Source organism: Equus asinus, chromosome 11 (genome assembly GCF_041296235.1).
Source record: "Equus asinus isolate D_3611 breed Donkey chromosome 11, EquAss-T2T_v2, whole genome shotgun sequence".
Taxonomy (NCBI): domain Eukaryota; kingdom Metazoa; phylum Chordata; class Mammalia; order Perissodactyla; family Equidae; genus Equus; species Equus asinus.
This window is the reverse complement of record NC_091800.1, coordinates 13,354,857-14,472,899: the sequence shown is the minus strand read 5'-3', so window position 1 is coordinate 14,472,899 and position 1,118,043 is coordinate 13,354,857. Positions and strand designations below refer to the sequence as shown.

At 38.4% G+C, this 1,118,043-nt stretch overlaps 7 protein-coding genes, 1 non-coding gene and 1 pseudogene across 48 annotated transcripts; 5 read left to right on the top strand and 4 right to left on the bottom strand.

The window, feature by feature from the left end:
• Positions 1-159,878: 159,878 nt before the first annotated feature.
• Positions 159,879-159,977, top strand: LOC123289092 (U6 spliceosomal RNA; annotated as a pseudogene).
• Positions 159,978-193,376: 33,399 nt separating this feature from the next.
• Positions 193,377-387,496, bottom strand: PDS5B (PDS5 cohesin associated factor B). Of its 18 annotated transcripts, XM_070520490.1 has the most exons (37): positions 387,326-387,363; positions 334,673-334,749; positions 320,122-320,196; positions 319,210-319,336; positions 316,033-316,236; positions 313,322-313,408; positions 313,123-313,220; positions 312,360-312,486; positions 306,376-306,456; positions 301,642-301,782; positions 299,382-299,497; positions 293,448-293,542; positions 287,805-287,950; positions 285,458-285,609; positions 284,121-284,234; positions 280,524-280,605; positions 277,004-277,052; positions 274,615-274,754; positions 273,171-273,286; positions 264,937-265,042; positions 260,873-261,033; positions 241,337-241,460; positions 238,595-238,753; positions 226,634-226,702; positions 224,784-224,920; positions 221,892-222,015; positions 215,531-215,735; positions 213,118-213,232; positions 211,188-211,320; positions 210,752-210,871; positions 209,956-210,018; positions 209,223-209,368; positions 206,240-206,345; positions 200,921-201,360; positions 200,704-200,814; positions 197,863-198,001; positions 193,382-196,372 (listed from the first exon to the last, which is right to left on the bottom strand). In XM_070520490.1, exons 4-37 carry the CDS (start codon positions 319,315-319,317, stop codon positions 196,337-196,339), a joined length of 4,350 nt encoding a protein of 1,449 aa, XP_070376591.1. In that variant the 5' UTR covers positions 319,318-319,336; positions 320,122-320,196; positions 334,673-334,749; positions 387,326-387,363; the 3' UTR covers positions 193,382-196,336. The 18 variants fall into 18 exon arrangements, with proteins under 18 accessions (XP_070376598.1, XP_070376597.1, XP_070376593.1 ...); XM_070520497.1 differs by lacking the exon at positions 334,673-334,749 and having other exon boundaries at positions 193,377-196,372; positions 200,704-200,811; positions 206,246-206,345; positions 387,326-387,439; XM_070520488.1 differs by lacking the exon at positions 334,673-334,749 and having other exon boundaries at positions 387,326-387,439.
• A 33,153-nt stretch (positions 387,497-420,649) lies between these two features.
• LOC106835612 (NEDD4 binding protein 2 like 2) lies at positions 420,650-490,805 on the top strand. 5 transcript variants are annotated; one of them, XM_044777309.2, is made up of 10 exons: positions 420,650-420,908; positions 422,269-423,530; positions 430,607-430,731; positions 434,976-435,064; positions 435,458-435,534; positions 438,344-438,490; positions 480,407-482,163; positions 484,629-484,714; positions 485,943-485,987; positions 488,047-490,805. In XM_044777309.2, exons 2-9 carry the CDS (start codon positions 422,269-422,271, stop codon positions 485,964-485,966), a joined length of 3,567 nt encoding a protein of 1,188 aa, XP_044633244.2. In that variant the 5' UTR covers positions 420,650-420,908; the 3' UTR covers positions 485,967-485,987; positions 488,047-490,805. The 5 variants fall into 5 exon arrangements, 4 of the variants coding, with proteins under 4 accessions (XP_044633244.2, XP_044633242.2, XP_070376581.1 ...); XM_070520480.1 differs by having other exon boundaries at positions 420,763-420,908; positions 430,607-430,681; XM_044777307.2 differs by lacking the exon at positions 485,943-485,987 and having other exon boundaries at positions 488,047-489,200.
• Positions 490,806-492,505: 1,700 nt separating this feature from the next.
• N4BP2L1 (NEDD4 binding protein 2 like 1) lies at positions 492,506-518,307 on the top strand. 3 transcript variants are annotated; one of them, XM_044777321.2, is made up of 5 exons: positions 492,506-493,121; positions 513,255-513,382; positions 513,683-513,771; positions 515,644-515,720; positions 516,832-518,307. In XM_044777321.2, exons 1-5 carry the CDS (start codon positions 492,946-492,948, stop codon positions 517,088-517,090), a joined length of 729 nt encoding a protein of 242 aa, XP_044633256.2. In that variant the 5' UTR covers positions 492,506-492,945; the 3' UTR covers positions 517,091-518,307. The 3 variants fall into 3 exon arrangements, with proteins under 3 accessions (XP_044633256.2, XP_044633259.2, XP_044633258.2); XM_044777323.2 differs by lacking the exon at positions 515,644-515,720 and adding an exon at positions 515,770-515,838 and having other exon boundaries at positions 492,844-493,121; XM_044777324.2 differs by lacking the exons at positions 513,683-513,771; positions 515,644-515,720 and adding an exon at positions 515,770-515,838 and having other exon boundaries at positions 492,819-493,121.
• LOC123289098 (small nucleolar RNA SNORA16B/SNORA16A family) lies at positions 501,005-501,135 on the top strand. The gene has a single exon (XR_006532865.1). It is a non-coding gene; the product is annotated as a small nucleolar RNA SNORA16B/SNORA16A family (small nucleolar RNA).
• A 102-nt stretch (positions 518,308-518,409) lies between the features above and the next one.
• On the bottom strand, positions 518,410-583,848 carry BRCA2 (BRCA2 DNA repair associated). Of its 6 annotated transcripts, XM_044777299.2 has the most exons (28): positions 583,079-583,277; positions 582,646-582,740; positions 582,257-582,362; positions 579,926-580,171; positions 574,243-574,351; positions 573,575-573,624; positions 573,443-573,483; positions 573,156-573,267; positions 572,342-572,391; positions 571,977-572,088; positions 570,054-571,172; positions 562,842-567,812; positions 560,798-560,893; positions 555,682-555,751; positions 550,578-551,011; positions 549,943-550,124; positions 548,642-548,829; positions 545,537-545,707; positions 544,677-545,031; positions 540,779-540,934; positions 540,534-540,678; positions 538,723-538,844; positions 536,385-536,583; positions 535,966-536,129; positions 535,740-535,878; positions 524,884-525,128; positions 523,109-523,255; positions 518,410-521,701 (listed from the first exon to the last, which is right to left on the bottom strand). In XM_044777299.2, exons 3-28 carry the CDS (start codon positions 582,321-582,323, stop codon positions 521,063-521,065), a joined length of 10,329 nt encoding a protein of 3,442 aa, XP_044633234.2. In that variant the 5' UTR covers positions 582,324-582,362; positions 582,646-582,740; positions 583,079-583,277; the 3' UTR covers positions 518,410-521,062. The 6 variants fall into 6 exon arrangements, 5 of the variants coding, with proteins under 5 accessions (XP_044633234.2, XP_044633237.2, XP_070376572.1 ...); XM_044777302.2 differs by lacking the exon at positions 582,646-582,740 and having other exon boundaries at positions 583,079-583,848; XM_070520471.1 differs by lacking the exon at positions 582,646-582,740 and having other exon boundaries at positions 583,236-583,298.
• On the top strand, positions 583,825-661,340 carry ZAR1L (zygote arrest 1 like). 5 transcript variants are annotated; one of them, XM_070520482.1, is made up of 4 exons: positions 583,825-585,778; positions 586,289-586,381; positions 588,619-588,693; positions 661,212-661,340. In XM_070520482.1, the coding sequence occupies exons 1-4, from the start codon at positions 585,089-585,091 to the stop codon at positions 661,221-661,223; spliced, it is 870 nt and encodes a 289-aa protein (XP_070376583.1). In that variant the 5' UTR covers positions 583,825-585,088; the 3' UTR covers positions 661,224-661,340. The 5 variants fall into 5 exon arrangements, with proteins under 5 accessions (XP_070376583.1, XP_044633246.2, XP_014703570.2 ...); XM_044777311.2 differs by lacking the exon at positions 661,212-661,340 and adding an exon at positions 611,446-612,547; XM_014848084.3 differs by lacking the exon at positions 661,212-661,340 and adding an exon at positions 592,255-592,561.
• Positions 598,729-1,005,864, bottom strand: FRY (FRY microtubule binding protein). 8 transcript variants are annotated; one of them, XM_070520479.1, is made up of 64 exons: positions 1,005,724-1,005,864; positions 914,368-914,540; positions 904,445-904,600; positions 798,179-798,378; positions 776,508-776,561; positions 757,895-758,034; positions 753,466-753,556; positions 753,157-753,236; positions 752,961-753,041; positions 747,381-747,549; positions 744,668-744,760; positions 744,475-744,573; positions 742,707-742,808; positions 732,409-732,512; positions 731,853-731,961; positions 730,105-730,191; positions 725,729-725,900; positions 724,243-724,375; positions 720,650-720,757; positions 711,194-711,452; positions 709,701-709,883; positions 707,722-707,808; positions 705,247-705,506; positions 704,622-704,811; positions 703,876-704,000; positions 701,626-701,683; positions 700,434-700,525; positions 699,983-700,155; positions 698,726-698,886; positions 697,363-697,473; positions 693,182-693,336; positions 685,367-685,466; positions 684,208-684,379; positions 678,035-678,291; positions 677,409-677,555; positions 676,088-676,256; positions 675,036-675,126; positions 669,529-669,611; positions 663,628-663,778; positions 662,976-663,079; positions 662,031-662,216; positions 659,420-659,618; positions 657,863-657,984; positions 654,654-654,841; positions 653,516-653,610; positions 650,835-651,442; positions 649,607-649,704; positions 649,067-649,237; positions 641,733-641,873; positions 639,560-639,739; positions 637,126-637,287; positions 634,750-634,824; positions 632,307-632,477; positions 626,026-626,226; positions 625,063-625,224; positions 622,024-622,190; positions 620,567-620,756; positions 616,053-616,202; positions 614,807-614,905; positions 612,884-612,967; positions 606,634-606,651; positions 604,706-604,816; positions 601,251-601,453; positions 598,729-600,612 (listed from the first exon to the last, which is right to left on the bottom strand). In XM_070520479.1, the coding sequence occupies exons 4-64, from the start codon at positions 798,296-798,298 to the stop codon at positions 600,354-600,356; spliced, it is 8,910 nt and encodes a 2,969-aa protein (XP_070376580.1). In that variant the 5' UTR covers positions 798,299-798,378; positions 904,445-904,600; positions 914,368-914,540; positions 1,005,724-1,005,864; the 3' UTR covers positions 598,729-600,353. The 8 variants fall into 8 exon arrangements, with proteins under 8 accessions (XP_070376580.1, XP_070376579.1, XP_070376575.1 ...); XM_070520478.1 differs by lacking the exon at positions 904,445-904,600; XM_070520474.1 differs by lacking the exon at positions 1,005,724-1,005,864 and having other exon boundaries at positions 914,368-914,676.
• A 47,838-nt stretch (positions 1,005,865-1,053,702) lies between these two features.
• Positions 1,053,703-1,113,969, bottom strand: RXFP2 (relaxin family peptide receptor 2). 2 transcript variants are annotated; one of them, XM_070520469.1, is made up of 18 exons: positions 1,113,780-1,113,969; positions 1,097,597-1,097,743; positions 1,095,067-1,095,144; positions 1,092,041-1,092,146; positions 1,091,141-1,091,212; positions 1,082,736-1,082,807; positions 1,082,053-1,082,124; positions 1,080,357-1,080,428; positions 1,079,065-1,079,136; positions 1,076,141-1,076,212; positions 1,074,655-1,074,726; positions 1,071,220-1,071,291; positions 1,071,041-1,071,112; positions 1,068,811-1,068,882; positions 1,065,946-1,066,175; positions 1,064,678-1,065,088; positions 1,061,497-1,061,715; positions 1,053,703-1,057,076 (listed from the first exon to the last, which is right to left on the bottom strand). In XM_070520469.1, the coding sequence occupies exons 1-18, from the start codon at positions 1,113,826-1,113,828 to the stop codon at positions 1,056,817-1,056,819; spliced, it is 2,220 nt and encodes a 739-aa protein (XP_070376570.1). In that variant the 5' UTR covers positions 1,113,829-1,113,969; the 3' UTR covers positions 1,053,703-1,056,816. The 2 variants fall into 2 exon arrangements, with proteins under 2 accessions (XP_070376570.1, XP_070376571.1); XM_070520470.1 differs by lacking the exon at positions 1,095,067-1,095,144.
• Between the last annotated feature and the right edge of the window lie 4,074 nt (positions 1,113,970-1,118,043).

The window sequence follows — 1,118,043 nt, the reverse complement described above, 5'->3', positions numbered from 1 at the left end:
TCAGGGCAGATTGCATCTATTGCTACTTTTATTTAACCAACTGTGAGAAAAAGAGAATTTTTTTTTTTTTTTTTTTAGAGCAGTGATTAAAAAGAAGGGCCAGGTTGACTAATGGCTTCACATTTGAAGTTCATTTCTCTGAGGGCCCCGTAAAGCACATGTACCTCCTAAGTTGGACATCAAAGCTTTCAACATTTGCAGAGATGTTCCCCAGTGATAGTTAATTTAACCCAATGATAAAGACTACATGATAATTAAACTTTATTTCCAGAACTTGCTGTTTATCGAGGTTCTGTTCTTGGTTATTAAGTTCTGGATTCCTGAAGTGTGAATAACCCACTACTGCTTTTCATTTGTTCGGTTTCTTTGGGTGCTTATCTTTCACAGCCACCTCCAACAGCTAAAATGTGGGTTTCATTCAAAGCTTTTTTCTGCCACAAATAAGAGATTATTAGTTGCTGTGCTTTGAATATGAAGATGAAGTTATTGATGCACCAAAGGAATAGAAATTTTTTAAATTAATTTTTTTATTGAGGTAACATTGGTTTATAACATTACATAAATTTCAGGTGTACATCTTTATATGTCAATTTCTGTGTAGATTACATCGTGTTCACCACCCATAGCCTAATTGCCATCCATGACCATATGCATGTGCCCTTTTACTCATTTCATTCTCCCCTCTTCCCCTTCCCCTCTGATAACCACCAATCTAATCTCTATATCTATGTGTTGGCTTGTTGTTGTTGTTTTTATCTTCCACATATGAGTGAAATCATGCAGTATTTGGCTAGGAAAGGAAATTTTTTAATTTACTTACTGCCTTTTGTGGTGCGGTGATGTTCAACAACCTAAAGGTGGTCATCAAGCTGACCACCCCCACATTCCTTCCTCCAGTCCCTTCTCACCCTTTCTTCTCCTGTGTGCTCCTGGGACCACCAGAGCCCTCTGCTGCAGAGGGGGCACCAGAAGGAGGCTCACTGACTCACACAGGCCCAAAAAAAGCACCAACGTCACGCACGCTCAGCTCACCAGTCACAGACCTTCAGCCTCCGTGGAGAAGTATTCATATCATCAACAACAATTTCTCTGAGCAACAACCATGGGCAAGGCAACTGGGAGGTGCTCAACCGCAAAACATAAACAGCTCCTGCCCTCAAGACAGTCCTGGATTGGAGACACAGGATGAAGAAAGTTGTTAATAAGTTGTTTAGTTTATTATGTTGAGTGTTAAAATAACACACATGATACCTGTCAGAGAAATTCAGAGGAAGGAGAAATTACCCTATTTTGAGTTGGTTGGAAAAGTTTCACAGAGAAGATGTGGCAATAAGTGGTGTTTAAAGAGTAAAACATGCAAGGAGACCTGGAGATGAGGAAAATAGGGAAGTAAAACATGGAAGAAAAATGTGTTCACAGTGTATTTATGGTAAAAAGAGAAAAAAATGTCTATTTGTGCAGGGAAGTGGTGGACTGAAAAGGTTGGTAGGGGTCAGACCAGAAAGAATCTTCAATGAGTTTTATCATCACATCACATCAGAGCCTCTACCTTCATTTACTCATTCCACAAATATTTGCTCTGTGCTGAGCGCTAGTCTAGGCACTGGGAATGCAGTGGTTAACAAAATAGACCAACAACTTCTGCCCTCCTCTTAGACCACTCTCCACACTGTCTACTCTGATCCAGCCACACTCGCCTCTGGTTGTCCTTGGAACAACCCAAACTGGCTCAGAACCTCAGGGCCTCTGACTGGCTGTTCACTGTCTCTGAGATACTCTTCACAGGACTACCTGCTTCTCCTTGGTCAGGTCTCAGAGCAAAAGCCACATCCTGAGTGCAGCCTTCTTTGACCTCTCCATCCAAATTAGTTACCCCAGTCACTCTCAAGGACATTGTCCTGTGTTATTTTCCTCACAGAGATTATGACCATCTCAAATTGTTTGTCTACTTGTTTATTTCCTTTATCCCCTGCTAGAATGTAAGCTCCCTGAGAAAAGACATCTGGTTTTTTCTTTGTAGTATCTATAGCACCTAGAATAATGCCTGCACATTGTAGGTGCTACACACATATTTGTGGAATGAATGAATGAGAACAAACCCTTTGCTAAGAGATGGCTGAAGCACATTGTCAAGAATTGGGAAGCCACATCCCGGCTTGCAAAAAGAGGCTGTGATTGATCAGTAATGTCTGCCCTGAACACAGGAAGAAGAAGTGGTCACAACAGCACCATATTTGACATCCCGCATTTGTACTATGGCCCAAGCCTGTTCTACTAAAATCTCAGGTAGGTCTGATGATACAACAAGAAATAGAACAGAAAACCATGTCACTGTGGAATAGTTTAAGTGCCAACACATCCCACTTCTCCTGGTACACCTCTGACAAGCCCAAAAGAGATTGAAAAGGCAGTGACACTAGGGTTCTCAGTTTCCCTGACCTAGCAAATTCCTCATTCCCCTGAGGTTTTCAGAGCCACTAAATATCAGGTGTGCCTTCATGAAGAACTAGGAAGGCAACAAGGAGGCATTCTCACCCACTGGTACCCTTGTTGTGCTCATTTGTCAGCGAAACAAAAGTGAATCTGATTTATAATCCGAGAGCTGAACTTCAAATCTGTAAGGGCCTTTGTGGTCCAGCCCAACTCAGGAGCCACTGGAAATTTTTAAGTAGTAGAGTTACAAGGGCAAACAGCAAGATGCCTCCACTTATTTTAAGAGAGGGGCCATCTTAATCAACCAATCGATTGGTCTGGCAGTAACACAAGCTAAGGGGAAGATACTGGAACCTGGAAGATCACTTTGAAAGCAACTACAGTAACCTGGATGATGAGTTAAGGAAGGCTTATGCTTAGCATGGTGAAATGCAAAGAAAAAGAAGGGAAAGATGTGAAGCAATGCAGGAGAAGACTGATGGTATATGGGAGGTAAGTGAGAGGGAACACCGATGATTTAAACGTTTGAGCTTAAAGTAAAAATATACCCCTATGGATATTCCTAAGTACGTCAGGAAGTCTAATTAGTTTTTGATGAAAGATGAATTTAGTACTAAGTATGTTGAATTTGAAGTGGGAGTCAAAGATGCAGTGAGAATTTTAAGCAAATAATTGGAGATATCGTTTGGAACTTGAGAAGGCAGTTACAGACTGGAGATTTCCAGAAATTTTGATGCCAAGATAGTGGACAAGATGAGGGTATTCAAAAAGAAACAACTAAAAGACAAGGGCTGAGCCGTATCTCCATCTAAGGGGGTGGGGAGGATGAAGTAAGGAGAGAGGAAAAAAAAAAGGACCCACAGGGAGTGCCAGAAATCCCAGGATAACATGTTTTTCAAGCTAAGAAGATGAGCATTTCAAAAAGGGCAGATGATCAAACTTGTTGAGGAAAGACAACTGATCTAGAAATTAGATCATTTGGTGGCTGTGGAGACAGATTTTTTTTTAAGTTGTAATAGGGGCTTAAGCCAGATTACAATGTAAGGCGTGAATGACAGTATGTGGGAGGTGAGAAAATAGAAGCCACAGGTAGATACTCTTCTGAGAAGTTAGCCAGTGGGAAGAATGAGAAAGGATGGTTACTTGAGGGGTTAACACAGTTCAGAGAAAATGTTTCAAGATGAGGAACGCTGCCTGTATTCGTACACAGAGTAGGAAGGGTTAAGGAAAAGGGAAATTGGGAGTTTTGGAGAAAAGCTGAAGCAAACATACAGCACCAGCTGTGATCTAAAGTAGCTGATTGTAGACCTTAAGGGCGAAATCTATTAACCACAGAGACAGTACGAAGACCAGAAAAACAAGAGTATGTGTCTGTAATGATGGAGAAGGGAGCATAAGCAAGTGCATCAGCAAGATGGACAAAAAGTTACTAAAAAGATGACAAAAGGGAGCTCCATAAAGTCTTCAAGACAATGGCAAATGGGTTCCCAGGAAGCTGCAGTGCTGCAGAGTTCACTGGACCTTAGGTAGACCGTGGAGACACTAGATTGGGCTCTGGAGGCTTCTGCAGCCTATGGAAAGTGACCAGCCCTGGATGGTTTCATCCCTTCTGAGTGGAGCAGGGAGTCCAAGGGCTTGGATCCTGCACCCACCCCTCCCCCGCCATGTCCTCCTAAGTAACACTGCTGCCTCCATAGCCTGGAACTGATTTGCACACCAACTAAACATGTCCTGACACAAGGCTCAGGTCCAGAAGCAGGGAGCATGACGTCAGGGGCTTAGGACATTGAGTTGCTAGAGTCAAGATGCCTCTATTCTCTTTTTCTCTCAAAACTACCTCAATTCAACAAGGAGAATAAGAGACATATCTATTTTCAAGGAAATTGAGCAAGATTAGTATATGGAAAGGAAATGAAGATGAACAACTGGTGAGTTAGCTGAGACAGAGATGCGTGAGAAGGAAGATGACTTACCTGGCATCACTCCCAGAAGGCTCAAAATCTAAGAGATGAGGATGGAGAGAGTCAGCTGGAGGCCTGAAAACAGAAGCAGTTAGATCTCAATTTCCCACCATAAGTACAATCTAGCACTACCCATTCCCTAGCTCCACAGGGAATGTATTCTTTCTGGAGAAATGGATTCAAAGAGGCTACAGCCTTGGGGAGAGCATATATGGAGAAGAGCATGGGTGACGCATGGACTTGAAACTAGAAGAGTGAATCAAATTCTTCATAGTAAGCAGTGGGACCCTCAAGTCTTCTCCAGGCTAGCTCCAGGATTCCACTGGAGCACCTGGCAGTACATCTCCATCTGTCACAGCCCTGCCTGTGCACATAAAGCTTCCAGACAGCTTTTTAGTGACTCATTTTTAAATATAAAGGAACAGCCAAGAAGCACCAGATATGTGAAGGAAACCTCCTCATGAAAGAGTACAAAAATTGTAATTAATATTTTCAAGAGAAGGTATTGCATCTATGATACAAGAACAGGATAAGAATAGAAATAGGAACAATAGCCAAAAAAGAAATTAAGAATATGATAAGAAATAAAAATAAAATTTTAATATTGCAAAATAAGAAAATTTCTCAGAAACTAGTACAAAAAATAAAGCACTAGAAAATAGGAGAGAATAGTTAAGGACATTTCAGGATCTCAAACATCCAACTTATACAAGTTCAAAGGAGAGAACAAAGAAAACATAAAATGTCTCAAATTGAAGGACATAAGTTTTCAGTTAAGTGGGTCCAAGCAGCACAATCAAGAAACAAGACCTAAAGTAAGGCACACCATTGTGGAATTTCAGAATCCCAAAGATAAAGATAAGATTCTAAAGATTCCAGAAGGGAAAAAAACAAGAACCAAAGTTGCAGTGGGTTTCTCAAAAGTAACATTGAAAGTTAGAGAACAACGGAGCCATGCCTTCAATGTTCTAAGGGAAAATTATTAGAATTATTAGAATTCTGTACCCTCCAAACTAGTAATCAAGTGCAATAGTAGAACAGACATTAAAGATCTTTAAAAAGTTGCTTTCCATACACATTTTTTCCGAAACTATAAAAATATGTGCTCCACTAAAATAAGGAAGTAAATCAAAAAAAGAGAAAACATGGGTTGCATGAAACAGAGGGTGGAGGCAGGAGAAATACAAAGGAAAGTCATAGGATTGTAGCAAAAGAAACCTCAGGATGCAACCAATTTAGAGCATAAGCATTCCAGATGGGAGCCGAATTGAGGGCTTCAAGAGGTATTACTCCAGGAAACAAACAAACAGAAGAGGTATATAGCTGATAAACTTTGTTAAGAGAGATTTACAAGTTTTGGGAGTGAATAAGAAAACTTAGCCAGAGATTTGAAGTAAAAAATTTCATGTTTCTGGTCTGACGTACAGAGCTTGGAAGTCCTCACTTCCCTCCTCACAACAAGAAAGCAAATTGAACAGACTAAAAATCAACAACTCTTCTTAGGTCCATCCAAGAAGTGAGGTAATAGGGCAGACTGCAGCCCCCAAAACTGGAAAGACAGAGCAATACAGAGAATCACAGCCTACCAGGAGCAGAAGCCCATGTGGAGCCAATACCAGCAAGAAAACTTTAAACTGTAATTGACAGATTGCTGGAGATTCAGTGTGGACAAGCCTGAACGTTAAAAAATCTGAGGCGGCCCAGCCTTAGGGAGCCCCTACACTTTTGTGAATTTTACGTCCATGAGCCCTACCAGACTCTTATTATGAAGACGGAAGAAAAATCCCCTCATGTTCTCTGCAGTAGAAGGCAAAATGTAACCATTCTGAAATATGCCTATAGCTCTCCGTTCTTCTTAATAAGGCCTGCCCTCAAGGGAACCTGTTTTATCAGAGTCTAACAAACTGGGGTTTTACCAAAGCCTACCCAACCTGGGGGGCAGGAAATACCCAACTCCAGCTCCCACTAGACTTTGACGTGGACAAAGAGAAATGCATCATCAGGTTCACTGGTAGACTGAGACCCAATCACAGCACTACAGAATGATCCCCCTTCACCCAGGCCCTACCACCACATCAATAGGTCTCCTGTATAATAATGGGGAATTACAGCTAAAAGAACTGCAAGCCGGAGACCCTATTTAAGAAGAGGTCTCCAGGGAAACCCAAAGACAATAGGAGAGACAAAAAACAAGGACATTAGAGGAAATTTTAGCCTCTGATACCACAGCCTGCCTCCTAACCCAGAGAGGCAGAAAACTTCACAATAAAGGCCTATTTACCTCAGTTTTTTTTACCCAATACATCATGTCCAGCTTTCAACAAAAATTACAAGGCGTACTAAAAGGAAAAAAAAACACCGTTGAAAGAGACAAAGCAAGCATCAGAATTAAACTCAACGAAAGAAAAAAATGAGGAATTTGTTTCTCCAGGGGAAAAAATGTTGTATGATAAAAGAAATGTTATCATAGTACACTACTTGGCTCAGCTGTGAATGAACTTTATATATTTGCACTTAATATGAATGTAATAGAGAATCGTGATTATAACTATATTGGGTGATTATATGAATGACTCAAGAGAAAGTGGTACATGCATATTATTTTAAAAAGTGGAGGTGAAATACCAAGAAGAAACAGCTAAAAAAAATTGAAAGGGGCAAAACCAGGGGATTGATGATATTTGAAGAAAACCTTTCAACATTATTTGACTTTTTAACTTGTGTGCAAATTAATGTCAATAAATTTTGGTCCAAAGTGAAGAAGAATTATATCTTCTTGAGAGGAGAAAGAAGAGAGGCAGGTAAAGCTATAGAGAGATTCTGAGGCAGAGATAAAGGTGTAGACAACTATATTTTGAGGTGAGAGGCTGATAGGGGAGACAGTCAGGGGAATGACAAGAAACTTAAAACTAGTGGTTTGTATTTTCTAGTAGAATAGAAGGTTAGGTCAACTGCTGTGAGTGAGCAAGCTGGGTGAGTATGAAAAAGAGTAAAAGAGACATTATCGTGAATTTCCTGAGTAGTCAACAAAAGATGATTGAAATATCACTGAACAGCAGGATTGAAGTTACACAGCATGCATTTTAAAAGTAACTATCTATATACCACACTTATCTCAAATCCTTGATGAAGTATTTCAGGTTGTCTATCTGCCTATCTTTAAAATATACAATTTTGTGACCTATTTCTCACTGAGATAACAAGACAGCTATGCTTCTCATATAATACAAAACCAAGCATGCTGTTTCTTTGAATATGGCCTGTCTCTTTGGTTGATTAGGACCAAGGTCAACAGTTCAGAGTTTGGATGGCCCAATTCTGGTCTGTCCAACTCACTCTCACAGATTGCCACCTTCCTCCTCAGCACAGGCTTGAAATTGGTGTCCTGAGTCATCAGGGGCGTTGGTTGAAGTAGAAAGTGAATTCATTAGTTTCACCAGCATAGAAGAATGACACAAAATGCATCACTCTGTCAGTGGGACTAATAAAACTTGGGTAGAGGGTCTGAGCCCTTGACCAAGTGACAGCAGATTGCCTGCAAATCCTCATCCCAAGGGTATTGATGTTGTACCCACACTGTCTTGGCCATCTCTTTCTAAACAGGAATCCTGAAAGTCTTATCTTTTCAACAGGGCCTCCTGTTGGCCCTGGTGTTTTGATCTTTCTAGCTTGCTTTCTACAGCATAAATACCATGATTCTAACTTGGCTCTTCTTCCTCTTGTTTACTATCCCCATCTCCTAGTCCTTGGCCCTCTGTTCATCTCTCTCCTGACACCCTTCTTCTGAGAGATCAACTACTCCCTCGTTTTAATTGTGAGAGCGATTCACAAATTTAAATCTTGCTGCCTGACCTCATACCTGTCCTTCCACTTCACACCTTCCATGCCTGCCCAGCATGTCAACCAGGAAATTTCAAGCCTCCATCTCAAATTCAATGTGTTTCAATTGGCAAAGCACACAAACAAGGAATTAACATGAGAGCAAATCAGATACAATACAGGCATGAAAAATATTCAACATCATTTGTGATAGAAATGTAAATTGTGCAAAATAGTCAAGAAAATTGTGAAAGGAAGAATAAGGGAAGAATTTACACGAATACAATCAAAGCAATATATTATTGAAATAGGAACAGTGAAAAAATAGTAAAACATACTAGAATGTATAAAACAGCTCTGGAGAGAGAGAGAGAAATTTAACGTAAGCTAAAATGTGGGGAAAGAATGATTTTTTTTTTAAGACTGGGGAAAATGTCCATTCATTTGGAAAAAAAAGTTAGATTCCAAATTTACACCGTACTAACAAAATAGTCCTAATGGATTAAATAGCAAAGGGAAAAACTTATCAAAAGTATTAGAAAAATATAGACTATTTTTATCATCTTGTGGTGACGAAAGCCTTTCCCAGCATGAAGCAAAACCCAGATAACAAAGAAAAAAACTGACAACATTAACTGTGTGATTAAAGACACTATTAATAGAGACAAGTGACAGATCTAGGAGAAAATATTTGCAAAGAGTTAACAGCTGCAATCTATAAAGAGTTCCTGTAAATAAACAAATAAAGACAACCCACTCATTGTAAAAATCATCGAAGGATATGAGCAGACAAGTCACGCAGGAAAAAAATCAAAATGTCCGATAAACGTAAGCAAACAAGAACTACCGAACAGACAAAGAAAATTTTTAAAAGAGGCACCATTTTTCACCTAAAAATGGGAAAAAATTAACATTGAGTGTTAGAGTACAAGAAAGTGTGCATTTATATTCTGATGAAAATGTAAATCTGACAACTTTGGAGGTGGAAAATTGGTAATTATCTATAAAAAACACATGTTCCAGAAATTCCACTTCAAGGACTCTACCCCACAGCAATTGTAGCAACAAATGCATAAAAATATATATGCCCAAATGCCCAGGGTGACGCTGTTATAGCAGACAACAGGGAAATCCCCAATGCCCATCAATGGGGGAAATTACATAAATTATTTTACAAATTTAGATGTTTTAAAAACATTTCCTATTTGAAGATATGTCAAATGCTTACCTCTGAGGCATGGAATTGGAAGAGGGAACTTTTTCCGTTTTTTTTTTACTTTATAATTACTTTGTTCCCATCCCTTACCTCTGAGGAGAAAAAAAGAAAACAAAGAGATTTAAAAAAAGGAAAAACAGAGGCTAAAGAATCACATTAGGCTTAACTCTGTTTTGCAGTACCAGCAGGCGCAGTGGTCAACGAAGACTGATGCTGTACGAACGAAAGCAATCACTGTTCTCCCTCACTCTTCTCCCTCTTTTCTTTCCAGTTCTATTTATCTCACAAAGAAAAGATACAGGATAATATGAGAACTCATGTTCTTATGAAGACAACATCAAAAAAGAAAGAACAGAGGGTTGAGAAGTGGATGCAAATGACAGAGAAGGAGCAGCCAAGGAAGGAAGGAAGGAAGGAAGGGAGAAAGAAGCCAGGTCTCAGTGATCATTTCCGGTGGGCATCTGGTCCCTCTTGGTGAGGCCAACACCCAGCAGTTGGTGGCCACCAGAGTGGGAGTGGTTTCCTGTTCCTGGATGCTCAGCCTCTATTAAGTTTTGAAAAGCATCCCAACTGTTGTATGAGTGACAATATCCTTTAATAAACAAATCGCTTTTCAGCTTGAGCCAGCCAGAAGGGGGGTCCGTCATTTGTTGCTGACAGTGACCAATGTACTAATCATGGCTTAAGGCAGCCTGGGGTTCCCCCCAATCAAAAACGGAATCTTAGACTTGGGAGAAACCTCAGGGGTCATAGGATCTAAACTCTCACCCATGTAGGAGTCTTCTCTAACCCTCTCAGTCCTCTGCCTAAACATCTCCTGTGATAGGGAAATCGCTACCTGGTAAAGACATTTACAACAAGCCAAGTATTATTCCTTCCACAGAATCTGCCTTGTTGTACTTTTTACCAAAGGGTATTAGTTCTGTCCCCAGGAGCCAGGAGCATTCCTTGTGGTTTGGAGGAAGTGCGTGTAACTCTCTCACTCTGATCTGTGCTCATGTGACATTTTATCCACAGTGAGATTCTCAAGGGTAAGCATGGTGCCCTCATGCCTTGCAGAATGCTTGGTAAACATTGGTGGAATGAATGAACAAATGAATGGCAGTTTACAACTCCACTTAGGTGCCGTAGTGACTACAATATGATTGAGCTTATGATCAATCGTTCTTATAAAATCCATTCCTCCAATTCCCCGCCTCCAACTTATGGTCACTGAATACCAACACTCAGCCCTGCTCCCCACAGTGGGAGGAAGGGAGAGGCCTGCCCAGCACCCTTTCTGGAAGCATGGCCTGGGGATGGTCTTAGAGGAAATTAACGGTAAGTGCTGAGAGGGCAAAATTGTGGCACAGACTGGAAGATATTTTGAGAACTGAAAGGGCTGAAAAGCAGATATAAGGAGTGAAGTGGGAGCTGTTACCAGCTCACCCTACACAATAAGCCGACTGAAGCTCCATGGAGCGAGAGCTGACAAGGAGCGGCTTGGGGGAGCTGACCTGGGGCTGTGTCACCAGTTGATGGTAGGAACGGGGGTTGGGACATGACTTGGACAATCAAGATCCTCTGAGAACAATTAACCGCTAGAACGCCAGTTGTGAAGACGGTCTGGCCTGAGCTAGAATTAAATGTACAGCAACCAGACCAAAACCTGAAATTTATTTAGTATTTCAATGGCTTTATTCCTCATGTAACAAATATTTACTGATCACCTACTGTGATAGGCAGTTATGTGGCACCTACAAAGATGTCCACATTCTAATCCCTGAAACCTATTGACAATGGTGAAAGGGACTTTGCAGATGTGATTAAGGATCTTGAGAGAGTGGTTATTTTGGATTATCCAGTGCTATGAACTGAATTGTGTCCCCACAAAATTTATACATTAAAGCCCTAATTCCTAACATGATAATATTTGGAGGTGAGGCCTTTGAGAGATAATTAGGTTAGGATGAGGTCATGAGGGTGGAGCTCTTATAATGGAATTGGTCCTTTTATAAGAGACACAAGAGAGCTTCCCCATTCCCCATTCTCTCTCTCTCCAACTCCCTCTCCCTCTCACTCTCTCACTCTCTGTCTCTCCCAGTGAAGACAGAGCTAGAAGCCAACTGAACCCAACCATGCTGACACCCTAATCTTAGACTTTCAGCCTTGACAACTATGAGAAAATTCCTTTCTGTCATTTCTGTTGTTTAAGCCACCAGGTCTGTGGTGTTTGGTTATGGCAGCCCAAACTAACGTACCAGGTGGGCCCAATGTAATCACAAGGGTCCTTACGAGAAAAATAGGGAGGCGAGAGAGCCAGAGTCAGAGAAGCAGACGTGATGATGGAAGCAGAGCTCATGGTGACACGGGACCATGAGCCAAGGAATGTGAGCAGCCTTTAGAAGAGGAGAAAGCACATAAACAGATTTTTCCCTAGAGCCTCCAGAGGGAACACAACCCTTCCAACACTTTGATTTTAGAACTGTAAGATAATAATTTTGTGTTGTTTTAAGCCACTAAGTTGGGGTAATTTGTTACAGCAGTGACAGGAAACATCTACACCTACCAAGGGCCAGGTATTGTACTGTGCATTTGGCATAGAGCAGTGAGCAAAGTAAACGTTTTTATCATTTACATTCTAGTGAAAAGAAGACAAAAAATGACAGCAGGGGCTTGAACTACTCATTACTGATGCCTTGACCCTCACTGGTGCTTGGCCCATAGTGGCACCTAAATATGTGTGGAATGAATGATGTGGGAAAGCAGAATGAATCTCTGTGTCAGCACAATCAAAGACCCCTGGTCCATATCTCCAAAAGTCTCACCATATTTCTGCAAGTAGACAGTCACTTCTTGTGAGATACTGATTTTTAAGAAAGTACACACAACACGAAGATAATTGTCATTGAGTGTATGAAATTATTAGATAAAAGAAAGTCCTGCTGGAATTAAGAGGATAGCACATAATAGGCTAAAAATGCAGTACTAGAAACTGCTGATAGAACAGTGGCCTTTCCTTCCGTACCCAGCTTGCATCTCTCTAGAACTTCAGGGCTTTCTCCTAAGAAGTCAAGGCAGTGATTGGAGAGGAGTTTGAAGACACTGCATGGAACACTGAGCATCCACCTAGCTCAGGCCAGTGGTGTCAGCAGTGTTCATGCTGGGGACCAGGGTTGGTGTGTAGACAGTTAGGCAGCTGGGGACCCCTCAATAGCCTCCAGAACTTTAGAGCAAGTTCAGGACCCACCACGTCTGCCTGAGGTAGTCTACTCCAGGCCAAAGTCAACCCGAAGCCCTGAGAGGATCCTGGAGGGTAGGGTATTCTAAATTCTTTCTTTCCCGAAAGTTCTGTTCAAAGAGAATAAAACAGGAAAAAAGAGATCCAATGGCTTCTTGAATTTATTTTCCAGAACATCCTAAAAATGAGGAATTATTCAAAAAACTTAATGTAGTATTCTCCTTCTGAATGGAATTTGGTGCTGGGGGGAATTAAGGGTAAAGCATTGCATTGCACAGACTCTCCCTGCTCCTTTAGCTACAGCAATCACTAGGTCATATTGTTTTTGTCCTATTGTCAGTGACAGCCTTTCCTCATATTGTCCAAGATAAGGGAGTGGAACCTCTTTCATCAGCTGACCACTCACTTTAGCTACAAAAGTTCCTCTCAGAAAGCTTGGCCAATGAGCCATAATGGGCTGCTTCTTTCTCGCCATTTGCCTACTGCTGGGAGGGCCAAGTTGGGGGTAACTTCCCATCTCCGTGTAGCATATAAGGGGGTCCCTTACAGCACTCCAGTGTGTCCTCTGAGGACTAGAAAAGAAGTTCAAAAATGAGAAAAAGCACAGATAGTTTATCATATGCTTGAGGAAGCAAGATATGCCCTAACAGGACGTGTAGGAAACATAAGCAAGTGTGTACCAATAAACATGTGCTGTGAGAGAGGAGGCATGAAGAATGAGGGGGCAATGAAAGAATGGGGTGGGTTTGTCCAGGACACTTTCCTGGTTAGAACCAGTCCTTTGTGACGGCAGCCCTAGCAGACTAACGCAGGTGCAAGTCAGGAGCTTCCTCCAAAACCAGTTTATCCTGTTACCCTGTTTCCATCACTGTGACCTCTATTCACACAGGCACCCAAGTTCAAAACATCTTCACAATATGATAGAACTCTACTGATGATATAAATTGAATAGATAATTAAATCATAAAATTGAACCTAAAGATAAAAGAAAAAGTAGTGTTTTAAAATGGGTCTAAGAATAAGGCTAGTATACATATAAAAGACCATATAATAAGGCTAGAAATAGATACCAGCTGGATTTACACACTAGAAAGACTCAGAATCATTCACTCATTTTCCTGAGAGAGTGCGATCAATACGTAATGGATTGTGTGTGCATGAAAACTCCTATTTCTCCCTTTCCCACAGCACCTGTCATTGTTTATTTATTTGTTTCATCCTCAATCATTGATCACATATTATTTAAAGCACTATGGGGTACAAAGAAGTATGTGACATGTTCAATTCAATTTGATTTCCACAAAATTTTTTGAGTGCTTAAAATGAGCTTTTCCTGGAACCACCCCATGGCCGAGTGGTGAAGTTCATGCACTCCACTGGGGCAGCCCAGGGCTTCACAGGTTCGGATCCTGGGCATGGACATGACACCGCTCATCAGGCCATGCTGAGGCAGCATCCCATGTAGCACAACCAGAGGCACTCACAACTACAATATACCACAGTGTACTAGGGTGGATTTGGGGAGAAGAAGAAGAAGAAGATTGGCAACAGTTGTTAGCTCAGGTGCCAATCTTTTAAAGAAAAAAAAATTTGAGATGCTGAGTCCCATACCAGACCAAGTAAAACAAAATTTCTGTGGGTAGAGAACTTCTAACTTGGAACTAAATCCAGTTTTCAGATTGACTTCATCACACCCTAGGGCCATCTTGTTCTGGTCCCACAGTCTACCCTACCACAGCTTTCAGTGGACTTTGTGTCTTAATTTAAAAAAAAGAGCTTTTCCTGTGAAGAAGCCCTTACCTTTGGTCATAGCCCAGGCCACGCCCTTATCCTCAGTTGGCTGGGAGGGGAGGTGGTGGCGGTCAGGGATTGGGGAGGAGACAGACAAACAACTACCAAATATGTAGTGTGCGCCAGCTTAGTGGTACAAATGAGGAGTTTGGGTGACAGGATTCCAAAGGTTCTTTCCAGCAAGGATTATCTCATGACTGACTATTATCTGCACCATTTATTGACATGAACTTTCCTGTGAAATATTTCATGCAACTGTTAAATATTATTTAATTCCTGTGTTATTTAATTTTCCATCAGTTCAAATCTTGGATCCCAAACTAGGTTTGAAATTTCTTAAGACAAACTCTGCCCTTCCCTTTTTTGCTTCCCTTACAGTGGTACCTGTGGAGTCAGAACTCAGTAACGATAGATGCATTGATTATGAATGCCAATTACTATTTTACCTTCCCTATATAGTAAATAGTGGTGATGCAGAGTATTTATGTCTGAATAAGGTTGCTGGCAGGGCTGGTCTCCTTTTTCCTGGTATTTGCTTTATAAGCTTAAGCCTTTTTAAAAAAATATTTAGTGGCGTGGGAAAATTACACTATTAAGTGAAAAAGAGCAGCAGCATACAGAATAGTGTACACAGAATATATCCCAATTTTAATAGAGAAATGAGAGAGAAGAAGAAATATGTAATTGGAATGTCTCAGATGTCGCCAGCCTACAAATGCAAATGCTGTCACTCTAGTATCTATATGCCAAAGTTTCTGTTCTTGCTCCCACATGCACAGGCAGAACCTGGGACTCCCCTTGAAAAGTCCCTCCAAAAGCAACCCTGCCATGTGCTCGTATCTGACTCTCAGGTGCAGTCACTACCTGGCATCTAGCATGTTCTCCCGCTCCTGCTCCCCGGATGCTGTCCACTGCTAGTGAAGCCACAAGAAGGCCTAATAATGCCCAGCAGGAAAATATTAACACTAGTTCCCTCTGTGTGAGATTATAAGTAATTTTATTTTTTTCACTGTCCTTTTTATGTTTTCCAAATTTTCTAGATTATTAGTTTTATAATCAGAAAAAAAAAAAAATGTTGCTTATAAGCATGTGCATCAAGTTTGCCAGTCAGCTAGGGAGCTGCTTTTGTGAACAGCCCCAGCAGAAGTCAGAGAGCAGAAGAAAACCATGGGGTGAATGTGGTGGTGTTACAGTTGTAGGGTTGATCGGCGTAAAATCCTGCCAGACGTCTCGATCTGTTCTGGAAGGTGCCAGAATCTGCTGGGATCCCACCACTATTTTAGTTTATTAAGAGTGAAGAGCATGCAGCAAAACCGACTCCTGGTTGGCGTATTTGCCTGTTGAGACTCAAGATTCACAAAGGCAAGGAAGTTCATTTTAGGGAAAAAAATTGTAAGCCACTCATGTGTCCCTATAGCTTTGGAATTAACCAATGTATCATAGGGAAAGCCATAGGAGTTGTCACAGGCAGCCTAAGGAAGACATCTGCCGAATAGAGAAAGTGGCCAGAAACTTAATAAGACATCAGACCACATTACAAAGGGAGTCTAGAGTATTGCTACAGAAAAATTAACAGGGCTGTGTGCACTAATGAGCAGGGACTGACTGAAGCATCAAATGTATAAGTAAGCAATTAGTTTTTAATGTAATAATAGAGTTCATGAAAAAAGTGGCAAAATGAACTTTAAGGTTACTTTTAAATTAAAGATGATCTGTATATGTGTTCAAATAAGGAGAGTATGGATCACATTTGCTTTGTGTCTCCCTAGATGATAAGCACCAAGAAATCAAGATTGTGATGCATATATTAAATAATAATTCAGCAAGGATATGGTGAGTTTGCTTTAAAAGTTATAGAATGACAGGGGCCAGCCCGGTGGGCTAACCAGCAGTTAGGTTCGCACGTCTGCTTTGGCGGTCTGGGGGTCCCCGGTTTAGATCCCAAGTATGGACCTACGCACCACTTATCAAGCCATGCTGCGGCAGGCGTCCCACATATAAAATAGAGAAAGATGGGCAGGGATGTTAGCTCAGGGCCAATCTTCCTCAGCAAAAAGAGGAGGATTGATGGCAGATGTTAGCTCTGGGCTAATCTTCCTCAAAAGAAGAAAAGTTATAGAATGGCAGTTTGTAAAGATGCATGTACATACAATTATGTGCAATGAAGAAAGAATTTTCCTGTAATATGAGAAAGAACACAATAGCACCTAGTGAGACAAGAAGGATATTTCTTTAAACCTGATAAGAAATGAATTATTTTTTACAGTCTACAATTTGCTAAACTCACTATTTGGGTTATTCTTATAACCACTTACAGAAATAAAAATATAAAGAAATTTAAAACATTTTAATAAGAGTAGTTTTCTGCAAATATACAAGGAAGAATAAAAATCCTAATGATTATTACTCTGTATACCCAAAATTTTCAGCAACTTAGATCCCAAGTACGTTTCCTTAAATCTATCATATTGCAAAGCAAAAAGGAATTAAGTAAGGCAGGACAGACACGTTCAAAAGAAAGAATAACCTGGGGGGAGATTGGAAGAGTGTATTGACCCGTGTTTTAAAGTAGCCATCTAAAGAAAACATTCTTTAATTTCCCTTTCTGCTCATCCATCCCAAAATAAATACCGTCTTCTGTACGCGGTAATCTCACGTCTGTAGAATACGCTTCTGGCAACACTGAGAGGAAATCAAGAATTAGATGTGAGTGAGAATCTAACTTGGAACTTGCATTAATCTGTTCTAGAGTATCTAATGGCTGGTAACAAAACGGTATTTTCGGGAACACTTTAAATCTAAAGTGCTTTCCATGTAGGAAACACTTGAATTAGTCACCTAATGCAAAGCTCACTCCTAATCAGGCTCATCTTGCCCCAGAAGAACGGAGACGTTGCTGTCCTCAGCTCAGCTCTGCCACCACCTCCAGCCTCGGCCCAGCCTCCTCAATTTTCCCCGACGCGACGTTGGGCAATGGCTTCTCAACTTGATTTTAGCTGCAGAGAATTCCTTTCTGTAAAAGGAGTCTTATATGTCAATCACTTCCCAAACAACTGTGAACACACCTGAGAGGTGTGGGAGGACACAGAGCCCTGTCCCCAGCCCCTCTCACTGCCAGAGGTGGATCCACAAAAGAACTGCCATGCCAGCCAGCCACCTGAGGCTGCTGCCCTCCGCAGCACCCCGGGATGACCCCATGGGCTGCAGGCCCAGAACTCGTTGGTCATCTGGTCAATCCCAAGTGTGAGGAGGGGGTTGAGCTTTGGAGGGTACCCCAAAGGGGAGAACCAGGAACCAGGGCTCACGGGGTCCTGATAGGGATCAAGGACACCGCCCAGACAGCAGAGGGGCCTTAGAAAATTTCAAGGAAGCTGCTCCCAACTCATTGGGATGTTGCAGGGGCCCGTGTGGTGGGTCTCAGGGTGATATGGCCCTTGCCATTCTCCTTTATTTAAAGGAGAGGCTGGGGACAGGGCTCTGTGTCCTCCCACACCTCTCGGGTGTGTTCACAGTTGTTTGGGAAGTGATTGACATATAAGACTCCTTTTACAGAAAGGAATTCTCTGCAGCTAAAATCAAGTTGAGAAGCCATTGCCCAACGTCCCGTCGGGGAAAATTGAGGAGGCTGGGCCGAGGCTGGAGGTGGTGGCAGAGCTGAGCTGAGGACAGCAACGTCTCCGTTCTTCTGGGGCAAGATGAGCCTGATTAGGAGTGAGCTTTGCATTAGGTGACTAATTCAAGTGTTTCCTACATGGAAAGCACTTTAGATTTAAAGTGTTTTCATTCTTTTTTTATCCCTAAGATTGGCCCTGAGCTAACATCTGTTGCCAATCTCTTTTTCCCCTTCTTCTTCTCCCCAAAGCCCCCCAGTACATAGTTGTATATTCTAGTTGTAGGTCCTAGTTCTGCTGTGTGGGACACTACTTCAGCGTGGCCTGAGGAGCGGTGCTAGGTCAATGCCCAGGATCCAAACCCACGAAACCCTGGGCCCCCAAAGCGGAGCGCACCAACTCAGCCACTTGGCCACAGGGCTGGCCCCTCACCATTCCCCTGACCCATTTCTGAAGCTTCCTCTTAGCAGATGATCTAGCCCAGCACATCCAACAGAAATGTCATGTGAGCCGCAAATGTAACTTTAAGTTTCCTAGTCATAGTATAAAAAAGTAAAAAAACAGGTGAAATTAATTTTAGTATCTTTTATTTAACCCCATGTATCCAAGATACAGTGGATCCTCATTATCCACTGATTCTAAATTTGCAAATTCACCTATTCGCTAAAATTTATTCGTAACCCAAAAATCAATATTGGAGCACTTTGTGGCCATTTTTGGACGTGCACAGAGGGACGAAAAATTTGAGTCTGCTGATGCGCCCAGCTGAGGTCGAGCAAAGCCACGTTCTGCCTTCCTGTTTCAGCTCTCATACTATAAACAAGTGTCCCTTTCATGGTCTATTTAGTTCCACATTTTTTTTATATTTGTGCTGTTTTGTTGGTGATTTTATGTTTAAAATAGCTCCCAACCACAGCGCTGAAGTGCTGTCTAGTGTTCCTAAGAGCGAGAAGGCAGTGATGGGCCTTATGGAGAAAAGATGCTGTTAGACAAGCTTTGTTCAGGTGTGGGTTACAGCGCTGTTGGCCAAGAGTTTAATGTTAACAGGACAATATATATTATATGAGGTGCGTTTCAACAGAAACACACATAACACAAGGTTACGTGTTGATCCATGGTGAAAATGTGACCAGAGGCTCTCAGGTCCCTAACCCTGTATTTTCCTAGGAGCAATGGCCCCTGATTCACTAACTCAGAGTTCACAGCGACATTGTACAACATAACTGTGAATAACAAGACTTGACTATATTATCATTTCAACAGGGAATTAATATAGAAATTATTAATGAGATATAGTCCATTATTTTCTACACTAAGTCTTCAAAATTTGACGTGTATTTGCACTTATAGCACATATTCTTCAGACTGGCCCCATGCAAAGGCCTCAGTGGTCACGTGTGGCCAGTGGCTACTGTACCGGATTGGGCAGACCCAGCCTACGATTCACAAAGAAATCGAAACCATCAGACAGAGAGCCACCCGCCCTCACCAGCACATCCTCTGTTCCTCCACAGAGCTGGGGACCTCGGTCCCTCCTCTCTCAGGGAAGTTGCCCTTTATCAGTGCCTTTCCTTCTTGCATCTTTCTTCTCTCTTCACTGGCTGTTAACCTTCAGCATATAAATGTGCTTTGTCTTTCCATTTTAAAAAACACATAATAAAATGAGAGATGTGTGTGTCCCTCTAGCTTTTGTGTATACTTCAGAGTTGGCCTTGTTCCTCTGATGTGTCCTTTGTTCCATCATCTGCCTTCTGCACTGGACCAGCCTCCTTCCTAGTACTTATGGCAGCTTGTAATTATGCATTTATCTGAGGGTTTATCTGAATAACATCTGACTCACTCATTAGTCTGTAAGGATCCTTTGGGGCAGGGACACGTCTGTTTTTCCTCCTCACAGTGTCCTCAGGGCCTATCACAGCGCTTAGGGCCTATGCCAGGTGCAGAGAAGATCCTTGATCTAGTAAATAGTTATTGATTGAATAAAATGGGAGTAGAAAATGGCCACTGCCCTAAGGCTAGTGCAGTGACTGAAGATGGAGAAAAGTGAATGGATCTGAGAAATATTTAAAACATAAAGTCAACAGAACTTGGTGCTGTGACGGGATAAGACAAGCGACAGAGAGAGTTCAAGGATATCACTTTGTGTCTCTGGCTCATCCCAATTAGGTGGACGGGGGAGCCATTCTCTGAGAGAAAAAAACTAAAAGAAAAACAACAGTTCTTCGGGATGAGTTACAAGGTTTTGAACATATTGGGTTTGAAGTAGCTTTCAGACAGTCAAATAGGAATATAAAGAAGACTATGCTATGGGTTTGGCATTCAGAGAGGTCTGGGGTAGAGAAGTCAATGTGAAAATTACAGCGTAAAATGGTAATTGAGCCCCAGTGTCTGGCACATGGTAGGAGTTTAATGAACATTCGTTGAATTAATAAATGATTGGAGTTACTAAGGACTAGTTTTATTAGGGCTTGTTGAGATTGTGGTAACCTGGGACTTAGAAATATCTAAGTATACCTCTAAGACTTGAGTTTTCATAAAAGATGAAAAATACAAATAATCTAAGTAACATTTAATCTTCTCCAAATATATCACATTATTTTATGTTATAGCTTATTTTTAATTATAATTCTTGGCTTTTAATAGTTTCATGGCATCGCTTGAGATAAAAGCTACTTTGAAGATAGAATCTCATTTATTATATGCCAGTTTATTGCCCCATATAAGAAAGATAAAATACCTTAGAAGATACTTTTTCTCCAGTAATAAATTTTTATTTTTCTCTCTGTTCTTGTGGCACATGCAATTCTCTAACTAAAGTTAATAAAGAGACTCATCATCTCATGTTTATAAATCATATTTAGTCTCAGATACCATCAGAAATAGCAAATACAAATAAAGTGTCTGGAAAAAAGTAGAGCCTTAATAAATGTTTATTAAACTGAATTGTTGAGAGAGCACAAGTATTTTTCCCCTCTCCTGCTCCAGTTTCTTGTTAATCCCCTTTCATCCTTGTACCCAACCCATTTCCCCTCCTCCCATAGAACATTCTAGTGTGTTTTACAAATATCTGGAAATGTGTATTTATTGTTTTGTGCATATATATATTTTTTCTCAAGAAATATTTTTGAAATAATTAATTAATTTTAAAATTTGCTTAATATTAACCACTTTATTACATGTTGCTTTGACTGTTTCACATAAGACATAAGTACAATCTCCCTTCTCCTTTTTTAAAAAAGTATTGCATTCTTGCTCTAAAACTGTCAGAACCACATTTTTTTGTTTTTTTAAATTTATTCTTTATTTTTTTAATTGTGTTGAAATATGCATAACATAAAATTTACCATTTTAACCACTTTTAAGCATACAGTTCAGTTGCGTTAAGTTCTTTCACATTGTTGTGCAGCTATGACCACTATCCATCTCCAGAACTTTTTCTTCATCTCAAACTCGAATTCTGTACCCACTAAACAATGACTCCCCAGCCCCTCTCCCTCCAAACCCTGGGAGCCACCATTCTATTTTCTATCTTTATGAATTTGACTACTATAGGTACCTCATGTTAGTGGAATCATACAATGCTGGTTCTTATGTGACTAACATTTCACTTCGCATAATATCTCTGAGGTTTGTCCACGTTGTAGCATATGTCAGAATTCCTCCCTTTTTAAGGCTGAATAATATTCCATTGTATGTATATACCATATTTTGTTTATCCATTCATCTGCTGATGGGCACTTAGTTGTTTCCACCGATTGGCTGTTGTGAATAGTGCTGCTATGAACATGGATGTACAAATACCTGCTCAGCTTCCTGATTTCACTTCTTTGGTGTATATACTTAGAAGTTGAATTGCCAGATCATATGGTAATTCTATGTTTAATTTTTTGAGGATCCACTATATTGTTTTCCACAGTGGTTCCACCATTTTACATTCCCACCAGCAATACCCAGGGCTCCAGTTCTCCATATCTTCACCAAAACTTGTTGTTTTCTGGTTTGTTTTTGTTTTTCTTTTAATAACAGCCATTCTAATGGGGGTGAACTGGGATTGTATGCATTTCACTAATTAGTGATGTTGAATACTTTTTCATATGCTTATTCGGCATTTGCATGACTTCTTTGGAGAAATCTATTCAACTTGAATCTATCTATTCAAGTCCTTTGCCCATTTTTTAATCAGGTTGTTTGTTGTTGTTGAGTTGGCAGAGTTTTTCCTATATTCTGTGTATTAATCCCTTATGGGATATATGATTTGCAAATATTTTCTCCCATCCCATGGGTTGCCTTTGATACACAAAAGTTTTAAATTTTGATGAAGTCCAATTTATCTATGTTTTTATTTCATTGCCTGTGTTTTTGATGTCATATTGAAGAAATTATTGCCAAATGTAATGTCATGAAGAGTTTTCCTCTAAGAATTTATAGTTTTACTATATCTTTAATTTATATAAATACAATTATTTATATAAATCTCATTCCGTTTCTTACTTTTTTCACTCAGTGCTATCATTTTAAGATCTACTCGTACTCCTGTATGAAAATTGAATGTGTTGCTTCTTCTGTGGCTTAGTCCTCTGTGGGTGTTCACCCTCGCCCTTTACCCGTCCATCCCAGTGAAGGATATCAGATTGCCTCCACAACCTGTCACCAGAAAACCTGCCATCAACACCCTTGGATGTGTCCCTTATGGGCCTGTAGTGGGAATTTCCAGGGGACACCCAAGGAGGGAATGGCTGGCCCTTAGTGTAGGCATACACTTCGTTGGGCTGAGTGGTGTCACCGCCTGCTGGATGGCTGCCCCTGTTTGCTCTTCCACCAGCAGGGCACCAAACCTCACACCCTCATGTCAACCAGCTTTCTGATTGCTGCCTAGTTAATGGGCACAAGGTAATATTTCATTATTTTATTTGCATTTCTTTCATTAATAATATTCGAGACTTTCTCCGTACTTTCATTAGCTCAAAGAGTTTTCCCTTCTGTAAACTGCTTCTTCCATATTTTGCCTGTTTTTCTATTGGAATATTTTGTTGTTGATATGCAGAAGTTCCTTATATATTCTATATATCTTTCCCTTGTCAGATGTAGATATTACAAATATCTCACCCTTTTGTGTCATCTGTGATCCATGGGATCAGAAATGTTTTATTTTGACCTTATGGTATTTATTAATTCTAGATTTTAAAAATGAACTACTTTACCAACAATAAAAGTTATATTTTCTGTGATACTCGTTCTCTTTAATTAAGTTTGTTAACATAAGCAATGGACTTGAAACAGTCTGGCATATGTGAAGCGTTCAATGCATGTTGTTATCATCGCGGTATTTAATTCGAATATATGTTTCTCATACAAAATTGTCTTATGTGACCTAACTAGCATAATTACTTTAGGACACATTCAAATGATTGAAAATTGAGGTCACTGTGATTTCTTTATCAGCAAAGAGTTAGTTATTTGGTAATCTTATCAGAAGACAAGAAAACATGAGAGACACAATCCTCTATTTTGACTCAAGTCTGACCTCTAGGACTTTGAGGATTATATATGTCACAGAAATTATAGCAGCTTTAAACTTTTGAGAAAGAATGTGTACCCTGTGCCATAATTTCAGCCTGTCTGCTTCGTTGCTCTCCTCTCCCTGATTTTCCACTCCTGTGACCCCTTATTTCCTTTTTCTAGACATTGAGAGTCACTTTCATGTTAAAAAATTAAAAAGCTGGTATGATCCTTTCCTCCTCAGGTAAATTGAATTGTCCTAATTCAATTCCTGGAAACACAGCCTTCCATAAAGGATGGAAGTGTCTACAAGAAAGGTCCCCTTGGTGGCAGCCCCGTGGTGCAGCGGTTAAGTTCACACACTCTGTTTCAGAAGCCTGGAGTTCGCCAGTTTGGATCCAGGGCACAGACACACACACCGCTCGTCAAGCCATGCTGAGGCGGCATCCCACATAAAAGAACTAGAATGACCTACAACCAGGATGTACAACTATGTGATGGGGCTTTGAGGAGAAAAAAAAAAAGAGGAAGATTGACAACAGATGTTAGCCCAATCTTCCTCACCAAAAAAAACAGCATACAAAAAAAAGAAAGGTCGCCTCTTTCATCTCCTTCCAGGGTGCAAGCTCCACCCTTGCCTCCCAGTCACAGCTCCCAACTTTGCTCAGTGTGCTTGCTCTTCCCCCTCTCTATCATGATCAAAACCCTTGCAGTCATGGCAGCGAGGGAGACAGTGCACAAACAGAATTACAGGTGTATGTGTGTGCTTCTGTGTAACACGGTGGGACAATCTCACCCAGAGCTCTGATCATCCTATTGCAGACTCAGATGCGTCTGTGCACAGAATAAAGTTTTATGAAATATTTTTTCAAAAACTTACCTCAATCACCTCAATATAAATAAGCAAATGAATTGATTGTGATGTCAGGAAGATATTTTCTCCTGTGATGTCTTATTTCTACAATTCATGAGATATTCTAATTAACCATGAGAGTGATATATACACAGATAGACAGATAGATAGATAGATTGATTGATAGATAGATAGATAGACGGATAGATAGATAGATAGATAGATAGATAGATAGATAGATGGATAGATAGATGGGTAGATAGATAGATAGATAGATAGATAGATAGATAGATAGATATAGTCAGCAGACCTTCAAGTGTACATGTTTCCTTTACATTTGGAGAATGAGGTCATATTGAAGTCAAGAGATTTTCTGGCATAAGTAGTTAAATAGCTTTCATGTAAACAATAATTATTTTCTAATTTGTTTCCAGATTTTTTCATTAATACCTCATTGCCTAGCAAATTTTTAGCCACAAAATATTATGAGGAAGATAATTTAATTTTCATCACAGTGGATGCAGTGGGATTCCATTCACATCAGCAATTTTCTCCTCAAGGTTGCTGCATTTAACCACTCGCTTAGAATCATCTTACTTAGTGCCTTTTAATCCAAAAAAAGAAACTGCTCCGAACAGCTAAATGGGGTGTTGGTGCTTTTCAAATGACGTTCAGTATTTTCTTTCTCCAGATTAGAGCAGTGTTGCTTTATGAATCAAAACATGAAAGGAATGGTTCAATGTTAACAGTGAACTTTGTTTTAATACATTGAGTATGTTTTCTTAGTGGTTTTGTAAACTTTAGCCATCTGGTGCTGAGCTGTGAGGACCACATATTTCCTTTGTAAGTGAAGTAAAATGCAATACATTTAACCACCATATGTGTAAGACCAGCTATCTAAAAGACTAGAATAATGGGTCAAAGTCAAACTGATGTCAAAAAGCTAACCTTTCAGCGACACTCCTAGCAGTTTTTTTGTAAACACCTTCACAGTATGTTATTTGTGCTATGTTGTTATGGACAGAATGTTTGTGTCCCCCCTGAAATTCGTATGTTGACGTCCTAACCCCCCATGTGACAGTATTTGGAGATGGGGCTGCTGGGAACTGATCAGGGTTAGAGGAGGTCACGAGGCTGGAGCTTCCACGATGGGATTAGGGTCTTTATAAGAAGAGAAAGAAAGACCAGCACTCTCTCTCTCTCTGCCATGTGAGGACCTCTGCAAGCCAGGCAGCAGGCTCTCTCTCCCCAGGAGCCAAGTCTGCAGCCACCTTGACCTTGGGCTTTGCAGCCTCCAGAACTGTGAGAAATAAATGCCTGTTGTTTTAACCACCTAATATGTGGGATTTTGTTACAGCAGCCCACGCTCACGAACACATGTGGTTGGTGATAACCATGGAGACTGAGCAGATACATTCAGTATTTGTTTAACGTCAATTTCCATTCAAGACTTCTTTGGCTACTTTCTCTCTGCTCTGCATGTGGAGTCCTACACCGAGAAACACAGAAGGCCGAAAGATTCTCGCCAGGTGATTGGAGCCTCTGGAATCTTGTGGTGACCTTAGAAAAACTATTGTGAAGAATATGAAATCTATCTTCATCATTTCCAACCTCTTTGTTATGGGAAATGATCTCAACAATTAATTCATAAGACAGAGTTGGTTGGCAACCTCACTGTATCACCCACCCTCCTGCAACTTAAACAGGAGTATCTGCTTTTTAAAATAAGGTGCTTTTCCCCAAAGGAATGAATGGATGGTAGAATTGAGGCTACGGGGCGTCTTTCTGAGTAATCAGTGCTTCCTTACTTGGCGCTCTCTGGGGCTCGCTGACTGCGTGCCCTGTTTGCAGTTAAGAGCACGGAGCCTCAGCTCAGGCTTCACTCTTGCACTCCTCTAGATCCTCTAGCACGCTCTGCCAACAGGCTCCAGGTCTATTGCATCCAGTCTTGTCACCCACGGCTATTCCAGAAAGTTCTTTTCATTGTTTGTAATTTTTCCTCTTACATCCAGTGAGTGAAATCATATTGAGGCCTCTACAAAGGGGCAACTTTCCAGTTTTTAAAAAGAATAAGTGAGTGCACAGTGCTGGACGGTGCTTTCCTCAGGAGAGAAAATGGACGGCCCAGCAGGGCTGGACTAGGGTGAGGCAGGGGAGGCACCTATGGGCAAAACGTAAGGAGGCGCTCACACTCGGTGTCTACGCTCACACTCGGTGCCTACTTCACTTGTACGACCCTCAGGACACCTCCTTATGTTCCGTGCCCTCTGCACCTCGCTCACCTCACCCGGCTGGCCCCAGCTCTCATGGGCTCAGGTGACAAAGTTTCTTCTCCTTGACCCTTTTATCTGCTCTGTTCTCTTAAAATTAGGTTTCTGGGCAATCCAGTTGCAGACCCAGTGGGTAATTCTGACATAGATCGTTTTAAAACCTATATGGCTGAACTGGGAGATTCTTTTGCCAAATGAAGTGAGGTTTATTATTTGCACTTGGAGATTTGGAGTTTTACATGTATGCATTCTTCCCAAAAACTTTAGAAAAAGTTGATTGGTTCTTGTCAATTTTTGTGTCCATCAAAATCATTTCAGACAGGCTTTTATTCCCATGAGGTTATATATGTCACCAACTTGAAGTAAAAGAACAAATAAAAAGACTCCAAGTGGACAAGTCATCTGTGATGGTCACAAGAGGGACCACTCAGTTCTCAGCCCTCCCGGGAGCTGGCTGAAGCCTGGCCAGGATCTGCAGAGGAGAATGGAGGAGTGCCCAGAGCAACCCTCAGGGATGGAAGGTAGGCTGAAACCAACCTGAGCACGGGCGGTGCACATCTGTCTGCTCTGCTTGGTTGGTGAGGGTTGGAGGTAGTGATGGAGTGAATGGAAGTCAGGTCCAACCCAAGTGGGTGGGGCAGAGAGTATTCTAGGCTCTGTGTCCACAAAGTCATCAAAGCTGGGAGGTCCACTGGAGGTGAAGGGTGACAGGAGGCACTGGTAGGAGATCAGCAGGGAGGATGAGAAAGATCAGGGTATTTCTTCCATGGATCCTTGCTTCAGTCATAGTCTGACTATGGCTATCTCCCCTCTATCAGCCCCTGCTAGGTGGCACCTCCAGGACTCCAGTTCTCGTGGGCTTTAGGAACATGGTTTCTTCTCCTTGCCCCTTCAGGCTGTTGGCTGGTGACCACTTCTTGCTAATGTTAGTTCCTTGAAGGCCTCACTATGTCTAGTTAGTTCCCTTAACTCTGTCTACACTTCTGTAAATAGTCACTTTTTGGTTAAATTCTTTTGAGTGGAATTCTATTTCTTGCTGGAACCCTGGCTGATATATTCCTATCTATTTATTCCTATATATTCCTACGTCTACTTTTTATAGTTATATAGAATAAATTATCTTAGTTTCCCATGAAAAGAAAAAAAAACATAATATATTAATCTGAGTTCACCTTACAAAATGTAGAGATTTAGGTGCAGAAAGAAAATGCAGATATAGGAAAGGAACTGTATCAGTCAGGGTTCTCTGTAGGAACAGAACCAATAGGAGAGAGAGAGAGAAGGAATCGGCTTGCATGATTATGGAGGCTGGCAGGTCCAAACTCTGCAGTGTGGGCCAGCAGACCGGAGGCCCAAGAGAGCTGATGGTGCAGATGAAGTCCTCCACACACAAGGTGATCAGTCTTTTTGTTCTACTCAGACCTTCCACTGATTGGATAAGGCCCACCCACAACATGGAGGACAATCTGTTGCACCCAGCAGTCACCAGTTTAAATGTTAATCTCACCCAAAACATCCCCCAATGTGGACACATAAAATGAACCATCACAGGACCCAGACCACTGAATAACTATACAGAAATCCTCAATGATCAGGAAGAGATTGGACCAATTAAAAACTACTTTTAGTGCTATTACTATGTACAGCATCCTAAATTTAGCTGGCAGTTTCCTCTGCTTTTGAACACAAGTGGGATACATTTTTTCTTGATCATTTCATTTACTCCAATGTGTGGAAAGAAGTGTTTTCTTATTCTTCAGAGTACGATGAAACACAAATATAAACACTTACCAGGAAACCACATTATATGCTTTTTATTTGTGCCATTTGAATAGCTCAAGCCTGGTGCCTCTTGACATTCACGGGCCCTGGTTCTGAAGCGAAGAACCAAGCAAGAAGAACAAGCAAGGCTCCGTTCTGTGAGGTCTGAGGCAAGTGGAGTGTGCCCCTCAAGCTTGCTAAACATCTGGAAAAACATAGACTTTTTTCTCTAAGTTCACTGTTGAGATGAGGCCCAATGCTTTTATTTAAATTCTATAATTAGAGTGGGCAAGAATGTGTTTTTAATCTTCTGAATCAAATTTTCTTTTGTTTTATAGGCACAAAAAGACAATTCCCAGAAAATCTGCATTACTCATGTGGAAAAACTCTTTTATGAGACTCTTGCGGGGAGTAGGGGGTATGTGTGTATGAGGGGAGTGTGATGAGAATTTTCATTTAAAAGAGATAAAATAGTTCAATTTTAAAAGAAGGACCTAAACATGAATAAAAATCTCTTCCCTAATGCCTTTTCCACAGTGTTAGGTCCCATTCAAGCAAATGAAATGGTGGCATTGTTTTTTGGCAATGCAAAAACTGGTGCAGAATGCAGCTTTATTCCTCATGTCATTTTCCATACCCAAAGCACTGTTCCAATGGGTAGCCAAGCATTTCTTCCATTAATATGGAATTTAATGTTGTCATATCATTGTTTATCAAGAAAATATCTTACCTTTGTGGCCTTCCAGCATTTCATACCCGAGCCCACTAGAGGGTAGGCAGGAAAATTGAACAGTTACTTCCTGAAGTTCTACAGGCAGAGAGAGTGTTTAATGGTGTGGTACAGGAAGTGTCGTGGTTGGTCCTCCTCTTTCTATCCAGAGAGAAACGGTTTGTGAAAACACAGGTGAATAACACAGACGGTAAAGGGTCTGAGAAATAGGCCCCTTCAGATCAATAAGGCCCCGGAGCCCCTTTGCCACCAGTCCATCTCTTTCTCCCCTGCGCTGCACACCAACAGAGGAAACACTACTGAGTTCAACCAAAAAGTCCAGTGACAGCTTCTCCCAGGGCAGAAGGGCTGCTTGCCCTACATTTTCATATCAAAAAAAGATAGCTTCACAAAAGATGTGCTCCAGATATAAAACAATACAGCCACTGTGGAAAGCAGTATGGAGGATTCTCAAAAAATTAACAATAGAACGACCACATGATCTTGCAATTCCACTTCTGTATGTACCCAAAAGAATTGAAAGCAGGGCCTTGAAGAGATAGTTGTACAACAATGTTCCTAGCAGCATTATTCACAATAGCAGAAAGGTAGAAACAACTCAAGTGTCCATCCACGGATGGATGGGTAAACAAATCGTGGTACATACGTACAACGGAATGTTATTCAGCCTTGAAAAGGAAAGAAATTCTGACACACGCTACAACATAGATGAACCTTGAAACATTATGCGAAGTGAAATAACCTAGACACAAAAGGACAAATATTGTGTGATTCCATTTGTATGAGGTACCTGGTGTATTGAAATTCACAGGGACAAAAAGTAGAATGGTGGCTGCCAAGGGCTGGAAGGAGGGGGGAATGGGGAGTTATTGTTTAATGGGGAGAGTTTAGTTTGGCTTGATGAAAAAGTTCTGGAAATAGATGGTAGTGATGGTTGCACAACACTGTGAATGTACTTAATGCCACTAAACTGTACACTTAAAAACAACTAAAATGGTAACTTTCATGTTGTGTATATTTCACCATAGCAAAAGCAGATATATGCTCGAAGGTGACCCGTGTTCCTGCCCATACAGAGAAACTGCAGCAGATTTACCTCAAAATAAATTTTTTTAATTATAAATTGGTGTCTGTAAGGCCCCCATTGAGAGATGCCATTTCCTGTGACCATGCTTGAGTTATTTGTAAAGTGAACCATGTAGAGTTTACATTCTAATCTGTAGTGTGATTTTAATTATTCTCAACTAGTTCTATTGTTGTCCACATGAAATCGCAGGCGAAGGCCCTCCTAGTTTGATAAGGGGAAGAGACTGGGACCAGGTCAGCCCTCCTGACTCTCTCAGTCAAGACTCTGGACCCAGGCGTGACAGGCCAGAGTTGCACCTGTTAGAGAAGGGTGCCCTAGACCCATTTACTTCTATCTGTGAGTACTGCACATTTCAACAGTAATTAGCCAAAAGGAAAACTACTAGACATTGACACCGGACAAAAAAGTGTTAAAACAAGATAATAGCAAGAAACCTCATGTAGTCTTATTTTGTAAGTTCAATTTTGAAAGTAGTTCCATCACAGATATTAGCAAGATTTAGAAAAATTATTCTTGTGTCTGGGTTCACTGGCACCAAAGACAATAGCCATATGCATACATGCACAGTTAAATAGATGCAAGGAAAAGATGTGATTGTCTCATTTCTCTATGGTCTGTTTATACAGCTATGCAAGCACCAGGATCCAAGAAATAATTGTCCCTCTGCTCCAAATACTATCTTAATGAGCCATGGCAAATTTGAGAACCAAATCTTTCAGTTGTGTCCAATTCAGCTGCCTGTTTACAGACACACTTTGTCAGTTTCCTAAAACAAACTTTCCTGCTATATGAAGTCATTATCCTTAACACAGGAAGAAACTACTGGTTATTTATGGTTTGGAACCCTCTATTCATAACATAATTGCATGAAAATGCTTTCTAGTAGGTGGGGAAGAAAATCCATCAATTAGAACAAAATGCTTGTCAGCTCTTATCAACAGTTTATCAACGTAATCCAGTAATTCATTGACAGATGCAATTCTGAAATTTTATTTTCCGTTTGTATCTTTTCTTTTCTTTTTTACTTTTCCATATCCTGATTTCTTTTAGGCCTAATTAAATTTCTTTCTTGTCCTTAGACTATGACGATGTCTTAGGTAAACCACTGAATCAACTTCTTTGCCTTTCATGCATATTTTGATCTAATTAAAACTGATTGTCACTAACTAAGCAGACTAGACAGTGATTCAAGTCAGTCTGGAAACTAGCCCTGCCACGGTCACCTGTTTGGGTTCCATAGGTCCAGGGACTACTCAAACAGCTTAGTATGGTCATTTGATTTGCTGATGCTAAAACTAGAAAACTATTCTCGGTAGCTGAAGTCAGGGTTTGTTCTGTTCTGTTTTATTTCGTTTTTCTCATGTCTCCCTTATAAATGATTCCTCCCCAGTCCGAAGACTGAATCCACTTAGACAGTAAATGTCTAGACCATCAATACAGCCAGCCTTGGGCCCCTGTCATGAATTTTCCTGAAGTGTGGGTGTCACCCTGTCAAATCTGAGTTCCTCAAACAATTATTACCTACAAACAGAATGTGTTACAGGAACTGATATCAATGGTTTAAAATCCCGTCAGTGGAACCATCCCTTGACACCACGTTCTGGTTTGCTGTCTATGTTCTCTTAAGCTTTTCAGTTTGTCACTTGGTCAAGAATCTTGTGGAGAGTATTTGGGCTATAAAGTGCAGCAGCGCTTCAAAATGACTTCACACACCTGATTATTTTACATCAATAGATGTGCATTGAGCACTTTGGGGCACCAGGCACTGTACCAGGTTCTGGGGATTTATGGTGACCAAAACTAGATGTGGTCATGTCCTTGTGGTGCTTACAGACCCATAGGAGAGACATTGCCTTCATGGGGGGCAAAAGACTTGTTTAGGGATTGACTCTTTGGGAGGCAATACACAAAACCTTTTCTTTGTTAACAATTTTCTTAAAGTGTAGAAGATATATAGTTTCTTTGATCTATGATCCTGTATAATTAAAATATCTAAATGAGTGCTGAAGAAATGACAGCTGAACTCTTCAGGTTGTATTTTCCCCTCAAGACTCAACAACCCCTCAGTCCTTTCACTTCAGATACTCCAGTCACTCATCCTTGGGTCGATGTTTCTCATCAGAGGAATTGGCATTTTTGGTCCATAACTCAGAATATCAAAACCTCCCCTGAATAAGACTTATGGGTAGATGTATATAGCAATATGTATGTATGTATCTAGATACTTTAAGCTATAATAGGGACACCACACCCCTCATCCTCAGGTTGGCCCAACATGTAGGGGCTGAGCCTGGCCCCCGGCCCTAACTCCTACAGACCAATGACTCGGTGCTCCTATGGGTCCTCCTGGGCAGCCTACCCCTGATAGCTGCTTTTATATCACCTTGAATAAACTGGATGGAGTAAAATATTGCTAGGATGTTGTGGCAGCAGTGTCTATAAAATGAATCCGAGAGAAACTTGGAAAGAAGGAGAGATGAAGGGAAGGAGGGGAGAAGGAAAGAAGGAAAGAAGGACAGAAGAGAGTCACACAGTGGCTGAAGCCAAAGAGAGAACCTAGGCAAAAATAAGTAGAGCAGAAGGTCAAAAAGTGTGACTGCAAGAGGGCTGCAGAATCCCTGCTGCCGGAAGATAGTAAAAGCTTTATCCTTCTCCACATCTCATCCTGCTGAAGTCCACTACCACAGAGTCATTGTCAGTGTTTTCCCAACAGTTTCCCACTGGATGTTAAGTCAATCATTCCTCATACGTCTATTAAACACCTTCTAGGTCTCAAGTGTGGTGCTAAACACTTTACCTGCATTCACCCACTTGATCCTCACAACAGCCCCATGGGGTAGACAGGGACCATGTAGCCCCACGCTTGACACAAAGGAATACTCAACAAGTATTTGCTGAACCAGCAGTTTCAATAAAATATTAAACAGACTGTGATGGAGCACACAGAGGGCTCATGGAAGCCGATTCCAGGGGAGATCAGAGCACTCTTTGAGGGCACCAACTCTCTCTCCACCCTCTTCCCGCTGTCTAACATAGATGGCAGCTGCCAGTGCCTGTTGAGTGAATGAACAAATGTATAAATAAATTAAAACTAAAAAAAAGCTTCCTGTAGACAAATCAGATTGTTCCAAGCTTTATTTAGGATTTTATAATTACAAAATTCTTTCCTACAGCAGCCTTCATGGCTGAACCTCAATAAAACATTACAAGCTCTTTCTTTTTAAAAACAAATTTGTATTTAATCTGTTAAACAGAATCAGCTTTCAGTAGATTTTTCTCATCTGCTCCCCTGCTGCTATATATCCTGTATCCACAAACAACGAATGAAAAGGGAAAAAATTCAGTTTCAAGTATATTCTTTGCATAAAAGAAAAAAGTAAAGAAGAAGTCTTGGTGTTTTTTGCCCAACTCATTTTTGGGAGAGTTGATTTTTTTTTTTTTTTTGCATTTGTATAAACACAGCCTTATGTTTCTCTATAGTTTTTATCCGCCTCCAATCAGAAGTATCACAGAGTTCTTTACCAATTACACAGCAAAGAAATTGTATCATTATATAATGCCACAGATTGTGACAATTCAAAGTTAAATAGCAGCTTAACATACCGAAAAGTATAACAGGAAGGAAAAAGCATTAACGTGTTAGCTCATCTCACTTATTATAGACACCAGGGCTTCGATGTTCCCATCTATAGCAACAGCAGGAGCGCTCATCAGCCAAGACGAGGGGCACACTGAGCACACTGGAGCCTGAAAAGTTGCACTGCTTGCGGGCAAACTGAAGTCTCATTTTCTTTGTAGCTGACTCGGTTCAGCATGGACTTGACCTTCTCCCCAAATGTCCTCAGAGGTCATCAGAGCCTGTTAATTTTCTTCTAGTATTACATTAATGAATCAGAGGCCGGCAAGTAGTCAAGTTTCCAAAACTCATTATGAAACTATTTGCTGCCAATGGTAATGGTGCAGGCCCCGCTCGCTGCTCACTTGGTTCCTGGCATTGGAAAGCAGGGAAATGTGCTCATCGGAGTGGAATTTTTGATTTCCATACATGGCTGATTTGTGGGGAGGGAGCGAGAATCCTTTCTATTACAGGCTTATATTCTTCAAAATACGTCTAATGCGTTTTACAGACTCTTTTCACCCTTTACAGTTTGAAGCTCCTTAATTTGTTAGCTGATTTCTGTCAACTTCTAGCACATTCTAGAGATTTTCGTCTCTTCTCTGGCACTGGATGCACCTTGTTGGATGAAATAGTTGGATAGGCAACACCTGGAGAGAAGGGGACCAACATTTCTGAACACCTCCAATAGGCCAGATTTGCGGCCACATGCTCTCCATACACTAACCATGAAGCAGGTACCACTGCCCCACTGTAGGGGGGAAACACCTGAGACTTCAAGAGAGTAAGTCAACATCTCACAGACTATGGTCCATGTGGTTCATGGATCAGAATCACCTGGAAACATGTAAAATGCAGATCCCCGGGCCCCACCATAAAACTACTTTTATATCTGGGGAGGGGCCTTGGAATCTGGATTTTGACAAGTCCAAGTGTTCTCACATACTGGGGTTTTAATGGATGAGTAATTTGCCTGAGATGATCCTGTGAGAAGGGATCAGGACAGGATTCCCACTGAGGTCTGTGGACCCAAGGTCTATATCTTTGCTGTTTCTGAGCTCCCTTTTAGCTCTAACATTCTAATATTTTATCAATATAGCCAACTTAAGATATAGTAATAATAATGATAGCTTTTTTATTGAGTGCTTACTATCTGCCAGGCTTAAGTTAAATACTTAACACACATTATCTCAGTAATCTTCACAATACTTTGTTGGGGTCAGTATTACAATAATTGCTATTATTATTACCACTTTAGGCATGTGGGAACTGAGGCTTGGAGAAATTATTTTAACCCATATCTGTCTGTAACAAGGGAGGTACCGAGAATTGGCTTCAGCTAGCTACTTGATCTAGTCAAAACAAGGTGGTTTCTATGCAAATGAAGCTTTAGCACAAATCCCTTGTCCTCTCTCTCAGACAGCCAGCCACTCCTAAACCCATCTAGTATGGAAATTCTGGAGCCTTCACTGCTCTTACTGGAAAGCCTATGCCCTTAACCATTATGTTGTACTGCTGTCGACAGACCTTGGACAATCATGTCTTTTCAGCATAATTCAGTTCAATTTATTTCATTGCAGTGCAATTCTACCGAATGCTTATGGAGCACCCGAGATGTAATAGGCAGGGGCTGAGCCCTGTAGAAGATGAGAAGGTAAATCAGACAGAACTTAGTGCTCCTGAACCTCACTGCCTAGCGAGATAAGGAGATACAGATAACAAGTGTTGTAAACAAGATTACAAAGCACAATAAAAGAACAAAGAGGGAATGGCTAATTTTACTGCTCAAGGCCCTGCAGCTGTCTTCCCCCACTATCATTCTCCCCTGCTATCTGGAAGGATGGACCAAAGACCAGCTGCAATAAAAGGCAAGTGATGGTGCTAAATGTGGTGGAAAGAGGATCAGACACTGAGAATGGCATTGAGAAGGGTCTAGGGGAGAAGCTGCTCCATGGAGCTCTTCTCACCTCTGGGGGGTAAATTCTCTGATCCCTTTTCCAGAGGATCATGACTCTCTTTTGAGAAAAAGTGCTCCATGTGGTGCCATTTCTCTATTTTCATCAAGAATCATAATTATTACATATATTTGAAGCTTAAATTATTGCCCATGCAACAAAAAAATGCCTAAAAGTCTACACTATCCATATTTGCAAAATATAAACAAATAACATATATTTAAATTTTAAAAATATAGTGCCTCATTATGAGCACCAGTAGATATTACCTAAAGTTTACTACATCAGAGAAATAATTTCTAAATGTTGCTGTGTAACCCATTCTGCTACCATAAAGAAAAAAATGCCTCTCTCCTTAGTCCTAGCTCATTGTGAATAGCCCATCTGGTAAACCACTAATTGTTGTTGTCAGCATTTCTTAAGACCATTTCTTTCTGTTGTGCCTTCCTCCAAGGGCTTCTGGTAGGAAATACAACCCAGAGAGATAGCCAGAACATCTATAAATGCCTCCTAGAACATACTGATTTATATGTGGCCCACTATCTCAAAATTGTTACCCTAAATACTACTTTGTTGTTACTCGTGCTGGTTGAAGACTGAGCATTATTAATTAATATTCTCTGAGAGTTAAACGTACTAATGAGAGTTATGGACTTCCAATTTCCAGTTGAGCATGTAAGGAGCTTGCAAATCATCATTCCATGCTAACAAGTAAAAAGCTGAACAAACTAAAAATCAACAACTCTTCTTAGATTGGTCAGAAAATTGAGGTCAGAAGACAAAATATTGCCCCCCAAAATTGGGGAGAGACAGGTGGACACAGAGAATGGCAACTAACAGGAGCAGAAACCCACTAGTAGAAATCTCTGTGGGAACCTGTACCAGGGTAGGAGACCTGAACCGTAACTGACAAATTACAGGAGGCTCAGAGTAGACAACTCTGAGAGATAACAACTCCAAGGAGGGCTCAGATTTAGGGAGACGTGTCCACGCTCTTGGGGGTTTTACCTCTAGGAGCTCTACCAGGTTTTCTCACAGTGGATATTGGAGAAAAATCCCCTAAAGTTTCCCAGGGGAAAGGGAAAAAGAAACCGTTTTGAAATATGCCAGAACATTCTCTTCTTAACAAAGCCTGCCCTCAACAGAAACTACTTTATCAGAGCCTAACCTATTGGGGTTTTATCAGAGCCTAACTGACTTGAAGGATGGGAAATGTTCAACTTCAACACCCTCTAGCCATTCCGTCCCACCTAAGGTAAGGCGCAGGGGACTGAGAAGCACTCCTGAAGTTCATAGTCCGGATGCACAGGCTCACTAAAATACTGAGAACTAATCATAGGACTATAGAACACTTCCCCTCCCCACGCCTCACCACCACGTTACTAAAGGCATATTCACAGAACTTCCTTTTGCCCAGTACAGCACCTCTGGCTTTCAACAAAAAATTGCGAGCCATACTGAAAAACAGGCAAGTTTAAAGGGATAGGGCAAGCATCAGAACCAGACTCAGATATGGCAGAAATCTTGGAATCATCAGACCAGGAATTTAAAACAAGTACTATTAATATGCTAAAGACTTTAATGGAAAAGGTAGACAACATCCAAGAACAGATGGGTAATGTAAGCATAGAGACAGAAATTCTAGGAAAAAAATGCTAGAGATGAAACACTGTAATAGAAATGAAGGACACCTGTGATGGGCTCATTAGTAGACTGGACACAGCTGAAGAAAGAATCTCTGAGCTTGAAGATATGTCAATAGAAACTTCCAAAACTGAAAAGAAGAAAGACTGAACATAAAGGAACAGAATATTCAAGAACTGTGAGATAATTACAAAAGGTATAGCATATACGGAATTGCACTTCCAGAAGGAAATGAAAGAGAGAGAGGAACAGAAGGAATATTTGAAGCAATGACAATTGAGAATTTTGCCAAATTAATGTCAGACACCAAACCACAGATCCAGGAAGTTGAGAGAGCACCACCAAACGGGAGTAATGCCCAAAAACTACACTTAGACGTGCCATTTTCAGACCGAGAAAAAGAAAAAAGATAAAGAAAAAGTCTTTAAAGATGCCAGAGGTAAAAAACATCTTACCTATACAGCAGCTAAGATAAGAATTACATCTGACTTCTCCTCAGAAATCATGCAAAAAAGAAGAGAATGCAGTGAAATATTCAAAGTGTTGAGAGAAAAAAAAATCCCACTAACCTAGAATTCTGTATCCTGTGAAATTACCCTTCAAAAATGAAGAGGAAATAAAGACTTTCTCCGACAAACAAAAAATTGAGGAAATTTGTTACCAACAGACCTGCCTTACAAGAAATCTTCAAAGAAGTTCTTCAGAAAGAAGGAAAATTATATAGGTCGTAAACTCAAATCTACACAAAGAAAGGAAGACCATTAGAGAAGAAATAAGTGAAAGTGAAATAAAAACTTTTATTTTTCTTATGAATCAATTTAACAAATAACAGTTTGTTCAAAATAATAATAGTTCACGATATATTCAACGATTATAACCTCTATGCAAGTGAAGTGAATGGCAGCAATGACCCAGGGATGGGAGGGAGGAGTAGGAATGCTTTGTTATTCTAAGGTACTTGCATTACCCTTGAAGCAGTGTAGTGTTATTTGAAAGTGGACTTGGATTAGTTGTAAATGTTTATTGAAAACTCTAGGGAAACCATTAAAAAAATACAAAAAGAAGTATAATTAATACACTAAGAAAAAAGCAAATGAAATCATATAAAATGCTCAACCAAAACCACAAAAGGCATAAAAAGAGTGGAAAACAAAAATAGATAAAAAGAACAAGGGCAACAAATAGAAAATAGTAACGAATGTTGTAGATGTTATTCCAACTATATCAACAATCACTTTAAACATCAGTGGTCTAAGTACACTAATTAAAACACAGAGGGTGTCAAAGCAGATTGAAAAACAAGACCAAGCTATATGTTGTCTAAAGGAAATTCTCTTAAATATAAAAGCACATATAAATTAAAAGTAAATGATGAAGAGAAAGATAGCATGAAAACACTACCCAAAAGAAAGCTAGAGTACCTATATTAATTTCAGACAGAGCAGACTTCAGAGCAAGGAAAGTTATCAAGGTTAAAAGAGGGACATTGCATAATGATAAAGGGGTCAATACTCCAAGAAGACGTCAATCCTTAATGCGCGTGTGCCTAACAACACAGTGTCAAACTACATGAGGCAAAAACTGGTAGAACTGCAAGGAAAAACAGGTGAATCCACTATTATGGTTGAAGACTTCACCTCACTCTCAGAAATGCACAGCTCCAGCAGGCAGAAAATCAGTAAGGACATAGTTGGACTCAACAACACCATCAATCATCCGGATATAATTGACATTCATAGACTACTTCGCCCAACAACAGCAGAATACACATTCTTCTCAAGTTCACATGGAGTGTCCACAAAGATAGACACATTCTGGACCATAAAACACACCTTAACAAATTTAGAAGGATAGAAATCATACAATCTCTGCTCTCAGACCACAATGAAATTAAACCATAAATCAAAAACACAAAGATGGCTGGAAAATCTCAGAACACTTGAAGAAGACAAGCTATGGACTGGGAGAAAATATTTGTAAAAGATGTATCTGATAAAGGACTGTTATCCAAAATATACAAAGAACACTTAAAATTCAACAATAAGAAAACAAACAACTCAATTTAAAAATGGACGAAAGATCTACACAGTCACCTCATCAAACAAGATGTACAGATGGAAAACAAGCATACTAAAGGACGCTCCTTATTTATGCCATTAGGGAGCTGCAAATTAAAACAACAATAAAATACCACTATACACCTATTAGAATGGCAAAAATCCAAAACACTGACACCACTAAATGCTGGTGAGGATGTGGAGCAACAGGAACTCTCATTCAAAATAACAAGTGCTGGAAAGGACATGGAGAAAAAGGAACCCTCATATACTGCTGGTGGGAATGCAAACTGCTGCAGCCACCATGGAAAACAGTAAGGAAAATTCTCAAAAAATTAAAAATAGAAATGCTATATGATCCAGCTAATCCACTTCTGGGCATTTATCCAAAGAACATGAGAACACTAATTTGAAAAGATATATGCACTCCTATATTTATTGCAGCATTATTCACAATAACCAAGTCTAGGAAGGAACCTAAGTGCCCATCAGTGGATAAAGAACACGTGGAATATATACACGATGGAATACTACTCAGCCATAAGATGAGATCATGCCATTTGCGAAAACATGGATGGACCCTGAGGGTATTATGCTAAGCAAAATCAGTCAGATGGAGAAAGACAATTACCATAGGATTTCACTCATATGTGGAAGGTAAACAAACAAACACATAGATGTGGAGAACAGATTGGTGGTTACCAGAGGGGAGGGGTGTGGTGGGAGGGCAAAAAGGGTAAAGGGGCACATGTGTATGGTGACAGATGGCAAATAGATTTTTGGTGGTGAACACGGTGCAGTCTATACAGAAGTCAAAATATAATGATAAACACCTGAAATTTATGTAATGTTATAAATGAATGTGACTTTAATAAAAATTAAAAAGGAACTCTCATTCATTGCTGGAGGAAATGCAAAATGGTACTTTGCTGGTAGGAATGCAAAATGCCACTTTGGAAGACAGTGTGACAGTTTCCTGCTAAACCATACTCTTACTGTATGATGCAGAAATAGCACTTCTTGATATTCACCCAAATGACTTGAAAACATATGTCCACACAAAAACCTGCACATGGAATACCATATGATCCAGCAATTCTACTTCTGGGTCTATTCCAAAAGAATTGAAAGCAGGGTCTCAAAGAGATATATGTACACCCATGTTCATAGCAGCAGTATTCACAATAGCTAAAATGTGGAAGCAAATCAAGTGTCCATGGATAGATGAATAGAGGAACAAAGTGTGGTAGACATATACAATGGAATACTATTCAGCATTAAACGCTAAAGAAATTCTGACACATGCTACAACATGGATGAACCCTGAGGACATTATGCTAAGGGAAATAAGCCAGACACAAAATGACAAATACTGTATGAGTCCACTTATAAGAGATACTTGAGTAGTCAAAATTTTAGAGACAGAACGTAGATGGTGGTTGTCAGGGACTGGGAAAAGAGGAATGGGAATTTACTATTTAATGCGTATAGAGTTCCAGTTTTGCAAGATGAAAAGAGTTTTGAAGATGGATGGTGGTGATGTTTGCACAATATAAATGTACTTAATACCACTGAACTATACAATTAACAACGGTTAGGAAGGTAAATTTTTTGGTATGTGTATTTTGCCACAATATAAATAAATAAGTAGAACTTGTACACCTACAATTATAGCAGCTTTATTCATAATTGCCAAAACTTGGAAGCAACAGAGGTGTCCTTCAGTGGGTGAATATGGATAAATAAACTGTGATATATCCAGACAATAGACTATTACTCAGTGCTAAAAAGAAACGAGCCATCAGGCCATGAAAAGACACGGAGGAATCTTAAATGCGTATTACTAAGTGAAAAAGCCAATTTGAAAAGTTGTATGCTCTGTGATTCCAACTATGTGACATTCCAGAAAGGCAAAACTGAGACAGTAAAAAGATGGCAGTTGCTAAGGGTAAGGGGAGAAGGAAGGAGAAATAGGTGGAGCACAGAGGGTTTTTAGGGCAATATAACTGTTCTGTATGATACTATGTGTATATATGTCATTACACATTTGTCAAAACTCATGGCCTGTACAACACCAAGAGTGAACCCTCATTACACTGTGAACATTGGGTGACAATGTGTGTCAAAAGAGCTTCATCAATCGTAACAAATGTAACACTCTGGGGAACCCTGATAGTCGGGGAGGCTATGCATGTGTTGGGGCAGGGGGTATGTGGGAATTCTCTGTACTTTGTCTCTATTTTGCTGTGAACCTAAAACTAGTCAAAAAAATCAAGTCTCTTAAAAAAAAAAGTAATGAAGAAATATTGCAAATGCTGTATTTGTAACTGAAAAGTTATGAAATGTTTTTGTCCTGATTCTCTTGGACCTCTTTGTAGCAATTCACAACATCTCCCACCCATTCCTCCTTGAAACTCTCTCTACCTTGGCTTTCTGTAACATACCATCCTGATTCTCTGCCTCCTCACTGTTAGTGACCCTTCTTGGCCTTGATTCACTGATGCTCCTGCTTTCTTTTGTAGTCTTGCTGTAGGCATAGTCTCAAATGTTCTCATTAGCCATCTTCCTCTCCAAACCCCCTCCCTCAGGGAGTGCCTTCACTCTCGATTTCCAATTACAATCACCATCAGCTTCCAACGATCACCAGAATCCACCAGCAAATGCCTGCCAGGCGTTCCTCTAGGAATACCTCCTGTCACCTTGAACTTGCCACATCTTAAGCTCATTATTTTCAAAACCAGCATCTATTCCTGCCAAAGAGAACATTGTTCTGCAGGCATCTCCCTGCCTCAAGTCTCTCCTCCCTTCATTCTTGATTTAATCTGCAACCAAATCTGTCTTCTTCAAAATATCTTTCTGTACAGGTTCCCTCTGTACCTGGAAGCCTCTGTGTTTGGATCCCTGCATCGAGCTGCATTGCCTACAATGACATCTTCCCACCACTGAAGTCCTTAGAAGCCATCACTTAGATCTCTCATCTGGCGTCTACCACATACTGCTTTATATTTCTGGTTTTCATCTTACCCATGTCTGCACTCCCTTAACTAGAGTTTGATGGCAGAACAGGTGTTTGTGGGTTATCTGAAAATGCCTGCAAATACAGTAAGTCACACCTCCAGCATCCCCAGGGGCCCTGACAGCTTTCTTTTGCTTCCCAGTGACTGTAAATAACTGTCTAACTGTTCAGAGAGTGCTATAAATAGCGTTAGTGAGGATGGACCAAATGGAAAGTCACAGAAGACTAATCAGGCCGGAGGAGGACATTGGCCATATCGATTATTATCTGTTGTCCCTTCCTACTTATTCATTTCTTCATTTCCCACAATGGCCCTATACATATTTCTTGACCCATTTTTCTCTCCACACACTGTTTATTCAGTTCTAGCATTTCTAAGAAGTGCCTTACAGCCTTGGTTATTTTTTCATTCAGTCACTGTCTCTTACCTCCAGGTGCTGTGCCATTCACTACCACCAGCCTCTGTTTATTGTAGATCTGTTCCATTGGTTTCAATCTTCCCAACCCCAAACACGTTAGACAATGCATCTGTGCTATTGATCGTGAACTTTTAGTACCTTTAAAAGTATACATATGTACATCCACATACAGAAAATTGTCCACCCATCATTCTAAAGACAGGTCTTTTTTTTTTTTTTGGACAGGTACCTTGAGAATATACAGTAATTCTATAGTTCAAGTCTACATTCCAGTTCAAAGACCCTGTCCTCCGAGCAGTTGTCCTTCTAATGGAGGTGCTGGTCTCCCACATGGCTTTCACTTTACAGACCTGTTCATTTGTATGCATTTCCTCATCATCTCAAGTGATAAATCCTTATTCTTTGAGCATGGATCAAGGGGAGAAATCTCATCTTCATCCCACTGCTCACGCCAATTATCAAGTTCCAGTCCTCCCCAGATTGTGAGGCTGTACATGATGCAGACATCAGGTTCCATCAAAGTGCAGCCCATGAAAGCTCTGTTCCTCCTCCTCTTGGGTTTGGATGGGATGTGAGCCATCCCTACTACTAAGAGGAGTCACCCGTCTCTACTGGGCAATGAAGTCCCTAATAGAATCGCAAAACACTTTGCTGAGCTTCAGTAAATTTGCTAGCAATATACAATTTCACACATTTCAATTTTAGGCATTTGGAAACTGGGAAGTCTGTAGTCTTTCTCTTGGAAAAGGAAGAGAAATACGTGCACACGTGGTGCTGATGCTCAGAGTTCCAGCAGCAGCACCAATGAGGCAGGGGGCACATGGCTTGGAGTCCAGGATGTGATCAGCAATCTCAATCAAACCTTCTTGGCTGGGCATGATGCTCTGACTCACTTAGCATCCTTCCAGCCCTGGGCACTCACAGTGCAATTATTTGTTAAAAGCATTTCTGTCACTTTCCCCCCATAGCTGGGTGGCATCCACCCCGTCCTGCAGGACTCTGTTAGTTGTGCTCCTTTCTGAGTCCCTATAAATTCATCCCTAAGTGTGTATCTCTTATATTCAGACACACGGACAGCATACCTAATCACTTCCAAAAGGCAGCTGCTCCTAGATGCATACCTGTAGCTCACAGTCCCATGGATTTGCCATGTCATCTTTAAGTATCACAGTCATTCCTGTCTTGTACCTATGAACTCATGTGCCTCCTTCAGAGCTGCCTCGGGTCACCCGGCTCCCTCCCACCAGCATGGTGTCTTTCTAATTGGTTATACCCTTACTGTGATGGGGCAGAGGGAGGAAGTGGGCAGTGAACAAGCTGCTACCACCACCCCAACTCCTAACCTGGTTTAGGTTCTCAGTTAGCCCCTGACCTGATCTCCTCAGCACCCCTTTGGCTGTGAGGGCTTTGAAAGTGCCACCTCCCAAGTCATAGTCATTATCCTCCTACCTGCTTAATGTCCACACACACACACAAACACAGACTCCAGAATGTTATTCCGTGGGAGATATATAAAACCATGGGGTTAGAAGGACCTCAAGAAGTTATCTGGATCATTCCCTAGCCTTTGTTCATTCACTCATTTATTCATCCGTCCATTCATTCATTCATTCAAACAAACAGTATTTGTTCTACATGGTATGAGGCCCTAAGGGTTGAAAAACAGTGAAACCAAAATCCTTAGTGTGGTAGAAAACTGCTGTTTGGTTTTGTGGTTTATTTGTTCAGTTTGAGGCACAGTATGCAGCCCCTCTTTTGCTGACAACAGCTCCTAGATTTCCTTTTGGAGAACCACTGTCCCCCATCCACAGTCCACAGAGTTTCAATGGAGGCTGACCCTTGGCTGGGGGCAGGCACGTGACCCAGTAGCTCTGACCAATCAGAGACACAGTGAGTGGTCTAGGGCAGTGCTTCTCAAACATTTCGGTCTCAAGACTCCTTTACACTCTTAAAAATTATGGAGGACCTTAAGAGCTTTTGATTATGTGAGTTATATTTATAAATATTTACCATATTCAACATTTAAAATGAAGAAATTTTTAAATGTGTATGTATTTTTTGTGCTGACCCAATGGGTCAGGGATGGAGGCCACACGTGGACCCTACAGCACAGCCTCTCTCTCACCAAGGCTGATCTGGCTACTGCCACTCCTGAATGACACTCTGCCAGCAAGACAAACCAACACTGGGCCCCGAGATGGCCCCCTCCCTCAAGGAGACCAACTAGACCAGTCCTCTGGTGGGAAAATGACTATATGGGACCCCTTCCATCTTGGAAGGGGTGCAACTGCTCTTGACAGAATTGACAATATTCTGATATGGGTTTGCCTTTCTTGCTCACAGCATCTCAGCCAACACTACTCTTTGAAGGTTCCAGAGTGTTTGACCCACATGCTCACAGCCCAGATAACATCCAGAGCCCCACTCTACAGCAAAGGAGATGTGGCAGCAGGCATATGACCATGGGACTCACCGGTCTCTCACATAGCATGTCACCCAGAAGCTGCTGGCCTAACAGAGGGACAGAATTATCTGCTGAAGGTACAGCTGAGGAACTCATCAGGATGTAACACCTTGCGTGGATGGGGTGCATCCTGCAGGACACAGTAGACATGCTAAACCAGTGACCGGTGACTTTGTCCCCAGTAGAAAAAAATACACGAGTCCAGGAAACAAGGGGTGGAAGCAGGAATGGCCCCACTTATTATCATGTAGGCAAGTTTGGCTTCTCATCCCTGCCTCTCTGAGCTCTGTAGGTTAACAGGTCCATCCCCATCAAATGGGGATGGATACCCCTACTATTGGACACAGGAAGAGACCATTGAACTTTCAGCTACATATGCTACCAGGGCACTTTGGGCACCTTATGCCAAGGGACCAGCAGGCAAGAAGAGGATCACCATCGCATTCTCAGTGCGGTAGGGACTGCAGATTAGAATTTGGAGGACTTCAGAATGTAGAGGGTGGTTGAAGCCATGGCCTTGGATGAGAAAACCCAAGAAAACTGTAAAAGAGGTGATAGTCCGTTTCTCTTCAGAGTCCATTGGATGAGGAGACGGCAACATTTTCCTCCTGGCAGCAGTTTCCTTCTTTAGAGCCTAAATCTCTCACGATGTAGTCTAATTATTTCTTCTCTGGTTCTAACATATAAAACACTCTGCATTCTTGATGATACTAACTCCCCCTCAATCTTTTAGGACAAAATAATCTCTGATCCCTTCATTTTTTTCCTCAGCAAGATCAAAATTTTGTTTTAAGAAACATACCTAGATAAGTTAACAATTAATTCCAGGAGACTACTGCAGAATTCCAGGAATCAGTGAACCTCAACAGGCCATGTGGGTGACCTTTTTTTTTTTTTCCAGTCAATGTTCTAGTCAACAACCAGAACAGATGGTGAGCTTTTCCCAGGGCCATGCTTTGCAGAATGCTCACACGATTTTATGATTTCAAACTTGGAAAAGAGCAAGAATTATATGTCCCCTTAAAAAAGAAAACTGAGCATCTTAAGTAGAAAGCCAGCCTTTCCCTCTCTATAGGGACCACGTACTATGTATGGATCTGAATGTGTTTGAAGCAATGCGAGGGTGGCGGTCAACATGTCGCCACAGAGTGGACTAAATGCTGAACCAGAGGCCTGGATTCAAATCCCAGCATGCTCTCTAAGCGTGCAACCTGGGTTAGTCAGCCTTCTCTGTGTTAGGTGCTCATTGCAAAATGAACGGATTCAGCTAAATGACAGCAGTGGTCTCTTGAAGTCGATGAAGTCTGTGCTATGGTGAGTTTCCTTATGATCTCATGTTTCCACATAGGCTTCTCCACCCAACAGTAAATCCTCAGGGCAGACACATGGAATTGGTTTCCCTTTTTTCCGCCCACAGAGCACAGCACACATTTGTCTCTGAGAGTGGTCCTCAAACTCTGCAGGGCTTAAGAATCACCTGCACTGACTCGTGATGGCTCAGAGTTGTTGACTCCTCAGCCTTTTGTCTAGATATTTCAATTTGGTCTGGAATGAGCCCCAAGAATTTGCGTTTGTGATAAGTTCCCCAGATGATTCTAATGCAGGTGGCCCAGCAACCAGATTTGAGATCTGCTATTTTACACAGTAGGTGCAAAATACACATTGTTGAACGAATGACTAATGATTCTGATATCTGTCATTTCCTCCATTCTAGGCCACAGCTTATTTCCTGGATGTGCTTCTTCAATGCTGCTGCCTTTTAAAGCTTTAGAAGCATTTCCTTATGATGAATATGTGACGATGCTTATTATTTGAATTGGGAGATGATTCTGATTTGTTCTAATTTACTGTTCCAGATTTTCTTATATTATCAAGTACTAGAAAAATAAAACGAATTTTCAACAGCTAAGTAATATCGGGGCCGGCCCGGTGGTGTAGTGGTGAAGTTCGTGTGCTCCACTTCAGTGGCCCGGGGTTCACCAGTTTGGATCCCGGGTGCGGACCTATGCACTGCTTGCCAAGCCATGCTATGGTAGGCATCCCAGATATAAAATAGAGGAAGATGGGCATAGATGTTAGCTCAGGGCCAGTCTTCCTCAAACAAACAAACAAACAAATCAATAAAATTAAAATAGCTGAATAATATAATTTTCTCCAACTTTTATTCTCTAAAACACTGACAAGTCAGAGAAGCATATTTTAAAGGACAGCTATTCATTACCTTTATTTCAAGTGATATTTTGGCAAAAAATGCAATAACATAAAATGATTTTACTTATCTGGTGCTTTCATAGTTAAGTTACAAAAATGATTCCTTTTTGCCTTTAGATAACTAGGGGATTTTTTTGGTTTTTTGGTTTCTTTTAAACTCAAACTTGGAGGTACTGCTCCAACGTAAAATTTTCTAGTGCCTCATTTGATATTTAAAAAGGTATAGCTGGTAAAGGAGTGTTTCAATTTTCATAGCATTAGAATGTTCTGCATGAGAATGCAATAAAGTCATAAGGAGACAGCAGGAGGGTTGAAACCCTGCCTGGGGTAGGCGGTCCGTGTCATGGTGTGCGGCAAAAGCCAAACCTGGGCTGTCACGGGAGCTTCAGTGAGGCCTCTTGCTATCTGTCTCGTCCCTTCTGGTCATTCTCCACCCAGTAGCCAGTGACGTCTTTTAAAGCATAAATCTGCTGACCCTTCTATTACAGGCTGAATCGTGGCCCCCTACCCCAAACTCCTGTGTTAAAGTCCTAACCCCCAGGACCTCAGAATGTGACTGTATTTGGAGAGAGAATCTTTAAAGAAGTAATTAGAGTGGGCCCTAATCCAAGTGACTGGTGTCCTTATAAGAGGAGGACACAAGGACACGGACATACACAGAGGAAAGACCATGTGAGGACAGAGGAGAAGACAGCCACCTGCACGCCAAGGAGAGAGGCCCTATTAACAACTTGATCTCAGACTTACAGCCTCCAGAAGTGTGAGAAAATACATTTCCATTGTTTAAGCCACCCAGGCAGTGGTATTTTGTTATGGCGGCCCAGTGGACTAATACAAACCCCCCCTTCTCTTTTTTCACACACACACCCCCCACCCCCACAGCTACCCTTCCTTGAAAACCTCCAAGGTCTCCCATTTCCCTTAGGTTGGAGGCCCAAACCCTGAACTCAGCCTATGAGCCCCGCATGGGGGGCCCCACCAGGCCTCCATTCTGGCCCCTACCTGCCTTCCGTCTCTGTTCTTCAGCCACACTGGTCTTCCTGTGGCATATCCCTTACTCCTGAGTACTTTCTAACAGGTTCTTCTTCCGCCCAGAGCACTCTTTCCCCTACTCCTCTCCCCTAGTCAGTTTCCAGTAGCCCTTTTTTTTTAGAGGCTGTAATCAGCACTCATTTCAGTAGCCCACAGTTCAGTAGGTCAGAAGGCTGGCACAGCATGTATGGGTCCTCTGTTCAGGAAGAGCTCAAGGCCAAAATCAAGGTGTCAGCTGGACTGAGTTCTTGTCTAGATACTCTGGGAAAAAATTGACTTCTAAGCTCATGCTTGTTGTTGGCAGAATTCAGTTCTTTGCAGTTGCAGGACTAAGATATCCATCTCATGGCTGGTTGTCAGCTGGGACGTGTTCTCGGCAACCAGATCCTACTCGCATTCCTTGCCATGTGGTCCCCTCCATCCTCAGGCCAGCAATGGTGAGTTGAATCCTTCTCATGCTCCAAATCTCTGATTTCCTCTTCTGCTACCAACCAGAGGAAACTCCCAGCTTCTAAAAGTTTCATGCCACTCGGTTATGTACATCTTGATAATCTTCCTTTCTTAAAGTCACCTGGTGGGCTCTGGGGGCATCTTGGTGAGAGGAGGATCCTCTCCTGAGACTGAGACATTGGTGGGGGCCGTTGTTCTTCAGTAGCCCTTTGATACCAACTCAAACGTCACTTCTTTAGGAATGTCACCACAGACACTTCCACTGTAGCAGACCCTTCTGTGAACTCTCATGGATCCTAGACATTTCCTTCATGGCATGGACAGACTTTTTAAAAAATTTTATATGGATTTATTTGATTATTTTATTCATATGCATCTCTCCCATTTCACCATGAGCTCTAAGAGGGCAGGGATCATGTCTCCTTTGCTCCTTGTTGTATTCCCAGGGCCTCACAGAGGGCCTGGTGCACAGCGGGTGCTCAACCAACAACTGTTGAATCATTGAATGACAATATACACCCATTGCTGGTCTTGGGGAAATGGATGGGCTGGAGGGTACAGTGGAGGGGAACTAATTAAGAACTCTAGGTACAGGAGGAAGCCCAGTCAATGGCATGAAAGCCGACCAAGAAACAACTCACCACTAATTGCAAGATCATCTTTAATTACCAGAACTGGCAATTGCTGATTCTACTTCCTCTCCCAATACAGACACTCAACACCCCAACCAGCCCTCAGCTGGGCAAGGGGAGGACCTGATAGACCAAGGCACAGTCTCTGACCTTGACTTTGACACCATTTCTTATGATCTCTCCCCAACTAAAAATCAAGGTTCCCAGTATTCCCCAATCTTTGGCATCCTTTGGCCACCTCCTTGCCCTCTGGCCATTTGTTCTCACAGCCCTGTCTCTTCCTGCTGTCCCCTTAGGAAGCAGCTTTTCTCTTGAACTTGTCATTATTCTCAAGCCTGGAAGAACATCACAATCACCTGGAGCCATTTTAATAACAACATTCCTGGGCCCCAGCCCCAAAGATTCTTAAGTTCACCTGGAAAGAAGGCATAGTCTATTGCCATCTGTTCTTAAGTGAAAAGCCACACTATCTTGGACTATCTTAGTGTTACAGTAAATTTATTTGAGTGGTTAAACTAACTTAATTGTTTTCCAAAAAGTAGCCTGGGGATGATATCAAATTTGATAAACACAGTGTAAGGCTCTAACTGTATAACTGACATTTGAGCTGTGCCTCTGTCGACAGATGCCTTCTCAGCCCTCCTCTCATTTGATTCTCCCAGTCCTGCGAAGGCAAGAGAAAAGGCAGAGCCACGATCCCTCATTACGGGCCAGGAAACCGTGGTAAGTTCCTTTCCTGGGTTACATGTTATAAATGGCAATTGCATCACAGCTCAAACCTCCAAAGGCTTGGAGCGCAAGTGCATCATTACCTGGCATCCACAGCCCTTTTCCCTGCCATTAAAATCACTATCTAATGCTTTCTGAATTCCAAATTGAGGTTGATGTGAACAACTTCAAACCAAACGCATTTAATAATTATTTCTTAAATGTCTCTTGTGTGGCGGGCACTCTTCTAAAAGCCGGGTGACGCAGCAGTGAGCAAAGAGGATGAAGCCTCACTCACACAGTGTGCTTTCTGATAGGCAGAGCCCGTGGCAGCCGCCCCCTTCGGAGAAGGCTGACTGGTTGCCCAAATTCATGGCAGTAATGAAATGGATGCTATGAGCATCTTTTTTGGGAAGATATTCTATTAAATAGGCTATCCTTACGCTAATACACAAAGTACACATTTCCACTAAAACCAAATAACCAGAAACGTTTTTAAAGCATGCTTTTACTACTGCCTTATAACTCTAGAGGAAAAGAGATACAAGCCAGACTTAAGGGTAATTTTTGTTTTTTAATTTGCAGACCACTTGTCACGTGTGTGCCTTGTGCAGGCCACTTCACCTCTTTCTGCCTCAGTCTCCTTCCCTGCAAAATGAGAATTACAACAGCACCTACCCCATCATGTTTTTGGAAAGAACAAAGGAGCGGACACCTCCAAAGCACACAGGACAGTGTCTGGCACACAATAAGCCAGTCTCTGAAACTCTTATTATTTCCATGTAAGACCTGTTTCAAAGGCATTTCTCTTCGCCCGTTAATGCTGAGCTTTATTTTATCTTCTACTTCTCACATCCACTTAGGCTGCCTTCCTGCCTTCCCGGAGATCCACAATCACTTCTAATTTAATATCCACCATGAATTTAATTAAAGTTCTGTTAGTGTCTTCTTCTTCTAGACCATTAATGAGGCTGTTAGATAAAATGTAATAAAGATCCCTGGAGCAAGCCAGCAGACATTGCTATTAATCATTATTTATTTCTCCACAGCCTGTGTTCATACTTTATGGCCATTTCCAAACCCATTTGAATAAACTCATCTAATATACCTTTATTTTTTTAATGATGTCAAGCACCTTTCAAAAGCCGTGGCGTACATTGTGCAGCTGAGCGGGGGCTCTGCCCTCTCCCCTAACCTGGGCTGGCACCACTGGGATGGATTTGAGCACCTGTGGGCAGCGATGTTCCCTCCTCAATACTCTGCCTCCATCACTAACTCCCCACCTCCACCCCACGCACACAAACGAAAATCTCTCAGATTCCTCTGTGAGAAATTCTGTCCTTGAAGTTGAACAAGTTCTTTTCAAATATCTTCCCAGCAACCCTGGAAAGGGTAATACAGTAAGTGCATACTGTTATCAATGTCTTTAAATTACTTCTGGAACAAAGAAACTAACAAATAAAATATAGCTCCTTTGGAATGAATTCCAGTCCTGTTCCTCTGAGCCTACCAGCCAGGCCACAGTGGCAAGGCTGAGAGCAGCATGCGTGTCCACAGCTGTACAGGGAGGGGAAGGGAAGGGAAGGCAAAAAAAAAGGGAGGCACCAGGCGGAAAGGGTCCCTGTGAACACATTCTCACCTCTTCTTTTTTTTTTTTTTTTAAAGATTTTCTTTTTTTTCCTTTTTCTCCCCAAAGCCCCCCCGGTACATAGTTGTGTATTCTTCGTTGTGGGTTCTTCTAGTTGTGGCATGTGGGACGCTGCCTCAGCGTGGTTTGATGAGCAGTGCCATGTCTGTACCCAGGATTTGAACCAACGAAACACTGGGTCACCTGCAGCGGAGCTCGCGAACTTAACCACTCGGCCACGGGGCCAGCCCCCTCTCACCTCTTCTTTTTCCCTAGAGTTGACTGATCAAACACTGCTTCTCCCTGCAGTCCCCCAGCCCCACCCCCAAAGACCTGTCACAACCCCAGCAGATTGCTCAGATCTGAGTTTATAGACACCTGCTACCTCTCACTTTCTCTAGGGTCTGTGCTGTCTATACGGGGTTTACAGGTACAATCTTGGACTTGAAGACAAACGATCTGGGTTCTAGCCCTGACTTCAGCACTTACTATCAATTTCCTCACCTTGAACATCAAAGTAATAACACCTGCCTCCAAGACCTGCAGCAAAGATTCAACAACAAGAGTCTGCACCACGGTGTCAAGCGTCTCTTCAAACCCCGCTGCTGCTGGGGGAAAAGAAAGAGGTGATGTTGACAGGGACTTTTTCAGAGAACAAAGAGAGTGAAATTAGTGAGTCTGTCAATGTTTTCATCTTTGATGGTTCGAGTTTAAACTACACTCTGACCTCAAATAATGGCTAGGAAGGACCTGAGGGGTCCTCTGGTCCAATTTCTTACTCCAATCAGGAAGACACAAAAGCCTCCTTACTCAATGTTACACAATGTGTGACATTGTGGTCACATTGTGATGCACGTTTGTGCATCAATATCACCTGGAGCTTGTTAGAAATACAGAACCTTGGGCCCCACCTTCCATCTACCCACTCAACTCAAGAATCTGAATTCTGACCAGATGATTATATGCACATTAAAGCTTAAGAGTCATTCCCCTACTTAATACCCTTCGTAGGTAGTCTGAGAATCAGCAGCTCAACCTAACCATAATGTGCGTGTGTGTGTCTGTGTGTGTGGGTGTGTAGGGCATGGTGTCCAGGTAGTAGAGCATCCAAATGTCATAAAAATCCTTTCCAAAAGCAATGAACTTTTAAGGGGGCTATTCTAAAACTGAAGAGATATCTCATACATTTATAAATTCTCACCTTACTCACTTTGACCTTGAACCAAGCCCCTTGATTCTTTTTCTCTTCCTTTTTCTGTTTTCTGACTCATTTGATTTCCCCTATTTGTTTTCTAGCTCCTTCTTGGGGGACTTGGCACTGCAATGTCAGGAAGGATTAATATTTATCTCATTTTTCAACCCAGTTTCTGGACTGGTGGCTGTCCGTTCAGCAGCCAGGACTGTACGTAGAGGTGGGTATGGCTTTAGACCCACGCACACCAGGACTGGTGAACCTGTGAGTCTGAAGTTCAATCAAAACCAGGGGGCAGAGTACAATCTAGGTTCACCTTTGCTTCCAGTTTTCGCACTGCCGTCTGAAAGTTAACAACCGGCCCGCAGAACCAAAGATGCCGCTGCTCTTTAGTGGTGTCACTGAGGAAGGGTCAGGAGAGCATGGAACCCCCTCCTCAATCCTTTAAGCCTTTTTCCAGGCTCATGCCCTGCAAGATGCCCAACCACATACTTCCACTTTCCTGAATCCCTCTAAATTACATATCGTCTTGGATTTTAAAAAGAAATAAACAATATTTCAGAATCATTACAGGACTCTCAACTAGATGAGAATTTTGCCAATGAGCAGAGACCACGTCTTGGACAACTTTGGGGAGGCACCAAGGGGACCCTCAGAACCACCAAGCAACTACATGTCTTGGAGACTTGGGCTTCCTGAGCCTGTTTCCTCAACTGTGAAACAGAAATAATAATAATAGGGTTATCGTGAGAGCTAAAAAGCAAAAAAGGCTTAACACAGAGAAAGAGCACAGTGAAGACTGTTGATTGTTTAACCACAGAAATCCGACAAACCCTGCATCACCACATCCTCTTCTCTCCTTTCAGTGAGGGAGTAAGAAGGTGGCAGAATGGCTGCTGGCATAATAAATTATGGGTCCCGGTTTCTTTAGCATCCATTGGCGAATTTCTCTTTGTACATCTAACAATTTGTATGTCGGTATGAAGCCTAGAAAATGACTGCAGAAAGCTGGCTTAATGAAAAGTGGGAAATGCCTAATGTAACAGAAGTGACAAATTCTCATTTTCCTGTTCTCTGAAATATACAAAAATGTCCTGCAATGCTTAGTTCCCTCCTATGTGAGAAGAGCATTTGAACATGGGGGGCGGGGGAAACTGAGATAGGATACCTGATGCAGACACTGAAGTGAATGAGATTGAAGATAATTAGATGCTTCTGAAATGCCTACATGTTTCCAAAAACCAGGAGAAAACCTGGATGGGCTGCAGCTGACAGATTGCATCTTGTTGCCTAGCACTGGCCTGAAGTGTCTGGGAGCTGCTAGGCAACCCATCCTCCTGGGCTCGGTGATCCAGCAAACGCTAGACAGATGCTGCTCCTCTGCTCCCCTGCCACCCCTCACAATTTTCTCATCTGTAGGATTCGCACCTGATTAACGTTTCCTCTGGACCTTTTTCCGTTTGGATAGGGCACTGCGACGTGCAGGATTGCCCGTGCTCAAGTGAGCCTGGCTGCCAACCCGAAGAATGCCCCCTGGCAAAAAACAAATGACCTTCTCAAAATTAAACTGTGTGGAGACTGAAGCCTGAACTCTGGAGTGTAGGGTGAGAATCGGAGCCATTTCTTGCAGAAGTTATCAAATTACCATCTGCATCAAAGGCAGACAGGTCTGCTGCTGATCGGAATGCCCTGAGCCAAACTGCAAAGTCGCCCAAGTTTATCTCATCACCCCAAATTATTTCAGGAAGGGGAGGTGCTTTTCCTTCCTCTAACTGCTCCCAGGGTTTACACTTTCCAGCAGATCTGCTCAGATCCCACGAAAGAGCCAAAAATAAATATAAATGATTGATAACAACTTACTCTTATCCTCTCCTATTCTTCCCAGGAGGGTTTACATTATCAGGATACTGGTAGAGTTACAGGAAGGAGGTAGAGCGAGCAATCTTTTGTCTTCCTTTCTTCCCTCCCTTCCTTTCTGTTTAACAAGAATCATAACACAAAAGTGGCGACCTATTTAGCTGGGCTCCACACTAGTTCTTGCTCTCCAGGAACTTCTGATGATAAAAGGTCGTATTAACATATCCACGCTAATATCGTAGATCATACACTATTAAAGAGAGTTACTCGCTCTAGTTTTGCCAGGTCTCAGGTTTCTTGGAGCTTTCTGGATTAATGAGATGGTGGTTTTCATTCCAAGCAGGGCTTTGCTGTTTCTCTCTTTCCATTTATTCAGTGTTTATAACTTTTCAATGTGTCTTCACATCTATCATCCCACTCTTCTATAAAGCCCTATGCTCTGATTCATATAAGTTAATTACAATGCTTTTTATTTAGGAGACAAAGAGATTGAAGAAAACTGTGGAGCATAGTGGGAATAAATTTCAGTCCACAAACTCAGATGGAAAGGAAATATCACTCTATTTAGGTCAACTTAATTCTGAATTGAAACCCATCTCGATGGAATGGAAGAAATTCAGTATCAGTCATTATTGCCCTAGAATCCAGGAGGCTTAGGAAGTGCCTGGAAAATGAAGTGAAGGCCCTTTACCTCCAACGTATGGTAGATGCTGTGGTATTCTCGGATCCAAGTTCGTGCCCTCCTGGAAGCTCTTGCCTTCCATCCCACAGGTGAGGCACAGAATCTTTGCAGAGTCCTGGAGCCTGGAGGCCTCAAGCCTCCGCCAGGCATTTCCTCTGATGTCCACGCCACTCCTCTATCCTCTGGGCTCCGCGTCCCTTGCAGCCCTGAGGTAATTGTCTCTCCTTTGCTACCCCCAAGACTGCTCTTCTTTCCTGACTGCCCCCCCCCCCGAGCCCCACCTCCTCCAGACTTGAGTTATGTCTTCGATAGCTCAGATTTCCAAAAAATGCAGAAGCAATTATTTTCAACTGCTTCTTCTGTTAGTCCTGCAAAAATCCCTGAGACAAGGAGGAATAACAAATGGTACAACTGTCTGTTTGAAACTGTAGGGGGGAAAAAACAGGACATAAAACATGTAGTAAAAGTCTAAGAAATACATTCAGCTTTAAAAGGAAGGAAATTCTGACACATGCTACAACGTGGATGAACCTTGAGGACATTACGCCAAGTGAAATAAGCCAGACACAAAAAGACAGACACTATGTGATTCCACTTCTGTGAGTATCTAAAATAGTCAAATTCATAGAAACAGAAAGTAGAATGGTGGTTGTCAGGCACTGAGGGGAGGGTGTGGTGGGGAGTTGTGGTTTAACAGGCAGAGAGTTTCAGTTTTGCAAGTTAAAAAATCTTAGGGTGGGGAGAGGAGTTGTCTTCATAGAACTGGGACAGAGGACTTTCTTTTCATCCTCCTGCAGTTATGCTCTTGTCTCTACCATGAAAACAGCTCTTTGGGGCCTCTGAAGACCTACATCTTACCAGAGCCATTGGTCAATTGGCTGTGCGTTTTCACTTGTTCTCTCAGCAGCATTCGACGAGGCTGACCACTCTTTCCTTGAACACCATCCTCTCTAGGCTCCCATGACACACCCTCACCTGGTTCTCCTCCACCTCGCAGCACACCCCTTCTCCATCACCTTTGCTGTCTCCTATACCTCACATGCCTCCTACAGCAAACCTCTAAACGTCCGAGCAACCCCAGGTCTCTGGGCTTGGTCTTCTTCTCTATCTTCATTATTCCCAGACGTGGTCTCATCCAGTCCCACAGATGCAAAGACTGTGCATACTCTGTTGACTCTCAAATGTGTGTTTCCAGCCCAGAACTCTTCCATCAGATCCAGGCTTGTATATCCAACGGCCTAGTTGGACTTGGATGTCCAACAGGCACCTCAAAATTAACATGACCAAAACAAAACTATTAATTTTCTCCCCGAAATCTGCTATATCACCCCCTTGAGCCTTTTCCATCTTGAGAAATGTTATTGCTTTCTTTCTATCAGTCCATCAGTCCAAAACCCTGGGAGTTGTCCTTGATTCCTCTCTTTTGCTCATACTCAATATCAAATCCATTAATAAGTTTTTCAGTTCTATCTGTAAAATAGATCCCAAATCTGCCCACTTCTCCCCATCTCCATTGGCATAACCCTAACCCAATCCCCGTTTTCCCCCCGTAGATTTCTGCAACAGCGCCTGACTTCATGTGCCCCTAGTCTATTCTTCACACAGCAGCCACATGATCTTTATAAATAAGCTCATGTCACTCCTCTGCTTAAAGCCTTCTAGGGATTTCCCGTTATGGTTATCATGAAATTCAAATTCTTTCACCATGATTTAGACCTAGAGGGCCTGCAAGATCCGCCTGATGCCGCCATCTGCAATTCCATCCCCCTTCACTCTGCCACCCACCCAGCATGCTGTAGCACCTGGGCTGCTCAGTCCTGAACTTCCAGGCTTGGGCTCCCCCAGGGCCTCAGCAGTTGATATTACCTCTGCCTGCAACCATCTCCCTCCTTCTACACATGGCTGCCTCTTTTCATCATTCGGGTCTCTGCTTGCTCAGAGCATCTTCCTGGATTCCAGCTAAAGCATCCTCCCCAGTGGCTCTATTTCACATGACCCTCTTTTATCCAGAGCGCTTTTCAGCATCTGAAATTATCTCATTTATCTACTCATAGACTAGATCAGCATTTCCTGACTAGAATGTGAGTTTCACGAGAGCAGGATTTTTTTGTTAGACTTGTTCCCTCTTCTGTCTCCTGGAGCAGTGCCTAGTCGGGCTGACTTCCACCTGAGGCCACTGGTCCCTGGTCTGCTCATCAGAATTACCAGAGGTGCTGCTTAAAATACAGCTCCCATGTGAATTATACATCAATGAAGTTGTTCCAAAATATACGGCCCCAGGGTCCCACCTCAGACTCACTGAATCAAGATCAAAGGTGATGGAGCCTGGAAGCCTCCGGTTTTGAAGAGCCCCCATCCAGTCAGCCAGACGCCACAGGGGTGTGACAGCTGTCACGTTGGGCCACAACCTGATGAAGAGGGGCTTTGAGTTCTTGGAAGGGCCTTCAGAAGATAAAGGGAATCTACATGAGGTGGGAAGTTGCATCGTATCCAGGGAGGAGGCAAGAAGGGAGCTCTAGGTTAAGAATAAGAGAACTAGATGACAACAACGCAAACACCGTTGTTCAACCAAAGGCAATGATTTTAAAACAATGACAACAACAAATTTATTTTATTTAGGCTAAACTGAGAGGATTTTCTCCTTCAGAGGGAAAGGTAGGTGTTCTTTCAGGATTTGACTCATTCACCTGGGTCAGGTACTGGGATTCTGAGGCAGATCTCAGATCTCGCTCAAGAAGTATTGCAGCTCGGAAGTCATGGATCCTGGGTGGCTCTCATGAGTGCCGCACATACCGGCATTCCACAGGGCGTCAAAGCAGTGGATTAATCTTCCTGGTGAAGAGGCCTCAGTGAGTGACAGACACCCACGTGAAGCTCATGTCCTGATGCAGTGCCTTGACCAAAATTACCCACACATTCCTCACCCGGGCAGCCGCATGGTGAGACGAGCTCGCGCTCTAGCTAACCCAGACAGGCCGTGGAAGGGTGGTCTCAGCCTCCTTCTACAGCAGAATTTCGAACCAAAACAGGCATTCGAGAACTCTGGTCCCTCCCCCAGACTGTGATTCTTGGGAAGTCCAGGAGCCCCAGGTACTCTAGAACCACAGGCTTAGAGCACAAGTAGGGTCCTTAGCAACCTCCTACATGTATCTCTCCAGAGATGCGGGAGACATTGAGGGCAGAGATGGAGGTGGGCCATTCTCTAGGCATCTCAAGCCCCTTTGGATCCTGAGCTCTTGAGAATGCCTTCATCCTTTTTCTCCATTCAGTAGGGTAGAAACCACCTCATCCCTGCTAATCTAGACTAGCAACTCACTGACCACTTTCTGTTGTTTTATTGTGGTAAAACGTATACAACATAATTCACTATTTTAACCATTTTTAAGTGTACAGTTCGGTGGTAATAAGTACATTCACATTTTTGTGCAACCATCACCACTATCCATTTCCAGAACTTTTTCATCATCCCTAACAGAAACTCTGTACCCATAAAACAATAACTCCCCATTCTCTCTCCTCCAACCCCTGGTAGCCTCTATTCTACTTTCTGTCTCTACAAATTTGCCTATTCTAGATATTTCATGTAAGTGAGATCATACAATATTTGTCCTTTTCTGTCTGGCTTATTTCCCTTAGCATGATGCTTTCGAGGTTCATCCATGTTGTAGCATGTGTCAGAATTTCCCTTCTTTTTAAGGCTGTATAATATTCCATTGTGTGTATACAGCAAATTTTGTTTATCCATTCCTCTGTTGATGGATATTTGGATTGTTTCTACCTTTTGTCTATTATGAACAAGGCTGCTATGAACATTTGTGTACCAATATCTTTCAAGTTTCTGCTTTCAATTCTTTTGAGTATATCCCAAAGTGAAATTGCTGGATCATATGGTAATTTAATTTTAATTTCTTGAGCTATCTCTATACTGTTTTCCTTAGTGGTGGCACCATTCTACAATCCCACCAGCAGTGCACAAGGGTTCCAATTTTTCCACATCTTTGCCAACACTTGTTACTTTCTAGTGAGTTTTTTTTTTTTTTTTGGCTAGTATCCATCCTAATGGATATGAGATGATATCCCATTGTAGCTTTGATTTGAATTTCCCTAGTGAGTGGTGATATTGAACAACTTTTCATGTGCTTTTTGACCATTTGTATATCTTCTTTGGACAGATGTCTATTCAAGTCCTTTGCCCATTTCTAAATTGGATTGTTTTTATTTTTGTTGAGTTGTAGGAGTTTCCTATATATTCTGGATATTAATCCCTTATCAGACATATGATTTTCAAATGTTTTCTCCTATTTTGTGGGTTGTCTTTTCATTTTCTTGATAGCATCCTTTGATGCACAAAGTTTTTAATTTGGGTTTTTTTTTCTTTTTTTGGTGAGGAAGACTGTCACTTCCTCCATTTTATGTGAGACACTGCCATAGCATGGCTTGACAAGTGGGGTTAGGTCCGCACCTAGGATCTGAACCTGGGAACCCTGGACCACTGAAGCAGAGACCATGATCCTAACCACTATACTACTGGGCCGGTCCCACAAAGTTTTTAATTTTGATGAACTGCAATTCAACTATTTTTTCTCTTTTCATCCTTGCCTTTGGGGTTACAGCCGATAAATTATCACCAAATCCAATGTTATAAAGCATCTTCCCTGTGTTTTCTCCAATGAGATTTATAGTTTTAGCTCTTACATTTAGGTCTTTGATCCATTTTGAGTTAAATTTTGTATATGGTATAAGGCAAGCATCCAATTTCATTCTTTTGCATGTGGATATGCATTTTCTCAGCACCATTTGTTGAATAGACTGTCCTTTCCCCTACTGGATGGTCTTGGCACCCCTGTTGAAAATCAATTGACCATATGTGTCACTGCCCATTTTTAACCCTGACAGTAATAGCACATCAGTCCTACCATGTGTGGAGCACTGCTGCATGCCTAGCAGTCTGCCAGGTAACGATGAGTAAAACACGATTGCAAGGGGTTCAGGGAGCACACAGAAGAGGCCAGACAGGAACCCAAATAACTACAACAGGGAGCATGTGATAGAGGCAACGTTCTCAAATAGAGGCACAAACAAAACCCTGAGTGGCCCAGAGAAAAGCACCGTTAGTTCCAGCAAGAGAGATGGGGGACATTTTCATAATGTGAGTGCGTGGGAGCTCTACCTTGGCATATGCATAGGATTTCCTCAGGTGGCAGCTGGGCAGAGGAGGAGTTTCAGAAGAGGAGTACCTGGTGGGAAGATGCCCAGAGGTGGGAATTTGCGGAGGGCTGGCTTTGGCTGGAGCACGGGCTACATGTGGAGGAAGACTGCACAGGAGGAATCAAAGGTACCATTGTTTCTCCCGCTGGCACCTCCGACATCTGCCCAGATTTGCAGATCCGCTGGAGACAGGGATTGCAAGTAGAGCGCAGGATATGGAGGGCAGGAAAGAGAGGGGAGCTGGGTTTCTCCATCCCCTCTCTAGAGTGGCGTTGCAGAGCTGGCGTTCCTCCCAACAGTCCCAAGAGTGATGTCTCAGACTCCGGACTTCAGTCCTGTGCCCCTTCGTCAGCACTCCCAGAAGCAGGAGAAGCAAGATCTGGTCCAAAGCTCCAGGCCACTAACTGGTTAAAGCCCCTTGAGCCCTAATTGCTGACTCTGGTCCATTTCTCACTGGGGCAGAGCACTGACAGCTGAACCCAGGGCCAAACAGCCCCTGGCTCGGATCTGTGCGGTCTGGCCTGGAGCCAGGCAGCAAGCAAGAGGTTGGTCTGCTCGTGGGGCTCAGAGAAGCCTCTGCACCAAGTACAGGAAGCAGCTGAATGAAGAGACCGCAAAGTGCTGTTTCCTTGAAGAGTCAGGAAATTTTGAAAAAGGAACAGTTCTGGGCTGAGTCTCTGAGCGTGGGGCTTGGGGCTGGAGAGAGGCAGAACAGGAAGGGAATGTAACGGAATGCGGCTGGTGGGAAGGTCTCCCCGAGCCAGCTTTGCTCCCTGTGGGAGTGTTGCGCATAGTTCCCCAGAGGGACAACTGGCCCTTTGGCCAGACTGGTGTCTTTCCAACATTTATGACCACAACCCAGTTAGAAAGGCATTTTACATCATGACCCAGCACATATATACACATACATAACTGAAATAAACATTTTGTAAAACAATATCTCCCAGAACATACACAATAAATGCACAGAGGAAGGGCAGCTCGCGGGTTGCTTAATTCACCACTTGAACAGTGTCAGCTCCAGGCCTGGGTTTTGCTCCATCCTTCTGTTCTGCCAACCCCAGCACGTTGGCTACTTCCTTGGTGATGGCAAGATGCCTACAGCAGCTCCAGGCAACACACTTCACACAGCTGATTTCAGAGACATTAAAGGGCCTGTTCTCTCATGTCTGTTTTTAAAAGTAAGGCAACTTAACCCCTAGCTTACTACTCAGAGTGTGGTCCTCAGACTGGCAGCATATGGCTCTTCCTCCCCTGGGGGCTTGTTACAAATACAGACCCTCAGGCCCCACCCCAGACCTACAGAATCAGCCTTGTAGCAAATTCCCAGGTGACTCATGTGCACAATCAAGCTTGAGAAGTGCCACCCAGCTCATGTCCCTCCATTGGCCAGAGTTGCATCACTGGGCTCAAGCTGAAACCAATTACTGGCAGGCAGACTAGAATTGTCATTATTGGTTTAGGCTAATCCAAATTCACCCCCAGGGTTCTGAGGAGGAGGCAAGGTCCTCCTTGAAGCTTGATACCTGGCAACATGAGGATTCCCTTAGCACTAAGGAAGAGGTGGGGAAAGGTTTTTGATAGGCAACTAAGAATGTGTGCCCCAGGGAGGCGGACAGGTAAGCAGGCAAATTACAAAATAGTGTGATAAGTACTATGATTGAGATATTAAACGTGCTGTTAGGACTCAGAGAAAGAATTGACTTACTCTCTTGGGACGTTGAAGAAAACTTTACAGAAGAGGTGACATTTGAAAAGGGGTTTAAAGGATGAATAGGAGCTTTCCCACAGATACTGCAGTGAAGGATATTCCAAGAAAAAGCAACAGCATGTGCAAAGACAAAATGTGTTTGGAGCGTGTTTCTCTTTTGCAGCTCTGTGAATTCCTCTTAGAGTCAAGGTGCCATCGCTAACAGCTCAATGTGCTGGAGCATAGGATGAGCAAGGATAGGGGAGAGAGGATGCATGAGAGATGTGGCTGGAGAAGCAGATACAGTTGGGAGTTAAGCTGCAACATTCTTCAGAGAAACAAGGCTTTCTTTAGTCCCATAGGATCCATTTACCCCTCTTACTTGGAAGTATTTCCCAAGAATGTTAACTTTCTCACACAGATCAAGCCTCTTAAAGCCTCTGTCCTGGATGTTTTCCTCAAGGGAGACAACATAAGGTGGAGAATTGAAAAACACCTCTATCCACTGGCCCAGCCTGAGACTGACTCTTAGATGCTGCTGAACCAGGACAGAAAGCAGAAAACACTGTCCGTCAAATACAACCCTCCTGAGTCTCAGCTTCTCCTCTTTAGTCCTGGTAGGAAATAGGCAGTAGGAGGATTCATAGGATGGGGAGCCTCGATATGGAATTAATTACTCCTCTCTTCAAAAATGATATTGAATTTGGTGAGAAAGAAAGAGGAATAGAGACTTTTATCTCCTTTAATAATATCCTGAGTGCTTAAACTGAGTCTTCAGTTGTTATTCCAGAAACTGACTATTCCCCAAAATAGCCCACCTCTCTCAAGGCTGGGTCTATATTTAGAAAGATACCAATTTAAGACTTGTTTAAAATGATTTAGAACTGGTTTGCACTGAAACTGTTTGATCTAACAGACAAGAGATTCTCAGACTCTGCTGCCAACGAACATGGATGCCGTATCATGTCCCTAAATCAAACGACCAGCTCTTCCTGATTCAGAGATTCTGGAGAGAATATTTAGTTTTTTCCCAAAAGTTATTTTCTTAAACACTTCTCACGGGTTATTATTTATCTGTAATGATTCTGCAGCAAAATATATATTCAGTATTTTTTTAATTTGACATTTCAAATGTTCATGGTATCTTGCAAACAGCCTCCTGATTTCCAGAAGCTGCATCACCAGAACACATCTGGGACTCATGCATAAACATCAGCCAGCTAAAGTATCCTCCCCAAGAGCATCATCTAAACACGACCTATTTGCAGTAGGTGGATGCGTAACAATAAGGATGAAGCTATAAACATAGTTATTTTTCACACCAGCAGAATTTTTATTGTTTGGTGGGCTATATTCCAGATCCTTACATTTTTCTTCCAACAAATGTAGCAACTAAATTCCAAGTCAGCTTAAAGAGCATGCTATAGGCGGGTATGGGGAATTAATATGGAATAAGATGTCAATGATTATTCTAGCCACATTATACACATTATCCCATTCAGTCATCAAAACAATATATGAAGTAGATATTATTTTTCTAATTTTTCTTGTAAGGAAATTTTCAGGGAGGGTATTGTGCTCAAGATTATGCGACCCAGTGAGTGGTGAGCCAGAGTTTGAACCAAACTCTTTGATTTCATACTGCCTATTAATAGGGAGTGTTCTGCACATACCATCTCACCATTATAAAGTCTATTCAAAAAGCTATCGGTGTGGGGCCGGCCCGGTGGCGCAGCGGTTAAGTTCGCACGTTCCGCTTCTCGGCGGCCCGGGGTTCGCTGGTTCGGATCCCGGGTGCGGACATGGCACTGCTTGGCAAGCCATGCTGTGGTAGGCGTCCCACGTATAAACTAGAAGAAGATGGGCACGGATGTTAGCTCAGAGCCAGGCTTCCTCAGCAAAAAGAGGAGGACTGGCAGTAGTTAGCTGAGAGCTAATCTTCCTCAAAAAAACAAACAAAAAAAAGCTATCGGTGCAACTTTAGTCCATCAAGCTAAAATTTCAATTTGAAAGACACTATGTTAGATGATGGGATGCAAAGACAATTAAAACACAGGCTTCTCAGGCCTGGAGGAGCTCACAATCTGAGGCAGGAAGGCAGAAAGCCATAAGGCAGAATTTGATAAATGCTATTTAGAAGCACAAGATGTTCATCCTGCCAGCGATGCTCTCCCACGTTCACACCCTGGTGAGCTCCCTGCTCTTCCAAAACCCAGGGCCACCTACTCTTAAGAAGCCAACCAGAAACCCCTCTGTGCTGCTCTCTCCTTTGCTTCTAGAGCACCTTGCACAATGCCCTTATCATACTGTGTTAACTACATGCCTTACATGTCTGTCTTCTCTGCTAGTCTTTGTTTTGTTTTGAGAAATGAGGGTTATCTGGTTGTAACATTGGTCACTCTCTTGGAGAACACAGTGGGTCAGCTAATCTGGATCATGTGATCCTACCCAAATATCAGGTTCCTTGAGAAAAGATATTCCTCCCACAGGAAGAAAAAGGATTCCCAGGTCAAGGGCACATTCAAAGCTTATCTGCCTACTAGAATCTCTAAACAAGGTCTCAAGGTTCATTTATAGAAGCATGTAAAGTGAGCACCTCAATGAGATTGTCTCTTTTTTTAATCTCTAAATATCTTGTATACCTAGCACACTGCTTGGCACATAGCAGGTGCTTGATAGGTGTTTATTGAGTGAATAACAAATAAATGAATGAATGAATGATTGAATGAATGAAAAAAGCAACATAATCTTCAATTTTGAATATGTACTTAAGAGATGGGTTATATGGGATCCTGAAGGCTTTTCTCACTTAAACATTATGTTAGTTTGTTTTTCAAAGGTATTGTTTAGCTGAAATTATAATGAAAAATGGAAACCAATTCACCTGTATTGAAACTGGGATCCTGGATCTGAAATTAAGCTGCTGGGGCAATTCCCTCCTTGTTTTGAAGCCTTGTTTCTGGACTTGCTAATGCTTTCTTTGTTTCTGGCCTTCTACGAGGGCACAGACAGGATGGCTGAGGATTCCCAGCAAGGAATCCAGGATCCACTAAGTCCTTCAGTCCAACTCAGGACTCAGTTCTCAGCATCGTCCAGGAGGGCTGCCCATCCAGCCTCATCTACTGTTACACCACGGTTCTTACTTGAACTACACTTGTTTATCTTCTGCAGTATTTAAAGGTCCATGAGGCTCATCTTCTTAGCTATCTAGAAAGCTCCTTAAAAACAAAACCTGCCTTCTGCTTGTTTTGCATTCACTACAGCAAATGTACGCTAACACCAGCCAAGCCAATTGTTGAATGACTAATAATATCTCACATTTTTATGGCAAATTCCTACTTATCAAAGAACATTTATGTACTTGACATCATTTGAGCTTTACATTAATGAAGTACACAAGGTCAATACACCATTTATAGATGAAAAATTAGAAACACAGAAAAGAGAAATGATTTATCTAGAAAAGAAGAAAAACAGGTGACCAAATAAATTTGAATTTCAGATAAACAATAAATAATTTTTACCATAAATTTGGGACTATGCTTCATCACCAAAATGCATTGGACTTAATGATATTTTTAAATTATTCATTATATTTACTATAAATTCAAACTTAAATGGGTGTCCTCTGTTTTCTCTGGCAACCCTAGCCCAATATGGTTTGCTGGTGGGAAGGCAAGGGGCATTATTTCATCACGATTAAAAAGTTGAAATGCCCATATTAGTCTATATTTAAACCAAAAACAAAATGGTGGCAATCAGGAGATGCCTGAGTTGAAGTGGCAACAATATGGGCAATGAAATTTGTCACAATTTCCAAGCTCCTTAGAAATAAAGCAATTTAGCCCAAAGGAACTACAATAAGGCATTTTATGAGACATTTTAACTTTAGTGAGAGTTCTAGCTTGTACCTGAGATGAAATTTAGGGAACTCCGGCAAACTTGTGGGGCCAGTCCCAAAAGAATTTTATTTGCTGAAAGACTTAAGAGTCCAGGCAGAGAGATAACACGTTTATTGTGTGCCTACCCTGTGGTGATACAGAGATGAACAAGATGGGTATGGCCTTTGCCTTCCCAGAGCAGGGGACCTCGCACTGTAGAAAATTTCCCTTAAGGGACCTAGAGGCCAGAAACATCCCACTTGGCCAGTAACCAGGCGTCAGAATCAGACGAAAAGAGCCACATAGAGTACAGCAGCATTTGTCCCACAGACCATCCAGTGTCCATCCTCATGGATCGTGTCCCAAGAGGAGAGAGAACTGTAAGAAACATTCAAGAGCTGTTTCCCTACAGTGTCTACAAACCATCGAGAGGTCAAGAAGCCCTGCATTCCACCAAGACTCGCAAAGTAAAACAGGCTGAACGGGGCATTCCCCCCTCCTCCCCACTCATTGACATCAGGCTTTGACGTAGAAGAGAAGGGAGATGTAGCACAGTTAGGAGAAGGCTCCTTCAGGAATGGGGATGTGTATGAAACCCTCAGGAACACCCGAACATACCTTAGGAAGACTTTGCAAGGATGCGAGATCGTCTGTCGGCCGGTGAGGGCAAGAGCCATGAACTGTAAGCCATTGATGCTGACATGAGCCCCATTTGTGCCACTGGCTGATGAGTCTGGGGAGTCCTGGGTATAGGAAGGAGCTCATTTAGATGTCAACAATTACATTTTGAAATGTCACCATGCCCAAGTTCAACCATGACAATACCATGTGGCAGCGTACCTGGACTTCTTTATTAATTTTATCTTCCTGAATGTATCTCCAAATGATTTAAATGATTTAAGTGGTTAAAACATTTCCATCATCCTAATATACATATATTTTTACTCAATGCTTTAAATATCTTAGAAAGCATATTAAAGAACAAGATGAAATATTAAAATTTCCCAAATAAGACAAGCTCCCAGTTCATAAAAACTGTATTGCAACAAGCCCTTTAAGAGAAATGTAATGAGAGGGTCTGGGGAATTAAATGTAACGAATCCTATCCGAGGGTTTATCTAATGAGCAGCTCAGGACTTCACGTTTTCCTTTGCCACTGGCACATCTGCCAGGTGATTAAAGGAGATTTTTTCAATAGCGGAACAGGTGCAATAGTTAAGACTTTCCTCAGGAACAGATAAACAAAAAAAAACCCAAGGTGGAGCAGAATTCACTTGCTAGTATGCTCTACAGGAAAAAATTTTTATAAGGCAAGAATTTATGAATTCACTGTAAATTTACACACTATGCAAAAACATCAAGAGTCATTTTTCTCATTTGTAAAGTGAGGCTAATAACTAGATTTCTTCATCATGGCAACATTCTAGTTCCAAGCATTTTTTGTTGTTGTTTATTTATTATGTTTCATTTTATTTCTTTCTATAAATGTCACCAAGCATTTGCACTGCTAGGTTTCCTCTAGCTCAGCTAACCCTCAGGTGTAAAGTAGTCCAAGTCCCAGTAAAATATACTTTTCCATATTAACATCATTTTTTGTTAATTTGATCTGTTAACAAAATTGTGCCTCAACTGAGTTTCCAAATATCACCCACCCTACTAGTCTCCATTTTCCCTGTGTTTCAGAAGCCATAGCTCATGCAGGGTTGAACCTCCGATCCATCCTACCTTCCGAAACAACGTTCCTCTCTTCCATTCTCCAACAGCCACAACCTCTCTGAAGCTCCTCTGCCTCTGAGAATCCACGTGTATGATGTCACACCCTATGCCCCTCCCCCTCAGCCTAATTCCCCCTAAGGCTTTCTCTTGGCAAATGCCTCAGTAAATTCACATTTAAAAGAGGTCAACCATTCTATTATACAATACGTATATCAAAAAAATTAATAGCATTTCACCAAATCAAAACCAAAAAAAGTATTAAAACACAAATGTATCTGAATCAATATACTGATGCAAGGTTCCCATAGTAACTTTATGCAAATTGTAATAAATAAAAGATGAATGTTGTAATCCCTAGAGCAAGGACTAAATCCAAAGAAATATACCTAAAAAGCCAAAAGATGAATTAAAATGGTATTTAAAACATTTCATTTACAAATAAAGAAGACATGAAACATTTGAACAGAGGAACAAAAAGAGATGATGTAAGTTGAAAACCAATAACAAAATGGTAGACCTAAATCCAATTGCATCATTAATTACATTGAATGTAAGAGACTAAACACTCTGACCAAAAGGTAGGGATATTCAGACTACACAAAAAAGTAACACTCGGTAATATGCTGTCTATCATAGAAGCACTTAAAATACAAAGACATAGATAGGTTGAAAGTAAAATAACGGAAAAGACATAGCATGCAAAGAGTAAGCACAAGAAAGACAGATAGACTCTATTAATATCAGACGAGATAGACTTTAAGACAAGGAAACTTTCCAGAGACAGGAAAAAGTTGAGATATGACAAACATAAATGAACGACACCGAATAAAAGAGTTCCATAATACATAAAGAAAAAGCTGTCTAAACTGAAGTAGACAACTTAACAATTAGAGCCAAGATTTTTACACTCCTCTCTCAGTAATTGATGGGACAAGTATACAGAAAGTCAGTAAGAATATAGAAAACTTGAATAAAACTACTAACCAACTTGATCAAATTGATCAATGTTTGTTGATGTTCCATCTAACAACAGCAGAATTTTCAAGCACATATGGAACATTCACCAAGATAGACCATATGCCAGGCCAAAAAATAAAGTATAAGCGAAAAGGATTGAACTCATACAGCATGTGTTTTCTGACCCACAACAGAATAAAATTAGAACTCAATAACACAAAAATATCTGAAACATACTCATATATTTGGAAATTAAGCAATATATTTCTAAATAACCTACGGATCAGACAAATAAATCACAAAACAAATGAGAAGATAGTCTGAACTAACTGAAACTGAAAACACAAGATATCAAAACTTATGGGATTTGGCTAAAGAAATGCCTATAGGAAAATTTATAGTTTCAAATACTTATAATAGAAATGAAGAAAAGCCTAAAAGCAATTATCCAAAATTCCCCTTTTAGAAGCTAGAAAAAGAATTAGTTAAGCCCAAAATAAATAGAAGAAAGGAAATAATATCAGAAATAAATAAAATAAAAATTAAACAATAGAGAAAATGAAAATGAAACTAAAAAAGCAGTTCTTTGAAAAGATCAATAAAATGGATACACATCTATGTATATTGATCAAGAACAAAAAGAGAAGACACAAATTACCAATACTGGGAATGAAAGAGAGAAATTACCACAAATCTTACAGAAACTAAAAGGATGATAGGAAACATTATGAATAACTTTACCCCAATAAACCCAACTATATAGATGAAGTGGACAAAGTCTTTGAAAGACACAAATAACCAAAACTAACTCAGGATAAAATACAGAAACTAAACAGCTCTATATTAATTTTTTTCATTTGAAATTATAATTTAAATCCTTTGCATAAAAAAATGTATGGCCAGAGAGCTTCACAGGTGAATTCTAACAAGTATTTAAGAAGAAATAATAGCAATCCTACACAAAATCTTTCAGAAATATGGAAGTTTCCTGAGACTGCTGTAACAAAATGCAATAAACTTGCTGGCTTAAAACAACAGAAATTTATTCCCTCACAGTTCTGGAGGCCAGAAGTCCAAAATTAGCATCACTGGGCCAAAATCGAGGTGTGAGCAGGGCTGTGCTCACTCCAAAGGCTCTAGGGTAGAATCTCTCTCTTGACTCTTCCATATTCTGGTGGCTGCCAACATTCCTTGCATGTGGGCCCATTACTCCTGTCTCTGCCTCCACCATCACACTGCCTCCTCCTCTTCTGTGTACCTTCTCATTTTCCATCTGGGTGAAATCTCCCTCTGCCTCTTACTTATAAGGACACTTATGATTGCATTTACAATCTTGATAATCCAAGATAATCTCCCCATTTCAAGAAACTTAACATAATCATATTGGCAAAACTCTGTTTCGACATAAGGTGACATTCAGAAAATCTTGGGATTAGGACATGGACAAATTTTTGAGGGCCATTATTCAGCTTACCTCACTTCCCAGCTTATTTTTGATCCCAATATTACCAATACCAAAAACACTCAAAGATATCGAAAGAAAACAACATCACTCATGAACATAGATACAAAAATCTTTTAAAAATATAGATTATTAGCAAATCTAATCTTGCAATATACACAAAGGACAATACATTAAAATCAAGTAAGTTTTATTTCAGGAATGCAAGGTTGGTTTGACATCTAAAAACCAATTAATATAATTCTCTACACTAATACAATAAAGTGGGAAAACACTTTGATTATCTAAATAGATGCAGAAAATATATTTTGTCAAAATATATTTAACAAAATTAAACACACATTCATGATAAAAACTGTGAGCAAACTAGAAATAAACGAAATTTCCTCAACCTGGAAAAGAGAATTTATAAATCTCAACTTACATCATTCTTAATGATGAAAGACTGAATTCTTTCCACTTAAGATTAGTAACATGGCAAGGATGTCTGCTCCCCCTACTTCTATTCAACAATTTACTAGAAGTTCTAGTCAATGCAATAGGCAAGAAAAGGAAATAAAAATACTCAATTTGAAAAGAAATTAAATCTTCTATATTTTCAGATAACCAAATAATGTATACGTAAAATCCTAAAGAGTCTACAAAAATGCTGCTAGAACTAATAAGTGAATTTAATAAGGTCACAGGAAACAAGGTCAACATACAAAAATCAATTGCATTTCTATACACCAGCAACAAACAATTAGAAAATGAAATTTATGGGGAAATTCCATTTATAATAACATCAAAAATAAAACAAAATACTTAAGAGCAAATGTGATTAAACATATGCAATATCTTTATATTGACAACTACAAAATATTACTGAGAGAAATTAAAGACCTAAATAAATGAGTAAGTATACTGTGTTTGTACATTGGAAGAGTCACTCTCATTAAGATTACTTTTTTCTTTTTTTGAGGAAGATTAGCCTTGAGCTAACTTCTGCCAATCCCCCTCTTTTTGCTGAGGAAGCCTGGCCCTGAGCTAACATCTGTGCCCATCTTCCTCTACTTTATACTTGGGACGCCTACCACAGCATGGCTTGCCAAGCAGTGCCATGTCTGCACCCGGGATCCAAACCAGTGAACCCCGGGCTCCCGAGAAGCAGAACATGCAAACTTAACCGCTGCACCACCAGGCCAGCTCCTAAGATTGCATTTTGCCTCAACTCAACCCATCAACTCAATGTAATCCCAATCAAAATCCCACCAGACTTTTTGTAGAAAATCACAAGCTGATTCTAAAATTTATTTGGGAATGCAAAATATTTTGAAAAAAAAAAACAGTTAAAGACTAATATTGTCTGATCTCAAATTTACTATAAAGCTACATTAATCAAGATGGTACAGTGTTTGTATAAGGATAGGCATATGGATCAATGGAAGAGAAAAGACAGTCTAGAAATAGACTCACATTTATATAGTCAGTTGATTTTTCTTTACAAATATCAACTTTTTTTGTAGGTAATTCAATAGGGAAAGAATAGTTTTCTAAATAAATGGTGGTGGAACAATTGGCTATCCATATGGGAGAAAAAACCCCTTGAGCCTTGCCTCACACCATACAGAAAAATTAATTTGAACTGGATCATCAACATAAATGTAAAAATGACAGTGGAGGAAAATCTTTGTTACCCTAAGATAGGCAAAAACTACTTAGACAGAACACACACACAAAAATACAAACCGTAAAAGAAAAATTTGATGCACTGGACTTTGTCAAAATAAAAAAACTTAGGTTTTTAAAATGATACCACTAAGAAAATGAACATGGAAGTCACAAAATCGGAGAGAATTTCTGTAAAAGATATATCTGACAAAAGACTTGAATCTAGAATATTTCAAGAACTCTACAGCATGACAATAAGAAGACAAACAATTCAACTTAAAAATGAACAAAAGAAGATAGACTAATGGCCAATGAGTGCATGAAAAGGTGCTCAGCATCACTAGTTATTAGAGAAATGAAAAATTAAAACCACAATGAGATATCTCCACCCGTACATTAGAACAGCTGAAATTAAAAGAAACGACAATACGGAGTACTGGTGAGCAGTTAGAGCAACTATGAATCCCGTGCCCTGTTGGTGGAAATGCAAAATGGTACAGCCACTGTGGAAGACAGCTGGTGGTTTCTTATCAAATTAAACATACCTAGCAATTCCATTCCTAGGTACTTATCCAAGAGAAATTAAGACATATGTGCACACATTGTATATAAAAGTTCATTAGCATCATTATTAATTATAGCCCCAAACTGGAAATATCCCAAATGTCTATCAACTGGTAAATGGAATTGTATTCAGCAATAAAAATAAACAAATTACTAATATACTGATATTACTAATGTACTCGCAATATGGATAATCTTAAAACATTGAAGGAGAAATAAGCCAGACACAGAAGACTACAGTGTACGATTCCATTTTAATATAATTCTTAAAAAGGCAAAAACTGTAATGACAGAAAGCAAATCGGTGATTGCCTGAGGGCAGGGATGGGGGTCAGGGATTGACCGCAAAGACAGTTTCGGGGGTGATGATAGCAATGTTCTATGTCTTCGTTGTGGTGGTGATTATGTGGACACACATCTGCCAAAACTCCTCAAACCATACACTTAAAATGAATGAATTTTATCGTATATAAATTAAACCTCAATAAACCTGCTAAAAATACATATATACATATATACATATACACAAAGATGAACCCAATTTACTAATAATACTAGTTGTCGTTTATTGAATGTATGTTCTGTGATAGGTACTTTACTTGCATTATCTATAACCTTACAACTTTGCAAGGTAGATATTAAACCTACTGTCTTAGCTAGCTCAGGCCGCTACATCAAAATACCATAGACTGGATGGCTTAAACAACAAACATTTATTTCTCACAGTTCTAGAAGCTGGGAGGTCCAGGATCAAGGTGCCAGCAGAGTTGGTATCTGGCAAGGATCCACTTCCAGGTTCATAGAAAGCCATTTTCTCGCGGGGTCCTCACATGATGGAAAGCACAAGGGAGCTCTCTGCAATCACTTTTATAAAGGGCATTAACCTTATTCCTGAGGGTTCTACTCTCATGATGTCCCAAAGGCCCCACCTCCAAATATTACCACATTGGGGATTAGGATTCAAGATATGAATTGCGGGGGACACAAACATTCAATCATAGCACCTACTTTCCAGGTGAAAAAATAAATAAACTGAGCTGCAGAGATATTCAGTGACTTCCACAAGGTCACAGAGCTAGTGAGCGGCTGAGCCAGTGTCCAAAGGGAGATTGGTCTGTCTCACTCTAAAGCCCTGTTCCACCAGCCAGACCACCATCCACCCTGATTTGGGGAAGCCAGAGGTGACAACGGGGTAGGCATTGGGTAGCAGCAGGCCTGTAACATAAGGGCCTACCCTGAATGCAGTCAGAACAGGAAAGGTCTCTGCCAGACCAGCTCATCAAGACCCGCGATCGTGGTGATTGAGACCCCAGAGTCTGTGTGCTTAATCCTCCATTAACTTACTGTCCAAATTGTGCAGCCCGTGTATCATCTGTCCCAGAGAAGCTGACAAGAAGAGAATGATAATGCCAGCATGGTGAAATGTCCCTGAACTGTTGCAGGGAGATAGGTAGACAGCAGCTTTGACACAGGAACCAGGACTAGAGCTTCAGCGTTGAACACACAAAGAATGTCTTCCCTGAGAGCCAGAGGCATGCAGCTGTGATTCTCTCCCCGGTGTAGTCTTCCATCCGTGGCAGGAGGGATTCACATTCTAGGATTGAAGACGGGGAATGTAAAACTCCCGTAACCATAGCAACCACTTACTGAGCGTTTGCTGTGTGGTCACACTTCACCCCTGTTATTTTATTTATTCATCACAACCAATCTACGAATTTTACGATGAACTGAGGCTCACAAAGGGTAAGTTTCATCAGGTAGCCACACTCCTCCACAAGGCCAAGTGGAGGAAATGGGCCCTAGTCCCAGCCTTAAGGAGCATCATTATGATGGGTTTAAGCCAATCCGGGTAGCTGCTTTCCTCCTCCTATGTATGGTTTGGGCAGGGGCAGTTCTGGGCAATGTGACATGAGAGGAAGTTGGCTAAAGGGCTTCTGGAAAGGGGTTTACTTGTTGATGCAATCAAAACATGAGAAGAAACACTTCTTCCACTGGACGTTGTTGTGTCTCCATTCCATGTCTGAATCCATGGCAGCCATCTTGGGACCAGGAGAGGAGACCAGCTGGCAAACTGAAGATGGTAGAGCAGCGCAGAAGGGTGGAAAGAAAATACTGGGATCCTGAAGATGCTGTTGGGCTTCTGAACATCTGACCCTGAAACTATCCATATTATTCAAGAGCACTGAACCTGGACTTTCTGTTACTTGCAGCCAAAAGCATCCTATCTTGTTTTGTCCTTTATCTCTGCACTTTGAGAAGCACCTAATAAAATTATTGCTTTGAACAGTCTGGCCTGGCTTTGTTCCTTTATTGAGCCCAGCAGAGTTGCACAGGGGTTTTGGACTAATGGTTTGTGGTATAATTGGCACAGTTTGCACTGCTCCTGGGGTTTTGCCAAGCTGCTTAGGGAAGGGACTCAAACCCCGGGTACCTGAGCCAGCCCTGTGCTATGATTTCCATCCTTTTCTCACTTTAAGCCCCAGGGAGCTCTCTCTCCACACCCATCCCTGTATTCTCCACACCCCACAATCCGTTGTCCCACCGCTTTCAGCAGTTATCAACTATTCCCTGTGTGGATATTAACTGATCAGTAATATGTTTAAGGTATGAAGTTTCCCATAGACTTTTTACTTTAAAAATAATGTTCAAAATTAGCAGGGGGAAATGGCTCAACCCAAAAAAATCAAGCCACTCTACTTGGGGACCTCCGCTAGCTCCCTAAGGTGCCGCCCTCTGTGTCAGTGACCAAGGAAAACTTCCACACAGACCAAACTCCCAGTGCCTGCTCTCATCTTCCATCTTAAAGCCCTCTGGATAAACTCATTTTGTTCCTCCAACTTTAGCTATTTTGGTTTCTTCTTAACCAGCAGCTTTCTTGGTGCTGACAGCCCTTCCCAGTGAGAGTAGCATCTTTTTAAATCTTGCGTCACTGAACCCTTGACTTCTATTTTCATCCAGCCTCACCACCGTGCTTCACTTCCACCAGCACCCACTATCTCCCACCTCCCACAGTCCGGATAAAAAATTATAGACCTTTGGAGGTAGCTCGGTAGCCGCTTGAGTCACTTCACAATAGCAGCAGCCGAGATCTCCTGAGATCTTCTTCTCTGGAAGTATCTCACTTGAATGACACCATGCCACGGGGACTGTAGCTACAGCCTGCATCCAGACAATCTGGCTCTATTAGGCTCAAGAGAACAGAATCTCAGCCAGTGCAATGTGCCTCACCTTGATTTTGTCCCTGTGCCTTAGTCGCAAAGGCACCAGTGTCTCCAGTTTAGCTGAATTCAGCTGATGGAATTTCTCAGTGCTGGCTTTGCCCATCACTGAAGAGACTGAGCTGGTTGGAGACAGAATCCCCAGATGTGGCCTTGCCTCTGTCACTCTCTGCCATCACAACCTGTAGTTTCCTTTATCCTGCAGGTCACTGTTGCAGAGGCTTCTCCCATCCTTCCTTAGCAACAGAAATCTGATTTGTTTGACAAGTCAAGATTTCCAGCTAAAAGACTGCATTGTTCAGCCTCCCCAGCAACGGGATACGGCCATGTCACCAAGTTCTGCCATCTTAAACTGGGTTCTCAAGAAAGTAGAGTCTGAGACAAAACTGTATGTGCCACTGATTTATTAAGGAATGCAATCCCAGGGGAGCAGGGGTAGGGGAAAGGGGAAATAAGGTAGGGAAGGAGAGAGAGCCAATATATGAGTGTGTTATCAAGCTGGACATCCCTGGGCATTGGGCACAACTGACTGCTCAATTTCACGGGGCCCTATCCCCAAAGGCAAATGAACTGTGCAACTCAGGATGTCCATCCTGGGGGTGGAGGCAGAAAGGGAGAAGAATTCATCTGACAGCTCTCTTTTCCCTTTAGCCAAAGCCGCACCCGCAGAGGCATAACTCCACCACACTTCAGGATCATGCATGCATGGGTGTCAGGCGGTCTCCGTGGCTCCCGGGGCCTGGGTGGCCAGGGGGAAGCATTGAGACCAGAGCTGCAGCGTGCAGGAAGGAGGCCAAGAACTGTCAGGCTCCGGCAGAGTCTACACAGAGTTGATCCAGTGGTTGAGGACCATGGAGCCGGGTGAGGCCAAGAGTCTTCTGGAATATGGTCAGTTGTTGGGTGTGACTTCTGGGAAGGTTTCTTAAAAGATACTCAGACCCTCTTCCTCCTACTTCCTCCCTGAAATGTAGACACAGTGGCTGCTGAAGCTCCTTCCATCTTGCACCATGAGGCAAGTTTGAGGATGAAAGCCACTTAGCAAAGATGGAAGAGCAAGAAGTCACAAGAAGCCTGGGTCCTTGATGATGCAGAGCATCTGTGCACATGCCAGTGTCCATCCTTCTCTTATGACAGTGAAAATAACCTGATTTGCTAAAGTCACTACACTCAGGTCTCTGTGACTGGCAGCCAAATGAAGTTTCTAAATGATACAGTAACGGTCTGAAAGCGTCTTATTTGTTTTCCTGTGGACAAATAGAATAATACAAGCCCTTCTCTTAAAAAGAGAAATACGGAATCAGAAACATGAGCCTCTACTTAAGGAGAGAGTCAGCTTTAATTAAAGGGAAACCATGAAGCAAATCACTTGGGCTTAAAGCACTTTTGTTTATTCTGGATGCTGTGCTATAAAATGCCTTGCTCTGTGCTGATAAGGAAGCTGAATTTATGGCCTAGTGAACTAAACAATTAGAAAAAAAGACTATTTGCTAACTAATCAGACTGGGACAAAGGTCTCAAGGAATATAAATTTGACTCTTCTCTGTTTTCCTTCCCATGTCACAAATTTCTTTCTTGCTATCCAATGAAAAGAGATAAGGGCCCTCTTACAAAATTACTTTGCTACAAAGTATATCTTTACCCAATTAAAATGTATACTTTCTGTGTTTATGAAGGTTAAGCTTTGTGAAACATGTTTAAGTTAACAGTAGGAAATCATGACACACGGCTAATGTAGGTTTAGGGATAATATATGAACGCAACTTAATGTTAATTGTTTCCTATATAACTAGCTTAAAATGAACTCATCAATTTTCTTTCTCATTTCCTGCCTTAAGCTGAGTTCCTTGTTTTACAGTCACTACACAAATTCTAGTTGATCTTCTGACGTTTTGAGCTGGCTATTGCTACATACTGAATGCCTGCCACAGTTGTTTTAACAAGCTTGAATCAAAGAAAATGCACCCAACAGATCTGAAACCTAGGTCATTGTGGCATTTGATTCTTCCACGCTCCTTTAGCCTCCCCCACAAGGAGAACCCTCAACCCCGCCACTCCCCACGCCCTTAGCAATGTCTCCAATCAACTACTGTGTGTTTTCCTTTTACTGCTTCGCAATTCTCAATACAGTGCTCAGGTGGTCTCCGCCAATCCTTTGGCATTTCCACAAAGTGACACCTATTTGCCGTTCCTGAGTTACATATGCGTGTGCATGTGCATGCATGTGTGTGTGTATTTTCAAGTCGTTAAGCTATAAAGGAGAGAGGTGAGAACACATCTCTGTCTCATCTCACCAAAAATGGTTACCTGACCTGTCAAAAGCCAGCCCAGCGAACCCATTAGGACCTGGGACCAGGCTCTGTAGAAACATATTCAATATATTCAATCACCAGGGACTTCCATGGAGCTCTGCAGCTCAGTTCTTGTTCATAGACTGTAAGACAGAGCCCAAAACTACCACGATTGTACGCAATTCCTAACATACTTGTTCACAAGGCTATTCAAAGTAGAATGTGCTCATGCAGGTAATAGCTATGTGCAAGTATCTTACTTGCCATGTAAAATAGTAACCTGAAAAGCTCAGACTTGAAGTTTATCAATAAGGAAATCATTATATAATTACAGATAGGAGCATCCAAGAAGCTAAGAGCCCCCTAATTTTGTCAGAGCAAAGAGTTGTCCTTTAAAATATGGAGACAGATTACGTTTGGGGACCAGTCTTCTGGGATGGTGCCTGTAGAACATAAAAGGTAAATAAATTGGCAGTGTTGCAGGGCCACCAATCACAGAGATCCCTAAACACTCTGAAGATAGGACGTCTTCCCGCAGTGCTTCATTGAGCTTCACTCTGTCGCCGCTGTATCTTTAAGTATATGATGTTGTCAGGGGAGGGGCGGTCTACTCAACAACGTGCTCTGGGGTCTAGTCGTAAAGATGGAATCTACAAATGCACAGGCATCTAGCCCTGGACTGGATACAAGGGGGTTGGGGAGTCTCTTGGAGTTAATTAGGATCTGACTGTCCCCAGCCCCAACCCACTTCATATGTCGGTAAACACATGCCAAGAAGTACTCACCATACCAGCCCCGAGGACCGAGCTCAGCCCCTCCCAATTCAATACACTGCAAGTGTTTTTCCAAGATACGTTTCAAGTTTTAAAATGAAGCATAAATTGAATAAAAATCTCAAGTGGCCTATTCCAGTTTTAATTTCATGTGTGCTGCTCGAACCTAGAAAGAATTGCTTTTCTCCTCTTTGACAGTCTTTGAAAGCAGATACTAAGGGAGTGATTCCCATGTTGGCCAGGAAAAGTATGGTTAGAGAAGGGGTTTCTCGAGATATCTTATTATCTTGAGAATATGAGAATGCACACATACATGTTACGTATATGTAATGTATATATCACACATACATATGCATATTACATATATTACGTGTGTCTATATATAAAAATACCAACACACATATATACACATATTGTCAACAGTTATACACTGTATATGCATATTTTATATACATGGCTATATATGAACATTTGAGCCTTTTAGAAATGTAAATACCCGAATACAGCTTTTTGGTCTTCTTTTTAGCATTGGAAGGAGGCATGTGGCCCAACCTAAGGCTGGCCCTCCCCAGGAAAGAATGAACACCTCCCCTGCACACGGCCCAGGCCCCAAACCCGCGGCTGGTGACCACCCAGTCTTCTCATGCTGGGACGGTTCCTCCCTCCCAGCAACGGTCCACCCTGCCCCGCCACCAGCAGAGACCCCACCCCACAGGGCCCTCGGGGCACTTGTAAGGGCAAAGAGAACCTGTGAACACCCAACAGGGTGATGGAGAGGAGTCCACCATCTGCATCCCAAGGTCGACAGGGACAAGAGTGTCACACTCCATCCTGCCATTTTTCCCTCTCATGACAGGAAAGATAAAAGGCTTAATTAAAACCCATAGTACTAGGTAGCATGCAGCACATTATTATGAAAGCACAGGCAAAAAGTCAACATATCGTGCTCACTCTTAGGCCTGAAGCCAATCATGTTCTGAAAAAGGAACCTTACTCCCCAGACTGCGTGTCGTTTTTTAGTCCTTGTATTGACATCAGACCTGACTGCTGGGAAGCTCCGTGTTTATATGCCAATAAATGTTGCTGGCATATGTTTAATTGGCACTGGGCATTGCCTCACTCCTCTGGCCGTGGAAGGAATCAGCTAATTATTTCTGATCTGTGAGGTTCCCGTTCTAGGGAAGGCCAGGGGTCCAAGAGCACTTACTGCTCACCCTGGCTTGACTGGAGGAGAAAGTGAAGGACTTCCTACACCCTCAGGGTATTGCTAAGATGCTGAGAAATGATGCTGGAGTTCACACACCTTCTCCGGGCAGGGGAAATAAGGGGGTAAACATCCACAGTGACCTTTGATTCACTCAGCACCCCTCGGAAGGAAACATTGCTGCAATATTTATAAATTCTCATCACTTTACAGGAACTGCCTTCAGGTACTAATAATTTATGCATCCTCCTCTTTGCAGACACCTACTTATATACACCAAAAGTGGGAATTAGAGCAAGAGAGACAGCCCCACCCCACCCCACTCCCCCATCATCCGGAATTCGGCTTCTTATTTGTTATTCTTCATAAGAAATTACTCATGAGGAAGAATGAATATCAAGATTCTCCCACTGGGGTGGTTTAGTACTTTTTTAATTTGACAAATAAAGTAGTTAGCAATCCGGGGGAAAGCTTAGCAGTTTCCATTCCCTCACCCACTTTACTGATTCATAACAATGCTTAGCATTTACACAGTTCATGGTCCTCTGAAATCTTTTATAAGCTCTCAGTTGTTATCATCCCTCAAAGGTCGCCTTGCTTTATAAACCAGCAAATGCCAATGCAGACAGAAAGTGAGTAATTTTAAGGGCTAGATTGAGTCAGAATTGAAAACTGGATTTAAAATGCTTGGGTCACTCCCTGTGCAGACTTGGAAGACGGAGGGTCAAAGTGGTAACTGGATGAGGAGATGATGTACATGTGGCTCTTCAATATCCCTGTCAGCAGGATAATGAGTCCCCAGCAAAATTGTGGGGTTGGCCTTTCATATTCCGCTGGGAACCATTCATGCACTTATTCAGCCAACATGAGCTAGGCACCTAGTCTGCCCCAAGTACTATGTTATATGGTAAGAAGGCAAAAATGCACAGTCTGATGGAAGAGACAGACAGGAGGTACGTGATGACAAAGCCACAGTGACTCTCAGGTAAGCTCTGTGCCTACAGTCTGCTGCAGTTACGGGAGTACAGACAGGGAAAGACCCAGTTCTTCTTGGGGGTGGGAGGGAGCGGCCAGTGAAGATTCTCCAAAGAAGGGACACTTGAGCTGACCATGAAAGGTGGGTTGGTTGGGTAGAAAGATGAGGGAAAGACGTGCCAAGCAAAGGAAAAGACTGGAGCAAAAGCAGAGAGCGGGTGGGAGCTTGGGGCCCCGGGGCGTGTTGTGCAGAGCGGGCTACTCCACCTGAGGGGCTGGGCTGGGCTCTAGGGACGCAGCACAGTCTCCTGGCATGTGGGTGACAGAAAGAGGAGTGAGAGCAAATGGAGACGGGCAATGAGAAGCCAGGGGAAGAAAGTCATAATACAGAGACCTGGGAAAAGTCGAGAAAGGAGAAAAGGACAGCAAATATGGACTCCTGTCTCCGGTTTGGCTGGGAAAGAGGTAGAGAGATTTTCCTGACTCTCTTACACATGTAGCTGGCCCCCATGCTGATTCTTTAACAAAGTAAAAATGGAAGAACATCAACTTCCTTTATCAAGTCTTATTACTGAGGAATTTAATTTTAAAAAAATACAATCCATGGGATAAAATACCAGTTTCCATTTTATAAGAAAACCTGTTTTAGAAGACAACCTTGACTCTTACTTACCTATTCAATAAGAGTGAATTTTACACTGCTTTGAAATCTCTAGGAGTCAAGCCAAGTATGTCCCTGCTCACAGCTGTCAAAGGAGGCTGGACCAATGATGAGTCTAAGAGAGGAAAGAACTAAGTGTGCATGCCATACTCTCATCAGAGTGCACTTCACAGACTCAAGTGTCTTGGGCAGAAAAAAAATTAAGTAAAATAAGTGATGGTGCCAGTGGCTAAGTTTTGGCCTAACCTAGAGGAGCTCTCCAGACCACAGGACTGACTCAGTCTCTGGCACATACCAGTAGTTTTTCCCAGCAGGAGAGACAGAGTAACCAGCTCCAGACCAGCATGCTTTCGTGACAGTGGCCATCCAATAGCCAATCGTGTGGGGCCTCTCATATATTCAGACCAGGGGCAAACAAGCAGAAAGCATTCCACTCAGATCTGGAGCTTTCCTTCTGGATCTCTGGTTCACGTCTGGTTCAGTCTGCAACCCACACTCTCAATTTTTTTCATCTATTTATTTAAATATGTATAGAATCATCCTATTTATTTATTTTACTTTTTAAATTACTTGGAAAATATTAGCAAACTGCAAAGAGAAAAAAAAAAAACTCCCATAATCCTAGCACTTAAAAAACAACTGAGAAATGAGACGTGAAAATCTCCCCAGACATCTGAAATGATTTATTGTTTATTCATCTTAGTTTTTCCTTACTAGATATATATCATTTCTGACACACAAAAAAAGGAATCAGTATAAATTGGACTCCAACTTACTTTCTTCATTTAATATATCTGGACATCTTTCCAGAAAATGCTATAGCTCTCCCTCTTTTGGATAACTGCATGATATTCTAAAGTGTGGGAGTAATAGCGTATTCAACCATTAAGCTAATGATGCCTGTTTACCCTCATTTGCTTTGATGTTTCGCTGTTACCTGCAATGCTGCAATGACATTCTTGCAAGTAAGTCTCTATCACACCAATAATAATAAAGTGAAATGGGAAGAACATCAGCATCTAAATCCAGAGTCAGTACTCCATCCGCATCCCCTTGACCGTCACCAGCATTAGATATGGATGGACGTCTGTCTTAAAACACTTTCTTCTCTCGGCTTCTGTGACACCACACTCCTTGTTTTCCTCCTACCCCCAGTCACTACTTCTCAGTTTCTTTTCAATCAATCACTCATTCATTCACAAATATTTGTCCCATGTCTCCCACAGAGCCAAACACTCTTCTCGACGTCAGGAATGCAGTAGCAAATAAACATAGAGACCCCACTCTCGTGGAGTTTGCCATTACAGAGAAGAGATGGCCAATGACCATGTAATACAATCTAGATAGTAATAAGGGCCATGAAGAAAGCAAAAGCAGGTTATGGAGAAAGGGAGCATTGGGGGTGTTCTTTTGGATGGAGAGGTGAGGAAAGACCCCTACAAGGAGGTGGCTTTTGAGTAAGGGGTTGAACAAAGCACTGGTGGAACCCTAGTATCTTGGGAAGAGTGTTGCAGGCAAAGGGAACAGCTAGTGCAAAGGTCTTGAGAGGAGCATGCCCGCAGGTTTAGAACAAGAAGGCTGGTGTGGCAGGAGCTTAGGGAGGAGAGTGGGGTGACCAGAGCTGTCTGTGGGAGGAGACTCTAGACCGTAGGAGTGAGCCCCGTTGATGGCTTGCTCTAGGACAGTGGAAAGAAGTGGTGGGAATCCACAGGTCCTGCTGAGGTTGGGATGTAGGGTGGGAGAGAAAAGGAGGAGTCACTTGGGTCCTTTGCCAACCCTCCCTCTTCCATCGACCTTCAGGATATGGAAAGGGTCATAGGCCTCTCCTCTTCTCCACTTATCCATTTTCTAGAGGTGATTTCATCTTATCTCAGGCGTCACACACTGCCTATATGCTGATGATGACAAATTGATATGCAAATGCATTCTTGATGGCTCCACTGGGATACCTAGCAGTCTACTTCAGACATAACGTGCTCAAATGGAACTGCCCTGAAAGCCCCTTCTCCAGTCCTCGCGTCTTAGTTAGAGAGGCTACAGGAGTGATGAAGAGCACAGGACTCTGGAGCCAGCCTGCCTGGGTCCCGGCTCGGCCACTTGCTGGTTATCTGATATTAGACAAGTTGCTTAACATCTCTGTAACTCAACTGTAGTATGGAGGGGAAATAATGGAACCTACATGATGGGGTTGTAGTGAGGATTCAATGATTTGATACTTACAAAGCACTTAGAACAGTGTTTGGCACATAGTAAAGCCCAGTGTAAGTGTTTTCCATTATATTTATGTCACTGCTCCCAGTTGCTCATGCTCTGAAATCATCCTGACACACCACTCACTCAAAAAAGAACAGGAGCTGGTTTAGGGTGTAGGAGGTAGTCCTGTCTCAAGCGAGCAGCCCCAGTTATTTCATTGTTATTTAGTTAGGTGAGACGGGGTGATGGAAAGAACACCTTATTTGGGATCAGATAAGAATTGATTCCAAATCTTACTTCTACCACTTACGAGCTGAGTATTCTTGGAAAATTATTTAACACTTGTAAGCCTTGATATCCTCATATTTAAAAGAGGAACGATATTATGTATCCCTCAGGGTCCTTATAAACTTTAAATAGAATAATGCATATAATGTGTCAGCTCAGTGTCAGATAATAGCTATTATTATTAAGATAAGGGATTTGGCTTTCTGAGCCTCAGAGTAGTCACGTGGCATCAAAGGAAAGAACAAGTGACAATAAGTTTCTCTCTAACAGATCCAGCAGTTATCAGGGAAAACAAAAATGCAACAGGCTTTTTTTTGGAAGTCCCATGCTGCCTGGGTGAGGGTGCACCCAGGATCATGCCGTGGACAGGGGTGTCCTCTGATCACAGGTGCCATCTCTCAAGGGTCACCTTTGTAATTAGCCCGGACCCCGCGGACCAAGCATGCTGTGGGCCCATTTCCAACTGTCTGCCTCCAGTTCTCAAGAGCAGAACAAAATCATTAATGTTTAATATTTTTTAAAAACCTTCCATATTAATCACTTTAAGCCCCAGTGATGATTATTAAAACATAATGGGTGGGTCTTATTGTTAAAGCTTAATTTTTAACGACTGAGATAGAAACCAGAACTAAAAAACATTGAGATCCCCCCGTTTTCCTGAGATTGTTCTTTCTGTGGGCCAGAGCCCCAGAGAGACTTCCTAGCTCCTCTGAAAAGCTGGGACTGCCTCTCTCCTCTCAGGAGCTTTCTCTTTGTATACCCTGGGCTGAAGAGTTTTCCCAGAGAGGGGCCTGCACGCTTCCCCCAGAACATACCAGACTGACCTCCCAGGCTCCGGCCGCAGGGCCACGGCCAGGATGAGAGGCCAGCACTGCTACCAGGCCCCAGCCCAGCTCCTGAGCCCTCAGCCACAGCCTGTGGAATTTAACCCCAGGTACAGGGTACAGAGGACTTAGAAATTAGTTCATAATTCCAGTGCTGGTCGCTTCAAGGCAGTTTTGCAAGGTTGGTTGATTTTCTTTTATTTACTAAGACAGTTGAGCCCACCCCACACACTGGGGCCAAGAGGGAGGAGACTGAAGGGGAAGGTGGAGAAGGGAGAGGGCCGGACCCAGCCTCTACTCCGCCGCTCCCAGCAGGTGTCAACGCACGAGGGGAGCTGGAGCTTCCACATGGTAGCACAACTGGGAGCGAGGTGGATTAGCCCACTTCAGTGGAACAAGCTAGACAGCTGTAACCTGAGGGGATAGCCCTTTAATAAAGGCAATCAAAAAGATATAAAATTTCTAGGAATAAAGTTTAAAATTCTACCAAGGGACACAGGATATTTGAATAAAGTGGAAAAATAAATTCCATTTTTGAACATGTCCTCCATATTGTAAAAATAACAATTCTCCTGAAATCGAACTGTGAATTCAATGCTATTCCCAGTCAAAAAATTTTAGGGTTTCTTCCTCTGATACAGAAAAAAAAAATTGATTTCAAAGTTCTTCTGAAAGAATAAGCATGAATGAATAACCAGGTAAAATAACCAGGGAGTATTGTCCTACTAGACATTAAAAGCTACTCTCAAGTATAAAAAGTAAAGCCTTACACAGGAATTAACAGAAAGCTCAATAGTACAGAACCCAGAAACAGATTATACATGAATGAGAATTTGATACGTGATAAAGGTGGACCATTCAACAGAATGAGTTGGGAAAATTGACTTAATCACTTGGAGAAATAGAAACGATGCATTTCTACCACAAAAATTAATTTCAGAGGGAGCAAATATCTAAATGCAAAAATATACATTTTAGTTAAAATACTGAAAGGAAATATAGGTAATTGATTTATAATCTTGGTATGCAAATTTTTAGGTGGTCATCTAACACTATATATCCACATTTTAAAGTCTGACCCAGTAATTCTATCCATGGGAATTTATTCCAACAACATAATGGGTCAAATTCACGGAGAAATACATATAAAGATATTCATTAAGCACTGTTTATAATAGTGAAAAATTGGAAACAACTTAAATGTTGATTAAATAAATTATAGCATATCCGTACAATGAAACCCTAAACAGCCAATTAAAGTAATGATACATAGCCACCTGATGCTATACTGCCTGAGTGCCCTGAAGAAATGTTCTTGCTCACAGCCCCCACAGCAGTTTAAGTGTGTGCCTGCTGCTCCTCCCTCACCAACACCAGGGGGTGTCATCTACATGCCTGCTCTCTAGAGCTGTGTTCTTTCTGCCCACCAGCAGACAGTTCTGCCATATAGGCACATGCTGTCAGTCTCAACAATGCCTGGTTTGCCCTGCAATGTCTTCCAAATGACCAGCTGAGACAACTGATAATCTGGAGCGAGGACCTGCCCACCTACCTGATCTACAGACCAGAGACACTTCAGGAGGTCCCTGTGTCCCCTGGAATTGCAGGCAAAGTTTAGGTGTTTATGCAAATAATTGACCAATGACAGGATGTTGCATCCATTGCAGAAATTTGCGGCATTTCCGTCTTCACCTCCACAGTGGGCTGTGGAAATTAATTGAGTTCAGGCAGTGCAAAACCTAAGCTGTTACATGAAATGCTAAAATCATTAAGCTTCAGAGACTGTAACATTCTGCTTGAGGCCTTGGGACCGGAAGACCAGATGTTGCACCTGGTAATGACTTCACTTTCATCCAACTTCAGTAACTCAGGACTGAGCAGATTTTTCATTTTGATCTTGAATAATTGAGATTCGGCTGAGGCTAACTGCTCCCAACACTCCCTCCAGAGGACTGGGAAATAAGAAGCGTCTCCAACACCTGCACATGGAGTGCTGGGGACAAAATCCCTACCAACGCCCAACCCCCACAGGGTAACTGGAGATGGATATGCCCTGTTGCCTTTGGTCGACAGGTGAAGAGGGCAGTTGTTCATGTAATTTGAAGGGACTGTCGGGGAAGAGGATTAGGGAGGCTCCTTTAGAACCAATGCTAGAATATTCTTCAAAGAGATGGCTCAGGCTGAGACATAATTAAGCAGATCCTCTCTAAGGGAGCGATTTTTATCTTCTTGTTTATTTTTTTGTTTCTCTGAGTGGCCCTGGCTCAAGAAATCAAGATGGCGTTAATATAATGAACGTGGTTTAAGTCACTGTACCAATCTCTGTAGATGACAAACTGCTAAAAATTATTTTAAGTCTACCAGGAAAGTTTCTATGGCAGCCTGAAGCTATGCCCGTTTATAAGGAAGTGGGTATTGGTTACAAGAGAAGGAGAGAGTCAGCTGCCTATGTTTCACTCAGACCATGCTAGTTCCAGTTACAGAAGTTAATTAAGAGAGAGATGAGGAAGTTCTGCAACATAAAAACTCAGGGGTGAACTGGCGGTGAATAGAGACACATTATGATCTCTGTGTCATCTTACCTCTACACTTTATTTTATATTTTCCCCCTCTAAATGTAGACAAAGAAAAGGGAGACATAGTATGCTGGAAAGATAAACTAAAGCCATCTCTTTAATTAAGTCCAACAACCTCTTCAGTGTCCCTGAGGCTACAACAGAAAGATGATCATAGCCACTAAAAGCGGAGCTGCCTGGAAAAGCTATTGATTTTACATTCAGAGGAAATGAATAAATGGAAAGATAAAAGCTGATGAAAAAGTTACAAAACTAGGCCAGCCCTGGTTGCCTAGTAGTTAAGTTCAGCCAGCTCTGCTTCGGCAGCCTGGGTTCGGTTCCCGAGCATGGACCTACACCACTCGTCTGTCAGTGGCCATGCTGTGGCAGTGGCTCACATATAAAAAGAGAAGGATTAGCAGCAAATGTTAGCTCACAGCAGACTTTCCTTGGCAAAACAATAAAAGGCACAAAATTGTGCTATGAGAATTATTTCTAAAATTCAGCTTAAAAAAATGAAAATGGCTTTTTGGGTTCAATTCCTTTAATAAAGACTTACATGTTTCCTAGTTAAATATAAGAAGTCAATAATTAAGACTCTCAGAGATTTGGATAAAAGGACTCATGTGGCTCTCACTTAAAGTGCCCATCACTTCGTGACAGCCTACCTTAATTGCAGGGCTACAGAAAGGAAAACCATCTTTAAAAGCTTCAATCATAAAATTAAAGTTATCTTACATCAGAAAGCTTTTCATATGTTTATTCAAATATGTACATGTAATCTGGGATGTGTATATAATTTCCTAACATCTGTTTCCCCTCATCTCTTTGATATTCTAATTTATTCCGCTTTTCCGTTTTATATATTATCCTGTCAATGCCAAACTTTAATAAAATTATATGCATCCACCATTTTTCCTTCACTAATACATAGTCTTGGGTCTACATCCCCAGAAACAAATAACTCAGGACAACCTTACCATTTGCTGACACACAGAATTCCATAACTAAAGACAAGAACAAAGATTCCAAGGGAAATCTTCATCTTTATTCTTAAAATCTCCTCCTTCTACTTCCCAGCCCTACCTTGCATCCCCATTCCTCTGACCCCACTTCTGCTGTGATAGATTGTTACAATAACGGTTCCCAATGAATCAAGTTTCCCTGGGTCTAGGTCCCTTCGGTCCTCCCACCAAAGGGTGGAGTCTACCTCTCCATCCCTTGAATGTGAAATGTCCTTGGGACCTGGGATCAATAGAATGTGGCAGGAGTAGCATTGTACAAGTTCCAGAGCCTAGGCCCTAAGACCCTGAGAGACCATCCTGCTGTGAAAAAGCCCATTTTAGTCTACTAGAGGATAAGAGATCTTGCAAAAGAGAATAAAGATGCCTCACCAACAGCCAGCATCAACTGCTGACAGGGCGTGAGGCCATCTTAGATTCTCCAGCCCCAAACTCTTACAACTCTTGTTGCAAGAGAAGCAACAGAACTGCCTAGATTTCAAACCCTAGGAATCATGAGAGTTAATACATCATTGATTGGTGTTTCAAGCCACTAAGTCTTGGGGTGGTTTGTTACGCAGCAATTAATAACTGATGCATCCTGCAAGAAACCTTATACATTCATTCTTTGGTGGGGCCTTTGCTCTGGCTTGTCTCTTGAGTTATCAAAGGATCCCTCTTACATACATTCTTCCGCCTGTTAATAAAGGTTTGAGGGAGAGAGAAGGGAAGATGGCTTAACTTGAGCTTCCAGAAGCCAGGGGAAATGTACTCAAACACCATTTTGTAAATTCCCAAGATAAAGCCCTGAGTGGTAGGCACTGAATAAACATTTACTTAAAGATGACAATAAGGGAGGAACAGAGAAGGTCACCATGAAAGACATTGGATCCCAATCTTATTTAGGACAAGCAAAGCATTATGTACTTTATATTACGGACCAAAATCCCTAAAAGACGGGACCTCCAGAGGCAGAAACACAATTGGGTTGTAATACTTTAAGGCTACAGTAAGCAGGACATAAAATAGATTCTGCTACATTTTCAATAAATTCCCTTCACAAATATGTAGTACATTAGTAATCTGTCATGTGGGGGAAAACAAATCATAACAGCATCCTGAGGATAGATGTGGGAGGAAAGTACACTTAGGGGAAAGTGCTGGATGTCTCTTTCAGTGAGGAATGACGTGCAGGACTCCAATAATTCTCAGAGTTTGAAAGTTGTGCTGCAGAAGCACCACGCGGAACTGAAGATCTCCCGAGTTTCTTTAATGAGACCACGAAACAAAATGAACTCAACTACTGGGAGGATTTTTCTGAGAAAAACTAGGTATCAGCACAAGAGTCAAAGATGCACAACTCCTACCCGAACTAACCAAACTTTGCAGCAGTACAAAAATTAAAAAGTAACAGGTGAGTAATTCTTGTTAAAATTATGGTCTTAGCTCCTTATCAGTCTGCTGAAGTTTGAATGTTAAACCAAACATAGAGGCCACACAAGCATCTAGAAGCAATATTCAGATCTAGATTGGACCACTGTGGAAATCGGCTTAGTCCACTTGAAACCCACTCCTGGATAGAAATGACCCGCGCTGGGAAGTTATTACGGGCAAGACCCTGTCCGATGAGTGAGATTTGCTGTTAGTATTTTACTGCTGGTGTTATTGGTTTGTTGTTTTGGTTGGGTTGTTTTTCATTTAGTTGTTCTTAATGTTCAGAAGGTTTTATGTGTTGCTACCAGAGGTTACACATTATGTGCTTCATGCCCCCTGCAGTCTATATTCTGAAAAATAATAAGACGAAGACTATCAGAGCTATAAAATAAATAAAAGCCACAAAGCCACGTTTATTGACTCGCCAGGCGAGGAAACACGCACAAGTGAAGAAATTCACTGAATAGTCAGCCGAGGAGGGAGAGTCGGGGATGTTTAATCTTGGAGAGGGGCTCACAATGATTAAGGCTCGAAAACCAGCACTCCAGAAATTAATCTAAAGGTCTGTACCTGGTTGGTTCAAACAAATCCATCGTTCATTGTTGAGGAAAGAGTCTTTAGTTGAGTCCAGTGGGGGTTTGGCGTTTGGGTCCACTTCAGCTGCTTAGAATCAGTTATGATGAAACACAATATTTAATTGTGATATCTCCTAGGGCATGTGTTGCTATAAGTGGAAATTTTTCCTGTTTCAATTCCCGCCTGCTCCTCCTCAATGGAAGCTCCGTATATGACACGTATGAGCATAAGGTAATTTGTCTCCCCTTATGGTTCTTAGCTAAGTGATTTAGAATTTCAGTCATCCTCAAGACAGGTTTGTAAAATGTGTATATGAATAAATGCAGTTCCCCCACTCAGGTGGTCTCCACTGCTTTGCCCCGTTTGAACAGAAAATAGTAGCTGGTGAAATACTCCTGTAGGATTACGTCAGACAGCCATGACTCCCAGAGTTTGTGTTAGGTTTTAGAAACATCCATACTCAAAAATCCAAGAAGCCTTTCAGAACATAGAAGTAGATGAAGAAAGGAGGAGAAAGTGATAGGGATAAGAGAAAATGGGAGGAAATGGAAGGAAAGGAAAAAGCTTAAAGGATATCACTGTGGTGAAGAGCAAGGAGAAATTAAAGAAAGACGGTTTGAGAGAAAAATAAAAGAACTGAAGAAATCTGACTGAGCCAGGGGCATGTGGGACCAGAAGGCCAAAGAGAAACAGTGGCAGCTGGAGGAGCCTGCAGAGCTGGGCAAGTCCGTTTTGCAGAGTCTGGGCAGGAAAATGCTGTAGGCTAAAGCAGAAAATAAGGAGATTTTTTCCCCCGCTGATGGTTCCCTGGGATCCTGCCAAAGCTCTATTCTGCAGAACCAGAAACTGAATAAATAGACTAATTTATTCAGAAGATATGTCCCCTTAATTCTCTCCCCAGAATGGTGTCAAACCTGCCCAGGATACCAGAAATTTCTGTGAATTTGGATGATGAGGATTAACCAGAGTGTTTCTCTTCACCCCACAACACCTGCTCCTGAAAAGGAAGCATTTGTTCCTTGCATGCAAATCATTTTGTATTAAAGAGGCATCTAATGAGCATCGGATGAAAGTCCCCTGGAGCAGGTAAGACTTATATTAGACAAGAACTGAGAAATGAAAAAGAAACTCATTATTTACCAGCCCAGAGCTAAGCATTTACTATAGAACAGCTATTCGCAATCTTTTCCTTGGGCATAATTAATAGCTCTCCAAAATCTTCTGTGAATATTTGCCCAGCTGGGGCACCCAGAGACTCGACTGTATGTTTAGAGTCAATGTTCCAACCATGAAAACCTTAGAGATCATCTACTTAAATGCCTTCTTCTCTCGGGAGAGGTAATTGTGGCCCTGAGAGGGGAGTGAATTACTTGAGGTTACACAGCTAATTAGGAAAAAGTCTTCAGTTCTCAGTACAATGTTCTTTTCACAGCACTGTGACACACATTTCCCTCATTTATCGTCCACACTCCTCCACCTTCACTATATTCCTTGGCACTCAGGAATGCATTAGGCTGCCATAACAGAAAATCTGACTTACAGTGATTTGAACCATAAAGACAATTGTTGTTTTCCTTGATGAGAGGCTGGAGATAGGTGAGCCTAGGGTTTGTTCTGAAGCTCAGCAATGCCATCAAAAACCCAGGCTTTTCTCATCCTTCTATTTGGGCATCCACAGTGTGTGGGCCTCTCATCCTTGAAGTTGTGACCTCATAGTGACAAGATGGCTTCAACAGTTCCACACATCATATAGTCATACCACTACCAAAGCTGGAAAGAAAGGGATGGGCAGAAAAGGGCTTTGTTTTTATCATGGAGGAAATTCTTTCCCAGAAATAAGATTCCCCTTTCTGTCTTGTTGGCCAGAACTAGCTCATATAGTCACCACTAGCTGCAAGGAAGTCTGGGAAAGAAAGTTTCTAGCAAACATATACTTTCTGTGACGTGATCAGCCTAAATCAATAATGGTGCAGTGCCACCAATCACGAAATCAGGATCTATAACAAGGAAGAAAGGGGTTGTGTCTGTTAGGTAGATGAACCAGTTAACTATTAACTAATGTATAACAAACCTCCAGTAAAACTCAGTGGCTTAAAACAGCAGTCTGCTACTAATTCTCACGTGTCTGGAGGTCAGCTGATCCAGCTGGGCTCAGTTGGGTGGTTCTGATGATGTCAGCTGAATTCGTTCACGTGACTGTGGATCACTGGGATCACTAGGCTCTGTGCCACACGTCTCCCCTTCTCCTAGGACCAGCAGGCCACTGAGGAATGTTCCTCTCATGGCAGTGGCTGAGGTACAAGAATGCTAGCAGAGTCATGCAAGGACTCCTAAGGTCTAGGCTCAGGACGGGAACACTGTCACTTCTGTCTCATTCTGTTGTTCAAATCTCATCATATGGCCAAACCCAAAGTCAGGGATGATGAAATATACTAGTGGGAGGAGCTGCAAAGTCACATGACACAGAGTGTGAGGACAAGGAAAAGTGAAGAATTGGGACCAATTATGAAGCTATGGAAAGCTTAATAAGCAACCCCCACTGTGTGCCATACACCTTTCCATTCATTCCCAAGTGGCCCTCCCCAATACCTACTCACTGTGCTTCCCTTTCACTGCCTTCTCCATGCCCCTGCTATGGACTGAGTGTTTGTGCCCCACCCCCCCAAGTGCACATGTTGAAGCCTAACGCCCAATGTGATGGTATGTGGAGGTGGGGGCTTTGGGAGGTGACTAGGTCATGAGGGTGCAGCCCTCAGGAATGAGATTAGTGCCCTCGTAAACGAGACGCCAGAGAGCTTCCTCCCCACTTCTGCCACGTGAGGACACAGCAAGACGAGGGCTATCTATGAACCAGGAAGGCGGCCCTCTCGAGGCACTGAACCTGCCAGCACCTTATTCCTGGACTTCTCAGCTTCCAGAATTGTGTGAAATAAGCGTTTGTTGTTTATAAACCACCCAGTCTATGGTATTCTGTTAAAACACATCCTCCCACCACCTCTTCGGCCCTTTTCTCTCACATCTGTGTTCAGAATAGGACGACCATAGAAATCCTTAGTTGGAAAGCAGATGGGGGTGGGGTACCATCAGCAGTAAGTGGGGTGTTAGAGTCATGTCAGAGGCCCCAGCAGCCAGGAGCATTACCATTGCCCAGCAGGGGCTCTGCCCCTCAGACAGGCAGGGAGGCGTGCGGAGGACAAGGGAACCCCAAGGCCCAGGGCTTCGGGCTGGGGACTGCTCCAGCTCTTCCGGTGTCCCCACAGTAGACCCCAGCAGAGGCCTCGAGAACTTTATGTGACGTACCTGAGTGCAAACGGCCACAGAAGGCTTTTCAAAACTCAGTCCTTGTTTCTCTCGAGGCACTTTGGCTGTGTTGCCGTCTGTCCCAAGGCTGAGAGGCCTCACCCAAGCTTCAGATTCAATGCACACTTCATTCCTTTCTCACTGTGCCTTTCGGGTGAGAAGAACGCTCCTGAGGAAGATGTCTTTTGCTTGATTTGCAGGTTTTTCTCTCCTAAAAACAAACTGATAGCGAATGCAACCTGCCTTCCTTTTGTTTAATTGTAAATTTTAAAAAGTTTATTCTCTGATGAATATTCTTTTAGTTGGGAGTGTTCAACAGGAACGGTGAAAATTTACTGAGGCAGACCTTGAGTGAGGGCCTCATGCTTCATTAGGCATCTCAGGTGAAACAGCCTGAGTCCCTAGTGAGCCCTACCAGGCAGCTGAGTGGATGAGCCTGTTTCAGTTCACTCTTTTCCTCTGTACTATGTTCAGTTTTTCTTGCCATAACCTCATGTTTACAGCTACTAAAGGGAACAGGGTCCTCTGAGCCCTGAACACAAGCCTGTAACTCAGGCCTACCTCCACCCAGCAACTCAGCAATGAGCAGACACATTCACTGGGGAACACATCTGGGACTTTCTTCTGTCCCACTTCCCTTTGGTGGCAAGGGATGGCCTCTGATACCAACTGCCTGGGACTCCGTCTGAGCGGAGGCTGGCTGGTGGAGGGCCAGTCAACTAAAAGGAGAGGGGACAGCAAGTCTGTCCTGAGGAAGCTCTCCATCAGGATCAGAAGACCTGGATTCTAACCCCAGCTCTTTCTATTACTGGTTGTGAGACCTTGAGTATGTCACTTAACCTCTCTGAGCCTTTATCTCTTTACCATCATGTGGACTTGCAACCAGGGAAAGATCCTCAACACTCATTTTTCACATGGTTGACCAGGTAAGCAGTGCCTTGGGGTGTCAACCAGGCAAATGTGTTCACTTTATAAAGTTTAATAAGACAGCTCTGAAAAACAATGCTGGTGAGTGCTTCTAGCCTCAGCAGCTCTCAACACCTAACTGTACCTGTTATAATTCCTTTTACTCTGTTGTGGAGAAGGCAGACAAAGTCTACAAGTAGTCAAGAGGTTCTGAGACGTCTTTTTGGCAAACATGTCAGTAAAATCCATCATAGTTTCTTCTGAGGGCTGGTGCTCTCCTGGGACAGCTCATGGAAGCTCAAAGACGGAGAGCGTTGGAAAAGACTGACAAGGTCCTCTCTGGTGAAGTTGACTTTCATCAGATATGACACATGCCATGAACGCCAAATAAGTAGATGCTAATTCCGGCTAGCAACATTCCTCGTTACCGTGTCACATTCCGTGTTCTACGAGAACTAGAACGATGCTATGGACTGAATTGTGTCGTCCCCCCACCCCTAACTTCATATGTTGAAGCCCTAACCCCCAGTGTGACGGTGTTTGGAGGCAGGGCCTTTGGGAGGTGATTACAGTTAGCTGAAGGCCCTCATGATGGGATCCAGTGCCCTTATAAGAAGAGACTCCAGAGACTTGCTTCCTCTCTTTCAGTCTCCGCCACGTGAAGACACAGTGAGAAGGTGGCCACATACAAGCCAGGAAGAGAGGCCTTACTGAGGAACCAAATGGCCAGCATCTTGCTCTTAGACTCCTAGGCTCCAGAACTGTAAGAAAATAAGTTTCTGCTGTTGAAGCCACTCAGCCTAGTGTAATTTGTCATGGCCACCTGAGCTGACGGGTACAAACAGGACTGTGTGATGGGGATACACAGGAGAAGGAGGAGCTTCACTGAGGAAGGAATTTTGAGCTGATCCCTGAAAGACAAGAAGGCGCTGGCCAGGCAAAGATCTTGGCAAGACATTCCAGGAAGGGAAACAAAAAGTGCTAAGGCCCTGGGGCTTCAGGAATGATCCAGACGTTTTGGAAAAACAAAAAGCAGACAGTGTGTCTGGAGCACAGAGAGTGAGGGAAGAGTGTTAGGAAGAGTAAACAAGAGCCAGATCGTGTAGGCCGTAGGCAGAGAGCGTTTCTGGAAGCATACACAGAAACTGTTAATAGTGGTTACTTCTGCAGGGTAGGACTGGGGCGGGGTTGGGGCACACACAAAAAAACCTTTATTTTTTTTACCGCCTACCCTCCTAACCATTTGAATTTTTATTTTGAGCATATATGAATTTTATGATAAATATTTATCAAATATACCCAAATATAAGGTAACCCCAATATCAGAGGATCCTGTTTTCCAATAAAAATATTGAAAAAATAAATGTTTTGGCCAACTCAAATGCATAACCCTTAAGGATATAGCAGAAATAGTCAAATGTCTGTTTAAAATATTTAGTTCATTACTTACACACATCCTTTTAAGATATTGCTTTTTCTAATCTCTAATTTATGAAACAACTTTATTGAAACTTTTCCATTTCTTAATCATCAGGGTTAGCATCTAACAAATTACTTCTGAGTCATCTAAGACAATTTTTCAAGCAGATAATCTTGACTGATAATGTGTGTTGCTTGTCATACGCGTGATGTTGTCACAGGAAATTTATCCTGAGCCTCAACCAGCCATTCACACCACGTTAGGGGAGGGTTGGCGGGGGAGGGGGAGGGTGTCCCCCGGTCCATAACGTAGGCAAATAATACCCCCCAACACCAAATGTCCACATCCTAATCCCCAGGACCTGTGAATAAACTGGGTTACATGGCAAGGAGGAATTAAGGTTGCAGATGGGGTTAAGGTTGCTAATCAACTGACCTTAAAATAAGATTACCCTGCACTATCTAGGTGCACCCAGTGTAGTCACAAGGGTCCTACTGCAGAAAGAGGAGGCAGAAGGGTTGATCAGAGCAATGCAGCAAGAGAATGACCCAATCGGCTCAGAAGATGGAAGAGGGGGCCGTGAGCCCGGAAATGTAGACAGCCTCTCCAAGCTGGAAAAGGCAAGAAAGCAGATTCTTCCAGAAGGAACACAGCCCTGCCGACACCTCAATTTTAGCCCAGTGAGATGCTTCTCAAACTTCTAACCTCCAGAGCTATGAGATAATAAATTTGTGTTGTTTTAGGCCACTCAGTTTTTCATAATTTGTTACAGCAACCATGGAAAATTAATACAGTGCATACTTTCGATATTCTTGATTTTCCCAGTGTAACACACCCCACATCACTCTATAAGTGCTCTTTAAAGGGTTACCTAAAACAGTATCGAAGGCCTGCCCTTGTGAAGTCATTCCTGTCAGGATTAATTGGTAAAATTTAGTTTAAAGTCTTCTCTCTCTCTCTCTTTCTTTTTCATTCTGTCACATGACTCATGTGGATCTAAAACTTGAGGTCATTTCAGGCTAAAGCTCTTTCTCAAAAGAAAAGGTTGTTGTTCAAAATAAAATAATTGAATGCATGTCCTATGGGTGGGAAACTATGTGGTTCTTTTCTGAGATAACTTGAAAGCAAATCTTACTTTATAGTGATTTTTATTTATGTAGTAATTACAACATAATTGAGATAAAAATGGTTTGGGCCCACCAGGCACGGTCCCTGCTCCTACCCTCTTGCCTCTGCGCCAGAGCTGGTCCACCCATCCCGCCTCTCTCGCAATATGAACCCCTGGTGCGCCCGTTGTTTCGCCAATACGTCTCTGACTGATGTATCACTTCTTTCCCTCCCAGGAAACACTGGGCTCCTTAGGCTACTGGTCATACCAAGGGGTGAGGTGGCTTTAGCTCAGGCACTCAGAAAGCAAAGGCTTGTGTCACACCCTTCTCCCGGGATGAAGGGCCCTCACCCTACACCAACACTTCCCTGATTCTTCTTGGGAGATCTGTTTCAATGTATTGATCTGTTCATACACACACCAAAAGCAGCTGGAAACCTCTCAAGTAAGAGAAGAACCCAAATTAATTTCTGGAGGGCCACCCTCTGGTCAGCCCACTGGCCACAGCTATCTTAGAGCTTAATGGTCTGCATTATGTAAGAATTATTTATGAATGACCCTATTCCCTCCCCTTGACTGTAGTTACTGGATGTTGGGTACAATGTATTCCTCCTTTCCTATCAATAGTGTTTATTGATGCTCCAGGCACTTTCGAATACATTATTGCACTTTATCCTCACAGCCGCCTTGGAATATAAGCATTACTATCCCCGTGTTTTAGATAAGGGAACTGAAGTTTAACTGAAGTGCAAAGAAGAGAAATAACTTGCACATAAAAGCACATTATCAGTAAGTGGCAGAGCCTAGATTTATATCAAAGTCTGTCATACTCCAAAACGGATCTTCATTGCATGACACCCACTGTGTGAAGGTGCTATGCATGATGCCTAGGAAAAAAAAGAAAATGAATTACATGGTCCTGGACATCGTGTACTGATTACATACAGCACTTCGTCCAGTATACTTGGCATATGTTATTTTGAACCACATGAAATTGATGTTTTGTAGGTCAAAAATTGTCATTCATTGGAAATTTTTTATGGTAACTCAATGGAATGTATGTTGAATTGGATCGAATGGTGCTCATTAGGCTACAAATGGTGCTTAAGAACACAGGCTTTAGAGTTCCACCATCCAGGTTCAAATCCTACCTCTGCCACTTGCTAGCTGTGTGATCTCAGGCAAGTTACTTAACCTCTCTGGGTCTTGATTTCTTCATCCAAAAAATGGGGACAATAATATTACCTAGCTCTTAGTGTTGTGAGGGTTAAAGGAGTTACTAGATGTAAAACATTAAAAGGACCGCATGGCACACGATAAGTACTTCTTGATAAATGTGAGCTATTGTTATTATAGTAGGAGGGACCCAATTCTATATTTGGGCAATTGTGGCAGCTGGAGGTAGTGTAGGGATGGTGGAGAACAAGAGAGGAAAGGTGAGCCGTGAGAATGACAGAGCTTGTAGGAGAAGGTCGTTTATGATGACATTCTTGACCATTCCACTGACCGCCTACATGGACCCCAGAGAGCAGGGCTGGAAGAGAGAATTCCCATTTGACCCTTCCCACCTGGCCCACCTCTAGAGACTCAAGAAAGAGATTTCTTTATCGTCTCTCCTTAGCTCTGCCCTGACCTGAAATGCCCTGAAACAACAAAAGCAACTTAGCCATCCTGGGCAAGCATAGCCAGCAGGAAACAGATGTCTCTACTGAAGACACGAGGGAAGCCGGCTGCAAAACAGTCGCTTCACTCACTCAGTCTGCAAAAGAAACGAGGCTGCAGCACCGCCCCGCTGAGCAAGAGAAGCTCCTTCATCATTCACTGGCGTAAAACCAAAGAAGAGGGACACTGAGTTCACTTCCTAGGGCCGCCTTAACAAATCACCACAAACTGGGCAGCTCAAAACAACAGAAGCTTTTTTCTCACAGTTCTAGAAGATAGAAGTCAAAAAGCAAGGTGAGGGCAAGGCCTTGCTCTCCCTGACAGCTCCAGGGGCGGATCCTTCCTTGCCTCTTCCCAGCTTCTGGTGTCTGCACAGCATCTACCGCATTCTTTGGCTTGTGGATGCAGCACTGCCATGCCCACCTCTGCAGTCACATGGCGCTCTGCCTGTGCATGTCTGTGTCTCTATTTTCCTTCCTCCAAGGACATAAGTTAAAGGATTAGGGCCCACCCTAATTCAGACCTCATCTTAAATTAACGAATTACATCTTCGAAGACCCTATTTCCAAATAAGGTCACATTCTGAGGTTCTAGGTGGGCACGAGTTTTGGGGTGACACTATTCAACCCAGTACAAACAACACCAAAAAAAAAAAAAAACGCTGTATAGATTTTCCAACTGGCACACGCTCCTTAGAATAAACTCCACAGTGCAAATCAGGCCTCAACTGAGAGGAGGCAAGACAGCATGGGAGTGGAGAAGGCCTGGAAAGCAAAGGCTGCAATGATGAGGGTCACAACACTGCCATTTGTCAGGAGCCACGTGCTAAGGAGCAGAGGAAAAATGGAACAACAGTCAATGAAATATACATCCAAACCAGGCAAGCGTACCCTGGAGCTGAGGGACGATGATAAGACTCCTGAGTAAGACCGGACGTGAGAAGCTGACAAGAGTGGTACTTAATATTAAGTTGGCCCTTCATTCATTTATTCTTTCATTCATCTTCTCATTTGTTCATTTTGCATCAAGCGTCTAACACTGTGGAGACAAAAATCAATAAGATGAGTTCCTGCCTAACAACATTGTGTCTGTTTGTCTTAAAGTACTTGCTCTCTAGATGGAGGCAGGGAGGAGACCCAGAAGCATAACAAATAATCCCACCAAAGCTTGATAATCGTGAATGTAAAAGTACATATTGGGTACAGAAGCTCCCAGGCCTCAAGCCCGTGTTCTGTCAGTATGAGTATGAGAACTCAGACCGCTCGTGGTGTTTACAGGAGAAGCCCTCTCTGCTTGGTCCGTTAAAAGCCCACCCCTCCCTTAAGACCTATTGCATATGTCTGCGTCCATAACTCCTTTCCTGCTAGAGTGTGAACCCTCCAGCGCAGCGGCATGACTTTCTCTCTCTTTCTCTGACACATCCTAGCACAGCATGGGGCCCAGAATGAGCCATCATCTTATACCTCTGAAGACTGTCTTTCATAAAAGAAAATGGTTGGCATCAAATGACACTTGCTTTGGAGAGTGAAACATAAGCAGAAGTGACACATCATTTTCTGGCAGAAGCTTTAAGAGTCACTACACGATTTGCCACTTTCTCCTCTTTCCCCTCTGCCACAATGACCACCCATTTCCAATGGTGGATGTCCCATGAGCCTGGGTCCCAGAGCGAGGAGACCGAGAGCAGAGACCCCAGATGACCTGCAACGGACAATTCATGTGCACAGGAAATCAACCTTTGTGTAACAAGCCCCTAAAATTTGGGGGTGGTTGTCACAGCAAAACCTAGTCTATGACTCATTCACCAACATATTCTCAAGATGTTTTTCTGAATAGCAGTAAAGGATTTTACAAAACCATTCATGACTCTCCCTCGAGCATTCATCAGTCACTCCCTGTAAGCAGAGTACTATACTACGAGCTAGGGTCACAGATATGACTAAGATATGGTCTGTCCTCAGAGAATTTGCAGTCTGGGGAGGAAGGCAGCAATGTCTCTGTATGGCCATACAGGATGCTAAAACACAGAAATACTTTCATACAGTCGGAAAATTGCACTGTCCTGAGACCTCCAAATGTTCCCTCCTTTCCTCCTCAGCTGCCCCAGCCCCTCCCTGTGGACACCCCCTGCCTCCATACACACACACACTCACTCATGCACACCTCCCTGTGATCTAAAGGATCTAAAGGATTTACCTTACGGCCCAGAAAGAGACCTCTGGAATCACACTCAATCATTCATTTTGATTGATCTGTGTTGATGTGTTGTTAAATATTTTTAAAATCACCCTTGGAGACACAAAAATGCTTTGATACCCGGAGTGTAGAATTGAAAGGGGAAATATGAAGAATTAGTGACTCACCGGCAAGTTGGCACAAGGCCAGCTCCCCCAGCTAGTGTTCTGGCAACTCATATTTGAAGCACTGCCCCAGTAGGATGAGGCCCCCTTCTCAGAATGGATTCAGGTTCTCTCCACACAGCTCCACCACTGCTCAAGGCTTCTGGGCACACATGCATATAACACGCACATACACACCCTTTCTTCTAGAAAGCCATGACTTAGGCCTGACAGCCCTTCATTTCCCATGATTATACAACATGGTGAGTACTCCAGTGGGGCATTGTCCTGCCTGATCCTCCCCATCATGCAGAACTGATTTTCGCCCCCACCATGCGCTGTTCAAACTTGTACCACGGTGCGCTAACCTTTACTCTTCTGTTGCTCCGTCTGGACTCGAGTGTGCACAGGGATTGAGTCTCATTCGTCTCTGCATTTCCAGCACTAGCACAGCTCCTGGCACAAAGTTGGATGGAAAAGACAGCTCTGGATTTGGGGGAAGAGGGAAGAGGAGGCAGGGACAGAGGTAAAAGAAGGAGGGGCTCCAGAACACCAAACGTTACAGACTGGAAAGAAGAGGAGGAGCCAGTGAAGGGCACCAAGAAGAAGCAGGGGGAGAAACAGGGGGAGAATTAGGAGCTGAGGTTGACAGACAGACAGACCGAGAGAGAGGAACCAAGGGGCCAAGAGAAGAAATGAGCTTCAAGAAGCAGATAGTGTCCCGTGTCGTACATAGCAGGCACAACCTTCAAGTTGAAGGCTGAAAATAGGACAGGGGATCTGGCATTTAGGAACATTTAGGTCATGATTGACCTTAAGAAGAGCACTTTAGTGTTTAATTGGGAAGGAGGGCAGGAATCGAGATTGCAATGGGACGAAGTAGACAGAACTGACATTGAGACAGTGTAGACCGTGAGAGCAGCACCGGTCTCTCTAAAAGTCTGGTCATAAAAGAATTGGAAATCGGTCAGTCAAGAGAAGAGAAGGAAAGGATGGAGGGGACATTTCTTCTGAATAGAGAGACCCAAATGTGTCTTGTGCTGCTTATACACACTGACCTGGACTGTGGCCTCTGTAAGATGGTCATCGCTAGAGTACGATCTGCCCATGGGAACTACACAGACCCAGCCTATGTTAGGGGTTCAGATTCACAACCATCATTCTGCTGGTCCCTGGCTCAACTGAACATGTTTCTGAGCTCCTGGCCACCTGTTCCAGGACCTTCGTGTAGGAGTCAGAAGAAGACGACATCAGAGAGGGACATCTGCAGCCATACTGATCCACCTCCAATCAGGTGTCCCCCTTGGTCAGGATAATTACGGTGTTTCCATATTTCAGCCCTGCTTGTGTTTCTACCCCCAGAACCAGAGCAACCCTGCCTTACTTCTGTATCATGCTCAGCTCAATAAATGCAAGTTTTCAAGTCACTAGAGCAAAATAGCCCTTTTAAAAAATCTCTCCTTCTGGATCTTTTGGCTCTTTGAAACTTTAGGAAGTTCCTAGTAAGTTCTTGTTCCATCTGGAGACGCTAAGGCAGTGATAAATCTGTGAAGGGGAGCTGCCTGCCGTGAGCTAGGCGTGTGTCACGTGTTCTGCCTTTATGCTCCTTGGCTGATGAACCTCCTGCCTTTGAGGAAAAACTTCACCCAGCTTTCTCCAAACAGCCTAGAATTAGTCATCTCTTACCGTTTAAGATGATATACGATTAAAGCAATCTCCTACGTGATTACAGAAATTATTCAGATAGCACCACCGGGATAACATATTATCGGCATGTTACTTAGCAACTGAAGAATATAGGCACTCTCAAAAATTAAGACGGAAAAAAGTGAAGATACATATTTCACCCAAAACTAGTTTTACAATGATCCGTAAAAGCAACCAGAAAATCACTATAATGAATAACGTAATGGCAACAAGATTAACTTTAATTATGTATTTAGACATCACGCCCACACTCTTAAGCAGGCACCAGCAGGGAGATGAACATCAGCTTGGGCTTTCTCTGCAGATGTGTCCATGGCTGGGGCCAGAGCCACAGTTCTTTGATGTGTGACCCAGGGTGAAGTCTCCAGTCACCCCTCCTTGGCCTTCTTCCCCGCATCTTCATCTCAGGCTCTTCTATTTCTCAGTCCTACTCTTTCCACTGTCACCACCACTGTCACCACCTTGTACTACCACTGATGTGGCTGCCTCGCTGGGACTCACACATTCCAGGTGCTGTGGAGTAGATCGATTGCCACCTTCACATAGGAAGGTGACCAGATAGCTCCTTTGCTTGGGGGTCGAGATTGTGAGTTTTATCCCCAATGGCTTTATCAGTGGTGCCCTGGGTCAAAAGGAAAATAAGAACACAGAGTGAGGCATACATATTACGTCTGATGGAAAAATAACTCTAAGCCCATGTCTCACTGGTAGGAGACTAGGAATGACATAAAGGCAGGAGTGTATGTGTGTCCATGTTTGTGTGAATATAACTGATTATAAACCTACTCTGTGCTAGATATTGTACTAGATGCATTTTTCTCTAATCCTTTCAAAGCCTAGCAAAGCAAGCTTTTTTTTTTTTTTTTTTTTTTTGGTGAGAAAGACTCGCCCTGAGCTAACATTCATGTGAATCTTCCTCTACTTTGTACGTGGGATGTCTCCACAGCATGGCCAACAAGTGGAGTAGGTCCACACCTGGGATCCAAACCCGCAAACCAGGGCTGCCAAAGCAGAGCATGCAGAACTTTAACCACTCGGCCATGGGGCTGGCCCAAAAGCAAGCATTTTTACAGCTGTTTTTAAAAATATTTATTTTTAAATAATTATAGATTCACAGGAGTTTACTTAGAAATGTACAGGGAAGTTCTAAATACTCTTTCCCGCCACCCACCCAACATTAACATCTCATCCAACTTTAGCACAATATCGAAGTCAAGAAATGGTGTTAGTACAATCCATAGACCTCATTCAAATTTCAGCAGTGACACATGCACTGATCACCCAAAATTCCACTGTGGCCACCACTCAGAGTAGAACCTTCTGGAGGTCACTGTTACAAGGAGTTGCAGCCTGAGTCCACCTAGCAGTAGGGCCAACAGGACTGTGGACCCGTTTGGTAGCCACATCCCTAGATCTAGATGTATCGCACAGTGGAGATAGTACACAGAGTGATGAGCAAAAGCTCTCCGTTAGTTTCCTAATCTGTGAGGTGAAGGCCATTTTGGTAGAAAGAGCCAAGTGGAAACCCCAGGGACTCTCCTCCCCTCCCCAAAACTCACTCTCAGTCAAGAGCGTAAAGCAGAAGCAAACTACGTCTCTAGAGGGGTGGCAGAGACTAGTGCTATCATCAAAGACTTGAGCAACGACAGGATGGTGATTCCTACCACATCCCTAATTACTCACACTTTCTGCTAGAGCAAAGGTCAGATGGGTCATGAAGAATGACTATCCATTATTGCAAACATAATCAGATGACATGATGACAATCACAGCTATAGCTCCATTTGCAGTATCTTTGCTAGCAGGGCCAATACTGACTTTAGCCTACTGACTATATCTACTCATATATACAAATATGATTTGAAGGGATCGTGATCATCTTGATATCTCACAGAACATCATGCTGACCCATTATATTGATGACGGTATGCTAATTGCTCTTGTGAGTAGGTCGTATCAAGCACTCTAGATACCTAAGTAAGACATCTGCACACCAGAGGTCAGGAGATAATCCCTGTGAAAGTTTAAGTGGGCTGCAATATTGAAGTTTCCATGAGTTCAGTGGAGTGGAGTGGAGTGTGTGGGGGTTTCCCTCTGCACCTTGTCCTACCTACCCCAAAGAAAGAAACTTGATGTTTAGTGGTCCTTTTTTGGTTTTGGTAGCAACATATAACATGTTTAGGTATGTGCCGTTATAGTTCATTTACCAAGGAACCCATAGGCTGCTCGTTTTGATTAGGGCAGAATCAAAAATTAGCTTTGCAGTGTGGTCAGGCTGTGGCACAAGCTGCCCTGCCTCTTCAACTTAATTACCAACCAACCCAAAGCTATGGAAAGTGTCAGCAGAGCCCCGTTACAGAGACTGGCAAGTCCCAGTGCCCTCCTCTGCTGACGACTATTCTCCATTCTAAAAGCAGCCCATGGCTGGCTACTGGTCCCTGGTAGAGGATTTACACCTCACCGAGGGATACCAAGTTGACTATGCAACCCAGCTGCCCATCACGTATTAAGCATCCATCATGATACTTAAGCACAGACCTTGTCTACATGAGTCAGCATGATATGCTGGCAGCAGCCAGAAGTGGATGTCTCCACCACCACATCACACTCAGGCACGGCCCTGATGGCATTGATGAAGGAAAGTAGCCTGGTAGGCAGAACTTCAAGTGGTACATCTGGTCATCCGCTTCATGCAGAAGGAGAAAAGGCCTGGGATACAAATATATAATAATTAATAAGCAATGGCCAATGGCTTGACTGCTTGCTCAGAGACTTAGAAAATTGGTGACAGGAAGTGTAGGGTAGAGGTATGTGGGTGGATCTTTCAGAATGATTACAGAGCATGAAGATGTTATGGCCCACACACATGTCAGCCAGAGACATCTGTGGCAGAGGAGTTTCTCAATAATCAGGTGGAAAAGATAGCCCATTCTTTGTCAGTCAGCCACCCCAGTGCTTGCTCCTTAGAGGCTGTGCACCATCATCTTCCCTTCAACAAGTCTAACCTGGCTACCAGCCCTCCTGAGTACCCAACGTGACAAAAACAGAGGTCAGCGCCGAGACCCCAGGATGGGGCTTTATCTTGAAATGGATAAACGTTTTAGACCAAGTATCTTTTAAAGAATTGTCTTTTGCCTCTAATTTTTAACAAATATTTCTACAAGACAAAAACTCGTTAAATACATCATCTCTATTTATAATGATTTTCAAGGTTTCACCAAAGATACTGCAAAATCAAAGATCTTCTAAATTCATTTCATTCTAATACAGAATATAAATTTTTAATTAAAGTAAAAGTTCCATCAAGAAATTCTTCCCACAATTCAATATATTCCAAGGAGCAATTATAATAATTGAAAATTGTTTTAAATATAGTTCGAGTTCTCTTTGTTTAATTTGTTCTGTTTTTCCCTTGCTTTTTATAGGGATAATTTTTAATGCCTTCTTATTCACAAGCTTTTTTCTCAATGATTAAAATTTACGAAAAGCTGACTTTTGGGGGTTTCACCCTTTAAATACGTTAACTTAAAACTTCCAACTGATTTTGAACAAAATACAACCAAAATTTATCAGAGTCACTTACAGAAAGTTCATTGCCATTGCAGAACGCATAGGTTGATTTACAAAGCCATTCTTCAAAGGCTCGTGCAAATCTAAACTCATAGTTGGCAGCAAAGAAAGAAAGCAAGTTCTACCATCTGAAATATTTCTTTGCATTCATCAAACTCATCATTTTTGATGAATACAAAAAATACTTCACCACAAGAATTTTGTCACTCAATTTACAATAACCGTGATAATGTACAAATATTTGTAAATCTTGACAACTACAGCTTTTGTTTTGATTAATAAAATGCTGCAGTTTGTTTGGGTGAAATTATAAATTATGAGGGCATCACAATCAATGACAAGTATATTTATGCTCCATTATGTTTCTTAATTCAGTAAAACCATTGTTTCTACAATACTCAGCCCCATCAAAATTTGTATTTGTCGTTTCACCATAAAAATAAATAATTTTATCTTTGTTAAGCTTACATTTGAATTTATAATAGCACTTACAATAATATTTCCTTCCAAAGAATGAACTTCTAGAAGCTTCATTTTGATTCCTCGAGCAGATGAAAAAACACAAACATGGTTGGAATTATATGGCTTCTCTTTGAAGGCTCTGAAGACTTTGATGTGAATCTATCTTCATTTAACTGTTTACAAAGTTCTTCTGATAATGGCATGAAAATATTAATAGCTATCATTTCACTTTTCATAAATAAATAAGAAAATTTGGGATTGAAAATGAGCAAAATTAACTTGGAATAATAGTTATTTGATCTAAACGAAAAGTCATGACAGACAGAGTGAGGACCTTCAGCAACTGCAGGTCTTAAATCCTCGTCCTCGGGCGCGGTCTTCTTAAAATAACTATTAATTTTGAAGTAGATGCTGATGCTTCTTCATGAGATTTGTATCTTCTGGTTTTCGTGTAGTCGGTAATATTGCTATGAACCCCATAGTAAGTGGTAAATATTGACAAACTTTTTGGGGCAACTTAAGCATTCATAATCAACTTTCTTAAGAAGTAGAACTTTATTACATAATTTCCCATTAAACATCAACTGCCATTTTTGTAGATTTTTGCTAGCAAGAGAGTTTTTCAAAAACAAATAAATAGTTGTAACCATTTAACCATACAATAAATGATAACACAAGAGCATTCGGACTACTCCCTACATCTCCCATGGAGGGACAGCTCAGCCTCTACTTCTCACACACATTTATGTATACCTATCCCACAATTCCCTTTATTTCCCAATAACCACATTGACAGCCCAGTGGTTTGATACATCTTGCAGGCCACTGTACAACTGTCCAGGACACCAAGTGCCTCACGAGGGCAGCAACATTGAATAAATCTCCCACCGCTGTCTGAAACTGGATGGAGTTAGCTGTCCCTGGCCAGTCGTATCTGAGTAAACTTTGTTTTATCAACAAATACCCTGCAGGCTGTCCTTGAAAGAACAGCTAGTTAGATTGCATCAGGAAATGGATTACGACTTGTCACTTTTCAGATTAACCACATTAAACTGAGAATTCTGTCCACTGCATGTGTGCATCACAACCTTCTAGGGAAGAGTATGGTAGAACCTGGAAGTACAAAGTGGAAGCATACCAAACCCATCTTGGCTTATTTCAATGCAATTATTAATAACAATAGTTTGCTTGAGAATGAAAAATCAAGAACAAATGACAAACTGGTCAGGACACCAGCAGAACAGTCATAAACTGGGTCTGATCCAGGAAAGCTGCTATCATCACCCTGTCACCCTGTCACCATCTGAACCCTTTCATCAACATTGGGAACACTGAAAGTGGGACAGGCAAACAGTACGTGCCCACCTCATAAGGCAATCTGAGTACACCATCCCACCTATGAAGTACTGGTGCTAAAAATAATAAATTAACTGAATCTAATCAAGCTAACTGGCAGTTCCAGGAAGTTGGATGAATGAGATAAATGACACCACAAGAAAACAGACAAATCTAGAATATGGGCATTATACAGGTCAGTTAGCCTGGTTTCTTCAACAAGTAACTGGCCTAAAAAAAGAAAAAAATGAAGGGGCAGGGAGAGCTGCTCTTGAGCAAAAGAGACTTAGGAGACAGAATAGCCAAATATGATTTTAGGACCTTGTTTAGATCCTGATTTGAAGGTAACCAATGATAAACTACCATTTTTGAGACAATCAAGATGTTGAAAATTTCCAAGGAATTATTGTTACCTTTGGTGTGATAATGTCATTGAGTAGGAAAGAATGTTCCGTTTTTAGAAGTTTCCCTGAATTACATAGTGATGGAATAACGTCCTACAGGGATGGAAGAGCTTTCTGAGACTTGCTGTGAAATACCTCAGCAGAGAAAACGTGGTGGACAGATGAAGCCAACGTGTCACAATCACAAGTCTAGAATCTGAGTGTTGGGCGTATGGAGGCTTATTATATTGTTCTTTCCTCTTTTATGTATATTTTACATTTTGAGTTTAAAATTTAAAATTAATGTTGAAGAAGACAGGGCCAAGACCAGAGGCAGGAAGGATCTGTTTTAAGCTCTCCCTTTATTTTTCAGTCTGTCCGTCAATGCTGCCGGAGATGGTTAATCCCAGGGCTAGGACTCCACCTAACTGATGGCGAGGGCTCTGTTTTATCACGTACTGAAAGCTCTGGAGACTATATATCCTTCATTTTCTTCTTATTACGGTTACAGTTAAAATATATATTTTTTACTCTGTTTTCACTCAGTTCATCCCGGGCTTTAGCTTTGGGATATTCAGATTGGTTATAGCACTCACCTCGTCCTTTATACAACCCAGCCAAGATCACTCCATATAAACTGCTCTGCCCCATGGTTTCCTAACCCATCTCCCAAACTCTCCTTCATGGATTATTGGGTCTGATCGCCCAAGTCTGTTGGAGGCTCCCCTCCATCCTCAACTCGTTCCTGTGGCATCTCTGGCCATGGATCCCATCGTGTTTTCTGTGACTGTTTCAAGTGTGTAAGAGAGGCTTTCCTAACAGCTAACTACCAAAACCAACAGCACCAGCTTTCTTCTCTTCCCGACATGGTCACAACTCTTGATATTCTGATAAACATCACTTGCCTCCTACCAGATCTGTTTCTCTGGAACCTACCATTCTATTTTTCAGTCCCAGCCCACTCCATCTAGGTCATATAGATAATTGTCTAGTTGTTCCCAAACCTACAAGATTTTATTTCCTTTTATACTCTATGCATTTGTACAAAGTCATCTGAGGCCAGAAGTGTTGTTTCCTAATCATTCGGCTCTTTTTTCCTCTATCTGGGAGCACAGGCATCTCCTCTGTCTTCAGGCTTCTTTCTTCTACAGCATGCAGCAGCCTCCTGGTAGAGAGTAATACTGCGTGAATATTTCTATAACAAACGAATGAGTGGAAGTATCATATTTGCCTTCCATTCTGAAGCATCCCGGATTAGAAATATTTTCCATACATTTCTCCTCAGTAAATGTCCATTTAAAGCTGTTAGAATCCAGCTGGCAGATCTCTCTCCAGATACAATCTTCCCAATCTACTGAGATGCATTTTGTCCTTTAGCAGAATTCTGCCCACCCCCACTCCACACCCAGTATTAAAAGCCGAAGTTCAGAAAACTGCTACTAGCTGTGTGATCTTGGTCAAATTACTTAACTTCTCTGTGCCTCTGCTGAGGAGCTGTAAGATAATAACAATACCTCACAGAAATCATATGAGTCAATTATATATAAAGGATTTAAAACAGTGCCTACCAAACTCTGCCTTCAATAGATGTTAGCACATATTAGTATTATTCAAGTCATTAAGCTGTTACTGTTCTGATACCTAGTTGTTTTTGTCTTTCACTGACATTGATTTTTTTATAATAATAAAGAGGTGTTGAGATAATGGAGGACAAAAGACCCAAGTCCAGAATCTGAAGGCAACATTAGCAAATTCCAGGACAGGTGCCAACAGAGCAGCAGACCAGCGGGCAGCAGCATTTTATCCCTATTAAAAGACCAGCTAACCTCCTAAGTGATTGCAGAGCAGCCCTGGAAGCAGCTCTAGTTGGTCTTCTGCGTTTAAAGGTTATCTGACCAGCAGGACACCCTGCCCACTCAATACTTAGGGAAAGGAGTGACGAGAAAATGACTTATAAGACCAGAATAAAGCAATTTTTATTTTTTGTCCAAAGTGAAAACGTAAATCATCCCTTTTTTTGAATGTTATTTTCCAAGATAGGAAGGCTTGTCTGAAGATATTGTTATGCCAAAAACTCATCGCCAAGGATGAAAACTTTTGATACACACAAAAGAAAAATGTGTAGAAAGGTTAGCCTTCCAGACATGAGGCTAATGGTCCTCAGAATCATGGACTGTTAGAACTGAGACAGAGCTTGAAGTTCATTTCATCCATTACAGATGAGGAAACCGAGTCCCAGAGAGGTTAGTAGTCAGCCAGCTCTGCAACCCAGCGGTCCCGTTTCCCCCTGAAGCAGCCAATGATGCTGCAGTTAGACCAAAGGGACATATTCAAATCACCAGGGCAGCTTCACAGGAGGAGAGGCAGACATCCTATTAAACCCTAATGGACAAACAACAGCCTTCAGAGCTTTCAGGGGCTAGAATATAAAAGTACGAATCGACATTTGGAACATAATGAAGAAAACATGGGAAGGCTCACCTGAACATTACGCAATATGAATGCCACAAAACAAAATAACTCCTAGAATTTTTCATATGCATTGCAAATCATACGATTTCCAGCCAGTCCCTATCTTGATTTCTCCAGGAAAAACTCAGTGGACTCCAAATTATTGTCATCATTTCCACTGTTCATTATTGCTTTCAAAATCCTAGACAGGGAGGTTTTATTCACTGTGACATCCTCTGCCAAGTCTGATAGCCAAGAAGGGGTGAAGTAGATGAATGGATTTCTTAAAGACATAGCCATTTATTTCAAAGGGGACTTGAACTTTTGATGGAGGACTGAGTGGGTGGGTGGGTGTGTCCGTGTGCTTAAAGCTCTTTGAGAGGCACTGTAGTGTCCTGCTTAAGAGCACAGTCTCTGGAGCTAGAATGTCTGAGCTCAAATCCCAGCTCCATAACTTGTCAGCTGTGTGATCTCGGACAAGCATCTACTATGCGCCTTGGTTTCCCCATCTGTAAGATAGGTGTAATAAGAGAACTTAGCTCAAACTGTCATTGTGAGGATTAAACGAGTTAATGCACATACAGCCTGTAGAACATTCTGTGGCACATGGCAAACATGTAATTAAATGTTAACTGTTACTATCCAAAGGTCACTCATCTGGCAATGACACTTAGCTGGAAAAAAATGCTCAAGTAAGCTTTCTACAAAAGCTGGCCACTCCAGCCTGGCCACTTAAGCCACAGACAAGTCTCAGTGGATTTTACGCTAAATTCTAAGAAGTGCATCTGCTCCCCCTAGACGTCAAGTTGCAAGTCATAGGTCAACGTCTTCCTCCAGGTGCCAGCCCGGGAAGCAGCCTCACAGTCAGTCATGGAAGCTACTTCTGTGGGGCAGCTACTGTCTCCATTGCATGGTGGGAAGGCCCAGTACTTACCTACACCCGGAGGACACAATCTGGTTGGGAAAATAAGCCATACAAACACTTGGGTGACGACACAAGAGTTAAAGAAGAGAGTGAGAGGAGCACAGGCTGGGTGTGATCTGATTTGACCCGGCAACATAGAGGAGCAAGTGCCGCCTCTGGGTGTGGGGAGATCCCGGGGGCCACCCCAGACAGGAAGCTAAAGCTGCCCACATACAGACAGGAGGGACCTCACCCCCACTGAGATTAATTACCACTAAGCTGCCGAAAATAAAAACAATGATTTTGAAAGGAAGACGTAAATATACAAATCTCCGCGTAAAACCCAAATAATTCCATAAACTCAAAGATCATAAAAGCCAATCTCACAAACAAGGCTGCATTAAACCACCACTGGGTTCCTTTAAGGCTGGTTCCTTCAGGGGACACGCGGGGCCTCCGTGAGCACTGGGACTCCTCCAGCTTTCGGAGCTGTGAGGCCCTGGCTCTGTGTCTCACCACGGCACGCTGCCCTGCCCCAGCTCTTCCCAAGGACTGCCAACGCCTGCTGTGAAGGCACATTTTCTCAACTGTCGACTCGTTCCTTTAATAACTCTTAATGTCAATTTATCCAGCACAGTCTGTGCAGCAATTTATGAGTGAGTAGGAGGCAGAGCAAAGTTGAGCTAAGCAGGATGAGTCAGCCTTCCCAAGACTCTTAGCTGAGTCTGGGTTGGGAGCGGGACTCCGGCAAGGCTTGAAAACTCACATTGAACAGGAGGACTTTCACCTAATTGTCATATGGTCCAGCCACCTTCTAGTGATCAGCAGGCCTGTCAAAAAGAGAGTCAGTGATGGTCACTTTCCTGTCGGGGTGGTTGGTGAGAGCTTCCCAGAGCCGGCCTCCCCCGGGCCCCTCGTGGAAGCGGCCCTGCCATCCTCAGAATCCACATCTCCTTCCTGAGAGGCATCAGGCAACAGTCCTGCACCTGCAGCCAGAAAGACCATTTGTCATTAGGCTGGGCCCAGAGGCTAACGTGAGACTGAGCTTAAAAGCTGACTACAAGCTGGCATGAATGTGATGAAGAGGGGCCCAGACTTGTGGCTCCAGCTTGGTCAGCACTCGTGTTCATGTATGTCCAGGAAGGCTACAGGACTTTCCACTGCAGCCGCTACCACTACAGGGCAGACATTCCGTTCTTAAGCCACCTGTCCAAGAGATGTTCTCTTACAGATTCCGCTGGTCCCTTGAAACCTGTTCCTAAGATCTCTGAAAAGAAGATAGGAAGGAAAGTCTGTGTGGGGTGGAGAGGGTGCTGGAATTAGGGGAGCGGGGTGCAGGGCAGTTTGCAGATTAAATCGGGTGGTCCTGGTAGACCTCATTACGAAAATGAGTTTTCAAAAAAGACTGAGGGTTAAGTGAGGGAACGAGCCTTGATGATATCTAAGGGAAGAACATTCCAGGCCGAGGGAGCAGCCCAAGCAGAGGCGCTAGGGTAAGAGCACGCCACGGTGTTTGAAGAGCAACAAGGATGCCAGTGTGGCCAGAGCAGAGAGGGTGACGAGGAGAGTGGTAGGAGAGAGGCTCAGAGGGGTCACCAGAGGGCACGGAGAGGAGGGGCCTGGTTGTCTCCAGCAACAGGCCTGAGGTGAGAGAGTCAACTAAGAGTATCCATCCCATTCAACCAGATTGTATTTGTCAATAAAGTTGGGGAAGAGTTTATCATTCCACTTATACCGATTTCATATGCTCAGTGCTTTGACAATTTTGTTTTTTTTTAAAGATTGGCACCTGAGCTAACAAGTGTTGCCAATCTTTTTTTTCTTCTTCTTCTCCCCAAAGCCCCCCAGTACATAGTTACACATTCTATTTGTAGGTCCTTCTAGTTGTGCTATATGGGAAGCCACCTCAGCATGGCCTGACGAGAGTTGCCATGTCCACACCCAGGATCCGAACCGGCAAAACCCTGGGCCGCCGAAGCTGAGTGCGCGAACTTAACCACTTGGCCACAGGGCCGGCCCCTGACAGTTTTTTAATATGTTCTCCATTTGGATAAACATAATCTCAAGCCCTCCTTTAATATATTACCTTAAATTCAAAAGAAATAAAGTATCATGACTAAAAGCAAATCAAAGCAATGAAGCAAAACACACCTTTGTTTCCAAACCACACACACCCCCTGGATATTCTGATCCCGCATCTCTCCCACCCCATCCCTTCTCTGTCCCCAGAGCAATATTTCCTCCAGTGAGTCCCTTTATGGGCCACTTGATGAGTCTTAAACTGACCCAAACATGAAAATCCTATCTTCCGGACTTGTAGGGTTCCCTCAGACTGTCGCTCAACCACAAATTAGGGCTAGTCAGTAGTAATCTACTAAATGAGCTATGAAGAGAAACCAAAATTAGAATTCATAAACCAAAACTGACATGTGACTGGAATTTACTGAAGCCACTCGGTCAGTACTCTCCAAGGAAGTCTGGCAGCCACACAATGTTTGGCAACAAAAGTACATGGGTAGAGATTTGTAATTTCCACAATTTTCTGGAAGAACACTCTGCTATTAGTGCACAGTAAGTGCTGTCTTCAGTTGGTTAGTTTCCAGTTGCTGCCATTCTTGATTTATAAATATAAATTACAGTTAGTCTGGCTTCATCTCTATCAGTTTAGTTCGTCATGAATTGTTTGGTGTATTTGTATGAAAAAAACTAGGCTTAAAAGTATGTATACATTGCATTTTAAATAGGAATTATCCATACCCGCTCTGCTAAAGCCAATGTAAATGTAACCCATCCAAAATATGGCTACAGTCACAATGTTGGACAGAACTAGCAGAAGAGACATCTCTGCTTTGTTCAGAATCTTAGGGGAAAAGCATCCGGTCTTTCTCCATTAAGTATAATATTAGCCGTATGTTTTGTATGGATGAACTTTATCAGATTGAAGAAAGTACCTTCTACTCCTAGTGTTCTGAGAGTATTTATCATGAATGGGGGTTGAATTTTGGTCAAATGCCTTTTCTGCATTTATTGAGATGGTAATATGGTGTATTCTTTCATCCAGTAGTATTTGATTGATGTTCAAATGTTAAAATAATTTTACCTTCTTTTAATTGATTCCACTTGGTCATGATCTGTGATTCTTTTATTAGATTGATTTGTTAATATTTTGGTAAGGATTTTTGCATCTGTGTTCATGAGGGATTTGGTTTGTAATTTTCTCGCAATTCCTTGGTTAGGTTTTGGTAATCTCATTTTGCTGGCCTCATAAAACAAGTCGATGTGCACTCCCTGCTCGTCTATTTTCTGGAGGAATTTGAGTAAGATTGATTCCATTTCTTAAATGTTTGGTATCATTCACCAGTAAACCATCTAGAATTGGAGTTTTCTTTATAGGAAAGTCATAATTTCTTTAATAGATACAGGGCTATTTAGATTTTCTACATGGTTGTAACAGTTTTGATAAATTGTGTGTCTTATGGAATTTGTCCAGTAATTTTAAGTTGTCATATTTATTGGCATAAAGAGTTTCATAATATTCTGTTCATATGCTTTAATGTTTGTAGGATCTGAGATGATATTTCCCCTTTGATTCCTGATTTTTCTGAATTTGGTAATTTTTATTCTCTCTTATTAGGGGTGTATCAATTTTATTAATCTTCTCAAATAACCAGACTTTGGCTGTGTTAATTATCTCTATTTCTTTTCTGTTTCATTTATTTCCACTCTTATCTTTATTATGTCCCTATATCTACTTTCTTTGTATTGAATTTCTCTTGTCTTAATAGCTACTTAAGATGGAAACTTAAAGTGACTTAAGATCCTTGGTGAAGATTCCATATGCGTATGACAGAATATATATTCTTCAGCTGTTCAGCATAATGTTCTATAAATGTTAATTAGTAGACTATAAATGTCTATATCCCTATTAATTCTTCTGCCTAGTCGTTCTACTGATTATTAAGAGATGTTAAAAACTTCTACTACCATTGTGGTTTTGTCTTCTTTATCCCTTAGTTTTTGCAGTTTTTGCCTCATGCATTTTGAAGTTCTCTTAATAGCTGCATAAACCGTTATGATTGGTTTGTCTTTCCAACAAATCAACCTTTTTATCATTATGAAAAGTCTCTTTTCATCTCTGATAATACTCCTTACCTTTAAATCCACTCTGTCGGATTTTAATATGGCCATACCTCCTTTTTATGCCCACCATTTTCATGGTATATCTTTTTCTACCGCTTTACATTCAATCTATCTATGTTTTTGTATTTAAAGCACATCTTTTGCACACAGCATATAGTTTAAGCATATCCTCCTTTCTACCTTAGGTTAATTGCATATTTTTAGTATTTCATTTTCGTTCCTCTACTGGCTTTTTAGATATACCATTTTAGTGATTGTTCTAGGAATTACAATATTTATCCTTAACTTAGTTCAGTTTAGAGTTCAAATTTTACCACTTCATGTAAATGTAAAAACCTTACAACTGGGGGGAGGGTCCCTTTATAGTTCTGTCCTTCGTGCTATTGTTGTCACATGATTTTACTTCTACATATCTTATAAACCCCATAATACAACGCCATATTTTGTTTTAAACTCTGAGGGTTTCTTTTCCTCCCCAAATCCCCCCGGTACATTGTTGTATATTTTAGTTGTGGGTCCCTCTAGTCATGGCATGTGGGACCCGCCTCAACATGGCCTAATGAGTGGTGCCATGTCTGCGCCCAGGATCCAAACCGACGAAACCCTGGGCCCCAGAAGCGGAGCGCGCGAACTTAACCACTCAGCCACGGGGCCGGCCCCCCGAGTTGTCTCTTAAAGAACTGAAATAAGAAAAAAATAGTCTTTTATATTTACCTACGTAATTTCCGTTTCAGGTTTTCTTCATCCATTCCTCTAGACCCCAGGTCCTATTTGGTGCCACTTTGCTTCAGGCTGAAACACCGCCTTTAACATTGCTCATGCTGGTCTTCTGGGGCTGACTCTCCTCAGCTTTTGTTTCTCTGAAAATTTTTATTTTATTTTTATTTTATTGTTTTTATTTCACATATATTCAAGAATATTTTATTGAATATACAATTCTGTGTTGGTAGTTTTGTTTTCTTTCATTACTTTAAAGACGCTGTTCCACCGTCTCTGACCTCCACTGTTTCTGATGAGAAGATAATCACATTTTTTGGTTTTTTTTTTTTTTTGCTTTTTCTCCCCAAATCCCCCTGGTACATAGTTGTATATTTTAGTTGTAGGTCCTTCTAGTTGTGGCATGGGGGATGCCGCCTCAGTGTGGCCTGACGAGCAGTGCCGTGTCCGTGCCCAGGACCCAAAGCTGCGAAACCCTGGGCCGCCAAAGCGGAGAGCGCGACTTAACCACTCGGCCACGGGCCGGCCCCTCACTCTTGTTACTGTGGTTCCTCTGTAGAAAATGTGCTGTTTTTCTCTAGATGACTTTAAGATTTTCTCTTTATCTTTGGTTTCAGCTGCTTTACTCTAATGTACTTAAGCATGACTTTCTTTGTATTTATCCCAATTGTACTTTACTGAGCTTCTTGGATCTACAGGTTGAGCTTTTTCACTAAATTTGAGACCTTTTCAGTCAATGTTTTTCAAATATTTTTTCTTCCCCATTCTCTCTCTATTTTCCTTCTGGGGCCCCAATGACACTCAATATCATCCCATGGGTCACTGAGACTCTGTGTCTTTTTCTAAATCCCTTTTCTCTATGTTCTTAAGGTTAAATAATTTCAACTGAAGTGTCTTTCAGTACACCGACTAATATCCGGGCTACACTCCCAGAGATTCTGGGGCAGGGCCCATGTTTAAGGACTTTTTGAAAACTCCTTATATTAGTCTAACGTGCAGCCAGGGTTGAAAACCATTGGCATCGACTACATGTACTATAGAAGGGACAATGAATTCAGTCCTGAGATGGTTGAGCTTTGGGATGCCAGCAGGAGTCTTATCACAGGGGAGTAGTGGTCCTTTTGCTACAGAGGTCATAACTTAAGCCCTTCCATCCCTTCTCAAGGACCCTCAACTTCTGGGTCCACTGGACTTATTGTTGTCACTTCACTATGGCTAAGAGTCCGGCTACCTTAACTTTATCAACTCTTCTAGAATTCTCTCTCAGTTCCCTTAGCACATTCCCAGTCACCCTCTGACCTACCAGTGCTCTCTTTCTCTGTTTCCTTTTAGGGTTCCCACCTTAACTGGATTGCTCATCATCTCTCAACTCTGGATTCTTTGGACTCCCAACATCATCCTGACTTTAACGGTTCATCCATCAGCCAGAAATGTTTTGGAGGTCCCCTCCATGAGGCTCTCTGCTACTTCCATCTGACCCACAGAAACCCATTTCTGTTCTGAAATAACTTATTTATTTCTGATCCTTCACATGAAACTGTTCCTCTTAAAAAATACTAATTGCGTAAATGAAAATTCATGAGGAACTGAGCATGAAAAATAAAGATGGGTCTTCACATTTTCTAAAGGAAACTACAAACACCACTTCTTAGCCAAAGTCCTTTTAGAAATCTGATGTATGGGCAAAAGCATGATTTTGGCCGCCAGAAAGATCTGGGCTCAAATCACGACTCCACCACTTGTTAGTTATGTGATCTCTGGAAAATTATATTATATATGATTTATGAGAATCAATTTCCTCATCTTTAAAGCAAGTATGATAATATCTATTTCAGATGTTTGCAAATATTTAAAATATTAAATACACACAATACTGGAGGTTTTCATTTCTAGCCACAATAGAGTAATTGGTACTGGACTTACCCTCCCACCATAAATAACTATAAAACTAGATCAAATATACAAGGCAATTACCTTCAGGCATTGGACAGAAATGAAGCAGGACTGTGATCCTTGAAAGAAAGGAAATACATTAGGTGAGCCCTACACTCACCCTGGCTCTCTGACTGAAAGCCATAAAAAAAAGCCAAATAAAAATTATAATATTAAAAGGAAAATATCTGAAACAAAAAATTAGGTGGGTGAGATCAACAGCTGACTGGAGACTGATTACATGCAAAGTTCTATGTTAGGCACTTTCTCATAGATTATCTCATTTAATCTTGAGCTCATCCATGGAAGTTGGTGTTATTATTTCTACATTTTTTAGATTCACTTGGGTTAAGCAGCTTACTGTTCTGTCTACAGATAATATTACAGAAGAGTCAGAAGGGTTGACAGTCTCAGTAAACCAGGGCCTTGGATTTCAACAACATGTTCAGAAAGGAGATAAAGTCTCAGGACTGAGTGACAACAGAGCAGGAATTGAAACAACCCTCCCCCCTCCTCTCCCTGATAAAAAATCAGGACCCCCAAAGAACTACAGACTCAGTGCAAAGGCAGACTCGAGAAAACACACTCACCACACAGGGGGATGATAAGGGAGTTTGTCTTCCTGGGCTCTGATTAGGAGAAAAAAACCTGCCTCTCAGAATGCATAACCATGGACACGTGCCTCTCAGGGTTTAGCTTTCACACTGACACACTGACACCACAGTTCTCAAGCCAAGAAATTAACATAAAAATTGGCCCAGGCTGCTGTAACCACTATCATTCCTGGTGATACAAAAGTGATATCACTCAACCCAGGCTACACAAGATTCCCAGAAATAAATTCTTACTGACGATGAGCTCACTATCTAAACACTTGAGGAACAATTAACCATGAGTTAGCTATTAGATTCAAAAAGAGCAAGATTTGACCCAAAGAACTTCAGATAATAGTGTAATCTGATGAGGACCAAAAAAAACATTGACATGAAAGATTCAAAAATATAAGAAGAGGGTATTGTGAAAAAAATTAATGGAATTAAGAATGAACCATATGAAAATTCTAGAACTAAAAATTATAATCATTGATATTAAAAACTCAGTACATAGTTTAAATAGCAGATTAAATACAGTTGAGGAGAGAATTTGAGAACTGGAAAAGTTTTCCGAGGAAATTCTCAGACCACAGCACAAAGAGATGAAGAGCTTCTAAATATATGTGAAAATTTAAAACATATGAAAGATAGAATGAGAAAGCTAAACATATATCCAATAATTTTTATGAATGAAGAGTATAGACGGAGAGAGGAAGTGGTAACTTTAGAAAAGATCATGACTGAGAATTTTAAAGAATTGATGAAAGACATACATCCTCAGATCAGAATCATAATAAACAAATCTCAAGCAGGTAGAATAAAACTGAATCCATACCCAGATAGGTTATAGTAAAACTGTAGGACACTAAAGACAAAGGAAAAGTTTTAAAATAAAATAGCCACTGAGAATGGACTACCATAAAACAACAAAAATTAGGTTTGATAACATTATAGAAGCTGGAAGGATACCAAGAGAATATAACTAATAGCATTGAATTCTATACAAACTGTCATTCAAGAGAAAGGATCAATGTAGCCATTTTCAGACAAACAAAACTAACAGAGTTTACAAGCAGACACTTCCTAGAAAGGACAACTAAATTTAATCCAGTGAAATAAGCAAGCAGTGCTAAGCAAAGAAATTTGTAAATATGTGAGGTTATTCTAAATCAGCATTGATTGAATAGAATAATAATAACAGCCACTAACAGAGGGAGAAGAAGTTTGTAGGACACTTCTGGCAAATAGGGGATAATGGTGCCACCTCCACCATCCTTTCATTCCTGAACTGACATCACTAATCCATCACAGAACTTTTTCCCACCGAGCCTGGGTGAAACCATTTGTAGATAGCACTCTAGATAGCCATTCTCAAGCCACTTTAAATAAAACCTCTTTTCCACGCCTGGCTGAGGATCTTAGGGCTACAGTTCAGTGCACCAACTTCCTTTCTGACCTCCTCATGCCATTCTACCTTATTTCCCTACACCATTATTTCTTTCTTCCTTATTTTTGAAGCTCATTATCTTATATATACTGTCCTTCTGAGAGAAATCTCAGATATTTTTGAAATGTGGCTGGGTGTAAATGTATCATTGAAAGAGAGAGAGGAGTAGAAGCCTGGAGGGAAGAAAGAAAAACTACTTACAGTTCCACACTGTAAAGATGGGACTTGAACTGGCTACAAAGGTGTGCTACGCTGATCACTACTAGTACACGGATTGAAATTCCAAACCCCGATGCAAAATGATCAGGAAAGAACCCCCTTGCCTGAATAATACTTATTCTTACATTGGAAATATGGCTGTTGTGTTGAGGATGACCACGTTGGACAGGAAATCAGTTAAATTACTCCCAAATAGAACAATGATGTGTCTTCGAGTGCTGTGTTACATTCTACACCAAGCAGAACCTAGAGGCCTGTCAAAGGCTATTAAAATATTCCGCTCACCAATTTGGGAACTATAAAGAAAAATAAGGCCTGGTTTCTGCCTTTATGATTCAAAGTGGGAAGCAGATCTGCAGATAAGTAACTGAAAGACGTAAGTGCCAAATACCCAATGCAGCAATTTCTGCTATTATTCCAGATATGTGCTCCAGGGTTCTGCAAACCCCAGGATTCTGCAAAAGCACAAACTAAAAATAACGAGACTTATGGGGGACAATGGTTAGGCAAAGACCACTCAAAAGCTAAGTAACTCTGCATCCAAAGCACTTACAAAAAGAGTAAAAATCCTAATGCAATGAGGAATGCAGTTAAAACCCCACCAGCATTTGCACGCAGCCTTGCAGTCAGTCAGTCCTTTGCAGCTTTCAACCTGGGATACCGCTCCCTCCTTCAAGATGTAGAATCTGGATGCCATTTGCTTCTAGTAGAAATCGTTTCATCGAACTAAACATCTGATTTGGGGTTGGCCTTCTTTATCAATCTCTTGTTTTAACAGAGGGGTAAATGTCTTAGCAGCTTCTTCATCACCACACACAGCTTCACCAAACAGCTAAACAGTGGAAAGCAGAGTGGTGCTTGAGGCCACCAAACCAGCACCAAGGAAAGGCACTTCTGGAGATTTGAGCTGTTTCCTTAAAGTCTTCATATATTGCCAAGGTTTGCTCTCTAATTATGAGACAGCATGACTCTGACTTCTAGAAAACATTATCATGCTGAGAAAAATCAGAGGGGATCATCACAATTTCTGCGTTATACTGAAATTATTTCCTGTTTCCAGTTACACTCGAGAAAGGTCTTAACAAAGATACCACTTTTGAGAATGAAGTGTATCAGCAAAAATCTACGAAAATCCTAAAAAGGAGGCAATGGTTTCAGTGAGGAAACCAAAAAGTCTCCCCCAAAAGGGAAGCGATAACGTCTTGCTTAAACCTGGAAGAATAAGCAGCAATTCAACAGCTGAACTTAAGTGGAAGGCCATCCAAAAGAACAAGAGAAAAGAGAGGGACGCCAGCAGTGAGCCTGGAACCCAGAGTGAGGCCAGAGAGAGGAAAGACCCGAATACTATGTGGAGGTCTGGACTTTATCCTGTGGGAAATGAAGAGTTTTCAGTAATTTGGGGACAGAGGATGACACGATTAGAACAGCAACAGCAGCATATAGAATTGACCAGAGAAGAAACAGTTTAGAAAAATGGAAAATTCTCAGGAAGGCATTACAAATTGATTTGATAGAGGCCTGCATAATCAAGGCAAAAAAATACCAAGACTTACACCTCTTTTCCTCACATCCAATTTCCAGTGGAATTCAAACTAGCTGCATATGAGCTTGAACTTGACACAAAGATGCTTGTGAGAATTAAAAGGAACCACTGGCAACCTGACATTCATTCTTCTCTCTTACACCCCAGAAATACCGGATTGGAATCTGGGGTGGAAAATCCATTTCCTCAGTGACAGTCCATAAAGTATAAATGCTATCCAACACTTTGAATTTCCTGCATGACCAGTCCTGAGCCTGCGGCACAGAGCATGTTCTAGAATCCAGAAGTGCCTTGAAAGCAGTGGGGCATTTTCACTTCACATTTTGGCACCCCTTACATCTAAACTTAGTGTAAAATTTCACCTATTCTATAAGCCAATCTCACACAAATGTTATCCAATGACCTTGGACCAAAGGAGATTTACTCAGCAAGTATTACACACCTAACTTTCAGACTCTACCCTGAATGTAATGGATAAAAGCATCTGATCATCCCTCTCCTCAAGGTGCTCACTGCCTAGTGGGGATAAAAGTCACAAACAAATAATTACCACCCAGTATCACACATGTTCTGATGCCGGTGTATAAGAAGGGGTATGTGCTCATGAGAAGAGACTGTCTAACGCTGTGAAAGACAGGGAAGAGTGCAGAGGATGGGGCTGAAGTTGTCCTAAGTGAGGAAAGTAGGAGTTTGTTGGGTGAACATGGGCATACTCAGTAGGGAGACTTTCTGGAGCAAAGTCCCAGAGGCAAAGGATATAGTATCCCTGCTCCTGCAAACAGGAAGTTTTCTTTTATACTTGGAAAAAATAGAGGTGATGAATGGACAAGTGGAGGAAGGTCATGAAGCCAGATGTTTAGTTTCCTAGGACTCCCATAACAAAGGACCACAGACCAAGTGGCTTAAAACAAGAGAATTTTACTGTCTTAGTTCTGGAGGCTAGAAGTCCAAAATCAAGTTATCAACAGGGCCATCCTCTCCCTAACAGCTCTTGGGGAGAATCCTTCCTTGTCTCTTCCGAGCTTCTGATGTTGCCAGCGATTCTCAGCATTCCTTGGCTCGTAGACATATCAGTCCAATCCCTGTCTACATCTTCACATTGTATTCTCCCCAGTGTGTCTGTCTTAGTGTACAAATTTCCCTCTGCTTATAAGGGTACCAGTCATTGGATTACAGCCCTCCTAATTCAACACGACCTCATCTTAAATAATTACATCTGCAAAGACCTTATTTCCAAATAATCTCACATTCACAGGTACTGGGGATTAAGACCTGAACATATCTTTTGGGGGACACAATTCAACCCACAGTGCCACTTTAAGAAGTTTAGACTTAATCTTACAAGCATGGAGAGATAGGAAAGATTTTATATATAAGATTAATATGCATATTTAGCTTTGCACATTAGAAAGATCACAATGATGATAGTGTGCTAAGTGGATAGGAAGTGGATGGGGGACAGACTTGAGGCAAAAAGACCATCTAGAAGATTAGGAGGTCATCTAGGTGAAAGGGTTTTAGGAGATTCTTCCAATAGTTCAGGGGAAAGGGAAAAGTCCCTGTACTAGAACAGTGATGATGGCATCAGAGAGAAAGGGGCAGATGTGAGGGATATGTAAAAACTAGAATCAACTGACTTGGTGATTGATTTGGAAGTGGGGATGAAAGAGAGGAGCCAAAGTTGACACCAGGTTTCTAACTATGGAGACCGGGTGGATGCCATTAACCAAGGGAGGAAATGTAGGAAAGAAAACAGGGGGAAGTTAATGAGTTTGGTTTTGAACGTGTGGAGTTTGAGGTATCCGTGGGATCACCATGTGGCTATGTCCAGTTGCCAGTGGGATTTTCAGGTCAGGAGCCCACAAGTAGTGTGAAAGCTGGAGTTGTACATCTGGGAATCATCATGTAGAAGATCATTCACACAGAAGAGAAATATGTAGAGCGAAAAGGAAAGGGGTGTACAGGTAGATTCCCTGGCAAACACTGAACTTAAGGGATAAGCTGAGGAAGAGTAAACAAAGAAGGCAATGAAGGAAAAGGAAAAATCAAACTGGTAGAAGGAGATTTAAGGAAGAAAATGGAGTCACAGGACTAAAGTGATACTGGTTATTATTTACTGGCCCTTGGCATCTCACTCCCCCCCGTTCTTCTTCCACATTATACAGGCTAAAATCTATACTGCAGGGGCAAAAAGACTAATATCTACATTTTCAGACTCTCTTGCAGCTAGATTCAATATGTAATTTAGGTTCCACCAGTAAGATATACCCACACAAAATATGGAAGGTGGACAGGAGACAAGGCCATCTTTCAACCACGGTGCTGGCTGACAAGCAAGCTTTGATAGATATCAATGCTTGCAGAGGCCAGATTCTACTGTCTTACCTATGGCTTCATGGGTGTGGGATATCTGTGAAGGTGGTAACGATGACAGCAGTAGTTTTCCTAGTGTGGGTTGTACCTAAAGTAATGACCTTTAAGACTATACTGTGGTGTTGGCCTCCCAATCTCTGCTCCTCCAGCTCATCCAATGACTTTGAAAGCAATAATTCCCTGTACTTCCAAGAAGAATAGCTAGATGTTTTCTTAAGAAAAATAACTAGAGTGGTTTCTCGTCCTGCACTGAAACCTGGCTGATACACCAAGGTAGAATATTTCAAGGAGGGAGAGAATCACTACTATTACATGCTACAGAGTTAAGTATGATAAAAACTGGAAAAATCCCAGAAGCCCCCACTGAATTTGGAAATTAGGTGGTTGGCGGTCTTCCTAAGAGTAATTTCAGTAGATTGGTGAGGGTAGGATCTCAACTGCTGTGGGTTAAGTAGGAAAGTAGAGAGTGAAGTAGCAGATACAACTGAAGCATTTAAGATGCTTAGCTCTAATGATCACTACTCAGAGGAATATACAGGGCTGAGGGAGAATATTGTTTTTTAAGATAGTTGAAACATGAGCATGATTATACGCTAAGGGGCAGAAGTTGGTGGTAAAGGAGCACATCAGTTCATTGCAAACAATGAAATCCACTAGAAAATGAATTGGAGAAATAGACTCAAGGCTGCTTCAAGGAACAATACTCAAAACCACTCTGCAGAATTAGCCCACTGAGGAAACCACCATCAATTTCACCATTAAGTACCAGGTGCCAGAAACTGGGCTTTCCTATAAGTCCACTGTCACCAGCACCAAGTTATTCAAAAGGTTATACAGCCATGAAAGGGGTGGAGGGGCTGAAGATACAGGAGAGGAGGATCAAGTTCTCAGAGACTATGGATGAGGCAGAGAGAGATCTGGACCACAGGTAGAGTAATTAGACTTGTACAGAAAGGATCATGAGAGACTACTATGAATAATTATATGCCAATAAACTAGGTAACCTAGAAGAAATGGATAATGTCTAGAAGCAAACAACCTGCCAACACTGAATCACAAAGAAATAGAAAATCTGAATGGACTGATAATGAGTAAGAGATTGAATCACTAATCAAAAACCTCCTAACATAGAAAAGCCCAGGACCAGAGGGTTTCACTGGTAAATTCCACCAAACATTTAAAGAAGAATTAATGCCAACCCTTCTCAAACTCTTCCAAAAGATTGAAGAGGAAGGAAAACTCCCAAACTCGTTTTACAAGGCCAGCATTACCCTGATACCAAGGCCGGATAAGGACACTACAAGAAAAGACAATTACCAACCAATACCCCTGATGAATATACAGGCAAAAATCCTCAACAAAATATTAGCAAACTGAATTTAACAGCACATTAAAAGGATCATACACTTGGATCAAGAGGGATTTTTTCATGGGATGAAAGGATGATTCAATATACACAAATCAATAAATGTGAAACATCACATTGACAGAATGAAAGAAAAAATCATATGATCATCTCAATAGATGCAGAAAAAGAATTTGACAAAATACAACATCCTTTCATGATAAAAATATTCAATGAATTGAGTATAGAAGGAACATGCCTCAACACAATAAAGGCCATATACGACAAGCCCACAGCTAACATCATCCTCAATGGTGAGACATTGAAAGCTTTTCCTCTAAGATCAGGAACAAGACAAGGGTGTCCACTCACCACTCCTATTCAACATAGTACTGGAAATCCTAGCCAGAGCAATCAGGCAAGAAAAAGAAATAAAAGGCATCCAAATAAGAAAAGAAGTAAAATTATCTTTATTTGCAGCTGATGTGATCTTATATGTAGAAAATCCTAAAGATTCCACCAAAAATCTGCTAGAACTAATCAACAAATTCAGTAAAATTGCAGGATACAAAATAAACATACAGAAAACATTTGTGTATGTTTTTTATACACTAACATCAAAATATCTGAGATACAAATAAAGAAAAACATCCCATTCACAATAACATCAAAGCAATAAAATACTTAGGAATAAATTTAAGAAAGGAGATGAAAGATCTGTACATTGAAACCTACAAACTTTGATGAAAGAAACTGAAGAGAACACAAACGAACGGAAAGATATCCCGTGTTCATGGATCAAAAGAATTAATATTGTTAAAATGCTCATATTGCCCAAAGCTGTTTATAGATTCAATGCAATCCCTACCAAAATCCCAATGGCATTTTTCAAAGAAATAGAAAAAAATCCTAAAATTTGTATGGAACCAGAAAAGACCTCCAATAGCCAAAGCAATTCTGAGAGGGAAGAACAAAGCTGGAGGCATCACACTTCCTGATTTCAAACTACCATGCTACAAAGCTATAGTAACCAAAACAATACGGTACCAGCACCAAAATAGACACAAAGACCAATGGAACAGAATATAAACCCAGAATATAAAGCCAAGAAATAAACCCCTTGCACTTATGATCAAGAAATATTTGACAAGGGAGCCAAGAACACTCAATGGGGAAAGAATAGTCTCTTGAATAAATAGTGTTGAAAAAACTGTGTAACCACATGCAGAAGAATGAAATGAGACCCCTAGCTTTCACCACTCACAAAAGTTAACTTGAAGTGAATCAAAGACTTAAAAATAAGACCTGAAACCCTAGGAAAAATCCTCCTTGACATTGGTCTCAGCAGTGATTTCCTGGATATGACACCAAAAGCACAAGCGATAAAAGCAAAAATAAATAAGTGAGACCACATCAAACTAAAAAGCTTCTGCACAGCAGAAGAAATAATCAAAAAAATGCAAAGGCAACTTACAGAATGGGAGAAAATATATGCAAATCATATATCTGGTAAGGGGTTAATATTCAAAATACATAAAGAACTCATACAACTCAATAGCAAAAAAAAAAGATCTGATTGAAAAATGGGCAAAGGAACTGAAAAGACATTTTTCCAAAGAAGACATACAGACGGCCAACAGGTACATGAAAAGGTGCCCAACACCACTAACCATCAGGGAAATGTAAGTGAAAACCACAATGAATATCACCTCACTCCTGTTAGAATAGCTATCATCAAAAAGACAAGAAACAAGTGTTGGCGAGGATGTGGAGAAAAGGGAACCCTTGAGCACTGTTGGTGGAAATGTAAATTGGTGCAGCCACCATGGAAAACAGCATGGAGGTTCCTCAAGAAATTAAAAATAGAACTGCCATATGACTCAGCAATATATCCAAAGAAACGAAAACAAGATCTCCAAGAGATAGCTGCACCCTCATGTTCATTGCAGCATTATTCACAATACAAGACATGGAAATAACTGTCAATAGGTGAATAAAGAATACACACACACGGGCACACACACACACACACAAAATGGAACATTATTTAGCCATGAGAAAGAAGGAAATCCTGCCGTTTGTGACAATTCAGATTAACCTTGAGGACATTAAGTGAAATAAGTCAGACAGAGAAAGACAAATGCTGTATGGGATCACTTACAGTGGAATCTAGAAAAGCCAAACTCACAGGGTAGGGTGGTGGTTGCCAGGGCTGAGGGGTGGGGGAAATGGGGAGATGTTGATCAAAGGGTACAAACTTCCAGTTATAAGATTAACAAGTTCTGAGGATCTAATGTACAGCATGGTGTTTACAGCTTATAATACTGTATTATGTACTTGAAAGTGCTAAGAGAGTACATCTTAAATGTCCCTACCGCACACACACACAAATGGTAATTGTGTGATGTGATGGAGGTATTGCTAATGCCGTGGTGGTAATCATTTTGCAGTATATAAATGTATCAAACCAACACATCGTACACCTTAAAATTACACAATATGTCAATTATATTTCAATAAAGCTGGAAAATACAACAAAATAGAGCAGAGGCAACAAAGGCTTTTCTGCTCCACTGCCTGAAGTGCTCCGAGAGGCTACCAGGCTCCAGGGAGAGCAGCCTGGCACAGGCCCAGGGGCAGCTGGGTCGGCCCGAGCCCCTCCTTTAAAGAGCCCCCAGCGGACTGGATAGCAAACACTCAGGCGCCTGGTGCCTGGACCCCTGTACCTGGATTCCGGTGTGAGCGATATGAGAAACCAGCCTCCCACATGCTCGATTCCATGTGAAAATGGTGTCCTGCCATCCCAAGGAACAGGAGAAAGGCAAAAATCATGGGTGTGGTCCCTTTTATTGAAAAAAGCAAACAAAACCTCAATGGGCCCCATGTCCTCTGTAAATAATTTCTTACCAGATCCTACTTCCCTCCAAACTAGCTCCTGCAGAGCCCTCAGCCCCCCGCATCTCCAGCAGGCCCGTCTCCCGGCCCGGCCGCACCATGCGGGCCTCCTGCTCTGCGGGTGGGGGCCACTAAAGAAATCAAATGGAGCCCAGTCTCAGGCCGAGCCATCTGAATTTTTTTTTATTTTTGAAGTTATTTATAGGTTGATTAATTAATAATAAAAATCCCACCATTTTGTAATTCAGCAATGGCCCCTACCTAATTTCCATCACAAACAGTTTTTCTCCAGCCTTGGAAAAAGAACCTCGTGAAGAATTTATGTGAACACTAGAAATTGTTCCTTATCGCTGCTCCTAAAGGAATGCAGAGAAAAAGGTGCATTAAAATGACACAGGGTGGGGAGACACTTGACTCTGACCACTGATGGTGATCCAGGTGTCTTCACAGGCAGGCGCTGTGAAGAGAAGGATGCCTCCCCGGAAGCGGCCTGACCTCGGGGCAGGAAAACGAGAGAGAATCTCATTTAGAATTACCAAGGTCACTGACATCAACAAATAACTCTCAGCTGCCTCCCACGCTTTTCAAAAACTAATCTAGTTTCTCTCAGACTTTGATGAAAAATTTGTCTTCCTAGGGGCCCTGCAAGACTGATGGGCAGGCCTCACCCTTTATACCTGCGGTGGAATAAAACTGGCTCTCTCTCCTCAGACAGAAGAGGGCCTGGCAGTTGGGACAGGCTCCCGTCTTGTGTCACCTCCCCCTCCTCCTGGAGGAACTGTGGCTGGTTGACCCACCTGAGAGCTACTCCATAGGCTGGCACAGAGCCTTGCATCTGGAGAGTGCTCAGAGCAGTTGCTAAAATGAACTCAATTAAGTTCCCCCATCTTCCTCTAAAATCACCAAAGATCATCCAATTCAAAGGCCAGCCTCAGGGCTCCAGGACTCCAAGGCAGTCCAAAGCCTTGCTACTCAAAGTGTGGTCCTTGGACCTGCCACTTCTCTTGGGAGCTTGTTAGATGTGCAGAATGTCAGGCCCCGTCCCAGAGCCTGAGAGTCAGAATCTGCATTCCAACTAGAGCCCAGGTGATCTGCGCGTGCTCCAAGTGTGAGCAGCACTACTTTGGCGACCTTGCCCTTGACGGCCAAGTCACGGGTCACTAGTCCTCATTCCTTTGCTTTCCCAGAAGACATCTATGCAGCACGTGTTAGTTTGCTGGAGCTGCCATAACAAAATACCCCAGACTGGGGGCTTAAACAACAGGAATTTAATTCCTCACAGTTCTGGAGGCTAGAAGTCCAAGATCAAGGTGTCAGCAGGTTTGGCTTCTCCTTGGCTTACAGATGGTCGTCTTCTTGCTGTGCTTTCACACGGTCTTTCCTGTGTGTGTGAGACCCTGCTGTCTCTCTCTGTGTCCTAATTTCCTCTTCTCCTCAGGACACCAGTCAGAATGGATTAGGGCCCCCCAACGACCTCATTTTAAGCTAACCACCTCTTTAAAGGCCCTGTTTCCAAATACACTCACATCCTGAGGTACTGAGGGTTAAGGCTTCAACATCTGAATTTGGGGGGCGGATACGATTCTGCCCATAACAAACGTTACCACATCCAGGCAGTGTGCTAAGCTTGGGGTTACAACCAAGAAGGGGACAAACTTGGTCCCTGTCCTCAAGCAGCTCATAGCTCCTCACTGGTCACATCTCCCCTCTTGTTTGGCTACCCTGACCATGGGGTCCCACTGGCCTCTTACTCACTGTTGGATCCCCCAGGTCTGATGGGCCTTCACTGTATGCACTGAACACTCACCCCCCGACCAGAAGGAGTGGCTGGTTACCTCACCCCTAAGCTGGGGAGAGTGGGTACAACCTGTGTAGACACCGGCCAAGAGGAAGACCCGTCCCCTAAAAACAAAAATTATCTGATGCTAAAATTTGTGGGTAAAAGTAAGTGGAGAAACAGGATATTTGCATAGTCTAAATCTATCTCCCCATAAGATAATAAATTAAAAGGGGAAAACAGTAACCCCATAGTGGAGAAACTCGGCAGACACCACTTTAGACAAGTGACCAAGTGAACATCACCAGTAAAAGGACATGTCAGCAACACACACTGTCTCATGCGATGCACTGAGAAGGTCATAATATCATCTCTGTAGTATTCTTGTTAAAAATTCATAATCTCAATCTGATCATAAGACAATGTCTGAAAAACCCAAACTGAGGGGCGTTCTGTAAAATAATTGACCAGTACCCTTTGAAAGTATCAAGGCCATGAAAGACAAAGACAAGCTGAGAAACTGTCGGACAGTAAGAGACTAAGGGGACATACAGCTAAATGCAATCTAGGATTCTGGATTGAATCCTGGAGCAGAAAAAGGATGTTAGTGGGAAAATTGGAGAATTGCTTATAAGGTCTGCAGATTAATTAATAGCATGGTATCAGTGTTAATTTCCTAGTTTCCATAATTGTACTATGAATTTGTAAGATTGTTAATATTAGGGGAAGCTGAGTGAAGGGTATGTGGAAACTCGGTGGTATTATTTAATTTCTCTGTAACTCTAAAATTATCTTAAAATAAAAGTCTTTTTAAAAACATTTGGTAGAACGTGGGTTTATTTAGTTAGGGTGGAATGCCAAACTGTAGTAACAGACAGCCCAAAGAATACAGTAGCTTAAAGAATAAAGGGGTTCTCTCACATGTGACAGTTCTGAGGTGGTGGGCCAGACTGGCAGAATGGCTCTCCTCTGCAGTCTCACAGGTCTCTCGGTCCCCTCCATGTGCACACGACCACCTGCCGGGGCTTCCTTCTCTTCAGAACGGTCAAAGCTGAGTTGCCACCGGTTCTTCAATGCTGGGTGCAGAGTTCTGTATATGTATGTTATACCAACCTTGCTAATTACATTCTAAACCTTTGCATAACTTTTTAATTTGGGTCTCCTTGATCAGTTACTCAGAGAAGTTTATTATAACGCATTTCACCACGATTGTGGATTTCTCCTTGTAAATCTGCAAATTTTTGCTTTCTGTATTTTAAGACCATGTTACTAAATGTTGGTATAAATGGTATCTTTTGATATCAGTTTTTTATACCAACTTCAGAATTTTTGTATCTTCTCACTGAATTGTTTCTTTAGTATTATATTGTGTCATGTTTGTCTTAACCATGAGGTTTTTGCCTTTAACTTTGTTTCATCTGATATTAATATGGCTACATACTTTTTGCAACTTGTTTGCTAAACATAGAGTTCCCATCTCTTTATTTTTGATCTATCTGTGTTATTATGTTTTAAATGTGTGTCATGTAAATAGGCAATAGCTGGATTTTCCCCACTCACTCCTCTATCTAATAATCTATGCTTTTTAATTCATGAACAATAATTGAGATTACTTATATATTTGATTTATTTTCATTGCCTTATTTTGTATTTTCTATATACCCTGCTCTTTCTTGGCTAATTTTTTTCTTCTTTCCTGGCTTCTATTTGATTAATTATATTTTCTTTATGTTGTTTTTTTCTCTCTACTATTTTGAAACTTAAACATTCTATTTTTTCAGCAGTAACTCTTAAAATTTTAATGCATGTACTTTGCCTAACAAACTTTAAAATAATCAGGTTCTCTTTCTTTCTCCCCAAAATATGAAAACCTTAGAAACCTTTAACTCCAATTACTCCATTCCCACCTTCCATGCTAATATTATTGGTTATTTTAACCACCTGAATTAGTCACTATTATTAGTCAATACTTGTTTAAATGTACCCACGTTTGCCAGTTTTTCTGCTCTCCATTACTTCATGATTTTCTTTCTTTCTTCTAGGTTGCATTTCCTTCTTCTTGAAGTACAACCGCAGTATTTCATTCTCGGAAAGTAGTAAGTCCTCTAAGTTTTGGACTAAAAATGTCTCTGTTTCATCCTCAGTCTTAAACGAAAATTTAGTTAAAAATAGAACTGTAGGTTGATACTCTCAGACTGAAGGTATTTGTCCATTATCTCGTGGCTTATACTGTTGCTGTTGCAAAGTCTGTGAACATTTTAATTTTTATTCTTCTTTTTTAATCTGTCTTTTTTTCTCTGGTTTCTTTGAATATTTTTTCTTGTTTTTGAAATTCTGAATCTTCAATAAGATTTGTCTGGAAGTGGAATTATTTTTCTTTTTCTTCAGGAATCATTGTTCTCCTTGAGACAGAGGATTCATATCTTTCATCAATTCTAGGAACTTCGAGGTTATTGACTCTTCGGATACTGCTTGTCCTTGACTTTCCTTCTCCTCTGAGAACTCTTGGTGGACATGGTTTGTATGTTCTCATTCCATCTTCCATATTTCTTAATGTCACTTTCACGCTTTTCTCTCTCTATATCTCTAGCTGTGCTGCATTCTTGGAAATCTCTTCAGATCTATTTTCCAGTTGACTATTTCTCCAGTCAGTGGTGTCTACTCTGCTGTTTAAATCATTCATTAAATTTTTTCCAAGATATTTTTCCTAAAAGTTCTACACGATTCTTTCAAATCTGTCAATTACTTTCTCACGTTGTCCTGTTCTTATGACTTGAAATCCTTCTTTTATGTATTTAATCACTTATATTTATTTTATATTATCTTTCATATATTGTCATTCAATTATCTGAAGTTCTTAGGGTATAACCTGATTTTTGTTGTCTCTGCTTTACAAATCTTTTATGTCCTCTGTGGGAGTATATCTCTCTTTAAAACGTTTTTGCATTCATTCCTGCAAAGAGTCCTAGCTGTATCCCCAGTCTGGGAACAATTTTTTTGAAAAATTTTTGGTTTGGCTGCCGCTAGACTGTATGGGTAATACAAATTCACCACCCAAAACTCAGATGAACTACAGCCCTGTGGTCATGAATTTGGGAGGCGAGGGAAGGGGATCTCTTTTCCACCCAAAGAGAGGCAAGGTTCCTGCTGTCCTTCCGTACCAGTGCACAGATTTTCCTAGTTCACCCCTTCACTGAGGGGATAGCCATTTGAGCCTGTGGGTCGAAGGAGAGGTTGGGTTCAGTTCCAGCTCTGTCTTCTTTCTCAGCTCATGGCCTCATGTCCTGTAGCCACGTGGGCATTAAAATCCGAGTTCCTGGGCTACAGAGATTGATGACCTGCTTTGTGTCCTCCTCCGACCCAGGAATAAACAAGAGCTGATGATTTTGGCTTTCAGTTCCCTCTGTTTCTAGAACCAGGGGATTTCCTCTCTTTCTCTTAAAGCTAACTTGTCATTCAAAAGAATGTTTGCTAGATTTCATCCTGAATTTCTGGATATTTGCGGAAGGATTTGAGATTATCCAGTTCTTCATATTTCTAGAACCAGCAAGGTTACTGACACAGGCTTGTTCACTCCCTGCCTGCACTTCCTCTGGTTCTATTCAGTTCTCAACTAGAACGTTCTGGCTTTTGCTCCCCTCTCTGGAGCAGTCCATTCTAATAATACCAAACTGCACACACCAAAATTATCCCTCCACCTGAAATTCCCCTCACTCTCTCTTGACCTGTTTACTCCACTTTTAGCTATTCATTAACCAGGAGGGCATATTTTCCTCTTCTCTGAGAAGGCTTTCCTTTTTTTTTTTTTTTTTTTTTTTTGTTTAAAGATTGGCACCTGAGCTAACAACTACTGCCAATCTTCTTTTTTTTTTTTTCTGCTTTTTCTCCCCAAATCTCCCCAGTACTAGTTGTATATTTTAGTTGTGGGTCCTTCTAGTTGTGGCATGTGGGATGCTGCCTCAACTTGATGAGCAGTGCCATGTCTGCACCCAGGATCGGAACCGGCGAAACCCTGGGCCACCGAAGGGGAGTGCGTGAACTTAACCACTCGGCCACGGGGCCGGACCCCAGCCTTTCCTTTGAAACTTTATAATCCCACAGATCCTGGTGCTTATTTCTCTCTCTTACTGCATTATAATGAATGCATATTTTAGTGTCTTCCTCCCCATCGTAAGATCCTTAAGGTCTGGGACCATGATCTACTCACTGCATCCCCAGAGCCTAGCACAGTGTCTGACACATAGTATGTGTTTAACATATTAGTTAACTGAATAAACAAACACAGACCACATCTGTAATTGTCACCTTCAAAGGGTTTAGCAATCCCCTCCAGACCCTAGAAAACTTTCAGTTTCCGGGAAAACATTTATGCAAGACCATCATTTGAGGAGGAAGAAGGAAGTATGCAGAGTTCAGAACACTATATCCCAGGGATAGATGGCACACCGTGCTCCCTCCCCTCAGAGGGGGGCAGCCTGTGATAAGAAAGATGAGAAATTCAATTAAACTGAATGTTCACATCCCTCCAAAGACTCGCCAGAAAATCAAGTACAAAACCTCAGCCTGTTATTCAAGGTCATCCAAGATTAACACCTAGTCTGCCTTTCCAGTATTATTTTCTGCTCTACAAACCTCTGCTCATTTCCCCTAAATTATTATGCATCTTGTATTATCATCTTATCACCCCTTGACCCAACCCCCTAGTCATGCAATGTACAAAGTCTCAAAAAAAGATGATTTTGTTGCAAACACAGTTTATTTTTCTTACTACTGGCTTACTTTATGCCTTTTAGGCATATATCAAAGGAAATAGAAGTATTTAACTATGTTACTCTTGGCTGTAATAAAATCCTCTGCTCCTTTTGCCCACGCAGCCATAAACTTTATATTAGAGTTGGCTCTCAGTCTGTGAGCAACCCTCCCACAGCCCCCTCCCACAGCTCAGCTCCAAAGGAGAGAGGAGCGAGGAGGGGAAAGAGGCTGACGCTTCAGGTCTACTGTGGCTCCCAACGGCAGAGTCATCTCTGCCCCCAAAGACATGGGCATTGGTAAGCTCCCTGACTTCTGGTACCCTGGAGGAACTCTGTTCTTGAGATGTCACTTTTCCCAGTAAAATCTGCTATCTTTTTGAAAAGGATTTAGATGAACCGATTGCTTCAGAATAAGTATGTAATTATTTTTGTGGTCAACTGAGACCACATCACATGGGAAATAAGAACAGATGTTGCCCAAAAAAGAATTCAGTTTGGCAGATGCAGAAACATGGTGGGGAGAGAATATCCTCTGACTGCCTGGCTAAGTAATCGCAAACAGCTGCTGGTCTGCATAAAGCTCAGACGAAGAAAACGTCCCAGCAGAAAGGCCCCATGTCCTCCTGGTAGAGATGAGGAAACTGAAGTCAGAGAGAAAGTAGGGTCAGAAACCTCATCTGATTCTTTCATTCTAGGATTTCTTTTTCTGGAAAACAGAAAGCACTGATAGCCCGAAGAATTGTTTTCTTCGGATTTTCCTATACTAACGGTATAAGTCATAATGAAGTACTGTCAAATATTTGTAAGCATTGAGAAGCCAGTGAACTCCAATGAGTAATTGACATTCCAGAGTGGCTTCTGTCCTCAGGGTGACCCCTGCTCACCACACAGCTGTGTGAATGCGGAGCACTGAACACTGAGCACCAAGCTCTGAGCTCCAAGCACTGAGCACCAAGCACTGTGCACTGAGCACTGAGCACTGAGCACTATGCACTGAGCACTGAGCACTGAGCAAGCCCCTCCAGGTCCTCGAGCTCATTAGCCTCCCTGTGAAAGGAAAGCGATCATTCAATGAACACTGCCAGCTGCTCCAGCTCTAATGGAACATGTCTCAAAGCTGGGAAAGTTCATGGATTTCCTCTACATTCAGAAAATATTCTGACTATCTTTTCTCCTCTCTGTTTATTTATAGTTCACGGCAGTCTCCAAATGCTAACCGTATCCTGAATTTATTTCAGGGCCCCGGCACATTCCAAAAAGAGTTCAGTCCCTCTCAGTCCCTCAACCTTGCCCTCTCCGAAGAGAGAGCAGGCATGGTGAGAGCAGCCTTCCGCAAGATCTCGCCTTCCCTCTCCTGCTCCTCTTCCTCCTCCTGCTGCTTCACCCCCTCCAGGAAGCCTTCCCTTCTGGGCCCGGACCTTTACTCTCTCCTTCCTCTGACTCCCCAGAGCACTTTATGAAACCTCTATTATAACGCAGCATTCCGTGTGTTCAAAGAGTTGGTGTCCTCGCTCCACTCCTGAGCCAGACACTGAGATCCAGGAGGGAGGGACTGAGTCACTGTACCGTTACACCCCGTGGAGCCCAGCACGTCACCCGGTACATTCAAGATGCTCAACAATAAAAGCTCTGACGATGAAGGCGTAGATGAACACATGAGTCACTGTCTTGCTCCTCGCCCTCCTCTTTCTCCTGAGTCCCAGGCTGCCTCCCCAGCCCTGCACCTTCCTTCCTAGACTCTGAAAGCAGGAGTTTAATGAGCACAACACCCCCATGGGGTAGTCTAAGCCTGCCTTTCAGGTATTCATTCCTTTTTCGAGCTTGACCATGACCGTGACCCACCAGGGATTTTAGAAATTATTTGCACAGATAGTTAACAACACTGTATTGTATACTTGAAATTTGCTAACAGAGTAGATCTTGTTCTCAGCAAAAAAAAAAAAAAAAAAAGGTAACTAGGTGGGGCGATGGTTGTGTTAATCAGCTTGATTGGGGTAAACATGTCACAATGCATATGTATATAAAAACTTCACACTGGACACCTTATATATATACAATTTTTATTCGTCAATTTTACCTCAATAAAGCTGGGAAAAAGAGAAATTATTTGAACAGATGATGAAAAAAATAATCACCCTCATGCTCTATTCTGTCCTGAATGTTTCTAGACTTACAGCTATAGTTCTGGATTCTTCAGAAAGCTCTTTGGCATTCAAATCAAGGGCTTCTGGAAAGTTCTTAGAAAGCAAACTCTGGGGTGAGCAGGCTCTCACAGCAGAGGCGAGCAACTGTATTCCATAAGGGCCAATTCAGAGAAAGTAAAAATATATAAGGGCTGCATTATTCTCTTTTGATGGCAAGTGCATATTCATACAATTTAGATTTATCTGCTTTTTTAATTAGAAGAATGTCCAGGAAGAAATCGCCACTGTTTTTCTGCCACACTCACTTACGAACATTAACATCTGGGCTGATCTGAGAAGTGATGCCATGGACGTCGCACTCCAACTTTCCCATCCTTTCTTCCTGAACCATGAGCGCGGGCGGGCATCAGCCCTGCCTGTGCGCTGCTCAGCCTGGGCGGACACGCTTCTCAATCCCAGCCAGCTGCTCCTTGCATCTGAAAACTGATCTTCCCTGTGCTCTCTACTCCAGCTGCTACTTACTCGTGAGATACTAGTAGTTAGAGACTCAGGAATCCACGGAAAGAAAAATCCTGCAGGCATTTTGGCAGGTTTTAAAGAGCACAATGAGTTAGAAACCAGTTGTTAGACGAGATGTTCAAAGATGAGATGAGAAGCTGGCGCACTCATTTCACTTGACGTTCTAATCCTTCCTCAGCAAATTATCTCAGAGCTCCAGGCCCTGGGGTTCAGATCCTGCCCGGGGTTCACTTCCTCTATAAATATCCTCCACTGTTGTTAGAAACTGCCGAGAGAGAAATATTATGAACTCTTACTCTTATTTTGATTTGCACAGAAAGAGGCCACTTTTGTGGTGCTCAAGTTGACTGTTAGTTTTGGCGATCATCAAGGCATAAATATTCAAAAAGACCCACTCAGTGTTCCTCTCTCCCTCACGCACACGCACGCAGACACAAAACTAGTCTCTTAACTAGAAGATAGTTATGACAAGAGAACTTTCAAAAGGTCTCTGCTCTTATTTGTATTGCCAGAAGCTTTTTTTAAAAAAGTAGGTATAAGAGGCACTATTGAGAAGTCAATCATTTGTCAGGTGAGCCCTTTAAGCTGGGCAATGATTACACAAGGCACACGTCACACAAGTACACACCCCATGCTGCTGTCCAAGACCCAGAGAGCGCTGGAGCTGGGAAAGGCTTGGTGGCGAAGAGAAGAGGAAGAAGAAAAGAAGGAAGGCGGTGGTACCCCTTCTAGGAGGACAGGCTTTACCTAAAGTCTCATCCCGCTATTGAGCTGGGCTTGTGGGACCCTGAGTGCTTCTTGCTTGGTGCCCAAGTTCCTCTCTTAGTACTACTGGGCCATGTTAAGTACTGGGCTTGTCCTTTCTTCTGCCTTTACCTAACGGTCACATTCTTATTTACGTGATAAAATGGACACTAAATACAGCCGTAAACTCTGATGTTCTCCTCTCTCCCTGCCATTTCCATCATGTTGGGATCGTCTAGAAATCTTTTGCTTCAGCTCCTGCCCCCGGCTCTGCCCCCAGAGACCCCCTTTCGGCTCTAGTCTGCCCCTGAGCAGCCAGAAGCCCAGAAGACAGCAGAGCTGAGCCAGCCCCTGCCCTGGGATCAGAAGCTAACTAGCGTCTCCTGCTCCCCAGAGACCTGCCTGTCAGGCCCGGGAGGTAGGTTTAAAGACCCAAGGATCCCTTTTCCCTTCATTGTGATTTTTGCCCTCACAGTCCCGCATCTGTGGTAAGTGCTCAATAAATATTTCAGCTCAAGCTGCTGATGCAGAAGCAGACCCTTCGCTCCATACACGGTCAGGTCCCAAAGATGCCTGAGAGGGAAAATAAGTCAGGTTTTTCCTGTAGCTCCCCTTGACTAGGCGCGAACATGACTAATTAGTTCACGAGGCAGACCCAGGCAAAGGTGAACGCACTTTGAATTTGTGAGAACAGAAATGTTCTCACAGACAAGAGGAGTTGGACATTTTCTGCCCAGTCTGAGGCCACAGCACCTTTTCCCCTGAGCCATGAATTAAATTCACTGAATCGAAATCACAGGCCATTTGAGTTACGCTCAGCAAAAGGCAGCCAGGAACCTGTGAATCAACAGTTCAGCAAAGGAATTAGAAAAGAGCCAGGTTGTCAGTAAAATCATATCCTGAGATTCAAGGGGATAAAGGAAAATGGGAGGAGTCTGCAGACGTGTTTGTCGACAAGCTCAGTTCCATGAGAGGGAATTATCCCGCTGCACCGGCAGATCTAAGGAGTCATGGGGACCACAGTGGAGGACCCACCTTCACCCGGTGGGGTAGCTCCTCTCATGAAGGCAGGAACTGTGTCCCCCCGCAGCTGGCTGCGCGCCCACAGGCAGTGGTCCTCCATCCATGTCACTGAGTTAAGATCCACACTGGGTGGCTCCATGGACGTGAACCCTCAGACCTCAGCCCAAGCAGATGATGCCTTTTTACTTAGATCCACTGCGCCCTCTCATGATAGTTGGTATCAGGATTCAGTTCTTCACGGGCTGTGGGATTGAAAGCCCAGTTCTTTGCTGGCTGTTGGCCAGAGGCCATTCTCAGTCCCTTGCCATGTGGGCCTCTCCAACATGGCACCCTCATCAAAGAGCGCAAGAAGGCAATAGGGAGAGTCTGCTAGTGAAGTGGAAGTCACACTCTTTTGTAGCCTGATCCCAGAAGTAACATCCCCCAACACTGCTGTATTATATTTCTTAGAAACAAGTTACTTAAGGGGAGTACAAGGTCGTGAGTGTGGGTACCAGGAGGCAGGATCACCGGGGTCTGCCTCAGAGGCTGCTTGCCACAGAGTGTTTGGAAATGTGGAATTGAAGTTTTGGAGCAAGGGAGGAGTCATCTAAATATAGATGAGGGTTAAGATTACCAAAGGAAAGAGTATTTCACATGGCAGGGCATGGAGGATTACTCACATTTAAAATAAGAACAGGAAGGTAGAGAAACCTACAAAATGGAGTAAAGGAAAATGGAGAGGGATAATTTGACCAAATCCAAGATCATCACTTTCTTCAAAACCTAGGAGGAAAGTTATCTAGACTCCTGTGTATCAGGCTGGTCTATTTGTTTACTCTGGTTAATGTGCATCTCTAGGGCTGGACATTTTGTGTGGCTCTGGTTTGTCTCCCCAGCTGGGTTGTATGGCTGAGTGGAAACAGACCGTGTTTTCTAGACCTTTCCTGTTCTCCTTTGGGGCCCAGATGGTGTCCTGCACTGGTCAGTTCTCCTGAACTGCTTGCTGAAGGAAAATTTCCTCTCAAGTGGTCAAACCAGCAGAAAAACACAGGACACAGCAGACTGCCTGAGCATAAGTGCAGCGTTTGAACTACGTTTCCAGTATTTTCAAGTCATTTAGTTCTTAGCAGACAAAGGCCTTTACAAAAGGAAGCATTTCTTCCTCTTCGCAGGCCAAGTGATGCTTTTGGCGAATCATTTGGATTGAATTTCACAAAATCACCTCAGGGCACATGTCTCCAAATGAAACCAGTAATCAGACCAGATAAAACCTTGACAGCTTTTACAACCATCCTGGAGGTCAGCCCCATCACAAGCCCAGGCTCAGCCTCCATTTGTAAATCTCCTCCAACGGAAGCTCTTGGGGGCACGCGCTGCCCACCTGTTCTTCCTGCCTTTCTCTGGCTGGACCCCTTGGGCGCAGCTTTGACGAGAACAGCTCCTGGAAAGAAACATAAGAAGGGTTCAAACTGGACAAAAGGAAAATAGACATAAAGGGTCAAATTTCTTCTGAGCAAAGGCCTCCTGCTGACCCAGGGCAGAGACCCCACAGTGGAGTCAGGAGGGAGGGAGCGGTTTGCCGGCAGCCCCAGGGGAGGTTGGGCTGATGGCAGTGGCATGACTGGCCCCAGCAAAGGCAGCCTCTGAGCTGATACTACAATGATCTGCTCCCCGTGTGTGGCCTGGAGGGATGCTAATAAGAATTAGCAAGTTGCCAGCATCTCATTTATTGGCTCATTGATCATTTGTCTGGGTTCCTAGTGCACCTATTTGACTCCAAACAGATCACAAAAATCACCACAGAGATTCCTTTACCCTTTCCAGCATTTCATGAAGCAGGAGCAGAATTCACCTTGGACAATCTGGGGACTGACCCTGGAGACTAGGGGTTAGTTTCCTCTTTTCTCCTAGGACTCAGGGGCCTGGTTCACTCAAACCTGCCTCTCAGAGGTGAGCTGCTGCACTGGCTGGCCCTGCCCTGCCTGCTTACGGTGTGGCTAGGCCTCAGGTCTCCAGGTGTGGTCCTTGGACCAGCAGCCTCAGTGTGACCCAAACGTTATGAAAAATGCAGTCATTCAGTCCCCACCCCAGACCTGTAGAATCAGACCCTGCATTTAACAGGACCCCCCCCCCCAGATAATTCATATGCACCTTAAGAAGCACTGCTCTAAACCAGCAGTTTCATTCATAAGAATTTATGCCGAGGAAAGGAGGAGACGCACACACAGCTTACAGGTACCCATGTTCACTGCAGCATTGCTGATACAGACAAAAACCGGAAACAGACAAATGTATCAAAGCACTATTTACTGAGTGCCTACTGTGTGACACTGAGGGAACAGGAGTGACAAAACGAAGTCCTAAAAATATGGTTCATTTTTTCAGATGGAACATTACACAGCCATTTTTAAAATACCCTTTAAAAAAAATAGCCTAATGTGAGAGCCCAATTTCCTGCCTTCCAGGTTGACTCAATTATTGTGATTCTCTCCAGTGTGTGAAGGCTTGGATACTTCCCTCTCTAAACAAATAAGCAAACACAGAAGGGGCTCAGCTACCTGGGCACGTTGGAATTGCATGTGACACGAATCCAGATCCACGTCCAGAGCTTGTGCTGGACATGACTGTTTGCTTTCACTTCCCCGCCCCCCTCTTTTCCCATCCCCTAGGGCATAATCCACGAAGCTCAGCTGCACACCACCCCATCGGTCTAATCTCCACAGAGCTCAGCGAGTTTATGTCACCCATATCCATTTTTTTTTCCTAAAAGGAAGACAGCTCAGATAAGCACGTTCGGTTCAAGCAAACGTAACTTTATTCAACTACAGCCACAAGAAGGGTAATAAAGTCTGAGGAGGGGACCTTCCAGAGAATATAGCAATATTATCTTGCCAGCCCAGTGCTGGGGTTTATGACTTAATAGTCACCCATAAATCATTGCTTTGCTTAGTACTATCCAAACACAGGAAAGTCACTCAAGCAACACTGCTTATAATAAGGTAAATTGCCAGCGGCTGCCTTTAAAAAAAACACCTGGCGATACAATCCTCAGCCGGAGGAATGGCCGGCCCCTCGTCTGCATTCACAGCCTCAGCCTAGCTGGTTCTCAACTACACCGCAGGCACCCGGAGGGGCCCGGAACTGAGGCCCCGCCCCTGCCCTCAGGGAACGATGGACGTTCCCTGAGCAAATATGGCTCCCTCTGAATTTCATCTTTTTGGTTTCTTATCTAATTCCCTTCCTCGACCAGTGAAAACTGTTCAGCCTGCTCTAGCACTCCCAGTCTCTAATTTCTCTTCATTCTCTCCCATCCTTATTCATCTCTCACGTGATTTATTCAATAACCAAGCTCCACACTGTGTTGGGTGTCGATGTCCTCAGACGAGCCAAGGAGCTCAACTCCCACGTGGGGAAAAAGAGACTGATCAAAGCCAGACAGCCTAGGCGTCCATGACATCACCAGTATGAGGAGTCACATTTATTTTGTAATATTTAAATAAAAATGGCCTTTCCGAGCTTGGCCCCTGCCCTCCTCCAAGCTTCTGTTTTGCCTATTACTCATCTTTGGTGCTCAGCTTCAGCACCTACTGAATTCTCTCCCTCTATGGTCCCGCCTGGTCCTGTCTCCTCTATGAGCTGGCCCTAGTCTGCATCCTGTACCCCATCTGGATGCTGCCATGCTGTGTCACTCCCCAGAGTACGTCTGCCTGGCTTCCCCTCTGTCTCTGGCAGAAAAACTTGATTCTCTCCCTCTTTATATGACGAGTCTTTTCCCTTCCCGTGTCTCTCTCCGGATCTTCCCTTATAAATCTGAAAGCTCATTTAGTTGACTGCTAACCAAGAGCTGTTCAGTAGAGGACTCCAGGTTTTGGCAGCACACATTACAGTCTTTTAACAGGATCAAATTCTCAGGCAGCTGCCACCTCCTAATAGCCTCTCTAAGCAGAAGGATGCAAGAGAGATTTGTCTTATCCACACTTTGACTCATGACCCATATGCCTGCACACTCTCACACTCAGTCAATCACACACACACAGATTGCACACTCACATGCACACATACATACACAGCACAGACGAGTACAATGTAAACATGAGTACAATGTAAACAGCGATACTGTCAGAGGCAGATTTTTCATAAAGCTAATGAAGCTTAAGCATCAGGGCCCCTACTCACACCAGCCTCAGAGTTCTCAGAACGATCTAGGTGGGGAGCAGGGGTCAGGTTATGGGCAGGAAACGTTTCTGGAAATGTGTCTAAAAATGTTTCTGAGTCTCTAAAACTCCAATAATTTGTTGTGATTTCTTTTTTTATGCTAGATAAATATATGAATTCCTAGCTAATTTTTAATTTGTGATTTTAGATTTTTTTCTTAAAGAGGGTCTCCAAAATTGTATTAGCTTCAGATGCTACAAAACCTGGATTTGTGCCTGTTTGTATTAAAACAGAGCTTCTTCCTCTTGGCACTCTTGCCATTTGGGTCTGGATACCTCCTGTTGTGGGGGCTATCCAGGGCACTGCAGGATGTTGAGCAGCGTGCCTGGCCTCTACCTACTAGATGCCAGTAGCACTCCCCCTCCCCAGATGTGACAATCAAGATCTCCAGACATGTCAACTGTCCCCAGTTGATAACCACTGTATTAAAAGGTTACACAAATAGGTACAAAAGCCCAAGAGAGAGAATCAGGATAGAAAGGCGTTATTAAAGGATGGACAGTTCTGTGCAACAAAAGAAACAATCAAAAAAGTGAAAAGGCAACCTACCAAATGGAAGAAAATGTTTGCAAACTATATACCTTATAAGGGGGTTAATATCCAAAATTGATAAGGAACTCATACAACTCAATAGCAAAAAACCAAAATCCAATTAAAAAGTGGGCAGAGGATCTGAATAGACATTTTTCCAAAAGAGACACGCAAATATCAACAGGTACATGAAAAGGTGCTCAACATCACTAATCAGGAAACTGCACATGAAAACCACAATGAGATATCACCTCACACCTGTTAGATGGGCTATTACCAAAATGACAAACAATAACAAGGGTTGTTGAGGATGTGGAGAAAAGGGAACCCCCGTGCGTTGTTGGTGAGACTATAAATTGGTGCAGCCACTATGGAAAACAGTATGGAGGTTCCTAAAAAATTAAAAATAGAACTATAATATGATCCAGCAATCCCACTTCTGGGTAAATATCCATAGGAAATGAAATCACTATTTCAGGATATATCTGCACCATGTTCATTGCAGCATTACTCACAATAGCCAAGACATGGAAACAACATAAGTGTCTATCGATGGATGAATGGATATTCACACATATACACAGTGGAATGTTATCCAGTCACAAAAAGGAAGGAAATCCTGCCATTTGGAACAACATGGATGAAAGTTGAGGGCATCGCCATTAAGTGAAATAAGTCAAATAGAGAAAGACAAATACTGTATGATCTCTCTTATATGTGGAATTTTTAAAAGCCAAACTCATAGAAACAGAGAGTAGATTGGCGGTTACCAGGCACTGGGGGGTGGAGGAAATGGGGAGATGTTGGTCAAAGGGTACAGACTTTCAGTCATAAGACGAATAAGTTCTGGGGATCTAATGCACAGCACAGTGATTATAGTTAATAGCACTGTACTGCATAGTTGAAAGTTGTTAAAAGAGCAGATCTTAAATGTTCTTACCACACACACACAAAAAAGGTAACTATGTGACGTGATGGAAGTATTAACTAACCTTATTGTGGTAATCATTTTGTAATATATATGTAGATTAATATTTATGTAATATACCTTAAACTTACACAATATTGTATGGCAATTATATTTCAATAAAGCTTGAAAAAATATAAAATTAATGAGAAATCACAGGTTAAAAAAAGAACGAACGGGAGTTTTGGAAGAAGAGAGATGTTGCAGAAGACATAGCAATCACCGGGTACAGGGGATGACGAGGAAGAGAAGCAATGAATGAATGAGTATAGATATTTAGTCTGGGCAAAGGGGCGAACAGAAGATAGCATTCACAGAAATAAAATAATTAGGAAAGGTAATGATTGTAGTTTAACATTTTGAGTTTCAGGTGCCATATGGGGAGGGATATGTAAAGGGAGATGTATAATGAGTCAAGTGACATAAGGGTCAAAAGAGAAATCAGGACTGCAGATTAACACAAAAATGTGGTCCTTGTCAACTACGTGGAAACCAAAGATTAAATTCTGGAGAACATGAACCCTAGGTGGGCAGGGGAGAACAAACAGTGAAAGATAATGATAAAGAGTTAACAGATTCAGGTGACCCTAGACAGTAATTAGAATCCATAAGAAAAAACAAAAAGCAACAGTAAAGGTAATTATGCAATTACAAAAGAAAATATAAATCCATATTTTTTCTCCTTTCTTCTCTTAACTGATTTTAAAAGCAACTGTATAAAGTAATATGTATATAATGTGTTGTTTGGCCCATAACATATAGAAATGAAGCATGTAATATATTTAGCAAAAATAGAAGAGCAGAGAGGAAGTAGATGGAAGCAAACTTGTATTGGGCTAATGAAATGATCACAGATGGTAAAGTAATAATTATAGCAATGTGTTGCTGAGTTTGCAACAATAGATGTAATATGTATAACAATAAACCACAAAAAAGAGAGAAAGAGAACGGAGCTATCCTGAAGTAATATTTCTATATCTCACTGGAATTAAGCTAGTATAAATCTGAAGCTAATTCTGATAAATTAGGCCTTAGAGCAGCCACCAAAAAAAAAAAAACGGAGAAAAAATCATTAAAAAACTTAAATACTTCATCAGAAAATATTTATGTAATGCAAAAGAAAGCAGTAAAAGAGGAATAGAAGAATAAAAAAGAACTGAGACACCAAAACCCAAGAAGTTTAATGGCAGATGTAAATGCAACTATGTCAATAATAAGGTAAAATGCAAATGGATTAAACAATACAATCAAAAGGCAGAAATTGTCAGACTGGATTTAAAAAACCAACTATATGCTGTCTAAAAGAGACATATTTTAGATTAAAAGATACAAGTAGGTTGCAAATAAAAGGATGGAAAAAGATATATCATACCAACAGCAAGCACAAGAAAGCTAGATTGGCTGTACTAATATCAGACAAAATAGACTTAAAAAATGTTACTATAGATAGAGGGATGTTTTGTAATGTTAGAAGTTTCAATCCAGCAGATATATATAACAATTATAAAAATATATGTACCTAATAACAGAGCACCAAATACACGAAGCAAAAACTGAGAGAAATGAAAGGAGAAGTAGACAATTCAATGATAATAATGGAGACTTCAATGTCCTACTTTCCATAATAGAACAACTAAGCAGAGAATCGATAAGGAGATAGAAACTTGAACAACAGTATAAACCAAATAGATCTAACAGACATTGATAGAACACTCTAACCAACAATAGAATAGGAATTCTTCTCAAGTGCACATGGAACGTTCTCCAGTATAGACCATATGCTAGGCCATAAAACAAATCTCAGTAAATGTAAAAGAATAGCAATAGTACAAAGTATGTTCTTTGACCATGATGAAATGAAATTAGAAATCAACAACAGAAAAAAATATAGGAAATTCACAAATATGTGGGAATAACATAACACACCCCAAATAGCCAATACATCAAAGAAGAAATCAAAAGAGAAAACAGAAAATACTTTGAAATAAATGAAAGTGAAGATATAGCATACCAAAACTTATCGGATGCAGTGAAAGCAGTGCTTAGAGGGAAATTTACAATTGTAAATATCTATACTAAAAAAGAAGAAAAATCAAATCAATAACCTAACCTTCCACCTTAAAACACTGGAAAAAAAGGACCAAACTAAACCAAAAGCAAGCAAAAGGAAGCAAATAAAGATCAGAATAGAACTTAATGAACTAGAGAATAGAAAAATAATAAACAAAATCAGTGAAGCCAAAACCTGGTTCTTTGGAAAGATCAACAAAATTAACAAATCTTTATCCAGATTGGCCAAAAAATTACTAGAATCAGAAGTTAAAAAGGGGACATTATTACCAACCTTACAGAAATAAAAAGGATTATAAAAGAATACAATGAACAACTGTATGCCAATAAATTAGATAACTTAGATGAAATGGACAAATTCCTAAAAAGACGCAAACTACCAAAACTGACTCAAATAGAAATAGAAAATCCAACTAGACCTATAACAAGTGAAGAAATTGAGTTAGTAATCAATAACTATCCACAACAGACCTAAATGGCATCACCACTGAATTCTACAAAACATTTAGAGAAGAATTAATACCAATTCTTCACAACTCTTCCAAAAAAAGAAGAGAAGAAAACATTTCCCAATTCACTTATATAGACAATGTTCCCCTGATACCAAAACCACAGACATCACAAGAAAAGAAAGCTATAGACTAATACCTCTTATGAATATGGACACAAAAATCCTCCACAAAATACCACCACACCAAATCCAGCAACACATAAATTGACACAATTACACAGAATTATCATATTAAAATTATACACAATTAACCAGGTGGGATTGCCCCAAGAATTAAGATAGATTCAATATCTAAAAATCAATTAATGTAGTACATAACCGCAATAGAGTAACAAAAATTATAAGATCACCTCAATAAATGCAGTAATGGCATTTGACCAATCCAACACACTTTCATGATAAAAATACTCAACAAATTAGAAATAGAAGGGAACTTGCTCAACCTGATAAAGAGTAACTAACTACAAAAATCCCACAGCTAACATCATACTTAAGGTGAAAGACTGGATGATTTCCACCCAAGATCAAGAAAACAACAAAGATACCCATTTTTGTCTCTCATCATTTCTGTTCAACATTGTATGGGTGGTTCTAGCCATGGTAACTAGGAAAGAAAGAGAAAGAGGATCCAGATTAGAAAGGAAGAATAAAACCGTTTAATTAGTGATTTCTTAGGGCTAGGAGGTGGGGGTAGGAAGGTGAGAACTACAGGTTTCTTTTTGAAGTAAACATTGCTCATATCTGTGAATATACTAAAAACCATTGAAGTATACACTTTAATGGGTGGATTGTATGGTAGGTGAATTATATTTCAATAAAGCTACCTTAAAAAAAATAGTGGCCAGAGAAATAGAACTACAAGAGACGATAAAAGTGGAGAATTCAAACAGAGGCTAATCAGCATTAGCTCACTAAAGTTAAAATCAAGAAGAAAAAAATGTCATTGGACTCAATGATTATCAAGACAATTGATGGCTGGGTCTCAGAGAAAAACTGCCTTTGATTTGACCAAAGCCAGCTGCTCACCTTATGCTGTCAATCACTTTTCTTTTTCCTTTCCCTTGATCTTATTCCAGAAATATCCTCTCTACTTCTTATATCTTCAATCACATCATTCATACTTTTCATTCTTTCATCAACAAATACTATTAGCACCTACCATATGCCAGGCAGTCCTCTGGGCACCAACAGACCTCTGCCTATACTTTTTTGACAAGGCCTATGTCATGTGGCCATTGCTAGCTGCAAGGGAGGCTGGGAAATCATGCATTTTTATTTTACAGCTTCAACAGTAGAAGAAAAACAAAGGAGAAAACAGCTCAAATTAGTGCTGAATGGATCAACCTATATTTTCTTGCAACTATTTACAAATAAAATTTTGAATCAAATTTGAACACAGATCTGACAGCAAGAATTGTTTTCATGTCTATTGGAGAGCGCAGATACTCTCCACTGGTTCTCCACCATTTTCTTAATTGCTCAAGCCAAAAACTTTGGAGTCACATTTGATTTCTGTCTTTTAGTCACACCCTGCATCCAATTCATGAGTGGTCCTGTGAAGCAAGATCTTCAAAATACATCTCATCTCCACTGCTACCACCCCAGTCCAAGCATCCATCAACTCTCATCTGCCCTGTTACAACAACCTCTTAACTGGGCTCCCTGCTTTCTCTCCTGCCTCCCACTGAATATTCTTCACAACACAGCCAGAGTGATCCTTTCAAAATATATATATGATCATGCCACTCCCTTGTTGGCCATGCTCAAACTGCTTCTCATTCCTTTCAAAATTAAATCTAGTAAAGAAAGGATGATCTTTCTAATAAATGATGCTGGGTCAAATGGCTATCCATACCTATAAAATTGAAGCTTGATCCCTACCTTACACCATACAAGAAAATGAAGTCTAGATGGATTTTAGATGTAAATGTGAAAGATTAAATAATAAAATTGCATAACAAAAAAGTAAGAGAATATCATCATTAACTTTGAATAGGAAAAGATTTCTTAAACAGAACACAAAAAGCAATAACAATAAAAGAGCTATATTAAAATGAAGAACATTTTCCCCCAAAAAGATACTATTAAGAGGATGAAAAGGCAAACCATAGAGTGAAAGAAGGTATTTGCAACATAAATATCCAATCAAGGATTTGTATCCAGAATATATAAAGAATTCCTACAAACGTTTTTTAATATAGTCAATTAACAGAAAAAAATTGGCAAAATATTCGAACAGGTACCTCACAAAAGAAGATACCCTAATAACCCACAAACATATGAAAAGTTGCTTAATTTCATTGGTTACCAGGGAAATGCAAATTAGAATTACAATGGCATATCACTACATACACCACAGAATAGCTAAAACAAAAAAGGCAAACTAGTCCAAGTGTTGACAACAATATGAAGCAACAGAACTCTCATAAAATACTGATGGGAATGAAACATGATACAAGCACTTTGGACAATATTTACTAAAGTCAAACATGTGTATTAGCTCCTTGAGCGAGCAATTCCACTCCTAGATTTATACCCAACAGAAACACACATGTATATACACTAAAAGACACATATGTGAATGCTCACAGCAGTTGTGTTTATAATAGCCAAATGCTGGAAACGACCCAAATGGATAGATAAATAAATGTGGAATATTCATACAATAGAATATTATACAGCAACAAGAATGAACCAACAATTATAACACACAACAACATGGAAGAATCTCATAAGCATAATTTTGAATGAATGAAACCAGACGTGAAAGAGTGCATACTGTATGATTTCACTTCTACAAAGTTCAAAATCAGTCTCTGGTTCTGGAAGTCAGACAGTGGTTGTCCGGGGAGGGGAGAGTGACTGGGAGGGGTCCTAGGGTGGGGTGCTGACTCAACCTGAGTGCTGGTCACACGGTCCATTTGGTCTGTACACTTGGGAGTTTTGTGCATTTCTGTGTTCATTATGCTTCAGTAAAAAGTTCTTCTTTCTTAAAATCCCATATGCTAAAAAAATCCAGATGCAAAAATTAAAATGAAACAGCATAAAATCCAAGTCTGTGAATGGCCAGCAAGCCTTGCCCCATCTGGCCTGGCCCTCTCACCTTCCCCTCCTGCAGCTCCCCCCTTGCTCTCTATGCTCTGCCACCAGGCCTTCTTGTTGTTGCTCGGATGCTCCAGACTAGCTCCCACCTCAGGGCCTCTGCACTGGCTCCTCTCTATCAGGTGTTCCTCCCCCAGGTAACCACATGCTCACTCTCTAGTTTATTCAGAATTCTATTCAAATGCCATCTCTTCAGGGAGATTTTTCTGGTTACCTGCTTTATCTTTCTTCCTCAGATGTATCACCATTATATTATATTATTATAATTATTTCTTTCCTGCCCCTACTGTAATATGAACTCCATGAGGGTGGGAACTGTTTTTTTCTTTCTTTCTTTCTTTCTTTGCTGAGGAATATTCACCCTGAGCTAACATCTGCACCAATCTTCCTCTATTTTATAAATGGGTTACTGCCGCAGCAAGGCCACCAACGAGCAGTGTAGGTCCATGCCCAGGAACCAAACCTGGGTCACTGAAGTGGAGCACACTGAACTTAACCAGCACGCCATGGGGCCGGCCCCAGGAAATTTTTCTATCTTATTCTTTGTGGTTTCACCAGTGTCCAGAACAGGGATTTGTTGAGTAAATAAATGAATGAAACTCAAGGACAAAGATGGTTCCTTTTCATTTTCACAGCCCTGTGGCTAGCTTAGAGTCTGGTCCATAACAGATGCTCCATGAATGTGTAATTGCTTTGGAGTTGAATTAAGAAATTACACTGCCAACAAACCCTTCCGTGGAAGACCACAAGGCCTTTGCGAACAGGTGTGTGCTACCATTTCCACGCTGTGTTCTGAAAAGCAAGGCCAGGTTCTTAAGATTTGTGGTTGGGCCATAGATCCCATTCTCACCTAAAAGACACAAAGCCAAGCATAAGAAGACAGATCAATGCAATGACTCGGTACTGCTAAAACCTAAGGGGGTAAGAAAATGATCCTTTCATCTGGTTGAAGCTTTCCTGCAGAGACAAAGCTTGAGTGACGGGGAGTGAGAACACACTGGAATGCCTATTTGCCAGATAACAAAGGTTCCCTCGCCTTCAGTGCCATATGAACTGTCAGAGTCCTTGAGAGAAATGACAGAAAGCCAGCCCCGCACCCACGGCCCAGTGACTCACGCACATTTCTTTGTGTGCTGTATCGCTGGGTGTGAAGACTTTGTGAAACTTACAACAGTGACTAGGCCAAACCCAGCATTCCTAAGCTGTGTGGCTGCAAAGGCCGTGTTGTGAACAGAGTTTTCAAATCCAAGGAGAGGTTGGCAGCGGTCGACGCACGTAGGGCCCTCCTGATAGCCGCGCTGGAGTTGGGGCTCAGCCTCTCATGCTCCTCCAAGTCACCCAGCAGACACAGCCCTTGCCCACAGGAAACCAGAGCTGGCCTGTGCCTCTGCCTCTCCCTCCGGGGCAGCCTCAGGACCACGGTGAAGGAGCCCTCTGCCCCACTACCATTTCCCACCCACCCCCAGCAGTCCCCTCTCCTCCTCAGGTGCTCAGACCTCCCCCACTCCCACCCTTCTAAAACCTGCTCTATGGAAACCATTCCAGACTCATTTTACACTGAGGCGGACATACTGATAACAGCTTGAAGAGTTTCTTCAACTAAGGGTATGACGGTGCAGATTTCTTTGGGGATCTAATTGAACTCATCTTTCACTCTCTTAAAATCAGCTCTCTATCTTATTATCTACTTTAATTGTGCTATCCTTCTCCTTCAGACTCAAACCTTTGTCACTTCTCAGTCCTTTAACCTAGGGCACAGAAAATGCCTTAGTCATTTTTGTACGCATTATGGAAAGCCCAGTGCCAGGTGTCCGTTTTCCACCAGCCCTTGGTGTCCCTTCTCTGCCCGGTATACAGCAGCAGCTCTGTAACCGTGAGCTGGGTGGATGCAGAGGGCCCTCGGTGCCACGTCCTTCTTCCCACTTTAAGCAGCCGCAGTGTCCAGGTCCTCCACAAGCTGTGACAGGAAGAATTTTTTACCACTTCCTTCATTTCAGAACTTTCTGAGATGGCTTCTCATAGCTAACTAGAGTTAAATCCGCACTTTTACCCTGGCATTCAAGACACTCCCCCACTCTCATAACTTGGAGTCAATGCCTATCCAACTTTTCCCCCATCAATCCCAAAAGTAAAGGCCTAGAGGTGGGGAAGAGGGGATGAAAAATTCAGGAAAATAACATTTTTAAACATTTCTATTTTTCTATTCTCCTTGAATTGCTTTAAATTGAAAATATACATATATGGAATTTTTAGAATAAATAATAAAATGTTTAAAGTATTTTTAATTACTCATATCTTCATATCCCCTGATCCTTAGCGAGATTTCACGTGATAGCAGATATTGCACCTGAATTAGAGTTTTGCCAAACATTCCTCACCAAATTACCAAGAAAAAAGAACTCTTTGAAGAATTAAATGTCTTTGCTTACGAATACTAAGAAAAATAAGAATAAGAATTTATTAAGAAAGAGAAATAATTTGGTTATCAGTTTTTAAAAGTGCTCTAAGAACCATGAGGAAGGGGGAACCGATATCTGTATGGATTTGAGGAAGGAAGAGATGATTTCTGGATGCGAATAATCTGGGGAGACTCCAGGTGGGCCTGAATCCTTGAGACTGATTCCCACAGGCAGAGACGGAGAAAGCGTCAGCGGCCGAGGAAAGCCAGGGGCAAAGACGGCCTGGCGGGAAAGGGCAGCGTGTGTTTGGGGGCCACAAGTCATTCACAGCACCGTGTGGTGGCACAGAAATGGCAGCAGCTGACAAGGCTGGAAAGGGAGACAGTTTTGCAAAGCCCATAGACTTGCTATGACCGATATTTTATCAAACCTAAAACACCACAGATTGCAAAGCACACCATTACTTTATGTCCCAACGCTACTAAGTAAATCAAGACAAACCATTGACTATAAGACACATCCCGATTTCAAAGATGCTAAAGTACGTTCCCCCCAAAACTGTGTCATAGAACAGATAAAATATGGTAAATGAGGAGACCGAAGCAGTACAGTAGGGAGAAGGAAGCACAAAGGATAATTTCAATGACACAAGCCTGAGTGGCCTTAGGACAAGGAGCATCTGCTATGATGTTACAAGCAAGAGCGAGGCAAACATTTGGGGGCAATGGGCCCTCCAGTGCCCTCGGATTCCAGCATCCTGCCCTTGGGCATTCGGAACCAAGGTAGAAGGGCACGGCTGGCCTGCTTGGGCTATGCAGCCCGACCCCGCCTCAGCCACCCTGCCCAGTGGTAGCAAGCTTCTCACAAACACCCTGCAGAGGAGGGAGAGGAGGAGGCTCAGAGGCATCACTTCCTGTCCTCTCCCCGAGCAGACAGCCCCGGCCCCACTGATACATGGAGAGAAACAGCATCAGCGTGTTCAGCTCCCTTGTTCCACCATCCACAGCCTACGGAAATTGAGGCAGCATCGGGATGTTTCTTAGTGATGAGTTTCCTAAGGGAACCAAGGGGGCTTTTTGTCCATTTGCGTCCTTCTAGTGAAAAGGAACCTGAGTCCTGGCTTTAAAGCCTGGAGAAACCTACAGATTGAATCTTTGAAAGTCATCAGTAGACAGAAAGGGGGAGCTGTGAACCTTAATTTCAGATCAGAAAATATCCCTTCTGAGCCACTACCGTCACTTCAACACACTCACAACACACACACACACACACACAGACACACACACACACAGTGAGATGGGGAGACGTTTGCAGAAGAAAAGTAGATATTATTTCTGATTCTCAGATGTCGGCTGTCATGAGATTTTCAGACATAATCTAGAAATGGTTGGCTTTCAATTTACTTTATGCAAGATACTGCTGGCTACACATTTGTCTATAATGACATTAGAAGCAGCAAACCAACGGCTTACATGCATATTTCATTAGCAGATAATTATGTTCCTTATAATTGGTTTCTGAATCAGACCATTTCACACAATTATGGTGTTTTCTTTGCCTTTTCAGTCAATGGAAAAGATAGTAAAAAAGTTCTATGTTATCAAAAGGGCATATTCTTAACCTCTATTATGGAGTGAAGGAGATAAACTAAAATAAAAATACACCTATTTTGCATACATACAATGCTCCCTGTTAAAATGCATGATAGATTCAAAAGGAAGAAGAAAAAGACGACAAAGACAGACGCATCTAAATATATCAAGAGTAACAAAATACCAAAAGGGGAATTTGATGGTGGGGGCAGATTAAAAAAAATCAATAATGAAGTCATGCTGCTTAAATGCCACAATCATTTTTCACCCAAATGAAAAGAGAAAATTGGGTCAGAATGAAGGCCACAAAATAACTACTAACAAAGGCGCTACATGAGCCCTGCGCTCAGCGACACCCAGGTTTATTTCTTTGTGGAGTCAACAGACATTGCCTGACCACCAAGCTGGGTGCCAAGGACAATCATGAGCAAGACAAGGTCTCAGCACTGCTGGCGTTTCACACTGACCCCAGGACACACACATGCACACACGCACACACACACACACGACAGGGAAGCACCGTGTGGCGGGGTCTCAGCAGGACTGTGCACGGCAGCCGTTCAAAGCACAGACTCTGCAAATCCCACCTCTACGAGCTAATCTTTTGCAACTAACACTCTGTGCCTCAGTTTTCCCATCTGTAAAATGGAGATAATACAAGTACACCTACCTCATCAGGATGTTGTAAGGATTCCATGAACTAACATATATAAAGCACTTAAAACAGTGCTGGAATAAATAAATAGGACAGAGGGAAACTTCTGCAGGTGATAGATATGTTTATGGCATTAATTATGGTGATAGCTTCATGGGTATATACTTATCTCCAAACTTATCAAGTTGTATACATCAATTATGAAGAGCTTTTTGTAAGTCAACAATATCTCAATAAAGTGGTTTAAAAAAAGACAGTGTTGGGCATAGTGTAGGCATTACTATAAGGGTTAACTATTAACACCCTTCCCAACCTCCCTACAGCTTTCCTCCAGGGTAAAAATGCTGTCATCGAGCTTCCTAGGGACCTCTGGGCCATTTTTTAACCCCCTCCAGTCCTCTGGGCCCACCTGCAAGGACACCTGAATTCAACCGTAGCGTCCCCAGCACTGATTCACGGCAGGTGTTCAATGCGTGTTATTCCCGCCCCTGTCCACTGCCTCCTTCAAATCCGCCTCGTGCCAGTGGCACACGGAGGGGCTCTGCTGTCAGAATTTCATAAGCCCCATCTTCATTTGGAGGAGGGGGAACTATGTTCAGGGAAGGAATTTGCTTAGTTTGAAATCCTCCCAATACCTTTTTCCTATATTGCTGGTGTCTTTCTACCTCTAGTCATACATAGAGATTAGCATGAGATAGCATCTGCTTTAACCCAAAATTTGATATTTAGATCTCATAAAGTAAATAAATAAAATGTCCTCGTTTTTCCAAACAGGTGTGAGAACCACTGCTTCGAGGTGTGGTGATGGACATTGGCGGCGTAATTCCCACGGGCACTTTCTGATGCAAAAGGGAAGGAAAAGAGGAGGAAGAGTTAGGATTGACTCTGAGACCATGAAATGTGGTACCTTCAGGAGCTATTTGAAGAAGTGAGTGAAATTTTAGCAATCAATGGAGCGAGGTGACCTCCTGGAGCAGGGTTATTTTGACAGAGAACATCAATGCCTTGACCTGGCCAACCCAACAGGGGAGGCCAAGAGCCAACCATCTGGGACCAGGGATGCAGAGGCTGAGGGGACAGGTGGGACAAGGGAGGGACCACGATGCTGGGTAGGGAGAGGTGAAGCTGGAAGGTCTAATACTGACTTCCGAAATGCCTTTTCCATCCAGGGCAGCAGCCAGTGCTCAGAAAATGTCCCAAACACTGAGCAGCCTTCATCCGTCTAGTGGCTAAGGGAGTAAGGCAGGGAGGCTGCTGCCTGAGAATGAGAGGAAATGGCCTGTCTCTGTTCAGAACACTCTCAGGGGGCCCAGCGGATTCCGTCTCAGGTTCTCAGTGGCCTGCATCCATCATCCATGAGGACCCACCGAGAAGACAGCAGGAGCCCCTACTGAAAGAACGAACAAGTAAAGAAAGAAGATGGCAACTTCATGGCATTTTTCTCCCAGCATCCAATTTAGACAATATTTTAGCTTGTTCAAAGAGAAAATCTGAAGTACAGAAAGAATAAAGGAGCCCATAGGAAATACACACCAGCCATGCCTTGCAGGCTCTCTTCAGAGGGTCCCCTCTGTCAAGACACCTCACAGACTTTGACAAGATCCTGAATTGGCTCCTTGCATTCATTTTGTCCTCCACTTTGGCAAATGGCACTCCCGGCCAGGCCCTGCCACCAACCATCCATTGCCCCTTTAGATGCCACACAGTTCCTTGCCATCCCTAATCCCACAATTTGCCACATTGATGCTGCCTTCACTTGACCCAGAGAAACCCGTCTTACTAACCTCTTCCCTACTCCCACCTCATCCTGAGCCATCCATACACCCACCTTCATTTGTTTCTCAGCTCTGTTCCAGACAAGAACGATAGACAGACTCTTATTTTTTTAAAAAAAACTACAGCAAGCTTTGTACATCCAGATGGGTCCCATCCATCACAGCCTGTCCAAGATTATACGCTTATTCCAATGAGGCTGCGTTGGCCTAAAGCAATGTCAGCTCTCCTCTGTGGATTCACCTCCAAACATTTATCATCCACGAAAGAACACTTGTCTCCCTGTGCCGTATTAGAGACACACTCACCCTAATTTGATGAAAAGCCCTGGGCTTGGAATCAAATGACCAGCTTTTGTCTTGGATTCACTCACTACCTACCAACTTTGTAAGTTCAGACTTAAACACACAAGGCTCCCGTGTCTTCACTTCTAAATGGGAATAGTAATACCTGCTCCAGTTTGTAGGATGTTGTGAGGATCAAATGAAGAACTATATAAGAAAGCACAGTTAATGCCACAGAGAGTAATATAAGATTTTAAAGATATTTTTCTCTCCTCATCTCCCAGACTACTCACTGGGTATCTTACCAACTGTCCTCTCCCCTCTACTGTCCAAAGAAAACATCTATGTATTTATTCAGGAAAGACTGATTGCATCCCTACTATACACTAGGAACACAAAGATGAATAATATTAACTCTCTATCTTCAAGGAGCCCACAGAAGAGAGAAGTAAGCAGATACGGTTGTGAATGGATGAGTGAATGACAGTAAAAAGAGGATATATGATAGCTGAACTGAAGTTATTGATTCTTTCAGTAAATGTTGTTTGAGCACTGACTAGGTGTCAGGACTGTCCAAGGCATTGGAGACATAGGAGAAAACAAGGCAGCCAGATCCTTGGTCTCACTGACTATACAATAAACAAGTAAACAAAAACCTCAGAGAACTTCTGACTGTGACAAGAGCTAAGATGGAAATAAAAGGAAGACGTGATAGACAGTGACTGGGACTGGCAGTGTCGGGCCACTTTAAATAGGGTGGTAAAGAATCACCTCTGAAAAGGTTACATTTGAGCTGATATTTGACGGATGAGAAAGAGCCAGGGAATAGAGTTCCAAGGAAAGAGAAAGGCAAGAGCAAAGGCCCTGAGGGAGAACAAGCTTGGTTGTTCTAGAAACAGAAAGAAACCTGACTGGAGCAAGGGGGCTAGGGGAGAGAAGTATAAAATGAGACCCAAGAGGTAAGCAAGGGCCAGGTTGTGCAGAGGCTTTAAACCATGGCAAGGAGTTTGGATTTTATTCTAAGTGTAGTGGGAAGTCAATGAGGAATTAGGGTGGGAGTAGGGGTGACATAATCAGATTTGCACTTCAAAAATATGTTTTTATGGGGAGAATTTATTGTTAGAGTGGCAAAACATGTTAAAAGGCTATGGTTGTGCTTGCTCTGGGAGCAAATATACTAAAACTGGAACAATGCAAGATTAGCATGGCCCCCATGCAAAATTGATATACAAATTCAGGAATCATTTCATGCTTCTAAAGAAAAGGTCCAGGTCAAAATGGGGAGGATCAAGGAAATTTCAGAAAGCAAGTCACCAAATTTTTTAAACTACACAAAAATCACCAAAAAGGGAACTCTGAGTCAGAAAAACTTTGTTGAACCCCATCTCATTCTAAGATTTCAGGAAAACTAAGTCCATATAAAGGCTGACAACAGAAAAATCTCAAGGTCAAATCCTATACAGATTCATCATAAGAAAAAAGAGAACAAGCAGCAGAATAATATCCCTCCAGACATCAAAGGTCAGTAGAAAGACATGCCCATAAAGCAGATCCAAACTCTTACTTACTATTTCAAAAGGATAGAAGAGATCAAGAAAAGCAAATAAGTCATGAAAGAAAACATAAATCAGAATTAGAAAAACTCAGAAATGAGGTTTTAGAACTCAAGAAAGAATCAGTAAAAGATCATTCAGAATTAAAGACTAAACTAGAGAAAACACAAGAATGAATAAACACACAAATAATGCCTTAAGAGATATGAAAGATAGAGAGGAAAATTGAAAAAAATCAAAAAGAAATGAAGATATAAAAAGAATTTGAGAGAAAGTAACCAATATTGAAGATTGAAAATGCAAATAATACAGGTCCCTGAAAAAGAAAACCAAAGCAACAGAATGGAATGGATGCTAAACTATAATTCAGGAAAACTTTCCCGAAATAAAAAAAGAGTTGAAACCACATATTGAAGGAGCACATTTTGTCCCTGAGAATATCAACCTAGAAGGACCAAGAGACAGATAGTCTAGTAAAATTACTAAGGGGAAAGAAAGAATGAGAGAGACACGGAGGGAGGGATGTTTTGGCATCTAGAAAAAAGAACATGCAACTCACAAGGAAAGAAAGTTAGATTATCATCAAACTTTTCAAAAAGAATATTTACACCAAAAGAAAATGGAATAACATATTTAGGATCCTTCAGGAAAGAGAGTGTAAGCCATTGGTCTTATATCAAGCAAAACTGACCTTCAAGTGTAAAAGACACAGACACACCATTACCAATATGCAAGAACTCAAGGAGTGTTGTTTCTGCGAGCCCTTCCTGAGAAATCTGCTAGAGAACGAGCCTCAGATAACTGAGATGACTAGAGGGACGTAAGATGGATGGTGAGCAATAAACATATAGTAACCTGCAGAGCAAGACCAAATGAGGGTTCGGAAGGAGAGAGCAGGGGATGTAATGTGCAACATGACAACTAGGGTTAGTAATCCTATACTGCATATTTGAAAGTTGCTAAGATCTTAAAAGCTCTCATTACAAAAAAATGTACAACTACGCAAGGTGATGGGTGCTAACTAAACATTGTGGCGATTATTTCACAATGTATACAAAAATTAAATACAACATTATGTTGTACACCTGAAACTAACATAACATACATGTCAATTATACCTCAATTTAAAAGATGATAATTACAGGGCCAGCCCCATGGCCGAGTGGTTAAGTTTGCATGCTCCACTTCAGTGGCCCAGGGTTTCACCAATTCGGATCCTGGGCACGGACATCGCACCACCCATCAGGCCATGTTGAGGTGGCATCCCACATGGCACAACCAGAGGCACTTACAACCAAGGATATACAACTATGTATTGGAGGGCTTTGGGGAGAAGAAGAAGAAAAAGAAAAAGATTGGCAACAGATGTTACCTCAGGTGCCAATCTTAAAAAATAATAATAATTAAAAGAAAAAGATTATAGTATGCAATGGCTATATGCTCTGACAATATAGACTTAACATAACTATTTTTTTAATGGGAGAAGAATAGAGGGAGCATATGCAAAATCATATTGGTTTTGTTATTCTAAGACTGTGGTGTGTGATTATGGAATTTAAAAAATAAGTAATTATGGTTTATTCTATGATTCCTTGTGTCCTTGAGAACCAGCATTCTTGGTATAGAAGAAAGGAGATACTGACAAAATAGAGAACAGGCTAAGTAAAAGCTTTATGGTCTCAAATTTTCATTAGAATTATCAATATGAAATCATGAGGTATTTTATCTTTTATATATATATATATATACACTTTTTTTCTTTAGTTCTGTTAACTTAAAAGGACTAGAAATAAAATGGCCATCCCTAATGTGACCCCGAAATTATCCTTTCTCTCTAAAAGAAGCCAGGGCTTCTTGAGGAAATGGCTGATTCCAGGTCTGGTAGCCAGAAAGCTATCAAAGACTATTAGAGTCACATCAAACAAGGTCTATGCACACGTACATGAAGCAGAGAGAAGGGATATTAGCCAAATGGAGAACTGAATCAGAGTGTAGAATATTTGTAAGATTCGATCCAAAAGACCTTCGATCATGTGTTTCTTGGGAAGGAGAGAAATGGCAGTATTGAAGCATCTGTGCGGCTGTCTCGGTCCCTCCCAGTTTCCCAGTGGACATGCATCTCTGGTCTGACAAGTTGGCCAGATGAAGAGCTATGATACGTGGCCCTCGAACCACACTGGACTGCTGCAAATCAAGTACCCAAGTGAGTCACGAGGACCCTTAACCAAGACTACACACAGCAGATATCCAAATGCTCAAGCCCATGCTGTATGGAGAACCCAGGGCGGGAGGGTTGTGCATTTCTTTCTTTCTTTCATGTGTTCATCACCTTATTCATACATTCATGATAGAGTTAATCAAAGCCCCTAGCTGTGGTGTCTACGCTGTGAGGAACAGGGAGGACTAAAGGTGTGGTGCCTGCTCACAGAGGTCTACAAGGTATGGGCAGGCAAAACACAAAAACCAGATTCACGCAAAGAGCTATCCCCAAAGGGATGTGGCGCGAACTGCATGGGAGCACTATTACCTGGAAATCTCAGCGAAGCTGAGTCTTAACCCAGTCTCAAAGGAGGAGGTAGATGGATGAGCAGGACGCGGGTGAGAGACCCCTGGAGAGTGAGGGAAGGACTGAGGCCGGTGGGAACAGGATGGGTCCTAAGACAGGGCTGGAGAGAACGTAGGGGAAGAGACAGAAGCAGGAATCAGGCACAGTAACTGCCCAGTACGCGCCGGGGGCTGTGAAAACCACTGTATCCATCTCAGCTCCCCAGCAGTCTCCTGGAATAAACTGTATAATCTCTAATTCACAGACGAGAAAACTAAAATGCATGGAGGTTAAGAACAGTCGACGACCCTTCTTCTCTACGGCTCCGTGTGTAAGAATTCACCTGCTCGCTAACGCCTATTTATATCCCAAGGTCAAAACTTGCAACACTTGCATGGTCCTTTGTGGACACATGCAGAGCAGTGAATATTTGAGTCACCTGACATGTATGTTCCAGCTGAGGTGGAACAAGGCAACGCTCTGTCTTTTTGTTTTAGATTTCATGACGTTGTGTCCTTTTCCCAGTCTATTTATTACCATGTTTTTTGCATTTTTGTGCTTTTTGTTGATAATTTCACTGTTTGAAATTGCCCTCAACTGCAGTGCTGAGGTGCTGTCTACCGTTCCCACGTGGAGGAGGGGTACAATGTGCTCTACAGTAATATGTGTTAGCTGTGCTTCCTTCAGGCACCAGGTACAGTGCTGTTGGCTGTAAGTTCAATGTTAATTAACCAACTATATCTATTAAGTAAGGTGTCTTTAAGCAGAAACACACATAAAACAAGGGTATGTCCTGATCAGTTGGCAAAAATCTTGTGACCAGCAGCTCTCAGGAGACTAACCCTGTATTTTCCCCAGGAGCAATGGTTCTGTAGTCGCTAATTCAGTGTTCACAGCAACTGTACAGAGCAAAACTACTGTGAAAAACAAGAATCAACTGGAATTTGCACAAGATCACAGAGCTGAGATTACAAATCTGTGCTTTCTGATTCAACACCTTTCCCACCTGTTTTGGAAGCTAGGGCCCCTTGCAGGTCGTTCCAAAGTAAATATGTTACTGTCCACTTATACATATGCTGGAGAACCATTTTCCAGAGAGGGCCATTTTCAAACATCTGGCCAAAAAATCATTACTCCTATTTAAAATCAAAAGAATAAAAAAACTGCTCCATAGGCAGGAGCTGGTTCTTTTTTCCTCTGTCTTTCCACATCATCCGCACAATGTGCTCAGAATCCACAGGTCTCAGAGGGGCTTTCCAGGGAGTTCAGAGAAGTTTCCTCCACTTCAGAGAGCAATCGTGCTTGGCATTTGCAGCACCGGAGAGTCCTTTGCAAACAAATCGACATTGCAGTTGGGTTTAAGTGGAGTGACATGGTTGTCTGTGTGATATTGGGCCATCTAGCCTGACCCTGATCCTCTGGACGTAAGAATGTGGGTTTCACACAGAACCAGAAAACTGAGACAGGCAAGGGCCACAGGGTCACGGAGGTTGTCAGTCCACAAGAAATAGCTGAGCTCCCTTTGGAGGCAGAACAGAGAGCCAGGAATCCAGAGGAAAGGCAATCTTTAAAGTATCCTTCACTCCTGGACCAGCCCAAACTATTCTGGGCATTTCTTTTCTTTCTTTTTTTTTTCTTTTTAGCAAACAGCACAGCTTTGCAATGCAACCCTCAGTGGTGCAAAAGCATAACTGTGTGTTGTTGAGCCTGAGTGACATATATGGAAAAACCTCCGGTACGAAGAGGATATTAATCCATGCACACCCTCAGATGCAATTTCATGCTTTTATAAATTTAATGTTTTTACAATTAGGTCCAACTTTTGCTGTAATTCTTTTCTCAGAAGGGGCATTATAATGTGCTATGTAGGAGGCCATTTTCTCCCTTCAGTCATTATAAGCTAATTTAACTACATTAAGATCCTGCTGGGAATGTATCTGGAAGTATAAAAGAAAAGCAAGACAAGTAGCAGAAAATGTTGTCATCTCCAGATACTGAAGTTACCATTAGATACATTGCCACCTCCCTCAGGGCGTGCGCACACACATGCACGCACATTGCAAAGAACTTGTACTTTTATTTAATAAATAAATTGAATAATAAATTCAATGTTTCCAATAAATTGAAAGATGAGTTATAATGAAGGTGGCAATGGGTTCCCAAAAGGGTTGTGAGTACTGTTTTCATTACGATTAATATTTTATTTAAATCTACATCAGAAAAAATGTTTAATTTAATCTCTCTCACCCTCAATTTAACAGGTTATACCTACTCATACACTGGAATGAAGAGCTCTTCATATGGCATTTTGTCCCAAATGAAGCCAAAATTCAAAAGAAAAAAAGAAGAAAAAATTCCACGGAGAGATCTTGTCCCATGAGATATAAATTATAAGCTAATATAGGACAGTCAAGACAATTTAAAAATAATTTTTTGGATTATAATGACGTGTATTGATTGGCCTTGTCTACAAAACAATGATAACAAAAATTAAATAATATGGAAAGCATTTTTATTAAGTTCCTTATTTTTTGTGACGAAATTACCTATTTTATAAATTAAAAAAATAATAATCAAAGAAATTGATATATCTTATTCCCCTCTGGAGGGAATTACTACTTATGACTGTGTCTTTTTCTTACCAGAATATAATTGAATATTGTCTATGCCAAAAATTCCATTTAATTAGATGTGATAAGCCCACGGAAGGAACAAAGACTAAGTTTTACATGAGGGAATGACACCTGCGAAGTCTTCCTAGGAAAACCCATCTGCTCTATGACTTACGACGTGCCAGCCTCTCAGATAAGAAAGAATTTCATTTCCTGGCAGGCCAGAAATATTAACAAATATGAGACTCTTAAAGAAAATAATGCTGATAACAATGGTAAAAATCCTCTAACTCAGAAAAGTAATTTACAACTCTAGAGGCTTTACAAAGCCTCCAGACAGAAGTTCATTCTAAAGCTTTAATATCACGTGGCTCTAACTTTGCTACCTACAGAAAGAAGGTATTTACGTATTCTTCACCACCTCTTGTTGTGCCTATATAAATAAACTGGTCAAATAAAACGATATCCATTAACTAAAAATCACAATAGTTTTATTCCTCTTACCAAGTAATCGGTGAAGTCATGGGTATTGATAGATTCTAGTCAATGACATACTAGCAAAAATCTGGCAGGTAGGAGGGAGGCAGTACAGAAAAGATATCTTTGCTAACGAAGATACAGAAAAATCCCCTTTCTTCTGCTGACACCATCACAGCTACACGTGATGACTAGCACCACCGCCGCTATTGTGCAACCATGAGGACAAGCCAAGATGCTGAGCAGTGTGAACCTGGGTCCTTCACCCCTACGTGGGTTCCTGAGCCAGACTTCTTGTTATATGTAATACATGTTCTTTGTTAACTCAATTGAATTAAAGATTTTCTCTTTCTTGCAGCCCAAATCAGACTTGCTATTAAAGACCCCAATTAATTCTCCTATTATCATCAAGATTCTGGTGCTCAGAGTAATCAAGCCAGGTAAACACTACCAACAATGTAAAGCGTCCTGGACATTATACTTGCTCTTGGAGATTTTACGTTAGGAGATGTGCATACAAACAGAAAGAGAGAGTGTTTCAGGGCAAACATATGACATTAAAGTAGTGGAGGCCAAAAGGTAGCCAGACAGAAAAGATCCCAACATCCCCAAGAAACAGAATAGAGGTGAGGGGAGCTAACACATGACCCTGAGGGTTATGGTTGGATGCAAAGGTCTTCTGATGAGAAAAGTCATGATGCAGAGAATCATGCTTTAACCTGTGCCAAGGTCCTGAGTGACAAGAAACAGCACCTCTGGAACTCACCACCACAGCGTGGGAAAGTCCAAAGCCTGAGCTTCCTGCAGAGTATGGAAATAATTGTGCTGCTCAAGATGGCTGACTGCATGTTGGGTGCCCGATGGCGAGAATGTGAATTCTGGAGGTGTACAGCAATTCCTGGAGCTATCCACACATATCATTTCTCATCCATTGAGTTGAAGAGCAGTGAATGATGCAGAGGGACAAAAGTCTCGTCCACTGCTGTCCGAGGGCTCACGTGTCAACACACATATGATCTTGTTTTATATGATGTGGTCATTTCAGCTTCCATCAGGAATCCTAGCAATTCTGTACGTGTAAGTAATGAATACTTTCTCAGTTTTGTTTCAGAGGAATAATGTTTTCTACTCGAAAAATATATTAAGGATTATTGGGTATAATCAACCATTTCACACATAAGGAATTTCTAAGGCTGAGAAAGGTCTTGTGACTTTTCAGGATCTCTAGCCAGCACTAAGAGGTAGATATTTTCACTTACCTGACATACTCTTGTTTCCAATAAACATAATTTTACTTATTATGCCAATAATTCATCCTGTCAATATTATTTTGAATTTGAATTTTATATTCTAAGATGCTAACAACTCTACCTCCAACCCACTAGGAACTGACTTGGTTTCCAGATTCTTTTTTTTCTTTTCTTTTCGTTCAGTGGTGGAGCAGAGAATAAAAACCTTGAAAAATAATCACAAAGAAGCTAAACCTAACAAAAGGTAAAACTATAATGAGATGTGTATTCTCTTTGCTGACCTCTCACAATGCCAGAATCTTCAACACAGATTTTAAAAGATTCAAAATTTCAATATTGGATATGTTCACAGCAATTATTCTTACTAACATTAGAGTTGTTCTTACCACACATGTATTATTTATGATTAGAGCATTAATTCTTTAGATCCACAGAGATTAGACAGCAATCAATGTTTATATAATGTTGACATAAACCTAATCATATTCTGATAAGTAGCCCAACAGAGTTCAAGTAATTAATGAAGCTGTTGCTTTCTGCTAACATCTAAGGACGTCTACAGACTTCACACTCTAAAAACTATTACAAAATGCAAGTTCTATACAGCCTGCTATAAGTGCTGGTCGTCTCATTTCAAGTTGAACTAAGAAAAATAAACTGCAAAGTTATGTTGCCTGTTGGAGACAGTCGTGAATCCTTACATTACAGGACAACTCAACTGCAACAATCTTTAAGAAATGTTCTAAAAGCTTCATATTTAGACTACTGCTTGACCTGAGTGACTATTGTTTGGGCTTGACAACTGCTAGCTATGCAGAGATTTGCATTGTTGAATCAGATTGGATCAGTATAATTTGAATGGAATGATACACTTAAGCTTTTGCCATAAGAATCAATTAATATGTGCTCAGTATCTCTTGAGTTCCAGCATCGCATTATATTCTCTTTATGTGTAAATATATTTAGGAGCAAATAAAATGACACTTCTCAGTTTTTAATTAAATTTCTCAGAGCAGTTTGTCAACCTTGGCATTTACACATAAAACATTGATAATTATGTGAAAATTCTTAAGAGATTTGTTTAGAGTGTTTCGAGTTAAGAACAATGCCAGAGAAAGAGCAAAATTAAAACACGAACGAGTCTTACTCACATCAGGGCACTGGAAACAAAAGCACTACAGCAGAGCATCCCCCCACAGACGTGAATCATGCTTGCTCAGACCAAGGGAGAGTGAGGGAGCCACCGGGGAGAGACGTCACGTTGAAACCAAGGACATCCATATTTGCGTCTTTCCTGGGAAACTGTACTGTTTATTTCTGGAAAAATATTTAGGAACTCCTCTAAGGACAAATAGTATCAACTAGAGACCTGTTCTCAGAGCTAACACCATATTCCTATTAGGATGGATGGAGATGGGAAGGAAAGGAAGCAGAGACAGGGAGAGCGAAAGAAGGCCACAGGGAGAGAAGCAAGCAGAGAGACAGAGAGAAGAGGACAGAGAGGTAAGACTAATGCTGACACTATGTTCCAATAAACAAAAATATCGCATTTATAATTCCCATTCACTTAAACAGAAATACCATCCGGGTTGTGGCTACAGATGAGATCAGAGAAAAATAACTGCCACCAAGTATCACAAGGCATTTCCAAGGGTCTCTAACTTGCTCTTGTGGACACACAGGTCCCCTCTCATGAAGCTTCCCTGGGCAGCAGGTTCTGCTGGCACCTCAAGCATCCAAAGGGCACTGCCTCATGGAAGAGGCACAAGGGCCACCTCCTAGGACCTGAGCTGTTCTGTTTGCCATTGCCTCCTCCTGGGAGCCCTCACAGTGCACTCCAAGCTCTGCAAAGAAGGGGAAATGGCTCCCTTCCCTTCCTAAGCAACTTACAGACCTCTCTCTCTTTAGCAGGCAGACTTGGGCCAAGAGCTCATTAAGTGAGAGAAACTACCAGCTCTACTCAGAATGCCTCTTTCCTTCTGGAAACCAAGGCTGTAGTGGAGGGACTGGCTCCTTCTTCCTTAGGTTGAAGGGCCTCGGGCCCTAAAGCCCTGGGTTCTTATATGCTGACCCTCCCCACACACACACACAAAACCACTAGATATATACAGATACACAGAGTCCAAAATTAGGACAAGCATTTTTCATGTGTTTCTCCTCTATATCTTATTTCAGTTGAAGCTAATACATAAACAAGAATATATGTAATGTGTCACATAACATCATAATAAATGAAATGCCCATTATTAAATCACGACTTAAGAAGTAGAACAGAAACACTCCCCTTGGATCTATGTGTTCCTTTCCTATCCCAACCTTGCGCCCCCAGCAGGTGTAACCTCTGTCTTGAATGTCAGGTTTATTGTTTCCTTGCTTTCTTACATATACATATATAGTTTTATCACATATATATGTATCACTAACAGCACAGGGCTTAGTTTTTCTTGTTGAGTTTTATAAAAATGTCTCATCACATGTGTGGTCTTCTGAGACTAGCTTTTCTCACACAACCTTCTGGTACTAAGATTCATTTGTGCTCACTCATTTTCACTGTTTTGTGAACAGAGCTGCATTGAACATTCTATTACCTTATGATGCTCATGTATAAGAGTTTCTCTAGAGTATATTTTAGGAGTGGAATTGGGCTGTTGTGGGATATGCAAAACTTTACATTTACACTCTTACTGACAATGTGTGAGCAAACTCCTTTGATCTACATCCTTTCCAAAACTCAGCATAAGCAAACTTCTTAAGGTTTCCAATCTAGTGGGTGTGAAATAATTTCTAGTTGAGGTCTTAATTTGCCTTGCCTTGATGACTCCTGGGTCACGCACGTTCATTCACCATTTGTGTCTCCTCTTGTGTGAAATACCTGTTCAAGGTTTTTGCCCATTCTTCTATTGGGTCATCTCTTTCTTACTGATGAACAGGAGTTCTTCCTATATCCCAGCTGTTAGTCTTTTGCCAGTTATATGTGTTGTGGTTACCACATCCCGGATGGTGGCTTGACTCTTCACTTTCTTTATGATGTCCTTTAATTACCAGAAGTTCTTAACATTAATGCAGTCAAACTTAATCTTTTCCTTTATGGTTAGAGCATACTCTGTCTTGATTAAGAAACCTTTCCCCATCCCAAGGTCATAAAGATATTGTCCTACATTTTCTGTTAGAAGTTTTTAAGCCCTTAACATCAGGGATTTCTATTATCGTAGCTTCACAGGTCTTGATATCTAGAGCAAATTTTCCCATCTTATTCCTATTCTCCTTCAAGAGTGTTTTTGTTGTTCTATCTCTGTTCTTCTACTTAAATCTTAGAATTGATGTGTCAGCTTCCCTGAAAAAATAAATAAGATCAGAGTTGTTTTGAATTTGGGGACAACTGACTTTTTATTATATTGATTCTTCCTACCCATTAATATGGCATATTTGTTATATATCTTTTAAATGTCTCTATGGATTTGTCTATTCTGGACACCTTATATAAATGGAATCATATGATATGTGGCTCCTTTGTGACTGGCTTTTTTCATTTAGCATAATGTTTTCAAGGTTCATCCAGGTTGTAGCATGTTTCAGTACTTTATTTCTTTTTATTTGCCAATTAATATTCCATTGTATGGCTGCACCACATTTTATTTATCCATTCATCACTTGATGGACATTTAGTCTGTTTCTACTTTTTTGGATATTATGAATAATGCTGCTATGATCATTCATGTAACAGTTTTTGTGTGGACATATGTTTTCATTTCTTTTGGGTATATACCTAGGAGAGGAATTGCTGAATCATATGGTAACTCTATGTTTAACCATTTGAGAAGCTGCCAGTCTGTTTTTCAAAGAAGCTGCACCATTTTATAATACCCCCAGCAATGTGTAAAGGTTCCAATTTTTCCACATCCTCACCAACACTTACTACTGTCTATCTTTATGATCACAGCCATCCTAGTGGGTGTGAACTGGTATCTCATTGTGGTTTTGATTTGCATTTCTCTGATGTCTAATGACGTTGAGCATCTTTTCATGTGCTTATTGGCCATTTTTGTATCTTCTTTGGAGATCTATCCATTCAGATCTTTTGCCCATGTTTAATCATATTTATTGAATTGTAATAATTATTCTTCTAGACACAAGTTTTTTATCAGATAAATGATTTGCAAAAATTTTCTTCCATTCTGTGTGTTGTCTTTTCACTTTCTTGAGGATGGATGCATTTTTTGTTATGACTTTATTTTCTAACCATTTGCTGCGGATGTATAAACAAGCTATTGATTTTTTTACATTGATCTTTAATCAGTCATCTAACTAGATTCTTTGGAGTTTTCTATGTAAACAATCATCATCTACAAATAATGATGTTTTGTGCCTTCCATTTCAAATCTTATACTTTTACTTTCATTTTATTGTCTTACTTTGCTAGCTTGGAGGTCCAGAACAATGTTGAATAAAGCAGTAATAGTAACCATCCTTGTCTTATTCTGACTTTAAAGGGACTACTCCTAACAATTCTCTATGGAAAATCGTATTTGCTATTGATAGATACTCTTTATCAGATTAAGGTAGTTCTCTTCTATTTCTGTTTCACTAAGAGTTTTTATTTAGAATTGGTGTTGAACTTTACCAAATGCTTTTTCTGCGTCTATTGAGATGATCACATGGTTTTTTTCTTTTAATCTAGTAAAGTGGTAACATTCATCTGACTTGCATTCCTGGAATAAACCCAATTTCTAAAACTCATTAGTTTTTTTTTCCTTTTTCTTCTTTTTAAAAATAAACAGCTAGATTTGGTAGTTAATATTTGTTTAGAATTTTTTATCTATGTTAATGAATGTAATTGGAGTGAAATTCTTTCCACACTATCTTTGTCTTGTTTTGATATCCAACTTATGACAGTGTCACAGCTTATGTCGTGATTTCGGGAGTATCCTTTTTTTTCTGTTCTCTAGAGAGACTCTTATAACACTTATCAAACTTGCCTGTAAAATAACTGGTGTAACTGAAGGCCCTCTAGGGCCAGTTCAAACCGACCCCATCTTATCAACCACAGGTTTTTCAGGGGCAAGCCAAAAATTTACAAGTCAGGTAGCTAGAGCACGTGCAGAGGAGAAAACCTTGACCTGAAATGACACTAGAACCAAAGATTCTCCCCCAACGGAACCAAAGGACTAGGACACGACCAGAACTTGAAAGCTGGACTCTCACCAGAAGCGAACGGTCTGTTGTCTAGGATGACTGTGTGTTACAGCCCCTTCCACACCTCACCATAAATGGTTGGCGCCCTCCAAAGGAAACCTGCCCCACCAGCGCCTCCGAGCACCAGTGTGTTCTCACTAACCTTCTAAATTCCTCCTCAAACCCTAAATCAGGGAGACAGATTCATGAGCTTTGCCTCCTGTCTCCTTGCAGGTGACCTCACAATAAAGTTTTTTCCTTTCCTCAAAAGCTGATGCCATAATTATTGGCTCTTTAAGTGCACTGGGCAGAGAACCCCATCTTTGTGCAGTAACTCTGGGGCCTGGTTGTTTCTTTTTAGGAATATCTTTAACTACTGATTCTGAGAAAGATAATTCAAGCTTTACTTTCTTCTTCCCTCAGTTTTGATAAGGTTTTTTTTTAAAGAAATTTGTCAATTTCCTCTAAATTTTCAAATTAGTTGGCATAAAGTTGTTCATAGTATTCTCTTATTATCTTTTTAATCTTTTCTGTATCCATACATATGTTCCCCTTTTCATTCCTAACCTTATCTGTGCCTTCTCCTTAGATGTATCTAATAAAATCAATAGATTCTTTTTAAAGAATCAATTGTTGGCTTTGTTGTCTATTATATCTTTGTTTTCCATTTCTTTGATTTCTACTCTAACCTCCTTCCCTCTACCTTTTTTTTTGTTTGTTTGCTGAGGAAGATTCGCCCTAAGCTAACATCTGTGCCAATCTTCCTCTATTTTTTTGTATGTGGGACACCTCCACAGCATGGCTAGTGAGTAGAGTAGGTCCATGCCCAAGACCCAAACCTGTGAACCTGGGCCCCCAAAGCAGAGCATGCAGAAATTTAACCAGTCAGCCACAGGCCCAGGCCACCTTTTACTTTTTAAAGAATTCTTTTTTTATTGTCTAATAAGTTAGGTGCTGAAGTTATTAATTTTCAGCCTTCTTTTCGAATATAAGCATTTAATGGTATAATTCTCTCTCCAAGTATCACCTTTTCTCGATCTCATGATCATTGATATGTATTACTATCATGGTTCAATTCTAACATTTTAAAATTTCCCCTATGATATATTCTCTCAGTCTTCAGATGTATGGAAAATTTTAACTTATCTTTATGGGATAGCAGTCAGAAAAGAAAACATGGTCCACATAATATCATTTCTTTGAAATTTACTAAGAATTGCTTTATAGGCTAATACATGGTCAATTTTTGTAAAGAATCCATGTGTGCTTCAGAAAAATGTGTATTATCTAAGTTTATTGCCCATCACATTAATTGCCCACCACATTAATGTTTTTTTCAAGAATTCTGTATCTTTACTAATTTTTTGTTTAACTTAATAATTGAGAGAGACAATGAATTCACCCATTATGATAATGGATTTGTCCATTAGTCTTTCCTTTTATTTTCATATACTTTGTGGCTATTTTATTAGTGCACAAATTTAGAATGATTATATATTCCCCGTAAAATGATCCTTTTATCACTACACAGTGACAATGCGTTTATCTTAGGTATCTGCTCTTCACATACCATTCTTGGCTTTCATTTTGTTACTATTTGCCAGGTGTATTTTCCCACCCTTTAAGTTTCAACCTATCCAGGATGCAGTCTTTTTTTTGTTTGTTTGTTTAAGATTGATACCTGAGCTAACAACTGTTGCCAATCTTCTTTTTCCTGCTTTTGCTCCCCAAATCCTTCCAGTACATAATTGTATATTTTAGTTATGGGTCCTTCTAGTTGTGGCATGTGGGACCTCAGCGTGGCCTGATGAGCGGTGGTGTCCATGCCCAGCATCCAAACCGGTGAAACCCTGGGCCGCGGAAGCAGAGCTAGCAAACTCAACCACTCGGCCACGGGGAAGCAGTCTTTTTTAAAGCATGGGTTTCACTCCAATATCAGGAAAGAAATGAACTGTTTTAGTGTTTAAACCAACAATAAAATTTTAAGTTTGATTTTTTTTTAAAGAAAACTATTCAAATTGTTCTTCTCCTTATCTAACATAAACAAGTACATTATGGTTTTATATGTCAAATGAGGTCAAAGTAACAGAAATTGATCCAGGACACCAGGTCTATAGCCCATCTAGCATAACACTCAGTCTGAAGACGCCTGACGTCATCTCCCACGTCAGATATTCCCACTTTGACCTTTGCTTTAACCATTTTCCATAGACCTGCCGTGTACCAATTTTATCACTTAAAAACATTTATGGCTTCTTTTCTGCTTAACAGACTATTTTTAAAACCATTAGTAATAGTACCTACCACCCAGAGTTAACCACTGTTAAGATTTTGATGAGTTTCCTCTTCACCTTTATTCCATGCAAATGCATTATATGCACACACACAATATGTCTCTCTCTGTAGAAAGAGAGACAGACCCGATTAAGGACCCAGAGAGACCTAAATTTAGATGCAGCCTTGCCATTTCTGTGTGGCCCTCGCAAGATTAAGGGGTTGTTAAATGCGTCTCTTCTAGCCGTCCTGAGGTTTTGTCTACGGCTCTGCAGCAGAACAAAACCTCCGTGCTAGCCATCCGGAGCGGAAGGCAACCAGCACCCAGCACCCGCTCAGGCCGCCCGCGCTCCTGCACCCCCGCTCTGCGGACAGACGAGTCGAGTCGGGAGAGGGACGGGGAGGGGAGGCCAGAGGACCACGGTGTAACTCGGCCTGCAAGGCACCCAGGGACTGGCGCTCTGAAGACTAGAAGGAGCCTGCCTGTAGTCACTCTCAAAGGGATCCCTCTCAAAGGGCCTTTGGGGGCGAGGAGTGCAGGCTGGCACCGAGGGTGTCCAGCGGCCTTTGTCCACGGCCCGGCGCCCCCATGTTCCAGGGCGCCAACCCCAGGGGAAATCCAAACCAGGCCATAACATTTCTTATGCAGAAGCCACTGAGAGTCAGTTTCCTCATCTGTAAAATGGAGATAATAATAGCAGCTGTCCCATAAGGTTTCTGAGAGGATTCAGAGAGAGAATAACGAAGTACTTAGCACACAGAAGGCACTCAGTAAGTATTTCTATTTAGTTTCTTCCCCCCAAAATTGGGATCAACGTGTATAAACAGTTTATATACTGAGGACTTTTTCCCATTTATTAAGCTAAACCATATGAAATTGCTGATATTCGACCATTTTGTTGTAGAGAAACAGGAATTTTATGTTTCAATGTAAGATATCAGGTGTGTTTCTTCATATTATCAAATATTCTTTGAAAATAATTTTAATGACTGTATATTGTTCTATCATATGAATAAACTCTGATTTACTCAGTTCTACTCCCTAACATATTTAGACTGTTTCTAATTTTCCATTATTTTCTATTGGTTTCTAACTAGAATATATGCCATTTAAAATCTATCAATGAGATTAAGATAAATTTGTGTGTTGTGATAATAGTTTATGCATCATAAACTTTTCTACGGATGCTAATAGACTCTTCCTCTGTAACCCACAAGCCTGGATTGCCCACCTCGCAGAAGTGCTCCTCCCCTCGTCCGCCCAGCCCACCACCACACAGATCATTGGACTGGCCCTTCTCTCTGCTTCTTTCCAGTCTCATTGTCTTTACTAAGAACCATAGTGAGGAGAAAAGCCCAGTACTCTGGGTGTAAGGGAGGAATAATCTTCCCAAAGCACTTGTTACCAGTGCCTCGATCTGGCCTGATTAGTGAAGTGCACTCAAAATGCAACTTTATATTATTATTTTGTCTCCCGCTCTACCATATAACTTAGGACAATGGACAGAGTACTGTCCTTGCCTCTGAGTGGAAATTAGGGCAAGCTCACGGCCTCCGTGATCACTGTTAAGTAGACAAAACTCTATGGTTACTTTAAGTTATACATCTCAAATTTAAACTTGGAAAGCTTAGTCCAATACATTAACGCTTCAAGTACCTCCCTTCCCTCTCCTCTCCCCCGCCAAGCTAAGGCTGGTCACAGGTGGGTACCCTGCTTTGGAAGGGGATGAGCCCAGCTTCCTCTCCTTTCCAGCCCAGCATCTCCACCACCTGCTGACGGCAGTTTCTGAGGCTCCGTGGTGAATCCGGAGGGCAGGGTAAGGATGGGGGAGAGAATAGGGAGAGAAAGCTCTTACTTGTGACATGAAGGTAGGCAAGCTCTCAGGGCTTGGCAGATGCTTCTAGGGGATTCTTTCCTTCATGGAAACTTCTGTGGGTTCTTCAGTCTCTCCTCCTGAGCCGTCCCCCACTTCAGGATGCCTCCCCTTCATCCAGCCACTCCCGACTCCCCTTCTCAACTTCAGCCCTCGGGATCTCCCACAACTCTTACGCTGAGCCGTCCTTAGGCTGGCAGGCCACTTTCTTGAACAAGATTTCTTCTAAATGACCTCACGCCGTTCCCTTACCCAGGTTCCACATTTGGCATCCAGGATTCCCTGCTGAGGGGAGGGTATCACTTCTGAGGCACTGCGCAGGCAAAGCCTCCCTCTGGCTGCCCGGGGCCTCTTCAGCTCTCTCTAGCCCAGGCCAGGCGCCAGCGCCAGGACCCCAGGAGAACACCAAGCAAGCCCCTCACGATTTGTGTGCTGTGGGGAGAGAGAGGAGGAGGGAGGGATGGACGCCTCACAGCTTTTTTTCCAAGAAATCTTCTCTTCCTCTCCACACGTTCAGCTATCTTATATTTTCCCTTATATGTAAGATCCCTTATATCTTTTCTAACTAATTCTCAAACTACACTTTCCCATTCACAATAATACCGTATTCGGGTGGTCTGTCTTTCATTTTGTCTTCTACTGGTTCTGGCTCCACATCCTTGAGCTCTAAACAGCTCTGGCGCTTAGTCACTGATCTCTAAACACATCAATCTAGGAAGGAAGCTCCAAATATGAAAGGACTCTTCTGCCAAGAAAATAAACCTCTTCAAATGCAAACCATTTTCTTTTAAATTTGTTGCTCTACGCGTTTGAATTCTGCAGTCTTAGGGTTTTTTGCAGCAGGAAAAACTGTATACTGGAGTAGGGGAAAGAGGGAATAGAAAACTTTACAGGCAAAGATGGATTCATTACTTCTGTTTCACTTGTCTTTTAGATTAGATTACTGTAATTGCAAGCGCTATTTCTCCTTCATACAATCTGCAATCATATTAATCAAAGTGTCAATGCCACGTGAACCCAGGGTAGCAGTGAAGTACAAAAAAGAAAGGCAAAGGGAAGAAAGCTGACACTGGCATGGGATAGGAGCCAAGGGTCAGGGGTCAGACAGGTCAACATTTCCAAAGGCTGTAGAGGAGCTCACAGGAAAAATGCAGTTAGGGATCAGGGGCCAGGTAAGGAGGGAGGAACCAGATACTAAGAGGCAAGCACACCTGTCGCTAAGTCACTCACTCCAGCAGACTGAATTTTCCAGAGCCATACCAGTATACATCCCTCTCCCAGTGCTCGTCTTATAATGCCGCTGACGCTCCTCCATCGAGAGGTGGGGTCTGTGTTCTGGCCAAATGACAATCAAGTGTGAAGGTAGAATAAATATATTTTTAGACATTCAAGTACTCACAAAGTTCACTTCCCATAACCCTTTCTTAAGAATTTACTTGAAGATGAATTCCAGCAAAGTAAGGAAATAATCTAAGAGGAAAACATGAGATCTAGGACACAGATTCTACCCAAGAGAAGGAAAGTCTCAGATTGAGGGCTGCACAGAAAGTTCTGAGAGAGAGGGTTAGGGGAAAGCATGTGGGTGGGGGTGCAATTCAAGAGCTGTATTATCCTGAGAGTCTGGGCATTTTATTGCAGGCCTTCCCATAATATTTGATTTTTCCAACCATGTCTGTGTTTTACTTTATAAAAATTAAAAATTATCAATATAAAATAGTATTGGTATAATTAATGGTCCAGATTCAGCCACTGAGTCGACTGAGAGTTTGTGTCTGGGGGCCATGCTAATGGTACTTGCTACAGGTTAGGCTTAGACGAATTTGATTGACATTGCAATGACCTACATCGGCTATTCAAATACAAATAACTCTGGTGATGCCTGTGCTGCAGTGAGGCCACCCTTTGACTAGAAAGGTCATAGATGGCAGGCAAGTAGAAAGGTGTGAACAAGGCATCAGAGTGTGAGGTACAGTGTGTTGGGGTGACAGGTACTACTCAGTTTGGCTGGAGTAAAGTTACCATTAGGAAAGGGCAGGGAGAATTTTGGGAAGGTAGGATGAGGCCCCGTCCTGGCAGGCTATGAAGGGTTCACTGACTGGATGCTTTATTGTGTAGGACTCCATCAGTTACTTGGTGAAGACAGTGCTTGCGGATTCTCACTCTGGTATTTATCTGTTCAACACATCAGAGCAGGGAGGGGCTGTGGAGGCCCAAGGAAGATTGCTCCAGTCAGGGTCCTTTCATCCGGAAGAAACTGAAATCCCTTCAAAGAACTTTGAGTTCCAGGAAATGGAGAGGGGGTTACTGGAAGTCCACAGAGTTCAAACAGGGCTGATTCTGTGTGGAGACCAGCCTCTGAGGGCTTTGCTTCCTCTTGCACTGGGCCCAGAGTGGCCCATGCGTTTGGTATTTATCATCCACAGCGCACTGGAAACTATTGTCTTTTAATTCAGATTCCTAGAGGTGAATTCAAGGGCTTGGCTCATCTGAGACAGGTCACATGGTGCACCGCACAGGTTGCTTGGTGCACAGGTCGCTGTGACTAGGCTACCCCCTCCCACTCAGGTAGAGTCAGAGGGAAGACAGGATCATGTGACTCAGTAGGGGCTGTAGGCCAGGGCAGAGTCCTTAAAAAGGCGGGGGGGCAGGTACCCCAAAATACATATATCTAATGAAGGAAAAAGGCTCGTTTAATTTATCCTTAAAAAAAAAAGAGGCCTCTCCTCCCTCTCCTCTTCCTCATCCAAACTCTCCAAATCAGTCTCCACTGTCACCATTTCCCCTCTTCCCACCCGCTCAACCCAGCCTGGTTTCGGCCTCCCTTTCCCCGGCTCAACGGTGCCCTGGCACTGCTCTATGAAACGGCACTCGTGATGTTCCAAGTTACCAAATCCGAAAACAGTAACCCCAGTGTCTCTAATTCTGCCTTGTGTCAGTTAATACAGGGAACTCAGTTCCTTCACCAGTGTGCCCAGACAAATCCACTCTCACCAAGTAACTAAATTTTAAGGAGGCAGTAATAAGATGACACAGTAAACATCATTTCCTCTGATAAATTTCTCCTTCACACAGTTCCCCTTTCTCAATTTGTTCCTCTCCACACTCACTGACTCCACCTTCAGAGCTTGGGGCCAGCTGACTCCCAGAGTCTGGAGAGTCTCAGCGTTCTCCAAACTTGAATGGCTGTCTCACCAGAGGGACTTCTCATCCCACACCCTTACCACAGGAGAAGATGTCACACCTTGGTTTCTTCCAACATCTTCTGCCAGGTACCTGTCACTGTCCTCTGTCCAATCACTGCAGGCTTCTGAGGGAAAGCGGCTCTAGTTCTGTAAGCAAGGTGAATGTGGGTCCCCGTGTCAGCTCAGGCTCCCCCCACTGGGATCTGGGGGCAGGCTCATGCCCATAAAGGTCAGCTGTGAATTCAGCACAGCTCATAATCCTTGGAGAATTCAGAGTCCAATCTCATATTCAGAAAATATTTATTCTCATTATTGTTTAGCCTTGTTCTTCAGTAATAAACATCTCTCATTTAATGGCAACTCCAACTCTCCAGTGTTTGGGCCAGGTTCATTTTCAATACATCAGCAAATTCTGTTGGCTCTACTTTCAATATTTATGGAGATTTCACCACATCCATTACTATCTAGTAATCCACCAGTACTACCCAGTAATCCCAGTCCATCATAGCCATTCCAGTCATATATCACCCAGATTAATGCAACTAGTCTTAACTAGTCTCCCTGCCTTAACTAGTCTTCCTGTCTTGGCTCTCCTCCCTCAATCTGTTCTCAGGATGTTAGCCAGAGGATCCTTTTAAAATAGAAGTCAGAGTATATGACTCCTCTGTTCAAAATCTCAAATGGCTTCCCATCTCACTCAAGAGTAAAAGGCATAGCACTTGAACAGCTTACAAGGCCCTGCATCTCTGCTCCCTAAGATTCTGACTTCACTCAGCACATAGCTCTCCTTCCCTTATTCTAGCCACACTGGCCATCCTAGAAAACAATAACAATAGCTAATATTTTTTGAGCACTTACTAAGTGTCAGGTACTTCTTTACATTCATTTAATCCATTGAAACTGAAAGCTTGAAAGGTCATACAACTTGCTGAAGGTTATACACCCGATATGCAGCAAAACTGGAAACAAAACCCAAGCAGGGTCTGGCTGTAGAGCCCACATTCTCAACCATATAGTAGAGATATTGCCTTTGATACATGGTATATTTTCATTATAGCTATTTTCTAGATATTCCTTTTTTTCCCTTGACCTGAGAATATTAAAAGAAAAACTCTCCAGGTAATTAAATATTTCTTTGGTTTAACTTTTAATTTTGGAATTTGAGATTCTTTGTGGCATAATGGCCAATTTCTGACTCAAGGTTACTTGAAAAGGTATATTCTATTTCAAGGACACAGGATTTAACATGTATCTATTAGGTCTATCTTATTTGATCCCTGATATACTTTGATCTATAACTATTTGCAGACTAGTTTTCATCTCCTCAATCTCAACACTTCTTTGAGCTCTGAGTTCAAGTTCTCTCATTTCTTTTAGAGTTTAGGGAATGTCTGGTATCTTCTTTCCTAGCATATTCTCTTGATATACATTCTTTACCACTTTTCCCTTATTCTGTTCCTTTGGGGTAGGGGCACAATGACGGCAGAAAGGGTACAGTTGGGTTGTGGTGACTATTCAGTTGCTCTGCCGGTTCCTTTCTGCCCATTACTCATCTTCTCAAGATGGCAATTTTATCCAGGCCCTCTATTTACAATATCCAGAACATTATAAGGGAAACTGGCTATCTGAAGCAGCCGGCAGTTTCAATTTGGGTTTCAGAATACACTCTCACCAACAGGCGGCGGGGAGGGAACATACCCACACTCAGTTTTTGCATCACCTCCTACAGAGCAAGAGGTCAGTATGGCTCACAGTGAAGTCTTGGTCACAGATTCTCTGGAGATCCATCTGGCGTTTCTCTTAGCTGAATTCAGTGACCAATCGCAGGTGTGTTGTGCAGCTGTGTTTCCCCTTTGCTACTTCTCACTTCCAGATCATTTCTCTCTCCATCTGGAGGCTGGAATGGAGAAACTGGAGTGATTCCATGAAATTTCTCATCAATCCCATGTCTTTTGTTATTTAGGATGTGAACTGTGTTCCTGCAGGGATGTCCAAAACTTGTCACGGGCCCAGCCAGGTCCCTTGATTGTCTCATCACTCCCACCCAGGTCTAGGGAGGTGACACTCTCTTTTAGAGAATTCTTTCTTGAGGCCTTCTTTTACGATGCTCTTGGAATTCACCTTGCTTTAGTGCAAAAATATTTGGCAGCTATTCTTCATAATTTGTGGTATAGACTTATGGCTGTTTCTCTGTTCAACTGAATATGAAGTTTTCTATTTATTTCAATCTGTTTGTTTACAGTGCATGAAGGAAAAAGTTTTCTGATTTTAAAAGGTGGGATAAATAAGATTCCATGAAGGTTTATATCCTAGGTATTCAGAAGGACAATGGAATCTTTACAGTATTATCAAGTTAGACCATTTAGAAAGATAAAGCTAAAATTTAAGCCAAAATTATAGCTGAAGGTAAGGCAAGAGGGCACAGGATTTAGTCTCAGATTCAGGTTTGAGTAGGATTACAGACTGAGACATAATACAGAGGAATCTAAGCAGGATCAGGTATGGAGAAATCGAACCCCTTGAGCACTGCTGGTGGGAATGTAAAATGGCACAGCCACTGTGGAACATATGGAGTTTCCTCAATATTTCAAAAACAGAATTAAAAAAACAGAATAGAATTACCAGCAATTCTACTTCTAGGTATGTACCCCAAAGAATTGAAAACAGGGTCATGAAGAGACATTTGCAACACACACGTCCACAGGAGCATTATTCACAATAACTAAGATGTGGAAGCAACCCAAGTGTCCATCGAGAGATGAATGGATAAGCAAAATGTGGTATATATATATATACAATTGAATGTTATTCAGCCTTGAAAAAGAAGGAAATTCTGACATATGCTACAACCTGTATGAATCTTGACATTAGGCTAAGGGAAAAAAGCTAGTCACAAAAAGACAAATACTGTATGAGTGCACTTACATGAGGTACTTAGTCAAATCGTAGAGATAAAGTAGAATGGTGGTTGCCAGGGCTGGGAGGAGGGGGAAATGGGGAATTATTGTCTAATGGGTATAGAGTTTCAGTTTTGCAAGAAAAGAGTATGGAGATGGATGGTGGTAATGGTTGCACACATTATGAATATATTTAATACCACTGAACCGTGCACTTAAAAATGGTTAAGATGATAAATTTTGTGTGTATTTTACCACAACAGAAAAAAAAAAAGAAAGGAAAAAACCCCGACAGGATCAGTGGGCAAGATGCACAATAATTTGGGCAATGGGCAGTGCTCAGGGATTTGAGAAACCACCAAAGGTGGGTGCTAGAAGAGAGTGGCAACGTAGTTTGGATATTCCCTATCTCTGCCCCAAAGCAGTAAATATAATATATACACCCTAACACGTACACACATCTACACACACATAACTCTCAGTTCCTCATGTCTGTATCTTGATTTTTCAGTTAAACATATTTTCTTTAAGGACAAACTATTACCCTCTTGTGCAAAAGTGAGTAGTGATCCCAGTAACTGAATTCTTGACAACTAAGGGTTTTATCACCTACAGATTCTTTTTTAACACACACTATATTTTATTTGATTGACCATACCTGGAGTTTTTTTAAAAGCTATTTACTCCCATTTTACAGATGAGGAAACTTCGGCACAGACATATAAATGAATTGCCTAAGATCACACAACTATTACATCTGTACAGTCAGTAAAATGAAGGTTCTTTTAACTATTTGTCTACACTTTCCTTTACACCTGGAGTTAACACAAGGAGCGAGCAGGTCTACCTCGACATAAAGTTTCAATAAATGTCTTTTCCATAGATGTAGTAATATCATTCAAATGTATGCAGAGGGAGAGGAATAAAAACTTATGGAGCATGGCAAATCTAAAGTTGCCACAAATTCAGGTATAGTCAAAAGTATCCTTGAAAATCCCTTATGTCTCCCATGGTTTTATAAACATAAGTCAAAGCAGTGATTTCTAAAATTTGAGAATCAATGGCCTAAATCTATGAAAGGCACAAAAGGATGTTTATTTAGATGTTCGGGTATTTAAACAATTCTGCCTTTAAGATACTATGAAAACACTGGTGAATGGAGAATTAGGTAGATAGATATTGCTTCTTGCAATATTTACTTCATTTTGCTTAAATATTTGCCTTTTATATACTTATTAAGTCTTATACTACATGCTGTTGTGGGGATTAAAGAAGACAGCAGAGTAGAATCTTTCAAAGGCAATAGGTTTTAAAATCAGTGTATAAGTTAAATATATTTATGATGTGGCTCTCCTTAAGTATGACTACATCTATATGTATAAATATATATTTTCTCAATCAATAGATACAAGTACAATTTCTACTGTGCAGAAGCTGGTAAAATTGTTTTGTGCCTTTAGAAGGAGGACAAAAAGTTGGCTAACTCTTATAAGTTACAATGCCCAATTAAGGAGTGAGTGAAAGAAAAACCACCAGTGAAAATAACAAACGTTCAGAAGGGTCGGAAGGAAACCCTATTCAAACAGTTATCACAAGGGCCAGTCAAAAAAGAAAGTGATATATAGAAGTCATGGAGATAAAGGACTGAAAAGAAAGGAGTGGATTTGGTCATTGGTGATCTCCAGTAACAATTACATAAAATGAGTTGCTCTGAACTGGGTTGGATAGAAGCTCTGAGGAACTGAAGTAACTCCAACTTTTAGGGATGAGCAGTAGTAGCGTAATTAGACATGATAAAGATAATTAGGTTTTCGTTTTTTTTTTTTTTTTTAAGTAGTTCAGGAAGGCTCAAAGATGATGGATTAAGTACAAGCTCATGAAACTTTCATTCCCCAAACAAACAAAAAGAAAAATGGGTAAGAATACAATGTTAGTCCTGGAATCAAGAAGGGCCCCCAATGGATCAAGACAGAAGATTGAGTACTGGCAATTCCCTTCCTCATAAAATGAAAGCAGATAATATAAGAACACTCACACACAAACTCCAGATAAATCCATAACAGGACGAGAAAAAGAAATGTAGAAAGTTTAACAAATTCTGGAAAGAAAAATAAATCTTCAGAAAGAAACATAGCCCAAAACACATGCTGGAGAAAAGTGTTACAAGGGTAAAGTTGTGATGTGGAAGACAACTCAAAAAGCTCTAAAAATCTAAAAAGAATTCCAGAAACAGAACAGAGAAAACAGAGGAAAAGAAATAATAAAGATAGCTAAATGCTATTTTAAAATCAGATGTAAAATAAAATGACACAGGAAAGTTGGAAAAAAGGGGTATCAAATACTAACAAAAAGTGTAGCAAGATCAAATAGAATTCAAGCAAAAGCACTAAAGAAGGAAAACAGATACTCCATACTGTTGAAATGGCACAATCTGTCAAGAATATATATCAGTATTAGTCATAGAACTTCTAACATCACAACTTTGAAATTTATAGTGTAAAAACTGATATAAGGAGAAACAGACATAGTCACAATCTTTATGGGGGACATCAACAGAACTATCTCCTAAACCAATAGGTCTGATAGGCAATAAAAACAAGATATAAAAATTTAACCCAATAAACAAGCTCAATCTAAATCACACATACATACACACAATTTGGTCCTAAAACACTGTGAATAAACCTTCTTTTCAGACACATAGAGCAGCACACACACAAAAAACCTGTCAATACAGACCAACAAGCAAAATCACACAAGTGACATTCTTGGCCCACATTTAAACTAGAAATTAATCACAAATAGATAACCAAGTAAAAACACTTCCCCCATCCCTTCAAACTTAGATATTCAGATTTTTTTTTAAGTCCTCTGGGAGAAAAAACCCTGCTAAGTTTAAGAATCAAAACCATTATATTATAAGCTATTCAGAAATGAGTAATAAGGGGAACACTACAAAACAAACACCTGTGGAATGTAATCAAGCAGTGCTTAGAAGAGAAAGGCATCTATGAGAAAACAAGACCAAAGGTAAATGAACTACGAATACAATCCAAGAGACTAAAGGAAGAACTAATAAATTCAAATAAAGTTGAAAGAAGGAATGAAGATCATGGCAGAAATTACAGCAATAACAAGAAACAACAAAAAATGCTCAATCAATAAAACCAAAAACTGGTTCTCAGATAATTTCAATAAAATCAGTGATAGAAGATAAAAAAGGCAACAAAAATATTTTGAATCAAGAAAAACCAAATATATAGAGATGCTCCAGAGGAGATTTATAAAACAAAACAGCCTATGTAAAACTTTTACCAACAAATATTAAAATCTAGACATGCACAATTTCCAAGGAAAACATGAGTGACCAAAATTTCACTTCAAGAAGAAGTAAAAAACTTGGATTAACTAACCATATAAGCTAAAAAGGTAATAAAAGCTTCAGCTCCTAAAAAAAAAGCTTTTAGGCCCCAAAGGAGTAAGAGTAGACACAGCTAGTGTTCCTATCCACCAGCAACAATAAGAAAAAGTAATTTTAAAGATACAATTTGCAGGACTATTACGAAGGAAAGTGTAAAACTTTACTGATGTATATAGAAGACAGACACCAACTGACTGACCATATTTAAGGATGGGAAGAGTCAATATCATAAAGATAAGCATTCTCTCCAAAAAATTTTTCTTAATGCAATGCAATTCCAATAAAAATCCTAAAGATTTTTCCCAGAATTTGGCAACCTGATTTTAAAATTCCTGCGGAGGTGTAAAAAGACAAGAAGAGACAAGACAATTTTGAAGATGAGCAAGGGAGAAGCCTTACTATAAACTATAGTAATAAAAATACAGTCATGCGCTGCATAACAATTTTTTGGTCAATGACAGACTGCATATTCAATGGTGGTCCCCTAAGATTAGCACCATATAGCCTAGGTGTGTAGTAGGCTATATATCTAGGTTTGTGTAAGTATACTCTATGATGTTCACACAATGACGAAATCACCTAACAACGCATTTCTCAGAACTTATCCCTGTTGTTACGCGATGCACGACTATATACTGGTTGCAAGAGTACATATATAAACTAATGGAGCACAAAAGAGAGCCTAGAAACATTGTAAATATTATAAAAATAAATATTGGTATATGACAGATATGGCATTTAAATCAAAGTAGAAAGAATAAGCTACTTAGTAATAATGCTGAGGTGAATGGTTATACATTTGAAAAAGATACATGAAGTTAATTTCAAATGGATACAAGTCTAAAAATAAAAAGCAAACAAAAGCTCTTATACATTGCAGGTGGGAGTATAAAGTAATACAACTACTTTGGAATGCAACTGACAATACCTAGAAAGCAGAACACCTATATTCACTAAATTCAACATTTCCCTTCAGAATAATTGTTTATGAGACAGGAAGGATGTTCACTTTGGCACTGGTTTGTAACAGGGAATGTGCCAACAATCTGATTAGCCATCAATAAGTAAGATGATTAACTGTTATAAAAACTGTTAAAAGAATGGATTAAGTGTGGTATAGTCAAACAATAGAATGCTTTACAAAAGCAATTAAGAGAAATTAACTACAGGATTTAATCAAATCTAAGATGACATCAATTATAAGATGCATCATTACTTTTTCATTAAGAAAGAAAAATGTCAATTTTAAGCCGTCAGTGATTTAAGAAGCATCTCAATCTCAGAGATGTTATATAATGGAGAGATTGACATGTATCAATATGGCTACATCTAAAAGACACAGTATTGGGTGAAAAACAGTAGGTTTCAAAATTAGATACGATGGATCTTTCTTCCATAAAATTTAAAAACACACGAAATAGTCCTATACATTTTTTTAAAATACACATATGTTAAATGAGGATGAAAACATGCATGGGAATGACACACATTAATAACAGATAATTATCTCTCAGTAAAAAGGGGAAAGGAATGGGAAGAGGTGATAAGGTTTAGCAAAACCTTTTAATATTTTCTTATTAAAAACAAAAAAGCGATACAGCTTTTGCATAGCATATATATACTAAAAGTGAGCTCAGCCTCCCCATGAACGGACAGACGCATATTCAATCACTCCACAGTATTTGTGATACAACTGTGGAATGTTTATTCTTAAAACACAATAAAGAAACACTGCTTATTAAACATTCCTGAGAGATTCTACTGCTCACTCAATAGAGAGAGGTGAGAGAGGAGAGAGAGAAGTGTGTGTGTGTGTGGGGGGGCAGTTAGAACTGACACAAATACGGTGAAGTGTTAACATCTTTTAAGGTTGGAGAGTGAGATCATGATGATCTACTCTATTATTTCCTGGATGTCTGAAATACTTTTTACTTTATAATTTTTAAAAATAAAATTTAAAAAGGCACCATGTACAATTTAAAATGTGAGCTCTATCAAGATTTCACCAAGTAAATATAAACTGTTTCATAGAAAAATACAGACAGCTTTCCAACTCATTCCAGAAGGCTAGCAAAACCCCTTATACCAATAACAATAACACAACAAATTATAAACCAATCTCACTACTCAACATGAATATAAGGACACTGAGTAAAATGTCAGCACACTGAATCTAACAGCATGACCAAGCTGGGTTAATCCTGCACCAAAGCAAGGATGATTCTACATACAAAACCTTTTAATATAATTCATTACATTAGCAATTATATATATTTTAAAAACATAAACTGCCATGCAAATATGGAATTCAACACAAATTCCAGATTTTATTTTTTAATAATCCTTATTAGACAGAAATAGAAACCTTCTTAAACTGGAAAAAGACAGGATGCTTTCTATTTAACAATGCTCTGGAGGTACCAACCAACACATAGACCAGAAAAAAACATGATATATAAGTATCAGAACAATTTGAAATAGTATGGACAAAACTATTTGCAGAGAATGTTATCTAACAAATCCAAGAAAATTAACTAAAAACTATTACAACTAATAAAACTTTAGCAAAGTGGCCAAAAATACAACATGGCGGCCATTACCAATTAGAAAATAATGGAATGGTAACAGTAACAATGTTAGTAGTAATAATAAAATCCATAAAATATTTTTTAAAAGATGCAAAGCCTATTCTTATGAAGAAAATAATAAAACTATATTAAAGGGAAGGCCTTTAAAAAAATCTCTCTCAGTTAGACTCAACATTGTAAAGGCGTTGATATTTTGAGTAAGAGAAAATAAGAATAGCCAAGAATAACTAGATATTGTTAAAATTAAAACTTAGGGAAACTTCTCCGACCAGTATTAAAAAAATAGGTATAGTAATTTATTATATTAGATGTTGGTACAGGCATAGACAAAGCGATCAACGAAATATGAGTCCAAAGTCAGATGCAAGGAGATAAAGATACTCAGTTTATGATACCTGTGGCATTTCAAACCAGTGGAGGTAAGAGAAGCTACACAATAAACTGTGTTAAGAAAAGTAACTATCTACTTAGGAGAAAATTAAGTTAGACCACAATCATACACAATATACAAAAATAACCCCCAGATGGATTAAAGGATTTAATGTAAAAAACAAAAAAAAGTATAAGCACTAGAAGAAAACAGGAAAATATTTTCAAAATCTTGTAGCAAGCACAAAACCCAGAAGCCACAATGAAAAATACTGACAAATTTGAGCTTGTAGAGGAAAAACTTCTGTTTTATATGACAGAAGATATCATTTAAAAAAGCTTAGAGATAAGTGACTTATACTAGAAGATATCTTTCACGTACATAACAAGCAACAGAATGTGGGAAGAGCTTGTAGAAAGATGGTAAACCCACTTTTAGTATACACACTAACCCAAAACTGCAGGACATACTTGTTAAGAAATAAAATGCAACACGGTGTGGCTAAAGTCCGTAACGCATCCCTCTCTCCCTTTTTACCCAGACATAACAACGATAAAAAGACAAACAACTAAACAGAAAAACGGGCAAAGAATATGAACAAGTAATGCAGAGACTAGAAATAGCCAATCAAAATGAAAACATACGTAACAATGCTGTTTCATTTGTAATTGGAGAAATGCAAATGAAAACAAAGTAATTCTGTAACCACTGGATTGACAAAAATTGCAAAGTTTTAATTGGTAGACTTTCTGGAAAGCAATTTGACAGAGTTTATAATTTAAAGGAACTCCACAACTCTCCGCATAGGAATCTATCTCTTACAGGAAATCTGGCACTTCATTTTTTTATTATTATTATTTTTATTTTTTTGGAGGAAGATTAGCCCTGAGCTAACTACTGCCAATCCTCCTCTTTTTGCTGAGGAAGACTGGTCCTGAGCTAACATCCATGCCCATCTTCCTCTACTTTATACAGGGGATGCCTACCGTAGGTGCCATGTCCGCACACGGGATCCAAACCAGCGAACCCTGGGCTGCCGAGAAGCAGAACATGCGCACTTAACCGCTGCGCCACTGGGCCAGCCCCAAAACCTCAGCACACACATATACAGGGATGATCATTTACTGTATTGTCTGTAATAAGGTAAAAAGTAAGTAAGCCAAATGCCTATCAACAGTGATTAAATTAACTACAGCATACCCATACAATGGGTACTACGCAGTTGTTAAAAGCCTTAGATAAACTCCTATGTGCCAACAGCTTTACAAGATTAAGGAAAAAGTTGTAGAAAGGTGTACTATGATCCCACTTACATAAAAACAAAAGATACTTAGGTATATATGAGTGACAAAGTGAGACAGACTGAAATACTGATCTAGTGAACTGATGGGTGGTTTTCATATTTTGCTCTGAATGTCTGTGTTGTTTCTACCTCCTTTCTATGGGAAAGTATTTAGGAAGTACCTGTGTAAACTTTCAGATAAAAAAAAGATGTTTAACTGGCTGTTACTTAATGTGAACATTGTCTGCTTATCTGAATAATGGAACTACAGAACTCAGTTCTAACAATTTCCAGTTATGAACAGTTTGAGGCTTGAAAGACACTCCAGAAATAGTCTTCTTGAAATCTCTTCCCTCCGTGTGTAATACTTTTTTCCCAGGGATTCATATGGCTTGATCCCTTACTTAATGGAAGTCCATGCTCAGATGTGACCTTCTCAAAGAGCCTTCTTTGATGCCTTCCTGCTGAAGAGGCTGGGCTAGAAAGGCTGAACAAAATCTCCCGCAGTCTTGCCATGCTAAAGGGAAAGGCCTGTCACATAATACAAGTCTTACCCTCCAGACTCTGGAAACAAGTGGACTGAGTCTAACTAAAGCTGCCACCCAAGCCCAACTCCATGGACTGAGGTGACCAATTCCTATCACACCTAACAGAAAATAAGGCAAATCCTCTCTTGGGGGAAAATCCCATCAACTTCAATCATTCAGTTCTCTTATACACACTATCCTGGAGAAAAGAAAAAAAAATTATGAGCCCTACAAAGAGGAAGAAAGACATATGACCAGGAGAAATGTGACTGATAATCAAGGAAAAGAAGAATTAGGCAACAGAATCACATCCGCAGATGATTCAGATGTTTAAGTTACCTAATACTAATTTTTGCCAGCTATGTTTTAAAAAAAAAGAGGAAAAGAATAAAAAGAGACTTTCAACAAAGAAATGAAATCTATAAAATATAATTAACTGGATATTCTAAAACTGAAAAATACAATATTTGAAATGAACTAACTGGATAGGTTAAATGGAAGATCGGACATGGCAGAAGACAGGATTGGTAAATTTAAAGATGGGTCAATATAAAGGATTCCAGCTCAAGCACAGACCGAAAAAACAGTGGAAAGAACAGAGAAGAAAATAAAAGCACAAGGGACACAAACAGTATAAAATATTTATAATTGAAGTGTCAGAAAGAGAGAAGCAATAATAGAGAGGTAATATGTGAAGGGATAATGGCCAAAAATTTTTCAAAACTGATGAAATACATCAACTCATAGATTCAAGAGCTCAGTAAACCCCAAGCAGAATAAATAAAATGAAAACTATAAGTAGTCTCATCATAATCAAACTGCTGAAAAAAAAGATAAAGAGAAAATCCTAAAATCAGCCAGAAAAAAAGACACATTCCCTACAAAGAGCAAAAAGCTTTCATCTGACTTCTCAACAGAAAATATGAAAACCAGAAGACAATGAATGCCAACTTTTAAACTGTCAAATACATGAAACTGCCAATCTAGAATTCCATATCCAATGAAAAATATCCTTCAAAGATGAAAATGTGATAAAGACTTTTGAAACAAACGAAAGCTGACTGAGTTAACTGCCACAAGATCTGCACTATAAGCAATACTAAAAGTTGTTCTTCAGGTTGAAGGAAAATGAAGTAAGATGGAAGCACAAAATTATCAAAAAACCCCACAAAAACAAAAAGCAAACAAAAAAGATGTATGAGTAAACAAAAAAAGAACACTATTTAAGCAACAATATTGTGACATTTATAACCACAATAAAAACAATAGCACAAAGAATAGAGAGGCAGTGAAAGGAGCTGAACTGTTTTAAACTCCTTGCATTGTTCAGAAGGTGGTAAAAGCATTAATATAAACACAGACTATAATAAGCCAAACACAGATTTTGTGATCTGTAGGGTAACTACTAAAAGAATAATACAATCAGGTATAACTAAAAAGCTAACAGAAGAGATAGAATAGTAAGAAGTACTTTACTGAATCAAAAGAAGGTAGGAAAAGGAGAAAATAAAGGGCTAAAGGGGGCTGGCCCACTGGCATGGTAGTTAAGTTGGTGCACTCCACTTCACGTGCCTGGGGTTCACAGGTTCAGATCCCGGGTGTGGACCTAGCACCACTCATCAAGTCACACTGTGATGGCATCCCACATAAAATAGAGGAAGACTGGCACAGATGTTGGCTCAGAGCCAATGTTCCTCCTCCCCAGCCCCCGCTAAAAAAAGAAAGAAAGAAAGAAAAAAGGAATAAAGAAAAGGTTGGCAGAAAAGAAAATAAACAGCAAGATGGTAGACTTAAAACCTACCATATTGGTAATTACAGCAAAAGTAAATAGTCTAAACACTCTAATTAAAGAACAAAGATTCTAAGACTGGATTAAAGAACAAACCCAAATTATAAACTGTTTACACAACAAATACTTTAAACATAAGGACATAAATAGGTTGAGAATAAAAGGACAGAAAAAGTTTTGTCACGCAAACAATAGCTAAAACAAAATTGGTATGGCTATATTAATAGCAAACAAAGCAGGCATGAAGTATTCATACAGATATCAAGTGACATTTTATAATTATAAAAGTGTCACTTCATCATAAAGATGTAACAATTTTATGTACCAAATAACACAGCTTCGAAGTATATAAAATAGCTTCTCCTCCAATCATTTCTACTCTCTATCCTCCTTTTCCTTTTCTGTTCACCGCACTTTTCACAATCTGACATCATAGTATATATGTAATTATCATTTCCTCACTCCTCCACCCACTGTGGAGAATGTAAGCTCCATGAGGGCAGAGACTATCTTGACCATACTTTATCTTCTGTAACTAGCCAAGCACACAGTAGGCACTCAACAAATATCTGTTGAACAAATTAATAAAACTGCCACTAGCAACTTATTTTCTTAGTGATTACTTTTAAAGTTTATATTAAATAGTAATTAGTAAATCTGTCAGCAAAGATTTTGCATAAAAAGCTTAAACAAAAAGTTTGAAAAATGTTACTGGGAAATGTATTTTCCTCTTCATGAAGCAAAGACTCCAAAATTAAAAATCATCAAAATGTGTCTTCCTACATTTAGTAAACATATTTAAATACATACATTGATTCACATAAATAAAATAATACAATCATATATTAGCTTTCATGTTTATTCAACTTCACAGAAAATCCGAAAATGTGTCTGAAAATTGGTTATCTATCTAAATACCAATTGTTCATTATGGTGACATAATACTATGTGGTAGGGGAGAAATGCCTAAGTTAAACAAATTCTTAAATTCCTGACATTCGTCGTGGGCAAAAGGAAATCTTAAAAATCAAACTTACAAGTTGTAAGAAGATACAGAAAGCAATTTAACCTTTAATACCTAGAACAAGTTGTACAGCCACATTTGTAATTTACATATACAGTGGAGATCACTGAAAAAGCTTCCTGTTGCACTGCAGCAAGAAATTTTATTATAATGTAGATTAAATGGATTTGCTACAGAGTGCAGCAAGATAACCTCACTGAAGAATCATAAGATTTTCATAATGGAATTTGTTACAGTGAGTTACACATTTTCTTAATTTTATACAGTACATATTTTCAAAATGAACATTATCACTGAAAAGTTTGCTAACCATTGTTAGCAATTAATGTTTTATACATACTTAATTTTACTTTAATTATAGCATGTGGCTCTCCAAATGTTAGTACGTGAAATGTTAAGTTTAAACATAATAATAAAATAATTCCCTAAGATGAAGACTCAAGACATCGAAACTTTGATAATTATTGCACCTATTTTTCTACAGAAGAATGGAAAATTTACAACATAATCCTCCCGAAAAGTGACCAGACAAGTTGTAAAATCACAGACTCATTGGCATTGAACAAAATCTACAATGAACATTTTTTATGAACTGATGTACAGAATTAATGTGCAATGAAATTTGGTTAACTATGATCATGCAAATAAAAATCCTCCACAACTATTTTTTTGTTATGTTTTATAAAATGGTCTTAAAGATATACTTCCATAAACATTTCTGGTGCAATTTAGTCAACAACAAAAATACAAAGCTATCCCTTATTCTTTATTTTATAGATTTAAAAACATGCCTTTGTACTCCTGAAATAGAAATAGTGTGTTTGGGAGAAGTGAGCTAATGAAATGTTTAAAAAACAGTGTATCTTGGTCCAACATTAGCTGCCTTGATATACAGCAGCCTCCCATACTCACTGGTGTCACTACTGTTGCAAATGAAGGGCAGTTAAATATTGAGAGAGTAAGACACAATTCAAAACCTTTTTAAAAAAATAAAAGGCCGTTTGATAAACATGAAGAAATCTTTAAAGGAAAAATAATCACATCAATTTTGCTATACATTGGAAAAGAGTAAAACATCATTTTCCAAAATAGTTTCTTTATTATATCCCCCATCTATTATAACCAATCTTGGAAATATACCTTAAACATAATGGTGTATCATATGAAAATGCTCCACTATTCAATGTGATAAATTTAATAAGTTAGAATATGATTTTATTTTCTGATGTTAACCATGAAGAAAAAGAAATAACAGCACCTGAAATACTAAAAAGAATTTAAGTAAGCATTAAGTAGTAACCTCTATGTTTTGGTTCAAAATACAGTTTAAAAAACTGTGTAAAGGATACTGCCTTAAGTAATTTGTTTCTATATTTTTGCAGATTACAACAAAGAAAAAAAAAAGATCTGCTCTAAATCCAAATAAATTTCCACTTTTCCCAATCTTGACAAAGTGGAATTTCATTTAAAGTTGATAAGATTGTGATACCTACAGTAGCTCATATAGTTGGATATATCACTCCCACCCTGCCCCTCCCTCCCAAAACAATTTTTTGGCTCCAAAATAAAGTACAATAATAAACTCTTGATGAAAAACTATGTTATGGGGCAATCTATCTTATACTATGGCTAAATATGAATTTACAGAAAAGAGCACATCCCATTTTCAGCACTTTTTTTTTCATAAACATGCAACTCACTATAAAATACAAAACACTTGCTTTCAAGAACAGCTTTATAAAGACACACTGCATCAATAAAATTTTTTTCGTTCTGATTAACTTTACACTGTTATGGAGAACTGGAACTTTTCTAATGTGTATATATCAGATTTTATATTATAGTGTAATAATTTGTATTTTATGAACATAATGTTCAAGAGGAAATATCTATACACAATAACATTCTAGACTATTAAAAACTAATTCAAATTACAGAATTTTATTGATACAGTAGATTAATAAAAACTGAAAAGGGATGATAAAATGGGATAAACAATTCAGTACATTATTTTATAACACACTCTTTAAAATTAAAATATTTTAAATCTCTCTCTTCTTAAAATTTTCATTGCCATGAAAGGCCAGAAAATTCTGGGACCAATACTGAGGTGTAAAATAATCAAACAACTTCGGGACTGTTTCACAATTGCGTGGTGCCCTCCCGTCAGAGGCATCGTTCAGGTGTGATGGCAGACAATTCAGCACCTCTGAAGATTAAGGGTGCCCAGGAGTAAACACTAGGTCAGATACACAAGGGAAAGAGATCATTTAACTCTCCAACAAACAATGACATCAAGAAAATGACACCATTTGTTGGAAAATTTCTTTTCACAGTAAAATTGCAGAGAATACAAATACAAACACTGACAGATTACTGCTTAAGATCTATCCTAACAAACTCTTTCCAAATCAATAGATCCAATAAACAGTTGGGTACTGTCAGTTTAAAGCCGCAGATAAAAGCTATACAAGCACTTTAGAAGTCAGAAACATTAAAAAAAAAAAGAAAGAAAAAACATATTTACAAGTTTCTTCTTTAGCTTGTGTCTACATAGCCAACGCACATTACACTTCCACAAGACTCCATAGTCAATGTTATCACCATGCGTATGGCTAAAGCATTCGACCACAAATACACGAGGTCATCAAAGTAAGGTCCAACTGTCCATTCTTCAGCAGTCCCATTTTGTGCATCAAAGGCTTTATTCAGCCTCAAGCTTGACAAAAAATCATTTTTTTCAAAGTTTTCACAGAGAAAGTTACTAATTATATTTGTTCATCGTCTTTCTCTTTTAGAACTTCGCCGCCGTACCTTAAAGAAACATCACCAGATGCTTAATTAAAATGGGCACACATTTATTAGAAAAGCAGTAACTATTATTTATTATTTTTTAACCAATTAACATTACCCCTACTTGTTACTGATTTTCTTTGCTTTTCTTTCCTTGAAACCTTTCTCCTATTTTAACTTTCTGTCTTGGCATCACATATTTAGACCTGTATAATACGTGAATGCCCATAAATAGTTTTCCCAGAATAGCAAAAGAAAAAACTATTTTACTTTTCTGTTTAATAATCTTAAAGAGAAATGAACAGAAGTCAATGTCAACAGTAAGAAAAACTATTGCAAATATTTTTTTTTCCTATATTTCTGTGGTAAAAGAAAACATTTGATACTTATGAACTTAGGCTTACAGCTGTCTTTCTGGGAAACTAGTTATTGTTTTTGGATCCTAATGACTATCAAATACATAAAAATAACCTGACATTCACACGTACTGCCGTTTATTGGTAAGCATTAATGAAAGCATAAAACTTTAGTTCAAAAAAGATCAGTATTAAGAAGAGGAATATAAACAGAATGGGATTTTAATTTAATTAATTTATGGTGTACTTTTTCTTTGACAAAGATGTCAACCACTATGGACTCTTCAGCCTTATTTTTATGTCCCAAAAATATCCTTTAAGAAACAAGCCTAACTAGTTTGAGACCACTATTCAGCCTATCTTTATGTGGTATTAATCCATTCACATAAATGAATCCTGGAGCAGGGAGAAGCGTGGACTACATTAAATAGAACAGATGGGCAGTTGTCAACTCTGGGATCTGATCACAGGACACAGGTTTCTCAAAAAAGATGGCTGGCTGAGCTGATCCAAAGAGTCAGCATTAATATTATCAACAGAATAGTTCTTACTTAAATGTGTCAATTATATTTCTTCCAAAAAGAAATAGCTGAGAGATGTTAACTGGCAAAGCCATTCATTACTTTAAAACAAAAAAGAAAAAGGAAAAAATGTCATGCTCAGGAAGCATCACATTTCTATTTTTATAAAAGAAGAATCCATTGCCAATTTTATGAATTCCAAAGGCTGATTCTACTTAAAGACATGATTTTATTCTATGATTGACTAACTTCTAGTTTCTACTGTGAAACTCAAACAAAAAGTTCTAAGACATAAACAGGATATTTAACAGATATCAGAGCTCTAAAATCAAGGCACAACTTAAATATGCTTGAAGTGTCAATATCAGACTGCTACTTGTTCTTCCCTATATTGTTTTAACTCCACATTTACACTTTCACTAGGCTATATCTATTATTCTCATTAAGTTTCAGGTTTCCATAAAGGATTTGTTCTCCATTATCCAAACCAATAGATGAAACAATACTACAAACTAATGAAGAAAAATATATAAATACTTAGAATTACAAGTGCTAAATAGATCTGACCAAATATTTACCAACTCTATTTCCATATTCCATAGTATCACATTACGGCATTTTAATAAACACATACATTTACTGTAGAAACTTCCTCTTCCTCTGTTTCTTCCTGTGGAATATCATCATTGACAGGAGAGCTACCCTGAAACACATCTACTTCTTCGCTTGAATCATTTTCTTTAGTCGCTGCTTGTTTGGAGCGTCCTACACGGCTAGAGTAAAACACAGGTAAAATAAAATGAATGATCTTTAAGCAGTAGATTACCTCATTAGAAGAAATGCTTTAAATATTTCATGAACTCGCATTATCTCTCTCTCTCTCTCTCTCTTTTTTGGTGAGGAAGCCTGTCCCTGAGTTAACTGTTGCCAATCTTCCTCTATTTTGTATGTGGGATGCTGCCACAGCATGGCCTGATAAGTGGTGTGTAGGTCCACACTTGGGATCCAAACCTGCGAACTCCAGGCTGCCAAAGTGGAATGCCCAAACTTAACCACTACACCACCTGGCCAGGCCCTCATTATCATTTTTATCCTCAATTGCCTTTTAAGAAATAGTTTCCTTATATTCTGAACCCTAAACCAGTGTTTAATCTAGAATCCTACATACAAAGATCTAGCAAAATAAGTGGACTGAACAAAAGTAAGTTTGAGACCAATACCATAAAAGATTCTAAAACATAAAAGGAACCCAACTCAGTAAAGGTATTTATATCTACTAAGCTCCTCAAAGCAAAAAATTTGGAGTCTTTCTTAACAGTGTACCACTCTTTATCTGGCCCTACAGTTTCGATTTACAAAGAAATCTCGAATCCATTCACTTCTCTCCACCTCCACTGTTAGTACATATTTCCAAACCTTTACAAAGTAATCTTTCAAAAATGTAAAAACAGTGATGTCATTCTCCCTAGACAGCTTCCTACTGCACTGAGAGTAATGTTATAAACCTCCTTAACATAGCATATAAGGCCCTGAAAACTCCCTGCCTAACTGTCCATTCTCATCTTTCCACTCAACTTCCCGCAACTACAATCCAGCAAACCCTTGCCTTCCTTCAGCTCTGTGAATTTGCCAAGATTTTTCCCACTTCAGAACCTTCAAATACAGTGTTCCCTTCACTGGAAATGTTCCTTTCCCTACTCTCTCTCAGTCTAGTTTCTTCTATTCTCAAAGAATCAACTTGTCACTTTCCAAAGAGAAAACTTCCCCATTTCCCCAGTCTTCTCATTACGTTCTTTGACAGCACCCTAAAATTTTCCTTCAGGACACTCGTTACAATTTATAATCCCACATTTATGTGATTATGTAATGGCTACACGCCCATTTAGATGACAGGTCCCATGAGGACAGAATCATGTCTGTTGTGTGCCACTGTATTCCCTAGCACCTCGTACTCACTGAAACGTAAGAGACAATCAAAAATATGTGATACCACCATTTAATCAAATGTATCCCTCATGATAAATATTTTTTAAAATTAAGGATATAGCTTACCACTTCTATAAGCAATCTAAAACATGTATTGTTTAAACCCATGCTCAAACCAAGTAATTTTTTATTTGATTCAGTGTTTCATAATTAACAGAAGACAATCAAGTCCACTGAGGTCAGAACAAGAAAACCAGGCAAATCATAACACACGTTATTATACTAGCTCTAAAAAAGAGCCTCTCATTGAAGATAGACTGTTATGATAGACTATGGAATCTCTACAGCGGTTTTTTAAAAGAAACACTTGTTTGGTTTAGAACATTCATGAAAGGATTTATGTAATTTTAGGAGAAAACAGGATAATCAATTAAGCCCTTAATTTTATTGTGCCCAAATATAAACAAATTCAAGTTATGAGCCTGAAAGATATTTACCCATTATTTCCTTGTTATAAAATTAATCATGGGAATTTAATATTCCTTAAGAATTCTTTTTTAAAAAACAGTGATTTTCCATGGTTGAACCCCAACACGTTTATGAAGCTGCCACAAAAATGTACTTACCTTTTATTTTTACCTGAGGGAAAAATTAAATGGAAGAAGGCATGAAATACTGGCTAGACACTCGGGCAACTTTTCCTCTTCCTGTGGAATACACAGGAACAGGAAAAATTTCTAAGATAACTAAGCATTTAGTATTTAAGGTGTGCTGGCAACTCTGAAAAGTCAAGCCACTGATGGCACTATGTAATGGGATTACTCTCAGAAAAACCGTAGAATGTCTGACTAATAGAAGACATGTTATTCTGTTTCTACTTAAATAACTGAGGAGAAAAAAGTGCCAAATTTATAAATTACAGCATTGGTGCTCCTGTCACTTTAATAATTTTGGATACAGATTTGTTATTGTAACTCTCTTACAAACACGTGTTTGTGTGAACAACCAAAACTATCTATACATAGATACAGATGTATTAGTTTGATTAGAAAACAAACAAAATCAAGACATCAAAATTTGAGATTAGCATGTGATAATTTCTATGGGTGTAATTTAAGAAAAGTGATGCCTGTTACTTTCCTACACACTCCAGAGAATAAAAGCAAAAGCGTAAAAGCTATTTTTCTAAAGTTGCTGAGGAGAGACATGAACAAAAATTGTGGTGTGGAATGAGAAGTTAATCTGGTCAATATTCTGTGATCATTTAAAAATACCTTATCATCTCTTCAGGTACCATAAAGTTTATAATAGAAATAATAAACTATCTGGTATTCATTCAGAAAGATTGCCCTAAAACCTATAAAAATGTTACCAGAGTGTTAACTGGGATATCAATCACCTAGGTAAGTTTATAAAAATTTTTTCTTACCTAGTGTAATGGGGATAAATATATGGCATTTAAATACAGCCCTATGTATATTTAAAAATTTATGAACTTTTGCAAAATAATTTGAAATTGGTTTGAAATTTAATATTATTTACAACTTACACATTTTTTTTTGGTTGTGATGGTGATGGCGTTTTTGATGGTCTTCCTCGTCCTTTCTGTGGTGTGGATTGTGTGGATTCAACTGCACTAGTTTCAGGAGATTCTGCTCTGCTTTGGGGAAGACCCAAATGTGGATAGCATCAAATTATGATTTATAAAATAGCAACTAAATATATGCAGTTTAGAGTTACACATAGAATTACACAGTTCCTCTTACCTCTGTTGTGCTCTCCTTGACGTTCGGTGCTGTTTGCTTTTCGACTTCTGTTCAGTATTTCCACTTTGTTTTTCTTCTTCTTCCTCTTCTTCTGCTGCTGAAGGTCCAGATTTTTTTTTGCTTCCTTTTTTAGAAGTTTTGATTGTTGGTTCTTCTTTTGGTGTACCTCCACCAAGAGGTTTTGGTGGTCGGCCTCTTTTACCTTTTTTTGGTGGACTATTCTGTTCATCCTCATTTTCTAATATATCTTCTTTGAGCCTCTTTTCCTCAGACCACTGCTGTTCATCAGATTCAGAAGCCGTATGGCCTCTCTTCCGTCCACGCTGACTGCCCTTAGGTTTCTGTTCCTGTACCAACTTAGTCAGGTCATCCATACCTAATTTCTCTTCTGAATCTGTGACAGGTGTTTTTTTCCGGCTTCTAGGTTTGTCCAATTCAGACTAGGAATAAAAAGTATAATTTCAAATTAAAAATTGATAGCATGCATATTTTGATGGCCTTGAATGAAAGAAATCTGTTACCCACTTCTGCCATAAGAATGTACCTAAATAAAGTATAGAGTTCTTAAATACATCAGAACCATAACTACTTACTTGCCTTTATTAACAGTTTTTTAACTTAAAAAAACTATTTGAGGTAAGAGGATAAATTTCTGTTCCTACTTAAGCTAGAGAGCCTAAGATAGAAACCTCTCAAAATCAGTACTTTTTTAAATTATAAATTTTAGTGAAGAATTATTTCACAAAAAAGAACATCCTAAACTCACTGTTTGAAAAATGGACAACTATACTAAAGTATAATGGACGTTTTTATAGTCAGTTTGAGTATTTCTCATTTTACCACACAGTGTATAATAAGACATAAAATATAAACTACGTTATGTAACATGCTTACATATCATAAAAGAACCATTTTTATTTTATAAATGGAGGTTATAAGACAAAAGTTAAACAACTCATCATTTCTTAAAAATTCTGAAAACACTTCTGAATCAAAAATACTGTGCTTCTCCCCAGGCACAACTAATTAACAACAAAAATAATTTAAAAGTCAGTGACTTTCAAATTTAAAATAAAACTCTATAGTCTACATACAGAGAATTTATGCATTGATCAGCAGATAGAGACTGAGGAAACTCTCCAAATAAACCAGTAACAGTGTGTATGAACACTTATAATGCTCTCCACATAGACACAAGCATACATAAAACACATGAATACCTCCATTTGTAGTACTAAGTTAATTTACAAAAAGTTTGTACCAGTTTACATTCTTAAAAATCAATGAAAAGAAAACAACAAAAATTATCGATTATCTGTCATTTTTTAATATGTTTAATTAGTCATTTGCATTTCCTGTCTGTGACCTGCCTAATTATGTTCTTGGTATTATGCCCTTTGTCCATACCTTTACTGGAGTCTTAGCGTTTTAATCTACATTTTTCTACACTTTCGTGTATGTTTAAATTTTATTTTCTGTTTGCTAGAGACTGAACTGTGTCCCCACAAAATTCCTATTTGAAACCACAATCCCTAATGGGATAGTATTTGGAGATGGGGCCTTGGGGAGGTAGTTCGGCTGGGAGGAGGTCACGAGGGTGGGGCCCTCAGGATGGGATTAGTGCCCTTATGAGAAGAGACACCAGAGAGATCTCTCTCCCTCAACCATGTGAGGACACAGGGAGAAGGTGGCCATCTGCAAACCAGAAAGAGAGCTCTCACCAGGAACTGAATGGCCAGCACTTGCATCTTGAACTTCCCAACCTCCAGAACCGTGAGAAAATTAATTTTGGTTTTTTAAGCCATCCAGCCTATGATATTTTGTTATAGCAACCCAAGCCAACTAAGACATTATTGTATCTTGTTTTAGAATAGGAAGTGAGATGAGGTTCTATTGTTTTTCCTACTCCAACCCCCAAAGAACATCCAATCATTTCAAAAGCACTGATATGTAATGCTTCCTTTATTCTGTATTGTGTTTTAAAAAATATTTCTGGGCTATTGTAACAGCAGCACAATATTTTACTCATTATAACTAAGTATGTTTGTGTCTGGTTGGTCTGATCTTATCATTATTACTCTTCTTTTTTGTATCTATTTATTCTTCCGCATGGACTTAAAATCACACTGGAATTTTGTGTGTGTGTGAGGAAGATTGCCCTGAGCTAACATCCATTGCCAATCCTCCTTTTTGTTTTGCTTGAGGAAGATTAGCCCTGAGCTAACCACCATGCCAATCTTCTTCCACTTTGTATGTGGGATGCCTCCACAGATGGCTGATGAGTGGAGTAGGTCCACACCTGGGATCTGAACCTGCAAACCCAGGCTGCCAAAGTGAGCTTGCAGAACTTGAACCACTCGGCTACGGGGCCAGCTGCCACACTGGAATTTTACAATTATATATTCACCTAGAAAGAACTGTCACCTTTCTTTATTCATCTTTCCCTTGAAGGAAAATAGCATGTCTTCTCTCTCTTCAAGTCTTCTGTGTTTCTCAGTTTTGATATTTTCTCCACATGGGTTCTCCCCACTTAATGTAAGGTTCTGTTTAGAACGATTGATCTAATTTTGTTGTAGTGGTTAGTGAGGTGAAGTACACCCCCTTTCCCCAAAGTGTATACCTGATACAAACTAAAACTACCAGAGTAAAGTTAGCCACATATACATACATATATATATACGACTACCATACTAAATTAAATTCTTAAGTTTTTCAATTGGCTATTTTCCTAAAGTACAAAAATAAAAGTAAATTTGTCTCTTCTTTTTTATTGTCCTACTTCTGATCCTATCTGAATTGGTTAAACATCCTACAACAATTTTAAATAATAGTGGTAACAGTAGGATGCTTGTTCTGTCCCTAATTTTTATAAGAATGCTTCAAATATTTTGCCTTTAAGAAAAATAACTTTGACTAAATCAGTGTCTACTGATTTAAACATATAAAACTTACAGCATATTAAGGAAGTATTCTTCTGGTATTAGTTTATTAAGAGTTCATATTTGTCAAGAAGGGATTTTAAATTTTATTCATGTCTTGGCATGGTCTGAGATTATCCTGTATTTTCTTATTTGGTACATTGATTTGTTATATTATATTAAAAGATTTTTTAGCATTAACTTATCCTTACATTTCAGGGGAAAAAAGACCTATAAACGATTGGTTTTAATTTGTTAGTATTTACTTAGAGCTTTGTACATAAATTAAAAATTAACTATCAATACTCAGAGATGGGAAGAAAAAAGAAATATTAAATTTAAACTAAATAAAGCGTCATCTCTAATTTTAAATGCTACCATTCACTTTGATGTCCAAAGATCTGAAAAGGTATTTCTTTATGCTCTGGAAAAGGTTGGTGATAAACAGGAAATTCAATGTCTGCTTTCTTGAGAATACCACAATATAATCTAGTTTCCTAAAGCACTAGGATTGTCTAATTTCTTTTTCATTTTGCACTGCATTGTTTTAAGAACACAGGGAGTATGAAACTGAAGTAAGAGCAGGAAATGGGGGAAATATGTTGTTTGTAAAACTAAATATTTGAATATAAACGTATATGAAGAAGAAATCCTTTGCATTGAAATTTCAATGTGAAGCTGGTAGTATGCAAAGGACACAGGACTCTTTCACTGTAAGCTATTGGGCTTTAAACTGAGGTTCTGCCTCATAAGGCTCACCTCTTGGAGAATATTTCAGTTGAAACTAGCTTATTAATAAGGTTCTTTTAGTACTTCTGAAAATGGATGCAATACTACACAAAAGATAGCCATAGGCCTCCACTATAATGACACAAATAAATCTCAAAAGCTCAGAAATTCAAAACTGTTCCATGAAAAATAGGGACTCTGCTCTACACTGCCCCCAAAAGTAAAACTAGATATAGAATTTATAGGATCACAAAATATTAAAAATTCATCAAAACCATGTTTCTCAAATTTTAGGGGGAAGTAGGGAGGGAGTGGGGGAAAGTATGTGGGTATGGGTGACTTAGTCGATGTTTCCAACAAACGAGAGAAATTACAAACTCTCCCCTAAGGCATTTTCAAGCACGTGGTGACCAACTCTCATAAATGATAAAGGAATTTCTCCACTGAGAAGTAGGACTAGAAGACAAATACCTTTTCCAATTCAAGAATTCTCTTCTATAAATCCAGTAACAGGATTTCTTTCTGGCTAAGCGATCAATTTTTAATTCTGCTTAGGTAAAATTTTTAAACAGCTAATAAAAATCAGAATTTACAGCATCCATAGTAAGGATTTTGTAAGAATTTTACAATTCTAAATTTTTAAGTGGAAAGAGAAACAATCTGGAAAAATAAATTACTCAGGAAATTTAAAAACAATTGAAAATAAATTAAACTTCTTGGGATATATAATGTTGGGCCAGTGAAAGACAAGAAGGGCAGTAATATTTCAGAGAAAGCAGAAGTATTTTATTAATAACTTTCTACTTTTATTAACTGAGTAGATACAAATATACTAACTTTTATGATTATGGTCATTAATCAAAATATAGCAGCAGCAACAATCCACTTGGGCCAATTCATTTGTTCTGATAAACCCTACTAGCTAAGTATCCACATTTTACAGAGAGAGGAACTGATTTGGAAAGCCTAATCAGTTATTCAAGACATGTTTAAAGGTAACCTAGAAAGTCAAAATGTGCCCAATTATCAAGGCCATCAGGTTGTGTTGGAACACATAACTCGTATTCTATTATCTGCACTAAAACTACCAAATTTGTCTTCAAATAACATTTACAAATTGCGTCTATCATACAAGTTATCACTGCTATTAATAACATTTACAAATTGCGTCTATCATACAAGTTATCACTGCTATTAAGACTTAAAAACTAAACACAGACTTTACGAAAACTGTAGTATTTCCTACCTTTACTAGAAGTTTATTTAGTGATTAAAGGCTCAAGAAGTCAACTAAAACGGAGGAGCCTTTAAGGACTCTCATTCTATTCCACTTCTCTTAGGCTAAGTCTAAACTCACTGTGTTATAAAAAAAAAAAAAAAAAAAATACAAAACCAAAAAGAAATCAAGCAGTTCTGAGTATGGAACTTGCATGTTTAATTCACAATGTAAAGAACAAAGATTACTTATTAGAATGACAAAAAACACAAGAGATTTAGTATACTTAAATTACATTGTAGAGGATAATTATAAACTCAAATTCGTGATTAAAACCATTAAAACAAAAGTTAAATGTCAAATCTGAGGGTAGTGTTAACTAGTTTCAGTGTAAAAATTATTATTTATACAGTAAAAGTAATTAAAATTAGTATAAAATCAAACCAAATATCTCACCCTTACAAGATCAGAGTCGTCTCTCTTGTCACTTTTTTTCCCCGGCAAAGGTGAAGACATTGTGTAATCTTCATTTTCACTGTGATCCATTTCAGAGCTATCAAGCCTTTAATATAGACATTTGTAATTGTTATTACAATCAAATAACCTTACAAAAGCTTTTTCTGTTCCCTAGAGTAGCTTTATAGCTTTATGAGGCAAAGTTTCATTCTTTTCAAAAAAGTATCAGTTTTATTCTACCATATTTAGCACCACCACAAGCAATGAAGCGCATTTAACATAATAGAGAAATAAAAATCGCAAATTTAGGTTTTTTCGTAAGTCTTTTTAAAACCTAAATTCCATTTTTGGGTGGGAACATAAAGCAAATTAAAACTTTTCTTGTTAGTAAGTTGGACTGGCCTACATTACAATCTGCCCTGTCCCCTGCCTCTTCCTTATCCTCATTCTACTTCTGTCTGTACTCTGAACACCCTCTAACACATTAAAGTTATTATGTTTATTACCTATTGAATACCTTCGCCTGTTAGAATGTAAGCATGGATCTTCTGTCAATTTTACTTAACAAAGTATAAAACGCACTTGGATCAGTGCGTGGCATACAGTAGGCACTCAATAAACACTTGTTAAATGAATTAACAGCACGTGCTCTTATACAGTGGTAGAAAGGCTCAGTCGTCTGTCCTGGGTAATCTCATTTTTATTTGATTTTAAAAACCATTTAAACACTGTTGAACCTTAAATTTCATTCTGTGGCCCAGAAGCTACCGCTACCCTGAGGTCTAGACTCACATATCCAATTGCCCAGTGACTTGAATTTCTAATAGGCATCTCCACTTTAACACAGCCAAAACAGATATGTGGACACTCCTCTTTTCCCTACACCTCCCCCCCAAAGCACATACAACACACACACAGCCTGTTCCTCCTCAAGGCTTCTACATTTCAATAAAAGGCACCACCATCTATAGAGGTATTCAGACAAAAATCCCGGATACATCCTTAAATCCTCCCTATCCCTAACTGTTCACACCTAATCCACTAGGAAGACCATTCAGATCTACCATCAAAAAACCCCCCTAAATTTGACTATTTACCATCTTCCTCCTTCTTCATCCCTTCCCTAGATTACTATTAAGCTAACTCCTAACCAGTTTTTCTACCTCAATCCTAGCTCCTCTATTCTCCACAAATAATCAGGGCAAACTTTTAAAAGCACAATTTAGATCACTAGACTTTACGACAATATCTTCCAGTTGTACTTAAGGTCAAATTCAAATTCTTTACATTATCTACCAAGTCCAAATATAATCTGGCTACCTCTCAATTTCATCTCCTACCATTATTCTCTCATTCCAACTCTCCAACCAAACTGATCTCTCCAACACACCTAGTTCATTCCCTTAGAAAGAGTCCTAGTGAACAGAAGGGATTTCAATAAAAAAGTGACAAAATAGATTAGTCAAAGGCTGAAAGAAAGTTTAACTAAAAGTGTATTTAAAAAGTATAGTAGGGAAACTAGGAGTTATTTGTTTGGAATAACGACAGGAGATGAGGACAGGGTAAAACTATAATTGTCTTGAAAGCAAACACAGGGAGCAAATTAAGATTTCTGAGCAAAAGAATAACCTGAAAACAGCAGCATTTAAAAAAGGATTATCTAGCAGTGACATGATAAACATAGCCAGAGGAATAAGAGAGGGAAACAGCCAAGTATTACAATAATTAAAGAAAGAGAAGGAATAAAATGATGGTAGCAAAAAGAGAAGGATAAAACATTGTAGAGAAAAATAATTGGCAAAACTTAGTATGGGGGAAGAATCAAAGGCAATTTTGAGGTCTTCAGCCTAAATGATTGGGTGAATTAGACCAACTTTGATTATAACCAGGAATTCAAGAAGAAAAATCAATAATTTAGGAAATGAGTTGCTGGAAATGTTTTTGGTCATGTTAGGTATGAGGCCATCCACTACGTCCAAATAAAATAGGTGAATGGTCCCTTAGGTATCGTATCAGCCACTAATATGCATCAATAGAAGAAGAGAGAACAAACAAGAGCTATGGATATAATTTTTGTTCTATTTCTATTGTACTATGTATCATTTAACAATTTATGCATTACAAGGAAACTGATAAGACATTTTTTAATGTCTCCTCCCTTCTTTACTGATTGGTTATGAATAATGCAAAAGATAACACACTCTTTCATAATAACTTAGAAAAATCAATAAATAATGGCAGTTTACCCCTGTACAAGGTTCTACTGCTAACAAATGAAGTACTAAGCACCATGCACTATGTGAGAAAGTGTGAATTATTTTTCCTTTTCTTCTTTCTTAAAAAGAAAAAGAAAATCTCCTGCAAAGCATGATTTGAAAATACACTGTTCAAACTATTTAACAAACAAGTTTATACATACATATGGTAAAAAAAAATTCAAACCATACCAAAGAGTATAAAATGATCTCCCTCCTACACTAAATTACTATAAACGCTATTAAGATGTATACTCTTCCAAAAACTTTCTATGCATAGTCAAGCAAATGTGAACACAAATCCTTTTTAAAAACTCAAAAATATTACAACAGTGTTCTATTCTTTGCCCTTTTCACTCAATAATGTATTGTGGAAACTCTTTATATTAGCTCAGGCCTCATCATTTTCAATGACTATGTATTCTATTATATGGATGTACCATAATTTAACAGTTTCACAACTGCTAGACATTTAGATTGAAAACTAGCTTATGTCTAACACACAGATAACCCCAACAAGCTAAAATGTGAAAGGCTAAGATGGAGTACCTATCTAAAATGAGCAAGCAAATATGAACTTGTAAATGGTTACCAAAGTTAAATGGGAATGTTCAGGTATACACTGATTTCTATTCACTGTTATTAAATGTTTTGGGTTACATTACTTTAGATCTCATAGCCTTGTTGGAATCCTTAAATGTAAAGTATGATATTTCTTAGGTACTTACCTCCCTTTTATTCTTCCAGGGGAGCTGGGATTTGAGCTGCTGCTTGCATTGCTTACAGTTTCCATTCGTGATGATTTTGTCTGCGATTGTTTGCCTGCTGATGAAAGCGGCTTATTAACAGCTCCTAGAACATTGGTTGTTTTAGGCTGAAACAAAAAAATGCATATCTCTTTCTATTTGATTAAAGCCAAAAGAAGTTCACATGTAAAGAACCATAAATCACATCTCTGTCAAAGTATTTACATGTATGTCATGAAAAGTGTGCCTATTCTTAAACAAAATAAGGATTATAAATTAAGTATCACCTGAACAAATAAAATACTACATAGACAGCATAACAGTTAAGTTTCTTAGTTACCTGGAGGAAAACACTTACATAGAAAGTGAAAACAAATGAAATATACAGTCAACAATGAAAACACATAATTAAGACTCTTGCCATGAAAGGAAATAAGATGCTCTTTTCAAGATTTTTGTCTTCATATTATAGGATAAGATAAAGAATAAAGGTTTCCAAGGCTTTATTAAAAGCTAAAAAATAAGTTCATTTATCTCAGCTTCCATATACAGTAAATGTAACTATTTCTTACTAGTAAACGGAAGATATCTAATAATTATATTTTCTATCTTAAGACAAACCAATTTTTAAAGAAAGACAAAATAACATAATTATACCAATAATCACACTAAAATAAAATACCACATAAAAACTAGAACAATTCTCAGAACTTACTTTTCCAGGAGTGAAAAACGATTTCATTTCTGGGGGCAGATAATTTTTGGTGTTACTGAAGTTCTACAAGCAAGGGAAAAAGATGGAGTCAGTGAATATTGAAACACTGTATCTATGAGGTAGTTCAAAAGCCAACAAAGCATCAAGCAACTTTTGTTTTAAAGTACATACTAAAATACATATTTATTAAACTAATCAGTTGAAATAAATAATTTCAGTCCCTGATTTTAAATAGGGTAATAAGCTTGAACTAAGCTCGTACCAACTCCAATATTAACAAAATATATTTGAGCTCTAACATAACAGAGCTCTAAGAGCACATCAGGAAATACACGCCACTGTAATAGTGGTTTGGGAACGTTCTCATAGTGTTCCCAGGGTCTTGGGCTGTTTCAGCATCTGTCCTCTGCCCGTTTCCTCTTATCAGTTATAAATCTCAATAAGGGCTTATAACTTCAAACTATATCTCTATCAGCATTCTCCTGCCTACGTCGGATCAATGGCCATTAACTCACAGATCCAAATGCTTTGATCACATTTGTGCCTGTGCTCTTGGACTGGCACAAAACTCTGAACACAAACTCTAGATCATTCTAACTCATCTCTGAATCCTATTTGTGTCCTCCATTTTGGCCCATATTCTGGTCTTGAACCATATTATTAAGACTCACAGTGACCTTTCCATGACATTAGTAGTGAGTCAGCTGTTAATACCAATCCTTCCTGATCTTCCCACAACCTAGTGCTAAGAAAATGTTTTATTTTAACTTACACAAACAAATTCTAAAATAACTACCTTGTCAGGCTGGGTGAAAAAACGAGCTGGTAGTACTGGGTCTTTAGGAGATTCCAAACTATAAGTGGTACTCTTTGACATGATGATATTCATGGCAACATCACACACAGTGTACAATTTCTGCAATGGTATTAAAAAAAAAATAGTTATTTAAGTTGGCATCCAAGACACTGAATTAAGACTAACTCTAGAAGATGCATGTACTATGTAGTTTTTAGTACAACAGTGTAAGTTAAAACACACTATTGTCTTCATTAGTTTACTAGTAACATGATTATTACTAATCCTATATTAGTAAGTCTAATTACTACTAATTATTTACTACTAATAGAAAAGACTGTTTGATGTAGTCTACAAATACTACAGAAGTTTCATATCCTACGCTCAAATGCTTAAATTGACATAGAATCATAATTATTTACAAAGAATTACATACTTCATTCATTTTTGCATCATCTGGTCCTTGGGCATCTTTTGTTTGTTTAATATTTTCTACCATCTTTCTGATAAATGCATGACTGTTATTTTCATTTTTAGCCATTAATATTTCCAGAACAAACCAAAGACATCTAAAAAAACAAGAAAAAAAAGAATAAAGAAGAAAAAATTGGTTGTTAAATACAGATACAATAATTGTAAATATAAATACGATGTCCAGGAGTGGAAAACATTAAGAAGAAAGAAACAGCTATAAATCAACACAGGAAAAAAAAGACATGTGACACATTCATATCACAACATATCAGCAATGGAGATATGAGTTCATAAGACTCCTCCTCAAAGACTCACTAATTTTCCCAGGGAGGCAGGTTAAAAAAGAACATAAATGGTGGAAAGAATGAAGTGACCTTAAACTCCTAGCTATGACAGGGCGGGCAGACTGCCTAAAGGAATAACTGGCCCACGGAGAAAGGGAAGCCTCAAATACTCAAGACTGACTGTAGTCCTGACTGCAAGTGTTCAAGATAATATAACTACCTCACTCAATAGTTAAGAATCTTCATTAATAAATTAGAAAGGAAAAACTCATGGGTGACAACTACATCTTCATCTTTGCTTAAAGAGAGAAAAATTAAGAAAGTTTCAGTAGCTTCGTTTTAAAGTTAATTACATAAAATTCTATTCAAGAAAAAACAAAAAATGCCTTGTCTTTGTATTATACAGACAGAATGGGACAGTTATAGCACAGAGGAGAAAAGTAATGGGAGAAGAAGAGAGAAATGTGAAGTAGGTATCATTCTAGAAGGGAACAAAATAACCTTCAGGATGTCAAGTATAAGATAAATTCTTCCGGAGTGGCTTTCCTGATGGAATGGAGATTACTCATGGCTGTACTGGGGCAATTTAGAAATACAGCAAAAAATGTCTAGTATTCCAAAGAATATTTTATCTATTTCAAATACAAATGTTCTTTGAGAAAGAGGGATGGCTACAAGTTTTCAATAGTTATAATCACTCTAACACAGAATTCATTTTGGGAGAACTAATTGCTTAATTTTAAAAAACAGAAACTGTGGCAAAAAGAGGGTAACAGATATTTCCCTTGCCAGGAGAAAGTTATCAGTAATTTTATTCTCTTGAGGCATCTCAAATATTTAACCATAAAATATTTCTATGAATTAAGAAACCAAGAGTTGTTTTCCTTTAATAGGAAGCTAAAGGCATAATAAATTAATTTATTCAAAACCACAAAGGTCATCTTTTGTTATAACAGAAAGAGGAGCAGGGTCTCAAGCTTATTTAAAGAACTACGCTGGTCTTATAAAGACTTCTCTAAATACCATTACATGCCCCCATTCTACATGCAGGCATATATAGTCTTTCAACTTCTCAACAATAATCTTTGAAAAATTACGACTGTCATAAACTTTGACTAGAGAATGACCAATGAAGTATAGTAAGTGGGAACAGTTCCCCTGGTTATCAGCTTGGCCCATTATCAAATTAGATCATTCTCTCTTCCTTATGGAGAAATATAGTTACTGCAAAGAAAATGTGCTTATTATTTGCATAAAGGAGAGTATTAATTTACCCTGCATGAGAATCTATATAGAGTTTCAGAAGAAAGTTGGAAAAGATAAGAACTCGAATGGAAACTTTTAATGGATTATTTCAATAGAAAAGAAATGTCAGGCTTAGTAGAGAAATAGAAAAAAACAGTAATCATGCTAAGTCAAGTGTTGGGAAATTATAAGAAATGAAATAGAAAGAGATGGTATGAAAAAAGAAAAATAAGAGAATAAGGGAAAGAATCTTAAACTTCCAAGAAATAAAATAAATCTAATTAATTATAATTGAGATTCCATTATTGGCAGGAAAGGGAAAAAACTTTCAGAAATATGAAAATGGGATGGAAAAAGTCTTACTCTTTAACATCTTTAAGTTGTTCAATATCCTGTACTTTGACATAATCTGGGTCATGTGCCAAAAGATGAATTGTATATGGAACAACATACTCTGGTAGAAGAGACAATAATTTTTCTGAAAAAGAAAAAAAAAAAAGAGAAGAAAACAAAAAACATCCAGGTTAGAAAACCAAATCTTTGTCTCTCTCTCTCTCCTCTCTCTCTGACTCTAAATTTCCTGCATACCAATAGTCTACCACAATATGGCTAGAAGAAAAATATACTGAAATATCCAGTGTTGAGGTAAATCACATTAAACAGTTCATTCATTCATCCATCATGTCCAATACTGAAATGCCTTCTAAATGCACCACGTGCTAAGGCTACGAAGACAAATATTTCACTTTTCAAATGCACACAAAGGTGACCCAAATAAACTATATCCAAGACTTAAGAAACATAAGATCTATTTTTCTTGTTATTATGAGCAAGTCTATGTTCAACACTCCCTTGTAAGCTGCTGTGCAAGATGAAAAACTAGTAATCTTTCAGAGTTAGTATGGTACAAAAATAGGAAGTAAAGGTTGATACTATCTGAAACAGAAGAAGAGATATAAGGGAAAGGACTTAAAAGCTTCTAGGACATTTTAAATAACAAAGAAACATCTTTTTAGTTTAAATTCAAATATTTTTATATTTTTACTGAGATCAGCATATTCCATTAGGTCGGAATGGTAATCCTAATCAGCTTTAATAGAGGTTATTCAAGAAGACCAGGATTCCTATGCTGAATAATTACTTTAAAATAAAATTTTAAATCAGATGTTCAACTTAGAGTATAATAAAATACCAAGTTTCCTTTATTTCTACTGCTGAACTCAAAGAGAACAGTTTGTGTGTAGTATCATTCATTTTAAGGCAGATATAGAAGGAAAAAAGTAACAAGGTTCAAAATTCAGTAAAATTCAAATTAAAGTCTATCAAATATTTATTGAATACTTACTATTTTCCAGGCTTATATTTTTATTTGGGCTTACCTTTTTAAATATAAAGGTGAGTAAGACTAGATAAAGACCTCACCTAAAGCATAAACAGAGACAGCAGCTACACTTCAATGTGGAAGATGTCCTAAAATAAGAATAGCTAACAACTACTGAGTACCTCTTTGGACCATGCATTATGCCAAGGGCTTTATATACATAACTTTTTAATCCTCCTAACAACCATAAGAAATGGGTATAATGATACCAGTTTTACAAATAAGGAAACTAAGGCTCAGATTGCTCTAGTAACCTGCCCAAACACGATCAGTAAATGGCAGAGGTCAAATTCAACTCCAGAGTCCTCATTTTTCCCAAGGTAAGGAAGGAAGAGAAAGAAAGAGGGTCCCAGAGATGTGGTTAACACCAAAACTATATTTTAAAGGATTCAAAAAGTGCAAAGCATGCTCCCTGGTTTTTTTTGTTTGTTTGTCTAGAAGGAGGAGACAATTTCCAGGTAGAGCTGACAATAGAGGAAAAAGATGGCTGCACAAATTTCAAATAATCCAGAGTAAAAGGAGCACAGAATTGACAGTAGGCAGTGGCTAGAGAGAAAGCTTGAAACTCAGGCTGAGAGTAAACTATAAAAGGCCATGCTAATGAGTTTCAACTTGATCCTATGAGCAATGAAGAATCAACATGGATTTCAAGCAAGGAAGTGATATGATCCAATCTGCTTTAAAAAGATAATTTTGATAGTAGTGTGGCACAGCTGGAGATGGGTGGGAGGCCAGGGGACTTTTATAACAAGGAAGTAGTTAGAAGTGTACAGAATAAGCAAAATGAAATATAACAGGGTAGGAGAGGTGTTCAAGATAGCCAGAGGAAGAATTAAGAGACTTTGGCGACCAATGAGAGGAAAAAAGAAGGTATGAAGAATGCCTCTCGTGTATGACTTGGATAACAGGATGGATTTTAACACTGTTAAACAAGTCACAGAAGTCAAAGAGGCACAAAAACTGATAATGCAGATAGAATAAAGTGAGTAGATTAAAAATAGGCACACAAGCACCTGATACTGATATTAGCCGGGTAAGAACAATCAACCAAGATCAAGGACCTCTGCTCTTTAAAAAATAAATGACAGTACTTAGACAATCTGTATAAATGTACACATTTTACAGTTCTACTAATAGTACATCCAATCCCACTGCTTATTTCCCTTGGCCAATTAGTCAGTTACATAAAGAGATATGGATTGATATTTAAATATCCATGCATTTATATTTTAAAAATGACCTTTTTAAGGGAAAAGTTGTTATTGAAAAGTAGTAACAACTTATTTAATGAGTGTCAATTAGAATATAATAAATAACAGTAACATCATTTTGTGTTCTATAAAACTGAAACTGGCAGGCTGAAAAAGCATACTTTTCATTTTTATATATGCTTACCACTAACAGCTGCATGCTGCTTCAGATACTCGCGTCTCACATTTATATTTTTTACCAGACACTGCCTGGCATGAGCTCTTCTCTCTTTTACAGGATCTTTTGCACAAAGTGCACAGATTGCCATATACTCAAGTGGAAGCCGTAATCGGGAAAGGCCTTTATGAAGTTTCTGAGCAAACACTTGTCTTACTTGATAGCATTCATCCTGTGAAGACATAATTATTGCACATATTATCCACACGGCAGCAAAGAGTAAGTAACAACTTCCAATAGGAAACTTGCTACATCATGTAACCAGAGGGTAAACAGCACCAAGTTTATCCACAACCATTGCTTCTACTCACAAAGACTGAGATTTTGTGACAAGTTAATTTCAAGGCTGCAGTGTTCATCTGGACCCTAATAACTACCAGTTACATGTGGTAGAAAATACTGAATGTACTTCCAAACAGATAAAACTAGTAAATACAAATCCATCCTAACTTAAATAAGATATAAAAAAATAAAGTTTATTAGCTTTTTCACTTACTGAGCAAGATAAAACTCTGTCCAATTTATATATTTTAGTTCTATTATTTAAAAAACTAATGAGACTAAAATGTACAACTCTAAAAGCAAGAGTTACTAATCAATTTCAGAAATGCCAAATTACTTTTAGTTCTACAAATGAACCAATCTGTTCATTACTGCTGTGCCTGCTTTCCTCACCCTACTCCCTCTCCTAAACCACCCACCTCAACTGTAGCTAACTACTCCTCATCTTTTTTTTGGTGAGGAAGATTGGCCCTCAGCTAACATCTATTGCCAATCCTCCTCTTTTTGCTTGAGGAAGAGAGTCACTGAGCTAACATCTGTGCCAGTCTTCCTCTATTCTGTATATGGGACACCGCCACAGCATGGCTTGATGAGTGGTGTGCAGGTCTGCACCTGGAATGCGAACCCACAAACCTTGGGTCGAAGAGGTGGAGCACACAAACTTAACCACTACGTCACTGGACCAGCCCCCCTCCTCACCTTTAATGACAGCTCCTACATCTTCCAGAAATCACTGTGCAATCTTTATCCTGCAGTCACCTCCGTGCCCTGTTAGCACTGCGTGCGTAACTCTATTATAGCATTTAGTGTCATTACTAAAATGATTGGTTTATACATCTGTCTTACCCATTGCTGCTTATTCCTGGAAGATAAGACTATGTCTCTATTCATCTTTGTGCCTCCAAATCTAGCACAATATCTGGTACACAGATTACCAGAATTTTTTCTAAACTATAGGGAAAAAAAGCTCATACGACTTTTGAGTCATATATGAGACATACAAAGACCTTCATAATTACATCTTACCCTCAACAATTAACACAAGGTGTGGTGTGTTTCACATTACTACAACTTTACATATACTATTTCTTCCACCTAGAATGTTCATTTTGTTTTTCTTCAAAACCTAGGTCATAACATCTTGCCCTTCTTTAAATTCTTATTTTGCTTATCTTCTTTCATTTAATTTAAACTTCAGATTATAACACCAAATACCTACTTTTAAAAAAGTAGTCTAGCTTTCACAGAAATATTGCCTATTATCTACCCTCATATGCAACAAAAAGTTAAAAGTTAACTAACTCCTTCCTCAGTATTACTCCTATGGGAAAGAGGAATCTTCATCACTCAATTATTTATTAAGAAAATACCCAATTACAAACTGTATAAGCAAAAGTCAGCATACCACAAACATATTCACAAATGAATAGATCTTTCAGTAAAAAATTAATCTCCAAACATCTCTCCCCTCTACTTAGATACACTCCCAACCAAGACCATTGTTTCTGTCACTCTCTCATTGATCATTCAAGGATCCAACAATACAATGCAAATTAATTAAAAAGTCAATTTGAGAATCATGGCAAAACCAGTAGGATTCCAAAAGTCATTAAAGTGATGTTAGGGACGAATTGTCAAATCACATGCAAGGCAACTAACACAGCTGACAACAAAAGATGAGAAAATTGACAAGAATGATGACACAATAAGTACATCAAAAGAGAATCATCTGAATAAAGATTTAGAAGATGTGTTCCCAGGAACTGAGGAAGTCTTCAAATGTTTGCTTTGTTTTTGTTTTTTGCAAAGATGATTATCCTTTCAATTATGTTATAAAAGTTAATGTGATGTAAAGGATCGAGTAATATAATTTTTATTAAAAAAATACACTCAAAAAAGCAAACACTTGCCACTTTCATGGTTATGGTTATAGCCAATAACTCATTCACAGTAAGAAAAAAGAAAACACTAATGATACTACAAAATATTTTCCCCAAGATAAACTACCAATCAAAGCTTTTATTGACTAGTGACTATAAAATTAATTTTAGTCAGCATCTTAAGTAAATTCACTTTTAGTGGTCTTTTCTAGCACAAACTATCCTCAGAAGCACTTCCATTATTTCGTAAATAGTTGAGTTACTTTATGTATTGCATTGTATTATCAAGACTTATTTATATTTTCTGTTCTCCTAAGAGGTTATTTTCTTGAGGGCTGTAGCCATGACTTACTCATCATCGCATTTACAAAACCTAGAACCATGTACAGCACGTAGGAGCACACAGTAAATTTTTCATGAATTGCATGCAAATTCTAAATATCTAAGTGATTATTAAATAATGTTAAGACTCATATTATGGTCATGTGTCACTTATCAACTAGGATGCATTCTAGAAATGCACCGTCAGCGATCCATCATCATGTGAACATCATAGAGTATGTTTACACAAACCTAGATGGTATAGCCTATTACATACACACCTAGGCTATATGGTACTAATCTTAGGGGACCACCATCATAGATGTAGTCCATTGTTGACAGAAACATCATTATGTAGCGCATGACTGTCTTGTCTTGACTTTCTGTTCCTCCAGATTTACTTCCTATTCAAATACATGACAAGAGCCTCTGAGATGCAATACTGCCTTTAGAGAACTCAACTCAAGTAAGAGAAATAAACCACCGGTACATAAATAACCAAAGCACAAGGCATGAATGTTTCAGAGGACTGCAGATAAAATCCACAGGGAATCAAAAGGAGACCAGCTATAAGAAATCAGAGCTGGTTCTGTGGAAAAGGTTGTATGTGAGCCTTGATTTACAGAAGGGTTGGATCTGGATGTGTAGAAATGGGGGGGTGAGAAGAAAATTAGAGGCAGCAAACTACAGGCACATAAAAGAAAAAAGTTGTTTGACTTCATTGAAATGAGGTTGGGTAAAGGGTAGTGTGATAAATAAGATGTTTAAATGTATACTTGGGTCCAAATATTAGAAGGGATGAATGGTAAATTGTAAAATATACACAATTTTTTCTTTTTCATGAGTGTAAGCCCCTAAATATTTTTGACCAGGGGAATAACATGAGCAAAACTATGACAAGGAAATTAACCAACCATAGAGAAACTCTCACAATAGTCTAGGTGAGAGCTAATGATGGTTACAGCAATAAGAATAGCATGAATTAAAAAAATATAATAGATATCATAGGACAGAATTATCTGCACTTTTACAACGAGGTGCAAGGACAAGCAAATAGTCAAATATAAATCATGCTTTTAGGTCTAAAAAATGTCATTCAGTTTTATTTAACACTTATTGAGGCTCTACATGTCAGGAAAGAATAGACTGAGAAAGACTATGAATTCAGTCTTACATTCACAGAACACAAAAGTTTGAAATTTTTGTTTAGAACTGGAAGTGGGACTAGAGACTTCAAAAAAAAGTTAACGTTGCTAGTACAGGAGTCACCTACATAGAAAATGAGATGGCCAAAAGAAAATGTCTAAGTGGAAAAGTTGGTCATAAACAGATCCTCATAGACCACACACAACTAAAGGAAAAGAGAAGAGCCAGAAGATGTAGTCAGAGAAGTACGACAAAAATCAGGAGACAGAAACCAAAGAGGAATTTAAAGAATAAAGGTACAATGAGCCATGTCAAATGATGCAGAAAGGACATGGACAGTAAAGGCTAAGACCGTTGAATTATGGGAATTTTAACAGAGCATTTTTGGAAGGCAAATGCCAAAGAATGAGTGGTGAGGAGTGAGAGGATAAAAAGGTAAGAGAGACAAAAATTAGATTACTCTTTCTCGAGGGTTAGAGGTTTAAAAGGAAGAGATAGGGGCTGGCCCCGTGGCCGAGTGGTTAAGTTCGCGCGCTCCACTGCAGGCGGCCCAGTGTTTCGTTAGTTCGAATCCTGGGCGCGGACATGGCACTGCTCATCAAACCACGCTGAGGCAGCGTCCCACATGCCACAACTAGAAGAACCCACAACGAAGAATACACAACTATGTACCGGGGGGCTTTGGGGAGAAAAAGGAAAAAATAAAATCTTTAAAAAAAAAAAAAAGGAAGAGATAGGAATGTGGTTTCCATGAATAGCAGAATTAGGAAAAAGTTTTGTTTAGAAGAGGATAACCTTGGATGTTTGTAAGTTGTGAGAATATGCTAATAATTAACTTTTATCCATTAACATATGTTCCAGTCAACAGAATTCCAAAGCAATCTTAAAACTCAGGAGATCTGAACTTCTCACCTTAGAAATTTGGTGATTGAGATAGTAATACATAACAAATATTGTGGTACAAAAGAAAGTCTCTAGAAGTTAACGTGTGGATGCTTTCAAACACAGTGGACATTTAACTAATGGTTTGCACGTACTTTTTACACAGAGTAAATTTCAAATAAAGCCCATCTCTTTTTACATATTTCCATACTTACTTTTTTTTTAATTTCCACTTCAATACTGTTAGCACCAACACCCTAAGAAATATCAGACCAAGAACCTGATAAATCAACACACTGCAAGTATTACCAGTTTAATACGGTTGTTCTCCTCTAAGAAATTTAATAAATAGTTTTTAAGCAATTTTCACTTTCTTGCAAAATAAGATTATCTCCAAAATTAAATGAGGAAAACCAAAAAGGAAATTACAGACTCCCCAAAATCTCATTTCTCAAATGGTTTAGTCTAATATCTGAATAACACCACCAAAACTAAAACAAACATAAACAGGATTTCTAATAAAGACTGAAGTACAAGAAATTGACAAAATGATTACAATTAAAAAACAGAGAATTATTTATGTCTAGGAGTTATACACAAGCAGCAACTTTTAAATAAGCAGTAGAAGGAATGGAGAATGAAGAGGAAAATTACAATAATCTCTGAAATAAACGCGAAATTCTTATACACAAGACTGCTTGGAAAAAACAGGAAAACTAAGCATAAAATAGCCAAATTATGAATGAAAAACTCATATCAGAATGTCGTATTTACCATTATGGAAATCTTTTCTTAAAAATTTTCTCAATGATGCTAAAAACTTCTAAAGAGATATAGTTTAAATATTATGTTACTCTAATATGAAATTTGTAAGACTGGAATATGAATCCATTAGTATCACTGTAAATAATTTGAAAATTTAATTCACTGAGTAATAAGGAATGCTTCTGACCTGAAATTAATCTATACCATCAATTTCTGGGTTTTCTTCTTTCAAGAATTAAATATATTGAATACTCATTATTTACACATTACGAATTTGTGAATTTACCTACCCACTAAAATTTATTCGTAACCCCAAAATCAATACTTGCAGTGCTTTGACAGTCATTTGCAAGTAAATGCACAGAGCAGCAAAACATTTGAGTCTTCTGACACATGTCCTAGCTGAGGTTGAACAAGGAAACACTCTGCGTTCTTGTTTCAGGTCTAATATTATAAACAGGGTCCTTCTGGCAGTCTATTTAGTGCCACCTTTTCCGCTTTTTGTGCTTTTTGTTGGTGATTTTGTTGTTTCACATAGCTCACTAGTGCTGAAGTGCTGTTTTGGTGTTCCTAAGAGCAAGGAGGCTGTGATGTGCCTTATCAAGAAAGTATGTGTGCTACATAAGCTCATCCGAGCATGAGTTAACAGAGCTCAATGTTAATGAAACAACTATAGATTAACTGAGATGTGCTAAAACAGAAACACACATAAAACAGAGCTATTATTAATCGACTGACAAAAGTGTGAGCAGAGGCTTGCAGGACCACCATCCTGTAATTCCCCTATGAGTAATGGTCCAGTATTTGCTATGTCAGTGCTTAGGGTGACTTTGTAGAACAGAACGACTGCAAATAACAAGAATCAATTGTACTATGTTAGCAACCAAAAATTCAAATGAGTTTTACAACTCTAAAATGTTTCTCATGCATAAATTTTTCAAAAGGTGACAGAAACATTCAAGATTTTTATCTCTATATCATGGCGGACATTCTTCTTCCTAAAAGTCAAAGAGACCATTAAGAGTCACGTCCAATCTAGTCATTTTCCTTACATTGATAGCTAATGCGCATAGCTGATATTGTTCTAATGTGATGATTTCATGGTAACAGGGTTCTTGGGCCAGCTTCACAATAGCACTCCCAGCAGCAAGTCTCAGACGTGACATATCTGGTTTACTGAAAAATAAGCAAGAAAGAACGTAAATTAGATTTCTAAATATCTGCACAAAAACATTTCTACTTTGTATATCTAATTTTGTAAAAATTCCTCTGGTCAAAAAAAAAAGTGGAAAATAATTTAGTGATACTGAACACCAGATTATGTTTACTTAACTTTGGAAGATAGTGTCTAACACTACAGAATTCTTCTCCTGAATGTTAAGTCTATGGTAAAGTCACTTAATTATTCTCTCATCCTACACAAAATAGCTTTCACCCAAGCCTAGAACAAATCTATTTGTATGTTTAGTTGTTAGGACATAAGTCTTCCACCACAAATTTTTTTGTTGGGGGGGGGCGCAGGAAGGAATGTGTTTACTTATAGATTAGGCATAAAAATGTCCTAACTTTCTAATCGATCAACTAAAACTACTGTGCTAGGTGCAAAAGTATAATGAAAGCAGATGTAGTGGATAAAACATTACTGTTTTTAACCAGAATTCAACTTTTCAAATACTACCAAGAGGCTCTTTTTTTTGTTTTGTTTTGGTGAGAAGGGTTGGCCCTGAGCTAACATCTATGGCCAATCTTCCTCTATTTTGTGTATGGGACACCAGCACAGCACAGCCCAATGAGTGGGGTGCAGGTCTGCACCCAGGATCCAAACCCTCAAACCCTGGGACGCTGAAGCAGAGAACACAGACTCAACCACTACACCACAGGGCTGGACCCAAGACACACCTTTTAAATTTAAGGAAAGAAAACTTCTGCTAAGTGGGACACACTCGAAAGATTAGTAAATTCTTGACTAGTAAATACATCTAAATAAGCCTTTCTAATACAGTCACATGAAGCAGCATGTCTTAACAAGAAATGTGCCGTCAGGTGATTTAGTCCTTGTGCGAACATCAGAGTATACTTACACAAACCTAGATGGTATAGCCTACTACACACTTAGGCTATATGGTACTAATCTTACGGGACCACCATCACATATGCTGTCCATCACTGACCAAAATGTCATTATGTAGCATGTGACTCTATAGTGACATATTAGATGAATTACAGGGATCTTAGACTAATGAAAGGAGGGAAAGTTGTAACTTCTTAATTAGACTCTCCTATGTAGTTCCAGAGTAAAAGATTATTATTCAATATTCATACAACAAATATGTGTCTATCATAGTTATACAGCACCTAGAGTTTAAAAGACACAGCCTTACTTTTCCAAAATCTAATCATCTAGTTGGCTTAAGGTCCCTGCTTTAAATTTTTAAGAATTATGTAAAAATACTGACTGAATGCATGCCAACATTAATAAGGTTCTGAAGTTACATGTCCCAGAGGTGCTTTTCAGTTATCAATAGCAATACTCCAAGTAGCTATCATGAGGTAAATCACTCAAGCACTGCTAAAAGAAAGTCTATTTTTCTCATTGGAGTTGATTTAGTATTAATAAAAATAAATAAATGCTTTACAACTAAGTTTTTGAAGTCCAGGTTTCTATATAAAGCCTGGTTCAAAAATGCAGAACCAACGTAATTCGCACGCATGTGCAGAATTCAAGTATACATTTGATTTTGTTAAAGAATACCATGAATAAAAACAGATGAGATGAGATCTTTAAAACGTGCACAAAAATAATGCAATTAATAAATTTTAGAGACAAAATGTATTAATACTAAGGAAAATTTTCTTCTCCAATTATGATGTAAATCCTAAACAGTGGCATATATAAATTATGAGAGTAGAGAGGTGATGAAACTAATTAGACTGAAAGAAGGTAGGCAGATGAGTTCTACACGTGGAATGGTTTACCAGGTTTTATTTTTATTTAATTTGTTTGAGAAGGATGTGCCACTGTTAACATTTGATGCAAAAAGTGTGGCATGAGCAAAACATCTAAGAACAGAAATGAAGATGGAAAGGTAGAAGGCTCCTGGTAGTCACCTTTTTCTATTTTGTTATAAAAGTCTTTAAGATAGATAAATTAAAGAAAGAAAGATACTCTCATATTTTTTATTACCAATAAGAGGCAATAAACGGCACTTGTGTTTTCATAGTGGACAAAATTTCAGCTAACCTTGACATAATAACCACTACACCATCAATACTTGTAATTACTATGTGCTAGGTTGTGTTTTAAATGCCTTAAATATACTAACTTAATTAATTATCATAATAGCTAAATGATATAGGTATAATCACTATCTCTCTTTCATAGATGAGGTATAATCATCATCTTTATTTTGTACAGAAAGGTTAAAGTAACTTGCTGTAGGTCACCTAGTTAGTAAGTGGTGGTGCCAGGATTTGAATCTGGGCTCCAGAGTCCATGTTTTCAATCACTATACTATCCTACATCTTTCAAATAAAACAAAGAAGTGGTTTAAATAATTTACATCAAGTACATTTTTAAATTTCCATATATTTATACTTCTGAAAACAGAGTCAGTAAATTGCCTTCTACCTAGTGTGTTCTTTTTCCTTAGACATTAACAAGAATGTAAAACATCAGTTATTGATTGGTACATTAACATTTTCACAACAGATATTCAAAAAAGTAAGTCTCTTTTGTTTAAAATACATACGATATATAGCAGTACCCTGCACCACACGTGAATGCCATTTTGAAATAACCACTGTACAAAACATATTACAATAAAAATACATGCATACCTACAAAGCAATACCAATTATTTTTTAAAAAGAAACACCACTCAACAATTACATCAGATGTTGAAATATTGTGCAATTCAAAGGATTTTGAAATAGTAATTACATACCTAATTTTCCCCTGTTCTGTCAAGTCTCCATCACTATGCAATATTGTTGTTAGCAATCTTAAGGTAGAAGTTCCTGATTTACTGTGATTATTTTTCATTCCAAGTAGCCATCGAACCATCATTTTAATAGCCTGAATCTATGTAAAAGACAAATTGACAAATAAAACACTGCTACATTTTAAAGAAAAATATTTTAAAGAAATTCTATAACATCCTTAAAAAAAATGAAGAAATATTTTTAATGGATCCTTTTTAAGGAAACAAAAAAAGAATTATTCTTTTCTGCAAAAATGATGATAATTTTGAATGTTTTAAAGATGTCTCCCCCCATAGGCAAGTGACGAATGATTTAAGTAAAGACAGGTTCCTTTTGCTTTTATTTTTTTCAATGTTTCCTCAACATACATTCTACCCTTTAGAACCCACAGTAACATCATGCTAAATTCTCTAATCAGAAAAGTTAAGTTTCTAACTGCTAATTATTCACTCTTGTGCCTACGAGAGACTATCTCACATCTGTACTACAGTTTATAACTATGAAGTACTTAAATACTTTAAAAGCTGTTACTGCCTTTAATGTGTGCAACAACTCTTTCCAAAGGGGTGTATATTATCTCTTTTTCACATATTATCTTAGCTCTTTACAGATCTAAGGCTCAAGACCTTACTGGGTCTTGAACAGTGGCATGTGGCAGACACTATTAAGAGTCCTTTCCTGGGCCATTTGGTAAGCATGAACTTAAGTGCAGGTGGCCTGCCTTCTAGTCCAGTGCCACTCAACTATATAAAACTGCTGTTTGAGACCAATGCTGAGAAAACAGGTTTATATTGGAACTCAAAAGTATCAAGCATCATTCAATGATGCTAAAAAGGAAGGGCTGCTCTACAGGTCTGCAGAAATAGAATCTGAAGCTGAAATAATGTGAAAAAGTAGTTCATAATATGAAATATAAACAAAAACACACACACATACACTGAAAGAACTCAGAAGAAATTACAACTAGAAAAACAATATTTAATATATTTGTTCCTAGCTGTCACACCTTGGGCAGTGACTAAGATGAGGACTAGGTTACAGATTAAATAGATGGTTTTAGGAAATCAATATTCTCTTCACTAGTGATGAGCAATCTTCCTTTTTTTCTTTTTTCCTTTTTTTTTTTTGGTGAGGAAGACTGGCCCTGAGCTAACGTCTATTGCCAATCTTCCTCTTTTTGCTTGAGGAAGATTGTTACTGAGCTAACATCTGTGCCAATCTTCCTCTATTCCATATGGGATGCCACCACAGCATGGCTTGACAAGCACTGCTAGGTCCATGCCCAGGATCTGAACCTGTGAACCCTGGGTTGCTGAACTGGAGCATGCCAACTTAGCCCCTATGCCACTGGGCCAACCCTGTGATGAGCAATCTTTTATGTGTAATTCCTAATTCAAGGAATTACAGGGTGAATTTTTTTTTAAAAATCAAAATAAAAAGTTTCATCAAATCCCAGGGAAAACATGAGTGTCTTAAAACCTGGATGACCATCTGTACTAAATAGCAGAATGTACATAGGAAAATCATCATTGTCTTTTGCCAGTAAAAGGTCAATATCTAAGAAGCAGCAACTTGGAGGCAGTTGTCAAATTCTTTTTTTCTCAAATTAGATTATGTGCAGCTACTGACAAGGCCTCGAGTTTCTCATTATTGCCTATACTCTCTCAGCACATGGGATAATGTTATACAATAAATATAAAAGCTTGAATGATTTTAATAGTCATAGCTTTATAACAGAAATAGGAATTTTAACACCTATAATAATAAATATATTAAATATATTAAAATCAACAGATCTATGCATATTACTCACTTTGACCATTGTCTCAGGAGAAACTTCTTCATCTGGAACCCAAAGCTTAGTTGTCTTTTTTCCTGGAAGCTAAACAAAAATTAAGGACTTTAAAACATGAATGTGAATTCTCATGTTTAATTAATACTTAGTGAACAAATGAAATTTTTATCTGCTGCAGTGACACTCACTATATATAAGTAAAATACCTCATCTAAGCCTATTATTCAAAAAGGTTGAAAGGCCTATCTTCACTAGCACCCACATACAGCACTTATACATCCATCACCAGTTGGTTCTTTCTAGGTGTGAGGTAGGACTGACTTTAACCTCTTACATATACTCCCTTCCTTAGCCCCTTTGGAGACTAATAATTATTTAAGGCAGCTGGCAAGCACTAGGATAAATATCAATGGAGCCAAAAAGTGTAGTTCTTAAGCAAGGGAAAGGTATATACAAAAAATCTTGAGAAGGGGAGAGGCCTGCCTGGTGGCACAGCGGTTAACCTCACATGTTCCACTTTGGAGGCCTGGGGTTCGCCGGTTTGGGTCCCAGGTGCAGACCTATGCACTGCTTATCAAGCCATGCTGTGGCAGGCGTCCCACATATAAAGTAGAGGAAGATAGGCAAGGATGTTAGCTCAGGGCCAGTCTTGCTCAGCAAATAGAGGAGAATTGGTGGCAGATGTTAGCTCAGGGCTAATCTTTCTCCAAAAAAAAAAAAAAAAATCTTGAGAAGAGGAAAAATTAGGAAGGTTTGCACTTGAAGATGTTACAGAAAACATGCATTAATAGCTTTCTTCCTAAATCCCACCAAAATGGCAACACACACACATATACACATCCCAGTTAGCAAGGGTGGAAAATAAAAGGGGCCTAAAAGAAACAAGAACCATTGGAAAATTTTGAAAAACACAAAATACACAATGAAAAATTAATAGAGCTAGAGAGCTTACATCTCCATAAAAGCACAGAAGGAAACACCCTCCTAAAAACTTAGTTTTTTTCAACACAATCACAGAATAATCGCGAGATGATAAACTGCAGGTATCGAGAGATGTGAATTTGCGGTGGCAGCCAGAAAATTAAAGTAAGGTAACAAAAGAGCTGAACGCAATCCTGGAACACTGGAGATTCTATTTGTATCCCTAGCTGACATGACTGATTTCCAGGAGGACTAGGAAACAGAAATCAAACAGCCCCTCAAGTACACCTCTGGCAACGGACAGGTGCCCTCAATATCCAGAAGGCCAACTCCCCACACACATATAGCTGAAGATTTACACACAACTTACAAGGCAATTTTTCAGTTGAGAAGCGCCTTCAAAATATGAAGTGAAAATAATGAAAAAGGAATCACATTAGAAACATTCAAATGAAATTTCTGAACTAAGAATATCAAAAAGATTCCGAAAGCTTCCATGGGGAATCTACCAACAAAGGAGCAAGAATCAGAACAACTTCAGATTTCTCAGCTGCAGGAGTAGAAGCCAAAAGACAATGTTTGACTCTTCTGTAGCCAAGTGACTTGAAGCACAGAATTCCAGTATTCAAGAATGAGGGGAAAAATATTTTCAGAAATCCAAGACAGAGGAGAGTTTCAAAATTACAAGCCATTTTGAAAGAATTATTCAAACATAATACTCCACTAAAAACTTTAATTCACAAGAAAAAAATCAGCATAAATTACAAATTAAAAAAAACAAAAAAGTTATCACAAATAAGACCAACAGACTGTCAGATGGGTTCAAAAACAGTAAAATAAAACCACACAGGGCCAGCCCAGTGGTGCAGTGGTTAAGTTCACACACTCCGCTTCGGCAGCCCAGGGTTCGCCAGTTCAGATCCCAGGTGCGGACATGGCACCGCTTGGCAAAAAAGCCATGCTGTGGTAGGCGTCCCACATATAAAGTAGAGAAAGATGGGCACGGATGTCAGCTCAGAGTCAGTCTTCCTCAGCAAAAAGAAGAGGACTGGCAGCAGATGTTAGCTCAGGGCTAATCTTCCTCAAAAAAAAAAAAAAGAAAGAAAGAAAAACCCCACACAGATACAGCAAAACCAATGATAGAGAAACTAAAATTAACAGGATGATAAAATATACCAGTCAAGATGAAAAGCATTACATGGGATATGGATTTAAATGGGATACTCATGTAAACAGAATAGCAATGTACTTTTTTTTTATATCTTCCACTACAACAAGATAAAAAATTCATGAACATTTGTACAACTAGCAGGCTAGTATCAAAATATACCAAAACAAAAATGATTTTAAAAAAAGGAAAGATCGAAAACTTTATCATCACAGCAAAAGACTCGAAAAACTTTCAAAAACTGATAGACGAAGTTGCGATGAAAAAAGGTAAAGAATAAGAAATACACATAGAAATATGAGGAAATATATAGACAAAATATTCAAGGATTAGAAAATAATCAAAACTGGCATTCTTCATAAATATGATTAAAAATAAAAAGAGTTTAGCAAGAAAGATGGACATAAGATGAAAACTACAAAATAATTCCCCAAATCAACCACAAACAAAAAATATAACTTTAAAAACCAAAGTACCTAACAAAGTTGTGCAAGAGAAGATGAGAAAGGAAAGATTATTCAATAAATTGTACTGGGAACTTGGTTATCCTAATAAATTGTACTGGGAATAAAAAGAAATGGAATCCTTAAGTTATAGCATACAAAAAAGCAAACAAATAAATCAATTCCAGATAGATTAAACATTTTGTGTGAAAAGAAAACCTTAAAACTTTTAGAAGAACATATGGGAGACTATTTTTATGACACGGGAGTAGGGAAAGATTTCTTAAATAAGATGTAAAAAGCATTAACTACAAAAAGAAAGAAATGATAAATTTAGCTACATTAAAATTAATAACTTTTCTTCAAAGGACACCATAAAGGGCGTAAAAATGCACACCATAAATGAGATTTTATGCATTTTATGAAGATATTAAAACATGTACCTGAAAAGTATTAATGTGTGTAAAGAATGTCTATGAGAAAAAGATAACCCAGAAAATAAACGCAAAAGTCATCAAAAGGAATTTCAGAAAGGAGGCAACATGAATGGTGACTAGACATATAAACTTAAAGTAATCAGAGAAATGCCAGTTAAGAGTATAATAAGATACTATATCTATTAGATGGACAAAAATTAAGAAAACTGACAATAATGGGTGTTATACACTGCTGAAAGAAAAATAAGTTTTAACAACCATTTTGAAGAATAATTCAGCAATAAAACTAAAAGTTAAATATGCATATACACTGATTCATCAATTTCACTCATATGAATATAACCTGCAGAAATTCTTGCTCTGTGCATTAGGAGGTCTCTGTAAGAACATTCACAGGAACACTGTGCAAAAGAGGAAAGAAATGGAAATATTCCAAAAGTCCACTAGGAGAATAAATTATAAGGTATTTTACACAATGATATAATACAGAGTAATGAATGAATGAACAGCTAGATTTAATAACAAGGATTATTCCAAGAAACAAATGTGTATGATAAAAGCAAATCATCCAGAAATATATATGGTATAATATAACTCTTACAAACTTCAAGAAGAAGCAAAACTAAACAAGTGTGTTGCTTATAGAGAGATATACAGTAAAGTGCTGTTTTGTCTTAGTCAGGAATAAATAAACCCAAAATTCTTCACAGTGGTTACCTGAGGCAAGAAAGAAACAAGAAAAAGTTTGGAGAGTAATAACACCAGGAGCTAACAATTCACAGGTGTTCACTGTATTATAATAAAACAAGTTACACAAATGCCATATACATATATACATTCCTTTGTATATATCAAATATAACATAGAATAAGACAAATTAATGGACTAGAAGAGGTAAAAGGGGGCTCTGTTTCTTACAAGAGCTGACTAGGTTGTCTTGAACCTATCTTCCCACTGGAACAAATGGAGAGGGTAGATAAAATATTTTTTTTAAATCCGCTTGAAGGAAACAGAGAGCTACCAAAGCAGTGAGAATTTGCAGGGCAATGTTTCAAAAGAAAGAGTAATCCAGAGATTTGAGTCTGGCACTAGGATTGCTTCTCTCATACAAAGGACAGCTGCTTCTGAAAGGGAGGCTGAGAGGTTGAGCAATGCTTTCATCAATGTCAGAGAGCTGAAAGGAAAAAAATTGGAATTCTGGACCCAATGAAAAGTAGAGTCCTTGTTAAACACCCCAGACTTTTGGGTGGATCCCAAACAACCACACCCAAGACACAAAGATGAGCAGAAAAAGAATCTGTCAAAAACTGAAGCCCAGCTTCCAATCACTGCATGTGCGATTGGATGAAGGTGATCTGACAACAGTTCAACTGTCTGTCAGATGCAAAAATAAATCCTCTCTGAAAAAATTATAAAATCATCCAGAATCTCAAATTATCTCCACAATTTTTCATACACAAAGTATACCACTCAATTAAAACTAACACATGCAAGACAAGACTTGACCAATAATCAAGAGAAAAAACAGATGAGAGAGGGAAAAAAGCCACAGGAGATCCAGATATTGAGGCTCAAAGATATAAAATTTAACATAATTATAGATGTTCAATCATTAAATGACAAGATGAGAATTCTCGCAGGGAACTAAAAGCTACACTAAAAACTAAGGAAATTATAGAATTGAATAAGTGCGATTAAGAATTCAATGCATGGGCTTAACATTAGATTAGATAGATCTGAAGAGGAAATTAGTGAACTCAAAGACAGGTCAGAAGAAAACAAAAACTAAAACATGAGAGGCAGAAAAGAACAGAAAAAGTATGTCAGATAGCTGGGTCACAGCAAAAACAAAAATTGTATGTTTAGAGTGTTTAAATAGAACTACAGCAAAAGAGTAAAAAGAATATTAAACAGAGACAGTATTTGAGGAGATAATGCCCTAAAGTCATTCAAAATTTCTGAAAGATAGCAAAGCTATACATTCAAGAAGAGCTACAAACCCCAAGTAGGATAAATATAAAGAAAAGCACACCCAGATACATCTCAGTAAAACTGGAATCCAATGCAAAATAGTACAGATTAAAAGTATTCACAGCAAAAAGACAAAATCTTCAAAGGAACAAGATTGTCAGCCGACTTCAAGAGAAAAGATAAGAAAATGGAAAATCATGGAATAATATCTTCAAATTATTGAGGTGAGGAAATGCACCAATCCAGAAATCTAAATCTGAAGAAAATATCCTTTAAAAATTGAAGGAAAAACAAAGACATTTTCAGACAAACAAAAACTGCGAGAATTCATTAGCAGGTATCCACACTAAAAGAAATAGTACTTTAACTCTTTGGGTAAAAAGAAAATCATCACATAGACAAAAAGAAACGAAAAGCAAGAGAAAGGGGAAAATACGTTGGTAAATCTAAATAAGTGTTAACTGTATAAAATAACAACAGTAATGGTCCTGTGTGAACAAGCACAAAAAGCATCAGAGAATAAAGGGAATTAAAGTATTCTAACATTCCCTTAGAGTACTGAAACTGCTGTCCTGAAAGTTGAAAACAGACTAATTGATATTAGCCCTCAATAAGTCAAGGAAGGGTGCATGTTGTAATCTCCAGGACAACTACTAAAAGAAAAGGAAAATGTAAAACAAACAAGCCAGTAAAGGGGTAAATGAAATAAAAATATTTAATCAAAAATAGGGCAAGAAAGAAAAGAAAAAGAATACAGAAATGATAGAACAGATAAAAATTAGATGGCAAATTAACCAAAATCACTATTTACATTACATGTGAACAAACTATTCTAATTAAAAGATGAAGTTGACAGAAAATATGTAAGAACTGGGTTCGATATTCTACGTAAGCCATTTAGAGAAGTTTTCCAGTCCTCTATCAGTAATTATTAGCCTATCTTTCCCCCCTGAGATTGGGAATGAGATAAAAATATCCGCTATGATGATTTCTATTGTTTTGAAGGTCCTGACCAATGCACAAGGAAGGAAAAAGAAATAAAAAGCATTAAGAAAGGAATAGAAAAAAACCAAAGCTGTCATTATTAACAATTGACATGACTGTGAAAGGAGAAAACCCAAAAGAATGCAAAAACTAATAGTTTTAAACATTGTCTTTAACAGAATCCCAGGATACAAAGTCAACATAAAAAGAAGTAATATTATATCTATATGCCAACAATAAGCAATCAGACAATAAATATTAAAATTGTATTACTTACAATAGCATCAAAAAGCATAAAATGTCTATAAAATAGAGGAAGATGGGCATGGATATTAGCTCAGGGCCAGTCTTCCTCAGCAAAAAGAGGAGGATTGGCAGCAGATGTTAGCTCAGGACTAATCTTCCTCAAAAAAAAAAAAAAAAAAACGCATAAAATGTCTACAAACACACCTGAAGATAAGCAAGATCTCTACACCAAAATTTAAGAAACAACACCCAGAGAAAACATTACCCTTAGAAAACTACCTAAGACACATATCATCTTCACAAAATGGAAAGCTCAGGATTATAATACCATGTTCATGGAATGGAAGGTGGTATTATAATGATAAAAATTACCTTCAAATTTATACTTCAATACACTTCCTATCAAAATTCCAGCCAGGTATGGTATATGTTGGGGAGGAGTGGTACAGGAAGAACTGACACGCTGATTCTAAAGTTTAGATAGAAATACAAAAGGCTAAGAATAGCAAAAACAATCCTGAAGATGATGATGATGAAGTAGCAACAGCAGCAGAACTTGTCATTAATGACATTTGGAGGATTTAAGCTACTAGCTATCAAAACTGGTTATAATAATTAAGACAGTGTGAAACATAATAGAGCAGAATATGTACATGTGATTTAGAATAAAAGTAACAGTAAAAAGCAGTGGGGTGGGGGCTAGCCCCGTGGCCAAGTGGTTAAAGTCACGTGTGCCCTGCTTTGGCACCCTGGCTTCGCGGCTTTGGATCCCAGCGCAGACCTACTCCACACATCAGCCATGCTGTGGGGCCAGCCCACGTAAACAGAAGAAGATCGGCACAGATGTTAGCTCAGGGCTAATATTTTCAAGCAAAAAAAAAAAAAATGAGGAAGATTGGCAACAGATGTTAGCTCAGGGCGAACCTTCCTTACCAAAAAAAAAAAAAAGGCAGTGGGGAAGATTCAGAACCTCGGATTTGGCAATGGATTCTTAGATGTGAAATCAGAAATGCAAGCAACAAAAAATAAGTAAGTTGAACTTTATCAAAATTTAAAACTTTTGTGCATCAAAGGACAGTATCAAGAAAATAAAAACACCAAAATATGAAAAGGCAACCTACTGAATAGGAGAAAATATTTGTAAATCATCTATCTGATAAGGGGTTAATATCCAAAATATATAAAGAACACATACAACTCAACAGCAAAAAAGTGCAATTAAAAAATGGACAGAGGATCTGAATAACATTTTTCCAAAGACATATAGGTGGCAAACAGGTACAAGAAAACGTGCTCAACATCACTAATCATCAGGGAAATTCAAATCAAAACCACAATGAGACGTCACCTCACTCCTGTCAGAACGGCTATTATCAAAAAGACAAGAAATACCAAATGTTGGTAAGGATGTGAAGAAAAGGGAATCCTTCTATACTGTTGGTGGGAATGTAAATTAGTGCAGCCACTACAAAAAACAGTATGGAGAATCCTCAAAAAATCAAAAATACAATTACATATTATCCAGCAATTCCACTTCTGAGCATTACCCAAAGGAAACGTAAACACTAACTTAAAAAGGTATTTGCATCCCCACGTTCACTGCAGCATTATTTACAATAGCCAAGATATGGAAACAACCTAAGTGTCCATTGATGGATGAATGAATAAAGAAAACATGGCATATATACAAGATGGAATATTATTCAGCCATAAAAAAGAAGGAAATCCTGCCATTTGCAACAACATGGACGGACCTTAAGGGCATTATGTTAGGTGAAATAAGTCAGACAGATAAAGACAAATACCATATGATCTCTCTTATATGCGGCATCTGAAAAAAAAAACCCAAAACAGAGCCAGCCCTGATGGCCCAGTGGTTAAAAGTTTGGCACAGTCCACTTCGGCAGCCCACATTCAGTTCCTGGGCGCAGAACTATACCACTCATCTGTCAGTAGCCATGCTGTGGCAGTGGCTCAGAGAGAAGAACTAGAAGGACCTACAACTATAATATACACCTATGTACTGAGGCTTTGGGGAGAAATGAAAAAAAAGAGAGGGGAAGATAGGCAACAAATGTTAGCTCAGAGTCAAATAATCAATAAAAATAAAAAACACAACTCATAGATATAGAAAATAGACTGGTAGCTGCCAGAGGCAGGCAGTGGCAGATGGGTGAAATGGTTGAAGGACGTCAAAAGGTACAAACTTACAATTATAAAATAAATAAGTCATGGAATGTAATGTACAGTATGACTATAGTTAACTGTATTGTATAAGTGGCTGTACTGTATATTTGAAAGTTGCTAAGAAAACATCTTAAAACTTCTTATCACAGGAAAAAAATTGTTAACTGTGTGGTAAGCTATTAATTAGATTTACTAGGGTGATCATTTCACAATGTATATATACAAATACATTTTGTTGTATTATGTTGTAAAGCTGAAATTAATATAACATTATACGTCAATTATATCTCAATAAAAAGAATTAAAGGACAACTTTTTTTTAAGTGAAAAGACAACCTAAAGAATGGGAGAAGATATTTGCAAATTATAACATCTGATAAGAGACTTGTATCTAGAATATATAAAGAACTATTACAACTCAAGAAAAAGACAAACAAACCAACAAAAACATGGACAAAGGACTTGAATAGTGATTCCTCCAAGAAAGATAAACAAATAGCTAATGAGCACATTAAAAGATGTTCCACATCATTAGTTATTAGAGAATTGCAAATCAAAACCGCAATGAGATAGCACTTCACACTCACTAGGATGGCTATAATCAAATTAATGGAAAATAACAAGTTGGCAAGGATGTGAAGAAACTGGAACCTTCACATATTGCTGGGTAAGAAGGCCAAATGGTGCAGCCACTGTGGAAAACAGTTTGGCAGTTCCTCAAAAAGTCACACATAGAACTACCATATAATCCAGCAAATTTACTCCTAGGTATATAACCCCAAAGAACTAAAAACAGGTACTCAAACAATTACCCAGACACAACACATAGAAGCACCATTCACAATAGTCAAAAGGTGGAAACAACCTAAATGTCCATCAATGAGTGGATAGATAAACAAATTGTGATACACACATACACAGAATATTAAGCTATAAAATGGAATGAAGTAGTGATACATGCTACTATGTGGATGAACCTCAAAAACATTATGCTAAGTGAAAGAAGTCAGACACCAAACGTCACATATTTTATGATCCCATTTACAGGAAATATTCAGAATAGGTAAATCCATTGAAACAAAAAGGAGACTGGAGGTTGCCAGGGGTTGGGAGAAATGGGGAGTAACTGCTTCATGAAAATGATCTGGAACTAAATAGAGCTGGTGGTTGCACAACACTGTTAATGTACTAAATGCTACTGAATTGTACGCTTTAAAATGGTTAATTTTATGTTACGTGAATTTCACCTCAATTTTTTTCAAAATGCAACAGGAAGACAGTCTTTCTAATAAATGGTGCTGAGTCAGACAGAAATAAAAATCAATCTTGACAATGACCTCATACCATATACAAAAATCAATTCCAAGTAGATTATAGGATTAAACGTGAAAAGTTAAACAGTAAAGCTTCTGGAGCAACAATAGCCAACAGAACTTTCTAAGACAGTGGAAATGTTCTGTGCTGTTCATTACTAGACATACGTGGCCATTAAGTACTTGAAAGGTGTGAACAGATTTATAATTATATTTTAGTTTAAACTTAAATTTAAATAGTTACATGTGGCCAGTGCCTAGTATACTAGCACAGTTCTAGAAAATAACACAGGGAATACATTCACAACCTTAGGGTAGGCAAAAAAAAGACAAACAAGATAAGTGCTAATCAAAAAGAAAATAATCGATAAAATGGGTTTTATTAAAATTAAGAACTTCTGTTCATCAAAAAATACCATTAAGAGAGTAAAAGGGCAAGTTACAAAGCAGGAAAAGAAATTTGCAAAACATCTTGCCAACAGAATATACAAAGAAATCTTACAAGTGAATAAGAGAGGGATTGACAACTTAATAGAAAAATGTGGAAGAGGTTTGAGCAAGCACTTCACAAAAGAGGACAGCCAAAATGTCAATACACATAGGAAGAAGTACCCAAGAACATATCATTCATTACACATTCATATAATGGCTAAAACGTTAAAGATTTGCATATCTAGTTCAGATAAGGAAATGGAACAGCTAGAACTTTCATGCAGCACATATAGGAATGTTAATTGGCTTAATCACTTTGAAAAACCATTTGGCAAAATCTAAAACTGAACTTATACATACCCCCACAATGCAGCAATTACAACAGAAATACATACATAAGTGCACAAAATATGTAAAAGAATATCCGTAACAGCAGTATTCACTTAACACTGAAAATAGCTAAATGTCTAGCAACAGAGCAGATACATTATGGTATGAAAAAACAATGAAATCCTATACAGCAATGAACAGACTACTGCTATACACAACAAGATGGATTAATCTCACAAACATAATATTGAGGGAAGGAAGCCAGACATAAAAGATTTACTGTGTGTGATTCCAATTATAAAACTTCAAAAACAAGTAAAGCTAATTTACATGTTTAGAAGCTGGAGTAACAGTTACCTTCAGGGAACAGGGACGAGCTAATAACAGGAAAAAGAGACAGCATGCTTTTGGGATGCTGGTAATATTGTGTTTCTTTACCTGGATAGTTGGTTAGTTGAAAATGCCAATTGTGATAACTTAATGAACCGTAATCTTATAAAGTGTGTGTTTTTCTGGTATGTTTTATCTTAATAAAATTTTTTCATTAAAGAAAATAAAACATTAAGGATACAGAAAACCTAAACACATGATTGGCAAACACGACCTAAAGAACATATATGAAATACTGAACTTAGGGGAAGAAAAAGTGAGAGAGACAGCTGAAGGACACAGCCAGAGGAACTGGTAGACAATGGTAATTAATACAGGCCTTTGGTCTCCAAATCACAAGGCTCTAGTCAACGAAGTTAAACAGCTACAAATCATTAGATATCTAATATATACAATTATTTTGACTAGTATCTCCACAAACTATTTTTCCATTACCAATTAGTTTAAAAGTATTAATAGTATTAAAATGTATTAATAGGATGTTAAGAATAATGATGGATATGAAACATGATAATATAGCTATACATTTCAAGAGTTGTAACTATATATATTTCTTTTCATTCTCCAAAGAACCTAGTACAGCCCTGAGAACACAGAGACACACACATATACACACAGTATATATACACACACACACACACACACACACACACACACGCATAAAACTCCATGTGAGGGATCAAATTCTCCCACAACCAAACACATCCTGCCCCAAATACTCAGAAACTGGAGACAGACAAAACCATTACTTCTTTCCAATGTTTTCTCCCAGGACTCTTAATTCTCTACTGTATGTAGGTTAAGGAACAACTACTGTCATGACAGCCATACTGTCAACTAGCTAGTCAGTTTTCCCATTTTTTTAAAAATAGATGTCATTACAAAAATTAAACCCCTGCAAAGTTGAAACAGACAGAATCAGGTGATATTTTGTATTTATCAAGGAATGTATATCAGGTCACATGCCTATGGTCAACTGAAGAGATGTTTCAATCTTATTTTACTTATAATGGAGTTACAGCATGTTAAAAAACAAGAAAACGTAAAATAAGGCAGCCACGTGAAGTGTTGTTTATGTCTTTTCACTTCTCTCTTTGTTGTATAAAATTTTAGAAGGTAACATAAGGAAGAACACAAGTCTAAAAAGTAAAAATTACCCGATCATTCATAAGAAGATCTTTCACAATGAAAGTAGCTACCAAAGACTTCAAAGGAGCAGCAAATTGATCAGGGGCAAGAAGAGCAATATGACCAATAGTAACCAATGGTGTTATGAGATGTTCCAGGTTGCTTGGGTCTAGGCTCTTATGCAGAGGCTGAAAATGAGGAAAGGAAAACATATTCAATTCCATAGATATGCAAATGTCATCTTCAAATTTAAAACACTACAAAACTTTCAATATACATACAGTGTATAAGTAGTAGCTCAAGCTTACATCTAAACTTCTACAGGTTATTTATATCTAGAAGGCATCTCATTTAAATATTTTTGGTTTTGCCCAAGTCATATTTTAGAGGTAGGTAAAGAAACATTTCAGCATAGAGAATCATACTATGTATCATATATTTTATGATCACATACATGAATATGTTAGAGACTGCCAGAGCTCACCAACATGCACTTCCTGGGCATAAGGATGACTGTATAAGCAGCCTCCTCTGCAGTTAGGCGAGGATATGTGAGTAAGTTATGGTTAACAGAATGGCAGTGAAAGTGAGGAACGCCATGCCTGCACTGTGGCAGGTATGAGCAGTGTGTCTTCTCCACATTCTCTCTCTTTACTCACTGGCTGGCTTAATACCAAGGATCCAGTGGAACTTAAAGTCACTAGTCAAAAATAGTCTGTGTGCCTAAGTCACCGATTAGAATGCAATCCGAACACCCAACTGGACTTTTTTCAGGAGCAAGAAATAAGCTTTTATTATGTACAGTCACATGCATTTCTGTGGATTTTCAGAGCATCAAATATTAAGTAGTATAACAAATAAAACTATCTTTGTTATTCTGATGGGAAACCCAACCATTTACATGTATTTTCCCATAACAAAAGAATGAGGCTCCTCATATACTCATATAGAATGATATTTTAAATGTATTGTTAAATGTTTAAAATAGGAAAATCAGAAGAGTGACTCTAGTATGCTAGCACTGGCATAAGGGGAGGGAGAAAGGGACAAAATATGTGTGTATTTATATTACTTGTATATGAATAAAATCTCTCCAGCAAAGTATATTAGAAACTGATAATACTGACTGCCACTGGGAAAAGGAACTAGATGGCTGGGGATACAGGGCTGGGGTGACAGCGGAGAGAACTTTTTACTATTTACTCTTTGGATAGTTGTTTTGCTATCTTTTGATTTTGAAGCAAGTACATATATTATCTATCAGAAATTCTGATGACACATTTTAATGAAGAGTTGATGTTCTATCCTCCCATACTGAACACCAAGAATTTTAGGCTTGAAAAACAATATAAAACTGTTCTTTCCCAACATATTAGGGCAATATGAGGCTTCACTTAGTCCAAAGTATATTTAAATGAGTTTCCTTCTTGCTATCCTTGATGACTTCCCTCAATAGTCCCACTGCATGCCTAAGTGCTAGCTTGTTGTTTATATTATAAACAAAAATCTGATAGTGTAAATAGTTCTTTTAATTATTATAATGACTGTGATAATTTTTCACAATCAGATGATAAAATCACTTCTGAAACAGCAAAATTAATGGCCAGACCCTGGATTACTAGTAACCTCATAAAGGCCTCTATAAAGCCTTTTCTCAGAAAAACAGCCATCCTTGCATGCTGAAGGATTACAGGTTAGGTTCTTATAAAGATGAAATAAAATAACAGATATAATATCAAAATGAAAATAAAAGCATCCTACAAATTCAAGTTATTATCAGCATTATCCTCATCACCATAATTTAAAGGAACAAAAGATTAATCAAGAAAAACAAAGGTTTTTGATAACTCAAAATGAAGTCATTGAAGTCACTCTCATATACAAAACCAGACTACAGAAAATACCTCCACCCCAAAATGCACAAAATTTAAACTTAATTATTTGCTATCTACAGCAAAGATGCTGTCAGAAAGACAAAGAAAGCTACTTTTCTTCCTCCTGCAGGTCTTTAACATAACACTACATGAAAATATAACAAAATTAGCACAAATGTTTCTAGAACAGAGATAATAAGTCAAAGTATTTATGCTAGGTAGCTTCAGCTTAATTTCCAGATTGTTCTGACTTCACTCAAGCTACTGAACTAAAATTATAAGACAGCATTTTACAGATTTTTTGCTTATCTTCTATTTGCAATAAGAATGCTCAAGATAGCCCTTGATAATAATAGATTGCAATAAAATGACAATGCTTATATAGAAAGGGTAATTTAAAGTGTAGAAAAAATATGAAATATATATTGAAAATACACTTTAATCTGACATAAAATTAAGTCAGTCATTAAAGTATAAACTTATTTACTTTACATTACCAATTAGTATTGATTTACAAACCCCACACTTCAGTAGTATCTCATAAACAGAGATTAATTTTCAAACCTGTAAACTGACAAAATAATCATCTATTACCTATTATCAATAAGTATGACTTTATATATAATTACTTATTAATGAAAAATAGTTTCCTAATACTAAAAGCATAAAGTAATGTCAAATATTATACAATTGTTTGATTTCTGAATTTGAGTTAGCATTAAACATCTAAATAATCAGATATTTCCATGTTAACCACTGATCAATATTCAGTATAATGATTCAAATTCTGAAAATACACTAAAAAACGATGTATCTCCAAATGTGAACATTCTGTAACATCATTAACATTTACTTTTTAACAATAACATTTGAAACAAAAACTTTTTTTCTCTTTACCTCAAATATCTGTGCAAACTGGGTCTCTTTACTAGAAAATATCGCATGGATACAATGAATGGCATATTTAGCTTGACGGGGGGGTCCTTTTTTAGATTTGTGATGCAAAACAGGAAGCAAAGCTCTAGAAAAAGAAAAAGAAAGAAAGAAAAACAATAAGCCAGAAAAATCAATATGACTTCCACTAGATACTCAAATGTTTGTATTTTTTAAGTAATGTTTGTAAGAACAAAACAAGTCACAACGTCTACTCAGAAACATTTTCAATCTATAATTTTCCTTTACAAATATCTATACTAAACATATAATCCATTTTCCTCCTTTTTACTTAACAATTATAAATACAAACAAGGATGGTGACCCATTTCTTCTTTTTAATGTCATTCCCATTAGCCTTTTCACTGGCATCACTCCAGCTACCTTACACATAAGACCACTGGAAAAGCACCTAAACTGTTCTTTTTTTCTCAAGTCTCTTCCTCTTCCAATTCATCTCTCACCCTGTACCAGAACAATCTAAATACAAGGAAATCTGATTATTTAACCAATACAAAGTGAGTGCTTACTATGTGCCAGGCACTATTAAAATAGTCCCAAATCCTTGCCTTCATGCTAGCAGCATATTAGGGACAAGACAAATGATAAATTAGCAAAATATGTGTTATGTCAAATTGCGATAACTGCTATAGAGGAAAAAAACAGAAAAAGAGCACAGGGATAGGGAGTGGGGAGGGGTGTGTGAGAGTGTTACAATTTTAAATAGAGTGGTTACAGAATACCTCTCTGATAAAGTAACATTTGAGCAGAGTTCTGAGGGAAGTAGCAAGTGAGTTATGTAGCTATCTGGAAGAACATTCATGTTCCATATCATTCCACCATATAAAAACTTAAAATGAATACTGAATAAAGCAGGATCTATTAGCTCAACTATTATTCAAACATCGCACAGTGAAAACAACTTCTGAATCCTCCTTGTGCAATACCAACCCAGTGCTCCAGTAATAAGAATTTAGAGATACAATAATTCATTACAATAACAGAGTCTCCCAAAAGACATCAACAGCAAAAAAAAATCAGGGGAAATTTTGCATTTCATATTATACAGAAAGGGTTAATACTCCTAGCATGTAAAGACCTTCTACAAATAGAGAATGAAAAGATCAACAACATCATGGAAAAATGGGTTGGACATAAAAGAATAGAAAGTTCTTCAAAGGAAGATATACAAATTACCCTGTGATGTGTGAAAAGATATTTACCTTCACTCATTTAAAAAATAATACAAATTAAAAGTATACTGAGAGGACTTCTGCTTCAGAATATGACAGTATATCTGAGACTGGATTTACTCGCCTACCTTAAACAAGTAGAAAACAAGATAAATATGTTAAAGATTTGAGACACTGGACTATAGGCAGCACAGTACTATAAGTCCTAAACTATGGGAAACAAACTAGAAGAACCTTACATCTGCCCCTGCTTACTGCAAGGAGGTCGTTTCTAGACTGTGGTGCAAGAAGTCATCCAAACAGAGGCTGGTGGTCACAGAGAGCTGAGGGAGACAGAGATGGGACTTTAGGAGGGCCAAGGCAGCTACAATTGCTAGAGCAGAGTAACACAGAGCAGGAAGCTACAAAGAGAGAAAGAGAGCTTGACTTCTGGAAATCCAAAGAGGAGTATCCTTGAGTCTTTAATTGATTAAAGATCAGTGCTATGCATAAGAAAAAACTACCCAAGACCAGGAAAAGAACAGTGGAAAGCAGGGAGCCAAAAAGTTCCCTAACACACACAGGGCTGGTAATAATTCATGTTTCTACCAGCCACAGTAGAAAGACCTTGTAATATATAACCAGGAGAAAATTAATCAATACAAACAGGCCCAGAAATGGCACACGTGACAGAAATTAGCAAAGATATTAAAAGAGCAGTTCTAAATATGCTCCATATGCTCAAGAAGGTAAGAAGAAAACAAGAACATGATGAGAACAGATAAGAAATATACTAAAGAGGCTGGCCCAGTGGTGTACTGGTTAAGTTCGCATATTCCACTTCGGTGGCCGGGGTTCGTGGGTTTGGATTCTAGGCGCAGACCTATACACAGCTCATCAAGCCATGCTATGGTGGGGTCCCACATACAAAACAGAGGAAGACTGGCACAGATGTTAGCTCAGTGACAATCTTCCTCAACCAAAAAAAGGAAGATTGCCAACAGATGTTAGCTCAGGGCCAATCTCCCTCATCAAAAAAAAAACAAGAAGAATTACATTAAAAAACAACCCACATGGAACTACTAAATATGAAACATATAATACCTGAAATGCAAAATATACTGATAGGATTAAAAGTAGATTATATATTACAAAAGAAGAGCTCAGTGAACTTGAAGAAACAGCAATAGAAACTATGAAAAATAAAACAAGAGCAAAAAAAGGGTAGGAAAAAAAAAAAGAACAGAGTATCAGTGACTATAAAACAATACCAAGTAGTCAAAAATGCAATTGGAGTCCCAAAAACAAGTAGGTGGGAAAAGAGAAGAGAAAAAGTATTTGAAGAAATAGTAGCCTGAATTTTTCCAAAGCTGATGGAAATAAAACCACAGTCCCAAGAATCTCAATAAAACTCAAGCAGAAGAAACAGAAAGCAAACCATTCCAAGGCACATCATCATCAACTTGGTAAAAGCAGCAATAAAGAGAAAAACCTTAAAAAGTGAGAAAAGAAAGATATACTATATACAGAGGAACAAAGAATGAAAGAACTCTTTTCATCAGAAACTATGCAATCCAGAAAATATGGAATTACCATCATGTAGGTACTAAGTGAAAAGAACTGTCAACCTAGAATTCTATTCTGAGCAAAAATATCTTTCAAGAATGAAGGCAAAATAAAGACTTTTAGACAAAGAAAAGCTGAGATAATTAATTGTAAGCAGAACAATACTACAAGAAATATTCAAGTTATTCAAGAACAAAAATGATACAGATGAAAATATGGACATATTCAAAAGAGGAAGACGGAAATGGTAAATACACATGCACAACTAAATCTATTGTTAATCTGAGATATGGCAAACTGGTTAGAGCAAAACTATCAACATATATAAATATATATGTTATAGTTTATAATATATATAGAAATAAAATATATGACAACAAAAGCCCGGAGGGGGAGGGCATGAAAGTATATAGCTGCAAGGTTTTTAATATACATTAAGTAGTATAATTTTATTTGAACATAGATCAGCCAATAGTGAAGACGATAAAATCATTAAAAATATTCAATTAATCCCAAGGAGGGTAGAAATAGAGGAAAGGAGAAGACACAAAAGATGAAATAAAGGGGGCTGGCCCCGTGGCCGAGTGGTTAAGTTCGCGCGCTCCACTGCAGGCGGCCCAGTGTTTCGTTGGTTCGAATCCTGGGCGCGGACATGGCACTGCTCATCAGACCACGCTGAGGCAGCGTCCCACATGCCACAACTAGAAGGACCCACAACAAAATACACAACTATGTACCGGGGGGGCTTTGGGGAGAAAAAGGAAAAAAATTTTTTAAAAAATCTAAAAAAAAAAAAAAAGATGAAATGAAAACAAGTATCAAGACGGCAGCTTTGAACACAACTACATTGATAATTACATTAAATGTAAATTGGTCTAAGAATTTTAACTGAAAGACAGGGTTTGTCTTTCAGGATTAAAACAACAAAAAACAAAACAAAACAACAAAAACAAAACAAAACAAAGACTATAGGATATTTATAAGAAATTCATTTTAAATATTAAGTCCAAGGAAGATTTAAAGAAGAAAAAAGAAAAAGGGAAAAGGAAAAAAGATATGCCTCACAAACACTAACACAAACAAAAGCAGAAGTGGTTACACTACTCTCGGACAAAGACTGCAGAACAAGGAAGATGACCAGGGACAAAAAGATATGCTTCATAACAACACAGTCTGTTGACAAGGCTGTGGGAAATCAAGTACATTCATCCACTAATAGTGGGAATACAAAATGGTAAAACCAATATGAAGGGGAATATAGCAATACCTAGCAAAATTATACATGCATTTACTCTATGACACATCCACAAAATAAATATTTAAATATGGAACGACTGCCAGTTTAAGTAAAGAGAAAAAAGCAAGGTGGAGAAAAGTGTGTATAGTGTACTTTATCATTTATCTAACAAAGGGGACATATGAATATACATGTATATATACACACTTAAACACTCCAGACAGACATGTGTGGAAGAAGTTTTTTTTTTAAAGTTTTTCTATAGACAAGAAGGAATAGGGTAGAAAGTTGAGGAACAGAAGCTAGACCTCTTAGTATATCCAAATGGTCCCTGACTTACAATGGCTGGACTTACAATTTTTCAACTTTATGATGGTACAAAAGCGATACACATTCAGTAGGAACCATACTTTGAACTTTGATCTTTTCCGGGGCTAGTGATATGCAGTACAATAATCTCTTGTGATCCTGAGCAGGGGCAGTGGCAGCAAGCCGCAGCTCCCAGTCAGCCACACAATCATGAGAGTAAACAATCAACACACTAACAACCATTCTGTACCCATACAGCCATTCTGGTTTTTACTTTCAGTATTGAATAAATTACATGAGATATTCAGTATTTTATTATAAAATAGGCTTTTGTTAGAAGATTTTGCCCAAATGTAGGCTAATGTAAGTGTTCTGAGCATGTTTAAGGAAGGCTAGGCTAAGCTATGATGTTTGGTAGGTTAGCTGTATTAAATGCATTTTCGATTTATGATATTTTTAACTTACGATGGGTTTATCGGGACGCAACCCCACTGTAAGTTGAGGAAGATCTGTATCTTGCTTCTTACGCTTGTCTTTAAAACCAGTGAATATTTCATGTAATTAAGAAATTAAATTAAATTTTAAAAGAGCAACCTCTTAAAAAATAAAACAAAGTGTTTACCCATTTGTTGACGTAACTACACAAAGAAGAATCATTCCAAGTAACTTTAAAACAGAGAATTTGACTGTAAATTCCTAATGTGATATACCCTAAATACAAACGAGAACAATCTAAACAAACAAATGACTGCTTTCAAGAATCACAATGGTGGTCTACTGCTATTCTGAGACTGTTACGTATTTAGTATGGGATAATTCAAATAAGTTATTATGTAATATCATAGTTTTATCATCCTGTTATCACAGCATGGGGAAAAAGAGATACAAATTAAAACTGAAGAGGTTCAATAAAAATCCTGTAGTCCGGGGGTGAGCCCCATGGTCGAGTGGTTAAGTTGCCACAGTCCGCTTCGGATTCGGGTTTGGGTTTGGATCCTGGGCAAGGACATGGCACCGCTCATTAGGCCATGTTGAGGCGGCATCCCACAAGCCACAACTAGAACGACCCACAGCTAAAATATACAACTATGTACTGGGGGGTTTGGGGAGAAAAAAGCAGGGGGATAAAAAAAGAAGATTGGCAACAGTTGTTAGCTCAGGTGCCAATCTTTAAAAAGAAAAAAAAAACTTGTAGTCCCAAATCTGAACTGGAATGATCAATATAAATGCACAATGCATTTTATCTTCCAAAAAACTCTTTTTTTAGCTGTGTCCACTGAATCATCTCAGAAAAATGACCCACATATTAGCAACTAGTACCCACATGACTCACATTCTGACTTCTTAATACCAGTCCCATTAAAAGGAACCAGGGCTCCTTACGGAAATGGCTGATTTCAAGTCCAGGGCAGGACATATACAAGATGGGCCTGGAACATCTTGTCATGCAGATTGCAAAGAAATTACAAAGATTAGTGGAGCTGTTCAAAAGGACTCAGGGGTCAACCTGAATAGACTCTTGGGTACAGATGGGAGAACCAGGGCGTCAATGAGAGTGATCACTGCAATTAGCTAAAACAGAAATAGATGTAAATAGGTGTGTCTACAATGATATTTTTAAAAAACAACAACAGTTCAACTGGTCACATTTGGAGGATACTAGTAAACTCACTTTGTGTGTGTGTGTGTGTGTGTGAGAGAGGAAGACTGGCCCTGAGGTAACATCTGTTACCAATCCTCCTCGTTTTGCTTGAGGAAGACTGTCCCTGAGCTAACATCTGTGCCAGTCTTCCTCTATTCTGTAAGTGGGGTGACACCACAGCATGGTTTGATGAGTAGTGTGTAGGTCCGCACCCAGGATCCAAACCCACGAACCCTGGGCTACCAAAGCAGAGCACTTGAACTTAACCACGATGCAAGCAGGCCAGCCCCCTCACTCTTTATTTTGAATACTGTTCAATAACATAAAAGAATGGAGCACTTATCCTGCCTTTTCTCAATAAATGTAACACTAGTGAACCACAGAATAGATGAGAAGTCCCTCTTTATAAAAGTACTCAGCTAACAAGTGATGAGTATCATCAGCTGCTAACATCACAAAAAGAGAAATATCCAGATATGTGCCTCCTGATAGAAGAGCATACTACCATCTATAAAGTGGTCCTGTAACAACAAAAAAGTTGAATTGGAATCCAATCAGGCCTCTGGATTCAACTATCACTTGACAGAAAATATAAGGAACCAGTTAATCTATGCCAAAGGCATACCATTGGCAAAAATTAGTCTATGTAAAACTCTGCAAGAGAAACAACCTGGTTTCTTTATCAAACACAAAGAAAGAAAGAGAATTGGAGGGGGAGTCTACAGGAGAGAAGAGATTTAAAAAACATATCAACCAATAACAATGTGAAAATCTTACTTGGATCCTGATTTTTCTAAAAGCTGCTTAAAAAAGTATATTTTTGAGAAAATTAATTGGATGTTATTAACACTGATAACTGTGATAAAGGTATTGTGATTATTTTTTAAGAGTTGTTTTCTTTCAGAGATACTTAGATGTACAGATGAAATGATATATAGTCTGGGACCTGCTTTCAAATATAAGGGGAATAGAGGGAGTGGGTAGAACTATAAACTAAACAAGAGAGGCTGTAAGATATTCATATATAAGCTGGGTGGTAGACACGTGGGAGTTTGCTATAATATTCTCTACTTCTATACATGTTTGAAAATTTCAATAATAAAATGTGTAAAAAGCAGTTAGTCTCACCAAAATGCTATCCTTTTAGTCTATGATCTGTGGATTCTTTGCGAAACGAAAAATTATTTTCTGGTGACTTCGGTAACTAAACTTCCCAGATAAGACCTATCTTCTCATAAATCAGACTTTACAATACAAACATCCATAACCCCTTTTCTTAGTGGTCAAGAGAAAAATTACAGGTCACACAAGTAAGAAGGAACTTTGGTTGAGATTTTTTTTTAAGACAGTATGAGAAATTTTAAGCTCATCCAATGTTTGGCGTATTCATTTAAACAGAAAACAGAAAGGGATGAAAACAAAGAAAAAAACAATTTCAAAAATTCTGAAGTACTAGGCAGAGTCTTAGAAGTCAGTGAAATGTAAATAAAGCACCTACCTTCTGGCTGCTTTCTATTAAAAAGAATCCTTAAAAAGTTTTAAAAAAAAAGAATCCTTTATTCCCCCATTAAACTGATTTTCTTCTTTCAAATTCAAGGGCTTTTTCCCCTAGTGATAATCATATGCATGCAGAAAACATAAAAAAACTGAAAAATACATTAAAGACACTAAAGGAAAAACTCAAAATTCCACTACTTTGATATAATTACTGTCAACATTTTTGTGAACATTTAAAATTTCTCTATACATTTGTAAATATATTAAATAAATGAGGATACAAAATACATAAGATCTGGAAACATTTTTTTCACCCAACAACACTGTAGAGAACCCTTCTATGTCAGTATTGGTAAACACTATTCTGTTTAATGGTCACATAGCTTTTTAGTGGATGACTATACCACAACTAATCTAACCAATCTCCTACTGATGAGCACTTCAATGGTCTCTCTCTCTTTTTCTTTTTTGAAACCTTAACAACAAAACCATGAAGATCCCTGTGCAAGTTATATCCTACTGAGATTTAAGCCTAGCCTACAACCTGCTCTGAGATCTTGGAGCTGTAAATCTACAAATTACATTTCCCAGACTCCCTCAAGAGCTGGCTTCCTGTTAGGTTCTTCCAGTAAGAGACACCAAAGCTCTCAGGGATTCTGTGCAGTGGCTTCACCGCCCCCCAGCACCAGCCAAGCTACCCTTATGATAGTTGGGTGATGTTGACAGGGCCCTCCCACACACTGGGCAGGCCTTAACACTGCTTCTTCCCAGTTGTCCCACCAGTTCTAAGGGCGGTAGCTGCTTCCAGGAATTCATAATCTCTGGGTTACCAAAGCAACTTTTTGCTCTTTCATCCTTCAAACATCTGTATTAATTAATTTATGTTTAAAATACCTAGTATGGTTTCTGTTTCTCTGATTGGACCCTGGACCATGTAAGCATTATGTAGATACCTTTTCTAATTATCTCTGGGATAAGTTCCTAAAAGTGAAACTACAGTGTTAAAGACTATACTCATTTGAAGTTGGTATGTATTACCACATTTACCAATCCAGAAAAGCTGCATCAAGTTATACCGCAACCAAGAGAGTATCAGTGGACTACTAGCTGACACTGGTTATAGCACAGGAGTGTTTCTATTTATATTTTCCTCAATTACTATTAGTAGGCATAAATGTCTTTTCTTGATTTGGGGGCTGGAAGGGTTTCCTGTGTGTGAATTTTCTGTTCATTCCATTTCCTAGTATTCTACTTTGAGACTTGATTGCTATTCCTTTGCTAAGAGTATTTATACATTACAGATACTAACCTTTTCTAAGTCATACATACGTTGAAAATAGTTTCCCAGCCTACCATTTGTGTTTCTAACTTTATTTCATGACTTTTGCTTTTGTCTAAATAGTAGTCTCCCTCACTAAAATATCAGGACAGAGACTTAACCTGTCATGTTCATTTCAATACTCTCAGTACCTTATACATAGTGGAAGTTCTATAAATATTTTTTCAGCAAATAGATTTTTAAAAATCTAATCCATCAATATTTCATTTACGACCTGGCATTAGTGTCCTTTTCCCCACAAAAAATGGAGTTACAGAAATGTACTGGTTACAAATATTTTATTAATTCATTTTATATATTTAAAATCTTAGATAAATAATGTATCTTTGACTCATCTGGAGTATATGTAAAATCAAGATAAGGAGACTACATTAATTTTTCTTTCCAAAACAGGCAATTTAATTTTTCCTCTTTTCTTCGTTAAATATTATACTCCTCCACCCACTATTATAGGGTTGCACATTTCTTGTATACTTTACTTTTAGGTCTTGCTACTCCTACGATATTTTCTAAATGGTTGTTGGTGGTATATGAGGAAAGCTTTGGATTTTTACATACTTATTTTGGCTATCTTGTTTTCAGTCGTTTTTCAATTGATTCTCTTGGATTTTTCCAAGAAATATGATAACTTTGTTTCCTCCTTTCCAACAGTTGTACCTCTTATTTTATTTTCTTATGTAATTATATCATGAATGCTTCTAAAACAATGTTTAAATCATGGCAGAGAGCATATTTTCTAATCTTTTTTTCTAATTTCACTGGGCATGCTTCTAGTGTTTTACTATATGATGGTGCCTATTGGTTTAAGAGATATTTATTATGTTATGAAGGCATTTAATCCTATTATTGGGCTTAATTATGAACAGACTGTTTTTTGGTTTTTTTTTTTTTTTCAAATCAGAGGCCCTTTTAGCATCTATCAAAACGATCTATTGGGGCTGGCCCCAAGGCCGAGTGGTTGGGTTTGTGCGCTCTGCTTCAGCGGCCCAGGGTTTTGCAGGTTCGGATCCTAGGTATGGACGTGGCACCACTCTTCAGGTTATATTGAGGTGGCGTCCCACACAGCACAACCACATGCACTCACAACTAGAATATACAACTATATACCGGGGGCCTTTGGGGAGAAGAAGGAAAAAAAAAGAAGATTGGCAACAGATGTTAGAGCAGGTGCCAATCCTTAAAAAAATCTATTGTGTGCCCTTTACTCACTTATATAATGAATCATAACATGACTAATAGGCTTACTAATACCAACCCTCTTTGTATTCCTGAAATTAACCACATTTGGCCATAGTATATTTTTATTATACCATAGTAAACTCTCTTTTTGCCATTACTTTACTTACAATCTTTGCATCATTAGTAAGATCTGTCTGAGTTTTCTTTAGGGGGATATCTTTTATCAGGTTTCAGCATTCCTGTTAGTTATCTTGTCTTTATAAGAAGTAATCTGAAAGCTTTCTCTTTTTTTCCTATGCTCTGAACATTTAAAAAGAATTAGAATTCCTGATTTCTTATAGCATTGAAATACCTCCTGTAACACACGTTTAGTGGCACTTTTTATTAGAGGGTAGTTTTCTCAATTTCTTCTATAATCATAGCCTACAGGTTTTTTTCTTCCCTCTTCTACAGCCAATTTTTTTATTCATATCATCCTTTAAAAAAAAGAGACAGGTTTTCAGATATCTAAAACATAAATATAGCCACAACTAAAACTAAATACTGAGAAGAAAATGGTGAGAAAAAAACCAATCAGACACAAGCAAACATCGGAGACAAGCAAACAAGAAGAAAACAAAAGTAGGACTTAGGAGCATAAGCAAAACTGAATGCCAAATGGATAAGCATACAACTTGCTAGATCAAGTTACTTTGCAATAAAAAGGGAATATCCTAAAGAATATCCTTCATTTGCCCTTACACACAATTTGGCTAGTTAGGAAATTCTTGGTTACATTCTTTTTGTCCACCAAACTCTCTAGATGTTGAATCATTAACTTCGGAAATCTTATGTGGTTGAAAAGAAGTCAGTCAGCTTCATTACTTTTCCATCGTACATGACCTACTGGGTTATTTTTTTTTTTTCCGCTTGATGTTTCTGAAATCACTTCTGTAATCCCTGAAAATTCAGTAAATTCCATCAGGATATTCTCCTAAAACACGAACCCTCTTGATCTCCAGATTCATGTTCTCATTCATTCTAAACAGTTTACTATTTTTTCTTAATATTGTCCATTTCCCATTATTCTGCTGTCTTCTCCACAGAAACCAATTATGGCTTTTCACTATCTACAATTCATTCTCTTTAACTGCCTTCATTTCCTTCCCCACTCTCTCTACATTTTATGCAATTTCCTCAAGCTCAACATATAGCTTACTGATTACATTTTCTATATTGTTTAACTCTGCTCCTGGTTGCTTGTAATAAATTGTATTCTATAATGCAAATATGTTTCTGCTCTTTTTTATCCTTAGCTCTGCCACTTTCCTTTATATATTATCTTATTTTTGCTCTTTGTTTTCCCAGACGTCACTTTCTGTTTGACCTTCTTGGCAGTTTAGAACAACTGTCTAAAATTTTCTTTTTTCCTAGAAAAATTCACTTCTTCCAAATAGTGCGTATCAGCTATCTTTTGAATGCTAAAATATCTGCATGGGTTTCATGTTTGTTAAATTATTTGTGTTCTGTTAATTCATCTCTGAATAAGAGAAATTATCTCTGCTTCTGCCATTTAAACAACAATGGAGATAGTGTCTCCCTGAAGGGTGAACATTGAACACTTCTCTTAAAAAATCAACATCAAAGGTCTTAATTCAGGCCACATTTGCTTAATCAGCTGGCTAAGCAGCATGGAGGGAGCTGGGACTAAAGTTACTAAGTCCTTCATCTCTGTATAATTTCTCTCCACGTCTGCTGAAACCCTTCCATGATGAGAGCCAGTCCCACTTGGACTATGGCTATATCCTATACTCTACAGAGACTCTTGGTTTTGGCACATCTGTCTTCTTTGGGGTGAGCCAGACTCCTGAGAGACAGACTGAGTTAGAACTGAAGCCATAACTCACTCTCATTTTTTGTTTAGTGGGTCAGTGCCTAATTTTTCCTGTTCCTATAAAGTTTGTAATAAGACATTTGCCTCATGATTCTACTCTAAGCCTTAACTCTTCTAAGCTTTGCTCCTCCTTTGAAGGAAAACAGGTCAGCCTCTCCCCCAAAAATAGTATGATCACAAAGTCTCTCCTTTAGTTCTATTACAGCTGAAATTAGGTTTTCCTTATTTCTCTCAAAGCCTGAGAGAAACTAGCAAATGACAGAACACTATATATTCTCTTATACAACTGATTCAGGGAAATGTGTATCAACTGTCAAAGTTCTCACATTCAGTTCAGTTTAAATGGTATATCTAGCACCAATTCTGTCTAGTTTGTGGACAGAAACTAGACAGTAGCTCTACTTAGATACATTTTTCTTTTGGTTTTTTTGATATTTTGGTGAGATCAAGGCAAGATAATTTAATAAACATTCACATATTTCTATCATTTTTCCTCAAAATCAATTAACCCAATTTAATAATTTAAACATAAAAATCTGTGTATATATTTTATCTCCTGGAAGACATATACTATGAGCTACTTCATCAAGAACAGTGTGTGCGCACAGCAGATATTCAGTATCAGTTAATTCTCCTCATGAGAGACATTTGAAATATATTCAGCATATAACTCAAAATTTTAAACACTTCAGTTCCATATTAAAGTAGCACATGTTTTTAAATGTCTTCTGTGTTCTAAAATGTCCATCTTTCCACCTTGCTCTCATAGTTCTCCTAAAACTATACCAATGTTTCTCTAAAATATAAAGGGTACTAGGAAAGATAGTTTAGAATGGAAATAAAAACCCCTAGCAAATAACTCAAAGTAAAACTTGTTCAAAGCTCTAATTAAGAAAGGAATTGTGCCATAATGGATATGGTACCATAGCCATTGAAGACAAACAGATCTAAATTGAAATCTTCACTCTTGCTAGCTATATGGCGTAGGACCAAATGAACATTACATTCCTCATTTAGAAGATGAGGATAATTCCTACACTTTACTGAACTGTTGCAAGGTTTAAATGAGATAGTATAGTAAGTGACCATTCAGTAGAGGGTATAGAGTTATATAGTGTGTGTGTATGTAAACATCTCTCTCCAAACTGTGCTCTCCGATCTGGATAGGAGAGTCACAGCACCATTTCAAAGTGAAGTTCATGCTTTGAGCTCCTCTAAAACTTAAGATGTCAGTTCTAAACAATAAAGTTTCTTACTCCTGACACAGAGAATACTGTTATAAAATTCTGGTATGTTTCAATTATTATTTAAATAATGCCTTTATCCTATAAATCAATAGTTCCTAAGACTAAGTTCACACAAACAGAAAAGAACAACAAAATGTGTACCCGAACCTCTAAAAGCTAGCTTTGTTCACTCTCTTTCTGAGGAAGAAGGCCATCAGCAAGTTTTCAACATGAAGGAGACTGTTATCCCAATCACAACTAACGAGACCAGTAGCTAAACCAGAATTAATAAAGTAGAGGTAAAACAAACCATCAATAATTATGGCAATATTAGGACCAACTGTCATATACGCTCTCCAGGAACAGGGAGGAGAGATGCATATAGAGAGGTAAGCAGGGATCCATAAAGAATGAAGACTCATTCTCTTGTGCTATTATAAATCTTGAACAATAATCAACCACTATTAGAGATCCCTAGGGTAAGAGGAGAATTCCCCATTCTTGGAAATACTGGAATGCATAAAAAATTCCACTGCTGGTAAGATGATTATTCCAGGCTTTCCAGCTTCCCTCTATGTCAAATAAAGCACTGATGCTGAAAATTTTCCATCCAATACCCTTAATCATAGAGGAAAGTGAAGAGTGGTACAGATAAACCTGGTGAAATTCCTCTGGAATTTCCCATTGGACCTTAAATCAATGTAAATTGTTTTTCCTATGCCATAATATGCCGAGGAACTGTTTTACTATAAAATTGTTATCATTACAATCTTTAAGCAAAATTGACACATCAGAAAGAAAGGCCATGTTCACGCCACATTTTCATGAATCTCCTAAAATACCAATCAATGCTTTCTCCGAGAAATGTGAATCTAAACTGAACAGTATAGACTTAAGATAACCTAGACATTATTTCCTCAAAACTTAAAAGATCCTGGAGTGACGTCAACAACATCGCCGAGGGAGCTCTTCCCTAGTCTCTCCCAACTAAGACACAACAAAAAGGACATTCATAAACCAACAGAGAACATTCACACAACACAGTAGACGTCTGAGAGATCCACACAGCCATACGTCTGAATGTGGAGGTGCTGGATCCTTCAGGAGGCAGTGGAAGGAGATAAGGGGATCTCCTCTCACTCCCCAAACAGCAGCAACCTAGGGCACCAGACCACATGCAGCAGCTGGCATGTGACTCAGAGGAGAGGGGGGAAAAGGCAGCCCTTCATAAGAACGGCTTCATTCTTGGAGTTGCATCCCAGCCCACGAGAACACTCCACATGGAGGAGACTAGGCAATTGCAGAGGCCCAGGGGGGCAGACAGTGAGTGCAGAGCAGGAGTGCAATAACAAACTCACAACACAAAATGGAATAAGTTGTGACAACAGCACCTTAGATGAGGAAGAGGAAAAGGATGGAACCTACTTAGACTAAGGAAATAGGATGCTATCAGAAAATGGACTACCTCATCTATGAGATCTTTTATACAAACCTCTCACAGTAACCACTAAACAAAAAATCAGACAAGAGACACAAATGATAAATAAAGAGAAAACCATCATAAAGAACCACCAGACTGAATTAGCAGTCAGAAACACACAGGACAAGAAACATGGGAAATACAGAACAAGTGGAAAACAAACGATAAAATGGCAGCATTAAGCCTCATACATGAATAATCACTCTAAATGCAAATGGACTGAATTCTCCAATCAAAAGACAAACAGTGGCAGGATGGATTAAAAAACAAGACCCAACAATATGCTGCCTCCAGGAAACACATCTCAGCTCTAAAGATAAACACAGCCTCAGAGTGAGGGGATGAAGATGATAGTCCAAGCAAACGGCAAACAAAGGAAAGCAGGTATTGCCATACTTATATCAGACAAAGTAGACTTCAAGATAAAAAAGAAAATGCGAGACAAAGGTGCGGTATGTAATGATAAAAGGGACATTCCACAAAGAGGTCATAACATTTATAAATACATGTGTGCCTAACACAGGAGCACCAAAGTACATAAAGCAACTACTAACAGACCTAAAAGGAGACATTAACAGCAACACAATAATAGTAGGGGACCTCAACACCCCACTTACATCAATGGATAGATCATCCAGACAGAAAGTAAACAAGGAAATAGTGGAATTAATGAAAAACTAGACCAGATGGACTTAATAGATACATATAGGACACTCCAGCCAAAGACAGCAGAATACACATTTTTTTCCTAAGTGCACATGGAACATTCTCAAAGAGAGACCATATGCTGGGAAACAAGGCAAACCCTAATAAATTTAAGAAGATTAAAATAATATCAAGCATCTTTTCTGACCATGAAACTATGAAACTAAAAATCAACTACAAGAAAAAAGCTGGGAAAATGACAAACATGTGGACTAAACAACACGCTACTGAACAACCAATGGATCGCTGAAGAAATAAAGGAGAACTCAAAAAATATCTGGAGAGAAATGAAAATGAAAATACACCATACCAACTCATATGCAATGCAGCAAAAGCAGTCCTAAGAAGGAAATTCAAAGCAATATGGGCCCACCTCAACAAACAAGAAAGATCTCAAATAAGCAATCTTAAACTACACCTAACAGAACTAGAAAAAAAAGAACAAATAAAACCCAAAGTCAGCAGAAGGAAGGAAATAACAAAAATTAGAACAGAAATAAATGAAATTGAAACAAACAAACAAAAAAAATGTTAGAAAGAATCAATGAAACTAAGAGCTGGTTCTTTTGAGAAGAAAAACAAAATTGACAAACTCTTAGCTAGACTTACTAAGAAAACAAGGGAGAGGGGCTGGCCCCGTGGTTGAGTGGTTAAGTTCCAACACTCTGCTTTGGCGGCCCAGGGTTTCGCTGGTTCGGATCCTGGGTGCAGACATGGCACCACTCATCAAGCCATGCTCAGGCGGCATCCCACACACCACAACCAGAAGGACCCACAACTAAAAATACACAACTATGTACCAGGGGGCTTTGGGGAGAAAAAGGAAAAATACAATCTTTAAAAAAAGAAAAAAAAGAAAGAAAACAAGGGAGAAGGCTCAAATAAATAAAATTAGAAACGAAAGAGGAGAAGTTATAAAGGATACCACAGAAATACAAAGGATTGTAAGAGAATACTATGAAAAACTATGTGCCCACAAATTGGACAATCTTGAAGAAATGGACAAATTCTTAGATTCACACAACCTCCTAAAACTGAATCAAGAAGAAACAGAGAATCTGAATAGACCAATCAGAAGTAAAGAGATTGAAACAGTAATCAAAAACCATCCAAAAAGTAAAAGTCCAGGACCAGATGGCTTCCCTGGAGAATTCTATCAAACATTCAAAGAAGACTTACTACCTTATCTTTCTCAAAATATTCCAAAAAATTGAAGACGACGGAATACTTCCTAACACATTCTACGAGGCTAACATCACCCTGATCTTAAAGCCGGACAAGGACCATACAAAGATATTGGCTGATGAACATAGATGCAAATATCCTCAACAAAATATTGGCAAACCAAATACAGTAATACATTAAAGGGATCATACACCATGAACAAGTGGGATTTATACCAGAGACATAGGGAAAGTTCAACATCTACAAATCAATCAATGTGATACACCACATTAACAAAATGAGGAATAAAAACCACATGATCATCTCAATAGATGCAGAGAAAGCATTTGACAAGATCCAACATCCACGTATGATAAAAACTCTCAATAAAATGAGTATGGGGGGCCAGAATAGTGGTGTAGATGCTTAGCTTGCACATTCCACTTTGGCAGCCCAGGATTCGCCAGTTCAGACCCTGGGTGCAGACCCACACACAGGTCATCAAGCCATGCTGTGGCAGCATCTCCCACAGAAGAACTAAGAGGACATACAACTAGGATATACAACCATGCACTGGGGGCTCTGGAGGGAGGAAAAAGAAATGGATACAGAAGGAAACTATCTCAACATAATAAAGGCCATATATGACAAACCCACAACCAACATCATACTCAATGGGGAAAAACTGAAAGCCATCCATCTGATAATAGGAACAAGACAAGGGTGCCAACTCTTGCCACTTTTATTCAACAAAGTACCAGAGGTTTTGGCCAAAACAGTTAGGAAAGAAAAAGAAACAAAAGGTATCACAGTCAGCAAGGAAGAAGCAAAACTCTCACTATTCGCAGACGACATGATTTTATATATAGAAAACCCTACAGAATCCATCAGAAAACTATCAGAAATAATGAACAACTACAGCAAAGTTGCAGGGTACAAAATCAACTTACAAAAATCAGTTGGATTTCTATACTCTAGTAATGAACTAACCGAAAGAGAACTCAAGAATACAATCCCAGGGGCCAAACCTGTGGCCAAGTGGTTAAGTTTGCACACTCCACTTCGGCGGCCCAGGGTTTCGCTAGTTCGGATCCTGGGCACAGACATGGCACCATTCATCAGGCCATGCCGAGGTGTCATCCCACATAGCATAACCAGAAGGACTTACAACTAGAATTTATAACTATGTACTGGGGGCTTTGGGGAGAAGAAGAAAAGAAAAGAAGATTGGCAGCAGATGTCAGCTCAGGTGCCAATCTTTAAAAAACAACAAAAAAAAGAATACAATCCCATTTGCAATTACAATAAAAAGAATAAAATATCTAGGAATAAATTTAACCAAGGAGGTGAGAGACCTATACAAGTAAAACTGTAAAATATTACTAAAAAGAAATAGATGATGACATAAAGAAATGGAATAATATTCATGCACATAGATTGGAAGAATAAACATAGCTAAAATGTCCATACTACCTAAAGCAATCTACAGATTCAATGCAATCTCAATCAGAATCCCAATGACATTCTTCATGGAAACAAAACAAAGAATCCTAAAATTCACATGTGACAACAAGAGACTCCAAATAGCTAAAGAAATCCCGAGAAAAAGAACAAAGCTGGAGGCATCACAATCCCTGATTTCAAAATATACTACAAAGCTATAGTAATCAAAATAGCATGGTACTGGTACAAAAAAAGAGAGACACAGTTCAATGTAACAGAACTGAAAGCCCAGAAATAAAACCACACATCTACAGGCAACTAGTCTTCAACAAAGGAGCCAAGAACACACAATGGAGAAAGGAAAGTCTCTTCAGTAAATGGTGCTGGGAAACTGGACAGCCACATGCAAAAGAATGAAAGTAGACGATTATCTTTCACCATACACAAAAACTAACTCAAAATGGATTAAAGACTTGAATATAAGACCTTATAGGCAGTACAGTCTTTGACATCGGTCTTAGAAGGATCTTTTCGAATATCATGTCTACTTGGGCAAGGGAAACAAAAGAAAAAATAGGTAAATGGGACTACATCAGACTAAAGAGCTTCTGTAAGGCAAAGGAAACCAGGGACAAAACGAAAAGACAAACCACCAACTGGGAGAAAATACTTGCAAATCATATATCTCACAAGGGGTTAATCTCTAAAATATATAAAGAACTCATACAACTCAACAACAAAAAAAACAAACAACGCAATCAAAAAACAGGCAGAGGATATGAACATTTTTCCAAAGAAGATATACAGTCAGCCAACAGGCACATGAAAAGATGTTCAACATCACTAACCATCAGGGAAATACAAATCAAAGCTACAATGAGATATCTCTTTACACCTGTTAGAATGGCTGTAATTACCAAGACAAATAACAAATGTTGGAGAGGATGTAGAGAAAAGGGAACCCTCATACACTGCTGATGGGAATGCAAACTGGTACAGCCACTGCAGAAAACAGTACGGAGATTTCTCAAAAAATTAAAAATAGAAATACCATACAACCCAGCTATACCACCACTGGGTATTTATCCAAAGAACTTGAAATCAGCAATTCAAAGACACTTATGTACCTCCATGTTCACTGCAGCATATTCACAATAGCCAAGATATGGGAGCAACCCAAGTGCCCAACAACTGATAAATGGATAAAGATTTGGTATACATACACAATAGACACAGCCACAAAAAATACAAAATCATCCCATTTGCAACAACATGCATGGAACTTGAGGGTATCATATTAAGCAAAACAAGCCAGAGAAAGACAAACACCATATGATTTCACTCATATGAGGAAGATAAATGCATGGACAAAGAGAATAGATTAGTGCTTATCAGAGGGGAAGGAGATTGGGGAGTGGGCATAAGGGGTAAAGGAGCACATATATATGGTGACTGAGAAATAACAATGTACAACTGAAATTTCACAATGTTATAAACTAGTATGACTTCAAGAAAATAAAAGAAAAAAAAGAAAACCATGATACATTCAGTTGAATAAATACTAACATTCCAAATAATAAATAAATAAGCTTAAAAGATTCCAACTATTACATAAATCAAGAAACAGTAAATCATCTTCCAGAATATTCATCAGAATAAATAACTTACGATCTGATGTGTGGAAAATCCTCTTCAATTTTGCTTCCTGTGTTTTTGAAAATTTGGAGTGCAGCTTCTGCTACTTTTTCATCATCCATTTTCAGACAAGCCAGGAGAGATTCAAATGTTTCCGCAGAATGAAATGAGATTGGATGTGTAAATGAGAGTACCTAAAAAGTAAGTCATGAAAAATGATCTGCAAATACTTTTCATAGTTTAATATAAATCCAAAATATTACATATTAGAAATACTACAAATCAAAGTAAATACAAAAATAATTACACTACCAAGTAAATGAGGACAGTATAAATAAAATTTTTAAATGTAATCAAATATATAACAGAAATATTCTTTTGTAGGTAGACTGTATGATCTGAAGAAATCATTTCTTTCCAAATTGAAATTACATATTAATATAATTCTACTCAAGATAATTTGGATTTTGGTTAATGTTTGATTTTTTTTTTTTGGAGGGAGATGAGGGTAGGAGAAAAGGAGACGAGAGAATTATACAAAATATCTCTATGCTTCTAAATAAAGGTCATTAGAAGAGACTAGCTAATAACATTTTTCGAAAAAAGTAATCTAGGAAGGGGGTAAAATACCAGATAGTAAAAGATATTATAAGGTTACAATAATCAAATCAACATAGTACTAACACCAGAAGAAACATAAAACAGAAATAGCAAGGCAATAAACAAACCCTAGCATACATAAGAACTTAAGAGTATACAGAGTGTAAAAGACTATAAAGAAGGCAACAGAAAGTAAGAGTGGATGGGATTTTTAATTAATAGTCATGGTAAAACTGGGTAGTTCTTTGGAGAATATCAAATTAGATCCTCCCCCATGACACACACTTTGAAAAATTTCAGATGGGTTATGTTTCAAATTTAAAAAACAAAAAAATAAAATCCCCCGAACATAAGATTTTTTAAGCTTAAAATAAACAACTGGAATCAAATGTGGAATGTAAAAACAAGCAAGTAGTAGAAAAATATATTATGCATAACACCATACATGTAAGACTAAGAAACAAGAAGAAAAATAAGCAATGCTAGAGATATATACATAGACACGGATGGTAAAAACTATAAATAATGGTAAGAAAATAACAAATCCAAAATTAAAAACAGTTACATCTGTGGGATGCGAGTGAGGGGAAAAAACTCACTCAGGGAACTTCAACAGTATTGTTCATACTCTTTTTACAGTCGTGTGCTGCTAAACAGTGTGGATATTTCTGAGAAATGTGCTGTCAGGCAATTTCATCTACTGTGTGAACATTGCAGAGTGTACTTACACAAACCTAGATGGTATAGGCTACTACACATCTAGACTATATGGTACTAATCTTAAGGGACCACTGTCATACATGCAGTCTGTCATTGACTAAAACATTCTCATGCGGCACGTGATTGTAATCTGAGTTAGTATTCTAGTTACTTTTCACTAGTATAAATTTTATTATGATACTGTATAACTTACATATCACAGAGCACATTTTACTTTTTTATATATCAAATATGTTCTAAAGAAAACGCAAGGGAAATAAAAAGCTCACTTAAATCAGTTAAAAAAACAAAAGACTGAGATGTCAGTAGAAAATGAACACAAGATAAAAATAATGAATTCACCATAGGAAAAACACTAATGATTAACATATGGAAGGTATACCCCACTAGTAATAATTACGCCAATTAAAACTATTTTTGCTTATTGGATTAGCAAATCTATTAAAAGTTTACAATACTCCATGTCCGTCGAGATAGAAAATAGGTACTTAATACACTATTGACAAAATTATATATAGGTACAATTTCTCTGTAAAGAACTTGAAAAGGGCCATTCTCTTTGACCCAGTAATGCCCTTCTAGTATTAAGAAAAAGATATTAGAGGAAGAGATCTTAGATATATTTATCTTGGAAGTGATTATAAGAATGAAATTAGAAAAATCTAAATATCCAACAACAAGAAAAGAGTTGGGAACACTATGACACACCAAACATGGACTAATCACCATATCAAAACATAATACTCATTATTGTTTTTACTATGAGCCAGACACTGTACTAAGAAATTTTTGTACAAGACTTAATTCAGTCCTCTGTGAAATAAGTACTATTATCATCTTCATTACAGATGATGAAGCAGAGGTAATTAACTTGCCCAAAAGCATACATCTAGTAAACAACGGGCAAAAATCAGATCTGTTTTTGGACACATTTAAAAACATTGTCTTAAAAAACACTGAGAGAGGCCGGCCCCGTGGCCGAGTGGTTAAGTTCGCGTGCTCCGCTTCAGCGGCCCAGGGTTTCACCAGTTTGGATCCTGGGTGCGGACATGGCACCACTCATCAGGCCATGCAGAGGCGGCGTCCCACCTGCCACAACTAGAGCGGCCCACAACTAGAATATACAACTATATATCTGGGGGGGATTTGGGGAGGAAAAAAAGGAGATTGGCAACAGCTGTTAGCTCAGGTGTCAATCTTTAAAAAAAAAAAACTGAGAGAAATCCTTATAATTTAATAAAGAAAAATAGTCAAGATACTAAATTTTATCTTCAGTCTCATCTCAACTATATATGTGTGCATTTTTTTAAGGATTAAAAGTAGTATTCCATTGTATATATATACTACATCTTCTTTATCCATTCATCCATTGATGGGCACTTAGGTTGTTTCCAAATCTTGACTATTGTGAAAAATGGTGCAATGAACATAGGGGTGCATATATTTTTTCAAATTAGTGTTTTTGTGTTCTTTGGATAAATACTCAGAAGTGGAACAGCTGGATCATATGGTAGTTGTATTCTTAATATTTTGAGGAATCTCCATACTGTTTTCCATAGTGGTTACACCAGTTTAAAATTCCCACAAGCAGTGTACGAGTGTTCCCTTTTCTCCACATCCTCTCCAACACTTGTTATTTCTTGTCTTTTTAATGGCAGCCATTCTGACGGGCATGAGGTGACACCTCATTGTAGCTTTCATTTGCATTTCCCTAATAATTAGTGATGTTGAACATCTTTTCACGTGTCTATTGGTTATCTGTATATCTTCTTTGGAAAAATGTCCCTAAGTGTCCATCAATGAATGAATGGATACAGATGATGTGGTGTGTGTATTTATACATATACACATATGTGGGGGGGGGGGCCACTACTCAGCCATAAAAAAAAAAGATGAAATTTTGCCATTTGTGACAACATGGATGGACTTCGAGGGCATTATGCTAAGTGAAATAAGTCAGACGGAGAAAGACAAATACCATATGATTTCACTCATATGCGGAAGAGAAAACAACAACAACAACAAACAAACGCATAGACAAAGAGAACAGACTGGTGGTTACCAGACGGAAAGATGGGAGCGGGGGAGGGTGAAAGGGGTAAAAAGGCACACGCATACAGTGACAGATGGCAATTAGACTTTGGGTGGTGAACACAATGTAGTCCACACAGAAACAGAAATGTAATGATGTAAAACTGAAATCCACCTTATATTTATATAATACTATAAACAAAGATTACTTCAATAAAAAAAGATTAAAAGAAAAAAGGAAACTAATGTTTACACATTACATATATATAATGTATATATATAACTAATGTATATACATTAATGTATATACAATATAACTAATGTGTATACATATAGGCTTATGAATGTTTTATTCTTTACATTTTCTAAGTTGTCAACAATTAACTGATATTTTTAGAATCAGTAAAAAGCAGTAGCATATTTTAGCTAACAAAAGATAAAATGGAGTTTCAGGAAGATTACGGCTCCTTTTGTGGTACGGTTAGCACTTTCTTTGCTCACTAATGAAACCTTCAAATTATAATCCACTACTTTAATATAGTTAATACTAGACTATCTTATACAATTTAAATCTGAAAATATTTAGCTTACTTGTTAGAATATACAATTTTTAAACTACCTACAACAATTGAGAAAATTTTACTCTAGGCTCTATAAACTTAAGAAGCAAATATCAAGAAAATATAAACTATATATGTTTAACAGTTATCTAATTAGGTACTTAATTTCATCTTAAGCATATTTACCTTAAGCAGCTCAAGGCCTGCCCTGATAGCTTGATCAGTAGGAACACCCTCATCTTCATCATCTGCTGTTCCATCTATTGATTTGTTCACCTGCTTAATAAGAGCACTAAAGTATGACAAAAAAAAAAATTGTCATTTTTTAACTGTCCTTTATTAGCAATATGTAATAAAAACAATCTTGAATATTTTCTATAGAGACCACATCAAAACCATAACAAATTTCCTATTAGCTGTTTCCCAAACATTACTGCAAAACAAAAAACTCTAACACACGCATACCTTGTTTTATTGTGCTTCACTTTATTGAGTTTCGCAGATACCGCTTTTTTTACACACTGAAGGTCTGTGGTAACCCTGAGTCAAGCAAGTCTGTCTGTGCCGTTTTTCCAACAGCATTTTCTCACTTCATGTCTCTATCATATTTTGGTAATTCTCACAGTATTTAAAACTTTGCCATTATTATTATATTTGTTATGGTGATCTGTGATTGCCATCCCTGGTGGTCTGGTGGTTAAGATTCGGTGCTTTCACTGCCACAGTCCAGGTTCGCTTCCAGGTCAGGGAACCACACAACCTGTATTTTGCTTGCCATGCTGTGGTGGCTGTGTTTACTATGATACTAAAAGCTACACCACCAGAATTTCAAATACCAGCAGGATCGCCCATGTGGATAGGTTTCAGCAGAGCTTCCAGACTAATACAGACTAGGAAAAAGGACCTGGCCACCCACGTCTGAAAAAATTGGCCACAAAAACCCTACGAATAGTAGCAGAACATTGTCTGATATTGCACCAGAAGGTGAGAGGATGGGGCAAAAAAGACCAGGCAGGGTTCCAACAACACTAACGACGATATGCCATCAGTGATCTTTGATGTTTCTATTTTAATTTTTTTGGGGTGCCACGAACTGCATCCATATAAGACAGCAAAGTTAATCGATAAATGTCGAGTGTGCTGACTGCTCCACTGACCAGCTGTTCCCTGTTTCTCTTTCTCTCTGTGGGCCTCCCTATTCCCTGGGACACAACAATATTGGAATTAGGCCAATTAATAACCCTATGGTGGCCCCTAAGTATTAAAGTGAAAGGAAGAGTTGCACACTGCTCACTTCAAATCAAAAGCTAGAAATGATTAAGCTTAGTGAGGAAGGCATGTCAAAGCTGAGAAAGGCCAAAAGCTAGGCCTCTTGTGCTAAACAGTTAGCCAAGCTGTGAATGCAAAGGAAAAGTTCTTGAAGGAAATTAAAAGTGCTACTTCAGTGAATACATGAATGATAAGAACGCAAAACGGCCTTACTGCTAACAGGAAAAAGGTTTAGTGGTCTGGATAGACGATCAGACCAGACACAACATTCCCTTAAGCCAAAGCCTAATCCAACGCAAGGCCTTAACTCTCTTCAATTCTATGAAGGCTGAGAGGTGAAGAAGCTACAAAACAAAACATGGAAGCTAGCAGGGGTTGGCTCATGAGATTTAAGGAAATGAGCCATCTCTATAACATAAAAGTACAAGGTGAAGCAGCCAGTGCTGATGTAGAAGCTGCAGTGAGTTATCCAGAAGATCTAGCCAAAATAATTCCTGAAGGTGGCTATACTAAACAGATTTTCAATGTACACAAAACAGCCTCATGTTGGAAGAAGATGCCATCTAGGACTTTCATAGGAGAGGAAAAGTTGATGCCTGGCTTCAAAGCTTCAAAGGACATGCTGACTCTCTTATTAGGGACTACGGCAGCTGATGACTTTAAGTTGAAGCCAATGCTCATTTACCATGCCAAAAACCCTAGGGCCCTTAAAAATTATGCTAAATCTACCCTGTGCTCTATAAATGGAACAACAATGTCTAGATGATAGCACATCTGTTTACAGTGCGGTTTACTGAATATTTTAAGCCCACTTTGAGAAAAAAAAGATTCTGCTCAGAAAAAGATTCCTTTCAAAATATTTGCTCCCTGACAATGCACTTGGTCACCTAGGAGCTCTGATACAGATGTACGAGATTAATGTTTTCATGCCTGCTAACACAATAACCATTCCACAGCCCATGGATCAAGTGGTAACTTCGACTTTCAAGTCTTATTATTTAAGAAATACATTTCATAAGGCTATAGATGCCATAGAAGGTGATTCCTCTGATGGATCTAGGCAAAGTAAATGCAAAACCTTCTGGAAAGAATTCACCATTCTAGATGTCATAAAGAACATTCAAGATTCACGGGAAGAGGTCAAATAGCAACATTAACAGGAATTTAGAAGTTGATTCCAACCCTCATGGATGACTTTGAGGGATTCAAGACTTCAGTGGAGGAAGTAACTGCAGATGTGATGGAAATAAAAAGAGAACTAGAATTAGAAGTGGAGCCTGAAGATGCGACTGAATTGCTGCAATCTCATAATAAAACTTTAATGAATGAGGAGTTGCTTCCTATGGATGAACAAAGAAAGTGGTTTCTTGAGATGGAATCTACTCCTGGTGAAGATGCTGTGAATGCTGCTGAAATGACAACAGAGGATTTAGAATACTACATAAACTTAGTCAATAAAGCAGTGACAGGGCTTGAGAGGACTGACTCCAATTTTGAAAGAAGTTCTACTGTGGGTAAAATGCTATCAAACAACATTGCATGCTACAGAGAAACCATTCGTGAAAGGAAGTGTCAATCAATGCAGGAAACTTCATTATTGTCTTATTTTAAGAAATTGCCGCAGCCACCACCCTGATCATTCAGCAGCCACCAACAGTGAGGCAAGACCCTCCATTAGCAAGAAGACCATGACTCGCTGAACGCTCAGATGATGATTAGCATTTTTTAGCAATAAAATATATTTTAATTAAGGTATGTACATTGTTTTTTTAGACACAATGCTATTGCACATTTAACAGACTACAATATAGTGTAAACATAACTTTTTATGCACTGGGAAACCAAAATATTTGTGTGACTCGTTTATGGCAATATTTGCTTTATTGCAGTGGTCTAGAAGTGAACTGGCAATATCTCCAAGGTATGCCTACAAATATTTTGAGACAGTTCTCTCTAAAAAGAGTATTTTCCCTTGTCCATGAAAATAAAGTCAAAATGTTATTTGATTTGCTATCTATTAATTTTACTTTTGCTTTATTAGCACTATCTATATTGTTATTGTTGTATTTTCCACAGAAGGCCTATACCCAAACACATGAATGATAGATGTTTTCTAATTATCAAAATACTTGACTGCTCCAGAAAGTAGAACACTGTATACTGGAATAAAGGATAAATGACAACACTAAGCACTTTCAAACTTTACCAAATATTACTGTGTGTCAAACACTATTGTAAGAGCCAGAAACACAGAGGCCTGCTCCTGAAATGTGTAAAAATACCTAGATAACAGACATACAATAAAACTGCACTAGAACATTAGAATGGATCAAAAAGGAAACACACTATTTTCAAATTTTCTTCTAAAAACAAGGTTACATTATTTTAAAAGAAACATTTGTAATGCAATGTCAATTATCTAAAATAGTCGCTCACACTGATAGGGTTTTTTTTACCAAAAAAAAAAAACCCAAAAATACCAGGTTAAAGACATAGTATGTATCAAAATACAAGAAAATTGAATTATTCAATGTTCCTAAAAGTGTTTAGTAGATCTATGTTTCTACAAAAATATTATGTATCCAAACTTAAGGTAAACCTAGGAGTCAAATGCATCCATCTCCCTTGCAGGGTCTTCTTAAATTATCATCCCCTTAACAGTTGGTATCTTTGAGGATGTTTCCTCTCCTTTTCTGCCCATTTTCCCTGATTAATCGATTCTCATAACTCCAATTATCTCCCAAAACATCTTCAGCCTGAATCCTCTTCCCATATTTTCAGCAGCCCTAAGGTTTTTTACCTACATGTAACATAGGAATGAAAAATACAACATATCCAAAATTAAACTCATTATTTTCTTCCATGACTACAAGCGTGAAACACTCGGTCTAGTGAGAGAGGGCCAAAATTAAGTAAACAAATACATGAAAAAGATAAATCAGGAACAATAAGGACTAGAAAGAAGGCCAAGACAAAAAGTGAAGTTCTCTAGCCAGGATAGTCAGAAAAAAGCATTTCTGAAGAAGTACGATTGAGCTAATAACCAAAGAACAAGGGCCAGTCAAAAGATCTGTGAGAAGAAGCATCAACCTGGAAAATCAAAGAGAATCAATTGAGAAACTATTAAAAAATACTAAGAGTTCAGTGAGGTGACACTAACAAAAAACTAAAGAATCAATACTACTTTCCTATTAGCCAAAGCCGCAGAAAAAATACAGAGAGGGGAAAATCTATTCACAATAGTAAGTCAAAATATATAAAATAACTAGGAATAAAAAGTTTTAAGTGCACAGAATCTATATGTAAATTCTAAAATTATATGAAGGGAGCATAGAGATTTGAATAATCAACAAATATTTTGGTAAGATGGAAACACAGTATCACACAAATGGCATTTTTCACTAAATCTATAAATGTCTCAGGGGAACACAACTTAATGCGGAACAAAATTCAACAGATACATTCTATGGCCCATCTGGAAAAATTAATTAACATTTTGGAACAGCCAATAAATTTTAGGGGAGGAGGAATGAAAGAACTTTCTCAATGAAATAAAAGTGTATCGAAAAAACCTCAAAGACAAAGGAATCAAAGCAAAAGTCCATTAAGAGTCCAAATCATACAGGAATTTATGCTATAATAAGCGAACACTTCAAATCAAATTAGAAGGAATCAATTTTTCAATAAATGGAGTTGATACAACAAGCTATCATATGCTTTTAAACAAGTATGGATCTCTTCCTCCATCTTACGCTAAAATCAATTCCAGACCAATTAAAGATTTAGATGTAAAAAAACATAACCACCTAATGATAACAAAGACAGAAAGAAACCATAAAGGAAACAATTGATAGATTATAATTAAATCGATCTATAACTTAACGTTTACTAATGTCAAGCACAAATTTAAAAGGCAACTGAACTAGATTCAAAGCCTTATTTTATAAAGCACTCTTATCAGTAAGAAAAAGAGGGGCTGGCCCGGTGGTGCAGCAGTTAAGTGCGCACGTTCCGCTTCTCAGCAGCCCGGGGTTCGCCGGTGAGGATATGGCACTGCTTGGCACACCATGCTGTGGTAGGTGTCCCATGTATAAAGTAGAGGAAGATGGGCACGGATGTTAGCTCAGGGCCAGACTTCCTCAGCAAAAAGAGGAGGATTTGGCAGTAGTTAGCTCAGGGCTAATCTTTCTCAAAAAAAAAGACAATTCCTCCAAGTCCCTCATAGAAAAAAAAGAAATGCAATTAGCAAAGAAATATTGGGAAGAAAATGTTCAATTTTATTAGTAATACCATTTTTTTAACAAAAGAGTACCATCGCTCACCTACAAAATGGCAAAGACTGAAAAGGTCAATAGCCACTATAGTGGAGAGTTAGGTGAACTGGACATTCATTGACTACTGGTGGGGACTAAGAATGCCATCTTTCTGGAGGCCTAATACATACATACGTGGTGGGTAACCAAGAGGACTGTGGAGGCAGACTTTCTGGATTTAAATGCCAAACACCACTTCCCAGCAGTGGGAAAGGCACTCAGCATCTCTGTAACTCACTGTTCCTTATTTGTAAAATGAGAATAATAATTATTTCTTGTCTCACAGAGTTAAGAAGTAACTTGAGTTAAAACATAAAGCGTAAAATGTTTAGAATCATCCCAGGCACATTATAAGCACTAATTGCTACCATCTGTTATTGTTACGTTTTGACATATCTTCTATATCACTATGACTTACTGATTGCTAAAGCCAAAGACCTCCTTCGGTCCTCACTTTCTTTGACTGTCCATAATATGCGTTCTTTCTGAAAACTTTCTCCACCTTAACTTTCAAAACACTACAATAAGCTGGTCTTTTACATTTCTGTAACTTTTCTACTGTAAAAAAAAAAAAAAGGAAATTCCAATGTTCTGCCCATGATCTTTTGATCTTTTTACTTCTTTCTATACAATCTCTTGCTCAGGGAACTAATTCATTCTCACAGTTTCACATTAAACTCAATTTGCCTTGATTTTTTCCCCTTTTTTGAGGAAGACTAGCCCTGAGCTAACATCCACAGCCAATTCTCCTCTTTTTGCTGAGCAAGATGGGCCCTGAGCTAACATCTGTGCCCACCCTCCTCTATTTTATATGTGGGACACATGCCACAGCACGGCTTGATAAGCAGTGTGCAGGTCCATGCCCAGGATCCAAACCAGAGTACGTGAACTCAACCGCTATACCATCGGGCCAGACCCTGCCTTGATTATTTTTAAAAAATTGTTTGTCATACCCAAATAAGCACATCCTTTCTCACCTACTTCAAAATCAGCTCCCTTCACTCTCTCAACGCGTTACTATTCTCTTCACATTTGGACTTGAACTTTTATGTCTGACTCCTGTTCACCTTTATTCCTCATTTCCAGTATGATAACCTGGGTTGTTCTTTTAAAACCTTCCTCAAATTTGTTCTTTACATCCCACTACCACCACCCATAGACAATTATAATAACGTCTTAGCAATCTCTCTCTTCTACTTCCCTCCTCCTATCCGTCAGCAATCATCTGTGATTCTCAACGGACCAAAGAATAAAGTAATAGCTCTAAAGTGAGATCTTAAAGGCTTTCCACAATCTGATCCCAACTACTTTTTTAGGATCATCTCACAACACTTTATACCTCTCCATACTGTAGCTTAAATAGATGGCAGTCATTTTCAAAATATTCTTGTTCTTCCCTATGTAGTTAGCTTGGCTTACATTAATCTCAATGCCTGGAATACTCCTCCCATCTCTGTAGAAACAAAATCTCACTAATTCTTCTTCTTAGGTCAAATACTACCCCCTTGGAGAAATCTTCTTTCAGTTATCTGAACACCATCTGCACTAATTTTATGGAACTATAATATAATCTACTGATTACAACTCTTTATTCCGGAGCCGGCCCTGTGGCCGCGTGGTTGGGTCCGCCCGCTGTGCTTCAGCAGCCCAGGGTTTCACCTGTTCGGATCCTGGGCACAGACACAGCACCACTCATCAAGCCATGCTGAGGCGGCATCCCACATGCCACAACTAGAAGGACCTACAGCTAGTATATACAACTATGTACTGGGGGACTTTGGGGAGAAAAAAAAAAATTCTTTATTGCATTACTAGACAGAAGGTTGATGAAAAGCAGAAAGTATGCTTTGCCAACACCTAACTAGCACTGCCTTGAATAGAGAAGGCATGGGGATTATTTATTTAATTAATGAATTTCAATCTGACTCAGATTCTTCCTTGTACTAACGTACAGGGTTCTAGCTTTTTGTTTTGTTTTGTTTTTCAAACCACAGAAACCCCTTCTTCAAATGAAAATTGATGGAAGAGGAGTCCAAAGTGACTAATGGCTATCCAAAGGAGGGTCTCTCTACTCTACAGAGGGGTGGGTGGTGTCAGGGCCCAAAAGATACACCCTATGCCCTCCTCAACAAAAACTCTCCACAGCATATAGGAATATAGAATATACCATTAGTACTATTTATTTTAGATTCTAATACATCTCTGAAAGATACTAGTGATGACTAGTAAATCAGTATGCTGTACGTATTTTATAAGTACTTTATTTTTTTTCAACCAGTTGAAACATTTTAAAAAAATGTTTGGAAAAAAACAACTCTTCTCACATTTTATAAAAGAGAGTACAGACATAAAAACAAAGTACTTTCCAAGATGTCCCAGTCAGGTGATATCAAAGCTGAAACTTTAAATGAGGGTTGTTTTAAAAACAAGATTTTCAGTTCTTAAATGTCTGTGAAAATACATCATATGTTACTTTACAATATATTCACCTCGTTTACCTTTCCTGAGAGTACAACTACAATTCATTTGTTATTACCTAACTTATGCAAGCTAACTAAAAAGAGGAATTCCTGGTACACTGGTAATAGACAGGTGTAGACTGATGATTTCTCCCCCAAATTGAAGCAATACTTTAAACAGGAGAAACTAATACAGATATATACACACATAAATGCATATATATGAATAGATATATATACAGGTAGTATATAGCCATCATGTATATACATAAATCTATACAGATAAGTGCCTTGTATACGGCAGGTACTCAATAGTGATTGACTGACTGACTGAATGAATGAACAGTAATGAAAATTTAATATTTTTATATACAAATACCTGATAGATTCAGTATCTATGTGCACAGGTGCTATCCTCTCCAAGAGAAACTTGATCATTTCCAGGAAAGGATTTGTAGGCTGTTTGGGGTTGCCCAACTTCTTAGTTATTTCACGCTGTAATGTAGATTTTTTAAATATTACAAAAGTATGTTTAAATGATTACATTACAGTACAATGTTAAGAACCTACAATAACTAAACCATGTAGTACTGGTGCTGGAATAAATAAACCAACAGGAATTGAACAAGTCTGGAAAAGAGACTAGATTAAGAATTCAGCATATGAGAAAAGGTAACACTTCGAGTAAGTAGGAAAAAGATTATTGACTATACTGTATTGAAATAACTGGACAGACATTTAGAATAAAAACAGAGTTAGATCCCTATCTCATACCTTATGCCAAAAATATTCCAAAACAAACAGAAAAGAATAAAACCAAGGGTCAATGGATACACAAACTTCAGTGAGCAAAATTATCAGGGGAGCTTGTTAAAACTACAGATTCCTCAACCTCATTGTGAAAATTCTCATTTAGTCAATCTGGAATGCAGCCAAGAATCATCTCTTTTTAAAAAAGTCTCTCACATGGCAAACAGATTAAGGAATACTGACATTAGTAAATATTTTCACTGACTTGCAATAGAATGGGATTTTGTAAGCAGGACACCAAAGGCAAAAACCTCGAGGAGACTGCTGACATACTCAGGTAGATAAAAATAAAACTACGGTATTAAAGGACATCATAAATAAAATGAAAAGGCAAACTACAACTGATAGAAAATTACTTTTACTTTAATTAACATACAGTGCCATGACAAACTAAACAAATCAGTAATATCATTCCAGGCAAAGATAAAAAACACACAATTTACAAAAGAAATATGAATGGCTAATACATCCAAGGAGAAAAACTGGCCAGACAACTAGCAACCAAAAAATACAAATCCTAACAAAATAATAGTTTTTGTTTGTTTGAGTTTTGCTTATTTTCAACAACGATACTGGCCAATATTGAATATATCCTAAAGAAATAATCAAAACAGTGTAAAATTATTTAGCTATAAAGATATTAAAGTGTTCTTTACATTTATCAAAAACTTGGAGAAAAATCTAAATGTGTAACACAAGTGGACTGTCCAATAAATTATGGTACGTATATTCAATGGGACACTATGTTGCTATTAAATCTAATACTGTAAAAGACTACTTAATGAAAATAAGTGTACAAAGCTATATGTATAATATGATCTTATTTTGGAAGGACAGACACCATAATATTAACAGCAACTGTCTCTATAGAAGGATTATAGTTTATCTATATTGGCATTTTTACGATATTTTCTAAATTTTACATAACGAATATAAATTATTTTATAAAAGAGGACAAAAAAAAGATCTGAGGGTTTCTTCAAACATTAGCTCTTTTAAATTTCTCTCCTTACCACACAACCTTCAGCCTGTTTGCAGGAGCATGTTGGACTAACAAGTACTTCTAATTGTTTTCTTATTTTCTCATCATCTTCTAACACCTGTGTGAATTTCTTCATGAAATCCTGAGCCTTACCAGGATCTGGCAAATTTCCTTAAATTAAATTAAAATACAATTTTAGAAATTTCTCAAAATAATTAAAGATTAACATTTTTCTTTTTTTTATTACTTTGATTAATAATTCTAAGATAAATTCAGTTTAGTTTAATGAGACAAATTATGGCTCACCTTCAACAGTCAATTTTCACAAATAAAAATCTACTTTCTAGAAACACAAAACGAGATCATTGTGAAGGAACATCTATGCAGGGAAATACTGAACTGGCTATTTCTAAAAGACTCCTTATAGTTTTAAGGGCATTAAATCTCAAGCTAAATAAGACCAATTTTATTACTGTCCCCTTGAGCTTGTTGCATACATTGCTTTCTTGTAATTCACAGCAAAAGATCGATCAGTAAGTTTTACCCTTAAGAAACTATTTTCCTGTGTTGTGTTATCTGTTGTTAAACCAGAGATAACTCTCATACACACGTACACTATCTGGCACTGACACATGCTGAGCAACATGTTCCAGGTGTTACCGGTGGATAAGCCACTACTGCATGAGAAAGGATGAGTCCTTGTAGAGTCAATTATGAGTTTTATACTACTCTCCTAATACATACTGTATCAAGATACTTATGAAAGCCAATAAAATGTTGATCCCAATATCTTTTTTTCTGGCTACTCACAACTGTTATAGAGAACCAGATTAAGATATTTCTAATAAAAGAAATTATAATATAGAAATATGGACTATAATAAAAGTAGTAGAAATCCAACTGAATCTTAAAATAGGAATACAGTAAATGCAATCTTCAAGTTCATATACAACTTTGAAATTCCATTTTATGTCTTGGCTAGATCTTTGAATGTAGTAAATTTTCCCCCTAAATATCTAACTGTATGACCTCTCCATGTTTCTATAATACAAAGAAAAAAATCTACTGTACTGTTTTCAAACAGTTTTGGAAAATGGTACTTCATAACCCCTGATAAAGTATAGGCATCATATTAAAGGCTACAATAAGGCTTACCACTTAAGAGACAAAACAAAAAGAGAGAGACATGGGGGGAGGGGGGTGACGGGGGTGCAGAGAAAAGGAGGGAGGGAGAGAAAGATGGAGGGAGGAAAGAGGTAGGGAACCAAAAAACCCTTTAATTCAGCATTCTACAAATGCACTTGACCATGAAACCCTTATTTCTAATAACACTGTTAACACCTGCAGGATACCAGCATTTCTCCAACAGAAGTGGGGAAATGTTGTACTTCTTGAAAGCAAATATTGTACTTGATGGTTGTAAAAAATAGAAAGAATATAGGAGATGATCTCCTTTAGGCGATGGTGTCCATGGCCAAATTACTGAGGAGATAGTTATAAAAAAGCAATAGCACAAAATCACTTGCTTTAAGTTACTCAAAGGGACTGAAAACTAATTTATGTTTAATGGCCCAAGACGAAAAGATATTTTGGTCTTAAAGCTCTACTCATGCTAAAAGTCCTATCATTTAGTCTAAAACCCAGCAAACTAGGTTCCTGTTCTCTTCAGTGTCTTACTATTACTTCCGTACCATCTTGCAACGTCTGTTAACATCTCAGAAATCCACCTAAGATCTCTTCATTACTACCAAGTGGAGGCTGAGGAGATGCATTCCTCCAGATGCTCCTGAATCTCCCTCTGTCCATTTGCTACACACAGCGATCTCTAGGTGGGAGGAAAAGCAAATGCCCTCAAAAACACCTCCTTTGCCCTATTCCTGCACTGAACAAAGATAAGATGTGCTACATAATCCTTTTGTATTTACTGTTAAATGCAATTAAATAACATTTTATTTGAAATCAGTGAAAGCAAAAAGAAAAATTACTATGTTTTTTTCAAAGAAGTTCTTTTGTAGTTATTAGGTATATCTTTCACTCTAAATTTTGGCTGAGAATGAAATTACCTTCAGATAGATTCACTTTAGAGTAAGCAACACCAAAGCACAGATTCAACTTTAACAGTAAGATTATGTAATAATTTGAATAAACTCTCAAAAATAAATTTATGCAATAAATCTTTTCCAGCTCTTGCTCACATCAACACACACACACACAAAACAAAAATTCTGTGTAGTACAAAGTAAATGAAAATCAGAAAAAAAGGAAAGCTGAGGCTGAGCTGTCTGTTGAAAAGTCAACCAAAAACACTTTAAGCTTTTCCTATATATTTAGTCTAAAATGAAGTCCATGAAACACTTTAAATTATCAGAAAGAATGTTTCAATTAAACTTTAAATTTCACATATACTTGAGACAACTTACTTGTAATAACCATCACTTTTGAAAATATGGCCTTGACACTGGCATCTGTCTGTAAATCACACAAAAAATGCAAAATTAAAATTTCCTAACAATAATTTTCATTAGACTCTTCAGAAAGTTAGATAAGCATAACCTACTAATGCTCTAGGCTCACACCCTTACCACCACTGGATGCTCCTGCTCTAGCTATGTTTGAACTCCAGATGAACTGAGCGAGGGTGGGAATGAACTCATATTCCACTGTCTCACCTCTTCCCTCACTCTGTTTTGTCTGTCTCCAAACAAAAACCAGACGGCTACACCAACCTTTTGGGACAGGAAGATATTTTGTTTTTCTTTAGTACTGAAAGAATAGGACAACTAAGTTTAGAAAAGGAACAAAACAACCTGGAAATGTTGGTTTTCATGCTTTTGGCCTTATCTCAAGCAAAAAAGTTAAGAATTAAGTATACACTTCTGAGTGACGTGCGGTGCTCCTAAAATTTCTAAGCCTAAGGATTACAAGGCATAGTGCTGAAGCTCATATGGAAGACAACGATAAAGACAATTAAAAAGATGCCACTGACATGTACAAAAGGTTTTTCCAAGAGTGTTAGTTATTGCTGCATCAAAGTAGCACTATTTCACTGAATGAATGTGTTCACCACATTGGGCTGCACATAAATACACTCTGCAAAGTCACCTGCATAAAAGGTGTTTCTAAGAATGCTAGTTATTTGACTGTTGCACCAGGTTAATGCCGTTTCCAAAAAAAAAAAAAAAGATGTCACTGAGTAACTCTAAAATATTGAGCTAGAAAAACACTGGGGTGAAGGCAATAAATCAACAAATAAACAAAAAAAACATGGCTATTGAGAAGGAGTTTGTTCAGAGGAAGTGCGAGACAAAGCATGATAGATCACGAGAGTTAATTCTCAAATATTTGGAATTTAAAGTATTGGAATAGATCTGTCTAGAAACATATAAGATTTTTGTTGTTGTTGTTGTTTAATTTGGAAGGAAAGAAGTGGTACTGGACTTTCAAGAAGTTGATCCAGGGAATGGCCCAGTGGTGCAGTGATTAAGTTTGCGTGCTCCGCTTCAGTGGCCCGGGGTTTGCTGGTTCAGATCCCGGGCACAGACACAGCACCGCCAGTCAAGCCATGCTGTGGCGGCACCCCACATAAAATAGAGGAAGACTGGCAACAGATGCTAGCTCAGGGCCAATTTTCCTCACCAAAAAAAAAAAAAAAAAAAAGCAGAAGTTGATCCACATTAAAAAGAAACATCAACAAAAGTACAATACTGGAAATTACAAAGTCACTTTGAGTGACACTGAGCAAATCAACTTAGCTAAATGAAGAAGGGATATGCTGCTGAGCTAAGTAAGAATAAAAACAATCTTAATCAGACTGAATAATGAAGAAGGCAAAAACTATACTCATTATTAATTATCTAAGAGTCTTCCCAGTAAAACAGGAAGAAATATGAAAACCCAAAAGTTAAACATAGATTTGTATTTTTTCAAACTTTAACTCTATAATGTCTACTATAATTCTTTGTATAAAGTGAATATTAAGTAGTAAGAGACTATTAATTCTTCTCTCACTAGAATTCCACTTGGGGGTAGTATCCTCCTCTATTCTGATTCTTCTTCAACCCCACCACATGAGTAAGAATTCTCTCTTTAATTTGGATAACTCGGTAATTATTTTAAGATAATTTAAAGGAAAGTTCCACAAAGCAGTAGGGAACTAAACATTCTAATTGAATTGAGGCTGTGTTTTGTTATTTCATGCAAGACTAAACAGGAAATTCACGAGACCGAAGTTTTTATCAACTGGAAAGGGGAAGAAGCTCCCACTAAATAAATTTCAAAGGTATAGTGAGAGTCAAAAATAAAGTTATTTTTTATTACAATCTGATACATCTCTTCAACATATGATCTACACACTTAACATACTACTCAGCTGCTATTATGACATCAATAATGCCTAAAATCAGGAATTATTTTATACGCATGCATATAAGAACATCTCATATTTTTAATTAACACAGAACTTTGGCCAAAGGCAAGTAAATTAATATGGCTATAGGTCGCAAAGGGGGGCACTTAATCCAGAGATTACTAACTGAAACACACTAACTTACTGCATCCTAACACTGACTGAAACACATATTTATTGGCTGAAACACACTAACTGGGGTTTTCCAATTTCCTCCCTTGGCAGAGAAAGTATTAAAATAGCAGAAGCACGAAAATTAGTTTTAAGTCATTTATTATAAGGGAAAACTTATTCTAGCTAGTTCAATATACTTAATCAAAAAGGTTAAATTACGTTTAATAAACCATAAACGAAGTTATTGTTAGCCTATAAAACAAAAATACTACTGAGTTGCAAGCTTCAATCAGGCAAACAAGTGGCACAAAATGCCCTATTACTTGTGATTTGGAGGTTAGTGATGGGGCTGGTCCCATGGCATGGTGGTTAAGTTCAGCACGCTCTGCTGCAGCAACCCAGATTCGTGGGTTCAGATCCCAGGCACAGACCTACACCACTCGTCAGCCATGCTGTCGTGGCAACCCACATACAAAATGGAGGAAGACTGGAATAGACGGTAGCTCAGGGAAAACCTTCCTCAGCCAAAAAAAATAGCAAGAGGGTCACCATAAACCACTCAAACAACCACTGTTAGCACACAGATTTTTAGGGCAAATCGCCAAATTTACACCTAGGAAAACTGGAAATTTTCTCCCCCTAGATGAAACAACTCCACTCTATTGTCCTATGTCCTATGAAGACGAGGTGTACATTGGGGAGGTAAGGGGGTAGAAGGCATCGTTCCCACTATGGACTGAAAATAAAAAGAAATAAAAAATAACACTATATTGCTTTCCCAAGATGCAATTTAAAATAACCAGGCACATTGCTTTATAGGTGAATTATACCTCTTATAGGCCTACATACAACATTCTAGGGAAAAAAAAACCTGGAATTATTCTAAATGTCCAAAAAATAAGATACATAACTGGATAAATATCATCATTAAATTATAATCATGAAGACCAAGTAGTACATTAAAATCACCAAAACATTAATTATAACTAAACATATCAAGATACTTAACTATAATTACACGATATTAAACTTTCTAAAACCACAAGATGAAGGGAGTTATTTTAGGGTGGCAAGACAAGCGTATTTTTACTCTATTTTCTATGCTTTCAATGATGCTGAGTTATTGCTTGGGTATTTTTTATTTGAAAGCTGGAAAAAACTTTAATTCTGAGTACATAGAAACAGTCTCTTTCCTGTTGGGTATCACCTTTTGCAGATACAGTAAATTTAAATTTTTCTATGCAATAACTTTCTTAAAAATTTCAGTGTTCCAAGTTAGAGATCATAGATTCTAGAACCAGAACTGTTCCACACAGAAATAGTTGTTTAAACACATGGCAGCAATGGTAAAGAGTAACTAAAATACATGTGTTTTATAAAATTTAGTATCAAAGGAAAACTTTTCATTAAATTTAACTTACTTTAGGTTGCTTAATTAAGTCAAGCAAATCCTTTACTTGATGTCGGAGCAGATTTTGACATTTCCACATTTCATTCAATGCTCTGAAAAACACAAACACATAAATTTAAATAACAAAACCAGATAAAAATCCTTCCAGAATATTCCAACTATATTAATTTTTTTTTAAGTTCAAATTACCAAACTACCAAAATAGATGACAGAGATGAGGTACAATTCATAGAACTAAGCAAGTGATGTATGGAGGGAAAGAAAGAAGTCGAACATAAGAGATAACACACTTGAGGACATCACTGTATCAAAAGACAGGGATTAGTGGTAGTTGTTTTATGTTCTGTGTAAGAACAGGAAAGATCTACCAACTGGAACATGTCTGTAGACTAGGGTGTAGGAATTAACTGTGGAGATTATAAACTGGAGAAATAAAGGAATATTTGATAGATCAAGTCTCTGTAGTAGGCAGATGAAAAGAAATCAAAGACAGAAAAGAGCTAGCTCTGAAGAATGGAGATACTTTTTCCTAGAAGAGAAATATTACATTTATAATATATTATTTTATATGTTACATTATACACTTAGATAACATATTATATGTAATATTATATATGTGAATATTCTTTTCAAATGGGAAAAATCTTGATGTTCTCTTAATACTTTTATTGTTCTTAGAAATGTAAATGTAAAAAATTAAACAAGTACTCGAGAAAATACAGGTAAATCATAGTGAGTAGTTAATGTTATTGAAATATTAAGTTATAGAATATAAGAACCACATATTTTAAATTTTTTAAACGGAATTTTCCAAAACCACATAATGCTTTTCATTATTTTGTTTTCAATTACCTACACTTCTATTAATCTCCGTTATCTCACATAAGAAGCATCACCATACAACAGTAATACAGAAGCATATAAAATCACTTTCTCTTTTGACAGACAAGACAATTGTTTAATATTTTCACTCTCCTCCTTTAACAGTATGTTCTATACATACTTTTGGATTTTTTTAAGGTGATAAATTACTTGAAATTTGGACACAAATTCCTTTATAGCAGTCCCTTCAAAATGGTACTGGCAAAGGAACAGTATTGGGGCATTTTCATCTTAGAAGTCAAATTTGCAATAGCTATACTTCACTGTTTTCAAGTTACTAAAGTTCCATAAAACGTTTAATTGGCACAACTTAAGAATTTAAACATTAGGGGCTGGCCCAGTGACACAGCGGTTAAGTGCACACGTTCCGCTTTGGCGGCCCGGGGTTCGCTGGTTCAGATCTCGGGTGTGGACATGGCACCGCTTGGCACGCCATGCTGGGGCAGGCGTCCCACATATAAAGTAGAGGAAGATGGCCACGGATGTTAGCTCAGGGCCAGGCTTCCTCGGCAAAAAGAGGAGGATTGGCAGTAGTTAGCTCAGGGCTAATCTTCCTCAAAAAAAAAGAATTTAAACATTAAAAGAAAAATGACCATTACCCAGAGGAGTGTAAAAATCTAACAGCTAAGTAAGAGTTATGTAATTAAAATAATTTTCAAAGAAACAGAGTACTCATCTGTGAAATTACTTCTGAACTCAAGTCAATGAATTCTTTCTCTTTTCATATACACTTCATCAATACTTACAAGTTCTGAAAGGCCTGGATTTTGAAACTTGCCTTCACTTAAAGCAGAAATGATTTTACCTATTTAATTATTTATTATTTTAAAGAAGAAATCCCAAGCAATTCTAAAGCTCATTACAAACTATTATGGCTACAGCTTAAATCAAAAAGTGACCATCACTAAGAATCTGTATTATGACATATTTAGGGCAACCACCCTTTCAAGTATGTTAATAAAATTATATGAAGCAGAAAAGACAATTTGTCTTTGTGTTTTGCCTTTCTAAATAGTCCTTCTTAAAAAATAAAACAAAATTACTAGAACAAGAAAACACATATCTATTTATTTAATACTACCCTAGATTCCAGTTCGGTCACTAAATAAAGGTGAAAAATCTTGTTAGAGCCTGGAGACTCTTAAATTTGTTACCTGCTATTTTCAGTAGACTACTAGTTCCCTCACTAGCACTCCTCCTTGTTTAGTACCAACATACCACAAGTTTGCGCCAACTCAAAGAAAAAGACAGCTACCGTTGGGGTGCAATCAGAAACCTGTCCAAATGTTGAAGAGAACCTCTCCTCCAACCGTCTACTCCTAGTAGGCAAATTACTCATCAGACTTGGCAGTACAAAACTGTCTAGATGAGAGCCTGCCAAATGAAAGAGAAGATCACAACCAGGACACCTAATACCACCGCTTACTGGTCACTAAGAGTTCTTCTGGGAAACTTGGGAGAGATGGAAATAGACACCATGATCAGACAGCACTGAAGTCTGCCCCTATTCTCTTTTTCAATAATCAAGATATTTAGTTAACTTAGGGCCTTATCCAAAGCTGATACACATAAAAAGTCTAAAATAAAGAAGTATTTTGTCTTCCCCAAAAGAATACAGTCATAGAATAAAATATATGGCTCTAACTTGCAAGTTAATTGACCTCTGACCTCTGCAGGATTTAGTTCATCATGTATAAAACAGGAAAAATATCATTTATACTAGGGGTCAGCCAGCTTTTTCTATAAAAGACCAGATAGTAAATATTTTAAGCTTTGTGGGCCAGGCAATACAGTCTCTGTTAAAACCACTCAACTCTGCTGTTGTAGCGCAAAAGTAGCCACAGATAATACATATTACTGTGCCTGAAATATAGCAGGTATCAGGAAATGTACATTTCTCCCCTTACAATCTTTTCCTCAGCGTTTCTATGAAAGACATATAGAGCACATATAATAATTTCCATGGGGGAAGTAAAGTCAAAAGTCTCATTAAGCAGCAATAGGAATGAAAATTATATACAGCTCCTTAGACTTCCAATTTCCGAACATTTAATCCCCAACAGTTGTAACTACACTTGCTGGAATACTAAGGATCTACATTTTCTAAAACCTAGAGCAAATCAATCTCTAGGCCTCAATTTCCTAACCCTCAGTAACTCAAATAGCAGTGTCTCATCCATGTCCAAACTGCCAATTCCCTATAAAGGCACCCAGAAGTATTTTTTGAATGAAACATGGTCATAAATATATATTCGTGCTTAGCCTTATGTCAAACTATACACTATGTTGAGGCTACACCGCACAAAAACGTGTGCCCTACTGCCCTATTCCATAATTCAAATCAATATCAGGTGAAAACAAGATAGTATTTTCATAATATGGACCTTTCTTAATGCCTTAAGGGAAAAAAATAAATAAATAAAAACAAAAGGTATTATCAATATTTCTTGAGATATCAATATAAAAATCAGGACAGAGAAAAATCAAATCCTATACTCCATGTCAATCAATCCTATTTTTTAATTGCTTGCAAAAATCCTTACTCATCTTATGTTGATAGTTGTACTTTCTGAAAAAATAACCAAGTATTTTACTGTGTCTGACCATTTAAACCATGTTCACATTACACAAATTATTAATATTTAAAAGTACAGGTTTGTTTTTTCCATAAAATCCAACATACTGCAAAAAGTGGAAAGAACAGAGTTTGACATTTGAAACATACTTCACAGCATTTAAATCCAGTGTGGCATACAAGTAATATAAGCACTTCATCCGTTCTGTAGTTTCCAAATTGTGGGGAACCATGTATTGAGCAAAGATTCGTTCAACAAGCAGTCTACAAAAGAACACAGGTAAGATACCGTAACTGATTTTTTTTAAATGTATGTACTAAATTTATATATAAAATTCCAAAACATATAAAGAACACATATAAAAGAAATTCCTGCTTTCTGAGAGGAGATGAGATTTTCAAATCAAAGATTTCTTTCTATAAGAAGGGCCAAAAAAGGATTTAGCTAAATGTACCAAAAATAGCCCTATATCCAGTTAAGACAGATACCTCTGCATGACCTTGGGCAAGATATATGTCAGGGACTCAATTTCCTTATCTAAATAATACAGGGTTAAAAAACTATACCAGGTCTTTCTAAGCGACAAATTCTAAACATCTAAAAGTTAAAGCTATAAAGGAATTTTTAAGATTCTTCTGAGTTTTTGTAGTAATTATTATGAAAAAAGACCTGATTAAAAGTACAAAAAAACAGTGCTATCAAATTATAATGCAAACCTCCGTGCACTGATGCTGCACACTCAAAAAGTCTATAAACTTTAATTTTATAAAAATAATAACTAGGAAGTTTCTTAGATACTCAGTTTCTAGTTTCTATAAGCTCTTAAAATTGTAAGATGACCTATTAGATCTTAATTTTCTCTTCTGACCTGTGATAGGCAAGATCATCTGGATCCCACTAACAATCTATCAGATTAACTCAGACTGCAAGCAGGATTTACAGGTCTATTAACTACTACATGGTTAGGATCCTTACAAGATCTAACATTATGCTGGAATAGAAAAATACAAAGATTATATTCAGATAATGTTTTTATATAAATTTATAAACTGGTTTTTAGCCTTGAGTAAGAATTGTGGTTTTTTGAATTTAAAAGGTCTATAATTCTGAGTTTACTCATTTGAATTTCATTTGAAAAAATTTTATTTAAAAAACTGAATGCAGATCCTTGTAATGCAATTATCTATAAAACAAAATTTAAGTTATAACTACACACATTCTTACTTTTAAATATCACTCTATTCAAAAACAATGCAAGAACATGAACATAAAAGTTATATCCACCTCTAAAGTTATATGTACATTACTGCTTCATTTATGGCTTTGGTGAGAAGAAAACTAGTCACTTACTCCCTTTAACTTGCAGTAAAAACTGAGAAGGTAATTTAAAGTTATAAAGAAAACAGTTTGCCTAAAACAACAGACCAAGGACAGTTATACAACAGCAAAAGCACCAAATATTTTACATACAGTATCCTTAACTTACCGATCATCAATGCTATTTTGATAATATATATGTAGTAATTTGTCTTTAATCCATGAAATCTGTTTTGCAGCATCTTTTCCAGCTGCTGATTGTAAAGCATATTTCTTATAAATTTGGGCAAGTCCCATCATGGCTTCTTTCCGCACTCTCCACTTAAAATTAGAACAAAAATGTTTTCCTTTAATTTAAGAAGGCTTCCATTATACTAATTCAGGAAAGTCTAGTTTTCTAGTTTTTAATTTACTTTACACTATATATTTTCATCAAGCTTCAGTTACTGGATATCAATTTATAATGACTATATGAAAAGAACTATCTTGTTAATATATCTACTATGTAAGTATCATCTTAATATATCTGCTACGTAAAGTACAGCTATATCATGCATAAAGAATTCTAACACTTTAATATCTTAAACCTATCACCTACCCCAAAAACAAAAGTCAATCACAATCTAGATACAGTCACTTAGAATTGGTAAGGGAAAGCACACTACCAAATTTTAAAAGGCAAAGACAGAGTTTACTGAATAAACTGTGACCCATCCCTTATAAATTTTTTCCAAATACCGTCTATATTAAGCATACTTGTATTAAAAGTATATACGATATTGGCTTTATCAAATGCTGAAGGTACAGACACATCAGTGGTGCATTTTGTATATCTGGGAATCAAGTTCAAGTATAACAGGAATGTATTCAACTATTTTTTTAAATAAATATTTACTATAGTATAGCTAACGTTGCTTAATTATCTTGGAATGAAGTTATTCTTTAATTCTACATAAACAACGCACTATAATCAGCAGGACATTAGTAATGTTTAGAACTTCATGAATTTGCACAGATTATTCATTTTACCTTTGCAGTCTGCCATTCATAGTAATATTCTTCCCTTAGTTTTTCTTCCAATTAATTACAACAGATTAAGAAAAGTCCTTATCTCATCCATCCACCGCATACATATTGAAATAAAAGACTTCAACAGCCTTACTCATAAAATAAGAATTCAATTTGTTTGTAAAACCTTTCTGTCTAATTCCCTGTCTTATCTCTAACTCTAATTCCCTAAACTGCTGCTTTAAGGAGAATTTAAAGATAGAGCATATTCTAAGATGGCCAAGAACACAAATACATTTGCTTATTTTTCAGTACTCAATTAATGTTTCTATGAATGAACCAAGAAGCCCTACAATGAACACAACATGCTGATCAAAAATATACGTGAATTATGATCCCAACAATACACAAACCCTTACTTCAAATTCCAAGTCTAAGAAAAAGATTGCTTGAACACTTAGAAGGCCATTATCCTACCATGATGCAAATCTCCTTTTCTCTCTTTGTGCCTTTTGGCCTTTTCATTGTTTAATAACCCAGTGGAACAGTCAATAAAGACAAGTCTAAATTTACCAGTTAAAATAAATTGTTCTGAATATTTATAGATTTAGAGGGGAAAGCATACAATTCCTGCCCATCTATTCTCTACCCACAACCAGCATTATCAAAGAGAGAATTAAATGATAGAGATTGCATAATCAATCTTAAAAGCACTATTAAAATGTTGTAAAGTATTTTGCCAGTCAAAGCTATTCACAGCTACCAACAGTCTTCCCTTTTTTTGCTAATTAACTCCTAAATATATCAAAGATTTTCATCTTTCACCAAAATTACTCAAGTCTAAGTCAGTAAAACCTCTGCCATGAAGGAAAGGCAATGGGGAAGAGGGAAGAATGAACATTCACTGAAAGATTTACTGAGCGTCTAATATATTCTAGGCTATCTGTAATACATAACAAGACATAATCTTCTCTTCAGAAGCCACTGATTAATGAGTGGAGCTAGTGGGTTTCACTCAAGAAGGAAGGTTTGGGGTCACAGAAGATAGGCTAGAAGCATGCTGCTCTGGTTGGGTTTAGCTTTGCGAAATTAAAAACATCTTTTATTTTCTATTCCATGGAAATTACAATACAATCAGCTAGAAGACTGCCAAGTGATACTCACATGAAAGGAAAAAGAGAGAAAAGAGAGCCAACAACGTAAGAGAAGTTGTGTCAGAGGTCTTCACGAAAGTCACTTACTAAAATTAGCGAGCAGGCTAAATATCTGATTACCATTTAGAGCCATCTCATTTTTAGGATGAGAATAAATAATCTTAATGAAGAAAAACTAACAAAATTTAATGTAACAAAAAGTAAAACCTTCTCATAAATGTTGTTTCAACTATTAAAATGCCTCCCCCCCCAAAAAAAGGGCTAATTCCATTTAAATGTCATTATTTTCAAATGAGATACTATTAAGCTTCAAGTATTCAAAATGAAAACCTATGAATTATTATTTCTACTTACCCGTTTGTCTAATGTTCTCTCTCTCACAAAATTAAGTAAGTGATCATTGACCAGAAGAATATCCTTTTTAGCAGCTGTAACTATAGACACAATAACATCATGTCTAATAGCTTCCTCGGGGTCATGTGACCTCACTTTAAGATACTCTGAAAGATAAAATTTTATTTGATCAAAATGGAACTTTAACAATTAAAATGTTTTAAAAGATTGATAAGACATTTGAAAGTAAACCACAACAAAAACAAAACCTAAATAGTAGGTTCAATGTTTCAAAAAAATTAGGAGCAGGGGAGAGAGGAAGGAAGGGATGGAAGAAGGAAAGAACATCAGTCCTTCAGTCAAAACACAGTAGTTTACATGCAACTGAGAAGTAAATCCTCTCTCCATTTGGGGGGAGGATAGCTGATTAAGGAGTTCCTAACCTGATTAATTAAACAAACCATGGAAATGAACTAAGAAGTATATCAATGTTAAATATTTCACTTTTTTTTTTGCTTAAATGGTTAAAATACTCAAGTCAAGTTGTTCTATTAGGAAAAAGCTGGAGTCTTCAAGTTTCTATCCCTTAAATAGAGAAACCCTGAGTGTGGTTACTGAAAGAATAAAATTGAGATACTGGCTGCCAAGAAACAGAATTACATTAAAGACCATGAGTCAATTCCATTTAATTGAACTAAAAAAGGCTAAAGGGAAGACAGAAGAAATGAAACATTTAACAATTATGAGTGGATGGAGGAGGATTTTAAAGTCAAAAACACAGGAGTTCAGATCTGGCACTGAGAAAGCTGAACAAAAAAATTCACAATCTTCAGTAATGATATATTAGGCTTAAGGAAGAGGCACCGCAACTGAACATAAACTTAACAAATAAATATTATTCAGCTCATTATAAGACCAGTAAGATAAAATCCTGTTGTTTGGATTTAGAGTAAATAAATGTAGCCATGCCTAGGCACAACAAACAATGCTTATGAATGTGAATGGATTTACTTCTCTATAAATTAACAGTTTAACAAATAATTATAATGCAGACAGTTCTAGGCACTTCCACCATAAGCAACTTTGCCACAAGATTTTCGCTGCAAACATTTTCACTGCCTAACTAATTGGCTGTAAGGCAATTGTGCCATAAAAGATAAAATAACTGGTTGGTAGTTTGCTTTCAACTGGTTGACAGTTTGGCAATTTTGTCAGAAAAGCTAAAACAACTGGTAGACAGTTTGGCTTCAACTGGCTGACACTGTGGTTTCATTTCTTCATTGATACAGTGCTTCCATTTTCAAATTATATAAATCTTAGCACCACATTTCCATTGCTTAGCACATCTATCAATGGAATTGTGACAACAGGCCAAGAACAAACAGTGCAGAAGGCTTTCACAACGTAATACAAAGCTTAGTTACAAAAACGCATCCTAGTATTTGGAAACTGATAACTCTCTTAATGAAGGAAGAAATTTTAGCCCAAAAGAAAAAGTGCAATGGATGCCAAACGAGGAGACGAGTCAACCAGCAGAAAAACAAAAATGTATGATACTGTGAACGAAAGACTTTGAAGACAAGTGCTTAGGTACAACACACAAAATAAAATCAATTATTTGCGCAGTTAATTTTGTTTTTCATTTTTCATAATGTTTCTTTTTTACTTTTTGTTATTGTATCTTTAACAGCAAAATTGCCTTATGGCCATTAGTTATGCAGTGAAAATGTTTGCAGCAAAGATGCTTGCAATTAAAATACTGGACAATGCAAACACCCATAAAACCAATGTCCCAGGTCCTAAGCCCCTCCACCTTGAGCAATCTCTACTAATAGGAACTATCTCAAAAAATGAGAAAGACCATACTAAAAAACCTTCTGAAGAAACAAAATGTTATTTTACCTAACTCAGTAAAGAAAGTTATTTTTAGTACTGATTTCAAATGGAGCATGTTAAATATATCTCAAGTTCATTTCCCCACCGAGATAAATACAGGAGTTTATCTTTCACTGGACTTGTTTCAGATGCAATACATACTATCTTAGGTGCTAGTAAGAGAAAAAAACAATGACACACCATCAATTTTGCATCCCAATTTCCCTAAAACAAATCATTTATATTAAACAAATACACAAGAACTATTAACTTAGAGATATTAACTGTGCAGAGGAAGAAAAACAGAGGAGAAGGAAGAAATTCTTGATGGTTAGCACAGCAAAAGCGTCTAATAATTCTCTTCACAATATGGCTATGTCCCTCAAAACTTGGCTGAAGGCGTAAGGATGAATCTCACAAACATACTGTCAAGAAAGGAAGTAAGATAAATGGGTGTGTATAACACATAGGTATCTCAGCTCATTCCTGAAACCCTAAGAAAATATCTTATGAAAGAATCAAGTAACAACAGAAGAGATCATAGCAAAAGAGACTTTTCAACAAAATTTTGGCAGACAGACGACTGGTAAATGCTAGAAGGCAAAGAAAAATGATGAAATCCAAAAGGGGAAGAAAACAATAAACAAGCTCATTTCCAATGTAGAAGAACCCTGAAAACATTTAAAAATTCAAGGCACCAAGTGATGAGAAAGGCAGATGAAGACAAAAAAATGCATAAAGAGTAGTTAGACTCCTAGATTTTTCAGAGCTTTCAGTCAACTACAAAAATTAAAATGTGCCCATAGGCTAAAGACTAGGAAATCATACAACATAACAACATAAATGTTTCATAAATAATGAAACTATATATTATCTTTTGGTAAAGCAAAACATTCAAAAGAATGGTAAGTACTAAAAAGGTTATTGGTGAAATTATGCACATCTAAAGTATATGTTAGATAGGTATAAAAGAATCAAAACACCTATCTCTTATTTCGCCAATAGTAAACTTTGCATTAAAGTTCTGGCTATGGAAAACATACTTTAATTATTTTATACTTTAAGAAAGATCCAGAATATGTACAGAACTACTATAAATCAACATGAAAAAAGACCAAAAAAGCCAATTTTTAAAAGATGGGTTTAAAATTTAAACAGACTCTTCATAAAAGAAAATATATAGAAATACACATACAAAAAGATGTTCAATCCTGTTAGTCATCAGGAGAGTGTAAATCAAAACAACAAAACAATAAGACCTATGAGACTTGCTAAAATCAGAAAGAATGAAAACATGGGGCCAGCCCGGTGGCGCAGCAGTTTAAGTTGGCACGTTCTGCTTCAGCGGCCCAGGGTTCACTGGTTTGGATCCCAGGTGCAGAACTATGCAGCGCTTGTCAAGCCATGCTGTGGCACGTGTCCCACATATAAAGCAGAGGAAGATGCACATGGATCTTAGCTGAGGGCCAGTCTTCCTCAGCAAAAAGAGGAGGATTGGCAGCAGATGTTAGCTCAGGGCTAATCTTCCTCAAAAAAAAAAAAAAAAAGATTGACAACACAAAATGTTGGCAAGGATAGTGAACAACTAGAACTCTCAAACATTTCTCGTGCAAGCGAAAAACAGTACAACTAATATAGAGAACTTAGTCATTTCTTATAAAGTTACACATGTATCTACCCTATGACCAGCAATTTCACTCCTAAGTAGTTCTAAAGAGAAACGAAAACATAAATCCACAGAAACACTTGTACAAGAATTCTCATAGTAATCTTAATCATAATAGCCCAAACCAAAAATAATCCAGATATCCATCAAAAGAAAAAATTGGATAAACAAATTATGGTGTATTCAAACAATGAAATACTACTCAATAATAAAAAAAGAATAAAGCAGTAATATAGGAGTCCCAAAGACACTAGCAACTAGACTTCTAAACTCCTGATAGGATCTCTGGGGAATCTGACTAGTCCAAGAGTAAGGATCTAAACTAAAGGTTTTCCAGCAACAGCACAGCCTGATCACTCTAAAATCCCATCTATACAGTCAGGGCTTTCTAAACAGCAGTTAATTTAGTTCCCCAGTTAATTATGAGCAGACATCTACGGATTGCCAAGCATTTGAGGAAAGCCTCTAAAATGGAAAAAAAGAGACAAAATCAAATAAAAGGTAGGAAAAACAAGTTAGCCGAAACAGACATTTGAAGGAAAAAGAAAACCTCCCCAAATACCACCATTAATTTTCTCAGAGAATACTGCATCAATAACACAAGAAAAGGATGCTACAGTAAAAGGACATCCAGGGGAAAAGAGGAGGAAGAGGAAAAAAGGGAAAAACAGAAGAGGTGCACACATGCACACATGCAGAAGGTAAGGAGGGGGAAAAACAAGGAGGGAAGGCAAAAGAGGGACGAAGAATGGATCATCTTAAGATCAATGCTATAAAGCAGAAGCTCACAGAGCAAGCAGTCCAAGTTCAGATGTGAGAGGTAGACAGAGGGTTCCAACCAGGGTATCTCCCCCTAAAAAGGATGAAACTTATAAATGCCTGCTGTTTAAATCTGACTGACAGGAATTCAATAAAACCTGAAAGCATTACTATGACAAATTATTGTCAAAAATATTACAAAAGGATATACTTTATGATTTTATCAGAAGAAACTCAGAAGGAATAAAACATAGTTAAAATATACTACAAGTTGGTCAAGTTTTAAAAAGAGTAAATAACTAAATAATAAACAATAATGTGAAAGATGGGAAGACAGTGCTCAGAGTTAAAGTTTTTAAAGGCCTTTGATTCTCAGAAAGAAGCTAGAGTTGATTCACTTTAGATGTCCATTAATCAATTATGGAATGAAAGCATGAAAGAGAATGTTAACTCCCAAGCCCACGGGGGAAACAAAGGAAAAATGAGCACAAAGAAAACTGATCAATTGAGCAGAAGAGAGGAAAATAGAAAAAAGAAAGCGAAGAAGCAGCATGGAAAATAGAAAATCCAAAATGAGATAATAGGAATGAGCTCAACTACATCAAATTCAAGTGACATTTCAATAAGTTTTAAAACACATGAAAGACAAAACTATATAGGATTTATGGACAGACATACATGTGGCATAGAGAGGAAAACATCAACAGGATACAGACCAAGTTTAGTAGAGTGGTTACCCTCTGTAGAAGCAGGAAAAAGAATAGTGTGTGGAGAGCATTTCAACTATCTCTACAATTTATTTTCTTTTTTTTAATCTCTTAAGCAAATATAGCAAAATGCTAACATTTCTGAGGAAGACATAGGACCTGTTACATTCCTCTGTATTTTCTGAACTATTTCATAATTAAAAAAATTAATAGAACAGCAATCGTCAAATGCATGATATTCTCATTACTACAAAAATGAGGTTCTGAACTGCCTTATAATGATACAGATTTCAGAAAAGTTACCTCCATTTAGCATGGTTAAATTAGGCTCCAAATTAATGATTCTCATCTAAGTTCTCAAAATAGCAAAGAATGTTAAAGTCTTATAATCTATTCAAAGTCAAGACCTATTTTTAGAATTGTCAAACAAAAAAGCTAATATTGTCTCTAATAAAACCGATTTTTTATAAGTGTTTTTAGCCTAAGTAGGCACTAGGAAGTAAAAATTCTAGCTTCAGACAGTAACTTTCATGATGATGAACTGAAATAATGAGACTTCATCTATCACAATACAAAAAAGGCTTTTTTCCTATATATAAAAAGGATTTTTCCACCAAACAGCATCTAGGAATGTTTGCTGTTATGGGTATATAGTACCTGTTAAGTCCTTTGCTAAATCAGGATGGTTCATGAGACAATGGCTAGCAAATTTCACACATTCCAGGCGGATTGGTACATGGATGTCATTAAACCTGATAAAATACAAAGGCACACAGCGATCTTTAAAATAAAAAACAAAAGATACGTGTTTAATCTGTACTCAATTTATATTTATTTCTCTAATTAAAAGAAAAAACAATTTATGTAGGATAATTCAAAGTTAAGCCAGACTACTTAACACAAAGTTTTCGATACAGCATAGATGTACGAATGCTTTGGAACCTCTACATCAAACTAGGACAATCTCCTGTGAGAAACTATGCACTTTTAACAGCATGTTTAAACAGTACACATTTGACTCAAATACAAGAATTAGAATGACAAAATTTTTCCATAAATATTATACTTTCAAATATATGTTTATGCAAGTATATGTGTGTACATAGTTCATAGATACATTATATAAATCTCATACTGTGTTTAAAAAGAAAACGAATTTTCTTAAGTATTCTTTCTTAAACCTAGGGCATTCACAAATTTGAGGTAGATCTTGTATTAAATCCTGTATTATTTTACATGACTCTAAAATTGCGCTCAAATTACTTCCACCCAGTTAACCATCAGAATTATTACATTTTCACTAATATCAAAGCCAATTTTTACATGGAAATGTAAATATCTTAGTATGTATCTCTAAAAATTTAAAACTCTGGTTGATATGTCATTTAAGTGTCTTTTAATCTTTTATTTCCCCTCCATCTTTTTTTTCCCTTATAGCTTATTTGGTGAAGCAACTGTTTTGTGTTTGTCTCTGTAGTGTTTTTCCACAGTTTAGATGTTGCTAATTGTATCATTCTGATGTAATTTACAGGCTCTCCTCTCTCCTAAATCTTCCAAATTGATAGTCAGATCTAGAGACTTGATCATATTAACATTCATTTTTTTAGAAGACTACTTCATAGATGGCATTGTGCTCCTCCATCAGAAAGCATATGATGTCTAGTTGTCTCTAAACCATTGATGCTCAATTAAGGTATAATATACATTATATCATTATGGACTACAAAACAGTGAATTTTTTTTTTAAATCTTTTTAACAAGAACATGAAAGCCAAGTGAGAATTTTCATTCAATATTTTCATGTCCTAATTCTGTAAGATGAAAAGGTTTCCAAATCTTGTCTAACCCCGTACCTTAAGAAACAAAATTCAGTATTATAAAGGAGAAAAAAGGAAGTCTCAAAAATGAGCACCAAATTACTCGTAAAAGCTTATTATTTGGGGGAAAAAACTGCTCTATAAAGTGCATCCACCCCCAAAAAGTTATAGAATATAGCCTATGGACTCATACAAAGTTTCCCAAGTGTTTTGAATCCAAGAGCTCAATCCCTGTATACTTTACCATTTCTCAACTAAACATGTACCATGTAACTATTACAAATATAAGACATCTTTAAAAAATACTCTACCTTCTCAAAATTGGTAATAATGTGTGAGTTTTGTCCTTAAGATTAAAAGGAAAAATTACAATGTAATAGAAAGGTGACACAAATTTAAATTAGGATTTTTCCTCCTTAAAACTTATAAAATAAAGTCGGGTAATCCAAGTCCTGATTTAAAGATATATTAAATGTCCATATGTAAGAACTGTATTTTTGTTTTAACAATTAAATAAAATGGACTTTAAATTGAGTTGCATAATTTAAACATAAAATATTTTGACCTATTGCCCAAGAACTTTCCATTGTATTTAAGAGAAAAAAGTCTAGAAAACCATCTCAAAATGACAATGGGCTAATATTTATTAGTTTAACACACCTTGCTAAATATTATTATTGAGCTAGATAAGAGAGAAGAAATCAGATTAAGAATTTAGTGCTTAATAAGCACTTACAAAAGCTTATATCCTCATTTAACAAATTAGGAAAATAAGACCAAAAGAGATTAAATTTACCATAATCATTGACAATTCTGGTATTGAAATGGAAAGAAAAGTGGTGATGATGACGCAAATATTTCAATACAAAGAAAATAGAATAAGAGTCTTTAAATCTTATTTATTTATGACCATTGCATTATTTGTTATGAGGATAATTTGAAGGGAAAAGAAATCCTCCTTTATCCTCAGGGTCAAAGTAGGTTTCAGCCAAGGTACTTAGAATGGTTTCAATATATTCAAGGTCAGGGATATCACCAGAAATGTAATGAAATGAACCCCTCTCACAGAAAAGAGAAATATACAAACACACTCAAAATTCTGTAGGCAATTTCAGGAGGTTTGTGGATCATTAAAAGTATACAAGAAACCCAGGTTATTATTTCCTTTAAATGACAAACGTAGAAAGGAGGTTAGGAGGAGGACCATAGATAATCCTTAATTTACTACTTCTGTGAATACCTTTATCCGTACAATCTCTTCAAATAATCTAAATAAATATAATTTTTGGTGGAAGGGCTATATCTCACAATGATGTATTTTCAGTTGGAATTAACAACTGCTTTGTAATAAGATTTTAATTTCATGATTATAATACTTTGTAAGACAGCTTTTTTTTAATTTTTTTTATTAATGTTATGATAGATTACAACCTTGTGAGATTTCAGTTGTACATTATTGTTAGTCATGTTGTGGGTACACCACTTTCCCCTTTGTACTCTCCCCCCACCCCCCCTTTTCCCTGGTAACCACCGATCAGATCTCCTTGTCAATATATTAACTTCCACCTATGAGTAGAGTCATATAGAGTTCGTCTTTCTCTGACTGGCTTATTTCGCTTAACATAATACCCTCAAGGTCCAACCACGTTGCTGCGAATGGGCCAATTTTGCCCCTTTTTATGGCTGAGTAGTATTCCATTGTGTATATATACCATATCTTCTTTATCCAATCATCAGTTTCTGCGCATGTAGGTTGGTTCCACATCTTGGCTATTGTAAATAATGCTGCGATGAACATAGGGGTGCAAGGGACTCTTGGGATTTCTGATTTCAGGTTCTTAGGATAGATACCCAGTAATGGGATGGCTGGGTCATAGGGTATTTCTATTTTTAACTTTTTGAGAAATCTCCATACTGTTTTCCATAGTGGCTTTACCAGTTTGCATTCCCACCAACAGTGTATGAGGGTTCCTTTTTCTCCACAACCTCCCCAACATTTGTCGATCTTGGTTTTGGATGTTTTTGCCAATCTAACGGGTGTAAGGTGATATCTTAGTGTAGTTTTGATTTGCATTTCCCTGATGATTAGGGATGGTGAACATCTTTTCATGTGTCTATTGGCCATATTTATATCTTCTTTTGAGAAATGTCTGTTCATGTCCTCTGCCCATTTTCTGATCGGGTTGTTTGTTTTTTTGTTGTTAAGCCGTGTGAGTTCTTTGTATATTATGGAGATTAACCCTTTGTCGGATAAATAACTTGTAAATATTTTTTCCCAATTAGTGAGCTGTTTTTTTGTTTCAATCCTGTTTTCCCTTGCCTTGAAGAAGCTCTTTAGTCTGATGAAGTCCCATTTGTTTATTCTTTCCATTGTTTCCCTCAACTGAGGAGTTATAGTGTCCGAAAAGATTCTTTTGAAACTGATGTCAAAGAGTGTACTGCCTATATTCTCTTCTAGAAGACTTATTGTTTCAGGCCTAATCTTTAGGTCTTTGATCCATTTTGAGTTTATTTTGGTGTGTGGTGAAAAAGAATGGTCAATTTTCAATCTTTTGCATGTGGTTGTCCAGTTTGCCCAGCACCATGATGTTGAAGAGACTTTCTTTTCTCCATTGTAGGCCCTCTGCTCCTTTGTTGAAGATTAGCTGTCCATAGATGTGTGGTTTTTATCTCTGGGCTTTCAATTCTGTTCCATTGATCTGTGGACCTGTTTTTGTGCCAGTACCATGCTGTTTTCATCACTGTAGCTTTGTAGTATGTTTTGAAATCGGGGATTGTGATTCCACCGGCTTTGTTTTTCTTGCTCAGGATTGCTTTAGCAATTCACGGTCTTTTGTTGCCCCATATGAATTTTAGGATTGTTTGTTCAATTTCTGTGAAGAATGTTCTTGGGATTCTGATTGGGATAGCATTGAATCTGTATATTGCTTTAGGTAGTATGGACATTTTAACTATGTTTATTCTTCCAATCCATGTGCATGGAATGTCTTTCCATCTCTTTATGTCGTCGTCAATTTCTTTCAAGAAAGTCTTGTAGTTTTCATTGTATAGATCCTTCACTTCCTTGGTTAAGTTTATCCCAAGGTATTTTATTCTTTTCGTTGCGATTGTGAATGGGATTGAGTTCTTGAGTTCTTTTTCTGTTAGTTTATTGGTAGTGTATAGAAATGCTACTGATTTATGTATGTTGATTTTATACCCTGCTACTTTGCTGTAGTTGTTGATTATTTCTAATAGTTTTTCTATGGATTCTTTGGGGTTTTCTATATATAAGATCATGTCGTCTGCAAACAGCGAGAGTTTTACTTCTTCAATACCTATTTGGATTCCTTTTATTTCTTTTTCCTGCCGAATTGCTCTGGCCAACACCTCCAGTACTATGTTGAATAGGAGTGGTGAAAGTGGGCACCCTTGTCTTGTTCCTGTCCTCAGAGGGACAGCTTTCAGTTTTTGTCCATTGAGTATGATGTTGGCTGTGGGTCTGTCATATATGGCCTTTATTATGTTGAGGTACTTTCCTTCTATACCCATTTTATTGAGGGTTTTTATCATAAATGGGTGTTGAATCTTGTCGAATGCTTTCTCTGCATCTATTGAGATGATCATGTGGTTTTTGTTTTTCATTTTGTTGATGTAGTGTATCACGTTGATTGACTTGCAAATGTTGAACCATCCCTGTGTCCCTGGTATAAATCCCACTTGATCATGGTGTATAATCTTTTTGATGTATTGCTGTATTCCGTTTGCCAGAATTTTGTTGAGGATTTTTGCATCTATGTTCATCAGTGATATCGGCCTGTAGTTCTCCTTCTTTGTGTTGTCCTTGTCAGGTTTGGGGATCAGAGTGATGTTGGCTTCATAGAATGTGTTAGGGAGTACTCCATCTTCCTCAATTTTCTGGAATAGTTTGAGAAGAATAGGTATTAAGTCTTCTTTGAATGTTTGGTAGAATTCTCCAGAGAAGCCGTCTGGTCCTGGACTCTTATTTTTGGGGAGGTTTTTGATTACCGTTTCTATTTCCTTACTTGTGATTGGCCTATTCAGATTCTCCATTTCTTCCTGATTCAGTTTGGGGAGGTTGTAGGAGTCTAGAAGTTGTCCATTTCTTCCAGGTTGTTCAATTTGTTGGCATATAGTTTTTCATAGTATTCTCTTATGATCCCTTGTATTTCATTGGTATCTGTTGTGATTTCTCCTCTCTCATTCCTAATTTTATTTATTTGAGATTTCTCTCTTCTTTTCTTGGTGAGTCTGGCTAAAGGTTTGTCGATTTTGTTAATTTTTTCGAAGAACCAACTCTTTGTTTCATTGATCTTTTCTACTGTCTTTTTTGTTTCAATATCGTTTATTTCTGCTCTTATTTTTATTATTTCCCTCCTTCTACTGACTCTGGGCTTTGTTTATTCTTCTTTTTCTAGTTCTGTTAGGTGTCGTTTGAGGTTGCTTATGTGAGCTTTTTCTTGTTTAGTGAGGTGAGCCTGTATTGCGATGAATTTCCCTCTTAGGACTGCTTTTGCTGCATCGCAAATGATTTGGTATGTGTAAGAGAGCTTTTTTTAAAGTATTACCTTTTCAAAATTACAAAGGACAAAATAAGACAAAAAGAAAAAGGGAAAATGTAAATATGGCAAATCACTATCGGCATTCGAAAATTTCGAAGTATAAAATCCTTCATTTTTATGATTTCAGAGAACAATCTTAAATATGGATGGTGTTTTAAAATAAGTAGATATAAACAAATAATACTTTTAAACAGTACACCAAAATCATATACCTGCCCAGGTAACACTGCCAAAGTGGTTTGTTTTGAGAAGCCAATTCTGAATCCTTTGCCCCAAACATTTTTGCCAGTAGTTTAACAACCTGCAGGCGTTCCTCATTATCATTGCTCTAAAACAAAACACAATCACAGCTTTAAAACCATGAGGTGGATATATTCAGAATAATTTTTCCCATTATTTCCCTTATCCTTCAATTCCACAGAAAACCTTTCATGAACTCCAGACTAAAAATTACACATAAAAATGCTCAATATACTTTTACAAAATTAAATATTACCTTAAATGCTCTAATCATCTCAAATTACATTAAAGCAGTACTCCCTACATGAAAATGCACCCCAAAGTTTGCTTTTTAAACATCAGAGGCCTCTCCTACAGTTGAGGCTTATTTAATTCAGAGTCAAATTCAAAAACTAACTTGCACCAAATCTACTTAGGATCCTTGAAAAACTATTTGTAGCTTTTAAAAATAGATACTGATAGAGGCCAGGCCTACAGTAAACAGAGAATTCTGTATGATTGTACTGATTAAGCTATTTGTAGAAATAAATATGTGCTGAGGTCTCCCAATAGGAGAGTCCGTTCGTCTACATATACCAGATTCATAACGGAATTCAACAATATGATGAAGCCTTACACACACAAAAACTAAAATTTTTTCTTTAAGTACTACATTGTTGGTACCCTTGGAATGAAAACTCAATTTTATTATTGATTTTGGTATTGCCTACAAATGACACAATGGTTAAATGAACAAGTCAGCTACAATACTAGACTGGAACATTAAATATGGCAATTAGGCATATCAAAAATCACTGACATTCAAGGTGCTACCAATTTTTTTTTTTAATTTTAAACCTCAGCCTAGCATTAAGAGCCCCCATAATATGACCTAACTCATCTCTATTATTTCTCTCATTATTCCTCTCAATAAGTACTTTTCAATTCAGGCTGCACATTAGAACGACCTCTAAAGCTTTAAAAAACAAACAAACAAACAAAAACTGATACCTGGGCTCAACTGTCAGAAACTGATCACCTGGTCTGGTTTCATGCCTGGACATCTACCTTGTTTACTAAAGCTCCACAGGTGAAGATTCTAGTGTGCAGCCAGAGATGATTTAAACTAACTTTATGTTACTGTCCAACTATAACTCTTGTGCTCCACAAATTCACCCAGCACCTTCCCACCTCTATGTACTTCTACATACTACTTCCTTTGCTTCAATTGTATGCTGTTTGTATCTTTTATGACACTTAGAACATCTGGCCTCTTTTAGATCTGGATTTTTTTTTTCCTTTTCCTCCCATACTAGATGTTAAATTTGCTGAAAGCAGGGATGATAATTCTCTATTTTTATATTTCTTTTAGTATTCAATATTTTAATAAGAGAAAATCAGACCAACAAATAATTAAAGGTATGACTGCCTCCTGCCTCACCAAAATCGGTAACTACATAAAAAAGGGGGGCTGAGAAGCCAGTGAATCAAAAGGCTCACTTGCGAAATATATCAAAAATACACGCCAGAATAAAATGAGAATAATTATTTGCTGGTTTGGGGGGGTAGTCACAGTAGCAACAAAGACTGTTTATTTTGTTGTTTTGAAAGAGACAAATCAAAATTTTTAGAAACAAGAAATACAACAAAGAAATCACTTAAGAACTTTCCTGGTTGGCACACTGGGGTTCAAAGATTATTAATTATAAGCAGCTTTATTTAACCTTTCTGCAATAATTTGAAAGAGAAATGAATATTCCCCAAATCTGCAAATGAAACTCAATTTTACGGCATATTTTAATGTCAAGGCAATAGAGACATGCTATCCAAAAATTCCAGAGAACTATGTAAAAAGCAACGGAGGTTTCAACCTAGGCAAGTATAAGATAATATGCACAAAGGGAAAATATTTCATACTACGCAGATAACAGGTCCTAAACTATTTTTATGGCACAATCAAGAAAACTTAAGCTTGATGTACAGCTATGACCTCAAAAGTTAGCCACAATCTAGAATTTATCTGAGAAATATCTGGAGAAAAATATGATCCCACTAATCATTAATTAAGCAGCTACTATCTACCAGGCACTGGAGATACACAAATAGGCGAGGCACAAACATGTAAATAAATAAGAGTAATATATCATCACGTCTGTAACATTTAGTTCAAACCACTTTAAGAATTAAAAAGCCACAAAATAATGCTCTTTGCTAACGTGGTTGACAGAACCATATTATTTTTAGACTAGTTACCTTTAATTTAAATTCAAGCTGGGGTAAAACTGAGAGCAGCAAATGACTATCAATATTATAGAGCTCCAAAATTAAGTCAAAGACGTGCTCTGACAAATCGCTGATAGATGTTTTCCCAAGCATCAGAACCTGATTAAAAAACTTTTGAGAAGAAAATTTATCATTAATAGAAATACCATAGAAAAAACGAATTTTCTAAAATCTTTATTATTATTCAATGAAACTCATTCTTATTTTATACAAAGTCAAACTAAGAAAATCAAAACATTTTCTAACAGTAGGTGGGAAACCACTACAGGTTATCTGAAAGGATAAAACATAGGTAATTTGTATTGACTCATCAATAAGCACCCTACCTACCAAATACACTTTATTCCTCATTACGGTACTTACCATATTTTATCCTGTATTACAGTTATTTGTGTACATGTCTTAATTTCTCTACTAGATAAACTTTCCAAGGGCAAAGGATCACATCTTGTTCACCTTGGCAAGTATAGAAGCCAACAGCATCTAAGATAAAGCCTTACACCCTCATAGTAGGAGCCAATTTCATTTTCAAAATATGTAATTTTATATTTATAATGAAAAACAACCTCTGTCTAATCCTTTTTGTCTTCTTTCATATTCTGATAAACAATGTGTACATAAGTACAAAGTTTACAGCACTAATTTAAAGCACACAGAAACACAGGAAAATCCAAATTTCAACAATTTTCTTCTATAAGCAGCCAGCTCTAACTATTTTCCACACTCAGATCATTCACTATATTACCACCAAAACTGGTAAAAATACATGGCATAATGGTCAAGTTCCTTTCTATTTAAAGTCTTCCAAATACATCAAAAAAAAATTAACCCAGAGCATATACCAGGTATTCAGAACAGTATCTTCTGTCTCTGTAAAAAAGGAATTTTACTCTTTACACCACATAAGTTGCCCTGATCTCTTCTCTCTGACAGTTAACAACAAAACATGGCTTAATTAGGTTTTCTATACGGAAAGTACAAAGTCAAGGACTTTACATTTCTTTGTCTTTTCTGATTACTTTTAGTTTTTGAATTTCTCTTAAATGAAGTTTTTTAGGTCTGTGAACCTGTCCAAACTACCTAGGCATGAAGGGGAGGAAAGAATAAATTAAATTTTACTATTCTTTCTTTATTGGTTTTAAAAATAACTTATTTGTCCTCCTTGTTTATCAATTTTTGAGAAAAGAATTTCATGATATCAAAGGTTAAATTCTCATTCAGGTTGAAAATAGAGTGGCTTTGTCATTGCCATTCACAAATTTTCTCCTGTTTAAAAATAGTAAATCAACCTTTCCTTAACAAAAAACAATAATCCTTTCCAACCTGGCCACCTTGGTGATCAAACCATCCTCTTCTCGCATCTGAGGGGGGTTGAGGGAGTGGGGAATCATTCCCTGGTTTAACTTCTTATACATTCCACCAAAACATCTATTTAACACTAATAATCTCCATAAAGGCAAGAACTAAGTCAGTCTTCTCCACTGTAAAACAAGAGCCTAGTACAGTGCCTGACACAGAGTAGGTACCCAATATATATTGAGCTTATGAATGAATAATATGTAACAGGTACTATGATACAAATATAAGTAAAACAATCCAAGCCCTCCATGAGGGCTTACAATTTAGGAGGAGGCAGATACAGATTTGATTAAAGTATTTCCTTCAAAAAACATTAGTCTTTCACTGACGAATGTGTAACTAATTTTCACACTACAAATTAAATTATAACAACTGCCTCCTAATGAAAGAAGTATGAGCAAGTTAAAGGTCAGGAATAAATTCTACCTTAGATTTAAACAGTCAATTTTAACCACAAAAGTGTTTTCACATTAAACAACACATTCTCTACCATCATCCCAAGTATTATTAACCTCAATTTATAGATGCAAAAATTAAGGTTAAGCAAGATTAAGCAATTTAACCAAATTTCACTTATATCAAGATGGACTTGATACATTTCTTTCAGTCCAAAAAAATTACTTTGTGCTGTCTACCTAAAACTTGTGATTAAAAAGAGCTAGTAAAAAAATAATAACATTACCAAGAAGTAATCCGTGTAGAAAATCTTTTGAATTGCCACCATGTACTTTTTGGTTTTGATAGTTTTACCTTTATTCCTGAGTTCTCAAGTTACAACAAATTCTATTTTAAAAAATAATCTACAGGGGCTGGCCCCGTGGCCGAGTGGTTAAGTTCGCGCGCTCCGCTGCAGGCGGCCCAGTGTTTCGTTGGTTCGAATCCTGGGAGCGGACATGGCACTGCTCATCGGACCACGCTGGGGCAGCGTCCCACATGCCACAACTAGAAGAACCCACAACGAAGAATACACAACTATGTACCGGGGGGCTTTGGGGAGAAAAAGGAAAAAATAAAAAATCTTTAAAAAAAAAAAAATAATCTACAAACCACAGTGCCTTCTTCAGTCCTATATAAGTGAGAATCACTATCTACAAAGAACGAACTTGAATGTGTCTATATGCATGACAACAACAAGACACAAGAAAAAAGAGAGAGAAGTGGGGTTATTACTACCTCAGTATCCTACCACTATTTTCGCTTCTAATTCTCTACAAAGAAGATAAATGAATAATGGCTACTATATGTACAAGTCCAAAAAGGTAGAGAATAATTTTAACATTGTATTCATTTTATCCTACTACAAGACAATTAAGTTCTAGAAGGTAATTTTACATGTAATTGTATAGGTTTGAGGTAGAAAAATAAGATGACTTATAAGGGAATAAAACAGAAAAAGAAGCAATTCTTAATGACTTCTTGGCTAACCCTCAAATAAGGAAAGGGACAAGAAACAGGGAGAGATAAGAAAATAATGGACAAAGTACTGGAAATACACAATTGAAAGTGTGTTCAGACCATTCTCCTAATCCTGATAAAGATATAAGAGGCAAGTATGAGTGGGGGGGTTCTATTTCTGGACGTAAGAACTAAGAACAAGAAATTAACATAAGGTATAAGTGATAAAGAAATGTTTTTACCTTGATTTATCTGGGATTGCTAAAAGTTCCCTGGTCCTCTTACCTTTTACTTTTATTATACATGTTTTCAGACATAGACAAAAGTTGAGAGAATAGTATACTGAACCTAATAACCTAGCTCCAATATATAATCTTGAACTGTTTTTCTATTACCCAATAAAATATTTATTTCTCCAATCCTATAAAAGATATCAACATGGAATAGCATTGTTTTCTTATTTTTATGCCAGAAAAAGGCATCAGAAAAAGGGAAGTGTTTCCCTAAAAAACATCTGGCGTGGCAATGTCAATTTAAATAAATGACCACCAGGAGGAGCTCATCTAGTGTATCTAATGGGTCATGGAGACCGTTATTCAGAGGCACTCCAAGCATAAGAACAGGGAAGGCTGGTAATTAATCACAGAATGCTTAAGTCAGGGTCTACACATTTCAAGTGCCATTAAGTCAATAATGAAAAAAACTCAATCCACTCAATCTAACCAATTTACTCCAGCCAATACCCAAGACTAGCAAAACTTGCAGAAACCAATGTTTAGAATTTTCTGCCAATCTTGGAGCTATTAATTAAGGTAGATTACACAATTTGATTCTCCAGCTTCTCAAAGTTTACCCTCCAAAACAATTTCTTTACAAATCAAACATATTTCTAAATCATCACATGCTTAGAATTACTTAAGGCCACAAGCCAGAAACAAAAACTGGCATTTGCCAAGGTACTGTTTTATAAAGCATATTACTTTTCAAAGTACATCTTTTCATGATGTATTTTATATACTGACTTAACTTTTTGTATAGTACAAGAAAAGTTCTTCCTCAACACTTCAGGAAAATCAAATACATAAGTAATTATAAAAGGCTTGCTTTCTCACTTTTTTCCAGAAAATTTACATCCTTTATATGTTTGGAGGTGGGTGAGAGTAAAAAGTAGGTGGAGAGAGAACTGCTACACTATTCCAGAGGCCAACACTAACAGTGTTCTAGATTTGTTCCAGGAGGCATCATTCACATGGAACACAATGTGAGCGGTGCCATCTAAAGCTGGGCAACTCAAGAGAACTGTAGAGAGAAAATGCAACCTACAATAAGCTTCTATGTGAACCTATCAGCTAAAATACATTTTTCCTGAAAATAAATACAAGATAATCATAAATAAGCAGATTTGGGATACTGAAAGGGCTCATTTCATTCCAACTCTTCCCCTTTCTCAGAAAAGGCTGATTCACATGGAATCTACCCCAGGGATAGTAAGATAGGCTACTTTGACAAAATTCCTGCCATTCATACTTGCCTTTAATTTTTAGGTCTTGATATTAGCTCATATCTTCTTCTTGTACAAACCAATTTAATCTCCAAAAAGCTGTAAGCAACTTATCTGAATAATGGAAAGTTCCATATGTTTTATCTAATTACATTTAACTCTATTTCTTACATTAGAAAGAAAATATATATCTTGATAACCAAAATAAAAGCTGTTTTAGTTCCTAGGCAACTGGAAAGAAGCAAATGAATGAACAAACAAGGTGAGAGCTAAACTTCCAGAAAATTAACCAAGAATAATTTTAAATAAGAAGGAGAAACAAAATACATTACTTAATGACTAAAACAACATAAAATTTAAAAGTGTGTACTAATTGCAGAAATTTTGCTTCTAGAAGTCTTTAAAATTTTGTCTACTCCTTCTGACAACCAATTACAAGGAAGACTTACATTGGTGATATATGGTTCAATAGCTTGAGCTGTCCTCTTCAGTAAAGCCTTTGCCAAATCATATGCTTGCTTGTTCAAATTCTGAAAAACATAAACAATATCCATATTATATATCTCTATGAAAAACAAAATATTACCTGCGTTCAAAAAGCTACTCTTGAGTAAATGAATGGAAAAACTGTCTGAGACTCAATTAGAATAAGAGAGAGAAGGCAAAGTGTCACTTTTCTTCTCTTAAGAGTAACTGGTCTACTGGATCATAAGATCCCTTTCAAGCAAGGATAATTATATTCTCTTCATATCTCATTCATAGCATAAGGTAAACCACATAGAAAAGATCAATAAATGTTTATTCAATAGAAGAGGATATATTTAGTCACTCTAAATCTAGTCTCAAAATCAAATCAATTCAGCTGAGAACAAATATAGGCTGTTTCACTCCAGGTCCAGAACAACCAAAACATAAGAGGATGAACCGGGTTCTAGCATGGGCAGGAATGGAGGCCCACAGGTGAGGAAAGACAAGAGTCTGGGGCAGCTGTGGGACAGCAGATTTACTCAAGCACATCTCAGAGCACAGGTTAAGTCCAGGGATGCAACAAGAAACATACCCAATAGTAAAGTATGAAAAGAAAAGGGTACAAGAAAAATATTTTAAGAAAATGTGTTTCTAAGAGATTGTGATGAAGACAGAAGGAATCACAACCAAAGATCTAAAATGGAATCACTACTCCAGTTTAAACATATTACAGAGAACAGGAATACTGTACAGATCCTGAAACTCACATTCAGCGTATTTTTAGATGTACCTGCACTGATGCTTGTACTGTATTATTTCAGTCATTTCTAACTGCTGTTTTAGTATTTTACTATAAATATGCTAAAGCTTATTTACTCATTCTCCTATTCATAGATATTAAATATGTCTTGTATACGCCTTCTCGTGCATATAAAAATAACTTTCTGTAAATTCTTTGTCATTTTTCAAATGGGCTGTTTTGTCTTGTTCTTATTTATTTGTAGAGTTTCTCTACAAATTCTATACACTACACCTTTGTCAATTATATGCATAACATCTCAATCTATACTTGTCTTTTCACAATGTTTATGGTGTCTTAGAGCATACAGAAGTTTTTAATTTTAAGGTAATCAAACACATCAATCTTTTCCCATTTGGCTTCTGCTCTCTGTATCTTTCTTAAGAAATTCTTTTCCACATTAAGGTTAAGATGTTGTTTTATGTTAGCAAATAAAATTTTAAAGGTTCGCTTTTCAGATTTATATCTTTATTCTACCTCTAGTTTATTTTTATGTATGGTGAAGAATAAGAATGCAATGTTATTTTCCATTCGGATATTCAATTGTCCTAAAACCATTCATTAAATAGTCCATTATTCCCTCCAACGCCCTGTAATATGCACATTTTCAAATTTCTATATAACCATGCATCCATTGGTAAATTCTCAATACTTTCATATGTCCCTTTGTCTATTACTACATAATTATAGTCAAAGGGACTTATGGAAACAATGTCTTTCACCAGGTAAGGTATGTCTCCACTTTCTTATTCTTCTTCAAAATTGTTTGGCCATTATCAGCCATTTGCACTTCAATGTGAATTTTAGAATCAGTATGCCTTAGACACACACACACACACATATTCATAGTTACCATTTTGACTGGATTATCTATTAGCATGCAGAGAACTGACCCCATTATGATACTGAGTTTCCCATCCCATAAACACAACAAATCATGCAACATATTTAAGTCTTTTTCACTTTTCAGTCAACTATAATGATTTTCAACACAAAGGTCATGCACATTTTGCTGAAATTTCTAAGTAGCTCAAGGGTATGTTAAAGCTACAAATGACAATCTTTTGAAATTATACAGATTTTTATATATTGATCTTATATTTAGCAATCTTGTTGAATTTTCTTACTTGTTGTGGAAAGTCAGCTGTACACTGTTTTGTGTTTTCTGCACAGGCAGTCATAACATGTGCAAATAATTTCAGTTTTGTTTCTTCTTTCTAATTCTTTTATCTTTGTTTGTCTTGTTTTATTCCACTAACTTAAGACCTCAGTTAAAGCTGACTAGAAATAGCATACTTGCCTTTTTCCTAAGTAGAAGTGACATCTTTACAACATTCCTAACTTCAAAAAGAATGCTTCAGCATTTCACCATTAAGTAAAGAATGCTACGTATCCTTATCAGTTTAAGGAAGTTTCCCTCTGTTTCGAACCTGCTGAGAGTTCTTATCATAAATTATACTGAATTTTATGAAATGGTCTTTTTTCTACATCTACTGATATTTTTCTCTTTGATCTTTTAATTTACACAAATGTCTTAGTCTATTATTAACATTTTCTAATGTTAATCCATTTTTATATTCCAAAAATAAAGCCAATTTGCTCATTATCAATATTACTTTATACCATCCTGGATACTGCCTACTTATTTTTATGTCGGTTTTATGTGACTGTATTTTAAATTAAATTAGCCTATAATTCTCCTTTCTTCCTGCTTTTGTCTAGTTTCCCTATGAGGATTACATTCCACTCATAACGTGAGTTGTGGAGCATTCCTCCCTTTTCTATAACCTGGAAAAGTCTGCTGAATATTAGGATTATATACCACTTAAATGATTAACAGAAATTTCCTGATGATGAGCTTAAGTTCTTTTGTGGTGGATTTGAGTTCTGCTGTTGTTGCTGTTATTATTGTTGCTACTGTTGTTTGGTAGGAAAGGTTTTGGTTTGTTTTATGAATATAGTTGTTAAAACCAATTAAATTTCTTTTATTGGTTAAAGTTATTCAAGATTTTTTCTCGAGACAAATTCGGCAAGTTATATTTTCTAGGAATTTGTTTTGTCTAATTCCAAATAAAACACTGTTCATGGAACTGTCCTGTAATCTTTTTAATGTCTGCTGTTCCCCATTTCATTCTAGAACTGTATATTGATACCATATCTCCCTTTTTCTGATTCAATTTGCCAAGGGCTTGCCTATTTAATACACTTTTCAAATTACCAACTTTGGGTTCTATGACACGCCACTGTGTGTTCCTTTTCTCTGATTTCTGTTCTTCACTCTGTTTTCTTCCTTGTATACTTTGTATATTCTGATGATGCTTTTATAACTTCTTGAATTGGACACTTAGCTATAAAGTTAGATTAAACACTTTAAGTTGCATCCCATAAGTATTAATACATATCATTTTAATTATCATTCATAAATATTTTTTAATTGCCACTATAATTTATTCTTTTGACAGATTAATTGATTATTCTTACAAACTGTTGGGCTATCTGATTTATAATCACTGGGAAATATGTTAAAAAGGCCCACCAAATTGTGAGTTTCTTTCTCCTTATAATTCTTTCCATTTATACTTTATATATTTTGAGGTTATGCACATACAAGTTTAGATATCTTCCTGAGAACTAAACTTTTTATCATTGTATAAATCCCTTTTTTATCCAGTAAAGACTATTACATCTAATATTAACACAAGCTACTTCAGTTTTCTTTCGGTTAGTATGTGCCTGGCATGTCTTTTTCCATCCTTTCACTTTCAACCTTTTTGTGGCAGTATTTTTGATGTTATATCTTATTAACAATGACCAGTTGCATTGCTTTCAATCCAATATGACAATCTGTCTTAACTAGTAAATTTGGGCCATTTACATTTATTATAATTCTTCCTTTTATTGTAATCCTTAAAACTTTAACATGAATGCTTCATTTAAACTTCAAAAGTAATCAACAGCTCTATACTCCTGATCACCAGCAGAATCATATCACTTGTTAACTCTATTAAGCCATTCACTCTTATGTGCTATTTGTATGCAGTTAGGACCATTTTGTTAACACCTGCTTAATCACTGTAATTTTGTTACTGTTTTTGTTTTATATCTCAGTTCTTATGTAGAGCATTTCTTTGTTCACCCCTATTTCTTGTATCTCAGTTCTTTTAAATTCAATTTCTATCATTCTAAAATACATAGTAGTTCTTTCAGGAAGGAAGTACTGACAAGTAAATATTTAACATCTTAATTTCATTCAAACTGGATATGCAACTCTCTCTCTAGATATAAATATATGCAGTTATTTTACCTTAGCACTTTGGAAATACAGTTCCATTATCTTTTGGCATCTATCCTTGCTACTGAGAAGTCAGCAATCTGTTTAACCTTTATTTCTTGGTAAGAGCTATACTTTTTCCCTCTAGGTGCTTTATAGATTATTTCTGTTTTGGTATTCTACAATTTCTCCAGAATGTGCCTGGACTAGGATTTATTTTTATTTATTCTGCTCCTGACACTTTTGCTACCTAGTCCATAAATTCATGCTTTTTGTCAATTCTGGAATGTTTTAAGCCAAGTTTTAGTTAAATATGATCTCTTCTCCACTTTCTACTTGGTGTTCTGAAATCACTATTAAACATCTTGGAGTTTTTCATTCTATCTTTCATGTTTTAGTACCTTTTATGTGTTTTTTTTTTTTTTTTTTTTAAAGATTTTATTTTTTCCTTTTTCTCCCCAAAGCCCCCCCGGTACATAGTTGTGTATTCTTCGTTGTGGGTTCTTCTAGTTGTGGCATGTGGGACGCTGCCTCAGCGTGGTCTGATGAGCAGTGCCATGTCCGCGCCCAGGATTCGAACTAACGAAACACTGGGCCGCCTGCAGCGGAGCGCGCAAACTTAACCACTCGGCCACGGGGCCAGCCCCCCTTTTATGTGTTTTTAATCTCACTGTGTCTGTTTACTTACCTCAGATCTATCTCACAGTTCTCTAAATACTCTTTATAACCCAGTAAAAATTTTAATTTCAAAGACCATTTTTCATTTCTACTTTTTTCCTAACCTTCTCTGCCTTTCACACATCTAGTTATCATGTTTTTAACTCCTCATATATTGTCTTTAATCCTTAAAAGTATTTACTTTATTATTTTTATCTAATAAATACATTACCTGAATTTTTAGGTCTAATCTAGCTATGTGTAGTGTCTAACTTTCAGCACTGATGGACCATTTTCTTTAAGAATTTGGAAATTTTGGGGGCTGGCCCCGTGGCCGAGTGGTTAAGTTCGCGCGCTCCACTGCAGGCGGCCCAGTGTTTCGTTGGTTCGAATCCTGGGCGCGGACATGGCACTGCTCGTCAGACCACGCTGAGGCAGCGTCCCACATGCCACAACTAGAAGAACCCACAACAAAGAATACACAACTATGTACCGGGGGGCTTTGGGGAGAAAAAGGAAAAAATAAAATCTTTAAAAAAAAAAAAAAAAAGAATTTGGAAATTTTGGATTATGAGGTCATTTGATTGGAGCATTATTTTTGTGAATGCAGTGTAGCTGTAAACTTAGATTATATCTTGCCAGAAAGGTCTTAAGCTTGCACAGATCTTTATACTGGTGATTCTTGTGCCCCTCTCTTTAACCTAGACTCCTTGTGAATCACAGAACCATATTTCCAGCTGCTTCCAGGAGAGTTAGTCATTTTCAAAGAAAACACACAAACATAAATAAACACACCTTGATTAACATCACCCAGGCAAGAAACACTGTCATCAACATATTGTCTCCAAATTAGCAGAGACCTCCCTTTTAATTTCACCCCCACACACACCACTAACACTGTCCTCTACTTAAGACCCTAATTGGTTGCAGCACCTCCCAGTATATAAAGTTATGTAATAGCATCTAAGTAGCTATTAACTCACTCTTCTAAAAATACCCTATACAAAACTGAGTTATTACAAATGAACTAAATCTATTATTTCTTTTTATTTAATTAGTGACTAATAAGCATGTTTTATTAAACACTAGACACAATTAATATCTATTAATATTAATTAATGAAAAAGACTCTCCAAAACTAAAGTTAAAGCAGGATACTGTATTTAGAACATAAGCACAAATTCTGGACCTTAACATTAACAGGCTTTAGGCATATTTCAATGTATACTGCTACTTACTTTATGGGCAGGTACTAGATTTACCAAAACTGTATCCAAAAGCTCCTGAGATACTGTATCACCTTCACAAATAATAGAACTCATGAGATCTACCATGTGCATATGAACTTTTTGATTGTGGCCATTGCTGAAATTCAAAACAGATATTTTATTTAAAGTATAGCTGAAATGTACAGGATTTAATCATAACATGGTACTGAAAAACATTATACCTTATAAGCAATGATACTAAAATATTAATTAAATCAAATCCTATATGTTCATTAAAAGCTTCTTTCTCTCTCAAATCTTAAGTAGTATCCAAAATGTGAATTACATTTCCTGGGTTACTTTTCCCTAATGTGAACCAGTTTCACAATTAAAAGTAATTAAATCAAATGCAACTTTAGTTTCTGTTAAATTGAGAAAATCAAATTGCTTTACTGAAGCTAATTCTAATAGATAATGTTAAAGAATACATAAAAAATTCAACTATTCACGTGAATTAAGGAGTAATAGGCAATTTAAATAAAAGGTAAAAATAATATAATCCTAAAAATATTTTTACATTGGCTATAGATTGCCTTATACCATTCTTGTATTATTCCTTAAAATACAAAATTGATTAAGTTCTATTCATTTTTAAAACATCTATAAAAATAACGTTAAGGAGTTAAGTTACAACTCTCAGCCTTCCAAACAAACACGGCTTATGTGGATTTATCTGTAAGTTAAAAATTCCTTATATTTAAAAAAAGCTATATTCCTAGTAAAATAAACTTACTTTATGACTGAAAATAATGTTCTGTATAATTGGGTAAAAATTTCATTGCTATCTTCCAACTCGAAGCATATGTTGTATGACTTGACCCAAGCAATGTTCTGAAAATAAGAGGTAAAAAAGGTGAAAGGTACACACTTTAATTAGTAAAAACATACAAGCACAAAAACCAGTTTAAAATGTCATCTCAAGATATGCTTACCTCAAGTAAATAAAAATACCTATTGAATTGTGGGCTCTTTGTATCCTCTAGCCCCTTCAATTGCCTTGTTATAAACATAAATATATCCTTTAAAAAAGAAAGACAAATTATTGTTTACAATACGAATGCTAAATAAGAATATCACTAAATTTCTAAAGCTAATTCAACATTCAAGCATTTCTATCATGATAAATTGTAAACAACCAGGAATTTGGCTGGAACTTTTTTAAAGTACATCATCATATGAAAACACCAAATATCTTATTACCCTTCACAGGAAAACAGTAAATCATTTACCATGATCTTAAAGTAGAGAAAGAAAAACTTCACCTTACAGCAAGATAAAAAAAGAGACCTGAAAACTGAGTAAATTAAAATTTATGATATTCTTAGAATAAAAAAGGTTCCAATGACTAAAGAGCTGATCAGGTTTGATGGAACTTAAAATTCCAAATTAAAATCACCAAGTGAAAGACAATAGATCACAGAAGCTTAGAAATTTTAAAAAGACCCTTAGAAGCTAATTATCAAAGCTCCTCTTAATCTATCTACATCACTTACTTTTGATTTTTTTACTACATCCCCCTTTGTACCTGGATAGAGATACATGTCACTTCAAGTCAAATTTTGGTGGAGATCACGTTTTTAAAAAGTTTGAAAAAGGTTAAAATTATAAAAGCTAATTCTGCAAAGGAAGCATGCTAACCAAGCAATAAAAAGAAAAAACAATGTTTCCCTTCTAAGTATAAAACAAGAACAAGCATATTTTTTAAAAGGAAAAAATGCAATATGCAGATGACTGAGTAGCTTTTCAAGAAAAATACTATCAGAAGTACATCCTTCAAAAATGGTTACTTTGATAGGAATACTGTATAAAATATGTCCCCCATGAATAAACTCTTCCTGATTTGACTAAGAGAAAACTAACTGCCATATTGACTCTACCTGGAGATGGAAAGACAAGAGTCACTCATTTATAACCTCTGGAATAATCACTGACCTAAATATAAAGCCAGGTGTATAAAAGGGTTTTCTGATGACACGATAAACCAAAATTGAAAAGGTGAGGATCAAAGTGTCACAATTTTCTATTATTACTACTGTAGACAAAGAAAAATACAAACTTGATACTAATCAAAATAGAATGAAAACTATTCCATGGATATTTTAAAAATACACTCAAAATGAATAACTCTTAAGTACTACCACAATAAAAGAAAAAAAGAAGCATTTAAAATAAGAACAAAAAAACTGACCAGAAAAAATAAGACACTAAATTTTCAGCTATGGAATAATCCAAAAAGACTCTAATCTCAGGTCTTCAATATTCTTCTCATAAACTGTCCCGTTATAAATAGAAGAGATCTGTAGCTATTCTTTTGAGAAGACTTTTCATTACCCCAAAGCCTTGACAGGTCATGAATTATGCAAATTGAGAAATCCACAACAGATAGAAGAAATTGTATAGCAGCACTCTTAAAAGTTAGACTTCCCTCTTCATGAGAATGCCAACAAGATACCTAGTGAGGAAGAGCCACAGCTCACAGTCAACCAAATACAATCACTCCTTAAACCAATTAAGTACCTCCAAATTAAATGTTCACAAGTTCAAATCAAGATATACACCTGGGTACGTAACTCCACAGACCAACTCAGGTTATCTACTTTAAGTCTCTGACCATTCTCAAATCTTACAATTCAGTTCCACTTTTAAATGACAAATATTGCCCCCTTCCTCCCCCATCCGAAGATTCTTTTACCAATGAAAATATAAAACAAGCACACCCAAACCAGTTTGGGTATTCCATAGTGGAAGTTTGGCAGACTTGATCAAATGAGCAGGTTCCTCACTGCAATTATCAAGAAGTAACTCCATGAGTTCAAGAACCATGTCTGGGTTGTTTTTCACTACTGTAAACTCAGTTTCTGGTACATAATTAAGACCAATATTTGTTAAATGAAATAAACCTAAATTGTGTGCCTTTTTTCACACTGGATATTGATAATTTTCCTATGGACTCATTCTCTAACCCATAGTTTCCACAATTATCTTTTTTTATTGTTGGTTTTTCTAATTTTCTTCGTAAACTGCCTTATTCAATATCTTTTTGCACAGCTCTAATTATTTCATGCTTTCTACCAGCTGCATCAATCATGCGATTCCTCTCCTTTTCTCACCTTCTAAAGCTTTTCCATTCATATGGCTTTACTTAGAACCACTGTAACCAAGTACTAAATGTCTTTTCTACCTTTCCATTAAAATTTTTTCCCCTGTATTTTCTTCAAAACAATTCACATCACAGTTTCCATTAAATGAAGTAGGATTCATGTATTATAAATTCAGGTTTATACTAGATACTGTCTTCTAAATAATGAACATGGTCTTCAACAAGGATTTTCAAAAGGGAAAAGGAAGTGTCCCCCAAGTGATATTGAAATAGAGCTAATGATGATATAATATAAAAAGTATAAAATACACTACACTAATTCTTCTTATCCTGAAGATCAGAAATTATTTTACAAAAGTAAGTACTAAATTCGGAGGAATGGGGAGGAAGTAAGTTCTAAAGAAAACAGAAGTTTAACAAGATTGCTGCAGCTAATGTCAAAGAATCCAAAGAAATTATCCAAATATTTTAACTCACATTTTAGTTAGAAAGACAAATGAAAGTTATCAGTCAATCTTGGCAGCTATTTAAATCAGTACTTGCCTTTAGTTTATCAGGGGATGTGTAAGGAGCTTCAGGAGCGTAAATCCTGAAAATATCAGCAAGGCAGCAGGCTACCAGTAAGCGAACATCTTTATCAGGATGCTTGAGGAAAAAATCTGAAGCAAGATGTAAAGCCAGGTTTAAATAAAGCTCCTTTTCTTCTTCGGAGTCCTGGTCCATATCCATGAAAGTCTTCACAACCATCTATTTATAAACAAAATAAATAATAAAATTTTCCATGTAAAAATGCAGTCACTTAAAAGAAAAACATATTAATTGCAAAGGTTAACTTTCAATAAATACACTTTCATTTTTCCCCTGAAAGTGTCTATCTGAGAGAACAAGATCCTTTTAAAACTACAGGGTAAATAACTTTTCTCTGAAAGACTAAGTAAAATACTTTTCATTTACCCATCATACCTGCTAACCAGATATTAAAAGCTTAAAACTAGCCTTACATAGTGCTTCTGGTCTCACTTTTAGAAATGGACTAAGAAGAGTATGACCTTCTTAAAAATAGCATCCCTTTTTTATAATATGTCTAATCCTTTTATTAGGAGAAAAAGTATATACCTCTAAAGAAAAACATAGGATGACAATTTATTTTCCCATCTGAGCCATAAACCACTCTAGAAACATGGATTTATATATTTAGCTAAAAAAGAATATATAAACAGATTCAAGGGTGACAAAGATGCATCCCTAAATGTTTAAAAGCACCATGAGGTGACAACCATAGCATCTAACAAAATATTTCTTATGCCACAGTAAAAAAGAATATCATACAAATAGTTCATTAGTGGGAATCAATGGCATGTATGGAGTCAGCAGAAGGAAGCTAAAGGAAATGGTTCCTTTCTCAAAAATATTTACATTAAAGAAGTGAAATGGAAACAAGAATGATGAGGAATGAATGGTATGGGTTGAATTCTGTGAAGAGCTTTCTCTAATTTCAGTATTAGTAGTCACAAGGAACTCTCAGTCTGTAATTCAAATGAGACTTAATAAAACTGCTTAACGTGACAGGAACAGAGATTTAAACAACTCTAATGGAAAGGTGACCGTCTGGCATCCACTAGGTGGTGCTGCAAATGCTAATCAACAAGCAGGACTGGCCACCAAGTATCAATGTCTATGACTTGGTCTTTGAGACATACTGCAAGAATTTCCACTCCACTGTAGAGCTAGACATTCGAGAAATAAATTGTCCAATGTCTTACTGAAGTCCCAGATCAGCTGTGGGAAACACTGTTCCTCACAGAGCGGACCCTCGGTTCTATTACACCAGATGCCAGAACCAACGGTAGACTAATCCTTCCAGTCTGGCACTACAGTTAGTTTAAGGGTATGGTGTTCAGCGCCACTCTCCTAACTTTAATTTTATTATTTTTAAGATATATGCTTTGATGACCTAGGTGCATGATGAAAAGAGACGAAGGAAAAAAGAGCTACATGCAAGGAACTGTTCCTTTCTCCCAAATCTCTTGCTAAAAGAGTGAGAGATTAAGTTTATTTTACATAAAATATTATAGGAAACTCTAGAAATTATATAAACAATGACACTTTACATATTAACATACTGTTATAATTTATGAAACTTACACCTGTACTTGTACATATCAAAATTACTCTCATCCCACATTATATCCTTTTTATATTTCTCTAAGAAGGTTGCTAAAAATAGTGGGAAGTGTAAATTAGGAAAATAAGGGAAGAAAAAGTATATTAACCAGATTACTTCTGGGCATAAATGTCTACAAAATAACGAAAGCATTCTACAAACACTAAATGTGAACACTGTGGAAATCATTCCATCAAGACAACAGTTTACTCAAGGATCAGATAAGGGGAATTCCTCATTACCATTTACAACGCCAATGGTGTTATAAAACTCCTTAGTAACTCATATATGAGTCCTCTAAATTAAAGAAGATGTCTGAGAAAATAACATCTCTAAAAGACGCTAAATGCTGAACAGCTCATAACTGTAGTCTGTGTGTTTAACATTAGTTTCTTAGCAAACAGGGATGCTTACCTATCATTGCTTGAAATATAAACAAATCTGAGGAAATAAATGTATTTGTTTCTCTAAAAATTCAATAGGTCAAGAGAATGTAAATACATAGGAAATAAATAACATATAGAAAGGATGTGTAGCTTGATTATTTTTAATGAAAAATATACAAGTTCCCAACTAATATTCACATATTGGTAAATTTAATCCATTCAAAGATGCCTTTTCCTTTGAATAATAAACATCTGATATCTGACATTCTAAAACATATGCATAAAAGTATAATATTAAAACTTTATGTGAAAGTTATAGGTCATTTTCTTCTAATAAAAATAAACCATTCAGCAATAGCTATAAAATAGTACTTTGCTTTAAGGCCCCTGGGCCTTCGATGATTAATTAAGGCAAGTTTTCCAGTCTCGAAATACAGTTAAATAATAATATAAATCAACATAAATGTCTAGGTAGATACAATCTAGAAGAGAAAAAAATGCTCAAAAATAAAGAAGATTTGAACTAACTAACTGGTAAATTGGCTTAACGTTCTCTTTGGCCACTCTGCTCCTTTAACTACTTTAATCATCACAGAGACCATCACTGCCCTGAAGGAAAAGGTGAAATATTATTCAAATACATATAAAGAGACTGTAGCCATACAGCGACTGCCTCATCCACGGAAGTTCACCAACAATCTTGATTCCCGGCTGCATGTCAGAGAGAGAGAGAAGCTAAAAGCAAAGCTCTTTAACCCCTCTCAAAATTCAAAATAACTTATGAGAAAATAAAATACAGTCTGAGTGCTTAGTACTTAAAACTTCTTTTCTCAGATTAAAATGACTATTTTAATAAAATAAATGAGATACAAGAAAAAGAAGACAACTTTCTACAGACAAAAATGAGCAAGAGTATTGTGGATTTGTTCTTTATATCCAAGTATAGGAGACCCTAGAACATCTAAGCTTCACCCCTTTTAGTTGCTCTCTCATTAACAATAGCTACAGAAATCCCACACTTCTTTCTCTACTCCACTCTCCTTTTCCTGCCACTTTCTGCTTTGATTTGCTTTCTTAAGTTGCCCTCACAAGATGCAGCCCTATGTGATTTCCACAGCTGACCCCCAACCCTAAACAGATGTCCAAAACATGTAACCCAATTTTACTCACCTTTAACCGTCTCACCATCTCCTCTTTAGATATTTTATCTGAGATTTCCTTGACACCAGGAGGATAAGTAATTTTTCCATCATTGGTCCTCGCCTTTGAATGAGCCATGATGGAAATATTTTTACCCCTAAAACAAGAAAGCTATTAGATGCAAACCAAACATAACATTCATAATAAACAAGAAAAATAACCTGCCACCCCCAAATAATTTATAACTACCTCGTAATTTACAGTAAGTTATCTAATCAACGAAAACCACTTTACTGAACACACCGCAAATATTTTTTAATTTTATTTTTACCCCATTTCCACTAGTGGCAAGCTAGGTTATTTGCACTAACTTTCCAACTACAAAAACTATAAATGATAGAAAAAAATACCCAAAATAAGCATAATTTTTAAAGCACCACAAATTACTCAGGCCAAAATCTAAGAGAACAAAGGAACCCAGAGAAGTAAAAGGAGCGCTAGAGCATTATATCCATTTATGCCCTGAGGGCACTTGCCAACCCTGACAGATCTAGAGTTCAGTTTTGGTGGTATTATGGGGCAATGGGACAGAGGTAAATCTGAACCTGTCAAGACAGAATGTCAAATATGAGACCCTCTTGACATTAATGTGAAACACTACCCCATCCCCATCCCCAAAAAGTAACACTTGCAAAAGAGACAGTAAACCAGAAATCATCATGTGCCCATGCCTCCATCACCACCCAAAGGGGATAGCAGAGAAGGCTGCCTTGGTACTAACCAGAGCAAAGTAATAAAAAAAAATATAAAGGAGGAATAAACACCTAGTTAGTTTTGGCCATGGACTAGCACATTTGCTGAGGTTCACATTACCTAAGTAGTCCAGAGAACCTCAACAAATGAACTCATGACCCCTGACTAGTAGCACCCCTAAGCACCTACCATAAGTAAATCCAAGTCTTGCCTACAGGAGGGCACCTTCACTCTATGCCTCAAAGAATCTCCAGTGTGGTGTTTCTAGAACAATGAGCATTATCAAGTCAAAAATAACCAAGCATCAAAGGAAACAAGGCACTGTGAGCAAAAACCAGCAGGAGTACAATCACTTAACAATAGGAATGTCTTCTGAGAATTAAGTGATTTCGTCATTGTGTGAACACTGTAGAGTATACTTACACAAATTTAGATGGTACAACATACTAAACACCTAGGCTATAGGGTACTAATCTTATGGGACCACCATCGTACACGCAGTCCATCATTGACCAAAACATCATTATGCAGCACGTGACTGTACCAAAGTCCAAGAACAGACCCACAAAGACTTCAGATACTACAATTATCAAACAGATTATAAAACGACTACATTTATAATTTTTAAGAAATAAAAGACAAATAAATATCTATGAGGAATAAAAAACTACAGAGAGTAAACTAGAAGATCTGAACAAAAAAGGAGAACTTCTAAAAATGAAAAAACATAAAAATTGAAAATTAAAAACTCAATGGATGAGTTTATTAGATTAGAAAAAGCTATTAGAATTAGAGAACTAGAAGAGAGGTCAGAAGATATTATCAAAAAATGTAGAACAAAGAAAAATAAAAATGTGATTTACAGAAAAAGAACAGAAAGATTTAACTTACAACTCATAGGAGTATTAGAGGGAAGGAAGGAGGCAGAGGCCCCTGTCTGAGGAGAATGTCATAAACTAGCAATCCAGAAATTCAGGAAGCCAAACAGAATTAAATTCAAAATAATAATTCTAGAAAACAAAACCTTAAAGCAGACATATTACCTTAAAAGGAACAGTATTTAAATTAACAGATGACTTCTCAACAACAACATAAGCAAGAAGACAGCAAAATGTCATCCTCCATGTGGAAAAAGAAGATAACTGCAAAGATGAAGTTTATATCCAAGGAATATAATTTTCAAGAACAGGATGAAATAAGGACAAATTAGCCAAACAAAAATTGAAAGCTATAATAAGTTAATATACATAGCACTTAGAACATCACTTAGCACATACCATGCACTTTTATAATATTTGTATATGATACACATGATCAGGTTAAAAGACCAAGATTTTTAAATTGCAACATAGAGAGCTTATAAAAAACATTTAAAAATACAGATATGAAATGCTGAAAGTAAAAGAACGGAAAAATACACCATGCAAACACTAAACAAAAGAAAGCACTTATACCAAATATAAATTTTAAAATATAAATAAAAAAGTAGATAGAGCCCCAGGGCCGGCCTAGTAGTGTAGTGGTTAAGTTCACACACTCCACTTCAGCAGCCCAGGTGCAGACCTACGCACTACTTATCAAACCATGCTGTAGCAGGCATCCCACATATAAAGTAGAAGAAGATGGGCACAGATGTTAGCTCAGGGCCAATCTTCCTCAGCAAAAAGAGGAGGATTGGCAGCAGATGTTAGCTCAGGGCTAACCTTCCTCAAAAAAAAAAAAAAGAAAGAAAGAGAAAAAAAGTAGCCCCCCGGGACCAAATCCTTGGTATTTACTCAACAGAAACACATACATGTGTCCACCACAAGAAATACATAAAAATGTTCATAGCAATATCATTCATAGTAGTCAAAACTGAAAATACAAATGCCTACCAGCAGAATGAATAGTATTTTGTAATATATTCATACAACAGAATACAATACAGTTGTGAAAGTGAATAATGCCTCACACAATATGGTTTAACATTACAAAGAAAGTTACGTGAAAGCCAGACACAATACACTATATACATAGTAATATGACTACACTTCTATAAAGAGTTCAAAAAAAAAATAGGAAACCTAATGTACAATGTTAAAAGTCAGGATAGTGAATACTTTTGGTGGGAGATATAACTGAAAGAGGGTAAAAGGGATTTCTTGGGTACAGGTAATCTCTTCTTTATCTGGATGCTGGTTACACAACTGTTTTCACTTTACGTAAAGACATAGAGCTAGACGTAATTTTTACACTTTTCTGAATTGTTCAACAACAAAAAAGAAAACCTCTAAATATTTAAAAATTTTAAAGTACTTCCTAATAAGCAATGAATCAAAAGAAAACAAGCATAGGATCAACAAAGTCAAAAATCACAGGCCAGGAGCTGGCCCAGTGGTGTAGTGGTTAAGTTCGTGCACTCTACTTCAGTGGCCTGAGGTTTGCGAGTTCAGATTCTGGGCGCAGACCTACACACCACTCATTAAGCCACGCTGACGCAGCATCCCACATACAAAACAGGTGAAGACTGGCACAGATGTTAGCTCAGTGACAATCTTGCTCAAGCAAAAAGAGGAAGATCAGCAACAGATGTTAGCTCAGGGCCAATCTTCCTTACCAAAAAAAGAAAAAAATCACAGGCCAATCTTACAAATTTTTGACACATTTAGATAAAATGGAGAAAACCTGTACCTTACCAAAAATGACTCATGAAGAAAACAATGCTATTAAGAAACTAAATCAATAATCAATAAATATTTCCACAAGGAAAAACATCCAAGTTTAGATGGCTTTACTAGTGAGTTCTACCAAGTAACTAAGGAAGAAATAATTCTGTTACATAAATAGTTCCAAGGACTAGAAAACAAGGGAAGCCTTTCCAACTAATTTTACGCAACTAACATAATCATGATACCAAAACCCAACAAGAAAAATAAAAGAAAGGAAAAAACATCACAGACCAATCTTGCTCATAAACACAGATGCAAAATTCCTAAACAAAATATAAGGAAATCAAATGTAGAAACATAAAAAAGTTGGGTTTATCCTAGGAATGAAAGGTTGAATTCACCACATTAACAAATTAAAAAAGAAAAATCGTGATAATTCCAATGAATGAAGGAAAAATGTTTGACAAAATTCAACATCAATTCATGACTGTAAACAAAAAAGAAAAAAAAAAACAAATTTAACAAACTAAGAATTAGATGAAAGTTTCCTTTGACTGAATATGTAACAGATGCAGCTGATGTAAATCAATTACAGCCAGCCCTGGTGGTCCAGTGGCTAAGATTCAGCACTTTCACCACCATGGCCCAGGTTCATTTCCTGGTCAGGGAATCACATCACTCATCTTTCAATTGTCATATTGTGGTGGCTGCATGTTGCTGTGATGCTGAAACCTATGCCACCAGTATTTCAAATTCCAGCAGGTGGACAGTTTCAGCAAAAGTTCCAGACTAAGTTAGACTAGGAAGAAGAACCTGGGCACCCACTTTCAAAAGAATTGGCCATGAAAACCCTATGAATACCAGGGGAGCACTGTCTGATATAGTGCTGAAAGATGAGAGGATGGCACAAAAACCACTGGCCAGGGTTCTGCTCTGCTGTCCACAGGGTCACCAGGAGTCAGTACCAACTTGATGGCGCCAAGAACACCAGCACAATATTTAATGGCGAAAGACGGAATAATTTCTCTTAAGATCAGAAACAAGACAATATGTCTGCTCTCACCACTTTTATTCAATATAATACTGGAAGCCCTAGCCATCACAATAAGGCAAGAAAAAGGAAATAAAAGGCATACAGATTGGAAAGGAAGAACTAAAACTGTCCCTACTTCCAGACAACATGATTGTCTACAGAGAAGATTCCAAAGGAATCTACAAAAAGAAAAGGAAAACACTGGTTCTAGTAAGAAACAGATGGAAACCTAAGTTAAAGCACAATACAATTTTCAATCTATCCTCCCATTAACCAAATACTTCAGTATAAACCCCACAAAACATATACAGGATTGCTATGCAGAAAATTATAAAGCATTGATTAAAGAAACCACAGAAGATCTAAATAAATGGAGAGATAAACCATGTTCACGGATTGAAAGATTCACCAGAGATGTCAATTCTTCCCCCAATTGATTCTAAAAACACCTCATCAAGATTTTTCATACACAGAAATAAGCTTATTCTAACATTTATACAGAAAGGCAAAGGAACTAGAATAGATGAAACAATTTTCGAAAAAATGAAGTGGAAGGAATTTGTTCTACAGAACTTTAAAATTTTCTACATAGCTACAAAAAACAAGACAATGTGATGTTGTCAGAGGGACAGACACACAGATCAATGCAACAGAAGAGATAACCCAGAACGAGATGCATACAAGTATGCCCAGTTGATTTTTTACAAAGATGCAAAAGCAAGTGAATGGAGTAATAATAATCTTTTCCACATACAGTGCTGGAGCAACCCGATAAACGTAGGCAAAAAAAGAAAAAGGAACCTTGACATAAATACCTCCTACTTGATATAAACATTAATTTAAAACGGATCATGGATTTAAATATAAAATGTAAAAAAAAAACTTTTGCAAGAAAATCTTCACTACTGGGGCTACATGAAGAGTTTTTAGAAATGATACCAAAAGCAAAATCCATAAAAGGAAAAATTGACAAATTGGACTTCAAAATTAAAAACTTTTGCTCTGTGAAAAACTCTGTTACGAGAATAAAAAGATAAGCTACAGATTGAGAGAAAATATTTGCAAATACATATCAGACAAACGACTTGTATCTAGAATATATAAATAACTCTCAAGAGGACACTATAAAAAACAATCCAATTACAAAATGGGCAAAAAACAGGAACAGACATTTGAAAAAGATATACGGATGACAAATAAGCACATGAAAAGATGTTCAACATCATTAATCACAAGGTAAATGAAAATTAAATCCACAATGAGACATTATATACTATTAGAGTGGCTAAAATAAAAAGTAGTAACAATGTCAAATGTAGGCAAGGATGCAAAGAAATTGGATCTATCACACACTGCTGGTAGAAATGTAAAACAGTACAGCCACAGTTGAAAATACTTTGGCAGTTTCTCATAAGACTAAACATGCGCTTAACCATACAAACCAGGAATTGCACTTTTGGGCATTTATCCCAGAGAAATGAAAGCTTATGCTCATACAAATGTGTACAAAAATGTTTATATAGCAGCTTTATTCATATAGCCCAAAACAGGAAGCAATCCAATGCTTTTCAATGGGTGAATAGTTAAATAAACTCTGCTAGATCCATACAATAAAACACTACTCAGCAATAAAAAGAACTGATTTACTGATACACGGAATAACTTATTTATGCTTATTGAAACAGTCAATCTCAAAAGGTTACATACTGGACGGTTTCATTTATTGAACATTCTCAAAATGACAAAACAAGAGACAGGGAAAACAGATTAGTGGTTGCCAGGGGCCACAGAGAAAGTGACAAGTAGCATGAGGGAATTCCTTTATGGCTCTCAACTGTGATGGTGGTGACATGAATCTATACATGGGATCAAATTACATAGAACTACACACACACAGAAAATGTCATGCAAAAAACTCAAGAAAACTGATTAAGGTCTGTAATCTAGTTCACAATATTATACCAACGTCAATTTGATATTTGTTACTGATTTGATATTGTACTACAGTTACATAAGATGTCACCATTGGCAGAAGGGTTCACAGGACACTACATACTATTTTTGCAACTTTATGTCTATTATTATTTCAAAATAAAAAGATTTTAAAAAGCTAAACAATCAACTGTATTCATAGGAACAGCAAGCAAAAAGTTTAAAAATACAATTTACATTGAAAAGTATAAATTATCTAGGAATTAATCTAACAAAAGGAGTACTTTTACAGAGAAAACATGAACTTTTATGGATAAAAATTAAAGAAAACCTAAATAAATGAGGAGATATCATGTTCATGGATTGAAAGTCTCAAATACTGTAAAGATAGTAAACCTTCCCACACTGAACATGCAAAGGCCAAGAACAGTAAGACACTTAAAGAAAAAAAAACATAGTGAATAGACAGACTTGTTCTACCAGCTATTAAAGCCTATTATAAAGCTAAAGTAATTTAGATGGTGTGGCATTGGTGCAGAAAAAGAAAGATCAATGGGAAATATCAGACAGCCTAGAAACAGACTCACACAACTTGAGCCTTAATACATGAAAACAATGGCAGGGCAAATCAATAAGAAAAAGACAGAGAGAACAAAAAGTTATAAATATTGCTTAACATTTTAGTAACATTAAGTCTTCCAATCCATGAACATGGATGTCCTTCCATTTATTTCTGTCTTCTTTTATTTCTTTCATCAATGTATTGTAGTTTTCAGTATACAAGTCTTTCACCTCCTTGGTAAAGTTTATTTCTAAGTCATTTTTTCCTTTTCATGCTATCGTGAAGGGACTATTTTGTTAATTTCCTTTTTGTTCATGGTTAGTATATACAAACGTAACTCATTTTTGCATGTTGGTTTTGTATCCTGCACTTTACTGAATTTGTTGATTAGTTCTAAGAATTTTTTTGTAGAGTCTTTAGAGTTCTCTACATATAAGATCAAAACAGATAATTTTACTTCTTTCTTTCCCATTTGGATGCCTTTTCTTTTTCTTGTCTAATTTGCTCTGGCTAGGACTTCCAGTACTATGTTGAACAGAAGTGGCAAAAGTGGGCATCCTTATCTTGTTCCTGACCTTAGAGGAAAATCTTTCCATTTTTCACCACTGAGAAATGCAAATCAAAATCACAAGGAGGTATCACTTCACACCTGTTAGGATGGCCATTATCACAAACACAAAAGATAACAAGAGCTGCCCAGGATGTGAGGAAACTGGAACCCTGTACACTGTCGGTCGAAATGTAAAATGATGCAGCCACCATGTAAACCTCCAGTATGGAGGTTCCTCAAAAATTAAAAATAGAACAATCAGAATAGAGCAATCCCAATCCTGGGTATATATCCGAAAGAATGACTATCAGGATCTCTAAGAGATATCTGCACCCCCATGTTCATAATAGCCAAAATATGGAAACAATCCAAATGTTCATCAACAGATGAATGGATTAAAAAAGAAAAGTGAGGGGCCAGCCCAGTGGCATAGTGGTTGAGTTCACCCACTACACTCTGACAGCCCGGGGTATGCAGGTTCAGCTCCTGGGCACAGACCTAGCACCACTCATCAAGCTATGCTTTGGTAACATCCCACATAAAACAGAGGAAGATTGGCACAGATGTCAGCTCAGCAAAAATTTTCCTCAAGCAAAAAGAGGAAGATTGGCAATAGATGTCAGCTCACAGCCAATCTTCCTCAAAAAAAAAAAGTGGTATATACATACAACAGAATACTGTCCAGCCTTAAAAAAAGAAAGAAATCTTATTATTTGCAGCAACATGAATGAACCTGAAAGACCTTATGCTGAGTGAAATAAGTCAAAGACAAAAAGGACAAACACCACATGATTCCGTTTATATGCAGTATCTAAAATAGTCAAATTTAAAGAAGCAGAAAGTAGAACAGTGGTTGCAGGGAACAAGAGAATAGGAGGAGAAGGAGAACGGGAGTTGTTATTCAACGTGTATAAAGCTACAGTTATACAAGGTGATTAAATTCTAAAATGTGCTGTACAACATGGCACCTATAGTTAACTATACAGTGCTGGGCACTTAAAAATTTGTCAAGAGGGTAGGTTTTTTTTTTTTTTGAGGAAGATTAGCCCTGAGCTAACTGCTGCCCAATCTTCCTCTTTTTTCTGAGGAAGGCTGGCCCTAAGCTAACATCCGTGCCCATCTTCCTCCATTTTATATGTGGGATGCCTACCACAGCATGGTTTTGCCAAGTGGTACCATGTCTGCACCCGGGATCCGAAGCAGCGAACCCCGGACCACCGCAGCAGAACATGCGCACTTAACCGCTGCACCACCGGGCTGGCCCCAAGAGGGTAGATTTCATGTTAAGTGTTCTTGCCCTCGCCACCCCTCACCCCGCCCCGCCAAAAAAGCAAAGAGATACAAGGAAACTTCTGGAAGTGATGGCAGTATTTATTACCTCGACTGTGGTAATGGTATCACGTGTATGCATATGTTTACTCATCAAACAGTATACATTGAAAATGTCCCTTTGTTTCTATATCAATTATACTTCAATAAAGCTATTTAAAAAAAGAAAGAAAAAAGAAGAGATTTTCAGGCACCCTTAGGGAAGTAAATGGTTTTCCATGTGCTGAAAAAAAGAATGGCCAGTGGGCAGTTAGATCGCCAGAGAGATATCTGAGCTAGAGATAGATATGGAATCCTCAGTGATAGATAGATGGGGGCACAGATGAGAGCATTCAGGAAGATTTGTAAAGTGAGAAGGGTGGCAGGCCAGGAAGAGATGAGAGAAGATCCATCTTTAAGAAACGAGCAGAGGAAAAAGAGCTTGCAAAGGAATCGGAGAAGGATCGAAGAGGTTGGGGGAGGACCTAGGAGAAAGCTGTTTCAGAAAGTAAGGGGTACACCAAGTTTCAAGACAACAGAGGCCAATGGTACTGATGCTGCAGAGAGCTCAAGATGAGAAACTAAAAAGAATCCATTGAAGGATTAGCTGTATATCGGCATGAGAGATCTTACTGGGCTGATGAAAATACTCTAAAATTAAATTATAGTGATGGTTACACATCTTAGTACATTTACTGAAAAACCATTGAATTATATGCTTGAAATGGATACATTTTATTAATTTTGTGGTATGTAAATTATATATCAATAAAGTTTAAATTTTTTTTAGTTTTTTTAGTCCTGAGACACTTTCATATCTATATGGAAAAAAATGACATTGTAGGGGCTGGCCCCGTGGCCGAGTGGTTAAGTTCTCGTGCTCCGCTGCAGGCAGCCCAGTATTTCATCGGTTCGAATCCTGGGCGCGGACATGGCACTGCTCATCAAGCCACGCTTAGGCGGCGTCCCACATGCCACAACTAGAAGGACCCACAACTAAGAATATACAACTATGCACTGGGGGGCTTTGGGGAGAAAAAGGAAAAAAATAAAATCTTTAAAAAAAAAAATGACATTGTACCCATACCTCCTATCATACATAAAATGAATTCCAGATAGATTATTGACTTAAATATAGAAGCAAAATATAAAAGCTTTTAGAATATGATATAGGAGAACAACTTCATGACCTCAGGTTCAGAAAAGCATGAACTATCTAGCAAGAACCAAGCTCAACAGCTGTGTTCCTTCAACCAAAGAAGATAGTCAACAAAGGCCTAGGACAAACCATTCCAGCAGAAGGTAAATAAATATGACAGGATTTCCAGTTTTCCACAGAACCTAGAGTGGAAGAAAGTCTCTCCGCCTTGCCTCAACAGAAGCAAAAGCCATCATCCCTAACCACAGATACACAATTGTGACCATAGGCAGCAGCTAAATAATGCAGACCTGGTACCATCGTAGAATGTACTCATCCATACAGTTAAAAAACTTACCAAATGACTATTACTTGCACAACTCTTTAGCAGCGACTATATAACAAAACGAGTAAGAAGAGTCTCAATATCTACCAAAGGAAACAGACATGCCCCTAAATAAATAAATCACAATTGATTCTAAAATTATCCTAACAAATAACAAACAACAAGCTTAGGAAAAAATAAGACTGAAAGAAAGCCCACTTCTATAAGTGGATGGGGGTGAAGTGGCAATCACATACAGAACAAAAGGACACAGAAAACAATTTTAATACATCTCAGAGAAGAAAGTTGAGAATTTGTTACTGGTGTAGAAGTATGACTGAATGAAAACGTGGAAGGAAGTAAAGGGAGCTAAGAAGGAACAGATAAGAGCCAACAAAAGGGCAGGTTACTCAGTTTGCACTTCAGTTTTATAAGCAATGGTATCGTAAGCAGAGGTATGAAATACCTCTGCGGATGTACACAGGCTGTTTCTTCAGAGTAAGATGTACTTACTGTCCCTGTCTATTAAGCAAATTCTATGTACCTTAAGTCTCCAGTCTATGTTTAAACTTTCCCTGACCTCTTCAAGCAGAGCTAGGCTCCTCCCACTACAGCTAGGCAAACTCTGAAAATATTATAACGAGCATTCATCATATCATATTTAATGAACTTCTCATTTCCATGTCTGTTTCTTCCACTAGACTGTAAGCTCCTTAACAAGGATAGCGTATCCTTTTATACTAGCATCTATTACAGAGCCTACCACAAAGGAGTTGCTCAGGAAATATCTGCTGAATGAATGACCAGAACTATTCTAAGAAATGATGGTTACAAAAGGCAATACAGACTAGACAGAAGAGAAATCAAATACAGTAAAATCAGGTAGAAAACTGCTACAAAATTCCAGGTAAAAAGTAATGAGGAGCTGACTGCAGACAATGACTGGAAAAGAAGAAAACTGATTCAAAGACTTATGAATGATTTTAAGAGAGAAGTAGATGATGATTACAAGATTCACAGCCTTTGCTCCTGGAAAGTTAGTTTCAATAGAAATATTTAAATATTTACTGAGAATTTACTTGGTGCAATTTACTATGCTATGCATTACAAATGCAATGATAAGCAAAATATATAAAATCTCTGCCCTCATGATAGAAGTAGGGAAAAAACCAGAGGAGACCAAGCCTTGGGGAAAAATTAGGTTTGGTCTAGAAGACAAGTGGAGATGTAAATTTGAAGTTCTACAGAAAAGTCAAGACCAGGAAATATTTTAGGACCATGTATAAAGCTTTCTGGGTTTACAAGATCAATGAAGAAAATATGTAGGGGGACAAGCCTGGTGGCCTAGTGGCTAAGTTTGCACGTTCTGATTTGGCAGCCTGGGGTTTGCATGTTCAGATCCTGGGCACTGCTACACACTGCTCATCAAGCCATGCTGTGGCAGAGTCCCACATACAAAACAGAGGAAGACGGCAAGATGTTAGCTCAGTGACAATCTTCCTCAAGCAAAATTAGGAAGATTAGCAAAAGATGTTAGCTCAGGGCTGATCTTCCTCACCAAAAAAGAAAACCTGTAGGATGAGCTGAGATAGCAAGACTGAACCTTGAGAAAATATCTATATTGATATGATTGGGGGTGGGGAGATCAGGAAGGAAGAGAGTAAAGAAAGATAAAATAATAATAATACTAATTGTCTTTTTTAAAAACACTAGAAAAAAAGCTTGAAGATAGAGGGGTGGTATATAGTGCTAATTACTTCAGAAATACACATCACTGAAACATACAAAATGACCTCAGCAAATACTCCCTTGGCCTTGGCAAGGTGACCTTTAAGAAAGAAGTTTCCAGAGAATAATAGGAATGAACACCAAATTACAACGTAAGAGAAAAAAGGTGAAAAGGAGAAGAAAGGGAGCAATGCAAAGGAAGAAAGGAAGGGTAAAGGAAATAAATAGGATCTTCAATTGTTATCAGAACTCAATGGAAAAAAGATATTGATATATAGCTGCTCCTGTGAAGGTAAACAGAGTATCAAAGAAATTATTTGACAAAATTCCTTTCATCTTCACAGAATTTCAATTCCTCACATTTAAGGTATGGCAGATACACCAAAAATGAGAAAATAATAACTACTTAAAAAGTAATTTGGGGCTGGCCTGGTGGCATAGTGGTTAAGTTCGTGCACTCCGCTTTAGAGGCCCAGGGTTTACCTGTTCAGATCCTGGGCACGGACCTACAAATTGCTCATCAAGCCATGCTGTGGCAGCACCCCACACAGAAGAACTAGAATGACTCACAACTAGGATAAACAACTAGGTACCGGGGCTTTGGGGAGGGGAAAAAAAAAAAAAAGAAAAAGATTGGCAACAGATGTTAGCTCAGGGCCAATCTTCCAAAAAAATTAATTACAATAATAATAATTTATATAAAACTGATCTGAGTCAGAATCCATTTTATATACTATATATGCTATGTAAAATGTGCCAATTAATTTTTCTCCATTTAAAAATTTACACGCTTTACCACCAATTTATAGCAAAACTATGATAATCTAGAATTTCCCTGCTTTCAAAGGGTAATTTGAAACAAATATTTCAGAAAGCAGTGAATTTCAAAAATTACTGTATGTATGTTGTTATAAATATTTACATTTTTATGTCCAGTATGAACAACAAGTAAAACACAGGAAAATATTCTAATACTGAAGAGCTACCAAGCTTTGGATTAAGTTCAAATAAAATAGTCATTAACTAAAGGAAATATACACCAGCATTTTTTTTTAAATCATACTAACAGTCCTAGGAAGAAAAATCAATGAAATCATCATTCTTCATTCTGGTGTTATCAGATGTAAATAAATATTCATAAGATGAAACTAGAGACTGCCGCAAAAATACTTAAGATTCTTTCAAATAAATGGAAAAGAAAAAGCACTGACTGGATTGAAAAGCAAGGGTAAGAGCAATAATAATATTTTTTAACTGATCTGGGAAGAAATAAAGACAGGCATCTGTCATTTTCATGATGATTTTTCTTAAAAAATCCAGTATGTGACCACAAGTTCAGTCACAGAAATCAAACCAAACCACTGCTAGAATCCCTACTTAGTCACGTGTATTAAAAAAGCTATTTTCCTCCTGGAACTCTACTCCCAGTTTGAGGTGGAATTAGAAGAAAAACAAGATTTTGTGAAGGGTCTGGTAACTACAAAATGCAGTCTTCCCACAACCGTACCTTCTTACAACCAGCAGATGGTGCCCTCTATAAAGACAACCCTTCCAGGACATAGTCATCACACAGAAAAAGAAGTTAGGCTTATTGTCGGCCAGGGACAACTAAAAAGCTAATGGAAGTATTTTCTAAAAGAAAAAAGAAATTATGATATTCTCCCTTAAGTATATAATCTTAAGGCCACGTTTACATATTTTCAAACTATTCAAACAAAAAGCTGGGTTTTTTTCCATATATACTGCTACCACTAACCCACTATTCAGCTTAATCTTTATTAATTCAAATTAAGTGTATTTAACAGTTATTGCTATGTGTTCTGGTAAAATAAAATAATTTTAAATGCTTTAGGAAGTCCTTTTAAAAAGCAGATACATTCTGTTCATAGTTTTGGTAATGCTTATTTATAAAAGGTTGAACATATGGTTATGCTCTCGCATATATTCTTTTTAAGGACCATCAATGTTACAGAATGGAGCAGAATTAAACTAACTGGTCAAAACAAAAAAGAGCCCCACACCCTGGAACGTCTCAACTAGCACGTTTCTAACTAACAGCACAGAAAGTGTTCTGTTAAAGTCCCTTAAAGTAATACTTATTATATTAATAATGATAGTATCTCTCATTTATTGAATGACTGGTATTTCTCTAGTCAGTATCAGCCCAATGTCCCATTCAGTGCAAAGGGAAAATTATGTACTCCTCTATTCACATCAAACCTCAAGCACATATTCTTGCACAACCCTGCACTCTCAGGAGACTGTTTCTAATTCATTGAGAAAACAGCAGCTCTGTCAAACAGGAACTTCCTCAGTCTCCCACCACTAAATCTACTTGCCTACCCCCTACATTTGTACCCATTCCCTCACTCCTTCCTGTTACCAAAAAGTACATGGCCCTACTCACATCAAAAACTAATCCCTTCAGAGGTGCACAAAATCCCATCCACTACAGGTTTCTCAGAGACTTTCACTTCATTAATTATCTCCTCTTTCCTCTGCATCACTATCCTCTATGTCTACTAGATCCTTTCTCTCAATACTCAACATCCTCTGTTCTTGAGCGGAGAAAAGGCACTCAGGCAGGAAGGCCAAGAAAATACAACATACCTCCTTAGACTACAAATACCCCTCCAGCTACTATCTTCTCTCTCAAATTATCCTCACAGCCAAGCTTCTCAAAAAGTAATCTAGGGGCCAGCCCGGTGGCGCAGGGGTTAGGGGCGCACATTCTGCTTTGGTGGCCCAGGGTTCACTGGTTCCGATCCCAGGTGTGGACATGGCATGGCCTGGCAAGCCATGCTGTGGTAGGCGTCCCACATATAAAGTGAAGGAAGATGGGCACGGATGTTAGCTCAGGGCCAGTCTTCCTCAGTAAAAAGAGGAGGACTGGCAGAAGATGTTAGCTCAGGGCTAATCTTCCTCAAAGAAAAAAAAAGTAATCTACATTTTCTAACTTGATGTCTTGAGTTTCCATTCACTTTTCATATTAATCCAATCTTGTTTCCAACACATCCTCATCACCAGCAATAATGCTTTTAAAAACATAATCATTGGTGGGGCTGGCCCCGTGGCCGAGTGGTTAAGTTCGCGCGCTCTGCTGCAGGCGGCCCAGTGTTTCATTGGTTCGAATCCTGGGCGCGGACATGGCACTGCTCATCAGACCACGCTGAGGCAGCGTCCCACATGCCACAACTAGAAGGACCCACAGCGAAGAATATACAACTATGTACCGGGGGGCTTTGGGGAGAAAAAGGAAAAAATAAAATCTTTAAAAAAAAAATAATAATAATAATCATTGGGGCACACTTCCAAAACAGCAACAGATTTTTCCCTTCCCTATATCTATTCCCTTGCAATGTGACTTAGTTACTTCTCCCATCAAGAAGAGTGTTTTGCCAGCCTTTTTTTTTTATATAGCTTTATTTGTAAGCAAAATATTCCAGTCCTTTAATCCCAAATGGTCTTTTGATTTGTTTTGCAAATCATTGGGACATTGGCAAGCTTAATACGTACCTGTGCCTTTGCATTTACTGACTTGTTGCTCTTCAAACTGTGCTCCTAAGGTGTGTGAAAGCCCAGAAGTTATCCCACTGAAAAACGAAAAGATGATATGGAGGTCCCAGTTATCTCAGCCATGATTATCACGAACAAGCCAGCCCAGCCAAACCACAGGTGACCAGAGGCACATATATGTGGATGCATGAGCAAGGCCAGGTGAGATCAGTTAAGGCTGACCTAGATCAAGAGAACTGCCAAGCTAAGCCAAACTCAAGTTGCCAAGCTGCAGAACTGGGAGCTAAATAAATGGTGGCAGTTTTAAGCCATTAAGTTTTGGGGTGATTTATTATGCAGTAAGAGCTAACTAAAAGTCATCGTTGACCTCCATGTTGCCAAATCAAATGAACACCTTTCTAATCCTTATTTTACTGATCTCAGCAGTACAAAACACAGCTGACCACAGCGCCTCCTCTTTGAAACATTCTTTTCCTTTGGTTTCTACTCACTTCACCATTTGCTGATTTTACTCCTACCTTACCAGTCACTCTTATCTCCTTTGTTTCCTTCTCCTCTACCCAACCTCTAAATATTAATAACTCATCAGAGCTCAATTCTGGCCCCTTTATTCACTTTTTAATCTATATGTTTTTCTCCCAAGGCTTTTGCCCTAAGTTTTCTTAAAGCTATTTCAAAAACTTGAAAATAATACATACATGTCCCACCGAGAGCTCTCTTCTGAACTCCAATCCACATATACAACTGTCTACTTAATATTTCCACTTGGGTATTCTCTCAAAGGCATCTTGAACTACAAATACCTAAAACTAAACAAACTATCTCCCAACTTCTCCCCCCTCCAAAAAATTCCTCCTTCTTCAATCTTCTCTCTGTATATGGTAACTTAGTGTACCCCACTTGTTCCTCCCAAAAAAACTGGGAGTGACCCCTGACAATTCTCTTTCAACATTTAAAAGCAATCAAGCCCTATAAACGCTACCTGCAAAACATAAATGAAATCACCCTCGTTTGGCCATCACTTCACCACAACCTAATCTAAGCCACCTCCAATTCATTCTTCATATAGCCGCCAGAATGATCTTCTTAATATGCTAATCGCTCCATATCACTGCCTTATTTAAAACTCTTAAATAGGTTCCTACCGCTCTTAGAATTAGTTCTAAATATACTCATCTGATCACTTTCTCACTACACTCCAGTCACACTTTTATTCCTTAAAGGCATCAAACCAACATCCTTTTGTCTCAGTGTATGTTATTCTTTCTGCTTCAAAAACTTAATTCCTTCTATCACTCCCTTCCATTCATGTCTCACTAACACTGATTTTTCAAGTCTCATATGTCAATTCCTCCGGGACACTTTCCCACATCTGCCCAAGCTAAATTAAATCTCTACTACATGCTTTCACACCACCCTTGTACAAAAGTTCCTTCAGAGAATTTATCATAATTGTAAATATTTATCCTCTAAGTCTGTTTCCCTTTCTAAACTATAAAGTGTATGAGAACAAGAATCCTACTTTGTTCTTTCCTGAATACCTAATGCATAACACAATAATGGGCAAGAAGCAAGAGCTCAACAAATATTCTTAATAATGAGAGCAATTATATAATTATGCCCATTTTATAAATGAGGAAACAGGATCTGAGAGATTAACTATGCTGAAGTTATACAGCAACTAAAGTGGAACTAATCCGTATCTGATTCCCAAGGTCTATTCACTTAACGTAATGGTTCCTAATCTTTGGAGCAGACTGGAATCCCCTAATATTGGGGCCCGAACACTTGCACGTGAAAAAAAACTTCCACAGGGATTTTTATATGCAAAGTTGAGTAACGATGCATCATAATAGCCAAAAAGCGTAAATAATCTAAATATTTATTAACTGGCGAATGGATAAACAAAATCCAGTATATTCATACAATAGAATACTAATCAGGAATAAAAAGGAACAAAGTCCTGATATATGATACAATACGATGAACCTCAAAGACATTATCCAAGCAAAAGAAGCCAGACACAAAAGACTACATATTGTATGATTACATTCACATGAAACATCCATAAAAGACAAATCTACAAAAACAGAAAATAAATTAGTCATCATCTGGGGCCAGGGGTGAGAAAAGAGTGACTACAAATGGATATAAGTGATCTTTGAAGGGCAATGGTTGCATACTCTAAATTTTCTAAAAATCACTGACTTGTACACATAAAACGAGTGTTTTAAAGGAGACACAAAAGAGGGAACAATTCATTCTGTCAAAGATGGTAGAGAAAGTTGTCAGCAGAACATCACAGAGAGTTGGAATTTAAGCTGTGGAAGACAACAAGGCGGATAGGTGAGGATTCTGGGTAGAGGAAACATTGAGCAATGAGCAAAAGCACAAAGATATGCTAGAGGTCTAAAGAAATAAACAAGTCCAGGTATCTGTAATAACATATGTGTGTTGTTACAAAAACCACACATGCTTCAAAATCAGACCTTCAAAACAACAGATAGAACAGAATATTAGCAAAACAGCAACAATCCTAATAAAATACTAGCACAGCCAGTCTTCATTGGCATCTGTTCTGAGAATCATAATTGAGCTTTTCAGTCTTAAATCCTGGAGCAGACGCTTTCCCCTTCAAGATGTAGGTCCTTGGAGCCAGCCAAAGTGGCACAGTGGTTAAATATGTGTGCTCCACTTTGGCAGCCTGGGGTTGGTGGGTTTGGATCCTGGGCATGGACCTACACACCGCTCATCAAGCCATGCTGTGGGGGCATCCCACATACAAAACAGAGGAAGACTGGACAGATGTCAGCTCAGGGCCAATCTTCCTCACCAATCAATCAATCAATCAATTTCACTGGTAGAAGATATAGGTCCTTGAAGATACTTTCTTCTAATAGGAAAAATTTTAGCAAAATTAAAAATGTAAACCAGTGACAGCCTTCAATCTTTTGTTAAACGTGGGGAAAACAGCTTCACGGGTATTTCACCTGCACTTGCTTTGTACCAAACAGCTTAACAAAAAAAGAAAGATTCTTGACACTATTAAATTTTCTCCTTGTAAAAAACAAAGGCAATTTTGCATCAGGATTTTCAACTCTTTTTTTTAATTTGCACTGCATCTATGGATCACTTACAGAACGTATTTTCCTTCATAGCACCATCAATCTAAACAACCTTTTTGTCAAACGTCTAGACCCAATTTAACTTCAAATATAAGATATGGCCCCATATTTAAGATTCTTTAAAAAATTTTATAGAGAAAAAGAACTCAATCCCATTCACAATCGCAACAAAAAGAATAAAATACCTTGGGATAAATTTAACCAAGGAAGTGAAAGATCTATACAACGAAAACTACACGACTTTCCTGAAAGAAACTGATGACAACGCAAACAGATGGAAAGACATTCCACGCACATGGACTGGAAGAATAAACATAGTTAAAATGGTCATACTACCTAAAGCAATCTACAGATTCAACGCTATCCCAATCAGAATCCCAATGACATTCTTTACAGAAATAGAACAAAGAATACTAAAATTCATATGGGGCAACAAAAGACCCCGAATTGCTAAAGCAATCCTGAGAAAGAAGAACAAAGCCGGAGGCATCACAATCCCTGACTTCAAAGCATACTACAAAGCTACAGTAATCAAAACAGCATGGTACTGGTACAAAAACAGGTGGACAGAACAATGGAATAGAATTGAAAGCCCAGAAATAAAACCACACATCTATGGACAGCTAATCTTCGACAAAGGAGCTGAGGGCCTACAATGGAGAAAAGAATGTCTCCTCAACAAATGGTGCTGGGAAAACTGGACAGCCACATGTGAAAGAATGAAAATTGACCATTCTTTTTCACCTTTCACAAAAATAAACTCAAAATGGATCAAAGACCTAAAGATTAGGCCTGAAACAATGAGTTTTCTAGAAGAGAGTATTGGCAGTACACTCTTTGACATCAGTTTCAAAAGAATCTTTTCGGACACCATAACTCCTCAGATGAGGGAAACAATGGAAAGAATAAACAAATGGGACTTCATCAGACTAAAGAGCTTCTTCAAGGCAAGGGAAAACAGGATTGAAACAAAAAAACAACCCACTAATTGGGAAAAAATATTTACAAGTTATTTATCCGACAAAAGGTTAATCTCCATAATATATAAAGAACTCACACGGCTCAACAACAAAAAATCAAACAACTCAATCAAAACATGGGCAGGGGACATGAACAGACATATCTCCAAAGAAGATATACGGATGGCCAACAGACACATGAAAAGATGCTCACCATCACTAACCATCAGGGAAACGCAAATCAAAACTACACTAAGATATCACCTTACACCTGTTAGAACGGCAAAAATAACCAAAACAAAAAGTGAGAAATGTTGGAGAGGTTGTGGAGAAAAAGGAACCCTCATACACTGTTGATGGGAATGCAAACTGATGCAGCCACTATGGAAAACAGTATGGAGATTTCTCAAAAAATTAAAAATAGAAATACCTTATGACCCAGCCATCCCACTACTGGGTATCTATCCAAAGAACTTGAAATAAGCAATTCCAAAAGTCCTATGCACCCCTATGTTCCTTACAGCATTATTTACAATAGCCAAGATGTGGAAGCAACCTAAATGCCCATCAACTGATGATTGGATAAAGAAGATATGGTATATATACACAATGGAATACTACTCAGCCATAAAAAAAGACAAAATTGTCCCATTCACAACAACATGGATGGACCTTGAAGTGAAATAAGGCAGATAGAGAAAGATGAACTCTGTATGACTCCACTCATAGGTGGAAGTTAAACACAGAGACAAAGAGAATTGATTGGTGGTTACCAGGGGAAGGGGGGGGTGGGGGGGTGGGCACAAAGGGTGAAGTGGTACACCTACAACATAACTGACAATAATGTACAACTGAAATTTCACAAGGTTGTAAACTATCATAATCTTAATAAAAAGTTAAAAAAAAAAAACAAAGAAAAATAAGTGAGTAATCCAGAAATAATTCTTCTGTATGGAATATATTTTACACTAAGTTTGCTCTGTAATTTAAAAAAAATTTATTGAGATATAAACTTATAACATTATAATAGTTTCAGGTGTATAACACAATTCAATATATGAATATATTGCAAAACAATTACCACAATAAGTCTAGTTAACATCCATTGCCAAAGTTACAATTTTTCTTTTCTTATGAAGAAAACTTACTATCTCTCCTAGCAACTTCCAAATATACAATATTATTGACAACAGTCACCAAGCTGTACATTACATCCTATGACTTATTCATTTTGTAACTGCAAGTTTGTATCTTTTGACCTCCTTCATCCATTTTGCCCAGCCCCCACTGCTGCCTGTGGCAACCACCAATCTGTTCCTTGCATCTTTGAGGTCAATTTTTGTTTCTTGGGGGTTTTTTTGGATTCCACAATAAGTGAGATCATACAATATTTGTCTTTCTCTGACTTATTTCACTTAGCATAACACCCTCAAGGTCTATCCATGTTGTCACAAATGGAAGATTTCCTTCTTTTTTAAGCTGAAATATAATATTCAGTTTTTTATATATCACATTTTCTTTAATCATTCATCCATCAATGGACACTTACGTTATTTCCATGCCTGGGTTACTGTGAATAATGCTTCAATAAACATGAGGGTGCAGATATCTTTTGAAATTAGTATTTTCATTTCCTTCAGATAAATACCCAGAAGTGGAACTGCTGGATCATATGGTAGTTCTATTTTTAATTTTTTAAGGAACCTCCATACTGTTTTCCATAGTGGCTGCACCAATTTACATTCCCATCAACAGTGCACAAAGGTTCCCTTTTCTCCACATTGTCGCCAACACTTGTTATTTCTTGTCTTTTTGATAAGAGACATTCTAACAGTTATGAGGTACTATCTCATTGTGATTTTGATTTGCATTTAGGATTTTCAGCTCTTTCCTGAATACTTTCATAATCAAAGATATTAAAATATTATCTTTGGAAGAAAGATTGCCCTTGAACACTTCAAAACATTAACATGCTGGAAAAAAGACATTTATGACCAATGATACTTCTGCATTACACTAATATCATTCCTCCACTTAATAATCACAAGAGCTAATTTATATTATAGAAACATGTACTGTAGCAGAGTGATTTAACTAGAATGTTCATGTGTGTGTACAGACATGTTCATATATTGAAGATGACTATAAAAGAAACTGAGACCAGCCAATCTAAGGTTGTATATCCCTGATAAAGAGTTTGGTCTTCATCACATAGGGCAGTTATCATGCTTTTCTTTTTCTCTAAAGAACAATCACAAAAGAGCAATCAGATTTGTATTTGAGAATTTCCAAAAACACACACATACCAAACGGAACATAAGAAGACTATAAGAATATATGAGGGGTGCAAGGGGACCACAGAAGCAATAACAGGAACCTCTGAACAACTGGAAGAGAACATAACATTAAAGAGAGGATATAATAGAAAATAACAAAGAAGTCTGGTTTAGTGGAAGAAAAAAAGGCTAAGGCTAACAGTAGGCAAGCTTTACCCATGAATGGAGAATATCCTGACCCTTTCTCAGACTGTGACAGTTATGGTCACTTATCTCCTCGTGACCCTGTTACTTCCCCTAACCCTTCCCTCACCTAGGGAATTCAGAACAAACACTTCACAAAGAGCTGCTGTGTTCAGTAATGAGGTGCAGAGTGTAAGTTACTTTAGACAGTGACAACTCAGAGAGATCTAAAGTTTCAATTCAAAGTTCAATACATCTTGTATTAATACTACGTTGTATCTTTTTAAGACTACAATAAGGGGCCAGACCCCTGGCCTAGTGGTTAAGTTCAGCATGCTCCGCTTTGGTGGCCCAGGTTAGGTGCCCCGGCGTGGACCTGCACCACCTGTTGGCGGCTGTGCTGTGGCAGTGACCCACACACAAACTAGAGAAAGACTGGCACAGATGTTAGCTCTGGGTGAATCTTTCTCAGTAGGAAAAAAAAAAAAAGACTACAATGAAATGGGCATAAATGTAACATCCACATTGATGCTAAGGACCATACCATACTGTATGCAGAGTAAATTAAAGTACAATTACTAATTCTACCTAATTAAAGATAATATAGTATCCATAATGTTGTTAGTTCTGTCTAGTTGATTACGACTCCTGATGACCCTGCATACAGCAAAAGTAGAACTCTGTCCAGTCGGCTTGCACCACCCTCTCACCTTCGGGCACTCTATCAGACAATGCTCCGCTGCTATTCACAGGGTTTACATGCCAATTTTTCAGAGGTGGGTGGCCAGGTCCTTCTTCCTAGTCTACCTTACTCTGGAAGCACCGCTGAAACCTGTCCACCATGGGTAGCCCTGCTGGTATCTGAAATACCAGTAGCACAGCTTTCAGCATCACAGCAACACACGGCCACCACAGTATGACAACCGACAGATGGGTGGTATGGTTCCCTGACCAGGCAACAAATCCAGGTCACAGCAGTGAGAGCAACAAATCTTAACCACTAGACCACCAGGTCTGGCATCCATAATGCAAACTTTTAATTAACAAATTTGCTTTAAAAGTTACATACATACTATATTATCAACTTAAAAGTTTAAGATGGTAAATTTCATGTCACCTGTTCTTATCACAATAAAATAAATTTTTTTTTAAGTTATGTACCTTGTAGATGAAATGTAATTAATAAATTAGGTGAGGAGACAAAGCTAGAAGACAAATCAGGATGTCAAGTCCACCAAAAAGTTTAATTTGAAAAATCTGTCAGCAAATTTCCCTCTAAGGGGAAAACATACCAAAACCATCATAATATGTATTTAAAGATATTCCTAAAGCTATTAATTTTGAAAGCATGCACAAGTGTTTTAATCTAGTTTCATGATTAATATTTTTTCTGTTTTTCTTAATTGAATTATGCCCAATAATTCCAAATTTCCAAATTTCTTTGCCTACCTAGGGATATTTTACAACTGCGTCATCCTGACTGGGAAACTGCTCCTCATTTCATGGGAGAATTACAAAGATTTTTCTATCGTTATGATAGATAATTGCCAACATCTACTTTATGTTCTCCCTGGCTAAAATAACCCAACTTTGTTCTGTGGCAGTGTTGTCCAAACACTGATGCTTGTCTTAGTTTTATGTTTATTTTTGTTTTCTTAAATAGCTGTATTGAGATTTAACTCACTCACTATACAATCCACTATTGAAAGTACACAATTAAATAGTTTTTGGTATAATAAATTAATTTCTTATTGTGGTAAAACATATATAACAAAATTTGCCATTTTAGCCATTTTTAAGAGTACAATTCAGTGGCATTAATTATATGTACAACGTTGTGCAACCATCACCGCTATCTATTTCCAAAACTTTTTCATCAACCCAAACAGAAACTCTGTAACCATTAAGCAATTAACTCCCTATTCTCTCCTCTCCTCAGCCCCTGGCAACTTCAAGTCTACTTTCTGTGTCTAGGAATTTGCCTATTCTAAGTGTCTCATATAAGTGTAATCATACAGTATTTGTCCTTTTGTGTCTGGCTTATTTCACTCAGCATAATATTTTCAAGACCCATCCACGTTGTATCATGTATCAGAACTCATTCTTTTTTATGACTGGATAATATTCCATTAGTATATACCACATTTTGTTCATTCATCTGTTAACGAACACTTTGGTTGTTTCCACTTGTTACCACTGTGAACATGGGTGTAGAAGTATCTCTTCAAGACCTTGCTTTCAATTATTTTTGGTATATACTTAAATTTTTATGGATTCTTTGGAGAAATATCTATTCAAATCCTTTGTCCATCTTTTAATTACGCTGTTTGTCTTTTCGTTGTTAAGTTGCAGGAGTTCTTTATATATTCTGGATATTACGTCCCTGTCAGTTATATGACTTGCAGATTTTTCTCCTATTCTGTAGGTTGTCTTTTCACTTTCTTGATAATGTCCTTTGATGCACAAAAGTTTTAAATTTTTATGAAGCAAAGTTTATCCATTTTTTATTTTATTGCTCATGCTCCTGGTATATCTAAGAATCTATTGCCAAATCCAAGGTCATGAAATTTTATCCCTACGTTTTCTTCTAAGAGTTTATGGTTTTAGCTCTTTAAGTCATTGATCCACTTTGAGCTAATTTTTGTATATTGTTTGAAATAGAGGTGCAACTTTATTCTTTTAGCATGTGGAAATCCAGTTGTTCCAGTATCACCTGTTGAAGACTATCCTTTGCCTGTTTGTTTTTAATAAAGATGTCCTAGTTGCTCCTCTAGAAATTTTGATTCAGTAGGTTTGGGGAGAGACTTTAGATTCTGCATTTTTAAGGAGTGTCTCAGGTAATTTCCATGGTCAAACAAGTTTGGAGAACAGTACAGAATACAACTTCAAGTACTTGGTTCCTATTCTAGAGCAGTCAAAGAACTACTTTTTTTTTTTAAACCCTGGCTTAGCTCTCAGATACACTCAGCTTATGCTACAACCAGGTAAGGACTTAGGTAAGAGCCCTTAATTTTCACAAAAGGTTGGCAACTTTACCATCTGCACATTTGATCTCTAAAACACAGGGCTTCACCAAAATAAACACAACAAACTTGCCACAGTACAGACTTATGCCATTCATTCTTTCAGCCACAAATATTTGAGTATCTATTATACCAAGCACTGTTCTAGCCACTGGGGATGCAAGAGTAAAGACAAAGATTCTTGTTCTTATGAAACTTATATTAAAGTTGGAGGGAGACAGACAACAAATAAGTATGTATGTGTGTGTTAGGTAATGTGAAATGTTAAGAAAATAAGTAAGGGGGGGAGCTGTTTCAGATTGCAAAGACAGAACAGGACTCTCTGATGAGGTGACAATTGAGCAGAAATCTGAAAAAGAATAAGAGAATAAACTATGAAAATATCTGAGGGGAGAATATTCAAGCCAGAGTGAAGCCAAGAGTTTACAATCTTGAACTATCTACTACCCAACTGTCATCACAGAAGCCCAGAGAACAGTTATACCTATGAAGGATTTCTGAAAGAGATCCAATTCATCTCTTGGAATTAGGAAAGAGATCCTAATCATCACTAGATTAGGACTTCTCAACTTCAGCACTATTGACATTTTTGCTCAGAATTCTTTGTTGTGGGTGGGGATGGGGTGTTCCTATGCACTGTAAGATGTTTAGCAGCATCCATGGCCTCTGCCCACAAGACACCAACAGCACACACACATCCCACTGCTACGCCTACTGTGACAACCAAAAATGTCTCCATACATTACCAAATGTCTCTGCAAGGCAACATCCCCCATTGAGAAGCAGTACTCCAGATCAGTTCTTAAACTGAAGTTCCACGTAAGAAACCCATAAATGGGTTTCAAGAGGTCTATGAACCATCTAGTCATTTGAAAGAGCACATAAAGTTTGCATGTATGTGAAAACATGCATTTTTCTGGGGAGAAGGTTCCGAGCTTATAATATATTATCTAGAAGTCTCATGAGTCAAAAAACAAAATTAAGGAACACTGTTTAATATTTTAAGTGGGTTAAACAACAACGTGTGAAAGGTCCAAATTTGAACCACATTTGTCTTAGCACACACATATTCACTTTCAGTGGGGTGCACTTCAGTTTCTTCTTTTTTGCTTTGGCTTTCACAAGAAACCCATTTAAAGCCTATAAAACCAGTCACTGAATTTATTGAAAGATGTTTTTGGGAAATCATCAACTCCCATTTTATCATCATCTCTACTTAAGAAATGAAGAAACCAGAGTCAAGAGAAGTTCATAGATTTGCCCAGGATCAGAAAGCTCCTGAGTGACAGAACTGGAACTATACTACAGCTGCTTAAGTGGTTATATGACTGGAAACAGCCACAGGGGCACACCTAACTTCTTGGTTTTATTTATTTCAAAAGCAAAGTACAGAGCACTATAATTATGCCAAATAACCAATAAAGCACTAACAAACTATCTTCAAAGAGCATAAGATGAATAAAACAGAAATATCAACTATAAGATTAACACTGTACAATTAAAACACAGGAGTTGCTCAGGGGAAGTGAAGCTTTTTCCAACAGCTGAGTCCTCACTAAACCCTTACTACCTCAGTGAGTGATATAAAGGATAACCCTGAAACACACCTAGAATAAGCACAGAAATGAGTTTTAGTTGCTTCTTTTTATCCCTCAATGAAAGAAAAGTACAACTCAAAGTACTTAAAATATGATTCAGTAAAAACAACTCTACATGAATAAGGAAACAACACAAGGTATCCGAAGAGACAGGAATCTCAACATCTGTTTTGATCTAGAAGAAAAATCTAACCACACAGAGCAATGATTCTTCAAACTTATTTTCATCACTAAACTGATTCTTCTAACCAAAATCTTATAACAATGTCTAATATATCGAACAGATTAAAAGACAGCTGCTCTGGCTGAATTGGGTGATGGGTGCACCAATAACCCCAACTCCTCTTGTCAAGAAAGTCCCCAGAAGGGGCCGGCCCCATGGCCGAGTGGTTAAGTTTGTGTGCTCTACTTTGGTGGCCCAGGGTTTCGCCGGTTCAGATCCTGGGCACAGACATGGCACCGCTCATCAAGCCATGCTGAGGCAGCGTCCCACATAGCACAACCAGAAGGACCTACAACTAGAATATACAACTATGTATTGGGCTTTGGGGAGAAGAAGGAAAAAAAAAAAGATTGGCAACAGATGTTAGCTCAGATGTCAATCTTAAAAAAAAAAAGTCCCCAGGAAACAATTTGAAAACAACTTATCTGTCAGATGTTGTTAGAAAAATGAATCGTTACCACATTTCTGAAAAGAAATGTATTAATAACAACTATTAAATTTTAATAACGTTCCCTTAAACCCAGCAATCCCTCCCTTCCAACTCCATCTCACAGGAATAACATTGATATAAATGTACAAGAATATTTATTTCAGCAATGTTTATAGTGAAAAAACATGGAAATCTTCACCACGAATATTATGCTAGTCATTACAAAGAACAAGTTGTATCAGCTCATCTATACTAATACTGGGGAATGAAAAAACATTATTCTCAAGTGTGTATGTGTATGCATATGTGGGTCTAACGACAACACTTTTGTAAAACAAGCACCACAACATACACCAAAAATAAAAGCACCTCTGGGGAGATGGAAAAATAGGTACAGAACTAAATTAATGGGAAATATGGAATTCAAAATTATTTCTACTCTAAGTACGTAAAAATGGAATATAGACATGATTTGAACTTGAGATAGAAGACGGTTCTCTTACAGATGTGTTATTGTTATTTCAAAGTACCTGTAATAAAGTATTTTTAAAAAGCAATCCTTAAAGAAAGAAAACAAATCAATAATCTATAGATGGGGCTGGCCCCGTGGCCGAGTGGTTAAGTTCGCGCGCTCCGCTGCAGGCAGCCCGGTGTTTCGTTGGTTCGAATCCTGGGCGCGGACATGGCACTGCTCATCAAACCACGCTGGGGCGGCATCCCACATGCCACAACTAGAAGGACCCACAATGAAGAATATACAACTATGTACCGGGGGGCTTTGGGGAGAAAAAGGAAAAAAATAAAATCTTTAAAAAAATAAAAAATAAATTAAAAAAAATAATAATCTATAGGCATTACAGATTGCCTATCCTTCAAGCCTTTCCTCATTCACATTTTTTTCTTAAGGCAGGAGCCAAGAATGTAAATATTCTGAACTGTCAAAGGCACCTGTGCCTTTAACAAGAATAAAATCACAATAGTATCTCTCTCTCTTCCTTATTTCCTTCCTCCCTCTCGCCCTCCCTCCACCTCCCTCTGTAAGATCCTAAAAGATAGAAAAGAATTCAATTAAATGACCCAATGAATTCCATTACATGACCCAACCTTCATCTCCATCCTCATCCCACCTTAGATCTCTTCCAGGTCTATAACTCTACAATTCTATTATCTTACTGCATCATATACTTCCAGTTATCTGCAATTCTTACTATGCACCTCTCCAACAATATCAGTTAAATATGATCTGCTCTTCACAGATCCATGAATGCAATTACTTAATTACTGTAATTATTCACTTGAAAATTAATTTTTGATCTTTTTTCTACATTTTCCCAGGAAAACAAACCAGCAACAAAAAGAAAATAACCATACAGAAAATGACTTTGCTTTCACTTTGAAAGAAGACAAACATAAATTTTCTTATGCTAAAAGAGTAAAAACTCACAGAAAATGAACTATATTAAAAAAGATAGAAATAAACTTTAAAATATGTACTGTCTCCTGAGATGCAAACAGATAGCTCAGTAGACCACTTTTGTATAAATACCCATAGCTTGTCCTACAAAGATAACTCCATTTTCTCTTCTATAAAATGTAGATAGTAAGTATTTGCTTAATTGCTGTATAAACTGTAAAGCACTACAACTGTGCTTATCAAACGGTGCACCGAGACATCTTGGAACACCCTGGACACCGCAGCAAAATCACAGGTATTGTGGGATATTTTTAATTATGGAAGAAAACAGTGATTCCCAAGATGTGTCAGACACCAGGTGAGCTACTAATCAAGGTAGCTCCATTTCCACATGAGATCGTTCTACATTGCCTCTCAAGGTACCATATTTTTGAGAAACTGGGTTTGGGGGCAGTGGATGTGATAAAAAGTACTGCATGGAAATCAATGTGAAATAGGAAATGAGGGTGGCAGTGTCCAATCTGGTTCTAAGACTTGAGAACTTGTAAATGCCCAACAGGCAATAATATCCAATCAGTAAGTAACTGTCATTATTCAATAAATAAAAAGGAAATATTTTTTCTTTCAATGTACGTGTAATTCTTAGGCCATAAATACTTATTAAGTTATTTGTACCTAACTAAAACAGAAGTGTTAGGTATTATTTTTTGGCACTATGAAAAAATGATGAAATGCTAAGGGTACCATGAACCAAGAACAACAGGGAACCTCTACTGTTTACGAGGGATTCTCACAGACGTTTGTAAGTTGCACTATGGTACATCTTTATCCTATCTTCCCTGGTGACAGGGTAAAGAAAACAAAAAACTGAAGAGTGAAAACCTATCAATAATTAGTAGAATGTCAGGCTGCTCAGCATTACATTTCATTCTAGAAAAGCAAGACACAAAACTAAAAGTTGAATACAATAATTAAAGAAGAAAAAATACCCAAATGTTGGTTTATTTAAAGACAAGGGCTAATTCAGTCTCAAAAACTTGGTTATCTAACAACAGTTTTCAATGTAGCAGCTAACCCTTACTTTCAAACAAAATCTCCCACCAAACTCTAAGTTACAAAACATCTAAAGCAGAGATCTCTCTCTGTAGCTGAGGAGAGCCTAGGACCAGCCTGGCCTACCTCCTCCACACCTGTAACAGTATTCACTGGAACCTCTAGGCTTCCACAAATAGCTGCGAGTTGCTGCAGGAAGCGGGGAGGAGTGCCCCAAGACCTTCAATTAGAGCAGCTGAGCTTTACAGAAGACCTCATTTGAATAATGGATTCTTTGGGGAGGCACAAGTTATAATCCGTAGCCTAAAGCCAAGGCAATGACTTTCAAACTTTTTTTTTTTAAATTGCACTACAACCCAGTACATAAATACGCTGACAATAAAAAAAGATCTCATTAAATAATAATCTTCCTGTGCATAATTCAATCTGAGATTTTTCTACTCTAATTGAAACGTGATTTACAAAACTCTAACCTAAGAAATTACCTCAATAACTTCTCAACACAGGGAAAAGAAAATGTTGAGTGAGGAGAGGAGGAGAAAGGAGAGAACAAATTGCTTATTTGGAAATAACAGAACAAATGAACAAGAAAAAAATATAAGATTTCCACCTCATCATGCATATTAAAAACCAAAGAAAAACAACAGAGAAGGGGTGGGGAGAAAAGAGGGAGAGGGTAAGGAAGAAGTGAATCTGCATGTATTAGAACTAAATGTAAAAAATAAAATCATCAAAATCTTATCTCTAGTTAAGAACTTTTCAACCTGGAAACAAGAAGTTCTTTTTAAATTGAACTTCTGATTAACAGTGATCAACTGCATTATAACATTTCTCTCTCCTCTTCCCCAAATCCATTAAAATAGCCAAAGAAATACAAAACTACAGAAAAAATGACCGCAGTGTTAGAAATCAGAAGATCACTGACAATGCAAAGCCAGGCCTCAGTAAACCACCCCAAATCAGAAGAATTGGGGGAGGGGGGGCGAAATGAAGACAAGAAGATGAAAGTTCCCTAGCTTTGGGCCACCATAAATAACAAACAAACAAGCAAACAATCTTCCAATAACATACTCTTACTTCTACAGCAACTCTTCCTAATTCCCATTGATAATCTCAGATCAGAGAACACAGCAAATAACATGATTTTAAAAGTCTACCAAAAACCAAAACAGAATTAAGACAGCCACAGAGTTTGCACCTGAGCTTTCCTGACTTGGCACAGACTGCAAGGTAAATCAAGTTGGGATTTTGTGACCCAAATGCTCTTTCAGCCATCTGTCTTGTCCATGAGAGACACAAGCCCTGCCAGTATGCTCCCAGCCCACATACCCTAAAAATAATCCTACTTTTAAAGCCTATCTCAGTTCACTTACCACACCAGGGATAACCCACACAGAGAAAGAACTAGAGCTACCCATTCCCTCAGGAGGACCCATCTAGAGAAAATAATCCTAACTGGTACAAGTGCTAAAGAAACCCACACCTACTACCAATAATGACTAATTTAGAATTCCACTTATAAATGTAACTGCATAAGGACAAACCAACAAGCACATCAGGAGACTCAAAGAGTTCCAAACAGGTGCACAGACTGAAAATAAGAGCAAACAGGTCAAATAAAATAAAAAGTACAGAAAGACACAAATGAAATGTTTTTAAATTTTTAATTAGTCCTTTCAATGAAATATGGAGAGATCTGTATACATAATAACTAAAGTAGGCTACTATGAAAAGCAGCAATAGTAAAACAAGAGAATCTGGGGACTTGGAAGCATGACAGTCCAAACTGGGAGGGGTGAAGGGAGAGCTAACTAATTACAACAGAAGCAGTGAATAGCCCAATACAGCCTAAAAAATTGAACATCCATATCTACTGTACAGTCTGTATGTTATGAAGGGACCAAAAGACCCAGCAGAAAACTGTTATCACACTGCTGAGCTTATAAAGGCAAGGAAAAGCTACAAGGACATTTCCATACTCCACTTTCACTTCCACACGCCTCACCTCTCAATCCTCACAAAAAATGGGATGAACTGAAACGTGAGCAGTAAGCAGTACGCACATTGAGATGCAAGAGGTCAAATGTCCATATCAACACTGTGTCAGCTACAAAGCGGAAAGCTGAACCTGAGAGTCATCCTTTAATCATGGACCCTAGAAAGTTCCCAATATGTAACAAATTCCATTTCTTAGCAGATGCAAAAGCAAATCCTCTATGGAGTCATAAACTTCTCAACTTAGGCTCTCAAATTTGCCATACAACAAGCTCAACAAAAATGAGTTCTACTTAAGGATCACCAAACACAGAAAGAAACAGAACAACCATGTGTAAGACTCATGCCCCAATGAATTCAGATATTAAAACATATCCGATTGACAAAATATAAAATATGGATGAAATGTTAAAGAAATTTTAAAAAATGAAATCACAAAATATGTTGGCAAAAGAAGCTGCTGAAAATAACCAGAAAGACTGGAAAAGAACAAAAGAATTTTAATGAAAAGTAATGGATGATTTCAAAACCTCAATGGACTGGTTAAACAGATTAAAGACAGGTAGAAAGAGAGTCATAAAAATTAGTAATTTGAAGAAACTACCTAAAATGCAGGGCCAAGAGACAAACAGATGAGAAATTTAAAGGGAAATTAAGAGATACTGAATGATAAAAAGAGAACTTTGAAATCCTAGTAGGAGAAAAAGAAAAAAATTGTAAACATGGAAGCAGAATACAAACAAGTATAGTACATAATAACAAGTCCCATTTTGAGGATAAAAAAGAACTAAAATGCTGGGGCAACACCATCAAGGAATTTGATGGGGAGGCAGGGGGTGCTGATCAGCGTAAAAGGGCCTCTGCGTCAATTTTGAAAAGGGCTAAGGTATTACAATTAACTTTAAGCATGCAAGGTAGAATTTCAAGGGTATCACTAAAAAAAAAAAAGAAGAAGAAATAGACTATAACATCCATACCAATAAGAAAAAAGAAATGGACTGTGGTAAAATGAAAATAACTCTTTAAAAAAAAAAGAAAGAAAAATAAGTAAAGAAAAGGGAAAGGTAGGGCAAACAAACTGTAAGAAAAAGACAGGGGTGTGCCTACATTCTTATCAGACCAAACAGATTTTAAAACACAAAGAATTGTGAGACATAGAGAAGTCATCACAAAGTGATTAACAGATTTAAATCACCAGGAAAGTAAGTTTATATAAACTATTAAATAACATGAAAATACAGCAAGAATCGATAGAACCACAGGGATAAACTGACATATCTGCCAAAACAGTGGCAGAGTTCTAACACACTTTTTGCACTACTGATAGATTATACACTAGAAAAATCAGAAAAGATATATAAGACCTAAATAAGATAACTAACAAGCTTGATTTGTTGGTCATTTATAGAACCCTGCATCCTGACACAATCTTCTCAAGGACATATAACACAAAAACTGATGACAACCTGGTATATAATGCCTATCTCAACAAATTCAAAAGAATCCAAATCTCACCTACCACACCTTTCTGACTAAAATGTAATTAAATTAGCAGAGAACAAAAGAAAAACATTTCCATATATGTTAGGAAACGTAAAAGCACACTTAATGATATAACTGAGTGATACAGAAAAAATACATATAAAACTCACAGAAACTGGGGAAAGTACCATAGAAAGAAAAATTGAGAGTCTTATACGTTTATACAGAAAAGAAGAAAGGCTTAAAATAAATAAGTTAAACATGAGTCAAGAAGCCAGGAAATGAAAATAATAATAAAGTGAGAACAAACTCAAAGAATACAGCAAGAAGATATTAAAGAGCAGAAACTAACTAATTAGGAGAATACACCTAAACACACAAAATCGGCAAATCTCTGACAAGGCAGATCAAGAATAGAAGAAAAGGAACTGCATAGTGAAATAAATTGCTGTGACTAAAATATGAAAAAAAAAGAAAAAATTAACATCAGGAATAAAAAAGGGATAGAGATTAAAGGGGGTATTAAAAGGATGATAAAGTATACTTTAAGCCAAGGACTGGCTAACTTTTTCTTAAAGGACTAAACAGTAAACGTTTTCGGCTTGTGGCTCATACTTTCTGTTACATCTATAGTTATGAGCCACAAACCGATATCTGAGTCAGCAACAGACAGCATATAGGATGGTGACCCCGTAGGATCAGTACCATATAGCCAAGGTGTGTAGTAGACTATACATCTAGGTTTGTGTAAGTACACTGTAACATACACTCTATGATGTTCACACAACAAAATCACCTAACAACGTGTTTCTCAACATATATCTGTCATTAAGCGACACATGACTGTACTCAACTCTACATTTATAGCACTAAAGCAACCACAGACAATATAAAGCAACCACAGACAATATGAATGGCTGTGGCTGTATTCCAATAAACTTTATTTACAAAGAGGCAGGCAACATGCAGGCAATAGTTTGCTGACTCCTGCTTTACGCCAGTAAGTCTGATAACTCAGACAATGTTATTTCCTAGAAAAATATAAGTAACAAAAATTTATTCTAGAAGAAATCAAAAAATCTGAATAGACCAAGTTATCCTTAAAGAAACAGAATAAATTAAAATCTTCCCATAAAGAAATACCAGGCTTGATGAGTTGTTTCAAATTTTCAAACAGAATGGCTCCACCTTATACAAACTCTTCCAGAAAACAGAAACAAAAAGAATACCTACCATCTTCTTATGAAATTAATATAACCTTGACACGAAAACTCGAAAATATTACAGAGAAGACTCATAAGCAAAAATACAGACATGGATTAGCCAAGTAACTCCAGCAATGTATTTAAAAGGACAGCTATATCACAGCCCTGCCCAAGAGAACTTTCCACAATAAAGGAAATGTTCTATAATTTGTACTCTCCAATATGATAGCCACTAGCAGTTAACACTTGAAATATGGTTGGTATGTCTGAGAAACTGGACTTTTAATTTTCATTAATTTAAATTGCCACATGTGGCCAGTGGTTACTATATTGGACAGTGTAGCTATATTACGACCAAGTGGGTTTATCCTAAAAATGCAAGGTTGGCTTATAACCAGAAAAATCTACCAACATCATTTACCACATCAACAGACTGAAGGAAGAAAATTATCTCAAATCGATGCAGAAATCAGTACCCATTTGCTAAAAATACAAGAAAAAAAAATATGCTTACCTGATAAAGGTTATCTACCGAAAACCAACAACAAACATCATTCTTAATGGTGAAACATATCAAGCATTCCCTCTAAAGCCAGAAACAATCAAAATCCCAACGACTTTTTAACATGTACTAGAAGATTCTAGCCAGTGCACTAAGAAAAGGAAATCAATGGTATAAGGATAAGAAAGAAACTAAAATCTCATTATTTGCAGGTGATATAAGTGGCTATAAGAAACTCAAAAATAGCAAAGTATTGGGAAACTAAAAGCTTAGCAAGGTGAATAGATTAGTATGCAAGAAATCTACTGCATTTCCAAATACCAGCCAAAGTAGCTGAAAATGTAATTTAAAACCAAAAAAGTATAGTATAAGGTATATTTTTAGAATCTAACCAAAGATGTCTAAGACCTATACGAAGAAAGAATAACACCTTACTAAAAAACATTATACAAAACCTAAATGATTACAAAGATATATATTCATATGATAAAGACATTCACTATTGGTAAGACAAAAAGAAAAAGAAAAAGCATCCCCAGTGAACTGAAATGAAAGACAAAGATTCAAAACAAGAGACTTTTCTTTTTATTCCCCAAGTCTAGGAAGCTTTCTTAAACCAAACTAAATTATAAATAAGTAAACACATAAACCATAAAAGAAAAGACTGACAAATTTTACTACATTAAAATTAAGATAGTCTGTTTTCACAGGACACCAAAAAAAAAAAAAAACCTCAATATGGGAGAAAGTCTTTGCAGCTCCACAAACTTTTTTTTTTAAGTTAGTAACCAGAATATACAAAGAACATCTGTAAATACTGGAGAAAAAAACCAAAGAACCCAACAGAAAAAAAATGGCACTATCAGGTGCATCACAAAAGAAGAAACAAACATCCAATAAACATTTGACAAGTTCCCTCTCCCCTTCCTAACCAGAAAAATACAAATTAAGACCACAAGGAGGAAGGATTTTACACCCACTGAACTAGCAAAAATTGAAACAAGTAATGCCATTATTAAACCAGATGCTAGCAAGGGAAATTAAATTGCCACAGTTGGTTTAAACTACTCTTACTTAACCCTTGGGGTTCAGCAAGGACCAGCCTCCTCCCAAGCACATGTAACAAATGTGACTTCTATTTGCAAGAAAGCCAACACAGTGTTTGCCACGCTGGTCTGTTCTTTTCCAATATTTGTATCTCTTATTTATTTATCTCATATTTTTACATTGCCAACATATCCAAAACAATGTGGATATGTGGCTGCCTCCCTGACAACCATTACACCCCTCTTTGATAATGTAGCCACAGTGAATTTAGGGTTGTACAGTTGGCCCTCCATACCCGTGGGTTCTGCATCCACAGATTCAACCAACTGAGGAAGGAAAAGCCTAAGATGTCTGTACTGAACATGTACAGACTTTTTTAAATTTCATTTTTTCCCTAAACAATACAGTATAACAACTGTTTATTTAGCATTTACATTACATTAGATATTATAAGTAATCTAGAGGTGATCTGAAGTATATGAGAAGATCTGCGTAGGTTACATGCAAATACTATGCCATTTTATATAAGGGACTTAACTATCCATGAATTTTGGTATCCACGGGAGTCCTGGAACCAATCCCCCATGGATACCAGGGATGACTGTAGTAAAATGTTAACTCCATTAAATAGGCACTAACTGGCCAAGATAATCAGGATAATTCCATCCCCCTAGAAAGTAAATAAATGGTTTAGGATAAAACAGATTTAAGCTGATGAAGATATAGCAATTCTCCTAGCCAGAGATACTGATTCAGAGTGGTGTGACCACAGCTCCGGAATTTGTTTAAGACGAAACAAATAATATGCACATGATTTCGCTCTCACTAGTGAGCAATCTCTGTCTTGCAAACGAGTTCCCTCTGCAAAAACTGTCAACATCAGAGAATCTACTAATGAATGAATTATAATAATAGGTAAAATTTAAAGAGCACAAGATCATCTAAATTAAACTGCTCACTATTCCTGATTTATTTAAATCCCTTAGAGCAAATCAGGAAGAGAAGGAAAATTCTTTAATATGATAAACAGTACTTTTCAGAAGTACAGAGCAAATAAATTTAATTACAAAACACTAGAGCATTTCCACTCAGATGAGTGCAAGATAAGGGTGCTTACAATATCTGTTTGGATTCTTGAAGTGTCAAGGAACAAAATTTCCCAGTCTAACTACCTTCAGCAACAAAAAAGGATTAATATGGGAAAATAAATAATCCCAAAGTAGAGAAGGTTTTCGGCAAGGTTCCATTACTGCTCTTGGCTCTACTTTTGCCCCATTCCCTTGGCTCTTCCCTTCTCCATATGCCAGTCTCAACTTGGTATCTCAAGACATCAGGCAATGGCAACCTAGGCTACATTTTTTTTGTATTTACATGAAGAGATGAGGGTAATAGCAAAATACTGAAAATTACCTACATGTCCTGCAACAGCAAAGTTAAGTAATTTTTCATATAAACATGCAAAACTAAAATTAATGAGGCAATTTATGTGGTGACCCAGCTCAAAGTCCAAAATACATCATTAAAAGGGCAAAACAGTATATATAGTATGATCCCCAACTGTGTTTCTAAAATATATAAGTTTTTAAAAGAGGAGAAAAAGTAATTGCCACATCTAGCTTAGTATCTTGACAGATTTCTAGAACCAAAGAAGTTACTGTATTTCACAGTATTAAGGAACTCTTTGGCTTTAGGCAAGTATGTTATAAAAATATTTCAATATTTTGAAAACAAAAGTCTATTTCTGGATTGGCAAATTACTGCATTCACCATATAATAAATGAAAGAATAAAACTAACATTTGCTTAGCACCTGTTTGCCAGGAACTATATGCTACTTTTAGGTACTCTGTGTTACAGCATCTTTCCAGCAACCCTTTCCAGAGATACATGATGTACCTGCTTAGAGATTAAGAGAAGTAACATGTCCACAGCCTACAAGGTCATAACACTCGTAATTAATGAAGCTGGAATTCAATTCCAAATTTAATTCCAAAGCCCATGCTCTCTTCATTAAACCATGATGACTAGAAAGTCAATAAATATCTTTAAAGTATATAGGCTTTCTCATCATACTCCTTACAAAAATGTCACAAAGAACTAAAAATTACCAGAAAGGTACAAAGTAATAAACTGCAGGCAGTGCTAGTAACAGCTGTCTACTCATAATGATTCAATACATGAGCTTTATGTAATAAATCATCATGGCAGTCCGTTTCACCTTTGTATACCATGTATCTCCCTATTCCTTCTATCAAAATTCTAATTCCCACAAATTTCAGTTCAGCTTTGGACAATATCATTATGCGATTAACTGACAAATAAATGAATATAACATAAAATAATTTAATAATAAAAGTACCACGAGTATCTCTACTTATTTTATTACATGCAACATAGTACATTCATACATAATACGTGAATCTCATAAACATGATGTTGAGCAAATAAGTCAGATAAAAAACTACACACAGTATGAGTCAATTTATAAAAAGTTCAAACACAGGCAAAACTAATGTATGATGTTACAGGTCAGGATAATAGTTATCCCGTAGGAGGGCAGTAACTGAAAGGGCACAATGGAGATGTTCTGGGACATTGGTTAATGTCTGTTTCTTGATCTAAATGCTGGTTACAGGGGAACATTTAGTTTGTGAAAATTCATGAACCTGTCCACTTATAATTTGTGTTTACTTTGTATATATACCAATAAAAAGTTAGTAAAGTAGGGGCCGGTCCTGTGGCAGAGTGGTTAAATTATACACTCTGATTTGGCAGCCCAGGGTTCCCCAGTTCAGATCCTGGGCACGGACCTACATGCTGCTCATCAAGCCATGCTGTGGCGGTATCCCACGTAGAAGAACTAGAATCTTACAACTAGGATATACAATTATGTACTGGGGCTTTGGGGAGGAAAAAAGAAAACAAGAAGACTAGCAACGGATGTTAGCTCAGAGCCAGTCTTGGGGGGAAAACAAAAGACATGAGAAGATGAGTCACAACAGAAGGTATACTAAAAAGAAGCTGACATTTGGAGTCGACAGTCAAAAGGTTTTTGGCTTGAGTCACTTATTGTGACCTTAGGCAACTCACCTAGCCATTCCAAATGTACTTCTGTAGAAGTAAATAAACATGGTAATACGTAATATCTACTTTGCCTACTTCACAGATTATAAGAAATCAATTATTTGGTAAATATTTGAGAGACAGATGAGTAAACTACTAAAATCCAATGTGAATCCCAGCTAACTTCTTTTCTGAAATTTACAAGCTCATCTTATAATTCATAAGGAAATTGAAGGAACCCAGAATAGACAAAGTCTTGAAAGAACAACAAATTTGGAAGACACTTCTTAACTTTGTCACTTACTACAAAGCTACAGTAATTAAGACAGTGTACTGATAGGATATATAGATCAATGGAATAGAACTCAGAGTCCAGAAATAAATCCTCACATTTACAATCAATTGATTTTGACAAACATGCCAAGATAATTAAATGGGGAAAGAATGGGCTTTTCAACAAATGGTGCTAGGAGAACAGGTTATCAACATGCAAAAAAATTAATTTGCACATCTGCCTTACCTAATATACAAAATTAACTCAAAATGGATCAAAGACCTAAAACTATGAAACTCCTAGAAGAAAACATAAGTTTAAATCTTCGCAAGCTTGGCTTAGGCAGTGGTTTCTTAAACATGTCACTAAAAGCAAAAACATTAACAACAACAAAAATAAACTGGACATGATTAAAATTAAAAGCTTTTGTGCTTCCACACAAAACACTTCCTTCCACACAATACTCTCCACTTCTGGGTATTTATCCAAAGGAAACAAAAACACTAACTCAAAAAGATATATGCGCCCCTATGTTCATTGTAGCATTACTTAGAAATAGCCAAGACACAGAAGCAACCAAAGTGCCCAATGAAGGATGAATGGATGAAGAAAATATGATATATATATATACACATGTGTACATATATATATATGTATACACAGACACACTTACACACACACACAGGAATATAATCCAGCCATAAAAAATAAGGAAATTTTACTATTTGTGGCAACACGGATGGACGTCAAGAGCATTATGCTAAGAGAAAAAAGTCAGGTGGAAAAAGACAAACAGTGTGTGATCTCACTTATATGGGGAAGCTAAAAAACAAAACAAAATGAGTTCATACATACAGGGAACAGACTGGTGGCTGCGAGAGGCGCGGGGCTGGAGGGGAAGGAAAATGGGTGAAGGTGGTCATAAGGTAGAAAATTCCAATTATAAAATAAGTGTCATGGGAATATAATGTACAGCATGGTGACTATAGTTAATAATACTGGACTGTATCTTTAAAAGTTGCTGAGAGTAAATCTTAAAAGTTCTCATAAGAAAAAAATTTGTAACTACATATGGTGATGGATGTTAACTAGACTTATTGTAGCGATCATTTCACAATACATACAAATATCGCACCATATTTTACACTTGAAACTAATATAATGTTAATGTCAATTATATCTTAACAAAATAAAGTTTTTTAACTTTATTAACTAGCCCTTATCTTCCATTAGTTTCCACATACATTTAACTTTCCACAATTTGCCACCCTTAGAAACTCAGTCCTGAGTATTGTCACTTCTCTAAAAATGTAGTTTTTTGTTAAGATGCTGTCTAAGCCCAAATTCTAACCACCTCCTTTGAGTTACTCATCACTGAGTATTCCCATGTATACTCACCATGTGCAAGTTAATAAACTTCTGTTTGTTTTTCTCTTGTTAACGTGTCTTGTCAGTCTAATTTGCAGGGCCCCAGCCAATGACCCTAGGAGGGGTAGAGGAAACAGATTTTTTCCTCTTCTACACGAGATCAACAAGAGAAAGAACAGATTTTTATTGATGTAAGTATGTACAGGAGTTCACAGATATTGCGACTCAAGGAGGTGTTTAGAATTTGAGGCTTATATACCATCTTAATAGGGGAAGGGGGAGGGGAGGGGCACTTACAGGAAAACACGACTTTTTAGAAAGACAAATGGGTCTTTAGGAGAACAGATGGGATATATGGTAGTTTTGTAAGAGAGTCTGTTTAGGTGTGGTGTGCAGACTTCTAAGAGTCAATCTTCCCTGGCTGCTCCAGGAAGGGAATTTATGACAAGAGTTCTTTAGGGAGGGTCTGCTTTTAAACAGATAAGAGATTTCAGGAACTCAAATGCCGCCTTCTCAAAATAATTTTTATGCCACAGTAACTTATCCTGGACCCCTTCAAGTGTCAAGACTATCACAACAGAGGAAAAAGACTGGGCTCAATTCCAAATACAATAAGGACAAGTGGGAATTTATAGCAAAAAACCCAAAAACAATACTTCCATGCTTCAAAGGATAACATAAAGTAAGTGAAAAGACAACCAACAGAATGGGAGAAATCTTATGCAAATCATAGAAGGGACCTGTGTCTAGAATATATGAAAAACTATCACAACTCAATAATAAAAAGACAATCCAATTTTTAATGGACAAAGGATTCAAATAGTTTTCCAAAGAAAATACACAAATGGTTAATACACACATGAAAAAATGGTCAACATCATTAACCATCAGGAAATGCAAATCAAAACCATGAGATACCAATTCACAAGCATTAGGATGGCTATGATCAAAAAGACAATAACAAGTGTGGGCAAGGATGTAGAGAAACAAATCTTCACACACTCATGGTGGGAATGTAAAATGGTGCAGTAGCTTTGGAAAACAGTCTAGCACTTCCTCCAACAGTTTAAGTTAACCATATGATCCAGCAATTCCATTCATAGGTATATATCCAAGAGAAATAAAAACATATGCCTCATATAAACTTGTACACAAATGCTCATAACAGTGTTACTCGTAATACCTAAAAGGTGGAAACAGCCCAAACACTCATCAACAAATGAACGGATAAACAAAATATAGTATATCTATACAGTGGAATATTTGGCAATAAAAAGAAATGAAGTACTGATATATACCACAATATGGATGAACTTTGAAAACATTACATGAAGTGAAAGACACCAATTACAAAGGACCAAACATTGAATGATTCTATTAATATGAAACATATAGAACAGGCAGAACTACAAAGACAGAAAGTAGATTAGTTGTTAGTTGCAGAGGCGAGGGGATGTTAAGGGGTGCTGGCTAAGAGGTGTGGGTTTCTTTTCGGGATAATGAAAATGTTCTAAAATTGATTATGGTAATGGATGTACAACTCTGTGAACGTACTAAACCACTGAGCTGTACACTTTAAATTAGCGAATTGTATGGTATGTGAATTAAACAACTAAATAAAGATGTTTAAAAACACCAATGTAGCAAATGCTGTTAAGTATATACTAGACCAGGCAAAGTTTCAGGAGTCTGAAAGTCTGTTGCAGGGATAAGGAAACCATCCCTGAGAAATCATACTGGAGCTAAATCTTTAAAAAGATATACTGTCTGAAAGTCTGCCAACAGATCAAAACCTAGGCAGAGGATTTCAGATGAAATGAAAAGCACGTGCAAATGCACACAAGTGCAAGAGAATATGACAGTCCTCAATTTCATATAGCCAGAACTCACTAATTCCATTGCAAAGTAACAAAAGATCCTGCTGGAGAGGGGAGCAGAGGCATATTACGAGAGCCCTAAATGTTCAAATTTATTTTTTCTTGCAGGCAATGAGAAATTAAAAGTTTTGACCAAGGGAATAAAATGCTCAGATGTCTTTTACATGAACTATTTTAACAATTCCTGGAGGATGGAGTGGAAGAAGGTAAGAATGGAGTTGAGAGACTGGTTAGGAGGCTACTAAACTAATTTAAGAAAAACAACGAGGACCTGGACTAAATCAAAAGCAACAAGCATAGAGGAAAGGAGACTTGGACTAAACCAAAAGTAACAAGCATAAAGGGAAAGAAAATAGTGTGGGAGAGAAGAGAAAAAGTAAATTTAATGACTAATTGGAGAGAGAAGGAAAAAAATCAACTAATGAATGGAAATCAGGAGTGAGGTCAAACTTCAGATGTTGATTTGGGGATAACCAACACTGAATGGAAGCCAAGGAAATGAATGAAATTATGCAAGAAAAGCTTAGAAAGGAGATGGAAATAAAAGACAAAATACTGTGGGATAGTTTTTCTCCAAACTGAATTGTCCCTATGTAATCAACTCACAACAGTAAAATCCATAATTATTATATTAGGAAACTAACCATAAAGGTTAATACTACCTCACGAAAAAATCAGATGGCTCTAGGGGCTGGCCCCATGGCCAAGTGTTAAGTTCGCGCACTGTGCTTCAGCGGCCCAGGGTTTCGCCCTCGGATCCTGGGCACAGACATGGCACCGCTTATCAGGCCATGCTAAGGCGGCATCCCACATGCCACAACTAGAAGGACCCACAACTAAAAATACACAACTATGTACCGGGGGGCTTTGGGAGAAAAAGGAAAAGTAAAATCTTTAAAAACAAAAAAATCAGATGGCTCTAAAAAGGAAAGGGTGATAATTTCAGTCTCAGTTAAGCTTTTCAGTAAGAAAGGTTTTAAAGGTTTGGATTAAAGGCAGCATGGTGTAATAATAAGAGAAGGAAGAATAACAACACATTGAGTACCTACCTAACCTGTGCTCACAGTTCTAAACACTTAACATGTATTAATTCATTTAATCCTCACCAAGAACCCTGCAAGGTGAGCAATCTCCTTTCCTAGAGAGTGAGGCAAAAAGAGGTTAAGTAATTTGCCCAAGGCTGAACAGGTAGTTAAGGGGTGGGGTGAGGACTCCAACACAGCCAGTTCCAGAACCCACATTTTTAACCATTGTACTAGCTCTCAAAGGCAAGTATTAGGATTTTCAAAGCAGAAAAAAAAAGACATAAAAACTTGGCTCAAATGTTGGATCTACCACCAACCTTGGCATATTGGTAACTTTATTAGTCTGTCTCTTCAGCTATAAGAAGAAAACAATGACAGTATCACAGGATTATTATGAGTATTCAGTTATGAATATGAAACACCCAAGTAACTATTACCAAGTAATAAGAGTTAATATTTACTGAGTACATATTGGCATATATTAAGACCATACCATAAGTACTTCACATAAGTTATTTTATCTATTCCTCAAAACCGTCTCAGAAAGTATCGTTACTCTCCTAACCATTTTTACAAGTTAGGAAACAGATTCAGAGAGATGAAGAGACCTGTGTAAGATCACGTTGTATGGTAGGATGATCATAAAATGGTCCCAATTCTCCACCCCTCCTAGTATGCATACTCCCTGCAATTAGACATTATAGATCCTCCCATCAAGAGGCAGAGTTGATTTCCCCATATCTTGAATCCTGCTTGGTCTCATGACTTGCCTTGGCCAACAGAATGTGGCAGAAGTGACAATGTTACCAGTTCCAAGTGTAGACCTCAAGAGACCTTGCACATTTCCACTACCTCTCTTAGAATCCTGACACCACCATGTGAACAAGCCCAGACTTGCCCGATGAATAATGAGTGACATGTACCTCAGTCACCCTCCATCACCCAGCAAAGCAGCCAGCCAACCACCAGAAATGTGAGAAGCCACCCTAGATCACCTAGCCCTCCACCAACCTGCTAGGTGACTACAGTTATATGAGGATTCCCTAGATGAAATCAGCTCAGCTCAGCTGAAATGAGCCAAATCTAACTCAGATAATCAGAACCATCGACCTGATCCACAGATTCATGAGTAATAACACAGTCATTTTAAGCCACAGAAATTTTTTGGGGGGGAGGAGGGCTCCACACTGTTATACAGCAGTAGCTAACTGAAATTCATGGCAAGTGGAAGAGCTGAGATTTAAAGCCAGGCAGTCTGACTCCAAGCTCATTCTCCTAAACACTAGATTATATAACTTTCAGTTTCAGAGTAGACGTAACATGCACTGCCTCTGTCATATTTTCTTTTCTGAAAAAGAAGTCATTTATGCTCGCTATTTCATATTATTTAAAATTAATTTATAAAAGCTCAAAATAGCAAATATAATTGTTGTTTCCTCCTTTAGGTAAACAAAAAATCCAAAAAGCATAATAGATCTAGAATTAGAACTCAACTGCTAACAACCACGAATCCATTAATTTACTAAGTATTGGATAATCAAAAAGAAACTGCATGTACTTTCTTGGATATATTTACACTTCTTTCAATGTAAATAAATATTTGTGTATAGGGTATCCTGACTAACTCCCCGAGTATTGTGAAACGTATCTATATTAACTTGTATTAACTCATTTTCACTCTTAACTGATTTACTTTGCTTTCCAATTCACTGATATATAAACACATCACATCATCTACCCATCTATATGCATCTAAGCTCATATAGCTCCCTTGGTGGATCTTAGTTTCCACCAACGGATGCAGCAATGGTCCCATTAAACTGGAAGTTCAGACTGCCACCCAGTCCCTTTGGGCTTTTCATGCCAATGAGTCAACAAAGAACGGGGTTACAGAACTGACTATGGTGACTGATCTTACTATCAAGGGGAAGCTAGGTTGCTATTACACAAGAGGGGCTAAGAAAAAGTATGTCTGGAATGCAGAAGTTCCTCTGGGATGCCACTTAGTATTTCCATGTACTGTGATTAAAGTCAGTGGAAACAATCCAGGCAGGACTGCCAATGACCCAGACCCTTAAGGAATGAAGGTCTGGGTCACCCTACCCAGCAAGAAACCACAACCAACTAAGGTACCTGCCAAGAACAGAGGGAATATGGAATGAGAGCAGGAGAAGGCAATTATAGATAACAACTACAATCAGATGACTAGTTGCAGAAATGAAAAGTCTGAGTATTTCTTCCTTATTTTGATATAAAAAATTTGTATATATACTAACCAGTTTATTTTTTATCTCCCTTTCAACAACCACGTAAGAGTAACTAATCTCATATCATATCTCAGTATTTAAGTTACAGGATATTATTAAGTAGAAAATATGACTTAGGTAGAAGAAAAATGAACCCAAATATGGATAAAGGGATTTTGTATCCTCGCTTAAGGAGAGGATTTGTATGTACATTATCACTTGAACAAAGGGTGGCTGCATTATGCTCAGCAAAACTCTAATTTTGCAATTGTCTTTATTTATAAGTTAAACATGATTAAAATAACTGTGTATAGGTGTCATGGAACCATCAAAAGGATGGGGTGGACTGTGATGGCTTTTTATTGTCATCTTAGGTAGGCTGCAACTACATTTCTCCAAATTCCACTACCTGCATGGTTGTGAGTTAAGAGCTGGCCTCAAAAGAAATTCCCATGAGACTGAAAAGACAAAAGTGAAGCAGCAGCCATGTTCAGAACATCAGTGTAAGGTCAGGTGTTACTGTAGTTCTCACGCATCATCATGGATTTTTGGGCTCACCTTCATTGGCATGGGACAGCAACTGGGCCCACAGCTCCTCCAGCTCCTGTCAGATCCCTTTCTTTGCTTTCCCAAATAATACTGGGGCAGGTTTGTGTGCAGCTCCCTGCTAAGGTGTGCCACACCTACTGCAGGTTACCCATATCAAAGTTTGGAAACATTGAGACAGCGATGAAGGTTCAAGTTTGGGCTCAGAGGTTTCAGCCCATTTCCATAAATTCCAAATCTTCTTTGCAGGTTCCAGTTTAACCTTACTCTGCCCCACTTCATGCCTATCTCCCCTTCCCAACTGCCAGACTTGCTCACTTTAAGCTTAGCAACAGACTCAGGAGTGCATAATAAGTTCCCAGAATTGGTAAAAATCAATCACTAAAATGATTTTACTTCTCTAATCAAACCCTAACTGATAGAGATGGAAACGTTATTTAGGTTAGACTACCGTAGAAAGGGCTAAATGTGTGCTGAATGTGTCCACTTCTCTCTTTTCCACCTCATATAACACCCAACTAAAGTAAAATATCATATATTGGGGTTATCATGTACTTCACTTTCCTTCCATAAGCAAAAATACTTACAGATTTACCTGAAGAACATTAAGCTCTGAATGTATTTACTTTCTAAAGGAGCAACTTCAAATTTTAAAATCTACCTTCTTACAAAGTTATATTTACATTAAAACAACAAAATAGGCACTGTCCAAATTCAAGAAAACAATTAAAAATCAACATACCTTAATAAATGTATTTAGACTACATTAATGTTAACCTTAGACTTGTGCTAGAAGCACAAGACAGTAAATCTATTAGAGGAGGTATGTGCCATCTCTACAAATCAACTCACCCAGTTCCCTCTTAAACACACTTTTTTTTTTTAATCTGTTCAGCTAAAGTCAAAGTCATAAACTCAAATTTTTTTTTAATTTTTTCTTTTTTTTTAAGATTTTATTTTTTTCCTTTTTCTCCCCAAAGCCCCCAGTACACAGTTGTATATTCTTTGTTGCGGGTCCTTCTAGTTGTGTCATGTGGGACACTGCCTCAGCGTGGTCTGATGAGCGGTGCCACGTCCACGCCCAGGATTTGAACCAACGAAACACTGGGCTGCCTGCAGCGGAGCACGCAAACTTAACCACTCGGCCACGGGGCCAGCCCCTATAAACTCAAATTTTTGTAGAATGATCCTAACGGGTCTCTGGACCTGAGCTGGTCCTAGTTAACTATTTACAAATTGATGTCCAACAGCCCTATTACAAACATGAATTTTGAGACAGAAAGAGTTGAGACAAACATTTACATTCTGGTAGTTTTTGCACAGAGTAGAACTATCAAGAAAAGTAGACTGAATACAACTGAAAAATGACATTTTCTTCTAATATTTTCTGGTCCCATGTATCCCACTGTTGCCTGTCAGAGGTTGCTGCTAAAAAGGGAGAAAAAAAACAGCAGTAGAAATACACCTGTTCCTTTCACCAGTCTTTGTAAACATTCTTTAGCTCCTGGCTTTTCACTAAATAATTATCCGTTTAGGGCAAGTGTACATAACTGAAACAATAGTGAGTTTCTATCTTATTCTAAAAACATATAACCCTAAAACAGGGTGTTTGTTAAGTCAGCAACCATGTTTAAAGGTCCGGTCTGAAATGAACGAAAATGAGCCTGTGAAGAGTGCTAATAATGGTAGAACAGCTTTCGTCAACTCATTAAACTAACCCCTCCACAGATAACAATCATGAACTCTAGGTAAAGTACTTTTAAGAATGATTTGAAACAGAAGAAAGCAACCAAGAGCAGGCAGGAATTGGAGAGCTGACCACTGGAAGAAGGAATGTACACTGGGGAAAGTTCAAATTTATACAGCTTCTCCCCTGATGGCACTCCCAGTCTGCAATAGCACAGGGCACTAGAACTCAAGCAGAAAACTGCAGTTTTATTGAAGTTCACGGCCACAGAGTGGCTGGAAATTCTGAGGAGAAATTCAGGAAAGGAATGGGCCACAGCAGGGGAAGCCTCAAAAACTAATATAAACTCCTTGAAATTCTTCACTGACCTCTGAAGTGCATATGCTCAGGGACAATTCCAAGGACCCCAGCAGAAAACAACTGGAAAGTTGAAAGAACTCAGCAGCAATTTCAGCTGCTGGCCACTACAAAGGAGACATGAGTCTGGAGTTTGAATATGGCCAAGTCACAAGGGCTTAGAAAACACCTCAGGCTTTCTACAGACCCATCTCAAAGCATGAAACTAAGCCTCCACAAGTTCATAATAATCAGCCAGTACTTTAACTATACTCATCAGAAGAAAATAAAGAGAAGTTAAAGGTGATATATCATCCACAATGTCCGCTCTACAATTAAAACTTTCTAGACATGAAAAGCAGGAAAATGTGAACTATTGTCAAGGGTGGGAAAAAATAGTCAACAGAAAAAGACCATGAAATAAATCAAATGATAGAAATAACAAGAACTTTAAAGTAGCTACTATAAATTTGTTCAAAGACTTAATGGAAAACATGGTCACAATGTGGAATCTCAGTAGATAAATTGAAATAGCTAAAAAAAAAATTACAACTGAAGGGTACATTATTTGAAAATGGGCTTAGAGATATTTGCACCCCCATGTTCATTCCAGTATTGTTCACAATAGCCAAGACATGGAAACAACTAAAATGTCCATCAACAGATGAATGGATAAAGAAGACGTGGTATTCAGCCATGATAAAGAAGGCACTCTTGCCATTTGCAACAACATGAACCTTGAGGGCACTATACTAAGTAAAATAAACCAGACAAAAAGACAAACACTATATGACCTCACCTATATGTGGAATCTAAAAAGTAAAACTCATATAAACAGAGTAAATTGGTGGCTGCCGGGGGCTGGAGGAGGAGGGATGGAATGGGGAGATTTTTGTCAAAGAGTACAAACTTTCAGTTGTAAGATGAATTAGTTCTGGGGATCTAATGTACAGCATGGTGACCACAGCTAACAATACTGTACTGCCTATCAGAAAGTTGCAAAGAGAGTAAATCTTAAATGTTCTCAGCACACACAAAATAATGTTAAGTATGTGAGATGATGGATGTGTTAACTAACCTTATTGTCATAATCATTTCACAATATACACATATATCAAATCATCACATTGTACAACTTAAACTTACACAATGTTATTTGTCAAGTATATCTCAATAAAGCTGAAAGATAAATAAATGGTGGGGGAGGCTTGACGTTAGGAACAACACAAAAAAGAGTCAGTGACCTTGAACACAGATCAACAGAAATTATTCAATCTTAAGAACTGGGGGGAAAAGATTGAAAAAAATTAACAGAGACTCACAGACCTACAGTACAATTTTAAGCAGAATAACAAGAATCTCAAAGAAGAGAGAATGGGGCAAGAAAAGCATTTTTAAATAAAGGTTAAAATGTCCCAAATTTGATTAGAAATCAAACAAGCTCAGCAACTCTAAGCAGAATATAAAAAAAGAAAGAAAAGAAAAATATACATCAAATTGTTGAAAATTAAAGTTAAAGACACAATGGAGAACAGAAGACAAAGACATCTTTAAAGTGACTAAAGAAAAAGACTGTCAACCCACAATCTATATCCAGCAAAAATACTCTTGAAAAAGTAAAATACACACACACACATTCAACTAAATAAGAACTGAGAGTTTATCACTAGACCCATACATTACGCAGTGATAAAGGAAGTTCTTCAAGCTGAAGGGAAATGACATCAGATGAAACTTAGATCTATACAAAGAAATAAACAAATCTGAAATAATAAATATGTATATACAAAAGACTGTCATTTCTTCTCTCAAATTCTTTAAAAGGCAACTATTTAAAGCAAAAATAGAACTGTGTTGAAGCAAAAGATAGCACATCAATAGCACAAAGGTTAAATGTAATTATGCTCTGTAAGGTTCTTTCACTTTACATGAAGTGGCATAACATTAATGCTAAATAAACTGTAAAAGTTGATTATGAATACTGTGATCCCTAGAGCAATCACTAAAAAAAACAAAATAGTATAGCTTAAAAAGCCAATAGAAGATTTAAAATGGGATATTAAAAAAAATATTTGGCTAATGAAAGAAGACAGTAAAGGAAGGGAAAAAAGAAAAAGATAAAACAAATAAAAAACACACAGCAAAATGGTAGACTTAAACACAACCATATAAATAACACTAAACGTAAAGTTACCAAACTCTCCACTCAAACGCAGAGACTGTTAGATGGGCTTAATATTTAAGAAAAGAAGAAAAGGAAAGAAAAAGAAACCCATTAAATATACACTGTCTATAAGAGATACACTTTAAAAACAAAGAAATAGGTTAAAAGCATAATGATGAAAAATTACACATCATGAATGTAAATAGCAAACATAAGAGAACTAGTATGGTTACATTAATATCAGGAAAAATTTCAATAAAGGAGAATTATCAAAGGTAAAAAAGTCAATTCATCCAGAAGGCATAACAATCCTAAATGAGAATGCACTGGTCTCAGAGCTTGAGGCAAAAACTACATGAAGGAAATACATGAAGCAAAAGCTGACAACATTACAGGAAGAAATGAACAAATCCAGTTACAGCTGGAAACACTAATACCCTTCTCAGCAACTGAAATGGATAAAAAATCTGTAGGCAAACAGATAAGAGCTCAACAAACTACAGGACAGATCCATGGCCCTCTGCTCATCTTTGTAAATAAAGTTTTATTAGAACATTGTCGCTCATTCATCTAAGGGCAGAGTAGTTGCAACAGAGACTGCATAATACACAAAATCTAAAATATTTTCTATGCAGCCCTTTACAGAAAGTGTTCAGACCCTTCACATAGATGATTTGAACACTACTAACTTGACTTAACTGTATGATGGACCATAACCTACACCATAAAATAAGTCTCAAATTTCAAAAGACAGAAATCTAACAGAGTATACAGCCATACCTCGTTTTATTGTACTTTACTGCACATTGAAAATATTGCATTTTTTACAGGACCTTCTATCAGCAAAAATATTACAACTTACTGAAGGCTCAAATGAAGATTACATGTTTCAGCAATAAAGTTTTTTGGGTTTTTTTCTTTTTATTTTTTGGTGAGGAAGGCTGGCCCTAAGCTAACATCTCTTACCAATCTTTCTCTTTTTGCTTGAGGAAGATTGTCACTGAGCTAACATTTGCGCCAGTCCTCCTCTATTTTGTATGAGGAACGCTGCCACAGCATGGCTTGATGAGCAGTGGGTAGGTCCGCATCCAATTTCTGAACCTGCGAACCCCAGGCCGCTGCAGTGGAATGCACAAACTTAACCACCATGCCACAGGGCCAGCCCCAGCAATAAAGTATTTTTTTAATTAAAGTACGTATGTTGTTTTTTAAGACATAATGTTATGGCACACTTAATAGATTCCAGTATAATGTAAAAACTTTTATATGCACTGGGAAACCAAAAGCTTCATGTGATTCGCTTTACTGCAACATTCACTTTATTGCAGTGTTCTGGAAAGGAACCCACAATATCTCCAAGGTATGCCCATATTCTCTGACCACAAGATGATTATATTAAAAATCAATTACAATAAGCTATCTAAGAAAACCCAAAATAATGGAAACTAAGTAAGACACTTCTAAATAACCCATGAGACAAAGAAGAAATCACAACGGAAATTAGAAAATTGTAAGCTTGTTGATAATGAAAATACAATATATAAAAATTTGTGGGGGCCCAGTCCCATAGCATGGTAGTTAAATTCAGCATGCTCCGCTTCAGTGGCCCAGGTTCACAGCTTCGGATCCCAGGCGCAGACCTACACCACTCATCAGCCACACTGTGGCGGCAACCCACACACAAAATGGAGGAAGACTGGCATAGATGTTAGCTCAGGGCTAATCTTCCTCAAGTGAAAAAGAGAGGAAGATTGGCAAGGGATGTTAGCTCAGGGCAAATCCTCCCCAGCAAAAAAAATTGTGGCATACAGTTAAGCAATGCTTAGAGGGGAAATTACAGATTTAAGTGCTTATAGTTAAAAAGAAAGTCTAAACCAACAGAAAACAGAAGGAAGAAAATCACCAAGGTAAGAGCAGGAGTCAATTAAAATAAATCATTGAGGGGCCAGCCCCGTGGCTGAGTGATTAAGTTCCTGCACTCCACTTTGGCAGCTCGGGGTTCACTGGTTCGGATCCTGGGCACGGACCTAGGCACTGCTCATCAAGTCATGCTGTGGAGGCACACCACATAGAAGAACTAGAATGACCTACAACTAGGACATACAGCTGTGTACTGGGGCTTTGGAGAGAAAAAAAAAAATGAAAGGAAGATCGGTAACAGATGTCAGCTCAGGGCCAATCTTCCCCACCAAAAGAAAAAAGAAGAAAAGAAAAAAAATCACTGAAATCAAAAGCTGTGGAAAGAAAATTGCTAAACCCTTAGTATGAATGACCAAGAAAAGAAAGTAAAATACAAACTACCAATATCAGGAATAACAAAGGGGTCACTACAGATCCTACAGATATTAAAAGGATCACAAGGGAAAATTACTAACTTTATGCCAAGAGATTTAATAACTTAAATGAAACAAACTGCTTGAAAAACACAAGACAAAATAAAAAATCTGTATACCCATATATTTACTAAAGAAACAAAATGTTATCAAAAACACTCCCACACAAAAAAACTCCATGTCTACATGGTTATCAAACATTAAAGAAATAATACCAATCTTAGACAAACTATTTGTGAAAATGGAAGAGGAAATATTTCCCAAATAGTTTTAAAAGACTAGCATAACCATGCTACCAAAAGGCATTACGTGAAATGACAATTATAGATCAATAATTCTCATAAACAGAGACACTAAAGTCCTTAAAGAAATAATAGCAGAGCAAATCCAGAACAGATAAATGGGCAACACATTCATGACCAAGTGATGATATCCCAGGAACGCAAAATTGGCTTAACTTTCAAAAATCAATAAATACAATTCACCATAGTAACAGAATAAAGGATAAAAACCATACAATCATCTCAATAAATACAAAAAGGGGGTACATTTGACAAAACTCAACAGCCATTCATAATTTAAAAATAAAAATCTCAAACTAGGAATAGAAAGTAACATCCTCTGACTTCTCATAATCTACAAAAAATTCTCTGCTGACATTCTATTTAATGGTGAAAGACAATGCTTTCCCCTTTAGACTGGGAACAAGGATGCCCATTCTTATCATTTCTCTTCAATACTAAATTGAAGATGCTAGACAGTGCAATAAGGTAAGACGAAATAAAAAGTGTGTAAAATGGGAAAAGAAGGAATACAACTATCTTATTCACCGATGATGATAGTTTTTGCAAAGAAAATCGTAAAGACTCTACAAAAAGACTACTGCAACTAAATGAATTTAAGCAAGGCCAAAGAATATAAAGACAATAGTTTTAAAACAATTATTGTATCTCTATAAACTAGCAGGAAAATTTTGAAAAATGAAATTTAGAAAATTTCCTTTTTAATAGCATAAAAAAAACTTTCATGGGGCCGGTCCGGTGACGCAGCGGTAAAGTTCACACGTTCCGCTTCTCGGTGGCCCGGGGTTCGCTGGTTCAGATCCTGGGTGCGGACATGGCGCTGCTTGGCAGCCATGCTGCGGTAGGCGTCCCACATATAAAGTAGAGGAAGAGGGGCACGGATGTTAGCTAAGAGCCAGCCTTCCTCAGCAAAAAGAGGAGGACTGGCAGTAGTTAGCTGAGGGCTAATCTTCCTCAAAAAAAAAAAAAAAAAACCTTTCAGGAATAAATTTAATAGGCAAGATCTCTACAGAGAACATTAAAATGTTAATTTATATTATATGTATATATTAATACATTAACATCATCACATTACACATTAACGTTAATATACTAATATGTAAAAACCTATTTTAGTAAGCTGATGTAGAGATCTTACATACATATACACAGTCATGCAATGCATAACGTTTCATTCAACGACAGACTGCGTATATAATGGTGGTCCCATAAGATTAGTACCATATAGCCTAGGTGTGTAGTAAGCTATACCATCTAGGTTTGTGTAACTGGACTCTATGATGTTTGCAAGACAACAAAACTGCCTAACAATGCATTTCTCAGAACGTATCCCCATCAAGCAATGCATAACTGTATACTTACATAAAACTACATATATTTATAGTACACGTTAAAATAAAGATGACAAATAAAAGGAGAGGTACACAATCTATTGCTATTTAATAAACTACCCGAAAACTTAGCAGTTGAAAACAACATTTATCATCTCACACAGTTTCTAAGGGTCAAGAGTCCGGGAGCAGCTTAGCTGGTGGATGTGGCTCAAAGGTCTCTCACACAGTTGCAGTCAAATTGTAGTTGGGTCTGCAGTCAACTGAGCGCTAGAAGATCTCCTCCCAAGCTCACTCAAGGCTACTAGCAGAAGGCCTCAGCATTTTGTCATGTGGATGTTAGGAGACAATACTGCATGGGTCTTTTGCATTTCTGCACATCTTGCTACTGAGGTTCTGACTGCCCTCCATTCCAGACTATCTTACCAAAGACATTTGTAAGTGAACAGACTTAGAAGATTAAGTCTCCTCTAGAGGAAAGAGCAGGTATGCTTACTGCCCACTAAAAAATACCCAGATTCCCTATATTCAGAGTTCCTCTCCTGTAATGCAATCCACTGCCTGTGCAGGTGTCATCTGCCCCTCTCTACATCACCAAGTGTGAACTGGAGCTCAAGGAACTGGTGCAAAAATGCTGATATTTTGGCTACCACTATAGCTGTGACAATAAATTGTTTTTTGACTCTGATGCAGGAGTATCGTGTCTTCTATCAGCATCTGTGAAACTGTAGCAGGCTAACAGGCTAAGTGTAGCAGGGTAAAGTCTCAGACCCCTCACAGTCTTGACAGTGGGTCTCTCTACAACTGATTTCTCCTAGAATGAGTGACCAGAGAAAGAAAGAGACCAATACACAAGCTATTGTGTCTTTCATGACCTAATTTCAGAAGTGACATATCATCACGTTTACCATGTTCTATTGGTCACACAGAGGAATCCTAACACAATGTGCAAGGTGACTATAAAAGGGTGCAAAGAACAGGGGCAAGGATCAGTGCAAATCATGTTAGAGGCCGACTACCAAATTCAAAATTGTTAGAGGTCAGTTCTCCCTAAATTTATCTATAGAGCAACACAATCCCAATCAAAATCCCACAGGCTTTTTTTTTTTTTTTAAATAAATTGACATCTTAAAATTTATATGAAAACACAAAGGAACTATACTGGTCAAAAAATGTTAGAGGATTCACACTACTTGATTCCAAGTACAGTAATAAAAGCAGGACAATACTGGCATAGGAGAAACAAGTAGATCAATGAAACAGAATAGAGCCCAGAAATAAATCCATACACACAAGTTCAAATGATTCTAGACATAGGCAATTCAGTGCAGGAATGGAAGGTTTTCTTCAATGATGTTGGAATTGGATACATGTATTTTTAAAAGTGAACCTGAGGGGCTGGACTGGTGGTGTAGTAGTTAAGTTTGCAGGCTCCGCTTCAGCGGCCCAGGGTTTGTGGCTTCAGATCCCAGGCACAGACCTACACACCACTCATCAAGCCATGCTGTGGGAGTGCCCCACATACAAGGTAGAGGAAGACTGGCATAGATGTTAGCTCAGGGACAATCTTCCTCACCAAAAAAAAACGAACATCAACCCCTACTTCACACCATGCACAATAATTCAAGAAGGACCACAGTCCTATATCTAACAGTTAAGACTAGGAAATTTCTAAAAGAAAACATACGAAATTATTATCATGACTTTTGGGTAGGCAAAAACTTCTGAGGACTCAAAAAGCATAACCTATTAAAGAAAAAATTGATTAACTAGACTTTGAAATTAAAACTTCAGCTCTCAATACACTGATCTGACAAAAAAGCTGTATCCAGACTAAGAATTCTTACACATCAATAATAAAAAGATAACCAATTTTTTTAAATGTACAAGAAACTTGAAGAGGCATTCCACAAAAGAAAATACACTGTCAATAACCATATGAAAAGGTGCTCAACATCATTAGCCACCAAGGAAATCCAAAACAAAACCACAATGAGATACTATTTCACACCCACTAAAATGGCTAATATTAAAAAGACTGATTATCCAAATGTTAGCAAGGATGCAGCACAACTAGAATTTTCATATATTCATGGTGGGAATATAAAGTGGAACCCCACTTTGAAAAACTATGTGGCAGTTTCTTATATAGTTAAACATACCTATGAACCAATAACTCCATTCCTAGGTATTTACATAAGAGAAATGAAAACACATGTTCGCAAGAAGACCCGTATAGGCCTTAACAGTAAAAAACTGGAAACAACTCAAATGCCCATCAACAAAAGAAAAGATAAACTCACACATTCATCCAATGAGACACCTCTCAGCAATAAAAACTCTGATACATCCAACCTCATGGATGAGTGTGGAAATATATGTTAAGCAAAAGAAGCTAAATGCAAAAAAGGACACACTGTATGAAGAAAGAACAAAACAAATCTACATTGTTAGAAATCAGAGCACGGAACTGAATAGAAATAGGAACTAAGGAACTTTCTGGGGTGATAAAAATGTTCTATATCGAGTGTGGAGAGGGCAAAAGAGAGAAAGGAGTACACATGTATAGTGGTGAATAAAAACTAGACTATTGGTGGTGAACATGATGCAGTCTATACAGAAACTGAAACATAACGTACACCTGAAATTTCCTCAATGATATAAGCAAATATAACCTCAATAAAGTAATTTTTAAATGTAAAAAAAAAAATGCTCCATATCATCTTTCGGGTATTGGTTACATGAGTATAATTGTCACACCTCATCAAAGTGAATACCTAAGATCTGTACATTTTATTGTTTTTACTTCACATTTCAATGTACATAAATAAATTTTAAAACGAATGTGAGATCAGTGTATTAATTCTCCTTCTTTTCCTTTTAGTCTTGGGTTATCCAAATGTATATTTAGTGTATATACACATATATTTATGTGTATTCAGTAAATATTTATCATTTACTATGTGCCAAACACTATGCCAGGTTCCAAAATAACTAAAAGTCCATGCCCTCAAGAAGCTAACAATCTAGGACAAGGAAACACATCCTTAAATAACACAAGATGTGAGGATTTCTATTATAGAGGTATACTAGGGTCTTGTGAGATGGAGAAATGAGTACCATACGTTGCCTGAAAGAAGAGTTAGATATTAGAAAAGTTTTTCCATTAGGTGGAGGATGAAAAGCAGGACTTTTGAAGTGTGGATAAGCAGGACCACTATAAGCAGAGAAACAGCACATGCAAAGACAGAGACAAAGGGTCTACCACAACAGCGAGCAAGGAGCAGTTTAGGGTTTTTGGAATTTGGAGAACCTATAAGGAAGTGAAAGGAAATGCTGGCAAGGTAGATAGGCAAGACGCTAATGCATGTGCATCACAGAGGCAGGGAAGAGCCACTGAATATTTTTAAACAAGGGAATGACAAATTCAAATCTGTGATTAGAAGTATCACTCTGTTAAACAGTGTAAGAAGCAGCCCAGAAGGGAGTGAAACTGGAAGCAGAGACCCGTCAGCCTGCAAACAAGCAAGTCAGGTTTACTTTTAGTAAACCAACCAATGGCACCTGGACTGAAGAAAAATTTAAGAATCACCAAAATGAACAGGAAAATGGGTAAAGATGAAGATCACACAGTTCACAGAAAAAAATAAAAATGGCTCAAACACATGAAAAGATGCTCAGCTTCACTCATAAAAGAAATGTGAAATAAAACTACACTGAGATATTTTTCACCTATCATATTGGCAAAAATCCAAAAAGTTTGATTATACACTGTGTTGGCAAGACTTTAGGGAAACAAGTATTCTCATATATACATTACTATTACAACCCCTGTGAAGGGCAATTTAACAATATCTATCAGGGCCAGCCCGGTGGCGCAGCAGTTAAGTGTGCACGTTCCGCTTCCACTACCCGGGGTTCACCGGTTCAGATCCCGGGTGCAGACATGGCACCACTCGGGAAGCCATGCTGTGGTAGGCGTCCCACGTATAAAATGGAGGAAGATGGGCATGGATGTTAGCTCAGGGCCAGCCTTCCTTGGCAAAAAGAGGTGGACTGGCAGCAGATGTTAGCTCAGGGCTAATCTTCCTAAAAAAAAAAAAAAAAGAAAAAACAGACTATCTATCAAAATTATATCTGCTATATTCTTTGACCCAGCAACAGTACTAAAAATTTATCCTACAGACACCTGCATATGTACAAAATTATATATGTACAAGGTTGCTCAATGCAGCATTTTTATAATAGTAAAAATTGGAAACAATCTGTCCATCAATGAGCTAAATTATGGTACATAAATAAAAATGAACACTGCAGTGTTGAGAGCAAGCGAGCGCGAGCATACTAACACTTCATATACTAATATAGAAAGGTCTCCAAGGTATACTGCTAGGTGAAAAAAGTAAAAGGTGGCTAAAGTTTCCAACATTAGTGTAAAACATGTGGGGAGACGGGTAGGAGTGAGTGGGATAAATATATTTGTATATGGTTGCATTTTAAAAATCTCCGGGATACATTAAAAATCAATATTAGAAAACAATTGTAGGACTTTGGGAATTAGGCAGATGGAGAAGAGTATGGATGAGAGACTTATTATATATCTTTTTTTCTCTTTTTGCTTTTTGTACTTTTGAAGTATTAATGTGCATACAGTACAAAAACAAAAAACTTTGAAAATACGGTATCAGAATCAACAGAATTTGGTAACTCATTTGATGTGAGAAGTAAAGGAGATGGGAGGGTCAAGACGACTCCCAGGTTTCTGACTGGATAACCACTAGTCACCTCTTACAAGTTTAAAAAAGTAAGAAATAAAATAACTGTGTTATTAACCAAAGCAGGATGTTAAAGGGTAGGGGAAGGCAGCTCAGTTTTGGACACATTGTACTGGAGGTGTTGTGCCCGACAGTACACTAGAAAAAGACGACAGGAAATTTAGGAGAGAGAGCAGATATAGGTGGAGAAGAAATCAAAGGAAAACATTTATACGAGCCTAATTCATCTAGGAATTATTTATTCTATAAACCCAATTAACCCAGAGAATAAAATAAAAAGGCAACTAACTCAAAGTGACAGCATAAGCCACATATTCATATCCTTTTCTCACAGACATCAGGCTCTCACTAAAAGCTTTTCTATTTAATACACTTAGATAATTTTCAAATTCGCAACACATTAGAAACATCAAAAAATGGTGTGAGTGTAGCTACCAGAAGCAATCACTGGGCGGCAGCAAAAAATGATGATGACGATGATAATTATAATAACAATACCACCAATACCTCAAGAAGCATACCATTCTTCAAGTGCTCTTCGTAGGAGCCAAAGTCCCATATTTTATCATCTAAGTCTTGGTCAAAATGGTCCCTCCTTCAAGAACTTTTTCACGGTTCCTGCACTCTCAGCCTAACATGATTAATTAATCTCCTTTTATCAGATTTCCAATTTCAAATATTTTGTTTACATCTTCCTGAAAGCACTTCCTTCTACCTTGCTTTATAATTATAACCGGTATTTTATAATGCCAGTCTCTTTCCTCCTACTTGAATATACATCTCTTAGTTGAAGGACTATCTTTCATCTTTATATCTCTGAGCACAATTTCCTTGCATAGTATGCAAATATCCATTCAACAATTACCCATCTTTGCCTTCTCTAAAGTGATGTGAATGAACTTTTCCACAGTCGCAAATAAAGTCTCCCTGCACCATTATAATCGTTTTTTTATTGAGGACTTACATATTCGGTACCAGGGTAAGCATTTAGCCTGGCTTATGCCAAAAACTAATGAGATAAGGAGTGACAGGAAGTGACAGACAGTGAGTTTGGGGTTTCTTTTATGGGAGGCAAAAATGTTCTAAAATCAGTTTGTGGTGATGATTGCACAAACCTGTGAATGTACCAGAAAATAATGAATTGTATACTTTCAATGGGTGAATTGTATGCTATGTGAATTATATCTCAATAAAGCTATTTTTTAAAATGAGATTATCTACTATTATCCCCACTTTACAGATTAAGAAACTGAGGCTTCGTCAGATTAGGTAATTTGCCCACACTGACACAGCTAGCTAGTAACAGAATCAAGACTGCCTGGGTTTTTATCCTGTCTCCAAGTCTACATGCTTATTAACTGTCATGCTCTTCGGCCTTCCTTAGAAAGGGACTTTACTTATCAAGCATCCTAAATATATCTAAATATGCTGCTACTGCTGTTCACGTCTTAAATGCTAGTGACCTTCCAAATTCCAAGTAGGACTACAAAGCCTTGACCTAATTATGCTGCACCATAAAGGTAGGGGAGAAAGAAAGGTACCAAAGAGACAGAGGAGAAAAAAAGTGCTCAAGAGCTCTATTTCAGAGCTTGCCATTTTGAGTGTAAGATTACATGAAACATGGGGCTGGCCCCGTGGCCGAGTGGGTAAGTTCGCGCGCTCCGCTGCAGGCGGCCCAGTGTTTCGTTGGTTCGAATCCTGGGCGCGGACATGGCACTGCTCGTCAGACCACGCTGAGGCAGCGTCCCACATGCCACAACTAGAAGAACCCACAACGAAGAATACACAACTATGTACCGGCAGGCTTTGGGGAGAAAAAGGAAAAAAAAAATAAAATCTTTAAAAAAAAAAAAAGATTACATGAAACATTACTACTGCTTGACTGCTATCATCCAAGTTGGTGGGCATGCCTAACTCAGCTGAGCTGGGCTAACTGCAGGCTTCCCAGACTAGTTCTGCCTAGACTGGGATTTCTCAACCTCAGCACTACTGCCACTTTGGGCCAGATGACTTTTTGTTGTGGAGGACTGACCTACACACTGTAGGATGTTTAGCAACATCCCGGGCCTCTGCCCACCAGATGCCAGTAGCAACACTCTTCCCCTCTCCCCCGGGTATTGACAACCAAAATGTCTTCAGACATTGCTAAATGTCCTTGGGGGAGGGACTGCCGAGGGAGGGGGTGTCCAAAAATCATCCCTATTTGAGAAACTCTACCCTAGATTAGGAGTAATACAAAAAAGGACCAGCTATTTGATGTTAACTAGTGTATATTGTAACTGGAGACGGATAAGGACATTCTTGTTTTTAATAGTTTACTGAGATATCTTTGATATATAAAAGTTGTATATATTTAAGGTATACAACTTGATGTTTTCAGATATAGATGCATTGTGAAAAGATCACAACAATCTAGCTAATGAACATCACCTCTGTGCTGGGGGGGGGGGGCGGTGCGGATGACAAACAGGAGCCTTTTAAACCAATCACCTACCAAGCTTACCAAGAAAAAACTCATTTCATAAAAAAATGTGAAGCTGGGGGTGGGGGCAGTATGTAGAGATTAAACTGGAACAAACTTCATGTAGCCATGCTGACATCCCCAGATTTCTGTACAGTTCAGCATGTAAGGCCTCTGACACTAGCAGAGTATCAACTATAAAGAGGTACTATAAAGATCAGAAAATAGATCTAAAGGATGTTAGAAATAAGAACTGCTCCCTTGGACTGGTTTGAAGGAAAATCAGTTTCCCTTATAAGAAAAACTAAGTGTCCCTTATCTCTGGAGGAACTGAAATACCAAGGCTAAGGTTGCCACCCCTACCAGGGAAGAGGAGCAAACCAAATGACAGTATAAAAAAAAAAAAATGAAATGCCAGTTAGGGGTGGGATGAAGGAATAGCAAGACAGGGCAAGCAGACAGGAGAGAGAGATGACCCTATACAAAATTTATTTGCCCTCTCAAATCTCCCTTCCTGCCTTTATATAGCTTCCGTTAACACAAGTTAAGGGCTTTCAATATCCTCATGCTGACGCTTAGTTGTTCAAAGCATAACACTCTAGCCTCTCCATTTAGAGCACTGCTCCCCCTAAAGGTGCCATGGGCTCTAGAATTTTACTCTTCTCTGAAAGGTCCACCTCCCCCAGACCATTTTAGATAAGGTGGGGATGGGGGTGCGGGTCACAAGTAAATTAAGCTACTCAGTCTAAAGTATGTGCTACAAGTAATCTCTGCCCAATAAAGCATACAAAAAAATGTTTACCCTCACTCACAAGGAATGCAAACCCAAAACAAGATATAAATTTCACATATCAAATAGGCAAAAAGCAGAAAGTTGAATAAAGTCCAATGGTGGTGAACATATAACAGGCATACTCATATACTACTAGATAGCGTAAACTGTTATAACCTAAATATCACTCAGTGGTGGTCTAGTGGTTAAGATTCAGCACTCTCACCACCGGCGCCAAGGTCCATTTCCCCGTCAGGGAACCACACTATCCATCTGTTAGTTGTCACACAGTAGTGGCTGCGTGTTGCTGTGATGCTGAAAGCTATGCCACCGGTATTTGAAATACCAGCAGGGTCACCCAGGGTGGACAGGTTTCAGCAGAGCTTCCAGTCTAAGACAGACTAGGAAGAAGGACCTGGCCACCCCCTTCCAAAAAGAGGTGCCATGAAAACCCTGTGAATGGCAGCGGAGCACTGTCTGACACAGCGCTGGAAAATGAGAGGATGGTGCAGAAAACTGGGCAGGTTCCACTCTGCTGTACAGAGGGTCACTCGGACTTGGAATCAACTCCATGACACTCACAACAACAACAAAATCACTCAAAATAAGTCAGAACAAATAAGTTATGATACATTCATATAATAAAATACTCTAACCATTTTTTTAAATTATGTTGATCTATGTGTGCCAAAACGAAGAGTTCTGCGACATTAGGGAACAAAGTAAATCTGGGAGTAAAAAAAAAGGAGTACAATATAATACTATTTGTATAAATTTTTTGAAAAGTAAACTTTCAGGGCTGGCCCCGTGGCCAAGTGGTTAAGTTCGCGCGCTCCGCAGCAGGCAGCCCAGTGCTTCGTTGGTTCGAATCCTGGGCGCAGACACGGCACTGCTCATCAAACCACGCTGAGGCAGCGTCCCACATGCCACAACTAGAAGGACCCACAACGAAGAACATACAACTATGTCCCGCGAGGCTTTGGGGAGAAAAAGGGAAAAGTAAAATAAAATCTTTAAAAAAAAAAAAGAAAAGTAAACTTTCTGGAAACTGTTAACAGTGGGTTATCTTTTCGGGGGAAGATGAAAAGTAGCTTTTATTTTTATTTTTCTGTATCATCAGAATTTTTTTTATGATAACCATAAATAACTTTTAAACCAAAAAATATATAACTCTTTACTCTATTTCTCCCAACCTCAACCACTACTCTCACCAATTCTCCACACACATACCCCTCCCTGGTCCCAATAGCTGAAGACTAACTGAAATTGCCTGATGGAATTTCAGCTAGTAAGGGATATATTTTGGATATATATCTGGGGCTTTTCTTTAAAAATCTCTTCAATTACTTCTCTAAAACCACCTCTGAGATGAAAGAACAGAAAGAATCCCAACTCTGCCCAGGGAATCACAAACTCTCGTTTCCTTTCAGGCCCCTAACCATTCCCTCCTAGAGAGAGACAATGGCTGTGATTATAATACCCGCTCCTTCTTCTATCAGTTTTATATCTAGTCTTGGCTAATTTGACTCTCCCACATAAAAAAGAGCAACCTTAACTGTCACTGAAGAGGGAGGAAGGCCTGCCCCTTGTAGAACCACTTAACAGCAGCCATCCTCCTCTCTGGTTTTCCTCAGCTCTCATCACCTTGGTGCAGGTGGCCAACCACTACTCTAAACTCAGGGTAGGGTCGCAGGCCTGTTTATTGCATCACCCCTGGTACTGTTCGCATGTGGAAGCTTAACGTTTGTTCATTTTAAGTGAATCAGGTCAGAGCATTCTCTGTCAAAGGCAGAGGCAGGTTAGTGGAGTACTTCTAGTTCATGGCCCTTAAAGATGCCTCAAAATAGCTTCCTGCTTTTGTTAGTCTTCCCTCCACTCCCCTTAGCTGAACTTTTAAGTTTTACACAGCTAAACCAAGTATTTCTAATTACTGTTTACTATTAATATTTAATCATCAGAGCACAATAACTATTATGAATATTTTCAAATATCTCAGATTTAGTAAAACTAAGTTTTACTCAAACTTTAATCTTTGTGATTTTCTCACTGTGCATGATCACCCTTGCCAACTAAAACAATTACAGTCTCAAAGCAGCAAATTTATCCTTAATTTTGAACTAATTAGTGAGAAAAGGTTATAAAACCCTTTTCAAGTATTGAGGAAAATGGTTATCATGAGGTGGTTCATAACAGTACAGTGTGAAGAAGACCTGACCTCTACACTCCAAGGAGTCAGAATTGGGAACCATTTGTCAGCTTCCAAAATAAGCTTAAAAAGTAAATACAATTTCAGAGAAATTACTGGGCTTATTTTTTAAACTAAGTATTCTTGGAATTTTTAACATTCCCAAACAGGAATTCTCACAACAAATGCAATTTTCTCCAAATATCTATTGTAATGGAAGTAACAAATGACTTCTGCTGCAAATTGAGTTTAAAAGTAAAAAAATACACAATCATACATCTTATAACAAAATAAAGTTCCATACTAACTTCCAAATTACACTAGCTTACAAGTTTCAAGAAGAATAAATAAATGCCATGTCAAGTAACGCTACACAATGAAAAGACCAAGCAGCTCCAGGAGACAGACATGCAAGAGGTTATCCTGAGACAACTTAAGTGGACTGAATCCTGGATAGAAATTATTAAAACCAGACTCAAACACATGGCTAACCTTGAAACTTTATTTCTTGATTGAATGAATGAAACAAAAAGAGGAGAAGCAGATAGAGAATAAGATGCTACCTGATAATAACTTTAAACATTGCTTAAGTCTTGAATAAAACAATACAGACCATGCAGAACCTTCTAAGTTTCCAGGAGATCTAACGGCTGCCCCTCTAATGGCAATCCCACTGCATGGATATGACTGTGACATTGGATAAATCAATTAAATTACAATCTGAACCTAATTTTTCATGCATATGATAAGTGAGCTAGAGATCTTTAAATTTCCTTGTAGCTCTCTGACACTAACAAAGGAAACAAAAATTTATTCTTTTCTAATATAAATCACATACAGTACTTGTCATGCAAGCCAAATCACAGTGAGCTCTCCTGTTAACTCCAGGCATACATGATAAAAAAAAACTAGCACTGAGGAAGCCAGAGAAGAATCCTAATGCTCCAAGAGAGAGAAGCAAGAAAGAACACAACCTCCCAAAATATTTCCCTCCCCTCAAAGTTTTGGGTATATTCTATCATTTCACTCTTCACCACGGCAAGCCCTGTCTAACACAAGGTATCATTTTATTTGATAACAAATTATTGATAAAGCCTGTCCTCAAAATGTTACTCTTCATTAAAGCTGCAGAACAATTTTTAAATAAATTTAAAAATTAAAACTTACCCAACAGCCAAGTCAGTAGAATCACACGTCAAATAAGCTTAGTACAAAACTGCTCATGACAACAAGAATCACTATCAACACATTACCTCCCCTAATTCTTGGAGAAAATGAGGGAAAAGGAGGACATACCCAGACAGGAATAAAAGCAACAGGAAGAGAACAAAAGCTGCTGTAAAAACAAAGTTAATACAAGGAGAATCAACCTCAACAAAAAAGGAGAAAGTAGGAAAGGGCACAAAAGTTCTCTTAAAAAAAAAAAAAGGCCAATACAAACACTACCTTGTCATTTAAAATGCACCTTCAAGTAAAACCCAGCTATGAGGATAATTTTTCAAACCATCAAAAAAGGGCCAAAAAAAAATTACTACTTAAGCTACTTCAATAATCAAAGAACGCCTATAGCGCACCTTTTCTATATATATTTGTAAATTCATTTCGAAAGAATAATGTTCTGACTTAAGATGTGTCTTTATAGTTAAGTCTCGAGAATAAATCTATCTTAACATAGTAAGTTCCATGCTGAAACTTTCACCTCCATATTCACCACTATACATTTTAACTACGTTTCCTGCTATCACCAGATGATACGAGATTAACTGTCCACAAACTGACGTACATATGCGATAGGAATGCTCATTTCATTGTCCCTAAAAATTCTACCATCTCTGACATATGTACTGCATAGACAAGAAGAGTTCTTTCTAGCCCTTATTTTGCTTAATACCATTTCTGTTTTCTTAACTATTTTAGCTGACTACTATATGAATTGACACAGAACATGTTCTATCTTGGAACTTTATATGTGTTGAGAATCACGATTACACTGCCATTCTAGTTTTAAATTATGATTTATTTGCAGCTCACCTCTTTATATATAAGCACACTTAAACTTCTAAAGGGTGTTAGGAAGACAGTAGAACACTTCCCAACTCACTCAAGACCGCAGACCAACCTTCGAAATCAAAGGCTATATTAAAGTTTCCGAAACTAACAAACAGGGTAGGGTCGTTCAAGACAGCGCTGCCCATCCATCATCTTACAATAAAAGTATGAGAAGAGCGTTCACAGTACACTTTCTTCAAAGTAAAATAAAGGCTTCCCTTTATTGGGTTACTTGGGATGCCCAAAACGTGTGCGGAGTGGGCAGGCACCCTTCCGCGAGTGTACACGGGCGGCGAGGAGGATCGCGGCAGCGTGCAATTCTGAAGACGCCGAGGCGCGGCATTTCAGGGTCCAGACGCGTCCCGGCACCGACCCCGGAACGCAGCGCCGCTTCTCGCAGCTGTAACGCAGTCACCAAAACACGACAGCAACAACGACAAACAGGGTTTTTCTCCTGACCCAAAACTTTTCCAGTTTCGCTACGATAACAGAGTGCAAAGATGTTAACTACTGACAACTGCACAGCATTTTCATTGTTGTCCCAACTCCCACGCTTCCTAAAGGAAAGCCAGACCCCAGCGGCCGCCAGGGAGGAGTCCCCGCGGCCAGGGCTAGGCTCTTCCTCAACGAGGTCCTCGGGTTCCCCTCGCACCAGCTCTAAGAGGCGCGGGGAGCGCGCTTCATCCCCGACGACTGGCAAGTCGCAGTGCAAAAATGTCACTCTCGCAGCCCGTTTTCGTCGCCCGGAGCAGAGGCTGGGCGGCGCGGCCGAAGCGCGCGGGCACCGGCGGCCGCACACCGCCCGGCCCGGCCCGGCCCCGCGCTCCCCGCCCCTCGCCCGGAAGGGGGAAAACCCGCCAGCGGGAGGATTCAACAGGAGCGCCGCGCCGCCGCCTGCCGCCCGGGAAACAGCCGCCGGCCGCCGGGCGCGGGGGGAGGGGCGCGGGCGCCGGCTCGGGGCGCGGACCCCCGCCCGCGCGCAAGGTCACCGCCCGCCGCCCGCCGCCCTCGCCGCCGCGGCCGCCCGGCCGGGGCCAGGGCGGCAAGTTTAATTTCCCGAGGCTGCGGCGGAGCCCGCGGCGTGGAGCGCGCGCCGGCCGCGGGCCCTCCCCACCCCCACCGCGCAGCCCGGCCCACGCCCCCGGCCCGCGCCCGCCGCCCCCGGCCCCGCGCCGCCGGGCAGCCAGCGCTGCAGCCCCCGCTGCCGGGAGGCGAGTCCCGACGGGCAGGCGGGCGGCGCTTGAGCCCCGCCACACACACAGCCGCGGTGGCGGGCGCTGAAAAATGGGACACGGCGACCAGAAAGAAGAGACATTTCCTTTCCGTTAACTGAATTGTTTCCTACCTCCGGGTGCCTGCCTCGCTACACCTCTCACTCCGCTGCTCTCCGGGATCCGCCGTCGCCGCCGCATCCAATCGCCTCCTCCCCCCCCTCCCCTTCCGCAGCCAGCCCGGCCGTTCCTCCTCCTCTCCGCTTCAAAATGGCGCCAAGCGCTCTTCGGCGGCTGCTCCAATCGAACCGCCGCGGACAGCACCCGGGGGCAGGCAGAGCGCGGCGTGGGCGCACAGCGCCCCCTGCCGACCAGACAGCCCCGCGCGCCTGCGCGCGCCCGCCGCCCGCCGGGCTCCCGCCCCGCCCCGCCCCGCCCCGGCGCGCGCGCACGCAGCCCCACGGGCGCGCCGCCGCTGTGGCCGCGCTGGCGGCGAGAGCGGCAGCTGTCAAGGCTTCCTCTGCCTCTGCGGCTTCTTTGACTTTTGCCGAAAGCCACATAAGTTGTTATATATCTCTAACTTTTGGGATAAAAGTTGGTCACTGTTTTAAACGCAAATTGAGTACTGACGTTGTGTTATGTAAACAAAATTGGTATTCTTACCTACTTTGCTCCTGACTTGGTAACTCTGACCTAGTCATCTCAAAATGCCATAAAATAGGTTTTTTTCTGCACTGTGTGTTACATCTTAATCCCACAGCTTTCCCATTTTGAGGAGTTGTTTAGGCCCCAGGTGAGGGGGAGACACAGTAATTCAACCTGTAACGAAGCATTCCATTCATTCGTTTTGTTATCACAGTTCTTATTTGAGGCAAAAGTAAACTGAAGACCACAAGATGCCTTCCGGGAGGTGGGTTTCTAACCCCCTTCACCTCCAGGAGGTGCCGCTCCTCCCTCCTACAGCTTTGAGGGAGCATATTAAGAGTTGATCCAGCAGTTACCATTAGGACAGAGACAGGAAAATATCTTTAAGGCCTCAATGCAGCATAGTTTCTAACAAAAGAAACTATGTTTTATACAACAGCAAATGGATTTACAGAAATTCGTAACATAAACCCTCATTTAAAGCAACGTGTTTAGGAAAACTGGAATCTGAAATTGGTATTAAAACAAAAATAAACTGTGATTAGGGCTTTAAAAAATAACCAAGTGTGCGGCAGGGAGTATATGGGAAGTCTCTGTACCTACCTCTCAATTTTGTTGTGAACTTAGAACTGATCTAATAAAAAAGTCCAAAAAAAACCAAGTTGCAATTCATCAAGACCAATATAACTGGATGTGGCATAATTTAAGACAGTTAACAATATAAAAGCCAGCTTGGTGGTCTAGTGGTTAAAACTGGGTGCTCTCACCACTGTGCCCATTGTTTGTTTCCCAGTGAGGGAACCACACCACCCGTCTGTCGGTTGTCACACTGTGGTGACTGCATGTTGCTGTGATGCTGAAAGCGATGCCACCGGTATTTCAAATACCAGCAGGGTCACCCATGGTGGACAGTTTCAGTGGAGCTTCCAGACTAAGACAGACTTGGAAGAAGGACCTGGCCACCTACCTCCAAAAAATTGACGATGAAAACCCTGTGAATAGCAACAGAGCTCCGTCTGATATAGCACAGAAGGTGAGAGGATGGCGCAAAAAGATCTGGCAGAGTTCTGCTCTGCTGTACACAAGGTCGCTGTGAGTCAGAATTAACTCCACAGCACTAACAACAAAAGAGGTCATAAACCATTCAGAAATCAGTTGTGACACTCTCTACCCTGAGAAACGGAAATTATGTGGAAATGATGTAAAAAAATGCTGATTTTATACAGACTTAGTTAGGAGAATTATTTTTGATTACAAAGATCCACAAATCCAGTCACCCACCTGTACTAGTTTTCTATTGCTGTTACAAATTATCACAAAGTTAGTAGCTTAAAATAACACAAATGTATTGCCTTTCAGTGCTATCATTCAGAAGACTGACACAGGTTTCACCTGGCTAAAATCAAGATGTTGGCACAGCTGCATTCCCTTCTGGAGGGTCTCGGGGAGAATCCATTTGCTTGTCTTTTCCAGCTTCTAGAAGTTACCACAATCCTTAGCTCTTGTGCCTCCTCTTCCATCTTCACAGTCAGCACCATAGCATCTCTTGACCCTGTTTCCATTGTCACATCTCTTTCTATAACTCCCTTCTGCCTCCTTTATTTACTTGTAAGGACCCCTGTGATTATATTGGGCCCATCTGAATAATATAGGATAACCAGCCTAATTTAAGGTCAGATAATTAGCAACCTTAATTTGATCTGCAACTTCAATTCCCCTTTGCCATGTAACCTAACATATTCACAGGTTCTGGGGAATAGGACATAGATATCTTTGGGTGCCATCATTCTGCCTACCACATCACTTATATTTGGGTTATCTGCACTTTTTCTCCTTCATTCTTTTCTTTTCTTTTCTTTTCTTTCGGTAGGGTCTAAAGCTGAGGTTAAGGGGATTAGGAAGTTGGAAAACATCAAGGATGCACATAGTTAAGATGAACAACCCCCAAAACACTTACATTACCCCATCACATTTTGAATACAGCCTCTCTACACTAGAGCATAGTTTCTAAAATCTTTGTTATTCCACACCTGAAGCTGCAAATCATATAGGCTTGACTATCCTCCTTACCCTCTCTGGGGGACACCTGAAACTTGCAGGACGTGGTAGGAGGTGTCAGCAGGTGTAGGCTGGAAAATTGTCTATTGAGGATCTAGAATTTCAAATTTTTACAATTTGAAAGAAAATAATTTCCAGCTTAAAAAAGATAGAATGCTGTATGAACATGCTCCTCTAGAAATATAGTACTTAGTGTTTGCAATTATATTTATTGAAATATATGAATAGCGAAAATAATGTAAGTCAGAATCACTTTCAAAATGCACTGGAGGTTAGCTGAGCTGTAAGAAACTGTTTGGGTGTATAAAAAAGAAAAAGAAAAAATGAAGGAGAGAATTTCTGACAGGCCACATCTGATCAGAACAAATATATCATTTTACTTTCACATTTATCATTTCACTCCAAAAAGCAGTAAAACATTTATCGTACATAGTAAAGCACGCTGGGCAGCTAGTTAGTAAATGAGGAGGCTGGGCTCTACCTAGATACAGGGCATTACTAATTTTGTATAATTTGAGATACCTGACAAAGGTCAATCCACCTGAAAATACGACCCCTGGTAGCCTGCAACAGTCTGAAATTCCCACTAGACTAATTCTTTGGGTTAAGGCATTGGTCTCCAGAAAACATGTTGGAATGTGATTGTGTTACTTAAAAGATAACCCAATAGCCCATTGGTATCTATCAGCAGAGACTAAGCCGAGTAGAAATTAACTTTGTGATGTTTTAGACATTAGGCAATCGAGTGAAAGATTGGAGCAGTTTTCTCCAAATCCCCGAAGTCAGACCCCTATTCATAACAAGCCAATGCGGAAAGACAGCAGAGGGGCTCTTCTCCTCCACCCTCATCCAAAACTCAGCTCCTGGGGCTAGACTTCCTCCTCCCAAGGTCAAGCCCCTGTATTACTCTGTGCTCATCCTATGACCCTCTTTAAAATGCAAATATTCCTGGATGAATGCCACATTCTTCTGCAGTCTCAGGGCAGTGGTTCTCAACTGGAGTAGAATGGAGGAATCCCAAAATCACCTGGGAAATTTCTGCAAACTGCTTCTGTCTGTGAGCCCGCACTTCAATCAGCTTTACATTAACAGGAGATTACTTTCCTTTCTGTGGAGAGACACAGATAAGAGAGACAGGGCTGAGAAAAGCACTAGGATTTACAAACAGGGAGAAGAGCCAGAAAGGCAAGGATGCCGTGAAGGAAAACTAGGGTCAGGGATTTAGAGATGGCCTCTGCCTGCTTCATAAGGCAGGTTAATGCCAGAGCCAGCAAACAAGCCAAGGCAGTTTCCTTCCGACTTTCTTTCTTTCTAAACATTGTCTTAGAGGTCTCATCTTGACTACATTTAGTTCCTTAAAGAATCGTGGGCCATCTTCTTACCAACCTAATAACCAATGATCTCCGATGCAGATACTATACTGAAATTCTTAACTTTTTTTCTGAAGAACTCTCTGGGATCTTTAGGAAAATGTGTGTATGTGTGTGTTAAAAATCAGACATATAGACTTGCTAGAGATCTCTTGGTTTCCTTGGAGTTAAATAGCACAGGTCACCAATGTGATTGAGGTTCTGAGCTGCTGACAGAATTCCTGAGTGCACTGGGCAGAACAGTAAAATCAAAGACCGTTCACTCCTGTCCAGACTCAGCCCTCAGGTGTGTGTTCAATCCATGGGTCTGTGCTGGGTTAATGGAAGGAAAGTGCATTTATTTACACTGTAAATCCACGCTGTCCAACAGAAATGTGATGTGAACCATGATGTGAACCAACCTTCCAATTTTAAAAAGAGAAAGCATTGAAATTAATTTTAATAATATTTTATGGAAGACAATATATCCAAAACGTTGTCATTTTCATGTGCAATCAGTATAAAAAGGTATTAATGAGATATTTTACCTTCTTTTGTTCATATTATGAGTTTTACACTTAAAGCACATCTCAATCCTCACTAGCCATATTTCAAGCGCTCAATAAGCACATGTGGCTAGTGGCTTCCTACTGTAGACAGTACAGGCAGCAGATCCTAGAATCAAAATGCTGTTTTTTAACAACTTGGTAATAACCAACATTGTTTCATCATGTATTCTTTGCAACTGTTGAAGCTTGTTAAAAATTATTCTAATACCAATTGAAGTGCATGTGTTTTATATTGTATTATACATACATAGTATGTATATGGTTATTTTATGTTCATGTTTTTATTTTGATATCGAGCAATGGCTTTCTCTAAATTTCGTATTTATATCAAGTATATCATTGATTCAGATATGTAAGAAAGCAAATGAGAATTAATTTAAGGAATATTATGATTAGCCGCTAGAACTAGCCGTAATTTTCAGCAAGCAGTAAACTTAACACCAGAAGCATACTTACAGTAATTCATGAGCTCCTTTAAACACATTTTTGTTTAGAATAAAATTTATTTACACGTTGTTAGAGATAATGAGTAATAGAAGAATCTGGCCAGATGACTGATTGGAATAAAAATGAGGACTCTCTTCCAAACCTCTTATTTATGTTTTTGTGTTAATGAATTGTCTGGCATCCAGGGCAGCTCCTGCTGCAGGAGGCTAGGCCTGAGGTTATGGGGGTGCCCAACCCTACTTGTTCAATTGGACTCCTCTACTTCACTTAGCCACTTTTATTTACTTCTCATCACTCTTTAATTCTTCCTCATTTCCCACACCCAGGATGCTTTGGCCTATGACTTCCTTTGCCCATAAATTTAACCTTCGTCTTGATTTTCTTTTCCTCTCCATAGTCTTACTGCCTACGCTATTTATAATTGTAGACATTTTTTGCCTCACTATTTTAAAACAGGGCAAAAAAGGAAACATTCCCTATTCTTTTCCAGGATCTCAATCTTCTCCCCAAATAGAGTCTGGATGCTGTATTAATTCTATATGTCTATATTTAATGTCTGTTCTTTATAAATTCATGTACCTTCTACCCATTGTAGAGGGGAGACTTCCTTTTTTATAAGATCACACTAACTGTAACTTTTTATATAAAATGCACCTAATAACACCTTTAGTTGCTTGATGGTAGCTTTTTAAAATTTATTATTAGTTTGCTTACATATATTATTGCTTTAGAACCAGTTAGGAAAGGGTGTCAGAAAGATGCCATGAAAAGACTGAGAGTTTAAGGGTTCATAGAGCGTGAAAACAATCACCTCCTTCAACTTATTTCACACAAAGATACTGAGACCCAAATAGCTAAGTGATTTGTCCGGGGATACACAGTCAGGGGGTATTTTTAGTGAATCTCATCATCTTCAGTTAATTTAGAAAGTAATTTTAAAATCCCATTCCATCTCACAAATATGTCTGAATCTCTTTTTAAATTAAGTAAAATGTAAGTCACAAACAAACACAATGAATTTGTGGGAATACTGATTCACTTCTGAGAAGATAAGAAGAATGAAACCTTAAGTGTAGTGCACAGTTGCTTCAACAATTCTCTCAAATTTGTTACATATCTATATTTTTTGATAGACCTTACTTTTTTATTGTGGTAAAAAACATATCATAAAATTTACCATCTTAACCATTTTTAATTGCACAGTTCAGTAGTGTTAAGTATATTTACATTGCTGTGAAACAGATCTCCAAGATTTTTCGTCTTGCAAAACTGAGACTCTGTATCCATTAAACTACAACTCCCCTCTTCTCCTTTCCCCCAGCCCCTGGTAACCTCTATTCTATTTTCTGCTTCTGTGAATTTGCCTGCTTTAGATACCTCGTGTAAGTGGAATTATACAGTATTTGTCTTTTTGTGACTAGCTTATTTAACTTAGCATCATGATAGCTCTTACTTTTTTAAGAGTTCCGAAGTTAGATGACTGAGAGATTTTTATGTAAAATATCATACCTCTTGCTACCATCTAAAGAGAGATTTGTGTTTAGGGAAGCATTTATCATATATTCAACTTCAGGACATGACAGAGATATGGAACTCAAGTTAATTTACATGGAAAGAAAAGTGATACAAACTTGATGGGATACAGAGTGGGCTATTAGCCCATAAACAAAAACGAACTGTTTGACTAGAACAGAATCGTGACATTGAAAAATCAGTTTGGTGTTTTTGACTATCTTACACTCAAATGGTAATCTGTTAATTATGCAAAATAAAAACATTGATTAGTGGTTGAATATGAAGATATATGAAATATATTGTAAGAATTCATATGCCTCTGCTCAAATATTCAGAGCTGCAGTCTTTCCATGTAAATTAACTTGAGTCCTGATACTTTCTCTTCATAGATATGTAAGAAGCATCCTTTGTTTTAATATAAGAATTCTATTTCTTCTCTTGGCTATAGTAAAAAGAAATATGGTAACATTTGAAAATTAACTTTATTCAGCTGCCAGCAGATGGAGCTGTTGAAAAATATTGATGCTGCTTTAGAATTTTTTTTTTAGTTTGCTAAAATAAAACCAGTTTAGGTATATTTCTTATTTTCTTGATATGTAAATAATGTGTTTACTGTAGAGAAATCCAGAAATGTAGTTAATATTAAAAAGGAAAAAATAATAATCATGCCACCAGGAAAAATAACTTTTAATGTTTTGGTACATAGTCCAGAATATATTCTATTCATATATTTATATTTACATTTCACAAAAAATCTAATGTTTTAGGTGTTTTATAATATAAATGTAATACATATTAAATATATATTTATAATGTTTGATAATATGCCTTCTCTCTTTAAAAATATAAGATGTATTTGCTTGTATAGAAATCTCCAGGGATAATATTTAAAATAATCACAACAGTATAGGACAGGCAAGAACCAGTCAAAGTGGATTCTGGCGGGAGCTTGAGCAGGATGCTGTGTGCTCCCTGCTGTGCCAAACATTCACCCTTTAGTTGAGAGATGGTGGGCAAGGTCTGGAGGGTGACAGGGGAGGGGCTGGGGTGCCCAAGGAGGAAGGAGAGTCCCCAAGGGTCAGTAACAACCTTATAGAAGTAGTTCATTATTTTTGACCAACTGATACAGCCACGCCAATGCATAGCAGCTGAACTATTAGCTCTAAAACATCTGGAAGAATATACAAGGATACACTAACTTAGTGGACTCCTCAGAGGGGATCTGGGTCTTGGGAACAATGGTGGGAGAGAAAATTTTCCCTATACGCCCTTTGGTACCATGATTATGTATCTAACATTTAAAAAAATGATTTTTAAATAAAATATGAATAACTTGCAGGTGAATAAACACACACATATCATTATTTTTAGTGACTATATACTACTATTCCATTGTGTAGATATACCATAATTTATTTAACAAATCCCTGTTATTGAACAGTTCAAATAATGAATTGTAATATAAAATATGTTTAAATCCATGAGTTCATAATATATTTTTAAAATAAAACACTTAGTCACCATCAGAGGTTGCTAATGAACCAACTCATTATTTTGAAATGCGGCAAATAAATGGAATGATTCCATCATTTATCCTGCTTGTTCTGTACAAACTGTAACAGTGGATAACCAATTAGCTTTCTGTGAACAGAAGTAGTCTAGCTAATAAATGAAAAAGGAATGATAGAATTAGAATATTATCATTTTTTAAACCCTAATGACAATAGTGGATCCACACATTAAACATAAATACCTGCTAACATCACACAGAGGAACAATGGAACACTAGGCGCTCCCTTGTGGAGGAACATAGCAGCATCTATGCAGTAATATTGCCATAATAATCTAACCTGAATCTAATCAAGTCTCTGGATGCAAGTATCAATTTACAAGAAATATAGAGGAATATGTCCTGGTTTCTTAAATAAGTTCCAAGAGTCGACACCAAAAGCAAGAAAACAAAAGCAAAAATAGACAAGTGGGACTAAATCAAACTAAGAAGCTTCTGCATAGCAAAGGAAACCATCAACAAAATGAAAAGTCAACCTACTGAATGGGAGAAAATATTTACAAATCATTTATCTGATAAGGTATTAATATCTAAAATACATAAAGAACTCACACAACTCAATAGCAAAATAACAAACAATCCAATTAAAAAATGGGCAGTGGATCTGAATAGACATTTTCCAAAGAAGACATACAGATGGCCAACAGATACATGAAAAGATGCTCAACATCACTAATTATCAGGGAAATGCGAATCAAAACCACAATGAGGTATCACCTCACACCTGTTAGAATGGCTATTATTAAAAAGACAAGAAACAATAAGTGTTGGCAACGATGTGAAGAAAAGGAAACCCTTGTGCACTGTTGGTGGCAATGTAAAATGGTATAGCTACTATGGAGAACAGTACAGGGGCTCCTCCAAAAATTAAAAATAGAACTACTATATGATCCAGCAATTCTACTTCTGGGTACTTATCTGAAGAAAATGAAAACACTAACTCAAAAAGGTATATTCACCCCTGTGTTCATTGCCACCTTATTTACAGTAGCCAATATATGGAAATAACCTAAGGTGTCCATTGATGGATGAATGGATAAAAAAGATGTGGTATACACACACACACACACACACACACACACACACACACACTGGAATATTATTCAGCCATAAAAAAGATGGAAATCTCACCATTTGCAACAACATGGATGGAACTTGAGGGCATTATGCTAAGTGAAATAAGTCAGAAAGAGAAAGACAGATATGTATGGTATCACTTGTATGTGGAATTTAAAAAAAAAAAACAAACAAAAAACCCCAAAACCAAACTCATAGATACAGAGAACAGACTGGTGGTTGCCAGAGGCGGGGGTTGGAAGATGGGCAAAATGGGTAAAGGGAATCAAAAGTACAAACTTCCAGTTATCAATGAATAAGTTACAGGGATCTAATGTACAGCATGGTAACTATAGTTAATAACACTGTATTGCATATTTGAAAGATGCTGAAAGAGTGTACCTTAAAAGTTCTCATCACAAGAAAAGAAATTTTTATAGCCATATATGGTAACAGATGTTAACTAGATTTGTGATCATTTTGCGATAGATACAAATATTGAATCATTTTGTACACCTGAAACTAATATAATGTTGTGTATCAATTATACCCCAATAAAAAATTAAAATTAAAAAAATAAATTTCAAAGGGGAAATAAATAAGAGATGGAAAGGGAACCTAAACATTAAAAGAGGTTAACTGATCCACCAATGGCAATGTGTGGAACTACTAAGATCATGATTCAAGAAAATAAACTGTAAAAATAATTAAAACATTTATGAGACATTTGGAAATTAGAACGCTGGATGTTTAGTGATATTAGAGAATTATTGGTTAATTTTTAGGTATAATAAAATAATGGCATAATGGTTATGTTAAAAATTTTGACTGATATGAAGTATTCTGTTTCTTGATCTAGATATTAGTTACCAAGTGTGTTCAGTGGGTGAAAATTTGGTTAAGCAGCACCTAGTTAAAACATGAGCCAAAGGCGCAATGGTTGTGTTCACGCACTCTGCTTTGGTGGCCTGGGGTTCACAGGTTCATATCCCGAGCATGGACCTATGCACTGCTCATCGAGCCATGCTGAAATGGCATCCCACATACAAAATAGACTAAGGTTGGCATAGATGTTAGCTCGCAACAATCTTCCTCAAGCAAAAAGAGGAAGACTGGAATCAGATGTTAGCTCAGGGCCAAGCTTCCTGCCAAAAAACAAAGGGCCAAAGACCTTAACACACACCCCACCAAAGGAGATATACAGATGGCAAATAAGCATACGAAAAGATGTTCCACATCACATGACATCAGGGAAATGCAAATTAAAGCAACAATGAGATACCATTACACACCTATTAGAGTGGCCAAAATCTAGAACATTGGCATCACCAAATGCTGACAAGGATGTGGAGCAACAGTAACTCTCATTCATTGCTGGTGGGAAAGCAAAATGGTACAGCCACTTTGGAAGACAGTTTGGCAGTTTCTTACAAAACTAAACATATTCTTACCATATGATCCAGCAATGACACTGCTTGGTATTTACCCAAAGGAGTTGAAAACTTATGTCCACGTGAAAACCTGAACACAAATGTTTATAGCATCTTTATTCATAATTGCCAAAACTAGGAAGCAATCGAGATATTCTTCAGTATGTGAATGGATAAACTGGCACATCCTGATATGGAATAATATTCAGTGTTAAAAAGAAATCATCTATCAAGTCATGAAAAGACATGGAGGAAAGTTAAATGCATGTTACTAAGTGAAAGAAGCCAATCTGAAAAGTCTACATACTGTATGATTCTAGCTATATGACATTCTGGAAAAGGCAAAACTATGGAGACAGTAAAAAGATCAGTAGTTGCAAGTAGTTGGGAATGGGTAGTAAGGAGGAATAGGCAGAGCACGGAGGATATTTAGGGCAGTGAAAATACTCCCATCCCTATGATACTATACATTTGTCCATTATACATTTGCCCAAACTCATAAAGTATACAACACCAAGAGTGAACCCTAATGTAAACTACAGACTTTGAGTGATTATGATGAGTCAATGTAGGCTCATCAATTATAACAAACGTACCACTCTGGTGGGGGATGGGGGACAGTTATAACAGGAGTATGGGGGCAAGGAGTAGATGGGAAATCTCTGTAACTTCTCAATTTTGCTGTGAACTTAAAAAGACAAAATCTTTATTTAAAAAAATTTGATTAGCAGCACATTTCTGTACATCTATTATGCTTCAATATGAAGTTAAAAATGTAAATCCAAATAAAAAATAAGGACATAAAGTTATTTTTTTAGAAAAAAAGAAACCATGTATCTAGAATTTGCTTCAACATAGTACAGGTCGGGGAAACAGTGGATGAAGTATATAGGAAATAAGATTGACCCCAAGATGGTAATTGTTGAAGTTGGGTGATAGACACTGTATATATTTGAAATATTCTAGAATAATAAGGTCTTTTTAAGTATACAGATTTTAAAGTTTTGGTATATATTGCCAAACTTCTCTCCAGAAAAATTGTTCCAATTTTACTTTACTAGCAGTATATATCAACACCCATGTATGCTAGTATTAATGCTTTTTTTTTCCTGAGGAAGATTCACCTGAGCTAACATCCATTGTCAGTCTTCCTCTTTTTTTGGATGTGAGCCACTGCCACAGCATGGCCACTGGCAGACGAGTGGTATAGGTCTGTGCCCAGGAACCAAACCTGGGCTGCCAAAGCAGAGCACACCGAACTTAATGACTAGACCACCAGGACTGGCCCCCTTATTGCAATTTTATAGACACAAAATTAGAGATAATGACATCACTGGGTATTTTAATTTATGCACCAATTAGTTTAAGTTTTTGCTTGTTACAATGTTATAAAGTACAGTAAATATTTTAAATCATCATATGAGTTTTTCATTAAAGAATGGTTAGTAAAATAAGTCTAACATCTAGAGACAACCTGAAATAAATTAGAAAGAAGCCTAATTAAAAATATGAGTTAGCACCTTGAAATGAACAGACTTACCTAAATTACTTGAGTATACACACAACATATCTACATAAAGGCATCGTAAGGGCTGTGTAAAGAGAATGGACTTTGATATCCCATGAAGCCATGTTAGATCCCAACCCCACACTGGGAACCTTGGGCAAGTTACTTAACCTTTTAAATGCTCAATTTAGTCATTGTAAATTCTAAATAATAACATCAGCCATCTTTCAGAGATGTAATAATTCAAAATATTGTAGATGAAGCCCCAAATACAATTCTTGGGATGTGGTAGTCACTTAATAAATGGAAATTGTTATTAAATTCTATGAGTAAGCAATTTTATGTTCTATAAGAAACCTCTTAAAATAAACTAAGATTGGCATAACATTCTCATTATTTACTATATTCTATAAACATGGCAAAGAACAGGAGTTGGTAACCTTTCAAAGTTGATGTGACAAGTCTTCATTCATTCAATTCCTTGGTGGGGATGTTTCAGTTCTTTTTTAGAACCTGGGAGGATCACCAAGCTGCTGAAGGCACTGCTGGCGTGCCAGAGGCATTTCCTTTGAAAACGCAAAGCTTGCAGTAGAAGGGATGCTGGGGATAAGGAAGCTAAATTTAAGTCAGCAAACAGCTTAATCATCAGTTGTTGAAAAAAGAGGGATGAACTGACTGCCAGTGGAAAGGAGGCAAGAGTGAGTCAGAGGCTGGACACCAGGGAGAGAGTCAAATATACATCTTATTTTACCCATTTCTATGGCTTTACCTACTACCCTCAGCAACGCAACAGCCTCCTCTTTGCAGCCCCATCCCCTTTGTAACCAAACCTGCACAAAGTTCTAAAAAGCAATTCTGATCTTGCCATTCCATGCTTCCCTTGCCTACAGGTCAAAGCCCAAACTCTGTTCTTTTTTTTAAAGAGCTTGTGACACGTACCCCAGCTTATCTTTCTAATACGACATATGGCCCATGCACTGGCCATATAGAATTATATACAAGTTTCTCTTTCCTGCCTCCTCGATTTTAATGTTTTGTGCCTTTTTCCTCCAGAAAAACTCCTAGACATTCTTCAAGACTCAACTTCCCCTTTCCTTGAGAAGCCCATCCTAATGCCCAGGTAAAGTTAGGCAGGCTGTTAACTATGCTCTCCACAGTTCCTGCCTAGTATAACTTCATTCTCATTCTAATTACCCTGTATTTTTGTTATTTGTTAATTATTTATTTATATGTCTATATCCCCTACTGAACCATGAGTTCCTTGAAGATAACCATAATTTATGTTTGTATTCTCAACTGTTAGCCTGAAGAGGATTTCATATATGTTGCACAAATGAATGAATGTGAATGACTATAGAATATTAAAGATGACTGTGGTGATATTTGTGTACTAGAAGAACAATCATAGGCAGAACAACATAGGCTAGACAAAGCTGTGTTAGAAATTGGACTCCAGGCCTAGTAGCTACATGATCTTGGGAGATATACTTAACCTTTTTGAGCCTCACATTTCCTCGTTTGTGAAATGTTTTATAACTCTCCACTACAGACCTCTATCATTTCTCTCTACATTGAGTAAATTCTAAAATGAAAATCTGACCAAGTGACTTCCTGGCTGTAATGGCATCTGACTGCACTCGGGATAGCGTCCCACTTAGGGGAATCATTACAAGATCCTTAACGATGGGGCCCTGGCTAACCAGTGCAGCCTCACATGTCCCCCTAAGCCCTGACATGGCTTTGAGTCCTTTGAAAGGTTAGAGCACTAGACAGCCACTGCCAACTAATTCCAGTGGTCCTTGGGATTAAATCTGCTCACCAACCTGGGTTGAGATGTTGTCTTCTGACCCTTCAAGTCTGGGTTAGGTGTCCCCTGTACAGGCATCCATGACACCCTGTATTTCCTCCACTACAGGACGTGTTAGTCAGGGTTCTCCAGAGAAACAGACCAGATAGGATGTACCAAATAGGCTGTACACACATACATATGTGTGTCCTATATGTGTGTGTGTGTTTATAGAGAGAGATTTATTTTAAGGAATTGGCTCACATGATTATGGAGGAGGGAAAGTCCAAAATCTGCAGACTAGGCTTTCAGGCTGGAGACCCAAGGAAGAGCCACTGTTACAGTTCAAGTCCAAAGGCCATCTATTGGCAGAATTCCCTCTTGCTTGGAGGTGGGGGGTGGGGATGGGAGGTATCAGTCTTTTGTTCTTCTCAGGCCTTCAACTGTTTGGATGACATTCACCCACATTATGGAGGGCAATCTACTTTACTCAAAATTCACCAATTTAAACGTTAATCTCTCCCAAAACACTTCCCAGAAATATCCAGAAAGTGCTCTGGACAACATGGCCCAGCCAAGTTGACACAGAAAAGTAACCATCACAGCATACTACACTCCATTATTACTGCCTGTGTACTTGCCTAAGGCACTCCCTAGATTATAATTCTCCAAGAACAGAGTATGTGTCTCTTTTACAAAATTATATACGCTACACTTTGTGCAGTACCTGGAACATAGTACACATTCAATAAATACATTTTGAATATATTTACATTCAGATTTACTTTTTAGAAAATATCTTGTCACCTTGTGGGTTGCCAACACTGCTTTGACTTTTCATACTTCCATCAACACTACTTTGCTAACTAACGTCAGAAATGAGTTTTCAAAATTAGTGGCTTGTGAACATCATGAAATATGTTAGAAATGGATTCTCACTGATGAGATTAAAAGTGTTCAAACTAAACTATTTTGGAGAAACTCCCCACCTTTACATGAACAAGCAGTAAGAAAAGAGTGAGACTGAATCCTCACCCCTTTGGATGGTATGCGGCCATAAGTCAGGAGGATTTCTGGTTGTCTAATGCCAACTATAGAGAATGGCAGAATTTTGCCTATGAAGTACTATTTCATCTGCTTCAAAAGAATCTTCCATCCAAGGTAGTGGTCAGAGCACTAAAAGGACAAAGAGCAAACTTACAGAAGAGGCTCTATGAACACTTCTGTGCCTGCTGTCTAAACAAAAATGTTTGCTAGCAAATATCTGTAAGTGAGATAGAAACTTGTTTTCAAGGTTACAGAGGAGAAGGTAACCCTTACTCATTTCTAAGCAGTGAAGGCAACTGTTATCTATCAAAAAAGCAAGAGTTGGGTATTACTAAATTTGCTTAGGTCAGCTCACAATAGAAATAAAAAAGAACGACGGGGGCCCCGACAGGAGGGTTTTAAGGCCTTGAGATAGGTCCTCTCTATGGCACCAGCTGCTTTGCCTCATCTGAACTGTCACGGCCTTATCGTTCTGAAAGGCGTAACCTGTTCCACATGAGGTAGAAGATTGATTTTATCTCTGCTTAGAAGGCAGACTTAATTAAAATTCTGTTGCTTATTCCCCCAAGGAAGAGATCCCAGGAGTTAAAAAGTGGTAGTGATAGCTGAATTACAGACTCACAAATGATTAAAATATTCAATATTGTCATTTTATTTTACCACAATAATAGAAGTAGTGGTGATAGGGAGATCTAGTAACAGAACAAATAGAAAATTTCAAGTTCTTGGATAGAAAGAAAATTCTTTGAAAGAAATTAAATGGAAAAATGAGATTAAACTTTAAAATATTTTCATCTAAAAGAGCCAGAGAAATATTGCTGCAAAGATGATAGGCAACATTTTCTGCTCCTAAATTGTCCTGCTTCTCCATTAACTTTCCCGAATAGAGGACCCAAGGAGGCTGCCCAGTCTAGGAAATCTTGGGATCCCACTGCACTTAGGGCAGGTTGCCTGTTCTGCCCATGAACTCTTGTTTGTCCCAGGCTCCCTTTGGGCCTTCAAGGACTGGAGTGTCAGCCAGTGTCAATCAATCCAGTCTATCCTTTGGCATCAGAACGAGAGACTCCCCAGCTACCCTTCCTCCTAAACAAATATACAAGCGCCTTTTATTTTGTAGATTTCCCTGTTAACAATTATAGGGGAAACAGAATTACCAAAGAGACAATTGCAGAGGTTTCACAGGTACACAGTGTTACAATGATGTCCCTTGTTGTGTGCAGTTACAGTGTCCCTTCTGCAATGGTCACAGGATTATCTCAGCCCTGTCAGAATTCCATTCACAGTCCCAGGCTGTTAGATGGACAGGATTCATTTTTCCCCAAAGGTCCTTCTGCCCAACACAGGTAGCAGAAGAGGAAATTTCCACAGAGCAATTGGGTATAATACCACAGTGAAATGTTTACCAGCAAAGGTCTGGAAAAAAGCAAGCTGCAAGAGCATGCGTAGGGGACCATCCCATTTTATGAAAAGAAGGAGCAGAAAGAAAAAGAGGCAAGGAGGAAACCCCATATATGTGTATACATACTTGTATAAACACGGAGAATGAGGTGGAAGGAGACATTCCATGATGATAGCATTGGTTACCTCAGAGGAGTTGGGTGGAGTGAGGGCTGGTGGGGAGATGATTAGCTTTCCTTCACATACCTCTGTATTTTTGACTTTTTTATGATGAGTATAGATTACATACACTTCTTACAAGTTTAATTACATTTTATAGCGTTGTTTTATAGTGATCAAACTTAAAATTTTTATAATAATTTTAACGTGAACACATTGAAATCCTCCTGAAGTTAAATTTATTCACCTATTTTCTACAAGACGTACTTCTGCTTTAAGTTTAGAGTTAACATAGTTATGGTTAAGAGTATGGACTCTGAAGGTAGATTGCATGGTTTCAAATGCTGGCTGTGCCTCTTACTAGTTCTATGACCTTGAGTAAATTGTAGTTATAAAACCCTTCTGAGCCTCACTGTCATGGTTTGTAAAATAGAGATATTAACAGGATCTACTTCACAGGGCTGTTTGGGAGATTCAATGAGTCAACTATGTAATGCATTCAGAATAGTGTCTGGCATAGAATGAGCACTACATGTTAGTTACTTTTAAATTCTCTGGATCGAGAACTCATTACTTATGAATGTAGATTATAGAAGCTGAGGTTTTTGAAATAAAGTCTTTTTTATTGCCATAGTACTAAAAATCTGCAGTAATATATTTGTGCAAATGCACATAAAACTGCTATGCAGTATGAATTTTAGGTAACATGCTGTCTATAACAATTATACTAAAAGCTTGATGATGTACCAGGGATGTTTAAATTATAATAAAAGAAGGTTCTCAGGCTATAGTGCATGAATAATAAACGTGGAGCAAAGGAGGCAGCAAGAACACTTTTACATGAAAATCAAATGCCACAAGAAAATATCAATGGGTGTTTAAGGCTTGTAAAATGGTCCAGCACTGTGGGATGGGCTGTGGGAGGACCCTGCTGGATGCAGAGATGTGGATGTGCTGAGGAGACAATAGTAGATAGGCTTGGTGTTGCCTTCTAGAACACGTCACCAGATTATTCACAACCAGAAAGGTGGTAACAGGCAAAAGGCATTGCCAGTGGACTGTCTTTCCTCCTTATGTAAATAGGTCTTCTTCCTTTCAGATATCATCCTAAGAAACATGACTTTTCTCTTCTTCACCCCTCGCCTCTTCACCATGACTTTTTCCCCATCTGCCCCATGCTTGACCTTTCTATAGCATTCATCACTCTCAATAACAGTCAACTGGCACTGTTTTAAAACGTTGATTTATTTAATAAATATACATATGCATATTCATAGCATTTAAAATTCAAAGGGACAAAAGATGATTCTGTGAAAAGTCTGCCTTCTCACCCTCAGCCCCTCCCCAAAACAACTAATATGTTTCATGCATTCCTTCAGAGACATTTTATACTGATATATGTGTGCCTATATATTGCATATGTGTGTATATACACACATTCATATATATAATATGCACATCTTTCCATCTTTTTTTACACATAGTAGCATACAGTACATCCTCTTAAGCATCTTGCTTTTCTCAAATAACAACACAACTCAAAGATCATTCTGTCTAAATACAGAAAGAATTTCTTTATTTTTCTTTTCTGCTACATAGTATTCCATTGTGTGAATGTACCATCGTTGTTAATAAGTCCTCTATTGATGGACATTAAGTTGTTTCTAATCTTTTCTTCTTAATATCAAGACCTAGTTCTGAGGTTCTTGTTTTTCTCATTCTATGTGGTTTCCCCTCGAGCATCTCATGGGATTATGGCTTTACTGGTCATTAGGCACTAGGTAGCTGACAACCAAGTTATCTCCTGCTCTGTTTTCTTTCCTGAGCTTAAGTCACACATTCCCAACTGCCTACGAGGACTCTCATTTAGAAGAAACCACTCCCTCAAACTAAGCGTATCTAAAACAGAAGATAATCCTCCCTGCCCACCCTGTTTTGCTTGTGTTAATTTTATCTGGGATATATAGCATTTATTCACAATTCCCCTCACTTGTCTAAACACACCCTTGCTGCTGTTGCCAGGTTTGTGATGTTCTGTCTTCAGCCCACAGCCAAGTACTGTCTTAGAAACAGAAAAACCAGAGTTGTACGGTTGTACAACTGCATGGAGATATCCAAGAGACCATCAGATTGAATGTGTGAATACCAATCTTGAAATGCCATTTGATCTATACCCCCATCTCATCACTGAGAACCTTCAGAAAGTGTTCTTGTAAGTTCCATGTGGATCAGTTCATCTTATGCTCCTTTGGTTTTAGAGATCTAGGCAATCTGATGGAATCAAAATCAACTGGCAAGAAGGGTGAAGTTTCTGATACTGAAACAGCCAGTTAATGTAGGGTAGGGCCACCTCAATGAGAACAGCAGGAGGGAACCTCCTTGTCTTCGGATCTAAGGCATGACACCCGTGATGTGCAGTGGCACAGTCCTTTATCTCTTTCCTAGAGTCCTATCAAATAAAGAGAATGCTTGCTCAAGAGAAGATAGTGGTCATGGGGCTGGCCCCGTGGCCGAGTGGGTAAGTTCGCGCGCTCCGCTGCAAGCGGCCCAGTGTTTCGTTGGTTCGAATCCTGGGCGCGGACATGGCACTGCTCATCAAACCACGCTGAGGCAGCGTCCCACATGCCACAACTAGAAGGACCCACAACGAAGAATATACAACTATGTACTGGGGGGCTTTGGGGAGAAAAAGGAAAAAATAAAATCTTTTAAAAAAAAAAAAGAGAAGATAGTGGTCACAGCACTGGAATGTTACAAGAAAGTAAACGAGTGCAAGAATCGTAGAATGAACTGCAGTAGAGACAGCAGCAGCATCCTACTGAGAGAAAACATGGAGGCAGCAAAGAAGCACTTCCCAAACGAAACAGGGAAGGTAAATACAGATGCAGAAGTCACTTGAGAGCAGAAAGACCTTGGACAGGAGAGAGAGCTGGGAGCCTAGCACTTTTTATTTTTAAGTTTTATATTGCATACATGGCTATACTTATAAATGGGTGTCTAACTTTTCATCTTCCACAGGTGGGTTTAAACACATTGGGTGAAGATTTTAGTTTCTGGAGAGAATCCCGTGTTGGAATATCTATGGCTTAGCTGACTGTGAAAACAAGGTTGTAGTTTCTAGTTTAAAATGGAAGCCAGGAAGGATGCCACAAATGGCCCAGATATTTTGAGGAATTTTTTGAAAGATATAAAGCTGATAAGATGGACTAAATATAGAGCTAATAAACCATACAATAAACTGCACATATTTAAAGAGTACAATTTGGATGTTTTGACATACATACTCATCTGTGAAAGCAACGACACAATCAAGATAAAGGACATATCCATTACCCCTGAAAGTTCTTTGTACCCCTGTATAGTCCTTCTCTCCTACCCTCTAACTCTCAACCCATTTCACCCCTCCCCTCATCCCTAGGCAAATGTTGATTTGCTTTTTGTCACTATACATTAGTTTACATTTTCTAGAACTTTAGATGAGGGGAATCATACTGTATGTACTCTTTTTTCCTGGCTTCTTTCACTCAACAGTATTATTTTCAGAGTCACCCATGTTTTGTATGTATCAATAGTCCTTTTTTTGCAGAATAGTCTTTCATTATATGGACATACCAATTTACGTACCTGTTGACCCATTGAGGCATATTTTCCAATATCCATTGTTTCCAACTTTGGACTATTATAAATAGAGTTGTTATAAACATTTTTTCATTTGTGTACAAATGTTTGTTTGGATATATGTTTTCATTTCTCCTGGGTAAATACCTAAGATTGGAATGGCTGGATCATATGGTCATGGATGTTTAACTTCTTAAGAAACTACCGAACTGTTTTCCAAATGCTTGTACCATTTTACATCCACCAGCAATGTATGAGAATTCCAGTGGCTCCACATCCTTGCCAACACTTGTTGTGGTCAGTCTTTTAACTTGTAAGCATTTTAGTAGATGTGTAGTGATATATATCATAGTGATTTAATTTGCACTTTTCTCATCTAATGAGATTGAGCATCTTTTCATGTGATTATTTGGCATCCATATATCTCCTTTGGTGAAGTGTCTCTTCAAATTTTTGCCCATTTTTTAAAATTAGGTTTTATTATTATTGGGTTTAGAAAGGTCTTTATGTTCTGGATGCACATCATTCAGCAGATATGTGGTTTGCACAAATTTTGTGCCAGTCTGTGGCTTGCCTTTTTGTGCTGTTAATAGAGCCTTTCAAAGAACACAAGTTCTTAATTATCATTTGCCAACAATTACCCATTGTTCTCTTTTATGGATCATGCTTTTGATGTTGAATTTAAGAAGTCTGCCTAAACCAAAGTAAAAAATTATTTTTCCTACATTTTCTTTCGGAAGTTTTATATTTGGGGGATTTATACTAAGATCTATAACACATTTGGTGCTATTTTTGAATATGGCCCAAATTATGGATCTTAATTCTTTTTCTTTTCTTTTTTAAATATGGATATGCAATTGTTTCAATTTAGCACCAATTTAGCATCAAAAACCATTATTGATAAATCTGTTCAGGTATTTATATAGCTGAAAAAGTTTCATTTCACCTTTGTTTTTGAAGTATGATTTCACTTGATAGAGAATTCTAAGTTGACCATTTCTTTCTTTCATTAATATAAAGATGTTTCTTGACTATGTTGCATTTTTATTTTCTATTTTTATGTTAATTTTCCTTCTTCCTGACTAGATTGTAAGACCTCAGAGTCAAAGATTACATGACCTCGTGATTTGAACACAGCAGACCTTTTATAAATGTTTGCTGATTTGACTTGTGGGCTCCATAAACCAAGTCTATGCTCTATCAATCCCTTGGGCACCTGGCCCTTTTTTAAGGATTAGTATTTCTTCTGATTTCCTAAATCCTTTTTTCCTCCTCTTACCAACTGCCTTGGTAAGTGATGAAACAATGTCTTATTTTTCATTCATTCAACAAATATTTATTAAACATCTATTATTTGCCAGGGTATGTGCCAGTTGTTGGAGCTGAAGCAGTGAACAAGGCAGACCAAGCCATTTTCCTCATGAGGACCACATTTTATTGGGGGAGACAGACAAGGAATAAGTAAACAAACAAATAAAATAATTACACCTTGTAATTTGTGCAGTGAGAAAACTAAAGGACATGCTGTGACAGAGAATAACAAGGAAACATACTACGAAGAGAAAGTTCAGAGAAGTCTTTACAAGGAGCTAACAATTTCAGCAGAGACTGGAGGACGAATGTTGATGAATAAATTGTGTATTTGGGGATGTGGGTAGGGTGAGAGGAATCTGGAAGGTCTGGCTCCAATTTGGGTCAGGGTATTTGGAATTTGGTCAGGACTGGCTACATAATTTGCAGGTCCCAGTGCAAAATAAAAATGCAAGGCCCCTTCTTCAAAACACATGGAAAAGTTACAATTACAGGTATAGTGATATACAACTTTTTACTATCTTGGTGGTTTTCATTTGCTATTTAATGTCATGCTCCCTTGGATATGGGGATACTCACAGGGCAAGTGTAGACCCTCACAGATGCCAGGTGTACTTCCCTTTGACTTGACAAATATGTGCACTCATTCTGGGCTCCTTCTCCTGCTAGTCTTGGAAGGAAGCTCTGTACCCCAGCTCAGGGTCAGGGAAGTCAATCTGTCCTTCCCAAGGGCCCATCATGCCATCCAACTGTGGATGGGCAACCTCCAAGGGATTTCATTCTCTGTTCTGGTTTGCTCTCAGTACCTGAATTAGGGACAGGCAAGAGGCTCACCCCTGCTGAATTGCCCGCCAAACATACTGAGGTACTGCCAGCCCAGGATGGGGACAGCTGCCACCATGCCCTGCCCAGAGATGATACTGGAGGTGTGTCCAGGCCCAGCTTCCCTATAGCCTCACCCAGGATCCCTCTGAGCTCAGAGGGGCTCAGTAGAATGCAAGCCTTCCCCTCTCCTTGTGATCTGGTCACCACCCCAGGTGGATAGCACCAGTGGTTACATGGAGGATGTGGGGCTATGGGGGGCAGGAGGGCCCTGAGAGGGAAGCAAGCAGCCAAGAATCCGTCCTACAGAGGCGGGGAGCTGGCAGGAGGTGCCAAGCTTCTGGAGCATGCTCCATATCCCGTTGGACTTACACCACAAGTTCAAAGATTAACTTATTAAGAATTTCAAGATGGCAATCACAGAGCATTAAACCCCATGCAGGGTGCAATTCTAATCACAGGCTCCACGCAACTGCATTGATTGCACACTATTATGGACTAAGTGTTTGCGTCCCCCCAGCATTCATATGTTGAAGTCCTACCACCCAACGTGATGGTATTTGGAGGTGGGGCCTTTGGGAGGTAATTAGGTCAGGAGAGTGGAGCCTTCATGAACGAGATTAGTGCCCTTATAGGAAGGAACACCAGGAAGATGATTGCTGTCTATGCCGTGTGAGGATACAAGAAGACAGTGGTTTGCAAACTGGGAAGCAGATTCTGGATTTGCCTTCCTTAGATGCTTCCTTAGATTGCCATGCCTTGATCTTGGCCTTTCCAGCCTCCAGAATGGTGAGAAATAAATGTTCATTGTTTAAACAATCCAAGCTATAGTAATTTGTTATGGGAACCCTAATGGACTAAGACCCAAGCCCATGAAGCTGGCCCTGAATCTAGTTAATTATTAAATGAATAGAAAGATTCAAAAACTTGTGTGCAATTCTTATGTTATGGAGTTATTTTTCCCTTAGAAACAATCTAATTTTCCAACAGTAAGGAGTAAGTACACAATTATATGTAGGTTATGGACAATTACTTTACCATTAGCAATGACTGTAAGTGTTTTAATCATGTGGGAAAAATGATTATGCTATGTTGGTAATTGAAAGAAGTGCGATTTTTGTTTTAAAGATTTTATTTTTTCCTTTTTCTCCCCAAAGTTGTATATTCTTAGTTGTGGGTCCTTCTAGTTGCGGCATGTGGGACGCGGCCTCAGCGTGACTTGATGAGCAGTGCCACGTCCATGCCCAGGATTCGAACCAACGAAACACTGGGCCGCCTGCAGCGGAGCACGCGAACTTAACCACTCGGCCATGGGGCCGGCCCCAAGAAGCACGATTTTTAAAAACTGTATTCTGATTCTGTGACCCAAGCTAAGTGAAGAGAAGAAAAATGCATAGGAAAACCTGAGAGGAAAGACACCAAAATGTTAAGTTGCTCTGGGTGGTAAGCTCACATATAATACTTTTAACATGTCTCTAGGGGATTTTTGTCATTTTTTGGCTGTCTACTATCCAATCCCAGCCTTCTCAATAGTATAGCTATCTCTCTGGTGGAGAATACCACAGTGTACGTCGTCTTGGGATGAGGGGAGGGGTGTGGAGTAGAGGGTAGAGCTGCAAGGAAGGCCAAAGGGGCCAGGTTTACAACTTCCCCTCTCCGGTACAGTCAGTGTATGGACACATGACTTAGGATTTCGATAATCAAATGTTTCTCCCGGGATTTTGAATCTTGTTCTAATGTCAAAAGGCTACGGAGATGGTCAAAGATTCATGGTAAGAAACATTCACTGCACTGCTGACAAGACTTTTCTGCTGATGTACTTACTGTTGCTATGACTCCTGTAGCAAGCTATTCCTGCACAACCCTTGCATCTGCTCATTCATTTGCATGCTAGGTCTCCAGCTAATCCTGGGTTCTGTGTCCTCTGATATATTTCCCATAAATTCCCTTCTGCTTAATCTAGTCAGAGTTGGTGTCTATGGCTAGCTCTAAGCAATATAACTTCTTTATTCCTTCTATATTTCCACACTTTCTGTGACAACAATGTATCACTTTAATAGAGGGAAAAAACTTTAAATAGGAAAAACACTACCAAACCATCCCCCAATCACTCTCCTCTCAGCAATCTTAGACAATGATTGAGTTAAAAAACGAATTCAGCTTCTGCATTTCTAGGTTCTAAAAAAATAAATGTCATCTTTATGTAATGAAATGTCATTTTTTTAAAAGAAATTTTACTGCATGGTAACTACAAGTATTTATAATAGAAAAATCAATACATCGCATCACTGATGGAAAATAAGTGAAACCATAAAAGTCATATATGAGGTTTTATAGAAGCTGTATGTACATACATATATGTATATATTTTTTTTCCTGAGGAAGATTAGCCCTGAGCTAACATCTGTGTCAATCCTCCTCCACTTTGTACGTGGGCCGCTGCCACAGTATGGCTGATGAGTGGTAGGTTCATGCTTGGGATCCTCATCCATGAACCAGGGCCACTGAAGCAGAGCATGCCAGACTTAACTACTACACCACAGGGCCAGCCCCCTGTATATTTTTTTAAAAAACAAGTGTATTGACTAGTTCTTCTGAAAGATTGCCTACAAGGTATAATTTCCAATGACCTTGGCACTAAACAGCCAAAAGAAATGTTATTTCTGCAACTCCTGATTAGAAGCATAAATGGCTTCATATACAGAATCAATAAAAATTTGTGAGAATTAATTACACTTCAGAAATAAAACTATAAAATATTTTACTATATAAGTTAATTTTTTCACCCCACTCCCTGAAATTTCATGTTCTACATATAGAAATTAGCAAATGCAGATTTTCTTCATGAATAGGATAAAAATTTACATGGCTTTGTAGCAAGATAGTTTTATTTTAAGAAGAGCTTCTTTAGGGTTCATTGAAAACAATTGTTATTTCTTCTTTCATTCTTTGGTATAATTTTATTTGTGTGAAGTCTCATATGACATATCCATTGTGAGGTTTTGGTTTTTCTATGAAGACTGACTGAAAGATGAGCAGGGGTAATAAAGCCCATCACTGGGAAATGTACTTGTTAGAAGATCTAATGGTGGGCAGACCAAGGCCTGGACCAACTTGAGAAACTAGCTGGCCCCTGCCTTGGCCTCATTACACCTGTGTCATTACCACCTTCCTTGCTGTCACCACTGCTGGGGAAAACCTTTCTCCCTTGCTTCTGTTTAGGATTTACTCACTTTGTCACTTTCAAGTGCCCTAAGCACAATAAGGAAATAAACGTATTGTTTTCTTACTTAGAAAAGGATCTGGTGTCGTTTGGGGAGAAGAGCAATACAAGTTAGACAGGTAGGACAAATGAAATGGGACTTGGTGTGTGACCTAGTGTAAGTTGTCTGCAGTTTTTTTCAAATACTTCAGCATAAACAATGTGATATCAACTTGTGTGTGTTAGTTTAAATCCACACCTTAAGGAGAGTGTGTACCTAATCCAGAATATATATTTCAAAGATGGTTAGCTAACATTTAACAAAAACGCACATTCCAGAGATAACTACTACATCCCCCTTAGCTCTGTTCACCTTTGATCTACACCAGTTTTGTTAATTAGCATACTTGACACTGGAAATGGATTTTCGTTGATGAAATTAGCGGTGTTCAAGATGTGTGTGCAGATATACAGAAAGATAGGTGTGTTGAGATATAGAAACACTCTTCACCTTTGCACTGTCAGGGTATCCCTCGGAGTGGTATGAAGTTTTATTCTGAAGAAATTGTGTTCTACTAATTTGGAGGATTTGTATTGCCTGTCGTCTATAAAGTAACTGAATTCACCTTTATTGTTGTTGGTTTCAATGAACTCTTCAAGTAAGATGTGGTTAGCACACTTAAAGGACAAAGTTGGGACTTCACTGAGTTTACAAAATAGGTTTATAATTGTTGTTACTTTGTTTCGTGCCAGCTTACTAATAAATGTTTGTATATGTAGCAGAATTTAGTCTAGGATTTGCTTCCTTTATAACCTGGCAGCAAAGTTGCGGCAAGGAGCCATTATATAACCCTCCTCTATCTCTAGATGTAGGTGGCTACTTATGGCAACTAGGAACTTAGTAATATTGAATGGCCAAATTGGCATGGGTCCATTCTTAAGGTCTATCTATCAGGATGGAATGCAGAGCTGGAAGAAATAATATAGACCTAAGTCATGGGCCTAACTCTGAAGGTACAGCCAAGCAAACAAGTGTCAATATCACCAGAAAGTAATGAAAAATCAGGAGAAGATGATCCTCTCAATTTTGAGTTTGTAATAGCCAGGGATGGAAAAGCTAAACACAATAAGAACTGCATATGTGATACAAAGAAAACATAGCTCCGAAGTACTGATAAACTCTCATTTTGTCAACATGAATGATTTCAAGGAGGAAGAAAACAGGAGGGCCCTAAAGAAACCAAGATATGCCATAGGAAGCATTCTAGTGGGCTAAGATTTTTTTATGGCTATATACAAAATTTCAGATGACGAACACCAAGAATAGTTCTGACTTACAAGAATATTAACGGGAAAGTTAAAGTCCTACGTGAACAAAAAATATGAGGACAACAAAATATGGCTCACTAAAGGATGTTCAGAGAAAGAAGATCCATGGAGACTGGGAAAATGGAACTCCTCAACCATTTTGTTTCTAATTTCTCCATCAGTGACTAATTTTTGATGCCTAAACCTGATTAAGATCTGACCAAAAAAATTACAAACGAACATCATTTACAAGTACCAATGCAAAAATCCTAAATAAAATATAGTGAATAATCTCCAGTACTACATTAAGAAAATCATGTATTCTGACCAAGTGGGATTTATACCAAGTATGAAAGTATGGTTCAATATTAGGAAATATTAATATAATTCTCTTTAGAAAATAGGAATGGATAAATACTTTCTAATATATTTATATTATATATTCCTTACACAATGGAATACTACTCAGCCATAAGAAATGATGAAATCTGGCCATTTGTGACAACATGGATGGACCTTGAGGGTATTATGGTAAGTGAACTAAGTCAGAGGGAGAAAGTCAAATACCGTGTGATCTCACTCATGAGTAGAAGACAAAAATAACAACAAACACATAGAAACAGAGGTTGTATTAGTGGTTACCAGAGGTGAAGGGGGGAGGGAGGAGGATGAAAGGGGTGATTGGGCACATGTGTGTGGTGATGGATTGTAATTAGTCTTTGGGTGGTGAACATGATGTAATCTACACAGAATTTGAAATATATTACGATGTACACCTGAAAGTTATATAATGTTATAATCCAATGTTACTGCAATAAAGAAATAAAAAGAATAAAAAATAAATAAATAAAAAGAAAGAATATATGTATCCTAAAGTCAGAATCTTATTTAATGGAGAAACACTACAGACATTTCCACTAAAGTAGGAACAAGGCAAGGAGCATCATTATATCCATTGCTATATTGTGTTGAAAGTATTAGCCAATGCAATTAGAGAAGAGAAATCAATTAGAGGTATAAGAATCGAAAAAGAAGAAGAAGAAAAAATGATCTCCTTTGCAGATGACATGATAGAATACCTGTTAAATCCTAGAGAATCAATGCTAAAACTAACTCAAACAATAAAATAATTCAGTGAGATAGCAGGATATGAAATTAACACAAAAACCAACAGCATTAACTTACACAAATAATAACAAGTTAGAAGCTCTCATGAAGGAAAAAAAATCTCATTTACAATAGTAACAAAAAATATAAAATACTTAGGAATAAACTTAACAATAAATGTTCAAAACCTATATGAAGGAAACTATAAAATATTCCTGACACAAAAATTGACTTGAACAATAAAAGATATTCATTCTCAGTTACGATGTGTCAATATTACCCATATATCAGTTCTCCTTTAAGTTAATTTATCAATATAGTACAATCTCAATTTTAAAAATATCAAAAAGGCTTTCTTAGAGATAGGTAAATTGATACAAAAGTTTATATGAAAAAATAAAGACCTAAGGGGGCTGGCCCCGCGGCCGAGTGGTTAAGTTCGCGCGCTCTGCTGTAGGCGGCCCAGTGTTTCTTCGGTTCGAATCCTGGGCGCGGACATGGCACTGCTCGTCAGACCACGCTGAGGCGGCGTCCCACATGCCACAACTAGAGGAACCCACAACGAAGAATACACAACTATGTACCGGGGGGCTTTGGGGAGAAAAAGGAAAAAATAAAATCTTTAAAAGAAAAAAAATAAATAAATAAAGACCTAAGGATATCTAGGAAATTACTAAAAAGGAAAAGCTATTAGGGAGGGGGACTGATAAGCCCTACAAGATGCAATTAAAATAGTGTGGTACTGGTACATGAATAGACAGAAAGAGCAATTGAATAAAATAGGAAATCCAGGCTCGTGTGGACATTTAATATATGATAAAAGTGATGTCTCAAATCACTGGGGCAAAGATGGACTGTTTAATAAATCATGTTGAGGAAAAAACTAGAAATTCATTTCTTATACCATATATAAATACAAACTCCAAATGTATTGGAGGTCTAGCAGAAAGCATGAATGAATTCCTCTTAACCTGCGTGTAGGTGAAGGCTTTCTGGCTGTGACTTAACGTCCAGATGTAATAAAGGAATGATGAGTTTTACCAAAAAAATTTAAAAATAAAAAAACTTTACATGGGAAAAAAATCCAAGCACAGTAAAAAGACATAAGTGAGGAGAGAATATTACAAGAAATATGCCAGAAAAAGGGCTAATATCCCTAACACAGACAGACATTTTTAAATACAGTAAAACAAAATTTAAAAATACAATAAAAGGTGAGCCAAAGACAGACAATCCACAAAAAAGATACAAAAATCACCCTCACTCATAATAAGAGAATTGTAAATTAAAACTACACTGACATAGCATTTCTCACTCATTATGTTGGCAAAAGTTCAGGAAAACTGGCACTTTCATAAATTGCTGATGGGATGCAAAATAATACAATCTCTATGGAAGAGAATTTGGCAATATGCAGTACATATGGATTTACTCATTGATCTAGCAATCCCACTTTTGGGAATTTACTCTAAAGATAGACCTTCTAAAATATAAAAACACAAGGTTACTTATTATAACAGTATTTATAATTGCAAAATATTGAATACTACCTCAACATCCAAGAATCAGATCTGAAGTGAATAAACTATGTACACAATGTACACAATGGAGTACCATGCAGCTGTAAAAAAGAATGAAGAAGATCTCTACAAGTTGATGAAAAGTGATCTCTGGAAGATATTATTAACTTAAAAAGGCAAAATGCAAAACAGCATATATTGTATGTTCACTCTGGAGAAAGAAAAGAGAAATAAGAAAACATACATTTATCCGCTTATTTTTGTAAAAAGAAACACAAGAAGGATAAGAGAAAATAATAAAATTGTATACTTATAAAGGGTAGTAGGAGAGTTCAAGAGATGGGGAGAGAGAGTGATATTTCCCTGACTATACCTTTTAGTACGGTTTCCACTTTTGGAAGCATATTATTCTACATATTCCAAAAGTAAAATGAAATCATCAATAATGGAAGGAAAAATAAACTAAAACTAGAAACGGAAGCAAACGAACACAAGTGTGTTTCAAATGATTAACATAAACCTCCTGAAGTGGGATAGGGTGGCGTGAGAGAACTAATCCAAGTAATTTTTGCACATAGCACTTTGACTTTCAACCCTCAGTCTAGGGAAGAAAAAGCACAAACAAGACATGAACCCTTTTTAGTAGGTTTGCTTTTGTAATTACATGAATGTAGCAATTCTGAAACTATTTTATGTACAATGTAGGATCAGGCAAATAAGTAAATGAGTTGTTGCTGTTAGGAAATAAGGCTCTCACTGTTGAAGAAGGCTGATGCAAACATGAAATGGGGAAGGCAATAAAGAACATGTGGAATTGGATTGAAAGCGTATCAATATCCATGATTTCTCAAATGAAAAAATTATATATGTATTCTCCTTTCCCCCAACTCTCTCTTCTGAGGGCCTAAAAGCAATAATACTCTAGTATCAATAAGCCCACTTAGTGACAAGATCTCAGCTTCTAAATAAACATTCCCCAATTAAAAAAAAAAACAAACCAAGGCTTTTGGAGAAATTATTGACTCCAGGGCAGGAGTAATGAATGTACAAGACAAGCCTGGAAAAGTTTATTGTGTCACAGGTAAGAAAATACTCAATGTGCAGATCAACAAAAGGAGCCAACCTGAGTTGGCCAAATCTCGGATAATTTGAGCATCAAAATAAATAAGGATTGGGCCAGCCCGGTGGCGCAGCGGTTAAGTGCGCACGTTCCGCTTCTCAGTGGCCCAGGGTTCCCCATTTCGGATGGCGGATGTGGACATGGCACTGCTTGGCAAAAGCCATGATGTGGTAGGCATCCCACATATAAAATAGAGGAAGATGGGCACAGATGTTAGCTCAGGGCCAGTCTTCCTCAGCAAAAAGAGGAGGATTGGCCGTAGTTAGCTCAGGGCTAATCTTCCTCAAAATAAATAAATAAATAAATAAAATAAAAATTAAATAAATAAGGATGAAGGAGAAGAGACAAATCTCCTATGCAGAAGCATTCCAAATAAATTACGTAATTATTCTAATGGGGGGGGAGCATAACAACCCACTCTAGAAATGAGATAGAAACCGGCCTAATAAGACAGGGCTATCTGCAAGGCCCCTGGCCTAACAAGATAAGGCCCTAACCAATCCGCTAGCTAGGAGAATCAGCCAGAAGATCCACATTCTGCAGTTTCGGGACTTTCCCTGGTTTACACATGCTCCCTAGCACCCAGGACACTAGCCTCATTAGCATAGTAAAAGTCACACCAAGCAGTGGAGAGCTAGCATGCTAATAATACATGTCTTGCATGTAGTGGCTTGCTACGTGACAGCACAGGCGCAAGCACAACCCCACCTCTACACGCCATGACAAGGCACTCCTCACTAGCCTTTGCCTAATAAAAGCCCCACAATCCTGTTCCCTAATGAGCTGGTCACCTGCTTCTTTCCTTTCTGCATTGGCTCCCTTGTGCCTCTCCTGTGCACAAGCTAATAAACTTTTACTTTTTACTCCCTTTGCTGTCTCTCCTGATTTCTATCCTGGCGCATAACAACCACCCAATGCACCGGTAACAGAATTGTGTGCTGTGCACAGGGACTTCCTTCCAAGAAGTACAGTATGGAAAGGGGAAGAGCAAATTTACAGTGGAGAAACCTGACAAACACTACTTTAGTCAAGTGATCAAGTTCAACGTAAACAATCATAAATTATTTTGGTAGTATGTACCCTTGCTACGAAGTGATGAAAATGACACTTTATCTCTGTGATCTTCCTCACAAAAACCCATAACCCCATTCTAATCATGAGAAAAACATCAGATAAATTCCAGTAGAAAGGCATCCTGCAAGATACTTGAGTGGTTTTCCTCAAAATTGTCAAGGTCATCAAAAACAAGTAGTCTGAGAAACTGTCACAGCCCAGAGAAGCCTAAGGGGAAATAACAACTACATGTAATACAGTATCCTGGAACAGAAATGACATTAGGCAAAAACTAAGGAAATCTGAATAACTATGGACTGTAGTTAATGTATCAATATTGGTTCATTAATTGTAACAATGTCCCACAATAATGAAAGAAGTTAGTTAACAGGGGAAACTGTGTGTGTGTGTGGGGGGGGGCGGTGTATATGGGAACACTGTGCTAGTCAATTTTTCTGTGAACCTAAAACTTTCCTAAAAATAGTCTATTAAAACTACATACATTCAAACATACATATATAAGGACAGCAAAGGATTGTAACTTTTTGAACAAAAAGAAATACATAAATTTGTAATGACATAAATAAATAAATAAGGAGGGCTCTTCTTTGTAGCAGCATCAGGACTAATAAATATGGAGGGCTTGAAGGAGTTAAAAGAAATCGACAATTTGTAACCATGATTGTAAAAATGGGTTGCAGCAAGAATCATCAATAAAGGCTGAAGCGTAAGGTAGAGTTTGATTGGGTGCAAGATATTTGCTTGGTCTCAAAGCATCTCTTCACAGATTCCTTATTAGTTGCAAGGGGGAAAATACATTGAAGAAACTGGATACCTTGATCGAGTGACAAACATTAGTATCACCTTATAATGGACAGACATCCTGTGCTGTAATATCCTGAGGACATAACTTCATTTATGTGGTTGTTTCCATCGAGGATGCAAAACTTGAATCTAATCTCAAGTAAACATCAGACAATGGTCAATGTGGGAATTTGCATTTAAGGAAAATTCTTCTTTTGTAAAGGGATGCATTGCTTTGGTGACCCCTCTTGGTCATAAGATTGTTATTACCTAATCGATGCAAATGTTTCAGACTGTCATTTTTAACTATTGTATTTATAAATTAAAATGCTATCGCAATAGAAAGATTTCTTTAAACATGAAGACATCAGCAGTTTCCCTAGTGGCACGAAAAAGAATGCAAAGGAGGGAGCGGGTTTGGAGAGGGGGGAGGTGGCGGGAAGAGAGAAGGGACCCTGAGCTGATGGTTGCCAGTTGTGCGTATTTATTTCTTATTTAACAAACACTGACACACCACTTATTTTTACCAGGAGGTGTTCTAAGCGCTTTTCACAAACTGACTTTTTCAATGGGAAAGCTCAGTAGTTGGTCTTTGTTTCCCAAAACAAAACACAGATATGACACGAAATGATTTTTTCTTGTCTTTTTATCTGTTATCAAAGCTCCACCGCAGTGATCTTCTCCTTCGACATAGGAACAGGAGCCTACAATCACTGCGGGATTTTTCGTCGAAACGTCGGCAACCCTACTTGGCGATACCAAATGTTGCGTCCCCTTTGAAAAGCCTGATTCTTTGTTTCCTAGAAAACCTTAAAAGCATGCATTGAGAGCAGCTTATGTATCCCTTTGGGGTGCCAGGCACTCACTTTCTCTTGTCCTTTAGGGTTGAACCCCAGAGCAGCTCGCAGCCTTTTTTCCCTAAACTTGATTACTTCTAAACGCCTCTCTCGCTCCAGATCTAGCAATTAGTTCCGGTCTGCGTTTGTTGCCATTAGCGCGTATCTCATGCAATGGATTCTGGGAGACCAGGTCTGGTTACACTGAGGTTTCCAGACCCGTTGTGAACTCTGGACTTCAATTCCCACAATGCCGGGCGAGAATCCGTAATTCCTGCCGGGGTAACCGTGAGGTGGCCGCCATCTTGCGTACGGAGGTGCGGCTACTTTGCCCATACGTTGAGGGCTGGGCTTTTAGTACGTCCGCATCTTTGCTTTGGGTCGGTGTCTCCGCGTTGCTTTCACCTTTTCAGAGGTTCAGGTCTTTCTAGAAGAAGATTTTATTGGGAGGTAAAGGTCAATGCGGAGCTGTAGTGTAAGGTGAGTAAACAAACACTCTATTTTAAGTGAGGGTGGGGTAGTGGTGGTGTCGTTTTTCGGTTTCTTCTTTCTTCTGTTAGCGACTGGGGTTCTCGCCGGCGCTTGGCTGGACCTAAACTTTAGCCGTAAACATAGAATCCCGGAGTGAACCTTTCAGCCTCGGAGATCTCTGAATTCCTAGACAGAACGTGTCTCCGGTGGGACGAAGAAACTGGGTGACGCACTTTTGCCCGGACTGCCCTCTTTGGAGGTCGGGAGGCCACGGGGCTTAGGTTGTGTATAGGCCACGCTCTGTTAACGCAACCCCCTTGCTTTTCCTTGTGACTTTCCCGATATTTCGAATGAAGAAATGAGAAGCCGACGGGTGGCCAGGGAAGGAGGCTATCTCCGGGGGTGGGGTGGGGACGGACGGCGTTCTTTACGGTTGTGTCTTCGTTCAGCCTATCTGTGGCCTACCTGTATCATTCTCTAGTCTTCTTTTTGTCCTTTCCTTTTTCTCTCGTGTTAGAGAGAGGAGGACCGGAGAGCAGGCAGAATGAAGTAGTATTGAGTAAAACAGGCTTTTGCATTGTTCTCTTGAGGGTCCCCAAGACATTTCAAGGGAAGCAGAATTTAGGGAAGCAGATAGGCCGACCATCTGGAAAAGATGAGCACTTTGATTTTGGGAGTTTCCAGATTTGTTTTTTAAACATAATGGCGTATTTGCATCATTCTCAGTGCAACCGAAGTTTTCTCTTTTTTCTCCTAATTTCAGTATGCTCATTTGGAAACCACTGTTACACTACTCGCGGGACTAGGGCCCATAAGGACTGGCATTTCAGTTAATCTAACGTTTTATTGCTAAAAAGATATGGTTGTCTAAGATTTGGGAGCTGGATTTGTTTACTCCTAAGGACATAGTGGTTTTAAACAGGAAGACATTTATGATGCAGTTTATCACAACCAGTTTGGATATGTGTCAGTTTGATTGGCAGATTTACTTTCCTTAGTACACAATTGTGTATCTATATTATCAAACTGTATAAATTACTGATTCAGCTTCCCAAAGTTACTTAAATTTAGCTTCTCTAAATTCAGAAATGGGTGTTTTAGATGACAGGTGAGATGTATCTTGTTGAAAAAGGATATTTACTTACTTTCAATGAGACTCCTCCCTTAAATCATTATATTATAACAATACTTAAATAGTAAGTGGTTATAAAATTGCAATTTTATAAATTTTGTATTTTGGAGAAGTATTACCATTATATGCTTATCTCACAAACTTAAATGTCTTTTTCAATTTTCGTGTTTCTGAAGAAACTTTTGTTTAGATTGTTAAACTATTTACTATTAATTATATGATTTATTTACTTCTCAGATGCCTTATGGTGAAATTTCTGAAGCTAAATCCTTGGGAAATGGGGAAGAACTAACAAGTGAACCATGCTATAAAAAACTGAAGTCAACTGAAGAGGCTTATGTTTTCTCCCATCAGGGTAGTGCTAATGTTCACAGAATCCAGCAGAAAACTGGAAATGATTGGGTCCCTGTGACCACCATTGATGTCAGAGGACGTAGTCATCCTCAGAAGGACAAAACCAAAACTACAGATTTGCTGAAACCTGTGCATGATGAGATACCTGATAATAGATCAGATGTTATTGAATCTGTTAATTCACAAGTTTTACAAGATACAAGTCACACATTGGTATCCAAAGATGATGAGATATATAGCACAAGTAAAGCATTTATAGGACCCATTTACAAACCCCCTGAGAAAAAAAAGTGTAGTGAAAGGAGGAATCAGGCAGACAATATCAACAGTGTAGATGGCAAAGGAGGACAAGAAGAGAAGGAAAAATTTAACTTCAAAAAATCAGAAATTGACAATGAATTATTCCAGTTTTACAAAGAAATTGAAGAGCTTGAAAATGAAAAAGATGATTCGGAAGGCAGTTGTAAGGAAACCAAACCCTCAGAGGAACAACTTGGTACATATTATCAGGGCCATGATAATGATCTGTTAAAGTCTGAAGATGAAAAGAAAAGAGATCTTAGTAATGCTCTTCAGTCACATTGTGGTTATCAGCAATATTTAGGGAATGAGCCAGGCAAATATCCTTGTAATGGGCAAGTAATACCTGCATTTTGTGATGATTCGTTTACTTCCTTTGGGCCTGAGTGGCAGTCACTGCATTCTTTTGTAGTACCCCAAGGTCCTCCTCTTCCCAGTTTTAATTATCATTTAAATATTCAAAGATTTAATGCTCCACCAAATCCACCATCAAATATTTTCCATGCCCAAGATGGCTTTCTGATGCGAAATGGATATTATGTAAATGATTGTCGTGTTGACTGGAATTGTTTGACTTTTGATGAGAACAATGAATATACTGACTATAGTGAGAATATCAGTAATGTTCATCCCTCTAGAAATGGCTACAGTGTTCAAGATGGATATGTGAGTAATGGTTTCTGTGAAACCAGTGAAGGATGCTGGAAAGATCCTTCTATGGACAAGCATAATGGAACAGACAGGTTTATGAACCAGCAGTTTCAAGAGGAAAAATTAAATAAATTGCAGAAGTTACTTATTCTTTTAAGAGGCTTGCCTGGTTCAGGGAAAACAACGTTGTCTCGGTAAGTGAAGGATACCAAGTGAATACTTGGCAGTTCATTACTTAAAAATCATAAATAATAGATGTAATCAATGACAAATACTTTTCATGTTTCTAGGAGAAAATCTTTAATTTATTATACTTGAGAATGGCATCTTACAGTGTAAATATTTAAAAAGATGTTACCTGATAGAGGAAAGGAGATTTGGCATATTTATTTATATTTAGATTCTGCTAAGGGCTTTAAAAATAGATACACCATGTATAATTGTGACAATGATGAAAGCAAATGCTATGTGAGAACTGCTGGCCTGGCCTTTTAAGTAAGCTAAATAGAGTTGGACTCAGGCTTAGAAGATTTGAGCTTTAACTCAGGTATTTCACTTTATGATTTTGGACAGTTTTTGCTAACTGTTAATAGAATGAATAATACTTATTTTTCTGGAATTATTGTGAGAAGCAAATGAGATAACCCAAGGAAAAGAATTTTGAGCATATTTTAAGCACTGCTGCGTTCATACCATTGGTTGGCAGAGGGAACCCTTTTTTGGTTTCTTTAAGGAGTTTGAAGTGAGCAGTATCGAAATTAATGGGGTAGAACTGGTGATGTTTTATTGTATGACAGAATGTTTCAAATTCCTGCTTTGTTTGTTTTGTGTGTGTGTGTGTGAGGAAGATTGACTCTGAACTAACGTCTGTGCCACTGTTCCTCTATTTTTTGTATGTGGGATGCTGCCACAACATAACTTGATGTGTTGTGTGTAGGTCCACTCCCGGTATCTGAACCTATGAACCCTGGGCCACCAAAGCAGGGTGTGCAAACTTAACCACCCCACCCTGGGGCCGACCCCTCAAATTCCTGTTTTTGTTTACATTTTCTAAAAAGAATATTCAATATATTTGTGCAGTTGTGAAAAATAGTGCAAAGAAAAACAATACAAATTCTTTCCAGTTTATGTGAGATGATTCAAAATTTATGCCAGATAAGGAGAAAAAGTTTGTTTGATATTTTTGGCTGAGGATAAAAAAGTCCAAGGAACCAATTGGTAAATGTTTTAAATTTATTTGCAAGACAATCTAAACGATCTGAATGAAAGTTTCTTCAGAAGCAAGAAATTAGTGAAAGATCGAATTTATGATGTAGACCTTTCAAGCTAGATTGTAAACTGTGATCTTTGTAGATGAGTTTAAGTTTAGGTCTTTGCTTTTTTTTTTTTTTTAAAGATTTTATTTTTTCCTTTTTCTCCCCAAAGCCCCCCGGTACATAGTTGTGTATTCTTCGTTGTGGGTTCCTCTAGTTGTGGCATGTGGGATGCTGCCTCAGCGTGGTCTGACGAGCAGTGCCATGTCCGCGCCCAGGATTCGAACTGACGAAACACTGGGCCGCCTGCAGCGGAGCGCGCGAACTTAACCACTCGGCCACGGGGCCAGCCCCTAGGTCCTTGCTTTTTGATTCCTCTTTAGTGGAAATTTTGTAGAGAAGATGGAATTTCAACTCTTTAAAAGGGATAGAAATTAAGATTGAAGTCTCACAACTATGGGCAGTTTTCTAGATTAAGAACATAATATCAGAGAAAAGAAATAGCTGATGGGGCCTGCCTCTTGGCTGAGGGGTTAAGTTTGTGTGCTCCACTTCTGCGGCCCAGAGTTTCACTGGTTTGAATCCTGAGTACACACCTACCACCTCTCATCAAGCCATGCTGAGGCGACATCCTACATGGCAGAGGCAGAAGGACTTACAACTAGAATATACAGCTGTGTACTGGGGAGCTCTGGGGAGAAGAAGGAAGGGAAAAAAAAAAAGATGGAAGGCCGGGTCGGTGGTGTAGTGGTTAGGTTCACAGGCTCTGCTTCAGCGGCCCACGGTTTGCCAGTTCAGATCTTGGGCATGGACCTAAGCACTGCTTATCAAGCCATGCTGTGGCAGCGTCCCACATATAAAATAGAGGAAGATGGGCACAGATGTTAGCTCAGGGCCAGTCTTCCTCATCAAAAAGAGGAGGATTGGCAACAGATGTTAGCTTAGGGCCAGTCTTTAAAAAATAATAATAATAAATTTAAAAAAAACATATATATATATAAAAAGAAATAGCTGAAATTTGGAAATTGGATGAAGGGATCTCTTAGGGCCACCTTACTAAGAGTGGATATAGAACAAACATAAGGAAGAAAGATTAGGTTTGGGACAATATATTGGAGTATCTTGAGACTGAAGGTGAATAAAGTAGTGGTAATCCAATAGAATTTCAAGGAGCCATAATCGTAGTGGGAGATGACAGTGGTAATATGTATATTTCTTTATTTGAGGAATTGGGTGTGTGTTACAAGAATGAAAGTTATAGCAGTAACTACTGTTTGTGTCATGATTTACAGTTTACAGAACCTTTCATATATAAAAGTCTTGTGAGATGGGTTATATTATTTTCATTTTATAGAAGGAGCAGAGGCTTAAGAGAGTAAGTTCATGTTAAGCGACTTGAGAGAAGTTAGAAAAACTGGTAAGAGATCAGACTAGAGCTATAAATGATACTGTGTTTCTTCCCTGCTCCTTCACTTTAGTATCTATTGCATGCGTGGCCCTATATCTGAGTCCTGACTTTGAAGAGCTTGGTTAAGCAGCAGGAGTATCTCTTTAGGTCAACACTTTTTGAATGAAGTAGGATTGTTATTTGGGATTGAATATAAAGCCCCGTATTCTTTGGTGAGGAATGGCTTCATATAAGAGTTAGCTTTCAAACTGAGCTCTGAAGAAAGGAGTAAAGATTTGGTAAATCAGAGTTGAATTGATTTGGGGCACTGAATAAAAAGATAGCATTGTTTAGTATTGATATATGGTAATGAGTATAGGGGGTTTAGATAAAGTTCAAATTCTTTTGGGGTAGTATTCAAGTCCCCTTCTTCCTCAATTTAGTCTTTACCCACCTCTCCATCTTCATATCCTTCTGCACTGGAACCTGCCCTCCACTGCAGGAGACTTGATACTCGTCCATTCATTGTTCTTAGGACTCTTATTCACAGGTTCTCTTAAATGTCTCCACTTTTTGAGGTTTTAGCTTATCTCAGCTTTTAGTAATTCTCCTTCTGAACTCATGTATTTGCCTTTACCACTCTTTGCATTATCACAAAGACAGCATTATCTTTTTATTTATTGATAACTGACCTAAGCAAATTTGGTTATAAGTAGGTGAGGCTTAGTTGTTTACCCCCAGTTTCACTAACAGGTTTTAATGAAATCAATCTTAGATTAAATTCTAACACAAGTACAGACTTGAAATATTTATGAGTAAGTTAGTACAAAACAGTTCATGTAACCTTCCTAGGTATGATAAAGCGCCGACTCTTTGTCCTTTTAGGCAAACAGCACTTTCATGACTGGTTTATTTGAGGCAGAATTCAACACTATTCCAGAGGTAGAATTTTGGTACCATTGTAGCTGGCTTCAACCAAACAGAATCCTCTGACTGAGGATTGGATACAGGACCATGTAGGGATCAAGCCTTGGATGTCATTCCCAGGGTGTGGACTATAGATTTTGCTAAGTTCTTATACCCTTTCATGCAAGGAGGAGGTGAATCTTAAACTATTGTAGCTTATCCACATTTCTCATACTCTACTGATTTCACCAATGAGAGAGTGTATTTTCAGAAACAAGCCACTAATGTCATTATTAGCAAAATGTCTGGAGTTGATCAGAGATAAACGATAGTTGAAGTACGTGTTAGAGGAGAGAAAATGCTACACTGCTGACTTTGAATATGGAGGAAGGGATCATGAGCCAAGATATGCAGCTGGCAATTAGAAACTGGAAAGGGCAAGGAAACAGATTCTCCTTTTCGCTTCCAGGAGGAATGCCAGCCTATCCACAGCTTGCTTCTAGCCCAGTGAAATTGATTTCTAATTTCTGACCTTCAGAACTATAAGATAATAAATCCATGTTGTTTTAAACCACCAAATTTGTGGTAATTTGATAGCAGCTGTAGGAAACGACAATTGAAAGAGAGATGGGAAGATATTTTATTTTCCTCCCTGCTTTTGGAGGAGATCTCAGTTTAAACTCCACAGGAAAGATTGACCTTTTCTTCTGTGGGTCTCTGTCCTTAGTTCAAGGAATGTTTAGAGTGCAGTGCCTCAGTAAAGTGGTCTTGGACTAAGGGTATCAAGGCCACTCAGTAAATAAGGAGGTAAAGGGTTTGTGAATTGTCAGTTTTATTCAGATTTTTTGGGGAAAATCACTTCTATTTTTAAACACATATGGATATATTAAAGAAAATGATGTACAGTTGTTAGAAATTTAAAAAATAAACCATGAAAATTAACTCTATCACGGTAGCCCATTTTGGGGAATAGGGTTCCCAAGACAGGGTTGAAGGAACAGGATTCACTTGTTCCTTACTTAAGTGAAAAATTATGAGATCACAGTGTGTCAGTTATCTATGGCTGTGTAACAAATTACCCTAAAACTCAGTTGTTAAAGCAACAAACATTGTCTCATAGTCTCTAAAGTACGGGAATCTGGGTGCCTCTGGTTCAAGGTCACCAGCAGTGCTGTGATCAAAATGTTGGCTAGGGCTGTGTTCTGGTCTGAAGACTTGTCTTGAGGGAAGCTATACTTGGAAGATCTCTCATGAGGTTATTGACTAGACTCAGTACCCTGTGAGCTGTTGGATTGAGGGCCTCAGTTCTTTGCTGGCTATAGGCTGGAAACCTCCGTCCGTTCTTTGCTACTTGGGCCTCTCTTTGCAACGTGATGAGAGAAGGTGAGCCAGCTCTGAGCCCAAGACAGAAGCCACTTTTTTTTTTTCTGTAATCTAATCTCAGAAGTGACATTCCATCACCTCTGCCATATTCTATTAGAAGCTAGTTACTGACTCTAACCCACACTCAAGAAGAGGGGTTATACAAGGATGTGAATACCAGGAGGCAAGGATCATTATAGCTGTTGGTTTTGGCTCTCCTACCATCATTTATGTAGCTCTGGTGGCCTGATTTCTGAAATTATTTTCTTTTCTGGATTTGTTTAATATCAGATTGGCAAGGTTGTTTTGAGAATTAAATGAGGTCATGTGTGTGTGTATATATAATTATATATATACATATATATAAAATGCTTGACACATGGTAGATTCTCAAAAAGATAGCTATTTTGAAAAAATACGAAAAAGTGGCCAGTGGGCCCACATCTGATTTTTCTTTGATTAGATACTTGATTTGTCAGAGTTCTAAGTTTTGACATTCTGATCATCCATTTTAGTACCTGACTTAACTTGGGAGAGTTCTGATAGAATCTGACTATAAAAATTTGAAAATATTAATATCCTCAATTTATTTTTGGTTCGAGTGGTTGGTATGACATCAGATATATCCAGATTGATACTGGTCTTTTTAAAACGTAAGTCCCCAAAATAAAGCTTCATAGTTTGATATAATTCAGGGAATTTTTAAAAGATACGTAAGCAGTGTGGGAGGAAAAAGTCTATCCAAGCTAAAATTATTTGCTATAACTGATTTATGTATTTAAGATGTTCTTCATAGAGGTTTATTCATCTTTCATGTTGACTTGTTTTAATGATGTAAAATGATTTACCATCTCCTCCTTTCCTGCCCCCCTTTCTTTATTTGGGAGAGGTTAAGACATTTCCTGGTTACCAAAGCTACTGTACTCTTGTAGTATAGTATTATTAACATCTGAAAAATCACCTGTTGATAAGTAATAGCACAGAAAGAAATAACGCGTAGGGTGTCTACGAAAGATGGTGTCAGTTTTCTGGTACTATTGAATATAATTAGGTATCATGGTTGATTATGATCAAAATACTTGTAGATGATTGAACTTTGGTTTGGAATGCCAGGATTGTGGTATTTTTACATTCTAGTTTATCTGTATAAGCAAATAAGATGCCATATATGTTAGATGGTATATTTTGGAAAAACTATGGCTGCTTAAAAAAAAACTCCAAGTCCAGACACCCAAACGAGCAGATAAACAACTCAAACCATTTACTTTGAAGTAATTTGAACTATAATTGGAAATGCATGTTTAGAATTTTTTTGATATGCAAATTTTATTTTTATGATATATACGATTTTATTATAAGCTGAGGAAAAGAGAGAGATGTTTGTTATCTTAATAGTTGAAATTCTTCCTATTACTTTTTATTAGAAAGTATTCTTGAGTCATCCCAGGAGAATATTCTTCTACTCTTAATCCCTTCCACCAACCTTCGTCTCCCTTCCTCCTCTCAAAAAATTATATAATGATATCCAGTTTGCCTAATGGTTAAGGGAGAGGAAAGAAACAGCAAAATAGTTTTGTTATTGTTGGATCCAAATCGTTCTCTTAACTGCATTTTCCCTTTTCTCAGCACACCCTGCAGTCTCTTTGGTGAGTCACTGGTTATGGGGATTCTCTGCCACTGAGCACTTGTAATCTCGCTATCCTTAGAAATGTTTAGGGTAGTACCATATTGTGAGAAAAGAGCTTGATTATCATTAACTTGTTCTAAGAGTGTGCACTTTATTTAGCGTCCAATAATTTCCATTAGTAATTTAATCTCTTAAAAAATTTGAAGTTTGATTATACTTTGGAAGATCCCAGGTTGTTTCACAACCTTAAGCCTCAAGCTATTTTTCCCTCTCACTTGCAGGTCATTTGTGTTTGTGCTTCAGGGATGTGAGTTTATCAAAGCTATCTTGGGTCAAATGCAGTTTTCCTCAGATGAATTGCTTGCTTAGGCTTACTTGCCTTTTAGGTTACCTGTTACACTAAATTTAGGCAGTCTTAGACGCGAAATATAAATTCACTAAAGTTAAAAACATGGGTAATAGTTGACATAATTTTGAGATCGATGAAGATTGTTTTAAAAGTTGCAATATAAATGCCACTTTAAAAAGCTTCTGTTACTGGCTGTAATTGTGTAGATGTAAGTGTGTGAAGTGAATTTGAAATCTGAAAACTTTGTAAGATTCTGCTCGTATGCTGTTCTGTTTGCAGTATAAGGGTAAGTACCAGAAATTCATTTAATAACCTTTCCTGTGTGGCTTATTTCTGATGGCTATAGATTTTATAAATGGCACCTTTATGATTTCTTTTATTAACAGAATTCTGCTTGGTCAGAGTCGTGATGGCATTGTGTTCAGCACTGATGACTATTTTCACCATCAAGATGGGTACAGGTATAATGTTAATCAACTTGGTGATGCCCATGACTGGAACCAGAACAGAGGTTTGTTTTGGGCCAAGTCTCCTGGGATAGAAAACTTGACTAAGAGTCAGAAGACCTGAATTTTTATTCTCGACTTGACTTTTATCAGCTGAATGACTTTGGCGAGCCGTTTAAATAGCTTTGAGACCCAATTTTTTCACGTATTAGAAGTGGTGATAATTATAGTTGCCCTGCTTAATCAAGGTTGTTGTGAAAATCAGAGCATTTTGATAGAATATTTTGTAAACTTATAAATAGTATACCAGTATGAGCTGGTAAAATCAAGGTGTGGAATATTTTGATAGGCTTTATTTTATACCTCATGAATAAATTCAGATAAGTCTGATACTATCATGTATTTCCAAAAGTTATTTCCCTAAGAGTAATGCTTATGTTTTCTAAGGCTTAATATAATGCCAGGAGTATTAGAAGTTTTTCTCAATAATGTTACTCTACAAAAAAATCTACTTAATATACTTTTCAGAGGCACATGGGTCAATTTCTTTCCATTTTGAAATAGTGGTTATTAACCTTGGCTGCGCATTTGAATCACTTGGGGGACCTTGAAAAAAGCTTATGCTTAAGTCTTAGCCCCAAAGATTCTGGTTTAGTTGGTCTGAAGTGGATCTTAGCATTGGTTTTGGGGGTTTTTTGAAAGTTATCTAGATATTCTAACGTTGCCTCAGGATTGAAAACTGTTGCCCTAGAACTATGTAAGTAAATGCATATACTATAGGTTAATTTCTTTTTAAAAAGATGAAGAATGCATAGAGAGATTACTATGAACCCATCACTCAGAATTATTATGAGTTTATCAAGATTTTGCCATATTGGCTTCATCCTTTTTGTTTTCACTCCCACCATTCTTTGAGCTGCTGAAGTGTTTTAAAGCAAATACTAGACATTATACTTTGTGCATTTCAAATCAACCTTCTTCTTACTTAATCACATCTTATTTAACTGCAGTGCCATCCTCACACCTAAAAAAACCAATTCCTTGACAACATGTAATACCCAGTCTGTAATTGAATTTCCCCTATTGTCTTAAATATGTCTTTACAGTTGTATGGTTTGAATAAGGATTCAAACAAGGTCCTCACAGTATGGTTGTTTTTATGTTCCTTTTAATTATGTTAATGTATAGCAATTTCCTCTCTTTTTGCCCTCATGCTGTTAACTTGTTGCAGAAACCTTGTTATTTGTTCTGTAGTATGTCCCGTATCCTGCAGTTGTCAGTTTACTTCTGTGTGGTAACCATTTAACTTGTTTTTTTCCCTCCTGTATTTCCTCAAATGGAAGTTAGCTCTAGACTGGAGTATTTACTAGGTTCAGCTTTTTTTTTGGTAAGCACGTGTCTGGTTGTCCCATTTTTAGTGATGCTAAGATTGATCAGTAGCTTCAGAGGGACAGCCTACTCCCTCCATTATCAAGTTTCCTATCAATCTTATATTTAATGGTTTATCCAAAAATGAATTGTTTCCTGAGTCAGTTTTTTCATTAAGGGTTGCAAAATGGTGCTTTTCTGGATCTGTCATTCCTTCTGTGTTTAGTAGCTAGAATTCTTCTGTAATGAGGATCTTCCTCTCACCTAGAACGAGCAACTAGGTTTACCCTGAAGTATGGTATGTACAGGAAAAACAGGATAAATGCTTTTCTTTTTAACTGTCAATTTTCAGAGTAAAGGATTTCAGGGAAGATATTTTTGAGTAAAAGTTTAAATGTCAAATAAGTTTCATTGTAAGACTGTTTCCTAGTATTGGTTCTATGACATTCTAGGATTTCTCAAAATACGTTAGAGTGGCATAAAAATCTCAAAAAATGTTAATTCTTTTTGATTTTTTAAAAATGCCACAGAACATTACTGCCTGAATCAAATAATCATGGTATTGCAGTTCCAAAAAGTGTTTGCAGTTATTGGCCTAAAGTTAAGGGGAATGAGAGTAGGTGACAAGGGGAATGAATAAAGGCAGTGGGCAGAGCCACTTTACTTATGGTGGACTGGGAAGTTTGTGTGAAACATTTTTTCTCATTGCAGTACTAGTTGTAGAATATTTGATTAAACTGTTCATACCATGTGAATTATACTTGGTGAACAGAATAATAGTGTGTAGATAAATTACTGGTTTTATTATCAATGTAATAAACATGCACTTTTTCAAGGTAATTTTTACCTTTTGCAGGGTAATGATAGCAATTATTAGACATTTTGAAAATTAGAAGCCTGACTTATTTAGGGCAAAATTTCTTTTTTCAACAAATATTTATTGAATACTTTTAAATTCTGGGCACCATTCTGGGAATATCTATCTGCCTCATGTTTATTGCAGTCATGCAGTGTTTTCTGAGAAATGAGTTGTTAGGTGATTTTCTCCTTAGACAAACCTAGATGATATACCTACTATACACCTAGACTATATAGTCCTAATCTCAGGGGACCACTGTTGTATATGTGGTCTGTCATTGACCGAAATGTTGTTATTCGGCACATGACTATATTAGAAGAATCTAAATTCATCTTAGATAGCTTATAAATTGAAAGCATCTCCAAGGTGTCATTATTCTCTTTCTTACAGTATAATGGTTAATTTATTTAAGAAAATTACTCTCATTATTTGGGTATTCAAACATTGTTTACTTAGGAGCTCTCTTCTCCTGGAGTGCACTGGAATATTGTGTTGAATGATGATTATTCATGCGAAGAGGATAATCTCATTCCTGCAAATCAGAGATTTATTTGGTTAATAAGCTCCTCTCCTAGAACATAACTCCTTGGAGGTGTAAGCCTAACTGTCAGACATTAGGAGAATTACTTTAATTAATTGATTAATTTATTTTGTGAGGAAGATCGGCCCTGGGCTGACGTCTGTTGCCAGTCTTCCTCTTTTTGCTTGAGGAAGGTGGTCCCTGAGCTAACATCCATACCAGTCTTCCTCTACTTTGTATGTGGGATGCCACCACAGCATGGCTTGATGAGCAATGTGTAGGTTCGTCTCTGGGATCAGCACCTGCAAACCCTGGGCCGCCCAAGTGGAGCGCATGAACTTAACCACTGTGCAACCTGGCCAGCCCCAGTGGTCTTTTTCAATGGAAGATTTGAGCACTGTTTTTAATCGAGGATGGAGTATTGGAAGATGATGGCATCTTGGTATCCTATTTATGACCCAAATTCTAAATTTATTTTGGTGTTTAGAGATGTCTTCTTCCAAATATGTATTCCATCATAGTCATTAATTCTTAACTAATCTTTGGAATTCTGTCTGCCCTTAGACATCTGTATGTTTTCGTTATGAAGAACTTAGTGGTTTGAATTCTGAATCACAAGGAAACTTCCATATCACTGTATTTTACCTCAGCCTTTTAAATTTTATCGTGGGCTCTTATATTTCTTGTCTGGTTACACTGAAGGGGGTGCAGACACTCCTGTCATTAACAGTGGCTCACTGTGGCAGTGATTCTCACCTCCTGGGGGAAGAGATGGTCTAGGGATAGGGAGATATAGTGGAGGAAAGTTTTGTTTTATCTCAGCTCCCAATTTGAGAATCGTAGGCCTGAGAAACATCCAGAAAGTCAGTTGAACTGTGGTGTGTGAACTTGGTATATGAAGTTTTGCTGGTAAATAATGATAAATTCATAGCACTCCTTTTTCTTTTTTTTTTTTAATGTCTTTCTTATTTCAAAAGCATTATTTGTAATTGTAGAACATTGGAAATCAGATAAGCATAAAATGCACATCTTCCCACTACCTACAGATCACCACTTTTGATATCTTAGTGACTCTTCCCAGATCTTTCTGTTTTGACCAAAATAAGATCATATGTACATATTGTTTTGTAACTTGCCATTTTCAGTTAACAATCTCAATCTCTCCACGTCAGTAAATGTTCACCTCTTTTCATACTCAGACCATATTCAAATGTAACTTGTTCCTGTATTTCCTATGTATGAAAGTTAGTTCTAGACTGAAGGCTTCATTAGCTGTAAGTTCAACAAAGTGTTTTCCCCAAAATGTCATTTACAACTTATTTGTCAAAATCAGCATCTAATTTGGAGAATACATATTTCATGTGCTTATGTCTCTTAATTCCTTTTTAACCTTGCAGAGTCCTTTTTTTTTTCATGGCACTGAGTCAAGAGATTGCAGTTTTGGTTTTAAGTACAGAGATGTAGAAAATTTCTTAATAATTAATGTTTAAATTTTATTTTGTGTATTTAACCTAATAGTTCTGCTTTTTGTTTTTGTTTTTTAAATTTATTTTTTATTTCAGCAAAACAAGCTATCAATCAGGGGAGATCTCCAGTTATAATAGACAACACTAATACACAAGCTTGGGAAATGAAACCATATGTGGAAATGGTAAATATGGATTATGAGAGAGTTTTTATGTTTTATTCTTGTCAATTTTTTCATGTTCTGAAATTTTGGTTACTTTGATCGTTATTGTTAAAACGTTTGTCCTTGTTTTCTAAAGAAGAGTGTTCATTTGCTTAGTTTTTAAAAAATTGGGAATGGTACTTATTAAGGAATATGCTCATCTTGTTAGTTTTGTCTGGACTTGAGGATAGTGTTTGGAATTTGTCCAGTTAAGTGGTCTTAAAATTCTTGTAAACCATATTATTTTAAAAGTAAAATTTTTCTTGGTTGAACAAATTTAGGAGTATTGTCTAAATGAAGTTTATATCTGTCTGCCTTCTTTTTATGTTAAGAAGTATTCTCTGGGTTTTTGTTTTCTTCCTTTCCTTTGTGTAGGCCATAGGAAAAGGATACAGAGTAGAGTTTCATGAACCTGAAACTTGGTGGAAATTTGATCCAGAAGAATTAGAAAAGTAAGGCACTCAAATTTTTTGAATCCTTATATTTTTTTCTTTCTTATCTCCTTACATGGTCAATTTCTTTACTAGGTTTTGCTTGTCATATCTTTGCTGCTTGTGAATAGGGACTGCTACTTACTCACTTTCTGTTAAGAGGAACATCGACTTAAATTCAAGGTTTTTGAGGCATCTTGCCTTGTTAAATTTTAAGTGTGCTTGTTAATTCTTTCTTATGTGAATTTCTACATTATTTTGCAGTTTATTGAATGCTAGTGGAAATCCAGAAAACTTTGAGGGAAAAATTAGGACTTTTCCCTCTAGTTTTTAGCTAGGCCACTTTTCGCATTGCCCTTCCAACTTCATCTCCTTCCCATTTTAGATCCCATCACCTTTTTACCTGGTGCTTTCATCTTGCTGCTTCTTTTCCATCTTTACTACTAGAGATCCATAATCCCATAACCAGGATCCTTGGAATCACTGTGTTTTGGAATTCAGATTTTTTTGGGATTTTAGAAAGGTAATATAGTCGTAACACTGCTAGCTGAGTTTGAGGCAGCATGTCATAATCAAACATCTTAATATTTCTACAGGAAATCATGACTTGTTAGTCCAAGTAGATGAGAAAGATTCTGCATAATTTAGTGATAGTTCTGAGTAGATCACGCTGCCAAATGAGTGCAGATCTGCTTAGACTTTGTTGCCATATGAGTCAACAGAAAACTGAGTTTTCAGAGCATTTTAACTTTCAGAATTTGTCATGAGGGATTGTGAGGCTTGTATTACTTTCAGCCCTGCTCTTCCATTTGTGTTTACCTTTGTCTCTTTCCCCTCACATCACTGGTTTTCCTGATTATGACTCTTTTTGTTCACTTTCACTCCCTGTCCCCCTCTTTGTTAACGACTTTGAGATATAATTCACATACCTTACAGTTTACCCATTAGAAGTGTATAATTCGGGGGCCAGCCCTGTCTCATAGCACTTAAGTTCGCACAGTCTGCTTTGGCAGCCTGGGGTTTGCCGGTTCCCTAGGCGTGGACCTATGTATGGCTTATCAAGCCATGCTGCAGCAGGCGTCCCACTTATAGAGGAAGATGGGCACGGATGTTAGCTCAGGGCCTGTCTTCCTCAGCAAAAAGTGGATTGGCAGCAGATGTTACTTTAGGGCTAATTGTCCTTAAAAAAAAAAGTGTATAATTCAGTGGTTTTCAGTATAGTCACAGAGTTGTGTATGTAACCATCACCTCGCTTTTTTTAAAACCAGTTTTTTTCTCCCTTCTGTGTTTGCCCTCTTCTAGCTAAAAAGCTGTTATTCTGTGTATGGTGGCCAACCACTTTGCTTCTTTCTGTCTTGCCTTTCATTCCTTTGGTTACCTTTCTTTCCCTTTGTGATTTGCGTGCCATGTGTTCATATATGAATAGATAAACTGATAGATTTATTAATATCTGGTATTGTTTGCCTGCCTCAGTGTGTATTACTCCTCAGGTAGAAGAGACAGAAGTTTAAAGATATTTGGGTTATGCTGAATAAATGAATTGAGGAAATTGTTATACAGTTAGGCTTCATTTACATTTGAGGGACTGTTGAAATTTATTAAAATTCTTAATATAAGTTGACTTTACAAAATAAAGTCAGTTTAACTGATACCCAGCATGGTTTGATGGATTTTTTGGGTAAAGAATTGATTGAATCATTCATTTTGACATCATGTGGAATTAGTCATATCTTGCCAATTTTCAGCCTCAGATCTCTTTTTTTTGTCTTCTGTCTTCTCTCTCTGTTGCTTTCCTTTCTCGTGTTGAATGTAAACATCAGTAGTTTTGAGAAGTAAACATTTCTTTTGTGTCCTTTCTCTGGGAAAAATGAATTAGCATTAGTAAATCTAGAATTATAACATTAAATGTAAACTAATGTTCTGTATGTGTTGCCATGTCCAAGTCAAATTACAGAAAACTGCAAAGGTAAAATAAATTGTAGAAAATTATTTGAGGGTTAAAAATAATTTTTAAATCACTTTTTGTTGTCATAGTTAAACTCACAGAAAAGTAGGTAAAATGTAAATATGCAGCTTAATAAGGCAAATAATCATTTAACCATTACCCATGTCATGAGAGCATTATCAGCACCTCAAAAGTTATTTGAATTCCTTTTCTGATTAACAATTCCCTGGTAATTACTTCCTTGCGTTTCTTTAAAGCACCTTTTTGTCTAAAACATCTTTTGCCTTAGCACTGTAGTTTAATTTGTTTTTTTCTAAACCTCATATAAATAGAATTATATAGTATGTATTCATTCTGTCTATTTCATTCAATATTATGTTTGTGAGATATGTCCAAATTGTTGTATCTATAGTAATAATAATTTGGCATTGATAATAAATTTTAAAAATGCAATAAGTACCCTAAAATAACTTTTAAAAAGTGATAAATATTTTATATTGACTTTTGTTAGTCTTAGAAGTCCACTCAATTCTACTATAATTCTCAAAACGGTGTCTCATAATCTTTGATTTTTTTATTAAAAAGGGGGAGAGATTAACTCATTGGTTCAGTGAATTGGTAGTTAGTTCTATGTGAAGAAAGTGTAATCAGTTGACATTTTGCAGTGATTTATGGTATCTTTAAACCTCTTAAAAATACTGTTAAAAATTTTGAGAGAGCCAATATAAATTTTTTGTTGTTTAAAATGTAGGTGAATGAGATGTATCTTCTAGTATTTACTTGCAAAATGTAAGTTAGAATCTGTACTCTATTACTCTAAAACAGTTTAATCTCTAAGCCTGTACATTCTTAAAAAAGAATTAAAATCCTTTTCTTTTTTGGTAGGAGGAATAAGCATGGTGTGTCTCGACAGAAGATTGCTCAGATGTTGGATCGTTATGAATATCAAATGTCCATCTCTATTGTAATGAATTCAGTGGAACCACCACACAAAAGCACACAAAGACCTCCTCCTTCACAGGGGAGACAGAGGTGGGGAGGCTCTCTAGGCTCACATGATCAAGTCTGTGTTACAAATAATCTTTAAGTTGCCTATTTTCAGCTAACACATTTATTCTGTTTCCTTGAAAAAAATGAGTGAGCCTGTCTTGAAGTTTTAATACTTTCAAAAAACGAAAAACAGACCGTTGCCTCACAAAGGATGTTCCTAGCAAGTTGTTTAAATTCTAAAGTGTAAATAAAAATTATATAAAATTGTATTTTAAATGTTTTTATAATCTTTTGTTGTAATACCTTTGATTATCATGAAAACACCCTGAGTAAAGTGTGGATAGGAACTAGAATGTTTTTCTACAATTGAATTTTAGACTAATTTTATCTATTTTGTAGATAATGTTGAACAATTTTATAGTTCATACCTAAATCTAATTTTTCATAAAATTTTAGTATTTTTTCCTTGGCTACCTTGAATATACAAGGTATACTAACTTGTTATAGGCAAGTTGTTAGTTGATTCCTCTATTCGTTATACAGGTAAATTATGTTTCTGCAAATTCATCTGTGTGACAAAAATATTTCTAAGCTTTAATTAGCATATCACTTAGTTAAAACAAAATTCTCCATCAAATGACATACAGTAGGTGTATCAATCACCTGGGGAGTTTTCTTTATAATATACATATTCATAATGTAATATAATAGATACATATTCATCATCCTTCTCAAGCCATCCCCCTATTCCCTACACTCCCCAGTTCTGTAATGGGTAAATAGAGAAAGGACTATATAGTTTAGAAAAAGCTGCTTAGGCTGTTCTGATAATATATCACTTTTCTCTATTTAATTTAACACAGTATAATTCTAATATAAAAAGTATTTTGGACAGCCCTGTAGCATTAATTGTAAGATTTGTCCTGTAGGATATTTTATTTCCCTTAGTTTTAATTTTTCTGTAGAGTCAATTATATATCGCACTGGATAGTTTTCTTTGTTAGATTTTATTCCTTCATTTAAAATTTACAGACTGAGATGAAATTCGTTTCAGAGATTTTATAATTCAGCCTAATCTTTTCTTTGATTTACTCTTTCTTAGGAAAAAGTCCCAGCTAATTACATGCTATTTAAAAAAAAAATCATCATGATCCTTCATATGTTTTACATGATGATATTTCATGGCCTTTAAACATTTTTTCTCCTAAACCAACCCATTTTGAATCCCATAATCTTTATATCGTATGTTGTTTTAAACCTTTTGCTGTTCTTTTCAGCTTAACTTTAATAAATCTTCTCCCGCATCTTTATATTACTTTTAAAATAAGTTATTAAGTAATATTAAGTTGCAAGGCTCAAAACTAAATACAGTATTCTCAACAAGGTCTTTATTACATTGCCTTTAGTGAGATAAGGATATGATTTCTATTTGTACTGTTCAATGCTGTTACATTTGAATTGGTATTACTTTGCTTTATTTTGTTTAACACATATGTCTGTTTGTATTTGTTCATCTTAACTAAATATGATGTGGGAATATGCTAACTCATGTTTTGTGTGTAAATGTATACATATTTATACATACACACATTTCCTTCAGGCACTATTTTCATATATTGTTTTGTTTCAGAGTAACACTTCTTGGTATTTGGACTTTTGTTTCCCAGTATTTTATTATGCAAATTAGCATATTTTGAAAATAGTAGAGAAGGATTTAATTTGGGGACAGGTTGAACAACTGTTAGTATATACTGTGTGTCCCTTTCCTTCTGTCTTTATAAAACTTCGTATAGGAGTAATAGTACTTTAAATCTATTGTTTTTGAATAATAGACTCTTAATTAGCCAAATTTATTTTGTGAAAGTAAAGAACAGCCTTTGGAAGATACAAACTATGAGGAAACATGTTCATGTTAGACAGTAAGTCTAAAATAAATTTCCAGATTTTACTTACAGATTCAACTTCATCTCTTCTCAGTACTAAGTAATAATCATGCAGACATCATTAATCATTATTGATTATTTTTTAAAAATTATAAATACTTATTGGGGTAGAGAAATTAACATTCTGAAAGACTTTCGCAGGGTTTCTTTTTAGTGACAGAAAATTAATCATTCCCCCAAACATTCTGGCTAGTTTTATTTTTATTTTTTGAACGGTAACAGAATGGAGGAATGAGTATGCAGTAAAGATACCAAAATCAACATTGTAAGTCATTGGTTTATGTTAAAAATCTATAAAAATATGAAATTTACCAATTAAAGATTTTTCATCAAAATTTTTCTTCTATTTGAATATATTTCTTTTTTTTCTTTAATCAAGTATATTCTTAATGGAATAGCCCCCAGCTGCTACCCCCATCTGAGTTGGTTTCCATCACAAAGAATAAACTGGTCGTTAGTTGTCATGTTTAACTGAGATGAAATACATTTTAGTTAAGCAGAATACAGCTTCTAGTTTGGTTCAGAAAGATTAAGTTGTTTTTTTGTAGGCTTGGTGTAAAAATCAAAATTTTAAAATTTCCTTTTTGATAAGAAAATTTGTATTTTTCTATATGTCATAATCCTGCTAGTAAAAATACTTGTGTGGTAATTAATTTGAACTTTTGGTACTGCTTTTTGAATAGATAATCTTTATTTTCAGTATTCACCTTTCTAAAAGAAAATGTCATTTTTTAAATATTTTATGTCTATCTTAAAGTAAGATTGCTTACAAAAGATTGGGTTGTTTTTTGTTGGAGTGATAGGATGGACTTAAGATTTGAAGTTTGCTTGTTTCTTGTCTAATTAACATAGATTATGGAATTTTCTACGTTTATGTTTAGATACGTTTTGAAAGAGCTCGTTTCAAAGGATATAAAATATTTGTTCTAACCACGGTCAGGTTTTTGTTATTGCAGAAATTTCTGGTTTTCTGAGCCTGGTCTAAGTATTTATTTAAAAAATTGATGGTGTTCTCTTTGGAAAATGTCAAAGAAATGAGGTTTTTTATGTATTAGTGCCTTGACCACATAGGTTCGCTAGCCTTTGTTGAAGTTCTATGTAGTAGTGTAACATGAATGCAGTGACTTAGAATTCAGTTATTAGGGCTGAAGGTTTTTTGTATGTATTTTTGTTTTGTTTTAACATCTGTAACCCATGTTAATAGAGAAACGCTTCTTAGTCTAAAATCGTAAGAGTGTTACTTAGTTTTGTTACAATGACCATTCAGAATAAATATTTGGTGACAGCAGAAAAGAGCAGATTGAATTAGTGGTTTTTAGAGTTAAGTTTTAAATAGGTTACAATTTATAACTAAAAATTTTTTCCATTGAAATGGTTAGCTGTGATTTTTGTGAATTTACAGGGAAAGGAGAGATTATATTAAGGGATCAATGAGTATCTTCTTTGGTGATGATTTTCTTTCTCTTTACCTATTAAATAAGATTGGCATATCAATTTTTATTTTATTTTTAAAATTAAGGTACTATTAAAACAATTGGTTTCCCTGTATGTATATGAGATTTTCTCCTTAAAATATCCTTAGGATGGTAACAAGTAATATTAAGCTGTAATAGTTTCTGAAAGGAGTAACTAGTGATGACATAATTAGTAATGACATAATTTTTGTAATAGAATATACATGTATGTAAGCTCAATTTTGAATATAGCTCCTGTGGAAATTCACTATCCACTATGTGGAATTGTCACTATCAAATTATGCGCAGAAAAAAGGGGAAAGAGTAGCACAAATAGCTCTGGAAAGAAGCTTCAAAAGTATTTAAATAGAGAGTGTTATTATCAAAGCTAAGGCTGTGTGTGTTGGAAAGTTGTTTTTTTTCTTTTTTTAAAAGATGGGCACCTGAGCTAGCAACTGTTGCCAATATTTTTTTTTTTCCTGCCTTATCTCCCCAAATCCCCCCCGGTACATCGTTGTGTATCTTAGTTGCAGGTCCTTCTAGTTATGGCATATGGGACTTAACCACTCGGCCACAGGGCCGGCCCCTGTTGGAAAGTTTTGACTTTTTGGTACATATAATACAAGGTTATTTTAGTCATTTAGATTAGAAATAATCTCTTTTTCTTCCCTTTCCTCCTAACTAGTTTTGTTCTCTGAATGATAACTCTATCTCATTCTAGGTGTGATAAGTGCAATAACTAAATATTGTAATACACTTCCTAATACAGAATCCATTAACTTCAATAATCTGTCTTAAATTTCAGTACCAGTTAAATAGATTATTTTATCTAGCACAGACACAGCCATAGTCTGACCCCCAGACATTAACAAGCCTTGTACCTACTTTGGTAAGTAACTGAAGACATCATCTAGGAGTGTTATCCTGTTGTTAATAGTTCAATTTTTTAATTAAAAAAAATCTTTTTAAAGATTGGCACCTCAGCTGACATCTGTTTCCAGTAATTCTTTTTTTCCTTCTCCCCAAAGCCCCCGAGTCTGTAGTTGTATATTCTAGTTGTGGGTCCTTCTGGTTATGCTAAGTGGGACTCTGCCTCAACGTGGCCTGATGATCGGTGCCATGTCCCGACCCAGGATCCCAACCGGCAAAACCCTGGGCCGCCAGAGCGGAGCGCATGAACTCAACCACTTGGCTGCTGTTTTTTTTTTTTTTTTTTTAGTTGAACTTCTTTTTTGTAAATTAGTGGGAAAATAGAGATATTTTGAGATGACCTATTGGGCTTTTTGCCTCCCAACTTTATTAGTAACTAAGGAAGAAAAGTAAGAATAATCTGTTCATTCATGGTTAAATTTCTGTTCAAATTCAGTAGAGTCCATTGAAATACACTTTATTTGGATTCTTTTCTTATTTTGCATTTTTAACTATATTCTCAAATAGGACATATAAAATTAAAGTTTTACCCTTGGGGTTAGTTCATCTACAACTAATAATTATAATAATTGTACAGCTTTTTACTGTCTTTTCAGTTGTTATTCTGAACTCAACTTTTCAGTTTTTTTAGTATAACAAAATGAAAGGAAAGGAATTGTGGCTTCTTACTCTTCCTTTCTTCTTTTTTCTTTTTTTTTTCCCTGTCTTAATTATTAGAAATCATGTTTCTTCTTTCTTTCATAGTCTTTTCCTGTACATGTTTTCTTTTTCTTTTGTCCCTTTTCTGCTCAGCTATCCTCGTGTAACTTTATAACATTTTAAAAGAAGATGATGGGATGGTAAGTGCCTGGCAAAAATAGAGGTAACTTTTTTCCCCTGCTATGTTCCACTGAACTCGTTGTTGCTAATGAACCTTATTTAACCGTGTTAAAATTATAGACCACAGCTTTGCAGTTAGTTTCCTGACCCTGTTGTTTAGGCAGAAGTTTAATATGAAAATACTTGGAAAAGTTTATAAAAATCTATCAATGTGTTATTTGTTGGTTAGGAATCCCATAAACATGACATAGTACTTGGATGTATGGATTTGAGAAAAAATTCTTTTATAATACTTAAGCATCATGATGCTTAAGACTAGTTGATAAGTAGTAGTTAGAAATTCACTATGATGGGATTCCCGATAATGTCATGATTCTTCAATCTGTCCTTCTTAACAAACTGAATGATTTTGAAGGAAACCTGATAGGTATCTTAAGTTCAGCTTCTACAAGTGGTTCTTCATATTCTGCAATGCTGCTACAATGTCCAGTAGGAATTTAAGAGCAGCAAGCCTTAATTTAATCATATTCATTTAGGTGGCTGCCATTTATTTAATGCCTGTCAGTGCCAGTCCCTATTCTAAGTGTGATTGTTACAGTCTCTAATTTTTTGTAACAATCCTACAAGGGTTTTATAAAGAGGAAATGAAAATTTATGGAGGTTAAGCAACTTATACAACATAATTTCTCTAGCATGAGATGTAACCGATTCAAATCTACTTCAGGGATATTCCTCACTATATCCCATTTTAGCTTTGAAACCATAGTCATCTTTTAAAAATATTATTCTTTAGGTTTTTATCGTGGTAGGAAAGAAGTGAAGAGTTGAGTGCATCTTTATGGTACCTTTGAATTTATAGGGTTAGAAAGTATGTTGATGTACCAGTGAAGTTGAGGGAAGAAATCTGTAAATGGCCATTTATTTAGAATGCTATTTTTTAAAGTCAAGATTGAAAGTAGAGATACTGTTTAGTGTTTAAATGTTTCTTGCAAAATATACATTGAAATAAATGATAATCATGTTTCAGCAACATCTTTTCAAATGAATTTTCACATATGCTATTGTGCTTTAGTGTTTAAAATTTATTTTAATCTTTTTCGGTTTTAGTTAGCATTTGAAATGTGTAGTATTCAATAAATGGATTGTTAAATTACATAAGCTATTTGTTTTGCTGACTTAATTTTGAGGAAGTATTTTTTAGAATAGGTCAACACTATTTGTAAGTAGTCTCACTTTGTTTTTCCTTTAATGTCCACTTAATACTTAAGTGTACTTGTAGTAGATAGCATGGAAATTACATCAGTTTTCTAAATTCCTGAAGAATTAAGGGCTTTTTTTTTTTAATAATTAGCATCCTTTTCTTTTATATTGTTTAAATTAATTTTCCAAAATTAAAGAACAGTGAAGGAGCCAGTTACTTATGTTTGCAATATAAATTAATATATTGAATTACAGTCATGTGCCACATAATGTTTTGGGTCAGTGACGTACCACACATATAGTAGTGGTCCCATAAGATTAGTCTCATAGCCTAAGTGTGTGGTAGGCTATAACATCTAGGTTTGTCTAAGTACACGCTGTGATGTTCACACAACACCGAAATCATCTAATGAGTTTCTCAGAATATGTTCCTTTTGTTAAGTAATGCATGACTATAATTATTAGATGCTACAAGGAAAGGCTTTAAGTACAGAATGGTGAATTCTTACTGTGGAATATTTGCCTTATTTTGTTTTAGTTAACTTTAAAAATAGGAGGATTGGATCGTGTTTGGTTTTTCTTAATTCCTTAAGAATAGTTTGTGGGTTTTTTCATTATTGTTTCTAAATGTGAAATCAGAGGTAATTTTTGTTAGAATACAGAAGACTTAGTGAAAAAAGAAATAACATTGGTTTCATAAATAGATTAAGATATTTTTTGGTTCAGGAAACTGGAAGACAGTACATTATGGGATTGAGATTATTTGAATATAGTACAGTGTAACACTGGCAAAGATGTGGTTAAAACGTTTTATTTCAAATATAAGTAAATTCGAGTTTTTACAGGAAATGTGATAGGCCTGGGCTAGACATTTTGAATTAATTAAAAAGTAGTGAAAAGGGCCAGCCTGGTGGTGTAGTGGTTAAATTCGTGTGCTCCACTTCGGCAACCCAGGGTGCATGGGTTCAGATCCTGGGCGTGAACCTACATACCACTCATCAAGCCATGCTGTGGCAGCGTACTACATATAAAATAGAGGAAGATGGGCCACAGATGTTAGCTCAGGAACAGTCTTCCTCAAGCCAAAAGTGGAGGATTGGCAATAGACATTAGCTCAGAGCTAATCTTCCTCACCAAAAAAAAGAAGTAGTGAGAAAATTTTCTTCGAATTCTGGGGAATAATAGGAAAGAAATTGTTACGACTAGAAGAATAGTGGTTGGAAATGATATTTCTTCCTTCCCATCCTCCTCTTGCTTTTTAAAGACCAGTAGAGCCCAAGGTTTTATATAAGAAAGATTATCTTGTACCCTTAGCCATGAAAGTCAGGCCTTCCTTGGTCACTACTGTGTCTTTGGAGCTTTGTCCTTTAATAACAGTCAATAAATGTTTGTTGAATATTAGACCTAGTCTTCTCCCTATAACAATCGACAACTTTTTAATATTAAAGACACATTGATCTAAGTAGAGCAACTATATAGGGCAGTTGTAATTTAGGAAACATGGAGATGGAGTGTGAATTAATTGTATTTGATACTTGCTAAGGGAAAGAGTGTCCACATCAGCAGAGAGGAAGGCTCATCCTTTTAACTTGGTGTATCTAACACCATCAGAGCCTCTTGTTCCAGATTTTGAAACTCGCCAGTAGTCTTTAGTTTTGTGATTTATAATCAGGAAATTAAATCCTATAATACAGCTAAGTAGAGCAACCTTGAGGCTTTTGATTATCCTTTTATTTTAGAGTCATTTAAAGATTATTTTCTTGTTTTTTGCTTTAACACTTTGCAAAAGAATTCCCGGCAATCTGAGAAAAATACTTCAGAGATTTAACCTAATCTTAAAGTGGTCCAACCAAAAGTTCATAATCATTTTTTCAGAACTCTTCTTCCAAAGAACTGTGATCCTAAGTGTAACATTTTTTAAAAAAGTCAAGTGCTTGAATCTTTTTTCAGTTTCAACACATTTATATTTATTCACCAATAAGATAACTGGTACAAATGCGTATCTTCGTATAATTATCCATATTTTGAAAAATTATGTTGAATTATTATTTGTCTTCTTCAGACTAAGTAACCTCAATTTAACTTTTCTTTAATTAGTTTGTTATCCTACTTAGGACACTTTTCGAAGTGTCCGTAGCATGGTTTTAGTGGATGAAACACATTATTATAAGAGTCAGGCAATCTGAGTTCCACCTCCATTTGTATCTCCTCTCTTTTCTCTCTTCTATTTCAATAAAGAGGGTAGCCCTCCTCTGATCTAATAAGGTAAATGCCTTCACCTGTGCTCTGGATTCCATCTCTTATCTTCTCAGGAATCTTTATGTTATCAATTATTCCTTTTCTATGTAGCTTCAATCTTGCCTTCTTTTCTTAGTCTGTCTTCATTTAAACATGACCAAGTCTCTCATCTCTTAAAGTCCCTGTTTGTTGAGACCACTCATTTATAGCCACACTTCTCTAATGAACTGTCTACACCTGGTGTCTTTTTTCTCTCACGTCTTTCTGATACTATTCAATCCATTCCAATTTAGCTTCTGCCCCATCATCCTAAATAGATTTTAAGGTCTCTGGAATGTTCCTCTGTATTGATAAGCATTCTTCAGTCCTCATCTTATGTGACTACTTGCAAGCATTTAACTTTTGATCACTTTTTTCCTTAAAATGCTTCCCATTGCTGTTAGGATAAAGACCAAAAACCGTTATGTGATATTTAAGATCCTGGTTGATGTGGCCTCTACCTTCCTGTCCAACCTCATGTTTTATTACTCTTCTTACTGTCCGCATTCTAGCTGTACTGGCCACCTCTCAATTCCTTGAATGTGTTATTCTGTTCCCTCTTCCTGGGATGTTCTAGGTGCACACATCCTTTCCATACTCATCCTTCAGATTTGAGCTCTTCAAGGAAGCCTTTCTCAACATAGTAGGGTTGGTGAGGTCTAAAAGACATGTTATATGCTTTCATGTGCTTTTTCTTTATTAATTTGTATGATGAGTATATGATTATTTTCCCTCTTTATTATTATTAATATTTTTTTGGTGAGGAAGATTGACCCTGAGCTAACATCTGTTGCCAGTCTTCCTCTTTTTATATGTGGGAGGGATGCTGCCACAGCATGGCTTGATCAGCGGTGTATAGGTCTGCTTCCAGGATCTGAACCTGGGATCCAAACCTTCGAACCCTGGGCCGCCGAAATGGAGCATGGGAACATACCTGCTAGGCCACTGGGCCGACCCCATTTACCCCCATTATTTTAAAGCTCTGTGAGTCAGAGATTGTACCTGTTTTGCTTACCGTTACATGGTCATCAGCACAGTGGCTGGGAAGAGTGGTTTTCGATATTCATATAGTAAGTGAATATAACTAGTCTCAGCTTGTTATGGGCTACATTGTGTCCCTCAAAATTCATGTGTTGAAGTCCTAACCCCCAGTACCTAGAATGTAACTATTTTTTGGAGATAAGGCCTTTAAAGAGGTAATTAAGATAAAATGAGGTCATATGGTTGGGCCCTAATCCAAGACCACTGGTGTCCTTATAAGAAGAAGAGATTAGGACACAGACACAAAGGGAAGAACTTGTGAAGACGCTGGAGGAGAACAGCCATCTACAAGCCAAGGAGAGGCTTTTCAAGAAAACAACCCTGCTGACACCTTGATCTTGGACTTCTAACCTCCAGAATTGTGAGAAAGTTAATTTCTGTTGTTTAAGCCACCCAGTCTGTCGTACTTTGTAGCTTTGGTAAACTAACACAGGTTTAGGTACTGGGAAGTGGGATGCTGCTCTAACAAATACCTAAAAACGTAGAAGTGGCTTTGGAACTGGGTATGGTAGAGGGTGGAAGAGTTTTGAGGTGCATGTTAGAAAAAGCCAAGGTTGCCTTGAGAGATTGTAGGTAGACATATGGATGTTAAAGTTGATTCTGGTGAGGGCTCTGAAAGAAAGCTGTCGAGAAGGCTGTGTTGTCTTAGAGATATACGTGTATGAACATAACATTGGTAGAAATATGAAAAAGTCCAAAACAAACACATTATTGGAAACTGGAAGAAAGGCGATCTTGTTATAAAGTGGTAAAGAACTTGGCTAAATTCTGTTCATGTGCCGTGTGGAAAATAGAACTTGTAAGCCGTGAACTTGGTTATTTACCTGAGATTTCTAAGCAAAATGTTAAAGGCACAGCCTCATTTCTTCTTGTTGCTTATAGTAAAATTCAAGAAGGAGAGAGATACATTGAAGAAAGAATTGTTAAGCAAAAGGGAACCAAAACTTGAAGATTTGGAAAATTGTTAGCCTATGCATATTGCGAAAAATTTGAAAGTGTGTTCTGGAGACATCAGGATTGTTGCTAGACAACCATCTGCTAAAGAAATTACGGACATGTGACTTCTGGAACTATTAAGCTATCTCAGCAGGAGTAGAGATGGGGTTATGTCAGCAGAAACACTACCAGCTTGGACTGAAAGGGACAGAGACAGGATGAAATGAAGAGAGGCTGTTAGATTTACGGGATTCTACAAGTTAATAGACCTATCTGGCTGTGATCGTGTGTTGTCCTTCAAGAAGAGAAGAATGATCCTGAAGGTGGTTTAGAGTTTTGCAGGGCTGCCATGTCACCATGGGATCAGGGCCCCAAGCCTGAGGGGATGGAGCTACCACACTGGTGAGCTTGGAAGGCAGGGCGTACATCTCAGTGGGCCTGGAGGACAGATCAAAAAGCCAAACAAGATTATTCTTCAGCCTTAAAATCTGATGGAATTTGCCTCGCTAGGTTTTGGACTTGCTTGGGACCCGTCACCCCTTCTTTCTGATTTTTCCCTTTTGCAAAGGGAATGTCTGTCACATGTCTGTCCCACCATTGTGTTTTGAAAGCAGATAACTTGTCTAGATTCACAAGTTCACAGTTGGACAGGAATTTTGCCTCAGGATGGATCATATCTCAAGTCCACCCATACCTAATTTAAATGATGTCTAGATGAGATTTTGGACTTAGAGTTGATGTTGGAATCAGTTAAGACTTTTGGGGCTGTCGGAATATGAATATATTTTGCATATGAGAAGGTCATGAATTGTGGGGGCCAGAGGGCGGATCGTTGTGGGCTGAATTACGTCCCATCAAAATTCATATGTTGAGGTCCTAACCCCCAGTACCTCAGAATGTAACTGTATTTGGAGATAGGGCCTTTAAAGAGGTAATTAAGGTAAAATAAGGTTATATGGATGGGCTCTAATTCAATATGATCAGTGTCCTTTTAAGAAGAGATTAGGACACAGACACATACAAAGGAAAGAACCATATGAAGAAACTGGAAGAGGAAGACCATCTACCAGCCAAAGAGAGAGGCCTTAGAAGAAACCAACCGTGCTGACACCTTGGTCTTGGACTTCTCCAGAATTGTGAGAAAATAAATTTCTGTTGTTTAAGCCACCCAGTCCGTGGTACTCTGTCACAGCAGTAGCAAACTAATACACAGCTATTACACCTGGCCATCTGAGAGGCACTTGTGAGGCATTTCCTTCTCTCTTGCAGTTCCTTCGTGTGTAAAATGAGAGCATTTGACTGGATCAGTTGTTCTTAAATTGTATTTTAATTCTAAGCTTTCTGAAAATGGAGTGTGTTCATTAAGAACTATATCCTGGGTTGCCCCACACTGGAGATGTTCACAGTGCAATTAAGTTGTGTGTTTCAGACTGTTCCTTCAAGATACTTCAGGGATTGTTGTAGAAGGCAGAAACCTCCAATTTTAGTAGAGCACAGAATTTGAAATTGCAGAATTTGAAGATAAGTTGCAATTCTGATTGCACCTTAAGCAAGTGACTTAATTTTCTGAAACTTTCCTCATAATTAAATGAGGATAATACCTTCTCAATCTGTAACATAGGGTTATTGGAGGGATTAAGTGAGGTGAGTATGTTAGAGTTTCAGCTGAAATAGCACTTGTGTTAGCCTTGAAATTCTGTGATTTTGTTTGCCTTTTGATGATTTTGCTTCTATACTTTTGATACACACTAGGGATAGGCAAAGAAGGAGACAAACCAGTTGATTTCTATGCTAGTTAGAAATGCTGAGAGAGAGAGAGAAGGATAAAGTTTGATATTTTGGTTACTAAATTTATCAAAGATACTCATATTCCTCATTAGCACAGACAGGAATTGAGCTATGGAATAGCTCAAAACAATTTGTGATGATGCCTGTGCCTTTTTATCATGAATAGTGGCACTATGTATTCACCTGTGTTCTGTGGACTGTTGGTATGATCCAGTCGATTTGATACTCCCATTTTTACTGACAAATTTGGTATAATTAGTTTCACAGAGCAGTGTATTGGCCAGACCATACGAACCTATTTCTTTGAAAAGAAAAAAAAAAGGAATTTTTTGTTTTAATGTCAAACTTAATGAAAGCAGTGAACCTTTTCCTGTCTCTCCTGGTTTTTATGGAGACATTTTTCCCCTTGTTTTTCATACATGACATTCTGTGTCATGTTAATGTGATAGTGTGATATCAGCTTAGCTGTAGTAATGTGAAACTGTTAGTTAATTGCAGCCTGGGCTCCTATGAAATGAGTCATTCAAGATAGGAGCATCAGTTTGAGTGGATGTTGGCTTTCTATTCTTTTAATACAGTTAGGGAAGTGACAGAGTTGTCACAAGATTCAGTAGACAAAAGGGGAGAAGGTATATGTTGGAGGGTAGAAGAGGCAGTTTGTAGTATTTGAAGATAGAATTACGGGTACCTCGTTTGTTTGTTTTTTTAAATGATAGTATTCTAAATTTTTAATAATATGCCTTTTCTTCTTGACTCACCTCTTAGATGATTTTCTACTCCTGCAGTGAAGTAGAAGAGAAATTATTATATTTAGAAACAGTTTACTTATAGAAAAATGAGGTTATCTGTAGGCAGAATAGAAAGCACTCAGTGGAGAAAGGAAATCAAAAGAAAAAGCACCTAATCAGTTTTTAATTAGTTAAATAATTGTCTATTGAGACTTTTAAGCAAGATGTTGATAAATTGCTGTGGTGTGGAAATAATGGGGAACGTTCAAGAAATGTGTGTTTGGTCATATGGATTCTCCCCTTAGAGGAGCTGGGTTAGACCTTCTGAAGGCACAAAGCCCATAGTAGGTCTCCAGGACTGAAGCTTAGGTAAACGTCTTGCCCAAGGAGGTCAAAAGAGCCATAGTAGGTCTTAACTAAAAGTCTCAGAAAACACCAGATTATGCTGAGGAAACATAAATTCAGTCAACAAATAGGAAACGATGTCATGGTAAACTGGGAGGCGAGTCAGAAGCCAGGAACTGAAATCGTTGGATGCATACAAAGATGATATTAGGCCATTGCCATGAATGGTGTTGAAATGCTGGAGGCTTGCTTTACTAGTTGATACGTGTATCATTTCTTGGTGGGGGATGACTGATTTTCAGGTACAGAATTGGAGTAGAAGCTTCCTGTCTGCCTTCCCTACTTTGAACAAGGGTTTTATCCTTTTTGTCCTTGAAAGGTGTGGAAGGTGGTCATTGTGGGGGTTGGGAAGGGAGGGTAAGCTTGGGAAAATTTCCACAATTTACTCTGACTCTTTATCTCAGGTTGTCAGGGCTTGGCCAAGATATAGAGTAGAAGATTGAAGTTCTCGGAGGCCAATAATGGTGTGAAATACATGGTGGGTATAAATTGGAATTGAGACTTGATGGGATTGAGTTTGAATAGGCCCAGGAAGAAGCATTCTGGCATTTGGCAGTCATAAGAAGGTGGAAAGTGTGGAAAACAAACAAGGCTTCCTCGTTGAGTTGTCGTGCCTAGTACATATCAGAATGCTTTATGTTTTTTTTAGGTGCATCAGGTATATCTTGGGTGTTGGGACAATCTACACAGGTATGTAGTAGTAGTGCTCAGTGCAGTGGGGACATAGCAGGTGGAAGCTATAGTTATTAGGGATGCGATGGTGTTTTCTGATTGGAGGGACGTGGTCAAGAAATATGAACCAGTAGTGAGAAGAGGCAGTAAAATGTTTTTTGCCTGAATATGTAGCAATGAAGTTACTTTTCCACTGTTCAGTTAATGGATTGGTAGTCAGTGAGTGAAATGTGGAGGACTAGGTTCACAGAAGGCTCCCTGGAGGAGCTGATGCCTAAACCTTGTCTAAAAATGGGCTTTAGCAAGGGAAAGAGAATATGGGAAAAGGGCCTGCAGGCAGTAGCAACTGAGTGATCAAAGGCTCAGAGGCAGGAAACAGTAATGCATTTATTCATGCAAATGTTTCTTCATTTAACAGTATTTCGTGAGTGATTACTATGTGCCAGGCATTGTTCTAGGTGGTAGAGAGATAGCAGTGAAAAAAATAGACAAAGCTTCTGCCCACCCTGGAGTCATTGACCCTAAACCAATAAACAGGTATCTTAGTAAGTCAGGTGGTAAGTGCTATGGAGAAAATCGAAGCAGCATAAATGGGACAGGGAGGGTAGGGCTTAGGGGAATGGATGCCACTTTACCTGGAGTGGTCTGGTAAAGGCCTAACTGATAGGTACATTTGAGCAGAGTTTTGAAGAAAGAGAGTGAATTAGCAAAGAGAGCAGTGAAGGAACAGCATTCCAGACAGAGGATCCTGCCAGAGGGCCCTGATGAGGTGGGACTGCTTGATGTGGTTAAGGAAGAGCAGGAGGTCAGTTTGCCTGGAGCCAAGTGAGCAAAGGGCAAAGTGGTAGAAGAGAGAGTCAAAGAGGAAGAAGAAACCAGATAATATGGGCCTTGTAAACTCTTGAAGGAACATAGCTTTACTCTGCTTTAGTTGGGAAGCTATTGGAGAGTTTTAAGCAAGGGATGATATCATCTGACTTCTGTTTTAAGTTACTCAAGTCAGTTCTGGCTGCTGTCTTGAGAATCAGTTTTAAAGAGGCAAGAGTGGAAGCAGGGACTGGTTAGGTGGCTCTTGCAATAATACAAGTGGAAGATGATTGTGACTTCAACAAGGGGGTAAAGATGGAGGTGGTGAGAAGTAGTTGAAGCTAGTGCTGACAGGATTTGCTAAATAGATCAGGTAATGGGTATGAGAGAGAGATGGAGTTGCAGTTTACTGAGATAGAATGTGTTGTAGGAGAGCACATTTGGAAAGGAAAACAGCTGTTTTTAGTTTTGGACATGATAACTTTGAAATGCAATCTAGACATCCAAGTGGAGATGTAAAATATGTACTATGCTTAGAGTTTAAGAGAGGGGCCTGGATTGAAAATACAAATTTGGGTATGGGTGGGAAAGCAGACTTTTCATTGTTGTTGGAGTGTAAAATTTGGTGTATAGTGTAATGGGAGATAACTCCAGGCAACAGTACTTCTTAGCCTTTTCCACATATGACAGACACAGAAAACAAAATAGGTAGAATTTGCTGGAGTAAATGGACCAGGCTATTTTACCAAATGCTACTGGTGCTGGGGCATGGGGACTCCATCTGCTGCAGGCTCTGTTCAGTGGTCTTATCTGTCACCCATTCAAGGCATTACCAAGCACACTGGTTGGAAAGCTCTGTTCTGAGGAAGCAGGGGCCAGATCAAGGAGAATCTGGAAACGCAATGTTAATGAACTAAGAGTTCTCTTGCAGATAATAGGGCTTGTGGAAGAGATTTCAGCAGAAGTATGACATAGGTGCATTTGTTTTAGATAGGCACTTTTCAAACTATTTGTAGTGAAAGATAAGTTTCAAAAAATTTCCAATCCATCACAGTCTGATACTTTAGTAAAGTATAATAAAAAAGTGAATTACTAGAACAAATTTTAAAAATACAAGTCAAGTAATTTATTAAATTCAACGAATATAAAAGTTACTCTCAGATTACTATAAAAGTTTAAAAAAACTTACTCTCAATTTCTTTACTCTCGTGAACTAGCAGCAAACTGCTCATGGATTGGCATCAATATGGATAACACTTTTGTATAGCACTGTTTGGAATGGAGCATACTTGACAATGAGAATAATAGAAAGAAGGAAACATCTGTAGACATCTTATCAGTCAGTTGGAAGGCTACCTAACATTTTGTTGTGTTTGTTGAATACCTTGAGCAGCCTGAGGCAGCCTATCAGGCAGTGGTTTGGCAGAGGCATTAAGCTTGTGGTGGGCCTTAATCTACTGATAAGCACATCTGGCCTTTCTGATTGTGTAGTCTCCTCCATTTCTCTCCCAGCATTCTGCTCTTCGGGAGCCACACCAGGGTGGCCCTGACCTTGGTCAAAGTGTAGCTTATGTTTAAAACGATGTCTTAGTTGATGAAATTTGATGATTTGTTTTAGTTTCAGTGGTAACTAGAGAGTTACAAAGTATTTTAGGTGGACTGTCTTTCAGGGTAGAGTGACCTTTATCACCTGGTTTTCCAGATCATGTGACAGAGAGTCAGCTGAGTCATTTTAGCTGCCCAATATGTAGGTTATGAGAAACTAAAAACTTTGGAGCAAGGGAGCCTCTCTGAATTGACTAAAATTAAAGATGAGTAGAATGGTTAGCCCTTCTGCACAGTTAGTGCATGAGGCTACTCTTATCCTGGTAGAGCCAGTGTTCCTTGTCTTTTTGTTCCCCTACTAAAAGCACCAGCATTTATCAGGGGAAAATGGGATTCTCCTCAACTCAGGTTATGTTTCTCTCTGTGTTCTGGAGGACCTGAACTAGAAGTGAAGATACCCATCTGACAGGGATATGAGGTCACCGAGTATGTTATTTGGTCATACTCCTCTTTTTCTTCATGAAAAAAGGCCTTGTTTGTCTGCAGTAAGCTTAAGTCCACTTGCATTTGTATGGACTCCTCACCACACCTCTGCCTAACCCTATCTAACTCTATCTTGGGCTGGCCTGTCAAGTCTTGGACAAGAATAGTGGGAAGGTGCTATCAGGTCAGAACCCATACTCTTAAGGTAGCTGAAAGATTCAAGAGTTCTTATTGTTGGAAATAGACTCTGAATGAGAGGTCATTACAAGATGGCTCTTGAATATGCAGTTGGAATTTAGAATTTGGTGGCATGCTAACTGACTCACCCCTTAGTACAGTCAACAGGTGTCTTTGTCTTCCTCACCAGGGCTAAGACTCAGATATGACAGAAGGGTGGTCAAAAACCAGAAGTAGGGGCTGGCCCTGTGGCCGACTGGTTAAGTTCTCGCGTTCCACTTTGGTGGCCCAGGGTTTTGCCGGTTCAGATCTCCGGCGTGGTCATGGCACTGCTCATCAGGCCATGCTGAGGTGGCGTCCCACATAGCACAACCAGAGGCACTCACAACTAGAATATACAACTATGTACTGGGGGGCTTTGGGGAGAAGAAGAAGAAACAAACCAGAAGTAGCTTGGTTGCATATGCCTTTTTGCAGAAGTAATATTCAAATTATTCAGTAGTTGGTGTGGTGGGCCAGTTGGCCAGCTGGCACATCTGCTGTCTTTCTGGCTGTCTTAGTCAAATTCCTGGGGAAGCCACAGTTACCACAAGTAACCACATAAAGGCAACTCTGGGGAATCAATGGTGAATAGTCACAGCCTTTTGGTCAGGGGGCCAAAAGGGCACTGGACATTTGCCTGCTGGGGTACCAGTGCCACTGCCACTGGTATCTCATTTCCCACTGTCTTCCAGGCCAGTTCTGGCAGAAGGGACATGAAGGAAGAGGAACTGGCTGGCTGATTGCTGAGGTGGCTCGTGCCAGGTCTGTTCCTTGTCAAGACCCACTTGAGTTTCCCCAGGGACAAGTGAGAAAAGCAGGAAATGCACAGGCTAGACCTTAGAGGTCCCCGAAGGAAGCCAATGGCAGTGTTCAGGAGGCATGATTTGGGCGTTGATTGCGTGGACACCAACCAGTCATAATTGAAGCTGATTACTGTGCTAGAGAGGAAATCTATGGGCCCTTTGGGATGCCGGTCATTAACTTGTTAGTTAGTTAGGTCAGTGGGGTCCTGGAGAAGAGGCTTTGCTCTGAGTTAGCAGAGGGCTCAGGGTACTATATGCTAAATGGTACAGAAGAATTTAGGTATTATAACAAACTGTGTGGCCACAAAAGTATACTGATTGACTATTTTAGCTCTTTGAAGTCTCTCTGAGAAGCGTAGCTTCTTGAGTCTCCATGGCAATTTTTACGTGCATAAGGAAATCGTGCAAGTTCTCTAGTTTTCTCCTAATTCTTTTCTGGGATGGGTAGAGTCCCAGAGAAACTATGAGATGAAAATGCCTGGTATTAAGTGAATAGCACCTCCCTCACCTCTGCTATTGGCTGGAATGATTGGAGTTTATAATTGGCACTCTCACCCCCTCTTTCTTGGATACAATGAGTAGAATGTGTCCTTTCACTTATACATGTTGAATTAACAGTAGTTGTGTCTCTCTGTCTTCCAGTTTTAGGGACAAGTCTGAAAACTTGTGCAGGGAGGTAAGAGCAAATGGATTTGGTTGAGGTTCTGGTCAGACATGTTAGTGATAAGGCTTAGGTCTTGGAGACCAAAGCTGGGGCAGAATGTTCTGCCCAAGGAAGCCAGGAGTGGAAAAACCACAAGGGGCATTCAAGCCAACATCTTTGGAGAACTTAGAAAACCTATCTCATTCATTGATTTCAAAGACCAAGAGCTTGGGAGTCCTGGAAGGGATTGCAAGAAAGGCCACAGAGAGAGGAAGTTCCACAACCATCATAGCAAATAGTACAAAGAATCTCTGGTGTCCTTTTCAGCCACTTGATATTTGGATATATTGAGTCTGTATAAAGGTAGAAGCTCCAAACAGATATAGAGATGGTAGTGACAGATCTTTCTGTGTGTGGTTGAAATTTATGTAGAAAATTAATAGGAATTATGTAGAAAATGAGACAATTACTGCACCCAGAACCCTAAGGGATATCCGTAGGAAACAGATGAGAAAGTATCATTGGTAATTATTCTAATGAGAGAATTGAGGGGGAACAAGAATGCTGTGGAGATTTCAAGCATTAAGAAATTGAGCAGGGTAGGTTTGAGTACCCTGAAGAGCAAATTGGCTGATGGAGGGTGAGAAGGGTCAAAACACATTGCTTTCTAAATATGACAAAACAGCAACAAAGATAGTATAGTGACTAGAGTACTACAATCACAATCAAGAAATCAGAACCATTGTTCTCATTATACTGCTGTTTTGTGACTTTTCACAAGTTGCTGTCCTAGTTCATGACTCAAATATTACATATAAAAATAATACCTTTTTGTTTGCTCATGAATACTGTGAATATTAATGAGGTACTATTTATGGTATACTCTGGATTCTGCAAAAAATACTAAACATATTACTGGTTTCTATTTGGCAAAGTATTTAACATATTGAAAAATGGGGTGTTGGAGCTAAAAGGAATACGGGACATCTAGCTCAAATCTCACATTTTGTAGATGAGGAAACTGAGATCCAAAGAGGTGATATAACTTACCACCTAAATTCAGTGGAAGAAGCAGGACAAGAGGACTCCTGGCTTTCAATCACTTCTTTCCTATACTCAAAAATCTTCCCAGTAAGGATTTATGGTGAGTAATATTGTTTGGAGTAATATTGTATAGTGAGTCAGTTGTTTGACTAAATTTAACATTTTAGTAAGAAACCTTGACAGGAGTCTTTGCTGTAATTGGGGGGTAGGGATGAGGGCTCTTACCCAACTCAGCAATGTTCAACATCCTGAGTTCTTCAGATAGTCATAAAGAAATGAGAAGTTATATGATACTTTGTAAACTATTTTATTGAATGATTGTGTGTATATTGGCTGATGATAAAAGCCTAAAGAAGACCAAGGTCATGTAACAATTTAAAACATGAATGTACCGTACGTAGGTAAGGTTTTCATCACTTTTACACAACTTAAAGTTAACATGGTTCTACATATGCAACACACTAATTAATGGAATAAATAGAGAAGTGAAAACTGAATCAAAGAACTCAAGCTGTATCCTGCCTGGAAGACAGCCAGAAGATATTTTGTGAGCCATCACTTAAAAAAAAAACAGCCAGAGGTCTACAGAAGAATGACATTGTCTGACCTTTGTGGCCGTACAGTTGGGCCCACCACAGATTCAACTTTTTAGACAGTTTCTCCTTTGGAACATTATATTAAAGAGAAAAATAATGTCACTGGTGAGGTCCAGGAATGTAGCCCACTCATCACAAAGGTTACATAGTGTGCATCACAACTCCACTGGCACATATGTGCCAGGGTCCTCTTAAGAGGTAATATGTCATGAATCAGAAAGGGAACAACTGCAAGCAGGAAAGTAAAAAAGCTATCAGTGTATTCTGAAGCATGACTTAAACTACTTAGCTGTGACATGAGGGAAGAAAAAAGCAATGGTTAGTGTTCTGTGCAGCGTTCTCAAGTGGGAGCTGCTCCAACTGAGCATTTCTTGTGGCAAGATGACAGAACTCAATCAAGTGTGGCTGACAGGTACACAGGAGGACAGTCATCCCGAGTACACAGTGAGGAAATGATCCGTGGTGCTTGCATTGTCCTTTGGGATACACAAACCTGGATATGAATTACACATGTAAATAATTCAAGTGTGACCTAAAAAAATTCATACAGAAGGAGGTAAAGGAAAAGTAAGTCCTTTTTATTCCTAATCCCCTTCACATTCTCCTTCCTAGGCAAGGTTAACAGTTTGGTGTCCATCCTTCAGGCCCCTTTTGTGTCTGTGTGAAAACACACACACACATACACGTACACATATGTATGTACATTAATTGAGGACCTACTGTGTTCCGGATCGTGTACTAGATGCTCTTTCACTCCAAACACAGATATAGGAGCAGTTCACTCATTAAGTAGTCATTTCCTTACAAACTTTGTTTGGAACATGGTTAAAATCCCAAAAGTAAGAAAGGGTTTTCTGATTTGCCAAAGTAAATGACACATGCTGTGTACATCCAAGTCCCTAGGCAGTACCTTTCAAAGGCTCACTCTTTGAGGCAATTTACATTTTTTGTACCAAATTCCAGTAAGGCTATTTTGTTGGTTTCCCCACCACAAATATTTCAGCAGTAGCAGGTGGTAGTAGTTATAAAGTTGGGTTAGTCCCAGAGAGAAGAGTAAGAAATTAGATCTGACAGCCTGAGAACTTTTGAGGATACAAAAACACTATAAGATGCATGATAGAAGAACTCAAAAAGCTGAACTATGTGGCACTGTTTGAAAGAGAGCCAGTAAGTAGCTCTCATACATTTGAAGTCATTTAAGGTATAACTATAGCTCAGTACAGTAATGGTAACTTTTTTACAGTGACAGCACACGGGAGTCAGAAATTGACACTCATTTGCTAAAAACCTCTAGGGTCATCAACCATTGTCCAGTGAATGGGATTATTGATGTCGGTCAAATGGTTAAGTTGTAGGCTATTTTTTTCATGTTAGAAAATAAGGGCTGCAAAAATGTACACGTTTTGTTGCCTTCTGTCAGCGTTTTCTGTTTGCACAAATGATGGGCTTAAAAATAAATCCACAATTTTAAGTGTATGAAATTTTAAATTTGTGCTTATGAGGCCATCCACTTTTGGAAATTTTTTATTCTTGGGGGCATGATACTTCCTTCTTAATTTCATGTTTGAAAAGGTTTGGAAATTTAGTAGTTACTGTATTTGTTTTAAAACAACAGCTGTGACTTTTAAATGTGTCAAACATGTTAAGAACTTGAAAAGTTGTAGCAAATCAGGTCTGTCTTTAATAGTGCCTGCTACTAACGGGATTTACCAAGCAGGTGTAAGTTTGCGATTTGAAAGGATATTAATATCCTTTTGAAGGATAGGATAGTAATGAATTCTCACTTTAATTATATTAATTTCTATAGGAAAACAGAGATGTTGATCCTAAAAATGCTTTTAGGATACATGTAGGAAAAATGATTTTTAAAAATTTAGCTTGGCATTTTGGGATGTTTAAAATAGCATCTTTTTTTTTTTTTGAGGAAGATTAGCCCTGAGCTAACTTCTGCTAATCCTCCTCTTTTTGCTGAGGAGGACTGGCCCTGAGCTAACATCCATGCCCACCTTCCTGTACTTTATACGTGGGATGCCTACCATAGCATGGCTTTTTGCCAAGTGGTGCCATGTCCACACCTGGGATCTGAACCGGCGAACCCCACGTCGCCAAGAAGCGGAACATGCGAACTTAACCACTGCACCACCGGGCCAGCTCCTAAAATAGTATCTTTTGAAAGTGGTAAATCCTAAGGCAGTAGGGGTGATGCGGGTATGAGATCATACATGGATATCACCTATCTCATTTCAGGCTTAAGACAAGAAGTAAGATGAAACAAGCTTCATAATAGCTTTTTCTTTTCCTATAGTTTTCAGAAAGGCATTTAGTTTTAGTATTTAATTCATTGCTTTTCAAGTTGCCAGAGTTAGGCAACTTTTTGGGGGATATGTGGAAAGACTATTTTTACTAGGCAAATTTCTTTTTTCCATATATGCAAATTCCATTATAAATGACTATTCAATTAGGAAGAACTTCTGGTAAGTAAATAACACTGTTGGCAATTTTTTGTTATTGCAAACTGGATTTTTTTTCTGTTGGTTTTACTTTTTTCCTATTGATAATGGCTTAGCTGCTTTGTAGCCTGAAGTTTCTTTGGGATGACTAGTCCATCAAAAGATATTGTTAATAATTTCAAATTACTAGAACTTACTTTACATCTACAGAAATTGTCTCCCCTTTTTGTTTTTGGTCTCTGCTTAGTGTAACAGCAGAGTTAGGTAATAATAGTGATGTTGGAACCTGTGAATTCTTGTAATTCATCATTACTATGTAATCTATCACAATGAATGGGGGAACAGTATTGCGTAGTGTTTAGGAATGCAGACTTTAAATGCCAGAGACCTCTATCACCTGCCAGATGTTTGGGAAAATTACTTGAATCTCATTGTCTTCTATGTCTTCTATTTATAAAGTGGGGTTGTTAATAGTATCTACCTCATAGGGTTGTTGTAAAGATTGAATAAGGTAATACATGTAAGGCATGTATAATAAGCACAATGAGGAAAATATTGATATGATTAATAACTGAGTAAGAAGTGTCATTTGGGACTCAAAGAATATCACGAAGAAAAAGTAGCACCCTGCCCCTTTTTCCTGTAAAATTCCAGACCTGTGAATTTTCTCTGCCTGGGTTTGTTTTGTATTTTCAAGTTCTGAGCCACTGTCCTGGGGATAATATAAGCTTTTCGTCAATTGTGGAGGCATTAGTATGTCTCAGTTGAGGCTACTGGAGAAAGTGTTTTCCTACTGTAAGCAGGGTGAAAAATGACGATTTACTCTAATTACAAAATTAAACATTGCATTTCCCACATATTTGTGTAAGTCACCGAATAAACTTAGACAAAAGCAACAGCTTCCACTGTGAACCTAGTGGTGGAACTATCGTTTGTTCCACAGCACCTTCTATGTCCCAGGCACTGTTCTAGGTACTAGGGGTCAGCTGGGAGCAAAACAGACAAAGCTTCGCAGGAAGTTAAAAAAGATGAGAAAATCATATGGGATGTTAGAAGATGACGAGTGCTAAGGAGAAAAATAAAGCAGGAGGAAGGATAAGGAGTGTCTGGCCTAGGGTAAGAGTGAGCATCTTGGGGGTAGGGGAAGGAGGCAGTGGCTGCCATTTTAAACACGAGGTCAGGATAGGCCTTACCTGAGAAGGTGACGTTTAAGCACCTTAGTTTTTCTTATTTTGGTTTAAACAGTTATTAAGGAATTTTTGAACAACATAAAATTCCAGCATAAGTTTTTAAATGTTTATTATATGACCAGATAACAAAATAAATTGTATTTAGTTGTAATTTTTCTTAGAGTAATGGGTATCTGTGAAGCAATACTGTCAGTGTAAGTTATTTCTTAACGGTGAAAATGAACTGCAAGTATTTTTCTAGAAGAATTAGAATTGCCCAAATCTTGACAATGAAACTAGATTTGTTGTAGAAGAGGAGAAGTGTAATTGATAGAATTGGAGTTAATACGTTAGAACATTGAACTCATTTACCTTGTTAATCATGGATTTTATGCATGCAGCAGTGTGATCTTGTCAAGGGAAAATAAAAAGGCTTTTCTGTATTGGAAGCAATCCCATTGCAGTAATGAGAATTTACTTGAGAAGGTGTTATAAGGTTTGGAAATTAACTAGTTCCCTTGGGGAATTTAACTTTCAGGAAAGTGGTGATTTTTATCTAATCTATTTTGAAATATATGTTGCTTTATCTCTTTATACATTTTTAAAAAATTTGACTAAGGATGGACATAATGAAATCAATATATTTAAGAATAAATTAGATGTTAACTTTGAGGATTTGCAGTTGTTGGCAGTAATAAAATTTAAAGCATTATTATCTCAAAGTGAAATCTTGAGAACTCATGTGATAGAAACAGAAAAATTGATTCAATATGCTATACTATAGTTCAAATTGGAGTTCTTCTTGTTCATGACTAATGAAGATGTAGAGAAGTCACCAAATAATAAAGAGCTTTTTTTGAAAGAAAAATATTTTTATTATTAAATAACCATAATTACTTCCTAATAGTTTGCATGTACCTGTTGGGTATTGAACAGTTTCTCAAATCTTGGAATCACTTTGGACACTGCCATGTGATTTCCTGCTCTGGTGGATTTTTGTATGGCACTTGCTTTTAATCACAGCAACTTCTCAAAACCCAGCTTTGTAAATATAAGGTGTAATTGAAAGGAATGTGGAGTGATCTGATGTTGAAACTGTGAACTGTCCCAAGCTAGAGGTTTGCATGTTGTCTCATAGATGCTGCTGTGTATTCCTTGAAAGTTTAAAATATCTTGCAACATCCCAGGCAACCCCGTGAATTTGGTGCAGCACCTCAGAGCATCTAAGTGCACAGTAATAAAGAGCTTTTTTAATAAGATAGATGTCAACAAATAATTGTTGATTCTTATTAGCTAGAACTCAGTTTGCACACAGGCTATTTTTAATGTGGGATAAGTTTATGTTCGTTAATCAAAATTTATGTTCAATAAATCCATAAGTGGGTTTATTATTCTAGAGTGAAGCTTAAATGTTGAGAAACTTTAAACATATTTATATGTTCTTTTTTTCCTGCTGCTTAATTTATTTACTGAAGAAAGTCTTAGGGTTGCATTTACTTATCTTTTCTATTATGAAAGTAGTACACACTCAATGTAGGAAAATCTGGACACAGAAAATCACAAATCAACCGCCATAATTCACCACCATTAACATTTTGCATATTCCTGTGTTTTAAAATATGTATGCACGTATTTTTAAATATGTAAATCTAAGAATACATACCTTTATTATAATTGTGGGAGTTATAATTTTGACAGCTATATTGTGTAATTGTTGAGAACATAAAGTTTGGAATCAGAGAGACTTGAGTTTAAGTCTAACTCCACATATGTATTAATTATGTGAACTGGGCAATTTTCTGAGCCTCAATTTCTTTATCCGTTAAATGAAGAAGATGATGATGATAGTACTTTCTTCATAGGTTCTTCATAGGTAGGATTAAATGAGATATTATATAATATAAAAATATCTGCCCTGATAGCAAGTATATAGGAAATATGAGCCATTATTGCTGTTTTATATTTTAGGTTTTTTTCACTTCCATTTGTTGTGAGCATTTTTACAAGCTCAATCTTTATTTCTTGAATGATATTTCCTACTGTATTAACTCAAATTTATCTGAATATTTTATCTTTTACTTTAAAATTTCTAATAATGATACATAAACTTTAGTTGTAACTATATTAACTACTGATTGCATGTAAAAAAGGTTTATGTTCAAACACATTTTTGTCACTGCAAACAGGGTACATAATTCAGCAAGGAGTACATAATTCAGACATTTTCTTGAATTTCCATTTTTCCACATCCTCACCCATACTTGTTATTGTCCGTCTTTTTTATTATAGCCATCCTAGTGGATGTGAAATGGTATTTCATTATTATTTTGATTTGCATTTCCTTGATGGCTAATGAGGTTGAGCATCTTTTTATGTGCTTATTGGCCATTTATATATCATCTTTGGAGAAAGGTCTATTCTCATCTTTTACCTATTTTTAAATTGAGTTTATCTCTTTATTATTGAGTTCTTTATATATTCTGGGTACAAATTTCTTATCAGATATATAATATGCAAATATTTTTTCCCAGTCTGTGGGTTTTTTCACTTTCTTAATCATACTCTTTAATGCAAAAAAGTTTTTAATTTTGATGAAGTCCAATTTATCTATTTTTTATTTGGTTGCTTGTGCTTTTTGTGTCATCTAAAACAACCCCACTATGTAATTCAAGGTGACAAAGACTTACACCTACATTTTCTAATAGAAGTTTTATGGTTTTACCTCTTATATTTAGGTCTTTGATCTATTTTGAGTTAAATTTTGTATATGATGTGAGGTAGGGTTCAACTTGATTCCTTTGCATATGGATATCCAGTTGTCCACCACTTGTTGAAAAGACTGTTTTTCCCCCATTGAATTATTTGTCAAAAATCAATTGGCCATAAATATAAGGGTTTATTTGTGAGCCCTCAGTTCTTTTCCATTGATCTCTATGTTTATCCTTGTGCCAGCACCACAGTCTTGATTGCTATAGCTTTATAACAGGTTTTGAAACAAGGAAGTGTGAGTCCTCCAATTATGTTCTTTTGAGATTGTTATGGTCATTCTGAGTCCCTTGAATTTCTACATGAATTTTAGGATCAGTTTGCCAAGTTCTGCGAAAAAGACAGGTGGGATTTTGATAGAGATTGTGTTGAATCTATAGATCAATTTGGGGAATACTCCCATCTTAACAATATTGTATCTTCTGAGACGTGAACAGGGGATGCCTTTCCATTTAATTAGGTGTTCTTTTATTTCTTTCCACAATGTTTTGTAGTCTTCAGAGTACAAGTCTTGTGCTGCTTTTGTTAAATTTATTTCTAAGTGTTTTCTTCTTTTTTATGGTATTGGAAATGGAATTTTGTTAATGAAAATTAACATTGTACATAAGATTAAGATTGTATATTACTAATATATAAAAATACAATTGATTTTTGTATATTGATCCCATAGCCTGAAACTCTGCTGAGCTAGGTTAGGAGTTTTAATAGTTTTTAGTATATTCCTTAGGATTTTCTACATATAAGATCATGTCATCTGCAACTAGAAATAGTTTTACTTATTTATTTCCAATCTAAATGCTTTTTATTTCTTTTTATTGCCTAATTGCTCAGGCTAGAACTTCCAATACTATGTTGAATAGAGGTGGTGAAAGCAAATATCCTTTTCTTGTTCTTGATCTTAGAGGGAAAGCTTTCAATCTTTCAACGTTGAATATGGTGTTCACTGTGGGTTTTTCATATATGGATTTCATATGGCTTTTCATATATGTTGAGGTGGTTTTCTTCTATTCCTAGTTCGTTGAGTGTTTTTATCATGAAGTGTTAAATTTTGTGAAATGCTTATTCTACATCAATTGAGATGATCATGTAGATTTTTTTCCTTCATTCTGTTAACATGGTGTATTACATTGATCAATTTTCATAGTCAAACCATTCTTGCATTTCAGGAATAAATTCTACTTGGTCATGGTGTATAATCCTTTTAATATGCTGCTGAGTTTGGTTGAGGATTTTTGCATCAATGTTCGTGAGAGATTTTGGTCTGCAGTTTTCTTTTTTTGTGTTTTTGTCTGGCTCTGGTGTCAGGATAATGCTGGCCTCATAGAGGAGTTACGAAGTGTTCCCATCTCTTCAATTTCCTGGAAAACTTTGAGAAGGATTGGTATTAGTTCTTTAAATTTTTTAATTGAGGTCGTAGTAGTTTATAACATTGTGAAATTTCAGTTGTACGTTATTATTTGTCAATTACCATATAAATGTGCCCCTGTACGCCTTATACCCACCCCCTAACACCCTGCCCCTCTGGTAACCCCTAATCTATTCTCTTTGTCCATGTGTTTGTTTATCTTCCACATATGAGTGAAATCATGCAGTCTTTGTCTTTCTCTGTCTGGCTTATTTCACTTAACGTAATACCCTCAAGGTCCAACCATATTGTTGCAAATGGGATGATTTTGGGGTTTTTTTATGGCTTAGTAGTATTCCATTGTGTGTGTGTGTGTGTGTGTGTGTGTGTGTGTGCGTCACATCTTCTTTATTCATTCATCAATCAGTGGATATTTGGGTTGTTTACACATCTTGGCTATTACGAATAATGCTCATAAGTCTCTTTGAATTGTTTATTTCAAGTTCTTTGGATAAATACCCAGTAGCTGGATCATATGGTCTTTCTATTGTTAGTGTTTTGAGAAATCTCCATATTTTCCAAAGTGGCTATACCAGTTTGCCTTCTCACCAGCATTGTATGTGGGTTCGCTTTTCTCTACATCCTCTCCAACACTGGTTATTTTGTCTTGGTAATTATAGCCATTCTGACGGATATAAAGTGATATCTCATTGTAGTTTTGGTTTGCATTTCCCTAATTATTAGTGATGTTGAACGTCTTTTCATGTGCCTATTGGTCATCCTTATATCTTCTTTGGAAAAATGTCTGTTCATGTCCTCTGCCCATTTTTGGATCAGGTTGTTTCTTTTTTTGTTGTTGAGTTGTATGAGTTCTTCAGATATTTTAAAGATTTTATTTTTTCCTTTTTCTCCCCAAAGCCCCCCGGTACATAGTTGTGTATTCTTCGTTGTGGGTTCTTCTAGTTGTGGCATGTGGGATGCTGCCTCAGCGTGGTCTGACGAGCAGTGCCATGTCCGCGCCCAGGATTCGAACCAACGAAACACTGGGCCGCCTGCAGCGGAGCGCGCGAACTTAACCACTCGGCCACGGGGCCAGCCCCAGTTCTTCAGATATTTTAGAGATTAACCTCTTGTCAGATATATGGTTTGCAAATATTTTCTCTCAGTTGATGGGTTGTCTTTTTGTTTTGTTCCTGGTTTCCTTTGCCTTGCAGAAACTCAATAGTCTGATGTAGTCCCATTTGTTTATTTTTTCTTCTGTTTGCCTTGTCCAAGTAGACATGGAATTCGAAAAGATGCTGCTAATACCGATGTCAAAGGGTGTACTACCTATATTTTCTTCTAGGAGTTTTATGGTTTCACGTGCTACCTTTAAGTCTTTAATCCATTTTGAGTTAATTTTTGTGTATAGCAAAAGATAATGGTCCACTTTCATTCTTTTACTTGTGGCTGTCCAGTTTTCCCAACACTGTTTATTCAAGAGACTTTCCTTTCTCTGTTCTATGTTCTTGGCTCCTTTATCAAAGATTAGCTGTCTGTAGATGTGTGGTTTTATTTCTGGACTTGCAGGTCTGTTCCATTGATCTGTGTGTCTGGTTTCGTACCAGTACCATGCTGTTTTGACTACTCTAGCTTTGTAGTATATTTTGAAGTCATGAATTGTGATGCCTCCAGCTTTGTTCTTTTTTCTTAGAATTGCTTTAGCTGTTCAGGGTCTTTTGTTGCTGCATGTCAGTTTCAGGATTCTTTGTTCTATTTCCGTGAAGAATGTCGTTGGGAATCTGATTGGGATTGCATTGAATCTGTAGATTGCTTTAGGTAGAATGGACATTTTAACTATGTTTATTCTTCCAGTCCATATCATGGAATATCATTCTATTTCTTTGTGTCATTATCTATTTCTTTCAACAATGTCTTATAGTTTTCATTGTATAGATCTTTCACCTCCTTGGTTAAATTTATTCCTAGATATTTTATTCTTTTTGTTGCAATTGTAAATGGGATTGTATTTTTGAATTCTCTTTCTATTAGTTCATTGTTACAGTATAGAGATGCAGCTGATTTTTGTAAGTTGATTTTGTACCCTGCAAATTTGCTGTGGTTGTTGATTGTTTGTAATAGTCTTATGATGAATTCTTTAGGGTTTTTTTATATATAAAATCATGTCGTCTGCAAACAGCAAGAGTTTCACTTCTTCCTTGCCAATTTGGATGCCTTTTATTTCTTTTGCTTGCCTAATTGTTCTGGCCAAAACCCCCAGTATTATGTTGAATAAGAGTGGTGAGAGTGGGCACACTTGCATTGTTCCTGTTCTCCGAGGGATGGCTTTCAGTCTTTCCCCATTGAGTATGATATTGGCTGTGGGTTTGTCATATATGGCCTTTATTATGTTGAGGTACTTTCCTTCTTTACCCATTTTATTGAGAGTTTTTATCATAAATGGATGTTGGGTCTTGTCAAATGTGTTATCTGCATCTATTGAGATGATCATATGGTTTTTATTCCTCATTTTGTTAATGTTGTATATCACATTGATTGATTTGCAGATGTTAAACCATCCCTGTGTCCCTGGCATAAATCACACTTGATCATGGTTATGAACCTCTTAATATATTGCTATATTAGGTTTGCCAATATTTTGTTGAGGATTTTTGTATCTATGTTCATCAGCAATAATTGCCTATAATTTTCCTTCTTTGTGTTGCCCTTGTCTGGTTTTGTCATCAGGGTAATATTAGTCTCATAGAATGAGTTGGGAAACATTCCACCTTCTTCAATTTCTTGGAATAGTTTGAGAAGGATAGGCATTAAATCTTCTTTGAATGTTTGGTAGCATTCTCCAGACAAGCTATCTGATCCTGGACTTTTGTTTTTTGGCAGGTTTTTTTATTACTGTTTCAATCTCTTTACTTGTGATTGGTCTATTCAGATTCTCTATTTCTTTTTCTTCTTTTTTTTTTATTTTTGGTTCTTTTGTTTTGAGGAAGATTAGCCCTGAGCTAACTCCTGCCAATCCTCCTCTTTTTGCTAAGGAAGACTGGCCCTGAGCTAACATCATGCCCATCTTCCTCTACTTTATATGTAGGATGCCCACCACAGCATGGCGTGCCAAGCAGTGCCATGTCCACACCCTGGATCTGAACTGGCGAACCCGGGGCTGCCGAAGCAGAATGTGCACACTTAACCACTGTGCCACCGGGCTGGCCCCTCTCTATTTCATCTTGATTCAGTATTGGGAGATTGTATGAGTCTAAGAATTTATCCATTTCTTCTGAGTTGTCCAATTTTTGGGCATATAGTTTTTCATAGTATTCTCTTATAATCCTTTATATTTCTATGGTATCTGTTGTAATTTCTCTACTTTCATTTCTAATTTAATTTCATTGAGACTTCTCTCTTTTTTTCTTAATAAGTCTGGTTAAGGGTTTGTTGATTTTATCTTCTCAAAGAATAAGCTTTTAGTTTCATTGATCCTTTCTATTGTTTTTTTAGTCTCTATTTCATTTATTTCGGCTCTAGTTTTTATTATTTCCCTCATTTTCTGACTTTGGGCTTTGTTTGTTGTTCTTTTTCTAGTTCTCTTAGGTGTAGTTTAAGATTACTTACTTGAGGCGCTGGCCCTATGGCCGAATGGTTAAGTTCATGCACTCCAGTTCAGCGGCCCAGGGTTTTGCTGGTTCGGATCCTGGGTGCGGACATGGCACCGCTCGTCAGGCTATGTTGAGGCAGCATCCCACATGCCACAACTAGAAGGACCCACAGCTAAAAATATACAACTCTGTACTGGGGGGATTTGGGAAGAAAACGCAAAAAAAAAAGTGAGGAAGATTGGCAATAGTTGTTAGCTCAGGTGCCAATCTTTAAAAAACAACAAAGGATTACTTACTTGAGATTTTTCTCATTTCTTGAGGTAGTCCTGTATTGCTATAAATTTCACTCTTAGCACTGCTTTTGCTGCATCCCATAAGAGTTGGTGTGGTATGTTTTCATTTTCACTTGTTTCCAGGCATTTTTTAATTTCTCCTTTGATCTCTTCATTGATCCAGTGGTTGTTCAGTAGCATGTTGTTTAGTCTCCACAAATTTGTGACTTTCCCTGCCATTTTCTTGTAATTGATTTCTAGTTTCATAGCATTGTGGTTGGAAAAGATGCTTCATATGATTTCAATATTCTTAAATTTATTGAGGCTTGCCTTGTTTCCCAACATATGGTCTATCTTTGAGAATGTTCCATGTGTACTTGAGAAGAATGTGCATTCTGTTGTTTTTGGATAGAATGTTCTATATATATATTAAGTCCATCTGTTCTAGTATTTCATTTAAGGCCATTGTTTCCTTTTTAACTTTCTGTCTGGATAATCTATCCATTGATGTAAGTGGGTGTAGAGGTCCTGTACTATTATTGTGTTGCTATCAATTTCTCCCCTTAGGTCTGTTAATAGTTGCTGTATATTTTGGTGCTCCTGTGTTAGGTGCATACATATTCATAAGTGTTATGTCCTCTTGGTGGAATGTCCCTTTTGTCATTGCATACTGCCCCTCTTTGTCTCTCATTGTTTTTTGTCTATCTTGAAGTCTGCTTTATCTGAGTATGGAAACACCTACTTTCTTTTCTTTGCCATTTGCATGGAGTATCATCTTCCATCCCTTCACTCTAAGTCTATGATTGTCTTTAGAGCTGAGATGTGTTTCCTGGAGGCAGCATGTTTTTGTGTCTTGTTTTTAATCCATCCAACCGGTCTGTGTCTTTTGATTGGTGAATTCAATCCATTTACATTTAGAGTGATTATTGATATATGAGGACTTAATACTGCCATTTTATTTCTTGTTTTCCAGTTGTTCTATATTTCCATTGTTTCTTTTCCCTTGTATTTCTGACTGCCATTTCAGTTTCGTGGTTTTCTGTAATGGTTTTCTGTTTATGATTTATGGCTATGTTCTGATTTTTTGTTTAGTGGTTATCATGAGGTTTGTATAAAAGTTCTCATAGATATGATAGTCCGTTTTCTGATAGCCTCTTATCTCCATTAGCCTAAGCAAGTTCTATCCCCTCCCGCCTCCCCTTCTGAGTTATTGTTGTCACAAATTGTTCTTTTCTGTGTTGTGAGTTTTTGACTACATTAAAGTACTTATAGTTATTTTTGATGCTTTCCTTCCCTTCGTCTTTTATGTTATAATTAATTGTTTACTAACCTGATATAGAGCTGCAGTTTTCTGATTCTATCTTTCTATTTATCTTGTTGGTCAAGGTTTTTTAAACCTTTGCTTTTTAGTTTCAGATGGGAGGGTTCCTTTCAATGTTTCTTGTAAGGCAGGCCTAGTGGCAATGAACTCCCTCAGCTTTTGTTTATCTAGGAAAGCTTTTATTTCTCCATTATATCCGAAGGGTAATTTCACTGGATGGAGTATTCTTGGCTGAAAGTTTTTGTCTTTCAGTGTTTTGAATAGATCATTCCATTCTCTCCTAGTCTGTAGGATTTCTGCTGGGAAATCCACTGAAAGTCTGTTAGGGGTTCCTCTGTAGGTTATTTTCTTCTGCCTTGCTGCCCTTAACATTTTTTCTTTGTCATTGACTTTTGCCAGTTTTAATAGTATATGCCTTGTAGAATGTCTTTTTGCATTGATGTGAATTAGGGGTTCTGTTGGCTTCATGTACTTGTAAGTCCAGTTTATTTTTCAGGTTTGGGAAATTCTCAGCTATTATTTCTCTGAACAAGCTCTCTGCTCCCTTCTCCTCTCTTCTCCCTCTGGAATACCTATAATCCTTATGTTACCTTTTCTAATTGAGTTGGATATTTCTTGAAGAATTTCTTTGTTTTTAAAAAAATCTTAGTTGTCTTTCCTCCTCCACCTGAAACATTTCTATATTTCTATCCTCTGAGTCACTAATTCTGTCCTCCATAGTGTCAGCTCTATTTTTTATGGATTCTATTTTTTATCTCATTAATTGTGTCGTTCGTATACAGAATTCATGTGGGGTTTTTTTTAGAGCTTAAATCTCTTTGGTGAAGTATTCCTTCTGCTCCTTAATTTTATTCCTGAGCTCACTGAACTGTCTTTCTGAGCTTTCTTGTAACTTGTTGAGTTTCTTTATGACAACTATTTTGAATTCTCTGTCATTTAGATTGTAAATTTTTTTGACTTCAGTATTGGTTTCTGGACACTTGCCATTTTCTTTCTGCTCTGAGGTGCTAATGTGTTCTTCATGGTGTTTGATGAAGTGATCCTTTGCTGGTGCATTTGTGGTAGTATCAGTTTGCAGATTCTACCTGTCACTTCTGGGGAGGGGAGGTGGGCAGGAGCTGTGTCTTCTGATCCCACCCATCTGTTGGAAGTTGTTCTGGTAGGGCTTCTCTGCATTTGCCCACTGGCCACAGCTGCTTGGCAGGTCATGCACACATGCAGAGGTAGGGCCTCCATGCTCCACTGGCAGGTCACTCTGGTGAGGCACCCTGTGCTCGGTATTGGACCATCCAAGCTGGTGCACTAGGTGGGAGGGGAGGGGCACTTTCTTTCGTGCACTGGCCGGCTCTGTCTTGCAGTCAGCTCAGCTGTGCTGCTGCACTTGGTTGGGGCTCCTTTACGGGGGCTGAGGTGCACCACTCAGTGGGGAATGTTGCCACAGGTGGGGCCACTGCTGGACAGTGGGCACTCCCACAGGCCAGGCTACCTCTCTGAAAGTGTTTTTTTGCCAGCTGGCTGCCCCCACCTCCTCTTACAGTTGCGCCTGCCACTGTGTGAGGACCTGCGACCTAGATCAGTGCCACTGGGGAGGCAGAGGGGTACTCTCACCTATTTCCACTGCTTCCCAGGGATTCAGTCCCCCCACCTTCAGATATATGGCTGTGTGGATCTCTCAGATGTCTTATCATGCTGTGTAGGGAATCCTCTTCTGGTTAATGGATGTCCGTTTAGTTGTAACTTAGAGGGGATAGACAAAGGAAACAACTCCCTCTGCCATGATGCTGATGTATGTTCTCCTCATTTCTTTTACTATATATTTTTAAGTTATTTTCTTAGTTATTGCCCTTAATTTATAACAATCTAGTTTGAATTAGTACCAACTTAGTTTCAACTGTATATGAAAACTTTACTACTATATAGCTCTGTTCTCCACCCCTTTATGTTGTTATTGTCACAGATTATATCTTTATGCATTGTGTCCCCATCATCATAGATTTATAATTTCTTTATGTAGTTGTTTTTAAAATAATGTGGAATAAAAGAGGAGTTAAAAAACAAAAATACATTAATATTGACTTTTATATTTTTTTAAGTAGTTACCTTTACTCTTCTTTTTTTCTTTTTGTGGATTTTAATTACTGTCTAGTGTCTTTTTGTTTCAGCTTAAAGGCATTTTTTTGTGGGACAGGTCCTCTAGTGATTAACTCTCATTTTTTTGTTTATCCAGGAATTCCTCCATTTCTCCTTTTATTTTTCAAGGATAGTTTTACTGGATATACAGTTCATGGTTGACAGTCTTTTTCTTTCAGCACTTGGAATATGTCATTTCACTGCCTCCTGGCCTCTGTAGTTCTTATGAGAAATCTGCTGTGAATCTCATTGGGGATCCATTGTATGTGATAAGTCACTTCTTTCTTGCTGTTTTCAAGATTCCTTCATTATCTTCTGACAGTGTGTCCCAGTGTGAATCTCTTTGATTTTATCCTACCTGAAGTTATTTCACCTTCTTGGATTTGTAGATAAATGTCTTTCATCAGATTTGGGAAGTTTTCAGCTACTAATTCTTCAGGTATTCTCTCTGCCTCTTTCTATCTACTCCTTTTAAGACTCACATTATGTATATGTTGGTATGCTCCTTGAGGTCTCATGATTTTCTTTAGTTTTTGTATGTGGTTTCTTTTAGTTCTTTGAGCATATTTAAAATTGGTGCTATAGTCTTGTTTGGTAAGTCCAATATCTGAGCTTTCTCAGGGATATTTTCTCTTAATTAGTTTTTTTCCTGTGTGTGGGCCATGATTTCTTGTTTCTTTGCATGCTAATAATTTTTTATTGAAAATTAGACATTTTGAATAACATAATGCAGGCAGTCTATAACCAGATTCCCCTCCCTCCCTGAGTTTATTGTTGCTGCTCATTATAATTTTTGTTCTTTGTTGGTTTAGTTACTTTTCTGCACTAATTTTGTAGAGTCAGTATTCTTTGTTGTGTGTGGCCTGAAGTTCTTGTTCTATTAGCTTAGTGGTTAGATGATGATTCAACAAAGGTTTCTTTAAACATCTGGAACCAAAAAAACCCTTTCCATCTTTGTTCATAGGCTCTGTGTGTGTGTTGGGCACACCTTCCACACTAAGGTCATTTACAACTCTGCCTTAGTCTTCACTTCCTACTCACACAGAATCTGAAGGTTAGCCAGAGGTGAGAGCTTAAGGCCTTCTCAGTTCTTTTCCGAGCACACATCCAGCCCTGGGCATGAACATGGTCTTCCAGATTCCAAGGCATGTCGGAAAACTTTTTAAAGCCCTGATTCCCTAAAGTGTCTCACTCCCCAGCCTTTCCTCTCAAGCTTTTGGTTTGTCTATTGTCTATTCCAACTGTTATTCCTTGCCCCAAGTGGCAGCAGCTAATGCATTTGCCTTTAAGTGTGTTCAACAGGTGTTCCCTGTGAAGCCATTTCTTTTTTTTGTGTGTGTGTGAGTAAGATTGGCCCTGAGCTAACATCTGTGCCAATCTTCCTTTATTTTATGTAGGATGCTGCCAGTGTGGCTTGATGAGCAGTGCTAGGTCCGCACCTGGGATCCAAACCTGTGAACCCTGGGCCCCCAAAGTGGAGTGCGTGAACCCAACCACTACACCACTGGGCCACTGCCGCAATTTCATTCTTAACAGAGTTCTGAGTTTGTCAAAATAAAGGCAAGCCCTTTGAGCTGAGGGTGCCACCAAACAGGTCAATATAAACAATCACAGTTCTCTTAGAATAAGATCAGCTCTGCTTCTTCTGGTACAAGAAACCTGTACAGAATGCAGACTGTTGTCTTCAGAATCTTCACTGATCTTGGGAGCAATAGATGGGACCAGAGTAAGTAAAAAACATCCACAAAGCTCTCTTACTGAAGACTCAGGTATTGTTTTTGATTAAGCATTTGCCTGGTTGCTGTAAAGCCTTGATTGCATCCATTCATCATTCATCAATGACTTTCATCCATTCATCAATGGATGCATAGATAAAGAAAATGTATTCACCAATGGATGACTAGATATATAAAACATGTATATGTATATATATAGAAATAAAACATGTATATGTATATATGTGTATATATATACACACACACACACACACATAGACACAACAGAATATTATTATCCATAAAAAAGAAGAAAATTTTGCCATTTGCAACATGTGTGGACACTGAGGATATTATACTAAGTGAAATAAGTGAGACAGAGAAAGACAAATACCATACAATCTCACTTGTATGTGGAATCTAAAAAAACAAACAAATGAACAAAAAAAAAATGACCTCACAGATACAGAGAACAGATTTGTGGTTGCCAGAGGCATAGGGTAGAGGGTGGGCAAAATGGGTAAGGGGGGTCAAAAGGTATAAAAATCAGTTATGAAATAAATAAGTCATGGATATAATATACAGCATGTTAATAATACCATATGTATATTTGAAAGTTGCTGAGAGTAAATCTTAAAAGTTCTCATCACAAGAAAAAAGTTTATAACTATGTATGATGATGGATGTTAACTAGACTTATTGTGGTGATCATTTCACAGTATATACAAATATGAAATCATTATGTTGTGTACCTGAAACTAATATAAAGTTATATGTCAATTATATCTTAGTTAAATTTAAAAAATAGATAAAAGGATAATACCATGAATAACTTTATACAAATAAATTTGAAAATTTAAATGAATTGTCTAAACAGCTAGAAAATACAACTTATTAAAACTGACTAAAAAAGATAGAAAGACTGAGCACTCCTACAATGTAAAATAATAAAAGTTTTTTCTAATCAAGAAAACTACAAGTCCAGGTGATATTTCAGAAAAGTTCTACCAAATATTAAGATAACTGTTAACTGTAAATATTATGCAAACTTTTCCGGAGAAAAGAAAAATAGAGAATATCTCCAACTCTTTTCATAGCACTGACATAACTTGATAGGAAGAAGACAAAAATGGAAATTTTCAGGCTAGTGTCATTCAATACAAAAATCCTTGTTCTTTTTTTTGGTCTGCTTGTTCTATCAATTACTGAGAAAATTGTTTTAATCTATGATAAAGATGGTGGATTTGTCACTTTGTGTATAGATGACCACTTAGAAAATATTTCTCTGCCTCTAATCATTTGAAATTATATTAATCACATTTTGAGAACTTTACAATTCTTCTATCTCACCTGTTCTTTTTGCATAAATCCTACTAACCATTGCCACACTCCAATCTTGAATTGCATCCTAGGAGTCTCAGTGAAATAAATAAGATTATTTTTGTTGTTGTTAATATATAGTAAAAATAAGAGCTGCCATTTGTAAAATTCCACCATGTACCAGGCATTGTGCTAGGTGCTTTATTTACAATAAAAGTCCTTTTATCTAACATGATTGGGACAGGTGGCTGGTTAGTTCACTGAAAAAGTTGATTAAAGTGAGGACTCATTAAGAAATGATACATACTTTAAACATTTTATTTGAACTTAAAATGCGTGCTTACACATACGTTCGTTCACCAGTCTTTATGTATGATTCTGTTTAGTGAGTTTATCCTTTTTCATGTATAAATCACACCTGCAATGTGTTGTCAAGAATTTCTAGTTTCTATTGATGAAAATGGGGGAGAACCCAAAGAAATCTTCAATGCAATGTGAGTGCAGAATTGTAGGTTTTTATGATTTTTAACCAAACTTTATAGTTATCCTGCCCACGCCTAATTTGATAACAGCTGTTTAGTATCTCATCTTTATTGAGTCATTTACTTCAATTTAATTTTTTATAAAAACTTTCCTTTTTTTCTGAGGAAGATTTGTCCTGAGTTAACATCTGTGGCCAGTCTTCTTCTTTTTGTATGTGAGCCACCGCCACAGTGTGGCCACTGACAGATGAGTGGTGTATGTCTGCACCTGGGAACTGAACCCGGGCTACTGAAGCAGAGTGCGCTGAACTTAAACCACTAGGCCACTGGAGCTGGCCCAGAAACTTTCTTTCCTGTACTTTATTCCACTGGTTGACATAAGGTTTACATAATGTTTATAGTAACTAGCTATATAGCTACTATAGTAACTAGAATTTCATCCTAAGAGTGTAAACAGGTTTGAGAATAAACTCATCTGAATCATTGTAAATATATAACCCTAAGCAATGGGGGCAGAAAGGTGTGGTTGTACTACAGAACAGCCATCCAGCTGGGAACATTTTGTGTGCCTTTGGCATCAGTCATTGTATTGTACAGAGGCAATGGAGAGAATTAATCAATCTACCATATAAGTTAAGTAGAAGTCATTTAAGCGTATCTATATTAATAATCTTTACAACTCTGCAAGGAGGTGATATTATCCCCACATTAGAAGGGCAACCTGATTTGCCCCAGATCCCACCACTAGCTTATCGTTCAGCCAGGACTAGGACCAACGCCTGGACTATTCCAACCACAGTCATTCCACAAAGCTCTGAGACCTCTTTTCTATAATCTTTGTGTGTTTTAATAGAGTTTTACTTCATTTATTGCCCACGTGCCATGAATTAGTATATAGGCCTCTGCAATGGGAAATATTATTTCTAGCCCCCTTAATTATTATTTTCACGAAGATCATTTGGCACTTACCATGCTCTTCTGCATAGTATTCAGTTTTGGGTCTATCTGGATGTTCTCTCTCCTTCGTCTTCAGGTCACAGTTCATTTGGTCAGGTTAGCTTGTCTCTGAGCAAACACTCTAAATCTTGAGAGGTAAACTCCATCCCCACCCAGAGCTTGGATTCTAAACCATTGTCTAGAAAGCAAAACCATATTCCTCACAGATGTGTTACCATTTGTTCATTTATTTCCTCATTTCTTTTCTAAAACTATAGTCTGTGCCTCCAACTCTCCTGATCTCCTCTCCATGACCATGACTAACTTTTGTTTAGTGATGCTTCTTTTCTTTTAATGGTGCCAGTGTATCCATTCTTTTCCTCCTTTCCCTGCAACAGGATGGTTCATGTTTAGGCGAAGAAAGTGAAGTTTGTTTTCAGAATGACATGCTAGTCTGCAGTGTAAATTTCAAAACTGCTGTTGCACTTAGATTTCAACTAGAGCTTTCACTGGAATCAGACAGAACTGGCCAATAAAGGAGAGTTATTACCAAAATTGGCATTCTTAAATTCTTTTTAGAGACGCCCCATTACAACTGCTTCTCAGTTATTTAATGTTCCTCAACATTCTTTCCAAATCAACATCCAGGAAGGTGTAAACAAGGGCTGCAGCAATTAGGTGACAAAGAACAAGGTATTCAGGGCTCCTCCCTATTGAAAATTGCCCAGGAGCATGGGACGGAATAAGCAGGCCAGAGGTCAGGGGTTGGTTTAATAAATTCCTTTGTCCAATGCCCAGCCAATTGACTGTCTAGTCTTTTGCTCAGCATCTCTTTCAGCTCCCATGTTTGTTTGCTTCTTTAAATGTTTGTTTTTCTATTCCTCTATCCTGGATATTTTTCCTCAGCTGTGTCTATTGTCCTTCCCCGACTGCATTTTACTATGTCTCCATCTGTACCTTGTGGAAGAGAAGATAACTAGACCTTTGCATTCTAAATCAGAAATTTCCCAAATCCTCCTTTTTCTCTTAGGATCAAAGATTATCTTCAATTAAGGGGAGCTGTAAACTTTCAGTGTGCTCAGTGAGGCACTCTTCCTCTTTTGGGTAGGATAATTTTTCACTGTGGAGCTGTCCTCAGCCTTGCAGGATGGGGACCCTTCCTGGCTTCAGTACCAAGTACCAGTAACATATTTCCAGTTATTGTGACCACCAAAAATGCTGTCACAAGTTTCCAAATATCCCAGAGAATAGTGGTGGAGACTGGTTTACAACCACTCCTAGCCAGGCAATGAGAAACCTATCACCCAAATACTAGATTTTGCTGCTCATCACCAATTGTTCTTTATAATTTAACGGAGCAACTTAATTGCCAAAGTTTTTTGTGTCTAGAGAAAATCTAGCTATTAAAGCCACTAAAGTTGTGCCATTCTGAGACTATACTGGCCACTTTCCAAAATTCAAGATGTGAGGAAAACCAGGATGTTTCTTGGTAGGTTTTACATATATCAATAAAAATATTTTAAAATATAAATTCATAAATATAAATATTTATGTGTGAAATATAGGGAAAATATTAGGTTTTCATAAAGTTACTGGTTTATGAAACAAGTATGTGAAAATGGGCTTAATTTTCTCAAAGTATATTCATTTTTAATTTAGAGAGTTAAAATATCTCTCTTTTTTAGGGGCCGGCCCTGTGGCGGAGTGGTTAAGTTAGTGCGTTCTGCTTCAGTGGCCTGGGGTTTCGTTGGTTCGGATCCTGGGCCCAGACGTGGCACTGCTCGTCGGGCCATGTTGAGGTGGTATCCTACATGCCACAACTAGATGGACCCACAACCAAGATATACAACTATGTACTGGGGGGATTTGGGGAGAAAAACAGAAAAAGAAAATAAAAAGGGGGAAGACTGGCAACAGTTGTTAGCTCAGGTGCCAATCTTTAAAAAAAAATATATATATATATATGTATATATATATATTTTAAGTAATTTAAACATATAGTACAAAGTACATACATACTTTAGAATCCCTTATACTAACAATTTGTAAATCTGCGCATTGAGAGTATAATGTTTGTTAATGTTATACAAATAGTTGTTATAAATTTTCTTAATTCTTTTATATTTCAGAGAAAGAGATTTGAAGAAAACTGGGTACAGGTTCAACAAAACCAAACAGAAGAGAAACAGAAAAAGAAATAAAACGCAGAGCAGTCACAGTAAAATTATGGAGGAAAACTCATTTGAAACCTTAAGTTATCTTACGCCAGGAGATCAGGACCCATCTCAGAGTGAAGAGGAAGACTTAGAAAAGACCAAAAGAGAATCAGGGTGTACCTTCACTGGTGGTCTGGGAAACGAACTAGGAGATATAGTGAATGGCCATAAAGATGAAAGACAGAAAAATATAAGTCGTGACGACAGTTTTCCAAATGTTACATCTGTAGTTGAATTGAACAATACACCAAAGAATTACCTCCCTAAGGAAGATGATGACTTGTTTCTAAGTTTGTCATTGATGCCAAATGAAAACTCTATTATTTGTCCAACAATGACTCAAAATCTTTCCTGTGAAGCAAGTGATGACTGCTCTAGTATGAAGGTAGAAAAGCATATTGGAAATAGGCACACCATGGCATTACACATACAGGAGCAATTTGCTGAAACCCCCTGCTCATTTCTGCAGAAGAGAGAGATGGTAGATAAAAGTCTCCCTAATGAAACAATTCTGTGCCGTCAATATGGATCTAGAACTTCAGATAAAGTCTTAAGAAAGGAACAAGGAGTAAATACAACTACAAACAATCATTGGGCTTTTTTCTCAAACAATTTATCTGATGAAGAATTACAGCTGCGTTCTGATAGACAAGCCTATTTTGGTACCTGGCCTGAGGGACCTCATAAGTTTATATGTGAACAGAGACCAAAGAAAGATAGAAGGCGAAAACTGGCCAGTCCTGATAGCAGGGGGCAATTGATTAAATTGATCTCCACTTCGGAAGGAGCATTAGGACCAGGAAGCAGTCCAGAAACATTGATAGAGGAGAAGCTATTGATAGAAAATGAAGATTTGTCACCTCCAACTGAGAATGTAGATTCACTCGTAGAAACAGAAACAAATACCTTCAAAAGCTCCTTACTTAACCTGGATATCCCAAAGAGTGCCTTACACTCAACAAAGAATAAGAAAAGGAGGCAGAAAAAGATTTTCAATTTGGCACCAAACTTTAACCTACTGGGACAGACTCATATTGGTGTAAAAGAATGGGGGAAATGTGGCTTGTTAACAGAAAGTCATGGACTAAAAATTATTTTGGAAGAAGAAAAAGATAGAATTTTAGAAGTAAATAATGAAGAGGAGAATAAGCAAAAACTTAAGACCCTCAATCATCATCTATCATGGATTTACTTTGATATTATCAAAGATCCTCCTCTAAATGTTGGTGGACAGTTTTATTCTCATTACCTGCCATTTAATGGACTAAGGCATTCTGTGTATTTTTACAGAAACCCTGTTCCTTCTCTTATGCTACAATATACATCTAGCTTTTGGAAGGTATCTTTTACAAGCAGGAAGCTGTTTTTGACTTTCAAATCTCCGACAAGAGTAGATAACCAAGTAAATGATGTAGGGCTTACTTCTTCAGAAATTTTCAGTAGCCAACCTGATACTTTGTCTTCTTTTAGAGTCACTTCTGATCTTCACTTTTTAAATCAAAGGTTTGATGAAAAGCCGAAGATATGGGAAGAAAAGTCGTTACAGTTCTTACAAACTGCGGATAACCAGGATTTAACAAGCTCTGACTCTGATTCCCTTGAGCTACCATTATCACAACGATTTGCCTCTCAACTAGTAAAGCTTTTTGGATCTCTTGGAGTGCCAGTGGGTAAATTGTGTTTATTTGCTACAAATAAAAAGTCCAGTTTAACATACGTGAGTAATTTTTGAGGTGTTTCTACCTCATGCTAGTGATTTGATGCAGTTAATTGATTTTGTGATACTTTTCAGCAGTGGAAGTGGAGGACCCATAGCAAATGCCAGAGTCTTCCCACCTCCATGACTAACAGTCTTAAATGTCTTTGAGCATGTAGAATACTTGCACTCTCAAATTTAAATAAACCCTGGAAAGAATGAAGGGTGAAGCAAGCAAACAATGATTCTGTAACAAACAGAGATAGACTGCTTTTTAAAAAATCTTTCTACTTTCTGCATTTCTCTTGCTTGGCACATGGCCCTTTCTTTTCTCATTCACAATATGGCTCCCACATATGAGAATATTAAAGGGGAGGACAGTGAAGATTAAATATCATCTGAAATAAGTTGAATTTAATTTTTAAAGACTGTCTGAGAAGGGTGCTGAAAAGAAGATTAGGAAGGAGTCTGACTGGTTGACTTGAAAAGTTCCTTTGGGCTCTTAAGGTTGTTCTTGGAAATGAAAAACCCACCTGTGAATAAAACAGTGAAAATATGATTTTTTAATATTACAAGTAAAATTTTAAGTAAATTTCTTCTAAATGATAAGCATATTTAAGATGCTAAATGTCTTAAAGAGTACATGGGCACATATTCCAACTTTTCCTTATCTTTGAGTCAGTGGCATGTGTTAGTGTTTCATGCAATTGCATGTGTCCCCTTCCTTAGGGACAAAAGCTGTAAGAACCAAGAGGTCAAAGCTCCAATCTCTGCAGTTCTCCTGTATCTTCTTGATATGCTTTCTCGTCTACCCCTACCAGAGTGCCTGGGCCCTGCTCATGTCCTACAGCTTGTCCTCCAGAGTTTTTCACTTTGCTTGTAAACTTCTGCTGTTCTGGATAAACTTGGTCCCCACAGCTCAGACCCAAGATTGGCTAAGTCTCAGGGTCAGGAGGTTACAACTGTCAACTTGCTCTTAGGGTTCTGGCATCACGTTATAATTTTTGTAAGCTCTGTGAATAGCCACATCTTAAGTGTTTCCTGCAATTTTCTATCCTCCTAGATGCACCAAAGAAACATACTAATTAAAAAAATTAAAATGCATTTACTTTGGGGAATTTAAAAAGATAATTGAAGTCATTTTAGGTCAGGGATCTTGGTTCAAGGTCCATATTCTGAAATTGTATGCAAAATTTTTTGTGTCATTTTTCTGGGAGAAAGTCCATAGATTTTATCAGCTTCTCGGTGGGGGGTCCATGACCCCCAAAAGATGAACAATCTCTGCCTTAGATTGGCACCAGAAAGATGAAAGCACTGGTGGGAAAAGATTCTAAGCCTCCTTCTCCCTTAAACGCACAATGTCATCATAATCAGCAATAGTGATCAGACATCCATTAATTAAGCTTTGGAAAGCTTTTTGGATGAAATAGGCCTCATTCATCAAATAGCTTACCTTCTAAATGGGGAGATAAGACTAAAGCAAAACAAAATTATTGCACATAGAAAATATAAATGACCAGTTTATGAATATTTTGTGAGTTTAGCAGTGCTAAAGGGATAGTTGAAGAGATTATGGGGTTATGGTTTTGTCTGGGATGGCTTCAATGTGGAAGTGCATTATAAGCACTGTTTATACAAATGTGGCTTAAAAGAAAAACAGAAAGAATTTCATATTTGGAAATGGCATGTGCTTAAAAAAGGAGAGAAGAAAACTGCAAATGGAGTCTGTAAACTAATTTGTTTGACTAGGTTGGACAAGCCAAGCTCTGGTGTATCTATGGTTAGTAGCCTTGCAAATAAGGCAGGAAACTCAAATGAATCCTAGTATTAGAAGCTCTGCAGACACAGTGGAATTACATAGTAGAGCCATATATAGGCCTGAAGAAACCAAACTACCCATTTTGCTAGGGATATGTGAGTATAGGAAAAATATTTGTGTGGTTTGGTATGGCTGATATGTATCAATGTTTGGACTTGTTTATGAGCGTCTTAATTGTTTGTGAGGATTTTTTTCCCCAAGACACTCTTATGTGGAAGGAGTAATTTGCAAGAAGGCTAAACTTGCTATAGTTGCAATGGTTTATTCAAGTCACAGGAGAGGATGATTACCTAAATTTTATGCCCTGTGACAGTACCACTTGAAGCTATTTTACATGTATAGTATATATATGTATTGATATGCATATATATTTATACTTACATGAGAATATGAACTATGATGCATATCATTTTACATTTATACATAAGGATTTTCATTGAGTTTGGATAGTGTTTACTAATAGAGATTTGAGACTAACTCCTGCTTTAGCCATCACTGAAATATCCTCAAAACTAGGCTTTTACCATTATGGTGGTCTAGATATCATGTTTGCCTATCTTCACATTTAGGGTAAAAATCTTTGTGGCATTAGAGGTGAAATTTGTTCCTTTTTTTCACAGAATCTTTGTTGCCTGATGACTGTGTGGTTCTCCTTGCCTGGATGACACTGAAGATGATCTATTTGCAATGGAAGACATCAGTGGAGGTATATTTTTATGGCTTTCAAAGAAGACCTTCTCTAACTGGTTTCTTAAAAAAAAAAAACAGTTGGAGAAAACCTGTTCATCAAATGTAACATGAAAGGTTATTCTCTATATCAAAGTAGAGAAAGAATATATATGGATGGGTGGATAATGTGTGGATGTTTCTTTTAATTAGTCCCAAAGAGAAAGTTGCAGTTAATTTCCTAACTTTGTTGTAGTGTAGGCTGGTATAAGGGCCCACTGGTGGGTGACTAAGATGCCTATTTTAGGAGAGTCCTTTATTCTTTATTACATCTTTTCTCCCGTCTGGCCCTCAATCTTATCCTGTTATGATAGAGTAACAGCTACAAATTAGATTCATATTTACTTTACTTGGAAGCACCTCATTATTGGTGTGTTCTGTTGGTGCATAGTGAGAGACATGACTATTCTGACAGGCCGTTAATTTTCCAGGTAGCTGGAGGAGGACTGGCTGGGCAGCTTAGAAAAGTAATAGAAACTCTGGAAAAGCCAGTACTCTATATAATGTGATGGGGAGAGGGAGGCTGGGTTTCTGTTTACATTAGTTGATTGTGATTTCAGTGTGCCCAGAGGCAATGCTCAGGGGTACATTTTGAAATAAATAGTAAAATCAAGGTTTTGTGAAACATTATAGAATTATATAATTCAGGATAGTAGGTGTTTCATAACTGTTCATATGACCACAGCTGTGGGAAAAGTAGATTTGTTTTGTATGCCCAGTTAGTGAAACCAAATACTTTTTTTTTTTTTTGAGGAAGATTAGCCCTGAGCTAACTCCTGCCAATCCTCCTCTTTTTGCTGAGGAAGACTGGCCCTGAGCTAACATCCGTGCCCTCTTCCTCCACTTTATATGTGGGATGCCTACCACAGCATGGCTTGCCAAGCAGTGCCCTGTCCACACCCAGGATCTGAACTGGTGAACCCTGGGCCGCCAAAGCAGAATGTGTGACCTTAACCACTGCGCCACCGGGCCAGCCCCCAAATACATTTTTCTAAACTTCTTATATCTTCTTATTTCCTATGGAGACCTTACTGCTACCTAAACACACACACACCCCGCAATACTTTAAATGTTTAAATTGACACTTGTGGATATTATATTTTTTGGTCATTTGGGGAGTGTCCCTACATGAGTTAAATCATGATGCAAACTTAACCCCAATGCCAAATATTAATCATTATTATATGTATTCTGGTTATAATTTCTAGAAAAGACAGAAGAAGATTGGTTAAAAAATGAGAATTCCTTGGACTGTAAGTACAACTTATTCCAGATCTACATGATCAGAAGGAGGTGGATGTTGACATTATTTGGTTGTAATAGCTTGTATGTACCGCAATTGAAGAGTAAATGTAAAAAATGTAGTCTGTTACCATAGCAACCCTGTGTGCTATTGCACATGTGATGCTTTTGTTTCCTTTAAATGTAGATCTTTTTGTGAAATACAACAAAGCTTAGATTGTTTCTACCAAATTTATTTTCCAACTTTATTGGTTAGACATATTTTAGAGCATTCTGTCAACACATAGTTTATGAGGGATTCTTCCCCACCCTGCCCCCCCATATGTGATGAGGGCTGGAAATTAGGGATATAAGTTATATTTAAATATTAAACGATTCTCTAGGAAAAGAGGTAAAACATGTAGACAAACTCATGTCACATTTTAAACTTGACATCAAGCTGACATTAAAATAAACACATTGCACTTTTTTCAAATGCCTAAATTATGAAATAAACACAGCTGCTACGATTTCAGTGTATATGTGTCTGCATTTGATAAGAACTAAATGCACTGTGCATTTACCATATGTTTTCTCTCTTCATTTTAACTCTTATTTCTAAGAGTATTCTGTATATCCATTTTTCAACTAGAAATACACATATACCCAGTAAAAATATTTTTGTTTGTTTTAAACTTGGTTCAGCCGAAAGAAGAAGGATTAAAGATCTGGGGGAAGAGTTTAGAGATTAGGAGGGACCAACAGAAAATGGGGGATAAATGAAAAATATGAGATAGGAGGAATTCCAGAAAGAAGGTAAATTCATTCACGTTTAACAAATATTTATTGAGTTGCCTCAATTCAGACATTGTTCTAAGCACTGAGGATGTGGCAATGAAAATATTCCTGCCCTCATGGGGTTTATGTTGGGACCGAAGGTAAGAAGGGAGGGTTTTCCCTCTGGCCCCACCATGAGGGGGTCCCAGTGTGACACCAGTACTAGCAGCATGCAACAAGCATGGGTGTATTTGGCTGTGACCAACTGGGGAGTCTTTTCTATCTTCTAAATTTGGACGTTTTGTGTCAAGGACTCTTTCTGGACCATACTTTTGATTATTATGTTCATCTTCCATATTCATGCTCAACTGCCCTCTGTGAACCTGGTCTTCTCCTCAGAGAGCAATCACCCCTAATTATTAATCTTTTCTCTTGGGGAATTCTATGAGTGTTGTAGCTATGTACAGATTTTTTGCAATTATAATGAGAACAAGGCTCCCTGTTTTGTGTTTGATGTAATATACTGATCAGTGGGCCTCAAGGCTGTAAATAGAAATTTAGAAGGAGGGCAATAGCAGGAGAATGTGGTTGGCTCTGGGAGCCACAAGTTCCTGCCTATTTCAAAATCCTCTTCCTGCTGGTCGCCAGGGTGTTTATATTATGTTATTTCCTTAAAAGGTGGGGTAGAGTGCTGGAAAGAGGATGGGTTCCCATCTTGAAGCTACTGCTGACTGGCTGTGTGACCTTAAGCAAATTATCCTCTCAGAGCCTCAATTTCTTCACCTGTAAAAAATAAGTCTATAATACCAACCTGTCATGGGGATATTAAATGAGGATTAAATGAAATAACTTGTACAAACTACTTAGCATAGTGCCTGAAAAATAATAGGCTCTTAGTAAGGGTTAATTCCCTTACCCTAAATATCTCCTTGGATTAAAGCATTATCTTTGAGATGCCCCTGACAAAATAGAAACTGTGTTATCTGGGAGAGCAACGTATTGATTCAATAAACTTGTTAACACATTTATATGAATTAGTGTATTTACTATTAACTTTATAATATAAATAGCTGGATCCTCAGGGAAGGGGACTTAGAGCAGGTTTTGATTTCGAGACCGGAGGTTGAGCTATGTCAGGAGGACAGGCTCTTAAGTGAGGCAGGACCAAGCAGGGTGTGGGGATTGTGGGCACAATGTGAAGTTCTAGATGTCAGGGGAGTGGCATAAATAGGGAAACAGCCTGGGGAACTGAAAACAAACTCTGTTCTTGTGACCAGTGTGTCTGGACTTGTCTGGGCTCTTGTTTGTTTGCAGTTGAATTCTCCCGTCTTCCTGGTGCTGTTGAAGATCCTGATCATCAAGAAAGAGTGCTCAGTGCTGGCTCAAAGGATTATTTCCAGCAGCATACTCACTGGATATCAAAATTGTCTTGGATAATCTGTCAACCATTCTTGATTAGTTATCTGAATAATAAAAACTGAACAAAAGAGGTAAAAACTTGAACACTTTATTATTTAATTTTGAAGATGTTTGCCATACTTTAATTTCTTTTATAGAAGAAAAATAAGGCACAAAAAACTTGAGTAGCTTATTTTAAAAATTGTATCAGGATAGAAGGGTAGGCCCTTTACCCAGGTCTAGATCCATGATTCCATTTCTAGAATTCTGAAATCCAGAAAGCTCTGAAAACCAAAAGTTGTTTTTTGTTTTGTTTCTTAAATGTTTGGCTTAGTGTGAATAGTCACACATTTTACTGCAGAAATATTAATGTATTAAATTACCAGGGGCTGCCCCAGACCCCACTGAGAATTTAAGGGGTGTGTGTGTGTGTGTGTGTGTGTATATACATATATACATATGTACATACACACACTGTGTACCTTCAACAAAACAACCGATAAACAAACATATACTTTCTGAATGCTGAAACAAATCTAACCTCAAGGATTTTGGTTAGGGATTGTGGGACTTGCACTATACTACAGTTACTATTATTTTTTTTATTCTGTTGTAGTTTAGTTGTACTGAAACTTTAAATATGAAAATTCATATTTGAAAAATATAAATTAAAGGGTGATTACTCACTATTCACCATGTAGGCATTGACTTAATCCCTCTGTTTTCAGAGAGGGAGCCCCCTGTCTTCTCTTTGTTCCCGCTCCTCCCCACCCTGTCTGATCCACCTCCAGGCTTCTCTAGGGGGTGGGCAGCTGCCTGACAGTGTGGATGTTTGACCTTTCTGTTTACAACCCCAGCCCCAGCCCCAAACCTTCTAGTTCCTGAAATTTTAGGGGTTATGTTAAATTGTGTTGCTTCTTGGCTTTCTATAACTCAGGTTTTTTGGGGTTTTTTTTCCCCAAATTAATTAACACTTGGCCTTTGCTCTCCAGTTTTCAAAATGTTGTTGCTGCGATCTTCTCTCTCCTTTATTATAGTTTACGCTTAAAAATAATAACAAAACAACTACCCCCTGCAAAAAAAAAAAACACTTTACAATTTAGTTGGGTTTCAAAGAGAGAGGAGAAGTTAAATATTTGTGTTCCATCTGCCATCTTTATTGGGAATCGAGTGCTTTTTAAAAAATAGCTCAGTGTTTTCCTCATGTTCATTTCCTACAGCTTTAGTTTATCTTTCTACTAGACTGTAGGTCTCTTCCAGATGGAGACCAGGGTCTCAGGGTTTGGTTGAACTCCCCAAGGGTCTTGCTCTCTGCAGCTCCTAGAGCTTTTGTGAAACTGGACTTGCCTTTGGCCTAGGATGGGATGATTTCAGGGAAGGGCTGACTAGTATTAGGATTGAAGCACAGACACCTGTGGAGGGGACTCTGGCATCTGGCATATCCTTGCTTTCTTAGGGGCCTCCCACAGTGACATCTATGAATTTCTAGTGAATACATTAGAATCCACACCACCATGGCTATAACCAAGGGTAATGTTATAAATATTTAACGAGTCTGGCACCTGGAGTGACCAGTTCTGAAACACCTTTATGCTGTACTGATGCATGCCTACTGACTATGCACCTAGCTTGTACTTGGGTTCCAGAATGCCCCCAGCTTTCTCCAGCCCCTGCCTCTATTACCTTGTCCTAATTTCCAGAATAGAGCTTTAGAAACATGGGTTGGGGCTACTCTCCCCCTCTCCCAGGCTTCCTCCTCAAAGCTTATACTCTTCAAATGCCCCTGTGCACAGTGGCAAATAATAGGTGCTGTGGAAATAGAAGATATGGTCTTTGCCTTGGGGGAGGGGTGTGACTGACATCGAAAAGAGTGAGGGATGGAATGTAGGAGTCAGAGGCAGCGTGGGGTAGAATGAGCAAAATGAAGCTTGTCCAGAGGACATTTCTGCATTGGCAGACTTATCCCAGGCCACCAGAGTCCTGAGCATTCCCCTATCAATTCAGCCAAGTGGACATACTCTGCATTACTTCTCTTCCCTGGTCCCCCTTCCCCTAACCTCTTCCAGCTTCCTGCAGCCTCCATCCGGCTTCCAGGGGAAGGATGAGGGAAGACCCAGGAGGGAACAGGGTTAGGTAGAGAGGAGGACAGAGTCCTACCTCTGACTGGCCAAATTGTGCAGAATGTGGCAGAAGGCGCAAGCTGGAGGTGCTGGAGCAACTAGGAGTCTGTCGTAGAAACAGCTAAGAGGCAAAGATAGACTTCTGTCCTGTGCTCTCAATCATTTCACTTATATATATGTAACAAGATGGATATGTATATAAGATTAACTTCTGTTTTCGAGTGAAAAAATCGGAGAAAAGTTTTTGGTCGAGGAAGAAAGGACATAGGATTAGAGAGAATTGGGAAAGCTACCATATTTAAGATGTTTCTACCATGTTGAAGGGGTTTTGATTAGACTGCTTTGGAAGCTTCAACTTGGTTTCAGACTTTCTGCCGTCTTGGCATCACTGGGAGAGGAACCAGAGGCTGATTTAGAATCAATCCTGGGTTATTTGGAGCTATAGGTTTGAGGGTTAATTCCTAGTTTTCACTAGCTCTCCTTTGCATCTTTGTTTTTCCATGTCTTGTTAAATAGTAATAATTAAATAAACATTTGAATGTTTCTTCATTTGCCAAAAATGACTTAGAAGATTATTTTCTGTATGTCCATCAATATGGTTACTGACTCCGTTTACATTACTCCTTAGCTGACATTATCACCATCTTTGTTCAGTCTTAATCTTTAGTTAACCTGAAGCTCACACTCATCTGCTGATAATAGTTCAGGTCCACATACAATTATTGAGACTTTCTGAATGTCAGGCACTGTGTTAGATCTTGGGATGACAAGGATGACACTGTCCCCACCCTTGAACTTACAGCCTAGTGGTCAGAAGACCTGTCTTCTGGGCAGCACACTATTTCCCAGCATCTACTAGGTCACTTCGCTTGCCACAGGCACTGCAGACTCCGTGTGCCCAAACCTCTAGCCCCCGAGGCTGTGTGTCCTCCTGCTGCCCTAACCACGTGCCTGGGACCCTCTATAGAAGGAAATAGAAGTAGACAGAAGTCTCATTATGCCAGCCACATAGGTAATTTAAATTTTCTAGTAGCCACTTTAAAAAGGCAAAAAAAGCAGGTGAAATTAATTTTAATAATATATTAACCCAATACACCCAACATATTATCCTTTCAACATATAATCAATATAAAAATTGAGATATTTTACTTTTTTTCATACTGAACCTTTGAAATTCAATATGTATTTTAATCTCAGTTTGCACTAGCCACATTTCAAGTGCTCAATAGCCACACGTGACGAGTGGCTCCTGTAGACGGTGCACGTCTAGAATGAAAAAGGTAGTATTTGAGGCTGGGCAAAAACACTCTTTTAAGAAGTATGACAGAATACATACATTATAAGCATCACTATTTTTATGATTCATGTATATTCTCTGTTTCTTATGGCTTTCTCCTAATATTTAGAGAAGCTTTTGAAATCCCAGTGTTGCTGAGCAGTGCTAAGAAGAATCGGAAAGTATCCTTTCTCAGCGCTGGGAAGGGATTTTTCAAGGGAGAGCAGTTCATCTCCCTGGCCCTCCCCCAGGGGAACCCCAAGGGGAAGTGAGATTCCCAGCACAGAGCTCCTCCCTGCTTGCACGTCCCTTCCGAAGTTTGTTGTGAAATCTCTGGATTTTTGTTTTAGAAGGAAATTGTTTCTCTTCACAATTTCTTTTCAAAATTTTCATACCTTAGCTGCCAGAAACAAAATGTATTTATTTTACAATAATTATTACAGCTGAAGCCCCCAGATATCCTGGATTTTTCCAGGATGGTGTTCATTTTTAATATGTCTCTTTCAGTCCAGGCATCTTGAGTTTTGGTTCAGAAAATAGGATCACTCTGTCACACTCTTGAGTGTGAAATATCGGAGAGTTCTGTGGTGATCAACCAACTGGCACTCACCAGTTCCTGGAACTTAGAACTTAATTCTGGCTCCTTCTCTCTGAGTGGTTTCGGGAGACTGCTCCTTTCCCCGGGGAGCTGAACCAGCTCCCAGAGAGGCCATGTCTTTTCAGGGGGCAACAGAGGATGTCCCTGGGCAGGAGCCCTTCCTTCTCAGGAGCTAGTGCATGCTACGGCTCATAGGTCAATCTGAGTTTTAAGGGGTGCTTTTCCTGAGGAAGAAGAGATCTAAAGTTATGTAGAGGCAACAAAGCTTTCTAAGAATATTTTTGGCAGGCTGATGAAGGATTAGAAAAAGAAAAGATACAGGCCCTGGGATAGAGGTGTTAGCTGTTGGGACACCAGCCAGATACTGCTGCTCACAAATTGGGGGAGACAATGGCCTTTACTGTTACTGTTCAAAATCCTGTTCACGTTCACTAAAATTATTCTGTTCACTAAAATTATTTCACTTTCAAGGTCCAGGCGCGTCAGGGGTGCGGTGGGGAGGCTGCTGCAGGGCGCCCGGCTTCCCCGCGGGCGCCCCTGGGAAGCGTGTCGGTGTGCCACCGGGCAGCCCTCTCCCCTCGGGGCGCGGGGCCGGGAGGCGCGGGCGGGGCCGAGAGCGGGGTCGCGGGGCCGCTCTGCCGGCGTCGCCAGCTTTCCAGGTAGGGACGCCCCCTCCCAGGCGGGCGGGCGGGGGGAGGGGCTGGGCTCCGAGCGCCGCCCCTCCATCTATCACATGGCCGGAGAGCCACAAAAACAACCGCTTCGGTCAAGCCCGGGACCTCAGGCAGGGGACCCCCGGGCTCTCGGGCCAGCCCCCGCCCATGGAGGAGAGTTTTCTTGAATCCTTTGGGAGGCTGAGCCTCCGGCAGCGGCAGCCGCCGCCTCGGCCGCCGGCCCCGCCGCCCGCGCGTGGGACCCCGCCGCGCCGCCCCGGCTTTAGGAAGCACCTCTACCTTCTGCGCGGCCTCCCGGGCTCGGGGAAAACCACGCTGGCCAGGTAATGACCCCGGCCGCCGCCGCCCGCCCCCGCCGCGGGAGCCGGGCCGCCCGGGGCTGCGGGGCCGGGCCGCGGGCGCGCGACGAGGGCGGCCGGCCCTGTGCGGCGGGCCGCGCTCCCCCGGGACGGCTGTCGGCGCTGCGCCTCGCGCGGGCCCGAGGGCACCGGCCTGCCCGCCGCCGCGCCGGGCCCGGAGCGCGCGGGCCGAGCGCGGGACCGCGCCGCCTCCCCGGCCCGCGGCGGGAGGCCCGCAGGGAGGCTGCTCCAGGACCCGCGGGGCGACTGCTGAGAAACGCGCCGGCCGCCGCGAGCGCGGGCACCGCCACGGGCGGCAACAGGCGCCTCCCGCAGCACGAGCGGGCCGGGCGGGGGCCGGGCGGCGGCGCCCGCGGGCAGCTCGGCGGCTTCGGGCCGCCCCGCGCGGGCTTCGGCGGCTGCGGAGGCGCACAGGTGCGCGGGGGGCGCCGCGGCCGTCGGGCCGGAGCCTCGCCCGCGGCGCCCAAACCCGTGTCCTCGCGGGTTGCGTAACGGGCCGCCGTACCCGGCCGGCGCCGAGCGCGCGGGCCCGCTGCCGGCCGCCACCTTGTCGCCTGCCAGGCCCGCCGCCGCAGCCTCACGCCCGCCGCCCGGCCCTCGAGGTTCCAGCACCGCCGACCTGCTCCTGCCCTGGCCCTTGCGGACGCGGCCCGCCCGCCCGGCTTGCCCTCCGCCTCGTCTTCTGGGCTCCTGGGCTTCCTGTTTACACCTCCGTGGCTGCGCTTGGTTTTGCACATGCTTTCGTTTATCCTTCTGTAATGTTCTTGAAGGTAGGGGCCGTATCTGGTCGTGCCAAGCGCAGAGTGTGGCACGTAGTGTGTGTTCAATAGAAGAAGTGGTCCCTTGCCTTCAGAGAGCTTTCCGTCTCACTAGAGAGGCGGCTAGCCAGCGAACCGTGGAGCTGCTGAAGAAGAACCCAGGTAGCCTACGTTCAGGAGCTGGTTTGCATGGTCCACCAAACCGTGGGAGGAGGGTCTGGGTCCTTCGGGGGTGACGTACTGCCACTTTTAATTCGGATTCCTGGCGGATTTGTGGAGCAGAAGCCTTGAGCAAAACAATATTGCTACATTTTCACAGATTCAAGGGCTGGGTGACTGCCCCTACACGTGCGCAGGTCCGGAGGCCTTCTCTCTGTCTGCGAGGGGAGCCTGCTGAGAACCCAGCAGAATTTGGTTATTTTGTGATACAGTCGTGGTGGGTACATCTGTTACCAACCAAGTATCTTCTGAATTCAGTCCTGTTTAGTTTCACTTTGGCTTTGGTGATCTGTGGCCTATCACACACTGAGTGTCAAAGAAGGAAGTACACGTCTCCGGTCAGATTTTGTCTGTAGCTGCTCAGAAGGGAAGCAGTAAGACAGGACGTTGCGTGGAGCTGGACATCAGAAGCCATTTGGACCTCACATTTCTCGTCTGTAACACAAGTGGGTTGGCCTGGGTAGTCTTTACGGTCCTTTCTGGCTCTAACGTTCTACACTTTCAGGATTTTAATTCCTGGTTGACATTTGGCTAAGCGGAAAATAACGGAGGAGAGACCGGCTTGTTACAGAACCTCTCTCTGGGGACGGCTGACGAGCGCCGGCCTGGGAGTCTGAAGACTGTGCCTTTAGATCCTCCTCGTCACGACATAGCTGGTGCCTGGCCAATCGCCTGGCTTTTCTGGGACTTATTTTCCTTATACGTGAATACTAAGAAGGGATTAGGTGAGATGACTTACTGAAGATCCTTCTGCTCTTAATTTCTAATTGTCAGACTTAAAAACGGTTTGTTAATAATGGCTGGGCAAAGAGCTCTCCCCTTGGAGTCAGTTGATGGCTTCAGATCCAAGCTCTGCCACTCCCTGGCTACGATCTTTGCTCAACTTCTCTGCGCCTCAGTTTCCTTTCCTGTAAGAGGCCGTCGCTGCTCTGGGTACTTCAGATGGCGCTTGGGAAGAGTGTATGTGTCTGAGAGAACTTGTTAAATTTTAAAGTGCTGTATAAATTTTAAGAGGTATTAGTTACTGCTTAAATTGTTGATCAGCTGAGATAAATCTTCACGGTGTTCCTGGGGAGAAGCGTGGCTCCGAAGTGAAGAAGGCAACTGGAAGTTGACTTGGCGAGTCCTCCCTTTAGGCTGGGCCTTGGCGGTTCCGGGAGCAGAGGAGCCTTGGCCCTGCTTTGGGGGGGGTGGGGGCGGGGTTGTGCATTTATACCGAAATCTGGGAAGTCAGCAAGGAAGCAGGACGCAGCTCAGCAAGGAGGGAGGGTGAAATGGTGTGGATGTCACAGGCCAGGGCTCTCAAGGGGCTCCTTCCCCACTTTTTTGGGGGGCCAGGTGGGGGAGAGAAGGAGAATGGCAAATTCTTAAAAAATACACGTGTAGAAAGTAGTAAAACTGTAAGGCCGTCTTAAGTATCGTTGGATTCTGATAAATTCGTATTTTCTTCATGTTCGTATTTTCTGTGTTTTCCACATTTTTTATAATGACCATGTATTTCTTGAATCAGAAAAATAAAAATGTTTTTCTTTAAAAATTGGAGGAGATCATTTCTACAAATGCAGGTTCATCTTTTTTCCTGCTTAACTTTTATTTCTCATTTGATTAAAAAAATAATAAAAATGTTTTTAAAATTAGGGTATGTCATGTCTTCCAAATCAATATTAGATTTCTATGCTTTTCACCTCTATGTTTTCATAGTTTGAAGGGGCTGGAATGTGGAAACCATCTATTTAAATTCTTTGGACATATTAAAAAACAGTTGGAGTTTTATCTGGTTTAAAATAATTTTAAGTACATGAGAGGACTGAGAAATTAGTGTGTCCCCTAAATCTGTTTTATTACCTCTATTTCATTTTAAAAACATTTCAAAAATAGATTCTTACCATTGACTTGTAAGCGCTGCTTCCAGCAATTCATCCAAAGGCAGTCGCTGGACAAGTGCGTGAATGTAGAGGAAAGTTCATCACAGTTTCTTTATGATAGGAAGAACGTGAGCCAACTTAAACACTCAAAAATAGAGGGTGGACTTGTAAGTCATGTCATTAATGGGAAGTAGGTGTATATTTGACATGCAAATATATTTGTACTCACACACGGTTAAGTTAAAAAGCTTGTTAACAAAGCTACCTCTGTATATACGCAAAAGTCCCATTTTCTATTCAAAGAAAGGGAGTCTCCTTATACTCATTAACAAATCTTTCAAAAGGTAGATATCTGTTGATAGTTGACATTAGATAGTGGGATTATAGACTTTTCCCCCTGACTTATTTTCTCATTTTTCTACAACAAATGTGTATTACTTGTTAACTTTTTAAAGGTGAAAATAGTTTTGTTAAATAACTTGACTAGATAGACTCAAGTTGTGTGGCAAAGCATTTATTAAATAACTAAATAAATGTCATCTTCTCTATCAAAAGGCTTTCCTAGGTTCACTCTCAGTTGGAGATATGCTAGGAAACTTTTTAAATCCACGAGGCAATTGATTTTAATTACTTATGAACTAATTACTAAATATTTTATTATTAGTTTTCATTAATTAGTATACCAACTAGCATAGGTCACTGGGTTCTTCAACACCTCAAGTTCTTTATCCTTAAAATAAAGCTAATGTTCCATAAGTAAGTTTATTGTGAGGATTTAAGATACTGTGGTAAACAATGATCCTATGATTATGTATGTGAAAACACTGTGGAACGCGTGGGCTACATAAATATCAACTATTGTTATTATTCACTAATAAACAATAATAGTATTCACCAAGTGCTTGTAAGACTATTAGTACTTGCTTAGTAAGGTACATACCAAATAAAATTAAACGAAGAAGCCTGCACAAGACCGCCAAATGGGAAGTAATCAATACACTACAGTGGGTAAGTAAAGTCTAAGGGGGAATAGCGTCTTGTATGTTGTTGCTGTTCAAGGCCAGGGGAGTCCCTGAGGGTGATTAGAAAGACTGGACAATAAGGGAAGAGATCATCTCTTCCATGTGGAGGTGGTTCTGGAGCTGCCTGGAAGATGGGGAGGATGTGGCTGAACAGAGGGAAGGGATTAGCAACATGAAAGGAGACGGAGATGGGAAAGAGCTGGGTGGCCTCTTAGGCTGGTGAGGAGAATGGCTTGACTGAAGTGGATGGTTCATGTTAGTGAATGTGTTGGTTAGATAAACCCAAGGCCGGATCATGGAGAACAGTAAAAGCTGGATAACGGGGTACAGAGCTGATAGAAGAAATAAGATTCCAGTCCCAAGACTCTCTCACTCAGCAGATGATCCAGAACTCTCTGTTTCCACAGCTGAACTGACAACTCACTTGGATCTGCACTTACCCTTTCATCCTCCCTCAATGAAAGCATCTGGATGACCTGTTTACCTCTATGCTTTCTACTCTGTGTGTGAAAATGTCCCCTTTTGGGGCCATTTTAACCATTTTTTAAGTGTACAATTCAGTGGCATTAATTACATAATGATGTGCAACCATCACCACTATCTGTTTCAAAATTTTATCACCCCAAACAGAAACTCTGTACCCATTAAGCAATAACTCCCCATTCCCCCCTCCCCTCAGCCCCTGGTACCCTCTGATCTACTTTTTGTCTCTGTGTATTTGACTCCTCTAGACACCTCATGTGAGTGGAATCATACAATGTTTGTCCTTTTGTGTCTGGCTTATTTCACTTAGCTTGATGTTTTCAAGGTTCATTCATGTTGTAGCATGTGTCAGAACCTCATTACTTTTTATGGCTGAATAATATTCCATTGCATGGATATACCACCAAATTGTCCTTTTGAAATGAAATAGCAACAGTAGAGGGTAGTCTTTCCTTTTTTTTTAGTGGCCGTATTTGAAAAATTGGAAGTTGTCAACCTTATGTCTGTTCCTTGGAATTTCTTTGAATCTTTACATATCAATCAATGCAAAGTCTGGGAATCACGTTCTAGTACATGTCACATCCTTTGTTCTAGTTCCTTTTGGCACCAGCACAAATGGTTTGTAATGTGGATTCAGTTAAGCACAAAGAATGCTTGCTTTCTTTTCTCCTCATTCATATCTCTGGATAATATGGATTTCCGTCAAGAGAAATACCTTGGGGCCGGCCCCGTGGCCGAGTGGTTAAGTTCGCACACTCCCCTTCATTCGCCCAGGGTTCCCTGGATGTGGACACGTCACCGGTCATCAGGCCGTGCTGAGTCCGCATCCCACATAGCACAGCCAGAAGGATCTACAGCTAGAATATTCAACTATGTACTGGGGGGGCTTTGGGGAGAAGAAAAAAAGATTGGCAACAGATGTTAGCTGAGGGCCAATCTTTAAAAAAAAAGAGAGAGAAATACCTTTTCATCATGTCTTGGCACTAGAGCTTTCCAAGAAAGTGAAAGGATGCTGTCCTGTTGTGATACAGTGATAAGACAGAGATGGGAGCAATGGTGTACTTTATGACCAATGAAATACGGGAAGCAGTGAGAAGAGGGGATCAATTAGCTTAGTAAGTGGTGAGTAGTTAGACCTCAAAGCACACCCACTGCACAGTGCTTCTAGCCAGCAGACCTTGATGATGGTGTTTTTATTTATGAGGCCAGGGCTCTCATAAAGCAAAGTCAAAATAGAGAGTTTGCAGTATTCCAAGTATATGAAAACAGAGTATCAGGCAGGTGACATCTCAGATCTTTATTCACTTAGGTTTACTTGGAGAAACTGTTAACTTTTTATATTTTTAATGATTTTCCTAATGTGGGTCCTACATCTCGCCTCTCCACTGCTGAGAGTCCTCGCAATACCTCTCTCTGGGGGTTGCGATGAATGAAAACTATAAATGCTATACATGTTTAACAGTAAGAATATACAGTGCAGTGTGTGTTTATAATCACTTACTGGAAAGGTTGCCCAACTTTACAAGAGAGTCACCACCCCGGCAGTCCTGGAGCCATTGGGAGAGTGGAGGAAGACCCTGCTGAACTGGGGCAATATAATATTACAGCTGTGACTTATGATTAGAGAGGCAGCAGAAATAGAGAAAGAAATCAATAGGGAAGAGTGTTTTCATAGGAAAATCTCGGGAGATGTATAGGAAGTTCCTTAGTGTTCATCTAGTCCAAGCCCAAGACACTAAGCTCTGAGAAGTTAAACATCTTGATCGGGGCTGGCCCCGTGGCGCAGCGATTAAGTTCCATTAAGTTCGCATGTTCCACTTCTTGGCAGCCTGGGGTTCCCCGGTTCCGATCCTGGGTGCGGACATGGCACCACTTGGCATGCCATGCTGTGGCAGGCTCCCCCATATAAAGTAGAGGAAGGTGGGCACGGATGTTAGCTTGGGGCCAGTCTTCCTTAAAAAAAAAAAAAAAATCTTGATCAAGGTAATGGTGTTGACTTCTCTTTATTTCTAGGCCAGAGTTTTTTCTTCTGTGCGAAAAGGAGAGGCTAGTGGGTGTGACCTGGTGAAAGCGTAATTAGATTGGTTTTGATCTGTTGTGTGAAAAAACACTTAAAGGCCCTATTAAGAGGGCTAAGCTTACCTGGATTTCAGCTGTCAGGATAAGGAAGCTACATTTTATTATTTGTCAGCGTTGATGATATGTTTCCTCTGCTATAAAAAAAATGCCAGGAAACTTTTTTTTATTAATTTGGTTCCATTGGGGGCAATGGGAGGAGATGAGATTTAGATTTTTTAGTAAGTATTCATATATTTATCTTGATTGTAATGTGTTGGTGAGAGATGTAGTCAACACCCAACTCCTAAGGTGTCTGGAGTCTGTCCTCTTCAGCTCACATGGCAGGATGTTTATAACTCAACACAGGGCCTTAGTGTCCTTATGGCATTTCAGTGAACTCTTCTCTATCATGGTGCCATTCCAGGCCCATTCAGACTCTAGAGGAACCCAATAAGAAATTATTTTCACTACAGGTTATCTAAAGATATCTAGGCTGTATGGATTGAGGAAATAGTCTGATAAAGAAAAATTAGTTTAATTTCTAATTGTTCCTTCATAAAGATCTCTGTTGCATCATGCATGTGGCCTGGGGAGAGGGCCTGGGAATGGGGAGGGGAAATGGAGAAAGAAGAGAATGCCCACATTACTGAGTGCAGACTGTATGCCTTTGCTGGCTTATTGGAGCTTTACAGTAACCCTAAGATAGGGTTGTGTTTATTTTATAAATGAGGACGTTAGGATCAGAGAATCAAGCGTTCAATTCTGAGACTCTGGGTTTCATGATACACAAAGTGGTCTCACCAAGGATGTTCACGGACAAACACTCACACCCACTTTTCACAGTTGTTGGGGAATCCTGTTGAAGTATGATTGTATAGCTGGGGTATTTCAACGTTCTTTTTCACTTTTAAGGATATGCCACAGAAAGGGTCTTTCTCTGCTGTCTCGAGTAGCGTCTTTCCAACGTTCTTTGCCCTGTGATTGGACTTTCTTTTCTTCCTTGCATTAGCACCACCTGACATATACTTATTCACTTCTTATCTGTTTCTTCCACTAGCATCTAAGCTTCATGAGATGTGATATGAGCTCTGTGAGATTAGGAACTTTGTTCTGGTCAGCTCCTCAGAAGCGCTGGCACATAGTAGGCCTAAATCACTAAGTGTTTGATGGATTTGTTAATGCCAGAAGCTTCCTAAGAGTTGGCAGCTCAGATGTCAGCATGGGTCTTGAGTAAAGAACAAAACCAAAAGGGAGATTATTCACATAAAGAGAAATATAAGAGAATGAATGGGCTGTGGAGAATAGACAAGAGGAAGAAAAAAAAAAGGAATAGAACCACTCGCCCCAGAGTTCTCTTCAATTTAGTGCACAAGAAAACCATCCCTATGTTTTACACGTGAAAATGTTTGATGTGCCGTCTCCTTCACCCAATAGTTATACTAAAAAGGGATTAAAGGTGCAGCTGCTTTCCCATTTAAGCAGCTGTCAAAAAGAGCCCAATGTGACAGTTTTCCTGTACGCCCACTGTTCTGTTGTCTGTAATTGATTTATGACATTTTGGGAAAACACAGCGAAAAACAAATGAACACTGAGGTAAGTGTGCTTCTCACTTGCCGCTCTTCTGAGCATGGCTGAATCGGCCAACAGAACACAAATGCGGGGGAAACCTGTACCATGGCAGGATTGTCTGGAAGCGTGCTGTTCACATGCGAGATACTAAAAGGCATTTCCGCTGCATAGAGTGAAATGTGAGGGCTCCCTAGGAGTCTGGTTTTGGATCTCATAAACATGCCCCACTTTGGAGGCGTGAGGGGTGAGGGCAAGAGTGAGCAGCAGAACAGACTGGGAGCTCTTCACTGGAGTCCTCTGAGCCACTGTGGCTCGGTGGTACCCATGGGCAGGCGGTGGTTGAGGTCCATCTCTCCAAGAGCGGCGCTCCACCTTGGTGTGGCAGTTAGAGCACCAGGAAGGTCAGGCCACACCAGGCCTCAGGGAGACTGTCCCAGGACGTTTACAGCCACGGCTCCCTCCCCATTCTCTTCAGGCTGTTGGGGTTCCTACCTCCCAGTTTGAAGTTCTCTAGGGGAATTGCAATAACATTCAGAAGTGGGAACCCAGAAGAATCCTCTCTCCCAGTCCCCACTAGGGGGTAAATCTGAGGTTTGGGTCAAATTCTCAATGTACAAAGATGAGTAAATAGAAATTCTCCTCACACAGTTTGGAGCCCAAAAAAAGTTTGCATAATTAAGGCAACAGAGCCTAACATTCAAGAACCATTCATACATTCACCAGATATTTATTGAGTGTCTCTCATGTGTCTGACATTCTTCTAGATGCTTGGAATAGAGCAGTGAGCAAAAGGGACAGAAATCCCCACCTTCATGGAGCATCTATTCTATCAGAGAACAATTTTCTGAAGGAAAGAAGGAAATTTTAAACAGCATCTGCTCTGCTCTGTTCTCTCAAAAACAAACGAAAAAAGATTCTGTAGCTTTTCCCCTTGAGGTCTATGCCCTCAGGAAACATTCCACATGGACACAAGGAGAGGGGCACGGTGACGTCCAGTGAAACTCGTCCATCATAGGGAGAACTGCAAACCACCTGCAAGTCCCTGGAGAAAAGGTGGTGTGTGTACCTTATAGCCCGCAAGCCTAGGGCTTGAGTGTGTAGCTCCGGGACCAGAAGCCGAGGTTTTAATTTAGCTGTACTGCTCACTGGTCTTTTTCCCCACCAGCTTTACTGAGATGTAATTGACATATTGTATAAGTTTAAGGTGTACAATGTATTGATTTCATACATTTATATATTGCAAAATGATAACCAGTGTAATGTTAGCTAACACCCCTATTGTGCCACATAATTACCATTTCTTTTTTGTGGTGAGAGTATTTAAGATCTACTCTCTCAGCAACTTTAAAGTTTATAATACAGTATTAACTATAATCACCATGCTGTACATTAGATCTCCAGACTTTATTAATCTTATAATTGGAAGTTTGTACACTTTGACCAATGACTCCCCATTTCCTCCCTGCCTCAGCCCCTGGTAACCACCACTCTACTCTCTGTTTCTATGAGTTCGACTTTTTTAGATTCCATGTATAAGTGAGATCGTACAGTATTTGTCTTTCTCTGTCTGATTTATTTCATTTAGCATAATGCCCTCAAGCCTCATCCATGTTGTTGCAAATGGCAGGATTTCCTCTTTCTCATGGCTGAATAATAGTCCATTCTGTGTATGTATATGTTATATAAATATATATAGAGAGAGCTATATCTATCTCTCTCTCTCTATATATCACATTTTCTTTATCCATTCATCTGTTGATGGCTATTGTGGATAATGCTGCTATGAGCATGGGGGTGCAGATAACGCTTTGAGATCCTGTTTTCCTTTCCTTTGGATATATACCCAGAAGAGGAATTGCTGGATTATATGGTAGTTCTATTTTTAATTTTTTGAGGAACCTCCATAGTGTTTTCCATAGTGGCTGCACCAATTTACTTTCCCACCAGCAGTGCATCAGGCTTTTTTCCACATCCTCACTAATACTTATCACTTGTCTTTTTGATAATGGTGATTCTAACAGGTGTGAGCTGATACCTCATTGTGGTTTTAATTTGCATTTCCCTGATGATTAGTGATGTTGAGTGTGTTTTCATGTACTTGTTTGCTGTTTGTATGTTTTCTCTGGAAAAATATCTATTCAGATCCTCTGCCCATTTTTAAATTGGGTTGTTTGTTATTTTGCTATTGAGTTGTATGAGTTCTTCATATATTTTGGCTATTAACCCCTTATCAGATATAGGATTTGCAGATATTTTCCCCCTTTCAGTAGGTGCTTTTTCATTTTGCTGATTTTTCCTTTGCTGTGCAGGAGCTTTTTGCTTTGATGTAGTCCCACTTATTAATTTTGCTTTTGTTTCTTGTGCTTTTGGTGTCATATCTCAAAATATTGCTGCCAAGACCAGTGTCAAGGAGCTTTTTCCCTGTTTTCTCCTAAGGGTTTTATGGTTTCAGGTCTTAGGTTTAAGTTTTTGATCCATTTTTTTTTTTGAGGAAGATTAGCCCTGAGTTAACATATGCTGCCAATCCTCCTCTTTTTGCTGAGGAAGACTGGCCTGAGCTAGCATCCGTGCCCATCTTCCTCCACTTTATATGTGGGACGCCTACCACAGCATGGCTTCCCAAGTGGTGCCATGTCCGCACCCGGGATCCGAACCGGTGAACCCCAGGCCGCCCAAGTGGAACATGCGAACTTAACAGCTGCACCACCGGGCGGCCCCTTGAGTTCATTTTTGTTAGTGGTGTAAGAATGAGGTCCAGGGGGCTGGCCCCGTGGCCGAGTGGTTAAGTTCGCGCGCTCCGCTGCAGGCGGCCCAGTGTTGCGTTGGTTCGAATCCTGGGCGCTGACGTGGTACTGCTCATCAAACCACGCTGAGGCAGCGTCCCACATGCCACAACTAGAAGGACCCACAACGAAGAATATAAAACTATGTACTGGGGGGCCTTTGGGGAGAAAAAGGAAAATAATAAAAAATCTTAAAAAAGAAAGATAGGGGTCCACTTTCATTCTTCTGCATGGGGTTATCCAGTTTTCTCAACACCATTTGTTGAAGAGACTGTCCTTTCCCCATTGAGTATTCTTGGCTCCCTTGTCAAATATTAGTTGACTGTATATATGTGTGTTTATTTCTAGGCTCTTGATTCTGTTCCGGTGGTCTATCTGCCAGTTTTTATGTTAGTACCATACTGTTTTGATTTCTATAGTTTTGTACTATAGTTTGAAATTTGGAAGTGTGATGCCTCCAGCTTTTGTCTTCTTTGTCAGGATTGCTTTGGCTTTTTTCAGGTTCTTTTGTGGTTCCATATAAGTTTTAGGATTGTTTTTTCTATTTCTGTGAAAAATGCCATTGGAATTTTGATGGAGATTGCATTGAATCTATAGATAGCTTTGGTTAATATGGACATTTTAACAATATTCATTCTTCCAATCCATGAACATGGAATATCTTTCCAGTTTTGTGTCTTCTTCAGTTTCTTTCATCAAAGTCTTGTAGTTTTCAGTGTACAGATTTTCACTTCCTTAGTTAAATTTATTCCCAAGTATTTTATTGTTTTTGATGCAAGTGTGAATGGGATTGTTTTCTTAATTCTTTTTCAGATGTTTTGTTGTTAGTGTTTAGAAACACAACTGATTTCTCTTTGTTGATTTTTGTATCCACTCACTGGTCTTAATTTCCTCATCTGTAACATGGGACTTACTATCAGTACTTATCTCACAGGTGTATTTGAGCATTATAGGAGAACAGTCAAGCCATTAAAATAGTGCTTGGAGCACAATAAGCACTTTGTAAATGTTAGCTATGTTTATTATTATGCTGATAATGGAGTACTACATAGCAGTTAAAAGGAGTGGACTAAATCTATATATCAACATGAATAGATCTAAAAAATATAATTTTCCTTCACTTATTCATTCAACAGTATTTATTGAGCGCCTACTGTGTTTTAGGCAGTGTTCTAGGTACTTGGGAGTCATCAGTGAACAAAACAGAGATCCTGCTCTCATGGACCAAATATGCCAGAGGTGGGGAAATGGATGTAAACTAGAGGGAGATTGTATGTCGTGTTAGAAGGTGAAAAGTGCTGTGGAAAAGGGAGAAGAGAAGTAGAGTAAAAGTATTTGGGAATGCCAGAGTTAAGGGAGAGGGTTGGTTGAATTTTAAGCCAACTAAACAAATATGAGAAAATGTTAACAATTATCAGCTCCAGGTGGTGGGTATACAGGTCTTTGATATATATATGATATCTATATATATGCATAGAAATTTTTTTGCCTTTGTATATGTTTACAGGTTTTTCCTAAAAAATTCCTATAACAACATGAAAGAAAAATGATAATAAGGAGTCTGAAATATGAAAGGAGTTGGCAAAGAAGCAGAAACAAATTTTAAAGGAGCTAAATGAGATATATATTTTTTAAAGAGACTCTAAAGTAAATGTTGGAATTTTAAAGTCCGCTAGAGATAGAGATGAGCAGAATCACAATGCAGGAACTCAAACAGTAACATAGAAGACAATGTGAGAATAAATATAACTGAATAGAACCAGAAAAAATATAACCAAAGCAACAATTACAGATATAGTAGAACATATTTCTGAGTTGAAGACCTAAACAAAAGTGTTAAATAAATTCAATACCAAGACATATCCTGGTAAGACTGCTGCAGAAGCTGTTCATTAACTATTCCTACTTCCTTAGTTTCTTTTTGTTAGGTGTGGCAATGTGCCAACTGTAAAACTATGTTTTCAAGTCTCCCTTGCCTCTTCCTGCTATGTCAAATATAAACTCGAATGTGGAGCTGCAGTGGCACCCTGTGCCCACCGGGAGGCGCAGAACGGAAGAATGAATGGACGGAAGCCGCGTGCTAAGAGATGGCAGACGCATGTTTCATGTATACTTGTGGGAAAAAACAAAGATGGCAGACGCTTGGTTCATGTTGACCTGGGTCCATGTATACAGCCTTGGATTCCACCTCTGGATTTTTCACATATATATATCTATCTATATATATAGATAGATACATATATGTATAAATTTTTAAAAAGCCACTGTTATCTGAGTTTTCTGTTGAATGCAATTGAACCCACTTCTAACTGAAACAAACTTGAACTATGAACATCTGCCGGGAGGGGTTGTAATCCAATAATTCTCTTCCAGCCAACTTGCTAATGTGTGCAGACCACAGAAGGGCTTTTTCAGATCTGCAGGAACTCACAAAGTGTGTACCACCCGTGTGCCCTGACTCTGTATAGACTGGGGGTGAAATTCTGGCAGCACCACATCCACGCTGTGTAAATCTGGACCAGTTATTTAACCTCTTGAACACTTAGTCTCTTTATCTAAAACTAGAGAAAACAGTATTTACTTTATCAAGTTGTTATAAAGGTTAAGGAGAGATAATATATGCCAAGCTCTTGTTTTAGTGCTTAGCACTCTTAAAAAAAAAGAAAATTTATTGGAACAACAACTTTAGCCCACCATGAGAGGAATGAAAGACATCAAGAAGCGAGTACCTTTTTATTTGATATTGTTCAGAAATGTCTCGCCAACAAAATAAGTATAAATTTTATATAGGAAAGATTCCCAACTACTGAATATAATCAAGAAAATGAGAAAATACTGAAAAAGCAGATAATGAAGAAGAACTTACATATCAAGCTTAATAGAACACAATAGGAAGTCCAATAACAGGCCTAATAATTGTTTATCATTTAGTCTATAATAAAAAGTATTTCAAAACAATGGGGAATTTATGAATTATTCAGTCAATGGTTTGAGGATAACCAGGTTACCACATGGAAAAAAACAATGAAGTTAGATCCTTAACCGATGCCACATACCAAAATAAAAGTTTAGATGGCCTGGGGAGTAAAATGCAATGGAACGTAGATGAGCATTTACGTAGAAAGACTGTTGTAAATGTATCATCAAAGGATGAAAGTAGAAAATAAAAGATGGATACATGGGACTAGAAAAATCTCTAAAAATTTAGACTTTTATGTTAGAATTTATTATAAACAAAGTTAAAAAGTAATTGATGTACTCAAGAATCTTACATATTTAATAAGAAAGAGATACACCTCCCAATAAGGAAGTTTTATTAACAATCAGACAAAGGACACGAAAATGAAACTCACAAAAGAATATCTCTAATTGACCAGCACACATAAGAAAAAATATTTAATCTTGCTAGTAATCAATTTAGTTTGTCCCCAACAAACTAAATGCCTAAAACTATGTCATAATCATTAAAAATAATGTTATATAATAATATTTCATGATGTGAGAAATAATTGCTATGGAACTAAGTTTGGTGAAAAGTTGGTATCATCTGTATTGTGTTTCTATTTTTATGTAACAAAACACAAGATGGAACAAAAGAAATTCTCTCTACCCACCTACCTCTCTCTCTCTGTCTCTCTCTCTTTCTCTCTCGGAAAGAAGATCAAAATGTTAATTATTTTTAGATGGGGGAATATATTTTTTTTCCAGTTTTCTGTTTCAAAATATCCTGCAGTGAATGTATATTTCTTTGCTAACTAGAAAGGAAAAGCAATATTTTTAAGGTTTGTGTAGACAAAGGCACTGGAGCCAGCTTGAAGGGTCACCTGCTGGCCAAATTTGGGACAATTTGAGCATCATAAAGAATAAGGATGGTAAGGATTATTACAAGGGGAGGGGAAGAAAGCTCTTCTTTACAAGACAATGCCACCTAGTAAATACAGAAGAAACTACATAATGAGAAAATCAATATTCTGCATTTCCCGGTGTAATAATCGATTCAGGCAGTGATCAGCAATGACGGTAAAGATCATTGAGGGAAAGATTCTTGGGGAGCAGGATACATGGGGTCTCACAGTTTCACCTCCCCCTCCCCATTACACAATATCACAAGGGAAACCATGTACCTTTACAATGGAGCCATCTGGCTGACACCACCATTTAGCCAAGCGATCAAACTTAGCCTGCTGGTACAAACTGTCATTATGTGCAATCAGAAGTCCACAAACATCACCTCTGTACTTTCCTTCCAAAAATGTTTACCCTGGATCTAATCCTGAGGAAACAATCAGCCAAACCCAGAATGTGGGTCATTCTCAAGCCAAGTGACCTGGACTCTTCATAAAGTGAAACCAAAGAGGGCATAAGGACAGTTCCAGATTAAAGGACACTAAAGAGACATAAAAACCAAATGCAGTACTTAAACCAGTGAAAGATATTATTGGGACCATTGGAGAAATTTTAAAATCTATTAACATTAGCTATTATAAGTTAATGTTAATTTTTAGATGTGATAATGGTATTATGGAGGAGATATTCCTCTATATTCCTAGGAGATACCTGACAAGGAATTTAGGAACAAAGGGTCATGATGTCTGCAACTTATTTTCAAATGGTTTATCAAAAATACATGTCAGAGACATAAAATAAGTGAGGCAAAACCTTAACAACTGGTGACTGTAGATGAAGGGTAAGAGGTGTTCATTGTATTATTTTTCAACTTCTTTCTATAGGTTTGAACATTTTATAAATATAAAAGGTGGTGGGGAAAAACAAGTTGAGGTGAAAATAAAAAGGAGAGGGAAACGTATAGAATAAATGACACTTAAGGGACATGGCGACCAAATGCAACATGTGGCTCTTGTTGGCTCCTGATTCCAACAAACCAACTGTAGGAATACATTTATGAGACAATCAGGGAGATTTGAGCACTGACGAGATATTTGGTGAAATGAAGTATGAGGGAGTGATGATAATTGTTGAAGTAGGGTCGTGGGTACATGGGAAATGGTTATATTATTCTGTTTATTTTTGCATGTTTGAAAATTTCCATAATAAAAAGTTGGGAGTACAACTCAAAATTACATAGTTGGACTTTGTCAGTGAGTGAGTGAGTGACTAACATATCTAAATATATTTTCATGGTTCTCTATTATGAAATAAACAATTACACGGAAGAAGGATAAGTTGTGAAATCAAGATTAGTACCTGAATTTCTCTTACAGTAGTGATTTTAAGTGAATTTGGGGGGAAGCTGGGGAGGTGAAATTTATGTGGAAGTAATTGTCTTTCTATTTTTTCCCTTTTCTTTTGTTTTCATTCTCTCAATTTCCCTAATGCATGAGACTCCTGACCACCATAAAGAAAGCTAGAGCTGGGGCATTATCCTCATCACTTCTGAAGCTGATGGAATGGTATTTATTGCTTCCACTTAAGTTTGAGAATCTCAAGATTGTCTGTTGAATCAGTTCTTTGTTTAGCTAGGCAAGATTTTATTGTCCTGCATATTCAAGATGCTACGTGGCTGCCAGTGCTAATTGAACATCAGGGCAAGATAAAACGAGTTTTTGAAGGGATGATCATTCAGGGGGATCCTGCAGACCCCCCCTCTCCCAAATCCCATCAGAGCTGAGAAGCTGTATAGGCGAAAAGCTCCTATTTCTGCCTGCCCGTTTGTTAGGAGGAGCCTGAAGGCTGCAGTCAGATACGTCTCAGGAAATGGTGGTCCTGAACAATTTCCCTTTTACTCTAAGGTAAAATTTTGCAGTCAAGAAGGGCAGTAGTTTTTTTGTTGCGTTTTGTTTTTATTTTCTAGAAAGGAATAGGATTCAAATAAAATGTGAATTGGACACTCATGCCTTAAAGCTTTTTTAAAACAAACATTAGAGAGTATTAACTTCAAATAGGTAACATAAACCATAAAGAGGAAAACAAGAGTAGAAAAGGCTCTGTTTATGAAAAGAAAAATTCAACTCTGAAAATGGTGAAAAACCCAAACAAAACCTATGAGTGGCAGACTTAAGAGGAAAACCAGTGAAACCACGTTTAGAAGGGATATCAAATCTAGGACCAAAAAGAAAAAAATCTTAGAACCAATATCCATAGTTTCTTAACTTAATACACAAAAGATAAAGAAAATAAGTTATACACTATTATTTAACCTCTGAACGTAGCTTTCAGTATTTAGACTAGATAATATTGATGGAAATAATTTAAAAAGTGTGTTCACAAATATAAAATAGACACACCTGAGAATGCATTTGGTGCTGCCCTAGATTTTTCTGATGTGTCTTTACAATAACTGTTTGCATTGGGGGTTGAAGTTTGGACTTTTGATTCGGGTCTTTCAGTTTGAGTATCTTCGAAGTCAGATAAAAGACATTTATATGGAAACTATGCAAATATGTTTCATCAAATCTTTATACTTTTCTTTCATGTCACTTTATAACTGGTAGATTTAAAATGGCCACACTTTCTTGCCACCTCATCCATCCTTTGTTTTCGTACCCCTTCAATGTGGGCCAGCATAGTGCTGTGCTTTGACGAACAGAATGGGTGGAAGCCTAGCAGCTTCCACTCTTGCCCTCCTGAAATACTGTTTGTGAGGAGGCCTGGTTAGCCTCCTCGAGGATGAGAGACCACGTGGATCGACAACCGGCTGGCAGCCAGCACCACTGCCATGTGAATGAGGCCTCCCTAGACCATCAGCCCCGTCACTTGTCAGGTGACTGTGGCTGCCTGAGTGGTCCCAGGCGAGACCAGCAGAACTGCCCAGCTGAGCCCAACCCAAATTGCTGACCCACAAAATAACTTCAATCTGTTTCCACACAACAGACTTCTCAGTATCTGAGGATAACTACCATGATCACTTCTATCATCTGCTCTCAGCTTAAACAGCCCACATGCCTTTGATGATCTTTGCTCATCTGACGTGGCTGTTTTCAGACCTTATATTTACCTGGTCACTCTTCTCTGGATAGATTCCAGCTTGCTAACTTTCTCTTTAAGTTGTGCAGCACTCAGAATCGAGAAGTGCTTCAAATACGATGTGCCACTTTTAACGCATAGTGTCTTTGTTCTCGTTTTTCCCTAAAGCCCCTTGCTCGTCACAAGCCCTTTGGCGTTAGCTTCTTCCTCTTGCCTCCTGTGCTCTTAGCTCCTTCCCCAAGAGGCAAAGTTCTCCCCATCCCTCAAGGACCAGGTCAGACGTGGTCTCCTGTCAGCATGTGTTGTTCCCAACCCCAAGTTCTTAAGTATCTCCCTCGTTTGTGCAGCCCTTTTCCCTGTGTGTTAGGCCAGACGTGAGGGTCTGGCTCCTTGGCTTGGCTGTGAATTCCTTGAAAGCACCTACTTTATTTTATTTTTGTACCTTAACACTTCATGTAATGTTTGGCACATGCTGAGTGCTCAATAAATGTTTAATGAGTTGGATAATTATCTAATATTCTCTGGGTATTAAAATATACTATCTTCTGGTCCACATTTTCCCACAAAGTTATCAAGAAAGACTGTCAGATTCCTGTTGAAATCAAGATTTAAGATTACGTCCATTGACTTTCCCTGTTTACCACCACAGCCCATTCAAAAGAAAATGTATTTAGTTTGCAATTACTTTTCCAGCTATCCTTGCTGCTTTCTTTTTAGATGTAATCAAGCCTTCCAAAGAATTTTGGCAGAGGTGTTTATTTGTTTCCTCTTTCTGAATGTGGTCACTTATTTTTGAAAAGTGAGGCATTTGCTTTATTTTTGGTCTTTCTCTCTCATGCATTGCCATACTCTCTAATTCGCTTGCAGTAATTGCAAGATTACCTACACAGTCCAATGTATTTTACTACGGTGGCCTGTAAGCAGTCTGGGTTGGTAAATTTGACCTCATTTGTTATTATTATTAATAAAATAACAGTACTTTACATTTGTAAAGTGCCTTTCTATTTGCACAATGTTTTCCCATACCTGCCTATTTGAGCCTCACTAGCAGCTCTGTTTAATAGGTAGTGATTATTATCTGTGTTTTTCAGTCAAGAAAATAGCTTAGAGAAACAGATCACATGACTGGACAGTGGGAGAGTCAAGAACTGAACCCAGGTCTTTCAGAGCAGCTTAGGTGCATGATATCGGCAGCTCCCGAGCCTTGTGTTATTTTTTTCTTTCCCGATAAAAGATAATTCTTCTTGATGGAGAACAAACCACAAAGAGTTGACTAGCTCTGCTTTCTCTGCATTTCCCACTCTTGTCATTCTCCAACTTTTTTCCCCTCCAACTCTTAAATATCCTTTTATTCTGAGCAGGGCCAGTGGGCCGTATATTCTTTGCCTGTTGCATTGGTTGTGAAGTTAGAATCAGCCCATGAGTGCTGGGGGAAAAGGAAGAAACGGACACTCGTGTCAGGTGCTGCATTCGGTGTTTTCGCACGTGACGAGATCGTCATCATAAGCTTGCGGGACAGGAGACATCATTCTCCATCTTCACAGACGAGGAAAGGGGGCTCAGAGATTTGCCCCCCCACTACCTGATGTAATATCCATCTTCTCCCCAAAAATAGTCTGACTAAGGATTTCAAGTAGAAACACCTCTTTAAAGTTATTTTGTGCAGATCTTTTTTTTTTTTTTTTGCTTTAAAGGGGGGACTCCTGATGGTTTTTCTTTTTTCTTTGATATGTTCAGATTTAGAGAGACTGACTGAGGTTTAGGAAGGCATGGCGAATGTTGGGTCTATCTCTTTCCTTCTCCTGTTGTGCTTTTTTCCCTTTGGTTTAGGTCACGTTAAAATATAAACATGTTACCTAATAGGGGTAGCACACACATCACTTGTCTCCATTTCACACCTCAGCAAGAACCAGTTTCTCAGACAGGTCCTTACACAGAACTGAGCTCCAGGGAGATGGGCCCCAAGAGAGGTGAGAGTTTACAGGGCAGAGGGAAGGGCTGCAGCATGGGGGCATGGCACCAGTGGGCAGGTCCCAGGGGAGGGCAGTGGGGCATCACAGAGGAATGGTGACGAGGACGGGTGCTCACAAGGGAAGACTGTCATCACGCCCTCAACTCAGCCTCCAGAGTTTCATGCACAGTCAGTCCTGGTTGCTGCAGAAGTCAGAGGCGGGGAGCAGCACTTCTCAGTTTCAAGAATGGCAACGCACACACTGCCTCTCAGCCCTCTCCTGCCTCCTGTTAAGGAGTCGGACCTTCTAGAGATAATAAGCATCTCTTTTTAAATTGAATTTCAACAACTCAAAACCTGGTGGTCTCGTGATTATAAACCGCTAAATGTTAGAGATGGAAGGAAATAATTTCTATTATGACAGTGCATAGTCATAAAATAACCTCTTATTTCCCCACTTTCCAGACAATTGCAACACGACTTTCCCAGGGCCCTGATTTTCAGCACGGATGATTTTTTCTTCAGGGAAGATGGTGCCTATGAGTTCAATCCTGACTTCCTGGAGGAAGCTCATGAATGGAACCAGAAAAGAGGTGACAAATTCCTTTCAAACTCCTGGGAAGTCCTATTGTGCACATAGATTGTAGCTGCTGCAGAATGAATGTTTTATTAAACTTTAATAAGAAGTTCTCCCATTTCTTCCCCCCAAACAGAATGCCAGAGCAGAACCTCCCTAGATTCCAGGAAAAGGAATTATTGCTAATGGGTTCTGAAATAGGTGGCATTAAAGTTGTGTAATGAAGACGTCTGTGATAAAAATGAAATATGGAGTACGCTCACCCTTCTCTCTGATTGTCGCATGTTGTTCACTGTTATATAACATTGTGTTGCAGCCAGAAAAGCAATGAGGAATGGCATATCCCCCATTATTATTGATAATACCAACCTCCACGCCTGGGAAATGAAGCCCTATGCAGTCATGGTAGGAAGAAGTATCATTCTGCATTTTCAGTTCTGGACATTTTTGTGAGAAAGTTGAAACATTTGTTCTTTCCTCTTTTTCTGATCTTCCATGACCTCATATTTATTAATGGTAGTTCTCTCAGGTAGCAGGTAAAGAGGTTTTGTTTTAGTGTTTCTCTGCTGTTCAATGGCTGAAATTTGCTGAGATGCTAATATCTCAGAGTACACTTTTAACATCGTCGTTGGTCTGAAGTCTTGATAGCTCTTCTGTCTTGGTTGTTTTCCTAAGAGAAGGCATACACAGGAGCCCCTGCTGAAACTTGCAGAGCAGTATGGGACTAGCCGGTGCTACCCGCAGAGGTGTAGCTTACGTTAAGATGACATTCTGTCTCCAGAAGCTGAGGATTTCAGGACTATGTAGTGTGGCTGCATGGGAGTTCCAGGACAACAGAATTTTTTAGTTTAAAAACAGATGTAGGATTAAGACTGTAACCCTATTAAGATACCAGCGTACAAATATAAACACATAAAGATAACTCAGTTCTCTACTGTAAGAATTAATAGAAAAGAACAGTAAGATGAATAAAACAGTATGCACATTTTTCTTTAATTTTGAAATTTTGTCTGATTTCTTTTCAGACATACTTCATCTCTTATGCTAATAAGTTTTCATTCCCTATTGGGTACAGAAAGGATTAAAGATCTAGAAACATACAGGGGCAGGCAGAAGACAGCTGAGTACTCTACTCTTGTCACACTTAATCCCCACTTGGTTCATTGTAAAGTGAGTATCTTCAAAACTGGGCTCATGGCAGTCTATTTTTAGGCTTCTTTTTAAATTTTGGGCAAAATAGCTTACCTCCAGGTGTGCTTTTCTCTAACTCCACTTTCACCATGTTGCTGAGGCCCAGATCATGGGGCCGTGGTGAATGTAGGGAAGGAGGAGCATCAGCACTGAGGTGACTCCAGTCACAGAGGGCAATGAACAGGGACGCGAAGAGCCCAATTCATTCCGGCTTAGCTCAAACCCAAGAGTAGAGGTTAAGCTGAGAGTGGCTTAAGGGAAGTCAATAAAATTTACTTTTTATTTTCTGGAAATGTACAATCTTTTTCAGCCATCCACAGCTATTAGTAAGACCCAGCAATTAATTTCCGTATATGATATTTGAACCTTCCTTAATTAGAAGTGTCCATCTAAAGAATGAAGAGGAAATCTTTTTACTTAGCTTTTTTCATTCTGTATTTTATAACACAATAATAATAGAAAGTTCAGTTTGAAAGAAAGTAATTTATGAATGCAAAGAATATCTGGATGTTTATATGGAAGCTGTAAGTTTCCTAAACTCCAGGAAACGGGGCACAGTGCACTGAGCCAAACTGTACGCAAAGCAGGGAGAGCTACTTTTGGAGGGAAGAGGCGGCACAGGATGTGGAAATCACTTTGATTTCATAAGCTCTGTTCCTATGGCGCATGCTCTTTCTCAACCAAGGCATGAGGAATAGGACAAGCGTTGGACAGAAGTAAGTCTATGATAATCATAAATGGGACTTCGAGAGGCCACTGAGTTCACTGCTCATACCTGTGGACGGGATACTTTAAACTAGTTCAGCTATCTCTTTTTTAGAATGTCCAAAACAAAGAACCTTCATAATTTTCCTACATAGTAGATGAAACTGTTCAAAATTTATCATTGGGAATCATAATATAATCTGAGAGAGGCTAAGTATGGAATGAACCAACTGTATTTATTAAGATAAACTAAGGCATTGTATTACTGGTAAAACAAAAGGAAATTTAGAAAAGATTTGTAGTAAATGTTAAATGGCAGCATAAACATTCCCAAACATACATACCATGTCTTCAATGTTTTATGTACTTTTGAAAAATCAGGCACTTGAAAATAACTATGAAGTTATATTCCGAGAACCTGACACTCGCTGGAAATTCAACGTTCAAGAGTTAGCAAGGTACTTCTTTGTCTTTCTAGTTCCTCATTCTGTATCCTGCTGTTTTCAGGTATTTCAGACCGAACAAAAGAATCTTTTCAGGCTGGAAATGGACATGGTAGTTTTCAGGCCAGAAATGGTAATTCTTGGAAATTGATAACTTTGGAATTATTGATGTGAGACTTTAGTTTTGGGTCAGTTTTCTAATATAATGCTAAATGCTAAAAACTAAAATCTTGGCTTGGACTTGGTCCTTTAAAAGGACACATTTAACATTTTGCTAAAATGCTTCTTCATTAATGAACATTTAAAAGCACTTTCCTCTGCATGGGATTGCACATGTCAGTGGTGTTTTTGCATTTAGGCTAAAGAAAGATCTTTAGATGTTGAACTGTCTGTGGTTCATTTGTAGTCTAGATGCTGCTTCTAATTTATAAAGCAATCAATGTCCAAATAATACTAACTTGTTGACTGAATGCATGGGTTATGATATTCACTATCTGTGCTATTTGATAATGTCAATGATTTAAAGTAAGCAGTGAGGTCAGAATGTACTTTTTAGGAATAAGGCTAGTTCACCTTATGGTTACAAGCAGCTAATGTTTCTAATGTGGGTTGTAGACCACCCCCACCAGAACTGCCTGAGGTGTTTGTTAAAATTCTAGTTCATGGACCCTATTCCATGGTTGGAATATCTGGCAATTAGATTTCTAACTGTATCCCCAGTTGATTTTTATGCCCACTAGAATTTAAGAAGATTGTTTTAATAAGCATCTAGAAGTATCTGGGACTGGTTGACATAAACTGATGATAGATAAATGCACGATCAATAGGCAAATATATAATATTTTCACGGTCTTCTTCTATGTCTTGAAGCACAGAGTTGAGATTTCCAGAAACGACACATTTTTGAAGCTTTAGCTCTTTGCCAGGCTTAGGGTAGTCTGGGGGTGTGCAGGGAGCATGAAAAACAGGAGTGGAGCCTGAAAGGTAATTGCTTAACAAGACATGCTTTTGTCAGAGTTAAATCCTGAGACTAGGGAGTGTATCTATGTAATAACACAGGACTTGTAAAATACAAGTAACTCATTTTGATGTACTGCCTTAACTGTTTGCATTTTTTTCCATGTAGAAGAAACATTCATGGAGTCCCAAGAGAAAAAATACACCGAATGAAAGAACGGTATGAACACGATGTTACCTTTCACAGTGTGCTTCATGCAGAAAAACCAAGCAGAATGAACAGAAACCAGGACAGGAATAACGCATCCCCTTCCAACAGTGCAGGATACTGGAATGCCTACGCGGAGTTTCCAAACCGGAGAGCTCATGGCGGCTTCACAAACGAGAGCTCCTTCAACAGAAGGGGTGGCTGTCACCATGGATATTAGAGGCCTGACAGGCATTCAGAATTTTCCTAAATTGGTTTTTACTTCAATTTTTGGTATTTATTCTTTGTTCAGTTTTACTGAGAGCTCTAATTCCAGTGTAAATAGTTGAACCCGAAAGTTTTTGAGCAGAAGTCTTCATATTCACCTTCAACAAGCATTCGTTCAAGTGATCCTGCGTGTGTGGTCTGGTGCTGGGAATTCTGCAGGTTTGATGAAACAAAGTCACTTTCTCTAGGGAAAGAGTTAATTTGAAACTGAAACTTGAGAACATACCCAAGAACATAATCACTCACATAGGTTCATACATGAAATAAAGTGTTTATAATGTATATAATCTTCAGTACCCTTTCTCTGAAGTAATCTATTTTTTCAGGAACTTCAGCTCCATCGGGGAAGCTGGAAAGGTGAGGAAGTGAGCAGGACAAGCTTTAGTGCTGTTGCTGCTTTGATAATCTATGTCTCCCAAAATGTGAGAGGTGTGGCTGTAAAGATGATGTGGATTTTCTTTTAAAATGAATATGTTAGTAAGTGTACATCTAAGGGAAGTGTCCTTCAAATTGGACACTTTGGGAAACTATTCCTTTATTCTGGGGATGTATCATTGTTAAAAATGTCTGTTGAATCCTTCCTCATAGCTATACAGCTACTGAGAAAAATCAGTGACATCATTTAAACTCACATCTTGTGTTTTAAACTACCAATTTACTGAATAGGATTAAACCTGAGGAACTTTGGCTGTTGTGCTAATAGTGTAAATAAAACAAGCTTGCCTTTATAAAACATCAATTTTTAAACAGAATAATTAAGCAATTTTTAAAATTATGCCTATAAACGTGTGTAATTAGTTGGTAGCCCAAGTGTTCGGGAGTGCGAGGAGGCAGGAATCCCAGGATGCAGCTCACACACGGAGACGTAAAGGTCACGCTCAGTGTCAGGGGAGCAGTCTTGGTGTTTTATGTGGCATTTTTTTAAGACAGTAAAGTTCTACCACAACTCTGGAATGTCCCAATACTGAATTTATGAATCCAAATGAAATCTCAACAGGTTGGAATCAGATTAATTTGGGGTGAGACCGAGATAGACAAGACCATGTAGGATGTATGCTTTCTTTCTTGTTGGCCAACAGCTTCTTTCTAACGTTCTGTGAAGTATTATTTTAAGTGTCCTATATTATGGTGCTTTTACAGTTATTAAAAATTATATATGGTATTGCTTTATATGGATTTTTCATTCAATCTTTTTTTTTGGTTCAACAATATAAAAAGTTACTCACCTAAATCTCACAGAATTCCACCAAAAGAGCCAGTTTTCTATACCAGAAACTTATTTACCAGTCTTCTTTAATAATTAGGAGACATAAAAGACGAAAGCAACTTTATTTTTTTTTAAAGATTTTATTTTTTCCTTTTTCTCCCCAAAGCCCCCCGGTACATAGTTGTACATTCTTAGTTGTGGGTCCTTCTAGTTGTGGCATGTGGGACACCACCTCAGCGTGGTTTGATGAGCAGTGCCATGTCAGTGCCCATGATTCGAACTGATGAAACACTGGGCCGCCTGCAGCGGAGAGCGCGAACTTAACCACTCGGCCACCGGGCCAGCCCCGCGAAAGCAACTTTATATTTTACTTATATACACTTGATCTGTGCATATCACAAAGACTGTATTACGTTAACATTCCGTTATCTGACACTATTGAAATCTACTCAACATCTTGATGGCTACTAGCAATGCATCCGGAATTTTTTCTTCATTAACATTTTAAAAATGGCTATCTCCTTTGAGTAACAAAGTTTGGCTGACAAAACCAAAATTGAGTGAATTTGAATGAATCTAAGGTATTACAGTTTTGCTAAATTCTATGCTTCCAAGTACAACACATAATAATCTTCTAATAATAATAACGATAATCCACATAACAATACTGTTTACCAGGCTCAGGAAGTCCTGAGTATCCCAGTAAATACGGTTATTGGAGAACTTGCTCGGTCTGGACGGCTTGACTCATTTGGGATAGGAGAGGGGGAAAGTGTCAGCCCAAACTGCGAATAACCTTCCTTTGATTCCACAGGAGTTGCCAAAAGGGTCAGAATTCAAGCCCTTGTGATGGATGTCAGGCTCTCTGCGTAGGGCTTTGGGATCCCTTGGGCTAAGTGAGAGTCCACTATGGAGACATGGCCCCAGGTCATAGATCCAGAGCTTTCAAAGAGCTTACAACAGTCTCCCCGTCTACTTGCCACTTTTTTCCTATATGACTTGTGAAATACCTGGTTTGCCAGTATAAAGATAATTGCTTAAATGCCACCAACTTTATTTATCCCAGCTAGAAGCGATCTATTTTTTCTCTCAAATCCCATGGCTCTTGATTTATATAACTTTTTGACCATTCAACATTGACTTGTATTGTTTCGTGTATTATTGTTTGCATCTTTCAGAGAGTTGGCATAGTGCTTTATATACACAATACGCCCTCATTAAGTGACTTGAATAACACAAACTGCTTTTACCATTTACCCTCTATCATTCACTGTACACTGTTGACTTTGTAATCATTAAATTGTCACTTTTTGGGGGTAATAATATCCTCATATACTCAAGTTTCATACTTTGCTCATACAGCAGATTATCATTTGGCTACATTATTTGCAGTTTATAAACACGATTATGTGCACTAGATCTCTCTATAACAGGTAGTTTAAATGCTAATGAGGAATGGAGGAGGAACAGCAGTGAAGTTTTTCCAGGATTTTAAAAAAAAAGTTAAATTCTTAAATTCTTATTCTTTCTGTTTGCCTGAGACTCAAATTTTATTCCCTGTTCTAGAATGGATCACTAGAAAAATGATTAAGATGTGAAGACCAAATTGTTTTATGACCAAAACTTAAATCACGTTAATAAGACTGGCAAAACACTTAAGTTAAAAAGAATAGCAGAATGGACTATTTATTATGTTAATGATTTTTAGAGGAGAGGAAAAAATATGGATCACAGTTATGGAAAGAAACAAAGTGTCTTTTAAAGGGATTTATTCTTGTCTTTGAAATGTATTTATAATTAGATTTGAAAACATATTATATATAAATTTAAGACATATTAAAAGACCTGATTTAAGAGCTTCTCCATGCCATTAGCTCCTAATTAGAACTGCTTTCTCTCTTTTCTCTATTAAACATAAGAAAGTAACAATAAGAATATCATCTTAAACTGAACTATTATCTTCTGCTTTGGTGGTTAGAGAAAAGCAGGTTTAAAAGGGAGTACTTGCTGAGTCCTGTGATAGGGCTAAAAATAAAGCAAGCAGAATCAGCGCCAATTTGAAAGAAAGATTTTTTTCTTAAGTTTCAACCCAGATGATCATTTTGTTAAAAAAAAAAAGGCCAACAAAATTAACACTGAAATCTGCTTCTGACTTTTAATTGAAATCATTTGAGAGATCACAATGGAATCATAAAAAAGAACTGCTCAAAAGAAAACACCACTGTAATGTCTTATTCATCCTGACTTTTGATCAGGATAGAATTACAGTAGAAACAACACAGGCCTTAAGGAAAATTGGTTCATAGTGGGTAACTTTTAAAAAAACTCCAAGAAACCTAACATAGAAACTAGACTAAAAGGAATTATGTGAGTCAAAATAACTATACTTAGAAACCTAGTTTCATTTAATTAAGGACACAATCTAAAAGAAAAAGGTGTTTACTTTGTAAATAGTTTGTAAAATACCTGTAGTGATCCAATCCAGTCATAAAGATTTAAAGATTTTTTCTTGATTAGTTAATAAATATACATTTCTCAGATCTATAACTGAAATAAAAGTCTATCAATATAGAAGCAGGCAAAGAGCATTCCTGTGATATACAAGCACGTAGGTGAATTTGGAACTATTTCTTTTTTCATTATGCAAATACTGATGCGTAGTTTGAAACTGTATATTACAGGAACTGGAAAGGTTAAGAGTCAGTAACTAATTTACTGTCATTTTTGTTTTTGTCGCCTTTGCAGTCTCTTAGATATAATTTTTACTGTTCTTGTGTCCTGCGTGTTAGTCTCACGTTCTTTGGTACTGACTTGGGACTTCTCCTGTTCCTTGACCACAGATGTAGAACAATGCCTTTTCAGTCCGAGACAATCTTGTGAGCAGGTGGGGGTGGTCCTAGTGGATTCACTGATAGACATAAGTTGATTTTCTCCTGCTGAACCAGACAAAAGGGCTTGGGTATTTATCAATGCAAGTTCTTCATCAGCTATTGAATCACCTTCCAAAAGAGAAATGTCATTAACTTTTTTAAGTGGAGTCATCTCAGGAGAATTCAGTCCTTTTTTCTTTATAGGTGTTTCATATTTGGTGCCACAACTCCGTGGTGGCTGGAATGCCTTCTGTGCAGCTGGAGAAACAAATGTACAAATGGGACTAACAGGTGGAGGTAAAGGCAGTCTACTCAAGAAATCCAAGGCTCTTCTCCTTTTGCAGTTCTTTGGGTCATCAATCTCCATCTCCCCTTTACAAGACTTTAAAGTCATTGGGGCTGACAGAGGTGTGGAAACAGACTTCCCTTTTGGCTTACAAAGTGATAAAGGACTTTGGTAATTCATCTCACTATTGGGAGAAGACATCTAATTAAAAAAATACAAAAACACTCTATATAATTATATGCTAATATGTAAAACAAAACCACGTTAGCTTTTCATCAAAAATATTTAAACACACAAATACACACATTCTCACTTGCCTAATTTCAAGAGACAGTCATATTATTGTTATTATTCCAGAAAGAAGTAATTTTGCATAAGACAATATAAAAACTACATGAAGGGGCTGGCCCCGTGAACTAGTGCTTAAGTTTGGTGCACTCTGCTTCAGCGGCCTGGGTTCATGGGTTTGGACCCCAGGTGTGGACCTATACCACTTGTCAGCCATGTTGTGGCGGTGACCCACACATTAAAAAAAAACCCAAAAACCAAAAAACAGAGGAAGACTGGCACAGATGTTAGCTCAGGGCTAAGCTTCCTTAAGCAAAAAAAGAATAAAAGACATGAAAAGGAAGAAAGATGAAGACTAACTATAGTAAAAGACAAAAAAAGGAGGCAGGGGACATAAGTTACCCTTTAATCTTTTCTCTTTTATGATTAACAAGTTAAACTAAGATAAACATTTTAAAACCATTTTAAGAACAGACTGCCTGGGTTCTAATGCCTACTTTTCTAGCTTTGTGACTTTAGGCAATTGCTTAACTCCTCTATGCTAGTTTCCTCATTTGCAAAATGGAAGTAAGAATTTTTATCTCATAGGGTTGTTGTGACGATAAGAAGCTAATATAGATACAATTAGCAAGTGTTAGCTACTTAAGAATTAGTTATTAGCTAATATTACAGGCTTTAGCTTGATTTGCATTTATTGTGATTTAAAGAGTTAAATCAGGGGCTGGCCCAGTGGTGCAGCAGTTAAGTTTGCAAGTTCCGCTTCTTGGTAGCCCGGGGTTCACCAGTTTGGATCCCCTGTGTGGACATGGCACCACTTGGCAAAAGCCATGCCGTGGTAGGCGTCCCACGTATAAAATAGAGGAAGATGGGCATGGAAGTTAGCTCAGTGCCAGTCTTCCTCAGCAAAAAGAGGAGGATTGGCAGTAGTTAGCTCAGGGCTAATCTTCCTCAAAAAAAAAAAAAAAAAATTTATAAATAAAGAGTTAAATCAAACTGAACTTAGAAACAACCCTAATTGTATTGAATAGTCCTCCTACCAGAAAGACACAGGCAAAAAGTCTTTTCAATCACATGTACTTGGAATGCTAAAAATGAAAGCACCTGTTTGTAAAATCTGCCCCTAAAGACTGTTACATTCTGGCTTCAATCAACAAAATATAATTTCCAGATAACCTATACCTATATGAGCCATATAACAATTAATCAAACTTTCAAATTACGTTTAATTACACTTTATCATGTTTACTAGCTATACACCAGAGTATACTGTTGTCTCCAGATGTAACATTTATAAAATTTTTTAAATTTCCATTAACTTACCAGAAACTTATTTCCCGTACCAAGGACTGTTTGAGCAGTGTGTGGCTCTGAAGTATAGTCTTTAGTTGGGGTGGACCACTTGGCATCATTTGCATTAAGTACATGCATAAGCTTGTTTTCTGCATCATTGCAAAATATATCAATATTCTAAGAAAATAAATTGGAAAAGCTGTTTTGTAAAATGAAAACCTACATATTCATGTTTTCAGTGTTACCTTTAAAACCAGAAATAAAAATTCGACACTGAAAATTTGATAGAACTGTGAAACAATATGCCAATGCAAAAATGCAAAACCAACATCAGTGATTTAGCGGAACTTAGCTGTTGGAGGGAGAGAGGGAGCGAAGCGGGAGGGAGTGTGTATGCGTGTGTCAGGGAGGAAAGATGTAAGAGATCTTCCCAACCATCTTGTTGAACAGCAAGGCATCGCATGATCCTGGGTTTGGAGATGGAAGACTGGGGCTCACATTCTGCTCTGTTCACTACCTCAGAGCTGTACCTCATCTAACATCTACAGAGTTCTCCTAAGTTGGTAGTAAAATGAGGGAACTGCCTACATCTGTTGCAAGAACTAACTGAAATACGTACAGGTTAAACCACATGAAACTATTATTTCATAAGTCACAAATGGTCAGACACCAGCAATTTCATATGGTTTAACCTAATTCATGAAAATATTTTGTAAAACTTTAAAATGCTGTGTAAATGACAGTTAGTTGTCTCTGCGCTGCCCTTGAATGGTCTCAGAGAATACCTGGGATGTAAACAGTGGGCACTCTGTATGGGAGCCAAATGATGAATGCAACCCCCACTCCATCCCCTATTTAGAAACCAGATGAAGCAGGGTGTTATTCTTCACTATGTGTACCAAGTCTTTAGGCAAAATATTACACAAACCTCCTTTTACAGCTACTCGAATGTTTTTAAACTATAATTTTATTTATATAAATTCTGAATAACACATATTTCAAATACTAAACTACAGAACTACCTACCGAACTAAGAGGCCTATCTTTTGTAGTTTCTTTACTAGTTAGCAATTTATAAAATCCAAAATTTTACTGGAAGGCAGCATTGCATTGTAGGTAATAGTCTGGGCTCCGAATTCAGATAGCTTAAGTATGAATCCTGGTTCTACTAGTTTGGCTGTGTGACTTAACCTCTGTGTTTCTCATCGATAAAATGGAAAAACAGTTCTCTAGCTCATAGGGGTGGCGGAAGAATTAAATGAGACAAGCTTAGAACAAGACCTGACAGACAGTAAGCACTCAGTACACTTTAGCTAATATTATTATATTATGTATTCTAGATTTAAGTATAAAATGCCTACAGGATCCAGGGAAAATAATTTTAGTGTTCTCCTATTTGGGATTATTTCAAATCAAAGACAGGTATAAACTTTATAAAATACTAGATAAGGAGTTTAAAATGTAAATTTGGAGTCTGCATATTAATAACTGATCACATTGTCAATTACTTTGAACCACAGGTAACTCCTATTACCTTGTTGCCAATTTCCAGTTTGCCTACAGTCTGTAGCGGTGAACATCCTTCCCACAATTTCTAACTCAATTCCCTTCAAATCATTCTTTTCTCCCTGGTAGCTGTCACCCACCCCATCTCCTCAGGTTCACGAGCAATTAATGTGATGCAACCTCACCTTACATTATATCTCAACTATCTGATTTTCATAAAAGCTGCTACTTCCTTTAATATTTGACTGCCAAAACAGGAAAATACCAAAATGCATGGTAATGCTGAAAAGTAATTTTACCTCAATAGTATTTTTCATTTTGTGGAATGTCTCTTGAAAATGGCCCTCTTTTGGACTGGCAGAAAACGTGGAAAAGTCTCCAGCAAATAAAGTAGGAATTCCTGAGTTGGATTCTGGTCGCCACTGGAGGTTGCTCGCAACAATTAACATGTGAGGCTTAATAAAGTCTTCATTAAGATCTATCCAAAACTTTATTGCCAAAAAATTATGGCAGTCATCTGACAAATAGACCAAAGGAGAAAGACCTAAAATGAAAAAAAACAAGAACTAAAAACCCACTTAATTATGCATGTTAGATAAATTTAAAAATGCAAGGAACCTCTAATATGCTCATTTATTTTGGTATGCTAATGGTAAAAACAAATCAAAATAAATAAATTTAGAGAAAGCTCAGGATTTCCACAATGACCTGTTGCTTATAGTGCTAAATTTCAATGCCAATGTGACAACACATTCTGTTCCCGAGGCCACGGGGAAGCAGGTATACTTGTACATTGAAGTGGGAAGACAAATTTGTGCAAGCTTCTGGAGAAAACTTTGGTAATAACTAGCAAGCCAACATATGCACCTACCTTTCCATCTGGCAATCTCATTTCTAGTACTCAACTCTGAAGATATATTTCCAATAATACTAAAATACAACAAGGTTCATGAAAACACTTGGTGTATGAGGTTATTCACTGAAGCACTGTTTGTAATGATAAACTATTGAAAGCAATGTATATTAACTCATACCCAAGAGAGTAGTTGGCTAAACTATGGTACATCCATACAGTGGTATACTATGCAGCTGGACAGAAGAATGAGGAAGTTCTCATTGAAGTGATTTCCAAACACACTGTTAAGTGAAAAAAGAAAAGCACAAAAGAAAGACTATAGTTTGTTATCCTTCATATAAGAAAGACAGGGATATAAGAAAATATATGTGTATCTGTCCATTTGTGCAAAACACAGGAAGGATAAACTAGAAACTACAATAATAGGGTACAGGTGGAAAAAAAGGAGGAATAGCAGTGGGGTAGCATGGATGAGGAGGGAGTGACACTTCTCTGGGCCTGTCTTATCATGTAGCTCTTACTCTGAGAACCACAGTGTTATTTCACACACTCTTCACATATCCCACAAACAAACAAACAAACAAAACCAGCCAGATATGAGGGAATCCAAAATGGAACATCAAACATATTTCCCATTCTTTCTGCTTGATAGGGCCTAGAAGCAATGGTGCTTCTGGAGGAATGGGCATATCTAGCAATCAGATCTTGTTTTTAAACACCATTTTCTCCAAAACAGGAATCCAGAGTTCCTTGGAGAAGTAGGTGATTCCAGGACTGGGGCTGGGAACATACAAGATGAACCTAGAACATCTTGTGATGCCAAAAAGTGAGGCAGTGCTCAAAAGAATCTATGAGTCAACCAGAAAAAGCTCCTAATGGCCCAAACTGAAACAATCTGAGCAACAAAACAACGAAGATACTGAGTTTTAACCCATAGAATAAAATAAGTACTTCTAAGTGCATAATGATATAAATAAATAAATCAAAAAACCAGGCAAATATCACAGTAATAATGGTTGCAAACAAAATCAACTGATGGATGCCAAAATTAATGGGTGGAAGTTTGAGGTGAAATAGGATTTGCGTAGTCTCAAAGAATCTCCTTGAAGATATTTATTAACTACAAAGGGAAAGAAAGTTATTTTACAGATAAGAAACCTAGCAGATACCACTGTAACCAAGTGATCAAGGTTGCCATTACCAGTAATAAGAACTGTCAACATCATTAACCCCTTGATACGATGTACAGAAGACACATCATTATTTCCATGGTAATTTTGCCAAAAATGCATAACCTTATTCCAATCATGAGAAAACATCAGACAAACCCAAATCTAGAGAAATGCTACAAGATCAGTCTATTTGAAAGTGTGAAGATCATGAAAAACAAGGGAAGACTGAGAAACTGTCAAAGATTGGAAGAGACTAAGAAGAAATAATGACTAAATGAAAGTGGGATCTTGGGATAGAAAAAGGAAAACAGCATGGAAAACTTCAGATTTGGGGCTGGCCCAGGGGTGTAGTGGTTAAGTTTGTGTGCTCTGCTTCAGAGGCCTAAAGTTCACCAGTTTGGATCCTGGGTATGGACCTACATGTTGCTTATCAAGCCATGCTGTGGTGGAGTCCCACATATAAAGTAGAGGAAGATGGGCATGGATGTTAGCTCAGGGCCAATCTTCCTCAGCCAAAAGAAGAGGATTGGCAATGGATGTTAGCTCAAGGCTAATCTTCCTCACCAAAATTTTAAAAAAACCCTTCAAATTCAAATAAATCTACAGTGTAGGTAATAAAACTGTACCAATTTAACTTTCTGATTTTCATAATTATACTATGGTCATGTAAGATTTTAACATTAGGGGAGGCTGGGTGAGGGATATTTGAAAACTCTTATTTTTGCAACTTTTAAGGTTTGAAATTAGCTCAAAATAAAAAGATAAACAATTTCAATGCCAAAAATGGGAAGGGATGACTTGATAAGCTGGGGTAGGACTGAGGCTGGGAAACTCAGGGCTGGACTGGGCATCAAATGTTCAATCTTACTGTTTCTAGTTTCTTGTTCCTGTTACTCTGAGGATTATGTTTCCCTTATAAATGACAGGAATGGAAAGAACTACCATTCTCAGATAATGATTTGTTTATCCTGTTGCAAATGATGGTTATTTCTTTCATTTTTCAAATTTACAAGCAGATTTCTTTAATGGATTTTAATCTCAGATTAAATATTAAATACAGCTTTTAGAGAAATTATCAGTTTCCAAAGCATGTTCAATTTTCTAATTTTGGAATTTGCCTCTAATTATATTCAAAACTTGATTGCAGTCCTGCCCTTCCTCCAAATGTCCTTCTTTAAAATATCATGTCTCTTCTCCCCAATTATAAAAGTTAATACATGTTGACTGAAAAACATTTAGAAAATGCAAAATAAAAAAATAAACGTAGTGTAGTCTTATTTCATTTTTTTCATAAGCAGAAGTTTCATATCTGGATCAAACTATATGAAATGAACGAAGTGGTAACTACTTATTTCTCTACCATGCATCTTGTACAAATGGCAACAATTGGAAGAATTTTTTAAAGTAACACTTTTACAATGTGGGCACTAAACAAATCTTCATGAAAATAAAAGGATAAGAAGAAAATTATTTTCCAGCTTTGTAGTCTAGGCCTACTGTGAACTTACAGAGAATTCCTCGTATCTTTTTAATTCCTTTTAGAAAATTTCATCAAAACGATAAAGCACTCAGCCCTTTCTTATAAACCACTTTCACAGGTTCTACCTAGGCGGATGTTGTGGTGCAGGGGCCGGCCCCTTCCTCTTCAGGGCCCAGGTGGTGATCCTCCGTTTCTGGGAGAAGAGGCAGTGACAACTCACACAGCGGTCCTCACTGGGCTTGCCCTCAGCCCACGGGTGTGCTGACTTACCTAAGGTTACGCCCGCTCTCTCGTGGAAGCCAGCATCCAATGACTGGTCCCTTGCCTCAGGGTGGCACAACTCTAAGGGGTCATCCCAACTCTAGAAGTCCCCAAGGGACGGCTGCACCTCTGCTGCAGGTGCACTGCAGTCCAGCTTCTCCTCTGCCCAACCCACTGCCTCTGCTCCCAGACAGGTGCTGTCTCTGAGGGCACTCCCATAAATCTGCACAAAAATCTCTGCGTCTGTTCCTCACGGAACCCAACCTAAGAACTGATCTTATTTCATGGATTTATTCTATATCACAGGATTTCTATAACATAGAAACAAAACAGACTGAAAATATAGAAGTTCCTGTTTTAAGCCCAACTCTCAAATGTTGGGCTTGGTATTGTTTCGTCAGTGTGAAGTGTAAGAAAAAACATATAAGCTTTAAAGCCTGAAAGCAAGGGCTCAAATCCACTTATATAATTGTGACCTCAGGCAGGTTAGTTAACCTCTCTGAGCTTCAGTTTCCCCATCCGTACAGTGAGATGATAACAGCAAAATGAACAGTTACTATGAGGACTTTTTCAAAGTGTATATCCCTGAAGTTTTCAACAATTACCCCCACCATTATGTTAGAAGTGGGGATAGAAAGAACCTAAAACAGAGTCCCTGTCTTTGATGAGATCACAGTATTACTGGGGGTTGGGGATGAGGTTCAGAGATGTAGAGACAGGACCATGGACTGTGTGCTGAAACAAACACAAAATGCTTTAAAAGCTGGAGGGCGACCTAACCCTGACTATAAGCATCTGGCTAGGCATGTAACATGTAAGCTGAATAACTAATGGAAAAAACTCATCAAGATGGGGAGGACAAAGGGCATTCTAAGCAAAGTGAACGCATTTTTAAAGGTAGGAAGTATTAAATGTTATACAGTCATGGGCCACATAACGTTTCAGTCAACCATGGACTGCACAGATGCCAGCGGTCCCATAAAATTAGGACCATAGAGCCTAGGCATGTAGTAGGCTATATACCATCTAGGTTTCTGTAAGTACACTCTATGATATTTGCACAATGATGAAATCGTCTAACGATGCATTTCTTATAATGTATCTCCATCGTTAAGCAATGTATGACTAATGTGTTAGGAATATGAAACTGTGCAGTTTAGCCGAAGTGTGTGGGGTGGTGGTTTAAGGCAGGAAGCTGAAGGGTTTTTCAGGCATATGAAAGAGTTCGGGTTTCATTTTCTAAGGGACAGGGAGCCACTAAACATTTTAAGTGAGGAAACATCATGATTAGACTTGGGTATTAGATAACCAGTACTTCTGGCTTACAGTGGCACTTTGAAACTTTTTAATAGGATTTTCTTCCTCTAACACTTAATATAAAACCAACTAAAAAAAGAAAGAAATGTTCACCAAAAACATACAAATGAGGAATATCCTGTAATATAATTTAAACACAAGTGATGAAGGGAAGAAACAAGATTGTAGATAGAGCTGAGCACAAGAAGGCTCAGTTTCTAAACCTCATCCCTAAACTGATGAAATTACACAAATTTTGAGAATTCTATTATCCTTAAATCTGAAGAAAAGCAAATGGAATGGAGATCTTACCTTTTTCCTCTTGTGATCAGAAATAATGAGAATGAAGAGCAGGTGACCAGGACTGACTGCAGAAGTGAACATTCCAGGCTTCCAGGGTATTATGGGTTGAACTGTGCCCCCCCCCGAAAGATGCTGAAGTCCTAACCCCCAGTACCTGTGAATGTGACCTTATTTGAAAATAACGTCTTTGCAGATGGAATCATGTTAAGATGAGGTGACTGCGTCCTAATCCAGATGATGGTGAGTCCTAATCAAACATCCCTATAAAAGGGGAAATCTGGATACAGACACGCACACAGGAAGAATGCCATGTGAAGATGAAGGCAGAGACTGGGTTGATGCATCTACAAGCCAAAGAATGCCAACGAATGCCAGCAAACCATCAGAAGCTAGCAGTGAAGCACTGAACAGAGTTTCTCACAGCCCTCAGAAGGAACCAACTCTGCTGATACCTTGATTTTGGACTTCCAGCCTCCAGAACTCTGAGACCATAAATTTCTGTTGTTTAAGCCACCCAGTTTGTAGTACTTTGTTACAGGAGTGTTGTAAATTAACACACAGGGTTACTCACCGAACTAGGGAAAATCATCTAGAACAGAGATAATAAATTTCAGGGATATATAATATGTAGTGGACAGAAACTCAAACATCCAGTCCTCACGCAGTAACTAAGAGGGGAAAAAAAATTGGTTTTGGATACAGTAGAAAAACAGTCAAGAACTACAAGGGGTCCTAGCAAATCTCCTAACTTTTTCCTCTCCCACATACCTCACCTCACCACCACTATCTGCTTTGGGACCATTAGAACTAATTTCATGTCAGTCTCCATAGGAAGCCCAGATTCCCAGGTCATCCCTGGACTCAGTCTCCAGAAAGCTTTGTACACTGTCTTTTTGACACCATCTCCTACCTCTACCTGTCTCCTGGAATCCTTTCACTGGACCCTCTGGAACTCAGTAAAATCTCTACACTACCCTCAACCTTTTCTGTAACTGCTCTCCTTACCGTCTTGCTGTTAATTGAACCCTGGCTCTCCTCTGATGACAAGCTGCCCTTGCAGACTTCTTGTGCTACTGGAGGTCAAGCTAGGGTAGATGTCTTCCCTGCTCCTTGCTGCTGCTCTCCCTCCCTAAAAGCACTCAGCTTTGAATCTTATGTTATCAGACCATATCATTCACTATTCCTTGTTTAGGCATCTACTGCCCCTGGGTCACTCACTCCCTTTCATTCCCTTAAGAGTTTAATTCGTAACTCATGGTCATTCCTGTCACCACTACTGCTATTATTTCTTGGTGATTTCAATATCCTCACAGACAATGCTTCTAATACCCTGGGCTCCCATGTTCCTTTTCTTCTCCTTGAACCATCTTCTTCTCTAGTTTCTGTCAGCTGCTCACTCCAACGAACATACCCAAGACTTTGTTACTTCCAACAACTTCCTTCCTTCCAGAATCTCAATTTCAATGATCTCATTCTTCAACTACCACCTTTCATTCTTCCAGCTCACTCTCTCTAGAGCGCTATTTCAACCAATCCTCTAACCTCACTGGGGCCACAATCCATTTGTCTTATCTTCTGTTTACTGTTCCACATTCCCTAACGTCCCCTCTTTCTTCTGTACTGTGCTTAAAGTCCAAGGTCAATTATCAAAATACCTCCTTTACATATACCCTCAAATTCTCTATCCTTCTTGCTTTAGTATTAGTCACTTGGCTAAACTACAAGCCTGGTTAAATCCTACTTTCCACCTACTTCATGCCTCACCATTATAGCTGAACATGGGTGGAAAAATATCACACGACCATGATGACCAGTTTTATTTCATATTCATGAACATTAACCTCCACTGGTCCCTGGCAGTCACAGTGTATTTACCTAGTCCATTCACTCTGCCACTTTCTGGATGATTATTTCATGACTTTCCTCTCTTCTCAAACCTTTAATACCTTTTCCTCCATTCTGACTTTCAGTTGCTGATTTTGTTGTTCCCTATTTCAGTGAGAAAACAGAAGCAATCAGAAGACATCTGTCACAAGTTTCCACTTATACATCAACTCTTCCACTTGCATCCGTACCCACAGACTTTTCTCCTCGTTAACTATGGATGAACTGTCTTTGCTACTGGCTAAGGCCAATCTCACTATATATCCAATAGACACCAGCCCCACATGGTAACTGAACAACAGTGCTCCACCATTGTCCACTCTTTTTCTTCAGTCTTCATTGGACCTTCCTCATCAGTATACAATCTCATCAACATGTTAACAGCATTTTCATCTGAAAAAACAAATATTCTCTTGATCTCAATTCTCCTTCCAGTTATTGCTCCATTTCTCTTCTTTGCTTAAAAGGTAACATCCTTCAAATGCCTGTATTCACTGTCTAACTTCCTCTTCTTCCATTTTCCTTGCCCCATTTCAATCAGGCTTTCACTCCTACCGCTCCACCAAAAAGGCATCCCCATGGTGCAAAAGCCAATAATCAATTCTTAATCCTCACCTTACTATCTCTGCGATCAAACACCATCTGATAGACTTAGTCACTCTCACCTCCCTGAGATTCCTTTTTTCTCTTGGCTTTCAGCACAGCTCACTTTCTTAAGTATTCCTCCCACCTCTCTGGCCACTCCTCTGTTCGTTTTACTGGCTCCTGTACATTTCCCCCGCTTCTAAGCATCAGAGCGCCTGAGTCAGGCCTTGGCTCTCTTCTCTTCTCTATCTACTCCCACACTCAAAGCGACCTCATCCAGTCTACAGCTTTAAACATCACCTGCATGTTGACAACTTCCCAATATTTATTTTCAGTACAGACCATTCCCCTGAACAGACTCCTATATATCCAACTGTCATGAAGAAATTTCTACTTAGATTAAGCACCTACAATTTAACTGTCCAAACTGAGCTCCTGACCTTCCTCACACATCTGTTTTTTTTGCAGCCTTTCCCTTTCAGTAAATGGCAACTCCGTTTTTCCAGGTGCTCAGACCAAAAACCTTGGCACTGACTCCTTGACTCTTCTCTTCACCCCACAATGTCCCTCTACCTTCAAAATACAACCAGACTCTATTTCTGGCCACTCCTATTGCTTTTGTCGGTCCAAACTACTATCACCTTTTGCCTAAATTCTTGCAAAAGCCTCCAATTGGTTTCCCTGTTTGTCTCCTCACGCCCCCTACAGTCTATTCTCAATAAAGCAGCCTGAATGATCCCACGAAAATCTAGTAAGATGGTATTACTCCTATGACTTCCCATCACTGCTGGAGAAAAACAGTTCAAGTCCATACAAGGATCATCACATGATCTGGTCCTTCAATGCCTCTATTCCCAGCTGTCACTACTCACTCTCTGGCCTCTGCCAATGCTAAAATGTACCAGGCAGGATCCTGCTACATTATGACCTTTGTAACTGCTGTTCCTTCCGCCTGGAATGTTCCTCCCCTAGATGTCCACATGCCTCCCTCCCTCTATTCCTTCAAGTCTCATCCGCAGTGAGGTCTTTCCTCACCTCCCTATCTAGAGCTGCATTCTCTTCCGTTCCCCCTGATACTACCTGTCATTTCCTACTGAATTTTTCTCCTTAGCACTTAAAAGAAAACTATATAAGCTACTTATTTTGTTTGTGATCTCTCCCCATAATGTAAACTCCAAGAGGGCAGGGATTTCTCTCTGTCCTGTTCATTGCTATGCACCCAGCACTACAACAGTGCCTGGCATATAACAGGAAATCATAAATACTGATTAAATAAATGAATAAAAGTTACTTCCCCTCTATAACAACAATATAATGTGTGGAGAGAGTCACCCAAGTATGACCAAGATGAAACGAAATGCTATGGAAACAATGTAGCATATTAACATACTACAAAGAAGTGCACAAAGCACTAAAACACAACCGATCAAACAAACAAAACATATTTTTTAAAAAAAGAGAAAAGAGCATAGCAACAGACAAAGAGCACAACCCATAAGAAAACAAAAGTAAAAGAACAGAAGAAAATTTCTAAAGTCTTCAAAACTGATTCACACTATTTAACTTAATAAGAACACATATTCAATAAAATAAAAGCCAGAATATGGGATGATAAATAGCCCTGTAAAATGTAAAGGAGACTACAGGACCAAAGAAATAAACTGAGGACACCAATACATGATCATAATGGGACAGATACATGAATTAGAAATAGCAAGGAATAAAACATACATTGCAGAAAATAAAATTACTGACATAAAGGCTGGATACAATCATGGTGAATGGAGATAGAGAAGACAAAGAAACAGAAGCAAAGAGATAAAAAAAAAAATAAAAATAATCCAACGTGAGACTAACTGGTATCCTTGGAGTAAAATCGCAACAAATGGAATAGCAGATATATTGAAAGATATTACAGAATTCCCCTGAAATAAAGAAAGCACTGAATCTGCAGATTAAAAGAGCATCCTGTGTCCCAGGAGAACTGTATACATAATGCTTATACTATGACACAGCTCAGTTAAGCCTGGACTACAATGCATAAACATTCTGCAGACATAAAAAGAAAGCCACCTAAATGGGGGAAAAATCACGCCAGTCCAGGCTATTCAATGCAAAAGAACAATTTCTACAAAGTTCTGAGGGAAGGAAAGGAAGCATGAGCCCATAATATTATATGTAGTCAAGATACAGTCTTAGAATTAAGGCAATAGGTGCACATTTCAAACACATGAAGAACTCATGGAAAACGGCACACTTGAAACTTTCTTGAAAAAAAGACTGACAATAAACCTTAACCAAAAACTGAAGAAGGGAGAAACCACGACAGGGTGGCTGATAAACAAAGAATCCAGCAAATATTTGAGAGCCTACCCTGTAGCAGGCACTGTTTTAAGAGCTGAGGATACAACTGTAACACTGTCTCTGTCCTAACAGAGCTAACATTCTGCAGAAGGGAGACAAAAAACAAACAAGTACTGTCAGGTGCTGGGGAGCACTCTGGAGAGGAATAAAGCAGAGTGAAGGGGAGAAAAAGTGCTGGGTTGGGGGTGCAGAGGGAGTCCTGCTCTTTTACAAAGGGTGGTCAGGGAAAGGCCTCTTATGAGGTCGCATTTGAACAGAGACTTGAGGGAGCCAGAGGGGCCAGCACGTGGCTGTCCAGGGGAAAGTGCTTCTGGGAGAGGGAGCCGTCAGGGTAAAGACTGATGAAAGTGAGCTCGGTGGGCTCAAGAACAGCATGGAAGATGTCAATGTAGTGGAAGACTGCTAGAAGAAGAGACTGAGGTGCCTGGCACAAAACCATCGACAAATGGAAGACTCTGTGCTTAAACAGAGACCTAAGCTGGGCCTTGACACTGCCCTAGTACTTAGATAAGAGAGCGTAGCTTTGTAGATAACATACATGGAAAGAAGGAAAGAGGAATGTGCAGTCATATTTAAGGAATCAAATAGAGATGAATTTGGTTAAGATGTTGGAGAGTAGCAAAAACTAAAGCTGGAGGTGGAAGCTTGAATGCTCAGTTAATCACAGAAGGAGATTATAATTATCTAATTAGTAATCACTAAAACGCTGCAAAACATGTTCTAGCAATTTTTAAAAAATTAAGTAGCACAGAATGGGATGTAAATTGTTTCCTTGCAATAATGTGGAACTGTTTTTCATTAAGAACTGAGATTGAAATGGGCCTACTTTCAAATCACTAGTTACCAAATTTGCTCATTTGTAGCTCCAATTAATCATAAGGAAGACAAATTTTAAAAGATAGTGTTTTCCAAAAGCATTGATAAAAAACTTCAATTAAATACACTGTGCATTACCTATTTTTTTCACAACAGAAACTACAAATCCTATTAGGTCAACTTCAGAACAAGGTGGCTGGAAGTCTGGATTCAATAATTTGTTGAAGTGAAGGGGCTCCCTTGGCTGATAAACTTGGAATAGGATTTCATCTGAAGCCTACAAGAAAAAGAAATCAGTATATGTAGATTCTATAAACTAATATGCATTTATCAAAATTGAAAAATTATAACGAAAATTTTGTACCGGCAGTTGTTGATATCGAGTTTTTTTTGTTGCTGTTAAGTGTATGTTAGCCCTTTCAGATCTACTTTTAGATTTTGATGTTGTAAGATGATAGATTCTATATCTCTTTCCCTCTGTTAACAGGGAATATAAATCTGATGATGGACGCCAGACACTCAATAAAACTATTTAGAGAGAGAGAAAAAGACACAATGGAAGAACTAATAATTATTAAAATTTGTGTTTGAAAATAAATACTGATAACAACAAAGGTCTAAGGATTATATGTTATCAGACTTTCTGGGCGCTGGTAGCGCATTTTTGCTCCTCTGATACACACTAACTTGACACTTTATCTAGCATTTGAAATCATTGTATTAATAAAATAATACCTTTTTAACTTAACAAAACTGATAAAATAAAAAAATTTACATACTGACCTGAATCTTTTTGTTTTTTCTCATAGCTTATGATACGCAACTTCCACACAGTTGTAACATCTCTTGATAAAATTTGTTCCCCTTGCCCAGAAGATGCGACAGCCTTCCTGAATTCCAATTGGATCTGTGCTTGCTTCTTATCATTCAACATCTGTCTGTGATTATTCAAGGCTCTTAATTGCTCTTCACTAAAATAACCCTGTGATCATTTAATATATTACGGCACATGATATTAGACTAAAAAACAAAACATCATCTACTGTAAATGAATCCCTTTAAACAAGGATAAAATACAACAGAATTGAGTTCATTTTAGGGTGTGACAATATAACTTATCACATAACAAATATTTTTAGGTGCCTCAAACTGTTTACTAATCTTTGTGACAAATTTCCCTAGAGCCCAAACAACCCTCTATTATAAATATACTCTAAGAATCATAATCATAATCATCAATATTGACATTATAAATGGCTAACATCTGAATGCTCACTGTGGTTAATGTAGTAATTCATTTAATCCTATGAGGTAGGTACTATTATTGTTTTCACATGGTAGATGATGAAATTGAGGTACCGAAAGAATACATAACTTGCAGAGGCACATAGGCAGGAGTTGGCTCAAGAATCCTCATTCTTAGCCCCTTGCAGTATAATTTCATTAACTCCGTGGAACAGTAGATAGATTTTAAAACAGACATGTGCTACAAGCACTTATCTCTGCCTCCACACTTCTCTCCCAATCATTTCTGCAAATTGCTGTCTGTACGCCTTGGGAATCTCACCCAGTATAATAAATAAAAAAATAAAATTAAGTAGGAAATGGAATCCTGACATATAACATCTAGACTGCTGTTGCCTTATGCATCTTAATACCTAATCCACACTGGGAAGGGAGACAATGAAATCTATGTACCCTGCAAAGGTCTTTCTTTATATGTAGACAGTGTTCAGTTTAAACATGAATTAAAAAAAAGATCTGTGATTTCAGAAGTCCCACAACATTCAACATCATCACTGAAAACAAATTCTTTTGACAGGGTATTTTTGAAATTGATGGTTATTTTTCTCTCCAAGAATTACAATGATAACTTTAAGTGAAATCTCATAGAATCATATAAACTTAGAAGCTTAGCGATAAGCCACTCTTCGGGCTTTCCCTTGACAGAAGGTGGAAATGAGGACGAAGAGACAAATCATTCGTCCAGCTACACAGGGATGGGGCCAGGTCTAGAACCTAGTCCTCCAACTCTCCTTCTGTCCCCTTAAATTCTCCTTATAAGTAAATTTTATAAAAGGAAACTCGACTGACAAATATTTTGTTGAATTTTGTGGATGAAATTAAAACTATCTTCATGACGACTCATAGCACAAGCTTCAACAAGTTAATATAAGAAATAGAGGCACACAGTTTTTTGGTAAAGCATAACAAAGCTGTAAACTACAGACTTGCAGCAAGTACACTCACAGGCTTTAAAACTGGACTCACTTCTCACAGGGAGCATCTGAGTTCTAATGTGAGAATATGAAGCAATTCTATTCAGAATAGCCTTGCTTACTCTCCTAATGGAGTGTTCTTTATCTGCTAGTCCCAATATTTAAGAAAGTTAAGGCTATATGCAAGATTTATTAAGTCATCAAATAAATGAGGTTAATCAATAGTTTTTCCTAAAATTTTCCCTTTCCTCCCTATGCAGTAAACTAATCTTAAAATCTGCATTAATAAGATATTCAGGTGTCTAAAAATTTAGGAGGCAGCTTACCTTAATATAGTAATATTTATATGAAACTTTATAACATTTATAAGTATATTTTTACATAAGCTAATTTGATCCTAAACCAACATATTTTATGCTCATTTTATAATTATTTTGCACCCAATTTGCTTAGCTAATAAATGGTAGAGCCATGATTCTAAAGCCTATGCTATTTCTAACACAATTTAGTGCTTCTGTAACTTTTCCACCAAAGTATCCACCCTTCAGATTATGAAACAAACTCTCGGTAGGATCTGAGAAAGAGCTGAGAATATGGAAACTGAGACATTGTTTTGAAGTTACTTGTTTTACCTTAAAAATAAATAAGTTTTGCCTGTATTTTAAACCACATTTATTTAATATATAAAATTATTTAACCCTCCCATCCATTACTGGGTATGGAATCGAAAACATAACACACTGGTTTGGCACATCACTGAGGACCCAAGAAATGCACACATCCCCTCTGAGAAACACAGAATTTCAACATACTGCTTCCCGAAATGGCCAGAAGAGTGAGGACAGTTTCCCACCATAAAGGCTGAAGACTAAGGGTCATTGTATGCCCTCTTACTCTCTCACCTCAAGGTAACTTGGGTCTGGTGCGCTCTTCACTGCTTCATAAAGCTCTGCACCATCTTGCAGAGCACGGACTTGCTGTCTTGTTAGCGCACGTGATGGGGTACATTGTTTTGCTATACTTTCTAGGAAAAAAAAAATGCATCACTAATGAGCTAAACCACAAATTTAAGAACAGTGTAAACTAGTGAATCAAGCAAAAAAGACCCAAAGAAGAGAGGTTAAAAAATAAGAAACCATGTATCTGCTAAACATTTTCTAGGAAAATTTGAAACTAGTCTACTCATGGCTTAAAAAATTGTCATACAAAGAGTTTACTTAATTAGAGTAATTTATAAATTAAGTAAATGATTTCATAATTCACTTAATTATGAACACAGAATGACCTAATGATAATTTTAAGCAAATCAAATAGAGTCCATTTTTTCTGCAGATTTATATAGAACATGAAGTTAAATAATATAGACAACCATGAAGAAATGCAGGAGAAGATAAAACTTTCATTAAAAAGGTAGATTAAAAAAGTAAATTTCATACCCTTTAAGCATAAAAACACTACGATTTTTATTAACAAAATTGATGCGACATGGAAAACAAATTCTAGCTCCAGGTACAATAACATAAAAACCAACTGCAACAAAAATGCAAGTTGTATAACGTAGATAAGGACCCTGAAGAAAGAGAATGACAAATGGCTTATGGGAAAATAATTTGACAGTTCTTTCCCTTGTTGCTATTCTTTCTCCAGCACCAAAAAAGGACATGACAAATAGTTTAGTACTGAAGCTTAAGAGGGAGTTTATTTAAGATTTCTGAAAAGTACTGTGGGTATGCAATGTTTTATTGCCCAAGACAATTAACAAGTTGTTAAAAGCTCAGTGTATTGAATAAAGATGTGATAATTTGGGGTCAGTTCAATGCTTCCCTGTATATCTACATAATAATATTTTTTTAAAAATCAGAAAAAATTCAGATTCAGAATTAGAAAAAGAAAATCTAAACAGAACTACCATATGATCCAGCAATTCCACTTATGGGTATTTATCTAAAGAAAATGAAAACACTAATACGAAAAGACATATGCACCTCCATGTTCACCACAGTATTATTTACAACAGCCAAGATATGGGAACAACCGAAGTGTCCATCAGTGAATGAATGGATAAAGAACATGTGGTATACATATATACAATGAAATATTATTCAGACATAAAAAAGAATGAAATCTTGCCATTTGCAACAACATGGATGGACCTTGAGGGCATTATGCTAAGTGAAATAAGTCAGACAGAGAAAGACAAATACCATATGGTCTAACTTATATGTGGAATTAAAGAAAAATATTATGAGCTTGTAGATACAGAGAGCAGAGTGGTGGTTGTTAGAGGCAAGTGGTGAGGGGTAGGTGAGATGGGTAAGGTTGTGAAAAGGTACAAACTTCTAGTTAAAAATAAATAAGTCATGCGGATGTAATGTACAGTATGATGACTATAGTTAATAATTCTGCACTGCATATCTGAAAGTTTCTAAAAGAGATATTAAAAATTCTCATCACAAGAAAAAAATTTTCTAACTATATATAGTGATGGATGTTAACTAGAGTTATTGTGGTGATCATTTTGCAATATATACAAATATCGAATCATTACATTATACACCTGAAACTAATATAATATTAAATGTCAATTATACCTGAATAAAAAAGTTTATTACTCAAAATAAAGACAATTCACCTAATAACAAAAGTTAAATTAGAAGCCTCTAAAACTTTGTTCTCATATAAAAAATAATTTGTAATACACAATTCATTTTACCTTCATGCTCTTCAAATTCCACTTGAATTTTTGTGAATAAGGCTTCTAGTTTCTTTTGTTGGGCCTCTGCATATTTTATTGCTTCCTTTTCTTCTTCTCTTTCATTGCGAAATATGTATGACCCAGCTGATGTCTTCTCCACCCACTGTAATAATGTGTCAAACAAAAATACATGGTAGGGAGGGTCAGTCAAATTGACTGTCTCAAAAGAAAGAAATATAGTAAGTTTCAAGAATATATCATACCTGTATAGGGTATGCTCTTTGAATAATTACATCAACACAACCAACACTTCCTCCATCACTGAAAAGTGATGACAAGGGGAGAGGAAAAGGTCGAGGATCAGGAAAGAATCCAAGTTTCGCATACCAGCAAGCAGGACGAGTACTGTTGGCAGAAATCTGGACAAATTAATGAATAAATTGATTTATAAGTTAAATATATATACAATTCCCTTTCAAATTTCACATTTTTCATTCTTTTAGAGTTGCTTTAAAAATATTCACTTATAAAAGTCTCATGAAGGTAAGTAACAAAGTAAGTAGAAAAATTGTACGAAAATGAAAATGTTTTCAAAATAATTTATTTCAAAAAATTGTTTATATTGTTGTAGTCTTACTGTTATGTAAATATTACTACTATAAAATTAATAAAAGAGACAACAATTTAAACATGATGGATTAAAATATACCTATTCACCTAGGCTCCCTCAAAAATCCTATAAGGACAAAGAGATCTAAAGAGGACAGCAGATGAGATATTACCAAAATTCTAGAAGCTAAAAATCTGTTGCCTGATAACAGGGCAGTGTAGAATGATCACAGTTAATAAAACTAGCAAACATTCATAGAGCACTTAATATGGTGCCCAGTACAGTGTTAAGTGCTTTATACATAGTGACATTTAATCTTCATGACAACCCTAAGACTTCGTCCCATTTTACAGACGACAAAACTGAAGTATAAGCGAAATTACATAATCCGCCCAAGGGTACTCAGCTACCAAACTTGTACGGAGCCAATATGAAACAAAATAATTTAAGGAAAACACTCAGAAATTGGAAGCAACAGGTACTTCTGAAGGTAGCAGCATAAAGTGTGGCTGAAAATAGGAGGAATGGTTGAAATTTTACTAAAATAGTAAGACCTCCGATTTCCTTTCTCATCCCAACCAGCCAGGTGACTGCCCTTCCCACACACCAGAAAGAACGCAGGAAAGTTTACTCTCTGGAAAGGCTGAACCACACATATCCTGGACTTTGGAACACTAGGTGAGGCAGCCAGGGTAAAAATGCAATGAAAATCCTTATGCTGAAAATGAGTCTCGCTATTAGTTTTCTCACTCTGTTAGCTCTCAGAACATCACTAATATTTGAGGGTCTGCTAATGAAAAAAATAAAATCCCCCTCTTATGACTCTACAAGGTGACAAGCCCCACCTCACACAGAGCTTCTGATCAGTTCATCAGAGCCCCACTCTTGAAGAGGAAAGAACAGCTAATAATCACCAGTTGAAGAAAGTCTCTAACCTGAGAGACCCAACAAACAAAAAAAGAGGTTCTCATAGAAAACAGGAAAGGCAGGGAGCAGAAAAAATGGAAATAAAACAAAATATTAATCAATAGCTGCAGAAAGATGAGAAGATATTGTATCTAGGAAACAAGAATCAGATGTAATAAAAAAGGAAACATTTAGGAAATAATAAAAGTCTCCTTAAAATCAAAACCTATACCAATGGCCACAAATTTACTTTAGGGATTAGAAGATTAGATTAGGAATTAGAAACTGGGGGTGGGGGTTGGGGGGGAAGATCACCAAACAGAAAATAGGAGAAAAGATGAGAAAATCAGAGGACCAATCTAAGAGGCCTAGAGCCCAAACAACAAAAGTTCAAGAAAAATGAAGAGAAAAAAACAGAAGGGAAGAAATTACTAAAGAACTACTTCAGAAAAATTTCTCAGAACTCAAGGAAGGACATGTGTTTACAGATTGTTTGCCACTGTGTACGCAGGACAACGATTTTATTTTTTTAAAAAAGGATGACACCAAAGTACTTTATTATGAAATTTTGGAATACTGGTGGCAAACGATCTTAGAAACAGATCAGATAGTGAAGGACTGGGAATAAAAATAGCACTGAACTTAGCAGAAGCCATATTAGAAGCAAAAGATATCAGAGGAAACGGAGGCCAGGCCGGTGGCGCATCGGTTGAGTTCACACATTCTGCTTTGGCGGCCCGGGGTTCACCGGTTCGGATCCTGGGTGCAGACATGGCACCACTTGGCAAGCCATGCTGAGGCAGGCGTCCCACATATAAAGTAGAGGAAGATGGGTGCGGATGTTAGCTAAGGGCCAGTCTTCCTCCGCAAAAAGAGGAGGATTGGCAGCAGATGTTAGCTCAGGGCTAATCTTACTTAAAAAAAAAAAAAGGTATCAAGAGGAAATGTCTTCAAAATTCTGAAGGAATTATTTCAACCTGGAATTCTATATTCAGCCAAACTTAGAAAAACACCTCAAAAAGCTGCATATCCCCTTTCTCAATATGACTCTGGGGATTGTGAACCCTTGATAAATCTAGAAAGACATGTAATCCAGAAAACAGGGCTTCTAACACAGAAAGAAGTGAAAATAATTCCCAGAATGATAGCTGTGCAGCATACATAGAAAATAACCACTTCAGGGGCTGGCCCTGTGGCCGAGTGATTAAGTTCGCGTGCCCCGCTGCAGGCGGCCCAGTGTTTTGTTGGTTCGAATCCTGGTCGCGGACATGGCACTGCTCATCAAACCATGCTGAGGTGGCGTCCTGCATGCCACAACTAGAAGGACCCACAACAAAGAATATACAACTATGTACCATGGGGCTTTGCGGAGAAATAGGAAAAAAATAAAATCTTAAAAAAAAAAAAAAAAAAGAAAAAGAAAAAGAAAATAACCACTTCAGAATGGAGAGGGAATACAGACAGGCCCAGAGATCTCCAAGAAAAAGAAATGAAACTGATAAAGGTATTTTAACATATTGAGATGATTTTTATAGCTCCTGTGTAGGAATGAGTTGGTGACAAGGATACAGAAAATTAAGAAAAACAAAACAAGCAAGACAGGGAAAGAAGTAAGTTGAAAAGATATGTAATCATAGTATATCATATGTCAAGTGGCAAAAAATAATTTTCACAGTCATAACGTAAACATTGGATACAGACTTTGCTAAAAATTATACTATATTAATATGGGGTGATGGGGGAAGAGAAATATGTGGCAATATTGGTATAAGAGAGTTAAATTCTCATCTTTCATAGCAGGAAGCTAACAGTTAATTACACATCTAAACTGAAGGAGAAAAGCAGACAGAGAGAGCAGTATCAGCAAAAGAAACAGCCAAGGGGATTGAAGTGGTTGCCTCTGGGGAGCACAGATAGGGGTTAGGCAGGGTTGCATCAGTGGCTGCTTTTCTTTGGCCATAAGCCTTATATTATTTGAGTTTCAAAATTATCCACATGCATTGATTTGATAAAAACAAAAAATGGAAAGTCCCTGCAACGTTGATATTCTAAGCAAGATAAAACACAAGCCTGTTTCAGCTTAATTAAAAGCAACCTAATGTGGAGTTAATGACAAAGTATCTCTTTACCTTAAAATTGTTTAATTTATAAAATGCTTTTCTGAATTAGAGTAATCCAGAATACAACAGAAGTAAATTCCTTACAAGGTCTCCTCATAAGTGAATCTGAATGTGCAATAATGGCAGTAATTTCTGATAGCAATATTGCAGACTATTTGACATGACAAAGTCCTGTTACGTAAGTTTAAATCTACATAGAGAGGAAAGATATATTTTATTATTATACACTCAAGAATCACTGAAATCTAATTCTCTAATCACACTGGAATAGAGATCTGATTGAGTAATCAGGGTGGAAACAGAGCAACACCATGAGAACAAGATTACAGCACGGGCTATCAGTACCAAAATCGAACACCTGGTGCAAATTTACTCCTGCTCTTTAATTGCCAACTGCCTTATGTTAGCTCAATCAATATCCTTAATAGGTATTAGTAAATTTAAAATTTTAAATGTAAAACCTCTCTGGAATTTAACTGAACCAGTGATAGATTTTTACCAAGAGTGTGCATTAATTTAATTTACCTTTAACATAAGAGATTCTGGGGCTTCGAGAGGTGTACAGGCATCAGGAGAGCCCACCAGTTCTGCTCCATGAATAATAATCTTCTGACCCACGGTCAGTCTACCGTTCTTCAGGAGAGCTAAGAGGGGAGGATCTAAGTGGGCCTTAATAGCATACCATCCATCTGTAAGTTCGATAATGTCTGCTTTTTTGGTATCCACACTCCTAGTTTTACTGCTAGAAGTTTCAGATATATCTGTACTGGATGAAATTATTTCAGAAACACACAGAACAAGTCTTTTTGCAGCTGTGTCATCCCTTTCCATTATCTTTTTTATAGCTGATCTTCTGCTTCTATCAATTTCTATATCATATCTAAAAATAAAAACAAAAATGCATATTTTAGGCATTGTGGAGTCTAGAATTTCATTGTAATAAGTCACTGAATAATTGAGAATAAAAATAAAAGACTTTTATTGATGTACTGAGACAGAAGAGAATTTAAAATTTGTTAGCTAGCAATATATTGTTTCATACTGTTAAAATATGAATTCAATATTAAACCAAAAAGTGCAAAAATGCTTTATTAGCAATCCTCAAATAGTGGACCAAATTAGTAATTCATATTCTTCTCACAGGCCAAGAGGTTAAGGAGGGGGTGAGGGAAGAGGGAGGAAAGAGGTGTATGAATGTGTGATTTCTCTTAAGTAGGGCTGGGGGAGGATAAGAGAGCTGCTCCATACATCTCAACAGCAGCATGGGATGGCAACTGTCATCAACAACTGGCTGGTGTACCTCTATGACATGGAAGTCACAGACTGCATAGAAGTCCGAATCATACCATAGTATACGATTACATAATGTAATGTTTTAAACTTGCCTGTACTTTAGTTGAAGGAGCACTCGTTCTGGGGTAAGGCACCTATTAGCAAATTCCTTAGGAAAGGCAAATTCCATAGCTGCCAGTTTCCATACAATCCATCTATAGTGATTATAGACCCAAACTCTAGAAATAAGCTTTGGATCCACACCTGGGGTATCACACAGAGCCCTGAACAAATAAAGGTAGAATAATATCATAAAAACCACATAAGATGATATCGAATTCAATAACCATGACTATTCTTTGCACAAAAAACTAAACTGTACAAGATCATAGAAGTTTTTGAGTCAAGTAATGTAATTTTAGAAAATGATTTGACATGTATCAAAATGTACTAATAATTCCGCTTAACATCTTAGTCGATATAATTTATTTCAACTGGAAAATGAGATCCTTCATTTAAAATAATTATATTTTAGATTATTTTTCTTATTAAAGAAATTGTTTTTAGAAGTCACCTAAACACTTCCTTCCCTAGTCCTGGTGCTCTTCTTGATATCTTCCCTGCTCTGCTCAAATCTCTAACTCTTCTTCCTTTCCCATTCTCACTCTTAGTACCAAGGAAACAGAAGTAATCAAGAGAACTTCCATAAGCTTCCATCCTCACATCTATCAACCCACCAGCACCTGTACGCTTACACTTTGCCTTCTCCTGCCATTTGTACACTAGCTCCCACTCTTTCTTGCCTGGGATATTGATTTAGGAAATTCCTCTTCTCTCTCCTGCATCTCTTGCGTCTCAATTTCTTTCTCCTCTACTGGACAATTTCCATCAACATATAGAAGGTAGTTTTTTTCTACCTTAAAACAAACAAAACAAAACTAACACCCTTTAATCCTACTTTCTTCTCCAGATACTGCCCCTTTCTCTGCAGCTCTTTTTGCAATTCCTGAAAGAACTGACTATTCTCTCTCCAAATCCTCTTCTTCCACTGCTGTTTTTATTGCATTCTGATGAGGCTTTCACCCCACCAATCTACTGAATTATTTTTATTAAGGTTAGTAATGATCTCTATGCTAAATCCAGTGGTCAATTCTCAGTCCTCATCTTACTTTACCTATCAGTAGCAATTGACATAACTGGTCATTCTCTATTCCCTGAAGCTGTGTCTTCACTAGCTTGCAACACACCACACTCTTTGGCATTTACTTCTAACTTTTGGGTTGCTCTTTCTCAGTCTTTTTTTCATGGCTTTAAATTCCATCTATATGCTGACAGCTCTCAAATCGATTTCTCTGGCCTATACTTCACCTACGAACTCCAGACTTGCATATCCAACTGCCTATTAAATATCTCCACTTGGATGTCTACCAATATCTCAAATTTCAAGTTTCCCCAACTGAACTCTCCATTTCCCTTCCATCTTCAGTGTTCTCAATTCTCAGTACACAGTAACTTGTACCCTTCCAGCTACTAAAGCCAAAATCTTTGGAGCCATCCTTACTCTCCTCTTTCTCTCACACTCTTCCTCGAATCCTTGAACAAATCCTGATAGTGCCACCTTCAAAATATACCCAGAATTCAACTGCTTTTCACCAACTCCATTGCTACATCCTTGCTCCAAGCAACCATTTCTCACCTGGATTACTGCAATAGGTTTCTAAGTGCTCTCTGCTTTCATTCTTGCCTCTCCCTATAGTCTAATCTCAACAAACAGCCTGAGTCACTCTTTCAAAAATAAATCAGATGACGTCCTCCTTCTGCTTTAAACATTCTAACGGTTTACTCAGGGTATAAATGGTTACTGGGAGTAAAAGCCAAAGTTCTTATAAAGGTCTATAATGTCCTACCTCTTTACCTCATCTACTACTACTCTTCTCCTACCCACTCTACTCCAGCTACAGTAACTTCCCTCCTGTTCTTTAAATACTTCAAGCAAGCTTCCCTCTTAGAGCTTGGGATGCTTTCCCCAGATTGGTCCTATGCTCACTTCCTTGATCTCCTTCAGGTCATTGATCATACTTCACTGACTCAGTGAAGCCTACTGATACTTAGTCTATTTAAAAAATTGCACCTCTTCTCACCCAACTCTCTCTACTCCCTTTCCAGCTTTATTTACCTTCATGGTATTTACCACCTTCTAATATACTATACAATTTATGTATTTCTTTTCAAAATTTTCTTTCCCTACCCTAGACCCATCTACTAGAACATATGACTTATTAGGGCAGAGGTTTTTTGTTTTGTTATCCCTAGTACCCAGAATAGTAGCTGGCACATAGCAGGTGTTCAATAAATATTTCTTGAATGATCAAAAAGACAATAAAAGCTTCAACACTCAAATGTTATGAACCATCCCCACCTGATTCCTAAGCTCTACACTATGCAGCCTACTTAAACCAAGAAAATAATACAAATGTTTTACCATACTTTTCCAACTAGAATCAATAGCAGATATTTGTTATGTGAGACAATTGCAAGATATAAGTTAACGTTCCTTTTTTAAAATACTCCAAGAAACATTATTAAAAAAAATTAAGGAAAACTGTTTTACCACTTTCCCCAAACTATAAATTCTGGAAAGACATAAGAGATTTTTACAAATAAGGGTACTGGAGAAAGGTTTCCTGTCTCTTGCCATTGGCATTAGGTAATACATTTCTAACAGCAAAAATGTTAAATTATATTTGTATAAATATTAGAATCATAAGAGGTTATACAGTTTCTAAATTGTTGATGTTTTAGGGCACTGGAGTTTCCTAGCTATTTGGTATGACTGATATTTAAGTATTTCTGTTTAACTTTTATATTTATATATTTATTGAAATACACAATGAAAGAGAATATGATGTGTGTTTATCTATGATAAAGCCAACTCAAATTTAACTTTTATCATTCTTTATTTTATAAATCCATAAAAAAGTCCCAATTTAAAAAATATCAATTCATTAAATTCCAAGAGAAACTATAATTCACTTTTCAAAAGATTTCAACAGAATGTCAGTGAACTACAACTACAATGCACTGAAAATGATTCAATGTAAAAAATTTGATTTCTTTTTAAGTTCAACAGAGATAAGGAAAGAGAAAAAATGAGAGACTTGTGAGGAAGAGAGGGATGATATAAAAATTAACAAAAAATCTCTTTTTGCATAGAATACCTATAAAATTCTTCTTTTCCAGCCTTTCCATCATTGGAGGGTATGAGCCATCCACCATCAGCCAACTGTATTCCCTTTCCAGCCAATAAGGCTTCCTTACCAAAGTAATCCTGAGTGAGAAACTGAAAAGATCCTGCATTTTTGCTGTTAATTTTTACGCAATGTTTAGAAACGCCAAACATATACAGCTGCATAAAATAAATGATAGAAAAATTTGATAATGAATGAAAAAAATCAAACAAGAGCATGTTTCATAGACTAAAAACAATAACAAACCAAAGGTGAACTTACCAAAATTTTTTCATTTAAATATTAAAATATTCACTATAAAAATATGTAACTTATTAGAAGCTAAAAGTTTTAATGTAATATAAATGACCCACACATTCAAGAGCCTGCTGCCCCTTTTTCATATCCCTTGTGTACATGCCTCCTGCTACATCTGCCATAGGAAGTCATTGTGGGGATAAAAAAGCAATGTTTTCAGTAACCTCTTAAGTTCAAATATTTAGAAGGAAAAGATCAGTTAAAAGTGTAAGTATTTTGGTGAATTTGACCTCAGAAGGTTAGATTTCTACACAGGCCTGGCCTACTTTCAAGGGCCTTACTTTCACCCCAGCATGCCTAACCCCAAAGTATCTTTTCCTTTGTTCAGGCTTGACTCTGGAGTCAGACTCTCTGCTTTGGAATTGTGGCTCTCTACTTATTAGTTAAGTGACTTCGGGGCCATTACTTAACCCTCTCTATACTTCAGTCTTCTCATCTGTAAAATGATGGACAAAATAATGGTGCCTTTTTTTAGGGTGCTTGTGAAGATTAAGTGAGGTATAACCAATGCACGTATACTCTTAGAAGAGTGCCTAGCACACAGAAAATACTGTTACCTATTAATATTATCAATATTATTTTCACCTCTCCATTCCATTTCATCTCCTAAAATTCTAACTAGACAGCACGGGCTTAATTAGAATCTTCTTTTAAAAATGTAAATAGCTCTTAGAAGGTTCAGAGCTATAAGTTATTCATACTTTAAATTCAATGAGTCTACTTTAACATCTAGCTGAGAGTAAGTTTTGAAGGGGGAAGGGAAGCAGTAATTTTGAAGCACAGATCACTTTGGCAGGATAAGGCCGGCCAGCAGAGAGGGAGGCTACCACTGCAGGCTGATTAGGAAGCACGATGATTTCATTCATCCATCCCTGTATTAATTTGTTCATTCTTTAAACAGAACAACTTGGAGACATCGACTGATAAAATTACACTTTGCTATAAAAGCTCTTCACACTGTAGACAAAGCGTACCTGTTTATGGGAATATGCGGAGGGAACATGGCCTCCTACTGCTGCTTTCAGAGAGATTCTAGGCACACTGGACGTTTTTGCAAGATACAGACTGCCTGGCTGTGGAAAAATATGTTGTTTTTGTTTCTTTTTAATTCGCATATCCTGTTTATCTCTGGCATTCTGAAGATTGGTAATTAAATCTATTAAGGAATAAACAGCAAAAAATAAAATTGAATATAAAATTTAAAAAGTACAACCCCTATTCTATAAAATCATATGTATCAATTTGCCCTAACTTTAAATCTTCAGGGATAAAAAAAGTTTCAACTTGTAAAGAAGAGAAATACATTTGTTACTCTTATTTCAAATTTGGAAGAAAATTACTAGTCTGATTAAAAAAATACATTCTAATAGCAGTCCTAGATTGTATGTCTAAGAGTTTTTTTAAAAATAAAGTCCCACAAGTAGTTATCTTTGAAAGAAAACATTAAACTAATTTAAATCTAATGTTAAGACCTCGAAAAATCTAAAGCATTAAAAAAGGTTTTGAAATTATTAATCATCACAAAAGGGGAAAAACCCTCAAGGCATTAATTAATATAAGAAATATCTAACTGAAAGGCAAACGTGTCACACAAATTTTCACATAATACCTAAAGGCTCCTCTTCCCACTTTGTGAAAGTCATAGTTGCTGCTTGATTGGAGCCACTTTTGTTCAACTGACAGGTTTCACTGTCGTTAATATTATTTTCACTATCACCAGAGCCATGTTCATCTATGTTTTTTTGGTTGAGTTTGTTCTCCTCTAACTGAGTATTCCTGCTAACACAGCATTCATCTCTGTGAAAATGCGATTTAGTTTTAAAAGGTGGGACAAAGATTTTCCTCGGTTTGCCTGTAGTAAGCGAGTGTCTCCTTTTTTCATTTCTTGTGGCAGGAGCCTTATAAAATGGCTGCCCTGAAACTGATAAATTGCTTGAAGATTTTTCCAAAGTCAGATGTTCATAAAAATGAGAATTATATAAAAATTCTTGACCAGGTGCAGTAAAATTTGGCTTCTGTATTTCTTGCCGTTCCTTAGTTGTGCTACAATGAGGAGAAAATATTTAAATTTGATTATTTACCATTAAGTGTACACATATATAAATGTTTCGGAATATGCATTTTTTGGTAGACTCTCAATTCCTACATAGCAATCCTATTCTAGTAACTGTTTTGCACTTCATCACGGTTGCCAACCAAAACAATAATACACTTTTCAAGTCTATAACTATTACTCACACAGTCTTTGACTTTACCACCTTCCTCACATCATTTAAGAATCTGTCAAACAAGGATTCTGTTTGTCCCCTCCCGTTCTATCACAGTACTCCTTCCTTACCTCCTTTACCAGAGAAACATGTATGGGGATATGAATGGGGGAGGAGGGAAGCAGAGGCAGAAGCAGGGACACCACTTCTATTGAAATAATCCAGGGAGTTTTATGGTGACTCGATCTAGGCGTTAGGGGGAGAAGTGGTGAGAAGTGATTGGATGTAGGGTATATTTTGAAAGCAGACTTGTTGGAGTTTTGCTTTTATAGGAAAACAGATTAGAGTAAGGGACATGAGCTTTGGAAACGTTAAGTTTAAGATGTTTATTAGTCACTCAAATAAAAATGTCAAATAGGTAGGTGGATGAATGAATATGTTGTCAGGGAAGAAATCTGGATGATTTTGAGTGGTTCAAGCCTTCAGTGAAAAAAGTAACTGCAGGTGTGGAGGAAACAGCACGAGAACTAGAAGTGATGCCTGAGGATACAAGTGAATTGCTGCAATCTCATGATAAAACTTAGATGGATGAGGAGCTGCTTTTTATGATGAGCAAACAAAGTGGGTTCTTGAGACGAAATCTATCCTGGCGAAGATGCTGTGAAGAACGTTGCAATGACAACAAAGAATTTAGACTATTACATAAACTTAGTTAATAAAGCAGTGACAGGGTTGGGACGATTGACTCCAATTTTCAAAGAAGTTCCACTGTGGGTAAAATCCTATCAAACAGCATCACATGCTACAGAGAAATTGTTCATTAAAGGAAGTCAGTTGATGCAGCAAACTTCATTATGGCCTTATTTTAAGAAATTGCCACAGCCTCTCCAACCTTCAGCAACCACCACCTGATCAGTCAGCAGCCAACAACATTGAGACAAGACTCTCTACCAGCAAAGATTATGACTTGCTGAAGGCTCAGATGACGGTTAGCATTTTTTGGCAATACAGTATTTTTTAATTAAGGTATGTACATTTTTTATAAACATAATGCTACTGCACACTTAACAGACTACGGTATAATATAAACATAACTTTTTGTTGTTGTTGTTTTTGCTTTTGTTTTTTTGAGGAAGATCACCCCTGAGCTAACATCTGCTGCCATTCCTCCTCTTTTTTCTGAGGAAGACTGGCCCTGAGCTAACATCTGTGACCATCTTCCTCTACTTTATATGTGGGACGCCTACCACAGCATGGCATGCCAAGCAGTGCCATGTCCTCACCCGGGATCCAAACCGGCAAACCCCAGGCCGCCAAAGGAGAACATGCGAACTTAACTGCTGCACCACTGGGCCGGCCCCTAAACATAACTTTTATACACACTGCGAAACCAAAATATTCGTGTGACTCGCTTTATTGTGATTTTCACTTTATTCTGGTGGTCCAGAACTGAACCCACATCTCCAAGGTGTAGCCTGCTGAGAAATATGTTTCAAAAATACAGTTCAATGACTTTTTTCAACAATGCCACAAGTAAGCCATATCTTCGGGCTTAAAAATTTACCAGGTAGAAAAGGTTTCACAACTGCTTTCTACAACTTTAGATGCTTCTATGATATTTGCATCTATTGTCTCTAAGTGACATCTCTGTAACTGCTTCTTCTTGACCTTTTCTATTGAAAAGCCACTACGGAAATTGAAGACATAGCTCTTTGTCGGGGATCAAAAAGTAGTTTGGAAGCTCTTGGTACATAGATGGGAGTTGCTGATTGTATGCTACACTGTAGATTAACTGAAGCTTCCAACAGTGGAAACTTAGCTACCAGCATCCTGGAAGCTGAGTGAGAGAAGAGGACTTGGGGGAGAGGATACCCAACATTCAGTATGATACATTAACTTAATCCCCTTGCTTTCATTACATTACTCCTGCCTTCAACTGTACCTAGTGTGTTCACTAACAGAGAAAGCCCCTGTTGTACCCTCTCTGGAGAATCGATCTCTAATTTCTGTTAAGAGTGGACAAGAGGTAGTTGCCCAGCTTCATGGAGTGAAGGAGGGGTCTGATTGCTCTTAAACATATTTTCAACTTATACCCTTGTTTTGGTTCCTTCTTTCTTCACCACCCAATTCTGAAGATTCATAGATACCCGACCTTTTGAGGCTTCTCTAGCGTAAAATGGTTGCTTCTCTCCTCTCCTCACTACCTACCAGCTTCGAGTCAGTTTTCTCCCATATGCTCTGAAAATTGAGTCACTGTGGTCTCCTCTCCCATTCTCCATGTTTGGGGGTGTGTCTGTGTAAGTTCCCTCACTGTTGTTTTGGTAAAATTTTGGAGGCAATGAAAGTAGATGAGTATGCTCAATTCACCATCTTTACCAAGAAGTTTCTTAACACAGTAAAAATACTTCAGGTTCTGCTTTAATTTTATCTTGTAGGCAAACTCTCCCAGAGCTCTATTCTTCCATTCCCAAATGTATTTCATTTTTACAAAAAAAAAAATCCTTCCTGTCTAGGATTAGCAACACAGCTATAACCCTGGGTCTCGTTCAATATCATCCTGATGGCTCCCTTTGTCTCTCGCCTATGTTGAATTTGTTTCTTAAAATCTCTTATCTTCCTCCTCCTTGATTTATGAACTTGTTTTAGTTAGCTTCCTGAAAAAAGTGCATGGGAGATAAACCTTTTGGTACTTTGCATCTGAAAAATGTCTATCCTCACTCCTATTTGATACTTTGCTCAGTGACAGGAATCTAGGTCGGAAATTATTTTCTCTCAGAATTTTAAAGGGATTGCTCTGTAATAGACGTTATAGAACTTATAATCTTCTAGCTTCCATTGTTAATGGTGAGAGGATTTGTGCCATTATGACTCTTGCAACTTTGTCTGAAACCTGATTTTTTGCCCTCTGGAAAATTTAAGGTTCCTCTTTGCCGCTAGTGTTCTAAAATTTCACAAGGATGCGCCTTAACGTGGGTCATTTTTATTGTTGTGCTCACTCAGAGGGCCCTTTTAATCAAGGAAAATCACGTCCTTCAGTACTAATAAAATATCTCAAATTATTTCTTTGAAAATTTCTCCCTTCATTTCGCCTGTTCCTTAAATTCCAAATTTTTACATGTTAGACCTACAGAACTGACTTTTCTGATCATCTTTTCACTCCTTTTTTCCTCTTTTTCTTTTTGTTCTACACTCTGGGAGCTTTCATAACTTTTATTTTCTATTACTTCCACTGAGTTACTTTATTTGTGCCATCATATTTTTAATTTCTAAAAGTTCTTTTTATAGCAACTTGTTCTTATTTTAAGGATGCAACTCGTTCTCTTTCCTGAGAATATTAGTGTTTTTTTTTGAAGGTTTCTTCTCCTTGCATGGTCTATTTCTTCTAAGTTCCTTTTCTTCTGTTTTGGTTTTACACTTTGGATACTATCTTTCACAGAGGCTCTCTTCCAATGACCACTGATCCTTGATTATCTTTTCTTATTTAAGAACGAAGCACTGAATAGTTGACTGGAAGCTGTGTGCTGGTGGGGCTTGTCAATTGTTGGCTTCATTGTCTGGCTGTGCTGTTTCATTTGAGTACTTGCAACTGTCAGTATTTTTAGTCTTTTCTATTGGGCTCGTCATGTTCCCCAGACAAAAAAATCTTCCAGTCTTCTGCCTAGAGGCCTAGCTGCCAGCATTTGGGAGCCAAGTGTGGGAAGGAGGCTAGGGAGTCTCCCTACTCTATATAAAGATTTTTACTTAATCTCTGTTTTCAGTACCTTCCCCTCAATTGTGCCTGGTGTCCCTACTCCCAATTCAGAATCCCTCCAATTCATCTTCACCAGAGAACACCCTTCTGGTCTTCATGGGAAGAGGGATAACTGCCTGCCTGCAGTAGGGGAGGGGATATAGATGTTTCTTAAACAGAATGTCAACTAATTTTCCTACTTTCTACCTCACCTTCAGAAGTACATGTTGCTGCCAGTTTGAGTCTTTCTCAGGTTCTTTAGGGGAAACTGAATACCTTCTCTGTTGCTCTAATGTCAGGTTTTATCTTTCTAAGTCATTCATGCTTTTTGGCTTCCAAAATTTTATTTCTTCTGATCACTGTCCTTGTGGATTTATACATTAAAAAAAAAAATTCCCGTTAGTAAATTTTAGCAGGGTTTTAAGAGGGAGAAGAGATAAATGAATATTTGCAATATATGCCATCTTTTGGTTAACTGATTTTGAGTAATTTCCTTAATCCTCCTCAACCTCAGTACCTCATTCATAAAACTGAAATAAAACATTTTTCTACTTTACAAAGTTGTTATAAAACTAAAAGATGAAATAATAACATGAACAGCACCATAAAGTATACCAAAGTAAAGAATTATTTAATCCTGATGCAAGCTTTCAAAAAGGGAAGTGTTAACTTCTTTATCGCATATGTGTCATTATTTTTAGAAATATTTACTTAAAAAACTCATGCTTTTCCTATATTATATTAGTATAATTTTAAAAAATTTAAACATGTCTTACCAAAAGGGTCCACAGGTAACTGGCTCTAAAGAAATGTGATGCATAAACAATCTTCTATCTTTTATTGTGCCTAGAAAAATATTATTTTACATTATACATTAATGAAAATGTATTTTACATTATATTTTAATGAAAATCTAATGTGAGATTTTATTTCCTATGTCTATTACATAATATTGTAAATATTTACATAGAAAAATTTGAGACAATTACAGACTTCAAAATTTTCAATGCATATAATGGATGCTCAGTAAACAACTATCAAAAGAAATGTTTGATTCACAAATTGATAACGACTACATACCAAATAACTCACAGTACAAACACATTAAATCAGCATAAATTTAGTCAACTGATGTCAATCATAACTCTAAGGTGTTAGTTAATTGTCACTGCAAATATCAAATTTAAAATTTAGTCTTCTGAAGGTTAAAAGCTAAACTTTAGATATTATTCATTCTCAGTATGTAAATTGTACTTCTTAAACCTTCAACTAGTCCATTAGTAGGGTATTGGTTGAATAAACTAGAATTCATTGACATAGTCACATGACCAAGTATTATGCACCATACAAAGGAATGAGGAAGATCTTACGTACTCATTAAGGAGTGATCTCTAGATAAATTCTAAAGTAAACAATAACAACAGAGAAGGTACAAAATAGTGTAGATACTGAAACCTTTTGAGTAAGAAAGGAGGGTAATGAGAATATTCATACTCATATTTACTGATTTTTACAAAAAAAACCTCTAAAAGGATAAACTAAAACCCATTAAAGATGGTTACCTATATAATGAGCAAGAGGTGGGGAAGGTGGCGAACAGTATGGAGCAGACAGGGATGTAAACAAGACTTCTCCAGGTAAACCTTTCTATAATTTTGACAAATGAACTATGTAAATGTTTTATTTATTCAAATATAAAATTAAAAAAGAAAAAGCAAATCCTGAAATTGAAAACAAATGAATCTAACCTAATTACCAAATCGTAACCACATACAAAAGAATTATTTTGAGTGACATTTGAACACAATACGTGGACTATATATCCTTAATTACATATATTCTTTAAGAAGAAAACTGCAAAGAACACAAACTTCCATTAGTGCTTTTATTGTTAGTAGTAACTGGTATTGTAAATTTGAAACTACTATGTATATACTATAAAACAGTACTTCTTAAAGGGTGATCCACGGAGCCCTGAGCGGGGTAGCCACGACCCTTTTAGGGGATTCAAGTTGTTAAAACTATCATCATCATAATAATAAGTTATATATATCTTTTTCACCAGGTTGACATTTGCACTGCTGGTGTATCTTGCTGTATACTTTAGTGCGATGACTGTCTCAAGGAAATGCACTTATATGAACTGCACTAGTATTTTTTCCACAAAATTCCATTTTTACTTGAAAGAATAACCAACAAACTAGAGTTATTCAGACTTGCATATCTGGCAGACATTTTCTCAAAAATGAATGAAATAGCTTGCCACTACAAGGAAAACAAGTGATAGTATTTGTTGCCATTGGTAAAATTCAAGCTTTTAAACAAAAATTAGAATTTTAGAAAGGTTTTATCTGAAACTTCCCAATACTTAAACTTTTCAGATTAAATCAGTAGTAAAATTAACAAAAGTGATTGTTTAATATGGTATAATAACAGGTCAACGTTTGGAAGAACTGCATAACTCAGTGAGTATTTCCAAAATGACCAATGCACAATGTTAACAATATTTCTCAGTTTTAATTTCAAATATGGTAAATACAAAGAGTTGTAATCTACACAAATAAATGCTCTTTGGGATCCTCAACAATTCTTAAAGAGTATAAAGAGGTCTTTGGACCAAAAAGTTTGAGAACCAACACTGTAGGATAAAACACATAAGTAAATATGTTAAGGTTATTAGGAATCAAGAATTTCAGTATTAAAAAAATAATAACACCAGAAGCAATGAGCTAGCTAGCACCCAAATCTTGCTTTTTAAAAACTATTAACTGCTGAAAGGATCTTTGGAGAAATGGTAATTCTAGGATTGGTGCAGGGAATTACAAGGACATCTTAAGAAAATCTTTTGTGATTAAAAAAAAAGAAAGAAAGCGCTCAAAGGTCAATCAAAGTATGTTAAAAAACACAAAAAACCTTTGGGAAACATTATTAAGAGACTTCCACTTTCAAATTTGGGATGATTTGAAATCAATCAAAAAGGATGTTTTCTTTTTGTAAATAAACATTATTTATAACATATTTTACTTTTAAACTTTATACATATTATAACTAAAAATCTAAGAAATGAATTTTATTCAACAGAGAAAGAAAAAAATTCATTTGCTATCATTCGCAGTGATTATTACACAACTATTCCTTACTCTGAAAAATTGGTAATGAAAGGCAAAGAATTAAGCATTTACCCTGGCTTTTCAGGAAGAACTATAGTTCATCCCCAGTTGTTAAGGGAAAGCTCTTTCTTCCTGAAGAATCCCAGCTAATAAATGAATAAGGAATAAATGAATTTGAAAATCACTATTTTTCAACCTCCAATTTAATAATCGACTTAGGTAAATATTATCAATGGATGTTAAAATTGAGTGAAAGATTGGTAAACCGGATATTCTTGCAGTACCAAAGAATCCTCCCACAGAATACCTGCTAATTGCAAATGGAAAAATAAATCTTTTCAATGAAGTGATCTAGTAGTTAGCATCGTAACCAAGTAATCAAATCATTTGACATAATGTGCCCCCAATATGATGAAATACACATAGACAACTCCTCTATGAGGCATTCTTGCCAAAAATGCACAACCTAATCCTAATTAAGTCTTTGATCCAAATAGGGAATCGAGCAACAAGTTAAATGATATCTCAAGGAAACAAACAAATTCCAGAAGGTGGGACAGTCTACAAAACAACCAGGTTGTGCTTAACAACTTAAAGTGCTAATGGCATAAAAAATAAAAATAAAAAATGTAAGAAGACTACTGTAGATTATATTCTATCAGATATTAGGCAATTTTCTTCGGTGATAATGGCTCTGTGGTTATACTATTATGAAATGTCATTATATTTGAAACTAACAGTGAAATGTTTTGGCAAAAAAGATACATAAATACCCACAGACATATTACTATATATATCCACATATTATACGTAATTAGATAAAACAAATATAGTAAATTAATAACTAGTGAACATAGGTGGCAGCTATATGGCTATTCATTACATTCTCAATTTTTCTGTGTGAAATGTTCATACTATAAAATTAGAAGGAAAAGAATCATTCATTGGCAAATGGTGGAGGATGATAATGGTAAAAAAAATCACTTTAAAAAATAAAAATAAGATGTGATAACTAAATAAATACTGAGTATCTACTGGCTCAAGATAATTCCAAAAAGGGAGTTATGATAGTATTTTATGAAATAGCGACACTGCTAGAATTACATACATGTTCTTCCATTTACTCCTCCCTAGAACGATGTCAAAACCAACTGTTTTAGAAGGACAAATTTGCCTATATGCATACAATTTAACACTATTCTTTCAATACCTGGAGAGAAGTCACATATTACACAGGTTCTAAACACAATTTATCAAGTAACAACTCAGTATAGTAAAAATTATCCTAGAAATTATTTATATTTCTCTAATCATGGTTTTAGCTTTCAACTCTGTTCAGAATTCCTGTGCATACTAAGGTTTGAGAACTATTAAGTCAGGAGAAAGAACAGAAATAAATGCAGTTTTCTGGACACTCAAATCATTCTGTTTTTAAGATAACTTTCAAATCTCTACCATTAAATGAGACATGAGTTAGAAAACTCCAAAGTGTTCCTGCTTCTTGTGGGATTTCTCTCATGTGTTTCAGAACTAAACCTCTTCAGTTTAATACATTTATCCATCACTATCTGAAACCTTCCTTTCCAAATCCAGGAATCAAATATATAGTGAGCAATAGTTACATATGCTTTATCTATTTTCAAGCATTCCATGGTAAGAACTTCGGATTTCAGTCTAAACGAGATAGGAACCCAGGGAGAGTTTTAAGCAGTCAAGTGACATGATCTGATCTTCGTGTTAAAAGGATGATTCTGGTTGCTGTGTTGAGAACAGCCTGGAGGAAGGGCAAAGGCAAAAATGGGAGATCAGTTAGAAGCTATGACAGTGGCTTGGATGAAGATGGTAGAGGTAAGGGTGAGAAGAACTATCAGCTTCTTGTTATATTTTATAGGCAGGACCTACAGGACATGTTCATGGGTTGGGAGTGGAGTATGAGGAAGCAAAAGAGTAAAAAACGACATCAAGGTTTTGACGTGATTAGCTGGCCAAATGGCAGTGGGAAAGGAATGATATCAGAAAGGGCAGGTTTGGGGCAGGGATGGAATCAGGAGTTCAGCACTGGCCATATTAACTTTGAGACGCATATTAGCAATATGAGTAGAAATGTATCAAGTTGGCAAATGAATACGTAAGTCTGGAGTTCAAGGATAGGCTAAGATTGCAGATGAAGTTTTGGTAGCCCCCGAAGTTTAGGCAGAGGAGAGGTCTAAGGATAGAGCCGTGGACACTCCTATGTTTGGAGTAAGGAGAGACTAAGGAAGAACCAGCAAAGACAACTGAGAAGGAGTGGCCACGTAAGAGGAGAACCAAGAGAATGCGGTGGTCTCGGAAGAGTGATTAACTATGTCAAATGCGGCTGAAAGATGGAGTCAGATGAGGACACAGAAATACCTGCTGGATTTGCCAACATGGAGATCACCATGTGACTTCAAAAAGAGCGATTTTGGCGGAATGGTGAGGGTCAAAAGCTTGACTGGATTCTAAAACTCAAGCTTTAAATTATTGTAAGTTCTTACTAAATTCTCATAGCTCTTTTATTAAAAAAGTCAGTATTTTACAATCATTTCACACTTCCCAATTATGGAGAACCTCTGCATCATACTAGGTATTATGAAGAAAAAGCTCATATAACAAACAAGGCAAGATATAAATTTAACAAATCACACTGTAAAGTCTTGTCCAATTATCTATACACCCAAAAGAAATGAGAAAAATAACTTTAAGAATACTATGTATAGTACCTAGAGAGGGGAAAAAGATATGGATATGAAGCAAATTTTACCATCTGGAGTGCTTTTTGAAGCCGTTAAGGATTTTTCTTGATTTTCCATTATCCTGTCAAATTCATTTAACAAGTTTCTTTTGATTGGGGGTTCTCCTAAAAAGAAATTTCCATACGTGTTTTTAAAGCAAATATTAATTATTTTATTTTTCAAAAGCCTACAGCCCATTTTTAAAAACTAAAGTACTGACTCTTGCAATATGTTAAGCAAAAAAAATAATTATAATTTAAATAGTGACCTATTTTGAAAGACAAAATTCATTTTTCAATATCAATTTAATTTCTATTATTTTTTGACCATTTAAAATAACAATACTTTATAGAGTCTAGGGATAAACAGATGCTACCAGATGCCACACATAAGCCACTTTTTAATAAACTGGCACTGAATGTAACTCTAGGTTTACTAGCAACAAGGAAAAATTTCTTCAAATAAATTTTTTTTTGCAGTAAGCTCAAGAAGAAATTTATTATATAGGTTCTTGAATTAGAGTCAGTGAGTAGGAGAAAAGATTTTTTAAATTACCAAAATTACATTAAAAAATTGGTAAAAATAATACTTCTTATTTAAAGATTCTACAAAGGCTGAGAGTAAAATTAAACCATAATTCAAGTTATGCATTTCCATGTCATATTGAGATAATATTTGATAACGAGTACTTTGCTTTTTGATGCTTTATTAAAGGGAGTGAATTTGCAGAAATTAATAAGTAAAAATGTCCATGCAAGCCTTTATAAAGTGATAGATAATAAAGAGATTTAATCGTTTAACAAGGACCTATACTATTTAAGTAACCAGAAGCTGATTAAGCGATAATAATTATACATAATAGAAGTGAGAAAAATTCAATAGCAATGCTGTTGAGAACATTTATTAGAAGTCTGAGCTGGTTTTTTCCCTAAGCAGAAGGCCAGTGCACTTCACTATACACATGAACAAAATGTGTTCCTAAAAATAAAGCCATTATTTTCCATAAAAGAATTATGAATATCTTTAAGCAGCTACACTTCAGAATTTTGCACTAGAGAACAGAAATAGTTTAAGGCACGTATCACAAACTTACTACTTTGTCCATAACATAATCTTAGTATAGAATGTGACCTGGATAACACTTGATTAAGCAAATCTATAGCCACTTGGATAACTTAAGGGCAAAAGGCACCAGGTAGAAGAAGGAACTGATTGGCTTCCGTGTCTTTCTCTATAATATGAAAGGACTGGAAAAGAAGACTTGTGATAAATCAACTATTCTGTGAGTCTATGGTTAAAAAGGAGCTAGTTACTTAGGATCATCCACTTAAAAGCTGGAGAGTTAGTTTTGGCATTTACTTTAATTGTAACTAGTCAACAGATTATTTAGGATTATTCCCAGTCAGAGATACAAATAGAAAAATAAAATCACACATTCATTTAACCTAATAGTTGAACTAAGCTGTAGATATATATTTAAAAGAGAAGTTAGAATATGGTCCAAATAGCATTAAGACCAGAATACTATTTGCTAAGGATAAGTGATTTTAGAACACTTTCTAGATGAAAAAAAAAGGGAAGCAAGCCAACCCCTATAACTGGAAACCAACTTTTTAAGTATATAACAGCCAGAGTGTGAACCTCTGCTGTATGTGTATGTGTGCGTATGTATGTGTATAAATATGTGTATATATTTATTCATATATGAAACCAATTAATAAGTTGTATTACGCAGAACTTATAATATGAAGACAACAGTTTCAACTTTTCTAGAGTAACTCAAACTTTTAAAAGCAATGTCTCAATAATAACTGTATTAGTAATCTCTAAAAATACATTAAGAGAATCCCAAAACATGACTTCTTGGTATACAGACTCAGAGATATCAAGAGTGAAATCACATTCCTCCAAACTACACATAAAAGTCTGAAAAAACATACTTAGTTTATAATACCTTAATTGCTATAAACTAGCAATTACTTACTATTGGTATATAAATATATACCAGGATTATTAAGGGCTTAACAATTTAAAAAATGATTGGCAAACCAAAAGATAAAAATAGATACGTACCAACTGAGACAAGAGCATCTCCTCTTCTTTTTCCAGTTCTCGAATTTAATGAAATCATTTCCTCATTGCTTTGGCAGGTAAAAAGAGAGTGTTTGGTATTACTTAGCAGTTCAGAATCTGTCAGCTCACCATCTTCCATAAAAGCTTTTGCAATCTCTACTGCTTCTGTTTCAAAACAGTTTTCTGGATCTTTGGAATAAATGGAACAAACTTCTGTATTTGTTTTCACAGGAAGATTAGTTTCCCCAATTTCCATTTTTACATTTTTAGGTAAAGCTTGTTCTTTTCCCAAAAGATGAATGTTCTCAACAAGTGATACTTTGGCTCCTAATCCCAATTGTTGTTTGTCTTGCTTAAACTGAGGCAGATATGGAGAAACTTTAACAGAGCAACTATTTTCTGAAGAACCACTTTCAATGATATATTTACTTGATAATTTAAATTCTTTACTGTAGGCTTTTTCTGTTTTGGAGTTTACAGAGTGTTCTGGGGTTCTCTTATCAATACATGAGAGAGGAAGTATTTTTAATTTGTCTTGTTCACATGTAGGTGAATGCTGATGACTACATTCAGTTCTGATTATATCAAATTCCTCTAACATTCCCTTTACTTTGCATAAGGCACTTTCAGAAACAGGAACCTGTTTACCACTTGCTGTACTAAATCCAGAGAAAGCAGATGACAGCAAATTTTGGGGGCTATGTATCATAGTATTTTCTTCTCTTGTGAACTTGTCTGAATGTTCTTTATTATTTTTAAGTGATACTTTGGAAAAGAGCTGATTGTCACCATCTTCTATCTTAGAAAATACCTGTCTTGCCTTTTGTAATGCAGCATCTGATACTTGCACAGATTTTCCACTTGCTGTGCTAAAAATCCCACATGCATTCACAGAAGCAATGGACTTGGGAAGCTTCCCCATATCAAATTTACATATATTAGAAGTTTTCAAATTAATCTGACAAGGTGATATTTCAGAAACTTTTTCCAATCCAGATATATTTTGGTTATGTTGTAAAATTTGTTCGCTTTGAATCTCAGCAAAAACTTTATTTGAACACATGCTATGTTCTTCAGTATCTGGAGAGTTAGAAAAAATAACGACCTCTGAATCATCCAATGCCTTATGAGAACTTGCCACAATTTTTCTTTGGCAAGTGCCTGATTTACTCTCAGTGTTTTGCTTAATTATCTTACTGCCGTTGTCTGTAAATCTCCCTCTCACTTTTGTTTCATGTGATGCAAAGACTATTTTACCACTTGCTGTACTGAATGCAGGTACCCCTGTCTCAAAATTATTTGAATCAGATGTGGTCACTTTAATGGCTGTATTTTTATTTTTGCGTGGTGAAGAGTTAGGCACAAGTTTCTGAACACAAATATCTTCATTTACAGTTTGTGGATATGAGTTTGCTTCTCTTATAGTGGATATTACTTCAGAAAAACTAGTGTTTTTTCTGTCTTTGACATTCTTCACTACTGGCTCAATACCAGCATTATCAGTTTTACTTTTTGAGAGAGATTCTGATTTATTATATACTTCATTAGAGTGACAAAAATCAGAATGGCACAAACAGCTGTTAGACATGCTACTATTACTTAAATAAGTTGAATCTTCTTTTTCAGAGAGATGATTTTTATAGTTTCCAGTTATGATACTGTTTGAATGATTTCTACATGAAGGATTACCTACATAATCCTGAAGATATTCTTCCTCAGCAGCACTTATTTTTTCTGATTCATCATCCAATTCTCCTTCTCTAAGCCATTTTTTTGCTTCAAATAGTGAAGTCTGACTAACAGAAATTTTTCTACCACATCCTGTGTAAAATGTTAAAGCTGAATTTTCAACGTCTAAACAAGTAGACTGATTTGTATAACAAGTTGTAGGACTTTTTGCTGTTTCTTTACCTAGATTTTCATGTACTTTAACTTTCAGAGAGATATTATTTGATGTTTTGAGATATTCAGTTTGTTTGTATAAATCATCACTTAAGAGCCTGGGTGACAAGGCAATATCACTAGAAACAAGTTTTTCCTCTTCCAGAGAATTCTGCATCTCTTCATACTTTGGGGCAGTTATTTCAACTGTCTCACATCCTAATTCAAGTCCTTTACATTCCTCTCTGTCCTTTAGTGGCTTTGCCCCTCGATGGCTAAAATTAGTGATTTCACTATTACTATTTTGGTTTTGTTCATCAAAAAGATTTCTCACTTTGTCCAAAGATTCCTTCGCAATTTTTACTTTTTTCCCACTAGCTGTATGAAAACCCAACATGGCAAGTTCTTTGATCTTTTCTATTTCACATTCTGATCCTTGCTGGAGAGCCAATAATTGATTTTCAGTATCAACTGGGTTTCTTTCTTTCAATATTTTGTCTTTAACCATATCTGTTTCCTCACAACTTGAAACATCAATTTTGTTGATATTTATGCCAGAAAGTAGTTCAGAATTCAAGGAATCTGAAAAGTTATGCAATTCTTTTTCTGTATATTTTTGATCAAAGAAATTTACAACTTTGTTTAATGATTCTTTGGAGAGACTGATATTTTTTCCACTTGCAGTCTGAAAGGATAAATCAAAAATGTCAAAATCTTTTATATTTTGCCCCATCTTATTTGCAGTTAACTGTTCTTTATTTGATGTATTAACATGAAATGTTTCTTCAGCTTTCACAACTTCCAAACAAGTTAAATCTGACAAACCTTCTTTAATTTGAGTGCTTCCCTCCTTCATAAACTGGCCAGGTAATTTTAGATATATGTTGTGCTGATCAATACATGGCAAGCCACTTTCATCTTCATGAATATAAACTGTATCATTTTTACTTGATTCATCACCATCAAATTCTCCTAAGTTACAAATATTTCTACTGGTATCAGTACATTTGTTATCTTCATTTTCTGCATTTCTCTTGTAATCTTCAGTATTTTCAACAAAAATGCCAGTAGTCACTTCAATACTATTTTTTAGTATTGGTTGGCATTTATTATTTTTCTCATTTAAATCTTTATCATTATAATTTTCTATCTTAAACATCGAAACAACAGAATCATTACATTTACTTAAAGAGACACTTCTTGGGTCAACTTCTGCAGAAGGTTCCTCACTAATAGTCTCAACGTCACTGAACAGTTTCATGGCTTTTTGCAGTGCTTCACTAGAAACATTCAACTTTGTGCCACGAGCAGAATAAAAACCTCTAAACTCCAAGTCATTTTTATCTGCTAAATAACCAGAAGCATTTTTGTTACAGTTGGTTTTCAACAAGCAAGCAAACTTTTGCTTACCTCTAACTATACTTTCATATTTCTTGCTGCTGTCTACCTGACTGACAGATGGGGTATTAACTGTGGGATGATCAACATCTTTCCATTCCTCAGAAGTGGTATTCAAGACAGTCACCTGGTTTTCAGGCATTTCAAATGGATTATTCTGTATTATGTGGCGTGGTTTTCTGAACTGTGTAAATTCAAACTGACTTCCTGATTCTTCCAATATAGTAGAAAGTTCTGTAATTTCTGCCTTTTGGCTAGGTGTTAAATTATGGTTTGAATTAAAATCTTGCTTTAATGATAAAATTGGAGGAGTAGTGTGACTATTTTCACTATCAGAAACAAATGCACTACTATGCTTATTCCTAGATACAATGTTAATTGACTGTGAACCAAGCACATGAGGTTTGCTTAGTTTCTCTTGATATTCTAATGATAAGGTATTTACAATCTCAACACAAGCTAGGCTAGTAGGATAGTGTTCTTCAATATCTTTAAAGAGCATTTTACTTTTCTTAATGTTGTGTTCAGAGAGTTTTATCTCTTTGTTAGAAGCTGTTCTGAAGCCATGTCCAAAACTGTGATTTGAAATTGGATCTGAGAGTCCTGTCCATTTGTCCATGTAATCATCATTTCTGTTTGATTTCATATCTATATCCAAGGAGATGTCTGATTTTGAATCTTGACCTACAGTCATTTTTAGTTGCTGCTTTACACTATTTCTGTTTGTCTCTGTAAGATCACGGACTGTATCTAATGAATCCAAATCTTTTGTGATTGATACTTCGGCTGCTTGTTTGTCATCTATGTTTGTACACACTACCATGGTAGAGTTCTTGATAATAGGTTCTTCTACACAACTGAGGTCTGCTTCATGAAGTTCCTTAGTATTTTCTAAAGCAGGAATATTCCTTTCATTAGCTATTTGAAAGACAAAACTATTCTTATTGTCAGGGAAAAGTTCTTCAGAATTTGGATTGACAGTTATTTTTGAAATTAAAGTAGTTTCTTCTTGTTTTTTTTTGATTATTGTGAGATTTGTATTTTGGCTGAATTGTGCCTTCATAGAAGATGATGCTACTGTTATGTATTTTTCAGGTGACAACAGCTCAGCTTTTTCAGAATTTTCATTTAAAACACCTATTTCTTGATTCTTTTCCATTGGAATACTTTTGGTGAATTCAAAATCAGTTTCACAATTCTTAAATTTTAGTTTCTCTGACATTTTATATGATTCTTTTCTTCCAGAAATCACAACTAGGTTTGATGGAGGATCCTTGGAGCTAGGAGTTAAAATGCTGGTATTATCATGGTCATACAAAAAGCTTTCCTGGAATTGAAAGCAAGTATCACTACATTCCACTTCTGAATGTGGCATTCCAGGGTGACATACTGCAGGCAAGACCTTCTCTTTTGTATCTGAAACTCTTTGGCCTTTTGAATTATCTTCACAATGTTTTTCTTGCAAGCATGACAGACAGTCAGTTTCTGTGGTTATAAATGACTGCAGTTTTTCTTTATTAATTTTTGCTTCTTTACAATCAAGATCCTGAGATATTATTTTATTATTGGAAGAACTGCTTTCATTATTGGAACACCTTCTCAGAACTGTCCCAGAAGAGCTGGTTAAAGATAAAGTTGGTTCTTCAGAATCATTCTGTAAACAGTTTTTTTTGACAGAAGAATGCAATAAACCTAAGTGTAAAGACACAAAGTGACAAAATAAAATTAAACTACTATCAATCACATTCACTAAATATTTCCCACTAAGTTAAAAAGGTAGTATCTGAAACAAGAAATTCATGAAAAGTAATGAATGTCAGGTTTAAAATAGAAAAAATTGTAAATATTCTCTATTTTAAAGTTATGGCATTTTCCAACTAAAGATAAATAGGACCTACAATTTTTTTTTGTAACATGTATCAACTTAATCAAAATTAGTATGTAGATAAAGAAAGCAGTTAGCTATCATAAGTAAAATTCAGAGTAATTTTATTGGAAAAAATTCATCGTTAATATTGGTGTAAGAGGAGATAGAAAAGTAAGGCAAAGGGAAAGAACTAGAAAACCAACCATTTCTTTCAGTTAATTCAGTCTTTCATATAGAAGAAAAACAAAAATATCAACTTTTAAAAGCAGGTTCTACATATGAAAGGCCTAAAAGATGACCTAATCTCAATTATAAAGGCAAATGAATTAAACTGCTCTGTTCAGTTAATTTTATCAACCCTCTGAATTTCCTCCTAATAAGTCAAAATTATTAATCTCTATTTAATAAGCAACTACTGCTACATATTTGTTCCACTGGTATATATCTGATATATTCAGCATCAAACATTTTTCTCTGGAAATTGACACAAATCTCAAAGAGTTCCTCTGTGCTCCAGTTCCATTAAATCTATTATTCACTGAGATATTACCACCCACTAAAATCTTTCCATAGGGAGATAAAACCACCTTATTTACTTATTTACTGATGAAGACTGGCCCTGAGCTAACAACTGTGCCAGTCTTCCTCTATTTTGTATGTGGGACGCCGCCTTAGCATGGCTTGGTGAGTGGTGTGTAGGTCTACGCATAGGATCTGAACCCCAGGTCACCGAAGCAGAGCATGCAAACCTAACCACTATGCCACTAGGCAGGCCCCTAAAATCACCTTTTTAACATACTGTTTAGCTACTTATAAATGAATCACTACTCAAATAAAAAATGAATTTCACTGTGCACACTCTGGACTCCCAGATATATTGTAACAACTCTAAGCAATCTCTAGATTTAAGAAAACTATGTAACAACAAAATCACTACTTTATTTTAGGAGTGGCTTATAATAAACTTAGCTAGCAATTAGTTTTTTTCTTATTTTTTTACATGCTTTAGAGAAAATACGTAATAAAATACCACAACATATTTACAGAATTACCCATTTTCCATGTCCAGTCATGCAACATATAATGACATTTGGGTCAATAATGGACTGCATATATGACAGTGGTTCCAGAAGATTAGTACCATATACTCTAGGGGTGTACTAGTCTATACCACCTAGGTTTGTGTAGCTACACTCTATGATGTTTGCACAATGACAAACTTGCCTAACGACAAATTTCTCAGAATGTATCCCCATCATTAAGCAGCAGATGACTGTAATAGACACTAAAAATTAAGCAGGAATTAAACACGCTGTTTCAAGAGTGATGATCATACATGTATTACGCAAACTGATCCAACGAGTTTGAACATTGGTAATCAAAGGCCTAAACAATAATGTACGTAGACACTGCCTGATATTGAATACAAACAGTCTCCAACTTATGATGGTTCAACTTATCGATTTTTCAACTTTATGATGGTGGGAAAGCTATATGCATTCAGTAGAACCATACTTCAAATTTTGATCTCTTCCCAGGCTAATGATTTGCAGTATGATACTTTCTCATGATGCTGGGGAGGCACCAGTGAGCTGCAGCTCCCAGTCAGCAACATGATCATGAAGGTAAATAACCATTCTGTACTGACATAATCATATTTTTTCACTTTCAAGACAGTATTCAATTAATTACATGAAATATTCAACACTTTATTATAAAATAGACTTTGTATTAGATGATTTTGCCCAACTGTAGGCTAATGTAAGTATTCTGAGGAAGTTTAAGGTAGGCTAGGCTAAGCTATGATGTTCGGTTAGGCGTATCAAACACATTTTCAACAACGTATTTTCAACTTATGATGGGTTTATTGGGACATTAACTCCACCGTAAGTTGAGGAAGATCTGTACAAGATATAGAGGTTTAAAAAAACCAAAAAAACTACAGTACCAAAGCAGGCAGTATGTTTTTAAAAAAGATTAAGAAAGATTCACATACTCAAATAAGAGAACTTACCCCTATCCATAAAACTATATGCACCATTCACTCACACACACACACAAGGTACCTGAATCAGAATTTATAAATGTAACCGGTGTTTCAAAAGTGTTTGCTTCCAATTGGGTTGAACAGTTAGTTGGCCCTGATTCTTGGTCTTTCTGTATTTTTATTCCTTGATAAGATATTTCATCACTTATAGTGTAAATAAACTTTTTTGGTTTTTTTTTCAAAGTTGATATTAAACCTGCATTCTTCAAAGCTATAGAAGTATGTTTGATGGTTGCTGGCCAGCTTCCATGATCAACTGAACTTGTACATAAAGAATCCTCTTTCTGTGAATAAAGAGTATTTATTTCCAATCCACTTTTAGAGGCTTCAGGTTTTTCTTTAAAGTTTGGATCAGTCATATTATTTGAGAAAACTGCACTGAACGTCTCTTCAGGTATTTCTCTTACCCTGAATATAGACTTTTTGATATCCTGAAGTGAAGAAGCTATCAGAGAAGTTTCAGATATTGCTTGCTTTACCACAAGAATGGAGTCTTCATGAGATTCAAGACACTGCCCTTCATCTCTCTTATTTATCACTGTTTCCTCATTCAATTTCTTCTCTGTTTTTGGTACACATGAAATACGTGGCACAGAATTTTCCAAAGTAATAAGGTTGGTACATTCTTTCTCTGTGCCTATGATGTCTTTTTCTGAATTATTTTGGTCACAAGAAGAAATATGCAGTAGGGGTATTTTCTCCATCTGGGTTCCATTTAGACCTGAGAGGGTTAGCTGAGACCACCCAGAGGCTGAAGATGGTACAACCTCCTTGGAGATTTTGTGACTTACATTCCCAAAGGGCTTCTGATTTGTTACACTTGCATCTAATGGATCACTGTCATTTGGTTCCATTTCAAATACAAATGAATGTTTATTTTCTTTCATTTGTTTTTTAACTTCTTCAAATTCATCAGTTTCTGTTTCATTGAAAATATTTTTCCTACTCTTGCCAATTTTTCTTTTTTGTATACTTCTCGTTTTATATTTAGAAACACATAATGAAAAACTATCTTCTTCAGAAATATCTGCAACTGTTTCATGCACTTTATCTTGTAGGACATTTGGCGTTGACTCTCCAAAATGGTCTTTGCAGCTATTTACTTTACCAAATGAATTCCTTAACATTTCTCTCAATTCTGTTAAAATTTAAAACAGAAGCGTATTAGTAACATTTTATAATATAACCACATAATTTATAATATTCTCACAACCCTTTTCAGAGAAATAGTATATACTAAATAATACATAATTTAGTATTTAAAGGGTAATTCTGAGTGCTAGCTACTTTTTGGGGGGTTTGGGTTGGGGGATGCCACCCCTTCCCCTGTTCTGGTAAAGAATGACTCCAATGTACCCAAAGCCTTTTATTCATACTCCAATTCCTAATAATCTTTCTTTACCAGCTCTACACAATTAAAACCCACCCAATCTTACTGTACATACACAATTTAATATTCTAAGATTTATCAAACCAGATGTTCCAAATTAATTTTGTGGCCCTACAACAACTGAGAGTAAAATTTGATTTTATACATGCACACACAGATATCCAATCCTACACATTTATATAGACATACACATATACTAAGAAAAATGCACTATTCCAAACACTTGATAACTTTTGGTATATCTGTAAACATCTTTACTTTCTAATTAGAAAATAAGGCCTTCATATTTTGTTAATTCTAAGTTTTATTCTTCATCTCGGTAAGTTTTGAATAATAGGTTTTGTTTTGTTTTTGTGTCACAATAGCATCTTGAATAGTATTGTCTTAGCATGATGTTTAAACATTTTTTTGCCTCAATCAAGTTAGTTTCTACCCTCAATACCTTCAGTAATCAATAAAGGAAAAACAACGTGTTTTCTCTTTAGGGAAAGCGGAGCAATACTTAAATGATGTCAGTTAAAAACAGCAGTTCAATTAAACAGAAGGATTTACCATGACTTTTAGCTTCTCTTTGATTTTTGTTTTCCTTGTCTGGCCCAGAAGGATTAACTCTATCATTTTTATTCAGACTTCCATCATGGTTAGAAAAATAGCTTTTCAAAATCTGCAAAAGTTACATTTTAACATTACTAGTAGAAAAACTCTCACTATGCAAAGATATATTCAACTTATTCTTAAAGAGAGACAGCAGATTTCATAGGAAGTCAAAGAAACTCACATTTGGAAACAGGTTTAGGGATTTTCTCAAAGGCTAAGTCATGAATTAGGGAATTAAAAATGCAAGATAAAAAACTTTTCAAGGCATTCTAAAATTATAAGCAATTGCAACAGGATATCAATTTGTCATATTTACTTACAGAAGCAGTATCATTAGGAAATACTGTTGCAGATGTTTCCTCATCTCTGGCTGTAAAAAAAAAAATTCAATCTACCTGCACTGCTTATACATCATACACTAAAGTTAATGCAAAAACTTAGGTATTTTTTGGTCAGACATCAAAGACACACACACTGTTAGATTAAATGACACATCTGAAATAAACGACACCTTTGAAACATAATGAATTGACCCAAATGTTGAGTGAAAAATCAATCAACATAGTGAATAAGCTATACTCACTACCTTAGTACAATTCACAAGGTAATAAGAAACTATGGTTTGGTAATACTGACTTTCAAGTAATACTGTACACAAAGACTTGGAAAATCTGATGAAGCTGTGAAGTCATGACTTAAAAGCTAAAATTTGTACACTTTAGCACTCATTTAGATAATAATACAAAGGCAAATTCTATGTTAAACACTTCTTACTTTTCAACATGCTTTTACCTATATTATTTCATCTGAGCAGCAAAAGAAGAAAGCTAAATTCTCAGCTAAAGAGGAATCAAAATGAAATGTATTTTTGTTAGAATATACACAAACAATCTTGGTTTGCATATAAATTAATTTGACTCCTACAGAATACCATTTAATGTACTTACGATTTATCCCAATCTACACTAAACACAAAATTATTCTGAACTACTAACACACATATCAAAGATAGTATTATCTAATCTAATTACTATCTAATTATCTTTTCATATTTTCTTTTTAACAGAAGCATTGGAGACAACAATTTATCAATATCATCTACCTTCTTATATAATACACATTTGGTAGTATTACCTATGAGCACAGTAGAACTAAGAGTTGGTGGTGTGGCTAAAGAACTTGACCAAGACATATCAGGATCCACCTCAGCTCCTAGACTTTCAGAAATACGTTTTGGTGTCTGACCCTGGAAATAAAGAAAACAGTTCATCTATTTCATAAAAATGCACTGATGATTATTTTTTCATTCACTTATTTTTTCATTTATCATTTACTAAATGCCTATATGAGACCGTAGGTACATATCTATAAATCACAAGGCAATTACTACACAATAAAAACAAACTAGGCAGAATACTTACCTTCATAAGCTTCGGTGTATGAAATAAACTTCCACATACCACTGGGGGTAAAACAAGGGAAAAATTACTAAATTTTATGCTTATTAAAATTTAGAGTATTTTAAAAATAAAAAGTCTCATTTTTAGTCATACCCAACTTTTCTCTTTGTGGTGTTACATGTGTACATCGTAGAACAACAGGACTAAAACAAAACAAAACAAATCCCTCAGATTATTCAAAAGATAACAAATGGCAAAAAATACCCAAAAAAACAATCGCATTGAGAAAAAGGATTCTCAGTCATATCAGTTATTAGAATTATACTACTTTGTAATACTTACATTACTTTTTAAAAGTGAATATTTCATGAAAAATTAATCACTAAATTGTCTAAAACGCTCATTTAAACTAATATACAAACAAATATATCTAAATATAGTAATAAGATATAAAATAAATTTCATGTTAAGAATTATATAGTTTGAATTTAAAAATTATGTAAAGTGAATCCATAATATTCAAAGTCCACTATTTTAAACGGACATTTCAAGGGCATTGCTTTTCATCATTAACAGTTTTGTTATTTAAAAATTTCATAGAATATACAAAAAAACAGTGAATTCAACATTATAGCATAAACAAAATGTAAAAATTATTGTATTAAAGGACTCAACCTGAAAGATTATTTAAAAATAGAAGATGCTCTACAAGGCTCTCAGCCAAAATATTAGCACGAAAATCAGATGTATTTCTATAAAACAAACATGATATGTAGGAAAATGTTTCATTTAAATATTTTAATACACTAACTTCATCATACCTTTCACTAAGACAAGAATTTAGAGGTGGGCTGGTAACATCATTTGCTTGATCCATTTTAGCCTTCATTGTGCAACAACTTTTAGGTTTACTACTGGTACCATCCTTTCCTGAAACAGTATAATAATTCAGTGAGGATGTATATGGTCTGGACTATGAATTTCCATTCTCTGGAAGTATTCAAAAACAAAGTCTCATCTATAGCGGGGAAAAAGAATGTATGGGGGGGCTTCAGTCTGAACTGGTTTCTCAGTTTGCTGATTCCTACCAAAAAGGGACGTCTCAAATGATGTCTGCCCCCATTCAAAAACCATATTAAGTATATCATATGAATAAGACACTTTGGGTAATACAATTCAGTATAGAACTTTAAACTCAAGAAGTTCATAATATAGTAGGGGAAATTTTTTGAAATGTACACAAGTGGAATACAAAGTAGAATGTGATATGTCCTATTATTAAATTACACACAGTACTATGACATCACGAAGAGTAAGACCAAAGGAAAACATATTTACTGAAAAGCTACCAAGGTACCAAATCTGACTATACCATTATCCTCCACTGAAAACCTTTCAAGGTGTTGTTCTCAAGATCAAGTTCAAACTCCTTAACAAAACTCCCTAGTAACAAGGCCTTTCACAACCTGACTTCTTAATGTCTATGATGACATTCTTTCACACTCTTTTTAGCCATACCCAGCCACGTGCATATGCTACAAGAATGCTCTCTTTAATTCTAGGCCTTTGTACAAACTGTTTCTTTCTCTCTTTTTATTTTTCTTGATCTGGAACATCCTCATTCAGGCTTCCATTTTGAAACTACCTCCTTCAGAAAACTTTAGTGGTTTCTAAGGTGAGATTAAGTGACTGCCCCTCCTGTATGTTCCCTGTAGAGTTTATCATATTCTGATCCTATTCCCCTTATTAGACTGTGACCTTCTTGAAGTAGAGATCTTGCTTTGTGTATCATTGCATCTACAGTAATTGCCTGACACATTATAGTCACTCCATAAATACTGGCTGAATGAATTAGCAATGATTAGAAAAATGGGTTGTAAATAGCAACACATAATACTTCTGTTCCTGTTGAACACATCTAATTTCTAAGATAATAATGCTCAGACAGGGTTTCTAAAGCTACATGTGGCTCTGTCAAATCCATTTTACAGTTTTTCAACATTCTGATTTTCTGCATCACAAATTTGGCATTCAAAGAACTTATTATTACTTTAAAAAATTGCTTTTAAAAATAGTTGCTTTAACTGATCCTATAATCTCTAACTTAGAGAAGCTTTGGGGAAAATAAGCTGTATCAATGTTAACAAAATAAAGCAAACACCAGATTGAAAACTATTTGTAACAGCATAGACAAAACATTGTGTTATATTCTCAAGTAACAGGGAACAGACATAATCACTAATAAGCCATATGTATAACTTAAAAACCTCACTTCAACAAAATATCCAACCTCCTTCTCTAAGGAGACTTTTCGTTAAAGACACTAAAAAGTAGCTAAAGCCTATGTTTTGAAATTTCACCTTTTCCCTGTTTACTTTAACAAAGATCCTAATCAGGGGGAAAAATAAAAGGACTTACAAAATAAAGCAAACAATAGGATACCACTACTCATCTACTAGAATGGCTAAAATCCAAAACATAGACAATAACAAATGCAGATGAGGATGTAGAGCAAGAGAAACTCTCATTCATTGCTGGTGGAAATGCAAAATGGTACAGCCACTTTGGAAGACAGTCTGCAGTTTCTTACAAAATTAAACATACTCCTACCATACAATCCAGCAAACGTGCTCTATATTTACGCAAAGAGTTGAAAATTTAGGTCCACACAAAAACCTGCATAAAATGTTTATAGCAGCTTTACTCATAATTGCCAAAACTTGGAAGCAAGGAAGATGTCCTTCAACAGGTGAATGGATACACTGGTACATCCATACAATAGAGCATTATTCAGTGATAAGAAATGAGTTATCAAGTCATGAAAAGACATGGAGGAACCTTATATTGCTAAGTGAAAGAGCGTCTGAAAATGCTACAAACTGCATGAGTCCAACTATATGACATTCTGGAGAAGACAACAGTATAGATAGTAAAAGATCAGTGGCTACAAGGGATTCAGAGGGAAGGAGGGGTGCAGAGGTGGAGCACAGGCTATTTTTAGGGCAGTGAAACTATTCTGTATGATACAGAATTGCAGTCCAAAACTCAACTCAATTTTTTTCATCCTTTCAAACCTTTTCCCTCTCAAACCTGCTTTTTCTCCAGTGCTTACAATTTCTACAAATGTCATCACTATATTCTAAGTTACTCATGCACTAAACCTGTGATTTGATCCTTTCTTTTGAATTCTCCATATATACATTTGTCAAAATCCATAGACTTGTGCAAAGAATGAAACCTAAACAAAAGACTTTAGTTAATAATAAAGTTTCAATATTGGCTCAGCAATGAAAAGAAACCTAACTATAAAAAAGAAAAAGAAAAAAAAATGAACTGGGCAGAAACAAGTTCATATCCTAACAAACACTTCCCAAATAACTTGAGAATCTCATAAATAAGCTGAATAATGATAAGATAAACTCATATAATTTTATGCAAAAGGAAGGACTCTTGAGAAGCAGAAATAGCACATTTCCTCATGGAACTTTAGCAATAAATCTTTATTTATTTAAAGATTTTTTTCTTTTCCTTCTTCTCCCCAAAGCCCCCGGGGAACATAGTTGTATATTCTTCATTGTGGGTCCTTCTAGTTGTGGCATGTGGGACGCCACCTCAGTGTGGTTTGATGAGCAGTGCCATGTCCGCGCCCAGGATTCGAACCAACGAAACACTGGGCCGCCTGCAACGGAGCGCGCAAACTCAACCACTCGGTCACGGGGCTAGCCCCAGCAGTAATTCTTTTTTTTAAAAATAATATATTAGATGTTAGAACTGAACAAAGTAGGTTAAAAAACAGCGTAAGTCTACACTCAGATTTCAATAAAGTTTTAGATTTAAAAGCAAAAGGTCTCAGAAGACTACAGTCAACAGAATTGTTTATGTAGTATAACCTTAAAAAAGTTAACTCCTCTACAATGACTCCAGACTGGCCTTATTCATTCATTCCTATCCTTCCCTGGTCATAGATAGACCAATTCCAGCAGGTTACAATTAGAAGATAAACCACTGACAAGGTATGTCTTTCAAGATTCAGTAGACTCAGCATAAACTGGTTTACGGAGCTTTTCCTGACCACTTTAAGACAGATGGCTGCTTCCCTTACTATGCCCACAACATGGCACTTTGTACATGCTCCTGTTATAACATATACCACCACCAGTATATTTACTTATATATTTTCTCCCAAACAAGACTATGTTCCTAGAGGTCAAAGGCCATCACACTCATGTTCATACCCTTAACGCCTAGCAAGTTTTGCCAAGCACCAAGTAAGCATGGAATATTTATTGAATGGATGATTCCTCTTTATGTGTTCTCTTCTATATTTCACCTGCTAAATACTTCCTCAGGCTCTATCCTAGGCCTCATCATAATCAATTTGTTCCCATGTATGGTGACCTTATCACTTTTCAGATAGTCGATTCCTATAGCCTTCTCTCCTGCCTATATTCTCTTTCTAGTTTCAGTCTTGTATTCCCAAAGCCTTCAGGACATCTCCACCTTAATATCTCATTACTCTCTCAAATTGCAGTCCAAAACTCAACTCAATTTTTTTCATCCTTTCAAACCTTTTCCCTCTCAAACCTGCTTTTTCTCCAGTGCTTACAATTTCTACAAATGTCATCACTATATTCTAAGTTACTCATGCACTAAACCTGTGATTTGATCCTTTCTTTTGAATTCTCCATATATAGGCTATTGCAGGCTCCTACAGTTTCTACCTTCTATATCCACTTTCATTATCATGACTCTAATCAGGCACTTGCCCTCTATCACCTGCATGATCACAGGTCTCCCAACTTGTCTCCCTGCCTCCAGTCTTCCCTTTGCATAAGAATTACCCAGAGTTTAAAATGTACATTGACGGGCTTCATTTCCAGAGATTCTAATTTAATAGATTCAGATTAGGGCCTAGAATCTTCCCTTTCAATCAGCAGTTCAGGAGATTCTGATGGTCCAGGGGCCACATTTGAAAAACACATCTCCAAAGATTGCTGCTAGATTATTAGGTTTTCTAAAGCAAAATAAATATTCATTTATTCTACAAATATTTCCTGACTACTCGCTATGTCTGCCACTTGGTATCCACTAACATACAAGAAAATCTTTGCCCATTACCTATATTCCCCTTGTATGTGAATTTTCCAATACCAAGAATTTCCTCTTTCATAGCACTTATCGCACTATAGTTGCGTTTTTAAGTCTCCTTCACTCAAAGCTAAATGAGTGCAACAGGGACTACTTCCTAGAAGCAGATAGATAAGTCGAGATCTGAAAGATAAGTCCAAACTAGTTGGACAAAAAAGTAGGAAGAAGTAAGTTTTGGGCAAAGGCAACAATGCGTAAGGAACCACAGAGCATGGTGGTTCCAAAAAGAAATTCAGTATGAAAGAACAGTAAATTGAAGGTGGTCAGGAGGGGGATTATGCCAAGATGAGGCAAGAGTTAATGAAAGACCAATTCTAAAGGACCTTACAAACCATATTAAGGAGTCTGGATTTTATCATGAGGGTAAGGGGAGGTAATCCAAGCTTTGAAGCAGGAAGTAGAATGACCAAATCTGCATGTGATTTCTCTGCTCAACAATCTATCAAATAAATTAAATTCCTTTAGCCTGGCATTCAATGCCTCCCTCTAACCTGCTCTCTTTAGCCCTAGGTTGTTTACTGGTCCCTCTCAGACATGTAATACTCCAAACAATCTGAATTACCCGTTATTCTCTTAACAAACTACATATTCTTCCTCATGTCTTCCCCTCTGTCTAGAACACTGTCGCTCTACTCCACGTGCAAATTTCTGAATTTCAGCCATCCTTCAAGGTTTAATTCAAACGAGTCATTCCCTAATTCCTCCCAATACTATTTATGCTCTCCTTCTTCGTGCAACTCTCACTGTACTTTTTGCACTTTTCTTTTGGCATGTACCACATTTAATCTCAGACTATGCTTTACCTATATACTGTTAATTCCCCTTACTTGAGAGTAACACTCTAAAAAAAGGACGAGTATGTTACTTAAATCAAGTAGGTAATAAATATTTGAACGAATGAATGCATAATCTTATTGCATGATTGACTGGAAATATCTGGCACATGGGCCAGGGAAACTGATACAAAATCAAAAGATATTTATAGCAAATTGATAAAAATAATCTCTATCCTCTGTCGCAATCTGCAGAATTATAGGTTAGCTTAATTAACATCAAAACAAGTCCAGGTTTTTTGTATAGGAAAGACATAATTTAGCAAATCTCAGTAGACAGGATGTATTAATCAAAGGAGGGAGGAAAAGGAGCATTTATTAAGTACCTACATTATTTTATTTAATCCAAACTTATCAGGTATTATTTTTATCATCTCCATTTTTCAGATGGGGAAAGGATGCCCAGAGGAGGCTGATCTGACCAACACGACACAGTTAACAACAGAGCTGAGATTTTTCAACACAGGTTTGTCTCAATTCCTAGCTCATGTTTTTCTTTAATCTGTCACATCATATTACTTACCTAAATCTAATCTGTATTTATCTGATTCTTTTAAAGGAGACTGATACAGTGGCAGAGTTAGACTTTGCTCTTTGAATATTATTGGAGTTGAAGCCAAGTGATGATAAGGTTTCCTTTGTGGTGTTTTAAATAGGTTTGGTTCGTAACTGTTGATTTTATATTCAGATTCTTCTGCAGGTTCAGAATTATAGGGTGGAGCTTCTGAAGAAAGTTCTTCAAACCAATTAAGACTTATTGGTCCTAAATCTGTAAAAAAAAAAAAAAAAAAAAAAGTAAATAAAAATCCCACCCTGGTTTAATCAGTGACACAGAAAAATTCATGAACCAGTAAAAATAATAATAACAAAGAAAAGGATGCTTGAGATTTTGACTGTGGATTACTTTTGTTAAAACATATTAATTAAACAAGACCATTAATCTGTTCTCTTATGAAGGTATAGGTATAACAACAGTTCACAAAAGTTACAAGGAGATAGCACTTAGCCATATTAGCTCTTCTGAAGTTTTCTTTCTCTTATATACATGATTCAGAAACAAAAATCATTCATAGTAAGAATGTATTCCACAGATACAATTCAAATAATTATAAAGCCTACATAAGTCAATCTAACAAATCTATAGGTACAAGGAACATGTAGGTTCACAAATAAAATGGAAAAAAAAGATTCTTTGTTGAAGAGAAATGACAAAATTTCTACTATGATCTATCTACCCTTAAAGTAATGGTTTTCAAAGTGTGGTCTGTGGACCATTTTGGCGGAAGGTCTCCAAGACCCTTTCAGGAGGTCCATAGCTCAAAATTATTTTCATAATACTAAGGCATCATGTGCCTTTTTCACAATGTTTACATTTGTACCACTGGCGGGCAAAACCGACACCTTTGTATGAGTCAAGGAAGTGGCAACAAACTATACTAGTAGTCATTGTATTCTTCATCACCCCACACTTGCAAAAAAAAAAAAAAAAGCAAAAAGGCAGTTTAACTGAAAATGTCCTTAATGAAGCTGTAAAAACTAATTTATTAAAGTCCAACCTTTGAGCACATCTTTTTAATATTCTGTGACAAAATGGTAAATCTGCATAAAGCATTTCTGCATATTTAAGTACAACAGTTGTCTATAAAAGCACTCATGATGAGTTGTGAACTGAATTAGCACTTTTTTCATGGAAAGCCATTTTTACTAGAAAGAGTGATTGACAAACTAAGTCATCTTGAGTTGGGTGGTTTGGTAGACATTTTCTCGAAAATGGAGTGAGCATGTTACTGCAGGGAAAACATTTGTTGCCAACAATAAAATGTGAGCTTTCAAACGAGAATTAGAATTTTGTTAAACTTTACCAGCATCTGTGAGCTTGACATCTTCCCAATCTTAAAAGATTTTCCTGATGAAATCAATGAATTAACAAATGTGATCTTTTATATTGTTTAATGCAACGCGTTAATACATGGAATATCTATGTAATTCAGAACACCCATATTTTCCAAATAATCAATGCGTGATGCCACAACACGGATGAAAGACTTATTCAAAGTGCAAGAAAGACTAAGAATTTAATGTAACAGGAGCATGAAAAGTTCATTATATGGTTTCAGATCCCACATTACAACTTTTAAGAAACTACCGCTTGTCTTAAGTGGTAATTTTGGTGTAGTATTAAAGAAAAATACCCACAGTTAACTGAAGATTATTAAAATACTCCTTTGTGAGGCTGGCTTTTCTTCAGATACTGCTACCAAACAACAAACTCCAAGAGATTAAATGTAGAAACAGTTATGAGAATCAAGCTATCTTCTATTAAGCCAGATATTAAAGAGAATAGCAAAAATATAAAATGCCATTCTTCTATTTTTTAAAATGTAGTTATTTTTCATAAAAATGTTATTCATGTTAATATGAAATGGGTTTATTGTTATTTTTAATTGCAATAATATTTTTTAAAGTTTTTAGTTTTAATTTCTAATATGGTAACCTTTGAGACTCTCATTTTTAAGAACGTAAGGAGTTACTGAGTCCAAAAGTTTGACAACTTGTGTTATAAAGTAACATTACCAACGCTTCTGGTTCGCTAGAAGTTCTATGCTTTGAAAACAATTCTACCTACTGCTAATCAAGGAGCCAGTCTTCTCTTTATCCACCACGGTTTTATACTTATCACTTGGTTAACTGTAAATGATCATTTTCTTAACTGGATTTATGTCTCCATAGACAAGACTTCATACTGCAAACAAAAATGTCAAGTACTGGCTTCTTTTCAGCAAGCACGCATATTTACATTTTTCTGAAAACATTTTCTCAGTGTAATAGATCAATTCATATAAAATGTCGATACCTGCTTTGTTGCATCGTGTCTTAAAAATGTCAAAAAAAGATTGCCTCTCTTTGCATCCAATAGGCATTTTTATTTAGAAGATTACTCCAACACTTGGTAAAAGAATCTGCAAAAGAAAATACCAAAATGCATTTTGCAGGGACGCAATCCCCCGTAAGCGACTCTGAGGTAAAATCAGAGGCGGGTAAACTTGCCTAAAGTCACAATGTTTACCTCCCTCGGCGCACCTTTTGGGACAATAATGGAACTCACTGCGACAATGGCAGCATTCTGTATTTGTGCGGTCCCATACAGTAGCCACGAGCCACATTAAGCACTGGAAATGTGGCAAGTGCGACTCAAGGTATAATTTTTAATCTCAGTTAATTTTAATGAAGCTAACTAGTCACCTGTGGCTGGTGGCGCGCAGTCGGCGAGGGCTCCTGCGCAGATAGACACCGTCTGACAACTCCAAATCAGTAACTCTTCCTAGTCCAGCAATGACCTGGGGCAGACACAGTGCGCTGGAAGCTGCTAAACATTTCCCCAAACAGCACTATCCCGTTAAAGTAACTTGGTCGTGCTTCCAATGAAGGAAGTTTCAGATTGGGACAGCTGGGAGGCCCACCCTGAGGGGCGGCTGGGGGCCAAGGGGCGGGGCTCGAGCCTGCAGCGCCGAGAAGCCGACCTGCAGCCCCAGGCGCCCGGCCAGCCTCCCCGGGGGCGCGGGGCCGGCGGGACCACCGAGGCTGGAGCCGCGGCGCCCACCCCGGGCAGAGAGGCGCTCGCCCGCCGCCCGAGACCGCGGACGCCAGGCCCGCCTCCACCCCGGCCGACACTAACCGCCTCCAGAGCTGCAGCTCTTCGGGCCAGAGGAGGCTGACGGACACCACGCCGGCGCTCAGACCAGAAAGCCGACCCCTCACGCTTCTGTCGGCGGCGACCACCGTGCCACACAACACCCCAGTCAGGGAGCCCCAGCAGCTCCGCCTCCGCTGACCTTCTTTCAGACGCTCGCGCCAAAAGCCCGCTCTCTCAGCACGTCACGCGAAGGCGCCGTGACGCGGCACGCAGCGTGCGCGCCGCCCGGAAGTCAGGGGCCGCCCGAGATGTCCCCGTTTGGCGAAAGTCCGGTGTTTGTACCAGTGCGTAGCAGTCGCTGTGGAACTGCATGAAGACGGAGCTGTGGTGCTTGTTGTCATCTCCCCGAGCCTTCAGAGTATCAGGCCGCGCAGTTTGGAAGGACGGCGCCCTGTGAATCCTCCCCGACTCCTTCCCTTTCTTTCCGCTCCATCTCGCCTGTGGGTGGCTGCCCTCGGGCACGACCTGGGGTCTTTGAAAAGCCTTCGTTCCGTCGTTAGAGCGGGCGTCCCCCCAAAGTGGGCCGATCTTAGAAAACCCCAGGGCGGGCCGTGGTTGTCGACGACTCGCTTCTCGCCTCGTGCCCGCTGTAGAGAGGAAGGGGCTGAGAGTTGAAGCCTGAGCACCTTAGTTCTAGCCTGCGTGTTGCCCTTAGGTAGCAGGTTTTCAAGACCTCAGAGCCTGTTTCCCCGCTTGAAAAATTGTGAAACCCACCTTACCTCTCTTCTGCAGCGTTAGGTACTGCCCTCTGCGGGCTTCCGTAGTGTCCTTTACATGCTTAGGGTACCCATCACCCTGTTTAGAGTCTGTCTCCCCCTCCAAACTGTCCTGGGAGAAGTATGTCATCATTCACGGGGTCTGTGACATGCCTAGCACAAGGCTTAATTCAGGTTTGTTGTATGACCTAGAAAACCTTCCACAGGAATCTGGGGGCGAGAGCTGCTCATGGGCCTTGTTGCTTCTGGAGGGCTCTTGAGTGAACAGCAGAAGCAACCTTGCATTAGAAAAAAAAGTTGGGCTCTACTTGGTTCTTTAGGTGGCGTTTTAGTTTGATCATCAAGAAGCCTTACCAATACACATAGACAGCAAAGCTTATGCTCATTTAGGTCTAAGTAACAGGAACACAGACCTGTGATCCCCATCAAACCAGAGCTACGCATTACTGAACATTTGTGAGTTACTCTGCTTTGTGCTGCACAAGCAATATCATGTTAAACATAAATTAATCCTATAAATTGGATAGTATTGTCAGACGGGGAAATTGAGTCACCTAGTTAAGTAACTTGCCTGGTAACTAGGCCCAGGTTTCAACTCAAGTCCGTTTGACTTCAGATACTTAACTATTCTGTGATTAAATCTGCATTTAGTTTCTAGATCAAAACAATTTGCTTTATTCCCCTGTTTTACTGGGGAGGTCCTCACTAGGAGTAGACTAATCAGAACTGTTGGCACGTCATACAACCCTCTGAAATGTATTTTCTCCCGCTATATACACCAGCCCCATCGCCCCAAACTTTATGCTCCTTGTTCCATTGGTATCAGGATCTTTATATTGATCAGTTCTGTCATAATATACTTTCTTCCTTATACTCTTCTATTGTGACTGTTCAAATAATTTACTACTTGTATTAGACTTACTATATGCTTTAAAACAGGATCTCTAAAATGGTAAGTTACTTAGGGAATAAATGAATGAATTGCTAATTAAAGCAAGTGTGTGAATCAGAACTCAAATGAAAAACAGCTTTGAAAAAAGTTTCAGGAACAGTGGATTGAAGAGACAGGGAAGAGCAATTAGGAATCAGGTGGCAGTTAGACCCCTGTAGGTAGGTAGATCTCCTGCCCTCCTTCAATTAGGTTAATAGGCAGCAGCTCCCATCAGAATCGGAAATAAATGGAGAGCTAGGGATGGACCTTAACCAACTTGATTAGGAGAAAGAAGGGGTGGATGAAGGTGAAGGCAAAACAAGGACACAAACGAACTGCACCAGGATGTTACGCTGTGCCTGGGCACCAGGTGAGCGGATGGAGCGATTTGTCCGCGTTCCCTATGGCTTGTACCAGGGCTATGGGAACACACTACCTCTGGGCCAGCCTGGACACTCTGAGCACAAACAGTCCAACTGGAGGCAGAACGCTGGACCCCCGACTTTCCTGGCCAGGCCAGGGCTGCTGGTGCCTGCAAATACCTTGGACTACTGCATGGACCCTTACAAGAGGGCGCAGCTTAAGGCCATTCTCTCCCAGATGAACCCCAGTCTGCGCCTGCGGCTGTGCAAGGCCAACACCAGGGAGGTAGGCGTGCAGGTGAGCCCGCGTGTGGACAAGTCAGTGCAGTGCTCGCTGGGGCCTCGCACCTTGCGCAGCTGCTCCCCTTGGGGCAGGACAGGTCGCAAGTCACCCCTGCCAGCCTGGGGAGTCTATACGCCTGTGATTGGCCAGAGGGGCTTGATTGGGCTGCGAAAGGATGGGGAAAATGAAGAGAGGAAGGCGCTTTCCAGTCCTGCAGAGGCCAACCACCAGCAGCAGCCACTACCAACGCCAGGGTCAGAAGAGGACAAGCAGGAGGAACTCCTGCAGCATGATGAATTGGGACCAGCAGATACCTCAAGTCCTCGGGAAAGACAGAACAAACAGGCACAGGGAGACGCTGCTGATCCACTCAGGAAACCCAACTTCCAGGTGAATTTTCTCTTCTCTCTCCTCCGTGCTCTGCTAGCCCCATCCTCTTTCCTCTTTTCCATTTCTAGGGCAATAAGAGCAAAATCTTCTGTGGCTTCTTCTCTTTCTTTGATGAAGGCGAGGAGGTTCTGAAAACATGTAGTGTTTTACATGGGCTATATGTTTTGCAACTTTTTGGTAAAATAGGGTGCTAACTTTGAGCATGTGAAAACCCAAAATCTGGCAACCATTGCTCTGGGGAATGAGGAGACAGAAGGGTTTCAAGTCTGTGGAATATGTGATCAGATTTTTTGGGGGGGCAGATTGTGCTGGTGGCAGTGTGGAAAATGGATTGGAAGAATCTCAGAGTAATCCTTGTCAGATGAGATGCTAAATTAATGTAGTAACCTTGAGAATAGCTGTGAATGAGGTTAAGGAGGCTTTTTGTTTTTTCTTATACAAAGCCACAAGGAAAGAAGGATCTGGCTTTTTTTTCCAAGATAGTAAAACACTTTTCCCCCTTATTTTCAGTTTTTGGAACCAAAATATGGCTATTTTCACTGTAAAGATTGTAAGACGAGATGGGAGAGTGCTTATGTATGGTGCATTTCTGGAACTAATAAAGTAAGTAAAAGTGAGTGGGACATGGGAGGAGGATGGGGCGGCCACATATGTTAAGTGGAGGAAGAGTATATTTCCTAATGGAGGAGCATGACCCTGACAGTGTCCCATTCATCCTGGCATCCTCAGTGCCAGGCACATAATAGGGGCTAAGTAAATGTTTGAATTGAACTGAATTGGACTGTCCATTTGAACTCTTGAGGCTCCTGAACCATATTCTGGTGTTATACTTGGTTTGGCAGTTCTGTTGGACAAATTGTCGGGTCATTTAGATGAACTCTTGTTCTTGTGTTTGTTGGGACTTTCTGTAATTTTTTTAGTTTGCATATTTTGAGCAGGTTTGGGCCTTAGCTCTAGGAAATTTCTGCTGTGTGTCCACAAGGTGGGGCAATGAGAGAAATAATTTATTGTAAAGGTTAGCCTGTGAGAGACCTTTAGGCTAAGCAGTTTTTCCCCCACTTGAGTTAGTTGTCACCAATTCAAGGCTGGGCAAGCTTTCACATTCTCCATTTCCGGAGTTTCCTGAACGATCAGACTCTGGTCAGTATGGACTCTTCTCTCAGTGTAAGAACAGTTGGCTGGGGCGGAGCAGCTTCTGTCTCCTATCTGGGGACATGTGCACTTCACTTTGCAACACTCTAATCTGGTCTATTTCATTAACTCCTACAAGCATTCGTGTTTGAGTCCCCTGTGCTGTTGCATTTTAGATACTGCCTTTCTCGCGAAGGGACTGAAGAGGGAGAGGGTAAGAGGCAAGCTAAGACCTGAATGAAAACTCGACTTTTCACACTAGCCATTTTCTAGACCCTGGAGGCGAATAGATTTTTAAACTAAACTAAAATCACTTTCTTTCTCTTGCCAGAAGAAAAACAATGGGTTTAATTCAAATGCTCCAAGATAGTAGGATACAAAGAAGGCATAGAACTCACCCTCAAGAAATTTATTCTGATAGGAGTGAAGCAGATAAAATGCAATTTGGTGATATATACAGTGGCACCCGTGGCATGAAAGTGGTACAGAAATAACACGGGAGGGGGATGATTAACCCTGTTGGGGGGAAGGCATCATGATGTCCAAGCAGGATTTCAAAGGATAAATAGGAGAGTTCACCAAGTAAGGCAGGAAGAAATGTACAGAAGAAACTACGCAAAGCATAGAAACCGTGTGGACTAGTTGGTAACTACAAGTAATTTAAAGTTCGAGTGTGGGGGCCGGCCCCGTGGCCGAGTGGTTAAGTTCGTGCACTCTGCTTTGGCGGCCCAGCGTTTCGCTGGTTCGGATCCTGGGTGCGGACATGGCATCGCTTGTCAGGCTGTGCTGAGGTGGTGTCCCACATTCCACAACTAGGAGAACCCACAACTAAAATATACAGCTATGTAGTGGGCAGACTTGGGGAGAAAAAGTAGGAAAAAAAATTAAAAAAAGTTCAAGTGGGGAAATACTAAAAAAAATGAAAAAATAGGAGCTAATAGACTGGGACAAAAGGAGAAGGATTGGGCCCATACAATAAGTAAAATTATAAATAGCTGCTTCCCACTGAAGACTTTTACTGTGGTACTTTATGTAAATTATTGGATTTGTTATTGTTAGTGCAGTAGAGTCGCGACCATGTCTACAGTAGAGGGGAACCCAGCCCGGTTTTGGTTTTTGGGGGGGAGGGGATTTTTTTTTGCGCTCTCCTCCCACCTTCTGGCGCTGTATCAGACAGTGCTTCATTGCTGTTCACTGGGTTTTCGTAGCCAATTTTTTTGGAAGTGCTTGGCCAGGTCCTTCTTCCTACTCTGTCTTAGTTTGGATGCTCCACTGAAACCTGTCCATCATGGATGACCCTGCTGGTATTTGAAATACTGGTGGCATAGCTTTCAGCATCACAGCAACACGCAGCCGCCACAGTATGACAACCAATAGATGGGTGGTGTGGTTCCCTGACCAGGAAATAAACCCGGGCTGCCGTGGTGAAAGCACCAAATCTTAACCAGTAGACTACCAGGGCTAGCTACATTATTGGGTAGTTGTCAGAATTATATTATAGAAAAAGTAAATAGTATCTTGATTTTACAGGTAAGGAAAATGAGGTTCAAAGAGTAAGAAAAAGTGACTGAGAGCACTAGAGTAGCTTAAGACCTCACAGTAGATATTGGGCAAAAGCAAGGTACAAGGTAAGGGAATGGGTTACTTAAATTAAGTGGGGGACCATGGTACATATAAGCTTGTATAAAAAAAGACTATTTTCTCTTTAGGTTTATTTCAAACAACTCTGTTGCAAATGCCAAAAGAGTTTTAACCCTTATCGAGTAGAAGCAATCCAATGTCAGGTAAGCGTATAGTACACTTCCATTGTGTCTATAATGTTTCCATTCTTAAATATGAAGCTTCTGTGGCAAAATGTTAGGATTTGATAGAATTGGGTATTTGTATAGGAGTTTTAGGTTTTCTATACGTTTGAATTTTTATAATGTTTTAGGAAAAAAGCATAAATTCTAGTTCTTTATATGGCGGGAGATTTACTCTTGTAAGATGCCTTATTTGGTGTGTTTATGTATGGGGTATGTGTGTTTTTCTTCCAACACTCTGTGTATAGTTCAGATGTAGTAATTTAATAGGTGACCTTTGTTATGCTTTTACTGTGTGCCAAACTTTGGGCTAAGTGCTCTCAATGCCTTCTCTCTTGTAATCGAACCTTTGAGGTGGGTGTTATCCCCTTGTTACAGACCAGAAAGCTAAAGTCCCATAAGAAAATAACTTGCTCAAGGTTGGACAGGTAGTAGGTGTTAGAACTGTGATCAGATTCCACCGTGTTTCCAGTGTCTAGAAAGTCACAGAATTAGGTAAGATCTTATCTAAAACAGTTTTCAGGAGACCTCTTTTTAAGCTTTTCAGAAAAGTGTGACATAGCTGATTTTCATAATCAAGAGGTTGTTTAAAAAAATGTAAATTCTTCATTTAGTTAGAAACATTTGTTCTTTTTTATACTACTTAGAAATAAATGATATTTTTAAAACTAGTTTTAATAGTTTATGAATGATTTATCCTTAGATTTTCTAGTCGGACGTTCTCGTTTAGTCTGTTTATGTTTAATATAATTAATTGGATTCAGATATATTTTTCTACTATTTTCTTTTACTCAGTTTTCTTTTTTCTTGTGTTCAACTGAATACACATATATTTTTATTATTCCTCCCTCTGTTGTCTTGGTAGTTATTCATTCTTTAATGTTCTTCTGGTGGTTACCCTAGAGATTACAGCATGGTTCTTTGACTCATAAAAGTGTACATAAATTGTTCGTCTTACCTCTCCTTGACAATGCAATGACATCAGAACATTCTGACTCTTTATCACTTCATCCTAATGTATTTGCTGCTGTTGTGTATATATTAATTTTAAACTTCACACTATATTATTTTATATAGTCATTATTCCTTTAGCTGTAGCTACATATTTATTTTTTATGCTGCCCTTAGGTCCTTTATCTAGGACCACTTTCTTTTCACTTGAAGAACACATTTTCACCTTTCCTATAGTTCAGATGACACATTGTTTTGTCTAGATAGCTTTTTAAAGGATGTTTTTTGCTGGGTATAGAATTTTTAGGTTGGCAGTAGTTTTCTTTCTTCCGTTTAAGTATTTGAACTTCACTGTTTCTGTGAAGTTGGCTATTTAGTCCTATTGCATCTCCTTTGAAGTAACTCTTATGCTTTCTCCTCTTCTTAAATCTGCTTGCTTTTAAGATTTTTCTCTCTGCTTTGGGTTTTCAGCAGTTTTACAAGAAAATGCCTAATTGTGGTTTCTTTGTATTTATCCTGTCTGGGATTCATAAGAGTTTCTTGAATCTGTAGCTTGCAGATTTGTATCACTTTTGGAAAATTATCAAATTATCAGCCATTATCTTTTAAAATATTACTTCTGCCTCATTCTTTTTTCCTTCTAATTATTCATATTAGACCATATCCCTTATGCCTTTTATGCTCTTTTCTATATTTCCTATGCTTTTGTCTCTCCTTCCTTCAGTTTGGATATCATCTACTAAACTAGGTTTCGTTTCTCTAATTCTTCCCTCAGCTCTTTCCAATCTACTATTAAACTCATCCATTGAGTTATTGATTTCAGTTATTGTGTTTTTCAGTACTAGACTTTTTGTCTTTTTAAAAAAAATGACTTCTACTTTTCTGCTGGAAGTACTAGTCTTATTTCTTTGAACATATTAAGCATAATTATCTTAAAATCTGTATCAGAGAACTCCATTAACTTAATCCACTATGGTTCTGTTGCAATACTCTTCATTTTCCTTGGTTTTCAAGTATATTATTCTGTCTCCTCGTATACCTGATTATTTTTAATTGAGTGCTAGATATTGTATATGGAAAATTATTGTGGTAATTTGAGGCCTGGGATAGTATCTTCAGAAGATTTGTTTGCTTCTGGTGGGCAGATGGGGACACTGCCAGTTTCAGATCATTATTTTCCAATCAAAGTTAGGCTGTTTTGAAGCTGGGCTTCAGCATCTGTGAAGGCTGTCAATTTTTGGTCCATCCTTATTTTTAAGCTATAGCCTTGAAGGGTCTCCACACAAAACCTGAACTGTTTACCAGGGCTCTTCCATTTTGGCATATTTAAGATTATTCCTCAGCCTCATCACTTGTTAAACTCATTTTCAGCTTGGTAATGTCTTTCACCTCTTCCAGAATTGGCAGATACCTTTAGAGATACCTCCCAAGTGTCAGGCTCACTTCCGTTTCTGAATTTCCTTCTCTAATTCTTTGCTAATTCTCCAGTGCCTTCAGATAGTTCTTCTTTTTAAAGTATTATTTTTTTTAGCTCAAATTTTCTAGTTATCCTAAGCAGAAGGCTTAGTCAAAACCACCTAAGCCACCATTGCCAGAAACAGAAATATACCTTTATAGTAAATCTTGATTTTTTTTTTAATTGAGCCTTTTCTTCCTTTATAAGGGTATTGTGAGGATTAAATGAAATCTATATAAAGTATTAGAACAATGCACATAGTAAACACCATGTAAATACTAGCTATTAGAATTTTCTTGTAAGAATGCATACCCATCAATGGAAGAGTAAAAGATGTAAATGTAGTAAAACATTTGATAAGTCATATTTAAGACTCATTTGGAAAGTAAAAATCCCTATTTTCACAATATGAACAGTAAAGGTTGACTTATTCTGTTTGGCTATGGACAAATGCAGAAAACAGAGCAGTGACTGTCAATTTCAAAGATTAGCAAGGTTGCGATGGTTGACCAGGGCAGTATACCAGTCTCCATGGGATATGATTTTTATTTATCAGAAGACAGAATGGGCTAATGGTTAAGAACACTTTAAATTCTAGTAAGGATTAGGCATTTCCGGAAAGAAAAGAAAATTTAGCTTCCTCTAGAACACCCCTCCCTCCTAGTTGTGACAGCCAAAAATATTTCTGGACATTGTCAAATGTCTGCTGGTGGGTAAAATACCACTGGTTGAGAGTCACTGCCCTACTGCTTTTAAATGTTCCAGTCTAGATAATCAAATCACTTAATATTCGCTCACTGAACCTTACCCCCACCTGGCTACAAATGTAGAAACTACATAGGGAAGACACTCTACAAAACTTGAACTTTTAAAACTTTTCTCTTACATTATATCTTCTTGATTGGCTTAGCAGTATTCTCTTAAACATCATCTTTGATCACTCATTTAGAAAAATCCATGGCATTAATGGAACCAGGAGTGGGTTTTGTACCTCTTGGTCTTGGACTTTCATAGGATGCAAAGGAGAATGAGAATATCAGAGATGGGGTGGTGGGGAGAAGTATTCTGATTTGAGGATTACATTTGAAACACTAATTTGATCATTTAGTGTCCACACTGTTCCTTGTTTTCTAAAGACCTGTTCAAAGTCTCGTTGTTCCTGTCCTCAAAAGAAAAGACACATTGATCTAAGGAGACCTCATCGACAGGAACTGTGTGGCCGCTGCAAAGACAAGAGATTCTCCTGTGGCAATATTTACAGCTTTAAATACATTGTGTGACAGGCAGTAGGACTTGTACAGGACACCTGAACTTATCTTGTAACTTGCTGTACTGTTCCTTTTTGCAACTTAGCTCTGACCTGGTACTGGAAAATGTATTAGGCTTTTGTACTTTTTGTAGGTTGTATAACAATTGTACAATGTGAATAAAATAAATGCATGTAAAATAGACCATGAAGGTACATTAATTGTGGTCCCAGGGTAAAAACGTCAATATAGCATTGAGAAATGGTAGATACTATCACTAATATGAAGGGGAACAATAGTCAGTCATTTGACAAGCTTTTATAAGCTGGGTGTTCTAAGCACTGGGAATATAGAGACAATCAAAGGGTAAGGTCCTTTCCTTCAAGTATAGATAGTAATTATAGCAAATGCTTCAACAGCACTTAGTGTGTGCTGGGCATTGTTGGAACTCATCACAGCAGCCATACTAAGTAGGAACTATTATACTTCTTCCTCATAGATGAGGAGAGGGAGCCACAGAGAGGTCATAGGATAGAGCCAGGATTTGAACCCAGGTGGACTAGGACTTGCTCCCTGGCTTTAACTACTACATTTACATTTTTTCTCAGGTTCAAATGTCGTAAGCGATATGAAGGAAACAGAGTGCTATGACAGAGTGACCCTTTCAGATATGGTAGTTGGGAAGAGGCGACCTAAGGATTGAAATCTGCAGGCTGAGGGAGCTGAGGGAAGAGAAGATGATTTTGATCCAAGAGAACAGCAAGATCAAAGTCCCTGAGGGGGTGGGACATGTACTTGGCATGTCCCCGGAATAGGAGCCCTTGAGGCTAATGTGCAGCATAGGCTGGGGAATACTGGGCTCAGGTCACAAAAGATTCTTTGGTCATAGTCAAGTGTACGGAAGCCCATGAAAGAGTTTCAACAAGGCAGTGACATCAGATTCTTACTTTAAAAAACTCATTGCTGTGAGGGAAGACCAGGTAGAGTGGAAGGAGGGAGACCAGTTAGGAGCTTGAGGACCACACAAACAGAATGATGGCTTGGACAAGGGTAGTGGCCATGGAGATGGAGAGAAGTACATTGATTCATAATAATGTTTGAAAATGTACAGGATTGGAAGTGTATGATAGGGAAATAAATGATGGCCCTCAGATTTCTGCTTCGAGCTATGGGGTGGATGGAATTGAGAGATACAACAGAAGCACGTTCTGGAGTCAGCTCACCTAACTTCAAATCCTAGGTATAGTACTTAGATATATGATTGTGGGCAAGTTACTTACTCTGTCTCAATTATTCTTCTGTAAAATGCAGATAATAATAATATCTGTCTCTTGGAGGTGGTGTGAGGACTAAAAGAGCTGATACATGTTAAGCACTTAGGATCATACGTGTAACATTGTGAGGGTTCAATAAACAGCTGTTCTTATTTTGGTGCGGCTGTGAGGTGAGATGGGGAGGGCCTCTGTTTTCCACATATAAATTTGGAATATTAGACATCCCAATGGACATGTCATGTAGGCTATTGAGTATATGAATGGAACTTAGGAGGGAGGTTGGAGCTAGAGAGAGAAAAAATATTTGGAGATAAAAAATATATAGGATTTAAAGCTGTGGACCTGGATGGGATCACCTAGGAGGGGAGCACAGTGCGGTGCCTTGGGGCATACCCACATTTAGAGTAATGATTCTAAAACTTTAATGTCCCAGAAGTTATCTGGTGCTCTTGTTAATTGGAGATTCTGATCCAGTACATCTGGGGCCTGAAACTTTGCAAATCTAATAAGCTCCTAGGTGCTATCAATGCCACTGGTCCCCTAGACCACACTTTGGGTGGCAAGAAGTTAGAGGTTAGATAAAAAAGGTCAAGAGGGATAGGATGAGGATGGTGTCATGAAAGTGAAAATAAAACACTGTTTTGAGAAGGGAGTGATCAACTGAGTCAAATCCTGTGGTGAGTGAGAAAGATGAAGATAGACATGTCCCTGGGATTTGGTAACATGAAGGTGACTGGTGATCTTGAGAAGTTTCAGTGGAATGGTGGGGATGGAAGCCAGAGTTAATAAAGTCAAGACAGCGAATAGAGATAATACTTTCTAGAAGTCTTGCTGTTAAAAAGCAGAGAAATTGGTGATAGCTGGAAGGGCATTTGGGGAAAAGGGAGGTACTGAGTAAGTCTGTATATGAATGGGAATAATTCACTAGAGAGAAGTTGATGGTACAGCAGGGAGAGGACAAGCCCACAGGAGCAAAGCCCTTGAAAAGTGAGAGGAGAGGGGGTACAGAACACAAGTGGTGTGATTAGGCCTGAATGGGAGCAGTGATAGTCCCTTTATTGTTAAAGGATGGAACACCTAAAATGTGGGGCTAAAGAGGTTTATAGATTAAGGGGTGAGGATAAGACCGTCGGATTTGTTTTGTTCAGTGAAGCAGTCATCAGCTGAGCTGGGTAGGAAGGGAAAGGGTTGGAAAGCTGAGGAGGGAGAGCAAGGTATGAAATAATTGTCTCAGGTATTGGGAATTCGAAATTATCAGGGATGCTTGATTGTATCATAGGATTGCTGAGAGCATTGAGACCTCATTCTGAGATTTGGTGCTGTTTGAGATATGCTTGGCTGCAGCTGTGTTCTAGTAATGTCACACTTAAGCAGTTCTGGTGCAGGCATGGAAAGGGTCAATCTTAGGTTTAACTAATTGAGTAAGACAGGGGTAAGATATTTGTGAATGTCAGCAAGGGAGTGATTAGAATCCAAGGAATTTAAAGTTGTTCAGAAGAGGAGTGAAGTTAGGTGACGGGTAGTGGAAAAAGTAGCAAGGTCTACAGATTGTTATTCATGATGGGGGAAGAATTGTTAGAAGGGGTCGGGTGCTGGAATAAGAGGAACCAGAAGGATCCCTGAGTGGGATGCTTGAAGATGAGATTTTGGAGCTGGTCCACTTATTGCTATGGATATGGTTATGTATAGCCATGAAATTGGATGGCCCAGGTGGAGTGGAGGGGAGTGAAGACCCTCTGGAGGTAAGAATGATAGAACTGAGAGGAAAAAGATTTTGTGTGGGTTATCCATAAGGATGTTGTAGTCTTGGAAAATGGTATCTGAAGTTGGGGTGAAGAAGAAGACAGTGAGCAATGAGCTACAGTCTTTTCAATGAATAGAGGGTGTGAGCAGGACAGCTTTAGATCAGCAGTTCTCAACCACAGCTGCAACTTAGAAACATAGGAGGAACTTTCTAAATTACCATGGCAGGACCCTACTCTCAGGGTTTGATTTAAGGGATCTGGGTGGGGCCTGAGCCTCAGAATATTTTAAAATCTTCCCAGATGGGATGCTTCTATTGTGCAGCCAAGGTTTACAGCCACTTCTGTGGTGACGGAGATGGGCTTGAGGAAGGAGGATGGCTCGTACAGCTGCGTGGCATGAACTTCTGAATCTCTGGGTTTCTCGAAATAAAAATGAGAGAAGGGTTGGAAATAGTGGAGGGGAGGGGAGCAAGGAGTTGTTTTCTCAACCTCATGGCTCAGGAACTCCTGGAAGTTGGTGGCAAGTGGCTAAAGTTCTCGGAACCTGAAGTTAGTATACAGTGTTAGAGCAAGAGTTTGCTGCTAAAAGCAGGGTCTGGGCTAGAGGAGATGGTGACAGAGAAGGAAGCATCTGCCAGGAAACTGGTCTGTAAGTGGACTGCAGTGAATTCTAGCTACTTACTTCCTGTGACCTCAAATACAAAACAAATAACAAGTCAATGACAGATTTGGGGTTGAATTGCTACACAAACAGCCTACATGGAAAAATGATTGGGAGTGTGCTTAGTCTAAGAAAGCACTTTGCTGTAGAATGAGTTTCTCCTAATTCAGTGCCTTTCAAAGTAGGATGGTTATTCAAATACTGATTTGGCGGACCCTGCTCTGCATTTACCTGAGGGAAGTGTTTCAATCTTGGCAGCCGATTAGAATCACCTGAGGGAACTTCAAACAGCCCTGAAGTTGGAGCACACTGCCAACCAATGAAATCAATCTCTGGAGGGTGGAACCTGGGTACTGGTGATTTAAGTTCCTTACATGATTTAATGTGCAACTAAGGTTTCAAACTCATTGCACTACACCCTGATTCTTACAGGAGAGACAGGTGAGTATCCCAATTTTAACTCGGGCTTTAAATACTATCTGTCTCTCTAGTCCAGACTTCTCAACAACAGACTCACATATCCACCCATTTGCTCACCATCTTGTCTTGGATGTCTAATTAGGCATCTCAAAGTAACCTCTGAAAATTAAATCTTGATTTCCACCTCCCAAATGTGCACTTCCTCATCTCTATAAATGACTACTCCATTCTTGCAGTTGTTTGGGCCAAACTTTGGAGTCTCTCACATTCCACATGTCATCATCAAGTTCTGTCAGCTCTACTTCTGAAATATTTATTTCTAGATCAGGCCCACTTCTGATCACCTCTGTTGCTACTGCCCTGGCCCAAGCCGTCGTCATCCGTTGGCTGCACTGTTGGAATAGCTTCTGACTGGTCTTCCTGCTTCTGCCCTTCTATAATCCATTCTGCATGTAGCAGCCAGAGTGATCCTTTTTAAAAAATTTACTTTTATTGTGGTAAAATATATATAACATGAAATTTACCATTTTCAAGTGCACAATTCAATGCATTAAGTACATTCACAATGTTATGCAACCATCATCACTGTCTATATCCAGAACTTTTTCAGCATGCCAAACAGAATGATCCTTTTAAAACAGGTCAAAGCATATAGCTGCTCTGCCCCCATCCAGTGGCTTTCCACTTCACTCAGTAAAGGACCAAGTCCTTCCTGGCCTCCATAATGCTTTCTCCCGTCCTTTCTGACCACTCTCCTCTTCACTCCTTTCACTCCGGTCACTGGCTTCCTTGCTATTCCTTTAACAAGGGGATCATGCTCCTGCTTCAGGATCTTTGCATTTGTTTTTGTCATTGCTGGAATGCTCTTTCCCCCACATATCCATGTTGTAGCCTCACTTCATTCAGACCTCTGCTCAGATGTCATCTTATTACAAAGGCTTCTCTGACCCCTTTTCTGAAATAGCACCACACCCCAGTTACTCTCTCTCTTGGTTTTGTCGTTCTGCATAGCAGTCAACACCACCTGGCATAGACAAGTACATCTTCCCACATTAAACATAAGCTTCTTGAGAACAGGGATGTCATCTGTTTTGATAACTGCAGTACCTCCGAAACAGTGCCTAGGCCAGAGTTGGAAAGCAATAACTATTTGTTGAGTGAAGGAAAGAACTCAGTTCATGATGGGTATTCAAATATTAATTCTAAGTGTATCAAAAACTTATAAAAAAAAAACCCAGCTTCATTGAGTTATAATTAACATACAAAAAATTCACCTGTGGACACCGACATTTATGTTCTTCAGGCAGATATTTGGAAGCAGGTGTAAGCAGCCCGGACGTACCCTTATTTCTATAATTCTACATTTCACTGAAAAGATCAGTGTTTGTTGGGATTTGGAACCAGAAGAGCCTTCAGACCTGACTCTGTGCATGTTTGTGCACGTGCGTGATGTTGACGGTTACAAGTATCTTTATTTGCCAGCTGCACTAACACGTTTTCTTAACATTCTCACCTACTGGTAGAAATAAGACATTCACATGCCTGTGAAATGTGTGGGGCTTTTTCTAAAACTCTCTATTTGGAGACTATGATTTTCATCAAGTTATGTCTAAGTTGTAGTGCACCTCTCTGAATTGCTTTATTATGCCAGTGAGTAAAAAGCATATCACGTTTTGGTGCTAGAAAGCACTGAGAAACGAGGAGGCATTTCTCTTATCATGGAAGCATTGTTAGGTATCTACCCTCTCCTTTGGGAGGATATTTCAACTCCTCTCCTCTCCATTCCTCTGTGTCCCTGGGGAAGTGAAAATTAATGCTTCAGTAACAGAGGCACAACGTGATACCCAAGGAGATTTGACTGTGGATCTGAAGCTATTGCTGGGCTCAGCTGGAGTAGGGCTGCAGCTTTAAAGGGCCTTTCTCCTACACAGTTTCTCCCACCTCCACTCAAGGGAGAGGAGGTGAAGAAATAGAGGGAAAGTAGAAGAAATCTTTCACATTAACAAATCTTTTTATTTAATAAAATTAAGAAAAAAGAGAAAACACCCCACTACTTCCTCTATTTCAGCAATATCCAGGAAGTTATTAAAATCAGTTAATAGTTGTATCCATGGTAACATAAAAGAAACCAAAACTGGGTTAGACTCCCTGTTGCAGGCTACTTCTAGAAAATTACTACTTATGACTTAGTTGTTGTATGTTAGGAAAGCAAGTTATATTTGTTAGTCAAGTCAATAGGAGCAGGAAGACAACAGAAATTAGATTACATGTTTCTGTGTCCCTGTTTTTTGAGTGGGGTGGAGACTAGATGGGAGTTCATGACAGAATTAAAACTCCTACTACTTCTTCCTGCTCAGTATGGTCTATTTTGAAATTTTAAGGATGACAACTGACTGATAGGCTGTGGTTAGTCAGAGCTCTCGTTCTTCTCTGATTTCTCTGATTGATTGATTACAGAGAGCTGATTGAAGGTCACAGTCTTTGTTTGGTGTCCACTTCCAATGAGGTTATAGATACCTGCTGCTTCACAGGGTCAGTGCGCTGCACGACCCCAATGGGTGCTGTTCATGGAACATATGAATGGTGCCCCTTGGGGTTGTCACTGTGGCAACCCACATGCAAAACTGTAAATGTGTGTCAAAGGCAAAAATCTTCATTATCCAGAAAGAAAATCCATGGTCAATATGTATTTTGTCTTTTTTTTTTAGTCTAAAGGAACAGTTCTGAACAGAATATCCACCAAGATTACATCACAAAAACTTTAAATGTATTTACAGAGTGAATAAGTTACATAGCTAAACTTTGAATATGTTTCTGATGTGCAACAGGTTTACATGCACACATCTAACACTTGACAGCATTAAGTTTAAGGAAAAAACTTAAGAATGGCCTTGTACATATATATTACAAATAAAATATGACATTTCTTAAGAAACAAAGTGACAACTCATTTTACCTTTATGATCCTACTTCTGGCTATCCAAATGGATATTAAAATACGCATGCGTGACAGGTGAGAAAGACTTGGAATTTATAATGCGAATGTCTTTACCTTTTTTCTACAAAATGGCAAAATTGGTTAAAATTAACACTCATCCTTCTGTAGTATAAATATGCTCATAAAAGCAACCTTCTAGTAAAAAGCAGCCAAGAGCCTTAAAAAAAGGTCTATCTGGACCATTTTTGGTGCTAGGGCCCTAATCACAGACCCCTGCAGAGAGATCCGGGGCTTTCAGAAACAGTAGCCTAGCAACATAAGAAAGGTACTTCATAGCAGCTCCTTTTAGATACAGTTAATTGTATTCAAATTACAGTGTACATTAAATTGTCCATTTACAATTCCCTTTTCACATATACAGGCTGTCAGCTTTTGACCATCTTACAGTTTTCAGTGGCCAGCTTCATTCTGCCTGCCCCTTCCTCAGCCCACCAAAAAAAGAAAAAAGAAAAGAACAAAAAAGGAAAAATAAAGGGAAAGAATGTACAAGTTTTAGAATATAAAATATTTTTTTAGTGAAGAAAACATTGCACTTTTGCCAATCTAAAATTGTTTCTAGAAAGAAAGGTATTGTTCAGTGTAGTCAGCTTTGGTATGCAATGAAGTCACTTCTTCAGTAGTGAGTTGCAGGTGCTCAGTAAAATGGTAACACGTTAGTGCCACACAGCATGACGGATGGAGTCTGTCCCAGAATGTTCTATGCTACCTTGGTTCTTATAGTATTGCTACACATTGGGAAGTTCTGCCATCCTCTTGAGAAGAAGTCCTACAGGTAACGAGAGAGAGAACAGTCTGACCAAGCCTTCCGAAGGCTGAGAAGACACTGAATGATGTCACCCCAGCATGGCAGCACCCCCAGTTGGGAACCCATGGGGGATGGGAGGCTCCTGTCAGAGACTAGTGCCAGAGACACTGGAGTCTGGAAGAAAAGCAGTGAGGACTCGGTAACTCTGGGCCCTGCGAATCATGTCCCGAATCTCCATGTTCAGCTCCATCAACTTGGTGCAGATTTCGGTCAGGCTCTGGTTTGACCCCACCAATGCATAAGTACCCGTTTGTCCCAGAGTTTGATGACGGAAATAAATATTCAGTAGTGTCTGGACCTCATCATCAGAACTGCTTCCAAAGATGTCATTAGGCCACAGACTTCTGCAGTCAAAAAAGAACAGCATAGATTAGAGGCACTATTGGTCACAATGTTGAGAGATTATGAGTCTTAGTCTTATACTAACAATTACTTTTTTTTTAAACCCAGCTTTATTGAGATATAACTCACATAGAGTTTATCCACCTAAAGTACACAATTCCGTGGCTTTTAGTATATTCAGAATTGTCCAAACATCACCATAATAACTTTTAGAATACTGAATATTATTGGTTTTGTAAAAATAAAGTATAAAAATATCACAGTGGAATCTGATAATCTTAACACATTTATCTTATTTGCTATAGCATTCTGGTTCCAATGATTGTGAATATACTATCAAAATGTAGTGAGGAAAAAACCCAAAAAGGATACATTCAAATAATAGTTTTCAAATTGTGTTGGGGTATACTCTGAAGTGTTTCAACATTTTTAGGGATGACACATGACCAGAACCAACATCAATACTTTAGACGTATAAATTCTGAAATCTGATGCTTCTGGCCCGGTAACAGTAAAAATCTGAGGAGGCCGTGCATAAAATATCTAGATGTTGCCACTGTAGTGATTTAGTCCCCAGCCACAACAAAGTAACAATTAGGCGTGCATTTCCTTCACCCATCTCTGAAAGAAATAGAGTTACCTGCATTCCCTGATTTGCCGTAAAGCCTTGCCAAGTTCATTGTTCTTCAAGCACTCCAGCATGGACTGGATGGCTGCTTCGGTGGACGTGAAGGTTGGTTCCGACCACGCACCCTCTATATAGAGAGGGTCAGCTGCAATGGCTGCGGTGGCCTCCTTCAGGTTTTTCTTTAAGTCACTCAGTTCCCTGGACATATTTAGCAGCTGTTTAAAAAAAATTTTTTTTTTTACTGTATTTAGTTGCAGACTGGATTTTACATCCAAAAGGAAAAAAACTTGATTATATGGGTCTGGTTAAGCACAAACTTACTATCTTGGTAAAACAGGACAAATGGAAACAGTACTACATGGTATGTGTAGGGGGCTGTGGGGTAGTATGCATTGAATAACTATCAACAGCTGGGATGCTCTCCTTATCTAAAAACTTAAGACCTCCTTTACAGTGTTTTCTATTTAGGTAGAAGGGCGGATGCAGACGTAAAACGCACAAGAGAACAGACTTGGAAGTTGGGTAGATCTGGGTTCAAATGCCAATTCTGCAGTGTACTGTGTTGCCATTGTCAAGCAAATAGACTTTAATGTATCTGTTTTCTTATTTGTGGGACTGAAGATATTACTCACTTCGCAGGGTTATTTTGAAGATAAAATGAGACAATGTGTATAAAATGCTTAGTACAGTTTGGCATGTAAGTACTCAACAAATACAATCATGAACACGGACCCTGTTTGAAAAATAAGCTTTCTTACTATTTCAATGCCATAGGAAAAGATTAAAGACATACTTTTAAGGACGAGGAGGAAAAATCTCAAAGTAATGTTAGTATTCATATTACAGAGGTAAAAGATATTTTCCTTCAAAATTATTGGAACCAAACGATCCAGGTGGTTAAAAAATAAATCAGAAGATAGAACCTATGTCACCTCTTAGTGCACCCAAAATGTACTATGAGAGACAACTGTTTTGCAACTTGATTTCAAGAGCAGTTTTAAAAAACTGACTTGAATTTAAAGGGTTTTTGTGATGCAAGTCAACAATGCCCGTTTCCTTTGGAAAGTTGGTTTACCCAACGTCTTCACCTTTCTTCGTCATTCCCGGCTTGCTCAAGCTGTGCTACAGAACCGAAGCCCTCCAGGACTAGTTGTCTTCACACGGATGCCGGTTGAATACAACCACCTACTCCAGAACTAGATTTAAAACGTACTGAGGTAATCCTTTTAAATAAGATATTAGAGTATCTTTTGTATATAATTTTTAAGTTTGAAAGTGAATTTCTCTTTAATTATTTTAAATCTAGGTAAGTTTTAAATCTTGTGTGTATAGTATTTACAACATTAAGGAGAAATTCACTGTTTTAAATTATATATATAATATACACATACACGTACGTATATAATACATACACGGTATGTAACATAGCTTACTCTAAAGTGAAACTTGAATTGCTTTTTTAATATGGAAAATGATGTATGAGTTGCATTTGCATGTCTTCCATTTTTTGAGCAAAGATGGACCCCTGTTAATACTTGTCAGAAGAGTAAAGTTTATCTTGACAGCATTGCAAATAACAGGATCAACTGTCTTCCTTACATCTGCTGCCAATCCTCCTCTTTTCACTGAGGAAGACTGACCCTAGCTAACATCCGTGCCCGTTTTCCTCTACTTTATATGTGGGACGCCTGCCACAGCATGGCTCGCCAAGTGGTGCCATGTTCATACCCGGGATTGGAACCGGCAAATCCCGGGCTGCTGAAGTGGAACATGCGAGCTTCACCACTGCGCCACCAGGCCGACCCCCAACTGTCTTCTTTTTTATCTGATAATTTGTAATTCTATAGAGGAAAACTGGTTTGTGAAGAGCTCTTCATAAACGAAGATGTCTGACTCATGCCTTCCTTGAAATTGGCATTTGAAAGTATACTTAAAAATTATACAGTTGTTTTCCTTTTTTCCAAACTGAGGGATAAATATGGTAACGTGGTTGTCATTCGCTGTCTCCTCCTCCTCTGCCCCTCATCAGACGTCAGGTTTCAGGGCTCCATCCTCACCCTACTGCTTGCAGTGGGATCGTTTATGGACTCCTGGCTGTTCAATGACCACCACATCTGCGCCTTCAGTCCAGACCCTCTCCCCTGACCTCAGATCCTCACATTTAACCTCCTGCAAGATGTCGTTACAGCTGGGCATGGTCTAGTAGGCAAGACTCAGTCATTGACTAGTAGGCAGAAGGCTTGACCGTTTGGATGTGCAATTGCCTCAGTCCTCCTCTTACAGCCCTGTCTCAGCTGTGGCATCGCTGGTCACCTACTTCATCTAAGATGGAACCTGAGCATTGTCCTCGAGACTCCCTCTCCTTCACTTGCCCACCCAATGGGTTTCACTGACCTTTTGTCCTAAGTATCTCTCACATTTACTCCCTCTTCTCCGTACCTGGCACTTCTGTCCTAGGTCAAACGCGCATCTCTCATCTGAGCTGTTTCAGCAGCCTCATAACTGGTTTCTCTGTCTCCAGTCTAGTTGTAATCAAATCCACCCTCCACATCCCTGCCATAAAAATCTAACTCACATAATCCCAGGAGCAGCATCTTCCAAGATGTCCCCCTTACTACCTCTTCTGCCTGATTGCGTTGCTCCCTTTTGGTTTGCATTTTATATCCTAGCAATACTAAATTGCTGGTACTTGTAGTTTCCTTCTCTTTCTTACCACCATGTTTATGCCCATGCTGTTTCTTCTTATTGGAACTCTGCTCCTTAGCCCTGACTTCATGTCTCTAATTCCAGCTCATCCTTCAAGAATCAGCTCAGGTGTGATTTCCTCTAGAAAACTTTCCTATTTCAACCGCCTGGCCTCCAGATGAACGAGGCATTCATCCTTCATGTTTCCGTAATATCCAGGGCACAGCAACATTATTTCATTTACTACATTTCAGTAAAATTTTTTCACTGATAGAAAAATTTTGGCTCACTCAGAAGTAGTATGTTTAAGGTATTTTATCTTTTACATTTAAAAATATTAATGCATCTGATGGTAAAGCAGGGTAGGGACGCAGAAGAAAATCAAATCATATAGAGATTTCTTACCTCAGTGTAAGGGCAAGTTTGAAAAGATAAAGAAGGAAAACTATAACACAAGGAACGTTTTCAAATAAGGATGCCCAGACATAGAGCCAGGATCAGGGTGGAGCGAGTGAGGCCCCTGGGCATAGCATTTAGGGAGGCACTCACTCTCAGGGTCATCCTTAAATCGTGTGCCTAAGCACATCACTTGCGTCATTCTAGTCTTGGCATTGCCAGTGAGCACAGAAATAAATACAAGATGCTATTATTTAAGACTTGTGCTTGAGCAAAATAATGATGTGGGAACAGAATCACTTGAACAGTTATAAACTGGTGGGGGCGGGGAGGAAAGGAGTGACTTTTGTGGCAGGACTTGGGGATGGGGAGGTGTGTGGGCTCACCTCTGGCATGGAGCTGACTTCGTGCACCTGGCCGATGAGCTTACAGTAGGACTGAAAAAGCAGCAGCAGCTGGAAGTGGAGCTTATATAATCTCTGACACAGTTCCAATTGCTAAAGAGAGAATTTGCACGGGAAGAAATAGTTATTAAGGATTATTCTTGTATAACAAGTGAAATCTTGATGGAGACAAGCACATTTTTTAAAATCAAGGAAACACAACTAGCTGTTATCATTCCAAATAAAGCAGAGCAACAAAATCCAGTCACTAAAGATAAGTGAGAAATTCACAGTATAATATAGAATAAAATCGCTCCTGGAAGAATGACTAATTAGAGAGGAGTAGTAGCTATGAATGGACTTAGTAAACTGCCAAATTTCCATTTTCCAGTTAAATATCTACAAATTAGAACTGTGGTTGTCTTAATTTTTATATGCTATAAATTGTTTTTAAAAACAATTTCTTTATATTAAAAGTATATTTGAAAGGCAAGACAGGAAGTCATTCTGGATGTTAAATTTATAAATTAGGCAGACACCTGGGAGATTACTCCACGTGACAATTCTGGCTGCCCTGAGGTGCAGACACTCATCCTAAAGTCTGTGTAAACAGAGCAGCCACATGATCCTCCAAGGTGCTGTATCACTTTTGCCGACGACGCTTCTACTCAGTGTTCAGTAAATATTTGCTGAATTAGAGGAAAAGGGGCCAAAAGTGCGTACGAAAAAAAGAAATTATGAAAACATTCAAAACTTTCTGTGGGAAGAACATTAAAAAGTAGTCATACAAAATGGCCCTTGAGCCCTCTAGATACCTCTGGAATTTAAAATATTTTCATTATATGGCTTATGTATACTATGAGGGAAAAATAAACCATGACAAATTCCATCACCAATGGTCACACTACTCTCTGAGCTGTGTCTGCTTATAATGGCCTCTAAACTTTGCCCGTGGTATTCCAAGAATGGGTTAGCTCTTAGGTAGTGGAAGGGAGTCTGTGAAAGGAAAGGAACAGTCTTCACTAGATAGAATTTCATGGCTCAGCAGTCACCAGTGGGTTAAATATGTGGCTTAAACTAAACACTTCACTGTTCAGTTTTCAAATGTGATTAAGTAAGGATAAACGGGGCCTTTCTTTTACTAATGGACTACAAAGATCTCAACTCAGAATTGAGAGCTTCTGAGGTGACTTAAAATTGTTCCCCCAAATCAGATTAAAGAGAGAAATGAGCAGAATTTAAACTTAGGTTTCAGGAAGAATATTCTATTAATAGTATTATTAACAGATTTTTGATCCTAATTTTTAAAAAAGTTATGAAAGGTGATGCTAAGACTATGCTGAATGAAGTCTTCCTTCTCCTCTCATCCTTTCCCTGGCCCTTAGGGAAAGGCCCAGTTAGATTTATTTGCTCTCTCAATGCTGGTAACCAGCCTAAGTTTAAAGAAATAGCTACACTCACTAGTTAACCCAAATCAGATCTTCGGCTGTTTTACTAAAACATTTTATTTTATGATCATTTAAACTTTTCCTTATGGAAACTTTTAAAAATCTGGTATAAAAGATAACTACCAGAGACTCAAGGATAAAGTATTGTTTAAAAACATAATGTTACCTTCACAATTTAGGTTGAAACCTAGCTATGAAAACTCTGACTTTCCTCACTGTCAGATAATGGTAGTTATTACTCAAAATATTCTACCGAAAGTATGAGAGTTCATAGCAACATAGGTTTCTACTGTGGGACAAAAGCAGCCCAGATGCTACTAATAAACTGCATGTCTCAGTCTACCAAAAAAAAAAAAAAAAAAAAAAAAAACAATGAAACAAAAAGGGAAAACATGCTAAGAGATATAATAGTAACAGTAAAAATAAGATTTGTTATGGGTCCATGCCTAAATGGACAAAGAATATGAAAGAAAGTTAACTTACTGCAAGAGATTCCATTTGCTACACAGCAAGCATGGCACAGGAAACAAAGGAAAGGAAAGAAAGTACAGGGTCAGTGTAATGCATGCAACAGAAAGCACGGCCCTCTTCCAAGAGCAGAACCATCAGCAGTATTAGCATTGCTTGCCCAAACTTGATAAATGGTTGCAAGTGTTGTACCCATTCAACATGCACAGCAGTCCAGTTAAAAACAAGCTCTGATGGGAAACATTGAAAAATACAATTTATAATCTTTTAGATTCTCTGATTAGTTGCTTTAGGTTTTTGTCAGTCTTGGAGACCAGAAGTCAAAACTTTTATTGCTTGAAGATTTTAGTGTTTAAATGTGAATAATATGCGAACATAGTAAAACTGTGAGGAGACCAACTGAGTAATTACATTATTGCTAAATGTTAGTTATGGCAGAGTCTTTAATATGTTAGGCTTCATTTCTACTAAACTATTACTATCCAGTTAACAGAACAGAATTAACAATCATAAGTGGCGTTTATTTTAGAGTTAGATTGCCTTCCACATTGAGAATATTTTATAGAGCTGCTAGATATTGTCATTTCAAAGGGCTAAATAGTTTCTGTATACTTCCAAACAATTGTGAGATATGACAAGTAATTTTTTTTTCTCAGCCAATTTTTAGAAGTAATCTAAAAGTGATGGTTAGTCTTGAATAATATAAATTTGTAACTGGGCCATGTTCAACCATGGCTACCATTTTTTGGTGTCACCATTTCATAACCATACAATTGGTGTAAGGAAAGTGTGGCTATGTGGAGAGAGAGAACCACAACCTGACAGAATATTGAAACAGAAATCAATTTGGCCATTCCTAATTATGGGTCAGTGTATCTGGTTATTGATTTTCAAAATATTTAAGGACGTATCTAACTCATTTTCTAGTCCTTGACAACAAACAACCCTTCTATTAAAGCCCTTTCCAAAAAATCTCTGGGTTATCATCAGTTTAATGTAGTGTACTTAAGGTACATAAGGTACAGTGCATAAAAAAATAAAACTATCACATTATTTCTTAATGTCTTCAAATATAAAGCATCACCACTACCAGCCCCCACCCCTAACCCTGCCCCTGTCCTCCAAGGGTCTCTTCTTGCCTCACTTTTTACTAATATCGTGTGGGTTTGGCACATTGATGATTACTGTATTATGTTTATTGAGTGGTTTTTTTCGACCTGGCCATGAATATCTTTCAAAGCTTTGAAAGATAAATACCTTTAAGCCTGTGATATAGATTACACAACCCAAGATATGCAATATTTTCAAGAAAACTTTATGCCTAGAAGTTTTTATAACCAAACCTTATGTACTGAAATGCAGTGTCACACCAGAAAGGAGCACAGGGCCAGTCTTAAGTCTCTGTATACAGAATTTCCACCATGAAGACTTTTTAGAAAATGTGAAATGTGATTGAAACATTTAGTATGCACTTTAGCATGTAACTGCTTCTACCATGGAATTTACTTTTCAGAAGCATGGAATGAAGCAAGTGCTAAGTAAATTACATGGTCTTGTGTGAAGAAAATTGCTATCTTTCTACTGTTTTCCGAAACAAGGTTGTAATCCAAGGAGGTCATCAAATCAGTTAAAGCAAAATCTTCTCTGTTCAATAAAGGCAAATGAGACTTTTTGACTCCAGCTTGGTGCTAAGGAATTTCATTGTCAATGAATTCCTCCCACTCAGCTCTCAGGGCATAAAATTGTGTTTCTTGGGAGATGGCCAACTTGACACACACCAGTCCCGGTGTCCTTCTTAAACTCTCCTTTTTAGGTAGGCTAATCCAAGCTGCCTTGATATTTATTATCTCAGAATCTTTTCCAGGACCACAGGCTGGGACCTAGTTTGTACTTAGAGCTCCAAAAACACAGTGAAAAACGCCTTTCTAGGGGGCCATTTTATGGAAAATGTTAAAACTTTTTTCCCTACTATGCTAATGTTTTTTCTATATCCAGCCTTTAAAAATAATCCCTTTGGACATCTTTATAGACTCATCTATGTTTGGGTGACTTAAAGTTCTTTTGAAAATGTTATGGGAATGTCACTGTTTTATTGGGTCACAAGAATTTTCCTCAAGCCCTGTTCCTGCACTCCTAGTATGGGTTGATTTATAAATTGGATTTAGAGGTATGTTTTCTCCAAATGAGAAAAAAGGATCAAGAAACCAAGATGTTAAGAACCGATCATAGACAGGGTAGCTTAAAAGCCCAGAATAATCTAATTCTTGTTCATTAACAGTAGCATAGCCATTCTTGTTTCTCTGTATTCTGCTCTGAAATGAGTTCTTTGCTTATGACATAAGCCAGTAGGTATAAATCTGAGAAATTTTCAACACAAGATGAGCCACAGTATACTATATTAGCTATTGTTTTTATCATGTTTAATCTCTGAAAGTCACTGGTTTAAGCTAAATGGGATAGAATTAGATAATGTAGCCTCATGTGAAGCTTCCCTACTCAATGATACATAGATGCATGTAATCTCCTAAGCAGGTATGAACAAGATGTGCTCACCTGTTGCTAATATCCCTTGGGTCTGGCGCATTGATAACTATTGTATTACGTTTGTTGATTTGTTTTTTTGGACCTTGGCCGTGAATATCTTTCAAAGCTTTGAAAGATAAATACCTTTAAGCCTATGATACAGCTTACACAGCCTGAGGTGTTGTCTATTTTCAAGGAAACTTTAACTTCAGGAGACATTTCTTTAGTCAATATAGAAAAGAGGATTTCTTATGGAAGACTGATTGACTATATCTGAAGGATGATGTTGAATGGATTGTAATTTAACTGGAGATCTGTCTTGTCTTGCTCAACATTTAACTTGTTCAATTTGTATAAGAATAGAGGTTTCAGGTTTCTCATTCATGGATTATGCAGGGTTAGGAAATACGTAACTGAGAGGGTTAGTGTCCAAAAAGACCCTAATAGTTGGAATGATGAATAAGATAAAATGTAGTAGGGCTAAATGTAAATTATTGGACTTGAGTCCAATGAGTCAAATGTTCAAGTAGTGCTCATAAAGATTTGTAGAATTATGAGTGTGTCAACTAAAATCACTTAAAACAAATGAGATGATTTTAGGTATAAAATCATCTCCAGCTTTCCCAGGGCCAGCTCTGCAGAACTGGGGACATTTCCCGAGACCTGATTTTCCGTTAACTTAAACTACCTTGTAGTGGCCACTCCAGAACGAATTCCACAGGAGATGGAGAGGTCAGTGGAAACCAAAACCCTCAATTAGAAGTGCTGATTCTGAGTCGTGAAGAGATTTCTCTCTCTTGATAGGCGGGGACTGAGAAAACACTGGAAAAGCAGTGTCTCCAAATGAGTCAGACACACACAACTCATAATCCTTGTTTTATGTTCTATTGAGTGTATGCCATGCCTTATTCTAGGAGAATTGGTACTGTAATCACCAAGAAGCCTAAATCACTTACTAATCATGCCTGTCTTTTAAAAAAAGCCTTCCCTCAAAAATACTTCCCAAGTATTCGAAGCACTTTTCTTAGAAACACCATTTGTTTTATTGTTTTGTACATGCGTTGAGACTGCTCCTCCAACACACTGCTCAGTGAGCAAGTTCAGTAGATAGGCGCTTGGATCTTAAATACAGAGAGATATTTCTCACATAGGCAAAGAATAACACTCCCGTTTTTCTTGAAACATACAGCCCTCTCTATCTAGCTTTCACTTCCTTATTTTGGGGCTTAGGTACAGAGACACATTTTTCTATTATAAGAGAAGCAACAGGGGCTGGCCCCGTGGCCAAGTAGTTAAGTTTGTGCTCTCTGCTTTAGTGGCCTGGGGTTTTGCCAGTTCGGATCCTGGGCTCGGACATGGCATCGCTCCTCAGACCATGCTGAGGTGGTGTCCCACACAGCACAACCAGAGGCACTCACAACTAGAACATACAAGTATGTACTGGGGGGCTTTTGGGGAGAAGAAGGAAGGAAAAAAAAAAAAAAGGAAGATTGGCACCTGAGCTAACATCTGTTGCCAATCAAAAAAAAAAAAAAGGAAAAAAAGAAAAACAACAGTCCAAGCATCGTAATGATTGGCACCTTGCTCTTGCCTTCAGTCTTAGGAACTCAGTGTGCAGTGAGGACGATAGAGAGCAGCCCTTAGGGGCGGCCGACATTCAGCTCTAGGTCATAGTTGCCACTTAGGAAGGCAGGCCCAGAGTTGCTAGCTCTTTTTCAGAGACATCAGACATCCTGTTTTGAGTGTATGTGTGAACAATTTTAATTTTTAAATGTTGGGTCAATTAAAAAAATACTATACAAGCTTAATAAAACATGTCTGTGAATTGGTTACAGCTTACAAGCCACCAGTGTGTAACCTTTCTTCACTAATTTGATGTCATACAACTTCATGTTGAAAACAGAAGAAAAAATAAATATTCAACACCCAGCAAAGAGTTATATTCTCTTCCACAAACAATTCCACAGCAATTTCTCACTTACGTCACGTGTTAAGAATGAGGAGAAATCAGCTACTGGCAAAGACCAGAGCAGACTGGGTAGGGCTTGGGGGTGGGAAGACTTCACATGCTTGTTGGTGCCCCGTCCTCATCTCTGGCAGACTGATATCTCTAACTACTCAAGAATTAACTTTGCTAGGTTTAGTAAGGTAAGTTCTAATCCTTTCATAAAGTACATACTTCTCTGAAATAGAATACATGTGTAATAATTATTGGCATGTTAACTTTGCAATTTACATCCAGACATAGATTCTTCAAGTTATAAGTTCACTTCCTATCCTCTGTTCTCTTGTCCCCATGCAAAGGATGCCCAGAATAACTGGCAACATCAAACTATTCCGGAAGACAGAGAACCTGATTTTAAAAAAAAGAGTTGGAGAGAATCACTTGAGGATAAGCAGTGTTCTGAGGTCAAACATTTGTTGAGTTTTGCTTTGGGACGGAAGCCAAATGGTAGCTCTAATCAGCAAAATATTATCTCCACCAACTCTGGACATAAGATCAGTATTTAAGTGGAGTGACACCATCATTTCTCCTCAAGGCCCACCTTGAAGATGACTTCGCATCCTCTGAAGAGTGCACAATCTGAAATGCTTTTCCAGTAGTGATGATGTAATTCCAAGGTAATACCTTCTGCACCTAGACCAGGCAGCAGCCTCCTGTCTTCCCTAATCCACTCTTGCCTGTTTCCATAGTAGAGTGGGAGAACCATCATCTAATCATACCCACCTGTTAACACTTTTCCATTGCGTGCCATTGCTGCTAAGATAAACACTCAAGTTTGGCAGGGTCTGGCTTCTGCTAGCTTGTCTAGACTCTTCTCAAATTTTTCTCTATGTCACTTTACGCCTCTCTCTTGAGCTCTCTTCAGTTCTTGCAAAGGTCTAGGTTCCCTCCTGCCTCGGGGCCTTTACACAGGCTCTCTACCGACTCCTCTTCACTCAGCTAACTCGACCTCATGTTTGACATCTTCGCTCAGATGACACTTCCACGGAGAAGCCTTTCCCAGAACCAGCCTCCGCATGTGATTAGGTTCTCTTGCTATCTTCTTTCATAGCTTACTCTTCTTTCCTTTCCTTCCTGGCACTTAGAGCAGTTTATACCTGTATGGTTTTTTGATCAATGTCTGTCTCCCTGACAAGATCAGATGCTCCCCGAGGGCAGAGGCCCGTCTGTGGTTCACTGTTGTGTCCACCATATGGGCACACAGGAGGCACTCAGTACGTAACTGCAGAATGAATGATTTTAATCTGTGCAACTCTTCTGCCTGATTTCCTGTACAATGTGGCATACATTTACAAGCCAGCTGGTCTGAGGTGTGTACTTAAAGCAATTGTAAATGAGGAAAAAAATAATCTGTTTTAGAGCAATTGCTGAAAGATCAATAAAGACTTTCTTCATTGAAGGAACTAAGTGGTTCAGTGAAGAATTAATGAAATTTGGTTTTATATTCTGAATGAAGAACAGATTTATTAGGAAATGATTAGTATAGTTAGTGTCCAGCAGAAAGGTTATTTTTATACCTCTACTTTTCCAAAAAGAAGAAAACCCCCCCAAATCCCATCAACACACAGTCATGCTTGGCTTGAACGTCATTCCATCTTACTCTATTGGTGTCATATGAATGTATGGGATGACTCATTCTGCCTCTTCCTTTCTTAAGTTCCATGCTTCTTGGATGGATCAAAACCAACACACAATGTCAGAGCACAGAAAAGATAAATTCTAACAGGCTTTTATTACCTTTTCTTCTGAGTCCCCCGGTTGACAGGTAATTACTCCATCTCTTGATCCTCCTGCAAATGTTGCCTTACAATTTGCAAGCCACTGTTGTCAGAAAGAGATACAGACGTAGGTGTAAATTCAGTGATGTCCTGAGAACATTTTTATCATCACTTCTTAGGGAAAATCAATTAAGTTTCTCAACACAATAAAATAAAATTTTGCTATAATGACTTTTTGAAAATCATTTTTTGGTTAAAGATTAACAATTTGAAATTAAAATATCTGTTTATATGGGTTCAATGATGGTTACTGGAAAATATAATTTCAACATTGTGATATATCATCCCAAAGAATGGTTTCACCTGACTATCCCTAATTTATGTGTAAATTAAAACAAATTCATATATGCTTAGAAAGCTTTCATATGACTGAGGTTAGGAGATAGGACCAGCACTTCCTTGTGGACTGGGTGGCTCTGGACAATGCAAGCTGACTCATGGCACACCTACCTCTCTGTTAGGTAGAGGTGGCTTCTATGGGGCAGGTCTACTTCACTGTAAGAAAGGCTATTATAAAAATAGCTCAGCTATTAGAGATTCTGCCAGTCTTAAGGATCTGGGATAGTAACTAATACAGATGTGAAAAGGAACCTTTGGGCAGAAAACAATAAGCACTGAAGAACTAAAATTCACACCTGACATTGAAAGACTGGTTCGTTTGCCAACGAAAATGAAAGGATTACTTTTATTAGCTCACGACTGAGAACCTGGAAAACAGTGATAGGGAAAGAGCGACAGAAATAGAAGACAAAGAGAATTGTTAAAGTAGAATGTTAGGACTCTTGTCCTAGGACAGGTCATGAGAAGATCAATAGCAGTAAACAAAACACCAGTAACTTCACAATGAATGTCTTCTATGTATCAGGCACTGTGCTGGGCAGTTTACATATGTTATTTCTATTTTAAAGGCAACATTGTGTTGTTTGAGAGCATGGACCTTTGAATCCCACAGACCTGGGTTTCAATACCATTCTTTACCTTCTTGCTAATGGGGATAATAATAGCAACTCCCAGGGTAGTTCTGAGCATTAAATGATTTAATTTAAGAGATTTAACTCTTATCAGCTTGTTGGACACATAGAAAGGACTCAGGAAATGAAAGCTGCTATGCCTATTATAATCGTTATATCCTTCAAACAATTTTGCAAATTACTATTATTAATGTCTTATAGATGAGTCTGAGATGAGAGAAGGTAAATAATTTATTCAAGGTCACTAACCCTTAAGTAACTGAGCTGCGATTTGAACCCAGGTCTGTCTGACTTCAAAATCCTCTTTCTCTAGTGCCTGGCACATTATAGGAAGTGCTCCAAAGATACTGCACACATATTTGTTGGATATCAAGGGGTTTGCGTGGATGGTGTCTGGATCACTTCTGTCTCGAATATTTTACAGTCTAGAACTTTGAAGAAAGAAAAAAGTAAAGAGCAGGAACTGAGGCCAAGAGAAGCTGTGGGGACAGGGAGAAACAGCTACCAAGAGTGGTTAAGAGGAGAGAGGTGAAATCCATCTCAACTAGTTTGGGGTGAGGCTGACACTGGAAGGAAGTAATTAATAACTTTAAGTCTCCAAGAAAAGAAAAGTTAGAACATTGATAAAGTGACATATCAAGCAGATACACACTTTTCTCAGTTTCTTAGTAGGGAAATTATGAGGCTAAAAATGAAAGCTGAAAAATTTCTCTTTGTAGATGTCATTTTTATATAGTCCATACAGTTGACAATTAAATTGGAATTAAAATCTCTTGAAGAATAGATGAAGTCTGTCTTCTACTTGCAAAAGAGCCCCTCTTAGGTTATTCACAACATGTCCCAGGAGCTCACAGTGTTTGGGTTCATTCAGTTTTAACTGAACATATATGCACAGAAACACGAAAGCTTACTGAGAGAGTGGCCTCTTTTCTGTTGTTGTAGGTATCCAAATATTCTTGCAGTTCCAAAACACTGAACTTGAGCTTGTCCAGAAGTCCACAAGAAAGGAGCTAAAGATAGGAAAATAATTTGTATTAAAACAACTAGAGAGATACCAAGACAAAGGCATGGCTACACAAATAGAGAAGTATATTTAGAACTAGTGTAAAGTAGAGAGCAATGGCATCCATTTAAATAAGCTATGAAATTTGTAATTTTGCTCCACTCTCAGCTGCAATTGCCATCGAATACTAGTTTGCTAATCCAAATATCCTATAAAAACATTCATGTTTTCCCATATCAGTATAGACAGACAAATCTTAAGTCGCCCATAGCAGCCCACATAAAGATATATCCATTTTATGCATAAACTCTAGTATCTTCATCTAGTAAGACTCCAAGCAGTGTGGAGACAGATCTCCAAATAGATTTTCAAACTGACTTTGTATTTAATCTGTACTTTAAATCACTTAAGATAGAATGATTTCTTGTACTGTATTCATTGCTGCAAGTCATTCAACTATCAATCAAGTTCTTAGAAAGACTGGCTCTTCAGAAGCCTTTAAAATCAAAGCACATCCTCATTGGTTCTGAACCTTGGTATGAGATGAGATGCCTATCTGCATGGGGGATGTAAAGAAAGGCAACACACACCTCTCCCCTCAAAGAGCTCTCCTGAGTCTTGCAGGGTTAGAGTTATATTCATAAAGTCAGGACTCAGCGGTCAGCCAGAGACTGTTTTAGTCATCCTTTAAAGTCATCATTTGCAGTTTGGGCTGGATGAATCTATCCAGAGGGCAATCAGTCTCTATTTGAGACTTGGGAGTGGGGAAAGTGATGACATGTTGCCCCTGGAGACCCATCTGGCTGGCCAACCTGGCATGGCGGGGACTGGCCAGGTCAGCTCTGGGTGGTTAGCTCACCATATTCACAGCTGTCAAAGTCAGAGTCATTGAAGAGAGGTGCCAAGGACACGGAGGGAGCACAGAGGTGGATTTTTCTCCTGATTCTCTGAAATGACTTTGCTTGGCCTGGGCTGGCAATGTACTGCCATTACAGTGCAGACTCAGGCCTTTAGGAGTCATATCACAACACAGCGCTGCTTGCAAACACTGAAACTGTCTTTAAAACAAACCACAACACAAAGAAGCTTCCCTGAAGTTCCACAGCAGAAGCTGGGCAGGGCACTCACCAGCAGGGCAGGACTGGGATACTCACGGTCTCGGCATCCACGAAAAGTGTTGGGCATTCAGAGCAGGAGGTGAGCATCTGGGAAGAGCTGACAAACTTGGATCCGATTCCCCGGAGGTTATCTCCAAGGTAACTGGCTGCATCACAGGTTAGGAAGCAGAACCTTTTCTGAATATTCTGCAAGGCAAAATAATTACATTTGTAAAGGCCAAGTTTTAACTTATGTGCTAGAACAACTATTTTTAAAATCTTTATAAAAATATCAAATGAACATGGGTGTTCGGTGTAGGGGGGAATAGGGAGCAGAGTGAATGTTTGTGTTAAGTCAACTAAATAATCCCCCAGTGTGGACAAAGTTTCTTCCTAAAATGTCATTTCCCAATGTGTGGATGCTCATATAATCTTTCAAATAAATGTTGCTTTTCTTTTTGCTGATGGCCAGTGCCAGTCAGCAGCTTGAGTCCTCTTAGCTTGTTTTTCAGATTCATGAGAAGTTACTGAGATTACTTCAATGCAGGCGAGACAAAATGGTCACAAGATATAACTCCGTTCTATTTCCCAAGACCAGAACTCCAGAGACAAGGCACTGAAATAGTGCCATTTGAGCCTTTGAAGGATGAGCATAGATGCTACATGGGCCCTAATAACATCTCCCTCTGAGAGCATGTCTGAGCAGGTGTCTTTAACTCTGTCTTACAGCTTTGCATACATCAAGTCATTAACTGTTACAACCAGGTGAAGAGACTGAGGTTAAGAGAGGTTAAATAACTCACTTAAGGTCATGCAGCTAGTAAGTGATAGAGTAAGGGTGAGCCCAACTCCAAAGTTTACATTCCTTCCGTAAGTCTGTAATGCTTCCTAAAAGTTACTATTCCTCCTGTACTGCCTGAGGGAAAAAAAGACACTTAGGAAGAATCTGATTCCCTGTGCCTGTGTCAGTACCAAAATAGGAACATTTTTAGCCCTAAACTTCCAACACACAAAGAAGAAAAAGTACAAAATATTTAACCGAAAAATAATTCCAGTCCTAGGTAGTGGCTTTCCCGAAAGAGATGGTATACCCTTTGAGTTGTAGAGCCTACTCTGCGAGAAATCCTCTCTGCCTGTTACGAGGAAGTTAGCATGTCCCCAAAACAACAGCAGGCTTTTGCTGATTGATGTATCTTTACGGTGTTGTTAGTTTTATGTGCAGCTAAGTGAAATACCAAAAAAACCCAAAAACCAAAACCCCAAAACCCGACAGAATGTTAGAGCTGAAAGGAATGGGAAAGGCCATGTCCACCATGACTCAGCTAGTTGAGTGGCAGAGCTGGGATTAGGATTCAGGTCCTCCAAATAGTTTGGGGTTCTTCCCATCTTACCTAAGGATAAGGTCAGATCTGGGTTGACTTTTTATTATCCTGAGAAGCCAGATCTGTCAGGGAACTTTAGAGCCACATATAAAAGCAGGTGATATTTAGGAGATATAAATTCAGTTTTGTGCTCACTTGACTTCCATATAAATGTGCCATATAATTTGGTGGCACTGTGTGATACAATGACGATATTCCAACACAGGGGCAGCAAGGAGGAAATATAATGACTGAAACACTTGGAAAGATGTCTACAGGGGACCAACAGAAACCATTTCCTTGTTTTTAAAACCAAATTATTTTTGCAATTACCTCCTCTCTGCTCACTCCAAAATGCAACCAAATACAGGGAAACGTGGTATTCAGACTCACAGGAAAATGTTGGAAAATAGTAAACAGACATGACAAGAGATTAATAGACTGCATGTCTGAAATGTATTTCATTTCCAGCATATTTTATCAATACCTATTTTGCTACTAGTATTTCTCTCAATCATATAGCATTTGATGGTAGTTTAGAAAGTTCTTATGGCTAAATGTAATATTAAAAACTGAAATAGGTACATATTAATATTATTATTGCAAATAAGCTCCAAAGGGATTGATTTAATACCATTGCTGATGAAAAAAAATTTCCAAATCCAAATGTGCTCTCCAGGGCCCAGCTCATGTTACAACCTAATTGGTCCACTGGCAATAAGTCAGAGCTGTACATTTAAGATTTCCATTGGAAAAAGAAAGATTTCCATCCATTCTTCATACATGTACTGAGCACCTATTGTGTGTTAGCAACTGTGCCAGCTGCTGGGGAATCCAAGTGAGACACCATTACCTGCCCTCTCCAGGGGAGATCAACACCTGGACTAACAATTCTAATAGAATGTGAAAAGCATAACAGATGCCAACTACCATGTTTCGGGATCCCAGGGAACCGAGGAAGGGAGAAGGAAGTAAAGGAGGCTTCATTCACTGAAGTGACATCCAGTCAGGGATTTGCACGTAATTGGGGGTATGGTCGAGGGACAAGAGGAGATTCTAGCAAAGGGAGAAGTATTGCTCAGAACCATAAAATTGAGCATGAATAGTCTAGCAACTATAAGAAGCAAAAATTGTGACAACAGCCAAACTTAAATATGTATTATTAATCATTACTTTAAAATAGACTTCAGAACAATATAAATAATAAACTATTATATAGTTTATATATATAAATAATAAACTATTGCTTCTGAATCCTTAATAATTAAATTTACCTCACATGGTAGTGTATTTCTGGAATTCTTATCTTTCAGCAAACAGTTGTTTTCTGTCTTAAGCCTAACAGCCTCTCCCGCCCCCAGTTAGTCCCAGACACAACCTTAAGTTTGTCCATTCAACTTTCCAAAATGTTTCATTCACTAAAAGTAAATTGAAAAACTTGAGAGAGCAGCACAAATTATACTCAAAGTGAGAAACTGTAGCTATTACTGCTATTGGTATATAATTCTCCAAAAACGGGTCATAAGAAGGGCTTCCAGGCTCAAAAACAGAGTTTACTTCTATATTAACTAAAGTATAGCTTTCTGAATTTGAAATTATTTAAGGCAGATGATCCCAGGTTTTCATTTTGCAATTTTTATATAATTCCTGATTTTCCTGCCTTTCCCTTCTGCCATGGCCCTTCTTGAAGGTGATTACAGGTCCCCATCCCTCAGTCCAAGCAAGTTATTGTCCCTCTCATGAAACACTCTGTTGAGAACTCAACCTCTCAAAAGTTTAACAGAGTTCTAACTTGTCTGTCTATTCATTCCTCCAACATTTGAGTCTTTTCAAAGTTGGAACAACATAGTTCCTTTGTATTTTTTCCTTGTATTTTCAGTGGCTGATTTGTGAGTTATTAAAAGTAAAGTTTAGAAAAATACTGAAGGAAAGGCATTTTCATTATAGGAAAATAGGAACTTGAAAGAAAGTAAAAAGAAAAAAATAAAAGACACCCATAATCTCATCACCTGGAGAAAACTACAATGAAATGCTAGTGTATAATCTTCACTATTTTCTAGGCATTAAAAAAATAAACAAAGGAGCAGTATTCTACATACTGGTTTTTTCCCAACTGATTTTCTCTTAAACTACATGGTAACCACGTTTCCATGTCAGTAAATCCCCCTATAACCTCGTCTTCATAGCTGAGTATTAATCCCAGCATTGCTATTTTCCCAGTCAATTTCTGCTTCAAACAGCACACAGAGCTGTTAACTCCAATGATGTTTGAAGACCTTCAGAGTTTCTTCATAACAAGGCATGGTTCTCTCTTCTTTTGCTGCCTCCCACCCCTGCCGATCAATTGATGAAATTTGGAGAGTAAAAGTTCAGAGCAAGACACATAGAGGAACTACCAGGAATCTGTACAACCAACAGACAGACAGGCATAGAAATAAACTTTCAACCACCGATCAGAAGTCGAGCTCCCTCTATCTCTTTAGTTCAGTAGATGTTCTAAGTGTTTTGGGGGTAACAAGTGACGCTACATAGAGCTGTGTATGCAAGATGCCACAGGTGCCTGGCTGAGGGGTTGAAATCCAGCCTGCACTCAGCTGGCCACATATAGTACTGCAACCCTCTGGAGGAAGGGATGTTTGTTTCCAAATTGCACAAAGACACTGTGTGGACTAGCGGGGCTGTGGTTCACACAGGAGAAGCAAAGAATGACGTTTCATTTGTTCAGAAGCAACTAAGGGGAGTAAGCAAGTCTTCATAGCTACGGCTGGCATGTTTAAGGAATTCACAGGGGGAAGAAAGATAAAAGACAAGGACAGGAAACGCACAAATAAAAAATTAAAAAAAGAGATACAAGAGCGGTCTAAGAGGAAAGAAGAGATGGAGGACAGGCCTGGCAGAAGATACCACTTAATGGTCCTGATGCCATGGTCACGTAGGATTGATGACATCATTTAAGGCCAGAAGGGCAGAAGTGAACAGTACATCATGGCAGCCTAAATCATTTGAGGGCAGCATCTTCACAGTACCAGTTTGAGAAGGTTGAACAGATTAAGGATGAATGGAAGAAAGGATAAAGTCAGAGAACATTGAGGGATGTTTGGGGGAGAAAATAGTATAAACCCAGAACTAAATAACCACCCCTTCTTAGATTAGAAGCTAGCTGGCTCCCGTAAGAGACTAAGTCCTCTGAGCTTCTAGTGAGCACCGCACCTTAAACAAGGAGGAGAACACATGAAATGTATACACAGCACAGGAGCCATCTGAGTCGCACATGAGCTGGTTGATGTGGCTGCGCCAGGCTTCCTCGGCATCGTCACAGGCCGTGGGCTGAAATGCAGCGAGGATGGCCGAGAAGAAGGGCGAGGGAGGGGGAGAGACTCCCCTGTCACCTTCTCCAAAGCTGGAAAAAATGAAAAGGACTCTGTCAAGAAGTGATGTCCTTCTCGTCCTTTACCGGGTTGTAAGGTTCTAACCCTGAGTCAGCCTCCTCAGGTGGCCCGTTCTGCCCACTCCTCCGTTGGAGCTTGCTTAGGGAGCTTGGCTTTCATTCAGAGGTCTCTGGGATTCTTTTTTGATTCTAGAAAATAGAATCCAAATCAAAATAGAATCAAAATTTCACCTCTTGAATTTCTGCGATTCCTCCAATTCTGATTTCCTTTATAGAGACTCGGTACCTCTCAGCCTTCAGCAGTTGTCTCTTACTTTCCTCACTGGCCATTCCTCAGACACAGTATTAGTTTCTATGCTTTCACACTTTCATTTTTCAATATGAAAAATTATAACATAAATTTTCAGTCTTTTAACTCTTCCTTTGTGGAGGGAGAGTATAAATGAGTGCATGTGCATAAATGCCCAGAAGAAAAAGGTGGAGGGAGGAAAGGAAATGAAAGAAGAGAAATGCGGGGTGAGAGAGAGCGGAAGGAGGAAAGGAGAGAGAATGAACAAAAAGTGAAAAGTCAAGTTCTTCTCTGGGGATTACCTGAAGCTGTTTCTTTGATGGATGGATGCTGGTCCCCATAACAGAAGGCCTTTGTCTATCTAGCCTTATCAGGAGCTTTTACTTAGTTCTTATTTTCAGCCTTCAGAAGAGTGATTTTAGGATTCTTTCTTCTCCTGTAGTAAATCTGTAGCATTATTACTTATGATTTATTCTAGATGCTGCATGAGTGCTTTTATCTATTCCTTTTTATATTTTTTCCTGTTCGTATTCTCTAACTGTGTCTCACTAGTCTCAGAAATATCAGCCACTAGGCTGAAAGCCACCACTTAAGAAAGAGTAGGTATTTAGTTTATAAAGAACTTCTTGTTCTGGTCTTTTAACTCAAAATAAAAAGAACTCCTCATTTCCAAGCCTTGCCAATCTTGCTTATCTTCAAAGCTTACAAGGCCTGGACCATGTCCCCAGCCCCCTCTTTGGCTTTTATCTTACTCTATGGCTTTATGAGTTCCTACGTGAGTACCCTTTTGGGTTCCATGTAAGGCCCTATGCTGGGGTTGGATGATCCCAACCTACTGAGAGCCCTCCGAGCTACATGTCAGTTTGGATGCCTTCATTAGGAAGTCCCCTCCCAACAGTGCAAGTGTGACATATAACTTGAGTTAGAGTGAACGCGATACAGTGTGCCATATACGTTCGCACCACTCATTTCCACCAAGGGCTCCTTTACCTTGCAAGAGTAAACTGGTCCAGTGCTCGATTGCCTTTTTCTTCTGCCTCAGTCATATCCAAGCTAAAGCTATCACTGCATTCGAAAGTTGCTGGGAGTTCATTGATGGAACTAGAAAGATCATCCTCATGCACGGTGGTGTCCTCCTCTTCCTGGGCAGCTTCAGCCTGGAAGAATAAAAAGAGGAAAGAATCCCCCCAATATGTGAGAATATATAGAGGGAAATCTGTTCAACTAAAGGACAAATAGACAAATCGTGAGAGTGATAGAAATTGAAGGTATTTGTTTTCTAGCTACAATATAGTCAGTTTCTATCACTGGACTCAGGAATTCTCTGAAGTACTGTTCATTCTTTATCTTCTTTTCAATCTTTGCACAATAGTTCCCAAAGAGGCTCTCAATAGATTACCATATTTGATCCATGCTTATGGGATATAAGTGCTAAACTTGGAAAGGACCATTGAGACCACCTGGTCTAACCTTCCATTTTATACACGAGGAAATGGATGCTCCACGTGGGAAAGGGATATCAAGGAGATAATCAGAGCTGGACCTGGGACTAGAAACACACCACCTCTGGATTCAGACTTTCTCCATTGTACAACCCCGGCCTTCTAAAGCAAGCCTGTCCAGATTCTATATTGAAGAGAATATAGTTATATAGAATCCCTTAGCTATGGAAACTAGAATTTAGAATCATCAGTGACTGGCATAGTAGATGTTCAAGAAATATCTGCAGTGTGCTTGAATGATCCATAGTTATCTCCTATGTCTACCATGTTGATAGGCCTTTCCATACTGAAAATCCTCTAAGATGCACTTACACATATGTTTTACACTTGGGAATATCCTTTAAAGATAACAGATATGAGAGGCTGCTCTCACGTTGCTATAAAATGTAGAAGAAGCAGTGAAATGAAAGGGCTCTGGGGCAGCAGATCTGGGATCAGTGAGGGGCAGGAAAGAGACATAGTGAGTAAAATGGAAAAAGAGGCTGGGCTTGAACTTGGGCCAGGGGAAAATCAGCTGGAGAACTGATTGTTCTTTATGAGAGGAAGGAAGGCAGCTGGATTACAGACCAGAAGAGGAGAGGAAGAAACTACACATACTTGTTTCAGTGAGTCATTTTCTTAAAACAAAAACAAAATCAAGGCAAAATAGAAATATATATGAATTAGAGTGTTATCATGGGTTGACATCTGGCCACTCAGTTAGTAGTATTTTGAATCAAGGATTAATAAGGAAATTAACAGGAATGTTTAAACTTATGTCAGGGGAACAGGATATCTCACATCTTTAAAGGATTGCTTGTAAATACTGAATTTCAGAGACTTATCCGTATCTGCTTCTTCCTGCTTTTTAAAACTACAGTGGTACAATGAGACTGGCCACTGACGACTGGTCTGGGTTATTAGTGTACATAAATGTCATCTGTTAGGGGAGGGCTGAGTTCTTAGAAAAATATCTTTCATTTTCTCTTTCTAACATCACGAATATATCAAACTTTGCAGAAACCCAGCTCATGTGAAAAACAGAAATAGCTTTTCAGAAATTAGACTCAATCTTTCCTTGATAGAATTAGATGATTTCTGTGTGAGTCCACAAAAATATTACTACTTAGGCAATGCTTTCTACGAGAAATATGTATAATTTAGCATTGAAAATAGAACAATTGAGAAAACGACTATTCTGAGAAGGATCAAATGCTAATGACTTCACATTTATTTTGTGATGTCCTTTCCATGAAATTTAATTTCTTAATCTTAGGATTCTGGCATCTTAACCTCAGATGAGTTTCCTCTCTGGACCTTTTTGGGCTAAAAAAGGACTCTGATAATTCTTAAGAATCCTGATCAGACTTCCTTTGCAATGGGGCAATCTTAGAAATGTTCTTTAAGCTTCAAGCTTTTTAGGTGATTGCAATTTGATTGGTTGCTCTTGGTTTAAAGTCCACAGATTTGCCTAGAGCTCAGACCTGTTGTCAGTGCACTGTAAAAGAATACAGAATAGGTAGTAGTGTATTTTTTTTCCATTAGAAGAAGTATCAGAATATTTTACACATTTTTTTCTATTTTATTTTCCCTTTCAAGCTAACACTATCATAACCAAACTCAGGATAGACAAAACTTTATCCTAACTGCAGTAGGTTATTTGGGAATTTCTAATATAAGAAAATAAAATTCTATACCGATGGGCATATATGTGGGCATATAAGTGAACACAGTGCAGGAGTGAATACTTTAATAGATAGGGTATTTATGGAAATTTTGTTAAAATAAACTTCAAGTGAAATATGTATTGTTAGATTTTTTTTTTTAAGCTTACCTTTTAAATAAGAAAATTGCACAACCAGAGGCACTCACAACTAGAATATACAACTATGTACTGGGAGGCTTTGGGGAGAAGAAAAAAAACGAGAAGATTGGCAACAGTCGTTAGCTCAGGTGCCAATCTTTAAAAAAAAGAAAAAGAAAATTGTATCCATTACTTATTTTTCTCCTCAGTCTGGCTAGGACAGTTCTGTGCAAATCTGGCATAACATGCTGATTGACACTGAAAATTTCAATAGTATGCTAAAAGGCGAGAATCGAATCAATGCACAAATTGTATAATTGATTCCTACATAGGAAAAAATTTCCCCAGATACATGCACACACCCACACCTCACTTAGCATATTGTTTTATAAAAGTCAGGACAAAGAACAGTAGTTTCCCAGTCACAGCGATCTCAGAAGACACCAATTTGTTTTACCATTAATCAGCAGTGTTCATGCTGTATGGAAAATGCAAAATGGTTCATTTAAAAAGTACCTCAAATCAAATTTCTTTCAACCAACAAGAAGATGGCTGCTGAAGTTTGTGAGGATAAAACAACTTCAAAACACAGGCTCGGGTGCACAAACTCCATTATTTCAAAAAAGTAAGAAAGAAAAAGACAAAGATAGTCCCTCCACTTATAAATCCCCTAAGATTTCTCAGAAAATTGGAAGTACTTTTTCTTTAGGAAAACTGTGATCATAATTGCCAAAATCTCTTTACCTTTGAACCCTCAGAAATCTGAAGATTATTCATATCAGGCAAAGCAGAGTCAAAGCTAGCCATTCTGGTGTTAAAGGAATGAGGATCAGCAGGGGTCATGTCGCAGGCTGCAGTGAGCGATTCCATGGGGTTAGTCTCCTCAGAAGGGGAGAGAGTCATGATCTGTTGAGAAAGCAAAGGAGATAAAACATAGCATGAAGTTTCTTTAAAAGCTCTATTTATTCTTTTTTTTAAAGATTGGCACCTGAGCTAACATCTATTGCCAATCTTCTTTTTTTTCTTCTTCTTCTTCTCCCCAAAGTCCCCCGGTACATAGTGCTATATTTTAAGTTGTGGGTCCTTCTAGTTGTGGCATGTGGGACACTTCCTCAGCATGGCCTGACGAGCGGTGCCATGTCTGCGCCCAGGATCTGAACCGGCTAAACCCTGGGCTGCCAAAGTGGAGTGCAAGAACTTAACCACACAGCCACGGGGCCAGCCCCGAAAAAAAAGCGCTATTTATTCTTTACATAAGAGTACAAACCATTGTATGAGCTAGTTGTTGGTCGACAGGTAGCGTTTAAGGTACATATTTCACTGTTAATAGAACTTAAACATAGCAGCTGGCAATCTGGTATTACAGCACAGCATTCTACAACACCAATACCCGTATTTTCAGAAAACCACATCAAAATTGTCTGTTATATTTCCTAAAACTTTGGATTTCTGAGGAAGTTATTTGGGGAAAATCTAGGCCTTAACAGATTTGATGGCACTCAGGGCTCATAACAAATCCCCAGCATTTGTTTCCATTTGCAACCTACAGAGAAGAGGCCAGTTAGAATCAGTTAGACACCACCTGACACTTCAGATTTGAGTTTAGCAGCTGTGGAAAGTTTCTTTAGCTGCAACTGGAAACTGCATGATTGCTTTAATTACAAAAATAAGTCTCCCAATTCCTACAGAGAGCAAGTTCCTACTTACTAGGTCAGAGTGCTCCAGGATCTGGCTGGCTGTGAGGTCTTCCTCTTCGGAGGATTCATCGGAATCCTCATGGTTCATTTTATTGAGGCTGGGAGAACTTCCTGAAAGCTGGCGCTCCTCCAGAAGCTGCATATCGCACTTGTCCAGACTATCCAGAGAACGCCTGCGCACTCCCCAGTTGAAATTGTCCATACTCTCACCCTGAAATCACACCATCAGCTGTTTTTTTATGCCCAAATCTTCCTGCACTTACACCTTCACACATTCAATTAGTCATAGCTTAGAAATAAATATTTTCAATATAAACTCTCAAGCCCTCATGTGCTTTGGTACCAAACATTTTGTTTATATGATGTGAAAAGTAGTAAAAGCATACTATTTTCACTTAAATGCATATTAAATCATAGGTCGAAGTGATTACACACTTTTCTTTGGCATGGTGGGTCATATTTTGTTTTTTAAAAGTTGATTTTGGTAAACTATATAAATGATCTGGGTTTCCAAAAATCCGTAAGCAAGAGATCATTAATATTAAAACCACTTCAGAAGAGGTCCCCGCTCCCCCCTTGTTTAGTACTGTTCTCAGAAGGAGAAAAAAAGTAGGAGCTATGCTTGTAGCACATTCCACATCCTCTGGGTATTAAGTAGAAGAGCATTAGGTAAACATTCCAGCCTGTTTCTGCCACAGCGGTTTCCACAGATAAAATGCAGAGTTAAAGACCATCAGAGAGCAGCTGGGCAAGGCCTGCCGGATCATGCACTATGCAGAGGCCAGAGCAGCACGGCTTAACTTTTGCTTTAGGCTCATCTTTAAATTACTGTCCCAGCGTAGAAAATAGTTACTTTCCTGGACCTGAAATGATTGACTTGGTACCAAGCACTATTCCTGGCAGGAACATTTTAATTTACTGAGAACTGGGCTAAGTGGCAATATAAGTGTTAAAGAAAGCTTTTAGTTGCATCTCAGATTTTCTCTATACACCATCTGATATTAAATGAGTTTATCCGACCAACATAAATTTTTTTCTAAAAATGAATTTGAGTTTTATTTTTCTCTCTATTAAGATAGGAATAAAGCAAGGGAAATATTACCCAGCCCACTGGTAAACAAATTTTAAGCTAAACAAATAGGTAATCTGAATAAAATCTAGCATAGAATACTTTCATTTATTAGACATTTGAAACACTGTCTGATGGTTCATTGAAATAAAATAACTTTTTCTGATGACAGTTCAGTTAATAGCATAATAATGTAATATGAGAGATGCAAATTACTGTTAAAATTAGTGACCATTAAATTTATTAATTTTCCTCTGGTTTAAGAGTCTATTTCTTCTGGCTTCTAATGAAACAAAACTGTCATTCTCAGATCTCTCATATAATAGATGCTTAACTTTGCCAAAGTCTGTTTTGGCTATTCATGGTAGAATGCAACAGGTAAGAATGCTAACCACATTCTGGATATGATATAGAAATTGTTATTATTATTCATCCACATTTATGATGTTTATGATTGTTTTTAGGCATGTTTGATTATAAAGAGAAAGCAGACTCAGAATATGATTTTCATTCTGTAGCTGTATCTGTTGTTTTGTCTGTATCTGTACTTTTTACTTGTATCTGCTATGATAAATTACCATCAAGTAATATCTTTCTTGATGGAAAAGGCTAATTTTTGTGCTGAGATTTTATAAGTTCATTTTTTTTTTTTGAGGAAGATTAGCCCTGAGCTAACATCTGCTACCCATGCTCCTCTCCTTTTTTTTTTTTTTTTTTTTTTGCCGAGGAAGACTGGCCCTGAGCTAACATCTGGGCCCATCTTCCTCTACTTTACATGTGGGACGCCTGCCACAGCATGGCTTGCCAAACGGTGCCATGTCCACACCCAGGATCTGAACTGGCAAACCCCAGGCTGCCGAAGTGAATGTGTGAACTTAACTGCTGTGCCACTGGGCCAGCTCCATATGCTGAGATTTTAAAACAGCTATGGCAGTAAAAAAATTGAAAAAATGTGGAAGAGGCAAGAGTCCTTGGAAGAAGAAGAAAATGTCATGTGTGAAGAAATTTTAAAAAATGTAAAAACAAGAACACAGAGTAAAAAGAAGAATGTGAAAATAACTGGGAGAAATATACAAAGATACATATAAAACATCAGTTTACAAAACTGATTCTCTTGCACCAAATCAATGGAAGGATTGGATAAACTCCCTTAAGCGACAATTCTGAAAGTCTTCCACACTGAAACTAACGCTGAACCATGAGCTTGCGGAGAAACATAGACATCCAGGGCCAGAGAATGCCACACTGGGCATAGAGGGCTGTTACTATTGACTTGGTAGCAACTCTGGTGAAGACTTGAATTAATCAGGTATGAGAACTTGGAGTCAGGGAAAGCTGTTCTTGCAGGAAAGATATCTGGATGTCTTGCTAGAGGATGCAATGACTGATTAGAGGCAAAGGTGTTGAAATTGTTTCCCTGGTGGTGGCTGATGGGCTGAGATGGCACAGTGCTGTAGTCTAGCCTAAGTTAAAGTCCTTGATGATTAGAAGTCACCCAGGTCTTCTCAGCATGGCACAGGAATATCCTTACTGGGAGAGCCATCCTCCATCTTCCCCACACCCAAATGTCAGATTTACATTTTATGTTACCTACAAGGTCAAAGGTCAAAACGGTGTTTTACTGATTATGTCAAATTTTCTATGTGTGAGAAAATTTAGAAGATGGCTAACTATTCCCAATGGACAATTTGCGTATGTCAGTTATCAAACTTAACCACTCAGGATTTATCCTGAGATGAGAAAGTATTAATGATTGAACATTCTAGAAATGTTGGAAATGATCTTCTCTGAAATAATTTTTTTCATATTGGAACTCTGTCAAATAAGAATTATTGCTGAAGGAACTTGGGTGCTCTGTGGTTAAAATATTTTCCCCCAAATGTACCTACTTGGAGCAAGTCTGATATGACATAGCTACAGTGTGATTGTAGGTCAGTTTGCCCAGATGATCCTGGTTTATGCCTGTTGTCTGGATGTAATTACCATCAGCACCCTCTTTTACTTGCAGAAGGACCCCCATTTGAATGAAACTTTATACAGGCACCATACAAAGATAGCTCCTAATTCCTGGAAAATAAAGGGATTCAACTGGAAGTGTATGTGGAATATTGTTAGATGCAGCTTGTTGAGTTCACTTTTAATAAAAGAATTGAACAACAAAACCAATCCAGCTATGCACTGCCTAATCAGAAATTACACGATTTCCCTGGATCACATTTAAAAACTCAGTTTCTTTCACGAGATATAATCATGCAACTTTCAGAACTAAGCATATAAAGATTTTAAAACTGTCTTGTATTTATGCCTCAGAAAATATTTCCATACTAGAGCAACCAAGAAAAATACTTCTTCTATCACACACACTTCAATGTAAATATGCACGCAAATAGGCATACATACGCTAGAAGGGAAGAAAAAAGCAATTATATTGTTATAAATCTGCAGTGATGCGAAATATCTACTAGCGTATCTGGATTAAAAACAGCATCATCTTACCTGAAGTTCCTGGGTAGCAAATTGAATGGACAGAAAAACAAATAAGAGGTCTATTTAAAATGATTACATTAAAGGTACTCAAGTGTATTTGTCTTAGCTCTAACACAACACCAAATAGTGCTAATAATATATACTTCAGTAGATGCAACTTAAAAAAAGTAAAGATACACAAACCCCAAGGAGAAAAATCAGTATCAAACACCAGAAATTTCAAACCTCTGAGTAGTGGATGATGTAGCTGGGGTAACAAATCATAAATACAATTTCTAAAATAACTTTCCACTTCAGTGACAACTTTGGTCTCCTTAACACTTTTTTTTTGGAATGCCTAAATTTTTATTTGTGAGAAAATTGTTAAATGTCATGGGAAAATGAATGAGGGTCATCAACTGGAAAAAAAAGGTGACATCACCTGATCCTGCTCACAAAGCTAAAAGTGTTTGTGACCATGATCTGTTCACTGCTGATGTGCAATTAATAGCAAAGAAATAGCACCTATAAAGCTTCTGAAAAATTCAAAGGCAAACCCTTACAGATAGCATTTAATGAGAAGGAATGGACATCACCAAACAACTGGTCTTTCTTTTTGTTTTGATAATTGTGTTTTGATCTAGAAGCCAAATATGCTTACCTTTCTCATTGAGGAGACACTGAAATTACTCACCAGTGACAGTACAAAGGAACGAACATTTAGAAGGCCTACTATGTGCCTGACACTATACCAGCAGCTTTACATGGGTTATCTTACTTAGTCCTCTCATCATTCTACCTCTCATCATTAAATGTCTTGTCATACACATTTAAAAGATGAAGCCAAGAGCAATAGCATCCATGCCTAAGGTCATATAACTAGGTCAGTCACAGAGTTGAAATTCAAAGTTGGACCTGCCTGACTTCAAAGCCCAAGCATTTTCACTCTGTCTTGGTGGCTAGGACAATAGAACACTAGAAGGAAGGTGTAGTATTCACTATTTATTGTCCCTGAAAAACATTAGTATAATATTTATTTTCAAGTGACGAGCATCTCAGATTTTCCCTCCTTTATTTTGATAGAAATTGAATTTGTTAGTTGTTCTGAAATGGTGTCTAATCCCTCCATTTTACATCATTCCTGCTAGGTCACTTCACATAACACTTTTTTTGGCTGAGGCTGGAAAATGATGCCTCTCTTCCTTCATCAATTTTTCCCTCCCTCTTTCAACTTCCAAGGGAACAGGTGCCCAAGCTTGAATTGTAGCCTAACAGCAAAGATTAGGTCAGTTGTCCAGATCAGGGAGCTAATCTTCTGATATTCCATATAGCTCTGGCTCAGAGACACTTTGAAAGTATACAAAACAATTGTATTTTGCTTTACACTTTTTAAACAATCCTTACCACGTTTAGCAATGGATTTCTTTACCAATAATTATGGTTAACAGAAAACTCTGCAATACTTTTTACTAGTTCTAGAACAATTGAAGGTAAAAAGTTGACACTTATTTTAAAGATGCCGTACAGTCAGTGCCTTTATACTCTTTAAGGACTTGATCTGCTACACTTGGTTTCCAGGGAAAGAACTGGTGAAGAAAACATTCTTCATTCTAAGGACCTGATTTTCCTTTGCTGGCCCAGACATCCAGGGTAGTCAGTGGGCCAGGGAGGGACAAAGAGGACAAAAACTCCCTGGCCTCACCTCAACATAAGTGGATTGGTGAGCAGTCATATCCTTCTAGGGAAGATAAGCAGCTACTCGAAGCATCATTTCCCACAAGTTTCCAGTTAAGTTAGGAGGTGCCTACCCGTCACAGGATGTGATAAGCTTTGAATCTGGGCCTCCACTTTAACTGTAAGACTAGCAGAAAGCGCTTTCTTTGTCTGGGAAATATAGTGCGCTTAGTTAAATGTGAGCTAAGGTATGTTGAGCGACACCATGAGCCGGCTCCATAGCAGGCATTTTTACGTATGCCAATCTCATTCTTGTGAATTTAGTTTTCGTCCCACGAGGCAGAAGACTCCCTCTCAGCTGGAACATGGCCCTAAGCTATTGAGATGAGAGTGATGAGATGATGCTCCTCCTTCCACTCCCAGTTTTCAAAAACAGGATTCACAACTGAAAGCATCTTATTACCATAATTGTCATTCAAATAAATGAATCTGCATTTGCCCGTTGAGACTCGAATTCAGCAGCTCCAGGTGTCGGGAACACTAGCTGTGCGCTCCGAAAGCAGCGCCAAGAGCTCTCATGTGCGTTTTATCTTGTTTCAAGTTTTAATGATTTCATCAAACAGCACAAAGGTGCTGGAGCCCTCGAGCTCCCATCTCATGTTCTAGCAGGCAAGCTTTAAAGTAATCGTATTAGAGCAATTTCACATTTAAGATAATTAACTACTTAGCATGTTTTACCCAGACACCAGTGAACAGGCTGAGAAAATGAATGTTTTTGTGATTTTTTTTTAAAGTTCACCTTTGGACTACATACACACAGTCTTTGTGTGGTCATTAAAAGTCAGCTCTTTGCCATTTAGAAATAACTTGGCAGCCTTTGCCGTGGGCTCAGACAGGAAGGGCGTGGTAAACTTTTGCCAAAGTTGAGCTGCTGTACTTTGAATAAGTTGATTCAAAACAAAGTTTACAGCTGTCCAATTAAAGACTCTGTTATAAAAACTCATTTAGCAGGTAAAAAAGAAACGGTTTCGTTAGTCAAGGAAAAGCCTGAATGGATTATTTTTACAGAGAATATACTGTACCTCTCCATCCTCCAGCTCCACGTCTAGGAAATCAAAGTCTCTAAAGACTCTGAACTGCTGCTCACTGTTCGTGTCATCCATGTTCTCCTGCTCTCGGGCGCCGTCCTCAGAGGACACCAAGCTTGTCTGGTGCTCAAGCAGATCCAGATCCCCACACGATGAAAAAATTACCTACGAGTCAAGAGTCCTCTCCTGAGAAAGCGTTCTCCCTTTGGTTGTTTGTGCTACGAAAAACTGTAATTGGTTCTTCATAGCACTGTATTTCCAGTACACACCTAATTCCTTAAGTGGGTATTTTTAGAATGTTCTTTTATTATTTATGTTGGACAGGTGCCTTCAGATTAAACTCGTTGCAAAGATGCAAGTTACGTACTAGGAAAATGTTCAAGAGTCAAATTGCTGCTTCTTAATGGATGAAGACTGGATCCTACCTGTGTGTGTGTGTGTGTGTGTGTGTGTGTGTGACAGACAAACTGAGCATGTGTTCACAGGCAAACTAGAGCAGCCAAGAAATTTTCCACTGTTTGTGAACTGCTTAAGGTTAGAAATTGTACACATTCACACACACATCCATGTCACATACATATTATCACATAATATTTTAAGGATTACTGATAGCAAGATATGTTATTATAGAAGGAACTGTGAGAGCAAAGGATTTAACCCTTTTAGAGATAAACCAGGAACTGGTAAGGAATAAGAAACAGAAGCCAAAAAGTTCAGTATTGCCTATTTGAATTACAGAAGAGTAGCTGAGCAGCCATGTTCATCACTTATACTTAAATTCCTGTCTTATTGACTTAAACAAAACTTTTTTCTATTAAAATCTTTAGTATGTTAATATTTTAAAATTAACTTCTGTGTTTAGGTTCTTTTCACTGGGCCATTTTAATAGAACTTTGTAGAAGGAATAAACTGCAAATGAACCTAAATGTTTTGCTATCTAGCCTGTCCTGAACATACAGTGGTATTAAATAAAGTGAACAGTATTTTTTATTTAACTATTATAACGTCTAGTCTTCCTTGAAAAGTAGGCCAATCATTTATAAGACTTTAAATATAACAAATGTGTCTCAAAAGTAAAAAGACTGAATGGATTTTAAGTGTACTCTTTTTCTTCAGTGTTTGAGAACAGTTATATGATTTGCTCTACGTTCCCATAAAATGGTACATGACACACAGTTTGCACAGGGATTGCAAATGGGTATATGAGGCAAATAGCATTGAAGGCCAGTCAACTAGTTGGTGAGAGATGAGACCAAATTCCTGTTTCTTCGGTTGAAGCCTCCCTAGCCTAGTTAGTGCTGTTTTCATTTGTGGCATACTCCAGGTGAACATTTCTAGCTAGAATTTCAGCATGGAAACAGGCAGTTTAGATCTGAAGGAGAAAGTGCCCAACACAATGGCAGTTAAGAAACGGCCCTTGTTTCTCTCCCTTGTGGGCTGTGAGGCTCTGTCTGCCCCTGCCACTATCACCTCGTCCAGCCCCTGTTCCCTCTGCTCTAAATAATGTCACAGGAGCAGCAGCAAACCCACTGATCAATAACAGTAAAAAGCTGACTTCAGTGGAGACAAGCTTAGCTGATGGCTGGCTCGGGTGCATTCCCAGGTGACAAGAAGTATTAATTTGCAGTTTAGCAAGTATTTATGAGCCTAGTATTTCACATGCTCATGAACTGCATTAGCAGATACATTTTGGGATTTTAAAAACAGCTCCACAGAGAAATTGTTTGCTAATTCTTACTTTATTTGGGAAATTATTTAGTTTGCTATTTCTTTTCTTGTTAATAATAAAGATGCTGTGATACAGATGAAATAAAAATACCTGGTGAAACCAGACCCTGAGATTTTTATTGCTTTTGCTGTACTATACTCACACACACAATCTGAATTTTCTAAATTTTCTAAACGATTCAGAAGCTAACTTTTAATACTTCAATTATTCATTTATTCCAAAACTCAGTGGCATTTTTGAAAAACTGTAACATCAGTGGAAGTTTATATGAAAAAAAACCCCATAATATATCATTATTTTCATCTTTATTGTACATACGTAAAATAATGACATCACTGTTATTGATGATGTGTGTATAGAGAGTAAAATTATACCCAAAAGGAATGTATAGCATATATAGTGGTGCAGGAGATAGTCACATATATATATTTTAAGGAAGTCTGGGCATATTTATAAAAAAATCCAAGAAATTTTAAAAAATGAAAATAACTGAGTATGTATTTACAGGCAAACTGGAGCAAATAGCCAACAAAGTTTTTCATTGTTTTTGAACTAAGTGAGATTAAAAATCATGGTGTGGAGAGAGATAATCTAGGGGTTTGATCTAGATGGTGGATATCACACTTGTCATTCATAGTTGAATTCTCTAAACTATATGATCAAAGGTAAAAAAGAACCAAAATAAATATGATATGAGACAGAACTTACTGATGGATTTTTGCTTAATCCTACTTCTTGGCCACACAGAGAAAGGACATGCACCAACTTCTCTTTTGTCCTCTTCTGGAAAAGAAACACACAGGCAGGTTTTAATCAAGGGGTCCTGTGATCAAATCTGCTCTAATACCATGGTCATTAGCCACACAGGGCAATCGCACTTGAAATGTGGCCATGAGAACCAAGATATAAAATACACAAAGACTTGGTTTGAAAAAAGAATGTAAAACATCTCTTGAATAATTGTAAAATATTGACTATATGTTGAAATAATAATATTTTAGACATATTACTTTAACTAAAATGTTATTGAAATTAATTTTATCTGTTTCTTTTTACTATTTTTTTAAAGGTGACTATTAGAAAATTTAAAGTGAGGCTCACATTGTGTTTATACCGGATGGTGCTGATCCAGGTTTTCCCAAGGGAGGGGGCTGAAAATCAATTTCTAGGGTCTTCATCAGATATTCATTACTCCCCTTGATATTCTTTTCTTTTATGCTACAACTTTCAGCATTAGCAGGGCTTTCCTTACACCTACATTCTATCTATTATGTTACGGTACAAATCTGTTTTCCTCAAATGGGAGAATACTTTCTGCAGAAGTAAAAACTTGAATTATTTCCAAGCCACATTAAATCTTTCTCAATTTATTCTTCCTACACTTAAATAGATTCAATTCCTTTTCCTTTTCTTCATGAGCCTTATTTTTCAGCCCCTTAAGCATGGAGATTCTTCTATAAACCATCACATTTTCTAGTGACGTTGATAAACCAGGTCTCAGAATACTTGGTGAGTTGAGAATGAAAAGGCAGAGTAACTAGAGCCTAAAAAATGGTAATGTACTTCAGAATTGCTCTTAAGGCAATCTTCCTAATCTCTTTAAAATGATTTCTCCTTTTTAATCTGATTTCAGTTAATGTGGAGACTGCTAGGAGGCCAATATCACTCACAGATTTTCCTTCTTAGTGGAACTGAATTCACTGCATCCTTCTTTCCAAATTATAGAAGGGACACTGAATACGGTGACTTTTCAAAGTCAAAGGAGGACTTTCATGTTGAAGGATGGCAAGAGATTTGCTGAACTATTTCTCTTAAGTTTTCGCAGGCAATTTACAATTCTGGGAAGGAATCAATAGAGAGGAACATGGAGTTGGGCTGTATATTTTTCTTCTCTTTTCCAAATCCCCAAGAAAGTACAGTAGGCAATGAAGGCTCACTGAGAAGCAGCTATGCTCCAGCAGGCACTGTGCTATACCTTCTGCTTCCCTCACCTTTCAGAGTGAAGGGGAGTCCTGCTGGGCGTGCACACAAAGTGCTTTTCCCTGCTCAGCACCCGCTTCGCTGCCTTCTAGTAATGCAGTCCCTCTTATCTTGGGAACAGCTCCTCTCCCTCTAAGTGGGGCTTTCCCTCCCTTGCACATGCTGCAAGAGTCCTTTTTCCAGAATCGCTATGGACGTTGGGGAGGGGAGGCCTCTGTCCTGAAATCATCAGAGGCAAAGACCATGTAAATCTGGAGCTGCCAGGGGTCAGTGGTGCCTCACATGGGAAGAATCTGCCTGAGAATGAAGTCAGCAGAGAGGAAAGCAGGGCCCAGACTTTGGGAAGGGAACGTGGGGACAGTGAGAAGGAGAGAGGGAGTCTAAGGATCCAGTTCCTGATTTTGTGTACTAGAATCCAGCCATGCCTGAAGCCAAGATATATGAATTAATAAATTCCTTTTCCATTTAAGGTAATTTTTCACTGGGCTTCTGTCATATGTCACCAAAAGAGCCCTGAATAATGCAGGGATTTTACTTGGCAATAAGTCCAATGACATCAATACTGTGATGCAGTCACCCATCCACAGTACAGTCTTAAGCTGTGATAACAGAACTACAGAGAAATCTGGCAGCCCACTCTGCTCTGTAGGGCTGAGACTGGATGGAGACCATGGCTACAGTGCCTGCTCAGGAGCCAGAATGGGTATTGAGTATACAGCTCTATCATATAGAATTGTTTGGGAGAACTAATGATATATTATTTGGAGAAAAAAGGACTTGTTTGGGTGAGTGGCAGAGGGGTAGGGTTTCTTTGAATGTTTGAAGGGCTGCCATGTGAAAGATCAGATTTTACTTACTAAGCCTTAAGAGAATTAGGACCAATGGGTAGAAGCAAAAAAGTATCAGACTTCAACTCAATGTAATGAGCTGTTCAAAGATAAAATGGATTCCCTTGGAATGTCGTGAGAACCTCACCATTGAAGCGTTGATGCCCAGATGGGCAACGTTGGGATGGTGAATGGGAGAATCTCATATTACATGGGCAGTTGGGCTCAGCAGGTCGCTTAAGCTTCCTTCCAATCCTGGGAGTCTAGGATTCTATACCTGAGAATACTGGGGCCTTTTCCAGCTTACAGGAACAAGGACATTAGAGTTGGAGCCTGATGAGGTAGAGGACGTGCTCCGGGTGACAGCCATAGCCCTGGGCTTCCCATCACGCCCAGAAGAGTTCTGCAGTTCATCATATCGCCTCCCGATGATTGGTGTCTTGAGAAAAAAGAATACAAAAGCACAGGTTCTTTTATCTCATTCTGTGGTATATGGGATCACTCTACCCAGCAGCAGCCAAGAACTGCTTACCTGATTAAAAATTAGATTAGGGAAGTTCAGTGTTACAAGTAGGCTCATTTTCCTGATGTTCAAATATACATTCTACATCATTTTGCGTCTTCAACATTTTCCCACCCTCTTTAGCAGCTGGAAACAAATCCAATTGCTTGTTCTTAAAGATACTTTAGAAAGCACTGATAAAGATTAGAAGCGAAACATTTAGGAAAGCAAATAGTCAGTTTTCAGATGTGTAAGCTTAAAAGAATTTTTTTTTTTTAATGATTGGCACCTGAGCTAACAACTGTTGCCAATCTTTTTTTTTTTTCTGCTTTATCTCCCCAAATCCCCCCGTACATAGTTGTATATCTTAGTTGCAGGTCCTTCTAGTTGTGGGATGTGGGACGCCACTTCAGTGTGGCCTGATGAGCGGGGCCATGTCTGCACCCAGATCCGAACCCTGGGCCGCTGCAGCGGAGTGCGAGAACTTAGCCATTCAGCCATGGGGCCGGCCACTAAAAGAATTTCTTATAACAGGAAACCAAAATTCATTCCCCTCTTCCTTTACTCACCAATCTTTAGATACTCTCAATTATTTAAAAACTTATTTAAACTATTTACATCTTTTCAGTTATTTAAATGACTGAGGTTAGGGCCGGGTGCTTGGGCAGCATTTTGGAAATTTTACTTCCTGAGAGTCCAGGAGTGTGGGGGCTGGAGTGTGGGGACATCACCTCCCAAACTTTAGCCCCAAGGAGGTCTACTCTGCAGAAACCTGTTCATGGGCCTACACTTGGAGGCGGTAGAAACCAGCTGGTAATTCTCCACCTGGCTCTTAAGGCCCATCTTTCTGGACCATCATTCTGGGTCTTTAGGGTGTGCAGCTGACTGGCTGCCTGTCTTCTGTACCCCTTTGGAACAGAATAACCTTAAGTCAAAGAGTAAAATTAGCTTCTCCCCCCAGCAATGTAAAAAAAAATGTTAAAAATGGAAAAGGACTGAATTGATACGTTAATATCATATATATACTAAATATAGATGCAGGTATCACAGTGGCAGCAAAACAGAATCCCATCCTGAATACTGAAAAGATAAAAGGTCAATGAGACCATCGTGTGAAAAAACCCAGCCTGGCTACACCCTACTTAAGAAAGTGAGTAAGTTCCATATAAATAGATCCAGTTTATTCCTTTAGTGAATTTATTCATTCAGCATGTGGAACAATATTTATTAAATACCAATCATGCAGCAGACACTGTCCCAGACCCTGGTGACAAGATGGACAGAGTGCAGTTTGTGCTTTGGGAGGCTTATGGGTCGTGGGGTGAGAGAGACAGGAAAGCAAAGTATTTTTACATCTTAGACTAAAATAGTTAAGTACAGGCCTCTCAAACGTTCGTGCACGGACCAGCAGGTAAATCTGACTGCTTTCTGCCCTCTCTTCTCTTCCTGAGTCCTTAACTTGGTTCACCAGTCCCTTCCCTCTGCACTTCCCTCTCCCTCACGGCAAGAATTTAGATAAGTTTAATGGTTTAAAAAGCAGTGTGGCTTAGGGAAGCAACCATAAAGGCGGATTCCTTATTCCTGTAAATCTCAGCCACTTGCCGGTCTGGCTGCGGTTCAGGAAACAGCGTTGTGGATATAAATACAGGACATGACGGTTGTCAAATAAAGAATGAGTGAAGGTCATGGTTTGAAATGCTTAAGATCATTCCATTTAAAGTTTTTTTAAAATCATTTTTATATAACTGAGGCTAGCTTTTATTTTTTAAAGCTGCCAATTGAGAGCCCCAGTGAATATGACACTCGATGTGTTCTTAGAGAAACTAGGGTCCGGCCTGGTGGCATAGCTGTTAAGTGCACATGTTTCGCTTCAGTGGCCCAGGGTTTGCTGGTTCGGATCCCGGGTGTGGACATGGCACCGCTTGGCAAGCCATGCTGTGGTAGGCGTCCCACATATAAAGTAGAGGAAGATGGGCATGGATGTTAGCTCAGGGCCAGTCTTCCTCAGCAAAAAGCGGAAGATTGGCAGATGTTAGCTCAGGGCCAGTCGTCCTCAAAAAAACCCCCCCAAAAACCCCAGAAACTAATTTAGGCCTTAGAAGACTTCATGTGAAATAAATGTAAAATAAGTCTCCATTTGACCAGGCAACTAGTTTTGACCTTTGCCACCACAAATGCATGTTAAACTTTACAGAAACACTTAACATACCTCTGAAATATCAAAGTGAAAGTCCAGGGTTTTTCCAGGTAATTCCTTGGAAGCACTCGTCCACACTCGATGTATTTCTATCTTTGAGAGGTCGCTGTGCTGGTAGGATGGCAACACTAGGCTGGCAGATCGAGAGACTACCAGCTTTAAGATATTCAAAGCTTCTCTCCAGTGAACACTCTGAAGGAAAGAAAACACTCAATGGTTAAAAATAATTTCATTTTTAAAAACTAATATACTTCTAGCCACTGAAACTTCTTATGACAAGTCAGAATTCATTGATTTAAAACAGTGCAGGAAATTCTGTGATAAGTAAAAGGCACATGACATAAAAAGATAGTTTATATACAAGATGAGCTACATTTAGGAAACAAGCAAATAAAAAACCCCAATTTTGTCCATATTCAAATAAATCAAAGTTTAAAATAACAAGCTACCATTTTTGCTAATGAGGTACCTCCTTAATTTGAATAAAAACAGTCCCCACTGCATTTTATGCTACTGATCACTTACCCTTTCTCAGAATTCTCCTGCCTGCCATTTCCAGCCTTCCTTCCTACATCTCTGGCTCTTCCTGCCCCATTTGCCTCCTGGGTGCCTGATCTCTGCCTCAGCCCTCTTCCTTTTTCACTCCGTATCTTCCTCATGACCTAGACCAAGAATCTGGGAGCTGTTCTTAACTCCTCTCTTTCCCTCCCTCCTGATAATTTGTTCCTTCCTCTCCATTCTTGCTGGCACTGGCTCAATTGAATCATCTCTGGCCTCTGCCTGGACTATTTCAATAGCCTCTTTTCTTGTCTCCCTGTTTGAAGCCTCTACTTAAGTCCATGGTACCCACCTTAGCTACAGTGACCTTTCTAGAACTCTTCCGATCATGCCACTTCTCAGCCTAAACTTCTAGGGCTCCCTCTGGCGGACAGGGAGGAGTTCACACTCTTTGCATGTGGCTTATGGGGGTTATCTCCTGCAGGCTACCCCTGGAGTTCCCCAAACCAGCCAGGTAAGGTCTCTTAGCCTCTGTGCCTTTACTCATGCCATTCCCTCATGCTGGAAGGCCTTTCCTGTCCTTAGGGGCTTATCAAACACCTACTCTTCCTCTAAGACTCACTTTGTTTTATCATCTTTGTCTCCCTGACAACCCCTAGGCAGACTGAGGTGCTTCTCCCACAAAAATATTGAACATAAGTAAACTAATTTGATAAAAGTTATTTTCCCAGGCTTTGGAGTAAAAGCACATGAAATAAAACACATTTCCCTTGCTGTTAGAATCTGCACAAGGGAAGTCATGGTTTGAATGTGAAATTAGCTGCCATTCAAGATAAGATATCTAGTACCAGAGATGCCACAGGCCTAGGAGAGAACAGGCAGCCTAACTAAACAATGAAATGGGGCACATGATTGGTAGAAAGGTGTGAACTGACCCTCTGTCTCCCTTGAGTGTTGTGAAGTGAGAAAGCATTACTGAATGCCTACCTTGTGGCACAACTATTAAATGAAACAAAAAGCTTAGAAATCACTTTTAGCATTAAATACTATCTGCAAGAATGTGACCGTTGAAGTGAAGATGGAAAGAAATGTCTAGAATTTACATTGTATGGCTTTGTCAATGAATTTAACCAGAGAAAACCTAGCATTTTCTGTTGAATTCTGCAACTCACCATGTACACTCCTGTGTTTGGTTGTTGGAGTAATTTCAAGTACATTTATGCAAGTTTCTTAATCTCAGTTCCCTATAAAGTGGCAATTTTAACCTCTGAATTAATTCTCTGCATGTTGAAACACCTGGCCTAGAACCCGGTACATGCAAGTCCCTTCTCCCTTCTCCCTTCTCCTTTGAAATAGGATACTACAAATAAGACCTGCCCCTGCCCTTGCAGCCAGGTGCGTGCTGTCAGCATCCAGCTTGTAAGCCCAAGAGGCAGAAATGTGTCCTCTGAAGGCTCAGAAACACACAGGGCCTGGTTCTGTCTTTCTCCTCAGTATATCACTCAGGGCGGGGTCAGCTGCCAGTCTTGCCTGCTCTCGGTGTGTTATGGATATCAGTGAATGAATGCGTGGCCTGGCACCCATAGAGCTTTGCAGCAGAGTACAAGCTACATGCAAAGCCGTGGTGTTTGTGGCATGACTCTCTGGAAACCTCCTGGTTCATAAGTGAAGTCATCCAAACACTCACTTGCACATATTTTTCGATGGTCTTCAGAACTTCCACATTAAACTGCTTTACAGGGACAACCGAGAGATCCATGTAGCTGAGCAGACTGTAGATGACTTGGAGGAGGGGCTGCTGCATACTAGGCAGGCCCTTCTCCAGCAACTGTGGGAGGCAAGGCACAGCGTGAGTCACTTCGACACCAGATTTTCACATAGAAGCACCAATGATTCCCAATACTTTCATGATGCACATTTCCTTAGGAGGGAAATGAAAATCCTAACTAATGAAGAAATGAAGATATTATCAAAGGCCATGTAGGTAGGTCTGAATACATAAATATAATAGTTACACAATAGAATACAATGAAATAAACCTCAAAAGGAAAGCATTAAACACCAGTAATCATCAGAAGTTGATAATTAAAACAAAAGATACAATTTATCAGTTATCAAATTAGCAAAGATTAGAAATTAATAAGAGTATTGGTGAGTATATAAGATGGGTATTCTTACATATCAGTGGATAATTTGGCAATTGAGATCAAGAGGACTAAAATTGTTCATATCTTCTGAAATAGTTCACTTTCAGGAACTTCTCCAAAACGAGAAATAAACACTAAGATTTATGTATGAGATTTCAACATGGCATTATTTATAACAGTAAAAAAAAAACAAAAACCATGAAACAAAAAAGAAAGCTCTGTAAGCAATTTAATGTTTGAACACTAGGCTAATGAATATATAAATTATGGCAAATTGTATGATGAAATATGTAGTCAATGGAATGACATTTTTAAAGATAGTAATGGATATCATAATATTAAGTAAAAGGATATATAATTTCTATATATGATGCCACTATTGATGTGAATATGTGTGTGTTATACAGAAATAACATTGGAAAGAAATCCAACAAAATGTTAATAATGTTTCTCTCTAGATAATATAATTATTTGGACAATTTTTCTTTTCTTCTTTTTTTACTTTGTATTTTCCAAATTTTCTCTTATGAACATATACTGCTTTTATAATCAGGAAAAAATATCAATGAAATTTTCAAAAAGGAAAGCAAAATAATGAGAAAATATATATGACAGATGGAACTTTCTCCAGAATAGATCACATATTAGGCCACAAAACAAGTCTGAATAAATTTAAGAAGACTGAAATAATACCAAACGTCTTTTCTGACCACAACGGTATGAAACTAGAAATCAACTACAGGAAGAAAACTGCAAAAGCCACAAATATGTGAAGATTAAACAAAATGCTACTGAACAGCTATTGGGTCAATGAAGAAAGCAAAGGAGAAATAAAAAAATACCTGGAGACAAATGAAAATGAAAATATGACATGCCAAAATTTATGAGATATAGCGAAAGTGGTACTAAGAGGGAAGTTTATAGAAATACAGGCCTATCTCAAAAAATAAGAAAAATCTCAAATAAACAATCTAACAGTGCACTTAAAGGAAGTATAAAAGGAACAAACAAAGCCCCAAATCAGTAAAAGGAAATTATAAAAATCAGAGCAGAAATAAGTGAAACAGAGATTTAAAAAACAATAGAAAATAATCCATGAAACTAAGAACTGGTTATTTGAAAAGATAAAATTGACCAGCCTTTAGCTAGACTCACCAAGAGAAAAGAGAGGCTCAAATAAATAAAATCAGAAACAAAAGAGGAGAAATTACAATGGACACCTCAGAAGTACAAAGGATTATAAGAGAATACTACAAAAAGCTATATGCCAACAAATTGGATAATCTAGAAGAAACGGATAAATTCTTAGAATCATAGAACCCTCCAAAACTGAATCAAGAAGAAATGAAGAAGTTGAATAGACTAATCACCAGTCAGGAGATTGAAACAGTAATCAAAACTTCCCCCCAAAACAAAAGTCCAGGATCAGACAGTTTCATCAATGAATTCTATCAAACATTCAAAGAAGATTTAATACCTATCCTTCTCAAACTCTTCCAAAAAATTGAAGAGGAGGGGAGGCTTCCTAACTCATTCTATGATGCTCTGATACCAAAACCAGACAAGGACCACACAAAAAAGAAAATTACAGGCCAATATCACTGATGAACATAGATGTAAAAATCCTCAACAAAATACTAGCAAATTGAATACAACAATAAATTAAAAAGATCATACACCACGATCAAGTGGGATTTATTCCAGGGATGCAGGGATGGTTCAACACCTGCAAATTAATCAATGTGATAACAGCACATTAACAAAATGAAGAATAAAAACACATAATCTCCTCAATAGAAGCAGAGAAAACATTTGACAAGCTAGAACATCCATTTATAACAAAAACTCTGAATAAAACAGGTATAGAAGGAAAGTACCTGAAAATAATGATGGCCATGTATGACAAATCCACAGCTAATATTCTCAATGATCAAAAACTGAAAGCTATCCCTCTAAGAACGGGAACCAGACAAGGATGCCCACTTTCACCACTCTTATTTAACATAGCATTGGAAGTCCTAGCCAGAGCAATCAGGCAAGAAAAAGAAATAAAAAGGATCCAAATTGGAAAAGAAGAAGTGAAACTGTCGCTATTTGTGGACAACATTTTATATATAGAAAACCCTAAAGAATCCACTAAAAAACTTTTAGAAATAGTAAATGAACACACTCAAGTCACAGGATACAAAATCAACATACAAAAATCAGTTGTGTTTCTATACACTAACAACGAAGTAGCAGAAAAAGAAATTAAGAATACAATCCCATTTACAATTGCAACAAAAAGAATAAAATACCTAGGAATAAACTTAACCAACGAGGTGAAAGATCTGTATATTGAAAATGATAAAACATTGTTGAAAGAAATCGAAGAAGACACAAAGAAATGGAAAGATATTCCATGCTCTTGGACTGGAAGAATTAACATAGTTAAAATGTCCTTACTTCCTAAAGGAATCTATAGAGTCAATGTGATCCCTATCAAAGTTCCAACAAAATTTTTCACAGAAATAGAACAAAGAGTCCTAAAATTTATATGGAACAACAAAAGACCCCAAATAGCCAAAGGAATCCTAGGAAAAAGAACAAAGCTGGAGGTATCACACTCCCTGATTTCAAAATATACTACAAAGCCATAGTAACCAAAACAGCATGGTACTGGCCAAAAATAGACACATACATCAATGGAACAGAATCGAGAGCCCAGAAATAAACCTACAGATATATGAACAGCTAATTTTCGAGAAGGGAGCCAAGAGCATACAATGGAGAAAGGAGGGTCTCTTCAATAAATGGTGTTGGGAAAACTGGACAGCCACATGCAAGAGAATGAAAGTAGACCATGATCTTACACCATGCACAAAAATCAACTCAAAGTGGATTAAAGACTTGAATGTAAGACCTGAAACCATGAAACTTCTAGAAGAAAACACAGGCGGCACACTCTGACATCAGTCTTAGCAGCATATTTTCATGTACCATGTCTAACCGGCAAAGGAAACAAAAGAAAAAATAAACGAATGGGATTACATCAAACTAAAAAGCTTCTACACAGCAAAGGAAACCATTAACAAAAACAAAAGACAACCTAACAATTGGGAGAAGATATTTGCAAACCATATATCAGATAAAGGGTCAATATCCAAAATATGCAAAGAACTAATACAGCTCAACAACAAAAAAACCAACAACCCAATTAAAAAATGGGAAAAATATCTGAATAGAGATTTCTCCAAAGATACACAGATGGCCAACAGGTACATGAAAAGACATCCAACATCATTAACTATCAGGGGAATGCAAATCAAAACACAATGAGATATCACCTCACTCTGGTCAGAATGGCTATAATTAACAAGACAGGAAACAACAGGTGTTGGAGAGGATGCAGGGAGAAGGGAAGCCTCGTACACTGCTGGTGGGAGTGTAAACTGGTGCAGCCACTGTGGAAAACAGTATGGAGTTTCCTCAGAAAATTAAGGATAGATCTACCATATGACCCAGCTACTCCACTGCTGGGTATCTATCCAAAGAACTTGAAAACACAAATGCATAAAGATACATAAATCCCTATATTCATCGCAGCATTATTCACAATAACCAAGACTTGGAAGCAACCTAGGTGCCCATCAAGGGATGAATGGATAAAGAGGATGTGGTATTTATACACAATGGAATACTACTCAGCCGTAAGAAAGGATGAAATCCGGCCATTTGTGACAACATGGATGGAGCTTGAGGGTATTATGCAAGGAGGAGAAGGGGGAAAGGGCTGATTAAGCTCACATGTGTGGTGATGGAGTATAATTAGTCTTTGGGTGGTGAACATGATGTAGTCTAGACAGAATTCGAAATATATTATGATGTACATCTGAAAGTTATATAATGTTATAATCCAATGTTACTGCCATAAAAACAAAAATTAAAATTAAAAAAAATCTACGCACCCCTATGTTCACTGCAGCATTATTCACAATAGCCAAGACTTGGAAACAGCCTAAGTGCCCATCAATGGATGAATGGATAAAGAAGATATGGTATTTATACACAATGGAATACTACTCAGCCATAAGAAAGGATGAAATCTTGCCATTTGCAACAACATGGATGGACCTTGAGGGAATTAGGCTATGCGAAATAAGTCAGATGGAGAAAGTCAAGTATTGTAGGATTTCACTCATAAATAGAAGTTAAAAACAACAACAACAACAAACACACACAAGATTAGATTGGTGGTTACCAGAGGGGAAGGGCAAAAGGGGTTATAGGGCATATGTGTATAATGACGGGTGATAATTAGTCTTTGAGTGGTGAACACGATGTAGTCTACACAGAAATCAAAATATAATGATGCGCACCTGAAATTTATATAATGTTATGAACCAATGTTACCTCAATAAAAAAGTATATATATACATGCGACAGATACCATAATAAAGTTTACTGTTCAAACTAAAGAATTAGTAGGGCTGATTCAGCTAAACCCTGAAATTCCACATCAAAAGTGGTCAAAAGAAATAGCAGTTAACACACAAGGAAATAAAAAATTACACAAATCTATTGTGTGGAAAAATCAACATCTGCACTAGAAAGGAAATTGATAAAGAGAGTAATTTTAAAGTACCAATAAAAATACAAAACTGAAAAAATGAATAAATGGAATGATAAAATTTAGTGGGGATATGGGAAAACAAAAATATTTATACACTGTTTTTAGTATTGTAAATTGGGAAAACCTCTGTAAAGACCAATTTCCCAAATGTATATAAGAACTAAATAACATATCCATATCCACATATCCATGCCCTTTACCTGGATAGTTACTTTGGGAAATGCCACCAGAAGAAATGATTCAAATGTAATCTGATAAAAAGTCTACATAAAAGGACCATTTGTAATAGAAAAATTATGAATATAAGCAAAAAAGGGAGATGGTTAAGCAAATTGTGTTACATTAACCTGATAGAATTCCAAGTTATTGAAAAGAACACTGTGAGCTATGTCAACATATGGAAACACACACACTAAGTTAATGTTAAGTGACCAGAGCAGGTTCAATGGAAATACTGACCATAGCGCCCTAAAAGTATATGCATGTGTTGGCCAGCACCTGAAAGAACATGTGAGTAATCGGAATAGGGGTTAATATATATTATATATGGTGGGACGTTAAGTTTGTAATAAAATTTTTTGGTGACAATTTGTGATTAGGGCTGAATAGAACAAATTAGGCAATCCACTTTTTAAAAGTGTGGTAAAATATATATAACATAAGATGTACCATTTTAAGTGTACAATTCAGTGGCATTAAGTACATTCACATTGTCGTGCAACCATCACCACTACTTATTTCCAGCTCTTATCATCCCAAAAAAACTCTGTAATCACAAAACAATAACTCTCCATCACCTCCTTGCCCCAGCCCATGGTTGAAAGGGAACTACTATTCTACTTTCTGTCTGTGTAAATTTGCCTATTCTACGTACCTCATGTAAGTGGAATGATATTTGTCCTTTTGTGTTTAGCTTATTTCACTTAGTATCATGTTTTCTATGATGTAGCACACATCAGTACTTCAGGTCTTTTAAGTCTGAATAATATTCCATCATATGTACATACCACACCCCATTTGTATTTTTGAAACTTCTATGTCTAGTGATCCAAACAGTTTTGCCTCCTCGCTATCTCACAATTCACCTTCTTTTAAAACAGCCGTCTTCTGCCTACGTAAGCAGGACGTTTGCACAGGTTACGTTGGTATTTCTTGTGTGCTGAGGTATGCGTGTGCTCGCTAACCCTTGGGGGACAGATGTGACCAAGGTGATTATCCAAAGCAGCCAGGTGGCACTTAGGAGAGGTCCTTTAAAATGCCAGGGATGAGGGTGTGGAAAGAGCGCATGAATCGTTGGCCATTGACAGTCCACATACAGCCCACATATTGCCGATCCACGTTGCAAATCAAAATCTGGCAGGATCTACCATAAATGTTGATGGATGGAGCCACTACTTTCTTCTAGGTAGAGGCCTTCAGTCTTGTGGAGCCTTTCAGAAAATGATAGATCCTTTAACCTACCAGCACCCTGAATTGGTGACATAACTAAAGGAAAAGTTGTAATGGGCTGTCCTCCTCACTTCTGAAAAGGCCCTAGTAAGGTATGACTGCATGTCCTGAAAGGAAAAGCAGCACTGAAAATACTGAAACTAGGTAGCTGTTATCAATGATTTGCCTCAGATTTTGAGCCCTTGTGTATTAAGCTTGTTGGGGACTGGAGGTGCTAAATGGAGTATATTTCATCACTTGCCCCATATGCTGTGTATTCCTATCACCAACATACAGAGAAGTCAGAGTAGGGCTTTGTAACGAATGTGCTAGAAACACATTTGCGAGGACAAAATTCCCATTCCAGTTTCAAAAGCAAACATAAAAGATGAAGATAAAAAGTTGATTTCAAAATTTATGCTTTGTTAATTAGTTCAGAGCAAACAACCATTAAACACATCAAGCCACACAGTAATTCCTTAAATAAGATTTGAACCCCCAGAGTAACTAGGATAAAAGTTCTTTGTCTCTGCCATGTGCTGACAGGTATTAGTGGAGTAAAAAGAAGGAGTTTAAGCTTTGGAGGCAGCTATACCTCCATTCAAAGGCTGGCTCTGCTGCCTTAAACTCACAGCAGATTACTTAACCTGCCTGAGCCTCAGATTCTTTATTATGATAATATCTACATCACTGGGTTGTTGTGAGGATTTAAAATGATTTCATATGATAATATATAATAGGCATTCAATAAATGAAGTTGAGTATTATCAGTTCCATATAAATATTTTGCCCATAGAAACTATGATGGATCCTACCCTGAACTCAAGAGCTCACCTCTGCCAGGTAGGTAACCATATTCAAGGTGATGTCAGCATATGCTTCATGAAGGTATCGACAGACCACGTTGACCCACGTGGCGCAGTCCCTGGTGTAGCTATGTGTTTTATAGAGAGTCATGACATGTGCGAGATTGGAAAGTTTGGGGTTCTTCTCTTCCAAACAAACCTTTTAAGAGAAGAAAATAAATTAGGGATAAAATAGCCTGGTCAGTAGGAAGAAATGTTAGCAATTTTGCTAAAAGTCCTGGCAGTCTAGAAAATAGATCGATACTTTTCTCGGTAGGCTGCAGCAGTGCCTGTCTCAGTAATTAGTTAATATAATTTTCACAAATACTTTACCCGTTTTCTTAATAATGAAACCAGAAAAGACAATGTGCATCAGCCACCCAGAGATGTAAATTACTAGCAATATCAATTGTTACTTTCAGGTTTTGTAAAACTCATTGCCCTCTCTGGGCCTGGTAATTTCTGTCCAACACTGGGCCTTCCTGCAGGCCTCTGTGGATCTGCCTGAGTGTGGAACCGTAAATCATACCTGAGCAATCCTTTCGGCTATATCCTTACAGAACTGATTGGGATTTTCGAAATGCTGAATCAGCTGGGGCAGGAGACACAAAACATTCAGTGGAAACCCTGGGTTAGAGAAGACAGAATGGAGATGCTGAGCATGGTGTATTTTAACTGTTAACAGTGGGAAGGCAACATTACAGATTTCATTCTGAGGTGATGCAAAAGCAGTCTTCTGAAGCAACTTTAATATGATCTAACAAAATCCAGGAAAAATGCACAACCACAGTGGCCCCAGTTCGGAGTCACTGATGTAGATTTGTAATTTTCAGATACAATGGCTGTCCTGCCATGGACTGTAAATAAGAATGTCTGTGGGCTGGCCCCGTGGCCGAGTGGTTAAGTTCGCGCGCTCCGCTGCAGGCGGCCCAGTGTTTCGTTAGTTCGAATCCTGGGCGCGGACATGGCACTGCTCATCAGACCACGCTGAGGCAGCGTCCCACATGCCACAACTAGAAGAACCCACAACGAAGAATACACAACTATGTACCGGGGGGCTTTGGGGAGAAAAAGGAAAAAATAAAATCTTTAAAAAAAAAAAAAAAATAAGAATGTCTGGCGTAGATTTTAAAAAGCACATTAAAAGGAACCAAAGCACTAGTTTGAAATTTTTCTCAAAAAACAGATATTTTAAGGAAAAGCTGTATGAGAGGACATAGGCCAGTCAATTTAAGTCTTACTCATGTCATCAAAAAGACTCTTTAAAATGATGAGCACCACTTAGTAGCACTGTATGAAGCTCTAGCTTCATGAAAAGAATTCTGGGCCACATGCCCTGGTATTAACAATCTAGTTTGTTTGGCTTAATTCAAAATAATAGGGAATCAAGAAAATTTTCAAGAAGAAAAGAAAGGCTAGGAAAAATAAAAGATCTAGGAGTTAAGAAAAAAGGGAAAAAATGTCTGTACAAGAGCAACGGAATAAACTAACAGTATCTTATATCTGGAAAGCATAGGGAAATGACTAATATATATTACTTCTGCCCCTTTTATACTATTGCCTTAAAATATCTTCTACAATATAAATAATGAAGACATACGTTATATAGAAATTTAAAATAAAAAAAAAAACTATTCCCAAAGAACCATTTCTAAGCAGACTGTCACAAGCAGTAAGCCCACATGATCTTACACTAAACCTGAACACAATAACCAGCAGAACTGTGGTGAGAAGCGCGTGAGTGATGTTGGCTTTACCAATGGCTTGGGATGAATCCACCATGGATACTTTGGACACCGGCGTCAGCAAACTGAAAAGTTGCAGGGTAAGGTCTGTGGTGGTGAGAGAGGTGAATCCTTTCAGCAGCAGCTGCTGCAACCCTGAGAAGTCTGCCCACTTGAGCTGCGCCTGGAGTTTCTCAAGTTTTTCTCGGTTCTCAGCTTTATCGAGTGGCATGTGAGCGAGCAGTCTATTCAAAAGCCTTAAGGCCATTAGGTATTCAAACTCAAAGTCAGATTCCATCAAGGCCACTGTGACCCAAAAGATGGTGGCCAACAGGTTGGTTGGATGATTTATGTGTGATGGGTCTGTGAGGCTGTCCTTCAAGGAAGAGGAGCTTCTGGTTTTTGAGGAGAGCCCTTGTTGGGTACAAGCCTGAATTCTGTCCAGTGTGGCACTCCGAGGTGGGTCTGAGGATCGGTCAACAACACCAAACTTCTTGGGCACAGAGAAGCTTCTTTGATGCCGGCTCCGTTCTGCGGTGGCTGTGTTGCCACTGGCTGTCCCAGGGTTCACATTTAGTTGTCCTGTGCTCTTTCTGCTTGCTGTTAGTTTAGTGCTGGAGCTCAAATCTGGTGATGAAGAGCTGGGTATAAAAATAAAAAGTTTACTAGAAGGCCAGCATGCTTCACTGAACAGCCAGTCCTTCTAAGATCCACTGATGAACAATAAGGGAGGGAAATCATTCTTTGGAATTACTACTTTCTAGTCATTTTTTCCCCTATATTCTTAAACTTAAAGGAATAAATTTCTTTATTCTTAAACTTTAAAAGTATGAAAAACAAAACTTAAGCAGAACAACTCTCACCAACAAAACAACAGTGATACCTAATACTGACTTGCGCTTACTGAAAGATTAAAGAAATAAGCAGCTGGCCATAAATTTACTGATCTTTCATTTATCTTTTGTTTGAACTTGGGTAGGAGTAATTACAAACTAAAATGTGCCTGATAGGTACAAACTTTAATATTCCATTAACTGACTGATAAGGAGAACAGAAATGGAAATGATATTATCTAGAAGGAAAAAAAGTTAGTAAATGTTAGTATCAAAGGAATTTGCATTTATAAAAATTTATGAAAAATGATTTCTAAGTTTATTTCAGGCTAAAAAGATAAAACTAAGAACATTCTTGATAAATCTTTATTGATTTAAATAAATCTGTAGGTTTATATAGATAAATATGTATGATGTTAGCAATTACACCAAAATTACTTATCCATAAAAAACACTCAACTTAAAAATGAAACAAGGGGCTTGCCCAGTGGTTAAGTGCACACATTCTGCTTCTCGGCGGCCCGGTTTCGCCTGTTTGGATCCCGGGTACAGACATGGCACCACTTGGCACACTATGCTGTGGAAGGCGTCCCACATAGAAAGTAGAGGAAGATGGGCATGGATATTAGCTCAGGGCCAGGCTTCCTCAGCAAAAAAGAGGAGAACTGGCAGTAGTTAGCTCAGGGCTAATCTTCCTCAAAAAAAAAAAAAAAGAAAGTAACAAGGTCCAATGTGATATAACATTACTGACTCAATTTCAAGCAAGATAAATTCAGTTATACAAACAGAATATAGAATTGTGAATGATTTGAAGTGGGTTATTAAACATTGGCATGAGCAAAATGAATTAAAAAATAAAAAAGATCCTAAGGTAGGAATTTCTGCAAGTAAAACCAACATTTATTCCAACTGTTTTTTTTTTTTTAAAGATTGGCACCTGAGCTAACATCTGTTGCCAATTTTCTTTTTTTTCTTTTCCTTTCTTCTTCTCCCCAAAGGCCCCAGTACATGGGTGTATATTCTAGCTGTGAGTGCCTCTGGTTGTGCTATGTGGGACGCCACCTCAGCATGGCTTGATGAGTGGTGCCATGTCTGAGCTCAGGATCCGAACCCGCGAAACCCTGGGCCGCTGAAGCAGAGCACGCAAACTTAACCACTCGGCCACAGGGCCGGCCCCCTAACTGTTTTACAGTGATGGTTCACATCAGTTTTGTATGTATTCATTTAAAAATAATATGTAGTTTTAGTTTACAGTGTGATAAATAGGACAACTATTATACAAAACTTGAAAAAATACTCAGACGTAAAAAAATAAAAAATCATTAATATTTGTATTATTTAGAGATAACATTTGGTGTCTACCTTGCTGACATTTTAAAATACTTATATAACATATATATGTGTGTGTGTGTGTGTGTGTCATAACTTCCTTTTTCTTTTAACTTAAGAAAATGTCATACATGCTTTGTTAGGTTGTAAATAGACCTCAAAAACTATATTTTCTTTTCTTTCTTTCTTTTTTTTTTGGTGAGGAAGATTAGTCCTGAGCTAATATCTGCTGCCAATCCACCTCCTTTTGCTTGAGGAAGATTGTCCCTGAGCTAATATCCATGACAATCTTCCTCTATTTTATGTGGGATGCTGCCACAGCATGGCTTGACAAGTGGTGTGCAGGTCTGTGCCTGGGATTCGAACCTGTGAACCCCAGGCTGCCAAAGCAGTGCAGGTGAACATAACCACTATGCCACTAGGCTGGCCCTGCCTCCCCCGGCCCCTGCAAAAAACTAGATTTGTTCTTTGGACTTTGCCCAAAGTCCAGGCATCTCCCAAACATTCAGTACAGTCGCTTTGATTTCAAAATGTCATTAAGCTGGTTCTCACCGAGATAATACAGTTAAGAGATCACTGTTCTTCAAGCAGTCAGACAAGTTATCCACGGCAGCTTCCAAGGTAAGGAGTGCTTCCATTACATAACCCTGCAAACATGCAAAGACAACATTTTACACTGCTTGTAGCTACTGTTAACTTCCTGTAGATAAATTTAATTAATGCAAACTTTATTCAAATGATGGTAATATCATTGAAAGCTAGACAGGCATCACTATTTTAATTTATGAAGCCTAAAAACAAATTTTAAAGGCCACTTAGGAAATTCAGATGGCTTAGAAGTTAGCAGATAATCATGAAGATTTATTTCCCTAGGTCTGAGGTCCTCAACAGATGAATTTCATCTGAAATCCAACAGGGAAGGGGCAAGGCTAAAGGGGCAAGCATGGTTCCTGGCAGAGAGGGATGGTGGGCATTTGAAATACAGAATGGCAATGTCTGAAAGCCAGATATTAAGAGATGAGGTATGAGAAAGGCTGTGCCTCAGCGGCATTTTCCAATGGCCAGAAGGAAGAAAAGAAGCTAGAGTCTACTGGCACGCAGGCCTCCTGAGATGCAGGAACGTTCCTGATGGAAAGGAATGGCTGGGCCCAAGCTACAGAGCTTGCAGTGCTCTTGGTGTTCAACCTTCCCAGCTCCCCAGTCTCTGGAGTCCCCAGTCTTCAGGGTCTTCTCGTGGCATCTACTCTCGCCATTATTTCTTCCAGTTCTTCTCAGTTTAGTGAAGGCTAACTATAGAGAGAGGGGTGGTGCTTTGCAAAGACACAATGGAGATCCCTTCTTTGAGTGGAGAGATTGCACAATTGCATCTTAGGTTTTAGCAAAAAGACAAAACAATATTAAATAACTCCCCCATGCCCTGCCAAATAAAACCAACAACAAAAACAACAAAGGAGTCACCAAAGGATTTCAGTTGTTGGCTCAATAAAACAGTAACCATTGAATTTCTAGAACAATGCTCCTTGAAGTGATTTTTGTAAATACAAAAGTCAACATTTAAAAATTTTCAAATAAATTATACATGCCCAAATGGCTAGAATAATTTTCAGGAGAAAGAAGGCTCAAAGAAAGTTAACTCCTCATCTTTGAAATGCGAGAAGACGGATGAGTTCAGTGGTCTTTCCTTCCATACCTGAATCTCATCTCCATGTTCTCCAATCACCTCTACCAGTCTTGAGAGAACGTCAGACAAGGCATGTGCTGACAGAGGCTGTTTGAGTGCCCGGAATATCTGGAAGGACCGACCGGCATAGTGCCTTGAAGAGCTTGCGAGGGCTGTCTGTAACGCAACTTCACTCAAGTGTTGCTCCAGATGGAAACCTAGGGCCCAAAGAGGTTAGGTCAGCCACTACTCTGAGAACTGTGGGGCATCAGTTATCTGTAAGTATAAAACAGGCTAACTGCACAGAGCTACCTCCTGGGTGGTACTTACTTACCATTTTAAAATAAAAACTACATTTGAATAAATCTTAAGGAGGCAGAAGCTTTGGAACAAGATGGTCCTGTTTGGGGATCAAGGGTTTTGAGACTCTGGGAAACTTAGTCTCTATGAGCCTATTTCCTTACCTTTAACTTGTGAATAATAGCATCTATCTCATAGAATTATTGTGAAAATTTACTTAAAAAATGCTTTGTACAATGTCTGACGCATAATATGTGCTCACAAATGTCTTATTTATTACCCTGCTATTTTTCGACACCGTTCTTCTGTACTACTTTTTACTTAGAATACCTTCACTCCTTTTTTCATAAGAGAATTTGTTAGAAACAAATTTTCAGAGGACTTGTGTATGTAGCGGGAGGAGGTTAGTGGATCTAGTCAACTCTACACACGACCAAGGCCCGTGCCAAAGTCTTTGCTCTTCAGAATAGTCTATAAAAATGCAGATGTGTAGATACTGTAAAGAAGGCAGCCATCATTTAAACTTTAGGCTAAATATTTGTTCTTCCAATAGCATGAAGGTAATCTCAGTCATCAGAAAACCATTTGGTCAGATGGAGATGAAGTTGTAAGGTAAAGCCCATGACTGAGTCCTGGGCCATTAAACTGTACATGTGCTGTGACTCAGGAGGGAGAAAACCAGGCCAGGAGAGTCAGAGGCCATGATGAAAACAGCAATTCTGGCTGTCTCTGTGATCTGGAAGGCCCGGTGGCACATTTGATTGTCACATGAAAGTGGACCAGGAGGGGTAATTCATTGTTATTGTTCTTAGCTGCTGCTTGGCTGTTTGACCCTAGGGACATGTAGACTGTACAAGAAAATGTTCCCGCCAAGCAAACAAAGGGTCCTGGAAAATGGACTTAGGGTGGGAAATACAGAAATAAACCCATGTAGGCAGTTCACAAATTATGAATGAGTCATGTTTCAAAATAGTTTGTTATGTCTTTATTTTGCTTTTCAAAACATATTTTCCTACTTAGGCCATTTTATATGTGGGGTTAGGTCCCCTGGCAATGAACAAAAGCTTATTCAAATCATAATGCTAGAACTATAATAGTAAGATTGCAGAACTCCCCCCACCCCCCCACCATGACAATGTCCTTTGGGAAAAGCTATTTAATGTGTAGCAGAGAAAAGGAATAATTCCTTCTGTCCCCAGTCACACAGTGACCCTATACTTCCCAGCCTTCCTTGCAGTTAGATGTGACCTCGTGCCTGAGTTCTGGCCAGTGGAATGTGGGAAGAAGCAGTGGATGCTTGGTTCAGGCCTGGCATATAAACTCCTCCTGAGGAGTCCTCCACTCACTCGCTCTTCCTCCACCTGCTGGCTGGACGCAGAGGGTCTATAGAGGCCTCTGAGCCTAGGGGCTGGCAGAGCCTCAGCATGGAGGGTCTCTGAAGCAGCAGGTGGAAGGCCGTCTGCCAAACATCCACCCTGAACTATTATGGGATCCAGAAATAACCTTCTATTGTGTTAGGCTTCTGAGCTTTGAGGGTTGTTTGTTACAGCAGCTATGCTACCCTGACTAATACACTGTTTCCAGGAACATATTTTATTGGGCTGTAGTGGAAACAGGTGGAAAGCAGAGATGGACAAAGAAATTGCGGTGGGTAAAAATAGCTTGGGCAATGTGTGAGAAGACTGAGACTCTAAGCAGCCTGAAGCAGCCTCTGAGAATACAGTACAGGCATTTGTATATTTTCTCATTTTTTTTTTTTAAAGATTTTATTTTTTTCCTTTTTCTCCCCAAAGCCCCCCACCGTTACATAGTTGTATATTCTTCGTTGTGGGTCCACCTAGTTGTGGCATGTGGGACGCTGCCTCAGCGTGGTTTGATGAGCAGTGCCATGTCCGCGCCCAGGATTCGAACCAACGAAACACTGGGCCGCCTGCAGCGGAGCGCACGAACTTAACCACTTGGCCACGGGGCCAGCCCCCTATATTTTCTCATTTTTATGATCTTCATATAATCAAGAGTTTTAGACAAATTAATGGTTCACACAGAAACAGTACATTTCTTCCTTTGGGCTCTGTTCAGTTATTAAGTGACTTTTAAGTGGGGGAAAACAGCAAATGTAAATAGTATTAATATTTCAAAGAAATTCCACAGAGGAAACTCACAACAAGAAATGGCAATCCTATTCCTGGAATGACTCCCATTTCAGTCTATCAGTATTTTTTGTTTTTTATTAAGTATCCTCTGATAATGAAAAGAGATGTGGCTAACCTGGAATGTTTCAAACTGTGAGATGTGCTGTCAGAGCCCCTTGGAAAGCCACTGAGCCATGTTTAATAGGGCCAGCCTGGTGCGTGAAAAAGGTAGAGATGGTTGTTGCATCACGCTGAGGAACCGAATTTAAATTTCACACACAAATCAGCTCAGGCCATGTTGAATCAGAACAGAATTCAGCTAAGGGCTTAAATATTATGATGCTACTATAATCTAATTAAGAGTCACATTGTGTTCAGAATATTGAGTAGTCATTGGCACAGGACTTGTTAGCAAATACTTTTAAAGTCAAAAACATTTTATTACAAAAATTTTTTTTAAACCAGTTTGCAAGGCTGACAATTTCTCACAGTTGAGTCTGATGACAGTCAAGTAATTAGATTTAAATAAAACATTATATGCACAGTTTAATTCTAGTGAGATAAATGAAGCAAGGAGAACGGTGACCTTGGGGAAATTATTTGATAGAGCATAATGCAAATATACGTGACATTAACTATCTCTCAGTGAGGGACATCTGAAATAAGCTTCTAAAGTCCCCTATGAACATTCTTCTGTTATCGAAGCCCAATGCAGGACCATATACATGGTGTGTAGTCATAAGGGGAGAATGAGCTCCATTATAGAAAAACGCTGGAAGTCCAATTTGGGGAAATAGGATGAAGTACCTGATTTGGAATCTTTAAATACGGATACAACATGACGCAGAAAATTAGTGAGCTGTTCAGCACTCTTCGAATTCTGATTTTTAGGCGTGATGTCTTCATGGCACCAAAGTGGACCAAATGCCCTTAAAGAAAATAAGCAAAATGTCAAAAATATTGCTATCATTTTGCATTTTTAAAACCACATATGTAGTTCTAACTCCAAAGATGCAATACATGTTTTTAAAATTTTACTAATTAATATGGGGGTGAATTTCAGTCTTAGAAAGCTTAACAGTATACTCAAAGCAGACCTAGCTAATCTGTGGAGACATACTCTTTCTTAAGTTTTATTTATAAAATTAAAACCTCACAACATTAAAACTTCTCAATTCACCAGAACAGTGTGTGGCACATAATAGGTGTGACATAAGTGTTTGTTAAATAAAATGATATAAAATATAGATTTAGACACAGGCTTAATTTGAACATTTGCAGAGAGAATGCTTTTACCAGCATTACTTCATTAGGTTGCCAGATACCATAGAACCAAATTGAAGATACAGCTTCTGTTGTCTACTTGGTTTTCAACAGTAAGAATGGGATGGAGCCAGATGTGAGAATTTCGGAGAACACCCTTCTCAACATGTGGTGTTGACAATGGTGAGTGGGGACACTGCCTTTCTTCTCCATGAATGATTTAGGCCTCTGAAGTACCCTGTATGTAGGCACATCAGCCCCCTTCCTAAGCTTCCTGCATATTAAATCCCATAGTGAGCTGAGAGCTGTGCAGAATACCCTGAACCATCATTAATGGAGGAGAGAAAATGCTCTTTTTTCATTTTTTGCATTAATTGATATGTTAGTTGAAGAAAGAAAAACTATGCACCATACCAGATAACACATGTACAGACGAGACTTCCAGGCCTTAACTCACCGAGACAGGAGAGCACACCCCAGGTCACAGGTAAGCATGCTTTTACACAAATACTGAACCTCAGGGTGCTAGAAATTCTGAAGCCTTATAAGTGAACTTGTTTATTAGAAGAACCAGAAGACCTGAAAAAACAGGATTGCTTGTAGTTTTTCTTGATTTTGATTATTATTAGTTTGATTCCTTTCCTATCATGTTTCTGGTCTCTGACTTCCATTCATAAATGACTCCTGGGAGGAGATAAGCAGACAGTGGTCCCCTCTGTCGCTGCTCCTGGGTCAACCGTGGCTATTATCTTTGGTTTCCAGAGTGATGTTCTTTGCAAAGTCTCAGAACTCCCAGATCCTGGCAGCTCTAGATGATTAAAGTCATGTTCACCACGGGGTGCTACTATCTCCTGCCTCCATCTGCTGCGTCGTCATTATACACAAATCTCCCTGCCCAGCAACTAGGACATCAGTGGGATCTTAGACAACTTCTACAGTGTCTGCCTTGTACACAGACTCCAGCAGGTGCAATTTAGAAGAGAAAATAGGACTCTGCTAGAACTCCGGGATCACTTTCCCATCTGTGTGGCTTTAAAGTGATGGCATTTTGCCCCCAATATTGAGCTGAAAACAATAGCCTGTTTCCTAACCCCTCATTACCTGGTTGTTAGAAACTCAATGAGCTTGTTCGCCTTCTCATCTGTTTCAGCGGCTGTGTCCACGTCTTCCACCTCTTGGGTCATCTGCGGGAGGTTCCCACTGCTCCCTCCCAGACTGATGCTGGAGGAGGTGGAACTGGAGCTAAGCCCCGAGTCTGGAACTGGGGATGACTGGTCCTCTCTCAGAAAGTCAAAGCCACCTGGTGGGAGAAAAAGGTCAAGGTGGAATGTACAAGGCAGGGCACTTAATGAGGTCAGGAGGTGAGGGTGTATTTAAATTTTTTGGAGAAAACATTTAATTTTGGCTATGACTGTGATCAAATGAGACTGATATTCTTTCCTTGCTTATGGTATAGTTGCACTGCTGTGTAAACCAGCGTTTTTGGTAATAGAAGGTGATCTGCTATTTTCTACTCTGGTGTTTTTTTTTCCCTAAAGATTGGCACCTGAGCTAACATCTGTTGCCAATCTTCCTTTTTTTCCTTCTCCTCCCCGAAGCCCCAGTACATAGTCGTATATTCTAGTTGTAGGTCCTTCTGGTTGTGCTATGTGGGATGCTGCCTCAGCATGGCTTGATGAGCAGAGTGTCCGCACCCAGGCTCCGAACCAGCAAAACCCTGGGCTGCTGGAGCGGAGTGCACAAAGTTAACCACTCAGTCATGGGGCTGGGCCCTACTCTAGTGTTTTAACTGATGCTTTCTGCAAAAGAAGTGGGGTGTGGGTGGGTGTGTGTGTGCCTGTGTGTACATGCATAGGTTGATGAACAGTTCTACAATACATTGGGACCCAATTGTGCATTAGTAAATTATATCTTGGAATTATACTACTTAAATATGTGAAATGATACTGCTTTTGAGGATACCAGCAACTGATGGCTGACGAGTAAGTTATACATAACATTTTAGAGTAAATGTGTCCAGAATTGTGAATATTATGTGCATATTAATAATTTTAATAAACTATGTCTCATGGTAGTCAAAGAAATATGGTCTAAGCAAATACTATGTTTTTTTCCCCACTACAGATTTGGTTATCATTCTATATTTCTGGGTGTGTTGCGGTTTGAAATTGTATATGTGTGACCATCCCTTTTCTCCTCCTTAATAATCATAAAAAGTACATAGTTCTGGTATGTCTGACAGATAGACTGAATTAAGAGTATGAAGGCCTGGGTCTGAATAGCATCTTTGCCATTTATTTTGTAATCTCAGGGAGTTTATAATAACTTCTCGGTACCTCAGTTTCCTGTTATAATAAGATAAAGACAATAATTTCTATCACAAAGGTTTTTAATGTGGATTTGAAAGCAACTATAGTTGAAATTAGGTATTCGATAGATATTTAATAAATGTTTATGAAAGGGAGACGCTTTTCATACACCTATTCCATGTGTGCTATAGATTCAATCATTTTAGCTCTCTCGTTTTTCCTGCCTGTGGTGTATTTTGTATTTTGTTTTGTAAATCCCCACTCTAACCCATTTTATGCCACATCAGTGTTAATAGTGGAGGCAAAACTGATGCACTCAAAGATACATGGCTTAACAGACATCACAGTTTTCTCAGCCTAAAGCCATGTGCTTAAGGGAATACATTCTTATCCTGGGGTGTTAGAACAGCCAGAACTCTTCAGATTCTTTTAATTAAGTCTCTAGAGTAAAGAGTTTTGTGTCTCTGAGAGGCTATTGATAGATTATGTTCGATTAAGTGTAGCTAGGTTCAAAACAAAGAGCTTAAACTGTGGTCAGTGGTATGTGCATCTCAGAGTTAATGACTTCATTTTTGTTTTCCAAGGAAACACGTTAACGTCTCTCAGAAGATAAGACAGTGCTGAGTACAAGTGATGAATAAAAGGGACGTCCTTTTCAAGGTTATGAAGAAAGTCGATGGTGACATATGAAATGCCATACCATAACCTGAGCCAGCATAATGTACGAAATAATTAGGTAAAAAAAGTAGCCCCAGAGCTCTGTTAGTTCATCATTTTAAGATATTCTAAATGTTCTGGTTCTAAGTGAAAACCACTGATCAACCCTTTGGGGAAAATTTTCATAAACAGCTGGACACAGCAGTGTAATTTCTTTGACTCAGCTAATGCTTTCTGTTCTCTTTTCTAAGAAGAAATTTTTGGTTTCAAAACAGCAATGGTTTTTAATAGATTTCCACTAATGGTGCCTCCCAGAGAGGTCAGTCATTTAATAAAGTGAAAATTCCTTCAGGGGAACTAGAAGGTACACCTGGCATCTCGGCAATGGTTCTCAAGGAGATGGAGATGGTCACTGTTTTCTGCATTCTCATCCTTCAGTGTCCTAGACAGATGCTCTCGGCCAATGGACATCTTAATGTTTTATGCATCAATAAGAACATATTTAATGAGAGCAGCAACATAACAATAATAAGGAAAATATATCTGAAAATATTCAGTAATGAAGGATTCTGAAAGGCAAGTTAACATCAAGTGAAATGGTGCATATATGTTGTGCTGTTATTTGATCACTTGGAAAGTTAGGGGGTAACAGCATTGGAGAACGGAAGCTGGACTCCATGGACACCTTCAGTTATCTTGTATTTGTGACCCTGTCTCAGGCTCCCTGCCACTCCTTCTTTTGTTACCTGTGTAGAGATATTCAGGTTGATAAGCTGGCTGAACTGTTAGGGTCTTAGCTTCACCCATCTCTCGAGTCTGCAGGAGCACGGAAGCAATGGCATGAAAACTGCTATTGCAAGAGAGGGCGATCAAGAGGTGAAGAAGCAATTTCTTGCTGTGTTCAAAGACTTCGGGCCGGTAATGGTCCAAACCTGGAACAAAACGGTGGAATCTCTTAGTATAAACAAATTTTAAGCTCATTTAGATTCCAGGGATAGTAAAGATTCCAAGATACCCGGGAGGAACATGTTAAAAGAATGTTTAGTTTTCTTTGTTATTGTTTGTGTTACCAACATAAAGAAGTTGGGCTTAGGAAAAATAAAATGCTTTATTTCTTGAATCAAATGTTCTCATAAAATGCTGATAGATGGACTTCTCTTGACCTTTCTTTAGCATCTGACATGGTTAGCATTCCTCCTGCTTTGTTCTCTTCCCTGGATCTCCCTGTTACTGAAGGATTCTAATTTTATTCATCTCTCTGTAACTGAACTCCTTGGCTGGCTGTTCCTCTTTCCATTTTTGCTCTACAACTTGGGTATTTTAAAATCTCAGTGCTTGGCCCGCTGTGCTCTATATTCTTTCTCTCTGTGCACTGACCGTGCCTCATAGCTTTAAATTCATCACATCTAGCCAAAGACCCTCAAAGAGGCCAACTGGTTTTGCATATCCTTATAGATATAGCATTAGTGAGGGACCACCCTATTTATATTGTAGCATTAGGACAATTTTAAACAAAGACTGATCAACTGAAATTGTAGGGCAGATGTTACAAAAAGGCAATGAAAAATGGAGGAGACTAAATATTTCAGAAATGAGGAAAGCAGGATGTCAACGTAAAAGGAAAGCTCTATGGATTACCTCTATATGGTTTTGACCCTATTGGCTAGAATTCCTCTCAGATCCAGTCTTACCTAAGAAGACAGCATGAAGTAATAATGGTAGATGAAGAGCCCAATCTTCTCTTACACTGTGATCCACCACCATCTCAGTCATAAAAATTACAGCAATATTGCACCTAATCAATGAAATGATGACATTAATGCAACTTCTAAAGAGGATGGAACTATACTTATAGATCATTAAGTCACAATTAAATATAACTCTTAAGCCTTGCTGAAGTGTTATGTGACACTCTTCTTTCAGGGAAATGGAGCTTAACTTCTGACATTGCACAGAGCTCCACGAGAAGAAGAAACATCAGTTGAGCTAATCACATAACAGAACTCTACTAGTCACCTAGGTAAATAAGACCTGAGGGATGAAGAGAAATAGAAGACAAAAGTCCTCTCTTCTTACAATCTAAAAAGCATAACAGAATGAATACCCATATTAAGATTACATCAAAGAAAAATTCAAAGGCCTACAAGGCAGCTTTGCATGTTGGTTAATATTGGACCACACTCTGCCAATATACTGAGAGCTGCAATTCAAGTCGTGCATGGTCTCTCTGATTTCAAAGGTCATTTCACTTGATGGGACCTGGAATAGGTTTCTCTCTTCTCATAGGAAGAAAATCCAGTAAAGCTAAGTAGTTGTTTCTCTCTACCTGCACATGCTGCTCACCTGTGGAGTGGCCCCCGAGGAGTGATGGTCTCTGGGAGGTAGTCAACCAGGGGGGCCCAGCATCCTCCAGTACAAGGCATCGGTAAGGGCTGCGGCTGTTTGGTCTCTGTGATAGTCAACAGCCAGCCCGTGTAGGGAGAAATTGGGTCATCTGTGGGGTGAGAAAGACAAGCATGCTTTACTATTTTCAGGGCGAGATTTTTGTTTTCCCTACTTGGTGTTTTTAGAAAGAATCTTACAAACTCATGCTTGTAAAAATAACTTTCTAACCATTCAATTTGGTGAGTATGAATTATATCATCAAATGGGTTAGAATTACTTGATTGAGTTTCTTTCACCCCTTTATTTTTTGGATACATACTTTATAGTTACTCACTATAGAGTGATGGAAAATACAGATACACAAAAAGAAAAACATTAAATCATATGAATTTCCATCTCTGTGAAAACTTGCTCTTTCTCTGATCTCCCCCATCTCAGTAAAATGCAATTCCATTATTTTCAGTTTGCTTAGGTCAGAGTCATCTCTGACTTCTCTCTCACATCTCACATCCAACTCATAATCATGATGATAGTAAAAATAATAAAAATAACAACATTAGAACTAATAAAGAGAGCACTTACTTTGCGCTAGGCACTGGTCTATACATTTCACATATTAATAATGCAATAATAGGTACCTATTATCCCTATTTTTAGAGGAGAAACTGAGGTTAAGTAACTTGCTACAATCAACATATTCAGTGAGCTCTACCTTCAAAATGTATCTAGAATATGACCGCTTTTCACCATTGTCGCCATCACTACTATCCTAGTCGATGCCACCACCCTCCCTCACATGGGTTACTACGGTATCTTCCTTACCGTCTCCCTGCTTCCATCCTTGCCCCTCTACAGTCTGTTTTCCACAGAGTAGCCAGTCATCCTTTTTTTTTTAAATTGAGGTATAATTCATCAGAGCAATCCTTTTAAAACAGAAGCTCATTCACATCTCCTTTTCTGCTTAACACTCACCAGTGGCTCCCCTTCTCGCTCAAAATGAAATCCAAAATCTACACCATGGCCTTTCAGCTCTTACAAGATCTTCCTCCTACTACTCTCTTGGCTTATCTCCTACAACCGTCCCCCTTCCTCACTCCGCCCCAGTCACCCTGGCTTTCCTGCTGTTCTGTGATCGTGCTAGGCACTGCCCGGCTTCAGGGCCTTCACATCTACTGTTGCCCATGGCTGCGTGTCTGTTCTCCAGGCAGCTGCGTGGCTCACTCCTTTACTTCATGCAAGTCTCTGCCCAAGTGTCACTGTATCACAGGATTTCCATGACCATTCTATTTAAGATACACCTGCATCCCCATCACTTTCTGTCCCCTCACTCTGCTGTAGTTTTCCTCCCTGGCACAGATCACCCATTCACCGGCCCTGACTGCCTCCCCTGCTCTAACACAAGCTCCATGAGAGCGGGGACTTTCTCTATTTTGTTCATTTCTTGTTTCCCTAGTACGTAGAACAGTATCTGACACATCGTAGGGGATCAATAAGTTTCTTTCTTTCTTTCTTTCTTTATGCATGCTGAGGAAGATTCGCCCTGAGCTAACATCTGTGCCAAGCTTCCTCTATTTTATATGTGGGTCACTGCCACAGCGTGGCCGCTGATGAGTGGTATAGGTTCACACCCAGAAACTGAACCAGGGCCACCAAAGCAGAGTGCACTGAACTTAACCATTAGGCAACAGGGATGGCCTCAATATTTTTTGAATAAATTAATGAACTTCCTCAACAATGTCTTTTTTTTTTTTGAGGCAGATTAGCCCTGAGCTAACTACTGCCAGTCCTCCTCTTTTTGCTGAGGAAGCCTGGCCCTGAGCTAACATCCGTGCCCATCTTCTTCTGCTTTATACATGGGATGCCTACCACAGCCTGGTGTGCCAAGCAGTGCCATGTCCACACCTGGGATCCAAACTGGCGAACCCTGGGCCGCTGAGAAGCGGAACGTGTGAACTTAACTGTTGCGCCACCAGGCCGGCCCCTCAACATTGTCTTTAAAGTAATCACAGCAACAAGTTTCATGGACTTCTTTCTTTTTTTTTTTTTTTTTTTAAAGATTTTATTTTTCCTTTTTCTCCCCAAAGCCCACTGGGACATAGTTGTATATTTTAGTTGTGGGTCCTTCTAGCTGTGGCATGTGGGACGCAGCCTCAGCATGGCTTGATGAGTGGTGCCACGTTGGCGCCCAGGATCCGAACCAGCGAAACCCTGGGCCGCTGCAGCGGAGTGTGCAAACTTAACTACTTGGCCACGGGGCCGGCCCCTGGAGTTATTTCTTTTAATGTTCTCAATATAGGCCAGTGGCATTCAAGACAAGCAATTCCATTTGGTGTCATCTGATATGACTCAAGTATATGGCTTCAGACAAGGTGACTTAATTCTGGGATAAGCTTTCGTATATTAAGAGGAAGGATTATTTCATGATTTTTAGGCAGTTTCTCCCAAATACAGGTTTTCTTGGTTGCACTTTTGAAAAGTAGTGAGAGGTAGTTGATTTGATGCTGCTGGTCCAGCACAGACTGCTGGCCTTAACAGTTAGCAGAGCTGGAGGAGGGGATGCTTTCTTATGAAAACTGAGGCCTGGGACCGGGACAGGCACTAGAACCAAGCATAGCTCACTTCCCATGGGATATGCGCTAAGGGAGTTTCCAAGGGTAAGATCAGTCTTCACCTCAGAAAGTGACTGCTGGCTCTTTTTAACTCACGGAAAAAATCAGCAACTAGAGCCCTATAATTCTCTGCCATGACGCTTGGCCACAAGAAATTTAGTCAGGAAAAAATTTAAAGCAGGTATGACAGTCACTTATCTCAGTCCTCTCAGTAAATTACCCACAGAATGTCTCACTTTCAACAAATTAATTTCCCGACTAACCGTCCAGGATAAGTTAGTTGCAAAATGCACTCCTAATCAATTAGCTCCTCTACAGTAAAATTCAAAAGGGGAGCAAAAATGGGAGAATACTGATGAATTGAAAGAAAGAAACCTGTGAGATTTCTGCTAGGAAAGGATATACTATTCTTTGTTTCAATGATGTTCTCAGATATACATCCAGTCAGCAAAAATGTACTGAGAAGCATTGAGTTGGCCTAAAACTAGTTTTCTACAGTCAGGTCTAAACCACTATGAGTCAGCTGCTATCCAGCTTAACAAGTTGTATCCTTATTGTCGGCATAGACACATTAGCATACAGCCTTGGAAAATAATCCAGTTGAATAGTTTTGGAAAAAAGCTTACATAATATTCGTAGAAAGCTACTTTATAGACTAGGCCTAAATCAGTTTGCTTGTCCATTTTACTCAAGGTGGTATAGGTTTCTTAAAATATAAATACGCTTAAGAGGCTGCATACAGTCCTTCCTTTAGGATAAACCCGGACTATGAAGCACTGGGCCACTAGGTCTCTCCTTATCCCTTCCTACTCTTCCTACTCCTGCTGATCCCCTCAGGAATTTAGGAGGAAACATTGCCCTTAATATATAACAGACACCTGGCCATAACATTTTGGAACTGAGCCTACTAACTTTTGCTTCTCTTTTGCCATAGGCCATATCCATCAGTGTGTAGCTGGAACCAAAAATACATCAGGGAGGACCCAGTTACCAAAGTCCTGAGGGTATTTGTGCCCTAGTAGACATGCTGCTTCCTCCAAGACAGCCAAATCAAGTCCTATTACTTGAACACCTGGAAAAGGATCTTGGCATATATTTTATGGACTTTCAGTGCTGAGGATCTGTGTAAGTAGCTCATTTCATTTTCTCTTTTAATGAGTAATTTAAAATACAGTCATGTACCACATAATGACATTTTGGTCAACAATAGACCGCATATACGACAGTGGTCCCATAAGATTAGTACCATGTGGCCTAGGTGTGTTGTAGGCTATACCATCTAGGTTTGTGCAAGTACACTCTATGATGTTTGCACAGTAACAAAATCATCTAATGACACATTTCTCAGAACGTTAGTTAAGCGATGCATGTCTATATAAGCTCTCAGTACCCAAACTACATGCTGTGAACTCTAATTTCTTTGGCCAATAATGGTAATCATGTAAAGGATATTTCTGACATATGACTCAAGTGAATTAAAATTCTACTAAAATTTTCCTATTAAAATGCTGTTCTTACTGGTACAACAAATTTATAAACATTTCTAGGTAAAATAGAGGACATAATGATAATATTAGACTCCTTTTTATGTCTTATCTGAATTTGTAATAGTTTTTTCTCTTTATAAATATTTCCATGACTTTATTTTTCTTTTTGTTCATAAAGTCAGTGATATGAATTTATATAATAATATCCATTTTATTACAATTATCCTTTGAAATTCACTATTTTAATAAATATAAGGAATGTGAGGTTTTAATACGAGGGCTCTATAGATATATTTTTGAAATGATTACTTTATTTATTGTAGTGTTTCTACCAAACTCAGTGTCCTGTACCCAGAACAAAGAGATACACTTTAAAGGAATCAACTGGCAAAGGACAGGAATATTCCTAATGTAAAATCCACAGTCATAGAACGTTATGTTTTGTTATACCTGCCACATTCTGGGGGAATCAGGATTTGACTGCTTAATGTTTTCATAATTCAATTTTTCTGTACTCAAATTTTGGGTTACAAAATATTACACAGTAACTAGACTTTTCTTGAACCAAGAACTCTCCATTTCTTGGGTCCTACTCTCCTCATCTGTAAAATCTGGTCCCACCTAGAATTAACGGTCTGTGCTCCTGAGAGTCAACTATTTGATGTCTGGATGGTACAGACCCCTGATGGACACAGAAGGGAGGGAGAATACAAACAGCTTTATTTTATTCATACTGACAGTTCTAGTAAAATGTTTTATAGGAACATAGCTGAAACTTAACCTGAGCTAGAGTATGATAATTATAAATGGATTTTAGATATTCCTTGCATTGGTATTTTGGATGCTGGAGAATTGCCTATCTTTGCATTAAGAATAAAGGCAGCTAAAATTTCCTGTCATTAGAGTGACTTAGCTCTTACCTCACTCTGCACATTTCCCATAAAAACAAGACAATTCAAACAACAGCTACAAAGGCCTCATGCACTGACTTACAAAATGAACCTACCACATGAAATAGCATCATATTTATGATTTTCACCAAAATAGACAAATAAATTCTACCAGATAGTTTAGTGATTTCCTTAGCATAACTAAATGTCACTGGGAGTGTTCTTTAGTTCCAGATTTTTTTGTAATTTGTGACCAAGTAATACTCTTTACCTGCTCAGTATCTACAGAGATTGTCTTAAAATCTGGCTTAAAAGAAGACTAAAAATTAGCTTAAAGAAGAAAAAGAAACTGGCTTAAACAAAATCAACACATGTATTGACCTTTTTCGGTTTTCCCTACTTCCCAAGGTACAAGAAATTTCTGTGACAATTGTATCTCCCGTTTTAGCAAGGTTTTTTCTTGGCTACTGAGACCATGCCATTGAGAGCTCCAGTGTGGAAACAGACTGTATCCTGGGCGAGCTGACTCACAAATCCACTCCCAAGATAGGTGGGAAAACTGAACTGCAAGTTTGCTTTCCGATGGCACAATTTCTTAACTACCCTTTCCCCAAGAGCATCACCAAGGAAAAATGCCAAGAATATAAAATATGGGTTTGGGTAGTAGTTCGAATTTTTATAATTTTGGTTAGTCCACTGCTTGGCTTCTTTTTGCTTTGAAGATGCTGACTCTATGCTCCTCTGCATCACTGGAGTAAATGGTTTCTTAATATTTTGGGACCTCTTTTTAGTAACTAGAACAACAATAATGAAAATACTCATTTTCCACCCATTTGCATTCCATCTGAGATGCCACGGCCTGTTGGTACTCACTTTTATCCTCATCATATGATCCTCCAGAGCTATTGCTGTATCTTGACTCTAGGCGAGTATGGGCTCTGATGACGTTACTAAACCTTTAAATATAAGAACAACTGTCATGAGGTACTGACGTGTGTGTATGTGCTGCGGCTCATAAACGCATACTATTATTTAGTGGTTGATTTTTGGGCAGCTAGTTCCAATGATGCTTTTCCTAAAGGAATACTGTAAAAATTGTACCCCAAACATTTCTTTTTTCCTTGAGAGGGCCAGTGCTCACTCTCGCTCATAAGCACAAGTTCAAACCTTAAAAAGATAAACATTTTAAGGCTAATGTTTGAATTTAACTAGAAAATTCTAACATTTCTTTGGAAAGAAAATGGGCATGAAACTGAATAACATAAATTCCTTTTTCACATGGTATCCTGCCATATGGTAGGTGGTCAATAAATAATTGCTGAAAGATTGAATATGTGAAAGTAAATAAAATCGGAAATACACAAAAATAGTTTCACAACAAATTCTAGACTTTACTGGCTTTAAAGGTTCCCTTAAAATGATCTGAGGATTTTCAGGAAAAGGAACTAGTTGGGGTGCAATGTAACCAGAGGGGCTCTTTCTGTCTGGTCTGTCTTGTGGCTTAAGAAGTAATAATAATAATTAAAAAAACGGTTGAAGTATGGCTTCACGCACATTATCTCATTTAATCTACTCACTCATCTTTGAGATAAGCATTGTTTACTTGACAAATGAGGAAACAGACCAAGTGAGGTTAAACAGCTTGTCCAGGGCCAACCAGAGGAAGGCAGCCGTGCAGGGATACTTTTAGTGATGTGCTGCCTCCGAGCAGGCAGAAACGGGATTTTAGGACCAAGCTCTCATCACTGGCTCTGTGACCTCGGCCAAGTCCTTTACCTCCTTAGGGACCCTGTTTCCACACCTGCCAAAAAGGAATAAAAATAATACTTCACCATTGATTGTGTTGCGGTTGTGGGAATTTTCCAAAACTGCAAGATTCCATCCAACTATAAGGCGTTAATTATTATATTTCTACCTTGGATTTAGAGAACACTATTTCTCTTCAGGCCACCACAGACTTTCAAAACAATAGCATCTGAATATCATCCAAAGACTTATATAAGGTAGGGCAAAGGTGTGGCTGAGGGGAAGTGTGGGTGAAATGGTACGTCTATATTTTATACAAAATGATACAAGGTAGGTTTTATCATCTTAATATATTTGCAGCCAAAGCAAAGAACTAAGGCTATCTAGAACTATCTGGAAAACTCAAGCCAAAGTAGGTGTGTGGCCCCTACCTTACTGACCGGGTGTACTGCCCTAATTGACAGCAGATCGACACTCTATTTCCCTCTGGAACACTGGAAAATGCAGGGCTATCGTTGTCCTCACCAGTGTATGGAGAAAGAGTGATGCTTCAGGAAAAAGCACTGGATGTGCCATTAAGATGCCTACCTTGTCCCAGGTGTGTAACCTCAGAACACTGCATCGGTGATTTGGATTTGCTGAATTCAGAAATGTATTGACTACAATTAGTATAAAGACTATAATGATTTTGGTTTTATTCGCTTCTTAGATATTTGCAGCAGGTTTTTTTTTTTCCTGTTGACACAGCCATCTTTTCCCCAGTAACTTTGTATTTCAAACATTCTTCATTGTCATATCTTCTGAGATATTACTTTGTGAATCCATAAAACAGAACATCAAGGACATCTGCTTAGTTTCATACAAATCAGGCGATGTAATTGCCAAAATCAGACTGGTACTTATGAAATTGAGAAAGTGACAAACTTATTACCTTCTGAAGAATTCTTTAATCATATTTATGCTGATAAATGCAAAGTTAGAAAGACAGCATATGCGCAGCCCAGACTTCATTCAGCAAGGAACAAAAGGAGGGTGATGAAAGACTTCCACATCTGGAGATTTCCACAGGACAGAGAGCTTCACAGCACTGCTAGCTACTTGAGAATTGTGACATGTGTTGGTTTTACAGTCATGTTCTGGAAAGCCCAGGCAGGGAAGAATTACAGAATGGGTGGCAGTTCTTCTCTTTCCCTTTTTAAGCTAGATGTAAAGGAGTGTTTGGTAGAGTTTACGAGGCTAAGACGAACTGGACTGTTCTTATTCTGGAGAAGATCGAAACCACAGTGCCATGAAGTGTAGGCTTGGCAAAGAAAAAGTAAAAACTGACTCCCAAGAAGAAAACCTGTTATTTCCTTTTGCTTTCTTGGGTTGGAGAAAATAATTTGGGGTCTGGGCCCTGGAGGAATTTCAAGGATTAAGTAGACCGAATAGTCTTTTAACATCAAAAGCACACGTCTTAAGAAATATATCATGAAAATGGCTCTGATAAGAGAAAAACTAGTAGGATCAAATGTTTCCTTAAGTTTTATCTTGCTGATTTAGCTCAAATTAATGCTGAGGAGACTTTCTGTAGATTACTAATCTCTATCCCTGTATCAACATAGATCACCAGAAACTTCTACAGCGGAAGTTTATTGCTTTTAGTTCCCTATGAAAAATCCTTTCATGGAACTACAAATTTATAAGATAGGCTTTATTACGGGTTGATTTATTGCAAATACTTACAGGGTTTGTTCTGCAAATTTTAAAAACTGCTATAAACTGCTATTTTAATAAAAATATGTGATCACTTTGTTGTTTAATTAAAAAAACATGATATCCTTCTTAGAGTTTAAGGGTACTTTCTGTTAACAGCTTCCGATAAATCAGTTTTTCTTTTTGACACATTGGAAGTTTTAAAATTTTCTATATTTTTCTTTTTTACTTGGCTATTGAGGAACTCAAGATTAGGTTAATATTAACTGTTAGTAGCTTTCTCCTTAGTCAGGACTTTTGACACAATGACTTACTCTCCCCTTCACTTGGCTCTTATTCTTTTGCCCTTGTTTTAATGGTTCTTTTACTATAAGCTATCTGAATTTTTTGTCAATAGGTATGGTATTATTAAATATTTCTGAATTACATCAAAGAACTATAAATCTAGTTGTAAAGAACATGGCGTCCAGGCGGCTGCTTTGCACAACTCCATGGCGCCCCCTGGAGCCCAAAAATGTATTCTGGTAACTAGTACCCCCAGGAGTTGTGTCACCCAGTAGCCTGGTCAGTATTTCTGACCAATTATCTCTGTAGACTCTTTGTCTTCAAGGATTGTAAAGAGCAGAGTAAATAACTGTCTTCTGTAATGGGGTTCATGAGAGGGAAGGAGAAAAGGGGGGCTGGATGGTGTTGGGGCTGTTTCTCCAATTTTCACTCACATAATGAAAAAACATTTAAAAAATGCCTACTACGTGCAGCACAGTAGGCTAATGATTGAGGATACAAATATGTGTAGGAGATAGATGGTTTCTGCTTTCTAATAATTAAAAACTATAAATAAACATGACAGAGTCTACAAGGAAGCAAGGGTGATAAGTAGTTTGAAGAGAAAAAAGGTATTTTAGTCTGAGGGCATAATCTACTTCCATAGAAAACAGAATATATTAGAGAAATAGTGTAGCTGGAGTATAGCGTCAATGGAATAGTGATATCCTTTGGGATAGAATATTCATATAGGTATGATCATATATATATATATAAATAGACATAGTGGGTAAGAAAGAAGTGTATGAATATGTATAAAAAATGTGGGTATATAACTGCATCAGGTTTTCCAATGGCCAACAGGGATGCGGTGAGAGAGGAAGAAAGCAAGAACTAAGAGAGCCTCTCTGAAAGATGTTCTCTGGTCTCAACGTTATAGAGATAACTGGCTTCTTCATTTCAAGGGCCAGCACTAATCACTTAGGCAGGCACTCAGAACTCTGGTCCTAAAGGGGTCTTTTTAGTGTGATGTTACTATATAGAAATGTATCACCCTCCTACCCTAAATAAAATTAAAATGGAAAATTCATACTAGACAATAAATGGTAAAGAATGTTATACTCCAGCTAGAAAGTAGAAATCTCTTTAGAGAAATTGTGATTTTTTTTTTCTTTGATGATGAAGATTGGCCCTGAGCTAACATCTGTTGCCAATCTTCCTCTTTTTGCTTGAGGAAGATTGTCGCTGAGCTAACATCTCTCCCAATCTTCCTCTGTTTTAAATGTGGGATGCTGCCACAGCATGGCTTGATGAGCAGTATGGAGATCTGTGCCTGGGATCTGAACCTGCAAACCCCGGGCCGCTGAAGCAGAATACATGAACTTAACTGCTATACCACTGGGCTGGCCCCTAATGTGATTTTTTTTTTTTTTTTTACCATGAGGGAGTTTTCCAAAGAAGGTACTAGCAAATATAGATTTAAAAAGTAACATGTTAATTAATAATCTTGTACTGTCACTGATGTATGGAGAATGAAAACTTTTATCCATTTCTGAGAAGGGAAGAAAGGCCTTTATTAGAGAACAATAAAGGACAAGGTCTATAATTCATGATCTACTGGGTTTGGACTTTTAGTCTGAAGGACAGCTCATAAGGATGAGCATCTGCCTAAAGGCAGTGCAGCAACCCAGTAACAAATTTACTGAGGAATTTGATAAGTCCCTGAACTAGAGAATGGGCCTTCAGAAGCCTAGAGGCAGTCAGCCTGATGTCAGAAAATCTTCCACCTGCAGCCCCTGCCACATTCTCGTGCACAGGATGAAATCCCAAGGACCCTCATGAAGCATGCAGGGCCATTACAGGTTAAATAAATTATTTTCACTATTTGATCCATTAAATTTTCTCCAGTATGAATTTGTGAGTATCTCGTCCTTGTTACTAATTTCTTAAGTGAAAGAGCTCTCCATTACTTTTCACTAGAAAATGCTCAGCCTAAGGAGTTTTCAACACGATAAGAACCACCCTAATTTTTTTTTTTTGAGTCCTGTTTATCTCTTTTGGTTTGTCTCTCCGCTTTTCACAATCAACTGCAGGAAATAGTGATCCATATTTTATGCACTTATGAGTAGTTCCTAGGCGATGGGAAGGCAGAAATATGGGCAAGAGAAATATTATCATTAAAGAGCTAATGGGAATGGAATTGAGGCTTCTTTTAGCAGGCAATGACAGTTTTCTTGGTTAAACAGGACATGACAAAGTAAAGGCAAAATGAGAATGATGTTTCGTAGAACTCACCTCAAGACAACCACTCTATCTCTAAGGAATTAGTCAACAATCAGAATTGAAAATTTCACAGGGAAATTCCCTCTAATTCCAGATGGTCTGTGCCCACTAGCAGAATAACTAGTGATTTTTATTTAGTCCTGGGTTAAGTAGGATTCAGACACCAGAACAACATCCCTCTTAATCTTTCTCTTCTCTGGCTTTGCTCAGGAAGAAACTGTTATCTTTAGGGATATACGGAGCAGAGTAGGAAAGTCAATCTGTGTTTCTAAAAACAAAGAAGGAATTGTGTGTGTGTGAGATTCACGAAACCCCACTAACTTTTATTAACGCCTTTGTATAGGCTGTTGCTGAAAGTTATACTGGACATTAAGCCAACTTTGTGCACCAACCTCTCATCAGATTCTTTCAATATCTTGCTCTCCTCAGCGTCTGGGAAACTGTCCTGGCCGGCAACCACTGTGTTGCTGCTGGAGGTGGTTCCTGTAGATGGGATTAGAAGAAAGACACTTGAAAAAAATGCACGTGGAGGGGTCAAGCTCAAGTCTCAAGTAATTCCAGGAAAGGATTTCCTGTAAAATCTCATGTTTGAAAGATTCCTTACATCTTCTGCACAATCTCAGACATTCTAAACAATCTTCCAAGCCCACACCATTGAAACGGGAGAATCCCAGACATCTGTTATGGTCAAACCAAATTCCTTAATTCTCTTATAAAGCGAGGCTACAACATTCTTGAAACCCTTTCTTCCCGGCCACTTAGGTAATGAGTTTATTTATAGTGGCCGGCCCTGCTCTTAGCTGCTTTAGCATTTCTGGGTCCAGGAGTTATTAAACTAATGTCAGTGAAGCAAGTCCAAGTACCTAGAGCAGCTGAGCCCCAGGCCACTGCCTCTCCATAGGAACACTGCTCTGGCAGCAGGGGGCAGGGCAAATTGAGGGCATGAGACTCGAGGAGGAGAGAAATTAGAAGGCAGCTACGAAGTTAGGTAAATTGAAGGGAAGCTGGCTTCAAGGAATTTGAGGAGGATAGTATATATGTCACAAAATGACACTGAGAGGCCAATTTATTGAAAGCAATAATACTGTTGGGGGGCATTTTAGTCAACTCTGGGAGAATATCAGTCAAGAGAATCCCATAGATACAGGAAGGAGGGCCCAGAAATGAGATTCCTAAGTGACTGCAGTGTCCTGCCTGAGATCAGTCTAAAGAAAAGAGCTCTGTTGGCATACGAGTACTGGGCCACTGGCTGTTGGTCATCTTTACAACATCATTTCATTAATCTGACAATGCCCTTCAGCTAATCTGAAGTCATCTCTTAAATGAATGTATATGAAAGGGTAAGAAAAAGTATCAAACACACACTCATATCCTTTCAGTGTTCTACATAAAGGAAAATCCAGAGATTCATGACAAGGTGTCTACCCAGTGGCCTTTTCCCTACCAGAGGCTGCTGCCGAGGCCTTGCTGCTGGCCGTGAACCGGTAGAAGGGTGGGTTGTCACAGTGCTGGACAATGGGGTTCACTGGCTCTGTCTGCTGCAGCTCAAAGAGAAGCTCTTCCATGGTTTGAATGGTGTTATTACGGCACAGATATATTGCCACCTTTTTAATCTGAGAAGAGAAACAGGACACAACAGATGTTTTCCAGACCCTTAACCACAAGAATGCTAGGCTGTTGACAGAAAGATGGTAACACGTTCATTCTGATGAACGCCTCATCCGCCAGGAGCTACCATCCTGATAGCTCATCTTTGTTCTCTCCTAGGATGAACCAAGTGTTTGGATTAATATTCACTTCTTTTCACATGCACGTCTGATAGTGTGTGTTAAAGGCCTTATTACCTTTCCTAAAGGCTGAGTTTATGGAAGTTACTTTTGGGGCACACGACTTCCAGCTAAACTGAAAACTTGCCATCTAAGGTCTTATCTTGAGAAGGAATTTTATTTGTACAAACCATGGGGAAAAAAACTGCTAGCTATTTTTGTTTAAAAAGGAATCTAGTCCCCTGCTATTCTCTTCTCCCCTAGAAACAAATGAATTTTAGCTGTTTGTTTAGTTTTGAATTTTAAAAATAACTATGGATTGAAGCTCTGCAGTGTTGTAGCCCCTGTAGTCAAACCTGAGGCCTGGAAGCTCCAGTGAGGCTTACGTGGCTCAAAACAGCAGGCAGGCAGGAAATCTCTCAGAAAAACCACTGGCACACAAACGCCAACTGAGTTAGGCTTCTAAAAGGGCTGTCGTTTTGTTGATCATATCACCTTTAAATACAAATACTAAATATCGGGCATCTCAGAAGGATTTCTCCCTGCTTATTTCTCTTTTCTACCATCTAAATTTGAAGAGAAAAACTCAGATATTCTGCATTTTTATTCTGTCTTAAGAGCATCAAGATGTAAACATGAAACATTTTTCTGAGTAATAATATAATGTTTTACTAGCTTCTCTTACATAATGGGTCTGAGGTTTATAGCAGGCAGTTTTTGGTAACTGTTAGAAAAATATCCATGCCTTAATTCATAGGTTTCTGTGTGCAAAGGCTTGGAAAGGGAAGGACAGAGGTGTCGCCAGGACATTGTTGCCTGCTTCTCAAGGGCAGAAGGGAGCTTTTCTGTAACAGCTAGACGAGCTCAGAGGAGAGGAGCGTGACTGACAAAATTTGACATCTCTATTTGACTTGGAGCAAAGAGCACATTCTGACTTGCAGATTGCAAATGGAACCACCAGCAGCAATAATGACTCCTGAAAGTCCCAGGGACACTTACATAGGGCAAGAGAAGTGTGTCACTGCTGACCCCACACAGGCTGATCAGGAACTGCAAGGTGATCCTCAGATTGTTGCTCCATTTCTCGTTGTTGGCTAAAGCATTCCAAGCATTTTCCATTTCTGGTCCAGGAACTTCATCTCCATACTATAACAAACGAAATAAAAACTGGCTCAGAAGACACGTGGGAAAAATGTGAGGATGGAGAATATCTGATTAAAAGTTGTTTTAAGGGTCACAGCCATCTCAAAATCATAAGAAAGAAGAAACATGGCCATTCATCAGAAGGATGCCATTTTCTAGCAATTTATAATGCACAAATCAGTAATGCACAATACTTAACTCATATGATTTCAAAATGTTAGGCTTCTTGTTTTTATTTTTTGAATTGTGTTAAAATACACATAACATAAAGTTTACCATCTTAACCATTTTTAAGTGTTCAGTTCAGTGGCATTAAGTACATTCATACTGTTGTGCAACCATCACCACCGTCCATGCCCTATTTATGTGATTTACAGTGATAAATGCCACTTTCCCTGGGTTTGCAGCACGGGCTTTGATTAACCCAGGGTTTTCTCGGATGATGGAGCCGGGCTGTTGAGGCTTGTTTCTGCTGAGTTTACCTTGGCCGTCATGTACATGAGGTTATTCAGGACCAATGACGTAGCTTCCGGGGAGCCCCAGCCATTCCCTTTCAGCCCATGAGCAGCGGTCACTTCTCCTTCCCGGTCCTTGACATCGTCCTCTGGGCTGCTGGGGCTTGACCCCGGGAGGAGAAGCCTGCTGTCCACCAGCTCGATGTTGTGCAGCCAGGGCAGCAGGTAGGTGAGCATGATCTGACGGCCATTTGGGTGCGTCGTGGGGAATCGCTGGCTTACCTCTAAAGAGTGACGGAGAGCTATACGTTATCTCATCAAAAGAAGCTAAAAGAGTAACATCAACTGACAGGTTGAACAGTGCCTTCCTTTTACAAGGCACTTTCATATACAGCAGCTCTCAAGGCCACAAAATCTGAACACTGAGGCTTGTCCCCAAGCCTCTCCACACCTGGTGTTCTGTGGAGGAAAGTGAGAGCACACAACAGGAAAGCACAGGCTTGGTGAAAGTGGCACGAGGGGGAAGGCCTCACACATTCAAATCCACTGCTAGTGGAAGAGGCACATTAGCGTGGACAAAACAAGGGACTTGGACTCAGAAGGACATGTGATCAGATCCCAGTTCCTCACGTACTAGCTGCATGAGACTCTGGGTTAGCTACTTAACCTCTCTGTTCCTCACTTTCCTCATCTGTAAAATGGGGCCAATAGGGTCCCACATTGGGCTGTTGTGAAGATTAAAAGATATCCTCATAATGTATATAACAGGCTCAGCACAGTGCCTGTCATCAAGCAGGCTCTTAATAAACAGTGGTTAACATTATTATAACAATAACCATTCTGTTTCCACTGCACCAATATTTTACAAAGTGTCTTCCATGAACCATTAGCTGTTAAAAAGCAAGAGTGAACCTCTAGGAATAACAAACCCAGGGTGTGGACTCAGGTTCATGGTGTCTACTAGAAAACTGTCAACTATGTGGGAGGTGTGCTCCGTGCCGCACTTTGTTTTATGAAATAAGTGAACCAAAAGGGTAAAACTACATGTCCAGCTCAGTCATTTCACCCTTACTTTCTCTGCTAGCATTTCTGCATTGTTTCAATGCCGGCAGCACTTAATTGTATAATCTGAATAAGCTTTCTACAGAAATAAAAGCACAGCTTCATGTCTATGCTGCAAGCTCTGAAGTAATCTCTTATTTCTAATCTCTAGAGAAGGAAGGGACATTAGAGAGCTTGGTCTGATGCACTTGTTATTATCCAGGGTGGCTTGTAATCTCATTTAGAGAGCTGATGTCTGCTAAACAACAGAGGAACATGGATGCCAGGAATTACACCAAGATAATCCACTGGATCCCTGAAGCAGCAGCTTTAACTGATTTGGTCCTTTTCCTAAAATTACAATTGTTTTTTTTTCTGAGGAGGATTTGCCCTAAGCTAACATCTGTTGCCCATCTTCCTCTTTTTGCTTGAGGAAGATTGGCCCTGAGCTAACATCTGTGCCAATCTTCCTCTATTTTGTATGTGGGTCACCACCACAGCATGGCTGCTGCCTAGTGGTGTAGGTCTAGGCCCGGGAACCGAACCTGGGCCACAGAAGCAGAGCGTACAGGACTTAACCACTAGGCCACGGGGCCAGGCCCTACAATTGCAATTTTTTATTTTGAAGAATAAGAATATATTTAACGCTATGCCACAATAATCAGGTAATGTTAAGCTGTTATATTTCACAGAGGTCAAAATTTACTTAAGTTCTAAACTTTATGGATGTGATGACTAATATGAACTTTTATGACACATATTCAGACCCTTATAAAATCAGAACATTCATATATTCCAACATACTGGGCCTTTTCTAGGTGCAAGCTACCGTGCTAGGCACTGTGGAGACAGCAAAGACTAACGATTTGGTTCCTGCCCCTGAGGAGGAGGCTCTGAGACTTGTGGGCAAGGTAGAAAGTGACAAATGACACAAGAAAGGCAGAAACAGAGTGCTTTGGGGGTTTAGTGGAGGAAAAAGACTTCTGGTTACAGGGGCCGGCCCAGTGGTACAGTGATTAGGTTCATGTGTTCTACTTTAGCAGCCCAGGGTTTGCGGGTTTGGATCCCGGGCGTGGACCTACACACTGCTCATCAAGCCATGCTGAGGCAGTGTCCCACATACAAAATAGAGGAAGACTGGCACAGATGTTAGCTCAGGGACAATCTTCCTCACCAAAAAAAAAAAAAAAAAAAGACTTCTGGTTACAAAGATTCAAGGCACTTTATGACAAAAGAACTACTTACACTCTACTAGAAAGGATCAGGACTTTGGAGAGGAATGAACTTTTCCAATCACAGGGAGAACCACTATTAAGAACACCTGTTGTCTTTTAACAGTAGTATAAAAATCAATAAACTTTTTGTAGCAATGATCACTTCTAACATCTTACAGAATTTGCTTATTTATGATGTTTATTACACCTTGTCTGTTGGACATAAGGTCTGAGAGGGTGGGGATGTCTGTCTGTGGTACCCCAGGCAGTAGATCGGGGCCTGGATTGTAGAGGTGTTTTTGAAGGGAGAAGGGGAAAAAAAAACACCAGACATGCAAACATCCCTCTCTTCACCCCTCCAGAAACAAATTAAGTAAAACGTGAGACCATGTCAGTGGGATGCTCTCTACATTTTCCAGCTCCTTTGGGAGGGACTTGAACAACTTGCCTGGCTACTTACAAGGAATTAAGTCATCTGAAATTATAGGCAATAAACATCTCACCACAGGGTTTTTAATAGTAAAGGCAGTAAAAACAAGAGCTAGGAATCTATTATAACCTCCTTATTTTTCCAGGTTATTTTTAAAAAAATTATTCCTCATAAATCAAAATAGCCAAAAGGTCAATTCTTGAGGAAAACTTAGGTTGAACCTGCTTGCAACTCATTATATGAGCTTCTTTTCTTGTTAAATTTGCTGTACTATTTATCTCCTCTCTCCTCAACTGTCAGCCTCTCCTCCTTACTAGCTTCCCCCTCTTAGCTAAGAAATATGCTCAAATCTCACTCATCCTCCGACTCTGTAGCTCTGCCTTCTCTTTTTTTTCTTCTTTCTCAGCCAAGCCACTGAGATCTGGAAACTACTGACAATTACCAATGAATTACGATATCCAGGGGGTAATTTTTAGACCTTATCTTCTGGGATCTCTCTGCTCCATTCCAGGCTGTGGACTCACTTCCTCCTCTTAAATCCTTTTTTCTCAAGGGTTTCTGAAACCCACCTTCCAGGTGTTCCCATCCTCTCTGAACATGCCTCCATTCCCTCTCTGCTCCCTCACTCTTCCGTGGCCTGCTCCTCAAAAGTTGGGCATCCATGTTCTTTCTCTCACTCTGTGCTTTCTCCATTTGTGATCCTACCTGTTCCCTTGCTTCTATCCCCTTCCATTCCGTGAGTCACTAGTGCTGACTCCAGTTTCTCTGTACTACATGGAGAGGTCCGACAGATGCCTAAATGCAACATCCTAAACTGAGCTCATGATCTATGTCTCACCTTAAACCTCCTCTTCTCCCTCATAGCACACCAGGTACTCTCTTCTGTGCTCTCCTCAGAAGCTCTTGACTCTGGTCTCTTCTCTCCATTCTCACTGAGATGTCTTGGTTCAGACCTTCATAATTTCCTCCTTGGCCCACTATCATCCTTTCTCAACTGGTCTCCTTTAGTCTGGATGTTCTCTAATCCATCCTCCACACCACAGCAATCTTTCTAAGATGCATTCTGATCTTGTCACCCTCTCCTCTAGTTTGAAACTGATGAGTGGCTTTCATAACCCAAGCGGCTTGCTGAGAAGTCCTCACCTGTGCACAGGGCACTGAGGGGGTTTCAAGGAGCACATATAGAAGATCACTAGCCTGCAAACCCCTCAGGGTCCAATACAAGGCCTTCCGAGATTTGACTTTTGCCTCTGACTGTCCATGACCATCTCTAGTTGTCCCCCTTCCCTGCATGTTGTGTTAGCCACACTGACCACTATATAATCTCTCAAATGCATCATGCTATTTTATACCTCTAAGCCAATGCATATGCTATTTCCTTGGTCTGTTATGCCTATTTACTTGCCAACTGTAATGCCAACTACTTGTCTTCTTTGCAAATTCCTACTCTTCTTTCGAACTGCAGTTCAGACATCAACTTCTCTGGAAAGCCTTTCCTGATACTCCTGGCCCAATGACTGATTACTCTCTCATCTTCCATCTCATACACAGAGTGTGCTTTTTTTTTGAGGAAGATTAGCCCTGAGCTAACATCTGCTGCTAATCCTCCTCTTTTTGCTGAGGAAGACTGGCCCTGAGCTAACATCCGTGCCCATCTTCCTCTACTTTATATGTGGGACACCTGCCACAGCATGGTGTGCCAAGTGGTGCCATGTCCGGACCTGGGATCCGAACCGGCAAACCACGGGCCGCCAAAGTGGAACGTGCTAACTTAACTGCTGCGCCACCGGGCTGGCCCCCAGAATGTGCTTTTTTTATTGCACTTGCTGTACTGTATCATAATCATATGACTGCCATCTTTCTTTATTACTAGACTATAAACCTTTGATGGGAAAGACTGTTTTATTCACTCCTGTATTCCTAGGACCCAAGCACAGTGCCTGGCATATAGGCGATACTCACATCTTGGTTGAAATGAATGAAAATAAATTTTAGTTCTCTGAGAAGAGAATTAATTTATCAAAAGGCTTTTCTTGAGTCCCTCCACTGTTTCAGGCACTCTGCAAGGATGTGACTAATGCTGCCTCAGATAGATGGAGTAGTTTTCACAGTAGAAGTAGATTTTAAATTCTATCTTAAGGAAGGTTGGGAGTTAGGGAGAAGGGCCATTTCCAGCAGAGAGCACAGCATCTACAGAAGCAAGGATTTACAAAAAGGCCTGGCACATTGGTAAAAGGCTAAGTGAGACTGGAGTAGAGGATTCTTGGATGAAAAGGTGGAAAGCAGGTTTGGAAAAGCAGGTTTGTTATAGGTGAAAGAATTCCAATTTTACAGTACTGGTTTTGGAGGAAGACATCTAGGGTTTAATTTTGGCTTGGCTGCTTCCTAGTTAGACGATCTTGAGCAAATCATTTAACGTCTCTAAGCCCTAGTTTCTCATCTGTAAATAGGGATGACAAAGTAGTGCTGGTGGTGGCAATAATTCCATGCCAGGACTGGGCTCACGGCTTGTTTATTAGCTCATTTTAATCCTCACACTCTATCAGGTAGTTATTATTGCAGATAAGGAAATGGAGTTTAGAGGTTCTGGGACTTGTCCAAGGTCAAACAGTGGGTGAACGGCAGGGCCAGGATGAACCCAGGCTGCCTGACTCCAGAGCCTCATTTCTAACCACTACACTGCTCATGGGGTTGTAGAGATTAAATGATAAATGAAATGTATCTAAAGGGCCTAGCATAGAGCCTGGCCCATATCAACCACTCAATAAATGGAAGCTGTTCTTATCAACAATTATTTTCAGGACAATTGGGCAGAGAAGCTTGAGTTGAGAAGTGCTGGACCTATGTGGTTTTGCACAGCAGATGGATTGTAGTGTGGGGGACTGTAGTCAGGGATGTTAGAGGCAGTGGTGGTATGGGGGCACTGAAGAGGATCTGGACTAAGGCACTGGTGACAGAGATGGAAAAGGAGGATGAATTAAGAGTCAAAGTCAGCCTCTTGACAAGGTGCTAAGGGAGCTTAGGCAGGAAGTTAATTGACATGTAATTCTTTAAAAATGGATTTTCACAAAAATTATTCACAAAGATTGCTTGTAAAGATGTGCAAAAATTAAACTCTCAACAACTTATATATTTAGCAACATACAAGCTACAAAACACCATCATTGTCACCAGCAAAAAACAACTTACAGCGATTATATCTATTAGAAGTTATACCATCCATATTTAATTTCTTTGGGAGATTTTACATATATAATATATGTAGAAGTATTATCATTAACCTAAGTATCTTCACATTTGTCCTATGTTTATTTATACCTAAGTTGTTTTAAACATTTTTTTATATTTAAAGATATTCAAGAATTTACTTGTATATGTAACTAGACTTAGCCCCAAACAATTTTGATTTACAAATTTAGCACCAATAATTTTGACTCTAAAATTAAACTAGAATTTGAAAAGATTATGTAGAGCAGAAATGATCACACACGTCATTATTAGCTACTGCACAGTACCTGAGAAGAGTGGGAGAGTGAGCTCAGGGTACATCCTGGCCAGTTCGCATGACAAGAGGGCTAGTGACACACTGTAGAGGGGTGGCAATGGGCCGTGTGTTCCATAGAGAATACTGCCAGGTCTCTGTTCAGCTACTTTCTTCGAGTATACAAAGAGCTTTGCTTCAAGGATCTATAAAGAGGTAGGAAAGTAAGAAACAGTATGAAAAAACATTGACTGGCTATCTCAGGAGTACAGCAGTCCCCCATTACCCATGGGGATATGTTCCAAGACCCCAGTGGATGCTAAAACCGTGGATAGTATCGAACTCTATATATACTATGTTGTTTCCCATATGTACTTATCTATAATAAAGTTTAACTTATAAATTAGGCACAGTAAGAGATTAACAACCATAACTAATAATAAAATAGAACAATTATAAATGTACTGTAATAAAACTGACCATAGATCTTAGCAATCTCAGCATACAATTTTTTTCTTTCCTTACTGAGTCGAAAACTTTTACCTTTTCACTTAAAGGAAGCACTTTACGGCTTCTCTTTGGCATATCCAAATTGCCGGCATCACTACTCTTGCACTTTGGGGGCATTATGAGGTAAAATAAGGGTCACTTGAACACAAGCTCTGTGATACTGCAACAGTTGATCTGATAACCGAGATGGCTCTGAGTGACAAATGGGCGGGTAGTGTATACAGCTGGACACACTGGACAAAGGGATGATTCACATCTTGGGTGGGATGGAGCAGGACAGTGAGAGATTGCATCATGCTACTCAGATGTCTTGCAATTTGAAACTTATAAATTGTTTATTTCTGGAATTTGCCATTTAATATTTTCAGACCGTGCTGGACTGCAGGTAACTGAAACTGTGGAAAGCAAAACCATGGATAAGTGGGGACTACTGTATTTATACTTAATAAAGGTTTTTAATAACAAAACTAATGAATGCATATTTTAATATAGGATTAAAGGTAAAGCATCAGTTAATTCCTGTGTTTACAAGATTATGTAATTGTTTTCTCACCCTTCAGATCCACTGGTGATATGCAGAAATAAATAAATGCATATCAATAAACAGAAATCCAGTGATCAACTATCATTTCTATTTTCTGTGCTCAAGGATAGAAGTTTCTATGTAAGTACATGATACGTGCCTGCATGAGCTGCATGGAGATTTCATAAATCTCTCTGTTGGTGTCAGAGGCCTTGAATAGAACAAGGTTTAACAAAGTCACTATGTCGAAGGGATAGTTCCTAAAAAAATAAACAGCATAGTTTATAAGACAGCCTGGCTAGTAATCTTGATAAATCATTCTCTCTCAAAATTTTAGATGGCACATTGACCTCAGTCACACTTATTAATGACATTCCCATGCCCATTTGGCCATTTTCCCCCCACATTTTTTTGCTGTTTATTAGTAGATAAAGGGAAGTGGCTCTATTTTTGTTTAAATATTGTCACACCAGGATAAACAAACACAAAAAATCTTTCTAGTGCAAACAGATTTTAATGAAAACCAAATACAAGCAGCAAGGACAGAAGACTATATGACTAAATTTCTCAATAGTTCACTGACAATGTTTTCATTTAATCCATCTAAATTTATTAAGCACCAAACATACACCAGGAACAACTGCAAAGTACTAATGATACTAAGTTAGTAAGGCTGGTTCCCGTCCCTAAGGGAGGCTTACAGTATAGTTAAGAGACAAACTGCAGTCTAGTGATGATGAATGCTGTGATGGGAGTATCCATAGCATGCTACAGAATCCTGACAAGGGACACCTATATCAGACTTGGGGTTAGGGAAAGTTTTTCCAAAGAGGGAACAAGTAGACGGAACCTTGAAGCACCAGGAGACATTAACCAGGCCATGGAAGAGTAGTATGGGGACTGTGCTAGGCAGAGAGAGCAGCATTTTGAAGGATTATAAGAATGAAACAGCAAGATACCTTCTGTAAAGGAAAGAATCTCTGTGTAGTAGACTGAGTGAAAGATATAAATAGAGAAACAGAAGGAGATGGGGATTAGGTGGTATGTGGGTTCAGAAGATGCCCAGCCTATGGACTTCATCCTAAAAGTTATGGAGATCCTACAAGATGTACAGTAGGGAAGTGAGGCAATGATGTTAGCTTTTGAGAAATCACTCTGCTGTTTGGAGAATGGGTTGTAGAAGGGTCAATATTGGAAGCTGTTACAATAATCCAGAGCAGAACTGATGAAGGCTTGCATTAGGGCAGGGACGGTAGAGACAGAAGGGAGGAGATGAATCTGAAAAACACTAAGGACATAAAATCAGCAGGATGTGGTAATTGATTGTGTGTGTGGGATGGAAGCTAGGGGAGAGTAGGAACGTGAGGAATGGGTTATGTGGCAATTAGCAGTATAATCTCATGGAATATGGAGATTAAATCCATTATTTTCCTTGCTACATAATAGTATTTAAAGATGATTTCTTTTTTGTATGTATTTTCTTAGTCTAGAGTGTATAACAGGTCATAAATAGAAAACTCCTGGTGAGATAAACAATTAGTGAAAGGTGTATACGTAGGTGAGTGACTGATGTTTATTTTGAGGGAAACTTCAGACAGCAGAAGATAGCTTAGAGGTGAAAAAACATTGTTTTTCCTGTGGGTTCCTTTTTTGATCATATATAATTACATTGTCTAAGAAGTTTTGTTTTAGAAGAATCACCCTTCTAGAATGGCATAATCCTACTATGAATATGTGCCCATCTTACAGCAAGTTTAGTGATAGATTATAGTGAGAATTGGTTAGACACACAAAAAAGGATTTTTTTACTTTTTATTTTTGATAGTAATCAAATTTAACTTAATTTATGATACTACTAATACATGAATACAATTTTCTTTTGAAAGATTCAAGCAACACAGAAGGCTGGAGGATCTACTCTGAAGATGGTTCACTCGCCTGACTGGCAAGCTGGTGCTGGCTGTAGGGGGGTGTATAGAATAAAATGTGGAAGTGCCCCATCTCCTTTCTCTCCACCAAGGTTAGAGGCAACCACCCGTTTCCAAGTATACATATATAATTATGTGCACCTAAGTACCCCTTCCCCAATACATAGAGTTTCAAACATAAATGTGATTATATGACCTACACGTATTGTTTGGAGATTAGCTTTTTCACTGAACAATGAGGCTCACTTTGTCTTCTTAATAGCTGCATAGTATTCCCTATTATGGGCATACCATAAATAACCACTCTTGCGGTGGACTCTGTGGTGTGGCACCTAGATCTCCCATTCAGGACTGAGGCACTCAGCCCCCCAACTAAAGTGTTGGAGGCTGCTATCTCTGGCTGAATCCCTCTCTGGGAATTGCCTTCAGCCAAAGAGATTTGCCGAGGCCACATCATGCCTGCTCCCCAGCAGCAGCCCCTGTGGAATTGGTCGAGGTTTCTTTCCTCTGCTCAGTCCTACTTCACTTTTCATAGATGTTAATCCCAAGGACATTTCCTAATAAATTTCCTGTACTCAAATCTCCATCTCAGAATCTGTTGTCTGGGGAATCTAAACTTTGACATGCATTGACACACATTTAAAGGCTATTTTCATTTTTTCACCATTATAATGCCATATATGGTAGTGGTCTAGCAGTTAAGATTGGGTGTTCTCACTGCTGTGGTCCAGGTTCATTTCCTGGTCAGGAAACCACACCACCCATCTGTTGGTTGTCATACTGTGGTAGCTGCATGTTGGTGTGATGCTGAAAGCTATGCCACTGGTATTTCAAATACCAGGCGGGTCACCCATGGTGGACAGGTTTCAGTGGAGCTTCCAGACCAAGAAAGACTAGGAAGAAGGACCTGGCTACCCACATCTGTAAAAAATTTGCTATGAAAACCCTATGAATAGCAGCGGAGCATTGTCTGATACAGCACCGAAAGGTGAGAGGATGGTGCAAAAAAACTGGGCAGGGTTCTGCTGTGCTGTACAAAGGGTTGATAGGAGTTGGAATTTGCTTGATGGCACTAACAACAACAAATAATGCCAAAAACACGAAATGTGCAAGTATTTCTTTAGGACAGATTCCTAAAAGAAGTCATGTAGGGTCAAAGGGCACATTTAGAATTTTGGTAGATAATGCCATATTGTCCTCCAAAATGGCTTTACTAATTTGCACTCCAAAATGATTACTTTTCTAGAACTTTTATTTTTAAATGTACAAAAAAGCATGAGGTTGAGTTGTCAGACGGGAAATTGGGGAAAGCCCCCTAGCTGATGGTGGTGATGATTATAAGGAGTGATGTATATGTTTACTTTGTGCCAGTTACTGTGCAAAGGCCTTTACCCAGATTTGTTATTTAATTTTCCCAAGAAGCCTGTGAGGCTTAGAGAAGTTAAATACTTGACCGAGGTCACGTAGAAGTAGTGGAACCTAGACTCCATCCTGGGTATGTTTGACTCCAAAGAATTCATGCTCTTATCCATAGTGCTATCAGCCTCCCAGACAGCCCACAATAGTACCTTTCATAGCTAGCCTAATTTTGAATTCTTATAAACTATAGTATCTGGAAACCGACCTTTCTTACTGTGAAAGTAGAAAGGAAACTCTCTTCTGAGCCCTATAGTGGTAGAGATGTCTTACCTACATTGCTGTCTCTTACAATGAGATTTAATACATATATCTTTATACATAAGAACACTGGAAAACAATGCTGGAAAATATTGCTGGATCATTGGAGATTCAAAGGCAGTAAAAGGGTAGACAAAAATCTTCCTCTCATGCAGGACTATGCACTTGACTAGGTAATCAGCACATTCAATTAGCTGCTTAAGACTGAGCTATGGAATTTACGTGGAACAACATTGAAAGGAATAATGCAGATACAGAAAATGAAAGAAACCCAGAGAAGGAAGAAATTAGAAAGATCTCAAATGAACGAAAGAGCACAAATAAAATATCTGTATGTAGATGATTAAAATAGGCTTAGAAACTAAATCTTACATCTTTCAGTATTTAATTAGCTGACACAGGCAGTGGAAGGGTAAAAGATAAATAAAGACAGCTGTGGTCATGCAGAATAAAAATAAAATGGTAAAATAAATATGAAAGGTAGATATGATTCAGAAAGTAAACAAGAAATAAAACTATTTTCAATCTGGAAGAGAGAAGATTTTGAAGAATTTGGGAAATACCCACTAGCTCTGGCTTATCTAGAGCTAAATGACAAAGCTCAGGATAACTATGAGGTCTTCTGAAGAGAAACGGATTTTACTAGTTGATAGAGGGGATTACATCATAAGCTTTTCACCTCCAATAGCTACTGAATAATAATAGTATTTACAAGGAGCTTACCATGTGCTAGGCCTTAGGTCAAGAAATTGGTTTTCTTATATCCTAACCCTGTTATCACCCTCACTTTACAAATGAGTAAGCATCTGTAGTAACTTGCTCAAGAGCACACAGCTTGATTAGAGGCAGAGCTGGAATTCAAACTCAAGACAGTACGTTTCCAGACCCCTAATTCCCACACTCTGTGCTCTCCTGAAATATGCCAGCTGACTGACACGACCAGATGAGGCTATACATCGCTAGTGAGGGAGTGTGACTGGGATTCATGAACCATAAACTTCCCTCGTCTTCCTTGGTAATAGATGGATGCTATTCCATCAAGAAATGTGGGGTCTTTACTTTTAAGAATTCAAGTTTGCTGGGCCTGATTCAAGTTAGGAAAGATTTATAGAAAGTTAACAAGGCAAAACAGACATACCACAATGATAACAAAAACCACTTCCCAAAATAAACCCAACAAAATTCTTAAAAATTAAAACTTTGATCTTGTATATAATTCTAAAACATCTATTAAACATATTTTAGTAGTACGTAGGAGGGTAAGAGTAAAAACAATGGAATTCTTAAGTATTTAATTAAATATGAAGAGAATTCTGTTGAGTCACGATATTGACTGGAAATGGCCTATCTTTTAACACACAGTACACTATTTACCTGGATTTATAACCTTGGAAAGCCATTTAATCTCTTTCTCAGTTTCCTTATCTGTTCCATATTAATATAATTTGCAGTTGAGGGGAACGTCAATAAGAACATGCACAGAAGCCGAATAGTTATTTGAACTAATGCTGCCTGACAGGGAGCTATTTTCTTTTGTGTTAAATTATAGTACTGAGCTGCATTTAATAGCTTTTAATCAAATATAAAACATATTTTATGAAAAATTCTTCAAAATTATTATTACCAGTTCTACCATCACTTTCTACTTTTGTCCTTACTTCCCTTGGTCCAGTTCAAGTTCCACTCTGACTTCCAAATCTCTCATTATCACCAGAGTCATATCATAGGTATAGTTACAGTGACAGTTTTGACTGGAGACCAGCAAGTTTACAACACACACACACACACACGAGTTCATTATAGAAATAAAAGCAACCAAAAGAGAAAAAAGTAGACAACCATTTTTCCATTGTCACAGCTGATGAATATAGGGATTGATATATTAATTATGCAAAAATGGCTAATTTCCTCTTCTAAAATTAAAGGTAGAAATTTAATCAAGAGCATTTTTAAAAATGTTCAATCTTTTAGGTATTTTAAAGTCAATTATAAACGATTCCTTAATAAATGAATCTGCTTATAAACCGTCATATTCCTATAAAAATTAATCCAGTATATGAGCATTCCAATTGGAAAAGGAGGAGGTAATTATTTACTTTAAAAGTATTCTTTGCTTTAGAATATGACTTTTTAAGGGAGTTACTGTATAGATAACTTTGAGAAATTTAAAATGTGATCCAGTTTATATGAGACTTTTCAAGAACATATTATTTCATAATACAAGGTATTTAGGGCTTTTTGAGAAGCAAACTTGCAGAAAAAAAATAAAGCAAAAGCTAAAACGCCAAAATTGCTTTTAAAAAAAGTACTGAAAACATTAGTGCAAAGATTGCTCAAACAAATCTGGAGGTTTGTCTAGACTACACAGACTAAGAATTTGTGAGAAAAGAGAGCAAATTTAGGCCACAGCTGAAACTTTAAATTGTGAACACACCCTGTGGTGAGAAATGACAGAAGTGTTGGCTACTGTCTTGGCAGGCAGGTCACGGCCATGGCAGTGCCTGGCCCTCTAACCTTCCTTCAGAATAGATGAGTGTGGTGAACGTAATTGACGTGCAACATTCGTCTAAGAAACCAAAATAGTTTAGGATAGTATCTTAAAAAATCTACTCTAAACACAGAGGGTTTTATGACTGAATATTTTTGTGATGGGAGGTATTACTGAAATTGAGAGTGTATTGCTAAATTCATAAAACATTTATTTGTGCTCCCTAAGGAAAAAAACTCTAGATTTATTCAGAGGAATATAGTGTGATATTTTATGAGGTGGCCATGCAGTGAAATAAATTTGACTAGGATAGTTCAAACCAAGTTCACTGGGAGAAGGGCAGTGATGAGGGGAATCTGTTATTACTCTTACTTTTGTCAAAGAAATCCATGGTCCAAGTCATAGATTCTAAAGACATTTTTTTAAAATCAAAAAGTCAGGTGAACAAGGGGCCGGCCTGGTGGCACAATGGTTAAGTTCACAGGTTCCGCTTTGGTGGCCCGGGGTTTGCCAGTTCAGATCCTTGGTGGGGACCTGCGCACTGCTAGTCAAGCCATGCTGTGGTAGGCATCTCACATATAAAGTAGAGGAAGATGGGCATGGATGTTAGCTCAGGGCCAGTCTTCCTCAGCAAAAAAGAGAATGATTGGCAGCAGATGTTAATTCAGGGCTACTCTTCCTCAAAAAAAAAAGTCAGATGAACAAAAATTTATTTTTAGAATGTCAGGATATCTGAAAATTAAAATAAAAAAAAACACTCCAGAGAAAGATATTTTTGCAAAAGTGTTATTTTGGTAATAGCCTATAGGTATAAACATTCTTTAGTAATGCTAACATCAGGAAATAAAACCTAATGTGAAATCAGATAGTTTAGATTATATTCATCTGCTATAACTTTTAGGGAGATTAAAGTGTATAACAAAAATTCCACTAGTGAGATTATAGGGAATGAAAGCTTTAGAAATGAAATGTTATCAACTATCTTTATAAAAGAAAGATAATTTTAAAGAGATACTTGTGTCTTTAAATAGCATGTTCCTTTTAGGTTTATTGAAGGTAGACATCTTCTAAAATTCTGTTCTTATTAATTTAGAGCTGTAATAGCTTGGAATTTAAAACGAATTCATTTTTATTCCCTTCATCCAGTAGCTAAAGGTAGCTATTTAAAATGTGACATTTAATTAAAAAGGAAAATCAACAGTTTATATGAGTCTTTTCAGAAATAAACTTGAGCTGCCTTCTCTCAATTCCTAATACATACACTCTTTCTTGGAAATACCTTATGCAATGTGGAGTCTTCATTAGCCCCTTCATCTTAGCTATGAAATTATTTCACTCCATAAATGATAGTGCTGAATGACTTCACTGAATGACTAAATTATATAACTCGGGTGGTCGTTTTAAAAGTACAATCTATGGAACCCAGGGCACCACATTTTCTTTTCTTCTTTTCTGAAGTTTTGGACAAGGGGGATTTAACATTTTTAGGGTTGCTCCCTGGGTTTAATTTGGTCTCAAGATGGCTGAAGGGTTTACAGTTCACACTTGTCACAAACATTTCTAGAAGTTCCTTTAGTTACTTTCATGTATCTTCTCTATCATTTTCAAATCCTGCTCAAATACTTCATTGTGAATGTTTAGGCAATTAAAAAGGATGCTGTAACTACACGCCACTCTCCTGGTAGAATGAGAAAAATCAACGTAGCTGCGAATTTACAGGGAGTAAGATATCTGGTGGTGAAATATAGCCATTTTGTATTTCCTTAGAATTTACTCTGCTCAGATAATTGCAAAACAGTCAGCTCTCAATTATTCATATCATGAAGAGGAACCTTAATTGTACTTGCCTCTGACCATACTTTCCACTTAAAAGAATTCATACCTGCTTCCACACACGGTTGCTATGGCTTTGAAGCAGCCAGATGCAAGTTGGTAGGACCCTGTGTAGCATCGGTCAATTGCCCAATTAAAAAGATTTATTTGGTCAGGATTAAGTTCCAATAGCAAGACAACAACTTCACAGCCAAGTTGATGAACCTGAATACAGGGAGAAAAGCGATTATTCAAGTTTAATTAAAGATTATTCCAGAGAAAGACACAAAATCAAGCTTAGCTACTATAAGTTGGGTAAGACGAAAGTGAAGACTGAGCATTCATCTTGATTAATTTTTATCCTATGTATTCCTCTTTACTGGGATGCGTTACAACTGAAAACTGAAATGTATAAATGAAATTTGACTCAGTAAATCTGTCGTACAGGGTCTTTCATTCTCGATTTTTAACTCAAAAAGGTGATGAAGACTTTATTTGCAATGTTTCTTTTCATATTTAAAATATTTTTGAAAAATACATGTATTTGGTTAAAAAGTTAAATATGCGTAAGGATAGCCTTTATGCACGCAAAGTCTTTTAAGGAAAAAAATCAGAGGGAATATGTTTATAAGGCTTGATTACTAAATATATTGTGTAAAGCTTAGCTGGCAATCTTTTAAAAAGAAATACAGTATCAATAAACTCTTCTTAATCAGAGACTTGTATAAAAAAGATCATCACACTAGATAGAATTAATAAGATCCTTAATCGATGATTCCTGAAGCTACTGTCAAACACTGGATGGGCACATTTGTCCGCCTGAGGGTTACTGTAAATATGCACTAAGAACATGATTACCCTTCAACCTTGTTCCCAACACAGACACAGAGGAAAAGAAGTTAATCTTGTTAGTTTCCTTTCTTGTTTAACCTGAGGGGTGACTCGGGGGTCATAGGATTTATGAGCTTGTTTTGCAGAAGAAAAAGGATGCCTTTAAGGAAGATATGATCACCAGATAACCAGCCCCCAGTGCCACTGAGGCCTAAAAGTCTGAGTACCCAAGGGCTTATCTGGAATGAAAGAAATGTGGATTTCTCCTTTGTTTCTCTGAAACCCCTCCTCCAAAGCTCCTTAGCTCTATAAAACCCTCTGCTTTCTTCTTTTGTTAACAAGAATTTGAGAGAACCTATCCTCCTGCCTTCTCAGTTTGGCCAATTCAGAACAAACCTTTCTCCATCTGCAAGTACCGTGTCTCAATGAGTGGCTTACTGCCCATCGCACATGAATTTGAGATTAAGAGGTTCAGTATCACTTGGAGGCTATATTCTTCTCAGAAAGTAACATTTTCCTGCCTCCTCCTGGAGTTATCCACTCTCTTGCCAGTTGCAACCAGGTGGAGAAGGAAAGAGTCTGGCTTGCTTTTTTTTTTTTTTACTACAGGGTGTGGGCCAAGATGGGAGCAATATTCTAAATGGATGGTCAAACATCATCAACCTAATTCCCCATGGGCTGAAGTAATTAGTAGCAGATAAAAGCTGATGATACTATTGCAAAGGATTCAAAAATATTTCATTAAAAAGTTAGTTCAACTTGAAAAGACAATCAGCAAGTTTTCATTGCACTTTCGAAACTTTATACTGAAGTATAAAATAGACAGTATATAATTCACATGTAAATAATGAGTTATCTTAACTGGACACACTAAAGTGAAAAAACCAGACTACCAGCACTTTTGAAGCTTGCCTTGTGTATTCTCTTAATCACTCTCTTTCCTCCTCAAAAGTAACCACTGTCTTGGCTTATACCACTATTGGTTAGTTTGGGCTGTTTTGAACTCTCTGTGAATGGAATTTTACAGTATATAATTTTGTGTCTGTTTTCTCTCACTCAACTTACGTTTGAGAATCATCTACATTCATTAATTTTCATTGTTGTATAGCATTCTAATTTATGATTACTCCACATTTTATTCATTCACTATTGATGAACATCTGGGTTGTTTCCAGCTTTCTACTTCATAACACGGCTTTGAATATTTTTATGTGTCTTACGTTGCACATACTGAATGTATACACAGGAGTGAAATTGCTAGGTTATAGGGTAAGCTATGTTCAACTTTAGTAGGTAATGCCGATCAGCTTTCCAAAGGGGTTATTTTGGTTTACACTCTCTGTAGCATTGTATGAGAGCTCCTGTTGCTCCATTTCCTTATCTACATTTGGTATTGTCAATCTTTTTAATTTTAGCCATTCTGGTGGATTAGAGGTAGTATCTCATGTGGCTTTAGTTTGCATCTCTCTGATTACTAATGAACTTGAGAACCTTTTCTTATGTTTGTTGGCCATTTAGATAACCTCTTGTAAATTGCTTAAGTCTCTTGCTGATTTTTCTATGAGTGTCTTTATCTTATTTATTTGTTGGAGTCCTGTATATATTCCAGATAAGCATTCTGTTGGTCTTATATTTCAAACATCTTCTTTCACTCTGTGGCTAGCCTGTTCATACTCTTAATGGTGTCTTTTGGTGAATGGAAATAATTAGTCTTTCTTTATGGTTAGTAACTTTTGCATCCTGTTTAAGAAATCTTTCCCTAACCCTAGGGATTAAGATATTCTCCTATATTATTTTCTAGAAACTTTAGTTTTTTAGCTTTCACATTTAGATCTATAATCTAATTTTTTCTTTTTCATGTCTGATATCTTATTTTTTCTATTCTAATGCATTGGCTAGGATCTTTAGCATAATGTTGACAGAAGTGGTGAAAGTGGGCTTCATGGGTCATTTTAATCTCAGGGAAAACTTTCAATATTCACTATTAAGTATGATGTTTACTATAGGTTTTATTTATTTTTTTAAGACACCATTTATCAAGCTAAGGAAGTTCTTTTTTATTCTTAATTTTATTAGGATTTTCTCTCATGAATGGACATAGGATTTTATAAAATTTTTTTTTGCATCTATTGAGATGATTGTAAGATATTTCCTTCTTGAGACTCTATTAATATACTAATGAATTGACAGATATTTGAATATTAAATCAATCTTGCAGTTCTTGAATAATTCCAACATGATTATGATGAATTATCTTTTTTATCTATCACTGAATTTAATTTTCTAATATTTTGTTTAAAGTTTTTGTATCTATGCTCATGAATAAAATTGCCTTTTAATTTTCTTTCTTGTTAAATCCTTGTCAGGTTTTAGTCAAGGTTATGCTAGTCTCATAAAATATGTTGGAATATATTTCCTCTTGAGCTGTTTTCCCTTGAAGGATTTATATTAAGTCAATGCAATTTGTTCCTTAATTGTTGAATTTATCCTTAAAGGCATCTGGTCCTAAAGTTTCCTTTGTGAGAAGAATTTCAATTACAGACTAAATTTCTTTATAACTTATATGACTATTCAGATTTTCTTTTCTGCTTGTGCTGTGTTTTTCTAGGAATTTATCTATTTTATCTAAATTTTTAAATTTATCAGCTCAAAGTTATTTCTATGTTCTCTTTTATTTTTAATATCTGTAGCATCTGTAGTGATGCCCTCCTTACATTTCTGATGTTGGTGAAGTGTGCTTTCTCTCTCTCTCTTTATTGGACTTGCTATGGATTTATTAATTTTATTAGTCTTTTAACAAACTCAACTTTTGGCTTAAATACTCATTTCTATTAATTTTTTTCTCTTCATTAATTTCTACTCTTATTGCTATTATTTCCTTCAGTGTACTTTTTTTGAGTTTAATATGCTATTCTTTTTCTAACTTCTTAGGTCATTGGTTATCAGGCTTTTTTCTTTCTAATATATGGATTTATGGCTATACATTTCATTCTAAGCAGAAGCTTTATTTACAGTCCACAAGTTCAGTCTGTAGTATTTTCATTATTCTTCAGTTAAAAATATTTTCAGTTTCTATGTTATTTATTCTTTCACTCACTGGTTATCTGGAAGAGCATTTCTTAATTATCTCTTTATTATTCATTACTAGCTTAATGATTAGAGAATGTAAACTGTGTCATTTCAATCATTTGATCTTTGTGGAGACTTGTTTTATGGCTCAGTTGGTTGTCAACTTTGGTATATGTTAGTGTTTTTTATCCTGATGCATTATATCGTAATGTGAACAACATATAAACCTACACTTCTGTGGCTGATGTGTGAAGAGATTGTGTTACGAACAATGCTTATACACCTCAGTAACCCAGCTGAGGGAGAACAACCAAGACACTTAAAAACAATGTATTTTTGGCCAGTACTTACTCGTAAATCTTGACAAGCCAGAATGTTGTCAAGCCACTTATATAGGTAGCCATCTGGGGAAAGGCCCACGTTGTCAAACACTGGGCCACAGCACAACACTGCTGACATTGCCTGATAACAAAACACAACAAAACCTGGGAATGAAACCTGCAAAGACCTTATGGTAGGCAACTGACTTTATAAAACATAGCTACCAGATTTATAAATGATGAGGGTCTTTGAAAGCAGTTATTTCCACAAGATTTTAAAGGATTCCTCAGGAGATTCAATAAAGAACACCAGATTCCTAATTTTGGCTCTTTTTATAAGAGTTAAAAACCCATAAATTTAACTTCATGGTCATGCAATTTTATGATTATAACAAATCTTTATGACAAAAGAGTAAGATGTTGAAAACAAAATGACCATTTCACAGTATTTATAAATAAACTTACCTTCAGTGATTTCAAATGAATGAATTCTGCATGTAAGATGAATTTAGCTTTTCAAATTTTGTTTTGAGGACAAATATTTGACTAATGTACTGAACTGACAAATTTGACAATATTTGACTAATGTACTACATTGACAACCTATGAAAAATATGGAAATAAATAATCATGATTCTTAATCAAAGATAAAGAAAATAAAGAAAATAAACTTCAATTCCTCTGAGGGGAGGATGAAGCAAGAGAAGGTAAGAGAAGGGAGATCTTGATTAACTGTCATTAGTGGGTCCAATGACTACCAGGGCCATGCTTTAAATTAGCTCCATTGAGGCAAAAGTCAACCTGAGATTCAATAACTTCTGGTATATATGACAGAGCTGATATACAGTTAATTTTCTCAAGGAAATTAGACTGTAAGGAATCAGGCTTCTGAAAGTTTTGAACAGTCCTAGCAGTGTAGAAATTTATTTTGGGGAGTCTTCTAGGATAGGGGGAGACTAGAAAGGGAATGTGGCTTTTAGCAGGTTTTGAACTTGAGGTAACATATATATATATATCAGGTTGGAAGTTAATTGGCAAGACAACTACTTAAAGGGTAAATAAGCAAAAACAGATAGTTTTCATATAGGAGAAAAATTAGATAAAAGTGGGGGCTTGGAAAAGATTTGCAGCTTGAAATTGTGAGCACAACTGAAATATTTGTATATTTATACATAGCTACCTATTTATGTTTATGTGTATATATTTTGGAATTTTTAAAGTCAGCTTATATATTTCTATACGTGTGTGTTTATTTGATTTTTTTGCATATGCACTTATATTTTATCATATCATATTATTTATTTTAACCTTATTTATTTAAGGCATGGTTGTCAGTTTAAGGAAAGAGGCCATTGATCTGACAAATGTCATTCAGTGAGGCAAAGGTGACCTACCTTTAAGGCACAGTACTGGTACCTCGTAATCTGATGATTTCTATCACTGTAACGATCCAGAGGAGTGAACATAATGCTGAAGGGTCCTGCCCACTGGCTAAACAAGATGAAAAGATGGTGCCTCAGGCTTTGCTGGGGGAAGAGAAATCTTCGGTGGTGAACTAGAGAGAAAAACACAGAGTTAAGGGTCTGCCAGACTGAAAGTACAGTGAATACAGTTTATGTCACTATTATATATAATTCTTAAGTTTTGGGGAAAAGAATAATTTCATTTCCTAACTCAAGTTTTCTTTAGGCAATGAAACATGTATTTAAAAGTCAAGCTTCATTTTCTTTCTAAGTGTATCCTCTTCCTCTCCTCACGTTGCCGTCACTAGCACCTTGTCTCAGAGCGGAAGCAGAGATAGAAAATGGACTCACAGACACTGTTTTCTAATCAATGTCTAGAAACGGCAACACCTTCCGCTCAGCAGCTGCTTACTCACAAAATGTTCTCTAGACTACTGCTGCCTGGGTTTAGGAAGAACTGTGAAATATAATGTATAGACTGTCTACTTTAAACAGGCATACTTTAACCGAAGAAGTCAACTCAATTTAGGGTCATCAGAGATGAGGAGAATTGGTAGGAAGTAGGTTATATAACATCAAAATAATGAAAAAGTAGAAACAGTTGAGTTGTGGCTTTTTGCAACTATGTTCACAACTTTTAATTACAGTAATTCATTTTCCCACAAACTAACCAGCTATTTTTCTTCTCTATGCTTTTATTAGATGAAAACGTTTCACACTCATTTGCTCTGTGAAAAAGAATTCTCTCTCAATAATATTTATTAAACTATATAGAATTCTATATAATGTGTTGATTAGAGAGTATCAAGAGCAGAAATACGCTGAGATTACATGTTCATAGATTCGCACAATCAGACAATGAAAAAAACGAAACCTCTGTGAATGTTCCCTCTGAATTACTTCCTTCCCATGGAAATCACACAGGTTCATTCTTTAGATGGGAACCAAAACAAAGAATAGAAATAATGACAAGCACAAAGCCAAATTTAATGCCTATTGTTCCCTTTCCAACTCTGTGCTGAATCACTACAATCTGTTCCCATGTGTATTTCCAAGAAAATTTCGAAACAAATAAACGATCCCATCCCAGATCTGCATACAGTGGGATTAAAGAGGAAAGCTCAGTAATGAAGAACACAAATGGTTTCTCAACCGTGAAAGGTAACTCGCGGTGATGCGTCACTCTACCTGGAACGCACTGAATCAAGTTGGCGACCATCGCACTGAAATGTGCCCGGATATCTTTAAGAATTTCAACTTCTTTGTCATTTTCAGCTTCTAGGAGCATGCGGGTCAGGTCCACATATTCTAAGAACAAAGCTCCAAGGGCTAATGTATCCCGTTCTAAGGCCCCATTTGTGCTGGAATAAAAGGAAATTAAACTTTCAGATGGTTAGTCATTATGTCAAAGTAGCACATGCTTCATGGAAAAGAAGATTCACTGTCAGAATTCACACACTAAATTTGTTCTTGACCTATCTGCAGTGTAAATAGGATATGAAGAAAACCCAACAAGCTTTTTTGGACTTTTCTGAGTAAAGGAAAGAGAGGGAAAGAGGAAAGAAAGAAAGAAAAGAAGAGAGTGACGAAAAGACCAGTTTGGTGAGGAGAGATGAACTTGGTAGAATTTTGACCCTACCTGTCACTTATTACACCAGCATCAGCCAAAAGTTCAAAAATTCGAAGTAACTGTAGCCTTAACAAGTCTCGCCGTTCTCGGCGTTTCTTGTTCTGTGTAGAAAGAGATAATACCACTTATAGATGCGGGCAAAACAATATTAATTTTGCTTTAGGAAACTGTATTAAAGGCATAATCTAGTCATTTTCCATTTTCTAAGCATAAAAGACAAAACATATTTTTCTTTCTTCCTAATCCTTGGAGAAAATGCTTGCTATTACAGGCTGTAAGAGAAACAGATCATAAGTGGGTCAATAAATATTTATAAGGTGGAAATATTGAGAACTAACAAGCCTCATTTCCTAGATGCTCCCAGCATCTGTGGAGAGCCTGAAGCATCTGAAACAAGTGCAAGGGGATCACGGATGCTAATAATCTTGCCAATTCTGGTCACAAAGGGAATACTGTTTGTTTTTACTCAAACTGCTAAATTTCTCTGCCACTTCTTATATCGTATCTACTATATGGGAAGCTTCTTTTTTTAGTCTTATTCTTTTTTTATTTTTTATCCTGCTCCATTATAAAGTTTATTTCTTTCAGAGTTCACTTCAGGGAAGATAATGTTGAGAAAAATGCCTCACGTGCCAGATGAAACCAATAATATTCTTTTTTTTTGGTGAGGAAGATTGTCCCTGATCTAACATCTGTGCCCATCTTCGTCTATTTTGTATGTGGGATGCTGCCACAGCATGGCTTGATGAGTGGTGTGTAGGTCTACACCTGGGATCCAAACCTGTGAACCCCGGGCCGCTGAAGTAGAGTGTGCAAACTTAACCACTAATGCCACTGGGCCATCCCCCAAATAATATTCTTGACCATCCAACTCCTTGTAAAAAATAAGCAGACAAACTAAAAACCAAAATTCAATCAATTCAAACCTCCTGCAAAAGAATGTAACATCTTAACATATACATGACTATTTAGTAGTTTTTCTTTCATAAGTTAAGGACAAAATCTTTTAAAATAGGAATCATATTATACTAAATATTCAATAAATACTGAAAAATAATGAAGACAAAAAAAGTTAAAATATTAAGATTCATTGTATGTTGAGGTATTTATATATTTTTAGGGGAAACTACTGGCTTTGATTTAAATTCACACCATTGTCCAAATAAACCAAGGTGTTAATTATTTAAATTCAAAATCTTACCTCTGGTCTTCGTTCCAGAGCTTCTTTCATTAATGGATGAAGTTCTTCTACCAATTCTCTACAGAGGAAAAATGTCAGCATTTGGAATTCATTATTATTGACACCAAACTTGTCATCAACTATATGCATTCAATCCTAAATCATCTGTTCTTTTCACTTTGCTTCTGGCATCAAAATTTCTCCTGGCCTCTCCTTTTCCCAATCACATGGTGAACTAGGTATTGGCCTATACTTTGTATTATGGGTCTTAATCTCAGTGCTCTGTATATAATTTTGGCTCAATACATGTTTGCTGACTTGATTTTGATTTTCTGTTCTGGAGACCTCAATGACAAAAAACCCCCATATGAAAAATTAAACAATATTTTGCAAGTGCTCACTAAATTCAGAACACTTTACAGGCTGTGGGACTGAAGATAAATAAAATTAAGTCCCTGCACAGAAGAAATTTTCAGTCTAATTAGAGCCAAAGAGACAGGTGCAATTACTATGGCACTACCTTTGGGATCTGTGCTCAGGGGACTGACTTACAGTTGATTTTAAAATGAAGTCTTTTTGGAATTTCAGAGATAAATTCCTTTATTTGAATTAAATGATAAATACAATTTATGGCAAGTACTATAATAGTGAGGTTGTCATCAAAACCTTTTTTTCTTCTGTAGTAAAAATAAAAGTTTGATCATGTTAATGTATATTTTGTATTATATATATACATACTTCATCTGTCCCCATTATCTGCAGTTCTCAGCCTTATACCTGCTACTCTAATTATTTGTCTTCTTCAGAAAATAACTTCTGAACTATGTCAAAACAGAAAGAATTATGAGATTTAGCATGTCGCTAGGTATTTTGTCTAGAGTCTAGCTCCATGTCTGAAACCTTGTATTTTCTGGTAGTATATTTTGTGCTTTTAGATATCACCCTCCAGGGAAATCCAAGGACAGGAAGGTAAACTCTATGCCCTTCTGCACTGAGAGAGAGAAAGCCTGCATGCCCTTCCAGATTTCTCCAATACAGATGCTAGAATTTCTTCATCAAAGAAATGGAAATACTACTAATGGTCTCTGTCTAATAGCAACCATCTTCTGAATATTTACTACATGCATTTTTACATTTAATCTTCTCAATAAATCTATAGTTTCTATAATTATACCAATTTTTCTTTTTTTTATTAGATGGATATGCTTTATTTTTATTTATTATACCAATTTTACATGTGAGAGAACTGAGGCCAGAGACATTAAGTTTTCCAGACCCACGTGCCTAGTAAATTGCACAATCTTACCCACCCCTAGGAATACTGAGATGGTAAAATATGCAAAAGAGCCTTAGGTTCTTTGAGAAAGAAGTTAATTCCAGGAATCGTTATTATTATCTTCTTGTAGGATTTCTGTATGATGTTTTTGTCTTGACTAATCACCTAATAACTAGTAAAACACTGGTTAACTGGCACCCAAGTAGTCAGAACTCACAATTACCTTTTTTAAGGATAAAATCTGACTCTATACATGAATAATGCAACAGATCTTTTTCAGTTGACTCTAGAATACCTCATTAGTCTTTATTTTTCAAATAGTTTCTCAGTGATGCTTGGAGCTTTCCCTTTTCTATCTACATTAAAAACTGTGTTTACCATTTTATTTGTCCTTATAGGCTTTCGTTGCTTAGTTAGTCATCAGAGGCAGCCCAAACTAACATTCTATGATCACTTTTTCAAAGGCTTTGATACTGCCTCAGATGGAACGGTTATTTGATTAAAGTTGTGAAATGAGTAAGGAATCCAGAAAGTGAGATGTGATGGTTCTACTGAGGCAGAAAAAGCACCTTATAGAAAGATCAACCAGTATAACAGAACACCCCGAACCTATCAGTGCTTAACCTTTGAGAGCCCGTTGCATAAAGGGCCAATGAGCAGACACTTATTATTTTGATGTTAAAGTCTCTGAGCAGTGTGGCTAACTGGAGATTGAAACTGAATTATCTTCATTTATAGTTATCTAGACAAAGCTTGCAAGTGAGATAAAATCTGAGAGGTAAAATCAAAGTTGCAATGACTAAAAGCGAAATGCGAGGCAGTTGCAAGGAATGCTTGTTACACGCAGGTCAACCAATGAGGACATAAAAGAAACTGCGTGAAGCCTATAAACTCTCCAGGCACCTGCCAACATGCAAACTCACACTGGATTTAAAAACAGAACTACAGAGCAGCAGCATGCATGAATTTAGAACAACACATTAAGACTACTGTACCTGAAAACAAGGGAATTTGTTCTTCCAAATCCTAAAACTAAGGACTCTGTGATTTCAATGCCCTCTAGTCTCATCAAAGGCACCAACTGCTTTAACAGAACTCCCACCGATGGGGTGCCTATGGCCTGAAACAAGTTGATTAAAAGTGAAAAAGACATAACATGATAACTGAGGCTTCCTTTAATCAAATGGTGATTCCATTATAACAGTTTCAAAGTACTGAACCACATCCCAAGGCACTGCCATCACTTCAGGAAAAAAGAAGAAAAACAAAAATAACCCTTAAGTTTTTATACAGCTTAATGAATGCATTTTTCACCTGAGACACAAATTCTAAAGAACATTTTTATTATAGTAGTCTTCTATTTTTTAAACAACTATTTAAATCTACAAAACCATCTTTAACAAGATAATTTAATCAAGGTATGGTTTAAAGGTGAATACTTTGTGGGGAATGAGAGAAATGTGGTATGCAAGACACAAACCAAACTTCGGGCACTAATAAATATAAGTCTATGGTCTTAAGCAAGTTTCTTAACTTCTCTTTATCTTCAGTTCTTCACTTGTCATGGGGGAATAATAAATTATTCACATAAACGCTCTATGGAATTTAGCAATGTGTAGGATGAAAATCTGATCCCATATACTCCAGATGGCAGGCACAGTGCAGTTTGCACTGTGAACTCTAGACAAACAAGCTAAAAAAAAACCTTACAGAATAATTCTTCTGAAGCATGTCATGTCACCTTGTTATCGTAGCTCACTGTACCATCAGGGGTGGTCGCCATTATTTCTGGAGTGGAAGCTCTTAAGTGTCCAGGGCTCATAATGCTAGGTTTTGCAACTCCAAAACAAAGAATAAGGTAATTTCTCCACAAGGTAACATAGTTGTCTCCGCTGCCGGCAGTGCTGGTTTTCTTGGCATTAATTGGGCTACTAGAAATACAGAGTCGAAAACAAGAGTGAAAAACTAAGTTCTGCACTTCAAAGGTCACTTATTAAATAAAGATCCCAGGAAGTGCTCAAAGAGAGTTGAACACCTGTCTGTCAAGGACTGTCTGTACTGGCAAGAGCTGTGTGGACAGGGAATGCCTGTGCTGGATGGGAAGATGAATAGAAGAACTTTATGGTCATTTTCACTAGTGAGGGTCTAAGATTCTATTCTCAGACACTCATATTGATTATTAGGGGAAAAAAAATCTAACTCTAGACAAGAACTTTTGATCTGTTTTTACTCAATGTGAAGAATTCTGTATTAGGAAGTTCAGAAACTAGAGAGGATTATAATATCCCATCTTGTAAATAAAATGAAAATGTAAGAGGGCAAATGGTAAAACAAGCAGAACAGAGGGAAACATACAGATCCCTTACTTTGGGTCTACCAGAGGCATCACTGACTGGAGCCGAGTGAAGGCATATGGCCAGGCGTAGCTGAGGGCTGTGGGGCAGTGCTTGGGCAAGTTCTCCTGCCGGAGGAAACTGAAGAGGCAGAGCACCCAGGGGTCTTTGACAGACTGAGCGAATATCCAGACGTGGGAAGGGCTCTTCACATCGTAATGGCTATTGACCAGGACTGCGTTCCACTCTACCAACCACTGCAGATCCACGCTGTGGGTCAGCGGTAATGTTGCCTGCAGGTGCAAGAGGCAGGCAATGAGTCAATGCTGAACTGGAAGCTATGTGTCCTCATCATGGCTCAGCCTTTAGGCCCTTTATGGCCCTTCTCCTGCAGTGCTTTTCCCAACCCCCTCTGCAACAGACCAAGCTTTGAATCTGAACCACTCCTCCCACGCCTACCACCAAGGACCTTGAGTGTAGTCATCGCCGTTTCCTGTGCTAAACTGCAAGTGGCTGCAGTCTAGTGTTTAAGGACAGGGGTCATATTTTGTACAGTTTTAATGTCACATAGTACTGTGCATTAGTACACAGAAGGTACTCACTAAATACATGTTGAATATTTATATGACATTAGTTTTAAACTTGACCATGGATTTGCCATTTTAAAATTCTGAAGAGTTGCTAATCTCTGAGATTCAAGAATATGTTTTTACCCTGTAATTAGTATTTTTTTCTTTTAGCCCTGATCTTGTTTCCCCTTACTTGGACAGAAATACCTGCCCTCCGACTTAGGGAGATGGCTAACTGCAATCCCTTTTATGAAGGGCATTCTACTGATGATTTTTGAGGTAAGATACCTACTTATTGTTGTCCCATGATATGAAGCCAAAAATAATACATTCTAATACCTTTTGAAAGATAAGTATAAATATATATAAAACACATAAGTTCTTATATTTCATTCTCTTTTAAGTCCAGAATGTCAAAGTTTAAGAGAGATCAAGTTTGAGATAATCTAGCTGCTGTGCCAGGAGAGATGACTGCCTTTCTGTTTGCTAGGCATTTAAAGTGATCCATTTTATCTGCTGGGTCTGTGAGTTCCCATGGGGAAGAGAGCTCCACTAATGGCCTCAATGGTTAATGGGCTGTAAGGGGCACAGCTTGAGCTTTAGAGCCAGAGAGAGGAGATTTCAAGACAGGCTCTGCCCAAAGCCTGTGACCTGGGAAAATTACTGAACATCCCAGAGTCTCTGTCTGCTTAATTTATGGCTTGAGAATGATAATGCTGATCTCACCTAATCTTTGAGATAAGGGATGTAAAAACACCTGGCACAAAGCAGGCACTACCTTCCCCCACTCCTCCTCTCCCCTTTCTGTGCATCTTCCTAAGTGCAGTATTGCTGACCTAGTTACCCTGGCTTAAGATTTTGATTCTGATAAACACAGAACACAATCATGTGAACAAAATATAATCTGCAGGCACATAAGATATGTATGTAAACAATTACATTTGACTCTTCCAGCTCATGTTAAAACAGTTCTAATTTCTAAAAGAAGAAGTAGGACTATTCAATATCACTGTTAAGGTCTGCACTGCCTGGCTAATAGTTTTAGTAATTATGATTATTATTACAACTGTAAACAAGAGCAGGGTTGCTTAAAATAGGGATCTGTGTTCAATCAAAGTTAGAAAAGGCCACGAAAAGTTCACAAATGCCTTTAGGGCTTATATTCATTATAGCTATCTGTCAAATATGTTTGTATTCATTTATAGTTACTTGATAAGAATATGCAAGGGGCATCAGCAATGTGGATTCTGCAAGCAGTCCCAGATCTGCCCTGCCTCTCCTCAGTTATTTAGCTGAAATTAATCCAGGTCCCATTACTGTACTGTACAGCACGAACTTTTAAAAAAAAATCAGATAATTAAAATTAGTTTCAATTTCCCTTCTACTTGTTCAGGAAATTGAAAGCTGCCAATATGCTCTTTAAAAGGAAGAATGTACTTGTGTAGCAGATAAAGCTCTACTAGATTCAGAGTCCAAATAGGGTCAAATCTGGGCCCTAACACTTCCTTCTGTGACGATGGCCCTGCCCTTTAACGTTTTTGAGTTTCAATACCTGTGTGTGTGAGGGTCAAAAAAGATAATAAATGTGAAAGCCCCTTGTAAACCATAAAGTCACATAAATATAAGCTACATATAGGGTTAAGTGTAACAAATAAAGTGAATTAATTTTCTTAAAGATTCCTGAGCAATTCTTCTTGAAACTGCAGTATGCAAAATATTATCTATATTTCTAAGGCTCAAATTTTGTTTGAAATTTATCTGAATGTCTCCCAAGTTAGTAATTGAAAGCTAGTCTTTTTTTCATAAGTACTTTTGTGTCAGTTTATTAATCTGACATAAAACCCCAGAATTCTTCCACATCATTTTATCTCCCTTTTTCAGATAGCTCCAGAACTTGTACTTAAGAACTATCAGCAATGAGGATCAAATGTGTACTTACTGAATCTGAAACTGCTACATGAATAAAACTTTCGAGAATGGAAGAACTTAGCTGATCCATGACATCAATCATAGGCCTGTCATCATCCTGTACAAAGGGGAGGCGATTATTCTCCATGGGAAAATGAATCCTTCCCACCCACCCCACCGCCTTTGTGTAGTACATGAAGCAGAACAGTTTGCAAGATAGTGATAAGGGTTTTCTCACAGAAAAGTGAGTGCCAAGATGGTGAAAGGTAACGGACAAAACTCCCTGGGATTCTGAGTTTAGTCTTTCAAGTTTCAGTGGAAGATAATTAGAGCTCCAATTTCACATTGTACTGAAAAGACATGCATCTGAATTTCAAAGACGCATAGAGATACACACAGGAATCTAAATACCAGTACCATACGTTATTCCCTAATGTATTCATGTTTCCATTAATTTGAAGGAATGGGAACCCTGTAAGAATATGCTTTGCCAGACCACTAAAATGCTAATTACTTAGGTCACTGATCTGTTAAAATAACTGATAAATTGTTGACTGTGATTGAATTTTAGTCCCAAAGAAATTGCATTGGAGATCGACCACACAGTCTCTGCGGCAGCTGTGTTGTGTATAGCTATTTGGTGAAAGAAGCAAATTGGAAAGAGCATAAAAGAAAGTATCTTATAGGAAATTCTTCATGAAATTCTACAGGAATAGTGCGTGTGTGTATGAATATGTGTATGTTTGCCATCCTTACCTATAGAGAAGCTCAGAAATATAAAACTATCTACTTAGAAGCCTTATAAAGGAAAGTCTCGGAATGTCTTTATTCATGTACGAATGAGAATGATTTTAAAAAAGTTGTGCCCGGTCAAAGAAAGCAACATATGAGAAATGTTCTTAACAGTCTGTTGGAATAGCCATTAAGAACATGGGGCTTTAGAGGCATATGTACCTGGCTTTGAATTCTGGCTCTGCCACATCTTAGCTATTGATTTGGGGTGTGCATTTAACCTCCCTAAACTTCAGTCTCAGTGTCTGTACATTAAGGTAACAACAGTACTACTTCTTAGGCTATTGTGAGGGTTAAGTGAAATAATATTTATAGAGCACTTACACAGTGCCTGACACATATATGGTAATTAGTATCATAATTAGAGATTTAATGGAGGTTTACCAAAATATAGCATGTCTTAGAGATCCATTGACCAGATGCCAGAGATGTCTTAAAATATATCAGAAAGCTATCTGAAGAAATGTGAACAGAATGGACTGTGATGAATTTGAAAATCTTTTGTAAAGACAGTAACTATTTCGAGGATCATAAAACCAAGATCAGTGATTTAAAATAAGAAAATGGAAAGTAGCATTTTTCTAAAGAAGCACGTGACATAAAAAGCTGGTCCTCCTTTCATCAATTCATGCATAGAGTGTGGTCACTTATGCTGGCAGACAATGAGCCTTAACATCTGAACAAGGGTGTACAGCACTTCACTGAGTATGGGAGGTGGGTTGGAGCTGATCATGCTTAAAAATTGGCTCACTCCTCCCATCTCAAGGGGACACGTTTTCTTATGATGCCATTATTCTACCATTACTGAGATTAAACAACTTGCAGTTAGCCAGACCGTTTGGTACCGTGATTATTTAAAATGGAATGCATTATTTTCTCAAGTTTATTCTCTAATATAAATGTAATATCTTCTTAATTCGATGTATGCTGAACATTATGATCCATAACCTAATCAAAAATTTTCACTTCTTAACAAAGCACCATCTCTTAGAGAACTAGGAATGGTCTTTTCTGTTGCTCTCAGAATATATGACTTATCTGTTGTAGGTCAAGACTGCTATTTCATAATTAAAAACCCACATGAATCAAAAATTATTTGTTGAGATCATGTGTGACACAAAAGTACATAAAATAGGAATGCATTATTTATAGTTTTTAATCTAAACTTCAAAATTGTTGAAAGAATTGATTTGGAAAATTCGGAAGGATGATCCATACCTCAGGCTGACCCAGGGCAACAAATAAAGCTCGAATTTCCTTGAGTATTAAAACGGACAGTTTGCGTGTGGCCACCTGGAAACTGCAGAGTAAAACCAGAGCAAAGCCTTCCACAGCATGGAGCACACTGCAGTGGGGACCTCGTTCCGACTGTGTTCTGTGGCTGGAGCCATTTGCAATTAGCTGTCATGCAATAAGAACATTCTATATTTAGAAAATTAACAATGGACGAAGAAGAAACTACTATGTGTACATATTTTGGCACATTTAACCTTGTAATATTAAAATAGATGACAATGGCTTAGAACCAGACATGTCTATGATTCATTATTATTTATGAAATATCATAGATCCATTTTTGTTTTTAGATCAATTGTTGCTTTGGAACATCATCGACCGTCTGTTACCTCTGATAAGAAATAACTTTTCTAAGGCTATTAGTATTAATTAAAAACAAAACTGCTTCTGTCTGTACCATTTGAGGTTACACTGTATACTCCAAGTGGCCTAATTTGTTTTTACCTAAATTCTCTATAGACTTTTGGATACTATTAAATTGAATTTTCAAACATTTACTTTCTAATCAGACTCGCCTACTTGTTTTCATTTCAGATTCTAATCTAGGTTTTGCTCGTTTATAAGATGGGTTCTCAAAGCTCCCAAACCACAACCAACTGAGTCTAAAACAAAAGCAAGCCAGACAACAGGACAGATTGCACCTTCAGGTCAGTTTCCCTTTTACAAGCATACGTAAACCTTGTTCTTCTACCTATCCTCTTTTGGCGTGTGAAGAACACGAGGAGAGAGGAACGACCTGAAGCTCATCTCTGAGGTTAGCCGATCTGGGATCCCAGCTCTTCCCTAAATGCTATGAAGCTTCCCCGAGCCTCCACATTCCTGACTCTCAGCTATGCTCTTCTCTAGCCAGACCCCTTTCTCCATCCGCTCATCGCCAATGCCAAGTCACCACCACCCCTGGTTCTCTGACAACACTCCTTCTCAACCTGCTCTCCAAAATCTTATCATTAATTCTTACCATTCAAGATTGAGGCTTTAAAAGAATAGATAAACCACAAGATTGCATTTTATTCTCTATGGATATTAGACAAAACCACCAATATGCTGCCTTGGGTAAAAAAACTGGTGGACAGATTTTGTATATTCATACCCATATCCATCCATATCCAGCTCTATCTCCCTGGCCTATAGTCATTTGCTCTTACAGACAGATTTGTAATCATGACTCTCTGAAAAAACCAACTTTTACTCCCTAAATGGCCTTGTTAATGTTAACAAATCTAACCTGACGTGGCATAGCATGCCCTGAGTTTCTTGGCCATAGTTTATGCAGATGGAAGAACTAAGGGTCACCACTAGGGAGAAAGTTCCCAGGTGGCTGGAAGTAAGAATTCCAAAGGTTCTCTGGGCTGCAACATATTTACATACGTACTACGTAAAAGAACATAAATTGGTGAGAAGAACGTGAAAATCACCTCTGAATTTCGGATTTTGTTGGCTTGATCATAGACTTTTCCTTGAGTTTGTATGACCAGTTTCCACTGGGTGAGCAGCTGGAGCAGTAACTTCAAGGACGAATCAAGGAGTGTGTGATGCATGTCATTGACTTCTCGGAGCAGGAAGTTGGTGAAGCCAAATAGTACATCTTCCCTCCAGTCTGAGAAGTCAACAAGTAAACCCTGAAGAGAGTTTTGTGCAATATGTCGCAGTTCATCGTCCATATGAATAGAGAGCCTGTGAAATGAATAAAAGACAATAAGATCATTTACTTTATTAGCGTTTCTTCTAGATTTATAAAGGAATGTATATAGGTCTCTGCTTTTATTTGTGTCTGAAAAATGGGTCACCCTCCCTTAATATATGATTACATTCTTCACTCAGCTCCCTTAATGTTGATATCTTATATAACCATGGTACTTTAATCAAAACTAAGAAATTAACATTGGTACAATGGTCTTAAGTAAACTACAGATTTTATTTAGATTTCACCAGTTTCTCACTAATGTTCTTCTTCTGTTTCAGAATGCAATCTAAGATACCATATTGCGCTTTGCTGTATATGAGTACTTTTTAATACATGATTGACTACAGAATAAGTTAGTATCAAACCCTACCATTTTAAGGATGGTACTGGAGAAACTAAGGGACTCATCTAGAAGTTCAGTGGAAATGAGCAATCAAAAGTTAGGCCAGGTGTCCTCAATCTGTTTTGCCCTCACAAGGGATCTTTGGTAATGTCTAGAGACATTATTGATTGTCACAACATGGAGTGTCTTATGGCATCTATCTAGTAGGCAGGAGCCAGGGATGCTGCTAAACATCCTACAATGTAGAGAACAACTACCTATGACAAAGAATTATCTGGCCCAAAATGTTGATAGTGCCAAGGCTGAGAATTCCTGAGTTAGTCAACTGAAGAATATCAGTGTATTTGTGCTTTAATCTAGAACATCATAATAATATGAAATCTCAACATTAGTATGGAACATTATAGTTAACATAATGCTTTATACATTCTTTCATTCATTTATTTAATAAGCAAATATTTTTGAGACTCTCCTAAGATTTAGGCACTGAAGCCACTGTATACAGCCATTAGGATATGGAGTTCAGTATGGCTGTGTCTTGTGGGTAGGGTGCTTGCAAGAGTGAGGTGCGGGACAGTGCTGGGGAGGCCGGAGGGGCAGCTCGGTGAAGGGTCTGAGCCTCCCAGGGAGGCAATGCAGCAGGGAAGGGGTTAAGTGTCTGTGCTCTGGAATCAGAATGCCTGGATCAGTGTCTTGCCTCTGCTACTTATTAGCTACGTGACCTCGTGCTAGTTACCCAATCTCTCTAAGCCTCAGAGCCTCATTTGGAAAGTGGGGATAATAACTGTATCTGAATCTCATAAATCTGTTGAGGTTCATTGAGATGATCCATGTACAGTGTTTAGCAACACACTGAACATGTAGTAAGCACTCAGTAAATGTCACCTATTATTATTAGAAGAAAATGACTGTATCTTGAAAGTTATAGGGGAAGTAACATGATTAGATTCACATCTGAGAAAAAAAATAGGCAGGAATATAGAGATCGCCTTGGAGAAGTAACAAGACTGAGCACAGAGACCAGCTAGGAGGTCATTGCAATGACTTGGGCAATAAGTGGAGGGGGCCTGACTCAAGGCAGAGGAGTAAGTAAGGAAGGGAGAGATGGAGATCAAAGATATTCAGGAGACATAATTTCCAGGACTCAGCAGCCTGGAAGTGTTCAGCGTCAGAGAATAAGGTGGCCAAGGCAACGAGGGTCCCCACAAATAGGGCAGATATTATCCCCAACCAATAGAAGAAGAAACTGTGACCCAGAGTGGTTAAGGAACTTCCTCAAAGTCCAGGATTCCAACTGTGACTACTCCTTAATCCAAAGTTTTCTCCATAAACCAAGTCTGGTACAGTCACATAGTTTTGAATAGACAGTATTTCAAAAATGTGATAAGCAAATACCTTTCTTATTCTCTAAAGCATAAAGTACACTAACTGGTCCAAATTTGACAAAATAAACCAGGCAAAAGCTCGTTAATGAGCAGATATATGCCAAGTCAGGCAGATATATCTCCCGTTCCAAAAGCAAGAAAAGTTCTACAAAGATTCTCAGAAGAAAGATCTAAGCTAACTCTTTAGGGAAGGGCTTGCCCCACTAAGTCTATAGTTCTTAAGTAGATCATAGTTCCTGAAAGAAAAAGGCCTTTAACCTGGGCTTCCAATTAAGGACTGTCTAAAGCAGGAATTTACAACAATTAGCAGTTGCATTTTTTCCAAAAAATTTTATGTAGAATATATAATACATAAAATCTGAGGGTTTTGATTGAAGCTGGGGTTAAGGGCCTGAAGCCCACTCATTTGGGATGAAACACTCTTTCACTCTACAGGCAGCTTGGAGTCATCTTTGTAGCCCATGGTTTGAAAACACTAGTTTATAAAAAACATTTGAAGCCATTTTCCCATCTTAAGTTTATTATTCCTAATGAATGTCTTCCGCAGATAACAAACCACCTCTTTAGGACAGGAACAACAGACACTCAAGAACTGTTAACTGATGGTAATGATGTTGGTCTTTGTTGTGAATTGAATTGTGTCTCCCTCCAAATTCACATGTTGAAATCCACACCACCAGTACCTCAGCGTGGGACATTATTTGGAAATAGGGTCATTGCAGATGTAATTAGCTAAATAGGATGAGGTCATGCTGGAGTAGGGTGGGCCTCTAATCCAATATGACTAGTGTGCTTATAAGAAGGAGAACTTTGGTGGCAGACATGCACACAGGGAGAACGCCATGTGAAGATAAAGGCAGAGATCAGGGTGATGCTTCTACAAGCCAAGGAATGCCAAAGATTACAGAACCCAACAGAATCTCGGAGAGAGGCATGGACAGATTCTCTCTCACATCCCTCAGAAGGAAGCAACATAATGCCGCTTTGATCTTGGACTTCTAGCCTCGAGAACTGTGAGACAATAAATTTCCGTTGTTTAAACCACTCAGTTTGTGGTACACTGTGAGGGCAGCCCTAGCAAACTAATACAGTCATGAAACTAGGCAAGCATCTGTCTTTAGAGTCAAAATAAAAGCCATGTCACGGTCTATTTAGATGAAGCTTTTAAGTAAATACTTTCAGCTTTCCAAATGAGATTAATTCTACCCTTCATCTGCATTTGCTCTCATTCATCATTTGCAGTCTAGAATCTGTCTTAACTTTCAACCATAACACAGGATCATTTTAAGGACTCTGAGAGCCGCAACGTGGCGCAGCTCTTGCTATTTTGGGTAACAACTCCTCTTGAAATGATGGTGCTCACATGCTCAACCAGTGAAAAGACTCAAAAATATTCCTGGAGTATGAAGAGACAGGAAGAGGGAGGGGAAGGAGCTTTGGGAATAGAAGTCCTGGTTGACAATAAAAGTGGAATGCTTGTAGAAGACAGAGGTCCAGACTGTCACGGAACTGAGACAGAGTGGAAATAAGGCATCAAGGCAAGTCTGCATGGCAGGAGGCGTAGGTGAAGGAGAAGCAGCTACGACAGGGGCAGGGTCCCTCCCTGCCTTTGTTCCTTGAAGAGTATGAGTAGAGAGCTGCCTATTGGATATTACTGCCATTTCTTACACCCAGATCTTTCTCATTTTTACTTGTATTATATTTTAACCAGATAATCACAGATCATCTTGTAAGACACATGAGATTTAATATTATAAGTCAGGAAACAGGAAAAAAATAGCCAACTAAAAAGGAAGTTAAATGAGAAAGCTGTCCAGCCATTCTGAGTATTCAGGATGTGTAGGACAGCAGCGTGGTGCTGGCCGGCATATTTCCAAGTCCTCTGATGTCTCCTTGTCTAGCAAGCAAGGAGTGCGGGTGAGGAAAAGGCGTTCTTCAAACCCCTGCTGGGCCATCACAGAGAGAGACCCGACCAGAAAAGAAAGGACAGGTTCTTGCCCACAAAATAAACAACTGCAATTAAATTAAAAAAACTGTCCTGTGGGAGAGTTTGGTGGCATAATTGAAAGAGAAGAGAGAGACTGTAAGAGAAGGTAGCTCAAGGAGAAGTCTGACTAGCTTGGGGACCAAGGCAAAATTTCCAAGAAGCTGATTTGGTTTCCAGGAGCCTAAAACGAGGTCACAGATACATGGTTACACACAAATAAAACCATTGAGGGGGCTTAAAAGGGCTTCACAGTGACATAGCAGTAAAACAGCCCAAAAGAAACCACCACCGCCAACATCAATTGCAGCTGTCCCCCCAGGCAGCTGGCACGAGGAGCACTGACCAGTCTGGCCTGATTAGACCTGAATGACATTCTGCACAGGCTGTGCTGGGGCAGATGGTTTGCAGTGAGCTAGGGCAAGTGAGTGGCATGATCACAAGGGCACGTGCTGCTCCTATGAGGCTGTTATTGAATAAGGAAGGACGTGGGTAAAATGGGAAAGAAACCAGAACTTGAGCAAGGCCACCTTGTTGGTTGGCCAGATCAGACGAATGACTTTTAATGGAAAATACTTTTGTAAAGGTGAGCTTCAAATTCAGATGAAATCAGCTTAGTAGTGTTCAATAATTTTTGTGGTATAGAGGTGCAGGAATGAAAAGGGAGTAATTTCAAATCCACAAACCATATCCAGAAGAAAAGACCAATGAGGAGAAACAGCCTCCTCTAAACTACGGCAAGATAAACTAAAGATCCTTAGGAAGAGGTGAGGGACCTGCTGTCCTATAACGTCACCAAGGGCAGAAGAGAAAGAAACGGTTTCATAGTGGAGTCCAGGAGACATGGGTTTCTAAAAGGAGGGAATTCCTGACAGGTGGACCATTAACCTTTGGAATGGTTCACCAGAAGTGCTGGAAATTTCTTCCCTGCAAGTATTAAAGAATGAACTCCCACCTGCTTACATTGCCATTACATTATAGTTACAATATATGCTTTAAACTGCATTTCAATTAAAATAAAGATTAAGTGGTTTATTGAGGCAATATATGCAATTGAGACTATAGTTGTCAGTCAACTACTCAAAACAACTAGCCTCCTTCCATTATACAGACATATGCTGAAAAGCAAATGATACATGGCAAATGATAAATATTTTTCAGATACTACAGAAGATCCTGGAATTGTGTATGCATTACCTCATAAATTTCCACAAATTATAAGGAAAATACTGTATAAAAGGTGTTCATCTATTATTCTCCATAAAACCAGTGACATTTGTTACTTTCATTTGACTCCAGGAAAATTCTGTAAATTTGGGCCACTGACTTCACTCTTCTGAAGTTCAATCTCCTTGTCTGAAAATAGGAATGAATACATGCCCAGCTTTCCTAACTTAATGTATATGAAGATACATTGTACGTCATGGCATAATATGTTATTCAAATGTAAAGATGTCTAAAAATAACTAACATTTGCTGAGAGCTTACTGTGTTCTAGGCACTATGCTAAATGATTTAATTGCATTATTTAATTCTCACAACCCTATGACAAATTTTTGAAAGGGGAGGGTAAATATTGAACAGCAAACCCTTAGTGCATATGTAGTGCTGCAGGAAGTGACAGAAGACAGGAGCCTGTAGACTGTTGGGGAAAGGTCCTTCCTGTGGTCAAGGGATAGAGCAGGAAATATTGGAAAGAGAATGAGAAAAAAAAGATGGCGACTGCCAAGGAGAGTAGTAAATTCCCCCGGTACGTGGAGAATCCTTGGGGGACCCAGACAGCAGGCTCTGCTGAGAGCAAGAAGGAAGTGCTCCCCAGGGATCTTATCATAACTTCAGGAAGGCCTGAGAACTTTCCATAGAGCCTAAATGGAAAGATTCCTCACACTTGGCCATTATGAGTGGGCTGAGCAATACGTATAGAATCAGAAATCTAGTAGCTTGGAGAAAGAGGTTTGCCAGTTTCATTCCACGAACCATCGTTATGCTACACATACTAATAAAAGTCTGAGGTTAGAGTGTCTGTAGTATTTAGCCATTACCTAAAATGCTGGGAAGGGGGCCTGGGGGCAGTTATGTTGGACATATCCTTGAAATTCCTTATTCAGGGAAGTGGGATGGGAGGGACATGAACTGGCATGAATATTGGTCTTATTTTGCCAATTAGGAAGAAAACCAAGTGTTTCTTCAGTAAAAATGTACCATGGATGTGACTGTGAAGTGTCTGAATAAAAGGTCTCACACCTCTCTGACTAGACCATTATTGTCTCAAAAGTCAACTTAATCCAGATGGGATTGGACTATGGGGAAATAAAGTGACTAAAGACTTGAAACCCACATTTATTGTGATTGAATTGCTTCAAATTTGTCCTCTGGCTCTCTTGAGGAGATCTGAAGGGGCTCATTTTCTCACAGGTTAATAGGACCCAGTGTGTAGGTCGAGCACTCCAAGTTATCTTTCCCCTGAGGACAACAGCCTCTGGCTTTTTTTGAAACTTATGAAAAAGAGTTCTTCACAGGCTTCCCATATAAGTCCAGTCATTTTCTTGATTTCACCCTAAGACTTGAACTCTCAAGAATATTTATTTGTTCTTTCTCCTCATAAAAACAGTACCCATTGCTTTGGGCTTTGCAAGAATGTACATAATAATAAACACGATGCACTATAAATAGCATTGACCTTCCAACCATGTCTAACAGAATTCCCTCCTGACACGCCTGGCATCATGGTCTGGAGATTCAGACGTCACTGGATTAGCCTATCAGGGTGATTCCAGAGGTAAGACTCTCCCACATGGATTTATAGCAAAATAGCCTTAGAGACTTTACCAGAACGTTGCACGATATTTAAAAAACAGTATTTCAAAGGCCTTAGTGTACATAACCATCACCAATTAGAAGTTCACTGAAATAAGTGAATTTTGCTTCTACTTCGATTTAACTGATAACTATTCTTTCCCTGCTGACACATTTTCCCTCAGATTAACCAAATGCCTATGTCTTATGTCATTTAGTCCTCTCAACAGTCTTATGAGATAGGCAGTATTATTCCAATTTTACCAAGGAAAAGAGAGAGCCTGAGGGGTTAACTAATTTGTCTAGATCACGTGGCTAGTAAAACGGCAAAGCAAGGATGGAAAATTCAGGATTTCCAAATGATTCAGTTTTATTCCCATGTTTTTGTACCTCCACCAAATCTTTCAGATGGTGGTCTCTCATTCTGCAGGGGTACACATGGCCACGAAGAGGGATCTTCTATTCCCTAATTCCTCTCAGCCATATCCAGCCTTTTCACCCAGCAACCCTTCCTCTGTAGAAACACTTGTCTCCTAATCCCACCCTCTCCACTGTTGTCCATGGCAAACTGATAGGCTGCTTCTTTACGTTTCTGGGTAATTTTGGCACTTGTCTCACAGCTTTTCTTTATTCTCCGTCTTTGCTATCAACCTGAGAGACTCAATATTATTGTGGATGACCCTTTGTAGCATCTCAGTCTCTTTATTCCTCAGCTTCCCCCACCCCCAAATCACTGTGTTTACTATTCCTTAGGAATCCACCCTTTGTTCCTCCTTAGACCTCCTCACCTGAAGATCTAAACATGGAATGGAAGAAGGAAGAAGGACCCATGGTCTGGAGGTTGCTGATTACAGCAAAGAATCAGTTATAGGTAGTAGGTGACAAAAGCCAGCGAGAAGAGTAGAAGGCTTTGGTCAGAGAGCACCAAGGCTTGAAACAGTGGTTTTCAAAGTAATGGGTCTTCAGTAAACCTCAAAATCCTGCATCATTCTTCTTCTAGTGGTGACTGGAAGAAGGAAAGGAGTGACTGTGTCTACATTTGCAGTGAAGAGCAATGGGGAAGGACACTAGGCTATAAAAGCTATTAATTGATAGCAGGAAGTGATCAACAGAGGAGTCCAAACTGGTGGTCCAAATCAGGGAGCACCAGGAGACATGGTGCTCCATGGGGATACTCAAAAGCTGTGGGGTGACCACTGGGTGGTCTGCAGTCATGTGAGACGGGGGGTTGGGTTACTTTATTTGGATATTGATGGGAAGGGTGCTCTCCGAAGGCTAGAGAATGTGAGTAAACAAGGATACACATGATGCATCTTTCATTCAATCAGCGTTAATATTTGTTATCCTTTTCCGGGCTTTCCTCTATTTCACCATTATCAGATTAACCAGCCTAAAACAACATTTTTCATCATGTTATTCTCCTTCTTAAAAACTCCATCAGTCCAAATGTCTCAGCTAAAAGTAAAGATTAGCTGAAAACCTACCTCTCCAGTCTTATTTCCATTTCTTTTTATCCTTGGGTTTCCAAACTCCTTTTTCTCTCTTTTTTTCAAATCAAGGATGACTTTTGTTCTTCCCCATTCCACTCCCTCCATGCACCCCATGTTTCTAATGATTTTGCCTTCTCAATTGCATTTAGGTAATAAGACACTTCTGATTTTTAAATTAAAGACATGCATAATTGTCAACTAGAACTTCAGATCAACATGAGAAAATTAAGCTTACTTAACTATAATGATATAATTTTACTCAAAGCAAATTACTTTAGGCTCTATTTAGAGTGTGCGTTCTTGTGGAGGATGGGGAGGGTGATAAATATATGATTTTTGGCAGCTTTCTGAAGTACTAAAGTTAGTTCAGGATGCCTATTACCCACCTTTTTTGGGCCTCTGGGGGTCTGTGGGTCTCAGGTTGGGCATCAGACCCAGAATGAAGCCAGGGTCTTTTCCAGCCAGACTCATCTCCTCATTTCCCAGTCCCACCTCTGTGCCTCTGCTCATGTCACTCCCTTTGTAAACCCCTCTGAATTCTGTCTGTCCTTCAAAGGGCAGTTCAAGTTCCACCTTCTCCCAGGAGTTATTTGCAGACTTCCCCAGTCCATGACTGAACTCATACATCACTGAACTCATATATCACACTTTTTGTGTCATTAATTTGCACAATTTCAGGCCTTGGATTGTTAGTTACCTTTTATGCTTATGTAATTTGCTTCCACATTGGATTTTAAACCGCTGAACGTGCAAGAAAAAACAGAAAAATAAAAAAATTTTCTTTATTCCTCTTTGCCTACACATAGTACCTAGCATAATGCCTAATTTAGTAAATACTTGTCAGTTTTTGATAATCATTCTATTTTTTTTTTTTTAAAGATTGGCACCTGGGCTAACAACTGTTGCCAATCTTCTTTTTTTTTTTCTACTTTATTTCCCCAAACCCCCCCTGTACACAGTTGTGTATCTTAGTCGCAGGTCCTTCTAGTTGTGGGATATGGGACGCCGCCTTAATGTGGCCTAATGAGTGGTGCCATGTCCGCGCCCAGGATCCGAACCCTGGGCCGCCACAGCAGAGCGCACGAGCTTAACCACTCGGCCACGGAGCTGGCCCCTATTTTTTAAGGAATAAAGACAAAGTATTAAAATCAGTTTTGATCAAATAATGCTCAGTACGGTTCTCACCCACCTAGCCAGCAAGTCAATAAGTTCAAGTTTTGACATCCCATCAGGAAGCAGTCGGGGAATAGCAGCAACACAGGTCCTGAAAAGATCTATTTTTGGCTTTCTCTCACCCCTAGAATTTGAAAATAAAGTTTAAACATAGGTCAAAGGTTATCAGAATTAAAAAAAAAATCAATCAAATATGTGAACAAAGACTAGAATCCATGGCTTCTGAATCACTGCCTGGTGTTTGCTCCATATTATTCTCAAATGTTTATTGACTTTTATAGCTAGGCCAGTTCTAAGAGAACTTATAAAGATTTAAATATTTGACAAAGGTATATATCTGAAAAGAAAAATGCTGATATCACTAGCATTCCACCATCCGGCTTGCCATTCAGTTGGGCTCTGTGGGGTCTGGTCCCTGCAGGGGGCATTTAAAACACTGAATTCACTGAAATGCCTAATGCATCAGTACATAAGAAATACACGGCAGTCTTTCCTACATTCAGCATTTAAAAATGGGATTTTAATATATACAAGGAATGGTGCTTCTAACAAGCACGACATCTGGAAGCTTCTCTCCCTGATGAGTTACACTTCTCCTCTAGAGTCCCCAGCCCTGCTTTTAAAAAAAATTAAGTGCTTCCAAAAATAAGTCTTTCACAATGTTAAGTAAAATCCTGAAAAATATATATAGTTGTGCACCCATTTCGGATTTTTAAAATTATACTGATGTGCCTGACCTCTATGGAGATTCCTTCCCTCTTTTTACTTTCTTGAGAATATAAATATTAAAGGTAATTAATGCCTTTTGTATTCTGTTGTAAAATCTCAAGGAAAAATGTAAATTTTGTGATAAATTATTTCCATTTTTAGGTGTTCAAATAGATAACTGTTTGATTCTTAACCACATATTTTATCAACAACCTTTATGGAAAAACTAAATGACACATCAAATCTTTCAAATAACTTAAGTGATAAAATATAACAACAAAATTACATTCTGATGATTTATTCTTCTGAGAATAAATATAAAATTGGCAACCAAAGTAATGCAATCATAGGATATAAACACAATCACAACAATGCAAAGTAGCATAGAAGTAATTCCTTCTTGGAGCAGTAATTGTGGTCAGAACAGAAATGCAATAAGCAGAATTATCGTCTCTATCATCTGAAGATGATGATCAGACAGAAATTTTGCTCTGTGACATGACTTTTTAGCATGCTTTTGTAAGCTTCTTAGGAATGAATCAGAAACTGTTTATGTGAAAAATAAAACAGGTATATGCTGACTTCTAAAATACTCTGCTTTTGTGGAAAGTCATAAGATTACTTTCTCTCCTTCTCCACAGTCCTTTTGAATGGGATGCACGAGGACTCTAGAGAAGTCTTCAAATGACATCCTCAATAGCTGTACAGAGTTAGAGCCTGGTGATCTCTCCCCACTGTTCATCTGCAACACAGTGAGTTGTTTTAACAGTTCTCCTAACTTGCTCACCAGATGTTTTAAACAGCCGGGATTATTTTCATATCTGTCGGAAAACAGATGACCCTGCCTGGCCTGAAGTGTAGGGGGAATTCTGCCAGGCTCCCAGGCTGATAAAGCAAGCCTAGATTAGAAACTCTAATTGGTGCACGATTTCCTTTTACTAATGCAGTCTTTGCTCTCTGGGCTTTTATAGGAGCATGTGAACTCTCCAAATAACATAATTTTTGTTAACAGATATTATTATTATATATTATATAAATATTACTATTATTTGATAGCATGAACCACAAAAGGGATGAGGAACACAAACGGAGCAACACAGAATGCTTAAATGTTCAAGTTCATACCCTAAGCAGTGCCTGGGAAAGCAGTGGACCAACTTTGTATGTCAGCTCTAATGACTGTTTCCATTAATGTGTGTGGACCACAGCTGTCTCCTGCTAAATGCTTATATGATGCCCTAATGTGTCCTTGTGTTTTAGAAGTGTAGCAATGAGTTATTTTCTATCAGGGATCTGCCTTAAAGCCTAGCATCAAAAATATTCCTAGCCCTATTTTGGGGTCTTAAGATGGTTGAATAGGAAAAAGCAAAGAATCACTTTAGAAAAAGTTTAAGGTATTTGTTAAAATACAAACGAAGAAGTTTACAGTTACATTTAAACTTGTACCTTTTTATGGTTTTGAAAATATTGTTTTGGTCTTGACCCTATCTTATGATCTCTTGATTAGAAATATAGTTTTCCCTTGAAGGTCTTTCATTTCTTTACTGTTTTGAGAGGAAACAACTACACGGCAGAACTTTTAAAAGCATTTCTTATATCTTCTACATTATAAATCGAAAATTGCTTTAATATATTCAAAGAGTTTGTAATAATGAGGTTAAAAGTTTATTGACAATCTGACAAATTTGTGAGGTAAGAACTAGAGACATAGTATAATTAATGTTATTAACCTTGATCAATTTTGATTCTGCTATGGTTTTGGTTGAAAAGTCTAAAGCAACATGATCTTCATATCATCTAAATCAAATGACTGGTAAGCTGCAGGATAATATGCATTGTGTAATCCCATTTTTGTGAAGAAAATATGTATATACATAAATTTGTGTTGACAGAGGGAAAGGTCTGGAAGGAATCACACTGTGCCAAGTAATGGTTGCAGATTCAAGTGGAGCCCTGATGAGGTGGCTTTCATTTTAACTTGATAGGCTGCTAAACATGTATTTAAAATAATCTCATATTTTTCCCTTTGTTTTATCATGTTTTGTTTTGTCATACTTTGTTTTCGATATGCTACCATTGTAATAAAAATACACACCCACAATACGAACTTCCCTGTGTAGGTAACAACTCTCCAACTAATTGTGGTATTTGGAACTGGATATGCTGAGTGACAAAGGAAATTTTCCTCATTATATTTTTGGAAAGCCGCACAGGTGCCAAATATAATTTAATTCACAGTCCAACAACAAAGTCCAAACTTTCTTAAAGTGTAAAGTTATAACATAATCCTAGTTCCTGCCATAATTAATCAAAAGTAGCAAATATAAGCTGTATGAGTTTCTTCTGCAGAGCTCTAATCACAAATCCAGATCTTAGATCTTGGCTAAAAAGACTTGATTTCTACATTCAAAGCTACAAATGCTTTCTTAAATCCAGTGTTTCAATGGCACAGTTGCATAGAGACTATTAAAAGTAGGTTTAACTCTCACAGTTCAGGAACTATTACTAGAAACAGTGAATCTGAGATTTATAAAGATGGAACGTCTGTGAACTGATGATGTTACCATACAGCATGTGCTGTGATAAAGCTTGGGAGCAGAACATCACTTCTGAAAAATGTGGACAGGTAAAAGAGGCTTGGGCCCCATTTTCTAACTTACTGGCCTAAAGATACTTGAGATATAACCAAAATAGATCTAGCTCAGGTTTGACCTTATTTTTAGAGTTAGTCAAATATTATCAAATTATGTTTTTACTATTCGTAACACTTCTTAGAACTCTGATTCTAAGAAGATGAGAACAAAATACAGAATAAATGGGAAGAATAAATGAGAAGAATCTCTAGTGCTGTCTTTTAGTGAATCAGTCGTTCACTGAAAGCTCAGTGCTCGCTGTACTCACGTGATCATGTCTTCGGGTTCTTTGTTCAACATCTGGACGTTAGTTAGCATCATACATCTTCCTACTTCTTTATCAAGGTGCCTTAAAATGTTGTCCACAGCTTTTCGTACTTGAGAATAATATAATGACATGCCTGAAAAACAAGGATTATAGTTATTTCTTTGACTAAATCTTTCAAAGAATGAAACCGTAGTTTATTTATCCTCTATGACATTTTTTTCCTGAAGACTTTTCCTGGGTCAATGACTTCTTTGAGCAGAGGCTAATTCAATCTCTTATCTGCAGTACTCTTAGCATAATGGCCTGCACTTAGTAAGTGTTCAAATAATCACTTAAATTCAATAAATAGGAATTCTAATACTTCAAAGGGAAATATTTGCCAGGAAAGTTAACATAAACAAGGAAATAGAAAATTTTACTTTAGAATTTTTATGTTTCTGGTTAATACAAGAAGACTCACCATTATTAGTGATTATGTGAATAAAAGATAATTCTCATTTAGGGTTAGGATTTTAACAACTTCATATTATTCTCTGAAATATATGTGCGGATTTTTTTTCCAGTAAAATAAAATGACTTCACATCATAAATTTTAAAACAAAAAAAAATATATTTTAGTTATATTATTTTTACTGCTTTCAGTAAATACAGTGTCAATATCCTACAGTGGAAGAAAAATATGTATAGCATATACATTTCACAGATGTATATGAATTTTATATATTTATGGATACAATACGAATGAAAAGTAAGTTGCTTTGCATCTCAAATTTGAACTTTAATGAAACAATTACTAATGGTTATTTCTCAATCACTAAATCTTTCCGAACTCATTTAAGAATTGCTTAATGAAAGATAAATATTTTAAAGCAAAGTTTCCTCATGTGTTTCCTTCAGGCCTTTGCAATCCAGGAACTATCCTAACCAAGTACCTACTACAGTAGGTATCTAAATTCAGGGACTCAGTAAGAATGAAATAAATGCAAATAATCACCTCTTTGAATTAAGATAGCTAAATTAAAAAGAAAATAATCTCATGTAGGCTGAACCCACAATACAACCTAGCGTATGTGGGATTTGGCATGTTTAAAACACAGGTTGAACTAATTTTACTGAAGAAAAAGAAGGAAAGGAACCATAAAAATGAACAAATATATCGTTGCCTTATAAATAGGGTTCTCTACCAAAGGACACAGATGTCTCAGAAATTTACTGTAAATTGTAGATAATCAATATTTGGAAGTTTGAAAAGACCAGACAGAAAAGTCTAACATTTAAATGAAAAAAGGTTTACCAGGAAGCTCCAATAAGTTTAAAGAGCAGTAAACCAAAGCACGGCCTGAATCAATCAAAACAACTAATGTTGGAATGTCTCGTCAGCTCCTTTTACGAAGACTTTTTAAAAGCAAATCTCACTAAGGGTAGGTATCTGTTGGTCATTTTCAAGCTTAATAAGGCCCAGCTCTAACACATCCTTGAAACCCACCAATCATTTTGGCTTCCTCTTCAGTTAGCGTTTTACTCAAATATGTTTTCTTCACTCTCAGTGTGTTTCCTGAAGGGAGAACAGCCCCTGTAACCGGCATGGGAGGCTCACCATCTTTCTGCTGCAAGCTATCAGCTATGACCAGGAAGGCCCGTAAGCCAATGTTCATTCTCTGTGAGAGACAATATGTTCATGATTAAAAAAAGAGACCCAATTAGCATCATGGAATTAAACTACCAGTCTTTTAGAGAAGTTAAGCTTGGCTCCCCATCTAGATTAGCATGAGAAAGTCTTTTAATATGCACAAGAGTTTAGGTCAAATCTATGAAAATAAAATTAAGTTTCTGTCACTGTTTGTTGCTGCATCACAAGAAAACAACTGGGAAGATTTTCCCCAAACTTGGAGGGCATGTTTCAGATGGTCATACATCATATTCTGTTTGGGGGATGCTGGGTGCCCCTCAAAGGGAGAGGCAGTCATCCTCTGGAGCAGCTGCAACTAAGGCAACTGAAGTAAATAAAAGGCTCTATGTCTCCCGGAGGGAGAGAGAGGCCACGTGTGTTAATTCACAAAGACTGAATGAAAACAAACAGGAATTCCAAATGTGAACCGCAGAACAAACATCGTCTGCTCTGAACTGCAGGTTGTTGACTTTGATTCACAAAGGCTGTCAAGTCTGAAAATAATTTTTAAAGCTTCAATGCTGCAAAACCTGTTACTGATACAAGCATACAAGCTTATAAGAAGAAACGCCATTCTGGGCCAGATTATCTTCTTCAGGCTCCGGTAAGGCAAGATGTTGGCTCTGAAAGATGACTCAGTAAGACAGCTGCTCCCAGGAGAGATGACCTTAAAAGGTCAGAAGGCACTAAAACATCTGTACTTCCTTAAACAGCCATGTGAAAAACATTTACACACATATTTTCAAACCACGTGAAGTAATCAGTTCACAAAGTAGATTACTATCTACAGCAGAAAATAATTACTAGTACTAACAATGATAATCTAGTTACAATTTATTGAGTCCCCAAAATACATCCAGGACTGCTCATTAACTCCCATCTTTAAAATAGCCATACAAGGAAGGTATGGTTATTCCCATTTTTCAGGTGTGGAAACTGAGGCCACATAACCTGTAGGTGAGAAGTTATGTGTCTAAGTCAGGTTTGCCTGTGGAGCCTAATTATGTTTTATAACTTAAAGTAACAACTATGTCTATTCATTCTCAAACTATTTATTCAGGCTTCAAGGAATGATGACATTTCAAGCAGGATTTGGTGAACATTTCTCTGCTCATTTATACCCAATCCAATGTGTACTTGATGATTTTATGGCCTTCAATTATATTCTATTTCCATTTTCTAGAATGAAAAATTATTGACTTTAAAAAATTTCACTGTATATCAAAGTCTATTAGTTCCTTCATTTATTTTAGTTGTTCTTACATGAAATGTTTTCTAGGCTTGCGTATTTTTCCCAAGACACAGCATCGTTTTGGGTGAGGAAGTATAATATTCAATTCAGGAAACACAGTACCAACAGAATAACCATGGATTGACATAATGGTCAAGCCTCAGTTATTTACAAGTGGATTATCTAATTTATGAACCATCCTTGCCAGTTCTCTTAGTTTTACTTCCCTCTGGACAATACCAAGCGAAGAAGTAAGATGCGATAATTTGAGACATATATTTTGAACTTAATTTCAAAAATAATTTTTAAAAAATATTTTTATAGGTTTGCATCATGTATTACCCCTTTATGATTTGTCTGGTCTTGAGAAATTACTTAACTTTTCCAAGACCAAGTGTCAGCTTCCTTTCTATAAAATGAGGGTAATTATACCTATTGGTCATACAGGGCTATAGTGAGGATTAGAGAAAATGTCTGAAAAGTTCCTGCTGGCAAATATATAAGATAGGCTAGAATCTCCATGTTATTTTTTTTAAAGTCAAGTTTACTGAGATATAATTCACATGTAGTAAAATCCACTCCTTTTAGTTGTGTAGTTCTCTGAGTTTTGAGAAACATACAGAGTCAGATAATCACCATCACAGTCAAGATACAAAATATTTCCATCATCCCAAAAAGCTCCCCCATGCCTCTCCCAACCCCAGCACCTGACAATCATTGTTTAATTTCTCCCTACAATTTTGTCTTTTCCAGAGTGTGATATAAATGGAATCAAACACTACATAGCCTTTTGTGTCTGGCTTCTTTCACTTAGCGTAATGCTTTGGAGATGTTGCGGCAATATCAGTAATTTGTTCCTTTTTATTGCTGAATGGTATTCTATTGTATTGATGATTCATGATTTGTTTAGACAGTTGTTGAACATGAGTTGCTTTCCTGTTTTTAGTGATTATGAACAAAGCTGCTATAAATATTTGTTCAAACCTTTGTGGACACGTTTTAATTTCTCTTGGATAATTTCTAGATCATATGGTAAGTGTATGTTTAACCTTATAAGAAACTGCCAAACTGTTTTCTAAAGTGGTTGTACCTTTTTGCATTTTCACTAAAATAGTATGAAGTTCCAGTTGTTCTGTATCCTTTCTCAGCATATCTCATTGTGGTTTTAATTAGCATTTCCCTAATGACTAATAATGTTGAACATCTTTTCATGCACTTATTGGCCATTTGTATCTCTTCTTTGGTGGAAAGGCTGTTCATTTTGCCCATTTAAAAAACTGGGTTATTTTCTTATTGTTGAGTTGTGAGAGTTCCTTATATATCCTGGATAGAAGTGCTTTGTCAATATGTGTTTTGCAAACACTTTTTCCCAGTCTGTGGCTTTATAATTTATTAACAGTTAATATTAATCTATAGTATCTTTTAAAGCTCAGACATTTTTTATTTCGATGGTGTTCAATTTATCAACTTATTATTTTGTAATTTATGTTTTTTGTATCCTAAGAAATTTTTGCCTAACTGAAGCTCACAAAAATTTTATGTTTTCTTCTGGAAGATTTATAATGCTGGATTTCACATTTAGGTTTATGATTCATTTTGAGTTAATTTTTGCTTACAGTGCAAATTACGGGTCGAAGTTCATTATTTTGCAAGGAGATGTCCAATTGTTCAGCATCATTTATTGGAAAGACTATCCTTTATCCATTGAAATAACCTGGAGCCATAATTCCCGAGCAAGAGAAGACTCTACTATTTGGGCCCTGGGCTTCCTTCGAGCCAAAATGCCCTGGCTTTGCATTGGCTTTACCCTCCCTCTCCTCACTCACTGGCTACAGCAATTCAAGAAGCCTGTGATGTCATTAGACACCAGACAGAAACTCCCATTTTGAGGCTTCTTGGGCTGTCCCTAGACATGTGGCAACCTTAGCACCAAGAAGAGAATGCAGGATGTGGTGGGAAGGAGCAAGAGGATGCCAGAGACCTGCCTTCCCTTTTGTGACTAACCAGCTGCCTCTTTCGAGCCTTTGGGCTCTGGGCTTCCTTCCTCATTGACAGAATGAAGGAGCCAGATAATATCTGATGATGGCAACAATCTTTTTAAAAAATTTTTTATGGTGTGCAATTTATTTCACTTCTTTTTGCTTATGAGTTTGTAATATCAATATAATTTTGCAAGGAGATCTAGAAAAGTATTCTGTTCATTTTACTGGTAAAAAAAAAAAGATGAAGTTCAGAAGGCAAATGTCATATAGCTAGTAAAAGTGGTAGAACCTGAGGCCAGTGGCAAATCCAACTTTGCTGACTTCGGGTTCAGTATTCCTTCTACAATCTCATAGGGAAAGGGCTGCAAAGAGGCAGCTTGCCAGGCATAGTTCTCTTGGCCAATCATGTTTTTAAAAGTTTAAAATTGACTGTGCTTTTCATTGGCACAGGCCCCAACACTCCACGTTGTATATCATACCCATGACACATTCATTTCTATGATCCGCCTGGCCCTTTAGTTGGGATGCTTCCACAGGAACGTATATTCATACATTATTTATTTAATCCCACTGTGTTTTAGTATTTTACTATTACATGTATTTATTCTTCTCTGTTTCATCACTTCCCAATATTCAACCTGTTAATCTGCATCAAAATAATTATAAGAAAAAGTACTGACTTTTCTAAAATAAAACAACCTGGCTGGTAGTGACAGACGATCTTTTTGGGCAAGGTTAACTCTGTTATACAACAACAGAATATGGTAGCACATCAACCTTTCATCATTCTAAGTCTATTCATCCAAAACCTTACTTCTGAAATTCCATCATCTCTACTATTTAGTCAAATAACACGGACAGAAATAAATAGAAGGCTTTTTAGAAAAATGTCCTTCACTCCATTTCCCAAAGTTGCAGAGCACAGGTATGGCTCTGCCAATGCATGCTCTGTTAGGAGTACACAGGAGGATCATTCATACCTCTGGATTGAGACTGAAAGCCTTTGCTGGTTTCCCCACACAAAGAAAATCAAAAATGATTTCTTTCATTGCAAAATCTAAACGCTCCTATAGTGAAAAAGAGAAAACAAAGCAAGTGTTAAAATACAAATTCAACGTAAAATATCTGTTTTCATCATATGCACCAAACAGGTGGCTGCTCAAAGAAGAGAGGTTCTGCTCAGTTTTATGGCTCACAGGGAGTCCCTGAAGGAGGACTATGCCCATCCTAACCTGTGGTGGAGCTGCTTTTGTTTTTGGGTGGCATGCAGAGATGCCTTCATTATATAATATACACAATTAGCCCCTAAAGAACAGAATGACTAACGACAAAAAACCAAAAAAGTGAAAAACCAAAACACTTGGTGTCTCTGGGCTTATAGAGAGTCCAAACTCTTTATGCTTGTACTACAGATGCTGATAGCTTCTTGAAATTCAGTTTAAAATGTATTTTTGAAAATAATACTGCAAAACGACCATTTTCTAACATTACAAATCCTTTGGCTCATATTGTAATAGACAATTCTGCAAGTGAAATGAACAGTCATCAAATAAGGCATATTTAGGTTACTTAAATGAGAAAGTTTAAGTGAGGTTCTAATAATTTGAGGCAGTGGCTACCAAGATATGACAGGTTCATTTTATACAACATATTCCAGAATAATAAAAGTACATTCTCAGCCACATGATCTCTACATGTAGAAAAGTTACATTAATTTATCCGCCTGCAAAGCATATAATGTCCTTTCCCTAAGCACAAATATTACAGAGGCATTTCATTATACCAAAAACCCAAAGAGATATCATATATTCAATAGTCTGTGAAGTAACAATTGAACCTTATGTCTTTACATCAATATCAATTGTAACTCAACAGTATTTTCATGCCTATTATTTCTCTTTATCCACACAACATTCTGAGGTATAGTGGGAAAGCATTTTCACCTACATTTTACAGACAAAGAAACTGAGAAATAAGATGTTCTCTGACTGGCTTAAGGGTAATAGAGCTGGTGCATGGCAGAGGTTGAACTGGAAAAATTGTATTTTCATTTTCCTCTGTAAATCACAGGAAGTCAAACGTGGGGTAAAACCATTTACTCACATAGTGTTTTAAAAAGTCAAAATCTTGGGTCTAAATAGTACAATAAATACTAAAAACTATGTTTAATATTATTGGACCCCGTGTTTAAGTAAAGCAGTACATGTAAAGTGCTTGGAACAGTTCTTGGCAAAGAGTAAGTGCTTGATAAATGCTAATATTCCTATTACATTCTTATTTTCAAAGGGTGAAAGTTAGAGATTATTTACTCCTCAAACTTCACTAAATTGTCTTCTTTTGATTTCCTCCAAACATCAGACTCTTCGCTTCCTACTGACTTACAGAATCCAGCACAGAGAATCAGGAAAAAACAAGGAGTAAGAGTCAAGAGACTTTTGCTAATAGGTTCTGTGACCTTAGATGAGTCACTTAAACTCTGTCTCTCAGTTACTTCATTTGCCAAACGCTGAAAACACGTGACATATCCATGTCACGATTTGTTCTGAAGCAAAAAAAAAAAAAAAAAAGAAAAGAAAACTATGTGTAGAAACACTTGCAAAACCATTCTAAAAAGTCTATACATGTAAGATATTATTTTAGACTCTTCATCTGTTAGTACTTCATAAGAAGGAGACTGGCTACTTCAAGGCAATTAGAGGACTCTCAGTGCCAGAAGTTTCTCCATTACCTGGGCAATGAACTGGATGATTTTCACAAAGATGTTCAGAGGCATGTCCCTTGGCACCACACCACGGGACCCTTTGGGGAAAAGCGTTGTGATGATGGTTATAAGACGGCTGAAAGATAAGGGGAAAAAAGAGAAAACAAGCAAGATTGGCTGAGCTCCAGTTCTTTAAGGGAAAATGGCAGATGTTTCATCTTATCTAAGTATCAGAGAGAATTCAGAAAAAGAAAACAAACCACTTCATCCCTTTTCCATTAGCATAATTACTCTACGAAAAGTTTTTCTGGAAAACTAAGGGCAGTTGGAAAATTATAGCCGTTTCCTTTGTTAAAGAGGCAAATGCAGCCCTGGACACGAAACTTGGCAGAGGCTGGAGTTTCTGTAATGGCTGCTGAGCCAATGACCAAGGAAAGCCTGAAAATGTCCTTAGGATTTAGACCTTTTAGAAACTGTCAGGTTTGAACAGCTTCTAGTATGGTCAGCATAGGTAGCAATAAAACAAAACACCCTCTCCACTGGCTGAGTGTGTGGTTACCATTAACCCAAGCCAGCTTCTTACCTCTGAGTAGCTGTGTTGCTTTCACATTTAATTCGAATCATGTAAACCCAAAGTAATCTGTACAGAGATTCCAGTGCAACTCGAGCCATCTTGGGGTCTTTATTCTACAATAGAAACCAAGATGTAAGATTGTAGATTAAATGGTGATGTCTGGAGATTATTCTTTTCTGAATGCCTGGAAATGGAGGGCCCCAGGTAGGTGGCAGGGTGCCTACGAGACACACTGCATCATCTGGGACTTATGGGGTACTTGCCTCCCAGTGCCCATTGGGTAAATGATCTATGAAGAGGGACCCAAATAGCCATGGGGAGGGACAGAGTAGTTCTATGGGAACTCATGTCATTCTCTCCTTTGCCAAGGTGAATACTTGAGATTACCTTCTTCCTCCAGCCCTAGGGAACCTGTATCTCCTAGCACCAAGAGGAGATCAGTCTGTTTTTTCTATCGTTGATTATGCCCTTGTAAATACTGCTATTGCTTTGATTCCCTGAATCTTCCCCCTCACCTCCCATCTAACTCCCCTCCAACACTTAGTGAGACCAATGTGTAGTAGGCACCGTGCTAGAATCTGAGATATAGAGGTAAAAGATAATCCTTTTCCCCAAGACGTTCACACTCCGTGGGGGATGGGAGACAGATAACAAACAATCATCTCTAAGAGAGAAGGAAAAACTGGTAGGGACAGGAACTACAGAATGGAAATTAGGGCAACCTATGGCAAACCCAATGAGAGAGGTCAGGAAAGGTTTCCAGGGGCAGACAAAAACTCAGATGAACTTTAGTCCATTCATTTACTCATTCGTTCCTTCAACAAACATTTGAGTGGCTACACTGGGCCAGGTACTGTGCTTGGCACTAGAAACTTTGAATGATGTAAAAAAAAAAAAATGATGGGGAAGGAGAGCATTTTAGGCAAAGGCAACAGTACGTGGAACTAAGAGAGCTGGTGAGAGGGGTCATGTTTCAGAACCTGGGAATAGTTTGCATGCCAGTGCCTAGGGCCAGGTGAATGAACAGTGGCTGAAGAGGCTGGAGAGGAAGGCAGGGGTCACCTGAGGAACCCTACATACCCTACTCAATAAGGGGACCAGGGTTCTCATGATAGTGACAGGAGGCCACTAAGAAACCATGAAAGAAGTCCTAGTCTGCAGTGTGGGGAAAGAAGGAGATGCATGGAGACCAGCTGTGGCACATCTGCCAGCTTCCAGGAGACAAAAAATAGGCCAGAGAGGAGGGACTTGATTCCCTCCCCACTGTCCTACCTTACACAAGTCATATTCCTCTTGATTTACAAATCACAGATTGGGTGGCTTCCCTGATGCCTATGGGATCAAGTTATCATTTCTCGGCACAGCATACCTGACCAGTCAATATGTGGCTCTAGCCTACCTTTTCTGCCTCCCCTCCTGTTATTCTCCCACAAGCTCCCTAAACTCTAGCTAGGCCATGTTTATTCCATTTCTGTGTCAGGAGGGGGTTCCCCTCAGTCCCCTATCTGCCTTGCATCCTTAAGGTGAACTCTACTCCCTTATAGTCTACTTGAATGTCCCCTCCTTCATGCAGACTTCTCTGTTCCTCCCCAATATCCTGAACCCCATTAAAACTAACTATTCCCTCCTGAGGGTCCCCTGACCCTCACACAAACCTCTGGCATAGCCCTTCAACTCTTTACATAGGGTCTTGTTTAGACATCTGAAAGGAAGGGCATTATTTCCCCCTGACATCTGTTAGAATTCCTGCCATTCTGTGGGGGACTGATAAATGTTTGCTAAACAGTCTTTCAAAATCACTCTTAACTCTCTTAAAGGTCTTTTGCTTTTATGTTACTTCTCTTCCCTTATTCATTTATTTATCTTGTCATAATTGTTTTAGCTGTTTTATTCTTAGTGTAGATAATTTGGGTACTGATGATTTTGTTAGAATTCATAATTGTTTAGAGATTATCAAGGATAAAGTTCACCTTAAACTATTTACTGAATAAAGATGAGTCACAGAAACAAATTCTATGGAAAACACTCTAGGGAGCAGTTTTTTAGATTTAGGAAAGATAGATTTCTTATGTCTATGTAGTCAAAATAAGTTTTTAGTGTGATCATTACTGTAAAATTCTAAACTTCTATATGCATTTTGGTCTCTTTCTGGACTTCTTTTTTGTTCTGTTAGCCGTCTATTCATGTCCTAATACCACATCATTTTAATTTTTGAGGCTTCAAAATGTGTTTTACTATCTGGCATGGCCTACCTTCCACCATCCACTGCTCTTTTTTCTTTCCTTTCTATTTTTAGAGTTTTTCTAGATATTTTTGCATGTTTATTCTTCCAAATAAGCTTTATAACTCGTTTTTTGGGCTCCAGGGAAAAAAAAGCCCCAACTTTTTAGAATCATACATTTACACATAAAGGATCATTTTTCGCCTGTTAGTAAAACACGTATGATATACCTTATAATTTGTTGAATGTTCTCATTACATAAAGAACTTTAGTAAACTACTGAACCAGTAAAAGTTGTATTTAATATATTCCATCATTTAAAAATTTTGGGAATTCTAATTATCTTTCCTCGAATCCCTCCAAATCAGCAAATGTCTATGATGTCCTTACGTGGTGGTTAAAAGCAGACCCTAGACATACACTGTTTGGATTTGAATCCATCCTTGCTCTTCAATTTGTTAGTGAGGTGGCCAACCTCAGGCAAGTTCCTTAATCTCTCTGGGCCTGACGTTCCCCGTCTGTGATAATCTTCCCTCCCTCCTAGAAGTGTTATGAGAACTAAATAAGTTAAAGCATATAGGGCACTTGACACTGTTGCTGCCCATAGTACCTATTATTATGTACAAGGCACCAGGATCTAGCAGCAAGCAAGGGACATGTAGTCCCTGGCTTCAGGGAGCTTCCATTCTAGTGGAAATGTTTCTGCCTTTGTGATTTCCCTTTATTGGTATAGTATATAAAGTATTTTTTGTTTCCATAGTGTATCATTCAAATTTCTCTCATGTGCCTTATCTCATGTTGTAAACCTGATGGGGTAGGACGAGTATCATCAAAGTTTCAATGAGGAGCTTAACTGAGATCTCTAGTTTAAACGATTCATTTTACCGTCTTCTGTTTAACTTCAGCCTCTTTTATACTTTTTCTGTTCCTGTACCCACGATTATCTTTTTGGTGCATCTTGCTGTGACCGATGTTCTTTCCCCCTTAGACTATCTCTGAGATTGCCTATTTATGCTCCCACAGAGACTGAGAAGCAAATGGCTGACTTAAGTTTTTATTTTATTTTACCCTTGGATCCTGCACTGGTAAGTGGTTTTCAGCATTTCAAGATGATATCACAGATGGCTGCAGCTGACTCCCAGAATGACTTCCTCACCTTACTTCCACTCTCCGCACTGACAAGCGACATTCTGAAACTGCAAATGTGATGGTTCACCTCCCTGCATTTAAAGTCCCTAAGTGGCTTCTGATCAGATCCTGGACAACATCCACATTCCACGATGTGGAACACGAGGGGCCTTTGTGACCTGGCCCCCCATTACCACCTCCAGCCTCCACCTTGGGCGAGGTGCACCCCATGCCCTAACTCCCCTTCTGCATTTCCCTGAATGCCTGGAATGCCTTCTTACCCTTGGTCGACTTGGAAAATTCCCGATCCCTGGCAAGATTCAGTTAGATGTCATCTCCTCTATTACACTCCTCTGCCCCTCCACTCCTTCCTCCACCCCAGAGACTGCCAAGTGCCCCTGCTCTCTGTCTTCTAGAATGCTGTTCTCTCTGTTTACTTGTATGTTGACTACCAAACTGTAAGCTCCAGGAATTTTGGTTTGTTCATCTTTGTGTCCTCAGTGACTGCCATTACAGCTGGTTATCAGTAAATATCAAATTAAGAAAAAGCAACCTCAGGGGAGTAGCTGAACAACCTGATGCATAAGCCAGATTTCTTTATACAAAACTTATACAAAAGGCAACTCTTGGTCTACAGCTGAAGCTAATCTACATGATATAATGATATTACTAAACATCTTACACTTGTATGGCATTTTGATATTTCAAAAGTATTTTCACATACTATGACATCAGTTGAGGGATTTTTCTCATTGAGAGAGGCCAAACGACTTGCTCAAAGTGATGAGGCCAGTAAATGACAGCTGGGATAGGAACTGACTTCTGCTCCAATACGTACTGTTTTCTCAGAAACTGGAATGTATATGTTACATGGTGCTTATTATATGAGGCATTGTCATCAAAGCTGCATGTACATTAACTCATTTTAATTCTCACAACAACATATAAGGTAGATACTGTTATTGTTCTCACTTGCCAGATGAGGAGATAAAGGCACAGAGGGGCTAATAAGTGGTAGAGCCAGAATTTGACACTAGGCAATCTGGCTCTAACGTCTTCAGAGCATTAATTTTTCTCCTTCAGTTTAATACTATATGGAGGCTGCTCAGATATATGCTACTGCCACCTACCAGACTGCACTCTACTTGAAAACAGGACTTCTTCCTCTTTGTCTTTGCATTTCAATAGCAGCTAACATAAGAGGGGCTCAAGATATATTTTCAGGATGTAGACATTTTTGGCATATGTCTCAAACCACGGACTTCTCTGTCAAAGATCTCTACTTCAAGATTGAAAGACTATTTTCCCATTGGAATCTGCTTTTCCACTAATTAATCAACCAACAATTAATGTATTTATTATGTCTCTGAAGTTACATTGACAGAATTGTTTAAGAAACTAGTAGGCTTCAGAGTGGATCTTCCCTAGGCCTCTGCATCTCATCTCACTGCTGGTCACTGACACACTTATGCGACATGTCAGCCTGCCCAACACCATGCCCACCTTCTTTATTTTATTTTAGTATTTATTTATTTGGTGAGGAAGATTGGCCCTGAGCTAACATCTATTGCCAATCTTTGCCTTTTTGCTTGAGGAAGATCGTCCCTGAGCTAATATCTGTAACAATCTTCCTCCATTTTGTACGTGGGACCCTGGCACAGCGTGGCTTGAGGAACAGTGGCTTGAGGATCCCCTCCTGGGATCTGAACCCATGAAGCCCAGGATGCTAAAGAGGAACTAATGAACTTAGCTACTGCACCACCAGGCTGGCCCCCACCTTCTTTAAATTTTGCTTTTGATTCACTTAAAGCAATTCAGTGTTAATAGTAACAAGTAGGGAGAAATGAATTTACTGATAACTTGGCTGGTGGTAGGGTCATTGGACGGACCAATATTTCTCAAGGTCCATCAGCTGACCATTTGCACCAAGTCACCTGGGTTTCTTAAGTAGATTCCTTGGCTGCACCTCAGACATTCTAAACCAGAATCTCTGGAGGTAGGTTGCAAGAAATTGCATTTGTAATGGGCTTCCTTGGAGACACTCATGCATGCTAAGGTAATGATCTATTGACATAGACAGATAAATAATTTTAGTCATCTATTGAACTTGTTATACTCAAATACCTTCTAGTCTTCTCTTCCATTTCAACTAAAGCCATTGGAATAAATCTACTTCTTTCTGTTATATGTCATTGCACATCACAGTCAAGACTTTTCTCCTATTTGGCATTTCCTTTTGATACTTGAATCAATTTGCTTTGATCATAATTCACTCTTTTTGATGACTGTATTATCCAAATAATATATGTGCTATCATTTAGGATAACCTCTAAAATTACCATACCAACAATTTACAGAGATTATTTTTCTATTCAATGGCTGAATAATAAAGGCCTTCATGGAAAGTAATACACTTGTCATCTGATCACTAATTTTTAGACCCAGTTTACATGCACTATTAGAATTTATAAATTCCACTTTGAAATGTCCCTTTGACAGATCTGAAACTTAGATGATAAGAGATTTTCTCAAGTTTCTAGAAATGAAGTTAACATCAAAGCAGAATAACTACTTCTTGAAAATTAATATTTAAAAAACCTAATATTGGGGCTGGCCCAGTGGCTGAGTGGTTAAAGTTTATGCATTCTGCTTTGGTGGCCTGGGTTCATGGGTTTGGATCCTGGGCGCAGACCTACTCCACTCATCAGCCATGCTGTGGAGGCATCCCACATATAAAAAATAGAGGAAGATTGGCACAGATGTTAGCTCAGAGCTAATCTTCCTAAAATTAAACAACAACAAAAAAGAGGGTGATTGGCAATGGATGTGAGCTCACGGTGAATCTTCCTTATCAAAAAAAAAAGCTAATATTGTACCGTTTAAATTTGACATTTACAAAGAAAATAGTAGTTCTTTTAAAATAAATGGTGCCATACATTTTAATGCATTCCAGCAACGACTGTGGAACCATTAATATATTACTCAATATCCCCATTTATAAAATAAAGATATTATTAATACCTTTACTATTATATGAAAAGTTAAGTAAAAAGCACTCCTTAAACTTCATTGTGATTATTACACACAAATACATATTAAATGCTGAAGACAAGTTTCATCAAATACATTTATGACAACTATATTCTTTTTGAGACTCTCAGTGGAAATCAAGAGGCCTTCCTTGTACCCTCCCTCCCCTGCCCTCCTAAATGAGTCATCCTCTATCATAATATCCTATTTGATTTTCTTTATAGCAGTTATCACTATCTGAAGTTTCTTTTCTAATGCAGTTGTTTACTTGTTTATTGTCTGTCTCCTGCACTAAATTACAAGGTCTAAGAGAACAGAGAGTGTTACTGTCTTATTCATCGCTATTCCCACACCTAGAACAGCACCTGGTACACTTCTTGTAAAGAACTGTTGACCCATCAACTGACTGAACAAGTGAATATATTCAAGTCTTAGCACAAGCAGTGACTGAGATGAAAGGAGAATCATTTTTAATTCTGTACTTTGGTTTCTAGGACTATGAAACTAGGCTGACTAATGTCTAACCTTCAGGTGAAGTATTGCTATCTGAGCAACATTTTTAGAAAAACATAAATAATATACAGGAAAGCTCAGTGCAGCCAGTGACATTGTCAGGATAGTCTGTGACATTGTATGCAAAGCCCCTACCACTGGCCTATCTCATAACAGATCTTCAATTAATGAAGCTCATAACAGATCTTCTGTTGTTGTTATTACCCACAGAGTAAATACATTTCTTAGCTTTTGAGGTTTACTTTTTGGCTTTGTTTTGTTTTTATAATCTGGACCTCAGTGGTATATTATATCCATTATTGTAAAAGAAAAGAAGTAAAATTCTCCCAAGTACATCCATTTCGAAGGATAAGAAGCTAGCACGTAATTATTATGAACACTTAATAAATACTACATTTTGAAAGAACTATTAATAAGTGGGGATTCATAACAAAAATTAAAAATACGATTAAATCAAGTTTTCAAAACACATTTCCTTTTTTCAGAATTAGGTATATTATGGCAGATGTGAAGGGAATGTATCATTTTTTTATAGCTTAATACGCTCAGATTCTGACTTAAAATACATAGAAGAAAATAGTATTGGTCACCACTGACCAAGAGCTCCTGAAAGATATCAATGTTGTGATGAGAAGGTGCCATAAATTTCTCATCACTTTACAACGCTATATTGCTAATATATGAATGACCGAGTTAACTAAGTGTTAATAAAGTCTTCAAGTTTGTGTCACCAAAGCAGCCTGCTTCTGACAGACCAATGCTGAGGATAAACCAGGTCACTGACATTAAATGAGCGTTGGATCTGAGAGCTTGTTTACTTTGAAAGCAACAGACTTTTCATGCTCATACACACTCCTATTCTGCTATATGTCAAGCTGCCACCTTGATGACTCAGCTCTGCAGAACACATCAAAGATGGCTACCAAGTTCCACATGCAGGGTTCAAACACTAGGTTCATTATACTTAAGCCTGTGTAGGGGAGGGGGACACAAGCGAGAAGGATGCTGGAGGGAAAAAGGGGGAATGGGAATAGCGGGAAGAGTTAGTTTGCTGGTCCTTTATAAAATGATATAGTTGGCTCTAAATCCCATAAATTACTGAAGGTATTCAAGACAAAGCATACTTCTGAAGCCATGGTAACTAACATACTTCAGGTATTTCTTCCCTATTGAGGACTCGTGAGGAGGTTTGGAAGGTTTTCTCTATATTTATGGCATTTTAAAATGGTCCCATTTAAAACTTACTGGGTTTAGTTCTAAATATATGTGATACAATTTTATTCTAATTGTAATTCATCAAGGATCTTTTTATATCTTTTAGACTTGGGGTGATGAATTCCAACAATTTATTATCCATAAAGTAAAACATCATTGCCTTTACTTTCCCTAATAACCACCTGTTTCATGCTTCCTGGGGTACAAGACTCTGCAAATGGCGCACGTATCTCCCTACTCCCCATTCTTACATCCCTGACTGTCTGGATCATGCATTTTGAAACTTCATTACATATCCCCTAGTGAAATGCTAAGGTTCTCAAGGATAGGGACTCTATTCTATACCTATGACTTGACTTCCCCATCTTTCCCACTTCCAGCACCTTCCCTCACACAGGGAGCACTTCATAACTACCATGAGTTGAATTGAATTCTGGAATGTGGTTCAGTCTCTCTATGCTATTGACTCTCTATATTCTCTCTGGTCTTATTGCATTTCTCTTTTAGACATCCTGATGTTTGAAATGTTTGCATAGGGAAGCATCATCAGTGTGCAGCCCCGCTTCTCTCCAGAGCCATTTATAATCCTGTTATTAAGTCATTTTGCTGGCTTTGACCAGAGCTCCAAATAATATTCTAACTTTGAAGCAATTAAGTTCCAAAATAAGATTGTGCTGCTATATTTCAAAAGCAACTTTGACAAAAAACTTTTGGTCTTTTTTGGTCACAATATTAAATTGTCATGCAAGATATTATTTTAACTCTAACAAAAATTCATCAAAACATATGCAGCATAATATATAAAGAAAAATGCACTATGGATGTTCTTAACCATTTCTTTTTTGTTTTGAACAAAATGACCACTTTCTATTTGTGTAACATGTAAGAGGGGGAAAAATATGTTTAAGTGGAACTAATAACTGGATAACTTCAAAGTGGACCAAATAATAAAAAAATGACATTGGGCTGCATGCTAGAGGTGAATGACAGATGGATAAATCCCTAAAGAAAATCCCTAAAGAAAAGATCTAAAAGTGGCCATTACATAATGGTTGATAACCCTGAAAAGCATTTTGTCTTTCAGAATACTTAAAAGCTTAATTCTATATCCACTGCTATTATGTTTCACTGCCAATTTGAAGAAAATGAATGATTCTAATCTTGGATTTCACAATCAGCTTTTAGAGCCAGTACATAGCTGGTGCTTAAAACAACTCTAATGCAGGTTATTGTGTAATTATGGTAAACGCCAAAATAATATAATTAATCTTAATCGTTTCACCAAATTAAAGTGTTTCAGAACAAAAAAGACAAGGCAACATGTAGAAGCACACACATAGTTTTACAACTAAGTATAGTTAAAAAATTCTAAAGAAGCAAATATCAAACTTGTAAAAGAAATTCAACATCTTTGGACACAATGGGGAATAATTATGAAAAATATATGCTATTTGCACTTATATTAGGGATGGTTTTCATTTAATTGTGTTTTATGAATAGGTCACTAAAACTTAAAATATGTTTACCTCTTTAAAGTTATCAAGCCAATAAGCTATTCATTACAGTTGTTTTCACTGCAGGTCCTCAGTTTCAGGGACCATGACTATCCCTCACGTGGCCCAGCCCCTGTGCCTCCGACCTGGGAGCAGCTGTTCAGTGAATGCTTAGGACTCACCGACTGTCATGGGGCTTGAATTGAAAACCTTCAAATAATCACAAATCACAGTGACAGGAAATAAGTGTTCTCTGTTGCTAGCTCAATCCTCCCACAGAATGGAACTTTTTCCCCCAAATATTTTCTTAGGCTGGAGGGGGCAGAAGAAGGAGGAAGGAGGTACAGGTGAGCTTCTAAAATCAATTCACACGACTCTGCCAGTGAAGAGTGGCCTCCGTTTTATAAAATCATTTAGATGAAATATGACAACAGATGCATATAAAGGGACACTTAATTCTACCTTCAAAGTGATCCTTACTAGAAAAGACTTTTTCCCCAAATTTGAAGTCATTTCTCTTATCCCTAGTCACCTTCTAAAACGGACTATATTTAACAAGGAGAACCCTTATTAATGTTTTTTTCATTATTCCAGTATACATGATAATTCCTCCACAGACTTCAAGAATCACTCTCAAAAGCACATATACCAGCCTAAGACTCATATATATTTTTATAAAAGACTTTTTTGAGCTGACAAATACTAACTTTAAGGTTGGATAAGCAGTTGTTGAGGAAAATGTGCCACCTGTTCAGGAACAGCTGCTTCTGACTGACACAGAGCAGACAGGTCACCAGGGGGTACAGGGCCTGAGGAGAAAGAAGATGAGATCACAGATGATTTATATTACCACAAGCCAGGTAACACACGTTCTCTGGAACCACCACACATCCAGCTCCCTCTGTGGGCTGTATGGGCCAGAATAAACAGGATGCCTTATAAGACAACAAGGCCCTATGGATGCCATGCAGAGGTGGGCATCTCGCAAATGCTTTCTGATGACAAAGATGGAATAATCTAGAGTTATGTATAGTGTATAATAAGTTTCATGTACAATAAGTAGAATCACTGATTTAGTCTTCACTCACGAATTTTAAAAACAAACTCACTCAGATCACTCTCAATCTTCAGGAAAAAAGCAGGAAGACAATAATTTTGAAAATGTTCTGAGCCTTTGTGCTCATAAACATCTACTAGTTTGTCCCTGTCTTAGAGATAGGTGTATATATTTTCTTTTGCATGCAATTTTCCTGTAATTAAGGAAGATTCCTAAAAGAAATGTTATTGCACTGGTAAATTCCTCCAAGACAAATTTAACCACAGGAGGAATTTGCTTACGACCGAATAAACAGAGGTGTTACTGTGCTTTTCCTGTCTAACTGGGCCGGTTTCCCACAGCAACTGGGGAAGACAGAAAAGCTAATGAGCGGCCACCCAAAAAATATATACGCAGAATCCATCACCATTTTACCGAACCAGATAGACAGCATACAAGTTTATGGCTCCCCAACAAATTAAGGCTGGTGAAGATTTAGACAAAAATATAACTGGCTCATACATTAACTTGAATTAGCAAAAAACAATTGCCACAGTGAGATTCAGTGCTTAGCAATCCACTAACTTAGGTTTAAACTGACTTTGAACTACTGCTAACATTGAGCACAACTCTAATTCCAGCCAGTAATCTAAAAAAAAAAAAAAAGAAAAAGAAAAAAGCCAAGCAGATAGTCACAATGACCACAGAACATAGACAAATGAGCAAATTTGTCACCATTGCCAGCAAAGTAACTCGGAGGACATGCTCAAATAATGGTGGCAATGTTCATACTTTGAAGACTAGCATAAACTATGCTAGCTACCGGCTACCTAAGCAACCTGCTTCCTCTATACTATCACAAATTACAGCTGCTATATGCTTGCCAACTCTTAAACCAGAGCCTTATTTACCACTAAGGGCAAAAGGTTGGGGTAGTTTAAAAGGCTTTTCTATGCTGCTCTTCAGTACAAAAGCTTTCGCAGCCTTCAGAGAATCTTTCCTATGGGCAACTGTCTGTCTCCCAACTCCTTTTCCAGCCTGGTTCCATTTTAATTCTGAATATCAGGATAGCAATTAGCCAGTGAAGACTCCTGGGGATTGAGAAGAGAAACTGTTATTATAAACTTTAGCCTTCAGATTGGAATAAAACCTCAGAAATTAAAACAAAAATCAAGTTAAGCCAATATTGAAAATAAACAACAGAATCCTCAGGACTAGAAGGGTCATCTCAGGTGACATGGTCTAACCCCCTCATATTACCATGATTCAATCATGGTCAACACTAAGCACAAACTCCAAATTTTGAAATGCTAACTCTTTTTAAGGGAGCTGTAGGTAATTCTCCCATCTGTGGAACTCTTAGGATTCTCAAATAGATTTCAGCCTAGGAATTTTAGTGTCTGAAGTTTTATGTTTTGGATTTTCTCATAGTTACTAACCAAGGAATGCTTCTTTCGAGAAGAAAGTTCCAGCGTGGTATCATATAGGCTTTCAACAAAGTTTCTAAGGCAGGGAACATTGACTTCATTTTTAACAGCCTGAAATAGAGATACATGTTAATATTATGTTAATGAAATTGTTGATTTTCTAATCCAATTTGAAGAAGTTCTTAAAAGTGAAAATGTAACTCACGGCAGCAACTGGAACAAGAATTTCAACAAAAAGCCCAGCCAAGGCATGCTTGATATCTTTGTCTTTGACCTCAAGGAAATAATGTGCACATTCCTAGGAAGTAGAGAAAGAGTAGAGGGAGAATAGATTGAAATGTGCATATAAAAAGTACTTAAACAAATTTAAGTAAATAGCTCTTAATTCAATCATACATACTAACATAGCATATTCCACAATCTACTAAAAAAATCACTGGATCGAAGTATTTATATTTAAGTTCACAAAGATCCCAGTGCAAGGCTGGTTTTCTCACTCTCTTCCTACTTTTATCTCAGATCACTATGCTAAAAGGACAAAGCATCTATAACTAGCACACAGACATTCATCCACTGACTTAATGGGTGATTCCTTCAGTCATTCATTTCCAAGAAATTTATATTGACTACCTACTGTGTGGACCCCCGGGTCCTTGATTAACCCACAAACACAGATCCCCAGAGAAGGTAAACATGGGAAGAGAGGCAGAGGAGATTAAACTCATTTTAGGCCCTGAGAGCCCTGAGCTGTTTACTTGTTAGCCCTGACATTTTAGGTGTGTTTATCATTCAGCTAGTTTCATAAGCAAGTCTGGAATGCTTCCCTCCCCATCTCAGACAAGGAAACCTTTCGAATAGTTCCTCAAGCAACGATGTCTTTGCCTGTGGACTACTGTCTATGAAAGTGTATTTTTGGTTGCCCAGGGAATTATTTATTAGGAAAATTGGCCTGTCCAGAATTCTGCCAGCCCCTTTCTCCTTCCTGGCCTTTTTGATAATAACTTACTGTGGTCTTTATTAGGTATTGTTTGCACGGAAGAGTCCAAGGCTACACGTATTTTTGATAACATGCTAATATCTATATTAGCTATTACCACTTATTTTCAGTCAACATTGGAACCATTGCCAACAACAGTTAATAAAGTCCCCAGTGTATCAATATCATATTAAGACATGCATCTAAGGCAGGCATTGCCAGCATGGAAAGCCATTGAGACAGAATACAGAATGGAGCTTTATGGTTCCCAGAATTGTGGCCCTTTTCCTACATTATTTTGCATATGTATGTAAACTCTCCCTCAAATCATCATTCAAGTACATAGACACACAATTTATTAGTATGAGAGAGGGATAAAAATAGTTTACAGTTACTGAGTGCTTACCATGTGCCAAGAATCTTCAGAACCACCTTCTAAGGTTAGTGTCATTAAGACCACTTTGCAGACAACGCTGGGAGGGATTAAGTGTGACTTGCCCAAGGTCGCAGAGCTAGTTAAGTGCTGAAGCTTGAATTCAAACCCAAGAAGTCTGATACATGGCCTATGTTCCTTTTTTTTTAAAACTGCTTTATTGAGATATTAGTTCACGTACCATGCAATTTGCCCATTTAAAGTGTACAATTCAATGACTTTTAGTATATTCACAGTTGTACATCTATCACCACAATCAAATTTAGAATCTTTTCATTATCCCTCCCCAAATCTTGCACCCCTTAGCAGTCATCCCCAACCTTCCCATTGACATCCCTCTCCTCTAGCCCTATGCAACTGCTAATATACTTTCTATCTCTATGGATTTGCCAATTCTAGACTTTTCAAGTAAATTGGAATCATATAATCTGTGGCCTTTTGTGTCTGACTTCTTTCTCTTAGCATAATATTTTCAAGGTCCATCCATATATCAGTACTTCATTCCTTTTTCGCCCAAAAAATATTCCCTTGTATGGCTATACCACATTTTGTTTATCCATTCATCAGTTGATGGACATTTGGGTTGTACCCACTCCTTTGCTGTTATGAATAATGCTGCTATGAACATTTGCATTCAAATTTTTGTATGGGCATATATTTTCATTTCTCTTTGATATACACCTAGAAGTGGAGTTGCTGGATTATGGAGTAATTCTAGATTTAACCATTTGGGGAACTGCCAAACTGTTTCCCAAAGCTTCTCTGCCACTTTACATTCCCACCAGCAGTGTATGAGGGTTCTAATTTCCTCACCAGCACTCGCTGTTGTCTATCTTTTATAGCCATCCTAGTGGGTATGAAGTGGTACAGCCCATGTTCATAACCCCTATATCTAAGCTTTTTACTGATTAAGAACCTCACTAAATCTAATTCACAGCAACATTAGAAAAATCCCTTCAGATACTAAAGTTTTTAGAACTTAATAAGCTGCACCTTCTGTGAAATCCACATTTGCAATAATTCTTTGGTTCACACATAATGAGGCACACTGTGTACTAGACACCAAAACTTGTATAGTTTGCTGATTTTTTAAAGGTTGATTCCTTTTTATAGTACGAATAAAAAAGATTTCTTCATTATTTAAAGTTCTAATGCTATGAATGTTAACATAGCCAACTTAATGCTATCAGTCCTAAACAATAAAAAAATGAGCTATCTTTTAATTCACAGAACAATAGGTAGCTGATGGTTAAAAAAGAGAAAAAAGTCAATGAATAAGACATTTCACTGTACACCCTACTCCAAAGATGATATGAAAGTTTAGAAATGAAATTATGTGCCTGCAACTCTGTTATTTGGGTACAAAGCATTTTTTTGAATTATTGAGGAAAAAGTAGGACTTTTTCCCACATTGACAAGAGAATGGATTTTCACATTCCAGGTCAGTCATTTTGATGGAGGGAGTTGCTCAAGTTGTTTGTCCCTTAGTTCTTCTGCCCAAGACATTACCTGCATAAACTGAAGAGAGGCCTCAAAGTCCTCCACTGGATACATCTTAATTCGAAAGAATTTCATCCCCATTATCAAGCTGATAATGCTTTGAACAACATATGGGCTCTGCTCTTTGTGCCGTAATTCTTTCAGCTCTGCCATAAATTTCTTCTTCACAGCGGGGAATCTAAGAAGAGAACATGAGTGATTTATCAAATAATGGGTAGGAAGGTGACTAACGGAGGCCTCCAGCATCTAGGAGTGGCAAGGCACAGTGACGGGGAGCCTTCAAATCAGTTGAAGTACAATGGCTGTCATTTTGTAAGGATTTGATATTGGGGATTTGGTGAAGAGTCCAATCTTCTCGTTTCTTCTCTTATTCTATGAGATGCTCAACATCTCCTTCAGGCTAGGGAGAAAATCCAGGGTTATTTAGACCTTCTCAAAATGGTCTAGCTCTTAAAATGAGCATGAGGAAAAGCTCCATGTCTTCAGTCTTAGCAATTTCCAACATACTTGCAGACCCAAGGGCCTAGGTATCCAATTGTGAGCATATAAGCAACAACATACTAGGCCAGCTATTTCTGACAGTGACAGCAAATAATGCCAAGAAACATTCCTACATCCACTTCTAAAGTTTTCTGTTATTGTTTCTTTTATAGTTTTAGGTTAATGATTATTGAAAAAAATATTTTTAGGTTGAAGGAAAATATAGTAATAGGAAAATTCAAATCAGATCTGAAAGATGAATAAGCTCTCTACTACATGTGTGGGGTTTCACAACTAAAAGGACACAGTCCCCAAGAAACTTAAGGTATTTGTTTTATTTGAAAGTAAAATAATATTTGTAAGTAATAATATTAATTACAATGACATTATCCTATAGGATTAAGAAAAGAATAGATCCTAAGAGGATGGAAAGTAGTAGCAGATCTTCAGAGTACCTAAGCCTAAAGGAACATACCCACACAAGTTATCCAAACTATTCCTGAGGTGGCTGGTTTGACTATTAGTTAAAAAAAGAAAAAACAAGGAAAGCTTTCTAAGACACATTGCTTCCTGAGACTATCAGCCTGAGGTCCCCTGTAGTGGAAAGGGTCGATTAGGAGCAAAGCATGATTACAGAGGGTAATTATGATTATAAAAGTTAAAGGCCAACTAATGAAATCCCAGAAGTTTGGAACAAAAACTCTTGACGCCTCAAAGAAGAAATTTTAGGACAAATAAAGCAGGCAGAAAACACACAGACATTGTTTCACCCAAAGCCAACACAAAAGGTGTATGACTGGCAAGTTGGGCATAAGGCACCTCGTGAGAATGGCAATTTTCTAGTTTTTGACTTGGGTAGAGGAGGTTACATGGTGTTCACTTGGTAACAATTTGTTAAAATTGTTTTTTTTTTAATTTACGGATTTTTATTTATGCTTGCTATATATATTCACAATTAAAAAGGTTTTAAGAAGGCAATGGAGTGAAAACATAAATTCCAAATTCCAATGTCATAATTCTTTTCTACTTCTTATAGAAAAAAAACGGATGATGATGATAGCAGCAAGTAGACAGACAGCACTTACGATATACCAGGCAAAGTTCAGTGAACCTTACACAGAGCTCATCTCTTATAGGGAACCATGATTACACTCTTTTTACAGAAGAGGAATTTGAGGCAGAGATTTCATAATGTGATAAAGTGACACAGCTGGTACATGGTGGAACCAGAATTTTAAACCAAGTGTCTGGCTCTGGAGTCCTTACTCTTAATCTCTATGCTATAGTATGTCGAGAACAGTCGTTCTCAAAGTGTAGTCCCCAGATCAGCAGCAGCAGCAGCAGCACTTAAGAACCTGTGAGAAATATACATTCTCTGGCCCTACCTTATAGTTACTAAATAAGAAACTCTGGGGGTGGGTTCAGTAATCTTGTTTAACAAGTCCTATAAGTGATTCTGACCTGCTAAAGTTTATGAATCACTGGTCTAGACTAGGAATAACTATGAGATGCATTTGTAAGATGTTTTACATTTTATGCACATTATATTCTTTCACATTTTATCTTCACAACAATCCATTGAGTCAGGCAGTGAATGCATTTCCATTCCAAATGAAGAAATAGATTTGGAAGATCAAAGTGACAAAGAAGAGGCTCAAACCTAGGTAGGTCTTCTGATGCAATCATGAACTATGAAATGTAGTCCCTGCTCTCACTAGAATGGTGTACAGTTTAATTGGGAAGATAAAACTATGTAGCAACGACCATGAGACACGTGAATAATAATAATAATAAGAAGAATAAGAATAATAACTATTATTATTATTTATGAGACTTATTAGCATGTGCCTGGCACTTTGCCTAGATCACTCTGATCCTTCAGCGACGCTGAATGCCCCAGGCCAGATCACTTTCTCATATTTCATATTGCCTTTTATGTGAGTAACATAGCTAAAGAGGCAACAGGGCATTGGAGAATGAAGGGGCTCTTTCTAGCTGGATAATTGGAGAAGATTTCAGAGGGGATTTGAGTTGAGGGGAAGATGGATAAAGGGTAGGAAGCAGAAAAGGCATGGCAAAGCAATGGAAGTGACACTTTCAATCTAGATTATAAAAATTTAATAATTCCAAACTAGATTTTTAAAAATTGTATTTTAATTCCTGTTATTTCTGAACAGTGAAAAAACTACCTATGGTTTTAATTTTGAAGTGTGAGAGTTTAAAAGGAAAAAGCGATCTTACAGGTTAGAGTTATATTATTTTAAAGACCACATGATATTTAGGAAAGTTTGTTTTCCATTTCTAATCCATGACTAAAACAAGGAGAGGTAGGAAAAGGCAGGTTATTTGTATAATTCACTATTTCAATATTCTCATGAGTTAGTGGCGAAAAGTCTATTTATTTCTCATTTAAAAATAAATATGGCTATCTTTTGCTTTAAAAAAGTCCCAAATGACATAAATATATTATTTTAGCATTAAAATAATCCAAAAATCTATTTGTACTTAAAATCTACTTTCCCTTAAAATAATTTTAGGGAAAAATAAATTTCTTTTCAATGACCATGTCTTGAGAGTTTAGCAATGTCTGTAGTAACTAAATGATTAGTCCAATCTTTGGTATACTATAACATTCCCATAAAAATAAACTTCTGCTTTAAAATGTATAGTACATATTATAAACGTGAGAATATAAGAATATATACATTAAGATTATATTATATAAAGAGAAAGCAGTTTTGAAATTTATGAATCTTAGAAGCCAATCATCACTATTTAAATGAATATATCAGATTTTAACCAAAAAATATACCTTTAAAAATTTAATTTTAACTTAGCTGACTTCGAGAAAGTCAACACTATGGGTGAATATGATTTAAGAGCAAAAAAATTTTCCCTTGATGACAGGAATTAAGTGCATTATCATTAGTAGGATTAAAAATAGTGATCCTGCTAAAACTTAAAGAACAAACTAGGTATTAATAACTAAAGAAATAACGAAGAAAATATTTCATATGCATTACCACTGGGAACTAGATATAAAACCTAAAATTAGAATTATTATATTACTCAAGTTTATTTTAAAAAAAGATAACCACCCCATACCAGATAAGCATACATCCTTTCTTCTCCCCCTGAGAACAAAGCAAGCTACTCTTCTAAGGCAGTGATAAAGTAATGGTCTTGATGTACCTATGAGAAGGAAGGAATGTGATAATTTGTAATATGATACCAGTTTCAGATTATACTACCTATCAATAAAGGATAACTACACAATGATTGGTTGAGAATATATCATTGCAATTACTCTATATTACTGGCCAAGGGATTCTCTTGTGACTGGAAAGCATTGGAGCATTGTCCAAATTGAGGCATTTCTTATATCTACTATTGCAACAGATAGACAAATACTGATGTCACGAAAATAAAAAAGCCACCGTTGGCAAGAAAACACTGGCTTGGTGGATCATAAATCTGACCTAATATGGAAATTCCTACAACCTTAGAATGTTGCTTAATTGTGTCACTGTTTCTCTACTTACTCACAACCAACTCAAAATCAATGTGGCTAAGGAAGGTCATTCTATAGTAAGCGATATTGGTATGCATAATTCACAAAAACTAAGTCAGACACAAAAAGTCATTTTTGGCATATTAAACTTTCCAAATGATAGCATAAGAGAATGATGCTGGGATAATTAGAAAGGAATTACAAAGGAATAGTTGAGAGTTTCAGGGTTTGACAAATCAGCCAAAAAAACATATTAAGAATTCATTTTTCTGATCTTTTCTAGGAATGAAGTAGACACACACAAATTAATTTACCAGATAATTGCAACTTATCCCTTCAAAATGCCAATACTTTTACTATTCAGTTGCAATGGAAATCTCTTCAAAATGCATTTTTTTTTCTTGATGACTTATGAACTGCAATTATTACAATGGGCTGTAATGAAAGTACACTATAGTCTCATGCAAAATGGCCCAGACAACTCTCTTGTTTACTTCTTATGTATGCTTTGCCAGTTTTTCTTTCCTCTCTGTGGCTGTCAGTCTTTGAGCTTGATATTTCTCACTGGAGTCATGTATCTGCTTCTCTTCCATCTAACGCTGATGTTTCATGTGTTAGAAAAAATAGGTAGTCAAGATGAATAGATAAACTGGGTTATATTAAATAAGTGATGTCAGGGATTTTTTTTGGGTTTGTTTCCTGAGTTCTTGTCTGTTTCAGCTTGGTAAGGTTGCTGAGTAAGTACTTTTTCTAAATTTTGTTTTTGGATAAATTGGGTATTTCCATGCTACTGAGTTAGGACATTCTATCTCTTGAAGATAAAAATCTCTTTCTGAGGGTTGCATTTCACAAGGCTCAGGGCATCACTGTGGCTTTAAACTGACCTCTTGGCTTAGATTCACATTACGTCTCTGGCTCCTGTTGCCTAACCTAGGCATTCAGGATCTTGCCTGATTTGCCTCAGGGCTGAATAAGATGAAGACAGGCAAATAGGATGTGACATCACTTTTGGAAGAAGCATATTATTCCTAATAGGCTAATACCACTTTGTGCTAGCCTGCTAAGTAGTGTTATGGGGCCAGATAAATTTAGCAATGAGAATGTTCCCCCCGACTTGTTTCCATGACAGAGTCTGGGACATTTTTAGCTCAGCTGAATTAAGTAAGGTCTATAGTAAAGGGACATTCTAGAATGGAATTTTCCCACTCACGGATGATATATCGGAACCACCCACTCATGGAATATAGAAAACAAAACTTTTAAAATTGATAAACTTCTTTGGAAAATTTAGGCAGAGAGAAAAGTAATTTGGTTAGTCCATCTCTTTCTTTGATGCAGTAGTCTGAAACTCATGGACTCTTGGTATGATCTGGCCCAATTGCCAAGTGAGAAAGACAGTGTAGAAAACCAATTGGAAAAAGCCTTGGTATTCGCCTTGGGGGAGCTTTGAGTCAGTTTCAGAGACAGGGCACACATGATAACAAAAAGAACCCTAGCTCCCTGTAGGCTCACATACTCCCCCTTCCTGAGGGTAGGGCTGGGGTGGGATAGAAGAGGCATTCATGCTCTTATGGTAAAATGTTCTGATGTTCACTTACTTAGCTTGTGCCAACACTCCAATGACTTCTGCATACAGGTCTGCCACAATGTGCATATTGCCAGTGTTAGGACCAAGGTACCTAAATAGGATAAAATTAGACAAGTTAGGGATCCCTAGTCATCCGAAAAGAGCCAACTTGATTTAGCTTTAAGTACCCAACTACTTCAAAATTTGAAGGTTAGAAATTACTTTACCCTTCTTTGTATTTAAAGTGCTTGAAAGCCAAGTTAATAACATCATGTATTAAACTGTCTATTACAGGATGAAGCGGAATCTGAAAAAAAAAAAAAAAGACAGCTCTTAAGTTGGAAAGGAAAAAGGAAGATCAAATCAGTAAGAGTACTTCCAATAACTATATATAGGCTTTAGCAATTGATAAATATAATTCATACGACCCAGTATTTGAAATTCATGCATAATTTAATAAAATTATATTTTAAAAACTTAAGTAGTTTTGAGATAAATAAATCTTATCTAAAAGTAACATTAAATTAATGACCTACCTGTTTCAAAACTTCTATTAAAACTAAAGAAAAAATAAAATCAATGGCGAGGTCCCGTCTTTCCATTAAATAATCTCGCTGCTGTTCATCACTGTAAAGTTTAAAATATTCACAATAAATGGCACTGAAGACACTTTCAGAATGATATAATGCATCAAACATCTAGGACTCACCCCCAATGGACTGAGAACTAATTTTGTTAGTACAAGATTGCAGTGGTAAATACATGCTAAAGCAATTCCTATTATCAGTGTGGTGCAGGGGACAAACACTGGAGCAGAATATTTGACTTCAGATTTAAAATTTTCAACCATGTCAACTTGAGTAGCTATTTGTGAGTCTATGACCTCATCCTATGGACTGTTCTAAGGTACTCTTCAACTCAGGAATTCTATCATCTGTAAAATGGACGCAAACATGAGGCAGGGTTACCAAATGAGAGGTGTACACTGAAGGCATCCTGTGAAAGGAGCTAAACAATGTAAGGAAATAATATGATCACCAACTGGAGCGGGACTACAGGGGGTGGAGAAAGGATCAGAATTGCCTTTCTTTTCTTTATTTTTGTTCCCTGTCCCTTTCCTCTTGACCTTTAGCCACTTGAGATTTATGAAAGGAAGAAAGAAGTGAAGGGGTGTTGAAAAGAGAAGGATTAAAAAGCAGATGGCAGAAGAGGTCGAAGGGGCAAAGTGGAGTCATTTGAACTCATTCAAAAGTTAGAGAGCAGAATTAAACACTGTCAAAAGGACGGAAATGTGAATCCACCCTGCAGCCCCCGTTTTTTCTTATCTAACATATCAACTGAGGGCTAATTTGGAATTGAACAAAGACAGACAAATGAAATGACTGCTGAGTTTCTTGGCACAGTATAGTGGCTCAGAGCATTGGTTCTGGTGTGGAACAGGCCTGGGTTAAAATTATGCCTCTTCTACTTACCAGTAATTTCTCCATCTACAAAATGGGAACAACCAGTACTTAAAGAAAGGTTTGCTTGAGTATTAAATAAGATAAAACATGTCAAGTATTTAGCATAGTCTCCCGAAAGCATAACTGCTCAATATACAAGTATTGTATATTAAATAAAACCTATGGGAAAGAATGACAGGATTTGAACTTTTCAGGCAGATATTTTCAAAATAAATCACAAATATTTTAAATATGGATTGCTTTTCTCTTCAGTCAAGATGGAATGAAAAGAAAGGAAGGTGATATAAAAAAAGATATAAAAAAGAACTTCTGGAGGAACTCTGTAACCCTGAGCAAGTGAAATTAAGGCTGGTGGATGACAGACTGGGTTAACAAGGGAAGTTATAACTTTAAGGTTCAAGGAGAAATGCATGGACAGGGTAGGAACTGTTCATTCAGTATCATTATGAACAGTCCTGTCAGAAAGAAGAGCACTGGACCAAACCATCTAACTGAAGTCCTTTGAGACCCACTAGAACTAGAAAGTGCTACTGCTAGCTGGAGGAAAGGAAAACATAATGGAACTGCATTAAAAAAAGAGGGCATGCACGATGCACCCCTATGTTCACTGCAGCATTATTCACAACAGCCAAGATGTGGAAGAAACCTAAGTGCCCATCAACTGATGACTGGAAAAAGAAGATGAGGCATATATATATACAACAGAATACTACTCAGCCATAAAAAAGGATAAAATTGTCCCACTCACAACAACATGGATGAACCTTGAGGGTATTATGTAAAGTGAAATAAGCCAGACAGAGAAAGACAAACTCTGTATGATTCCACTCATATGTGGAAGATAAAGAAACACATGGACAAAGAGCACAGATTATTGGTTACCAGGGGGAATAGGGGTGAGGGGTGGGCACAAAGGGTGAAGTGGTGCACCTATAATACGACTGACAAATAATAATGTACAAGTGAAATTTCACACGGTTGTAAACTATCATAACCTCAATTAAAAAAAAAAAAAAAGAGGCCATGCACAAGTCTGACCTAGAGATGATATCAGGGAATAAGGAAGCAAGAAGTTTGACGACCAGAGGGAGGAGAACCAGCAGAAGTAGACAGAAAATTTTTGTGTTGGACGGTTAATAAGGGTCTTCGAAAGGGGCCAGAGGACCTTGAGAAAGTAGCAGTTCTTGGTAGAAAAAAAATTTTTAAACCCCTGATTGTGTTTTATTTAATGTCAATTTATGCTTTCAAATAAAAGTAAGACATATACTTTCCTAATAAAGAATTCAACTTTATTGCTGGTTTGAGGTCTAACTGCCAGGAGCCAGAGGCATTTGACAAATTTTTTTGGCAGTCAAAATGTTGATATTATACTAATCTTAGAAATCATAACCCAAATACACATCCGTCACATTTGACTGTTTTCAGTTGCTTATGCTCCTCCCTAAAGTTCCTCTTTTCTTTTTTCTAGTAACAGAAACCCACATTATTAGCTACATCATGTTCTAAACTCTCTCATTCTTCTGGCTTTCTCCCAAGCACACATTCTCTCTCTCTTATTTTAAACTTTCAAATGCTAACTAAAATGCTACTGAGTTGAATTTCACTGTTCTGATTCTGTATTTGGTCTCAGCGATTACTCTGATCTTCTGAAAATAATCAGTAACATGATTAAAAAACCTAGTATTTTCAATCCATGAAGAAAGTTCATGAAAAATCCGGTTCTAGTAACTAAATTCTGATAAAACAGAGGAACAAAACTAAAACTCACTTAATTAAACTCACTAAAACTGCTCCACTCTCCACCCCCAGGAAAGTCTGCACATCTGTTCATAAGCTAACATGTAATATGGGAAAAAGAATCCCATTAATTTATTAATCACACCGTCTGAACCATTTTCAGACAGAACTGAAATTCCACCTTTAAAATTTGATACATTAAAACAGTATTTATGAGGAGGGACTGCTAATCGGTATGGGGTTTCTTTTTTGGGTGATGAAAATGTTCTGGATTTAGACAGTGGTAATAGTTGCATAACCATGTGAATATACTAAAAACAGAATTATACACTTTAAAAGAGTGAATCTTACAGTATGTGAATTATATCTCAATAAAAAAATTCCTTCTTTAACTATAAAAAATTATTCAAGGGGCTGGTCCGGTGGTACACTGGTTAAGTTCGTAAGTTCCACTTTGGCAGCCCAGGGTTTGCTGGTTCAGATCCTGGGTGTGGACCTACACACCACTTATCAAGCCATGCTGTGGCAGGCATCCCACATAAAACAGAGGAAGATAGGCACAGATGTTAGCTCAGGGCCAGTCTTCCTCAGCAAAGAGAGGAGGATTGCTGGAAAATGTTAGCTCAGGGCTAATCTTCCTCAAAAGAAAAAAAATGTTATTCAATATGAAAAAGTTATTAATTTCTCCCCAAACAAAATTATAAATAAACGATTGAATTTTGCATAAACTCAAGCATATTATAAAATGTAATTACAAGTTCAGATGAAATGCAATTTGGTAAAATTATAGGTCTTCAATTTCAAGAGAAGTCAATATTTAAAAACGTGTTAGGAGTATCAAGAAAAATGAGAGAGATAAATCACTCACAAGAAGTAGTTAATATCTGATTTTCTGAGTGATTAATTTCAGTTTACCTTCTTTAAAAAAATGCACAATCAATTCATGTGGAGAAATCTAACTGCTTTGAAAATAATCTCCCTTTTTTAAAAAAAAAAAGGTGAATATATCAAACTGTCTTATACTTATGACCTTGCTGTAGTAGGCTGCTTTCAAACATATGAATTACAAGTATTTACCTAAATTTTGGGGAGAGGCACATTCGACAGTACGAGAATCTTAAGTTTTATGGCTGCTGAAGTGCTCATTAGCACCAAGTTCCACTTTTCAAATCCACAGGAGAAGGGGACCACAGAACAAATAAACAAAATTCTCCACTGGAAGGGAAGTTGGAGATGGTGTAACCTGACTTCTCTGTTTTGCTCATGAAGAGAGTGAGGTACACAGAGGTGGTGAGTTGCCCAACGTCACCCGGCTCATTAGTGGCAGCTCCAGGACTACTGTTAATGTCCAGCGCAGCGTCCTTCCCATGACAGCACATTGGGCACTCAAGGTTACTACTGAAGACTAAAATATCCAGGCAGTGTCATTCAGGGCCCACAGCAGGCCTTCCGCTTTTAGGTGTAGACTGGAGGAGAGAGGGCCCAGGACAGAAGCAGGCAGGAGGGTAACCTGGGGCCCTTACACCCACCCCCACCAATGTGGAAATAAGGCCATGTGTGAACTTTCAACCTGTGACAGCTGGCAGTGACTAGTAGTCCCACTGCTAGACAACGGGCCTCCTACAGCGCCTGCTAGGTATTCATGTGAAGAGGCGGGAAGACTCAGAGGCCTTATAACTCTTATTCTGATTTATGTTTCTTTAAAAAAAAACCAAAAAAACCAAGAAACTATAATCCTCATAATTCCTACACCAAAGAAATGTACCTTTTTGATTTATTGCTTGTTCTTGGTCTGTATTCGTGTGATTCATCCTCAATGCCATTTTGCCTTTTATACCAGTCAAATAAGGTACGCAGAATGGAAGGCAGGCAGTACTCAGAAAGGGAGCTCATGGAGCTAATGACCTACAGAGAAAAACAAGTGATTAAAAGGCTTTGGTGGCAGTGCCCATTACCGAGAAACTTGCCATTTCACAAATAACTCTAAGCTATGTTCACTACGAGATTTTCTCATTTATCACAGTCTTTCCTTTAATAATCTTCGTTAGTACATCCCCAAGAGCCCAAGTCTCTTAAGGTTGACAGATGTTCCTCATATAATAACAATTTTGTGGTTCAAGAAAGTTAATTACTTTGACTCCCTTTCATTCTAGAAATTGGATGTTAATTGCATAAAGGTTATTCACGAACTGTAAAGAAATTATTTTCCCATACCATCTAAGAAATATAGTGCCTTGTACTTCTTAGGTCCTCAAAAATGCTTGTTGTATAAATAAATATATTAGTTAGTACAATTACATTAATTATTTAGGTGAAATAAGCAAATCTAGCCCCTAAACAAATAACCTAAATGGTAACATAATATATGGTTTTCTGCCAATAAGCATTCACCCACTAATCTGAGGTATGCCCCAAGTTTGACTCAAGATATGAATCAGTAGCAATAATTTACTCTGTATTATATTAAAGGCAAACTTCTCCCCTTTTCTTTAAATAACATACATGACTTTGATAGACCAGTTATTCTAATTTCCCTGTCTAGAAAGATTCCTGATCTTTTACTAATTATCATGAAAAAAATGAACCTCAATCCATATCTCATACCATATACAAAAATTAACTCAAAATGGATCATAGATCTAAGTACAAAACCTAAAACTATAAAACTTCTTAACAAAACATAGGGGAAAATCTTTGTGACTTTGGGTTAGGCAAGGATTTCTTAAGTATTGCCCCAAAAGCAAAGTCCGTGACAATTTGATATACTGAAATTCATCAAAATTAAAAGCTTATGCTTTTAGGAAGATACTGTTAAGAAAGTGATGAAAAGACAGGCCAGAGAATGGGAGAAAATATTTGCAAAATACCTATCTGATAAAGGCCTTATAACCAGAATATGCAAAACTACAATGAGATAGGTTTTAATTACCTAATTAACAAACAATATAAGCAAATTATAACACCTAATGCTGATGAGATGGTAATAAAATGGACATGTCCATACACTGCTGATAGAAGAAAAAATTGGCATAACACATCTGGAAGGTAATTTGGAAGCACATATCAAGAAACTAATAAAAATCATTCTCAATAAGCCCACTCTTAGGAATATGAGTAAGAATGTTCAGGACAGCATTATTTATTATAGCAAAAAATGGACACAACCTAAATGTCCAACTACGTGGAAATGCCTTAATACAATGTGGAATGTGATGTAGAGTATTGATGAAACCATTGAAAATCACATTTCAAAAAATGTAATGACATGAAAATGTTCATGATATGTTAAGTGGAAAATGAATGAAAAGTCATTTAATTGGTATGATCCCAATTTGGTATAGATACTATATAAGTACACATATACAGAAAATAAGACCAGGCGCAAATATACCAACATATTAAGAGTGCCCATTGAAACCAGGAGTTCTCAGGACATAGATCACTGAGGCACCAGGTAGGTGGGACGTCTAGGGGATGGAGGTGGGATTTTACCTGGGCCTTTTTTAGAAAGGGTAGAAATTTGAGAAATTGAGAGTCAAGAAAGAAACTAAGCAAAGACTCCAAGCAGGAAAACGTATGGTAGTGAAGGTGCAAAGTAACTGTTTGTTGGTAATGATTATAATGATTAATTTAATGAAGGTTCTGAGTCAACTGAAAGGAGACAATCTGGCTGGTGTAGGGACTTTGGTATACCAGAGTGGAGGGAAATAATGTTGACAATTTTAAGTTGGAACTAAATCATAGAAGGTATTTAACAGCAGTCTAAAAAATTTCAATTTTCTTCTTGAGAAAATTGGAAGCCCCTAAAGATTTTTGAATAGGGAAATCAGCCCATAAAAACGGTGTCTGGAGAGGTTTAATGTAGCAGGAAGGTGTAGGCTGGACTTAAGGGGTTTGCTAACAGAGGTGGCTAGAAGAATATACACACATGTGCTTGAATCGAATGATGCTACTGCGACAGTTCCAGACACGCAGCGATCATGGCCTGAGCTAGGGAGGTGGCAGAAGAAATGGAAAACCTTAGTTAATTCAAAATATTTCTATAGTTAAGCCAGCTAGGCCTAACTTCCTTTTAAAAAACAGGAAACTAGAGAATGGGAGCTAAAACACTCCATGTCAATAGAACTTTCCACTGTCATCTTTAAAAGAAGCTCTGAGGTTGAACGAAACAATTATTGCTTTCTTCCTCAGATTCTATTTCTTGATAGCCTATTTCATGCTCTCTCTCTTATAATTATGGCTATATGTACACTATCTTTAGTTATGGATTACTATAGGTTAAAAATGAACAGGCTATTGCATTCAGCCTGCCCTATGAACCGAGTCACCATTAGTTTTATTTTTAATTGAAGAATATCTATTTAAAAAAGAAGAGCCCTTCCTCCCACACTGTAATATCCACAGCCACAACATATTTTCCTGTTGTTCCTGTGGATATAACAGCAGTAAATTTTTGCAGGAAAGCAAATTATGGTGTGTCAAGGAGTAATTTACTAGTTCTCTCTTGAGTTACCCCAGTACAAGGAAGGATATTTCTCAAGTCACCACCATCTAAAATATTCTGAATTGGGAAATGAAGGGGGTTCTTCTCACAGCGGAAAAACAGATCAGAATTCTGAGTCCCTGACCATGGGTTAATTCAGTCTTAACTAGTGCATATGTAATAAAATCCCAAAGCATCTACTATTATATTTCAAAACTTTAAAAATACTTGTGTAAGTCTGGAGGAGACTTAAGGAGACATGATGTCTAAACATAAAGTAGTATCCTGAACAGAAGAGAAATCTTTGAAAAAAACAAACAAAATACAAATATAGAGTTTAGTTAATAATAAATGTATCCGTATTGATATGTATCTGTCTTGATTTCTTTGTTGTGACAAATATAATGTAAGATGTTAATAGGGAACCTAGGTGCGGGTGTATGATAACTGTCTATACTATCTTTGCAACTTTTCTGTAAATCCAAAACAATTCTAAAATAAAAAGTTTATTTTAAAAATACTTGTGTGGGATATTTACACGCTCCATTATCTATTTACAGACCTATAAACCTGTGATATAAACAGGTGATATAAACCTGTCTGACCCCTAAACATCTCAGTTCAGCACACAATGTTCAGCTACTTCACTTAGGTATGGCTCACATTCTCCATAGAGAACATCAACAGTGTTCTTCAAACATCAGCTATAATACTTTTTCTACCTATTAAAAAGTCATCCTGAAGCCATTCTTGGTATTATATCGACTGGGCATACTTTCCATGGCAAATATACTGAGACCATCTCAGAAGAGATGAAAGGTCAGCACTGGGTGGATGTGTGTGTTTTTTCCATCTCTGTTACCGCCCTTTTGAGTCCAGGCTTTCAGGAAGGAAGGGTGGAATTTGCAAAGACCTGGCCCTCAAAGCTCAGGAAGGGAGGAAGGTCTAGCTGGCTTCTTGGTTACTCAACTCCTTCACTTACGGGAAGCAGAGCCAATGGTGAGATGAATTCTAGCTCTGTGCTGCTGTTGAAAGGGGGCGGGCTCATTTACAAAGATGTTCTTGTTGCATTTAAATGATCATATTCTTCCATCATAGATGAGCTCAGTACTGTGCAGCTAGAGGAGACGAAGTGCACAGAATCACCGAACTATTTCATACTGCTGTTTTCTTTCGGGAGGGATAGAGGGCAATGTACTTTGCAAATGTTTCCTTAATGTTTATTTTGGCATTTTATGTATAAATAGACTAAAAGAGACTGTCTATTATGCTATAGCTAAGTCATTAATTTTTCATGAGCATTTTATTATATTTGCTGACTGCAAAGAAGGAAACTTCACATATAAATATTTGAATAATTACTCAGTAGGAGTCATTCTATATTTTACAGTAATAAGGCTGACTAGTCATGAGTGGTGCATTTAATGAACAATTTTAAAGTAACTTCATTGATGGTTTAATTTCTCAAACTAGTTCAGGGGGCCAAGCACCTGGGGGTCAGAGTTCTCACCATAAATACCACAAAATACTGATCTATTAAAGTAACTCAAATGCAATTTTTTTACTTGATCACATATCATACTATTGCTAGATTATAATATTTCATAAGTGATGACAGACACCAAAGACTTAAGAATAACATTATAAAAACTTAAAATTATAAAAATATTTATGTTAAATATATTTTTCCTTCAAAGTAGGAAAAGATCTTCATTATCTGATTTTGACATCTTGGTCCATTTTACAGAACACACTGTCCCACTGGAGAATAATGTAAGAAACACTAAATAACACTAACATGAATCCAATGCCAGTTAATTTGTTTTTACCCTTAATTGCTTATATTTTTCATTTACACAATTTAAATAGATTTTCACTGAGTTATAGCATTAGAATCAATGTTGAAACATTAGATTTCATCTGTTTCCTTTCCAGGAAAATTGTTACTATCCAAGATAGTAAAAAGTTATTTTAGCTCTATTATACATCTATGTATGGATTTATTTACCATGTGTTTTCTGTTTTATAGATGGCATTTTAACTTTTACTGCTAAGAAACTAAGGTTTCACAAAAGTACATAAACATAACATCTGGAGGGAAACCCCAATAGAAGTTACTTAGAATGTTTGAGCAAATTATCTGGAATTTATGGAGATGACACCAGTAAAGAATATGTCACACTGAACCAGAAATAGCTGCAACTTAAAGTCCTGTTCTCAGAACATGTATGTGATGACTGATCCTTCACAAACCATGTTTTCATAATTTCATCAGTATATTGATAAGATTAGATGGTCTGGGGTACAATTTACAGCTCTGCCCTTAACGGCTGTATGAGCCTGGGCCTGTTGCCATTTCTCTGAAGCTCTGTGTTTTCAGCTGTCAAATGGGACTTAAGGATATTTACCTCAGTGGGTTTTCATGAAGACTAAATGAAATACTATGACCTGTGGGCATATAACAGACCTTCAAAAATGTCTGTTTCTTTTTTCCCATCTTCCATTTTCAAATAATGAAACTGAAGCACAGACAAAAAAAATTTGACTTTGATTAGATTATAGGCTAAGTTAATGATAGAATGATAGAAGTTGATGATAGAATTTTATTTATCAGAACTGATAAATGTTGCTTTGAGGTATAATGTGGGGGAAAAAAAAGACCCACCTACCTCCTACCTAAGCACAAAATATCAGGGCCTCATTAGAACCCTTGTAGCTTAGTTTGCATTCCCAAGATTTTCTGGCTCCAACAAATGTAAACGCCGGCCTTCCAAATGCCTATTGAAGAGGTGGCTGAGCACCGACTATCCTACATTAGCTCCACAAGAGAAAGGTCGCGAACACCGGGCTCCCCAAATTTGCTGCGGGCAACAGCTCGCTCCAAAGCAAATGAGAAAGGACACTGAGATAGTAACTGTTCCGGAACCAGAATTAATCAGTTGAATAAAACCAATTATTTTAAATCCAACTCATCTCCACGCCAGACTCTCAGGAACCTCAACCATTCTGCAAAAAGGGTTGAGCCCAAATGTAAATGAAGAATGGGCACAACCGTTGGTAGAAAGACAGCACTAAGCTCTTGTATTGCATTCAGCATAAGAGGGTTCCATAAACAAACACAGCCCTCATTTGACTCTCCTCTCCTCTCTCTGACCTAATAACCTGTCCATCTCCCAGAAACTTCTCAGTCAGCAAGCACTGGTGATGCTTCCTCTTCCTGCCTCCCTTCTTCATCCCTCAAACCTGATTTCTGTTCTTCTCACAATACTGACACTTTCATATGAAAGATCAGAAAGGAGAAACCCAATAGCCAACCAATGGCCTTTTTGCAGTCATTTCCCTTGAAATTTCCTGAGCAAATGACACTATTTAGCAAGTTCTTCTTGAAATGCTTTCCTTCTCAGGATTCTCTGATGCTGCCAATCTTAGTTACCCCCATGAACTTTCTCTTGTCTCTCATATGGTTTCTTACGCAATGTCAAAGTACAGTGAGACAATTCACCTGTGAAAAGAAGGATCTGAATTCTAATTTTGGCTGTTCTGGCACAAGCTCCTTTGGAGAGTAATCATACTTTACTATGCAAAGAGGAAATAACTTCCACTTACTGTATGAGACTGTTTTAAGGAACAAAGTCAAAGCAATACTCCATGTAGAAAAACATCAATCAATGTACAATTGGTTGTATCATTTAACTTATTGCATGTTTATTTCATCATTATATATAAGCAAAGGTCTAAAAGCCAAGGGCAGAGAAAATCCACAAGAAAGCATACATAGCTGGAAGGTATATGAAATAATAAAAATTCAGTTATTATTTTATTCAACAGCCGGAATTTTCACCTTTGTGTGTAAATGTATCCAGTGACTATCATCAGTACATCCTCCACCAGGTAAGGGCTACATCCTCCCTCCAGTGAGCATTATTTGGGAGTGTTGTTTTTCACTTTTTCAAATGGATTAACTTGATATTTGAGCTGCATTTGACCACCGTCTACCCAGGTGCACACGCATCACAAGTTAGATGTTGTTTCATTGGAGAATCCAAAATAAAATGCCTTGGCCTTTATATTTAAAAAAGATGTCTGTCAACTTTGACAACAGAGGAAAGTCACTTGAAGTTAAAATGGGGAGCTCACCATGCCCTGCATTCTTAGGACTCTCTCCACAGATCACAGATAGGGAACTCATCCCTGGTACCATGACTGTGTTCTGGGGCACAGCTTTCCAATTTAAGTGTTGCCAACTATAATCAGCCACTATAACTTAGCAGTTAAAGTAAGGCTCTTAAACTGTGTAGCATTCATCTATCCACTATGAAAATGCATTCTACATGTCACTGAATAGCTACTGCAGCAAAAGGCTTTCTCAACGCTGGCTTCCAGTGAGCTCCTAACTGCTAACCCTTCATTCTTCTGTGAGGGTCTGCACAGGCTGCCATCATGGGCCATCCTGGAAAGTCACATCTTCTTAGGCTTCTCTCACTTTTTTGGTCACCTTTTTTCTAGGAATTCTTTTGTGGATCCCATTTTCTAAACATTCCTAAACTATGTTTCCCTATGATATTCTTCATCCATTTGCTCTACTCTCTTTCCAATCTTTTAGTGTTTGTTGAGTGACTATATAAATGAATGAGCCCCCGTTATTTCTTCTGAGATATTCTATACTCACTGAAAGTTCAGTATGTGTAAAACTGATTTATTACTTCTCCCCAAGCACAGCATTCCTCTGACTGAAGAAGTCCTTATCTATAGCAAATAGTTCAGACTCCTCAGTATGTCTCCTATGGCCAAGGGAGCAATGGGCTCCGGTCCGCCTTTCCAGCTTCATTCCAGGTCACTCCCCAGCACGTTGCTCTTCTCACCTTCAACTTCTTTGTCCACATGGCTCCTCCTGCCTGGCATGACCCAGCCCATCTTGTTCATTTGGATAACAAATATCTTTAAAACGTCACTGCTCCTTGATTGCTTCCTGTGACACATCTGTCCACCTTCCTAGCATCATTAACTGCTCCCTTACCTGAGTTCCCAGAGCACTTGAAATGTACCTCTATTATAGCATTGAAATTGTAGTGTTATTTGTTTAGATATTTGTCTTCCTCCTGAGAATTGAGAATTCCTTGACGGTAGGAACTCTGATTGCTTTTGTGAGCCCAGCACCTTGCCCAGATCCTAGTATGCTTCAGGCACTCAATATTTGTTAAACTGAACAGAAATGGCTCCAAATCACGGGTGAAAAACTATAGTTACCTTTCGTTTCTCCTTCTCTCACCAAATATTGATTTTTCTTTTATAATTTTGCTTATAATAATTCTTTCTTTCTAGTCCCATTCTCTCTGTTTCAGTTTGGGCCCTTTCACCCTCAAATGTTTATTAATGCCCAAACTCCCCAAAAACCTCCAAACGTCAAAGATCTCTCCACTCATGAACACTGCTTCCTCAAGGTTAACCTCAAGTCACCACTTTGATCACTCTGAGACTGGGATGTGTGGGATAGGCCCCACCCTGGCATTAATGTCTTCCACAGTCTGATCCCTTCCTACTTGATCTCTTCCCTCAACATGCCCTACACTCAGACTGTAGGGAAACTTCGTGTTCCAGTAGAAAACTATGCATTGTTTAGGGGTTATCTGATTCTGAGTCTATGGGGGCTCTGCACCTTTTAATGCCTTTGAATTATTTTAAAATTGCAGTACACATCTTCTGTCCCTGAAGCCTCAGAATGTTTATTGTCTGCATCCCTGCGGCACTTCTTACACACGTGGGCCTGTGTCAGAGCTGTTTGTGCACTCCCTTATCATCCTCTTCGAGATCTGAAGCTCCTGGAACGCAGGGACAACAGCTTTATAGCTCTTTGTCCCTTACAGAGCCTTGTGTGTATGTCGTATGTCACATACATACATACACACACACACACACACACACACCCCAGAAGCCCTCCCTGACTCCCGAGTGCAGGGCAAAGCTGGCGCTCCTGGAGCTCACACCATGCTTCGTCCTTCCACTGGGAGCTTACTTGCTTGCCTGAGGTTATAATTTATCTGATTACATGCTTCTTCTTCGTCTTTCCCACTAGACTGGGGGCCTCTCCATGGAGGCTTTCATGCTTCCTTCATGTTTATTGCCACAAGCTGGCTTAATGCTTGGCACATAGTTACCACATAGTAGGTGCTGTGTAAGAAGGGGTCAAGTTCATATTCATAAAATTTGTAGAAAGTGGAATTCTGGGCATGAGGGCACAAATTTTTAGCTCTCTAAAGTGTAAAGCAGTCACTAGCATGATTTTTCTCCCAGTAATACTGAGCTTAAAAAAGGATTAATCCTGTTTAGACATCTTGTCATTCATGAGACAATAAGGCTTTTTTTTCCAGTTCTATTCTATACAAGGTTAGATTGTAATTAGGTTAAATTAAGAGATAGTAAGCCAAACGTCAATTACATATAAAAGAAATATAAAAGAAAACTTAAGGAAATATGAAGTTTTACATATTTTTAAACTCAAACTGGAAAACTGGCAAATTCTAGGAGAATTTCACAGTGGGAAAAAAAAGAGGTGTAGAACCATAAATAGTACTCTTTATTGGGCACTGTGGTAAAAATAGGCTATATACTATCTAGTAGAGACAGGCAGTACCCAATACTCACTCTTCTCTTCTTCCTTAGATACAAAGTACCTCATTTTTAGATGGACACATGGTTGCTCAAAATAAAATTTCCCAATCTTTCTTACAGCTATATGTGGCTATGTGATGAAGATCTGGCCAACTGGACGTAAGCAGAAGAAGTGTGTGCAATGTTGGGAGGTTCTGTTTTTTTATTTATTTGAGTTTTCTTTTTCTATAATTCTTTTTCCATTTCTCCTTCCTGCTGCTTGAATACAGATGTAATGGTTGAGCTCCAGAAGTCAAATTGGACCATGAGATGACCTTGGAAATGTAAGCCATACACAGGAAAACAATAATAATATAAGGATACTGGACTGATTTTCTTTATACTTCTTGAACATGAGAGAGAACCTTCTATGTTGTTCAACCACTGTTATTTTATGTAATCTTTTGCAGCCAAAGCTAATCATAACTGATACAGGATCTTAGATCCTTTATCCATGGAAAACTCTCCTCTGAATTCTCACCAATTTAGTTTTTAGAAATATAAGCATGTTACACAGTACAAAGCATGGGCTTTATAGTCAGAACACATGGATTCCAGTCTTGGCTCCTTTAGGCTTTAGTCGTGTAATACTGGGCAACTTCTCTGAGACTCATTTCCATTAAATGTAATATAGAGATGATGATGATGATGATGATGACGATAAGGATGATGAGGAGAACTTCTTCTTGCGGTTATTGGAAGAATTGAGTGATGTCAGGTGAGATAATATGTGAGAAGGTGCTCGGCAAATTATAAAGTATCACATGATTTTTTTTCTTTTTTTTTTTTTGCTTCTATTTCTAGCAAGAGAAAAAATGCATCATAGGCTTGTTAAGTGGAGGAGTTAAACAGGGCTGCCCAGGATCAGGCACTGAAAGTGTATAAGCCCAGCTGTCTATAGCCTCTCATTCATGCCAGTGACAATGAAAAGGCAGAAATTTATAAAAATATTCTCTAGACAGGGACCAGTTGCACGCTGTTCAAAGGATGTACTTAGCATAGTGCCTACCCTATAGTAAGTACTAAACAAATGTTACTCCTACAATCCTACTGCTCCCATGATTATAGTGATGGAGTCTGTATCACGCAAGGTGGCAAAACCAGCGTGTTCTTTTCCCATAGACAGATCTCTGTGTGAATCCAGACAAAAACCCTACTCCTTGGAATTAGAACAAGGAGAATTACATAATTTGAACATTTAATATCAAAAGACTAAGAGAGCTTGATACATTCATGGCCTTGCCAATGGAACCACAATTTTTACAATTTGCTGTTGAAACAGCTGATGGGCACTTTCAAAGGTAACTGTGCTGACTTTTTTTTCATTGAACTCACAGATGGACCAACACAGTCAAGTTTCCTCATGGCCTGGGAGTCTTGCTCTCACTTTAAAATGAGATAGACTTTGTAGGTTGCCTTCTCTCACAGTTCTTGCATAAATTTATGATTTAATCATCAGAGGATAGTCTTATGTGTCTTATTTGAAAGTTCTCAGTGACCACTTCACTATTGGTTCACTCCCAAAGTGTCTTTAATACACAGAGATGTGTTACAGAGCAGTGCTTCTCAAGCTTTAACGTGTGTATAGGTCACCCAGGGATCTTGTTAAGGGGAAGAATCTGATTCAGTAGATCTGGGGCAGGGTAGAGAGTCTGCATGTCAACATTTTGAGCAGCAAGGTTAAAAGTATTACAGCTAACTATGTGGCAGCGTTGCGATTTAAACCCGGGTCTAATTCCAGAGGCTGTTTCTTTTCCACAATGCTGAAATGCAGAAATAGAGTGCTGAATAATAAATGAGAAAGGGTGTTTAAGCCAAATTATTTGGGATAAATACTATCTGCAATGTTGAAATTTATGAGTACTATTTCCCCAGAGAATAAAGAAAGACATAGCTGGAGAAAAATAACTTATTTTATTTTTTTTATTAATGTTATGATAGATTACAACCTTGTGAGATTTCAGTTGTACATTTTTGTTAGTCATGTTGTGGGTACACCACTTCCCCCTCCGTACCCTCCCCCCACCCCCCCTTTTCCCTGGTAACCACCGATCAGATCTCCTTCTCAATATACTAATTTCCACCTATGAGTGGAGTCATATAGAGTTCGTCTTTCTCTGACTGACTTATTTCGCTTAACATAATGCCCTCGAGGTCCATCCACGTTGTTGTGAATGGGCCAATTTCGTCTTTTTTTTTGGCTGAGTAGTATTCCATTGTGTATATATACCACATCTTCTTTATCCAATCATCAGTTTCTGGGCATGTAGGCTGGTTCCACGTCTTGGCTATTGTAAATAATGCTGCGATGAACAGAGGGGTGCAACGGACTCTTGAGATATCTGATATCAGGTTCTTAGGATAGATACCCAGTAATGGGATGGCTGGGTCATAGGGTATTTCTATTTTTAACTTTTTGAGAAATCTCCATACTGTTTTCCATAGTGGCTGTACCAGTTTGCATTCCCACCAACAGTGTATGAGGGTTCCTCTTTCTCCACAACCTCTCCAACATTTGTCGTTCTTGGTTTTGGATGTTTTTGCCAATCTAACAGGGGTAAGGTGATATCTTAGTGTAGTTTTGATTTGCATTTCCCTGATGATTAGCGATGATGAACATCTTTTCATGTGTCTATTGGCCATATTCATATCTTCTTTTGAGAAATGTCTGTTCATGTCCTCTGCCCATTTTTTGATCGGGTTGTTTGTTTTTTTGTTGTTAAGCAGTGTGAGTTCTTTGTATATTATGGAGATTAACCCTTTGTCGGATAAGTGGCTTGTAAATATTTTTTCCCAATTAGTGAGCTGTTTTTTTTGTTTCAATTCTGTTTTCCCTTGCCTTGAAGAAGCTCTTTAGTCTGATGAAGTCCCATTTGTTTATTCTTTCTATTGTTTCCCTCAACTGAGGAGTTACAGTGTCCGAAAAGATTCTTTTGAAACTGATGTCAAAGAGTGTACTGCCTATATTCTCTTCCAAAAGACTTATTGTCTCAGGCCTAATCTTTAGGTCTTTGATCCATTTTGAGTTTATTTTGGTGTGTGGTGAAAAAGACTGGTCAATTTTCAATCTTTTGCATGTGGCTGTCCAGTTTTCCCAGCACCATTTGTTGAAGAGACTTTCTTTTCTCCATTGTAGGCCCTCAGCTCCTTTGTCGAAGATTAGCTGTCCATAGATGTGTGGTTTTATCTCTGGGCTTTCAATTCTGTTCTATTGATCTGTGGACCTGTTTTTGTACCAGTACCATGCTGTTTTGATCACTGTAGCTTTGTAGCATGTTTTGAAATCGGGGATTGTGATTCCGCCGGCTTTGTTTTTCTTGCTCAGGATTGCTTTAGCAATTCGCGGTCTTTTGTTCCCCCATATGAATTTTAGGATTGTTTGTTCAATTTCTGTGAAGAATGTTCTTGGGATTCTGATTGGGATAGCATTGAATCTGTATATTGCTTTAGGTAGTATGGACATTTTAACTATGTTTATTCTTCCAATCCATGTGCAAGGAATGTTTTTCCATCTCTTTATGTCATCACCTATTTCTTTCAAGAAAGTCTTGTAGTTTTCATTGTATAGATCCTTCACTTCCTTGGTTAAGTTTATCCCAAGGTATTTTATTCTTTTCGTTGCGATTGTGAATGGGATAGAGTTCTTGAGTTCTTTTTCTGTTAGTTTATTGTTAGTGTATAGAAATGCTACTGATTTATGCACGTTAATTTTATACCCTGCTACTTTGCTGTAGTTGTTGATTATTTCTAATAGTTTTTCTGTGGATTCTTTGGGGTTTTCTATGTATAGGATCATGTCGTCTGCAAACAACGAGAGTTTTACTTCTTCGTTACCTATTTGGATTCCTTTTATTTCTTTTTCCTGCCGAATTGCTCTGGCCAGCACCTCCAGTACTATGTTGAATAGGAGTGGTGAAAGTGGGCACCCTTGTCTTGTTCCTGTCCTCAGAGGGATGGCTTTCAGCTTTTGTCCATTGAGTATGATGTTGGCTGTGGGTCTATCATATATGGCCTTTATTATGTTGAGGTACTTTCCTTCTATACCCATTTTACTGAGGGTTTTTATCATAAATGGGTGTTAGATCTTGTCGAATGCTTTCTCTGCATCTATTGAGATGATCATGTGGTTTTTGTTTTTCATTTTGTTGATGTAGTGTATCACGTTGATTGACTTGCGGATGTTGAACCATCCCTGTGTCCCTGGTATAAATCCCACTTGATCATGGTGTATAATCTTTTTGATGTATTGCTGTAATCGGTTTGCCAAAATTTTGTTGAGGATTTTTGCATCTATGTTCATCAGTGATATCGGCCTGTAGTTCTCCTTCTTTGTGTTGTCCTTGTCAGGTTTGGGGATCAGAGTGATGTTGGCTTCATAGAATGTGTTAGGGAGTTCTCCATCTTTCTCAATTTTCTGGAACAGTTTGAGGAGAATAGGTATTAAGTCTTCTTTGAATGTTTGGTAGAATTCTCCAGAGAAGCCGTCTGGTCCTGGACTCTTGTTTTTGGGGAGGTTTTTGATTACCGTTTCTATTTCCTTACTTGTGATTGGTCTATTCAGATTCTCCATTTCTTCCTGATTCAGTTTGGGGAGATTGTAGGAGTCTAGGAATTTCTCCATTTCTTCCAGGTTGTTCAATTTGTTGGCATATAGTTTTTCATAGTATTCTCTTATGATCTCTTGTATTTCATTGGTATCTGTTGTGATTTCTCCTCTGTCGTTCCTGATTTTATTAATTTGCGCTTTCTCTCTTCTTTTCTTGGTGAGTCTGGCTAGGGGTTTGTCAATTTTGTTAATTCTTTCGAAGAACCAACTCTTTGTTTCATTGATCCTTTCTATTGTCTTTTTTGTTTCAATATCGTTTATTTCTGCTCTTATTTTTATTATTTCCCTCCTTCTACTGACTCTGGGCTTTGTTTGTTCTTCTTTTTCTAGTTCCGTTAGGTGTCGTTTGAGGTTGCTTACGTGAGCTTTTTCTTGTTTAGTGAGGTGAGCCTGTATTGCGATGAATTTCCCTCTTAGGACTGCTTTTGCTGCATCCCAAATGATTTGGTATGTCGTGTTCTCATTTTCATTTGTCTCCAGATAATATTTGATTTCTTCTTTAATTTCTTCAATGATCCATTGTTTGTTGAGAAGCGTGTTGTTTAGTCTCCACATTTTTGCACCTTTCTCTGCTTTTTTCTTGTAGTTGATTTCTAGTTTAATAGCGTTATGATCAGAAAAGATGCTTGATATTATTTCAACTCTCTTGTATTTATTGATGTTTGCTTTGGTTCCCAAAATATGGTCAATCCTTGAGAATGTTCCATGTGCACTTGAGAAGAATGTGTAACCTGCTGTTTTTGGATGAAGTGTTCTATATATATCTATTAAGTCCATCTGGTCTAATTTTTCATTTAATTCTATTATTTCCTTGTTGATTTTCTGTCTGGATGTTCTGTCCATTGGTGTTAATGGTGTGTTGAGGTCCCCTACTATTATTGTATTGTTGTTGATGTCTTCTTTTAATTCTATTAAGAGTTGCTTTACAAATTTTGGTGCTCCTGTGTTGGGTGCGTATATATTTATAAGTGTTATGTCTTCTTGGTGGAGAGTCCCTTTTATCATTATATACTGTCCCTCTTTATCTTTCTTTATCTGTTTTGCTTTGAAATCTACCTTGTCTGATATTAGTATAGCGACACCTGCTTTCTTTTGTTCATTATTAGCTTGGAGTATTGTTCTCCATCCCTTCACTCTGAGTCTGTGTTTGTCTTTGGGGCTGAGGTGTGTTTCCTGGAGGCAGCATATTGTTGGATCTTGTTCTTTGATCCATCCTGCCACTCTGTGTCTTTTGATTGGGGAGTTCAATCCATTTACATTTAGAGTGATTATTGAGACGTGGGGGCCTACCACTCCCATTTTGTGTCTTGTTTTCCGGTTTTCTTCAGTTTCCTTTGTTTCTCGTCCCATGGTTTAATCTGTTCTGATGTAGAGCTGCTACTCTCTGTTGTTGTCCTTCTACTTATCTCCTCTGCTCTTGGTTTTGTCGCCCCTTTCCTTTTTTGGATTTTTCAGGAATGAGGGTTTTCCTGAGGATTTCCTGAAGAGGAGGTTTTGTGGCAATGAACTCCCTTAATTTTTGTTTATCTGGGAAAGTTTTTATTTCTCCATCGTATTTGAAGGATATTTTCGCTGGGTAGAGAATTCTCGGCTGTAGATTTTTGTCCTTCATATTTTTGAATATATCATTCCACTCTCTTCTAGCCTGTAAAGTTTCTGCTGAGAAATCTGCTGATAGCCTGATGGGGGTTCCTTTGTAGGTTAGTTTCTTTTGCCTGGCTGTCCTTAATATTTTCTCCTTGTCGTTGACTTTTGCTAGCTTCACTACTATATGCCGTGGAGTTGGTCTTCTTGCATTGATAAAGTTTGGAGATCTATTGGCTTCTGTCACCTGAAGATCCATCTCCCTCACCAGATTTGGGAAGTTCTCAGCCATTATTTCTTTGAATAGGTTTTCTGCCCCTTTCTCCTTCTCTTCTCCCTCTGGTATACCTATAATCCTTACGTTGCATCTCCTAATTGTGTCTGATAATTCTCGGAGAGTTTCTTCATTTCTTTTAAGTCTTGCTTCTCTCTCCTCCTCTGCCTGCAACAATTCTATATTGCCATCTTCCAAATTGCTAATTCTTTCCTCCATATTATCGGCCCTACTGTTCAGAGCATCTAGATTTTTCTTAATCTCCTCTATTGTGTTCTTCATTTCCAATATTTCTGTTTGGTTCTTCTTTATCGTATCAAACTCTTTTGTGACATAGCTCCTGAACTCATTGAGTTGTCGGTCAGAATTCTCTCTTAACTCATTGAGAATCTTAATGATGGCTGTTTTGAAGTCATCATCATTTAGGTTATATATCTCATTTTCTTTGGGATTGTTTTCTGTGTATTTGTTACTTTCTTTCTGTTCTGGAGATTTAATGTATTTTTTCATATTGCTTGATGTTGTTGATTTGTGCCTCCGCATGGAGATAGAGTTTAGTTGCTCCTTTCACTTGTTTCAGCTGCTGCGGTGGGGGGAGCAGCTGTTTATACTTCACCAACCAGGAACCCTGTCCGTAGTTGCTAACTGGGCCTGGGCCCCTCTTCGTAGCCACAGTGGCCCTTTGGATTCCCTCCTCTGCCGTGGGGGCCGTCACAGGGGGGCTTCAGGCTGCAGGTGCCTACTGTTGCAGCCCACCTAGATGTGCTCTCTCCTTGGGGTCTGCAACGGTGTTATGGGCTTTTCCAGCGGCCAGGGGTGGGATCACTTATATTTGTCGCTCCGTTGCTGTCGGCACCCACCAAATCTCACTTGTCCTCTATGGGTCGCAGGAGAGCTATTGGCATCTTCTACAGTCTGTGGTTAGTGCACCTAGCTATGCTGCTTTTGCCCTGGGGTCTTCCAGCCTTGTGGCTGGCGGCTGGGTGCCTTCTACTGGTGCTGTGCAGAGGCTTTCCCTAAGGCTGCTGTGGGCCTGTAGGGTTTCCCCCTAGGCTACTAAGCTGGGTCTCTGGAACTCTCTCCAGCCCCAGTCCTCTCCGAGATCTCCGGCAATCCCTAGCCTCACGGGGCGGGCAACGGCAGCTGGGGGTCGCCCCTCCCTCTGGGATTCTCTCCGGGCCTCTCCCGGAGCCGTGAATGCTCAGCATGGCCCCCCTGCTAACGGCAGACAGAGAGTTTTGTCTGCTGCCCGGGCGGAGCTCCGGCGCTTCCCCTCCGGGTCGCAGAACCGGCCTTTGAAAGTTCCCCCCACCCCGGTCCTCTCCTAACTTATTTTTTTTTGAGGAAACGACAGTGATAATCTAATAGGATAGAGACAAGAAATATAAAATAGAGTGAGAAATTATAGAAGACAGATGATAAATATTTACATTCTTAACGAGAACAGAAAGAGCCACAACTTGCCACATTTCCAAAATAATGACCCTAAACAGTCACCCAGGGTCTCTGACCACCCAAGCACTCACCAGGTGACAACTAAGGATGACATGACAAGAGAAGACAGCTCTATGACACAGAGAGATGAAGCCCATACTCCACATCACCAGCATTCTGGAAAAAAGCCAGCTCTGCCAGCAACAGAGCACAAACCCAAAGGCACACCAGCCTTCCGAGACTGGCCGTCATCATGAACTTGTGAGGTCTCCCTCAGTGAACAGCTTATAAGATAGAAAATGGAGAATTTTGTCACTACAGTCAGTCTTTACATTTTCAGATGGAACAAATCTGGACCTCAACAGCCTGAGAATTTCCCTCTTGATTCCACATTAAAGGCAATTTTGAAGCCCTGTAGAAAATGTACTCTCTCTGTGTCTCCATAAGACAATAAAAAACCCTACCACATTAGATCAGGCCACGGTGCATGCAGCAGTAGTCTGTCTCTGCCACTGGCACCAAGTGAGAGTTTTGAAGAGCACACTGTCCTCCTTGTCATTAACTGCGAAGTTTAGGAAACACCACAAACACATCCCCAGCTTCCTCCGATGTCCCGTTATCCATCTTCTTAAACATACCTAAAGCCACCCTGAAGTTACTAAACCAGGATCCTCTCTTTATTACCTGCTCTTTACAGTTGGAGTCCTTTTACTAGATCTGATCTATTTTCAACGGACTTTTAAAAAAAATTTATTCTGACTTAACTTGTTTTTTTCATGTATCACTTTCCCTATTAGAATCTCAGTTGCGACACTGTTTCATAATTATTGTTTAGGTGGTTTCTCTCTCACAGGTTTGTGAATTCTTTAAGTGCTAAAGCTGGTCCTAGATTTTGTATTACCAGTGTCTAGCACTGCGACAAGCAAATAGAAGGCATTTAAAAGAGGTGGATGAAAATATGAATAAGCTTTAGTGCAGAGAACAGATCATCACGTAGTGAGGATCTTTTATTCAGAAGAGTCTCAATACACTTTTGAATGGAAGTTCCTTTATCTTTTCTTAGTTTCTTTAATTCTGGTATACAAAGATTTAGGAAACAATACATTGAGGGCCTACTCACATTATTCCAACATTTTCCAGTTCTTTCCAATTTGTATCAATAGACATCTAGTGAATGTCCACTACAAGCCGTAACTGTAAAAGCTGCAGGACACAGTTCCTAAAAGCACAGCCCTGTGTGCTCTCTGAGGAAGTTCATCAATGCACCAATAGTGAGCATCCAGACCTTGCCTTTGTACACTTTGATAAAAATAAAAACCAGTCTATAACATATATAACATAGCACATACTTGATCAAACTGGGGGTCTTCTCCACGTTGTAGAGATTTTGTCAATGGCTTTTCCTAGAAAGAAAAAGAATAAATACAAGAATAATTATTAGAAGCTCTTAAATATTATAAAGGGAATGTCATTATTGTTATAATTTTTCTTATTTATTTCTCCTTTTTTGGGATGAAGAGATGCCAATTTTTAAATGAATGAGAAACTCTTCCTTAGCTATTCTGACTTTAAAATACAGTATTTGATCATTACCACCATGATTCTTGCTATCATCTTAATATATACCTCTTTGACCTAAACATTAAAAATCTGATGCTATAAGCGGTCCTGTGTTTTCAATGAAAACCACATAATAAAAACTATGAAATTCATTTGAAAAATTTTCGTACCTATCTTGGGACTTAACAGATAATAAAAAGTTGAAAGTGATACTCTATTTCAAGTCCCTAGACTTAGAAACAAAATAAGGTCTAATTATTAGACTGGAGCTGAGGGACAACCTATCAATAATACATTTATTAAGTGTAACTGGTGAATTTGGGGCATGTTATTTGACTTATGCCACATCCAAATCTCAGCAAAAATAATCTGGGTAGTGACAAAGGTCTATAGAAAGAATTTTTCCTAATCATTACATGTTTGTTTACATTAGGAAGCCTTAACTGATCTTCCAGCAGGGCATTTTATAACTACTTATCCTTATTTGTACCTTTTTTTTTTTTGGTATGGAAGTTAATACTGATCAAAAATTTGTTTCAGGATTAGAAACCATGTAAAAGTTACATATCAAAAAATAATGTTTTACTTTAGCCAATGTAGAAACCCTAGAAAGATTCCATCCACATTTTGCCAGTCATACAGACCTTCTGCCTGCCTCACTTCTCCAACCTTCTCCTCCACCTAAAAAGATGATGTACACCTAAGGCAGACACAAATCCACCCCCACCTCACAGAGACTTTGTTCTTGAAGAGATGCGCATGGAGGGCTCAGGCCAGGTATCTGATGTTTTATCAAGAGCCATATGAATCAGTTGCTCTGTCCCATTTCAAAATACAGAGCTTCAAAATGTGTATTCACTTAAGATACAGAGAATACTGCATTCTTAAGGGTTACTAAACACTTCCTCTTCAAAGTATAGTATCTAGAACATGCTAGTGGGAGAACAGATACAAAAATGTAGGTGAGAACCAAGAAGAACAATTAAAGAAGAAACAGATTCAGTTGATGGTTCAAGAAGACAAATTTAGCCATTAAATTGCAAAGCACTTCCTGTATATTTGAAGGTTTTACAGTAACATCATCTGAAATTCTTTGTAAAACTAATTAAAACACAAATGTGAAAATTACGCAAAAACAGGTGGTGCCAGTCCCATAGACATCCTTGGAACAAACCTAGTATAACAATTGCTACTCAATGTTTTACTTGTTCATCACTCGATAGTAACGAGGGCTCACAATGCAGTAAACACTACCTAAGGGTGGAAGGCTGATGAACACATGGTTCCTGCCATTGGGGAGAAGAATCTAAACGGTAAAAGTAGTCAATGACCTCTTATGAGTGTTAAGTAAAAGTAGTCAATGACCTCTTATGAGTGTTATCTATACTCGTTCATTATTCAAATCTCAGCCCAACTGTCACTTCCTTGGGGAAGCCTTTCTCTGAGTCCTCTCCCAATACCAGGTCTGCACCCGTCCCCTTATATGCCTGCAAAGCTCTATAGACTTTTCCTCTCATAGCACTTGCCATAGTGTAAAGTCACATCGCAGTATAGAAAAATGTTATGCAATTACACATTCATGAGTGAAAAGCTGAATGCCACCCCCACGAAACTATAGGCTCCAGAAACGCAGGACCCTCTACTTCTCCTAGCACTTAAATTTATGGGGCAGAACACTGCTTGGTGATGGCTAAACATTTGCCAAATTAATAAAAGCTCTAGGCCAATGACTTCCAGTTTCTTCAAATATGAGATCCTCTTATTTGCGTGTATGTGTGTTTTAAGTTAAAAAATTTTTTTAATATACTTCTTTATTGTGGCAAAATATACATAATGTAAGATTTACCATTTTAACCATTTTTAATTACACAATTCACTGGCATTAAGTACATTTACAATGTTGTTCAACCATCACTACTATCTATTTTATGAGGACCCATTTTAATGGCAAACATTTTCAAGACGTTCCCAACCACAAAACACACCCTCACACACCTAAAATATGACATAGTAATTCTATTTTAGTATCTGTTGTCTAAAACCATACATAATGACAGAGTTAATACTATAACATCACTGATATTTTTATATGGCTTTGCACTATAACAGCAATAATATTGATTTTATATACATTAGAAAAAAAGGGACACATCTATATGGGAGACTCTAATTTACTCAGCCAAAAGGTAATGCTCAGCACACATGTGTATCTGCAGACCCTTGCAACGACTCAGGAGTCCACACCTTGGGAAACTTCTTGCACTACTACTTGAAAGACAGGATCCTCCCGCAGTGGGGGGAGGAAGGTTACCATGTCTACCTACACACTGAAACTTCTCACGCCTAAACGTTATATTTCCCACTCTTAATTGGGTGGAAATGATGGTAAACATGATATTTTATGCTTAAACACATTTGCATAAATATGAAGGAAAGAACATAGTGCAAGTCTCACTTTCTCCAGCAGGCAAATTTGGTACGGTAAGTTGTTGCTAAACACAAAAGTCAAGTTCATTAGCCAAGAACTTGAGTTCAGTGCCTCAATAAAATAACACACCTTTACACTAAGCTTTTAACTGTTTTCATACAAACATGCTGTCTTAATCATATTCTTTGAAGATTTAGTTTAAACGTCACTTGCAAGATCAAGACCTTCCCCCAGTTCTCTCTGGCAGAGTCATCTGTTAGTTGTCATGTGGCACTTTGTTTGCATCTATTCTTGTCAGCATTTCCACTGTGTTGTAACTTGTCTGTCTCCCCACACCCTTAGAACATAGTTAGAATTTATTATCAGGGTTTGTTAAATGACTAAATGTATCCCTATGCATTTGGAAAGACAGCTTTGGGCACAGAGAATCAAGTTCACATTTTACCATCCCCAAGACTAGCTTTGCATCAACATAGGTTTTATCAGTGTCAGGAGGTTTAAAGTAGAGCTGGGGAAGAGAGTATCATGCTGGCTAAAAAGTAATGAGAAAAAGAGAGAAGGAAGGGAGGAAGGAAGGTAGGAAGGGAGGGAGGAAGGAAGAGGGCAAGGAAGAAAAAATAAAGGAAGGAAGGAAGGAGAGAGAGGAAGAGACAAGAGGACGGAGGCAAACTTGCTCCATCTCAGAAGAGAGCCATCTGAAGGTGGGAGCCATCTACAGAGGAGACCAGCCAGGCTCACGCCCACGCGAGGAAGGAGACCTGCAGAGCTGCATGGAATCCAAGGTCTGTAACAATCCAAGGTGGGCACGTGCAAGACACCCTGGTTCTCACAGAGCATTAAATAAGTAGTAAAGTGAAATTAACACAGAATAAACAATGGGCAGCTAAAGAAAAAGTAGAAATAGACTATGACAGAGGAGGCTCCAAACAATGGTCTCATTCATCCAATAAGAACAGTGTGTTTTTAAATTTTTAAAAAATTTGTCCTTGTTCTATATTTTAATAAAATTTTACTTTATACTTTTATACAATTTTACAATTATACTTTAATACAATTTTACTTATTTACTGAAAGTTCATTAATTGAATTGAATGACACACTTGTTTTTTAAAAATCATGAGAAACATAACGTTGGGGTGATGGATCCCAGGAAATTCTTAGTGGTCCAAAGTTAGCATTAGTGGGAGATGTCAGCCTGTGACTCAGCCTTGTCCAGAAGCTCCAGCTCACTGGGTGACAGTGAACAAAAGAGACGGGCAAACTGCAAACATGGGCACATCAATGGCTGCTGACAGCACAAAGCGCACACTAGATATTAGGTCCCTTCTGATGGAAGCAAACAATGTGAAACAGTCCTGACCAAAAAAAAAAAAAAAAAAGGAAATCAACCTTGAATCTGACCAAGGCTTTAGAGGCAATTTCCAACTTTTTGGGAAATACATGACTTAGGAAAGAGTTAGAGGAATATGTTACAAGATACCAAAAGGAGGTAACCAGTGAATCCAGATCAAAGGAAACTCTGAAGGAAAGAAAGACGTTACTTCAATGAATGAGTTCTAAGGGAAAAAAATGAGAAATGGAGGGGGATCCTATTGACTTTTTTAAAAGGCTATTGCAATGTGGATCTTATTTGCATTCTGATTCAAATAATCTGTTAAAAGAAAGGATGACATTCATGAGACTATTGGCAATTTGAAAACTTATTGAATATTTGATGATCTTAATGGATTATTGTTATTTTTTTAGGTGTAGTAATAATATTGCATTTTTGTTTAAAAATGAATCTTTATCTTTTAGAGATGCATGCTGAAATAATTAGCAATGAAATGATATGGTTTCTAGTATTTGCCTCAAATAATATTGGGGGAAGATACAGGGAGTGTGTAACAAATTGGCCATGAGTTGATAATTATTGAGGATGATCATACGGTGCATTCTGCTGTCTTACTACTTTAAGACATGTTTGAAATTCTCCATAAAAAACAAACAAAAAGTAAACACAGGAGAACACCATGCATCACTTCTCTCATGGTTTAAAAAAAGTTTACAATGTCTCACTTATCAAGATGGTGTAAGCCACTTCTGAAAACCTATTTCAATAGCACTTATCCAACTTTTTATCTTTTCCTAATGGAGGAGCAGAAGGGACTCGCTCTCCATTTCTTCCCATGTACAGATAGGATCTGGGTAGCAAATATCCTGCCTACTGTGTGAGAAGCAAGACGCAGTTCTCAGCCTGTACTCTGGGCTTTTCTTTGAGTTTGCTCCCCCTGAATCAAAGAACACTGCTGTCCTGACCCCTTCGGGAGGGATTTTCTCCTGTCATGAAGAATCCTGCAGGGTTTCAAGCATTTCCATAGGAAAAGAGAAAGGTCCCTGTTTGTGCTTCTCACACCTTGGGAAGTCCAACCTCTCCCACCCTCCCTTAAGAAAATACAAACTCTAAAAGCTCTTTGTGTCCATACCTACCTAAAAAGAGCAGAGGGGGGCCACTGACTTCTACCTCAATTTTCAAACAATTTCAGTGTATACTAGCTACACGTTCACTTGATAGTGTTTCACACTAGGCCTCTCTGTATTCTTTAAGAGAAAAGATGGCCATACATGACAGGACACAGGCACTTAGACAAGTCTAGAGAGAGTTTTAAGTATCAAAAGGTGTTTTATTTGTGCGATGCAAGGGGCTTATTTAAGAAATCACTTTCTACTTCTGAATATTTAGTGGCCCAAAAGAATCTCAAATGTGCCCCACATAGGTAGGACTTCACTAATCTAAAAAGACCCAGATTATTACTGCTCCCAGAGATATTTCAATAAACAAGTAACCCAGCAATGCCACAAGAGTTAATATGAGATTATTCAATTTGCTAAATATGTCACCAACCTTGCTTAAGATGCTACTGTAATGTTTTTTAATTATTAAAGCAGTTGGATGGAGTAGTTCAGTGCACAGGCTTTGGAGTCTGAGAGATTTGAGTTTGAATCCTGGGTTCCTGATGCACAACATATAGATCTTACTTAACCTCTCTAAGCTTCAATTAACTTGTGGGTAAGATAAGGATAAATAATACAACCTACCTCACAGGTTGAAAAATGAACGGCGTAGAATACTCACTAATTCATAGTCATAACAATTATTAAAATTCCTTTTAACATAATTATTATTGGAATTACATAAGATTAAAATGTGTAACCTGTTTCATAATGTTCAGGAGCTGAAACTAAGTTCCACCTGTTTTCCCGGGGCAGTGCACACTCCCACTAACATTCATTAAAGCTTTAATTATAGCTTCCTGGAAGTGTCCAAGTATGGGTAGAAAGCTTTATTACAGAAAGTAGGAAAAAACATTATAGAGAGTAATTGCCCTTCTCTCTTTAAAAAAGTCTAACATTATTACAATGACTTTAATTCTTAATATGTAATTTAGAGAAAACCTTGGGATGCCATAAAAATAACCAAGTTTTAAAAAAACAACCAGCAAACTTCTCAAGTCTCGAAACTTTGATTATAAGAACATGTTTACGTATAATTAACTCAGAGTTTTGATACCATCAGCAGTGAAATTTTATAATACGCATGTCTGGTCTGAATGGGGAACAAAGAATTTTCAGAACTGAGCTACCACAATCGGGATGTCTCTTCTTCCCTAGAACACGAGGCTGAGTAGTGAGCCGCCCCATCCCCATGGTGACAGTGTTCTTCAGGGCAGGGAGCTGTGGGCCGGACTGCTGAGACGCCACTGAAACATATCATCTAGAACGATCAGCACATAGCGGCAGGCACCCTACTCCTTCTGAACCAAAGCAAGACAGGGTTCTAAATATCTTCATGTCCGACACATATTTTTCTCTTCAGATCTTATTTGTGCCAGCTTTGACCCAACTTTGGAAACAGATCTAAGGAGTCAGCCTAAGAACTCACAGTTCTGAATACTGATCATTTTTCTCTCCAAACGACTCCCCGACACGAGGTGCAATCAGGGACCCAGGGATCTGAATCATCCTGAAGACACAGTCTGGTCAGCTGATTGCCTGCAGGAATCACTGAACTTCTGGCAGAAGACTAAGTCCCCTTGATGCCTGCCTCAGTTTGTCCACAGGTACAAATGGACATCACCCCATGACGTCCTAAGTTTCTAGTAGAAATAACAAGCACTAGATAAAACCTTTGGAGATCTGCAGAAGAAGGGTGCTTATAGAAACAGATGAAACTGTATTTCCCACTTATTCTATTCAGTTACTAAAATGAATTTCCCTAAAGAATATACGCTGATAGTCACCCAAAATATTGGGGAAAAAATCCAAAGATCAAGAGAATGACAGAGAGAGTATTTCAAATCAGCAAGTAAGATACTGTGTGGTGCCCTACGATACGAAATGTGAAGGTAGATTCAAACCTGGAAGAATATTTTGGCACTTTTTTTAAAACTAAAAACTCTTGAGAGAATCTATCCTATTTGCAGCTGGCTTTGCACATTTCAGTGAAGCCTATTTCTCTGCCAAATCTAACAGAGGCAAGTACAAATCCATTATTTGAACAGTGGAGGGGAAACTTCAATTAAATTCAGCTACAAAGTTAATCTTCATTTTAATTGAACAAAAGAGCAGCTCCCACAGGCTTCCTTTTTTTTCTTTTTTTTTTTTTTTTAAACTACAGCAGCTATGAAGAAATGTAAGATACGACCTTCACTAATCTGTTTCTGGGTTACATTCTATTTTGCTGGTATTTTCAATTTTTTTGTCCTGATAACTGTCCCCACTAACTGTGCATGCTATGTCCAGTAGACATCCAGTACACGTGGATGGATCTTTCCCTGCCTCCTCTGGGACCCCGCTCCTTCAGCCAGCTCCTCACTCCCTCAAACGTCAACCTTCCCCTCTTTTGGCTCCTTTTCTCAGCTATCAGCATGCTTAGCCCTTCTCATCTTAGTGCCCAACTTGACCACATATCCACCTCTGGCTATTGTTTTCTTTCTGCCCCTCCTGCTCATCTTTAGCTCTCCATGGAGTGAATGGTCTACACATCCTGTCTTCCCTTCCTCCCCTATTCTTCCTTCAACCACCTGCAATCTGACTTCTCCGTCACCACTAAAACTAGTCTCCCCCTCGAGGCCCCAGTGACTTTGCAAATGACAAATGTGGTGGCCATTTTTCAATACTTTTCTTTTTGGACCTTTCAGTTGCAACGAGACACTATTGATTACTCTCTTCTTTCCACTGGAATCATTCCATCCCCCACTTTCTCTCCTCCTCCTTCTTTACACATCCCTTCCCTGTGTCCTTCATAGGCTAATCTTTTTCCTTCAATGTTTATAGTCCCCAGGGCTGTCCTTGGGGACTCGAAATCAATCATGTTCTCACTTATCTTTTGGCACCACTAACACATTACACACACATACTCACCCTTCTCAGACCCAACCAAACCACCTCTGATCAAAAAATCCCACTTTTCCTTCAAGCTTCATTTATTCCACCACACTTTCCCTGATCACTCGGATAAGAAGTGGCAGCCCAGTCTGACTCTCCAATAGCTCTAGTGATGTTCCCTAGTTCTTACCTAACCGACGTCATCCTACTTCTTTATGTACACATCATTTCCCAAGTAGATTAGAGCTTGGACTTTGAAGTCAATAATACCAGGATTTGAGTCAGGGCATTAACCCTAACTACACCTTTGGTAAGTTTTATTACATCTCATGTCCAGCTTCTCTGACTAAAAATTAAGGAGGCCACGAGGGCAGCAGTTTAGAGCAATGATCCCAGACTTAGATGGTCTGTGTTGAACATCAGTTCCACCACTTACTGTGTGACTTTTGACAAGTCGTTTAACCTCTATGTCTCAGCTTGCTTGCATGTGAAGTGGGGTAGTAATAGCAGCTACCTCATGATGTTGATGTGAAGATTAGGTGAGTTAATATTATTCAAGTATTAAGAACAGTGCCCGGCACTCAGTAGGCACGGTATAAACATGAACTGTTATTATTGTTATTACCCACTTTCTAGGATTAATGAGAAGATCAGGGTGCCTGACACATGATAAATAAGCAAAAATAGTAGTTATTCTTACAAAAGTCTGTCCTCTCCTTCTTTGTGTAGTGTATAACCTCAAGTACAATCACTTGCTCTTGGAAGTTGGAAAGTGCTATCTATCTGTCGGTCTGTCTGTCTGTCTGTCTATGTATCTATCAGTAAGCTACTATCAGAAATTCCTTATAAAACATACATTATTACAATCAATAGCATGATGTTTAGAAATCAACACTTGTGCTGGTGAAAACTACACTCAAAAAGTATTTGTTGACCCAAATGCCCATCAAAATATGACTAAATGAGACACATTGTGGTATATACATTACATGCAATTCTGCTCAGCCATAAAGATGAATGAATTACTGATAAACAATAAAAAATGGATATACCTCAAATACACTATGCTGAATGAAAGAAACTGGACACAAAAGAGTACATACTGTTTGGCTTCCATTTATGTGAAATTGTAGAAAACAGAAATTAATCTATACACAGATCAACAGTTGCCTGAGGCCAGGGGTGGTGGTGTGGGCCGTCTGCACGGGGGCACAAGGGAACTCCTGGGGATGTTAGAAATGTCTGTATCCGGATCATGGTGGTGCTGACACAGGTGTATACATTTGTCAAAATGCATCAAACTGTAGATTTAAAATCCCTGTTAACTGTATGTAAATTACACTTGAATAATATTGATTTAAAATAAAACTTTTCATTGAATGAATGAAAAGAATCCCTAATCTGTCTGAAAGGCATTTATTTTCTTGGAGTCCACAAGGGAGGAGTGGAGGCAAATCTGATAGTAATGATCTAGCTTTAGGAACGGGGAGTCACTGCCTAGTCCCCATCCTCTGTTGCCATAGCTAGGCCATCCTGAGTATAACATGGCAGTTTTTACCTTAGAGGAGCTCATAATACGTTATGCAGCCCACTGGGAATCCTAGAAAACCTTGGGCAAGTGGGTATGCATGAAGCCACTGAGCTGATATTTATGAGGTAAGACATTGATCCCAATGTACTGGCTGGGAATCTCTGGAACTAGAACGTCTTGACTGACCAATTCAGCATGTACGGGGTATTATTTAGATGGGAAGGAATGAATGATACACATTTTCTACAAGCCTTCCTAGCCTAGTCCCTCTCAGGGTGCTACTGACAGGTAGGAAGCTTACACTGGAGAGTAAAGACCACCTCCCTCAGGGCTGCAGAGCTGTGTCTTCTTGGGTGGACTCTGTTCTCACATTAATGTCACCTGAAGCAGCAGCTAGAACCCTGAGTGAAGGGAGATGCTGCCATTCCTGAATCAGAATTTGGCTAATGCACATGGGTAAGCATTTTCATTTCTGTTCAAGCTCTACAGTCCATATGTATCTTGAATTTTTGTTTTCTACATGAGATGAAAGAGGCAATTTCAAAGCATCATCTTCTTCATGATTACCATTATATAGTATTTATGACATAACCAAATTTATGCAGCCAAACAAAACTTCTCAGTTAAAACTTAAATGATCCAGTTACTTTAAGAAAAAAAGTTTTGGTTTTCTGGCAAAATAAAAGGAAAATGCCACGGGGTAAAGAATAGATATATAAGTAAATAAAATCTAATTACCTACTCTATCTTTTACAGTACCATTTCAGGCAATGTTCTGGAATTAGATAGTGGTGAAGATTGCACAACTTTGTGAAAACACACTTTAAAGGGTGAACTTTATGGTATGTGAATATATGTGAATATATCTCAATAAAGAAAGCAATACATACATTTTATGTCAATCAAAAATATTTAAAGATTATAGTACCTGACTTTATTTTTGTTATCTTTTCTTGGGAATAGCTACTGAATCACCTTGGAAAATCCTACTAGAACATTCCAGCCCCACCTCCCCCAAACTTATGTGATTACAACCTATGAATCGAGTAGAAATCACGAAGGCATCAGGAAACACCATCAAATGGAATACTGTATTTTAAGAAATCATTTAAGTCAGAGAGTACTAGATATATACGGAAGCAACAATCAAAAATACTTAATAAAACGTGCCATTATTGTTAGCATGACTTGTGGCAGTCAAGACTCATGCTGGTTAAAATTACTACAACACTACAGTAAAGACTGCTGCTGTCTAAAAATGTATTAATGACTTTCAGGAATGTCAAAGTGCACGATGCTGTGTGGAAACAGCAATATTATATCATAGTGAGGACAAGAATGGGCTTCAGTGCTTATTACTATGTTATGTGACTGAACTTATTTTTATTGGCATTTTCTGTCACTTTAAAATGACATATTTTCAAAGAATCTTTTAATTGTGTTAAAAATGATGTCTCTATAAATAGTAAAAAGAGGCATATAATCAGAAAAAAACTAGATTGAAAATAACTTGAGGAATAACCTTCTACTGGGTTTGTATTCTCAAAAAGAAGGAACCCTGATAATCTTCTCATAAAGTCACTGGACATGAAAATCATGGTCTTATCCATAGATGAATTGAATTGGATACTATCAAGTTGAAGTAAAAAGTCCTTTGATTTTTTTTTATTACTTCATGATACTTTTCATTTCGTTTATTTGCTATAGAGTTCAATTGAACTTTTTCTATCATGGTACAGTAAATTCCATTTCACAGCTGAAAAAAATCCCATTTAATAGTCATAAAAGAAACGCTTTTCATTTATATGATTCCAAGCATATTCATAATATGGAAAACAAACTTTAAGTTGAACAGTGTACCAAAAAAAAAGTTCGTGAGCTCATCTGCAAGTTTACTTCACTGAGCAGCTAAATGAAATCTTCCAATAATTGTGTCCGGTCTTAGCTACTAACAACATTTTGTTTCTGGGTTAGGGTGAGTTTTCAGATTTCTGGTGAATGTCCTTGTAGATTTAATAAGGGATGCCAGGCTGAGCTGCTTTGCTAAGAAATAGCTATTTTAACAGTTATTTATTTATTTATAATTTGGAAAATAAGCCAGTATTTTGTCAAGTGTAATAAATATTCTCCATCTGAGCACAACTGTTTCTTAAGTCTCCTCCCAGGACTGCATTACTTTGATTCTATCACTATACTCAACAGGGAACTAGATCTAGAAATTATTTTTATTCTCTTTATATTTCCTTTATTAGGTTTGTTGAAGCAATAGAATCCTCTACTTAAAGAAGAGTTCAGCCAAAAAGACTAGCTGGTTGTCCTTCTGGGAAGCTGACTTGAATCCACAGTGCAGAGAGACATGAAAACTGCTGTTTCTACTATTTACACATCCTGGTTTTTTTTTGTTTTTTGTTTTTTTTTGCTGAGGAAGATTAGCCCTGAGCTAACATCTGTGCCAATCCTTCTCCACTTTATATGTGGGTTGCCACCATAGAATGACTGACAAGTGGTGTAGGTCTATGCCCAGGATCCAAACCTGCAAACCTGGGCTGCCGAAGCAGAGTGTGCCAAACTTCACTATGCCACTGGGCCGGCCTCTGTTTACACATCCTTAGTCAAGAGATATGTAACATTTGGTTAGTATAGGAAGACTGGAATATACAACAGTGCAGAAAAACCATCACCTTGCAGATTTGGGCATGATAAAATAGCACGTGTTGAGATTAGTGAATGGCTATCAGGCTATGAGCAAGACTAATTAAAATAGGTTTTATGACGATCTGCCATATAAAGATCCAAACTTAATGAGGGGGAGTAATTCTGTCCTTCAACCAGTGCAGCACAATTTCCTAATTCACAAATTCCTGAAATATTAAAGACTCCTGACAAAAGATCTGATATTTTCTGATATCTACAAGTCTGCAGACACCTCAGGTATCTGAAGAGATGAAACAGAAGACTATGGCTGAATATTCACATCTCTACAGGGGCCAGAGGTAAAAAAAGAGAGAAAGCTTCTTTACAACTACAAATAGACTGTATCCTAACCTTAGTCGGTTAGCTCTCATCAGAGGAAGCAGGCGTGAGTATGTATTTCACTTGCCAAAGGCTTTGCTTAATTTGAGCCTCAATTAAATTCATTAAAACTACTAGAACAACTCATGGTATATAGTTTGGTGGTGGCAGGCCACCAGTGTCATTATTATAGCACAGTGTCCTGCTCAACTTCACGTTTAACCGGAGAGTTGTCCTGATGCCAGCCCTGTGACATCAGCACCCAGGAGGACCTGGAAGCCTGAGACACAGGGCCCAGGAACAAAGGTTTGTCAACAGACGTTACTGCCTGAACCTACAACATTAGCGTGCAGTAATGTTGTCATTAGCTAATTGCTTAGCCTTTCAATGTTTGTGCCAGCTGGCCATGACTGATGTTTGTACAGGCTTGGTCTTAAGGCATGACACAGTTCATTACAAGTCACGGTGTGTGGTGCAATAGAGATTGGTATCCTGGATTCTTCAAAGACTTGCAGACCAAGAAAATATTTTGTGTTACTTCTCATTTACTTTTAGCCTTATATTAAAACAGAAATTCCCTTAATTGTTTCTTTTATGTCAGCAAACCAGCTAGATCATGTTATGTTATTGTTAAGACTCCATTCCAGCATAACACAGTTAGCATCTTTATGAGTAAGTGTGAACACAGGTGTGAATCTGTGCTCCAAGCTCAATGCAGGGGTAATATCAGAAAGATCCTGCCTGTATCTTGTCCATTAATTATTCTGTAAGCAGGAGCTATCAAAGATCAAGCAATCCAAATAATAAAACCCTCCCATTTTCACATCATTTTTCATCATAAAAATGTTTTTAAATACCAGAACGTTAGAGGAAGGCAAGCACTGCTTTCTTGCTCATAGTCTCTACTAAAGGACAAGATGAAAGTTAAGTGTTTTCTTCTTTTGAAGTTATGTTGACTTTTTCCTTTTTCCAGGTTTCAATCACAGTCAAAAGGAAATAAATTAACTGCTGTCCAAGTAATTCTTAAGCAAGCCAGAGTTATTCTTCCTGTTGACACTTCAGGCTGATAGACTGTAGATCCAGATGAAATCCTTGGCCCAATACCCGAGTTAGCGTCTACTGCAGCTCCTTGCAGGGACAATGGAAGCTTAACCCAGGGTAGGATCACTAAGACATGACTTACACACTCACCGATGTGGAGAGTTAGTGCTTATATTTCCTTTGTTATGTACGTTGGAGCTAAAACTGGACCTGACTGTTAACATTTCGTAGAAGAGTAAACAATGATGGATCACATTTAAGTGACTTTGTCAGAAGCACAGGCTAGTGCCAAGGCTGTGAGGAAAAACCAAGTTTCTTGTCTATTGGCTAAATTATAGAAAGGAGGGTGGACAAAAGAGGCATCCTGAGAAGTGCAATTGAAAATCCTTGAAGATACAAATTTGGATTTATAAGACAAATAAGTTCTGGGGATGTAATGTACGGCATGGTGACTGTAGTTAATAAGACTGTATCATGTATTTAAAAGTTGCTAAGAGAGTAGATCTTAAAAGAACTCATCACAAGACAAAAATTTGTAACTATGTGAGGTACTGGATGTTAAACTTTATTGTGGTAATCATTTTGCAATATATACGTAAATCAAATCATTATATTGTATACCTAAAATGAATACAATGTTATACATCAATTATATCTCAATAAAATAGGAGAAAAAAAGAAAAATCAATAATCAATTTGATCTGATGACTAACTGTAAGAGAATTAGATATTTCTGCCCCCCAAGATGTCAACAAATGTAAACATATGAATGAAAAAAAAAAAAAGAAAATTCTTGAAATTTTCTGCACTTGTTTCACTTAGTTGAATAACTCAGCCTTTCCCATTTTGGGCCATTGGCTTCCCAGTGTAATCCGGCATGATGATGTTCTTACATGTCTCTGAGATCCCCACCCTCAAGAACCTGTGAAGTTTCCTCTTGGAAAGACTTTGAAAACAATTTTGGTGGACTCACTTCAAATCCCTGGTTTCCTTTCCTAGGTGCTTAACCCAGCTTTGGCTGTGCCCCTCTCATTGCCAAGGAAGGGTTCAGGACAACCATTCAACGTAATAGTGAATGGCAACGGCAGGCATACAATCGCCCTCCTCAAGCCTCCATTCCTTTGGAATGAACACAAAGGGAAGAAGCACCAAGCTGACCTCCAAAGAAATCTACCAGAAGATTTGCTAAGTTGATACTAGTTCCTTGGTGACAAAGAGGATGATGATGATGATGATGATGACTAAGCACTTAGGAGGCACTAAGGATTATATCAAGTGCTCCACACATTACCTCTAAACCTCTCAACCACTCTATGAGCTGGGTTCTATAACTTCAATTTTGCAAATGAGAAAAAAAGGAGATTGACTGTCTGGCCCAAGGCCACAAAACACTAAAGAGGTGGAATCAAGATTCAAATCCAGATCAGGCTGAATGAAAAGTTGTTTTGTCTTCAGCTTTATCTTTTCTTGTCCATTAAATCCACAAAGTCAAGATTACGGGTGCTCTTGAATTTTGAAAAGCTGGAAGTCTTGTTTTTGGAAAAGAGTTTAGTGAGAAGGCAATTGCCTGCGACTACAGTGACAGATGCCATATAAATGGAGAGATTCATGGATAATGAGAGCGTATCTGAGACTCTGCCCAACTGCAAAGAGTCGACCTGACTCTCCTCCTCACATATTGCTGGGGCAAAGCAGGGAGCAGGTGACTATACCAATGAATAATGAGGTATCCTTAGATGCCCCAAGGCAGAGGGCTGAGAATCAATGTCTCTTGTACTCAGCAGATTGTAGGGCATTCATCTGCTGAGTACGAAGGACAGAACAAAATCCTTATTATCAGTTTAAAGGTTGGCAAGATGACCCTAGGAAACACACAGGTTCCTACAGAGACATTCCTTTTAAGCTACTATATTGTTTCTTTCATCCATTCATCTACCTATCTACCCACTCAATCATTCAAAAAACATTTACTGTCCCCTATATGTAAAGCAGTGTCCTTGACATGGGGACATGGGGTGTGTATTTGTGCGTATGTGTGTCAAGATGAATCAGATACAAATATTGCCTCTAAGGCATTTACAGACATTTAGTACAGTGTTTCTTCAACTTAAAAAAAAAATCTATGCCCCTCCCCTCAACTCATCATAAAAATACACATTTTACACTATTGTGGTACGCATATACATGACTGAAAGTTTCACAAAACAACTTTTACCCTTAAAACCTATAATATACTCTGATATTTTCTATTCTAGTCTATTCTAATACTCCAATTCAATGAATACAGTATAGTTTGCTTGAGCGAATGATAGGGTGGTTCAGATAAAGTAGAGATTTACAGGTATGTGCCCACATCTGCATGATTGTGTGGAGTCAGCAGGGAAGAAACCAAGTAAACCTTTTCAGATGATGAGGTATTTGAATTAGTCCTTGAAAGACAGGCAGGATGAAGAGGTGAGTGCATTCCAGGAAGAGGGGGAAGTATGCATACATGCACGGTGGCAGGCAAGCACAGAATTGAAACACGGGTTCATAAATGTATATGGGGGAAGTAAGACAGGTTGTAGCCAAATCAAGGAGTGAAAGGATGTGAAATGAAGGTTTTGAACAAGGGAATGAAAGGAACAGGGCTTTATCCAGGGAAGATTCATCAGACAGGATCAGAAGAGGAAGAACTGGTGATAATCCCCTCACTCTTCCTCTTACCACTTTGTGAACACCCCACCCTGCCATGGGAACTTCTGCCTGCACACGAGTCTCACAGTGAAAAGGCCCACCCTGGCCTTATCTGCATGAGAAGCAAACCAAAAATTCTGCAGAGGCCTTGGAAGGATCATAGACTAAGGTGACCCCAAATCTCACATGCTACAAACACTTGGAAATGCTGAATAGATTATAAGATTTCTTAAAAACACAGAAATGAGTTCTCAAGAAAGGGAAAGGGAAGTGAAAAAGAGGAAGAGATGAGGTGATGTAGTGGCTGCAGAGGGAGAGAACTACGGGTTCATATTCTAGGGGCTTTTTTTGTTGTCCACTTGGGGACAGGAAATAAAGCTGTGAGCCCTGAGAAGTGAGACATTGGAAATAAGACGCTTACATAAAGGCTGGTCCTAAACAATGAAACAATGGACTAGGGAAAAATCTACCCACTGGCACAGGAAGATGAAAAGATATTCCAGTGATCTCTGCTGGGTTTTAGGTAAAAACGACAATATCTACAAAATAAAATCCTCCCCAAGAATTTGAAGGAAGCTTAAGTCTTATATGAGTTTGCAGTTTACATTATATCACATTTCAGGTGCAAAAACTCCGAAACTAAGAAATTAACATAATATTTGGCCTCAGACAGTGATAATTCTGGGACAACAGAAAGGCACACAAGCAAAAGCATGCTGGAGCAACACTCCCACAATCACGGCTGCAAGAAAGACACGGAAAAACAAGCCTCATTAAAGAACTCACAAAGAAAAATTTCAAAGTACCTACACAAACAATTCACTATAAGCAAGAGTTATCAGACACAACAAGCAGAAGTATAGGCCCCCAAACATTGATATAATAGAAGAATCTAAAAAACAACATAAAAAAATGTATGTTTAAGGTGATTGAAGACATAAAATAAAAATTGTAAAGTTACGAAAGGAATAAAATACAGCTAAAAAAACCCACCTAAATAGATTTTAAAAGAGAACCAAACAGCACTTCTGGAAATAAAAAATATAGTCATCAAAATTATAATTTTTGATGGGCAGGTTAAACAAAAGATTAGACATAGCCCAAGAGAGTATTAAGGAATTGAAGATAGACCTGAGAAAATTACTCAGAATCCGGTAGAGAGAGACGAAGAGGTAGAAATAATAAAAGAAGCGTAAAAAAGATATGCAATATAGCACAGGAAGGCCCAATAAACATCTAACAGGAGTGCGAGAGAGAGAGCAGAGTAAGAGTAAGAACAGCAATTTCCAAATAATTAATGGCTAAATATTTTCCAAAACTGATGAAAGATCCTCAATTCCAGAAGCATGAGAGTCTCAAACAGAAAAATAAAAATAAATCCACATCCAAACACAATGGATTGAAACTGCAGAACACTGAAGACAGAGAGAAAAACCGTAAAAGCAAACAGGGAAAAAAGAAAATAATCCACAAAGTAATAACAAATCACCAAATCACCAAATACTTTTCAACAAATAATCAAAGACTTTTCAACAGCAATGACAGAGGCAACATAGTGACACATATCATCAGAAGTCTCAAGGGAAAATAAACGTCAACCTAGAATTCCATTCCCAGCTGAAATATCACTAAGAATTGGGAAAGAAATAGGGCATCTTAGATAAACAAGATTGACTGATTTATCACCCACTAACTCTTACTTAAAAAACTACACAAAAATACACTTTAAGAGAGGAAAATTTAAACTATAGGGAAGCAGTAAAAGGTAAGAAGGAAAAGCATCCATTATATTATTTTCTGTACTTTTTCTGTTTTAAAATAAAAACATAAAAAATACAGGTGACCCAATTTAGCTTGTTCACAACATTTTGCTGGGGAAAGGCGAAATAGTGGTAAGAGAAGACAAGAACAGATGCTATCAAGTGTCCCCTTGAAGCAACAAAAATAGAATAAAATTATTGACTTATCCATAAATATTAATAAATATGACCTGAGCATCTTTTGGGTACAAAGAACAATCCTGCTGAACAAGTGAAAGATGTTTACAAAGAAAAAAGTCTAGAATTTGATTTTGATAGAACATTTTTGTTTCTTGTTCCTTTTTTTCTTAATTAAAGTTAGCTATTTAGATATTGGAAATTCATAAATAAAACTTTAAATTAGTGTTGTATGTATAGTTGATCCCACACAGCCTGTTTAACTGGGGTAGAAATGTAGAATTCTGAAGGATTCAGTCCTTTAAAAACAAAACTGAAAAATACAGATTCTTTAGTAGCTCCATAAATAATAAATCTATACTTTCAAATTTTTGAAAATTCCCCTTGCCACTCTCATATAAGTTTTAATTATATTAAAAACAACAGAACACAATTTTGTGATTTGATACAAACTCACGTAAGTTCAGGCTTTTAAAGGATTCAGTGTCTTTCTAAATGAAGCTGATTCAGCAAGAGAAATAGTAGGAGACATTGACTGGAATTCACTTCAATGTGCTATACATACATCAGAAATAACACCTCTTGTTATGCTACAGAACAAAACACCAAATGCACATTTACAATTTTAGAATCGAGTAATAAGCCATAGAATCTACCCACATTTATTGTTCCAGAAGTAAACAAATACAAGGACAAAACATTACCAAGCATTTTTCAGCAGACAAGAAATAGATATAGTCCGGAAGCTTACATCTCTGCCAAAAATTATAAGGGAATAGTCTCTTTTTATAAAAAGCAACAATGTTAAAAATTGGTTGAAGGCATTTTTTCAGCTATAAACATAATGTCCATCTATGTGGCCATCAGCATCTTGTAGTCTCTCTCAGCCTAGGCACACAATGCAGATTTGCTGATGAAGAGGACTTATACATTTTCTTTTAAATTTTTCTTGTTCAGGGACATTTAAGTCACCTCACAGAAAGGAGCACATTGTCTAACTCTAATTAAAAGAACGCTGTGGCGCATGCTAGTTTTTCAGACATAATGCTTACTCCAAGAAGGAAAATGCCACCAAACAAATTCCAAGCTCAGTAAAGGTAAAAAAGTTAAAGCCAAACTATTTTACTTCACAGATTCTTAAATAACAGTATTTAGACTATTATTTTGGAAACAGGGATGGCTCAAAAGGTGTCAGGACCTACATAGCCTAAGAAGCGCCTCCTTCAACTTTTGTGCAACTTCCCAGTTCCTCAGAAAAATCCACCAAGATACAAAATGTCAGAGAGCCCTGACCTACCATTTTTGCACTTTTCTACTGTAAAGGAGTGAAAGGATTCTTCACTGTGCCTGATAAAGTTAATTCATATTATCAGGACCTACAAAACGGAGGCTGCCCCAGTGACTGGGCCCACGTCACAAACCTACATCAAAGTGAGCCTGCACTTAGGGGAAGCAGCTGTCAAGGAAAACTAACACACACCAGTCCCAGGGGTCCAACTCAGCTTAGCTGGCTCCCCTTGCCCTTGAACAGGACCCGCTCGCCTTATAAGGAAATCCCTGACCCCCTAGCCAATCATGCCCCGTTTCCGAGTTGCCTCTTCTAACTCTCTATAAAACACGCTCTTGCCCCAAATCCCCTGGGAACTGTGCTCCACTGCTTGTGAGGCTCTGTACCTCCCCAATCCAGGGATTGTTTTCCCTTGAATAAAAGGACATCAAACTCATTAGTAAACTGTTTCAGTTTTGTCTTTGACATGCCTTACCACCCTCTCCTCCTTAAACTCCCCCATGCCCTCTGGAGCCCAGGTGGCTTCCCACCCTCCACCGGGAAAGGGGAGTCCGGGCTGTCTCAGCATCTCACAAGGAGCTCAGAGGCTTCCATGGATCAGCGCTGTTTTGGGCAATGGGAATTTGTGTACATGACTTTTGGCTGACTCAAGTTACAGGACAGCCCTGTGTTGGTTTGTTTTAAGAAGTTAAAGAAGGTATCTTTACATGAAGACGACCATGCAAAGACTGGCAATAGAGTGTAGATTGGTTCAGAGGTGGCCTCTGAAGTCACCCAGCTTGAATTCAAACTAATATTGTGTGACCTTGGGCAATGACGTTACCCTCTCTGTGCCAAATTTTCCCATCTGTAAATGGGGATATAAATACTACCAACCTCAGGTCACTGTGAAGATTAAAGGAGATCATAAGTTAAGCACAGGGCCTGGCACACAGTAAGTACTCCAGAAAGATTCGCTATTATTAGTAATAAGAGTAGTAGTAACGTAAAAACATGAGTGAATGGAAAAAAGGTACTATACTAAGTTTAATTTAAATGTTTAAATCATTAAACATTTTGTGTTACACTGCAAAACCAAGAAACATTTCCATACTAAGAAATTAGAATTCATAAAGATAATCTCCATTGAGCCAATAAAAACTTTAAAATGCAAAGTTTGTAAGTTTTAGGTAGCCACACACTCAACAAATATTTTTGAATTTTAATTCCCAAACCTTAAGTTGTGATTCTTATAAAGGTTATTTTTAACAGATGATGTTGAGAGATGTTTTAGAGACTTGTGTTATGGGCTCAAGAACATTACATTTAATTATTTTAAGCTATGATGCTGTAAAGCAAAACCCAGACTGTCTTCTCATGCCCCAGTGTCCTCACAGCGGGGACAAGGCCCTGCTTCATAGAAAGAACTGAGTCTCTCTGAGTTCCTTTCCTTTTCTCCTATTGTGTGTGCCCACTCGAAGGTCAGAAAGCAAGTAATCTGAATCTACCAATTGGATTTTCCCCCTTCTTGACTGTCCTTTTGAGATTCAGCCCTCTGTCTTCAGAGCCCTTGTTAGGCAATTAACCGATACTCGCCTTATTTTGTAGCAGAATCATCTGCAAAGAAACATACTGACATCCAAGGGCATTATCTGTCTAACAAGGGACCTGAAGGTAGTGAGTCAAGAATTTCCTGTCTTCCAGCTTCAGAAATTGAAGTGGTGTTTCTGAGTGATTCATGAGGAAACTTCCTCAGACAATATGTCACTTAGACCACATGCTCTCAAACTGGGAGTCCAGGTAGCCACTGGAAGAATAATGATTTTTTTTTCTAATTTACTTTAAAAATAAGACAAAAGATTTTGACCAAAGTACATATACATAGCGAGACTCTGAAGACAGTTTTTCAATGATTAATACTTCTTATTGTTAAATTATGCTTATTAGTCCTAAATGTCATAGTGAAGCATCCTACTGAATTGGATTCGTTGAGGACTGTTTTAAAGTTCTCAACCCTCAATTTTTTTTTCTTAAATCAGAAAACTTAACTATAATCTTTAAAAAATTGCCTATGGTATCAAAAAAAAAACCCTTTGGAAATTAGGGGAAAAGCGATCCATCCTTTCTTAGAGCTGTAAAATCTACTATATTCAGTGGAAAGATGAATTTAGAAAGAGGTAGAGTTCTTGGGGCCTACTTACCAGGGGTTCCGCCATAATGATGCGAATCTTGCGCTCAGCCTGAGTGGTGAAGTTGACAAATAAACTCTTGAGGACATATTCTCCTGGTTTGCTGTCTGGGTCCACACTGATGGGTAACATGGTTGGCGGCCCTTTCTCCCGTTGTGTGCCAGAAACAGGTGGAACCGGAGGCTTGATATAACCGTTGCCAACTGGAGAAGCTGAAAAATAGAATGGATATTCTTACTGGCTGAACATAACGTGATAAATATTCAGATTGGCTGTGTTAAACCATAAATATAAGGATATGAATCATATCAAGGATGCTGCACTTAATTTCATAACCTAGACTTATTCTTTAGGAATGGTATCAGAATAGAATTATTTTAATTACATTATGTTCGCATTGTGCCATATTTGATAGTCTCGAAACACTTCTGGTTACCACGCTGCTTTAGGTAAATTATGTTGAAAGTACACAATATAGCTGACAAATCTTACAATACTTAAGATATTTTTGATCTCTTTTTTATGCTCCAGGGAAATGGCCTAAGAAAATGTATATGGAAAAAAAGATTTCTTGTCCAGGTTTTCCTAACGGCCAGGAGCTCTCTGGCTTCTGTGCTTCATGCTAATAATAGAAAAGACTCTGGGGTCATCCCTTCCAGAAGTCTCCAAGAACCAATTTTCAGAAGCCCCGCTGGCTCTTGCTCCAGAAAGGGATGCACCTCTTGAGAGAGAAAAGGCTCAGGCAGTGCCTCGAATATACCATCCAAGGTGTGGGTTTACCCTTTCTCTCATCATCCTTTGGTTCAAGCTTGGATGGCCCTCCTCATCCTTTATAAAATGTGCAGATTCCCTACTTGGATTAGATCTTGAAAAAAGTCAGCAATGAGGGTCTCCAGCGAGTGGCCTCCATTCAGAATGCAACAGACAACCATTTTCTTTAGATTGTTACAGAAAAGACATTTATTCATCAATGAAAATTTCATGTCTCTCTACTTTTTACTGTGCTTGGACATGTCCAATGCTAACATGGACTACCCGCTTCCACCTAAGTACTTAGTATAAGATGGTCAGTTATCAATATCCAATGAAAGAAATATTAAGAGTAAGTGGGCTTAGGAGAGACGTATCAGAAATGCTGAGGACAGGAAAGACTTTCAAAGGAAGATTATATAGTTTTGGGTGACTGGATACAGAGATTAAGGAAAAGAGTAAAGACAAAAGTGGATTTCCAGTTTGGACACTGGTTTGGATATAAAGGAGAATGGTGGTATCACATTGATAATAAAGGAGGAATAAAGTTCTTCTTGAAAGCTGAACACTCTTTTTAAACTATAAATGAATTCAAGGCTTCTCTTACCTTCTTCCTATGCTGAGCCAAATTCTGAGGGAGCCATGCTAAAGTTTTATTTACTTTATTGAACTATAAACATGTCCCCACCTTATGTTGTAGATTTCCCCTCATCTTTCCTACCCCTCCCTAATGCTCCCTCCTCTCTAATTCACTGAACCTGTCATACAGTTGAGGGGTCTCTTACATCTGAAGGGTCTTCCTGTATTTCAACTATCACTAAACCTTAAGAATTTGGCCTCTGAAGATATAACAATAAAGTAAAATGTGTTGAATATTATTGATTTCCTCTCAATTCTCATTAGCGCTATCCTAGTCTTGGCTCTTGGAAACCTATGGCTAGATTATTACAACAGCTCTCTGGCTGGCTTTATTTCATCCATTTTATAGGCCAAACTAATCTTTCTTCAGCATGGCTTTAATAATAACAGTTTTCTGCTTAAAGTTTTCAATGTCTCTCCATTATCATCATCAAGACTCAAACACATGGCCTGGTTCTGACCACCTTCAGTAGGTTGTCTCCACCCTGCACACAAGGCAAGTTGATGCCCTGGCTGGCCCAGGAGCACACTATTCTCATTTATGCCTTCCTTCTTTCTCTCCTGCTGCTCCTTTCCATTTTTTTTCTGCTCATCTAATCCTCCTGGCCTTTCAAAACCACTTCTAGTCTCATCTCCATGAAACCTACCTCCACCAGGTCCATCCTCATTGGTAAGTTTTATTACAGGATTAAACATTTAACTCACACTGTTTGGCAGTTTGCTTTGTCTTGAACATCCTACATTACCTACGGAAGACTCAACAGATAGTTGTCAAGTGAAGTAATTATCAATTGGTCATGCGGTTTTGCTGAGGGTTGGCCCTGAAATTGAACCATATACTCTTCTAACTGTATGCACCTAACAAGTCTGTAGCTTCCCAGATCTAATACAGAGTGCTTCACGCAGACAATACTCAAAAAATCTCCTTAAATAACTAAAATGACATTTTATTTCTATATGTCTTGAAGTGATTCATAGGGAGGGAGCTCTGTGAGAAGAATCAGTAGTCAGGGTCTTTAAAGGAATAGGGTGCAGTATTTGCAATGAAGAGTCCTTAATTAAATAGCACTCGAAGCAGCTCACTAAAAGATGCTGTTTATTCTATAGGGGCACATCCAAAATCAGGAGATGCACATGAAGCCCTGGCCACTCCTCTGCCTTACCTCTGACTCTCTCCCTGCAGGTACCTAGTGGATGGAGGAAGCCTCCCCAGTCGAACTTACAGAGGGCATAAGATCTCCACTAGATATATTGGGAGTGTATCAAGGGCATCATGTCAGAGGACTGGAGACTGTAATATAAATCAAAAATGTCTATGTAGAGGACAACTTTTTATTATCTTTAGTTTTTCACAGGATTTAATCCATTTCTAGATGATGGCAGTAATCAGGTTGATGTAATATATAATTGCAAGACCAGATACATAATTATGAGACTCTGGAGCCTAAAAGTCATAACTACGGTGAGAGAATTTTCCTAAGAGTGATCTCTGGCAGTCCTCCTGCAAAGCTGCATTTTGAACCCATACCTGAAATCCAGATACCAGAATGCCTCCCAGACAAATCTTCCGTTTAAAAGGCCAAAGTACCACTTCACTGGCTGTTATAAAAAATCCTATCCACTTGTAGTTCAAAGTCAGACATCCTTGTGAGTACAACTGTCTGCATGCACAGCCTTAAGGAGGTAGAACTATCCTAGCCCAGCAGAGCCCTGTGCCAGTGCTGAAAGTGATTCAAGGAGAGGGCGTCCATCACTCCGGTTTCAAAAGACTAGTTGAGGGGCCAGCCCAGTGGTGCAGGGGTTAAGTGTGCATGTTCCGCTTTGGTGGCCTAGGGTTTGCCGGTTCAGATCCCGGGTGCGAACATGGCACCGCTTGGCACGCCACGCTGTGGTAGGCGTCCCACATATAAAGTAGAGGAAGATGGGCATGGATGTTAGCTCAGGGCCAGCCTTCCTCAGCAAAAAGAGGAGGATTGGCAGCAGATGTTAGCTCAGGGCTAATCTCCCTCAAGAAAAAAAAAAAAGATGTTGAGCAGTTGGAGATGCAGTGAAAGTGAATGGGGTAAGTGTCCTTGAACTAGATCCACTCCCAAGTTTTAGCAATCCTTCTTCTACCATAATGAATTCATAACAAATCCTAGCCTTTTGTCAGAATAATTTTCAAAAGTAAACATATGATATGGTACCTTTCCGTAACTCAGTTGTTTGATGACAATATAACTGAGAACCAGGAAATACATGTTCCCTGCTAGCAAAAATTGAGTCACAAAGTCCATACTAGTCTAAACATTAGAACATCACCATTAGAAAAAAAGCATCAGACGTTCCCTCAGCACTTGCTTGTTCTTCATTGACACATAGTTAAGATCAACTGTCTAGTTTCTAAATTCACAATACTCTGGAGACAGAAAATTGTAAGGGAAAGATGCAACTTCTAGGGCAGAAACACCAACAGCAAAAGAAGAAAAATAAATGGTATAATCCTAAAGCCCCCAGAACTGAAAAATGCAGTTGCCTGAAGCCATTTAGTACGGGGCCAAGGATCCGACAGTCTCATGCTTGGGGGCATTGATATCTCCACCTAGCAGGTTGTCACAGTTAATGTTCATGACGATGACCCTGAGTCCCATGGAAATGTTAAAATAAGTTTGATGTATAGTCCTGTATTTGAAAAGGTTGAAAAAAGCGTGACAGAAATTTCCGAAAGGTTTCCATTTCAAAAAGGTTTTGCTGTATAACAGGGTACATTCACCATCCCTAAGAATTTAGCTCTCAAGAATTAAATCTATTTCTTCACGGGTCTCATTTTTTTTTTTTAAGATCGGCACCTGAGCTAACATCTGTTGCCAAACTTTTTTTTTCTTCTTCTTCTTCTCTCCAAAGCCCCCCAGTACATAGTTGTATATTCTAGTTGTAGGTCCTTCGAGTTCTTCTATGTGGGACACCGCCTCAGCATGGCTTGTTGAATGGTGCTAGGTCCGTGCCCAGGATCTGAACTGGCGAAACCCTGGGCCGCCGAAACGGAGAACGCAAACTTAACTACTCGGCCACAGGGCAGCCCCATAGGTCTGATTTTTTAACTGAAATTTATTTTTGATTGAAACAGACAAACAAACCACTAATTCAGTAACAGCGACACTTAGGCCCCCCATTTTCCTGCACTGCAAATTCAGGCAGTTATGGTTTGAATCTACTCCCTTCCACCTAGAGTGCTTTCCCAGCTTTCTCTCCAGGCTGGCAAGCACGTCCACCCACCCTTCAGTGTCCAGGTCACTATCCGCTCCTCCACCTGGCTGGGCTGGGCCCTGCCCTCCAAAGGCTCTGCCTGACAGTGCCACCCAGCTGCTCCTGAGCACCAGCTTCCTCTCACTGTCTGGCCTCTGGAAATATGGATCCCTTATGATGAAAGGGTCCTGACAGGTCATCATTATCTCATCTCAATATACGTTGAAGGGACAATTTAATTTGTTGGATTAAAAAACTTCTCCCATTTTAATGTCTTGCAAGTGATGAATTTTTTAGCTTCAATTCATCTGCCTCTCCTTTCCTGCTTCATCTCATCTTTCTGTTTTCACACAACAGCTCAAGTTCCCTAGAAACTCATTCAAACCAGTGTTCCTGGGGATGGGTGCGGAGCTGAGGGGGGTTGAGAAGAAGGGCATCATTTTCACATATTAATTAAGTCTCTAATTATTGAATCTTTTTGAAACTTGCTCTCTCTTTATATTTTCTCATTTACATTTTAATCTTGGATTAAAAATGTCCTTAAATGGGTTTTGTGGATGTTATTATTTTTATTCCAAATCCTGTTTCTGTTTGGTTCTGCGGAATAGCTTCAGGAGGTATTTTCCCTCTTTCACTGGGTTCCTATTTCTTATATCAAGCAAGGTTCATTCCTTAATCTGTAAGAATCTCTTTTAGACTTCTGGGGCCCATTCATTTCCTCTTTATTAGATCTATTTCTGACCTCAAGTGATGCTCTTTTCAACATGACGCTATTTTTTTTCCACTTTCACTGACTAATACCTTAATTTTGAAGCTGGCTGCTCTTAGCTGGCTAACTGCTTCAGTACAATGTCCTTAAGTTACCAAGATTTCTAGGAATTGCTAGCCTCCTAACTGCAACATCAGTACAAACACCCCCAGCACTCATAGTTCAGCCACATTTTTATTATGACACTGAAAGGAAAGGAAATGCTATAATGGGTTTCCTCATATAAGTGCCCCAGAGGCTAAAAGCAGCAATATATGTTACAGAAAAGCAAGTGGTTTTCTCAGTCAGATTTCCAGAAAAGTTAATACCATCATTCATTATAGGCTATCATTCACTCATTCCCTCATTCCTTTCGATTAGTATTTACTGAATGAGTGCCTAGGTTTCAGGCACTGTTCTAGGCACTGGGAAGACAGCAGGGAACAGAACAGATGGTTCCTGCCCTCAAGGAGTTTACAGTTTACTGAGGCGGGGTCACGTAATCAGTAATTTCATGTGTGTGTGTACATACACACACACACACACAACATATGCCAGACTGCAATACATTCTAAAAAAAAAAAAGGAAACTTAAGCAGAGTGAGGGGAGAGAGGAACCTGTCCTTCTTTATCTGCCCAAAGGCACTCAGACATCATAGTTTGGAATTGCTGTGGGGACCAAGGTAAGCTGTGTGCATTCTTGGTGTCTAAGAAAATCCAGACACACTTGCCTTGGACAGGATCTGCTTTTCCGATCCATCTCTTTGGCTTGCCTGTATTTGTGTCAGTTCTGGCTGGAAATGAGAATCTTAACCAGCCTGTAAGGGGCATGAGTCAAAATGCCCATCAGACACACGGCTTCCCTGCCTCTCTTCATGAAGTATGCCACTCAGAAGACAGCTTTGCCTGCTTTCCGCCAGCTTCCCAGGACAGACAAGCACAGAGCCAGTTTTTCAAAACACTCAATGCCTTTTCTGTTGCTCCCATTACTGAAATCACACTCTGAGCATTTGAAATAAAAAATGGTTCCCTTTTTTGAGAAGTGCCCCTGAGATTATATGTGGTAACTGTCCAAAGTAGGTTCTCCTACTAGAAATAGAAGTCCATTTAAACAACCTTATTTTCTACAGCTCAACATAACCTTATCTTTCAACATGGGAGTAAATTGACTAGATTCCCTTGCTCACAATTGGATGTAAGTTATTCTTTCTGCCAGTTCTCAGTGCTGCATTCACTTTGCAGGTTCTGAGGGCAAACTCCTTTAGCAGTTAAGAGCTGGGCTCTTCTTTAGGACCATGCTTCCCCCCACAAGCACTCTTTTCCCGTAAGACTTACTTCGTTTACTGGCACTACAGGAACATTTCATAAAACATAACAAACCAAGGATGACGCAGCTACTGTGAGAAGGTGTCACTCTGTGTATAGAGCCATAATAAATTGTCCACTAATGCAGTTATGAGAGTATGTAAGAAATGGCATTTCAAAAGATACTGCAAATACTCAAAATGACCAGAAACCCCGAAAGTCATGTAAACTAAATTGGGATGAAAAGAAAAAATCCTCCAAGTGTAATAGGAAGAATTATTTTCCTCTGAAGAGAATTATTAAGAAATGGAAAATGTTGGGACAAAAAGAAACAGTTTGAGTAACAGAAAAACATCTCTTAAGAAAGAGATGGACGATTTCTAAATAATTTTATATATTTCAAAGTAAGTCAAGAAGAGAATATCAGATAAAACTACTCAAAAATAATTTTTTGCCGTAGAAGAAAAATATATTCAATAACATAAGTTCTGCTTAATTAATTTCCATAAAATTCTGACAATGTGAAATGTTCCTCCCATTTTTGTTGATTAAATATATTCCTCCTTTCTCTTACACTATTTAGTTCTCTTAATCCTACAGTTCTCAAATTGTGTTCCTTCAAGTTTTAGGGTCCACAAGATATCTCTAGGATAATTAATATCTTTAATCCTCAAAAATAATTCTAGAAGGCCACACATCTCCCTTTTGCAGATAAGACCATGTAGCTTCAGAGAGGTTAAGTGACTTTCTTAAGATCACAGAGTGATCAACTCAGGATCTGAACGCATGGCTGTTTGACAACATATCACGGAGCTTTCCACATTACCCTGTTGTTCAGAACAAACCACATGCTTATGATGAAGACTGAATAAAACAACTCTCCTTTCTCATAGGTTTTGCCCTGGCATAAACTAATTTTGGGACTTCAGTAGTTGATGAAAGAAAATATAAATGTTGTGATTTGGAGAATGAAGCTTCCTATAGATTAGAGTAGCTGGTTATTTTCTTGAAAGACTAATACAACTTCCAGCCATGGAGGTCCCTCCTAACAGGTTGTTTGCCCTCTTGAACTTGAATGCATCTTTTTGCCCTTAGAGGGGCTTTGAGAAAGCCTACGAGCACGAGAAAAGTCAAGAATTGAGGACCCATAAAAATACCTGAAATCTGATTAATGACACACCTTAGAAAGGTCTAGAGACTAATCTTTCCCAGATGTACTGATGATAAAACCTTTAACTGGTTGTTATCCTACCAAGGAACAAGTGAACTCGAAGGTACCATTCTCTGTGTTTACTTCAATCTGCAGCCTCTCAAAACCATTTTTGTCTTTGGTCTCCAAAAGACTGAACACCTTGGAGAGAGTGAAGCAGTTCACTAAAGGGAAAGTAAGCATCAAGTCACTGCCCTGTTTTCTTTTCTCCCTTCCTTTGCCTTTCAGTATTTTACCTGAGAGGAATGACAGTAACAGTTCAATGATCTCCTTTATAAATGTCTGTCATCTGCTAAGATGCAATTACACAGACTTTCCCCTGATTTTCAAAGTAGGTACTGTCATCAGAGCCTGAAAGAATGTCTGCCAAGATCTGTGCGCAAAGGAAGATGAGGTTACATTGACATTTCAAGGTCCTTTCTCACCTAAAGGAGATCGAATAACCTGCAAGAGGCAGGATAATCCTGAATTTCAACTTCCCTCTTCTCCTCAACACAACCGACAGACTGTTCTCATTCTTGTGTCCCTTGCTGGCCATCCTTTCTTCCATCTTCTCTCATTTTCTCCTCCTTTCTATTTTCCTCCTCTTCTGGCTCATTTTATGTAGCAAAAACTGAATCATTTGAAACCCATTAATTCAAAATTTGTGATAAATCGGACAAGGCCTTGTATTTTTTAATGTCAACTTTGGAAAAGATTTGCTGACTCACAGTGTGAATCGGTGGTGCTCAGAATCTTTGCACTTCAGATTCACCGAAGGCTGGGCCCCACCTGACTCAGTGGATCTTCAGTGGGGCTTGAGAATTTGCATTTCTAACCAGTCCCTGGGTTATGCCGATGCTGCTGGCCCGGGGACCATACTCTGACACCTCTGAAGTAAATAAACAGGAAAGCAAAGGGGGCCAATTAATCCAGTAGTCAAAATTGTTTTTCATTTCATTTGCCTAGAGCAAAACTGATATGCTTCAGAAACATCAACTAAGTTAATGCTTTGCAGGCAAAGCAGAAAGAACATGGAACGGAGACCTAGTGTGGCTCTGCGTGACCTTGGGAGAGGAACTTGCAGCAACCAGCCTTCGGTTTCCTTACCTGTTATTCTTAAAGAGACTAGGTCAGGGTGTCCTTGCTAGCTCCAGTATTGCATAATTGTATAAAAATATACATTGAAAATGTATGAAAACATCACTTATTTAAAACTCTTACAATTCAAACACTTAATAATTAACACTTGCCTTACCTTGAATTAATACGAATTAGTGACATTCTATCATCTATCCTATCTATACAGGAAAGCTTTACAAATAATCCTGACGCTTCCGGTTACACCTCTACTTCCTCTCTGGTTCCACTCACATCTCTGAGACTGGAAACTCCCTATACTACAGGCGGACACATGAGAAGCCCGTCTTTACTCCTAGCTGTAATCCCAAGACTTGTGTCAACATTGTTTTTTTAAATGTTACGTACTGAAAGTCTGCCTTTCACAAAACTCTGTATTAGGCCTAGTGAAGGACAGAGGCATCATCTCTGTTCTGGGCCATTGATGAGACAGACACTGTGGAATAGATGGCGTTTGACTCAGATCTTAGAGGACAAGTAAGATTCTGATAGGTAGAGATGAGAAATGGGCAACCTAGACAGAGGGAACATCTTGGCAGGTGCACGGAGGCATCTGTTAGAAAGTCTCTCCCTTGTCCCCTCCTCCCCTCACTCTCTCACTACACATCCCTACCTTAGCATATATGCTCAAACTCCGTCTTCACTGAGTTACTGTAAAGTCCTCAAAAACAGGACTACGCCTTGTCTTTATCCCAAGCACTTAGCACAGTGCCTAACATAATTAATTAAACAATTGTGCTTACTTAATATTTGTTGAACTGAACCCATCTTATTCCACAATACAGTCTTTATGTGAGTGAAAGAATCAAGCAAGAATATATATTAAAAACTTAATAAACTCTTAAGTCCTACAAAAATGTAGGTTTTTAATTCTTATCTTTGGAATTAAGGTCTTGAATGGCAAGCCAAGCAGGTTGGACTTTATTTGGAGGACAATTGGGAGCTAGCAAGTTTCTGGGGAGAATGTTGACCTGATGTTGTTGTGTAGGATGGGCTAAAAAGGGGCTGTCTGAGGGACAATACAAATTAAAGACCACTGCACCTACCATGAGAAAAATAACGAAAGTGGGAACCTGGATAGGAGCTATCGGAACAGAAAGGAAGATCCTACATCTTACGCAGATGGAGCTGAAAGCCTGTCACATCACCCTTTCCTAATAAAGAACCATGCAAGATATGTTTCTGGTGAGATGTTATAATGGTTAAGGTGCTTAAGAAGCTTTTTTAGAATACTGACGCTAGAACCTTTCTCAAAATTTCCCACCTGTGGCAGGATATTGGTCAGAGTTCTTGTATCTAAGCAAGGAAAACTGTTATCTATGTATTCCTGGCAATGACAGAGTCTCCTAGCTCTAGAACAGAAATGACTTTCTGGCAGTGTGGCAGAGAGAGAATTGTCTCTTGCCCTATGTCCGTGTTCATCAAGTTTTCAAAACATTAGAGCTAATGTCCATTTACAAGAAACAATGGGGACACAGGAACAAGTTAAAGAATTACATCCATTCTACAAGAAAACCGTACCAATTTCTACAAGTCAATGGGAGAGAGAAATATGGGTCGGATGATTAAAGGAGACTTAGGATAAAGAACAACCAAATGTAATGTGTGGCTCTTGTTTGATTCTTGATTTCAGCAAACCAACTGTTAAAAGGCTTTTTAAAAAATGACAAGCAAAGCAGTTTGAATGTGGAATGGACATTAGGCGATACCAAAGAATTATGGTCAACTTTGCTAGGTATGATAATAGCATTGTGGATAAGTAAGAAAGTACCCATATTTTCTAAAATGCAAACTGTTTATATGGAATTTAATGAAATGATGCTTATGTTCTATTCAAAATACTTTAACAGAGAAAAAAGGCATAAAGGAAGCACACATGACTAGACCTTGATAACCGTTGAATCTGAATGACGGGAATATGTTTCACATTGTATTATTCTTTCTCCTTTTGTGTTTGAAGAATTTCATAATAAAACACTTTTTTTTAAAGATTAAGGCTCATTGGTAAAGTTTCCTACCTCTTATAATGGCAATACTGAAAGAATGCTATCTGAGCATAATTAATTAATTTGTTCATTTATTCAGTCATCAAACATTTACTGAAGGCCCACTCTTCTCCAAGCATTGTGCTAGCTGCTGGGGGAGCAAGCCAGGCATGACTCCTGTCCCCACACAACTGACAGTACAGAGAGACAGGCAGAATATAATCACAAAATGGGAAGTGCTATGAAGGCTGCTGCAAGAGAGAAACAGGGGAGCTATATCTGTGATTGTGGGGTCCGGGCAGGACTCTCTGGGATGGTGACACTGGAGCTGAGACCTAGAAATAACTGATGATAGATTCAGCCAGAGAAGGCTTCAAGGCAGAAGAGAATTGGGGCCTGGGGGGTTGTAGGAATTATATAAGTAGGGGAAAAGGACACTTCATGGTGGCTCACTCACTCCCTTCCTTCTGGTTTCATCAGACGCTGTTCTGGCCAGCCACCCTTGGCCCTTCCCTCTGCTGAGAGCCTCTATCCCCTTCACCCAGCTTTACCTGCCTGCAGAGCACGGGCTGCTTCTTGACATGTGATGCCATATTATACTTTTCTGTCTCCCCCACTACACTTAAGTGCAACAAGGGCAAGGAATTTGTTTTATTCCTCCTGTATCCTCACCTTCTAGCTTAATACCCTGTACTCAATAAATAACTGTTGCATTAAGGAGTAAGGAAGCATTAAGATATACAAGGTCATGAATTGTCTCCAGCTTAGAAGCCCTACATTTAACCCAAGACCCACATCAAGTCTATTGAGAGAGCTATTTCTGCAACCAAGCAGGATGCTGACAAATAAAGCACCAACATGCCCGGGAGTAGACTACTACATCAAGGATGACAGCATGTCATCTCAGTAGAGAACTTGACTAATGGTGTGTTGAGAATCCCTGGCTTATGGAATCTTTACAGCAGAGTTTGTCAAAGTGCAGGTTGTGATCCATTGCTTGATCATGAAACCAATTTAGTGGATGCTGACCAGCATGATTTCAAGGAATTAGGAGAGAAAACCATAGAAGAGACAAGAGCAGAGTGATGTCAACCTGCACAGTAAACTTTTGTTTCCAGTCTCTGTCTGTGTCTACAGATATGTGTATGTGTATGCGTGTGTGTGTGTGCGTGCGCACATGTGCTCTGGGTCACAGTGGAAAGTGTGTTTCTTACTGTGGATCATGGTCAAAAAGGCCCTAGAGGCGGCAGGAACAACAGTCACTTGCCGACCGTTATCAAGGCATTAGACTGAGGCCTACCCCAAATGACAAACCCCACTTCTTGACCTATTTTATTAGAGCCATATTTAAGCCAGACATCAAGAGCAAGAGGAAAACAATTTTTGAATGGAAGTTTTTGCAGCTGCATTAGTGGGTGCATTACAGAGGGACCCAACCTAAAGGATCAATAAGGAAGAGCAGACTAGACGTCAGGGACTGCCACGAGAGAGCAGCGCCAGAAGCTGCCATATTTTAACAAATAAAGGTCACAAACCAAAGTTTTAGCTGTTCCCCTCCAGGATCCCCTTGGAGATTACACGATGGGGGGAGGGACCTGAAGGAGAGTTGAATCCTACATATATCTTTGTTAATATGATATATATTATATTATAAAATAATATACATATACACAGGTACAGTGTACATTGCAATATGCATCTTATAAAATATATACATACACATGTGTATACAATAATATACACATATGTATAATATAGATGTTATGCATATACGTTATGCTATATATGATAATACAAGATACATTTCCAACACCTATGGAGAAGGAAGGACTTTCAATGCATGGTATGCAAGAGAAGCTCAATAAATATTTGTGAAATGAATTAACTGCATGACTGAAATCCTTTATAGTCTAATTAGTTTGTGATTTTGTCAACATCAAAATATTTATTAAATTCCTGACTCATACGCATTTATTTATTTAGATGCTAGCTGATTTAACAAAAAAGATTTTAGGTTTTATTAAATTCTTAAAGAGTTACGGAAATGTACAATGACTACGTAAAATTCACTTGATGCATGCCTACCAGAAGTTTATAATATAAGATGGTGATAAATCTACCAATTCACAGAAACATATCAGTTGTCACTGATCTCAGATAAAAGATAAGTTTATATATTGGGAGCAACAAATGCAGTGAGTGAAAAGGGAGTCAAGATGGTTATCAGACCATGGGAGTGGTCTGTTCAGTTGAAATACAACGAGGGTCAGTAACATTTCCAAGAGATATCAAACAACAAAAGTATAAGTGTTTCACGTAAGTCTTATTATGATGCAGCATTTTTTCCAAATACATGAAACCATAAGTTTTATCATATAACTTTCATGCTTATAATACATAAAGAAAAAAAATCTCAAGAAAACAAAGTTCCTTAACACACTCTACTTTACAACCCCCAAAGCTAAAGGGTAAATTAATGACTAATAGAGACTTTATGTATTCCTAGAAACAGAATGGTTTCATATGTAAATATCTAATAGTTTCATTAGAGATAGTGCAGTAGAGTAATTAACAAGTAATTAAATCTCCCAAATCATTAATAAACAAAATGTCTCTCCTCTCTTAGAGCAGTATGTTGTCAGTCTACTATTTACAAATTAACTTTTCCTACCTTCATTAAATAGAAAGTTAAATAGTCAATATCTAAGATGCATGTAATTAACCCCGTGTCAAGGAAGTTTCCTCTCGTTAATTTTTCTGAACTCTTGTACAATACTGCTTACAAGGTTGTGCTAGAATTAATGTAACCAGGCTATTACCCAAATAAAGGAAAAGCAGCAGCATGCAATTTGGACCCAATTAATATTGGTTAACACATGGTACCTTGTTTTTTAATTCATAAACAAAAAAAGAAAAACATTTTACTTTTGAAACATTGCAGAAGACTAAGCCAAAAGCAAAGGAAAAACTGCTTTAGGCCTATTTTAAGGTTTAAAACAAAACACATGAGTATTTACATTACTATTTAGAAGAAATCAAGCATAAAACCTACCTCTGCTGTAATAGTAAATGGGATGGTATTAACTCTTTTCCAACTACATACTAGCTATTCTCGAAGAGTAGCAATTTTACAGCACAGATAATCATACCGAATCTTTCGGTGAAACTTTAGTGCACAGCAACATTCCATTATATCTCAGCTTGTTGTTCCATAGACTCATACACAAAAAGTATCAGATCTCACCTCTGATGTATTGCAATCCCCAAACAGAAAACCTAAAAGGCATTAATCCTGCCTCTAAGTAGTGACATTAGAAGTAAATCTCTGCATGTAGATGCAATTGCTCCCCCACCCCACCCCTGAAACCTTTTAGGAGAACCCTCCCTACATTCAGCATTTAATAACTGATCAGCCACTCCACACACATTAACAGCATTTCATACCTACCAAGCCCTTTTATGAAGCTGATCACACAGGATCGTCTCCAACAAGCTGTTGTAATCTCCATGAGCCTGAAAAGGAACCCAAACTACCAGTCTGGAACTGCTACACGGACTACGTTCCAAAGCAAAAAAACATAATGACGGACTCCATGATCCCGTTGCTCACTGCCACCATAAGTGTCTCAGCCACAAGGTAGGGCTCTTTTATTTCTGGCCCAAGGTGTATTTTTAGTCAGGTACTAAAGACCTACAGTAGAAGACAAACTAAAGCAGGCCTCCTGTCCAGGGCAGGCTGTTCATACCAATGGGACAATTTTTAGCTGCACAGTAAGACAGTGACCTACAACTTGCAGAGTGCCCGTATGTCTATATTTATCCACGAGAACATACTATGCTGACAGATTAGCAAAGCTGCTCAAAGCACTCCAGGAACATGAGCCCGACCCACACAGCTCGTCATAAACAGTCCGCGCGCACCGAACACACGCCCCACCCAGAGATCTAACCCAGGTGCTATTGGGTTCCTATGACCCAGAGATCTAACCCAGGTGCTATTGTGTTCCTATGACCCAAGAAAGAGAAGAGCGAAGATAACACAGGGTGGGTGAGCAACCATTGCTTCGGGAACCAGGAGCTCTTGGCCACAAGTACACACAGCTTTAAACAGCTTAAATTCTTAGAGAAAAACAAACAGCAGAGAACCCCTATTTGAAGCCAAGAGTCAGTGAGAAACCATATACCCTCAAGGAAAATGAAACACTGAACATCTGCTGACATAACTAGTAAAGAAAAGTGATTGGGTTTAAATCTATAGTTATATTATTTTAAAAGACACAGCCTAAACTGACTCATTAAACTTAGTTTGTAAGACCAAGAAAGAGACAATACTGGCGAAAGTTAAGTGCTCTATCTGCAAAAGAAAACCGATTTAGGCTAGCGAGAATATTGAGAAGGAAAGTGCAAAGTTACCTAAAAACAAAATACAAGTGTAACTAATTGATCTTTCGCTGGGCATTATTTGTGACAGAAGAATTTTATAAACCAACATAGCTGCGAGGACCATGAAACTCAAGTCATTTTCTAGTCTCGATTTACTCGGGGTAATTGAAGGTTTTCTTTAGCAATATAGGTTGGAATTACAAAAGAGCATGGTCTGGAGAACTGACTGATAAACTGAAACATTTCGCAGGAAGGAGAAAGGCGTCCAAATTACCAAAATGGACACTTAAACTGATTCTGGCAAGCAAAGATGCCAGCAAAGATGCCCCACAGTACCTCTGCATCTTACACATTCAGGGTTTATGATGTCTTTTTTAAAGAGTTGACTGAGGTGCATGCGTGGCATTTGGTTTATGTTTTACTAAAAGGGGTCAAAACACTTATAATACAACAGTGTGCCTACGGAGGTATCTGTGTTTTGAGTCTTAAAGATTCTTCTTCAACTCTTCCCTTTCTGTATCCACAGTGGAATCGAGACTCCACTGACAATTTGCACTTTGTCAGCTTCAAGTCTCTAGTGCTATTATTAGACCAACCTTTCAAATGATGTGGCTGTCATTCAATTAAAAGAACACTACTTAAAACAGCCTCACAGAAATACGAAAAAAAAAGCATTTATCATTTTATTAGATACAAATTACCAAACATTTTAGGGAAGTGCAAGAAAAAAACAGTAGAAAAGAGAACTACCATTTAGGGGCACTGCACTGGATTCAGGAACTCTGCAGGGCACTTTTCACATATTATCTCATTCAGTCCTCACAGCAACCTTATAAGGCAGCATTAGCACCTCCATTTTAGAGTTGATGAAAAGGAATAAAAATAAGATTGCCCAACTTTTCACAGAAATAAAACAGACAATCCTAAAATTTGTATGGAAGCATAAGACCCAAATAGCCAAAGCAACCCTGAGAAAGAAGAACAAAGATGGAGGCAATGGAATACTATTCAGCCATAAAAAAGGAAGGAAATCTTGCCGTTTGCAGCAACATGACAGACCTTGAGGGTATTGTGCTAAGTGAAATAAGTCAGACACAGAAAGACAAATACCATACCACCTCACTTCCATGTGGAATCTAAAAAAGCCAAACTCATAGAAACAGAGAGTAGAATAGGGGTTGCCAGGGGCTGAGGGGTGGGTAAGAACGGGGAGTTGCTGGTCAAGAGGTACAAAGTTTTAGTTAAATAAGTCTTCAGGATCTAACATATAGCGTGGTGGCTGTAGTTAACAATACTGTATTCTGTACTTGAAAGTTGCTAAGAGAGTAAATTTTAACGTTTGCACCACACACATACACACAAAGGTAATTATATGAAGTGATGGAGGTAGTAACTGAGCTTATTTTGGTAATCATTTCACAATATATATATATGTATCAAATCATCACATTATGCATGCACCTTAAACTTACACAATGTTATGTGTCAATTATATCTCGATAAAGCTGGAAAAAAACAAAAAAGAAAGTAGAAGAAAGGAAATAATGACAAAGGCAGAAATAATGAAACAGAAAACAAGTATAAAATAAAGAAAAGCAACAAGCCCAAACTGATATTTTGAAATGATGAATAAAATTGATAAACCCTTAGAAAGACCAATCAAGAAGAGATAACTGAATATGTTATTTTATACATACAGTTAAAACTTAAGGAAATGTACAGAATTGTAAAAGCTACCTTAAAGTAATTAATAAAATTTTCTGGATTCATAAATATCATAATATTAAAAAAAAAAATAAGATTGCCCAAGGTCATTCGCTTACAGGTTTGTCAGACTCCAGAGTCACTACATTTAGCAGCTTTTACTCTGGTATGTTCCTTAATACAAATTGTGATTTCTAAACAATGGTTATCTTAGAGCATTTGTCTTTGTATACATTTAAGAGTAGCCTCCCCCCGGGGGTCAGTGCGATGGCGCAGCGCTTAAGTTCGCACGTTCTGCTTCTCGGTGGCCCGGGATTCCCCGGTTCGGATCCCGGATGCGGACATGGCACTGTTTGGCACACCATGCTGTGGTAGGCGTCCCACATATAAAGTAGAGGAAGATGGGCATGGATGTTAGCTCAGAGCCAGGCTTCCTCAGCAAAAAAAAAAAAAAGAGGAAGACTGGCAGTAGTTAGCTCAGGGCTAATCTTCCTAAAAAAAAAAAAAGAGTAGCCCCCAAATAATCTACGTTTTTTTACCTAGAAATGTCACATATCCAAAACCCAGCTGAATTCCAGAAAGGGCAGTCTCCCCCGATGCCCTCCCTGAGCTATTCCTCCTCCTGTGCTGGCCTGGCCCTTTCTGGTTTGGGGAGCACCCTAAGGACAGCAACCACATTCTTCTCATCTTTGGATAGTCAGGGCCTACTACAAGTTGAATTAACAAATAATGGAAGGTCTCTTTATAGTTAAAACAGATGGCACAAAGTCCATCTATTAAAACTCAGAGTCTGTTCTAGAGAGTTCCCATCTCATCTCATCCATCTCCACTCAAGAGTTTATTTCTCCTGCATTAGACATTATTCTAACAATCTTGGCTCCCCAATCCCCAATTTATGTTAGATTAAAAACAACAAATCATGGCTGGGTGAAGGCTCCTGAAAGCAGGCATACTGCAGTTGAAGAAGTGACAGCCGTCAGCAATGGCTGATATTGATAGAAAAATCAGAAAACAGAAACAAAAAGCAGACACAAAACATAGGAAGGACAGCAGTTTAAGGATATTTAGTATAAAAAATATATAGATATTTAACATTTCAAGATGCCTGAAGATACTCATATATTATAGAATCTTTGATAATTAATACATTTGCTGATGATGTGAATTCATTTAGACATGGTTAAATTATGATAGCATGCTATACTATCAATACATACAGAGAACAGTAGAGCATAATTTAGAAAGAATTCTATTCAAAATGATTAAATTGAAATGTTTTGACACTTCAAGGGTTAAGCTTCACGACTGGGAGAAATTTACTCAAAGATCATTTGTTCCCTGATGATACTAAATAAATGTCATGCATTTTAAACTATATTAATGTCATCTAAATTTAATAAATAAAATACGCTGGAGTGCTGGCATGTTTAATTGATAGTTCATTAACCCTCAAATATTAATTGAATGATGACTTTAAAGTTAATGCTTTTATTTAACAGTTAATCTAATATTCATAAAAATTTCCTTTCTGCTTCTGTGTGGCCTGGTGGCATGATAGCAAAATTTTTTTTTTTTTTGAGGAAGATTAGCCCTGAGCTAACATCTGCTGCCAATCCTCCTCTTTTTGCTGAGGAAGGCTGGCCCTGAGCTAAAATTCATGACCATCTTCCTCTACTTTATATGTGGGATGCCTGCCACAGCATGGCTTGCCAAGCAGTGCCGTGTCCGCACCTGGGATCCGAACCAGTGAACCCCGGGCTGCTGAAGCAGAACGTGCACACTTCACTGCTGCGCCACCGGGCAGGCCCAATAGCAAATATTTTTAAGTAAATCCAAACCTGACACTTCCACCTTCGTGAGCTTAGACGTTGCAAGGAAGTTCCTGAGTGTGTTTAGTTGATCTCCCTGCTTCAGGAAAGACTGCTCTTAGGCTACTGGCTGACTGATAGCTACCTTATCATCATGAAGGCTAGATCATATAACAACTCTCATTAAATGTAGCCTACTAAATTCTATTCGCTTTCCTTAATGAACACTCTATCATATAATGGGAAGCCAGAAATATCCTTTTGATACCAACTCAAGAAATTTTTTCCAGCTTGAAGAAGAAGTCAGCACTTAAAATGATCATATCATACCTATACCATTTAAAACTCTAAAGTGATAAGAAACTCAAGCTGATGATGAGTCTTATTTTTTTCATCATTGGACTTATAAATCCAACATCTCTCATTATGGTTTTAGAACCAGTTTGTGATATATTTAATGGAATATTTCTATAATAAAATGATTACACTTAATTTGCATTATCACACACATATTAGTCTTTCTAGAAATTCAGTAAATATCAGTGTTAAAATGTTATCACAGAGATATGGCAGTTAACAATAGATGCCACTGCCAAAGGATTACATCTTTTCACTATTTTTCCACGACATAACATAGTACAGAATATACTCATTCACTTGTATTAACAAATCTTTCGGAGACAAAGAACCTCTGAGGCTGTCTTAAGGTAGGAACCAAATTAAGTACAACGTAAGCAAACATTACCTGCAGCCTTACCTCTTCTCTGAGGAAACTACGATTAGGGCAGAGAACCCATAAAAGACAATGTGTTATTGTGCTTGGAAGTAATGGCTATCAAACAGGCTTCTCGCTGTAGGTAGCATTTGCCAAGCATATCATTACCTAAAGACATATGCGACAAACAAATGAAACCTGAAAATGTTTACCAGGAAGGCCTCTAGGGAAATACTGGTTTGTTCTGACACAGGGTGCCTCTGGACCCAAGCCACTGTAAAGCAGTGTTCTACCAACAGGTGTGCATTGCATATTAGGTACAGACTGTCTGAACCTACATAGAGGCTCACTTTAAACTTCCAAGAATCACCCGTTCTCTTTACCAGGAGCACTTAAACCCCACCTAGGAGAGGGTAATCAGAAGGGACTCTATGTTAATGAGAAGTGAAAGAACTTACAGGTGTTACAAAAACTCTGAATGCTTTTTCTCCAAAAAATTTTCTTTGATTCCCATTAATCAGCTTATAAGCTATCCCCAGTTGTACAGCTGTAGGTTTTACAACTGTAAGTAGTTCTTGACTGGACCTTTCCCTAGCCTATAGTCTTTTAATTGTATTAACTTGGAGGACCATTGCATTGATCCTCTTTCTTGAGTTTAGCTTATTTATTTTGTTGGGAGGGGCCTGACAAAAGCTCCGAGTTTACCGAAAGCTGGGGAGCTGTATAAAAAGTACAGATTCCAGGGTTCCAAGGAGACAGACCTACTGAATTTGAACCTCTGATGAGGCTAGAATCTGTCCTTTTTTTAAGACTCCATAAGTGATTCTGATGTGCAGCCAGGTTTGGAAGCTACTAGGAATATTTAATAATAAATGATAATTGAGTATCCTGTAAACTGTCTCCCCAGACAGAGGAACGCACAGGAGGGTTTAAAATAGTTACTACTATAACTATAGTTACTTATGACTGAGTAGTATTCCATTGGGTATATATACCACATCTTCTTTATCCATTTGTCCCTTGATGGGCATGACAAATAAATGGCAAGCAATAAGATATACTGGAGTATATGAGGAAGCAATTTGGTGTAAACTTAATTCTGCCTGACTTTGTTTTTCCAAAAGGGCCTGACATGGCCATCAAGCATGCATTGTATATCTGCTTTAAGCATTTGCTATGTCCCAAAGACAAGAACAAATGGCCTTAAGATAAAGGTGCAACTTCCCCCACATTGGCATTTCTATAAGGATAAGCATCTCTCCCTAGCCTAGGAACTGATTGCTGTGCCTACCTGTGACCACCCAGCTCGAGACAACAGACCTGCTACTCTACTGTGTCCACTGAGACAGCAGACCTACTACCTGCTGTGTCCATCAACTGCTGTGCCAACAGAGCAGTCTCGTGACTGTTGTAAAAGGGACATTTCAATCATATGTGAAGCATGCTCTTTGAGGGTATATAACCACTCTGTACACCTCACTTCTTTGGTGCCCTTCCTTCCTTGGGGAAGGAAGGCCCCGGACCATATGGTCTCCACATTTGGCTCAGAATAAACTCACCCTAAATTTTCATTTATAGATTGGTTATGGATTATTTGTGTCGACAGGCACCTATGTTGCTTCCAAGTCTTGGCTATTGTGGATAATGCTGCGATGAACATAGGGGTGCATGTATCTTTATGTATTTGTGTTTTCAAGTTCTTTGGATAGATACCCAGCAGTGGAATAGCTTGGTCATATGGTAGTTCTATTTTTAATGTTTTTGAAAAATCTCCATACTGTTTTCCAAAGTGGCTGCACAGTTTGCACTCCCCCCAGCAGTGTACGAGGGTTCCCTTCTCTCCACATCCTCTCCAACACTTGTTGTTTCCTGTCTTGTTAATTATAGTCATTCTGACTGCAGTGAGGTGATAGCTCACTGTAGTTTTGATTTGCGTTTCCCGGATAGTTAATGATGCTGAACATCTTTTCATGTACCTGTTGGCCATCTGTATATCTTCTTTGGAGAAATCTCTGTTCAGATCTTTTGCCTATTTTTTAACTGGGTTGTTAGGGGTTTTTTTTGTTGAGATGTATGAGTTTGTTATATACTTTGGATATTAACCCCTTATCAGATATATGGTTAGCAAATAACTTCTCCCAATTGTTAAGCTGCCTTTTCATTTTGTTAATCGTTTCCTTTGCTGTGCAGAAGCTTTTTCGTTTGATGTAGTCACATTTGTTTAATTTTTTCTGTTGTTTCCCTTGCCTGGTCAGACATGGTATTTGAAAAAATGCTGAAAGAACAATGTCGAAGAGTGTACTGCCTATGTTTTCTTCTAGAAGTTTAGTGGTTTCAGATCTTATATTCAAGCCTTTAATCCATTTTGAGTTGATTTTTGTGTATGGTGTAAGATAATGGTGTACGTTCATTCTTTTGCATGTGGCTATCCAGTTTTCCCAACACCATTTATTGAAGATACTTTCCTTTCTCCATAGTATGTTCTTGGCTCCCTTGTCAAAAATTAGTTGTCCATATATCTGTGGGTTTATTTTTGGGCTCTTGATTCTGTTCCATTGATCTTTGTGTCTGCTTTTGTGCCAGTACCATGCTGTTTTGGTTACTATAGTTTTGTAGTATATTTTGAAATCGGGGAGTGTGATACCTCCAGCTTTGTTCTTTTTTCTCATGATTCCTTTGGCTATTCAGGGTCTTTTGTGGTTCCATATAAATTTTAGGATTCTTTGTTCCATTTCTGTGAAAAATGTTGTTGGAATTTTGATAGGAATTGCACTGAATCTGTAGATTGCCTTAGGAAGTATGGACATTTTAATTATGTTAATTCTTCCAATCCAAGAGCACAGAATATCTTTCCATTTCTTGTGTCTTCCTCAGTTTCTTTCAACACTGTTCTAAAGTTTTCAGTATACAGATCTTTCACCTCTTTGGTTAAGTTTATTCCTAGGTATTTTATTCTTTTTTGTTGCAATTGTAAGTGGGATTGTATTCTTAATCTCTCTTTCTGCTACTTCGTTGTTAGTGTATAGAAATGCAACTGATTTTTGAAGGTTGATTTTGCATCCAGCAATTAGTTATCATCTTGAACAGAACTATCATGCTGATAACCTCACCTACAACTCAAAACATAATGAAGAATTCGGGAAGTAAACAAAAAACACTAAGGGTTTTCTTATGCTGTCCTTAATTTGTTTCTTATCTTAAAACAGCTTCATAGATTCCTTTTCTCTGTCCCAAATAGATGTTACAACATCCATGTACTTTAGCCATAGACTAACGCAAGTTCTCACTCCAAGTATAGCTTTTATTTACATACAATTCAAGCAAGCTTATTTGTTTGGTTTTTAAACCCTCAGCAAATTGGATGCAAAAAAGTCAAAAAGGTAAGTTGTAACAAATAATCACTTGATAGATGCAAAGATTCTAAAAAACATGCACACAATTAATGACAATGACAACAAAGGCATGGCAATGCCATTTAGTTTAGACTAAACCTCCTAGAACCACTTAAGGACATTTCTGAAGAGCTGCCCAGAACAAAAAAGGAGGCATGTTCAAGATGACACTGCATCAGTACAGGTAAAAACTCCTGAAGGATTTTCATCCAATCCATTTAAAATACTTAATAAAATAAAACTCACAATGGGAGCTCAGTTCTGATTGACTCATTCATTGGAGTTCAGGTAGAATCAAAGTAAACAACTATTTGCATCTAAGAAAGCATCATTTAACCCAAAATTTGGCTGGTCCTGAAAACATAAACCTTTTCTATAAAGTATGTAAATTCTGGTGAAATGATTAATGTCAGGAGCTCAAGGAATTAGCTCATTTCCTTTTTGACCGTTCATTAAGAAAGCACATAGGAACCAACAGTGTCTAAAAACCATTACACTGAATGTTAGAGAACCATTCAGCTAAATGTCCCATATCCATTTCTAACGCTTATGGGTCATCTTTACCAGTTTTATTTAGAAGCAATAGAGAAATTTCCATAAGAGAAAAGTATATATAGAAATGTACATCATAAGAGCACCACTATTTTGGGGGCTATAGTGGTTGTTTTTCTGTCAGGTTAAATTTTGCCTTTACAAGTGCAGTAAAGGAGCAAGGAGAAAGGCACAGAGCCACATAGCTTTTGCTGCTGAGGAAGCTTCTTTCCCCACAACCTGCATCTCTACAATCCTGCTCTGCTCAAGGATTCTTTGAGACAACTCAGTTGTCAACATGTTCTTCTTTGCACTCCACCTTGTATTTTGGGTTGATGATATTTTTGAGAATCAAAAAATACGGCCCAAGAAAGGGTCCTCCTTTAGGTAAGACACTAAGTGTCCAAAGCAGAGCACCAGGGATCTACCTGCACCTAATGAGGCCAAATATGGATTCCATGGCACCATGGACCTGTATGTCCACCTTTAAGGGCCATCTCTGCCACACAACTAGCCATAGGACCTTGGGCAAGTCATGAAGCCTGAGACCCAGACTATTTGTCTCCAAAGATGAATTCAGATGCATACTACAAAAAAAACAGTGATCCTTCTGCAGCATTTTAAAAGTAACTAAACATTCCTTAGGCTAATCTAGAGCTTCATTCAAAAGAGACCTTGTAAATCAAGCAGGTAGAATGACAATCTGAGTGTCAGAGTCACTATTAAGCATAGTCAGGATAAGCCAACTCCCAAAACGAAATCCAAGTTTAGAATGTCTTAATTTTATATTATGAAATGACTCTGCTGCCTAAAAGTCTAGGGACCTTCTGAAAAACAATTCAAGTTAATTTTACCTGTGCTGTTCAATACTAGCCACATAGAGCTATTAAGCACTTGAAATGTGGCTAGTGGAACTGAGTTGCCGCATTTTAATTTTAATTAGTTTAAATACTGATGTGTGATTCAGTTATTGGAAAAAATTTAAGTAAGTGAACCAATTTTCATATGTGAAACTTTTTTAACTTTAAATTTTATGAAATCTAAATAGAGATCATGGGTTTTTGACCAATTTGGTGTCCAAATTTAGATGTGCTGATAGTATAAAATATATAATGGATTTTGAAAAATTATTCCCCAAAAAAGGGAGGTAAAATAAGTTAGTAATAATTTTTACGCTGATTACATGTGGAAATATTTGAGATATACTAGAATAGGTAAAATACTTTGTTAAAATTAATTTCAGATGTTTTTAACCTCTGTTTAATGTAGTTACTAGAAAACTTAAAATTGCCTGTCTTGCATTATATTACTATGATACATGCTTTTCTCCAAACTAACTGCTGCTTATAAAACTTAGACATACGGGAAACAATTTTTGTGAATGAACATTAAGAAAAGCCACAGTGTTGCACACCCATGAACTAGTAAAACCTGTAGTCATATATATTCACCAATAAGTGATAATTTTATTGATTCAATAAGCAAACATCTATTAATCACTTCACAAAGCCTCAGGCTAGGTGAAACTGAGAGGCCATCACTTTCATCCCCATTCAACCACTGAGAAAACTGAAGTAACTTGTCCAAGATCACACACCCAATAAATGCTGGAAAAAAGGACTCAAACAGATTTGCTGGCTCAGAAGTTTGTACTCTTTCTGCTATACCAGATTGCCTCCTAGAAGTTGAGAAGTAAAAACATCAAAAAAGATATCCCTGATATTAAATGCTTCCACATGGCACCGAAACCCATATAAAACCAAAAATATAAAACTGACTGGAGAACAGATTTCTAAACATCTTCATGCTCCCTTAGCACTGTCTAACTATAGCATCTTGATTACACATTGATTTGTGACAGCTCCTGTATTGCCATTGTCATTCCTACTAAATATCACATGGATTTCCACCTTGCCTGCCTCTTTGGGGTAAACACCTTCCACTTCTTTGCAATTCACCCTGGCTTCTACCACAGGGCTTTGTGCATAATGGGTTCTCAATGAACCTTTGTTGATTTCTTTAAATCTTTAATTTTTTTTTTTTGAGGAAGATTAGCCCTGAGCTAACATCTGCTGCCAATCCTCCTCTTTTTGCTGAGGAAGACTGGCCCTGGGCTAACATCCATGCCCATCTTCCTCTACTTTACATGTGGGATGCCTATCACAGCATGGCTTGCCAAGCAGTGCCATGTCTGCACCTGGGATGTGAACCAGTGAACCCCAGGCAGCCGAAGTGGAATGCATGCACTTAACTGCTTGGCCGGCCCCTAAATCTTTAATTTTTTAAAACTACACCTATGTAGAAAGAAAAGCTGGGAAAATTGTATGAAAAATTTTGAACTCTTAATACAGACTTGCACTAGCAAAACAGGCACACCACTATTTTGACTGACACTATTGTCATAGTACAACTGTTTTCATCGTGCGCGCCATTTAGTGGTCTCAGAGAGTTGATACCCACCTGAAAATACAGGAGGAATTCGAGCATGCTGGGGAAAATGGGCTCAATATTTAAGCAGAAAGCTAAAGCGGCAAACGTGCATATGAATTTTTGGTGGGCTGCTTTTTCATTCTGGGAGGTAGTTCTTGAATTCCCTTCCATCTGCTCTTGCCAGCCATCTCACCACTCCCTTCCTCTGCTTCTTCCACTCCCAACTACACACTTTTTGCTTGACATGCCTTTTCCTCCCGATCCTGCCAACACATCATCTCTTTCAAAGACCTTTTAAAAGTCCCACTTGTACCACAAAACCTCCCTTAACTAAATAAAAGGGAAATGGTTACTTACCTCACTCCACTACATCCTGGGATGCAATAATTTTGAGCTCCCAAATTGGAAGGGGATGGAAATATTTAAATATGTATCTATATGAAAGGAGTTTTAGTACTGCATAACTTCTCAGTGTGAATTATGATCGCTGTTCTCAACTATATCACTATAAGTTCATCTACATGAATAACTCTCATTATTAAGTAGCAGTTTTAGAGTTTGTTCACATACTGACATGTCTTCTTGAAATACTGTATGTGTGAATATATAATTATAAATTATTAATTTTTTTTGCTGAGGAAGATTCGCCCTGAGCTAACCTCTGTACCAATTTTCCTCTGTTTTGTGGACTGACACCACAACATGGCTGCTGAGGAGTGGTGTAGGTCTGTGCCCGGAATGGCCACTTAACTGGAGTGCTGAACTTAATCACTAGGCCACAGGCTGGCCCTAATTATAAATTAATTTTAAGTTCCTTTATTTTGCAATATTCATTCAGAGTCGTGGGAGTGTACCAGCAGTATAGGTTAGAGTTTACAGCCTGTTGTTTTATTATGACAAGTTAGGCGCATGTCTACCTTACTTTCTTATGTGATGACACACCACCTGCCATTACTTATTCATTGTTACCAGAGCACTCTGTGGCCTTCTGAAGTAGTTACGGTCATACACCCTGGCAGCCCATAAAAGTTGATACAACTTCCAGAAGTTTCTTCACATAAGGGCATGGAGGAGGTATTGGGAGAATCTGATTCAACTAGCCTAACGGGATGGAGTTTGAACTGGCATAAAAACATAGAAAAATATGTCATCATCAAGTCACCTAACACTAGGAGAAATTTTTTCCTAGAGGGATTTACGCAAGTATATATGGCCCCAGAAAGCACATTGCTCTCCCTAGAAGACAGAAGGAAAAGTCAAACTGCTAGTACCTGTCTACCATAGCAGGAGCAAACCATGTATGGCTGTGAATATAATAAAAAGCAGCCAGCAGTGATCATCTTGAACCTTGTTTCTTAAGAAGTCCTATCTTTGGGGGGCTGGCCCCGTGGCCGAGTGGTTAAGTTCGCGCGCTCCGCTGCAGGCGGCCCAGTGTTTCGTTGGTTCGAATCCTGGGCGCGGACATGGCACTGCTCATCAGACCACGCTGAGGCAGCGTCCCACATGCCACAACTAGAAGGACCCACAACGAAGAATATACAACTATGTACTGGGGGGCTTTGGGGAGAAAAAGGAAAAAATAAAATCTTTAAAAAAAAAAAAGAAGTCCTATCTTTGGGACCTTTCCTGATGCATTGGTTTCCAGCAAAAATTGCACTACATTTTCCTGGGAAACTTCCATATGTAAAAACTGGTTAGACAACTTAGATGAACTGATACCCCAAAACTATCCCAAAGTATTCCAGCAGGCTATGCAGCACTCATTAGATGCTTATTTTTACATTTAAATGAGTTAAGGTCATTCAGTCATCTAAATTTTATATTTTATTAAAAAATAAAACAAAGCAAAACCTCTGTCAATCTATAACCTGGGAATAACCATAAGACAAATTCAACAGAGGCTGTAAACAGCAGTCTCAAAATGCCTCTGAGTTATTTGGGTGCAGTAAATCAAATGAGTATCATCAAGAGAGAACTCTACCATCACCTTTCAGCCTCAACGCAAATATTCTATTTAAAGAGCACAGTTCTCTTCAATGTATAATTTCAAAATACTGTTCCTCAGGAAATTGCTTCTATTTTTTTTAAGCAGTTTGCATGAGCTACATAATCAGACATGTTTTTATCCTGCATTAAAATAAAGCATGGGCTGGGTGTAGGGAAGATACCAAACCCCAGCAACTCTACCTCAAACAAATTGCTTAAAACTGTTCCCTCCTTTCCAACACATCTACTACTACCTTACTTTGACTCCGTGTCATCTCTTTCTTGGGTTATCCTGGCAGTGATTCTCTCTACCTCCATTTTCAGCCACGACTCCCAGAATGAGCTGGGATCTGACCATGTTGCTCCCTGCTTAAAAACCTGTTAAGTATGGCCTGCCCAATGCTTTCAGGATAAAGCCCAGACTCTTCAGCAGGTCCTTCAATGTTCCTTATGATCTGACCCAACTTGCCTCTGCGTACCATCTGTCACTCTCCTGCGGGGACCCTCGGCTCCAGTTGTCACTCCCACTTTCATGTCTCCCCGCATTTGCTCCTGTGATTCCTCTGCCCTTTGCCCTCTTCTCTGTAGCATTCTTCAGGTTCAAATGTCACAGCCTCTTGGAACTACTCCTCAACCTCTTCCCTCCTACATAGAATGACGAATCACTCTCTTCTCTGGATAATTATTTATGTCAGTATCCCTAAGTCCAAGCACAATCCCTGGCTAGAACATCTATTTAATCAGTGTTTCTGTTCTCTGCAACTCTTTATGCCTCCCCTTCCATCAAGGCAGGCTGTCTTTGATTGTAAAGACCATAAGGCAGCAGCTGGGCCTGCTGAGTCACAGTGTACTCTATCTACCAAGGTGCCCTCACAAGTGGGCATTTAATAATTTATAAGAAGGGACCGGGGAATGGCTGAGTCACTCACAGGGGCTTCCTGAAGCTTATTTAGGCATGCCCAATTTGAGCTGTTGCTTTGAGTACATCCACTTTAATCACCATGATAAAATCTTTGGGTTCAGAACTTTTTTTCTAGTAAGACAGTCAGTTTCTCCAAATACGAAACAATAGCATCTCTCATGGGATGGAAAAAGACTTTGATCAGTGAAGAATTAAACGAGTTCAGTAATTTCACTGAGAATGGTTTCCTTCCAATTTGGCAAAAGCGGCTGAAAGGTTTAAAAGTAAAGTTAAATTAAGTCCACATAACTTAAATGACATTTAGACAAACATAGGAATAAGTTAATATTTTTTATAGAGAGCAATCTTTGACAGTGTTGACTGATTTAAAACAAAAACAAAAAACCCATCACAGAAATAGTCTCTCAAGTTGGCTGATCGCTACATAAATAAAAAACTATTTCACTCTAACTTCATTTTGAGTTTCATGGACACATCTGCCCATAGTTCTGTGAGCACAATGGTGCAATTTAACTTGTTCAATCCACTCAAAGAAAACAGGTGAGGATCACGGAAGGGAAGAGACTTTATTGCCAAGATTAGATGTTGAGTCACTGTTTGGAGAAAAAGATAGAAAGACTGCAGATTATAAAATGTTACTGCTTGCTGGTGGTTGATCCGCTGATGGGATGCCAGTTAAGTTTGGCCATAAACCTCTCACACCCATTCAGGTAATTTTATTCACTCCGCCAACCTTTAACAGTTTATTAACAACAGTCAATGTGCCCTAAAATGTGCTGGGGAATATAACAATGAACAAAGGATTGATTCTTAGCCCAGGAGGACCCTAGACAGGGAAGGCACATGTCACAACAATATCACCATTGCTACAACGGCAGTGTATAGAAAGGTTGGGGGAAATGGGGCAGTCAGAGAAGATTTCACCCTGAAGGTGGCATTTGAACTCATCCTTGGGAGAGGAGTTTGGCTCAGGTCCAAACAACACATGCTTAAGGTTTAATTCATGTGACACTCGCAGAAATTGCTGCAACTATAGCACATAATAACACCTTGTTATATTATCGGTCACTCTACACAACTCTGAAGTTGAAAGGAAGGTATTTCACCTTGGACATTTTCAGATGGTTTATTTTCTGAAGTTCCAGAAACATACCTCTTTATCAAAATGTCTACTATGGGGATGGTAAAGATCAGACTGCCAAACCAAGAAGATGTCACAAAGAGACTCCAGGACTCTTCAGTTCCTGGTCATATTGTCTTGGCAATGAGCAAATATGATAGAACATGATAAAAAGAGGAATTTAGACAAGCATTAATTAAGTAAATTAAAAATAATAATGGCTAACATTTATCAAGCAATTATAATAGGCTGTATACTAAACATTTCGTAAACAAATTCATTTAATTGTTATGGCTCTATGGGTAGGTACATATACATATATGCATATTATTTATTTATAAAGACATATATGACATATTAATACCTTTTTTCAGAATCAGTTTAAGTATCTTGCTCAAGGTAACATAGCAAGTAAGTGGCTGAGGCAAAGCACATGTTCACAACTATCCTAAATCATACGGAAAAATAAATCAAACAAGTTGAAATAAATTTTTCCCATATTTTATATTACAACCAAAATTAATGAAGTCATTAGTTAAGAAGGCAGAAGAATTAAAAAAGAGACAAAACCAAAGTAAAACATCATGATTCCTCCATGTAGAGAAGGATCCAAATTTAAGAACCACGGTTGGGTGTTGCTTCCCAGTGTGGGTATTGAACCTCTCCTTACACCAGAACACAATGAAGAACTAGGTTTGCATAATGGGCCTTTCTTCTTTGTGCCACGTGACCAGTGTTGCATCATTTCCCTCTGCAGCAGGGATCAGTGAAAAGTGTGATTCACTTCTATTTTCAGCAAGAAAAAAAGAAAGCAAATAAGCCAAATGGGATGACACTCCTGGCTGACTCTTCTGGACTTGGTTAACTTTCCACTTAAAGTGGAGGAAACAGACTTGGACTCAAGCTCTGAGCTCACATGACTTTGCCAGCTCCAAAACCATCAGGCCTGGGTAGATCTTTGGCATTAATTAAACACTGTCCATCAAGAACATTCTAACCTTCTCTCCATTGTGTGGGTCAACAGCAGAAACTTCATGAAAACAATGAGCTGAATAAATAAGTCAAGTAGTCATCTTTCAGTATAAAATATAGCCCAAGCAGATGCAGACTGAGATGGGGAGAGATGTCGTAGGAACAGTATCAACAATTTATCTCTATCCTTTTCCCAGAGCCTGAAGAGCATTTTCATTCTCCTGGCCCCAGAAGTGACAGTCTCTTAGTCACTCCTTAAAACAAAGCCTTGTCTGGCAGAACAATATGATGTTTAATGAGCTCTCTAGGTCAGTTTGATGACTGTTATTTTGTGTATAAGGGACACTTGAGAATTGTTGAGTGGGCCTTCCATCACTGGAGTGTGTACACTTCATGAGTGGTTAGATCCTCTGCCTGAGCTCCCTTAATATACTAACCAGATAATTATACTTAGCTTTTGGTCTTTTACTTAACTTTAGGGAAGTTTTTCCTTAATTTCTGCATCATGCTTTAAATCTCAGCAGCATTAAAATACACAGAATAGTACACGTTACTCCTTTTACCTTAAAGTGCATTTCTAGCATGAAAATAATAACTCCACCCAGTCTCTGGCCCATCACGGTGATTACAGACTGTGGGTCAGGGATTGGGTCCATTTCTGCATTCCAGAGAATTCTTACACCTACCAAAATAAATGGTTTGGATATATATGGTCAATAAAATGAATTCAGATGACAACTTACAGTTCCTAATGACATTTTAATTATTCAACGTGTTTGCAAGCATCCACATCAAAAGCATTTGTTGTGTAATCCTTGTGCATGGAAATAACACTCTCAGGGCTGACATACAATTACAAGAACAAAGGTGGAGATCAATGCTTAAGGCTGTGGCAAGGGCCAGAGTGTCCTGGAAAGGTGGTACCAGCAGACAGGCCAGCAAGGAAGAGTTTTGAGTGCTCCAGATGGGAGGTGATGAAGATCTGGAACCAGACCTTGGCAGAGGTGATGGTGATGAAGATCCAGATGGTGGAGATGGCATTTGAGAAGAAAAGCATGACAAGTTTTAGCAATGTATTGAATGAACAACAAAGAATGTTGAAAAAGACTCCAGTTTCTTGTCTGGGACTGACCGAGAGTGAAATGCAGCATTTATAATGACGAAGCTGAGCACAATAAGGGGCTTGGAGAAGAGAGATGATGTCACAGCTTCACCAGGCTGCTGAAAAAACATTCAGCTTTGGAGATGACTGTCAGTAATACAGGGAAATAATAGGGAAAATCTGACCTTAGGGGTCAATGAGTGACATTTATGTACAAACAACAGTCACTCTTACTCACATACAGAATTCATCTTTCATGGGGTTGATTACTAGTCATATTTTATTGTAATTATTGATTTATGTAGATCTCATTCACCAGACAATCCTCTCCTTAAGAGCAGGAATGTGGCTCATGTTCAGCTTAAAGCCATCTTAGGGTATTAGAATTTAAAATTTTTTTCTGCTGTCTATACAAACTGTGCTCAAAGGCTGGAAGCAGCAGGTCAATCAGAGTGGCAAAAGATGCATTTCTATTTTCAGGAAGAAAAATATGTTCCAGAAGTTCCCCTAGGAACCAAATCTCAGTTGCAGGCTTGCACTGAAGGCTGAGAAAGTGAGCACCTGCCTCTTTCAGATGATCTGATGGGAAATAAGCACAGGAGAAGGGGGTTGGGAACAGCTCTTGACATTTTATAAGGGCTTATAGATATCAGCTACTATTATTGCATTTAATGCAATGTTATATAACAATAGGCGGTGAATTAGTAATAGTCGTCTACCATTGTACAGTTTACATTTAATGGTGGTTACTGTTGGTTGCCTACCCTTCTCTCTTGGTAAAAGAATCTCTATTTGTTCAGGTAGCAGGCAGAAGTCTTTTGTCTTACAAAAGGTGGACCCACCCCAGTGCCAGGATATGCATCATTATTTGTCTAAGCCAACATGGTAATTCCATTCAGCTTTGCCAGTGATCAGCATGTGACCCAATTCCAATCAGAGGAATGCAAGACGAAGTTTTCTGGGGTCTTTGGAAAAATCTTCTCCTCTTGCCAGAAGAAAGACCTAACCCGGGCCTCCTTCTTTCCTGACTCTTAAGTAAGGCAAAGATGTTTGGAACTGAGGTGGCTGTCTTGTGACCATGCAGTGACAAGTCTAAAGACTGGATGGTCTGGGTCCTTGAGTTTCTAAACCCACCTGGAACCTCCCATCTCCAGGGCTGTGGGGTTAGGCAAGCTAATGAAAATTCTTTATTCTTTCAGCCATTATGAAGTTATCCTATTATTTATAGCAAAATCATCCTAAAATGACATACATTTCAACATACTAGATGGTAAATGTTAGTTCTATGTATTAGCATACCATTATATCTGTGAACAGCAGGGATGTCACTGTATTGCGATTAGTGACAAGGGGGATTTAGAAATGAAATTTGCTGATCTTCCGAATCCTACTCAATTGTTTCCAATTTATATTTCTTTTCTTCTTTCTTTTTTAAGTAAAGCAGCTGACTAATCATAAAAGATAATTTGAATTTCAACTCCTTTGTCCCTCTAAGAAAATGGTAACAAGCATTGAAATGGCTAACAAAACGGTTAGTAAAGGAAAGAAAAGAAGCTAAGGTAAAACTGAGTTTTAGATATTGGAAATGTGGTAGAATCTTCATTCTCATTCATAATTTTGACCTTGCTTAAAGTTCAAGCACTTAAAATTGTTGGTTAAAAAAAATTTTTTTTTTCAGTTGAAAATGGGCCAGGTTTTCAATCCCCTTCAAAATTGATAGCTCAATTGGCACAAACCAGGATTAGCTTTCCCATAATGATAAGGGTTGGGGGTTTGTTAGTAGATGGAGTGGAAAATCAGAAGGCAAGTCTCTTATATTTTCCTATTTTCTTGCAATTGTATTCAGTCAAATAAAATAGAACGAGGACAGGTTGTCTTGCACTTTCAACCCGGAAGAAAAGACGAGAACAGCGCTCAGGGTCACCATCAAATCCTGAGGGAAGTGAAACCAGGCACGCAGTGTGGCCCTAACACAGGGCTGGGCTTCGCTCTAAACTCCCTAAGGAAGCTAAAATTCTTATCAGAAATGTAGAAGATTCATTTTGGGGGGCTGAGATAGTACAAATGGTACTATAACTAAGACCATGTTGTCATTCAGTTACAAGGCCTCATTTTTAGGGGAGATCCGTTAAAAACGTGGTTTTCAAAAACTAAATGTTGAAAAGTAGAGTGTTTGTTGTTTCTTTTAAAGAAAAACTGCAATTTGTCTTCTAATTGGTAGTCTAACTTGTAAATTTTAAACTAACTGCTTATCATTTGCTGAAGTCATAGGAAATCTATTCACCTAAAGCAGCGTTTTCAGTTTTAAAATTCTTTAAAGGTGTCACCGAGCTTTCTACCTAGCTGCAGGCATTAAGTAAAGGTGAACATTATAACAAATCCAACAAGGTTACAGGTGGATTTTTTAATAGCATCGTTTATCCTTATGACCTTCTTTATTTCAATATGGCTTAAATGAAACATGATAGCTACTGAAACCTAGGAGGGCATACTTTGACTGGATGATCACATGTTATAAAACCTCCAGAATGCCAGCAATTTCCATAAACCCCATATCTCACTGTGCAGAAAGAAATGCCCGTCTCTCCAGATGAAGAATGTCAGCACTTCAGATTAGAGACAACTCTGTTCAAATTCACTGTGTTAGATACACAGTTACTTTTCTATAAAAAATAACAATGGAAAGAACCTGATAGGCTGTGTAGTGTGACAACTTTTTCTTATTCAGAATACTTAAAAGCAAGCTAGTCTAGGAAGTCAGAGATCCAGTCTCTACTTATCAGTCAAGTTCAATAATGCACAACTCAGCTTCCTTCATTCCGGCTTTAACGGGATAGGAGAAATCACCCACAAACATTATGATGTTTACATAAACCTCATTTTTCAGTGGAGGTATTCAAAACCCTTCACATTAAACAGCTAGAGACAAAGTGTCAGGTTTGTTCCTTTCACATAAGGAAGCGACCGAAGGAGATAATCAAGGTCACACACGGGAAAATAACACAAAAACAGGGAAGAAAAACCTCGTCTTATATTTGTACAACTGAAGCATTTTATTGGTTTGACTTTTAGGTAATAAACTATTTTATTGATTTGCTGAATCCTTCGTACATAACATTTAAATGGAATTTTACTAAAGTATTACCCTAGTTAATCTAATACTCTATCCTTTTTCTGGCTGCCAAAGTACATATTTACCTGTTTAAGTCTAAACTCAAAGAAGTCAGCCTAGTGTTTCTTAAGCTCAGGAATAAAATTTTAATGGAAACTTAATTGTAGATTTTCATAACGTTGTGCTTATAGCATTAGCTGAAAAGTCCTGGAAATCTCAGAGCTGTCTTCCACTGCTAAACTACTTTGCACTTTGCAATTGATTAAGAACAGCAGAGGCAGTCAGAGTTGTAGATCAAATTAGAGTTGATAAAAGCACTTAATGTAGATTTGAATGCCTTCTCAAAAAAGATTTCAACTCCCTTAAATTGACACGACAACAAATTCTTACAGCAGCATAAAAAGTATTAGCTGAAATGTTATGGCTTTGGCTTAAATCTCCATCTGCAGCTCATCAAATGACTGAACAGTAGAAAGGAATTAAACCAAAATCAGACTCATTACAGAGTCTGATACGCTGGCAGAATATAAACTTTCACTGCTTAGCATCTGGAGTTTTGGGTGACTAATATTTAAATGCTTGTGCTTGCATGTTCTGTGAAAAAGAAGAAAAGTTTAAGAATATAGGTAAGATATCATTAGACTTAACTTATAGAAATACATAATTCATACATACACACACACACACACACACCCCTCTTCTGCTTATTCCCCCAAATATTCTGAAGAGTGAAAGGAACACCCAAAATGAAAGTTAACTGGCTTTAAATTAGTCCCAGGTCAAAATTCTGATAAATATGGCAACACTTCACATTTTTCTAATGTAAAGAATGCCTATCTGAAATGCTTGCTGCCCCAACTACTGACATCTAGTCAAGTGTTCCAGAGTAAATAATTCACATTTCCTCTTATCCTTCAGCCATCCTGCGAGGAGGAATATTTTAAAATGTTCTTACAGACTTTGCCTGCAAACACCAGGCTCCCAATAGTTCTCAGATGCAGGGAAAGCATAAATCCATAAAGTTAAAATCAACAGAATCTATCAAACACATCCTCCCAAATAAATTTCTCTAGGGGACATTCTATCTCTGAAATATCACTGGATCCTCTCCTAGGATTATTTAACTCATGGGAACTTCTGCATTAATATTCCTGAATTCTGAATCACACAAGGAAGGAAGGCAAGCTCTGAGATCCTTGATGGTAGGATCCAGCTCTGATTCAGCTATGAAGCTCCCAAAGTGGTGTGTCTAGTGCACAGTAGATGCTCAATAAAGAAGTATTGAATAGCGTTTGCTTTTCTTCTCTGACACTGTTGAGTGGCAAGGCATTTTGGGAGCAATAATCAAGAAAAGCTGATGCTAAGATAGTAAGTCTTTGAGTATAACCCAGCCTTGAAAAGTAAGTAAAGATGCTCTTATGGAAAAGGCTATTCCCCACGCTCCTCCAAGCCTGGGAGATACAACTTTTCAGTTCCAAGAGAGAGCATTCTCTTACTCATGTAGTCAACAGTTCTACAATGAAGCAATATTTAAATGAATATGATGAATGGAATCTATCCAATGAGAGAGACTAGTAAGAAAAAAAATGAGATCAAGCTGTGTACTACCGCTTTCAGAAATGCAACTCACCTTTCTAGGGAGTGGTTGCCTGCTAAACCTTCTGCACGGGGATAGCGTGCAAATAGTGAGCGATTCCCAGAAGGCACCCCCTTGTAGAAAATTAGAAATGTTCAAGTGTTTAAAAAAAGAGGACTAAAAGAAATGCTAGGGTACATATAAATCCAGAAAATCTTAATATGTATGTTTTTTGGATAGACTCACCTCTGTATATGTTAACTGATAAAGGCCAAGCTATATGGCCTTTACAAAAAGTCCCATTCAAAGGCAAAGACTATGGACTACAACCATTATTTGTTCATTTGAATTGGATCTAAAACCTCACAAAATGTACCTACCTGATGCCATACGGGTATCTCATACACAGAAGCTGAACTTTGGGAGAATTAGCCTTATCATCCCAAACCAGGGACATTTAAGAAGCAGCTAGTTTATTCATAATCAATGCATCTCATTCATCAAATGAGGTAATGTGCTTGAAAGTGCTGAGCAAACTACACTACACTACACTATACTACAAACTAAACTACACTACACTAAATAAATTCAAGGCCAGTAAAGAACCTGCACAAAAAGCTTATGTATGGGGCTGTCAATCTATGGAACAGCCCAACACAGTAAAATGTCATTTCTCATTAGCCCAAACTCATTCTGAATATCACATAAGGCTTAAAATATAGAAGTTATTAATAAGATGATCAGGACACATGTAATCCATTCAATTCCTTGAACTGTCCCCAAAACTGAACTAATGAGTCATAGGTATTGAAATGTTTTGAAACAAATGTCTTTTTAAATAAAGAGAATATTTGTATATTGTATAGTTGAAACATCTAAATACTGGCAACTTTCTCAAATATCCTGGGCTGTTCCTAGATTATAAAAGTATCCAGATCATCTCTCCTTCCTGCCCACTGCTGTTTGCCTATCTGACTGTTTCAGTTCTTGGCCATTTCCCCCAAGCAGCACGCAGAAATAGACAAAGAAGCTGGAATGGAGTCATTGTGGGCTGCCAGTACAGTAGAAGGTTTTATGGTGGCTGAGACCGGAGCTATCAGGTAAAAGGAGATACCTGAATTATAGACAGATTTCCATTATTCCTGGAAATGTTTTCCCTGCTCTCACTGCTAAAGATAATTAGGAGTTTGCTACCGTTTCCTAAAGAGAAATACAACATATCAGAGAACCTCGGCAAGGTAGGCAAATGACCATTCTAAAAGAAGTAAAGATGAGTAACGCATTTTTGCTTGCTAGAGCCATTTAAATTACATGTATTTACATATACTTTCAAAAATAGAGAAAAAAATCAACATAAAACACTCCTAAAAGAAGAAATGTACCTTTTAATCACACTCCTGTGTGTGTGTGTGTTATGTGTGTGTTTAATCAGATGACCATAGGGCACAGAGCTGCCTATGTGTTATTTGTATGAATGATGGTGAACACTAGTCAATACTTAGGTCTTTCAAAGAGGTCTGTGCTCAGGCGATGGTGCTTTCCAGCACTGGTTCTTGAGAGAGAGAGACAGAGACAGAGAACTTGAGTGAGCAAATGAGAGCACTTCAGAGGTGCACATGGAGAGAGGACGCTGAGAAGTGGCAGTGGCATCAGACAACAAGAATGAAAGTATCTACAAAGCACTAGGTTCCCAAGTGTTCTTGATCCTTTGATCATCCGATGGGTGATTTTAAAAAATTTGATTATCTGGGGCTGGCCAGGTGGCATAGTGGTTAAGTCTGACATGCTCCACTTTGGTGGCCCAGATTCATGGGTTCAGATCCTGGGCATGGACCTACGCCTCTCATCAGCCATGCTGTGGTGGCGACCCACATACAAAGTGGAGGAAGACTGGCAGAGATGGTAGTTTAAGGCTAATCTTCCTCACCAAAAAAATAAATAAATAAAATAAAAATATGTGATTATCAACTGGATTGGGGCAGGGGGTTATGGCACTTACCATCATTCTGGCTTTGAGCAAATCACTTTCTCAACTCTCATTTTTTTTTTTCATCAATAAAATGTGGATAATATGTAAATTTGCAGAGTTACTGGAGTGACGATAATGAACAGCGTGACCTCCTTTGCCCAGGGTGAGTCTCAGTTTACTTCCAGTGTCCTAGCATAATTATTAACTTTCACTCTCAAAAGTGTCCCAGTTTGGACAAATAACGATGCAGTTGCCCCACATATAAACTACCAAGATGACATTTGACACAGAGTGGGCCCACAGTCAATGTGGCAGTTATTTTTATTCTAGGATTGCTCAATGCATTTTGACAACAACAACAAAATACCTCTATTTTGTCTCCATCATAAACCCAGGGATAGACTCTTTCTTGTTAGAGAGAGTGGATGTTGCTCTGGGGTTTTGTTCTCATTAGGACTATAAAGTCCTTTGGCAGAAGTGACCAGAGCCCGAGAGCCTGTGCACTGTCAAACATCTAACGAGCTACAGGAACACTGGAGAAACGCTCTTCTCAGTGCCTGGAACGGTGCTGGGTACTTCCTACTGTTAAAAGAACTGGGGTAAGGGCTTGCCCTTGAGCTGTATTACTCTGCTGGATTTAGGCAACTTGGTTAACCTCTTTAGTATTCTACTTCTTTAAACCAACTCTACAAAGACACTTATAAGAACATCTAGAGATTTTTCTTAAGCATTTCTCAGTGTCTTTGAGATATACTGGTGACATAAATAAGGATCAATAAGTACCGTTCTGCAGCAAATTGGAGGTATTTTCAGCCCTCACTTGCTCATGATTTCTCTTTGTCTCCAGAGCCAACTCTACACCAACCAGCATTTCTATGTTGGACAGAAATATTGTCCTTATCACCACAACTTAACTCACTCCAACATATCTGAAAAATACCACATCCGATTCTCCCAACTGATGCAGGTTTTTCTACAGCAACATCAGACATTTTACAATGCACCCCATCCCCTTTCAAAACAAGCAAAGGGCTTGTTCACTTCCCCAGAGCAGCTTATTTGTCAATGGAATTCTTGTTACCTGAAAGAGTTAACAGGCATTCAAAAGTTTCCCACTGTGGGATGCAAGATTTGCCAAATATTGTAGGAAAGATGCAAACTGCCCTGGAAAGATCAAGATGTTGAATGGATTCTGAATGTACCTTCATTCATTGGGCCCTGTGTTCACTGGACATCATGGGGTGGATAGAAACACGAGGAATGCCAGTTAGAGGTTTCAGATTGGTGGGAGAGCCCACACACCAGCTCTATACACCAATATAAAGCAAGCTCTCCTTCCCCATGAAATAGCTTGGAACTATCTCCTCTAAACTTTTTCTGGAGCAAAACTGAAAGCCAAAGTAACTTTCTGCCACTGAGAATATTCCCAGGACATCTTTCATGCTGCTGGAAGGTATGTACTTAGGGAAGTTAGGAATATTCTAATGGTAGCTAAGGGGGTAAAGTTCAAAAGGAAATCTAGGGAAAAAATGGCTCAAAGCAAGCAACTAGTTTTGGCATAAAGTCACGCAGTGCCCTTCTTTAGGGGTGTAGTGAGTATTGACCACTCCCAGAATAATCCACTGAGGATGTCAATGCTAAAATAGAAAATGCTCTAATTCTGATTTTAAGTGAGTTTAGAAGAGAGGGGAGCATTGGAATCCATTAATATAATTTTAACATTTACTGAGCATTTATAATGTGCTGGATATTGTGCTAAACACTTTATGTCTTCATACTTCATTTACTCCTGTGAGGTACCCATTTTTTTGCCTCCATTTTACAGATGAGAAAACTGAGTCAGAGAGCAGTTAATTAACTGTCCAAGGCCATGCAAGTACAGGAAGTAGAGATCTGAACCAAGAACACATGGTCCTGCAGCTTGTGTGTTCTAGGTGAGGGCATGATAGATTAGGGGTGCTGACATATGCAAGGGCAAGGATTGGAGAGCAAGTTTGTAAAATACAGAGGAAGGTGAGCAGATTAAATATAGCTGGAGTAGAGAAACAACATGAGAGGATGAGGAGCTCAAAGAGGGCGCTGAATGGCGGTCACAGATACTCAGGGGCAAGAAGGATCTGTGGTATAGTCTTTGAAATGCTGGCAGAAGCCTCTCCAGGCTGCTCCATGTCAGGCAGACCATTAGGAGACTAGGAGTATTCCAGGTGAGACTGAGAAGGGCCCTGTGGTGGTTAAGGCCGTGAACACCAAGGGGCAGCAGCTGTGAGAATCATTGAATGGCTTGGGGAGGGGCAGGCGCAACAGGATGAGTGTCCAAGGGGATGAGGAAAGCCTCCACAGTGAGGGCTACATAGGACATTTTATTTCCAGACATCAGGGCCATTTTAACTCCCAACCCCATTAAAACGAAGAGCAGCCCAACAGAGGGGGCACGCCAATGAAGCGTTCAAATGAATGCTGAATTAAAAGCTAATACATCTTACCAGGCAATGACTGACTTAACTGACTTGTTAATTCTTCACAGGAGACAAATATATATAAAATTATATTTTCCTCACAATGTTCCATTTTTAAAAAAACTAGTGGAAACCTGGAAATACTCATGGAATCATCTTTCTTGTTACTACCACCTTGCAAAGCAGTCAGTCATAGTTACAGAATTTGTTTTATTGCCTTTTAATTGTTGCACTTTCATAAATAAGCACTACCATATAATTAGGGGCCTGATTCTCCATTCAGGCATGTGGGTGGGCATTCTCGCCTCTGGAACCTGTAATGCGGGCCAATTAGTGGCATGCCCCATGCTGCATCCTCTCAGCCAGGTTACAGTGAGGAGGTTGAAGCCCTAAGGCTTCTGTTTTCTACTTTGCCTTGCATACGCATTCCTTTATCTCTTTGCTACTGAAAATATGTAAAACTGAGAGCTATGCTAGGTTATAAGCAGGTTAGTGTTGCAACAAGCTTCAAGAAGACTAAGCATAAAGTATATTTCCTCTTCCTCTTTCAAGAAAGGACTGAAATACATTCTGGCCCCTGAAGGAACGCTAGATAATCACCAAGTTCACTCTTTGGCAATAAAGAAATTATGATGGCGGGTAGGTGTCTTATTCACCTTTGCAGCCCCAGAGCCTGGCACACAGTAGGTGTTGAATACATATTTGCTGAATGAATTGAAAGAATTCTAACTTGTGTCCCAGATACTTGCAAAGTAGAAATGAAGAGTCATTTTGAACCATTTTCTTTGTGTGTGTTGGGGGAGTGGAGAGAGTTTAGGAAGGGTGGAAAGAACATACACTTTGTCTAGACTAATCTGAAAACAGACAAGGGGAGAAAGATTTTAAAAGAAATCTCACTGGCTTCAGTATCGTCACAACATAATTTTTTATCTAATGAGGCAACGACAAAAATTGATGGAAGAAAATAATCTGGCCTTGGAGTACTCAGAATGATTCAAAACCACATGCCGATGTCAAACTCACAGAAAGTCTTTCCAGTTATTGGAATACTGCTCCATAAAGAACACTGTAATGTCAGATTCTTCTCATTAATCAAAGGGTGGAGAGACAAAGGGAGATTCATCCTTGAGTGTGAAGTATTACACAAGCAATGAATCCCAGATAAATGAATTATGACTATAATCAATAAATGAATGCTGTTTGGGTGACAGTATTACTCCCAAATGGCTACCCACTTGTAGAAAAGCAGCTTCAGACAAGCCCCACAGTGTATATAGTGGTGCAAAATGACCTGGAAAAAGGTTTCTATGGATATCATCTAGAGATGCATATCCCTGAATACCTTAAGCTGAAGGTACTTTGGTTCTTTTCTCAAGCAATTATGGCACAGGTTCTCCTGGCCAGGTTTTGTTTGCATAAGAACAATCTTGGCCACAGGTCATTTGTGTAGGAGATAATTAATCACTAGCTCTTTGAGCTAAGGTAGGTTAATTAGTATGCACATAATATATCAAAATTTCACTTGGAAATTTTTTTAAAATTTCAAACAATTAAGGATCTGTAATACCTGCCGGTCTTTGATCAAAAGCCAGTAGGAAGGCTGTTGGTGATACAGAGAAGACTTTGTTTTTAAACTGTTGAGAAAATACAAGGCATCACTGATCACCTGAAGGCCTCATTTGAATTCATTTTCACATTCATGATGACTTAGATGTTGTCTTTTTGAAGTATCTCATTGCTAAAATCTTTAAGTAGGTCAGAAATGGAACTTCACAAGCCATAACATTCTGGTGTCCTAATAAATGATAAGGGTCAGAACCTCACTTGTTTACATTTAAGAAAAGCACGTTATTTGGATTATAACAAACCTCAGGATTTTAAAAAATTCAAATACTATTAAACAGCATTCTGAACATCATCCACATGGGCAAGAGAGAGATCAAATAAATGTGCAAAATGCCTCTATATACAAAAAAGATGAGTCTTAGGTTTTGAACTGTTAAGGACTTTTTTCTTTAGACAATACCCTAATAAAACAATTATGAAGTATTCTGAAACCCTGCCACACCCCTTTGATTAAACCAGACTTCACAAAATATTTAGATAAAGACTGAGCAAATCAAATAAACATCGAGGCAGGAAATGCAGCCCGGAATGCCCCTCATGTGCTCTGCCAGAGTCTGAAGGGCCATCTCACTTGAAAATTTAATCAAACAAAATCTACTTTAATTCCATGGCAGCCTTTGCACTTAAAGAAAGCTAGTTCCGTCTCTGACATTTTGCTTTTCATAGCAGATGGAAGCAAAAAACTTCCTCAGCTCACAGGCATTTGCGTCCAGTTGAGATTTTATTTCTCGAACCTTACGCAACATCCAGCAAACAAACAAAAAAAGGTTATTTTCTATTACTCACTATTACTCCAGGATTTCAGTAAATATTTGATACTGATCTCAAAGAAGCCGGAATCCTGCTGGCTGGCCATGTCAGCTGCATACAAAGAGGCTCCTCCGACTGGACTGGTTGCCGCTGGAGGAGCAGGTACCGGGCGTGGAGATGTGCCTGTCACAGGTTAGTGATGTAAGCGGGATCAGGAGCTGAGACGAAGCCTCTGCAGATCTACCTCTGGCGCTGGCAGGCAGTCCTCATTTAAAGGACACCAGGAGCGGGAGAGAGATGCTCGACCGCTCCTCCTCCTCCTCCGGGTCCAGGACTTGCTTCTTATTTGCTGGGTGCTGATCTCCCTGCAGCCCTCAGAGGCGGTGGCCGCGACTGCTTTCATTTCTGGGCTGCCATAACCAGAAACGCCCGCTGCCGGCCGCCCACAGGATCTGCTCCAGCCAGGTACGGTACTAAAGAAGTCTCCACCTGAACTCTGATCCGTTTTTCCCTGGGAGGAAGGGTTTCTTGGCGTGCCTCCCTGACACGGTGCAGACAGCCTCCCTGCCCACACAGCTCTCCCCAAGGCAGCCGCAGGGCTGAGGGATGGGCTGGGAGCACCGCCCCGTGCCCCTGCCCACAGTCTCAACCTGAGCCACCACTCAGTCCCTGACTCAGCTGGAGGAGGAATGCCCCAGCTTCTGTGGATCCCGTCTTCAGAAATGCTTCCAGTGAGCAGCCCGCGTGTGCACTAGCTCCGACTTCCCCTTGTGTCTGTCCCTGAAATATACACAACTGCATCGCGCTGCAGTAAGCGGAGCTGCACCCCTGGATCTCATTGCAGTGACGTTTTTAAAAAGCCCCATCCGTCAGCCCTGTTGCAGTAGGAAAGCTCAATAAGAAGACATTTGCCTGGGCTTTTTCTTCCTCTTCTTTCATGGGCACAGTGGAATCTGCACTTCGTGGTCTCCCTCCTGGTCATGCTGTCATCTCCCCAGCCCTAATGTGTGCATCTGGGGGAGACAGTATGAACTGCTTAGCTGGCTTGTTTACGGAATGTCAGGCTTCACAATGGATCCGTTTCTCAAACCTTTCATTTCTAAGAGGCACCAAGCCCAATAAAGCCTATTTTATTTGTATTGAAAGGATAAAAAGCAAAAGCATTACATTCCTGGTGGTACAATGGCTTTTTATTTCATGAAATCTTGTTATCAGGGGTCCTGATTTCAGTTAGCTTTGTTTCATGTTATCATTCAGCTTAACTAGGGAATTAAATAAGAGTACTTTTAATTTTGACAGGGTACATTTGAGTAGGTGGGATTTCGCCAACCATCTCATAAATCATGGAATCTTACCCCCTTCCCAGTATATTTATAGCTAATATTTTCCAAAGGAATTAATAAACCATATTAATATTACTTAACATAAAAAATAGTTGGCAACCACCTCCCCTCAGTCAACACACAAATAGGACTTCTCAGACTAACAGTTCATTTGACAAATGGAAGGGAAAGAGTACAATATACTTTTTTTAAGACTAAGAATTTTAAAAATTCAACACTAAAGAGAATTTTTACGACTATGTCCTAAAATGCCTTAAGATACTATCACTATAATGACCTTTTCCAACTTTTTATACTTACACAAAAGGAAAGCACTCAACCACTAAGATTTCCAGCTCCACTCCTGGCACTTTATTCTCAGGAAGTCTCTTATAGGATTGATTTTTTTTCATTTACATGCTTATTAGAGTTGATGAGCTAATTTTGTTTCACCACCTGTACTTTGAATATATGGATTTCAGGTGAAATAGGACTCAAAGATTTTACCTCGAAGTGGCTATTATATCTGAAAACAAACACTAATATCCATGCCCACCTTTCTGGCGCCTCCCCCACTGCAGATGGCAGTGAATAAACAGGGGGTCTGCATGGTGCCTAGAAGTTAATGAGCACAGACTCTCAAGACAGGCCCCAGATTCCTACCTGGCTCCAGACTGTACTAGCTATGACACCCAGGGCAAGCTATTCACCTCACTAAGCCTTAGTTTCCTCATCTGCAAAGTAGAGATGCTAGTGGTACCTACCTCATTCAGTTGTTGGAAAGATTAAATGACATTATGAATGAAAGAGCTTAGCATAGTATCTTGTATACAGTAAGCAATTAAATTTTAGTTACATTGATATTTACTATGAACCCTTAGGGACTCGAGAATAGAACTTTTTAATTTAAGTTAAATACATTTTTGTACCATTTATATGACTTAGAGGTCTTCACTTTTGAACATCAATGATGATTATTAGGGGATAGCAAGAGGCAGACATTTAAAACAGCTGAAGTCAGCAAACATGCCAGGCTATATCATTACTTAAGTGTACAGAGGGTCTCTGTTGACTGCATAAAAGAGATCTTAACTGACTTTTAAAAGTTTTCAATCCTACTATAAACATATTAATTTGCTGAGAATGCCACTCTTGTAGATATTTCAGGAGGAAACGATCATAAAATTTTAAATGCTATTTAGAAAAGACTGTTTTTAATGGCATCTAGTTTTCCCTATGAAGAGTGAATCGGCAACTAAGAGCCCAGTTTCTGTCCGTTAGAACCTGGACTCTTGTCCAGTGTATGCTTTTTTCGCATTCGAGTACCTTTAAAGAGAGCACATACTGTAAAAGAACAGAAAAGGCCTTTTGTTTTGTTGAAAGCCCTGCAGATCAAGTAGAATGACACCTGCTGCAAGCTTTTGCAAACATGCATCCTTTTGTCTCCTCTCTCTATCGGGAGGATCTAAAACAATGTAGTCAGAAGAGGCACCTGGACAGAGGTACTTAACATACAAAATCAAATCTGAGTTCATCCCTGGCTTTCAGCTTTCATATCGGTGAAAACAAGGGACCTTTCCTTAAAAATCTTAGGAGAACATACAATGAATCTTTAAGCAAGAAATTAGGCGTAGACGTTGGAGGCTGAAAGAAAAGTAGCAGTAACACAGGAAAAGTGGGAGGCCTCAGGAAATGGTAGCAAAGAGTGGAAAAAAGTCAGAAAGTGACCTGAGACAACCGATAATAATTAATGACACCATCTCCATTTACTGAGCATTAATACTGTGATAAAAACACCTACTTCATCATATTTAATCCTCATCCCAAACTTATGAAGTACTATCGATGGCCCCATTTACAGAGAGAAAATGGAGGCTTAAACAGGCATAAACTAAGGTCAAAGTTATATAGCTGGTAAAATTTAGGTCTCGCAAAATTTAGAACTTGAGTTATTTATGATAGCTTTTTTTTTTTTTAAATCATAAGCAAGGAGAGAATCATGGTTACCAACTTCCTTAGAGAGAGTTTGAGAGGAGACGCTAAGATCCTCGTTATCACCAATAGGAGTGCTTAAGGCCCATTGGTTCTCCAGGACTACACATTACCTTCCCGTCTGGCTTCAGCCTGGGGGACGAATCGTTCCCTGAGGGTTGTAGCCCCACTGCAAAGGAACCTAGAGAAGAATGCCATTGTTTTTCACATTAATTTGATTTGTTGTACAGGTTGTGGGCTGTACAAGGACGTCTGACCTGGGGTTGGGGTGGGGCAAAGGAAGGTGGAAATCTAGTTTGAACTCCACTCTCCAAACTGTAAAGGGGTGGTGATGGGGTGTGTCTACCCTGGTGTGGAGCGGTATCTGCCAAACACTCAATCCACAGCAAAGGGTGCCTATTTGTGATCAAGATACCTAATGGGCTAGTGATAGCCTGCGGTGGTACAGGAGGAATTAAGAAAACAGTGTTTCAAGAAGGCAGAGGCCAAGTGGTCCCCTATGTCCCAGGTTGCTGAGTGGCAGAGTAGGATGAGGGTGGTAGAGGGTGCATGGATATGTCTTAAAACCTATGGCATTTACTCACATCCTGCCTGAATTCCTAGTATAACCATCTGTCTTAATTCTCCCTCCAGAAGAGCTGTGTGTCACTCAGTTGTGTATCCCCCACAGCTCCTAGCGCACAGTAAGTCCTCATGCAAAAAACAAATATTGAGTGAATCAGTGAATGAACAGACTTGTCACGCATGCCTAATGCTATCTGTTGCCTACGAAAAAAATATGCAACAGAAGTGCAATCGGGTTGTGTTTTAATTCGTATTTAGTTTTCCCTTTCCTAGCATTTTTGAGAATTCTTTTTTGAGACTAAAATGTGTGGTGTTCAAAAAAATGTGAAAACAAAGCTAGGCAAACGATCTGGATGCTTGCCAACATCAAGAGGCATTACCTAATGATTCTAAAGCATCTGATCGAGTTGACGGGGTTAGGACTGGAATCCTCCCCCTTTCCCTGTGGATGGCTGCACGTGGGTTCACACGCGTAATTATTGTCACAGAGTGACGTGTACATTCATGCTCAGAATATATTAGGCAGAAGAGAAATGTTTCACTAGCATCCTGAGGAAACAAAGGAAAATGGCTTAATGTAAGATAAAAATTGTCTTATCAATTTTTGATCAGTAGTTTCTAATTCTCAAAAAGCACTAAAAATATTATATTCCTACTACTATCTATACATTGTTTCTTACTAAGAACTGTTCCAAATCAAATTAAGCATTGTCTGGATTGAGTTAGAAAGACAGCAGATGAGATCAATGGAAACAATTACAGAGACAGGGTTTGTTTTTCTTTAAGCAGTAGAATAAGAGAGCTTTTAGAGAGGACCCAAGGAACAAAGTGTGGAGATAAATCAAAAACTTCTTTTTTGATCTATTTTAGATGCATAATTTGGGTTGATCTATCCTGTGCTAAGAAATATTAGAGAAATAATATGAAGTGATGCCACACAATGTTCATTTCATAAACATAAAATGTAATAATCATTCCCTTAAAAAAATCCAACCCATATATACAAATCTTCAGAACAATAGATTCTACAAGTTTTGAAAACATTTACTCCATTACTATCCAGCACAATTTTTCCAAATGAATTGAAATATATTTAAATGTTTTGAATGCAACAGAACGCCATTAAAGCTCAGCTTGTTGTCGCACAGATTAAGACATAAACAAGGAAAATCATGTCTCCTGAAACTGTTTTCATTAAAAAATGTAACAGAACCCAGTTTTCTTCCTCAGTCACCTCCTCTGCAAAGGAGTTTTATAGGGAACTGTGGACCATGACGAAGAATTGGATGTTGGTCTACTGCAGTGGGAAGCCCTTGAGGGATTTAAGCAGTAGAAGACAGTGGATGACACTGAGACGTGGCAGCAAACCTAAAGTCCATCCCCCTTGCTGCTCTACACAGGGAAGTCCCTCTTCATAAACTCACTGTCACCCAAGGGGTTTTACCAGTTTAGAGTGGGGAAGGAGAAATAACACCTACTGAGTGCTTGATGTGAAGACACTGTGTTAGGCTGTGTCTCAGAGGACCTGCATGGGCAAAGCAGGACAAAAGGGCACATCTGTGGGGCACCTGTTGGGCACCTCTCTAAAAGTGGCACTGAGACATCATTAGAATGAATTGGGACTAGGGCATCAGTTAACTCAGGTCTCCATGCCTAGCATCCTCATAACTGGTGAAATGAAAATTGGGCCTCATCCCCAACACTGCCCCAGATGATTGAATGGTGACTTCAAGGCAAATATTCAAAGGATATTAATTAGAAGAAGAGCAATATAGCATACCAGAGTCAAGTCCCTGCTCTATCGTGCAGGACCTGTGTTGTAGGCAAAGTTGTTGAACATCTCACAGCCTCAGTTTCCTCGCCTGTAAAATAGTGCTTATTTATCACACAGGTCTGCTATGAGGATTAAATGAGCACATAGGTAGATGACAACTGTTAAGTAGCAGATCTGGAGCTGGCAATGAACCCAGTATATGCAGCATAAAATTCCCCCTTAACTCCACAGTCAGGTTAGGAAAATGGGGAGAGAGGGACCCTGCCTCCAGAGGGCTCCCACCTCCAGCCACTTCTTCTGGCTACCAGGGTCAGGCTGAAGTTTTGCAAAGGTAAAGGCAGCCTAAACATGTGCATGTACAAAAAAGTGTTTTTTAATATTTTAGTGCTTCTAACTTTTGGTACCCAGGGTAAAGCTTAGTAGAGAGATTCTAGTTAGCTTAGTATCAGCTCAATATTTACCTAAATTACTCTTCTCATTAACTTCTCAAGGTAGGGCCTGAATATTTGGATATTATTAACCTAAAGCCCAAACCAGGAGATGTTGTCATTCATACATATTTTGCACTTACAAATATTTGACCTCAATTTCTGCAGAGTAAATGTAAGGCACACATAGTATTTAATATTGTATTTCTAGACATATATGTAAAGTGAAAATGTGGAAGGGTTTCTTCCACTGACCTTTATCACGAAAGCACACAACAGTACTGATAACGTTACTACCCTATGTTCAAATATTACTATCAGCAACCTGAGAAATTATTTACACTGAGATACAAAGAGGTCCAATATAACTAGCTACATCAGTAGCCAACAATTAATGCAGGATTATAAAATATCAAGTCCTTTCTGAAGAAGCAAAAAATAGCATTTGCTTTGCACATTATTATTTACCAAAAATGCAGATAGATAACACTTAGAATAAAAAACAATTATATTTATATTAATCATCACCCTTCCTCAAACACTGTTTGCCATGTAAAGGAGAACTAAGGAAACATTGGTTCTTCCCCATATGAATAATAATCTAACAAAACAAAAAAGAAGCGTTCTCATAGTTGCATTAAGACTGTTGAGTGGTAAGATATTTTCATTATTTAGTGATAAAAATTAAGTACCTTTTAAGGCTAGAACTAATATTCCCACTAATGTTCTCAATTTCATCTATAAGAATATATATTAGAGTTTAAGTCGTAAGGGGCAGATCAATTTTTCCTCAAAGGCACCACTTAATTTATATAGTTATTTAAATCTATAATTTTAAAGTGAATGAAATTAGGGTAAATTAGAAATTTTGATGCGTTATTCATAAGCTTGCTTTTAAGTTTTATACATATTAAATTTTTTTCCTTCTTCAAGGTGTGATCACATGTTTACAGTTACCTACCAACAAAGGTTGAAGGGCTGGGAATCAGGAAGCTTTTATTCTGCTCCTAATTTTGACCCTGATACTACAACCTCAGACAAGTTATTTCTCTACTCATGAAGAACATAGCTTCTTATTACCAACCTGCCTCATCTCTTAGGGCAGGCCAACCTTTGATTTTCCACACTATTGGGAGGAACCCTGGCATGAGCAAGGCATACAATGGATAATAAATTATTTTATGTAAGGCTTTGGTATATATTATTTGAAATTTTTGGCAAAAGATTCACCTTAATTATGTTTTCATAAAGCCAGTATCAAAAGTATTCAGTATAAAGCACACACTGACTAGTAGGAGAAGCTGACACAGGACCAAAAAGTAATTGGGAATCAGAAAGATGAATGGATATAAAAGTGATTGAGTTGTCTATTGTGAAATTAATAAGGCATTATCAAAGTGCTTTGTTCGGCATAGAAGAAAACTGATAGAAACTAGACAACTGGACAAGTCCTGTAAATCAAGGACAAACCACAGCTGAAGCCAGCTTATCATCACTGACATGAAGAAGAGTTGAACTAAGGAATTAAAGATATACAGAGCATCCCTTTGTTTGGAACTAATGCTTTAAAAAGAAGTGTCTACTTCACTGGGCATCATCATTGATTAAACCTTCAAAATCTTCAAAATGACCATCTGTTCATGGTGCTGTGTGGTTGGGACCCTCGGATTCCTGCCTTTAGAAGATTGTGGTTTGTGCCAGACAACAGAGAAGCAGAGAAACACATACATCACATTCTCCACCCACAAGCTCAGTTCAAACGTAATAGAAAATGTAACCGTGAAGGGGCAAGTATATTTTGGAGGATAGAGAAATTCTTGCAAGGCATGTTTTTAGAAAGGCTGGGGAAATCACCACCCTGCCTTGAGCAGACAGGCAGGGCTTTGTGTAGGAGGGTGGGGCTGTTAGAAACTGTCTGAATGATGGAAGGGAGCAGCTTAACAGGCTGTTGGGGAGAGCAATTCCAAATGCACAGCTCAGTTTAGGAGCCAGAACTGAGAGTAATGATCTTTGCAGACAGTCAGGGTGGGTGAGGTCTCAGATCCCAGGCTGGGCTGAGGAGCCCAGTGAAACAGAGTTGGAAGGTCATGATTCTGACCCTCACCATGTTAGCTATGGAGAAACCCAAGCTGCTGGCCAGCCCTACTTCACTGAGTACTGGCCACAGTGATCCACGTCTGTGTTTGAGCTATTCTCTTCTCATTTATAAGATGCACATGGTACTATACTATCTGTTGTCTACAGAAGATTGTTTCATGATCTCAAAGGAGATTCTGTAGATGAAAGGGCTTTGTATTCTCAGGGTGCTGGTGTTAGGATGCTCAGGGCTCCAGCAGTGTAGGATCAGACAAATAAAAAGCCAGCAGGTCCCTCCTCAGTCCATCGCTCTTAAGGAAATACACTGTCACCTTCCTAGCTATTGCACATTGCCTGCTGGACTTTAGTTTTGTGTTTAGGGACATACTGGGGTTGTTCTGCTATTTAAGTGACCATTTCCAACTCTAGGAATGTGCTGGTGGTTTGCTTGGGTCTTATCCAAATGCCACTTTGGCATCTCTGGATAAATACAGGATGGGTGGCGACTGTAGTCAGCCTACTGCTCCACCCTACCTCAAGATTTATTTTCCATCTTCTTTGCTCTCCAAGGGAATTTTTCTTTTTTTCTTATCCTTTAAAATTTTTTTAAAAAATTCACTTTTGTCTATGAATTCTTATATCTTCAACTTTATATTACTTTCTTATATATAATTTAAATTTTGTGTTCATTAAAATGGGTAGCAGAAGAGTAAGGAAAAGGGATATGGACGTGGGCCTTCTGCTGCACTTTGAGACAAGATAAGATGGCAGGACATTTCTGATAGTAAGAGATGTATTAGGAAGAAGGCTCAATCTGGAATGAACATAGCAATACTCTCTCCTTTGGCTTTATATCTACTCTTACAGATGAGGAAACTGAAATTTATGTCGATCTGACAGCCAGGACATGGCAGAGTATTGATAACATCATAATGAAGACAATTGCTGGTTGTGTGATAGAGCCAGGACTGGAGCTCAGATCTGATGCTAGGCCAGTGACGCCCAACAGAAATGTAACGTAAGCCACATGCGCAATTTAAAACTTCCTAGTACCTACAAGTATACTAACTAAAAATAAACAGGTGAAATTAAATTTAATATATTTAACCCAATATACCCAAGATATTACCATTTCAACATGTAATAAATATACAATTATTAGTGGGACATTTAATATTCTTTTTTGCACTAAATATTTGAAATCTGGTGTGTGTTTTATAGCACATCTCCGTTTGGACTAGCCTTATTCCACACACTCAGTAGCTGCAAGTTGCTAGTGGCTCCCTTACTGGACTAGGCAGCTCTAGGCGGGTCTTAACTCACTTTATTCTGTGCACTCCTTCGGCAGTCTGGCAAAGCTGGGCTCCGTCTCATAATGTGTTTACACGAACAAGACAAAATCCATGGGATTACTAAGGAAACCAGTTATTTTGAAATACATTTATCAAATTATTTTAAAAATCACAAAATTGTGGTATTGTATATATGCATTTTTTAAATAATACATTAAATAACATAACCCAGAGACAGGCTTAATAATTATAATTTTTAAATAAGTTAATAAACATAAACAATATTGAAATCTACTCAAAGCAACTGTAATGTGATGAAGGTATCTGTGATTTCAGTTGGCAGCAAAGTCATAGGTACTGCTAACACTGTGTGTTGCCTATATTTGTAATTGGGGAAAATACTCAATTTCAGTTAGAAGTTAATGAGAAGTAAAATGTAATTTCTTCCCATCTAAGCCCATGGACCCCCTCAGTCCTACCCACGGACCTTCTTGAGAGCAGGTGCTTGAACCACTCATCTCCGCTGCTCCTGACACCACGCCTTCCAGGAGAGCTCAGTTTCAGGTGATTCTTGAAGACGCTCATAAATAATTGCTGTACATTTGAGAGCTTCTCATGCTTTTCCCCCCGTACTCTTGATTCTACTTCTTCCTCTCCTTTCATCGCTTGCTCTTTCTGTCATCCCCACTATACTCTTCAGTATCTTACACTACTATGAAATATCCAAGAAATGTTTAAAGAATTGAGCCATTCAGTAAATGAAAATAATAAGTATCATAGGGCTTTTCCTAGAAACCAAAGGTACAACACTTACCCCAAATTTGCGCTTGACTATAGAACACCAGCTAATTACAATCCCATATTCTATCAAGTGCATGCAATATAACTCACATTGTATGTGATCTAGATTGCCTATGTTTGAGAATCTAACATATAAAATGTCATCCTCACAAGTTAAATAAGCTCCTCTCCAAACTTACATGTATTGCTAAGTTGATGAATGATATCCTAAATTCTTTGGCTATTCAAACGGAAAGGAGACATGCTATATTATTATATAGACTTAGAATAGCACTCTGATGTTTACAGCTAATCTAATTTTAAGATTTCATTTGTTTTGAGTTGTGGAACTAATTTGGTGGATCAAAACCAGCATATTTTTCTAATAAAATAGAACAGGAAGGAATACCTCAGAGTGTGTCATACAGTAATAAGTGTGAGTACTGTTTCATGAAACTTCTGTTTTATATATATAAATATGTATGATATATACATATATATACACATGTGAATGCAGGGCTGCAAAGTAAAATATATTTCTTATTGTGAGTCATGGTCAAAAATGTTTGAAAATCTTATACATTGCTGGTGGGAATTCGAAATGGTTCAACCACTATGGAAAAGTTTGGCAGAATTGCCATATGATAGTAAGAAATGTATTCCACTCTTGGTATACACCTCAAAGAATTGAAAACAGGCACTCAAACAGATACATGCATGCACATGTTCAGAGCAGCACTGTTCACAACAGCCAAAGGTAGAAACACCAAAACATCCATCGATGGTTAAACAAATAACCAAATTGTGGTATATCCATATTATTCAGTCATAAGAAGGAATGAAGCACTCATACATAATACATGGATGAACCTTGAAAACATTATAAGTAAAAAGCAAGACACAAAACGTCCCATATTGTATGATTCCACTTATAAAAAACATCCAAAACAGGTAAATCCGTCGAGACAGAAGGCAGATTGGCTACTGCCAGGGAGTATGGGGAGTGGGAACGGGGAGAATCTGCTCAGTGGTTAAGGGGTTTTACTTTGGAGTGCTGGAAAAGTTTTGGAACTCAAGAGAGGTGGTGGTTACACAACATTGTGAATGTACTAAAAGCCACTAAATTGTCACTTTAAAGTGGTTAATTTAATGTTATGTGAATTGAACCTCAAGAAATTATTTAAAGAGAAAAAAAAAGTTTGAATGCCCTAGTTCTAGAAGGCTTGTCACTACGTCTACTTTCCATTTGCGTCGTGTCCACTTGCTGTGCTGCTACGTCTCCACCTAGTGGTGAAGGAGCCTTCCGTCTGGACTCAAGGACTGAAGACGCGTGACTGCCAGGATAGCCTCCTTCACATCACGAGTAGTTCAATATTTGAAGCAAAGCAAGCCCAAGCCTTTAGCTGGTGTCTACTTCATGAGTGTCCAGATGATGCACAGTGATAACCTCCAGCCCCCGTGAGCTTTAGGTAGGGGAGAAGGATGGTTTCCAGTCATGGCCCTGAAATATTTCTCAAGAAGTCACTGAATCTCTCTGGGATTCATTGATCTGTCTATAAACTGGGGCCAACATCCCCTATGGCACAATTACTAAGGGTTAATAGAAGATAGCAGAAGGAATGCACCTAACACAGGTAGATGCTCACCAAAGGTTACTTCCCTTCCTCAACTGTCCTCATTTCTAAAGACACTTGGTATGGACTTATGAACACCAAACGAGATGACTCATACCTCCAAGGGGGCTTCCCTGCTTCAGACTGTCGTTGGAAGAAAGATAAAGACTGTGGGTGTCTGCAGCAAAGAGACACGGATCTGGAGAGTGCAAGCTCAGAAGCAGAAACTAAACATAATACAAAGCCAGGAGGCCAAAGCAGCAGGGACCTGGTGGGTACCAGGTGAGTAACAGGAATGGGAAAAGAGGAAGCAAAAGATCTAGCAGACATTCTAGTTATTGTCACAAATGTTGCCTGAGGTTTCCTAATGGGGGCAGGGAGGGTGGGCAGGGAGAAAGAGACAGAGAGACCAAAAAATACATCAGGCAAAATATTTGGATATTTTTTCAAGTGGGCTTGCCTTAAAGATTCCAACTTTGTAATGTGTTCTATGAATGGGATGGAAGGCAGACTGAACTGTGAGATGTAGTTACAAAAAACCCAGAAAAGACAGACACAAAATCATGTGCTTTTCAAATTACGAGGCCAAAGGGTATAAGCAGCTCAAAGGGTAAAAGCAAGAACTCGGAGACAAGAACCGTGAAATCAACTAGAAATAAAATAGGGAGAAAAAATTACCAGAGCAAAATGCACTGCTCCCATGTCAGAATATTCTAGGAAATTATATAAAATGGTGCAATTTGGCCTTGGAAAACCAAAGGAAACAAACTCAAAACACTATTCTTATACACGTCTAAGAATGGTGATAGGATCAGAGGGGTGGGTGGTGAGTAAAGAAAACCCTGCAGGCAGGTAGAGGGAGCCAGGACTCCCCACCAGGTTTCCTTAGGCAAGGGTGGGCTCCACACTCTGCAGTGGTCATTTCATGCCTTTTCTTCTCCACAGCCTTCCTGGTTCCCTCCATCCTCAGGGATGACTTTGCCTCAGAGATGGTAGCAGGTGTGAACGCTCCCGTTTCTCTGCCACCAAATCCACAAAGCGACCTTCCCGCCCTCTCCCATTAGGATGGAGGAAAGGCCTCTTCTCACCCCATCTCTGCCGCCTTGCTTGGGACCTTGCTCCCTTGCTCTCTTGTATCTTAACCTTTTTCTTTCTATGAGATCTTTCCTGCCTTTATTAAAACTTATTCAATACCTCTCATCCAAAAAGCAAACAATAAACAAAACAAAATCCTTCCTTTTATCCCAGATTTCCTTCCAATTTCTAGTTTATCTTCCTGACTTCCCATCATAGCTCAGTGTCTCAACATAGCTGCCTTTACATGCTGCCTTCAGCTCCTCATCTCTCATCCACCCCAGTCTGTCTCCTGTGGCCACTCTCCTGCTAAGGTGGCCAATAGCCTCCAATGAGTCAGTGGTCACTTCTGCCTTAAATAGCATCTCATCAGCATTTGATGCTGCTGAACCCCACCCTACTTTTTGAAACTCTCTTTTCTTTGCTCCATGACCTCACGGTTTCCTGGTTTTCCAGGTCTTGCAAGGTTGGCCCTGCCTACCTCTCCAGACTCATCTTCTCTCCCTCCCCTGCCAGTTCTCTAGCCACCTCAACTTTCTCCCCCTCAGGGTAAGCAGTGCTGCTCCACCTGCCCACAGCCTCCTCTCTCTTCTCTTCCCTCGGCTAAAGCCTGTTTGTCCTTCCATCTGTCTAAGCCTTACTTCCTCAGAGAAGCTTTCTCTTGACATCCTGCTCTAAATCCAGACCCACTGTTAAAATTTTGCATCGCTCCTTTTACTTATCACAATTTGTAGTTATGCATTTATTGTGTAATTGTTTTCAACATGCTTTTCTCCCTCTTTGGACTAACTTTTTCCCTAGGGCAGATTGCATGTTCACTGTTTTACTCCTTGAGTCCTAGGATCCTGGGTGAACCCAATAAACAGAGCACATAGTAGGCAGTCATTAAGTAAATACTGAATGAATAGCTATTCGGGTAAATGAATGAATGAGCAAATATTCTAACCAATGGCAGAGAGTCAGAGCACATTAGTGACTTTAGCCTGGCTGCTTCAGGCCTTTAATCTTTTCCACGCAGAAGCTGGTGATAATTTTCAGGCTCTCAGATATCTGTTTGAACAAACTCCCATTTTGGCCAAGAGAAGCATGATGGAGAGTAATAAGCTGGCAGCAAAGGGAGGAGGAAAGCCAAGGGGAAAGTAAGTTGGAAGAAAATAGTTCCCATTTTCTGAGTGTTGATTTCTCATTTCCCTGACACAATCTCCACCCATGTCAGCTGTAGATGGGGCTCTTTCCCAGCGGCGTATTGTGGATCTGGAAACTGCAGAAGCTATACACGTATGAGAGGTGAAGCATAGGAAGCAGGGGGAAGGGAGAACAGAAAGCAGCTCTGAAGACAGAATCAAAGTCCAGTGGACCTGGGAGGAGCGGGTCTCCTAAGTCATTGAGCTGAATCCACTCATTATATAGATGAAAAACTCAATCCTAAGCTATGAGGGGCTTACCCAAGGTCTCCACTGGTCATAGAACTGGATGGGCTGAAATCCAGTGCCCTTTTGCACACCGCCAAGTGCCTGTGAAGGTAGACAGCCAGGACTTTGATCCTGTTATTTGCATGTTAAGGGAGAGATTTCACACTGGCGCTATTTCACATCCATCCTATTCAAAGCAGGGTTTTACTTATACTAAAGACTGCTTGCATCATGGCCGTAACATCGCTAATAAGATTCTGAAACTTTTTCTACTTAGAAATAACAGGAGATGTAGCAAGTCCCAGGCAGGTGTCTAACTAGGATTGACTTTTAAAGTAAAAACTTTGACCCTTAGCTTTTAAAACAACCCTGTGAAGAGCCTGTTGATTTGAATGAGAATAGAGAGGGCAGGGAATTCCTTGCTGCACTTGGTCAGTTGGGCCGGGAGAAGTCAACTTTGTGGATTTAGCAGCAGCCGATGGAACAACAACACACAACTCTTTCCTCATTACAGCCAAGTTTCTTTAAAAAATCACAGTTTCTGTCTACCCTTCCTAATCCCACTCAATCTCCAATTTACTGCCATTCCAGCTCATTGAGAATGAGTGTGCTGCGACCACCAACGCCCAAACCACCAATGCAACCTTCCAGTCTTTACCTTGCTTGGCCTCTTGGCAGCATTTGGCACTGTTGGCCAACGCTTCCTTTTTAACACTTGAGTTTATTTGCTTCTGTGACATCAGTCTCCTCAATTCTCCTCCTACCTCTGTGACTGTTTGGTCTCACTGTCTTCGGGGCTCCTCCTCTATCCTTCCTTGAAATCGTAAGAGTGACTCAGAGTTCCATACTGAGCTCATTTTCTTCCCATATGTATGTATTGCCTAGGACAATTCCTCTAAACCCTTAGCTTCCACTATTGTGTGATGTTTCCTGAATTATTTCTGTACCTCAGATCTCACTGCTGAGGTCCACATCTGTTAAGTTCCTCTTCACATTTTATTGTCCATCTCCACCTAGATACCTCTCAGGACCTAACATTCAACATGTCTAAATCTGAACTCACCACTTCCCTGCCCCCATTTCCATTTTCTTCTTTATTGCCTGAATGGCACCACCACTTACTAAGTCACTCAAGGTAGAAAGACAAGGATCTCTTTCTTTCTCATCCTTCACATCCAAAGACTCAGCAAGCCCTGCCAATTCTCTCTGTTAAATATTTCTTGGATCAGTCTTCTCATCTTCATTCCCAGTACCATTGTCTTAATCCAGGTATTTGTAATTCCCAGCCTGACTCAATACAATAGTCTTCCTATTGGCTTTGCGGTCTCCATACTGCCGTGAGATCGTGCACTGGTTCTCCATCACTGTTGGGATAAAGCCCAACCTTTGGTTGTCATACTAGATGTCTTCCCATTTCTCCAACTTCATGCAACACTGTGCTTTAGCCATAGGGAACTATCTGCAAGTCCCCACACATCATGCTGCCACATCCTGTTATGCTCTGTACTGCACATTCTGCTTTTTCTTCCCTATTTCCCAACTCTCACTCTCACCCATTCTTCTGAGCTTTGACTAACTTCCCCAGGCAAAATAAAAATGCTCCTCATCTGGGCTCCAGTAGCACTTATTACACGGCCTTGTAATGATCAGTTTATGTGTCTGCCTCCCCACTAAACTGTGAGCTCCTTGAAGGAAGTAGAAGGTTGTGCCCCTCATCTCTGAATTACCAAATCTAGCATGGTGCCTGGTTCATAGCACCTTCTAAACAATGCTAGCTGAGGTTTATTTCTGTGGATGAGCCCACAAGCAATAGGAATGATAGCATCCCTCTGAATACATTAAGTACATATAATATATTCTGCTGTTCTTCTAAGTGATTTTCTGTAGAAATCTACAGAAACAAGAGAAAAGAGAATAATTGTTTCATACAAAGACTAAAAATCACATGACTGTATGGAATAGTCTGTTTTTATTAAAATATCCAATCAGAGAGACATAAATTCTAGAGATTAATTTTGAAATCTGCCATTACAACAAAATTTCCTTAAATGCCATATGTTCAACCCCTAGAAGCAACAAGGGAGATGCAGGATGCGAACCATGAAATCTTATAATGCTCTGCAAACACCTGTCAATGACAAGACTTAAATTTACTGGGACACACTTAGCTAGCTGATCATTCACGGAGAAGCAGCTGCAGCCAAGAAAGACCACGACATCTCACTGTGACTTTCTTTTCCAAGAAAGAACTAATTAATACACCTTCACATCACATGAAGGCCCACAATGTCTTTGGTTTTCACATACGGAGAAATTGAGGCATTTAAATAAGATGGTTATGGTCAAAGAATGAGTCCAAACACTGTTCTTACTGTTGCAAGTTTTCCTCTCAGGACCAATTGAAGTCCCATTTGTGGCATTACAGAGTCTAACTATGAAGCAGTTACAGTTTTATTTATTTGCTCTTCTTGGACCTCAAGTGTTCTGGTGTCGTCGGCAGTCACTGGCGTGCTGACAGACAGCCACGGCCCCACTGGGCTGCTAGAACCACTCCAGCTTGACAAGCCGAGCTAGACTCGCCCAGCACAGCATCACCTGCACACACTCTGCTCCCGACACAGGTCTCCTCTTGGAGCCTGACGCCCAGAAACACTGGGAAGCATGAGAAGTGCTTGCTTTGTAAGTGAAAACAATTCTCAATGTTTCTCAGGATGCATAGTGCCCAGAAATGAGCTACTAGGAGGTCAGGGAAGGCCAACTGTGTGTGAAAAGAAGACTGGCCTCAGGAAGTTACCTCACCCCAGGTTTTGCTTATTAAATTGTCTGCCACCAATGGGATAGCTCCTGCAGTAGTTAAACACACGCGTGGGGAAACCTGTACAGAAGCAGTGTTCTTATTCAAATTTCAAACTCCTCTTGTCCTCACCCAACTCCTGTGCTTTACTTGGAGGATGAAAATAACAGCACCTGCAGGACTGCTTGCTCTAACAGACAACAGACCACAGAGGGTTTAAAAAAAATCAGGTAGATGACTAACTCTCACACTTAAGCATAAAAACATATGTCTCAACTGCTCTCCTAATTTCATTAAACATGTATATGTGTATGTAAACACACACACTGACACACTCACACACCACACATACCCTGGGATTAACTCCTCAGCCAATTAAGAATACAGACTTAGTAGAACAAAAATACTCTTTCCTCATGTATTTTTAGCTAAGAGCATAAACAACAGCAATTATAAAACAGGGAAAGTCCAGTGAAGAATCTGATCTTCTGTTATACTTTCTGAAATACTAGCAAGGAAGAATAAGCACTAGCTTCAATCTTGCCACAGCCGCCTCCTTGCTGTTCCCTGAACAGGCCAACCCCAGGGCCTTTGCACCTGCTTTTCCTTCTGCCTGAACTCCCTCTCTCCAGAGGTGCACTGCTTCTCTTTCTTCAGGTCTCTGCCAATCAGCAAGATCCGCCCTGACCATCATATATTAGGTAATGTTTCATTCCCTGGCCCTAAATCCTCTTTTCCTTGCTTATTTTATTCAAAGCATGTTTCACTTTCCAAATAATACATATTTACATGTTCATAGTCTGTCTCCCACTCCCACCAAAATATACGATCTTCGGGGGCAGGGGTTATGTCTGTTATACTCCCTACTGTAATTCTAGTACCTGGAACAATGTTGGTAGGAGACAGGTGTTCAAGGGATATTGAATGAATGAGTAAATCAATGAAAGAATTTTGCTGCAGTTGAACTTATTCTGTGTCTATCACGTAAGATAACGTGCCAAACCAGCAAGCAAATTAATGTCGAATACTATTTACATTAACAAATGCTTACAATAGTACCTTTCTGCTCATGAACCTCGACAAGCTGTGGTCTGTGCTGAATTAAAGGTCTGGGCTGACTGTCTTTGAAAGCATTTCATTTCTCTCTACCGCATCCATGTGCTGCCATGAGGGCGACATCGCCTTGGGGTTGGTAGCCCTGTGATGTTCTAGATTGACGTGCCTGTACGATGATTTGCTTAACCCCCACTTCTCTGAATTTGATTGAACTCTCCCTGCCCTGACTAGAAAGAGGGATAGTTCTGTGGACTGGCAGCCAAGAGATCTGGGGTGCCTTTTACCCAAATACTGAGTGTGATGGCTGAGGACAAACACACGGACTGTGTCTGTGGGGGAGACCACGTTGAACCAGGGCAGTGAGTGCAGAACTGGTTGTTAAAGCCCAGGATGCCCAGGGTGGGAAGAGAGAGCACCACAGAGCTGGTCTGGGTCAGTTCTGGCCTTGGACTCTTGCTGCTTCTGGCTTCTGGAGTGGCCTGCGTGGGCAGGGTGGGTCCATTTAAAAGGAGCTGATGGGCATCGACTTCGAGCCTTGGCACTGTAAAACTTAGACATTCTGTTTGCAAATGGTGTTCTTTCTGGTTAGACGGAAAACAACTTTCATTTCTCCACATTATGAGTGAAACACTTTAAACGGACTTGACCTTTTAAGAATCATCAGACAGACAACTTGAAAGGCCTTTTGTGATAAATATGGCACAAGCAGAGGAACATTTAAGACTCAGGCGGTGATACGGGAAATTTAGCAGTGGGCAGCTTTAATCTTGTTAATATTTCTAATTAGAGTCCCACTTTATACATGATGGCGAGACCTGGAGCTATGTGGATATTACTAAAGGATATTACTGTTAGTTCTATGACAACAGTCCTGTTCTGATCTCTCAGATGCTTTAATTAACGATTTGGATGAAGCCAGAGGTGTCATACTCATCACACTAGGAGAATAAAGTAAAGGGGGAGGGGGCCAAAGTCCTACATATAACAAATGATAGCCAGGATCTCTCCTGTAAATGACTGGCACAAGACAGAAAATGGACCAAATCTAAAATATAATATCTTACTTCAGGAAAAATGCCAAACTCTCTACTTTGGCCACCCCAAAAAAGCTTTCAAAAGTAGGGTGCCTCTCTTACATATTCATTCACTTCAGAGCACATATGGATCTGTAACTATACATTTGTTTGTTCACTTGTTTACTGACAGCCTTCATTGATACATCGTAAGCTCCAAAGGAGGCAGAGATCATGTCTGCTTGGCTCCCTGCTGCATAGCCAGGGTCTGTGCAGTGCCTACGATGCAGCAGGTGTTCAGGATACATTTACTGAGTGAATAGCTGAAAAAATGAATAATCTGTGGAAAGGATGGAGGAAGATGACTTAAAAAACAAGTCATTTAAAGACGTGGCCTTTCTCAAATCAAAACCACAATGAGCTATCAGCTCACACCTGTTAGAATGGCTATTATCAAACAAACAAGAAATAATAAGTGTTGGCAACGATGTGGAGGAAAGGGAACCCTTGTGCCCTGTTGGTGGGAACGTAAATTGGTGCAGCCACAGGAAAACAGCATAGAGGTTCCTTAAAAATTAAATATATATGGGGCCGGCCCAGTGGCACAGCGGTTGAGTGTGCATGTTCCGCTTCGGCGGCCGGGGGTTTGCTGATTTGGATCCCGGGTGCGGGAACAGCACCGCTTGGCACGCCATGCTGTAGTAGGTGTCCCACATATAAAGTAGACGAAGATGGGCATGGATGTTAGCTCAGGACCAGTCTTTCTCAGTGAAAAGAGGAGGATTGGCAGAGCAGTTAGCTCAGGGCTGATCTTCCTCAAAAAAAAAAAAAAAATTAAAAATAGAACTACCATATCATCCAACAATTCCACTTCTGGGTATATATCTCAAGAAAATGAAGATGCTAATTTGAAAAGATATATGCACTCCTATGTTCACTGCAGCATTATTTACAATAGTCAAGATATGGAAACAACCTAAATATCCATGGATGGATGAATGGATAAAGAAGATGTAGGGAATGGAATACTACTCAACCATAAACAAGAATGAAACCTTGCCATTAACAACAACATGGATGGACCTTGAGGGTGTTACACTAAGTGAAATAAGTCAAAGGGAGAAAGATGAATACTTATGATCTCACTTACACGTGGAATCTAAAAAACTAAACAAAAGAACACAACAAAGCAAAATCTCATGGATACAGAGAAGAGAGTTGTAGTTGCCGGGGCAGGGAGCGAGGTTGGGGATTGGGGAAAAGGGGTGAAGGAGGTTGGGAGGTACAGACTTCCAGTTGTGAAGTTAACAGGTCATGAAGATGTGGTGTGCAGCATGGTGACTATAGTCAGTGGTACAGTACTGCATATTTGAAGGTTGCCAGGAGAGTGAAGCTTGAAAGTTCTCACCACAAGAAAAAAAAAGTTTTCAGTAACTTTTTGTGGTTACAGATGGTGACTAGACATTGTGGTGGTCATTTCACAGTGTATACTGATGTTGAATCACTACGTTGTATACCTGAAACTAACATAATGTTGTATGTCAATTATACCTCAATTTAAAAAAAAGATGGCATTTCTCCTTGACTGCAAGTTCAATGTTAGTGAACAATGCTGAGGCTAGCAAAGGCAATCTAGATGTCTGCAACATGGGATGTGACCATCCTGCCTGATTCTCTCTGTGGCGTAATCTGCCTGCTTCTGCATGTTGCAATTTAAGAAGGATATATTTTATGGGCTGAATTGTGTCCCCACCACCAAATTCATATGTTGAAGTCCTAACCCCTAGTATCTCAGGACTGTATTTGGAGTAGGGTCTTTAAGGAGGTAATCAAGTTAAAATGAGATCACCAGCGTCCTAATCAAATATGACTGGTGTCCTTTAAGTGGGGGGACGTTAGGACACAGACACACACACAGAAAAGATCATGCAAAGACACAGAAAGAAGATAGCCATCTGTAAGCCAAGAAGAGGGGCCTTAGAGAAACCAACCTTGCCAACACCTCAATCTGACTTTTAGCCTCCAGAACGCTGAGGCAGCCTCTGTTGTTTACCCCGCCCAGTCTGTGGTTTGTTATGGCAGCCCTAGCAAATTAATGCATATAAGTAACTGCTTAACCAACTAAGAGTGTATAATTTGAAAATAAAGTGAATTAAGAGGGTAATGAGCACTTTCTTCAAAGAACTAAACAATCATTATATTGAAGAAAATGGAAAAGGGAAAACTTTCTGACAAAAAGAGACATCTGAAAGTGGAACGAATGAGCATTCTGATATATAATTTACTTATTTACTGAAGTTATTATTTATTGGCTGACTCCTCTGACTAGAGGTAAGCTCCATGAAGACAGGCACACAGTAGGTGCTCAAGAAATATGTCAAGTGAACGAATTTGCTCTGGAGGTAATGAGTTTCCTGTCACTGGAGGCATCTGAAGAGAAGCAGCCACACCCTCCATGAGGATATTACTGAGAAATTTCTTGCAGAGGGCACAGGGTTAGGTCACTTCAGGGTCCTTTTTCAAAACTGAAATTTTATTAAACTAATCCTACTACTGATGGACGAAACATAAGTAGTCCTCATAGTAAAGGTCCACATTTAAACATCTGTCTTCATATACGGATTCTAGTCCAAGTATCAGGACCATACACTTATATTTTGCATTTTTTCAACCTGAATGTATTATTGACCTATTGTATCTCCTAACAAAAGAGAAAAAAATTTTAAGTATAATTTACTCTAAATTGTTTTCTAAAACCCAGCTCTTTTCAGCTTTTTTGTTTTTTAAGGAGATAGACATTTCTATTTCTTACGTCTGTTTAATTCAGAGCATGAATTCCAACAGCAGAAGATGGTGGAGCCTTAATAAATGTCTAATGATGAATAATTAATAATAGTAAAAATTATCATCTTCTTCTTATACTCCCAAGGGCAGTGGCAGATGGTGAATTCTGACTGTGCCTAATTCTGGCTGTGCCTGTGGCTGCCCGTAGATCTTTCAAGAAGCCAGCATCCAAAGAACACAGTGAAACTCACAAGAATCTCATGAATTTTGCTGTTGTTGCTCCAAAGGTTCTTTTGGCACAGACTCTGCTCTAGCAGATGAGCCTGTGTACTTGCAATCACAGCAATTCAGTTAAAAAAAAATCGCTAGACGACCTTACAGAGATTTTGAAAAATAGGCCTGTCCTCGAAAACAAAAGAGTAAGGGGGACAGGACACCCTCCTACTTCCACTCCCTTGAAGAATTTGAGTCCTAATGTCAAGATTTGAGGCCTTTCACATAGCTCAGAAATACTGAGTATTATAATGTTCAGGTAATTGAGAAGCACAGACAGTTTCAGTAAATTCAATTTTTGTTTCATAATTCACTTTGGCAGATGTTTAACATTTGCCTGCTCCCATAAACTTTATTTCCAACTTGCTAAAATTCTGCCATGTGCCAAGAGCAATACTACATATGGAGCCAAGATGGCAACTCCTGCAACCCAACATATGTCTCGGTTTGTAGTACCTCCACTTTCATGTTTGTTTATATTCTAGCCATACCTCCAAAATCTTTATTTTCATAAGGAATATTATCACTCTAAATGGGACCAAAGAAATGATTAACAGTGATTGGAAGCCAGATTTAAAAACTTTGCTATGAAATAGATGGTGGCAAGTCAAACGTTTACAATCTTAGGCAGCAGTGATCAATCCTGAAAGGTAAACTGTGTGAAATAAATCCTAACAGTCAACTTTCCCACCCAACTCCCACAGCCCATTGCATCAGCATGAGGGCGTTGGGAGAAGTGCACTGACAACAAAGAGGAGTTGCTAAGAACAGGGTTATCTGCTCCATCTTTATCTTCATCACTGAAAAGGCAGGGCTTGTATTAGACAGGGCTAGCACTATAAAAAATATTACTTGAGGCTCTGGGGGCTCTCAAGAAATGCTTGTTATTCTGTCCATTGGTTTCCAAACTGTTCCATGAATCACTTTTTTTCCTTTTTTTTGAGGAAGATTTGCCCTGAGCTAACATCTGCTGCCAATCTTTCTCTTTTTGCTGAGGAAGACTGGCCCTGAGCTAACATCCATGCCCATCTTCCTCTACTTTCTACATGGGATGCCTGCCACAGCATGGCTTGCCAAGTGGTACCATGTCCGCACCCGGGATCCAAACTGGTGAACCCCGGGCTGCTGAAGCAGAACATGTGCACTTAATCGCTGTGCCACCGGGCCGGCCTTATGAATCACTTTTTAAGCGGGGTTTGAAGGAAAGAGTTATCCTGGTTCGTTACAAAGGCTTGAGGCAGCATTGGTGAGGTGGAAACTGCACCAGACTTGGAACTGGAAGATCTGCATTCAAGTCCAACCTCACCAATTAACCAATTGGTGACCCTGAGCAAATTATTTAATTTTTCCATTCCTCAGCTCCTGTCCACAGAAAAATAGGAACGTTGATAATACATGCCACTGGGTGTATTAATTAACTAGATTTGGGAATCCTTTCACAATGTATGCATACATCAAATCACCAAAATGTACACTTTAAATATCTTACAATTTTATATGTCAATTATACCTCAATAAAGCCAAATAAAGAAATGCATACCACTGAGGACTGTGCTAAAGATAGAAAGAGACAGTATCTGTGCACAGCATGTACTAGGCCTCACAATGACATTAACAGCATATTTATACTAATGATGGCATTTATTGAGAGACTGCTATGTACCAGTGACTATGCTAAGCACTTTTTATGCATCATCTCACTTAATTCTCATAATAACTTGATGAGCTTGGTATATTATTCCTATTTTATAGATGAAAAAACTGAAGTTTTGGGACTCCAGGATCACTCGGATAATAAATACTTGCTTGGATGAAAATACGTAATTTTTATGAACTTTAATAGCTCCGTGACAACCCAAATTGCACCTAGCCTAAAAGGGGTTAAATAAATTATTTTAATCTAGTAAAAGAACTAACATTTAAGTGCCTCCTACGTGCCACATATGGGCTATTTTACACATTACTGGACTTAATCCAAAGACCTGTGTGTGTGTTTACGAATGAGATATTACCCCCATTTTAAAGACGGGAAAACTGAGGTTCATCAGGGTTAAGTTATTGCCTAAGGTGGCACAGCTGTAAGTGACTTTTGATTCCAAACGCAAGCATAGCCCAGCACACAGCCTCTCTTCAATTTTGTGTTCTCATCTCTTCTAACATTAGCTAACTGAATGAAGGCAATAAAAAATAATACACTATAAGAACAAAAGATAACATTTTCTCTTTTCTAATTCTTGCTTTTGGATACTTGTTTAACATGACTATTAAGCATTCAATCCAAAATCTGACCATGACCACTTTATTTTCACTGACACAAATAAATAAAATGAAAAAACAAACAAATCTCTAAGGAGAACATTGTTTTAAAATGTAACATACAGTTAACATCAGGTCTTTTAAAGTAATTCTGACCAAAACTAAATAATCAGTCTGGTCCCCACTTTGCCAACCAACTTCCTTTACATCTTTCCACAACAGGCAAACTTCTCCTCATCCCACCATCCCCACCACTATCCTCTCGCCACCATCACCCCGCCACTCCCCTGATGTCTCCCTTCCCCACCCATCATGTTCGTTGGCTGCTCCGAGGCTTTGTTATATTCTCCCTTTGCCTAGCATGCTGTCTTCTTCCCCAGTTCAAATTCTATTCATCACTTAAGGTGGTGCTCAAGCCCTCCCATTCCATGAGCTTCCTGACTACTCTTCCTGACTGTCTCTTCCAGTCTCTTACTGCATTTAAAGGCGTCCCTATTCCATATGGCACTTGGTTATTAGCTTCAACAGTTCTAGATGTGTAGCCCTTCTCTCCAAATGGACAATAATGTCCTTGAGGACAGACTGTCTTTATTGTTTTTCTCTTCCCTACTCTACTCAAGAAGCTCTCAATAGTTTTATAACAACGGAAGAGTATAATTTTTTTAAAGGGAAAAAAACACCACTGTCTATAAATGTTGCTAGCATCTTTTTCCTTACAAGCTATTTTTTAAAACTTCAACAAAGAAAGATAATCTTCTCCAACTAGGCACAGATCATTGGCTATTTTCTAGGTTTGTATAATCTAGCATTTAATAACTTAATAGTAATATCTTAACAATGAAGTTTGATAAAAGTGGTAATACTAACCGAAAATGATATCAGTTTCTTTGAAAATAGGGTAGATGGTCAAGAGTCTTTATTTATTCAACAGATAGCTACTGAACACCAATTAATTGTTTGACACTGTGTTGGCCCCTCTGGATCCAGTAAGAAACGGTCTTAACCCTCAATAAGCTTACAGTCTAGTAGCAAGACCAATAGAGATTGTTCTATATGATAGTGGCTATAATGTAGGTTTCTATAATAATTACACTCTTTAATAAAATAGAATCAGACTTATTACCAGATATGCTCAATGTCCTATATAAGTGTTTCTTAATGAGTATGATACTACCCTTTAGGGGGCTTTTACGAGAAATGTGGAGGCATTTTTGGTCATACAAGTGATAGGGGAGGATGCTACTGACATTTTGTGGGCAGGGGACAGACTGTTCAATGTTCTGCAATGCGTGCGGCTCTCCTGCACAACAAAGAATTGTCTCATGTCCCATTGACTTTCAAATGCTCCCCTTGATGTCCTTATAGACGAAAAAACTCGTTTATAACTATCTAAGTCTGGCATCCTACTGTTGCACATATAAACAAAGTATTTTTGCACGGGTGAAATATCTTCTAAATTTTCACGGAATGCAATTATTATGTAAGTTCAGGAAAGAATATACTTTGTTGTGTTTGGAGCTTTACCAAGAATTGGTCATTAATTAAGGAAATCATAACACTTAAGGCAGGCAATGCCACACCTGGCTCACAGCTGTGTCAGTCTGCCTGGGGGGCTGTGCATTCACCGTGGCTCTGTAACACGTGCGTGCATCTGACTATTTCAGCACGTCTCTCCGCGTAACACTGTCAGAGTACCGAAAGTGTTGACGCTCAGAGTAGTTTAGCATGGATTACTTTCCTTACCCTTCTCTTTTATATTACAGATATAAGATACAGATACAGGTATTGAACATAGATTTTTTAAAAAAGTTATATGGATAGGTATTATCTTTGAATTCCATTTCAGGATAGTAAAAAAGATGTGACAAAATATTTGTTATAGAAGAGGCAGTTGAATCTTATAGGTCGAGAATCACTAACTCTAGGCTTGTAAAGAAATTTAAAGACAAAGTTCTTGACATTAAGAAGTCAATTTCCTTTTTCAAGTTTTCTCTCTTTTATCTTTGTATGCCGTCAAGGGGCTTCCCACAGTCAGCCAAGCTTCTGCATCATGGGCATTTTTAGCAGCTACCATCTGATCTCTGAGTTCTTCCTGCAGTGAGAGGAACTGGTGTGGATTTTGGAAAACACAAGAAAAAGGCAGACATAGACGAAGAGAGAAAATTTTTACCATAAACTGCTACACTGAAGAAGCCTTACAGTCAGCCTGAGAGGAATGAAAAAATTCAATCAAGAAAGGAGTCAGAAAAAAAAGAAGATATAATAATTTATACCATTAAGACGTATTTACTAAAAAATGGGAACCCAAAGAAGTATAAACTAAATCCCTGCCCTCAGGTGCTTGCAACATAACTAAACATGCAAATACTATGCGCAGTGTCTCGCAAACCAGGAGTACCCTGACACTAAATACAGTGAATTTGATAGAAGATACGCATGTAACAGCTAATTTCCAGGGGTACGCCTGCCAGTGGGCCACCAGGCAGATGGTTTAACTAGAGAAGTGCTGTAGGTTGAAACAGGGGGACAGAGGAAGAACAAGTCGGTAAACAGCAAAGGGACTGATTCATTGACAGGGAAAGGCGATACAGGGAATATTCACATGAAGGCCATAACTGAATCGACTGATTTTATATCACTATCAAGATTAAAGCCATATTTAGATATATTCAGTAAACAACCATAATATAGATTCATTCTGGGCAGTTCCGCAACTCAATTTTTTAAGCAATTTTATAATAAGCACAAATAAGATCCTAAGCATTAGAAAGAGGAAACTCTTTGTTTTAAATAAGTAATCTGCATGTCGATTATTTTGAGGTACATGAATTTGGATTTTTGGATTAACATATGATGTTAGCAGAGCAAAGTTTAAGCAGAAATTGAGCCACATTGAAATTCATGGCACTTTAACAAGGGTAAATAAAATCACATTGGTTAGACTACAAAATCTGACAAATTAATGTGAACAAATGTTACAGCTCAAAAATTACTTTATTGGGAAGAAAAGGAAAATGCTAACTCACAAAAACAGTTCTTTAATAAAGCACCAGCTAAGTACACATTTTGTACACAAATCTAACCCTGATTACTCTGGAGTAGAAGATGTTGTCTCTTTTTTGAGAGACTAAAACAATTTTAATTTCTCCCTTTTTTTTTTTTTTAAGTTTGACTGAGTTTAAGAAAGGTAATCTATCCTAATAGGTTGTCATTTTTTTTGGTCTTCTTACTGCACGAATTTGGGCTGCCTCGAAGATGGAGAGCATCCTGGCCTGCTGTCCATTTCTGAAGTGACACTGATTCCTCCTGTCTCTGCCAAGTGGAGTCACTCAGCAAGCTTAATCTATGCAACTAGGCCACTCTGTCCCGGCCCTGCGGTGACACTCACTAATGTGAAGGCGATGAGATTTGATTTACTGTGTTCTTAAATTGTTCCTCTAACTCAACCGTGTAACTCACATTCTAGAATATTCTGGGAGAAAAATCGACCTACAGGGGAGAGCTTTTGTCATGTACAAATAAGGTAATCATTAAGGCCAGGAAGCATATTTCCCCCGGCCTCTGCTCTTAAAAGAATTTATTCGACATGATTAAGAATTGTTCTCAAAACGCTCTCAAATACTAGTTTGAATGAGGATGTCAGCGCAGCCTTGGGAGTAGAGATTCTCAAGTAAACGCATTTCTCATCTTACAGACAAGCAAGAAAGCTCTCCAGGATTGTTTTTTGTTTTTCAATGGTGTACCTCCTCCCTCTTGCCCGAGGAAACACAAACTCACAAAATATCTGTCAGGAAGCAATATATATTCTAGATATTTTAAACAGAATCTAAAAGTAAGTTTTTATCAGAAAGTGGCATGGTAGTTTCAAGGAAAAATATAATTTAGACCTCATCTATTTATTAAGGCTGAATTATATGAGATAATTAAATAACACCTGGTATGGGATAACGCATTATAAAATTATAAGAAATAATTACAATAACAATAACACCTGGTATGAGATAATGCATTACAGTTTAATGAGCATATGACTATACATTATCTCGTTCAAGATTCACATCCCTTAGATGTTTTAAGCACAGAAAAAAATTAAAGCTATTTTACAAATTAGGAAACTGAGGTTCTGAAAAACCAGTTCCTCCCTTGAAATGGGTGGTCTAAAGGGACACAAAGCTGCCCATTTCAAACGTCTGAAGGGCCACTGACCTCCCTTTAGGACTGCTAGCCTGTGACATGTTCCCATCATACTGCCCAAGCACAGACTCAGGTGAGCACACGCTTCCTGAAAGGCACAGTGGTAGCATGCCCCAGAGGACAGGGTCTGGAGTTCCACAGCCCAGGTGTGAATCTTGCTCTGTCACATTCTAGCCACGTGACTGGGAAGGTTACTAAATCCCCCTGCGCCTCAGTCTTCTATACTAACAATAGTATCTACCTCAAAGGGTCATTATGAGGATTATGCTAATGTACAGTAAAAACTCGAAAATGCTATACATCACTATTATTCCTTTTGCAAGCACTGGAAATCTCTCTCATTGCCAAATATTCTTCTAATACAAAAAATTAACTGACTCAGGACTGTCATGGCAGAGCTGAAACAAGAAATAGGATCTGATTATAAATGATGTTAAAAGAAGGTATGGCATCTTCACAGATCACAGGGTTTTATATTGCTTCCTGGATTTATGTTTTGGACACCAGCTAGGACACTAGCAAAGAAAAATAGGTCCTCGCCCAAGAAACAGCCCCAACCAGAGAACAAGCCAGCCAAGGGGAGCACCTGGGGCCCGGCCTCCCTTTAGATGGCTGGGGCAAGCCTGCACCGCCTTTCTATCTTCTGCAGCCCTTGACTATTTGGTTTAGTTATCACATCATCTGTTTGGGTAGATGTTTTTAAAAAAACAGAACTAATTTGTTTTCCTGTTATTTCTTCATATTCTAATGCCATTTTAAGAAGGTCATAAAAGGTTGCCGACTCCAGGCTCAGGGAATAATTCTCAAGACAAACTTTCTCATAACACACGGTAAGAAAAAAAAAATCACCTATAATCCACCTTTTAAATTTTTCTGTGAGAACACGGGCCGGGTCCTGAGAGCCAAGTTTCACAGGGGCCTTTGCAACAAAGAATTCCACCGCTACACCTCGGACCTTGATTGTAAGCGTTTGGTTTTTGCTTTGGCTGGTCCCATTCACTCTTGTCTCGATGGTGCCAAACCACACAGCTGAGGCTGGCAAGGTAAGAAAAGACTTCACTTCCCCGCCAAAACCAACTGGCCACCACAGAGGTGAAGGAGGTGCAAAGCACAACAAAGGCTGGGGCCCCTCTCCTCACCACCCGCAGCTGTGCTGATATTAAGCGCCGTCCCAAAGCAAACGTGGGGCTCACACCTTTGGAACAGCTGGATTCCTCAAGATCGCTCCAGGCTTCTGAGTCCCCCAGGGACGAGGAGCTCTACATTCTGGAATCCACAACACAGATCTCAGTCCAAATCAGCCCCCGGGTGGCAGAGGAAACAACCACAGAGCTGATCTTCTCCCCAGCTCTATAAGTGACACCTAGTGGCAGCAAGTAATAAAACCCCCAAGAGGAGAGGGAAGTTTGCTGGATGCCTTTGACCTGTCTAAGATCATCCAGGCTGTGAGTAGGAGAGGGGGATTTTGGAGTCCAAATCTGTGGATCTGTGCTCAATCCAACTCTTTATATTTACCACATTTTCTTATTCTTAATATTATATGCATCTAACAATAATCCTGTGAGGTAATGGGGATTTCACAAAAAAGTTACATTTTCATGACAAGTCTCCTTAACTAGATCACTTTCTCTTTCCAAGAGATGATGTGATGGGCAGAATTTCTAAAATTGGCCCTCCCACCCTCTAAAAACCCTGTCCTGCTCTAATCCCCAGAACCCATGAATTTGATGAGATATCACTCCCAGGATCGTGTCAGGTAATGTTATGTTACATGGAGAAATGACCTTAAAATAGGGAGATTATTCAGATGGGCCTGCTCTGATCACACGAGCTCTTCAAAGCAGAGAGCTTTCTCAGGCTCACGGCAGAAGAAGAAAGCTGAAGATCTGGAAGCTTCTCCAAGGAGCTTCAATGTGCCATTGCCGGCTTGAAGATGGAGAGGCCACGTGAGAAAGAATACGGGAGGCCTTGAGGAGCTAGGATGGCCCCAGCTGCCAGCCAACAAGGAAAGAGGGACCTCAGTCCTACAACTGCAAGGACCTGGACTCTGCCAACAACCTGAATGAACCTGAAAATGGATTCATTCCTACAGCCTCCAGGTAAGAGGCCAGCTCAGCCAAAACCTTGATTTTGGCTTATGAAACCCTGAGCAGAGATCAAGCTTCAGCCCATGCCTGACTCCTCACCCAAGAAAATTGTGAGATAATATGTGGGTGTTGTTTTAAAATGACAAGCAACCGTTTGTCAGGCAATAATAGAAAACTAATACAGATGATTATCAAATTTTCATATTATCTCAAAGTGGAAGCCACAGAATTAAAACTCCCCTCCTTTTACTTACATACATTCACACATGTATACACACACCCCTCATCCTATCCTGGTGCTAAATTCTTCTCTGAACTATTTGTCATAGTTCCCTATTTCCTCATTATTTCAATGGCCTCTCAACTCCTTCATCTCTCTCATGATCTTGTATTTGGATTCTTATCTGGCTTCCCTGCCTCTCGTCTCTCCACCCTTTTCTCTAATCCTAGGCAATGCTGCCAGATTCAGTTTCCTAACACCACTGTTCCAAACACTGTTCTAGAGAATAATGCCAATGAGAAGGAAGTTTTCATCACTCCATGGTAATAATAATAACAGTTTTTGTAAAGGACAATGCGATGAGTTTCCTTTTTCATAAAGCTAAATATGTTACATTTGAGGAATTTTTATTCTAACTTTTTTTGGTAAGATGCTCTTTTTCTATGACATAATTATAACTGTAGTAGATTGCAGCATAAATGGTCACAAATTCTTCCCTCTTTGTCCCTTTGTAACGTGACTTAGCAGCTCCTTCCAGCAAGAGGAGGAAGTTATTTCTCTACTTGAATCTGGGCTTGCCCGTGGGACTTGCTTTGGGCAACGGAGCTTGTGTGCTGGGGCTTTCTCTCTTGCTGCTGAGACCTCTTTGACCACCAGGTGAACAAACCTGGGCTGCCCTCCTGTGATTAAAGCCCAAGTGGAGAAAGGCCTTATGCATCCCAGCTGCCCACACTGAGAGCCCAGACACGTGGATGAGAGCATCGGGGACCATCCAGCCCCAGGCGAGCAGGCCCAGACAAGAAGAGCCACAGAAGCATGACAAATAATAAACATGTGCTCTTTTAAGCCACTGCATTTGGGGTGGTTTCTCAAGCAGCAAACTGATAAAATGGCACAAACCAGTTTGCAGTAGTTTTAAAATATATATTCTTACTTAGAAAACTAAAAAGAGAATAAACTCTTTGTAAGTACTTATAATTTTCTAAACATTTAACTCGTCCAGGAAATAAAAAAAAAATCTTGGAACTATTGCCTTAACCCACAGCTCCAAATATGTCTTTGTCTTGCTCAAAAGGCTATGAAAACTGCTCCACAGAGAAAGATTTGGATGTCTATTTATAGAGAGAGATTTTTCTGCTTGATAAATGATATCAGGCTAGGGAAGGAGAGCAGAGGGCTGAGTGGATAAAGCTGCATCCGGATGGGGGTGGAAGTCGTGGTTGGGGGCAGTAGGGTCGAGGTGAAAGGATCTTCTGTCAAGAGCCTAGAGAGCTCAGAGAAGCCTAATTAACCCAGATCTGTCTTTCTTGTTGCTTTCTGGGGAGAGCACTCGCTGGAAGACTTAGCCCTTTGCTGTTTGAACTTTTTTGAAATAATGCTCCACTGCATCCCAAAGAGTCTACTTAACACCCCCACCACCACTTTCATCCCTACCCACTGTCTGTCTGCCCTTGTGGTATGGACAACTCTCAATCTGACACTTAGCAGTTCTGGACTCTACCAAGCCAGAGGTTGTGGGTGCTATATACTTTCTGGAGTGACAGTGGCTTGAACAATATGAGCCTGCATGGAATCAGTCTTCAGCCGCCCTCTGAGCGAGGGCCAGTGTGGTTGCTATCCCTGTTAGATAGTTATTGTACAGTCATTGTAGAGTTAGCTCAGGTGCATGGACAGTATAATCTTCTAAAAGGAATAGCTCAGTTGATTGCTTAAACATATTTTCCTGATTTTTATTGGATCAATTTTTTCCCGCAAGTTGCTAATTTTACCAAATTTGAAATAAAAGATGGAATTGGTAAAAATATGAAGAAGGACTTCTGTTTTGGGTAATAAGGAGAATAGGTACATGGACTAACTCTCCTGCTGGAAAAAAAACTTAAACATTCTGGATAAAATATTTAAATTCTTGGACCTAAAACCTAAAAGAAGGAACTAGGAGTTAAGTGGAGCACCACAGCTGACTGTCTCTGTGGGGGGACTTGCTACATGGCATGACCCTTATCTTTGATTTTCATGACCACACAAGGTGCAGGTAAAAAGCCTAGAGACTGCCCCCAGCTGGGGAGTAGTCTAATATGGGTTCCTCTCCAACAAAAAGTTGAGACTGCAAAGGGCTCCACCCTCAGTGTAAGGGAATGGAAAATGACACCTACCCCCACACCCACAGAAGAATGCCAAAAAATAGTAAACTTTCAAATCTAGGCACTAAGCAGAGGAAAAAAGAATCATTGCTAAAACTCTAGACTCACAAGCTAGTCTTCATGTTAGCTTGAAGCTCAAATTCACACTACTTAGATAATCCAAAGTATTTCAGGTCCAAAATTTGATTTTGAGTGATCCTTGACTGGTAGTGTTCTGGTAGAAACAAATGCCAAATCTCTCTGAAGGAATGCATCTTTGTCCTGGGTTCAAAGAACTGCCACAAAATTTCAAGGAAAATAAGTAGTTCACAGTAAAAAACTAACGAGCTAACTAGCTAAATATACAGGAAAACAAGGCATCATAAGGAACAATTAGTAGAAACAACAGACAGCAGAAACAGACCCCCAAGAATTTCAGATAACGGAATTAGTAAATACAGACTCCAAAAGAACTACATTTACAAAAATAAAAGACAAGTTTGAAAATAAGTTCAGGAAACCAGAAATATTAAAGGATATCCAAATAAAATTAGGCAAAGAAACAAATAAGCTTCTAGAAATAAAAATATAATAATTGGGGGCCAGCTGCACGGCCAAGTGGTTAAGTTCAGCGCTCTGCTTCAGTGGCCCAGGGTTTCGCCAGTTTGGATCCCGGGTGCGGACATGGCACCACGCATCAGGCTACGTTGAGGGAGCATCCCACATAGCACAACCAGAGGAACTCACAACTAGAATATACAACTAAGTACTGGGGGGCTTTGGGGAGAAGAAGAAGGAAGAAAAAAAAGAAGACTGGCAACAGATATTAAAAAAATATATATAATAATTGAAGTTAGAAATGGACAGGTTTAACAACAAATTCAACACAGCTGGAAGAAAGAATTGGTGAACTGGAAGACATATATGAAGAAATTATCTCAAATACAGCACAGAGGAAGAGACAGGAAACATGAAAGAGATTAAGAGACAAGGAGAACAGAATGAGAAATTCTAACATTCATCTAATTATACTTCCAGAAGAGTAGGACTGACATTTTTGACTTATTACTTGAGAAATTCCCCAACTGTGCCTGTCAATTAAGTTGAATTATAAGCAGGGGAAATTAAATGCTGTGAAAGAAATGGAAAAAGAAAAGACTGACTCTCAGTGTCGTATAAAAGGATTTACAAGATCATTGCTAGATGTAGTAAGAGAAGGACCAAACAGAAATCCAGTGTTTTGGGGGCTCACAAATGGTTAGACATCTTTGCCAAAGAGTACTGGTGGTGAGAAACACAAAAAAAGGGTTGAAGAACTGGGCCATACAGGCATTCTTAAATTTGATTGTTAAAGAGTGGAAATCTCATAACAACACTTAAAATGTTTTCTCAAGAATTGTTCTGAGAATAACAACAAAAAAAACTAACATTTATTGAGTGGTTACTGCATGCTCGACCTTTACAAACATGATCTGATTTAATCTTCATAATCCCAAGAAATAGGTCAATCATCATCTGGACATTATGGCCTCAGGATACGAGGCTTTGAGAGGTCAAGTACCTTGTCCAGGTCACATATTTAGTAACTGGTGGAACTGGGATTCAAACTCAGGTCTCCCGATTCCAGAGCTATACTGCCTCAGCGAAATAGAAAAACTACTAATTTTTAAGGAAAAAAGAATTATTGCGCTCTTTGGAGTCAAAAGAATTTGGTTTGAACTCACCTCTGCCATTTATAAGCATATTTCTTAGTAAATTATATAAGCTCTCAAAGTCTCAGTTTTTTCTTTGCAAATTAGGAATAGCAGTACTATCTGACTCCTATGCTTAGCTTGATAATTAAGTAAGACACTGCATATGAATGTATAATGTGCTACACAAATAGAAGATGTTATTCCTACTATTATCATCTATAACTTGTGCATGTTCCATTACAATGGTAGATGTATTTAATATCAATAATATTCCAAATATTCCAAAAGTAATGGTGGAAACATTCATGCATAAAACATAACCCAGATGCAGAAAACTCAAGGTGAAAATTGTTAGCCAAACAACACAGTGCGTGGAAAAATTTTTTTTGGTCAGAGCCAAGTCTGACATTAAAACATTCTTCCCCATAAACTCTAGGGGCTGGGAAAATCAGGGTAATAGGCAATAGTTAAGTCACAAGCAAAATGCCATGGAGGGAGGGTAATTTACATTCCAGAGTGTACTTTATTGTGTCAGGTAAGTTTCCACATCATCTGTTTACCATTGTCCAGGTAATAAACCTAAAAGAAAGTACTTCCTTCTCATGACAAGCATATTAAACACCACTATAGAAAAGAGCAAAACCTGTGGGAAATGAATTAAAATCACATCATAGAAATCATAGAATTTAGATTGACACATTTTTTATGCCTCTAGTTTTCAAAATATTTTATTTACTAAAATATTCTAGCCAAGAGAAGAACATTCACATATGACTGGAGATAACTAATTTGAAATGTGTTCGGCACCTCCCCAGGAGATCTCTCTCTCCTTTGGGACACCATCACCTTTGCCCATCCAGACTCAATCTCTCAGGGAAATCAAAGTTCTGGCCTTTGTTTTTCTCATATAGTTTTTATTCTAATTGGATACAGTCCAACGTATTGTTCTTCCCTCCTTTGGCACCTATGTTGGAAGATTAAAAAAATCATGTTCACATGCCTATATCCAGATTTTCTCAAGTTATGACCATGAGCTGTTTAATGTCATATTTTGGCCAAATCAGCTCTCCCATGACATAGTGTTTCAGGCTTTGCATGCTTCATAATCAAAGATGCAGTGGACTGGAAAAGGGGAATTTGAGTGAACCTGCTTCAGAGTACGCAGCCTTTTAGCTATTCTATTTACGAAAAAGGCATAAGGTATTACAATAGCTGACAAGGAATTATTTTGAATTGCTCCATATTTTAAGCAAATAAAGATCGTGTCAATGAGGTAAACACAAATAAGTCTTCAAAACATCTTTAAGTCACTTGTACTCTGGAACTCTTCCAAACAGATGTAAATAAGCACCCATAAAGTCAAATAACTTTCACAATTGAAGGTGAGCCTCCTTCTTGGGACACTGGTTCTCTTAGTTGCTTTCATGATTGCAGGGCTTTTTTAGGTCCATGACCTATTCACCTTTGGACTCCTAGAACCAAGCACTGTGCCTGGTATATTTGTTGAACATTTGTTGGTCAATGAATATCTTCTATAACTTGTGAATGAATAACTTATGAATATATCAGGCCAAGAAATGGCAATGTATTTAATTGTTTGATAAGATGCAAAATGAGATTTCTTTTTACATTTTTTTTTTTACTGAGACATCAAATATTTATGTGATGCAGGCAGAGTCCATGTTGGGGGGGTAGCGGGTGGTGAAGAAATGGAGAGATAGGAAGGAGAGAGATAGACAATAGGTCTGCTGTTCAAAAGCTCTTCTCTACACTTGGAACCCATTAAAAATCCCAAACTGACACCTGTCCATCATCACCACAGGAATAAAGGCAGAGACATATCCAAGGAGAAATCACGTCAGGGAACAGCAATGCAATCAGGGTGGCTGAGAGATGGCAGGAAATGAGACTCCAGGGGAAGATTTGCAGCTTCATATAGAGAGCCTAGAAGGCCACTGAAATAATTTTAGATATTTATTTCTGTAAGCAGTAGAGAGTCATCGATAATGTTTATAACATAACAGATATGCAGTCCTCCAAAAACACTTGAGGGTCAGGTAATATCATGCTTCTTTTTCTCCTCCAATTAAATCAGAGCCAGTAACAGCTCTTTCTCCCACCGTTACTTATTGGTCTCTGGTGTTCCCTTCTCTTCTCTTGGCTCATTTGAGATCCCCTGGGGCTCTGACAGCTCCAACGAGAGGTTTGCCAGACTTCCACCTCCTGAAAAGGGTTAAGTTCTCACCACTGAGTATTCTGTTTTGAAGCAAAGTGACATTCACCTATATAAAATAAACCATTTTAAAGTGAACAATTCCCGCTAAGTCTTTTGACCCCATCGCCGCCCCATGTACTAATGTTGGGTTCAGAGCTGCCTTGCCATTTGGCACTGCTCCTCCAAGTGGAAGTCAAGTCTCACGTGCTTTCTTTCTGACTGGAGGGGTGGGGTATTTTGAAGTGAAGTTCCCCAGAGGAATGCCACCCACTTTGCCTGAAGCTGATCTCAGAGTCCCCTTGCTGGAGGAACTCTCAAGGTCAAAGCTCCAGTGCCTGTCTTTCAGGCAGCTCAAGCCCCATTCTCTCTGAGGTCTTGCCTCACAGGATGGATCCAAGCACACTTGGACTTCCACCTCCCCCAGAACCTGCAACTCTCTCCCCTTCCTGCCCAAGGGGATCAATAGCAGCGCTTCCCATTTATTTCTGCTTCACCCTCCACCCTCCAACCAGAAAATTAATTCCATTCCCTTTGACAGCTTATCAGGAAAGAAGGCCCAGCCTTTAAGACCCCCAGCCCCTCAAAACACCCTATAATTTTAGTTCCTAGAAAGAGCAGCCAATTGTCCTTGATAAATTGTAATTTTTCCTCCTGAATTAATTCATCCTCTTCATCCAATGAAAAGGACAGCAGACTCCTTGCCATATTTGAAATAGACACACATGCATACACAGAAGTCTCAATTGTTCAAGACTTTGATGAGATACTAGTTTTATGTAAAAGTTTCAGATCATTTCTTGAGAGCATTTTGGTAGGACTATAACATGGAGAACACGGGGATTTGAGTGGGATGATGGAAGATTCACTGGAGGAAAGAGTACGCAGTGGGAAGATGGTGACTTCAACTTACCACTCAGCAGGTACTGACTGAGTGTGTGCAACTGGCAGGTCCATGGACACCAAAAGCCCTCATTCTGGTAAATGCCTGGGGTGAAAAATGGAGGATGTAGCACTGGGCATATTTTATACATTCCATAAATATGAGATAATAAGACCATATGGAAAGGCAAAAGGTGCCTCAGTGGTTAATTCCAGAATGCCATGCCAACCACCTCTTTTTTACATTTCTGATTAGAAGGCTAAGAAAAAAACTATGAATTTAAATAAGGTGTTCAGTTTCTTATTTCACAGATGGCATCTCATATTATGTCTTCTAATTCACCTTGAATTTGCATTCTCCCCCAGGAACCATCCACCTGAATTTAGAGGCCGACATCAGTTTCTTAGTTGTAGGTACATGGAAACGTCTGTGAAGTCTTTCCTTCGTACCAGACCATTCGGACAGTTTTGGGGAATACTGGATTCATCCTACCATCGAAAATTACTTATTTAACATAATATTCAAAACTTAGCAATGTACCAGTTAGTATGTAGAAAAAAAATCAGACTTGGAGCTTTCAAGAGGCAACTCATACAGTCATGGAGAAAATGTTCTCTTCCGAGGAGGACAGAGCAGTAGGGACCTGGCAGGCAGGTAACTTTTGAGTCTGCCTTGGGAACGCAGCCCAGAACAGACTTGTAGGCATTCTCTAAATTCAATAGCTGTTTGTTCAGGTGCCCTCTTTTACCACATGCATCCCCCCTAGCCTTAATGATCTTTTCTAGTAACTAAAGGAGAAACAAATGAGCCTTTGTCTTCACTCAGCAACTGGTGAACCCTATTCTTCCTCCCTAGCATTTTCCTATGTTTATTATCTTACAACATTTTTTCAGAGTGTTAGAACATTTTGAATGAGGTCAAAGGTGGAGAAGGAATCCACATGTTAAAGAATGTCTTGTGTAGACAGGCAAAAACCTAGAATATGATTAGTACATTTTATTATTCTTAAGTTTAATCTTTTAAAAATTATGATCTTTGTTCTTTACCCTGCAGCACAATGTCTTTTATCTAAACACTACAAAGCCAGGCCTTAGTTTCATTAAAATCATTTGACCACCTTGCACAATGGTATTCCTTTTGTTAATGTCTTCTTATATCCTAAAATATTATACACATAGTTATGTACACTATATACAAAATTCCTTCTATTTTCACTGGGGACAGGTAGGTATCAAGGGCTTTCTTGGATATGTTGAATTTTAAGCAGAGTTTAGTATATCTGATAGTCTGTAGGGTCTAAAATTTGATATGTTAATGGGAGCTAAAAAAATTTTAAAAATCTCTTCTTTCTTTTAAAAAAAAAGCCTGGCTTTGGATATTAGAGAGCTAAATACCAATTCCTTCTTTCACTTCGTATTTCTGCTGCAACTAACCTAACCCCCTATAAATAACCATGCCCCTTTCAGAATAGGGAAAGTTTAAGCATAAAAAACGGTAAAAAAGAAAAACACCTTAATAAAGATGGTCCTGGTTACATATGCGTGGTGATTCCCTTACACTTTTCTACTTCCACATCTCAGTGAGTATCTACTACATGCCAGGCACTGGGCTGTGTGCCAGGGATGCAGACATGTGGGTCATAGTCTAGAATGTACTATCCAACACGGTAGCCACCAGCCCCACATGACTATTGAGCACTTGAGATGTGCTGTCTAAAACACGCATCAGATTTCAAAGACTTGGCACAAAAAAAAAATGTAAAATATCTTGATAATAATTTTTATATTGATTACATGTTAAAATGGTAACATACTGGACACATTGGGTTAAAGAGAAAATATTATTAAAATAAATTTGCCTGTTTCCTTTTCCTTTTTTATTGTAGCTATTAAAGTTTTTAAAATTACATATGTGGTTTGGGTAATGTGGTAAGTGCAGAGATAGAGGTAGACACAGGGAGCCACCTGGGAGCAGAGGGAGGAGTTCCCATCTCAACCTATGTGGGGCAGGGATGGGGTGGGTGGTGTGCTGGTATTAACACTTCCTAGAGCAGGTGACACATTAACTTAGTCTGGAAGAATGACTAGGAGCTAGCTGCGTGAAGGGAATGAGGACAAAGAAGGCATTCTGGGGAGGGTAATACATATTATATCCATAGCTCAGCACTGGACATGCAATGTGTTCAGTATATGAAAGCTTTTACAGCCACTGAGAGGAGACGTGGCATGGAGAATGAAGGGAACTGAAATCAACTGGAGTCACTGGAACAAAAATTAGGGGAGAAGTGGCAAAAGAGGAGACTGGAGAGGTGGAGGAACCAGACCATAAGTGACACTTTGCCAAAAGTTAGGGAGTTTGGGTTTTATCCTGTAGGTGGTAGACATATGTGAAGGGTTTAAGAAGGTAAGATTTTCACATCAGGGAACTCAGATGGTGAATGATGGATTAGGGAAACAAGAACAGAGGCAGAGAGATGAGTTAAAAGACTGTTGCAAAAGATCAAGTAAGAAATGCTGAGGACCTGAACCAGGTCAGTAGTAGTAGGGGTGGAGAGTCAATGGATATTCAGAAGGTAACTGAAAGCCACTGATTAGATTTGGGGGAGGTGAGAGAGAGAGATGAGTCAAGAACAACTCCCTGATTTCTAGTTTGGGTGATTAGGTAAATAGTGATATCACCAACTGAGAGAGAGTATCAGGAGATACGCTGGTGCAGATAGTAAGGTGGGTTCACTTTTCAGCATGTTGACTTTAAAACAACAGGACTATGGGAATCTGTGTCTTGCAGGCAATTGGATAAACCATATTGGAATTGTAAAGATATCTGGGCTGGGGCTCTAGTTGGGGGATTCATTTGTGACAAAGAATAGGACAGCATCAAATGTGGCTTGCTTATTATTTACAAGAGAAGAGTAAGAATTTCACACACAGCATAACACAATTATCTACAGTCTCTGCATCAGACCTCTTCACACCAGCCAGCCTCTTAAGTTCTACCAAATAGACCAAATCCTGAAAACTGATGCTAAGGGAAACATGGGGCCAATGTAGGGTTTTTTAAATTTAATTATTTTTAATAATGAGAGTGGGAGCATGCTCATGGGCATAGAGGAAGAAATAGAAAGTGACATCAGAAGATTCAGAAGAGCAAGAAAATGATTGAGGAGCTAAATTCTGATAGATTTACAGGAACGAGGTTGAGGCCTAGAACATGAGGAGGGGTAATTTATGCCCTGAAATTAAGGAAAATGAGATAAGCAGTGGTGTGTTCCCCACAAGGGGTATGAAGAAATGGCATAGCTGTAGGCATTAGAGAAATTAAAAAAAATTTTTTTGATTATAAAATGTGTTTACAATAAGCTAACAATAAATTACATTGGACAATATATTTTGTTGGTGAGATTATGAGAAAATAGGTACACTCATAAGTTACTGGTGGATCCAAATGAAGGTTAATATGGCAACTTCTATCCAAATTACAAATACATGTAATTCCACTTTTGGAAATTGGTTCTACAGATATACTGGCTCACATTTGGAATGATATACATACCAGGTTATTCACTGCAGTGCTGTTTGTCCTAACAAAATGTTGGAAACAACATAAGCGTCCATCAGTAGGCTAGTAGGTAAGTAAATAACAGTACATGTATCAATGGAACACATATATTTTTAAGCAACAGCAAAGACCTTTATGTACTGTTATGGAGAAATCTCCAAGATATATTAAGCATAAAGAAGTGAGTTGCAAAACTATTTTTATAATATGCTACTCTTCATGTAAAAGAGAGGTAAAATAATCTAGATTCAAATTCACTTGTTCATGCATAAAGAAATCCATAATTGTGGTAACTTGAGTGGGGTAAGAGAGGACGGGAACTGGATGGATGGCGTATAAGGAAGGGAGAGAGGTTTTTCTACAGTGAAAAATAAAAAATATAAAGACACTCATGTGATTGCAAAGCGACCTCTCTGGGGAGCTAGAATTTCAGAAGCAGATATACAAAAGCTTAATGAAGAAATAATACTAAAGTGGCCCAAATCTGTGCATTCTATGTCAGGAAGACTAGAATCCCAGAATGAACCAAAGTTAAGGGCACAAAGGAAGAATTTGTTGAACTAAAGATGTTTGTTTTAAGTACATCCAAAGTCAGCATCTGGAATGCAGCTTGTGCTCATAAGTACCCATAAATATTATGAATAAATGAAGCAGGGATGGATTCAGGACTGTGGTCGGAGTACACTCTGCCCTCCATATCTGCGGTTCTGCATCTGTGGATTAAAACAACCTTGGATGAAAAGGCCTACGATGGTTGCATCTGTACTAAACATGTAGAGACTCTTTTTTCTTGTCATTATTTCCTAAACAACATGGTATAATAACTATTTACATAGCATTTACATTGTATTAGTTATTATAAGTAATCTAGAGATGATTTAAAGTATATGGGAGGATGTGTGAAGGTTTTACGCAGCTATTACACCATTTTATATAATGGGCTTGAGCCCCTTTGATTTTGGAATCTGTAGGGGGTAGGGGTTGGGAGAGGTGTTCTGGAACCAACCCCCTGCAAATACCAAGGGACAACTGTATTCAACTTCTCACAAGTATTTTGTGTCTATCTTCTCAGTCATGAACCTTATTTAAATTACAACAAACACGGGTTCGAGGGAATAAAACTGTTGTATAAGTAAGAGATAGTAAGAGAACATCCAACCACTCCGAGTTCAAATATTCACACCCAAATAAATCATAATGAGTATCCTGAAAAAACTGTAGATGTGCTCACTAAACTGCTGTTATTAGTCTTGGAGAAATTACAACAAAGGAAAGAAGTGGGAAATTCCAAAGAAAGGGGAAAAGCATATTCTAGAAACTGCAAAACTATAACATGGATGTTATTTTATGTCCAAATTCAAGAGCAAATTATAAAACAAGTAGTTTTTAAGTACTTTGAAAAGAAATCAGTATCGTTAGGAACAAATAGTTACTCACTATATTAAGCTCTTCTCATATTACTAGATTAAAAGATCAAGGAAATGATGCAAGAAAGTTACAAAATCTTTCATCTGTAGAAATATAGACCTGATGCCATACTTCGGAGGATTCATGATTATACAAACGAGAATCTAGGTATGTGCCTCACACAAAAAAGGTTCTTGGTAAACATTTGTTTGTTAAATGAATGTCTGAATGATTAGCTTTTACCAGTTTCCCCCCCAGGCAGTTCACTCCCTTTCCTACTTTCTCAGAGCACTGAGTTCACATATGTATCACATGGCATACTGCAATTATTTTTTATGTGTCTGTCACTCCCACTAGAATATCATAAAATCCTCCAGCCAGAATCTTATTCATCGTGTGTCCCCAGGGCCCAACACTTTGCCTGAAATAGCATGGTGCTCAATTAGTGTCTGTAAATTAAAAAAAACCAAAACCAAAACCAGAATAGATATACCCAAAGCTCAGAAAGGTTGGGAATAAAAATACTAAACTCTTTCTATAAACAATAACACGATAGGACTACGCTTCGAAAGGAAATATAATCTTGAGCTGGATGAATAAAGAGGCCATCTGTCATTCTGGCTGCACTTACACCACATCTGGAGGTGTCAGCACTGCATTTTAAAAGGGACCCTGCCAACCTCAGGCCCAGGATACTGAAAAGTATGGACATAAACTATTATGAAGAATGATTTGCAAATTGGGAGATATTTAGGTTGAGAAGACAAATTAGTTTCTTCAAGTATTTACAAAGGGCTGTCACAATGAAGAAAGACTGGACTGACTTTCTGTGTCTTCAGAGCACAGAGTCAGGTAGATGGCACAAGAGGGTGAATTTGGTTATACTATGAGGACTAGATTCTAGCAATTAGTTGCTTACTGATGTAGCAGACTGATTTTCAAAGTAGGAAACTCCTTGTCTCTGAAAATTTCCAGAAGAGGTCAAAGAACCATCTAACAATCATATAGATGTCGGTAACCTCCCCAACAGATGGATGTACGCCAGAGGGCATTCTTGGGTTGGAAGAAAGAACAGTAGAGGCAACCACCCAGCTCCTTTTAATAATGCACGTCTTCTGTTGCATTATTCCTTCTAACATGTGACCCTCTGTCTTCAGTTTATAAACTTCACATTTCTGTATAACTTGCATTACAGGCACGGAGTTTTCTGTCTCAAGATGCTCTCTCACTTTTACTTTGGTTAAGCTGTCTGAATCTAACTAATTTCTATGCCTTGTTTTACTATCAATAAACACATTAACCTTCAATCACTCCTTTTCACCAATGGATACTGGTTTGCTCAAATTTAAGTGCTCTCTTATTTTTCCAGTTAAACTACAGAGGTAAAGAAGTTCTCTTCTCTTCAGAAAAATATGGCATTGAATTGCCATCTTTCACCATACCTCCATCCAGATTTCTTCTTCTGTTTTTCCTCTTCACAAACTCACATCCTTTATTTCTAGCTACACTCTAAACAAATCTCGCATCTCCAGATATCCCATCAACTAGGTACACAAATACCTCCAGAGTAGGCTATTAAGAACATAAATACATTTGAGTATTTATTGCCCTCTAAATCTATTATATTTTTATCTCTGATTTTTTTATGTCTTTACTAATAAGTACAATGTCTTAGCAACTTTTCTTTGTGGAGCGGTTTCCATAGGTACCTGACTTCTTGACATTTTTCTTAAGACATCCATTTGAGAAAAGAGAAATAAATATAAGTACCATTTTCTGAAGAAACTAGAGAGAAGTAAGTGACTAACCATATTTCAGTCACTAGAACATGAGGCAGAATGGAATTATTAATCATATGAAAACAACTAAAGAGTTATGATCAGCATATGGTTTATTGGCTAATACTAGATTTAAGGATCAGGAAATTTGAGATCTTCTGTTTCAGGTCCATAGTAGAGCAAAGAGTTGCCTCCTGCGTGGTCTCATGACACCTTGAGTCATGAGATCCTAGAGTAGTGTTCACAATGTTGTGATTATTACTAAGGACTGCATTCTTGTCCACTCTGCAACTTCAATCCCAGTCTTGCGTAGCACTGGAGATTGCTTAATATTTGTTGAATGAATACATGAATGAATAAATGGACCTACAAGCAAGTGAATGGCATGGTAGGAAGGTTGAAACATCAGCAATAGATGCCCCTGGTAGTTAAACTACATTAAAGGAGTAAAAAGTTAATGTCAGCATTGAAGTAATATAAAGACATGAAGAAATGAATCCTGAGGAAACAAAATGGCTTCCAGTGAACAGAGGACCAGCTTACTCAGTCCCCAGTGTAAGTCAATGAGGTGAAAATAGTGTGTCTATGAAAATAAAGGAGGCAAATATCTGTCTGACTTCCACGGCATTTGTACCTGTACCACAGGAAACAAAGTTAAAATCGGCTATATTTGGAAAGGCATCTGCTGTATATATACTCTTTAGAGAGGGAAAAGAACTCACCAGGTCAGCACATCCAACCTCAGCAGACCTCCAGATAAAGAAAACTGAGGACAGCAGGGTCTGTGTCTCACCCTACATCATATGATGGCATTTTGAGGCAGAATCAGGATTGGAATCCAGGTCTGGATGTTGCTTCAATTCTTTACCCATCCTCCAAAAGAGAACCCCAATTACAACTCCCACCTGATGAGGGACCTTAAAGGCTTGCCTTTCCCCTAGACTCGCAGGACTGATAAGACTTCCACTTTAAGGTTTCCTTAAAATTTCCAGAATCCTTTGCCAGGGTTATCCCACCACACTGCTTTTTAACAGGCCCTTTGGTTTCTAACATAATCACTTTTCCTAAGTTTATGTTTATCCCCCCAAGTGATATAAAATGTATTTCAGAGTGTCTTAAAATGGGGAAAAATAACCATCTAATTATATTTTTAAAATAAAAAAGTTTCAATCACAGTTAGAAACTGGGTGTAAACCTTAGTGTTAGGAATAGGGAGCTGGCGGAGCTGTTGCCAGTGGTTCTGGAACTCTGTATGCATAAACTGTATGTTATGCATCTCCCAGCAGGGCAGCTTATACTGACAATGGTGTGACTGTGCATCAGTGCGTGGTTCCGAGTGGTGGAGGAATGTGTTATCTCTGCAATTTCACAAGGGCACATTTAATCGGAAGGAATTTTAAATTACTCAGTGTTATTCCTCGGTTTGGCTAAAAGCCCACTGTGTACCTTAAATATACGGGCCTTTAAGTGAGCAACATGTAGATTGTAGCAAAGCATTAGAGACATTGGAAAACACGGGTGTAACTTAGCCCAGGGGATAGAGTCCCATGCCAGATTTTCTAAAGGGAAAAATGACTGCTGGAACAGAATGTTTCAGGTGAAGCGTTTTAACTGGGATTTCTAGTTTTACCCTTCCAGGAATCAGTCAGGATTCATCTCCCTCAACCTACAAAGTAAGTCACTTATAATTAAAAACTTGGCAGTGGTCTTGACTAAGGAGTGGATAAGGGTAAAAGCAGCTTTGTTAAGAAAGAAATACAAAATACCCATTATTAAGAAAAAGAATGGAAATTTTTGGGGTAATTTGCTGAAACCAACATATTCATTTATTACACAATAATTTTACTTCATGCTCATACATGTCTTTTAAAGAAAATTTCCATGGTCACTTTAGGAAGTGTTCTTAAGCAAAGAAAGAAAATTTATTTTTATAATATAACTGCTATAAAATATTTATGCTAACGTTTAGTGAATATTACTGTAAAAACTTTCATCAGGCCCTAAATCCTTGTCAGCTCATGTTTCAGTCCATAATAATCACAGAATCTTATAGTTAGAAGGAAACTGAGGCCTGGAGACTGGCTGTTCTAGATAGGGGTCCTGACACGCACTGATCCAAAACATGGTATTATGCATAGTCCTATCAAAACATTAACACGGACATGAAAGGATAACTACAGGAAAATGATTGGCCTATGCAAATGAAGTTCCAACTTCTGGTTTCTACAGCATTGTGGAGAAAACAACATGAAAACAGTCCTGTTAAAATCACTGAGGTATGCTGGCTAAAGCACAGTACACTATGTTTAAGACATGCAGAGCTAAGTTTGTAAGGAAGAGGGGGAAATCCCGGGGTTCCTGAAATGCCCCAGGAACTGAAAACCAGCGAGAACATGAGGTGACATGATGGTGGCCCTAGGAGAAAAGGTTGGGGAGCAGCGGCTGGCCTTGGGAACCTAGAAGCTTGGGCTGTAAGGCCCATGTGGAGACAGGAACAAAGACCTTGGGCTCATGACAAGATATATTTTTGTGGATATATACACATGTGGTAAACTACTAAAACATTTCATAAGAATGAAGTCCACCAATGTCAGGAACCAATGGTTATTTCTTGGGAGGGAGGAAAGGGGAAGGGATGGAGACAGAGATTTAGCTGTATATGCAAGGTTTAATTTCTTAAATTGTGAACTTCTATTTTATTTTGAGGGTGGGTACATAAGTGTCTGTTATAGTATCTCTATTCTTTTCTGTTTGCAGAGCTTCATAATTATTTTTTCTAGTTTAAAGTAAAAAACCTCCAAAGCTATATAAACCACAAATAAAACAAAGGAAATAAATGTAACGAGTTAAAGGAAAAGGCACATCCATCCTTGAGAGAATCAAGGAAATTGGTATTCTGATCTGATGATGAACAGCTTAGAGATCTACATGGAAGGTGACAGGTTTCTTCCTAATCAATGTTCAAACTTTATAAGAGTGGAGGTGCTGTTTAAACGATGGAGGGGTGCCAGGAAAACCACAAAGAACAGCTCTACGGGAGGCTCAGCGTTTCAGCAATCTTTGAGTCTGAAAATGACAGGAGAACGAGGAGGAGCCTTGGAGTAGATCAGCGTAGGAAGAGCTGAGAGCGTTGTTGTTGTTACTGTTGTTTTTTTAGTTTTTGTTTTTTAAGAGTCCTCATCCAGCATTTGCAATATGTAATTGTATTTTACTGAATTACATACACACACACACACACACACACACACACATCCCAAATGGAGTATACAATACCTAAAACAAGGGACAAATTAGGATTCTAGGATTCCTACTAAATTGTAATTTCTATTTTATGCCAAATTTATCTTCTAAAAAGATTTCTAGGAAGCACTTTGGAGGCCAAATGAGAGTTTCATAATAAATTTCACATGTTCTAAAAAATGGCAGGATCTACTAAAAGACAATACTTCAAAATCTCTATGTTATAAAATCTGTTTCTTCATTATGTGAGTTATAATTATGATATATCTAGGAGTAAAACAGAAACCAACATGAGAAAAACGAGATGACCCAAAGAAGAGACTAAATGTCAACACATGCACAATAACTAGTCAGTTTTGTAAGGATTAGAAATGCTGGTTCTTTCACTTTCTATTATATTTCTGGCGAGTTCCTGACACACATTATTCCTATTTTTTCTGTACCTCTCTCACTTTTGGGTAAAGCTATGTTTCCTGTATACTTTTCTCCCACTTCTTACCTCTCTAATTTCTCTTACCCAACACACTGTCCTGCCGTAGGCAATCTCTGGATTTTCTCCCATGTGATTACCTCCTACTAATCATTACACATCCAACTATGCATAAACCACAAGGCAGGGTAATCATATCATCCTCCTTTTACATGAGGAAACTGGAGCTCTGAGAGGTAAGATTACTTGTCCAGGGCCAGATAGTAAGTGATAGATACAAGTTTCAAATCCAAATCTTTCTGATTCTAAAGCATATGCTCTCCATCCCACTTATGCCTTCACTTCCCAAATATTTACTCAGCACTCCTCATGTGCCAAGTACCGTGCTCAGTGCTTGACATATAGTATTGAGCATAATCTACAAAAATAGCAATGATCCCCAGCCTCATCTAGACGACAGTCTTCTCTCTGAAATGTTTCAAGAACACGGCTTGAAGCATTGATCTAAAATGGCTCTGGAGCCACCTGTGCCAGGAAAGAGACATATGTGACACTAGCTATGGGTTTTTGTTTTCAGTTCCTGAGATTTTCAGCATAAAGTCCCCCAGGACCACTGAAACAATGCAGGCAAGTTTTGCAGTCTGGGGCTACTCCCTCTCTTCCACACAGACCTCTGATGAGGTACATGGCCCCCTTTTGGCAATTTCCTCCTGACTTTTATTTGCAGCCATGATGGTTGCCAGTTTTCAGCAGATTTTATTCTGTATTATAATGTGGTGTGGACTACGGGTCCTTCCCCAGCCTGTACTCTGTCTGAGTTGTTGGATCTGGGGCATGTCCCCACAGGGCAGATGACCTAGTCAATGAGAGTCAACTCTAGGACCCCATCACAACCAGTCTTTTCTCCTACATCCCGGCCCTCTAGAAACCACAAAAATAGTGCTGAATGCCCGGGCCCCTTGATTATTTTACTGTTAAATAATTAGTCTGGCTTTCATGCTGAAATTCCCTTTCTGAAAAGCTAAGGAAAAGTAATTAAAAAAATCCCCTATATACACAAATATTTTCATCATAGTATTGTTAAAGAGAATCAAATGTCCAATAGCAGGTAATTGGCTAAGTATATCAACCCACATGGAATATTATCCACCATTGACTATTATCGTTATGAAGACAAGGCAGTGACATAAATGTGAATAAAATATAGTGTGTTAAGATAAAAATTATGTATATCAGGAGATAATAAAATATTTTAAATGAGAAAATGACTGAAGAAAATGAACCAAAATATTTACAGATCTGTGTTCAGGGTTTTAGGTGATTTTTTTTCTTTTCTCTATTAGTATAAATAGTAGAGTAAAAGACAGATTTGTAGCTATTCTTTCAGCACTGATAATTTTGTCACATTTTTTATGATTAGTAGTCATATGCCTTCAAATATAGGCTGAGTGTAAAGGACTCAACAAATCTAAGGTTGAGATCTGTCTACGTGGTGTGATCTTGGTCATTTTAACTCTCTGTTTCTCAATTTTCTCATCCATAAAAAGAGGAAAATACAGATATCGACCTCATAGAGTTGTTAAGAGGATTAGAGATAAGTGAATGCTTCCAAAACGTCCAACACCATCCCTGGCACAGGAAAGGAACTTGGTGAATGTTAACTATGAATCTTGTGTACACGTGTCAATATTTCATTTTCAGACCAGGATGAAATCATTCATACATTTGTCCACTTATTCATTCAACACATGTTTATTGAATCTCCCTAGGTGCCAGGCAGTGGTTTAGGTATTTTTAATAAAAAGATCAATTAGACGGTTTTTACCCTCAAGGAGCTCATTACCCAATGAAGGAGACAAGCAAATGACCAGAATGTTATAACCAAGGTTTGCAGAGGGCCCTAAGGAGTGCTTAGAAAGGGAATCAACTCAGCATGGATGTCAAGGCAGCTTCCAAGAAGGGTTCATGCCTAAGCCAAGTTCTGAAGGAGCCTGGAAATTATAGGACAGGGAGGGCATTGGCGGAGCAGGGAAGGAAGAAATCTATTCCAGCTAGCGGGGACAGCACACAGGTGAGGGAAGATGCATGAATGGTGGTGTAAGAGGTGCAGACGGAGAAGAACATGGTGCACTGCTTTCAATAACTGCTTAGAGATTGGTTTGCCTGGAGTGCAGAGATGAGTCTGTAAGTCAGTGGTTACCTAGATGGGCACCCACCTCAACTACTCAGGACCTCATGAGGCAACCTTATCATCTGAGCCAGGCCTTTCCAGAGATAAGGCTTCATGAGGCCAAACTGTGTCTGTGCATATCCATGTGTCATCTCTGAGAAATGCAGCCCTATGATCTGCTTGAATCAAACTCTAATAACACAATATCACATGTCAAATTAGATACAGACATTACCCACTGAACAATTGTGTCTTTCCAGCCATCAGGACGCTGCTAAACAAAAATATCTCTATGTGCATAAGAATAAATTATAACAAAAATTCCATCAGTGTTTCATCATTTTCAGTACCAAAAAAATGTGGTTGTTACTTTCTCTATGGGAGGTGACATTTTGCTGACATATTTGGCTACTTCACTAGATAAGAAATAACAGGAAATGTACCACAGCAACAGGATGAGGAGAAAAGAATTAGATGCTGCTACTTGATATTTTTATAGCTTTTGTTTTTCTTGAAAATAATTCAAAACATACAATATGATTAATCAAATGCAGGAGTCTGTAAAATTCCATTTCTTGGTGGTGTGGGGAGGTGGGAAACAGTTGCACTAACTGCTTACATCACTCCCCAGCTAGAAGCCTGGATCATCCCAGCTTCTCAGCTTTCCTATTTTACAAGCCAATAGATTTTTCTATCATCATGGAATATCTGAGTATATAGTTTTCATCTTCTAAAATTTGATGCATGGATCATAACTATAGTTTTATTTATCAAGGGTTAAACGTATTATCCTGATTATTCTAAAATATCTCAAGAATAGGTTTTAAAATTATTGTCATCCTTTACAAGCTACTGCATTATGATTTGTTAAGCAAGATACATAGTCCACATGAAATAGTCATTGCATGAAAACCTACATTCTCCAGTATTGATAGAAATTTGAATCTGGGCCTATAGAAACATAATTTTATAAAGAGGTCAGTGCCTTAAGGGGAAAAAAGGGCTAGTTGAAATTCCTTTTTCTATTTTCCTTTCATAATCTCTAAACATAACATTAAACTGTCATCATGAATGCACACATATATTTACCTAACTGTAAATCTGTCAAATTAGAGCCATTTGGAGAAGATTCTCACAGAATTTTTAAAAACCCTCAGAGCTGATAACAAAGCATTGGCTCAAGAGCCAGGAGACAGAAATTATTTTTATCACTTTGTTCCAAATTTACTGAATAACGTAGAACCAATCAGTATGCTAAAAGTGACCTTCCTCCTTGCCTAATTTTAGGGGAATATTCTGGGAATCAGAAAATAATTTTAGGACACTTAGGACAGCTTGTTTGAGAAAGATAAACATAAATGCAAACAATTCCTTATATAGACCCTGTCTAATGTGTATTATTACTGAAGAGCAGGAGTTAAAAGAAAAACCCCAACAGACCCAGAGATTTAAAAGATTGGCTTGTACCTTTCCTAGTCTATATTTCAGTTGGTAGTATCATCATCCACTAAGCTGCATAATCTAGTAATGCTGATTAGAGGTAAGGGGATGGGAAAAAAAGAAACTAAGTCTTATTAGTTGCCTGCTATGCACTAGGCACTTACATGTGTTATCTCTTTTAACCTTCACAGCGGTCCTATTTCATAGATGAGGAAATGAAGTTCAGAATGGCTAAGAAACTCACCTAAAACAAGAGTTATTGGAATCTACTTGTCTATTTCTTGATTCTGTATCTTCTCCATCTTCACATCCCTGGCACACGTTCCCAAAAGGCTATTGAGCCTTAAAATTGTATCTCCTAAATATTTTTTGAACATATGCCTCTGTCCTCATTCAGGCCCTTACCATTTCTCACCTAGTCCAATACACAGGTTTCTAAAGGTTTACCTGGATATGAAGTTTATTTTCTTTTGTACAAGGATCTGAGATCTTGAGTTTTTTTTTTCTAAAACACAAAGCTGCTTAGGTCATTCTTGTTGTATGTCTTTCTTCCTCCCTGGATGATGAGTTACTGATGAGAAAGGGTGACATCAGCAAGATGATGAACTAGGAATCACCAGGCCCTTGTTCTGCCATTGAAATACCAAATGAACAACAACATATGGACCAAAGTAGTTTTGTGGGAAGTTGTTAAGAAACTGCATTAACCAAGTGAATGCCTAACCAAGAAAAAGCCACACTCAAAACAACAGGACATTTTGTGGGATTTTTGCTTGCCCTTACTCCACCCACTCCCCAGTGCAGCACAATCTGGTCAGGAGGATGTCACTCAATTCCTGGTCCCTCCCTCAGGGTAGAAGGAAAGAGTAGAACTTGCTTGCAACATTCTGGCTTGTCTGAGGGACTGGTTTCTGTCTGACCTGACTCAGAGTGTTGATGGGCATGGTGGCATATTTTGGATATCAGGTAGGAGGCTGCTGAAAGCAGTGGTTGGTGCAGCAGCCTATGAGAGCTTCAGGGGACTGCAGACTCATGGGCATCTGGAGGCAAGAGATTACAGGCAGAGGAATACAATAGAACATCTAAGGTCCCGAGAATGAGCAGGGATGAGACTCAGAAAAATCAAGAGATTTAAAAGCAGCTGTGTATACAAGAGGATTAAAGAAAAAAAAGCATATGCATAGGTCCAGGGAAGACATATCCCCAGAAAAAATTTGAGAGGACTTTGAGCCTTCATGCCAGGCTGATTAGTAAAGATCTTCCTATGTATAAAGCCAGTTCACAAAGACTAGATGGTCTTTTCAAATACTCAGTTTTCAACAAAAGATCACAAGCATACAAAGAGGTAAACGTGGCCAATTCAAAGGAACAAAATAAAGCTCCAGAAACCAACACTAATGAAACACAGGCCTTGAACTTATTTAACAAAGACTTTAAAACAATTTACTTAAGTATGTCAATGAGATAAAGGAGAACACAGACAGACAACTAAATGAATTCAGGAAAGCAATGCATGAACAAAATGAGACTATCAACAAAGAGATCAAAATTATGAAAAAAGAACCAAACAGAAATTATGGAGCTGAGAAAAACAATAACTGAATTGAAAAATGCACTGGAGGGGTTCAACAACAGATTCAAACAGATGGAAAAAAGAATCAGAAAATCTGAAGATAGGTCATTTGAAATTATTGAATCTGAGGAAAAAAAGAAAAAAGAATAAAGAAAAGTGAAGGGAACCTATAAGACTTATGAGATACCATCAAACAGATCAATATATGCATTATGGGAGTCCCAGAAGGAGAAGAGAGAGAGAATGGGGCAGAGAATTTATTTGAAGAAAAAAGTGGTGAAAATGTTCCAAACTTGAGGAAAGACATGGATATACACATAAAAAACTTAACAAACTCTAAGTAGGGTAAACCCAAAGAGACTCATACTGAGACATATTATAATTAAACTGTAGAAAGTCAAAGACAAAGAGAGAATCTTGAAAACAGCAAGAAAAAAGTAACTTGTCATATACAAGGGATCTTCAATAAGATTATCAGTGGATTTCTCAGCAGAAATCTTGCAGGCTAGAAGCCAGTGAGATAATATATTTAAAGTACTGAAAGAAAAAACTGTCAATCAAGAAGAGTATTGACAGCAAAACTGTTCTTTAAAATTGAGAGAGAAATTAAGACATTTCCAGCTTTTGTAAGCTGAGGGAATCAAGACTAGACCTGCCCTACGAGAAATGCTAAAGAGAGTTCTTAAAGTTGAAACAAAGGGATGCTAGACAGTAACTTAAAACCATATGAATATATAAGTCCTCTGGTAAGGATATGGACAAATATAAAAACTTGAATTACTGTAATTTTGGTTTGTAACTCCACCATTCAATCTTTTATAAGACTCAAAAGGCAAAAGCATAAAAAATACAGACATGCTTGTTTTATTGTGCTTTGCTTTACTTTGCTTCTCAGATACTGTGTGTTTTACAAGACTCCCCACCAGCAAAAAGCTTACAACTCACTGAAGGCTCAGATGATGGTTAGAATTTTTTAGCAATAAAGTATTTTTTAATTACATACATTGTTTTTTAGACAAAATGCTATTGCACACTTAATAGGGAGTATAGTGTAAACATAACTTTTATATGCGCTGTGAAACCAAAAAATTTGTGTGACTTGCTTTATTGCGATATTTGCTTTATTGTGGTGGTCTGGAACCAAATCCGCAATATCTCTGAGGTGTGCCTATAATTATAAATCTATGTTAATGGGTATACAGTATACAAGATGCAATTTGTGACATCAACAATGTAAACCGGGAGGTTGGGCAGAGACGTAAATGAGTAGAGTTTTTGTACACAATTGAAGTTAAGCTGTTATCAGTTTAAATTGATTGTTACAACTTTAGGATGCTTTATGTAATCCTCATGGTAACCACAAAGAAAACATCTATAAAATATATACAGGGCTGGCCCAGTGGCGCAGCGGTTGTTTGCACATTCCTCTTCATTTGGTTCGGATCCCGGGTGGGGACATGGCATTGCTTGGCAAGCCATGCTGTGGCAGGTGTCCCACATATAAAGTAGAGGAAGATGGGCACGGATGTTAGCTCAGGGCCAGTCTTCCTCAGCAAATAGAGGAGGATTGGCGGCAGACGTTAGCTCAGGGCTGATCTTCCTCAAAAAGAAATAAAAATACACCAAAGGATATGAGAGGGACATCAAAACATGTCACTACAAAAAACCAACTAAATACAAAGGAAAACAGCAAGGAAGGAAACAAGGGACAAAAAGCTATAAGACTTATAGAGAAACAATTAACAAAATCACAATAGCAAGTCCTTCCCTATCAGTAATTGCTTTATATGTAAATGGATTAAACTCCCCAATGAAAAGATGTATATTGACATAACGAATTTAAAAAAATAGGATCTAACTATATGCTTTCTACAAGACACTTACTTTAGATCTAAGGACATCAACAAGTAGGTTGAAAATGAAAGGATGGAAAAAGATATTCCATCCAAATAGTAACCAAAGAGAGCCGGATTGGTATACTAATATCAGACAAAACAAACTTTAAATCAAAAACTATTACAAGAGACAAAGAAGGGCATTATATAATGATAAAAAAGGTCAATTCACCAAGAAGATATGACATTTACATATGCACCAAACATCGGAGCTCCTAAAAATGGGAAACAATCGTTGACAGAGTTGAAGGGAGAAATAGTATCAGCGGACTTTAATACTTACAAGCAAGTTCTAGTCCAGTGTCTGGCGTGTAGTAGGTACTCAAAAAGTGTGTGCAGAATGAATGAATGAATGAATGATCTGGTGTGTGAGTCTCCTATGAATCACAGCCAGGGGGGAGGATCAATGTGGAAAAATGATCATAACAATAAAGATTACCAGATTTACTAATATAGAAATGAAGACTGAATTAGGCAAGGTGATCCTAGTCAATGATATAAAGGTCAAAATTAGTATTTGGGGACTCCTTGGAAAAAGTATACATTTTTAAAGGCGTTCAGAGGGATAAATAAGACATATTGCACTTAAAACAGTGTCAATGGCTTATATGCCTCTGGGTATATCAATGCATTCATATATAATATTAACAATTTAAAGATGAGAGTAATATAGGCATAAATCATTGTAATGGGAAGGACACTAGTTATTGTTAGGTATTGAAGGTTATCTAACTGTGAAGATTAGTGGAACCAAGCTCTCTGTATTCCTGCAGAAAAACCTAACTGGGGTTCACTTCCCTCAACTATTGTTCAACTTCATGACAGTGAAAGTGACTACAGGTAGAAATGATGCTCATGCTGGCCTGGGCTTTCAAAGAACTTTTCCAGTTTTTACCTGAGTTACCCTTGGAAACCTCAGCGTGTGCAAACAGAACTTCTGCAGACTGGGAATTCCCAGATAGGAGAGGAAGACAAGGTGAGTAAAACTAAAAGGATTTGCACAGCATTTTTATGGGGACTTAACTACTTCACTTTGGGCAGACAAACTTGGGCCTTTGGAAGAAGCTGTTGATGGAAACAAACAGCAGATTAAATCCTTCTCTGGGCTGATTAGTGTTGCTGCAACAACAACAACAACAACAACAATCATTTTGCATGAGCAAAGATGGCAGCTCCTAATGTGGCCAAACATCCAGAAATTGTGGCAAAAGTCATGAGAGTGGCTGGGAGAGAAGGTGTGAGTGGATGATGAAGGCACCGCCACTGTCAGAAAACTTGAAGCACTGAACTGCTGCAGTATCTTCATACAAGCAAATTCCCAACTGAAACTCCTATAACTGCAGTGGACCTTTAAGTCCTTACCTCATTTCTTCTACTCCGGTAAACAGAAAGATAAGATTCCCATTTTACTGATAAAGAAACCAAGAGATAGAGTTCACACAACTAGTATGTGTCCCCAGAGCCAACAGATTTTGTTCTTCCTGATCACTTTAAACTTTGCTCTCCTCTTAAAATTCACATAATTAAATAGCCACGTTATTCTCTATGTATGCACTTTGGAATTCCAATCTGTTGACACAATGACTCTCTTCTTCTATATAATGAATATTGGGTAAATTCCTCTTAAAGAAAAAAATCAGACAGCAGATATTTAAGTAGCAGCACCTTTTTCACACTCACTAGAAAGACTTAAAAATGAACCAATTTATTTCTTCTGAGTAAAGAAGCACAAATACTACATCTGGAAACAGGCAGTACACTAGAACTTTGGGGCCAGAAACACCATTTGCGATTAGCCCAGGAGGATCTTCTTCAGATGAGCAAACTGACCCCCAGGGAGGAAAAGTGAGCTACCCCAAGTCACCCTGTCAGTCACAGAGCCTGGATGATAATGCCCAGGTCTTAGTGTAACTTCAATAAAAGTGATTACTTCACCTTTACCTTGAGGAGAAAATATAGCTCACTCTGTAAGTCATCTCTCTCTCAAAATGAAGAGATTTTTAAAAGAAAGAAAAAAGTAGAGTGCTGTTTGATAGTCATAGCTAATTATCTATATTCCAGTTACCCAGAGCATACCCCAAGCCTAGAGAAGATGGCACCAACCCAGAGAAACCAGCCTAATAGTGGCACCACACCTCAAATGACTAATGTGGAAATACATAGATGATTATGGACATGACAAATCAGGAAGGCTAGACTCACCAGGAATAGGTGTGGGAGGAACTGTTATTAAATATTTATACAGCACTGATGTACAATAAACGTAAATTGTGCCAAACATATGAAGTCCTTGCCCCGAGGAGTTTGCTTTTAGTTGTAAAGCTGGTTATTCCTGAGATATGTTATGTTGCTTCTTCAGGTAAACAATCCATTCCACACATCAAAGAACCATCATTTCAATGAGCTTTCTTGGGAATAAGACTATACCTGATGATGTAATGCAAAAGTGGCATATATTTCTCAACATATTAACAATTTTAGGAAATTCACTTTTATTCTCTGACAAGTTTACGGTTACCTCTTTTTGTTGAGTCTCTTTTCATTCTTTCTACTTAACTCTTCTACATTGTTGCACAAAACACAATTATATTCCCTGTTATTGCAGAATACATAAGGACACCAGCCAGAGTAAACTGCATTAGAAAGTTCTGATTTTGTAAATCTGTATTAGCCAGAAAGAAATTGTTAAATAATTGGAGCCAATCATGTATGTAGAAACAAAATACATTAATAAAGAACACTGATTCAAAAACATTATGCAACTTGATGGACATGGGAAGAGCTGACATCAGCTTTACAGGATACAGTAAGTGGTGAAAGGGAAGTGGAAAAATGATGTTGCCTTAGATGGAAAAAGATTTTATTTAGCTCAGATGATGCTCAGAGGATACTGTATTATACTTATCACTTACTTAAATCTGCAAAGGATTTAAAGTAGCTAGTAATATAAGCAAAAAATCCTGTCAAACTGGGATATATTAAGACAAGAGCAAAATAACAGGAGTCTAGGTGATAAGGGATTTGGAGAGAGGAGAGAAAACTACTTTTGCAGGAAACTAATACTAAGACTATCACTTCTTAGGAAATAATTTAGCTTTGTGTATGTTACTGATGGGTAAGACAGATCAGGCAGTTAAGACAGACAGTCAAGCAAAGCATTCACTCATTCATTCATTTATTCATTCATTCATGGGATACATAGTGTCTGCCTTCAAAAGGCTTGGACAGAAAAGAAAAAAAAAAGAAGATAAGGGGCTGGCCCCATGACCGAGTGATTAAGTTCCTGCGCTCCGCTTCGGCGGCCCAGGGTTTTGCTGGTCTGGATCCTGGGTGCAGACATGGCACCGCTTGTCAGGCCATGCTGAGGCAGAGTCCCACATGCCACAACTAGAAGGACTCACAACTAAAATATACAACTATGAATTGGGGGGATTTGGGGAGAAAGAGCAGGAGAAAAAAAAAAGAAGATTGGCAACAGTTGTTAGCTCAGGTGCCAATCTTTAAAAAAAAAAAAAAAAAGGCTTGAAGCCTGGGCAGGGAGCGTGGTGATAACAACAGATATACACAGAATTAAATACCATAATAGCATGATGTGCAAAGACCTATGGAACCAAAGGTGAGGTACAACTAAATTATCTGGGGGTGGGAGTATACGGGACAGTTTGAGAGATAAGGTGACACTTGGACTCAGCTTTTAAATAGAATAGGACAGTCAGAGAAAAGCAAGGTGGGCAGATGAGGAACCTGTGCGAAGACCCACATCAATGAAAGGACCGCAGGGCCAGAGAGCAGGCAGTGGTTCGGTGTGGCTGGAGCAGCATGTAGAATGGCCAGAGGCAGGAACGAAGCCTTCCATCTGAGTATGGGGCCAGAATGGGAGGGTTCGTGGGTCTTCAATGCCATATTCAAGAGTGTAGGCTTGATTCTGAAAGAAAGGGGCTTAAACGCGAGAGAGGCACTATCAAAAAGAAAATGCAGGGTGTTATAGAATACCTCAATGTTTAATAGAAGAAGATCTGTCAGTGGATGAAAGGACTACGTTGGGGATGCAGTTCTAGACTCCAGAGGGGATCTTCAAAAAGCAGAGATTCTTGGTATCAGCTACCATTTTTATCCTACTTTACAGAGGATACTTTAGGGTATACGGGGTAGCTGAATTACTTAGCTAGATTCACAGGCTGCTAATGGAAGAGGGGAGAGCAGAACACAGCTCTGGCTGGGGCATAAGCATTCTCCTGAGCACTCACTTTGGGCGGAGATCATTGGATAATGTTTCAGGGAGACAAAATAGAAAACTTAGCTCTTCTATTAGAAGAGCTAAGAATTAAGGTAGAAAGATGACAGAAAAATGACAAAAGACAGTAAACTTAATAGGAAGAATGGTACAGATATATTTCTTTACACAACAGAGTTGATATCTTCCTGAGAAGTGCAACATATTTTTGTCAAACAAATTATTTAAAATGTATTATATAAGAGAATTTATTAATTCATAGTATGGATAATTTATACACTTTATAACGACACTCTGATAAGTTTCTGATTTTTATTAAATTATCTTTCAAAAGCAATACAGTTATACTGTAAACTGAGTTGAAAACAAAGCTCCCCTCATTGAATAATGCTGCCCAAATTAATGTGAACTTATCACAAACTACTCTGGGTATTAAAAACATAAAATAAGTTGGAAGTCTGCTAGCCCAAGATGGACTTACTTCCTGATTCTTTAAGACCGTCTTCTGTTGTACACCACTGGAAGATGGTAAGCAAAGTTCCCTGGGTTGTCTGAGAGCAAGCTTTGTCCTCTATGTGACTTCGCTACATGGATCACTGAGCCCGTTCAGGTGAATACAAACATGTTTCTGACAAGAGAAATCCTCTTAAGACAGGAAATATGAGTCTTATCCCCTACTAATGAGTCTACCAAAGTTTTAACTGACGGAGCTTCTAACAAGAGTGATTTTGGCTTACACTATAAGATGGTCTGAGCAATATGCTGATGGGGACACGTTTAACTCCAGTCATAGTGGGGTCATTCCAGGGCTTTGTTTAGAACACATGTTTCTACACGTAAAGGAGAGAAAAAAAACCCTGCTATCTATACTCCAACTGCCTCCTGTAGAGGATGAATTTTGTTAGACTACAGAGTTTCTCAAAGAATAAGCTGAAGAGCCCTCCATCAGAATCAAGAACGATTATTAAAAGCAGATATTCCTAGGCCAATCTAAAACTTGATGAACCAGCATCTGAATTTAATTTTTATAAGATTTGCAGATGGTTCTCATGTACCCTTATCATGACCATGGGCTTAGAGGAAGTAGTCTCAGATGGCCCTTTGATTTTGATGAGCAGCTTGACTGGTTTTGGATATGCAATGATAGGCCTGAAGGAGAGATTGGGAGTAGGAGCTGGAAAGCTCAGAATTGCTCTATACAATAGAGGGAGAAGAAAATTAAATTCTGACGACATTCTGGTCGAAAGGAATTCGAAACGATAGAGGGGAGAAGAAAAGGAGAAAGGAGTCACCAAGATGGCCAGAGGCTGAAGAATACTGGTAGAGTAAGTGTTGAGGAATCCCAAATGGTAGGGTGGCTGTTAAGGCTTTTAAAGTACAGGGACATCTAATATTAAGTCAAAATTGTTTGTGCTCATCGACTATCTAAATCCTAGATTCTCCTGGTCTCTCCAGACATCCAGTAGAGTTTGCTATACATAAAGAGGCTTTTATGGTTGAGTTTTTGTTTGTGGAAATCAAGGAAGTTAGTTGAACTTCACTTCTGAATCCACACAGTACAGAGTAGAGACAGCATAAGATGACAATGAGAAAATCCATAAATGGCAAAAAAGAACAAACAAAGAAAACATCAGCAGAAGCATAAACTTAAGCACAAGAACACGTGTCCCTGAAAAGTGATAGAAACCTTGGGGTTTGGCCTGGGACTTTCTACAGGTGTTGGCATGGAAACTGGGTCAATCTTTATTGAAATTTTAATAGCAAGGTGCTCCCCGCTGATATTTGGGTTATATGAGGTTATATGATCTTCATTTCCTTCTATTACTTTAAAACAAAACAAAAAACCATTCTGTATTTTCAAATCTTGTGCTTAGAAGAAATTGGCTTTTAAAAAAAATTTGCTTTGAGCTCTTCTAGATTCCTTTTCCCAAAACAATGATTATTTATTACATATACCTTTTGAAGTATGGAATGTTCTGTTAGACAACTTTTTAAGCTGAGGATCACACAAAACAACAGAGTGACCTACTTTTCAGCAGCTAAATTGAGCCCTGACAACCCTAAAAATTAATACACTTCCCAAAATGAGCAAAATATTCACTTTTCAAAGATAGATGCAGGCACATAGCTGTTCTATATGCATATTTAGGCCAGATTTACTGTCTACCTTCATTGCCCCTTTAATCAAGAGATTTATTAACTGGTTTTTAAATAGGGATTTGGCTATAATCTGTGTTGGAAAAAAAAGATACACTTTTTTGTTCAATTACTAAAATATATGTTGTAAAGCTGCTTTGGGTTATAACTTTCTGAATATGAGGATGGAATAAGCTTCAGAGAATATTTGGTGAAGGAGAGAGAGCTTGAAATTGAGAAGTTGTGAAATCTTATCCTGTCTCAAATTTGCTCACTTAACATTTAACAGATTATTTTCCACGTGCCTCAGTTTCCTCACTGTGACATGGGAATAACAACAAATCTCAGTCTGTGAGGTCAATGAAAATTTAGCAGACATTCACCTCTCAAAAGGAACATAGCCCTAGGCCTTTTCCCCCAAAAGAAACTGTTTCTACAGGGTCCAGGTTTCCCCTGGATCAGATCTTGGAGGAGAATCACGTTCCCTGTGTGCTCCCTTGAACTAAAGTTACCTTAAACTGAAATTCCCTCTCTCTCACTTGATTGCTTTTGTCAAACAAACTGATTTTTTCTCTCTTAAGGACAGAATGAAAAATAAAACCCGCTGAGATCTTGATGCTGTGCACTAGGCTAGGCTCACCCCCAAGTTGAGTGTCTCCCCAACTGTGACTGACATGTCCTTTTTAAATCTTCCAACCTCACCTGTACCCACCCCCACCCTCCCACAGTGCCGGTACAGAATGGTGGGCACGTAGAGGTGGAATAAACACACGTTGGTGCAAGGACTGCTTGCCTCTGGGACCCTGTGGAAAGGAAAGCTGTGGGTGTCATTTTATCCTCACTTTCTTTGTACACAAAAATGACTCCAGAGGTTCTTAAACTAGGTTTCTGTGATGACCTCGTGGGGATTAGACCGGGAAGCGGGAGACCCTCAATGTAAGATGACTGCATAGGTCTGTATTTCATCACCTGAATGAGTGCATTGAATGAGAAGCTCTCTAAGAATTCTCTCAGATCCACAATTCAATGATTCTGATTCTCCATGGTGCTCACTCCCAAGTGACTTATTTTCTTGTCTAGGTTCTTCAACAGCACAACCACCAAGCACTTTTTGCAGTTTGAGCTCTGAAAAAAACAGCAAATCGCCAGGACATGAAGGCATAGCTGTAAGATTAATAATTAGTAGGGAATTAAGAATTAAACTTTTAAGGAAATGCCTTAAGTTTTCTATGATGCCCTATCGTTGATTAAAAGAACAGCAAGACCAAAAATATACCACTCTAATATAAGACAGCAAAGAGAAGCCAATTGACTCCTTTCTCTTCTCCACCCCCCCCCCCCCCCCCATAAATCCCCCAGAGGCATTGGTTGGGTAGAGATAAATAACCCGTTGTAGCTGTTTGGGGGAGAGGATGAAACAGAAACCCTCTACTCTTCCATCTCACCTTATTCATTCTTGTGTTAACTCATCATTATTTTCAATGCTTGGAAACTTTAAAGAACCTTTTAAAGAGGGAACCATTACTTATCAAATAAACAATGATTACGCTGCTCCTGCCTTCCCTCTTAACCATCTAGGTGGCATTTAGGGAGCTTCCGGACTTCCCACAGCCAAGCACGAAACCCAGTTCCATAGCTGCAAGTCATCTGCCTTGTCCATAGCAGTAAAATTTTCAAAATAAAATAAAAACCGCCTCACATATTCCCTGCTGTGGGAGGTGACTGTGGATGTGAGTGTTACATTATTTTCTTTTTACTTGTTTTTTCTTTAAATTCCTTCTGCTGAGCATGTTAGACAAATTCCTGATGGACGATTTTCTCTGTCCTTCCTCACCCCTACGAGCACCCAATTGATGCAGATTTTGCATTTCCGTTCTAGCTTGTCTGTGAGGGATAGCATTCTGGACCACTTCCTTTCTCCCTGCGCATCCATGTTTGTGCATGCGGGAGTGTCCGGTGTGGAAATCAGAAGATGATTTATTGCCAATAAAATGGCTTCTATCATTATAAATATTAGTTAAGCATGGTTCAGCACGCAGATTTTAGTCACCTACTTTTTGTTGCAGAAGGACTGAACAGCATGGGTCTATCTGAAACCACAAAGCCCTTTCTAATTTAGCAGAAATTAAGACAAAGTGTAAGGCTATAACTTTGGGATGTTTACAATTTTCCAAAACTGCATTTCTTTCAATTTAAATAATTCTGTAGTGGTTTGTGGCAACTTTATTAAAAGTAATTAAATTTGGCAATATTTCTTTTGAGAAGTTGCTCAACTGCTATTTATTTCGGATGGATGTGATTCAATAACAAAAGAAAATAAGTAGTTACGGTTTATCCTATTTCTGAATAATGAAATTTCTGTGCAGCACTAAGTATCATGTATGATATTCATCAACTTTTATTCATTGGACGTTTCTATATTTTACAATATTACTTGTATTGTTTGAGAGCTTTTATTTTTAAGGACTTAAAATGTTTCTCATTCATCCAGTTGACTGCTTCTAACAAGCATTGTGGCTTAGGCAGTTTAGGCTGCTACAGTAAATTGTCATAGACTCAGTAGCTTAGACAGTAAACACTTATTTCTCACAGTTCTGGAAGCTGGGAAATCTAAGATCAAGGGGCTAGCTGAGTCGATGTTTGGTGAGGGCCCTCTTCTGGTTTGTAGATGACCACCTTCTTGCTGTGTCCTTACATGTCAGAGAGAAAGAGAGATCAACTCTCTTGAGTCTCTTCTTATAATGGCACTAATCCTATTAATGAGGGCTCCACTCTCACGACCTAATTGCCTGCCAAAGCACCCATCTCCAAATACCAACCAATTGGAGATTGTGGCTTCAACATATGAACTTTTGGGGGACACAAACATTCAGTCCTTAGCATATTGTTACCCTTTAAAAAGTTGGTCAAGAGGTGTCAGGGAGAGTCCTAGGGTTTCATCCTATGGTTGTGATCAGGGGTTAGAAAAAAGACCTGGAGATGGGTAGTCTAGGCCTCTGCATTCTGCCTTTCTACCTTGAGAGATTATAAACGGGAACCAGAAGGAAGTCTATATTTAATGGAACTCAAATCCAGGTGCCATTAGGAGAGAAAAGACAGGTTCTCCTCCTGCCCAAGAACACATTGACCTTTGAGGGTGGGGGTGGCTGGGTGTGTTCAGGGGAGGGGTCTGGACAACAAGGGGCAGGGATGGGGGCCTGCCATGAATAGCTGCTCGCTGCTTCCTGCATATGAAACATGGAATAGTTTAAGAATAACTTTGATCTTTGAGGATCTTTTCCACTTCCTTTAAGTCAGTTGTGCTCGACTAGGGGATGAGATAAATATTCCATTTGGGGGAAATTTTCACAATGCTGTTAGAAAATTTCACAATGTAGTTAGAAGCCTGCTCCCAGCCAAGACTTACTAAATCAAATCTCCAGGGCCCGTGCCTGTGGATTCTGAAAACTGTCCTCCAATAATTCACATTTGTGCAGTTGATTGAAAACTAATGCCCTAAGTTATAAGCTAATATTCCCTTAGTTATACAGCAGTTCAAAAATCTCAAAAGACTGAAAACCCCTCATGAGCTGGGCCTTGGGGAGGGACATTCTACTTATAACCCTTTCCCACCTAGCTGTTTTTTAAAGGGTGCAGAAAAGAGGTACGAATTACAAAAAGTAATAACCCGCCAGCAAAGAAACCCTGATGAGGAGGACAATTAAGGCCCCCTGGGACTTTCCGGTAGGGAGATGCTTCATTGCCAATTAGGGCTTCTGTGCCAGATGACATGGTGTCAGTACTGCCTTTAGCTGACACAACAGGGAGACTTAAATATTGGTTGCCAGAGAAGCTTGAATGCCCAAATTAACGCATTCTGCTCTCCTACTAGAAAATTAGATATGAGAACAAATTACTGTGTATCAATGTCTTAACTATCAACCAGTCCTTTCACAGTGTTTTGTACCTAATAGACAGCTGCAAGATAGTTTAGATTTTTGTTGAATAGTCTTTCTTATGTATATCTTCCATTTACACTTGGGCACCTATTTCAACACTTAAAACTAAGAAATGTTTCTTTAAATTGTATCTTTCTTGCCCATAGTTACTCTACAGCGTCATCCAGTACTGATTATCCATTAAGATAATGTTAGTCTTTCTTAAGTATCAGGGCGGGAGAGCAGTGGGCTATTTGATAGCTGAGGGAGCACCATCGGTAAATCTGGTTCAGTGACAAAAGCACACACCATCTTTGTGGTTCCTCCCTCTCTGTGCTCTGAACTCCCAGGATGTTCAAAGGTACATCTGACAATCAGTTGTTCAGCACACAAAAAAATAACTCATACCCCACTCAGGGTGGAAGGGTTTTAAGACTGTGATTGAAAAATACGCTGACAATTTTGTAATGAGAATTTTTATATGCATGTCATCTAAAAATGACTACCCATTTAATCTCATTTTGTAAGCCCCTACTCCCAGATGTGTATTTTTCTATATTTTAAAGAAAAGCTGGAAGTATTCTACCTAAATTTTGAAGGCAAACATTCCCAAAAGAACGTTGGGGTATGGTCATTTCTTGCGTAATTGAGTAACTGGATGGTCATTTCCCCCAAAAATATTTGTTTAAAGTACATTATTTATCAAACAATTAAAAATCACCACTAAAGTATATTGAGTAAATATCAAATTATGTGAATGGAAAAATATATAATCTTTTCATAATCTGGATGTGAATACATATTTAAAGCATTATTTAAGAATGGGAAGAAAAGCTGTGTAGGAGCTCTCAAACCTCTAAAGTTATACATCTGCTATAGCTCAACAAATGGAAATGAACTGCTTTTGAAACAGGAGTGTTTAAGCCACTTCTCAATATACCTATACAGTAGGTCTTGAATTCAGAAGCCTGTATTTTTATTTTTTTTATGACAAAGAGAAAAGCCTGAAGTCAAGCCATAAATCTAAACCTTCTGCTTAACCTGGGCTCACCATTGGTCCCTGCATAAAGGCCAAACATATCTCCCCTTACTTATAAATTATACAAATAAGTATTCTAGTTTCAGCATTTTTGTTTTCCTTAAAAGTAACAGGGTTATCACTAATGTCCTCATTAAAAGTTTCTTTTTATTTCTTTTTAGAAATGAAAACAAAGCAAAACAAGAACAAAAATTTCATCCCCTTGACTAAACTTGTCCAATAAATTCAATTATTTAAGTAAACAGGCTACCTCAGTTTCTGTTGCATCAGTATTTTTGAGCAAGAAATGCCATAAATATTTTAAATCAAAATGTTAAATGTTGACTTTCAAAAGCCTAAACACTCCTAATATTTAAAAAGACTAATTTCAAGTAGTGAATTCATTTATAACCTTATAAATAAGTTATTTCTAAAAACCACAAGTGCAAACCAATTACCTTCCTATTTGAAGTTTTAGTTCAAAGAAAAGCTTAAGGGCCAAATTTCCAAAAGCAAGGCCTTAAACAGACAAAATTAGGCAAAAATATCAAACACAGCAAGGCTACAGTAAGTTTATAAGACACAGACATTGATGTTTCTAACACCGAACAATTTTCAGAGGCTTTCCACGACAATACTCTCAAGTTTAATGATTCATGTTGAGAAAACACATGGATATTTATATTACGAAGAGCTTCCAGGTCATCCTCTTTTTATGAGAAAATTAAAATTAATGGGTCTTTCAGTGGTGTCTCATTATACAGAATTTACATTAGCAGAGGGTCCGATTAACAACTCTGGATAACTTTCAAACCATGAAGATTTGCAAAAGTATTATAATTATACCCACTACCCACCCATTAGAAGAAAAAGTCCTAATTATGAAAACAAAACTTTTAATAGCACCAAAGAACGAGAGGCCACAGTCAATTCCAGTCCCACATCATTTCATAGTCATGCATCATCTCATTTGAGTTTAACACACCCTTGAAACTGGTGTTTTCATTCCCATTTCACAGATGAAGAAACAGGTTCTGAGAGATCAAGTGACTTGTCCTCGGTTACTCATTTACTGGGATGGGGATGAGAACCTGAACCCAGCTGTGAGGTGGGTAGTTACTTTGTGAAATTCTTTGGCTAAAATCCTGTCATGAGAGGAGAGGTTCAAACTCTTGCCTTTGAGGCCCCCTTTGCTTTGGCCCCTGAGCACGGCTGGCTTTGGAAGTGGCTGTTGAAGGTAGTTACAGGACCAGATGGGCAGGGGTGTGCCCACAGAGTGGTCATGACACATTTATTCTTGCACATCTTCTACCTTGCCTGACTATTTCAACACCTCTTAAGCACCTACCATATGCAAAGCTCTGTGGTGGGTGTTGTGGGAAATACCAAGGTGTACAGAAATGGTTCCTGGCATCACAAAGTGGAACCACTGAACCTATTCACAACCTACGGCAACTAAACACCATCCCAGAAAGTTCTCATTTTTTTTGGTGAGGAAAATTGTCCCTGAGCTAACATCTGTGCCAATCTTCCTCCACTTTGTATGTGGGACACCACCACAGCATAGCTTGATGAGCAGTGTGCAGGTCTGCACTGGGATCCGAACCCACAAACCCTGTGCCACCGAAGCAGAGCGTGCAGAACTCAACCACTACATCACAGGGCCGGCCCCTGGAAGTACTCTTTTTATAGCACGTCTTTAAGGAGGTCCTGATTAAGTTCTCCATGTCCCTTGAAGGCCCTGCTGAAATGTCATCAAAGGCAGCAGGGTTCCAGAACGACAGAATTCTAACAGGGAACATAACACTTGAGGAGGCACGCTTAATTACAGTGTTTTTCACTGTGCCTCTGATAAGCAGGCTCCCAGGAGGCAACCCAAACCCAACTGCCCATCCTCACAGACTCCTTCTGGCCACCCTAAGGAGGCCAGAATGCATCCAGTTGCCATTGTTCTAAAGACTACCTTGTGTTTCCAATAAAAACCTGCATGCAGCAAGAAAAAGAAGAAAGCACTTTTACTTTAGAAATACGTTTGATTATAAAAATGATTCTAAATAACTTATTTTTAGATTGTGGATTTAAAAAAAAATGCCTTTTGAACAGAATTGAGTTAAAAGTGAGAATCGAGGTTAGCCTACATGCTGGTGTATCCACCATGTGAGTCCTGACCAGCGCTCCCTGCTCCTCCTGGCCCTGAGCAGCCCTCAGCATGCTCATCCTCTGATTAAGCAACAGGGAAGTACATGGACCTGCCTGTTTCCTGAAGGCAGATGGCTCCTTGCTTTTCACAGCAGAGGACTGTAAAACCAGTAGGATATTTTAAGAACTAGCTGATTAAACTGACCAACTTGTTTGCGTGAGATGCTGAATGAACGACCCAGTACACCTGGCACCTGAGCCCCAATTCCTTCCAGGTGCAGGACGGGATGCTCCTTAATCAGACGTGCCTATGGGTGTGGTAATGCATCAGGACCACTTCTCTCTTCCCTTTGCTTTCTTTAACTGAGCTAAGCCCACTGCTAGGGAGCTGCTGGGGGTTCTTTCAGGAGGAGGGGGAAACCAGGCTAGCTGCTTGCTAGAGACCTACACTCTTATTGCCTGGCCTGGTGAGACCCAAGGCTGTAGAACCTCAACCAAGCAACTCAAACTAGCATTCTACTGATGAGCCTTCTTTAAGGGAAGAAAAAGTGTTAGTTTTTGATGTTTCTATGTAAATATGCTTTTAAGATATATTGATTTTCTTTTTTAAGATTCATTGCTGTGAGTATGGTGCTCCTTCATTCCTTTATTCAAGAGTTATTTACTGAGTTGTACAATAGGCAAGGCACCCTACTAGGAAAATTCTTTCCCATCAGCCTAGATCAGAAACTGTCTTATTTTTTGCTCTCTTCCCAAGGTCTAGAATAGTTCCTGGCATATAGTAGAATCTAGCACATTTTTCAATGAATGAATTACATGCTGAGACAAGGGATACCTGCATTTTTTCCCCCACCCGGAATTCTTATAGCGATGAAAGTCAGTATAGGGACCTTCTCCTTTGACAGTCTCTATCTGCAAACTAGTTCTTTTCTAGAGGCAGAAACAGGCCCCAAAGGATAGTCACAGCTTCACAGCAAATTAATTAACCATCACATTGATGAACACCTATTACATGCAATTCTTTCTTCTAGACAATTGGGCCATTCAAGGACGTATAAGATATAGGCCCTGTTTTCAAAGAGTTTCTATAAAAACAAAAACTTAATAGTCACCACAAAGTGTCAAAGTGATCACTAAACCCATTCACAATCTAAGAAAACTGAACATAATCCCAGGAAGTACTCTTTTTATAACTTTATGCAGTACTCAGCCCAAGGTGGTGGTAGGCATAAAGGAGAATTCAAAGAGGACAGCAGTGGAAGACTGAGTGATTGCAGAAGATAGAAGACTTGAATTGGGCCTTGAAGCCCAGGTGGAGAATGGAAGAAAGGGCATAACAGGAACGCAGGAGTGGGTGTGTGTGTGTGTGCTTTTTGGGAGAAGAGGGAGAATGGCATGAATAGAGTCTGGAAGCAGGCAGAGCATACAAGGTACACCAACAGTTAATTCAGTTCAGTACAATTTGAGTCAAGCGAATAAATATTTATTGAGTGCATACTATGTGCCAGGCATTGTGATAGGTACTAGGGATACAATGGTTAACAAGACTAATATGGTCCCTGGCTCACTGGCTAGTGGGAGATACAGACAAGTAAACAGACAATTACAATACAGTGTGATAAGTACTGTGATAGGGAAAAGTCCAGGTGTTATAAGAAGGACACAGAATGGACCCAACCCAGATGCAGGGGTCAGGAAAACTTCTGAGAAGAAGGGATGTCAGGCTGACACCTGAAGCTAAGGTAGGAATTATTAGGTGAAACTATGCAGGTAGTGTACCCAGCACCTACCCTAGAAGCGCAACGGGCCACAGGGATCTAAAGCTGCCTGAGTTTGTTGGAATGCAAGGGGCAGGTGTGCTAAGAGATGAGGCTGTGGACAGGAGCAGTGGCCAGATGATATAGACTCTTCTATCTCGCATTAAGGAGTTTGGACTTTATCCTAAGAGAGTGGTAACCACTGGAGAGTTTTAAGCAAGGGAATGAGACAAACAGATTTGCATTTTGGGTAGATAACTCTGCAGTGTGAGATGGCCCTTATAGGAGAAATAGGTGATAAGAACAGAAGGGTAATATGTAGCTAGATTCTTGAAGGTCTGTCCCTAACACAGTGCAACAACTAAATGAATATTTCACGAATGAATGAATGAACTGATCAACCAGTCAGTCATTCACAGGTCTGAAAACATGAGATCAGAGGTGAAGTATAGTTTTCTGTGCCTATGTAAGGGTCAGAGGCAATGCATATTGGAATACCGACATGTCCTCAAGTCTTGAATGTCATCAGACAAATGATAACGACAGTTGACAACAGAATGCAGTGTAATAGAGCGGAAACAGCTTCAATGCCAGAGTCAAAAGACCCACGTCTGAGCCCTAGCTTTTCGAGTTATTAATTTTGAAATGTACCTTAATTTCTCTGGCTCTCAGGTCCCACAACTACTATATCTGCTCTTTATGTGCAACTACACAGCAGCATAAAATGAGAATGGTAATCACAATCTATGCACCTTTCTGTTTTCAGGTGACGTTTAGGGGCTGTGGTGGGATTTGCAGCCCAGTGCGTTCTAAGTCATCCATCGTAAAAAAAAAAAAAAGTTAGTGTAACCCGCATGACAATGGAGTTGTGGTTTAGTCGAAAAGAATTTAGAAATCAAATAGCCGGTGTTGTTCAAACTTTGGGCGGTAACTCTTTAACCTGTCAACTGGAGACCCTGGTAGAGAGGTCTCTACTTGCACACTTACACCTGTGGCCCATTCTATCTGGGCTTTGCTTTTTTCTGCCGAGGAGTTTGACCCCAGGCCAACATCACTAAACCAAGAAGAAATTCATGAAAACAACAGCTTCCTTTAGAAATGTAATTTTCCACTTTTGGCCTTGAGTCTACATATTTCTAGATCATCTCCTGGCTACTTCCTAAAGCGGTATAAAGACTCAGCTGTTAGGGGGAGTCAATTTCATTTTTATGAAGTAAAACTTGATTGAATTATTTTTTTGTTTTCTATCATCATAGAGTCAGCCTCAGCAGTTGGGTCTAATCTATCATCTCTAAACACTCTAATAAATCAATCAATCACAACAAAAAGGCCACTGCCAGTTTCTCCAGGAAATTCCAATGCAAATAGTATTGAAATCAAGTTGACTAAATAATTCATCCTCGCCAGTGATCACTCTCCAGCAATCTCTCAGTTAGGGCTCCCTGTCACGGGCATCTTATATGGTCTACACCTCTGTAATATCCGGGCACGGACATCTAAAGCAGACATCAGAGTCCCTTCATCACGACTGAAATCCATGAGTCTTCTGTGCTCTAATACATTTCACCATCCACATTGTTTAATTGAGCCCTTTACTACAAATGGTTTTAGGCTCTGATGCAAGACAGGAATTTGAAGCATGCATTCGAGTATTTAATGGTGTTAATTTCTGGTGCACACAAACATCAGCTTCACTCAACAATCCAATAATCTAGCAAAATAAAGAGAATATGCCAGAGAATGAAATGCAGCATGGAATTCTTGAGGACTGCAAGCAAAGCAGTTTCACGATCCTGCTGTCCCTGACAAGTAATAAAATAGCTGCCTATTTACAGACCCCTAAAGATGTTACAACAAAGAAAGAAAATAAAAGAAAGAAGATGGGGTAGTTTCAGATCGAAAAACCATTCCATTTTTACATTCAAATATGTTTATTTGGCTACTTTAAGCTCTTACACTTGTCCCAAGTTAATTTTAAATGTAACACATCTGATTGTAACAAATGAAATATAGTCCTTGTGTTATTTTTAACTGGCAGGCATAAATTTAAACAATTCCTACCTGGAATTATGGATGGTCTCTTTTTCGGGCGCCTCAGGTGAACGGGTTCCAAGTTTTTAATGTTTCTTTGATGTCTTCCTCTAATGTCATTTCCTACAAGTAGTTCAGGCGGCAGACTGCTCCGTCTTGATGATTTGTAATCATTTTGAGATGAATTTAGTTTGTTCTTCGTCCTGGAATATAAATTGCTGTCATCAACTGCCATTGCAGGAGATACATTAGAGACTTTCAACAAAAATCTTTTTCAAAAGCCAAAACCAGAGGCAGCCACAGCCAGCCGTCTCCTCCCCAGATTCAGATGTTCTCATGCTTTACTCTGCACTTGTTTGGGAGGCTTAGCAAGTTGATAGGCGTGGACGTGAACAGGTGTAGAATTACTAAGTAGCCCCTCCTTTCAACAGCTAATAGCACAGGGGAGGAGAGATCCAAACAATCATTAGGTGCAGAAGACTGGGAATTTGAACAGATGTGGCGCATGGTCCCATGCTCTTGGAGACAGTAATAGAGGGAGTGTAATGGTTTCCGTGTGAAACTTCTGTTTATTGGTGCAATGCCATAAAGCAAGCACAACTCACCACGTAGAGAATACCGAGGCAAATTGCAAGCCTAATTTTTCTTACAAATTCCCAAAGTCTTATAGACTTAAAAAAGTTTTCAGGAAACATTTTCACATTCCTTCCTATCTTTTTGTTTCAAGTTACACACACAGAACAAACATCCATCTTTAATAAATTCCTCATTTGGCAGGCAGCCAACTGGAAGTTGGCTGGAAGAAGGAGATGAGAGATGGTTGGTGATGATCAGGAAGGAACCCGCTGTGGGTGTGTGTCAAGCAGCAGTGCCGGGAACTTAGCACTGCTCCCAGACCCACCCCTTCCATCCTGTGCTCTACCTGACAGATGGCTTCTCTACAAGGTCAGCTGTCTGGTGGCCCGAGGAGTCAGAGGTCTGGCAAACTGGCCATGACCTTAGAAGTGATGACGGCCTCCGCTCAACAAATAAAAAGTAAACGTTGTTACCCTTCTGGGATTCTCCCTTGCTTTCAACTAAAATGGTCAGCGGGTTTGGTGGTCTGAGAAAAGCAGCATTTACTCGATTCCTGTGTGACATGTCACATATTTCCTTTCTTTTCTAGATTTTGCATTTTTGTGTCCTTTGTTCTCTTCTCCCTTGCTCTATTTATGTGGAAATGTTCTGTACTCTTTTCTTTAACTGACTGGGCAGAAATCATAACTCTGTAATTTATCCTCTCCAGCCATGCCCCTGGGCTGTGTCCTCTGTGTCCTCGCTCTCTCTCTCTTTCCCCTCCTCCCTTCCCCCACATACACTTGCACTCACACCTCTTGTGTTCTGTCTGGGTGCAGTGTGAGTCAGAAGATAAAGAAGATAAGATCTGCCTTTTCTCTTTCCAGTGCCTGGAATCAGTAGATACATAACATTATCAATGATTTAGGGGTTGTTTCAGAAATCACTGTTTACTTTGGCTTCCTGGATGCCAAGTAGGTTTTACTATTTGTTAAAATTTAAGAGCTGGGTCTCTTTACCTAATTTAGGATACACTTCCACACTAAGAGACATTTCATTCTCTACAGTCCTTATGCCCCTTGACCAATAGGTCTTCAAACTACAACAGATTTTCCGAACAGAAAAGCATTTTTTTAAACAAGTATGTCCCAGTTAGGGTTGTCATTATAATCCAGCAATTATAACTATAACCCAGCAATTGTATTTACATATTAGATTATTAACTTATTTCACTAATTCTGAGAAATACCTACACCATTTTCCTCACAAGACTCAGAACTATTGTGTGACACTGAAATGTACCATAAGCTTCAAAACAATGAGTGGTTTGTTCAAAACTGTTTTTAAAAGCCTATGAGACTGCTTGAATCTCTCTTACCTTAATAAAAATACATTTTTTTCTAGTAAAGAAATAGAAAGTGTTTTTTTAAAGTTTGAGATAATGATTTAATAATAGAAAAAAACCTTTCATAACCAAAATCTTAAGGTCAGTGTTTAAGTTTCAAATACACAGCAGGGTAGAGTCCTAGGGTACAAAATATTGGATGCTAACAGGGAGAAATATAGTGACAGAAGAGATGATCAGAAGGCTGAGCTTTTTAGTGACTGTTTCTTTCACAGTATCATCATGGGCCCAAATAAGAGTGTATATGAGGAGAAATGGGAGTCTCTGAAGAAAGGTTTTATCACACACAGTGGGCAACAGGTACAGCTGCATGATGTACATATATAATTTTGCCTTTGTTTTTAAGAGGCTGGAAGCACAGTGTTAAGTACATATGCATCTGAAATGCATTATAATAATAGCTGTCATTTAGTACAAGCTTAATAAGGGTCAGGTTCTTTGCTAAGCCTTTGATATGCATTATCTCATGGATTCTTTCTAATCACCCTGTTCTATAGATGAGCACACAGAGGTACTGAGTCAAACATCTAGGAATTGGCGGGGCGAAGATTTGAACATAGGTTTTACCCGACTCCAAAGCCCAGGTTCAAGTCCGTGCTTTAAATCACACCACCATGCTGCATTATTAAACGTAGATGAAATCAAAAAGGAATGGAAAAGCTTTCTGTATTTTCCTAAAACAATTCTTGGTTTTAAGCAGATTCCTACTGCATCCACTGTATGATTGAGGAGGGGTCCAGCTGACCTAACTAGGTCTGCCTCATGTAACTGAGCTGTCGGTAGGTCTTTAAGATTCATTGAATGAAACGGAGAAAAAGCAGAATTCAGATTTTTGTTTTAATAATAGAGTATCTATATTGAGGCTTTTCATATCAAAATGCACTTAAGTATTATATTTTCCTGAAATTTAAATTATAATTAGGGAAAAAGAACCCCTACCCTACTGTAGAGGTACCCTTAATCTCTGGGTCCTCTAAAACTTATATGATGTCAGAGAGGGCACAAGTTTTCCTGATATGCTCAAATTAATCCCTCTCCCACCCAATTCATTTTCCCCTCATAGGGAATATAAACAGATATGAATCTAGCTTATTTAATATATTTCCTTAAAGAGAGAAGCGGGAACAACCTAAATTTGCCATTATTAAAATATTGGGGCAATGAAAATAAAAGACAGTATTTATTTAAAAGTAGAGTTAAATCTGTGAACATAAAAAAGTAAACTTTCCTCTCAAAATGTTTCAATTGGCTGACAACATGAATGATAATCAACCACAGAAAATTTAGCTTGGTTTGGTCTAAATGAGAATATTCATAGCTTGTAATGTTAAGTCCACCCCTCCCTCTTCATAAAAGTAACAGCCAAAAGTGGAATTTGCTTTTTTTTCAGACAGCCAAAAGAATGATGATATTGGGCCCTGGGCTGAGGAATCTCAAGACTTACAGCATAATTAAGTAATTATAAATACATAATTGGACATTTTCTATTCCTATACTTTTTAAGAACCACTAAGTTTTAAAGGTCTCCATTATCCTAAAACTCCAATATATTAATCTCCTTTGAATTATTCTAATTTCCTATCCTTCAAGAAGTGTATTTTATATTAAATGATGTTACCATCTCATGAACATTTTATATTATCCTCTTTCTCTTAGAGTGTTCCAACATTTCATAGAAAGATGCTTCTTCACTTTGCAGCCATGATTTTCTTGTGATTTTTGGTAGTTTTTAAATAGCATTACCGTATTATTTTGCTTTTTGTGAGAAAGCTGGAAGTTTAGGACTGTATAAATTTACATCTGTAACCATCTTTCTCATTATCACCTTCCAAGAAATGATCCACCAGGAAGATTTTAGGCCTGTTAGAATTCACCAAATTAACTTCTGAAACCCAATCTGACTCTGCTGTACTGAATATCCTGCAAATATTTCTTATTTTTGAACTCTTTATTCAGTTTTTAAACTGAAAGGACCCATTATCCAGCAGGTTTGCCACCAGGAAAAAATAATCATATAGAATGTGAGAATAATAGATATCACCATGTCAAGCAGCTCCATTGATGCATTTCTCCAAGAGGTCACCAACTCTTATTGCCAACACACCTCTGCTTGGTGTTGGTAACACCCCCAGTATTATCTAGGGTGTCTTACAGCTGAGGAAATCTTTTCTCAGTTCCTAAAAATGTAATGAAGACTTCCAGCACTTACCTCATTGGCTCTCGATAGCAAGTAACACTAATGATGAGCTTTCCCTCTTAAAATTCTCTGCTCCCTTGACTTCATGACACTATTATCTCTTATTTTTCCTCCTACATCTCAGGTCCCTTCCACTCAAATTCCTTAAGGGCCCTTAAAAGTCTATTTTCTTCCCTCTTTCTCTGCTCCTCCCCTTTGGCCACCCCATTTATTGAGCATCTACTATGTGTCTGGAACCGTGTTAAGTCTAAGGTCTCTGCTCTCGAGAACCTCTTCATCTAGGAAAGGAGCAGACCTATAACAAACTAGTTATTGCAACACAGAGGACACTGTGCAGAGATGACACAAAAAAGCTACTTGGTCAACTCTTCTTGACAGAGGGGGGATGGGAAAGGAAGGGTTTTCAGAGGAGGAGGAGTGAGTTCACAAGGCAGAGGAGGGGAACTGGTGCAAAGGCACTAAGAAGTGACATAACACCAAATGTCCATAAAATGGCAAGTACAGCAGTCCCATATCCATGTCACGGCGTTACATCACATAAAAATACACACATTGGAAAAACAAGATTGGGCAATCCTAGAACATAGGGCACTGAAGGAAAAACCATAAACTGGTATTATTACATATTTTTTAAACACCACCACAAATTAGACATATGGAAGACACCTACTTAAAAAAAAATCTGTATTAAAAAACTGACTCTGACCTTTTCAAACAGTTTGGTAAGTCTAACAAAATGTAAAAGACATTTTAAAAAATCTGGATCCAGTACGTAAACACTTCTCCTTAATCATCTTTATTTATTCCAGAATCTGTGATACAGGGACTTGCTGAAGCAAGACTTTTACACAAGTCGTTAACGTCATACAGACTGTACCTTTAAAAAAAAAGCTTTAGAACCAGTTCTTACTGGCTTGAAATCCAACTTCATTTACACTTGCATTCCTCCTTATTCACTTTTGCAAGTCTCAGCAAAATGCCAGTGTAACTGCCTGGCCTTTTCTCAGATTAAGGTAGGGCTTAAGGGCACATTTTTCTGGGCTTGTGGTGGAGCTCTCTGGTGAGAGGGCACGATGTAAATACATGTCCCTCTCCATTCTACCCCCTGACGCAGACACCCGGGCTAGGAGAGGAAGGACTGATAGTGCTTCTTCTTATTCTTCTGTTTAAAGGATTGAACTGCAATTTGTATTCATAAAAGAATTGACGCTTTTGAAATTTTTTGTCCAAATACTAGACAGTGTAACCTCAGAAATGTGGGTTGCTACAACCAGGCTGGCAAGTGACTGGGGTGCCTGAGATGGCAGGAGCATTAGCGGCACTCATCAATCGTTCTCACCTATGACTGCAACTTCCACCTGGGCGCCGGCAACGTCTAAGTCCAAGCCCCATCCCAAACTTCTCCGCAGTGTTCTCGATCTGTACATTTATTTGCATACCAAACATTGGCTGGTGGGCACTCGGCATGCACAAAACTGCCTCCTGCAAACTTGCAGCTCTTGAATTTCTCATCTTACTAAAATGGCATCACCGTTTACCCAGTGACTCAAGCTATAAACCTTGGAATTACTCTGTCCAAGTGATTTCATGTTTACCCCTTAAATATTTTTCATCTGTGTCCTCTTCTACACCTCTCCTGTCACTGCCCAGTGGTAGCATTCATTATCTCTTTCCTGAGTTACTGTTTTAGATTCCCAAAAGGTCTGGCCTCTTCTAAGTTCCTCAAGCATTCCATGTTTGATGTGGCATCTTGACCCTTCATCTTAGCGAAGTGCCTCTGGCTAGCCCATTTCCCTCTCAAAAGTGCTCTTAAGAATTGGACAGAACACCTCTGATGTGCTGACCAGTCCAGGGAATCACAAGGCTAGTTATAATCTTGATACACATACCATGCATCTATTAAGGCAACACAAGATTACTTTGGCTTTTATAGTAGCCATATTTTCTCACTGTCTGATGGTTTGACCAACCAAAATCCCCAAACTTCAATACACGCCTTGCTATGAGGAAGGCCTTGTCAATCCTAGACCTGGGCAACTGACTTTCTGAAATGTATCAGAAGTCTTTATGTTGCCTCCATGAGATTTCATTGTGCTGGTTTTGGCTCTCAGATCCAGCCTTTGTTTTCTTTCACATGTTTGGGGTTTTGTTTGGGGCAGGGAAAGAGCAGAATGGCTAAAATTTAAAAAGACTGACCATACCAAGTATTGGGGAAAATGTGGAGGAATTGGAATTTACATACACTGTTGGTGGGAATGTAAAGTGGTAAAACTTGTTTTGGAAAAATTTTAGCAGTTTCTGAAAAATCTAAACATACATATACAAACATACATATACCATATGATCCAGCCATTCTACTCCTAGGTACTTACCCAAGAGCTATAAAGGCATATGCTCACACAAGGACTTGTACATTAATATTCACGGTAGTTTTACCTATAATAACCAATACTGGAAAAAGACTTGCAGTAAGAAGTGAATGGATAAACCGTGGTATATCTATAGAATAGAATACTATTTATCCACACAAAGATGATTATTGATGCATGCTACAACATGGGTGAATCTCAAAATAATCATGCCGAGTGAAAGAAGCCAGACCAGAAAGTGTGCATACTGTGTGATTCTATTTATATAAAATTCTAGAAAATGTAAACTAACTACAGTGACAGAGAGCAGATCAGTGTTTGCCTGGTGATGGGGTAGAGGGATAGGAGGGAGGGATTACTAAGGGGCATGATGAAATGTTGGGGGTGATGGATTCCTAGGTGTATGCATATGTCAAAACTAATCAAATTGTACATTTTAAATATATGCAATTTATTATATGTCAATTATACCTCAATAAAACTTTTTTTAAAACAGGCAATGCTATACCTTCCCCCAGTGCATTTGACCAGGATTTAGAAATGTTCCGGACTTGAGCTAATAAAATTAATAAATAAAAGTAAAAGCAATTCTGATTCTGTTATCTGCATCAAGAGTGAGTGAAAAACATACACATATCCAAGAGTTATGTGAATTTCTTTCAATTAAGACAAGAATTTTCTTATCTTGAATTACATCTTTAGTTTTTAATGTATACACTATAAAACTCCAAGAATGTCTGAAAGAATGTCTATATGACATTCCCAGGTAACACATTCACCATTACAGTAGGTTGCCCAGAGAAGGTGAACAATAAATATTACAGAATGAATGGATGAGTAAAAAATTGCAATGAAAAAACAAGGCATTTCTTAAGAAGAAGTTTGCTCACAAGATACCACAAAAAATTGTGCAATCTTTTAGGCCAAAGAACTTCAAGATCAGGATAAACATTGGTAATCTTAGCTGGCTTAGGTGCAGCCTTGCTAGACACCAAAGACCTAGACAAAATGAGCTAGTCTGAAGATTCTTCCCACAGTTTCTAAGGGTGTTGATATTCTTCAGACTATTTGAACCTGTTTGAACCTCCCAGATGTAAGTGGCAGCATGAAAACCTTCAATGGCTTTGAAGCTGGATCTAACACGGCACTGATTGTTGAGGTGACACCACACATTTAACGAAAAGTAGTTGAAATAGCCTCATCATTTTATACATTGCCCTAGCTCGCTTCTATGCCAATTCCAGTGTAGTCAAAGGAAAAGCTTTATAGCTCATAGCCATTTAAATGCCAACTTAGCTTTATATGGTTAGCATTTTTTAATTATCCTGCTGCTTCTTATGTAAACAAGAGTAAAAACAAAGTTTCTCAGAAGCTGATACTAAGCAAACAAAAAATCTGTAAGAATACTGATTTAAATATCACAATTTAAAAACCTGATCTAATGGACAGAGAACTCTATAACTGCAAAAATGTCTTCTCAAATGCATTTAGAACATCTTAAAAAATGGACCATATATTAGGCCATAAAACAAATCTCAAAATACCAATTTATGTCGTTATGTTGACATTCCATATGAGACATTCTCTTGTCACTCCCCAACAAAGCTGGAAATCAATATAAAAAATAGCAAAAAATTTTTCTCTTAATCTAATGCTGATAATAGTAATTTATCCTGCATTTCCCCTAGTCATGTCCTGTGCTAAGCATTTCTCATGCAGTATTTCCTTTATCCTCAAGATGTGGTACCACCGTTATCTCCATTTTATAGAGGAGGAACCACATTGAGAGGTGTCAAGAAACCGCTTTGAGTAACTAATTACAACCAAACCTATTCCTCCTTTAACACCAAAATCTATAAAATAAAATTTCCCCTTTGATTCTTGCTTTTTGTTTTCGTCTTCCCTCTCCCTGGTGACTTATCCTTATCCACGAAGCATCTCCTTTGCTCCCACCCTCGTTTCTGGGCCATTTTCTATGACCAGGGCCAGCAACTGAATCAAGTGAGGAATTCCCAGAGGGGTCCTTCCAGTATTTCTACCCTCAGGTGTTGAATGGAGCTACCGTTTTCTTTCTTCTGCCCAGGAATTAAATTCCAACTCAGGATTTCAAACGTCCATGTTTTATACAAGGTTTTAGAAAGCACCGTGTTTGTTTACTCACTATTGAGTCCTAGCCAGCTGCAAGGAAACTATCAAAACTTGGAACTATTTTCACCAGTAAGGTGGGCCTTCATTTTCCACTTCACTTCTCCCAGGCTCCCCTATCATCTCAGAAAGATCTATCCATCTATTCTATTTATGTTTATCATTTTCTAGATAAGAAGGTGATTTATATCATATTCTAGAAGCTAGGAAACGTCCAAGTATCAGAAACCAAACTTCATATAAGTCAAACCAACATCTTTCTACCCACCCCCATGAAATAGAACTATAAATTTATATTATTAACTTTGATGATAGCTAAGGGATAGGATCTTAAGACAATTCTTAAAGCAGACCTATTTTTGGTTTGTTGCACCAAATTCATATTTTCTACTACTTGATGTCTACTATTCACTATTACTAATTATGATTTAAAGGAAGGCAGATATTTTCACAGTTAAATCTCAAAAAAAAATCTCTATTTCAGGTTCTTTTTAGCTGTTTGTTTTTTTAAATTCTCTTTTTTGATTACAAAGGAAACGCACGTTTGTTGCAGAATAGTTGGAAAGCACCAAAAGTAAATAAAAGGAAGTAGAAAATTTTTTATAACCTTAACAATCAAGACAAGCACTGTCAACATTTTGGCACATTTGGTTCCAGATTCCAGGCTTTGCCTGCCAACCACCACGCATCCAGATTCAACCTCAGAGCCTGCTCTCAGCCCACCAAATGAATTCATCCAAGTGAATGGTACCACGTGGCGGGGAGGGGCCAGCGGGATAGTTCTGGAGCTACTCAAGTGAGTTAAATGAGTGAAGCTGTTGTGGTGTACGAAAATGAGCAGCGGCAGACACTGTGATAAACTGGGGTGAACATCTCTCCCTTTAGGGGCGGTAGCTCCCCAAGACCCAGTGGACTGGGCCTGCAGAGAACTGGACGCCCAGATTTGCTTCATCCTCTGATTTTTTAAGAGAAGCTTGAAACCCTGATTTTTATGTTGAAATATCCTGATTTGTAAACGCTGGCTTCAGGTTTCAAAAACACCTTACAGGCCAAAGAAACCAAAGATGTGCACCAATTGAGGCCTCTGATTTAGCCTCTTTCTCTGGGCCACACAGTCAAGTTTTCACAGAACTTCTGGAGCTGGTACCTTAACTCATCATGTTCAAACAGGAGTCTGTGAAAGTCCTAGTCACAGAAGTGCGCCCAGGTGAGAAACAACTAGAAATTCTGCAAACAATTGCCCTCTCTTGGAGATTTACCATGCAAAGGACCCTGTTGAAGGCTCTTGAATCTTGCAGCAAAAAGCCAATGCTACTTAACTTTGCTTAACCGGCATTTTCCAAACTTAGTTGAATACCGAACTTTCTTTCCTCTTTTTTTCTATGTAACAACTATTAGTATCCTTCAGCCCTGACGCTCCCCGAAACGAAGTTTGGGAAGTGCTGCCTTCACACAAAGCCACTTGTTAATGGCCACTTTGGGCCTTGCGGGAGGCCATGGTAGGAGAACCTGGAACAAGCTTTAGGATGTACCTTAAATTCCTGCACATTGCGTTCCAGGTCCCCCTCCTCTACAAGTAGGATAGGCCTCAGTGCTATGTGATTAAGGCAGTATCAACTATTTTGACCTGTGCTGAAGAAGGTGGACCGGAGAAAAGTAATTTCAAATAATTGACATCAGCCTGAGGAGTCCAGTACAAGCCAAATGAATTGTCTTTATAATTTATACAGGTAACTAAATAAGTTTTACTCCTCCAGCACATAATTTTTACAATTCCAACGGTTGGAAGCAGGCAACTAAAGTCAAAATATAGTTTCTATTTTTCTACAGATTGTCCTCAACGTAGACAGAAAATAGCCGAAAGTCAACAATGTTCTCACTAAATCAGTAATTACTCTGTTACACACAAACCTGTATTTTTCTTGTTGTTGAACAAGTTTCTCCACAAAGGATCAGCTATCACACCACCTTTATGAAATGCTGTCCTATTGGGGAGGTCAGTGTTTTTCCATCTATAATTGCTTGGTGTTTCATTTTGGTCTTTCCAGAGACGTACAAGTTTGACTAGTAATTTAATAAAAGCTATTTTGTGGTTTGCCATTTTTCCACAATAATTCTTCTGAAATTCCCAAAAGATGAGCCACTATCTCAGCTTGAACTTTTACATATCGTTATTTTTGTCAGGCTCTATTTTTACTTACTGTTGATCTGAAAGGCGAGGGAGTTAACTGTGGTTTTTCTAACTCCCCTTTAATACATTGAGGGATAATTCTTAGGCAGTTTACAGTAATGACACATTTAAGAATTGCGGAAAATTTTAGAGTTTGGGAAAAACTAGCACAGACTTCTCAGTGTAATTCAGACTTGCAAATACAATATAATATTTACCAACTGTTACAAATGTTTATTCTTCTGCCATTCCAGGAGAGGAACCATAAGAAATAAAATTCTTTAAATCACTTAATGCAAGAGTTCCCTGTATCGAGTTGTCATTTTGGAAGGTAATACATATCATACTCGACAGATATACACGTGAAGCTTCTTTTCCCTAGAAAACGTCTACAATTGAACTTCTACTTGGAAACTTCAAAATGACTTTGGTAAATGCCAGATCTAAAAATAAGCAGTATTTTTTACAGTTTTACACTTACTAGGGGGAAAAAGTCTGGGTAAACACATTTAACAATGTTAGAGTGAGCGGGGTGGGGATGTATTAATGGTGACTTTATTTGATGCTAGAGGATATAAGGGGTTCTGACGTCCTGTGAACATTCTTTTCCCCCAAACCAAACAAGGTAGTCATTTGAATCTTCTTCTCATATCCTGTGGCTGTCAAACACTCTTCCTTGACATGGATTCAAAGCTGTAATTTGCTACATGCACTGCTCTTTTTTTGGAGGAGGTATGTGGTTTTTGGTTTATGTTGTTTTGTCTACATTCCTTGCAAACGCCTTTTCTGATGCAACGCTTCACAGAATATTTATTATTTTACTAATCCTTAGCAGAGGAGGAGAACAGTATGTACACACACATATACATATGCGTATATCTATATCTTTGCTCTCATCTTTATCTATATGTCTCAGCAGCCTGGGATTTTTAAACGGATACTGTTAATTGAGAAATAAAATTTAATAAATCTCTGTGTTCTCATTCTCAAATATTGAGTGTGTGCTCTTCAGATACATGTAATTCTCAAATCTACGTTACTCCTCAGATTTGGGCTCATATATCCAACTACCTGATGGGTATATCCATCTGGATATTCAGGATCACCCAAAACTCAACACGTCCAGAACTCAAATCATCATGATCTCTAAATTGCTACCCCTCTTGCATTTTCTTGACCACTTATGTTTCTAACTCAGGAATCATTCTAAATTCCCTCCTCTTACCACCACTACACACACTTACTGCTCACCAGGTACCAATTTTGACTCCTTGAATTCATCGCTTCCTCTATTCCTGTCACCCTTGTCTAACGCAGGTCTCCATTAACTCTGGCCTAGATTCTACATATGGCTTTCTCTCTGCCTCTAGTGCTCTGCTCCTAAACATATCCTAAATGTTGGTGCCAAATGGCTCTATCTGAAAGGCAAATGGAGATCATCCCTCTGTTTAAATTGTTTTAATGCCTCCCTATGGCCCGCAGATGGAAAGGCAATGGTAGTTCCATTTCAATACCTTGGCACAACCAAGCACTTCCTCCCTGCCTGGCACCAGTTTGCTTCTTTACATTCATCTCTTATAATTACCTTCTTTGCACTTGACTGTTCAGCAATCTCAACTCCACATAGTTAGTGCCCTGAACACTCCCTACTCCCGGCCATTTCTCAGTGCCTGAGTTCATGATGCCACCTCCTCCTCAGTCCTTTTCTCACCCTCTGCTCACCCCTTAATTCCTTTCCCTTGCTCCCTGCACTGCCCCTCCTCCAACCCCCAATTCCCCAGGCTCCATTAAGAAACCATTTCTGGCTCTCTCCAGCTGAGTTAGTCGCCCCTTTGTGGTCCATCCTCACTCTGTACAACCACTGCCTTTCCTACACTGTTTTATAGTTACCTGCTTATAGATCAGTCTCCCTTGCCAGAATGTAACTCATTTAATACTCAATCTTTGCATCCCCAGTGCCCAGCACAGTGCCTGGGGTACAGTAAGTCCTCAAGAAATGTTTGCCGGGCTGTGGAACTGGAGGCTCGTCGTCCTGACTTGTTGGGGCCACCTGTGCCTTGCCCTGGCACCTGCATTCCTACAGAAGGCCAGGCACCTGGGGCTAAGAACAAGGAGCAAAGGTGGATACCAGGCGAATTGTGTCTTCTGAGTCCCTGTAACTTCTAAAAGCAGTCTGGGGCTGTAGGAGTTTTCATATACTTACACAAACACAAATACCTAACTAGTTGACATCAACCAAAGAAAGGAAGTTAGAAAAAAAAATAAGAAGAGTTCAAGACAAACTGAAATATTTAGGTAAAAGGCTGAAGATAAGGCCTGAACGCTTGACTCTAACCTTATAAGGTTGATTTTCTTGATTCATAGATGGCTCAAACATGACTCTGAACAACTGCTTTGGTTAAGTTTCAAAATGAGTGAGTGGAAAAAATAATCATGAGAAAGTCACTCTTTTTTTTTCAGTTATGCAAAAAAAAAAACAAACCCCAGAAGAATGGAAGAGAATTCTAGTGCTATTCCATTTAAGTGACATTTCCAGATTCTAAGTGATACAAGATAGATTTGGGCAATGACATCAACTCCATTCCAAGGGAAGAGGCAGAAGCAAAGAAGGGCGAGGGTTTAAATACAGCAAGAGGAAGGGGCAGACAGGAAGGATGGCTCCACCGTGTGCCACAGTGAATTCTGACTCCCTGTAAACCTCAATCCCCTTCGGAAACCACTTGCCTCTGAAAACACAACTGGGCTTGTGGAGGTACAAACAGGATATCCACCAAGGGCAGACAGTTGCTACAGTTCCATTTCATTCAATGCAACCCACATTTATTGACCTCTTTTATGCATCAGAAATGTAAGCCCAGGGGAGGCAGGTGGGAATAATAGAATTGGGCAGAGTTCCTGAGCTCGAGGAATTTACAATTTAATGAACCAAGGCGAATTATGCTACCTGGCCAGATTAATTGTCTGGCTACTGTAAAGAACAACCAGGGCATATCTTGAATAAGAAAAAGGAGGGAAAAAAGGAGGAGAGATGAAATTTCCATCATATGTATTTAATGAGCAATTTAAGAATAATGAATATAAGCAAAAAATTAGTAAATATAATTTGTGCCAACAAAGGATCCAGTGTTTGTGCTGAATTTCACAAATGCAGCAGACTGTGCTGTCTGTTCACAAGGTTAAAGGGTTATCTATGTGCTGTTCTGTGGGCAGGGTAAAATGCAATACTTCAGAAGCCAAATTAAGAATATTTACTTAAAACTGCATGCTACCTCTGACTTCTGTAACTTCTAAAAAACTACAAAAATCCAAATATAGTTGTAAGAAGTGCATCAAGTTTTAGAAGGAAGAGAGTAGAAATGAATACCTAGATTTGGTAACAGAAAAAAAAAATGCTGGAATAGATTGCTTTAGCTTCATTTTTGACTTATTGGTAACCAATCAATTTATGACTAGCAGGATGAACTTCTGAAAACCAGCTGAATTTTCACATAGGATATAAAACAGCTTGTTAATATTCTTGACACTTGATAACAAATGCATTTCTCATAGCGCTGGGAGGCAGCCCAGTGAGGTGGAACTGGCACGTGAGGGCTGGAGCCCCAAGGATAAGTTAGAGTCCTGAGGATTAAATAAGACACCCTATGAAAAGTGCAGCTCTTACTGCTTGGGACATCATATTTGTTAAGTAAAAGCAATTTCTTATCCCCTCCCCATTCAAATTCTAAATCAAACTGCAAGGAATAATTCTGGAACAAAAAACTCATTATGCAGGGTGAGTCTGGGGATAGCTAGTTTTTGAAGGTCTTACTTGTTATCTGACCTCTCAAAGAATGCTTATGTAATGCTTTGATATGAAAATCAGAGAAAGGTAATAAGTTGCAAAGCACACCCTGGGAAACAGCTGACAACCTACTGTAAGAAAGTAAACAAGGCATTCTCCTACACCTTAAGGAATTTACATGTAGTATGAAGTTGCTTTGGTCTGGCAGGCAGAGGAAAGAATATTACACTTGAAATCAGAAGATCTGTGTTTAATTTTAGATTCCGGCATTCATTAGCTGTGTGATCTAGGGTGAGTAAGTTAACCTCTCTGAGCTTCTGTGTTGTCATCTTTAAAGCAAGAATGATAGCATCAACTACGCAAGAAGTGGCTGTGGGAGAGTAAACAAAATAATTCTTGTGAAGTCACTGGGAACAGGGCTTGGCATAGAGTTGGACCATAACAAACATCGGTTGACTTAGAGTCCCTATGAGCTACACTGACCTTACAGGTTAATTCCAGGTGACAAGAGTAAAACTCCTCTTATCTTCATGCAGTGCAGGAAATAGAAATAAAAACATAATGCTGAGCATTATTCTGTGTAAAATGTAAAAAATTCAAAGCAGACACTTAAAGAAGGGGTAAAATTATTCCCATGACAAAAACATTTGTCACTTTCCCTAAAAATGCTCCCCCGTAAGATTCCCTAGAGTGTCAAACTCTTGTGTATGTGTAAAATATACGTGCGTGTACATACGCAAATACACAGAAACCCATCTTTTTATATCCTCATTCACAAGAGGTCGCCAATATCCAACATTAAGTGAAAGTTTTTAACTTTCATAACTCTCTAAGTAAAAGGAAGAAGATTAATTTTTGAATCCGTGTCTACACTACTCCTTTGTTTTCTGCCCATCCCGCTCCACCTTTAACACAAGTCGGGGCAAGAAGGAGAAAGGGAGAGGAGCAAGTCACACGCAGGCTGGACTGTGTATTCATTCAGCGGCTCTTGTTCCATTTGTTCTTCTCCTCTTCCCACCCCCACTGCTAAGTTTATTGGTCCTGCTCCACGAACTATAATTCAAGGAGATGGCAATCGTTCTCCAACGTGGCTTTGGGGTAAAAATGCAATCAGGTCATGATGGAACAATGGCACGTGGGGTGGAGGGGCGTGGTTTAGACTGGAACACTGGGTGGGGCGAAGGAGGTTCTCTAACCCGGGAGGTATGGTTTAGAGCCAGGCAGTTGAAGGAATGTGCCGTTCACTTATGACAGGTGCAGCTGCGCCGGTCTGAAGTGCCAGTTCAAAGCCGCCCTCTACAGGTCCTGCACCCTACCTGAATCAACAGAAGGTTTATTTATTCAGCCTGTGTCAACACAAACTAACCTCTGTCCCACAGAAAGAAAAAGAGTCTGCTCTGAAAGCACTTAGCTGGCTACTTTAAGTCTTGGCCATTTGAGAGGGGCCTCCCAAGCTGTAATGGCAGACAGGTCGTATTCCCACTAGAAATAATTTCTCTTTTCTTCGTTCTCATGTCTTTTGTGGTTAAGAACCCAGGTGGAGTGGTGCAGTGGAAAAAGAGGGTCAGGAAAATTGTTTGATACTTACATTGGTTCTGCAACTAGCTGGCTGTGAAACAAGCCTTTAACTGTTTGCTTTACCAACATGGAAAACAAAAGGTCTGAATTATACAGTTTTGACAGTTGCCTCCAGTGCCAAAACATTTGTGGGACTCTGTGAGACACAATGCAAAAATTTTAGATCAAGATTTCTATTATTAAATTGGAAGATATTAAAATAAATGAATTAAATATATGACTTAAGATGACTGAGAAATTACATAAATCTAAAGAAATGGCAGGAAAAGATTTAAAAGACATATAAACCCAGAAATTAATGAATTTTAGAAAACAGTAGAACTGATGAATCTAAAATGCCAGTAGAAGTTCAAAACTTTTGCCAAAGGTAAAGATTAAACCTGAGAGAAAGTACAAATACATTACTTCAGGAACAACAAAGGAAATGTATGATGAAGAATACATACATTCCATGTTAGTAAATTTTAAAATTTGTAAGAAGTAGATAGTCTTATAAGAAGCTGTTACTCAAGCGACTCAAGAAAAATTCCGACATCCCAATATGCCAATAATTATGGAAGAAACTGTAGCAATGATTAGAAATATAACCCAATCTCCTCAAAGCCACTAGAACGAAATTATTCTATAAGGAAATGCTAAGGGATAGACACTTTTATATTACTCAAGTCATTCTGGAAAATAGAAAAAGATGGAAAGATTCCCAATGCATTTAATAAAACTCACATATCCTTGACACAAAGAGCAGACAAATACTGTGCCAAAAAACAAACAAGCAAAACAAAAATCTAAAGTCTGATATCACTTAGCAATATACATGCAAAAATGTTAAATAAAATATTAATAAATCAAGCGAGTGTAAAGAAAATTATAACAAAACAGACTTTATTCCAGTAATGCAAAGATAGTTCAACCTCAGAAAATTTGTTAAAAATTACTTCAGTCTATTATAATTAATCTCCCAAAAGTGGAAAACACATGATTATTTCAATAGATGCTGAAAAGCACTTAATACAATTCACTTCCTGATTAAAAAAATTATAGTTTGCTAGGATTAGAAGAATAAATCATTAATATGATAAAATTATAACCTAAAACTAGCCAACACCTTACATAAAATTGTTAAACACTATAGATATTCTCAATAAAAGCATAAACTTAAAGTATTCAACAATTTTATCTAGGAATTCTGACTAATGTACTAAAAGAAGAGAAAGACAGAACTAGTTGCATTATTTGCAGATTATATGAACTTATACCTGTAAAATCCATTACCATAAAATCATCAGAATTTAATTTTAGTAAGAAAGCTCATTACAATAAGAACATAGAAAAATTCATTGCTATTTTATGTTTTAGTAATAATTGGTTAGCACATAAATTTTCCACAAAGATCCAGTCCATAATGAAAATAAAGCTTAAACTTAACAAGATAAGTACAAGAGCTATGCCATGACTTCTAAGATTAGCTTACTACAATTTCTAAAACTAGCTTACATATATTGAGAGCTTGATCTGTTGCTAAACACTGTCCTAAGAGTTTTATACACATTGTTGCATTTACTCTTCATAGCAGTGATATAATATTCCCTGGCACAAAATGACATCATGTCTGATATGATATGATGAGAAGGAGACAACATTACTACTATGATATTCTTGCCCAAGATGCCTAATTTGAATTTAATCATGAAGAAACATTGGACGAACCTCAAATGAAGAACGTTCTACAACTGGCCTGTAGTCTTTTAAAGTATCAAGGAATATCAAAGAATGAGGATCTCTTGTTCCATCAGAAAAGAGAATAAAGAGACAAGACAACTAAATGCAATGTGTGATCCTGGATTAGGGGGACCGGGGGGCAGGGAGGAGGAGGAGGAGGATGGTGGTGGTAGTACAGATATCTATGAAGGACATTACTGGGGGGTAATTGACAAAATTTGAATATGCACTGAGGATGAGATAATGTTAAATTTTTCTAATTAGATAAATGTACTATGGAAATATAAGAGAATATCCTCGGCCTTAGGAAATACACATTTAATTAAATACTGCATCTGCATTGCAGTTGTGTCTGCAACTGACTCTCAAATGGCTAAAAAATTAAGAGTGTGTGTGTGTGTGTGCGTGCGTGTGCACTGTTAGGGAAATAGGGAGCAGGGGAGAGACAGATAATGATAATGTGAATTATAAAGAAAATAGAGAAAAATAAATATAATTGGTGAATCTAGGTAAAGGGTATAGGAGAGCTCCTGGTAATATTCTTGCAACTATTCTATAAGTTTTTAATTATATCAATATAAAAAGTTATAACAACTACACATATGTGTTTTATATATATATATATATATATATATATATGTATAATATATATATAATGTGTGGCTTATATTCCTAGATGTGAAAACATGTTTTCAAATTACAATAATTAAAACAACATGGTAGCATAAGTATTCAGAAAGATTAATAAAACAGAATAGAAAGTCCAGAAACAGATGCAAGTATTAATAAGAATTCAGAATGTGATAAAGTTGAAATCTCACACTACTCAGGAAAGTCAATCTTGGGGTAGAGAAATTTTCAAAGTATGGCTGTGAAGACAGGAACTTTACATAAAGTAAAAGATTGGGAGATTTGACTATGTACATTAGAAAAACCTAGGTACCGCAATAAAAACACCATCAACTAAGTTAAAAGACAAACAACAAAACAGGAAACATTCGCAACATATGTGATAGAGGGTTAATATTCTGAAATTATAAAAGTTAACAACACAGTTGATAATATGGCTCCTGGAAAATACTAGATAATATATATTTACTGAATATCAATAAACTTTCACAGAAAAGTAAACTAAAGTCATGAACAAGTAATTCATTAAAGATGAATAATAGACAATAAATATACGGGGAAAGGTTTCAACCTCAACAATCATCAAAGAAATGCAAATAAAACAATGAGATTTTTCACTGATTGGATCATCAAAGAATAAAAAGAACAATATTTTCCATTGCTTGGAAGGGTGCTAAAAATGAGCACCAATCTTATAGAAGACTATATACCGCTTAATGACGATAGAGATACTTCTTTGTTGATATGGAAAGATGCTCAAGGGCTCCCCCTTTCCCTTGGCCAATACACAGTCATCCATGAGTTGTCAACATAAATATCCTTTTCCCCAAATCCTTCCCTGGTTATGCACTCTCACGGTATCTCGTACTCATCCTTCTTCTCACTCATCACAATTTAATTATATCTGTAACTGATGACACCCCAGTTTGGGTTCCTCTGAAAGCAGGGCATGAGACAAAGACTTGGGTGCAGGAGGTTTATTTGGGAGGTGATCCAAGGATAGAGGGGAGAGGGAGTGGGGAACAAAGAGACAGAGAAGGGGGAAAAACAATAAAGGATGATTGTTGAGCAGTTAAGTCTGTAGGCATTGAGGCTCAATCCTGCTGAGAACCTTAGAGGAACCATGTAGGAGTGCCTGCCCATTATCCTAACAAAGGACATCATTTATCTACTTCACCCACCAGCTCCCATCTCCAGGGGTGAAGGGTGGCTTCTGGGATGTGTACGTGTTTGAGCAAAGTGAGTTTCTGAGGCATCAGAAAAAGCCTGGGATGGAAAGGTGTTGATATTCCTTGGTGCGTGCTTGAGATATGAAGGAGTAGTGTGCAGACTCCACAGAGGTGAGCTGACGGGGGTGTGAGGCAGGGCACAAAGAGCAGTTGCTGCAGATAGCTTTCAGCAATTCTAGCTCAAAGTAGGTGTTCAATAAACATCTGTTAAATGAAACACAGCTTATAAAATATTATATTTAATATGATCCTGTTTTGGTAAAAAAAAAGATGTGTGTGAATATGCGTGCATTTGCATGCAATCCATCTTAGTGTATAAAATATAAGCCAATGGAGAATTTTCAAAAACAGTGTTAAATTATTACATCACTACTTTAGGAAGATAACTTCAATAACAACATGGAGAAATCAGTTGCAGTGGTAGGAGAAACAATCCTGTTTTAAGATTCTCATTCAGATCTCTCCCACTTCCAAATCCATGTTCTTTCCATCACACCATGGAGCAGTGGGGAGGCATCAGAGAAATAATGGATGCAAGGAAACCAGTTGCAAGGCAATGTGTAGCTGATGAGCCCAAGATTGAGACAAGGACAATATCGATGTAGAGAACTAAACAAATAGGAAGGAGATTTTACAATTAGGATATACAGACTTGGGGGAAGCCACACTGGGAGAAAGGGGGGGGGGTCAAAAATGACCCAAGATTTCTAGCTTGAGAGACGGATAATGCTATTAAGATACATAAGACAGGAGGAGGCAAAAATTTGGAAAAAATACAGGATGAGTTCAGTTTGGGCTATGTTGACTTTGAGTTACCTGAGAGACAAGACGAGGAAATATTCAGGAACTACTGATGTGGTGTTTGGAACTCAGGAGAGTGAGCGCTGGGGATGATTTAAGAGTCATCACTGTATGGTTCGGAGGTGATAGCTGAACCCAAAGAAAACAGAAGATTGCTCAAAAAAGAGCATTTAGAATAGTAAGCAAGGCTAGAGTAAACCCAGTAACAGCAACATTTGAATGAAAAAGAAAGAGAGCAGTAAATAAAATTAGAGAAGATCTAAAGACAATAACATTTTGGAATTCAAAGGAGAAGAGCTTTTTAAGGTGGGGATTTTCAAGGAGTCAAAAAGCTAAACTATTGTGTAGAATCACTGGGCATTCAGATGACCCTGTTCTCTGAACTAAGAGGACATCCAAAAGAACATTCCACTGAACTGTAAAGGGCATGAAGGCAGGAACTGTGTCTATCCTATCCCCTGTGGGATGGCATGCTGCTTGGTCTACAAAGGTCCTCAGTAAGTGTTCAGTGAATGAAGACAAGAAAGTCAGCTGGCTTGGAATAGTGTCAGAACCTGAACCACAAACATGTCAGTTGGTTCAAATAAAATTCCCTTCTTTGGTGCCTACATTTAATAGTAGACAGTAGTGGAGAGAAGATAGATTCTTGCTGTTTGAAATGGTCTTTCTAATAACGTCTTCTAGTCTTGTTTTCTTCATCCTATGTCACTACTTTATTTATGTTCAGAGAAAGGATGTTCTTCCACACAAATGGCTGTGATTCAAAGCACCTACGTTAGGGAGAGCTCACATTGTTAAGAAAGTAAAATTGTTTGATTGTTTAAATTCCAGGGGGATGGGAGTACTAGTAAAATATTAAAAAATAATTTAACGTAGAAAGATATCACCCCTGAAGTTATTTAAAATTCTTTCTTCTCTCTTCTAATGAGTCCCCTCTCTCGTACAGACTGTGAAAATGCTGTCAGTAAGTTTTTTTTTTTTAAAACCTTCTGCCATATACAAGTGGCTTAAATATTTTGTGGTTTAATGACAATCTTCTCTAAATTTAGTTTGATTTAGCAAAACTCCCTCAAATAATATGTGAGCCATGGATTTGATATTTCAGAGAGAGCTAATGCTGCCTAAGTCAAATAATCAGGGATTTAGATTTTTTAAAATTTGGTTTATGTAAGAGTTTCTGCTAACTGTATTAAATCATCTTTAATACGGTCATTAATTTTTCTCCTCGTGTTAAGTTCATAGCAAACATCTTACAAAGAGGTACCAAGAGTCATCTTTTTCACCTTTCACCCAATATTTATATTTGGATAAATCAAACAGATAAATGAAAGGAAGAACAAATCCACTCTGAGAAGGAAATGTATGACCACAAAAATTGGTTTAGGTGTGACAGGATCCTTCTTGGACACTCGCCATTTTCTCCAAGTTCGTTCTCTATCTTTAGGTAAGCCAGAGTGTGGGAAACAGAGTCAACCGGGTTTCTGAAAATTTGACTGTGAGTGTTCCCCTACTACAGTTCAAATTCATAGAAACACTAGCTGTTGTTTACTCTGGTTTAGATGAGCAGGGATATATTTTAGAATACGATACTTTATAATTAACGTAAAAATCCTGAAAAAGTCATGGACTCAGACTGTGTGTTTTCCAAAATGAACTTGTAGTGTTTAGAATTGCTTTTCTTTGCTTTCCCCATCTTCCAGAAATTCAATTCTGTAGGCAATTTGAGCTCATCCCACTTAGAAGTTTGGCAGTTCAGTTTCTAGAAAGATTAGGGTTGGCCCAATGTAGCATAGACTAATGTGCTAAACTATTAAAAATAAGTTGAAGAATGGGACAGCCCATTTTTCCTTTCATCAATACAAATGGAAAGTCTTTAGAAAGAAGAAAAAGGATCCAGTAAGAATATGCATCTTTTGAAGGAAAAAAGAAAGCACAGGGAAAGTAATCTTTTATCCTAGCTGTAGTACAATCTCTCAATTTCTGAGTTCTTGCTAATCTCCTCTTCTTGGGTAAACTGCATAGTTAGAATAGACTGAGTAAACGTTGTGGTGTTGTAATCTATACCATTTCTTTGGAAAGTGTGTTACATTCGATAGGGAACTGCTTTTCCACTACGCTATAGGAAAAAAAATTCTCTGTATGCTTTTCATATTCTCTCTGCTCTTATCGAAATGCTGTTCAGACTTGGGTTATAGCTTTCTTTCAATGTTTGGTGATGACATTATACAAGGAGCACCATACTAAAAATTAATGGCATTCTATTTTGATTCTAAATCCTTTCTTCTTGTTTTCTAATAGTGGAGGCCACTTATCTTGCTCTTCAAGCAGTAATCCAGTTCCTGTCATCTCACATGCTGGGAACAAACCAGCAAATACTCAAAGACTTCTACTTAGCAGCCTGAGAAATGTCATTCCAAGCTAAATATGATTCAGGCCAACCCTTAAAATATTACTTAAAGCTGTACTCCAACAGCAAACAGAAATGTCTGTGTGAAGTTAGCCCCAAATTTTATAATTTATATACTAGATTCTTGACCTTTCAAAAGAAAAATCTTTACTCATACAGCAAACACACACTAAAATCTACAAGTATTTATCAAATGACTATTTTTTACAAGGCAATGCATTAAGTGCTTTAAATACATAAGACACAGCTCCTGTCCTTAAGGAATCTAAAATCCGCCCTGGAAAATATGATACAAAAGTGTGAGAATGTAAACAACAGTCCAAGACTTCAATGACAGCTCACAAAATGTAAATGACAGTTCAAATCAAGTGTGGCAGAGCTGTCATAAGTCAGTATATGATTCATTTCAAAACGAATCACAGAGACAGTAACAGCAGATGCTATATGAGTTGACAGTAAAAGATAATTACTTCATTTTGGGATTAGCATGAAACTATGAATGGAAAAGACTAACTAGGAACTGGATATCAAAGAATGCATGTTTTGTATTGGCAGAGACATGAAGAGAACCTTCTGGAAGTGGCAATGTTGGAAGCTGAGGTGTGGAGATCAGAAAGCACTGCAGGCAATTCTCACTGTTCATCTTCTGCTCTTACCACCTGCCTACCTCTTTGTGTTAAAATGAAGAAAATAGTGAGAATGTCTTTATTTAGTAAAGGAGTCAATATTTTTTGGTATAACCAGATGTACCAGAACTAAAATAAATTGGTCCAGAATAGCAAGGTGCATAAAATAACAAAACCACTTGTTGCCATTAAAGTTCCCTTAATTATAGCCACTAGTTACTCAGTATAAGAAATAGGCACATTTATAGAAAAGGAAGCAGTCCCAAATTCAGAATGACTTGGTTAAGTGTTGCCTATAATATCTTTTCACAAGCACTCTTCCCCATCACCACCACTGAGAGATGTCATAGCTGTCTGTTACCAAGAATAGGTTAGGCGTTGATCTGACAGAAGGCCAATCTTAATTGTGATCATTGGATATGGAATTGCAAATGGAAAAGCCAAATGATTCCTAGACTCACGATGCCTCTCAATCTTTTATGTGCATATAAATCACTAGAGGAACTGATTAAAATACAAATACTTTTTTTTCAGTAGGTCTGGGGTGGGGCCTGAGATAAATAATTTACTTATTTATTTTGATTATTTATAACGTCCCCCTTCCCACTAGAATGTAAACTCCAGGAGGACGGGGATCTTTGTTGATCTGTTCACTGATGTATTCCAAACACCAGAATATGTGTAGTACATGTGAGGCACTCAGTCATCACATGCTGAATGAGTGAACAGCATTACCTACAAACCCCTGCAGGAAGTTCGTGGGGATGCCAATTCTGACTTTCAGGGATTAGTCTTGCTCAAGAGACACCACTGACTCATTAAGACTGAGAAAGGTGTGCAACAAGGATAGAGGTGGCCAGGTGGCCAGACGTTTGTACCAGATCATTTTCAGAGTCACAGCCTTCCCTGTGGGGCTCAGCATGGCTTGAGCTCCAGCCTTCACTTGCCCATCACTTAACCGGTTTTAGGATTGACTTGGCATAAATTTCAGCTCACCATCTGGCTTCCTGTCACTTGTGTCCACCAACTGTGATGTCCCTGGGTTGCTCATGCCTACAGCCTGAGGCCTCCCTCTCGCACCAAATCTTCATCCAAATTCTTCTTTCTCCAAAATCTTGTGTGGTTCAGCTTAAGATCTGAATTCCATATTGCCCTAGCTCTTGAGCTTCTAAGCTTGGGAAAGTTGAAAGAGTTAGGCATCAACCTGGCATGTAGCCCCAAATCACAGTTACCCTGTGAACTCCTAAAGACTCTGAGGAGTTTACCTGTGACTACCACAAATGTCACAACGTGTTTGAGCAATTGCATGGGTACCTGGAAGGCCTGTACAGTACAGCCTCATAAATAGGGAGCCTCAGCTTCTTTTCATACCCAATTAAATTTCTTCTGTCTATTTTACGTTCATTTACTTTTCCCAATTTTATATAAGGCTATGTTTCTATGTCTTATTGATTTATCATTTTAAAATATATTCTGGATACTAATTTGTTATCAGTTATATTCAATGCAAATATCTTCTCCCATTATGTAGCTCATCATTTTATTTTATTGATAGTATTTTCTGTTGAACAGGCAAGCTTAATTTTAATGTAGTCAGGCTTATCAATTATAGTTGTACTTTCTGTATCCTGTCTGACAAATCATTCTAAAATAAGAGATTTTGAAGACATTTTTCTTATATTTTTGTTGTTCACTTTTAGGTCTTAAATCCATCTGGAATTTATTTTTGTATGTGTTATGAGGTAAATATCCATCATTTCCCTCTACCTAACCTGCAATGCCAACAACTAGTACCATGTATCAAGTTTCTATATGATGAATAAATGAAAAGCAGTAGGATATATGGAGTATATGAGGAAGACATTTGGTTTAAAACTAATTTGGCCTGATCTTGTTTTTCCAAAAGGGCCTGATGTGGACTGTTGAGCATGCATTGTACATCTGCTTGAAACGTTTACAAAGTCCCAAAGACAAGAACGATGCTCTTAAAGATAGCGATGTAGCTTCCCCCCATATTAGCATTTCCTTAAGGATAAACATCTCTTCCTAGAAACTAAGGATTAATTACTGACCTGCTGTGCTCACCTTGTGACCACTGACCTGCTGCGCCAGCTAAGCATCTCGTGATAGTAGTAATAGGGACATTCCTGTCATACGTGATATATGCTCTTTGTTCCAAGATGGTATATAACCACTCTGTACACCCTACTTCTTGGGATGTGCTTCCTTCCTTGAGGAATGAAGCCCCACCGGGCTATAGTCCTCAGACCTGTCTCATAATAAACTCACCCCAAATTTTGATTAATAGAATGACTGTGGCTTATTCATGTTGACATATATATATATGAATTTGCTTCTGGGTCTCTACTTTGTTTGGTCTATGCTTCTATCCCTACACCAATACTACTCTGATTCAATCAGTACGGCTTTAAAATCAGTTATGATATCTGACAGAGCAAGTTTCCCCAGATAGATCTTTTTCAAATATGTACTAGGTATTTTTGTTTTTGTGCTTTCCATATGAATTTTAGGATCAGTTTGTAAAATTCCATACTCCTGCACACTCACACAGAACCTACTGAGAGTCTGACTAGGATTTTACTGAGTTTTAAAATCAATTTGGTAAAAACTGACTTTGATATCGAATCTTACTATCTAATAATGTGGTACATCTCTCCTTTGATTTGCATCTTATTTTATGTTCTTCAGTAAAGTTTTGTAATTTTCCCCATACAGACTTGAATGTCTTTTAGATTTATTCCGAAGTACCTTTTAGCTTTTGTTAAGACTGTGAATGAGATCCCCCACCACATCGCCTAACAATGTGTTGCGGTTGCTGCCACAAGGAAGCTTTAGATGTTTGCAGGTTGACCTCCTTTGTGTCTGGCCGTTCGGGTTCACAGCTTCCCCAAGGCTTGGCTGCTGGCAGCAGGTTAATACTTTCTTTCTTTTTAAGTTTCTTTAGGGAAGTGCAGGAATCAGGGTGTCTTCTAAGTTCTGCCTGACCAATCCTTCAGGCCAGATCTTGCATTACTGACTTTTGAGCCCAGGGTTCTCCTCTGGTGAGGCTGGTGAGGTGGGGCTCACAGAAGTAAAGCACATCAATCATTTTTAGGGGTCCCATTACACCCAGATTTCATATTATTAGCTTCATTTTCAGAGTCTTAAAGGGATGAAGTATCTTTCCCAAAGTTAGTAAGTGGTGCTCATTCAAACCCAAGCCTCCCTGAGCCCAAAGCCAATGCTCTTATTCTTTACAACACATTTCCTTCCAAATACTGCTTCCCTGAGAAGAAACTGAACCCAGGCCTCAGGAGTGTGAACACAGGACTTTAACAACCAGACCACCATGGCGGTCCCCACGTTTACCCAGAAGCCCAGGATAGAAACTATTGGGGATCACAGATTCCACCTTCAGCAGCCATTCAAGCACCAAGTCCTGTGGCCTCTGCCTCCTAAGCACCTCTCACATCCATTCTCTGCTCTGTATCTCAGCATCTCCTCTCACCTGATTACTACTGACAGCCTCCCCACGTCTCCCACCTCCACATTGGCCTGTTACAGTCTCTCGTCTCACAAAAGGGTGATATTTTTGTTACAAAAATCTGATCATATCTCTGCTGTGTTAAAACCTCCAGGCCTCCCACGACAATTAGAATAAAACTCACCTCCTTTTCCGTGACCTGCTAGCCTTTGGAATCCAGTTCCTGCCTTATTCTCTGACTTTATTTCCTTCCACCCCTTCTCTATTCACTACGCTCCAGCCACATTATTCTGTATTCTCTCTCTGCTAAGGTCATCACAATCTTAGAGCCCTTGTCTCTGCTGTTCTCTCCACCTAGAATGTTCCATCACCAGATCCTTGCATGGCTGAGTCTTTCTTTCAGGTTTCAGCTTAAATGTCACTTCTTCAGTGAACCCTTCTCTTACCATCTCACCTAAAGAGAAAGCCTGAACCCCACCTTGCCCCCCAAGTTGCTCTCCACTGCATCATCTGGTTTATTGCTTCATATAATTTACCACAATCTGTATTAATGTTTTTTGCCCAGAAAAAAAAATCTACCTGAAACATAGTTTTTGGCCACTCTTTCTTGCATTTCTTTACCCTATAGCCTCATAGAACATTTGACTGTGGTGGGAAACGTTTTGTAAAATATATATAACATAACATTTACCATTTTAACCATATAATTCTGTGGCATTAAGCACATTCATTCACAATGTTGTGGAACCATCATCACTATCCATTTCAAGAACTTTTTCATCTTCTCAAACAAAAACTCTGTACCCATTAAAAATAATTCCCCCTGTACCCCTACCCGCTGCCCCTGGGAACCCCTATTTTTTCTACCTCTATGAATTTGGCTACTCTAGGTATCTCAGGTAAGTGAAATCATAACAATATTCTTTTGTGTCTGGCTTGACTTTGCATAGTGTTTTCAAAGTTCATCCATGTTGTAGCATGTGTCAGAATTTCCTTCCTTTTCAAGGCTGAATAATATTACTCTGTATGTATATATCACATTTGGTTTATCTATTCATCTATTGATGGATATTTAGGTTGTTTCCCCCTTTTGGCCATTGTGAATACTGCATTAATTTTTTAAATGTGTTTATTGTCGGGGCTGGCCCCATGGCCAAGTGGTTAAGTTCACCTGCTCTGCTTCCATGGCCTGGGGTTCGCCGGTTTGGATCCTGGGAGCAGACACACACACTGCTCATCAAGCCACGCTGTGGTGGCATCCCACATAGAATGACTGACAACTAGGATATATAACTATATACAGGGGCTCTGGGGAGAGGGAAAAAAAGGGGAAGATTGGAAACAGATGTTAGCTGAAGGCCAATCTCTTCTCACCAAAAAAAAACACAAATGTGTTTATTGTCTGTCTCTCCTCACCTGAATATAAATTTCACAAGGTGAGAGACTATCTGAATAAACAGGGCCCAGCTTCCGGCAGGCATGGTATAAGCCAAGTGCAACATTATAAGCCAAGTGCAATATTATAAACTAAATAGTCATACTTGATGAATATTAAAAAATTAATGAATTCTTTCTTTCATGGGTCAACAGCATCTCTCAGCTGGGTGACTTCAGGAGAGTACTGTCTGATCTCCTTACCTTTTGCCTTGCTCCTTTTCAACCCATTCGTCTTACTTCTATAAGAGTGATCTCTTTAAAACATAAATCTGATTATAACAATTTTCTTAAAAACCTTCAATGGCTCCCCATTGTTCTTATAACAACTCCAAACTCCTGAGCAGAGCTTCCAAGGACCCAGCCTGGCTTAGCTACTCAGTTTCAGCTCTAGTCAACCTCATGCTCCAGCCATAATGGATTCTCTCAGTTCCTTAAACGTGGCGTGGCATCTCACTGACTTTTGTAGATGCTGTTCCTTTGTCTTAGACATCTCCTGCCCTCTCCTTCATCAGTTCCCATTTGTCCTTCAGATTCATTTGGACGTCACTTACAGGAGAAGGCTTTCTGACACTCCAAGTCTGCACTAATTGCTCCTACTGTGTTTGTAGGAATTACCTGTTTTTTTGTCTTTGATCCCTTAGACTATAAACTCCGTAAAGGCAGGAACTATGTCTCTCTGTTCACTACTGAATCTCAGTGCCTGGCATGGTGCCTGTACTTAGTAGGGGCTCATTAAGTATTTAATGAACAAATGAATGGATTTATAAGCCCCATCTTTTGTATTGAAAAAGAATCAGTGATATTATGACAAATAGATTAGAAAATATCAACCTAATGGTGTCTAGGTGTCTGTCCACACGTAGCCTTTCGGACAAATGTGGCCTGAGATCTTTGAAAAACATTTTTAACATAATTACCTTGATTTCATACATGACAGGACAAATGAAGCCTTACCATCTGTTCTTCATAGCTCTGTGAAATTCACTGCCACCAGGTGTCACTCAGGAAGGTGGGGACCAATTAGTAATTATAATTAAAGCTTCATGTAATTAATGACCCAATTCTAAGCCGTCCAAATTTAATTCCACTGACATTACATCATGAAACTGGGGGAACTACAAAAAATAATTGAAAGGAGAGAAATAGATATGAAAAAATCCTGGGCAGACTTTTTCCCTGGGGCAGCCAAGAACTTGGAGAATTGGACCAATTATATCAACACATATTAGGACGAAATAATATGAATTGGGCAGAGTTGTTTGATTATAACTTACTCAGTGGTGTTAAGTGGTGTTAAGAAAGAATCTGTCTGCAGATATCAAAAGAATTCAGAGAGGCAAAACTGGTCAATGTATCTACATAACCCAGAGGAGAGAGTGCCAAATATGGGGACCTAAGTCATCTGCCTAGACACACACATACAAACACACACACAGATTATGTCCCTGTGGCCAATGAAGGAACGAAGGAAAGAAAGAAATAAAGAGCACTGTAGTAGTTTAGTTCAGTCCATTTTATGGTGATTTGTCCTGCAGCTTTGGGATCACAACAAACATTCCCCGTCTTAATATTGAGCACAGATTTTAAATTTTTTTACACTAGCACTTAATCAATAAATCTGTGTTGACATTTACAGAGATTTAGGTTTATCATCTGAACTTGTCATGCTCATCACTTAATGATGTTTATCTCCTGGCTCGTGATAGTGAAGAATGGAAACTCGGCGATTGATTAAATAAATTGCAGTGGATCTATACAGAGGAGATCTATTCTGGCCCCCAAAATGATGCCATAGATCAGGGACTGGGATATCAGCATTTAGACTTTTGCTAAAATACAAAGTCCACAGCCAGAACCCTGGAGATACTGAATCTGCAGATCCAAGTTGAGGCCTAGGAGTCTGAATTTCAACAAGCATTTCCCCAGGAAGATTTTTATGCAGTGAATTTGTTGATAAGAATCATCATATAGAAACTAATACTTATTTATATGGAAATGTGGAGATTTTTAAATGAAAAATCATAGGCCATAAAATAGAGTGTATTATAATACGATCTCATTAAAATACCTAGCTGGATGGATAGATAGAAAGGCAGATAGATTAATACAGATATGCATAGAAAAAAGTTTGGAAGGAGAGAAACTAAGGTGTTAATAGTAAACTGTGTGAGGTCTGGCCCCATGGCCGAGTGGTTAAGTTCACGCGCTCTGCTGCAGGCAGCCCAGTGTTTCGTCGGTTCGAATCCTGGGCATGGACATGGCACTGCTCATCAAACCATGCTGAGGCAGCATCCCACATGCCACAACTAGAAGGACCCACAACGAAGAATATACAACTATGTACCAGGGGGCTTTGGGGAGAAAAAGGAAAAAAAAAAAAAAGAAATATAACCAACAGTTTGCTTGGGGTGGAAAACAAATAATGAAAAAAAATAGTAAGCTGTGTGAGAATACGGTGTTTTTCAAAAAATATTTTTGCTATATATATTTTCTGATTTTCCACCATGCAATTATACTGCTCTTATACTAACAGAAGATATTTTTAACTACAAAAGAAATATTTATTGAGTTCCTAATGTGCTTGAGATGACATATTCCCAGGTATATTAGGACACAGCTCGAGCTGTTGCATCCACCTGGATGCAGCACTGTGGGACACCGAAGACTGCAGCATCTAACCCTCCTGGGGCACACACTGATCTGGCTGAAACAGAGCTGGGAAAGGCTGAAAAAAATAGGCAATATTGGGGGTGGGGAGTGATTTGTCATCTTAAAAACTGTTGGGATTTTTTTTTTCTGGTGAAAGAACCACCATAATAATAAACAAAACAAACTCTACAACAAAACCCAAACAAGAAACAACAGAAAATTCTGCAACCCACAACACTAAAAACAAAGCAATAACAAAAACAAATGGCATTTACAAGTTTGCATTGGGAGCTCCCTGTGGAAGGATGAAAGGAGGTTGGTATAATGCTGCACACACATTCTTGCCCACTGTCTCTTCTGGCCAGGCTATTATTAGGCTGTTGCCTGTTCTCTGCCTAGTTAAATCCTACCCATCCTTCAAGCTGAAGGAGTTCCTCCCATTCTACAGTATCCCCTAATCCTCCAGTCTTGTAGTAGCTTCATCCTTTAAATACACAGTATCTTATCTGATGCACATTTGCAAAATCTTGTATGTTTGGCATATATTATTTATCTCTTGGATTATTTAAGTTGTCATGTAACAACTTCTTGAAGAGAAAGTCTTTGATTTCTTCAAGTAGACTGCCAGGTCACTGAGGGCAGGGATGGTTTAAAAGAGAATTCTAGGCACACAGACATAAATATTAGGCACTAAATACATACTTGTAAAAACATTATGTTGAACAAAGATACCTTATTTAGACTTTTTTAAATAGCTTAATATTGAAAAACAAAACTTTCTGGTTAAGCTAAATTTTTTATGAATAAATGCCAGTATAATTTTCTAAATACCCATACCTCTATATGAATAAATGCCAGTATAACTTTCTAACTAGCCATACTTATATTTTTTCAGCACTGTTACTTTATCCTGATGCATTCATATGTTTTATTTAAAATTCAACAGTAGGCACATACTGATCAAAGGACCATGTTCTATAATTCTAAAAGCAGGGTTGGAAATAATTCATTTCTTTAATATCTAGCAGATTAGAACTGCTAAACATTTTAACACACATGACTGTCTCTTGGGAGAAGGCAAAGTCACCACTTGGAAGAATAAGAACGTGCTTTCCTTAAAAAACAAACAAACTGTCTAAGAAGAGGCTGTGAAAAATTCTTTCCCTAAATTCAGCATGGGAAGAAAAGACTTGCTTTTGAGAAAACACTGATTAGAATGATAAATGACAAATGTTTGACGCACATCCTAAAGCCATGTTGTATAACTTCCAATAAATGTGTTCAAGACAAGGTAGTGCATTATTAAAAAAGCTTTGCTTTATTTATTTTTTAATGGCAGAGCTAAGGGAAAAGCAGAGGCTCATTATAACATCCCTCTAGCACCCTCTGGTGTCCTATTTGCAGCAAGCCTCTTTGAGTTCATTATTTGCTGTTTCTACAGCTATTTACAAAGGAGCTCTTTGGGAAACCACTAATGTGTCTGGAGGGGAATGTCTCATCAAAGAAAATCAAATACCTGGATCTTACAACCCGATGGTGTGCTAATTATGCCCATACACACTGTTTGCCTCTCTCTGGGGAGCCAGAGCCAGCAATGTGGGTATTAGAGCCACACAGGTGAGTGGAATTGGTAAATGGTGGGGCTCCGAAAGGAAGACTTTGTCATCCTATCCAATGCCTATTTTGTGGAAAGTTCCATGGGAAGCCATAGGTAATCTGATGAGAGCTGAATGTTTGGTGAATAACTGCAATATTAAACCTGCTTTATTAAAAAAAGTTGAATAAGTGAGATGAGTGAAGACATATGGTCAAAAGCGACGTTAGCCCTTTTTTGTTGGGTCAGGAATGCAAATATGCTCCTTTAGTACACACAGATTTAGAATTGACTTCAGATTTAAGAGTCAACCTAACCTGAAATATTAAAATTAATAATTGCCATTCAATAAATTCTAAAACTAAGGATAAAAGAATGTAAATTATAATAAGGCATAAACAAACAAATATACAAACAAACAAATCAATCTTATATGAGTAGAAATTTCTGAAGGAAATATACACAAATGTTGATAGGGTTTGTATTAAAATAGGAAGATTATGTGTCATTTTTTCCTTCTATAATTTCCTTTCTTCTTTTTTTTTTCCTTTTGGTCATGATAGGAAATATCTTTTGTAATGAGGAAAAAAACTCACTTCAGTAAAAGAAAGTTCTTAAAGGAGAATGTCCTTGCTCAGATCTTTCTGAAAATATATGTAAAGAAAATTAGGACAAAGGGAGGGAGTATTTCGTCCTGTTTCCAAAATCTCCCACTTGGTAACTATAAATCAAACTTTTATTTATGATAACTTCACCTCCTGCCTTTTGACTCTTTCTTTATCATCTGATCCTAAATCCCAAGTGCTAGAAGGAGGTGCCCTCATTTCTGGCTACTGGTGTCCTGTCTTTTCATTGTCACTGCTGAGTAATTGACAATTTATGCAATCCAGCTCATCTGCTTAGCAACAGGAAGGGTGGGGCTCAAAACAGAGGAAAACCACAGGAGTAGCATTCTGCAATTGTGAAGTGAGAAAGGAAGAATGGGAACTGGCTACAGACCATACAAAACTATTTTCAATACTAATTAAAACTATTTTCAATACTTTCAATACTAAACCCCAAAAGAATAAATCAAACAAGAAGTGTTCTATATTCTTCTCATACAAAACTCTATAATTATAGCCTTAAGAATGCCATGTGATTAGAATGCCATAAATAATGCTTTAACGACAAATAAACAGAAAGTTCCTCACTCATGGATCTCTAAATGGGTCAATGGGCTTTGCCTCAGACATCTCCTTAGGGAAAGGATGTGGCTTAGCTGAGAGTCAGACAACCTTATGTTCAGAGAGGAGCTCTAGCCACCCAGGTGAGAACCTGTGATATGGTTAATTCTGACTGAGAACTGCTCAGTACCACACCTGCCGGACTTTTCACTTCATCCTGTATCAGCAAAAAGGAAGGAAGAATGGGGAAAGAATTGGGACCTGCATTAGAGTGGTTCCTAGTATTACAAACTGTCTGTTTCTGCCAAATTTCTTGAGGTTTATGGCTATAATCTCATCAAATGAATGAGAATTCAGAGATCATAGGTCTTAAGGATCCTGTCTCCAAGTCACATTAATTTATTCCACGCATCTAAACAGAAATGTATTAGATTTACAGCGCCATCATGTTTCTTCTTTACGGTGGCCTTGATCACAAAAGCAGAAGAAAGAGGTTTCTATGAACTGAATTGGCCAAATGACAGTAAGTTTGGATTTTATTTTCTTGATTAATCCTTAGGAATTGAGGTAGATCAGACAAGACACCGCTATGAAATAAAACAGAAAACATCATCAATTTCCTACTTAACAGATTGTCTTGTTGCTTGAATTTGTTCATTCATTTGTTCAAAATACGGCTTTTGAGCATCTACTACGTGCGCTGCTCTAAGCACTGAGGCTATGGTGACAAATAAGACCGTCAAGGTTCCTGCTCTCAGAGCTTACAGTTTGGTGTGTGTTCCCACATGCAGAATAAAAAGTAAAAACTAATAAATAGACAAGAAAATTTCCAACAGTAACAAACACATAGGAGAGAATTAAAGCAGAGTGACATGAGAAAGAGTGACTTCTTTAGACTGGGTATGTCTGAGGAGGTGAATTAGGCTGAGATATGAAGGTTAAGTAGGATCCAGCCATTCAGAGATAAGGGGTAAGAGCTTCCAGTCTAGAAGCAGCATATGCAAAACCTCTATGGTATATACATATTTGATATGTTAGAGAAATAAAAAGTAAAGTAGTATATTTAGGGTGTATAAAAGGGAAGAGTGATACAAAATGATACTGCAGAACTAGGCAGGGCCCAAATGATGTAGGGACCTTGTAAACCAGGGCAGAGTCTGGATTTTATTGCAGGTGAGATGGGATTCCACGGGGGAATTACCAATGGGGAAAGGAGGGTGTGACAAGTGTTATTTATGTTTTGAAAAGATCACTGTGGCTGCTGTGTAGAGAACTGACTGGAAGGAGACAAAAATGGGAACAGGGAGACAACGGGGAGGCTACTGCAACAGGTGAGGGTCAGAGACAACAGAGATGTGGACTGGAGTACTGATCATGGAAATGAAAAGGAGTAGATAAACTGGGATCTGTTGTGGAGGCAGCATTGATAGGATGGACTGAATGTGGAGGGTAAAGGTAAGAAAATAATCAAGGAGAAGCCTCAGAGTTTTTGTTTTGATGTTGGATGATGGTGTGATCTACTGAAACAGGAAAACTGGGGGAAGAACAGGTATGTGATAGAAATTAATTTTTATTTTGGCCATGTTAAGTCTGAAATGCCTCCAAGACCTCCAAGTAAAGGCATTTAGAATAAGAGTTGAATATTTAGGGGAGATGTCAGGACCAATTATACAGCTTGAGTAGTATCAGTGTGTGGGATTGGAGATGACCTCAGTAAGAGTGTGTAGATAAGGAAGAAAACGGTGCTTGAGAGCCAGTGTCTTGGGACACTCAGCATTAGTAGTTGGGTAAGAGAGGAGAGCTAGCAAAGAAGACTGCAAAGGAGCAGCCAGGGAAGTATAAGAAAATCAGGAGGGTATGGTGTCCAGAGAACAAGTAAAGAAAGTGGGGAGGTCAGCATAGTTAGCTACTACCAGGTGCCTTAGTAAGTCAGGAACAGAAGGATGACCAGGGAGCTTCGCAACATGGCTAGACTGAATGGAGGAGGGCGTCTGCACAAAAACAGAGCAACTGAAACTATAGTCAAACACCTTGCAGTACTGTATAAACATGGTGTCTCTTTTCTAAGTTATATGAAGCTTTTCACTACTTAGAGCACATATCTTTTTTTCTTTCTATAACCAAACCACCTAAATATGTATTCTAACTTATAAACACACGTTGTAATACATAAATTGAAAACAGGCTTTATCAGTATTTGTTGCCTCTTTCTCTCCTACCTTATCTTACTTTATTTAAAATCAAGGGTATTTGATGCAGACAGGTAAAATGGAAATCAATTAATGGTTGCCCTTAGTAGAAAACATTTTTTCTGAAAATAAATTTGAAACCATTGGCTAAAATAAAGTTTGGTGATTATCTCTGGGTTTCAATGATTCAAATGATATATTATCCCCGTTTTACTACAGAAAAACAGGGTCAACTTCGTGTAGACCCACAACTGAATCTTAGTGACAGAAAAGGGACTCATGTGTCCCAGCCAAGAATTCTTATTCTTTCTAATTTTACTTAGACAATTATCTTCAAATGTTAGACATTCTCCACATTCAAAGCTGGGGAAATTTCCATCCGTGGAGCCACTGAGCTGAGCTCCTGGTCGTAGTTCCCTTTCTGTCTTCTGAACACAAGATGGACAGGCTGCCCACCACACTTTCCTCTGAGATAGCCCAGTCATAAGTTGCTGTTATTGTTTTTGTGACAATTGAAATTTTCCCACTGCAGCTACATTCCCAGGTGCCCAATTTAGTCCCCTACAAACAGTAGTTAAGACATCTATTCACCATTTTTCAGTGGTGAGAGAGGAGAACAAAATTTCCAATTTGCCTTAATTGATATTCATGCAGAGCTGCCAAATTTGAGCAGGAGCATAATAAAGAGATGAAAGTTCAGTTTGAGACGGAAAAATAAAAGTTAGTTAATACACCTGTTCTTAGAGGAAATAATTAAAAATGTGACACCTGGTTAAGACATTAATTAGAACGTTTTCCAGTTTTTCTTTATTGCTATGGATAGAGAGCCATTTTCTTTTTTAAATCACACATCTTTTGAAAGCTTACTCTAAAACCAGCCTTTACTTTTCAAGAGATCTTCATGTCACATCACTGGGTAAGCAAGTGCAGAGTAAAATCAGGTGTATCGTGCATTTCCCCAACTGGCATTCTCTAATCCCAGAAATATCACGTAACTGATGTTCATAACAAAGGTCTTGAGGTGAAAGAATATCCCAACAGCAAAAATAATAATACCTCACATTTATATGGAGCTTTACTATTTACCAAGCATTTTCACACACATTGTTTCATTCGATACTCAAATCCACTCTGTGAGGCAACTCTCGCTCTCATCCCAGATGAGAAAGCTGAGGCTCAGAGAGGCTGAATGCCATGCCTGAGGTCACACAGTCATTAAGAGAAAGGGCTGGGACTTAAAGCCAGGCTTTCTGACTCTGATTCTGTCTTTTTCCACCAGGGCTTAGCTCTGCAGCGTCAAGAAGATAAACTAGGCAAAAGCTTTCGTGATAGGTTTACTTTATTTTATCCTACTTGTTTGTAAAAGTAGCAATCAAGGGTTTGAGGATTCTGCTGTACCTCTCTTAACTGTGTGGTCCTGCGAAGGTCACCTGTCTCTGTACTTCAGTTTTCTCATCTGCAAAATGAAGGACTTGGATTAAAGACTCTTACACCTCCCCAAATTCTGAAATTGTATTAACCAGAACATATGAGTGACCAGAATATTCTACTCATCTAATAGCCTTGTACTACGCATTATATTTCTTTGTGTGTTTTGAGGCACAGCAATTTCAGTCACACTGCATAACGCAGTCGAGTTCAGCTTTAAAGTGAAAGCTTATTAAATTATTCATTTGAATGCTCTTTGGGAAATTACAGACCTCTTTGAGTTTATACTGTGTTTCTCACCAGACTATCAGCTTCTAAAACGCATTGTTTTCTCGGTTATTCCCTATTCAGTTATCCAGTATCAGCTAAGTCTTTAGTGTACATCTAGGAACCAAGAGATAATTGTAAAAACATAACTCAAATTTGGTTCATGCAGAGCTTATAAAGAATAAGATATAAAAGATCAGTCAAGGTGAAACAACTGAAAATCAACGAAAAGCTGTGTTGGTGAAACAGACTGTAAGGATTACACAGGCATTTAAAGTGCAAATTAACACTATTTGCTCTACTCACGCTTAGAACTGCGATGAGGAAAGTGGAAAATTAAAAGGACTCTCCTTGGTTGCCTCTTCTTCAGTTTTCCTAATTATGAGAATTTGTGAATTTGTGATTTTCCAATAATTTCATGAGTATGAGTTTCTAAAATAATATACAGAATTTCTTAGGGACAAGGGTAATTTGTGTGTGTGTGTAACTAATAAGTTGAATGCAATGGATCTGATTTTTCTACAAAACTTATTGAAAAATCATTCTCCTTAATTTAGAATGAAATCCAAGGTGAAGTGAAATTTCTTTTAAAAGAGCTGAGAAGAGCATTTTTGAGTGTAGAAAGGGAGGTGCTTTTAGACAGAAAAAGCCTGAAGATAGGGAGGGACAATTGTAGGGAATCTCACTTTAGGGGAAAGACGCATTAGTTAAATGTTTTTTCTCTCTATTTGTGGTTCTAATCAATCAAACAAACATTTCTGGGAGACAAGCATGGCCAGACACTGGAGTGGGAGGGGCGAGGTGACAGAGATGAAACACCATGGGCTGAGAACCGTGTGCATCCTGTGCCCAGCTCCCACCAGGATGGCGCATGTGGTTGAGGTCCTCCCGGGCCCCCTCCATGAGCAGAGCACAGTCTGTGGGTGGAGTGAAGCTTTCTTTGTAGAGAGTTAACTTGCCCAAACAGGTTCTGAAATAATGATTGTGGTTTTATTTACACTGTATAGTACTGAAATTTTCTAACAGACCATGCAATAATGCCTATTTTAGGAAATAAATTTTATCTACTTATGGCACTGCAAGAAACAAATTTTCCCAGTATGTCCTCAGCAGTAAATGTTTACAGCTCAGTTACTAATTATGATGTGCTTATAAGCAAAGCCTTTGAAAGCCACTTCGTTGGGGTTTTGAGGCTTCCTTGTACTACGAAAACGTGAAAAACGTCAAGACGGGAGCAACAACACAATTCAGTGATAGATCTGTAGAAATCAAACTTCTTAAAAAATAGGCATTATAATAACTATATTACTTAGAACTGTTTTGAGTCTTGATCTAGTTTAAAGTAAAAGAGGATTAGAAGTCAATGGCCCACAGTGCATGTTTGGGGTGGAGTGGGGGATGGAGCTTAATGAATTAGAGAAGATGACCAAAGACCCAGGCTTTGGGAGGAGAGGATCCAGGGCTGCTCAAGGAGCCCCAGTCACTGGAACAAGACACTCAGAAACTGCACTGTGACTTCATCCTTTCCAGTGTAGACAGGCTTGTCACATGGAGGACAATATGTGGCTCTGGGAGCACAAGCCAACAGACAGAAAACGGCTCTCTTCCCCCAGCTTAAGTTCAAAAATTCCCTAAGGAAGGACTTGGTCTGATTTGAGTCTTGAACTTATCTCTGAATCGATGACTATGGCTCGGGAGGACTATAATGTGCTAGGCTTAGCTTGAGCTATTCCTTCCTCCCACTTCCCATCATGGCCTGATGAAGACTTTGTCTTAGAACAACGGTGGGTGGGTGAGTGTGTAGGAAGATAAAACAGGAAATACCCACTACAGCTATCATTAATGGAGACTCTACTAGGGCCAAGATGCTTTATGTGTATTATTCTCATCAATTATTCCAACAACCATGTAATGCAAGTATTATTATACCCATTTTGTAGATTGCAGAAATGTAACTAGCTTTCCCAGGGTCATACAACTAGATAAAGGTACAGCGAGATTTGGATTCAGATAAATATGACTTCAGAGCCCAAGTTCTTTCCACTAAGTTGCTGCCTTTAAAAAAAAAAGAAAAGAAAAAAGCTGTTATGTTGACTTTTTATCTAGATTTAGCAGGGATGGAAAATATGTGGCATATATATTTCTAGTCCCAAATCCTGCACCATACAGACATCGTTAATTGATCACAGACCCAGAATTTTCAGCAAGGAACTTCAATCATGTCAGATTGGCACATGAGTTGAAACCTATCTCTAATAAGTACATTACACCACTTGATGATTGAGGCAGAAACAAAGGAAATACTAATGCTCTTTACCAGAATGTGCAAAACTACAGACAATAGCAATACTTTTATTTTGAAAAGCATTTAACTATGGGCCTTTGATACTGCTTGCTGACATTTAGAATTTAAATAATGTGGCTGATTAAAAAGCAATTATGGAATTTTAAAAGAGACTTGGTGTAAAAATTAGGCCAATAATTTACTTCAAGGGCAAAATTTTGTTTGGTTTCTTTTATTCATGGAGCTGAAAGGAGTTATTCATTAGAGGAAGTGTAAGATTAACATATGGCTTAGGCAGAAAGGCAAGAATGGAAACAAAGAAGAATAGTGGAGGGATGAGAATAATGTCCTGCAACGAAAGGCACTCTTTCAAGCTTCAACTGGATACAGGAAGTGAGAAAAGTGAAGAAGAGCTGGCAATTATATTTGAGTGCAAAGCCTGAAAAAAACAGCCTAAGGCTACTAAACTAATCCAGAATATTAAGATTTTAAAATACCACTGGAACCAAGGTTAGCATGATTTCCCTTATATGGATTCAGGTCTAACAACATGTTTATTTAACAATAAATATAAATTCTGGCCCCATGTGACAGTCAGGGTTTTAAAATAAATCAGGAAAAACTGAGGAAATGGATAAAAATAAATGTAATAAAATCTGCCTACCTCTTCTTTTTGTCCAGTTTGCTTGATTTTTATGGAAACCTGTTTTGCCGCCAGAATCATGTTTCTGTCTGATAGAGGTCGATTTCTATATTCTCACAGAGTTGTAATGTGGAGTGCAAGCGATAGATGAGAAGTAAATATGGGAATTATAATTTCTACAAGTCAAACAGAATTCATATTTTTCTGAAATGTCTTGGCACTATTACTCCATCAATACTATCTAGGTTAATAAACATCTGTTCAACTTCTCTGGAATTTTATAACTACCTCCTCTGAATAATAAAGACAACACATGCTTTCTACAGCATTTAAACTTCATTTATTTCACAAGCACAATTTTCACTATCATAAAAAATTCAGACGCACCAAACATACTTCTCGGTGCTCCAGCCTCTTCCTGTCTTTCGTTTCTCTACCGATCATACCTGCCTCTGCTTCTAACTCTGGGCTACATGCTTGCCAACGGTCCCTCTTCAACTTTATCACAATATCCTCACTTATAATTCTTAGCTGAAACGTAGCCACCCCACTTGTAACATAATTCTGGAAGAGAATGGTATAATCCAGACTTTTAGAATCCAGATATCAAAAGAGAAAGAAAGAGGAAGACATGATTACGAAAGAGAAAACCAGAGAGATGGCAGCATAAGAAGGACTGGGCCTGGCTTTAAAGATGGAGGAAGGGGACATGAGCCAAGAAAAGCAGGCAGCCTCCACAAGGTGGAAGAGTCAAGAAAACGGATTATCCCCTAGAGTCTCCAGAAAGGACTTACATCGTGATCTTAGCTCAGTGAGATGCATGTTACACTTCTGATCTACAGAACTGAAAGGGAATAAATTCATGTTGTTTTAAGCCACTAAGTTTGCGGTTCTTTGTTATAGCAGCTACAGGAAACCAATTCACTACTTTGAGTGGAATACCTTTCTGGCCCACAAGTCACATGTCTGGTCATCATTAACTAAAAATAAGCCAAATCTCACTATAATCTATTTATTATAGAGTTGATTTAAGTATGAAACTCCCAAACAAAAATGTAAACCCTGAAGTCAGGGTTGTAGAGAATCTTTAGTATATTAAATTAATTTTCTCACTTCCGCAGTTAATAATTATTTCTTACTCCCTTTGTTAAAGGCCTCCGAGGAACTTACTCTTATTGTCCACCCAAAGTTTACTCCACATCCTTCATTTCACTGCCCCTCCCGTCCAGTCCCTCTAATCAGGCTCCTCACGGTCCTGCCTGCCTCCTGCATTGTTACTCCTGGGTCCCTGTGCCTGAGACACTGCCCTCCTAACGTCAACTAAATCGCCTCGTTTATGGTTTAAGCCAGCACCCTCATCACCTCCCACATTTCCTTACACTTATTTCCTATAGGAAGTAGTATAACCAAGCGTTCTAGGCACAGAGGTACTATTATATCAGGCAACAAATAAAATTCGAAAAGGAGAGGTCATGAGGTGGCGTGTGGCATAAGGCATGCCAGAAGCTAGAACACCCTTTTTCTCTTGTAACTGCATCTAAGCCATCTATCTCAGGCTGCCAACTCCCTGAGGAAAGGAAAGAGACTTTATCTTTCTTGGATTCATTTCTGTATTGTACCCGTTACAGTGCCTTCCACAATCTTACTAAGTTCCATCACTTTAGCCTATAGATTGAGTGTCATCTTTGTATCTCAATGACAACATATTTTCTGCTTTGAGCACAGAGGCCAGCTGCCTGGCTTCAAATTCCAGATGTGCTACTTACTATCTGTGTGAGCTTAGCAAGCTGCTGAACTCCTTCTCTGCTTTCCTTTCTCCATTAATCATTACTGGACTTACCTCAGGGGTTTTCTGAGGATTCAGTGAATTAAAATATGTAAAGCCCTCATAAGTGTTTGCATTTTCACTAGAGTTTTCTTAAAGATCTTCACCCCAGAGCAGTCAGCCCTCATCTCAATGGGGAGCAACAGAGGATAGAGTGTGGGCTTCAGTGTCTGGCTGCCTGGGTTTAATGGCAACTTCACCACTCATTGGCTGTGTGGCCTTGGGCAAGTAACTTAATCACTCTGGGCTCATTTTGTGTAAAATAATAAGAGGACTTTCAACATACAGTTCTGAGGATTAAATGATGTAACTCATGTAAAGGGCTAATAGCAGTGTCTGGCAGGTTAGCAAATACTCAACAAATATGAATGGTAATTAGGCATCAACAAATCCCCTTTACGCATTAGGGAGCACACGACACCTGAGTGGTTTTCCCACAGTCCACTGAGAGAGGCGGCCATGGGCAGCTCAGGTCTCTCCACTGCTCATGTGGTTGTGCAGAGGTAGGGATGGAGAGAGGTCAGTCTTGGATCTGGCACACAGACTTCCAGTGTGAGGGGGATGTGAGGTCCCAGCAGCCTCTAAGGAGCTGCGAATGGGATCTGTGCTGAGCATCACTAAGCAATTGCCAACATTCCAGCCCCCAAGTTTAGTAGGTGCCCCCACCCTTAAGCCCTTGGTTTCACATCCCAGGATGGGAAGCTTCTACAGTGAGGTCTTCCTTCCACCTCTACTAAGGAACTCTGCCTTGGCAACTGAATTCCAACCTCCTCACCACAGGCAGCCCCTTCAGGCACTGTCAGTACACAGTACTGTCACTCATCAACCACCCAATTACTTTCTCTGCAGCAATGGTGCCACCTGCTAACTCAGCCCCCAACTCCAGGGCAGCTCTCTACTGTGAATTTTCTTCCTGGTGCTCTCTATACCATCTTGCTACCATGAGCCACAAGAGGATGCCAGAAAAACACTATTGTACTTTAAAGCATGTGCTGTGCTAAAGTGTGGGTTCACGTTACTGCTCTGGGACAGGACTGACAACTAATTTATATAAATATAAGGCAAAGACACTGGACACTGAGAGAAAATGAGCTGACTTCAGCATCATTTGCCTGGAGCTTACAGCAGCACCCAGTGGGCAGTGGGGCCTCAGTTACCCTGGATAATGGACCAAATGCTGCAGAATGAGTGATGAAGATGCTCTGCACCACATATTAAAATATTATAGAATGTTAAGGGAGAAACTCCCTCTTTCCGAACATAATACTTGAATACATTTTCATTTTTCACATATAAAATGTATTAAACTATAGAATTCTGTACAGGAAGAAATTGAACTTGCTTAACTCTCCACTTCCAACATTTCGTCATTTTCTCCACTGATTGATTTCAGTCTAGGTTGTTGGTCTAACACACTCCATAGCCTCAGTGTGGTAGGCTGAATAATGGCCCCTCAAAGATGGCCACATCCTAACCCCAGGAACCTGTGAATACATTATCTTGCATGGCAAAATAGATTTTGCAGATAAGATTAAGTTAAAGATCTTGCAATGGGGAGACCACCTTGAATTATACGGGTGAACCCTAAGTACAATCACAAGGATCCTTATCAGAGGAGGGCAGGAGGCTCAGAGTCAGAGAGGGAGATGTGACTTTGGAAGTGGAGGTCAAGAGTGTGCAGGGCCACGAGCCAAGAAATGCAGGCAGCCTCCAGAAGCTGGAAAAGGCAAGGAAAGGGTTTTCCCCTAGAGCCTCCAGAAGGAATACAGCCATGCTAGTCCATTTTAGACTTTTGATCTCCAGAAATGTAAGAGAATAATCTGTGTTACTTTAAGTCACTAAATTTACAGTAATTTGTCACAGCAGCCATAGGAAACTAATACACTCAGAGCAGGGTATGCAGAGCATTCTGTACTGTGTGTACAAAGCAAAATGTAAATAAACACTAGATGTCAAAACAGCAGGGAACATTAAGCAGCTCCTAATCATTTGCCTTACACATAAAACAAATATAAGCACGACAGCTAGCTTAAATTTAAGCTCTCCAGTATTAGTTTTTAGGGTATTTAAAAAATTGCATCTGATTTTAGGATCCAGTAGTTTAAATCCTATCATTTTTCTGCTTCTTACGAGTTTCTTCCACTTTAGTTTTCTTTATTTATACCATTCCACTTCTATTCACAAGGTCAAAGTTTTCGGTCTAAAATTATCTCTTTTTCTTGTCTTAGAGTCATACCCAGTCAGGAGAAAGCTTTGCTGTGGTTTTCAGCTCCCAGAAACCCCCTGGGGCTACTTAGTTAGGCAGCTATGAAGTCGGCTTCATTCTCAGCGTGGAGTCCTGCTGTGAGGGTGGGAAAGTGGTTCTTGCTCCCAGGGCTATTCCATGAGCCGTCAGACAGCCCTGCGCCTCCTGTGCCAGGGGCACTGTTCTTACCCAGAACTGTCAGAGTCGCAGAGCGGAGCCTTGATGGCCCCTTGAGCGGCTGCATTCAAGCACTAGGGGCTGGGCGGGGGGGCTCCTCTGGTTGACAGTGTCATTTCAGATGTGTTCCCTCTAAATAAAGCGATTTTCAGTGAAGGTCCCTGGTGTCTCTCACAACAAACCTGTGACTTGTCATTCTAAGGGGCTGGTTGTCTTCTGATTTTCTTCCAGTCAAAATTAAATGAAGGCACTTTTTCTTAATGCTTGGCACTGAACCCCATCTAAACCGTTACTCAAGTGAGCACAAAGCCTTCTCCCTAACTTGAAAAGCCCTTCCTCCTGCCCATTCTTCAAGCACCAAATCTTTGAGAACATTTCCAATTGCTCCAGCTCAGAGAGATCTCTCCCACTCCTGACCATCTCTAACGTTTGTTCTTCTAATTTTCTATTAACTTAAAAGCTCCAACTTAAAACAAGGTCACAACCTAAGTCTATAGATAAGTCTAGTGTCTTGAACTCAGAACACTTTTTCCCATGGATATAACAACAACAATAACAACCAACCAGGGCCCCCAGAGAGAGCTGTGCAGGCCGTGCACTGCAACTTCAGGGGCTTGCTCTGTGCAAGTCTTGCCACTAACATTTACAAAGTGCATACCGTGTGCAAGATACTGTGCCACGCATATCATGAGGATCAATTCATCCCTTTATTCGCCACAAAAGCCTTACTATTTTCATTTTACAGATGAGGACATTGGAGTTGTGAAAGGTAAACTGTGCAAAGATACAAAGTCAGTAAGCTGGGATCCAACTCAAACCCAGGCCTGTTTAAATTAATATATTAAATATTTGCAACAAAAACAGTGAAACTCTAGAAAGTAATGCTGTGGCAAATAAAGCATAAATAATAAAATTGGAATATGAAGTCACATTGGTTGACTGTGTATTTTGTTGGAGTTCAAGGTAAAACAATTGCTATGGAAGAAATGCTCCCCACGGAAAGGATTTGTCTTCAAATACTGAAAGATGGATACCAGGGTTCTAATTTGTATGCCTGCTTCAGAACAAGTGAAAATGAGAATGAGGGCAAAAAATACAATACTCTCTATATGAGTTTCTCAAACAAGCCATCAAGAAATCCTAAGTATTCCAAAACTCCCCTTAAAGATGCAGGTCATGACTTAATCTCAATTCTACCACCACATGAATTATTTGACCTTTTGAATAGTTGTAGTAAAATAAGCAAGAATGATGAAGCATAATAACATGTCATAGTAAATGCAATTTCATATGGTATGAAGTTTAACATGTATAGCAAAAAGTTATTTACAGTGGCTGAATGGTTGATTAAACATGCTGCTCGTGTCCATTATTTTAAAAAATATTGGGTATTAAAACTTTGCTTACAAACGCAAATTCTTATTCTATTGTCATTTCTGGGAAAATCATATTGGCCATACCTCATTTTTATTTTTTTCCTATAAATATAATTTGCTGTAACTTTGAGTGCCTCTTGAAGTAAACTTTTGTAGATAAAAATGCCAATAAAATGTGCTATCTCTTGACTTTAATATCTTCTGGAGATGTTTTCATTTGCAACTCACTTTTATAGTACTTTTTGAGGTCTATTATAACCACTTTTTAGGTCTATTAACTCTACTTCATTGTGACTTTTAAATTCGTATGTTTTTCTCCTCCATCTCCTGACCCAGCTATTAGATTATGAGTTTGTCAAATTTCTCAAGGATGAATTTTTGTTGTTGTTGTTGAGGAAAATTTGCCCTGAGCTAACATCCATGCCAGTCTTCCTCCACCTTATATGTGGGTTGCCGCCACAGCATGGCTGACAAGTGGTGTAGGTCTGCTCCTGGGATCTGAACCCATGAACCAGAGCCACAGAAGCAGAGCATGCCAAACTCAACCATGACGCCATGGGGCTGGCCCCAAGGATGCGTTGTATTTATCTTCTATGCAACAATTCACTAAACATTAAGAGTCTTCTATGTAACGAGCACTATGCTGAATGCTGGGATCAATAACCCTAGCCCTACCACAGTGCTTAGCTTACAATAGACGCCAGAAAAAGTTTATTGAACAAATGGATATTTCCTAACATGCAAAACTTAACAAAAATTGGAAAGACAAATATTGTCTTTGGACAGATAATATTTGTTTTGTCTTTGGAAAGACAAAACAAAACTTTGGATAGACAAATATTGTCAAAAATAACACCCAGTCATTCATGAAAACAAGTAGAAATGGGGATGTTGATAATGGGGGAGGGTTGAGCATGTGTGAGGGCAGGGGGTATAAGGGAAATCTCTGTACCTTCTCCTCAATTTTGCTGTGAATCTAAAACTACTCTAAAAAATAAAGTCCTAATAAAAAATTAAGTAGAAATGTTTCAGAAGATTTTACTTAATACAATCTAATCCCTCCAAGGGCAGAACGAAAATGTCCTGTAATATAATGCCGCACTGGATGCTTTAGAATATATTTGCCATTCTCAAGATGTCAGACTATACGCAAAATGTTCAGCAGTGTTTAACCATGGTATTATTAATTCCCTTCATTGGAGCCTTGATTTGCTTAAACTTTGTTTCTTAAAACGTCATGAATTTCAATATCTGATTATTCAGACTGTGAAAGCTCCTTCCTGTAGCTCATTTACCGTCCCCCCTACCTGGGCTGCATCAGTTCCTGTCTGTCTGTTTTGTGACTTAGCGGTATTACTGACGGGCAGCACTCATGGGCCCATCTTAAGATACACTGATAAATATGGAGCATGTCTAATTGTGTTGTTCTGACATTTCTGTAAGAATGTTACTTTTCTCATGAGAAATCATCCACCATCTAATTTTCATGACTACAAAGTGGAAGTCATTCAGCACATACTGATGGCTGAGCACGAACCAAGGGGCACTATTCCAGTCCAAAGATAATGTACACATGCTTATTAAGACTATTAACATTATAATTGCAGCCTCTGTTTCTTTTCCCTGCTGCCTAGACTCTCTCCAGGAGCCATCAACTCTTTTATGTGAGGTGCTCAAAAGGATAATTATCTATCCTGTCAGGAGAGCAGATAAATGACATTACATGGTCCCTGCCTCAACATAGTTTTGTTTCCTTTGCTTGCATCCATGGCAAAAAAGAAAATAAAAACATTATAAAAAGGATGAATTTCTTTATATTCACTTTTTTCTGAAAATCATGGGCTTAACATTATAGATTATGTTTTACATATGAAAATGTCAGAAATATGAAATTGTACACAATTTTCTCCTTATGCAATGAAGAGTAATAATTGTAATATGTCGAATTTTGAATTACATGTATTTGAAAAGGGCAGTAAACATATTTCACACTACTTTATTGGACACCGCAAAAAACATAGTATATAAAATAAATTTAAGCAGAAATTCTTGCTTATATATTTTTTCTCTAAAGTTAAATGACTGATATATCAGAATTATGATCTCATAACTGATACTGAAAAGTAGAAAATGATAGCCAGCTCTTTGTTTCTTAACCTTCGTATAAAGTTTCACATAAGTAAAGGAAGGAGAAAAAGAAGAAAATATTTTCAGAATCAGCTGAGATATACAACAAAGTCACAGAAACCTAATATTAATGTATCAGTTTTAGATTAAGATTTAGAAACAGGATGCAATGTCACCATGGTGAATTCTATAGATAATGTACAAGAGGAGCCGGGCTGGTGAATAATTGATATGTGCCTAAGATGAGAAAAGCTAATTTACAGGCTGTTCCTATATGACAGTCACTATGAAACCTCAAATAAGCAAGTGATGGGCCAACAACACACCACACAATTATACACGCATGGTTCTGTGCTATTAATCACAGGGACACACTCTACAGAGAGTGAAAAGTGGAAAAGTTTCACATTAAATTATGTAGGTATTTGGATACTGTTAACCAGGCAATAAAAAGGCAATAGAAAGTGTGGTGCTCTGGGTTCAGAGCATTTTCTGTGTGTATCTTACCATACGCTCACAGCTGCTTTGTAAGACACTTCACACAGGCACAAATTGTGTCTCAGGGAGGTCACTGACTGGGCTAAGATTGCCCGGCTGGTACAGCACACAAGACTTCTGCCTCACCTTCCCCTGTGAGATAAGCCCCTCTTACACTAATTTGCTTTGAGGATGTTTTCCCCAAAGTTTAGCTTTACTTAAACAAATAGTACTTTTGATGCATTAAAAACAAGGCCTGCCCCTCCTCTCATGCTCAGCTAAATAGAGTTCTGTTCGATTCCATGAGCAAAGGTAGGAAGGACGTCTTTAAAAATGTATTGCATTCCTTTTATAATTTAAGCAGATCAAGAGACCTGACAAGGAATCTAGGTCACAAGGAGACTCATCTTCATCTGCTTCTACCTGTTGGACTGTGCTGGTTTGTCACGCTATCATCCTGGGACAGAAGTATGCTGAGTGGTCAGAGACAAACAGACGGAGTATTAACAATGCACATCCAACCCGAAGTCCTGCCATTATCACGAGGGATTACAAAGCTACATAGCTTTTACGCCAAGTATCTATCAATATTTATGCACAAAGGAAAGGGCTGCAAACCTGGCACTGTTGTGTTCCTTTTCACTTAACCTCCTTTCAACTCTGAGTTCTGTCTTAAGGAAATGAATTGCCATATCTGATAGTGATGGCTTCCAAATGCTCCAGGCACTGACATGATGGTTGGCATATAAGAGGAGGCTTCGATAGCCTATCATTTGCGCAAGCTGGCAGCAGCTGAAAGTGGAGTCAGAAGACTGAGTGTCTGGCACTTAGTAGGAGCTTAACTGTTTGCTCATTTTAAAAACATTTGATGGATTGTTCACTGGTGCCCCTGAACTGCTGCAGTCCACTGAGCCCCCACACCAGGAATTCAGTAGCTACCACAGCTGTTCTGTAACATTGCCAAGTATTTTAAAGGGCCCTCCATATAGACTTGCCTCAATTAATATGTAGGCAGATGGATATCTGCAAAAGATTGGCCCTGAAAAACTTAGGCAGGGCCGGTCACCAAAGCACAAGCATGCATAATGCACTGGTACAGGCATGCATTCTGAACAGCAGAAGTACTACATTAAACTGAGCAACATTTTAAAATAGCAACAGGAATTATTCAAGTGGGAACAATAAAACGCCATTTATCTACTGTCTGCTGATCATTATTCCTGATTTTCCCCTCAGTCATCTTGCAAGAATTAAAAAAACAAGGGTTCAAACATGGCATAACCAGTCAGGAATGTAAGATTTGGCTTTGAGGAAAGAAAAAAGCATTCAGAAGTTGGAGAAAGGATGGCAAAATCCAAGGTGGCTAAGACTGCAGTGATGGAGGCAGCACAGCAGGGGCTGTGAGGGGCCAACTGAGCTGCAACTTTCAACCTTTACTTGACTGCAGCCCATGAGGAGATATACTTTTTATATGGAGTCCCAGGACACAAATAAATGGGCTATCTGTGTACACACACACACACACACACACACACACACACGCATACACACGACTTACATAAACATATTAGTGAAATAAAAGTGTCATGAAACAATACTTAGCCTTACTAAGTGTAAAGCACTCATATTTTCTAGTCTGTTCTGTTCTACTCTACTCCATGATATTTATGTCACTAAAAATGCTGATTTTGCCCCACCAGTGGGTCACAATCCACCACAGTCCTCTGAGTAGAAAACAGTGCTTAGTAGCATCTAAATTTCTATTTATTTGATTAACTGCAGACGCTAAGTGCTAGATTATGGCATTGTTCATTCTTTGAGGAAAAAGTTTTATACACTGAAAGTCTTTTATATATATAGAAAAATTAAAAAATATTTTTTCTGCAAGTATTTACTTTGAAATTTATATCAATAATAAGTAAATTTTTAAATTAAAAGAGATGAATAGAAATAAAAGTTAACCTACTTGGAATAAACTTGTGGTACTCAATTGCTATAAGATTTCCTCCCTCTGTTTACAGACAGCAAGGTAATCGTTTATATGGCTGTAGATGTGGGTGGACCCAAGGCCTGGGCTCAGACCCTGGGAGTTAGTGGAGGAGCTTCATTCCTCCTCATACCTGCCAATATTTAGAGCTGAATGTCCTTAGGTAGAGTCTAGTGGAGTCCTTCACTCATATATCTAGTTGCAGCAGAGAGGTCTTTTTGGAGTAAAGTGATCTGAACCCTAGTCCCTTCCCTTTCAGATTCAACATTATTAACATTTTTCTGATGACAGTACCTTGTCCAAGAATAGATGGAATAAAGGATAGAGGCGCCTGAGAGAGAAAGCCTCCAGAAGGTAGGAGGAGATAGAACCAGTGGAACTGCCTTTACACCAAGGATTGGACACTGAGGAGATATTTGTCTATGTCCATGAAGTGACTTATTCTAGAATCAGTTCCAAGGCAGATGGTGGCAGGTGGCTCCATCAGGATGATGCTCTCAGGCTGTGTGAGTGAAATAAGAAAGGCATGCCACTGGAGCTCTCATGACAGACTGAAACTCTAAGGGAAGGTACATTTACTCCTGCCCTTGAGGAACCACTGCAGTTCGGGTGAACCAGCAGGGCGTGGACTGGCGGCAATGTCAGTGAGCTGCCACTGGAAGTCAGCAGTGGTTCTACTGGGCCACTTTTCTGTGTCTTCCTGAACTTCAGCAGATGGCGAGACCATACCTTTGTCTTCAGCTGTGGCAGTGAATGGAGCACCAGGACCAGCAGGGTTGAGTAGCTCTGTGAGAAACTCACCTCCACGGGAGTGCCAGGGTATTCAGTTGCCTTAGAACAAGAATTTATCACTCAAGGGGCTCAAGCAGCCTGGCCTTGGAGACTTCTTTGTCTCCAGCCTCTTCAAACAAGTCTAACACAGAGGAAACCATATTTATTTCTCTTTGGGGAAATGGTATGTGGCTCTCTGCATAAAAGTGCAGAAACAACTTTATGGATTTGCTCATGGAGGGAGGCAGGCGTGGTGGCAGCAACAGCTCTGGATTTTGCTCCACAGCAGGGAGCGCAGGCATCAAGACTGACCTCTGGACAAGCATAAGCACTTATGATTTACTGAAATGACCAAGGATGGTGATGGTGGTGGTGCTACGACTGGATGCCCTATTTAGGGCTGTACTTTGAGGAAAATGAGTGGCATTGCTTGTACGAGTGAACCTGGACACACTAAAATCTTTCTTTCCTTTTTTTTTCCCCCACTGGCTCATTTACTGACAAATATTTGTATATTATTATGAACAAAATACTGTGCCAGTCTAACTTAGAAACCAGTGACTATGAAATGGTTAAAGAGAAAAAAAAAACATACAAATCTTGAGTAATGCATCCAGAAAGATGTTTAAGGATGGAACGTGAGAAGTATTATAGAGTTGGGATCATCCTCAAAACAGCTCTCTCCTGCCAAAAACCAGATCAGGATATGAACTTAAATAAACCTTTCTCATTCACCACAGCCCGAGCAGCAAGATTAGAGAGAAGCAGCCTTGCAGAGAGAGAGAGAGAAAGGGAGACAGAGACAGAAACAGAAACAGAGAGAGAGAGAGATGAGTGTGCATCCCTGGCACAATAAATAGCCGCAGCAGGTATTTCCCAGAATGTTTTAAAATTCATGTGGATAAATTTATGTAATAGAAAAACTTCAAAGTACAGTTAATGATGACTAGATCCTTTAAAGTCTGAATTTGAAGCAACGTGAGGTGGAGGCATCTCTGCAGCCTGCCACAGAGGAGCCAAGGGAATTTCAGCTCTGCCACTAAACAAATGAGAGGCACAGAAAAGGATCAGCAAACCTGAGCCATAAACAAGAAGAGGCTCTGGGGGGACTGGGATGTTAAGGATTTCTAACAGCGCTAGAACAGCAAGGAACAACGGGGGTGCCGAGAGAAAGGCACTGTAAGGCAGACTATGGTCCATGATTTGCTTGTTTGTTTAGGAGAACCATGATTTAATGTTTCTCAGGTAAATCTTTACTTTTCTTCAGGAAATCTGAGCTGAGGAATTCCTACAGGTAGTTTTATAGATTTCCAAATTCCTATCAAGGTGCAGGTGCTCAGAAGGGGCAACCTTGCTTATTCTTGTCTGAGGGTGCTACACATTACATTGGCTGCCGTGGAAAGTACACCAAGGAATAAGAAACGGACTCTGCCTCCATGCCCCCAGTTTAACAGGAAAAGTGAACACTTTATATAAATAATGATACTAGGACGTTAAAACTGGTAAGTCCCAGAAAAGAAACAGATAAAGCACCGTGGGAATTTGTTAAAGGATAAGTGATTTCTGGCTGGAGGTGGAAGCAGGGAGAATTTGGAGGCCAGAAGTTTCGTGGCCAAGAAAGTGTAGCACAAGGCTGACAGCCTGGGCTTTGGAACGCAGCTCAGATCTGAGTCTCGGCTCCTCCATCTCAGGCAAGTCACTAAACTTCTCTGAACAGTAGTTTCTGCAGTTGGTAAATGCAGATGAGAACAGTGAAGGCACTGCTCAATACATGCACCGATCTCCCAATAGAACACAGAGTCTTGCCCCTGGTCAACGTGCTCAATTAATGCTAGCTGCTATTATTGTTACGAAAGAGGCCTTTGTTGAGCTTGCCTCAAAGGCTCAGGATGATTTTGATTTGTGGGCATTGGGGTAGGGCTGTGACGGGGGAAAGCTATGACAAAGCCGTGGTATGAGAGGGTAGCATATGCTGTCGTTGCTCTCCCCTTTCCTCTCCCCTCCACCCTCCCGCTGTTAAAGCAAACTCGATGTGATGCTATGGTTGGAATGAGAAGTGCTGTGTGTCCTTACATGACCTCATGGCAGCCTGCTCCTCCCGCATGTGTGAGTGACAGGGAGGGGGTAGGAGTGAAGAGAAAAGGCTTAACATATTGCACCCTTTGTGCACACAAGCATGCAAGTCTTTAGTGACATTCCTATTGTGGCTGCACAGGTCAGTCAACCAATTTCCATAATGGAAAATGTAAGACTTGTTATATGCAGACTGCTCTATCTTTGGGATCAAACTAGAAACAAGCGTTCATTTGCACAGCAACCCCTTTAAACTTACACATTATGACTCTACGATGCTGGAATCTGACCCAGCAAGGCTCATTCTCTCCCTCGAAAAAGCTACAGGCTTAGAATAAGTGAATTTAAAACGCAAGAGCCTCTCACATTCCAGACTCATGTTTTTAGAGCCTTTCAGTCAAGTTACAGTTTGGAACCAGCGGGAGGTTCAACAAAAGGCAACTGCCATGATAGCTTCCAACTTGAAGAGCCGCTGCCTCTTCCAGGTAGGGGCTACACAGTGTGAATTCAGCCAACACAGATGTGTTATCTGCTTCTGAAGGACACACAATGTTCAGTTAAGGTGACGGAATAACAGTCCCTTTTTCTCCCCCCAGTCTTCCCCCACAACACAGGTCTGGATAATCACCAAAGCAAGTAGGGGTGTTTCACAGGAGACCTTGAATGCTCTTTGTCCAGTCCTATCCAATCCATGTTTAATAGTGTCAGTGCACAGCGTTCTACTCGGGATACAAAAATGCCTTGAGATAGTCTCTGACCTTTGATGTTCTACAGTTTATTTGCAGAGACAAAATTAAGGGAAAAAAACAAACTATGAAAGCATAGTAGTAAAGAGCTCAGACTCTGGAGCCAGAGAGTTACTATGTGACATTGCACAAATCACCTAATCTTTCTGTGCCTCACTTTGTCTATAAAAAGATACTGATGTTTTACCTCATACAGGTGTTGTGAGGATTAACTGAGATAATATATGCAAAGCACTTAGAATAGAGTATGGCTCAGAGAATTAGTTATTAATATTGTTATTCCAGTTCTAAAGAGGGTAAAGTTTTAACCCTTCAGGATGGCATACATGGCCATTCTGCAGCCTCATCTCCCGTTACGCTCCAACATATACCCAGGTGCTAGCCATATCAGACAACTGCAATGGCTTTGATCTTTTCTTACCTTGAAGCAAAATGGCTTTGGAGGCAGGTTGTCCTGGGTTTGAATCCCAGTTCCACCACTGGACAATATATTTAACATAACTACCACTTATCATACAAAATAGAACTAGTTGTTTATTTGTCTGTCTCTCCAAGTTGACTGTGAGCCCTCCTAAGGCAGAGACTTGTGTTTAATTCATTTTTGCGCCCTGGATTGCCTGGAACACGAAATTTCCTCAGTAAATTCTGTTGAATGAATGAATGAATGAATGAACAAAGGCTCCTGCTAGTAGAAGGAACATCGTAGAGATGTGAAAGTACAGTTGCACGAAGGGACAGTCTGGTTGACGTGCGTAGGGGAGTTTGAGGACTAACGTGATAAATCTAGGTTAGAGGTGTGTCACTGAGAGTGGTGGATGCAGAGTCTAGGATCAGGGTTCAAAACCCAGGGCAGCAGAGAGCCAAAGAAAGCTTTACATCAGGCAACAAGGAATGAGGACCTAAGCCAAACTATAGGGCTGACTGGAGGAGGGAAACAGAAGGACCAGGTCTAGGAAGCACTGAGGAGAAGGCCTTTACAGAACTGGATAATTTGATGAATATGGGAGACATACGGAGTCATTAACTATGAAGGGAATGATGGTGCCAGGAAAAATTTCTAGAGAAAGATGAAGAGTCTTATTCATAATAAATCTGTTTTGGTAGCTATTCAGCTTTTAAAATGATTTTTCCCCTTGTAAAAATAATATGTTTTTATTGTAGAAAATTTGAAACAGCCTGACAAGTATAAAGAAAATTGAAATTATTTGTAATTTGGCCATCCAGGGATAACTGTTTCTAACACATTGCTGATTTTCATTTCATCTTTTCTCAAAGCATAATACATATTTACCATGTTGCATTTTGGTATATGCAATAGTATACCTACTGTACACATTTACACAATTACACATTACATACTTGTGCAGAATTCACACTGACTACTTTACTAAATATTCCTTGAACTCCTGATTTTTAATGTCAGGATTAATGTCATCATTGATAAACAATAATTTATATAAATTATTCCTTGTTCATTTGGGTTATCTTCACTTTTTCACTACTACAAATAATGCCACAGTAAATATCCTTATATAGAAATCTTTACCAGTAATTCTAATTATTTCCTTAGGACAGATTCTGAGTCAATGCATATGATCACATTTAAAGCGCTTAGTATCTGTTGCTAAATAACTTTCCAGAAAGGCTATATGAACTCATACTCCCAGAAGTTTATGAACGCAAGTATTGAAGACTATCTTGTAAAAATAATTGTGAATTTAATAAGTAGAAACAGTCTTTATCTTACTTTAGTATTTCTTTTACTATTAGAGAGAATGGCTTTTTTTCCACAATATTAGCCACTTACACTTCTTTTGTAAAGAAAAACCATGGCCCAATCATGTCCCTTGTCCATTATTTTATTGGGAAGGGAAAGTTTTTTATAATTGATTAGAAAGATTTATTTATATACTAACCCTTTGTCTATCATATTTGTTGCAAATATTTTCCCAACTTTTATCACATTCCTTAAATTTTATCTTTTTTTTTTTTTGAGGAAGATCAGCCCTGAGTTAACAACCACTGCCAATCCTCCTCTTTTCGCTGAGGAGGACTGGCCGTGAGCCAACATCCCTGCCCATCTTCCTCTACTTTACATGTGGGATGCCTGCCACAGCACAGCTTGATAAATGGTGCATAGGTCTGCGCCCAGGGTCTGAACTGGTGAACCTTAGGCTATGGAAGTGGAGCACATGAACTTAACCACTATGCCACCAGGCTGGCTCCAATTTTATCATATTTTTGATGAGCAGAAATTGTTTGCAGTTAAATTTATCAATGCAGTTAAATTTATCAAGTTTTCATTTGCAATTTTTTTCGTTGGTTTTATACTTCAAGGGTCTTTCCCCAAACTAACATTTGTTTTTCATGTATATTTTCTTCTTGATTTTTATGGTTTTGTTTTCTGCACTCAACTCTTTTACTCAATCTTGAATTTATTTTAGTGCATGATGTGACCAAAAGCTCTCAGAACAATGGGAAAGATCTATCTGTAAGTAGCAATTGCAAGGCATTTAGCTGTGTTCATTTTTAAAACACAAGGGTAGATACACTGGGCCATCTATGATTTAGAACTAGTATAGAATCTTATTTGCTTTCTTGGTGTCAAGATAATGTCCTCCTTGACAATGAGACTCTATACAGCACGTGACAGAATACTGACAGCTTGCTTTCCTAATAAGGCAAATCTCTAGAGAATGGAAATACTAAAATGCTTATGCCTTCTTCTCTAATTGCTGAAATCTGGCTCCTTCGAACAACAGACATTCACATAGCTCCACAGCCATTATGTACAGGTCACTTGAAGATGTGCTTTGGGGTGTGGCGCTGCATCTTGAGACCAGATATCCTATTGCACATGGGATTCTCTTCCCACCTCACTTTACTCTGTGAGGAATTTGACTCCAAGGGCATTTCAGCACGCATGGAAGACTGCTTTGAAATAAAATCATCATAAAGACAACAACTAAGCAAAACAAATTTTCTTGGTGACTGAGGCAAACTTTTCTCTTCAGTTGACCATGTTAACTAAACTGGGAAACGATCATGCTGCGGCATCAGTTCAACAAGGCTCTTACATATTTGTTACATTACCAGGAAGTTTCTATTTCAATAATACATTAATCCCCCAGAGTATAATGAATTCAGCCCAGATTAATCTAGTACATATACTTTTCTCATACATATTTCATTTCATCATCTTAACCTTACCCATAAGTTGTTTCGAGGGAGACAGGACTCTGTAGGCATGGGAAGTGAGGTACTAACATACCAAGTGACTTATCAAGATCTGGGTCTACTAGTTCCCCGCGTTAAGTCCTCGCTTTGCTGTTGTGTTATCTCAAAAAATACTGCAAATGGTCTGGGATAGTTTACAAAGCTCCTGCATAGAATATCATGACCTTGGATAAGTCATTTGACTTTCCTGAATTTTTAAAAAATTATGTATTTTTAATGTAGAGGTTAAAATATACGTAACATAAATTACCATTTTAACCATTCTTAAGCACACAGTTCAGTGGCATTAAGTATATTCACATTGTTGTGCAACCATCACCACCACCCATCCACAGAACTCTTTTTATCTTCCAAAACTGAAACTCTATACCCATTCAACTCCCCATTCCTCCCTCCTCCCAACCCCTGGTAATCACCATTCTACTTTCTGTCTCTATGAGTCTGACTACTCTAGGTACCTCATATGAGTGGAATCATACAGTATTTGTCCTTTTGTGATTGGCCTATTTCACTTAACATAATGTCTTCAAGTTTCATCCATGTTGTAGCATGTGACAGGATTTCCTTCTTTTAACGCTGAATAATATTCCATTGTACATATATATCACATTTTGTTTATGAATCATCTGTTGATTGACCATTGGATTGCTTCCACCTTTTCGCTAACTTGAATAATGCTGCTATGAACGTGGGTGTGTAAATATCTCTTCGCATCCCTTCTTTCAATTTTTTTGGGTATATAGCCAGAAGTGGAATTGCTGGACCACATGATAATTCTATTTTCGATATTTTGAGGAACCACCCTACTGTTTTCCAAAGTGGTTGCACCATTTTACATCCTCCCAGCAGTGCACAAGGGTTCCAATTTTTCCACATCCTCACCAACACTTCCTCCTTCAGTTTTAAGTTATTTATTTACTTACTTATTCATTCAGCAAATACTTGCACAAAGCCTGCCATGCAGCAGATGCTAGGGATACAGTGAGGAACAAAACAGGCTCTACCTCCCCTTGAGAAGCCTGCAATCTGCCATGGCATACGGACGCTGAACAAATAGTCACTTAGGTGGGATGAATATTTAAAAAAAGGAGAGTGCAGTCAGGTAGAGCAATGAAGTGCTTTATCCTAAAGCCTTTACAGCTCTAGGTTCTATGAAAACCTAAAATTTTATTTCCTAAAGGCACTAAGTCAGGTGGCAAGAAAAACCACTAAATAGATTCTAATGCAGGATACAGTCCATGAATTTAAAAATATGTTCAGGGACTGGCACAGTGACATAGAGGTTAAGTTTGTGCGCTCTGCTTCAGTGGCCCCAGGGTTCGCTGGTTCAGATCCTGGGCATGGACCTACATACCGCTGATCAGGCCATACTGGGGTGGTGTCCCATGTAGAAGAACTAGAGTGACCCACAACTAGGATATACAACTATGTGCTGGGACTTTGGGGAGAAAAAAAAAAGAGGAAGACTGGCAACAGATGTTAGCTCAGGGCCAATCTTCCTCACACATACACACACACACACACACACAAAATGTTCAAACACATTTGTGTTCATGAAACACAAGGATCCTTTATTACCCTTAACTAAACCTAATACTGCATGTTAGATGAGCTAGAAAACCTTACATGTTTAAAATTTGAAATGCTGAGAACAGAGGCCACAAACTGGCAACCAGAGGGCCAGGCCCATATGATGTTTTAAATGCTTTGAATTAGTTGCCAACTCTTAAAAGAAATTTCCCATAGGATTGTGAATTTCTGGCTTCCCTGGAAAAATCAGAAAACCTGGCAGCACTAGGACTATGGCAGGAACTGGCTGAGCCGAGAGCAGCTTGGCCCATTTTAGAAAAATCGAAGCTTGCCACAGGTCCCATTTGGCTTGGTTCTCCACTCTTCCTCCATATTTTGCCTGGTGCTGTCCAACATGGTAGCCACTAGCCACATGTGGCTACTGAGCACAGAAATGTAGCTTGTCCGAATTGAGATGTGCTGCAACCAAGTGTAAAATACACACCAGATTTCAATGATTTTGTAGGGAAAGAAATAGAAAATATTCCATTAACTTTTTTTATATTGAATCCATGTTGAAATTATATTTTGGATGTATCAGATTAAAGAAAATGTATTATTAAAATTAATTTATCTCTTTTGCCTCTTTTAATGCATCTATGGGAAAATTTTAAATGACACATATGGCTCACATTATATTTCTCCTGGACAGTGCTGCTGGAGGTCCTCTTCCAGCACAGAATATCTCTGGAACTTTTCTCCCCATAGGGAATTACCATTTGAATTGTGTCATGTTAACTCCTTCTTGTAACGCATAACCACATACTCCATTTATTAAGCAAGAAAACAATCCCAAGGGGAAAATAATTGATCATTTTTATAAACTGCAGCTCTCATAAAAAATTTGAAATCATGGGCCTCGCCTCATTTTAAAATACCTTTATTCCTCTCCAGTGGATATACAAAAATAACATACCTAACATGCCCTGAGTTTTTACTACTACTGCTCCAATATTTAACTCTTATTTTCATTTACCTGAGGTACTCAGTAAATTATAAGGTGAATTTTTCATATTTGTTTATGTCATTTATTGCACGTTAAAATGAAATCTGATCCATTCACATGAACCTTTTTCAAAATTCTTTTTGCAAAAGGCTTAAAGACTGCTGACATACTTAGCATTTCATAGGGGCCATTAGTTTATGATTTTATTGGATAAAATACTTTTTAAAAGTCTTCTAACATACTCAATTAAATAAATGACTAACTGTAAAAACTGATTTCCAGCAGGTGTAGGACAAAGGACTGTAAGCCAAGACCAAGGGAATCATTCTAATTGGTCTTTTTTTGGCAAAGACAACCACTTAAATTACTACCCTTTTCTTAGCAAATAGGATATATTAAAATCAAATGAGATTCTAATTTTAAACAGGTAGAGTACATAGATATGTAAGCTGAAACATGTTTCCAGATGACCTTCAGTCAACACACAAAGGAAAGCGAAGGGTTGAGGAAATGATGGATCAATTCAGGTACAAGTGAAAATAAGGAAAACACAATTCTGAAGCAAAACTATATTTTGGACTGCACTGTCCAGTTTGCATATTTACACTGATGTAATTCATCTGGTAATTCCATAACTTCTCACTCTTCTTTACCAAGGTAACACTTAGAGAAATTCCTGTAGTATCCAACTTCAACGGAGCACTATAGAAGTTTAATCTTTTTTTGCTTGCTCTCCCTCCTTTCTCTACATAAATTATTTCTACAGAAAGATCACTCTAAATAGATCTGACTTTCGAGCAAGCACGTGACAAATTCATAGATTCCCAGCGTGCACACCAAGCCTCATTCCACTAGGTGTAAAGCTCCCACTGGAGTTGTTTCCATCTGGGTCATGGGATACGAAAGGACACGATTTACAAAATGGGTAGGAGGGCAGATGAAATTATGGCACAGAACTGATGAGGTCTAGCTGTTAGCAGAAGTCTCATCTGGTACTGAGGGAAAAACTACAACTGATTAGCTTATCATAGGCTTGGGCAAATCTTTATCATAAAACTCTACCATTCTTCCAAGATAAAAACGTGTAATAAAAATGGAGTGGTAGGACATACATTGCTAACAAGTCCCCAGACACCTTTAAAAATACTTCAACTCTTCCATCTCTTGAGTTACTATTTTTTCTAAAATATACACACTAGAGTGTAGTTACGCCAATGTAGCTTCTGTCTCTGCTTAATTGTCTGCTTAACTCCACTCATCGACATTTCACAGGGGCACTTAGAATTCAGAGTACCTCATGGATTAAAGAAAGTCTTTAAAGAAGTCACGATTAACATAACAGTGGTGATGAAAAGAGCAGGACTGCCTTGCACACGGCAGGAACTATGCTGGGCCTTCCTGCGCATTTCAATAAGAATAATGTTTACGTCTTGCTAAATAAGAGAGAGAAATATTTTAGACACCTCTAAGAACCTAAAAGCCCACCGAAATTGAAGCTGAGAAGGAAGCGTTAAGTTCTTTTATGAACTCAACCACCAGAAGAGCCAACTATTTTCTGAAACATGAAGCTGGCAGCACAAACACAAGAAAACCTTTGCTCTTAGTTTTTAAAATAAGACACATTCACAGTTGCTCCCTTCTACCTGACACTCAGAAAAGAGTCTAAGGATTTCTACCCTCAGGTTCTATCTGGTTTCCACTTGTGCCAGCATCAGCTCAACGTCTGAGAACGTTAGCAGAGTTTAGGTTCAGCAGGAGTCTTTGCTGACAACACTCTCAGGAAGTGGCTACTATGGAGTAAGGCTGGACGTTATTAACCCTGTCCTCCAGTGAATCCTGACTGTAAGTAGTAAGAAGTTCCATGAACACACAAAATTAAGCAGAGCAAAATATCACTAACTGGACTAGGTGGGGATATGTGTGAGGTCTGGAAGAGTATCAATTACTAGGATACGAATATTTCTAATGTGTACACAGAGTCTGCCAGTCTAGGAAAGTGCTGGCACAGTGAAGTCCTAGGGAACTGCTCTAGTGCCCAGATAGGAATGATTGGTAAACATGATAATAAGCACATTGCTTGTAAGAATAATGCTTAGCATACTGTTAAGCCCATGGTGTTACTCAATAAATATCTGCTGAATGAAAGAATGAAAATTTCCAAGGAACTTAGAAAGAGGCTTGATACTCAAAAATCACAGGACTCAAGTTCAAATCCTCAGTCCACTTCCTTGGATACACGGCTTTGGTTTGTCACTTAAACCATAAGCCTCGGATTTCTCATTGGTGAAATATAGATGCTATCGTCTACCTCAGAGGCTACCTGTGACATTAAGTTAGGTAACACATTTGGGGAGCTTAGCACTTACAGGCACTCATTATATTGCTCCTCTCACAGGTCTCTCTTGTCCATACTACTTATTTCTACTTTTATTATAAATATAGGAATTGGAGACTTATGCCAAGTTTTCACTTAAATTACCAACTCCAAATTTTGCGTGAATTAATGAGATTTTACTGCGTTAATAATAATAGTAATAACCTAAAGGCTGATTATATTATTTAAGTCACTTAATAATTTTTCTTCTAATATACTTACAGTCATATTTTAAGGCAATATTTAGGAATAACTCACTGCATCCAAACTATGTATCCTTACTCTCTGATCATATTATAATTACATATTATAGATATTATACCATATATATTTTTAATTGGAAGCAAATCTCTTGGCTTTCTTGATGAACAGAAAGAGATTCAGAAATAGGCATTAAAATATAAAAGATAAACCCTCATGTGCATAAATATTGGAGTCTCAGAGCTTGCGTCCCCCCCAGGCACAGGGGTTTTTCTCGTGAAATAAAGTTCAATTCCATCATGATCTGAAAATTCCAGACTTAGTTCAGAACACTTCAAATTTGAACAATGGGCTCCTACAGAAACTACATGTCAAAGTTAGACCTAATCTCAGGAGAGTGGCTGGGTCCTGGGGTTCTGTAATGATATCTATCTCCTAAAGTCCTTAGGCCAACAATTAATTTCACATACAAAAAAATCACTGGAAAATCTTCCCATTGCTTTTATTTTTTTAAAGGAAAACTGTCAAAGAGAAAGCAAAAAGATATTTTAATCAATAAGCTCAGGCATAATCTACCCAGAACTGCCACTCATCTATATGCTGTATGAGCCTAGGGGCATTTACAACTGTTTACAACTTCCCGTTCAGGAATGTACTTGAAAAGCAGGGAAACAATTTGAGAATGGTTTCTAGCCATCTGGGATATATCGTTAAATATAAGTGTACATACATATATGTGCATGCACACATCCATGCACAGAATACACACATAAACACATGCACGCATGCATGCACACACACGCTCTCTCTCTCTCTATATATATTCTATTTATATTTTTGAAAGGACTATCTAACATATATATGTACATATATACATATGATCTATGATATATATGTGATATATATGTATAACAAATAGTCTTTTCTAAAGAGATATATTTAAATATTGTGCATACACACGAACAGGTCTCTTCATAGGCTGAGAGCATCACATTTCAGGGGTAGCTATCACAACATCAGGATCCCAGATTCCTCTTCCACTCTGGTCCACATTCAAGGGTAACGATAGTGCTCTTTATCTGACTTAGCTTCAAGTTTCCACTATGTCTCAATTCCATTTGTCATTCAATCTGCAGTCAGTTAAATTACACTTAAGCTAAAGGTATGGGTTATATTTGGAAATATGTCCTGGCATCAAGCATGGTCATGATTTGACACATTTTATTTTGCGAACTGTGTCTTAGCCATATCCACACTTTATTTAGAATAGATAGAGACCTCAAGGCAAACAAGATATCAAACTGAATTTGGATACCACTTAATAAATTAAACAACTGTTAAAATGTGTTTAAGAAAACATTTACCAAGAAACTTAAAATAAATGGCTAGTTCCACACAAGTAAATCTCAGATGCCCCATTAACCATATGACTTGGCCTTTTCAACATAGGCATATGTGGCATTTGTTGACCTTTCACTTGAAACCCAGAATTTTGTTTAATCCTTTGAGTAGCGGATCAAAAGCTATGTCTTAGATTAAGTAATGCCTGAAAACTATTTAAAAATAGTCAGAGTTGATTCCCAAAATAGGAATTTTCCATTTGTCTGTCAACAAAAGGTCCCTGTAGATTCCCTGTACTGGCAAGGGAAAATCCAGTCTATTTCAGAGTTAAAATTTTAACTGAGCTTTCATTCTGCCAACATCCTGAATTTTCTAGGATGCCATTAAAGTCGAAATTTTTAAAACTCACACAACAATTTATTTGTGGAGTAAGAGGAAAAAATAAAATATGTCCTCATTTGAATCCCAAGAATTAGAACATAATCAGTTGGCTGGCATTTATTATATCTTAAATTCTATTAATGAGAAGCAACCCAGGCTAAGGCTCTCAAAACTGAACTGGAAGGTACAGACTCACATTCTTGCTCAATGATGTAATGCACACACATATAAATACTCATCTATAATATTCAACTTGGGCAGACAACTAATGTTGCAAAATCACTAATGCCCTGACATATCTCAGAGGATACAGGGTAATTAAATAAAAAGACAAGGAAGCGCAGGAAATGTTTTACCATCTTTCATGTCATCAATTATGAATGCCACTTTCTCAAGCTAATTTTCATAAAAGCCTCTTTTGACTCAAATTCCCGCCTAACGCTTTTTTTTTCTCTCCTGTAACAGAAACCTCTGATATACTCTGTGATAATCGTTATTTTCTTCCCTGGTGCTTTACTGAATTTTTAAATAAAAGTTTTTTCTTTGTCTTTTTTGTCTTAAAGTCAGTATTTAGCTTCTTATGAACAATGTTAACTACCTCCATTCTACCTTTATCCTCATCAAAATAGGGGTAGATTTTTCTAGCTGAGACTCTCCTCATACTTCAGTCTCTCTCCTGGAATTTTCTTAATGACACTGTCCTTCCCGGGATTTCCCAATAATCTTTCTGACCACACTCAAACTCATTAGAAAGCTCATATTTCAGACCCCAAAGGAACTCAATGGTCTAAAGATCAAATGCAGTACCAGAATCCACTCTGGTGGATACCCTACAAAGGAATCAAAATCCAGAGTAAACAGGACCTACCACAAAATATCCTACCTGGAATGCAGACGGAGCATCCGTTTCAAAAACTTCTTGGGGAACTCCAGGTTGTAGGATGGCAATGAACACTAAAAGATGTTCCGGATCCTTCAATTTCACTCGCAAGTTTCGTGTAGACATAGCCTTAAAGACTTTGCTTTTCCTTGCTTGTGTTAATTTTTAAAAATAGATTCTACCGTTGGTCTACTTCCCACCGTTTTTATTGATTACCTGCACTCAAATTCTATCAACCACCCTATGTTTGCAGGTCCCCAATCCGGCCATCCGCCCTAGATCTCTTCATCCTGTGGAATCTTAACTCTCTGTTATCTTTGCAGCATCTTCTCTGCGGAAGCTCATCAGCAATTCAAACGTAACTTGACCAAGATTGTTGTCTACAACTTACCAAGGCTCCCCGCCTCCCGCCCCCACTGTGCTGCTCAGTCTTAGCATCTGACTCTTGTCATCTGGCATCTTTCTCTAACTCCACTCTCACTGATTTGCCCCTTCTGGCCACAGAGCCTCTCATTCAATCTTATTGAAGGTGTATTTTCATGGAAGGCTTGATAACATTCTTAAATAACTTGCCATTCTTTTGGAACCTATCCAAAAGAGAAGGGCCCCCACTTTTCTGATTCCTTAGGGTCACATTAGCACCCTATGGATACAAAGTCAGTACAATGCCATGTTTAATTGGCAGGCTGAAATGACTTTCCTATTCTTTGGTTTGTGCTGTGTGTTGTTGCCCAATTACACAGATCAAGAGAAAAAGCAGTTGACCCTGCAGTAGAAACGAGGCAATTCGTGCCTCACACTTTTCATTTGATATTTATAAATATAACTGAAGTTATCAAGGAATATTCTACTGCACAATGCAACTTGATTCCCCCCCCAGTTTTATTGAGATATAATTGACATATAACATTGTAAAAGTTTAAGGTGTACAATATAATGATTTGGTATATGTCTATATATTCATTGTGAAATGATTATCACAAGGTTTCGTTAACATCTATCACTTCACATAGTTACAAATTTTCTTCCTTTTGATGACAACTTTTAAAATTTACTCTCTTAGCACCTTCCAAGTATACAATACAGCATTGAGAACTACAGTCACCGTGCTGTACATTACATCCCCAGGACTTATTTATCTTCTAACTGGAAGCTTGTACCTTTTGGCCACCGTCACCCATGTCTCCCACCATGCACAACGCAATTCTAAACAGACACTGTTTAAATCCTTGGCTAGTATATTCCAAAGGAGCTAGCACCCACGGAGCAAAGTAAACTGAGGGCTCCAGCACCTCAAGCAGCAGCTAGGCAGGAGCAAAACAGGAAGAATATGTACAAATTTTGGACATTATGGCCTTTAATGAGTCAAAATATGCCTATTCTCACTGAAATTGGGAGGCAAGCCTTATGAAAACAACATGACATTCCAGGAAGGTTTTGAGGAACGGATAGAACAAGATTTTTTTTGTGAATCTAGATAAGGAGTAGGTTGGCATTCTCAAAAAGTAAAAATAAGTAAATGACTGATAGAATCCTGATTCTTCCTTCCGGAGTGGTGAATCCACTTTGAACTTGTCCTGAGAACTGGATTCACTTTATATTCTTCTCTATCCTTACAGAAATCTTAAAGAGTGGTAAGGATTTTAGAATTCATTTATTCCAATACTCTTGTTTTACAAGCAAGGAAACAGAAACACATTGGGCAACCCCCTCACCAAGGCCAGACAGCTGGGAGGGAGCAGCAGTGAGAGGAGGATTCAGGGATCCTGCCTCCCTGTCCAGGGTTGCTTCCACTGTCAGGCCCGTCCATGTTCCAGTAACCACCTCCTTTCCTTATCCAGTATGACATTCCTGCTCTCTCTTTCTATTCCAGGTTTGATTCAGCTGGGCCCTTGTCTTTGAATCTTTAGGGGCTTTTTTCGGTCTTGTTTGTTTTGTTTTTAGATCTGGTACCTTTTCCTGATTCATGAAAAAGGTGGTTGGCATACATAGATACCTGGAGTGGCTTGAAAAGAGCAATCTGATGCCTCTTAGTCCATTCTTAAATCTTCTGTGGCGGCTCCCATAGGTTAGGGGTTTTGTTGTTGTTGCCATTGTTTTATTTTTCATTTCACGACACCTTCCTGAACTCCTGAAACGAGCCATTTTCTATCATTTGCACATATCCCTGCTGTCTCCATCTTGGGATTTCCCTTGCTGAGGATACAGTTTAAGACGACAGTCTTCTCATCACTTTGGTCATATTTTACACACAGTATTCTGGATTGATTTAATCATCTCCGTTTCTTGTTCCCAACCTGGAAACTTCTCTTCTGCGCATAGTTAACCCTCCTTATTTTTCTCATCAAAGCTTTCTTCCCTTCCCCTTCAATGTTATTTTTACAGGGCACAGGAGGGTCACTTAGAATAGGTTAACTTCTTCCTTATTTCCCCCAGGTGGGACTGCTGAGCTTCCAGCTGTATCTCCATTACCTAATAAGTCAATTTCCACTTCATTCAGTCACTTGAATTCTTTATCATTTTTCTCCTTTTGCATCAAATTGACTTTCTCACTTTTAGTTTCATGGCTTTGCATTTATTCTTCACTTATGAATCAAGCTTCTGCTTTGCTGTGACGTTGACCATTGGGTAGGGGTTACTTTTCACTTGCTTGCCTCAGCACCTTCTGCACATTTTATATAAGACAAACATATTCTCAATCTCAGAAGACAGGGACATAGCTTCTAAGTCATCTCTACAGGAACAGAAATGGTGTGAATATAGGTCTGCTGATGGCTGGGGCATGACCTCAGCTCAGAAGGGCCCGTGTGTGTACAGGACGGGGCCAGATGTGGCGCTATGCGTGCTATTTTCCCACTGTCCCATCCTGGTGTGTAAACCAGCCCCTGGGCGCTGTGTCCCACATGCAGAAGGTCCTTACTTAAAATGTGCTGCTGCTCATTGTGGAAACATGGTAACATGTGGGTCTCTAGTAGCAGCTCCCTACCCTAAGCATAACTGGCCACTCCCTCCTTTGCAACATGTTTGTAATTCTATTACTGTGCTTCTAATACCTGCAACCACATCTGTTTCCACTATCCAACTCTGAGCTCCTTGGAGTCTCTGATTCATATTGGGATCCCCATGGCTGGGGCTTACCCAGTGATTAACAAATAAGACTTCTACTTCCCTGAAAGGACTCCTTTACTCTCAACCCCGGGCTTCAGTGCACAATTTCTATATTGTAATACTGACTTTATTAGTAAATACACAGTGTGACAAATTATTAGGGAAATCAGAACCACCCAGGGCTTACATTTTCATGGGTTAAATGTACTTTAGAAGATTTGTGCCACACACATATCCAGTGTGATCAGAGAATATTTGGGGCATTTCACAAGTGTAGCAATTGGCTAGGGAAGGGGTGGTAAGAAAGTCTGTAAACTAAACAGTTAGTCCTCTTTCTACCTCCCATAGGTGAGCCAATCAACAATAGGCATATGGATCAGCACAGAGAGAACCACACCTGCGTCTGGAGTCCTGCGTGATCGGCTGTACCTGCATCTCAACCACAGTCCTTCAACAGCTCCATTGAGGCTGAACTCTTGGAGAAAAGTGAGACGAGGGAAATGGCAACAAGAAGCTTACATGAGGTGGTCAGGAAGGAAAAGGCCAGGAATTAGGCTGGTGGGCTGAGGGGAAAATCCAAAATAAACGTTAACATCAGACGTTGTTTCAACTGTGATCACAGAGCACTTATTTAAGAAAAGTTAGTTTTCGCCTGCACTGCCTACCCCAGCTCACCCTCCCCCATCACCAAACTGGTACCTAGCTCTTCTCCATCCCTCTTCTCTTTACCTTTCTAAGACTTTGATCAGCCCACTCAGACCCTTTAGATACTGGAGGTTGCTTTTTATCTCCAGGCCAGGATTTGATCTTCTAGGCGCTCAGTGAATGAATGAGGGTTGAGTAAGCACCACAATAACATCAACCACTTAGAGAGCACTTCCTAACTTGCCACATTTACAAGTATTAACTCATTTAATCTTCCTTAACACAGACACTGCTGTCTCCTCTGTTTTACGGATGAGGAAAGTGAAGCATACAGCGGTTAAAGGACCAGCTGTAGGTCACAGAACCCAAGCAGTCACGCTCTGGGTGTGTGTTGCAATATTGCTTTTGTGTTTTGTACAATTTAAGTAAAAGTAATAATTCTTTAAAACAAAATGATTCCCCCCAACTGAAAAAAAAAAACCCAGGAAATAAATGTGCCACTGTGGATGGTGCAGAAACCTACTCAAATATGAAAAGTAACAGGAATTTCTATGACAACATATGAAAAAACAAATATTGGTGACAGCCTAGCCCAACTGTGTTCTTGGAAGAACCTGGAGATTTACTGTATTTGTGCTTTTTTATTAGATTTTATTTTTTCTTTTTAGTGTCAGGACTCTAAATTTTGAAATGCTATTTAAAATATTTAAATTATTTGCATTACATTATCATCATTGATTTGCATATACCTTAATGGTATCTACAAAAATATAGTTATACATAAAGCTTTGAAATATTTCGGGATACCTAAATTAATAGTATAAAATATCAAACAGTTTATACCTAACATACTTTTTGGAGGACCATATGAGCATATTCATTTTGTTGGTCTGAATATAGCAACTTTAAATCAGTTCATCATTTCCCTAGAGAAGTTATTTTTCCTAAGCATAAATAAGTAAACTATCTCTTGTATCATTATATCTAAAACGTAATTGAAAAAATTATATTTCCATATTTCAAAAAAGTATTAAATAAAGTAATGGCTCTTGAGCTTCTCTGACCAAGATGCACCATAAGAAATACATATTACATTGCAATCCAGTACCAACATAGGTATACATATATTTACATGTATATAAAAATTTTTTTTGCAAAATATTTAACCTTACAATACACGACGCACTTTGATATTTCTAGTCTTTTCTATTTAATTTTTTTAAATAGCTGGTTTTGAATCACTAAATTGATTTTGATCCACTGATGGGTTGCTAATGGTTCACAAACTGCAGTTTTGCAAAACTAAAGAAGTGGACTCTGGAGTTCACAACTCTCTCCCTTACATCCCGCTAACAGCAGGCTACTCGGAGAAGCTAACTGGTCATAAGGAGGGAAGGCCCACAAAACACTGTTGCCTCCGGCAGCCAAGAAAGGCACCAAGTCAGTATAGGGTACACTTACTCCATTTTCTTGGGATAGTAGCCTCCTGATTAATTACTTTGCAAATTACTCATTAAAACTTGGCTTTGCGAAGTTAGTCCCTGGTCCAGTTATTGCTGCCAGATTTCCTGTTTATACTGAACTCAGTGTGTTAGGTTATTGTCCCCACTGAAAAGTACTTTAGACAAGGAAAAAAGGTGAATCAAAGCAAAAAACCAGATTCCTAGGATCATTTCATGGTGCACTCTGGTAAAGATTTAGTGAACACTACATGACTGAAAGTGAAATCTGGGAGCCTGCTGCAGACACTAACGGATCAAAATAATTCTATAGCAAATGATCCAAGAGGCTTAATACAGTGTGATTAGTCTGCACTGCTGTCTCCTGGCAGCTGTTGACAGCGCAGCCCACTGGGAACTTGAAATATCTCTTAGAGAGGTTTCAGGATGAACATTTTCTATATTCCTAAACAAAAAGGCAGGGTAAAGCATTCTTGCAAGTACCCCGACACACATTTTCTCCTTGCAAATCATAATTCTGCCCCAAATGGTGCAATTGTTATGGAAAACTGTAAGGAAGTTTCTCAAAAAATTAAAAATAAAACTACCATATGATCCAGCCATCTCATTTCTGGGTTTTTATCCAAAAGAATTGAAATCAGGGTCTTGAAGAGATATTAGCACGCTCATGTTCACTACAGCACTACTCACAATAGCCAAACGTGGAAACACCTAAGTGTCCATCGACAGATGAACGGATAAAGAAAACATGGTATACACAGACAATGGAATACTATTCACCTTTAAAAAAGAAGGACACTCTTCAACACGTGACAATATGGATGAACCTTGAGGACATTATGCTAAGTGAAATAAGCCAATCACAGAAGAACAAATACTGCATGATTTCACTTATATGAGGTATCTAAAAGAGTCAAATTCATAGAACCAAAGAGTAGAATGGTGGTTGCCAGGGGCTGGGGGAGGAGAAAATGGGGAGTTACTAATCACCAGCACAAATTTTCAGTTAAGAAAGATAAATAATTTCTAAAGATCTTCTGCATAACATTATACCTAGAGTCAACAATACTGTATTTTGTGCTTAAAAATTTGTTAAAGGGGTAGATCTCATGTTAAGTGCTCTTACCACAATTAAAAAAATAATAGTCAGCAAAATTTTTTTCTGGGAAGAGTGATATGCAAATGAGCTAGCTTTCCTCTCTCTCCCTTCCCCACACCACCCTAAGAGGATTATAAACCAAACTTTATGCTGATCGTGTAGTGTTTTGTAAAGAGGTCACCCGTTATATACAGGTTATTCAGCTTCACTTCAGATGAAGTACAGTTTCTCAGCTAATGCCAAACAGCCTTTTCCAAACCAGCACAAGGTCAAGTACATTATTTAGGGTGGTTCAGCAATATCTACCCTAGGGTCAAGTGCTGCAGCCATTAAAACCATGAATCAGTACTAAGAGGTATCAAGCTCTGGTCCTGCCCCTCACATCAATACGTATCTAACCCACCAGGAAAACTTGACGTTCCTCATGTCTAAGGAAATCAGCCCTACTTAGGTCCATTTTTTCTTGATTGATTCTCCAAGAACATGAAAACAACTTTGAACCTCACACAATTGAGTACTTAATTTTATATAGTTTAGTTTGTTCATTAATTGTTTCTCATATGTTCATCTCTTCTCTTAAATGGCCTTGAGCTATTCAAAGGCTGGAGTTTTATTTTCTATTTTTCTTGTATCATCTCCTGCCTCTCTTAGGCAATGTCACCCATCTGACACCTATGGTCTGACTGGCTGATTTCTGGGCCTACCTGGTATGTAGTAGTGGAGAGGTGAGTGGAGCCAAGGATGGGAACAGGTTCTGAGAGTGTGGCCCTTGAGGTCCAGGGAGTCTTACACTCTTCTAGAAATACAGTCGCGTGTCACTTAATGACAGGTATGCATTCTGAGAAACGTGTTATTAGGTGATTTTGTTGTTGTGTGATCATGGAATGCACTTACACAAACCTAGAGGGTATAGCCTACTACACACGTAGGCCATTTGGTACTAATCTTATGGACCACTGTCATATGTGTGGTCTGTCATTGACTGAAATGTCATTATGTGGTGCACGACTGTACATATCAGCATAAAAGCTGTCTTAGATCCATTGTAAAGTCTTAGAAAGCAGTTTTGCAGTTGTCTGCAAAACTCTAATACCAAGTTCATGCAACAGGCTTGTGGGAAAGTGCCTAATAAAGATTATTTGAAAGAGATTATAAGGCTGTGGGCCTTTTAAATTATTTCTAGTAAACAGTATGTTATTTTGCACCAGTTAATTTCTAAATACCTTAAGATTTGATGTAGGTCTAAACAGAAAACCAACTTTAGGCTCTCTAAAGCCTTGTGATCCTCATGTTGGGGTTTTGAGACACACTTTCATGCACAGGAAATCACTCTGGGTATTTTTCTTTCAGACATTTAGTGTAGAAGTATTTGCTCATCATATGGGTTCAAAATGCAACACACTTCTGTGGGCTGGAAAGTTACTATATAAATACTACAGGGAATCCTTTCCTGTGCCTTATGTCCCCAAACACGATTCACTAGTATAAAAATAGACTATACCCCAAATGGTAAACTTGGTGGATCTTCTAGTTTTATATTTTCTGATACTCATATTTAAGTAAAATTTCTTCACTGAGTAAGAAGACAACAAACCAAATACGGTACATGTGGAGGTGGAGAAAATGAATCTGACATTTTTCCTAGTGCCTGGATTTGACTACTATATTTCTAATTATAGACCCATGGATAGGGCTGTTTTAGGCTGGAATGCAAAATTAGTGAGAAGAAATCATTTCCCTGGTAAAGCAGAGTCAGATAATTTCCTAAAACATCATTAATCTTTTTTTTTTCCTATCAAGACATAAAACGCAGATACCTCTTTTAGTTTAACGATACAAGTCTCCAGGTAATCAAATTAGAAATGCAGAAACACAGCCTGATGTTGAAAAGCCAGTACGGTCTAGCTGATTACAACAGCTTCCTTAGGTAATTTTTAGAATCATTAGGATGCTACTTAAACACACACACACCCACCCAAAACCATCCTCTGAGATTCATCTCCCCCTCACTGGAGATCTCTTTAAGACACTATAATCAAAAGTCACATGTGATAAAATTATCATCCCCATCAGCAGAGCAGATAAAGTGGCCTTAGGTCCCCTAAGTGCCCTTCCCTGAGCAACAACAATCATACTGGAGGAGTCACGTAACTCACGTTCTTGATCTGACCTATGGATTTTTCACTTCATCTAAATGGCTCACCTCGATTACCCGGGCTCCCACCTGGACCAGCTAAATGGCATCATGATGAGGCTTTCATTTTCAAACCTAGAGTCTCATCGTTTTACATTCAGCCCCCAAAGGGAAGAGAGGCTGCCCTCCCAGGGGAAGCTGTGGCCGGGGTCACAAGGTCAGTCAGCTTCTCACACATGTTAGAGAGATTTTCAACCAGATGTTAAACGAGCCTTTCTGGATATGGGAGTGGTACGCAGAAGGAGGAGCTTTTCCTCCAGTTGTCTGCAACGTTGGAAACTACGTTGATGCCTTAAACTTTTTCTGAATGGCATTTGTTTTAAAAATATTCAGACCCAAGGCACTTGAAAGCATTCATGATAGTTCAGAGACAACTTAAAACCATTAAAGCCAGGGCTTCCACTATTTGTCTTCCATCACCATCCCAGGCTGAGGGACCAAACTGCCTCAGATAACATATAGCTAAATTAGTTCCGAGCTTCTGACTTTGTTTTTATAAGAGCCGACCACGTGCTAGGCACAGCTTTGGGCACTGCACATACTCTCCTGCTTAGCCCTCACAACAAACCTGTGAAGTAGGCATTATAACCTTCATTTTACAGATGAGAAAACTAGGCAGTGACTCTGTGCCAGGTCCTGGTCTAGGTGCTGGGGTTGAGATTAGTTATCAGGCACAGGAGCAGGGGCCTGGAGTTGTCTGACCCAGGTTACACTGACCAAAAGAAAGGTTCTGTTTAGCAATATGACTTCCTACCTCTTCATTGCTGCCCAGCACGCCTCATAAATCCGGGGCCAGACTCTAGAGAAAGGGGGGCAATCAGGGACAAATCTAGATTTGTTTACAGTGCTACATCCATATTGCTCAACTGCCTTCAAAGTCAGCCTCCAAATCAAATGCTTGTGCTGGTGACCACTGTCAGGAAGGTCTGCCTCTCTTCATCCCCCGGACAGAGATTTCACACAGTAAACCCCAGGGCAAGTTCACTGTGAAGTGAGAGAGGTGGGAAGAAGTATTATCTTAGTAAACAGCAGGGAAAGTGAACTTAGAAATTACTGGATGATTATACATCTTCCTGTTGGAATAAAATAGACTGATAGTTTAATAGGAAAACAAAAATTCTGATCCAGAACATTGTGGGGACCTAAATTATCTGATTCACACTTGCAGAGTAATCAGTTTTATTGATCAACTGCCATATCTCCAGGTGACTGGCATTCATGGAAAAAAAAGACTATGAACAACTCTAGTCTGGAACTGAAAAGGAAAAAATATATTAAATGTTGCTCTAGGACAAAAGGAGAAGTTTCTGTAGCAGCTAGACTTTTTCTATATAACTGAAATATGCTTTTTCATCTAATTACTAAATAGCATCTTATAATGCTGACAGCCACTGCCACCATAACCCTATAGATGTTTTAAGCAAGCAAACTGTAGATGCTGAGTTTCTTAGAGGCTAAAATGTATCTACTTGTAATGTTGAAAAAAACACTATGAAATAAATATTGGAAGAAGTGTAATGAAACAGAATTTTACAAATGTCACAGTAATGAACTAAAAGCTATTCTTTAAGCTAAACCTATTTTGAGAATAATTAAAACCAATAAACGTCATTGCCCTGAATTAAATGTTGTCAATCCTATCTCTCCCACTATTTTTAAAAGAATAGCATTTTTAAAGTGCTTTTTACAGCATAAGAAAGGTGTGGAGCCCTCCAGGTAACTGTAGGAAACAGGTATATATAAAATACTCCAACAGGTATGGAAAGACCATGAAAATCTGTGGAGGAAAAAGGTCCATAAAAATCAGAGTGAATAAATAAGAAAGCACAGACATCTGGGGCAATTTAGCTTAATGGACAAACACTCCCACATTCATAGGTTTACAGCCCCCAAAGGCATATCCAAAAGTTCACAGAGATGGCCCAAGCCATCTAGAAAAGGGAAGGGTGACTTCAGCACTCTGTTTCAGAAGACAGAGGAGAGTGTCTTCATTTTAGAAAGATTCTCAACAAAGTGAAATAAGTTATCTGGAAAACTAACATATTTGGGACACGTTCCTCTATGAGGGCAGATAAATGAGGCTGTCTTGTACCTGTGAAGCAATAAGCGCGGACTTGCGCAAGCCCTCCAAACAGTGCACTGAGCTGCTGCTGATGCCAGAGGGCATGCTCCATCTGTAAACAGAGGGATCTATCTGGCACTTAAGCAGTGACGGTTTAGGATCAACGATGGGATAATTAGATTAACATCAGTCAGTCATCACTTTCTTCTGCTTTGGTTGGTTAATTCTCAGTGAAGATCTTCTTTCAGTAAAGCATATCCTTAGTTGATGGATGTTCAAGTAAAACAGAGACCACCTTGCAAAGTTTTGCAAATAAGTAAATCCACCCCCAAAAATCCATAAACTTCTCTTACGTTCATAGATAAAACTCAGAGCAGATCTGATAGTTCAAAAGGTTAGCAGAAGGGAATGCAGCCAATCAGATAGTGTAAAATAAAAGTTACTCAGAATCTCCCTTTTTAAATAAATTGAGCCTTCTCTGCAATACTGATATTAAAATATCAATAGAAAACTTCCAAAAATGAAAACGTCATACATTTTTTTCTTTTTCCTGTAGGTGTTTTTGGTCAATTCATCATAGCGTGTGACAGAACAAAGGACAGTCCTTAAGCTCTCAAAACCTAATTGCCTATGAAACAGGACTTCATTATGACTTGGTTTCATTTTGATTTATATTATTCCAGACCAGTCATTTTTACAAAGGTGATTCTGTTTAACTGGTATATGTCATTCAAGCACCCATTTTTTCCAAGACCAATATCAATACTCTTGAGGAATTTATCTCCTGAGTGGAAAACAAAATGAATATAATCAATTCTCACTACAGTTATGATCCAAAAGATCAGATATTTTTAAACTACTGTGTTAGGAGGGTATATTTTAGAATTTAGACTTCTGAAGGTGTATTTGACCTCTAGCTGTTCAGGGCTATAGCCCACCGGAGCCAAAATAATAAAGGCCTGTTCACAGAAGGCGGATGGCAGCTCAGTCTGCCCCTTCTGCTAGGCAGTCCAGCATCTTCCTGCAGCCTTCAGACGATGCTGGGAGTGGACAGCATCACCCTCCACACGTGCAGCCTCACCAGGGCAGCCTCCCTCCAATTTTGTGATTTCTTGGATTTAGTGGGTGCTCATGAAGGTAATGGTTTGGGTTTAAAAGCCCCCGGTCCCCCAACCAACCCCAGTAGCTGAATTTGGAGGTTTAGAACACCTCAAACTTCTTCTCTTTCAGGACAAGCTGAATAAAACTTACAGTCAGCAAAGGAGAGGCTATTTTAAACCGGGGAGAAAAACTACAACTGTGATTCTTAAACACTTTTTAGCCATGCATTCCTTTAAGAACTTGATCAAAGTTACAGACTCTCTTCCAAAGTAAAAAACAGAAAGAAAAGAAAAAGAAAGAAAGAAGGAATAGAATACACACTCATGGCTTGTGTTTCACACAAATTTCAAGGGAGAAATCACTGACGTCCTGAATCTCATCCAGGATCCAAATGAAATCAATAGTGCTGTAGCCATTTTCCCCAGATCCCTTGTTAGCTTTGAATTGTGTTTCTCGTTTTCTAATCTGGGGTCCAGCTGGCGTTGGCCCCTCACTGGGTCAGTGGGCCCGAGGCACTGTGCCGGGTGGGAGATGAGAGGAGATGAGACGAGGACGGTGCAGACGCTGGCCTCCTCCTCGCTCTGTCTCCTCATCAGCAGTCCTCCCACTCAGGCCTGGCTAAAAGCTCAGGAGGCTGTGCCAGCTTCGACTGTCTTCTACTAAATGGGGGTAATTCACACATAATTTCTTTTCAACACTTCCACTATTCCTCTCCAGTGCTAAGGACAAGATCCAACAAAAAATCAATTTCTACAGTTTCAGTACAAATACAATTAAAAGTACATACTATAATGTGTTTGTGTACAATTGATATTTCTGATAAATACCTCAACTGTTTAACAAACGCTGAGAAGAAACTGAAAACATCCTAAAGGTACTCATCTAATTTGCACTACCCGGTAAGTGCGGGAAAACTCAGTGTCCAAGAAGGCTGTTAATGTTATTGCTAGCTTATTCAAATAGGCTGGAGTGGTCCCAAAGGGCCGGAATCACTCTACCGCTGAGGAATAAGCCACTTATAAAGCAAAGATGGCGAGAACAAGCTCAGAAGTAAGTGCTCTGCGGTGCCTAAATCAAAACGGTCTTCTCAGCATCTATGACGTAACCAGAGGGCAGTAACTCCTTCCTACAGTTGTAACCCAACTAGCTGCAGAGTGCCATGAAAGCCGAAGCCCCAGATGATTTCCTTGAAGAAAAAAAATCTTTTACATAGGTAATGCTGTTTCAGGAAACTTTAACAGCTGTGATGGTTGCAGAAAACACCATGGTCTTAAAGTTTGTTCTTACAGATACATCATAGGTCCTAGCTGAGAGGGAAAAATGCCAGGGAAATAGAAAAAGGCATTGTACAAAAGGAAAGAAAGGGGAGAAGAGAAATGGAAATACTGAAAGAGGACTTTAAGTTGGGGGAGAGAGGGCTAAAGAGGTGAAGCAGCTGCCTGTGCTGGCCAGGGAGGAAAGGATGTTGACATGCAAGTGGCGACCTGGTGACTGGTGATTTCAAGGCTCAGTGCTCCTTGCTGGAGAAGGTAAAAGAAAATCTGAGGCTAGAGAATGGTGACTGATTCATTTTTTAAAATGTGTGAGTGTATGTATTATATATGTACACACAAAAAATATACATATCTGCATGTGTGTATATGTTTTGTTTTTGCAGAATGCTGGAGGTAAACTGCAGACTGAGGAAAGAGGAGATCAAAGTAGTGTAAAGAGCTTAGATGGGCTTTTGGAGAACCTAGGCAGCATTTTTGGAAAACCTGGTAGATATTTTCTTGGGTAAAATATCTGGATAAAGAACCAAGAAGCAATAGTCATTGTCTGATTCTACTGGTATAAAACACCTTGCTTAGTACTTTTCACAGTGAAGCCAGTGGAGGTTTCAGAGACTGAGATACTCAAACTGCAGGATCATAAAGACAGGCTGGTTCTGCTTGTCTCTCTGGCAACCAAATTTTGGCTCTCTCATTGCTCATTAGGCTCTGAATCAGGGGCTAATCCGGGGAAATAAAAGGAGGAGAACTCAAATCAGTCCATTTGTGAGCAGCTCTCGTTGAAAGATGGATGGGGAGGAGTTTTAAACTATCATGAAGTTTGGTGATTATCTGTGGGTTTCAATTATCTTTGGCATCTTGGCTCTAGGGGAAGCAATAATTGAGAGCCAGCTGTAGAAATGGAAATTATAAGATGGGGAGGGTATCAGCATTCTGAATGGCAGCTTTTTTGTGTGTGTGTGTGAGGAAGATTGTCCCTGAGCTAACATCTGTTGCCAATCTTCCCCTTTTTTGCTTGAGGAAGATTGTCCCTGAGCTAACATCTGTGCCAATCTTACTCTATTTTGTATGTGGGACTCCGCCACAGTATGGCTTGATGAGCAGTGTGTAGGTCCACACCTGGGATTTGAACTTGTGAACCCCACACTGATAAAGTGGAGCACATGAACTTAACCACTATGCCACCGGGCTGGTCTCTCTGAAAGGCAGCTTTTGACTGGCAGATGGCCTTGGTTTTAAGAGGCCAGTTGGCAGGTTTGTGTGTCTCCTGACATTCATCTCTCAGAAGATGCAAGGCAGAAAAAGCTCCCCTTTGCTTCTATGTTGGAACCACCAGGGTGACTCTGACATCCTCAGGAGATCATGAAAATAGTGGGAGGCTCATGGTGACAGGAATACTGGGCCAAGGTAGGAGTCTGGATGTGGAGCTCTCACTTTGCAAGTGAAACCAAACTTGGGCTACTTCAAAACTCCACGAGGCAGGTAGTGCGTCTTCTGTAGAGATGGTCAGATGGACAAAGTCCTCAGCCTTGGGGCTAAGTGGACGCTTTTCTAGTTTCTCGAAACACAAGGACCAAGGTCTGATAACCTTCAGTTTGTCTAAAAATCTACGATTTACTATCACGGAGAGATATTTGGGATAAATTGTGCTATATGCAAAAGGCAGCTTATAAAACAGTATGTTAAATGATTCCATTTTTGTAAACAATATATCTATATGTGAAAAAAAGAAATCTAGGAGGAAACATGCAAAAATACAAACAGTGATTATATTTAGGAAGTAGGATTATAGATGTTTTTATCTTCTATTTGCTTAACTACATTTTTAAATTTTTCAACATTGAACACACACCACTTCCATAATAAAAATATATTTTAAGAATGTATTAACATTAAAAATGTATTTAATGTATTTTAAATACATTAAAATATATTTTCAAATATATTAATCAGGCATCACATACTCATGGTGTTGGACCTGTGAGAACAAGAGAGTAATTTTGTAATTGATTTCTAAAAACTCCTAAGTGGATGCTCCAGGATCTCGGCAGGGAAAGGTCAGGAGAAACACAATGTAGGTTTCACTGGCTACAGTATATTTATACGCATGCTTAAGGTCTAACTACTTAAGACCTTATGGAACCGTAATTAAACGCACTCTTTCTCTATAGTTTCCGCAGTAAACTAGAGGTTGCTTATGTTTGTCTTCTGACTTGAGAAGATAACATATCCAGGACTCAGGGGATAGCAAGTGAAGATGCTAACTCTCCAGTTCTTGGTACAGAGTGTCAAGTGGAAACCTTCCTCCTGTTCTACTTTTGGTGGATTTAATTCCACTGTTTTGATGAGTCGGTGCACACTTCTGCAAAGAAAAAGGCCGCTCTGCCCCACTCCCTTTCAAAGTGCTTCCATTTCCACTTCTGCTGTTCCACACTCATCTAGTCACTCCATGTAAGGAAGAAAAGATGGGTCCTGGTGAAGAAGACAGGGTTCTAGACTGGACTTACCGAGGCCAGTAAGGGAGCTCCTGTAGATGTGGAATGGTGAATGGCTAGGAGAGAGTGAGTGCTATAGCGATGGGCAAGACTGGGCTAAATCTGAGAGACAAAAAATACCTGGGACTTGCACTAGTCTGTTACATTACAGTCATTTCCAAAAGCAGCAGAAGTGGCAATAACAACAGGCACATACTCTCTACCAGGTCATTAGCGTGCTAGATACTTTATACATATTCTCTCGCAAACTCACAACAAACTTGCCCAGTAGAAATGAATGGCCCACTCTACAGACAAGGAAACTAAGGCTGACGGATGTAAAGCACACCCTGTGGGAGTATAACGTAGGTGCATAATGCATAATTCTGGGGTCAGACACTCTGGGTTCTTCTCCTAGCTTCTTCACTTCAGGGTGACATTGGGCAAAATATCTAACCTCTTTGTTTTTCGGTTTCCTAATCTGTAAAATAGAGATAATAACAGAGTCTATTGCACAGGAGGCTGTTGTGGGCATTAACTGAGATAAGGAGAGAATGCAATGAAGCCTGTAGCTTGGTACCAGCCACACAGTTAGCCTTCAACAGGCACTGACTCACTTCTCATTCCGTAGATAAGGGGGTGGCAAGCCCAGGTCAGTCTGAGTCAAAGCTCTTTCCATTCCAGAAACATACCCAACATAAAGGAGCCACTGTTCAAGGGACACCCCAACCTCTACTTTGATCGCTTGGATGGTCAGGCAAGTCCTTCTCCATTCGCATGCAGTACTCACAGAGATAGAGTTTCTACTTCCAGTTCCCACAGAAATAAGAAAAACAATGCTGAAGGGAACATTTTATGAGGATTGAGACCAAATTTCAAAACCTTAAGTACTGTTTTAAGTGTGTTTTTAAGAGATAGAACTAAGGCAGAGACACTGTCTAACGTGCTACTAGTGTCTGTAAGTGTCCAAACTAAAGTCTTGTTGAACTTGTTTCTACTGTCTGGAAAACTGTGTAAGTAAAAGAAGAAAATCCTGATGTGTAGTTCTGTCTCAAGTGGTTTCTGAATAAAGTCCCTCTGATTTACCTCCTTTAGTGGTGGTTCAAGGATTGTTATTGTTATTTTTGTTTTACTAGAACAACAAACGAAAAAGTCGTCAGTGGACACAGAATTACAACTTTCCAAATCACTTTTCATTTTTGTCAAAGAGAAAATTATATCTTTAAGTGGCGGTAATTAATGTGTACGTTTTATGCTCTAAACCTATCATGTGATGATCTAACATTTGTATTTCAATGTCCAAAATGTCTGCTAATCTCCCTCAAACCCATGGACTAGAATCTGAGTACTCATGCCACATAGTCCATATTCACATCAACCCCTTAAATATTTTAGATAACTCTTCATTAGTCATGTTCTTTCTCATTCTGTCATTTTGCCTTTTAGAATTGTTTTATTATGTTTCATGATTTAAATGATTTTCAGTTTTCTATATTGCAACGCATGTCTTTTGTAAGATGACATGAATATTCAAAAGAATCTTCATTGCCTTCAGACTTAAGATAAATACATTACTTTGCTTTTTTTCCCTGCCTCCTTTCCTCCCCTCCATCCTTTTCCTTTTTTATTAACACTTTGTTTTTTTAGAGCAGTTTTAGGTCAGCAAAATTGAGGGGAAGGTACAGAGATTTTCCATATACCCCCTACTCCCACACATGCATAGCATTCCCCACTATCAACATCCCTCACCAGAGTGGTACATTTGTTACAACTGATGAACCTACACTGACACGTCATAATCACGCAAAGTCCAGAGTTTACATTAGGGCTCACTCTTGGTGTTCTACATTCTGCAGGTTTGGACAAATGTATAATGACATATATCCATCATTATGGTACTTCTTTTTTCTCCTCCAATATTTATCACTATGGCTTATCTGAAATTTATTGCACTATTTGGTTATGACCAAAATACATTATTCTTTTTCTTACTGTTTTCAAACTGTTATTATATTGTTCTAGCAAGCTTTGTTAGGTAACTGATCTTTTCTTCAAAGCTGTATTGCTTATTTGTATGTCTTAATTTAAGTTCACTAAATAATCTAAATCCAAATCGGAAATTTCTATGTTATTATTTTTAATCTGTCTAGTTTTCAGTCCAATATCATAGAATTTTAATAATGGTTATTTGTAATGGACTTTTTAATTTGTTAAGGCAAATTTATCACCATGACTTCTATTTGTTAAAATTTCAGTTTTGATGTTCTTGCTTCTTCATTCTGGATGATTTAACTATCAAATTATAAAGTATTTTGTAAGAACGTCTACTTATAATTAATAAGGATCTTTGAGCCAAAGGAGGGTGGAAATTCTGGTGTCAACCAGACAAACAATATTTTCTAATTCAACAAATAGTTATTAAGCTCTTACCATTTGCAGACACTTCTCTAGGCTCTAGGGCTGAAAAGACAAGCAAGGGTATGCCTCTTTCCACTCCACTTCTGAAAGAATGCAATTCAAATTCATGAAGATTAAAGCTAAAACGAATGCAAATACCTAGAACTGCTCCAGGAAAGCTGCCCCCTCTCCCCTCACCCTCCCATCATGGGGTCTCACAGAATCAACACAAAGAAAGGACTCCCGCAAGCAAAAGACTAATGAGTATCACGGATGTTGAGAAAGACCTGGAAGCAAAATGCAGCACTCATATAGATGTAATTGTTCTTTACATTTTTTGGACAATTCAAAAGTTTCTGCATATTATCTCATTTGACTGACTACTCCATTTTTACATAGGCCTAATTCGTGTACAGAGTCAGAGGTTAAAAGTCCACAAAAGCCTGGACTATAAAATGTATATTATGTTGGGCTGGCCCCGTGGCTGAGTGGTTAAGTTCGCGCGCTCCGCTGCAGGCGGCCCAGTGTTTCGTTGGTTCGAATCCTGGGCGCGGACATGGCACTGCTCATCAGACCACGCTGAGGCGGCGTCCCACATGCCACAACTAGAAGAACCCACAACGAAGAATACACAACTATGTACCAGGGGGCTTTGGGGAGAAAAAGGAAAAAATAAAATCTTTAAAAAAAAAAATGTATATTATGTTAAGAGACATGCTTCACTGGTGGGGATAAACCCAAGTGATAAACCTAGATTTGATGTCCTGATCCACATCAAATCTAGGTCAGCAACATAAGCCAGGGAGAAATGCTTTCACTGGCCAGTTTACGTGAATATTGCTACTTTAATTAAAGAGTTATGACGTCAGTTTGGAAGCACAATAGGAGAGCAGCTGTGCTCCAGTGAAAACACTCCTACAGTTTCCATCAGCACAGATAAACTCCTACACGATGCAAAGGAGATGTGTGTGAAGTCACAAAGTGGAAGGAATTTGAAAGCAGAGGGCAATCTCAGAGTCTTCACTGTGAAGGAATTACCTTAGGAGATTATTAGATCGACCTCCTGCTCACATTTTCATTATTATTTCTTAACGTGCATGGTCAAGATTCCAAGGGAACGTTGTAGGACTTTAAAGACATTTTAATCATTAACCAGTCACATAAAGTCACGAGGCTCACTATAGCAACAACTCATTTAATTTATTAGCTGTGAGTCCTAACGCTCCCACCATCATGCAATCCTGCGATTCATCATTAAAAGTAACTCTTGAGTCTGACCCCATGTCCATCCCACTCATCACCACCCTCCGTCAGCATCCTCAAAGTAGACACGCGTTAGCACAGGTACATTTTAAACATTCTATGCCTAGACTTGTCACCACCACATGTCCTGTTGATTAGCTTCATACAGCTCTCTCCAGTACCACTCCTTTCTGTGTATCTATATCATCTGATCATCTCATCAATACTCATACGCAGCCAAGCAGAAAAGTACGTTTCACGCGATTTTGAGTAACTCACATTTAGAAGTCTACTCCTGAACACATTTGCAACACACCATTCACTTTGAAACTCTAATTTCACTCTGAGAAACCACCTTTTTAAAAGTTGCCTTTAACTTTCATGTTCCCTGACTTTTATTGATATTCCAAATCCACTGTGAATAATAATTACCCCAAACATATAATTACCTTATAGATTTTAAGATCTCACAGCAGAAGATGTATTTGCTTAAGGGCTCACTTATGTTTTTAAAGATTTAAGTGTTTAGCTCCTCTTCTGCCTGGGTGGTTCATCTTTCATCTGGGGATACTTTATGGAGTGCGCACTTTCTCATTTTTTCTTTTCCTCAAGACAAACACTGCACACCCGACCACAGTATCCAGCAAAGATCGACTGTGAGCACGGCTGGACCATCTGGCACCACGACTCAGATTTAATTAACGTTTACCGGATGAGGACCATGTGTCAGAGCTTGAACTAGGCATTTATGCATATTTGGCTGAATATTCCATCTATACGTGGTCGTAATTCATTAGTTGACTATTTAAAAAATCCCCATGTATTAATCATGGCTTTCATTTTCTGTACTCTGATGTTTTGACATCTTAGGGCCTTGATGACCCCGGAGGGACTATCCCTCCTAGATTGGCCAGCTCCGACCTGGCATAAACGGATAAACGAGCTGCCTTCCAGGGTGCCTTTCATATGCAAACCAACTCTTCCCGAGCCCATACTCCTAACCACCTCCACTACTGGCTCTCACACTCAGGGTCCCTATCCACCTGCTCTAATCAGCTCAGCGCCAGGTCCCAGACAACTAGGGACAGCCCTATGCCCTAGAGCCCTCTGAAATGCTTCAAAGTAGCCAATCCTAACCCTGCTTACCCTGCCTTTCCTGTTCTGGTTTCCAGTGGAAACCACAATAAAGGCTCTTGTCCACATTCTCCCCTTACTCCCTCTGCCTCCTGACTGACCCCGCTGCTTCCCCTGTGGCCCTGTGTCACATCTGTGCCTCCTGCTTCTAGGGAGCCATGGGTATAATGAACTTCTTCCTTTATGACAGTCATTTCCATGTCTGCATGTCTTGCCATACCTGATTACAACAAAGCCTGGGTACCATTAAAACACCCCACATAATCATAGAATTGGCAGCTGGGATTATTCTGCTTTTCTTTTATTCTATCTTCCATGTTCAGAAAAAACAAGTTTTAAACTTTTTTTTTTTGTCATCTGCCATTTGTCTGGCCCACGTTAACAATACTTAATAAAGGTAAGTACATGTAAGTTATTTTAGTGTACAGGCATGTGTCGCATAATGACGTTTCGGTCAACAATAGACTGCATATAGGTCGGTGGTCCCACGAGATTTGTACCATACAGCCTAGGTGTGCAGTATGCTATGCCATCTAGGTTTATATAAGCACACTCTATGATGTTCACACAATGATGAAATCGCCTAACAACACATTTCTCGGAATGTATCCTCATCATTAAGTGATACATGACTGTATAACGAAAAAGACATAATTAATAATTATCTTCTTCTATGTGAAAGAGCCAGCTCTGGTCTCTCTGCCAGGACCCTTCGCAGTATCCACTAACATGTCACATTACTTCAACTGTACAGGGGGAGAGGCAGTAACGACCCTCTGCGCACACCATTTATCCTCCCCTGAGCAAGCAGACTGAATGAATCTTAGAAACCCACAAGTGACCTTTGTTTGTTATATATGTGTTTTAGAGGTCCCACATGTCAATGGACTGGAATCTGGGTGTGTTTTTGCAGGTCCAGTTATTACATTCATAGATGATGGCATTATTTGGGCAATGCTAACTCACTTTGATCCTTAGGACTACTTCAGAGTTAGCTGCTATGCTAAACCTCCCAGCCATTCTTTCTGCTGGCATATTCATCTGACTTCCTGTTGTTGGTCTAGAAGTGCACTCTGCTTAACTAGGGAGCGATAAGGAAACAGAGGCACTGACAGATGGAGGTCTGTATTGCCCGTCAAGATTTTCCTTTTTGTCTTTTGATTTGTCAAATGTCAAAATGAAAAGATGGCCTTTTGGGGGGTTAAAAAGTGGACTGTAAGGCAAGGCCTTTAAGTAGATGTTTATCTTCCTGGAGATGTACATTCAGACAAGGTCACCAGCACTGAGTTCCTGTTTCAGAGGTGCCTACTGAAGGAAAGGCTATTTTTCTGCTAATTCTGGTACATGCCAAATACACAACAGAACAAGTACATGAAATTGAACTGTGCATAAATTCAAGCAATTAATGGCTTTGGGTAATACAAGATGAAACTTGTTATAGAACCAAGATGTAAGTTATTATAAATTCCTTCAGTGGTCAAAGATCAATAAAAGCTACAACAGAATTTCTATATACCTTGAACTAGTTTTGTAATGGCATGACATATTTTGAATTGGGCTCTGCAAATAAAATCAAGGACTTAATGCCAGCCTGTACCCCTTTTCTCTGCTTTGCATTTCTGTCAATGTCATAATTTTGAGAATACGTTTTCTAACCAGCCGAAGAGTAGCAAACCACTTGATACACCTCCATGGCATTGTCAATACTCATTCACTCATTCTTCAGATAATTATTGAGCAGATTAACTATGTGTCCTGGACTATCCTAAGTGGTTGGCACACAGTAGAGAACAAGACAGAAAAAGTCCTTGCCTTCCTGGAGCTTGGAGTCAAACAAAGTGAATGATTATATGAATCAACGAATGGATGAATACATGTAAGAAGATGGGCAGGTTAGAGTTCATGAACTAAGTGGGTACAGCTTAGCATATTTCATTGCTAAAGTTCTTTCTTTTTCACATGTTAACCTCCTTGAAATCAGGATGTGTGTTAAAATTGATGGTATCCTAAAATTGCTGACAACTTGACAGTAGTCATGGCAAAATTTTCATTTCCCTGCATGTGCATAAACTTGGTCACAGCTATTCACTTTGTTATTACTTCTACTAAGTTATGGGTATTGTTGGCACTGCACGTGTTCTGTTTAATTGCTATTTAAATGAGTTTCAAAAAGATTACACTATGATTTGGCACTGAAAGATGTTACTGTGTATTCACTGACACAGAGCAGTGGGGCATAAATGTTATATTACTAAAGGAAACATTTGTCTTTGTTTGGCATTTCCATATGACCTTGCAAGGCAAAACCCACATGCTTTACCAGACTGAAGACAGACACAGAAGATGAATCTGTTACAATTTGTTACTGAGATATATGCAAACCGACTGCCTATCACACTCTAAGCAATGCTACTGAAGGCAATGGCAGGAAAAAGTACCAAAACTCATGGAAGAGATGAAAGAAACTTGAAAGCAATGAGAGACAAGTGTGACCAATTCATGCAGTGTCATGGAAGACCATTGTTAAAGTAGCATGTTATAATATAATTGGCAATAGTTTCTCTTTCTTCTGGAATAACATAAAAGTGATTCTATGTTTTACAACTGATGGCGTTTTAGATTTGATGAAATGTGGAAATAAAGATGGACTGCTACTTAATGAGAAGTTTTATAAACGGCATAGAATGCAGAGTCGAAGTTTGTTGATACTGCCCAGTTTTAAGTTAATGAGGTATATGCATGAACCCAACTTTAGGCAACTGTGCGATGTCAATAATTTTGTATAGTTTTGTAGATCACTAGTCATTTTAAAGAAGTCTACTTCACTCTTTATCCCCAGCAATGATTTTGGCACATTTTCCATTCTGGTGCAAGAGTGTGACAATGAGCAAACCTCATGTTCTACTTTCCCAATTTAATTAGTGCTGCTCCAGTTTCTGGCAGTTTTGAGATATTAGAGGGGAGGTGCTGGGGCTATATTCTAAACTCAAACCTTACCAGTGCTACAGGGTAGAGAGTGAAATAATTAGACAGGAGAGTCCATTTGAAATCCCAAACCATGTACACAGGACTTTGAGATTCTTAGCACTAGAGTGAAATGAGTAAAATGCCAACTACAGGGCTATGTTTCCAGGCAGCATACGGTCACAGCTCAAAAATGCATTCATTTCTTTTCAGGCTTAGTACTGCACATCATTTTGGAACCAGAGTGAGTTGAAAACTATACCAAGGGAGAGAATACACACACACACACCTCTAGGGAAGAGAATGATAAAATCATGGCTGTTGATCATAATAATAGACATAATTTCTTAGGCGCAGCTTCAAAACTTACTGTGTCACAGCTGTGACATCAGTTTTTGATACCATTCAGCCAAGTGACAATTGCCTAAGTGTAAACACAAGGAATCAAATCAGAAATAGGTGTGTGGCCACATCTATCGCCAAGACAGTAGGTAAAAGGGTTTCTATACGGTGAACACATGTCTTCAATAGAGTTGACATCAGGCTACACTCTATACATGGCATTAAACAACATGAAGAAGGCCTGTTTCCTGTTCCTCGGGCACTAAGTCAGTTTCCTTTCTGGTCAGCAGTGTAGAATCCAGGGATCCCCTGGACTACTACTACCTTCTGCAGAGGCTTCATTTCAGTCTTTCCTTTTAAGTAGGCTGGCCTGTGTCAGGCATCCTCTGACAGTTGGTACAGGAAGACGAGTGTGCCAGAGTGAAGACTGCAGGGGATGTGTTGCTGCCAACTGGTGGGGTGTACTTGTGTGTGCAGACGTAAAATAGACTTGATGACTGAGAGGGCAGAGACTGCTCCTTAAGTGCCAGTGAGGGAAACACTAGGTTACCTGTCTTCGGGAACCAACCTATCTGAAAGGGCAAGGAGTTTATATGTTTGGAGATTTCCATCTGATTTACATGCTGGGGACTGGGGGTTGGGAAGAGTCTGGGGATCCCCTTATATTGCCCTTTGGTGAAGAGAATACCTGCTAGGCACTGGCATTCAGGGGGAGAAGATATTCTATAAACGAATCTGATCTAGGAAGCCAGTAGACACATCATATGTTGTCATATTTGGATTTCCTACTGTGTTATAACACAGGCAACTGTCTCTCAAGAGGGACTGGGAGACAGCATAGGGTAGTGGCAAAGAGCCTGGACAGGGAGTCAAACAGACCCAGGTTCAGATCTCGCTTCTTTCACTTACTTGACACATAAGCTTGGGAAAATTACGTAAGCTCTTTAAACTCTAAAATACGGGAAGTAATAATACCTCATCAGAGTGATTGTGAGAATTAAAGTAATAACCTATGTAAAACACTTAGTAACATATCTGGTACATAGTATGTACTCAATATATGTGTCCATATACTGTGTCACCACTGACTAAAGAAGCTTCCTTCTCTTTATGACGCAAATGTTCTTACAGATGTGACGTTCCCTGGTGTGGGTGTCAATCATATGGACAAGAACAGGATGTTGATGTCTTTGGCCAAGGGTGTCTCCAGGACACAAAAGTTGGTGTTATGAAGTTGTCTTAGGGTATGAATAGGTCTTCATAAGAAATGAATAAAGTAACTGTGAGATCCACATGTGTGATCAGAAAGGTATCATAATGATCAGAATTGAACAGAATTCAACATGTATTTGTTGGGATCTACTAATTTCAAGTGCATGTGATATTCATGTTACTACTTCTACTCTAAGCTACTTTACGATAGACGTGTTCCTACACCCTTGTGTAAAACTCAATTCTGACTCATTATTTCTCTGCATGAGAGGAAGTTTTGTAAAGCAAATAATTCCTACCTAATCCATCTTGTTTTGAAGGCTGAAACTTTCTCTCATCTTCAGGCGGGTACAGGTATTCTTTGCTCCCACCTCTCACCCTAAGAGCTGGGCCATAACTTCTACTCCCTTCAGTGTGCTCCACATCACCGTCCCAGCACTCAGGGAAAGCCGATTGGAAGCATGTGGCAGTAAGAAAATATTCAAGATTTGACAGACGTAATCACTGGCACCTTGGACACACTGGTGATTAGGGATCTTTAATTAGCAGATAAGGTAGGCTTAAATATATGAAGCTGTCAGAGCATAGATCTCGGCAGCGCCCATTCTAGGGGGAGAGAACCTGGGGGCGTTGATTACCTGCTGCACTGTTTTCAAGCAAAAACCACAATGTGGGGGCTCTGGATGCCCTGCCTCCGGAAAGCTCCCTCCTCAACGGGGATTCCCACAGAGGAATTTCCTCAGGGAAGGGCCTGTGTCAGGAATGCTGCTCGGGTCAGAAAGTGGCACGGGTTCCTGCATGCCCATATTCAGAAGAACACGGGCGTCCCCGGCAGGGTGATCCGCCTCTCTTTAAAGGTGCGGGCCTCAGGGCCCCCGGAGTCTGGCTGCTCAAGTCTCAGCATCAAACTTTCTCCTGGAACAGAACCTCTTTCAAACCACATGGAAGCAGGAGGAGGATGGAGGATGGGGATGCTGCCAGCTGCTGCCCGGAGACAGCCCTCCTCCCCCCACCCCGCTTCCCTCAGCCCCCACCCTCTTCCTCACGGGCAAAGCAGCCCAGACAGCGCAGCCCCGCCCAGGCCCACCCACCCCGCTCACCAACCCACCACCCAGTCGATGGAACAGGAGCTTCACAAAGCCACTTTCCGGGCGCTGCGGTGCCCTGGGGCGAGGGGGCGAGAGGCGCTGGGTACCTTTAGGAAGAGGCCAGGACACCGGCGCCCGAGGAGACCTGCAGCATCGCCTGGACGCCGCCGCCGCCACCACCGCCGCCGCGGGAGGCTACTTGGCTGCGTGGAGAGCCGGGCTGGCGGGGACCGGGCGCCCTCGCCACCGCCTGCGCCGCTCGCGCTCCCTGCGCTGCTCTCCTGCGCCCGGGCTCGGCTGCCCGGCGACCGCCACTGTCAAGCGGAGCCCCGCCCCCAGCGCGCCGGCCAGCAGCGGACCCCCGGGACGCGCCGCCTCCGGGATTGGCTGCCGGCGCCGCTGGCTCCGCCCCCGCCCTCCGCCCCTCCCTCGCCGGTGGCGCGCGCCCGGCCGGCCCTCTCCAGGGGCGCCGCGGGAGGGTGCGGTCCCGGGCTGGGCGAGGCTTCCTGCGGGCACGGCGCGCGGAGCTCGGCCGCTGGCCTCTGCAGTTTCTCTCTCCTTTGCTAATCTAGAAATAAATAGACAACCAAAAGGAAAAGAAAAAGAGGAAGCATCTTCTCTAGGGCCCTTCGCGGGAAGGGCAGCGGCTGGCAGCAGTTCTGGTGTGAGATCTTTAAAGACATTTCTTAAGGAAATCCAGGAAAGGCTACCTGGGGTAGAGTATTGGAATTAAAGCTGGAAGGCGTTTGTTTTGTTTTGTTCGTGTTTGCTAGTTTGTTTTTTAACCAGAAGGTGCCCTCACGCACCGTCTAAACTTCTTCATTTTATGAAGAAATTAAATCCAGTTCAACAGCTCATCCAAGGTCACGGAGCAAGGAGAGTGATTCTGTACTTCTGCACTAAATCAAAGCGGCCTCAGCTTTTATTTCTCAGTCATGCAAAGGGGTGCGTTCTACGATTTGATGCTATGCTTACTGTGTAGCAAGAAATAAATTAAAAATCCAAAGAGCAGAAAGTAGATTAGTGGTTGCTAGAAGGTGGGGAGAAATGAGAAGGGGTTTCTTTTTGGAGTGATGAGAATATTATGGAATTTGATGGTGGTGATGGATGCACAACTCTGAATATACTAAAACCCAGTGAATTGTACGCTGAGTGACCTTTATGGTATTGAGTTAAATCTCAATAAAGCTGTTATAGAAATATGTTGAGAGCGATAGTGCTTTGGGGAAACCCACATATGCGCATAGCTGGAGTATGTCACAATTCTGTTTTTTTGTGGGCAGAAATTATGGTTTATGTGCATGCACCCATTTGTTGATTCAATAAACTATTCCCATCTTTACCAGGTACTCTGACAGTGATACAAAGATTAATAAAGCATGATCTCTGTCTTCAAGTAGTTGCCAGCCTATTGAGAGGAGGCAGTCATTCTAATACAAAAAGGTACCTCTTACTCCAGGGAGGTAGAAAGTGCCAGGTTTGGGGTACTAACACCTAAGGAAAAACTTTGCTGACAGTCCCAGAGTGGCTGGAGTATGTTTTGTATTTTAGCAGTGGCTGATATGGCCCTGTCTGAGAGGTGTGGCAGGAAGTGAAGATGGACAGTTACTCATAGGACAAAGTATCAGTGTGGATTAGAGCTCAGTTTAAGAGGGGCAGCCTAATCAGAAATGGAAAATTTGAATTCCTCTGGGGCTTTTCCATCCCTCGTGTGGTGTGTGATTTTGATGAATGGTCTTATCTAAACCAAGTTTCATCATCTCATAAGGGAACAATAGCATCGTGAACTGACCTCCCTTCTCCCCGCCTCCCCGCCCCAGAAAGATTAGCCCTGAGCTAACATCTGCCAATCCTCCTCTTTTTTCTGAGGAAGACTGGCCCTGAGCTAACATCCATGCCCATCTTCCTCTACTTTTTTACATGTGGGACGCCTACCACACCATGGCTTGCCACGCAGTGCCATGTCCCCACCCAGGATCCCGGCCGGCAAACCCCCCTGGCCACCGAAGCAGAATGTGCACACTTAACCGCTGCACCACCAGGCCCGTCCCTGACCTTCCTTTCTACCTTTATAGTACACAAAGTGCTTTCCTGCATTCTCTCCTCTGAAACTGGAGGAGCGAGGGTGTGCATTCAAGGGCTTATGGCTTCTAAGTGATGGAGCTGGGACAGAAGTCCATGCCCTGGCTGTGGGTCCCATGTTCTTGATGTTATCAGCCTTTTGAGTTGTGAAGCTTCCTTAGAAGTGCAAAGAACTCTTGAGCTAAAAAAGCTTTCTAAGCAGCAGCAAATTAAACTTGTTTTTACACTTGGAATTGGTCTACCTTTTGATTGGAAAGTAAGAATATTATAGGCCCTATGGGGGAAAAAGACATAGCCATCGATCTCCTTAGCTCCTCAGTTGGGTCAGTGCAGGAAAGTCCTGGATTCCGGGCTTTATAAAAAAGGGGCTGTGCAATTTGAAAACTGGAGGTTACTTTTTTGTATTGTCGGTATACAATTGTCTGCGTACCAACAGCACTTCCCTTTTCCTCCCCCTTTCCTTCCATCCCTCATGGGTTTGTGAACACCTTTGAAAGCAGGTACTGTGTTATGTTTTGTTAATTTCCTTACTTCCCCTCCCCCTACTTGCATCCCCACCCATCCTCACCCACCCCCTTCCCCACCCTCTTCCCACCTTCAGAGCCTGGGACCTAGTAGCCTCTTAATGAATATTTGTTATATGTTCAATGTCATTTTATCCTTAAAAAGGGAATCACTTTATTCAATACTAATTGTTTATAGTGCTAACATGCATTATGAAATTCCGATATTAATTGGCCCATATAGCATGTATGCTCTAGAGCTTTGGGACATAGTTGCAAGAACATTAGAGAATTACATTCCACACTTTAATAAGCTATGAATTGAACTCTAAACCTAAACGCCTGAAATTTAAAAGTTAGTCTCAATCTAGGAAAGCACAATATTAATATTTTAACAGTCAATAAGCTAAGTACTTGGGAACAGAATAATTTTAATATTCTAGAATTTTTTTATCTCAGAGGAGATAACTTATAGTGGTTTTAAAAGTCTTTGAAACCTTTTCTAAATCTTCCTTGTTTTTTTCTTTTCCTTTTTCAGTTCTTCCTGTTAGGCTCATTTTTATCTTTCACAGGATTCTGATATCTAATTAACACCTCAGCATTACAATTCTCTTTTATATAAATTTCTGTGCAAAAATCTAGAAAATCCAAGAGGATGGAGGAGTACTGGTATTCCTGGAGTCTAAAGCCTGGAGAAAACCAGCAAGAAGTATGTCACTGTTCCTCTTGCAGGAGCAGATGGTGTCCCTCCCGGAGGAGTGATGTGTTGGAAGAAATGAGATAATGAAAATAAACAAGCTACTTTGTGAATGTTATCAAATGTCAGCACCAGCCAGATATATCCCTACATAAGTGTTCTTTACTAATAAAAGTAAAAGCAGATGAACATGACAGTTTTCTAAATATATTCAGAAAGAAATCATTTGAGTAAAAGAATTGACCTACTTGGGTCACACATGATAGCATGTGGGAAACAGACCTTGGGAAGTGGAAAGTGTGTGGTTGGGCAGGCTCAGCTGTCTGTCAGCTGTCAACTCTGCCCGTCGGTCACAGCTTTGCAGCCTTCTCAAGCATGCTTTCTCCTTTTCAGGTCACACAGCAGAGTTATTGGGACAGGGATCTTCTGCCCCTTAGGATATTTATGGGACCTGCTACTATGGGTGAAAAGCCAACCAAAGACAGGACAAAAGAAGAGACAAAATGTTTGCCTGCCGAGCAGTCTGCCAGATCCTGGTGTTTTCAGTCAGCTAGCCTGGGGTTCCTTGCTGTTCTGGAAAAGTCAGCTTACCTTATGGTGAAATTTGAGGAAAGGAAAGATACTTGTAGACAGTGACTACAAAAGTGGGTAATCTGATGAGAGAACACTTTTGTAAGTAGCATAAATGTGAGAATTATGAAGGTATTTAAAAGAATCAAAAATGATGCTACAATTGCGTACTCTGAAAAATTAGTAGTGGGAAACTATTGCCTAGTTGAGATAAGACACTTGACTCTCTCTGGATGATCAGAGAAGGCGTTAGGATGGAGGTGGACTTTGAGCTGACAGTGAACCAAGAGCGAGGAACCCTAGTCTGAGAATGAGAGGGGAGGAAGGAACATTCCGTGTTGAGTAAACAGCAACTGGGAATTCCCAGGGTGTGAAAATGTCTAGTTTCAGGAAAAAGCAAAGTTGACTTGCTGTGGATGAAGTGTGGAGGGGCTTGTTTCTGTTCATCTAAACTGCTCATGCTTTCTCTGCCTTGGTATATTTGAAGATTTTCCACCTCCACCTCCAGGAAAATAGATATATATTTAAGAGAGAAAAGAAACAGGCTTGAAGTAACCCAGTGGTTACCATAGAGAATAAGAAAATAAAAATTTTCATATTATGTGAAGCAAAGTCAAGCATGATATATAATTATTCAGAACAAACCACTAAAGAGGCTCTTCAATAGAATAAAGAAGAATAGTTATCCCAAAGAAAGCTACTGTTTTGACGTTTAACTGGGAAGAGATCCAAAAATTTAGACTGGGATTATAGCCCTTGCCTTCTTTTGGGAAGACTTCATAGTGATTATTCAGAGAAGCCGACACTTGCAATTCTAGTTACCTTCAACAGATAATAAAATAAAATAAAACAAAACCCAATGGAAGCATGCGTATAAAGGAGAGTGACACCAAAATAATTTCCACATTTTTGGTAAAGGACTTGAAGCATTTTTTTTTTTTTACTTTTTTTTTTTTTTTATTAATGTTATGATGGATTACAAGCTTGTGAGATTTCAGTTGTACATTTTTGTTAGTCATGTTGTGGGTACACCACTTCCCCCTCCGTACCCTCCCCCCACCCCCCCTTTTCCCTGGTAACCACCGATCAGATCTCCTTCTCAATATACTAATTTCCACCTATGAGTGGAGTCATATAGAGTTCGTCTTTCTCTGACTGACTTATTTCGCTTAACATAATGCCCTCGAGGTCCATCCACATTGTTGTGAATGGGCCAATTTCGTCTTTTTTTATGGCTGAGTAGTATTCCATTGTGTATATATACCACATCTTCTTTATCCAATCATCAGTTTCTGGGCATGTAGGCTGGTTCCACGTCTTGGCTATTGTAAATAATGCTGCGATGAACAGAGGGGTGCAACGGACTCTTGAGATATCTGATATCAGGTTCTTAGGATAGATACCCAGTAATGGGATGGCTGGGTCATAGGGTATTTCTATTTTTAACTTTTTGAGAAATCTCCATACTGTTTTCCATAGTGGCTGTACCAGTTTGCATTCCCACCAACAGTGTATGAGGGTTCCTCTTTCTCCACAACCTCTCCAACATTTGTCGTTCTTGGTTTTGGATGTTTTTGCCAATCTAACGGGGGTAAGGTGATATCTTAGTGTAGTTTTGATTTGCATTTCCCTGATGATTAGCGATGATGAACATCTTTTCATGTGTCTATTGGCCATATTCATATCTTCTTTTGAGAAATGTCTGTTCATGTCCTCTGCCCATTTTTTGATCGGGTTGTTTGTTTTTTTGTTGTTAAGCAGTGTGAGTTCTTTGTATATTATGGAGATTAACCCTTTGTCGGATAAGTGGCTTGTAAATATTTTTTCCCAATTAGTGAGCTGTTTTTTTGTTTCAATTCTTTTTTTCCCTTGCCTTGAAGAAGCTCTTTAGTCTGATGAAGTCCCATTTGTTTATTCTTTCTATTGTTTCCCTCAATTGAGGAGTTACAGTGTCCGAAAAGATTCTTTTGAAACTGATGTCAAAGAGTGTACTGCCTATATTCTCTTCCAAAAGACTTATTGTCTCAGGCCTAATCTTTAGGTCTTTGATCCATTTTGAGTTTATTTTGGTGTGTGGTGAAAAAGACTGGTCAATTTTCAATCTTTTGCATGTGGCTGTCCAGTTTTCCCAGCACCATTTGTTGAAGAGACTTTCTTTTCTCCATTGTAGGCCCTCTGCTCCTTTGTCGAAGATTAGCTGTCCATAGATGTGTGGTTTTATCTCTGGGCTTTCAATTCTGTTCCATTGATCTGTGGACCTGTTTTTGTACCAGTACCATGCTGTTTTGATCACTGTAGCTTTGTAGTATGTTTTGAAATCGGGGATTGTGATTCCGCCGGCTTTGTTTTTCTTGCTCAGGATTGCTTTAGCAATTCGTGGTCTTTTGTTCCCCCATATGAATTTTAGGATTGTTTGTTCAATTTCTGTGAAGAATGTTCTTGGGATTCTGATTGGGATAGCATTGAATCTGTATATTGCTTTAGGCAGTATGGACATTTTAACTATGTTTATTCTTCCAATCCATGTGCAAGGAATGTTTTTCCATCTCTTTATGTCATCGCCTATTTCTTTCAAGAAAGTCTTGTAGTTTTCATTGTATAGATCCTTCACTTCCTTGGTTAAGTTTATCCCAAGGTATTTTATTCTTTTCGTTGCGATTGTGAATGGGATAGAGTTCTTGAGTTCTTTTTCTGTTAGTTTATTGTTAGTGTATAGAAATGCTACTGATTTATGCACGTTAATTTTATACCCTGCTACTTTGCTGTAGTTGTTGATTATTTCTAATAGTTTTTCTGTGGATTCTTTGGGGTTTTCTATGTATAAGATCATGTCGTCTGCAAACAACGCGAGTTTTACTTCTTCGTTACCTATTTGGATTCCTTTTATTTTTTTTTCCTGCCGAATTGCTCTGGCCAGCACCTCCAGTACTATGTTGAATAGGAGTGGTGAAAGTGGGCACCCTTGTCTTGTTCCTGTCCTCAGAGGGATGGCTTTCAGCTTTTGTCCATTGAGTATGATGTTGGCTGTGGGTCTATCATATATGGCCTTTATTATGTTGAGGTACTTTCCTTCTATACCCATTTTACTGAGGGTTTTTATCATAAATGGGTGCTGGATCTTGTCGAATGCTTTCTCTGCGTCTATTGAGATGATCATGTGGTTTTTGTTTTTCATTTTGTTGATGTAGTGTATCACGTTGATTGACTTGCGGATGTTGAACCATCCCTGTGTCCCTGGTATAAATCCCACTTGATCATGGTGTATAATCTTTTTGATGTATTGCTGTAATCGGTTTGCCAAAATTTTGTTGAGGATTTTTGCATCTATGTTCATCAGTGATATCGGCCTGTAGTTCTCCTTCTTTGTGTTGTCCTTGTCAGGTTTGGGGATCAGAGTGATGTTGGCTTCATAGAATGTGTTAGGGAGTTCTCCATCTTTCTCAATTTTCTGGAACAGTTTGAGGAGAGTAGGTATTAAGTCTTCTTTGAATGTTTGGTAGAATTCTCCAGAGAAGCCGTCTGGTCCTGGACTCTTGTTTTTGGGGAGGTTTTTGATTACCGTTTCTATTTCCTTACTTGTGATTGGTCTATTCAGATTCTCCATTTCTTCCTGATTCAGTTTGGGGAGATTGTAGGAGTCTAGGAATTTGTCCATTTCTTCCAAGTTGTTCAATTTGTTGGCATATAGTTTTTCATAGTATTCTCTTATGATCTCTTGTATTTCATTGGTATCTGTTGTGATTTCTCCTCTGTCGTTCCTGATTTTATTAATTTGCGCTTTCTCTCTTCTTTTCTTGGTGAGTCTGGCTAGGGGTTTGTCAATTTTGTTAATTCTTTCGAAGAACCAACTCTTTGTTTCATTGATCCTTTCTATTGTCTTTTTTGTTTCAATATCGTTTATTTCTGCTCTTATTTTTATTATTTCCCTCCTTCTACTGACTCTGGGCTTTGTTTGTTCTTCTTTTTCTAGTTCCGTTAGGTGTCGTTTGAGGTTGCTTACGTGAGCTTTTTCTTGTTTAGTGAGGTGAGCCTGTATTGCGATGAATTTCCCTCTTAGGACTGCTTTTGCTGCATCCCAAATGATTTGGTATGTCGTGTTCTCATTTTCATTTGTCTCCAGATAATATTTGATTTCTTCTTTAATTTCTTCAATGATCCATTGTTTGTTGAGAAGCGTGTTGTTTAGTCTCCACATTTTTGCACCTTTCTCTGCTTTTTTCTTGTAGTTGATTTCTAGTTTAATAGCGTTATGATCAGAAAAGATGGTTGATATTATTTCAACTCTCTTGTATTTATTGATGTTTGCTTTGGTTCCCAAAATATGGTCAATCCTTGAGAATGTTCCATGTGCACTTGAGAAGAATGTGTAACCTGCTGTTTTTTGGATGAAGTGTTCTATATATATCTATTAAGTCCATCTGGTCTAATTTTTCATTTAATTCTATTATTTCCTTGTTGATTTTCTGTCTGGATGTTCTGTCCATTGGTGTTAATGGTGTGTTGAGGTCCCCTACTATTATTGTATTGTTGTTGATGTCTTCTTTTAGTTCTATTAAGAGTTTCTTTACAAATTTTGGTGCTCCTGTGTTGGGTGCGTATATATTTATAAGTGTTATGTCTTCTTGGTGGAGAGTCCCTTTTATCATTATATACTGTCCCTCTTTATCTTTCTTTATCTGTTTTGCTTTGAAATCTACCTTGTCTGATATTAGTATAGCGACACCTGCTTTCTTTTGTTCATTATTAGCTTGGAGTATTGTTCTCCATCCCTTCACTCTGAGTCTGTGTTTGTCTTTGGGGCTGAGGTGTGTTTCCTGGAGGCAGCATATTGTTGGATCTTGTTCTTTGATCCATCCTGCCACTCTGTGTCTTTTGATTGGGGAGTTCAATCCATTTACATTTAGAGTGATTATTGAGACGTGGGGGCCTACCACTCCCATTTTGTGTCTTGTTTTCCGGTTTTCTTCAGTTTCCTTTGTTTCTCGTCCCATGGTTTAATCTGTTCTGATGTAGAGCTGCTACTCTCTGTTGTTGTCCTTCTACTTATCTCCTCTGCTCTTGGTTTTGTAGCCCCTTTCCTTTTTTGGATTTTTCAGGAATGAGGGTTTTCCTGAGGATTTCCTGAAGAGGAGGTTTTGTGGCAATGAACTCCCTTAATTTTTGTTTATCTGCGAAAGTTTTTATTTCTCCATCGTATTTGAAGGATATTTTCGCTGGGTAGAGAATTCTCGGCTGTAGATTTTTGTCCTTCAGATTTTTGAATATATCATTCCACTCTCTTCTAGCCTGTAAAGTTTCTGCTGAGAAATCTGCTGATAGCCTGATGGGGGTTCCTTTGTAGGTTAGTTTCTTTTGCCTGGCTGTCCTTAATATTTTCTCCTTGTCGTTGACTTTTGCTAGCTTCACTACTATATGCCGTGGAGTTGGTCTTCTTGCATTGATAAAGTTTGGAGATCTATTGGCTTCTGTCACCTGAAGATCCATCTCCCTCACCAGATTTGGGAAGTTCTCAGCCATTATTTCTTTGAATAGGTTTTCTGCCCCTTTCTCCTTCTCTTCTCCCTCTGGTATACCTATAATCCTTACGTTGCATCTCCTAATTGTGTCTGATAATTCTTGGAGAGTTTCTTCATTTCTTTTAAGTCTTGCTTCTCTCTCCTCCTCTGCCTGCAACAATTCTATATTGCCATCTTCCAAATTGCTAATTCTTTCCTCCATATTATCGGCCCTACTGTTCAGAGCATCTAGATTTTTCTTAATCTCCTCTATTGTGTTCTTCATTTCCAATATTTCTGTTTGGTTCTTCTTTATCGTATCAAACTCTTTTGTGACATAGCTCCTGAACTCGTTGAGTTGTCGGTCAGAATTCTCTCTTAACTCATTGAGAATCTTAATGATGGCTGTTTTGAAGTCATCGTCATTTAGGTTATATATCTCATTTTCTTTGGGATTGTTTTCTGTGTATTTGTTGCTGTCTTTCTGTTCTGGAGATTTAATGTATTTTTTCATATTGCTTGATGTTGTTGATTTGTGCCTCCACACGGAGATAGAGTTTAGTTGCTCCTTTCACTTGTTTCAGCTGCTGCGGTGGGGGGAGCAGCTGTTTATACTTCACCAACCAGGAACCCTGTCCGTAGTTGCTAACTGGGCCTGGGCCCCTCTTCGTAGCCACAGTGGCCCTTTGGATTCCCTCCTCTGCCGTGGGGGTCGTCACAGGGGGGCTTCAGGCTGCAGGTGCCTACTGTTGCAGCCCACCTAGATGTGCTCTCTCCTTGGGGTTTGCAATGGTGTTATGGGCTTTTCCTGCGGCCAGGGGTGGGATCACTTATATTTGTCGCTCCGTTGCTGTCGGCACCCACCAAATCTCACTTGTCCTCTATGGGTCGCAGGAGAGCTATTGGCATCTTCTACAGTCTGTGGTTAGTACACCTAGCTATGCTGCTTTTGCCCTGGGGTCTTCCAGCCTTGTGGCTGGCGGCTGGGTGCCTTCTACTGGTGCTGTGCAGAGGCTTTCCCTAAGGCTGCTGTGAGCCTGTAGGGTTTCCCCCTAGGCTACTAAGCTGGGTCTCTGGAACTCTCTCCAGCCCCAGTCCTCTCTGAGGTCTCCGGCAATCCCTAGCCTCACGGGGTGGGCAACGGCAGCTGGGGGTCGCCCCGCCCTCTGGGATTCTCTCCGGGCCTCTCCCGGAGCCGTGAATGCTCAGCGTGGCCCCTCTGCTAACGGCAGACAGAGAGTTTTGTCTGCTGCCCGGGCGGAGCTCCGGCGCTTCCCCTCCGGGTCGCAGAACCGGCGTTTGAAAGTTCCCCCGGCCCCGGTCCTCTCCGAGATCTCCAGCAATCCCTAGTCCCACGGGGCGGGCAACGGCAGCTGGGAGATCTCCGTGCCCTCCGTGTCTCTCTCTGGGACCCTCCGGGCGCCCCGAGCACCAGGCTGGGTCTCCCCGCCAATGGCGGGGAGAGACTCTCCCAGCGGGCTCAGGTGTGCAACTCCAAAGTTTCCCTCTGCGTTTAGGAGTAATTGCAGGGGGTTTAGGTAGGGTTCTGGTCACCTGTTTCCACCGTCGCTCCTCTGTTGTGTTCTCGCTCCTGCCTTAGATGTGTGTGGATCCTCTGGGGGCGTCCGTTGGAAGAAAGCCGCTTGCGGGTACTAGGCTGCCCGTCGGGGTCGGAGAGTTTTCACTTATTTCCACATCCTCCCGGAGGAAAGTCCATCCGCCTTCCGATGTATAGTCGCGTGGGTGTCTCAGACGTCCTGAGATGCTGTCTGGATATCCTTTGTCAAGCGATAAGTGTCCAAATAATTGTAGACTCGAAGGGCGAGAGACAAAGAGGACTACTCACGGCGCCATCTTGGCTCTTCTCTCTTGAAGCATTTTTTTGATGTAGCTAAACTTCTCTCAAAAATGAATTTTGATTCTCCCTTTTTGTTTCTTAATTCTCTCTTTTACTAGACTAGTGGAAATGGTTCCATTTCTGTCCTTTATTGTCTTCTTTTTCTGTCTCAGCTTATTAGAAATATATTTCATGGTACTGGGAGTGGCTTGGAAGGAAATAACTGAGGTGTTCATCTCTGAAGAATCCCAAGCAGTGAGATTGCTGCAGGAAGACGGGAAAAGATAAAATTTAAATCCAATTTCCCTAAACAGAAAAAGATAGTTTCTGCAAAGGAGGACTGATGAGCTTGATCAAAATCTTGAGTGAGGGTCTAGACCAAGCTATTAAAAGTCTAGATGTGAGCACCTCATAGAAAGTAATGACCACCAGACTGGAGCAGAGATTCCAGAAGAATAAATCATGGCAGATTGGCCCTCTTGGTTCTCCCAAGTTACACTGATAGGTCAGAAATTTGTTAGACTAATGTATAGGTGGCAGAGACTCCTAATTGTTCCCCAACATCTTTTCTTCCTGTCTTCTTTTTATTAATAGATCCCCCCGAGCTGGAAGCATAGTGACCTAGTTAGAGACTCCTCTGAGGCTGGGTGTGGTCTTGTGACTAGGTGCTGGTCAATGGGATGCAAGCAGGAGTGATGTGTCCCGCCTCTGGGTCACTTCCCTCTGCTTCCTCCTTCCCTTTCCTGCACACAGTGGTGGTGAGGAAACTGCAACCAAGAAGTGAGAAGAACACTCAGGGGATGCTGGAACAGCAACATAGAAGATCCCTGCATCCCTGGATGACCCCCTGAGGAATAGCGCCTGTCTCTCCATACTGCATAGCAGAGAGAAATAGACTCTTATTTTGTTTCAGCCACTGAAGTTTTGAGTCTCCCTGTTTTGGCACCTTAGGTTGTATCCTACTTAATAGAATACATAAACTCCAATAAGACATTTGCTTCTGTCTCTTATGGTGTACTTCTGCACAAGGAGAAGAAATGTGTACAAGACAAGTAGGTGAATTTGTAGCTAGAAGAATAACCTTATTCAGATCGTTCTGATTAAGCAGGGGTTGCAAATTATAGCCATCAGGTCGAATTTGGCCCTATAGACCTTTTGTTTGCAGTACAGTATGTTGAAAAAAATTTTTTTAAAAAAATCTGAGTGCTTTTAGGACAGTATGTACTCTCTACCTCCACTCTCCACAGGTCCCACAGGTCTTACTCTTGCCTCTTCATATATTTATGTTCCCTGCTTGGCACCTGAAGACAGTTGAGTAAGCAGCTCTTGGGATAAAGACAAAGACTCCCAACGTGGCTTAAAAATGAAAGAGAATTTGATGCTCTCTCACCTAGAGTTGAAGGCGAATGTTCCCAGTCACAAGGGGCTGTACCCTGAATGGTCATCAAGGGCTCACTTTCCTCCCAGAGAGTTGCTTCCTCATATTCAGGTTGTTTGTGTGGTTGAGGATGAGTCACAATAAGTCCCAGCCATCTTTCTGGCAGGAAAGGGATGGGGGGAAGAAAAACATGTGAGGGAGGCATGTGCTTACTTAAAGTGTACAGTCTGCTGAGTTTTGATGAATGTATCTGTGCAAGCACCATTCCAATCAAGGTATAGAATTTGGGCTGTCGACTTCTTTTTCAATTAGCTGTTTTGGTGAAAATGCTTTGCCTCTAAATTTGTGGATAGCGTAAAGCCAAGAGGGATAACAATTATCTTGGGTAACATGATAATGATCCAAATACATCTTGAGAATCTACAGAAATGAGTTGAATATAATTTAGTAGGGGTGAACATAAGCCTTGCACTTGAATTCAAAAATCAACTTCAAAAGATAAAGAAAACCACACAAAATAAAAGTGCAGCTTAATAAATTATATAAGGAGAATACTCTTGTAACTCTTGCACCCAGCCCTGCAAATCAAGAAACAGAACATTTCCAGCCACCCAGGAAGCCCCTCTGTGTGTTTGTTGCAATTACTACTCATTCACACCTGCCCTCAGGAACCACTAGCGCAAATTTTATGATAATTACTTCCTTGCATTTCTTTAACTTTTTGTCACCTAAATGTTATCCTTAGACACTATAATTTAGACTTGCCCATTTTATAATTTGATGTCTCTTTTAGTCTACAGGTTCCTCTTCCATCCCTTTACTTTCTTTACAGTCGGTAGCAAAACTAGGGGCTATTTGACCTAGAGTTTCCCGCAGTTTGGATTGTCTTAACTGCTTAGCACTCATTGTGCAGTTTAACAAGTTGCCCTGTCCTCGTTCTCTCCTGCGCATCAGTAGCTGGATCCAGATGGTGGATCAGACTCAGGTCAGATTTGATTCCTTTGGCAAGGTGGTGGTAGGATTCTTTCAGCATAAAGCATATATTCTCTGGTGGTTTCTTTTTGTAGTTTCAGGCGCTATTGATACTTACCGCTTAAATCTATTCATTCACGGTTGCACAATGTTGAGATTCTGTTTCAGCCATTTCTGCTTCATTTTTTACTTGTATTACTTTTCCAAAGATACATTTCCCCTAATCTTTTATTTGATTGTCCAGTGGTCCAGTTCATATAATTGAGGCAGAATTAATGCTTGCTTTGTCCTTTTATTTACTAGTTTTCAAGGTAATTGTTTTTCCTAACATCCTCCAACCATCTGTCGGTTGTCGTATTGTGGTGGCTGCATGTTGCTCTGATGCTGAAATCCATGCCACTGGTATTTCAGATACCAACAGGGTCACCCATGTTGGACAGGTTTCAGTGGAGAATCCGGATTAAGACAGACTAGGAAGAGGACCTGGCCACCCACTTCCAAAAAATTGGCCATGAAAACCCTGTAAATAGCAGTGGAGCACAGTTTGATATAGTTCTGGAAGGTGAGAGGATGGCGCGGACAGATTGGGCAGGGTTCCTCTCTGCTGTGCACAGGGTCGCTAGGAGTCAGAGTCAACTTGAAGGCACTAACAACAACAAAAACATCCTCCAAAGGTGACTGATTTTTTTAATACTAGGTTTATTAACCGTGTTTCATAGGTGCAGAATTAGGCAGTCTCCAAGACAACCCTCACTTATGACATTGATTGCCAGTCTGGGGATCCCCAAGACCACCTTCAGGTTTGATACTTCGCTAGAAGGAATTTTTGAGTCTCCATGTTGTGGCAGCTTAGGTTATATCCTAATTAATAAAATATGTGAACTTCAATAAGATATTTGCTTAGGTCTCTTATGATACAAAGAGAGGAAACTGTGTATAAAACAGTTATGTGAATTGTAGCTAAAAGAGTAACCTTCCTCAAATTGAACTGACTGAAAGGTATTACACACACAGTGATGGTGTATTACCTCCAAAGGGTCCAGATTAAAGTCAGCCAAGGGCAGAGACACACGGGTGAGGGCCTAAGAGAGTTCTGTGCGTAGATCTTCCATATGTCCTCTCCCACTGGAGTCCTGGACAGCGCTAACTTCTCCCAACAACCTGTGACACTATGCACTGGGTATTGCCAATCAGGGAAGCTCACCTGAGCTTGGTATCTGGAGTTTTTGTGGGGGCTTGTTCACATAGACCACCTGCAAAGCTGACCTTAGTCTCCAGCCCCTCCAGAGGCTGAGCTGATACTGCATAACCCAAAGCCCTAACGATAAATCACCTTGTTACGGGTCCCAAGGCCCCAAAATAAGCAAAGACACTTTGCTCATGCAGAACATTCCAAGGGCCTAGAGATTACCTTCCAGGAGCTGAGAGCAAAGACCAGATCTCTCCTTGGGCAAGGTTAATTTTTCACTACACAATATGTTTTAAGCCGTTGTAATTACTGTTATTACAGTTCAAATTGTGCCATCTTTGACCAAGTGGAACACCTTCAGGTTGGTTCCTGAGTCCTTACGGGAAGATTTAGTGATCTTGGAAAGGTTCCTTGCTTTTTTACATGATGATATGCTCCAAGCTTATCTAGCTTCATTTAGAATTAGTATTTCAAGACCATAGTCTATATGCTAGGAATGTTCATTGCTATCAGGTGGGTTATTGTTTCTAGGGATTTTAAGTAGATAGAGTTAGAATGATATATATTCTATACTATATATATAGAGAGAGAATAATATATACATATTAAAGATCAATATCTTATGAATATCATACTGATATTCACAATTGAAATACAGCACCACGGGGCTTTTACTTAAGTTCTTCCATATTGCAACTATATCTTCTTTTATATACACTGAGAATTTTGGTTCTCAAGGACCAACACAGGGGATATTAGAACTATAATATCCCCTAATTATTCAACTTGTTTTTATTTATAAACACACACACACAGAATAGCAATACTAATAGCATTACCCCAAGAAGATTACCGAAAACAGTTACAGTGTTTTTCCATGTGCTCTCCCGAGTCTTCCTGCAAATTGCTTATAGGTATTATATCTACACTGATGGAGTATATAACCTCTGAATACTATACTTTCTCTCCTTTACACATCATTTAGTCTTACTTCTGTAAGAAACTATAAATTTAATTTAACAACCAGTCATTTGGCAATGTCTCTCCAGTTGTCTTGGTTATCTTAACCTTGTGCTCTAACAGATTCTTTAGGAAGGGTTCATAGAACAATATTCCCTGATTTCTTGCATGCTGGTAGCATTTTTTGGTATCTCTTCTACTTGAAAATCAGTTTTACTGGATATAAAATTCTTGGCTCAAATCTTTTTCTTTGAGTATCTTAATATGTCACTCTATTTTCTGCTGGCATAAAGCAGAGTTTTTGAAAAGTTTGATGGTAATCCAATATTTATTCTCTTATAAGTCATTAGTTCTTTTTGTCTAGATGCCCAAAGAAATTTTTTCTTTCTCCTTAAAGTCTGGTAATTTTAGAATAGGTCTCAATGTTGGTCATTCTTGGCTAATAGCTTCAGGTACACAAGTATGCTCTTTCAATATATAGTTTTAAATCTTTTTAAAAACTAATTTCTGGAAAGTTTGCTTAAACAAATCTGTAGATTTTCTTCTGTTCTCTTGTCCTCCTCCCTGTACTTCACCCCATCTTATCCCCACCCGGAGACTCTTATTGTCTGTATGTTGTTTCTTTTTTCCTGTCTTCAGAATTTGTCATTATCTCTCTAAATCCTTTTTTTTTTTTCAAAACCCTTTATTTCCCTCTGGTTTTAAAATTTAATTTGAGGCATCATCTATTATGCTTCTTTGTTCTTGAGTTCCTTCTAGTATAGTTTTTATTTCTGAAATTACTTTTTAAAAATTTCCAGTTCCTTCCTCAGTTTTGTCACCTTATTTCTGAATTTTTCTAATTTTTATTTTTATTATTCTTTCATCACTGTCTTAGTATTTTTAGCTCGTCTTGAAATGATAGGTTACAGTTTTGGTTTGTTTGGGAGGCATGTCTATCTGGCTTGCTTTCATTATCTGTACAGATGTTATTTGCTCCTTATTCTTTTTTTCTTACAAGAATATTATATAGAAGTTGACCTTAATACTTCTCTGATGTTCATTTTTATGTAAAATTAGTTTTTATGAAATGTTAGAAAGAGAGAGAGTTCAGGATATTTTTCTCACTTATAAAACTCCCTCTTTTATTCTTTCTTTGAAGTGTGGAAAATTAACAACTTTCTTTAAATATTCTCCAGCATTGTTTCTTTCTCCTGCTTCTCTGGAATGCCTCTCTTTTTCCTGTCTATTGTCTCTCTGCTCATCTGATTCTCCTCTTAGTAGTTTCTCCGCAGGAGCCCTGGCTGGTTACTTTGGAGACTGTTTCATCACAGTGATCCCTTGTACTCTCCGGCTATTGGAGTGGGCAGAAGCTCTCTCCATTTCAGTGTCTCTTTTCAAATTGGTCTGCTACACTTTCTGGTAAACACATGTTGACTATATAGGGGTTTTCCCTTCTTAGTTCTGTCAGATATCCCATTACTCCCCTCTGCCTCTTGCTGCACAGATGTTTTCTTATAAATGTGGTCCATAGGTTTTCAGTTTTGCTGACCAGTTGCTCAGTCGTTTTATAAGGAGTTTCAGGAAGATTCAAAATATATGACAATGATGCCACCGTTATCACCCATGACCCTAAGGTTCTTCTGTGGTAGAATCTATAATGTTGTTAATGAAAAGCAATAAGCAAGTGGATATCCTTAACCTGAGCTGCATCAATCTACTCAGGCTGCCATAACAAAATACCATGCAGTGGATGGCTTAAACAACAGAAATGCATTTCTCACGGTTCTGGAGGCTGGGATGGCCAAGATCAAGAAGCTGGCCAATTTGGCTCCTAGTGAGGGCGCTCTTCCTGCCTTGCAGGTCCTTCTTGATGTGTTCTCACATTGCCTTTCCACGTGTGCTCATGTGGGGGTGGGGGAGGAGAGAGACAGAGAGATCTTTCTTCCCTTTCTTATAAAGCTACTAATCCCATCATGAAGGCCCTTCCCTCATGATCTAATCTAACTCTAATTATAACTCCCAAAGGCCTCATCCCCAAATACCATCACATGGGTTGGGGAGTAGGGCTTCAATATACAAGTTTTAGGGGGACACAAACAGTCAGTCCATCACATAAATTTTATAGATGGGCTATAGGTGGTTATCAACTCCTTAAAACTTTATATTCAAAATTTTATATGGATGTGCTCATGTTCCTAGGAAGAATCTTTAGTTCTCATTGAAATCTAACGGTATCACTGACCCCAATTTTTTGAACCAATTTCATAAATTATGAGGTCATTGAAAAAGAAAGCACATTTTAATCCCCCTCTCTTTTTGTTTTTTGAGATCGGCACCTGAGCTAGCATTTGTTGCCAATCTTTTTTTTCTCTTCTTCTCCCAAAAGCCCCCCATTACATAGTTGTATATTCTAGTTGTAGGTCCTTCTGGCTCTGCTATGTGGGATGCTGCCTCAGCATGGCCTGACAAGTGGTGCCATTTCTGTGCCCAGGATTCGAACTGGTGAAACCCTGGGCCACCGAAGTGGAGCCTGCAAACTTAAACACTCGCCCACAGGGCAGGCCCTGATCCCCCTTTCAATATGGGAATAAATGAATCATGAAAGAATATACGTTTCTCCTTTTTATAAGAAGTAAGAACAAGAGGGGTGATTCGAAAAGATGTAAACTAGGTCTTTTTTCTCTTACTGTTTTATTTAATTTTCACAGGATTTTATTTTATGGAGCAATTGTGCATATATTTGCTGTGAAAACATAGGGCCAGCTATAGAGAATATGAGAATTGATGGTGGTGGGTGGACTGGAAATAATATAAGTGTGTAGGTGGGCAAGTGGAAATCTTGTAGGCAAGCTAAAGACTTCTGCCATCTTTTTACCTTTAAGAAACTACTATTGCCAGGTTGTCTTGGACCTCTTAATGTAATAACAATTTCTTTACTTCTTTCAAAGGATGTCACTCCAGTGACGAAATGAAACTAGAGGAGCGCCAGCATTAATGATGAATGCAATCAATGCAATGCTGTCCCAGGACGGGTTTGGTGTCTGGGTGAAGTATTTTCTGGCATATTTGAATCATCTTAGCTAATTTTGCAGATTCAGTTCTCATTTCCAGCTAGCATGTTTCTGCTTTTATTGGGTTAAAAGACGTGTGACTGCTGGAAATACCACATACATATTATATTCTAAAAACAACTACAGTGTTTTCAGCTCTAGGCGGGTTCCTGAGGCCTGTGCTCTGCACACACAGCCCTCAGCATGATTCAGAGCGAGGATTCATTGAATTCCAAGACCTGACAGAAATTAGTTCTCAGAAATGTTAAAAATGGGTAGACCAAACTCTGGAGCTCTTCTGATAAAATCAGATGTATACTTGCTGACTAGGCAGCCTAGGGGACTACTATGGAGACTGGCCAGCAGCAAGGGGCTGGAGAGGCGAAAATCAGGGCAGTGCCATCTCTATATGTGTGCACTGTGTGAAAAGATCCAACAGCATGAGTCTCCCTTAACAATTTATTGACGTAAAATCAGGTTCAACTAAACTCAACAGCCACCTTGAAGACAGAAGGGTAAAGTGCAGCTTAAGGGATGTGACTAGGAAAGAGGAGGGAGAATTCCCACCTGGGTTGGGATTTAGGAGTTTGAGCGTTCTCAGGTATGTGAGTCCAGGTTTTTTTAGCACCATCTGGCAGAATTGTTCTGAGCTTCTCGCTTGCACACAGCCCCTCCTTTGCTACCCAGGGGTCAGGGGTGGTCTGGAGGTGGCATCATCAGCTTTGCCTACACACATGAAACCTTGTGCATTTCTTGTGATATATTTATGTATTTCATTAATTTTTCCTCTAGACTATTTCTAAGTCATGTATTTCTATAATTGTCTTTCCAAACCAATACCTACCAACTTCTGTAGTAAGAGGCTCTAAGTACTTTTTAGTTAGAGCTTTCAATTTGAGTTCACAATTAAACGCCTACTGAAACCACAATAAATTGCAAATGTATAATTTTCAGGCATGTGCTTAAAATAAACTGAAATTATAGATTTTGAAGTGCCAAAGAACCAACAACATACATAATTTTGATCAATTTGGAAATGTTGAACAATTAATTATCATAAATAAAAATAAAATTTTCAATCTCTCTTTGCTCAGAAAAAAGTCAATTTTAAATTCAACTATAAACTAAAGATGAAAATGTAATGAGAGATGAATTAACTGTAGCCTCATTTGTTATGACCAGATTAACATATTAATTAGTCTGATTATAATCTATTTACATATCAAAGCATAAATTTAAAAACCTTGGAGTAATACATAATTATAGAGTAAATTTTCTTTCCAAAAATGTTTTAATTTTCCCTAAATTAATCATGGAAAAAAATTGCAAACTTCATCTAAAACAAAGTATATTTGTATCTGTTTGCTCCTTCAATATTTGAAAATGCCTGAGGAGTTAATATAAAAAAATTATATTTGTTAAAAGTTTTATTGTTTTATTAGTTAGTGATTCCTCTTCGTTGAGGTAATCCCTACGACATTAAGTCATCTTGTTTCTCCAAACATACCTTAGAAAAATGAATTAAGTGTTGTATGATTAGGAGATAATAATATTGAACTCATGAATAATATAATTGCTCTTTTTTTCTATAGTTTTTCAGAAATATTGAGCTAAAAGAAACGTAGTTAATTTTTACTTTACTCGTTTCTTTGTTAGTCAGTATTTCTGGTAGTTACGCATTACTTAGACAGTTCTAGCTATAGAACATCTCTAGCTAACCGACTCAAGTTTAGCATTCTTTCATCATTTAATTCATCCTTTAAGTTGGTTAACTTTAAGTATTATTCCTGCACAATCAAGTCAAACAGACAGAGTTGAAAATATAGTTTTTATTTTGACAGAATATGCCTTTGATTTTTCTAGAAAATGAGATGTGCTTGCCTCTAGGCTGAACAATGCCCAAGTAAGCATTAAAATACTTTTAGATATTGATTTTTTAGTCCTATTTCAGAAACCATTATAGTTGTGCTTACAAACACGATAACAGACATCTCTGTAGTATTCAGTAATAGCTATTGGATTGGAGAAAAAAATGTACTTCATTTTAAAAACAATTTAATGCCAGATATATATGCACATTATACATTTGGATTTAAAATATTTGATTAATAGACAAATACATGGAAATATTCCTACTTTACATTCTAGGAAATTAAACTTTTCTTTTCTGGGTCTGCTATTAGGAAAGAGAGACCAAATCAGCAGTCTGGCTTTATTTCATAGTATTCGCTAGGTGTGTTGACACAGTTGAATTTTTCTTGAAAATGTTGTTTCTTAATTGGAAAAAAATTACTCAGATGCTAAGAAAAAAAGAGTATTAAAAATCATACATTTTTTTATCCACCTTGTAAAAATTGAATATGTACTCAAGACTACAAGAAATGAAATTATTTCTTTCATGCAGTTGATGTTTATTAATTTTGATAGTCTGATACTAAGCAAAAGTGACTGACACTCTGATCTTTCAAAAACTCGAGTTATTGTTTTTGTTTTCCTAAGTCTTGCATTTTAATGTTGTTTCTTTATAGAGTGAGACCTCAATGAACAAGCCCTTCAGGAATGAAGTTTCATTATAGCAAAGTTGACAGAAATTGACAGAATCGACCGAGAAGAAAACATAGGGAGTAAGCTCCTCAGCATTGGTCTTAGTAATAATTTTTTGGTTTTGATGCCAAAAGCAAAAGCAACAAAAGCAAAAATAAACAAGTGATACTACATCAAATTAAAAAACTTCTGCACAGCCAAAGAAACCATCAAAAAAATTGAAAAGACAACCTATGGAATGGGAGAAAATATTTACAAATCACATATCTGATAAGGGGTTAGTATCCAAAATACTCAAAACTCATACAACTCAATAGTAAAAAACCAAACAATTTAATTAAAAGACAGGCAGAGGATTTGAATAGACATTTTTTCCAAAGACATACAAATGGACAATAGGTACATGGAAAGGTGCTCAACATCAGTAATCATCAGAGAAATGCAAATCAAAACCACAGTGAGATATTACCTCACTCCTATTAGAAAGGCCATCATCAAAAAAATAAGAAATAAACGTTGGCAAGGATGTGGAGAAAAGGGAACCCTTGTGCATTGTTGGTGTGAATGTAAATTGGTGCAGCCTTTATGGAAAACATTATGAAGATTGTTCAAAAAATTAAAAATAGAACTACCACATGATCCTGCAATCCCACTTCTAGGTATATATCCAAAGGAAATGAAACAGCATGTTGAAGAGATATCTATGTGCCCATGTTCATTGCAGCATTATTCACAGCAGCCAAGATATGGAAACAACCTAAGTGTCCATCAATGGATGAATGAAAAAGAAGTGTGGTACATATATACAGAGGAGTATTGTTCAGCCACAGAAAGAAGGAAATCTTGCTATTTGGACAGCATGGATGGACCTTGAGGGCATTATGTTAAGTGAAATAGAGATAGACAAATGCTGCTTGATATCACTTATATATGGAATCTGAAAGAAAAAACAATCAACTCAGAAACAGAGTAGAAAAGTGGTTGCCAGGGGCTGGGAGTGAGAGAAATAGGGAGTGGTTGGTACAAGGGTACAAACTTTTAAAAAATGGCAAAAAAATGTTGACCAGATTTAAAACATATGCACGTACATTAATAATGTGAAGTGCAGCTACCTGCATATGTTAAGAGGAGGAAAAAAACCTTTTTCACCTACAATCATGTGTTACATCCAACTGGAAGGCAGATACAAAGATAATTCTGGAATATGTAGAAGTTCATGAAATCTGTCTCCTATTCCCTATCCTCTCATTTTCCATTTCATTCATTTCGCCGAATGAGTGAATGACTTGTTTTTAGTCATTTTGGATATTCAGGACTTTTCGAGAACGTCAGTGATATAAGCCTTATACTGAGCAATTCATATGAACAAAACAAAGGGCTTGCCCATGTTGGTTTTTATGCTGCAGGTACCCTGAGATCAAGAGCTCTTAGTTTGCAAGTGCTAAAAGAAGTGAGTGGTGGGTGTGTGTTGTTTGCAGTGGTATTTGTTGAGCTCCCGGTTGGTGCTTTCCCACTTACAATGTCTTCTCCATATGTCCTTCTTCACTTCTCAGACTGTTGTCTCCTCCCTTGAGTCCTCTTTGCTTGGTTTCTGCTCTTCCTCACCTCCTCTAAATGGGAGCCGTGCTTCTTGAGGGAGTTTGCTGCTTAATGTCGCTGCTGATCAGCTTCCCCAAACACCCGTGGCAATATCACTCTTCTCGCACGGTTTCTACCTCAGGAAATGCAGAATGATTCTGTTGCATAAACTGAGGGAGTTTAAAAGCTTCATGATTTTTTAAAATATAAAAGTTCACGATTTTCTATTAATATAAACTACGCTGCGAGTGTATTTGGGCTCTTACGCTTACTACTTATCCTTCGGGTGGTACTCAGTACTTCAACACATAATTGTTCTGGTGAGTAGAGCCCCGCTCCTTTAATTTTCTCATTTTGGCCCGTTTATCCTTCAGAACTGCCAGATCAGAGGAGATTATCCTTGATAGACACTGAAATCCTCTCTGTTCTAAAGCCAAGTGTACACCAGACTATTTGGAATTAAGGAAATCAAAAAGGCTTTTGGCAAGATAGTATCAACGTTCCGAGAACTTTGAAGGAAGGAAACGAGCAGGTAGAGGGCCCTACATCAAAAGATTAGGGCTGGAAGGAAGCTCCTTAGATTGAGGTGGAGGTAGTCATCATTCAGGCCACAGTTATCTGTGTTCCCCCAGCCAACCAGAGTCTGACTCTCCTTAGCTGTCAAGTCTGAAATCTCCACCATTAGAATCACTAATGGTAAAAATGGTTCCCATGGACAATGTCTTTAGGGGGTTATTATTAACATGCATATATTAACATGGTATCTGGGAGCAGCCGGTCCCATCCAGCCTCTTTCTGCAACACTAGGTGAGCCTCTGGATTAGTGAGTTAGCCATGAGAACCCATCAACTATTGGGATTATGAGAGGGGAAGGAGTGCATGCCTTGGGTTGGAGGGTGGAGACGAAATAAAGATATTGAGTCACAGATGACAAAGCTAGGATGAGGAGTTTGGGAGGCCAAGGGACTGCAAGGGGAGAAAACCTTTACAAAGGTTGGCGGATCCTGAGGGGGAGAGAGATGAGAGAGATACAGAGAGGGGAAGAGAAGAGATACTCAAACCAACTTTGCTTTTTTCATTTTTCTTTCAGTTTAGCCTAAGCTTCATTCTATTCACTATCAAGTTGACTCTGATCTTCTTATTACTCATTTTTTAATATTTTTGGATAGTTTGTTCACTCTTGTTTGCTGGCTTTGGTGGAGCCGCTCCACTTTCAACAGTGGTTTTTAAAATAAGATATGCTTTGTCCTTATGAATGCTGGAAAAGGGCTAAAAATAGATCACTGCCCTTAGCAAAGCAAACATGTTTTAGTTTTTAGTTAACAATGTATTTTTCAATCAAAATGAGGAAGTCAAAGATCTCCGAATTTTGCTGAAAGTGTAGAGAGGCTAAGGCCCTCGTTAGAGGCCCTAATTTTTCTTTGATAGCAATTTACTGTAGGTGTATTGTTACACTAATTTGAGACTATTTCTCTCTCAGGAAATCAGAAAGAGAGAGATGAAATGTCTGCAACGAGACTACCTAACGTGGAGGATGCAGTTCACCGGATATCTTTGTCATACCCACCCAGGATAGGACACGGTGGACAGTGGCAGTGGGCATAACTTCTCAATGGCGGAGATTCCCACTGACATTTTTCACCAAAGAGCTGCCATCCTCACTATGTACTATGTCCAGTCTTTGTATTAACAGTCTCTCTTTCCATTGCAAATTCAAATATCCATCATTTCTCTGATTTCCAATTGAGTTACTACCTTTCAGATAAGACTCCTCAGTATTGTGAGGAAACTTCACCAGCAGAAAAAAAAAATGAACCAAGGATTACTTATAAAGTTCTCTACCCAAGATGGGCTGCAATATTAGCAATATAGCTCCCTCCCCATAAAACCATTATCCTGTGACCTCCTCTGCGTTAACAGGACTTGGGGCTCACGTATCTCCTTTGTATTCATTCCTAAGGGTCTATGTCAAACTCTCTTATGTCTTAGTTCATTTATACCCAAGACTACAGGTTTTCATGTAGCCTAGGATCTGGGTGTGTAGTGATAAATTATTTTATTAAAAAAAGTTTTTTATAAATTTGCGGAGTACTTTGACATTCACTCAGAGTTCTTGATTTCTGACATCTCTATGTGAGCCTTAAAGAGTGTTCCAGCCAGATATAAGAATAGCCCAGGGAAATATTTTTCTCCAGCTGAATAGTTTAATGCTGAGAAGGATGGACTTAAGAAACAGACAAAGAAAAAACGACTTCAGAATATATTGAATAATAATAAATTATCTAGTGTCTTACACTCTGTGTGTTCCCAGGACACATATTATCTCATCATTAAGTCTCCGTGATGACAACCCTGTGAGACAGATGGGGAGGAACTCTTCTTGTCTTAAACATTTGAGGTTTAAAGCCAGTGAGAGGCTTGTTCAAGACCACACTGCCTCTCTGTGGTTGATCTGGGACTTGAACCAGGTCTTCTGATGCCCTGTGTGAGATTGATGTTCATGTCCACCCAAGGGTCTGACAATTTCATATTTCCTTCATGGTTTGTCATAGGCTGGTGTCTCCAGAAAGCAGATTCTGAGACAACTGTTAGTGTTCAGGGGCTTTATTAGGGAGTACCCTCAGGATCAACACCTGCGGAAGGGAGAGAGAAGAAGCAGACTAGTCAGAGGGAGGAGCGAGCTGGGATGCAGGACCAGCAGTTTGGGCCGACACCATGGGGAGCCCTGGAATGGAGATGACCCATCGGAGCTGCCGTGCATTGAGCTGCATTGGGCCCAAATGGCTGAGCCGCCGCCTCAGTCAGTTATTGGATGTCAGATCCCCTTAGGAAAGTACGACCTTGGGCAAGGTGGCACTGGAGATGAGGTCATCCCGGGAGGGGCTGAGAGCTGAAGGCTGCTATAGCAGCTGGGGCAACAAGTCCTTCCTTAAAGGGCCATGTGGGTGGATGGCACATCTGTCTGTAGCCGCCACGGAGAATAAATAGGATGTGGGCTTGTGACCCATTCTGCTTAGTTGCCAAAAAACAAAAACAAAAACACATTCTTTAGTGACTTTAACCTCAGTTAGAAGCTTTGGAGAATGCTTAATAATAATGGCCATAAATTAATAAAAAACTCCAGTGCACATTCTGCAGATCTCACCATTTTAGTGTCATCTCTGCTTGTCTACGTTCCAAAAGAAAAGAGGCTAAGCCTTACACAGGTGTAATGTGCAGCATGGTGACTATAGTTAATAGTACTATATGTTATATTTGGAAGTTGCTAAGAGAATAGATCTTAAAAGTTTTTATCACAAGACAAAAAAATTTTGTAACCGTGTGGTGACGGATGTTAACGAGAGTTACTGTGGTGGTGATTTCGCAATATATACAAATATCGAATCGTTATGTTGTACACCTAAAACAAATATAATCTTCTATGTCGATTATATCTAAATAAGAAAAAAAAGATTCATAGGTGATGGCTTTATGCTCAACCTAAGTCCACTGCCAGGAGCACAGGCCTGGATCCCATCTTCGATGTGCTCTCCAGCAGTGCTTCTCAGACCTAATGTACGTGTCAATTTTCCAGGGAACTTGTCAAAATGCAGGTTCTGCTCCAGTGGGTCTAAGGTGGAGCCCAAGATGCTGCATTTTTACTGCTCTCTTAGATGCTACTAATGCTGCTTGTCCTCTGATCACATACACTTTGAGTAGCAAGGCCCTAGGGCTCTAATCCAACATGGAAATTTCAAGTCTATCTTCGAGGATCAAGGAGAGTCTACCTTTTGCAAGCTGACGGAAGGTGATCTGATTGCGTGTCAGCAATCAGCATCTGTCGTGTTTGCTAATTACTGTCTCTTCAAATGCTCCATGTGCTGTGGGACAGACAGAGTAAGGTTATGACAGAGAACTTGTACATTTGGCCAGTCAAGTGCTTACATTTACTTTGTGTGACTTAGCCACTGTTTTCAAAATTAGAGAGGCTTTATTTCTTTCTTTATCTTTGTTTTATATGAAGGTGACTCTTTCAGAGAGAGTAACTGTATCTAAAGACAGTTGACAACCGACATCTGTGTTGTTACTCTTTAATTTTCTTAAGGTATAAATTTTGCCCTAACCGAAGATTTAGGTGTTTTTTCAAAATGTGTATTTGATTATTACTTAAATTAATGAAGAGCCTTTCTTTCCTAGTGCCTAACACACTTCTGTTAGAGCAATAACGTTACAGCCCAGGTGGGGAGACTCGTAAGAACCTTGAACATCGTGCAATCCAACAACCTAATTCTCAGCAAAGGTTCAGGAGTCAGACTAAGATTTAAAGGGAAAGCGAGAACCAAACTTTTGGTTTCCTGGCTCTCAAATAGCCCTCTTTCCACAATATTGTACTTCTGTCTTGTTCTTATAGAATTCTTGTGGTGGATATTTGCCATCTCCATTGATAGGTGGAAAAGCTGAATTTTTTTTAACAGTATATTTGTGTCAGAGTCAGAAGGAAAACCAAGTATTCATTCCTCTGATACAGTCGCTTTCTCATGATGGCCACGCCACTTAAACCACACCAGACCAAAAACTGTGTGTAGAAAATGACCCCTGGACAGTCTTCATTTGTGAATGAAATAATTACCAATATTTACGGAGAACTTTCTATATTCCAGATACCATTCTGAGTGTTGAAGCGTATTAATTCTTTTAATCTTCAAATCTTCAAACCAGACAGGGTGAGGAAACCGAGACACAGTAAAGTTTAGGGACTTGGCGGAGCTCAAAGAGCTAAGAGCTGGTGAAGCCAGGGATTTCCACCCAGGCAGCTTGGTTCTAGGCCCTACTAACTTGCACGTGGCAATCACGCCACCTGAAGAACCTGGTTAAGGTACAAATAGTCTTTGCTGCTGTAACAGTTTTATCTGTATGAGGAGTCCTTTACAATACGGATAGTTTCCTGATAACAGGTCACTATATGGCAGAAGGAGAAGAGACACTGGGCACCTGTGGGGCCCTGGAAGGAGGCAGCACTATGAGGCATGGTGGGAAACAGGCTAAAGAGGTGATGGGAGCCAAAAGGTAGCCTTCCCCTCTTTTACAATATTCCCCAGCATTGGTGGTGTAGTATCTGTTTTAGTTTCCTGTGGCTGCTATATCAAATTACCACAAATTCGGCGGTTTACAACAACAGCAATGTATTCTGCCACAGTTGTGGAGGCTAGAAGTCTGAAATGAAAGTGTTGGCAGGGCCATGCTCCCTCCAAAGGCCCCTAGGGGAGGATCCTTCCTTGTCTCTTCCACCTTCTGCTAGACCCAGCTGTTCCTTAGCTTTGGCTCCTTCTTCATGTGGTTGTTATCCTTCTGTGTCTGTGTCTTTTTCCTCTTCTTGTAAGGATACCAATCGTATTGGATTAATGACCTAATCCAGGATTCATCCTAACGACCTCAATTTAACTTGATTACATCTGCAGGGATTCTGTTTCCAAATAAGGTCACATTCACAGGTACTGGAGGTTAGAACTTCAACATCTTTTGGGGACACACAATTCAACCCGTAACACTATCTGTATTAGTCAGTGTTCTCCAAAGAAACAGAATCACTTGAAGATTATATATCTTCAGAATTGGCTCTCAAGATTATGGACACTGAGAAGTGTCATGACCTGTTGACTGCAAGCTGGAGACTCGGGAAAGCCAGTGGTATAATTCAGTCTGTGTCCAAAGGACTGAGAGCCGAGGGGGTTGATGATGTAAATCCCAGTGCCAGGACAAGGAAAGAGAAGATGAGACATCCCAGCTCAAGCAGAGGCAAGAACAACAGGGCAAATTCCTCTTTCCTCCATCTTTTCTTCTATTCAGGCCCTCAACGGTTGGATGATGTCCACCCACAATGGGGGGCGCAATCCACTTTACTGAGTCCACCCATTCCAGTGCTAATCTCATCTGGAAACACCCTCACAGGAACACTCAGAAATGTTGTTTAATCTGGCCCGATGACCATTACAGTATCTATTCATGGCTAAGAGGATTAGCTGCAAATCAGTTCAGTACTGAGGTACACTTGACACCTGTTTAATTTGTAACATTCTTGACAATAATGCTGTGGACAAAACTGGCAAACTCAGACTCTGGGGTGCTATGTTTATTAGTTCAGTCCGTTTGGACCCCTGCTTGTGGTATGTACCACCAGAAAAGCTTTTCTCAGGGTCTATGCTCTAATGGTTGTCTTGTAAAGGAGGCTGAGATCAGATCAATGTAGGAGATGCTGTGGAGCACATGCCCTCCTGGAAATCATGGTGCACCCTGGCTGTTTAGGAGCACAGGCTTTTTAAACCTTACATTTAACTTTGTTTTGTTCTGTTTCTCCCGAAGCCCACTTGAGGCTGGAGCCCCCTTTTGTCATAATATTTATGGCGCTTCCTAAACATTTTGGGCAATTCTTATCAAGACTCCTAAAAACTTCTTTCTGACTTCTGACCCTTTCATGGCACTCATCGCATTGGGCTTGGTCGCCTTTAGTGAGCACACCTCTTTCACCTTGAACTTGTCAAGAGCAAGGACTCTTTCATGTTTATCTTTGTGTCCCTACTGTTCAGTAAAGTGTTTAGCACATAAGAAGTGTTTCATGGGGCTGGCCCTATGGCCTAGTGTTTAAGTGTGGCGTGCTCCACTTTGGTGCCCTGGGTTCAGTTTCTGGGCATGGACCTACACCACTGGTCTGTGGCCATGATGAGGTGGCAACTCACATACAAAATAGAGGAAGATTGGTGCAGATGTCAGCTCAGGGCTAATCTCCCTCAGCAAGAGAAGAAAAGTGTTTCATGCTTTCTCAATGAAAGAACAAAGCTACAAAGAACCAAAATATTTCACAGCAGGGAAGTGATTAAGTCAATTAGCATTAATACTTCAATGGAAGATCATGCATCTCTATATAGAAAAATAATTATGAAAATTGTGTAACATGAAAAAATTTCATAATCTTTCAAAAGAAAAACAGCACAACTGTAAGGATGCTGAGTTTACAATGACAGAAAACACGTACGTGTACATAATAAGGGCCAGACAAGACATAAATAAATGAAAATAGTCATTACATTGAAGTGGTGGGATTAAGGATGATTTTAATTCTTTTGCTTGTTTCTTTCAATATTGCCATAATTTAGTTTGTACAGTACTAATTACTTTGTTAAAAAGAAAAGAAAGCAAACCACCAGTTTGTGGCCTTCCCAGCAACACATGGCCTGAGAGTGGGCCTGTTGGGCCTGGCAGCGTGTTGGGGTTTCCAGAGCTGCAGAGTAAAGCTGCTGGGCAAAGCCAGTCAGATGTTGTGGGATTCCAGGAAAGCCGTGTTTTTATCCCCAATCCACCCCAGGAAAGGCCTTATCTCCTTTGCTGGAGGCTATTCTAAGATCCGTCACTCTTAAATTGACTCTTCAATATCTACTGGTTCAAAATCCCATTGAGTTAATGGAATTTTTGTTTCTTTTGGTATTCATGTTAGCTTATCATGAGATGTTTGAATCCTTTAGCAAGGTTTCAATTCAATGTGGTCATACAAGTTCAATATTTGGCAGCATTCTTTAGGGTCCTCATGGATGTAGACTAAGAACCCATCCAGGCATTGCTGTGGTTGGGTGTAAACAGAGACCCCATTTCTCAGTAGGTGACTTAATTGCATTCTGGCATTTTCGCTAGATAGAGATTGCTTGTATTTTGTTTAGTGTTCTAAATTCTCCAGTGTACTTCAATCAGACTAGAATATTTGTATTGGGTTTAAAACTTGATCCTCACCCTTTCTCTTGAATCCCTTCTCTCTTCACTTACTCTCTGAAGCAAATTCTGCCAAATAAAACTCTGCAGCTTGCTCAACCATCAGGAAATCTCTCCTGAGCCTGGAACTAGGTCTGTTGTCTGATGTGTCCAATTCTCTGAGCAAATTTCCTCCTTCTTGTGGATCAAAGTTAAGGGTTTTGCTTCACCTCCTGTCATCTCTGTGTTCTGCACTGCCGCGTTCACTCTTAGCATAGGAAGAAGAATGTCAGACATGCTCCCTCTTTAAGAAAGTCTGGTTTCACTGAAGATTACATGAAAGGTGTTCTATTCAATAAGCAATAAAGTTGTGAAAAAATCTCATAGGAATCTCAGTGTATTCTTCTAGGTAGGGCTTTTTAAAATATCCTTGGGTACCTTTTATTGTTTATTTACAATCTGCGCTTTCTAACGTGGCTTTGGTACATTTAGATGGCCAGGGAGAGACTGGTGGGTATGGAAACTTTCTGGAGATCTCAAACCTTATGCACCAAACCTTAAACTTTGAAATGAGCTCTTCCTAAAACCTTTTATATTTCTTTTCACTTTATCCTTTCTATGGTACCCTGATACTAATCTAATCTTTTCTTGGTAACAGAGTTAGATACAGCCTGATAGAATAGAAAGGGTTGTATTAGGATCAAGAAAACTGGATTTTAGTTTCATTTCTGCTAAAAATTTTTTGTGCAATCTTGTGTATTTCTTTACAGATTGTTTTTTCTGTAAGAGTTCCTTGTAAACTGTGGAAGGCTATGCACGTAGAAGGCATCGTCCTCATAGACATTCCTTCTGACACTGGATCATAACACAGTCATTCTTCTGTATCCTCTAAAGTATATGGAATTATTTGCCCCTGTACTAAATGAACCAAATTTCAGGGCTTTTAGCATTTGCATATATGTGTAGGGGGCCAGAGTTGGGTGAGTTGTGGGAGGGGGGACCGAGGGGGACTCACCACTTGCAGATTTATTCTGGACAGAGGTAAAGTGGATTTTCATGCTGTTTTCCCAAACGCTTGTAGGGAGAAGTTATCTTTAATAAAATTTGACCATGCGAAAGGAAACCTATAATTTCAAAGCTTTTCCTTTTCTTTTATGCACCTAAAGGGTGGAGACGCTGAGTAGAAGGCCCTTTGTTTGGCAATGCAGATTCACACTTTTGATAAGCAAAGGCAAGCTTGAAACTTACTTTGGGGGTGAACAAAACTCTTTGCAGAGGGATTGACAGGATTTTGGAGGCGGGAGAGGTAGGAGCAGGAGTGTGTGCGAGTGTATGTGTGTGTAAGAGAAAAGCCCCAGAAGATGGAGACCGTGCAGGCCTAAGTGGATGGACGGAAATGGCTGAATGAGCATTTAGAATATATTTTATTTAAGTTTGTCACTGAACTGTAGTCTGTCTTCATTATCCTCAACTCTAAGTACCGTTCTGTAAATAGTAACTCTGTGTTAACCATGACACAGGGAGTTGAGGAATAACGCAGCCCTTCCTTCAGCATCCCGCTACTACACGTGTGTTGGTGGCAGCACCACATTCAGAAAGGACTGAAGCCCATGGTCCAGGCAGTTGAGGCTAGAGGACGCCCAGAGCTGGGGATCAGGGAAGAAAAGATGCTCACAGAAAAGGGAACTGACCTAGCCAATTGTAAATCTCCTGAAAATTCAGAGAAACTTTGAAGAGACTTCTGGGCATTCTACACTATGATGTGTAGGATGTGGGCTTGAGTCATTTACATTTTAATTCTACAAGATGGAGCGACCACAGAAAAATTTATGAACTAATGTAACAGATAACAATGTACATACTGGCAAAATTAAACAGATAATCACCTTAATTCTATTTGCTTCAGGGCTTTTTTTTGTTTGTTTTTTAGAATAATTGTTTTTAGAAAAGTTGTTTAGAACAATTTTTTTTAGAACAATACATTAAAATTTTTTTCTCTCTTCTTTCCCAGAAGTAAATCCTTTCTTAAAATTAGATAATTTTATTCCCATGTATTATATATACAAGAGATACATTGTTTTGTGTGTTTTAAAATTTTATATAAATGATATATTGTATACAATGTTTCATAACTTTATTTTTTCAGTCAATATTGTATTCTTGACATTTCTCTATCTTGATACATGAGATCATTTTAAGTGCTGTATGATAATTGATTGAATAAATAATTTATTTGAATAATAATAATAATAAATAAATGAATAATAATAAATGAATAATTTATTCATTCTTCTGTTGCAGGACCGTTAGATTGTTTCCACTTTTGTGCTATTACAAACAATGTAGCATTGAATGTCTTTGTATTCTTTGTGCACATGTGCAAGGATTTCTCTAGGGTGAGCATCTATCACTTGAATTGCTGGGTTTTAGGATGTCTTAGCCTGGATCCCCTAAAAAATCAGAGCCTGAGGCAAGGCTCCAGTGCTACACTTTATTAGGAAGCCAATTCTAGAGCAGTGAGGCTGAAGGAAGCAGGAAGCGAGGCAGGGAAGATGAGAAGCAAATGCAAGGTTAACATGACTGTCACTGCTTCACAAGCCAGGAAGAGATACAGTTGGTGGCTGGGCAGGTGGACCCACTTGGTCACATAGGGTGTCTCAGGATAGGCTATAGGGAAGACTACTCCTAGGAAAAATCCACTGAAGGAAGAAAAGTGGAAAATGATCTGCTGGCTCCCGTTTCTCTTTCCTCTCCTAGGGACAAAGTTCATTCCAAGGGAAGTAAATCACTGTGTACTTTCAGATTATATCACCTGGCCTCTTCAGTAGCTGCTGGAGAAGCCAGATCTCACTTCTCTCTTCCCCACTTGTAACCTTCAGTGGCCCCATGCTTTTTCCTGAGGAGGAAGTGATGGGAAGAACCAGAGACTTCTGATGTCTTGCTGGTCAGCGTTAGGCAGTAGAACTTCATGGGTCTATATGGAGTTGGTTGCAGCGATAGCAACTGAGTTGGAGCAGATGGTGCAAGAGAATATAGGGAGGCGTACAAGATGTATCCAACAGGGCATGTCATTATGCACATGTACAACTTTGCTAGATAGTGTCAAATTGTTCTCAAAAATAGTTGTGACAATTTACACTCCCACCCAGAAACGTAAAAGATTTTCTATTTCACTACATCTTTGAAAACTCAGTGTATTCAGACCTAGTTTTATTAACCTAATGATCTAAGCCAGTATTTCATTTTTGCGTTAATTTTTACTTATCCGATTAATAATGTGAGTGAGCATTTTTTTGGTATTTTTTATATTTATTGGTTATTTGGATTTCTTCTGTGAATTGTTGGTTCAAATCCTTGGTTTATTAAAAAAACTGGCTTGTTTGTCTTATTCTCATTAATTTATAAATGTTCTTGATATATGTTTGTAATTTACATGAGTTACAAAGAACTTCTCCAACTACATAAACTCAATTTTTTAATTAAAATTTTTTTAAATTAAGACAAATTTTTTAGAGCAATTTAAGGTTCAGCAAAATTGAGGGGAAGGTACAGAGATTTCCCATATACATCAAGAGCCCACAGATGCATAGCCTCCCCCATTACGAACATCACCCACCAGACTGGTATATTTATTATAGTTCATTGACCTACATTAACACATCATAATCATCCAAAGGCCGTAGTTTCCATTACAGTTCACTCTTGGTGTTGTACATTCTATGGGTTTACACAAATGTATAATGATGTATATCCATCATTAAAGTACCGTAAAGAGTATTTTCACTGTCCTAAAAATCCTGTGTACTCTGCCTATTTATCCCTCTTACCCATCACCCAATCCGTAGGTCTTCTCACTGTCTCCATAATTTTAAGTTTTTTCAGAATGGCAGATAGTTGGAATCATGCAGTATGCAGCCTTCTCAGATTGGCTTCTTTCACTTAGTAATATGCCTTTAAGATTCCTTTGTATCTTTTCATAGCTTGATATCTTATTTCTTTATAGTGCTGAATAATATTCCATTGTCTGGATGTACCACAGTTTATTTATCTATTCACGTACCGAAGGATGTTTTGGTTGCTTCCAGGTTTTGGTAATTATTAATAAAGCTGTTGTAAAGTTTTTATTTTTATTTTTTCCCTTGCTGGGAAAGATTTTCCCTGAGCTAACATCTGTTGCCAATTTTCCTCTCTCTTTTTTTCTTTCCTCCCCAAAGTCCCAGTACATAGTTGTATATTCAAGTTGTAGGTTCTTTTAGTTCTTCTGCGTGAGCTGCCACCACAGCACAGTCACTGACAGACAAGTGGTGTGCTTCCATACCTGAGAACTGAACCCAGGCCACCAAAGCAGAGTGCTGAACTTTAACCACTAGGCAATAAAGGTTGGCTCAACTCTTGTTTTCTTTTGATCAGTGTTAGCATGGTATATTTTCCTCCATCCATTTATTTTATTTTATTTGGTGAGGAAGATTTTCCCTGAGTTAACAGCTATTGCCAATCTTCCTTGCTTTTTATTTTTATTTTTGTTTTTTGCTTGAGGAAGATTGGCCCTGAGCTAACATCTGTGTCAATCTTCCTCTATTTTGTGTGCACGGCTGCCACAGCATGGCTGATGAGTGGTGTAGGTCTGCCTCCCAGATCTGAAGCCATGAACTTTGGGCTGCCAAAGTGGAGCACACTGAACTTAACCACTATGCCATGGGGCTGCCCTCCTCCATCCATTTATTTTTAATCCCATGTGTCTTTATTTTTAAAGTGGGTTTCTTATAGACAATGTATAGGTGGGTCTTGTTTTGTGATCTACTCTGACAATCTCTGTCTTTCAAATGGTGTACTTAGACCATTGATGTTCAAAGTAATTATTGATATAGTTTGATTAATATCTACCATTTCATTACTGTTTTCTATCTGTTGCCCTTGCTCTTTGCTCCTATTTTTGTCTTCTGCTTTTTTCTGCCTTTTGTGGTTTTAATTGAGCATTTTGTATGATTCCATTTTCCCTCCTTTCATAGCATACCAGGTATGCTTTTTTTTTTAACTGTTTTTGTTGGTTGCCCTAGAGTTTGCAATATATATTTACAACTAATCCAAGTTCATTTTCAAATAACACAATGCTACTTCACGTGTGAGTACCTTACAATAAAAAAATTCTAATTCCTCCCTTCCATTTCTTGCATCACTGCAGTCATTCATTTCACTTTTATACAAGGATATATACATAAGCATACATAATCAAATACACTGTTGCTATTATTACTTTGAAAAAACTGTTATATGTTAGATCAGTTAAGACAAATAAAAATACAAAATTTTATTTTACCTTTACTTATTCTTTCTTTGATGCTCTTCCTTACTTTCTGTAGATCTGAGTTTCTGACCTATATTAATTTCTTTCTGTCTAAAAAGCTTCTTTAAACATATCTTTCAAGGCAGGTCTACTGGCAACAAATTCTCTCAATTTTTTTTTGTCTGAAAAAGTATTTCTTCTTCACTTTTGAAGAATAATTCCAGAGGGTAAAGAATTCTAGGTTGGTGGCAGCCTCTTGGGGGCAGCAGAGCTGGAGTGTGGCCAGAGGGCAAGGAGGATAGTGGTCACCGGTTGGAGCAAACACTCAAACACTCGGACTTGCCTCCTACCCCTCCCTGGCCCCCACAAGCCCTCCCCTCCCTGGCCAGCTCTTCTTCCCTCTGGCTAGGACCCTCTCAACACTAAATATTTCACTCCACTCTTTTCTTGCATGGTTTCTGAGGAGAACTCAGATGTAATTCTTATCTTAGCTCAGGTAAGGTATCTTTTTTGCCTCTGACTTCTTTCAGAATTTTTCCTTTACTTTTGATTTTCTGTAGTTTGACAAATATATGCCTAGATTTAGTATTTTTTTGGTATGCACCATGCTTGGTGTTCTTCAGTCTTCCTGGATCTGTGGTTTGGTGTCTGACATTAATTTGTAGACATTCTCAGTCATTATTATTTCAAATATTTCTTCTGTCCTTTCTCTCTTCTCCTTCTGGTATTCGCATTATGTGTATATGACACCTTTTGCAGTGATTCCATGGTCCCTGGATAGTCTGTTTTCTTTTTGTCAGTCTTTGTTCTATTTGTTCTTTGATTTTTGAAGATTCTATTAGTCTATCCTCTAGCTTAGAGATTCTTTCCTCAGCTGTGTCCAGGCTACCAATAAGCCCATTAAAGGCATTTTTCATTTTGGTTACAGTGTTTTTTTATCTCTAGCATTTTTTTTTGTAGTTTGCTTTGGATATCTATCTCTCTGCTTATATTGTCCACGTGTTCTTGCATGTTATTTACTTTATCTGTTAGAGCCCTTAGCATATTAATTATAGTTGTTTTAACTTCCTGGTCTGATAATTCCAATATCGCTGATATTTCTGATTCTGATGCTTACTCTGTTACTTCGAATTGTGTTTTTTTGCCTTTTGGTAAGCCTTGTAATTTTTTGTTGATAACCAGATATTACATATCTGGCGTTGGTTTCTGCTTGTGAATGTCTGCTCCATTAAGTTGTGACTCACAGTATGTGCCTGTTTTTCTCTCCAATCTTGGGGCAGTCATTTGCCCTGTGTCCTCCGCTTTCTTATGGATCCAAGAAGAGTTGCTAATTTTTAAGTCTGTTCAGCTTTTTACTTGTTGTTAGGACAGAGTGGTGACTTCCAAGCTCCTTACATGCAGAACCAGAAAGTAGGATCCTATGTAACTTATTTCCCTCTATTTATGGTGTGATTTTTTTGTCATGCAGAAGTTTTAATTTTAATATAGGCAAACACACCAACATCTCTATTTATGGCCTATAACTTTGTGTCTTAAGACATCCTTTCCTATTTTATTTCATAAAAATATTTTGTGTTTTATTCTATATTTATTATATAAATTTTACAGCTTTGCTTTTCATATTAGTTTTCTTAAATCACCTGGAATTTATTTTATTGTATGACATGAAGCAAGGATTTCATTCAATCTTTTTTTTCTATATGGATAACCAAGTGACTCAGAGCTATGTATTAACTATTCCTTCCTTTTCCCATTGATTTCCCCCCAACATTCTAATGTGAAAAGTCTCAAAAATACAGAAAAGTTAAAAGAATTTTACGGTGAACTCCTATATTTGCACCACCTGGATTTTGTCACTAACATTTTAGCATACTTGCTTTATCACATATCTATGCATCAGTCCATCCCTCTATCCATCCATTAATTCATCTTATTTTGCATGCATTTCAAGTTAAAATGCATATATTAGTATACTTTCTATTAAATACTATAGCATACCTAAATTAATTATAGTTCAATATTATTTACATTTTTTCTTTTTAGGTAAAATATGCATACATATTTTATTTATTTTATAAAATTTTATAAATTTTATTTATTTTGTACATACATACATATTTGTCTTTTGTACATACAATAAAATGCACAGATCTTAATTCTACATATGCTGAGTTTTGACAGACGAATACAATTCTGTATTCCAACTTTTATCAAGATTAGAGCATTACTTGGGCTGGCCCGGTGGCACAGTGGTTCAGTTCATGCACTCCACTGGGGCAGCCTGGGATTCATAGGTTTGGTTCCTGGTGCAGACTTATCACTGCTCGCCAACCATGCTGTGGTGGTATCTGATATAAAATAGAGGAAGATTGGCACAGATGTTAGCTCAGGGTCAATTTCCTCACACACATACACAAAAGATTAGCGCATTACCATCAACCTAGAAATTTTCCTTATATCACTTTCTAGTCAATTCCCATACAATCTACTAAGAATTAATATTATTCCACTTCATATAAAATGCAAAAATCTTGCCTAGGTTTATAAATCCTGCTAGGGATTTGCCAAGCTTCTTGAATCTATAAATTTTTGTCTTTCATAGACATAAGTTTTGGAAAATTTTGGAGTTTTGGAAAACTTTGGTCATGATTTCTTTAAAATTTTTTTTTTTGCTGCATTTCCTCTTTCCTCTCCTTCTGAGACTCCACATATGCATATGATAGCTCTTTGATATTGACTCATAGGTTCCTGAGGCTCTGTTAATTTTTTTCCTTTCTTTTTTTCTATTAAATGATTTCTATTGGTCTGTCTTCAAATTTGCTGACCCTGCATTCTGGTATAGTTTCATCCACTACATGCTTCTTCTTCTTCTTCTTCTTCTTTTTTTTAATATTTAGAGGTGGTATGTTATAGACTGAAAACTGGCTTCCCAGAAGTTATCAACATCAAATCCTTGGAACCAGCCAATGTCACCTTATTTTGAAAAATAATGTTTATAGAGATAATTAACTTGCAACTTAAGAGTCTTAAGATGAAGAGCTCATCCTGAATTATCTGAGTGGGCCCTAAAGCATCCTCGGAAGAGACACGCAAATGAGATTTGACAGACAGAAAAGGAAGAGGCAATGTGACCATGGAGGCAGAGATTGGAGTGATGTGGCCAGAAGTCAAGAAATGCCAATAATCACCAGGATCCAGAAAAGACAACAAAGAACTATCTTCTAGAGCTTGCAGAGGGAGTATGGCCTTGCTGAAACTTTGATTTTGGACATATCGCCTCCAGAACTGTGACAGAGTATGTTTCCGTTGTTTTAAGCTAGCAAATTTGTGGTAATTGTTACAGCAGCCATATGACACTAATACACTGTAGTTTTTACATTGTAATTTTTAGTTCTAGAATTTCCATTTGGTTCTTTAATTTCTATTTCTCTGCTGAGATTTCCTATCTTTTCATCCATCACTAACACATTCTTCTTTATGTCATTAATCACAGTTATATTAGCTTCTTTAGAATTCTAGTCTGCTAATTTTAATATCTGAGTCACCTTATGGTTGGTCTCCTTTGATTTTATTTTCTCTTGAAAATGTCATATTTTCATTGTTCTTTGGATAATTATAATTTTGGATTACATCCTAAGCATTGTGAATGTGATATTATAGAGAGCATGCATTCTATTATGTTGCTCTAAAGGTATTGATTTTTTCTGTTTAATTTAGCCTCAACCTGCAAATGGTTGATTTGATAGTATCTACTCAGCTGTTACCCTTCATATTGATTTTTGTACCTTTCTGTTATATACAAAGATCTCACATATGTGTATCTATTTCCAGGTCCTCTATTCTAATCCAATGGATTATTCGTTAGTCTTTTTATTATTACCACATTGTTTTGGTCTTAGTATCTAATAAAATGAGTCTTCCTTAATTTTTTCAAAATTATATTTGCCACATTTGACTTTTTGGTCTTCCTTCATATTCCACAAAAGTTCTGGTTGATATTTCATTTGGAATTGCATCTTTTACAACTTTCAATAAAATTTTTATTTCCACCATAATGTCTTGTAAGTCATTGTGAAAGTTATTTCTAGATATCTTGTAATTTGCTGCTGTTATAAATATGTCCTTTTGGTAATCACACTTTCTAACAGTTCAGTTTGACTTGACACATTGATCTTATGCCTAGTGAACATTATTGTAATATTTAAAAAAATTTATGTGCATAGCCGGTTTTGGTTTACTCACATATTGTTTTGAGTTTTTGTATCTATGTTCATAAATAAGATTGGTTTATAATTTTTCTTTCCTGTCCATAGTTTCACTTTGATAATAAGGTTATACAGATGAAGCTTATAAACTAATAAAATTGGTTGCTGGGATTATATATTTTATATTTTCTGAGACAATGTGTTTAATATTGGAATTAGCTGATACTTAAATGTTGGTAAAACTTTCCTGAGAAATTGTCGAGGCTAGTGAGTTTTTGTTTGCTTTGAAATGTTTTTATGGGTATATTTTACATTATCTATTCATTTCATGATAAATAGTTTTACAGAAGTTATTATTTAATGATAACTATCAGGTTAACTATTTATTCTTGAGAGTGTTTTGAAAGGTTATGTTTTCATACACTGTTTATTGCGTTCAAAGCATTTTCTTATTTTCATCAAGATTTTATCTTTGACTCATAAATTATTTATACTTGTGTTTTTAAATTTCCAAATGTATAAGAATTGCTGAGTTTTTGTTTTGGTAATTGATTTTAAATTTATACTGTTCTGGTCAGTATCATATTGATTCTTTTGTATTTATTGAATCTTGCTCTGTAGGTTGCCAAGTGGTCTATTTTTATAACTGTTCCATATACACTTGAAAAGGATGTTTTCTCTAATTTGGGGATTGCATGGCTCTATGGATATCTAATAGATCAAGTCTTAAGTTGTATTGCTCAAATTATATTCTTATTAAATTTTTGCCTGCTTTATTTTTCAATTATATAAAAAAGTATGTTAAATTCTTGTGTTAGGTTATAGATTTGTCATTTATACTTGTAATTCTGACATTTTTTCTTTTATGTATTTTAAAGTTATGATTTTAGTCGAATACACATTCAGAATTCTGGTATGTTTGTGGTGAATTGTTTCTTTTATCATTATATAATGGCTCTTTTTTTCCCCCCTAACAATACTTTTTTGCTCTAAGATCTACCTTTAAATGATATTAATATTGTTTTATAAGCTTTTTTGGGTTTGTATTTACATGGAAAATATTATTGGTGATTACTCATGTATTTGGATTTATTATTTTAGCTCCTGCTTTTTAATTAACATCCTCTCTCCCTCTCCACTCCACTCCCCACCTTTCTCCCTTTCTATTGTCTGGTCGTTTTTCTCACTTCTGCTTTGGAAGTTATACATCTTATTTCTACTATTTTAGTGGTTACCTTAAATTTTAGCATGCAAACTTATTTTAACAAAGTCTAATCTTACACAATATTCGTCCCCTTTTCAAGAAATGCAGGTATCTTTTTATTTTACTTTTTAATTTATTTTTTATTTTTATTTTTTGGATGTACATCATATTTCGAATTCTGTGTAGATTACATCATGTTCACCACCCGAACACTAATTATAGTCCATCCCCTCACATGTGACCCTAATCACCCCTTTTGCCCTCCCCCTTCCCCCTTCCCCAATGGTAACCACCAGTCCAATCTCCAATGCTATGTGTTTTTTTGTTGTTGTTTTTATCTTCTGTTTATGATTAAGATCATATGGTATTTGACTTTCTCCCTCTGACTTATTTCACTCAGCATAATACCCTCAAGGTCCATCCATGTTGTCACAAATGGCCGGATTTCATCAAGAAATGCAGGTATTTTAAGGGATTTAAATACGATAATTCCTTTCTATCTTAAAATTCACTTAATCCAATCTGTTAGTTCAGGCTTGTTTTCATCCCTTAAATAATCATTGTAATGTATTTTTTATTTTATCATTTTATGCAAATATAGATAAATATATATTTACTAGATTTACCTGATTTTTTTTTTTGGTTTACCGTTATGTCTTGAATCCTACACTTTCCTTTTGGTCGTGATTTTCTTCTTCTTGAAGTATATCCTTTAGCGGTTCTTTTCAGGGTGGTTCTATGATCTGTAAATTCGTTTTCATCTTAGTTTGTTTGAAAACACCTTTATTTCACCCTTAGGTTAAACAAGAGTTTAGCAAGTGAAGAATTCTAGATTAGCAGTTGTGTTATTTATATAACTTAATATTATCTTGTTATTTTCTGACTTCTGTTCTTGCTGTTGAGAGGTCATCTGTCAGCTTAACTGCTGTTCTTTTTCTGTCTGTTTGCCTTTCCTTGTCTTTGGTGTTCTTCAGTTTTGTTACAGGGGGTTTACCTATAAATTTACTTTTATTTATCCTGTGCAGACTCATTGTGATTCTTAGATATGAAGACTCATTCATCAATTCTGAAACATTCCGAGCCATTGTTTGTTTGAGTATTGCTTCTCTTTCACTCTTTCTGTTCTTTCCATCTGAGGCTCCTGCTTTTTTGTTTTATTTAAAAAAAATTCCCCCCAAACTTTATTGAGGTATAATTGACAATAAAGTTGTATATATTTAAAGTGTACAACATGGTGATTTCATACATGTATACATTGTAAAATGATCATCACAATTAATTAACACATCCATCGTCTAACATTGCTACCTTTTTTTTTTTGGTGATGAGAATGCTTAAGATTTACCCTTTTTTCTAAATTTCAAGTTATTCAGTATAATATTAACTATAGTCACCATGCTGTACATTAGATTCTCATAACCTGGGACTTCTTTTAAATGTACATTTGACTTTCTTGTACTATCCTCTGTGACTCCTAAGTCTCCATGATATTTTATGTTTTTTTAACCTCTCTGTCTTCATTCTCTATGGTTTCCTCATGTCTAACTTTTTTTAAAAGATTGGCAGCTGAGCTAACATCTGTTGCAATCTTCTGTTTTTCTTCTTCTCCCCAAAGCCCCCCAGTACACAGTTATATATTCTAGTTGTGTGTGCCTCTGGTTGTGCTATGTGGGATGCCGCCTCAGCATTGCCTGATGAGCGGTGCCATGTCTGTGCCCAGGATCCGAACTGGCGAAACCCTGGGCTGCTGAAGCAGAGCACGCGAACTTAATCACTCGGCCATGGAGCTGGTCCCTCATGTCTAACTTTTAGTTCAATAATTTTCCCTTCAGCTGCATATAATCTGATTTTTAAATTATTCATTGAGTTCTTAATTTTAATGAATGCATTTTTCATTCAAGAAGTTCTGTTATTAAAGACGCTTTTAATAGGGTCTTGTACATTTTGTGGTTTCAATTTCTTGAATAATTTTTAGATACGCATTTTGTAGATTTTACCAGATGATTCTATTACCTAAAGTTTTGTTATTGTTCAGTTTTGGTTCTAATCCCCTTTTTGTGTTTGCTGACTCTTACTTATGGTGGATTATTTCCTCATGGTTTATTAATTTTGGATGATGAGCTCATTCTCTGTAAGACATTATTTGTGGAAATTCTATAAAGGCTGATATAAGAATATAACATTCTGGAGATGTTTGTGAGGACTGAGTTGGGGACATGTATTCTAGAGAAATTTGAGTTTGGTGCTTCCAGTTACCTGAGAGTTATTATCGTCCTACAATTAATTTTTAGGTAAATTTCTTGGCTTTGGGGTTCATAGATCACAGGAAGTCTAAATTTGTTGTGGAAATCCAGATGGATATCCAAGACACATACACACACACACTCACATGTATATATATATATATGCACACACACTCATACATAAATATACGCATAGTCACATATATGCAATACATATTTTCTTGCAGCCTTCTCCAAGTTTAGAAATAAGAAAATAAATCTTGCTAAAATTATATGTGAATTTAGGAAAATAGGTTCTGAAAAGATAAAGGTCTGTGATGAATGAAGTTTGCGAGATTAAGATATATCTACTCTTTGTTGAGTAATTAATGTATTTCAGGCTATGTGCTAAAATAAAATCTTGTGCCACATAACGATGTTTCAGTCAAAGATGGACAGCACATATAATAGTGGCCCCATGAGATTAGTACCATATAGCCTAGGTGTGAAGTAGGCTATACCACCTAGGTTTGTGTCAGTACACTCTATGATGTGCACACAATGGCAAAATTGCCTAATGCCACATTTCTCAGAATGTATCCCTATCGCTAAGTGATGCATAACTGTACATACCTGTTCACATAAAGTTTCAGTAACTATGTGAGATAGTTATTAATATTTTTTCCACTTTAAAGATAAGTAAACTGAGGAGAAATGGTGGCATTAGGCTATTTTACTCAAATGTCACCTCTTATTGAGGGCTTCCATTGCCATTTCCCCTCCTTTGGCAATAATTCTCCCACTTTCCTGATTTATTTATTTGTTTGTTTTTTCTGTAGAACTTCTCACCTTCTAGTACACTAAAGATTCTGCTCATTTTCCTTTATCATTGTTTCTCTTCCCCACCCACTTGCAAACTCCTCAAGAATGTAAGCTCCACCACGACAGACACTATTCTTCGGTCTATATTTTGCTACTGATTTCTATCGCCTAGAACATTGCCGGGCAAACGGGCACTCAGTAAATATTTGTGAATGATGAATGACTCAAATGAGATGCTGTGTGTTTTTCCCTATGCACTATATTCTACTTCTGAGCTTTGAGTCATGAATCTGTGATGACTGTTTTATCTTTAGTTCCTTAAAGGCCTTTAAAAATGTTTGGGTTTACTCTTTTAATTTAGTTATGTTCCAAGTAGGAGAGGTTGCCAAATAAGTTAATTCCAACATGGTGAGGTGTTTATGTGTATGTACATGTCTGCAAAAGCATGCACTTGAATAATGCTTGACCTCCAGCACATTAAAGGCTATGTGAAAGCACTTGGCATTCCATAAAGCACTGATCAGACATAAGATGTTTCTATTATTATTCTGTTGCTATATGATGTTGGTTAGACAGTTAGAACCATATCATCAACTTAGGGCACTTACAGCCAGTTCAGAGCATAAAAAGGAACATAATCAATCAGTCTGCTTCCTGATCTGTTCAACAGCAGGGTCCATCTCGCCTTTGGTCTCATTCTGGCCTTATATCCCCTCTCCAAACACTGCCTACACAGGGAGAGAGAGCAAGCGAGCAATAGACAGAGATAGGACAGAAACAAAGAGGCAAAGAAGTAGATTTAGAGAGAGATCAAAAGGTATGTGTTCATGTGTGTGTAGTGAGAAAGCAAAAGAAAAAGGACAAGAAATGTCACCAGAAAGTTTGAAAAAGTAAAAAGGAAGAAAAAGAGAGAAAAAGATATTGCAATAAAGAGGAGTGTCCTGTGAATAAAAGTGATAAGACTGGTACATGTGTGGACTTCATCTCTGAAGACAGCTCTAAAGAAGTTCCCAATTGTCTTGCAAAGCCCATTTTATTGGAGTGTGAATTACCTGCCCTTGGGAGATGACCTTGTAGGAAAGCACCGTGTCTGGCTCCAGGTAGCTGCACAAGGCCTGTTTGTTGACTAAATAAGTGGATGAATGAATGGCAACAGAAATTTAGATGCCTCTTTTCTAGAGTGATTCACTTTCTTAAAAATTTTATTACTTTACAGTCATACATTGTGTCCAATTTTTTCTTATTAGCTGACAAAGAACAGGGCACGAGTCTAAGGACAGCCACGATCCACGGTTCTAGAGCAAAGCGCAGGGCTTATGGCTGGAGAGACAGGATTATGAATCTAAATCAAACTCAGTGCAGCGCAGGTTTAGACTTATCCCCTATTCAGGACAAAACCTTGAGGTTTTTGTTTTTTTGACATTTGAACAATTATACAAAAGAGGTAGAAATGAAAAATTAAAAACAAGTGAGGAACCAAGCATTTTTAAGAAAGAACATGAGCAGCAGAAGAGGGGAAGACTAAGACAACATGATTTGCTGTTTCAAAAGCAACAGAACAATATAGCACTTGCTCTCTAAGGCTATCGCCTGCTACGTAAAAACAGGAGAGGTGCATCAATTAACATCGCTGTCTCAGTCTCTAAAAGGAGTATCACATGATCTGAGGTTTCCATCCCACCCCACCTAGTAACTCTTCAGTGACTGTGTGAAACTTTTCCTTAAGATCCCCTTCTGGATCTCATACTTTCAGTGGACGTGTCTGAACATTCTGATTTGGTCCAACGAAAATAAAGACAAGTAAGAGGAACTTTATGTAAACTTAGATCCTGGACTGAAAATAAAGGAGGTGAGAGGAAATTTTTATGGAGCCATCAGAATCCTCATCTCCCCTCTCCAGCTTGGGCCACTTAGGTAATTTAAGATTATGGGATTTTCTATCCTGTTGAAAAATCTTTCAAACAAATAATTTTGTTGAGTTTTGAACCCATATTAATTAAACATGTGAAAATGCACCACTTCTGGATGAGTTTGAGAGAATAGCTGATTCTCATTAGGGAGGTTAGAAATTTCAACAAAAATTGCTGTACACTTGGTGGAGGAGATTAAAAAATAAGTGTCAAGATTTAGTAAGAACCATCAAAATAAGCTCCTTCTATTTGTATTTATTTTTTTAAAGTGAGTTTAAAAAAATTAATTTACAAAAGCCATAGAGAGGTTGAAGCCAGGGAGGGATGCACGGAGGGCAAAGAACAGGGAGCCAAGAGTAAAACCCTAGAAACTTATTTATAAGTTTATGGGACAAGAACAGGAAGAGAAAATTCATAAAGGTGTTAGAAGGAAGTTCCAGTGAAGCAGTGTACAAGAGGAGAGAGTGGTGTCCTTCATTCAGAGAGAGGAGTCAAAGGAGGAAGTAGTCATCAGTGACAAATTCTTCAGACAGGTGATGTAGTTAAAGAAAGGACAATGTCCATTGAGTTGTCGTGGAGATCTTAACAAGGACAGCCTCAGTGGACTGGTAGGGGTGGAGGCATTCAGTTGTTGAGGAGCCAAAGCACTGATGACAAAAGTTTGCCATTCTTTCAAAATGTTTAGCTATAAAGAGAAGGTGAGAATACGACAGATGCTAAAGGAAGGTGTAGGATGGTAGGACTGTTCTTTCAGATGTGAGAAATCTGAGCTGAAAGGAAAGAGCCAGCAGACAGAGGGAAAGGTTGATGATACAGGGGAGGGAGTTCAAGGTTGATGGTACAAGATTTGAGGCAGAGACCCATGGTGGGTCAAGAACCACACGTTCTATCTTGCTTCTGTGGGGAAATTAGATATGTCATTGTCTCTTTGCCCCCTTTTCACAAGAATAGACCCAGTCTAAGTGCTGTACACGTCTGTGCATTTGTGTCTGTTTTAAAGGATAATGTAGGTGATAGTAGATCTTTTTATACACTTATGTGAAAAGACCAGTCTATGATTTGTAGTTAAAACTGTTGCTTGTTAATTACCAAATCTCTGCATTCCTAGATTTTGCTTGCAACAGGTTACCTAATTTTTAAGCTGTACTTACTGCTATACTGTTGTAATCTGCCATGCCTTAGAAAAACTTCATTGCCTGAGGCTTTGTCTCAGTATTCTTTCCAGAATAGAATGGGGCCCTGCAAGCATCCAGTGGAAAAAGTGAATTTCTGCACACTGGTGACCTGCATTGATTCTTCCTGAAAAGTCTGTAATATCCCAGGGGAATTGAGAATTGGATGATCCTTGAACTTTATGTAAACTTTTGGATTTTTAATCTACATGGACCTTCAGCAAATAGTTTAATCCAAATTATAGATCTTCTCAGAACTGGGACGACCCATCGGTTTACAAGATATGATCTTAAGGAAACTCAGTTACAGCGGATGGAAAATCAGTAAAAAAGTGAAAGTTTTATTGGTTCCCAGACAGTCCGGAAAATGATTTCTTCCTTGTATTTAAACTAGCTCTGAGTTTATAACTCAAAATAGTTGTGAGTTTGTTCAAGTCCTAGAGGTAAGAGGTGTCACCATAGGCGGGGGCCAGGCCGTTCAGACAGCAGCAGATCTCCATTCCTGGATCCGCAATTTTACCTCTTGGTCTTGTTATTTTCTATCTCTTCATTTGTAATTAATTTCTCCCATATGTGTCATGTTAAGAAACATCCTGAAGACCAGTGTAATGAAGTCAAGGAGTAACAGGTTTCAATCAGCTTCCAGGGCTTTAGGAAGGATTTCTCAAGACTTTTGAGATTTTCTACCAAAAGGCCATTTAAAAAGAGAATATTCTAATTTCATTTCATTTCCCTGGGTCAGAAATAAACATTATCATTATTAAATATGCATCTTCTATCTTTCATGAACAGGATATCAGGCATGGACATATAAACAGATAAATATATAAACAGATAAATATAAAGAGGGATCTTTGTAATCACTTTTTCTTATTCACCAGGGTAAAGGAATAAGAAAACACAAGTACTTATCTTCAATACCTTGTTTTTTCAGTAAAGTTGCCTAAGATTACTTATTAAACAGAACCATATGCCCATTTATGCTGTGCAGCAAAAACTGAAAAAAAGTATGTCTTACATGTATTCATTGTTAATTTTGGAAAATACATTTTCATCAGACCCCCAGGAGCATTTATAAAACAATAGGGTGGATATGATTGGTGACGCTTTACCTTTTCTCATTTCTGTCACGCGCACTCTCTGGATCTCTGCAGTGCTTACGAACTGAAGGATGGTAAAGCAGAGTGAAGAATCACCTTGAGTGAGATAAATTCTTGAAAATGTAGCCTGAATAGATATGTAGCAAGTTGCCAAATACTGACTTGAGCTGACACTGGAGTCATCGGTAAGAGACAAACACTGGGGTGATAGGTCTGCTTTTGTGGCTCCATGATGCTAGAGAGAGCAGGTGAACAAAGCTGAAGAGTTGGGGTGCAAGATGCAGGTGGGGGAAAGTGATACCGCTGCCTGTGTACGTAAGCTCAGATATGTGTGATTTCTTTTAAAGCCCCTGGCTATCAAAAAGCTATTTCAGCAACTGCATTGGGCATAAACTATTTTTAATTTTAATTGGAAATAAATCTTAAGAATCAAACAAAGTGATGTAAATAAGCCCAGCTATCCCTAACGCAGATAAACCATGCACCCTCTTTTTGTACACTTGATGTCATCACACACAGATGCATGGCGGGGTTGTGGATCAGGCAGTTTGCCCTCACTCTCTCCCACTCAGAGGTAGCGCAGTCTATCTTAAATTCTGGAGTGACGTTTATATTTCTGTGGAAGATGGTTCACAAACAGAGGTGGTATTTTCATAACCACACAGAAATACTGGCTTTAGAAAACGTCTGATCTAACACAAAAGACCTCACATAATCCAGATGAAAGACTATTATTTGCTAAAATCAAACATATTTCTCATAGTTTTCTATTTTTATAGCAGTACAGAATTAAATTGGAAATCAATAAGCTATTAGAATTCAATTTTATACTATTTGTTGGCATGCTGCTGACCAATATATAGCTTCTATTTTTCTGTGTATTATGCTGCCAGCTTCCCTGACGCATCTGACCTTGTGCTTCTCCTCAGGTCCACGGCTCAATAGCAAGAGCCCAGACGTTCACGAACACAGTTCCTGGATGCTTGGTTCATGGGCCATGCTTGGTGTTTTTCAAGAAGAGGAGACACACATTTGTGCTGAGATTGAAATACGCTAGGCTCAGGGTCTATTCCTTGTTTATGCTCCCGATGTTGGGAAATATACTAGGAAATAAATCGTATGATGATCAAGAACTGGTAAAGGACATTTAAGAAAATGTCAGAGACCACAGAAAACAAGTTGGGAAGCAACTAATCATAGTGAAGAGACAAGACGGAGAAAAGATTGAAACCATAAAGAAAAAGGGCAGCCTACTTTATTTTAGTACATTATTTGTAGAATCCTAATGCAAATATTTCACCGATGTGAGAAATATCTCTCTTGATCAAAATGAAGGGACTCACATGATGGTCTTAGTCAATATTAAGTAATAACAGGTAAATTACTGGAACAGCTGTGACACATAAGCTCTGAGACTCTTTCCTGGATGTTACTGGATAAAAGGGCATCCATTTAGTATGTGATAGGAGGTGATCTGCTGTTCTCAGTTGGCTGCTTATATTTCATCTCTTAAAGGAACTCAGAATGAAGTGAGAGTAAAGAAATTAAGTTACTGCCTCATGCTTTGGAAAAAGGGGAAAGAGAAAGACAAATTTAAGATGTCTTTTGTTAACTGAGTTGCTGTTTCCTCACCATATTCTCTATCAGGAAAAGCATGGGTAATAGTCAATAAGCCCTGTCTATGGTCTTTGTTAAAATAATATATAGACAAATGCAAAATATAGTTTTATTTACCTGATTCTTTTTTTCACATTTAAACTTTCAATATAAAAACATGTCCAGGCCTTCACATTTACCCTTCATTTTCAAAAAATAAGTCCAAACTTATTGGCCCTTTTGTTAAAAACAATAGGAATTTATCTGAGTAAGCAAGTGGTCTCAAATCAAACCGCTATTCTTAAATCCCCTTGCACACATCTTTTCTGTGTGCTCCATGAAGGCAGAACGTTTCAGCAATAGGGAGACTCCTCGAAAGAAATTATGCTTAAAAACATATTAAAATGTAGTTTTTGGCTGTTGAGGTGTCCAAATTTCCTTTGTGGCCTGGGCACCCTTAAAAAAAAATCTTAAGATCTCAGCTCTTTTGACATTAAGTAAAAGCCAAGAAGGTGACTGATTCTAGGCTTTGTCGGTGTGCCTCTCTGATCATATGTTGGACAAGGAATCTTGTATGAAGTTCTGCTTTCAAAGTTGCTATTCTGCTCACCTCCATAGGGCAGGACTTAAGGTGGGTGAACATCTCGGAAATCCTTTGTTATCAGTTCAGCAGGATGCTGAGGGTTTCATTTGACAATAAAAAAGCAAGAAGAGAGATGTTAGGCTTATGTTGTTATGGCCACACTGGAATTAGATGTCTTGAATGTTTTTATTTTATGGATAGTGCAACTGGATTTAAAAGCAGATCACGCAGTGCCAACATGTGGGCATTCACTGGTAGGTTGGTAGTGCTGATGAGCTAGAGATCAACTGCATATCAGCCTATTATATATGGATTCATTTGTGCATTTCAAGCATGTAAGGGAGAGAAGAATCCTTAGGTACAGTTCTTAGCACAGTTGACAAATAGTACAGCTGCCATTGGGATGCAGTGCCAGAAGTCACTCTGCTGTGCTCTCCTTGCAGAAAGATTTGCTACTGGTAAAGGTGAAAAGCATTGCAGACATCATCTTCCAAATGCTATACCTTGTTTTAGGTAGTCCATTGAAAGTCTAGTGATTCAAAACCATTGCTAGGAAATTGGTTTCACTATACTGTCCCCAAGGGTTATTTTGTTCAAAATACCAAGTTTAAGTGAAGAGGAGTCATCTGTCCACACAATGGATGTAGATAAACTTTTTTTTTTAGTTTTGAAAATCGATTTCCTCCGATGTTTGTGCAACAGTTGTTTCAACTTATCCTTGAAAAAGCTGGTCGTGAGAGTGTAGAGGATTGGGTTCAAGGCACTGTTTACCGGAAGGAAAAAAATGACTATCCAGGAAGTGATTGTGCCTGCAGAAGGAAACGAAGTGTGAAAAACAGAAGTTGAAATTTTACATAGACACAAAACACACATAACACTTTGTATTCAATGCTATTTTTGAAAGGGCTACCTAATTCACTTAAGTTTTCTCTCACCTTATAGAAAGTCATTTTGTTGGAAAAGCATAGGAGTTATGAATTCAAAGTCCTACTATTTAACTTTTCTGAATTTGAGTAACTACTTTGTAGGTTGTTGTGTGACAAAATGAGAGAAAATATGTGAAAACACTTCATAAACTGTTATATATTGATATATATTTTTATTTAATATATTATACGTTTATATAAATTGATATATAATGTATTTTTCTTTGCCTTTCTTTATAGAAAAATAAGAAAATGAGGAAATAATTCTTAATCAATAGAACATTGTTCAGGAAACTTCTGGTCCAGGGTCAGATCCGACCTTGGTTTGAACTCCAGTCCTGAGGGCCTCATTGCCCCACCCTCAGATTCCAACTCTCCTGTTCAGAGTAGAGTCTGAAGATTTGAAGAGCAAGAAATAATTCATCTCCAAACTTAGTGAATTTCTTTTGTGTGAAGCCTTACAAATACTAATAGAATGTTAAAGGAAAGATGCTGCAAAAAGTTCTTTGTGGGGAGAAATTTGGGATGATAGTGTGCTTTCTGAGGACATCATTTACTTGGTTATAGTGACATGTATTTTCCCCCTTCAATGCAACCTGCTCCTCAGATCTGACACTTCTTAGCTATGTGACTGTGGCAAGTCACCTAAGCTCCCCAGACCTCAACTGCCTTATCTGTGAAAGGGCACTGATGATGACTTATTTGACTGAAGTCAGGGGGCTGGCCTGGAGTGGGCTTTTCAGCACTAACACCTGAGGTTGTCCAGCCCCACCACCAAGGCTGCCTCCTCCAATATCTTTGAAACTTCTGAGAACTCCCAGCTCAGGTGAAAAGCTGGATGGTAAGACCAGTGATACTTTCTCTCTCACTCTCCTTTCCTGCCCTCTCCTCCTCCCCACCTCATAACTTTCTGATCCTTTGAACATGGTCACTTGTTCTTCTTCGCCCTGCTTTCTTCCTTCCGTCCTTTAGGTTCTTCTCTTTCTCTTTCCATTTCTCCCATTGCTTCCTTCCCTCCTCTCTCTCTCTCCTGCTTTCCTCTTATCTCTCCCTTCTCCTTTTTCCACGTTTGCCTTCCTCTTTCTTCATCCCATCTTCTCGTTATAGTCCTTATTTCTTTTAATTGTAAAGAATATGGAAATAAAATATCCATCTTTAGCATATCTTAGATTTCTTTTTTTTTTTAAACATTGGCACCTGAGCTAAGAACTGTTGCCAATCTTTTTTTTTTTCTGCTTTATCTCCCCAAATCCCCCCCATACATAGTTGTATATCCTAGTGGCAGGTCCTTCTAGTTCTGGCATGTGGGACGCTGTCTCAATGTAGCCTGACGAGTGGTGCCATGTCTGCACCCAGGATCCGAACCGGGGAAACTCTGGGCCACCGCAGAGGAGTGCGTGAACTTATTAACCACTTGGCCACGAGGTTGGCCCCTTAGATTTCTTAAATAAAGTTTTAATTACTATATTACTTGTCTTTAGTTTAAAAAAAATTAGATGACATGAACCGTTCATAATTGATGACAAACAAAGTGAAACAAGACAAAGTTGCTTCTTGTCTGTTGTGTCCCCAAAGAAAATTGTGAGCAGGAATGAGACTTCCTATTCAGTCTCGGGCGACTCACCAATGTCAGGTGTGCAGTGAGTTCTGAGACAGGAGAGCTAAAGCTGGCTTATCTGTTGGGCTGATCCCATGTACTGTCAGTGATATGCTGTGAGGGAGCAGACCCCAGAGTTCTTGCAACATGGGGACAGGATGGGTCTAGGCCAGTGAGGGCAGCATTTCCTACAGCACCATGGGAAGCTGGACAGGCAAGAAGGGTCTTAGTCATATGTGATAAAGACTTCTCTCCTAGGTCTTCTGAGGTATTCAAGACAAACCTCAAAGTATTGAACTATAAATGTAGAGATAGACTGATGTGTGGCCCATGAATGTTTTCACAGGCCTTTTTGTTTTCTCTTGTTCTAAGTCCCTATCATGATCTGAAATGTCTGAGACTCTCCAAGGATGAGAATAACTCTTGCTGCTGTCAGATACCCTTGATCACCAGACATCTCCTGATTAAAAATTAGAGAGTATTATGGGCCAAATTGTGTCTCCCCAAATTCAGATGTTGAAGTCCTAACCCAAAGTCCCTCAGAATGTGACTGTGTTTGGAGACAGGGCCTTTAAAAATGTAATTAAGTTAAAATGAGGCCATGAGGGTGGGCCTTATTCCAATCTGACAGGTGTCCTTATAAGAAGAGGAAGCGTGGACACACATGGAGACATTGTGGGTTGTGCAGAGGAAAGATCACGTGAGGACACATTGCGAAGGCAGCCATCTGCAAGCCAAAGAGAGAGGCCTTGGCAGAAATCTGTTGACCCCTTATATAAAGAGAAATAAATTTATGTCGTCTCTCCCTTCCCTCAACTTGTCAATGCCAAGGTCAGGACAGGAACCCGGGACTCCTGCCTCCCTTGGTCCTTCTACTACACAAGGCTGCCTCCTCCCACATCCAGGAGAAGTGAGTGCCTGGTGTGAGGAAGGACATCAAAAGTTGTGGAAAGAGGAGCTGCGGAGGTTGATGAGACAAATCCCACCTGTTCCACCAGTCTTGGACCAGCTCAGCATCTTTCATTGAAAAAGCATTTATTAAATAATGTTATGTGAAAAGCACCGTGGAAAGATAAGTGAGACATTGTCCCTACCCTCCAGAAGTTTATAATCTGAAGGGAGCAAAAAATACATTAAAAAATAACACTGATATGAGTTTAATAAACAAAGCGCAAACAAAATGTAATAGCCATTTAAGCAACTGGGTTAGATGGGAATAGGCTGGAGAGAGGTTTGGACCATGAAAGAGGGAGTATTTGGGTTGACCCTTGGAGGATGAGAAGGGGTGTTTAGTAGGCTAGAATTTTGCATGTTGAAAGTACAATCCAGGTGGAGACAACAGCTTCAGCAATGGCAAGACATCAAAAAGGTGCAGGAAAAAAAGCCAAATAATTCTAATGGGCCTGGATCACAGAATATGAGGGTAGGGTGGGAGGGGAGAAATGTTTTAATGTTAATCCCCACCTTTGGGCTTTATTCCATGAGCAATGGAGGCCAAAGGACATTTTCGTCCTGCCGAATTTAAAATGTTAGGATATAAAAATTGAGATGTCTAGGAAGTTGCAGTAGACTGGAGACTGTTTGTGGAGTTTCCCATCTGTGACCATTAATATTTAGCTAACTCTGCTCCTCACGTACAGCTGGCTCTCCCTGAGTGGTCTCACCCATATCTTGGGGCTTCTGCTCTTGCTACTTAGCAAAGGCTCCCAAGTAGTCAGCTGTGATCTCGCTCCCCATCTCTGTTTCCCAGCCTTGCATGGCTCGAGGGACATCTATGGCCTGTTGTGAGACAAGCTGACGGATTTAGGGGATGCTGTGGACGTTGTGTGTCATTTTGCAGTGAGGCATTTTACAAGACCTCCCATGACTTTGTGCACAAGCCAGAGGGACATAAATTGTTGCAGCAGTTTGTGGCTGCACATTCACCACTCTTTTATAAGGGCTTACAATGTGTCAACCTCATGCTTGACACTGGGGTACCAACATGAATAAGACACAGTTCCTGCCCTAGATGAACTCCCAAAATAGGTTGGCAATAGGCTGAATCAATGAGTTGAAGATTACCCCAAACTCTGTTTCACTGAGAGTCAGGCTAAAGCCTTGGGCTGTAGGATGGTTGTAATTTCTAGGTTCCAGAAAGGGTCTCAAGCAAACCCCTAACTAATGAAGTAGGGGTGTGTGTGAGGAGCCTGGCCTTCTGGATGAAGCACTAATGTGGATCATCTAGCACTCCACAGAGCTCAGTGTGACAACCACTTGGCTGGGACCATGAGATAGACTGGTGGCTGTTAACAGGGGTGTGTGCCTCAGAATCACAGGGGGAACTTTTCCAAAACACCCGTGTGTAGGCCATAACTCCTTAGAGACTAAATCCAGAGGCCGGGATGGAACCTGGGCCTGTATAGTTTGTTTTCATATGTGTACTCCTGGCTAACAACCACCATCTAGCTCAGGTAGAAATAAGACACTAAGACTTAGTTTTTCTCTAGTTCCTCTTTTTCTGACTACTCTTCTCTGGTTTGCATCAAGACCCCATTTCTATCTTAGAATACTGATTATAAAACACTGAGGGAAATAATAACTCTTTGTTTTGAACTTGTTGGTATTTATGGAGAATTTACCATATGGAAGGCACGGTATTCTGTTCTTGACAGACAAGGAGGGTAAGAAGGCACTTTGTACTTGGGAATAATAGAAGGAACTGACCTGGTATTTCCACCCGGAAGAGGGATAGAATTTTAACTACAAATACAGGAATCCAGCAGATGGCATCAGAGAACACTATAAAAAAGAAACGATTTGCAACAGCCACCTCTCTTCCAATGTGATTCCTCACTTCTGAAGTCTGCAAGGCAGTTTTTTGAATGGAACAGAACATAATAATATAGGAAAACACAATGATGAGAAAAGCCAGCAAGTTCACACCTGTTGGGAAAAGCACACCTCTTAACATCTCAGGTGTAGAAATCAACAGTAAAAATATTGTGTCACTTAGATGCTCAGTATGGTGCCTCTTACACTGCATTTCCAAGAAGCATTCTTCTGTATAAGCCAGGTGGTAAACAGCTAAAACTTTGAATCCAAGGCTATAAGCTCGAAATAAGATAAGGAATTGTGTTTGCCAGATCAAAAAGATATTTCAAATACATAAACCCTTTGTGAAGAATTATAGACTTCTGAAATTCAGATCTAGGTATATCGTGAGGTAAATTTTAGCTTTTTTAAAACAGAAAAAAAGCTATTTTCATTTTTAGCTCTTTTAAGGGATTACCGCAATCATATGTACATCTCAACAAGTAAATATGACCCCGTTCCTTTATCGTATAAATATGAATAGGATAACTTTAGAATATCAAGGAGATAATAGCCTTAAAAACATGATTTCTCATGTTTTTAGGTCCTAAATAAAAATAATACGTAGAACAGAAATAAAGCTTTGTTTATTTTTCTTTAGATTGCTTACAGTAATTTAAACTAAAATTCAAAAACTTTTAGACTTGTTTTAGGAAAAAAGGGCAGAAAAAATAAAAAATTCAACTATATGAATCCCTCTTTTAGGGTCAAATACATTTAGAAGATTCTCCCTTAATATCACTATCCTATAATGTTGACTTCTACTTTGTTCTATTTTGCTATAATAAAAATCCTGAGTGATCCTGTTATTCCTTATAGTGAACATCAAATTTGCGTATAATTTCAAAATTGTTTAAAAAATGTTCATCTGAATTAGACTGTCTGTAAGACTGGTGAAGTCTGGGGAAAATACTTTAAGTTTAAGGTGTTCTGTTGTTTTTATCCAAAACATTTCATATTCCATGGAACCTCATTATAAAGCCATACAATGGAATTTTATAAAATTGATTTATCTTAGGCCTCTTGTCAGAAAGTTTAGTTAAGAATAAAATAAAGTGATGGTTTAAGATGATCCTCTGGTACAAATTCTGAAAACAGATTTATGGAAAGTATCAAAAATGCACCTTCTGAAAGTACCGTAGGAATGGGAGATGTTGACAGGAGGAGAAACTGGGTGATGGGTATATGGAAACCGTAGTATCCTGCAATTTTCTCTAAATCTAAATCTATTCTAAAACAAAAAATTAATTTAAAAACTGTGTTTTCTTATATTCTTTAAACAGAAAAAAGGGCTCTGAGACTCCTTCTCTCACAGATAAGCCATGTATATGTAGATGATGTGTGCGTGTGTATATATTATTATCTCTTTATCTACCTGGAATATATCGCAGGTGCTAAAACCCTTTCGGCCGACCCCCATGCCTTACCTGAAAGGTCTAGCCACACTGAACTTCTTTCGCCCTTCATCTGGGTCTGATCCCTGGCTTTGGGCCTCTAAATCCACTATGTCTTTTTCTGGAACTCAGCCTCTGCCTTCTCTTGCCTAACGCCTCCTCATCCTTTGGATCTCAGTTTGGATTCATTTCTACTGGGAAGCCTTCCCCAGTCCTCAGATCTGGGGCTCCTAGAACACCCTGTACTCCTCCTTGGTGGCATTCGTCAGTCTGTGACGTAAGGATTTGTTTACTTGTCTTCATTCTCCTTTCTGGCTGCAGGTCTGTGAGGGCCAATCTGTTGTCTCTCCAGTACCCAAAATAGTTCTTGGCCTATAGTAGGTGCTTAATAAATGCTTGTGGAGTCAATGAGTGTAATGTTGTGTGTGCGCGTATGTGTGTGGGAGGGAGGCTCGCCATGAAGTGCACTTATACTAGGAATGGCTTACAATATCCTGGGAGTGACATATCCATGAAAAAGTAGCTATAAAACATGGCAGTGTTATTAAAATGGTGGAAATAAAGTGTTTTATTTTTCAGAGGAATAAGAGAAGGAATAGACGGAGAAGAGCTGGAAATGGTGGTTAGGGCCATTTTGGGATGGGCTCTAAATGACTAGTTTAAACTTGATCTTGGTTAGAAGGAGGGAGTCATTGAAGGTCTCTGAGCAGAGGCATGCACAGTCCTTTCAGTTCTCAGGTACTGAAGAGAGAGAAGGCCACAGAGGCCAAAAGACCAGCAAAGGCTAATGTAATACTTCAGGGTTGAGGCAGTAAGGTTGTAAATGAAGATAATAGCAGTAGATAGAGACTGGAGGAAACAGAAGACAGAGGCATATTTTGATGAAAAATCTTTGATGAAAAGGAAAGGACGACAGATTATTGACTACTTAGATGAGAGGAAAAGATGAGAAGCGGGGATTGAAATGATAACACTGCTCTAGCTAAAGAGAGGACATGGGAACGGCCTTAATTTTAAGCAAGAGAGATACCCGTTTGACAATAAAAAAAGTTTTTTAACATTAAAGGGATAAACTTTTCATCCATTTGTAACAGAGAAGGTAAGATATTCTTTTCTAAAAAGTTAGGGGGAATTAAGAAAAGTGAAAAGCAAAGTTTTATTAAGCACCCTTATATTGCTGTCTTTGGAACTGCATTTACAAAAGGCAATAAACCTTCCTGGCATATCCGTTCGGATAATCTCCTGTTAGTGAGTTTCCAGAATTCTACTATTATTATTTACCTAGCTCATATGTAGATTAAAAAACAGAAAGAGTTCAAATAATTTAGTAGGGTCACAGGACAAGGCACTCAACTAGAATTCCTCCAGCTCATAGTCAGAATGTATAAACATGGGTCTTACGGATAATAAAAAGATCATCCAGAGATCAGGACAGTATGTTTTTGTTTTCCATACTAAATCTCTATAATAAAAGTTTAATAAAAACTTCTATAAATGCACAGCAAGAACTTTTCTTTAAGAAAGGACATAGTCTTAACTATATGTGTTTACTGTCTGTAATGGGCAAATACACCTTTGCTGAAATGTATGCTGTTTCTATCAAAATCACATTTGTCCAGGAAATGAAAAATATAATTTACCTAAGAAAATTCCAAGAGAATACCCTTTGCTTCCAATATCTTCTGTTTGGTCATAATAAAGTGGGAAACATACTCCATTTTTTCCATAAAAGTTTCCAAAATAATCCTCGTTCCAAAATGGAATCACAGCTATTAAAAATCCCACAATCCAGATGCAAATGAGGATGACCGAAGTCTGCCGTTTTCCAGGACGAATGTTACTGAAGGGAAAGACAATGACCAGGAACTTCTCCAGGGTCAAGTATGTCAGCAACAGGACGGAGACTTCGGTGGACAGCATGGCCAGGAAGCCCATGAGGCGGCACTGCAAACTCTCCATCCACAGCAAAGCGTACTTCTGGTACTGCCCGCGGTACTTTATATCGGAAAAGCCGACGAAGAACAAATAAACACCCATGAGGCAGTCCGCACCTGTTGAAGAAGTGATACCGTGTATGTTGGTAGTTCCCAGCATCGCTGTTTTAGTATTCTGATTACGTCTACCTCCTTCATCCTGTGTTAAATGAACTACTGTAAACACCTTCAATAGTACCTAGAAGCCAATGGACTTCAAAAGGTGTACTACCATCTCTAAAGCACCACGCTGCATCTTTGTTGTACAATTTTAAAAATTGATGGTGGGGCTGGCCCCATGGCTGAGTGGTTGGGTTCCCGCGCTCTGCTGCAGGCGGCCCAGTGTTTCATCGGTTCGAATCCTGGGCCCGGACATGGCACTGCTCATCAAGCCATGCTTAGGCAGCGTCCCACATGTCACAACTAGAAGGACCCACAACTAAGAATACACAACTATGTACCGGGGGGCTTTGGGGAGAAAAAGGAAAAAAAAAAACAATAAAAAAAATTTGGTGATGGAGAGGTAATTTTGTGTGTAGGGGGGGCTAGTTTTTCAAAAGTATACAAGTATCACTTGCATGGTTAATAAAGGGGATAATTTTCTGGGCTTAAGGAGCCTGGGTGCTATTGTAATTGAAGGTTAAATAAAGCTTAGTTTTATAATCCACAACCTGTCCTGCAGAATCGATCGCTTGATTCACGGACTCCCTGTTACCCCAGTTCCAAGACATAACCCCAGATGTGAGTACTAGATCACTGCAAACTCATGCAATCTAGAACAGAGCAGTCAAAGAAAACAGTACTTTCATCCTTAGAAAAAAAATTGCCCAGCATAAATAATTCCTATTAAATGCCATTTGTAGAAGGCCAATATATGTCTAGTGCACAGCTCACAGAAGATAGCCTAAATCTATTTAGATAGGAAACATACTTACAACAAAGGATTTTGATGGACATAGCGTGAGTCGTATTTTCAGCTTTAATGAAAGATCTCATGCCAATGACAAAAAGATTTCCAAAGCAGGTTATGAAAGCTATAACCCAGACAAATATTCTGAGGATATTGTTAGCCAAGAGGTCCTCAAATGAAGAAATGCCGTCAGTCAAGGGCATACATATTCGGACATGGGGAGCATAGGAGCAGTACCGAAAGTTTTTGAAATAACTAAAGTTAAAGGGAAAAAAAGAGTCACTTTCCAGCAATGACACAGAAACTACAGTTGCAATCCTGTCAGGGCTTCAGCTCTGCTGGGTATGCAACTTCACTAGGTCTGTTTATTTTTGTTTAGTAATGATTATGTCGTTACAGAGGTCTTCATTAAATAGTATGTTACTCTAGACAGGGCTGCTCTTTTAAAGATGAAGAACCTAAAGGACATAGAAGTTCCGTGGCTTGCCTGAGTTGAGTCAGGGGAGGACATGAGAATGGGAAGTCTCCGGGACTCTAATTTTCCCTGTCACCTTGGATTACTCTCTAGGGTATTATAAAAAGTAAAGTGTCAGTGTTAAATTGGTCTCTAGCAAACATTCAGGGGCTTGGGTTTGGGATGTAAGGGACCTACAGTAGCTCACCAAAACGTCCTTGTCTTGTACTTAGTTTTAAATAAACTTACTTACCTACCCCCTTTTCCCTGACACTGGCAGGAAGGCAGGGTCTCTGAGACTAGGAAAATCCAGCTAGGAGGAGAAGCAGCTGCCTTAAGCACAGATTTCTTACCAGGGCCTGGAAGGACTTCAGCAATTTCTTGAGGAAAATTTAGGTTTGTTCGTGATCAATGTATTTACGATCTAGGTGTGTGCAATTGTGAAGGGTTTGAACTGGGGAGGCCATTTGGTTTATTGCCATTCCCCAAACCTGTGTGTTTAGGATTTTCTCCCATAAAACTCATTCCATTTTTATATTCTTTTACCTCCTCTTTTAGTTAACTTCTTTTTGTCTAATCCTTTTTTGTCATCTCCCCCTTCGGTTGCTAGACTAGCAAGTTCAGCTAAGCTTTACTTTGCCACGGCTGCAAGTCCTCCCGTGATTGGACCCCTGTCCACCTCACCTCCTCACCTTCCTCGCTCACTCCACCTCGACACATTGGCCTTCTTCTAATCCTCAAACTAGCCGGACTCATCCCCTTCTCAGTGTGGTGCTTTTGCTTTTTCCTCGCCTGGAAGATTCTTTCTCCAGATATTGCCTGGGCTGTACCCTCCCTCCTCCATGAGGGTCTGCTCAAATGTCACATCTCTCTGACTTCTACGTGAACCATCGACATCCTCCCTCTATCCCTTTAGCTTGCTATACTTTTCTTCATAGCGTTTGTTAACTATTTATATGTTTACTTGTTGACTTTCTGGTTCCCAACGCTAAATAGAAGCTCCATGGAGCAGACAATTTTCTCTCCTGTTTATCCCTGTGTTCTCAGATCTAGAACAGTGCCTGGCACATGGGAAGTACTCAACAAATAGTTCTTAGCTGGGCAAATGAATGATGGATAATTTAGTGCTGGGTATGTAGGAAGAGAAATTGGAGGCAATCCCTGCCCTTCAATAGCTTACAAATCTAGCTTCCAGATATCATCTATCCAATTAAAGGAACTTGACATATACTTTTTTTGTTTTCTTCTTCTTTCCTGGAGTCCCTGGCATATGCTTGACATCTAGGTTCTTTCAGGATTCCTTTATGTCCACTGTCTTCAGATGGAGCCAGCTAGGGTCTCTCAGTGGTTCAACCTCTGCTCCCACCATGACAATGACACCGGTTGGCAGGTGGAAGGGATGGGGTTATGCGGTTGAGGTGTTTCCATAAGTGGTGGACAAGGAAGATGAAAACGGAACAACTAGGTCACTTAATAGAGAAGTAACTAAGTTAACACATTTTATGTTAATTATTGTGTCCTTCTTGACCTTAACATGAGGTTCACATTTAAAGCAGCAGCTTCTCCATCAAGTTCTAAAAAGTTGAATTTCTCTATTCTAAGAAGACCTCACCTCTGCCCGCGACAAGGAAATGATAACCCCATTAAATATTTCCCTACTGGTGCCACAGAAAGAGAAATTATGAAAATCATGTGGATATGCATCAAATACTTGACTTTTAGTAATCACACCTACTGCACAAACATAAACAAAATGTTCTCCCAAAAGAGCACCTTCACACCAACCATTTCATCCACTTGCTGCACCCAACTTGTAATCTTACATCGAATCCTCCCTATTGTTGTGGATAACAATGGTTAATTTTTGAAATCATGAAACATAGATTATACAGTTGATAAAGAAATGATCATGTCATAAATACATATATTAACACAACTTACATAGTGCACTTTAGCCAAATATATTAAAGTGACTTATTAAAAACTACTATAAAGATTAATTACCTCCATTTTGTAGTGCACTTAGTAACAGTAACAACACCTGGAATTTATATAGCATCTTTCTTCCTAAGGGCTCAAATCTTAGAGCAGCCGACTGCTCACTCATGTGAAGTGAATTAATCTTTCCAGGTCTCCTGAGTACCATTTAGCCAGTGACTTCATCTTGTGTAATATGTGGCATTCTGGTACCCTGATCTCTTATTGGGCCTCAATTGGATAAACAGCGTGTTTCCAGAGAGAAGTGTCATTCATGTCGGCACATCATAATATTGAACTCTATTATAACAGGGACCAAAGGTGACAAAATTAAAAAGCTCTCAATAAAAAGACTTTTCTAGCATAAAAACACATTGCAATGATACATTAGACAGTTTACACTAGAACATCTGCAACATTTCACCATGCTCTCTTCTCCGTTCTTTCAGACATACATACATGTGAGAAAGATTCTTCATGGGTTGAAACATTCCCGTGTTTATATTTGGAATCTCTATCCTTTCCAGGTCTCTGCAAAATATGCACAATAGGTTTCATGTTTTTAGGGTTTAACCTTTAATAATTGCATTCTTTGTCATATCCTAAATACCATGCTTCAAAATCTTATGTTACCAACTCAAATTAGGATGAAAACTTTACAGTAAGTATCTTAGAAAATTGCCATTTCTATTTATGCCTCCTGTCAGTGGAGCTGATTTTGTCACTTCAATGCAAAATTACATTCTAATAGAACTCTTTCATTCATTTCTTTGATTTAAAAATTTCAGTGATGATTTGTGTGATTATGAAATTGGCTCTGTGGTTTGATTTTATAAACCATGCCATGTGAGTTTAGGGTTTCAGAAAGGAGCTGACTTTTCCAACCCGAGAATATCACTGAAGTGAGTTTTGTGAGAATCTGGATTTAAATACAGTCATTCCTTCCTTGTCTATGTGTCTTTAGGGTAGAAAACCATGGAAGCTGTAAGAGGACCTCCAATGCAGGACAATTGTTTTCTAAGACAACAGTGGGAAGCATGATTCCTTTAATTCTTCCAGACCCCATTAGATGTTCTCAGAGGGCTCCAGTGGTAACCCCTATATTCCTCATTTATCCAGAAGCTTCTTCAAATAGAGATTCTTTGAAGACCTCTTTAGGATGCCGTGAATTAAGGGAGTCTGCCACGTTCTCAGGAAACATAAATGGAGAGTGGATGCTCTAAAAAAAAGAAGTCTTTTACTTTTAAGATTTGCTTTGAAAGATGTTTGATTCACACTCAGTTTCTTTTTGATTAATCTTAATAAGGATCTTGACATGGTTCTAGGTTTTCTTTTGCCTCTTGAGTCCTTCATAGAGGAATTGCCTTGCCCTTTGGCAATCAGGAATGAAACTTAGGGGAGCAATTATACCATCGAATCATCATGGGGCCCCTCCTGCAGGAAACTCTCGAGTCCTTTTTGAGGGTTTTGCTCTCTAGCTTTCTCCTGGACTTATCACAGTTTTAGCTTTACATGAAGTGTGTGATTACTTGATTAACAGCCTATAGTTTCCAAAAGAGCCAGAAGCCACTATATCCTGAATGCCTAAGACAGTGCTGTAAGTAAGTTGGTGGGCAGTAAACGTGCAAGAAAGGTGTAAATGAATCTCTAGAAAAAATAAATGAGACAATAAAGAAATAAAAGAAATGAAGAAAGAAAAGCACGGAGTAGGCGGTTACTGCTTTGACTTTTCAGAAAGGCATGATGTGGTAAATCCATACTTTGGCTTTCAGAAGTCAGTGTGGTGAGTGAAGGGAAGAATTGCTTTGTCCACATCCTGAGGTCTATTATTATATTTAAAAACAACATATTGTTTATATATTTTTTATATTCTAGCTTCTTGAGAGCAGGAACCAAGTCTTTTACATCAATGGATGCTCACTAATATCCATTAAGAGAGAACCTAAATCTTGCATTAATTTCAAATAGAAAACTATTTAGCAAAAATAAAAAGTGATGTTAAAGATTGGTTTTTGGAATTAAATGAAGAAAGGCTGAGGCTGAGATCAGGCAATATAGTACGCTTTCTGTGTGAAAACAAACAAAGAAACAAACTTTAGCCAAGGATGACTATTCCTGGGAAAGGCATGATGAAGTTCAAGGATAACTGGCAGAGTTCTGGACCCCCTTTGAAACCTAATATGTTTGAAATGTTAAAATGCTAAACAACATTAATTGTCTGAATGTTTATATTTGTGACATAATTTTTTATTTTTACTGACTGAAAAGTAAAAAGCATGCTCTATAGACTGATATCAAGTAGACTGCTGTAAGAACGGGAAAAGGAAAAATCAGGTAAGTCTTACATAATTGGCTTTTTTAACCAACTGTTTACTAATAAAATTATTGCAAATTTAATTCTTTGTGAAAACTGTAGAATGAGATTTTTCCATGTGAACCCAGTTTTCAGAAAAGAGCTATATGTAGCTTCAAACACAGAAATGGTCTTTACCCATATTGAATGGTAAAAAATGAGGCTTTGTGTCATGAGTTTACACTTGGTGGTAACAATGATATTCACGGCTCTCTGAGGATGCATGCTTAAATTAAAAGCCCTCCTAGTGTAAAATACCCATTTAAAAATAAATGTGGTTCGAAGTAAAGTACATCCACTGAAATGATCATCAACATACTGTTATATTTCACTTACAGAGACTGAAGTTGTTTAAGACTTTCAAACTGGTTCTTGTGGAGATACAAAAGAGGGTTGGACGCCAGTTTCCTTTTGTACCATTAGAAGAAAGGAGGAGAGAAGCATCAGGATGTTATTATTTTGGAAGCTCAAGATGTTGCCATTTAAATCTGATGATGGTGAGAAGAAGAACTTACAGTTTTTGCAGAAGCTTCAGGTCTTTAAAAATGTGGGGTGGTAGCTCCATTATCATATTGTCAGACAGGTCCCTGTTGGTGACAGTGAAAACCCAAAGCAATTACATTGGAAATAAATGACATAGTTATTACTCCTCACTTAACATCATCCTATTTGACGTAACAGAAAATATGATTCAATTTAACCAACCTGATAACTTGTTACACAAGGCCATCTGAGTCAGCCGAATGGATATGTTTTCCATCACTTTTCAGAAATGTGACATTTTGTTCATCCAGTTCCTAGCTGGAATTTCCTCTCAGCCCCTCTCCAACACATTCCTAACATGGCTTCAATGTCTGCTTTGATTAATTTCCTCTGTTTTAGGCACTCTTTGTACACTTAGACAATTCATTGCTTCTATGATTCCTGCTTGGTTCATGTACATGATTTCTTGTTTGTCTAACTATATTATGAGCTTTCTGAGGTCAAGACTTATGTCTTATAGTTATTTTGCATTCCAACTAAGATAATATTGGCCACATAATATTCACCTAGATTATCTTGAATGGATCAATTCACACATTTTTAATCTTTTATATGGTGCAATTTTTTTAAAAGAAATTGAGAACTTAACCAAATTTAATTAACTATAATAAGACTGCCCAATCCAGAAAGAACCATAGGGAAGTGTTTCTACAGAATGTGGAAAAGAGATTTGTTAGAATCAGAAGGAATCAGGAATCTTTGAGAGCTCAAAATATCCTTCTGAGCCAGAGAAGAAGTTAAAAGTGAAACATATGTGAAATTGCCTAAGAATCAAACAAAAGATTTATTTATTTTTGATGCTTTGGTGCTGCTGATAGATATGTGGGAGTTCCAAATGATTAAGACTTAGCTCTTTCTTTAAAGAAGCTTACAATTAGAGTATACATTAGATCATACAACAAGGAAGAAATGAAGCAAGTGCTATTACAGAAGTATAGACAAAAAACAGAGGAAGGAGTCATCGAACATGGCCTGGGAAATTAGGAAGTGTTTGAACAAAGCTCGATGATTTTCATAGGTGGAGTAAAAGAAGAGCAGATTTTCAGGTGAAGGTTGAGCAGGATCAAAGAAACAGATGCTTGGAAGTCAATGACATCTTTAGGAGTCAACAAATGGTCCAATGTGGGTTGAGGATAGAAAGTATGGGGACATGTAGAGGAAGGGAGCCTGGAAGGGAGCATGGAGACAAAATGGGAGGGCCATGAATACGTTCTAAGGCAGTGTTTCCCAGAATATAGTTCAGGCGTCAGAATCAAGGAGAATGCTTGTAAAAAGAGCTCGATCCACTCGAGAACCGTCACACTAGAATCTCTGGGAGGGAGCCTGGTAACATGTTGTTAAAGCCAGTATGTTCTGTGATTCTTCTGTATATTAACACTTGACAATTGTGTCAAGGACTTTGCTAAACAGCAGGCAACACAGAGGGAGAATATTAAGCAGGACAGTGGCTTAATACGCTCTGGGTTATGGGATGATAATTCCGTCAGAAGCATGAAAGATAAACTGAAAAGCCAGAGAGTCAGGGAGCAGAGACCTGGCAGGAGGGTTCAACTCTGGACCAGGAGAGAGCAGGTGAGGGTTTAAAGGGGCACTGGCAGGGCTTATGGTCTGATAGGACACGAATGGTAAAGAGGCTTAGAGGGAAAGGGAGCAGTCTCTGAGCCTGGCTGCCGGGAAGGACGCTGATACCATTAAGAGGGCAAGTCTAGGGGAAGAAGCTGGTAGTCGGGTAAGGGTCATCTATAAATTAATTTTAACAGATTGCTTTTGAGGTGCTCTCACGGCATCCAAGTGTAGATGTCCTGTCAGCTGGGAACTCTGATCTGGTGCTCCACGTGGGAGGAGCACACCTGGGTCATGCACAGAAGGAAAGCCACAGGTGTGCGCAGGTCAAAGAGAGAGTGACAACGGAGCAAGACGATGATGATTTTGTACACCTAGAAAATGTTCTGCAAAGTGTTACATTGAAAAATAAAGTAAGGTTTTTTTTGGGGGAAAGACTTTAGTGGCCTCACCTAAGTGTGCAGATTCCTCTCCAGGAGGGGTTTGTTGTCATGAAGGCACAGTAAAATTATCTAACATTTTTGTGAACTCAAGAAGTATAAATGCCTTTTCAAGTTATTATATTAACTTCTGATTTTCTCTTAGATTAAGTGGATTGGAATGGATTACTGGTGGTCTTACAAAAAGCAAGGTAGTGTCTCTTAACCAGGCTCTGTTTTTGAGGAGGGTGGGCGTGTGAGACAGACTGCCTAAGGGTAGGATAAGAGGAGGACTAGGATATTTTTCAGAATGTGGATTCCATCCCACTGTTTCCTGCAGGCTGTATTTAAAACAAGCCCCTGTTTGTCCTGGGCTGCTGCTCCGCTCCACCCCGCTAACCCCAATCCGTATCCATCCTCCAAGAGCTGATCTGGAATGCCCCCATGAGAAGAGCGTGAGCTCTTCTGAGTGGGCTGCCTTTAGTTTTTTCCCATAAAATGATAATATTTTTAGTTCTAATGTAGTGCCTTGCACACACCAGGCACTTAATAAATACTTGTGGATTTGGTTTATGATACTCATTAGTTAGATGGAATTATCTTAATTATTTGTGAATTACTTTTCAAATTACTCTTATTGAGTTATTTTCCCCAGTCCTTTCTGGATTTCAAAACAAGGTATGAATAATTGGGGGGGGGGAGTAATTAAGAAAAAGAAAAAGAAATTAATTTCCATTTTTAGGCCTCAGATCAGGAGGAGGAGTTCTCTACCTTAATCGTCACTATTTATAAGAGAACATATTTAATTGCAACTTCCAATGGTACACAAATTATGTGGGTAGTGATGAATTAATAGCAAGACAGATGCTTTTTAAAAGGCTTAGATCTTCAAAACATATTTGAATAGAAAAAGTTACATGAACTCTCTGAATATTTTGCAACGAACCTAATTCTCATTCTAAGCATTAGTATTTGCTCATCTGTTCTAGAAGTCATAATTTCCCAAGGGATAATAAGCATCTTCATTCGTTTGTTCAGTTAAAATTAATTAACATTACTTCAGTCAGTCAGTTATTCATTCAGCAAGCATTTATGGAGAATTAACTATACTCCAGTCATTAGAGATAATGATCCCTGAGTTTAAGGAGCTATGGGAAACTCATTTGCTCTCAAACACACATATATATGAAATCACCCAAAGAAAATAGGCAGGGAAATTAGAGCAGGCCAAATCCACATTAAGCCCACTGTCTGATTTTAATTGCTTTTGACTTTAGGATAATGTCGGTTTTTTAAATTGATTTTGAATATCCAGTAGTCTACAGGATTTTGATTGCTACTAGTGGAAAAGCAGTCTCACTAGTCATTTAAATGTATAATCTTAGAAAAAGCAATCATATTTTCCTAGTAGACAATGCTACTTACAGTTCTCCTAAATTTTTTAATGAAGAAAATGTCTTCTCTGGAACAAAATCAATTTGATTTCTAGGCAGAAACCTGTAAGACATGGTGAGAGTCAGCACTGTTGGTTTGTGTCTGCTGAAATAACCAGTTCTCACTGGGAGACGCCATTGATCTGAGCGTGATTTAATGAGCCTCCTTTGAAGGCTCAAAGAGAGGCATGTTCTGCTGTGGAGCAAAAGGCAGGAGTGTCTCTCCGAGGACAGCCACACGTTCTCTCCACGAAGTGCCACTATAAATAATTTGAGTTGCTGAGTGTGGTCTATAAAATTGCACTTGGTTTGGATTCTGATTGTTTTCGAAAGTGTTTCTTTCCCAATATACACACATGTAATGTCAACTTTGGACCTTGTTAATGATTTTCAGAGAAGGTTTTGAGAGGACGCTTGTTTAATGCATGTTCCTTAGAAGAAGGCCAGCAAGAGCAAAGCTTGAACCAACCCCAGAGCAGTTTCTGGGGCCACAAGCCAATTTTAAATTTGGTGAGGGGACAGTGGTTTTACATTTCCTTTGTCTAGAAATGGAATCCTCCAAGACGAATGGCAAAAAGAGGGGCCAGCAGCTAATCGCCTTACGGAGGTCTTAACAAATAAGATAATGAGCATGAAAGTGACTCAAAAGCTACATGGAGCGATAAACTAGAAGGCGCTGATGTAGCTTGTTTAGTTTTCCAGTCTCCTCTCTCATTTATCTATGAGAAAAAGAATAAACTTGCATCTCCTAAATGAGAAAGTCTCTTTTCACATTAAATTTACTAATCCACAATCTGATTGGTAAATAGCCCCATCTCTCAGTTTGTTGGAGAAAAGTAGTTAGACCACTACAAATGGATATACTCTGATTTTTCTTTTCCAACCACCCATCCAGCCAGAGAACATTACTAACTGCTCACTATGTATGGAAAACTATGATTAAAACAAAAGCAAAATTCTTGTGTTTTTAAGCTTACCAGTCAAATGTGCCAATTAACCAATCTATCTGCCTTCCCACCTCCATAAAAAAGGTAACCAGCAGTCACATTCTTTGGCCAATCAGAATACATTAGGCGCTCTTCCCTTTAGAATAAAAGTATTATTTTTTTTAGAGAGAGGGACATCAAGTGATAAGCGTCATTGGCAGAACAGCTAATTGTTGTGTAGCTGAGCACTTTCACATGCATTATCTCATTTCCTTGGTGATCATGTGATTAGGGACCAGTTGAGCAGAGAGAATGCACAGAAATGATGATTGCCCTCAAAGAAGGAGACCAGCTGGAAACTTAACTGGCAGCTACACATAAGGCGTGGCCCCGCCATCAAAATCAATAAATTCATGTGTGCATTTTCTAGTACTGCAGTTTCAGACCGAGGCTATGAATAAGACACTACTTTAAAATTCCTTATCGATGTTTTCTTTTGATTCCCAAATCTCTTGAGTTTCCCCTCATTTACTGAAGTCCCTGTATACTTACAGCACCGTGAGTGAGTTGCACGACAGGAAGGTGGAATTCGTAAGATATTTTATTCCATTGCCTTCCAAATCCCTAAAAAGGCATGGAGGAAAAATATTTTTAGTGTTTTTGCACAAATCATAGGTCTAGAGGCATTTTTTTTAATCACCACAACAGTTCTGAACTTTATTTTTACTTCATTCCAATTTATTTTTAGTTCATTCTAATTTTTATGCTTCCCTTCTAATTTTTGAAGAGTTAGTATAATTAACATTGCGCTTCTTTTCCCCTTCCATTTAATGGTAGAACTTAATAAAATTGAGGGACAGGGCAGCCCCACATTTAGTGAGTGTCTCTGTGTTCCGGATACCATGCTATTAATTATGAGACTGCCGCCGTGATACTGTAACTCCCAGGTATTGGGCTTTTACACTATCAGGTGCTGTTCTGAGAGCACAGCACAGCACTCCTGCTAAATTGGAGTTATTACCCCCTCAATTTAACCTACAAGGAATCTGAGGCTCTTGGAAATTCACTTTTATTCTGGTCACACAGCTAGTAAGTGGTGGAACTGAACTTCTAACTCAGCTCTGTCTGAATCTATAGCCTAGACGCTAAGCCGTGGTGTCATAGATCATTATCTTCTCACGTTCCCCCAACATCAGGGAGATATTTTTGTCTCCATGTTGCTGAAGGAGAAAGTCAGGCCAAAGTTATCTTCCAAATACTGAATGTAGAGTCAGGGTACGCATCCCCATCTGTGTGAGGGAAAGCGACCGCTCTTTCTACCACGTCTCGGTGGCGTTGATGCTGAGCGCAGCGCTGCTCAGAGTGTGGCTGGGACCTGGGATGGGGCCTCAGTGTCACCTCAGAACTGATGAGAAAGGCAGATTCTCGGGCTCCACCCAGACCTATTGAATCATAAACTCCATGGTTGAGGTCCAGCCATCTGCCTTAAGTCTTTGCGTTGTTTACGATGCACGTTGATGCTCAAGAAGCACTGGTGGGGAGATTACATTCTGCCAGGTGACGCCTCAGGACAGTGGCATCCCACACACTCAGGGAACGCCTTCCGGAACACTCTGACATTAGTGATTCCAGCAGTGCCAAGGAATGAGTGAGACTCGACTTTTCTGGCAAGTCTCCTGACTTCTTTTTATAGTCAGCTTCCTACAAGCTTCCCCATATATGACAATAGCTATTCTGCTGCCTCTGAGCCTTTCTCACGTTCACACCAAAATCACCAATCCTTTTGTCACTTCCTTTTACATCCTATTTTAAAGTCATCTTGGAGGTCTTGTAGGAACTCAATATTTTTTTCACTCTTAAAATACAGTGATTAAAAAATAATAAATACTGTACTCTTTTGAAAGTCCAAATATCGTTAAATAGAATGGGGAAAATGTTTTTACATCTAGTAAGTATAAAACTTTGGAATTGTGAGCCATAGTCCTACTCGATAGCAAGTGGGGGAGGAGAAGCCCAGCCAGGGCAGGTTTCTTCTGCCTCTAAGCTGGGGCAATGGGGTGTGACCTCAGCTCTCTGTCCTCTTAGCTTAAAGGCCCTTTCGCATTTGTGATGAGGCAATCTTGCTACCTTTATGTTTTCACCAGGTCTATTTTTTTCCCTTGTGTTTGCGGAAGCCTAGAGTGAAAATGAGTATCCTAGGAACCCAGGGCTGCGGTGTGGTTCCGGACCTCTCTGCGGCTGATGCCCATTCTGGGCAGGGGGAGGGCAGGCTGGGGCTCTGAACTTTTCCTGTTTCTTTCCCACTGTGAGTGTGTACCTGTTTAGTTTCTAAGTATTCTTGTCACCTAGTCTTAACGAGTTTTATTTTTATGTTTTTCGGACCATTATTTCCTTCTTGAACAGTGGCACCCTTATATGAAACTTCTATTGCCTTAAAAGCCTTTTGATAACAGGTATATAAGCACATACAAAAAAATGAAAGTCAGTAAGTGAACACAAAGCCACCTAATAGTGTTATAAGCAGTAATTTTGAGGCGAGTCTAGAAAGGATTAAAGTTGAGGCACTAAACTTTCATCATTTTATGGGTATGACGAGAAGAGGTCTGGGGGATGATGATACAGCTAAGATTTTCACAGGGCAGGAGATCGCCGCCTGTGACAGTCCTCCCTGTCTCAGGGGACTGTGAAGGTGAACACACCAAGCAATGGAGGGTAGTGGTGGTGAGGTCATGAAGTAACTTGAATGAATGTTTTAAACATGTTTTGGTTAAAAACTAACAAGGAGTGGAAATGATTTACATATCCATTTAACAAGGGTTTGTTGAGCACCTGGCATGTGCTGATCATTGTGCCAATGCTGGGGTATAACATCACAAGGTAGGTTTCTGTCCTCACTGAATTTATAGAAGGTAGGGGACAAACAAGTAAACCAAGGGTTCTGAGAGGATAGTATGGAGAGATAGATGTGCAGTGTAGAAAGTGGGTGGTGTGGTAGAAGTTCATTCGTGATGTAATGGGAGCACAGAGGCAGCCACTGGAACTGGTTGGTGCATCAGGGATGGCCTCCTGGAGGTGGTGTTTAAGCTGACTTTTGAATGAAATGTTGGAGTTAGCCAAAAGAATAAAGGAGTAAGACTTTTCAAGTTGAAGGAACAACACGTGCTCAGGGAAGTGATGGTAGGAGCAGTAGTTTGGTGATCTGGAAGGAAGATGTGTGAAGAGGAGGGGCGGGAAAGAGACTAGATGGAATGAGGGATATAAAATGAGGGGTTTTGGGTGCTCAAGGGGGGAGTTTGGACTTTACCCTCACACTTGTGGGAATTCTCAAAAGATTTTTAAACCAGGAAGTAAAATGATGAGATTTCAGTTTAGGAAAGAAGATCAGAGGTGGGCTTTTCATGTAATTGTGAACTAACTTCAGGGCTAGTTTCCTTAATCTGGGCAAATAACAAATTAGCTCCTAAATGCGTACTCACATCCAGTTGAGTTGAGGCATTTGGGCACACATCTGCTTGGGAAGGGCTTCTAAGTGGTTATTAACCATAGACCTGTATGTGAAGAAGATACTAATTAGGAACAAGATAATACGCCACTTTAAACTATTTCCACAATTGGAAACTTGCATGCTAAAGTCGAAACATTAGGATGAAGAATATAAATATAACTACCTCTTCAAAATGGTCTCTAGATATGTGTATGGCACAGATAAGGGAACAGATATCAAAGAAACTATAAATGCACGAGTATGATATATAACCTAGGAATAAATATTAAACAGTTTAATTTTATGAGATGGAACAAAAATATATATTGGGTAATAATTTTGAAGTTTATGGTAATTTTCCTCGTAAACTTCAAATCCGTAATCATTTCCAGCATCATACATCCAAAGTTTCTTCTTAAAGGAAACATTAATCATTTAAAATATTCAAGGGCCACATTGAGAACTGATTAAATCTAAGAAGTGATAGTAGGAAGCATTTGGAGAAAGAAAACAACTCATAAGCATGTTAACCTGCATGATTAATTTATGATATTGTGGTCCCTCTTGAAAAATGGAAAAATAATGATGCAATACTATCAACTGTAAGGGAACAAAACAATCTCCTGCTGATAAATCATTCCAGTGCTTAATAAACAGTAAAAATGTAACAGCTCTGTTGATAGGACAAAGATTTTGGGAATTTTCATGACTTTTGCTGGGAAAAGGCACATTTTCCTCTGTTAAAAATGTAGTTGAAGAGGCCAGCCCCAAGGCGTAGTGGTTAAGTTTGGCACATTCCACCATGGTGGCCCAGGTTTGCAGGTTTGGATCCGGGGCAGGGACCTACACCACTCGTCAGCCACGCTGTGGCAGTGACCCACATATAAAGTAGAGGAAGATTGGCATAGATCTTAGCTCAGGGCTAATCTTCAGCCAAAAATAAATAAATGTAGTTGGAGCTGCACTCCTGGGAGAGTCTAATAGATTTAAGTGTAGTTAGGAGATAAAAATGAGTACTATCTTTGTTCAACCACTGCAAATAAAAACATACTTTAGGATTAAAGGGAATTAAAGGAGATCCAAAAGAAATCAACTGGTAGACTTAAAATATACCATGAACGATGGCTACGAAGTAACAACAGTAATTATGGCTGGAAATACAGAAAAGGTTTTGATCAATAAAAATTTTTGTGGGCTTGATTTTTTTAAAGCCCTTTTAGTAAGTTAGTGTAGGTGTCATTGCAATTTAGAGACAGATTTATTGAAAGGTGGATGAATACTTACAGGAAAAACAAGGAATTTAATCCAGTAAACAACCGCTGTGAAATTCTGGTTATTGGATTGTCATCTAGAATTCTGACAAAAAACATCACAACCAATTCCAGTGTTAGAGACATTTGTGAAATAAAACCAAGGAAAAAGAAAAGGCCCATGATGATGCTGCCTCCCCCATACCCCCCACCTGCTCTCCTCCTTCATGTCCTTCCACGTGTGGCTCAGATCTCTCTTCCCAAGAGCCTTTCCTTCACCCTGTGGTTGGAGCAGCTCTTTCCTCCGAATTCCCACAATCCCCACCCCAGCGCTTATCAAGTCCATCCTGATTGTATTCTCTCCCTGCACCCACCTCCCACTGGACTTAAAGACCCAAGTTACATCTTTCATCTCTGGGGACCTGGGTCCAGTGCAAGCTACACTTATTGACTGGCTGAATATGGGTTCCATAAGGGCTTTCACCCACTGATTAACAGAATGAAGAAGGAACAAAAAAAACATTTTTAGGAAATCACAAACGGTTCTTTGATCTTATGGTGTTTAAATGATGTCTTTATTAAGGTCTGTACAAACAAACTCATTTGGAGCTTTGAGGGAGAAAGAGTGAAAATGTTTATATATTCAAATCACTATTTTTAAATATAAATGAGATTTTCCTAAAAAAAGTTAGACCAAGAGGAAATAGCCCTTCCTTTCTCTTGTTGCCTTTGAAGCCAGGTACCATTTCCTCTCACTCTCAGAGGTCCCTTAGGGTAGGATTTGGAGAAGGCAGCTACAGTGGGCACCTCCTACATGCCAGGCACTCTGTGTGTGGCACTTTGTGCTGTGTGACTTAATCCTCACAACATTGCTCTTGAAAAGGAATTATGATTATAGCTTACAGATGGGGAAAAGGAGGCTTAAGAAGATTAAGAAAGTTCCCTGGAACATTAAACATAGGGCCATGGCATGCACAAGGGTGTGGATGGAGCTGAAGCCCTGGCTTTCTGCACTAGACCAGGCTGACCTACAGAAAGTGGGCAAATTGGCACAGAGGGCCTTCTGACTGCCCCTCGTTCATTTTCCTGATGAGAACACAGACACCATGTGAGACTCCTTGGGATGAAGCTGGTGGCCTAGAAACTGGTGAAACACCACAAGCTGCCATATTTTCAGACTTTTCTGTAAGTGCTCTGGGCATCAAGAAAATCCTTAACTTGCTTACTTCCGAGGTCAGTGGTTTTCAACAGAGGGCAATTTTTCTCCCCAAAGGACATTTGGGAATTTGGGGGGCATTTTTGTTTGCAACAATTCTGGGAACGAGTACTACTGGCTTCTAGTGGGGTAGAGGACACAGATGCTGCTAAACGTCCTAAAATGCACAAGGCATACTCCCTCCTTCCCCCATCAAAGAATTGTCTAGGCCAAAATGCCAATAGAACTGAGGTTGAGAATTCCTGCTGTAGGGGAACACTGGATGGATGGATGGCTTAGCACGCCTACCACTGGGCTCAGAAGGCCACCTGAAAACGTGTAGCATGGATTTCTTTTCACACAACTACCGTTTGGCATGCCATTGTCTGAACTGCTTGGGTAAAGTGCTCGAGATTATGTGAGAATCAGAAAAATAAGTATAATAAACAAGATAAATAGATGGAAACTGTGAGCATTGATGTCTATCATTAAGACTGTGATCCTTTACGGGGGAGGGAAAAATCAGAATACTTACAGCCATGTTAGCTGATGTAAGTCTTTGAATACTCCAGGTCTGAGAGTTGTAATGCAGTTGTGGTTGAGATATCTAAATATAACATGATGAGTCAATTAGGCAAATTCAGTACTCCATTTTACTCACATATAATTAGACTAGGAGCCGCTGATGATGTTGTGAACTATGCACATCTGTTTTGGAAAGCGCTCTACTGGTGAGCAGAGGGGGAAAAATCAAGGAACAGCCATGGGATCCAGAGGACCACAGCCTAGTGAGCGGCACAGCAGGGCCAGGCCCAGGAAAGCGGCTGAAAACAGTGTTGGGATATTATGGTATGTTTGAGTATAAGAGCAGAATAAATACACGGAGCAACTTTTGCTTTTGTCCTTTTTGGTTACAGCCTTAATAGATGAGCATCTTATGAAAGTACATAGGTAAGTTAGCAAGTGTTAGAAAAAATAAAATACTGTGGACATGACCCAAGCTGGAAAAGACAGGGTGAGGGCAGCCTTTGTATCTGTCTTCTGGTAAAACTAGGAATCTTTTACTACTTTCAATATAATAACTAATATAAGTAGTTGGTGATAACCTATTCCTTTCGTTTCTCTACAACCAAGTCAAGCCTTAAAAAAGCACTGTTCTACCTTTTTAATCTTTACTTAAAATTGTATTCATAATATAATTATAAAGAAGTTACTTACAATATTTGCAGATTATGTAATCCAAAAAATGCTTTCCTGGATATGTGTCTAATACAATTGTGCTGAAGATACCTGGTAGGAATAAGATAGAAGAATCATGTGATTATGGTTTATGTACTTTATCAGGGTGTTGAATGTGCACTCCACTTTTTTCACCTGAAGACAATTTGTGAAACTGGCTTATAAATTACCAAGTCTCATTCCCATGTTGGGAGGCAGAGGCATTGCTAGTGAGGGATAATTGGACCCAGCCGATGCATGCTGTCACCATAGCACCCAAGCAGTGAGATTGGGGCATCTCTGATTTCTACCAGCGAACTCTGATGTGATGTTTCTGAGGAAGGAACTAGTCTTGTTGCTGCAAACTGAAACTATGGTGGCCTTCCTGTTCTGACTTGCAGGGGTTGCTCACCATGTGAGACTAGCCGCTCTCTCACTGCTGAGCTGTCTTATATTTCAGCCCAGAGTTCCACCTTCTCATTTCTCTTCATTCTATTCCCATGAAAAAGGGAGAGGGCAAGTCTTATTCTTTTCTACGTCAAGATGCAGAGTGAGAAGCACAAGACAGGTTAGAGTTAGTGAGGTGCTCAAAGTCACAAATGGCATCAACAGTTGAACTGGAGCTGGTATACCAACTTCAGCTCACAGGATCATGACGTACTTAACCTCTGACACGATTTAGCAATATGGAATATAGTACTGATCTGATAATAGTACTGTTGGGAATATCTAAGTAAATAATTTCCATTTCCTGTTCTCATTATACAGTGGGAGGTTAGCCCTTCTGAATTCATATTTCCTAAAGGCCTTTTTAGGGACAAGAACTATCCACACCAATAATAGTAACTAACGACTAAATAGTGTTCTTTTTTAAGGCTTTTGTTTGGCAAGCATTTGATATATGTTGAGAGTTTCTTTTTTTTAATGCTTTCTTTGGTGAGAAAGATTGGCCCTGAGCTAACATCTGTTGCCAATCTTCCTCTTTTTTTTTTTTCTCCCAAAAGCCCCAGTACGTAGTAATATATATCCTTGTTGTAAGTCATTCTAGTTCTCCCATGTGGGACGCTGCCACAGCATGGCTTGATGAGTGGTGTGTAGGTCCGCGCCCAGGATCTGACCTGGCGAACCCTGGGCCACCAAAGCAGAGCACATGAACTTAACCACTCAGCCTGAATGGCCTCCATATCTCTTAATTTGACTTGATTTAGTTCCTAAAATATTACACAACACTTTCTTAACTGTTATGTTACTTTCCTGCAAAACTATTGGTAGAACGTGTGCTCTGTCAGCATCTGGCTGTACTCTGAATTTTGTTATACTACAGCTATTCCCTAGCAGAGCTTCCCATTTGGGTTATGAATGTGCTCCAGTTGTGCCAGAATATCGATGCTCTCAGCCCTCCAGGTAGCCAGGCAAGGCTGAGGTCAGCTGCCAATGGTTATCAGCAAACCCATTTTTTACCCCAAGTGTTGAACAAATATTGTCATTTTCTCTGTGTATCACCATGTGGAAAAAGTTGATACTGCAGGATACATGAATTACATCCGTAGTTATGCGCAAAGCATTAATTTCAATCCTACAAAGTAAACTTGAAGCCCAGTGTGACCTTGTGACGTTCCAAATCCCCTCCCCCTGCACCGTGTCTATGAGAAGATGCTTCACGTTGCAGCATAAATTCTGCTTTTGGTTTAAAGTTCTGCTATAAATAGAATGAACCTATATAGATCAATATCTGTTTTAGCATTTTCAGAGCCGTTAGAGTGATGTAATGAAAGTTAATATGATGAATTATGTTACAATAGCAAGTGAAAATAGAAAAAGCGTAAGTATATTGAAGTTCTTCTTAAATATAAAATTTACTACCTAACTAGAGCTATTTACATTTTTTTCAAGATAACTAATTCAAAATGTGCAATGCACGTTTTATCTATGTGTTGTCAATCTAGAAGAGACAAGTGAAGTCATAAATTATGATTTGACCTTGTGCTTTTGATCTGTGTGACTCACTCGATGTGTACAGCCTATCTGCCTTCACTGACATGAGTTAAGACTCCAACTCCTTAAATAATAAACAGCCTTTAGTCTTCTACTTAGTCAGCTTGCTGGCACCCCATAGAGAACTAGCATCCCAAGTCGCTCATCTCAGATTTAGGCTGCTGAATTTTAACTTGATCCTCTAGCATCCGCTTTCTTCTTTGCAGAATAGTAGCTTGGTGAATATGAGGGAAAATTCGGAAACATGACAATTTGGCAAGTGGTGTCCTCTTTGTATTCAGAGCTGAGATATGAGCCCATTTTGTATACTTTACATTGAATGGCTTTTCTAAGAACAACTTACTGGTTCATGAATTCCTGCTGTTTCAGCTGTCAGGACTTTTCAAGCAGAAACGCCAGGAATTTATGTACCTGAAACTAAAGCAAATAAATGCTTTAATGACATGCATGTTTATAGGCTATTTTTTGATGCAACATTTTGTATTCATGAGCCAGGCAGACTCTTTGAATTACATTTTGTTGCCAATGATTGCATTAAACAAGAACTCAGTTTAAGAAGAAATTCCTAATTTATACAAGGTTTATGTTACAATGAGGAGGAGAACCGCTGTTGGTTTCCTTGGTAGCAGAGATAAAGTATTATGGTCAATCTCATAAATTATATTTTACTTCTCTTAAATTGCTTTCCCCCAATGGTAGAAAGGCTTGATATTTTAAAAGATTATTAAAATGAATAAACCGATCTATAGTAAAGGCATTCAGATAAGTTGAGCAATATTTATTTATCTGGCAATTAAAATTTCATTTTGATTTAAAAATTTATTTTTCTAGTTGTCTAAATGAGCTCAACTCCACTGTGTTTATATCTAGAGCATTCCAGACCAGAGATTCACTTAACATTAAATACAATGGTCTCTTAAAATATAGCCCAATACAAGTTAAACTTACATATTGACTTTATTACCTCAATACAATCTAAAACACATATTCGTGCATGTCTTTTCCCTGGTCAAAAAGAATAAAACCTAGATTCTTTAGCCTGCCATTCAATTGTGACTCAATGACCTCTCCAGCGTGTGTTCCATCAGTTCCTCTGGAAACTCTTTCTTTAGACAGACTGCTCTGTCACTCTCTTCTCAATATCTTTTGAGTGTTTCTTCTTACATTTCTTTGTTCTTCCTGCTCAAGAAGCTCCCCACCTTCTCTTTACTCCAGTGTGTTAGTCCTACACATCATTCCTTCAACAAATACTCAATGATTCTCATATATGTTTCAACATATGCAACAGTGAGGGGCTGCTGGTGGTGGTGGTGGTACATGGTACTACAGAATAACCAGAAGGACCGTCCAACTCAAAAGGAGGAATAAACTGATAAATAGTACAGTGGTCAATGAGGGGTTTCTTCAAAATTCAAGGATGAATGCAGGTGGAGGGGTCACAAAAATTGGATCATAGTTGAAAGAATGACCTAGGTCATTTTCAAAACTCAGATAGTGAAGAATATTATGGGAAATAGAAATGTATTTCTAGTTATATTTTAGAGACAAGAAAATGTTAAGGAAAAGCCAAACCTGCTGTATGGGACTTGTTTTATAATGTTGTGAAATAATATAAAAATGTAAATTCTCAACTCCTACATTGTTTTCATCTTCTCATTCAAATAAGATGATCTCAGGACTGAAGTGAATAGAAAGGATATGCAGTAGGGCAGTTAAAGCCCAAGATGGTAGAACAGGTTAATCGGAATGAGTTAAAGCCATATGGTTTGGATAATTTCTTCTAACAATTGAGAAACACCAAAAATGAGAACTCGGAGTCAGGATCGATGACTGAGGAATCTGAAGGAGGGAAGACAGCTGGAAGATTAAAGATGGCAAATGCAGTTTTGATTTTTCAAAAGGGGAAGAAGTAGATTTCACAAGCTATAGTTGGAGAGCTCGATGCTGGTTCTGGGTGACATCATAGGACAGGCTACTAGAATGCTGCTTTGTGAACACCTCAAAGACAGTGAACAAGGCAGTTCACAAGAAACCAGGCACGTCAGACCTACTTGATTTTCTTTTTTGAAAGACTGATCAGACAAAAACATGTGGTTGACATCGCATATATGCATACCAGGCATTGATCTAGTGGTTTTATGATGTTTTTATGGACAAAATAAAGCATGATATATGTTATCTGAAGGATGATGAAAGGATCTGGAAAGATGGTTTGGCACTGCCTTCTTCAATATTTTACTCCATGACTTGAGTGAAGAAGGTTCCTTTTTTTTTTTTTCCCAGATGACAGAATGCTGAGAGGAATAGCGAACGTGTTGGATGATCCGAAAAGATCTTTACAGTCTGGTAAGAAAAGCTGAATCTAACAGGATGAAACTGAATAGGGATAAATTTGAGGATCCACAACCAGCTCTCAAGTGCTTGGTGCACAAGTACAGGATGGAGAAGCCATGACTTAGCAGTAGCGCATATGGCATGAGATAGGAATTTTAGAGGCATGAGCACTAGGAGTTAAGGCTATGAAGTAGCCACCAAAAGAGCAAATGTAACCTTGGGGCACATGAGTTTAGAAAGGAAGTGTTGCCATCTTCCCCAAGTTCTGCCTTCGCTGTGTCACACTGATAATATCACGTTTATTCTAGATACTGCATGTAAGGAAAATATAAGTGAACATATGTAGAGTCGTGTGACAAGAATGATGAACAGATTTAAAACCAGGCCCATTGGGGTAGAATTTAAGGATTTGAGGCTGCTTGGAAAAGAGACTTTTAGTGGGGTGCAGGGTGATAGCCAGCTTTAAACACCTGAAGAGTTATGTAGAAGATTAGTTGGTTGTGTTCTGATTGGTCTCATGGGGGTAAATCAAAGAACGATGGGGAGCTTTAGAGATCCCTGGGGCAGTAGTAGAGTTATCTGATGGGACAAAATTTACTAGCATATTGTTTGAAATTCCATACCCTCAGCACCTCCTAATTCCCCTCCTGTTTTATTTTTCTCCATAGTCCTAATCACTATCTAACATACTATGTATTTTTGATTTGTTCTCTATCTTCCTCCATTGGAAGCTAAACTCCACGAGGAGAGGGCTTTTCATAAGTGTTGTTCACTCAGTATCCTCAGTGCCTGGCACCTCATAGGCATCAATGAATATCTGTTGAAAGAAGGAATGAACGTGTGTGTTTTGCTAGCTTATGCCTTCCTGATGTCTGTTACCAAGAGTTCTAGGATTGTTAATCTAGCTCTTTCCTTCCTCTGACACCTTTTCCTTGAGATGGTTTGGGTTTTGCTACTTTGGCTATTTGGGCTATTATAATGCAGAATTGGGAAGCAAAATGTAGGAGTAGAAGGACAGGAGAGACAATAGCTTGGCTGAGGCTGGGGGAGATTTTTCTGGAAGTTTAAAGTGGCAAGAGGAGCTGAAGAGTGTGAAGAAAGGGAATGGGAAGAAAGAAGAGTTAAGGAAGGACTGCTGAGTATATGACCTGCTTTAGGATATCTGAGTAATGCTTGTAAAGAACTTGAGTTACTATTTTCAAATTGAAGTTTGGTTACTGGATGTTTTCATCAACAGTAACAATATATACATTTTTTTTGGTGATGAAGATTATCCCTGAGCTAACATCTGTGCCAATCTTCCTCTACTTTATATGTGGGATGCTGCCACAGCATGGCTTGATGAGTGGAGTGTAGGTGCATGCCCAGGATTCCAACCAGCGATCCCCAGGCCACTGAAGCAGAGTATGCAAACTTAACTGCTTTGCCACTGGGCCAGCCCAACAGTAACAATATTTTGAGGCTGGACCATGTGGGTATGCTTCCAAAGGATCATTGTCAGAGGTTCAGCTTTGAGGCCAAGCTATAATATTTGTTAGCTAGCTGACTTTGGGCAAAAAAACCTCTTTTCTCCAAGGGTGGGTTTCCTCATTCCTGAAAGGGATCTAACGATGTCTACTCTACTTTGCCGACTTTGAGGATCAAAGTCCAAGTGAGAATTCCACGTGTTGGAATTCTTTGCAAACTTTGAAAAGTTATATACAAATGTAAGCAATTCTGTTTTATCCCCTGTGCTGTACCTTGCATATTATAGACACTTAGTGAATGCTTCCCGGTGAGAGTCTTATAATCTCTTTTCTCTTAGTCTCTGGGAGAATCAAATTGTCTGGAAAGCATCAAAAAGCAGCTTGCATCGGGAGAACACCTGCTGAATGGTATTCAGGTTATGATGTGGTACCTAAGTTTTCTCAGACAAAGTAGAATTAAACATTTACTCGGACAAGTTTCCAGCTGATCTGGGCAATGAAGGTTAATTCCTACTGGGAAAAATTGGGGACTAAATTGTTGAAGTTAGTGCTTTCATATTCTTTGCTTCAGTAGGCTAGTAGACACCATGAGAGGTAAATATTGACATAGAGCAAAGCTATGGATTAGCGGTTCAGGGAAGGACTTGGCATGTGAAGTCTAATTTTTATTCTCTTTGCTTGATCCTCTAGTGACCCCTCTGCCTCCTCATAAGTCGGCTTTCCCCAAATCAGGGGGCAAAAGGTATAGAAGGGAGTTCTGCATGGGGCAGGACAGTATGTACTGGCAGACGACTCAAATACATGCCAGAACAATTTATTTCCACGTCTAGGTTTCTGGTTATTGTAAAATAAACACTGTATTGAGCATCAGAGGATATGGACTCTTCTTCTGGCTCTTCCACTAACTAGTTGTAGAATATAGGTAAATCATTTAACCGTTGCAAACTTTAGTTACCTCGTGAATAATGAGACAATTTAATTAGAAATTCATAAAACTTCTATGACTCTAGATAATAGAGTTTAAACAGCTACTCTAAAACATGAATCTTTTTCCTTCCTTTCTGCCAGTGCAATTTTATTTTTCCTCCCTGGAGCATTATTCAGGAAGTGAAAGGATAATATTGACTCAGAGAATGAATAAGTTGTGATTCTAAGAATTTCCAGTAAGACTAGAAGCAGTATAGTTAGGATTTCTTCTCTAGACGAGTCTGGAAACCCAGAACCAACACATAGCTACTCCTATGTGACAATAACAACATGACCACGTGCTCCAAGATGGAGCGGAAGGTCCTTTCTGCAGATGGGATTTACAGAGCCTATAATCAAACCCCGGTTCACGAACTAGTGGACTACCCGACTAGTGGACTTCCTCCAGTGACTTCCTTTCTTGCATAAAGGAATCTGTCTATAAATTCATGAACAATACAGAACTGTTGGTGGCATTTCAAACATGTGTTTGTCTAGTATCAGCAAAGAATCAGATTATTTTTATTCCTAGATTTTTAACGTATTTTAGATTTCTAGAAACTTTATTCTTTGTGCTGAGCGCTGAAGGATAAAACAGTAAGATGATGGTACCGCCAAAGGGCCTCACAGCATTACCTTACCAGTTTTTTAATCTAGTCTAATGACCATCTTGGCAAGCGTAGAATCTTGATCTCTCCATTATCCCAGTGACAGGGCTCAGAGGGACTGGCCACAGTAACCAAACTCACAATAGGTTAACTATTCTCAATTTCTTTATTTAAATAGGAGGTATCCCATTCCATGGACAGGAATGTTCTTGTTCCCTATCCAAGGTAACTTCCCAAATACTTTAGTATGAATAATTTGGGAAGTTAATATAGTCATTATAAAGCCGCTTGGTGAACAGGGAATCAAAGCAAAGGGAATCTCCATCTTGATATGGAAGAGCATCAAAAGATAGCTCACGCAAGTTGTGGTGGAGATCACCAATCCATCCAGTTCTCCACTAGAGACTCTCTCTAGGGACTTTATCCCCCAGATCCTGATTTTCTTTCTTGGACGATGCTGGAAGCATTGTTCCTCACTGGCTACCATTTCTTCACTGCTTACTATGACCCATTTATTAAACTTTTCTTTCCTCAGATAGGCTAATATCACTGATTTCACTACCATCAGGGTTTTGCTCCTATTATTCTGGGAGACAGTCCCCATCCTATCACTAAGTGTTTTAAATGATCTGATAGTTCCTGTCTATGCTAACACTCTTCTTCCACATTAAAAAGTGCATCTAGCACCTCTGAATCCGCAATGTCATTTTCTAAAACATATTGAGTAAAAGCATGGAACTATGTACTTTCTTATTGAGATGCTTCATCTCAACTCCAATTTAACTCTAAAACAATTTTAAATAAAATCTGTTCAGCTACTTTAAATTACGAAATGGAAAGATAATATGGAATGGAAAGACAAATGGAAAGAAAAGACTTTTCAATGCTTAATTTTCTAATCTTAATTACATTTTTAAAAATAACTTTAATGATAAAGGTAATCAACTTCATGTTTCATTTTACTTTTAGGTCAAAAACATCTTAAACAAAACATTACAAAGATTTTCCCATAAAAATACTGTTAATAGCTACTTACATCTTTTTAAGTTCTGTGTATTTGACGAAAACTTTATCTGGAAGACTGTGAATTTTGTTTTTCTTGAGAGACCTAAAATAACATGTAAAGCAGACTTCATTATGGGTTTTATGATGAACCAAACTCTCCTCTAGAAGTGGCCTGCTTGAGAAGAGAACGTTTGATGGTGCTCCATGCCACTTCACACACATTTGAAAGTGATTGCCGTAACTGAAAACTTTCTCATGTGAGGAGAAAAAGTCCACAACTCCAAATTAAAGCAATTTGAAAATATCTGATAAGTTTATCCAGTTAGTAAAATAGACTGGAAAGTCTGCAGTGATTTAAATTTTTCTTGTACTCTCTGGGTAATTTAACGAAACACAACAAACAAAACCAAAAAGCAATGAAAATCCTAACCAAATTATGTGTGCCCAAATTGTGAAACGACTGCAAATTCCTGAGGCTCTCAAAACATTTATTCAAAGTCCAGAAAGACTTGCATGATTACGAGACACCTAGTTTAATGGATCTTTTATACCTTGCAGTCTCGGACAAATTACTATTAAAAACGAGATAGAATAAGTGAGTGCTCCTCGGTTTTTTAAGTTTTACTTTTAATTTTATAGTATTGGCATATTAGTATTAATACGTAAATCAGAAAGAAAATGAAAATAAGAGCTCCAGACAACAGAGATTTGTGAGCTAAAGGATAACCCGGCTAATCTAATATACAGAGTTTAAAACATTTTCTCCTTGGAGAAGCAGCATGCAGAATTCTCTGATGGCTGGTGGTTTTAAAGAGAATTTCTAGTTTAGTATACGAGTAACGTAAAACAGAACAAAGAGAGATTAGATTAGATTACACAGTTTTCATGTGACTTTAGGGGCAAATATCACCAAGAGTTGAATTCTACTCACAGTAATGTCACATTGCTGGAGATCGTTGGCACAGACTTCAAGCCAGCATTTACACATTCCAACTCAGTTTCTTTGCAGTCACAGCGTTGTGGATACTGGTTTAGAACTAGGGGGCAAAAAAGAGTAAGATTTCACTAGGAAAAAAATCCTTTTCTTTAGTTATGAGTTTATCTCTAATAACTGACATTGTCCTCTTTTCGTGAATGTGTAACATTCACATCTTGCTGAATGAACTAATTCAGGCCCATAATAAAAGCAAGTCAGAGTTCTCTCAGTCGAATATAGACTAATGTGGTGTTCATCAGTTTCAGAGGCATTTAACAAGTGATTAGAATGAAACCATAGAAATGTTTAAATGGCATAAAAGCATATAGTGAAACAAGATTAAGTTCTCAACTCAAAACATTAGTATGATTGAGTAAGTCTTTAATGGCTATAATTGAGTCAATTCAATTTAATTGAGTGGCACAATGAGATTGCTCAATAAATGCTTGTTGATTAAAATTAAATTCAATTATTTTCCCCTTTCAAATTTCTCTTAGAGCTGTGAGAAGAATTACACATAGGTTCTGCCATAGCCACAATTGTGCCTTATTAAAATCAACCAACTCAGAGAATCTCTCATTTTGGTTCTTTGTTTTTTGTTACTGTGAAGTTAAAGTGAAAGGTGAAAGTCGTAGAGAAGCTATTAAGCTCAGAAAACCAAAGATCCACCTTTCGTCATTCAGCATTCATCTTCATCTATAAGCATTCAGAGGAAAGAAAAAGGCTTCAGAATTTACTCTGAAGAAACTTACAGAATTATTAAGATAATGGTATATAAAGAAGTGAGAAATCCATGGGGAAACCAGGCCAAGTTGGTCCATGGAACAATCACTTTGTCTGTGTTTGTGTGTGTGTGTGTGTGACAGAGAGAGAGAGAGAGAGAGAGAGAGAGAGAGAGAGAGAGAGAGAGAGAGAGAGAGAGAGAGAGAGAGAGAGAGAGAGAGAGAGAGAGAGAGAGGGAGAGAGAGGAGGGGAGGACATTTATGGAGTGTTTGATTTTGCCTCTGATCCTGTGGGTATTTGTTTTGACGGAGCTAAGAAAATGAGAGTTATTTTTAAAATTTTATATTTATTATTGTTTATTTAAACCTGATAATGAGTTCTTTCAATTGATCTACTTCTTTTAAATCACTTTTATCCAAACTTTATTTTTAAAATCAATTTCACTGAATTTTAGTAAATTCAACAAACTTTTTATTGAGTACCTGCTTAATTCAAAAGATGCATTCTAGTGTATAAAGTTTTGGAAAATATTGTATGTTGTTTATAGGTTTATGCTAATTAGCTCAGCTTCCTAAAGATAACTTCAGAATGTTTACTTTAATGTTTATTGACATTAAAAATAGTGGTTATGCTATTAGATTGAAAATCCATGGTTGGAAACTCTTATTTACTAATAAAAGAGTTCCATATGGTCTAAGCTGGGCCTGTTGCCTAAACCAGAAATGTGATCATGACTCTTGACCCTTCCTCATCTGCAAGCTGGTCATACCCCAAGCCCTGTGGATTGTTCTTCTGAAATGCTTCTTGCATCTCTCTCTACCTCTCTGTTCCCAATGGTATTTTCTAGGCTCAGATTCTTAGTATTAATTAGTCTGGAGCATTGCAAGAAACATAATAATCAGTATCTCTCTCACCATTCTTTTTCCTCAACCTTGACAAGGTTGACATTTGGATCATTCTCAGCCATATCCTTGGCTTCTACTCACTAGATGCCAGTGGCAACCCACCCCCTCCACTTGTGACAACCAAAAGTGTCTCCAGGTATTGCCAAATGTTCTCTGTGGCTAAAGTTGTTCCAGGTTGAGAGCCACTGTTCTAGTCCACTCTCTACAATTCTGATGGAAGAATCATTCTCACATACACGTCTCATTATGTGCTTCTTCCTCTTCATTAAAAGAAAATAAGCCCACAACTTCAGTGATTGCCCATTGTGTACAGCAGTGATCTCAACAAGGGGATGTGTACAAGAAGGTCCATTGTGGTTTAGGAAGAAAATATTAGACAGTTATATTTATTTTTAATCTTTTTAATTCTAATTTTTATAGATGATGTACTTGTGTATAATAAGGTATATAATAAGTGTTAATTATAAACTGGTATCATAAAGTACATACTATACTATTAGTATAGTATTTAATATATGTATTATAAACATACATTATACATACATACTAATGTGTGTACGTAATTATACATACACCTACATAATTATGTCTAGACACAATTCAATCCACAGGATAGAGGCCAAATGCCAAAGTGTGTGCCCCAAATCCTTTATGGGCTGGCCCCTACCTTTCTAGGATCAGCTCCTGCTCCTCTGCCTCAGGCACTCAGACCATCGTGAGAGGCATCATGAAGTACCCCTTGCACCTTCCTACCCCAGTGTTTTGCTGTTCTTGCTCCTTGCTCATCCTGTTACCTCTTACTCTTTCTTCCATCTAAGGACTTCCAAGTCCCTCTCAATGTCATCTTCTCTGGTTGTTCCCCATCCCTAGCTTTAGGTTCTCTTGTGCAAAGATCATTCCTCCAGTTTAGCACTAACATTGCATCATTCCTGCTTCTATAAGGATCTGTCTTTCCTGCAACAGTGTGAGGTGTTTGTTGGTTGGGGCCACATCTTAGTTATCATTGTACTCTCAGAGCCTAACGTAAGGGCTGGAAAGTAGTTGGTGCTTGATATCTTTATTGAAGAAAGTAATTAAAGGGAATAAGAATTTTGTTATTCATCACAATTATTCTATAACTATATATTCTTGCAATCATAGGTTAATACAAAAAATGAGCATGAAGGGAGCATGTTTTCTCCTTTATAGTTTTTTAGTTCCCTGGGCAGACAATACAGCAGTTGACTACTGAAATACATTGAACTGAAGTTGAAATCCTAAAGGGAAGTTATCACACTACCCATATAAATCCATGCACCACAAATCATGTTGCTCGCAAAGCTGATACTGAGTCTTTGAACCAATACCACTTACAGCACTCCTGTGTTAATGCCACATTATTAGCATTTCCATGGACTGTGCCAAATATAGTCGCCCATCCACTAGTGTCTCCTGTGAAATGGTGATGAATATGTGTCAGTTATTCTATAAATCAAATATCAAATTACAAAACAAAAGTATAAAAATTTGATAATGAAATCAATTAAAAATTTTTTAAGTAAAAGAATGATAACATTGATGGTAAGGGAGAAAAAGCTACACAAACATCTGGAGTTTTTCCCTTTTTTGCAATTACAAATATTTCAAATGTATATTTCATAAAATATATAATGGAAATAGCTAATTATTTTATATTCATATATCCATCTTGAAAAATATCACCTATTTCTAATGATGACATTTTAAATGTTTTGTCTTAAGTTTGAGGTCCTTAGAAGAAAATAAAGTCTAAATTTTATTTTGGCAAATGCATACTGCTACATATGTATATATAGATATATACTTGATAGATGTAACAAGTTCTCATAAAATTTATGTCACCTGGCTTTTTTAATAAAACAAAAACAAAGTTCCTTTTCATAAAGGCTGTCTAGTCCTATTGAGAGAAATAATATTTCTCAGTTTGTCAAAGGATATGATCTTTTTATTTCCCAAATTTCCTTCTCTTTTTTTGTGATAAAATTATTTTCTTTCAAAAAGGACCTGATTTTGCAGTATCATTACTTTAGCAGATGCTATTAAAACAATAAGATATGCATTACAGTGTGTGATTGTGAAGTTCATACAAATAGAAAAGTAAATTTAAATAGTTGCCCACAGGTTTCTCTGATCCCTACAATCTTTAATTTATTTCTATTTCTCATTAATACCCTCAATAATTTTTTAAATGATTCTATTTGATGCCTTTACATGAATTATTTAATTTGTGTTCAGACATCCTCTTGAGGTAGATAAACACGCGTGGCCTCTGTTTCCCATACAGTGAAGAGAAAATGTCAAGAATTTGAGCGACTTGCCATCAGCATCCAGAGAGCTGCTCCCCTCACTGAGCAGTGATTGAGTGCCTCCTACGTACCCTACCGTTCTAGGCTCTGGTGACTTCAAAACAAATAAGACACAAATAAAACTCTTCTCCAGGAGTTCATGTCTAGTGAGAGAAGTACAGTGAAAAGACAAGGCAGTTCTTAGTACAGTCGTACAGGTACAACCAGGGTGCCATGGCAACAGAGAGAAGGAGTGCTTGTCCTAGACTGGTGTACAGCTTCAGAGTGGGGAAGCGTGGCCAAGGAAGCCAGGCTTCTCAGGTGACCGGGGCACACCTGACCTGCAACCTAAAGGTTGAGTAGGAGTGATCCACAGGAGGTGAGGGCAGAAGGTTCCATCAGAGGGAAGCATGCACGAGTACCCAGGGGCAGGAGAGCAGAGTCTAGAGACAGATGCCCAGCATTCCTGGACTTTGCTGTCTCGCTTTGACTGTTAGTTGGGCAGTGCCAAGGAGTGGCAGTTCTGTGGTAGAAAACACACAGGATTCTTTCAGATTCAGGAGGTCTGGGTTCTAGTGTCTATTCTGTGACTAACTAGACATGTCAACCTCTCTAGGCATCAGTTTCTTCGAGAAAAAAAATACACAGGTTAGATTAGACAATATATACAGTCCTGATATGCAGACCTAAATTGGCCTGGCAGATCCTTCGTCATCTGGCCTCTGCTTACCTCTTCACCTCCTATATCCTTGTTCACTCTGCTCAAGCCATCCTGGCTTTTTTGTCCCACAAACACATTGTCTTGTTCCATTCAGCCTCAAGGCCTTGGCACATGCTGTTTGCTTTGCCTGGAACTCTGTTCCTCCAGAATATTTCACGGTTTCTTTCTTCTTTTCACTTGGTTCTCAGTTCAAATGGCATCAGCTCAGAGAGATTTTTCTCTGGTTATGTCCTTAAAATAGCCCTCCCTCCAAGTCACTTTCTATCCCATTATCCTGTTATATACACTTCATGACATTTATCACTCTCTAACATTATTTAGCTTATTTACATACAGGCTTATTGTCCTCCTTGTTCACATTGTCCATGTGAACGAACGCCTAATCTCCCTTGAGCCTGCTGTATCTGGATAATTCGGAGAGCGATGGCACATAGTGGGCACTCAACATGGGTCTTTTCAATGGATTAACTCTCTGGGCAGGCCCATTCACACTTCATGGATATTCTTGCAGCTGAACCAAACTACCACGCCATAAAGAGGTAGTCACAGGAAGCTATTTAAAATTAAAATATAAGTATCTAAGTAGATTTTAAAATATAATTTCAATTTTTATCAAATATGACATCTTATAATACTATATTTCTGATTTAAGCAGCCTCTATACATGAAAATTCAGGTAATTACCAGAAATAAATTGGGGAGTAATTATTTGTGTTACAGAAAGACTCCCTATAGAATACCAAATATTTTCTTCCATTACAATTATTATTCCATCATTACAGTTCATTACAATTATTATTCGATCCACCCACAGTTTGGGGGAGTTCACACGCATGTGGAGCTGAGTGGGAGGACTTACCACAGTTCTCCTCGTCAGCACCGTTCCCGCAGTCATTCACGCCATCACAGTGAAAAGCTCGTGGTAAGCACTTGGTAAGATTCCCACAAGGAAAATATCCTTTTTGGCACAAAGGAGTGATTGTACTGCCATCAGTGAGTACATAATCTATGTAAAAGAGGGGATAAAAATCTTATGTAACAGAAAGAAAGGGTTCATATGGCCAAAGTCTTTTTATGTTATCTCATTTAATTTTCACAAGAACCCTATGAGTTGAGTTTGTCGGGTGATATTGCAAAATTTTTATGAACAATATTCTTCATTATAACATTTTAATCAATCGCAGTCATACCTAACACCAGCTATCCCAAGAGTGGAATCAAGGCTCATTTTGAATTCACTGCAGGAAGGCAATAGGAAACAAAACCAAAGCAGTTATTCTGCTTTTGTGTGAAATCAAAAACTTGTTCACTCCTGGAAACAGAAAGGTAAAACTATGAGCTGACAGGATCTTGTGGATGGATTTATTTACTTATTAATCCTTTACAAGAGGATTTGAGGTGACTTACAATACAAGTATATCGTATACGAAAAGGACAGTTTAAAAGCGAGAAAGAAATTCAGAACCACATTCGAATTAGGAAAGACATTACTACATAATAATATCTCACACTCGCTGAGCTTACTGTGTGCTTTGCACAGTGGTTTGTCTCAATTGATTAATAGATTAATTGCTAGAGCAGCCTCTGGCGTGGGTGATATCATCCACCATGTTTCAGGGAGTTAAATGCAGTCATCCATCTGGAAAGTCACAGAGCTGGATTTGGGTCATCCCCCTGACTCCAGAGGCCCATCTTAACCAACGTGCTATGAGGATATAGCTGAATCAGAAACCTGCCTTTCAAGGAGCCTAAGTCCTCTATGAGGACAAATTAAAAATAGTCTTTTTGTGCAGGGAACATAAAAGGAGATGAATGAGAGTTGAGCAACTGCTGGGCAGAAAGGAAATATAATGAACATTTACTGTATCTCTGGATAGGATGACCAAAAAAATTCCAGAGACATTTTTTCATTTTTGAAAGGGTGCTTTCTGGAAAACTAAGAGATGTGCTCTTTGTAAATAGTCTAGTAAAATTGTGGAAGTCGTATGTTTTTTAAAAGGGAGTGCGAGATGAAACTTCACAGAAATTGATTAGGAGAGTATAGACTCAGACATGGCTACAGTTCATTCTGATGAATTGAAGAGAGCAAGGGATGTTGTCAGTGTTCCTAACCATGCCACTGAAGGTTGGCGTCATGGCTAGGAATTTCCTTGGGTTGGTGGTATGATGCTTTTTGATAGAGCAGAAGGTTAGCGAATACATCTTCATGGAGCATCACCTACTTTGTGCTGGGGGTTTCCTAGTTAGTTTATTTAATCTTAATAGCAATTTTGTGTTGTTATTATTATTTCTATGTAGAGATTAGGAAACGAAGACTAAGAACATGAAAGCACTTCTACTCTGGTTCCTGAGAAAATGCCCTTGCGAGGTCTGGGCCCTCCAAGCAAATGCTGCCTCATGGCGAGATGTCCTCCCACCAGACTGGTCCAGGCTCTCCTAAGGTAGGTGAAGTCTGCTGGAGTCATTGTTTAACAAGTAATTCCACTTGTTTTAGGGCAGGAGTTTGAGTTTAGGCACTAAAGCTATGTCAGAGTTATAAGTGCTTGTCAAACTTTTAGTGATATTAGAAAGAATGTAGATTATTTGAGTTTTAGTCCTTTAGTCATCATGGCCCTCAAGATCCAGCAAACACATGAAAGAGTAGGCTCAGGCCCTTTCTTGGGGACAGCCGGATGGAACAGTGCACCCTCTCCCTTGAAGCTTCTGCGGCTGCATCTGCTGGGCCTTCTGAATGGGGAGGGTGGCCCTCGAATGCTCTTATACCCACTGGATCTTTGTTCTTACAAAAGCAAAGCATATTTTCTCTGCTATTGCTGCAGTGGTAAATGAACGATTCACTGTTAGCAATGAGGCATAAGACCAGTCAGGTCTGACTATTTTAGGAAAACTCCTTCTGCTGCGCGGCTCTGAGGGTTGGCTTGATAAGTCTATTCATACAGGGAGAGGCATGCTGAGTCACAGATTTTTAAATCTCTTAACCTATTTCTTTTAAAGATTTTTATAGAGGGCAGATTTACAAAAACTATTAATTCTCCCATGTTTTGAACATGAATGAGGGAGAGTCAATATATCCTAGTGTGGCAGCTTTGAAATTTTTTGTTAGTAACTCGCAGTTAGACATAGATTTTGTATCACAATTCAGCATACGAAAACTCACATACACACACTGAAAACAACATTTCTTGAAATATTGCTTACCTTTCACTATGTGGGATGAACTCTGATCATTGCCAGTCTATCTTATTCACTTGAAAAAGGATCACAAGCCACTAGGTTGATCTCATGATCCACCAATGGGATGTGACCCACTATTTAAAAATATTCATTAGTGATGAAGTCCTTTGGAGACCATCAGACCTGGATTAGAATTTTCTCTGCCACTTCTAGCTGCGTGACTTTGAGCAAACTACTCAACGTCTTTAAATTTGTTTTCTCATTTAAAATAGAGTTAATGATAATATCCCCCTTATGGACATGTTTCAGGAACTCGACCAGCTGAGGCTTGTGAAGCTCTGGGGAGCGCCTGGCCCATGGTACTCTCTCAGTCAATGTCGGCATACGGGCAATTTGAACACAAGGGAAGAAAATGGGACTTTAAGAAGGAAACCCTGTAGAATGGAAGCTTGCAGTGCCTTAGCACAGCATGATTTTTTATGTGACCTCTATGAAAGAAATAATAGGGACTATAATAAAGCTTCTCCTACTTCTTTGTGTTATTCTATTTTAAAAGCCTTATGACATATGCATAGTTTCTATTTTAAGCAGCCTCAAATCTCCTTTGAAAGCTAATAGGAGGGTTGTAAATGATAAACAAGCAATGAAAATGTTCTTCTAACCTCTTAATAATAATGTTTTCTTAATGATCTAGAAAGGATGCTTAAATATTTGGTTAAAGAGAATTTTGAACTAGAAAGCGGAGGCTGTGTAAGACATTTTGAAGGTGGTATATTGTGTTCCCCTATGAGGTTCAATATGAAGATGACCTGGAGTTCTTTGAGGGCTGGACCCACTGAGTGCCCTGCTCACGGATGAAGACTCCCTTAGAGAGGGACGAGCAATCAACCGTCAGAGACAAGAGGAATTCAGATTATTTCCTTTTCCTTGGAAAAAAATTTTTCATCTAGCAAGTGTGGGTGAAGGAAGGGGAGGGGAAAGACTGATCATGGACAAACAGAACTTACCAATTGCGTTTCTCATAATTCCCTATTTTTCAGCTGAGAATGGCATCTTCCTAAAACAGCCTGAGGTATAAATGTTATATAGAAGGAAAATAAAAGTGAAATCCCTACGCCTTGCCCCCTGTATCCTAAATCCCTATTGTCTAACTTAGTGCCTGGTACTTACTTGGTGCTCAATAATTTTTTCAGTGAATGAATGAATTAATGGATTATTTAGGAATGAAAGAGGAATTGAAAGAACAACACCTTTAAAAATTTAAACTTCCCAAAGTTGCAAGGTTATGTTTTTATTCTGATGACAAAATATTGTTTAGTCTTCTATGTACTCCATTTATCATTCTGTTCTGCCATTATGCTACTAAAAATACAATTAAAAATCCCTGTTGTATTTGGCATGTACTAAAAAAACAATCAATAGCCGTCTGTGGAAAGCATATTCTGCGTCTATTCTTCCTGCCATCTGTAGAAGTGGAAAGAGTGGGGATTATAAAAATGGAGGATGCTTACATAAAAGCCGTGTCGATAGCTTCTGCAGCAATTTCTATGGGACCCCCGCCAGACACACAGCTGAGGGGAGGTTTGAACATGTGAAAGAAAATTGCTCAGTAATAGCCCTTCTTCTCCTCTCTTCTGGTCAATATTCTGGACATGTCTGTGCAAGGGATTTTAAAAAGACTCCTTGATAGCCTTTTGAAGCCAACTGGCCTGCTGCCCAAGGACATGTTGTACTGCCCACCAACACGTCCCTTGTGTGGTTGGGAAACAGCAGGTGAAGACAACCTTTTAGGACCTCAGTCTAAGAATCGATGGAGATGTGCAAGTTCCCCTTTGTTTTGCTGATTCTCTGCCAATTCTAGACCTGCCTGAAGTGGAAGAAAGCCTTATCCTTCAGCCTGGTGTTCTGATTGAGACTTTCTCCACACTAAGCCAAAGATGACGACGCCACTGTCCCAGGGGGAGCACAGAGGATCGTGGTCCATGAGGCCATTTCCCAGAGTGCACCACTCCTAGTGGAGTTCAATACAATTCAGATGCAGATGAAGCTTCTGCTATTTACTCTAAAGAGCCAACTACTGCAGCACTGGAAGAAAGATTCATTTAACATCCAGAGAATGGTAACTGAGTGCCTACTATGTGCTATGTCAACAAGGCAGACAATGTCCATTCCCACCTGGAACTCAGGTGCTAGGATCTCTGACAGGAGTAGCAAAACCACTTAGGATAGCAACAACATGAAGCAAAGGGGAATCCAGCTCATTTCCTGAGTCTAACTACCAGAAGCCCCTTTACTTTTGGGAAGAGTCTGAGCTTCACTAAAAGCCCACCTTTGTGCGGTAGACGATTTATGGTTTGTTTGAAGGAAACTGGTAATGTCTTCCTAAAAAAGCTTTCACTTTAAGGTGAGTAGAAAGATATCAGCCTAGTTGTTGCTGTTTTTTAAACCTAGAAATCCTATTCTATTATGCTACGGTTTGGTCCTCCCGGCCCTGACAGTACTGTGTGGCCATATCAGTCAGTATGTACAGGATTCAGATCCAGTTTCACGCAGACATCTACCCCACACCCTTCCTGTTTCAAAGATTCCTGCCTTCATTGGATTTCTCTAAGCCCCTATTTTCTGTTATGTTCTTCTGGGACAAACCAACCACCTCAGACTGGTGAATGTTCCTCAGGATCGTACTCACATGTTCCCTGCAGAAACTGTCACCCCATCTCCCTCTTTGGATTATTGTTCAACGTTTGAACAGACAGATTTAGGGAAATGATGCCTAACTATGTGGAACAGAGTATAGGCTCAATACATGTTGATTTAAACTAGAAAAAAAGAGAATTCCAAGTTGCCGACATCATCCTCTCCAGGGATGGATTTCAGCCCCTTGTCCCCCTTGGCTGCATGCTTTTATGTGGGTCACAAACTGAGTGTCACAGTCCTTGCTTGGTTCTAAGGTACATAAAGGCACAAGGAAGATTTCCCTTCCAAAAATATCTCTTCTACTGACCAATAAACTGCTTAAATGTCACCTTTAGGAATGCATTGCTTTAGGTTAAAATCTTCTCTTTTAATATTTAAATGTTCTGCATGAGTTTGAGAGATTACATTCTTCCTAAAACCTGCTTGAACACAATGAACTCAGGATGAACACTGTAGCAGGTGAAGGGAACAAGAACACGAGAAGGGTGATTGTGAAGGAGGCAGGGTGAAGCCTGATGGAAACTTGGCATGGGGACTGTGGAGAGGAGAGATGGTTATACCTTTTCCTTTCATCTCTCTCTTCTAATTCCTCTCTGATGTGTTGACTGCTCTGTCTCAAGGGACTTTCTCTGGCTATTCTTCTTCTTGGTAGTAATTCTCCCAAATTCTAATCCCATGGATTTACATAGTTACCTGCATCTGAGACTGTTTGCCTACGACTGCATAGGATGTATCTCGCACAAGCCTGAGGCACCTTTCACATGGACTACCAGTGCTGAGCTGTATAGAAGCCACACAGTCCTAGGCTGAGGCTCTGGATGCTTCTTTCATGATGCACAAAGGATGAAGGTCTTCCTTCCTGCCCATGGGAAAGCCTTCCATCTGTGTGTTATATTCCATTTAATCTCACCTTCTTAGACTATCTCTCTATTAATTATCTATTTTCTTGCCTATATTTTCAAAATCCCTGTCTCTCCACTATTTGTATTAACATTAATCTTACTCAATCAGCAACCATCTTCAAAACCAACCAACCAGCCAACCAATCAAGCAAGCAAGCAAGCAAGCAACCAACCAGCGAACTAACCAACCCAAATCCTATTATATCAACACTGGAACTGAGACACATTTCTCCCTTCAAAATTAGATCTCTCAGAAAAATCATACTAGTCAATGACTTCCCTTTCTCACCCCGCCATTCTTTGGGCAATCTTCAGCATTCAGTCTTGGCCTTGCTGCTCTGCTGAAATTCTTCCCAATGGAATCACTGATATCTACTTTGTTAGAAAACATCATGGATATTTTACAGTTTCATTTTACTTAGGTCTCTGCAGCATTGGACACGGCCAACCACAGTCACTAGGTTGAAACCTTTTCTTCCTTGGCTTTGTGATGTCTCACAGTCAGGGTTTACTTCCTCCTTCTCCCTATTCTCTAAAGGTCCAGCCCTCCCCGCTTACCTCCTTGATGCATTGGCGCCTTTATTTTTTGGCAACACCCTGAATGTTACTGATATGCGTTAAGTCAGAGATTTCTTAGACCAAGCAAATCGGTTAAAGAATTTAGAGGGACCTGCAAAGAGTTACTAATATTTTAGTTTGTCAAACGAGAACATTAAAAAATCCTAAATTACCATGTATTATAATAATAATATATTAGAAAAATAATACCTTATTGTTAAAAATTAGAGAGAATATATTCACAGAAGAAAAGACAATCCTTTGACAGAGATACATTTAGCTTTATGGAAAACTAACTAATTTATTTATGCTCATGGGCTGGTGAACTTTCAGTCCTGACAGCAGTGGCCGGGAACACAGTGTTTGGAACTGTGTGTGAGAAAATTGAATCTGGCAATGGTACCAGAATTCTTTAGGGAGGTTAGCCCTCTGTTCTATAACTCACAAATATTTTCTCCCAGTTTGTCACTGGTCTTTAACTTTGCTTATGACAAGGGTCCCATAAGTGCAACTATCAGATCCTAACTTTAAAATAAAGTATTCAAAGTAAAAACAGAAGGTAACTTATTTGATTAAATTAAGAGTATCTATAAAAATCCATAGCGTATAATTTACTTCATGGTGAATTTTTGAAGGCTTTCCCTTTGAGACCGGGAACAGGGTAGTGATGCCTACTGTTGCTACGTCTATTCAATATTTTACTGGAGGACTTAGCAAATGTAGTCAGGCAAGGCAAATAAATCAGTGGTATCAATGTTAGAAGAGAAGAAATAAAACTGTCATTGTTCATGAATGATGTGGCTGTGAACCTAAAAAATTCAAACTAATAAATTACTAGTATTAGTGAGTTCAGCAAGGTTTCTGTGAACTCAATTCAATTTCTACATATCAGCAATAAACAATTAGAAAATGAAATGTTTAAAAAAATGCCTTTTACTATAGCATCAACAGTATCATATATTTAGGAATAAGTCTAACAGAAATCTGCAAAACATTTATGCAAAGTATTTAAAATCGACAGACATTAAAGACCTAAATAAATTGAGACTTAATATTTTAAAGATGTTAATTCTTCCCCCAAATTGATCTAGAGGTCCAAAGCAATTACAATGAAAATTCAGGCATGTGCATGCATGTGTGTGTAGAAATGGATAAGTTGTTTCTAAAAGGCATGTGGTAATAATGCAAAAGGACACGAAGAGCCAGATCTGTCTGGAAGAAGGAGAACAAGATGAGAGAACTTGTTATCTGCATATCAAGACATTATAATGGTAAAATAATTCAGGCAGTATGACATTGGTGCAAAGATTGAAAAATAGAACAATGGAACAGAATGGAAAGTTCAGGAAAAGACAGGCACACATATGAACATTTGATTTATGACCAAGTGTACTGTAGACCAGTGGTGAAGGGTAGTCAGTTCTAGGTGAATCATAGATCCAAACATGGAAGATAAAACAATAGAGTTTCTGGAAGATAATATATGAGAAAATCTTTATGACTTTGGGGTAGAGATTTTAAGGAGAATACAAAAGCAAACAAAAGAAGCTCGAAAGCATTAATCATAAAGCAAAAGATAGCTAACTTAGACTATATTAAAATCAAGAGCTTCTGTTAAAGAAAAAGAGAAAAAGTCACCATTAAGGAAGCGTAAAGGCAAGCTGCAGAGTAGATGTTTGCAGAAAGTCTGTGTGTATGTATATCTCCTACAAATTAATAAGGAAGAGATGAACAGTAAATAGAAAAATGAGCAAGAGACTTGAATAGACACTAAACAAAAGAGGATACCCAAATGGCCAAAAAAACCTGAAAAGATATTAAATCTAATTAGCAATCAGGAAAATGCAAATTAAAATTGCAGTGAGCTGTTACTACAGATTACCAATATGATTACAATTAAAAAAATAACCAGTCCTACACTGTTTGCTGAGGATGTGGAGCTACGCCGACTCTCATACCCTGGTGGAAGTGTTCACTGGAACCACTGTTTGGAAAACAGTTTGTCATTATCCACCAAACTGGAGCCTTTGAAAACTTTATCCGTCAGCAGGTTTGCTTCTGGGTGCACGCCTGTAGAAATACAGGCGCATGCGCACCCAGAGACTCAGGGTAGGATGTTCACAGGAGCGTTATTCATAACAGCCCAAACTGGAAACATTCCAAATATCTTTGAAAACTCAGTGGATGAAAATTGTGGCATATTCATCAAAGGCACACTATATGGTATTGAGAATGAACAAACTAAATCATTCAAAGTTCTTTCAGATCAAGCAGAGCCAGTGGACAATTCTCCTTCACTTTTTATAATAACTGTGTATTCAGTCAGGAAAACAGTCCTGGCAGCCCTAGCTTTTGTGGTCAAAAGATATTGAGACTTTAGCTTGTGCTGTTTGCTGTATCTGGAAGGCAATTTTTCTTTTTTCACTTCATCATTCTTTGGTTTTCATCTCAAAAGCCATTTCTATGAAAACTTTCCTGACCCCTCCCCCTCCAAGACCACTCCAGAGTATGAACTTTCTCTTTTTTCTTCCCAAAGCATTTGCACATACCTCTATTCTAGTATTTATGGCATTAATATAATCATAGATATTCTTCTTTTTCCCATAGTTTGCTGTGCCCCACCTATGCAATGGAACTTATTTTATTAATTTCAATTCTCCCAATGACTAGAAAAGTTCTTAGTTTTTAGCACATACCATATGCCTCAAAATTGTTATTTAAATTTAATTAACATTTTCAGGGGTAGCAATTCTGTTTCCATAACTGGGCTACATATACCTAAATCCCTGTATGAGGAAGTAGGGGACACAAAGGTACTTCAATGATAATCCATGTCAGAAGCATGGGGCCAACTTGGGCATACGCGTGTTGGATGTGCCATCAGTGTGGGATAGGTGCATACAGAAGCTCTATGCTCATTTCCTTGGCTCGTTTATCTTATATCAATACTTCAGTTCTTTTATGTTGGCATTTTTGCTTGAAGCTCTCCACGATGAAAGTGGAGAGCTGGTTCGGCTCGTCTTAGTTACCAGGCGGACTCTACGTAGGTCGGGGTCAGGTGGCCCGCGTGGCTTGTTATGCTATATATTCTCCATAAGGTATACTATACGTAGTTCTATACTGTATGTTCCATGTCTGGAATCAGGGTACAGTGCAGGCTCTTTCTTCATGCTTTATTCTTTGCAAAACTCCTGCAATTCATACACACAATGGACAAAAATAACAGCATTTGGGAAACCCTGCATTCTTAGGGAAGTCAACTTGTTTTTCCGAGTAGATCATTTTAGCTTTAGTTATTACAATAAGAGTGCATTTTTAAGTGGGAAACAGGGAACAACTATAAACGAATAGCTTCTGAATGAGGGAACAGAGTTTTTCAATAACACTCAACATGGATTATTATCCTTTTCCTGCCTATGAGTAAGTTTACATAAAGACTCTCTTATCTCACCCTTAGACAGAATTTGAGAGAGAGGGGGAGGAGAAGAGAGGAGATGAGAAGAAGACAAGAGGGGAGGTGGGGGGGATGCTCCTGAGTTAGCACTCCTGTCCTGATACAGGCAAATGACTAGTCCACTGGCGGGACCATAATCGAACCAAAAAGTGGATAACAAACATGAAGTGACACATGAGAAAAAAGATCTTGCTCCAAATCGAAAGAGTCTTCCCTAGCCACTTGTGTCACAGGTTTACTAATTGCTTCTTTTATCTTAAGGATGGAGTAGTAATTAACATCAAGACTACTTTATAACTAAACTTACATATTAATTATACTTTTTTGAATTATACTATCTATTAAGAGTTTATATATTGATCATTAGACAATGTAGGTTCAGCTATTCCCTTGTGAAGTACTTAATTTGTCCCCATGACGTCCAAATTTTTAAAAAGACCTTTTCAAGTTGAATTAATATGTTAAGTAATCCAGATGAAGCCAATTAGGAGTCCTGGTATGCACAAAGAGTATACAAGGAATTAGCAACTCTTATAGAAAAAACCCTACTTATATTTCGATGTCCAGAGGTGTGATCCATGGGACAGGTTTCTCAGATCACCTGGGCTGCTTCTATAATGTGCAGAGTCCCACATCCCACCCTAGACCTATTGAATCTGTGAAGGTTGGAGTCCTAGAATGTATGTCTTTAACATCATCACAAGTGTCCTTGGAAAGTCAATAATTATACTAATATTGTGGCTGAGGCTGAGAGGTTATTTGGTATGCTAAAGGCCAAAGGTTGGTAAGCACCAGGGCTGTGACTTGAACGCAGGTCTGCTCACCCTAGGTCTAGCATCCTTGCCACTCTGCTGCCTGTCCTATCTTACTCTGTTACGTCTGCGTAGCACTTTACTTCATGACTCCAAACCTCTGGTGCGTCTGCCCTCCTGTGTCCAATCTCCGATAAAGCAAACCCATCTTTTCTGAGCTTCTGGGTCAAGAATCCACTGTCAGCAAGTCCTGAATATGCTCCCCACAACACACTCTTTTCCATAGAAACAGAAAAGATCGATATTATGTTTTCTCATTATCACATTTAGCTCATAGAAGAGAAAATTCTCCACAGAACATCAATAGAGAAAACGCCACTGTTGTGAGAGGAGTTAAACCCACTTGGCAACAGGGAGCTGAGATTGGATGAGTAATTAGAGCTGAGTTTCATGCCTGTTTGAGAAAGGGGCTGAATGCAGCAGAGGCGGGCACCTACGTGAAGCCATGTGCTGGGACTGAACCTCTGACAATGAATGGGAGATGAAATTGCTCTGCCTGACCACCCAAGGTTGTGATTTGAATATTGCCCCTTACCCTTGGCCGGCAGGGAAAGCAGCAGTGGGACCTTTGCAAATTGGGCATGAGAGCTGCAACTGGATCACCCACAAGGGAAAATCCCTGAGATACTAACATAAACTGTGGCTCAGATCTGAACACGCCATGGGCTATGTGGAGGCAATTTTGAAACCACTCATAAGGAGTTGTGTGCAGGAGAAAAACCCCTCTGCCTTCATGAAAATGTCCTGGCCTCCAAAAAAGGGAGAATTCCTACATGGGGAATTAGAGGATAGAGCTCTAAAAAGCAGTTTAAAATCCGTATGATTAAAATTCTCAGAGAAATCATGGAAGGAATAATATCATGAAGTAAGAATGGAAATTTAGAAAAGCAGCTCAGATAGGTTTAAATACAGTTGGAATTATTGAAATGAAAAATATAATCGCTTAAGTTTTTTTTAAAAAACTTAATAGATTGAATAAAAAATAAACTGAAATCTGAGAAAGGGAGAGTTAGTTAAAATGATCTGTGCCTCATCCAACACTTATTCTGTTACACAGAACTTCTCTGGGCAGACAAAATAGTTATATACCACTGGGAAGAATAAAAGTGGCATGAGACAGTTGGTAATCTGAATCTGTGACAGCTAATCAGATCTATAACACCTTCACAGAAACCCTTTGGAGAGATGTGTTTCAGAACGTATAATTTGTTTTATTTTAGAAAGCTAATGCAATGCATATGCTATGCTGTAAATTACATGACATTCTCTTCTAGATCTGTGGCAAAATCTCATAATCAAACATGGTAATATTTACAGCACAGTGTAGGAAATTTTGCAATAAGTTTATAAACAAAGCCTCTGAATAGCCTCTGGTCAATTGTGACCAGATTTCGTAGGCAAAAGAATTCAAACTTTCAGTTTTCAGAGCCTGCCGGACTTTAGAATGGCAAATAAATCACCATGGACCTAAAAAATGAGAGCAAGCCAGTGTTGAAGTTATAACTAGTTATAATACTCATTTGGTTCTGTTTGGGCATGTGTTCTAGCAACCTGAGCAACAGAAATCGTGACTGCTGAGCAGGTCAGGAGACCTTGGGACTAGACACAAATGACAGAAAGGAAATAAGGTCCCCCAAGGGGAGACAAGAAAGATGCATGAACACCATGGAGAGGAAGCTAGGCAAAGGCAGGTGATGATTAGAGGCGAAGAATACCTGAGGAAGGAGGAAATTGAGGGGTCGACGTGTTCCAAGGTGGAAATGAAAAGGCAGAAGCTAATAATCAGGATGGAGCAGATATGGGAATTAGAGAGCATGGGCTGTGGAAAGGACGAAGACTGAGCTGGAGGAGAGAAGAGCTCAGGGAACAGGAGAGTTGAAAAACAGAGACGAGAAGACAAGAGAGGAAAGATGTCAGAGATGAGGAAACCTGGAAGACAGAGACGACAGTGAGAAGGTGCGATGTAGAAAGAGTGGGAAGGGAGGCCAGGAGGGCATTTAAGACAGATGTGCGCAAAGGTGAGGAGAAGATGGGGAAAGTGTGGCAGGAAGCTAAACTAAGAAGAGAGCAACAGCGGGGGTGGGGCAGAGGAGAGGCATAAACAGAAGCCCAGGTAAGGGCAGAAATCAGTGGAACAGTGGAAAGGAGGAGAGGCATCGGAAAGAGGTCCACAGTGTTAGTCAGGCATGTAGAGCGTATTTTAAAGGCTTTTCACCTAGTAATAAAGTTACCTCTTCAATTTCAATTCCTTTCTAATCTTAAAACTTTCTATTTATCACATGAGCATTAAATCAATCATTTTATTTTGATCTTGGGGCACTTTTCTGAGGTATTTAACAATGTTGAAATTATTTCAAACCATTTTTTCTACGCATACTCAACTGGTAGTATAGAGGTGAGAAACTGATGCATGTGAGTGAAGCACAGATGAGAGGTATATTTTTCATTTTCAGATAATTCCACCAATATTTCTCATGTAAAACAGTGCATTCATTTTGCCTGGTGAATATTAAATTATATTTTTACCAAACAAGTAAACCAAGGTGTTTTGGGTTCTCAAATCTATATATACTCCTAAAAACGCTGTGCTTTTATCATTGTATAACTATGTACACAAAAACTATTCTTAGTTAATTGAATTTTATTCAGGCCACAATTTTCTAGGATAAAAATGTACCATTTTTCAATGTCAATTTATTTGAAAGCAGCATCCCAATTTTGTCTCTAAAATTCAGGTGACGGACAATTTTGTCACTTCAAGTGAGAGTCCTTAAGACTCTTTTAAAACATTAACAACAAGATGAACACATGAATCAACACCTGTTGAGAGGTATATTTAGTTGGTGCCGTTAAGATAACACATCTCAGATGGTCTTCTGGTTTCTGCTATTTCCCCTCCCTCACAGCGGGTTCCACGCAGCCCTCAAACAGGTGAGTGTCTTTTTCATTAGAGGTGCTGCCTTCGCCTCGCAGTGTGACTGGCTTACGACATAATTTTTTCACAGCTATCAGCAGCATGGATGCAATTGTGCGAAATTAAAATTTAGTTGAAAAGCCTTTTTCTCCAATCACAGTGACCAAGTCAAACTGAAATTGCTTAGAAAAAGCATCATCCAAGCTGAGCTTTGAACTTGTCCATTAGGGGGCAGTCAAATACTGCTCACGTCAAATGCTGTTCAGCCTTGCTTTTGACAACTGCATTTTTCCAAGGTTAGCAAATGATTTGAATAAGTAGCAGTTGGTAGTTACCAAGTAGCATTCTTGATACTTCATGCTTTTAATTTCCCATATAAGCCCATGTTTTTGGTTTTTAATATTGTCCCTAATTAGTCCATAAAAAACTTTTTTTTTTTGGAGGAGTTTGAGGCTAACAAGGATACCCAGTGACTAGATTGATAAAACACATGTGGAAAGTGATAATAAGATTTGTTATCTTTACGTATCAATTAATGTCAGTAGTTTAAAATATTCGATATTACTCCTTCTTTAGGCACTCCAGGGTGATCATGGCCAGAAGAGAAAAGACAATCATGTAACTTCTGACTTTTCCTTTTCTTTAGATCTGGCCTAAGATTATTTAAATTTAAAAAGCAATCTTTACTCTCACATCATTCTAAATGCCTTTACTTTGTTATAACAAACTGCTTTAACTGTCTATAATTTTATTGTGAAAAAGAAAAAAGTTTTGCTGATTATATAGCAAATTATTATTATTTTTATATATAGAAGATATCAAAGCATTGACATGTCTAACTTAAAAATAAGTAATTTTATATATAAAGGCTTAAATTAGCAATTGAAAGTAACATAAAATCAGAAAATAAAAATTTCCAGGGAATTATAATTAGTCAATAAATATTTATCAGATTGGTACTAGGGATCTGAAATATGGCATTCACTTAGAAATAAAAAACAAACAAAAATCATTTGTTTAAAATTTCTTTCCTTCTTTTTTTAGTTTAAAGAACACCATCACATTGTGATAAATCTTAAAATGTTATTTTAGTAAGAGATGTTTTTCATCTCATGAAGATTTTGTTTTTCTAAGCAGAATCAATTAGGTGCATTACCACAAGTAAAAGCAGTCATATAGTAAAATTGATTAACTGTAGTTACATTCCTGTACATTAAAGAATTGTTTAAGGGCACAGATAACCTCTATGAAGTATATTGAATTCAAAGAGCCCACTTTTTAACTGCTTATTCTTAAAAATCATGAAAAATTGAGTATTACAAATGTGCCAAGACATGAACTTCTGAAGACCTTAAATCATAGAAATAGACTGCTTTCTACAACTGTATTTCATGCAAAATGAGACCATATACTGCTGCTCCTTAGATAACGCTTAAGTTTTCATGGAAGAGAGATTAAAATACAAAACAAAAATCGTGCAAAGTGTATTAAAATAACATTGTAAATTAATTTGAAACACAAAGTTTTAGTATTTCAAATTCAAACTAAATTTTAAATATTTTAAAATCTTTTATTTGTTAGAAGTTCTTAAATCGTTTCTCATAAATACTGCATTTTAATTCAGGATTAAAACTATTCAGTTGAATTTATTTAATAGAATTGAATATTTTAAAAACCTAAAACAAATTTATCAGAAAATAAAAACAATTTCAAATTCTAACTTTTATTCTCGGAGGTTTACCAAGTCTTTAAGAAAGACTATGAACTTAAATAGCTACATTTTTTAATAATAACAATAAACTCAAAATGCCTTGGGTATGATGACTAGATTATTTATTTACAAGTATACAAGCTCATATCAAAACAAGTGTCTATTTTTCTTTAAAACCAGGTGAAGATTAAATTTTATTTTTTTCCTTAGCTTTACAATAAAAATGCCACTAACTTGAAAATTAGCAGTTTGGCTGAAATAAAAATGTTTAAAAATTAAAAGCAGAAAAGAATTATCTAAATAGGTATACTTTTGTAAATTTTAAATGATTTTGTTTTAGAGAGGTTTGCTCTTAAGGAGAGATACTGATTTTTAGACTTTTCTGTAGCTTTGTAGTTCCCTGTTTAACTATGTTAACAGCGAAACATAGAAACTCACAATTACATAAATGTTGTGAACATATTTCAACAGGTTGAAATTTCATATGGCAAAATTTTAACTTATTAATTTGTCATACTTTTTTTACAAATACTAAAAAACATTTTCTCCGTGATAACTGATATGTTCAACATTGTTTTGTAAAGATATTTTATCTACAATTTTAATAACGTATCAAGGAAGTTTCCATGAAAAATGTGTTACTTCTAGAAATTGCTCGGATGGGACTACAAGCAATTAGTGATAATGGCAACGACAATGCAAACTGAATGACTGTTTATCAAACACTGCAATAAGTCTATTATAAATATGATAAAACTAAATAGAAATATTATATTCTTTTGGAATTGCACTCACTTAAGTGAGAAAGCAGCAGCCTTACCTTTGACATCTATCAGAAAAGCGAAATGAAGTAGAAGAAACATTGCCATCAATCCGCGGCTGAAGAGAGGTTTAATACCAGGAAAATAACAATAGGCTTACAGCAATTGAGTTATTAGTCGTATCCTCCTTACACCTCGGGAGGAGTTCTCATATAGTAACTCTGGTGCCTCCCATGCATCTGAGCATGCTCACAGCTAGAACCTCACTGGCATGAGGGGAGACGGTCTTTTGTCACCAGGCAGCCTATTCTTTTTCTTCTTTCTTAATTGTTTCATTTTATTTTTAATCTACAGTTGTATTCTTGGTCATCAATTCATTATGGTATGTGCAGAGAGACGTAAACAAGACTGGTATTATTAGATAAGAAACTCTTTTTTAATCATTTTTCAAATTTTTTCCCCTCACAGCAAGTAGTGCAAATTGTTCTTATTTAAGTCCAAATATGTGCAGAAGTTCCTAAATATGAAGGGATATATATTTACACTGAATAGGTGATGAAATTCTCTACAAGCATATTGTTACGCAATAAGCAAATGACAGAAAGGTACTTGCTGGCAAATACATGAAAAATATCTACCATCTACTTCTATTCAAATGCACTTAAATATTTTCAAATGACATACAGAAAGATAATAATAATTAAAATATATGGCCTTGTGTTTAATAGTTACTTACCGTAAAATGTTTACACAATGTTTTAAACTTCCTTTACTTCATCTATAATCATATTCCTTTTTAAAGTGGATAATTTTATTCTTGCTTTCAATTCCGTGTTGCACACCTATTAGAAAACATTAATTATAGTTTAGTCTTATACCCAGAAAGCAGCTTCTAAAACAGCATCGGTAGTGCATGATGAAGTGTAGAAAGGGACTTTTGTTTGTGAGATTCACTTGATCCTAGTGTAATCATAAAGATTTCTACAAAAGCTCATTGGAGAATTTCGTTGTCAGAGTATTATATTTTACTTACTGGGAAATGTCTATGTAGAAACATTTTAAAAAATCAGTTTATTGTCCTCATCGGACAGAGGATTTTCTAAGTGGATGATACAGATTCTCTTATAAGTTGTTTTTAATCGTGTCATAACAACACTGAAAAACTATCCTGTGATGACTGGGTTTCGTGACCACAAATCATAAGAAATGGGATTTTCATTGTTCTTTCTTTCATTCCAGGATTTGATAGAATAAGAATTCAAAAGGAATTTGAGATAAAAAATATTTTATTTATCACATAATGTAGTTAGTTTTTTTCTCTTTTAAGAAGTGAACTAAGAATTCCCCAAGACTCTTTCCAGATACACTGAGATGTGTTCTCATCTTATTTTTCAAACCAAAAGAGACAGCAACAAAGAGAATAAAGTAAAAAATGAGAAGAAATATTTTAAGATCTTTTCTTACATTTCAAGTACCTTTTTTTCTTCACTAACCTCGAGATCTTTTTAGATAAAAATTGCCTTGCTTCATTTTAAAAAAAATCAGGGTGATCAGTTTTTCTTACATTTTGTGTTCTGCTGCCAAGATGATGGATGCTAGTTTCTGGTACTGAAACTTGGATCATGAATTTTTAAGTGCAATTAAATACCCATCACAAATCTATTTGAAGTTTTAAATATATATTCCAAAGAAAATACAATTTTTGGAGAAAGAAGAAATGACAGGATTTCAGAGAACTTTTAGACTTGGTGAATATTAAGACTTAGAAGTAGATTTAAATTGCTAAAAAGTTGAATCATCATCCCTTTGTGTTAGGCTTTTCAAAGTTAATCTTTGAAAGGTTAACACAAAAAACTTCAGAACTCAATAATGATAAATAATAGTTAAGGATATCTTTGGCTCATTATTGGTTTCTAAAGACAGGAAATGCAAGTATTGAAACATGTTTCATTTAATACGTTTAACTTGGATTCATTTAGTGTGAACATCCAGGCTTTTGAGCTGAACCTTCAATTGTTGAAAGGTGCACAAGGATATAACGTATTTGTTTTAATAAGAGTGAATGAATTCATTTTCTTCTCAGAGACATGGTTGGTGAGGAAGCTCCGGAGAGTGCCTCAGACAGAGCTGAGAGGGAGACCTGTACAAACTGATTCATTCCTGGATGCTAACTTCAAATTTGCACAAGTGTATTTTATTGATCTTTGCCTGACTCAACTCATTCCTTCTTTCAGTCTCCTGTGGGAAGCATTCATACTTTTGGCAATAACAGCATAAAAGCTCAGGTAGATATAGTATTTACTCTGTAGCACAATTCAATATAATTGTGGCTAATTCAAGGGAGTTTATTTACTGAAAGTATTAATTACCTAGTTCTCTGTGTGTGGGAGTGAGGGTCAGGGGTTTTCTTAGCTTCTACTGTAGCTTTTATTCATGTCCTAGAAGTCACTGTTACATGTAAAGTTCTAAAATCCAGCACATAATTTATCTAAATATGGTCAGAAAGTCCTGATTGTAACACATTTTCAGCCTTGTGTGATTGTTTTACAGATAGGCTTTAATTCACCATCTTCCCAAATTAATGTTTCCAATCTAGATATTTACTCAACACCCGCTCTGCTTAATGCCAATACAGGCTTGGAAATACCTCTCACTTCTACAGACTATCTAGTCTTTTATTCCCCAAACCTGATCTGTTAGCTGTTTAGTATCATTTTCTGTTTTGAGGGAAAAGGACAAAGTAGTATTCAATAAGTGAATTATATTAATAGATAAGATTCTTCCTCAAAAAGATAAATTATGGAATAATAAATATCAGAATCCCAAGATCATGACAGCAGGCCAACGATGGCATTGTTCACTTGAGTGGTCTCCTTACCATAAACGAAGTTAGAGTGCAACCTTTATAAATCAGCCATACTAGCTAAGTATTTGTGATTACAATTATGTTAGTCTTTCCTCATGAGATTATATCCTTAACTCCTCACTCAATAAGACTGATGGTTTGAGTAACATTTTCAGCAGTGGTAACAGATTTATTTGCACCTTGTAGACAGAGCAAACCTAACTAAATCACATGATCTCATTAGCACAGTGTGTCAGTCAAGCAAACCTGTCCTGATATAGAGTCCATTTTGAGCAAGAAAGTCTAAGTTAAGGATTCTAACTCTCATGTTCTACTTTTAAAATAACTTAAGTCATGCTCCATTTATCTAGGAATTTCAGCTCTCGACAAGCTCAGCGATTAGGAGCATAGCTATAAATTCAGAGTAAAAAATATCACTGAGACATCCACTACTGGCAGTATGGGCGATTAGATACTCTGGAAAGCCTTCTTGCTTGAAAATAATAGCTCTTGCATAAAACACTTTTCATCACGTTTCTGGAGTCTTCAAAAAGAAGGGAATTAAGTCTAAAGGGAAAACACAGTACAAAACAAAAATAAAATGCTGAAAAGGCAACGGAGAACAGTAAACAAAGGTAAAAGGCAAGGTGGCCCTGTAAACAAATGCAGGTCCCAGCACTGCCACTTTCAGACCAAGCCTGGGTCAGTGGCAAAGAAAGTCTGAGGGCTCACCCCCAGCCCTCCCCTCAGAGGATTAAGCTGAGCACTGTCAAAGGAGGCGCCCTCTAGCACCAAGCAAAAGGAACAGCAACTCTGTAGGAAACATCCTCAATTTTACCCAGATTAACATCAACCAGATGTTGGCTCATTATCAGAGATCAACCAAGCACCCTTGGGTGAGAGTCAGTAGAAATAAAAGCCATATGTTAGGATTCCAAGAACTTCAAATATTCAAATGATCAGTTATGGAATATAAAATGTTTAAAGAAAGAAACACATGGAATCACAAAATGAGTAAGAAATGAGAAACCATTCAAAAGACCAAAGGGAATTTTTAGAAATGAACAACGTATTTGTGGAACATAAAAACTCAGTGGATGGGTAAAATAGCTGTGATAATTGAGGAAAAAGGTTGTAAATTGGAATAAAGAGGTGAAGAAATTATCTATGTGGTAGTACAGATGAACAGGGAATGAAAAAAATTAAAGAAGTGAACAGATTTGGAGAAAAGCATGAAAGTTTCAACATACAGCTAATTAGAGTCCCAGAAGGAAAGAATACTGAAAATGAAGAGACAATATCTGAGGAGATAATGACTGAGAATTTTCTAGAAATGATAAAATACAAAACTTACTAATGTAGGAAGGATAATTTCTAGTCGGCACTACAAATAAAAATAAATCCACATCTGGACATCTGGTATTGAAATTGCAGAAAATCAAATACACAGAGAAAGCTTTACAAAAAACCAGAGAGAA

Excerpts from the sequence above, each read along its gene's own strand:
- PDS5B (XM_070520483.1), bottom strand. Across the intron at positions 316,237-319,209 it reads AGATGGTGAGACGGTTAAAG|ATGGTTGTGAAGACTTTCAT; the intron begins GTGAGTAAAATT and ends GTTTATAAATAG. Across the intron at positions 285,610-287,804 it reads AGAGAACATTAGACAAACGG|TGGAGAGTGCGGAAAGAAGC; the intron begins GTAAGTAGAAAT and ends TCTAATTTTAAG.
- LOC106835612 (XM_044777307.2), top strand. The coding sequence starts at position 422,269 with ATGCCTTATGGTGAAATTTCTGAAGCTAAATCCTTGGGAAATGGGGAA. Across the intron at positions 430,732-434,975 it reads TGACTGGAACCAGAACAGAG|CAAAACAAGCTATCAATCAG; the intron begins GTTTGTTTTGGG and ends TTTTTATTTCAG. Across the intron at positions 482,164-484,628 it reads ATCTCTTGGAGTGCCAGTGG|AATCTTTGTTGCCTGATGAC; the intron begins GTAAATTGTGTT and ends TTTTTTTCACAG.
- N4BP2L1 (XM_044777321.2), top strand. The coding sequence starts at position 492,946 with ATGGAGGAGAGTTTTCTTGAATCCTTTGGGAGGCTGAGCCTCCGGCAG. Across the intron at positions 513,383-513,682 it reads TGAATGGAACCAGAAAAGAG|CCAGAAAAGCAATGAGGAAT; the intron begins GTGACAAATTCC and ends ATTGTGTTGCAG. Across the intron at positions 515,721-516,831 it reads AACGTTCAAGAGTTAGCAAG|AAGAAACATTCATGGAGTCC; the intron begins GTACTTCTTTGT and ends TTTTCCATGTAG.
- BRCA2 (XM_044777302.2), bottom strand. The coding sequence starts at position 582,323 with ATGCCTATTGGATGCAAAGAGAGGCAATCTTTTTTTGACATTTTTAAG. Across the intron at positions 550,125-550,577 it reads GTGGGAAGAGGAGCCTTTAG|ATTTAATTACCAATCTTCAG; the intron begins GTATTATGTGAA and ends ATTCCTTAATAG. Across the intron at positions 540,679-540,778 it reads AAAGAGCATACCCTATACAG|TGGGTGGAGAAGACATCAGC; the intron begins GTATGATATATT and ends ACATTATTACAG.
- ZAR1L (XM_044777311.2), top strand. The coding sequence starts at position 585,089 with ATGTTACGCTGTGCCTGGGCACCAGGTGAGCGGATGGAGCGATTTGTC. Across the intron at positions 585,779-586,288 it reads TCAGGAAACCCAACTTCCAG|TTTTTGGAACCAAAATATGG; the intron begins GTGAATTTTCTC and ends CCTTATTTTCAG. Across the intron at positions 586,382-588,618 it reads GCATTTCTGGAACTAATAAA|GTTTATTTCAAACAACTCTG; the intron begins GTAAGTAAAAGT and ends TTTTCTCTTTAG.
- FRY (XM_070520474.1), bottom strand. The coding sequence starts at position 914,572 with ATGGCAGTTGATGACAGCAATTTATATTCCAGGACGAAGAACAAACTA. Across the intron at positions 720,758-724,242 it reads GAACCCGAAGACATGATCAC|GGGTGAGAGAAAGCCAAAAA; the intron begins GTGAGTACAGCG and ends TTCAAATTCTAG. Across the intron at positions 612,968-614,806 it reads GAAAAGAGGCCACTCTCTCA|TGGCTTGCAAATTGTAAGGC; the intron begins GTAAGCTTTCGT and ends TTCTGACAACAG.
- RXFP2 (XM_070520469.1), bottom strand. The coding sequence starts at position 1,113,828 with ATGGCAATGTTTCTTCTACTTCATTTCGCTTTTCTGATAGATGTCAAA. Across the intron at positions 1,076,213-1,079,064 it reads ATGCCTCAACTCAACTGGAT|GGATTTGGAAGGCAATGGAA; the intron begins GTGAGTACGCAT and ends ATGCCTTTTTAG. Across the intron at positions 1,071,113-1,071,219 it reads CTGAAGCTTCTGCAAAAACT|GAAACTGGCGTCCAACCCTC; the intron begins GTAAGTTCTTCT and ends ATGGTACAAAAG.